The sequence below is a fragment of the Larus michahellis genome, chromosome 2 (assembly GCF_964199755.1).
Source record: "Larus michahellis chromosome 2, bLarMic1.1, whole genome shotgun sequence".
Taxonomy (NCBI): Eukaryota; Metazoa; Chordata; class Aves; order Charadriiformes; family Laridae; genus Larus; species Larus michahellis.
Window position 1 is genome coordinate 166,078,106 of NC_133897.1, and position 1,065,053 is coordinate 167,143,158.

At 42.1% G+C, this 1,065,053-nt stretch overlaps 1 protein-coding gene across 8 annotated transcripts; it reads right to left on the reverse strand.

Moving 5' to 3' along the window:
- Nucleotides 1-295,632: 295,632 nt before the first annotated feature.
- TSNARE1 (t-SNARE domain containing 1) lies at nucleotides 295,633-817,520 on the reverse strand. 8 transcript variants are annotated; one of them, XM_074577946.1, is made up of 13 exons: nucleotides 817,411-817,520; nucleotides 766,700-766,750; nucleotides 691,880-692,011; nucleotides 635,796-635,873; nucleotides 626,062-626,131; nucleotides 579,452-579,542; nucleotides 575,526-575,600; nucleotides 573,933-573,989; nucleotides 542,273-542,437; nucleotides 500,079-500,151; nucleotides 484,237-484,319; nucleotides 357,984-358,099; nucleotides 295,633-296,037 (listed from the first exon to the last, which is right to left on the reverse strand). In XM_074577946.1, the coding sequence occupies exons 3-12, from the start codon at nucleotides 691,962-691,964 to the stop codon at nucleotides 358,004-358,006; spliced, it is 873 nt and encodes a 290-aa protein (XP_074434047.1). In that variant the 5' UTR covers nucleotides 691,965-692,011; nucleotides 766,700-766,750; nucleotides 817,411-817,520; the 3' UTR covers nucleotides 295,633-296,037; nucleotides 357,984-358,003. The 8 variants fall into 8 exon arrangements, with proteins under 8 accessions (XP_074434047.1, XP_074434042.1, XP_074434046.1 ...); XM_074577941.1 differs by having other exon boundaries at nucleotides 542,273-542,440; XM_074577945.1 differs by having other exon boundaries at nucleotides 691,880-692,002; nucleotides 817,411-817,505.
- Between the last annotated feature and the right edge of the window lie 247,533 nt (nucleotides 817,521-1,065,053).

Sequence of the window (1,065,053 nt, forward strand, 5' to 3'; positions counted from 1 at the left end):
ATATTTAATTCCAGTCAGGGCACAAGTAGTGTCACATGGAATTACGATTTCTCAATTTTGGAAACTCTATTTAGCTTTTTGTAAAAATATTACTATACTCAATTAAATAATCTTTTCCTAAGAAAAGAATTATGGAATACTAATCATGCATCTCCGTTAAGAAATAAATATCAAGATGATCTGATTTACACAGTTCTGATTTGATTTAGAAATTTTAGCTCCTCCACCCTTTTGAGGGAGGACTTGAAATCTAGAGGGTCACCTCTGTCAGAGGTTTGCCTCTAGTTCTCAGGTGATGAATGGAAAAACATAGCCAATTATAAGTCTTTAGATAGAAATGTACAGAATTAGAAGTCATACTCCAGCTGAGGGAGATGAAGAAAAGGGGGTTAAGAAGTAGGTATTAAGACAAAAGAAGAGGAGATAACCTGAGGTAGGGATAGACTTAAAGGCAGAAGAGGACTGATGAAGGGAAAGATTCTGGGAGAGTAAAATGGGCTTATAGTAGCTTACAGTAAGATGGGCTTATAGTAGCATATCACCAGTGAAGATAGAGAGTAACTATTCCATTGGCCACAGGGAAAGATGATTTTGCTGAGGAATGAAGTACCTAAAGATCGCTGATGACTCCTGCAATATTTAGAATGGCTGCAAAACTCTTTATCATATTCACTTATTTTATTTATTGGTTGTTGTTTTTTTATGAAAATAAATTTCATTGTAGCTCTATTGCAAAGGAATGTCAAGGACAATAGTCAAGCACTCAGTAGTTATGAAATACATGAAATTGTATTGCTTCTATAGTATGAATTTGTTTCTCTTCTGTATCTGTATTATTTCTTCAATGACACTGTCATGATCCTGGTTCAGTCTCTCATTGCTTTCTAGTACAAAAGGAATGTGAGTGGTCTCTGACTTTTTCTAGATCTTTTATCCTTACTCACATGCAAGAATGACAATTCTGCTGTTAGGACCTTTTCTGCTCCAGATGATGACCCAACTATTTTACATTCCAGCAAACAGGGAAACAGTTCCTATTTACAACCCACCAAGGGAAAAGTCAAAATCTCATTGGTCAGAACTACTTCGGGTCACATTTGGATTGCCATTTAACTTAACATTGGTGACAACAATGACAAAGTAGGAAAGTGATGAGTAAATCAGGCTGTCAGCTACCCAAGGCAGAAAAGCATTTATTCCCTGTAGAGAGGAGGGAACGAATAGTAGAGAATGGTAAGCATTTTATTAAAACTATTTAAGAATATTAATAATTTTGTCAACTTGCCCCCTTAGATAACACCAAAATAACCATTATTCTTATTAGGTGACCCATTTAACTTACAAGTGTCTCTCCTGTGATAGCTTGAAGTGAAATTGCTGTCACTGTGGGAAGTGGGAGATAAGAATGTTTCAGTCATGCCCTGACATTAGATGTGGTAATGCCTCTGGTGAGTAAGAAAGTGCAATCCATCTGAAGAGTTATTGAAACCTGTCTACATCTAAACAAATCACCCTAAGCTGCATTTATTACCGGTGAACAGCTGGGACTTAAATCAGTTGGGTAAACCCTGGCATTTAGCAATGTCTGAAATGCTTTAAGGTACCTGAGACATCAGACAGATAGGTCACCAGGCCTTTGGGAGACCCAAGCTCTTCTGACTGCCAAATGAACTCCAAAAGCGACATACTAGGCATCTCCAATAGCACTGGATAATTTTGTTTAGCTACCTTAACTAAGTCTGTAGTCAATAGAATCCATAGATTTTAGTGTGTAATTCAAGTCTTCCTAATGTAGGTACCTACTCACTGAATCAGAGGAATTGTACCCTAAACCCCTGCCTTTCTGTTGACTCAATGTCCTCCAGCTACAGAAGAATCTCAGGTAATTTAGTTTAGCACAGACACCAACACTGTAGGTATCTGAATTTAGTGTGGATGAACCCTGCTTAGACTGAGTTCAGGCAGTTTGATTATGACCTTCTGAACAATGGTCAAATGGAATGCTCGACTCTAACACCATTGTCCTGTCTCTGACTTGGACTCCTTTGTTTTTACTATTGCCTCTTGTCCTTGGTGGATATCCTATGACTGATACTGAAAAAGTGTAACTGTTGCTGTGATTAACATGTCCAGTTCTAGGGGTTTGGCTCAACAGTATTAGTTTTTCTGCCAGCCCCAAGCAAATATTATAAAAGACGTGCTGGAAATGATGCCATACCCCAAAAAATACTGAGCTTCTGTTTCATACAAAACACATCTGAATTGAAAATATTGGTCTTCTTAGGTAGACACTATATTTCTTTCCTCTACCTTGCCACAAGCAGGCTCAGAGAGATAATGACCCCAGCCTTAGAAGGCCACATTATTCACCTTGAACAGTAACAAGTAATTCTGTTTCAGTGTGCTAACTGTACTACTTTCTAGGCCTAAATTACCTAGCAAACATAGATGGATGAGCAAATGGTCTTCTCTATGAATTGATTCTCCCTCCTGGAGCTTTACGTGTTTGTATCTGTGTGTATCTGCACCTTCCTTCTTCCTACTGGTTACTGAAAAAAAAACCTTTTTCCTCCTCATAATAACACAGTTCACCAATAAACTGAAAGATGGATACCTATTATGAGACGAATGAAATGCTAACGGGAAAAGCTTTCTGATTATTTTGTGGAAGAAGAGAGAAATGATTGAGTGTCATAGTCCGTCTTCTATTCCCCTGAGAGGATGTATAAAACACGCATACTCCCTTACATCGTTTGAATGCATTTTTCAAGTCATTTTGTGGTGTTCCCACATGCTTACAAAACCAAGTGCAAGCACTAACACGGAGTTGTGTTAAATAGTGTTGAAGACCAAGTCTGGAAGGACATGCAAACAATAGGAGTTCCATAGCTTGCGTGCACTCTCCATTCCTATGGGTGCACTTATGGTCAAGCACAGAGACTGTTTGTTGGAAGAGCTGAAGCCAGAGAAAGTCACAGAATCACAGAATCACAGAATGGTAGGCATTGGGAGGGACCTTCAGAGACCATCTAGTCCAACCTAGAGCAGGTTGGACAGGAACACAGGTAGATTTTTAGTATCTCCAGAGAAGGAGACTCCACAACCTTAAAATGGTTACTAGTGACTGAGATTGTAATGCAAGTTTCATTGTTTGGGTGGTTCCTACAAGGAGTAAAATCTTTTTAAGACCTCATTTGGTCTTACAAGAGGAAAACTTAAACTCTGAACATCCCTCTTCAGCTTTTTGACACATCAGCAGGGTGTAGCACTGTAGTTATAACATTACAGAACCATAGAGCAATTTCAGTTGAAAGGGATCTCTGGAGGTTTCTAACCTAACCTCCTGCTCAAAGCAGGACTCTCTTGACCTCTGTATCAGGTTGCTTGCCCAATGTGGTTTAAAAATCTTCAAGGATGTCTCAGCTCTCACCAAGCTTTGGCTTTCTTTAATCCATTCCAGTCTTAGGTATGTTCCTCCCTACTAGCACGGCCCCTCTTCCACCTCGCATCTGCTTTGTTTCTGCATTTTGTGTTCTGTCAAGACTTACTCACCCAGCTTTCTGCTATGCCAGGTTGTTTTCTCTCACATTAGTTTGGACATCTTCTGCACTTTTAAGAGGTTGACCTAAGAGATTAATCAGCTCACCTGGACTCCTTTGTCCTTCAGGACAGCCTCGCATAATGTAATGCAGACTGGTCTTCAGTCTCCCTGCTCATGGAGAACATGAGAACTCTGTCCCATGCACTCTGCCCACCCCAATTTCCTGCTTATTCAGGACTAAGTGCCTCTTGACAAGTATTTATGCATATTCCTGCCTCTTTAATAGGGTGTACTGCCCTGTTAAACTTCTTGTTTCATACTACTTTGACTTGGATGAAAAGGCAGGCTGGGTATTAGCCAAAACAATGCCATAAAGGATCTCACATACTGAAGCAGACGGGGGATGTATGATCCTGCCTCCTCCCAGTAGTTTAATCAGAGACGACTGAATCAAAGACTTTGGCTTTGATTCTACATTACAATGTTTCTAATTACAGTGGGGTGATAGATGAAATATTTTCTCATCTGTTTTTCACTTCCAAATAAGTCTTTTTGCAGTCCATAAACAAATAGAAAGGTAAGTGTCTGAAGTTCATCAGAAGAGGACCTTGCAGTACTTATTTTCTCCCTTACATGACTGTTTGTTGCCTTTAGACAACGTCACTTGAAAAATAAAGTGTGGGAGTGTCCTCACAACTTTGGAAGGCATCACTCTTCTGTACAGGAAGGCATCCACTGCTCTCCACAGCTGGAGAAGAGAACCCCAGAACAGCTAAGCAACACGATCAAGGACACCTAATGCTCTCTGTGGATACGGCAGTATATTCATCTTCCATCTCACTGCCTTAGTCACAAGAGCTTTAGATACCTTATTAGGAGACTTTATAGCTGTGTCTCCACCATCCTGAAAGACTCATTTCCAAAACAGCCATCGATTCCGTGAGCTTGGCCTTGCATCCCTTCCTCCAATATGCATTTATATCCAACATGTACTGTTAGGTTTAAAACAGCAGAGTCAGCTGTTCACTTTTCTTCTTCTCAAGTGAAAATATGTAAAAAAGTCTCTTCCATGATAGCACTTATTTTTGGCAGCTGGCCAGGAAGCTCTGAGACTGCAAGGCAAGGTCTGCATACTGTGAAAGCAGAACTACATGTGCCAGCACTGTCAATCCTCTTAAAATACTCATAATTCCCAGCAATTATGCACAACTTTTCACCCAGTTGACTCTCGGCAATTATCTCCTGCAGCATTAGTTAAATGCCCAGCCTACTCAGAGGTTAGTTTCACTCTTATGTCTCAACGGACTTTTCATCATATTTGTTGTAATTGTCTCCTTTGGATTTTCTCTAAAAATAATGAGGGCAAAATTGAAAATACAGTGAGACCCCTGGTTATCAGAACATCCTTCTTATCTAAGAGCTCTGGGATCTGTTATATGACTGCAAAATCTGACATGTGTTGAAAACTCAGTACATTTATTTATAACTGTGGGTACTCATACAAATCCCCTGGCTCCAATCATGTCCAGACAAACAGCCTGAGGCTGCATTATTTTCTTTTTTAAGACACAGCTTGCTGTTGAAACACAGCCAGCAAAACAAGCCTTTGCTGCTTAATTTTCCTCCTTAAACTGCTGGGAACTTGTGAGTAGGGGTCATATTTTGATTACATTAACTATTAGTTTAGATTAACAGGGGCAGAAGGAAAGGAGGGGGCTGGAGAGCAGTCTAGGTGCACAATGAAAAGACATTAGGTGAAATGCCTTTACTCTCTCACTTTCTGTAGAGAAGCAAAGGAGCCCAGCCCATGTTGCATTAACCTTTTAGTGCTTCCGACTGTGCTTTCTGCTCCTTACATGGAAGGAGAAGTACCTTTTGTGTGGCTGATGTTGAGCTGAAGTCAGCTAAGTTAATGAAAAGGCATTGCTAATTTCAAAGGACCTTGGATGTAGAGAATGTGTTTTCCTGATGCACTGGCTGTATTTATATCCCTTGAAAGAATAAGCTCAGAGGAAGTTTTAAATACCTTTAATGTGCCACATTTCTTGTCGCATCCTTCTAACAAGGCAGCTGCTCAGGTGTCACATTGACAATTTTCAGCCTAACACACTCCAGGGAGCTGCTCCATTGGTGCCTGTGATTTCAGGTTTGCTTTCTACAAGAGAGAAGACTTTCTCAAGGACCACACATACGATGTGGAAGAAACAGAGCCATGACAACCATGAACTGATGAAGGCTCATAAGGAACAGCCAAATGTTAGCTATGGTACGTTGCATGGTCACTATGCTAAGTCCTTCTTCTTCTGCTTTGTATTCTGTAGACGCATATCAGTTCATATCTGTCTAGCACCAAGAAAAAAAACAAAAAACCACACCTTTTTCTCCAGAATTTCAAGACGGCAAAGTTTGATTTCTTAAAAAAATGAAAAAAAAGTATATTTTTCCCCATAGGATGAGATAAAAAAATGCTGTTTATCATCATCAGCTATGTTTCATTAGTGTAAAAATATTATTGTACAGTATACTTTATTTAATACTTTCTGCACAATAGAAAGGACTACATACTATGGTAATGTTAAGATATTCATTTAGAGGGAAATTAAAGGGAGTGTTCTTACTTTATTGAAAAGAAAACATTTTGACTTTTTCAAAACTAAAAGATGAATTGATGATGGTTCATTTTATCATTTTTATGTTAAAAATGCCACTGAAGCAGGGCACATTACTTTGAAATGTTCAGATTAGATTGCACTTTCTGCTGAAAAACTGTCTTGTTGATTTTATTCGTGGCTGATTTTCCACCTTCTTTTCATCTTTTTGACCTATGTGCGTAAGGTTCCCAAGCCATCTTTTCCACATAAAGCTACCCAGCTTTGGGGTACGAATTTCAGTGGGGAAGAAGAATAGGTTTTAGTGCTATTACTCATATAGTAACACAGCTTCGATTGCATGATTTGATAAAAGATTTGCACAGAGCGCTTTCCAATTAAATTTTAAGCCAGGCCAGCTATACCAAATCAGATTCCTAATTTGTACTGTTCATACATGGACCAGGAGCTCAGATTCAAAGTAATATGTAAGTAACATTGTTGTTTATACCCTCTTCATCCATATTTTGAATATGGGCCAATTTCAGACAAATTTAGCGGAGAGACAGAAGTCAGAAACATTGTATTCTTAAATACTTTGTGAAAATAGGCAGCCTAATGGAAGAGAGAGATGTGTTAATGTCCCTGCTTAGAGAGAAATTGCTCCATAATCTGGACTCTAAGCAGACATCAAGTCCAGAAGAAACCTTTGGCATGTTGTTCGTTTATGAACCATTTACGAAAAAGCATAAGACAAAATGGTTCCCCAGCTACTTCCACTTATACAGCAGACAGACTGGTTAAACCTCAGAATTAGGAGTGTCATATTTGCTTTTCCATACTTTTATAAAAGTATAATTAAAATTGAACCATAAAGTTAAACTATAAATTGCCTGCAAGGTTTAGATATTTCAGGCAGTATTCACAAGTCAAATAGGGAAGGGTAGGCAAGCTTCAGGGGTGTCAAATACTCTTCAGGACATTTCCAATATTTACGACTCTTCCAGACTTGCCAGGATGCCAGTTCATTTAATGAAATCTTGCCATGAGCAGCACTGCTCTCTGTGCATGGGAAGCCTGATGTATCCTCACCACAATGACTTAAAGGTGCACAAGCAGATCAATGTTACTTTGTCTGTCCAGGCAAACAGGACGAAATACGCTGACTAAAATCCACATCGATAGCAACTTGAAAGGTAAAGAAGGGGAGTGAATGTTAAGACCGTTTATATGCCAGGATAAGACTATGACATTGCAAGAATAACATAGAATCACAGAATGGTTTGGGTAGGAATAGACCTTTAAAGATCATCTAGCCTAACCCCGTGGGGGTATATGACATCAGAAAATGAAGGTTGATGGGCAAAAGACTGCTGAAGGTGAGAAACATTTGACTATTGGAGCTAATGTATTTTGTCCCCAAAAGGTAGGCTACAGAGCTTAACAGATCATTTCTACATTTCCTAAAATATTCTGAGAATGATGAGGAATGACACGAAGGCACAAGAGTGGGTGAGAAAGCATGACATAAAAGACTAATATTAAACACATTTCGTGCACAACAACTGTACACATACAGAAAATCCCATTGCAGAATTTGCAATGGCAAAAATCAACATTTTTTTCTGCATGCAGTTGAACATAGGTCCTTTTCTTTTCTGTGTAAGTTTGTACCTAACTTCAGCATAAATTCCTAAGTGATCAGGCAGTAGACTTTAAATAAATAAAAGAATTTTACACAGTTTTACATAAAATTAATAATTTACATAGTTTTACACAAAGTGCATGATCCAGTCATGAAATTCATCATCATAGACTGTTATGGAAGGCAAATGTATACATAGACTCATAAAGGGTTGGGGCAAATTCACAGAGAAAAGGTATATATAGGCAGTTGTGAACTATTATGATTCAGATACAATCAGCTTCTTGGGCAGGTCTGAATCTCTGCCCTATACACAGGATAATATTAATCTATACTTCCCTTGTTTCTGATGCTATTTCCATCAACATCTGCTACATTCTTCTTTTGGAGACTGAATATTGGGCAAAAGGGACCGCTGACTGATCCAGTTGAGCAGTTCTCACACAGTTTTGTTTGCAAATGCAATCCTTGGAATTAAGAGAAAGAAACAATTTTATGAACAGAGGCAGCATGACAGCACTACAACTAATTGTGAAATGTTTTCCACTAAAAAGCTGAAAATTAAGAGCTCTGTTGTTTGCTTTCTAGCAACTAAATGTTCACATTTCAGTTGGAAGCTAATTAAAGCTAAAAAAATTCAATCAAATAAACTGGTGAAACAGTAGTTTCTCAAAAAAACCACACACTATCCCAAAATAAATAGCTTTTTCTTGCATAAAATAAGAAAACCCAAAACAAACCAAAGGAACTGCCATATACATTTTTCCATGTAAGTACCTGAACAAAATAATAACAAATTTATGCTTCACAACTTTCTCTAAACGAATGTGGAGAAAATATGCAAAAATGAAACAATTGCTATTTCCGGATGACAGGGAGGTGATTAGAGACAACCAACACAGCTTCACAAAAGGCAAATTGTGCCTGATTATCTGGTGGCCTTCTACAGTGGAGTGATTGCCTTGGTGAATACGGGAATACCAAACAACTTCATTTACCTTGACTTCTGTAAGGCCTTTGATGCGGTCCCACAGAACCTCCTTGCCATTAAACAGCAGAGATAGGGGCTTGATGGATGAACTATTCGATCAGTAAGGAATTGGCTGGACAGCTGTATCCGGCTGGAACAGATGTCATGTGAACAGACAGTTTTGAAGAAGTCCTGTTGAGAGAATTTTTCTTGCAGCCTGGAGAAGAGAAGGCTCCAGGGAGACCTTATTGCAGGCTTTCACTATAGAAAGGGGGCTTATAGCAAAGATAGAGACTTTTAACCAGGATCTCTAGTGACAGGTAACAGTTTCAACATAAAAGAAGATAGATTTCGTTTAGATATTAGGAAGAAACTTTTTATGACTAGAGAAGCTGTGGCTGCCCCATCCCTGGAGGTATTCAAGGCCAGGCTGGATGGGCCTTTGAGCAACCTGGTCTGGTGGGAGGTATCCCTGCCTCTGGCAGGGGGTTGGAACTAGATGATCTTTAAGGTCCCTTCCAACTCTAACCATTCTATGTTTAAGTGATTCTAACACATATGTGGAAGGTTTTTTTCTTGTGATGGAGGTGACTTCCTGTGTTGAATGAGAGTCTTCATAGATGAAATCGTGTCTATGATTGGTGGCTTGTAGCTATACATCAATAATTGTTCATGAAATCTCATAAAAGATGTCAGAGACATCAATAAAGATGTCTCATAGCAAAAGCTATTCAAACCCATGATTAAGTCCTCTATATTTCTTAATTCCTAGTTAATACTTATATAACTTAAAACTAATTGAAAACCTGTCCTTCAGATATCACTTGACCCTTGCATTTTAAAAAACAGTGAAGAAATGAAAGGAGCACTAATAAGAAAAGCTGTAGTGATTATGAAAATTAATAAATAATGTATTTAATTCTAAAAAAAAATAAAATATCTGCTGTCTTGCACAGAGAGATGTGTGTAATTTCAGTGATTAAACAAACCAGTTTCCACTGTTGGCAGCCAGAGGACAGAGTAATGGTGGTGGTCATTGACTCTACTTGGGAAAAATCCCTTTTGAATACTCTAAATAGGGAAACTCCATTCTGACAATTGACAACGATAGGAAAGGATTCCAAGATTCAGGCTGATGAGATGCAGCCAATACAGTGTGATTACAACAGTACAACTTGTAGAGTTTGCGTGTTTGCTTTTGAGACCTCCAAGGGCTGCTTATCAGTCTTCTACATTACCTCCACTAGCAGCACCTCTCCATTTCCACAGAATGTGGGGCTAGATCAGGGCTGTGTCTGATTTTTGTCTGTCAGGGTAAGGAGGACATCAGGAACACCTAAAAACCATCCAGTGAACTATCAGGTATGTGTCCTGTGCAATCCCCACATTGGCTGCTGACACATATTGCCTGTACTTCATGCTTTATATGTATGCTCTAGCTTTTGGTGGACCACTGGAAGCCATTGTCCAGCAGTATAGCTTTTGAAGGGTGCCTCTTCCTTCCACTGACATCTCAAGATACTCCTCTGACAACATCCAACCGTTCACTGCCTTATCTGTACGTATCCAGGAGAGGATTATCCCAGACTTGCGTGTTGCATAATTCCCTTCCAACATACCCCTGCTCCTGAGGGACTCTAGTATGTTAATCCACATTTTCTTTACAAACCAGCTGTGTATCAGTTGACTTCTCTAGAGGACTCCAGGAGATGGCCCTCATTACACTAGAACATTTTTTTCTGTTAAGTCTTTATTTTCAGTCATCTTTGGGATATGTCAGGGCTTGCATTTGGCTCCCAAATAGAATAAAATAAATGAAGGATATTCAGACCAAACTTTCTTCTTCTATTGACTCTGCAAAAGAGCCACTGATCACCTCAACTATTTTTGGGTTTTTTTTATGTATTTACTTCAAGTAGTATTATAGAATTTCTCCAGCAAAAATGAATTGATGTTATTTTGGGGTGCAGGAAAGGGAGTAGATGTTTTAACTGCAAGCACCAGTAAACATAAAAGAAAGACTGCAAGATATTTATTTTCTAGACATCTGGAAGAAAACAATTGTTAAGAATGAATAAATTTTTAGCAGCATCTTACATTTCTAAAATCTTTCAAAAGCTAACAGTCCTAAGAAGCCATCCTAGTTGCCATTCAGACTCAAATGCCAAAGCATCCATTTCAATACTCAGTAAATCTCTTGGTTTGGGACCTTGTATTTAATGCTGCATGAGCAAAAAAGCACAAGTATGGACTCTTGCTGAGATGGAATTTTACAGTGAACATGAGTTGGGAAAGCTTAAGAAATATGCAGTGTCAAATGGCAAAGGGGATTCAAGGCCAAAAGAACTCTGCATGAAGTTACATAACTGAGAGGTCTCAGAGGCCGTATCAGCCAGGAGCACCTAACCTCACAGCTTGGTAATTAGTATCCTAAGTATTTGCATGCTTTACACACTCATGATCAAAGTAATCCTGCAATGAGACCAGCAGGAAACAATTTTTTATTCTCTTATCTTACAATGTTCTTTCTTTCTGGTCCTCACTCTGTCATTCTTTCCATGCTGGTATTTAGCTTTAATCTGTCCTTCATGATTTCATTTGCCTCAGCATCCCAATTCCTTGAAAACATTTTTCAAAGAGAGGCAATTGTCACATCTCAAAGCTTGCCAAAACACGAGACTGGACCTCTGTGCACAATTCCAGGTTCGTTCAAGGAAGAATTAATGTTATTTATATACATGGAAAAACACGGAAAACATACATAAACAAGCTATGCCTAGAGCAGTGAAGTTGTTGAAGCCTTTTTTCTACTTTATTTGTGTCCTAGATTCTTGGTTACCTAATAAAGCATAAGGGGAACTACAAGCCGGTCAGCCTCACCTCCATCCCTGGAAAGATGATGGAACAGCTCGTTCTGGGCATCATGTCAAGGCATGTGGAGGAAAAGAAAGCTATCAGAAGTACTCAACATGAATTCACCAAGGGGAAATCATGTCTGACTAATCTGATAGCCTTCTATGATGGAATGACTGGATCGATAGATGAGGGGAGGGCAGTGGATATTGTCTACCTTGACTTAAGCAAGGCTTTCGACACAGTCTCCCACAGCATCCTCATAGGGAAGCCTAGGAAGTATGGGTTAGATGAATGGACAGTGGGGTGGATAGAAAACTGGTTGAAAGACAGAGCTCAGAGGGTCGTGATTAGGGACACAGAGTCTAGTTGGAGGTCAGTGACGAGTGGTTTTCCCCAAGGGTCAGTACTGGGTCCAGTCCTGTTCAACATATTCATCAATGACCTCCATGAAGGGACAGAGTGCACCCTCAGCAAGTTTGCTGATGACACAAAGCTCGGGGGGGGTGGTTGACACAGCAGAAAGCTGTGCTGTCATACAGAGACCGAGACAGTCTGGAGAGTTCGGTGGAGAGAAACCTTATGAAATTCAACAAGGACAAGTGTAGGGAGCTGCACCTGGGGAGGAATAATCCCAGGCACCAGTACAGGTTGGGGGCTGACCTGCTGGAGAGCAGCTCTGTGGAAAGAGACCTGGGAGTCCTGGTGGCCAACAGGATGCCCATGAGCCAGCAATGTGCCCTTGTGGCCAAAAAGGCCAATGGCATCCTGGGGTGCATCAAGAAGAGTGTGGCCAGCAGGTGGAGGGAGGTCATCCTCCCCCTCTACTCTGCCTTGGTGAGGCCGCACCTGGAGTACTGTGTCCAGTTCTGGGATCCCCGGTTCAAGAAGGACAGGGAACTGCTGGACAGGGTGAAGCAAAGGGCTACCAAGATGATGAGGGGACTGGAACACCTCTCGTATGAAGAAAGACTGAGGGATTTGGGTCTCTTCAGTCTGGAAAAAAGGTGGTTGAGGGGGTATTTTACCAGCTCTTATAAGTATTTAAAGGGTGGGTGTCAGGAGGATGGGGCCAGGCTCTTTTCAGTGGTGCCCGGGGACAGCAGAAGAGGTAATGGGCACAAACTTGAGTATAGGAAGTTCCACCTAAACATGAGGAGGAACTTCTTTCCTTTGAGGGTGGCAGAGAGCTGGAACAGGCTGCCCAGAGAGGTGGTGGAATCTCCGTCTCTGGAGACATTCAAAACCCACCTGGGCGCATTCCTGTGCAACCTGCAACTTGCTCTGGGTGACCCTGCTCTGGCAGGGGGGTTGGACTAGATGATCTTTGAAGGTCCAATCCAACCCCTACCATTCTGTGATTCTGTGATTCTGTGGGTGATTAAGTCTTTTTCCAATATTTGGGATCTTTCCAAAGCCCCTTCCCTAGATGGATTCTCTAATTAAGGATGATCAGATATTGCATCTTTTGCTGAATAGGAGCATTGATGGGATTACTCTTCTTTCTTCTTATCTTTTCCCATGATTTTTGAAAGACCTTTCTTTGTGATTTTGGTCATTCTGTCAAATATGTCTGGTGAAAGTTGATGATTGCGGAAGAAAAACAGTTAGGAAGACTGAAATAGAAGACTTGATCATGCTTTTCTAGCTTCATTGTTGGAATTTCCTGACTTGTGGAGATCCAGCTTTGAAAGATTGTTTCTTCATGGAGTAGATATATGAGATCCAGCAAGAGGAAGACATGGAAGAAAAAGGCTAATAGAGCTGGATTCCTTAGGTGATAAATTCTTATGGTTCCATTAAAATCAATGGTCTGGGAGCAGCTAGCTGTGAAACCTTAATATAACCACTAACTCCCACATGACTAAGCATCTGAAAAAGGTAGGGAAGAATCTTTCTTTAAGATTTGGATGCATTCCCACCACACTTTAGGAAATAAAGTAACTTGTCTGCGCTGGTTGTGATTTTTGTCTACTGTCAAGGAAGGCATCTCCAGAGGATAATTCAGATCAGCTGGGCTAAAACACCTGCTGGAGGTGCTTGTCTTTCTCCTCTGACTATTTGGGAAACCTAGGTAGCTAATCTAGGCTAGACGTGCCCAAATTAGCTGTCCCAAATTAGGTGAGATTACTGTCTGCTAAAGTAGTCTGTTTTATAATGAGCCACCTTGTATTATGCACAAGAATGCATACCCTTCAGGGCAAGAGATTCAAAACAGGTGCTAAGAACAGCAATTTATCAGCCTGTTATCTGTGACTTAGAAGAAGTGCACATTACTATTTGTGTCCGAGTTCCCCTGAAGAAAAATTTTATGAGCAATTTATTTTGTGCAGGGAGAAGTAGCGTCTTGACACAGCTTGAGGGGGTGACAAGGATTGTAATATATAAATAATACAATCTATAAAGATGAAATATTTAGAGGGATTAAAAATGCAATAAAGGTCCAGAAATAGCCCTTTTTTGGCATGAGAAGGGATTTTTACATTCACCTTTTTTATATATACAGATCAAATGTGAAGCCTGATTCACCACTCAGTTACTGGGTTTTTAGTCTCCTATTGAGCGAAGTCCTTAAGCACGTGGCAAACTTCAGCAGCCTGTGTGGTGCCAGTGATTGAAATAGACTCTTGTGCCTTTTCACTGAATGTGACCTTGCAATAAGGCAGGTCTAAAAGGCACTTCAAGAGGTCTTGTAGTCCAGCATTGTGCAGTCTGTGGACTGTGGCTTCCGAATTTTGTTAATTGGAAGGTGATCCGAAAAACAAGTAGACGTAGTTTAAACACTAGTGCACACAATCCTGTACGCAAGGAAAGAAGCAAGCAGAATGAAGGCAAAGGGCTTAAAAGTAATGAACGAACTTTCAGTTATAAACACATATTTATTTGGTTGGATTAATAGACTATTCTGTCAACACAACAAAAAGCAATCTCTTTTTAACTCCCCAAAAAAGATAATTTTTCACCACCATTGCTGAATCATAGAATCATAGAATGTGTTGGGTTGGAAGGGACCTCTAAAGATCATCTAGTCCAACCCCCCTGCAGTCAGCAGGGACATCTTCAACTAGATCAGGTTGCGCAGAGCCTCATCCAGCCTGGCCTTGAATGTCTCCAGGGATGGGGCCTCCTCCACCTCTCTGGGCAACCTGTGCCAGTGTCTCACCACCCTCATTGTAAAGAGGGTGAACTGGTCCACCTCTTGAAATGGTATCATCTGTAGCTAAACAATATGTAGATGCCCAACTTATCAAAATTACCAGTGATCAAGATTCAACCACCTTATAGGCAATCTTCCCTGGAACTTAACCATCTTCACCAACAGAAAGATTTTATTTAGGTCTAATTAAATTGTTGTTATCATGTCTTTTCTCTCAATTCTCCCCATTTTTAGCAAACCCAATTCCAGCTCTTTCAGTTTTCCCTTAAAGGCCATGTGTTTTAGACCTCTGATCACTCCTAGTGCTGTCTTCTGGACCCTCTCCAGTTGACTTTCTATTGAAATTCAGTGCCCAGAAATGAATGCAGATGTTCAACCAACAGCTTTCCAGCACTAAGTGGAATGGAAGGACTAGCTCTGATGTCCTCCCTTCCTTGTGACACCATGACACTCTGATTCCCATTAAGCTCTTGATCCACTGTTATCCCCAAATCCTTCGCTGACAAACTGCTACCCATAGTGTCACTTGTTTACTTATATCCCCTAAGTTATAAAACAATGGAAAAGATTCACTCTACCTATCATCAGCAGCTCTAGAATAGTTAGAATCCAGTATCTAGTCCAGTGTAACTTGCTTGTTGGTCTCAATGGTCATCCTGGAAAGACTTAATTATCTCCAAGGGTAATATTATTCCTTCCTACAACAGATATCTTGAATGGGATGGTTGATTCACCTTCTTGAGGAGAATCAATAAAATTTATTAATTGTAAGGGATCCAGATGACCAAATTGGACTGGAGACTTAATGCTTTGGTGGTTCAGATAAGGTCAGTTTAAGTCCATACTCAACTGTACTGTTTTGTTCTTGTCCTTACTGAATCACTTTCTTTCTCGCACTGTTTCACCAAGGTGGTTTTGAATGTTGGTCTCCAAACTACTTGTAGTCTGACATTGTCCATGAGCTTAGTAAGTATGCTCCATCTTTAACTAGACAACAGAAAAAATACACAATGTTAACTAACAGACCAGCAGAGGACTACAGCATTTTGACAAAGGACTTTTCATTTCAACAAAGGACTTTTCATTTCAACAAAGGATCACTGGTAGCTCTTTCCACCCAGCAGCAGTTTCATAAGGGTTTCTGTAGGGAGGAGGATATTTCTTTTTGAGCTGATCACACAAGAAACAAAGGTTGACTGCCTAGGATCTACACTAGAAAAGCCTTTGCTCTCTCTTTATGTCTCATTGCAGCTGATTGTTGTTGAGGAGGGGAGGGTGAATATCATAAACATAATGCCCTGGATTTGAACACTCCATAAACAATGATATTCCTTTAATGGGGAACATAATAGCCTCGGCACTGTCAAACATATGTATTTTAAACCAGCAACATAAAAATAAATCTCATTTTAGTAGTACTGGGGTCTTCTGTAATATATAATCATGGGATTCCATGGCAGGTCTGCCATTAGAAGGACTGCAGAACTGGGCCCACAGACGGCAGTCACAGGTTGGTGGTGTTCTATTATTCATTTTTAGATAGTCAGTAAATTACACTGAAGAGATGAATGCTCCATTTTATGAGGCAATAACAGCCTGGATTTTAGCAGAGATTTCTCAGGATTTCAGGCAATATACCAAGGCCCAGTTGTTTGGCTATTATTTATAATATTTTATGGATATTGCCAGATAATTCAAAACTGTGATTAATGCAGCCCACTTCAGAACCTCTCCATTGTGCCAAAGCAAATTAACAAGAGTCTGTTTGAGTAGGGAAAGTTGTTATATGAGAGATGTCCATCCTTCATTTCTTTTTCCGAAGGTAGTAGAATGATCTTAGATATCCAAGTTTCCTTGCACATTTCTTCTAAGCATGCGTGAACCAACATCCCTGAAAAAGATGGGAGTTCTCATGAAGGAACTGGTCAGGCATTTACTGGCACACGTGGCTTAAGGACTTAATTTTATTTGTCTTTGCTGTAAGCTATTTTTGCTCTGAAGGTGCAAGTCTTTGGGTCTGCATCTTTTCTTCAGATTTCTTCAAATCTCTTTGCAAGTGGCATAATTTCGGCTATTCTCTTCTAGTTGAACTTTCTATTGTGGAGAGAAATACAAATTTGCCCCAAAGACCAAATACACAAAGACGCAGAAGCTTGGAGAAAACATGGGCAATCAGTTTTACTCCAGATGACAGCAATACCTGGCAGAGAAAGACCATGGACAATGGAAGAACAACCCCTAATTTACTGCTTGAAACTTCTGGTAGATCTAGGATAAACTAACAAGTTGGTGCATGGCACTTCTGTCAAAATGTTCAGAGATTTCATCTTGGATGTATTTTATATTAAAAGATACCCATTTGACCTCTGAATTAAACATTCATTTCAGTTTCCAGTTCACCTCAAAATGTCTTAAATGCTCATATATCCACAGATTTTTTAACTGCAGGATATACTGGTTTAGAGACACTTTTCAAAGCCAGCATGTTTATATTTTTTTATTTTTTTTATTTTTTTAGTGAATACTTCTGGTGGGGAACACTATCAGGATTAAGACTTTTGCACTGACTGAAGATGCAATAATTATAATCAATCAGTAATTCCTTTCCCTTCCCTCTATTCTTCCATCCATTTTGATTCATAAATCAGACTAGAGAATTGCTTGAATTAGAAATGATTTTTTCCCAAGTAAGTGCAATATTCCCTTAATTTACTGTTTTTATGGTCCCTTCATGATGCCAAAAAAGTGGAAAGGAACTGAAACGGGAAACCAGAATGGATTCAAGTGCATCTTGCTACATAGGTCTTCCTCATTACATTCAGTGCAAGTGCCAGTTCAAATATGTAACTTGAACACTTTGAAAGTTTCCCATTATTTTTTTCCTGTTTTGGTTGATAACTAACCAAAGCAATCTCAATGCACTATTTGCAGTAAGGAGGATGATTCCTCCTTGGCCACTGCAGGAGAAAGTCTTAGCTGGATAGCAAGGGATCATTTTCCTCTTTCTGGAGAATAAACTGTTAGGATACAGGATGCCCAGACAAGCTAGGAATATCCAGTCTGGTTTCTGAAGGATGGCAGTCACTTCACCATTTAAGCTGGACAAAACAGACAAGACCTTCCTGCTTCGAGTCCATGCAGTAGTTTGTTCAGAACCTTTGCCACAATGAATCAGAATTCGATCAGGTATCTGTCTCACATGATACATCTTCCATACAGTTTCTGAAACACTATAGCAGGGAGTTAAAAAAGCATAGAATTTATATATATATATATGTGGATATATTTTATATATTATATAATTATATATAAAATACATATTTATTATATGTAGGTATACATGCCCATTTTGTATAATTTTAATAGTATACATTTATATGTTACATAATTATATTTCATGCATTATATTCTATATACACATAGTTTAAATATGTGTGTATATATACTATATATATATGTTCTTCTAAAGATTCACAGAATTATAGAATCACAGAATCATCTACCTTGGAAGGGACCTTTAAGATCATCAAGTCCAACCATCATGGTATACTGCTATTGGTTTCTTGCATATTAGATTCTGAACAATTTTCCTTGGAGCATTCTATAATTTTGTTTACTTAGGCATATACAAAAATAAATAATATTAATACTGATCTTAAATTTCAGCATGCATTTTTCCTCTAAATAGGCTAAATACAGTCATCAGTGCAGTGAAGCCCATGGCACTGAATTCTGCGAACACATTCTAAGCCTTTAGCAAGGGTAATTACAGCTAGTTGTTCCACATTTGCTAGCTAATAGCTTAATTGAGTGCTTGGAACATGTGATACTTACAGAAAGAATTCATCGTTCTTATTATTGACTTTTCCGGCTGACTCCTCCTGTCATTTTGTGTGTTCTCTTCAGCACAGAAGTGAAAGTTGCTATTTTTTTTCTTACAGAAATCTATGCCACATTTAGGCAACAAACTCTGTTTCTACTGCAACTGAGTAAGTGTCAGCAGCACCACATCGTTCAGACAATTACAGATATGAAATAAGATCACTAATAGTGTAGAATACAGCTGTGAGAGGCGCTGACATTTGCTTTTTCTAATTTCAGGTTCAACATCATTTCTTTTGAGTAAGTTTGAGCTGTAGTAGCAGGAGTTTGCCTGCACACCTAAGCTAGATGTATATAACCAGATAACTGCCCTAGAAGAGACAAATTTTCTGCATAGATACTTTCATTGACTTCCAAGAAAATTTAGGTGTTCAAACCATTCTTCTTCTCAAAGTTGGGGCGGGGGGGGTGGTGTTTTTTTTCTTTTTCTTCATTTTCTATCTTCTTTTTTTTTTTTGCTTTCATCATCTATTCAGTTAAAAAGGAGAAAGTGAATAAAAGGGGTTTGAAATTTTCTGATAGAACAACGTTGCACTTGAAAATGCTGATAAAACAAAACATATGGAAATGTATCCATTTTAGTCCTTTGTTGTAGGTGATTATCTACATACTTTGTAACAGAATTGTTTTGTCAGTGACATGGACATGGGATTGAATGCACCTTCAGCAAGTTTGCCAATGACACCGAGCTATGTGAAGTGGTTGGCATACTGGAGGGGAGGGATGCCTCCAAGAGGGACTTGAACAGGCTTGAGAGGTGGGCCTGTGCAAACCTCATGAAGTTCAACCAGGCCAAGTGCAAGGTCCTGCATGTGGGTCACAGCAATCCCAAGCACAAATACAGGCTGGGCAGAGAATGGATTGAGACCAGCCCTGAGGAGAAGGACTTGGGGCTCTTGGTGGATGAGAAGCTCAACATGAAATGGCAAAGTGTGCTTACATCCCAGAAAGCCACCTGCACTCTGGGCTGCATCAAAAGCATAAGGCTTCAGGGAGACTTTATAGCCCTTTCTGGTACCTAAAGGGTGCCTACAGGAAAGATGGGGAGAGACTGTTGATCAGGGAGTGTAGTGATAGGATGAGGGGTAATGGTTTTAAACTGAAAGAGGGTAGATTTAGACTAGATATTGGGAAGAAATTCTTTCCTGTGAGGGTGGTGAGGCACTGGAACTGGTTGCCCAGAGAAGTTGTGGATGCTCCATCCCTGGAGGTGTTCAAGACCAGGCTGGATGGAGTTTTGAGCAACCAGGTCTAGTGTCCAGGGAGGTGTCCCTGCCTCTGGCAGGCGGGACAGACGGGCTTCTTTCCAACTCTAACCATTCCATGATTTTATAATACAAGTCTCAAGCAGCCTTACCTAATATTAGCCAACCCCTATGATTCTATGATGATTCTATAACCCTGCTTTGCCTTTTGGGTTGGAACAGATGACCTCATGAGGTCTTCTGCAACCTAAGTTAGTATATGTGTCTAAGATTTTTGCTTCTACAAGGACAGAGCAGATAAAATATTGTTGTAATAGTTTTCTTTGGAGTCTAAGGATTTTGATTTTTCAACAGATTTACTTGCATGAAACTAAATTTGAAAATGTCCATAATCCGTGTGGTACACGAGATCCACATTGAATGGGTTTAATAAACAAACCTGGTACTCTTTTATTCTTTCTGAGTATTATTCCTGGCATAAATAGACAGATGCCATTTAGCTTTAAAGGATTTAGGATATGGTTTAATCATGGCCTTTGAGTACACCTCTTTTTGTGAGAGAAAATACTTAATGTTAGAGCACACTTTAATCTAATAGAATGCAGCAAAAGCCAGTGCACTGAATGGACATCAACAAAAAAAAAATTGAAGTAATACAAGGAAAATGGAAGTAAAATGCACATTGCTAGTTTTCAATAGTATTGGTAAGTATAATTTCTAAAGACTGTAGATTTCAGTATCATTCTGTGTCCTTAAACACAGATTGTATGTCTTTCTGTACAAAAATATATCTGTTACCTTAAATTCATATTGGTAGCTTGCAATCAAGCACCATAGGATAAGGTTCTATGCTGTATGGTCTACCAGAGTGTGACTATTTATGATAATAGCCTCTGTTAGCCTCAACAAAGTGCTCTCTCTTTGAGACTCGTACAAATGCATGGCATGCATTTATCCACCTGAAAAAAGTTTATGCAAAAAGAAGAAAACTTAGTTTTTTAAGCTATTTCTCCCACAATGACTTCCCTCTTTTTATAGCCTTTCTTCTGCTCCAAGTTATTATTATTCGCACGCCATGCCGTATTTCACACCATAACATGTTTATTAGCAGCAATGTGTGATGTCCTAGGCAGCACAGGAATCTGTAATTTACTGACTCCCTTTTCCTCCAGTGAGCATTAAAATGGTGCGCCAATTGATCTCACAATGCTGCTTGGTGGCCTTCGGGCTAACCTGATTACCTGCTTGTCCTGTCGGGGCCTGAGGTTTGGGCTAAAGCACTGAATTTAACTTGTCTAAAACTCATAATTCTGTGTGCTCATCTGATACTTCGAATTTATGTATGCTCTGCACAGATTGTGTCTACACTTAGGAAGACCTATGACTTATATCCTGAGAACCTTCCTCGAACTAACAGGCCAGCTGCCTATTTATATATAAATTCTCGGGCAGCCCCTGCAGTCAAAACCACCTAGAGACTCTGATGATGCTTTCAACCTTCTGGTTTTGCAAATTATTTTCCCTAGGGATGGCATGGGTATTTCTAGGCCAGAAATGAGTAGGAGTAACTTCAGAAAGGCTGGCATTTCTTGGATAATTTAGGGAGTGCTTCTCATCTGGGGAGGCCCGCCTTAGTGGTAAGTAAGAGGGAAATGCAAACACATCTTAGAGCATCATTCTGTCCCCCCCTTGGAAAGTGTGTCAGTGGATCAAGCAAGCCCAGAAAGCAGTCCAGGTGACCAGGCACTGACTGCCTACTTTGAGCAGAGCTGAACTTCCCCCTGGACTCTATTGGCTGTATCTTCTTTTACTACAACAGGACTTTAAACACACAGTACACAAGTAGACCCTAAAATTTAGGTGCCTTAATCTACACCTGAATCCTACTAGAAGAGATAAGCTTCACTGAACACATGAATATCTAGTGCCACTGGAAATGCCATACTGTCTCCAAGGCATCTGCACAGAGCAAGTAGGTATCACGAGGACATTTGGGAATTCACATCTTATGGACAACAAGATAGGAAGCTAGGCAGGACAGCACAGAACATCGATGTAGTCTACAGGGTGAGACTGTGATTCCTCTGACCAAATGTAGGCATCTCGTGTGAGTTAAGATACATCACATCTACACTTGAATGACTTCATGACTCTCTCTCCTCAGCTATAAAAAGAAATGCAGAGTAACTTGTTTAAAAGGTGATGCCCACACAGAAAACACCCACATTAAACCCTACCTTCAAGCTCTCTTTACAGTTAGTGAGGAGAACCAGACACCTTGCCTGAGACCTGAATCAGCTGCCATCTGGAAATGTTCATTTCCGTCTGCATTAACTTTCTTAGGCTGCACATATAACTCTAAATGGATAGGACTTAGACTTCAGCAGCAAAAATATATTTTTTAGCATCAGCTCTTCCTTTTCTAGCCTATTAGAAGGGTCTGTGTCCTTAAGCTAGGCCAAATCATAGTAAAAACAGTAACACAATTCATCAGACAAGTGGCTATTAACATCCTAGACATAAAGGTAGTTTAAGAAGACATTTAGTCTTTTTATTCCTTAAATAAATGTTCTTAAAACTTAGTTTTGTTTCCTTGCATCACTTAAATTGAGAACATTATTAAACATCCAGAGGTGATAGATAATAGAAGTGTAAAACAGAATTCTGATTAAAGGGATATCACTTGAGAAAGGTGGTTTTTTTTCCCTAACAGTTAAAAAAATATTCAATAATTTGTGGCAAATTAGGAATGTCGTAGGTCTTTGGATTACTTTAGAGGTCTTTGTATACAGCTGAACTATTTTGTCCAAATAGCTGGAAAATCTGTAGAAAAGTGGCAAGAAAAATTTAGGAATATGTTGAATGGTTTAAACTGGGCATATCTGACACATTGCATTGACATGTATTTATCCTTAAGCACAGGGTTATGAAGTAGTAAAGAAAAACAAAACCAAAAAAAGTGACAATATCTGTCTTGGAGGAAATTTCTACCTCTCCGTTTTTCTTGTGTTTTATGCTGTCTTTATCACTAAACTGAGTGCCTTCCCTGGTAAAGGCATAGTAATATTACTCTTACTGGGTTCATGGTAATACCTAGTCTAAATTTGATTTTAATATGATATTCTCCAAAGCTGAAGAAGACATGCTAGAATATAGATTTTTCAAAGCTTACAAGAAAATAGTCTGTGGAAGTTTCAGAAGCACTATCACATTATGCAAAGCGGGACAACAATGCCTTGCAAAATTTACTAAAGCTATAGTCAGAGCTATGTGAAACATAGGAATCATTGTTCAGGATTAGATTAATCTGGCTGTTCAAATACCTTGCCTGAAATTTTGGTCCAAACCAAATGAATGATAGAAGCTTTTCCTGCATATTTGTGTGTGTTCAATATACTAGCTACAAATCAGCTTCACCCTTTTTATCTCTGACCCCAAAAAAGTGTTTACATTCTGTTAATTTACAACACTTTAAAACAAAATATATACATGGGTACCAAGAGTATCCCAGATGCTGCTTGAGTCTTGATAAATAGGTTATATTGACAGAATCTCATATAATGAAGTTCACAACTCAGATGTGCATTGCATAAAAACCTTATTTGATCAGTTCCAAATTTTCCAGCTTTCAGTTCCCTGGAAATTTTGCCATTATATGTGCTAAAGTAAGAACAATGAACTACCATTGTCTGCCTTCTGTATAACATTCAAAAGCATTTTCTGTCACTCTGTCCTCTCTTATTTGTCATCTTTCTGAGTAAAATCAGGTATAGAACATGTATTTCAGTCATCTCCCCCATGAATTCAGATCTGTCCTTGCATTTCTCTGACCATTGACTTCTGTATTGTAAATAAGCATCTCTTCTAGAGCGGAGATGCTGACTGTTCTGCTCTCTTGTCTTCAATGGCTGGGAATTATGTCTGTTCTTGACTTCCACTTGAATGGAAAGGAGAGAAATATCCAGGAAGTCCCATCTCCTTCTTGATGGTTGCAGTATCAAGATCTTTTTCTATCACTTCATTATCCATACACCCTCCTCGCTTTCTCAAGTGCTTTTGCTTATTTTACCAACATTCAGGCTGGTGCCAGAGACTTGGGCTGCATATTATTAGACAAACAGGGTTTTTTTTGGGTTGTAGTGATCTACATGCATCCAGTTAAAGAACACCGATAACAAAAGACAAAGGGCAAAAAGAAGACATAATCACAATCCATCTTAGCCAACCCAGTTCAGAGCAGCTAAATTTGTAATCTAAAAACTGGAGACATAATGTTGTACCATAAGATGCTTGTAGGGTATTGACATTTACTATGCATTGACAGGAGGGAAGGGTTGAATTATTTGTCAAATCTAAATTTGGGGAACATTTTTCTGTGAAGAACATGATAGAAATCACAGATTAGTTTCTTTGCAATTTCACAGAGATCTGAGCACGCGTCCTTTCAGTAACAGGTAGATTTAATCCACATATTCCATTTTCTGCAACGTCCTTTGCAGGCACTGGATGACTCCTATTGCACACCAACTTCTACTCCTTTCTGGTTTTGGTTTGGTAGGAGAAAAAAAGAAAAAAATCTACTCCAGCTCATCTTTCTCAAGATGAAGGGCACTGAATTATTCCCAATTTAAATGAACAGAGGAGGATAAATTACCTTATTTCTTGCAATCTTTATATTTTATAGCCTCTGAAATCTAAAGGGAGGAGCTGTTGTTGATGTTGTGAGCTACTGCTTGATTTGTGGTCACAGATATCCAAACCTGGTGTTTACGAAATAGGAGAACGTGAAAAATTGTGAAGTTTCTGGGTTTTCTCCAGCTAGCAGAGCTCCTTCATTGGTTAAGAATCGATATTCTCAGCTCATCAGGCACGGGGACCAAACATTAGCTTATGGCTGCTTAAGTCCCCCATTGCTAAATAGAATATTTATAAGTATTACTTTGCTCCTTTTATGTCTGCACTTTTCCCAGTGTACAGGAAAAAAGGAAACAATGTGTCTGATACAATGCAAATCTGTGAGAATCATAGAATCATAGAATCTTCATGGTTGGAAAAGACCTTTGAGATCACCGAGACCAACCATACACACACAAAACAAAACATAACAAAACAAAAAAATAAACGAAAAACCAAAAAAAACCCTAAAAAACCCTACAATCTCTGCCACTAGAGCATGCCCTGAAGTGACAAATCTAGATGTTTCTTAAATACCTCTAGGGATGGTGACTCAACCACCTCCCTGGGCAGGCTGTTCCAGTGCCTGACCACTCTTTCAGTAAAGTAATTCTTCCTAATATCTAATCTAAACCTCCCCTGCTGCAATTCAGACCATTTCCTCTGGTCCTGTCATTATTCACCTGGGAGAAGAGGCCAACCCCCACCTCTCTCCAACCTCCTTTCAGGTAGTTGTAGAAGGCAATGAGGTCTCCCCTCAGCCTCCTCTTCTCCAAGCTAAACATGCCCAGCTCCCTCAGCCTCTCCTCATATGCCCTGGTCTCCAGAGCCCTCACCAGCCTGGTAGCTCTCCTCTGGACACGCTCCAGCGCTTCAATGTCCCTCTTGTACAGAGGGGCCCAGACCTGAACACAGTACTGGAGGTGAGGCCTCACCAGTGCCGAGTACAGAGGCACGATCACTTCCCTGCTCCTGCTGGCCACGCTATTCCTGATACAAGCCAGAATGCTGTTGGCCGTCTTGGCCACCTGGGCACACTGCTGGCTCATGTTAAGCTGGCCATCCACCAGCACCCCCAGGTCCTTTTCTGCCGGGCAGCTTTCCAGCCACTCTTCCCCAAGCCTGTAGCATTGCTTGGGGTTGTTGTGACCAAAATGCAGGACCCGGCACTTGGCCTTATTAAACCTCATAGAGTTGGCCTTGGCCCATCGATCCAGCCTGTCCAAGTCCCTCTGCAGAGCCTTCCTACCCTCAAGCAGATCAACACTCCCTCCTAGTTTGGTGTCATCTGCAAACTTACTGAGGGTGCACTCAATCCCCTCATCCAGATCATTGATAAAGATATTAAAGAAAACTGGCCCCAAAACTGAGCCCTGAGGGACACCACTGGTGAGCGGCCACCAAGAGGATTTCACCCCATTAATCACAACTCTCTGGGCACGGCCATCCAGCCAGTTTTTAACCCGGTGAAGAGTACACTTGTCTATGCCATGATTCGCCAGCTTCTCGAGGAGAATGCTGTGGGGGACGGTGTCAAAGGCCTTCCCAAAGTCCAGATAGGCAACGTCCACAGCCTTCCCCACATCCAGAAGGTGGGTCACATGGTCATAGAAAGAGATCAGGTTGGTTAAGCAGGAATGGAGGTATGGAACCCATTTGTATCTTGTCAAACAACATATTCTCAGAAAGAGGAAGAGTCATATGTCCACATGTATGGCACTAGCTCTTGTCTGCTACTTCACTATTTTACTTTTAAGCAAATTATTTGAGGTACAGTCAAGGTATACACAACACACAGCTACATTTCAAGGAGGTGTGAAATAATTCATCTTTGGTAACTTCCACAATTGCATAGCAAAAAATAAAATCTGCATTGCTGCTGAAGTGACTATGGCTGTTATTCTGAGTTGTAGTACTCCGTCAGCCAATATCTACATCAAAAAATCCTAAGAGGGAAAAATAAAGTCTTAGTAGAGTGGAGCATTAAGTTCTTCCTAGAATATCTTCAACATGCCCAGCTACTTTGACTGCGTGGCACAGACTCACCTTTCCAGATCATTGTCCTTCTAAACACAGGCTTCAGACTACGTTTTTCAGCAGCAGCCACTCGATATCCTTCATTTAACATGCTTTTCCATTCTTGATTCAAATTTATCAGAGGCAGAGGTTTCTTATGTGTGACAGGATACTGAGTCCATGAATCAACATATTTCATGGATACTGAATTTAAGGTCAATAATTGCTGCGCTGTTTTTTTACCTCATCAGCTCATATAAATCACTGGGTGTGGAATAATTACTAAATTGGCCAAGAATACAAAAGTACAGCATTGTTCACACATTAAGGAAAAGTATAAAATCAAGAGGCTTCTGAGGTAGAAAACAGCTGGAGCTGGCATGATGCAACATCTGCGGTTCCCTGTACAAGGTTCCTCGCGAAGGTACCTGAGGGATGGAACGAAATGTTATCATTCCATGGCCTTGCCTTGTGACGAATAGCAGATATGGGAACGAGATGGTACTATGGAACTGATAAGCTGCCTACTCGCTACCCTGAGCCAACATTTCATCAAATTCTGATGAAATGCTGTCCTTTGTGTGAACTTTGTTCATCATAACGTACCAAAACGCACCTCCATCCTGGAGGCTATCCACCTCCAAGGTGCGACCACTCATAATAAAAGTATTTATGACTGAAGTCACTCAAACTCCACTTTGAAGATAAAAAATAGTATAAAAATAGCCCGAGAGAGAGGGGATATCAGGGAAGACACCATCGTGAACTAGTCGAGAAGAACGCCATCACTGACTTCTGGAACCAGCCGATGGGCTGAGCCTTTCTTCCCCCCCATAGGGACACCTTTGGGTAAGACTTAGATTATTTCCTTGGGGAACTTAGAAATCTCTCTAGAGAATCTCTCTCCTACATTTATAGCCAGTCTGTATTGTTTATAACTTTGTCGCACGCTTTGTATATTTAACAATATCTTTATTTGCACTTGCTTTGCAGACAGTGTATTTATCACCGACAATCATAAGAACCTAAATATCTGTTGTAAAAATAAACTGCACTATTTAAGTAGCTAGTCTTTTCAGTTTCTCACTGAACGTGGCCAAAGACTCAAGAGTGGCCGTGCTAGTTCATGAGCACGACTAGACTGAAGGTGCAGTCCGCTATTAGTGTATCCAAATCGTAATAGTTTAATACATATTAAACATGACTGGACTGATAGTGGTGAATTGGGCATCACTCAGAATTTAAACCTAGCTGCACCTAGCCTCCCACCTCGGTGAGGAGTGTTAGAAAGCAAGGGGGTTTATTTTCTTGCAAAACCGCTTTACACCTTTTCATGCAACACTGCGGCCTTTTGTAGATTTTCATAAATATCTACATAGTCAAATGCCCTTTTTTATTTCCTCCAAGAAAATCATTATTTCCTTTCTTTAGTGTGAACTGCTTTAGTACTTAGTAAAAACGTCTATGTAGGTTTTAATAAGACGATTATTAAAACAATGCAATAGTGCTAATGCATTACGTTTATGAAATGTTGATCCTCAGCGTGCTGTATCTTTTTGGGTTTTTTTCTCAGTTCAGACTAAAATGTTTTTATATGCATTAGAAATTCACCTTCAAAGAGTTAACCAGCTATGTATATTGAAAATATAGTGACATCTGTATACCTCATTGGTTTCCAGCAGTTGTCCCAGAATAACTTCTTAATTATTTTTCTAGTAATTATCTTGAAATCTAATTAGAAGATGTAATTTGCAAAAGTTCCAGGGCTGGTATGCTATTATTTGCCAAAAATAAATAATAATAAAATAATCAGGCTGGCTGGATAACTTCTAATAACAGATGAACCTATTTTTGATTTCTCACTTATAAAAAAAGGCGAAACAAACCATAACAAAAACCAAAAAAAAAACCCAAGCCCTGATATCTAAACATTTATTGAAGAGTGTAAAGTCCTTGCTCCACATTGAAAGAAAGACACCTGAAAACAAATTGCTGAGGGCTGAATAGGAGGACAGTTCTCAGAAGTGAAAACTCTTAGACTATTTTTCTTTTATATCCAAATGAATTTCCATCGCTTAGAGCATTTCAGACTAAGTGGGAAATCCTTTGGGAATACACTTCTCAGCTCTGCTCCAGTAATGGAGCATATCGTCGCTGTATCTACTCACCAGTGTGAGAGCTAGGTAGTTGCCAAAATTAGGAAGAGCTGCTCTTCACAAAGAAGAGGAGACATACACTTTGCTGTCCAGGTGTTGAGATTAGTGGCAGTTTTCTGAGGGGATGCTGAAGACCCATGGAGCAGCTTGCCAAGAAAGTTGAGATTCAAGTAATAAAATCTGTGACCCACTATGTGAGGACACACACACACACAAACACACACACACATGTGCATCATTATCAAATTTAAACTTTATCTTCAACCAAACACCAAACCATCCTTGGAGCCTCTAAGAACAAGTCCACATGGAGAGACGCAGAGCTTTGAGGATGGGTTTGACAGTATTTTAATGTGCGTCCCCATGTTTGCTGCCTTGCTGTCCTTACTGCTGTTTTTCAGACTGCCTGTACTGCAGTATAAAAGCATCCACACCGTGTTTGGGAAGAGATGAACCTGGCGTATCTCACAGTGTATCTGTATGGTTATGCTCAGCCTTCATCCTGTTTTTCTTAACCACATGCATGAAAGTTGGACCTGAGTTAAAAGATCGTGTTCACCTCCTACAACCAGTTCCGGAAGCTGAGTTGAAGTAATTGCTGGATGTAGACTTGCAATGTGGGAGAGGGAGAAAAAAACTAGGCTTATCAGAGGCTTGAGATTTGCCTTTCCTTGTCACTGTAAAAATCCTGAAATGCTGGAAGAAAATATTGACATACATGTCTGAATTGCCACATCTATGAAAATAGGTGTTTCACTGCAAAGTGAATATATATTTGCTATCTCTGTGGTTTGGGATTGGTTGTTGTGGATTTTTGTGGTTTCTTTTTGTGGTTTTATTTCATGATGCTATGCAACCAGGAACTGCTTTGACAAAGATGGGGATTTGAAGTCTATTAGCAGAAGCTTCTGCCTTAACATTTAAACTAGCCCACTCATTGGGACCAGAATATTACTGTGCAGTCTCCAAGTTCTGGCAAGAGGCAAAAACAGCACATTGAGCATACAGTTAAATGGCAGAACATGTCCTAAAATCCATTTCATAGGAAAGTTTTGTGGTGTTTTTTTCTGTTTTGTGTTTTTGTTGTTGTTTTGGGGTTTTTTTTGTTTTTTTTTTTTTTTTTAAATGGCAGCTGCTGATGCTGTCTCTTTTAAACAAAAAATATATAAAGAAGGGGAAAGAATGATGTCAAATGACTTTCTGAACCAAAACTGAATATGGCTATTTTAGAGAACCACAAAAGTATTTCTTTTTCTAGTGCCCTCTCGTGACAACCTTTAGCGGGTAAGTAATACATCATCAGAGGTCTGTGCTTTCAGCAGCACATCTATTACAGCAGATTGCTTTGAAGGAGCAGTGTAGAAGAGGGAGTCACAGTCATCAATTACAACTGCTAGAAATATGTCAACAGGTTCATGTCTGAGATTCCTCTGTAGCCTCAGAAAGTAGGAGTTGAAGAGCTCTACCAGCTGCAAGTTGGTAGTGCCTTTTATATAGCAGGAAAATTTAGAATTTGCCCAAACTTTCTTGCTCAAGGCCAGCATTAATTATGCAATGAAATGCATTTATTACTTTTCATAGACCTAAACATAAATTTAATGTTGTTTTTTAATGATATAATGAAAATTGAGAGTCTTGCTTTCCCTACAAACCTTGATGCATAATTCTTCACTTCCCTACGGCTCCATGAAGTTAGTATTTTTATTTATGATGTGGAGCCCCAAGCAAGACAGCATTTTACAAGACATGCCACATAACCTGGGAAGACAATGGGCATCTCTCAGGAGATGTGAGTATGGAAAAGGAAATTTGATCCAAAGCCAATTGAAGGCAGTGGAATGACGACCTTCCCCTCTAAGTTTTAGGTCATCTCTGTGACCACTTCAGACCCTTTTGTGCCTTCCAACACAAGGACTGAATGTCTGTGACAGTAGCAAGAAGATGACATTCCAGTCCTTGATGAAACAAAAATATTTTCTAAAGTTGGGTTTTCCTCAGACTCCTCTAAATTGCAATGAAGCTCCAACTATTTGTCACTAGAATAAAAATGTGAATCTCTTTGTAATGGATGCAATCTTAGTGATACCAGAGTGATTATTTCTCAAAACCAGTTGTGGTGAATTAACCTTGGTGGCTTGCAAGACCCCTACTGAGCCGCTCTATTATCCTCCTGCTTGACAGGGGAGTTGGACGGTGAAAAACAAAGACAATGCTAAACCACCTTCCCCTCACCCCATTTCTTCCCATTCCCGTCTTCCCCGCTTCCTTCCCGACCCCTCTCCCCGCCCCGAGGGGCGCAGGGCTGGGGATGGGGGTGCGGGTCCGTCCATGCCACCCCCTTGGGGCTGCTCCTCCCTCCACACCCCTCTCCCTGCTCCGAGGGGCGCAGGGCTGGGGATGGGGGTGTGGGTCCGTCCGTGCCAGCCCCTCGGGGCCGCTCCTCCCTCCTCACCCCTCTCCCTGCTCCAGCGCGGGCCCTGCCCCGGGCTGCAGTCCTTCAGGGACAACCTGCTCCCGCCTGGGCTCTCCACGGCCGCAGCTCCTGCAGGAAATATCCCCCCGCTGCGGCCTGGGGCCCTCCCCGGCCTGCAGGGGGGGTCTCTGCTCCAGCGGGGTCTCTGCAGGGCTGCAGGGGATCCCTGCTCCGGGCCTGCAGCACCTCCTGCCCTCCTCCTCCTCCGCCCTGGGGCTCCCTCTGCTGCTGCTCCCTCCTTGCCTTCCTCCTCCTCTGCCTGGGCCACCTTCGGCCCTTTCGCAAACCTCTTTTCCCCCCGGCGCCCCCAGCTTGGCTGAGGGGCTCAGCTGTGTCCTGCGCTGGGGCCCTTGGAGCCGGCTGGGACCGGCTGGGACCGGCTGTGTCCGGCATGGGGCAGCCCCGGCCGCTCCACACACAGGCCGCCAGGTAGCCCCCAAATCCAACGCTGGGTTTAGAATCATAGAATCATAGAATATGTTGGGTTGGAAGGGACCTTTACAGGGACATCTTTCACTAGATCAGGTTGCTCAGAAACTCATCAAGCCTGGCCTTGAATGTCTCCAGGGATGGGGCCTTCACCACCTCTCTGGGCAACCTGTTCCAGTGTCTCACCACCCTCATTGGAAAGAACTTCTTCCTAATGTCTAATCTAAACGTGCCCTACTGTAGTTTAAAGCCATTGCCCCTCGTCCTGTCACTACATGTCCTTGCAAAAAGCCCCTCCCCAGCTTTCTTGTAGGCCCCCTTCAGGTACTGGCAGGCCAGTATAAGGTCTCCCCGGAGCCTTCTCTTCTCCAAGCTGAACAATGCCAACTCTCTCAGCCTGGCCTTATAGGAGAGGTGCTCCAGCCCTTGGATCATCTTCATGGTCTCCTCTGGACCTGCTCCAATAGGCCCATGTCCTTCTTGTGCTGAGGGCTCCAGAGCTGGACACCATACTCCAGGTGGGGTCTCACGAGAACAGAGTAGAGGGGGAGAATCACCTCTCTGGATCTGCTGGCCATGGTTCTTTTGATGCAGCTCAGGATACAACTGGCCTTCTGGGCTGCAGGCGCACACTGTTGGCTCATATCCCAGTATATTAGTCTTTGGATCTGCAGAGATGAGTAAAAGCTATTGCCATGTAAAAGGCAAGGTAGCAGCAAAGCACCCCTGGAGTTTGTCAGCTGCCATGGGAGGGGATCATACACTCTTTTCATGTGTATTGAAATGGTCCTTTACTGGCTTCTCTCGTGAAGGTGTTATGCAGGGTATCCAATTTCAAAGATGGTGCTGAAAGTGATTTAATTTATTTTATTGGAGTCACAGGTAGGAGGGAATTTCCCAACTAGCTTGTTTGCTGCAGGTAAAAGGCATTTTGGCTGAGCTGAAGCGTGGTTAATGAGGAGCAGTCAGATTCATTTCCTTGCAAAGTTTAATTTTTTTCTGTTTCCTACTTGAGCTGAGAATTCTGCCTTTCATGGGCGCGACACCAGAACTAGGTGCAGGACATGATGAAATCCCACAGTAAATCACCCAGTTTTTGCACGTTAGGCATTCTTATGCCTCTTAAAGCATTACAGCTCTCTCTTTCAGGTCTGAATCTCTGAGCAACTGGAGACAATGTAAGATGAAGATCCTTAGCATATATAGAATTGGAATCTGTTGACTGATGAAGGAACCACTCAGAAGATCTTTATAACAAGATGTGTGATGAGTAAGGAGATTTAGCAGCCAGACAAGGCTCAAAAAACCTTGCATGTTCTTCTGTCATAAATATGAGCCTTTCTCCCAACCTGAGCACCACTGAGACAGATCACTGTCTAAAATAAAAGCCGCGTTCTCCAATTGTTTCTAATGGTACCAACTCAGAGGATCAGAAAGTCAGGAGTTCCCACTTTTGTTTAACCAGCAGGACTTTCTGAAATGAGCTTTTAAGCTTAGCAGGAATACATTTACAGAAAGATTTTCATTTTATTCTGGATAGCCAAGGCATCTGTGCTTCAAATGCTATTCCTTTTCCTGTGCATGGTAAAGCAGTTTTCAAAGTCCTTGACTTATAAAAGATCACTGCTTCCTGTATGCACTGGAATGCTGATTGAGATGACCTCACATATCTGCAGCCCATCAGCCCTTTCTCCTGGGAAGGAGACTTGTTTATGAAATTATGTTTCCAATAGCAGTAGCATCCAGAATTCTGATTAGGCTAGTGGTTTGCCCCTTGGAAATGGAACAAGAATGACACAGGAGCCAAAGTTTAATTGTATTGGCAGTTTTCCCCATTCATAAAGGTTCAGGAGAAAGAAAGATTCAGGACAGGGTCATATGTGGGTATGCCATGCGTATGTAGAGCTGTTGTGTATTCTACTGTTTACCAGACTCTGTTGCAATGTACGATTATTTTTTTTTCATATGAACTTGGAGTATTAAAAGAGAAAGCATCCCTGTGAGTCAATCACAGGTTAACACCTACCTTTCCAATGTATAGCTCATGAAGGGGACCATCACCATTCTTCAATACATTTCAGAAAAGCTGCAATGAAAATCCAACTTGTACATCATATTGTGCAACTGCGTCCTATTTCAGGATGCCATGCCTATCAGGGCACCTACGCCAAAAGAAGTATAAAAAAAAGAAGGGGAGACAAAGGAAAAAAAGTGATGGTTATCCTCTGCTATTCTGAAGGGGAATGAGAAAACGTATTCCTTCTGAAAGAAAAGAAAATATCAGAGCAGATTTGGACATTCTGAGCTCATGTGTCTTTTGATCTCATTGCTATCTGGCAGCCTTACTGCATCTCCAGTCCAGTAGATTCACTCTGGGACAAAGAGAGAGCCAGTTTCTTCTGTGAGAGCTGGATGTCAATCCTACCAGGTGACCACCCATCCAGACTGCATCAATGAGAGGCTGAAATGGGTTTAGAGAAGACTTTGAATGTCTGCATTTTTCTGCCCCTCTACTCCTCGCTGGTGAGACACCACCCGGAGTAGTGTGCCCAGCTCTGGTGTCCCCAACATAAGAGGGACATGGACCTCTTGGAGTGGGTGCAGAGGAGGGCCACGAAGATGATCAGAAGGCTGGAGCACCTCTCCTATGAGGCCAGGCTGAGAGAGTTGGGGTTGTTCAGCGCGAAGAAGAGAAGGCTCCGGGGAGAGAGACCTTAGAGTCCCTTCCAGTACCTAAAGGGGGGGTCTACAGGAAAGATGGGGTGGGACTCTTCATCAGGGATTGTAATCACAGGATGAGGGGTAATGGTTTTAAACTGAAAGAGGGTAGATCTAGATTAGATATTAGGAAGAAATTCTTTACTGTGAGGGTGGTGAGGCACTGGGATACGTCGCCCAGAGATGTTGATGAGGCCCCTGGAGGTGTTCAAGGCCAGGTTGGATGGAGCTTTGAGCAACCTGGTCTAGTGGGAGGTGTCCCTGCCCATGGCAGGGAGGTTGGAACTAGTTGATCTTTAAGGTCCCTTCCAACTCTAACCATTCTGTGATTATATGGTTCTATATATAGTCCTTTGTGCCTTGGCACTGGCAACACAAGCCGGGGGTTGATCAAGGTATGAGGATGGGTACACATTAACTGACAATATTGACCTCATCCAAGAGATGAAGGTAGAACTTTTACGTAGTATGCATCAGGTATCTTCCTTGAAATCTTTATGAATCAGTGAATTACTGCTGCAGCTGCTGTTATTAATAAAACATCAATAACCAAGTGTCATTAGATAAGGTCTGGAAACAGCAGCGTGTTATACCCTTACATAAAAACGCCAGTTATTTACAATATATTTAAGATTCCAACATGGGGTCTAATGCAATTAGTCAAAATAATTTTGAAAATAGCTAAGAATCCCTAGGATGTCTCAACAGGCTAAAAGAAATCTAAGTAGAGTTAAAAAGTCGTTATTAATGACCCTGCTGTGATGGAATAAAATAGAAGCTGCTTCTCCTTGCTAAGCAAATGAAACCAAAGAGACATTACTTATCCCTATTAATTCTGTGGTCTTAATTCCTGATGGAAATTTTTTGATTTCCTTCCCCATAAATACATTTTCCTCCACTAATTTGACTTACGTCTTGCACAAAGTGCCAGCTTGCTTCAAATAGCTCTGTGCTGGTTCCAGGTTTCTCTGTAATTTAGTCAGAGCTGTTATATATTCCACTTGGGGTAGTTTTTTCTATCTTTCAGAAAACAAGGGTTTGCTTTTTGCTTTATAAATTTGGGTAAATGAAACATTTGAAATTTCATACATTTTTAATATTTACTTTGGGGAGCTAATTAGAAAAATCAAGAGCTAGGCACATTTGAGAGAAGCTTAATGGATCAATTTATAGGAAACATGCTTATGGACATTCAACACATTACAACATGTAATGCATTTCAGTTTCTCAGTATCTTTCTAAAGTTTCTGTATTCAGTGTGAAGTTGTGGGGTTTTTTTGTTTGTTTGTTTGTTTTTTATTTTCTTCTTTCCCAGATCTCTGCCTTTAAACTCTTTTGTCTGGTTGACTTTGTCTGCTTGGTTTTTTCCGATTTTCACCCGGTAATGTGATAACAATTTTCAGGAAGGAGTTTAGGGGAAAATGAATTATTTTTTCCTCATTTAAAAAAAATAAAAGGTTTTGCTTCACTGTTAACAGGTTTTTGCAATCTGTGTAGGGGCTTGGAAGTTAGCAGGAGACTTGCTGCTGTTTTAGATGTGTGGCTTTTACGTGAAAGTCCCCTTAAAATTAATTATGTTCAGACAATTTCTTAGCTCCCTATGAGCAGAAGAGAGCTGTCCACCAAGCATTTGGGAAGTCCCCACAATCCCGACATGAACCCCAACGAGGTTACACGTGCCTTTTTCATATACATCCTAGTAGAAAACCAGAAAGGACTATTTTTCCAATGGCTTGTCCAATAGTTTGATGGTTCTCAGCTCTTAGAAGAAGGAGGAAGAGGCATGAATGGATTGCAGAAAAGCAGAATCATAGAGGGATTGGTTAAGAAAAGCAAGAGAAGGCAGAGAAAAGGCTGGGAGAAAGGATAGAATAGTTTAGAAGTGTATAAGGGGGTTAGGAATAATTCAAGTGCTGGGGCAGGTGAGTCGCTTATAATATGAGAAGGTTTTGGTACATCACGCAGCGCTGAATGCAGCTGCACTCTGTTTGCATTCTTTTGCCATCACCAGGAATAGGTGTCGATTCTAAACCATAGACATGTCAGGTCTCTACCTGTGCTCGGAGTCTAATTATGCTTTCTGATGTTCTCTGTAATCAGATGACTTCACAATTTCTTCCACAAGATCCCTGCTGTCTTCAAGGGTAATAGATGGATCAAATTTAGCGATATAGTAAGGATATGCATTTAAAGAGTCTGTTGTCTACAGAATGCTTGTTGTATTATTTACAGAATGTAGTATTTAAATGACATAGTGGAAAGGGAAAATGCACAGAGAGAGAGGTGCTGGCCCCATGTGTGGGAAACTAGAAGCTATCCTGAAGAATGGGATGGTTTACCTGCTTCTGCCAATCAGCAGGACACTTGAATTACTTAGCTGTTGTTGACTACATTTTCATTTTCTGAATGGAGAGGGTAAGACATCCAAGGACAGATTTGGTTTTGATTGAACTCCCCCAGCTACAACAGAAACCCACTGGAATTTACCTTTGAGTATACCAGATTGCTAAACACTCTGGAAAACCAATGTGTCAGCCTCTCAGGTCAAATACAATAAAACAGTGTTGTGCATTTATAAGTATGACATTAGTAATAACCTCCACAATGACCTCCCACCCCATGCCCATAGATGATGTGGGAGGGTTAAGTCACAAAGAGCTCTGAGAAGCTGACAGACACGTCACATGTAGACACGGCTTTAGGGAAATGAATGGTTGTAATCAATGCAGGGTCTATTCAGTGAGGAGGAAATATTATTTAAGATGTGTGTTGGTTTAAATGAATAAATAGTAAAACTGAATGTGTACCCATTCATTGATTTATGACTGGGCTGAGCTAAAGCTGCCACCCAAGCTATTTGCAAAGTCCTGTTATGTGGCAACCCAAAAAAGAGTGGCCAACAGCATCTGGCAAGTGGGGACAGGGTATACAAAGGAGAGAGATTGAGAAATATGCTGTGGTGCTCCTGAAAGCATCAGATCCAGGCTTGAGAGCTATCTTGGAAAACGAAATATTCTATAAGCAGCTGGGAGAAGTCACAATCAATAGCCTTTGTTCTTGCGGGGACTTCAGATGTCTGCTGGAAATACAATACAGCTGAGAGGGAATAGTCTAGGAGGTTCCTGGAGTGTGTGCAAGAGAACTTCCTGACACGGCTGGTGAATGAGCCAACTATGGAAGGTGTCCTGCTGGACCTGCTGTTTGTGAACAGAGAAGGACTTGTGGGTGATATGATGATTGGAGGCTGTCTTGGGCATAGTGATCACGAAATGATAGTTTTCTATTCTCAGAGATCAAGGAGGGGTGACAACATAATTGCCACCTTGGACTTCTGGAGGGCAGACTTTGGTCTGTTCAGGGGGCTGGTTGACAGAATCCCTTGGGAGACAGTCCTGAAGGAAAAAGGGATCCATAAAGGCTGGACTTTCTTCAAGAAGGAAACCCTAAAGATGCAGGAGTGGGCTGTCCCCACGTGCCAAAAGATGAGCCGGCGGGGAAGAAGACCAGCTTGGCTGAACATAGAGCTTTGGCTGTAACTCAGGGGAAAAAAGAGAGTTTATGAAATTTGGAAGATGGGGCAGGCCACTCAGGAGGACTACAAGGATGTCATGAAGTTATACAGGGAGAAATTTGAAGGGCCCAAGCCCAACTAGAAATTAATCTGGCTGCTGCAGTAAAAGACAATAAAAGAATATTTAATAAATAGCAGACCCAAAATCCAAGGGGAAATCATGAGTGACCTGCTACAGCACTTAGACACACACAAGTCTATGGGGCTGGATAGGATCCACCTAGGGGTGGATCCTATCCAGCCTTAGGCCACCTAAGGCTCACCAAGCCACATTCCACTATTTATCAGCAGTCCTGGCAAACCTGGCAAACGAGGGCGGTCCCAGTTGACTGGAGGTTAGCAAATGTGATGCCCATCTACAAGAAGGGCCAGAAGGAGGATCTGGGGTACTACAAGTCCGTCAGTCTGACCTCAGTGCCTGGAAAGGTCATGGAATGGATCATTGTGAGTGCAATCACACAGCGCATCCAGGACAACCGGGTGATCAGTCCCAGTCGGCATAGCTTTATGAAAGGCAGGTCCTGCTTGACAGATCCGATCTCTTTCTAGGACAAGGTGGCCCGCTTAGTGGATGAGGAAAAGGCTGTGGATGTTGTCTCCCTAGACTTTAGTAAAGCCTTTGAAATGTTTTCACACAGCATTCTCCTAGAGAAACTGGCTGCCCATGGCTTGGAGGGGAGTACTCTCCAATGGGTAAAAAACTGACTGGAGGGCCAGGCCCAAAGAATGGTGGTGAATGGAGTTAAATTCAGTTGCCGGCTGGTCATAATTGGTGTTCCTCAGGGCTCAATATTGGGGCAAGTTCTCTTTAATGTCTTTATCAATGATCCAGATGAGGGGATAGAGAGCACCACCAGAAAGTTTGCAGATGACACCAAGTTGGGCAGGAGTGCGGATCTGCTTGAGGGTAGAAAGGCTTTGCAGAGGGATCTGGACAGGCTGGATTGATGGGCTGAGGCCAATGGTATCAGATTCAACAAGGCCAGGTGCTGGGTCCTGCACTTGGGTGACTACAACAAACCCATGCAGTGCTACAGGATTGGGGAAGAGTGGCTGGAAATCTGTGCAGCGGAAAAGGACCTGGCCGTGTTGGTCAACAACCGGCTGAATATGAGCTGGCAGCATGCCCAGGTGACCAAGAAGGCCAACAGCATCCTGACCTGTATCAGCAATAATGTGGCCAGCAGGACTAGGGAAGTGACAGTCCCCCTGTACTCAGCACTGGTGAGGCCCCATTTTGAGTACTGTGTCCAGTTTTGGGCCCCTCACTACAAGAAAGACATTGAGGTTATGGAGAGAGTCCAGAGAAAGGCAAAGAAGCTGGTGAGGGGTCTGGAGAACAAGTCTTATAAGGAGGGGCTGAGGGAACTGGGGTTGTTCAGCCTGGAGAAAAGGAGGCTGAGGGGAGACCCTATTGCTCTCTACAACTACCTGAAAGGAGGGTATAGAGAGGTGGGGGTCAGTCTCCCAAGTAACAGGTGACAGGAAAAGAGGAAATGGCCCCAAGTTGAGCCAGGGAAGGTTAGATTGGATATTTCTTCACCAAAAGGGTTATCAAGCACTGGAAGAGGCTGCCCAGGGAAGTGGTGGATTCATCATCCCTGGAGGTGCTTAAAAGACATGTAAATGTGGTTCTTAGGGACACGATTTAGTGGTGGACTTGGCAGTGTTAACAGTTGGACTAAATGATCTTAAAGGTCTTTTCCAACTTAAATGATTCTATGATTCTAAGTTAAAGCTGGTCCTTTTAATGACCTTGTCTGATGCAGCTAATATTGAATGGGTTTCTACTACTGTTATTATAACATCAGCAGTGACCAACTCTCTCTCTCAGGACTGTCTTGCCTCTGCAAGAACCAGACCACCCTCCATCCTCTCAGTCAATATTAGGCTTCATCATCCTAGAAGATCCTAAGTGCTTTTGTGGACAGTTCAGCATCTTCTCTGTCCAGCTTCTTCCCAAACTCCTTACACTCCTTCTGAGCTCATTTATCACAACTAAAATTTGTTGGGGTTTGTCATTTATTAAGTGCGTTTCTTTTTGGATTGATATCTGAGGAGGCTCAATTCCTCTTATTAGTTTTGGGATAGGCAGAGACTATCTGGCAAGCAGCAATTTCGTCCTGCATTTCCATTCAGACCCAATGTGTCTTTCTTCCACAAGCTGCCCTTATGGCTTCATTACAGATGTCCAATGATGGTTTTGAAAATTTTGTGGAGTCCTAATGCATCTCCTTTTTCAAATGCTGTTCAGTTTCCTTGCTGTTCCTGGCTGGATAGATGATTGTTAGCTACCTACATTCAATCCAGCCTGAGTGGAATTAGGAAATATGCCTTGTTTGTATAGATTGCGATGTGCAGACTTATTTCCGAGATAGGGCTCCAAACTCACAGTAGCCAAATACTTCTGTCCATGCTCGTACCAAGCATCGTTTCAGCTGAAATCCCATTGAACTCCATTGCACCAGGTCTGTTTAGAGTTACATGAGTCTCCTTCAACTGCAAACCCCTCTTAACCCCAAAGGAGCCTGTGCTTTGCCCTGGATGCTCCAGTACCACAGAGAAGTTAGGAAAGGACCCATATAGGTTTTTTTGACTCATCTACCTGTAACAATTTCAGAGCAACATGTCTCAGCTTTCCAAATAATCTTGCTTGCCAGAGCAACCCTGTAGGGTATATGACCAGTCAAACATTCAGTTACAGAAACATTTGGGCTTGCCAGCACAGAAAGGGATATAAAAAAACTCCCAAATATCCCCCAGTTCCACATCCCATATCTCACTTTGTCCTTCTCTTTCTTTGGCTCTGCACTGTTTGACTTCTCCTAAGACCCTACTCCAAAACCCTGTTTGTTGTTCCGCTTTTTGGACTGGAAAAAAATGTCCATGTCATCCAGTCAGGCTCAGGATAAAATTTCTCCCCATTTCAGTCTACCAGGAAACGCGCTTAGGCACACAGAATCATGTGCGTTGCAATCTTTTCTCAGTAAGTACTTCTCTGGAGCGTTATGTCTTCCAGCAGAATGAACTATGTTTCCTGGGGGTCTGTACATCTTCCAACAGAGTCAACTACCTTTCCAGGGGGCTTTCTGTCTTCCAGCAGGGTGTGAGGGACAGGTTTGGTGCTGAGACTACAGTGCTGGGAGAGGTGAGTACCATACTGAAAGGGAAGAGAGGATGCAGTGGGAAGACACATTATGTGTTTTTGTATTAAACATTGACCATCACTTCTTCCCTCTCCCAATGTTTATGTTCATGAAGTCTGCAGGAAGGCATGAAAACTTTTAAAATATAACCAGCTTGCTACTTTCTGAGAAGTTGCAGCTTCTTCTCTTTTTTCATTTCGTGATGTCTCTATGGCGAAGCCTGGTTTTGGAGCCCCTGCCTCACACAGAGTAATGAACTGAACTTGTAACTTCAGCTGCCATCTGGAACTTGGCTCTGACTCCCATTGAGCCCTGGATCCAAAGGTTGCAGTAGATAGTCCAACTCCTTCTGCACTCTTTTTGTTGTTTCCCATGAGGAACTCCTCCTCAGAGCACATGTTGATCCCATGTCCGGTTACAATAAGCACCTCCTAGTTTCACTCATTCTCCACATCTAAATTTCAGGGATGCTTAGATGACCTTGTTTCTGGATTTTTATTTTTTTTCCCCTTGGTTTGCTCTGTTTTATTCTCATGCAGACAGTTCCACAACTTTGGAGCTTATCTTCCCAGAACCTGTACCTGGTGAAGAATCAGTAGTTTAAAAGCTTGATACCATGGATCAATTTTTATGTAATATCTCCCTTTAATCCTCCCATTTCTGTAGCAAAAACCTCCATTCCAAAGCCGTTAGCCTGATGATCAGGAAAGGAATATTCAAGGACAAGCAAACACGCACAAACAAGCTGTTCCTGAAATGGCTCTCCAATTTATCATCCCAGATCTGACTGGGAGCCTGTATTGACTATGTATATTCCGACAAGGTAACAATGCTACAGAAATAATGCAAGTGCAGTTACATGGACTCATGTATTATGCTTCTCTACCCACATTTCTTTTTGTTTGACAACATCCATGGTGTATATTGGCTTTCTGCCACTTTCTACTCCCTGTAAAATTACCTCATGGGCTACGTGCAAGTAGACATTTCCAAAGAGTCTCTAAAAGAACACACTAAAGGAAGGCAGAGAGAACAGGCAAATGATTTATAAAGAATTATGTGTAATTCCATTTGCGCCAAAACTAGGAAAGCTTCAGAGTAGAGCAACAAGATGGTATAATCACAGGAACAACTTGGACCTGACAAATATGATGGGCTTCTATGATGTTGCGCCAGCATTGGTAGATAAGGGGAGAGCAACTGATGTCATCTACCTGGACTTATGCAAAGCGTTTGACACTGTCCCGCACAACATCCTGGTTTCTATATTGGAAAAGCATGGATTTGATGGATGGACCACTCGGTGGATAAGGAACTGGCTAGATGGCTACACTCAAATGTTTGCAGTCAATGGCTCAATGTCCACATGGAAAACAGTGATGAGTGGCATTCCTCAGGGGTCATTACTGGGATGGGTGTTGTTTAACATTTTTGTTGGTAATATGGACAGTGGGATTGAGTGCGCCCTCAGGAAGTTTGCTGACGACACCAAGCTGTGTGGCACAGTCGACACACTGGAGGGAAGGGATGCCATCCAGAGGGACCTTGACAGGTTTGAGAGGTGGGACTGTGTGAACCTCATGAAGTTCAACCAAGCCAAGTGCAAAGTCCTGCACCTGGGTCATGGCAATCCCAGACAGAAATACAGGTTGGGTGGAGAATGGCTTGAGAGCAGCCCTGAGGAGAAAGACTTGGGGGTGCTGGTGGACGAGAAGCTGAACATGAGCAGGCAATGTGCACTTGCAGCCCAGAAAGTCAACTGCATCCTGGGCTGCATCAAAGGAAGCGCAGCCAGCAGGTTGAGGAAGGTGATTCTGCCCCTCTACTCCGCTCTGGTGAGACCCCACGTGAAGTACTTCATCCAGCTCTGGAGTCCTCAGCACAAGAAGGACATGGACCTGTTGGAATGGGTCCAGCGGAAGGTCACGAAGATGATCCAAGGGCTGGAGCAGCTCTGCTATGAAGCCAGGCTGAGAGAGTTGGGGTTGTTCAGCCTGGAGGAGAGAAGGCTCCGAGGAGACCTTATAGCAGCCTCCCAGTCCCTAAAGGGGGCCTACAGGAAGGATGGGGAGGGACTCTTTATCAGGGAGGTAGGACACGGAGTAGGTCTCAAACTCAAAGAAGGTAGATTTAGATTAGATATCATGAAGAAATTCTTTACTGTGAGGGTGGTGAGGCACTGGAACAGGTTGCCCAGGGAAGCTTTCAATGCCCCATCCCTGGAAGTGTTCAAGGCCAGCCTGGATGAGGCTTTGAGCAGCCTGGTCTAGTGGGAGGTGTCCCTGCCCATGGCAGGGGGGTTGGCACCAGATGATCTTTAAGGTCCCTTAAGGTCCCTTCCAACCTAAACCATTCTGTGATTCTGTGATTCTGTGAATGATAGTGCAGACTAGGAGTCTTCAACCTGGAAATGAAGTAAAGTAACTGAAAGGAAAGGTAACAATTAAAGGTAGCATGAAAGGTGGTATAAGTCTGCAGACATATGAATGGCACAAAAAGGCTGTGTAAAGGATGTGAGTGCAGGGAAGATCTCTCTGTCTCTTGATTTCAGCGGAAAAGAGAGTTCTCTGGAGCTCTTACTACCCTTAGTTTTCCTGATCCAGGTTTATGATATAGGCAGAATTAAAAAGAAGTCCTAATACCTGTGAGAGAGGTTTCGTTAGGTACTGACTACTTCTTATTGATTTCATAACCAGATGGAGGAGTCATTTACTGAAATGTAGGTGTCTACATCTGAACTATGTCCCCCCAAAGCTTTCTTTATAGTGAATGGAGAGTGAGTCAATCAACTTAGTGAAGCCTAAGATATGATTCACCTCATACTAAAATAGATATATAAAATAGATCAGACAGACTACACCCTCAACAAGCCTATTTCATTCCATGGGCTGTAGAAGACACGCCAAGATTCAAGCATAGAAATCTACAGTGTAATTAAAAGTAGTGAGATCAACCTTTCCATCATGTCTGATAGCCCTGGAGACTAGGTTCTGTGGCTTTCACTAGCTGCTTAACTTCAGCTGCCCTAGTAATTTGGCACATGGAGTAGGAGTTCTGAAGACAACAAAACTTTAAATGTCCCCTTCACTTTGAGATGGCCAAGTTGAGATGAGGGCTAGTGAGTGCTGCTGTGTCTCAGCTAGAAGGCAGACTATGATCAATCATATTATCCTGGCTGAGCCTGGTTAAGAGGTTGTAGCGCTTCTTGCATGCCACTTTCTTAACACCATCTTTCTTCACAGCCTCCTTCTCTGCTAGAAATGATTGCACCTTCAGGTCTGCCTGTGTAACTTCCCGTGGTGTCACTCTCTGACTAGTTCTGCTCACAAGGCGCAGGTCAAAAAATCCAGCAATTAAAAAATCACTGAGGTGCAGTTCGCTGGAGTGAAGCTGATAACCACTTACCCAACTTCATCCGGAGCACGGAAGCACCTCTGATTTCTAACTAATTTGACTGTATTGTGTGTTTTTTAAATGTATGTGTGAGCATAGCTGAAAAAATTAGTCAAAAGCAGTATCAGCACCAGAGGGAAGTGACCATCTGCTCTCTTTAGAGAGAAATCTGTCTTAGCAAATATCATAGAAACTGCATTTCCCTTTTTATATGTGTGCTGGACAACCTAAAAAACACAGAAACCAAATATTTTTGAGTACATATTCCTGGCAGGCAAGAAACCTACTGTATTACTTGGGTGACAAATGAACATTTCAAAAACATAACATGTATATAATTGCACACACAAACAAAACAATCAGCTGCATATTAGTTAGGAGTGATGTTATGGACAAACTCAAAAAGCTACAGCAGTATCTGCTTGTGGATTTTCTCACACAAAATGAGACCTTTATAACTTAGCTCTTTCAAATACTCCAAACACTTGAAAGTTGCCCATGAATTGCAGCTGTCATTCACTGCCAGACTGTTTAAATTGATTTGCCCCTCCAAATTGAATACCAACTTCATAGCCTGGACCATACTTACCAGATGGGAAAGATGAAGTTAGGGACCAAATGATCATAACTTGTAAGAAAACAGTTCTATAATTTGCACTAAAGAGTAATTTCTGAACTCCCCTTGTGCCTGCAGCCTGCTCCAGAACAGGAATTTTAGGCAGCAGATGAATCATAGTTCATGCCTAGCTCCAAAGACCCATTCTATCAAAATCTACTCATTCCCCATTTAAAATCAACATCTCTTGCTTGTAGATGACATAGCATGTAGTTTACCTTGCCAACTTGAGTGACTTGTAACCCAAGAGCCAAAGTTCAAATGTTGCAGAAGAAAAAAACCATTAATCAAATAATAGGAAGGAAATGTGAGTCTCATTTTCACCCACATAAGGAGTCAGCGCAGGATCCACAAAAGTTCAAATACAAGTGCAAGAACTTAGGAAAAACCGATTGTTAAGATTCCAGCCCTATAGATAAGAGAGAGCTTCTCTGAACCACTCATCTTTCCAGGACCTTATTTTGGTCTTTCAGTATATAACGTGGGCTTATAAAACAGACAGACAGAGACTTTTTACCAGAGTTGGTAGTGATAGGCGAGGAGGCAACAGTTTTAAGCTGAAAGCGGATAGGTTTAGACTGGACATAAGGAAGAAATTTTTTATGGTGAAGGTGGTGAAACACTGGAATAAGTTGCCCAGAGAAGTGGATGCCCTGTCATTGGCAGTGTTCAAGGCCAGCCTGGATGGAGCTTTCAGCAACATGATCTAGTGGGAGGTGTCCCTGCCCATGGCAGAGGTGTTGGACTAGACAATCTTTGAAGGTTCTTTCCAACTCTAACCATTTTATGATTCTATGATTCTCCCAAAGAGACAGAAGTTTGCTACACAGAGGATACCTGAGGTACTGAGTAATAACTGTGAAGTGTCAGCAGGGTTGGTGTGTCTGATATCAGGACAGCTTAGCTTTACTCCAGGACTCAGTTCAGAGAAATGTTTTCTGGGTTTTTCAAATAGGCTTGTGTTGACTTAGGTCCTTACCAGGTCCTTAACAAGCAGGAGCCAGCAAAATCTCAACCTTTTTGTTCCAGAGAGAGGATGCTTTTTTTTAGTGAATTTACCTGCTAATAATTTCTTACCTTCTCTTGTTATCTGCTAGGCTATGACCAGAGAAAAAGGACACATGGTAAGTATCTAATTTTTCATTCTTTGAATGGACATTAGTGTTTCTTAATTTCAAGGAATGAAATATCTACAATATCTGAAAGCTCCTCTGCCCCATATTAGAAGATTTTGAGGATGCATATATTTCAGCATTAGCAATCAATGATGTATTGCACTGACTGTTCCCTGTAAGGGATTCTAATGATGGATCCCCAACAGCTTCTTCATTTAATTCATCCTGTTCTGAGGAGGAGGAATCATATACTCTGAGGCACTTTTAAAAATAAACTTCCAATATGCTGAAGCCTTAGTGCCTTTCCAAACTTCAAAATTAGTAAAACTACATGCAAAATAATGGCACTGATATCTACTCTAAAAGCCTCTTCCCACCTAAAATTAGTCAATAATTGCACAGCATCAGATAAAATCACTACCCGTTCTTACTGACACAGCTTCAAAACAAAGCCTTCAAACTTGCCAGTATGTGTTAATGAATCAGAAGTGGAATCACTGGGCCAGATTTGTAGCTGGTGGAGGTTTCAGTCATGCTAAGCTGATTTACACCTACTGAAGTTCTCTTCCTTATACCACAGATGGATTACAAACTTTTCTGAACATGTCTGCTCTCTCTTCATTACTATTAACACCTTCCCACACTACAAAGTGGGTGTCTGAACCCCAAAGTGGATCTCTGTTCTTTATTGCCCCTATTAGATGGTAGTAGATGACCGTGGTATTGGCTTGTTCCAAACTGTCCCCAGAGAATATGTAAGGAATAACATTTCTGGTCTTTTGGGATCTTCCTTCTCAGCAAGTGAGATGGCAGTGTGTCATAATTATTGAATTGGCACTTTTTTTTTTCTTGCTTCTTTAGTTTTCTTTCCTCCGAGCCCCCTTCCTCCACTGCGGGGACTTTCCCCATCTAGAGACAAGAATTTAATCTCTGAGCACAAGATGTGATCTGGTCTGTGTTGGGTTTCAGCACATATTTTCATATATTTTCAGCTGGGTTCGGACTCCGCAAAGATTCCTAGAAGAAGGTGATAACCGTTGATGAGAATAGTTTTAAGACCATATGTTGCTATAAAATGGAAGAATTAGACACAACCCGGCATACAACTGCGCTGCATGGTGTGCAGACTTAAAATAAAACCTGAGGCATAGGCCAATTTTATATACAATTGACATATGAAGGACAAATTAACAGCACAGCCAACATGGTTCCAAAGAGTCTAATTTATTACTTTGATCACTTTTATAAATATCTCAACGAGTCAAGCTGCAACTACTAATTAGCATTCCCCAGGAAATATGGCCATTTAATTGTTGATTGTTAACTGTAACTGGCCTAATGGTCACTACACGGGGAGCTGTTCCCCTGAGGAAAGGGGAATGTTGGAAAATTCAGGCTTGTGATACCCATCTGTATTGGAACAACGTGTCCAAAAGCTGTTGTATTCACTGAGAGCCGCGTCTTCCTCAAGTAGAGCAGTACCATTTTTGGCCTGGAATCTGTGGGGTGCCTTGCTAAGGAAAACATTCAGTGAAGTCTGGTTTTTGCTGTGTGAAGGGCATGAGAGGGAATTTTCAGAGGTTAACATACCATTTTACTCTCTTTCCTCCAGATTTCACCTCTGTCCTAGCTCAGTTGCAGCAGGCTATTCTGGTTGTGCAGTGTATTTTTAACTAAACAGGTGTCTGACCAAACACACAGAGAAATAATTATGAATCACTTTGTAGATCTTAATGGACTTTGGGCCACTCCATTTTAACAGTGAATAAGCGTGTATACAAATTGTTATTATTAACATTTAAAACAAATCTGGCATCTTTTAATAAGTATTAAAAATCACTAAAGTGTTTGCAGGTTGTCCTTCTGCTATCTTTCTGCTGTTTCATTTAGAATCTATAATTCAATCAGGCATGAATCTTTCCTCATGTGTCTTGTTCTTGTTCTGCTCTTATAAATTCTGTGTTCTTCCTCTGCTGCCCTTGCCCCCATTTAACAAGCCTGGAAATAGTTAGGTTGCCTAGAAAATTCAGTATCATTTCACACATTACCCTCTGTAGAGCTGAATCTATTTTTTTTTGCTGTGGCTGTATCATTAACAGTAAAATATTTTGTATTTCTCCCTGTCTATATACAATATAGATATGCTTACCAGCCCTCTGCAGAGTTATAAAAAGCTTTCACTTGCCCCTTGTGACCTTGTCACCACAAATTGCGTTTAGATTCTGAGCCATTTGAACAAACACAGCAATTCACTTTCATGTTCCTGCAAATACTGAGGGAAAAGAAAAAAAAAGGAAAAAAAAAAAAAGGTGCTACATTATGCAATATATGTCCAGGATCATTCTCACTTTGACACACACTTTTCCTCAGCTCCCTTTGAGGCTAAAGTTCAGGGAATTCATGCTACTGACATGCAACTGTTCAATCACACTCGCTTGGAAACATCTGTTCTGCTTGGACTCAGAGGATGAGCTGAGCTATGCTGTGCTTGGAGGAGGAGAACGTAGATGGATTTTCTTTTAAGTTATTTCAGTGAACTGGTAAATGAAGGGGCACTGGACTGAGCAGTTACACCACTAAACTGAAAGCAAGCCCATCACCTTAGCTTCATGTCCAGCCATCCCCTTGGACATATTTGTAACATATTATTTGGAAATTTGGTCCATGCCAAGGTACCAAATGAGCACCTTCTCCAAAGGATGATTGAGCTTGAGCTAAAGCAACCTTTTAACAAAGGCATAAGGATTTTCACGGTTGACAGCAGAAAGGTCTTGATGGCAGGCTTGGGCTGATGGTTACCTGATTGAGTTAGACTTTTCTCTCTATGCTGCTATGGATCAGTCTAAGGACTCCCAAGCTGCTAATTAATGTGGTGTGCTCTTGCGGTGATGGGGGCAAACAACATCTGGGGCAGCATTAGGACAAGATTAAGCGGTAGATCCAGGGAAGGGATAGGTCATTTTTATTCACCATTTGTGAAGCCACATAAGGAGTATTATGTCTGGTTGGGGGCCCTTCAATAAAAAAAAAAAAGTCAGCAAAATTGTAATGACTCCAGCAGCAAGTAACCAAGAGGGTGAGGGGGTGGCATGCATGAGGGGAGTTGAGAGAGATGGGTTTTGTCTTTTTGGGGACAAGAAGATAGCGGGCAGATCTAATTGCTGTCTTCAATTGTCTAATGGGTGGTTATAGAGAGGGTGGAGCCAAACTTGTCAGATGTACTATGAAAAGACTGGAGGCAATGGACACAGGAGAAGTTTCTGTTTGATAGAAAGGAAAAAATCTCTACAAAGTACAAAGTCAAATATTGGAACAGGGGCCCAGAAGGCTGTGATGCCACTTTTTTTGGGAGATTTTCAAAACTGAGCTGATGAGGCCCTGAGAGATCTGATGTATGAACTTAACCATAGAGGACTGGTCCAGTGACATCCAGAAGTCAGTGCAACTGAAATTATTTTATAATACTGCATATTAGGAGAAATTAACACCTTTACTGAAAAGCACTGACTACTGAGCAAAGTGAACTTCTCGATCAGACAGAGGTAATAATCCCATAAATACTTGAAGCTGAAATGACCATTCAAGGAGATATTTCTGTCCCTATTGCATTTCACAGATAACTTCAGTCAGTGAATAGAGTTGCCCTGGTTCCACAGGGGTTTTAATGAGCATCTAGGTAAGGACTGATAAGCCAGCATCACTTCATACAATGCTCTGGATTCTTCGGGGTTGCCTGCCTCTTCCTTTAATTTCCTTTGACATGTGATAGGTCACAGGATGGTCTCTCATAGCTGTAGGTTTTTATGTAGACTCTCCTTTTACTCATCTACTGTGATCATATTTCAGAATGCATCAAAATCATATTCCAAAACTCTTTTTTTTTTCTTCTGAGTAAAATTTATGGGAACAATATTGTTAAAAACATTGTGTTAAAAAGTTTTTACTAAGAACTCATTGTGAAATTGGACTTTCATAGCCCATGATGTCAAGAGTCCTGACAGGCACATAATGCCTAAACTAGAGAACAAGAAAAATTGACTTTGTGTTTTACACACAGAGGTGTAAAGACATGCAGCTGTCATATATCCACTTGTTTAGATATAGTTGCCAGCTACCTTAAGTATTTGCTTATAATGTTGAAATACACAGCCCATTTGAAAATGAGAAATTACCAGTGCCAGAAATTTTATTTTATTTTACATTAAAAAAGGCTTAGGTAAAAGTGAGGAAAGAAAAGTTTGGGATTGCAAATGAAAGGTGATTCCCATTCTCTTATTGTTACCAGACCTGGACAGAGTACAAACCAGTCCAGCTACGGGGAAAGTGGAGATGGACATGTATTTCTGGCAGTGGAGTCATGTGTCAATGACATGGCTTCCTTTCACAGCTCCGCTTTATGTTGACTTGGATTTTTTTTTTTGGTTTTCCCTCTATTTTTAGGACTATCTCTTCATTGGTTGAAAAAGTGTATTATAGAATCCCTTAAATTGGCAGAATCTGTTTCAACTCCATGACTGACTTCAATTAATGCATTAATGAGTCTTCTAGAGAAGAATGATTTCATAGCAGAAATGATTCTGTATGCTCATGAAGCCACACTGATATTTGTGCAAACTTTCCTGCTTTCCCTGCCTCCCCAACATTGCAGGTTGGAGCTGGCTTGGGGATCAAAGCTTTCCTGTGCTGTCTAGTGGAGACAAAGCATAGGTTCCTCATCTAGAAAAAAACATGATGATGTTCCTGTCATTCCCTTTGCCTGTGTTTACGGCTAAATCAATTTCTTCTTATGTGTGCTCAAAGACACCAACATTAGGGACCAATTTTTTCCCTTTCCTATCACAACTTAAAATATTTGTGGTCTCCTCTTGTGATTGTGCCTTCTTGACTTAGGCTAAATTCCTAGTCTTTTGGCTTTCTGGCCGCTCAGCAGCCAGGGGTTGGTTGCCTAAAAGGATGAAGTTCAACCCAGACTTTCTGGCTGGGAGGGCCAGCTGCAGGTGCCTGAGTGATGTAATGCTAATGCAGATGCACCCAAGAGCATCTTCTGTCTCTCATCAATAGTCTGTCTATCCCCATATTCTCTGTGACAGGGGCAACAGCAGTTAATATCTAGGAAAAGCACGTATGTCTGGCTACTTTTTGGCATTCACTCCCCTTGTATTCTCTGAACATGATGTATTAGGGATGCTAGAGGGTCTGTCTCTGCCTAATCTTTTTAGTATCCATTTATGGACCTGCTGTCCATCAATTTGTTTAATTTCATTTTGAACTTCTGATCCTGTCTGCCTCTATTCTGTGGCAAAAATTTACAGAGTTTCGCTATCCATTGCATAAAAAAGTACTTTGTTTTACCTAGTTTACCTTGTTTTATTGAGTGTTCCCAACTCTAGCATTGTGGGATTTGTTACATTCATCTTATCTGCCATCTTTGTGATTTTGTAAAGTTGAATTGTTTCCCTTCTCTACCTTCTCCATTCTAAACTGAAGGATCCTAGGTTTTATAGTGTCTCTTTTTAAGGTATCTGTCTCCATAAGGCTCCATTCCCTTTATCATTTAATCTACAATTCTCTATATTTAACTCCACTGAGATGCTCAGATACTGAGACAACAATTACATAGTACTTAAGGTAAGGTCATACCAAGTTTTATAGAGTGAAAAAAGGACACCCTTTGCCTTGTCTGATGCCTAAAATTTTGGGGATTTTTGACTGTACTTCAGCTTACCTTACTACTACCTTACTACCTACCACCTTACTACCTTACCGTACTACCACCTTTGGAAGAAGGGACAGGCAACTCAGGAGGAGTACAGAGATCTCGTTAGGTTTTACAGAGAGAAAATTCTGAAGGCAAAAGCCCAGCTGGAGCTCAACTTGGCTGCTAACGTAAAGGACAACAAAAAAAGCTTTTATAAATATATCAACAAAAAGAAAGCCAGGGAGAATCTCCACCCCTTACTGTATGCGGGGGGGAAAGTTGCAACAAATCAGGAGAAGAAGGCTGAGATACTTAATGCCTTCTTTGCCTCCATCTTCAATAGTCAGACCTGCTATCCCCAGGGTGCTCAGCCTCCTGAGCTGGAAGATAAGGATGGAGAGCAGAACAGCCCACCCATAATCCAGGAAGAAGTAGTCATTGAACTGCTTCTGCACCCAGATGCACATAAGTCTATGGGGCCAGATGGGATTCACCCAAGAGTACTCAGGGAGCTGGCGGGAGAGCTCACCGAGCCTCTCTTCATCATTTATCAACAATTCTGGTCAACAGGGCAGGTGCCAGATGACTGGAGCGTGGCTAATGTGATGCCCATCTACAAGAAGCATCAGAAGGGGGATCCGGGGAACTACAGGCCTGTCAGCCTGACCTCGATACCAGGAAAGATCATGGAGAGGATCATCTTGAGTGAGCTCTCACGGCAAGTGCAGGGCAGCCAAGGGATCAGGGCCAGCCAGCAGGGGTTTAGGAAGGGGAGGTCCTGCTTAACCAACCTGATCTCTTTCTATGACCATGTGACCCACCTTCTGGATGCGGGGAAGGCTGTGGACGTTGTCTGTCTGGACTTTGGGAAGGCCTTTGACACCGTCCCCCATAGCATCTTCTGGAGAAGCTGGCGAATCATGGCATAGACAAGTGTACTCTTCACTGGGTTAAAAACTGGCTGGATGGCCATGCCCAGAGAGTTGTGATTAATGGGGTGAAATCCTCTTGGCAGCCGCTCACCAGTGGTGTCCCTCAGGGCTCAGTTTTGGGGCCAGTTTTGTTTAATATCTTTATCGATGATGTGGATGAGGGGATTGAGTGCACCCTCAGTAAGTTTGCAGATGACACCAAACTAGGTGGGAGTGTTGATCTGCTTGAGGGTAGGAAGGCTCTCCAGAGGGACCTGGACAGGCTGGATCGATGGGCCAAGGCCAACTGTATGAGGTCTAATAAGGCCAAGTGCCGGGTCCTGCATTTTGGTCACATCAACCCCAAACAACACTACAGGCTTGGGGAAGGGTGGCTGGAAAGCTGCCCGGCAGAAAAGGACCTGGGGGTGCTGGTGGATGGCCAGCTTAACACGAGCCAGCAGTGTGCCCAGGTGGCCAAGACGGCCAACAGCATTCTGGCTTGTATCAGGAATAGCGTGGCCAGCAGGAGCAGGGAAGTGATCGTGCCTCTGTACTCGGCACTGGTGAGGCCTCACCTCGAGTACTGTGTTCAGGTCTGGGCCCCTCTGTACAAGAGGGACACTGAAGTGCTGGAGCGTGTCCAGAGGAGAGCTACCAGGCTGGTGAGGGCTCTGGAGACCAGGGCATATGAGGAGAGGCTGAGGGAGCTGGGCATGTTTAGCTTGGAGAAGAGGAGGCTGAGGGGAGACCTCATTGCCCTCTACAACTACCTGAAAGGAGGTTGGAGAGAGGTGGGTGTTGGCCTCTTCTCCCAAGCGAATAATGACAGGACCAGAGGAAATGGTCTGAAGTTGCAGCAGGGGAGGTTTAGGTTAGATATTAGGAGGAATTTCTTTACTGAAAGAGTGGTCAGGCACTGGAACAGCCTGCCCAGGGAGGCGGTTGAGTCACCATCCCTAGAGGTGTTTAAGAAACATCTAGATGTGGCACTTCAGGGCATGCTTTAGTGGCAGAGATTGTAGGTTGTTTGGTTGGACTCGATGATTTCAAAGGTCCTTTCCAACCATGAAGATTCTATGATTCTATGATTAAGCACATGCTGGCTCTAAAAAGAACCTGCATCTGGTCAAAGTTGAGTTCATCAGTGACTCTGGTACCTCTGGGAAAATGTAGTTAAGAACAGGTAAACAATGCTGCACAGCAGTTGTGAGAGAAAGGAGTAAGAGAAATGTGGGAGAAACAGCCCTGCAGACACCAGGGTCAGTGAAAAAGGAGGAGGACGACATGCGCCAGTCACCAAAGCAGAGATTCTCCTGTAGCCTGTGGTGAAGACCATGATGGTCCCTCTGGAGGACCATGGTGGATCAGTTATCCACCCTGCAGCCCTTGGAGGACCCTTTACTACAGCTGGTGGAAATGTTCCAAAGGAAGCTGCAGCCCATGAAGAGCCGAGGCAAGACCAGTCTCCTGGCAGGAGCTGCAGCCCCTGTAGAGGAGCCCATACTGGGGTAGGATTTCTGGCAGGACCCCATGCGCGACCCACGCTGGAGCAGCCTGTTCCTGAAGGACTGTACCCCATGGAGAGCACCCATGCAGGAGCAGTTCTTGAATAGCTGCAGCCAAAGGGAAAGATCCACATTGAAGAAGTTCATGAAAGACTATATGCCATGGGAGGGACCCCACTCTGGATCAGAGGAAGAGCATGAGCATGAGGAGGAAAGAATGGCAGAGATGAACTGATCACAATCCCCCATTCCCCATCACCCTGTAGTGCTCAGGGGGAGAGGGCGGGGAAAAGTTGGGAATGAAGGAGTGAAGTGGACCCTGGAAAGCAGAGGGAGTGGGAGAAAGGTGTTTCTAGTTTTGTCCATGATTCTCACTACCCTACTTTATTTTTATTTCTCAGTAAATTAAAATAATCATCCCCAAGCTGAGTCTGTTTTGCCCCTGACAAGTAACTGTTGAACAGTCTCTCTGTCTTTATCTTGACCAACAAGATTTTTCATCTTATCTTCTCCCACTGTCCTGTAGAGAGGTGGGGATGAAAGAGTGGATGCCTGGCAGCAGGCCAAGATTAATGCACCACATTCATCAACAGTCATATACCAGATCTCATCTGAATTCATAGAAATCAACCTTTCCTTAGGTGTGTCCAGTCTTGGAGGTGTTCACATATCAGAGTGATTACATCAGACTTTGCACCAGGGACAGGAGGTCATAGTCATAAGGAGGTCGTATGTGCTTAAAAAAAAGCATCACAAAGGCTCATAACTTTCATCAGTCTATCCCAAACACAATAAAAAGCATCACAGAACAAGACCAAAATGTTATGAAAATCAGGATTATATGAATTTTCAGCCATGGCTTTAATTCCAGTGCCAAACAAACACAGGATTCTATATTCTGGGCACTTGAAGGAGCTAATGATTGATACTTCTAAACAATAATACTAAGGGAAATTCAGACTTTAATGTCACACAAGCGCTGGGCAATGGAATGGATATACCATGCAAGTTGAGAGGGAATTAGCCATGATCCATAAGGAAGAGGGAAAAGATCAGATTGTGAAAAAGCAAGGTAAACTCTATCTTTTTCTTCCTCTTTTCCCCTGTTCCTTTCTTCCTATCTTCTATCTATTGCTCTCCCTTCTTTCACCCTAGGCTTGCCACTAGCTCTAAGTCTACTTTTTATTGTAGGACAGAAATATATTTTATTACAATTTGAGCTTATTAAATAGGTCAGAGAACATAACTGATGATAAAAATTCTAACCCTCCCCCAACCTGCAAAAATCACACAGTTAATTTGCCTCTTACACAAAGTACTTAACACCTGAGAATTGTTCTAGCTTAAATTCTGATACTGAAGAGAAAGACTAATCTGGGAGCCCTTGATACTAGCTTAATTCATGTTATTTAACTAAAACCTGTTAACCTTTATTAGCATTAACCTTTGACTTTATTAACATAATTAATTGAAATATGAATGCATGAATAAATCTCTATGGAATAATGCTTTGAAAAAAAAAATAATTTGAAAGGGAGATATTTAACCTCCTTTAATACACCAAGGAAATGTCTAGATTATGTTGCCCCTACGTGATCTCTGAATTACCTAGGAGCAAAGAATTAATTAATGGCTCGTTGTGATGGCAAAGGAAGGAATAGCCACTCTTCGCTGGACCAGATACCGCACACCAAACTTCTCCTTTCCTGTGGATATTTTCATAAAACAAAGTAAAGCACCGACTCTCTGGCCTCTCCAGTTTGAACTACACTTGTGTATGAAAGAAAGGAACAACAAAATCAGTAAGTATTTATTAAGATAACTGCTTGGATCAAAAAATTGACTCTGAACTTAATTAACTGTTTGTTAAAATGAATATAAAGAATTGGGAAAGTAGAATCATAGAATCATAGAATCATAGAATTGCTGAGGTTGGAAGGGACCTTTAAGATCATCGAGTCCAACCTTTAACCTACCCTGACAAAAGCCACTTCTAAACCATGTCCCTAAGTGCCCCATCTACCCTTTCTTTAAACACCTCCAGGGATGGTGAATCCACCACCTCCCTGGGCAGCCTATTCCAATGTTTAATAACCCTTTCAGTGAAAAAATGTTTCCTAATATCCAATCTAAACCTCCCCTGACATAACTTGAACCCGTTTCCTCTCGTCCTATCACTTGTCACCAGGGAGAAGAGGTCAGCCCCCATCTCTCTACAACCTCCTTTCAGGTAGTTGTAGAGGGTGATAAGGTCTCCCCTCAGCCTCCTCTTCTCCAGGCTAAACCACCCCAGCTCCCTCAGTCGTTCTTCATCAGGTTTGTCCTCCAGACCCCTCACCAGCTTTGTAGCCCTTCTCTGGACATGCTCCAACACCTCAATGTCCCTCTTGTAGCGAGGGGCCCAAAGCTGAACGCAGTACTCGAGGTGGGGCCTCACCAGTGCCGAGTACAGGGGGATGATCACTTCCCTAGTCCGGCTCACCACACCGTTCCTGATACAGGCTAGGATGCTGTTGGCCTTCTTGGCCACCTGGGCACACTGCTGGCTCATATTCAGCCGGCTGTCAACCAACACCCCCAGGTCCTTTTCTGCTGGGCTGCTTTCGAGCCACTCTGCCCCAATCCTGTAGCGGTGCATGGGGTTGTTGTGACCCAAGTGCAGGACCCGGCACTTGGCCTTGTTGAACCTCATACCATTGGTCTCAGCCCATTGGTCCAGCCTGTCCAGATCCCTCTGCAGAGCCAACCTACCCTCAAGCAGATCAACACGCCCGCCCAGTTTAGTGTCATCTGCGAACTTACTGAGGGTGCATTCGATCCCTTCATCCAGATCATTGATAAAGATATTAAAGAGAACCGGCCCCAGCACCGAGCCCTGGGGGACACCACTTGTGACCGGACACCAACTGGATTTAACTCCATTTACCACCACTCTCTGGGCACGGCCATCCAGACAGTTTTTTACCCAGCGAAGAGTACACCTGTCCAGGCCATGAGCAGCCAGTTTCTCCAGGAGAATGCTGTGGGAAACAGTGTCAAAAGCTTTGCAAAAATCCAAGTAGATAACATCCACAGCTTTTCCCTCATCCACTAAGTGGGTCACCTTATCATAGAAGGATATTAGGTTTGATAGGCATCACCTGCCCTTCACAAACCCATGCTGACTGGGCCTGATCACCCTGTTCTCCTGCATGTGCCGTGTAATGGCACTGAGGAGGATCTGTTCCATGACCTTCCCAGGCACCGAGGTCAGACTGACCGGCCTGTAGTTCCCCGGATCCTCCTTCCGGCCCGTCTTGTGGATGGGTGTCACATTTGCTAACCTCCAGTCAGCTGGGACCTCCCCGGTTGTCCAGGACTGCTCGTAAATGATGCAAAGTGGCCTGGTGAGCACTTCCGCCAGCTCTTTCGATACCCTTGGGTGGATCCCATCCGGCCCCATAGATTTGTGCACCTCCAGGTGCTGAAGCAGGTCCCTCACCGTTTCCTTTTGGATTACAGGGGCTTCATTCTGCTCCCCATCCCTGTATTCTAGCTCAGGGGGCTGGGTGCTCAGGGAACAACTGGTCCTACTGCTGAAGACTGAGGCAAAGACTGCATTAAGTACCTCAGCCTTTTCCTCATCCTTGGTCACTTTGTTGCCGGCCCCATCTACTAGAGGACAGAGATAATCCTTAGTCCTCTTCTTATTGCTAATATATTTGTAGAAACTTTTTTTGTTGTCCTTGACAACAGAAGCCAGGTTATGGCTTAAGTATGGTAGAGAAGGATCTCTACAGATGCCCTATGCTTATAGTCACTTTCTAAAAATCAGCAGCTAAAGGTACCTGGAGATCAGATTGAGTGCATCCTCAGTATCCCCCAGAATTCCTGGTATTGCTCTAGCATTAGGACAATTTGTGTCCCTTTTACTATCCTAGGAGCATGTCAGGTGTAGAGGTTTGAGCAGAGAGGAACAGACTCTTCAGACCGCCATACCATGTGGAAAGGGGATTGCTCTTTAATCTTGTCTCAGATGTGCGTAGGAAAAGTGTTCAAAACTGTTGATTCCAAGAGAAAGTGTTTAGAGATAGTTCCCCAGTTATTTAAGACTGGGGGGTCTGGTATGGCACTGCTACAGCTCCTTTTTAGCCTGTTCTTCTAATGGGAAATGAAGAATACTGTGCATGGCAGAAGGGGAACTGAAAAGCTCCCTTGAGTTTACCATCCTCCGTTAAGGTGAACAGCCTCCTCACTCCTCCAGGAGGATAAAGAGGTGATATAAAGTCACATTACAATGTTTCTGTCTGTGGTTGCTCTTTAGATGCCTGCCTTGCTTTTTGAAACATTTTACAGAGGGTTTATGGAGTGATATTACAAATATTTTTCTTATTTCTCTGCCTGTAATATCAGTTCCCCTTACAGCCTTGAAAACTGCACACAGTTCTAGGAAAGAAAAATGTTGACCAATAACTTTTAGAAAACACTAAAAAGTATGTATCCTCATTCTCTTCGCTGCATCTCTAAACAACCTTAAAACAAACCGTGTAGCTATAGAAATGGGGGGTGCTGGATCCGCTTTTCAGTAATTCCTTTCAAATTCTTTTCATCAGCACTTGTCCTGTTTCTTTCTTTTCTTTTAAATCTCATTCTTTCCTTTTATATATATATATATATGTGTATATATATATATATTTAACCTTGAAATTGCATTCATGAGCCTTGTAAGCAGCTTTGGGATAATATTTGTCCAGGAATTGTTGTGTAGAATACGATGACATTTTTGTATGCTCTTGATGTGCACAGAATTCCATTACATACATTAGCCAACTTTACACATAATTTTAAATCCAAGGCCTGACCCAAACCTTTTTGTTGTTTATGATCTCTACAGAAATCAATGTGAAGTTGGATTGAAGATGACAAGAGACACAAAACTTTTATCCAAGTGGTTTCTTTTTTATTCTTTTAGCCATCAGAAAATAAGGGTTTAAATAGGTTACATCTCCCAGTCGAAAGTTCTGATTTAAGCAGCGGACTTTTTTCCTGTATGTGGCAGTTACTTTCATGTATTTTCCTTGACTCTTTTCTTTCACTGTCCAAGCCCTTAGGCTAGTTCTTGGCAGGAACACAAACCTCAGATGCATCTTCCTTAAAGGTGTTCACAAATAATCAGTGATTCAAAGCCAGAGCTTATATCAGAGCAAGGGAAAGGCAAACCGAACAAAAGACAGGAGTGTCAGATGGATCTGCTCAGACCTGGTAAGCAGGAAAAATGAGGATATTAGGTAAATCAGAACAGTGAGAAATGTTCAACCTGGCGCTCTCAGTGATGGGAAAGTGGGCCTGGCTATCAAGACATCAGACTGGTCCACAAGAGAGGGGTTTTCCATAGCCCATTCAAGGAACATATGAATGACTTCAGAGAAGTGTCTTTGTCTCTTGTCTGACTTGATTTCCTGAATGTAAAGCTGTGTTAATAACAGTAGATTTTTTTTTATTTCACCTGGCTATGTTTGTTTGGGTGTCTTTAATTACTAAATATTCGATAGCACGCAGCACAACTGCACTGCATTTTCTCTGGGAAGGATTCTTCTGTGTTGCCCCTACACTGCTGTTGTCAGTGATAATGAGTTATTCTAGTTAAGTACTAAAGGTACAGTAAATTCGATATCCACTTGGAGGTGGGAGGTGTCCCTGCCCATGGCAGGGGTTTGGAAATAGATAATCTTTAAGGTCCCTTCCAATCCAAACCATTCTGTGATTCTGTGATTCTGTGACTTTTTACCAAAATCTGTAGTGACGTGACAAGGGGCAAAGGTTTTACACTGAAAGAAGATATTTTAGATTGGACATCATGGAATCATAGAATCATAGATTGGACACAAGGAAGAAATTTTTTACAATGAGGGTTGACACTGGAACAGGTTGCCCAACGAGTTGTGGATGGCCATCCCTGGAAGTGTTCAAGATCAGGTTGGATGGGGCTTTGAGCAACCTGATCTAGAGGGAGATGTCCCTGGCCATGGCAGTGGGGTCAGACTAGATGATCTTCATGCCCAAAGAAGAGCAACTAAGCTGGTGAGGGGTCTAGAGAATAAGTACTATGAGGAGCAGTTGAGGGAACTGGGGTTTTTCAACCTGGAGAAAAGGAGGCTGAGGGGAGACCTTATCACTCTCTAGAGCTGCCTGAAAAGAGGTTGTAGAGACATAGGGGTTGGTCTCGTCTCCCAGGGAACAAGTGATAGGACAAGAGGAAATGGCCTCAAGTTTTGCCAGGGGAGGTTTAGATTGAATATTAGGAAAAAATTTCTTCACTGAAAGGGTTATCAAACATTGGAACGGGCTGCCCAGGGAAGTAGTTGAGTCACCATCCCTGGACATATTTAAAAAATGTGTAGATGTGGCACTTAGGGACATGGTTTAGTGGTGGACTTGGCAGTATTAGATTTACAGTTGGACTTGATGCTCTTAAGGGTCTTTCAACATAAAAGATGCTGTCATTCAATGATTCTATCTTAAAAGGTCTTTTCCAACGCAAACCATTCTATGATTCAATGATTCTGTGATTCTGTGACTTCTTTTTCATGTCTATTTTCTAGAAAAGTAGAACAAAGTCTGCCACAAGGTGACATCTCCTGGTCTGCTTTGCTTTCTGGTCTAAATATCAGGCTGGCATTGAGGCAGGATTTCTGCTTCTGTCTTTTCAGCTCTTTCTCTCTTTTTAACCTTCAAAGCTTATTACCTCACAGAGCACTTCCTACATTCCTGTAGTGGTGGAAGAGGATTTGGGGTACATAGGAGTGGCCGTGAAGATGTGGAAGACTATTTCTGTGACCACATCCTGCCTCTTCCAGAGTCACCTTAGTGCCTGGCAAGGAAATATTTTTTTTTTTCTCTATGTGTAGGTAAGCTATTGGGGACTACTGCTTGCTGTTCCCAGAAGCTCCAAACATACACACAATAGGGAGACAGGAGAAATTAAAAATTAAGCAAATGGACATCCAAGCTGAAATGTCTTTCGTGATGGTGTTGTGAGACAGAAATCTGTGGACAGAGAAAGATCACCATATTTGCCAACACAAATTCTAGGGTTCAATGAATACAAAGCTCCAGGAGCAAGTTAGCAGTTGCGGTACCCATGCTGAGCTAGGTTATATATGCAAAAGCCATTTCCAAGGGGGTAGATTTTAAGCTGATTGAAATCTGCATAACTCCAGTGAAATACAGTCAGAGACTTAAAAGTGGGAACGTAGACTTAACCTTCTCTAAGGAAAAAATTACAGCCATGCAATGCTAAAATAAACTTCTCTTGCTTTCTGCAGAAATTGCAAGTGTTCGGATGTATCATCATGTGATTAGGCACACACCAGACATGCTTTGGTATTCAAAGATAGCATATCCTGCAGGAGCAGAGAAAAGAGAATTAGGTCGGGGAGCAGAGAGAGAGCCCTGTGCCTAACAGGCAGCTTGGGGCTCCATTTGTTGGGATTGCAGAGAATGAGAGAAAGGGAAAGTTCAATTTAACTCTACGTCTGTGTCCCTGCCTTACAAATAGCCTTTTAGAGAGGGAGAAGGGGGTGGAAGTGTTGTCTTCTTCCCTTACCTTAAGCAAGTTATCTGTAGATGATAAAAGAGAGGATGCAGGGCCTCTGTCAGCTCTTCTGCCCTATAAGAATTTAGAGGACAAAATTTCACTTTTGAAAATATTGATTAAATTGCTAAAATTGCCCACCGGCTTAATTTTCATTTAATATCTTTTAGCTTCCAATGCAGTTCCTAATTCCCAAGCTTTAAGGAATATGTATTGTAGTATCAAATGTAATGTTCAAATGTCTGGAACATAGGATTTTCCATACCAGATCAGGCCATGAAGTCACACCAGTCCATAACCTGCCCGACGGCATGGCCATTATCTTGTAGTTCAGAGGAGGCAGTGACCAGGCAGAAAATCTAAATGCTGAATTCCCTTCTTGTCCAAAAATAGTATGGACTTGCTTCTGGGCTCCAAAAGTTGAAAATATTCATTGAAATTTTGCTTGCCACTGCTTTTGAATTTTTACTATAACCAATCTTCTTGGGTAAAAGTTTTACACTTCTGAGTGCAAAATTAAAAGCTTATACTGCGTGGTATATACATAACTCTCGTATAACTCTCATATTGATGTTTCAGTAACCTTGTATTTGTTTGAATAGTTCATTTGTTGGCCTCTGGGCTCTAAACATTTTGAATTACCGTAAATATAATAATGCTTAGTAAGATATGAGTGTGTGCATGTGTTTAGGTGTGTAGATTCTCATCACAAAAACTCATGTTGCGTTTCCCAGTTTTAAAGACAGTATGGAGTATCCTAGATGAAATATATTCTTTGCAAAGAAATAATACAAGGGCCTTTACTCTTCCAGCCATGGTCTTTGAAGGATGTAAGCAGTTCCTTACAAGCCATGGGCCTTGAACGAAAAGATAAGGAAGGATTTAAGTGCTTTGTCAAGTAGGTTGAGATACTGATTTGATGTCTCAAATATAAGTCGACTTAACAAGAAAAATAATGAACTCATATGAGATTAAGACAGCATAGTGTTTATTAGTTGCTAGGTACTTGCCATAATCCTTTTCTCTATTTCAAAAGACTTGATCAGCAAATCAAGGAAAAAAAAAACACATCCCTTTGCCTGTGGTAACCATTCACACAGCACAGAGAGCAAGTATTAGGAGTACACAGTGTGAATTAGGTAGAAGTTCAATTACAAATATGATCCAGGAACCATTCTTATCTAAGTAAACCCTCAATGTACAAGTCGTTCATGGATAATTTTGTTTGACCAGATACAACACAGTTATGAGGGTTGAAACAGTCAGCAGTTGTAGGCTTAGCTGCAGTAACTGACCACATGCACGTTCTTAGCATCCAGCAAATAGGAAATACAGCACCTTAGTTTGAATCTCAGTGAGAGAGAATCAAGATACAGTGAGTCACCACACTTTTTACAAGGAACAAGGAGCTCAACTAACATTCAGAAACTTGTTAAGCTGTGGTTGTGCAGTCTCTGTTGGAGGTTTTCAAGATGCAACTGCTCAAAGCCCTGAGCAACCTGGTCTGATCTTATTGCTGACATGGTTTGAGTAGGACCTTGGACTGGAGACCCTCTGTGACCCCTTTCAGCCATTGGTCCTATGATGATTCTATGAAACTGAAGAATGAATGTCACCTTCATAATCTCACTCTGACTTTGGGAAATGTACAGGTAATAAATATAATACTATAGAAAATTCTTTGACACTTCATTTAAGTGGGTGAGTAAGAGAAATAGCAGATTGTGATGTTCTTACAATGAGGCACTAAAATGGGTTGAGGTGCTCTCTAAGGGCTTGAAAGGATATTTTCTGACTGTTTAATGTCTAAAAAAGTAGGGTACATTTTCTGGTAGATAATTTAATAGAATGATAATATTATAACACATAGGGCACTTCTATGAAACAAAGTCCAGCACTTTCATTGCCAGATTTCTCAAATTCTCAGAATCATCCAGTGTAAATTGGATGTCTGATACAGAACATCTTGGTGCCAGGATAGAATTAAGTTTGCTTTCTCTACTAGGTAAAATCTCAATGGATAGTCTAAATTATTCCCCTAAACTCCCTGTAGCCTTGGTAGGCTTGGTAGGGCAAGGGTGCTCTCTAACCTAGGTGGCTATGTTGTTTGAGATGGGTCGCCATCTGGGAGTGCTGTTCTCTCTTTATGCAATATAGGAGCTTACCTGACAAGTATAAATGCCTAGCTTCTTGATGCCTGAAGTCAAGAGGAATACATCCGTAATTCAAATAGGTGAAAATCTGCAAAGTTATAACCACTGGAAAGCAGGTTTTATCTGCAAGGCCATTAGCATCTTCCACCATGAACAATTCCATCAAGTCCAATTTTGGTGTGAAGACACACATATATTTGCACAAGCTACGATCAAAAGCCTTCTAATTTCTTGATATTTCATGTAGCAGTGACTCGTCCCATTTTCTCTTTAATATTTTGTCAATGACCAATGAGGAATTGAGTGCAGTCTAAGTTTGCAAACAACACTAAATTAGGATGGCCTGTTGATTCTCTCAAGGTTAAAGAGGCCTTACAGAGTCATTTTGGTAGATTGGAGGGCTGGGCAATCACCAACCTTATGAAATTCAACAAGGGCAAATGCTGGATTCTGCACCTGGGATGGTGTAATCATGGATGTACATAAAGATTGGGAGTCCAAAGGCTGGAATCCAGCCCTGCAGAAAGGGATGTGGGAATTTTGGTTGATGATAAGCTCAATATGAGTCAAGTTATGTGCCCTGGCAGCTGAGAGGACTAACGATATCCTGGGGTACATTAAGCACAGAATAGCTAACTGGTAAAAAGAAGTGATTGTCCCACTATCTCAGCACTGGTGCAATCTCACCCTCACTCAGCAAAACTGAGTGAAGTTTTGGGCTCCACAATATAAGAAGGATAACAAAATATTAGAATGTGTCCAAAGAAAGGCAACGAAGATGGTGAAAGGTCTAGAGGGCATGACTTATGAGGACTAGTTGATGATACTAGGTTTTTTCAGCTTAGAGGAGGCTGAGGGGTGACCTCATTGCTGTCCACAAATTCCTCATGAAGGGAAACACAGAAGGGGGCGCTGATCTCTTTGCTCTGCTGTCCAGCGAAAGGGTGCAAGGGAACGGCTTAAAGCTGCATCAGGGGAACTTCAGATTTGATATATGGAAAAAATTCTTCATTGAGAGGGTGATCAAGCAGTGGAACAAGCTCTCCAGTGAAGTGATCATTGTCCCAGGTCCCCTGGTGTTCAAGAAAAGTTTGGGTTTAAATATATGGTTTAACTGTTAGGTTGCACACCTGTGTGGTGTTAGGAATTGGACTCAGTGATCCTTGTTGGTCCCTTCCAACTCAGGATATTCTATGATTCTATCATTCTGTGATTCTGCAGTTTAGCTTAAAAATTTAAATATTTCATCTTTCATTTCAAGCAGCACTGCCTTATCTCTTCTTACTGGCACACAATAACAAGCAATGAAGGGATTTCCCTTCGGTCCATTTTTTTTGTTGACTTCCATGTGTTCCCTTTGCAGTTGCTCTTCTTGCTGCTATTCAGCCTCTCCTCACATGAAAACCTCTCAGGGCTCTAATCCTTTAGTCTTACCTCTCCTCTGTTTATGGTAGATCTTATGCTGAGATTGGAGGTATAAGCTGAACTTTGTTATAGCACTGATTCAAAAAATGGTATTATCAAGTTCTTGGAATATTTCCCCCTCTGTTTGCTTACAGAAGGTTTTTTGTTGTTATTGGTGTTGGGTTTAATATCAGTGATGCACTGAGAAAGGTATTAATAGAAATGTTATGAATCTGCAAAGTTGCACTAAAGTCAGTAGAGGCAAATCAATTTGCATGAACTGAAACTCTTATCCTTTAATATAATTTTCATATGTAACTATGAGGTTTTCTGTGTGCATATTATGTTGTTATAGTTTTAATTCTCTTTTGGAAAACAAAATTGGCGTGATGTGTTTACATTAAAATGCAATATTCAGCTTCTGTCAATAACAGTCTTTGAAAAGCTTATTGATATTTGAAGCTACTGTCTTTCTTCTCTCTTTCTTTTTAATTGACCCAATTTAGAAAAGAGAATTTTTAAATGGAAGTTTTTAACTCCCTTTCTTGACAAGAAAATTGTCATGCACAGGATATTTATTCTATTAAATATTGCTGTCAGCTAAAGCTGCAACTGGGAAGAAATGGCTAGATCTATTTTGGAAATTTCTTCCCTGATGTATCTGACCTTTGTTGCAATTTTGTTTAAATCACATGAAATAATTCTTGACTGTTTAGAACACCAATAGCCAGAGGTTGGCATTAATGATACATGATGGTGCAGCACTGTAAAGCATCTTGCTGTACAAGCGTGGTAGAACTGATGATTTTCTTGTATTTTGTCAGGTTCTGCTCTACATCCTCCCCCAAATCAATTGGAGATTGCTCTGATGGGTTTGAATCCAGCCTTCATCTCCACTTCTGAAAGAGGCTTACACAATTCTTCTTTCCTTATAAACTGTCCTGATTTTGAATTGACAATTAAAAAGTCAGCGCCTCCTATGCTCAAAAGCCAAATGGTGTCTTCCACTGTTCTGCTTTCTCTATACCCATGTTGATTTTACAATTAAATCCTGCCAAAATTCTTCTTGTCAAATGCATATTGACACTCTTGGCTAAGTCTGATCAACTGTCAGCTTCCACGCAAAGCTCTCCAATGGCCTTCTCTCTCTCTCTCATTTATTGCTTTCCTATCCCTTTCAGAATAAGTTCTAAGGTAATATGGGACAATGTTATGGCACTGTAATCAACTGGCATTAAGTACCCTTAGTCTTATGCTTTAAAATAAACTATCCATATACAAGCTGCATACTGGGAACAGCTTAGACTGCTCCACAATGATCAAGTTCCATTGCTGATGATTTTCTCTGAGACAACTGAAATTTTTTTATTAATGTTGCAATATGGTACACTGAAGATCTCCACACCTTTATTATTTCCTTGATCCACAACTCCTTAAAGCCTTTTGTTCCTACTGTTACTTTGCTCAGCTGCTTGGAGAAGTAACATCTTTTCTCCAAACTCTGTTTCTCCAGGTAGTATCAAGCATGATGCCTAGCTTTGATCCACTCCCTGAATCCTCTTCAGCTCTCATTTTTCCAAGTCCATCAAGTGTCCTGCATTGAACATGAGATTTGCTCCCCTGTGCACCTCTTACAGACAAACTCTTGATTTTCTCCTGCTCCATGATCCTGTGGATAGTGTTATGTAGTAGCTAGGGTCATGCTTAATTAATAAGTCGCACTTTCCAAGGAGAATCTCTTTGACCTGTTTAGGTGGTATGAAAGTCCTTGAGCATTCAAGATCTCCAAAAGCAAGGAAGCCCTTTTCTGGTGAGTGGTTCTTTGAGAATGTCAGACTGGTTGTTTGAGAAAGTCCAACAGATCCTCAAAAATCAGTACTAATGGATTGATTCATTTACATTCTCCCATCTGCATCAGAAATGCCAGTATCTAGGTAGGAGATGGGATATATTATTACGTGATGCTCATGGGACTCCTTTAGTATGAAAATTGCAATAGAAATATATTATTATCTATCTCAAAATACACTGAAATAATCAGTCCCACACTCATCACCATGGTATCTGAACACCTCAGGGATGATATAATAATGTAATTGATCTAAAAAAGGTAGTGTAATTATACCTCTGCTGCAATATTTCACACATAGGGACTATTTATAATGAATACTTTTTTACTTAATTTTTGAAGGGATCTATTTTCTTCAATGAGAGACAGTGGGATAATTTATAGACAGGAAAGCTCTTTGATTGGGAAAAGTATTAGACCTTAAATAAGGAGTTCGGTGTTTGTATTTGAGTAATTGATTGACTCCTTGCACCTCGGGGCTCCTTAACAAGAAAAGATAAAGCTTTCTTTTACTCTGATATGTCTTCTCTGGTTGGATGCTCAATACTCAGAGAAATGCTCATTCTGAGGACTCTTCTTACCCAAATTTAGCATCTCAAATGTAAACTTCTGGTCAAGGATAGTCATCCTGACTCTTCTGGAGTCAATAGGGACAAACTGAAACCACCAGAAAGAATGACCTATCTCATACCAAGAAGGGTGTCTGATGCATGGGACAACTGACTATGATTACAATTCCTTCATAATAGATGGAACTTAAATAACCAATTTAGACTGGTTCCTAAATAAGCGTAAACACTTCACTACCTTTGTGAAGTTGGACTGTAGTGTGTTAATTAGGGCATGAATTTTCTCTTCTGCACTGCATTTTCTCTTGCTGTATGCAAAGCCCAAAAAATATACAAATTCCACAGGGCTTGAAGGCACAGTTTTACTTAGTGTATTTCTTTATATACATACTCACATATGCATATTTATACATACACACATAAATAGACATGTTATAGTGACCAATTATAACAATACAGTGATACTACAACATACGTACTAGTCTAGCATTACAGTGCTGAAAAGAGCACAAACCCTTGCATCTTAAGCAGCAGAAACAAAAGAGCTTATGAATTCCGTAATACATAAATACGTTCCTGTTTCTGCTGCTTGCCTGAGAAATGTTTTCCAAAATGCGGGGAAAATTCTTCAGTACAAGCTGAAAGCCTTGTTTAGGAAAATATTTGATGGGGGATTATTTGATGCATGTATTTTAGTTTTGTTGCCTTTGGGAGGACTGAAGAAACATGCAAAAGTTAAGTAAATGTCATCATGGTTAAATAATGCATCTATCTAAATCAGGAAAAGTGAAATGATGACTGTAATTGATCGAACTCCTTGGCTAAATGCTGCCAAGCTTTGATATTTGGGTTTTTTTTTTTGGTGGTTTCTTCAACGATGTTCCATTTTGTAACATGGCTTAAAAATTTCTTTGCAACATTTAAATTCACAAATTTAATTATAAATTAAAGTTTCCCTTTAACCAGATTCTCTTATATTTTATGATCTTCACACACACACACACACACACACAAACCCTAATTAAATTTTGTTTGGTTTTATGCCCAATTTGCAATTTCTGATTTTCATTTTCTTCATTAATTAGATAAGGAAAAAGCCATAGGGTTTTAATTACTCAAGATACGTGCAAACATATCTTAATTTTCAATTAAAGGTGAGATAGAATGTTTGAAGAGATATTAACTAACATAGTAATTTTTCTTTTATTATCCTGACAGAAAACATATGTATCATGAGATGTTATCAGGCGGCCTGTTTGTACTTCTTAGGAATCTCTTGGATACGTCTTGAATTGAAAGAAATTCAATTATAGGAGGAAGAAATAAAGGCGTAAATCTTCAACAAGACCTGTGAATGATTGCAGCATTTCTGACTTCCCTTAGGAGGATCATTCCCAGTTACACATAGTTTAATTTCACTAGTGGATTTTACTGGGGTAATATGGCATTTGGTATACATACCCTCCAGTGAAGAAAATCCTGATTTCAGTGAGTTCAAAGTCAGGTTTAACATATACTGGAAGTCCGTCTTCCTAATTTTATGAGCAAAATATGTATATGAATACGTATGAATTGCTCATAAAAGATCTTTCTAAAGGGGAGGAAAAGTCAATGGGATGATAAATGCCAGTGAGTAGAGAATGAATATACTGGGAAAGACCACAGGCAAAGTCCATACTAACTCATTGCTCGTGCCCAATACTCAAGAATCGAATGAGATGGGTGGGTATCTAACACACCTTTGTTAAGACACAGCTCCCTGAATCACCAGGACATCAGTTGTACAGTTGCATTTCTCACTATTGGGTTATGAAGAGCTGGTGAGTGCCACATCATAGCAGTCTGGTAAATCATACTCTGACTTCTCTGAATTATTTGTTTTTCAGGAACGATAGTGCCTCTGCCTTGTCTTTTTGTCCTTCTCTTATACAATGTACCACAAAAGCCCTTCAAACCTGTCATTTGTTCTCTGCTCCGGATAAAGTAGAAATGGATGTCTACACCAAAGCTGTCACAATCATTTAGAGATAAATAAACTACAACATAAAGGAACCAATCTGTCTATGCTATGGATTAATTTAACCTGTTTTTAGGGAATTGCAGATATACCCATGACATTAAATATGTTTTCTTCCTTATAAATTATGTAAAGAAGATAATACCAACTTTAATGGAGCCGTCTTTCCAAAATGAAGTAATCTCAAATCATCAACACTGAGCGTGTCACATCTGTCCCACAGACAGATTTCCCTGTTTTGGTGTTTTTGTTTTTGTTTTGTTTTGTTTTTTTCCTATTGTTGTTAGGCCAGAGATCTTTTGAGACTATGAAGTCTACCCTCGATTTAGATTTGCAAACTCACAATTGTAAATAAAAAGAATACATACTGTCATTTCAGCATATTGCATCATTGGACTGGTAATCTGCTTAAAACTTAAAGAGGCTAAAGCAGATGGAATAGACATAGTTATGAAACATGTCATAGCTTTGAGTAACCAAACAGTGTCTTCTGTGTAAAGTAACCATGTACTTAGGGCTGTGGATATTACCCCAGTCCTTCTGAAATGTAGTTTAACCTTAGAATTTATCTTTATTATGCTTTTTAGCCAAAGGCACTACAGTTACATAGGCAATGCTGAAAAACCTTCTAATATTTGGAGCAGTCAAGACATACAAATTTATGGCTAGTAATGTGGTTCTTAAATTTCTTTTGTCACCATAGTCTAGAAGGACATAGGATTTAGAAAGTCTTAGGGATAACACTGGTTTGGACGTGAAGGCTGTGTAAATTTAACAGTGTTTGGGCACAGACCCAAGCAGGTGAAGTATACCATTGACACTGTTAAACTATCTGAATGGTCCTTGGAAACCTTTGGGTCTCATCTACCCTAGAATTTCATAAATAACAGCAAGGAAGAGCTCAAGAATTAGCCCAGTCCCTCACTAGTGAGTAGTTTGGATGTGGCCACCACTTTGAAGGCTTGGAGAGTTTAATAGTGCACATATAGTAAGACTATTTAAGTGGATATCGGGGATGGAGGACAGGTCTTGTGATGACAAATGTCTCATTTTATCTACCAGGACACTTGCCTCAGATGGGGATCCTCTCTGTTGGAGGGTGCTTGGCACCGTGAAGTGATAACAGAGGGAGCCTAGGTGGTTTGCTCACACTTTGCACTTGTCTTCAAGGTTAAGGATAAAGGAGGTAAGTAATACCTCGTGTAGGATTCCTTGTGTCATTTTGCATAAATACTTTAGCCTTTATGTAGTTCATTTTCCCTGTTTAAAGAAAAGGAAAAATATCTGTCATACTTTGCAAATGTCTGGGTTAAAAGTGTTGTAAAAGGAGGCTTTGCTATGAGTGCCAGTGATGCTGTTTTTAATGGTTTAGTTTTTCGAAGCCCAAAGTCCTGGTGGAAACAATTAAAGCCTTTCCAGATCTAGTTCATTAGCACTGTAGTTACTTACCAGTCCTAAAGACTGCTTTTTCAATGGGGAGAGTATTTTGTCCCAATTTCCTTCAATGGTTCTGAAATCTATATGTAGACACCTAAAATACGTGGCCTGGTTTTCAAAGGGCAGGGCATTCACCACTGCTCTTTAAATGAGCTGCTGAATCCTCACTGCCATGGGAAATGAGAGCGTTTGTTTGGAAGGATTTACATTGGCTGTTAAGTATCAATGAAGCCAGGATTTCTGAAAGACATTAATGATTTTGTGTGCCTCCATTTGTAAGGTGGGGAATTCAGACAGAGACATGAGAAAGGATTTTGGTTTCTAAAAGGTACCATGCAGTAGCCCTAAGAAAATAAGATCTTTTTAAGGTGTTCCAAGTTAGACATGCAGAATGAAAGGTCACATTTGAAAATCACCGAAGATACCCACAGGCAATTATCACATACAGAATTCTCCAGTTTTAATTAGCAGAGAATGAATCATTCCATAGAGGGTGAGTTAAAAAAAGAAAAAAAGAGAAGCAGGGTGGGAGCGAGGGGGGAAATCAAACTAGATTTCAGTAATAGACAAATACTAGTTCAGGCCCAGGTAATATAATTATTTGAAATAAGAACCCAAAGTAAATGACAACACTGCAATGGAATTTGGTTATCTCTAATGCTTTTCAAGCTTAAGGTAATCAGAAGCCTTTTTTTTTCTTTTTTTAGCAAAGTAAATACATGAACTGCATACTTAACTATCATTGAATGTTGTAAAAAATATTTATGGATTTATTTGGCAGTTAACAACATGGCCTATAGCAATTAATAATTTTTATTTACAGAACTCAGTGCTGAGAATGGACAACTAATAGGCATGCTTAATTGGCTTTTAACTACTGGTATCTTGTTATAGTATTTTCCTCTTTGCCCAATGGCAGCAACATTCCTCAGGATTTCAATCTGAGTTTAATGTGTTGCTGATTTTTAATTACATTTTTATTGCTTATGCAAATGTATGCTCATTTGTGTGGCAAGCCAGGGGTCAGTAACAAGGACGGTTCTGACATGTTTCTCTATTCAGTGCCTGTGTTGTAGCTTCTTCCTGTTCGTTTTTCCTCATTGTGGGAATAATTGGCTCCTTCTCCAGCTCCTTGAAGAAAGCACCCAAATAGCAGAAAAGTTCTTGCCAGGAATGCAGACATCCTGACTGGTGGATGCGTGATGCGAGCTTTGATTGAATTATCACAGTAAAGATTGTTCTCTTTGCAGGCAGCAGCCTGCAAGGCTGGCATCACCTTGATTTACCAGCTTGTGTTTATGAACTGACCTGGCTATTGCTGGCAGATGAAAAAATGTTGACCTGGCAGAGGTGGAAATTGCCATTGAGATCTGTCCTCTGAGCTGAAGGAGCTGACACTATTAGCTTGTAGTCTATTTGTCTCTCCTCCTTCACTGCTTTCATGCAAATAAAATCTCACTAGCAAGGGCAAAACCAAAACAAACAACTACACAGAGTACCAGTTTGGCCATAATTGCAAAAGCAATCCCCTTTTTTAAGTCAGTAGCCAGTGGAGGCTGAGGTATGTCTCCAAAGACTTTTGAAACAAATCAAAATCTTGGACATAGAGCCAGAAGGGAGAGAAAACGAAAGTTTAACATGAAGCAGGACAGATGTTTGGGGAGCTGAGTCAGGGATCTCCATGGCCAAGAGAAGATTCAGGTGGAATAGACATCGTGTCCCAACAGACTCCGACTCCCTGAAGTATGTAGTCTGTTCTTGAGAACCGGATATTCAAAAAGTCCTCAGAGGCGTCCATCAGCGGTGGTTTTATTGGTCCTAAGCAATTGAAGGAAAAGATGACTTGCTCTTATGTCAGTAGATGGCACTGTTTCTATGAACTACTGACATACACCCAAAAATGCAGCTGTATCTCCTTCATATATTCTACACAGGGAGAAACCAAACCAAACCAAGCCAAAGCAAACAAACTAAAAAAAAAAAACCCAAAAAAAACCCATGATCCCCCCAACAAAAAAAATCAATAGTAAAATAACACTTTTAAAGTTATAAAATTAGTACCCCAAAGTTTGAACATGCCTGAACTAATCTAAGGTTGTTCTTTATACCTTATCCTACCCTTGCAGTCTGTATGCAGTATGAAATAGTCTTCACTCATATGCTCACATTTTCCATTTCCAAAGGACCACTGCCTCAGTTAATGCAATGAACAGAGTTGATTTGAGAATAAGACAACCTCATGGGATAAAGAAGAATATCCTTTATCCAGGCTTCATTGGTGTTTTGTATTGAGGAACAGGTGGAGGCACTGCATTTCTGTCTGAGGAAGGAATTTGTGGATGTTCACTAAGTTGCACATGAAGAGTGGACTTGTTGCATCCAGGTTGAGCTGGATGTAGTGTGTTCATGCAGTGGCTACTCACCTGGTTATCTAGCCATGCAGACAAACATCTGGAAATATCCAAATAACCATACTCCTGAAATGCCCACTGGACAAAATTTCTGCACAGGACAAAAATGAAGATATATTCAAGGAACATATGTTGATTGCATGGGTAGCCCTAACAGCATCACCCATCAAGATCCATCTCATTAAGAGTTATGGTATGGCTAATAGGGTTACCTTATTCATGGTAATTTAATGTGGTTTTAAAATATATTTTCCTAGTTTCTTTTACACTTATATCACAGAGTTTCCTCCTTTTTTTGTGTCTTTTCCCTATTGTTTCATGGGAGTCTGGAAGAACAGATGTGAAGAGAACATGAGAAGCGTGGTCATTGGTGTCCCTTCATACCAGCCACTCTGCAATAGGTGGGAGTGAGAAAGGAAACCTTGAAGTGTCACATTCAGGTAAGTCCAGCCACTCTGCAATGATCCCAGATGAACCATCAAATCAAAACCAGGACAGAATATGTAAAGACTGTAGAGCTAAACTGACTGAGAAAAGGTTCTTCAGAGCATTTTCGAATAATGTTGGTGTTTCTTTTTTCTGTTCCCATGGGTAAAATAGCATAGTGTGATGGCACTCTACTGTTTCAGAAAAAATAGAAGCTTTTCTTGACATGAACAACTGCCTCAGAAATACATGAACAGTTTTTAAAAAATTTCTCTAGAAATTTAGAAGTTTGATATGTTGTAAGAGAAATGTTTACCAAAGGAGAAAGTTAGACAAAGTTACCAGCAACCTAAAATACAACTTTAAAATGCATCATGAAAGGCTGCCTGTAGGTAGAACTATAATTTCTTATGGGAAATGGTAATTTCCCATACATTAACAATCTTCACAGTTTCTTATGAGAATTTGATGTGGAAAGGGAAGTAGCAAAATCGGGGATGCTGTGAGGACAGATAGAAGGATGTTCTCCTCCTGCCCTTCCCAGGAACTGTTCTCATTCTGCCTCCTGTAAGGAGCAGAGTTACTTCAAACTCAACATTTCAACCTCCAAGGTGTCTCATTGGAAACGCCTCTCTGCTTTAACCTGCACAGTGAAAAGAAATGGGAAAGAAATGAATCAACTCACCTGCTGGTTTTCAACTCTGTGACATTCAGTGCTTCTCCGGGACAGCATTTTTCTAAAGAATATATCATTGGCATCTACTTCCTATTTTCTTGACCTGCTTTTAGGTGCTGGCAGCCCCTCTGGGAGGTGTTTCTCTGTAGAGCCGCTAATACTGCTCTGGAGTGATCCAAACTGTTCTTTGCATTTTGGCTGCTGAGAGATCACTTCCGTAACAGTGTGCGTGAAAGCTGTCACACCACTCTGCTATTGGCCTTTGACTGATTTAATGAAATCATTGTCAGAAAAAAAGAAAGAAAAGACAAGGAAAAAAGTACTTAGCTGATAACTTTGGACGTGAATTCCTTTATTTGTCGAAAAAACAGGAGCAGAGCCATAGTGACACTGCACAGGTTTGTGTTATCTGTACTAAGAGAGGATGCCTTCAGCCTCAGCAGACCCTTGGGACACCCTGAATCCCATCTGGATGGTACGATCAGAAGCCACCATAGAAACACCCAGATTGAAACTATCATCCTGTTGAAGTTTCCTAGAAACAGAGCAGTTTTGACTGTAGCAGAAACTGAGCACAATCTGGAGAAATGATGTTTTTTTTCCTTTACACAAGGCTCCAGCTCTGGCATTTGTTTCCTCCACTAAACTCCACAGAAGTTGTTGCTGACACCTAGCTAAACACTATGTGATCAATCTGTGGACCAAGAGGCTACTAAAAAACAGTGGCAATCTTTATCTATCTGAGGCCAAATCCTGCTCTCCAAAAAAACCTTGAATCTCCATATTTTGTACATGTGACACCCTAAATAACTGGGAAAATGAACTTCCATAACATCTTACTTCAAAGACTGCTTGAAAGTTTTCTGGGGTTTAAATAAGTCCTCCAGTGGTAGTGTAATAAAAAAAAAAAAAAAAAAAGGGATCATTGTAGTTGGATATTACAGTGGCCTTTTTTATATTTTTTAATGATAGGTTGAAAGAAGGAATTGCTCTCTACTTTCCTTCTTGCATAGCTCTTTGGAATCTACAGATTTACAGAGCTATTGCAGAGCTGTGTATTACTATTATCACTGTGGATTGCTACCAGGGAAGATATTCTGGAACTGATCTTTTTTTAATGATGTTGTACTCAATTACTACCTATTCTAGTTTTTCTCCTTGCTGTGTTTCTATTTCTGTATGTTTTTTAAAAGAAGGTGGGGGTCTGGGGAAAGGGAGAGGCATTTTCCCTGGTAAATCAATTAACTTCTCCAATCCAGCAAACTGTGAAAAAATACAATAACTCTCTTTAAATGTTCCATTAGGGCCCAGTAACAGCTCATTAGATTATACAAGGTATGTGTAATTGCCCAGAAAAGATGCACTACCTTCCTGCAATGCTTAATTTAATCTCCACTCTTTACATACAACTATAACCACCCACTAAACAAGATTCATGGCCTCATGCCCAATGGTATGTGTGTATGTGTGTGTGTTTTAAACATAAGAATGTGTTTAAAAGTCAAAACTGGCATGGCTTTATTTCCAGTTGCTTGCTATAATCTTACAAATCAAGGCTGTGGAGGACAGGCATTGCCATGCAGAAGAGTTTCAAGTTGAAATCCTCACTGTATTTTGTCTTTGAAAACGAGATACTTGGTGTATGTATAATTCTACTGTTAGATTTCTATGTACTAGACGTCTTTTATTTTCTCTCTTACCTGCCATGGTAGAAGAAGCAGACACCAAGTTTTTCCACAAAGCCTCGTCTTTTCCCCTTTCTGGATGCTTCCCTTTAATATTAAGCCATCTATGATTAAATACTAAATACCCTTGCTCTCCCCTCCAGTACAGAAATGAGATCCCCATGACCAGCTCTGCCTCTGTTCACCTCTGCGGCCTTCATAGCTGAGTGCTTGAGCACCCCGGAGTCCTTAACACCAGGGAAGTTCATACTTCCTTCTTTGATAGCTACAACACTTCCGAAACCCTGATTTCATTTGAAAGGGATGACTGGGACAAATCCCTGGTTTTCCCATATTAAGAACTCTTTCTTCATCTTCAAGTGAATCAGGATATCAGGCAGTATTTTATTGGGTTTTTTAAATTTATTTTAACTTACCTGAAAATATTTCTAACAGAGAGAGTATGGCAAAAAAAAAGGTGAAATACCGAAGGCTAGCACTTCCATTGATACCTCAAGAACAGGCAAAACATGAGATACAAGGAAAAATTTCCTGGAAACTTGTTGCTTCTGGAGCTCCAACCTTACTGTGAAGGTCTAGAACATCGAAATGCTGCAGATGTATATGGGAGGGATTACCTGGCCTGACGTTCAACCTGGACTACTGACACAAGCACTAATTGCATTATTAAAACCTTCTGCATTTTTGAATAATTGCTATATAAAATACGTAGTCTGACAACACAACCCAGTGCTTTTATGGACAGGTAGGGAACTTTGGTATGTTAACCCAGTATCACAAAACCTACTTAGCCTATTGTTGCGTGACAGTCCTGTTCCTAGATATCTCACAGGAAAGCCTGTTTTCCTGTGATTGATCAGATAAAAGAAAAGGAAAAACAGCTAAAGTTTAGGAATCTTTCCCTGCAAGAGCTAGTCATTGAACTATTTTTTTTTTTTTAAAGCAAACATATTTTACCAAAAAATAAACTTTCTCTCCATGTCTCTTTTGCATTTTCTGATAATTACAAAAAAGAAAAAAAAAAAAAAGATTTTTTTTCATAAAATCTCATTGCAAAATTTTGAATGTCCAGAGCTCCAAACCAATGCAACAGGGTGGTAGGGTACAACATGGTTTCCAGTCCCAGTTCTCTGAAAAGTGTTTCCTCTGCTGTTCTGTTTCTTTCCATGTTTTCTCTGTAATGATACAAAACCATTTTTCTTTTTGTGCCAGGCTGCACAGCGCATCAATCCTTATTTGTAGCTCTCATGATTTCCAGACTACTGGTTTATAACAAACAAATAGAGGTTTCAAGTTCTCCCTGATGCAGAGTCTGTTGGACAGTCATTGATTTTGCTGGGATTAAGAATGTTAAAATGGCACTGGGGCAGAAAATACAGTACTTTCTAAAGTGACATAGTAAGCATGTATCAGCCATACAAATGTGGAAAGGAAATTAAAACAGGCCAGAGAATATTTTACTTGCCACAAAAACAATTCCATAGGAGCTTAAAGCCTTCCTACAATTTATCATGTCATGATGGAAGTACGGAGGTACCGTGAAACTTTTCTTCTAGGTGGCTGAGATTTGCTGAAACAAAGCTGGACACCTGGACAGTAATACATACTCCAGTTGTATTAAAGCAAAATTAAGTCCTCTTGCACCTGGAGTAAAAATAAACCTATTCCCAGGCCCTAGGTGTGAATATGTTCAGATGCCTCTGATATTTTAATTTACAGACTATATTGAGAGGTAAGACATAAGAAGAAGGCTGACTTCTAGACCCTTATTATTCTGTCTAGGCATCTCAAAAATATCATATAGTTCAGTGAGTACAGATGTTTTGAATTCCTCAGTCAAGCTGAAAATATAGAAAAAGAGGGAACTGTATTGAAACAGACCCATGAAATGAAAAGGTTTTGCTGTTAAATAGTCCCACAAAATGGGCTTTCTGGTTTCACAAAACCTTTTTTGTTTGAATCCAATAGAAGCATCTGGGTTTAGCAATGTTTCAGAGTTGATAAGTCTTTAAGTGAATTTTGAAAGGAAAAATCATTTCAGAAGTAAATTACTGAAGAACTTCATTATGAAAGTTCTTTCCTTCCTGCCTTCCTGTCTTCTTCGCTTCCTTCTCCTCCCCCTCCTCCCCTTCCTTTTATTCTTCCTCTTAATTTCTCTTTCACTTTATCTCTCTTTCCTTTGCTCTTTCTCTTAATTACTACTGATTTGTAAGATGAGCACAGAATTTCAGGTCCAAACTAATACGCAACAAAGAAATGTTCTGTGGTTTTAAGTGGAAGATAATGTACAAACTCATGTGCAAACACAACAACAAAAAAAATTGGTAAAATTAACACAGGAAAAAGCAGGGAGGCTCAGTTCTTCCCAGTTGCAGACTCATGTTTTCCTGCTTTTCTTTTCACCCTTTTTACATAACACAATAGCAGCACTGAGACCAGTGAACCGGGGTGTAATTTTGGAAATCAGCCTTCACACGTCTCATGAGCTAAACTCCCGAAGGCTGCACAAGAAGAGATAGATGTTAGACACTTCTACATGGACAGTGTTTCTGTAATTCTTTACAACGCTTTTTGGGAGTCATTTGTTCCTAAGGAGTCATCAGAGGCTATCAGAGAATTTCCACAAGTAACTTTGTAGTGGTCTGCTAGATGACCACTATTCTCCTGGAATGATGCATCCATTAATACCTGACGCAGTGTTATATAGAAACCTGACCCAGTAGGAGTCTGAAAAATCAGGTAATATATGCAGTGAGATACTGCATATTCTGGAGAAGAGAAGGCTCCGTGGAGACCCTATAGCAGCCTTCCGGTACCTGAAGGGGGCTACAGGAAATCTGGGGAGGGGCTGTTTGCAAGGGCATGTAGCAATAGGACAAGGGGCAATGGTTTTAAACTAGAGCAGGGCAGGTTTAGTTGAGACATTAGGAAGAAGTTCTTTACAATGAGGGTGGTGAGACACTGGCCCAGGTTGCCCAGAGAGGTGGTGGAGGCCCCATCCCCGGAGACATTCAAGGCCAGGCTTGATGAGGCTCTGAGCAATCTGATCTAGTTGAAGATGTCCCTGCTGACTGCAGGGGGGTTGGACTAGATGACCTCTAACGGTCCCTTCCAACCCAACACATTCTATGATTCTATGATTCTATACAGGAGGAGGGTTTGTTTTTTCCCCCGATGTGATGGCTTTACAGGGCTTATTAACAGACATGCAGCATCCATAAAGTGTGTGGATATGAGTTTGAATGTTTCTGTCCCTTGCATTCTTGGCCCTGAAAATAGTGAAATAGAACCAACTCTAATTTCTTTGAACAGTGGACACATAAATTGATTCAGGAAAGCACCATTCTTCTACTCCGCATTTAAGCACACTCTTTAAACCTACTAGAATTGGGAAAATGCCTAATTGGTAAGTTCTTGGATGAATGCCATGACAAATAAGAGGATTGTTTTGGTTTTCTTATACTTCAGTTATTAATTAATGTAATAATGTAAGTCTTTATACTAAGGCATGGATAGATATAAGTCTAGTATAAACTGTATAATTCCCACATAACCTCTTTAAAAGGCTGAGGTGACTCTGCCAAGGCCATATAGGTCTTGGTGTTTTGATACCAGATACCAAAATCACTCTTAAGTTAACTCGTGATTCTAGACAAATATAAATCTAGTATCCTGCAATGGATGTTAGTGGTGTTGCTTCACTCCAGCCCAAGTCTCATCAGAAGTAATCAAGCACAGCAGTGGAAAGATTGTTCTCTGTAAGACAAGTGACAAGCAATCTCTGAACCAAACTTATATTCCCATGCTTGGTATAAAAACACAATGATGAAAAAAATAATAAATATTGGGAGCATAGTGGTGGCAAATTGAACAGCATTAGGAATTAAATGGTGGTGAGAAATGGTAACTGACACCATTGAAATGAAACTTTAAATACGGGTTTATTCACTGTAAGAGGTGTTTGGACCTAAATCACTTCTTTCATCTTATTTGACATCCCCCTCCCTCTGAAAATGTTTGAGAATGTTTTTTCCAACTCTACAGGAACATAAAAATGCAAAGCTATGTGTGAGGAGGAGAAAGTTTAACATCTGTGTTTTGCTAAAGTCTTCTATAACACCTCAGCATCTTTAATATTCACCAAACTGTGGATAAGCGATACTATTTCTTTTTCTTCTTTTTTTTTTTTTTTTTTTTTCCTTCGCAGAAACCAAAGTCCCAAACCTGCTGATGACCTGGAACATTATGTGACCCAGAATGAATGGACAGATGAACAAAGTATCTTATGGGAGCAGTTTTAACAATTACTAAAACTTGAAACAATTTTTTCATAATAAGCCTTATCATCTACTACTACTAATACTAATACAAGCACTTATGGTAATAATAACCCAAATTTAATAACAAGGCAGCAATAGTAGTTTGCTCTGTGTATGTGCTCAAACCACTTTACATACATTATAAAGTCATGGATCATTTGAGAGTGCCTCAGGGAAAATAATGTGGTAAATGTTGTATAAGTATTATCTCGAAGTGTTGAGCCCGTTTGCTATAAGCTGATGCCACTTGCAGCTCATATTCCAGCTTAACTGGTAAAAAAATACAAGAACAAGGAATTTTAAGTGGGACTTGCATTACTTTGGGTGCGTGTTTGCAATTCGCACACATAATTAGGTGGCAGAAATGCCACAAGTGACCCTTGTCTCATCAGAAATTCAGACATCACGATGTTGAATGTGAAACCCTTGCAGTATTACTCTCTAATGAGCCAAGTACCGTATTACAAATCTTACTAAAGCACATTGTTCCAAATACAGAATACCTTTGAGACAATTAAATCACCATTTGTGATGAGAAGAAAGAAAGAAAAAAAAAATCTAAGCTTCAAATAAACCATTTGACTTGTTTGGTGTAGGTAACCTGTTGCACAGCTGGGGGAGCTCAGGTACAATAGAGAGGACAGCAGCATTTCCAGGGCTCTGCTTAGGTGACAGCCCTAAAGGGAGATCCGCTGAGGACTCCCTGAGAAATAAAAAATTCTCCTTTTGGCATTGGTAATGAGCAAGGAGTTAAATCTCCAAATAACTTCAAGAATGCAGCCCAGGTCTCCCAGCCTTGTGCTCAGTACATCAATCACAAGAACTAGATACTTGTCAGTCCAATTATTTCCATTGATGTCCTTGAGCTTGATTAAGATCTGAGTTATGACTTTATGTATTGTATGCGCAGTGGGAGAGTGTTTAAACACTCAAGACTGGACTAGGAGAGCAAAGAAATGGTATCATGAGAATGGAGACTAGTTTGCAGGGGCTTGGGAGTGGTCTTACCAGTGGGCTACAACACTGACTCTACAATACACTGATGGTTGAGTAATGCGCAAACTCCTCCAAAGAGACAGGGATTCAAAAGGAAGAAAACGCAGCATAAAATCATAGAATCATAGAATGTTTCAAGTTAGAAGCGACCTTAAAGATCATCTAGTTCCAACCCCCCTGCCCTGGGCAGGGACACCTCCCACCAGACCAGGCTGCTCAAAGCCTCATCCAGCCTGGTCTTGAACCCCTCCAGGGATGGGGCATCCACAGCTTCTCTGGGCAACTTGTTCCAGTGCCTCACCACCCTCACAGTAAAGAATTTCTTCCTAATATCTCATCTAAATCTCTCCTCTTTCAGTTTAAAACCATTACCCCTCATCCTATTCCTCCACTTCCTGATAAAGCGTTCCTTCCCAGCTTTCCTGTAGGCCCCGTTTAGGTACTGGAAAGGGCTGTAAGTTCTCCCTGGAGCCTTCTCTTCTTTAGGCTAAACAACCCCAAGTCTCTCAGCCTGTCCTCATAGCAGAGGACATCCAGCCCTCTGATCATCTTTGTGACCCTTCTCTGGACTTGCTCCAACAGGTCCATGTCCTTGTGCTGAGGACTCCAGATCATTTCCCACCTTGGCTGTAAACTGCACTTCTGGAGTGGGTGGCATGAGTTTTAAGTCCATGAAGTAAAAAGACAGCTCAGACAGGACCCTAGGGGAGTGCTCTAGGGTAAAGCTGATCTAGCAGCAGGGATTTTGCCTTTGAGTGTGTTTTAAAAATAAAGCAGTTGGCAATAAATCTAACAAGGGACCTGGTCCTTACTGTGTCTTGGCTGTGCTCTGAGAAATTTCTGAGGTATGCAAGTCGTAGGACTTTGGATCTGACCCTTTTTCTTCCAACTCATCTCCATGAGTAATCTTTCCCTCTCCCTCCTAAACTGAGAAGGGTAACACTCTTCCACTTTCTATTCCCTTTCATTTTGTTTTCGTATTTCCACCTTGAGGATGGCCATAGTGAAATAACCTTTTCACCCAAGATGTTGATTCACAGCATCATCTGATGTAAACACTTGCATCTTTAGAGACTTTCTTTTTAATGACCTCAAAGGCCATCAGACACAGAGGACTAGCTTGTCCTGTAGTGGAGATGAGGTCATGGAGAATGTAGCCAGCAAGGGCAGTGAGGCTTTGCAATGTTGTTGACATGGAGAGAGCCAAATGCCTATCAGCTGTGGTTCAATGAACATTGTTTTTCTTAGAAACAGCTGCCAACAATAGGGATGACACTGAGTTAACCCATTTAGGACACACTCTGTGACTATTTTTTTACTATTCAAATAGAATGAGAGAACAGCATATATTTTGAAGTAAAAAGAACTACACAGGGCACCGGTTGTTGCCACCACAAGACACCTGAGTCGAATAACCAGGTGGTCAAACCACCACTGTGAGCTCAACATCAGTGAACCCTGGGTTTAGGAAGAACCAAAGTAAGGTTATTAGTAGGGCACCCTGTTCAACTTGTTCCCTTTCTAGGCAAAATACTTGAACAAGAAGTTACCTCTGGACTAAGGTGCTGAGTGTTTGGGCTCACTCCCTGCACAGCTTGGACCAAGTCCTCATTTTAGTTTCTTCTTGCATGCAGATGATAAGTCTAAACTTGGGAATGGAGCTGTGACTTGCTGACTGTTTTCATAAACTCATAGTGTTCTAATTTAACTAAACCTTGCATTTTCTGAGTGACTGCAAAGATGGACTTTTCCCCATTTATCCATGTCTTACTCTCATATCCCAGCAAAGTTGAATGTATTTTTTGTGCTGCATTAACCCAAAGAGAATGCCCTGAAGTTAGCGTAGGGTGCCAACAAACTTCCTCCTTATCTGGGTAGAATTCAGGTACCTAAACAGAAATGTCTAGAGGCAATTTAAAAGCCCTCAGTTATTTGAGGTATCTGCTAGCAGATATAGTATGTAAACTGCAGGAAACTTGTGCTGTGTTGAATTAGCAAATGGATGTCAGGTAGGTGAATGGGAGCACCTGGCCAATCCGGTTTCAGAACACAAAAGGTGAGATGCAGGGAGTTGTCATTCGACTCAGCTCCATATCACCTCAGCAGATGCTTATTGATCCCTATCTATGCAGAGATAACTTGGGGGGAACTGTGGAAATGGCTCATCCCGGGGTAGTCTCAACACTGCATTACAGTAAGAACGGAAGCCAGAACCAAAACCTGAATGGTGCCTTTAACAAACAAAATACCATCAGTCAAGTCCCACCACTATTCAGTGAGTGTGAGACCAGACATCACGAAACAAACATTGCTGTCTAAGGGGCCATCAAACCACTGGAGATAACCATCCCAGATAGTGTAATACATTCAAGCCAGTCCCGGAAACAGGATGTTGAAGTCCAAAGTTTTGGGGAGAAAAACCTAGGAATCTTCCAAAGATACAGCTGGCCTGTAGGAGATTCTTCCCCCCCTTGTCCAGGATCCTGTGCAAGGTAACTGCCTGGGATTGAGTGGCCTTACCTGAGAGAGAGGGTAAGTGATTTAATAACGTACGTATGATGTCTAGCATGCTCTAAGATCATGATATGTGCACTCGTTTAAGGTATTCATATCTAGCGCGCTGGTGGTTTGTGTTGTTAATTTTCAGGATCACTTGTTAATAGTGTATTCTATGAATTGTTTTTGTTCTTTTTTCCTTAAATTGCAATAGTGCATTCTTCCATCGTATCCATAAGAACTTGCAATAGTGGCGTATTGGACCTGCGAATGAAGTCCAAATAAATTGTTAATTTGAACCTCTCAGTGAAGTCTTTTTCTCTCTGTTGCAGTAGCATACACTGATATGTTTCAAATGGCACCAGAAACCAATGTTGAGGCACTCAAATTTCTTCCCTGCAGGAACAGAACCACAGAATATAAATTTCTAGCGATCTAAGCAAAAATAGAAATTAAACTAGTATTTCCAGTAAAACATGGGAATTATTTCTGTGTCAGTGTACTGCTACGTGTGATACAACTGGAAGGGTCACCAGAGCTTCTTGCTCTGTTTTTCTTTCTCCACATAGTCAAGTCTTCCTATTTTCCCATACTGTGCCCAGCTTTGGAGTCCTCAGCACAAGAAGGATGTGGACCTGTTGGAATGGGCCCAGAGGAGGGCCACAAAGATGATCCAAGGGCTGGAGCACCTCTCCCATGAGGACAGGCTGAGTGAGTTGGGATTGTTCAGCCTGGAGAAGAGAAGGCTCCAGGGTGACCTTATAGCAGCCTTCCTGTATCTGAAGGGGGCCTACAAGAAAGCTGGAGAGGAACAATTTACAAGGGCATGTAGCAATAGGACAAGGAATAATGACTTCAAACTGGAAGACGGTAGGTTTAGATTAGCTATTAGGAAGGAATTTTTCACTCTGAGGGTGGTGAGACACTGTAACATGTTGCCCAGGGAAGCTGAGGATGTCCCATCTCTGGAGGTGTTCAAAGCCAGGCTGGATGGGGCTCTGAGCAACCAGGTCTAGTGGGAGGTGTCCCTGCCCATGGCAGCAGGGGTGGAACTAAATGATCTTTAAGATCCCTTCCAACCCAAACCATTCTGTGATTCTATGATTGTATGATCTTGGTGCAATTAAATGTCCAATATTTGATTTCATTAAAGCTGTCTTGACACGCATATTGCCTTCAGACCCTGGCATGCTGCCTTGTTGTGATCTGTGATCTCAGCTCTGGTCTCTTTCTGGGGGGTTGGGTGCAGGGTCATAAGTTGTAGTGACTACATGATCATGGCCTTTTCTTTCATCAAGTAGGAACATTTTAACTAGGCAGTGAAATACTTATCTATTGTTTTAAGAGAAGATAGCAATGGAAACAAGACTGCATAGGGTTATCGGGGAGCAGTGTGGTTATTGGAGGGGGTTATCCCATAGGATTTCTTTTTTTCTTTTTTTTTTTTGTTTTTTTACTGTTGCAGAAACCTTTTGTGAGACAAAGCAAAAGCATCCAGAAACGAAGAATGGGAGCGGGGTGAACATTCTTGGAAATGCCACAACCACTTAGGATGACAAGGTCAGGCTATATGTGCTCCCTTTCTTCTGTTTGTGCTCTGATCTAATCAGCTGAATCTAAGCAAGGGGAAGGAAAACATCCCTGCCACAAACACTCAATCTGTAAACTCCTCCATTTTCTCTCAGCCAGCAAAGAATGCTATCCGAACTGATAGGGACTTTTCCAGCTGCCAGGATTCATGTTGTCATTGCTAGGCCTTAGTTTTCCTTGGCCTCATGTGGGTGCGGGGAGAGAAGAATGGGGCAGAATGAATGGAAATATGTTGCAGATAAGGAACACCCTATGGGAGTCCTCAGTGCCTGATTTTTAATTTTGTTTACCAAGGGTCAGAAGATATTGAAGTTTCTGTTCAGGTCATGGTTAAGAGGATCTTGCTCCATTTTTCACTCCTGTAAAGCAGAGTTCTCAGCAGAGCCTCGGGCCTAGCAATTAAAAGTGTCCTAGATTCATATTGTTTCAAGGCCTAGTTCATGGAAGGTTTTATCCCAGTGATGTGTAGTGGATTTGCTCATGTCCATCAGAAGTGGGGTTGCTCTGTTTTCCTGGGGAGACCACAATGAACTCCTGGCCTGGTATTTACTGTCTTGGCTTAGTCACAACTGAAATAAAAGAAATGTGTTCCAGGTTGAACTTGTAATTTACAACATTTAACAAGAGTCCTTTTGTATAGAGTCCATATGTGAATAAGAGATGAAGTCTCAGACATATTTGTCTTCCTTCGGGTGAGCATCGATTGTATCACCTCACATCCTTTAATACCCCAGCATGCAGTAGCATTAACATCTTTTTGTGTGTGTTTGGAGGGGGCAGAAGCCACCATTTTTTTTTGATTAATGAGTTTCACGAGACTGAGGATACATCCATACTTTCTTTGTTCCCACTCAGGTCTTTGTCCTCTCACCATAGACACTGCCTGTATGTGAGTTCACTCCTGGCTTATCCTTTCTAGTTAGGAAACTAGTTTTCCCCAAGAGCCTACACTGATTGTAGGAATAGGCAGCTCTAGGGACCCTTTCCTATAGGCGGTATGGTAAAGAGTGCATCAGTTGTAACTCCTACCGATTCGCACAATCCTCCAAAACTAATCAAATGAGATGTTGGCATCCCATATACCCAACAGATGCCTTCATGCCGTGATCTACGGCATTATACCATGTACTCTTTGTGTCATGCTGTAATAATGTCTCTCTGGTGCATTGTGACATACCTCACACTATTTCAGGCACTTCAAATAGGAAAACCACATAAAACAACATTTTTACATTAGGGCCAAAGAGGGGCATTACTTAAGGCTCAGAGGAGATATTTGTCTGCATGTCCAGGACTTATTGTATTAGGAGAGAAATCAAAACCTGGCATGGTATATAGTGATCAAAAACCATATTTTACCAAGCTTTACTAGTGAGTTCACCTAAAGAGGATAAACTGAGACAACTCACTAATGCTGATGTTGGTGAGCATTTATGTGGGAGAGTATATGCGGCATGCTATACGTACTGCTTGCCCTACGGTAAGGAATGAGCTGATCTAGCCCACAGGAACTTTGTGATTACAGACAATGACAGACAAAGAAAAAGCTCCATGAACAAGAGAATTGAATGTCCCAGGAAGACTCAGAAACGTTGGATCTGAATGTTGGAGCACCACCTAGTGAACAAGGGATCTCACCCTTATTGTGTGTTGGTGTATCACTTAGCAGGAGAACAGAAAAAATATGTAGGCAACGGTCTACGTATTTTTGTTCTGTGCTGATTATCATACTTGTGCTATTTTTTTTTCCAAAATGTAAATATTCAAGTGTAAGAGATTGTCTTCAGGATCATTCCTCTGGATAATTGAACATCTTAAATAAATCCTCTTTTCTTGCTCTATAGAAAATATTAGGGAACATTATCCACACTCTGACGGCAGCTGGTGGCAGTGAGGTCCAAAGGTAAATGGAGACCCCTTGGAAGAATACTGATTAAAGTCTAATAGTGGATGTAGGAACTAGCATATAAATATCAAAATAGTGCTTTCTGAAAGAAAAGGTACCTTTCTGCTCATGAAGAATTCCTCTGTAGCTCTCAGATGATCAGATTCCATAATTTCCTGAGAAATACTAATCTATGGGGTTTTGTCTTCTTTGTCCTTACCTTAGAGATACAGAATTATTAGTTATTCTATTTAGATTAGAACGGACCTCTGGAGGTGAACTAGGCTAACACCTTCTCAAAGTATGGGCAACTTTGAAGTTACACTGGGTTTATCCAGTCAATCTCTTAAAAATACCTCTAAGTCAGTCTGTGCCTTAAGAAGAAATATCTGCAGGTACTAACATCCTGATTATGGACTCTTGTTGGCAGGGCTTTCCACTTAATGCAGGGAAGCCAGCAGGTTATGTTGAAGAGGTCACCAGAATCAGTCATGGAGAGCAAAGTTGGGAAATAGCAATAGAGAGTTGCTCCAAAGGAGTCTGTTCTTTACAATTAATTTATGAATACCTTGTCCTGTAAGAGACAAACTCCTTAATGAAAGGTGACAACTTTGCACCTAAATCACTGGAGCAAGAGGTAGGGCAGATGGCAAGTTTGGAAACAAGTAAGAAGCAACCAAGCAGCAGAGAAGTGGGCTTTACAGCCTATTCCAGAGCAGGAGATCTGGGAAAGTTTGTTGCAGGAAAACATGGCTCAGCTACTCTATGAGGTGAATAATATCAGAAACACCAAGATCGTTGAATCATAGAGTGGTTAGAGCTGGAAGGGGCTTAGTTCCAACACCTCTGTCATGGACAGGGACACCTTCCACCAGACTAGATTTCTCAATGTGATGATGAAAGAGCTCTAGTACAAGCAGGTGTGGGATTAATCTCTTAGAGATTCATCTGGTTTAATGAAGGACCTAATAGCACAGTCTTGAACAAGTCACCTTGGGCTCCCTTTATAGTCAATAAGAGTCTAGTCAATAGACTAAATGGCGTTTAGAACACTGTTTGTATCACCTTATGACCACCAAGTGAGAATACACTTGGTCAGTTGAAATGAAGCCTAAATAACACAGGTTCTACCACCAAGATCAGTACTGAATTATAATGGACAACTGGACACCTCAGAGACGGACATCTTTACTGTGGACTAATAACATGTTTTTATTAGATCAATAATATTTCATTTAGACTATGAATGGATGGATATCGAAAAATTTATTAATCTGTGTATAAGCTGTGCTCCCTTTCTGCATATGACAAAATTTCAAGGGCTATGCACTGTAAGAAAGATTTGCTACTCTTTTGCCAGTCCACCTTCCTTATATAACCCCTTTCTGAACAACGGCTGATAACTTCCACCTTGTTCATTGCCCAAATTTCACTGAATTTTAAGATGCTTTTCAGATTCCTTCACTGGTTTCGTCTTAACTTCCCAAGCTCTTTGCATTTCAGCCTACCACATTCTTCTCTTGGTTTAACTCATGTCCCCTTCCCATTGTTTATTTTGTCAGTTTAGTTCATGCTATGTCAACATTTCCCCTTTTTTATTATGCTCCTCCATCATCCTGAATGACTTATTTTCTATTCGATTCCATGATACCATTCGTAGTTCTGAGGTCCTCTTCAGTCAAGAGTCCCATCTGCTAGATTTTCACTGTATCAATTTACGTAGAGTTCCATTAACCGGGGCAACTAAATATGCCATATGGATTTTTGTTAGCTATTCTAACTCATCATAAATATATTAGTTTTACTCCTCATGGAATGAGGAATGCCTTATGGTATTGTCATCCAGATGACTCATGGGATAAACCAGGGCCATATTTTGAGCTCTATGGTAGCCCTGAATAAACTGAAACCTAATTAGAAGACAGTGATGTATCAGCAATGTGGACTGATGTTAGGGACATAAGGCAATAAAAAGATGGTTTTGATTAACCTGACAGAGAAGAAAGGGTCTATTTTATATGTATGAGGGAGATTCTCATACATATATGAGACTCTCCTAAGGTCACAGTTCATAGCAATTGAAAGAAAGAGACACATTGTCAACTTGTGAGTCACGTTCAGTGGAACAGAGTGGAAAAGAATGGCATTTCCCGTATCATTTGTGTATTTTCAGCTGTCTTCCACCAAACTTAAGTTTTCTGCCTGAATAAATCATTTTGGTAGTCCCAACAGCAGGAGAGTGATGAATGGGAAGGCAGAATTTGAGTGAAAATGAGCTAATCTCCCCAACACATTAGAATAATAATTCTTTGTCAGGCCTAACATTCAATGAAAAATGACTCCTGCTAACACATTAGTCTAGAAAGGAGGTTTTGATAATACAGTAGCGTAAAGCTAAGACATTCATCTTTGAATCGAAGGAAAGCGAGAGGATTAGAGGATCACTTAGAATAATTCAGATGCAATGAAATACAGTTCATGGCAAGAGCTAACACAATAGCCCCAATCAAATATGATTTAGGCACAGTTAGAAGTAGTACTCTAATTACTGGCAATTGATTTAACTAAAGAGTTTCCTGCAACTCTGTAACAGAGTGGAAAAAAAAGGTTTCAAATTATTATTTTTTTTACAATGACCACCATGTTTTTCCAATGGTTTCTTGGTGCCAAGGAAGAGAACTAATAGTTCAACTGGGAAGCTTTTAAGGAATAAATCAAAGACATTTTGCCATCAGTAACCCATCAGGCTCAGATATGTGTTTCTTAGAAAGTGATTTGGGATTGTACGTGAACAAGTGTGTCCTCAAATTGGTGAGTGTTACAAAGAAGAAGACAAATCATAGAATCATAGGCTTGGAAAGGACCTCTGGAGATCATCCAGTCCTACCCCCCTGACAGAGCAGGGTCGTCTTAGAGCAGGTTGCACAGGAACGCGTCCAGGCGGGTTTTGAATGTCTCCAGAGACGGAGACTCCACCAGCTCTCTGGGCAGCCTGTTCCAGTGCTCTGCCCACCTCAAATGGGGTACCCTACCTGGTTTTAGCCACTTCTGAGCTCTTCTTTTTTTTAGGCAATGCAGCATCACGAAACCAGGTTAGGTGTTGTGACAACTACCCAGAGGCTAAATTATTTGAGTGGGGAGTTTGTCATTGCTGACATAAAGTGTCCTGAGTTGTAGGAAATATAAAATATCTGCAGGGAGACAGGCAAGAAGACTGGAGGCCTAATTGTCCCCTTGTGTGTATAATTTAAACTAACATGTCTTCCTCAATTTATGGGAGCCAGGCTGATGCTATCACTGTGAGGAAAACAACGAGTCTTTCAGAAAGAGATCAGGTAGCAGAGAGATGTAAGAATTTCAGCTCCATCCCACAGCACCTAAATACACGGTGTATGTATTGTGGATGCCTGAAGATAAATTATGCCCTTTGCAATCTGGAGTCTAGATGCATTCAAACTTCAGAACACTAAGCAACCTGTTGAAGTAACATTTTTTTACCCCTAGACCTGACAGTAGCTGATGCAGGTGATCTGCAAGTCCTTCAGCTGGAAGCAGTGATTTTGAATACTTGTAGCATTTGTTGAAACAACTCAGTAATGAGCTTCTGAGATTAAGTGACCTGGGAGATCTGTGCACGTTTATGACTGAAGGGAAGAAGCACATATATACTTTGATGGATACTGAGTGCTCCATTTTAGCACTGTCTTGGATAGCCAAGCCTGGTGGTCGTTTCACAATGGATAAGCCATCAGTGGGACCTGAAAAGAATGAAGTGGTTTAATTGTGATGCAGTAAAAGAATGATGATGCATAGGGCTTGTTATCATGAAATATCAGTGAAGAAGAGCAGAACAATTAAGAAACACGATGTTCTTCCTGTGAAGTGAGCTATGAAAGCACAATAGCACTTTTACAGAGGTATAAAAATGTGAGGGGCTATGTCATGTGCACATCAAGTCTTCGTGCTAACAGGATAGTCTTCAGGATCTGTCTCCCTGAGCTAAGTTTTCACCATTATGGCAAGTTGTTTGAGTTTTGTTGATTTCATTCTTGGGAAAGGCACTCGGCATCGGTCATCAACTTTCATTCCAGATTGGCCAAGTTTTTTTGTCATTGGAAGTAATCACAGCCAGTTGACATTCTAACAGTTGCTTTATCAAAGGTACCTTTCCAAATAATTCAACTGCCAGAAGCCACATACAAGTGGCAATCATTTCAAGGCTTATATTAACCTTAAGTGTTTCCTTTTAAGTAAGCAGGAAGGTAGCTAGAAGAGGTGGGCACCCCTACTTTGAGCACAAGATGAAGTAAAGATCAAGATAATTTCTAAATTGTTCTAATCTCATGCCTCAGTGCTTTAAAGGAGCCCTTTAGAGTCAATTTACTCCTTGACCATTGACTAAAATCTAATAACTTTGGCAGCAAATGAGGTGTGAAATGCTGTCAGAAGTGCCTCAATAATACCTTGTGTGGTATTAAACATTTTCATCTCTGTGGTAAGAGTGTGTAGAAAAAGCCACGGCTTATGAAGCTTTAGAAATCAACATGCTTTTGCAGTGAAATTTATTTTCATTGTCAACTATGCCTTAGATTTTGAGTCCAAATAAAAGAAAAGTCCTACTTGATGGCAAACAGATTCATAAAACCGTTATCAATATTTTAGTTTTTTGCCCTCCACAATAATATATGCAGTCTGTAATGAAACAATTACAACACTTTGTAAACATAGTCTTCTGTTTACCTAAGGACTTCCAGAGAGAATTTAAGAGCTGTTATTAATATCTCAGGGTTTTTTTTGCTTTATTTTTCATCCCAAATAAAAATTCAAGTGCCTTTTTTTCCAAAGGAGATACCAAGTAATGGACTGTAAGTAGCAAAATCAGAGTCAGTGGCCTGATTTCACTCTGAAGCTAGAATTATCACTTGGGGCTGCAAGTAAGCAAAGTATGTGTCAGCTTGTATGTAACATGGATAGAAGATTGATTTTTGTATTCAGGAGTCCTACATTCTTTGTTCAGCTTTTTCCTCAAATTTAATGTGTGACAACACCTTCTCTGACATACTCAGTTTTCAAAATATCTGCAACCTGAAGAATAATGCTTTCTGTCTGTCAATGTTGCTTTGTAAATGAATTGAGCGATATGTATAAATACAGATGGTTGCAGGCTTTTAACCAGGTAGTGTTTCAAAATTAAAATTTCTATCTAAGTCCTTCAAGTTTAAAATTGCTTTTTTCTTTGCATTAAAAATGAAATGACATTTTTTATTTTCTTTTCCACTGAACTGAAAAATTCTATTCTTTCCAAAGAACTAAAATAAAGTAAGGTTGAATATTTACTTCCTTTTCCTCTCTTTATTTTATATTTCCCCTTCTTTTATACAGGTCATTAATACTTTATACCTCTTTCTGAATTACTATTAGGTCTTTGAATGTAAGGCACAATGTAAGCATGAAGTACTAGCTCATCTATATTACAATTATAGTATCAGGCAGAACTCAATAAGCAGAGGGCATATCTGATAATGCCTCATATTCTGTCAGAATAAGGAAAAAGTACATGATAAAAAAGCTTAGAGGTGACCCACAGGGAAAGTAATAACTTCTAACAAATCTGGCATTTGTTCCCAGTAGAAAAATAATGAAGAAAAGAGAAAAATGAAGAGAAATTAAAGAAAAAGTTATGTCTTGTAAAATATTTAGAAAGACAAGTTCAATTTATACTGAAGAAGATAGGAGCCTTTAACAGGACCAGCATTTTACTCTTAGTCTTTGGTGTCTATTCAGATAACAACAGGAATTACGGAATGAACAGAAGCCATATTTCTGCCCCTTTGTCAGCAAAGGCAACACAAATTTTGCAGCTGAACTTGAAATATAGCTGTTTTTTAACTCCTCTTTAGTTCGCCTCCATATCTGAAAGAATATAAATGGTAGTTTCTGAAAAACACTGAACAATGCATTTCTTTTTACATTGAACATGATCAAATGTGTCTATTCTGAATTCCCACAGTATGCAGAAGATTGAATTCCCCTGCATAGCTTGTGCATCTTAACTGTATTCAAAGATTGCAAGGTGACGGACCAACTGGTCTCAGAAAAGCTTAAGAGCCTGGGAACAACTTTTGCTGTTGGATAAAAATAAAAGCTCATATCAGAAGTTTTCCAAGAATATACTAAGCATCATATATCCCGAGAGAGAAACTGTCATAACCCAGTTCCAGGAAGCGGTACAAATACACAATATCGAAAGGGACCATAGAATCTTGGGGAAACAGCAAAGGCAGGTGTTCATCTTCTCTCAGTGATATAGCTTTTGGGTTTTTTTCCCTTAAAAAAGACTTCTGGGAAGGCTAAACAGATCCATTGCAGTGGTGCAGGAAGAACCAACCTGCTCTGCAACACTTGTGAGACAATGGCAAGATGGTTGTCAAATATCTGTATTTCTCTTCCTCACCGAGTCTTTCTGCACTTCCCACTAATTCTGATTTTACACCAGTGCTGATTTAGTGAGTGATTTAGTGTGTATGAACAGGGAGAATGACGACTGCAGTAATTTCCAAGGGTCTATCCAAAATCCAATGGCCTTTACAACCCAGCATCCCTTGTTGTCAGTGAAATGTCTGTCTAACTGCCAAAGGTGTAGAGTAGGGTGAGAACAAATGAGTGAAAGCCTGCAAATCTTTCATAGGATGAATAACTAAGTAGACTGGTGGTTTTCAACCAGGAAAAGAGAAGATTGAAGGAGCAGATGAAAAAAGCCTGTATAGACACTAGCAGCATATAGAATCATATAATCATTTCAGTCCTTTAAGATCATCGAGTCCAACCATTAACCTAATACCAAGTCCACCACTAAACCATGTTCCTAAGTGCCACATCTACATGTGGCTTACAATTACATACAGAAGGTGATTGCAATTACGTACAGAAGGTAATTGTAAAGAAGATGTTCTCTGTAGGAACACAATGGAAACACGATTAAATAAACTGAGGAGATAGCAAGAAAAATACCTTTTTTTTTTTCCATACAGTGTAAACATAAGCTGTGGAATTCCTCACTACAATCTTTTGTAGATTCAAAAAGCAGTGGATAGATCAACGGAGGAAAATTAATCATGCCTATTACATCAGAATATCCAACAACTGTTTTAGGAAGTCTAGAATCTGCAGTTCACTGGAGGGTGAGAAGATATTCTTGGGATATTCACATTATTTTCTACTCAGTATTCACACTAGGCATGGTTGGAGATCATATCCAGTGCTGGATGAATCCATGTCCAAGCTGGTCCAACCATCCCTTTGTTCTTAATTGGGGGAAGGGGAGGTCCTTCTGTCAGGATACCTCTGGTTCTCGCAGTGGGAATATGGTTCCAGGCTTAATAGGATTCAGTGTTTATCCGGTACAAGAACATGCTAATCTATTTCTTGGGTGCATCTTCCACCTGTGGTTAGGTTGGTGCAGGCATTGAAATGCTGCAAGCATTGTGGGATCAGCTGAATTTGCATGAAACTTTATCACTGAATTTCACAGAATCACAGAATCATAGAACAGCCCAGGTTGGAAGGGACATCGAAAGATCATCTGGTCCAAACTTTCATGGCAAAGGGGGCCTAGCTCATCTAGCATCCTCTCCAATTATATCTAGAAAACCTACAGTGATAGGGACTCTACTATGTCCCTGGAGAGGCTGTTCCAGTAACTGATTGTTCTCACCGTGAAAAGTGTTTTTCTTACGTTGAGATGAAACCTCTCCTGGTGCAACTTGTACCAGTTGCCCCTTGCCTTCTCCATGTGGAGAAGTACTTCTTCATGTGGAGAAGTACTTCTCTCCAGTACTTCTTCTCCTTGTGAAGAACTACTGCTGCTAGCATTAGCTTCTCACAGTTTGAACCCAATTTCTGAGCTCAAAAATTCAAAGTAAACGCAGAAAGATGGCTTATCTTACGCTCAAAAGAAAATTTTACTTTTGTGGACTGCCACCACGTGCTGCCCAGTCTCACTGACATGGTGTGAAGATAGATCGGTCTGCCTCGAGGAATAGAAGTGGCATAATTGGATTAAATAACCTGTTAAGCTTTGTTACTATTATTATTATTATTATTATTATTATTATTATTATTATTATTATTATTATTATTATTATTATTATTATTGTCATGGAAGAAGGTATATTGAGCTAAGCCTGCTGTCATGCTGATGTTGCTAATATTGCTCCCTCTCCCCATGGCAGCACAGAAGAAGACAGCTGTAACTACTGTGCAGACCAACTACTCATTTTATGGTCTGTCTTTCACTTCATGAAGCTGGCTTCCAGCATTCGGCCCTTGTTGTCATTCCTACTCATATCACCTTGAAATGTGGTTTCAGCATTTTTCCATCCCTATTATTAGTGCATTTTGAGATGGATTCAGCTCATGCTTTGCTTTTGGGAAGCTGGCAAATCTATTACATGGAGTTATGGCTGCACTAGATAGAGAAGACCCTTTAGGTCAGGCTGCTGCTTTCCTATCACCACCCTGTTGCTCCCCAGAGCTGGTCCTCTTCTATTTAAATTTCCCAAGCAGTAACACTGCCACTGCTTCTCTGGTGAAGATGCTTTATAGTCTGTCAGATCTTACCAGCTGGGAACAATTCCCAAAATTTAGATGACATTTTGTCTGTTATAAATTCGTTCAGTTGTTCCAGATTCCTATTTCTAATGCATGATTTTTATTTTTTTTTCCTAATATAACCAAAATACTTTGTGACTGTCTCTGGTATGTTCCTCTTTCAATTCAGTCCTTGTGAATGATAAATCCATTACACATATTCAGGTCATGATCTTACTAAACAGTTAAGCTATTTTTTACATATGAGAACATGAATAGTTGCCAGATCTGGTAATGTGGATGCAGTTTCTTTCAAGCTATGTTAAAATGTATCCTGAGGTAAGGACTTTTCATTTAATCTTTTCTCAAAAAGATAACCTCTGATGTTTTCTGATCACTTTTTCTTTCTTTTACTTTTCTCTGAATTCCCTTTTTTTTGGATGTATTTCTTTTTAGTCAGAGATCCCTGCCTCTAACCAAGAAACTGTTGCCTTTTATTTTTGCAATCTGTTCAAAATTTCATAAAGTGGTCCTTTCCTGTGTAAGACCAAAATTAAAATCTAAAAAAATAAAATGAAAATATTATGCGATCTCAGCATAATGATGGAAATAAGATCTACTAATGCTGTCTGACTGTTGAATGGCTCTTATTTTTGTTGCTGCCCCAGGGGCCTATAAACTCTCACGAGTGCTGTTCGCTTTCCCTTCTTAACCTTTTTAATTCCTTGATGGTGCATCTGTCCTGATAAAAACTGTGTGTTCACCTCCTGTATATCCATTGATCAACAAAATTGTACTGCTTTCTCTTCTAACTCTTCTTCACAAAGTGGAATAGAAAATAAAAAAGAAATAGCAGGTATTTGTGCACTATTCAATTCAATAAATGCCTCCTCATAATCTGATACACTGGGTACCCGCCAGTGTGAATACATTTTTGAATATAAGGTGATAGTGAGACACTTTATTAAGCATGAAATATGACTGCTTATCATGCTTCTCTCATGCGTGAACACAGGCCCGGACATTCCCGCTTCTTTGAATAATTCAGACCTCTCTCAAATAGACATTTAGTCATCCAGCCATGCATTACATACTACCGTTCACATTTGTCTTGTGATGGTTGGTCTCTTTCTGAAGGTCTCCTCAAGAAAACAACCATCCATTGCAGTGTTTTACTTTATTATGATCTTATTCTTTCTTTACCTGTGTGCACTGCTCTGAGTTTGTTTCAAACACGCACACTGAAGAAAAGACATGCTACAAGCTATTGGGTGACTGATCCCATTTTTCTACCTTTACTGTGCTTTTGTAAACCTGTCCACCTCGTTGAGGCGTGTGGTGAGGAGCTGTGATGGACTTTAGCTCCTGCGAAATGTAATTGCTCTGTCTTATCGGTTTCTCTAGAAAGGGCTGCCTCTTCTCTTATGAGATTAACGCTTGAAATAGAGATATCTGCTGTCACAGGTGGAGAGTTATTGACTCCAGAGTTATTGACACTGCTCCAGGGGAGTACTGGAAGGGTTAGCATGGTACCAGGAAAAGGGGTAGAAGCTATGAAGTGTGTGCATTAACAATTTAAATCGTGTTACTATTATTGCGACCTTTTCTGTACATAAGTACTCCAGCCACATTATTAACTTTGTTTTTCTGCAATAATCAGACCTAGACTAATGGTGATTCTTGGATTACACTGTAAAGATTTAATTTGTACTAACAATAAGTTCTTGGCTTTTCTTAATGCATATGAAACGTGTGCTTCCTCTCTGCCCGTGAAAAAATTTTGAACATAACAATGTTCAGCCTGCCTAAGCACTGCTGCTTCTTCAGACTTCCATATCATGTCATAACTGGATGGGGCTTTGAGAAACCTGGTCTAGTGGGAGGTGTCCCTGCCTCTGGCAGGGGGGTTGGAACTAGAGGATCTTTAAGGTCCCTTCCAACTCTAACCATTCTATGATTTTGTGAGTCTATGAACTTCTAGGTGACACACATACATAGGTAGCCAGCTTTGATTTGGCCTATAAAGCATCTTGGAATCAATGCCTGTTGCACCACTTGGTGTTTAGGAAATATTTGTGTATATAGAGGAGAAGTTGTAATCATGGGAGTCTGTGTTCCTACGTCAGTGTTTTAGTTTGAGTCAAGAGAAAAGTTTAGGAAGGATCTTGAATAATCCCCATGTGTCATACTTTGGTTTCCATCGCAGAGCTTGTCCGACCACAAACTGAACTCCATTTGGAAGAAACTAGACTAGAAGAAGTTTGGGGTTCACCCAAGCAATCAAGCTATAAGCAGCAGAACACACCACTGGGTTGGATTCGGTATCAAAGAAAAAAAAAACTGAGGTGCGTATAGTTTGAATACAAGGTCTTTAAAAACAACTGTTTTTCGGTGCAAATCCACTGCTGCTGGTCAGAATTATTTCTTAAAGCAGAACCAGCCTGTATTTCTGAGGAAAACTGGTGAGCTGGCAATCGGAAGATAGTGCTCCGAATAGAGACAAGTTGTCATGATACTGGAACATCAGTACCGGAACATACTGGAACATACTGGAAGTGGTAGATCTTTGAAAAATTCAGCCATGCCAGAGGTTCATATAAGCCTCTCCCTCTTCCCAGAGAGCTGGATATTTTCAAAGTAACACAACATTCTAGTCATTAAACTTGAGCTTGAAAAACACAAAACAACCAGGTTTCTGAGAATGTTTTAAGTGTTTCCAAAATACTCTCTGCACTGCAGCACTTTGAAGTTGAGTAGCATATTCCCCATGCAAACTTTTTTCATGAAAATATTCTACCAAGCACTCTCTCTTTGACCTCAGTCTTATCTGAAAGCAGTTTTAAGCTGGAGTTATTTGGAAGGGGAAAATATCACTGTTATGACTTCAGTGATCTAAATTACTGTTTTGCCATGGGGATAAAGAAAAGAGGAACTATTTGTAAAGAGGCAATGAGAGTAGGATGCAAACATTGTTGCTTTGCCAGCAATACTCAATCATTTTCACCAAATGCTTAAAAGAACCAGAACTTTCTTTGAAATGAAAAGAAAGAGAAATGAAAAGAAAGTGCCACAAAGCTTAATTTTATTTTCAACATTGTAAAGAAAAAAAGGAACAGTGAACAAACAAAGTTATGTTAATTCCATCAAATGCAGTGGTAATAATCAGGCCCTACAGATGTGGTCCCCAGAAAGTGTACATCTACCCTGAATATGCAATCGCACAGAACGTCTTCATTTCCTGAGCAGTGCTTATACAAGTTGAATGCCAAACAGCGTTAAGGCATGTAGTTATTTTGCATAATTTTGGTTGTAAAATGCCTTGAAACTTCCTTTATCAATGATAAACATGTCATAATCCCTCCACTCAGAAGAAATGTTTAAGTAATAAATGTTTACGTTTGCTATATTCATTTTTTAATGTGAAATATTAATGCTTGGTTGTTTCTTCCATAGATAAAAAAAAAATTGCTTACAAATATTTTCAGGCTTTATATTCCAGCAGCTTTTGAGTACACGTGCTGAAGTGGCCAAAAAATCTATTTGATACAGTTGTGTTTGCATTAGATGTCAGTCAAATCCTCTTAATCCAGCTAAATTGTGGTATGAATAGGGAATGGGAGATTAAATTGTTGATACAGTGGAGCAAAGCAGGAGAAGACACTATTTAATGCACTGGCAGGAGGACTTTGGTAACATTTTGCTCATTGAACAGACTGGCTGGCTTACGCCATACGTAATCTGACATGCAATTATTTCTGAAAAATCTGCTGCAAAATTCTGATAAACTGAATAGCTCTTGGTAAGAGCTCCTGGGGAGGTCTGAGGCTGGAAGTGTCCAGCTTCATTCTCATATCTGGAAGAAACCCTTGTGCTCATGAAGGTGATGATCAAAGAAGCTTCTAATGAAACTGGCCATAGTCCAACTTACATGAAATGACATTTGACCTTCAGATTTCCCCCAGTCACACTAGCGGTACTGGTGGACAGACTGGGAGATTAGGACCTCACATTTTCACTAAGTGAGCTCACTTCAGAGCTCAATACGAATCCAGTCCTTCTGAGACTCCATACAGCCTGAGGAACGCTGAGCATGTTCAAGGCTCAAATACTTTGCATAACACAAGATTGTTCCAGTCCTGTGGCAGCAAGTCTCCATTGACTTTATAAGCAAAAGAATGAATTATGAGTCCGATCTGCTACACAGACCCATATGGATAACATTTTGATCTCTCTACAGAAAACGCACAAAAATTCCCTTTGGCTGATGTTTTAACATCTTGGCTTTAAAGTAATGATACGGAATCTCTGGGGAATTGTAATATAGCTGCCCCATGTTCTCATTCTCTCCTGTGTACTGACTGACCCAGCCAGACTGCACTTTCTGTAATATTTTAAATTTTCTTCTGCAGTTTTCTGTGGGAATCCAATAGCTGCTCTGCACCCAGCAAGAATTTTGTTGGCACCCTTTAAGTAGCTCCCAGCAGGATGCTAATTTCCATGGTTGTCTGAGCACCTGTGTTGAGACCTTATCAGTTTTACCAGGTTTGATCTTTTCTTTAACTAGTTGTTATTATTCAATGAGTATGTGCACGTTCAGACAGCTCACTTTCTTTTAGTACTATAATTTTCCCATAAATATACATTACTGCCCACTGCCGGAGACAGGAACCCTGGGCTGGATTAATATTTCATCCAATCTAGTATTTATGCAGTTACAGTTCTGAAGTTCCACAAATCTGACTTCTGCACCTCTCCTCAAAGATGATGAAGTCAGATTATTGCCATGGCTCAGACTCTGTATCTTCTCTGGACCTCTTCCTTTAGCAGTGTATAATGAAAGGAGAATTTTTTGGTTTGTATAGGCATTCTCTGCACTGATTTTTGTTCATTTATGTGTGAAAGGGAGAGGACAAAGAGGTGTATGTTTTATTAGGAGCAGAATATGATGAGTTTCATGTGTGTTTGCTACTACCACCATGTGACCCCAAAGAAAAAAAAAAACCACAATATGATTATTGAGTTCCCACAAAGATGGATCTCTGGGTAAGAACATGAAAAATAGATCCTCATTGTGTAGAAGAGCCATTCTAGTCCTAAGCATGGCAGTCTTTGATGATACCAAGAAAAAAGTCAGTATTGTCACCTAATTAGACCAAGAATGTTTGAGTTACTACACTTGGGTGAACATCTCATATGTTGTATTCCAATGAAGTTATTAAATAAGGTCTTCCCTACTGTTTTAAGTTCTGCTATAGGTATCCAGGTTCAATGTTATTAAATAGCACACAGATGATGAAAATGGCCTCAAGTCTGGCTTAGTATTCATGGACACCAATGTAGGGTGTGGATGATGGGGTGTCAAGTGCTATGCAAACATGCATGGACAACATAGTCAAAGATTTCATCAGCCTCATAACCAGTGACAAAAGAGTTTAAGGACCATGTGTGTTAAACCTATGGGTGACAGTTCCAGAGTAAATTCATTCAGGCACAGTACAGAGGAGGCATTTATATCACTTAAACTGACATTTGAGCTTAGCCAGTGTTCTGAATGAGCCCCCTGGAGGAACTAATCTTTCTCATTTAGATATTCAGGGGCATCAGACTCCTATCCAACACACCTGAACTGGGCACACAAAACCAGACAGGCTACTCTATTATGAAAACATCAGAATCAGTAATTCTAAACCACAGACGTGTGTAAACATTCCTATTCTGAAGTCAGAGTTGTCCTTTATTTTTTATTTCTCTTTAAACTCTTTCCTAAATGACACAAACCAAGCTGAAAAAAGAAAGACACTTTCACGTCAGAATAAAAGCAGCCACCATCATAATTATCCCGCTTTCCTGTGAAAACAAGGACTGAAAGGGAAAATGAAATGTCCAAATGACAGAGGAAAATTATCAGCCATGGATTTGTGTGTATTAATGCTCTTTCTCATTGCAAGCAGGTGAAAGTGCTGCTCTAAACAACAGCAATGGGGAGGCCTCAGTATAATTTGTATTCAAATGCTTTCCTGCTCAAAGATTTCTTGCATAGAGGATTATGCAAAATAGATCCGTGCCTATTCTTCACTCAGTAAATAGGTTATATAAAATTTCAGATGTATTTCACTATTCATTCCATTTTGCTGACCAATAAGGTGAGTACATATCCATATTTCCTTGGAACAGATCTGGGTATAATGTCATCCAAAATAAATTCTGCTTTGCTAGGAGCAGACGGAGGAGAAACATTCTCTTCCTCTGCTGCTACCTAAACAAGGAGAAGAAAACCCCAGCTATTTGTAATGCTTCATCCAAACTAGGGCAGTAAGAGAACTTGACATTTCTTGCTGTCTACCTTTTACGCTGGAGGTTACAACTGGAACAAATCTTTCTGCAGAAAACTTCACAATGCATTGATCCAATGGCTTGACATATAAAACTTGGATTAAAACAGAATTTCAGAAAGTTTAGAAAGCTAATCTGTAGTTCTGAAATTGAAAACTGAATCCCACTTCAACTCCCCGGCTCTCTGTTTAAGACTCCACTTCTGGACAGCAATCAGAGTGACCTGAGGTGGACCTTGCTTTATTTGACATTTTTGGTCTTCCCTTAATTACTTGACTGTGCACCCTTAATCACTTGACTGTGCAACAAAATACTTAATATTTTGGCATTGAACATCTCACTATCAGTCATCAATTCAATCCCACTGAGGAGATACAGAGTAATTTTATTTTCTGGATAGTATTTCAGCCTCTCTGTAAACACAGATTTTTCTACACTGAGCACCCACTGGTCAGATTTTCAAAACATGCTTTGTGGTTACAATGACTAGAGCTGAACTTGGTGTTCAGATAAAAGGTGAGAAGTTGTCAAGGGCAGGACCGGGTGGATCTGCTAAACTGGCTGGTTTAGGGAAGAGACAAGTGGTGCAGGAAAGCTTTAGACCCTCCCCACAGTGGTACAGAGTGATGTTCCCCCTCCAGTCCAAGTCTGGGGCATCACAGTGCTGGGAGCTACGGTCATAGATCAACACACAAACACAAGTGCAAAAAGGAGTCTAACATTTGGAGCACAGTAAGTAAAGGACCTCAGACTAAGTTTCCTAGAGCATCTAGAAGGATACGCCTTGGTTTTTCCTCCTATGCTGTCCTGGTTTGAGGTAAAACAGAACCAATTTTCTAATTTGTAATTTTACTTTTTAGCTGGGCCTCTTCTAACTGACTAAAGCCTGAAATTAACAGCATATTGTTCAGAAACTGTTCACTCTCAGAGTGATAAGACCTGATTACACCAAAGGCTCTTGCTTAGACTTATTGCTGTAACAACCAAGGTAGCTAACTTCCCTGTTTGTCCCGTTAGAGGGTCAGAAGCGGAGTAGCGTAGAGGGGTCCCACCCGCAGGGAGGAGCAGACGGGACAGGCGACCCAAAACTGACCAGCAGGGTATTCCATCCCACCTGCATCACGCTCAGTATAAAAGCTGAGGGATCAAAGGGGCAAACAGGGCTCTGGCTCGCTTTTTCTTTAATGGCCAACGTCTGAGGAGGACCCTGTCTGTTCGTCTGCCTTTGATACTGATCCGAGCACTCCTGACTCTAGTTCTGGGATTCAGCTCCTGTCCGTCGCTGACTCCAGTCTGGGACTTTCCCTGTGTCTGCTGGTGACGCGATCGTCATCCTGGGAGCTGGATACAGTTATATATATATTGTATACTTTTTTCTTTAATTTTTATTTTTCTATTATTATTTACTATTTTCTTATTTATTATTATTTTCATTAAAGTAGTTTAGTTCTTTTTCTAAACTCGTAAATCTTTTCTTTTCCTCTCCTCTCTGAGGAGAGAGTGGGGGGAGGGCCATCTGTCATTCTGATCGGCCAATCCCGCCAAAACCACGACATATGCTAAGCACTGCGTGGTGGAGGACAGGAAAGCCAACAGACAAGCATTCAACCAACACTTGAAATTATCTAAGAAAACACAGTTTGACATTCTGAGCTGTGGTGCAGCTCCTGGCCCTACCACAGGCAATTCATGGGACCTTGGGCAAGTCATTATGTACTCTACACGTCTCACTGCCGCAGTTTAAAATGGGAATATTCAAACTTCATTTCCTCACTGTTTGTTCTCTTTCCCTCGATAGAACAGCAAGATGTGTTATGATTCTGCTCTACAGCGCCTAATGAGGAGATTAAGGTCTTTCATGGAGTTGCCTGTCTGTTGTGAACCATAAATAATAAACATGTAATTCTGTTATAGGAAAGAATAAGGTTTGTCTTCCCTACGATGTTGCTAATTTAAAAGTCCTATAGCTATTTCAACTAGAAAAAAAAAAGCATCGGTTTTCACCCAATACTGGGGCAGGAATCATTTCTGCATTCTGAAAAAAAGGGGATATGTGACACCCTAGAGCCCCCTGCATATTCTGATTATTGAATGGCATGAGATGTGCCTAGACACTCTGCAAAATACTTTTCTACCTGCTAGGTTAACTATATGCAAGAAGGGCATAAATGCTGAGGGTTAGATAAATCCACCGCATTTCCAGTTTAATGGCAGCGTTCAGCTTGCTTTCTTTCCCAGTGCCAGCAGTACTTTTGTATCTAATTGTTGATGTGTTTCTGCTACTGAACCACTGATGTCAAGTGACCCTTAAAATAAGAACATTGCAGATGGGGAATCATTTTTCATTTATTTGTCCCCCTGCCAAGACCACCGTAATGGGATGGGATATCTCAACTACAGAACTGTAGATTCACTGCCGGGATTTTCCAGCTGGAAGAGACGACAGCAAGATATACAGCTTTCACTTCAAGGAGACAGGTCTGCAATTCTATACCTGGATTCTTCTCAATCCTCCCTGCCACAATACACATGGCACCAGTTCATGCTTCCTCCTCCCTCCTCACCACCTCTGTAATTTAAAGACTTAGATGTTTTAACTGAAAGTCACTATAAACCTATTCACCACTCAGACCATCAATTAGCTTTTGTTCAGACCTGAGTCTAGATGGAGGTGTTTGGAAACACAGAGCTGTGCTAGGCTGTAATTCCATCACACTCAAAACTGAGCACAGCAGGAAGGCAGAGGAGTTATCTGTTGTAACTTTGGCTATATCGAGTTCACTGAAGAATTATACATTTTATATGCCTTACCTAACAGCTCCCAGGCTTGGTTCCTCTGCACATGCTTTATAACAAATTCCCTAGAAATTTCCATGGTAACACTAGAAAATATCACACTGAATTCAGTAATCACCTCTGCTTTACTTTGTTTTGAACAGTGGCAAGATCAGCCCAGTACTTTACGCTGGTATTATCTGCTCTAGACATCTGTGTTACCTGCATCCATGGCCAGCAGGTCGAGGGAGATGATTCTCCCCCTCTATTCTGCTCTAGTGAGACCCCACCTGGAGTACTGTGTTCAGCTCTGGAACCCTCAGTGCAAGAAGGACGTGGACCTGTTGGAATGCGTCTGGAGGAGGGCCATGAGGATGATCAGAGGGCTGGAGCACCTCTGCTATGAAGACAGGCTGAGAGAGTTGGGCTTGTTCAACCGGGAGAAGAGAAGGCTCCAGGGAGACCTTAGAGCAGCCTTCCAGTACCTGAAGGGGGCCTACAAAAAGCTGGGGAGGGGCTGTTTGCAAGGGCATGTAGTGATAGGACGAAGGGTAATGGTGTTAAACTAGAGCAGGGCAGGTTTAGATGAGACATTAGGAAGAAGTTCTTTACACTGAGGGTGGTGAGACACTGGCACAGGTTGCCCAGAGAGGTGGTGGAGGCCCCATCCCTGGAGACATTCAAGGCCAGGCTGGATGAGGCTCTGAGCAACCTGATCTAGTTGAAGATGTCCCTGCTGACTGCAGGGGGGTTGGACTAGATGACCTTTAAAAGTCCCCTCCAACCAACAGATCCTATGATTTCATGATTCTATCTGTGGATCAGCATAGGTTGTGTTGGGGATGGAGTACTTTCAACGCGGCACTCAGGAGGAACTGGGCACTGGTCTTGGCTCTGCCACTGGTCTCTGGGATGATCATGAGCAAACCTGTTTGGAAACAGAAAAAATTATTTTATATTTATTGTGTAATTTTACATTACATTCAATTAATAAATTTATTTTGAACTGTATAATCATAAAATTATAAAATATTGTAATATATTGTTTCATATTAGTACCTAAGCACAGGTACCTAGAGCCATCTGAAGTACTCTAGGGTAGCGTATTGCAGTTCCAGCTCAAAAAATATGTGCACTTCTCATAGGACCTTTGCCATATCTGCCAAACCCATGTGAATGTTTCAAGTACCTTGGGGCATCTCAAATCACACTGGATGCATCTATTTAGGCAACTGAACTGAGCTCTGCATCTCTGTTTTCCCTGCTAGCTTCAGCCTGATCAGCATAAATGCTGAGAACTACGAAATGCTGCTGCAATGCACATAGTAAGAAAAGGGTCATAGGAATTTCTTCAGAAAAAGAGAAAAAACTGTATGCATCAAGCTATCAAATCAGGCTTGTCTCTATCCAACAATAATTATTCTCATCTGTGTACTTGTTAGTGTTGCATACAGGATTATTTTCCTTTAAATTGGAGCACATAACCACCTCACCTCATCCCTTCTACTCTTAATGAAAGCCTTCCCATCCCCTAAAACTCCAGAAGATAAAATTAATGCCGCAACATCTGAATTTTATAGGTAGGAGGGACAACACACACCACTCTTTCTAGCCAATTGCTCCCTGATAATGCAAAAAAAACCCCAAAGTTTCCGCAGGAACTAGGCAGTTAGTCTGAATGTGAAGCAAAATGCACCCATGAAAGAGCAAGCTCACATGGATGACTATCCATTTCCTAAGAAAGCGTGCAATCAGGCCAAAGAAAGCAGAATTTCTTTTCAAAATTAATTAGACAAAGGCAGAATGAAAGCTGACAGAATAAATGGAACCCCAAACTCCTATTTTGGTGTCTGCTAACACAGTTGAACACATGAGTGTGTATGTTTGTGTATAGGCATCACTTTTTATCACTTTTTGTACATTTTAGAGAGAAGAAACATCTGTCTTCCCACTCATCTGAGATTTTCCGTGAGCAGTTCCACACAATTAGAGAACTTTGGGTTTTGTTCCCCCACAAAAAGTCACATTCAACAAAAATAAATGAAGTTTAGTGTAAACGGATCCACTTCAACTAGTTGCTACCAAAAAGAGATCAGATCTTGGCAGAGACTTAGGGAAGACTTACTTTTGAGAATGTCTTGGAGCTCCAGGGGCTCCCATGCATCCCACCGCAGAACTTTGAAACAAGAAAGTCAAGGAATATCAGCTTTAGGTAGAACTCGCAGGACTTAAAGGAGATTTTTCTGGGTCCTATGGACTCTCTGAGTTTGGACATTCTTTGGCCTCAGAATTGTAGGAGATTTCTTGATTCTCCTTCAATTTTGGGATACTACCTATCTCACTTAGGGAGACAAATGTTTTGTTCCATTATTTTTCATGGAAGTATTGGGCAGGGTGAAAGAAGATTTATTTTGTTTAAATTTTTCCTGCAAGATAATGCAAGATAGTGCAGAGAATTTGTTCCAGTTAAGAAATCATATTATTTTGAAAATAGGGAGACGAAGCCTTCTTGGAAAATGAAATGTGTCTCATAAGACTGACATTTCTCCTGAAAACCACCCACCAACTGGGAATTAGCTGAAGTGTGTTGGCAATACAGATCCTAAATGCAGCTGCAGGAGTCATGCAGCACCATAGAGACCATGCAGGAGATGGGGTTTTAAACTACAGGTTCTCCTGTGATGTTCTACAGCTTTGGATGGGGAGGAAGCATTTGGGTATGAATGGGTGGGAACATGCTAGCAAATTCACCCACTCCCGTACAGCAGACAACTTTTCTGTATGACTCATAGCATGTGTCTTACAGCATCTCAGATCTTTACATCTTCTTTAAGCCATGTACAAGTTGTCCAACATACACTGTTATTCGTCCGGGTTTCATATTGCCCACATAATTATATGACGGTCTTCCAATTCATTTCCTTATTGGGACTTACATTCAAGAAGTACCAAAACATGGTTTCATGTTGTCATAGAGCCCGAGTCTAGTTTCATGAGTTTCTCTTGGTCATTATCACTGTGTTAATTTCTTTTCTCTTTTACCTTTGTGTCAGGTATTTGCTACTCCCTCAACTCGGCAGACTATAGCAGTGGATCATGGACGTGTATCCCTTTTGCTCAGGAAACACCTATGCTTATCTCCCATTAGACTAATGTTTTCGAGTCATATTGCAGCAAAGTAATAACCATCAGTAGCTTTTACACAATGTAAGTATTTTTTCTCCCTTGCCAAGACATCAAATTAACATTGTAAAGGATAAGCTTAATGCCCATGCAGTGTTTAGACAGAGAAACAGAGAAATTATGTCTAATCAGTCCCTGTGTGAGTGATTTCATTAATTCCTATTTTAGCACTTCCAGATATTTGATGCTGTTGATCGTTTATTTTCCTTTCAGTTAACAAGAAAGCAAGAAAGCTCATTAGCTCTCTTGGGTTTTTTTAACCTGTTTCAGGAAATCTGAACACTTCTCATTACCTTTCTCAAAAAAAAAAAAAATAAAAAAAAGGTGAAAGATTCATTTCATTTCTGGTCAAATGCTTCATCCACCATTTTTGGAACTTATTCTAGATGCAGTGCTCACTAGTGAATGAAAACCAATGCATGTTGCTAGTCAAAACAAATTGGTGAGTCGTAACTGCCTAAGTACCTTTGTATTAATATATAAATACTGTTGATGGAGACTTACAATTCTGTGGCACAAATTGGTCAAAGTAATTTGGAAAATTCTGGCTGCTCACATTTGTCTGGGAAGACATTGCTCCTGTATCGTAATGAGGTTTTCAAAGATCAAAACTTAAGCATAAAACTATCCTTCCTCATTCATAAACAACATCTGAAACAATCTGCTGGATGGTCCAGAATTTATGTTACTCATACTGTCTCAGGATAATAAATTCCTTGCAGAACCAGTTGGATTTTTTATTTTTCTACATGTATTGGTTCTTTAGTTGTCCATGCCCTTCCTTGAGTCATTTCTTCATTTTCCCCATTCTTTCCAAGGTCTTCCAAAGGTTTTCTCAACTAATATAAGAAATGAATTCACTTTGTTTTATTTGTTCCCTCAAAAATAGACAGAGCAAAACTACTACTTCCAGAAATCAACTTGTGCCTTCCTTTATTCAGACTGAGAAGCAGACTTGCTCAACAAATAGCTCCAATTTATGTCTATCATTCACAGTGTAAGGTAGTTGTCAGTGTGGGAGAATATGATATAATACAGCTCTGTCTGCTCTGTTTCCTGAGCTCCAGGGGCCTTTTTGTGGTGCTATTGACCTTGGCAGAGCGGAGAAGTTTTATTTAGTGTTGCTGTTTTCTTCACTGAAGTTTACATATTTTAACTGGCTTGGAAGAAGCGTGTGTGTTTCAGACAATAAATGACTTCAGGCATTCTGATTCTATCAGTCAGTGAGATATATCCTCCCCTGCTCTGAAGGCTACTAGATTTTATAGTGAAAGAGCTGAAGATATTATATGCTGGTTGTACTATTCCGTAGATGTGTGTTGCTAGGAGAAATTGGAAATGCATATTATTTCAATTTTTTAATTTATTTATTTTTTATATATTTTTTTAGTAAAAAAGACTTTAACACTTTGTTGATGCTTTGAAACCCCTTCATTCTACCAAGGTAATATGTTCACTCAACACACAAGTAGCTCACTAACACTTAGAGTTAATATTCTGAAATTTATTTAAGTAGTAGAGGTTTGTAAAAATAAATACTTAACCATAAATACTTTATTTTTTCAATGATTAGGTAAAATAAAAAATAAATATGGGAGACAAAGTGCTTGTCAATAATCTTGTATGGAAGAGCATCCCTACAATGACAAACTACTCAATGCCAGAAGAAACTTCACGAATAGCACAGCCATCTTCAAGAAAATTCTCTGGAAAGAAATTTCCTAGTCTGAGAAAAACATAAGACAGTTATCCACAGATCTTGGATATGTTTCTGTAAAATCTGTTGTGTTTTTAGGTAGCAGATCAGTGCTCAAACAAGTACTGAACACAGCAGATCTGTAATGGCTTCGGGAAAGGAGTTTTTAGCTGGCACAGGATTGTGACTGAATTAACCTTTCTGAATGAAGAAGGGTTTATGTGGCTAATTTCCCTAGAGCTCTCTGGAAATTATAACCTCCCAAGATGTTTACAAACTATGAAATGTACAAAGAAAACAATCGGGAAATACAGAGATCAACAGAACATTTCCCCTTGTTTCGTCAGGGTTTTTCCCAGAGAAACGTTTGGGGTTCTCAGGTGTGAGCCACTAAATGATCAAATAAACAAGTATTTAGAGCATAGTTTTTTCCAGTGCAAGCATGATTTCAGGGTTGGCTGTGCCCTTCCTTATAATGAGATTATTCAAAACGGTCTGAAACAAATGTTTTCACATCTCACGACATCGGTCACACCAGAATTGTCACCTTCCCCGAATTTTTTATCAGAATATTCACCTTCAGCTATCATTATTTCTGAAGAGGAAAGGTGGCAAAGGTATGCCAAAAAGAAAAACAACTGTTCTGACACTTCCTACCTCAGGTGCAATACTGGTCTTTTTGTAGTTGTGAATAGAGGTGAAGCAAGGTCGGCAGAAATAGGAAATACTTTTTATAATATCCTTGAATAAAACCACAGATGCTTTTAAGCCCCTTTCTTCAGATCTCAGATAGAAGCAGCAGCCTTCAAGATAAAATCCAGCTTGAAAACAGGAGTTCTGAATTTCACTTGGTCTTTCATTTCTCAGAGTCTCCGAGGCTCTGCTGTATAATTGTACAACATACTTGGAGAGGGATATGGTACTCAGTAGCTCTTGAACTGTAAAAACTTTGGGGTGATGTGGTGGGTTGATCCTGGCTGGATGTCAGGTGCCCACCAAGCTGCTCGATGACTCCCCTCCTCAGCTGGACAGGGGGGAGAAAAATATAACGAAAGGCTCATGGGTCGAGATAAGGTCAAGGTGATCACTCAGTGATTAGCGTTATGAGCAAAACAGACTCGACTCAGGGAAATTAATTTAATTTATTGCCAATCAAATCAGAGTAGGGTAATGAGAAAATAAAATCAAATCTTGAAACACCTTCCCCCCACCCCTCCCTTCTTCCTGGGCTCAACTTCACTCCCAGTTTCTCTTCCTCCTCCCACCGAGTGGCACAGGGGAATGGGGAATGGGCGTTGTAGTCAGTCCATCACATGTTGTGTCTGCTGCTCCTTCTTCCTCAGGGGGAGGACTCCTCAAACTCTTCCCCTGCTCCAGCGTGGGGTCCCTCCCACGGGAGATAGTCCTCAATGGACTTCTCCAATATGGGTCCTTCCCATGGGCTGCAGTTCTTCACTAACTGCTCCAGCGTGGGTCCTTTTCATGGGGTACAGTTGTTCAGGAACAGGCTGCTCCAGAGCGGGTCCCCTGCAGGGTCTCAGTTTCTGCCAGAAAACCTGCTCCTCTTTCCACTGGTCCACAGGTCCTGGCAGTAGCCTGCTCCAACGTGGGCTTCCAACAGGGTCACAGCCTCCTTCAGGCATCCACCTGATCTGGCCTGGGGTCCTCCACGGGCTGCAGGTGGATATCTGCTCCGCAATGGACCTCCAGAACTGGACACAATACTCAAGGTGCAGCACTGGTGTGGCCACACCTTGAGTCTTGTGTCCAGTTCTGGACACCTCAATACGAGAGAGATATCAAGGTGCTGGAGCAAGTGCAGAGGAGGGCAACGAAGCTGGTGAAGGGCCTAGAGAATAAATCTTATGAGGAGCGATTGAAGGAGCTGGGACTGTTTAGTTTGAGGAAGAGGAGGCTGAGGGGAGACCTCATCGCTCTCTACAACTACTTGAAAGGACATTGTGGAGAGGCTGGTGCTGGTCTCTTCTCTCAGGTAATTAGCGATAGAACAAGAGGGAATGGGTTCAAGCTGCAGCAGGGTAGGTTTAGGCTGGACGTTAGGAAAAAATTCTTCACAGAAAGAGTGGTCAGACACTGGAATAGGCTGCCCAGGGAGGTGGTGGAGTCACCATCCCTGGATGTGTTTAGATGTGGTGTTAGGGATATGGTGTAAGGTAGAACTTTGTAGAGTGGGGTTGACGGTTGGGCTCGATGATCCCAAGGGTCTTTTCCAACTTAAATGATTCTGTGAGTCTATGATTCCATGGGCTGCAGGGGAACAGCGCCTCACCATGGTTTTCACCGTGGGCTGCAGGGGAATCTCTGCTCCGGTGCCTCGAGCACCTCCTCCCCCTCCTTCTTCACTGACTGCAGAGTTGTTTCTCACATATTCTCACTCTCTCCTCCAGCTGCTGTTCTGCTGTAGGTTTGGTTTTTTTTTTCCCCTTCTTAAATAAGTTACCCCAGAGGTGCTACCACTGTTGCTGATGGGCTTGGCCTTGGCCAGAGGTGGGTCAATCTTGGACCCAGCTGGCATTGGCTCTATTGGACATAGGGGAAGCTTCTGGTATCTTCTTACAGAAGCCACCCCAGTATCCCCCTTGCTACAAAAACCTTGCCACGCAAACCCAATACAAGTGAAGATGTATTTCTCTTTCGAGACTTGGGTCAAATGACTTGATGTTTCAGTGCTTGGATCTTTCTCTTTCTCCTATCTTTAAATTTCTCTGTTTACTACAATTCTGAAAACACATATTTCTTCACTATCTATTTCTAGTGTGTTGATGTTTCCATCAGGGCTGAATCATCTCACAGACAAAGCAGAAAGAACAGGACTTTGGGGTACAAGTCTTATGACTTATATGTCTGCTTTGGGATGAGATGAGTCACACTTGATGGGTTTTTCTTTACTTTATTTATTGTAGAAGGAGTTCAGAGGACTACCTCAGATTTAGCTGTCTAAAATGAAAAAAGATGACTACCATACTGGGATACTTAGGAGACTGCCCATCCCTTCACACTTGTGTGTACCGTATTTGTTCAGTGATCACACCAGAGGACTCAGTGTTCTCACGCTTCTCTTTCAGAATTAGGTAGAAAAAGACTTTATTATTTTTTTTGCATATATTACCGGTTACAGTAGAATGGACAATAAATATTATTTATTGCCTATTTAAAACAAAAAAAGTGCCCAGAAGTCTTGCTATGGCAGGTACAAGACAGACGGCAATCAAAATATACCATAAAGAGTTCAGCTCCATCTGTGGGACCAGTAGTCTTTGGAGATACTTTCTTAAGTAATCTTAGCAGTGATGTGTGGGTCATCCATACCCTACTGGAACAAGAACCTGATGTAACTGAAGGAGTTACCAAGATGCCATCCAAACTTATTTCCTCTCTCTGTCCTTCCCATACCATAAGTGTTTCTCCATGACTAGTGCCTTTCTTGTCCATTGTGTGCCACTGCATAATTCTGTGATATTTAGAGGTTAGATGGACTCCCATGCAGTACTGATTATTAAATTTAAAAGAAATAATTATGACTTCAACCGTAGTTAAACAGACTAAGTTTTAGAGCCCTCCAGGATGGTCCACAATAGGAACAGGATCACTGTTGGGTAATTTGCATATCTTTTATCTCCATTCCCAAGCCTTTATTTCATTAAGATCTTGTGATAATGATACTCCTCAGCTCTGTATCAGACTATTTGTGAGCATTGGAGGAAATGTTTTGCTATTAGGGCAACATTTGCTGCTAAAACACATTTTCCAATCTCTCCTGGGGAAAGAGCAGGGGAGCAGATGATAACATCTACTTGGTTGCATCTGGTCTACATTTTGCTTGTTGTCCACCCTCCCTGCTCCTCCCCACCCTCTACTGAAATAGCATCTTGCTAGACAAAGCACACAAAATTTCATTCAGCAGTTCTTGTGCTAAAATCAGGACCCTGTAATTGGACTACAGCCTATCTCTAGAACACAAAGAAAGGAAGTAACATCACCAAAACACACAACTCCAAATTTCTAAAGTTCCGGTGACAAAAAATATTTCCTATTTCATCAGGATTCTGTTCCTTGGGTTAACCTACTTTTACTGTTAACTTCCCAAACATGAAAAAAAAAAAACAACAAACAACAAAATAAAAATCCATTTTCGTCTTGAATTTTGCTGGCTCTGACTCCCTACAGCCCAGTTTTGTAAAATAGCTGTTCTGCTCAGTTAAAGAGCCCCGTGGCACCATTTCGGGGAATGTCTTTCCTAAACTCAGGCTTTGCTGTAAATCTTTTAGAACTGCACATAGCAATGACATGCTTCATCCCAGATTTTTGCAGCCCACGATCTTGATGTTATGGTTTAATTGAACTGAAATTACGTTTAGTCAGACCTTGAAATTTGTGATTTGGTCAGATGCCGTAGTTTTCATACATGAAGCTCTTGCTCTGTACATTTTTTCCCCTCACCCTTTCTCCCTTGAATTATTTATCATTTAGAAAGCTGAGCTTTGCCACTTTTATTTCCATCCCCAGTTTTATTGCTATCTAAGTGATTTACAAATCAAGCCTTGCATCTAATGGCACTGTGTATTTCCATTTCCAGTGCACTTCTTTACTGTCGGCTCTTGTTGGATGGGGCAAACCTCAGACACAAATAACTGAAATTAATGTCAAATTGCATCATGTGCAGCTTGAATTTCAATTATGAGATCTGAGTAAAAATGTGTGTTTTCAGCAAACAGCAATAACACTGTGAATCGCATGGCCCCAGAGTGCACATTACTAGAAAGTATCCTACTCATGACAAAGATGCAAGATTTCAAAATCTTAAAGCAAATCTGCTTGGCATTTAGTTAAGGCCAATAATCTATGAGAATGAATAGTTATTCAGGCCTTCAACTTTTATATCTTTTGCCCCATGGTATGTCTGTGGCTGTTTATAGCCTGAAACTCAACCGCTTTCTTCCTGAATATTATGAAGTGATCAGGGATGAATCTGGTCCCAAAGCCCTAATGCATCCTAAATCTGTGGAAGTTTGCATCCAAGGCTTGTGACTCAGCCCATCTCTAATATTCACTGAAAGGCCCAATAGAAGCCTGTGTATGTGAAGACACAATGGGAAGATGCATTTCTGCAGTTGTTGTTTGTGGTTCACCTGGTGATACAAAGAAGCCAGACTTTGTCTAGGCTTCTGTTATAGCCAGTGGAAAGAATTAGGTGTTTCGAGGGCAGATCCTTTTTATCTTCATGCAGATGTCTAAGTGGGTCAAAGGGATCACAGTCTCACATGCTTTTTCCTCTCTATTGTCTTCAAAGGGTGTTGAGGCACAAGGTTATATTCAAAGTCTTCAAAGTGTAGTGCCCCATCACTGCTGAAATTTGTGTGGCTTCAAAAGCTTCAGTCAACTGAATGACCTACATATCCCCTCCAAACAGGGATATTACAATGCAGCTACACGTTTTGCCTCCTCGGCTTCCTGAAAAAAAAAAAAAAAAAAGACCCTTCCATTAGAGATTGGTTGAAACTTTTGGATATTCTGCTCAGGAGAAAAAAACAAACAAAACCATCATCTTGCACACCTGTTGCTCTGAGAGCACTGTATTCTAAAGAAAGAGCAAATCACTTTCTATTAGCATAAAACATAGCTTTTTCTGAATGCTACACACTCACGTGAAGCTAACAGATGTCCAGCTGTCCCATGAATAAATCAGCTTACCACGCTTAACTAGATGACACTTAACTTATTTGTGCAAACATTATCTAGAACCTGATGTCCTGGTTAAAACAACAGCAACTTGGAGTACTGTAAAACTGCTTTCTTATAATCTGGTGCACACCTTGCTGTCACAATCAGCTCTAAACAGGCACTGAATAACTATCCAGCACATTATTTAGTCAGGTGAACTTTAAAAGTGTTACTTTAAAACACAGTAAGATTGTAAAGAGATTTTTAATGGGGACAAGGATGAGGACTTACATTAGACTCTTAGTGATTAAGTCTTTCCTTTAACTGCATAAGAGAAAGAACAAAGTTAGATTTCTATAATTATTCCTCTGAAAATGTATTTTGGGCACAGGAAAGAGATAGTAAGTCAGCCTTTACTGTGTCCGTCGCCTCCCGGTTTAGATTTTTGGCTTTTGGTTGGCCAGTCAGACATTCATATCTGAATTGAGGCCACAAACTCCATTTGTATGCCCCGTCAGATGCTTATACAACTTAATTGTTACTTGGGGCTGTAGAATCGGAAGGGATGAGGCAAGCCCAGTCTCTCCCTGTAGGCATCGCATCACATAGACCTTGTCTTTCATGTGCTCTCGTGCTTCTGTGCGCGTTATGGGTTCCCAAATGCAAAACGGCCGCGCTCCCACCTCCTTGCAGGGCACTGAAATTGCTTTGAATTAACTTGGATAAGTTGCGGCTGTTACTGTTAGGGCTATATGTCAGGAAAGGGATTTTTTTCATTTATTGTATCTGCCTGAGAGTAATGAGCCTAGTCTAAGCTAGTGAGCTAGGCTCGCTCTGTAGCTGCTGGACTGACAGATTCAGCACCAGAAGGTGCTTCATCCCCTTCTGAGACAGAGCTGAGATGTCTCTAATAAATATACATGAAATTTAGACAACTGGCTCAGATTAAGTATTCAGCTTTTAGATAGTAAAGTTAGGTGAAAGCAAATTCAGCCTCAATACGAGCCTGCAAAGTTGCTGACAACTGAGATTAGGCATGTTAAAATCAAAACATGCAATTTTAGCAAAAAAATGCTTTATTCTGGAAGTGTTCCTGGAAAAAAATAAAAAGTCTACAAGGTATAGTCCTTTACAGGGGAAGGCAGAGGAGGCAAAGAAATATGTAAGAGCTCTTTTCCATGGCCTAATAAAAACCAATGTCAAGAGCAAAACAAGCCATCTATATTTTTGCCAGGTTCCCCGGTTTATTGTGAGGTAAGAGCTTCTGAAAGTCAACAGAAAGGTCAACCAGCAGGGTGGAAACTTTATTAAAAATATTTAGACTGGCTTTTATGACCAAATGTAAATGAAAACCAATTAGATAATCATGTTAAATGTAGGCAAAGGAATGGCATTAACACTCCCAGAAAGTAATGATCATTACTAAGGAAGTGTATTGTCCAGCCTTTATAGAGGGGGAAAAAATCAATTATGTTTCACCTTTTAACTGCCTTTTAAAGCCTTGCAAAATTGATTTCATACAACATCAAAAATACAGTAATAAAAGAAGGGTGACAGTAAAGCAAAAAGTGGATAATAGAGGAAGGTACAGCACCTGTAAATGCTGGTCTGAAAGCAGCAGGTTGCTTTTCTACTTGGGAAGATGGGGTAAATTGGTACTGCTCCATTGCGACCATGAATGCGGTCCCAAGTTATAGCGGTAGTACTTTCTGTCCATGAAGTAAGTAGGACAATTCTTGCAACGTAGTCCCCCTGTGGAAGATTTGGCCTTTGATCTTGCTGAGTTCTGTTCTTCAACAAAAAGCAATGAGCATCTTCAACTCTTGACCAAGTGAGGCCATGTGACAACAGTCAGTGTAACACAAGGGTGTGATACACATGCAACAGCCGGCAACGTGCACTTGCAGCCCAGAAAGCCAACCATATCCTGGGCTGCATCAAAAGAAGCAGGTCGAGGGAGGTGATTCTGCCCCTCTAGTCCACTCTGGTGAAACCCCACCTGTAGTGCTGCCTCCAGGTCTGGGGCCCTCAGCAAAAGAAAGATGTGGACGTGTTGGAGCAGGTCCAGAGGAGGCCACAAAAATGATCTGAGGTCTGGAGCACCTTTGCTGTGAGGACAGGCTGAGAGAGTTGGGGTTGTTCAGCCTGGAGAAGAGAAGGCTCCAGGGAGACCTTATTGCATCCCTTCAGTACTTAAAGGGGTCTTATAAGAAAGATGGGGACAGACTTCTTATCAGGGCCTGTTGCAATAGGATGAGGGGTAATGGTTTTGAACTAAAAGAGAGAAGATTTAGACTACATATAAGGAAGACATTTTTTATGACAAGGGAGGGAGACACTGGACCAGGTGGTGCAAAGAGGTAGTAGGTGCCCCATCCCTGAAAACATTCCAGGTCAGGTTGGATGGAGCTCTGAGCAACCTGATCTAGTTGAAGATGTCCCTGCTCATGGCAGGGGGATTGGACTAGATGACCATTCCAACACAAAGTATTCTACGATTCTATGACTCTATGAACAATTGTGTACTTAGGGTTGATCGTCTGGGTATCTGCCTTGCCTCCTGTACTTTGTGATACTGTAAATATTAAAGATAGCCAAATTAAACGGGATTCAGGATGAACTAGGTTCCTTCTCTCCCAGCTGTGAAGCTGCTGTGGCTCTATGCCCCCAGCAGCAAAGTTGAACACATATTCCCAGTAGACATACAGACACAAACACACATGGAAAATATACACACAACCAGTCACAAACATGAACACAGAGAGCAGAATCTTTACCAGCACCCTGTATATACACACATCACTCATATAACCTTAACAGCACAGACGACCTCATTGTCTTCTTCCTCCCCAGATGACGGGGATTGAAGTTGCTATAGAAATATACACTGATGGTTTATCCAGCAACTGGCCCCTACGTTCCAGTCCTTCCGTGAAGCTTATACCAGGACGACTCTGAAGCCTCTAAGGCTGGTGACCCCAGTCTAGCAGCTGTCACCAGACCTCCTGTCCTGCTTACAGGAGCTTGCAGCTCATGACATTTATACACAGGCTCCGAGTACAGAGTTCACCAGCACAGGAGATAGCTATAGGTTTTAGAAAGAAGACAGGATAGATTATGGTGACAAAAAGTGAAGGGCTCAGCCAGACAAACATACTGACCAGCAGCCTGTTTATGCATAACTCTTTTCCCTCTATTTTCGCACCCTTTTTTCCTTCCTGATCCATCTTTATCCCTCCCTTCCCCTGCTTTTGGTCCTTCTGCTAAACATTAGATATTAGGAAGAAATTCTTTGCTGTGAGGGGGCTGAGGCACTGGAACAGGTTGCCCAGAGAAGCTGTGGCTGCCCCATCCCTGGAGGTGTTCAAGGCAAGGCTAGATGGGGCTTGGAGCAACCTGGTCTGGTGGGAGGTGTCCCTGGCCAGGGCAGAGGGGTGGAACTAGATGATTTTTAAGGTCCTTTCCAACCTGAACCATTCTGTGTTCTGAACAATTCTGTGATTCTGTGATCCATCTGCATAGAATCATAGAATCATAGGCTTGGAAGGAACCTCTGGAGATCATTTAGTCCAACCCCCCTGCCAGAGCAGGGTCACCCAGAGCAGGTTGCACAGGAACGCATCCAGGTGGGTTTTGAATGTTTCCAGAGACAGAGACTCCACCACCTCTCTGGGCAGCTTGTTCCAGTGCTCTGACACCCTCAAAGGAAAGAAGTTCCTCCTCATGTTTAAGTGGAACTTCCTATGCTCAAGTTTGTGCCCGTTACCTCTTGTCCTGTTGCTGGGCACCACTGAAAAGAGCCTGGCCCCATCCTCCTGACACCCACCCTCCAAGTATTTATAAGTGTTGATAAGGTCCCCCCTCAGCCGTCTTTTTTGCAGACTGAAGAGACCCAAATCCCTTAGTCTTTCTTCATACGAGAGGTGTTCCAGTCCCCTCATCATCTTGGTAGCCCTTTGCTTCACCCTCTCCAGCAGTTCCCTGTTCTTCTTGAACCGGGGAGCCCAGAAGTGGACACAGTACTCCAGATGTGGCCTCACCAGTGCAGAGTAGAGGGGGAGTATGACATCCCTCGACGTGCTGACCACACTCTTCTTGATGCACCCCAGGATGCCATTGGCCTTCTTGGCCACAAGGGCACATTGCTGGCTCATGGTCATCCTGTTGGCCACCAGGACTCCCAGGTCTCTTTCCACAGAGCTGCTCTCCAGCAGGTCAGCCCCCAACCTGGACCATGGGGTTATTCCTCCCCAGGTGCAGCACCCTACACTTGCCCTTGTTGAATTTCATAAGGTTCCTCTCCGCCCAAATCTCCAACCTCTCTAGGTCTCTCTGTATGGCGGCACAGCCTTCTGGTGTGTCAGCCACCCCTCCCAGCTTTGTATCATCAGCAAACTTGCTGAGGGTGCACTCTGTCCCTTCATCCAGGTCATTGATGAATATATTGAAGAGGACTGGACCCAGTACTGATCCCTGGGGAACACCACTCGTCACTGACCTCCAAAATGTGCAGTCTTGCACATTCCCGCAATCTCCTTAAAACTTCCTGTAACAACTTTTAAACAATCTCCACATTCTTTCCACCTCTGCATCCCATAATAAGTAAGTCCTAAGCCCCTACAGGCAATAACCCCTCCAGTTTGTGGGGCATTCCTAAGAAGGTGTTTCTTTGGCTGACTCATCCACCAGGAGTAGATTCACTGATTGGGTTACAAGGATTCATCTGCCTCCCTGGGTCTTTGTGTTCAGAAAGATTAGCCCATCATCACATAACCTAGCAAAGAGAACATGACATTTCTTTCAGATTTTCTTTCTGTGCTTTATTTTTTTCTTTTCATTTGCCCTTTGTGTTGTCCTCCAGTCTCTGCCTTGTCTACCAAATAGTAACTAAATGTCATCACTTTCTGCAACAGGGAGAAAATTTCCATAGTGGTTAGCCCATACAGGGAACTTTCCCCCTGTGCCATGGGTCATTGTGACATGCAGTTGCATCTCTTCAGCCCATGAAGTGACGCCATTAACCCACATACACAGCAAGTTATTACGTTCTAGTGGGGCAGCTCACATTTCTCATAAGCTATATCAGACATGAGATTTCCAAGGATCACAGACTCAGTCAAAATATAATATTTGGGATGCAAAATTATTTTCCTGGGGTGTTCCTGCAGGGAGGTGGACAACTTGTCCTGTTTTGCATTTGGAGTGAGTGCACCTCAGTGGTCCCAAATTGAATATATGCTTATTCACTTGTAAAACCATACACATGTGCACCAATACATTCACACACGTACATTAAGACTCTTTTATAACCACTCCACATAACGGTCCATATTTCACTACAGAAATATGTATGAAACTATTTTTATGATACTATGATTTTTGGGCCAATTATTTAGACAGGTTTTTTCCAAGTTTGCAGCACTTAGTTTTTTCTTTCCCTCCTCCTTAATTCTATATAGGTTTCATATTTGCATGATTATATTAATCCATAGTGGGTTTTGCTCTCTACAGTGGAAATAAACTGCCTTGCAGTCTAGTTGTTGGGTCGATGTATTGGAATCAGGATGCTTAGTGAGATTCAGATCAAAATCTAGTTTAAAGGCTTTGGAGCTTCGTGGCTCAGAGACAGCAAGAAACAAATGTTATGCTGAAATAACATGATCTAGTCTAAGGATCTTTTAAAACACACAGAGAGATTATTCTTGTACACTCTCAGCACCAAAGACCACTTTGCTGTGGCTTGGGAAAGAAAAAATATATTATGGCTATGTAATTATTTCCCACAACAGTAACTCGTTTGGCTGGGGACAGATACTAAAGAAATCGCCAAGTCGGAGAGAACTTTGTGAAATGCTAGAGGCTGGTTCGTATGGATCAGTGAGATTACAGTTAAGCTCCGTCCTTATGAACCGCTAAGATATGAGCAAGGCAGCTTGACTAGTCAAGACCCCAATTGTACTTTCAACTTTTCCTAAATTACAGGAAGGGTAAGGAAAATGTCAATCTCTACTTTATTGTGATTTGGAGCCTGGTCTGGTCTCCAGACTAGGATAATCTGTTCCCCTCTATTAAAGGAAACGGAAAATCCATTCCATCTCGACTAATATGTTCCATCTCTATTAAAAGAAATAAAAACTGGTTAAACAGGGAGATTTTTATCTCTGTCTGAAGTCGAGTTCTTAGACAAGCTTGGGGATTGAGAAAGCAAACTGAAACACAGAATCTCTTCTTTTTCACACTTCTTTTTTCCTTCTTTCCAATGTTTATTACTGTATGTAAATACTTTATAACATCATACACTTAATGTCAGGGAAGAAATGGGGCATAATACCAGTAGTGCTTTAAATCCTAAAAGCTCTGTTTAAACAAATTGCTATCTTTTAACACAAAGTCCTCCTTCAGAGTATATATGATGCCATGAAGAAAGTTCAAAAGCAAAGTTTTTAAACCCAACTAGAAAATAGGCATAAAGACAGTGCAGTCCTAGTTCTTTCTTATTACCTATTGCTTGCATTATGGGGGACATGAAGGATACAGGTCATCTCTCCTGTCCAAAAGAGTCTTATCATGTCAGATTCCCTTTCAAATCCTTTCATTTGTGTAGTTACTTAATTTATCTAGGAAGACCTGTAAAATTGCTGCAAGGAACAAAATTCTTCCACATGAGAAGAGGCTCTGTGCTATCCTTTACATGCCATCCTTCCTTCCCACTTGTCCTGTCCAGGAGTCACCAAAATTTCCCACGTGTTCCTCCTGAATGATCACCCTAAATTGTAATAAACCAAATTAGTGCCATTGTCTTCAGTGTATAGGAACTTCACTGCTACTGTTGGACTTTGCCTCTTATAAGAACTTAACTTAGAAACATCAGTCTCTTTTTTTCTCATACTATTGGATGTTGCATTCTTTACAAAACAATTAGCATCCTCAGGGGCAATTAAAATACAAACGCTGACTATTTCCATGCATCCCCTTTTATTTTCCTGGAGACAGTAAGACACAGCTACAGCCCAAAGGATAAAGAGAATTCATTACTGTGCATGTTGTTATCCTCTAATGTCATCATAAATTAGTTGGAAGTCTTTCCTCCCAAGCTAAAGATCAAAAAGAATCTTTGAGGTTAAAGTTTTGTTACAGCAAGATGTCCTCAAAGCATCCTGCTTTCAGAGACTCTGCAGGCTTGGAAATACTCATAGCTCAAAGGTCCCCATTTTAAGTATTGCACATTACCCCAGGCAGTGATGAAAATTAGTATTATTGGAGATTTCCTTTCTCACCTTCTGTTTAATTATGCTCTAATTGATCAGAATTTGGAGAGCTCACCTTCTTCCTGCTATGCAAATTACTCATCTATTATAATGTTTTATAATAATTTAATAATTATAATAATAATATATTATAAAATATATTTTTATTACACATTGACTAAGAATTGCAGTCACTTTTTCTTTCAGCTCCCTTGCATTGTCTCATTCCCTCAATATTATTTATAATTTCTATATAGGAAGTTCCACCTAAACATGAGGAGGAACTTCTTTCCTTTGAGGGTGGCAGAGCCCTGGCACAGGCTGCCCAGAGAGGTGGTGGAGTCTCCGTCTCTGGAGACATTCCAAACCCGCCTGTGCAACCTGCTCTGGGTGTCCCTGCTCTGGCAGGGGGGTTGGACTAGATGATCTCCAGAGGTCCCTTCCAACCCTACGATTCTGTGATTCTGTGACATATAGGTCCACCCAAGAAATGATGTTTCACTGTATTAGATACAGTGATCTAACACATAATAACAGAAAATTCTTTCTCATAAAGGTAGAAAAGACAGAGGTTGGAAAAGGACAGGCCGAGCATTTGCAAGGGCCATGGACCATGAAATACAGCTAACCTGATGTTATTTGAAGCATGCTAAGGTGTCCCACTTGACATCCAGACACTGCTCCAGAAAGGAGTGGCTCTCTTGAAGGTCCACTGTCGTGTTTACTAGCCCTGTGGAGACACCATGGACAGCCTGCTGTCTGGAGTAGCACTAGAAACCTACGATTAGGAAGAGGAATTGAAGCCCTAAGGTGGGATGCAATTCCACTTTCAGACATCTAAATGTAGGTGTATATGTGAAGTTACCTCCATTTATGTGAGGTGTCCAACCTCACATTACAGCAGATGGAGATCCAGTCAGTACAGTCAATGTAATCTAAAAACTAGTTCAGCTGACAAACCAGTAGGCATTTATTAATGGTAAGCACAATTTTTCATCTTTATTGACTATTTTTACTACTCACTTAATGCCAACACATGAGTATCTAGCAACATGTGATAGACTTTGGAATATGTTACCTGGCCTGCAGCCCTGCTCAAGCTGGACATTTATTCATTGCAGTGTCTCTACCATATCTGCCAGACCCTTGTTGAAGTCTCAGGTGCTCTGCAATGGTTTTAGATGTGTATGTGGGATCTATTGCATTGAACCTTAAATCACTGTGGACTTAGATACCACAGGCATGCGTAGACAGACTGAATCTCACACAGAGTCTCTATCAGAGAAAGGAACTTAATTCCTGTCTGCTGATCATTGTGTCCTAACCATGAGACTTCATCCTCGAACTCAGCAACATCTCTAGTAAGTTAGAGCTGAGGTCTGTCCAGACACCACTTCTGTTGCTGACAGTAGTCGATAACAAATAACCACAAAAACTATGAGGGCAGCAGAAATGTACGGTGATACTTCCCAGAACAATCTCCCGATGGCCTACAACTTAGAGCATCAGCTGTTGATGATTCAGAACAGGTGTTCTTGTATTTAATGAGTTTAGCAGAAGTGCTTTCGTTCCATGCAAGTTTTTGACATCAATGAATTTTTGTGGTAAGTTCTGCAACACTTGTAGGGATTTCTTATATTATTTTTGTTGATTTACTTATATTGTTTGTTTGTTTTTCCAAATAATTACTGTACTTATTTAAGTCTGTGTCTCATATCTTGCTTTGGAAATGGGCAAGTTTAGACGTATCATTTGTGTTGCACTCTCTGGTATATCTTTTGAGTGATCATGACACCCAGATTATATATTGAGTAATTTCTTAGGTCCTTAAACAAACTTCATTGTAGTGACAGTATGCCTCTTTGCCAAAAATAACAATCTATCAACTGGGTGTGCGAAGGTCATATCAAGTATTTTCAAAGGACTGCTGATTTGTTGTGCTTCTGATTATTTTTTTTTTTTAATGCGCAATATAAAGCAATTTAGAGAGGTCTTTTTTTCAGAAAGAGTGTGAAATCCACCCATATCTTCAATTTGGGTACCAGCATTATCTTGCTGCTGTCTTTGATGGAACTAGCATAGCAAAAAGGCACTGGAAGAGTTTCTCATGTTTCCCATTGACTGAGAAAGTGCAGCATTCAGTCATTCTGAAGAGTGTTTCTGTTCCGATTTAAGATCTTTTGCCTAAAGTTTCAGATAATATCTCCAACTGAAGATAATTTCTTATCCAAGAAAATGCCTTCAGGATTAGAGTTTCAGACCAGGAAATAATAATGAGAATAATGTACTGAAAAAAAACAAAGATGAGTTTTCTGTGGCTATATCCATCATACAGAGAAGTAACTTCTCCCAGACTCTGATATTTGGGAATCAGTTAGGTTTGTTTAGTTACATACCTTGCTTATTTCTGTGCTTCCAGTTAGAGTAGTATACCATGAACGTGGAAAAAAATATACCTATGATAGTAAACCATAAGGACTTTTTGTTGTTGTTGCTGATGGTGAGTTTTTTTCCTCTAAACTTGTGGGAAATACAATATATCAGGATCAGCTTCTAGACCAGTAATTTATTTCTTTATTTTCCTTTTGCAGACTGAGATACCGATAGGGTAGGTGGCATGTACAATTACTTCCCAGGTGCTTCTAGAAATAATTGTTAGTGTTCCATGACATCGCACATCTTACATATCTGACATGTCCAAAAAGCAAGAGAGGGGAATACTTTTAATCCAAAATGTGAAAATCAGGCAGAACTCTGTCATGGTTATTCTGCTCTTCACTACACTTGTGCTTAAATTAGGTCATTTTCTTATCATAAGTTTATTCCCAGTTTACATTTTGAAGCTATTTTCTGGTTACACAAGTGATTTAAGGAAAATGAATTTATCAATATTTTCTCATAACTGAATCCCCAAAGTAATTAGTTTCATATTACTTTCAATGTTTTCTTCTAAAAGACAGGTGTTACACAATTATTTTTGAACTTTGCATCTTTGCTGTTGCAATAAAGTGAATTTCCCTTCATTTGTTTTGGTTTTTGTTTTTGTTTTGGTTTTTTTTGGTTGTTGGTTTGGTTTGTGGTTTTTTGTTTGTTTTTTGTTTTTTTGTTTTTTTTAAATTTTCTATTATTATGTAAGCTCTCATTGCAATCACTTACTTTAGTATCATGCATTTAAACACTTTGGTCCCCTAAATCCACCTTCAAGCACCAGGAATATTACTTTCAAGGTGTCTTGCTACTGATGACCTTTCTTTTAGAGCCCAAAATTCAAATGATTCCATGATATTTGAAAGAAACCATCAGAAGCCTTTCCATCTACTTTTCCTACATCAGCCCACTCACCCTGATGCTGTACTTGATGAAGCACCAATATCTTTGGGAGAAATGAGGGATTCGATATGGTTCAGAAGCCTGGTAAGAAAAATATGGAGCTGCTAACTTTTCCCAGAATGCTCTGCTCTGCATTTCAACCCAGCAGGTGCTGAAGGTCTGTAGCTATTATTGTCATGTATGGAAAAATAAATCAACAGAGTAAGTTGTCTATAAGGCAAAACTACTTGTTAAGTCATTAGGAATGTTTTGTTCTTTTTCTGCTTACGTACAATTCTATACTTCTGAATTACAAAAAAAGATATTCTTTTTTTTTTCTTTTTTCACCAGTATTAAAGGAATCAACAGAAAGAAAGAGGCATTTCTGGGATGTGATATATCTGACTAAAGTAGATATCTAAAATAGATCAGATGTGCCATATCTGTTCCTATCCACCGGCTTCATAAAAGGAACTGGAGTTGCCTCATTCGGATGTAGATTTCTGCACTGCAGAACTGATTTCATCTCATTTCAGCAGTGTAATCCATTTTGAGATGAAGACATCTGTGTGTCTATGAGTGTATTAGGGGTCTACAGTACCATATCACAGTAAAGTTGAATGTATAGGGTAAGGGAAAATCTTTTATTAGAACTTCAGATAGGGAAAAGACAAGACTTTCTGCATGTTCCCTTTTTTAGCCTTGAAGAAGAAGGAGCAAACTTCAGGCTAAGGATAAATTGCTGTGACAACTTAATTCTGTTAATCAATTAGACAATTCAAGAGAAAAAGGTGATTACTGAAAGCTGACAATGTGCTGCCTGCAGAGGAAGACATAAAAGCAAACAAACAATTGTGCCTGCCAATTTAGCCTGGAGCGAACACTCGTGTTCTCTTCTGACCCCAAATCTAAGTAGCAGTTGAACTTTGAGCACAGCAGCAAGTCACATCAACCAGCTGTTTTCAATTCCACACAGGATTTCACTGTCCAGCCTACTGTCTCTAGCCTGAAGGATGTGAGGATGTGCTTCCAGCAGCCTTTCATCAATTTTTCTACTCTACTGCAAAGATGCACAAAATGCTGGAGGTGTGCAATTTTTTTATTTATTTTTTTTTTATTCCATACCTACCCAAAATAGAGAGAATGAATAAGCTTTGTTCAGCACCCAGCCTACCAACCCACTAACCTCGAAGATCATTTTGAAGTGGAGAGCGGGTTATAGAATAACATGTTTTGGCTCCTGTTTACCAGATAATAGAAGCCATCACAGAAAGAGGAAATTCCGAGTGGCACTTTCCTGACAGCTAATCTCTGGCAAGCTGTCAGGTGCAAACTGTGTGGAGAGCTTCCCCAGCATCTGAGCAGACCCAACCGACAGTTCAACGAGCCATTCAAAGCACACTGCTCTGCAAAAGCCTGACCTGCAGGGCAGTCTCCTATCGACTAGTCTGATGTGTACTAATTGTGTACCAAAAGTATTAAATTAGCAAGGCAATCATCTTCCATTTGCTTTTTTCTCCTTCTCTCTCTCTGTTTTCTAATTTGCTTGAATCATGCACTCAAAAGGAATTTTTAGACTAGGAAGCTTGTTAGCTAAAATACACTTCTCCATTCACTTGATTTCATCTGCCAAAAGCCTCAAGCAAAAGTGCAAGTAAGGACAGATAAAAGGGTAGTAATTAGAGCATATCATGATTTATATTTTTTCTTAAAAATCATTTATGTGATAAAGAATGTGGTTTTATTGCTACTTATCTTTCATTTTGGAAATCAGAAAGGCATGATTTCATGACTGCTGACCTCAGACGTATGAAGACTGAAGAATCTTCTCCTTGGTGGATGGATCCTTGAGATGTTAATGAAATAATTTTACCATGTTTCTTCAGATTAAAACGATGTCCATTAGTGAGACAAGAGTCCCTGTGGACTTAACACAGTAGTCAGAGATTTGAAGTCACTTCTGTGTTCTTTGGAATAAATCAGATCTTCAGTGAAGTCAACAGAGATACACCAGTGTTACATCATGGTATATATGCAGCGCAGTTTGTGTCTATATCATATATAAGTTTGTATATATATGTGAAATTCCCAATGACTTTTCTTATTTTGTTGTTTTTCTTAGTTTAAATACCAGATGGATATAGATTATTCCAAAGGTAAAGAAAATACAGTGAAACAAGGACATTAGATTCAAGGAAAACGAATTCATAGTCTTAAAAAAAAAATCAAGAAAGGCAGAGGAGGAAAAATTGAATTGCATGTGCGTGAACAGGCCTTCTAACACCCATTGATTCACAGATTTTATACCTATAGGTAAAGAGTAATGCTGAAATGCTATATTTTTTCCTTGAAGAAAAGTATAAGAAGGCAAATGAGGTAAAGTCAGAAGGAAAGAACAATTTTACTGATATTCTAGTTATTTTGTCTATCTCAAATTTACTGACACACTTGAAGTAAGCAGAGACTGGAATGCTTTAAGCACCAAGACTTTCATTTCTATAGAAAACATCTGTGAAACACAGGCAGCTGTCTGAACTGGAAGAGCTTTGTTTGAAAAACTGGCACTTTGCTCCCTGCCTTCAATGAGGGGTTTTTCACCCATCCAGCCGTGTGATAGAAAGGCAGTGTAGCACTGTGAAAACAGGGCAGGGAGGTTCTAGATGGTGTTGTTCAGGGTTTATTAATACAAATGTCAGAGAGGCCAACCAGGTGTAATGCCATCTTTGAGCTCCTGCTCAAAAACAGGGAAAAATTGGTGGCAAATGTGGCCACAACAGTGAACTTGAGACGATTGAGCTGATGTAGTGGAAGGCTGGGAAGGCAAGCAGAAGTGCCAGGAGAGGATTCAGGATAGCAGGTTACAATTCCCCTAGGGAATTCCTGGGCAGAATTCCCTGAGAAACTTCAATGGGAGAAAAGGCAAGAGAGTTAGCTGATTTACAGAGAAAACTGAGGAACAAGTATCTCATTATGCATGAAGTCTGGGAATTTCAGCAGAAGACCCCTGTGGCCAAGCAAGACACTTCTCAATGACCTTAAACACAGAGAGATGGTATGGAAGTGCAAACAAGGACAGGTGGTTTTAGAAATTTAGAAACTACACAGAGAAACTGGATGCATACAGATCCACGGGGCTGGATGGGACAGACCTAAGAGGGCTGGAAATGTTGTCAATGTGAGTGTGAGGCTATTGTCTATAATTTGTGAGATATTGCCATAATTGGAGGAAGTCCTTGACCACTGGAGAAAAGCAAACATTGCACCCATCATTGGATGTAGGAAAGTGAAGATGGAGGAACCAGGGAACTGGAAACTGGTCTGTCTCACCTCCATCACCACTGGAAATACGATAAGGCAAATACTCCTTGAATCCAGAGTCAAACACAAAAAGGAGAAAATGGTAATCAGGAGCAGTGAAAAATGGATTTACCAAGGACAAATCATTCTTGAAGAACCCAATTTCCTTCTGCAAATGTGCCAGTAACTCTGTTAAGGGCAGTTGTACATGCTTCAATTTACTAAGGCTTCCAATACCATCTCCTCCAGTATTCTCATTTGGAAATGGGGTCTGGAAAGGAAGACTGTAAGAGAGGTTGCAAGTTGGCTGGACCAATGGCTATGAGAGGAAATAACAGTCTAATCACTTCTGTCTTTACCTAGTGTTGTCAATATTCTCACTTCAAGTGGGACATTAGACTAGAGACCTCCACAGGTCCACAACTAGGAATTTCTATGGAAATGAGAGATGGTTGTTACTTTTCAAGGACTGCTGGTGTCAGTGACAGCATCAATTCAATATCAGAAAGCAGGAAGACATCCAGAGAATATAGTCTATATTATCATGCTTCTATAGGAACACTAGATTGATAGCTGTGTGGCTCAGTAGCTAAGAAAAATAGATATGTAAACATTTCAGACAGATAAAAGAATATATCCATCTTTTTCCTGCTTTCTCCTCAGTAATCTGTCCTGAATGGAAGTACTGTGTAAACCTGAAAATCCAGAGCACATCTCAGGACTCAGTGGGTTCAGTCAAGTTTCTCTTCTATCTGCATAACAAATGTTGTCACTGTACCTGGAATACTTGTTGTCATTTTCAGCAGACAATTATTTGGTTCAATGAATGCTTGTTAGGTTAGACATCAGGAAAAAAACTTCCAACCAGCAAGGGTAGTTACCCACTGCACTATGCATGCTTTTGTGAGCGTGAAATCTCCTTCTGCCCTCGCTGCAGGTTTTAAGAATGGGATAGTCAATCATATGTCAAGAATGATTTAGACAAATTTTGACCCTCCCTTAGGTTAGAAATATGGAAGAGATGGTCTTTTAGAGTTCTCCTCCAGAGAGCTGCATCTATGAATCTAAATTTCTACTATTGGATTTCTATGATTTCCTATGAATATTAAACTGCTGTCTAGGTCCAAGGCACATTGAGATAAAAAATTACATTCCTGGAGGGTGACTCAGTCCATCCTAAAGAGAGGTGAGCATTTCACTAAAGGAAGAGGGTGAGGGTGAATACATCTGAAAAAGATGCCCCAGAAAATTGATTTCTCAGTTCATCTTCTTAGCAAGAAACCCTGAAGATGGATTGAATTATTGGGATAAATTAGTCATTTTGCCATCACAAGTGTTTTGTCGTACTGGAGATAACAACACTGCCTTGTTACTAAAAAACTTTTCCCAAAACAATGAACTGTCAGAGAGCAGTGAAGGTGAGAGTATTGCAAAGAAAAATCAGTGTTTGGAATTTAAAAAATTATGAAATAGTAGGTTTATGAAATTAAAATTACATATTAACTTGGATTTGTCAGAAACAAATGTTCTATAACACAAGTCTTAACAGTTTTCCTAGTAGCTGATTGTAGATGTCCATAGTAATTCTACATTTGAGGTAGCTGTTCACCCAGGAGTTCTTATTTTTACTCTTTTTACCTTTTTTTATTTGCTTATTTTTACGCTTTTTTTTTTTAACCCTTTAAGTCATTTAAACCATCTAATAATTACTAAAAGGCAAAAAAGAAAAAAAAAGCCAAACACATCCAGTTGCATGTCACCGTGTTTTTTTGGTTTTGATTATTTTTTTTTTTACAATGAAAAAGAAAGTCACATTTTGACACCATAAGAGAGACGTTATACATCAGAGTAAGAAATGTACAGCTAGTGTCTTGATCACATCCAGGACTCACATCAAATGTTATTAAAATTTCTGTAAAGCTTTCTGCTCTCTTCAGGAATGGAAGTGGAAGAATTGAGTTGCTTTAAAAAGCATAGTATTCTCAGCAGATTCTCCTTCCAGACTAAAGCCTTACATTAATTCATGTAAAAGTAATTTTCAAATTAAGAGATGAGACCTCCTGGGTTTTGAGATTTGCAGGTCTCAAGGCAGGTTGTTTGAGCTGCACAACACTAAACTGAATAGCAATCTCTCTTACTGATCATGTGAAGAGAATCGCAACTTGTGCCGAGTTGTAAAAGCCTTGTAAGAACCTTTGCCTGCAAATCCAGCTACTGCCTATCCAGGTGTCATACAGGTGCATTATGTGGTGCTTGTGCCCAGGATAATAATCCTCTCTGGAAGTCTAAGCAATCTTATGTCAACCCCAGCATTACACTAAACATCCGATCATGCAGAGCTTGGATCAACGTGTCGTCAGCGAATGTGTGCTCTGTTTTTTGTGCAATCATCCACTTTGCCAGCCAGTTAGCTAGAAGTGGTCAGAAAAGATGAATGGTTTTACCTAAGGAAAAGTATGTAAATGATGCATAGGTGCTGGCAGACTAAAATGCAGTGATTCTAAGCAATTAACATCACTAAAATACAAATCCTTGTGGTCAAAGTGTGTAATTATATAAAATTGATCTCCCATGTAATGCTTTGACAGAAAGGACCAAGATTCTTCAATGTATCTCTACACAGGCACAACTCCTAACCCTCCACCTCCACTCCCTAAGGTATCACCTCATCAGCCCACACCACAGAAATTTGGAACAGGGAAAAGGGAGTTTATGAGTTTATGCCATCTGATTATATGGCACGACAGAGCCAATTTCAGTTCAGTTCAGAGCCAAGTCCAGTTCAGAATCTGAGTCACCAAAGGACATAAGATGATAAAAATCAGACCAGACAAACAGAAAAGCCCTGATAAGGAATAAAAGAAAAAATACTTTGAAATTGAAGGTGGAAACCAATCAAAATTACATGGAAACCCCCACTTGTAAGAGGAAGGGCAATCAGTCATTGTAATAATGTCATGGGATATAATAAGACCTTAACTTCTTAAATGTCTTCAAATAAGGACTGAACTGCATAGCCTGATGTTTAAAAACTCATCAACCCTCACATTAATTAAGCTGATTTTTATAGATTACAGAATCATAGAATGGGTTGGAAGGGACCTTAAAGGTCACCCAGTTCCATCCCCCTCCCATGGGCAGGGACACCTCCCACTAGACCGGGCTGCTCAAAGCCCCATCCAGCCTGGCCTTGAACACCTCCAGGGATGGGGCAGCCACAGCTTCTCTGGGCAACCTGGGCCAGTGTCTCACCACCCTCATGGTAAAGAATTTCTTCCTAATATCCAATCTAAACCTACCCTCTTTCAATTTCAAACCATTACCCCTCTTCTTATGGCTCCGGTCCCTGATCAAGAGTCCCTCCCCAGCTTTTCTGGAGCCCCTTTAGGGACTGGAAGGGGCTCTCAGGTCTTCTCAGAGCCTTCTGTTCTCCAGGTTGAACAACCCCAACTCTCTCAATCTTTTCTCCTGGGCTCCAGCCCCAATGTTACCCATTTTGAAGGGTAACATTTTTTCTATAATGGAGGAAGCTAAACTACATGGTTGCAATAATCAGTTGCATCTCAAAAATCTATGAATAATTTTTTAAAGAATGCTGACTCTGAAAGAGGAATATTTTTCACCAGCTGCAGCTATCTAAATTTCACTGTTTAGTCTGTAAGAAATTGTGTTATACTCTCCCTGTAGTCAGAGCAGACATACAGGTACATCCAGAACCTGAATATTTCATTCTCCAAAAAGCTCCTACCAAAGGTGTAGTGAGGAGCTGGACTGTAAGAAAAGGCAAAGGTAATTAAGAGGAACCCCAGCTTTGTCCTCAGTTCCACTTAGACTGTATCTGGGGAAGACCAGGAGAAACTGGGAGAAGCTGGATGTGAATAACTGCAGATAGAAATGTCCCATCTTTGCATTAACTTCAGGCTCCTCGTGCTCTGGGACTTGTAAACATGCAGGAAATAAATTCCTATCTTAGACACTAATCCCTGGCATTATTTTCCTTGTATTATCTTGTCTGTAGTATAAAACTCAATCCTCTATTTTTTCTCCCCACTTTGAGAATATCATTAATGCTAATTGTGAACTTGGCTGTGATTGCATATTGCTTAGTTTGATGCTAATGAATTTGAATAGTAATTTGTACTATATTGAATTAGCATCATATCTCAGAGACCATGGAGAATTGAACCCTAAAGCTTTCATCATCCCTTTCTTCTCTTTTTTTACCAGCCAGGCCTCGTAGCTTTTCTGCTATTTGTAAAACATTTAACAGTCTGCTTACTGCCCAGCTAAGATGAGATCATCACCACTGACAAGTGCACAGTAATATCTAATTACCAGCTAAATATAGACTCCTTGTTTAAAAATCAGAATAAGTTAAGTTTAGTGCTATTTTTTGGAATATGTTGATGTATTAATTATTCTGAAAATTTGTAATCGTTATGTTAAATTACTCTATGTTGCAGAAAACGCATGCTTACCCACAGAACTCGTAACTGTTGCACAGTATCAGAGAGGCATGTTTGTTAAGGTCACAGTTCGGAAGAAAAGTAGCCTCTTGTTTTTTAGATCATATACGGAACCTAAACACATATCGTGTCCTCTGGGATGACTTAAGCAAAAGTAAAATCAAATGTGTATCACATAAGAACAAAATCTGTGTAACAACTATCAAGTGAGGGAATGTGACTTTTATGCACGTATCAGTACCAACAAAAATTACATGCTTGGGCTGAAATTTTTAGAAGCAGATGGAAAATTAACAAGTGGTTTGGGAAATCAAAGATTTTACTCTTTTTTTTTTTTTTTTTTAAACCTCACTAGCTTCATGAGAAAAGATCAGTCACTGAGACCAATAACCTTCTACACATTGGGTGAAAAAGAAAACTGGTCAAATACGAGACTATACAAAAACCGTATTGGAGTTCAGATATAATTTTCAAAAACACACTAAATTTCAATATATTCTGCAAGTTCTTGGCAACAGAAAACCCAAGCAACAACAGCTTTCACTTTCAGGCTCCTAAGGAATCGTAGAATAGAATCATAGAAATGAGACCTTTAAAAGTCATGTAGTCCAACCTCCTCTACAATGAACAGGGACATCTTCAACTAGATCAGGTTTTTCAAAGTCCCGTCCAACCTGACCTGGAATGTTTCTGGGGATGGGGCACCTACCACCTCTCTGGGCAACCGGGGCCAGTGTTTCACCACCCTCATTGTAAAAAATCTCTTCCTTATATCCAGCCTGAATCTATCCTTTTTTAATTTAAAACAATTACTCCTTGTCCTATCGCAACAGACCCTGCTAAAGAATTTGTCCCTGTCTTTCTTGTAAGCCATCCTTAAACACTAAAAGGCCACAATAAGGTCTCCCTGGAGCCTTCCCTTCACCATGCTGTATAAACCCAACTCTCTCAGCCTGTCTTCATAGCAGAGGTGCTCCAGCCCTCTCGTCATCTTTGTGGCCCTCCTCTGGACTTGCCCCAACAGGTCCATGACTTTTCTGTGCTGAGGGCCCCAGAGCTGGATGCAGTACCACAGGTGCCCTGTCACCAGAGCAGAGTAGAGGGGCAGAATCACCTCCCTTGCCCTGCTGGCCACACTGCTTTTGATGCAGCCCAGGTTACAGTTGGCTTTCTGGGCTGCGAGCACACATTGATGGCTCATGTTGAGATTCTCATCCACCAATGTCCCCAAATCCTTCTCCTCAGGGCTGCTCTCAATCCATTCTCTGCCCAGCCTGTATTGATACTGGAGGTTGCCCAACCCACGTGCAGGACCTTGCACTTGGCCTTGTTGAACCTCATGGGGTGCACATGGGCCCACTTCTCGAGCTTGTCAAGGTCCCTCTGGATGGCATCCTGTCCCTGAGGTGTGTCAACTGCAGCACTCAGCTTCGTGTTGTCTGCACACTTGCTGAGGGTGCACTCAATCCCACTGTCCATGTCACTGATGAAGATATTGAACAGTACTGGTCCCAGTATGGACCCCTGAGGGACACCACTTATCTCCATCTGGACTTTCAGCTGTTGTCTGCTACCCTCTGGATCCGACCATCCAGCCAATTCCTTATCCACCGACCAGTCTGCCCATCAAATTCATACCTCTTCAATTCAGACAAAAGGATGTTGTGGCGGATGGTGTCAAAGGCCTTACAGAAGTCCAAATAGATGACATCCGTAGCTCTGCACTTGTCCACTGATGTAGTCACTCCATCATAGAAGGCCACTAGGTTGGTCAGGCAGAACTTGCCCTTGGTGAAGCCATACTGGCTGTCTAAAATCACCTCCCTGTCAAGGAAGTAGAGTTACTTACTTGCAAATATGTTCATAAGATCACAAGTACTCTAATTGTCAGAAGACCTTATGTTTCTCTCATAGTAACAAACTATTTCTATTTAAATTTTGCAAATGAAAAATAAACTTGACTTGCAAATAAAAAAATCAGAAAAAAATTGAAAGATCTTGTATTTTTTTTTACTTTCTTGCCTGAATTAATAAAATAATGCATTTCACATTCACCTATTTTTTTTTCTACAAAACAAACGAAAATATTTTATTATCTTGCTATGTAATATTTTTAAAAACAGTCAAGCAAAAATAATATTTTAAATGATACTACACAGCTCTTTAAAAGAAACTATTTTTTTCTTTTCCAAACAAAGTCGGTAAGATAAAGCAAGAAAAAATACTGCGTTTTCAACTGCAATTGTTTAGAACCCTGAGCTTAAACATTCAAATAACTTCTTTCTTGCTAAAGCTTTCCAAAAAGCCCTAATAAATTCAGTTGTTTCCCCAGAATTGGAAGTGATGCTTTTAGAATAGTGAGGGTCTCTGACTCTGGTTTCTTTAGGTCTTACAGTCATACTGGAGACTGATCTGTTCCCCATTGCCTTTGCACTCAAGGACATGAATATTTTTCAGTCCTTCACTGTGGTCTCAGAGCTACGTGACATTTCATACATACACATTCTAGAGGTTACTCTGATATTCTCTGTAACAACGAAAGAAAATGTTTGAACACATTCTTTGTGTCTGTAAATAAAATAAAGGAATTTAATGAGGGGATTAAAGCTATTGTTGGTTCATGGATATGTGTGTGTAGGTTTGTATGCTCTACTGATTAGAAAATAAAGAAACCTATGAGCACTGGGTAGATACATGCTTATTCCTTTCTAAAAGTGAGATTTATTCCAGAATCAGTCTATTTTAACCGATGGCAGCATTAAAGTTTTCATCTTTTCTCCTTGGATACAATTTGCCAGCTTAATTTGCCTAATGTGATATTCACCCTGATATTCATTCTGCATTCCCCCACAATGACTCCCCCACTTGACTCTGTTTTATGACCTTGAACTAGTCTAAACAATCCTCTGACAAGCTCATCAGTGCTTTATGATTGTTCCTACAGAAGCAGAAACAATAGCTGAATGAAAAGGCTCAATTAAATAAGTAATCTATGCAATATTTTTTCAACCCTGAATCCCAGTTTCAGGCTTAAAAAAACCCACACATTGGTTTGCGAATGTTTTTTTCTTTTTGAATCTTCCAATGAGTTTCTCAATTAAACAGTAGAGTTCAATATGACCAAAACATCTGTGATGTTACTGTAGCTGTTTTAAATTACTTCTGGATGGAATGAACATAAGTCATTGAACTAAACCTTCAAAGGATGAAACCAGAATTGTACCAAGAATCTAAGCTACATACCCCATATCAGTTCAAATGTCCTTATCGAAAATTGAAACGACATTTGTCCATTTAAATCACATTGTTATAAATGTTTGATTCATGGAATCATAGAATCATAGAACTGTTTGGGTTGGAAGGGACCTTAAAGATCATCTAGTTCCAACCCACCTGCCATGGGCAGGGACACCTCCCACTAGACCAGGTTGCCCAAAGTCCCATCCAGGGGCTTTTGATTCTGCTACTCTAAACCTGAAAACTGATGAGGACAACTTCAGGGGGGGAAGTGGGGTTCAGAGAACATAGTATCAGGACAATAAATCCAAAACCTATAGAGGAACAGGCTCCTCAGAGGTCTGATATCAAGAAGATGTCCCCAGGCCTTTCTGTCAGAGGGGAATCTTGTAGTGTTGTCTAAGGGTTCAGTGACCAAAAGCATTAAATTTCTGTGTGATATGGATGTCTTAGGGCCTGGAAACACCTACGAGGGAAAATGAATTTGCAGTGCAGCAAATTTCTGGTAAGAGATGGGAGGTGAGAGACTCTTCAAACTCTACTTCTCCTCCACATGGGGTTTCAGATCACCTCTTTGTGGGGGATTTAGCTAAATCTAAACTGTTGCATGGAGACATTCTGAGTTCGCTCTTCTTATTTACTCCAGTTATACCATGATTCTCTCCTACTTTGTGGTGCAACATTTGCTTCCCAGAGATGGAAGGCACTTTAGAGAGCAAAGGAAGTGCAGTAAAATGTGGCAATGTGTGCCCAGGTCCAGCCCTAACATGAAGTCATGGCATGAATGTGACATGCACCCATAGAATCACAGAATCACAGAATGGTCGCAGTTGGAAGGGACCTCTGGAGATCATCTAGTCCAACTCCCCTGCCAAAGCAGGTTCACCTAGAGCTGGTAAAAAGAAAGAGAAAGGAAATAGAGCGGGCTCCTGAATCCTATAGCCAAGGAATGTTTTTATGTCTTTACTGCTCTGATCACCCACTCGCTTTCCCTTTCATGATTATATAGCACTGTGGGTTGAGTATGAGAGACATGTGCCAGTTTGCTCCACTATAGGCTTGTCTGAGTCTTCTATATTGCATTTTCCAATGTGACATCTTTTATGTACTTAAATGCCTTTCAAGGGCCAGGTTCCTTTTTTTAGCTTGCTTGTATCTCTGTTCTGTCTTAGGAAAAATGGGTAACCTTATTGCCTTACCTCACAGGACTGTCATGAAGATTACTAAGTTGAAGTGTGTGAGGACATATTTAATGTATCACAGATGTCTTCAGAGCACGTGCTAATACAGGAGTGGGGTAATTAACCTGAAGTGCAGAACACATCTGCTTTGCCCTGATCTTCAGTAGGCTATTTACCACAGTTCCTCAAGTCAGACTGCAATATGGTGATAAATATAATCACTGAAGATGTCAGACAGAGAACAGCTATTAGTAATACAAAGATAACGTGTGTCATGAGTGAAAACACTTCTAAAATCCACCCTGAAAAAAAATAAAATATAAATTAGATTACTAGAAAGGGCTTAGAAAACAGTAGTTCAGCTTCCTTAGAGCGTGAAACCCATTGAACAGGTTGAAAAGGAGATTAGAAAGTAACTTGATTGAGGTCTATAAGTATGTGTTAAGGTTTCTTCACTGGTAGGAGAAAAGATCGCTGATAGATGAAGGCTCGGTGTCCTGCAGAAAGAAAGATCCAGTGTAATAGTCAAATGCAGGAGCTGTTATTTGAAACAAGACAAATTCAGATTATAAATAAAACCCAAATATTCAACAGGGAAATAATTAACCACGTGCAGAGATGCAATCGACTCACTCACCTTTACATTAAGACAAGAGATCTGTAATGCACACTCTTGGGAACAGAAATAACTGAATGTAAGTATGTGTTAGTAGGCTTGTGTTATACGAGAAAACAACTTAGATCTCAATGATCCTATCTGGCTTGAAAACATAAACACATATTATCTATCAATCAATAATTATTTGAAGCATTCTCACACGGTATTTAGAAACACCATGATCCGGGTGTGGCTTACTTTCACCAGCATGACCATTTATTCTCACCTCTAACACAGAACCGTGCTGAAACCCTATCGTGAATCAGAGTCCCTTTCTCCCAGGCAAGCACCAAACCCATGGCAATGTTCCTGCCACCAAGTAACATACCTTTTGAGTATCATCTTTAATCTTAAATGGCATTTTTCTGCTGCAGATCTCCTGAATGTGATAGCAGAAAGTTCTTCTCTGATACATTTCAGATCGAAACATGAAATTAATCTTAGCTGAGTTTGCGTCTGCAGGCGTATTTCAGCGATTTGACTGTGTATGCCTTTTGTCAAATACATTTGTCATAAAATGGTATTTTCCACAAACCTTCCGGAATAAATAAAATATTTTGTTTACAGAAATAGCCTTGGGTTTAAAGGGGAAAAAAATACCCTGATACTTTCTGTTTTCAGTACAAAATTTTAAAAGTATTGGAATGTTCCATAAAAACAGTATTTTTAAAACTCATAAGTGCCAAACAAACCTTGTTAATTGTGCTTTGAAGTTAAAACGTTTAACAGATATTTAAAATCTGAGTCATGAAGAATTGTTTCTTATTCATTCACATCTCAGTTACCACTGTAATTTTAAATCTGTCCAAGAACAGATAAAACCCCCAAGTTCTTCTACATAATGAGATTAACAATTAGCATTATTAAAAGATATGAAATATTTAAAAATATATTTAAAGAAATGCAAAAGAAGAGAATGGAATATGTCTGTGGAAATAGATCTTCTTTCAGAATGAAGGTCAAAATTTCATCAGGGTCTAGGTGGCCTAAAAGAATAAACTATGTCACTGTCACCACCAAGGAAGCGGTGTACCCGTCTGTTTTGGATTCTCAGGGTGCCACTTAGAGATGAAACACCGTGGCTGGTCTTAGATGTAAAGCTTAAACTCATGTTCCTGCATTTCGACTGAGATAGATACCTTAAAACCTCTTCAGACATATGCTTCACTTTCAATATAGATTTAATATGTTAGTATCACAGAGAAGACTCTTGTCTTTGCATTAAGTTATCACATGCCTATACTCAGTGATCCACTTGTCATTGTGTACATAAGGTGAAAGAAAAGCACTAATTCTTTCAAATTAACATTAAATGTATTGCCTGCTTTTTTTACCCCTGGGTGATGTGGTCAGACATGAAAGCAGCATGTACTCTCAATTAACAAACTATAGCTAACAGCAGTTTTCCATAAGTGTATGAAAACATTAAAATTGTCCCTTAGGAACATACAGTTCAGATACATCACTATGTGAAATGGATGTAGGGCGTTGTCTCTGTTCAATAGATGTCCAAGATTTTAGATGTTCAGTCATGTTTTGTGGACTTTGTTATGATAGTAAAGCATTTATCAACAGTGACAAAAAAAAATAAATCACTTTCAAGTGAACTTCAAGGCTAGGCATTAAGCCACTAGCAAAAAGCAGGTCATAAATCTGCTTTAAAATATTACTATTCTTCTGTGAAATAGTTTATTTTCCTGATGTGCCCAGGGAACTTGTTGACTTCCTTACGCAGAGTTGCAAGAGAAATATTGCACACTCCTTTGTCAAAGTGAGAGGCTTTATTGGAACAATTTTCATGGGAGACACTTGTAGCCAGGATGGTGATTTGTTTCTGATTAAAGATATTTGGACGACATAACGTATTCCTCCAACCCAACATCCTATCCAATAATGCCAAAGGCTCCAGGCAGAGTGGTAGAATTCATACTTTGGATGATTATGGAACAAAACGTATATTCTTAAAAAAAACACAGAAAGAACCCTAAGGGAAAGAAAACTCTGTGATTATGTGAAACTTAAAGGTCAGACAACAAGCCAGTGGCCAACTGAAAATAAGTCTCAGATTTTCTGTGTCTTGATACCGTATCTTTTCCATTAGAATTTCTTTCCAGTATATTGCCACTACAAATATTGCAACATGAATATCAATCACTATTATATTTTTGAATGCATTTATACTTTTTTAGCTTTTACACTGCATAGAGATTCTGGGAACTAAAGAGCCAGCAAACCCCAGGGCTTTACCTGGCATATTGGTTGAAATAACTATTCAATAGAGAAAAACAAATACATTAAAAAGTATAACATAATGCACTATCAGTTTCATTTTCTAAGGTCAATGGTAACTTAGTACTCTTTCAACTTTTATACATACTACCAGTGATACATTAGCTGATCCATAATACCTGGTCCTGGGTGCTCATATCCCATTCCAAAAGATAGCTATTTCAAGGTAGTTGAGCCCTTTTCCACTGGGGAAAAGTTATTTCATGTTTGACCTGGATTAAGAGCTCACAGACAGAAAAGAACCACACAAGTGCTGACAAGTAATGAGTGGCTTCCTCAGCATGCATCAGAGCTTTTAAAATTCTTTGAACATAACAGTGAAGTGTCAAAAGAAGCTCTATAGTATCATGCATTTTGGTTTGCAAAGGGTTTTTGGCAAGGTCACACACAAAGGACTATTAGAAAAATCTTCTAAGTAGTCATTATCACAGAAACATTGGGGCTGGCAGGTAGCTCTGGAGATCACCTAGTTCAAACCCTCTGCTCAAAGCAGGGTCAGCGAGAACAGGTTGCCCAGAACTGTGTCCAGTTGGTTTTTGATTATCTCCAAGGACGAAGACTCCACAGTCTCTCTGTGCAATTCAGCACTTCTCAAAGTTGATCGGCAGAAGTAGTACAGGATTCCATTGACTAGATCTCCCTTGATTGTAACAGGAACTATGAGAATTATCTTAGATGGAGATTACTCAAGGTGATCTAACAGCAATACTTAACTCATTTTGGAAGTCAAGATGTCAAACAGGACATTAATAGGCACTAGGAGTGGATCAGTAGTGCAGCTTCCTTGAGACAGACTTTTCAATTGGTAAACTCAAGTTGAAGACAGAAGCTGTATAAAGGGAGGGGTCTGGGTTGAACCAGTAGGAATGATTAAAGGACTGCAAAACCACCTGCATACTGTAAGTGAGGGAAAAAATAAAATGTCACACAAAAAAAAAAAGACAACACAGGAGGAACACAGGAAAAGAATTAATGGTTTAGAGAAGGCAGATGTAGAGTTCTGTTCTCTTCAACTCAGATTGAAAAAAAAGACAGTGGAGTGAAATAACAGTTTGTGGTTTTTTTTTCTCAGATGCTCCTAGAAGTTAAGTCCATTCAATCTCTGCTCCTACTGTGGAGCTCTTTGCTACAGTAATTCCTCAGGGACAGAAAGTTATCAGGATTAGATATGCAATTGTAACTTGTAAAACAAATAGCTTGAGATAATTAATGGTACTAATTCTCAATTGCTGTAGCCATAAAGCTCAGGAGATGATATTTTTCCTAATGGGTTGGTATTTTACTACACTAGATTCACTCTGTTTGTCGCTGTTACGTTGCTGAAGAAACAAGGTCTGGGTTTTTGTTAATGAAATTCCCTTACCAATAAATTTAATACTAACTAATACAAAATATTCCAGCATTCTTTCACTGTGCTTTTCATAGTGCTGCTTTCTGCAGCAGCATGAGTGGTTATTTTATTCGGAGCTATGTTACTTAGCTCAAGAAGGGTTTGAGTCACCTTTGACCAAAAACATGCAGGATGAAATAAAATAACATCATGATGAGTTTAATGGTTTATTGTTTTCTCTTCTCAACAATAGCTGGAGCAGCCTGGTGAATCTACTCAATATTGTTTAAAGTATCTCTTTCTTACCTCCACTTCATCTTGCTGTTTTCTCCCCTCTTTAGCTGTCTCTCCTCTCCTTTTACTGCACGTAGGCCAATGAATTTTTCTATCTCAGTGTGTCAATGCCATATGCAATTCATGCAATGCAATAAAAAATAATTATTCTTGCAATTAAAAGGAACCACTACATACTATGAGTCAAATGGTAAGCTATCCCAGATATCCTAGGTGAAAGGCATGAAGGGGGAGGGAAATTGAATTTCTGGCTCTTTTTTCCCTTTGCTCTGTATGTCAGGGTGCAAACAGGTCCCGGCTGGCAGAACATGCCGTAGAACGGAGCTGAATTCAGCCACTACATTTCCCCATCCAAAATCAATGAGGATAATTAGCAGATGAAAGATCTGCTGGAAACGGGTAATCTTCCATGTCAGCAGGTAGATGAGGAATCAATGTGGTAGTCTCATTCCTCTCATTTCAACGAATTTGTTTCCATTAGAGGATGTAACTCAGCTTGCCTAATCCAAAAAATGTTTGTTTGTTTGTTTGGGATGCTTATATCTATCTCCTAGGTAAAAACACACTGTATAAAATATGTGGAACCAAGTGGACAGATTCCTGGGTATAAATGTTCATTTTTCCATTTATATGAGACAAAGGACTTGACCCAAGATGCATTATTCCCTGACACATCCAGCTCTCTTGAACCTGGATACAATACAGATTGTACAAATTGGGAAATGTCCTTCTTTATTCAGCATGATGTCAATCCAGACTGGATCTATAAAAGCTTCACTCTGAATTCACAACAAGGTATCTAAGAGAAGAATCTCCTTATCTATGTTCCAAAACGGTCGATATTCATTAATACCCTTCCCTGGAAAACTGAATCACAATGGCCACAGGATGAAGAAAAAAATGGTTTGACTGGGCTCGTTTGGTGGAGGGAGCTTATCAACAGCAGGTTTGAGGGACTTCAACTCAATGAACATATGAAGCCAGCTGATGATCTGCATCATTGACAAGGAGAGATAGGAGTAAAGGGTCTGGAGATCTCAAGGTGGGACAAACAGGGATTCCATGCCTACAAGTGAGGCACGGGGAAACTCAAGAGTGTGGCATTTACTGGGTGAACAGAGACATTCTCCTCCTCTTCATTGCGCAGCCTGGCTTGGTCATGGCCTGCAGGAGAACTTCTACCATTTGTGACTATATTGTCCCTTCCTCTCTTCCTTTCCCTTCCCTTCCTGATCCTCTCCCTTTCCTCACACATACATTTACATGGGCACTTTAACATACAAGAATCCAACCACTCTGCGTTTCCAACCATAAAACTATGGTCGGAACCATACCTACACAATTACATTTAAGTAGGTTCTACTCCTTTTTGTGTGTACAACTCCATTTGAAGGATCATCTCTACTATGTGGCAGTAAGAGGAAAGATACTTTCTTCCCGTATCACTGCTTTAAATGCAGAAGTTTGCTTTCATTGTCTACAGAAGACTCAACCTTTTGGAGTCATTATAATTAAAACAATGGAAGATGGTTTTTTTCCACAATTAATCTTTCTCTTTGTGAATAGTTTTCTTGGATGTTAACCTCTCTTCTTTCCCCAAGGCAACATGTAAACACTTCAATAAATGTATGTGCTTATTAAAAAGTTACCAAAATCAGATTTTTAAAAGATCACTTTTCCAGTTCACCCACAAATTTTTAAAAAGGTCACAGGAAATATAAATTATTATTATTATTATTATTATTTATTTTTTTTTGTCCTGTCTTATTGCTGCTGCCAAGACAGCAGGGAGCTTAATTGCAATTGTCATCATTATGAGCAGTAAAATTAAACATGCATATGTAATGTACTTAAATTTACATAAATTGATTATTAAAAAAAATTGAAAGTCTGAGGGAGCAGGTCTCCTTTGTTCAAAGTAAGTCCTGCCCTTCTCTTCTTCAGCAAGGACTTCACAAATAATTATGAACCACTATTTATAACAAGTCTAGGTGTCATAACAATTCAATCTCCCTCTCTTTGCTGTGACTTAGAGGCAGAGGATATTTCCTGGTCAACACAATGCTTTTCCTCAGTTAAAAGAGGAGGCAGCTGGCTATGGTCCTCTCTCTTTCCAGGTTGATAGTGGGGATTTGTGCAAAAATCTCTCCTCTCCTCTCCTCTCCTCTCCTCTCCTCTCCTCTCCTCTCCTCTCCTCTCCTCTCCTCTCCTCTCCTCTCCTCTCCTCTCCTCTCCTCTCCTCTCCTCTCCTCTCCTCTCCTCTCCTCTCCTCTCCGCTCCGCTCCTCTCCGCTCCTCTCCGCTCCGCTCCGCTCCGCTCCGCTTCTTCTCTGCTTGTTTGGGAGGGATGAAGAGTTTAGGTAAGTCAGGTTGTTCTTGTCACCCACTGTACCAGACAACTTCAAATTTCAAATATAAGCTTTTAAACCTTAAAGTAGGCCATCAATCTCATGTGTTTGGCACCGCATCACACCCTGTGGATACCAGGACACCTAGCCCTTATTTACCAAGGCAGAATTCTGACCTTTTCCATGAGGCTTTTTTCCACAATCAGGTTTGGTTATCTCTGATTTATCTAAGTTTTCATCAAAGCTTGGATGGACCTGGTAACAAAATGTCACTACAGCAAAGAAGTTTCAGTCTGTTTAAATTTCTCCTCTCCCCATCTCTGAGAAACTGTCTTGAATCCTAGAACAGGTGAGAACGGAGAGGTGAGGTGGATGAGGAGAGGCTGCAATGCTGATTATAGTTGTGGGGATCCTTCCAAAGTTGTGGGGTCCTTTCAACCAGGGGGCAAAGGCAGTCAGTGTACCCCCTGACCACTCCTAGATAAAAGTAATTTTATTAATTCTCAATATCTCTGCTACAAGAGATTGGGAGAACAGTTGTCTCATCTGTACTCTTCTTCATCCCTTCAAAACAGGCATTATGTTATGTGATAAATACCCCCATGAGCTTCTCTACAAAGGTAAACATCATCCATGAAAAACAAGTGATCTCAGACTGTTCACTTAACACAGAAACATCTTTGTTTGTCCTTCTAATACTAGATGGTGGGATCTGGAAGGAGCCAAGAGAGAAGAAATAAAAAGCTTAGGACTCCGCAAAATTACTTTTGTTTTGGTTTTGTTTTGTTGGGGTTTTTTTTGTGATGACAAGCACAGTCCGGTTAATGTTGCTTGATAAAATTTCATTATGAATCAGAAGAGGAAATGATCAAGGCCAAAGAACGGCACTTATTCAGTGAAATTGGAAAAGGTTTTTTGTGTTTTTGCTGTGTTTTTTTTTTCCTAGGACTTGATCTGGGACTGCATTTTAAATTCTGATCACCTTCTTTTTTTAAAAAGAACCTGCTAAATACACCACGAACAAACAACGGAATTGTAAACAGACAATGGAAAATAAGGATGCTTTGTCACAGTGGGTGGATGGATCACAAGAGCAGAAACTTTATCAGCAGCAAAACCGGCCTGAAACATAAGCTATGAAGGTCTCTCCACGGCAGTCTTCTGTATAACTCCTAACTGAAGAGTTCCTGTCCCTCCTACTAAGGCGTCTAACACTGGGCAGTAGCTGAGGTAGATTCTGGCCTCAATCTGTCATTGGATCCACTGGGGCAGCTACCATGTCCAAAACCGTTATTTACATTACAGAAATGGTAACTATTATTGAAACAAATTTATTGACTTTTAATCAAGGCGTAATGTCATGTAAAGTGATGTGAGTCTTGCATAGAAGTTTTGGGGTTTTTTTGTTTTTTTTTAAAAACCAAATTTAGAGTGCAAGAAGTGACTTCTCAGCTCCAAATGAAACACTTATTCAAGACAGTTCATTTGAAATTGGTCATGCAGGTTTTTTTTTTGTTTTTCCCCTGCTGGATTTTACCCTTTGACTGAGGAAACGAGCTATGCTTTGTGCTTAAAAGTTGGTCAATTTTGGCTGAGTGGGAGAGAGTCTGCACTTCTGAGGAATGTCATGAGTCCCAAAGTGACTCTGACAAGGTGCTCTTAATGCAGGGATCAAAGAGAGCCTAAACTGAGCCTTTGACATTAACTCCAATGGAGACTAATGGCTAGAAAAGTGGTGTCTGTAAAATTAAATTTTAATTGGAAAATTCAGTGAATTAGATCAATCTGTGTTTCTACTCGAGGTGGATCAAGGAATAAGGGTGATTTAGATAGTCTTCTCAGCCTTGACAACTCAATACTGCAGTGTCTAGGTTTGACGACAAGAAAGTGAAATGGGACACAAAGGAAAAACGAAACCAACCAAACTGTGTCATGTTTCACAGTCCAAGCTGAGGGAAATGCAATATGGACATGAGAAAAATGAATGGAAAAAAATAATTAGATTTATCAAATGATTTATTTTCTTCCAGGTCCAGTATTTAGTGCACTGCCTTATTGGCAATGAAAACATACAGCTGTACGTGTAGATGCAGAGCAGAAAGGAAATCCTGTTCTAATCACTGAATGAAGCCTGCTTAGGTTTGCTTGTCTGCTTATAACAGCTATCACCCTTCACAAATACAGACACATTTGTCTCCCTACCATCAGTTCAGGTTGTCAAAACTTTCTTTCACGCTGTGGTGCTTGGCACTTTCTTTGCAAACGTACCCATTCAGCTGCTTTCTATTTCCCTCCCTTTATTCCTTCCCCTTCCGCGTTTATGTCAAGAACTCAAAAATCTGTCGCCGGAGCTGTCAGTCATTCTGAAAAAACCATCTTGTTCTTATACTTGCAGTGAGTTGCTGTGTAGAAAGGACAAAAAGGTGTCAGAGGACCCCCTGCAGTAACAGCAAGGTTTCACCAGAAACAATCTGGGCACCATCTGAGTTCTGCAAAGAGAGTCTAAGCAGTCTTGAGCACTGTGTCCCTACGAGGGAGGTATTTGGAGACCTCGCAGATGCCTATATGTGACTCTGAGAAAAGACTCTCCTAAGATAATATTGATGCTGCCCAAGAGGTCTGAAAAGATTCAGTGACAGGTCTGTGCAGGTTGTCAGATAGCATTTCTGTGGCTTATTTGCCTTTTACAAGGAGTATATGCATTCTTACAACACAGACACTCCCCCAGAATCCTCTTCAAGCCTCTGGGCTTCCCACTGATAAGTGCAGCACAAAGGAGAAAAGAAAAAAAAGAAAAAAAAAGACGACTCTGTCCCCAAAGAGTGCTTGATGCACATAGACAGGCACAGATGGTGGACGAGGCAACAGTGGCATCGTGCCTCACCCCAGCTCACACACGCTGATCTGCAGCAGAGCTCAAAACAGCCCCGTGGTTTCCAGAGCATCATCTCGCTGTCCTACCCTGGGCACAGCAGGGCTCTTCCTGCATCTCCAACCAGCCTGGACCACTGATATCTCAGCCCTCCTGCTGCTGGTGGCCTCAGCCCAACTCCTAACACACCAGTGCCCCTTCTGCAACTCATTAGCACTAATTGCCATTTTATTTTTGTAAGAGTCTGAGTGGTGACTATGCTGCTCTGCTACATCTCAACCTGTGGGGCCAGCAGAGGTGCCATGGCATCAAGGTACAGCTGCTGTCGGTGTGCCATGTTTGTGCTGCAGGTAAATAAGGCCTCCTCTCTCCAGGGATGACAATACAGTGGTTTTCTGTAGCATTAAATCAATTAAAAAAAAAAAAAAAGAAAAAAAGAAAAAGAAAAAAGAAAAAAAAGGAATAACAGGAAGGCACATAGCAAATATCTGAGACGCTGCATTTTCAGTATCAGATCTGATGTTTGGATGAGGTTTGCTTTAGCAGCCCTCTGTCTATACCCACAGGCGCAAATCAACATTCCTCTTATAAGAGAAACAATTGCTTCGGTGACTGCCAGAATTCGTTTCAGTTATTTTATGTTTAGCAAGCAACAGCAACAAAAATCGCATAGTGAACTGAGTGGAGACTTCTCTGATTTCTAATTCCCTCCTGGCTGAATAAAGGGAAAGGAAGGGGGAGAAAATGGGGAAGGGAAAAGGGAAGGGGAAGGGGAAGGGGAAGGGGAAGGGAAGCGGAGGGGAGGGGAAGGGGAAGGGGAAAGGGGAAGGGGAAGGGGAAAGGGGAAGGGGAAAGGGGAAGGGGAAAGGGGAAGGGAAGGGAAGGGAAGGGAAGGGAAGGGAAGGGAAGGGAAGGGAAGGGAAGGGAAGGGAAGGGAAGGGAAGGGAAGAAAAAAGGGAAGAAAAAAGGGAAGAAAGGCAGTCCTTGCCCCAGACAGTAGGTTTCATTTTTAATAATATCCTCCCAGGCTGTGACTACCATAAAACTTTGGATAGGACTCTTTTTGAATTATTCAGGGCAATTTGTACTGTAATCATATGCTTGTTAATACGGCTGCTTGCGACTTTAATTCGAAAGAGTTTTGCTTCTCTGCCCTGGAGCTGCTACCATCAAGGTCAGAGACAGTCTCTGTGAAACAATCTGTTTCTCAGTACTGTGCCGAAAACAGCAAGATGCTCTGTAACTTGCTGTTCAGAAAAAGATCAGTAGAGACCATGTAACAAGAAATGGGCAAATGTCAAACGACACCATCCTCTGCCCTATTCAGTAATGTTGGGGCATTTGCTGTATTGGATCATTATGCATTTTAATTTGAATGAAAGACTCTTGAGTTATAATCAAACAGGATGGAATACAGCTTGTCTTAGTACCTACCACACTGGCAAGGGTGATGGCTATGCTCTTGGCTCTATCATTCACTGGAAATGCAATCCCTCCGTTATACCCTCACGAAGTAGCCTATATCTTTCCTTCTCTGTAGAGTCAAGCAGAAATCACCCTAAGGCTGGAATCCAAGCTTCATTCTGGTTTTGTCCTTATTGCTTGCCCATCTTCAGGACAAGAACTGAGGTGAAATAGTTTCTAACCAAGAAAATTGATCCAAAGTATTTAGGGTGCATTTACCAGTTATGTGAGAAGCCCTTTCTCTCTGTGTCAGTAGGTCTACATCATCATCCTCACAGAACCCATAGGACACATGATGAATGCATCATAAAGTTGTCCAACCCTGGAAAAAAGTTTTTTTTTCTGATCAGAGGCACATATAATTCAATGCTATTCACTTGGAGACTGAGAAAATACAGGGCTTTACGGCAACCTCTTAGTCATACAGTTTACCCCGTATTTTCTCCTGCTGCAATTCACCAATAGTTGACACAGGCAGGCTTATAAAGCCCTGCATGATATTTTACAAATCTAAATTGTTGAGCTACACAGCCTCCCTTTGAAATGTCAGCACACTGAAATTACAGTTTTAATGGGTAGCTTTCCAGCAGCAGCTTTCACATGTCAGTTGTGCCTCACAGCAATAAGAAACAGTGAGAAAAAAATAATACAAAAATAAAAAAATCTGTGTCCATTTGAGATGAAGGTCAACTGGCAGGTGACACTGAGTGATGTCTCTTAATCAAGTTTTATTCCCAGGCACTGTGTTTGTTATCTTTATTCTTACTGTTTTACTATTTTTGTTACAGAAGTAATTACATGTTCCACTCGAAATTAGGGACACGTTTTTGCTGGGGATGGTACAAATTCTTAACAAATCTCTGACCACAAGACCTTACAATCTAAGGAGATTAAGAAAGAAGCAGAAGCAGAGAAGGTGAAGTGATATTTCCCAAGTCACTGCATGACTCCAAGATAAGAATTGTGCAGCTAATGGGATTTCTGGTTTGGTGGACAGAATGGGGAAAAAACCCCTCCACGTTTCCCCCATGCACACAAATCAAAACAAATAATTTTGGGTCCAATTGTTCATATATTTCATGATGAAAAATGCTAAGACAATGAAAAATAACAACAGTGTTTGCAGAAAAACAAAGCATCAGTGTTTGCAGAAAAACAAAGCATGCCATTGTGTTGGTTAGGTTATTTATTTTCTTTTAAAAACTAAGTTTATGCTCACTTCAAAGCAGATGCATCCTTTCATAATGAAACATTTTGATTTCTATGAAAAACTCCATTTATTTTTTCAAACACTCTGTCTAATGTGACACCCATAATTTCCACATGTTACAAACCACATGTCACACATGCTTCCAAATATTTTTTTAGTACCTTATGACATCTTTGGAACTATGATGGCCTTTGATGAAAATTGCCATAGAAAACCTTTTTAATGCCTGACATATTTATCTCATACCTAAGGATTCCCAAACAGAGTCTTTCCTTTGTAAAACTTCCACAGTGAAAATACCAAATAAAGAAATCTCCCATTGCTTCAGGAGAGCAAAATCAGGCTGTGTGTCTGAGTTTTATAATGATCATAAATGTACAAATAGATAGAAGAGGGTTGAGCTGGCTCAGACTTGTAGTCTCTAAATACATTAGAAATATTGTAAAGCACTGTTCTTCATTTGAAGACACTCTGAGCTATTAAATTAACTCGTTTGTTGTCCCGACATCAACAGACGCTCCTGGGTTATATTAAATATTGAATACATTCCTACAGGTGCTTACACTCTGGCTGGTTTTAAGGGTGGTTTGCTAGCATGGGCAGAGTGTGGAGGCCACCCAAAGAGAAAGTAGTAGAGATAGGGAGGGTCTACCAGGCTAGGGTTTTTTTTCTGTCTTTTGAGAATCTGATGGTATATATTTTTCCTCTCCCTCCATCTTTCACATGCTGCAGATTTGATGACATTGCCTTTTGTCAATGGCAATGGATGAATAAACAAACAAACAAACTTTCTATGTTCCTAGTGTCTAATTTATGGAGCCTGCACAAGGACAAACTTCAAACTAGTGTAATAATGGATAAAAATGCATGTATTTTCACTGAGAAACAAAGGCTTTTTCTTTTATTATTATTTTCCTTGAAATAAGAGACAGACCAATAAATGAAACCAAAACCACCCCCTAACCTCCCCCCCCCCAAAAAAAAAAGCTTTGAAAAACCTATAGTTTTCCAGAAAACAAAGGGGAAGAAGGAACAAGAAGCTGCTGCATTTCAGTTGGCATGGGAAAAGGCAGGGGAAGATCCTCTCCCTGAGTGCAGCAGTCATTTACAGGCTGGGACACTGGAAGAGGTAGTGAGATTCTGTTTAAAATGCCTGGTATGTGGGAGCTCCCCACATTTGCAGGCACCTTTTGAATTTGTCGGGTCTGTTCCCTGAGGAAGGGGTAGCCAAGGCTGATGTAGGTAAGTAGTAAAAGCTGCAAAGAGGCAGCCATGGAGTACTGGCTGCCTGTAGAAATTTTAGGGGGCTTTAGCCCTCCCTTCAGTAACTCATCAAATATCCAGAACTAGTGCCAATTCGGTCTGGTGAGGATGAACTGTCTCAGGATGTTACAGCTTCCTCCACAGTTGTACTGTGAACCAACCATCGTTTTCTCGTCCTTAGACTATCACAGAGGAGCCTGGGTATTGCTTTAAACTGGCTGTTTGCCTCCAGTCCCTAAGTAACTGGGTGACAACTAAGGTAAGAAGCACAAGATACGGGGCTAGGGGAAATTTATGCTCCTTCTGTGCATGGTCCTCGCCTTGTCTTCTGTGCTATGAGTAACTACAACCGATGTTTGAAGAGAGCTCTAAGTTTTACAGCATCTGAGGGAAAAAGCAGGGTGGGTGGAAAAAAATCTAACCCTCCTATACAAGCAATGAGACTTATAACTAAAGGAATAAATTATATTGAAAGTAAGAGGCTGCATAGTTTAGCTCATTGCCCAGTGAAAAATGTCATCCCATGATTGCTTTTCTTAGTCTTCTGGCGAGAACTGGTTCTCAAGGTTTTACCAAAGCCTCTGAGGAAACTCCCCAATTTGAAGATGAGGCCTCTTTTGCTGTGTTTCTCCTTTTAGTCATCACGAGGACGTGGCTATGCTTTGTCTAGACTTGTAACTCCCTGGTTCATCCCTGCGCTTTATTCTATCTGTCAGCAGTAGAGCTATGTAGTAATCGATTTAGTTCTTTTTTCATTGTTTCAAGGCCAACCTGCAACATTTTTTCCCCAATAGCATAACCCTCAAAGAATCTTTTAAATCGAATTAAATATTTCATTTTCAAGGCCATGTTTCTTGTTCTTTCTGTTTCTTATTTACTACATTTAGGCAAACTTTGGGAAGAAAACTCACTGGGAAATAGAAATTTGAATTGAACAAATGAAACAAAATGTTTCCTCTTCTCCAAATTTCCAGTGGTTTGTTTTTTTTTTTTTTTTCTGTTCCAGTGAAATAAAGTGATCAGGAATTAAATGAACAGGCTTTCAGAAGCAGGGAACATAGAAAAACATCTTTTCAAAACAAGGTCTAGCTCCATAGAAGTATTCAGTAACTAATTTATATTATTAACTCCCGTTAAATTTAATGGCTTAAACATTCAGATAGAAATTGTTAGCTTAAGTGTGTTTGAAAGTCTCTGCCTTTGAACTTTGGTCCATGGGTCATAAATAGTTTTGTCTTATTTTGGGGAAGGATTGTCTGCTACTGCCCCCAGAAGAAAAAGGTCATCCTGTTTTTCTGCTCTCCAAATAGCGATGCTTAACAGGGATCTTTCTCTGAAAGTCATCTGGGGAAAATGCATGCAGACAGAAAAACATGTTTTATTCATGGCACTCCCCAACAGATAAGTTCCATTATCTTGCATTTTAGCTGCCTTTTAAGCCATTCATACAGGCAGAAGAGTGAATTGCATTTTCCCCAGCTCAGCCCATCAGTTACCTCAACAGCAAAAGTGGAGAGCGAGTGCATGGGATTTCTCAGCAGGACTTTTTGGCTCAGGTGTTTCTCCTGATGAGGCTTGTCAGTGTAGGAAGGACATAAAGCACCATCTGTGATAGGAGAACCTAATGCTACTGCAGTGTCAGGTCTTGGTATCTGCTCTTGTACATTTACACTGGTTTAATATCTGTTTTTGTAGTTCAAGGCTCTTGCTGTTCAGTAATTTCTTCTCCTCTTGTTAGCAAATCACGAGCCATCTTGCCCTGTGCTGCTACATTATTCTTGTCATTCAGAGCTCTCCGAAGGCATAAGAATGCCTCTTGCTACTTGAAACTGATTGAGTCTGCAATTAGCATGGGAGATACAGAGTGTTTCATCACTAGGATGCCAGCTAATTTGTGAACTCAGGAAGAAGGTTGTTCTGGGTGCTGGAGTAAATGGTGCTGGAGGGGCTGCGCAGCAGCCAAAGGTTTCATTCCCTGGATCAGTTATGGCTTGCCAGATTTCCCCAATCTGATGCTGATGCGTCACCGCAGTCTGTGACTGAAGGTACATTTTTTCCAAAGTAATCAAAGATATAGATTCCAAGTGAAGTTATAACTTTGACAGAGTGAGATGTTTGGGCATCCTGGCATTTAGGGTTGTCTCGTCTCAGGTCAGGTTGCTGGAGGTCTGCTACAGGAAGTCCGAAACCTGAAATTCAAGGTCTCACTTGACTTTCTGAGATGGGGTGATTTCTTCTGCAAGAAAAAGACCGGGGATTTGAATCTACTTGTTGCACCAAGCAGGATTTTTTTCCCGGGTGCAACTAGGATTTTGTTTTCCAATGAAAAGACATAGGAATGTATTTAACATCTACAAATGATGCTGGCAAGTGAGACCACTGTCCTTTGACCAGCTCTGTGTCCATTCTTTGAAGGCAGTTCAAATCCCACAATTTGGAGAGGCAGATGCTCAAAACAACCTCTCTGAATTCTCTGCACCACTCCTACGCTGTTCTTTGTGTCCTTTGCAACTATTGGATGCAAGCTACAAGTTTTTGTTGGAAAACCTGTCATTAGCAATTAGGCATAAACACGTCTGATTGATTAGATATTCACAGTTGATTCTTCTTTCTCTCTCCCAAAGAGACAGCAGAAGAAATTTCTGAATCCCAGATGACTATTCAGTTATATCCTCAAGTCTTTACTTTTGTTTTGATCAGTGTCAGAATCTCTGTATGCATAAAAGCTTCATAACTTTATGTAAAGGTTGACCTCCGTGCATCCAAAGAGCTCAACATTTCAGTCGGGCTTACTGATGAACAGTTTTTCTTTTGTTTTGTCACATGCACTTCTTTACTTATATGTGATACTCAAATAGGTGATCTTTTCTTCCACAAGTATATATACTATATATATCCCATTTGTAGTACTCTGGAGACAGCAGAAATTTTCTTTCAGGGACACTGAACCCACAATGCTGCATAATGTTATCTGAACTTGAGAGACGCTTATGTGAATCCTTGCACTTAAATAAATTATATTCTTTCTCTTTCCTTCTCGTACATTTTTTTTCTCCCATGTTGTGGTTTAAGCCCAGTGGGCAGCTGAGCCCCACACAGCCACTCACTCCCCTCTAGTGGAACGGGGGACAGAATGAGGACGGTAAAAGTGAGAAAATGCATGGGTTGAGATAAAGACAGTTTAATTGGCCAAACAAAAGCTGGGCGCACAAGCAGAGCAAAATAAGGAATCCATCTGCTACTTCCTATCAGTAGGTAGGTGTGCAGCCATCTCCAGGAAAACAGGGCTCCATCATGTGTAATGTTTACGTGGGAAGAAGAATGCCCTCGTTGCAAATGTCCCCTCCCTTCCTTCTTCTTCCCCCAGCTTTCATTGCTGAGCATGATGCCATATGGTACAGAATATCCCTTTGGTCAGTTGGGGTCAGCCGCCCCAGCTCTAACCCCTCCCAACTTCTTGTGCGTCCTCAGCCTACTCGCTGGCTGGGCAGTGTGACAAGCAGAAGAGGCCTTGATTTTGAGTAAGCACCGCTCAGCAATAACTAAAACATCGCTTTATTATCAACATTTTTTTAATAACAAATCCAAAACATAGCCTCATACAAGTTACTATGAAGAAATGTAACCTTATCTCAGCCAAAACCAATACACCCCATCATCATACTTGATTAATGCCCAGATTTGTCCCATAATTACTTCCTAACAAACACATTAGAGAAGGTTATTTGTCTGTATAAAACACTTATGGCAAAAGCAGGTGAATTACCCAGGATGGTGATTTTACAGAAAAAAGAGGTTACATTTTAAGAATCGGGTGTAATTAGCGTAACCAAATATTAATCTGGTTGGAGCAGAAAGGGTATTTGGGGAATTCAGTATCTGACAAATAAGGGTTTGAGTACTTTGAGAGAGCTTTGTACATGTCATAAACTTGCCACAAAAAAAAGGCCAAGCAATTGCACAAAGGGGAAGAAAAGAATGAAGCACTGACACTTTCAGTGACAGTAATTAATGTGATTCTTTTCCAATTCACGGCACTTGAACTCCTGAAGGCTGAACCTAGTTCCTACGGAAGCAAGACATGACAGAAGAAAGCACAGCCTAAAGGCCAATGGCAGTGGTGGGCAAATTAAAACCAGAAGACCTGAGGGTCAGAGAACAGGTTGTCTGTAAATAACTCAAGCCAAGAAGATGCCAAATGTAACTTAGATGGATTTTATTCCGGTTCCCAGCATGCTTCCTCTTGATGAAGTTTGTTTCCAGGAGCCTTGGGTTTCTGGCTTCTCTCTCTGCTTTAGATGTTGTGTTTCAAAGATTCAGAAGGAACCATTTCCCTCCACATGCTCATAGATATTTCTTAACAGAGATGTAATGACAAGCCACTTTTCTATGCTTAGCAATTAGCTGATTTTAAGTCAAAGCAGTTTGAGGTGATGCTCAATGGGACAATCTGGCACAGGAATTTCTCCTGACTCGACTTCTCTGCTGCTAAAGGACACCGAGTGCCTTTGTGAGGGTTGAGCCTGGTGTGACTGCACTGTCAGCTCCTGGTAAATTCATATATATTTAAGTGCATTAAACATCTGCTGAATTAGTTCAGGGAGGACTGTTCTGTTAGGCAAGCCCTCCTGCCCTTGAGAAGCAAATCACAAGGTAGCTTATGCTGTGCTCTGATACTGCGTGCAACCAGAGGCAACATTGCCCTCCTGAGAAAGGATGGAGGAGACCCGACACTAAGACACAAATTGCTGACATTGTATGTCCTATGCAATAGAATGAAACCCTAACCTTGCAACACTTCTTCCCTTGTCACCAGAAATATATCCAATTAGGCCCAGCTATGCACTCCATTCTGTAAAGAGTACTCCTGATCTGAGCACTTTTGTTCGCCCCAAACTCAAAGTAGAAGGGAACTATGGAAAATTATTTGCAGGGTGTTTCACTCCCTGGGAGAACCTAAATGGCACTGGGTATGTATTCAATGCTCCAGGTTTTTTTAAATCTACAAGGCTACTATGTGGACTGCCAGGACACTTCTCTTTATTGTTGGCTTGGTACTCCTGGAAGGCTCAAGAGTGATGCTGGGTGGCTTTTTTCATGTTTTCACATGCTTATTTCTGTAGTTCATGAGACATCCAAGTTCTTTTGGAAATACTGTCCACACACGTGCTAGAGCTACAGCTGTCAGAGAAGTGGTACCAGGGAGAGACTGGCCAGGCAGGACAAAGGAGGGACAGAGTAGGTTGCACTGTGGGTATTTAGGTGCACGTGGCAATCAGAAAGAGTTATTTTGCATCTATATGCTACAGCAGCAAAAGTATAAGTTGTGCAAGATGCAAAATGAACAGTTGTTTGAGTTTCCTGTACGCAGTAGTGCAGTAGCTTGCCAGCTGTTTCCAACATCTGCACATTCTTTAACAGCTGGCAATTCAAAACATTTTTTTTTTTTTTTTTTTTTTTTGCAAAAGAGATAATTTGGGGCTCCATTCAGGACAGCATGTAAGTACATATGAATATTCAGTTGGTACTGCTCGCTAATGTGCTTGAAAAATTCATCTTCACACCCACAAAAGACCACAAAGTAACAATTTTGGGATTCCACAAGGCTTATTATGGGACATTTAGGGGAGAAAGTGGCAGGGAAAGGAATAGGTCTAGGTGATTTGGGAAGGAACAAGCATTGGAAAATAGAGGGATAAGGGTATTGAAATGGGTGCATGTTACTGCATGTTTCACACGCTGTGTGTGTTTTTATTGCGTGCATGGGATTCTGTACCAGCAACTGGCGTGAGAACGTGGCCTTGAGGGTTCATCAGTCCAGGAACAGCTGGGGGGACCGAGATCCAGGGGAGTTGGGTCCATACTCCACATATGCGCATGTACTTAAATATAGATATAGGTGCATATACATTTAAATAAATAAATGAATAAATAAATTAATAAGGTCTGCTAACAGACCTTCATCCAGGCAAAAGAGAGCAATAGGACAAGGCTGTGAGTGAGAATGTGTCTGTCTGTCTGCCTGGATCTGTGTGGCCAGCCAGGTATATACGAATTTATGCATCGTGTACTTGTGCTCTGTGTAAGTGCCTATGGGAATACATGCTCAACTTCATGACCGGCTGGACTTGGGGGTATGCCTCACCTCTTTTGGGCTACCGGATTAGGCAACCCCCTAAAAAGTACTTAAAGGGCCTCCCAAATTTTCCTCTAAAAGATTACATGGTTCAGACTAGCGATCTGTCTCAAATTATTCAGTGCATTTTGCCTGTCAGTTTATTTCTGTTTATATATAACAATAATAATAAACATCTTCAGTTTATTATTAACTGTCTTAAAAGAGAAAGCTCAAACTGACTCAGTATTTTTAAGATAAGTTTTAACAGTGCTCAACAAACCAGGAAGTCATTCTTTTGCAGGTTCTAGTTCTTTTCACATATACCAGTAAAATGCTTGCCATTTTTTTGTCAAAGTATGAAATTTTTGACTTGTATTTGGCCTTAGATCTACTATAATCCCCAGTTCCTTTGCAGAAAAAAAACCTTCTACTTTGCCAAATGTTCCCCAGCTAATTAGTTTTACCAAAATTGGGGATATATGCTGATCTAGAATCATATGCAGCCACATTTTTTCAGACCATTTCTCACATTTGTCAAGATTTACCACTATGTCCCGCAGTATATTAATAGTCCTTCCCACACTCATAATTATTAGGCTTAATCTCAGTTCCACAGCCAGGACATTAAGGGCACCACTGAGCTCTACCCAGCACAGGTGTCTCAAGAACCTTATTTGATATAACAATCTGCTTGTCAGTACAACTTTGCCATGTGCTCTGGACAGAAGTTTTAGTTGGGTTTACCTTTCCTTAGAGTAATTTTGTTTAGCTCGTATTTCTCTATCTTAGTGATGGGATTGTCATGTCATGCAGTTACAAAGCTCCACTGAAGACAAGTATTGAAGGCTTTTCCCCCCTTCACAATGCTCCATGATGTTTCTTATCTTGCCATATGAGGAAACTACATCGGCTTGATCTTGACAAATCCATTTCCTTGTCATCCTGTGTACTTAGACATTGTCTGTTCAATGTTGTTCTCTTGGATTTTTGCTAGGGACTGAATCTTTCTTTCTTTCTTTCTTTCTTTCTTTCTTTCTTTCTTTCTTTTCTTTCTTTCTTTCTTTCTTTCTTTCTTTCTTTCTTTCTTTCTTTCTTTCTTTCTTTCTTTCTTTCTTTCTTTCTTTCTTTCTTTCTTTCTTTCTTTCTTTCTTTCTTTCTTTCTTTCTTTCTTTCTTTCTTTCTTTCTTTCTTTCTTTCTTTCTTTCTTTCTTTCTTTCTTTCTTTCTTTCTTTCTTTTCTTTCCCCCCCACCCCCCTTTATATAGATAGGCTTTGTGCTTTTTGCTTTTCCAGTCTCCTTTTCTTCCACAAGGTCTGGAAGACCTGAGTTAACATTAGCCAATGAAATAAATTACCTAGAATGAAGGTTAACACATCCAGTTGATCTGAAAAGAAGTTTAACTTATTTGACTAGTCGTTAATGTTCTTTTCCTATTGTACTCTGAGAGTTTGGTTTATCGTATTGGCCTAGTCACTGCTCACTGTTGACTTTTTTTTACGAAGACTGATAACACATAGGAAGACAGCAGTCTAACAATTCTGACATTATCTACTGATGATTTTTCCATGCCACGGAGTGATTCGAGCACACTGAGCACTTCCCTTGTTCTTGTTCTTGTTCTTATTAATGGTGCACTCACAGAAAGTTTCCATTTTCTCCATGATGTCTTTTGGTACATCAGCTCATTTTATCTCTGGGTCTTTCACATTTTAATCAGTCTGTACTCGAGTTGTAAGGAGTCAGACTGCCAGAGTGGTCTCACAATACTTTTTCTTTAATAGCTGTGTTTCATGAATCTTCTCACAAAGCTAGATTGGGTCTTTCCTGTTTTTTCTGCTGTGCCTAGTAATATATCCATAATCTCTTGGCTGGGCCTCCCTTAGTGGCATCATATTACTTATAATTATTAGGTTATTCATCCAGGAATGGAGCAGCAGAATTAGTTGTGGAAATCTTATTTTATTGGCACTTCCTATTCCTATACTAGAAATTGAGTATCAAGATACATGGAGTGATAACATTTTTTTTGTTATGATACTTTGTCTGAAAGATGGTTAGAGCTCCTTGCAGAGTGACACATTTCAAGAGTATTAAATTTGCTCAGCAATGCTCACGTCCTTGTGGACCATGTAAGAGGTATGAGCCCGTCACCAGGCAGGGACATGCAAATATCTCTTTCACCTGTGTTTGGGCTGGAATTAATTAAATTCATGGAGTGGCTTGATGGAAAGGAAAGTCTCTTCAGGGCTGAGCAGATAGGAAGATGGGATGTGATTTGTCTAATCACCTCTCTGAAGAATGAATTTCACTGAGGAGTGAATTCATTATCAAGCATCAGCAGCAGGATATAGATGCTTTTATTATGCAAGAGACTTGATGTTCAAAACTCCAGTCTTGAATCATGATGTGGCCCTCCAAGTACTACCTGTCTCTACTTTTGCCTTCAGTTATAGGGAAGGAAAACTGGTACCTGAGGGCTTATATTTTGCAAAGATCTTCCCAGGATAGTACAGTACTCGCGATTCTGTTCCTTTTAGTATTCATAATTTGTACAGCAAATAGAACGGCAAAATCCTAGGCTATGGCCAGAGATTTGAGGTGTTATAATGATGAAATAAAAAGAGCGAAGCCAGCTGTCAGACAATCTGTAAGCTAGGCTTGATAAGATACGAGTAGCAATGAGATTTAAAAGTGTACAGAACATAAAACCAGCCAGATCGGGTCAGACCAAATAATCTTCTAATGTGGATGCTTAGGGGATAGAAGATGTTTCTTCAAAAGCCTCTCCCAAACTCCAGCAATTTGCTTCTCACGGACTCCCTGAAACACAGGTCATATCTATGTGTTTATTAGTCCTTGGTGAATTATAATTATTAAAATAATTTGAGATATTATTATTGTTCTACATTATCATATTCTTATTAATAATTAATGTTCGTTCTTCCTGACACAGCAAAAAAGGTTCTGTAAAACTATACAAATGGCTATGTATCATGAAAAATAAGGTCCATATAATCATTTCCATCTTATTTTATTTCTCAGCAGGACTTGGATTAAGTCCATCGTTCTATAGAGAATGGTGTTCAGAAAAAGAGAGTGATATGCTCTGACAGATCTTTTTAGCGCTTTCGTGTAGCGCTCAGCACAATAACATCCAATTCAGATTTCGTGATACTATTGTGCTAATAAATCATGGCCCACATCCCTTTCACTCCATCAGGGATTCTTGCAAAAACCAATCACAAAAGTAGATCAGAAAGCCATCTTTATTTTTTCCCCCCTGTAATCATTTGACAAAAGAGAACATTTTGGATTGATTCAAAATTGTTCTTAGAAACTGTATTTTGTCTGAGGAGAACCTGATGCATTTTCACATAAAATTGATTCTCTCCCTAAGAAAAATGAAAAGCCAATCGTTGTTCATGCAAAAAGTGTTGACTATTTTCAACCGAGGCCATAAATGCCTCAGCTTGTCTGGGAAGGAAAAGGATTTTAACTTTTTCTCTTGTCATTGCACAGGGCCTAGAGAATCCTAGACCTTCGTGTCCTTCCCCAGAACATACTGCAAGATTGGAAAGGATGAAATATCCTCAAACACAAAATGTGTTACAGAGGTACAGAGTGAACAGTATGTGCAATGACCACAGCAAAGTAATTAATTTGATTTTAACAGAACTACCCACTATCAAATAGCTCTAAGAGCCCAAGTAAAGTTTTACTGAACCTCACTAGCAACTGTGAACGTAGAAAATCCCACAGCTGATTTATCTCCGTCACACAATTCCAGCTCATCCTGTCATATTTTCTTTCCTGGCTTAGGATTTTTGTGTTTCATATTCACTAGTTTATAGGAAAGAAGGACTGGGCTTTAGTCTGATGTTTTGCTCTGGTTCTGATCTCTGGATGTTTTCTGGTTTTAAAATGTTTCAGAGACACTGAGCTCCAGTATTTGATCCCAAAGGAACGTATTCCTGATGCAGTTTTGAAGAGCTGTAACACTTCACAGCCAGGCAGGCTGTGAGCATGGCATTCGTGCTTCACTCTCTTGCAGAATATTGTTTCTTCTGCTTAATTTTTCCCCTTTCCCTCAGCTCATGGCAAAATGATTTGTTGTCATTTTCAACAGTGAGCAGACAAGCAAGAGTAAAAGAGGACTGGATGCAGAAAACTGAAGAAGAGCAGAAAGGGAAGGAATTAAATAGGACTTGGTGACAAGTAGTGACTGAGCATCAGACAGGAGTCAACCAAGAGCCTGTTTTGGCAGGGTGGTTGACCTAGATGATCTCTGAAGGTCCCTTCCAACCCCCACCATTTTGTGAAGAGGGAGTACTCATTTTTATAGAATCACAGAATCATAGAATGTGTTGGGTTGGAAGGGACCTTGAAAGGTTATCTCGTCCAACCACACTGCAGTAAACAGGGACATTTTTAACTAGATCAGATTGCTCAAAGCCTCATCAAGCCTGGCCTTGAATGTCTCCAGGGATGGGGCCTCCACCACTTCTCTGGGCAACCTGGGCCAGTGTCTCACCACCCCCATTGTAAAGAACTTCTTCCTAATGTCTAACCGAAACCTACCCTGCTCTAGTTTAAAACCATGGCTCCTTGTCCTATCGCTACATGCCTTTGCTAACAGCCCCTCCCCAGCTTTCTTGTAGACCCTGATTTTCTGAGATTGCATCTTGTCTGCTTAGACAAGGAGATGTCAATCCTCATTCATAGAAAGGGTTGAAGGTGCCCACCACACAAGATGCTTTTGAGCCTTAAAATCAGTATGGAAAAGAACAAGAAGATGGAAGGAGTGTGCATTTACTTCCAACATCCCACCAGCATAGCACAATTCATTTTCTTGGGAATGCCCTCCTTCCCATATGGTTCTTCTCGGACTGGGGTTGTTCAGCCTGGAGAAAAGGAGGCTCAGGGAAGACCTTATCGCTCTCTACAGCTACCTGAAAGGAAGTTGTAGAGAGGTGGGGTTTGGTCTCTTCTCCCAAGTAACAGGTGATAGGACAAGAAGAAACAGCCTCAAGTTGTGCCAGGGAAGGTTAAGATTGGATATTAGGAAAAAATTCTTCACCAAAATGGTTATCAGGCATTGGAAAAGGCTGCCTAGGGAAGTGGTGGAATCACCATCTCTGGAGGTATTAAAAGATGTGTAGATGTAGTGCTGAGGGACGTGGTTTAGTGGTAACTAGGCAGTTGTAGGTTAATGGTTGGACTTGATGACCTTAAAGGTCTCTTCCAATCATAACAATTCTATGATTCTATGATTCTGCTTTACTCTGACATTGTTAGGCTGGGGAGGGAAGGAATTCTGTCTACCTAGACAGAGGTGCTTGATTTATGTCTTGAATTAGCTGCTTTTGGTACAGGCATTGCTCATCCTTTGCCCAGCTCACTGGTCAGAGCATTCCCCCAAGACCTGCTTAGCCAGACGAGACTGAAGGGTCATCAGCTTGTGGTCTGGGTGAGAGCTCACTGCCAAAGTGAAATCATGTGGTGGCTGGCTAAGAGCCTTTACGGAGTGTCCATGTCCCCTCTGTGGGGAGTGGCCAGGGCTGCCCCGTGCTGGACAAATCCTGTCCCAGATGTCTCCAACAGCCCCAGCGCGGGACACAGCTAAGCCCCTCAGCTAAGCTGGGGGCGCTGGGGAAAAAAGATGTTTCTGAAAGGGCAAAACCACTGCATGGTAGTATAGTATAGTAGAACCCTGGGAACAGCAAGGCCAGAGGAGGAGGAGGAGCTGCTGGAACGCATCTCAGCCATGGCCAGCTGCCAGCTGCCCACCTGGTTGTTCACTCACTCCCCCTCCTCAACAGGTCAGGAGGGAAAGTAAGATGAGAAAGGGCTGAGACAAAGGCTGGGATGGGCTGTCCCCGGCACAGGGCAGCCCTGGCTTCTCCTCACAGAGGCCATCCTGGGCACACACAGCCAATGGAAGTCATCAAAACACAGAATCCACAGGTCTTGCAATGGAAGCAGCCACAGTGGTCTCTGAATGACATTTCACTGGGAGAACGCTGAGCCAGGCATGGCCAGAATCTGAATTTCACTTCCTATGCCTGAATTGTTTCTAGTGTCTACCCAGTATTAACTACATCAACTGCCAAAGCAATTTGAACTCAAAAGGAAAGCTTTGTTAAGCAGAATATATTAACCACTCAGCTGCAGTCATCTATCCCCAGACTATTGAAAGCGAAACATATTCTAGCCTAGATATGCTTTATATTGATTTGTATTGCAGATTTAACTTTGTATTTCTAAAACTTGTTTCACCACATTGCTTCTGTGGGGATAAGCCGTGACTGACAGAGTTAAACCAGTGTAGCTTTTGTGTGTGAGCAGACTTCAAGGTACCCATCCACCTTCCTACTGCTAAGCCAGCAAATGTGAACTGCCACACGCTGTCAAGTCAAAACCAGGAAATGTCAAGGAAAAGGATTTGAAGAAGCACAACAAGTATGGAACTGGTAGCCAGTGAAAGAGGAATAACAACAGAGGCTGAACTCTGTCCTGTGGATCACCATTGTCTGTAACACATATCTTAAGAATTATGTTGGATTTCCATTGTCATAGATTTGTCCGGGTATTAAGAAGTGCATTCCCTGACCACCAGAGTTGTGTGGTGGCAGTAGCTTCCAAAAAAAATGCTTACCTGTATCGGTGTCATTGTGCAATTAAAAGACAAGGGTACATTTACCCCACTGGTTCAAAGCACAGTTGGTTTGCATAGCTGCATCCTGTTCTCAGAGCTTTTTGTCAGCCCATCACTCTCTTAAAATATTCCCTTAAGTGTTGACTTTGTCATACATACGGGCTTTTGAAGAAGGGAGAACTCACTCTTAGTTGGAGCTGCAATTTGGGCTGACCTCCTCTCCTCCCTCCACAGGCAATTCGTACACTCTCACTACCTGCACTTCATGAGAACACCCAGTTAATTATTCATGGAGAGATGAGGCCTTTAAACTCCATTGATTTCTTGTGTCTGGCTCTTGATTGCATCTGGTAAATTCATTTCTCTTTGATGGCGTTAAGTATTTTGAATAATTAATATGGTAATTTATCCCAGGCTGAGGAGTAAATGTTACCTTCTTCTGGGAGGAGTGTTGAAAGGGGAATACTCTTTAGGGCACTTTTCCAAATTCCTTTAATGTCAACATGGTACTTAACTTAAGTGCCTGTCTGACACCTATTTGCTTCCATGAGACTTTAGCGCAAGCACAACTAGGAGAAGAAGCACTACATGCACAAGCATTCATTCTTACAGTATGATTTTAATTGACTGAAAAACAAAATGTCTGTGACACCAAATCTGGGAGAAAAAAATAATCTCTGGTCAATCACAGACTTCTCAAATCAATGGAAATTTTTATTGTGAGTTCTTCAGAAGTAGAACTGAATCCCAGGATCCAAACTCTGCTGAGAACACTATTTTACAGTACACTTTTGGAAACTTAATCCATTTTGGATTTAATAGACCTAATAATGACTTCTGAACCTTCCTGTCCAACCCAGAGGAAAATAATCCCTTCCCTAATGGATATCAGTATTGGGACGTATTTGTCTTTTCTCATTATTTCAATTATAATGCATTTAGTAATCAGAACCATTTGTTACTTATGGATTTACTTTCTTTCTGCCTTTTCTAGATTGGTATTTATATCCTTCAGGTACTCCTGGCATAATTCACAGACCCTGAAGTCATCAGTAAACTGAACTGTTACACAAACCAATCAAACACCTTAAACCAAAAAACCTCTTCCTTTGATTTGAAGACTCTTTTATGCCTTGTGAGATCATGCCAATGCTAAGCATTCAGACACTGGAATAAAAATTGTAAGGGCAAAAAGGAATCACTACATCACTTTTCACTAGAAAGATATGTTAAAGAATCAGGATTCCTCCTAAAAGCAGACTGAAATAACCAGTGGTGGTTATATACAAGACAAAGCTTAACTCTTCAAAATGTTTTCCATTGTTTCTTGACTTCCCTTTGTGGGTTTGGCTTCTGCTAGATTTTTCTCCTTGTCTAAGCTGATCTCACCTTCTCTTTGCTTATTTTTACTGGCACTTGAGTCTATTTCTGATCTGTTTTCTTCAGGACCGTGTATAGTATTTGAGGGCAGAAATAAGAACTGAAGAGACCATTTCTTCTTGCAAAACTATAGACATGCAGGTGACTTAACCTTCCCTACTTATTGGATATGTTCTTCCAGGTAGGGTTTGAGCCATATTATTTCTGAGGTTAGACAGCAATATTTCATGACCAACTATAAAACTTTGATGTCTGCCAGTGTCTACAGAGTACTTCCAGTCCCACGTCATGGCTTTAGTACTGCTAGGTCTGAAATATAAGCTTCAGCTAAATGGTCATCTTGGTGACCTGGAGTTAGCTACCTAGGGGTCAAAAAAGGTGCAATTGTGGATTATGGGTAATAGTTCTATTTCGCGTTTCTTTTGTTCTTCCTGGTTTGTTAAAACCCTGTTATCTTCCAGTTTATGCAAACCTCCATTCTGCCACTACTCTTATCTCCAGGAGCAGAGGGGTTCAACCAGTGCTAAAAATACACAGCAGGTTTGAGCAGATCTGAAGGCATCTGTGTCTCCATATATCTTTGAGCTTTGTTTCTTTGCTATAGGATTCCCATTTCTTTCCTGGGATGGCTTCAGAGATGGATTCCACTGTATAAACAGCTGAGCTGTGAGGACATAGTCCCTTATTAGCTAAAATGTCCTGGGGCTCCTATTCGAAGATAAAAATTCTGAAAGACATTTATTTGGCTGTTTGCCCACAATTCAAAGCATTTAATATCTAGTGCTATCTTAAATAATTCATTAGTGCTCGACATGCCTAATACCTTTGTTGAGAATGCCGATAAATGAGGTTAAATGGGATTCCTGCTGATTCCTTGTACTTTTGTTGGTTTAAACTCTGATAAATATATGTTTTACCAGACAGGAAAATAGCATTAGGGAAATACTTTTTAGTCAATGAAATGAGAGAGGCGTTTTCCTTTCTCTGTAACTGTAAAGATAGTCTCCTCTTTAACCTTATGTGTTTCTTTGAATTACAGCTGATGAATTTGGATGAGGAACTGGTCCTTAAGAACCAAGCTGTGAGGATCAACTCAATGGCTTCAAAATTCAACTTAAAAGACAGCTTTCAGTGGGATATGACTCTGTGTGTGCTGCTAAGCAGTTAAATATAATAAATGTCTTAAATTATAAGAAAAAAATAGAAAAAATACATTTCAAACAAATATAAATAAATACCTGCCTGTCTTCAGTTTAAGAGCATCTGTCCCACTGGGTACTTAGGATACCTGTAAATGAATGTTCTAATATCGACCATGTATTTTGCAAATATTTCAGCCTGTAGTTTGTAGCTGTCCATAAGAAGCATAATAACTTTGCAGATAATGAGAGTGGGAAATGTCTCCTTCTCTTAACCTATGGCCCTCCTTACTGTCTTTAGAGCTTTCCTAATATGGAACATGATTCTCACACAGGAAATTTATTAGCCCAGCATCTTCTTTCTCATTTCCCATGTGTTGCTTGTAATTAAATCTGACTCCAGAAGGAAATACAAGACATCCTTGGAAAGGTTCACTAGGAAGACTGAGAAGAACAGTGCATGGGATAATAAAGAATAATATATACTGGAAAGGACGTCTATAGATTTCTGATCCAAACTCCTACTGAAATCAGGGCTAAATTACACAGTCTGCCCACCTCCTCCTATACCTCCTTCACTTGGCAACTCAACTTTTAAGCTGGGGTACATCTCCCGTATGTGAAGCCACCACCACCTCCAACACCCGATCAAGGCACCAGGCACTTGCTCCATGCAGTGTGAGACTTGGGCCACTGCATCCTCCCTCCAGAGCTCCAGCTGAAGCTAGGGAGGAGCTTCAGGAGGAGGCTGGAGCAGTTGTTCCATCTGTTGCCAGAGATCATGTTTGTGTAGACTCCTTTAATCTCACACTGTCTTAATAAGCAATTCAATGCACACCGCAACACTGACTGCCAAAATCCCCATTAACCAATCCTGAGAACTGTGCTTCTGCTTAGTAGTTGTATATGTGCATCCCAGTAGCACCTGGATAAGAGCCCTGATATTATCTAATGAGGAATTAGTTACAAAGGGTGGGCACTCCTTAATCAGAAAACAGCAAAACAGGAAACAGCTAGCATCACCTGTTTGCAAAATTCGAACCACTCTTTAAGTTGTAATTTACACAAAGCTGTGTGATCAACACGCTGGAGGGAAGGGATGCCATCCACAGGGACCTAGAGAGGTTGGAGTGGTGGGCCCGTGCAAACTTCGTGAAGTTCAACCAGGCCAAGTGCAAGGTCCTGCACCTGGGTTATGGCTATCCCAAGCACAAATACAGGCTGGGCGGAGAATGCATTGAGAGCAACTGAGGAGAAGGACTTGGGAGTGTTGGTAGGTGAGAAGCTCAACATGCTCTGGCAACATGCTCTGGCAACATGCTCTGGCAACATGCGCTGGCAACATGCGCTGGCAACATGCACTCACAGTCTAGAAAGCCAGCTGCGTCCTGGTCTTTATCAAAAGCAGCATGGCCAGCAGGTCAAGGGAGGCGATTCTGTCCCTCCGCTCCACTCTTGTGAGACCCCACCTGGAGTACTGCCTCCAGCTCTGGAGTCCTCAGCACAAGAAGGACACGGACCTGTTGGAGTGAGTCTAGAGGAAGGCCACAAAGATGATCACAGGGCTATGACAGGCTGAGAGCGTTGGGGTTGTTCAGCCTGGAGAAGAGAAGGCTCCAGGGAGACCTTATAGCCCCTTCCGGTATTTAAAGAGGGCTTATAAGAAAGATGAGGAGGGACTCTTTATGAGGGACTGGAGCGATAGAATGAGGGGTAATGTATTTAGACTGAAAGAGATTTAGACTAGATATTAGGAAGAAATTCTTTACGGTAAGGGTGGTGAGGCACTGGAACAGGTTGCCCAGGGAAGTTTTCAATGCCCCATCCCTGGAAGTGTTCAAGGCCAGGCTGGATGAAGCTTCGAGCAACCTGATCTAGTGGGAGGTGTCCCTGCCCATGGCAGGGGGGTTGGAACTAGATAATCTTTAAGGTCCGTTCCAAAAGATTCTATGTTTTTAATTTAACTTTATCTGCCAGAAGCAAACAATTGCTGTGTTGCCTTCTGAAGTTCTTCTTAGCTGGCCTTGCTCACCATACTCTGTCTTATAAGGTGCAGAACACAATCTAAAAAGCAGCTCCTGTGCCATAAACTATTGAAAGACAGCCTTCAAGTTGAACTGTAAATGTCAAGGTAGGTATACCCTTGGTGTGTTTTACATTATGTATTTTGAGGTTGACTCTGTTCCTAACTATATGTACAACATCTAAATTAATCTCCTCCCAAATCAGTCCATATATAATTGCCCACATACAAGTACCTCACGCTGTCTGAGATGGATGAAGGTATCAGAAACACCATAAAAAGCCTGACATTCAATAAAACATAGACACCTGGACACCAAGAATGAGAATCCATGTAGAAAACCTAGAATTGGGTGTCTTATTGTAGCACTGAATATCACTCCATTCAAAATTGCAGTATTGCACCTTATTGCTTTCCTTATTGGTAAGTCAAGTCCAGTAGAGAGACTATAAGCTACAGAAACTTGACTGTCAGGAGCTCTGTTATAGGTTGTTCTGGGAAAGAAAAGTTAATTTACATTGTGAAAACACTGCTTTTACAGACAAGCTGTCATAGTTCCACTACGTACTTCAATCATGCTTTAGTTCATAAATGAATTATAAATATTTAGGTATGTGTATTTGTGGCAATTTAAGGGATCTGTCTATAAATAATTAAAGGATTGTAATATATACAAGAAAGCTCTGTATCAGAGAAATATGGGTATCTCCATAACACATTTCTGAGTACTATATCCATTTTTTATATATATATATATATATATATATATATATGTATGGTATCTCTGTTTCCTGTTCATAGTCTGTGAGTTACAAGACAGAGTTGTTGAGTTTTGATAATTCCACAGTCAGACAAGAATATGCTATGCTGAGACAGCTGAAGCATAAAAAAAGCAGTTTAAGCACGTTTCTTATGGGTATATTTAAAGTAGAACAATTGTTGAAAACATAACAAAAAAACTTGGATGTTAGCATGTGTCACTATATGAAGAAAACATTTAATAAACATAAATACTTTTCTTCCTAATGTGATTATAGCCTAAACAGAGAAGTCAAAAAGTGAGACATTCTCTGGTTACACAACGCCTCATAACATTCTTGAATTAACCATACAGCATGTCATACCAGTTTTGTAGGAAAACGGGGAAGATTCCTACAGTCCTCTGAGGCCTAAATGAATTCTACATCCAATTATCAGTATAGGGAGAACAGACAAGCATTCACTTACTTCTGCATTTTAAAATTAAAAAAAAATATAAATTTATTCTTAATTTTGCCACAATCATGACATTTGCTTGGAACTTGTAATGTGAAAATCCAATGAGGTGATTCATTTTTTTGTCATAAAGAGGTTTTACCTATCCAAACAAAAGTCCCGTTTTGCTGGACCCTGATTGCAGTACTTCCAGTATAAGTTGCCAAGAGCAGGGGTTGGATAAAAGAAATAATTTCACTGTTATTTTACATATAATAAAACTAAGGATATGAGAAACTAAGTCATTTATACATAACATTGATAATCTAAGACGGGACTGAACTAGGAATTCTTGAATTCCCATTCACCACTTCTGTGGTTAATAAATATATAAATAATTCTCTTTCTGGAAGTAATTTTGTTGAAACTTGTTCAGCATTGAGACTAACACAATTATTTTATTTTTAAATGCTATTAGGAATATGATTGAAGTCTCAATAGTATTCATTTCAGTATTTTAAACATCACTTCCTAAGAATATTTTTAAAAGATATAATTTCTTTGACCAGTATCTAAGCATGCAGCATTTTCAGGTCTTATAAAAAATAATTTTACTCAAAAATATGTGTTTGCCAGTAGCATTTAAATTAGATGTAAAGCAGTATTTATGATCCCTTCCGAATAAAGTGAAATCTTCAGTTCTTTTGCTACTGTGCTGGAATAAACAGGCTAATTTATACCCCTTGAAAAAGCAATTTTTTAGCAAAATGCTGATCCTAACGCTGTATTTGCAGAAGCTCAACTGTTTATCTGCTTCGCCCACAGACACCATACGGGGCATATGTAGGACACATTGAGTGGCTGGAATTAGTAGAGTCATTTGTGAACTGCATATAAATGTATCATTTGCACATAATTCTCTGTGATAATAGCCAAATTAGAGAAGGTGACAGCACCATCATTTTTTTCCCAATTGGTGCCCAATTGGTGTTTATGGAAATGATTACTTTATGCAGTTCTTGTACTTCTCAGAGCAGAAACAAAGTCAGAACCGAGCTGTCTTAAGACTTATTAGCAATAAATGGTTAAAAATCTAAACTTCAGTGTATATTAGTGTTGTGGGAAGTTTCTTTTTTTGAGAACGAGAGGGATATTTTGCTCATATCCACTCTAGTTTAAACTCCTGATTAAGCACTTTCTTATCTTATGGATGTCAGTGGATCTAAGCACTTGCTGAACTGCTACCACATAAGCTCTTTCTTAACCTCAAATGCATTGGTGTGGCTTGGTGCATGCTAAAATGTGATCACATCTTTGCTTTCCAATACTGGAGTCTAAATGCGATGAGAGCCTGGCCCATGGAGACCAGACAGACTCAGTGCAGGGAAATGAGTAGGATAAAAGCTTGACATGCCAGCTCAAAGAACATCTGTTACTGCATTTAAGAGAATTGAGCAATTTTAAAGGCAGTGAAACCCATTGTCAGCTTCTTGCTTTGTCCATAATTGATCTGTAAAGGCTTTCCAAAGTGCCATCAGAGGAAACAGACAAATGGGTCCAGAATTTTTATGGTGCTCTGGGTCCTCTTGTTGAAATTCAGCTGAACCTTTTTTTAGAAATCGAAACAACAGCGCTCCAAGATTGGCATTTTTCATATAGGATGAAAATATGGCATTGCCTCTTCCATCCTCATCCTACATCTTAGGTCATGACCAAAGAGTTCAAAAGGAGTCTAAAGCTTCAGATATAACAGTCAACAGCTCCTCCGTTTCTCCAAGGACCAGATGTAAGAGAGGAACCAGTGTAGGCTGTGATTATTGTCTGCAGAATTTTATGCCGCTTTTACTTTCTGGCAGCAGCTCAGTTCCTTGTGGGAGTGAATGAGTGTCAATACTTGCAGATATCAATTATAATTGCTTCTCTTCCTGAGTCTTGAAGAAACCAAGCTGCTGCTGAGAATAATACTGCGGAGACACAGAAGAACCAAAAGAGGTTTGTACTTCCAAAATTTTGAGAAGCAATGGCGAAGCGTTAATCACTGTCATTTGCTAGCAGAAACAATCAGCTGAGTCCAATCACTTCTTGATTGCTAGAGACATTTTCCTTTGACTAGAGTACTAAGGTTTCTTTTTTTTTTCCAGCAGAAATGTCTGTTGCAGCTGCCACTGAGAACCAAAACTGACAGCAGAAGCAGGCAGATATTTGTGATATTTTGGTGTTCCTGTTTACAAACATAAGACCAGCAAGTCAGTAAAAATGTGTTTATCACAGAACACAGTCATATATACATGAATATTTCAAATATATATATGTATAGAGAGAGTCATATCTATGAATATTTCTCCTCTGCTTGGACCTATAGTACCATGAGAAGACTAGCTACCGCTCACAAAAGACCTGTCTTCATCTCACCCAAAGAATGCAACATTAGTTTCTAACTTTTCACCAGATGTCTGGAGCAGAGGTAGGGCTGCAAATGAGATAAATATCCTCTGAAATGAGACTTCCTCTTTCTGCTCTATTTCATTCAGTCGCGACTGTTAAAGCAATTCTGCACTGTGAGCAAGTAATGTCTTTATGGGATGTTTTATCATGAATCTTCACCAGGCAACTATTAATCTTAAATCATACTTTTATCAAATGTTTATGCATTTATTCCTCTCAAGCTTTGTGATACCAATATCATGCCTGTCACAAACAATGACAAAAGGCATCTTCTCCATTGCGGAAAGTGAAGATGCCTGAGAGGAAGTGACTTAGTTGGAATTCAAAGAGATAACACTTGATCTGGATGGAAGGGATGCCATCCAGACAGACTTGGACAGGCTTGAGAGGTGGGCCCGTGCAAACCTCATGAAGTTCAACCAGGCCAAGTGCAAGGTCCTGCACCCAGGTTACGGCAATCCTAAGCACAAATACATGTTGAGTGGAGAATGTATTAAGAGCAGCCCCGAAGAGAAGGACTTGGCGGTGTTGGTGGATGAGAAGCTCAACATGAGCTGACAATGTGTGCTTGCAGCCCAGAAAGCCAACCACATCCTGGGACACATCAAAAGCAGCGTGCCCAGCAGGGCAAGGGAGGTGATTCTGTCCCTCTAGTCTGCTCTGGTGAGACTCCACCTGGAGTACTGTGTCCAGCTATGGAGTCCTCAACACAAGAAGGACGTGGACCTGTTGGAACAGGTCCAGTAGAGGGCCACAAAGATGATCAGAGGGCTGGAGCACCTCTGCTATGCAGACAGGCTGAGAGAGTTGGGGTTGTTCAGCCTGGAGAAGGCTCCGGGGAAACCTTATAGCAGTCTTCCAGTACCTAAAGGGGGCTTACAGGACAGATGGGGAAGGGCTCTTTATGAGGGAGTGCAGTGATAGGACAAGGGGTAATGTTTTTAAACTGAAAGAGGGGAGATTTAGATCGGATATTAGGGAGAAATTCTTTATTGTGAGGGTGGTGAGACATTGGAACAGGTTTCCCAGAGAAGCTGTGGCTGCCCCATCCCTGGAGGTGTTCAAGGCCAGGCTGGATGGGGCTTTGAGCAGCCTGGTCTGGTGGGAGGTGTCCCTGCCCATGGCAGGGGTTGGAACTAGATGATCTTTAAGGTCCCTTCCAATCCAAATCCTTCTATGATTCTATGATTCTATGATAAAGGAATAAGAGTGAAAATGTCCAGCAAAAAGTCATTAGGTTGCCAAGCCTATGTAAATATGTCTGTGGCAAAGAAGAACACAGTAAATATGTTTCAAACATGGTCAAACAGTTGCATAATGCTGAACTATTTGTAAAATTACCACTCCGCAGCTGGGCAATGCCCAGCAGCTGCACATTATAACTCACCAAGTGTATGCTTCAGCGCATGCCAACATGGTAAAATATGCTTGCTTTCCTGAACGCTCCAGTGGTCTGTTTTAGACTTTAAAGGACGAGAGCAATACCTATGAAATTATTACATCTCTGAGACACTTGCACCTCAGCTGGAGGAAGTCATCACCAGCACCTGAGAGTCGATAAATTGAGGGATTGATTGCTTCCATCCCTTACCAGTATTTTCATCTCCATTATAAGGAATTAACTCCCTACAGAGACACTAAATACAAGAATATGGAGCTTAAGCTGGCTGTCAATGAGTCCCCTGCATGACCTACAAAATTAAGTGTCCTCCCACCCCCCTTAATCTGAGATGCAAAGCTAATAGCTGGGGTAATAGATGGAATGAGCTTATTCCTCACGTGACATTTTTGTCATATTAGTCAAACAAGAGTGCAATTCATGAACGTTTATTTCCTTACCAGAAGTGTAACCTAGTGTATATCCTGGACAGCATATTTATCAATAGATTATATTCATCTGTTATTCTATTGGGTAAAAATAAAACAACACCCCGTAACGCATAGACTCATCTATTGAATTAGAAAAGTGAAAGGGACCATAGCATAGAATCAGAGAATGAACATAACTGAATATCAATAAACAAATGGTGATGGATGGTAGTCTCTCTGGGAACTTGTAATCTCATACCAACAAATAAAGAAGGATTTGAAGCTGGATGGGGGATAATGAGACACAGTTACAAATGCTGTCAGTGTCACTGGCATGAATAAAGGAGTTATGAACAGAGTATTAGAAATACCTTTACTTTTTTTTTTTTTCCTCTTTCATCTATCTTTTGGAAAGAAGACTTGGAATTTCATAAGTATCTCCTTACATATGTCTCACAATAACTGTTTAATCATTAGTTAATTTCCAAAAAAAACAGCCCCATTGGGAGACATTCAGAATAACTTACATTTTGTCATTAAAAAGTTATAAAAGCCAGGTAGCTAAGAGAACTGAGAACTTAGAAGTGCCCCACAGAGGGAAAAATCCATGTGAGCACGTACTTTTGAAGACGTCAGAAAACTCATATAAGAATCTCTACAAGTGGTTATATTATTATTTTGAATATAAATATGTATTATTCTTATATAAATATCGATAAAGATAAGGACTGATTTAGAAACAATTGATGTTCATGTTTGCTAAAATCTTGTCCTAGAACCCAGTTTTTCTCCGAGACCAAAATAAGTAGGTCTTGACAGACAAACCCATGGGAAAGCAAGCTTCATGAGCTCCAGTGTTTACAGGATGATCTGTGCACTCGATCTGTTCTTATTAAAAGACTGTAAAAGAGGCATCTCTTCCTGCCTCTTTCTTTCAAAGATCACCTCACCCTTCCTGGACCTCTCTCCTTTTCTGAGCTTTCTTGATTAATCAAAGACAACTTAACTTCCTAACACTTTCAATCTGCTCTTATTTTTCTCAGGGACAAGTCCTAATTCCTAGTCTCAAAGATTTTTTTCTGCACCTTCCCTTCCATTTCAGTTCTAACTGAGGAAATTATTTGTGAAAAATGAATGAGAGCAAAAATAAAAATAAATAAATAAATATTTCCACAGAAAGTTTTGCTTTAAATTCAGTATGCAACAAATGGAAGAAGGATGGCATTCCCGATCACATCCATTATATTTGCATTATGACGACAACACATGAAGCTCTGACAGTTCTGGACTGAAGTTCAGACATTAATCAAATGCTGTCTTCATTGTTTCTCCGGAACTTTTTCATTAAAACAGTAGCAGTTGAGCTATGGTCCTATAGGTTATTCCTAAACTGACTCCTTTTCAAGTATAAATGCTGTCTAGCCCTGAAAATATCTGTATATTTCCAGGCATCTGTAGATTTCAAAGCACAGTAGGGAGGAGATAAAAGAAATTATATCTATGTTTTAAGAGAAAGACTGTGATAGAGGCTGATACCTAATGTGTCTGACAGTGACGGTGTGTTGCTTACCATAATTTCTCTAATGTATGTATCTCACATCCTTTTACAAATTCATCCTCTCATAAGAATAGGTTTTACAGAAGAACCGGTGAACACTTTTACTAGAGGGGAACCAAGGCGCGGAAGAAAGAGCTTGCACAACAGAACAGGACAAGAAAGACATCTGGGATTGAATCTAACTCTTCTCAGGTATCAGACAATTCCTTCGAAGAATGGGGAAACTTCTTCCCAAAGCACTGAAGAAACATTCTAAATCAAATAATATTATCATGTTAATTTACATTACTAAACAGTTCTCATTTTTTAAACCAATATTTATCAATTCCAAATTGCTACACCTAAACACATCTGCACTCGTTCAGGCCAGCACTCTACCTCTTAGACGAATCTGTCTTCAGGTTTGGAAACAGGTGGACAAGCAGGGCACAGCAAGGACAAGGCAAGCATATCACACAGTATTAGAATAGTTCAACTTGGAGGAGACCTGTGGAAGTCTCTGACCCAAAATCCTATGCAAAGGAGGCCCGACTTCCAAGCTCGATCAGTTTTTCCATCCAAGAATGGAGGTTGAAGAGCATCTCTGGGAAACCTCCTCCAGGGCTTTACACCAACTCCTCTATCCTTATACCTGATAGGAATATTTCTTGCTGTGCAATATGTGTGTTGCCTTTTGTCTTCCCCTTCTGACAAGAATTTGGTTCTGTCACTGGGTGGGGGGCTGAGCGAGTGGCTGTGCAGTGCTTAGCTGCTGATGGGGGTTAAACCACAACAGCATTAACCTTTTATTATGACACAAAGACTAAGCTTCCTCTTAGATCCCACAGACCATTATCAGTAAAAATACCGATCAGCATGTTTCCTCAGGGTTTTTTTGAAAATGGAAAATAAATTTCAGTAGACTTCTCAGATGCCTCCCTTAAAACTTTCTAATAAAATTTTTTAGGACCTGCCAGTGTTTACAGTAACTACTGAGCATCCATTCCAGCCCCTGCTGGAGTAGAATGGGGAGTCCTTTGTCATCCTTAACTGCTATACACATTATTTAGTTATTTTCCAAATATTCCCATGTTTCTTTTTTTTACAGTCAATTCTATAATTTTCATTCATAAAGGATCCATCCACACTGCTTAAATTTATTTTCGTTTCTAGTATATGTAAGAAGAATTGCTCCTACATAAACTGTAGTTCTTCTAATTAAATGTTTCCCCACGTATTTTGTTTCCCTTACCATCTTTCCATTTTCTAGCTTCTGAATTGTATTAATTGCTATAACTCTTTCTTCCTTCCATTTGTTTATAGATACGTATTTCTATGCCTTTCTGTAGATTTTAATTCTTGTATAGCTTTTTTCATTTTCCTGACTGATAATCAGTGTGGCCTTTCTTGAACCATCATTTCCTGAGCATCTAGTAAAATGCACTTATAGTTTTTAATTTTTAATTTTATCTGCATATTGCTTTTTATACTTCTAAAGCAGATTGAAGCAAAGTAGGCAGTGACTGCCTCCTTCTGTCCAAGAGGTCATACCGTAGATCTAGAATAAATGCAGACACATTGACCTCCAATAACGCATTTTTCCTTCTATATATTGAAATAGTTTTGTGACAACCAGCAGTCTCTCTCTGTCTTTGGTTGAGATATTTCTGAAATATTCCAGCTCACATTTATACATGGAGCTGTTCCCAGGACACAGAATAAAATTGTATGCGGCTTTACCTTCCAAGAGAGTAAATAGTGAACTCAATATCCTAGCAACTTCGTAGGCAGACTTCTCTTTATAGCTCCCAATATTAGCTATTGCAGGTGTTCGGTAGAACAAGTTACATTTTCAGTTCAGTTTTGTCAACAGCATTACTTGTGCCTGTGATGCAAGAGCTCATAAAGGCAGGAGACAGACAAAACTTCCTCTTTCCTTCAGGTCTGGACTTGTTTCTACCCCTTGATATATTATATGAAAAAGGAAAAAAAAAGTAAGGTTGTTTATTTTATTTATTGTTTCACAAGGAGATACACCACTACCACCACCACCACTTCCCAAGTGAGCTCACTTTGCTTTTAAGATAACAAAACTATGAAAGAAATTTTGTTAGACTTGCCATTTAATACAGCATTATAATCATTGCCCATCACAAGAAGCAGCGCTATGTCCACTTGGTGACACATGAATTAAAAAATTGCAGAAAATGCTTCTCAGACCCTTTGGGAGCACCGCAAAAGCATTATCTAAGTCCATATGGCTATTACTGCAGTTTTATTAGGAGAAATAATGATAATAATTTTTGGCAATTATTTAAGGCCCAATCCTGTTGCTCCCAAATTTTGTTACAGGCACTTGTTTTACTCTTGAGCGCTCTTCAGCTTTTGTTGAAGGCCCCATGTGATGGGAATGGGACACAGGGCTCATGAGTCAGTGCAAAGTTACCTATTGAATGCACAGAGAGAGTAAGCCATTAAAGCCCAAACATATTTGTGTGTTTTCTTGTTGAGTGAAATGCTCTTAACCATTAAGAAGAAAATTTAACACATCAAAATTGAATAACGGAATAATTCTGTATGTGCATAACATTCCTCCAAATTCCCAGGAGTAAATCACAGCTTTCCAGAATTTGTATCAGCAGGATCATAATATTTTGAGTATTTCAGTCTCTGTCTCCCATGATGCTGCAAACACCAGCTGTTGTGCATGCCTTAGTTTCTAATTCACTGGGATATATTTTTTGGCCTGTGCTGTGGATGAAATCAAGCTTCCAACAACAGTCCGCCCTCTTAAAATCTTAAAATCTAGCAGTGTTGCCCTATAGGGTCCTGAATGTACTAAAATGTTTAGGATGAACTCAAAAATGGATGGAGAGATACAGGCACAGATCCCAAGCACAAACCTCTGCTTTGGACCCCTTTCTATCAGGAAAACTATGGGCTGGCTGCCTCCTGAATGTTTTTGAAGCAGCCAGTTTGCAGCATCCCACTCCCCTCCTTAGTGTCTCTTGGGGCAGCTGCTGAGACCAACCCCTGTATCTGAAATGCTTCAGCATTTAAAGAAATACCCAGTCAAATTTCCCATAAGTAGGCAGATATTACAAAGAACCGCAGGCAAATATGCTAGTTCTTCCCTCCCACAGGTCTAGACTTAGCACAACACCACTTCAGTTCAATCTCTGAGACATAAGAGACTCCTCGGAAATGATTTTGCAACTCTCCTCTCCTCCTTGCTTGGTCCATCAGGACATTTTCCACTTTGTCCTGGAAAACTTCTTCAGTCTTTCTGTCTCCATTCTCTACAGCCCTGGGAGCTCCCTGCCTTATTTTTTCCCAGTTAACAGAGAACCACGAATGCCTAACAATGTTCCATATACGAGAAGCTGGTTTCCTTAAACCTTTCCACAACTTAGTGACTTCACCCCCCAGGCAGGGAAACTGAGCCAAGTGTATCTGCAAGGAAATATTTTTCCATCTTCTTTCTAACTATATATTTGCAGCTATGTTGCCTGTCAGTCCATGCTAATGATGTTTTACTCTGTTCTGTAATTTCAACTAAATTCAGCAGAAAGGTACAGCTCATGAAGGTAACAAATATAAAAATGTTAATGAAAATGGATTATTGAACTCAGTGAGGGACCCAAATTAAGGTCCTGAATATACTGTGAGATCAATGATCTCAATAGACACTGGAGAATCCACGTGACAGAGCTAGAAGCAATCAGACCTCATAGTTCCACCAAACGTATAAACATATTTTAAATTTCATTACAGTGTGTCTCTTTAAGATGAAAGACTATTTTGTTTAGGCTACCATTTTACTTACTTGGGTCTTATTAAAGTGCTTTATTCCCTGATGTGTTAAAGTGGTTCTTCACTGTGCAGACAGACTTAACAACAATTTTTATTCTGATACTGATTGTATTGATTGGGAAGTTATTTGCACTGATAACTCTTTTTATCTTCTCAGTCACTGCCATGCTGCTGGGATGTTGTTCTCAGACAGAAATGAATTGCACCTAATATTCACGTTTGGGATGGTGAATGCTTAAGGATGAAATTTCTCCCATGCTTTCCTCAACACTTCTGCACAGAATGTATCGTTAATCCCATGACAACCTTGGCTATCTTGACAAAATATTTACAAAATATTTATCTTTATATTTGCTTATCTTTATCTTATCTATACACAAGGATAAGTAGAGGGTCCCGCACCTAGGGAGGAATAACTCCATGCACCATTACAGGTTAGGAGTTGACGTGCTGCAAAGCAGCTCTGCAGAGAGGGACCTAGGAGTCCTGGTAGACGACAAGTTGTCTATGAGGCAGCCTTGCGGCTAAGAAGGCCAATGGTCTCCTAGAGTGCATTAGAAAGAGTGTGGCCAGCGGGTTGAGGGAGATCATCCTCCCTCTCTATCTGGGATGGACACTCTGGAATACTGTGTCCTCTTTTGGGCTCCCTGGTTCAAGAAAGACAGGGAGACAGTCCAGCAGAGAGCTACAAAGATCATCAGGGACTGGAGCATTTCTCTTATGAGGAAAGGCTGAGGGATTTGGGTCTCTTCAGTCTGGAAAAAAGACAGCTGAGGGGGGACCTTATCAACACTCATAAATATTTAAAGGGTGGGTGTCAGGAAGATGGGGTCCGGCTCTTTTCAGTGGTGCCCAGCAACAGGACAAGAGGTAACAGGCACAAACTTGAGCATAGGAAGTTCCACCTAAACATGAGGAGGAACTTCTTTCCTTTGAGGGTGGCAGAGCCCTGGCACAGGCTGCCCAAATAGGTGGTGGAGTCTCCATCTCTGGAGACATTCCAAACCCGCCTGGACGCGTTCCTGTGCAGCCTGCTCTGGGTGACCCTGCTCTGGCAGGGGGGTTGGACTGGATGACCTCCAGAGGTCCCTTCCAACCCTATGATTCTGTGATTCTGTGATTCGGTGTGACCTGGGTCTGTTTAGCCTGGAGAAGAGAAGACTGAGAGGCAATCTCATCAATGTTGATCAATACCTAAAAGGTGGGTGTCAAGAGGATGGGGCCAGACTCTTCTCAGTGGTGCCCAGTGACAGGACAAGGGGCAACAGACACAAACTGGAACACAGGAAATTCCATCTCAACATGAGGAGAATCTTCTTTCCTTTGAGGGTGGCAGAGCACTGGCACAGGCTGCCCAGAGAGGTGGTGGAGTCTCCGTCTCTGGAGATCTTTAAAAACTGCTTGGATGCATTCCTGTGCATCCTGCTCTAGGTAACCCTGCTCTCTCAGGGGGGTTGGACTAGAAGATCTCCAGAGGTCCCTTCCAACCCTGACCATTCTGTGTGATCTGCATGCAAGTATATTTGTCCCAATGGACTGTTTGTTTCTATAGAATCATAGAATCATAGAATCCTATCTATGTGTATGTAGTACCATGAATTCATTGCTTTTGTCTCCTGTGGAGGATGGTCAAATTATGGTCTAGAAACCAAACCTTGTCTTGAAGATTGCTAGATCTGACCTTTGGAGATACAGGCTGGTCAGCAAGTTGGGCATGTTGCCCATGCTGTTTTGGGCTACATAGGGGGCTGCATGTGGGTGTAAATCTGCAGTAGTTTATTAGGTCAGATGCAGCATGATGCCATGATGGTGTCACTGTGCTCTGCATGGATTTGGCCACCAAATACCTATAAAAGTAAATCTCTAATAGCATAAAGAAAAGGGTGTTGCTGGTGCAGTTTATTTAAATCATGCACACAGAGACCAAATGCTGAACAGGAGAAAAACACAGCTATAACCTTATACAGAGCAGCCTCACTGAAAATGGTTACAGAAAAGAGGGTCAGAACCAGCAGCTCTTCAACATTTTTTTTTTTTTTAATTTTTATTTGGGGAGTAGTATTATCATACATATTAACTTTACAGTGTGACAGTACAATTCTGTGAAAAGAAAGAAGAGATTGCATTTAATTTTCCCAATAATAAAATCAGTGATTTAAAGGCTGCTGTATCTTCTTTTAAACATTGAATTCCTCATCTCAGTTCCTCCAGAGACCATGGAGAAATGCATTTGTGAAGGAAAACAGATATATTGGAGAAGTAATAGTATCCCATGAACAACCAATAAACAAAAAAGTAATTATTGATCAAAATATTTTTCTTCACAGCATTAATTTGAGAGGATCTGTGAGTTTGATTTTGACATATACATTATATAGGAAAAAAATAATGTTGTTCAGAAACACAACAAATGAGGTACTGAAGCAGAACATCCCCTCCTTTACCCCCCTAAACTGGCTTGTAGTTCATACCTAGAGGGCTAAAAAAAAATCCCCATTACAATATTGATTGCACTTTGTTATTCTGCTTTGGTGATTAAATACATCAGCCACACCATCAAAGCATTAAGTCCTGATTAATCATTCTCAGAACCCCAGGAGTAATATACAGAGCATTTATTTAAAGCGTAGGTAGAAAGATCAGTTCAGGATTTATTCTTAAGTCAACTGGAAGTTGTCCTTTGACTTTCCTTGGGCTTCTATTTCTTTTGCCTCAATTTCTCCCAATTCCTTACAGTTCTTATAACTGACGGCAAATAAACTCCCTTGGGGCCAGAATCTGCAACTGGGGAATTGTGAATTTATTTAAGATTGAGGTGCTGTGCTGGTGTGGCGGGTTAACATAGGCCAGCTGCCCACCCAGCTGCTCACCCACTTCCACTCCTCAGTGGGTCAGGGAAGAAAATAAGGTGAGAAAGCTCGGTGGGAAAAGACTGGGAGCTAAATTACCAATTATCATCACCAGTAAAACAGACTATACTTTTATTTATTGCCGGTTTGAATCATTTTGGGTAGTGAGAAATGAAGGCAAACACTAAAACAAGTCTTTTGACCGTCCCCCCATCCTTTTTATCCCATTCCCCACTTCCCCCCTCCCCTCCCGACCCCTCTCCCCACCCCGAGGGGCGCAGGGCTGGGGCTGGGGGTGTGGGTCCGTCCGTGCCAGCCCCTCGGGGCCGCTCCTCCCTCCTCACCCCTCTCCCTGCTCCAGCGCGGGCCCTGCCCCGGGCTGCAGTCCTTCAGGGACAACCTGCTCCCGCCTGGGCTCTCCACGGCCGCAGCTCCTGCAGGAAATATCCCCCCGCTGCGGCCTGGGGCCCTCCCCGGCCTGCAGGGGGGGTCTCTGCTCCAGCGGGGTCTCTGCAGGGCTGCAGGGGATCCCTGCTCCGGGCCTGCAGCACCTCCTGCCCTCCTCCTCCTCCGCCCTGGGGCTCCCTCTGCTGCTGCTCCCTCCTTGCCTTCCTCCTCCTCCTCTGCCTCTACCTCTCCCATGTTTTGCCCTTCTTGCATTTTCCCACAAACTCAGGTACTCTGTTCAGATGGAGAAAACCTTATGGAAATCAGTGGGCTGTAGCAAACCCCTCCACGTCGGGATGTAATTTGAAGTTGGCATGACTGCTCTAGTCTCTATGGAGTTTTAAGTCTTTGGGAAGAGCTCATCTCAGCTAATCTCTCCCCAGATTTTCTCCCTCCCTGGGCATCAGTCACAGAGGTTTGCTGGAACAAACTCTGGGCTCCTTTTGGCACTTCAGGGCATGCTCTAGTGAGAGAGATTGTAGGGTTTTTTGTGTGTGTGTGTGTGTTGATCTCAAAGGTCCTTTCCAACCATGAAGATTCTCTGATTCTATGATTTCACAGCAGCTTGCTGCTTCTTTCTTCCCCTGACTGTTAACCTGTCAGTCCCAGCTCCTGTATGTCTATTTACTCCCAAATCATGCAGATTTTTATCAAAGGAGTAACCTCCCACTCCCTAAGGAAACCTATTTTGATTGAGAGTTGGGCAACACTAAAAATCTACTATTGATATTATTTATCTTGCAGCTTTTGTTTGAAAAAATAGAAATGTGATTCTATGATTCTATGATTAAATATTTTGGACTGGAAACAAAAAATCAGAAGAGACCATTTGGTTATCATCTAAAATGACAATGTTGAAAAATGTCATTCAAATAGAAAAGTAGAGGATGCAAGAAAAATTCATACAGACATTTGCAAAATGGTCTGAGCTCGCTTTTTCTGTCCTTAACGCTCCAAGCTGTTAAAAAAGATTATCATCAAAAATGATCATCATAATCAAAATGGTAAACCCAGACTCACAATAGGATTTATAACCTCCAGCCCATTGTTTCATTAATGCAAATACAGGCTCAGTGTCTGATTGGGGTCCAATCAGCTACGATGAGAGGAAGCTTGAAGTTCTGGCTCCTCTGAAAGAAATCTTGTAAAGATCCTGTAACACAGACAAGAAAAAAGTCATACTGATTTACCTAGATATTGTACAGAAAATTAATGTCGCATTGGGAATATTTTGCGGGTCTCACTGTCTTTAAACCTCACATCTTAACCCCCGCTTGCAAAGGAATTAAAGAATAAAATAGAAATCAGAAATGCTGTTCCTTGTCAGTGTAGGATTAAACTACAATAAGGAAGAAGAAATGTTTGTCTCTATCTATCTAGGACAGTTACAGAAGAACAAACAACCACAGTTTACATTCCTGCCTCTGAGCAAAGTCCTTGCCTGGGGGGATAGTCTTTGTTTTGGATGAAATGAGCACAATCCAAGCTGTAAAAGACAAAGTAAACCAGGAGGAAATTTCAAGCAGATTCTCCAGATGAGTGAGATTGTAACAAATCCAGAGCCACTAAGGACCTCTTGGTTGTCGTTATTCCACACAGTCTGGCATCTTCACAGTGATGCATGCAATACTCTGTCTGCCAGAGTCCAGATTTTCTTCTCCCTTGCTGTTTTTCTATGTGTTGTTTTAAACAGAAATGTGAGTAATTCTAGGCTTGCTATTTAAGAGGTGATAATTGTACGTGACTAAATTTGAAAGTTTATGTTCAAGATTTCCAAGACATTCTTTGTACGACGCAAGAAGTCTTCCATATCACAAAACAGCTGTCCCTCTCCAGTTTATTCAGAAGAAAGGACTGGTGTGCACACACAAAGACATATCTGTGTGGGCAGGTGGATGTGTTGAACTGTTCTAATACCTGCACTCAGTTAGCTATACACTCTGCATCAAACAAGAATCTGTTCCAGTGAAAAGTGAATAAAAAATGACAACATTAGATGTAGAAATGAGATCCTGGATTTCGTGTCTTCCTCCTCATAGTACGAGGTAGTTTCTTGTGTTGTATGCTCTCTGGCATTAATACTCACCTTGAATTTGTATTGCTTCGATGCTGAGCCAGGTCTCATGTTGCATGGGCAGCCCAAATAACTCCTGTGGTTAGAAATGCTCCATGACACATTTTATTCTGAAAACCTTTGGTATCATCACCATAGAAATCTCTGCATAGTTATCTTATTTACCTGGTAGAAGAAAATGATCTGTCATATTCTTGAAAATATGTACAAGTGCTATACGAGACTGAGTTATCCAATTCCTATAGTTCTGACACGAATTTTTAAAGGTGTAGCTTATATAGCTTCCAGTTTTATATGCTGCCTTCTTCTGTTATGATTTTAGGAGTCTAAATACACCTCTGTGGCATGGGGGAGCCTCAGTAGCCAGTCTGAAACAATGAACATCTCCAGGCAGGAAAGTGTGGAGATATTTCTGCTGCAATTCCAAATTCCTGTTGCAGCGGTACCTGTATTATCTGCATATGAGGTGGGAGAAAAGGAAATAATTAATTTCCTTGTCTTTTAGCCCTTAAAGCAATCAAATCCAGAGTCTGAAACAGGTAGAGATTATCAGACCCTGAACAGGTTTCATTTCAAATAAATTAAGATTAAATAAATCATTTTAGCATCTGATAACAAAGTATTTGATAATTCTACGCTTAAATGGAATCATAATAGAAATATAAATAATGTCCCTGTGAATAGCAGATGGTTTTGCCATGATGGATGTCATTAAAATAAATGATAGGAACACTTCTGCAAACAAATAGACATTAATTAAATCTTTATTACAATGTGGGTCTGTAGAAAAAACATATTACACATGTCTGATATGTTAAAAAGTGTTTTTCCTCTCAATTAGTACTGTATTAAATACTATTTTTTTATTTTTTTTTTTTTTTAGAGTGTAGCTAACTTAGAAAAATAATCTCCTGAATGTAGATCATTTCTTCATTAACCTCTGGAGAAAATTATTCTCTCTCTGGGGATGAGTAATCGATATTCTTTCCGTTAGTCTGTAACTAGATTGTGTTTGCAAATACAATTGCATTAATAAGACTCCCACTTTCCCAGAGTCTTAGATAAGTTTAAATATAGCATTTTGGTAGTGCTCTTATGATGAATGTATCTATTGCTACAGGCACTCCAAGTCCAATTTTTCAGAGCTATCTACATATAGTTATTCAGGGAAAATGTGTTCACTATGTCCTGGGAGAGTTTAATGCATAATGACTGCCATTCTCTTTTCAAATTAGGTAAATATCTGTGCAAAGCAAGTTAGAACTGCAGCTAGCCATTTCTGTAAGCAAAGTTTTCTTTTGCTTACAAAATAATAATTGCGTGTAACTTAGAGGTGTTTTACACTTACGTTGCATGTGCAACCACATGAGTCCTCATAATAATATATGGAATAAAACCCTACTGTCCTGGAGTATTTTGATCCATCAGGCTGAGCATGGATCACTGCATGGCTGTTTCTTCCACTTGTAGATCATGCACCTTGGAGGCTTTCGTCCCAAAAGATCATGTGCTATATCAAACGATTGACAACAGCAGGAAAATATCCTGGGAAATTTAAGTTAATCTATAAGAGTTTCTTGTGGTGGCAATGGTCTACCAGGGAATGTTTGGTGTGAGAAGAGCTACCAGAAAGAACAAAATTTTAAAAGTGGGCAAAGAAAGGCTTCTAGTCATGGGGGTTTGTTGTGAGATCATAGCATTTGTATTAAGATGTTCAATTTTCTTTTTCCTTTGTAGGGTGGAAAGGAGCTACAGTGTGACCAAAGCAGAGCAAGGGGAAACAGAATATATAAAATTGTGTGTGACCAATTTAGGGAGAAATTCCAATAGAGTCGATTTGCATCTCTTTCAATATGACATTTGTCAAAAGAAAGAAAAGGAAGTCAAGACAGACTGAGACTTTTGTTGGCTCATTTCTCCTACAGTAACTGCCTTTGTACCAGTTCACAGGCTAAGCTCATAAGCAAAGATGAGTAACTTCTGTGCATTTCATGACAAAGCACTGCATCCTAAATCTGAGAAGGCTCTTGATTTACCCAGATTCTTCTTTAGCGTTGACTGAAAGGGGCATATTTATAGGTTCAGTGTACAAAACGACAATGTCATTCAAGAACTTGCTCTCGTTGAGATCTCAATGCACTGCACTGTTAAGCATCTTCAGCACAAAACTTTGATCTTCCCTTTCTCCCTCATATTTTTAGCAAAATACGTCTAACTGACTAGGTAGGGAGCCAGGAACACACCCCTTCATTCTCAGAATCCTAATGAAGTTTTAAAAATGGGGAATATGCACTTTCTTTGTAACTACTACAAAATGGGTGTGCAGCTGGCTATAATGATCTTGAGGAATTTAGTGGGAAAATCAAGTAGCAACTGTTGCTGCATTTTATATATTCAGTATTTTCACTAGGAATGGAGAAGATGGTAGAGGAAAAGCACTTCAGGCATTAGAAAGAAAGAGGTAATTAAAAGATTTAAAAGGATGGGATTAAAATTCAAAATTATATTGAGACATTAACATGTGGGGCTGAGACTGAAAGAGTGAGTCTCTTAAAGCAAAATGAACAGCCATTCTTCTATAGAAAATGCGATCCAACACAGAACTTTGGCATTGAAGAAAACTGGAAAAGCTGGGCAACAGGAGGGAAAGACCTGGCATATGATGGAGCATGAGGTATTAGTGTCCCTTATATTTGTGAGACAATATAGAAAATGTTGGTTGCCTTAATGAAACGTCACATGAGGAACACAACAAAGAAATAACTGGCAGTGTGAAGCTGAATAGGAGATGTGGCCTCATTACCAGAAAGGGATTGTGAAGGTGCAGATTTTGCCAATTTGTCCAATGTATTTCCACCAGTGTCAGAAGGATGAAGGAGTCCATGGCATCTGGGACATCGAACTGTTTTTTTTCCTTCTTAAAATCCAGTCTTCAGCCTATGCAAAATCTCTTTCCAGTTGTTTTTTCCTTTTTTACCCATTTTTCCCCATGACTTGATGAACAGAAAGCTGAAAGTATCTGCCTCAGAAAATGTGCATATTCTACTATATGTTTCATTCTTCACCACTGTCATGGCTCCAAGGCTTCTGGATAATTTATTATGCTCTCTCTAATCTATAGCATCTGAGAGCTTTCATGCAGAATTTAGGCAAAGTAAGTAGAGATCAGGTGTAGAATGTGAGTATACCCATTTTATTGATCACAGGATCAAGTAGCTACAACAATGCATGTGTCAACCCAGTAGCAGTAGAAGAAGAGCTGGTTTGTGGCCTCTAGCAAAGGGCTCAATCCACATAAATCTATGGATCTGGACAGCTTACACTCTAGGGTAGTGACTGCGGTGGCTGACATCATTGTTGCAAGGTCAGTCTATAATCATTGAAAAGCCATGGAGATCAGGGGATATCCCTCATGTGGAAAAGGGGGGGAAGTCATACACATCTACGCATGGAGATCAGGGGATATCCCTCATGACTGGAAAAGGGGGGGAAGTCATACGCATCTACAAGAAGGACCCAAAAGAGGACCCAGGAAACTACAGAACCATTAGATTTACTTCAGGCCCTGAGAAAGTAATGGTACGAGTCCCCCTAGAAACTATTACAAATGAAATTAAGACGGTGATTGTGAACAAACAACATGGATTTACTGAGGGCAAATCATGCCGTACTAACTTGATCACCTTCTACGACAAAAGAACATTATCTGTGACATGGGAAGTGGAGTTGTTTACCTGGGTTTCAGCAAAGCATTTCCCACAACTTTCTCCTGAACAAAGTGACAAAATACAGACTGGATGGGTGGTCTGTGAGATGGGTAGGAAACTGGCTAACAGGCCGTACTCAGAGGGTGGTGATCAGTGTTTTTTACTGAGGCTGGCACTATTGGGATCTCCCAGGGATCAGTCCTGGGCACCGTGCTGTTTAACGACTGCATACTGATCTAGATGATGGGATCGAAAGCACCCTTATCAAGTCTGCTGATGATGCTAAACTGAGTGGTGAAGTGGTCATGTCAGAAGGGAGAGCCGTCTTATAGAGGGACTTGGACAGGCTGGAAGAGTGGGCTAGCAAAAACTGTATGAAGTTTAACAAAGACAAGTACAAAGTCCTCCTCCTGGGACAACGTAACCAAAGAGCTCAGTACAGGCCAGGATCTCTGTATGGCTGGGGGGCAGCCTTGCTGACATGGACCTGGGGGTCCTAGTGGACAACCAGCTGAACAGGAGTCAGCAGTGCACCTCTGCAGTAACAAAGGCAAATTGGATCCTGGGCTATATCCTCAGGGACGTTGCTAGCAGAGACAGAGAAGTGGTCATCTCACTCTACTCAGCTCTTGTCAGGCCACACCTGGAGTATTATATCTGGTTCTGGTGCCCACAATTCAAAAAATACGTGGACAGACTGGAAAGGCCCAAAGGAGGGCCACAAAGATGATTAAGGGGCTGAAGAACCTGCCCTATGAGGAGAGACTAAAGGAGTTGGGTATCTTCCTACTGGAGAAGTTTCAGAGACCTCATCACAATATTCCAATACTTAAAAAAAATGGTGGCTACAAAGAGAACAGAGGCTTTCTCTTCCCAAGAAGTCATAAGGAGAAGACAAGGGGCAATGGGTACAAGTTGCACCAAGAGAAGTTTCACCTTGATATCAGGGAGAAATTTTTTATATTTAGAACAATTAATCAATGAAACAACCTCCTCAGGGATGTATCAGTGTCACCATCACTGGAGGTTTTCAAGATGTGACTGGACAGGGTGCTAGATGATCTCATCTAGACCCCCTTTCCCATGAAATGTTGGACCAGATGGTCTTTCATGATGCCTTCCAACCTAAGCTGTTCTATGAGTATATGCATTAATATCAGTCCTACACTATTCTTTCACCCACTCCATATTGAGAGTGAGATCTGGGAGCAGGGTGGCCCATATGCTTTTGAGAGATTTTTTTTTTCTCCTCAATGTGCCTGTTTCTATATATTTCTGTTAGAGAAGACAGATTGTGTGTGTATGTGTCACATATAAATTAAATTTTCTGTGACCCTTTATACATCAAGCTATCTGTCTCACAACTAAGTTCCCATCCTGCTGTTGTCAGTTTTTCTCCCAAGATCCATAGCAACAGTATTGTCTTGTCAATCAAATATTTCACAAGTTTTGAGGCCTGAAAGGATTATTAAAACCTGTTCTCTGACTTTGTGAAGAATACAAGCCCTAGACATTTGTCCTGTTTCTCCTGTGATGAATCTAAAATGTATATTTGTGAAACACACCTTCCAGAAGAAAAATACCTGCATGTGGCCCGTAAAGCTTAGGAGTATGGAGCGTTCAGCAAGACCATGGGTAGTTTTAGTCTATGTTAATTGTTTTCATATATTTAAGAATTCGTGTCTTGTTTCTAATTTGAATTTATATGTTTTTTGCTTCTGGGCTCTGTTTCTTGCTATGTCTTTCTCCACTAAATTAAAGATCCCTTTACTACCTGGTATTTCTCCCTGTGGAGATATTTAGACTGTAATAGAGTCACCTCTTGATTGTCCTTTTTTAAGATAAACAGCTTGAGTTCTTTATGCCTGATTAAATAAGACTTTCAGCACACAAAAAAACCTAACAACTGAAAAGCAAAAAAAAAAAATCTTACTCTGCTTTCCTCAAGCATCTGAAAAAAATTACATAGCTACTCAAAAGGGAGTACTTGTAAGAAAATATAATAATCTATACAACAGTAACTAGTTAGACTCCAAATACAGACGATTTCCCATTATGGTTGATTTTTTAGAAGATAGCTGAGAAGAGAGGTATGAAACAAAGATGAAAAAGTTGGATATAGATTTCTGGTAATTAAAAAGAGGTTGAACAGTCTCTGTTCAGAGGAAAGGTTGTAGTTATTGCTTAAAGAGTTGGTATAGAAAGGCCCGAGTATTGCTTATAATCAAGTAGTCACCATAAACAGAACAAAGCACGCTGTGCAAAACTAGGGAGACTTCACCAATGAGGGCTTGAATGTAACATTAAAAGGAATATCGTAACTAAACAGTCATTCTGGGATTAGAAGCAATTGTCAAAGAAGGTTGTGGAATTGTCATCATAGGACTTATTCCATCCCTATTGTGAGCTTTCTTTCAAGATAATACAGTGTGTTACAAAACTACAGGGAATGATCGGAAAACATGTAAGTTCCCTTTTGAAGCCAGAAATCCATGCTTAGCTATTTTAGACCACATCAGGCAAGTTTTCTTCATTTGGATATAAATAGAGTGAAGATGTTGTAACATCTAATGAGTGTCAGGAAGCCACAATAAAAGTCAGTGCTCCCAATAATCTGAGAGAATTTTTTTTTTTTAATTAAAACTGAGCAAATAAGCATCAAACTTGGACAATTATATTTGGGGGAAACTGCAGTCCCATGTTCTCATTGTAGACTGGGTATATTGAGTTGAATCAGAAAACATATCTGATAGTGTCACAGTGGTGACATATTGCCACTGGGCAATGCAACAACTGTTAGTAGTAAATCAGGGGAAATCAATCAGCTAGTGGAGATCACCTGGGGAATTTCAGAGGGCTGGATGTCCTCTGCTATGGGGGCAGGCTGAGAGAGTTGTGGCTGTTCAGACTGGAGAAGAGGAGGCTCCAGGGAGACCTTATAGCAGGCTCCCAGTACCTGAAGGGGGCCTACAGGAAAGCTGGGGAGGGATTCTTTAACAGGGAGTGGAGCAATACAACGTGGGATAATGGTTTTAAAAGTTTAAATTGAAAGATTAGATATTAGGAAGAAATTCTTTATTCTGAGGGTGGTGAGGCACTGGAACAGCTTGCCCAGAGAAGCTGTGGCTGCCCCATCCCTGGAGGTGTTCAAGGCCAGGCTGGATGGGGCTTTGAGCAGCCTGGTGTGGTGGGAGGTGTCCCTGCCCATGGCAGGGGGGTTGGAATGAGATCATCTTTAAGGTCCCTTCCAACCTAAACTATTCTATGATTCTATGATTCAAGATCTGCAGTGCTATAAAACAAGGGGCTGGCCATGAATGATAGGGAAGGGGATATTGCTGATTGGAAATCCTGCTTCATTGTGAACAGAGAAAATGCCCCTCTTGCTCTGAGGGTAAGATTCCCAAGGCTGACACCTGATTTGCAATTCTTATCAACTAGATAACTAACTCAAAGGCTTTGTTTCTCTCCAACTTGGACATGTAGTTGGCCAATCTGATCTGTGATCCTGCAGGAATCCAGTGCAGGGTTCCCCCACCAGGGGAAGAGAGGGACAGTCAAGACAGAAATATAATGGGGCATCTGTGCATATTAGGACTAGAAAAGCATTGACAGCTGAGATTAAGTTGAGCAGGATGTGAAATTCCAGATTGCCAGAGACTCTGCATTTCTGTGTGCAGTGTTTAACAACATTTCTTTCTTTTTCTATCCTTTATAAATACAATAAAGGATGAAATGGTAATTGTCTTTCCTTTGAATCAGGGCTTTTTTCAGTCTCCTACCATCTATGTTTACAGTACTGGTAACTTGGATGGATCACAACCAATAAAAAAAAATGGTAAAAATACAAAACCAGTGACAAGTCTCGTCACTTACAATCAGACAGGGCTTCCTGAATGTCTGATTAAGGTTTTACAAAGCTGAAGCCACCTGTGGTCATCGCTCAGCAAGGATATGCAGTGAGCAATAAGTACAGGTAAGATCCAGCAGGAAAGTAATTATAGGATGTAGGAAATGAAGGTTGGATATTCTTGCAGCATGGGTAAAGATGTGTCTTCCAAAATCATGCTACTTTAATTCATTTCAGATTTTAATCTAGTTGAGATTGGCTTCAGAAAATGGGAAATTCACGTGCCCATCCAATCTGTGGACATTTCTGAAAGGAATTTAAAAATAAAATATAATGTGTATTTATAGTGGTGTCTATCCCTTTCAGCAGGGAATCACAACATAATGGTCTCCCACAGAGCAGGCGTGAGGACTGTGTTAGATAATGGATGTGATAGGTCGCCTGTCACATTCTTGGGTAAGACAAGGCACTGCAGGCACTGTTTTCCTTTAAGTGGAGAAATATATATTTGAACAACTTAGAGTCAAATATTTATCTGGCTATTAATGTCTTAGTTACCAAGAAATGAGCAATTTATGTTGTTACAGCCAGAGGACCCTGCAACAAAAAGGCGAATATTTTCTTTCATATATATGAACGAACTCAAAGGTTCAACTCAGTTGATTGTGGTACACCTAAATAAATAGCTGTGGTTTTAATTCTAGAGTGGAGAGTGGTATCTACTCCCCGCCCCCTGCCCAGGTCATGGGAAATCACTGTAAAGCTGCCAGAAACAAGAATTACATGAAATATGAAGAAAAACCAAAAACCAAAACCAAAACCAACCATGTTTCCATACTGTCCACCAGCAAGAAGTCCTGAGTGTGATGATTTTTTTTTCCCTGACAACAGGAAGACAGAGAGGACTCATCAAGGAGTAATCATTTCACTGCTGAATGCAATTCACAACTTTGTATGTGAATTTAAAACCAGGGTAAGATGCTGCAAAGTGAATTGGAGAAGCTTTGGTGGGGGCTATATTTGATCTTATAGATTTTGGCACAGCATTTTGGCACTCTGAAGGAGATAACCAGCTTGGATGGATGTTGTTTTAAAGACTACATGAGCATTTCTGCTTTCTTTATCCTTGTGACTGAAAAACATTCACTAGTTCTTCACCTCCTGCTGCTTACTTTTCAAATCTTTCATCTAAATCAAATTTATAACAGAAGAGGAAAAGGAAAATATTATTATTAATATTTTTTGCTTTTGTTATTGCAAAATCATATTGTTTAGGAAGCATTTTCAGAAGAGCCTAATCAAAAGTCAACATCACTTCTAATCTCACCAATGCTTTTATTTGAGGTGAAATAACTTGCCTGAAAACAGGAGGAATATAACAGTTTAAAATCCCAGAATATGGATGGTTTCTGGTTCTCCATACAGAAAGCGGGTTCCTCTCTGACTTGAACACCTCAGAAATTAAACCCAAAATAAGTGACCCTGTGTGTGGCCTGTCATCTCTTTATGCTTGACGGGACTCCTTCCATGTTCTACATTCCAGAAATTTGTCATATTTGGTGAAAACCTTGTTTTCCTACTTAGGAAACATCAAGAAAAAATATTGTGGGTGCACGTATGTTGCGGTTGTGAAGTAGGGGGAATTTGACAGAATCTAATCTCCCTGAAACAAATTAGAACATTTTTTTTGGTTGTTATTTTTTAGGCAATTAACGGGTCTCAGTTGTCTGCAGCAGTAGTTATAGCAATTAGTTCAGCTTAGCACAAGTCTCTAATTTCATACATCAATAAATGTTAGATCGGGGCACGATCACTATCAAGCATAGTCATTGTTTACAGCATATTCATCTTCATAAGCACTTGACTATAAACAGAATATCTTTCCATTGAGGTTTGCTTAAAAATATCCATCAGTATGCCTTAGAAATGCTGGGAAATACTGAGGGGAGAAAAAGCAATAGATCTTCTACAAAATTGAAAAACAAAATGTCAGTGTAAGACATTCATCTTCCTCTACTACTTAAGTACCTACGTGAAATAGAAACTCTGTGGTGCTAGGTCTTGTACAAACAGAGTGAGAAATGTTTTTGTCCCAGAGAAGCTGCTGTTTGGAGAGGCAAGGGTGCAAAGTGGGGTGAAACGTGGGAGATGTGTGAAGACTGGGGAGGGTCTAGGAGAAACAAGAATTTCACAGGAATTTAGTGGTGAAGACAGGAACGAAAATCAGGTGTTCACCTACAGACCATTAAAGGACAGGACAATTCGGTCTCCAATCTTACAGGAGAGCTGTGAGGGAGGAAGAAACCTGAGGGAACTGACACTTTGACTTCTGACAGAGGACTTTGTGCTGCCTATGTCTTCTACTGTGCCAAGATACTGACTCTACCAGTCTTCCCTATGAAAGGGTAGCAAGGATAAATCCGCTTCAGCATGGGAGAAACTCATATTGAAAGTAATGAAACACCATGCAAACACATTAATTTCTGTAATGAGGTTTGATCTTGGCTCCTCGATAGTCCTAGCACTAACTGAGCATACCCAAGGTAGAATGTTGTACTATGAGCATATATCGTTCAGTGGGAATACTGCCACAGACGACACTGGTAGGATTTATTCATTTTTACATTATCTGCATTAAAAATAAATGTAAAAGTGTGTAGGGAGGATTCAGACATTTGTTTTTATGGGACAGGAAGAAAATCCAGTGTTTACGGAGGTAGCTGTTAACAATAAATAAGGCTTAGAGTACATTTCTCACAAAATGGTTCTGACTCCCACGGCTTTGCTGTTTCGCGTTGAAGATAGCAGTTCATCTTTGTTTTGCAATTTTTCAATGCACCTAAAAAGTGCCCTAACAAATGCGTGAGATACATTTGAAGGCGATAAGACACCTATCTCCCCTTGAGTTCATTAGGTTTAGGCAACCAAACACATTGGATGGTTTGATAGGTTCCTACTCCAAAGAGCTGTATTAGGAAAGTTACTAATTACCAGAAGAGGCACTAGAAAAGAGGAAACAGACAACACTTATGAACACACGATTTCCTCTTTCTCCTCCCCAAATGAGGAAAAAACTGTTAAGCTGACATTTGTGATAATGCGTTATGGCAGGTGAATTAGGCAAAGAGTTAATTAAAATCTGAGAGTTAATTAATGAGATCCACTGCACATTAAAGATCATTACTCCATCCGAAAAGAGTAATTAGAGAGCAGAAACTGGTGTGTTTTATTCTCCTGGGTGTTTTGCTGACATGCCACATAAGTCATTCAGTGTTAAGCAAATAATCCGCTGATCTCCGTATTTACTGTGATTGTTACGTAATTGTGGCAAGTTAAGCTGTAGCAGGGAGATTCCTCTTTCTAACAGATTTCTTCCAAACCACCCATTCATCTGTCTCTTTATCTGGCTCCTTATGTCCCTTAATTAAGTCATTTGTGCTAATAATAATTTCCAAGCACCATTTTAACCAGTTGCTTCCACCTAGCATACCAGTTGTTTCGGGTTTTTTTCCAAATCACCTCAGATAATAGAGCATGAGCCTCAAGAATTCTGCCTTCTTGTGCTGCTGGCTCCATTGTGTTGGGTGGCCATGGGCAAAGTTGGCTCACATCAATTCCCAACCAGTTGTCAATTGAGACTATAAACTTTTGTGACAAGACCTCTCTGATGGTTGGGTTGTCAGTCAGGATCCACAATAACCACTTATATAGGGATAACCCTGAACAAATATTTAGTACTCAGTGAATAATGCCTCTTGCCATCTTCTAAGGAGCAGGTCCGTGGAAATTTCCAGGCTTGAATTAGCATTGATTGCAACTGTTACTGATGACAAATGAACGGTGGGTTGACATTTCTCTCTCCGGTTGCACTAGTTCATGCTGGATTTTGCCAGGGAAGCCTTTGAGAAAGCAGTTTGTGTTTGCCTTCACACACTGGCATGGCAAATGCACAAGTAGGGACCTGCAGATGACTTTCAGATTCATTAGGTTTTCCCTGATTGTTATTTGTGCTGCCTTTATTCATAAACACACTGGAAGAACATTGTTTGCTTCACTTTAAGCTTGACATTTCATGTCTTGCCATCACCATCTGAGAGCACTGTTCCTCTTTCCATTTATAGGACCCCTTAATGAACCTGCATTTCACAAACACATTTTTCTATATCTCCCCTCTACCTCCTTACCCTATCCAGACTTGACACCTTCCCTCTTCTCAACCTTGATCTCTGCTTCACCTCCAGCCTTTTCAAGCTGTTACCTTTCTAAATCTGTACTGCACTCCCAAATTTGCCAGATGTTTTCCATCCAGAAGTACTCCAGGTTGGGGGCTGTTGGCTGCAGGACTCTGAAGTTGCTCCTTTTACATTTAGCTTCAGTAACTAGTCTCAGGGCTTCTGCTATGAATGAGGTAGGTGCTTCCTGAAAGTCTTTTTTCTTAATCTAAAGGTCGTTTCAGAAATCAAATTAATAATCATCAGACAACAGACCTGTATGATATCTTGAACTGATGCTTGAAGTAAAGATAATCCCCAGAGGTCCCTTCCAACTCCTGCTATTTTGTGATTCAGTGAAAAGTTGGAGGAAAAAAATTAAGAGTGTTTTAGCCCTCTTTGCTTACGTAGCAAACTCCAGGACAGTCTCTGCTCTCTTTTAGTTTCAGAAAATGTTTTTTATTGTCTCTCAATAAAGGAGATAGTAGTTCAAAGCGATTGCTGTCTTCACTGTAGGCCAATGATTTCCCAATTTTTCAAAAACAGCTCATCAGCTATAAATATTCCACTGGCAATACAGTGCTCTGAAGAGCAAATGTAACCCTGTTGTCAGCTGGTGGGCTTCTTTTGTGGCTTTTCAAGGACTTTTAGACATAGTCCACAAGATGTTTCCCCATGTAGCCCTCATGCTACCCAGAAATCCACTGCCCATATTTTCAAAACTTTTCCTTTGTGCTGCACATACTGACAGCAGGGGTTTTTCCACATATAGTAAAGAATTGAATAATCAATGTGAATATGATTCACCTCTCGTTCAAAAAAATCATGATTTAGCTCGTGGAAACATAATGGAACCAATTCTCAGATATGACAAACTTTCATTTTGTTTGTCTCACAATTTCTGCTCTGGCCTGTTTCTTAGAATTGGGTTTCCATTTTTCCAAAGGGAGTTGTCATTCTGCCTACTATTTTTGTTCTGTTTCAGAAAGTTGAGAGCTTCATTTATTTCAGGAAAGAAAAGATCTAATAAAACATACCAGAAGGGTAGAAGCAGTAATATTTATTGACTATTAAACATGTTCAGGTCTTACTGTAGTTGATGGCTTCACTGAACTAGAGTCCTCCTTTCATCCCTCATTCTCTGCCTAACTCCTCCCTGGATACACCTGATGGTAATTCTGTATTAAAATCTCAGGCCATGCTGGGAATAGAAATATTTAATAGTGTACAAACTATATCCAGACAGCAGGACGACTGCTTTTCACAAATGCATTAAGCAGAGACACCATGGGAGAGAAAAATGGTTGATAGAATCATAGAAGCAGATAATGGTTTGGGTTGGAAGGGACCTTAAAGATGATCTAGTTCAACTCCCTTTCCCTGCTGACAGGTCAGTAGTTCTCAGGGTCTTCCTTTTTACCCTTTTTAAAAATGGATATGATGTTTCCTTTTTTCCAGTCACAGGGAACTTCGCCCTGCTGCCATGACTTTTCAATTATGATGCAGAGTGTCTTAGCAACTACATCTGCCCATTCCCTCAGGATCCTGGGATCCATCTCATTGGGTTCCATGGACTCGTGTATGTTCAGGTTCCTCAGATGGTCTCAAAACTATGATGATCTTCTCCAATGATGGGTAGGCCTCCGTTCCTCCAGTCCCTATTTTGAGATTCAGGCACTCTGAAGACATGTGGGAAGGGCAGTTGCCAGTGAAGACTGAAGCAATAAAGTTGTTGAGTATCTCAGCTTTCTTCATGTCAGTTGTCACTAGATTCCCCATCTTATCAGAGTGGTACACTCTCTTTAATCTTCCTTTTCTGACTAATGTACCTATAGAAGTCATTCTTATTATTCTTCGCATATCTCACCAAATTTAGCTCCAGCTGTGCCTTTGTTTTCCTGATCCCATCCTTATACTCCCAGGCAGTATCCCTATACTATTCTCAAGATGTGTGTCCCTGCCTGTGCACTTTCGTCACGATTTTCAGTATGATCAGGAGGTCCTTGCTCAGACATGCTGGTCTTCTGCCTTCTGTGCCCAATTTCTTGCAAGTTGGAATTAAAAGTTCTTGTGCTCTAAGAAAAATGTCTATGAATAGCTGCCAGTTCTCTTCTCCTTTACCCCTGCGGGCAGTTTCGCAGTTCAAACCCACATCTTGTCCCAAGATAGTTAAAAGGCAACCAGGACTGTTTTTTCAGTCCCAGAAGGGTAGATTTTCCAGCTCTCACAGTGAAGAGACAGATTCCTTAAACACAAAAGCTTTGTTGTTCAAGGGATTTAGCACTTCAGGTTGTTCAAAGGATTTATTATTTCATGAAGGCTGATTTCAGCCTGAACTATCAGCCAGATCCCAAAACTATGAAACAACAGGTATGTTTTTCTATCGGATCATTAAAAAGAAGAAAAGATAAATATTTAAGTCAGTTTTAACATCATTTAAGTCAGTTTTAACATTGGGGCAGGAGTTAGCAAGGCTCATTGTCAGGGTTTTAAACTAGATATGAGGGGGGAAGGGGAGATAACTGGGCCTGTCAGGAATAAATCCAAGGGAGGCATGCCAGGGCTTGAAGGATGGTGGGCTAGCGAGGACTCTCACTCTGCCATTTGATTTGAGAGAAAGGACAGACGCTTAGAAATCATGGAAGCACCTGAGAGGGATCTGGTGGGAAATGGGGCCCACACTCACAAAAAGGTGCTGGAGTCATTAGCTCATCTGAAGTGCACCTATACCAATGCACGGAGTATGAGCAACAAACAGGGGGAAATTGAAGCCATGATGCACCAGGAAAACTGCGACATGGTGGCTATCACAGAAACGTGGTGGGATGCCTCACATGACTGGAGTGCCACAATCGATGGCTACAAGCTCTTCAGGAGGGATAGGCAGGAAAGGAGAGGCGGAGGAGTGGCCCTGTATGTTAGAGAATGCTATGAGAGCTCGGAAATCAAGTATAGTGATGATGGGGTGGAGAGTGTTTGGATTAGGTTAAGGGCTGATATAGCTGATATCGCTGTGGGAGTCTGCTATAGACCTCCCAACCAAAGCAGTGAGGCGGATGAAGCTTTCTATAAGCAGCTGGGGGAAATCTCGCGGTCACTTGCTGTTGTTCTTGTGGGGGACTTTAACCTCCTGGATATCTGCTGGGAATACAACACAGCCGAGAGGGAACAATCCAGGAGGTTCCTGGAATGTGTGGAAGATAACTTCCTCGCACAGCTGGTAAGTGAGGTGATGAGGGAAGGTGCCCTCCTGGACCTGCTTCTTGTGAACAGGGAAGAACTTGTGGGGGAAGTAAAGGTTGGTGGCCGTCTAGGGCACAGTGATCATGAGATGATCAAATTTCTGATTCTTGGGGAAAGAAGGAGAGGGGTTAGGAAAACTGCCACCTTAGACTTCCGGAGGGCAAATTTTGATCTGTTCAGAAGCCTGCTGGACAAAGTCCCTTGGGAGGCTGCGCTGAAGGATATAGGAGCCCAGGAAGGCTGGACAAACTTCAAGAGAGAAGTCTTAAAGGCACAGGAGGAGGCTGTCCCCGTGTGCCGAAAAACAAGTAGGCGGGGAAGGAGAGCAGCCTGGCTAAATAGGGACCTTTGGCTGAACCTCAAGAACAAAAGGAGAGTCTATGACCTCTGGAAGAGGGGGCAGGTCTCTCATGAAGACTATAAAGATGTAGTGAAGCTATGCAGGGAGAAAATTAGGAGAGCCAAGTGCAGCTAGAGCTCAACCTAGCTACAGCTGTTAAGGATAACAAAAAAATGTTTCTATAAATTGATTAACAACAAAAGGAGGATTAGGGAAAATCTCCCTCCCTTTACTGCATGCGGAGGGAAACATAGTCACAAAGGATGAGGAAAAGGCTGAGGTGCTCAATGCCTACTTTGCCTCAGTCTTTAGCAGTGGAACTAGCTGTTCCCTGGGCACCCAGCCTCGTGAGCTAGGAGACAGGGAGGGGAAGCTGAACGAGGTCATCACAATGAAAGAGGAAGTGATCAGTGACCTGCTACGCTGCTTGGATGTGCACAAGTCTATGGGACCAGATGGGTTACATCCAAGAGTGCTGAAAGAGTTGGCAGACGTGCTCGCCAAGCCACTTTCCATTATTTACCTGAAGTCATGGCTAACTGGGGAGGTCCCAATGGACTGGAGGGTAGCAAATGTAGCGCCCATCTACAAAAAAGGCAGAAAGGAGGATCCAGGAAACTATAGGCCTGTCAGTCTGACCTCGGTAGCAGGGAAGGTCATGGAGCAGATCATCTTGAGTGCTATTACAAGTCATATAATGTACAAGCAGGGGATCAGGCCTAGTCAGCATGGGTTTATGAAAGGCATGTCCTGCCTAACGAACCTGATCTCCTTCTATGACAAGATGACCCGATTATTGGACGAGGGAAAGGCTGTGGACATTGTCTACCTAGACTTTCAAAAAGCATTCGACACTGTCCCCCATAGAATTCTCATGGAAAAACTGGCATCTCATGGTTTGGATGAGCATACGATCTGCTGGATCAAGCACTGGCTGGATGGACGTCCCAAAGAGTGGTGGTCAATGGAGTTAAATCCAGCTGGCGGCCGGTCACAAGTGGTATCCCTCAGGGCTCGGTGTTGGGACCATTTCTGTTCAACATCTTTATTGACGACCTTGATAAGGACATAGAGTGTATCATCAGTAAGTTTGCAGATGACACCAAGTTAAGCAGGAGTGTTGATCTACATGAGGATAGGGAGGCTCTACAGAGAGACTTGGATAGATTGGACCGATGGGCCAACGCTAATGGAATGAGCTTGAACAAGGCCAAGTGCCAGGTCCTGCACTTGGGCCACAACAACCCCATGCATTGCTACAGGCTTGGGGAAGTGTGGCTGGAGAGCTGCCTGGCAGAAAAGGACCTGGAGGTTCTAATTGACAAGCGGCTGAAGATGAGCCGGCAGTGTGCCCAGGTGGCCAAGGGGCCAATGGCATCCTGGCTTGTATTGGAAATGATGTGACCAGCAGAAGGAGGGAGGTGATTGTCCCCCTGTACTCAGCACTGGTGAGGCCACACCTTGAGTCTTGTGTCCAGTTCTGGCCACCTCAATACGAGAGAGATATCGAGGTGGTGGAGCAAGTGCAGAGGAGGGCAATGAAGCTGGTGAAGGGCCTGGAGAATAAATCTGATGAGGAGCGATTGAAGGAGCTGGGACTGTTTAGTTTGAGGAAGAGGAGGCTGAGGGGATACCTCATCGCTCTCTACAACTACTTGAAAGGCCATTGTGGAGAGGTTGGTGCTGGTCTCTTCTCTCAGGTAACTAGCGACAGAACAAGAGGGAATGGGTTCAAGCTGCAGCAGGGTAGGTTTAGGCTGGACATTAGGAAAAAATTCTTCACAGAAAGAGTGGTTAGACACTGGAATAGGCTGCCCAGGGAGGTGGTGGAGTCGCCATCCCTGGATGTGTTTAAGAGTCGTTTAGATGTGGTGTTAGGGGATATGGTGTAAGGGAGAACTTTGTAGAGTGGAGTTGATGGTTGGACTCGATGATCCCAAGCGTCTTTTCCAACCCAAACGATTCTATGATTCTATGATTCTATGATTCTATGATTCTATCACTATTTCCATCAGTTATACTTCTGATAATATAGCAAGATACTATTAAAGAGGACGTAAAATCATGTTTCCATTGCATTGCACAAAGCTGCTGAAGGGTATTAGAAGCAGTCATGACACCTCTAGATTTGGAAGTTCCTTCATCCCAAGTCACCACAGGCTGAAATACTATTCTAGAGGAGTATGACCCAATTCTTGCTCTGTCCTTGTAATTGTTCCTGGGAAAGCACTGTTGGCCACTCTCAGACATAGGAAATGGATTAGGTAGATCTTTGGTCTGACCTAGTACAGTTGTTCTTATACTATATTCTTCTTTACTAGCTACCTGTGTGGGGCTCTGGCTGCAGTAGCCAAAGCCAGTAGCTGTAGAAGCTGGGACACTGGAAGGTGACAGAAGGATGCTCAGAAGCTGGAGTGGCAGGTCACCTCTGCATATGAATGTAAGGCAAGCACTGAGATTTCAGTACTTGTACTTTTACCCATCAGTTTTAATCCAGTTTAATTGGGCTGAGAAGGCTGACATATAGTCCTTGAACTACTCAATTCCCTGGTGATATAGCAGTGCTAAATCATGTTGCATGAGCTACATGACTCCCCGTGGTAGGACAGCATCATAGGGCCACCAGCAGGGATATCATGGCCTAGATCTTGCCTTCTTTTAGCTTTTCAGGCTTTAGTGATGTATTTTGTTGCTCTTGGCCACACAAAGATTTTTGGCATGTAGCTTGTAGAACCATTGTTGCAGAATGCATCATCGCTTCTTCCACATTTAAGAAGAAATAAACTAGAGACTATTATGATTTTGCTTGGATGCAGACAGAATGCATCCAAGTACTGCTGGACAACATCCTAAAACAGCTCTGTGCTGTCCTAGTTTCTAAGTCCTGCATATAGCCCTGTCTCAGTCTCTAAGCCACAGCCACACATTGTATCTCTGTTAGTCCTCTAGTAGCTCTTTGTGCTAGGGAAGGCTGAGAAAAGTGGCGGCTCTGCAGGCAATGAGAGTCCAAAAAGGCCTTACTACTGGAATATTTTATTACCACTGCAAATGGGAGACCTAAGTGAAGTCACCGAACCTCTGAAAAATTCCCTGTTGTCACCCAGCTGACAATATGGAAGGGGCAGTTAATTTGCTCTGAGGATGTGCCAGACAGGTAGGATATAAAGAAAACATCATAACCCTCCCTCCTCCCGAATATTTTCATATGTCTGACTCTAATTATCTCTGTATCTCTGGTGCAATGCTTAAGTGGTAGCAATTGCACACTCAGGCAAATCTGTCTTTTCTATCTAAGGACCATTCAGCCATGCTAATTCTCGAAGAATCTCCCTGTCTTTGGGACTTCACTCGAAGCAAACTGTTCTATTCTTTCTGTGATCCCTGCCCAGATCTTCTCTTTCCTTTCATTTCATGAACATGCAGAAGGTACACGAAGATATAAGCAGAGGCATGATCAGTCTGAATGAAGCTTGATGGTAGCCAAAAGAAAATGCTTCAGTAGAAATCATGGAAGAGGGAAAGCACAGAATGGTACTGTCCCCACAGCATCCTCCTCCCAGGATCCAGCCATCTGACTTAAGGACTGTCTGATCTATAGTGCATCTATGTTAAGTTAAAAAAAGAGATGTGTTAAAAATAGCAAAAGCTTTCTGGGTGAGGGATCCAGTTTTCATTCAGCCCATGTGGGCCAAGTTCTGATTTGTCACAGAAATTATTGTTCATAATTAAAAATGGGCCTCTGCTTCCTGCACACGCTTCTTTTTTTCTTTTATTTTTAACCTTTCCACCCCTTAGCAAGGCAATTTTTGATTGAGCCAAAGCACCTTGTAAATCATCAGGTGTTCGCAACCCATCTTTCTTATAAATACTCCCGATGTTTCATTTGCAATGTAATCTATTTGCCTTCCAAATATACCTGCATCTCTTTTACTTTCTTCTCTTTTCCTGTCTGAGGTCTCTTCTCTTTTTTTAACTCATAGATGGCTCGGAGCATGAATTACTTATAATCTTCTCATGTCTCACATCTTTACTTATCAAATGGAGGCACAGCTCTCCCCGAGTGCAATGGTTTGTAAACAGTGCCAATTAGACTTCTGTTCTGCTCCAAGCCTGGGACAGAGCAGAGAGAGAGATGTGCTGCATTACAAATGGGACTTACTAAATTACGCACGCCAAGACTCTATAAAAGCCTTATCAAACAAAGTCAGCAAGGGGAAAGAAAGAGAGCTAATTATCAGGCAGCACCAGAAAATCAAAAGGAGCAACCAAATGTATTTTAAGTCAGATAATTAAGCCGTGGTCTAGTAACGGGGATTCCTGCCTGCATGTTTAAGACTTTTTTAACCTGACTTTAAAGGCAAAAAGCACTGTAAGTTACGTTTATTATTTTGTCCTCTGGTGAAGAAAAAAAAAAAATCACAGAAAAATTGCTTGAGTGCTTTATAAGAAAAAGACAAACAGACCACAAAGGGCAACCTGCCATCTTGATTGTCTGACAATTTTTAATTTCTGGCGAACATGTTGGGAGAATCAGACAAACTGTTTTCTTCTGTGCAATTCTTTCATCTGAGACAACGTTACTGATGCAGGAGACTTTAAAAATAACCCAGTTTGCATATCGGTCAAGGTATCAAGGTAAATCTGTTCCTAAATCACTTAAACATTTGAAAATATTCCAAACCAAACATCACTGTCTGTAAAAAGCTGTGTGTGAAGGTACGTGTTTTCACTCCACCCTTTCACTCTGGATCATAAATTCTGCTCATGGGGGTCAGAGAATTAAGGAGAAGAGAGAGGCCAGGAAAAAGGAAGAAAAGTCCAGAGAGAGAGACTGTAGGGAGTAATCCTTCTCTTTAATTTCCCAAAACTACCAATTTCTGTAGTCTGGAAGTGAAAGAGTACAACTGACCTATGTGTGCACCACACAGGCCATCTGAACATACCCAGTAAAGCTGTTGTGTTCATGATAATAGCACATATACAGCAATTGTGCCCTAAGACTTATGTGTCTCGGCAGCACTGGTCACTTTACTCATACAATTCTGCTCTCTTGTCTAGGAGAGTACATTACTGTCATATAAGTCTAGGAAAGACTTATTCACTGAAAATCCTGTAGATTCGCAGCCTACAGTGTCATAACAAATTCTTAGATAGAAACATGTATCTCCACCCTTTTATTTCAAATAGTTTTTTGGGTTTTTTTTCCAGTCTTTTCTTTCCCCTCTCCCTGAGTTTCTGCACTTTCTGAGACCCCAAGCTCTACCTCTCCATATCTGACTTAACTCGGGATAAAAAATGTTAAGTGTGAGTACTGATGAAACTCCTGAAAGCTGTGCATCACAACACAAGCCCCTTGAAAACGCACATTTAAAAGCAGCACTCAGAGCCTGTGTGTGTACTGCTTTCAACGTTGGTTTTCAAAATTGTCAAAGAACACTTATCAAGCAGCTTTTCTACATTAAAAAAAAAATATATTGGCAGGAGGCATACAAATGACTGTATATTGGTTAGAGAATCTCTAGAGCTGTGTTGAGTTAGCAGTTTAGCATCAAATTATGTTTATTTTTCCTTTCTAGAGGGTATACTCATGCGTAGCTGAGAATATTTAGAAATGTGTTCACATTGTCATAAGCAGAATAAAACAAGCCAGAACTCCATTATAGTTGTGACACCGAGAGTCATATTAATGAATTCCAAAAGTGTACAGAAGGTGGAAGATAACCTGTGATATGAATAAGAATATAAATACTATTTTGTTTTCACAGTAATCACACCAGAACTCTAGACATGCTGAAAATGAGAAGCAGTCATAAAGGTGATTTTAACATCTGCTTTTTATGAAATGGAGTTTTAATGATATACCTTGTAACCTCAAGAAAACAGCGTAAAATGAAGGTGGCTGGGGATGTTCTATGACTGGGGTGGGGTATTGCGTATGGTAGGAGAAGTCTTCATCCTTCATTACACATGAATAACTGGCTATAATAACAGTAATTTTAGATTTTTATCACTGATAACTAAATTTAATCCTCAGCCATGCTAGCTTCAGGACGTCACTTCATAAATGAAGCCAAAAGAAATACATTAAAACCCCTTGAAGAACAAAAAATCTTCAATTCTAGCTGTGGTCTCATTAGAAAGTAAAATTCTCAGCAAGGACAGCTTTCTCCAGCTAAATATCTCTCGTACTGTGTTCAGGAGTTATGTGGAGAATTAAGTGTAGAATTCTAATTCTGTCCATTCTCTGTCACTGATTTATTGCCAGCTCTATGGCAAGGCACTTGAATGTACAAAAGGCAAGGGGGGAGATTACCCAGGTGTGGTTGCAGTCTGCAAAACCTCTCTGTCATTTCAAGCAGACCTTAGACATCAGTGTGCAGAAGCAGCTCCTAGCACAACAGACCTGCCCAGCCTCCAAAGCGGTGTCTTCTACATGTGGCATTAGAATTTTTTGTTGCTTTGAGATCAAAGAGTGAATCTTGTCAATAATGAAAAATGCCAAAATGGATAATCCATGTCTAGTGTTCAACCACTATCACAATAACTTTTTTAATGTTTAAATGAAGTTTTCTGTACTTCAGCTTGTGCCCGTTGTCCTAGGACAAGAGGAAATGTCCTCAGGTTGTGCCAGGGGAGGTTTAGATTGGATATTAGGAAATGTTTTTTCACCAAAAGGGTTGTCAGGCATTGGAACAGGCTGCCCAAGGAAGTGGTTGAGACACCACCCCTGGAGGTATTTAAAAGGTGTCTAGATGTAGTGCTGAGGGACATAGTTTAGTGGTAACTTGGCAGTGTTAGGTTTACAGTTGGACTTGATGATCTTAAGGGTCTCTTCCAACCAAAATGATTCTACGATTCTATAATTCTTGTTCTGTCACTTCAAATAAAAATTGAAGAATGAATTCCCAAAATTACTCCCAGTTGCATGTAAAATATGAGCAATATTCTATATTGAAGATTGCAATGAATTTCTAGCAATCTGGACTACCGCTTTGATGAAGATCCTTTTATTGGACTTTGTCTTTCCTTCTACTTTCTGAGGTTTTTACTTTTTCTTTTTTTTTTTTTGTTTTTTTTTTTTTTAATGTGCAAATAATAAAGGAAAAGGACAGGCGTGGCTCTGATCCCTGTCTTCCTTTCCTCAAAGTAAAAGCCCAAATATTTCCTGAGTTTAGAGGAACTAAATACTCTTAAATACAAAGGATCTTATTTCTGCCAAGACAATTTTGACTACAGATAAAAGTTCTTTAACTGAAAAGACAAGTGTTGTAGACATAGACAGGGAGAGCTCAATGTAAAGAGGAGGTTGTAGTAGGCAAAGGGACTTGCTGAAGTGCTGTATGAAACAGGTTACAGGAGTTGGTTCCAGAGAATTTTCATTTTTATCTGAATTCACTTTAATTGGCACTCCTGAATTTAGCTTTGCCTTCCAACCCACAAGCAAGGCTGTAGTTGTGTCTCTACCTCTGTGAGATTTGTACTCCATGTCCAAGATCAAAACCGCAAGCTTTGTATTCATATTTTGCATAATGAAACCCTTTTCATGGCAGAAGAGGTATTAATTCTGGTATTAATAATCTCTAACTTCATCCTCTGTTCTCCGCCTCCCTCCCCACTTCTATCCCCGCATTAAGCTGTTGAGGGCTCTACATGACACTCTTCTAAAGGTGTTGCTGATGAACTATATACCAATAACATACACATTTTCAAGGAGGAAAAGAGAAGGGGGTGGGAGAAGACAAAAAGAAACCCCCCAGTTTAGCTGCTAAACATGGGTTCAAATGCTGTGAAATTACTATTTTAATTATGTTTATTCATTATCTTTACTATAAGGATAGCTATGGGGAGGAAAGGAGGGAAGAACAAGGGAAATTTATAAGCATTTTTACTACCTAGGTTTTATTTCAAGAAAGGGAGGTAGAGGGCAGATGTTTAACTCATTGTAAGGGAAATATAACATTGCCCATTGACCAAATGACTTCTCTAAAACTCCCCAAAAGAAGATAGACAGTAGAAATGTTACTTTTCAGCACTGTTCTACTAAGCTTTCATGACACAGTGCTATATACAAGTGGTTTCATTCATTGATCATTAGGAAAAATACCCACAAAGAAGCAAAAGAAATAAAACAGTTTGCAAACCCTTACAACACAGCAAAGGTTACTTATTTGATTATTTTTCATATATGTACAGCCAGAAAAGGAGGAACTCCTGCTTAAAACTTAAATCTTGGCTGTTTTTAGCACTGCTTCAAGTGTCATATCTCTGGTTTTAACTGCTGCCCCAACAGTTAACTGGGTGGTTAACTGGAGGGTGAGATCTCACCTGTTGAGCTCAGGTTTTAAGCAGTCTGGAGACCCAAGTGTTAAGCACTTTTTGAAGTTCAAGAATGGGTTGAAGTAGTCGTAATCCGAGAGAAAATCCTTATGCTGGGAATGATCTCTATCACTGCTCCAGCTAAAGCACAAAGGTTTTGTAACAGAGTGCAGCCAGTTTCTGTTATCAGCTTTGATGGGAACTCAGCTCCTGCTCTTTGCGCACACTCAGCATCTTCCCAGAGGGATTCACAGTTCAAAAAATTCACCACTGAGACGGACTATTTTGCACTACGTGATAACAGAATATCTACAACATGGAGCCACCAGCTAGATGAGGGCATCCGATCCTCCATTTCAAAGTGTAAATAACAATTCAGAGCTGCAAGAAACAAAAGAGCTACATGGGGGAAAACAATATTCAAAGTGCTAACATAAAAATAATGAATGTAGGGAAAATGAAATTAGAAGCTAAAGGAAAACCAGAGGGAAATATAGCAAGGAACTATAAAAGGGATGGGAGATCACAGTTAAAATAAAATAGACAGCAATTTAAATATAGTTTAAAGCTCCTAGAAAGTTGTGGGAGAAAAACATGATGTTGGCAGAAAAAAAAAAAAAAGTGATAACACAAAGTAGGAGCTGTGGGCATAAAATTAATGTATTAAAAGTAATTATATGCTTACACTCTACATAGAAAGAAGGCCCGTTTCACAAGTGATAACACATACTTAGAGAATTTTCCTCATGCTATCTCTGCTGAGGTCACAGACAGAAAACTGCATTCTGCATGTAATTGCAAGTGGGATAATGAAGTTGCAAGGCATGGTTTAAAACTCCTCCTTCAACCTCCTATGAAGTTGTCCTAGACCACATTGCCTATCCCATTGCCTATCCCAATTGCCTAACCCAATTAGGATTGCCTATCCTAATCCCTAGCAGAATTTTCAGTGTTCAGTAATGATTGATTGGGCTTGGTAGAAATAACAGCCAAGAGCAAGTTTGAGTAACCTAGTGGATGCAGCACTCATCTGTGATGAGGGATTCCTAGCATCAAGTTTGAAACAACCAGTTGCACGTTTACGTATAAAGGGTCTTTGGGAGAATTATCATGTGCTTTAACTCCACCATTATTGTCATTATTTCTTCATCTGGTCAAATTTTAAAAGTCAAAACAGCCTATGCTCCAGTTTTGACAGAGGCATTGCTGGTGCTATAACAGTTCTGCTGGTAGCACTAAGTAACACACGTGAACAGCAGAGAGGTGAAGAATTGAAAACACTCATCTGTGTTTCGCTTTTCCTCTTTTCTATCTTCCTTGCTCCAGATGTTCCTTTTTGTGGCCCGTGATTGCAAGTAACTACATGGCTGTTTATCCAGGAGAGCTCAGATGTCTCCCACTGGATTTGCTCTTTGCAGATCTGAGAAACACTCCTTCCAGATGGATGGAAACTACTTTTTCTCAAGAGAGAAATCTGGAAACTTTTTCTGTCCACTTAGTACTTGTTAAGACTAAGTACTAAATACTAAGAACTACTTAGTCCTTATAAATGTAAGACTCCTGACTGAAACACTGGTCCAATATCTCTGGAATGCAGGAATTCAAGGTCTGAATTCAAATTTCAAGAGAGCCAGAGACTCTCCTGTGTATTGTCAAGGTACTTTCGTGCACCTCTGTGAGTTCAGGAGTAGGTAAAACATATGTGGTAACTGCCATAGCAGATGCCTTTACATTTGTTGCACTTTTGGAAAGCTCCATTTGAAGTGACATGATAAAATGACATAAATTGATTTTGTAAGATATTTGACATGCAATAACAGGGCTGTTGCTGTAAACAGTATGGAAGAAATCTGGGAGGATGGCTATGTCGATTGAGCAGTTTTCCACCAAGAATGCTGCAGGATCAAAGAATGCTAGGGACTGGAGAATATATAATTTATGTCATGGATTAGTGATGGCCTTCCTTGTCATAAACAATAACCTAAATGAACTTCATCATCACAGTCTTCCAAGCTCATAATCTTATTAGACACCATTGACAGTCAACAACCAAAAAGAAAATGACTGAGAATTGGCTAGAGAAGTGGACCACGTGGAAAATCTAATCTGCTAAAAAGGGACAGGTGAGACTGGTGAGAAACAGTCCAAAACCTGTCAAACGTACTAAAGCCAAACTCAACATATTCAAATTAATTTTTACCCATGATCACTGCATGATAGCTTCTATGACCATGACTCACTGACTCAGGAGTCATGTTGCTTTAAATGCTGTCTGTGTCTTCCTTGCGTTTGTCAATTTGACAACGATTTAGATTAGATTAAGCATGAGTTAATATACAAGAAGTCCAGGAAATCATTAGGTACGAAGTGTTTCTGGTGTACAGGATTAATTTAAAGAGCAGCAGTGTATGTGCCAATATAATTAACAAAGTAATGCCATAATGCCAGTTAGTACTTTCCTCGAGTGAGAATTTTATGCTGCTGCATTTCAGCGTGGAAAAACTAATTTACTGCGTGTCTGAAACAAGCAACAATAAAGCTCATGTTTGTTTACAAATAAATCTTCCAAGGAAATTAAATGCTTGGGAAATTGCAGGTAATGCTCTTCCATTGTTGAGTGCACATTGAGGGCTGTGATTTAGAGATTGCCATGGCCTTGCAAAAATAGCACTCGAGTGGAGCAAGAGTTAATCAGCCACAACAATAATTGAGACATCATCTTTGCAGCAGGGCTTGAGGTAGTATGAGGTTGTTAGAAAATACTGAATGGTCATTGCTCCCTAGTGGTCATAGGCCATGGTCCATGACAGGGTTCAGGAAGTAATGCTGGCAATATAGAGCAAAACATGATTGCATAAACTTCTGGGATTATGTGTATTTCTCAAGTAGGCAAGTACCTTGGCAAAAATCCTCCCTAAAATAAGAGGAGAGCAAATCCTTTCAAATATTGACCAGCAGAGAGAACCTACGTTCTCCAAAGCTTTAAGGACCTTCTCTTCTCGATATAAGAGCCAAACTCCCCCCCACGATATATGACAAAGTTCTCCAAACGCACTCCTGCTGAGCAGGGAGATGTCAAGAGACAGTCAGAAATGAGGACTCTGGAAAAAGTAGCTGACTTAGGAGTGAGGGTTGGCATTTGTGGGTCTTGATAATATTAAATCCTGTATGGAATCATAGAATTGTTATGGTTGGAAAAAACCCTTAAGATCATGAAGTCCAACCGTTAACCTAGCACTGCCAAGTTACCACTAAACCGTGTCCCTCGGCACCACATCTACCCATCTTTTAAATACCTCCAGGGATGGTGACTCAACCACTTCCTTGGGCAGCCTGTTTCAATGCTTGATAACCCTTTCAGTGAAGAAGTTTTTCCTAAAATCCAATCTGAACCTCCCCCGGAGCATTTCTTCTTATCCTATTTCTTGTTACTTGGGAGAAGAGACCGATCCCCACCTCTCTACGACCTCCTTTCAGGTAGTTGTAGAGAGTGACAAGGTCTCCCCTCAGCCTCTTTTTCTCCAGGCTGAACAACCCCAGTCTCCTAAGCCACTCCTCATAAAACTTGTTCTCTAGACCCTTCACCAGCTTTCTTGTCCTTTTCTGAAAAGCACACACTCTCTATTCTTTTGAAAAACAGAGATCCTTTTTAAGGAGAGCAGGTTGTGATGCTATTTCTTGCCCTTTGCTAGGGACAGTTTCTTGATATTACATTCAGCAGTTACTGAAAAATAAAAAGGGAAGACTCCTTGTACAGGGCCTAGGATGTAGCATTCCCTTCTAGAAGAGATGTGACCATTTACAGAGCAAAGTCACACTTTTTTTTTGTTGTTTTTTTCTCCCTGTCTTTCTCATACAAACAAATCTTTATTACTTTCCTGCACAGTGAAGAATTTTTTTTTTCACGTGGGGATTAGCAAACTCTCTTGGATCACACTCTTATCTCTCCCTGAGTGCTCCAACTTTTAGACCACCTTATAAGAAACAGTTTTTCTCCCTGTATGGATTAAATGGATGAGAACCACAAACGTACTTTACTAAATGTCTCATCTTGTTGTTACCTATTAAACCTGTTTTGAGAATGCACAACTGAAAAATTTAAGTGGAAAAAAACCCTTCTTCCTGGAATGCAATTTTGCCCGGGCATTTAAACTGGGGTACGTATATCTGAGAAAATCCTAGGAAGTCCTAGGAAATTCCTTCTGCGATATTATTACAAGCAACATCCTAAAAAATGCAACCAAAAAAATCCCAAGTCCACACCCTTGTTACATTGTCTTATCTTGACAGAATCCTTCATCTAAAAAAAAATAAACAGTGTAACCTTTTTGTCCTTTTGTCTTTCGTCTGTGATTGACTTCACAAACTTCCATCCTCAAGAGTTTGCAGGAGTTGTTCTGCCTTCTTTTACTTTTTGCATTTCATGCAGCCAGCTACTTCCCAGTTTAATATCCCATCTCATGGATTTTGTTGCCGAGATGCGTTACTTACTCTTTTATTCTGATGGTAATACCAATACTACAATACTCTGGTGGATGTATGGAATTCCCTTGGTAATTAGTGGGCCAAGCTCTTTTGCGTGCTCTCCATTCCTCTAAGTCTGTGCTATTAATCCACAGGATGGCTTGAGCTACCATAAGCTTAAAAAGACATGCAGTTGTTTTAGGATATTAGAATATTTTTGGTCCTACAGTTTTCTCATTATTTTCAATTTATTATATTTTTTTAATTTTAATTTATTTTTTAATTAAAATCTGAAAGGAAACATCTGCTTCCAGTTGGTGCAGGCCCACTGAATTGTAATTAAAGTGAATAGTGAATTTTTACTAGAACTTGGGTTAGCTTGACCAAGAGATCATAGAATCATAGAATCATAGAATGTGTTGGGTTGGAAGAGACCTTTAAGGCCATCTAGTCCAACCCCCCTGCAGTCAGCAGGGACATCTTCAACTACATCAGATTGCTCAGAGACTCATCAAGCCTGGCCTTGAATGTCTCCAGGGATGGGGCCTCCACCACCTCTCTGGGCAACCTGTTCCAGTGTCTCACCACCCCCATTGTAAAGAACTTCTTCCTAATGTCTCATCTAAACCTGCCCTGCTCTAGTTTAAAACCATGGCTCCTCGTCCTATCGCTACATGCCCTTGCAAACAGCCCCTCCCCAGCTTTCTTATAGGCCCCCTTCAGGTACTGGAAGGGGCTCTAAGGTCTCCCCGGAGCCTTCTCTTCTCCAGGCTGAACAACCCCAACTCTCTCAGCCTGTCTTCGTAGGAGAGGTGCTCCAGGCCTTTGGTTGTCTTTTTGGCCCTCCTCTGGCCCCGCTCCAACAGGTCCATGTCTTTCTTGTGCTGAGGGCTCCAGAGCTGGACACAGTACTCCAGGTGGGGTCTCACGAGAGCAGAGTAGAGGGGCAGAATCACCTCTCTGGATCTGCTGGCCATGCTTCTTTTGAGGCAGCTCAGGGTGAGGTTGGCCTTCTGTGCTGCAAGCGTGCATTGTTTGCTCATGTCCAGCTTTTCATCTACCAGTACCCCCTAGTCCTTGTCTGCAGGGCTGCTCTCTATCACGTCATCCCCCATCCTGTATTGATAACAAGTATTGTATATCTTGTTATATATATTGTATATCTCAGGACATCATCATAGCTTCTCATCACTCCAAAATGTTTAATGTCTTCATTCTCACAGGAGCCATCTGAAGTAGAACAGCATTTTTATCCCTATTTGGCACTTAAAATTACACTTTCATGCATAGAAAGGCAACACAGAAACCATAATGACAATGAGACCTGCATAACGTAACATGGACACACATTAGGAGCCATTAGGTTGGTGATGCTCCAGAGTGAAATCAAACCTTTGTTTTAAAAGCTTATACAAAGCATAGGAAAAGATAAGTGCCCCAAACGAGATTCTCAGAATTGACCTTCTGAGCCTGGAGCTGCCTGTAGGAAAGACTGAAAACAGGGAGAAGTGCACTTTAAATTCTGCTCTTCTCTGGACCACTTTGCTCCAAAATTTATAAGCCATAGCCTGTATCTCTCTCTTAAAAGGCAGTACTACCCTTTCATTAAATAAATAAATACATACATGCACTTCTGCCTCTAAAAATCCTATGGTGACATATGATTTGTTCACCTGACGGATATGATTCACATGCTTGATATGATTTGAATACATAAACTCACATTGGAAAATACAATTCTGTTACTGAGCAAGTTCACACCTCTCACCTCCAAATTCCCTTTTGGCAATCTGAAGTAGGAGTGCTTCCAGCCTTTTTAGAAAAAAGAAAAAAAAAAATTACCTTCCCAAGAAAAAAAAGGAAAAGTTCATCAGGTCATATGGACAAAGAAGAAGAGGAATAAAACAGGAGAAGAACTGTTTGGATGAAGACTTTCACCTGAGCTAGGCTGGACCAGATGGGGAGAAATGGCTTAATCATCCATAAAAGAGATTTAAATTCCAAAAAGTCCTTAATTCATCAATTTGAAAAGATAAGCTTCTTTCCCACAAAGATGGAAAGCCATCTTTCTTCCAGTGAAAATTCCATTATTTCCTATGCATGTTCAACTGGAAAGATGGAGAATTTCTCACTCTTATCCCTCAGAATACCTCCCACCTGATTTTTGGAGCAGATAATCCAAACCTTAAGACATTTGACTAACCTTGTTAAAGGAAATTAAAGGTTCTGGTTCTCTCACATCTTGCATGAATGTCCTCTTCCCACACAAAAGGCCCAGCTTCTTCACACACACTAGAAGAAAAAAATATATGGTGGACATCACCATACTTGGGGAGAACTCAGTCTGATTGAGATTGTCCCTGAACTGAGCTCCTGACTTGATCAGTGGAGGGTTGTCCAGTCTTGAGTCTTAGACAACAGGCATGGGATAAGCAAATGGATCCTCTGCTGTACAGCTGGGCATTCAGAGAAGAAGGGAAGTATCTGGGAAGCTTAGTACTCTAATCCTCATTTCTGCAGAATGAATTTATCAAGAGAAATTTCTGGGCTTAGGAACTTTGGTGGAATAAAAGCATCTAAAATAAGCTTAGGCACCCAGACCCCTCTTTGGCTCTTGTCCCAAGTCCCACTGCAACCAGGAATGAAGACAGGTTGGCAAATTTTCTCCTGAATGACTTGCCAAAGGACACAGAAGCTTGTGGTGGAGGAAAATCCCATTTTCTGAAGCACATACATGTCACTAACCACTGAGCCAGCCTTCCTACAACCTTTAGAAGGAAATTGAATTAGCACATGGAATGGTTCCTTAAAATAACTGCTCTTCTGCAAGGAGACTCTGAATTCCCTCTTGCAGCAAGTTAGCATCCACTGAATGTCACCTCCCTCCTGCACTCCTGTAGTTTAAATCATTGTGTTATTCCTGGAAGAGGTGTCTTACCACGAAAGCACAGGTTCATTTCCTAGACTGTTGAAGACTTTTGTGGAGAAACTCTCTTAATTATTAATTACATCTGTTCTAAGCATTTAAGAGAAAGCTATAGATATTTGTAGTATGTAGATGGTACATACTGATTATTTGGTGGTTTCTATTGTGGCTTTGTGAAGCTGCTTTAGCTGTATATTGCAATTAATGCAGAAATCACCACTGTAGAAGCTTCATGGTTACAATGCCAACATCGATGGAGTTTTCTCAAGGAAGCATAAAAAAATTCATTTCATGCTCTTTTTAAAACAGACAGTCCTATCTAATAAGCCCAGAGACAGCAGAGCTCTGCCTGTGATTAAAACTAAGGCTATGGATGCACTTGCTGTTTTTCCCTCTCCTTTTTCCAAAAATCATTGGCAAATCTAGAGAGGAAAAGTCTCATAATGCTTCTATCTATTACCAAGGAGAAAGGAGAATCCCATTTATTATGGAAATATATCTCCTTTAATACACCTGTCATTTCTTGTCAATGTACGTCTGTCTTCATTTGGATGATTTTACAGATCTGAAGAGCAAAACCAAATGTTCCACAAAACTACAGTTTCTGATTGAATAATTTTCTTCATCTTTATGATAACATGGAGACAAATGTAGGGTGTAATTATGGTAGGGGAAGCTGCTCACAAGCTCCCAGAAAATTAAAATTGCAGGAGAATTAATTGTTTTGAACTTTCTTACTCTTGGACAGGAGTTCTGTCAAGCAGTTATTGACTGCATCGACGACACTAAGGTACGAGCTCCCAGGAGAATTCCCGGGTGATTAGGCTAACTGGCCTAGAATGAAACATATCCAGACCCTTTCATCTTCCAAAACAAGGAGGCCACATCTAAACCACCAGTAATATCTGCCTCATGATATATCTCAAATCATGTTTGGGAAAGTCCTACCTGTTCTAATCCAAAAATATTCCAGGAACTGTTCTAATAATACCACAATACAGACATAGAGATCCAGTGCTTGAGAACATGACATAGTGTTGTTTAATGTAACCCTGCAGACACAGCCATTTTTGCTCCAGACAAGTAGAGTGCCTATTTAACAACCTTTCCTCTTCATGCCCTGTTTGGAAACAAACTTTTTCCTGACACAGATGAGTAAAATACAATTGCAGAGCTCAGTCAAAGTTAGACTGAACTTTTTAGATTATTAAAGTATCTAAAGCAACACTTTTAGACTAGTAGATCTATATTTTGTTATCCATTTTTGCCACAAATATGATATATTTTTTGCCCAGTGTATATATATCTCTTCAAGGTCATCCTGTACAGTGGTCATTTGCTTGCTTGATGGTTACAGGCATAGGATTTTTGAGGATGAGAACAGTATTTTAATCAGAATAATGTTCCCGCCCATCATGATTCTGGTCTTACACAGACATAATTGTCTTGGGTAGCTGAATTTCTCAAATGAGTAGCACCTGTTGTCAGATAAATGAATGTTCTTGCAGTTATATAAATTATTAACAATTATTAATTACTCTTATTACAACCATTCTTTCTTGTTATAGCACCACAGATATACACAGCACACACAAAAATTAGATTTTAAGCCATTTCTAAGATGTTGATGATGTAAAGCAATATGCAGTCTTCTGAGATTCTAGTCAGGTTTATTCTTTATTTCCTCACTATATTGCTGCAAAACCTGGCACTGCTTCTCTCCTTAGGAAAGTTGCCATGAAGCAAAAAAATTAAGGGGTCCCTGGAAATTAAGAATAGACTTTAGCATGCGCGTGGAATCAATAGCGCTCCAAAAATTCATCCAAGGAAATGATTTGATGCTCTGCGTTTATTACTGTTGCAGGAATTGTGCACTGAGTGTTGCTAAAGCCCACCTACAATGTTCAAAAGATAAAATTCACAAGTCATGCTGAATTCTAGGCATGCTGAATGTGTATGAGGAGTAATGATGTGTGAATCAAGTGTTCACATAGGGCACACCTCAAGTGGACAAGCTCATGGCACTATATCTGCTTGCAATGGATAAAATCTGCCTTTGAGGTCTGAGGTCTCACAGGAGGCTTCTGGGGGAACATAAGAGTTCCTGCAAAGGAGCTCATGAAACATCTCTGCTCCTAACTGCTGCTTTGCAGATAGTTTATCCCATGGCATGAACCCCTTGGAGGCACCTTACTGCTTGCAAACTCCACTTCTTAATTTATCTTCAATACTTCCTAAATCGATAGTAATGAGCTTAAGAAGTTGTCAGTGAAAGATACAAGCAAACTGTGTTTCTGTATCACTGCCAAGATAAAATGGTGATGTGGATGTTAAGAGAAAAAAAAAATCTAGGTAGATAAATAGAGGGAATTAAATACATAATTTAAGAGAAAACATTCTTGGAGAAAAAAAAAAACACTGAGACAGAGTGCTCATGATTTCTAGTTCATTAAAAAGTAATTGTTACGTTTTACTCTTCTTATAGCTGAAGATTTTAAAGCACTTTACAAGCATTAGCAAATTAACTTTCCCAGCATCCCAGGCAGAAAGTTAAGGCTTATTGTCTGCAGTATATACACGGAGAAAGAGACCCTAGACTCTTTCTTGACACTCTGATTTGTACAAAAAGCCCCATATAGATCCATGGAAATCATTATATATATAATCATAGAATCTTTTAGGTTGGAAAAGACCCTTAAGATAATCAAGTCCAACCATTAACCTAGCACTGCCAAGTTACCACTAAACCACGTCCCTCAGCGCCACATCTACAGGTCTTTTAAATACCTCCAGGGATGGAGACTCAGACACTTCCCTGGGCAGCCTGTTCCAATGCCTGATAACCCTGTCGGTGAAGAAGTTTTTCTTAATATCCAATCTGAACCTCCCCTGGAGCAACTTGAGGATGTTTCCTTTTCTCCTATCACTTGTTATTTGGGAGAAGAGGTTGACCCCCACCTCTCTACACCCTCCTCTCAGCTAGTTGTAGAGAAAGATAAGGTCTCCCCTGAACCTCCTTTTCTCCAGACCAAACAACCCCAGCTCCCTTAGTTGCTCCTCATAAGTTTTGTTCTCCAGACCCCTCACCAGCTTTGTTGCCCTTCTCTGGACACTCTCCAGCTCCTCAATGTCTTTCTTGTAGTGATAAGCCTAAAACTGAACACAGTATTCCAGGTGCAGCCTCGCCAGTGCCAAGTACAGGGGGACTATCACTGCCCTAGTTGAAATATAGTTATCTTTATTACTAATCAAGATGCTGTGAGGCTTTTTTTGCAATCTCCCACTAATGGGAAGATAGTTTTGGCAATACTTTTTAAAGTAAAGAGAACTGAAGCAGATAAGGCTTTTTAAACCTTTGTTTCCATTTGTCTGAAGATTCAGCTATCCATCACTCTTATTTGAAGATCATTCTTCAAGATGTGAGAACTAGACATATCTTTTAGTTCTCATTGTACTTCCTTAGAAGTAGAATTTAGATGTGGGATAATTTTTTATTTATTTTCTAGAAAATTTTGACCTTGACTAACTTTATATGTCTGTGTAAAATAATCTAGAGCTATCAGCCACTGTTTCCGGAAATTGCAGAATAATTAAATATTTTTTTCCTTTAAAATTTTTAGGTTTTTCCAACAAGTTACTGAAAAGTTGAAAAAACCAAATTGACATACGGCAGTGAAAACTTGTATTTTATTGAAATTCCAATTTTCTGTCAAGGTTCAGACATAAAATACTTAAGTGGCTTTCTTGAGGACATTGGCCACTCTTGGCACACGTATGTGTTGTGCACGATATCACTGAACAGCAATGAGACCTTGTGTAGTAGGTAACACTGCAGAAGCCAGAGACGACTTCTTCACACTTGTAATATTGTACTCTTAAATGCAGAATCGAACTTTCACATGTTGAAGCAAAGATAATCTAAAAAAAAAATGAATTCCTACCTCTATCCTCCAGCTCAGAGCAGCAGGGGAGAATTTTGCTCATCTTCAGCATCCCTTTAGGTATTAAAAGTAAATAAGAAATAAATAAGATGCCTTCCGAGGCTAACCTGAACAAAGATTTTTTTTTACGATACTTATTATTAACCAAACAAGTCTGCTATTGGGGAAGATACTATCTCTGAATAATGAAAAGTCTCCTTTTGTATTCAATTTCTAGATGCCTTGTGATTAAATGGAGGTTGTTCATGAAATAATAATAAAAAAACGCTGACACTGTAAATCAACCAGAACCAATCTTCTGCTTTCCCAGGCATTACTGTAGGAAAATTAATTCTCTGCACCCAGGAACAAGCCCTCTATCTCAAAGTAAATTGATAAACTGTGTTTCAGCTCCTGTGTAATTAGGAATAATGGTTCCCATTCTTTTGCGTGAGTGGCAGAAGTAGGACTGATGAGTTACCATTGTCTGTTGGCGAGATATGTGCCTTGTATTATCACCAACTTGTACTTCTTTGCCATATGAACTCTGATAAAGTAAAGGAGCATCTTTTTGGCTGGCCTTTTTTGGGAGCACTTGACCTTCATCAGCCTCTGCAGTTCCCTTGGCTGTGACATGAGCAAGAGTGCTGTGCTGGCGACATCACAGAAGAGGCCTTCTGTCTTGGACGCCAAGATGTGGTTAGAAGGCATGACCCCAGAGGAACAGCAAGGTGTTGCTATCTCCTTTCCACTGTATGCTATGCACCCCTCACGCAAAGCTGTGTTGGACAGGCAAATTAAAGCATCTGCTGATCTGTAACCTTGTCCCTGCATTCATGGGGCAGAAGAAGGAATACGGCACTATGCTGCCAATGCATAAATCCTAGCTGACCCGAGATGGAAAAGTGAGTCCTGTGTTCAGTGTTGGTGTTCTCAGAAATTGATGCTGATTTCTGGCACTTATATGCATGAATATTGAGGCAGATGCTGAGGGATCAAGTTTCACTGTATCTCCTCTTCAGCATTATCCTCATCACAATGTTTGCAGCCCACACGAAGTGGGACACTGACCAAAGGAACTTGGCTGATTCTTCAGGTGAAGCTTCACGAGCCCCTGTGGCATGTGCTCACTTCATCCTTTTCATCTGAAAATTTAGAAAAAGCAATCAAATTTTGCCCAACATAATTCTTTCTTTACAAACCCAGGCAGCTTTCCCTCTCTATACATCTGTTCTTCAGAAGGCTATTTGAACAATCAAAAACAGAGGACTTTCATTATTCTAGAAATGGAAGCTTAGCATCTGAGGAACATACGGTAACAAAATCTATGGGAAACCCATGAATTATAAATAAGATTGAGATTGTAAATCTTCACTAAACCACTCACTTAGCTAGTAAATTCCAGCATGAGCACAGGGAGTTTGGACTGGGTCTTTATGTTTTAGTTTCTTTGTAATATGGTAAAGTACATTTATGGGACTTCTTAAATCCACAAAGGCCTTGTATGTAGTAAAGGAATTGCTGTAAAATTTCAAGGCATATTTCTTACTACCTTTTGCCACTGTTTTTCAACCCATTTTGGTTTGCCATTTCCTGAATGTTTTCCACTAGAGTTTGTATCCCTTTAAGGATGTCTTGCATATAGATGTCACATGGCAAGATACAAAGTCATACTCCGCACTTTTTAAATGTTATCCCCAGTAGTCATCTTTAGATGTGAACTCTTAGAAGCCATCACCCAAAGACTGCAAAAAAATGTCTGCAAACCACTGCTGATTAACTGAGAATTATTTCCTTGAAAGCAACTGGATACTGATGTTTTTATTTTTGTTTTTATATGTGAATGAAAAAAAATCATATTATTATAAACCTACTAAAGAAAGATTATCATTAAAGACGAATGATTATTATTACAAAAAAATTTCTTAAAAAATAACATTTCAAACCTTTTAAGATCAGCTTGGATGGGGCTTTGAGCAACCTGGTCTAGTGGGAGTTGTCCCTGCCCATGGTGGCGGGGTTGGAACTGGATGATATTTAAAGTCCCTTCCAAGCCAAACCATTTTATGTTTCTATGAAACTGATTTGTGTGAGGGCTGAGATAATACAAGATCACTGTAGTTTGTGAGACTCACCAGGCTACAGACTATGCTGCAGAAGTGATTGTCCCACATCAGTGGGACACTGATGTCCCACATCATTGGTGTAATTTTGGGCTCTACAATATAAGGATAGGCACCAAAGATGGCGAAAAGACTAGACAGCGTGACTTACAAGGACTGGCTGACAGTCCTAGGCTTGTTCACCTTAGAGAAGAGAAGACTGAGGGGTAAAGTCATTGCTTCCTACAGTTTTCTCATGCAGAGCAGCTGAGAGGGAGGTGCTGATCTTTTCAGTGACAGGACATGAGGCTTAAGGGTGCATCAGGGGAAGTTCAGATTGGATATTAGGAAAAAAGTCTTCAGTGAGAGCTTGGTCAAGCACTAGAACAAGTTCCACAGGAAAGTGGTCATGACCTTAAGCCCATCAGTGTTTGAAATGTTTGGATGACGCTCTTAGATGTATGGTTTAACTTTTAGGTTGCCCTGTGTGACGTCAGGAGTTGAACTTGATCATAGAATCATAGAATTGCCTAGGTTGGAAGGGACCTTTCAGATCATCTAGTCCAACCATCAACCTAACTCTGATAAAAACCATCACTAAACCATATCTCTGAGCACTATGTCTACTCGTCTTTTAAATACCTCCAAGGATGGTGACTCAACCACTTCCCTGGGCAGCCTGTTCCAATGCTTAATAACCCTTTCAGTGTAAAAATGTTTCCTAATATCCAATCTAAACCTCCTCTGGTGCAACTTGAGGCTGTTTCCTCTTGTCCTGTCACCTGTTACTTGGGAGAAGAGATTGACCTCCAGCTCTCTACACCCTCCTTTCAGGTAGTTGTAGAGAGCGAGAAGGTCTCCCTTCAGCCTCTTTTTCTCTAGGCTAAACAACCCCAGTGCTTAGAGATATAGTTAGTGGTGGTTTTTGTCAGTTAGGTTGATGGTTGGACTACATGATCTGAAAGGTCCCTTCCAACCTGGGCAACTCTATGACTCTATGATTCTATGATCCTCGTGGGTCCCCTCCAATTCAGGGTATTCCATGAAAAATTGTATGAGATCTTCATCCTAAGTGGCTACATATGTTTCTGTTGTGAAACTGCAATTCTAGCATGTTCTTTGAAACCTTCGACATTTTGTTGCGCAAGTTATCAGCCGGATTGAGCTCTCCTGCAAATCAGGACATTAGTAGGCCTCCACAACAATTCCGTACCAAAACATTCTATTCACTCATGAAAATACTGTAAGATCACAGCAGTAATTCTGCCCAATGCCGGCGTCAAACTAAGCAAAGCCAGCAGCAGATCAGAGCTGAGAGACAACTGAGAACGGCTTTTTAAATACGTCTGTGCTGTAATTTGTCTAACTTTCCATTTGAAGTCAAATCAGCCCTGTCTCTGACCTTAGCATCTCCATCTGGGGATTTAGATCATAGACAGATGACGTGGTTGCATAGAGCTAGGGCTCTACCAGCTTGAACAGGAAATGTGATGGGAATTAGACCTGGGTTTTACACACAACATACCTCAAAAAGCAGCAGCTGAGGCCAATAATCTAAAAAGACTTTCAGGCCTTTGGGAGCCAAACAGTTCCAAGAAAAGGTCACTAAGATTTGGCGGGGGGTGTGTGTGTGATTTTCACTTATAGTCCAAGCAGCAAAGATATTCAGTACTGGGATGAAACAAAATTCCTGAGTTTTACTGTTTCGAGTTGAAGTAGTTTTTCATGGAGATTTCTTAGGCTGTGATAAATAAAAGACTATTAGGTTTCTCCTGGTGTCTCGGAGCTAGATTGACTGATGTTGTACAGCATAATAGAATGCTGGCTAATCAATACTGCACTATTTTTCAATTTAACTATATTAATTGTGGACATGGTTTTCATTTGTGTCTGAAAGAGAAATAAACAGGTGTGAACATCGATTCCTGCTAAATAACAACATTATGAAAGAACATTATTTAGGCATGTCTCAGTTCCTTGCTATTGTTCTAGAAAGTCAGCATTATGTAGAGGCCTCTTCTGCTTGTTACCCATGAAAATGAAGACTTGCTAGCTGTGACAAACATCATGCTCTGATAACATGGCAGTATTTCCATGTATCCATGATGACTGAGTAGCAGGGTAGAAAATTAGGCCATATCTCAATAGCCATCAGTTCTTGGCTGTAGTCAGAGAAACAAATCACCCCTTCCAACCCATGGAAAATCATCACAGCAGCTTAAAAGTGATGGTCTCCCTGTGTCCAGAAGGAAGCATGATATAGCAGTTAGAGCAGCACCTGCTGATAGACTCCTTCCAGCCGCTTCTTAGTGCTTGTTGAGAAGTGTGCAGCAAGCTATTATTTGCAAGCACCTCCCTCCTCCTCCCCCCTTCTCTCCCTATCCATTATATATAAATTAGAGACAAAAGAAGATGCCACAACTCATACTCACACCTCAAGTTATGGTCAGAGAAAACTCACGATTACAAGCTTTTGACCAGTGAGATTTGAGAGAATTGTGCACCTGAACCCCACATCAACCACTGATATAACACGAGCTTTTGCATCACTATAGCCTCTCTGACAGTTGCTCCGCAAGACAGCTCCAGCTTACTACCACCTCTCCATGCACCAGACAGGTGCCAGTCATTATCCCCTGTGCTGCACTGCCTCACTATCAGTCAAAAATACACAACAGATTCATTATATTATGGCTTTTAGGATGTGCAGTAATGAGATATCTTGAAAATGTCGTCTAAGCTTCTTCATATTCCCATTTTGCCATCCTGGGGGTATAATGTGAGTCTCCAAAGCCATTTATGCAAGGAGGGTTCATAATGTCTGAGGAAATAAGCCTGATAAGAAATAATAGTGATAATAATAAATTACAAACTAAGAACCAATAGCAATAAAAATAAAGAATGCCTTATAAGGTATACATTTATCTAATGTGCATTACCATTATTCTGTTGACTTCAGTGGAGATGCACCACTTTACACTGCTAGGAATCTGGCCCACAGATTTTATAAAAGGTGGTAGAAGTGCAAGGCAACATTATAATAAGATAATAGCAAAGGCAAAGATGCAAGAAATTTTTTACAAGGAGGGTGGTAAAACACTAGCCCGGGTTGCCCAGAGAGGTGCTACATGCCCCATCCCTTTAGACATTCCAGGCTGAATGGGGCTCTGAGCAACCTGATCTTGTCGAAGATGTCCCTGCTCATTGCAGGGGAGTTTGGACTAGATGACCTTTAAAACCCAACCTAAAACCATTCTATGATTTTATATGTCTATGATTCACATATATTCTGCCAGCTTTCCCTTCTCTGACTTTAACACAAAGAGTCACACCATATGCACCTCTCCACCTTTGATAAAGTTATAATTTATGCAACACATTGCTGTAGGACCAAACATTGCTGTAGAAGCCCAGGATGTTTTGGGTGGGTTGGGGATGTTTAGTATAGCGCTATCCCTGCCAGGGACTCTAAATCCTATTATTTTAAGTCTTTTGTGACTGACAATATTCAGACTGATGGAAGAGCTAATTAGTCTGAGGTAGCTTGGGAGCCTTTCTGCTGAATTCAGAAGGCTTTGGGATCAATCAGCTGGACTTTGTGCTGCTGGGAAGAGGAGACGCTTGCCCTGGGCTGGTGTGATGGACTATTTCAGTGTTGTGTCTGAGTCATAGCATTCAATTTTCTCTCCTGTTGAATGACATACAGCTTCATTTGACAGTCATTTCTCATTGTTATTCTACATCAAATGCTTTGGCAGGGTCTTATGAGGAGACAGGTGTCCAAAATACATATTTTAAAAACAAGTTCCATGAAATCCTCAAATATTAATAGTTCTCTCCCACCTGAAAAATTAAGTTCTCATTTCCTGGGTCTTCTCAAGCTATATAGCCAAGACCACCACTCCCCCACTCCTTCTCAGATGGCAGTTTCAAGCCACATTAATTAATTAATTTCCTGGGTATCCCAGGAGAGAAACAGGTCATAGATTATTATTATCCCTAAATTAAAAATACGTAAACTGAGGCATAGCGACATCAAGTGAACTGCTTAGCAATGTCAAGATTAAATAACTAACTGCTAGGCCTCTATTTCTTCAAAGGAAAGAAATAAAAATAATGATTGCATGAAAATCTGATCAAATAGCTGAACACTTCAGACCCTATGCAGGATGAGATGAGAGCCCATGTCACCTATATCATAGTTAACACATGTGAGAAGAGAATATGATAAATAGTTTGGAAAAGCCTTTTAATAGTTTGCTCTTAGAGAATATGAGGAGTCAGTTTTTCAAGGCTCTGTACAAAATCAATCTCTCGAGGAACTGTGATCAAAACTGAAAAGGGGAGATCATACTAACCTGAGAAGAAAATGTGAAAAGCCCGGAGCAGATCCCAGGAATCTTTAATCTTCCCCCGAGTACAAAGGAGTGCCTGGAGCACACAACCTTTCATTTTGAAATTAAGATAATAGTAATCTATAGCAGTAATTAAATTGCTATTTCTGCACTGGTGTCATCTTCAAGAGCAGCACTATCTTGGGAGTGCCAGAGTCAAGGATAAGAGTAATTGTCTGAAAGTGATATTTCAGCCTTTATCACAATGACTGAATCTAAATGCTGTGACCTGTGATTTTGTATTACAGAATGTTCAGAGAGCCTTTTCTCCTGATCATCTATGTCAAGACATAGGCCAGCTCATCTCTTATCCAGGTATGGGGGTTTCTAGACCACCTAAACAAAGGTTTAGGTGACATGGGGCTGGGGTGCCTGTTTCTAAACAAAACAGAATTGATCTACAGCCAAAACACAGACACAGGAGCCTGGAAGCACTACTAACCCAGTTCTGATGTTTAGTAGGGATCTGTGCGTTGCCTTTGAGCAGTTACATTTAAAGGCTGAGGTACTCTTAGATACTCAGCCAGTTTCTTGCTAGTCAGCTTTTTCTTCCCCCTTTCCTTTTTACTTTTTCTGAAAGATGTAGGCAAGTGAGAGGAATTCTTTTTAAAGGACAGCCATCAATGAGCAAAAGACCAACAGAGCATGAATGTGTAGAAAGCAAGATATCAAAATATGTTAAAATCAAAAAATAGAAAGGTGTCAGGCGTGTAACCTTTATTGTGAGTGTTAATCCAGCAAACCTGCCTTTTCCAACATTGTTATTGTCTGCTTGAGATGTGTAGCCTTGGGGTGAGTTGAGTTTCTGTATTTGCTAGTTTTGTCACAAAGTCCATTTTAATGGTTAACTGAGAAAAAGGGAAGAGGTTTTCCCAGCTTTTGGTCTCCAGACACATTCAGACAGTCCACTGTGAACTGCTTCCAGAGGTGTTAGTGCAGGTCCTTTTAATCTCATGCCATTGTCTCCATTGCTGAGGTGCCTGATTCCTCATTGTCAGGTTTGTTTTATCTTTATAAGTCATATGACATAATATAATTTACATTTTATAGAAAAGGAGCAATTGCTCAGAGCCAGCAATGTGCTCTTGTGGCCAAGAAGGCCAATGGCATCCTGGGGTGCCTGGAGTGTGGCCAGCAGGTCAAGGGAGGTCATCCTTCCCCTCTACTCTGCCCTGGTGAGGCCGCATCCGGAGTACTGTGTCCACTTCTGGGCTCCCCGGTTCAAGAAGGACAGGGAACTGCTGGAGAGGGTGCAGCAAAGGGCTACCAAGATGACTAGGGGACTGGAACACCTCTCTTATGAAGAAAGACTGAGGGATTTGGGTCTCTTCCGTCTGGAAAAAAGACAGCTGAGGGGGGACCTTATCAACACTTATAAATACTTAAAGGTGGGTGTCAGGAGGATGGGGCCAGGCTCTTTTCAGTGGTGCCCGTGGACAGGACAAGAGGTAACGGGCACAAACTTGAGCATAGGAAGTTCCACCTAAACACGAGGAGGAACTTCTTTACTTTGAGGGTGTCAGAGCACTGGAACAGACTGCCCAGAGAGGTGGTGGAGTCTCCATCTCTGGAGACATTCCAAACCTGCCTGGACGCGTTCCTGTACAGCCTGCTCTGGGTTTAGATGCCTTAGTGATGGATCAGCTTAACACATTCCAAACAGAAGAAAAGGTGTTTGCCCTCCAGAGCATCCAGTCTTCAAAATTAAACAAGATATAAAGCATGGGTGTGTGGCACTGGGCTTATCCAGAATCTGGACTGCAGGAAAAAAGGAAGATGGGAAAACTCTACAGCTGTAGAACTCCATCAGATTTGCTAAGACATGTCCTTTTGCAGCTCTTCTGTTCAGCTGTCATCAGAGAAGTTTGCCTCTGGGTGGTTGTTAAAATTCAAAGGAACCGATAGATGGTGTTTTGCATGAAGGAGACAGGTTTTAAGCCATCAAATGACTAACTCTCACTTAACTTTTCTGATAAGATCATAGCAAATGAGAATTTGTGGTAATTTTGGAAGGGAAGAGTGTGATATCTTTCTGGCTATTAAGCAGAAAATCTTCCAAACTGTGAAAGTTAGAATAGAGAAAAAGTACAAACAGTCTGTTTTCAAAAGTTAGGCATCAGAGATAGGATGTGCCATTACAATCGTAACTCAGAAATGAGTATAACAATGAACAATAATTACACTGTAATTATGCATATATGAGGAGATAGGTAGGTACAGTCCTCCTAAAATATCTGTTTTCTGAATGAAACTGTTGCCTCCCTGCTATATCCGTCAACCTCTAGGTCAAATCCAACTGTGGGTTAAGAATATCGACTATGTCCTGGTCAATGCCTGAAGGCCAGGCCAGTAGATAAAAGTTAATGAGGACTCCTGAGAAGTTGGCTTTGGTCGTTATCAGTCCAAGAAGGACTGATATGGACACGCTTGCGTAGAGTAAATCTAAGTGCTACCTAATGATCATTCACCATCTTTGAGATGAACATTATCTGTTTTAAAGCTAGACATCTGCTCCAGTACCAAGTACTAAGTCATTCTCTAGATTCCATCCTCTGCAATCAAAAGGAATAAGCATCTGCAAAGAACTTTACCGCATGATACTTATCTCGGACCACTGTTTTAGGATTGGTGAATCACCTTTTCTCCTTTGACATACAGGCTGTGGTGCTTAGTTTCAAACTTGACTCTTGGCTTTTGGATGACTAACATTAAGTTAATTAAATCAATTATAGCTATGGGTGGGTTGGGGTTCAAGTCTGGCCTTTGTTGCACATTTTAATCATTCGCCAATAAACCTGCTTATTCTTTCAGTCTGTCTGCTTTAGGACAGGGTTATTTTGCCTTGTCTATTTAGCTTCCAAGCTCTCCGAAGCAATGTCTGTTTCCTTTTTGGTCATTCAAAAAGAACTTTTCTTGATCTGTAGCAACTGTAGAATCATCATGGTTCCACTTGGAAATCCTGGGTCTTATCATGGGCAATAGGTAGGTGCGTTAACCTTCAAAGATTAGTAAATGTCCTTAAAACACTGTAACCAGATGGAAGCCATTTTCCTCTCCAGCCTCCCATTTCTGAGCATTGCCTTAAAGACAGTCTTGGCATCTTTTCCTTTCCTCATTTCCAGGACCATGGGAAAATCTGAAGGGGAGGAAAAATACAGCATTTGTAGGCTAAAATAAATTAACACAGAAAGCGTTTACTTCAGGTTTCTTAATGTTCATTCCCCCGATGTAAAGATTTATGATTTAAATAAAATAATAATAATAAAAAAAGCTAAAACCCTGAAGTTGCACTTTTGTAGATTTGCATATTGTTTTTTTTTTTTTTTGGAGGAGGAAGATTCACATCAGGCAACAAAGACCGAATAAATCATTAGGTACAGACAGAGGAATGTTTTAAAAGAAATGATTTGCAACTGATATACTGTAAAACATCACCCAAGGCAAATGTTGGATCAGCATTATATATAGAGCTGCCACTTATGAATTTTATGGGCTTCTTGGGAGGTTGCTTACGAATAGTAGTATGGTCTCTCCAGCACAGGGCTTCGAATCAGGAGATCTGAATTCTATTTTCAGCTAAGTCAAAGCCCTTACAATGTCAGCTAAATAAATTACTTGATTTCTCTGTTTGCCCTTGCAAAAAGAAAGGTGAGCTATTTATTCACATGAATTTTGAATCTTATTTAGGAATATACTTTGAGATCTTCACGTGGAAGTTGCTACACAAATGCAAAATGCAGTTTGTACTAAGGATTTTGAATTTGTAAACATTTTAGGATTGTGTATACTGTATGGCAAGATTCAGTCCAATTTTACTGGACACAAAATGAAAATTATTTGTGGTGGAACAGTCTATCAGAGTGTATAAAAACCCATGGATTAGTCTGTAGGCAGATTATACGGGTAACATATATTGCTTCGGTTAATCTTTTCTCTTCAACTCTAAGGAAACCCGCAGCAAGAAACTTACTCCAGGCCAAAATTTTTCTTTCCTTTTCTACTTGTTTTTATTTTGAACAAGAGCTTTAGGGGGAAAAAAAATAATAATAAATAATCTGAGGGCATTTCAGGCCTCGACTGCCCATAATTTCTAATCCACCTAGACTGGAGTGATGGAGGAACCTGTAACATCCATATACTGAAGCTCTGAGGGAGTTCCCTCAGGAATTCTAAGTAAATTGGACATCGGTTTTATGATGTTGGTTTTATTTTGGTAGCAGACACCTCTGAGAGGTCTGTAGCAGCACTAAAAGAGATTGGAATCTCTTTTCACCTTGAGAGCACACTATTATTTGAAAACTTGCACCATTTAAGTATGTGAGTTAGGTCAGATATTCCCCTTAGCTTGATAATTGAGTTTAGCTCAAAAATCTGCTTCCTTCTCTGGCCAGGAACCATTATTAGATGATTTTCTTAATGAGAGGATTTTTAAACAGGTAATTTTATTTTGTGAATGTGAGGCTGTTTTGCTCTTTAATTAACCTTTAACTTTATTGTCCACAGCTCCTAATCAAAGATTATAGAGTGAAAGAATGCCCTGGCCAACATTTAAGTGTTTATACATTTTACATGTTATGTTTTCCAAACTCCGGTGAATCATGGGTGTAAGATAGAAACCTAAATGCATGTATCAGCAACATTTTCTCCCAGAAGAGTTTATTAGCTCTATCTCACTACCCTGTAAACAGAGACCTGCATTGAGAGATGGTTCACATTAGCAGTGCAGAGAGCAGGCAGAGCAAGCCTGGTTGGGTTGCAAAATACCACGGAGACTTACCTTTCAGTGCTGAAGGCTGCCATGTCTGTTTGTCTTGACAAGGGTAGATCACACACTTCAGGGACAATTGCTGACTGCCTCCATCAGTTATCTGAGGCTGTGTGGCTACAGTGCCAAAGAAATGGGTAGAAATGGGTGGTCCAAATGCGCCATCTCACAATTTGAGGAAACCAAAGTCAACCCTCACATTCATTGTAAGCAATCTGACAATCAGGTGGATGCTAAATCCCCCATTGCTGTCAAATGATTTAGAGATCAAAGATGAGCCCAGTGTTTCTAGGCTTTTCTTCATACAAAATGCCTTAGTGTTTCTTTAGACTAAAATGCCTACTTATTAAGATAGGAAAGGCTTCTGCAGGAAGGGAAGTTTGAGTATCTCCTTATTGTCAACTGTATATCTGAGTGCTGTCATCACGACGAACAAGTTGCCCTTTACTCCATATGTCCAAGTACTAAAGCATGGCCTTGCCCTTATGTTCTTATGTAGGTCAAATCTTTGCCTTGCCGTCATTGACAACATCTCTTTAAATCAAAGATAAATGGTCTCTTTGTGATCAGTGTTATTGCAATGAATTCCAGGAGAAATTATAATAATGGAGCACTTAAAAGTAAAGAGCTAGCACTTGAGCTAGCTAGCTATTAATTATAAATGCCAATCTCTATCAGGAATTCTTTTTTATGTAAAACCGATCTGTTCTGAGTACTATTTTAGTGTTAATTAGAGAAAAGTGAAGATGAAGTGTTATCCAATGATGAGCATTCATTACAAGGTCTGCTGACCCCTTGTGCTTATTCCTGGAGATGCACTGGTAGAGCCGCTGGTATTAGCAAACGCATTTAAGATATGTATGTTTTGGGTTTGTCACAAATAACTGCAAGAATGACACTTGCAGAAGCTTCTCGTTCCGATAGGATTGCCTATAAGTGTTCAGTGGCAGCACAGAAAAAATATATTTCTGAAATAACAAGATCCGTATTTTAAGACAATGTAGAAAAAAACAGGCATTTCTTGGAAAGCCTGAGGAAGGACATAACTGAAGACACTGACCAAGGTTTTAATATGGTCAGTCCGCCCATGAGCCAGGATGCAGGCAGATTCTTTGAACACATTCAAATGAACCCTCCTTGAACAATCTTTATTGCCAGAGAAGCTGACAGTGGCGTTGAAGGTCATGGATGTCAACAGCCATTCTACTGCCCAGTCTCCAGTCTGTGGAGTCTCTGACTGCCCATTCTCCATATGCTTATCAAGATAACCCAACCACTGCTACAGAGACTACGGGCCAAGCTACAGCAGAAATTCACAGTTCTTCCCAGAACACTCCTGGGAAGACGTTTTTTCTGTCCTGCAGGCCTGAAGGATTGGTGATGTGCTACAAAGCTTCTTACTGAGACCTTTACAACCTGGTGGAGGATTGCACCCTTTTGGTCCACTCCTGTACTCCTTCCAAAGTTAGGTGAGATTGAATCAGATGGAATAAGAAGGCTGAATTTTAAAACCAACTTCATCTTTTGAATAGAAATAAAACAGACAGTAACATTTATTTTGCTGTAAATAAACATTAATAAAAATCATCAGAGTGAATCAGAGTAATCATTCATTTGGTGCAGGACCTTTTTTTGAACCATGGTTAGTTTCACATAGTTCACATGAAGGTGTAAAAAGCCAGCTAAAAGTGGCCTAATCATGCCTTTTTAAGTTCTTACAACTTGAAAATACAACCATTTCCAGACGTTTTCTTCTCTTCTTTACAAATGTAATCAGATACTCTTATTAACTACAGGAAACTGAACATTTACTTTAAAAATGTTGTCTACATCCAGAGTCTTGAAGATTGGGATATAACCTTTCCTAGTTCCTGAATTTTCCTAAGTATCCCTGTAATTTTCTCATGCATGAGAATAAGCCTCATTTCTTTGCTGACTGCTGCCCTTATGCCTCCTTTTCTGCCATTAGTGAACTAAATGTTTGGAGAATGTAATTGTAAAAATCATTCTTTAATGTGAAAGGCTCTAGAGACAAATGTCAGATTTTATTTCCGCTACAGACGATAATGGTACTTGATAGAACCATTTATAATTTCTTAAGAGGGAGAAATAATTCTCTTTAACTGATTTATTCATATAAAGCCATTTACACTCTCCCTGTATGCAGTGGATCAAACTGAGTTATGTTTCCTAATTGGCTATTGATAGGTGGGGGGCTATTCTAACGATGCCCACCAACATCCTCTTTTACAACCAGTCATCATCAGAATGGGCCTGAGACCTTGGATAAACCAGCTGGAGACCTGCTGATATCTACTCTCGTTCCCCAACCTCTTAAAATAAAGTCATTCTGTACAAAAGAGCTATAAAACATACAGGGGAGTTGAAGGCGGTCCTCCTTCGTATCCTACTGGGATATGTTCTGCTTTGGAGGACTGAGGGTTTTTAAAACCCACTGGGTGCTGACCTCTTGATTGCTGGTTCACCCTTACTAACGAAACCACCGTCTTGAGTGTCCTGACTGAGAAGAAATTTGCCAGGCAAAACAACCCAATGGATATATGTCTGAAAGGAGTGAAGAGGTACACTTTGACATCTTCGCTTTATAAATAGGGACAAAGCATGGCAGGGAGGTTTTAAAAATAGCTTTTCTCTAAGGGCAGGGAAGATGAATGCTGAAGAAGAAATTTTGACCCTGCTGAAGTCAATGGAAATTTTCTGACTGATTTCAGCTGGGCCAAGGCTTCATCCAAAGCACTGATCCATTTTGATGGGCTTACAATAGTTGCACAAAGATGGAGAGGGCCTTTGAAATTGTATTCAACGCTCCAGGATAGCCGGGAAATCACTAGGTCTAGAAATCAGGGAAAATGTCACAACACTGTCAATTATTTCAGTGGTTGCGGAATTGTTAAGGGAAGCGCCCAAACGATATATGCTAATTCCTGCTTTGGCTTGTCCCCCTAAACAATAATAAACACTTTGTGTAGCCTTGTATATACGTTTAGATCCCTATCAATTTATGCTGCTCTTGGGTTTTGGGTGCAGTCAGAGTTTTTCTGCTGTGTTATACCAAGGAGTCAATTGATAAAGCTAGTAGAGATTTTTCTTCATCCCAAACTGGTTATAAAGCATGCCACCACCCACGATTTTTTTTAATATTGTGGATTTCTTGGAACAGTCGTAAGACAGTGTCATCGCCTCTTGAAAAGGATGATCAGACTAAATGTGAAAACTAACTATTTTGTTAAGGTAAGGCAGATACTCCTGCCGACAGTTAACAATTTAACTTGAATGGGCGTACACTGATTTATACTAGCTGATGATATTACTATTGTAATATATCCTTGTTTTTATAAATGCTAATATGCTTTTATTGCTTGCTTTAGTGTTTCACTTCATGAGTATAACTGCCACAAATGTAATACACAATTTTTCTCACCTGAGAAGCTATTCCCATACATCCCTGTACTTCATACATACTCATTTCTTCAAATGGCTTTTTTCCCTGTGTTTTGTGGGAAAATATTGCCCTTCTCTGACTTTCTGTATAGCCCACTGATTCTTTCTCCTTAAACTAAGTGATCCTCAGACAGGGTTTGCACCAGTACAATATTAAACTTTAATGGAAATTCAGCAACAAATTCCCAGCAGAATGTTTGAAAATTCATTCTTTGGCATTATAATTGCTTTCTACTGTTCATTCTCCTCCTAGTTCTTTTGTTTAAAGTTCTTCCCAGAGTCCATCACTGAACAGTCTCTCTGTGTGCTCCTCACTTGCACTTTGTTTTGCCAGGTATTATTCCTAGCTTTCCTCCAAAAGGTTATAAATTTGGAAAGGAAAAATACTTTTTCTGTTGGTCATCATCATTTTTTGATGCTTTGAAATAAGATGGAATTTTTTTGAAAAAGCGAGAATCAAGTGAGAGGAGGGGAAAAAGGAAATTGAATTGGCAGAGAGAATTCAATTAAAAATTAAAGTTTTATTAATATAGGAATATCCCTGCGCGCACAAATCTATATTCTTATCTTCTCTGCCAGACCCTCTTGATTTACTAACCCACTGTTCACACTACAACTCACATGTGCTCTGCCTACTTTCCTGAGGAAGAGATTGTGCATCTTATTAACGATGCTGTGTCAGACAAGGCTGGATACTTGCACATTTTACATGCCTGGCTTCCACTTGTAAGATTGCAATTGTTTTTAGCAACTGATTACATACCCTGTACCCATGACAGTGGAAGATTACAGCTGTAGTTTCCACATTATCACTGAATCTTTTGTAAGCAAATTTCAGCCTAGTTATTAACACACTTGTGAGCAAGTTTGAACCAGCCGTGGTTTGGCTGGAGAGGTTCTTCCACCTGAGATCCAGCTAGCACCAAAATACATGACGGTCATCACAAAATTACATTGTTATTTCTTCCTGTGCAGTATCCTAACTACAGTGATTTGAACCTGTAGAAACAATAAAAATGGTAGTTGAGGAAATGGTATAGCAGACACGTTCTCTCAGGAATACTTGAGATCAAGTTCATCCCTGGCAACGTACTTCCTGTGTGACTTTGGCCAATTCACTTCATCTATTTTGTGCCTTGCTTATGTTTTATAGATAAGGTATCCACGTTTCCCTGGCACAGAGTACTGTTAGGATGTTTTGGGGTTTTTTTAGCATGAATAAGAAGACAGATACTACAGCCATAAGCATGGAATATTTGCCAGTGAAATGATGAGAAATGATGTGAAATGATGATCGGGGACTGGAGTACCTCTCCTGTGAAGAGGGGGTGAGAGAGTTGGGGTTTTTCAGCCTGCAGAAGAGAAGACTCTGGGGAGACCTTAGAGCCCCTTCAGTACCTAAAGGGGGCCTACAGGAACGGTGGGGAGGGACTCTTTGTCAGGGAGTGGAGCAATAGGACAAGAGGTAATGGTTTTAAACTGGAAGAGGGGAGATTTAGATTAGATATTAGGAAGAAATTCTATACTCTGAGGATGGTGAGACGCCGTCTCAGGTTACCTAGAGAAGCTGTGGCTGCCCCATCCCTGGAGGTGTTCAAGGCCGGGCTGGATGGGTCTTTGAGCAACCTGGTCTGGTGGGACATGTCCTTGCCCATGGCAGGAGGGTGGAACTGGATGATCTTTCAGGTCCCTTCCAACCCAAACTATTCTATGATTCTGTGATCTGTGATCTACATTGTCTCAGCACTCAAGAGTTTCAATGTTTCAGATTTTATTTTCACACTGGTGATCTGGGAACTACTAGGAATTCTGTAAGGGTTAAAGTATACAGGAAAAGATCCAGACCCATGCTGCCTTTCCAGTTTCCAGTTACCTAGAAAACATGACTAGACTGAATCTAGCCTTGTAGGGTTGCACTTGGGAACTGCTTGCCAATTATCTGTTGACTGTAAACGTGGAGAGTAGAAGTAGGACAATGCAGAGTGGGATAATATGAGTTCAATCTAATTGTAAATATAAGGTGAATATTAGTAAAGGATGTATATGTAACACACTGGAGTCTCTAAATGTTCTTCTAAGCCATGATGGTGGAAGATCTATAATTTACCTTGAGAAGCAAAGAACTATAAATATGATTTTTTAATAACCCCACAAAAATTACCTATCAAGTGTTGCTTTTCAAGACTATTTGCTATTATATTACTATTTGTTTATAAAAAAGATGAAATGATAAATAATAGGCCTATAGACATTGAAAGACTTAAGCTACTTCTGATAATTTCCCCAGATAAATAAATCTATTATGCAAGGGATTAGAGAGTACAAAAAAGAGGATTACTTTGTAAGCAATTTCTGGAGAAGGGGGAAATGTTAAAGAAATACTTAAGACTTTCATGTAGTATGCATCTGCTAAAGCCTGCACGGCCAACCGTTTCTTAAATTAACTCAGCAGTAACTTTTCTGAGTTCCTAGTAAGAACATAAAGATCAGCAAAGAAATAAGCACAATACTCTGAAATTCATGAATAGGCTATATCTTGTCGTTGTGAAATACAAGGTCAAGTCAAGTTTGGAAAAGGGCATTTTTTGAGTTCTGAAGGTAAACAGAATTGAAAAGAAATTATACCGTGCCTTTTGTTTGAAGAAAGAAAAAAAACCAAACTACCATAGATATCTTTGCAAATGAAATTTGAGAGCAAGCAATGGAAAAAACCCAGAAGTTATCATAGTTAGAAAACATAGTTTTCAAGTTTTTTGGGTCTCATGAATTTCATGACAGGGTACTTAGGCTGAAAGCTGAAGTAAGTGCAGATTTCTTAGCAGATATCTTTGAGAACTTATGAAATGCAAATGAGTTCCTAGATAACTGGCAGAAGAAAATACAAAAATTTCTCTTTAAAAGTCAGAGAGAAGAGAAGAGAAATCCCAAGGAACTCTAGACTCAGTTTAACTTCAATTCCTGGAACAATACAGGAACAAATAATCCATCAAACTATCTGTAAGCACTTAGAAGATAACAAAAGGGTGAGTTGCAGCCAAAATAGATTTGTCAAGACAAAGTTGTGCCAAGCCCTCTAAAATCATACTATGACAGTGTAAAAGCCTTGCAGATGTGGAAAAGCAATAGACGTCACCTGTATTAGATTTAGGAAGGCATTTGACACTATTTCTCATGGTAACCTTTTTTGGGAATATGATCTAAACAGAACTCTTGTGATGTAGGTACATAACTGGTTGCAATACCGTGTTCATAGTGTGATTATCAATAAATCACTGTCACAGGAATCCCCCACTGAACTGTGAGACCTAACAGTCTTCAGAGTTTAGTGAGTTAGAATATAGAGTATAAGATATGCTTATCTGATTTGTAGATGTCACTATGCTGGGTGGGGGCTACCGGGAGGACATCGTGGAAGACATGATTAGCATGAACTTGACAAAATTATCCTGAGAAACCGGAGTGACAGTCTCAAAAAATTTACACTGCAATTCCGTAAGGCCAAATGCATATTTTTATCCTCAAGTGTGAATAACCATTTTTTTTAGGTACAGATGAGAAATGGTAGACCAGACAGTCATTCTGTAGAAGAGGATCTAGACTATTATTGGTTCACAAGCTGAATATGAGTTTAGAGTCACACAGTTAAAAGAAAAGACAAACACTATGCAGAAACATGTCTAGAAGCATGTTATGCTTTGTTAGACATATGAAACTGTCCTTCAGTTTTGGCCACAACTGGCAGAAAGTATGTTTTTTGTGGGGGAGACTTTTTCTGATATTAAGTCATTTAGATGCTATGTATGGATGTCTTCATGTTCACTTAATTTCTATTTCTATTCTATTCAAAAGACAGCTAGACCACACAGTTAAGGAAGCTTGGAGAGCATGTCACGTCAGCCTAAAGTAGGTCCTTACTCTCTGATCAGCTGAAGGATGGTCTAGACTCCTTCAGCCATCTGGTGAGATCTCTGATGACTGTAATGGAAGCCATGGGTATTGTTTGTCTGGAGTAATGCTTCTAGTCTTCAGTATGGAAAAAAGTTGCATCCATATCAGCCGTGGATAGGACAAGGCGACTCAAACAGCGGCAAGAGAGGTTTAGGTCAGACATTAGAGTTACAGTGTCACTTGTAAGGCATTTGGCACCCCTCAAACCATTTGAGATTTCCTGTGGTGTTTTGCCTGCCCTCCACCCCCTTCAGGTGGTGTGAGTTTTCTGTGGCTTCTGTGCCATATCTGTCACCCCATGTGGTTATCTTGGGCACCTCAGGGTATCTCAAACAGTGCTAAATGCCTCTACTGCAGTAACTGAGTTGGACATCCCGAGCCAGTGAAATTTTAGCAAGCCCTAAGGAAAAACTAAAGTCTTGTGACAAAAGTGAAGGTGCTCACAAGATTTCACAGAGATGATATATGGATTTCATAGCTAGATGTTCCTAAAGAAGTGTTTAGGCAGACACAAAAAGATGCAGCAGGGCTTATGCTGCCTTGTGGCAGAAAGAAGGGCTAGTTGACACTGGAGGATTCTTACAGCTTTGCTCTCTGTGCTGCTGTGTATAGTACTGAAGATGTATGTTGCTTCCTCTGTTGTTTTGGAAATGAGCTGCAGAACGCTTGATTGCTCACTTACCAGCTCCAATGTAGCGTAAGCTGACTGCTTGAGAAATCTGTGCGCTGCCATTCATACTTGTTCTTTTTTATTTTTCTCCTCAGTAGTGTCTCATTGTGCTAGTCTGTATTTGGGTTGTCTGAGTATGTGTGAACTCTTTTTTAAAAAAAAGGCAATGGATTGTTAAAAGAATGTATGTACACTTTGCCTGTCATCTGGGTAATTCCCTGCATATCTGCCTATTGCTTGCCAGCTCTGTGGCTCTTATTCTCTGTCTACATGCCTATATGTAGCTCTCTCATCTTCTTGGTTCGCCTAACTTAATCTATTTATCATTTCCTACAGAGATCATTCTTCGTTCTTCCCATCTATCAAAATGGTTTATAAAATCTTCACCATTGTGGCATCCCCTTTCACTGAAAATAAATTCTCAATACCCAAGCTAAGACATGGATACCTGTTCTGTTTCCCTATTACAGATATCTTTTTCACCCCTCTACTGCTTTATACACTCATTTGACAGACTTTGAATATGAGGGATGGTATGAAAACCCAACCTATCTTCTATATTTGTCTATAGTCTTATCTTTCACAGTGGCTGACATGATCTAGAATTGACTCCAGTCACATGGAAACGTGATAGTTACTCCTATAAACAATGACAAAACTTTTGTTTATACAATAGCTGCAACTTACAGATGTCTAATGAGGCAGTTTCTTTAATATGATTGAAGATTTCTGGAGATTTCTGTGTTCAAAAAAATGTTATAACAACTTTTTGCTGGAGCTCTAATTATAAAGCAGGTTGAAAGCATGCCAAAAAAGAAATCTTTTAAAACTCTCTTTTTCATTTAAATTCATATCTGACATTTTTAAGACACTGCTACTGCATTTGAAAAGGAAACATAAACAAATTAAAAAATCCAAACAAACTAAAAATATGAGATAATTTGCAGAATATGTATCACTGCTTCAAATTGATCAGTGAAATGACTATTGAGTCATCAAACCTTTTTCTGACACCCATGTCCAAGAAATATATGTAGATACTAGAAAGCATTGGTTTTATTTTCTCTTATTTTCATAGAATCATAGAATGGTTTAGGTTGGAAGGGACCTTGAAGATCATCTAATTCCAACTACCTGCCATTGGCAGGGACAGCTCCCACTAGACCAGGTTTCTCAAAGACCCATCCAGCCTGGCCTTGAACACCTCCAGGGATGGGGCAGTCACAGCTTCTCTGAGCAACCTGGGATGGTGTCTCACCATCCTCAGAGTATAGAATTTCTTCCTAATATCTAATCTAAATCTGCCGTCATTCAGTTTAAAACCATTACCTCTTGTCCTATTGCTCCACTCCCTGAAAAAGAGTCTCTCCCCACCATTCTTGTAGGCCCCCTTTAGGTACTGGAAAGCTGCTATAAGGTCTCCCTGGAGCTTTCTTTTCTCCAGGCTGAACAACCCCAACTCACTCAGCCTGTCCTCATCGCAGAGGTCTTCCATCCCTCTGATAATCTTCATGGCCTCCTCTGGATCCACTCCAACAAGTCCGTGTCCTTATGTTGGGCGCTCCAGAGCTGGATACAACACTCCAGCTGGGGTCTCAGAGCAGGGTAGAGGGGCAGAATCACCTTCTTTGACCTGCTGGCCACGCTTCTTTTGATGCAGCCCAGAACACAGGTGGCTTTCTGGGCTGCAAGTGCATGTTGCCAGCTTATGTTGAGCTTCTATTCAACCAACGCCCCCAAGTCCTTCTCCTCAGGGCTGCTCTCAATCCATTCTCCACCCAGCCTGTATTTGTGTCTGGGATTGCCACAACCCAGGTGCAGGACCTTGCACTTGGCCTTGTTGAACTTCATGAGGGTTGCACAGGTCCATCTCTCAAGCCTGTCCAGGTCCCTCTGGATGGCATCCCTTCCCTCAATGTGTTGACCACTCCACACAGCTTGGTGTCATCAGCAAACTTGCTGAGGGTGCACTCAATCCCATGTCATTGACAAAGATGTTAAACACCACCAGTCCCAGTACCAACCCCTGAGGAACACTAATCATCACTGGTTTCCACTTAGACGTCTATCCATTGACTACAGTACTTCGAGTGCGACCATCCAACCAATTTCTTATCCACTGAGCATTCCATCCATCAAATCTATGTCTCTCCAATTTAGAGACAAGAATGTCATGCGGGACAATGTCAAAATGCTTTGCACAAGTCCAGGTAGACAAAGTTGCCCTTCCCTTATCCACCAACACTGTAAACCTGTTGTAGAAAGCCACCAATTAGTCAGACACAATTTGCCTTTACTGAAGCCATGTTGGTTGTCACTGATCGCCTCCTCATTTTCCATGTGCCTTAGCATAGTTTCCAGGAGGATCTTCTCCATGATCTAACAGGCTGCCCAGGGAAGTGGTTGAGGCACCATCCCTGGAGGTATTTAAAAGATGAGTAGACATAGTGCTTAGAGATATGGTTTAGTGATAGTTTTTGTCAAAATTAGGTTGATGGTTGGACTAGATGATCTGAAAGGTCCCTTCCAACCTAGGCAATTCTATGATTCTATGATTCTATCTTGCTGGGCATAGAGGTTGTATTTTACTTTATTTTATTTTACTATTTTATTTTATTTTACTATTTTATTTTATTTTATTTTATTTTATTTTATTTTATTTTATTTTATTTTATTTTATTTTATTTTATTTTATTTTATTTTATTTTATTTTATTTTACTGTTACACATATTTTTTAGCCTTGAATAATTTTGCAACTACATAGAGTTTCTGTCATTTAATTTTTAAAGTGAATTTTTGACACGCTGAAAAATTTTAAATTATTCATTTTCTGAATCAAATCTTTCACCAAAGTGAAATGACTTGGTTGGAAAACCCCCTTTTCATATACCAAAGTAAAGGAAACAATAACTTCCATTTACTGGAATTTTTTTTTAAAAAAGTTAATTTAAAACTAAAAATGATATTTCCTCAAATTGTGAAATTTACTAGAAAATAAATTTTAGAAACTATTGTATACAGTTCAAAGCCATGTGATAGTAATTTTCTCATTATCACTGCATATAGGAAGCAAATACAGAAGTAATATCTTCCTATTTTTGCTGAAAGAACAAATCAAACATGACTTCACCTTGCAATATTTCCTGTGATCATAGAGTCATAGAATCATAGAATTGTTAGGGTTGGAAGGGACCTTAAAGATCATCTAGTTCCAACCCCCCTGCCATGGGCAGGGACACCTCCCACTAGATCAGGTTGCTCAGAGCCCCATCCAGCCTGGCCTTAAAAACTTCCAGGGATGAGGCTTCCACCACCTCTCTGGGCAACCTGTTCCAGTGTCTCACCACCCTCATGGTGAAGAAGTTCTTCCTAACATCCAGTCTGAATCGTCCCATCTCTAGTTTTAATCCATTCCCTCTAGTCCTACCATTACCTGACATCCTAAAAAGTCCCTCCCCAGCTTTCTTGTAGGCCCCCTTAAGATACTGGTAGGCCACTATAAGGTCTCCTTGGAGCCTTCTTTTTTCCAGACTGAACAACCCCAACTCCCTCAGCCTGTCCTCACAGGACAGGTGCTCCTCATCCTGTGGAGCTGCTCATCATCCTCGTGGCCCTTCTCTGGACACGTTCCAGCATGTCCATATCTCTCTTGTAGGAGGGGCTCCAGAACTGAACGCAGTGCTCCAGGTGGGGTCTCACGAGAGTGGAGTAGAGGGGAAGATTCACCTCCCTCGACCTGCTGGCCACGATTCTCCTGATGCAGCCCAGGATATGATTGGCTTTCTGGGCCGCTAGTGCACACTGACGGCTCATGTTGAGCCTCTCATCCACCAGCACCCCCAAGTCCTTTTCTTCAGGGCTGCTCTCAAGCCAGTCACTGCCCAGCCTATATTGGTGCTTGGGATTGCCCCGACCCAGATGGAGGAACTTGCACTTGGTCTTGTTGAACTTCATGTGGTTGGCATGGGCGCACCTCTCCAGCCTGTCAAGGTCCCTCTGGATGGCATCCCCTCCCTCCAGTGTGTCAGCCGCCCCACACAGCTTGGTGTTGTCGGCAAACTTGCTGAGGGCGCAGTCTATGCCACTGTCCATGTCGCTGACGAAGGTGTTAAACAAGACCGGTCCCAGTACTGATCCTTGAGGGACTCCACTTGTCACTGGTCTCCACTTGGACATGGACCCATTGACAGACACTCTTTGAGTGCGGCCATCAAGCCAGTTCTTTATCCACTGAATTGTCAGTCCATCAGTTCCATATTTTATCAGCTTGGAGACCAGGATGTCATGCGGGACAGTGTCAAAGGTTTTGCTCAGGTCCAGATCACAGTATCTTCTCCTTTTTCTGTATCTATACCACTGAGTACTGAAGAACTAAAACCATAATCCCTCTAGACTAAGACCTTATAAAGACCACAACCTACTATCATGGATAATCTTATTTTAACATTCAGTTCAATATGCAATGTGGAGAAAAAAAAAGTCAATTCTAATGCTTTCTTTGATGCTATTTTGGGTTTGTTTTTTTTCTTTTTTTCTGTGTTGTGTTTCCCCAATGAACTGTTACCCTGCCTCTTTTTCTTTTTTTGCCTAAGCTTTGTAGCAGTGATAGCCATCAGCTACATTATTCTTGTCTCACTAGGCTAATGTGACAGCTGGATGCTAGATCTGCAACTGCTGTACGTCTATCTGTGTTTCAATGCAGTGACCGTTGATGCTGGTTTACACCAGCAATGCTCAAGCTACAATCACGCAATATCCGCTCTTCCAGTTGTTGTTTTTATTGACTTTCCATCTTACACTGAGATCCTAGACATAAGCAGCTGGACTGAGCTACAGTTCTTTGTTCGTCAGTATGATGTGGAATATGAACAGGGAAGCCATACACACAACTGCAGGAGAAGAGATGGGGACAGAAGGGTTTGTCTATTAGATCTTTCCTGAGAGATGCAGCAGATTACTTTGCTTTCAGGCCAAACTACCAACTATCTTCATCAGATGTCCTGAATACTAGCCCATATATTAAAATTCCTCCTGATATGACCACTCTGAGCTCAGCAGGTCCACCTACAAACACTAGACCTTCTCCTAAGGTTTTGATGATCAATTTGCTTGACACTTCTGCACCCAAGCAACATTCATTCCATTCCCCTAAGGTGTGCCATATAAGCTCCTTCATATATTTAATCATATTTGTACATATACAAAAAAGTTCAGGGCAGATCTTTGAGCACAACTTGCCTTAGTGGGTGAGCAGTGACAAACAGGTATAGGAGCTAAATTTGGAAGACAAAGATCCTGGGAGTTACAGATGAACCATTGTTTTTTTTTCTTCTGCTGTCATTTGTCTCCCAACTGTACCCCAGTTTAGAAGAAACTGCGTATATGAAACCTTGGCTGAATCTTCCACTAACTGCACCAGAGAAGGTGAGGGTTGTTGGAGGCAGGTTTTGATAAACTTACTGGATTCCTGATTGCACAGGTCAAAACATCAGTGTTTTAGAAAGTTGTGGCTGCTTTTCTACCTTATGGGCTAAGACAGTGCTGTTGGTGCATTAGTCAATAGCATGTCAGATTTAAAAGTTCTTTTCTCAACAATTATTCGTTTCTTAATCCTCTGAATATAAAAAATAAGTTTAAAAAAAAAAATATGTGCTATGAGTTGGGAGGGGCGTCTCTCTCTCTAGTTGAGGTGCTGTGCAAAGTCTAATTGCCCTGTTACACCATCATATTTCCTGAGTAATGTAGAACAGGCAATTTTAGTTCAAAAAGTCCCCTCTGCTCCCTTTGCTTCCCTCGCATTAAATGCATTAGTCATGAAAAATTCATGCATCTTGAAATCTGAGCAGTTTCTTTTTTTCTCAGGAAATAGAGAGGTGGTAGCAGAGTAAGTGTTGTCCCTCCTTCCCCCCGGGGTGCTCCGGTCTGCCAACCCCACACACTTTCTTCACTAAGGAGAGAAGTCATGACTACGGTGATAAGAAGAACTCTACTAGAAAACAAGCCAAGATCCACAGTATGCAAATAGTAATAACTACACAAAGCAGGAGGGGATCAAACTTGCCCCTTTAAAGATCCAATAGATTTGGTACTGATGTCCTCTGTCCCCTTAATGTGGCAATCCAGATAATTTGGAAGCAGATCAGGTCCCATTGAAACTGTAAGGCTGACAAGTGCCTGAATGAACTGGGAAAAAAAGACAGAGACCCACAAAATATTCATCAACTGTGAGACAAATTCTGCATCGCCAGTGCCTTCCTCAGCACTTGGCTCAAGAAACTCAACTGCTGGAATCATAGAATTAATTATTACTCAGGAATTTCAGTGTAATACTTCAGTCTTAATGTTTGAACAAAAAGACTTTAGTGTTTTGAACGCATATTTAAAACAGCAAAGCATAAATTTTTAAAGTAATATCCACAGTGGATGACAAATGTGTCTTGTTGTTGTAATAACTTCAGATCTCTAAATTAAGGATTGTGGTTTGAAGTAATAATAGTATTTCACATATAGAGGGGCCTTTCATCTACAAGGATATAAAATCCTCTTTCATGGCACAGGCATATACACACAGGTGTAATTGCAACCACAGAGTTTGATTCAGCGGTCATTCAAGTAAATTGAGGTTATTGGTGCTTCCTCAATACTGACAATTTAGAGTCCCCAGCCAGCAAGCTGTACTAGGAGCTGCAGGAATGAATGAAGGAACACAAGAAATAATCTGAAGCAAGCTACAGAAGGAAAGGGATAGAAGAAAACTGTCCCCCTCTAACATACAGATAGCAGAGGGATCGAGGTATTTGATGATAACCTGGAATCACAGAGGTAAATAAGGAATCTTTCCTGGCATTTCATGTCTACTTACTGATAGGACTTGGAAAAATTTAAATGAATTTTCAAGCCAGAAAATATGAGAGGTATGTCCCAAACAATTCTTTCTTGTTTTCATGCTGGAATGCCTGGCAGAGTAAATATTATCAAAGTCCTGCCTGATGCTTTCTTTCCTGTGCAGTCAACATCAGACTAAGCCATGTTTTGGGTATCAGTTTTTGCTGTCTTGTTCAGCAATTCTACACAGGGTGATCTGCAGCTTGGAGTAGTAAAAGAATTCACTTTCCCACGCTGCCATTGTCCTTTACCATACATGGGCATTTTTCCATGTCGATAATTGCCCATTAGTTTACCATTCCAAAGAGAAGTTGATCAAAAAAAACTTTATCTTTCCATATCTTACTTTATAGTGTCTTTAAGAAAAATATGACATTAAATGTCAAGCAGACTCTGTAGGATATTCTTCTTTAATAAAACTTATACTTAACTTTTAGTTATCTGTAAACTCACTTACTTTCCCCATTCTTCTGCAGTATCAAGCCAGCATTGATGAAGAGATATTAATTCTCATCTAAAAAAGTACTATGAACTGTAGAACGTTTATTGAATGCGCACGATCCAAGATCTCCAACATACTAAAGGTATATAAAGCTGTTATTTGTATTCCATTGATTTACCAATGCGTGATTTAGATGTTTTTAAAAGGAACATTTGTATGGTGGATTTTCACCAGGGACACTTCCACACATGGTATGACAAGCTAAGCAGTGATTAAGTCGTAAAGCAATTTTGCTGCATTTTCAGGGAGACATTATTGCTGAAGGTCTGGCTGTAATAGACCAGAGGTATAGAATTTGAATGTAGAGCACACAAATGCCTAAGCAGATCCTACACTCTGACGGAGAGTGAGAAAAGGAGGCACGGTTTCTGAAGAAATCATGTTAAAGACATGCCAAAGGCACAACATAAATGAATAAAGAAATTTTGCCCTCTTAGCTACATATAGGCCACATTAGAGCTTGAGGTGAAGAAAGGCACAGAAGTCTACAAAGAGAAGTAGCATGCCCTGGATGGGCTAAATACAAAAGAAGTAAAAGCTGAAATGCTACAGCTGAATACACACATGCCACATGTTAAACTGCACTTTCTTTTCTGTAATAAAAGGTAGTTATTTTTCTTAAGCTTCTTCAGTGACCTATGCACTCCAAAATTTGAGCCAAACATGCACACAGCAGTAGTGTCAGGTTTGTATCCTCAAACAAAAGACACAACAATGAATTCACCTCACCTAACTCCAGATATCTACAATGGAGCGTCTGCATCAGAGCTTGTTCTCCAGGCTCTTATTGTAGTCAATGAAGAGCTGGCCAACAGAATTTGTATTGAACCAAATGTAGGTGCCTGTTTAAGGAGATGGATCACATCCTGAAGTCATTGATTACATAAACAAGCTCTCCATTATCTATGACAGGAACCCAGGGTGATTTTCTGAGATGTGTTTGTAGATACTAACTCCTGAAAAACTGAATTTAGTGTATTTTACAGTCATACTGATTTCTCATTAAAGCTTTTTCTTCCACTCTAAGTAGTTACAAGACCCATCCTGGTTTCAGATACTAGCTCGCAGCTATTCCACGCCCAAGATAGTAAGTATGTTCACTTGGCCCATTTTTGTGCAGTGGTCTTCTGACAAATACATTGCACCCGCCTATTGGCTTTTCTTTGAACTAAAGAAGTAGATACATTATTTTTCTCTGACAGAAATTGATAAGTACATATGACTTTACTCACTCGAGGAAAATGAACATGACGATTAAATGGGTATACGAATTGCGTTGCGCAATGAGGTATAAGTGAATACGATACCTTCATTACACAGCAGGGACATTAAGTCCTGGAAAAAAACAGTGCTGTAGTTGAAAAGAAGAAAAAAAAAAGGAAGACAAAAAAAGATTAATAATTGAAAAAACATTAAGTGGCATCTAAGCTAGAAACAATACTTGGCTCACATCCCAGAATGTCTACGAATGTCTTTGCATGAGTTTTCAAGTCTACGATAGGCTTTGGTTGTTACAATCCATGAAAAACTGGTAAAAATTGAAAACAATACCAAGTGAGTAAACTCCTGCATGAAGCAACAGATGAGGGAAGAAAAGCGATGGGTTGTTGTGGATAGTGAGAAAACAGTTGAAATTCTGACAAAAGCATGAAACAGAAAAGATTCAAGCCTCACCGGTGGGCATAGAATAGGTAAAAAATGTCTACATAACAGAACAACATAACACGAGGATGTAAGAAAAGCCAGAGTTGGTCAGAACAAGGATCCACCTTGGTCAATGTCCTGTCTTAAACAGCACCAGCTTCCTAAACAAAGAGGGTAAAGCAAGGTATTCACCAAATGAACTTTCTGTGTACCATTTCACAGAAGTGTTTGGAGCAGTTCAGCTGACCCAGGGCAAGATTCAGTTCAAGATTTAAATTAAGATTTTAGAATCATAGAATCATAGAATTGCTGAGGTTGGAAGGGACCTTTAAGATCATCAAGTCCAACCTTTAACCTACCCTGACAAAAGCCACTTCTAAACCATGTCCCTAAGTGCCCCATCTACCCTTTTTTCAAACACCTCCAGGGATGGTGAATCCACCACCTCCCTGGGCAGCCTATTCCAATGTTTAATAACCCTTTCAGTGAAAAAATGTTTCCTAATATCCAATCTAAACCTCCCCTGACATAACTTGAACCTGTTTCCTCTCGCCTATCACTTGTCACCAGGGAGAAGAGGTCAGCCCCCATCTCTCTACAACCTCCTTTCAGGTAGTTGTAGAGGGTGATAAGGTCTCCCCTCAGCCTCCTCTTCTCCAAGCTAAACAACCCCAGCTCCCTCAGTTGTTCTTCATAAGGTTTGTCCTCTAGACCCCTCACCAGCTTTGTAGCCCTTCTCTGGACATGCTCCAACACCTCAATGTCCCTCTTGTAGCGAGGGGCCCAAAGCTGAACGCAGTACTCGAGGTGGGGCCTCACCAGTGCCGAGTACAGGGGGATGATCACTTCCCTAGTCCGGCTCACCACACTGTTCCTGATACAGGCTAGGATGCTGTTGGCCTTCTTGGCCATCTGGGCACACTGCTGGCTCATATTCAGCCGGCTGTCAACCAACACCCCCAGGAAGTGGGGGTGTAGTATTTAGAAGTGTGTTTAGGGTGTGTGTATTTAGAAGTGTAAGTACCCATATGTGAGCAGGTTCTCCATGATAATCCAGAAAGATATACTTGCTATGATAAACAAAGACTAGAAAGAATTTAGCTGGAACAGCCAGTTGCTATTTGTTTCAGGACAAGCTGTTTCGCTTTCTAGGCTCCTGTGAGTACACGGACCAGCTCTCTTCTGAGTATCACAGGAGCTTTGACACAGCTCATGCACTTGTCAACACCTATAAGAAAAGGCCTAAATTTAGGTGTCTTCACCTGCAGCTCACACCCACCATTGGTAGTTAATGCTTGTGGAACTTGTCTAGCTGTATGGTCATTAATGAGGAATGAGGTTCTTCTGATAAGAAAGGTTAACTTTGGTGATGCTCGTGCCTCCCTGAATCACCACTGCCTCCTCGAGTTCAGGGGTCTAGGTTCATCCTCGGAACAACAGCTGTAATAAATAACGTTTTGTACACGTTTTTGGTTAGCAGGTAGTAAGTAGGAAGCAACTGTTTAATACTTTTTAATAAGGACCCAGTACTGGAAGGAACCTTCCATAGGGTTGGGCATCTGCTTAGGGTTCTTAGACCACAGTTTGTTATCAAGTGTCACTCTTTTTGCACGCTTCTCCCAGAAAACTTCCAGACCCCCTGTCCAGGAGGGCAGGTTACTGGTTAAAACAAGACAGCTTTCAGTCTGTGGTGCACAAATCATGCCACCGCATCTGGGCCATGTGAATATTTGCTGTCTAGTCTACACTAATCATTGAGTTCCCTCACTACACAACGGAAAAGGAGAAGTGCCTACAGCGGGAGATTCATCTCTGCGTTAGAGATCTATTTTAGGATGGGATATAGGAAACAGGAGCTCACACATACTTTGGTTTTAACAACTCAGCCTGTCTGTTTATCCTAGGACTATCATTATGGTCTCTACTTTATTACATTAACTCAGCAAAAGCATACACATGTGTCAAGTGCTTCAGTGAATAGACTTAAGCACATGATTAACTTTAAGAGTGTGCTTAAGTACTTTGCTAAATCAGGGCTTCTATGTTTTCCCCTCTCAGTACATCTGGTCGATTTGCATATATTTTCCATATAAAGAAGTTCATATTCCGAGCAAAATGGAACTATTTCCATGCTTGCACATTCAGTGGTACTGCTGCTGAAGCTAACTTAAGCAATTCCCTTTCAGTTCCTCTCCCTTGTCCCACAAGTTTTCAGCCGGTCGTTCCAAAAACTACAGGCATTGTGTTGGAATGGCTCATTGGGCAGCCGCTTGGACAACTGGATCAAGGCAATATTTAAGCTGAAGAATAAGTATAGTTTTGGTGAGTTGTTTTATTTTGGATCGGTTTATGACATGCTATGCAACCTGGCTGCACAAATTGTTGTTAAAACAGACATAGGTACATGTGATCAGATTTGGGAGGTGCATCAGACAAAGAAATGAACATGAAACTCTTTGTTGCTTTACAATGTTTTTTTGCTATGACAGATTCAGAAGACCTTGCACTACATGGTTCTTCCAGAACAGGTTTTTTTTTGTATATAAAAAAATCATATTTAGGTGTTTCAAAGAAAATGGCAAAATCCAGTAGGTTCATTTTCAGCCAAGTCTCTAAACTAAAGATACTATTCTGCAAACAAAGCATCATGCAGAACATCTTGTTAATTATTTTAATTGTCTGACTTTGGGATGAAGCATGAGAAGAGTCCTGTTTAAAGCCAAATTAACTCTAATTCTAAAGAGGTATTTTTATTTTTCCTGGGTTAGGTGAACCAGTTTTCCCATAATGACAATTATGTTGTGTCATCAAAGACTGAAGAGCAAAAAATGCGCATTCGTAAAGGTTAATTTCTTTCTCAGGTCATATGTGACATAGCTGAGAAAAATAATCTTGCAGAAAAAAAAGGAACATTTGGTAGCAGTACAGCTCTTCCTCTACAGTAACCAAGGTCAGATGGATCAACAAAATTTTATTGGATTGGGACAGTTCATAGGAGCTTGGTAGGTCTAAAGACCTGGCAGTTTCTGCTGTCTCTGTGGGAGTAAAAGAACGATATAGAGCTCTGACTAGCCTCAGTTCTTTGAACTGTAGTGTTGCCCACCCATAGACCGCCTTTAAAAGAGAATTTAGCAGGCAAATATCCTCTGCTTTTTATAAAAATGTCTATCTTTGTGGAATATCTTTCCTGTCAAAAAGAGAATCAATATGATTTGATAAGATTAGACATGAAGCTGGTGAGAAAAATATTGTTCAGTTCTAGTAATTAGTTTATGGTTTAATAGCCTATTACTGCTAAATGTTTTACTTTCCTACCAATTAAAAACTAAGAACTTCTTCACCAGTGACACATGAACCTACTTCGCAACCTCGCATAGGTGAGACCTGGAACTCAAAATATCTGTATAGAGCTGTTATACTGGTAAGAATTTAATTCTGGAAAATATTTGTAAGAACCCTATTACAGCTAATCCCCTCAGGAATCTGGGCTATTGACTAGGAACTGTGTTTCTTCATTTACCATCTATTATCATATACTATGTTTTTAGCTGACTTCCTGACTGACTTTCTGACACTGGAAAAGACATTTTGTCCAAAAAATTCAAACCTGAGAATTTATTTTTTTTAACCTGATTTTCAGTTTCAACCATCTAAAGGGAGCATACTGTGTCTCAGAAGTTCTGAGTGACTCTATCTCCCCCACAGAAATGACATAACTTTTAGTAAATGGCAAGGATAACAGGGCTTTGCACATGATTAATGGATTATAGCAAGTAAAATTTAGGAATATTACCATCTACTTACAATTGCTCTCAGCTGAAAGGGATGCAGATATTTTTAGCTGTTATTTCTAATCAATGTTTTTATCGATTAGTTATGTGTATTATAATACAGTCCAAATAGTCTGGTCTACAGTTTTAGTCATTTTGTACCAAACGCTGTAGAAAGACTAACACAAAATTCCTACACTTATAGCTCAGAGTCTACAGAGAAATGATGCCTGAAAGAGGAGGCAGATTGATTAAACAATATATTCTTTCTGTGTGGTTTCCTAGTAAGATGATAAGAAGATAATGGACCAAGTAGTTTAAGCCTTAATTACCGTCTACAAACCCATTTTAGACAGAGCCTACCAAAGAAAATCTTGAAAGGTTTTCCTGCTCGTTACTTTGCACAGCATTTATAGCTCATGATGCAGAAAAAGAGGAATTGATTTGAACAGAAATAGTCTGGCTTCTTTATTTGATAATGTGGTCCAGTGGATTAGTTGTTGTCACAATATTAACATTAATGAACCATTACCTACAATGGGACAAGGTAACCTAGTTTTTTTCTGCTTTTTAGGTATAAACAATTGCGTTGGTTTATCAGTTACTATAGTTTTGGTACTTAAGGGCAACCATTGTCCACACTTGAAAACTCAGGGATAATAAATGACAAACAAAACTAGATAATATTCCTATTATTGTATCTTATGATATGATTAAGCTCATAGTACTGTTGACTAAATCACCTTGGATTTTTCATTTTTGTTTGCACAGCATGCAGCATTTATCCCCTTTGCTGATTTAATTACCTCTTGTATTTACACTGACATTAAAATGAGATGATAGAAGAATGAAGAGTAGTGTCAACTACTTTCAAAGACAATGGAGTTAATCTACGTGGATAATGGAAAAGGTGATTGAAAGATGTATTGTTCAGGAAAACAATTAGCACAGGCACCTTAGTCCCTAACTGGGTTAACTTTTGTAAATCCTTGAGTCATAGCAAACAAACCGAGTTAACACATCATTATTTAGCTCAGCTCAATTAGAGTCCAAAGTAATTGCTAAGAATATGCGTTACGTGAAACAACATGCATTGCAAGCTGATAGTAACTTCCAACGCTGCGTCTCACCATGAGCAGTGAAGGAATAAGAAGGGCATTAATATACAGTGGAAATGGAGGCAAGACTCATAATGCTGAGTCTGTGCGAATCAGTTGAGTGAAAATTGATAAGATTTGATTCCTCTTATAAAGCCGTATTCCTTTGAGTTTCTCTGAAAGTCATGCAAAACTCTACTATGTGCAGCAATGGTGCTTTTTCTGTGGTAGTGACACCTAATTGTAGATTTGCTCATATTTGAGATTCCTTCCTGAAACAGCATTCCTTTCAGTCCTGCTGCTCTTCACAAGCAATCTAGAAGGCCAGTATTCATGAACACCTCTCCACTGAGTCAGAGCAGATGAGGTTCTGCAGGATGACCCTGAGCCTCCAGGAGAAGTTACAATGATGGTACCCTTCTTAGTATGTCATCTGCACTAAGTAAGTAGCATCTTTGGATCTTTTCAAAGACGACCTCTGATTTGCTTTGGGTTGCCCAGAGTCAGATTTGTTCCTTTGAATAATTGGATCCATTCTTTGTCTCAGGAAGGACCCCAAACATAAGGGACTTAAAATCAAAGGGAAGTGAGAAAAAAGTTTGCCTGCAGTCTTACAGAAGGAGAATTCTGCAGAAAAAGATGGAAAGGGCAGAATATACATCCCTCTGCAGCCATTTTCACTGTCATTATTATTGTTTGTTCTGTACTTCACCACAACTTTAGAAAGAAAAAGTCACCAAAATGAAACTTTGACCTAAAAAGTAGTTAAACTATTTAAAAAATCCAACTGTTTTGTGGTTTTTGTTTTTGTTTTTGTTTTTGTTTTTGTTTTTGTTTTTGTTTTTGATTTTAACAGGTTAACCTTGATGGAGCAGTAAATGACAGAAAACCTGCCAGTTTCCTCTTAGCCTTATTTATTAGATGTTTAGTCTTTGAGGACTTTATTTAATGAGTGCATGGCTGGTCATGAGATTTTTACCTAACTTTAACAGTATAAAACTCAGGTGGCTATTTTGTGTTAATTATTTTGTCTTCCTGTCTTGTTAATGGTGAGAGAGAAATGCACCTCTGGAGGACACCATCTCCAGACCCAAAACAAGAGTCTAAGTTAGGGAATGCATCACTTCCTAGAGAAGTCCAGTTCTCCCTATCAACTATAAGGGCAGTTTCGAGATATATATCTTCTTGTCAGCTCAATTAGACAACAGGAGTCCCAGCTGTCCTTAACATTGTTACTTTAGCAAGCACATCACCTTTATTTTTTAATTCTTATTAAATGTTTGTTCTGTGGGGCACCATGGTTGCCAGGATTAAGAAGTGAAAGAAAAGGGATAGGACTAGGAAACCGGACAAATGTTTTGAGATTACTTCACTCACTGCAGTTCTCTTTTTTCATTCAGATATAGAAAATTCAGTCCAGTGAGACCTCATGGACAGCAGATCCTCGGAAAACAGCTCCAGAAAGATGTGCATTGAGATTATAGCCATTTTCAACACATGATTCCTCAGCTGGGCTTTCACAAGACATCAGCCCATCAGAGTGGCCACCTCCATAATAATAATAATCTTCATTCCTACGAGATATAAGAGACGTTGGAGAGAAGTTCAATGAAAGTCCCTGGTGCAGAGCTAAATTGAAAAGATGCCTCTCCACTCAGTATCAAAGTAAATCTCAAATTAAAACACGCAATTCACCTCACTCTGGCAAATGGTGATGGAGATCTAAAACAGCTTTTTACTCCCAGAAATATCCACTCCTTCACAAACACTGCTAAGAATCACTTGAGGAAAATACACTGATACTGGCTTATCTTTTGTAGCATGTGAGTCATAAGGTATGATGCTGCTTTTAACTTATGACATTTCTCAGTTCCTAGCCTGGAACATTTATAAATATATTACAAGGATACAGCAACCCTTTCACACTAACACTCAATGAACACAACATGTTAAAATTTTCTAATGTCTTACATCTACCAGATTCATTCATATTTAGGGTATGAAGTCTAGTTTTCCCTTTTAAAGAACATGTTTTCACAGAGAATGCAGGCAATTGAGTTGTGCAAGTAAGCAGGAATGCAGAAATTACTTATGATTAAAATACAGAGCAAAAAAAAAACAACCAGAAGTGCATAAGTTTGCCTTTGGGAGTACATTACAAAAATTATCAATTTTTAATTCTTTCAGCCTTTTTGGAAATGCAGTTGTCATTTAACTTCTGGGAAAAGAATTTCATAAATTAGGAAATTTATATTTAGCAATGTAAAGCGAATTATCCACCTCCACCCAGAAAGGCATTCAACATCCTATAGCTCACAGCGTGGCTCACTGCAGATAGGAGTCTATGATGGGACAGGTACTTTCAGAGTGGAAAAATGTCAAATAGTGCTATAATAAACTCTGAAAAACACGAGTGAAAAGAGAAGAGTTGTCAGCTGGAAGATCTCATGCTGTAAGTGCACCTTGACCAGATGCAAAGCAGGCAGATTAGAGAGGCAAGAGAGGTGCAAGGAGAAGACATAGTGACAAGATTTATCTTATCAGTGCTACCTTTATCCTCCTGCCTTGTGGCTTTTCCTATTATTTTCATACCTGGTCCTGGTGGCCTAGCAGGAAAATCTTTGGGAATATATTATTACTCATATTAAAATGCATAGTACCTTGTCTAGTACTTGGCTAGGGCTGGTCACTTCTCCCAAGTAACAAGCGATAGGACAAGAGGGAATGGCTTCAAGTTGTGCCACGGGAGGTTTAGATTGGTTATTAGGAAACATTTCTACACTGAAAGGGTTGTCAAGCATTGGAACATGCTGCCCAGGGAAGAGGTTGAGTCACCATCCCTGTAGGTATTTGAAAGACCTGTAGATGTGGTGCTGAGGGACATGGTTTAGTGGAAACTTGGCAGTGCTTGGTTACTGGTTGGACTTGATGATCTTAAAGGTCTTTTCCAACCAAAATGATTCTATGATTCTAGTAGTCTCAGAAAAAATAATAGTATTAAGAACAATTCATTTCACCATGTTTATGTAGGTGAATATTCCCACCCTAAAGACTACTTGGCTTTTAATTTGCTGCAAAACATCAGGCTGTCCATCTTCCTCCTGCTTGTCTGTGAAAATATTGTTAGTCTGAATAAATCTTATTTCAGAAATATTAGACTGCTAAACATACCTAAGCCTGCTGGTGAAGTTACACACCACTGATATGGGTTGCTATTTAATTATAACTATTTCTTTCCTTTGTACAGATGACTCAGGAGAGATACACGCAACCTCAGGGTCTGGCATCAGCTTGTCGTGCAACCACAAGAATCCTGTGTTGACGGGTTTGTCTTTCTCAGGGGTTGTATACTCCAGGTTCATAACAAGTGTGGATAAAAGTTTAAAAGAGTGACATTACTGAAGACAGGAGACACAAATTACCACTCTGGTCTCACAAAATTCAAAGCTTCTTTCATCTTTAGAGATCTGGTATGCACAGTGTCTGGTGGTAGATCTACACAGCAGGGGAAACCAATACAAAGAGCACCTCAAACTGTGGTACACAGAATCATAGAATCATAGAATGGTGTACGTTGGAAGGGACCTTTAAGATCATCTAATTCTAACCCCCCTGCCATGGCCAAGGACACGTCCCACTAGATCAGGTTGCTCAAAGCCCCATCCAGCCTGATCTTGAACACTTCCAGGGATGGGGCATCCACAACTTTCTAGATGACCCGGGTAGTGGGACTCCAAGAGCCCCAGAGGAGGAACAGTCATGTAATCATGTCTAATCATAAGTGTTCAAACTTGCAGTTTTTGGCTAGTTTTGGAAACTAACACCTTTAGAAGGAATTATTCAGTGCAGTATGGACATACTATTTTACCCAAACATCTTTACACCCTATCCCATAATTACCTTGTAACTTTTTGGAGACCTGCCCATTATTTGTGGAAGCCTTCATGTCTTGAGACCTCGATTCAGTATTTCCTAAACAGAGGAAAAATTATACTCCATTACCTTACACTACAACTGTTTCCCAACTGTTACGTGAAAAAAAAGAGTTGTAAAGTGCTCATCACCACATATTTAGAAACTCACAAATATGTCTGGTTAGCACAAGAAATATCTCCTAGCACAACTGTTGCTTCCACTCATGTTCTTCCACAGAAGCTTGTCTAAAAGATGAGATGCCGAAGGAGGTATCAGGTAGGTAAATACTGATGCCAAGATTTGAGTCCCACAGAATATATTAGAGGTTGTAAATCTCCAGCTCAACTACATCCCACAAGAAAAGTAGATTCATAATTACCACTTGTACACTACTGTATCTGTGTTGTTGGTTAACCGAACACCTGATCCTCAGAAGCTAAATCTGAAAGGAGGTGCTTTGATGAACACACCTAACCTCCAGGATACCACAAAGCACAGAATTTCACACAGCCAAGAATAGCCAAAACCCAAGAACAGGAGAAATTATTCCCTGAAACTTAAGTAAACACAGATCAGTGCAAAACCTCAATGCCAAATTAGAAGTGGAAATACTGACAGAACTTCTGCTGCAGCGAGGTAAACATCTCTATAGACTAATACAAATTCAATCTTTATCCATTCTGCATTTTAGCCACAAAATGAAACCAGGACTTAGTTACATTAAAAGAGATTGCTATATATTTTATGCGATGCATTAAGAATATTTTACACTGGAGATTTTAAACAGCATATTAAAAAGTACTGAAATCACTCATATCAATTGGCTATGGTATAATTGAGCTCTATAAAGATTATTGAAATACTTTTGAAACTATAAGAAGTAGTATAAATAATAAGGGGAAATAAATCTTCTTTCCACTTCCCACTTTAGAAGAAACAAACTTTTTAGCATTTGCCTCTGTATTGTTGCCAGCCAAAAAACATCAGCGCAAGGAGACAAATTGTTGTCTTAATCTATCTGCAGAACATAAGAGATATTTTTGTAAAAGGAAAGTAACAACATTTTTCCCACATTTGCATCTTCAAAATTCCCCACTTCCTACTCATTCCTTATTAGAATTTTTTTTTTTTTTTTTTGCATTTTCTGTTCAGAGGGATGTCCATGTATGAGTAGTACTACACTCAGTGACTACATAAGAAAGTTTTTTTGGTTTTTTGGGGGGTGTTTTTTATGTTTGTTTTTTGGTTGGTTGGCTTTGTTTGTTTGCTTGCCTTTTTTTTTTTTTTTTTGTGGTTGTGGCTTTGATGCTATCTGAAAAGAACATGATCCAGATTTAGACCTGAAGGGAACTTGATATGTCAACCTGTACACCAGCAGACATTTTCCTTGTGATGTTGACAAGGCTGTGCTAGATGAGACCATAGGCTTGGGAGGAGACTCTTCACTCTCTGAGAGACAGACTCATCCTTTCAATTCAAAGATGGCAAGGGCACTCAGTGACCTGACATATTGTGGTGCCAATATATTTCCATAAATGACCCAGGTATCACCCCTGTAAAGCAATTATACCAGCCACACACACACAATAACAGAGATTCTTTACACCCACAAATAAAATGTCATAGTGGCCCTGAGAATTCAATACACCACCTAATACGCTCCTGCAATCCAATATATTTCATTTACAAGCCAATATATTACCCAATTTATAACCAATCTGTCATGCACGTGAATCAATACAAATCATGAAAACACACATACATAACACACTTCACATAATTGAATTTTCTGCTCCCTACCCTCTCATTACCCTGCCACAAACTGCTTGAAATAAATACCTCTTATTACTTTCAAGGTACAAACACCGTCAGGGACACCAGGCCAGTGCAACACAACTTTCAAGCACATCTATAATCCAGGATCAACTTTCAGAAAGACTATGAAACCTGGAAAACCTATCTACAATTTGCAAGCTGTATCAGGGATTTCTCCATGTATCCTGGCATATCATTCATTTTCCATGGAGTAAAATGAACAAACATAGATCATTTAGACTGAAACAGTCTCCAGTCCTTAAGATCTAAGAACAGTGGGACTTGATGATTGCATCTGAGGTCACCGTGAGCCACTCCTGACTGTGTCACATCCATGAGAATATGGTCAGTAGATCAATATAATTGCTCCCATCGTGTTATTTGTGTAGATTTTGGTTGGGAAGGAAGCAGATGTTCCTAAAATGAACTGTCTCTGTCAGAGGTTAGGGGTACATCTGTTGAAGAAGTCTGGCAGTTTGGCCAGGTGGAAAGAGTTCAGAGGAACTCCCATGTATGAAGTTTGATGTTTCTGCAATTGTTAACTGAGGCTATCTGTCAGAGTGGGATTTTAGGCATGCATATGAATTTATTGGGAGTAGAAATTATTCAGTTCTCATTAACAGTAATTTCCATTTGAATGAACTTGCTTGATTATGATTGGCCTTTGATTGGAATTGTAACACAAAAAAAAAAAAAAAAGCAGTCACAATGTAACAACTCCTCTTTTTGTTTCAACAATTAGAAGCTTTAGCCCACTGAAGATTACCACAAAATTGTCAAAACCAGGGTTCACAAGGCATGAGGCTGAGTCAGCAGCCCAAAGGCGAGATGAGCTTCCATGAGTCTTTTCTGACAACTGTTGCTGCAACCGAGTTCAGTACCATCAATTCAACATGCTCCCTGGGTTAAGTACGCCAGTTCTTCACCCTCCAAAATCTGATACCTCTTCTGCTGCAAGTTAAAGATGGGGATAGATTTTACTGTACACTGTTTTCTTTCATACACACAGGACAGGCTTGGGATAACTGAGAGAAACTCCTGTCCTCTTTGAGGATCTATTGTCACTCAGCTAAGGAGGACATCTCATCTCAGAAGTGTAATGTATGCGCTGGTAATTGAGAATTAATCTGTTGTTATCTTATGCTGTATTTCTGTAAGAACCTAGCTACTATATACAAGACAGACATTTCCCGGCATCTTTTATATTCTTTTTTTTTCTCAAGTTTTATTGATTTTTTTTCTCTTAATTACAGTTTTTTGCAGTCAGTTCTGTTGTATTTATTTATTGCATTAAAAAATGCAAAGTGTGCTTAAAAATCAGAGATATCAAAACTCCTTCTGACAGGTTCACATGTAACATCTTTCAAAAAACGATTACACTGCATTTATGTGTATGTGGTTAGAAGCTGGTGAACAACACTGGATTGACAAGTGCGGAAATTGAATTTCTCTATCTTAAAAGTAGGTACACAGCAAGCGGCAACAGTGTAAGCTTCTTTCACAATCCTCAGCCTACGTGCTACCCATATGATGGTGGCTGGGGCTGTAACATGACATTTTTGAACTCAGCACACATTTTATTCCCAATCCTCGCACTTCTTCAAGGTCATCTTTGGGTACATCCCATCTCTTCCGTTTTGCAGCTCCATAGCAGGAGATAGCACAAAAAGATCAGGCCTATTCACCCCTGTTTAATTTACTCCCTTTACTTTTTCCTTGCAAGTGCTCTGTTGGTGGGCTAGAGGAATAAAACCTTGCCTTATTCCAGTGAATGTCATTGCCCCAGACTGTCATTTTGACTATCATTTGTCATGCCTATTCTGGCTTCCGGTTCTCTGTATTCTCTAAGGGTAAGAGGGAGCAGCTTCTTATCTGCTACTTTCAAAAGCTTCCAGAGGCTATTCCCAACATTTTTGCTCTCCTAGGATGCAATCTCAGCCTCTCTTAGCAGGAGGGATCCATGAAAAGCTGCTTCTTTATTTATCTTCAGATCTAATTTCTGTTTAATCTGCCATGATGACCGTTCAGAAAGAAAACAAAATTTATGTTGTTGGTGTGCCCCAGATCGGTATCATCTCATAATTTGCTGGTGTCATCAGTACATTCCTTGTATTCTGTCTATGACAAGTGGTTGTCCTTGGTGTTATCACTTAAGCAAAAGTAGGGACCAACTCTATCATTGTCTAGTCTTATCCCTAACTGCGTTTCCCTAATGGTCCAGTAATACTAATAGCAATAACACAGTAAAGTGAAGAGATGAGAACTCTTTTTGCTGTAGAGGTCTCCCATCCAGCCTCCTGCATGTCACAGTAATGTGACCAAGAGTAGATCAGATAAGCTGTTAATTTGCCTCACCAAATCCTAAAATCCTCCATGGGTAAGATGCCTCTGTCTCTCTGGATGATCTGTTCCAGTACTGCACAATCCTCCTAGTGAAGGGCTTTGTCTTTTTTCCCAATTTACAATCTGAATATGATGAGCCTGAATTTGTGGCCATTGCCTCTTATTTTAGCTGTCTGACTCTGCTGAGAAAGATTTGGTGCCTTTGTCTTTATAACTCACTTAAGATGAAGAAGACTGCAACCAAATCCCATCTGAGCATCCTCCTCACCAGACTAAAATACCCCTTGATGTATCCATATTCAGTGTTCCTGATTACCTTATATTTTGCATGTTTGGAAATGGCTTGCAGGAGGATTTCTCCATGATTCTTCCAGTTCCTGAATTGTTGGAGATGTCTTCAGTTCCCTGGGTCCTCCACCATCACTGTCATCAAGATGGGCATAATATTAATCTTTTTCCAAACATGAGCGGCCTTTCTCAATCACAACAACTGTTAATAGATAACTGTGAGTGACCTTGCAATCATATCAGCAAGCTTGTCCAGCTCTTCTGAGAACATCCCACTCAGTGCCATGGATGATATACTAAAGGATTTAAATATTTTATAAACTAAATCTCAACTCATTTCCTACTTTCATTTCCTACTTTTTAAATATTTCTTTCTTTGTAAACCACATGCATGAGCTGTTAGTTTATTATTATTATTGTCTGTTTATTGTTAATCACTCCACTTCTTCATATTATACATATGTTGAACACATATGCTTTGATGCTGTAAAGCTCTGCAGCAAGTTTAAAGCATAAACCCTCATATTTATGGTTTCTATGGATTCTATGGACAATATAAAATGAAATAACTTTTTACCACCAATCTAAAAAAAAGTTACTGTCATAATCTAAGTCACTGTTCTGTTGGATGAAAACACAAAAGTCTGGGACAAGTTCTTAGCTGTGCTGGAGACTTCCCGCATGATTTTAAGCAAGTCGATTAATCTCTGCATCTCAATTACTCAGCTATAAAATGAATGTAGTACCTCAGTAGGAGAGTGTTAAACTGAGTCCATTAATACTTGTAAGTTACTGACGTGTTATGGGGTTGACAAATATAGAAGACAATACAAAGTCCTTTACTGAGAATATTATTCAATATTACTTTTAGTTAAAGGTTGATAAGAGCAGGCCTACTTATGAATGTGTCAGAATATTAATTTAAGACTGATGCAATAATAATAAATTTAAAAGTCAACAAAAAAATTCTGGCCAACAATTTTATTTTCCTCAATTAAAAATTACAGTTTTGTTATCCAAAATTTAGGCTCATTTTTCTATTTTCTATTTCTATATTTGTATGCTCGGTAAAGCATAGCAATTCTCCTATGAAGAAAGGCTGAGAGAGTTGGGGTTGTTCAGCCTGGAGAAAGGGGGCTTATAAGAAAGATGGGGACAGACTTTTTAGCAGGGCCTGTTGTGATAGGGTAAAGGCTAATGGCTTTAAACTGAAAGAGGTGACATTTAGAATGTCCCATTTAGAAGTAAGGAAGAAATTTTTTACAATGAGGGTGGTGAGACACTGGCCAAGGTTGTCCAGAGAAGATGTGGATGCCCCATCCCTGGAAAAATTCCAGGTCAGGTTGGACGGGGCTTTGAGCAGCCTGACAACCTGGTCTAGTTGAAGATATCCTTGCTCATTGCAGGGGGCTTGGACTAGATGGCTTTTAAAGGTCTATGATTCTATGACAGCAACAGTAACGTAAATATACCATTATGCTCAGTAAAAGTTTAATCAACATTTTGCTTGTGAAATGAATCAAAAAAGTGTTAGTATTTTCAAGTTTTTGCTTTTGAAAAGAATTCCATTTTATCAGGATAATTAACTTACTCCCAATGAAGCAGATTCCATCCCTGTACTTTGTGATGAAAACTTCAGAAGGAAAGAAAGAGATATGGAGACAACTGAAAGAATGATATTCATTTTTGAAATTATTAGTTTTTCATGGAATTTATTAGGTCAAAAAAACCTGTGGGTTTCTCTTGTAGTCTCTAAAAGGAACTTTCAAATTATTTATTTTCTGAGAATGATTATCAAATGAAAATTATGACATACTGCTCTGCAAGTACATTCAAAACATTCCAGCTTCAGACAAGGGAGAAGGGCAGTTCCTTTCAGTGTTTCCTCCACACCAACAACTAATGAGGGTTGTCATGGTTAGAGTCTGCTGCTAGATTGTTTTTTTCACTAGGGCCTTCAAAAGTGCATGATTTCTGATTTTTTCGGACATGGATCACAGGATCACAGAATCACAGAATGGTAGGGGTTGGAAGGGACCTACAGAGATCATCTAGTCCAACCCCCCTGCCAGAGCAGGGTCACCTGCAGCAGGTTGCACAGGAACATGTCCAGGTGGGTTTTGAATGTCTTCAGAGAAGGAGACTCCACCACTTCTCTGGGCAGCCTGTGCCAGGGCTCTGCCAGCCTCAAAGTAAAGATGTTCCTCCTCATGTTGAGATGGAACTTCCTGTGTTCAAGTTTGTGCCCGTTACCTCTTGTCCTGTTGCCGGGCACCACTGAAAAGAGCCTGGCCCCATCCTCCTGACACCCATCCTTTAAGAATTTATAAGCACATACCAAAAGGTGTTTGTGCCAAAAGATGCTTCCTGCTTCAGGGCCTGTTACCATAAACTTTTCTGGACAAAACTCATTTTCATGAACTAGAACATGAAAAGATGCTCTGAACAGTTTCTGAATCTGATTCTTGCATGGTCCTGGCCCTACATATTTTAAATAAATTAATCTTTAAGAAATTTCAATTTTCAGTGAGATGTGTGACCTCACATAATTCAGAGAATGACCTGTCATTGAGATATCAATCAAAGGGCATCAAAGCTTTAAGTAAAGCATTGAGTAAAGCTCTTTAAGTAACCCACCAAGATATTTATTTTTGAGAACAACACCCAGTTGATAAGAAACACCGTGAGTGTCATTGCCATGGGAGGTATGTGATACTGAGATTCTGCTTTCGATTCAGACAGATAAAGGTACATACCTCTATGGAGGGGTCCACATGTATCCTCTGGGTCTAAGCTATTACAGCCAACAGAGCTCTAGAGTAGAGGCAGCCTGGCCTTGAACGCTTCCAGGGATGGGCCAGCCATAACTTCTCTGGGCAACATGTGCCAGTGTCTCACCGCCCTCACAATAAAGAATTTCTTCCGAATATCTAATCTAAATCTACCCTCCTTCAGCTTGAAACCGTTACCCCTCATCCTATCACTGCACTCGTTGATAAAGAGAACCTCTCCATCTTTCCTGTAGGCCCCCCTTTAGGTACCGGAAAGCTGCTAGAAAGTGTCCCCGGAGCCTTCTCTTCTCCAGGCTGAACAACCTCAACTCTCTCAGTCTTTCTTCATAGGAGAGGTTCTCCAGCGCTCTCATCATCTTCATGGCCTCCTCTGGACCCATTCCAACAGTTTCCTTCCAGTCCTTTTACCAAGCCTTAACTTTCACATTAATAATACTTCTCTTTACTGCCATACTCACTGCATAAGGCAGATTTAAAAAGATTCCTGAGTCTGGACAGGCAAATTTTGTTCCTCTCAGTATTGCCGACTTTTGCTGTTATTATTGGAGGTAGAGCAACACCAAGAGACTTAGTGAAACTAAGTGGGCTTAATTCTGATAGTTGGATTTGTAAGCAGAAAAGGAAGCCAGTAAAGAAAAAGATCACTTAGGTCACCAGCCTTTAAATACGGAAGTCAGGAATATATGAAAATTTCTAGCCCTCCCTATTAAAATAGAAAATATAATTTAAAAATATAAAAAAAATATAAAATAAAAAATAAAATAAATATTTTGTGTGCATTTTAGATTAAAATCCCCCAAATAGAATCAAAGGGAGGGGAAGTATTTTAAAGCAAGCTCCCAATAATTTCAATAAACAGACAGAAGACCTCCAAAAAGACTTAGTCTTTTTAAAGCTATTACTTTGCCGGTGAGAGTAAAGGGACCTACTGATGACTTCAATTTGCTTAGGATTGAGCCCACGTTGAACTCCTTGTTAAATCAGAACCTGCTGGTGCAAGACTGTCTCTCTTCAGAAGTAAATGGCAATGCATACCTTTACCATAATAACCCAGCACTGTATGTTGCATACTCGTTCACGAAGTGGGAGGCATGAATTTTAGGACCTCCTTGGCTTCAGGTGTTTAAAACCAACTCTCTAACACCCTAAGAGGAGGGCTTGCCCTCCAGGCTAAAGAATATTATTGTCTAAAGCATTTCCCAATGATATAGACAGGTTATGTGAGATAGTTACGTGAGGTCAGAAACAGGCAAGTAAAAAAGTAAACTGTGAATGTGAGTACTGACAAAAAAAGATAGAAAACATACCTAGAAATGTGCCAAAGAGTGTCCTGGTGCCAAAATCTTAGACCGTTTCTGTTTTTTATAGAGTAGCCAACCATGTTAAAATGGAAATTCTTGCGGTTTTTTTTCTTTTTACTGTGTCCACAAGGAGTCAAGGTGACTAACAGTAGCCATAGCCAGGATGAAAAGTCTAATCTCTGTTGCAATTTACAGCCTAAAAACTGACGAGAAAGGTGCTGCAGCCTTTCTAAAACTGATTGTGTATCTGGGAGAGAAAGTAGCCCCTCGTTTGTCCTTGTTCATTTCAATAAGCTCAGAATTAGTCACAAAATTTAGCCTCAAATTTCAATGTGTTCACTCATCAGGGTTATGGCAGCAGTGGTTTTAGGGTATATTGGAACATATCTGATCACATTACTTTGAAGTTCCCATTACAACCCTGTGAAAAAACTACATATTCATTTCGCTTAGCTTCTTAACCCCTTTGCTCACTGTAGCAAGCAGAGGAGAGCAGAGGGAGTTTTAATGCAGTAACATTGACTAAGTGAATCAGAATAAAGTGTTTCTTAGGATTCAGGAGGGGTTTTTTTTCATACGTTTTTGACCTTGGCAGACCTAGGAGGGCTTGCAGTGGGGCTTTCTTTGAATAAGAAACTTCTTAGGGAGGTCTAGAGGTAAGTGGCAGTTTTACAGATGAGGAAGTTAATCAAGTCAGGCATTTGACTAAGAGCAACATAGAATTGCACCACTAAGATTTTTCTGGTCAGGAGACACTAATGAGACATTAAGATTTTTAATTTTTTTTTTTTTTTCCCCATGCAAAGAAAGATTTCCTGCAGTCTTTGCAAATATAGCATCACTGAATCTGGTCTCCTAGCCAAACACAGGTATTTGCAGTTTACCCTGCTTAAATTCTCTTGGAAATGTCAAATGGATATTATATTCTTCAGCCTTGGGCTATTGAGAAATATCGCAGTACACCAACCAAGAGCCAGGAGAATCCACACGCTAAGGTCACAGGTGAAAACTCTCATATCTGGGATGTGGATCTGGAGCTGGAATCTTTGAGCTGCCCATCTTTAATATAGTAGATGCATGATTAGCTGTTACCTGGGCAGTGGGCAGAATTCCCTCCACAGCCCACAGAAAATCTCTGAGTTGCAGAAAAAAACCAAGCCAGCCTCAAAGTGGAAAATAACTGCTTAGTTTAAAATAGCCATAGCTGGGATACCTACAGAAGGAAAATTTTGTGTCCTGATCCTTGTACTAAATACTCTAATTTTGTAAAAGAGTTTTGTTTCATTTAAAGCATATAATTGGTTATTAAAATTACTTCATTCATATAAGTCTTAAACATTTTTATATGTTTTATGATACCTTCTTTTGTGAACTTTTATTACTCAACAATGTGGAATGATACAGTGTTTAAATAAAGAGATTAGAAGAGCCACCACCATAATGTGGTCAATATTTTTCTCTTATGCTGTGTATTGGTATGTGTTCCCATATTTTTCCAAACTATTGTCTTTGCTGATATATGTCATGAAGATATGAGTGTCAGCCAACCCTGAACTTGCTATGGAGAATGGAGTATAGTGCATGATTTTGATGCCAAAAATAGTCAGTTTAAGAAGCAGAGAGGAGCATCAAATTGAAATGAAAACCCAAACGCAAAGCTTTTCAGAAAATCTTTCACCAGATTCATATAGCTCAGCTAGAAAAAAAAAACAAACCAAAAACTGTGGATGAGGTCAGGAACCTGACATCCTGCATTCTTCGTGTTTTATGTTTCCTGTACAAAACAAGGCAAGAAATTTCTGATGTCTGCTGACTGAAATTTCAGCCCAGCTCCTGGTGATGAAGGTTCTTCAAACTACCATGTGAACAAATCACCAGACAAACATCACTGTGTCCAGCAATGTGGGAATTAGATATGTTAACCTTTTTTTGTCAGAGACCCTTGGTAAAACACTTAGCTTCTCTCCCCTTCAGTCTTCCCATCTCCAAAAAAAGGCTAATTTTACTTCCAAGGTTTGTAGGAAATATAATGAATAACTGCAAATTGCTTTAAAAAATCTCATATCAAAACTCAGCAAATTATTCTTATTCTTAATATTACTAATAAACCTGAGGAAATAAGCTCATCTTTCACCTTGTCTGGAACCATAAAAGGCAAAATAGGACAGAACATTTTCAGGAGTAGTATTTAGCTGGATGAGGTTGAGAGCAGCACAAAATATTTTATTCAGCAGTAATTTAAACAAAGTCAGAGTGCACTAAAAGAGGAAATAAGTGTGATAACAAGGTGACCATCTGTGAGACCCACTGTACTGTATTGAGACTGATATGTGGTGTGGGCAAGGTAATGGGGAATATGAATAAAAATCTGACCTACTGTGCCAAAGTTTCAATGTATTTTAGTTTTCAGCCCCATAAAGGTTTATCAGCCCGAACTGTGGGTCCTCTTAGAGAAAAAAGAAACGTTGGTTCTACAATATTATTCCTGAAAACATCATGTAATTTAATTTTCTTTTCTCTGTCACTTTTCTCTTGGTCAATGATAAAAAACACTGGCTAACCAAAGCGAGTTTGGTGGCTGTTTTCTGATTTCTAGTAACTTAAATACCCTTATCACAGATTCCAAAACAAGAAATTAGAAATTATTTCTAATTTGAGCTTCCCGTGCTCTAAGCAGTGTCTGCCTGCAAATTCCAACAGTGATGCACTCCTGTTTTTAATGGTAAAAAAGAATCCCAAGATTTTTTGGGATTGTGCTTTTCTGGGTCTTCAGAACTCTGAACCCATAAGGCCAGTGCAATGCTTATGAGAGCAAAGAATTTGACTATGAAAATAAGACATAAAACCTAGTAGTCCCAATATTAAAATTATTAACAAACACCACTCCTATTTAATTAGAAAAGAAAAACAAAAAGTAATCTTTTGAACATGTTCTTTTCTTTTAGGGAGTTCAGGATGACTACGTTTTGGTTATTTTTTTTTTCTTTTGAGCTTTAGTGGAGCGAGAGGGGTATCTCTGGAGGATAATCCCAATTTTAGAGTGAACAGACCCATCCTGTTCCTGTGCCTTCCTCTTTCCAAACCCTAGAAAAGGAGGATAAGATGATTAGGTTCCCATTTGAGGTTCCTCTATTATGTGTCTAAAGATAGATTGACCTTTATAAACAAACAAACTTAAATTTACCACACTAATACAACAGAAGACATCTGGTCTTTGAAGCACATGTCATTTCAGAAATAGCATCGTTTCTAGGTGTATGCAGACTTAAGAAACAGCTATTAATAACCATTTTTTTTCCCCCTGGACTACTTCAAATGTCATCAGTACTGAGAAATGTTTCTCTCCAGTCATGTCAAAATGTGGAACTGAGCCTGATCATATAATGATGAATTTCTGATATAAACCATTTCCAGTCTCCTTCATCATGTGCCCTTCATGGGACTCAGCATTAATTAGGAGCATAAGGCTGGAGAAATTGCCAGTGTCATCAAATCCAGACCCAATTATTGCAGACAACTACCTTGTATGACCCTGTTGACAACTCTTCACATTCTGTCTCAAGGCAGTCAGATCTTTTTCTGCTGTGCCTCTGATTAGAGGCTGTCCTAGAACTACACTGTGGACCCCTCCACTGTGAATCAGATGGGGTAGTCAGCTGAAGATCAGAACAGCTGGAGTTGAATTAATATGGATTGTGTTACACTAAATGTCACACGAGCTGAGCACAGCAAGGTCCCTCCTGACATACAATTCTGACATGAATATTTGCTTCCTGATTTACTATTCCCTTACATGTTTTTCTTTGCAGAAGCAGATCCCTGATCCTTTGAAGATCCTGGGGAGTATGTGACCAGATGTTTCTAACCTCCTTTCCAACAGGAATTTTCAAGCACTCCACAAACAGCGGCGAACGCCAGGTTCAGTGTGTCAGCCTCTGGGATGCGCTGAATAGTGCAACAGACAACTTTAAAGAAAACATGGTCCAGACTCTCATAAAGACAACCACTTTTGGTGACTGTTCCATATAGTGAGAGAGGGGAAGTTAAAAGAAAAACATCTTCTTTCTAGTCAATCTGTGTCCTCTACAGGAGTATCTGCTGCCCTCTCCTACCTGCCTCCGGGGCTGCAGGTAGTGACAGAGAAGAGTAGGGATACATGAAGCCAAGCAGCTAAGAGAATAAAAAAAACAAATACAGAAGGAAAAGAATGTGTTTGTACTTTCCACAGGCATGGCAAGGGGCTTCCTTTGTCTCCTTTCCTTTCATTGGTATTTAAATGGTTAAAGATGTACCACATGCCTTAATTAAGAGAGCTTCCTTGGTTCAGGTAACAGGAACTTGAGCTACAGCGATAGTCCATTGTTTAATACGCTTTCCTTGTCCTCTTGTATGAGGTGGTTTATCACAACAAGGCGTTATCAGGGGATGTGTGGGATGGATCTGAATACCAGGAGCTGTAGAAAATATAAAAAAACCAAAATGTCATATTAAAGTGACTGAATTTTGAATTTGGAATATTTTCAGTCTTGCTTGGTTCAGTGCTCATGCAGTGGTTGAGAATATAATTGCCAAGACACAATTTTCTCAAGTTAAGGAAAAATTACACCGGAATAGAAGGTTTTAGTAATAGGTATGTTGAGGGATTTGTTTAAGTTCTATCTGTTTTATTGTAGGAGGAGAAAATTTAAATATTTTTAGGGCTACAGTGTCAAGCACACAGAGGAACATTTCTCAAGCATCATGATATCACATTTTATTATGTGAAAAATTCCCAGCTTGCTCTGGAGATGTAGCAGGGTCATGTAAGGAGGCGGCTGTGTCTCTGGGATTCAGTGCAGCCTTTGAGGGAGGTAAAATTTATCCAGAAAGGAATCATGGGAAATCAGAAAATGTCTTCCTCTCTAGACAAATTATGTTTGATTGTTTTTTTCTAGACAGGTTCTTTTCCACCTGTGGTCATGGCAAGTTGATTCTTCTGTGATACCTATTGCTTTTTCGTTCTTCATTTATTCCTTATGAGTTCTTCACTTGAGGAGTGCTGATCTTTGAGACCCTGAGTTGTGCATGAAACTCATTGCAGAATGATACAAGAAAGCTCAGAGTCTCATTGAATTCTGCTCTAACTCTGATCTCTTTTCTCTTCTGAAGGCTGTATGGTCAGGTGAACCTCAAACAAATTAACAAATTATTTCATAGGTGCCAAACTGAAAATCTGACGAATACAGAGCTCCTTACCAAATTTCAAACTAAGTGGGTACTGGTGGATCAAAACCACTATGATGAAAACTTTGTTTATCTGCTTCAGATTACAGTTTTTACTCTCAACCTCACCAGAAGCAGAATGGAATTAGCACATATTTCTCTCATGTATGTTGACGAGAAACTTTATCTGGAGGAAGGGGGGAAAAATGACATTATTATAAAAACTTTCGGCTTGGAGAAACTGTACTTGAAAAAACGAATAGTCAGATAATTTTGGAAAAGCTCTGCATATGACATTTTTGTAAATAGATTACAAAAGTACTACAGAGGATTTGACATTATTAACACTAAAAATATTACGAGAATCTAATCCTGCAAGATGCTGAGTCTATGGGAACATACAGCATTTGGCAGCTCTCAGGAAGCTCTCAATAACTCTTAGATTCAGACTTAAAGTGCTGTGATCCTGAGTTGCCCATTAAAGATGCACTAAATGTTTCCACTAAGGGAAGTCCCAATTATGCGGTTTTATATAGAAAAAGGGAAAGTTAATGAATGGAAATGTAACAGCTCTGACGCTGCTGAAGCACTGAGCTGTCATCCTCATAACTTTCCCAGGGAGATAAATATGCTCTTTCCAGCTTCTCAGAAGTTATTATTGCATCTGATTTACAGGCAGTATAGAGGTAGAGAGGGGGGAAATCAGTGGCAACTTTCTGAGGTTTTTCATAATGAAAATTTTAAAAGCTTTTTTTAAATGAACAGTAGGGAAATACCATATTTTTATTAAAGAAGAAAGCATGGATTATAAACTGCTTTGTATCTAATAAAATAGTCACGTTTCTTAACATGCCAGTTTATCATGTTATAAAATTCCTGAATTCAAAAGCAGTCTTAATTTCAACTGAAACTTTTGAGGTTCACAGATGTCCTGTACAACACTCTAAAACCACACAGTGTTTAACCCTTCCATTTGGAAAAGGGACATAGATGCCCTGGAGGGGGGATAAGAATACAGGCTGAATTTAGGTAAGTTGGTACTGGAGCATGCGCAATCCATACCCTGTTTTAGTTACCTGTATTACAGGAAAAGATTTACCTTCTCAAGGCGCCACACTGTTTCAGTTGTCTACTGAAGAACTCGTTCACGTTAGAAACCCAACTTTTATACTTCTGGAGTGTATTAGATTAATGCTACTTATCCTGTCTGTTGTTTCCACCATCTGTCTCTCTGCTTGTTTCCTTCTATTTTTATATTGCTGGTAGCAGACCCATAAGAGCTCCCCCGTTTCCCTCTACAGCTTTTTGCTATTACGACGATAGCAGCTGGCACTCTCCACTGCTATTAGAGCCCTGTTGTGCTACGGGATGCAGTTGCGCTTTCTAAAAGGCAACTTCAGCCCTAAGGACTGTGCTGTGCAAATACAGCAAGGAAGGATGGACGCAAAAGTGACCATATGGGAGGGCTGGTGAATTTGACATAATCCTCAGCCCATCTGCATTAAGAATCAAACCCAAGTTTCTTGCTGTCGAATCCTGCATGCAACCCAAAAAACATCTCTGTGCGTTTCCTGGTTTTAGTGTCATTTTAAAAGAGTGTCAGTAGTGATGCAGATGAATGCAAAGACATAGTGAGAGACAAGACGCAGTTCATTAGGCCTTCAGGCAGTTAAAATCTGTAGCCATCAAAGCAGGTAGATCCTCAGTGTTGTGTTCAAATGTAGGTGTCTGCAGTGTAGGTTTGTTCCACCCCAAGTGTGCATGTCAACCTATACTCCCTGACCCACATGGAGAGGGAGTCCACATAGACAGTGGGTGAAATTAATCTCATTTTTAAAGAAGATGCTCATGTTTGCTGGGATGAGTCACATTCTCATTTCCATTGACTCTACTGACTATAGAGTCTATTGTGTATTAACTCTAAAGAGAACCTAAAAGCTCAGGTCATGTGGATATGGCTGAATTGTTCACCTCCAAAATAGAGCAGACGAAAACATTTTTGGTTCGTTTATGTGAGACCAAGCTATACTCTACAGAAGACCTTAGCATTTTCATCCATACGAGCTTCAATGACTTCATTGTATGTGTTTAGCTGTTTTGTCTGATTTTATGGAGAAACTCAGTGATTTCACCTTCCTCATTTAGAAATTTCCCTCCCACCCCAAGTTCTCAGGTCACTTGACAGCTGACAGTTTTATGCCCTTTTACTTTCTCTATGGGAGTCGCAGGTGGGGAATGGGGAGAAGAAGGAGAGAAGATATGTAAGAAAAGGAGGTTATTTTGTCCCATATTTTGCAGAGATCCCAAATCAGAAAATGAAAGTGTTCAGGTTTTTTTACCATCTATAACTCCTGGAATATTACAACTGCCTTCTGCAGAACAACCTGTTTCCAATACTTTGTTTCTGCAGATCCAGCAGCAGAGACGGAGCAAAAGGTTGGGAAAGGAAACTGCACAGCTACTCACTGACTTCATGTTTCCAGTTATCACACTTTGGGCATCCAGTTTTGGCACATAAAAGGAGAAACAATTGCCAATGTCTAAAGAAGTCAAGTGTTCAGCATCCTAGCGTATGGTGAGTGGCAAAGCTAGCATGCTTGGCAGGGAAATGTTTATGCATCGGATTGTGGTCTTGAAATGCATAATGTACCTCTCACACCATCATTGTTTGAAGTCTCTGTCTTTGTCAAAGAGATCAGAAAGGAAATCTCGATGAAAGAGGATAAAGCAGAGTGGCTTTCAGTAGGAAAAAAACATGTTTGCTTGTTGCTGTACATGGTAAAGCCTTTTCAGATAAAACAGCACAGATAAAAGGGGAGGAAACCCGCCTAAATTATAACTAATCTACACCACCAGGTAATCTACTTTAGAATTCCCCTGGTTTTGTCCTCTATTCATACTCTCTGTCAAAAGGTACCTGGTGATGATGTCGATACGCAACGTACCTTGAATCCTAACAGGCAGAGTAGGTTAACTGAATGTAATTTCAGTCTTGTATTTTTCCTTCCAAGCTTAAAACTTCCTACCTGTTCTCAGTTGCCTTGCCTTGCCTCTACCTCTGGAAAGTATCAGCAATTACATAAAATCCAGCAACCATCTAAGCAATGGTAGATATATTAAAAGACTTGCTGTTTACACCAAGGCTTTTTACAACAAACTTTAATGCAAACAGAAAGTGGCTATTCAGTGGAGAAATTGATAGTTTTTATAACAGACGGGATAATGTGTTGACCTTGGACATAGAGGTGAAATGAGCATATAGCAGTTTGCTTTTGTTGGGGAAAGGCTACATGAATACTATAAATGGACTAACAAAAGCAGGTAACCTTGTACCACATTCCTGTGTTCCTTTGGTTTGTTTTTTTTCTTTTTTGTGTAAGACCATGAAGATGTTTTCATATCAAGTATCTTTTAAATGTGCAAAATCAAGGTATGCACTCAGGTATATTCAAACAATTTTTTTATGATGTCCACAAATCAAAAATATTACTGCTTAAAGTTATATGAAGTACCAAGCAAAAAGGCACAGTTTAAAAAAAGTTATGTAGTTAAAAGTTTTATACATAAAACCATGGTTAAAAATAGATTTCTAGATAAAATAGAGAAAAACGTTGTTTTCCCTGGAAAAAAAATTCTGACATCTGTCCTTGGTCTTGTTTCTCCTTTGCTTGAGAGAGGTAGAGGTAAGAACAGCTGATGTCTTCCTTAAGGAACTCAAATACTGCTTATTAATTTAATAAACTACCATTTCTCTTGTTTCAGTGTGTGAAAATGAAATATTTCCTAAACCAGCTTTTAATATTCCATGTGACTCTTTAAAAAGATTCAATTACTTCAAAAGTAATTATTTACCTGGCTTACCTTTATCTCTACCAAATATTTAACACTTCACAATAATCATTTGTTTCCCGTTATTTGGCTACTTAATGACCTTGCCACCATCAATACATTCATTCTCTACAGTCTGCAGTGAGGTAAAGGAATGGCCTTAGTCTTAAAGAAAGGCGAATTAAAGCAAAGCAAATGTGTCTTTCATGACATTAAGGAATTTCTCACTCTCTATTTAAACTGCAAATCTAACCTTCAGGTTGGAGCTGGATTTGACTGTTTAGCTGAACCTCTTCATCTACAGTTAATGTACTTTTAATGGGCACAAATCTAATGCGTATATTTAAGAAACCATAGAATAGATTATCACCACATTCAGCACATCTAAAATTCAGTAAATATCATAAGAAAACTGACTATTTCAGTTTTTATAATATGAGTATTTCTTTACATTTCATGGGGAGTTCTTCTTAGACATACTTCATCCAAACAGTGTGCCTTTAGCATATTACTGAATATACAATAAACATAGAGCAATGTTTTATTTTTCTTTCAAGCGAAATAAATGAATAAATAAAATTGTTTGCTCTGTGAATAAAATGATCCATCCTCAGGGATACAGTGTGGTTTTCACATAATTATGGCATTAGCCTGAAGGCATAATGCTCAAATGTGGAAGATTTTGCCTCACATGAGTTGTTTTACAGCATAAACACAGTTTCAGAAAGGTCCAGCCAACCATGTGGTCTGAGACTTAATTACTGAAACAGCTAGGCAGTCCCAGCTACTCAATTAAGGAGTTATTTTCCCTGGCCCAAAGAGAGTTTCCATCAAAAACCGAAGGACTCTGCACAAGCACTTCTTGAACAGAAGTGGATGCGTATACCTTCCAGGAAAGAGAAGGCACCGTGGGAATACAGCGCAATAAGTAATAGCTCTTAGCGGGGTGGAACTAAGACATTAACTGTTAACTCCAATGGTGTGTTACACCGCGGAGACCCAGATGCTAAATCATATGGGAAGACATATGTTTTTTCTGATGAATTAGGTCTGCTCCCTAAAAGAAGTAAACTCTGTTTCCTAACATTATATTAAAGATGCTAATGCATCTTGCACAGCGAAGAGACGTGATCTGCTTTGGGAAGAATCTCACTGAATACTTGTTCCCTGACGTTGCTATTCCGTTCTTTATTATTGTGATGATTTATTGTTTGTTACTAAAGCCCTTTCCATTAAAAACCTCCAGCCTCCACAGCGGGTGCTTTCTAACTGATTGATTTGGGGATTTCCTCAAATTAAAGTAAAAATAGAAAATACATCAAAGCCAAAATTAACATTTCCATACTTGACTGTCTAATGGTTGACATGTGGAGCTGCAATTCTTCATATGGGCCTCCAAGAGGGGAACTTTATTGAAATAGGTCCATATAGACAAGATATGTTATTGAATAAAATATTTCCAGGCAGAATTTCCCAGCAAATGTGGAGCTGGCTGTCAAGGGAAATGACTAGGATTAGAAAATTTCTCTTCACAGCCCATTTCGGGATTCACCCATTATTAGTTCTGACAAACCCTTTTTCTCCCCAGCTCCAGGGAAATTCAAAATTTGAGGCTGCTGCTTTGTTTGGTGCATTCAGGGAATTGTACCCTTCAGATCCACGTTAAGTGCTCATACATAACGTTGAGCCAAAAAATGAGAAAGCAAATGAACTCGTCCTTGAGAGAGTGGTGCCGATCCTATTTTATTCATTCATTGGCCGTAGTCATAGACAGCCACACAGTCTGTGTCAGTGGATACCTAACAGGGCTGTACCACCTCACAAGTACTTCCAGGTACAGATCCTATTTAGGCTGTACAACTGTAAGTTCCTTAACCCACTGGAAATTTTATCAACTTTGCATTTGATCACATGGGAATGGAACTAGGAATCCAGTCTGATTCAAATAACCAACTGTTAAAATTTCCAGACTGTCTGTCTAAGGGTGTGTTTGCAGCGTGAGGCTGTTGCTTGGGGTCTTACCATCGCCACACTTCATGCCTGTGCCAGGGTGGTTTCTGAGTAGGCCGCAATCTCTACCTTGCTCTGATTTTCATGCAAAGAAAGCCCCAAAAAATGTAGACCATAGGAAAGCCACAGCATACAGTAAAATATTTAGCAATCGGCAAAATCCTAGGGCCAGGATTGTGGCCCAGCCTAGCAAGAGCATTGGCTGCTACAACAGTTGTGTAGCAGTGGGAGGAGGAATTCAAGAAACGTGGAATAAAAGGTCAGCTTTGCCAAAGGTTTCCGTGTGAGCTTGAGGAATTCTCTGAATCTTGTCACCCAGAGCAAATAGCATGTACTCAGATCACATCTTCCTCTGTCCTTGCCTGGCAAATCTTTCAGGCTAGCAATTGTATTTTTGCTCTGGCCCAGTACTGGGGGCTGGAAGACATGGGGGTATGCAGTACCTGGCATGGCTCTGAAGTCAGTTCTGCTATTGCGTATCTCCCCTTCACAAGTTTGATGAACTTTTATTGTGGGAAACTAGATACTTTTTTTAAAAAACTTATCTCACCTGCCTCAAGTGATGTACAAACGAGTCTGAGCAATTTATCAAAGTTTCCTGTCCATGTGATGGAGAGAGAGAGAACTACAGAAGTTTCTTCAGAAGAAGGGGGAAAGAAGGCAGGTTAATAGAATTGAATTGATAATGGTAAGGGTGTTTTGGGAAAGAAGGGGAGTATTTGTGGTGAAAAAGTCTTGTTCCCTCTTTTTCCCTGAGCTGTGCATGGATTTCTTGACCCGTGCTCACATAAAACAGTTGGATGTACACACATGTTTATTTAGCCAGGGACTAGATCAAGTAGTTTCTTCTTAGAGGGAGAAGGGAAACATGTAGTGGATAAGTGGACCTTTTAATATTTAAACTTTTTATCCTAATAATCATCTTATGTTTTGAATAATTTGGGGATCCAGGGACACGACTAAGCATATAAAGAGTAAGAATTGGGAACTGTCACTTTCCTTCACCCTTCGATTTCAGAAGACTGTTGAGGTGCAACCATATAGACATCCTCTCAAAAGCTTCCAGCAATCAAATCTGGAGGTGCGGAGAGAGATGAGGGAGTGGACAGTGTCATGGAGGTGTCTCAAACTGTTCCACCAAAAATTAATTATTTTCACTTGCTGGGTGGGGAGACAGGAGTTCCAGTGCTTATGTGGTCTTGGGCACAGATATCTTCAGTGAACTCCCTCAACTAACACCACCAATTTTAAATTCAGGTTGAATTAAAGTGGGATTGTGTTAAAGTAAGAAAGCCTTCACACCTGTGTCTCTTGGACAATGCCATTGGCTTGCTGAAATCTCCCTCAGGCCCTCAGGAAGAAAACATCACTCAGGACCATTGCTGAAATTGTGAAGTTTCCCTCATATGACATTAAACTGCTGAAAGCATAAACTGCTGAAAGCATCACTGGAAATCCATGTACATAGGTGTTTCCATTACACACAGTTTTCACTACCGTTTTCTGCTTCTCCATCTCTTGATTAAAATCTTTTTGACAAATCCGCCAGTCTCAGTTTTGTCAGAGGAATCAGTCCTGGAGCCATATTTAGTGCAACAGCAGGAGGAGGGGGAAGGAAATGCCTTTTCTCACTTGCTGTAGGATATTGTGAAACCCAAGGAGATGTGGTTGGTTTTGATAGGTGTCAGAGGACTGTGGAGCCATAGAACAAAGCTTTGCAGAGATCCAGAGGGTCATTCAGTTAGTCCCTTGCAGGGTCTTTCTGACAGATGTTTATCAATGCTTGTTACTCTTGAAATCACCCAAGGATAGGGGCTGCCTTTCTACTCCTGAGGACAAACCATGTCTTCCAAAGCCTCGCTGTCCTTCCTATCATAAATGATGAACTCCTATGATTCTATGATAAAGTTTATCTAATGTAAAATCAGGTATAAAAGTTCCTTCCTGGAAAGTGTGTGCGCTCCTTCTTACCTATGGAGCAAACAGAACAGTTTATTCTCTTTCTCTCCATGGTATCTTTTGCAAATTTGAAGACTGATTAATTATTTTTTACTAATTGCACAGCCCAGATTATTACTGAATTTTGTCTTCTAAAAAGACCTTTGATTTTTCCCCTTCTAAGCACACACAGAGCTAGTCTGTGATACTGTATAATCCCATTGTAGGCACATTCATCCTTCCAGACACAGCCTCTTCTGCTTTCTTACAACCATTTGTCACACCTTAATTTGCCATGACAGAAAACAGCAGGGGGTCTGTGAGTGCTTTTCAAATTACATGATAATATTTGTCTTGTCCCTTTTAAGATTTGCTTTAATATTTGAGCTTCAAACACGTACCTGCCCACCAGTGCTTCTGTACTGAGCAGAAATTGTGGATTCTCTTGCACAGTCCTTCACATCACACACAGATGAGAACCCCGACTTCCCCCAGCTGAGATGGGAGCTAAAAGACAGTGTCTGGGTCTGCCCGGTGAGAGACACAGGAAGGAAGTAAAGATTTAATCTAAAGATTTAATGTAAAGATTTTTCACTGTTGTATCACATAGGTTTAAAATACAGAGAAAACCTCAATCTTGGTGCAGTCTATGCCATCAAGAAGATATTTTCAACCCCTCTACCCTGAGGGTTGTCGAAGCCACTGTCTCCTTGTCGAAAGAAAGTGGAGAGGATGGGAGGAGATGGGTGCCTGGATACATTCTGCTTGTTAGTTTTGGTCCACAGGCCTGAGTGGCTTTTGTTGTTTATTTTTGTTTTGTTTTGGTTTGGGTTTTTTTTAATAATCTTTGATGGAGGCATCTTTCTACTTTGTCCCTTTGAAGCTCAAATTTTATCCTTGGGATACTTGAAAATATCAGTCTGACCAAGCTTGAATTCTAAATTTTTCTAAGAAAAACACATTTCTTTTTTCTTTTTAATGTTTTCCAAAAGAGAGTCTGTGCAGCAAAAGATAAATATTATCTCTTCATTTTCTCTCTTTAGAGATAATACTGGGACCTAGGGATACCAGTGCACTTAGTGATCCGCTTTTATACGCTAATGTGTATCAGACTATTCAGATCTTTTCCTATGAGAAAACTACATACTCACAATTTTCTTGGTAGAAATAAACATAATAAATTATATAATTGAAGATTTTCAAATCTGTTAAGGAGACGTGTTTTGTGTGGGGTTTTTATGTTTGTTTTTTGTTTGGTTGCTTGGTTGGTTTGGTGTGTGTTTTTTTGTTGTTTTTTTTTTTGGACTGGACTGAATTGCTATTCAGAATTAAACTCAACTGGAGGTTAAGAAAAGGACACCTGGGTGTCCTTTTTGATGAATAAAGTTACAAAAGGTAATAAATAAAACATGCCATCACTAACCACTGGCGACAGCTGGGGCTTTTATCTGCACTGTAATGAAATACTTAACCAGTGAACATATGTGATACTTGAAAAAGTGACCTTTGCGAAGCAACAGGATTTTTGTCCTCCCTCTCTAGAAAAAATGAAAAAGTGCTGTACGTACTCTTTTAATGTTTTTGGTTTCATTAAACCTTCTTTGGTTTTTTCTTACAATCTATTGCAATAGTGATGAAATACAGAAGAGTGACAGCCTCAGAGATTGATGGCACTGTTTACCTACGCAGCTGGCAAAGCACCTCCATTGCACTGGACAAACCAACATGCTTTAGCAGTGTCCTGAAGGGCTCTTCTCTAGTGAAGAGAAACTAGCTCAATCCACATTGTAGTTTTCTGTCTCTCTGAAAAAAACACCAGCCCTAGAGCCAGCAGGGTATTTTGATGAATGACCACTCATATTTAGATTAAACCCACCAAATGCATTTTATTTAGTGAAGCCAACAGATGAGTAATGAATTTTGGATACTACTAACCCAAGACAGATGAGAATAGATGACTTAGACCTCTAAAATGATATAGAATATCAATAGTCCCTTGGTACCATCTACTGCCATCATCTACCAGTTGCTCTCACTACAAATTTGCTTTAGCAGAATAAGAACATTGCTGTATGATGAAGAATGGGGGCAATAAAGAGTGGTAGCAGAATACTAGAAAGCAGTAACAATTTACAGAAATACCTTCAAACTGCCAGCAGGTGCTAAGAGTTATGGCTTATCAATGGTTCAGACTGTGGTCCATATACTGTTGGTGGTGATCCAGGAAGCCAGTGAAGTTAGCCATTACTGGTGCAGAGATCTACACAGAATTAAAAAAAATAATCTTAATGTTTATTAAAGATGGGATGTGGTGGTTCAGGATGAGTTTTGAAGATTGACATTCATCCCTTTACCCAAAAGGCATATTTTAAAATTCCAATGAATGCTGTAACCAAAACCACTAGACCATTTAACTCCACACCCGTTCAGGTTAACTTGGTGTATTTATCTGCTGTGCCTGGTGAAGTGAAATATTGGACTGCGTCATTGAGGAATCATGCTAGGATACCTTATTTTAGGTCTTTCTCTGTTGCTTTTACATCTGTTATCACATTCTACAACGCTGTTGGTGACAGTTTCCGCATTATGCTCTCCTTTTGTCCCAGGCATTTGTGCTCCATGAAAAGTGCAGCTGTTGAGGACACACAGCTTCATTTCCCTTCTTTCTTTTCTTATCAGCAGTGAAATAGTTCAAAATGGCAACAATGCATCAAGGCATGATGTAAATACATCAAGAGTCAGTCAACATCTCCTTGAAGTGAATGGGAAAGTTTACGTTCTTCTAAAGCAGTTTTCCATGACTCTGCAGACTCAGGTGTTCTCTCCTTGTTTTGGGGATCTTGGCCTAGATGATGAAGATGACCAGTCCAGAGTGACAAGCCACCTTATGATACCTTTTCTGGTTCAAACAATAATTCAGCACATTAGAAGTCTCCAGGTTTTAAAAACAATATTGGTTGTCTTCTTTTTTCTCCCTAAAAGGTGCCTTTTCTTCCTCATAAACCTCTAGTTCTCTTAAGGGAGGCATGATACTGACCTCAGGCAGCAATGATTACCCAAATATATATGCCTCTAACCAGCAATAGAAATATGACAAATGAGTACCAGTTGAAACCATAACCCCTAGCCTCCCCTGGGATATACCAAGTTTCTTAATGAGAGAAACAATCACCATTCCAGTCCTGAGAGAGTTGAAGATAAATGACTGTCTGCTGTTGATATTTTGATCTATAGGACAAATATGGTGTTTCTATTGAGAGTGTTTATATAAAGCCAGCTGAAACCCATAGGCTGTGTTCTTTGTAGGTAAATCCACTTGATTTCACTAGCAGAAAAAAGCAGAAATATGTTTTTAACTCACTACTTTTCCCAGGCTCAAAAAGGACCTTTTTATTTTTCTTCTTTCTTGCCTTTTTTTTTCCTATCTATTTTCTTTTAAAAAAGGAACACCTAATGAGTGGAACAATACTTGGAAAGTTGGGTTAAAAAATTCACAGCTTTCTCTTACAGTGTCCTTTTGACAGCCATATACAAAAGATCTGAAGACCAAAGATGTTCTTTAAGGTCAATAAAATATTTTAGCAGAAGAAAAAAGACACTTGTAAAAAGGCAGATTCTAATGGATCTTAGAGATAGAATTACAGTAATATTTCCCAGTATTTCCAGTAATATTGCCATTTTTTCCTTTAGCTTTTAGAGTGTATTGTCATACTCTGTGATGTAATATCATTATGTCATGTAAAGACCGTACATCATATTTACTTTAATTAACCCGGACAACTCATTTCTGTCTGATGACAAGTTTCTTGGTGGTTAGGATAGTTTAAAAAAAAAAAAAGAGGATTATTCTCCTGAACCAGGCATCATGACATTACTAATACACTTCTGTTGTGGTTTAATCCAGTAGGCAACCAAGTACCAAGCAGCTGCTCGCTCACTCCCCCCTGGTGGGATGTGGGAGAGAATCAGAAGGGTAAAAGTGAGAAAACTTCTGGGTTGAGATAAAGACAGTTTAATAGGTAAAGAAAAAGCTGTGCACACAAGCAAAGCAATATAAGGAATTAATTCACCGTCAGGCTGGTGTTCAGCCATCTCCAGGAAAGCAGGGCTCCACCACAACTAATGGTTACTTGGGAAGACAAACACCATCACTACGAATGTCCCTCCTTTTCTTCTTCTTTCCCCAGCTTTTTGTTGCTGAGTATGACATCATATGGTATGTAATATCCCATTGGTCAGTTGGGGTCAGCTGTCCCAGCTGTGTCACCTCCCAACTTTTTGTGTACCCCCAGCCTACTCGCTGGTGGGGTGGTGTGAAAACAGAAAAGGTCTTGACTCTGTGTAAGAGCTGCTCAGCAATAATCAAAATATCCCTGTGTTATCAGCACTGTTTTCAACCCAAAGCCAAAATATATTCCCATAAAATGGAAAAAATTAACTCTAACCCAGTCAAAACCAGTACAACTTCAAAATCTAGCTAACTTCTAAGTTTAGTCACTCCAAAAAGGTATGCCAAATCACACCTGTTCGCAACATGCAGACTGGCACCATCTAAACGTATGCAGCCAAGGACAACCAGGAAAATTGCAAGGATGGCTTTGGCAAAGAGGCCAAAATTGGGCAAAATTTATGAAAGAAAAATCCATCCAACCCTACACAAAAACAGACCCTCTGGACCAGGAAGGCAATGGAGGCTGAGATAACTCTGGGGAGTTATCATATCTGCTGGCCCCCCTCTTATAATCCTCCATGGACATACACTGCTGGGTACTGTTGGACACTCGATATAAGGTGGAGATTGCTGTGCCCCAACTTCACTGTTCTTATATTCTTGTCTTCATGTTCATATGGGACTTCCTCTACGTCATAGAATCATAGAGTCATAGAATGGTTCAGGTTGGAAGGGACCTTAAAGATCATCTAGTTCCAACCCCCCTGCCATGGGCAGGGACACCTCCCACTAGACCAGGTTGCTCAAAGCCCCATCCAGCCTGGCCTTGAACACTTCCAGGCATGGGGCATCCACAACCTCTCTGGGCAACCATCCCAAAGACAAGCAGACTCTAAGAAAAGTTTCTCAGTACCAGAAATACCAAATTGTTTAAGCAAAAATTTAATTGAGAACTTAGTTCAACTGCAGCACCTTAGTTCATCCTACATACCTAATGTGATTGATGGAAAAAGAGAACATATCTTCTATAGAGGACAGGTCCTCCTCTTCTGTCTGCTCTTTGGAGCTGCTGACTTTGACTGAAAGGGTTTCCCGTGACAACTAAACCACTAAGCCAGGTACCCCACACAGATGTGGCAGGTCCTCAGTTGGGAGCTGTAGAAATAAATTGAGGTGCAGTATTAGGCAATGTCAAGACTGTGGAAACAGTGCGTCTTGCCTCCTGAAAATCGATAGGTAGTTTCTGTCACAAAAAATGGGGAAAGCATCATGACGTTCCTTGTGTAAACATCACATTGCTTTCCAAACACAGTTGATAGGTCTTGCCATCAAAAAAATACCAAAAATATGTGGATACTGGGAACAACCAAAACACTGCAGTGCATTGCAGAGTCTGGATTACAACATAGGAGTTTTCTAACACCTCCTCACCACCCCGCATCGTTTTGGCCTTTCTGGTTATCATTCATACCCTTGATATAGCTTTTTGTCCTAGGAAATATGTCAAAGGGCTTCAGTGCTGAAAAGTGGCACTTATGAAGAGGAATGAAAAAGATTGTCTTCATCCACCTTATGGAAACATCGACCACTTCTCTGCCATCTTTGGGGAACAGAAGCATGACACCACAGAACAGATTTAAAGGGTCAAAGCAAAGGAGAAGACAGATCATATTTTCACAGTGGCACATCACATTTTCCTTGACAACTGTATTTTTAGTGCCCTCCTATCCCATTCCACTTCTCACTCACATCTCTCCGTCCCTACATTTCACATCCTTGATCACTTGGGGTCAATTCATCCTGCAGAGTTCTGCCTCCAACATCTGAACTTTATAACATCTTTCTTTCCAGATTTTCCTTCTATGAAGCTCAGATGTCAAGGTTTGTTAAGCAGCAAAATTGACAGGGACTTTAACAGTTGTGCTTAGTTTTGTGGTAGGTCTCATCTCAGGGATTTTATAAATGTCCGTTAAAACCAAAGGGAAAAAAAATACTAAAAGAAAGAGAAGTTTTCTTTACAAAACTTTATTTTATAAAACCACTGTAGCACAGCATTTGTTACATATAATGCAAAAACAGTGAGGTTAAGCCAGTAATGGAGTGTATAGGGCAAATTAGGTCTTTATTATACACAAGCAATAGCTGTGTGGTCAAGGAAGAAACACTAAAGGACTTTCACCAACACTGCTGAGATTTTTGTGGCTTACTAACTAAATTACCTCTCTTTCTTCTGATCTCACAACCCACTCCAGGGTTTTACCTCACCTGCAATCATCCTTTCAGACCTGCTGACATGGCCCAGCCAGTTCCCCTGGTTTATATGTTTTTATGTTATGCTTATGGGCTGTGATAGAGACCAATAAGAGACCATTCTTTCACTCCCAACCTCCTGCCTCCATGTAACTTATAATTGGGTTGTGGTTGGGGAACATTAACTCTCCAAAGGTGTATGGAAATGTTTTCTCTGACTGGTGATCTGGGAGATTTTATTGTCATGATTACCATCTTGCTTTTCTATTCTTAGCTCCAGTTCTTGATTTTAGTGCCTGCCATATCTCAAGAGGTTTTGCAGAGACAGAAGTAATTTTCTGGAGAATGCGAAAGTTTCCATGTGATACAAAGTATGAAAAGGGAGCGTGGTCAAGTGAATAACAAATCAGGGTATGAATCAAAGACTGCTAAAACCAAGAGGAACATTATTATTAACTGCAGGGGGATTGGGTCCTGGGAGGCAGACTATATCTTATAAAGTCACTGCTCAGTGTAGGGGGCAAAAATGTAAAAATATCACAGTTGTTTGTGGAGAACTGTGTTTAATAATACGTGGGAGGGACTGCTGAGAGCAGGAGAGCAGCATATTACTCAGTTCTTCTCTAACTTGTTTTGGCGCTCTAGATATACAGGGGTTTATTGGGAGACTGAATGCAATCCTTGATTCCTTTGGTATCAATATGGTCTGAGTCCAAACTAAACAATCCATAAATCAGCGGTAAGCCTTTACTCCTGGTCAAGTCAGGGATTAATGAAATTGAAGCAAGTGCCAGGATTACGACACTTGGCTGCATGTAAGGAGAAAGCTCTGCTCCCAAAATGTGCATCTGTGTTTTTGATTGGACAGATCAGACCACTAATTATACTACGATGAGCTTGGGGAAAATCCATGGGAGAGTGTGGACAGAATGGTGGAAGGGAAAAAAAGTGACTGTTGAATAATACCCTTTTCCAGAGAGATGACTTTTCAAACCTTTCCAAACCTCGTCCCCACTCCAACCCTCACTGGATCATCTTCCAAATCCTTATCCCCTCTTGCCATCCCCTCTCTGCAGTTTTACCTGTATTTCTTGGAGGCCTGGCAGCATTTCCATGTCCTTTCCCTGGTATTCCACCAGCTGATACACATATGTACAGTGCCCTTAAGGGCTAGAAATGAGAATGAGGATCCCAGAAGGTGTGAGGCAGGTATTCTGCCTTTTGGGGCCACCTCACAGTGATCTTTTTGCCACAACTGAGAGAATAATGCACCTTCTAATTCAATTACAAACTTTTGCTCCCCCACATCTGCAAATCTGAGGAAAAAGAAAAAATTCCCACACTTTACTCATCAGTGAAGCAGACAAAATCAAACTATTTTATAGACAATGATTCACCAGTTGTGGAAAATAATAGTATACTATGGTGATATGAGGTTCAGAGTGGCTTTTTGGTGCTTCAGTGCTGTCCTTCCGTCTTTCGAAACTGCCCTTGCCCTTTAGAAGAAGGTAAAATACAAGCCTTGATGAATGGTGTAGTTAAGATAAAGGCAGAAATGTTTACCTCAAATAGAAAGCCGAAAAATGTGAAGTGAAATACTTCTCATCATGATTGCTCTTCAGCTTCTAATACAAGAGAAATCTTGAAGATTTTTAGCCCGGGAACACCATATAGATGTTGAAGAGTAGTTATTGACTATCAGGAAAGTATGATAAGCCCCTGTCATGTTTTAAAGCACAGATTGGTTGGTGATATTTGCTGTCATTTCTTAGTAAGATCAAGGATCAGGAACTGACTTCTGTTCATGTGGGGACAGACTTGGCCCTGTTTACACCTGGGATCTAACTGGCTTGTAAGAACCAGACACATTAACAGAAGAACTAACAGCAGTTTCCACCCCAAACTCCCTTTTATCCGTCCCCAAACATGGAAAAATATAAAGCTGTTTGTCTTTACTAGGTGTTCATGACATGTCAATTCTTTTCAGCCACTGCTCGGTTTTCTCCACATAGATGTATCTGCCATCTAAAAGTTGTCTTAGTAAGTCTTCTCATACCATCTGGTACTAGAGTTTTGTGACCATACCCTATCGATATCACTTCTCTGACTTCATCTACTGCAAAGCTCTTTATAGACGGACAGTCTGGAGAGTTGGGTGGAGAGAAACCTTATGAAATTCAACAAGGGCAAGTGTAGGGTGCTGCACCTGGGGAGCAATAACCCCATGCGCCAGGACAGGTTGGTGGCTGACCGGCTAGAGAAAAGCTCTCTGGAAGGAGACCTGGGAGTCCTGCGGGACAACAGGATGACCATGAGCCAGCAATGTGCCCTTGTGGCCAAGAAGGCCAATGGCATCCTGGGGTGCATCAAGAAGAGTGTGGCCAGCAGGTGGAGGGAGGTCATCCTTCCCCTCTACTCTGCCCTGGGGAGGCCGCATCCGGAGTACTGTGTCCACTTCTGGGCTCCACGGCTCAAGAAGGACAGGAAACTGCTGGAGAGGGTGCAGCAAAGGGCTACCAAGATGACTAGGGGACTGGAACACCTCTCGTATGAAGAAAGACTGAGGGATTTGGGTCTCTTCAGTCTGGAAAAAAGACGGCTGAGGGGGGACCTTATCAACACTTATAAATACTTGAAGGATGGATGTCAGGAGGATGGGGCCAGGCTCTTTACAGTGGTGCCAGGCAACACGACAAGAGGTAATGGGCACAAACTTGAACGTAGGAAGTTCCACCTAAACATGAGGAGGAACTTCTTTCCTTTGAGGGTGGCAGAGCACTGGAACAAGCTGCCCAAATATGTGGTGGAGTCTCTGTCTCTGGTGATATTCAAAACTCACCTGGGCACATTCCTGTGCAACCTGCTCTACGTGACCTTGCTCTGGCAGGGGGTTGGACTAGATGATCTCCAGAGGTCCCTTCCAACCGCTATCATTTGAATTAACGTAAAATTTAAGTAAAATAAAAATAACAAAGTTTTCTATTTTTTTCATTAATATATAAAGCTATTTATGAATCCTCTAATTGCCTTAAGGAGTGGAGAGTGACTGTTCTTCAGTTTTTACATTGTTTTTGTATTTTCTCTTTGAGGGCCATAAATATTGCAGGAACCTGGAAGCATCTAGAAAGGTTGCCTTTTGCCTTGCTTGGCTACGTCTGTGGAGTATTTTATTTGGTTTTATGTCAAATGAAGATGCAGGCTCAGAAGGTTAGTAACACTTAAAAGCATAGGAAAGATCAATATGGGATTTGGAAAAGTGGGAAGAAACAGCCCTGATGAAACTTTATAGCCCACTGGAGAGCGGTTTTGTATCAGAGCAGTGTGAAGGGAAACTCAGCCTAGACTCACCCCACCTAACAGAGGCTCTAAATTCTGAACACAGCAACCCTTGGGAAACATAAGCGTCTCTGAAGAGTAGTACAGCCCATCCCAAGATCTCTTTCCACTGACTGTAAAAGGAGCTGAAAGTGGCTGTGCTCCTTTTTTAGATACTTAAAGTAAGGTGAGGCAAATCTCGGCTCAGCAGTGAATCCAACTTACATGTAAAGAAAACGAGCTCTAAAACCACCTTGTAGGTTGAAGAACTGCTGAGTCTGTGATCTGAATGTGCAGGACTAGAGGATCCTGGCCCAGGCTTTCCAGTACTTAGCAATGCTGCTGAGCGTGTCAGAAGCCCCAGTGGAAACATAAAGCAAGCAAAGGAAAGGGAAAGGATGATGCAATTACAGACTTCTCTGGTGTTTTCCTACCTGCTGCAGTCAAAAGTGTCGGTCACCACTGCATGCTTCTGCGTTCTGCTAACTGCCTGTTTGCCATGCATTACAAAAGCTGTTCCAGTATGTCAACATACTCCTTTGGGTTCTTTTTTTTGTTGTTTCTTTATCTAGTGTGACAGCAAGCTGGCTACTAGGAAGTTAGTACCGCAGCTAGGCAGATGATTGCCGTAATCACTCCTGGGGTCCTTCTCTCAGCAAACACCTTTCATGATCTCACATCCATGCGTTATCTTCAGCCAGTGTCAGCCGGACTAGGCAGAGTCCCCTGTGCTCTCCAGCTTGTCTCTATGTGCACTTCCTTCCTCCTCCAAGGTTAACGTCCTGCAGTGACGTTACTACACACAGCATGGAAGCGGCCTATGCAGCTACACAACCACATTCACACTCTGTAGAGTCTGTAAGCCGCACTCTCAAAAACACCTCCCATCTATTCCCTGAGACACACAGTGCCTGAACAGTTGCTCTGGGGTAACATGAGCTGAGCTTATGTATGCGCTGTCCCAACAGGTTTCCCTCAGGTCTCCTTCTTAAGCAAATTTTTCTTTGCACTCCCATGCCTGCATCTTTCTTTTCAAAGAAACATCTCATGGCTTCTCCACACATTAATGTGCCCATTTTGTTTTGCTCAATACACTTCTTTTCTTCCTCTGGTAGTAGTGTCTCATATAATGCTCAAGTTTATCCAGTGGATGTCTGCTACAGAGTCTTTCATGTCTACAAGCTCTGAGAAGAAAGGAGTGAAAAAGAGGCTCTGCCTTCTCCTGACATGAACTTTCTGGCTTTTTTCCCTGGGAAAAAAAAAAAAAAAAGACCCAGCACAGGAATGAATCACTATAGCCTACTGTACTGGTGTTATTCCTGGGTGGGGAGAGATTACGTAGGTTGTTCAGTAAAGCAACCAGGCAGAAGTTGCAATAAGAAAATGGAAAATTCAAGCAAAACATTCTGAAAAGTTATTTCAACTGCAGCACTGAGGAATTTCCTTGGGGAGTTGGTGAGGTTCCCTTGCTGGATGTGCTTGGAAAGAAAATTCTTTTTAATATGTATACAAGTTAGGTGAAAGGGACTCCACCCATTTAGTTGGCATTCCTGAGCTCCATCAAGCTATTTTGATCCTATAAAAACCTTTAGGAGAAAAAGTTGTTTTCCCCTCTAGGATTGCAAGGCCTTCAAATGCAGGTTTTAATGATCCTATTGACTTAGCCAAAAACCTGGAAATGCGTGTTCTCAAGGTTTAGAGCCTGCCATTCAGAATAGCCAATTGACGAGTTTCAGCTGATTTCAAGTAACAGCGCAGCTGAAAGGGAAAGGATGACTCAGGGTGATGTGTTAATTCTATATTGTTGTCCAACTTGGTGACAGGTCTTTATTTCATTTATACATGTGCTTATAGTTGCTTGCTACAGTAGCTAGGGACTTTGGCATCGTTCATAACTCTGTTTCACAAGGTTACAAAGCAGCAATGACTTATCTTCTTTCCTAAATGGCATCTGATACTCTTAAAACTGACATTTGAGTCACTGACGGCATCCAAGGATCACGAATCCCTGACTTTTATTGTGAAACTCATTGATTTCTGCTATTACTGTGTATAATCATCAACCGAATTACCACTCATCATCACATGTTTTATTTATCTGCTTTCCATGGCAAGGTGAGCTGGACTTGGTCCACTGTTCAAAGCAAATGATAAATTCTAGAATCTGTAATATAAAGAAGAAGCCAATTAAACTACCTTATTACATTTTACTAAGCTGCTCCAGACCAATTATAACCATATTTCTTTGTGGTCTAATTAGGTTCAACTCAGTTCCACAGTGTGGAAGCCCATAATGAGTGAACACATGAGAAACACAGTTCAGACTCCATGTGAGGGATCATTAATATGCTCTGGGCTGCTGCTTTGGAAGAGGCTGCACCTAATTATGTGGGTTAATGCACTTAAACTAAATGGATGAATTGCAGCCATTTCCAGTGTTTCAAGGCCCCTTAGACTGACAGAACTGTAGATTAATAAGTTGTTAGAGTGATCTGTTGACCTGCCCCATCGTTCTTCACTTTCACTCCATATGCTCTTAGAGGCATGAAATTCTAAAGTGGAGAAATGTGCCAATCACTGCCATTTCCATTTTGTTGCTCTCTCTGACACTTGCCTAAGACATTATCAGAATTGGTGAGCAGCAAAATACAATGCCTGATATGTCCAATAACTTCCGTTGACTTTGGATCAACATACACCAGGCACAGGCTAACTGATGCCTTGTTAGCACAAAACATCTTAGATAACAGACCGAACTCCTTTCAGCTAGCTGCGGCTGTCTAAAAGTGAGGCATACAGTCTAAAGCTACTGTTTAGGATATCCATTTAGCCAACTGAAAGTATAAGTCATGCAGACTAGGCAAGTTATCCAAGTCTAAAATAAAAGGCCAAGTCAGTTGGGCCTATTCACACCATCAAAGAGACAATTTAGGGAGTGTATAACAGAGGCTGCAAAATCATGATAGGATGGAAAGGGTGTATTGAAAAAGATTGTTAACCACCTTTTTTATGGAATAAAAAAAAGATATCAAATTACAGCAGTAGGAGACAGGTTTACCTTCCTGACAAAATAAAAAGGGTTGTGTTTTGGTTTTTTTGCTCATTTGGTAGTAGACCTTTGAAACTCCTTTGCAAGCCACACAATGATCAGGAAATCCCCTTAATGGAAAAAAATAAGAATAGAGACTGAGAGATTATTAGGAAGGAAGAATCACAGGCACTTTTTCTGTCCCCTAGGTGACTGTTTATGGCCAATGTTGGCGACAGAATATCAGGTGATAGGGACCGTTGAGATTAGTCAGCAGAACTGTTTTTATGTCCTGTCTTGGAGGGATTAAGACATTGAATGCTTCTCAGGACTTCCTTCTGGTTAGATTAAACAGCCATCTTCCCACCACGGTAGATTTATTTACCCCAAAAAAGTTTTCACATATATCATAAAAGGGGCCCAAAAGTCAAAAAGATTGTTGAGCAGTAGTTAGTACGTACAACAGTATCAATTTTGACACCTATATCCTTTTATAGACCTAGCTTTGGGGAACAGTCCAAAGATCTCGGATCCGAGACATTTCACGGGCTTCTGAATGGCTTGTCTAAGTGACAGCAAGAAACTTGCCAAATAGGTTTGTTTCTCATTTTCACACTTGTCCTTAAGGCACTAGAGACAAAAACTGCTTCCTATTCCACTCCTGAGTAAGAGGACCTGACAACTTAATAATTGAATTGGGTACTTAGCTCACTATGTTTCTGATGTGCCTCTCTCTAATTTATTTTGTCAAGACCTTTTTAACTTTTCTTCCACTGTTGCCAGCATGCTCTAGTTCCTCATAATACCCATAAAAAAAGGTTTTATTAGAATTTTCCCCTTTCATATCCTGTTCTCATATTAACCTTCTACCCCACGATGCATTGAAGAATCTGCCCAAATTAAACTGTGCATTGTAAAGCTTTGAGCTTTATGTCTCTGCCTGTGATATTGTAAAGAAGAAAAAAATATGCCAGTAAAGGGAAAAACTATGGCCAAGTGCAAGGTTCTGCACTTGGCTTGGGACAACCACCTGTATCAATACAGGCTGGGTGGAGAATTAACTGAGGAGCCTTGAGGAGAAGGACTTGTTGGTTGATGAGAAGCTCAACATGAGCCGGCAATGTGCGCTTGCAGCCCAGAAAGCCAACCACATCCTGGGCTGCATCAAAAGAAGCATGGCCAGCAGGGTGAGAGAGGGGATTCTGCCCCTCCGCTCCACTCTGGTGAGACCTCACCTGCGGTTCTGTGTCCAGCTCTGGGGACTCCAACATAAGAAAGACATGGACCTGTTGGAGCAAGTCCAGAGGAGGCCATGAAGATGATCAGAGGGCTGGAGCACCTCTGCGATGAGGACAGGCTGAGAGAGTCGGGGTTGTTCAGGTGGGAGAAGACTCCAGGCAGACCTCATTGCAACCTTTCAATATGCAAAGGGAGCTTGTAAGAAAGACAAAGAAAGACTTTTCACAAGGGCTTGTAGCGACAGAACAAGAGGCAGTGTTTTTAAACTGAAAGAGGGTAAATTTAGTTTGGACATATGGAAGAAATTTTTTACGTTGAGGATGGTGAAAAACTGGCCCAGGTTGCCTAGAGAACTTGTGGATGTCCCATCATTGGCAGTGTCAAGGCCAGGTTGGATGGGGCTTTGAGCAACCTGATCTAGTGGGAGGTGTCCCTGCCCAGGGCAGGGAAGTTGAACTAGATGATCCTTGAAGGTCCCTTCCAACCCAAACCATTCTCTGATTCTATGATTTAGTATGAGTACACTGTTTTATGGAAACCTTAGTGAATAGTGTCTTTTTGAAACAGCATTTGCCATTATAACCAAGTCTATAATACAAAACAGGAGGGAGTATGTCTGTGTTTCCACGTGGAGGTTTCATGCTTGGTCTAAGCCAGGCAGCCTCTGTAGTTTCATCAGAGAAATACTTCACCTGGATCATTGGTGCCAAATCCATCTGTTGTGTAAGCTGGCTCATTGAAAGCTCCATCAGTCTGCCTCTGCACTGCATCATACTAATGAGGTAATCACTGAGCTTCTAATGAATGAGATTAACAAATAGGCAAGGATTTTGTTCTGGATCCCTTGTTCAAATACAGCTCGAGGCTCTCAAAATATTTGCTTGCAATCAGCTACGAGCTGGGTTCTTTTCGGCTCTTACTAACTAGATGAAAATCATTTTCATCACTATAGGATTTGCCAAATTTGCTGATAGAGGCAGCCTACAGTTTGTAATGACTATAAGTAGGGAGCTCTACTGCAGAAGTAAACTCTCCCTGTAGTAAGGTAAAGCAGTAGGTATCATAATTCGTAATTTCATGGCAGTACTAAGCTTGGTTGGGAAAAAAAGAATAGCTTCTATTAATTAGCTTTTCTTAAAAGCAACTTTTGAATATTTAACGTTACATAAAATTCTAGTTATATAGGTTTTGTAGGTAAGATCTAGACAAAAAACACAAGAAAGTCAGACTTTTGTTTCCTCACCCAGCCTAACCACATTGATTTAAGTTTTACAGTTTTGACCCTGAATGAGCTTAAGCACCTGCAGAATTTCTCTGAGCATTTTCTGTGCCCGGCCTTTACTGATGAAAGACTGTGTCAGCTTTTTGGAAAGGAAGCATGTAATTGAAATCAGTGCAGGTGAGAGTTTAGTTTAGTATTTGTTATTCTTTTCTAAACCTTCACAGTAACCAAAAATCCATAACATACAGACGTAGCTGATTTATTCCCTTCAATAATACCTATGATATTTTAATTAAAACCATTTTTGAAATGCTTTATTTACTGGAGGAAAACTGCATTTATGGTACACGACACATTTAAAGAAGAATTTAAGTGGCATTTTCAATCATGTTTTCAGCAGAAAATATTGTGGGTGAAAATGAAACAAAATCCCAAATGCTGGTTGCATTGAAACTTATGAATGAAATTTAATGCAAAATTGACATTTTTCATGAGATGCCTTCCTTGATTTTTTTTTTTAACAGATTAAAGGTCTTTTCCTTTTAAAAAAAAAGGTAACAATATGTTTTAATGTTTATTTCTCCTGCTTTTTCACTAGTGTTTATCATAAATCCATGTGGTGTTCTATGCATACAATGGGATCAAATAAGCATCTAATTGACGTGTTTGTAAATAGCATATATAATTGTGAAATTACTTCGCTCAGATCTGGCAGAGTAAACTCCAAAGTAGCAGTGCACAGTATGAGAATCTGAGCTAGAGTATTTTTAAAATGTACAAAAACAACAACAAAAACAACAAAAAGAATCAAACAAAACATGTTGACTTTCATGGGCTTAAATGAGCAGAACTGGAGATAAAGGAGCATAGTAAAAACACAAACAATAAAGATGAGTTAACAGCTACGTATCTTACAGCACTCTGTATACTAAATCTGGAGGCAAAGAAATAGCATTCCCCAGATACACAGGGGACATAATTAAAATCTGTAACATAAGGGAAAACATGTCTGCAATGAAGGGGGGGAAAAAAAATAAAATTATTCACAATTATACTAACACACAGTATAAAACTTAGCTTTTCTGTCATACAATTAGTGTTTGTTGGCTATAGCAGTTTTAACATGACGTGATCAGTAAAGCAGACGTTGACGCAGGATGTGAAATGCTTTGAGAATCCATTCCACTCCACAGGGTGATCACAGGCTCTGCAAAAGCAAGAATAACCGGTAAGTATTCACAGGATTCCCGGACACTTGCTGGTGCCAAGTTGTTACTGACGGAAGGGTGGCTACTCAAAGTGGTCCCAAATTGCACAGTCAAAACCTGGAGGATGGTGCACATTGTTTTAAAAATACATTTTCTTGCAAAGCGGACTAAGTATAGAAGCCAGAGTGTGACACGGATGCACTTCGCAGGAGAGAATATATCTAAGAAATCAGTCTGTTTTCCACCTTTCCGTGCAATGAAACCATTAGACGCTTCCTCTTGATAGGAAAGACTCACTATACCATGCGTAGATCTCTAAAACATGAAATGTTTACACTATTTATGTAGACAGTTAATGGAAATAAAGAGGAAATTTTTTATGAAAGTGCACGTTTCTCTCCAATTACTGTAGAAGCAGCCTCTTAGGAAAGACATCAGTAGCAAGATAGCACCTCCAAGACAGACATCAGCACTATAGACTTCTGAGGTCAATCAAATTGTATTTTTCCACTTACCACGCCACGAAGCAGGCCTGTGTGTTTGTAGTAAGCATCACTATGAAAAATATAAACAAGCTTTTCTAATGTTTGTGTTTATTCTACCTCTACTTCCTTAGTGAATATTGTTTGTCTATATATGCTGTGCAAGAAAATCTGGTTAAACTTGGTATCAAGGGAAAAGAAAGGGATGGAAAAATAGTCTGTTGTTATTATTGCACCCATAACTGAGAAAATTTTGATATATTTTTTTTTAATTACAGGTGAAAGCCTTAGAAGCACTCTTTGTTTTAATTATTCTTTACTGTAAACCAAAAAGGTATGAAAATAGACCAGAGATCAGACAACCCCCTCCCTCAAAGCAACCAAATACATACCCACACACATATTGTTATTTATGCCAACTATTAAAATTGTTCAGAGTAAGATATCATTTAGATAATCTTTTGAAATTGGATGTCCATTGTGTGCCGTAGGGCATATACAAAGCATAGAAGGCAGTTCCTGCCTTGCATTGACATAAACACCATAAAAAGCTATTAGAAATACTCTTCGTTAATGAGAGAGGGTATCCTTCTAAAGACGACATTAATCTCAGCGAATTTAAGGTGTAAGTATCGCCACCTGAGTATAATGGCTCCTAGGCTCCAGACTCCTACCAGAGTAATTACACATCTAATCAATACAGCCAACGGATTTTTGGGGTGGGTGTCATTGGAACAAAGACATCAACTTCAGAATGACTTAAATTTCACTGTCTGATATTGACTAATGTTAACTACAAAGGTATCTTCAGGATGACTTGATCAGATGCAGAAACGTAGACGGCGGACATCTAAATTTAGCTGCACACATTCAGTAGTAGAAGTCCTTTTAATATCACAACAGGATTTGCTAGAGTTACTCAGACAAGTGGAAAGGCACTGGAAAGGGGATGGACACTACTAACCATATAACCTTTCCATTTGCTTTGGAACTATTCTCACTTTCCTGTCCACTTAATATTTCACCATCTTTTTTCAAAGAGGAAAGGCTGTAAGTAGAAAACTACCTGAAGGAAGGAACATTTCTACAGGTGTCAATCACCAATATGTTCACTGCCAGTGTAAACTATAGAATCACAGAATGGATGGGGTGGGAGGAGACCTCTGGAGAACATCTAGTGCAACCACCAGCTCAGAACAGGGTTAACTGAAGCAGGGTGATCAGGGCTGTGTCCAGTTGGATTTTGAATAGCTCCAAGGCTGGAGTCTCCCCAACTTCTCTGGGCAACCTGTTTCCCTGTTTGATGACTCTTACAGTAAAAAACAGTGTTTTCTTATGTTTTAAAAAAAAATTCATGTATTTCAGGTTGTGCCCGTTTCCTCTTGTCCTGTCAGTGGAAACCACTGCGGAGAGCTTGGTTCCATATTCTTTATACCTCCTCATCAGATATTTATACACCTTATAGATGGATAAAGATCCTTCTCAGCCTTCCCTACCCCAGTCTACAGTCCCATCTCTCCCAGCCTCTCCTCATAAGTCATAGAATCATAGAATGGTTTTGCTTGGAAGGGACCTTAAATACCACCTAGTTCCAACACCCTCCCATGGGCAGAGACACCTCCTACTAGACCAGGCTTCTCAAAGCCCCATCCAACCTGACCTTGAACACCTCCAGGGATGGGGCATCCACAGCTTCTCTGTGCAGCCTGGGCCAGTGTCTCACCACCCTCACAGTCAAGAATTTCTTCCTGATATCTAATATAAATCTATCCTCCTCCATTTTGATGCCATTACCCCTCATCTTATCACTACATGCCCTTGCAAAAAGTCCCTCTTTGGCTTTCTTGTAGGCCCCCTTCAGATACTGGAAGGCTGCTATAAGGTCTCCCCGGAGCTTTCTCTTCTCCAGGCTGAACAACTCCAACTCTCTCAGCCTGTCCTCATAGCAGATGTGCTCCAGCCCTTGGATTATCTTCACGGCTCTCCTGTGGACCCACTCCAACAGGTCCATGTCCTTCTTATGTTAGGGGCTCCAGAGGTGGATGCAGTACTCCATGTGGGGTCTTAGAACAGAGTAGAGGGGCAGAATCACCTGCATTGACCTGCTGGCCATGTGTCTTTTGATGCAGCCCAGGATGCAGTTGGCTTTCTGGGCTGCAAGCACACATTGCCGGCCCTTGTTGAGCTCCTCATCAACCAACACCCCCGTCCCTTAATCATCTTCGTGGTCCTTTGCTGGACTCATTCCAGTATGTCTATGTCTCTCTTTTGTCCTGGTGAGCCCAGCACTGGACACAGCACTCCAGATGTTTCTCACCAGTGCTGAGTAGAGGGGAAGGATCACCTCCCTTGACCCGCTGGAAATACCCTGCCTAAGCCATGTGTGTTAGCATCACAGAACTGCCAACTGGTTGTCTGGATTTCATAGCATTGTCCTCAGTGAGGTCTCATTCATGCCAAGCAATCAACGACAGTATGACACAAATGCGATCAAACAGTAAATGACAAATTCAAGTCAATCACTAACAGACACCTGCCTTAAATAAGCTGGCCATGCTGCTTTATGATTAGTGTGTGGGTGTGTGCATGTAAGCATGTGTATACACATATATGTGTGAGTGTGAGCCCACGCATGCCTGTGTACAGGGGGAAGGAATGCAGTCTAATCAGATCCTGTGGACCTTGGACAGGCTTTTTCTCCTAGGACTAGGATGAAGGGCACCATATGTTTGACATGAAAACAAACGCTACTACCAGCACAAGCCATTACTCTTGGCAGGCTCTGCAGCTACTGGGGATTATGAATCTTGATTTGCAGGCAGGAAAAATATTCAACGTTGCAAAAGCCATTTAAATTAGAAATAGATAATCTACAGACTTGGCTCTTGAGTGTAACAAGCGAGATTCTCCAGACTCAATCAAACTACAAGATATATTGGGCCAACACACCAACAGACTTAACACATGTTTCTAGTTTAGTTGAGGATAAAAATGAGTTATTTTTCATTACTGAAAAAGAGTTTGAGTTCTGTCATACTTTTAGGTTTTGATTAAAGAGGGGGTTTACTATTTGCTGTAGTAATAGTTATGCTGAGTCTAGTTCTAGTTATGGACTATACAGTCTTGCGTTAGCTACTATACAAATAAAGAACTAAATTGCAATCCCTAGAAAAAAATAAATGAAAAAATTGTCCTGGGGTAGATCTTTGGTGTGTTTTTCTTTTTATGTCTGGGGAACTTTACCAGTAGAAACCTGGTCATTTCTGTTACCTTTATAGTCAATGAAAGGAACCAGGCATACTTATCTTGATTTTTTTTTCCCATGCATAAAGAAAGGAAGGGGCAAATGAAAAAAAAAAAAAAATCTCTGCTGGTACCAGGCTGATAAGATTATTTTCCTGTGCAGGCTAACAGACCTATTTACTGGGAACAGCAAAAGCAGACTGTAAAGAGCTTCTCCAGGTTTGCGGTAGCTCTAAGTTGCAATAGGGAGCTGAGCTATGGATCCATCCTACAGCCCTCCTTGGCTTCAGAGAAGCATCTCTTACTTCTTTGGCGATTACAGTGTAGACTCTACTCATTTATTTAGTCTAGCCTCTTCTGCCTGTGAATTAAAGAGGTAGTCTCATGGGAAGATAAATTCTCCAGAATAACAAAACAATTTGATCCTACCTACTGTTGTTTTGAATCAAGTGAGACCTCTGTCTTTCGTCTAAATAAATGTGATGACACACGTCACACTGTGTAAGTAAGTTCTGATGATACAAGTTCTGACTTTTGCAAATTTATACAGATTTAAGGCTTTTTGATAGACATTAACCTTGATGAACTTTTCTGTTGGAGAAGGCTCATCCTTATAATTTGTAGTCTATTATTAACAGTAGTTGACCATTATATATGCAGAGATTTTTGGCTAATTGAATGATTCCTTGAAAGTGTGAAACAACGGTGTCCATTACAAGCTGACTGATATAACTTAAAGGAGGAGCATGAAATTACCAAGTGGAAGTCTGCATCACTGAAAGAAGAGAGTTGATCCAAAGGATGAAGGAAAGAATGAACAATGGATTTTGGTAGAGTACTGAAAATATGGACATGGAAACAGCTGTCTTGCAGCAGTTTTTTCCCTTCTTAAACATGTTACCACAGAATACTACCACTGTCGCTGATGGGCTCAGCCTTGGCCAGTGGTGGGTCCGTCTTGGACCCAGCTGGCATTAGCTCTGTCAGGAACAGGGGAAGCTTCTGTCATCTTCTCACAGAAGGCACTCCTGTAGCCCCCTTGCTATCAAAACCTTGCCACGCAAACCCAATACAATGTGGTAGATACTTTTCTTATATGTTCAGGATTCAACAGATCACCAGCTTTGAGCATCAAGATCAAATTTACTCCTACATCAGATAACCTTCCTCTACAGTTGGGGTGCAATTCATGACTTAATTCATTTGAATTGAACTCCTTCCACCTCTGATGGTAGGGAACGGTCTTGGAGGACCCATGTCTTCCATTTCTGATCACCTTGCTGATGGTTTCAACCTGAGCCTGATACAGTTACTCTGTGATATACATAAATTCTTAACGATGCATTTTCAGGATAGGAAAAAAAAAAAAACCAAACACCAAACACGGAAAAGAAGACAAAAGTCACAATACTAAGAAAATCTGTGGTCTTTCCTGCCTCTTTGAAGCTGAAACTAATCAGATACCAGATTAGTCTGAGAATTGCATTACTGACATTGTGAACCTTCCAGACCTAAGCCTTTATCTGGGCCTTTGTTCAAAGGTACTGTATAATGATGTGATTTTGCCTTCAGCAAAGCCTGTTTTTATATCAGTTAAAGTTATTCCTTCTTAAATAGTCCATCCCACTAATTTTCAAGGGAAGTAAATGATACCCACTTTTCATTATAGATGTTTCAGACATTTCTGTAGTGCACAACTGCCCACAGCAGAAAAGCTCCTGTTCTTACTCTGTCACACTGGCCATTTCTGCTTATACTAGAATTTTAACAGAAGCTTCTTAAAATAGGACAGACCTAATAATCCAAGAGTCTTCTGTCAGAAAAAATGAGATAGCAGCGTGATGATATGCCCATGCAATATTACTTCATATTCACTTAGTAATTTATTTCTCCTGTGCATTCTCCTAACTGCATCAATGGGGCCCAGAAACCACCTTTGATTCAACTTCACTGAAATAATTTCTTTATCAGTTTAGAAATATGCCCCAGTAGAAATCCTGATCCTTTGGAAGTTTAGAGGACTTCTGGCCCTGACATCAATGGCTTCTACTTTGGCAGATGCAGATCATTGGTAACATAGGAGTTTCATAAGCAAATATTAATGCAAGGACATGGGCATCTTTCAGGAACCATCACAAGTACATAGGCATATTTTATGGATAATCTGAGTTGATTCTAAAGCAAAACTAAATCAAGAAATGAGATGATACTGGGAACAAAACAAAACCAAAACCAAACAAAAACCCCAACAACAACAACAAATCCCAAGCCCACACTACAGGCACTGTTTGATGGTCCGAGAATGATGTTATCTCTGTAAGCCAGCTCCTTGGGATTCACTACACTAAAAGACATCCCAACCATTTTCCATCTTCATGCTAGAATATTGGCATGTGCCTAGTAGGATTTTACCCCCATGCATTTCTATGTCTGAGCTGTAAAGATTTGTCTTGGCAACGTGTTCCCTGTCAGTGTCACAGTACTTGGCAAAGTTTTTAAGAAACAAGCAATTGATAAGGTCATGTAGACCTATAAGAAAGGTCTATAGCAGTGTCAGAATCTGCACCTAGGAGCCAAAACTGCAGAGTATGACATAATTATGGCAAGAAATATAATAGGTTATATTGCATTTCAGAACTGAATATTGGTAGCTGAACTTTGGGGATCATGAGAAAATCCATTTCACAAATGTGGAATGTCCAGGGCTTGAGAGGTAATACAAAATGAATGAGATGGGAAGAGGGAAGGGGTAGCAGTAATTTCGCCCAACTTCTTAAAAACAAAGGCTGTTATAGAAGTAGCAAGACTACCTGTAGAAGGATTTTTAAATTATCTGATGTTGAATATATGCAACATCAGATAATGACATCGTGAGCTCTACTCTGATTTGATGGCAAGTGAACAGCAAATCTCAGCAGCATTGTCTTATCACAATAAAACAAGGGGAAAATCTCCTATTTATGAATGAATTGACCTCATTTCTTCTCCCCTTATGGCCCACCGTGCATGGCAAGAGTTGTGTATGATTGAAAAGTCATTAAATAGTTCTTTAACATGAAAATGTTTAATCCAAGACACAGTTCTTTTTCAACCTCCAATAACTTACTATTATTAGTGTCATACAGTTGACATAAACTCTGAATGCATTATTTCGAAGTTGTGCGAAGTGTAAAAATTGAGTTCTGACAAGTTTTTCCAGCAACTTCTTTCAGAAATCCCCAGAACAAACCTGAAGCACAAGCTTACAGGCTAATGTAATTTTGCCCAACATCTTAAAAACAAGAGCTGCTGTAGAAGTAGCAAGGCTACCTGTATAAGGATTTTTAGATTATCTGATATTGAATATGTGCACCAAAAACTTAAGGACATTTTGCTAGCTTTCTCTCTGGCCAGTTGTTTTGGTCCATAGAGCCTCAACACCTCCACCCGTTTTTCTCTGTCACCTGCTCTTGACCATCAACTGTTAATGCTGATCTCACTGCAGATTCTTCACCACCTTATGTATGGGTTATCCCCATGTGTGTTGCTCCAGCCTAGGGTTCACCAAGACGCCCACACAGTGCGATGGCTTTTCAGACCACTTGCAAAAGGTAGGGAAAATAAAGATATGTCCAAAGCTGGCATATAGAAATATGTAAACAAGCAATCCCATTCTGCCAACAAGGTAAGCTTAAAGGCAGAACTCCCTCATGCCTATGCTAAAGCGAGCCAGGAGAGAGAAGCAACCCAAACCACATAAAAATAAGGCCTTGCTTCTTCACAACTCACAGAAGATGCTTCCTCCAAAAAATGAGTACTCATTTTCTCTTCATATTATCTTGTAGAAGCATTGTCGTCCTACTTCTTAAAAAAACCCATGTTCCTTCATAACATTCCAATAACAAACTAAAGAAACTCTTCTGGAACCATCCTCTTCAGAAGAATGAAATGTGGAAGAGTAAGGCTCAAGGTGCAGAAGGGTTATGACTTCATTTTCTTGCCTTGAAAAAAGGTTAAAATTGCCAGCAATGCGTGATCTAAATCTAAGTAACATTAAACAGATGGCACTGAATGACCAAGAAAATAACATTGCTCTTTCTCCATCCATAAGTTCACTTTGCACTTAAGGCTGCATTAACTTTCCTCAGCTACAAGATGCAGCCTTTTTCTCGCATCCCTCTATTTTTAAAACGCAATTTGAAGAGCTTTGGGAGTGGAGACGTTGTTAGGTTAGTAGTGAGAAATCCTGTTTCTCGTGAGGAGGATGAAAAGGAGGACAGACCACAGAGATGCTAGATTTGCTGGCGTTTCAGGACAGGATGTTTCTTCCTGTTGCCACTTGGAACAAAAAGGTGAATGATTTTGTTCACCCTTTTGCAAGTGGTATGGTCATCAGGCAAAGCCTGCTAGCAAAAAACAGCAGGGACAGCGCTCCCACTGCACCTATTTAATCAGACTTCTACAGTAATAGAGGCAATTTGAAGATGTTATCTTAAAAGATAGAGGCACCATCACTTACACAGCCTATTTTCCTCCCTCTTACCTCACCTTCAGAGTGCTCCAAGGCAATCTGAACATTTTTTTTTTTTTTTAAATAAGCCTTTACCCCTGTGTCTTCAGGTGCAAGTTAACATTTGAGCCAGACAATACACATGTCCATTCCCCAAACTTCACGGACAAGTGACTAGAGCCACACTTGCCTTGAAATAGGCCACAACTCTTTCGGCCTGTGCGCGTGTGTATGGTTGGACTCGATGATCTCAAAGGTCCTTTCCAACCATGAAGATTCTATGATTCTATGATCTTTCCCTAGAAAGAAAGACAGAGCTCCCAGACTCACATTTGGCAACTTCTGCTGTGTGGAGGGAGGAAGGAAAGAGAAAATCAACTTTATGAATATGCTGAATTATTCTGGGAAGCACTCGGGATAACACTGAAATGAGAGACAGAAAACACTGGCCAGATAAGATATCATGTGCCGAGACTAACAGAGATTCGATAGCAGACCTGACGACTCATCAGTTTGCACGAACATAGCAAATCTTATGTCCTTTCTGGAACGTGCAGAATTACTGGCATTTGACTTTCATCTTGGATTAACTATCAGGAAGAAAAATGCTGACTCAGATTACAATATGCCTGGTTGCAGGAAAAGACAATTTCAAGGAGATGGATGCTTAAGCACTAGAGTACGTAGCCAGGGCTGCCTAGCGCGCAAATCACTCAGTACCCATTCAGCATATCATTATTATTTCACCATCCCTGAGAAACTGCCAAGAGACATGGGGAAATACCATGCTCTTACCTTGCAGCAGCATTTAACTACAGAGCAAGCAAATCAGGGCTGTAAAAGGAGACAGAAATCCTTAAGTTCTCATTCATGTGTTAATGGAAATGGAGCTGATAAACCCTAAAAAAGCCCACAGAAGACAGACAACATGGTTAGCATTAAACTCCAGCTATTTCAGCTAAGGGAGCAGGAACTGTATGCTCCATGTTTTCCTTAAAGGTAACTGGTGGAAGAATAAAACAGTTTGTGCGGAAACAGAGAAAATGAGAGTTGAAAACTCATCTGTCAGGAAAGAAAAACACAGTGGGACGCCACGTATATTGCATAGTAGTGATGCTGTCTTACACACTAATGGATATTCCAGTGCATCAGCCCCGCATATTTAAATGCAATGAACTGCATTTAATCTACCTCACATTTATGTATTTATTTCTTTAGTTTTAAAAGACTCTTTAACTATGAAGGGAGCAGGAATTATTTTAGCCAATGAGGACAGAGATTGAATGAATAAAACTAGTGCTAGAATTACAGCTGCAACTTATTGTGTTTTCATTAAAAATCTCACTGGAAATAAACTGTTGCACAGAGAACTAATTAAAAAACAGAACTAATAAATTCCAGAGATGCTAATATAATGCATTTTTTGCATCCATCTGAACACTAGCTGTTATTAACTCTGTGTGATGCTGTTTTTACATACACATGTTGATGTTATACAGATGGTGCCTGGGCTGAAGCACTGAATGGAAGTATGCTTCGTATGGTTGCTTCACTTACAATAGCAATAAGTACTAGATTAATGCAAAACCTAATCCCATCAGAAAGGAGATATTATAGAAAACACCAAAGGCACTAGAGCAGTTGCTGCATCAGAGCAAAGGCTTGTGGCAGGAGAACGCAGAGATGCCAGGGAATTCACTCTGGTATTTATAGATAACCCTGATAAGCCTTTTGGACACCCCCTTGCCTGGTCCTCGGTTGGACTTAAATATAAAGAAACAAATAAATTACAGTAAGAATAACTGAGTTGACTTTCCCTTTGACCTTTCCTACCATCTTTCCAATGTAAGCTGGTGAAATATCCTGTCTGTTACAGGTTTGTGCCTTCCTACTACCCCAGACAAGAAAATATGGAGCACTATGGATGAGATTCTTTTCATCAGCATACAAATGCTGCAGATCACCACAAGTCACCCTCTTTTCAATTTAGAGCAGATGGAGAGATGCAAGCACTTCTGGAGGACGGTCCAGCTCGCTTTTAACTAATCTATTCAACTGCTCAGAAGAATTGTCGTTTAATGTGTCAGTATCTATACATTAGACTGAAAGGAAGCATCGGGTCACTAATTCAGATTATTTGTCCAAACTTCAGTGAAATTAATACCACCTTGCTTGTTTTATATATTACTTCTGAAATAAATATTTTTTTTTTATTATCTTATTCTGTCCACAACTTTTAATGGTTTGCCTTGTATAATTTTCAATAAGTAAATCTTCATTGACAAGACAGACCAGTGTTGCAACGACTAATATAAGGAAAAAAGCCTGTCTTCATAAAAATGTGCCCTGGAAGTTATAACATCTGCTTCCCCCCCCTTTTTTTTTTAATGTACACACAAATTGTTCCCATTTTCATATGGAGACTAGATTATCCTAATTTCCTTGCGCAGTATTATTGGATATATGCATAAGTATTAACTCTCGTGCTAGATCCTACTGAGAGACACCCAACGAAAGCCTCATAAATTCTTTAGTTACTGCATAGATACAACTTCATCTTGTTTTCCCCGTAATGTTCTTCATACAGAGAAAAGCAACCTTCTCCCCTAATATGTATGTTCTCCTGCAATCTTAACCAAAAATGAAACGGTTTTAAGTTACGTCAGGGGAGGTTTAGATTAGATATTAGGAAACATTTTTTCACTGAAAGGGTTATTAAACATTGGAATAGGCTGCCCAGGGAGGTGGTGGATTCACCGTCCCTGGAGGTGTTTAAAAAAAGGGTAGATAGGGCACTTAGGGACATGGTTTAGAAGTGGCTCTTGTCAGGGTAAGCTAAAGGTTGGACTCGATGATCTTAAAGGTCCCTTCCAACCTCAACAATTCTATGATTCTATGATTCTATGAAAAACAAAATAAAATCCGCATATTGAAGGGAAGAATGGAAAAATATTTCAAAGAAAGATCTCTGAGTTACTAAGCAAACAATGGTGTCAGAAGTGCCTGATCAGGAAATAATCAGGCTTGGACAATGCCTAGGGGAATATTTTAAGTACATCATTTGTTAATAGTCTTCCCTGGTGCCTGCTCGCTGGAGGCAGTAAATGGGTGAAACATTCCTTTTGTACCAGCAAGAGTGGGTGTCCTTACATCCTCAAAATCAGCTCTGTCAGATTTATCAGGGTGCTGCATCTATTCGACTGCACTCTGTTTATTATCACTATCGTTATAATCACTAAAGGGATTATGTATATTTCCAGAAGTGTCTTCATCTTCTTTTGAAAAGAAACAGAAGGTTGTTGGGGAGTGAAGATAATCATGAGTAGTCACTGAAGAGCCAGTTATCCATTATATATTCTGCGTTGTGCCTCTGGTTCCATTTTTGTGAGCAGAAATGATTAAGATTTTACTTACTCTTTAGCATGTAGTGCTATAAGGGATTAACTGACAAAAGAATGGAGGTGAAGTATTTAAGGGCTCTAGGAGACACAGAGGGAACTTTTAGGTATCAAAGAAGCCTTTTTACAGGTAAAGTCTGTTAAACAAAAGGCCAAGGAAGAAAAAAGGGATATCCGTTTAGGTATTTTTAACAGATCTTGGGTGCCACAATGGCTGAGGTCTTTCACACACTTAACATAAAAGTGAAAAAAAATAGTCTAGACAAAATACAAGAGAGCAAACTTCAGGGAATTACTATGAATCCATGGAATGGAAAGAGATTTTTGAGTTATCTTTAACTCTATGTCTCTAAAGTTATTTGAAAAGCAGAATGACCGTAGAAGTTACTGCACAGTCTTCTCCATCCGGCACAACCGATATCCCCTAGACAATGACAATTAGAAATGAATTTTTGCACTGCCCACTGCCTTTTTCAGAGTGATGTTACTGGACGTCATATTTAGTGTGATCAGCAGAAGTCTGCACATCCTCACACACACAGGAGGAGATCTCCTCTCTTCAGATACCAAAATTCACCCTTGACAAGAATGACAGCAGCACTGAAAAAGCAAGCAAACAAGCAACGAAATACCAAATCTGTAATATCTATTGTCAGTTCTCTGCTCTGTTGTTGACTTGCAGTTGAGAGGATCAGAATAATCTCAAATTACACTCTGCCAAGTGGTCTTTTGCCTTCATTGCACTGGATTCCTCATTTGGAATTGCTTGTTTGGAAGTGGTAGATTTCTACAGCATAATGCCCCAGTCTGTTGCTTTAAGTGACATCTCAAAGGACACAATTCCTGTAGCTCTTCCCCTCACTATAGTGCAGCTGCATCTTGAAGTAAACAACTCCTCCTTTCTCTGTAACAGATGGTGCTGTGTAGCTCAGGGTACACGGGCAGATTCGTAGCAGCAGAAATTAAGTAGGAAAGCTGGGCAGACCAGGGTGGGAGGGATCATGAACCCTCAGGAGAGCACTTTACCTATTATTCCCAACAGTGAAGATGAAGAAGATGTGAATCATTATGAGAAGGATGGGAACGCTCATTGATACATGTCAGGCTGTATTTTAGACCAGCTTCCTCTTCTTTTTTTTTCCTTTTTTTTTTCTTTTGAGGAATAGTAAATAGTTAAGGGGAAACTGTGATGCTACTTAAAAAGCACTTACCTAATTAAACCTCAAATGTAGAAATCGCTATTCACTAAAAGAGATGCACTCTGATGCTCACCACCTAAGGCTATACCTCAGCCATATGGCACTTTAATAGATAGTAGCAGAGGGAGCCCTTTTTATATTTTAACAGATGGGTGCATGCTAGATACTGGGGTTGGAGCAGAGGGGAGAATGAAAGAAAACATAGAGAAAGAGAATCAAGAAAAAAAGACAAAGTTCAAAGGGTTAATTCTTATTGAACTCATCTGCTCAGAACAGCTGGACATCTTGTTTCTTCCCTAGAAAGAACTTCTGTTTTTTCCAGACCCTTGGACTCAGACTTACTAAGCACAAACCTTTTCACAGCAGAGTTACTATGTCAGGGGTTGTTCTTATAGCAGAAATCCCACTACTGATTTCAGAGTTTGCCAGACCAACTAATAATTGCATGAGTTTCGGAGTAGGATTCAAGTTCTTATAGTGTTTCTTCTGCTGTACCCTCCCTCTCCAGGGTCATGCTCGCAGTGTATATTACAATCTCAACAAGTTTAGGCTATATAAAAAAATGACTAGAAGACCTCAGAAGAGGAAGTTAGTGCCAGAGCAAATTGCAGAGGACACAAGGTAAATATAGACTCAAAATACAGTTAGAAAAGAAAGACTTATTTGAAAATAAGCCATTTATTGGAATATCTAACTTTCAGATAGGTCCTGATCTGGCAAGACTGCAGTTTTGATGACAGGTATTGCATTCCCAAAATAAGGCCGACAGCCAGAGGCACCACAGGGCTAAAGTAATATTGTTCCATTTACACTATGGTTGCTACATGGTTTAATGTTTTCCAAAGTTGTTTGGGTGGCTGCCATTTCCTCTTGTGGAAGAAGTGTGAAGGATCTAAGATGATCATGGCTTTGGTGCCTGAGCCAAAATGGTACATGATACCTGTCACTCCTTCCCGTCTTTGCCTTACATAAATAGCATTCCTTTCACCATACGCATTTGTTTCCCACTTCTCAGGGGAAAGTTTAATTGTCTGAAAAAGCCTGTGGGTATATGGTGGCAATCTTTTCTCCTCTAGGGACTGCCTCTTTCTAGGACAATGTGAAAGCACAGCACGTAGAGCCACTGGGGTTTTTGCTGAACGGAGGTCATTTGGGACTAGCAGCAGTGTGGCCGTACCATCCAGTGTGGTATTCCAGATAATTTGCTCTGCTAACATTACTGTACTGATTCTGGGATGTATCACCCAGGGTTATGTATCTACAGCAGCTCAGACAGATATCCTTGCTGCAAGGATATGTGTAAAGTATGCTATATGCACTCTTGATAAAATGCAGTGTGTATTATATTGTTCTATAGAAACTGTGAATACACAAAATGCATTAAATATTTACTGAATCAGTGATTTTCTTCTATTTTTTCCAACTTCTGTTGTCCATCTGTGTACCATAAAAAACAATGTCCTGTGTGAATGTATTCTCAGAACATTAATTCCTTTATTGAGAAATTCTCTTGTTATTTTAATCCTTCATCTGAATTTCTTAGGCAGAACAGTATAATTAATTCAGTTGTTTTTTTTTTTTAATTATTATTCATTACTCTCTGCAATAGTTCAATATCTTAAAAAGGCAAAGCTGGATGTTTCCAACAAAGCACAACTTTCATATTGGATTCTACTGATTTTTAACTCCAAGAAATAATAAACGTAAATGTATTAAGATGTCTCTGTTTATTTCAAATTTTATTTCCCAAAATATCTGTAGATCTATGTCAGATTTGCAAGTTTGTGTGGGCAAATTAGGTCTATTCTCGGCTGTCACCTTGCAAGAGGGAGTTAAGTCTCTTCTCCCAAGTAACAGGTGATAGGACAAGAGAAAATGGCCTCAAGTTGTGCCAGGGGAGGTTTAGATTGGATATTAGGAAACATTTATTCATGAAAAGGGTTATCAAACATTGGAACAGGCTGGGCGGGGAAGTGGTTTAGTCACCATTCCTGGTGGTATTTAAAAGACAGATAGACATGGTGCTGAGGGACATGGATCAGTGGTAACTTGGTAGGGTTAGGTTACCAGTTGGACTTCATGATTTTAAAGGTCCCTTCCAACCTAAATGATTCTATGATTTTATGATTCTAAGTCCTTTAATGGGCCCAGTAGGTCAAGCTAGAGAAGTTATCAAATGATATCCATAGATCACTATGAATTCTTATATTAAAATTACTTTTACCTAACACTTTGAAGTTTTTTGACTGGAGCTACCTGTTTTATTTGTTTTGTTTTGTTTTATTGTATTTGTGTTGGTGACTAATCTAGAGTTTCTCTCCCAAACATTCATGATTTTCTGGCAAACTTACAATGCCAGCTTCTGAAAGGCATAGCACTGATATATAATAGCACATCTGACTACTATTTTCTGCCTTCCTTCACCCCACCCTGGATCTATTACTTCGCCTGAGATCTGACTGTGCTAATAGCTGGAGAAATCATTGCATTCTCCAGATAGAAGGAAATACTGAAATATAACATGTTGTACACTGCTTCCAGAATTTCCTAAAAAATTGATGATATAAAGGCAGAGATTATGTTGTGAATTTTCCCAATGACATAAGATGCACTCTTCTTTCAGTCATTTCCATGAGTGGGATTTACATTCCCTGTCCCCACATGGAAAGCAACAGCAGAGAGGTGTGTCCCTGAATTTTGTCCTGTTTTGATTAGGCTGCACTCAATAATTGAGGAGAAATTCTCATGGATCAACTGTACACAGGGGTAGGACATCCCTAAGTCCAGCGTGGGGCTGATGGAGCCAATAACTCAGTTCCAGAAATGCATTTGCTTTTTTTTTTATTTTCCAGGATTCTTTTCATGGATCTTATCTAGCTTGTCCAACATCATACAGTCTGAAAGGAAGAAGCATTTCCAACCTGAGACACAGAAAGGAGCTGTGATTAAACCTCTCTTAGAATCAGGAAAGTGAGTATTATTAGTTCAAGGGGGCCTACAGGAAAAATGAGGACAGACTTTTTAGCAGGGCTTGTTGTGACAGGACAAGGAGTAACCGTTTTAAACTAAGAGAGGGGAGATTTAGACTAGATAAAAGGAAGATGTTTTTTACAAGGAGGGTGGTCAAACACTGTCCCAGGTTGCCCACAGAGGTGATAGATGCCCCATCCCTGGAAACATTCCAGGTCAGGCTGGACGGGGCTCTGCGCAACCTGGTCTAGTTGAAGACGTCTCTGCCCGTGGCAGGGGGGTTGGACTAGATGGCCTTTAAAGGTACCTTCCAACCCAAACTATTCTGTGATTCTACGATGATTCTACAGTTGCGGGAAGTGTTGTACCATCTGTGTGAGGTTGACTGTAAGAGTGCTGTAAACACAGAAGGTTTGGTTCTCACACTAGAAACATTTTACGCTTAATGTAATTCAGTTTATGGCCCCAATGCACTGCAAGAGTGGTGTAAAATGGTATTAAAGTTAATGAGAATCAGGTCTAGGGATTCCAATATTTGGTTTCTACTGTGCTTGAAATTACTTCAGTTGTTTTATAGCAATGTTTAAAAGTCAGTACAGAGGCATCATAAATAAAAAATCCTGGGTCATATCCTCCCATCCATCCATCCATCCATCCATCCATCCATCCATCCAAGAGAAATGCAATGCAGCAGTTGTTACAGAGTCTAAGCCTTGACTGAATTACAAGTAGGATTAATTTGGCCTTTTAAATTTAGATGTTGATAAAGTACTTTCTCTAAATGCATGTCTTTCAACCATTTCAAATCAGCAACACTTTATTCAAAGGCAAAAGTTTTCATGTGCCTCATTTTACATTTCTTCTGTGAGTAAAATATGAATCGAGGGTAACAATGATAAACTTAAATAATGTATCATGAATATGTTTCAAAATGCTGACACAAAGTATTTGTTCTTGGAGGAAGAAATGCTTGAGGAAAACAGAAACAGAGATTTCCTTTACCTTCAAATGTAATAACCTTTTTAATGACTTGTAAGCCGTCTGATTGTTTGTGATGAAAACTCCCTCTTTCTGCTTATGTAAGGATTTTATTTATTATTATGGTAGTATTTCTCTTTATGTCTCCAAAATTGGTTGGAGGCCAAAGGAAAGTATTAAAAAAGAAATTCCAAATTTCTGATATTTCATAATTTCAACAGTTACATTATAACAAATATCCAGATCTCTTCAGGTGCTCTCAGAGCTGTATTTTGCAGAAGTATTATACTTCTATACAGCTGGAGAGAAATATAACAGAAATTCAATGCTACAAATGCATTGAGACCATCCTACTATTTGGAGGAGAGAAAGTCTGTATGCCTACAAGAGTAGCTGGAATGCACGCAGATATTCTTTGCGTGTATCATTGCATTTGCTTACTAAATATGAACATTTTTACATAGAAAACACCAAAACAAAACAAAACAAAAAATATTTCAAGTGTAGTTACTACCACTCATGTTTTGAAGGCAAAGTGCAGCTAATAAACCTTCAAATAATCAGGATGTTTGGAATATTGCTCGAAAAATGTGTTCAATGTGTGGTGTTACCCTCTCGAAAAACATATAAGACGGCAGAGTAACATTCGAATGACACACTAATCCTTACATATACCTTTATATTCTTACTTTTTATAAATTTCATAGATATTAAAGGTTGGTGACCATATGGCATAAAAATCCTGTTGAAGCAAAATTCTGCAACATGGAATACTAATTTGGGATTACAATGTTAAAGTATATGTCACACACATTCTGACTGAATATATGACGGTGCTCTGCACAGTTTAGTGACAAAATTATATACTCCAGGATTGAGTCATCTTCAATACAGTGGAAAAAGAACACATAGCAAACCTAACGAGAAAGAAAAGGCCACACCGAAAATATAGGCAGACCTCCAAAGTACAGTCCAGAAAACCTACAAAGGCTATAATATAAGCCCTTACATAAAACTGGAATAGATCTTTTGGAAACCCAAGCAACTCTGATTCACTATTTGTACAGTTTAAAAAATGCAGCTAAATATAATTATCTAGCTTGGGTTATTTTTATTTTTTTTTTCAATAGGCATTACAAAGGATGCTTTAAGGAAGCACATGAAGAAGAAAGGGGAAATAGACTTCCCTTTCTTTCCCCATCTGCGGATCAAGGCAGCAGAAATTCTTCCCTGATGCTAATGAGCACACCATGCCCAGAAACCCAAAGGCTGACAATTACAATTCCTATTTGGTAATTTTCTTCCCTCCAATATATACTAATCAGCTCTGGAAATGCATAACAAGTTTGTGTAACTTGATGGCTTCTCATTTTTCAAACTTCACAATCAGGAGGACAGAAATTCCTAATAGTGCCATACTTTTGCCTGATGCTTTTCTCTTTTTTTTAAAGCACTGACAGTGGAAGAACTAAGTTTCCTTTGTAGAACCTGTCTCTAAACTGAATAGAACGATTTCCAAACCCTGTAAAAGCCCACTTCTTTAAAAAAAAAAAAAAAGAAAAAAAAAAAAGAAAAGGACAGTTTGCTGAAGCAAATTATCCCTTCAAGAATTCATAACTACATGGGCTACCCTCACCAACATCACCAGAACATCACACTTTGACATACTCATGAAACATTATACAACAAAAAAGCTAAATATTCCTTCACCAGCACATCCCTCTCCTTTTGCCATATGCCATTTCCCTCCTCATATTTGCATTTGAAAGCCTTCTACTGTATTGCCTTCATATCACATTTGAGTAAGAGACCTCAGAAGAGACAGCCTGAAAGAGAAACATCTGTCATGGGCTCTGGTGTAACATGCTAGAAGTGGCTTTGTGGAGTTGACAGTTCATTTGACAGGTATTTTTTTACTACTTTCACTCGCTTTCCTGCACTGCTTATGCTGCGTCATGAAGCCTTGATACCCCATGTATTTCTTAGCCCATGAATGCTAAGTATATATTAAGTTCTACCATTTATATGAGCCATGTCTGAACATAAATGAAAGCTCACTGGTCTTAATTGGTAAGAGGGAAGTCTGAATATTGCCTTATCTCTGAGAAATATAACTTCCCATCTACTACTCTTGTTTTAGGGATAGGCTGGGCTACAAAATGCATTGTCTAGATCCAGAAGGACCCCATGGAAGCTGGAGTGACAAACTTGAAACTGGAGAGTCCAGGTCTCACTTAAACATTTTACAATAGGGAACACTTACAGTCATAGAAGGGTTTTAGTGATGTTCTGCCAAGAGTTACTGCCCCCAAAACTGATTTAGGGGAAGCAATGCATGCCATTGCAGTCATTTCCAGTTAATAATTTAAGCTAAGCACGAGAAGATACTGAGCTGAGGACAGTAATGCAAAATCCATATGGGGGCAGAAATTTCCAGATGAAATGTGAGGATGAAGAGCTGATGTAATTACTTCATAAGCCTTTTGAAATAGATCCTCAAGACCACATTCCTCAGGACGTAAGGGACTGAAAACCTCTCTTATCTTACTAGAAAATATCAAAAATGCTGCTGGATGAGGATAGTGTGTTACTCCCAGGGTCTTCTTGAGAATGTTTTAAAATAAGTGCAAATTGTGGGGTGCTTTCCTCTTCATAAAACAATTGGAAGAAGAAGCGAATAGTGTATCTATTATACTTTCTTTTTTACCAGTGTTTTGTTAGATATAAAGTCATTCAGAATGATTAAGTAATAACGTTGAACATTTTAATAATGTAATTAGACACCTGAGAAACTATAAGAAATGTAAAATCTGTATAATTTGAGTCCAAATTCACCAGTTCTGTTGCTGCTACTGCTTTGTGTAGCTTCATCACAGCAGACTGCATGATCTGTGTGACCTCTACTTTGGCACAGAGCGGCCAAGACTTGCTTTAAATTCCACTGCATTTGTGAATATAAATGAAAACTCATTGGATTTTAATATTAAATCCCACAGATTTGGTTTGTGTTTCATTCAGAGAAGGAAGATGTGTTTTTTTCAAAATAATAAGTAAGAAAAAGGAAAAAAACTAACAAAATATTAACTGCAGCTTGAAATGAAACTGTTTGGGATAAGTCATTCAAATTTGCTTTTGTCTACTGGGTCAGTGAACTTGAAAAAATGTGGAAAATGTTGTGTTAAAAAAATAGTATCTTTTTAATTCCTATTCTGGCAGCTGCAGGTACAGTGATCAGCCTTAGTGGAGTACAGGACAGGGATCTGTGGTTTGTTTTAGGTGTTTTGAAAGAAGCACAGAAGTTTGGCTTTTGATTTTAGCTCTGAAAAAAAAAGAACTTGGGTTTAATGTGTCTGCAGCATTGCTCAGTCCTTCTGGTGCCAAATACCAAGTAGCTGCAAAGTTCATTAAAAAACAATATCCTATCGTGATTGGTTACATCAGCTCCCAAGGTGAAACTAGTCAGCAATGGCACTACTTTTTTTTTGACAGCAAAACCAAAAACAGACAGGAATTCAGTCAGATGAATATTTTGTCTCCTGGTTTACTCCTCCACTTTGAACACAAAATGTTGCTTAAGCAGGACTAGAAAGCAGACAGCCACCTACAGAACTTCCCCAGGCAGAAATCATATGTATTTTTTGAAGTTAAAGAGAAATAACACAGTGACATTTTTTTCCATTTTGTTCCCTTAATTGCCAGACAAAGTGCAATTTTCTGTACTGTTCTATCAACCAGATGCCCTTGTCATCCAACATCTTACTACAGTAATGGAACTTGACGTCCTTTTTGTTGTTTCTCACTGCATTTGTATGACTTCACTGTGCAAAATAAAAATGTACTAAGAATAGGAGCGGTTGTTTTAATGGCAAAGCTATGAAATTCCCTTCATCTAATTGCTTTCCTGTTTTTTTTTTTTCAGCGCTAAGGCTCTTGAAGTTGTCTTGATATGCTATGAGCTTTCAGCCATGAAGCTGTGTACGAGTGAACTCATCGATTTCAGAAATCCTGCTAAAGTAAAGTTTTGAAAGGTACTTCGGCAAAGTATGCAAACTTCCCAGAGATATGAAGGCTGCAGAATTGCTTTTGAATACTTTATTTTACATGGTTGAAGAGCTGTCCAGAAATGACAAATGGCCACAAATTACTCCGGAGCATTACAAATCAGCTGAAGCTGTGGTCCTAACCACTTGAGGCATTGGAGCATTACAAAAGGTTAAGAGCAAAGGAAGTAACTGTGCCATTGGTTACTGTTGTTGAAACTAAATTGCACAGATAAGTATGAGTAGGAGAAATGCCTTTCATTTGTTTATAATTAAGAAAGAATATCAGCCATTTAATGACTGCTTTGCAACTCTGCATCAGTGAAAACCTCAAAACAAGATTTATTTGTGAGGATAGACCGATACTGAGAGTAATTTTACTTAGTAAGATATGACATAACAGAAAGAAAATGAACGGAACGGAACGGAACGGAACGGAACGGAATAGAATAGAATAGAATAGAATAGAATAGAATAGAATAGAATAGAATAGAATAGAATAGAATAGAATAGAATAGAATAGAACAGAATAGATCAGATCAGTAGGAAGGGACCTATGATGATCTTCTAGCCCAAATGACAGATTTCATCTTTAAAAGTTCAGATCACTCTTCCTCTTTACACCAAAGTAGGTGGACAAATGTCAAAACAAGGACAACAAATGTAATGTCTTTAATTTTCCCAAGTGATTTGGGAATATGATAAGAATTTGCAACATCTGGCAAAAGGAAAATTAGGGGTGGCAGGTTGATCGTTTAGGGTGCAAAACAGAATGAGGTCAAGAGACGTGGTGATGGAATGACTGCTAAGAGGAAAATACTCTCCCAAACAAGAGAAAAAGAGGGGGAGGTTTATTATGCAAATTCAATGACACAGTAATGTAGTTAAAAGCATGTAAAATAATCACATTTTACTGAAGTTAACTTATGACTCAGAATTAATTTGGAATTGAGTAAGGACAAATTTTATTGTATTGAAAAGCTGTATTTGAAATGAGTGACAAATTCCACACCGTATACCTACATCTGGACTGTGAAAACAACTGTCCTGTAATGCCATCAGGTCTGAGCAGAGCCCAGGTCAGGTCTGGCCAGAGGTATAGACAATAATGTTATCCACCTTAATGCAAAAACATTCAAAAGAAATTTAAAAGGACATCGCACCTTCAGTGTTACTAGTTTTAAAACCCAGCTTTGGGAATTACAGATTAGTATGAAATCATAATGCGGTCAGTGCAGGGAAGGAAGTATTTTCATTTTCTATTTAGAGTAGCCTGCATTTTATTCCGATTATCTGCATCATAGCTCAGTGATGCCCTTCCATGTTTCCAGTCTAACTCGAGCCAAGAAAGTTATAGGCTGAAGAGTAAGAATAAAAACTGACATGTAAATCGATAATGTTTTAGAAGAGGGAAGAGGTGAAAATCCTGCAGCCAGATGCATTTATAACAAAATTACATACTTCGTAATAGCACCTCAGTCAGACAGGAGCCTCTCTCCGCAGCATCATGCGGAATGACTGTACTGTGGCATCATGATGGCCTTATAGATCATTTTCCACTTTCACATCTTGTGAAGTTTGTATACTTTCTTATTTAAAAGGATTTTTTTTCCTACCATTTACCCTTATATGTTGCTCTGTCAAGATTTTATGCAGGCCTGAGCGAGTCAGATATTACACAACCTTTTCTACTCTGAAATACTGCTCAACCCAGAATAAAGAAAAACCCAGCATAAGGAAAAGCTACAAATTCAGTTATTTTCACAGTCAAAGGAGTTTGCAAAGAAGAGGCAAATTTCTTAAACCCAGAAATGATAGCCTCTGTTTCAATAGAGGCCAGAAGGTCTTCTCCACGCACCTGCTCCCACAATCAATGATTCCAGGGACAATGAGGTGTTAATAAAAACTTTGCTTGAGCCAAGGAGTGACATACTCAGGCTTTCATCCCAGAGGAATTTTGCTATGTTTTGGGTTTCAGGTGGCTAATGTAAGAGATAGTTTAAGAGCCCTCATAGGCATTTTGAAGACAGTGAATTAAGCCATGAGAAGTTCAAATGGCTCCTGAAGAGCTGCACAACAAGCAGATGATAGAATTAGGGTTTTATCACAGAAGTGGATAATATAAAGCTCAAAATTCTGTTACAACAGCTGTTGGAGACTGTGACCTCTGTATTTCAGTACCATTTGTTTTGCATGCATTTATTCTATAATTAGACAGTACAATGTTCCCACCTTTTAGGCTGAAGTTGCCTACATTTATTTTAAGCTTGAGCTTCTGCTCCCCAAGGATTTATCTTCATTGTCACTCAGTTTATCGTAGATGTTTGATCACTGGTTATCTCTGAACAGCAGGAGGAATGAACTGGCTTCGTCAAAATCTTGGCATTTTTTCCTTTCTTTTTCTCTCTGTTTTGCTGACATTAGGATTTTATCTTCTTCTTCTCTCAAGTTTGTAATGTGCTAGTCTATCCGTTGTTCTAAATAACCTTAGCTTTAATAGCCTCATTGATGATGCCATAAGGGCGCACATAACCGTTTGAATGAGCTTACCCAGAATTACTACCTGCCAGAAATGCTTGAAACATCATGTGTATCTTTACCTCCCTTTCAATGAGGGTCATTCTTTGCTTGTTGATTACCATAGATCACCTTATTGAGATGCAAGGTCAGTAAATTGACGAAATTCCGCCCCCCCCCCCAATATTAAAATATTATTTAATTGCTTTGCTGAGAAACTCTAACCATTTTTCAAATAGAGAACTGATGCTGTCAATGACATCAAGAATATGGCTTTTGACATTCATCTAAAAGCCACATTTGGCCAAGATGCAAGGGTATGATTGCCTATGCTCACTGTAAGTTTAAGGATGTACACTTCTAAATTATTCAGGAATTTAAAATTCTTTAGATATCTCAACTGCATGAAGCATGATCCATCCAGTTGCTCCTGTCTTCATCCCACAAGCTCACAGGAAACGTAGGCAGAGGGAATGCCTCTTCCATGCTTCCCTTGCCTCCCACTCACAGAGCAAGCAATCATCCAAAACTTTGGGTTTCTCCACAGCTTCTGGGCATGCACATCTGTTACTAAAAGCTGTTCCGAACACACAGACTATCACCTAGATCAGCTCTCTGAAAAAAACCCAAACAGGCCATAAGCATGCATAATTTGGCAACCCAATGCCAGCAACCAGTTTTGACAATAACACCTCTGCACTTCAGGTCCTCATTCATAAAATCCAAGCAAAATATCTTCCATCATAAAAGTTGGGGAGATAAATTCAGATATGCTATGGTTAAGTGAGACATGGAAGCTCACAATGGCGCAGTTAACTTTACATTCAGAGCAGGATTTGACTGGTGTGCAGTAAATAAGACCAGAGACCACACGCTGGTGAAGATGCGAAGGACAAATAGTTGTTCACTGAACAGTCACCACCCTGTGCATTGTGTCCTGTGGATCAGATCACTGAAATTTTTATCGTCCCAAAATATATACAGAAAAAAACTGAAATAAGTTACATAAGCAATATGAATTTTGATGTTTGCCAAGCAGTAACTAGTTTGATTTTTTAACCTTATATTTTTTAACCTTATATTTTTTAACCTTTTTTTTTTTAAAGTTCTATGTCTTCACATGTATAGATTACACCCACTTCACATAAAACACACCCCTGCATTCTTACTGAATCACATGAATATTTTTTTCTTAACAGACAAAATTTAAGTTACATATATGTGGAAAAGTGGTAACTTTCACATGTCAAGTATTGTTTCATTTTAAAATACTGCCAGACCACACTGAAAGTCAAACTGTGAATGCAAAATGCTTCATCCAGACATAACAGCTCTCTTTGCCTCTTGTATTAGGTGCTTTACACCATGCCACGCATTTTTGGGAACAGCCTATTCAAATCCAAATGCCAAAGCGCTCCTCTCTGGTTAGATTCCAATTTGGGAAAGAATTAGACCTGACTACACAGCTGGCTGTTCTTCTTCTATGAGGCTCATCTTGTTTTGCAGCCTACTGCAGCTCATTGCTTCTCCCAGTGTGTTATATCTAACACGATGGGATGTGCCTTTAGGGGGTTATTATGCTTCACGTTGGTGGAAACAGTTGCCATTGGAGGTTAGAGATTACAATATATTAGTTTTGTCAAGGCTGCTTTAAAAATAAACCGATCCGTCTATTTCCGTGGAGCAGCTGAGATACCTTTCGGATTAATGGTAACTTTCTTTTGACTTATGTAGAAGGTTCCCTGTGGTTTCAATATCACCATTCATATTTCATTTAATCTAATGGGGAGTTGGACTAGATGATCTCTAGAGGTCCCTTCCAACTCTGAAGTTTCTGTGTGATTTCTGTGATTCTGTAATTACTTAATGTAGGATTCATTGGTCCGGTGCTTCCCTGTCACCACTCTGACCTCTTCCTCCCTGGTGCTGCTGAGCAGGGACAAAAGGAGTGTTGTGAGGAGCAGCTGCTCGTAGTGTCAGTGATGGAGATCTAGATGGGATTTTTCCATCTATGTTTGTACTGGCAAGGCTGGTCTTAACAAACACCCTTTTTCATTGTACACTGCAGAGTATCTACAGAGAGGACAGGTCCCTAAGTGCAGAGAGAGAACCTGTGGCAGAGATGGAGTCATGCAGGAGATGGTTATGGAGTTTGACAAGTTTTGCAATTTCCATAGTACATGAGAAAGAGGAAGGAAGAACAAGGAAAAAAAAAAAAAAGTGGTGCAGCATCCACACAGAAAACAGAAGGACCTACACCACAGAAATTAGGGCAGAAGGTTGGTTGTGAGTATGACATGGCTTTCATGTTCTCTTGGGCTGAGTCTTTCTGGTCTAAGCTTTCCAATCAGCCATAATAACTCTCCTCAGACGAGACTTTGAACCCGCACTGAAATGACACAGATGATTCTCAGCCACACTTACAAGAGGGCTCAGCTGCACTCATCACTGACTCAGGCTACTTGACTGTGCAAGGTTCAGGACTGTTACGAACAGGCAGCGTGAATGAAGCCACTTTGTTTTGGGAAAAGAAAATGAATTCAGCTGCAGGGACACAAGCCATGCTATGTCACTTGCCTTGAAGATCCAAGGATATTTCCTGGCCAGGTATATTTCTTCCTATAACAATAGCCTAAGAACAAACCCCAGAAAATAATTTATAAGGTTTAAGGGATCTATAATGCATATTTTCTATGCCATTTGGTTCTCTGTCTCAGAACACATTTTCTCTTCACTGTATAAGGCAATAACAGACCCCACAGAAGTACCACAGCTGCTGGTGATACCACCACTGTTGCACAGGGCCAGCACCGAGGGAATGCCTCCACAACACAGGCTCTAACCCCAAGACTTAAATTAAGGCCAGTCCCATGTGAGATGTACCAGCTGCATGTCTTGGCTGGCATCACGGAAAAAAAAACCAAACAAACCAAAACAAAAAAACCAAACAGTATTTTGTGACAGTCTGAAAAACTATCTTTGTGATGCCAGAGACCAGTAACTACACAATGCCACGTAATAAAGTCACTTCCCAGGTTACACTCAACCAGTACCTAAGAGATTGCACCATTCCAACAAATATTACAAAGGTACCTTTTCCTTTTTCTTTTTTTTTTTTTATAATATGCGTGCAAACCCTTTTTGAATAAAATAACAGAAGAGATTGACATGGCCATATGGCGCGCTCATCCTTCAGGATATGGACCTACCAGCATAAGTGGGAAGCCAACAGCGACAGGACCACACGTGCCCTATTCTCAGACTACCTCATCCTTTATAGCTCGAGCAAAAAGAACAACCCACGCCAGGATGAACTGCGTGAGAATACAAGTGAAATACAAGTGAAAGTTAATCCATTATAATGGAGTTTAGGAGCACAGCAGCTAAGATCCTGCCACAGAGAGGAGGGCCCACTGGCTAACAATAGCCTTCAAATGTGTCTTCATACAAAGAGAAGGTTCTTTTAGCTGCCTCCTGCCAGGTAGGCAAGTGAGTGGAAATTTAGCAGCACTTCTTCTAAAGATGCTCAGCAGAAGCCTCGCTGCAGATATTTAGATGAAAGCAATACCACCTTCTCAACTGTGGAAAGTCCAGTTTGGTGGCAGTCACTTTGCAGCCTCTTTGGAGCAAGTCAATGGTCTCATTGCCATTCCTGGGAGACCTTGATGGTTAAAGCCACCAATGGCACTGGCCGTGCTGCTGATATTGTCTGGAGGGATGTCAAGTGCTAAACCCTCTCTGTGTCTCAAAGGTTTTAGTACCAGACTTTGAGAGGCAACATGGAGTCTTGTATGACCTCTGGTGAGACAATCACCTCATGAGTTTCTTGAGCTTTGTTAATACTTTCTTCCTCACAGAAGAAATACATGCACTTATATATGTATATATATATACACATATAGGCATTTTTATCTGCCTTATATAAATTAGCAGTTCAAATTCAGGGTGATCAATGGGGGGGATGTGAGTGAGGATGTGAAATGAGTCCTCTTGAAAGACACACCGTTCATACATTGAACTGTGATCTGGGGCAATATTTTCCTCCCTGTTTTTCGCTTTGTCCTCCTCTTCGCGTAGCATTTCTCCCAACCCTTTTCAAAAAAGGCACTGAGGTTTGGCCAAAAAGAAAAAAAATAAATTGAAAGAAGGAGAAGGATACATATCTATGTGTATTGGGTCTGGCTGAGATAGAGTTAATTTTCCCCATAGCAGCCATCATAGTGCTGTGTTTTGTACTGGTAGCTAGAAAGCTGTTGGTAACACCCCAGTGGTTTGGCTGCTGCTGAGCAGTGCTCACACAGCATCAAGGCTGTCTCTCCAACATTTCCTCACCTCACTTCCAAAGGCCAGTAGGTGACACGGCCAGGACAGCTGACGCAAACTGACCAAAGGGATATTCCATACCATATGACTTCTGCTCAGCAATAAAAGCCAAGAGAAAAGAGGAAGAGGGGGCGCATTCTTTATTACGACATTTGTATTCCGGAGCAACTCCTACGTGTCCTGAAGCCCCACTTCCTGGGAAGTGGCTGGACATTGCCTGCTGATGGGAAGTAGAAAATAAATCTTTTGTATTCCTTTGCTTTTGCATGCAGCCTTCACTTCTGTTTATTAAACTGCCTTTATCTTGACCTACAATTTTTTTTCCATCTTATTTTCTCCCCCACCCCACCCTGCTGAGGGGGCAAGTTACAGAGCGGCTTGGTGGGCACCTGGTGTCCATCCAAGGTCAATTCACCACACTGTGCTTTGATGTTTCAAAAGTAAATTGTTAAGTTAACCAACTTTATGTCCATTTAAAATTTCAAAGTTAAGAAATGAAAATTAAACTGAAGAATTTTGCTTGAAATTCTTTAGTTTTCAATTTCAATTCTTACATTTATTTTGTAGTCTTCTAATAGCTTTTTTTACAAAACCTTTGGTTTGGCTTGATCTTTTTTTTTTTTTTTTCTGTTTCTTTGTCTGTTTAGATCTATCTGACACTAAAAATGCTCAGGATTTGCATAAATGTTGGAATAACAATAGAGAAAAATAAAACTAAACAATGGGATCAATAGGATCCCATACCAGGAAAAAACTTTTCTTGTGAGCTTGACTAAACTAAGGAATTAAATAATGAAAAAATGTTTTTCTTCTTAGCTTTTATCACCACAACGTTTCTGGAGGACAGATTCCTACAGATACTAAACCCCCCCGTAATTTCAACCATTTAAAACCAGATCACATACAAACACAATTACCCTTTATATGCCGAAGTTCAAAAACATGATACAATTCTACTGATAGTCATAGGAATTTTCGTGGAATCAGTCCTTCAAATTCACCTGTGAATGATCCCCAGTTTTAAATTCACTGCACCACAAAATTTTTTAGCTATAATCTCTATTACTTATTTCTGCAGCCACTGGCATTGCTGCAGATAGATGTATTTTTTCCCTGTGTATGAGTGTCATTCTGCAGTTTGATGTGTCATCTCGAATGTTATCGGGAATCATTTAAGTATTTGCTACAGAACTCCTCTTGACACCTCCCAAGTTACTCCAGATGTCCTACAAACTATCTTCACTATATAATTAAAAAAGCTCACACCTTTTCTCTACAGCATCCTGCTTTAGACATTAGCGTACTATTTTCATAACTCAGTCTTCCCTTCCGCAGTGAAATCACTGTGAGTTTTGCCATTTATTTCCACGGTCACAGGACCTGTCCTGGAGGCCTGACCTTGTGGGTGACATCTGACCTACCTGTGCACACTGCAAAAAGCTATGGTGCCCTAAAATTAAGGGACTTCTGGGAAGTCCCCACTAATATCTTTTCCGAAGTGTCCCTCCTCTAAGCCTTAGGTCCTTAAAGACAGCATCTGTCACGGCTGGCTCCTCTAAATGCGCAGCAGAAACAGTTCCAGGTCAAGGTCTGGGGCTGGAGAGCAAGATGATTCCTAAGTGCTTTAGAGCTTCACCATGCCTGGGACATTTCACAGCAGGTTATAAACTACATACTGTCCTTTCTAAGATAAAACCAAAATGTTAGACATTTTGGTTTTAATTTCCAGATAATGGTGCTTTTTGGTTTGGTTTTCTCTTCTTTACATATGAGATCATCTAGCATTGGTAAGAACAATGAAATAATATTTTAATTGCTTCATGGGTAGCCCTCAGCTCAGACAAGAATGACATCAGATAGAGGTGAGAGGCTCATCTGGCCCCCATAGATGCTCCAAACTCTAGATTGTTCCAAGAGGCTAGGAAATGCTGATCAGCTGATGGCAACTCTGATGGTGGCATAAGGTGTTTGGGGGAATTTTTTCTTCCCTTCTTCTGAAGATCAATGGGATATAGCACTTTATACCTGCTTTGGACCTTTAAAAGGCTCTTCTTTTTCCATTAAAACAATTGTCTTCCTGATAACTCACTCTGTGCAGATGTCTTACTCAAATAAGCCCTAAAGCTCAGCAGAAATCCACATGGGTAGACATGTTCATGTTTATGCATCTGCCAAATAACTGCGACTCCAGGTGTTATCTTGAGACCACCAGCGTACGTCAAACAGCATCTAGGCAAATGCATCAATTAAAGACTGAGAAGGAAAAAGACTGTGTGATCCTTCCTGAACCCCAAAGCCTTTTGGGCTGCCATACCCTTCCACATTTCCATTCCCTCTTTTCCCACCTGAGGTATTTCTGAATTTAAGATAGCTTTGCAGGTATCACAGCAGTAATAACCAATGATGGAGAGCTACAAAGTTATGTGAAGAGAGCACTTGCAAAAACTGTAATCCTGGAGAAATAAGAGTTCCCCTACACCACTTAGCAAACTCCAGGAATTGATGGGTTTTGGTGTATTTTTTTTCTTCCAATGCATAAAGAAGATGCACAGGGTGCTATCCTGTATTGAGCGTTCATTGGTTTGTACTCTTCCTCCAATTCCTAAAGAGTGTGCTTAACATGAGAAAGATATTGCATGAGTGGAGTGCTGGCATTTTTCCCAGCAAGGGTCCAAGTACTGGCAGTTTTCCTGAACTAAGAGGGACATTTCTATTTCGTCCCTTTCTGCTTCACTTGAAGAAGGATAAAAAATGAGCAGCAATAAAAGGAATCAAGAAACCAAATAATCCTGCAGTTAATTCTACTTTGGAGTCCTGCCGTTTCACTCAAACACATGCTGCAGTGTTCAAGCCACTCTCATTTTCCCAGCTGCCTCTGTATAACACACGTATATGTTGTAGACCAGGTGGTGAGCATGGAGAGCAGCTGTGCCCAGGCCTGAATCTCAGTAAGCAGCTTCATTATCAAAAGGTTTTGCATGGGAATCGTTCCGTATCTGTGATCAACATTGCTTGCCTTTTTGTACATTTTATTTCATGTTGCTGTAACCTTCAGAGGCAGAGCAATTAGACTGGCATGTAGCTTTCTGTATCAACGCATACTGTGAATTTACAGGCCAGCTTAATGATGTTTGCTGATTTGTTCTTAAGTCATTTTCTAATAATTCCTATCATTATATTCGCCCTTTTGGCTGCCACTGAGCACTGAGCTGGAATTTTCGGGTGATGACTCTACAATCCCTTTCCTAAGCAGGAACAGCTAATTCGAATTCTGACAATGAGTACACATGGTTTCCATAGTCTTTCCCTATGCACCTGGATTTATTTTTGTCAACAGAGAATATTATTCTTATGTGCAGTCCTAGAGAACCTTTGAAGACTCTTTAGTTCCAAATAATCTTACTAGTTCTCTGCCAGCAATAACATGGGAACAGGCTGTCCAGGGAAGCGGTGGAATCACCATCCCTGGAGGTATTTAAAAGACGGGTAGACGTGGTGCTGAGGGACATGGATTAATGGTCGACTTGGCAGTGCTGGGTTTAAAGTTGGGCTTGATGATCTTAAAGGTTCCTTCCAACCTAGGAATTCTATGATTCTGTGATTTACTAGATCATTACCTCACCCCCTGCAAGAGCACCAAGCACAGCACAGCAAAGGCTCCTGCTCGTAACTTCCTCCATAGAGAAAATTAATCACCTTGTTTCTGATCTCTTCTGTTTCTGACCTTTTTCTCATTGTTATCAATCTTCTCTCTTACACTGTGACACCTTCTTTAACATGGGTGTGAATGTGCAGAGCACTATGGGAATCAAAATACCCTGTGCTGATCACTAGTTCTTGCCTGTGTATTTTGGGTCCTGATCCATAGAATCATGGAATCATAGAAAGGTTAGAGTTAGAAGGGACCTTAAAGATCATCTTGTTGCCATCCCCTGCCATGGGCAGGGACACCTTCCAGTAGACCAGGTTTCTCAAAGCCCCATCCAGCCTCGCCTTTAACACCTCCAGGGATGGGGCAGCCACAGTTTCCATGGGCAGCCTGTGCCAGTGTCTCTGGATCTGACGTTTTGCTTAGTTTCTTAAAAGCCCCTTTTCTCTGCAGTTCACTTCTCCAGCACCGCTGAGGATCCCTTTGAGACATTATCCTGCTGGATTGTCATTTAAAGTTTGTAAGACTGAAATTATGCCAGCCAGGCTGAGAAAGACTCACTAAAGGAGAAGAGACAGAGACAGAATAAGAGCAATGCAGAGGATATGACAAAACCCCAGATAATGAATAGCATATGGAATTGCAGACTTCTGTTGAAATAAAACCAAATAAATAGGCAAGGATGCATTTTCAATAAAGCTCCAAGGATATGATCTCCAGTTCTGTAGGCCATTCTGCTTACGCTTCCATCCAGTCACAGCTATCTAAAAAATACATTGTTTTGCTCATCCAAATCTTGCCTTAAAATATCTGACGGTTTTTATTACATCAAGCTGAGTTTATTTGTTTGCTAGGCAGGAGCATCTTCTGGAATCTAACAAACTGAGTTATGGGGACTGACTGGGTTGGTGAGATATTCCCATTGCCTCAGTGCTATAAATGATAAAATAACAAGAATTTCATTAGGGAAGCATGGTAATCAGTGTAGGACTTGTCCTTTAAAAGGCAAGTCACTGAGAATTAAGAACTGCACTGCTCCATTCCTAACAACTTATACTTTTACTTCCAAATCATTTCAATTTGAATTTTCATGAGTACAGGACTACTATTTACTGCTGAAGGCATAGTGCTGTAAATAAAGGGTGCAAAAATATATATTGTTATCCCTCTGTTTATTCAAAAACTGGGTGTCTGTTTTGTGCACCTAACTAAACAGACATTAACGTGTCTTGATGTTTCCTAGTGTATGAAATTTTGTCCAACTGAAAATAAAGGTAATTATAATTTTCAGAGGCAACCATCAACTTCAGAGGGATTGAGTTCAGGCTTTCTGAAGAGTCTTTTTCTTCTTGCTCTAGCATGAACAAGTCTATTTGTGTAAGGCATGTACAAGAATAACCACAAATTTGAATAGGACTTCTGAATTCTATTTGACAACAAACACATGATAATCACCTGCACCTACAGCTCTTTGCTTTTTAATATTTTACTGGACTGTTGTGGAAATGGAAAAGTACATGATCAATTTTCCAAATCTGTCGTGTTTGCAATTGTGTTCAGTTATTCTTTGAAAACATGAAAATCATATGATTTTTCCCTTGGGATCAACAATACTCAGACAAAGCTGGTATGAAAGTAGTTGTATATGAAATTATTTGGAAGTCTGAAGCTGAGTAAGTATGCTTCGAAATGACTATTTTTGGTAAAGGTCTAAATCAAGAATGAGAAATCACCTTCCATGTGTCATTAGAATCACCATAGAACAGCCCAGGCTGGAAGGAACCTCGAAAGATCATCTGGTCCAGCCTTTTCTGGGAAAGGGAGCCTAGATGATATCATCTAGCAGGGTGCCCAATGGCAGTTTGAAAATCTCCAGTGATGGGGACTCTACCACATCCCTCGGGAAACTTGTTCCAGTAATTGATTGTTCTCACTGTAAAACAATTCTCTCTGATATCAAGATGAAACCTCGCCTGCTGCAACTTGTACCCATTGCCCTTTGTCTTCTCCATGTGTGTCCTTGTGAAGAGAGAGGCTCCATCCTCTTTGTAGCTGCCCTTTAAGTACTGGAATACTGTGATGAGATCCCCCCCTGAGCCTTCTCTTCTTCAGGAAGAGAAGACCTAACTCCTTCAGTCTTTCCTTGTTATTTTCCTTATTATTATTTTTCCCACTTTTATTAGTGTACTACTAAAGACCATATTGGATATTTTGCTGCTCCTATTGGCACCTCCGCAAATCTACCATCACCGTTGTAGAGTTATAAATGCAGTCTGTCATGCTGTATTTTAGACAAAGTGCCAACCTCATCCTGAAAAGCTGCTGTTAAGTCACTTCCACAATTTCACACACCATGTGTTCCTCACCTTACAGAGCTAGCTCACAATGAAATTCTCCTTCCAAACATCTCCAGCCCCACATACTAAGTGAGATGTGAAATTAAGAACATTTGGGGAGGGTTTGTTCAGCTTGTACTCTGTAACGCCATATTTTTGCATGGGATGTTAAATTTAGGCTAATTAAAGCTGAAAAATTGCTTCTCCTAAAAATTGAATGTTTGCAGGATACTTTTTCTACTGTTTCCTTTTTTTTTTTTGAGTCAGAAAGTAGTAAGTTTTACTAAATGGAGAGGTGGAAATTTGCTGAAAGGGCCCCATCATGGGTATTATGGCTGTTTCTCGAATTCCTTAGTGAACCAACCTAGCTGAATGCCATTACATCATTGTACTCCTACCCCACCAAATTGGAATCAATATTACTTAGGACAACATTTCATTAGAATTTTATACTCCTAATTATAATATATACTGCAGCTATTGGACTGGCTGTTCTTTGCTTGTCGATTCTAGTGCCCTTGCCAAGGTAACCTGTAAACTGCATTATATAGAATTTATTACATCATTTCCTTTGTGAATATAAGGTGATTATCACCTTCATTACTAGTCATAGATGTATGCGCTATTGTATTTTAAGTGTATTACTGCCTTCCACGTGGCACATGATAATTTACAATTACAATCACTGCCCCCTAATCGCTATACTACAGTCTATTAGCAAATTGCATTTCCTAAAGCCTAGAAACATTTTTGGTTTTTTTGGAAATCACCCTTGAAATACAAGGGTTTTGGCTTCTTAATGGTTGATTGCTGTTTCACTTCTACAACAACCCCTAAATAGTTTTTCCTAGACTGCTATCACCCTTGAAACCAGTATGCTGAAGGCACTAACCCAGCAATGCCCACATTCTTACGCTGGAAAACACAAAAATACCAGGACTTAGGATGACACTGAAAAATACCAAAATTAAATCAAATTGCCCCTTACCTTACTCTTTCAAATGGAATTATTTGACTCTGTGCAGACAGCATCTCAGCTGCAAAGCATCCACAAAGCAACTTTAAAACCAGATCTAGATGTGAGAGAGGCTGGTACTTCATGCCCTCAAGTATTTTTCCGATGCTATCAATTAATCATCACTGTCATCCAAGTGACGCACTCAGTACAGAATGTCACTATGCTCATTGCTAAAACGCAAGCCCTTTTCCAGTGGAATAGAGAACACATTTAGAGAAATAAAGCAGAACATTTTACTATCTGTGTGGTAACATATTTGTTCTCCTTTAACTTCAGCTTCAGTCTTCTTCCCATATAAGAAGTTGTCTCAGATATTTTTTATACTTTTCTATGCACATGCACTGCCTCTCTACTGAATTTATCAGGCCAGATTTGAATTGTCTGTTGATTTTCTGTTACTCAGGGACTTGGATCATATCACAGAAGTTAAAAGAAAAAATTAAAAAGCTCTGAATTAAAAAAAAAAAAAGTAGAACATAATTATCTGTCCTCAAATTTGATCACTGTGAGAATGCACTGAGATCTCCTAATGACTAGCAGTTTGACAACTCAGTTTGCAACATCCATGTTTCCCAAGAACATTCAGTTGATATTGCTTCAGAAGGAAGACGACCGTATTTTGAATCAAAAACAATACTCTTCCAACCATTCTGCTCAAGGCTTTCTGGCCAACAAAAGCAAGGAACCAAAAAATAAGCTCTAACCTGAGGTAGCATTGAGTAACTCCACAGCTGCATTCTTGAACCTAAGAAACCATCCTTTGCAACCTTCTACGAGACAGTGAATAGAGCTTCACTCTTGAGAAGGGTTTGGGAAGGGATGGAAGAGCTGAACAAACTGTGAGTTTTGTATTCAGACCTATGTTTCTCCATCAGAAAGGTTCTGTATGACTGAATTTGAACAAATGAGCCCTGAACAGATATGCTGGTTCACTTATCTCCCGGCTGCAGTCTCCACTTAGCTCAACAGCAGATTTTCTAATCTGTGTTTCACCAGCATTAACATCGAGGAATGAAGGGATGCACAGTCAAGATTGTAAGGCAGACTCTTCCTTTCTCTCCCTTTGACATTTATAGATTTAATCCCTTGCAATCTCTGTGTGTCTCTCTGTCCACTACAAGCTGGTTTAACCCTTTACTGTTCTTATTCAGCTTTTTTGAGACAGGACTGAAAAGCAGAAAAAAAAAGAAAAAGACAATTACAGAGTCTTGTCTGGGATCTCAGAAAACAGATCCCAATTCACGGACTGTCTAATGGTCTGTAACAAGCACATGAAGGGGAAGGGACGAGAACTTATATACAAAGAAGAACTTGCATTTGGGCCAATGTATTAATTTATCCACAGCTGTAGGAACTGAATCTGCAAATCCTGGTCAGCTGGAACCTCCCTTGGGAAGAAATCCATCTTTTTGCTGTATTTACAGAAAGTAGTTGTATCCACTCTCAGACTCCCTTTTGCAAAATGAAAAAAACACAAGCGCTTTTTGGATTTTGTCACATTTCTTTGCACACAGGAACATGGAAGTGCTGAAAGATGGGACACAGCCATTTGGGAAAACCATTGTAAGTGTGATCTACATTATCTCTAAGTCAGATCAAGTGCCCCTGTCCAGGAATGAAACGTATCACTGTTCATGGTCAAACTGAGCTAACTCAGGTTCCTCTAGAGCTCCAGCTGCATGGTAGAAGAACCTCATCACTCTCCTTTTGTAAGACAAGGTCTCCACTATTTTAGCCCCCTTAGTAATTTGTTTCGACCCCTGCTCCACCTTCTCAGCTTATTTGTCTTAACCATAAGTACATGCCTTATTCGAGAGGGAAATCCTGCCATCACCTGTGCAATGTCACTATTGTTTGTGTATCTTAACTGGAAATGGATTAGTTGATAAACCACTCATGAGCACACCACATGAGTGCCTCACAGCTACCAGCTGAGTCACTGGATAATGGAAGGAGTCATGTGATTTCTCTGAGTAGCTTTGCATCTTACTGGTAAAAATAAGCTTCATTTCTCTTAAGTATCACTGTAAAGAAAATAAGATGGATTCTACTCTGCCTCCTATATAATGTACTATATATTTTGTCTGAGTACCTATGACAGGATGTACTATTAGTAATGGTGTATGATTCAGAAAGAATAGGTGGATTGTCATACACCAGGCATGATCTGGTCTGTATCGAATAACAAAATTTTCAACTGACAGGCAGAAATGTCAGTTCATTTTGTAGGAGTGATTTTCTTCTCCAGTAGAGATTTGCTATCTTTGGATTTCACTGCAACGTGACGTTAAACTCGTAGTACTGAAGAAGCAGCTGCTCTTGTGAGTAGGAATGGCAACTGAAAATGCTAAATGACCATTCATCTTGACGTTCTGATTAAATTTGAATTAAGAGGAATATTTTTATTTTCTCTATTCTAAATAATCTCCTTTAACACCTAAACAGTAAAATGGCATTGGGAGAGAGTAAAAACCTGTTGTCTCTCTGTTCCAGCAGCATCCTCTGACTTTTTGTGTAGAGGGAGAGATTGATAAGTGTTTTGTAAAGGCAGGGGAGATAAAAGGCACTATAAAAAGTATACGTTGCACAATCTTAACTCTTTTAGAATACGCAGATGACCACGATGCAAACAAATGGTTGTTTGAGATCCCCAAAAGTAAGAGAGAAGGTATTAACAAAGTGCAAATTCATTCTCTTACATTCCAAGAAACAGCAGTAAGGTTTCACTGAATCGGAAGCAAGTCAGAAACTGGTGTCATTTTTCACAATAATACTAGAGATATTTAAAAAGCTCTTAATAAAAAAGTACTACTGAATTTTCCTGGCATAAAAGAAACATAAAGACAAAAAACATAAAGAAAAAAAGAAACATAAAGAAAAAAAAAATCCTGGTGCAAATGTAATCAAAATTGATCTTTAATATTCTGAGACCAAAAATCTATAGCTTCTTCCACAGGAGGAGGTAGTCCTCTGCTGATCCTTCTCTTTGACAGAATGGCGAGGACCAAAAGAAAAGGCCAGATAATATATCTGGACAAATGCTAAATGTTTAGCGATGTAGGACCAAGGAATTACCTTTTAACAGAAACAGTGCAGCCCTCTTTGCTCTGTTCCTATAAAACTAGACAAAATAGATGGTAAAAACAACCTTATATTTTAGAGCATAATGGAATGGATGTTCTTTTTTCACCTCTGATGCCTTTTCAAAACAGGGTTGTGTAAAGATAGATTGTAAGTAATGGAACATCTAGTACAGTACAAATATCTTATATGGAAATGCATTCTTAAGAAGCACAACACAGTATATAGTAGGATTATAAAAGTATTTAAGTTTACAGTTATCTCTGTTTCTCAGGATAAAAAAAAGTGTGATATTTTGGAAATACAGAAAAGACACTGTCCTCATCCCTTACCAAACCAAATTTTTATCCCTTTAGAGTTTTATTTTCGACCCCTAAATTCCTATTTCTTTGATAACCCTGTTTAAGAGATTCATTTCTCGGAGTACTAAAAATTAATGACTGAATTTAAAAGCATCCCTGACTTCAACAGACATATAATTGAGGAGTGTATCCTCCCAATACTTGTGCCAGTGTGACTCCCTCACTCCCAAATTACTGATTACTCCTTCAAGCTCCACAAAATATCCCAAATCCAAAAGTTCATAAAAAGAAAGAAAATTTGAGATAATTAGAATTGGTGGAAGTTGTAGAGTTATCTGAAGGGGATGGCTGACTTCTAAGGAGTTACTGGAGAGGAAAAGGCGATTACAGCAAATCTGAGCTCTTTGAGCCAACACATGTTGCTGGGCAAGAGGAATGAGGTAGAATCATTTTTGTGCATTCATTAATTTATTTAGATTATGCAGGCTGAAGGGCACTGAAAATGCTGTCCTGGTTTCCTGTTGGCAGGCAGAACCATCCCAACACAATTAACTCCCAAATCCATTTAATAAAATCACAAATCACTTTTAAAAGCAGCAGTAGGTCTCCCAGATACCCATGGAGCCAAATACAAAGCACAAAAGCCAAACACAACTAAGGGAATTTGGTAAAGGAAGTTCATGTCGCTCACTACCTACTTGCTAATGAAATTTGTGAGAAGCTGCAAACTTGATCACACTGCTGTTTGAGGATGTTTGGCTTTTCTAGGCAACCATGTGTCCAGTTTGCTCTCTCTGATTATTGGTATTTGTAATCACAGAATCATGGAATGGTTGAGATTGAAAGAGACCTCTGGAGGTCAGGTTGGACAGGGCTTTGAGCAACCCGGTCTAGTGGAAGGTGTCCCTGCCCATGGTGGGAGGGTTGGACTAGATGACCCTTCCAATCTGAACCATTCTATGACTCTATGAGGTCATCTGGTCCAACCCCCCTGCTCAAGCGAGGCCACCTACAGCTGGCTTCCCAGGACCGTGGCCAGATGGTGGTGTAATATCTCCAAGGATGGAGACTCCATCCCTGGGCAACCTGTGCTCAGTCATCTTCACAGTAAAAAAAATGTTTCCTGACATTCAGACAGAGCCTCTTGTGTTCCAGTTTGTGCCCATTGCCTCTGGTCCTGTCACTGGGCACCACTAAAAAGAGCCTGCTCCATCTTTGCTCCCTCCCTTCAGGTATTTATATTCATTAAGTTCCCCCCTCAGCCTTCTCTTCTCCAGGCTGAAAAGTCGCAGCTCTCTCAGCCTTTCCTCATAGGAGAGATGCTCCAGACCCTTCATCATCTTTGTGGCCATTTGCTGGAGTCTCTCCAGTATGGCCATATGTCTCTTATACTAAGGATCCCAGAACTGGACACAGCACTCCAGGTGTGGCCTCTCCAGTGCTGAGTAGAGGGGAAGGATCACTTCTCTGACCTGCTGGTAATGCTTTGTGCAATGCAGCTGAGGATATCATCTGCTGCCTTTGAACATGCTGCTGGGCTCATGTTCAACTTGGTGTCCACCAGGACGCCCAAGCCCTTTTCCACCAAGCTTCTTTCCAGACAGCTTTTTACTTTCATAAGTAAAAGGACTGGGTTTTCCCGAAAGGGACAACATTTCCCGTAAGGATGTCCAAAGCTTGGTTAAAAAGTAGGAAAGATGCAATAATTGAGTTCCAGATTGGAAAATGACAGTAAGATAGCCAAAGCGTACAACCGTGTGAGGATGTCAAGCTGCATCTGGTGATTCTTAAACCAAGGTGGAAGACAACTATGTGACAGTCAACAGTATGGTTGGTTTATGGACATGGATCATTGCCAGCCCATAAAATGAACATGTGTTCGTGACTTCTGAATCTCCAGCAGTGTATGTACAGTTTTGATTTACCAGTTTAGGAAAATGCATTTGACTAATAATGCCACATTTTCTTGCACTCATAGTGAAAAATAGCATTTTATTTGAGATTATTCATGCAGGGACTCCATTAATATTATATAAACTTCGATAAGTTTTAAACCATCCCTTTGCGGCCACAAGCTTCAAGGGTTCATTAGTGTGCATGAGCTGTCCCCACAAACCACATTAAACTGATAAAAATTTGTTTTTAACTCAAGTAGTGTGGTCTATACTCAAAATTACATTGCTCCTGGTTTGAAGTACTGGCTGCATTAGCACACAGGAGACAGCAAGTCTAGCTGCTGGATAAGGTATTCAGTCATTTGATGAAGATTATTAAACTATTTAGCCATTACTGATAATATGATTTACCATGCTATTATGCTCATAATTATCAGTATTTATGTTGCTCCTAGAAGTTCGAATCATGGACAATGCTTCCACTAAGCTAGACTCTACCTGAAAACACAATCTTTTCCTCCAATATGTTCCCCAAGCCCCGCGGGGCCACAGATACTGCAGTGGAACACATTAGGCTTCCTCAACCCCTACAACTATTGCTAGCACAATTTTGGCCTGGGCAAGCTAGTACTGCCTAGAAGAACTCATAATTATGGCCAGATGATTGCAAGAAGCAACAGCAATGGACAATTCCCCTTGCGGACATAGAAACTCCATGCTAGTTGAGCCTTGATGTTGTTTGCTAGAATCGATGCCATAGAAGAGCTTCGCTTTTCCCAATCTAGGACACAAAAAGAGAAGAATATGTGCAAGGCAAAATGGAGATTATTTATATTATTGACTTCACTGCCACATGACAGATTCTGCTGATGGCAGATATGGGTCTATGATCTGTCTCAGGAGAGGCAACCCGGCTTAATAAAAATATCCATCCTAATAGTAGCATTAATGCTAAACAAAGAAAGAAATGCATATGTTTGCATTGAAAGCAATATACCTGTTATCCTTTATTTTACCTTTTCCTTCCACTACCATAAATCCAGATGCCTTTTGCAAGCTGAGACTGCTGAGCAGGACTCAGCTGAATTCACCTGAGCTGGTGCAGGGCACTCATTTCGCAAGCTAACTGATCATAGTGAACCCATTGCGGATGGCCCCTCAAGAGCTCCAGGGATACTTCAAAGGAAACACATTGAGATGGAGGAGGAGGATGGGAAGGAATTTGCATTTTAAATGTGACACTTCCATGAATGAATAATAAGGGATTTGTAAGGCTGGCCACCAAGAATTGGAAGAAAAAAACCCTCTTTGTTGGTGCTACAGCTAATTCTTCAGGCCTGTTTTCCAGTGATATTAACACACAATTTCTTCCTGCAGAGGTTTTGTGCAACCAAAACGATTAAAGAGGTACATCAGTTAAATAACACACTACTGTAGGGTAGGTGGGGCCAAGAACTTAATCTTATGACAATTGAAAGCTGCCAAAGTGGGTGGCTGGACTTCCACGTGAGGTCTTCAGGCTTTCTTAGGAAAGGACTGTACTGGCTAATATTATGAAAATCGGGCTATCTCAATGAACTTGATGCAGTTTTCACAATATCACTTTAAAACTGAAGTGCTGGTGATTTTTGGTTTGCTTTCACAGAGTCTCAAAATTGTAGGGGTTGGAAGGGAACTCTGGAGATCAGTCCCTGCCAAAGCAGGTTCACCTAAAGCAGGCTGCACAGGAATGCATACAGGTGGGTTTTGAAGATCTCCAGAGAAAGAGACTCCACCATGTCTCTGGGCAGCCTGTTCCAGCGCTCTGCCACCCTCAAAGTAAAAAAGTTTTTCCTCACGTTGAGATTGAATTTCCTGTGTTCTAGTTTGTGCCCGTTGCCCTTTGTCCTGTCACCGTGCACCACTGAGAAGAGTTTGACCCCATCCTCTTGACACCCACCCTTTAGATATTGATAAGCATTGATGAGATCTCCTCTCAGTCTTTTCTTCTTCAGGCTAAACAGATACAGGCCTCTCAGCCTTTCCTTGTCAGAGAGGTGCTCCAGTCCCTTGATCATCTTTGTAGCCCTCCACTGAACTCTCTCCAGCAGTTCCCTGTCCTTCTTGAACTGAAGAGCCCAGAACTCCAGATGCAGCCTCATCAGGGCAGAGTAGATGGGCAGGATGACCTCCCTTGACCTGCTAGCCACGGTCTTTTTAATACACCCCAGGAGACCAATGACCTTCTCGGACACAAAGGCACATTGCTGCCTCATGGTCAACTTGCTGTCCACCAGGACTCCAGGTCTCTTTCCACCGAGCTGCTCTCCAGCAGGTCAGCCCCCAACCTGTATTGGTGCATGGGGTCATTCCTCCCTGGGTGCAGCACCCTACACTTGCCCTTGTTGAATTTCATTATGTTCCTCTCTGCCCAACTCTCCAGCCTGTCCAGGTCTCACTGAATGGCGGCACAGCCTTACGGTGTGTCAGCCACTCCTCCCAGTTTTGTATCATCAGCGAACTTGCTGAGGGTGCACTCGGTCCCCTCATCCAGATCGTTGATCAATATAATGAACAAGACCAGACCCACTACTGACTCCTGGACAACACCGCTAGCTACAGGCCTCCAACTGGACTCCGTACCACTGATCACAACCTTTGAACTCTGCCCTTCAGCCAGTTCTCAATCCATCTCACTGTTTGGTTTTTTTCCTCTAAAGTTTCAGTACTCTGTTGCAGCAGGTTAGGATACTCATCAGGAGTAACTCAGCAGCATCTCCTCTGTGCTTGCGCCCTACAGTCCTGTGAGAGAAATGAGAGAATAGAGAGGCAGTTGTGGAGTTGTGTGTCCTTCAATATTACTGGCCTCATTATTATAAGCATTTTAATGCCCTATAGGAGACAGAACCCCTTGCCATATATAATTTCCAGCCCCTAAAATACTTGCTGGCCTTCCAGCAAGCAACTCTCCTATGACACTGCCCGTGCTGAGATACTGCAGTGATGAGCAGAGCACAGGAACCCCATCAGAAATAAAAAACCCCACACTTCTTATTCAGTTGAGTCTTATCCCTGAGTCTCAGTCTGCTCTTCCCCTCAGTGGCCAAACTGCATCCTAAAACTATGTTCATTTTGAAGAAGACTCATTCTCTCCTGCTACCATGCTAAAAATAAAACATGGATTCATCATTAAATCACATCTAACGAAGTGCAACTGGGTGTAGGAAATTCAGCAAACACAGGATGGAACCGGTGGAGAGATTACAGAAGAGCTAAGCACCTGTGAATAAAACAGGAGGAGATGCGGCCCTGTGCTTAACTTTAGTGTGGTGTTTCACTGTGATACTGGGAAAACTGCTTAACTATGTGCTATAGTTTCTTCAGTCACTAAAGCACAGTTAATATCAGGTATTTTCAAAAGCATTTGGAGATCTCCAAAAATTGTGCTATAGAGGTAGACAGAATGCTACTCCTGTTTATCACTATTATAGGAAAAAAAAGGATAGAACTAGGGTTGTTTGCTTCTCTGCAGATTCCGGTATCACCTACGAAGGAAAATAGAAATCTACTTCTGGAATCACGCGAGGCATAAAGTAAATAGCATAACTAGCATCTCACATCAACATCAGAATTATTTTGAAAATTATATGATTAAAAAAGAAAGAACTATCATAAAACACAATACTCTGCTTCCAGTAGCTGAAAAAGTTATATATAGTGTAATTTGAGCTGCATTTTCAAGCTAAAGTTCAAAGAAAGAGGTCTGAAGCATTTATTTTTAGACACCTTATTCTAATATTTGCCTTATTTTTACATTTCTAATATAACAGAGAAAATAAAAACATTTTTCTGCAGAAGTACCATTTGCTTCTTGTGAGGCTGGACTCCTGTTCACCATATTGAGCAGATTGTTTGTAGCTGTGAATCACCTTACAGTGAAAAAGGCAGCAGTCCTAGCTTCAAGTACAGACCCTCTGAATATGAAGCTGGATTCTGTAAAATACGTAAGCATTTAGTGAAGGTATCTTGAAGCTAATTTAGGTACTAGAATATTGTTCCTATGCTCTGGTGTTTCAGCACAGACAAAAAGAAATGAACACAAAGAACTGGAACAGTTGTAATAAAACATACCACAAATCTGAACTTCACACTGGCATGTTGCATGTTTTTAAGGGTTATTTTAAAGTATTAATTTTGGTTTACCTGCTATCCTGACTATAAAACTAGGGCTAAGGAAAATGACCAGTAGTTTGCAAATATCTCAATAAACTAGGTAACCCTTTTTGTTATTCAATATCTAAGTGTCCTGCAGCCTACACCCATGACCAATTTGTCCTGCTCTCTATTTTGTCCTCAGTTTTAGCAGTTGGGTCTTCCCAAAAGCCTAGGAGCAGCTGTGATAGCTTTATGCCCTTTTATGCACTGTCTAGTTAGGTCAGTTAGTGGCAGTAAACACAAAAAGCTGAGTTAAGCCCCATGGTCCAGGTGGATCTTTTTTTAGACCTTACAATGCTCTAATTTGCTTCTCTAAACACTTCATGTTTATTATTCTCATCCATTTTCTTCAACATCCCTAAATAACTCCCAAAAATCGGGGTAGTGGGTGAATTTTTGCCTCTCCTCTCCTCTCCTGAAGGACAGTTATCCAGGCTTGTATACTGCCAGTAGAAAGGAGCAGGCAGCTCCCAAAGGTGTTTCATCCTCTAAGACAATATTAAAAGAGAGGCAGGACAACTCAGCCTCTGGTGACACGTACAATTTTTGACTGCCTAGAGCGGAGTTCAGAGAGCTCACTTACACTAAAAATCTAACTTTCAGATGGATGAGTTAAAGAAGATGAACCTGCCTTTCTTCATTTGACTTCAGTCTGCCTCTTCTTTGGGAATCCTTACAGCTGGCTCACACAGGGATTTTTTTCATTAAATGAGCTATAAGAAAGAAAATGTGTTCATGTTAAATATCAGCACCTTCCTCACTCAGGGGTGAGTCACAATCAATATTTGACCCAGACACAGCAGTGAAATTATTAGCAGACATTGTTGGTGAGGGGATGTGTTTTCCCCTGAAATACCTTAGACAGTGAAAAGTGTAATGGAGTGGAAAATAAAGAAATGCTACTAAACCCAAAGAAATTATCCACACGAAGCCAGGTGACCTACTGTAATCCAATACAATCAATTACACAGCAGCCCCAATAAACGGGATCGGTGTGCTTTAAATACATACAGATGAGTTCCTGGTATCTACCAAGAAATTAGCAGATCAAATTAGTCCCCAAAGCACTTCTACTGAAATCCTGCTACAGACATTTTTGATTCATTTATCCAAACACATACTTTGAATAGAGCGAGGTGCAAATAAAATATCTTTGAGCTTGGAAGGTGAGAGCTTGGGAGCAACCGACACAGTTGTGCTCCTCTAGTAGCCTCCAGCAAGTTACTTAACCTCTTTATATCTCAGTTTTGCTGCCTTTAAAACAAGAGCATTGATAGCTCTGCACAACAGAGGGGTGCTTGGAGTGGTGAGTTAAGACCTGCTGGATGAAAGGCATGCAGGGCTTTTATTAACATCTGTATTATAACATCTTCAGTTTGGCACACTGTCTTACAGTCCATTATGAAAAGAACGTGAGGCATATAACAGTGTTTAGCGTTAAATGCTTCAATCTCTCTTCATTCTAATGAGAACAGTACCTGGGTTCATGTTGGGCTCTAGAACTGACAAGCTGGGTTCACTTAATACCACCCTCCATAATATCCTTTTATAAATCCATTTTTAATTATTTTTTTTTACACTTGGCTACATGCAATTCTACTGTCTATAGCTTGAGAATCAAGCCCTTCGTCTAAGCCTTTGTAAAACCTGATAGCATATTTCTCATTATGTCCATAGTAATTTCAATTATTTTCCTTTGTCTAAGACTTCTGTTACGCTTTGATGCCTGTGGACATTTTAAGTAACGGCCTTTTTTATTAGCTGACTCAACACATGACAGAAGATTATTCTGTCCAGTTCTCCTCCTAAGATCCTTTTATAAGCCAAAGTCCTTATATGCCCTCTCTTAATGCTACCATAATATCTGTGGGAGTGCAAGCACTTAGTGAATTTGCCCTCAAAACACACCTTTGGGTTAGAGAAGATTTCCATCTATTTTTAGCAGAAAAATTGATCCAAATAATGCACAATTGAAACAGACAATTAGTTCAAACACCATTATCCAAATGTGGGGAAGGGGAACTAACACAAAAATGGACTGGAAGTTTTCCCCTGGGAAAAGACAAATGTCGAAATCAAGAACTCAGCTGGCATTGTCACTTCTCCATCCAGTTCCTTATCAGCCATCAAATCAGTCCTTCAGTACAAAGACTGAAAATAAGAATAAGTTTTGTGCATTCCAGAACGTAAGACCTGAATCGTTTCCTGGGCTTTTCCTTCTATAGAAAGAGAAAGATTGAAGTACCTCAGCTGGGGCCATTCTACTCTGAGAAGTATTCTCATTTTTGTCGATGTCTGTGTCTCAGGCTGGAATAGCCAGTAGCAATGCTAGCCATCCTTGGTAATGTCAGAGTAGTCAGATATTTAACATCTGTGTTACCTGAAGGTTTCTCTGACTGACATTGTCAGGCAGAACCTGCCACTTTCCTTCCATCCCTTTGCTGAACACCACCACCACCACCACCAGCATGTCTTTGAGGAGCGTTGCCACAAATCCACATCTCCTTTCTGTGTCTCTGAGGATGACTCAAACATAGGAGGTTTAGTCACAGTCTACCAGAGCTTTTAGCACAAAAGGCTTAGTGAACAAAGTTAAAAAGCTCTACATCTTTTGTAGTTAGTTGTATGACACATCTTAGCTCAAGCTCCAGTTTTCCCTAGCAGAGTGTAATAGCGTGGGTACTTCCAGAGCTAAAAACACAGCCAAAAATGTAGAATAATGTCTTAGGACCACAAGGGAACAACACAGGACCCAGAGAAGACTCAGAGTCAAGTGATGTGAGATGCTACTCTGCACTACAGGACTGTAGGGTATGCTTAAGCAACATGGACTTGTAACTTGGCCTGGAGGCTAGAGATAATCTCTTGCTACTTTTAAAATAAGCAATATACCTGAAGCACCCGCAGGTCTTGCTTGAGATAGAGCCAGGGCTGTGCATGGAAAGCACATGGGTGTTTAGATTTAAGCATGCTTCAGTCTGCTTTTCACTTGCATGGTAGAAAATTTTCCTTTCGGGTCACTATTACATTGTGTTTTCACTTATTTTTTCCCCAAGAAAAGGAACAGAAAAAAAAGTTTGTGTCTGAAGGAAAATCCTTGTGACCATTTTGAAAGAAGTAGGGTGTAATGTGACATTTCCAGGAGATCTTTCTCCCTCTGGAATTAGTTTCTCCAGGAAATGAATTTCTCAAGTCAAAACATACAGAAAGAATCATAAACTCTAACGAGTGTCTCTTCCTTCAGAAGAAAAAAGAAAAAAAACCAAAACACTTAAAAAAAAAAACCCCAAACCATCAAACAATCCCCTTCAAAATCAAACCCTTCAATTCCACCTGAAAAATAGGCTCAAGAACAGGAACGTTTTTGCTGTCCCAGGTTCTGGGTATGATGAGTTAAAAAAAAATAAATGCTGAAACTAATATTAAGTTCAGAACAAGGCTTAGTAATCTTACTAAATGCTAATAGAGTTTTAATGCTGTTTTCATTAACTTTGTGCCCTTTCATATAAAGCTGGAGGGCTACTCAATGATAAGAAAACGCCACTGATATAGTCGTATGAATGGATGCTAAATGCAAATTCTGGAAGCACTGGGCAATGCTCACAGCAGGGCTTTGACAGGATAAAGATTTTATGGAGTGTCATATCAGGACTTGTTGAGTCGGCTGAATGTCAAGAGTAAAAGCAACAGCAGGGAAAAATGAAAGCAAGATGATCTCTGAAGTGATGCTGGTTTTTGTTGGAATCTGCAATTAAAAAAATTAACTTTCCTCTATAAGTAGCTAAAAACCCAACAGGAAACTCATCAAAAGGAGATTAAAAAAAAAAATTTAAAAAATCTGACAGAGAGCAAAACCCTGCCTTTCAACTGGAAAGACAGAGACAGGCTGACAAAATATTTCTGGCAGGCCTAAACTCTTACAACACATTTGAGCAGCAGATTTGGTTATCCGAGTTGCAGCATCAAGCCTAATACTTTGGCTGGGTTTGTTGGTTTTTTTTGTTTTGGAGGGCAGTGGGTTGTGAAGTATTTGTCATAGAATCATAGAATCACCCAGGTTGGAAGGGACCTTTCAGATCATCTAGTCCAACCATCAACCTAACTCTGACAAAAAACATCACTAAACCATATCTCTAAGCTCTACACCTACCCATCTTTTAAATACCTCCAGGGATGGTGCCTCAACCACTTCCCTGGGCAGCCTGTTCCAATGCTTAATAACCCTTTCAGTGTAAAAATTTTTCCTAACATCCAGTCTAAACCTCTCCTGGCACAACTTGAGGCTGGTTTCTCTTGTCCTATTGCCGTTACTTGGGAGAAGAGACCGACCCCCACCTCTCTACACCCTCCTTTCAGATAGTTGTAGGGAGCAATAAGGTCTCCCCTCAGCCTCCTTTTCTCCAGGCTAAACAACCCCAGCTCCCTCAGCTACTCCTCATAAGACTTGTTCTCCAGACCCCTCAACAGCTTCGTTGCCCTTCTCTGGACCTGTTCCAACATCTCAATGTCTTTTTTGTGGTGAGGGGCCCAAAACTGGACATGGTACTGGAGGTGGGGCCTCACCAGTGCCGAGTACAGGGGCCGGTCACTTCCCTAGTGCTACTCACCACACTGTTCCTGATAAAGGCCAGAATGCTGTTCACCTTCTTGGCCACCTGGGCACACTGCTGGCTCATATTCATGCAGCTGTTGACCAACAACCCCAGGTCCTTTTCTGTCAGTAGGCTGGAGGGAGGAAGAACTCTCATGAACAGGATAGCTTGACAAAAACCAAATATGTCCCTACATGAAGGTGCAGATATAAGAGGACAAGAACATGGGTTTTATTCCCAGTTCACTCATGGAGACTCACTCTGTGTTTCTGATTCCCCAAAGTCCCTGCAATGAAACATGCACCTGAAACTCAGGAGTAGCTTCACCAGCTCGTACAAGACAGGATGGTTCCACCTGCTAAGCATCAAGCATGTGCTCAAGGATCTGCTTGAGTTCTTCCTCTCCTAAATGTTGGGGTTTTTTTTCCCCCTGTCTGTGAATATGAGTGGGTCATTATACCCATTTCTGTATGTATTGCCCAACAATACCAGGCTGTTTTCAACAGAGGTACTGATGCGCATATGAACAGAAAAACACATACGCCATATATACACACAAACACACGCACATAGTGCTTAAGACTGTCAGTACTTTGTCCTGCAGCTCAGAGAAAATGGAAGAGAAGGCTTGCTGCCGATTCCCCTCATGCTTTTTCTTTCCTCTTCATAACTGAAACGATCACTACTTTTATCCCTGACTGCAATCATTCTTGTCAGTTTGTTCCACCCACCCAAGTTCAGTTTGGGGTTTTTTTCTGTTGCTAAATACCCCAGGTTTTGGGCCCGTGTGTGTGTACATACATGTGTATGTATGCTTTAGCAAAGGATGAACGCGTTGACTTTACCAAAATGAAATTCTCACAATAGAAAACTGTATTGAAATCACCACTTGAACACAGCATGAAAAATCAAGGATGTTAGCAGATTATAAAATTCCGTATACCCAGAAATTAAAAAAAAAAAAATAAAAAGAGCATCCTAAGATGACTACCTTTCCTTGCCTACATTTGTCAACAACTGAATGTGCAAGTGAATGACAGAAATGACTGTGCCTTTGAGAACTCCTGAATATGTCACATTGGTTCCCTAATCCCACAAGAAGGGAGGAAAACAGTTTAGTACTCCTCATAGTAATTCTTCTGGCTTTAGTCTTATATGGTTAGATGGGAATTCAAACCCACATCTTACCCTAAACCCAGAATAAGGATTTAAACCATGGATTTCTACTATAAATCAGGAGGGTACAAGACATGCAGAAGGGGCCACCATTTAATCTGTTTTGTAATTGTTTCAAATGTGTAAATAAATGACTGCTGAGATAGACATTAAATAGGCTCAATTCCATTGCTTGATAGCAAAGACACAGGAACAAGAGGCAGTATGCTCTAACTCTGGTCTTTTCCTCAGTAAATACTTAAGTATTCACTGAAAGTGGAAAACACTTAAGAAAAAAGAAATAGACAGATTCCTCCCTCCCCACTATGTCTGAGCTGACGTGGGTGTTCCCTTTACCAAGTTGTGTATCAATCTCTGTCTGAGATAATTTGATTAGATTTAAGGTAAAGTAGCTCTTTAGTTTCTCTTCACATCAAAAATGATAATGCATTAGAGATGGAGAACATTCCCTTGTGATCTGTTGGAAAACTTGAGCCATGAAAAATCTGATTATCTGTGGCAATGCAGTACCTATAAGAGCCCGTATCTGCCATGGATAAGCCAGGTACCCGCTGTCTCAGTGAGATCCTGAGCAAAGGGCAGGAGAAAACTCAGTATTACAACAGCTTACAAAGAGCAACAAAACAATATGTAGCTCAAATCCAGCCTGGAAAATTGGCTCTCCAGACTGGTGAGTTTAAATGTATCTTAAACTACTGTGATATGCTTTGATTATATTAAACAATACACATTAACAGTTCTAGAATTTATTTTAAATAATTTTACTAATATGATTATACTATCAATAAAAATAAAATAAAAACACAAACCCAAAACATAAAACTACCCACGTACTTTTTTACTCCCATGGTACAATTTTTTACGTGTAAATCAAACCTATTTTGGGCTTCAAGGCACTCACTCAATCAAGCTCCTGACATTTTTGGTCAGATGTATACAGTGGGAGAAATATCTGTCCTTAAAGCAGGGTGAATTTCCAGTGTGCTGGATCAAGAGATCAGAGATCACACTAACTGGCCCTTTCAAACCAGCAGAAGCATATAGAACCATAGAATCATCTACATTGGAAGGGACCTTTCAGATCATCGAGCCCAACCATCAACCTAGCACTGACAAGTTACCACTAAACCATGTCCCTCAGCACCACATCTACATTTTAAATACCTCCAAGGATGGTGACTCAATGTAACTGAATGTGTGTCTGACTGAAGATTAGCATCTGCTATTGCCCAGCAAAACTATTTATTATTAAAAGCCATCTCTAAGTAGTTGACAATAAACACAATGGTGAATTATTTAAGACCAAAGAAGAAAATCAGAAAATATTGCTAGCAATAGATGGCAGAGAAATATAAAAAAAGAGGCAAAAATGGCCATTAAAATATATTTTATACTTATGAAATTAGCCTTAATGAACTACAAAATAAATAAGCCTTAATGAACTATAGCAACCACTTACTTAGTACATTGTTTCTGTACTAATAAGCTTGGAGAATATGTTTTCCATATAGTGGTCATTGACAAGATATTCTTTGGAATATATAATTTAATAAAGTTGCTACAAATTAAAGGGATTCTCCTGGAATAAGAAACTTCCTGAGTTTGTGTGTCTGTTACCCCACGGCAACATTTGAGTGTCAAAAGGGAAAATTTCCTAGGTCAATAAATACACAAATTTGTTCATACAAGCTGAAATTCAGTTTTTATAGCTTGCCTCTTGCATTAAAATTCTCTTCTATAGTCTTTTTAATGCCGTGTTCTGGAGAAAAAGTAAATAAATATTGGTCATTGGGATTTGCCTTGTACGGAACATTTAATAGGAATCCTTAATTGCATAGTGTAAACATAATACAAATGACAGTTGTAAAATTAAGAACAATTCTGTTACAGAATAATCAACAAGAATGCCTCTTCATATAGCACACTTTTACAAGGCACAGTATTAGACATCAAAAATATAATCCTTGCAGAAATTGAAATAGAGGAAATTCCACTTTTGTATAAGAAAGAAATTCTTTTTTCACTGTGAGGGTGGTCAAACACTGGAATGGGTTTCTCAGAGAGTTTGTGGCATCTCCATCCTCAGAGGTCCTCAAGATCTGATGAGATACTGCCCTGAGCATTTGCTCTAGGTGACTCTGCTTGCACCAGATGACCTCTGGAGGTCCCTGCCAACCTCAACTACTTTGTGATTCTGCAAGGCATTTGTCTGCATTTTTAGAAGTCTGGCTTTTATTTAGGTAAGGAGATGAAGAACCAAGAAGCAAAGTGCAATGTGGACAGTTACTATCAGAGCCTAAAATTGGGTGGCCTTGCTTCTACCCCCATTTCAAAAATCTCTCCAATCCAAAGCTGTGCAGAGGGTGCTCAAGACATTGACATTGTGTGCCTCTTCTTCTGCAAGCACTCTAGAACTCTCAAACTTTAAGAAGCAAAAGCAGATGCCTTGAAAACATTCCACAGACAATACAGCTTTCTTTTAATCAAAAGACTAGGCAAACAATAAAAAGGGATCAAATTACTGCTGGTTAATGAGTTACTGCTTGTCAGCTGAGAGGCAGCAATGAATGGGGTGTTATTCTTAGAGTGTTTTGATGACATGACATCAAAACTAATGCATTTTCCCCTGCACTCTCAGCAGGTTGTACATGGATGGCTCTAGCAGTTCAGCTAACAAGAGGTAATTCAATCAAGCCCAGTAATGTGAAAATTGAAATGATCTACCTCCACTCCACCTTGTGCATCGTTTCAGAGACAAGAAACTTTGCTCGCCTTCGGAGATGATAAGATTCATTTGATTTGAGATGCACAGTGGTAAATACGGTGTCTCTTTGTACAAGCCCTCAACACAGTAATTCCTAATGACCTACTTGTGAGAGGAATTAAATGGTTTCTGCACTATATAGCAAAGTCATTCAACACTGTAATGTAAAAAGCCCATTTCAGTGTTAAAATACGGCTATTAATTGGGGAATTAATAATCTGTCAAAGCTCAAGCAACTTCCTTACCAAATTCAGAAGTAAAAAAGCTATCTCTCCAGCAGTTTTTAAGAAATAAAATTATTTCTTTAATGACTACTAAACTCAAAAGGCTTCTTTTCCAGACACTTTTTAAAAGCCTATTTTGAGAGCTGAAACACATTCTGTAAATGAAAGGTTGTTGTGCAGCAGATTCCAACTCCTATTAAAGACTAATGAAACTACAAGGGATATTTCAGAAAATTCACAGACTACGGTGGAATTATAATTCTCTTTTTAAAGATGGCTTGAGAATCTCACATCAGAGAGATAAAGGCAATTAGGAGTTTATTATTTATATATTGAACAGACTATATATTACCAAAATGTGAATATTTCTAAGATCTACAGAAAGAGCTGGATAGCTAATAAAGACATGGCAACCATCATGTTATAACTCAGTCAGGTCTGAAGTTTTGTGGGACTTTGAGACTTTTTATTTTTTTTTTCATGTTAATGAAGGCCTAGGAGGAAAAGGAGGCCACAGAAACAGCCTTGAATAATCCCTCTACCTTTTGTCTGATTTCACTCTCGGGTTTAAAGAATATCTCCCAGATCATTACAATTGCTTGGAGAGAGTAACCTGGTTGCAAAGAAGAACACTACAAGCTACAGGACATCGTGGGATGAGGACATCTTACAACTAGTTTGACCACCACCAGGGCTTCAGTGGCAGATGTTGGGATAAACCACAGCACTTCAGTAAGTGTATTTTATTACTTATGATGATTTTCCTGTGATAGTGAAATGCTAACTAACCTGTTGAACATCAAGTTTTTTAAGGTGCAATTCCCCAAGACAGAATTTATTGGCACTGAAGAGACAGAGCAATTTTCCCACCTACATCACCGCACGTTACCCATCTGAGAGGTACTATGAACACATAGACATCAAACACACTGTCCTTTTTAAACATATCTTTCTTCGTTAAGTGATAGTCACTGATGTACTGCTCTTCTAAGAGTCCTTCCTTCTGGGACGCTGGTTTCTCTAGTAAACTGCCAAAATACTTCTCCTTTAACAAGCTGTTACCAAACAAAACCTCCTGTGCTGGTTTTTAGGTTTTATTCCAGAGAACACTGATCAAAAATTACTTTGCTTTGACACCACCACCAAGGATAATAGTCATATAAAACTTTTAAGCAGCTTGTATACCAATGAGAATCATAACCTGCCATTTAGTGAACGGCACTAATTAATTATGTGCTGCCCCATTCCCAAGAAAACTTATGAGACTCCTTTTGTCTTAGACAATTTTTTCACACTTATATCTCAAGAACACAGGTAGGTAGAGTTCCTAAGCGTATCAAACCCGATGTCCTCAGAGCTTCTATGCAATACTGCTGCTTGCCTATCCACAGAAGGGGAAAACCAGCAAACAGATTCTGGCTTTGCTCTTGATTTTGGAGATACAACATTGCCATAATTCCAGTGCCTGTGTTGTTTCAATAGAAAACCAAGTTTGTTACGATTGGATTTCTAAGTTACGTAGGGAGAAAAGACAAAGAACAGTAACAGCACATTAATATAAAGAGTAGGGAAAGTGAAGACCTGTTCATTATTTGCCAGCATCAGAGACCTCTTTTTCAAACTTCCTCTTTCACATGCAAAAGCTTTGAAATATCACAGAACCAGTTGAGACTGAGAAGGTGATGAAACATAAAGAATTTGTGGCTTTTGTTGGATCAATAGGTGCTAGCACAGAACACGCCACTCGGGGTCTCATGGTGCCTCACAGACCAAGCTCTGCGCTCAGTGACAGCAACCCCGTCCTTCTTCCCATCATCCCCAGGTCAAGAGGAATTGTTCACCAGAGAAGAATAAGGTGTTTTTTACCTTGCCAAAAAACCCCACACACATTCCCAAACTGAATTCACTGAAGCAAAGCCAAGGGGCACCAGCATGAACGATGCACTCCCCTGGACTCTACTCTTCTCTGCTCTTGTCCCTCTCACAACGCCAAGATCCCACTGATTTTTGGGGCTCACCGAGACAGATAACTCAAGCACTGCCAACTGAAAATGTCAGCTAATAGCGGAGCAACATGAGAGCAGTTTATAAATCTGTGTCACTCTTACAAAGAGCCTAATCCTCCCTTTTCCTGGGGGCTACTGATTTATGCCTCAGAGAACCCTCCTGAGCCATTAATCTACTGCAATCACCAACTGCTCCCTCCACCAGACATCACTGCTCCTGAGGAAATGAGGCTGTCCACAGAGAAGAGGACACTTGCCACTGACTTATTCAAACATTTTAGACATACACTTATCACAGTCATTTCCAAGTTGGAACCTGAATTTTAGGCATCTAAAGCCATATTTAGGCAGTTAAAGGAATGACTGGACCTGACAACAATTCTACCTGATATTTCTTCTTTTCACATGATCTTTCCATAAGTACCTGTGAATGACACAGCACATGAGAGATCATCGGTCTGAAGCACTGTGGCCACTTTTGTGTTGTTTCTAGCAGTTCAGATTGAATGCGCTAAAGAATAGCCTCTTCTCTCATGTCCTTAGAGTTGTCTCAACACATCTAGAGTTTAAAGGCATTGAAAAGCATAAATAATTAATGTTTGCAGATTGCTTTGGGAAGCTCAGATCAAGGACTTCCCATCCATCTGAAGGGTCAGTGCTGTGTAGAGCTACTCCATTTTCCTACCTGTTGCAAAGAAACAGTGTGGAAACCTGTGACGGGATGAAGAAAGCTGCTGATGGCTCAAAAGTCCTACTGACTTTGGATTCAAATCAATGAATTGAAGTTACTACTCATTAACTGAGCTACAGGAACTGTCTACATATAGACCCTCAAGCTAAAGCAAATGCAACATAATACATCCTCCCTTAACTCTCTTTCACAGTCGAATGAATGACCTGGTATTATGTGATACTTCGGTAAAGACCAAATAGCATGCAGATGGACCACAATCAAGGTCAACTTGAAGTGCATTAAACCACAGCAACCTGAGCATGTGATGTCCCATCAAAACACCCATCTGTTTGAAGGTTTGGAAGATGTGTGTATAATTGGTGAAAACTCAGAGAACTTCTTAGAAATATATCTACCTTTTTACTGGCACTTCTGCCTTTCTTGCTCAGCTACTTTGAAGAATTTTTTGCACAGAGTAGACTCTTGTCTCTTAAAATTTCATTTTCTACTCATAATCATTTCTCTCTTCTACCTGTCTGTATGTCAGATTGTAACTGGCTATCAGGGAAATAACTGAGCTAGGAAAAGTGCAGACATGGCCACTGGAATCAGGAAAGTCTTCAGGAATGTAAATGCTAGCTTAATTTAAGAAATTGGGTGAAATCTTAAAATCAAAACCAGTATATATTAATCATTGAAAATTCAGGTCTCACTTTTGACTCGTTTAAACTTCAAGCGCAACAGTTACTGCAGAATTAGGACATACCTCAGTCTTCCTGCCAGAGCAAAAACTACACAAGGATGTGTAGCAACTAATTATAGAATAAAAGACAAGAATCAAATTGACAAGAATTGTCACCTGACTTTAAATGTAGGAACCTTTTCAAAAGAATAAGAAATAAGAGAAAAAAGAAAAAAAAACGATATTGCAGGGTTATTGGTTCCAGATTGTGCTGCAGAGCAAACACGGCAGCAATGCCACAGCCAGGGCAGAGGGGTGAATTATTTTAGAATTTGAATGACAGCTGTCAAAAATATTATGACCCTTTTGGGCTTGAGAGATTGAAACAAGCTTGAAAACTGAGCCACTCACATAGTTATTATGTTATTAAGATGTGTGGTAAAAACAGACTCTAAGTAAAGCCAGCCCCGTGATATCAATTCAAAAGGCAAGAGCAATACCATGAAACAAACCTGTCTGTGTTTTGCCCTCATTTACAACGTTCATTAGGTTGAATTATTGCTCTGTTCAACACTGAGTAGGAACTGTTGTGCTCTAACAACCTGACATTGCCATGCAAGAGACGCACCGGGCACATGTCAAAATTTCTATTGCATATGTCAGAAGAAGGTGCTCAGACTCGTCTCCTGCTGGGAAGGAACACCAGATCTGTAAATGCCAAGTACCACAAAGCCACTTGTCAATCTTTCTCTCTCTGCCACCTACAGCCCCTTCTGACCCCAACAGATATGGGCTCTGATTGCATTTGTTGGTGGGTTATTGATGTGCCCTGCCTTGGAAGAACTTCCTCTTGGCTCCACGTGGTACGTTATGTCCTATCTGGATGTCCACTGCTATGAGGGAATGGTGCAGTGTTAATGACATCAGAATGGGCCGAGACTGATCTAGCAAAACCCCATTTTGCAGAAAGCTATTCGGCAGTCCTGGTTTCAAACTCTGAGATTTAAAACTCTGAGATGAAGATGCTCTTTACTTTCCTAGGCCAGACTGCATGAAGGGGCATTCCTCTGCTCCTCCAAATACATGCAGTGACGACAAGTGCGGGTTTTATGATTCCTACTGCACTGCAAGGAACCAGAGGTATGGCACACAGGGCACGCTGTAGTGCATGAGGTACTAAAAAAAAAAAAACAAACCACAAAAAAACACACAATCCAAAAGACTTAAGGTCTGAAAGTAAGGAAAAAACAAAAACCAAAGACTGACTGTATAAAATTATCTGTCTGAAACTCATCCTCATCAGTCAGGTTACAGAAAACATTTAACTGCATAATAAGCCCATAAATGAATTAGGCAAGGAAACCTGTGATTGCAGAGGAGGGAAAAAAGAAATCCAAATTAAAACAACATTTTCTAGTTTTCTATAATAATTAATATAATTTAAATTCAAACCAAGACAGTTGCATATTCAGGAAACAGATACCTGGAGTCTGATTATTGCTTTTCCATATGGACTACAGCCCTGCTCCCGAGAGGCTGGCCAAGATAGATTTTTAGCTGTACATTAAAGATTACACGTTAATTGTAATTAGAGTGGAACTCCTTGCTCAGGATATTTCACATTTTAAAAGTTTACGATGGTTCAAAATGCAACTGGTCAAATTAACAAGAAAGGAATGCATCAACGGATGCTAAAGATTAAATAACTACTTCCAGGAAGCCTTTGAGCTTTTAGTCGCTCAAGGCTAGGAGAATATTCTTCTGAATGATCACTTGTACACTTCCCTGTTATTCTGCTCTTCCACAGCTGAGAATCACTGTCAACCAGTGCATCAGCTACTGAGAAGGGAAACGCTGTTTTACTGCTCCAGGCTCTCGCCTCTTTATTCGTGACAGATGCTAATGCTGGAAAGAACAGTAAGTCCACAGGGTATAAGGACCTATACAACAAAGTCCATGTACTCAGTCCAGTAACCTTTGTCTGACAGAAGCACGTCTTGTAAATGATGAAGGCACCTTCTGCTGCAATGACTTTTTCCAAGAAAAGGGCACAGAGTAGTCAAATCATCTTTCATTTTCTTTGGCTAAACAGATCAAGATGATTAAGATCTTGTTGGAAAGCATATTTTCCAACTGCCAAATACACGTAGCATCTTTCTCAAAGTTTGTCACCTCTTTTTTCCGACAAAGAATGCTTAGGACTTTGTATTCCAATAGTCTTAATTGTCACATCGTGTAATTGTGCACTCATCCAAATGAGTCAAAAGAAGGAGGACACAGGAGGCCTATCTAGGCTAAGAAATCCTAACACTAAACAAAAACATTGTTAAAGGAGACACTTCTTTCAGACTGCTACTGCCATACTGTCCTTTTAAGATATTTACTGATGTGGTACCATAACAGCAAAAAGAGCAGCTGCAGCGTTGCTACAATATGAGCAACGTGACCCAAAAGTTCCTGGGCTATTTTCCTGAGGTGTCAGCAAACAAACGTACAGACATAAGTCCCCAGGAGGTTCTCTGCATCTTCCGTAGATGCTCTTCGCTCTCTCTGCCAGACAAAACTGCCCCAAGGGAGCAGTGACATACTTATGGCAGGGGCCTCAATAGGCAGAAGTCGGGGCTCAGAGCTCTCCTCAACAGCTGGTCTCTCTGCACGCACTGAGCCAGCAGCCGGCGGTGACACTGCTGCTTGAGAAACTCAGGGGAAAAAGCGCTTTTTACTTTTCAAGATTCATAAAGTGATCTTTCCTATGGCAGGAATGGGCTTGCCTGCCAAAGTCATGTCTTCTGCTGGGGAAATAAAAAAGTGCTTTTTTTGAACTGTTTATTCAATATCATTACTGCAAAAGTAGAAACAGGAACAAAAGAGAAAAAAAAAAAGGAAGAAGACCTTATATGTTAATGGTCATAATGATCATTAGTGATCATAGATACTAATGGCATCATTTATTTAATTCACTGAGTAGTAACCTTCAGATTTCTCATTGTGGCTGTGAAGCCTACCTTGAATAGCACGCAAATGGGACTTAAATCACTTGAAGAGGGTGGCTGCTGGTGTTTCTTTTGGCTCCTTACTGCTCCAGCACACAGCAAACTCTTTGATGACATGTTAAATGGAAGTCCTGGTCAGCCATTACTAAAGCTGGGATTTTATTCAGGTATGTGTTCTGTGCTAATCAGAATATTTTGTAACTAGTTCCCAAGCTTGCTTTCTTCCCTTTATTTTCTCTGAAGAGTCACGTGGAGTTGTAATACCTCAAAATCCAGCTGTTCTCTATCCCTCTAAAGTACGTAAGACAGTTTTATATGAAAAGTTTGTTGAAATAGTTGAAACTTTAAATCCACCGATATTCTAAAAACCATTTGCATTGCAATCCAGAAGAGAAAAAAATATTCACTATGGACGTGGAAATTCTGAAAATGTTGTATTTTGGAAATCTTCAAAATATAAATGTGAAATTTACTGCACATCATTTGGGGTCAATCTAGGTTAAGAACAGTTCATAATGATCAGAAAGCATACTTTTTCCAATATAACTCAATGCAGGTTTTGCCTACATTTGTACTGCTGGAGAATAACTCATGTTTTAGAAGCTTAATAATTAGTTTCACAACTGATGATGAAAAGTAGAGCATTATATCTTTCCTGGGGCTTTCATTAGTATCCCTAGGTTCACTTCCCTCCAGACATGGATCTCTTAACAGAAGATTAACTCTACTTTTCCAATGGAGTTTTATTGTAAGAATATTTTGGTGCTCTGACTTTCTCCACTTAAGGGATTTAGATTAAAATGTGCCTATATTTAGTTAACTGTTGATAAGATTTGTGATTTCTAGTAGATAGGAATATTTAACTGTATATAAAATAAATTTCATTATATTATAGATTACCATGATGGATCACGTTTTCAAACCAGACTAATTTAGACTAAAACCAGATTAATGCAACTACAATTATTGTAGTTTCTCTAGATTTAAATCAGCAGGACAGATTACTGTCTGCACCCACAAGCACTGTCTCTTATGTGAAAGAGTGATAAAAATATATGTAGAATTATATATATATTATATATTTATAAGAACATCCATATTTGAGCAATCTAAAGGTCCATCTCACTGATATCATCCTCACTTCAGTGCTAGCCAAACACCTAAGTAAGCACACAAGTGTAGAAAAATGTTTACAGCTATTTCTTCTAGCAGTCAGTAATGTAGGGATCATGATCATACTCGTCTCAAACCAGTGAGATGGCGCTTTATGGCCTTCCATATATATTTTTTTTTATTTCATGGATTTGTTCAATTTCTTCTTGTTCAACCCAAATTTTGGCATTCACAATGCCATGCCAGAAGGAGTTCCAAGGCTTAAGTACTCCTTGTGTGACTAATCATCTTTCTGCGATTGTTTTGAACCAACCCCTGCTAGTTTCAGTTGAGAACCTGATGTAGAAAGAAGGCACTTCAGGGGGTAATGACTTTATCTTCAGGTGGCAGGCTAGCACTGTGAAGTAACACTGAACTCTTGTAAAACAAAACAATAAACAAAATCTATCAGTCCTTTGTGTTTTCTTTCTGGTAGTTCCAGAGTTCAGGCTAAGAAATCTCTGTTTAAGTTATTGTAAAGGGTCCCAGTGAGCCTCAATATAATGCAGTTTATACTAAGTACAGGAGTGCTAGCACACATACTTTATGCAAGTCTCTGTGGGACGTGAGAGATCCCTAGACCAAAAGCTATCCCCCCCCTCCATTGGTTTCTGCCTCAGGCTTCCTACAGGCTGTCTGGGGAAGAGTCCCGCTGATGCTCTTGGTTTCTGGCTTTACCAGTCGGAAACCCTGCCATGGCAGCAAGCACACAGACCTGGAACGCCAAAGTCCTTGGGATGTTAGAAATCCTCTAAATCTAATGTCTCCTTGAATAATGGCCTAGCAACCTTCTAAAGAAGCAGACACTCAGAAATGCTTTGTATCAGACAGAGATTATCAGAAACAACTTACAAGTAATTCTCTTAGGGTAATGACACAAAAAAAAAAAAAAGAAAGAAAACTTTTTCTGTGTCTTATGCTTTACTTTTAAAGCACATTCCTTAAAAAGAAAACACAGCATAGCTTAAACTTCTCTAGTGGGACTAAGTTGCTTGGATGTCTCTCACCTACCTTCGTAAGGTTACAGCCCAATCTTCCTGCTACAGACCAATACTCCTTTTAGGGCTGGATACAGAGAAAAGATTGTCAGAAACCCATTTTTATTTTTGTCCATGCTACATCTGCAGTTGTTTGTCTTCCTGCTCCTCAGAAAGGCTTGTCTCCAAGGTCTCTTTGGAACATCTCAGCAGGTAGGTACATTTTGGAACATCCCAGACTATCTGTGGGATGTTGGATTGCCCCCAGCTGTGCTTCAGTCTGGGGACTTTAACACCATTTTTGCATCTCTAATTCATATAGATTTAGGATTCATTAATTAGCATTGATATGAGATCCATATAAAATCAAACACAACACAAACAGCAGAGAAAAAAGTAGTAAGATATTTTGTTTGAATGCCACCTTAGCTTCTATTTAAGGATCCTCTAAGGATGCTATTTCTCAGTTATTTTCATAGGCCACACCTGAATGTGCAAGACAAGATAAATATTTCTTACTATTATCAGCTTCCTAAATTGTCTCCCAACCCTCTCACAGAGTATGATAAAAGACTCAGTTAAAGGCCTTTACCTGTGGAAACCGCAGCCAAATCAGCGCTTGACAGAGACTGCGATGATGATGACAATGAACAGCAGAACAGCCAACGCAACAGAGAGAAGGCAGCACTTCATCTTCCTGGCTTGTAGCTAAAAGAGAAGAAAGACAAAGAAATAAATGTATGGATGTTAAAGGGGAAGATGGAGGGTAAATTCCTGAAGAAATGTTGCTATTTTTCCATTGGTAGGACTATTTGAAACAAGTCGACACAACACGGAAAATTTGTCTCTCTGTTTCACATTGACTGATCCTTCTGGACAATCCATATTCTTCCTTTCCAGTGAAAATTCCCCTTAAATACAGTCACCTTCTCTACACTGCTTTATTCCTACTTAAATCATTGTTTGTGTCACACTAAATTTCCAGGCTCTGCTTGGAGGACTGGACTTGGGTAAGGCTATTCAATTTGGTTTTGGTCTGGGGGTGTCAAATCTGCTTTCTGGCTGCCAGGAGAAGACTGTCTCCTGTAAGATAAAGAGGTCTCTCTCTACACCCTGCTGTGCAATGAAATCTAGCCAAGCAATAAGGCAGGCTGTTTACAGGATAGGCAAATGTACCTCCAGCATTAAACACCCTGATTTCATTCAAATTAACATATGGTAAAAGAGATTCTACAGGGTTTTAATTTTGATGTCTGTTTCTACTTAAACCCATCAGCCTTCCCAGTGACCTTCATGGACATAATGTTACTTGTTCCCATTTAAAATCTTTTTCAGATAGTTCCATTCCTCTTCCTCCCTTTTGGATGGATTAGAGAAGGGTGTTTCCATGATCCCCGCAGTTTCAGTAATAATCTTACCCAACACATAAGAAAAGTAACTTTAATGAGACACGGAGTCAATATAGACATTTTCCTTGAGACCAGATCAACCAGTCCTCCAGCCACCAGACTTGATAGCACCCTTTTGACTTGATAAACCAATTGCTTTTGTCTAGCGTTCTTTACCTTTCTTACAACCGAAACAGCACTCTCACAGGAGACATTATGTTAATATTACTGCTGTTATCCACCTTTCCTTCCTTCCTTCCTTCCTTCCGCTAACTGCTGCCGTCAGCCCTCCCAGTCCACTAACTGGTTTACATCACTCCGCACCACATTGCATTTTCCATAGACTGATAGTTCCCCAGCTATTTTGTTCTACAGATGTTGTGGCCTCTTACGGTGCACGTGACAGGAGACTCATCTCTTCCATTGGTGCTCCCAAACCCAGTGCTTCATTCCTTGCAACCCCCCCAGGCACCATCCATTTTGCTGTGCAGAGCTGGAGAAGAGCTTCCAGCAGGGACCTGTGATGCGTGACCTGTCCTCTCCTCCAGAATCAATAACCAACCAAACCAGTCATTTTTTTCATGAAAGTGTAGGTTTCCAGATTATTATTTTTTAAGGAATTCAAATGCTGTGTTGTCCTACCTCCATAGCAGATAGTCAGTGATTCATCTAGGCTCTTCATTTGCTTTTCAGTTACTCACACAGAAATGTTTTCTTTGGGTTTAGAAAAAATAGTAGGTGATTTAAAGAAATAATTCCATGTGCATGTGTTAAGAAGGATCTTTTTGTCAGGTGTGCTAGGAAGGAGTGTATGTGTGGGATACTATTTTCCCCCTCCCCCAAAACTCTACTAGGGCACACCTGTCTGCTCACGCTTTTCAATCAGTTTACTGTGACACTTGGGAGAGAATTCAAATGGACTAGGGCTATGTCTCTAATTAATTTTTTCACCCATGAAGTGATGTTTCTTCACAGTGGATCTGCACTTGCAGCCTTGATTTCTGGAGGGATAACAGATATATTCTAAAAGCTTAGTGCATGAGACAACGGGCCTGCTACAGCATCATCTTTTCTTTTCACCTTGATTAATTCCAAGTCACAACGGGAAGCCTTTGCTTCAAACTGAAGCTATCTCAATGCACTTAGAGGTCCTTGTCCACTTCTAAAACTTCAGAGCCTTTTTTTGGTCAGCAGAGGATGCTAATGGGTCATTTAACTTCAAGCAGCATTCTCAAATATTCCTAATAAAGAGTTTCAAAGGCCTTACAGTTACCACTGCAGATGGCTTTTCCATCAGTCCCTTTGCAGAAAGATTCCCTTATTTTACTCTTTCTAGCATTGCAAAGTTCTATTCATTCTTATTTTGCACTTTAAGTAGTCTCTTCCCCCCCGCCCCCCTTTTTTCTTGTTTTTAACCAACATAAAGCAAACAAAAAACTCAACCATAAACAGACTAACAGACTAATCAGAGGGTAGGTGAGATGCAGCCAAGCCTGTATTCTGGTATTTGGTTCACATTTTATGCCCTTGCCCTGGCTGGTAAGTCAGGATAATGATTCCTGCTCTGTTTACAACATGTTTTTGTGGATTTAGTATTACTGTCCTTCACAGCCATATAATCTGTCGCAGGATTCTCCTGTTAATTCCTGGTTCTTTCTTTACCTTATATTTCAATAAGGAAAATGTTCAGTTCTACAAGTCCCTTTAGTCTCTAGTCATAAATTTGTACATGCTGGAGGAGCAGAGGAAACACAGCTTCTGAGCGCTGCCTGATCACACAAGCTTTTCTACAGACACTGAGGAAGAGTGGCCATATCCCTCAGCTTCTTTTTCATAGAATGGTTTGGGTTGGAAGGGAGCTCAAAGATCACCTAGTTCTACCTGCCCTGCCATGGGCAGGAACACCTTCCATCAGGCCAGGTTTCTCAAAGCCCCACTTAGATGGAAAAATACTGATTTATGAGCAAAAGGCAGCAGTTCCCCTCAAAGTACAGATGATTCTGACCCTCTACTTTGCTCTGGTGAGACCCCCCCCACGCCCGGTCTACAGCATACAGCTTTGGAGCCCTCACCACAAGAAGGACATGGACCTGTTGGAGTGGGTCCAGAGGAGGCCACAAAGATGATCAGAGGGCTGGAGCACCTCTCTTACGAGGACAGGCTGAGACAGTTGGGTTTGTTCAGCCTGGAGAAGAGAAGGCTCTGGGGAGACTTTATTGTGGCCTTCCAGTATCTGAAGGGGGCCTACAAGAAAGCTGGAGATGGACTTTTTACAAGGCCATGTAGTGATAGGACGAGAGGTAGTGGATTCAAACTAGAAAAGGGTAGATTTAAATTAGATATCAGAAAGAATTTTTTCATTATGAGGGTGGTGAAACGCTGTCACAGGCTTCCCAGAGAAGCTGTGGATGCCCCATCCCTGGAGGTGTTCAAAGCCAGGCTGGATGGGGCTTTGAGCAACCTGGTCTAGTGCGAGGTTTGCAGAGGGGGTTGGAACTAGATGATCTGTAAGGTCCCTTCCAATTCCAACCATTCTATGACTCTGTGATCCTTTCACATACGATTTGACATCCCATGGAGTTCAGCAAACCTGCCCTGTGAAGAGGACAAGCCTATGTTTTGGTCAGCTCTTGCGACCTATTCCCTGCCCTTTCCCTCTTCCTTCCCATCAGAGGAGAAAGATGTCAGCACAGAGCAGGCTGGACAGACTGTTCTGTTCACCAGATAGGATTGCAAACCAAGGTACGAGCACCCTTACCTGAAAATTAAATAAATATACACTAATAAACAGCTTACGTAATAATATTACAATATAATAAACTACGGTTATTATCCCTAGTTTAAGTTAACAGAATCTGATTATCAAACTGAGATTATAAATGGTGTCTTAATGCCACTGTTGTTGTTCTTGAGGGAAGCTGTGTGACAAAAAGAAACACATCCCTGTAACTTTAATAACCCCAAGGCACTAACACACACTGCAAGCACATCAACATCAGGAATGTAAACATGTAACAGCTAGGAAATGTTAGAGTTTAGGTTTCCCATATATGCATATACAGGTAGTATTTTTTTTCTCTCCCTCTCAAGCAGGATCTCTGCCTCATTCAGTAAATGGGTAATTATTATGCCATCTACATCATATATGTTTATAAATTTTACTTATCTACTCAAGTTTTCTTGGGATGTCCATCCAAAGCCATGTTCACATGAGACCACGCAAGCTTTTCACTTAACATCAAGATCCTAATTTTCCCATGGGAGTTTCATGACAGAAGAATCATATAATTAAATCCTTCCATCACAAACATCAAGGCAGTGATGGGTTTATGCCCATTTTTATCCAAGGAAGTGAAAGGACGTGCCATGGGTAGAAGTATAGCTGATCTCAAGAGAATTCCAATTCTCCAAAGTTTAAAAAAAACACAACAGTGATTCACGATGCCATCCATTGAATCAAGGTTAATCCACACTTACATGGGAATGGTAAACTATTTCCAAACCTGTAAGAGGATCGTTTCTCCCAAGGGCAACTTCCTCACTGCCCTGAGACAGATACTACTAGGTTTCTGCCTCAAAATTGGTAGTCTCAGAACAGCAGAGCCACAGCCATAGAAAGTTTAAGGAGAAAAAAAATAACAACACCACCACCAAAAACCCAAACCACCTGTAAAATGAATCATTTATTTTATGACATAATTCTTCAGGGAGCTTTGCATTTTTATAACATTTTCCACACATCTGACTAATCCGCACTTGATTTCACTCATCTTTTTCCAGCTCTTTCTCCCCTCAACTGCTGAAGATCATTCTTTCACACTACATTAATGCTATTCCCTATTCTCTTTGACTTTCCTGGAGTCCAGCACAGGAAGCTCTGAGGGCATGGGCAATGTGACCTCTTCTCAGTTCCTGCAACCTGCACCCACAATTGCTTGCGGGAGCAATTGAAAGATAATTTTGCCCAGCATCTTCCACTTGCAATCGAACCATGCTTAGCTGCTTACCAAAGAAAAGACATACCTAGGACCACTGGCACAGCAGGGGCATCAAAAGTTAAAGTATACTCTTTGTACAAACTGAATCTTGAAGATGTTCCCACAACTTCAAAGACGTATGAAAAGAAACTGAGGGAATAGTTTGGGTTTTTTTCCGGAGACTTGAGGGTTTTGCCAAATGCTTCTACACATGACAAAAGAGTACGGCTGCTTTCTCCATTATTTTTCTTCCTGCTAAATTGCAAAGGTCTGTCCACATATAGGAAGCATTAGAATTTAACAAAACCCCCTGAAAAACGTGTTCCTCCCTGGGAAACACGTTTCCCAAATTCTATTTTGGAAAACTCTGATTTGATTTAACGATCATATAAAAAGCGTACCTAAATAGAGAGATAGAAATCACTGCAACAATAAAATTTCAGGCAGAATTTGGGAAAAGTTTAAAGCTACCAGGAAGTATTGTTTTCTGCTAGAAAATGTATGAGAAATAATTATAAGCAGTACTATCTGATTTCATTTTAATATTATTAGCTTATTCTGAACCCTGAATGGTATGCTGCAGCTCTGCTCTGGTTTTATAACTCTGTCCCAAACTGTTGTAAACCCATTTCCCATAACACCTAGAATTTGTTGATTAAATTGGAGCTAATCTATTTTTATTGTACACATTTTCCCAAGATGAAAAGAATGAGGCATGGGACAAAAAACACCCTAATCCTGTAATAAGACGTAATGGCTTTTTACAGTTATTTTTGCTAGGCTCTCAGGGTTTTTTAGTAAAACAGTATAGGTAAAGATATATTTTAATCCTGACAGAGGCTTTTTAAACACATATGTGAAATAGGAGCAAAAAACAGGGAAGGAATGAGCAAGGCTATTTAGGGACATAGCTGAGAAGCACTTTATATTGACAAGTGAACTGGATGTGACTGAGCCTGGAAGAAGCCTTTCCTTTGTTGTTTCCTAAAAATAAGCTGCGAGTCATATTTTACAGCCTAGAAGATATTTCTTTCTTGGGGGTGAAATGTGAAATGTTGAAAGACATTTTAATTATGTCACAACAGATAGTTAAGTAATTAAAAACTATTAAAGCCCATTACGGCCCCAGGCCCAGAAAAGCAAGTTTCATCTTGGAAATTCCTAAGCAAATGCAGTTGCAAGAAGGAAAGAAATGTTTTCTTGCTAAGGACTCAAAAGCTATTTGGGACAAAGCATAAATAATAGAGGAGGTCAGAGGAAATTCTTTTTCCTGTATTTATACAGAATAGAAAAAAAAAAAAGTGTCGAACAAGTAAGCGTGTGATTCACATATGGAAAAACAGCATTGTGCTTCTCTATCTGCTGTGGTTTGGTTACACCATTCACTAAAAGGCAGGAAGGTCAAGATTTCACAACTGGCTCTACTGAAGAGGCAAAAAGCCCTAGAAACAGGCATTTTAGTTCAGGCAGGGAACAGCTGCTCTATTCTGGGAACTTCAGAGCGTATGACAATGCTTCAGGATAGAGACATATCCTACGACTCCATGTTTGAGGCATTTTCTAGGTCTCCTGCAGAACATAAGCATTGAGCAGGTTGCTATCATTAGTTAATCTCAACAATATCCCACTTTCTTATTCCATCTCTCCATCTTCTTAGCCCCTTGAACTAGGATAAGGATGATGATAGGCCAGGTTAGATGGGACTTTGAGCAACCTGGTCTAGTGGGAGGTGTCCCTGCCCATGGCAGTGGGGTTGGAACTAGATGATCTTTAAGGTTCCCTCCAACCTAAACCATTCTATGATTCTACAGGGGAGAAAGAGCATCTCCCAGGATGGTTAACCCAAGACCATGTGTCTCTCTCCTTCCCTCCTGCAATGTCAAATAATATAAGCATTTGACATACCCTAGGATTTTCGGGTACGTAGTATGGACAAGACCCTGCCTCCTAGGGGAGAACATCCATTTTTCAGTCATTGTTTCTTAGACAAGTTATTATCGTAAGGAAACAAAAAGCTACCCTGTACTCAGTACCGAAAGACTTAGTAAGACTACCCATTTTTTCACCTACATAAATGCTTATGCATGTTTTAAACACAATTTTAAATCAATTTTAAAATAATGAACAAATAATTAAGCATTTTCCAACAGATCCAGGATTACAAGAACTTCTGAAAGTACAATTCCACTACTTGAGCAAAGAAACCTTTGAAGATTTATCTGCTATGGAGATCTATTTCCTGCAAACCCATCCAGCAAATAAAACCCAAAAATGATTGAATTTAGAAACCACACAATACCAGCCTCCAGATATCAGGTCAGGTCCTTTTAAGGGCCTCTGTTGGGCAATGAAAACCCACCTTGATTAATTTTCAAGTACTGTTTCCTTCATTGTAAGATTAACGAATCTGTTTGACATAAAATGGTACACTTTATATGCAAATCTCTGCAGAGTGAGTTTTGTGACATTAAAGATGTTCATACAATTTTGTTCACCCTGCCCCCAGAGGTCATTTGGAATTGCTCAAAAGCATTTGTCTATGCCCTTAATATGCATTTTGAAAGCTAATTTAAGGTCTGCTGGATTGAGAGCCCCAGTCCTTAATTACATTCGGATGTGTTTGTACAGAGATGATATTATGAATCTGAAACTACAGTCATTCCAATATACACCATCAGAAACTGATGAAAGCTGTGGAGTTCTCATGGGGAAAAAAAGGAAATATTGGAGTAACACAGCAGAAAATCAGACCTTGTAGATGTGTGTTTACCTCCAAGCACTATGTAAACACACAGAGGGAAAAAATCCCCTTATACTTGCACCAGTGTTTTAATTATTTATTTATTTATTTTTTAATAATCCATTTACATCGATAACGTCCCTTAGCTAAAGTCGTACACAATCATCTCTGATAAGAGAGTAAACACACTGTGTTATTGCAATGGAAGTGAGGAACATGACCTTTAACGTGTGTACAAATTAAAATGCACTGACCAAATTTGGTGACCTTTATGGTAAAGCTTCCTTATAGAGTAACAATGAATTTGCTATTAAATATCACTGCTTCTGCAGACGGGCTAGAAAAGGCCAGTAATATTATTAAGCACTTTTGGTGTTTTTAAATGAGAACGAAGCAGACAAGATGCATATGAGTAAAACCCACAAGATATGAGAGCAACAGGAAAAGGCCAGCCCACACCAGCGAGGAAACATCACTTTGCTTTGACACATTGTTTTTGTGCCTTTACTTCCACACCATTTGGCCCGATTTCAAGCTTTCCCTTATGATGCTGCACCTACGTATTTGCTACTTGCCACTCGTTCTGTGCAGTCTTCCCATTCCCCACAAGGCTCTTTGTGGTTCCCTTCTTACTCATTTTTCTTCTTTTTGTACACCCCAGGTGAAGCCAACTGCCATCTATAGGTATGGTTCCTTAGCATATCCTATTTTAAGGCCATTTTCTGCCGCATAGCTATTTAGCCAGTGATAACCATTCAGGATTACATTTTCCAGGCCTGCAATCTACCTCAAGCTATTTCATTTAAATGAAAATGTCGCAGCCAAATCAAAGATGAAAACTATTGAAAAACGTCCAAGTGTCCCACCCTGAAAAAGATAACACAAACCTTTTCTCTAGTGCCTCCACGCTTTGTAGAAAGATGGGGAATGTGAGGAGGAATAGGGAGAAAGGAGTTTGTCCCATCAGTGAGGGTACACTTCTTAGCGGTTCTAGGAAATTTGGCTCAGCTTGGGAAAGGTATGACTTCTCTAAAACTGTAGTTCATATACACTCATGACTAGTTCAAAATCTGAGTTAATTTTCACCATTTGCAATAGTCTTCTATCAGGATGAGAACAGGAGCACAATGTTTTCTGTGTTGGTTTGCCTAAAAGCAGACAGGGGCTGATGTTAAGCCTCTACACACAGATTTAATTGCTGCATTTTCTAACTTCTGAATGCTTGAATTAGCAATCTTAATATTCCCTTAATATGCTTGTTTTTTTAATGGCTGAGACATCATTTGTAATAACACATGATAATAGCTTACATTTCTACCATGTCTTTCAAGGCAGCAGGCCTCCAGTGTGATTTACAAATTCACTATAAAGAGGATTAATTTTTTTTTCCCCAGCACTGGAATGAAGCCACCTACCTCTGTCAGCTGTTTAAATTCTACATAGCAAATCTAGCCAGCAGTTTAGAGCAGGTGATGACTATTGCGTGTAGTTGAAATGCCAGAGCGCCTGCATTTTCCCGAAACAGAATTTGCCCAAAGTAGCAAAGCCAACACCCTTATACTTTCGCAGAATCCACCTTGAGATGCATAACAGCCACACACAGGTAGATTCACAGAGACCTTACTTCCCCCAACATTTCTAACCCAAAAACACAGTTTCAAGGGAGCAGAGAGTGATTCAACCACGTTAAAGCAGGGCGGTGGTCAGAGAAAGCCTTCTTGCTGAGCCATCTTTATTAGTTAGATTATATTATCATACAAATAGGACTACTTGGCTGGATTGGAAATGGAAGTCTTCATGTCACTGTGCTGCTGATCTCGACCCTTTGAGCCCAGAAGCTCAGCCAGATTTCAACCTACCTCACTTATCTAGTCTGTACATCATCATTTTTTCTATGAGGGAGCTACAGGAGCCAGTGTGGAATGTCTTAATTGCAGATCCAACTGAGGAAATATTTGGCTCATTCTCTGTCCTGAAAAATGCTTGGGCTCCCCAAGTTGGCTCCCAATGTCAATAACAACCAGATCAAACTTTGCACAAGCTTATGAGGACCAGAGCTAAAGAAAGTTTATGGTGTGGCTCACCTACATTAAGTAGTGTTAATGGAACTACGCCAGTTTACCCTTATGGGATTCTGGTCTGAACAAGTTAATAATTTCTCCTTAGTACCACATGTATAGCTATTTGCAACATTTTTATTTAAAAATTCTAAGATAAATAAAATGCTTGGTAAAGGGTGGAGCATCAGCCATGAAGGATCTTCAGACCATCCTCAAATAAATGTGAGTGTCATATGAAGAAAAAAAAGGCACTTCAGGGGGTAAAGGAAAAAAATTCATATAACTGTTTTTCACACTGGAACTGAAAGAAAGGATTGTCTTCAAAGCACAGTGTTCTTGAACTAAGACCCCCCTTCAAATCTCAGCAGTAATTAAGACAAATTACCCTCAGGCTAAGTCTTCAGGCACCAAAGAACAAACTAAAGGTTTTAGCTGGTCTGACTCTGTCACCAGCAGACAGCTGTACATATAAACATCAGTCAGTATATTACAGTAAATGATCCACAAAAAAGCTCCTCCCAATCCTACGACTCATAAATAAAAACAAATTTTGGAAGGGGTTCCAGGAAATATTGTGCCATCAGCAACTCAGAACATTGGTGTTGGGAGCTGATAATTCTCAAGAGTAAAAATATCTCAGAACCATAATAGGCAGTACTCTGTGTTTGTATTTTCGTTAGACCAATTGACATGATTGAAAAACAACCCCCAAAGCAGGAAGGACTTGTGCTACTTGTTTCAAAGTCTGTTTTTTTCTTTACTGTGTGCATTGATTTAATATAGGACATTACTTCTTGAAAACTTTTCTCACCACTATCTCTAGACCACCATTAACATCATTCCTATTCTAGTAGTATCTCTACTGCTAAAACACTACCATCATTAGTATGTCAATCAGTGGTTGACAGGCACAAATTGTCATGCATTACTTCATAGTGTTGCAGAACAGAGGTGACTTCTGCTGCACTAAACTTTAAATAGATCTTTAAATGTGGTAAATAGGGCTTGGTTTGGGGGTTTTTTTTTGGTTTTTTTTTTTGTTTTTTTTACTGAAGTCCAAAGAGCGTAAAGAAAAAAAATGTTTCAATAGCAAGATTAAGAGCATGTTCCTTAAAAAAGAAACCCCAAGAGAAACACTAGGTTTTGCAACCAAGAATATTATTGAAGCTTAAGACTGATTTTTCCTCCCAGGCTTGCTCTTTTTCACCAGTTTACAAGCATTCACCACGTCGCTGCGGCTCCTTTGCAGGATGCAGACTACTTGGGAGCAAAGTGCTAAGTAACAGTGAGTAAATTACATTGAGACCAGGCATGAAAATCCTACTTGGGAAAAGCAACAAATTGTGTGCCAGGAACTCAAGGAACGCACACCTCCACACTTTGCCTAACACACCACAGATCTACAGGCAGACTGAAAGCTATTTTACAGCTTCTTAACCCTACAAATAGCTATATGCGGGTCTTCACCTATTCAAAGTAGACCCCACAGAGACTTAAATAATTGCCAAATGAGCATCATTAAAGGACAAAAGGATATTTCCTTGCTACTACCTACTAATATCTGTCACAAGAAGTGGATAAAGTCACATCTAAAGTCACACACAACATCTAAAGTCACATCACGAGATGAAGAAATAGCAGTGCCTCCATATCTTTTTATTGGGTGGGACAGAATTAAATTTGAGGCAGCATGATTTTCTGTAGAAACCATGGAGAATTGGTTAGGCTATCAAAATTCCTCATCTGGGCTTTTGTTTAAACCCAAACAAGCTCTTCAAGGTTTGAATAGTATTTTTATCTCCGTTATTTTTTCATTTTCACACTGGCCTATGAGCTTTCAGTTTTCTGATGGATTAAATGCACAAATGCCAGGAGGTAGCCTGAGTTGATACCACACTTCAGCCTCTATGAGAAAGAATAAAGTATTGGAAAATTTTGTGTGAGATGATAGTATTCTCCTGAGGTTTTCTGCTCAGTTTTGCAGATGGAGATCCAGGGCAAGTCAAACAAAGAGCAGAGTTCAGGACTTGTAAGAACAGCATTCAAATAGAAAGGCCAAAAAGATATCTGAAAATAGTGGGCAATGCAGAGAACTGTACAGGCAGATATAGCACCTGTGCCTACTTTTCTCATTAAAATGTTATGTGATCTTTCATAAGCCATTTAACTTCTTCCTTTCTTAGTTTCCCCTTTTATAAGATTAGGAATAAGATTAGAACCTCGTTAAATAAATAGAGCATAAGTGAGGACATCTGTAACGATGAATATCATTGTCTGTTGCTAAGATCAACACACAAACACTAGTTTTTTTATCATCTAGTTTGTATGCGGATGGATTTTTCTTTGTTTTTGTTTTAGGTAATTGAGTTCAGTTATTTCTGAGGTTAGTAGCTTTAACATCTTTCTAGATGATAGCAGTTCTCATTCATTATGTAGTCACACAATAGAATTATTTGTATGGGACTGGATCCCATATTGCAGAAGAATAAAATGTAGTCCCTTCCTTCAGCTCTCAAACAACCATTTGGAGCTGTCTGCAGCATTATCCTTAAATACATGTCCTAAACTGTATTTTACTCTGAACTAAGCTAAGGCGAACAATGGCTGATACAAAAGTTGAAAACGATCACAGGTCTGAACGTTTTACTCTTCATCAGTTTCTGGCAATCAGACAGTATTCAGACGCACACTGTATTATTCCCTGACATCAAAGCTGTGCGTTGCCTGCATCTATGTAAAAAATCCTTATGTATTTAAAAATTGTAATGGATTCTGAATAAAAGAGATCAGTTTGTTACAAACAATGGAATATCAGCACTGCTTCGTAAGTGGCCTTGGAGCCTGACCCTGTTGGTGAAAATCATAATCCCAAGTCTAGGCACAGCCCAGTCAGCGCTGCCAACAGGAAGGACTTTTTATGTGAAGTGTGTAGTAGTAATTTGACTTTGACAGACAACATAATAGAGCTCTGTGAATGTCACAAAGCATAGTGCCAACAGTCTCTCCTACAGAGCATATCCATTACTAGCAGCAACGAGAGGACGATCTGCACAAGAAAGAATGAAATGAAATTATGAGTCTTTAAGGGCAAAGGTGGAAATAGCTTTCATGTTTGAGTTTTATCTTTTTGCAAGGATGGAAGGGGGCAGAAGGCAATGATGTGTATTAAATCCACCATGTCTTTGTACACATGTATATGATTTCTGTCGTGGTGCCAATTTGTAGCCAGTTTGCAAGATTCATGTTAGAAAGCATGTCTACTCCATCCATTTATTCTGTATAAGGAAAAAAAATAATCTATAAACATTTCCTCCAATGAACAAGACAGCAGAGAGGTGTGATTCTCCCGCATGATAGAAACAGGGAAATTTAGCCACAAGGCAATATGTCACTCAACTAAAACTAACTTTTAGCCAAGAAAAAGAAATTTCAGTTACATACAATCTAAACAAATCTTTGTAGAGATGCACAGCCAATAAATTAATAAACTGTCAACTAGGCTGACTTTAAAATGTTTTTATGCAGCTCAGTTTGTTGTGATATGGTTTTGTTAAAACTATGCTGGGTGGTTCTCCTAGGCTGCTGAGAAGATGAGGATATTAATCCCTTTTCAGGATAAGTTTGGGAGGATTTGCAGATAAGCCTTATCTACAAATCCTCTCAGACTCCTAAAAACTGAACTGAATGACTGGTTTGAAGGTCTGAGAAAGTTTTGAAAGTAGTTCTGAGTACTTCCACCTAAACCCAAACCTCCATGGGAGATTATACAGTGGTGCTTTTTGGAGAACAATTCAAAGGCAGACATCTCCAGAGAGGTCCCGCTTGTTGGAATTTTTTGAGGTTGGCATTCGAGAAACCAGATATTTTTGAAGACTCTGGAGAAGTGAAGGGAACCTCTGAACTTGTTCAGTGTCCCAGTTTTCTTTTACATGCAGCTGATCAAAGCTTTTAACTCTCCATTCCTTTTCTCCCGGCATCTATGACAAGAGCTTAAATAGTTGAGCTCCACATGGGGAAAAAAGCCATATAGATATCTGTATGGCTGTGTGCATTTTTTCCCCTTTCTTCTTGTCAAACCCTCTGTATTTAACATATTAATTTACTGAGTTTAACTTTTTAATGCTAGCTCCTTTAAGTCATTAGAGCTCCCTTTTTCATTATAATCCTCTTATTTGGTAATCAGTCTGAGTCTGCCTGTATTTTTAAGACTATTTTGAAGTTTCTGGTGGAGATGAAGGAAAGTTTTCTCTTGATCTACTTCACAAACTCCAGCTTATTACTAGTCAGTGGTTTGGTTTGACACTTAGGCCTACAGTTATTTTGTTGCACTTCTCCATTTCTTGTACTGCCCTTTATGAATGGAGGTGTTACTTTTCTTTTTTTAATGCTTTGTGGCTGTTGAAAGTTGAACAGCAGAGAGCTAGAGGAATTAAAATGGATATGGCAAAGATCATAATAGCTACTGTAATGTGCTTCAACTGGAAGAACCAACAACAGACCCTTTTCCTCACTGAGTCACTCCTAAAATTGGTCATAACACATTTCTTAATAATTTGACATGCAAGACTGTCTTTGCACGGGGCATCTGAGAACACGACCTAATCTCAAGACACCAGGCAGATACTACATCATGAGCAACAAACTTCCAGGCACCCCTGACTCAAGTTTCTATTTTTAAAGATAAATAAATCCAACTCTCGCCATTACCAGGCTTCCTGCTGTTCACTATATATACTTTAAAAGGCAGAGAAATCATTAACGCAGAGCAACATCATATTTCTGTTTGAACGCATCAAAGAAGTCCTCATAATCTCTTTACATCTCAGCTATGGGGCACAGTAAAACTCATTGAAGCAACGGACAACAACAGACTCTTAGCAGAAGTTTAACAGCTGTACTATTCCCTCTGTGATCTTTCAAACCCTATTTAAAGATAGAATTTCATTTATCCACTTAAGCGAAAAACTGTAGACAGCAAGCTGCTTACCCTTCTTTCTCAAATCTAATGTTCTGTGGGGGAGGTGAAGAAAAAAAAAAAAGAAGAAAAGAAGTCGGCATAAGGGCAGTCCCACATCAACTAATCTCTGCAGCAAATTAATTAAACAATTATGTTAGCCAAGCCTTCACTTCTGACATGGCACAGCTGACATTAATTGGGCCACAATCAAGATAGTAATTCAGGTTAATTGGATTTCCACTGTCAGCAGCTATCAGCTTGTTTCAATATGCTGCTGTCATTTAAGAATAATTAATCATGGATGACTTTATTGGATGGCACCAGTTGACAACTGATGGTGTGGTGTCGCTTGAAAAAGTTGGTGATTGCTGTAGGCCTAATAAATAGAAAAGCTGGTTTCCTTTGTAGAGATTATTCTGCCACCACAGCGTGTTGAGACCCAAAATTTGCTACATGAAGTGTTGAGACAGTGATATTTGCTGACTCTTGCACACACGCAGAGTTAAAAAGAGTGGGCTGGAGAAAGAAACACCCATTCCCATTGAAATCACGCTGCAAAAGGTCAGAGGGATGTGCATGTTCCACCACAGCCTTCAGGCACACAGTTATTGTTTGGCTATTGCTACAGCAACAAAGGATTCAATAATACAACAGTTCACATGCTGTAAGAGCTGAAATGCCAAGCTCGATCTAGTGTTATTTGCTTTTCTCCATTCATAATAGGCCATTACTTTGGTTAACATCTGATAATATAATTTATTCAATCTGTTGCCAGCACGTCTGCAAAAATGTCAAGGAACTTATGAAGCCAAGTCTTTATTTATTAATAATTTGAAAAAAAGGTGATGGAACTGTTGTGGGGAAGTGGGGAAAAAAAGCTAAAAATTAAAGTATATGATGAAAATAATTTAGAGTGTTCCACAAGGAGTAGTAGGAATACATTATGTTTCCAAAAAAAAAAAAAAGCAATTTAAACTTCAGGAGAGAAAAAGCCTTAACACCAAGTTGTATTAGACTATGTAATTATTCCCCAAGGGGGAAAATATACATATATATTTAAAATTAAAGTACAATTTTAGATTATTCATGACAGAGTGCTAAAAAAATCATATCAGAAGTGGCAACACTACTTTGATAGCTGGACAGAGAAAAATTTCTACCAAGCACATGACTAATTAATTGTGTAACTACCAGAAACAAGTTCTAGATGGATGGAGCACACAGAATCAAATTTCTAAAGGAAAATCAGACACCATGGCTGAGGGATGTCGCCCCCTTTTTTTGGCAAAATACCGGACAGAAGACTGGCATGTGCACTGCTCAAACAACAGAGCGCAAATTCCCACTTTGAAGATATTTTCTTGCTGTCAGTCAGAGAAGCCTGAGGAGGCAGAAGCATCCATTAACGAAAGTGGGAGAGAGGAAGCCATTTATTGTGACATCTCTTCAGTGTAGGTCTGTTACATCCCAGTCTGACTACCTTTGGTCTGGGAGGGGTTCGTACTGATTCCAAGCATGAGATTAAGACACAAATGAGGTCAGATGCCGCTCACTGCAGATTTATTGTTATTCCCCAGCATTAGTCACTGAGAAGAGCCATAGAGTAAAGGAGGAAGTAGAGAAAAGGCAGAAAAGAGAGAAGCAGTATTACGGAGCACAGCAAGAGTATAGTCACCACCAGAGGTCCTCTGGCGTCTTGACGGTCCTTGGAGTTCAACGGCATCCTGTTGATCCATAGTTCTTAAGTGACGGTGGCGAGGGTCCCAGTTGTGGTCTGGCGTGGCACCAGTTTATAGTCCCTGTCAGCTCACAGTTTGATCAATCAGCATGCAGGTTGTCTTGGCTCAGCCAGTTATCATTTGACGTGGTTGCTGGGTGAGATTTTCCTGCCCCTGTGTCTTGGACAGCACTTGATTTAGCACAGTCATCATGCCACAGTAAATTTGGGGTACCCTTGGTTTGCATGTACGCCACGCAGGCAGCAGCAGGCGAACTTCCAGACATCCTGTTGGTCTGCCAAAAGTCTGCGCCAGCTTCCCTTCGGCCCACAGGCAGCAAACACGACAGGAAACCTTACAAACCTCCCAACGGCTTGCAGAAAATTAAGCAAGCTTTGAGACAATTATTTTTAGGTTCCAGTCTCTGACAAGGTCTGACAGTGCTGTAGATGCAGGTGAGCAACACATATGAAGTTCTTGCCCTGAGGGAGTTTCAGTGCAGTGAAATTCTCCAAGTAGAGACCAGTGAGGAGTTGTGTTCCTGAGGGGTTGGTACTGGGACCAGCACTGTTTAACATCTTTGTCGGCAACATGGACAGTGGGATTGAGTGCACCCTCGGCAAATTTGCCGACGACACCAAGCTGTGTGATGCAGTCGACACTCTGGAGGGAAGGGATGCCATCCAGAGGGACCTGGATAGGCTTGAGAGGTGGACCCGTGCAAACCTCGTGAAGTTCAACAAGGCCAAGTGCAAGGGCCTGCATGTGGGTTGGTGCAATCCCAAGGACAAATAGAGGCTGCTGAGAAGGATTTGGGGGTGTTGGTGGATGAAAAGCTCAACATGAGCTGCCAACACATGCTTGCAGCCAACCGCATCCTAGACTGCATCAAAAGCAGCATGGCCAGTAGATCAAGGGTGGTGATTCTACCCCTCTGCTCCTCTCTGGTGAGACCCCACCTGGGGTGCTGCGTCCAGATCTGGGATTCTCAAAATAAGAAGGACGTGGACCTGTTGTAGTGAGTCCAGAGGAGGGCCACAAAAATGATCAGAGGGCTGGACCACCTCTGCTATGAGGACAGGCTGAGTGAGTTGGGGTTGTTCAGCCTGGAGAAGAGAAGGCTCTGGGGAGACCTTAGAGTCCCTTCCAGTACCTAAAGGGGGCCTGCAGGAAAGATGGGGAGGGAATCTTGATCAGGGAGTGTAGCAATAGGATGAGGGGTAATGGTTTTAAACTGAAAGACCAGAAATTTTGAAAGGAAGAAATTCTTTACTCTGAGGGTAGTGAGACACTGGCCCAGGTTGCCTAGAGAAGCTGTGGCTGCCCCATCCCTGGAGGTGTTCAAGGCCGGGCTGGATGGGGCTTTGCGCAACCTGGTCTAGTGGGAGGTGTACCTGCCCATGGCAGGAGGGGTGGAACTGGGTGATCTTTAAGGTCCCTTTCAATTTTAACCATTCTATGATTCCATGATTCTGTGATTCTCCGGCTTTTTACCTTCAATTATAGCCAAGACTTGGTTACCTCTTTTGCCTTATTTTCTTGGGAAATTCTGTTTTGAGAACGTGCTTTTCTGTTAAGATGCAAATAAAGCACAGCCTATTTGAAATTAGAAGAACCTTTGCTGAAATTCAACATAATCTGAGCGATAGGCAAAAACATCTGAATGCATGGTTTTATTGTGTTTAAGGTCTCTGATCCAGACTGAGTCCAACCATGCAGTAGGTTGGTACTATTTAAGAGAGAATTGATAGAGAATGTCAGTGAATTGTTTTGTTTTGTTTGCTGGTTTTTTTTAATCCACAATCCTGCTAAATCTTATCATATGCTTTATTAAATTGTGGGCGCAAATTAGTTCTATAACCAGGGAGTCCCCAAATAAATAGCCAAAATGCTGCTCTACAAATGTACATTACAAACAGTTTATGCTTATCAGATTATCTGTGATCATTGCTGACAGATAAAAATTGAATCTGAAACTACATTTTTGTAAAATCTTTTTTTTCCTTCTAAACATATCCTTTTAAAGTAGGAATGATGTGCCCTGTCATTAGCCCTGTAATTTGCAAGAAAGCGGGCATTCTGTTTGTCAGTCCCTTTCCTTGCTCCCAAGAGCTCCAAACTTCTTTGCCAAATTCAATCACATCTGAGAGAGGAACAGAAGCCTCTAAAGTACTTATGTTCTCACGATACTTGGTGCTTTGTAGAGAAGACACCTGCTTCTTTGACTTGGCAGCAGTTAACAGGACAAACATCAAATAGTGCAGTCTCTGGAAACACCATGTTTTTTTTCAATTTATGTATAGTGGGGTTTGAGCAAAGGGGTAGAAGAGATGTGAGAAAAAATGAAATTTAGAGTGACGATGGCCACACTTGACAGAAAATTAGACATTATTAATTCTGCTGCTCACAGAAAAACTTGGTTTTCAGTCCAAGAATTTCAGAAAGTGTTTCTGTGGTGCAGTGAAATGTAATTGCCTATTACCCATGAAAACTACTGCCTGGCCAAAAAGGCTCGGTAGGTTGCAATGGCAATATTTGAGGAAGAGCCTGTATCAGGCAGAGATATGACAGAATAATAATTCATTTTTCACTCTCCTATTCTCTTTATAATGCAAAAGTCCCTTTTGGATCTGGTCTCAGGCAACTTCTCTAACAAGGGAATATGTGACAAAGTAGAAAACAGAAGCCATGACTGTTAATGAAGCAGACAAAACCTCTACAGAAGGCATTGGTTCCACAGATTTCAGTAACACTGGTTCTGTCCTGTTGGTTTCTGTTTGAAACACCAAAGGTACATACACAAATGGTGACAGACAATTTAAGTGCTGGAAACCTTATTTAAAAGATCTGGTCAGAAAACAAGGCAAAAGGACTTAAGTTGTATCCCAGCACAAGTCAGATGTTCATATGGCAAAGCTGCTACCACTAGTTTAGCAGTAAGGACGCCAGAACTAAAACTGACCATGAGTATTAAGCTATCCTCCCACCTCCAGACATAATTAAAAAAATTAAAGACAATGGAAGCAAAGATTGGTTTCACAGGCCACTATTTCTGCACTGCAGGAGAACAGAGAATTTGCTTTTCCGTGGTCCTGGTCCAGCATGCTTCAGAAGCTCTCAAGTTAGTAAATGCATTTGAAAAATATGAAGAAAAAACTAAGGAAACTGGAGAGTGAAATCACACCTATTATGTGAACCACAGGAGTTTGTTCCAGCAATGTCAGAGCAAAGCTAATGGTGAGTGGACATAAAGCATGCTCAGTGGGATTATAAAGTTTCGGACTGGTGTTGCCATTGAACTGTTCACCGACATCAGATCTCTCATGCTTCAAGGAACTTCTAGGCCATGCCAATGTTACAAAGGGCCACCATCTTTAAGCCCTTGGACCTTTTGTTGGCACTGGTGCCAAGAGGTGGAAAAAAAGGAATACCCAGCGAAGTTGGAGCTGTAACTCCAACACAGTTCTGGGCGTTAATCCATACATGTTGTTCCTTGCCAAATTGTGTTTTATTTTTTATCACTGTTTTCATGCAAAGATCTTTGAGCTGTTTTCATTTTTTGTTTAAATAAGGCTCAGAAGACGATCCAGATGGCAGGCAGGTGAATGTAGCATCGTTATTTTTTTCATCTTGGAAAGATACACACTTGATATTTCTAAGAAGGAAGAAATACCCATATCTTTTGCTCCACCTGTTCAATGGAACAGGAATTATATTAACAGATTGGAGGAAAAAATTTCATTATTTGTTTGTTTCACACTCACCATGAGAGTGGAATATTTTTTTTTTTATTTATTTAATTTTTATAATTGTCTGCACTTGTACCTTAATCCCTCAGAGCATATTACTGTTAATAATAGATCACAAAGTCCTCAGAGATTTGAGGTAGACCATAGAACAAAAAACCAAGGTGCTTCCCCTTGGATGTAGAAATACTACCTGATGTAGTTTATTCTTTTAAAAAAATGTAAATGTACCTCTCGAATTTACAGGTACTTGTATACTGAAAAGATAGAATCAGGCTCATCCTTCTAACCTGGTGTTGGAATAGCAGTTTACAAGGGGGAGAGATGGGTAGGGATCTAGTACCTTGCATTTTCTGAGGTAAGCAGGGATGCCTGGAGCTTCGCTCAAATTCCCAGCCTGCACTCTTAGTGTGTAAAATCCCTGCAACTGGAACGTTTTTGGATACATCAGGCTATGATGTGCAAACCAATGGAACTGAGATAATAACTGTCTTTCTGTAATTAGTTCTGTTGATTGCACTAGCTTGGCTCAGGTGTGTTCTGTTGATTGTCATCTTGTAACTGTCGTGAATCAATAAAGGAGTGTGTGGGTGTGGTGGTAAAAGAGAAGCAAGAAATTACGTCTTTTTTAAAGGAAGTTTTCCTTTTTCTTAGAGTTATTTTTTTTTCTTTACTTTTCTTTGCAGTGGATGATTCAAGTCTTCAAACCTTTTTTCCACGAGTATAGAAGTTTTGGGTAAGCAGGCTCCGAAAGTCCAAGTCTTCCAGAAGAAAAAACCCACAATATAGGCAACAGCATTTCCACTTATACATCATCTCATACTTCAGCTCAAGGTGGTGACGAGAGAAGATTAAAAAATACCTCACTGCAAGAGAATTACACATCAGGGAGCCTGTGGCCTATTCGATGATTAATCTTCACCAAGACAGTCAATGAAGACGTTGATACTGTTCTTAACCAGATTTTTCCTATTCTGACCTGTTGGCAAGGAAATTACTTGACCTCTTGTTTGTGTTTAGCTTTTCCTCAGCAGCTCAGCTAAGATGATTTAAGACGTATACAGGATGGCTATAAGGCGGTATCGAATTTTGAAGTGCGTCTCAATGGGTGACACAGAGTGATGTCAGTAAAAGGCCTGAGACATGTCAGGGGTCAAAGATCGGAATAAGTAGATACTGTTGTGTGGGGTTTTTTCCTGCACATATAGAAATTTCTGCTATAGAGATTTACAGTACCGCAAATTGGCAGGTGGTAGGCCTTTTCTTTGGAAGGTGAGCAGGTAGCCTGTGAGGAGAGGAGGGCAATGGATTTAATCTCCATCTGGCATCTGGTGAGCTGGAACCACATTTTGTGTTTTTTGAGACTTTCCCAGAAAGTCAGTATTTGGCCTTGCAGACCTCCCTTCATTTCATTGCAGCTTTGTGTTTTTATTTGTAAAGTTTACCAGACAAATGCAGAGGAGAAATAATCTTTTCTAGTTGAATGATGTCTGACTGACCATGCTCGAAATGCAAGGAGAGGATGTGTAAAAGGCAGATGTGCTGCAAAATTTCACTCTGCCGTGATACATGACAAAGAATATATATATGAGATACTTTCAGCTTGCATCTATGCTTCTGCTGGAAGTCTGGAAAATAGCAAAAGAACCTGGAAAGTCTTACAGATGAAAACATGTACTTAACTAAATGATGACATTCTTTTTTGAAGACCAGAAACAAGCCGCTTTCTTATTTAACAAGGCTCAAGAAGGTGAGAGGGGTGAGGAGGGGGGACAATAAGAACTCTTGGTCAGAGACACTGTTACTTCTTAAGCAATTATTAATAATTCAGAACTGCAGAATTATTTCTGAGCCATTATTACAAAATGGTTCATAATTTTGAATATACTGTGCTAATAAGTAAAGCCCATGAGCAGACACAGTGTTGGGGATTTGTTTTAGCTATCAAAAGAAAACAGAGAAAATGAAGTTACTCTTTAAGCATCTGTCTGTTGATGAGAGAAGATTAAAAAATTAAAAACAGAGTCTACTTTTTTAAAGGAAATTTCGGTTTGTGAGGAATATGATTAAGGTTGCAAGGAGCCACTAATAATGCATAAAAATTGCAGCTGCTACTTTTTATGTCAGGCTAGTGTAGCCAAGATGAAATGACTTGGTTGCACCTGATTATGATGGATATAGACGAATTACTTACTGGATTGGAAATCTGTAGTTTCCAAGGGATGAGTGATCATGATTTGATTACATTCAATATGAAAAACAGAATCAGTTCTCAATCAGTAACATCTTATGTATATAATTGGTGTCTCAAAAGGGCACATCTCCCCAAACTGAGAAAGTTCTGAGAAAAATTCCCAGCAGAAAGCAAGTAAATAGAAAAATGAGAAAGAAAATTGAAAGAACTGAAAAGAACAGCCTATTAACCAACCAGCATGCCTTGATCTCGCAATTAAAAAAAATGGAGAGTTGTAGTTAAAACTTCATCCTGATTCCCATGATACAGCGTAGGCAGCAATTAGAAATTGAAGGAGTTGTATTGTGAATGGGGGATGAATGCCCTCTGCGTTCCCCTAGTTTTATATCCAGCCGACTTTTTATGTCCCTGCATTGGTACCCACAGCTCTTACAATGATATCACCAATGCCTTATCCTTAGGCCTGAATCCCCACGAGGAACACTCAAAACCCACCTTAATCTGCAATATCCCCAAGCCTCAGTGATGATAGATGCTGTCAGACAGATTGATTAAATATGTCTCATTTACTTAAGAGATGAAGCTTAAAAAGTGAATGTAATATAAATAGACAGAATATAATGTCAGCTACACATTGCAAAGAGAAGCTAAAGGCACCAGTAGAAATAATTCATGGCCAGGCTAAAGAAACAAGATTTTGGGATTTTTTTATTTTTTTTTGAGAAATAAATAAAAGAAATCCTACCAATGTCATGGGCCAATTAGGATGGAGAGAGAACACTGGTATTAAGGACACAACAATACAAAATCATTCAATAAACACTTATTTTGCATATTTGGGTAATTAATGTTATGGTTATATCCCTTGATGGGTTATATTAGGAAAATAGAAGGATTTTAAACAAATTCTGCAGTCTTTCATCAGCAAGCCTGGACAGCCTGTTCCCAAGGGCTCCTAAAGAGACAGCCAAGTAGACCCATCGCACTGGTGTGTCAAATGCTAATAAATCCTAGGATACAGGGTAAATTCCAAAATGATGAATGAATGTTGATGTTACACCTCTATTCAAAGAAATGCAAGAGGGAAAGAGAGGTAATTTGTTTAGCTTGACCTCAAAATAATACAACACAGGACTGAACTGAGAATGAATTAAAGTATGAGGCTGGACCCAGTACCAGCCTATTAATTTATTTATTTTTAACATAAAGTGTTTGAAAGAATTGTATTGCATTCTGAGAAGTTAGAGAAATGATTGCTGAAGATGACTGTGAAGATCCAATAGTCAAGTATAAGGTGGCTTTCATAGCCCATAACACTCTGATGGAAAATACAGCAAGGATAAATTTCCATAAAATCTATTTCAGATTAAGAAGTTTATGAGTTTCCAGTATAGACAGCACTAAGGAGTCAACTTCAGGAAAGGCAAGGGAAGTCCAAGTCCATCAATAATCCCTCATGATCCATTTCCTGGGACATTGTCTTATTCACAAAGCTTTCCAATTTCTCATGCTGTTGCTGAGAAACACATTGAATGGAAAAAAGTTCTAACCTGGTTCTCAGGAGCAGCCACTAGATCTGAAATTTCTGATCTTTACACCAGTGATCGTAAGTGTGCCAATGAACATAAGGCAATAGACATGGCAAAAGAGATCCATCCAAACAAATGAATGCATTTCAATGTAGATAACTGTAAATCCAAACATCTGAGAATGGCAAATATATACACTGGAAGTGGGAAAGTGTATTTTAATAAGTAAAGAATGCAGAGGGCGCAAGAGTCAAAGCAGATAAACAGCTCAAGATGAGCTGTTGGTGCATTCAGATGTCCACAGGTCTGAGGTAAATCTTGGGCATGCGACTGGGGCAATGAGGAATGGGAGGAGATTTCATGACTGTGTATGACATTGATCAGATTGATATCAAAATGCTGAATAAATTTCCAGTACTCATGATTTAAAATAGATGCTAAGTAACCCAACATTGATCAGAAAAGAAACACCAAAATGATTTAAGGGTTGGAAAAATGTCTTTCAGTGAAAGACAGAAAATTATAATCTGTAAATATTTCCAGTAGCAGGGAAAAAAGCCACCTATTAAAAGGCTCTTTAACCTGATGGAAACGACTTCAAAAGACTGTGTGATTGGAAGCAGACATCAGTTACATTCTAATTAGAAACAAGGTACTTTGCTTGTGAGGTTGGTTAACCACTGGAACAAATGGTATAATTTCTGGGTCTGGTCCGCTAGTTAAGCCTGGACACTTTAGTGTAATAGATGCTTTTAAAAAACACAGTTATGAGACTCAATGGACAAGTAATTGAGCTGATATATAAGCAATCAGACAGATCATCGAATTACTTAGGAAAATTGACACGTTATCAATGTCATATACAAAATTCTGTGAAACTTCAGAAGTGTAGATTTCATCACTTTTAACTCAAAGAAGGGAAAAAGAGAGCATTTCACAGAATCATAGAATCACAGAATGGTTCGGGTTGAAAGGACCTTAAAGATCATTGAGTTCCAACCCTCCTGCCATGGGCAGGGACACCTCCCACTAGACCAGGCTGCTCAAAGCCCCATCCAGCCTGGCCTTGAACACTTCCAGGGATGGGGCATTGACAATTTCCCTGGGCAACTTGTTCCAGTGCCTCGCCACCCTCACAGTAAAAAAATTCTTCCTGATATCCAATCTAAATCTACCCTCTTTCAGTTTGAAGCTATTACCCCGTGTCCTACCATAACACTCTCTGATAAAAAGTACCTCCCCATCCTTCCTGTAGGCCCCCTTTACGGACTGGAAGGCTGCTATAAGGTCTCCCCGGAGCCTTCTCTTCTCCAGGCTGAACAACCCCAACTCTCTCAGCCTGACCTAATAGCAGAGTTGCTCCAGCCCTCTGATCATCTTCATGGCCCTCCGCTGGACCCGTTCCAACAGCTTCATGTCCTTCTTGTGTTGAGGACTCCAGAGCTGGTTGCAGTACTCCAGGTGGGGTCTCACCAGAGCAGACTAGAGGGGCAGAATCACCTCCCTCGACCTGCTGACTACACTTCTTTTGATGCAGCTCAGGATGCGGTCAGCTTTCTGGGCTGCAAGTGCACATTTGAGGCAGGGTTATGTGCCTGTGCAAAGTGGAAGGAATCTGTATTGCCTAGATGTTGCACTTTCCCTGAACATAAGCTGCATTATTTCCAAATGGACTTAACAAGACTGTGTAAATGAATTCTATGTAAATAAATTAATAAAATATGTCATTTGAGATAAAACTATTTACATTTATTTAGACTGCATTTCAGATAAAGTACTCTAAAAACATGCAATTTAGTTAGAGCCACGTGAAGTGTATTTATTTCTTAAGTGGTGCTGTCTACAATGCTATGTTTTCTAAGTGGATTATAAATGCTATCATTAAAAAAAAAAAAAGGATGTATTGCATTGGGGAGAGACGACAAAACCATGTAGATGTGTAAACAACAGAACTCATTTACTGATAAATTAGAATTACAGAAGGTATTAGTTCTCCAGTAAAGGTAGCTAAAGCCACACTTCTTTCTTGGCAAGTGGAGTACTGATCTCATGAACAACTGTGCATACGCAGGGTGTTTCATCCACCCAAAGCCCCACTGAATTCTGTAAGGACCCAGATCTGTACTCACTTGTAACATATGGAGCACCTCTGCTATGAAGACAGGCTGAGAGCATTGGGGTTGTTCAGCCGGGAGAAGAGAAAGCTCCTGGGAGACCTTCTTGTGACCTTTCGGTACTTAAAAGGAGCTTATAAGAAAGATGGGGACAAACTTCTTAGCAGGGCCTGTTGTGATAGGACAAGGGGTAATAGCTTTAAACTAAAAGAGGGAAGATTTACACTAGATGTAAGCAAGAAATTTTTTACAACAAAGGTGGTGAAACAGTGACCCAGGTGGTAGATGCCTCATCCCTGGAAACATTCAAGGTCATGTTGGATGGATCTAATTGAACCTGATCTAGTTGAAGATGTCCCCCTTTGTTGCAGGGGAGGTTGGTCTACATGGTTTTTGAAGTTCCCTTCCAACCCAAACTATTCTATAATTCTATGATTCTATGATGTCTAGGAGGTAAGGCTTTGCGTTACCTTCAGTGGTGCCAGGTCTGTTCATGAGGCTTAAATGTACTTTATGGTATATGTTGTTATGAAGAACTCTGTTGCTATTTCTAAATTATGTCTATTAAATCCCAAAGCACTTCCAAGTTCCTGGGAAAGGGGAGTACTCCATTCTATCTCAGCAGCACAACAGAGCAGAACTGTTTGTGTATTCACTGTTCTGTATGTTTCCAACAAGATGCGGGTCCACATGGAAGCTATAGGTTGTTTCAGAAAATGCTTGGTCTGGTGGTTGAGGGACTAGGACCTCAAGTATGGTGCATGCTGTGTGCACAGGCAGTTCCTAGAAAGCAAAGGCCCCAGCTTCAGCCTGGGTTCATTTAACTTCAGCTATCTAGAAGTACCAAGTGTAATTTGGACATTTATATCCCTCCACAGTAAATAAAGAAAATGGATTGCCAGTAGACACTGGAAGTGTTGGAGGATATGTCATCCCACAGTGTACTGGGTGTCCGTGCCCAAGTTCTCACTGCCTGCAGGGGGCCTGTGTGTGGAGCAGCCAGGGCTGCCCCATGCCGGACACAGCCAGTCCCAGCCGGTCCCAGCCGGCTCCAAGGGTCCCAGCGCAGGACACAGCTGAGCCCCTCAGCCAAGCTGGGGGTGCCGGGGGGAAAAGAGGTCTGTGAAAGGGCCAAAGGCGGCCCAGGCAGAGGAGGAGGAAGCCAAGGATGCACATCTAGCAGCTGACCAAGGTCAACTCACTGCAGTCCTCCACCATTCACCGTTAAAAAAGCATCTGAAGATGGTGGAAACTGAGTACACCGTACTTACAAATATTCAAAATTTCTCTGACAGTGAAGCGTAGATACAGCATTTAGGGCAGTAAGATCTTCCATCCCCATAAAGATGACGGAAAGCAATGTTCATACAAGATGGAGAAGAGAATGAATATACAGCATCAGTAAGTAAAGATCTACAAAAATGAGAACTAGATACAAAAAGGACAGACATGCTCTCTGAATTAGGAAGCTTTCTGATATGGTTTGCCACGGACTGACAATAAGCAAGCAGAATTCAGTTCATTTCAATGAGGGTACATAGCTGTGCAACACAAGCCACAAAACATCCCACAAAGACTCTGCTACCACTGTTACTACAGAAAATATCAGTAGATACTCTTCTGATTTTACCACACTGTGAGAGAGGAAAAAAAAGATGGATGGGGAAATCAGCAACAACAACTTGCAAACAACTTGATGAACAAACAAGCAATCTGAATTTCTCTTCCTGTGAAGGCATGTGAGGAGATGAACAGTCATTGCTTGCCCTCCAAAAAGCTGTCGTAATGTCAGCCCATGGGCATGTTTTTCAATTGCTGTTCCATTCCCTGCTCTGAGAAAGAATAGCATTATTTCTTTTCATTCATTTTAGTGTCACCAACAGCAACTCAAGTGGGACGCAAGGAGAAAAACAGGCCCCTTTTTCCCTTCCCCTTCCTCCCCCACGCCATTGTTCAGTAATCACTTGGAGCCAAGAAGGTATCTATGTGCTCCAGAGCTGGCTGCAAACTCACAACAGCAATGTGCATTCCAGATTGCTCCCAACAGCACCATTGGGAATCCTTATTGCCCTGGAAGGCAGCTGGAATCTGCCTGCATCTGTATCACCACCGTATCTCATCTGCTCACGTAGACAGCTTCATATGATGGCAAGACTGCCTGTTGTGAAAGCACCGCTTTTTGCAAGCACTGTCTCCTATCTTAAATAACTGAGGAGGGGGCCCATGCAAACCTTATGAAGTTCAACAAGGCCAAGGATAGAGGTTCTGCCTCTGGGTCCAACCGATCCCCGATATCAATACAGACTGGCAGAGAATGAATTGAGAGCAGCCCTGGTGAGAAGGACTTGGGGTGTTCGTTGAGGAGAAGCTCAACATGGTCCTGCAATGTGCGGTCACAGCCCAGAAAGCCAAAAGCATCCTGGACTACATCAAAAGAAGTGTTGCCAGTGGGACAAGGGAGGGGATTCTGCCCCTCTACTTCGCTCTGGTGAGACCCCACCTGCAGTGCTGCCTCCAGCTCTCGGACCCCAGGACAGGAAAGACATGGAAAGAGGAGGCCACAAAGATGATCAGAGGGCTGGAGCACCTCTGCTGTGAACACAGAATGAGAGAGTTGGGGTTGTTCAGCCCAGAGGAGAGAAGGCTCTGGAGAGACCTTATTGCGGCTTTTCAATACTTAAAGGGGGCTTATAAGAAAGATGGAAAAAGACACAACAGGGGCAATGGCTTTAAACTGAAAGAGGGTAAATTTAGATTGGAAGTTAGGAAGAATTTTTTTTGGAATGAGGATGGTAAGACACTGGAACAGGTTGCCTAGGGAAGTTGGGGATGATCCATTATTGGAAGTGTTCAAGGTCAGGATGGACGGGACTTTGAATAACCTGTTCTAGTGAAGGATGTCCCTGCCCATGGCAAGGGAGTTGGACTAGATGATCTTCAGTGGTCCCTTCCAACCCAAACCATTCTATGATTCTATGATAGTCACAGAATCACTTTAATAATGCAATGACTGTTCCAGGTAGTTTTATGTTACATCTGGTTCCTCTCTAGTGACATTTATTTTTCAGTACTAAGCAAGTGCCAAGAAGTCTGACCGCGGTGTCGCTGGTAATATTGTGACCGTAATTCAACAGCCAGTTTCAATCGGCTCTGGAGAGAAGGGCTGAACACTTCTGAAGAGAGGGAGCATGCAGTTGTGCTCCATCAGCCATTTCAAGTTCTTGCCTTCTCAAGAAAAAATCCAAGTCAATAATGCTGTTCACATGGAGGTAATAGACACATTTCATGACTGAGTTCATAACTGATATATTTAATTTTTCCATCTTGCAACACAGGAAAAACTGTTGAAAGAAAGAAAAAATACTAAAGTCTCTACTAATTTGGGCAGGGCAGAAATGCTGGCAAGTTCCACGTTTTGTTTGAAAACAACTGAAGTGCATAATGGGGCAACTAAAACGGAGGAATCCTCTGGTGTCGAAAAATCACAGTCTACCCACGTGCCTTTGTGCCTCCAGAATCATTAAACAGGAGAAGGAAGACATACTGACTGTCCGTTTTTAAGTGGCATGCTCCTTTCCAAAAAGGGTTACCTCCCTCTGCTTAAATTGAGCCCGTGCCAGGGGGGTGTTACTACATCATTTTCCACTCTGCTATTCTGAAACAGCAAGAGTAATCAATCATTTACTTATCACAGGAGCAAAACAGACTTTTCTTGAAGGGAGTATAAAAAGTGCTACAATAAAGTAATTTTGCCAATTTGAGTGTTCCACTTGACAACTATTTGCATAATAAGGTTTTGCCAAGATAAGAAGATTGGTAATTTTCAGCAGCATGGAGGGGATTGAGGTTTTTAAGCTTTTTTTGCCCACTATCTACACACTCACAGACCTTCGCTCTTGATGTATGGTTCTTTTTAAAGTCCTCCATCTGTCTCCGTTGTGTAATGAATTCTGTCACTCTCAATTGTGCTCCTGAGCGGTGAGCAGTGGAGGGGAGTTTGCATTTTGATTATAAAAGGGTACCGTCAGCTCTTATTACAATGGAAAAACCCGTCTCCATGAGAAATTTTAAGGCACTTATAAGCTTAGTCTCCGTCTCAGAAACCGCCTCTAGATCACGCTGTCACCATTTGACAGGGTGGGCAGGAGAGCAGAGGGCTGGGCTGTACTGCCAGAAGAGAAGTTCAGAGAAATGGAAGTAAATCCAGTTTCCTCCATAAGAAGCTCATGGGAGGGATACAGCAGCACAAATGCCGTCATGTAAAAGTTTTTCCATGTGCAGCTTGTGCTGGAGCTCCGAAGGGCTGTCTGGAGGAAAAGGATGTCAGGAGGAGATCAAGGCTGTCAGTTTAAGTCTCTTTCCTTCTCCTCACCCTCCTGAGCCAGTTTATCTCATCCTGAGACTTGTCAGCAATTTTCTATTTGGGACAGTGGGAGGGCAGAAGGAAGATAAGCAGAGCTTTTACAGGTTAAGTATTAACATACTTTTAGGAACTTTGATAGCAAAGTGCTCTAGAAGGCTTAGGATGTTAGAGAAAATGTAGAACACGTCTACCCCTTGCTGTGGAAAGCGCTGCAGAGATCCTGGGCTGGCAAGGAGAAACTTGCTCAATGTGGTGCTGTGTCAGCTCACTCTGGGAGTTACACTGTCACTTCTGCACAGTTAAAGGGTCCAGCAAAGAGAACTGCAATAAATGACCTTTGCCCAAACATCCTGGAAGCAGGTTTTCAGATTCAAAGTGTCCAGTGTCCAGCCAGTTTGATGGCAACTTTTAGCACAATTTTAGCTCCAGGTGTGGTGCAGCTGGACTTAGCTGGGTGAAGCAGACAGGTGATAGCCAATAGCAGTCCTGGCTGTAGTGAGCATTAACTAGTGTAGTTCAAGATCCTGAGGGGATAAAGAGGAAGAGGAGCCCAGTGCAGACCCCGGAATTTAAGAGTGCAGATTTTGACTTGCTAAGGGAACTGGTCAATGCAAGGCTGGATCCCATGCAAGGCTGGTCTGAAGAGCAATGGAGTTCAGAAAAGCTAGCAGAATTTCAAGGACAGCATCCTCCAAACACGAGAGTGGTGGGAATCGTGCATCCCAATACTCATCAAAACAACTAGACATATCAGGAGACAAGCTTGGCTATGCAGAAAACCCATGACAGGGCTCCAATGCAAAAAGGCAGTACTCAGGAGGTGGAAGCAGCAGGCTGTGAGCAGGAGGTTGAACTACAGACATCCATTCAAGTCTGAATTATCATATGATCTTATGTCATTCCCCTGGTAACCAATCATCACTCTGCATTTTACCTACCAAACCCAAATTAAGAGCTAAGTCTTGAAAATGAAGACACCCTTTTATTTATTTTATTTATTGCCAGTGTCGGATGGCAATGATGGGCATACCTGTAGGAGATGTGCTCAGGTAGAGGATCTTCTCCAATTAGTCATGGAGCTCAGGGAGGAGATAAGTAGGTTGAGGAGCATCAGGGAATGCGAGAGGGAGATAGATTCCTGGAGCAGAATCCTGCATCCCATGACAGAAACCCAGCAGGCAGATAAAACCCCTGCAACAGAGAGCTCCATATCCTCTCTCACCTCAACTGAAGGCAGTAACCTGGAGGACAGGGGGCAATGGCAGGAAGTTCCTGCACGGCGCAACAGGCGCTGCACTCGAGACTGCCCGATGACTACCCCATCTTCCCAGGTGCCATTACTTAACAGATACAGTGCTCTACAGAGGAACCTGGATGATGACGAGCACAATATTTCTCCTATTTCTCCTACCCTGGAGCCGTCAGCAAGGTCTAGTCAGACCTCCCCCTGCATCAAAACCTCTGTGGTAAAGAAGAAAAGACGGGTCCTTGTCATAGGTGACTCATTACTGAAAGGAACAGAAGGCCCAATATGCAGGCCGGACCCGGTACATAGGGAGGTCTGCTGCCTCCCTGGGGCCCAGGTCAAGGACGTGAAGAGGATGCTTCCTTCCCTGGTACGGCCCTCAGATTACTATCCACTTTTGCTCTTTCAGGTAGGCAGCGACGAGGTAACAAGAAGTCGTCCAAGGGCAATAAAGAAAGATTTCAAGACCCTGGGACGCCTGGTCAAGGGATCAGGAGCGCAAGTTGTGTTCTCGTCTATTCCCCCAGTTGCGGGGAATGATGAGGGGCTAAATAGAAGGAGCCAGCAGATCAATGCCTGGCTTCGAGCTTGGTGCTGCCGGCAGGACTTTGGGTTCTTTGATCATGGCCTGATCTACAAAACGCCTGGCCTGCTGGTAACAGGCAGGAATACCTTGACCTCCAGGGGAAAAAGGGTTCTAGGACAAGAGTTATCGGGGCTCATTGAGAGGGCTTTAAACTAGATCTGAAGGGGGGTGGGGATGGTACTGGGCTTGCTGGTGAGGTGCCAGGGTGTAGTTGCTCAGCGCTCGTGGGCCAGTGTGCCAGTATTTCTGAAAGCCAGAAGGCACAGCACATCTCAAGGGTCAAAACTACACACACAACTCCCTCTCTGAAATGCTTATACACCAATGCACGCAGCATGGGGAATAAGCAGGAAGAGCTGGAGGTCTGTGTGCGGTTGCGGGGCCATGATCTCATTGCAATTACTGAGACATGGTGGGACAACTCGCATGACTGGAATGCTGTCATGGATGGCTATGTCCTTTTCAGGAAAGACAGACCAGCAAGGCGTGGTGGTGGAATTGCACTCTATGTGAGAGAGCATTTGGAATGCATCGAGCTCTCACTAGGGGCGGATGAAGAGCGGGTTGAGAGCTTATGGGTGAGGATTAAGGGACAGGCAATTATGAGGGACACTGTTGTGGGTGTTTATTACAGGCCACCTGATCAGGATGGGGAGACTGATGAGGCTTTCTACAGACAACTGAAGGTAGCCTCGCAAGCGCAGGCCCTGGTTCTCATGGGGGACTTCAATCACCCCGATATCTGTTGGGAAGACCACACAGCCAGGCATGCACAGTCCAGGAGGCTCCTCCAGTGCATTGATGACAACTTTTTGACACAGGTGGTACAGGAGCCAACAAGGAGAGGAGCACTTCTAGACCTGGTACTGACAAACACAGAGGGATTGGTGGAGGACATTAAGGTTGGGGGCACCCTAGGTTGTAGTGATCATGAAATGATTGAGTTTAGGATCATGGGTACTATCCACAAAACAACAACAAGAAGTAAAATTACAACCTTGGATTTCAGGAGGGCTAACTTCGACCTCTTCAAGAAACTGCTTGGAGAGATCCCGTGGGCTAGGGCTCTGGAAGGCAAAGGGGCTCAAGAAAGCTGGTTGATATTCAAAGACCACTTCCTCCAAGCTCAGGATCGGTGCATCCCTAAGAGAAAGAAATCGGCCAAGGGACGCAGGAGACCTGCATGGTTGAGCAGGGAGCTTCAGAAAAAGCTCAAGTGGAAGAAGGAAGTTTATAGTAAGTGGAAGAAGGGACTGACCCCTTGGGAGGATTACAAGAATGCCACCAGAGCGTGCAGGGATGAAACAAGGAAAGCCAAGGCCGCCTTGGAATTAGACCTGGCTAGGGACATCAAGCACAACAAAAAGAGCTTCTACAAGTATATTGGAAGCAAAAGGAAGACCAGAGAAGTTGTAGGTCCACTGCTGAATGAGGCAGGAGTCATGGTGACGGAGGATGTGGAGAAGGCAGAGTTACTGAATGCCTTCTTTGCTTCGGTCTTTTCTGCTCGGCCCAGCCCTCAGGAGTCCCAGGCATTGAATAAAGTAACAGGGAAAGAAGACGACTTCCCTTGGGTTGAGGAGGAGCGAGTGAGGGACCAATTAGATCATCTAGATATTCACAAGTCCATGGGCCCTGATGGGATGCACCCGAGAGTGCTGAGGGAGCTGGCAGAAGTCATTGCTGGGCCGCTCTCCATCATCTTTGAAAAGTCCTGGAGAACAGGCGAGGTGCCTGGGGACTGGAGGAAAGCCAATGTCACTCCAGTCTTCAAGAAAGGCAAGAAGGAGGAGCCAGGGAACTACAGGCCGGTCAGCCTCACCTCCATCCCTGGAAAGATGATGGAACAGCTCGTTCTGGGTGTCATCTCAAGGCACGTGGAGGAAAGGAAAGCTATCAGAAGTACTCAGCATGGATTCACCAAGGGGAAATCATGTCTGACTAATCTGATAGCCTTCTACGATGGCATGACTAGATGGATAGATGAGGGGAGGGCGGTAGATGTGGTCTACCTTGACTTAAGCAAGGCGTTTGACACGGTCTCCCACAGCATCCTCATAGGGAAGCTTAGGAAGTGTGGGTTAGATGAATGGACAGTGGGGTGGATAGAAAACTGGTTGAAAGATAGAGCTCAGAGGGTTGTGATTAGGGGCACAGAGTCTAGTTGGAGACCAGTGACGAGTGGTGTTCCCCAGGGGTCAGTACTGGGTCCAGTCCTCTTCAACATATTCATCAATGACCTGGATGAGGGGATAGAGTGCGCCCTCAGCAAGTTTGCTGATGACACCAAGCTGGGTGGGGTGGCTGACACACCGGAAGGCTGTGCCGCCATACAGAGAGACCTGGACAGGTTGGAGAGTTGGACAGAGAGGAACCTTATGAAGTTCAACAGGGGCAAGTGTAGGGTGCTGCACCTGGGGAGGAACAACCCCATGCACCAGTACAGGTTGGGTGCTGACCTGCTGGAGAGCAGCTCTGTGGAAAGAGACCTGGGAGTCCTGGTGGACAACAGGATGACCATGAGTCAGCAATGTGCCCTTGTGGCCAAGAAGGCCAATGGCATCCTGGGATGCATCAAGAAGAGCGTGGCCAGCAGGTCGAGGGAGGTCATCCTCCCCCTCTACTCTGCCTTGGTGAGGCCGCACCTGGAGTACTGTGTCCAGTTCTGGGCTCCCCGGTTCAAGAGGGACAGGGAACTGCTGGAAAGGGTGCAGCAGAGGGCTACAAAGATGATTGGGGGACTGGAACACCTCTCTTATGAGGAAAGGCTGAGGGATTTGGGTCTCTTCAGTCTGGAAAAAAGACGGCTGAGGGGTGACCTTATCAACGCTTATAAATACTTAAAGGGTGGGTGTCAGGAGGATGGGGCCAGGCTCTTTTCAGTGGTGCCCGGGGACAGGACAAGAGGCAATGGGCACAAACTTGAACATAGGAAGTTCCACCTAAACATGAGGAGGAACTTCTTTACCCTGAGGGTGACAGAGCACTGGAACAGGCTGCCCAGAGAGGTGGTGGAGTCTCCAACTCTGGAGACATTCAAAATCCGCCTGGACGCGTTCCTGTGCAACCTGCTCTAGGTGACCCTGCTCTGGCAGGGGGGTTGGACTAGATGATCTCCAGAGGTCCCTTCCAACCCTATGATTCTATGATTCTATGATTCTATGATTTACAGTTCAAGGTTTATGTGTCTCTGGTCTATAGTTCTGCATCTGGGGAGGAATAACCCCAAACACTGGTATGGGCTGGGGACCCACTGACTGCAAAGCAGCTTTACAGAGAAGGACTTGTGGGTCGTGGTGGACACCTAGTTGCACATGATCCAGCAACGTTCATCTGCAGTGAAGAAGAGCAACAACCTCCTGAGCTACCTTAAGCACATAAGCATTGGCAGCAAGTCAAGGGAAGTGGTCCTTTCCCTATACTCAGCCTTGGTGAGACACATCTGAAGTGCTGTGTCCAGTGCTGGGCTCCCCAGTACATGGGGGACATGGACTTACTGGAGCAGGTCCAGCATAAGATCATTATGGGAGTGGACTATCTCATACAAGGAGAGGCTGAGAGAGCTGGGATTGTTCTACCTGGAGAACGGAAGGCTCAGGGGTATCTTATCTATGTGTATAAATACCTGAATGGAGGAGCTATAGAAGATGGAGCCAGACTTTTCTCGGTGATTTCCAGTCACAGAAGAAGAGGTAATGGGCACAAATTGAAATACAGGAAATTCCATTTAAACGCAAGAAATAATGTTGTTGCTGTTGCTGTTGCTGTTGTGGTGGTTGTTTTTTTGAAGGTGGTCAAACAGGGGGACAGGTTGCCCAGAGAGGCTGTGGACTCTCCATCCTTGGAGATATTCAAACCCCATCTGAACATAACGCTGAGGAACCTGCTCTAGCTGACCCTACTTTCAGCAGAAGGTTGGACTATGCAGTGTCCAGAGATGCCACAACCACAATTACTTAGTGATTCTGTCAGTAAAACCTCATGATGTGCATCCCTACCCAGCTCCTAGACGTATATGGACTTCATAGTCTAGACCAAACAACATGTTTATCTTTGTCATCTCTCTGTCCTCTTACTACAGTGGCCCAAAGAGAACCCTTAACTGGTTGCAAAGGAGCAGTATGTAGAGCACCGCACAGTTAAAGAGTAGCTGTACCCAACCAGCAGGCAGCGCAAGGTCACAGAGCACAAGTGCCAAAACACCAACTGGAGGCTACAAATGCTGCTGTTCACCGTTCTCCAGTCTGGACTACCAGCTGCCACATTATGGTGGGAACTGGCATGCTTACAGTGTTAAAACTCCCTGTTAAAACTCTGTCTGTGCCTCCTAACCATTCCTCCACCCCCTCCTTTTTAAATCCCTTTGTAAAACCCACTTTATGGATGACAGCCTCTTATACACTTAGCAATAAAGAGGTTTAAAAGAAAAAATCACAATAACTAACTAATAAACATTCTTCATTATTTTGAACATGATAATAATCCCTAGCACTTGCATTGCACTTTACATATTCAAGCACTTTATAATCATTAACTAATTAGTCCTTGCAAAGCTCATCTAAATATTATTATCCTGTTAATATGGAAAGCGAAGCTGTAAGAGAGAAGGTAGAGAATTTACCTAAAGGCATACATCAAGCCATTTGCACAGACAAGATTGGAACTCAGCTCTTCAGCATCCTAATCCTTGGCTCATATCCCTCTCGCTGTCTCTGATAATATGGGCTAAATTATATGATAGTAGGATCATTTTCTTTAATATTCATCCCCGAATGCATGACATTGAATATTACATTTCATGTCTTTGTTGTTAGGATCACTTATTTTTTTCTCCCTCTGCTTCTGCACTGACAATACCTCCTGCCTTTATATCACCAGTGAACATTAGTAGTACCTAGGGTCTAGCTCCCATTTTTGCAACAGCACTGGGATAATCGGCTGGACCATGTTATCCACCAACTACACAGTGCAAAATCCAGACACGCGCCTTTGAGCAGGGGTAGAAAACTCTGTGTCTTAAGGGAACATTCTTATCAATGGTTGGCAGACATAAACACCATCGTTCTTCTTCTTCTTCTGGTGCCACAGCTTTACAAAGAGGAGTGGAGGCTGATTTACCCCAATACCGTATATACCTTCAAATTAGTGTGTGGATCAGCCACCCTCCATGACCTTTTTAGATAAACTGGGGGAAAGGTGGTGTTGCTTGAGGGTTTTTTTGGTGTTTTTTTAGTGTTTTCTTCCTTAGCCAGTGCATTGGTATGAGAACGAACAACCTTCACACGGAAGTATCACACAGTATGTACAAAGTAAGGATTTTTTTTCTATCACATGAATCTAGACTTTGAAAATCATTACCATAGAAGAGAGTGGATGCTAAATGTCTACAACCATGCAAAATGTGAGTAGAAAAATCATAGAAAAAAAAAGAGTATTAATAATATTAATAATAATACATCAAAGAGTATTAAGCACATGGATAACATCTTTTGTTAAGAAAGTCTCTGAGCTAGGAATCACTGAGCACTGGGAAAGCGGTGTTAGGGGTGTACCATTACATGCCTGTCCCTGTTGTTGTGCTCCAGCAGCATTAAAATTATATAAAAAGAGTCAAGTCTTCAAACCCTTACATAGTAAACCCCTATGCAGAAACCCTAAACAAATCAACAAAATTTGAGATAGTTCCTGATCTACTACTGCACTCTCTCTGTATATTCTCACCCTTGTTTTATTTCCTGCAGCTGTCATCCTAACTCCCTAAAGTCATTTTGATTAATTGAAAAGGAATGAGTGCCTTTGAAGGCACTTTTCCTAGTGAGGTAAATAATGTTTTTCACTTTACTTTAATGTGCTGTTGTATTTTGTTAATGGCATTTAATTCATTTTAATTATTCACCTTTTTAAATTGAAAAAAAAAAAGTAATAATTTAAATCATAATCTTCCACATCTGTAGGGAAAATTCTCCCAAAGAAATTTAGGATAGGAGGCCTAGTAACATGCCATCAGCATGTGAGTGTTTAATATCATGAAGCTGGTTTGTGCCTGAGACTTCTCTTCCTTTCACCCAGACCTACAGTAACACGCTTTTTAGCCTTTCCAGTACAGCCCCCTTTTGCCATTGATGAGGAAGGAAAGCTCAGACTATGATCCTGCAGTCCTCAAGACTAGATCTGAACTACCGTATCACAAGCCAACAATCAAGTTCGAATGTGCCATCACATTTCTGTCGAATTACTCAATGAGAGAGAGTTCATGCTATCTTCATGGGGTATGTGCGGCACAGCTCCTGGCTGGCATACAGTTCGTTGTGGCAAAGTCACTCCAGCCAATTTTTGAAGAGATTTAAAGCAGGTGAATGTCTTTAGAGAACCAGTACACTGCATTGCATCAACACAGCTTTTAAAATTTTATATTTTTAGTTCAGACTACAAATTTCAGAACCCCAACCTGAACTTTTCTGTAAGTTACTGTATACCTTTCTTTGAAGCTCAAGTGTATATTCATTTTACTTCCAGTGACTCACTGCAAATAATGACAGCAGTGGCTAATTCCCCAGTTTAGTTACAGTATTTATATGGTGTGTATTTACATCCAAAGAATGTCCAACAGAGCTAGCCTGGTATTCTCCCTCAACTCTCTGTGAACTAGTGCCTTCAGATGGTTCAGGTACCCTGCGAGCATCCATTAAGGAACAGCTATATTTGTGGTTAGATATCTTCTTTTCACAAAAATCAGGGAGTTTATTGTTCCTTGGGTCCTACTTAGTGCCTTCTCAGCTAAGGTGTCAGTTGTCCCTGTTACTCTTCATTCTGGAACGAACTGGGAACACTAATGTGTCCATTTATAGTATCTTGTCTGAAAAGTGTTAATTGGAAGCTGAGGTGTGGTAGCTTTTTTCAGTTGCTCTAACCTGACTTCAAGACTATATTAAGCTAGTATTCCCACCAGCAATGGAGAACCCTTGAACAACGCATTGGGTAGGACTCAAAATTCCTGTGACGGTTCCTAAAACTCAAGGTCATACCAGTCAGCTCCAAGCAGATTATGGAAAGTGAATCTGTGGTGAGGAACGGTAGACAAATTAGCAAAATAATATTATTTTGATTTTGGTGCACAAGCTTCCCATAATACTGGCCTTGTAATATTTAAGTATCTTAGCTAAAATCCATACTCCTTTCGAGAAACTTTTCATCCCAGTTCTCTACCATACACCTTTCATTGGCAGTTGTGCTCCATGGTGATGTTCATACCACCACGGAAGCTGTACAAAACCAACAGCTTTGGAGAGGTTTCTTCTTTTTCAGTGGGATGAGAGAGGGGAAAAGCTGAGGGAAGCATCAGCCCAAAGAAAGGTGCAGTAGCCACTGCTGAAGTTACTAGTATATGTAAGCCAGAGGGACTTCTGATTGCAGATGGAAGAAATTTCTTTGCTAAGTTTCTAAAGCATTCAGTCACTTAACCTTTTTGGTTATGTAGATCCTTCTTTCTTTGCCTCATCAAGCAGCTCTGAGGAGAAGGACCTGGGGGTCCTGGTAGACAGCAAATTATCCATGAGCCAGCAGTGTGCCCTTGTCGCCCAGAAGGCCAATGGCATCCTGGGCTGCATAGGGAAGGCTGTGGCCAGTAGGTCGAGGAAGGTCATTCTCCCCCTCTACTCTGCACTGGTGAGGCCACAACTGGAGTACTGTGTCCAGTTTTGGGCTCCCCAGTTCAAGAGGGACAGGGAACTACTGGAGCGAGTCCAGCGTAGGGCAACCAAGATGATTATGGGACTGGAGCACCTCCCTTATGAGGAAAGGCTGAAAGAGCTGGGACTCTTTAGGCTGGAGAAGAGAAGGTTGAGGGGGGACCTGATTAATGTTTACAAGTATCTAAAGGGTGGGTTTAAGGAGGACGGAGCCAGGCTCTTTTCAATGGTTCCCAGCGACAGGACAAGGGGCAATGGGCACAAGCTAGAACATAGGAAGTTCCGTTCAAATACACAGAAAAACTTCTTTACAGTGAGGGTGACAGAGCACTGGAACAGGCTGCCCAGGGAGGTTGTGGAGTCCCCTTCTCTGGAGATTTTCAAGACCCGCCTGGATGCAGCCCTGAGGGATGTGCTTTAGGCAATCCTGCTCTAGCAGGGGAGTTGGACTAGATGATCTCTAGAGGTCCCTTCCAACTCTGAAGATTCTGTGATTCCGTGATCAAATGTCTTAGAATCATAGAATCATAGAATAGTCTTAGTCTTAGGGTAGTGTGGTTGCCCTGTGTGGTATATCACACAGTCTGCAACAATAACCAGGCTCAAACATCACAAGATGGGATGAATCCCTAATTGGAAGAGTCCTTCTCTCCCCGCTAGGAGCCTAGATGATTTAGTTTAAACTAGATATATCATATTTAGATGCTTAAGGTTAGCTACAGCAAATTCTACCTCTTTTATAGATAATTCATAAGCTTTTTCTTAAACTGGAATGACTCTCCACATACTTCTAGCCTGCATGAAGACTGTGTGAGTGTGCCTTTGTATACAACATGGTGTGACCAAATCTGCCTTCCTTAAAGATGTTCACCCTTCAGGTGGCCACAATGACCACAAGACATTTCCCATACAGATCTCGGAGGGACAGATTTTATGCCCCATTTCTTTTGGTCTGTTTTCTAAGAGCAGGCTGCTAGGATTTAAAGACGAGTATTTTTCCAAGTGGCCTCGTTACAGATCAGCTCTTTAATTACTACGACTAAAGAAGTAATGCGTAGTGATATCCTGAATTTGTCCCTAATTAAAAATACTGTACTTAAAGCTTGCATGATTCCCTTCTGCTGAAATCTTTAATCAGGAGATGAATAAGGCTCTGGAGCCTTGATTAATAATAGGACCAAGTGCTCTGCAGCTGAAAATGCCAGGGTATTAAATTTCTGTAAGTCACCTGGTGTCCCCATCTAATAGAGATCCTGGCAATGTTACTTATGCAATAGTACAGAATAATTGAGGCATAAAGTTACAGGTTCTGAATGAAACAAATGATACTAATTCTCCCAAAGACAAGTCTGACGTGGATGTGGGCACTAATGTAATAAACAAGATACCTTTGTAATTGCATCATTAAATAAAATAAATGGCCTTCTTCTAAGTACTACCCATGAAATCTAATGCATAGGTAAGACGCACTGAAATCCCAACAAATCAAAGCACATGGGAGGTTGGAAAAACACATAGAGATAAACAACAACAAAAAACCCACCCAGATATGACAGTCTTGAAAGTAAGATGAATTTTAAAAGTAACAAATTATACAAAGAAGAAAAGGGTGTCAGATTCTTTTACTAAAAGTACTGGGTTTGTATCACACAAAGAAACAAACCAAACATAATCCAAAGCTCATTGTATTATTAGACATATTTTCTTTAGGCTAGTTTGAGAACTGCTGGTGGCAGAACAGATTCACCATTCTTAGTAGCTGTGAGCATTTCAAACCACCTTATTAGGAAGAATCACAGAATCATAGAATGGTTTCTGTTGGAAAGGATTTTGAAGATTATCTTGTTCCAACTCCCCTGCCATGGGCAGGGACACCTCCCACTAAACCAAGTTGCTCAAAGCCCCGTCCAATGTGGCCTTGAACACCTCCAGGGATGGGGCATCCACAGCTTCTCTGGGCAACCTGGGACAGTGTCTCACCACCCTCATAATGAAAAAATTTCTTCCTAATATCTAATTTAAATCTCCCCTCCTTCAGTTTAAAACAATTACCCCTTGTTCTGTCACTACACTCCCTCCTAATTTTTTTTTTTTTTTGGTAGAATTGCCTCTTTTTGAAAGGAACCGTGTCGCGTAATGATACTTGTTGGCTATTTTACTATACTTAAATCAGACATTGTTACTTCAAATGCATAAAGGAAAGAAAGTGATAAGAAATAACTCCATAACAGGTCCAGGTATCACTAAAACTACGTGAGGATCCCTGTCACAAGAGCAACCTAGAGTCCCGCAGAATTAAGAACTAGAGATACTTTCCTTGAAGAGTGTTTGTTACTATGATTTATTTAGGAGCACATGCTATAAGGGACATCTGCATTGGTGCCCTGTCCCCCGCTATTGCCAGCAACCACATCTTAATACCTGCTTGCCAGCTGAGCAAGCTCCACCTGAACCCTAGTCAGATGTCTCCCCTGGACAGTCTTAATCCCAAGTTTAGCATGAATTTATTCATGAGCATGTTATAACTGTTTGTTCTTACAATATGATGGATCTCAGGGATCCTCTCAGCCTTTATTTTCCTCTGCTACCATGCCATATAGAGACAAACATAGCTATTAGTGACTCTGATGAAGTGCCATGCACAGGGGCTCCCTTTTTGGCATTTTACTCTGGAAAGGAGAGAGGTGAATTTCCATGCTGGAACTTTGTCCATGCACTGCCAGTATTTCCATTATCGGAGCTAGCCCATAAGAAGCCAGATAGCACATTTCAGTGTTAAACTACAGATTGCAGCAGTAGTAAATGCCTGCCTTCAGGTAACATCTACCCTCTCCCCATTGTGTCAGTAGCTCTGTTAAGCTCTGCTCTTACCTGAACTCACTTTTGCTGTGCAGAATGACATACAATACTCTGAAGTCCCCACCGTATCCGCTATAAGGGCAGTAGTCCCTTCTTAGCAGCAGAAATATCTTGCCTACCGCACCCTATGGCCACATGCATCTTCTCATGACCCTGCATGTTAATAATTTATACTCACGCTGGTATGCACAAGCTTTTTTCTTTCTCACTTTCAGCCGCTGAGATATCATTTTACAGTGGAAATTATTAGTCCCCAAGTGCATAACCTGGTACTTTCTGTTAGGAAATGTATTTGTTGCTTCACTAATGTCTTCCTCAGTGATATCCTTTTCTTCCTTTGAACTCCCGATACTGTGCACCAAGGTAAAATAACATATTATGAAAATACTAAATAAGATTAGTCCCAGTTTGTACTGCCAATTCAAATCCAGCAGCTACTGATCATATCTCAGCATCTCCCCTTAAATCAGTGCCTTACCCACTTTTAAGTGTCTTCTGTAATCTCTTGCTTTTACAAATTAAGTATTCACTTTCCATGTGATAATATATCAGAGCTCACTGATTTTTACATGCATCCCATCAGCTTAATTCCCTTATCTAAAAACTCTTGAATGTTATCATAAAAATATTTTTGTAGCTGACTTAGAAATTGGATGTTTGTCTCTAAAAATAAATTACATAGAAAAAGACAGATAACATAGCGCCACGTGAGTTTGACCTATAGTTTCCAGTGGGTAATTCCAATATGAAATGGTATGTGAATTAAAAGCGTCTGGTTTCCACCCCGCAAGTGACTGCATACCACTGGAAATGGGTGCAATCCTTGCACGTACAATCCAAATATGATCCCTGAGAAGAGAGATGAGTGTAAAATTATAGTCAAAACAGTTGCAGCCAAATAAAAAGATCCCTTGTGACTCCATCTGCAGAAAATAAAGTGTTATTGAAAAATAAAATGCTTTTTTGTTGTTGTTGTTGGTGTTGCAGTGTAATAATTCTCATGTTGTTTTGGCTTAGGTGGAATTTTAGTTGAAATGCATGTTTTAAAGACCATGGATTTGTAGAAGCCTCATAAAATGCATAATATAATGTGCACTTATAATAAATATTGTTAATCATGCTTATGGTAGTACTTACAGGCCAGGAAGAAGGGGTCTGGAATAGCAGGCACTGTACAAATTCTGTCAGTCCTTTACTAAGATGTAGTTGCTGAACTGCTTACTTCATAGTGCATGGGTGGAATTCGAAGAGTGGGAAAGGTCAACTTGGTGAATGGGACAGTTAAGTGGACCGTCTTTTCCCTCCCCAGTACTGGTGGAAGTCATAACGCCATGTCGGAGAACAAGCCAAGCACTGGAGATCCCTTTGCCACACTCTTCTTCATGGTGCCAGGCAGGTCTCAGACCTGAGGTGGGACATGTGGACCTACCTCTCATAACATGCCCACCCGTTTTCTGCCATCTCTCCCTGCCAGGCTACTAAGGCTCCAGCGGTCACTTCCAAGATGTCCTGCCTACTCAGGCAAGAAATAAACAAAGAAGAGGAGTTGCATAAATGTTTCTCCCGGATCTTGCTTACCACTTTTAATAAGAAGTCAGTTTCATTTAAGCAAATTCATTGGTGTTTCTTCACTTATATTGTTATTGTGAGGCTTAAATCAATGTTGGATTAAAGGCTGAAAATATTCCATTCAATAGTTATTAGATTTATTCTTTCTCTTTTTTTATGCAGTCATCTTAAATACCTAAATCAGTGAGGAATTTGGCCAGTTTTTAAGACATTAAAGTGCGTGGAAAGTGGAATAATTCTGCAAATGGATGTGATGGAAAATTAACATCAGAAGCTCTCTTGTAAAAAACAAACAAACAAAAAAACCCCACAACTAAAACTCAAAATAGACTAGGTCAATCTATGAGGAAAGGAATTTCTAGCAAAACAACCTCTGATCTTTATCTCAGAAAGGGACAAACGTCCTTGGGAAATATTATGCTGCAAAATCTTCTTCTCCTTAATTATAACAGCCTCGGCTAAATTCTTCACTTTAAGCCAGGAAAAAAGTGTTGATGACTTCAGGGAGAGCACTGCTCAAGCAGGAACTAAATCAGGCTATGAAGATATGAATCTACACCAGAATGGGCCACGGACAAGTGAGAAATGGACAGAACAGAGGGAGGTTTTCCTCACTACCTCCAGTATTTAGGTTAAGATTGGTTGTGGTACCTTATGGATGCTCCTCTGTCTCTGATTTTCTTCTTTGACTCAAGCAAACCTTACTGACTGAACCCCATTGACCGCAAATGATGTTTGTTTTCCTAAATCACTGAAGTATTTCTTCAGAGAAAGGTGGTGCGATGCAGGGATACAAAGGTGAGTGAGCTCTCCTGCACCAGCGAGTCACAGAACCATAGAATGTTTTAGGTTGGAAGGGACCTTAAAGACCATCTAGTTCCAACCCCCTGCCATGGGCAGGGACACCTCCCACTAGACCAGGTTGCTCAAAGCCCCATCCAGCCTGGCCTTGAACACCTCCAGGGATGGGACATCCACAGCTTCTCTGGGTAACCTGGGCCAGTGTCTCACCACCCTCAGAGTGAAAAATTTCTTCCTGATATTCTTACCCAAATTTTCTGAAGTACCTCTGCATAGCAGCATGTTGTAGGATGCAGATGTTTCCTTAGAAGGATTGCTAAAGTTACTTAAGGCTTCCCATATTATAAACTGTAGCTACCAAATCCCAGACAAACTCAGGAAAATGTATGCCCATAAAGACAAAGTTCTGGCATCACCTAGACAGAATTTTGCATCTTTCTTATTTTCAATTTATAATACTGCCTTCAGCTTTTGCTTCCCCAGACTATGCCAGGTCTCAAGACACCAAGGGAGGAGGCATTTCCTGACTAAGGCAAACCCTGATATTTAGGTGACACTGTGACAACTTGGGGAGTTAAACTCACAGAGTTTTCTTGGAAATCTTAGCCACAGATTTCAAGCGTGAGGCAATCAGTGGACCATCGTTCCTCAAAGGAGCTAGGCTGAAGTTTGGTTGGTTAAAAATTCTCCCGGTGCAGGACTGCATTTTGTCTGACTTAGATCAGATCATAGTTTACCATAAGATTATTGAGGCTTGATTAGAATAAAACAAAAATCAATTTAAATTCCATTACTAAATTCCATCAATAATGTTATTCTGCTTGAAAAAAAAAAAAAAAGGGGGAGGAAACCACTCAAATTTTGTTTGATTTTAGCTTTATATGTTAACTAAGTCTAACCTGAATTCACTGTTTTTTTCTGAATAATGTGTCATCTTGTCACACCTCCCACAAAGCCCCAAAGAGACTATAGTATAATTAAAGAACAAACATGATGAACCAGACAAAGTTGTATCTTCAGTTTGCACAGGGAGTATTCATACAAACAGAGGTAAAGAACTTTTCCCAAGATGCATTGGACATATGTGCCATCTTTCAGCTACTGAAAATTAATTTCTAGTGTCCAAATTATAGTCCAAATATCCAAGTGTGCCTCCAAACAAATATTACATGTTTGCCCAGAAGAATAGAAAGTTTCCCTTTTCCTCCAGGAAGAACAGAATTTAAACATCCCAAGATTTGACACTGTAGTTGGCAGAGATGAGATAAAACAAGATATTTGTAATGAGAAGTCTGTCTGTTCTAATATAGTCTTATATTAATCACTAAACAAATTAATAATCTTACCATAATTGAACTCTCCATAAAGAATATGCAAGTGTTGGAGAAACTAACCGATTTAATTCTAGTTTTAAAATCCCCAATGCGTTCATTCCCTCTGATTTATTTCTTTTTTCTCTCTGTTCTGTAATATTGAATGCAGTCCTGTCAGGAATCTTTTATCTCTTCGCTTGTTTGCTTCCCTGACTTTTGGATGTGAATTTCACAAATCTCCTCACTTATGAACTCGCTGCCTTCCCTGAAGATACAGTGCAGATAATGTCAACAAAAGGCTCTCCATGTGATCAGTGAACTAGAAAGCAAGATTTCATACCTTAAAAATACTCTCGTTGGAGCATAAACTCCTGGATCACTACAGAAGGTTAAGTAAATTGAGAGAGACTGTCAGTTGTACAGGGGCTTTGCTTTCAATACCTGTGAGTTTTACTGAAAACACAGGGTTGAGATTAGCAGACCACAACGACGCATTTAAGGTCAGATGTTTTCCTTTGAAATTAGCCTCTTTGAAAGAGTAGAAAGCAGTTGGAAGCCACACAAACGAGGAGCTGCTGTGCTCTGCATTTTGGCATAGAATCCTACGTCTGGGATAAAAAATGACAACAGCTAAAGCTACGCTGCATGATGCCCTTTCTTTCTTTTCTTCTAAGAGACCTGAGTGTACTTTACACTCAATGTGAGGTAGTGAACAGTGGAATTTAGGTCATGAACCTTCTCACCCTACCACAGATGCTTGTATTTGATTAGATGACCTTCATTTTAAGTGTCACTGGCTTTAATAAGAACTTAAACACTTATGGGTACCAAGTAGAGACACTGACATTGTAAACACCTAAAGTTAGGTGAGATGTGTCCTAGTCACAATGATTTTTCTCTAGACTTCTGTAGCATATGGTAGGTGGGAGCTGCCCTGACAATAGCCATTTTTGTGGCCCTTCTACACCATGAGCACCTTTATGTGGAAATCATCTGTGTTACCCCACCTTGTATTCATTCAACTCCTATCTAGCCTAATTCCTAAAATATGGTGTGGAAGAGCCCCAAGTAACCGTGCCTGTAGCATACTCCAGAGACCACGAAGGCAGCATCCTTCTATGCAAAACAGAGGAAGATTCTGCCGAATGCCTGATATCAAATGGTTATTGAGTACTGGAAAGAAGTTATGAATATATGACAAAGAGTGCCTGCTCTCCTCACAGATTAATCTGAAATGTGCAACTTTGCTTGCAGAATGTTGTATTTTCCATCCCTTCTTGCCAATTACTGAGTTAAGTGGTGCATGGAGCCTTTTAAAGACTAGAATTATTTTCTAAAGAGTAAGAGAATGTGAATCAAAACTGCTCATTACATATTCTCCTAACTTGGATGGTGTCCTCCACAGTAGGCTGCAGCTCCTGGTTATTACACTTTTTTCTGTTAGCAACAAGAATAAAAGGCTCTGAGCCAAAAACCTGAAATATCCAACAAGCAATTATAAAAACCCATTAGGAAATGGCTGCTGGTTGATTCTGCTTATAATAGCAACTCCTAATAACAACAATGTACTTCTAAAGTCAATTTGGGCACCTTGCACTGAATGACGATATTTAAAAACACATTTTGGAATTTTCCAGGATGCCTCTCATTCTTGGATGTGGCCACAGAATATCCTCCTGAATTAACATCCCTTTGTTCACTTTTATATCTATTATAGATGTACAGAGAGACTTAATTCTACCAAAATAGAAACTACCTATCTATCTATTCTAAATATATATCAAGAAAAAAAAGAAGAAAAAAAAAAGTTTTCCTGTATTAGACAGATAGTCTTTTGGGAGAAATGTACTTTCACTTTACACTGAGCAGTGGAGTTGGTGATCTATTATTGATCATGACATGGAGAGCAGAAGTATAACACAGTAGTTACGCTAGAGGCTACTCAGTGACTTACTTGCTTAAAGCCGCACTATTAAAAAAGCCTGTTAATATACAGTCCTAAAAAGAATTAAATAAACTGATACAAATTCTGAGCTGGAGGAAACAGGCATACCTCCCACAGACTTCAAAGGCTGCTTTGCCTTCCTTCACTAGACGTACCTTTTTTATCTCTCTGATATGTATTTAATCCTGTCTCATCTCCTCTGTAGCTTCAGCCAAGATCCAACACAGCAAATCAGCGTATTGAATACATGTCAGTTATCTTCAGTATCCCTCAGATATGTTTGGGGTAGACCAGTAGACCTTCCTCCTTGAAGATGAGAAATTGAGAAGGCTACCAAAGTATTTCTCTGTCCATCAGCCTCTTCTTCTCCCTTGTTCTTACTAATAACCCGTCATGTATGAAGTTATTTTGTTGAGCTATTTCTAGTCTTTAAGGCAAAAGAATCTGTGACAGAAGATACACACATGTGTAGGTGGGTATAAATGTTTGAAAGGGTTTTGAGATTTCCCTATAGGGAGTAGAAGGAAGAAATGGCATTGCACAGATCAGCTTGCAGAAATGGGCCTGAATAGCAGAAGAGGAGCTGCTAAAACAAACATGGATGCCGTCTTCTGTTTTGTTTGGGATTTTTCTGTTTGATTTTTTTGGTGGTTGGTTTGATTTCTTCCTCCCTCCCAACAACTCTAACCAGGAGTGCTCTAAGGAGACACAGGACTTGCAGCCTCCAGATGTACTCTTATCTAAAGCACCTGATGCATGTGCAACTAAAAGTACCTGGGTAGTCCACAGCTAAAAATAGCCCCTCTCCCCAGAAGTAGAACCTTAACATTTGTCTTGCCCTGTGACTTCCCTTGAAAAGGGTGTTCCTTGAAGACTTTCTTTTCCTGTGGGTTGAAAGTAGCAGTTGAAAGTTCCTCCTTTGAAGGAACAAACAAGACCAAGTTGAGTAATGCCTGGGGTAAAAATATGAGAGCTCAGGTCATGATCTAAATTCATGCAAAGCTCCTAGTAAAATCCTGATGAGCTTTGTCTGTTCACATTCAGTTCTTAAAGCTGTGGACCTAAGCAAGACTCTTCGTCCCCAAATTTATAGGCTGGTAAATTTTAATTTGATCCCACAGCTCATTAGCTTCAAGCTAATGAGCATAATTGAACGTTTTGGAAAACTTATTTACACTGCATTATTTGTAATTGCTGATAAATCCCTTGAAAAGGGACATCTGTTCCATATGCCCAGTGGGAATCAGAAAGTAACATACTTTATATGTAGGTAATAGATCTCAAGAAAGATCTGGCTGTTGAGGAATGGAGTGGAGGGCTGGTGAGATACAATGAAAGCTTAACCAAGAAAACTTAGAAAGCATCACTAATTGCTGCTTCAGGGGCTCAGTACTGCACAAAGATCATTTGCTCCTGCACCCCTTAAGGACGTCGCATGTGTTTTAGCTGGGCAGCTCCGAAATGAGGAAACACTGACTCTAGCCCCCGGCAATTGCCTTGTAACTAAAGCGGTGCCAGCGAATTGCTGGTCTTGCAGAACATTTGAGTTGAGGTTGGGGTTTTGCCTGGGAAGGAGGGCAAGGAAGGAAGGTGCTGCTTGCATTTTCTGCATTTTCTTTTTCCTCTGACATAAACTGGTATATGCAGATAGGTCTGATTGTCCAGCTCTGGAGCCCCCAACACAAGGAGGACATGGACCTGTTGGAGCGGGTCCAGAGGAGGGCCACGAAGATATGAAGACAGGCTGAGAGAGTTGGGGTTGTTCAGCCTGGAGAAGAGAAGGCTCTGGGGAAAACTTATAGCCTTTTCCAGTACCTAAAGGGGCCCTATAGAAGAGATGGGGAGGGACTCTTTATCAAAGAGTGGAGCCATAGGACAAGGGCTAATGGTTTTAAACTGAAAGAGGGGAGATTTAGATTAGATATTAGGAATAAATTTTTTGGTCTCAGGGTGGTGAGACATTGGCCCAGGATGCCCAGAGAAGCTGTGGATGCCCCATCCCTGGAAGTGTTCAAGGCCAGGCTGGATGGGGCTTGGAGCAGCCTGGTCTAGTGGGAGGTGTCCCTGCCTGTGGCAGGGGGGTTGGAACTCAATGATCTTTAAGGTCCCTTCCAACCTAAACCGTTATATGATTCTTTGATTTTACCTACAGGTTTCCCAGATACTCCATATAGCAAAAGCATATAGCTTTTGAAAGGAACAGAGAAGATGGTATAAATCCATACAGGCATGACCAAATTAGCTGCTGTCCCCCACAGGCCCAGAGCTTTCCCCTTTCCAACATAAAAAGTCTTGTGGCACCATCTGACACCTGGGGACTAGGAATGTCCCACAGCCCATGATGCTGTAAGGACCAGTGAGTGCTTCACAGTTAATGTTCCACCTTCAGGCTGTGGAAACTATTCTTGCTTCCAATTCTAACATTTTAAAATTCCCACTGGTCCAGGAGCCCTTGAATTTGGCCACGTGAGCCACCAACACCACTTCTCAATGTGATCCCTTGTCCGCCTTCATGGTAAATATTCCCTTTTTCACACAGGAATGGAGAAGGTTTCCTCTGTTAAACTTTGACAAACAGCTTGTTGAAACACTCCCATTCAAGATTTAGTGCTTAGTGTAGCAATTGCAATTCTGGCTCCTGTTTTTTATTATGTTGTTTTGATTGGATTTTTAATTTTCTTTAATATGTACTTCCAGGCCCTTTAATCTCTAAACTGCCTATAAGGGCGTCCGCCACCCATAATGATATGAGTAGATGATCAGTACGTCAATGTCTTTCTGGAGTCATTTACCATCGGGAGGGAAACATCCTCCAGTATGAGAAAAACCAACAACCAGCTTTTAGTGTCTTGCTCTGTGGCAATCAATCCTTTTACATTCTGAAATATATATATATATAAAAATATATATGAAGGTTGAATATTCTCCATCTGTTAAAACTCCAGAGCTACAGCAGAAGGCTCCTATACTTCATACTGAAACGTTAACAAACCATCTTTTTGTAAGTAAGCTGTAAAAAAATGCCCCAACAAAAAAAAAAAAAAAAAAGAAAAAGAAAAAAACCACAACCCTGCACCTAAAAAAACCCACATCACCCAAAGGGGATGCTGTGACTAAGTGTGTGTTATGCTCATGAAAGCCAAAGGCAAAGGACTATTAGTGTACACTTGAGATCACTTAGCGAAGCCCATGGGGAAATGCTCTACTATTACTGCCAAAGTAACACACAAAGGAACTATGTCTCCGAATACCCTGAAGGGATGAAAAAAAAAGTTTAATAAATGAGTTCTTTCCAGAGGTCAAATATTAACAATTTGCGTGTGTGTTTTCTGTTGAAATTTCATTTTCTCTATTCCAGCCTGGACAGGGAAAAATATCAGGAGGTGAAACTTTGATTAAAATAAATGAATCAACACAGAGCTTTGTGCCCAGGTAAAGCTAGCGCATGAGATGATTATAGAGTGTGACAGCTGCAATATTAATAAGGTGAAGAGGAGAAAAAAAGTGATAGAAACCTCACAGACTGATCTTATTTGGCTTGATCATTTCCACATTATCTCTAGCAAAGAAGCCGGGAGAACTGGACAAGAGATGATCTGTATTGTTCTGGATATTCCTCTTTTCCTTTTCTTTGGTATGATTCAGCAGGGAGAGGGGAGAAAAAAAAAATCAAAGAGCTAATCCTGGAGAGAGGAGAATGTGAGAACAGACGGTAAAAGTGAGGTCAGGGAGAAAGAGAAGACGACTGGAGGCTGGAGAGATTCAGGATGACAGGCAGAAAGCAGAGGAGGAGAGGGGGATGCTGCATCTGAGCGGACTGACTTCACAGAATCGAGGAATCCTTCCTCTTCATGGTGCAAGCTATGCCCACGCTAAGTTATGGCTGTGAGATTTGTGGCTGTAGAGGGCTGACTGGCAAGGTCTCCCTGTACACTTGGCGCTGCTTGGCAATTTGTAATAATGAGATTCATTAGCGCTATAGGCTCTGCTGGAAATACTTCCAACGGTTTAATCGGAGCCGCACAAATGACTGTTTACTTAGGTAGCACTTCATTAGCTGCTCCTGCCCTGCTGTGCGATGTGGTATAAATTACTAGCTGGTGTTGCCAGCATCACAGCCAAACTGGCGGTCTTGTTCATTGTCGTGGTTTAACCCCAGTCGTCAACTAAGCACCACGCGGCCACTCACTCACCTCCCTCCCCCCCACCACTGTGGAATGTGGAGGAGAATGGGAAGAAAGTAAAACTCGTGAGTTGAGATAAAGACAGTTTAATAGGACAGCAAAAGAAGAGGGAATTATAATAAATGCAACAACAACAACAATCATAATAATATATATATACAAGTGATGCACAATACAATTGCTCACCACCCACTGACTGATGCCCAGCCCATCCCCGAGCAGCAATCGCTGCCCCCCAGTCAGCTTCTCCCCAGTTTTTATACTGAGCACGATGTCATATGGTATGGAATATCCCTTTGGCCAGTTTGGGTCAGCCCTCCTGGCTGTGCTCCCTCCCAACTTCTTGTGCTCCTCCTCGCTGGCAGAGCACGGGAAGCTGAAAAGTCCTGGACTTAATATAAGCACTACTTAGCAGCAGCTAAAACATCAGTGTGTTATCAACATCACTGTCATACTAAATCCAAAACACGTCGCTAGACCAGCTACTGGGGAGAAAATTAACTCCATCCCAGCTGAAACCAGGACATTAATTGTATCACACCGCTGGCAATCAATTTAAGGGGATGCTATTTTAAAGCTCAAAAAGATACCGCACCTGACACTAAACATCCTAAAAGTGTGCAACATTTCAGTTTCAAGGCACAAATTTTCTGACCTCTATAAAAGAGGGTGGTATATACCGGAGAGCAAACTAAACTTGCTATCCATGGCATGAAATTTCTCAAAAGCCTTATGAATCAGCAGAGCTCACACAACACAACTGCCCTTTGCTGTACCCCTTTACCCCTACTGTTTTTTTCCATTTTTCTTCATGGAGATTCCTCTCAACAGCACCAAGATCTCAGCTGCTGAGAACAGGGAGAATCAGCACGTCAGGCAAGATGCTCTTTAGTTTGCAAGAGTCTGAGACCCAGAGCTTGAACTTGTGCTTCTAGGGGGACCTGCGACCCAGATCTGTTTGATGATGGCGAGCAGAGGCAGGTGACATCTCATCATTCCTCTACACTCCTGTAGTCTCAGCTGCTTCAAAAGATGCCAGTCTCAGCCTTTGCAGCCGTAATCGCACTGCAATCATGCTACAATACACAACGAGCTGTTTTATAGCAACGGGTTAAAACTGAATGTCAAGCCATATAGGTTTTACTTCTCTGTTGAAATGCAACTGTCGCTGGGGGAGGGTGTGTGTGTTTGTGCGTGAAGCTAACATTGCATGGCATCAGTGTGAGAAGCACGGCACATTTCTTGTCATTTAAACTGCGAGGCAAAGGGTGGGAAGGAGGGGTCTCTTCATGAAGGTTTGGGCCAAGACAAGTAGAAACTCCAAATCTTGCAAATTGCTTTCTGTGGGATTCATAACGCCTCCTAACACAGTCTTCTGAAACCACTGAAATATGAAGACACAATCACAGCCCTTATTATGAATTAAACCTATGAAATACAGGTGAAAATTTTCAGGTAACAGTGATGCAGACAGCACTCTTCCCTCCCTTGAATCCATAGGGAGATCCAGCCCTCAGTGTCACGGGTCTGGTGGACAAAGACAGGCACTGCAGTCCTCATGGGCTGCCTCATCAGCAGGGTCCATGGGTAAGGTCTATTTGCTTCAGCAATCCATGGATCCATTAACCTTTAGACAAGGGCAGGATCAGAGAGGGCTGTGAAACTCTGATGTGTGTATTGAGTGATTTTCCCCATAGCACCAGCTAATCACCCCAGCTTTAGACATAACTACTCAAGCATAGGACTCAAACATTTCCTGAGGCTCTTCCATCCCAATAGCAATTTTGCTTTACACTCGTTAGCTGGATGAGAGGAGACCACAGGACAGCCACAACCTGTCACATAAGTCTTTAGGCTGCTTTGCTCAGCTTTCAAGACCTGTCTTTCTGTACTATTTACACTGCACCTTTTATACTGCTTCTAAATGCAGCACAGTCTCTGACAACCTTCATTTTACAGGGGAGAGAAATGAGTCACGGAAATGTGCCCTTGTGGGCAAGAAGGCCAATGGCATCCTGGGGTACATTAAAAAGAGTGTGTCCAGCAGGTCGAGGGAGATCATCCTGCCCCTCTACTCTGACCTGGGGAGGCCATATCTGGAGTACCATGTCCACTCTGGGCCCCCCAGTAAAAGAAGGACAGGGAACTACAGGAACTGGCACAGGCTGCCCAGAGACGCTGTGGAGTCTCCTTCTCCAGAGATATTCAAAGCCCATCTGGATGTGTTCCTGTGCAGCCTGCTCTAGGTGAACTTGCTTTGGCAGGGGGTTGGACTAGATGATCTCCGAAGGTTCCTTCCAACCCCTACCATTCTGTAATTCGGTGATTCTGTGAAACCTAAACCTTATTTCAGGGAACTGAGAAGATCTGGAGTGGTATATTCAAAGCCCCACAGCAGGGAAGTGGCCAAGCACCACACCAAGCCATAAAGGTATGCCACCAGCCTAGATTGTCCCCTTGCACAATAAATCAGCATGCTTCCAATGCAGGCTACTGACTTCAGCAATACTGAATCCCATGAGAGAAATCTGGGATGCAGATACAGATGACAAATGATGCAAACTAAATATCCACAACCAACCACTGGGATTTCTCGCAAGCTTTGGCCAGACCAGTACAATCCTGGACTTGGCTTGGAAAAGCACTGATTACCACTTTCAACCCAGAAAATCCCTGAAGTTGCCACACATCACCTAGCACCTCTCGAGGGATTCGCAGGGATCTTTATAGCTCATGTCTGCCTCAAAACTACAAAATATCAAAGGATTTAGCAATATAAAGAAGAACATCCCACCCCTTGAAAGCCTTCCTAAGTTTAGTAAGCCATCTTCTCCCCCACTCTCTTTCTCATCTTACAAACATATTTTCCAACATTCCTTGTTCAGTCAAAGCACTGCTACATGCACAGTCTTTTATGCAAATTATTTTGTTTATTTTTATGATGTATGCAAATGAAGTCTTTATTCCGAACATTCTTTATGATGCTATAAATGTAAGAATAGATCTTGAGTTAGCCCTTTTCATTGTCAGAGTGGCACTAAAACCAGCTGAGGGATTCAGAGGTTTAAATGTGTAAGCAGTTGGGTATAAAACAAGTTTTATATCTTGTAAAAATTAAGGGTCTGGCTGAGGTATTTGAGTATTAAAGGAAGATCTCTAAGAAGTTAGAAAAATTGCATGTTTTTCAGAGCTGAATGAAGATTAAGACAAGAAATCAGTGGGTGAAGCAACCTGTGGTTTAACAAGCTCTTTCTTTCTAGTATTCCATTTCCTATATTAATCAGGAACTTCCAATGGAAGCTAAAGATGGCAATTACCTATTTCGGCAGGAACTGGATAAACTGGATGATGTTGTATCATTTTTGTTCTGCCTTATACACTTCATTTGATGCATTTTCACATGCTTAACTTGTACCCGATAGCCCACACTACTCTAAAAATAGTGTTGCTTGACAAATAAATCATCAGATAACCTCTACTTTTATATAATGGGGACAAAAGGAGGTGCAAAGGTAGGGAGGAATCAGAAGTAGGGAAGATACTGGAATAATAGGTGCAGATGAGGGAGGATCAGAGGCCAAGGGCTGCTGGAGAAAGGGGAGCTCTGGGGTAAACACATGCTTGACTTTGCCTCTAATTGTGTGTAACTCAGGCTGCTGCCGAAATGCAGTTTTTCCCCTGCTTAATCTGACTGTCCGGTTCACGGAAAGATGGCAATTAAACCCCAGCCTTATCCTGTAGAGAAGGATATAAATTTCTGCAACTGGGATAGTGGAGTACAAAGAGAGATGCACTCAGGAGAAAACTTCCAGGTCAAAGTATTAGATGAATAAGCCACATATTCTTTACCGGTGGATATTATAGACTTAACAAGCACTTCTCTGGTGAATGAAGTAAAAAGGTGTAGGGGATGCTAGCAGTTGCATAGGGGCATTTTCTATAGTTAAAAAAAAAAAAACAAAACTCTACATTTATAGATATAGATAACTATTTTCTCTTACTCTACTGATTTACACTGGAATGTGGAAATGTAAAGGTCATTCCATTCAAAACTTCCCCTTCATTTGTGGAGCCATAAGACCACTGTTGCTGGATATTTTAATGATATCAGCACTCTTAATACCACTAGTACAAGAAAACAAGAAATTCATAGCTCTAACTGTCTTGAGGATGCACAATTCTACTGTATTTCTGCATGACTCATGTTTTTCATAAACACAATATAAAAAATCAGCTTAACATATGTAGCAAGGACTACGAGGGGTGAAGAGAACTTTTTTATATAAACTTTGTTCTCAAACTGTTTGAATTAGCCAGGAAAGCTTTGTGAAGACAGAATTGATTGGCTGTGCTTAGGCTTTAATTGCACACACCAGCCGGGATAAAACTGATGCTAGAACTGGAAAACTGCTAGCTGTGGGAACAGGTTTAACACACAGTGAGAGGGAAGGTATAGAGCAAGCTTGACAATGAAATTAGTTTAAGAGCTGTATGACAATGTCCATTTGAGATGGTGCCACAGTGTCTCTCTAGGTCACTTTCAAGGAGTAAATATAAACCACAGATACTCTGAGGAGACTTGATCTCCCTGCCAGATGTAGAGTTGGAAGAAATTTGCCTTTATATATTGATAAGGTCAACCTGGATACAGTGCTGTGGGTTCTAATTTCTAAAAAAAAAAGGAAACAAAATAGCAAGGCTTTGCATACAGTAATTCTAGGCCTTTTTGTCCTAGTATGTTCAGATTTTCATCCCTGCTTCCACTGGACTACGGCATTACAATTTCCTGGAAACCTCAGTTTTCTTTGAAGCAGCCCAAGCCATGCTGCCTTCTGCCTTGCTCAACAGAACTCAACATGCTCCTGCTGATCTTCGCAAATAACATCCTTTACCCACTGACAGTCATTAGAAATTCATTAAGATTAATTTAGACTTGACTGTATAACCAGTTCCTGCCTCTTACTTCCCTAACCCAGAAGAAGAGATTAACGTAACTTTGCTCAGAGTGTAGTTGCTTCTGAGGCCAGCCCTAGAGAAGGTCCCCTTGGTAATGTCCTGTCCACGTTCACACTGCTGCCCCCAAGCTGCCTCCACTGTGTTCGTGTCACATCTACACTATGCATACCACAGCATCCTACCACACAGGACAGATATCCAATGGAACTGAAGAGTGAAGTGAAGAAGTAAAAGATCTTAAAGAAGGACTACAGGAAAGCTTGCCCAGAGAAGTTGTGGATGCCCCATCCTTGGAGGTGTTCAAGGCCAGGTTGGATGGGGCTTGGAGCAACCTGGTCTAGTGAGAGGTGTCCCTGCCCAGGGCAGGGGGGTTGGAACTAGATGATCTTTAAGGTCCCTTCCAACCCTCCCCATTCTATGGGGAGAATCTCATGGGATAAGACCCTAGAGGGAAGAGGGGTTCAAGAAAGCTGGTTAATATTCAAGAAAAATCTCCTGTAAGCTCAAGAGAACTTCCATCCCAGTCAGTAAGAAGTTAGGTTAGGAAATGTTGTTTTGTTGATGGAGCATAGTGCAGCAAAGCATCTTATTCAATATCTTTCTGTGCCAGGAACTGACTTGAACTCAGATACAGATTAATTTTGTAGTGATGAAGAATCTTTCTTCCCTAGACCTTCAACCCCCCTACTACGAAAAACAAAACAAAACTATTCAGTCTGACTCCTGTACAGCTAGACAGCCATTCTACCAATGTTACCATGGAAAATAAGCATGAAGAGTTTGCCTGCTGGACTACATCTCTGAGTTTTTAGTACAGCTGCCTGCAGTAACCTCTTTGATACTCTCAAATTTTTCCCTTCAGAGTCCAAATGTGGACATTTCCATGAATATATCAACCACATCCACAATGGCAGTGGCAAAAGAAAAGAAAATCATATTGTTCAGAAACCATGGAACTGAGAATAATGATGAAAGTAGCACAGTGCCATTATATCATTTAACGAGATGCCCTCACCTCGAGTATTGTGTTCAAGTTTGCCTGTATTGCCTCAAAAATGAAATGAAATGAAATGAAATGAAATGAAATGAAATGAAGTGCAGTGGAATAAAATAAAGTAGGTGGAAGGGGAGGAGGAGGCAGGAATAGGCAAAGAAAATGATCAGAAGCCTAGGAGGACTTGCGAGCAAAGCAAGAGAGAAGAGAAGAACAAGCTATTTCATTTTGAGAAAAAGCACGACAGAATTGTGATTGGGATGGGAAAAGTCAGGCAAGTAACAGAGAGAGGGGAACGACAGGGGGAAGGGAAGCTGGGAGAGCTAAAACAGCGCAGCACAGCACTGTGAGAAGAGGACAAGCAACAGAAAAAGAGAAATGAGCATTTCTTGTCATAGACTACTGAGTAGTTTTCCTAAATTACAGCTTATGCTTTTGTTTTGTGAAGATTTGAAAACCTCTCATCTCTCTGCATCTTAAATAAGCAGGTGAGACGGATGGAAGATGTTTTACAAGTGTGAATTCTTCTCGCAAGAAAAGCCAAATGAAATTAATGAAATGAAATTCATAGTAAGGAAGAGAAGCATCTATAAAATGTACATGGCTACATTGTTCACATACATCAGTGGCTGAAATAAAGTTTTATTGCCAATAATAATATAGCATCATGAGATACACAATTAACCTGAAGACTTCTAGCCACAACATCTCCCAGTTTTCCTACTGGGCTTTTGTAAGTAACAGAAAAAAAAGCTGTCTTCCTAGGCCATCCAACTAAGTTTTATCTTTTGCTGGTGCAGCTTGTTACAGTATTTGAGGAGTTTAAAGAAAGACCTCACACAGTACAGATCACCACATCACAGAACACCCCCTAACGCCCTTAATGTCTTCAGCCAAGATCTACAACAAGCTGCTGGGTATAGAAGGCTAAGAAAAGCCAATGCATCACAGAAGAGTTTGGGGGGACGTAAGTGATTCTGAGGCTTCACAGAAGACCTTCTGATCAGCAGTGAATGCCTCACCCTTAATGCACACAGAATAATAAAGCCTTGGGGCTGGGAGGATATATTTGATGTGGAAAAGCATAACCAAGCCTTTGTGACAGACTGCTTTTTAATCCGTTGTTTTCATGTTCCCACTGCTCCTGTCACCTCTGCTAATGAACCTGCTCTGATTGTTTGGGCCATGCTGAGGACATGCTGATTATTCAGCCAAAGGATTCAGGCTTGTTTCTGTTGTGTGACCTCTGGGGTTCACCTGCACAACTGTTGTCTGATGACTTATGAACCTGAACCTGTGCTAATGTCATAATCAAATATGCAATTTTTCAGCCCCGAAAGTAATTGATTATGCACAAGTTAAAGTATTTCAAATGTCTGAAGATGTGCTTTGACTTATTTGACTGTTGCTGTACATTATATTGTCAGATGTCATCAGTGTGGCTGGCTTTCTACTACAGTACTAACCCTCATGGGTGGCAGTTTGGGTTTTTCATGTTGTGATCACCCCTTGGGAAGACATTACACTTGCATAGAATCATAGAATGTGTTGGCTTGGAAGGGACCTTTAAAGTTCATCTAGTACAATCCCCTGCAGCAAGCAGGGACATCTTCAATTAGATCAACTAGATCATCTTCCCTTCATCCCCCTTTCCCCAAGCTGGGCTCAGTGGCAAGAAAGCTGCATCTCAGAGGAGGACACTGGGGGTTTGCTAAACTTTTCTGCTGGAGAACTATATTATGGTTATATTTACACTGGTAAAAAATGACTGCTCTGGGATTTTGACTACATGGTACAGAGTAGCTGTATTTGCCCAGTCCTGGACTGGCTCCTCTGAAATGGATCAGCAGGGTCCATGGGTTATAGCGTGTGGCTCTGGACTTACCACAGTGCCTCAGTAGCTCTAAGATATAATTATCAAGGGTCTTTATGTTTGTTTTTGTTTTGTGGTTGTTTTTTTTGTTGTTTTTTTTTCACATCAAAGCTACCTGAAACACATTGAAAACTTTGCTGCTGCCCACCAGAGTGGAGTATTATGGCATGATTGTGTGAGGATGGATTATATTCTTTGACATTGAAGGCTGACAGTACAAGTCTAGTGAGTGTTGGAGGGCTCTGGATGGCACAAGGAGATAAACCTGGTGTGTTTCCATTTGGACAGAGGTGATTCATCCCACAAACATCCAGGTTCCATTTTGGAGTGGACTAGTTAGTTCACTGTAAAAAGAGTGGATTAGTTAGTTCACTTGAAAAAAAGAGAAAAAGAAAAGGCAGATAATTAATATTTATGCAATGTGGATGATCAGGGGACCAAGATGTGGGAGTTATTTGACAACGTAGATATATCTTTTGTGGTTGACTGTTTATTTCTCCATCCTTTATCTCATACAGCTATTTAGAATGCAAGCTTTCTGAAGCAGGAACACATTCTCCCTATGGATTTGGGTAATGCCTAGTATGAGGGGTCTGTGATCTCAGCTAAAAGTTACTGTCATATCAATATCAACACTTCAACTTATATATGGAAGAATCTCACAGAACATTATAGTTTTAAGTGATTTACATAGACGGGGATTGTTCTGTCTACTCCTGAAATGCCGCAGTCTCTGGAGGAGAAGGTACTGGCCTATAAAGAGTGTACAGACACTGCATGAGGGAATTGGGATTGAGTAGTGATCTCTCTCTCTCTCGCTCGCTCTCAGAAACTTGTTCCTCAACTGCCTGCACTTAAAGGAATTTAAAATGCAGACCATAAAATAGATGCTAAGTAAGAAAACCAGCAGTCTGCAGAATAGGTTGCACACACTCTACAAAAAGCTATTGAGGGAGAAATATTGTCATAAATTGTGTTAAGTACAGCGTGTTGAGTCAGAAGCACAGTTTTGATGAAAATTACAATAGCAGTTTGAAGGCAAGACATTTTGTGTCTTGTACAATGCCAAGCAGTTCATACAAGGTTTGCTTGATGGACTTAGCAACAGCAATTACTGGTGTTTTACTCTCCCAAAACCATTCCCCAGGAGAATGTCCCAGTCTTGCTGGGACAAATTTGGCCCAGTTTGAACAAAGATTACACTAATTACAATGAATCTTTGGGTCACTTTTTGCCCTCGTTCCTCCCAACTTGCTCAGGTTTGGATCTAAAACCTCTTGCTCCTGACCCTGCCTCTCTGTGCTCACTTCATGGCAGCCTTCTTCACTCCTGCCTGTTTTTAGGTTACCAGCAACAGAGCATCTGGCAGGAGTTCCAGTATCCAGCCCTCCCTGTGAACACAGAAGGGGACAGAAACGCTCACCAGTTGGTTGGGTTTGGACCTTTCAGGGCTGGACTGTTCTTCACGGCATCAAAGCAGGACTTCCATGGCTTTCAAGTAAGGCAAGGTTTTGCATATATAGGTAAAAATAAATGAATAAACCAGATGGCTTAAACTGGCCTGAAAATATACCAGCTCAGCCTCAAACTGGATTTGCTTCCCAGTGCTGTATTGATGATAAGGGAAAAATATTTAAAGCAATTTGCAGTTAAAAGGTAGGGAGCTTAGCAAGCTCAGAGCTTCTTGAATATGGAGAGAATTGATTTTTCCCAAAAATAGCTGATGGGGAATTTCTCTGCCATTTATACAGCACTCATGCCAGATGACTGCTTCTAGCTTGACGTAGGAAATCTGCTAAGGAAAGGACGAATAGAGGTGTGACAAAATACGGCTCTGTTGTGTTGTTTCAGCAGTGTCAGCATCTCACTGTAAGTGCAGCAACCATCCCTTTAGGGTTCATCCTCATGTTACTTTCCTCCCATTGTCCCTACTCCTGGGTTCACTCCCAGAACAGAAGCAACTAGTTCCTTCCTTCAGAGACTTCAAGGTGACCATTTGAACCAGTCTGCTCTGTACAAAGAGTAGGGATGTGGATCACACCGGGGGATCCTTCCCAAAGCAGGTCAGAAAAAGGGACATAAAAAAGGTTTTTTTGGAGGCTCTGATACCAAAGAAAGGTCATGTTGACTCAGGAGCTCCTAACAGATTCCTGGATGTCACCTTCCTTCAATACTGAGAACATTATGGATTCAGCATGCTATTTTTGGAGGCCAAAAGCAAACAATGAACTTAAACAAAATGAAACTGGATTTTTCTTTTGATTCTGATTCAAGAATAAGTGACATCTAAATAAAATCTAATTTTGGACTACAGACCCCTTTTAGTCATCAATATTCTTTCCATCAAATCAGTGACTGATTTTTCTTCCTGAGGACAAAGCTGGGGCTGTTAGTAAGTTTTCTGGTCCTCTGGTGGGAAGAAGCCTTTATCCCGAGGTACTCCCCAAACATGTTTTGCATTAGACTATAACCCTCATTCAGGCCTTTTTTATTTTTTTTCTGTAAACTGATGGATAAATACAGAGAATTCAGAAGCTGGTAAAAAAAAAAATAAAAATCTGCAAGCAGGTTTCTGAGTCTTAATGCATAAGACGTGTTTTCCCCTTGAGCCGCAGACAATGAGCATATAATTGGCAGAACTTTTTCTTCCTCATGCACTCTAATGTTGCCAAAAGCAAGCTTACAGAGAAGCTGAGGGAACAGCTTCTACCTTGACTACCTTATCTACCTTGACTTTAGCAAGGCTTTTGACACTGTCTCCCATAACATCCTCATTAAGAAGCTGAGGAAGTATGGGCTAGATGAGGTGACGGTGAGGTGGATCGAGAGCTGGCTGTGTGACAGAACTCAGAGGGTTGTGATCAGTGGCATAGAGTCTAGTTGGAGGCCTGTAACGAGTGGTGTCCCTCAGGGGTCAATACTCGGTCCAATTTTGTTCAGTATATTCATTAATGACTTGGATGATGGGACAGAGTGTATCCTCAGCAAGTTCACTGATGATACCAAACTGGGAGGGGTGGCTGACACTCCGGAGGGCCGTGCTGCCATCCAGCGTGACCTGGACAGGCTGGAGAGCTGGGCAGAGAAGGACCTCAGGAGGTTCAACAAAAGCAAGTGCAAGGTCCTCCTTGGAGAATGCTAAGCACCAGTATAGGTTAGGAGTGGACCAGCTGGGAAGTAGTTCTGAGGAGAAGGATCTGGGGGTGCTAGTAGACAGTAAATTATCCATGAGCCAACGATGTGCCCTTGTTGCCAAAAAGGCCAATGGAATCCTGGGCTGCATAGGGAAGGCTGTGGCCAGTAGGTCGAGGAAGGTCATTCTCCCCCTCTACTCTGCACTGGTGAGGCCACAACTGGAATACTGCATCCAGTTTTGGACTCCCCAGTTCAAGAGGGACAGGGAACTACTGGAGCAAGTCCAGCGTAGGGCAACTAAGATGATTATGGGACTGGAGCATCTCCCTTATGAGGAAAGGCTGAGAGAGCTGGGACTCTTTAGGCTGGAGAAGAGAAGGCTGAGGGGAGACCTTATTATGGCATACAAGTATCTAAAGGGTGGGTTGAAGGAGGATGGTGCCAGACTCTTTTCATTGGTTCCCAGTGACAGGACGAGGGGCAACGGGCACAAGTTAGAACATAGGAAGTTCCATTCAAATACACGGAAAAACTTCTTTACGGTGAGGGTGACAGAGCACTGGAACAGGCTGCCCAGGGAGGTTGTGGAGTCCCCTTCTCTGGAGATTTTCAAGACTCGCCTGGATGCAGTCCTGATTAATGTGCTCTAGGCAATCCTGCATTAGCAGGGGAGTTGGACTAGATGACCTCTAGAGGTCCCTTCCAGCTCTGAAATTTCTGTGATTCTGTGATTAACAGTAAAAACTTCTCAGGTTTCAGGGAAAATGGTGACCTGTAGCTTAGCCCTCACTTATTGTTAGTATGTAAGTGTGATGTTAGTGTAATGTAAGTGTAATGTTAGCCAGGCTGGTCCAGACTATCACCTTCCTTGGGGCTGCTGCAAAGAATGAAATGTGAATACCACCTTGTCTTTGAACCACGGGTGCACAAATCTGAGACCCATGGGAGAATGGGCAACAGCCCTCCTCTGGAAAGGGTGACTTCACCTGCTAATGAGCAATCCTTAGCAAGAAGGCACATGAAATGAGAATGTCATGAAGGGCCGATATGCCCTAGCCCCAGCCTAGACAATTTAGGGATTAGTCATGTAGCTTTCCTAATGCATTCCCCAACACAGGAACCAATGCTGTGACAATGGAGGACAAGACAATGGAGGAGGATGACAATGAATAAACATTTGCATAATCCCATTCTTTTATTGCCTGTGGCAAGTCCTAAATTCTCCTGATATACACCATAACCAAGGAGGAAAGAGCCAGATCCTGCATGACGCCCTGCTCTAGGGTTTAACCTTGTGAAACCAACCCTGTAGCTTCCTCATTTCTCTGCAGATTAATGATATTTTCCACAGAGGAATTGGACCGGTTTGTACTGGTGTCAGGTGAGAATATTCCAATTAACTCTTTTAAAGTTGCTACTTCTTCTGAAGGCCTGAAAGGAACAGTATCACTGTCACAATGCAGAATTGTGAAGTCTTAAAGCTCATCTGTGACTTGGAAAATTTTGACTGGTGTTTGTTCTACCAAAAATTCTGCACCTTGAATACTGTGTTCAGTTTTGGGCCCCTCACCACAAGAAAGACATTGAGGTGCTGGAGCATGTCCAGAGAAGGGCAACAAAGCTGGTGAGGGGTCTAGAGCACAGGTCTCATGAGGAGCGTCTGAGGGAGCTGGGATTGTTTAGCCTGGAGAAAAGGAGGCTGAGGGGAGACCTCATCACTCTCTACAGCTCCCTGAAAGAAGGTTGTAGTGAGGTGGGGTCGGTCTCTTCTCCCAAGTAACAGGAGATAGGATAAGAATAAACAGCCTCAAGTTGCGTCAGGGAAGGTGTAGGCTAGATATTAGGAAAAAAACCTTCATTGAAAGGCTTGTCAAGCGTTGGAACAGGCTGCCTAGGGAAGTGGTTGAGTCACCATCCCTGGACATGTCGATGTGGTGCTGAGAGACATGGTTTAGCGTTGGAGTTGGTAGTGTTAGGTTAACGGCTGGGCTTGGTGATCTTAAAGGTCTTTTCCAACCAAAACAATTCTATGATTCTATGAAAAACAAGTTCAAATCCCATAAGAGACATTTTGAAGATGGCATGTTTCATTTTGTGCATGTGTGTATGCTAATGGTGTTTGGTTTAGACTACCAGAATGAAGGCTGAGAAAGGCTGTGCCCAATCTCTATAAATAAAGCAGGGGAGTAAGCAGCAGGGAGGGAGACAAGCTAACTGAAAAAGTTGTCACAAGGACAAATGTTTGTAAACTGGTCATTAAGACGTACAGACTGGAAATGAAAAAAAGGCTGTCAAAATAAGAGTTGTGAAGGTCTGAAAGAGCCACAGTGGGAAGTGGTGTGGGAAGGAACAAACTGATGTGAAGATATAAACTGATGCGTTTGTGTTCCTAAATAATGAATAAATAACGTTGGCTGTATGGACTAAGTATCAACCAGCTCTCCTCTTCCTGCTAGCACACAAACTTTCGGGACACAAGCATGGTTTCATTTTTCAAACTGCTTATTTTCAACAGTTATTCTCCTCAGAGAATCAATAAATAAACGCTTCCATAAATAATAAATCTGAGGTGGAGAAAACAAAATAAAAATGAAAGCATCTAGAAAAATTAGAGAATGAACCGTCTTCAAACCCCAGAAGAACTAGGAACTCAATTGCAAAGAAAGTCCGCCATGCACAAGGACTACATGCCCCTGAAGCCCTGACTGTGAATGTTTCATTCTGTCTTTACAACTAGAAACTAAATAAATTTAACAAACTATATAGTGTACACAGATCAAAACCAGACATGTGATGGACACATTAGAAATATTTTGTTCAGCTGGGAAAACAATAAGAAATCAAGAGTTCTTTTCTGGTTTGGGTTTTTTTTTTTTTTTTTTTTTTTTTACCTCAGAAGGAAGTGCTTAAAAAAAATTCAGGCAAGTTCCACAAAAAGGAGTGTTCTAGAAGAAGACTGACCCACTTAGGTTTATTTTTAATAGATCTGGAAGACCTGGAGAATTTCAGGGACTAGAAAAGTAAAAGCAAATAACACAACCTCGTTTTACTCTGTAAATGGTGCAATGCGATGAATACTGGAGTACCGCTGTCTTTTAGGGGAAAAAGAAAAAAAAGGAAAAGAAAAACTAGGTAATGGGTGGGAAAGATAAATATTATTTTAAAGCTGAAAGGAATGCTTTAAGAAGACAGACTCAAAGAGCTAAATTGATTTCTTAGGAATAGCTTTCTGTTTCAGAAAAAAGCAGAACAGATTAAGGTATGTCCCTGGGAATGTGACAGAAAACTGTGCCACACTAGGGATTAGCGCCTCTGGATCTGTATTCAGGCCCTACCTTCTCATCTCTTTTCACTTACAACACTCAGTTTGATGAGTACTGTGATGTACTCCTTTGCTCGAAATAGCAATGACCTGATCCTGCCTGCAGCAGCACCTCCAGACTGGCTGTATCATGAACGGTTTCTGTGTCCTTTATAAAGACATTGATGCCAACAATTTACTACCATATTAACACGTCAGAGCAGAAAAAAAGCAAGAGTATTGAGTTGTCCAAAATATGGAGAATTGCTCATAGTTATGATGGCCCAAACTGGCTTTTCCTCTGGTAATGGGAGTGGAGACCCTTTTAACTGGTTCTTCCAGTGGATGCTATTACTCTTTCTTCATATTTTCTTCCTTTGGTAGCAAGCACAGTCCCAGTTTCAAGGAAAACTTGCCAGTGTTTCCTTCAGCAGCAAGTGCAGCGGTGTAACCATTGATGTCTAGAAACAGTGGAGAATGTGGAGATGTCCAGAAATAGGGAAGAAAAGGACCATAAAATGCCATCTCGAAGCTGGAGGAGTACAAGTCAGGGCTTCCAGATCACATTGAATCATAGAATCATAGAATGTGTTGGGTTGGAAGGGACCTCTAAAGGTCATCTAGTCCAACCCCCCTGCAGTGAGCAGGGGCATCTTCAACTAGATCAGGTTGCTCAGAACCTCATCAAGCCTGGCCTTGAATGTCTCCAGGGATGGGGCCTCCTCCACCTCTCTGGGCAACCTGTTCCATTGCTGGCTCCCTGCTGATTCCTCCTGTGACTGAGAGAACACCCGGGGCAAAACTTGTGTCTAAATACAAAGAGATCTTCCTTCAAACTCAGTACCAGAGGGGAAGGTGAACACGCTTCAGTTTTCACTTTTTACATCTTTGTTTTAGTGCTAAAATTGCTGCTGCTTTTGTAGAGGAAGTCCCTTTATTTCAGTGTTGTTACACATTGGACACAGGACAAGAGTGAAAATAGATAAAAAAATCTGAAAAAGCAAGCAGAGGCCATAAGTGAAACTCTGCCACATTTATTGTCATTTCATGGGATGCTAACCAAAGGAGAGACTTCACAAAGCTATTAATTTGCTCAATTATGGCTGATAGATGTGAGCTGTTTCGTTCTTAAGAATCCATCTCTTGTCTCAAAGCTTGTCAACGAGTCCCTGAGTGACACTACAACCTTCACTAGCGACAGATCTCAGGGCTTCGTTACGGAAGGTTTTTATATTGTTCGGTGATTTGTGTGTGTCGGTAGGTGCAATACTCTCACAAATGCATAGACAAGAAAAAGAAAGATGACGAGACAGTTTGGTTTCTTAGCATTTTCTCCAGCGGAGTAAACAAACGTGTTATTTAATCTCCATAAAATGAGAGGTTTGGTAACAGTCTATTTTCAGTGACTCAGACCAACCAGCTCGAAAATGCTCGTTAGCTGTTGCGCTATGTGACAAATTGTCTACCTGCTACAATACTTTATGCAGAACCTTTCATACCAATTGCACCCATGAAATGGTCTAGAGTTAAATAATATGGCTGTAGCTAAATAATAACAGAGGGAAGGAGAAATTAACAGGCAGAAGCAAGGGAGAGATGAGCTGGTTTCAGCTGATGTTTGAAGTGAGTCAGAACAAATGGGGCACAAGGATAAAGTCAGAGTTGTCGGGAAGAGTCACTGACAGCAGAAATACTCCAGGAAATGCCTGCTAATAATGAACGAGAGAGAGGAAAATTGTGTCAGCGGCTGGTCTCCCTTTATGGTGGGTTTTATAACACAGAAGGGTGATTTTAAACCGGGTGGTGTAATGAATGAGGGAGTTAAGAGGAAATGTCGAAGGCTGAGGAAAGGTGGACTTTGTCTTTTAAATATGTAAAAAGCAGCAATAGCATCTGCGCTTATGCCTGATGAACTGGAAAAGCAAAAGATGGTGATAGCACTAATGAAGACTGGAGGAGAACTAATTAAATTCAATTTATTATTATTACTCTCAATTTTGCCGTGTTCCACATTGTTTCTTACATATCTATTTTATAACGATGCTCTTCCCGCCGTGCTGCTCCCTGCTTGGCTAAGCTGCATTGACATGGATTTTTGCCTGCATTTGGAGTTTTCAGGATGAGCCAGGTAAAGTCACTTTGTTTCGGGTAAATATTCAGATTGTAAATTGCTAATTTCCACAAACAGATTTTTGAGAGTTAGCCCACAGGGAACTGACCAGTTCCTAAATTATCATAGAAATCAGAAGCAACCAAGGTTTAAGACCTCTAGGTGGGGCACACAACTGAGGGTAAAGGTGAGTTTGTATTGCAAAGGAGGTGAAGGATATTTGACATATGATCCTGCAATGCTAGGGATTGCACTCTGCCTGCAGTCCCACAGAGATCCCAGCGGTTCTCCACCAATCCTTACAAACAGAAGTCAATGATGGGCTGGAGCATTACACAGCACACAGCAAGGGTCAGGAGCAGGAACTGCCTACCATTGGGGAATGTCTCCGAATCTAGACAGTAATAGTGAAGTTGGAAGGAAAATATGATGAACCATAAATCCAAATGGAAAGATAACACCTAGAATACACCTTGACCATTCACAGGCATACTTAGCTTTTTTTTCTCTTTATTCTTTTTTTTTCTTTTTTTTTCTTTCTTTTTCCTTTTTTTTTTTCTTTTTTCTTTTACCTTTTTTTTTTGTTTATATTAAGGAAAATTCTTATATGAAGGAGAGAGACTCCACTGGAATCAATAAAACTGCTCCAATTTATCCAACCTAAGGTTTGGCCTGACTTTCTGGTATGATCTTTCCGCTTCAGTACCCTTTATTACTCAATTCATTCTCCGTAGGCACCAACACAGAAACAGTTCTTAAAGAAGGAGTTGAATGTGATTAATGCAGTGAGTTGATGGATTAGTTCACAGGAGAGGTGGGATTAATTTCACCTCACTTTAAGGATCCGATATAGGCATCCCACCTGTGTTTCTTGTCTAGTCTCCCATTGAAGACCCTGGAGGTATAGTAAATATAATCAATGGATTTCAGAGCGTGAGTCATCTGACCAAATGTGGATGCCTATTTTAGGATGTGAAATCATGCCCTGAGCTCCATTGACTCTGCTGACTCACTCTCCATTGACTATGAACAGACTCTAGAGCAACTTGCCCAGATGCAGACACCCACGTTGCAAATACCCACAGTTAATCAGCTGAACCCCACCAAATGTACTCCAGGTGAAGAGCGTGACCTGTAAGTCATTAAGTGAAGGGGATACAAGAGTGGTGGGATCAAGGGACAAAGGTGGTACTTCTACAGGAAGCAGGATGTGGGATAGGGAAAGCTTTATGTTGGCTTGAGGATGAAAAGGAGGGGACAGGAAAGATTTAGCTGTTAAATGTTTTCACAACATGCTGATCATTATGAGTCTGGTTTTCGGAAATGCTGAGCAGCCACAATGCCCACTGAAGACAATGGGAGCTCACCACTTCTGAAAATCAGACACTTGCTTCTTAGCATTGAATGCAATGTTTATAGGAATAAAAGGGGACGGGGAATGGGTGTGCAGACAAGTGAATGAGCTTCCTCTTCAGATGGTTTGCATAGCCCTTTCTATCATTAATTTTACTACTTCCACACAAGTACAAGGGAAAACTACAGCTGGAGCATTACATGGAAATGGAGATTGCAGGTTAGGCAAACTCTGTCTGCTGTATTCCCCAGGGCTGATCTAAAGCCTGGTAAAGTCTAAAAGAAGACGCCCACTGGAGTGACAGCTGTAAGACAGGTTTTATCTGTCTGCAAAGCCATTGTAAGAAGCTTCCAGTGGTCCACCTCTGCTGGCGCACTGTCATTCACTGTCTCCTCAGGGTGAAGCTGCATACTTTGGTTGAGATGATGTAAAAACACATCCCTCAAGAGAGAGGTGTCTTGCTCCTTAGCCCCGGTCAGTCCCTCCTTACCCACCCAATGTGCTCTTATGTGCCAGTTCTAATTATGGATTGACTCTTCCTGGAGTTACTTCCAGGAGAATTCACTAGTGCTGAAGAATTGCAACTCCTTTCTTGCTTTTTGAGTTATTTGTCTGCTAGGATAGTAAGCTGAACTGGCTTACTATGGTGCTTGGGAAATACCAGAGACGCTGCAAAGCGAGATGAAGTTTGAGATTTGGGGAAATGGGTAGTGTGTCCTATCCCTTGTAGAGATCGTAACATGGTCATGTTGCCTTGAGGCACTTCATCACAGACAGCTTCACCCTGCTGTGCCTACTCTTGTTCTGAAAGAATCTATGAAATTATCCAAGGGCAGTGGGGGAAACAATGTTGTTTTCTGTTTGTTTTTTTTTTTCCTTTCTTTGTTTAAAACCACATGAATTATTTCACTGGCATGGTTTGCAGTGTGATCAAAGAGCAATTCCAGCAGCACAATAACAGGAATGAGGCCACTTTGTCACTTCATTGCTTATTGCAATGAATTATGCAGCAAACACTACACAGGAGCCCCAGTGAAGCCCACTGTATTCAAAAAAAGAGTGGAAAAGCAGTGACTCCTGTGCTCAAGCTTTACCATCTGAAGGAAAACAATGGTTTTATAAATCAGAAATAAAATTCTGAGGAAGGACATATAATAAAGACAGATGCAGAGGGGGCTGAAGTATCCCAGGAATGTTTTGCTTGTCTTGGCAAGGGAGGTAACCTGTGACTAGATGTTGACGGAGTTAACCGTAACATAGGAGATTGGATTGGGGTTGCATCACAGGAAGAATGGGTTTAAAGTATTCTGTGATGGCAGAGATGTTTGAGTCAGTTGGGTCTTGAAGATTTTGCAGGAAACTATCTGAGGCAAACTGAGTCATTAGTGATTATCTTCAAGAGTGTGTGGAGGATTCAGAAGTACCAGAGGACTGAAGAGGGACAAATATAGAACCCGCCTATGAAAAACAGAATTGATGTCTGGGAAGTTATAGACTGGTAAGCCTAACTTCAACCTGTGGGCAGATACTACAAGAAAATCTTAAGTAACCGTTTGCCAATACCCAGAAGATAATCCCCTTATTTAAGATAAATAAATAAAATGTAAATGTAATATATGAAATAATTCCAAATAATGTCAGATGAGAAAGAAGGTAAAAGAAGAAGCTATAAAGATGCTAGAAAAAGTTTTTTTAACAGTAAGTTTAGGAAAGTCTAATCGTAGTAAGATAAGACTGATTGTTATATCACTTTGGAAGGGCAATTGTCCGACACTTCTTAGCATCAGACTAGAAGGGGACCTTAGATGAGATATCTTGGTGGTGTTCCTTAGGCCTGGTTCTATTCAGAATACAAGCACTTGTGTTAGTAAAAAGTAAAACTAAATGCTTGTGAATGACAGCAGGATTGAGTAAATGTGCAAGGACTTTGGAGAACAAAGATGGAATGTAAAATGATATTAAAAAAATGATCAGACTTGTGAAATTAAATATATATGTTATATATATAAAAATATAATATTGCATATTTATATATATATAATATTATATATAAAAAATATATAGAAAAATATTTAGAAATGTAATATACAGTCATGCAGTATACTATGCCAGGGATGAAGAAGTTAAATGCACAAATATAAAAATGCTTGGCTGGTCTGCAGGACAGTAGACAAAATTATGGTGCTGAACGGGGACCTCAAACTCTGTACGTACCAATGATGTAATGTTGTACAAGAAAAATAAATATTATTTTCGAATGTCTTGATGGGAGTAGTATCAGTATTATCGGATGGCAGTATTGTCAGTAAGGCAGAGCAGAATTTTCAAGTGAACTCAGTGCCAGCAAGGGAAAGTGCTATAGCCAATTTTGGACACTGTGCTTTATGAATTGTAGATATAAACTGGTAATAGTCCTGGTAGGGCAATAAGAATAACAAAATGGTTCGAACACTTGATATATCAGGAGAGGCTGGATAAATAATCTTCTTCCATCTTGAGTACTGCAACCACTTCTCTGCCTCTCAGACAATTCTCTGATTCCCAGAAGCAAAGCAATGCTGAGATCCCACCCTTGATAATTTGACCATCCTGACTTCTTCCTTAAAGACCTTCATCAGAAAAACTGGGGAAAAGTCCTTCTTGTTGTTTTCTAAGGAGGTCTGCATTTTGCATCCCCTCTGCTTTGCTCTTTATAGGATGAGGGTCCCTCTGCCAGCTGCTAACCTCATCTCCTCTGGGCACTCTTCCATGCTTCTTATTAAGTTTGACTGGAGTGAATCGCGAATCGCACCTCTTAACTTCAGGAATCAAACTCAAACATCTCAGATCTATGTTTACCAAGACTCCCTCTGTCAAACAAAAGAGAATAATTACTCCAATAGATGATTTAAAACTGAAAAGGTCTGAGCCCTAATTTGGGTACCTCAACTAAATGTCTAAAGTCAAGTGCTGTAACTTTACCCCAAAGTGCCCTTCCTTAAGTCATCCACAGTGGCCTTCCTCCTTCAGCAAAACCTTCAGAAAAGTTCATTGTTTTTCCAAGGAGGCCTCATCACACAAATCATCATGTTCCCAAGTCCTTTATCAAAAATGATTAATATATAATACTTTCCTGCCCTAGCATCCATGTAACAGCCTTTTCATTTAAATAATAAGAGCTCCCCAAGATAGGGAGCTTTCAAAAACTGGCACCTCAGAAATATTACAGAAACATATAATAAGCAATAAATTTCAGAAAATCCAGTTTCTCCCTTATCCTCAGCGTTCTTGTCCACATTATATATAAACTGTCTTTACTATTTCCATTATTCTTCCCTATAAAATCTGATTTCTTTTTACAAACCCAGAATATAGGTGATTCGACATATATTTCTAACAATTTCAGAATAATCACTCAGAGTTACTGTAAAATCAAAGTATTACCCAACCCTTTAAGATAATTCCTTGCTCACTGATCATGAGCTTCTCACATTCAGAAATGACTCTCCAAAAGCATCACACACTTACATTTAAAAAAATATATTTCCTTCCCAAAATTTTTGCTGAGTGCAAAAGAAAGACATTAACTATGTGTAAACACCTCTTCATCTGCAGTCTTTTCATCCTCAGCAAGAAATGTAGCCTTATGGACACGGAGGAGTCACGTTTCCACCCCAAATCTGCAAACAATTTACTGTCCAGCCACTTGAGTAATTCAGTTACAGTCTCTCCTTATTTCCTGCTGTGTAAATCAGAAGGGATAGGAACTTAAAAATTTAGGCAGGGGTGTAAAGTTCTCCACAGTAAAGGAATTATTTCCACACTGGCACTATCCCCACGCAGTTTTGTGTTTAAACTATTATCGTCTGGATCTAAATTAGATGCTAGTCCAAAGGACACTGGAATTAATGATAACTCTTTCCTGAGCTTTAAATCAGTAAATTCATCACTGGAATGTAAAAATCTGATTCTGAAATAAAATTCTGGCAATACGAGAAACAGAAAAGTTCTGAAAAGAAAACAGACACCTAAGCATGTAACCTAGATTTTCCTAAACTTTATTCTTGAATGTAGAAACATAAATTGCAACTAAATTGCATTTTTATACCAAATTGTTATTTGGACCCCTTTGCTTTAAAAGGACTGTTTTTCCATGCCTGTCTTTTCTGTAGAGTTTGATCAGGAAAACTTCCCAGGTATTTTGAAAACAGAAAAAAAAAAAAAAAAAGTGATATAAAGCAGAGGGTAGGAACCAAAGAAAACTCATCACATCAGCTATGGGGCACATAGCAAAAACCTGTGTCTGTCAATAGTAGGGACAATAAAGAAATATTTTCTGTGTATGAGAAAAGAAAAATTCATCCTAAATTACAATCTATTATTGCAGGTAAAATGAAAGAATATCAATAATAAAGACGGTGAAAAAAATAAAGGTGAATGCATTCAATGAAATTTTTCTCCACTATTTGGGAAGAAGCCAGATGATGTAGTCAGATCATAAAAGGGGGGACCCAGGTAATTGCAGGACTCACAATCTAGTGCTCATCTTTTAGTCAAAATAATGGAACAAGTGATATAGGACTCTACTAATAAAGAATTAAAGAAAATGAATATAAATCAGTGTCAATCATTACTGGCTTCTGGACAACAGATCTCATGAACTGAATGTTATGTCCTTTTTGATGAGGATACAGCACTAGTTTGTGTGATGAGGCTAATTATTAAAATTAGCGTCTGGACTGGCACAACACATCCCCGTGACACATATAATATGAATCAAAGGATGGCCAAGCACTCTGGTGTCTGGGTGTTCCAGTAACTAGGGAGATACCCCGTGAGAGTGTATTTATATGTTTTTCCTACAGACAAACTGCCCCACTGAGTATTTCTATTAGTGCCACGACAAATAGATCAAGTTGAAGTGGAATCCTTGTGGCATCCTTGTTAGAGAAGGATCTTGAGTCCTCCATAAGATGAAAGCTGTCAATGGGACCAAATGTAAATCCAGACACAGATGAACAAAGAATTCAGGCCATACTGATAGGATGAATCGTGATAGGGATTCTTGCCTGGGTGACTCTAAAAAGGCTTGGGGAGTAGCGCGGAGGATCGGGTCAACAGGAAGGAATGTGGGACTCCCAAGTAGGAATGAGAAAAGTTGGTTTTCAGCACTCATTACCAAAGTGCTGAGATCGATGGCTGGACTCCACATGCCAGGAAAGATTTTGACGAATAGGAAAAAAGCCCAGAAAAATTCAGTAACTGAAAGACTGAGGTAAAAAAAAAAAAAACAACAAACAAACCAAACAAAAAAACCTCAAAGCCACACATAGTCTCTTTGGGGAAGAGATTGGGACTCTGGAAATTGTATCATCCATCCTTATCAAGGAGAAATTGAGGTCTCTCATGGTCCGAGGACATAGTTGCTTGGGGAATACGACTTTGTTAATGGGTCCTTTGATCTAGCCTGTAATGGGAAGATAATATCTCGTGGTTGGACCCGTAAGGTGGACAAACTCACTTTGTAAATCCAGTGTGGATTTTGAGCACTAAAGGGAATTACCATTGGAGAAGCAGGATGCAGGTTATGGTTGGCCCTCTCACCATTCAAAATTTAGAACTGTAATTCCTCCCTCTACCTCTTGTTTTCTCTCTGAGGTAAACTAGTTCAAGCAAAACCTGATTTGGGGGAAATTCACTGGCTAATGGTCAGTTTATGTGATCACAGCAGTTCTTTCTGCTTTCATCATTTATGATACTATGAATCTAGTCAATGATAAAAGCATCCCCAGTACTTCGATATGTTTGCTCCCCTTGCAATGTGCTTGCGTAGTATGACATCTCTTGGCTGGGTGTACAACACAGTATTTTTGCTATTAAAAAGTAAAATTAAGGGAGGGAGTAAAGCAGACCTTCACAGGCCGTGTTTGACTCACACTGATGTGCGTTTTTCATCCCATAAATTTGTTATGGCTCCAGCTCCCAAGCTTGAGCGAACATTCATCTTTCTTCCTTTACATATATACCCAAACAAAGCTGAGCTGTGGGCTGGCAGTAAAGAAATGACTCTCACATTATTGGGTTTGCATTAGGTTTGTTTATAAAAGACAAGGCATATTAATCATAGATATCTACACTGGGAGAAGCATGCAGCAATGCAGGAAATGTATTCATTACAAAAAGCAGGATGTCAAGCAGACCAGGAGGTGCTATGGATTGATGCACTGGCTTCTCTCTCATAAAGCAAGCTAAACGAGATTTTGCTCTAGCCCAGCAAGACAGCACAAATTAACCCTATCCATTTCTGGGTCCCCAAGGAGCATTATAAAGCAGTTTTTTGTTTTTTTTTTCCTAGGCATTGCCAATTAGTTGAGGCTTTGCACTGGTGTGACAGGTGGTAGGTGATGTCTAAACAAGGGGTGGCTCCAACACATGGTCCCTGTTACACTCCCAGAGGACATGCCTTCCCCATGTGCAGGAGGTAATCGACAACCAAAGGGACAGGCTGGAGAGTCCACTTGCTTCAAGCCTGATTGCTTCAAATTTAAGAGCTAATTCTGCCCTGACTTTTTAATTCCATGCAAAGAGTCAGTCATACTCCACAGGGAAATAACTGCAGAATGGCAGGAAGTCTGTCCTTAAGGCAGAATTTTTTCTTAAAACCAGAAGTAAGCAAACATTCTTCTATTTCACAGGCAAATGCTCAGGCAAAATTACTGGGGAAAAATATTTTGATACAGATCCACAATTATGAATTCACTGCTATTAAAAGACAGCAAAGTTTGCACAACTACAAATTAGAGAAAAGAAAGGGAATCTGCCCCAAGGAACTTTGTTTTTTAAAAACATCAGCCGCTGAGAGCAAGTTCAGTTTGTAAGAGCTTCAGAAGAGCTATGTAGGAAACCTGGATATATAGTCCCAAAGAAGAGAAATTTGATCAAGGGCAATTTATGATGACTTGTTGCTAAATTGCTTCTTCTCACGTTTCTGCCTAGAAATGTGACCAAAAGCTTTTAGAGGCTATCACCTAGTTGCACAGACATCTTTTAGCGAATGCATAAACTATCAAGGATTGGTTAGAAGACATGGCATAGAGTCACAGTTGCAATGCTAAAATAGCACATCTTTTCAAAAGGCTGTGGTAGCATGGCTTGGTGATATACCACAAACCCTGGTTATCTGTCTAGCATTGCATGACTGAGAAAAGCAGGATTGACAAAATCCCGAGGGAAAATTGAGCTCATTTTGGTTTTATGTGTTCAGGTACATTCAGTGACCCTGGAGTTGTTAAGAAACAGATGTTGACAGAGAAAATACTTAACACAAAGAATGGCTGTGTGACTGTCTTGCATAGAGGTGATCTTGGAAAGTCAGCTACAGGGTATTTTTGCAATCTTAAGGAGAATGCCACAGGCTGACAAAGCGATGTCCAGAAGCAGGGGATTCAGAAAAGATCAAGACACCTAGGATATTTCAACCGGAGGAGACAAAATAGCACTTTCAGAATAGGAATGAACCACCCTACACAGAAGAAAGTAGCAGTGACCACTGTATTTGTCTCTCTGCCTAATAATAGTTAAACAGCCAAGAAGCTGATTGCCAGCTGACTGTGGCCTTCCAAAGTTGGCAGATGCCAAGAAGAAGTGGTTTGGGTGGAAAAATTACTTTCTTCTCCAGACAAAACTCTTGCACAGTCTAAATGGGAATCCAGTGATTGGGAGCATGTGAATATCAATTTTTATTTATTTATTTCAGATCAGTCAGGATCTTGATCTTGTCATGCCTCCAGTTCTCTGGAGGATATTTCTCTCTTCCTTTACAAAACCAGCAATACTCACAGAAGATGGAGGCTTCGACTGGTCATGTAGCCTTGAATGTCATAGACTATTCCCTTGGGTATGACATGGAATGAAAAAGGGGTTGAAAAAGCAAATTAACTTAAACTTCAAAAATATTGCTTATATTAACCATTCTTGGGAGAGCAGTGTATGACAAATTTGACCTAGCAGCCCCAGCGTTTCTGATGTAACATGATTTCTTTCCACGGCATCTGTTCTGTAACATAAGCAAAGCATAAGAGACAGTCCCTAAGACAAGAAAGAAAATAGTAAGATCCTCCCCATTGATAGACACATCCCACAAAATCACAGAATGGTTGAGGTTGGAAGGGACCACTGGGGGTCATCTGGTCCAACCCCCCCAACCAAACAGGGCCACCTAGAGCCAGTTGCACAGGTCCATGTCCAGACATCACAGACGGAGACTGGAGGATGGAGACTCCACCACCTCCCTGGGCAACCTGTGCCAGTGCTCAATCATCCTCACAACAAAAAACTGTTTCCCGATGTTCAGAGGGAACCTCCTGTGTTTCAGTTTGTGCCCGTTGTCTCTTGTCCGGTCACTGGGAACCACTGAAAAGACCCTGGCTCTGTCCTCTTTGCACCCTCCCCTCAGGTATTTATATACATTAATAAGATTCCCGCTGAGCCTTCTCTTCTCCAGGCTGAAAAGCTCCAGCTCTCTCAGCCTTTCCTCATTTGTGGGATGTTCCAGACCATTAATCATCTTCATGGCTCTTTGTTGGACTCTCTCCAGTATATCCATGTCTCTTTTGTACTGAGGAGCCCAGAGCTGGAAACAGTACTCCAAGCGTGGTAGACCCGGTGTTGAGTAGAGGAAGGATCACCTCCCTTGACCTGCTGGTAATGCTTGGTCTAATGCAGCCAAGGACACTACTTGCCACCTTTGCCTAAGGGCACATTGCTGGCTCATGTTCAACTTGGCATCCACCAGGATCTCAGGTCTTTTTCTGCCAAGCTGCTTTCCAACTGGGTGGCCCACAATGTGTATTGGTGCATGGGGTTGTTCCTCCACAGGTGAAGGATTTGGCACTTCTCCTTGTTGAACTTCATGAGGTTGTTGTCAGTCCATCTCAACCATCTTTAGGTAGATTAGGAAATAAGATAGATAATGAATTCTTTCCTCCCTGTTCATTACCTGTTCAGGGCACACGTCAGTTTAACTTCTCATATACTTCCCCTCTACTCCGCTCTGGTGAGACCCCACCTGGAGTACTGCCTCCAGCTCTGGAGTCCTCACCACAAGAAGGACATGGACCTGTTGCAGTGGGTCCAGCATAGGCCCACGAAGATGCTCAGAGGGATGGAGCACCTCTTCTATGAGGACAGGCTGAGAGAGTTGGCGTTGTTCAGCCTGGAGAAGAGAAGGCTCCAGGGAGACCTTATAGCCCCTTCCTGCACCTAAAGGGGGCCTACTCTTGATCAGGGAGTATAATGATAGGATGAGGGGTAATGGTTTTAACCTGAAGGAGGGTAGATTTAGATTGGATATTAGGAAGAAATTTTTTACTGTGAGGGTGGTGAGGCACTGGAAAAGTTTGCCCAGAGAAATTTTGGATGCCCCATCCCTGGAAGTGTTCAAGGCCAGGCTGGATGAGGCTTTGAGCAGCCTGGTCTAGTGGGAGGTGTCCCTGCCCAAGGCAGGGGGGTTGGAACTCAATGATCTTTAAAGTCCCTTGCAACCCGAACCATTCTATGATTCTATGATACAGCAGCGATGCCATAGGTGCCTCCTTAGATGCCGTAACATGTGACTTCTATCTATATCAGCGACCTGTTCCTGCCCAAGCTGAGGTGGGAGTATGCTTCACTTCAATCACCACCTGGTTTCAGCTTCCAGCAGTCTAGGATTTTCTTGATCCAGAGATGCAACTGAAAAGACATCACAGCACTCATGGCCTGACAGCCACCTCAGCAGGCCCAACCAAAGAGGAGGGTGGTGCAACAACCAGAAGAATGAGTCACTCCCCTTCTCCTTCACACCCCATATAGTCAGCAGCAGCTGCGGCCCAATTCAGCGCCTCAACAGTTTACAGGTGTCTTCAGGAACAACTGTCATAAAAAGCTCCCAAAATATGCACTTTTTTTTTTCTTGTTTTCTTTTTTATTTTTTTTTTACCGCTCTTTAAGTTTTGTACAGCAACAGTTACCCAATGAAAGCAGGAATTAACGGAAACGAAAGGAAATGAGAGACACTGAAGGAAAAACAAACATAATCAGCTCCAGCTGCAGCTCAATTAAACAACCGTTCAGAGAAAACTACTCATTCACAATTTACTCACGGAAATCCACTTTCTTACATTCTCTTTAGGATTTCGGAGCCGCAGAAGCACATTGCACTTTAAGGCTCCTTACAAAGTAATTTAAGGCCCCCCAAATTCCAAAGGCAAATGTCAGCTGCTTCATTGGCCATTCTCAAAGAAACTGGTGAGAGGTGAGGCCAAGAGGTGATGTCCCACTTGTGTCTGAAGGGACGGGTTCATACCCTGCACTCACATGAGCAGAAAGAAAAAAATCTGAGTTCTTCTATTCATAGGTCTCCAAGTCTGCCTCAGTCCTCCTCTTTGTGGTTTTTTTCAAGTGTGCATCACTATTTTCCTTTATCCACTTGTCCTTCTCTCATGTCCTCTTCATCTGAGAGGTTCCTCATGTTTTCAATTTGCACCAGAAATGTCATATAATCATAGAATCATAGAATTGCCTAGGTTGGAAGGGACCTTTCAGATCATCTGCCTAACTCTGACAGCTAACCATCAACCTAACTCTGACAAAAACCATCACTAAACCATATGTCTAAGCACTATGTCTACCCATCTTTTAAATACCTCCAGGGATGGTGCCTCAACAACTTCCCTGGGCAGCCTGTTCCAATGCTTAATAACTCTTTCAGTGTAAAAATTTTTCTAATATCCAGTCTAAACCTCCCCTTGCGCAACTTGAGGCTGGTTCCCCTTATCCTATCTCCTGCTACTTGGGAGAAGAGACTGACTCCCCCCTCTCTATACCCTCCTTTCAGGTAGTTGTAGAGAGCAACAAGGTCTCCCCTCAGCCTCGTTTTCTCCAGGCTAAACAATCCCAGTTCCTTCAGCAACGCCTCATAAGACTTATTCTCCAGACCCCTCACCAGCTTCATCTCACTATGCTCAGCTGATGTCACGTGTCCCAGGAACACGATTGAAGGTTTAAATACTTTTCCTTCAGACTCTTACATTCAAGCATTCGCCCCTCCATTGCTCTTCCCAAGAGATATGGATCTGCTGTTCGTATATTTGCCTCATCTGAGGAGAAAACAGCTTTTATTCCAGCATTAGCACAAGTGAGCTGTGCAAGCAACAGTCATGAGAACTCTCAAACTGGAGAAGGGTTCGAGTACAATATTTCTCCTTCTCACTTTAAACCCAGCTGCAACTGTGACTAAATAGTGTCCTGCAAATGCTCCTCGTATTGCCCTCTGTGGGAGAGTAACTGATCCAGTGTCACTGAAGAAGACTGTTGGATTCTTTCCTTGCAGCTTTCAGGGTTATTTTGTAATGTACCATGGTTTGTAAAAGCGTAAATTCAGAACAACATGGATGCAAACAAAGTTCCTCCAAATACTTCTCAAACATAAGCAGGGTTTACCACATCTTTGGACTAAAAAAAAAAAAAAAAGAAAAAAATATTCTTTTAAAGAAGTTATAAAGGATAGATAAATAATACACACAGGGAAAGACAGAAATTGTCTAAAATCTCCCTGTGACTGAAATATCCGTCAAGGCTCACAATACGATTTGTGTGTCTGGGGAAGGCGAATGTCACTAGACCACTGACAAGCTCATAAAACGCAGACTGGGAAGACCAAGACTGACTGGCATTTCCAAGGTGGTACCTGTCTGTCATGCCTTCATTTACAATGTCTGGACACTGGACACTACTGTACATTCTTTCAGCATACAATAGTGTGATATCCCCAGTCAAGCACAACTGCACTGACATTGCTTTCCTCCTGCTGCTCACAGATAGTAACTAATGAGATTCTATTCCTGTATTTTTATCAGAAAAAAGCAAAACCTCTAGTCCACTTACAATGGCAAGGGAATAAAGGATTTATAAAAGATGAAAACAAGACATCCACTACATAATCAGTGTAGTTATCACTATATGGAACCTCAGTTATAAAAACATATTTGTGCTATTTTCAATGTCTGAAAACCAATGAAGCCTGAACAATGCTCTTTCTCCAAACTCACTCCCTTATTGGAATTGCCTACCTGCTGAATCACATACTTCTTTCATGACTGACTACAATTACCTCAATTAGAGGTGTGTGAGCAAATATTGTGAAATATTGTGTGCAATTTCCTTATTCATTAAGTTCAATTTCACTAGGGAATGGTGTTGAGGAGCACAGTCACACATTGACTTTACACATGGGCCAGTGAAAAGGACCCTCCTCAGGGTGACCTACCAAAATATACCAACATGCTCTAGACATTTTCCTTCACAAATACAGCTTCTGTCTCTTCTCCTCATCCACATTCAAGTGCATAATCATCACCAGATTTAATATCTTCTTGAAGTATCTGTAACAATTCAATCTCTGGTGAGTTGCTCCGCAGTTCAAGCATGTAGCTGATGTCCTGCAACATAGAATCATAGAATCATAGAATTGCCTAGGTTGGAAGGGACCTTTCAGGTCATCTACTCCAACCATCAACCTAACTCTGACAAAAACCATCACTAAACTATACCTCTAAGCAATATGTCTACCCATCCTTTAATTACCTCCAGGGATGGCGATTCCACCACTTCCCTGGCCAGCCTGTTCCAACCCTTGATAACTCTTTCAGTGAAGAAATTTTTCCTACTACCCAGTCTAAACCTCCCCTGGCGCAACTCGAGGCCATTTCCTCTTATCCTATCGCCTGTTACTTGGGGGAAGAGACCGACCCCCACCTCTCTACACCCTCCTTTCAGATAGTTGTAGAGAGCGAGAATGTCTCCCCTCAGCCTCCTTTTCTCCAGACTGAACACCCCCAGCTCCCTCAGCTGCTCCTCATAAGACTTGTTCTCCAGACCCCTCAACAGCCTTGTTGCCCTTCTCTGGACACGCCCCAGCAGCTCAATGTCTTTTTTGTGGTGAGGGGCCCAAAACTGGACACGGTACTGGAGGTCGGGCCTCGCCAGTGCTGAATACAATATCCTGCCACTAAACGGTCCATGAGAATATACCTGTCCTCAGTCCAGATCCAAGCCTTGAACTGATGGCTCACCATGAATTTCTCACCAGCAGACTTGCAGCTATTCTGGGAGAACTGTTTTGTGTTCCTCTTTGACACTTTGCAGCAGTGTAGCACTCAGGCTATGGAAGATGTTGTCCATCACCAATGAACATGTAATTCTTTATCAAAACCTCTCCCTGGTATAGGAGAAGTAATGACTAGACCCTGGATCACCTGCAAACACCTATGAGTGTTCCTGGCATGAGCCTCATGAATATTTTGGGGTTGAGAAACATCTTTTGGAAAATAGGTATATTCATTACAGGAAAACAAAAAACAAAACAAGAAATATTTTAGGTTTACTCCAGAGCAAACTGGGAATAATAAATTAAATTCTGAAAGTTTCTGAGGGAAAAAGAAAAGAAAAGAAAACAAAACAAAACATATTGCCCAGCTCTAATTCAGAGCTCTCTCTCCTCTAAATACCTCTACATCACTTCATTTATTTTTTTATTTCTAAATGAAACCTCCTTTGCTCAGGGTCTGAGATCTAGTATTGTCTTCCTACAAATTCAGGCACACTTTCCGTTTTAAAAGCCCCCAAAGGCTAATCAGGACATTCTGGGCAGAAAGCTCCATGGGATTGTTTGAGGACATTTCTCTGACTCCAGTGTCTCTTTGACCTGTACCTATTCACAACTGCAGTCCTTGGGAAAGCGGTTGTGTTGTCTGGCACGCTGACCAGCAGGAAACTGCTGTGCACACCTTTTGGAGGTCTGTAAATGACAGATAAATATTAATAATAATGCAACTTAACAGATGTTTTTTATCTTTAACTACCCTGCTTCCATGCAGTAAATTGCAAGACCATAAAAATGATTGGAGTGAAGAGAAATTTTAAAGAGGCATTATCGATTAATATTTTGACACGAAGAGCTGAGTAATTCTTGGCAAAACATCTTACTGAATATATTCACTTTAGATTGCATTCAGTGCTAGCAAAAGGTGACCAGCTGACAGCACTGGAGACAAAACTTCTGAGGCCTATCTTTGCTAGAAAAATGCTGTGTGCCTAATGTGGCTTAGCAACAGAAAGCGAAAGGGAAGGCATGAAAGTTTACAGGTTTTAGACTATCTAGAAGGCCATAATAAACCCAAGATTACTCTGTAATCTCCAGCCCAAACTCACAGCTGACCATTGTGATAAGGCTTTTTTCTGGTTGAGTGAAGAATTTGCTCCTTTTAATAACAGGCACAGAACCAGCAGAGTGGGCAGGAGCAGTACAATCTCCCACAAACACACTTTTCCGTAACATACCTACAGTGTCACAGAGACGGATGATGTCCAAGGATAAAATGACAGCTTGATCTTTGTCATTGCCAAGGAAAACCATTAAGAGTGATGTTTTTTTATCAACATGGACCTGTGCTTTCAGACATATGGTTTTCTCCCCCAGTTTCTGAAAGATATTGGAACGGGTGAGAAACTAAGCTCTAGCTAGCTCAGCATGGCTCAGTAAGGCATACAAAGTGCCCCAATCTATAGTTTACATTAATGTGGGGTGTACTCCTCACCATCTCCAGATTAACCACAGGTATGCCTCAGTCTTTTTCAGCAAGCTGCACCATGTAACATGGCTTCAGTCCACGCCTTTCTAACTCTCCATGGACTATCATTTGCTTCCCAAACGTCCCACCCCATGGAGGCATCACACTGTGCACCATACCTGAGAGCGGGATTAGATCCCAGAATATGCCTGAGGGACATCCTTAGATCTGAAAATCTCGTGCCAGTAATACCAGCTGTACATATTGCCCCACTCATTGCTAAAAGACACGCAAGACCCATCGAGCAACTTTGTGTTGTCTCTGGGTGAGAAGACATCTACAGATGCTAGTATCCTGGACCCTGCACAGAAGCTGAAGCAGCAGTTGATGCAAAAGCTGCTCTTCTCTTTACAGAGCAGGTATTGTAGTAGCCACAAGTGCTTGACAATTTCCAGGGACTCACCAATGAGCTGTTCCTTGTCTAAGGACCACACAGTTCAGGGCACAATGTTTCTGTCTTGCAATGGAAGACTGTGTACCTTTTCCTTCACCTTGTGGCATGGAACACAACACATTGCACATTATGGGACAAGTGGAAGGAAGCACCCACTCCCTTAGCCCTTTCCTTGCTAAACTCACTTGCCAATTTACAAGAAACGAAGTTTGGCATAATGATATGCTATTCCATACATGTTCAACCAAATTACCACTGCAAAATAGAGCAAACATAGTTTCTAAGCAGGGGTTAAATGTAGAAAAACAGTGGTGTTTGGATGAGCGCATGAAGAGTGTCGCATGCAAGTGGCAAAAGTCAGTGCATGGTGTAAATTCCATGAAGAGATGCCAAGCCACCCAGCTCTCACAAAAGCTGCAGAAGGTGCATAGCCTGAGCTAATAAACCTTTCCATATAAGCATGGTGTTCCCCTGCAAGTTCAGGTGCCAATTAAGTTCTTGTGTTTTCTGTATAATGCTGTATGGTACCATGGATGCATTTTCCTTATGACGCGCTGGTAAATTGGGAAGACCATTAGATCATGAATCTTATAAAGAAGCCCTTTAAATGCAGTTAGAGTTTCTGAAGATGCTCCAAAACCACCTTTGTAAATATTATATCCAGAGGTATGAGAAAAGGCAGAGACTACTGTCTGTCCCAACTCATCCAAGTAACAGTTCAGCTGAGCAAATGTTGCACTTGGAAAAGAAAAACACAATTTGGGAACATGAATGAATGAGAATGGAAATTACAGGGCTGCCTTGCAAAGTAAGTGGAAAACAATGGAGTGAAAAATAAGCAGAGAAAGAGAGAGAGAAAGCACAGAGCTAATGATAAGGTGAACTTTTCCAGATGTGAAAATCAATTTTATTCTAAAACTTCCCAGCCTTTTCATTTAGAAAGCAATAAAATTCTATTTGTCCCCTGTTCATTTTCTACATAAAATGCCACTAAGCTACTAGCTCTCGGCAACCACACAAAATGTAATAGGTTAGGACTGCAGCCTTAAAATATGTTAGGGTTTTTTAATGAAACCAATTTATATCAGTTTGTGCCAGTGAAAGGGCTGAAGCAACTTAATTTAGTTTCATTTTCCACACATTTGTGGCCAAAGCTAGGATTCACTTATTTCTAATTCAGCCCCGCTTCCACATGCCTGCCTAAGCCATTTCTAACTGATTTAGCTGGTGACCTCTATTAAATAGCCAGGTGTTTGGATCTATTAAATGGATAATCTCTTGGTACCTACACATCACTGCTACAGCCACCTCCTCATTTGTACCGTTTTTATTTGCATGTGTGCTCAATCAGAGAGCTGAGGACTTTTTGCAAGTGAGGGGAAAAAAATTATAGCGATAAAACTGTTGATCCTTGTAGCTAAAACCTGTCTGTCTCTCTGTCAATGCTGTGTGCAACATCATCATAATCTAAGATTTAAATATTAAAAAAAAAGCAGATTTTCAGGGCCTGATTCTGAAATAACTAAATAACTTTTTCTTTTTCTTCTTTTTTTCTTTTTCCCTGTCTGGGCACTGTTTCTTCACTTCATCTTTCTCCTAATTTAGATCAGTGTGATGTCAGTCAAACAAGCTTTGCAGGAAGAGCATGTATGTTTTATCAGAGAGATGGAAATAGCTGAGGGAAGAGCAGAAAGCTTTCAGGCACATGAGCCATTCTTCAGGTCACTCCAAGGATCTGTGCTCCTCAAAGAGTCTCCGGGTTTTTTCCAGATATATGGGTAAGCCCTATAAAAGATATGACCTTCATTACAAAGCCTTTCTGTCTTTTATCTCAGAGCACCACAACAATACATCTACTGCAGAATCAGGTGTTCATAGTCAATCTATTTGTTTCATGCTCTCCACTGTAGTAATGGTGGCTCATTTTGAAGCTTACTTCAAAATTTAGTAACTCAGAGAGCACCTACACCATCAAAGCTGTTTTTCACAAGCCTTCTGTTGTGTGGGTTATTTCACATCTAACAAGGAATGAACTTCCCCTGTAGCCATTCCCTTGGTGAGGTATTAATAGTATTTCTCCTCTACCTGGGTACAGGTTTTTGCAAAACTTTGTAGGAATGTGAAACAAAAGATTTCCATTTTGGCCATTTTGATAGAAAACAGCCAAATGGTTGTAAATTTATACAGGGCAGACAGGACACACAGATGGGCAGACCTGCAAATGGCACGGGCATAAAAGCAACATGTCTGTAGATAAGGTGGAAAGGAGAAGAGGGGAGTTTTAAATGAAAAAGAACTACCCTGGTTTCTAAAAATTCAAATTCAAAAGGCAAACTGCTTGGAAAAGTTAGTGGGAGAGAGGTTTCTCATCTGTCCTCACCTGAAACTCTGAACTTGCCCACAGGGATTAAGGGATCTCTTTCCTATAGCTTCTGGGACCTGTGGGGGGAGTTTCATTTCATATTCAGTGGGAAACAGGCAAACAAACTCCTTTGGTCATTTCTCTAAGAAGCGATGAAAAACTGAAGTTCCTTTCACCTCTCTGAGGATGTTTACCTTGCCCATATTCCTTAGAGAATTGGCTTGGGACAACATGGTTGACTGTTACACAGGTATAACATCCTGCCTGTGGTGTCCCATAAATGAAAAGTTTTGGAAAAAGCTTGATTTTCCAAACACTTTGGGGCATTAGATGCGTGAATGAACAATGTTTTCCTTGCAGTTTATTCTTTTTTTTTTTTTTCCTCATCATTCCAAAGTTGACATTCTCTAATCTGGGACTATGCATTTGACATTGAACTTGATGTTAGAATAGAGGATTCTTTCATACCTTATTTTTTTTCCACTGAGTCAAAAAGTGTGATGATTTTTCTCTTTTGCCTTCTACAAAATGGGAATGCTCAAGTGGACTACTTAAGGTTACTGCTACATAGACTGAACTGTGGTCATGTCAAAGCATAAAGAGATTAATTCCATACCTGATGGACTGAAGTGCCTGTTTAGTGTGTTTGGAAAGATGATACATAGCGTATTTGTCTCTGGTTAGACTGATTTCCTATGCAAATTGCTGTTGCAATCAGAAAAGTGTCCATGAATATAATTGGTTTACTTTCCACATTTCTTTCTTCATCTAGGCCAAATTTTATCGCTGTATATAGCAAAAGTTTGTGGTTTTTTTTCTAAGAGACAGTGTTAAAAACTTCACCAGGGATTTGATTATCTATATGTCCGTCCTTTCTCCTTCGTGCATCCTCATCAGTCACAGAGATTATAAAGAAGTATTAAAAGATAGTGTTTTTGTTGATGCACAAGGCAGAATGCTACGACATCCCCCTTGCTGTAGCGGAGCTCCATCACAGTCTGGTGAGTGAAAAGGAGTGAGAAGAAAACTAATGCATTTCAGTAAAATCAATCTGAGTCAACGTCACAGAGGACAAGACCGTCAAGAGGTGGAAGTTGATGTAGTGCCATAGGCTGAGTCTTTGCCAATTTTTGCAGCTGAAAACGCAGTCCAAAGGGAAGAAGGTACAGATACAGCATTAAATATTGCTTTATCTTATAGACTCTAGTGACACTTCATTAAGTCTGAAGGGACAGTGGCAAGGACGTCAAATCTGACATGCTCCTTCATTTGCTTAAATCTATTGCAAAAGTTGAAAACCTTAGACTAACTTTTCTTTGAAAATTAAAACTCAGTTTTAAAACTCTCCCAGTGTCTCTAGCTTTGCTGGTAAAATACAGATCTCAGCTCCAGGAACTCTGGTTTGGTTTCCCTTCCTGTTCATTTGATCTTGCTTGTTAGCCTTTCTCCTCACAGTACAACAACTCCCTTCAATTAAAGCTTCATTAGAACAACATTGCCATAATCACCATATGTTACTTATATATTTTTAAAGCATAACTGTTACCAACTGATCAAAATACAAGTGGGCATTTTATATGTCTATATTATGTAGTGTACATATACTATTTATGGTATACTTAGATTTTTCACTTCTCTCAGCATGGACCAGAAGGAATTGCTACAGTCATTTCTACATCCTGTTCACGGTTATTTCCATTTGTGGTTTCTCAGCTTTGCAGTATCGGTGTTGCAACTGCTGTAGCTTCAATTTTCAGAAGGGCTCAGGCATACAGCAGTTGGGAGAGGGAAAGGATGACAAGGACAAAAACCCCCCCAACTTTCTAAGCGAAAGAAAATAATTCCTTTGATCTCAATAATATCAAGAGGCAGAAGACTGCTGGCAAACAGCACTAGCTCCTGTTGATCTGGGTCTCTTTCAGAAAGTCATCTGTATAGGTTTATTATGTTGCATCATTAGTTTTCAAAAGCACCATGTGCGAGGGATAATGGAATCCAGAATTCATGACCCTGACCGCTCTGATACTTTTCAGGTCTTCAGTTCTCTCTCTTGTTTTTCTGTCTTTGATATTATGCAATCCAGAGGGCAAGACAGGCAGAGGAACTTGTAAGGGGGTAGGGTCTGCAGGACAGGCAGGGCTTTCAGCGGGAAGAAGGAGCTCCAGCAGTTGCAACAAGCCCACCACAGCTCTGCCGTCCACCCTTACTGGCAAGCACAAGCGGGATATCGTGGCATCAGGCCAACAGCTGTTTTGATGACCATACAAAATCATTCTCACAGCACTGAAGTCCAAATGAAGAGGAGTTGGTGGAAATGACTGGGATTTTCTTGGCACAGCTCTCCAAACAGCCTGTGGTTATGTGCAGATGGACCAGCTGATGGAATCATACATTTCATATGATGTAAAAGACAATAATGACATACAGTAGAGATATTTTCCATCCACTATGTTTATATCTGCATTTATTTTTTTATTTTCCTGGAGTCTGACTGAGTTTGAATCAAGAATATGACTCTGGTGAACTATACAACAGGGAACTCTTCCAGATTCAAAGCTCCACAAAGTGTAATGGTCCCATGGATCCTGGCTCAGACCCTTGTTTGATGACGTATCACTCCTAAAGCTGAAAGGCACTCAGGGATAGATTGGGTACTCAATTAGGACACAAAAGAATACTTATTCCATTTTCCTTTTCCCCCAAAAAATAATGGAAATGTTACATTGCTATGAAAATGCTGACAGTATTCACCATTTAGAAACCATCTGTTAAAGTTCAAATGCACTGACAGTCTGGGTTCAGAAACAGTTAATACCAAAGAAATATGCTTTTTTTTTTTTTCCTTTACTGATGAAGGTCATATGATACAGTCCCAACTGCGTCCTGCTGGTCTTCCGAAGATTCAGTAAATGACACATATGAATTATTCTACTGCTAAGAAGAGTAGATAAGGATTGTTTTTTTATAACCTGATAACTTGCTCTTGCTCCTGCTGAAAACTCATATTACATGCTGTATCTGGATTCCTTGCTGGTATGTGGAAAGATGTATTTTATTCAAAGCGGAAATTTCCAAAGATTTCTGGGGTAGCCAAAGAAACCATATATATGTAAGGACACAGACAAAGAAAAAGCAAAAGCAAAAAATAACAAGTATAGGAAAACTAGGTTTTGATTTATTGGCTGTAATTGCATTTAGGCACAAATTATTAGTACTTACTCTTTGTGTTCCAAAGAAAACACTAATAGATAAATTAACACTTTGTGTATCTTCCAAAAATGTATTAAACAGATGAACAAAGTACTTACTAAGGCAACAAAGCTAATCAAAATTGTTTTCCAGATTATCTTTACAAACCCTAATGGTGTCATTTTTCTTTTGCATGGTGCTTCATACTTGTATCACTGCAGAGCACCCTGCAAAGCTTCATTCATGTAGGAGCCGTCCATAGGATCACAGAATAATTCAGGCTGGAAGAAATCTGAGGAGATGTCTAGTTTGTAGTACAACCTTCTGCTTAAAGTACTGTCATCTAAGAGGCCAGATGAGGTTTCTCAGGGCCTTATCCATTTGGGTCTTGAAACCCTCCAAGAATGGACACTGTACAGCCTCTCTGGGCAGCCTCTTCCAACATTTGACTGTCCTTAGGGGGAAAAGGTTTTCCTTAGATGCAGTCTGAAGAGGTCTTGTTTCAGTCAATATCTGTTGTCTCCCATACTCCCATCATGCACCACTGTGAAGAACCTGGCTTGGTCTTCTTGATGATCTTCCCATAGATACAGAGAGTTGCTATTAGGTCCAAAAGCCATCCCTTCTCCAGGCTGACCAAGCCCCATTCCACACCAGGCACCAGACAAGTGCTCCAGCTGTGATCATCTCGATGGCCTCTCCTGAACTTCATCGATTTGGTCAATGTCTTGTACTGAGTGTCCCAAACCTGGATGTACTATCTGCATATAGTCTAACAAGTGTTGCGTAGAGGGAGATAATCACTTCCCTCAATCTCCTGGCTGTGCTCCTGCTCACACAATCCAAGACACCTTCTTTGCTGCTAGGACATTTGGGTCATTTATGCTCAGCTCACTTTCCATCACTACCCCAGGGCCTTTTCCCTAGAGCTGCTCCTTGGCCAGTGAGTCACAACAGGTTCTGTTCTGAAGGATTAATCCTGTTCCCAGATGCAGGACTTTGCATTTGTTCTTGTTGAATTTTGGCAGATTCTGTCCAGCCCATTCCTCCAGCTGATCCAAGTCCTTCTGGATGGCAGCCACGTTCCTGAGTGTACCAACTGGTCCTCCCCCTGCGTGGAGCCATTGGGAGCACACTCCATCACCTCTTCGATGTTATTTACAAAGTTGTCTAACGGGACAGGTCTCAGGACAGCCCCCTGTGGCACTCTGCTTGTTACAGGTCTCCAGGTATACTTTGACCTGTTAACCAGTACCCTCTGAGTCCAACCATCCAGCCAGTTTCTACCCATCAAGTTGTCCACCTATCCAGACTATAGCATCCTAACTTGGATACAGAAAAATTGTATCCAAGAAAGCTTTGCTAGACTTGAGGGAAATGGCATCCACTGCTCTTCTCTCACCTCCAAATCCAGTTATATTATTTAACCAGCAATCAAGTTGGTTGGGCATGATTTACCTTTGGTGAATCCATGCTAACTGTTACCAATCACCTGCAAAGTACCCACCACTGAACTGGAATATAAAAGTGTTTACCACCTGATTTCCTCTTTAAATGAAACACGGCAGTTTTACAACACATACAGCAGCAAATGCTTCTTTGTGGCAGCACTAATATATCTAGAATATGAGATCTGCAGATCTTTGCCTTTGCCTACACAACTACCCAAATCGTGTCGAATAAGGCACGTGTATTTTTTGCTCATCTCTCTCGTCCCACAGCCTCTAAATGCAAAACAGTTTGTTGTCAGTTGTTAATATGGTTCTTGTTTAGAAACAGACTGTAGTTTAATATAAGGTGGGAGGTTTTTTTCTTTGTTTGCACGGGAGAAAGATCAGATGCCTGTCGCATTCAACTGTTTAATCCACAGTTATAGTCACTGTGATAGGAATAAAAGCCCTTCAAAACCAAGGCACAACCTGAGTTCACAGTTCGAAAGGGGTCATAGAAAGACAACAAAGGGAATAATCAATATAAATCTGACCCTGCACTTGAAGACTGGCTTTCATCAGAAGGCTATGAGAAGCCAGATGGAAAACAGTTAAAAGGACAGTTTCACAAAAATCGATGCAGAGCAACTGAGGAACAGCTCTGAAAACCGGATTAATCTCACTTCTCTTTCTCCCATTGAGAAACTTTCATACTGACTTGGTTTAACCCCAGCTGGCAACTAGGACCACACAGCTGTTCACTCATATTCCTCCCTGGCCCTGGAGGGTAGAGAGAAGAGGGAGAAAAAAAGAGGAAAAAAACCTCGTGGGTTTAGATGAAGACAGTTTAATAGAACAGTAACAGAAGAAAAAAATACTAATGATGATGATAATAATAATAATAGTAAGAGAATATACAACATAAAGTGATATAACGCAAGTCACTCTCACTACACGATGATCAGTTGCCCAGCCTGTCCTGAGCAGCAATAGCGGATTTGATAGGACGAGGGGCAGTGGTTTAAACTAGAGCAGGGCAGGTTTAGATAAGCCATTAGGAAGAAGTTCATTACAATGAGGGTGGTGAGACACTGGAACAGGTTGCCCAGAGAGGTGGTGGAGGCCCCATCCCTGGAGACATTCAAGGCCAGGCTTGATGAGGCTCTGAACAATCTGATCTAGTTGAAGATGTCCCTGCTGACTGCAGGGGGGTTGGACTAGACGACATTTAAATGTCCCTTCTAACCCAACACATTCTATGATTCTATGATTCCTGTCCCCTGGCCAAACCCCATACATATACTGAGCATGACATTTATGCTATGGAATATTCCCTTTGGCCAGTTTGTCCTGTCTATACTCCTTCTCAGCTGCTTCGGGAAGCTGAAAAAGTCCTTGACTTAATATAAGCATCACCTAGCAACAGCTAAAACAATATGTGTTATCAACATTATTCTTATACTAAATCCAAAACACAGCAGCTTTTAGGAAGAAAATTAACTCTATCCCAGCTTAAACCAGGATAGATACCAATTTAAACCAACTTCAAAAGGTATTTGGGTGCCAAGGGAAGAAAATTAAGCATTGAAAAATGTATTGTGAGTACAGGGAACACAATCCACAACCTCAGGAGAGTAGTACACGAAAAAGTAACTATATGCCATTGAAAACTCTGACACCGTAGCATCAGGATAAGGTATCCATAGTGTTTTCTTAGCAAGGTATTGGTTAATAAGTGGTGGGGAACGTCATGCACCTGGGTAGTCAGCCCCTCAGGAAGGAACAAGAGGAAATAGAGCAGGGTTTGAATTTTGGGGCTCAGTTTAGATGTCTAGGAGTCTAGTGACATTTGAAAGACTTTAGGGCATCCCATCTGGCCTCCAACTGTGAAGCCAGAAGGGCAAAATTCTGCCCTAGGTCCTGTATCTCATCTGACACGGATATAATTCTGGATATCTTGAAACCACAGAAATGTCTCAAATGGCACTAAAACTTTTGTTTAGGAACTGAATGGACCTTCAGTGATCTATGTCCTGAACTGCTCTAATACTGATGAGACATAGGGATTAGCATTAGATACCAGTACCTCTCTTAATATCCCCAGTTTTCCAAATAAACTAGGAAAATAAAAAAACACCCACACCCAGAACAAACAAACAAACAAAAAGCCTGACAAAAGTACAGGAAAGAAAGACAAAGGCTGAGCCTTCCAGTGGAAGCCCAGGATAATGATCCAGTGGTCACATCAGTACCAATAAAACTACACAGTGCTCCAGCACTGCTCTGCAATTGTTCCGAGAATTAAATTGTTAGAGTAGTCCCAGCAGAGTTTTAGATTGGGTGAAATAATGCTTTCCCAGACGTCTCCTGAGCAAAGTTAAATGTTAGTATAGGTCAGTGCTACTGCAAATGGACATACATGTTGCAGCCACTCTGTTTGCTTGCAGCCACCCTAAAAGAGCACACGGTCACCTACAGATTGCTTTAGACCTAGAGCACACACCTTTATTTACCAGTAAAGGTGTAACCAATAAGTCTGGTGTCTTATCCTGATGTGTTACAGATTCCTTATGCAACCTTTGACATACCATTAGCTGTCCGTAAACCAGAGCTGCAGATACTCCTTCCTTCTCCTTTGAGTGTCTAGTCTATTTAAACTGTGAGTTGTCTCAGGAGAAGATTTTCTTTTGTAATATGTCTACAATGATGGAGGTCTCGCTGTGTAGGAAATGGAGAGAAAACAGGCATTTCTTGTGTTCTGTATGATGTGAACAGCATACAAACCTTGTTGTTTCTCCAGCTCCTCTAAGGGACATATTTCCTATGAATCATAGAATCACAGAATGGTTTGGGTTGGAACGGACCTTTAAAGACCATCTAGTCCAACCCCCTTGCAATGAGCAGGGCCATCTTCAACTAGATCAGGTTGTCCAGAGCCCCATCCAACCTGACCTGGAATGTTTCCAGGGATGGGGCATCTACCACCTCTCTGGGCAACCTGGACAGTGTTTCACCACCCTTACTGTAAAAAATTTCTTCCTTATATTTAGTCAAAATCTACCCTCTTTTAGGTTAAAACCATTACCCCTTGTCCTACTACAACACGCGCTGCTAAAAAGTTTGTCCCCATCTTTCTTATAAGCCCCCTTTAAGTACTGGAAGGACGCAATAAGGTCTCCCCAGAGCCTTTTCTTCTCCAGGCTGAACAACCCCAACTTTCTCAGCCTGTCCCCATAGCAGAGGTGGTCCAGCCCTCTGATCATCTTCATGGCCCTCCTCTGGACCCACTACAACAGGTCCATGTCCTTCTTATGTTGGAGACCCCAGAGCTGGACACAGTACTCCAGGTGGGGTCTCACCACAGTGGAGTAGAGGGGTAGAATCCCCTCCCTCACCCTGCTGGCCACGCTGCTTTTGATGCAGCCCAGGATGCGGTTGGCTGCAAGTGTGTGTGGCCAGCTCATATTGAGCTTCTCATCCACCAACACCCATAAGTCCTTCTCGGCAGCCACTATTTGTGCTTGGGATTGCCCCAACCCACATGCAGGACCTTGCACTTGGCCTTGTTGACCTTCATGAGGTTTGCATGGGCCCACCTCTCAAGCCTGTCCAGGTCCCTCTGGATGGCATCCCTTCCCTCCAGTGTGTAGACCACGCCACAAAGCTTGGTGTCATTGTCAAACTTGCTGAGGGTACGCTCAGTCAAACATATCACCAACAAAGATGTTAAACAGTGCCGGTCCCAGTATCGACCCCTGAGGAACACCACTCATCACTGCTCTCTACTTGGAGAATGTCACTGCACTGGCCATGTTTCTTTTGATGCGGTCCAGGATATGATTGACCTTCTGGTCTGTGAGTGCATATGCTGGCTTATGTCCAGCTTTTCATCCTCCAGTACGCCCAAATCCTTCTTGGCAGGGCTGCTCTCAATCCCTTCATCCTCCAGCCTGTATGGATACCAGGCGTTTCTACAACCCACGTGCAGAATCCTGCACTTTCCCTTGTTGAACTTCTTGAGGTTCACACAGGCCCACTTCTTGAGCCTGTCCAGGTCCCTCTGGATGGCATCCTGTCCCTGAGGTGTGTCACCTGCACAACTCAGCTTGGTGTTGTCTGCAAACTTGCTGAGAGTACACTGAATCCCACTGTCTATGCCACTGATGAAGATATTAAACAGTACTGGCCCCAGTAGAGACCCCTGTGGAACACCACTTGTCACCAGTATCCATCTGGATATTGAGATATTGATGAATCAGAAAAACTTAATTCTGCATCAAATCATAGGAATTTTTCCATGGATTGTCACCCCAGCAAGCCTCAGAACTCCATTATCTATGAAAATTCATCTTGCAATCCCCCAAAATCTGAGAAACCAGCTAGACAAAACAATCTCATTTTCACTGTAGTGCTGCTCTGTTCTGCTCCAACAAAAATCAATATATCTTTTCTTCTTGTCCCCCAGATACTAAAAGTCTCTTGGAAATCCTATAAAGGCCTTGAGGACCTTGCTGTATCACTTACATACAACGTCCCTTCAGAGAGGGGTAAACTGAGACATTTAAGTAACATGTAAGGACATGAAAGCTACGACAGAGCACGCATACTCTAGACTCACTGTCCTATCTATTAGCCCTTTTTTAAAATTTTTTTGGGAACACTCCCTTTGTCTCTGTGGAAAGAGTTGGTGTTTTCATGTGATCTCTAAATTGTCATGTACCAGCCCAATCTATACAACAAAATGCTTCTAGCAGCAGCCAGAGGTCTAATCTCGGCTTCAACTCAACTGGCCAAAACCTAGCCCTCAAGCTTTTGGCTATGGCAGGATGTATTTATTTTGCATTTTAAGGAATAAAGCTAATTAATTTTTAGACCTTGCTGAATATGAGAATCTTCCCCTTATTGCTGGCAGTATTGACTTTTTTTTTTTTTTTAATGCTTTTCTCCACTGACAAAAAATAAAATAAAATTAAAAAAAAAATCACAGTTTCAGCTGAATAAGGCATTTCCTAATAGTGGTACAGGACCTGGAAGCATTACAGCTAATTGAGCTTGCTGTTCATAGAGTAGACACTCAAAGGTCAGGTTGTCTCTAACAGCTTGTATGCTGTCAAGCTATATTTGTTCTTGAATACATACATCAGCCCTTTCCACCCCAAGCAGTAATGACTGAAGTGTTCCAAGCTCCAAAACCCCTACTTAAGAGCCAATTCTTTCTTATTCTTTCTCTAGTAAAACAGATAAATAAAGGCAGGCAGCAAATACCAAGTACACCTCAACCGCCATGTAAGATCTGTGCTTGCAGAAAGAAAATTAGGCATGCTGGCTTGTGTTACTTTTCTAAAAAGAAAAGGTGTGGGGGGGTTTGCCATGAATTCCCACAGATTTGAGGATGAGAAGGGACAACTAGGTCATCTTAATCAATCTAGGCTGTCTGCCTTTACAACACATTTCCTATGCATCAGGTATAAATCACTTCCTTGGAGAAAGCTATTATTAAGGCAACCACCTTGGAATACATCAGAAAATGAAAAACCTACCACTCCTTTAGTAATTTCCACCTGTTCTTCATTACCCTTACTGTGAGAATTAATGAAGTAAATGTCTCCCCTCCACCCAGCAAGCGTCTGGCACCAGCTTCTAGGCATTCATTCTTGTTATGTTTTTTTCTCTGCTACACCTAAGAACCCTGAATGGTCAGTATTTTCCTGCAAGGATAGTACAAGTAAAGTGTAATAAACTTTCCGCTAGCTCTTCATCTGAGTTGATTTTGATAATCTGTATACACATCTAGTTTCTTCATATATGGTATTGTTTCCCACTTGGATTTTTTCCATATCCATTTTAAAATGTAGCAGCAAGAGGTGTCTATTCTTGACCATCCCACTGCAGAATTAAAAACTCCCGCATCCTAAAGAGGATGCTTGAAATCCCCTAGATTGCTACTGGGTGGAAGCCTTCTTCAGAACTGATCAACCTAGGCCCATTTATCGGTCCGTGGGAAGAGACATGCACTAGTAGGATAGGATTGTTGTGGCCCCTCTCAGCCAAGGATAAATGTTGAAAACAGATGAAAGAAACTGTGTCCTAAAAGTGCTTGTTTCTGTGCATTAACAAAAGCATTGACAAGAAGTGTGAAAGAAGGCATTTACAAAGGCGGCATCTAAAGTCAGTGAAATAAATCACACCCACTTGACAGTAGTCAAGCGATTATATCCAAAGATACAGGTCTTGAGTTATAGTAACATAATAACACATAAACAATGACAGGAAAACACCACAGTCATGACATTAATAACAAAGTTAGGCACTCTGGGGAAAAGTGCTTCTTCCCTTTTACTGTAGCACAAATGTGGAGAGACTCGTACTCTGAACTAGCTCAATAAACGAGATGCTTTAGCCAAGAGGTATTTAATCCTTATAGATTTAACATTCAGGATCAGGACATATCACTGGAAATCAACAGCATTTATTCCACTCATGTTTAAGCCATGGTTTCTTTGGGGCTCCCTTCTAAGGACTGAAGTCCATTCTAAACCCTTAAACCAGACTGATCTGGTACCTCAGTCTCTGCACTTGCAATTGCTAAATTGATTATCTTCTCTCTCAGGGCTGAAAAGGCATTATTTAGCTTTCTTCAAACTTTTACTCCCTCAAATTACATGAGAAGCTGCCCCTTTCTGGAGCTATTTCTGCTTCAGCCTGACAGGAACAGTAACTAAAGTGCAAGTCTATTGATTAAATATCCTTATTTTTTCCCCCTGTAACAGCCTAAGGCATTTAATCAATATGGCAATGCCCCATATCATAGACCAAAGGCACAATATCCAGTGATCATAAACTGCCTCGAAGAAGTGGTGTAAAGTGATTTTATGACCTGGCACCTGCTGAAATGCCCATTCATAGTAGAATAGATACATGCATTTCCTTCTGCAAGCCAGTTACATAAAAAGAATTAAACATCGCAGGGAGCAGCTGTGTAGTTTCAGCTTGACAGAAAAGACCCCGATGATATTATGATTTCACATACTTCAAAAGGACACAGATTTTGCAAAAGCACATCTATACAACATGCCGTATATTTCCTGAAGGTGATGCACAAACACATCCCAAGAGGAGAAGAACACGGCAGTCTATCTAACATACTTATATGGATCCTGCTCCTATAACACCTGAACTGCTCACAAGCATTTTTTGAATGCAGTTCTCCTCACAAGCTTTTTTTGAGGCTGGGTGGTATATTTGTCATTAGGAAGGTAGACCTGATTCGTGTTGAAGTAACTTTTCGGTAAAATAATGCCACTTTTGGTCATTATTCTTGGGGCTATGTAGATACCAGCGAATGTCTTACTGCAGATACACCTGTATTAAAACAAACAAACAAACAAACAAAATAAACAATAGCCCTAATTACTTCACTTGGGAAACCACAAGGTCAGAAATATATATGTTCTGTGGCTATGATATATGTTTCATCGAAGAAATGTTATGAGTATAACCACCTATACCTTCACACATTTATTTGCCTACCTTCAAAGAAATATAAACACACACCATAAACTTTATTGACAGATTTTTCCCAAGGAAGATCTGCCTCATGTCACTAAGGTCAAAGAGCTTGTAGCACAGAAATTATTTGAATGAAATCCCCAAAACTTGCCATGGAATTATTTATCTGTTTTCCCTTATTTACCTCTTTGGTCTCTGTAGATGATATTATAAAGGGAGGCAAATAATGGAAATAGAATAGTTGCAACTAAGATACCTACAAGTGTAGGTAACTATGAACAAAAGAACACTTTTACTTTTTTTCACTCGGGATATGGTAACAAAAAAGACATTTGTAGTGCCAGGATTTAAGACTATGGTCCATGTCACAGGAATTTTAAGTAGTCAGAGGATGTAGTCTTTTGTCAATGTCTTAATTGCCTGGTGGGAGTTTGGCAACTGAGACTGCTAATTAGAAAAACTCTGTGGTCATCAGCAAAACTCAATATTCATCAGCTCAAAGCTCTTGAAAATTAAAGGTCCAATCAATTTCCATAGAAACCTTAGGACAAAAGCCAGAGTATTCATCTGATATAAGACCCATGAAAGACTGTGACCCAAAAGGTACTTTGGTCACCACTAATAAAATCTGCATTTTTCTGAAGTTTGTCAGTCATTTTACCAGCAAAGCCATGAAAAATAAATGCAGTAATTCTCAGTTTTGACCATAATCATGACCCTGTTCTGAAAGAGGAGAATTTTAAAAACTTTTGCACCTAGTCCTTTTTGGCTATAAGGAAAGGTGTATATTTAACACACTCCTTCACTTCCCTCCTATTTCAGACCTTTGGGACAAAAATCTCCAGTATTAAGCCTGATTTGTTTGGTCATAGCATGGACTGTCTATCAAGGTTATATCTGTCCAGTAAAAGAGAAGAACAATTCTCTTCACTAAGATTTTTCCTTGGAAGAGCAAGAGGTAATTGTCAGCTTGCAGGTCTCTTGTGAGATCCTTGGGTAGTCATCCTGGGAAATCCAAGGCAGCAGTCATCAGAGCTAGAATGTCCCAGTATTTCAGCACTATGCAGAGATGCCAGTTAGATTCAGGAGGCAGAACAGTTATGTCAGAGGCATAACAAGGAAAGAAGTTTTAGAAAAGCCTAGTGACTTTGGCACAATGGGTTGCACTGGTCTTGCTACCCCGCCTCTAGTACAGCAATGAGAGTGGACATCTGCACATTGACTTGTGTTGTGGAGTGCAATTTGAGGTGTGGCAAGCCAAAAGGTTCATTGTGTAAGATTCAACTCACTTGACTTAGAAGTCTAAAAACCGGGTGATTTACCAAATTAATTGTCCTCAAGGGAGCAAGTCATTGCATCCTGAAGTAGATCTTTAAAATGGGGGAGGATGACTCACCCTCTGAAGGCACTGATCTTTCTCAACTCATTATGAAGCAAACCTTGACAATCAGTTTACCATAGGTTTGGAGTGAGATACATGTAGCCTACCTAGACATCCTCAGCTCTCTTTAGTCAAGAAGAGGAAATAGGTTTTCCAAGACAGCCATTCACCTGATGAATTTTAGGGGTCTGCTGTAGGATGAGATGGATTTGTAGAGCGTTGTAACAGAGAGGTTAGGAGTGGTTTGAAAGATGTATGAATGGAAATTTCTGTGTGCAAACGTACCAGAGCAAACATTAGAGGAAGGATTACAGAAACGGCACACATTGATAACCAAGGACACAATGGAAAACAGTCAAAGTGATAAAGAACAGTGAATGTATCTTTATGCCAAAATAGACTGACTGAATGTTGTTTTGTAGCGGAACACGAGACGTAGCAAGGACTTGAGGTAGTGATGTTTATCCTGTCCCACGCAAGTCATCCTGGCCAGACTACTTGACGCAAACATCTCGGTGATTATAGTATTATGGTTATACAGATTATGATATGTGGGTGTGCGAGTGTGAGCAAAGTCTATGAGACAGTGAGTATGAGTGAGAGTGCATCACTAAATATCATGTCCATATTTTGTTGTACTGATTTCCTACAAATTGTGCTGTGAACATGCCCATTTATATCCCCTGATTAAAAAACAGTAATAGGCAACCATTTCAGATGGAGACACCTACCTGAGTATGCCTGCTTTTAGCCAGGTTAATCCCATTCTTCCTCTGCAAAAACATAGGCTTAGGTGAACCCTACCTTTGTATGCCAGTTTTCTGACCCTGTGATGGGAGAAATAGTGTTTTCTTTTCTCTTCAGAATGAAAGCCACCAATATGTTGATGTGCTCTGCTACTTTGTTATGAGTCCCACCACAGTGCCTGGAATAAAGAGTAAAACTCTCTCCTTACAGCTGTTCACGGCCTTAGAAAACATCACCCATTTTTGATAAAGAGGGGCTATTGATACCCAAGTACAGGGTGAATGAGAAAGAAAATTTACAAAGAGGTAGTGACTTTCCTCAGATTATTTCATACTTATGCAGTTATAAGGAGTGTTTAAGGAAATATATCTATGCCTATATATGTAATTGTCAGGCTGGTGTGATATAAAGTTGAAAAATGACGTACAATGCATTTATATTTTACTTGGAATTACCTCTTTTTCCTTTAAATGTTTTGCAATACCTCAAACACTCCTTTTCCACCCTATCTTTATAATTATTCTGAAAGAACATACTGGTTTAAATTTTTGTTCAAGGTCATTTTCCTATTTTGCATTAATGGTAGCCCATAATAGAAACATCCAACTACTGTATGTGAGACTGGGGGGGAACAAAGGTACACAGATTTAAAGAGACTTGACAGAAAACCAGCACTCTTCTTTTAAAGGGGGGGAGGGGAAAATCAACGATTGAATTTACAGTTTTCAGAAGCACAGCAGGGATGGTACATAATGCCACAAAAGTACAAATTTATAAAAATCCGATCAACTGAATGACATTTGCAAGAATGCTGCCTTCAGGGGAGTTGTTAAGGTCCGTTGTAGCCTTTAATAAAGCACAGCTCCTTATAAATTAACCTGATACACCTGCAAACTAAAAGTGTAAGCACTTTTGGGGGGTGGTTGTTGCTAACCACAATCGGTGAGGTTCTGATTTCACTGCCCTGAAGATACAGTTGGAGTAAGTACTGGTTTCAGCACTTAGTCCAGCTTTACAGTGGAACAATAACTTAAGCCTCCTCTTTTTTTTTTTTTTTTTCAGTCACCCTTTCCTCCATAAATCCACTATCAACAGCAAAAAAAAATAAAGAGAGCAAAATAAAGCAAATGTACAGATTACCCTTGTTAGTTGGATTTATTCCAGATTGAAACTGGGAAACCTGAGATCAAAATTTATCTTTTTCTTTTAGCTCTAAATATGACTATAGAAACTGTGAGCAGTTTGGCTTGGTCGCTACATCTGGACACACAACAGCAAACGCCTCTTGAAATAAAGAGAAGGGAATCTTTTTGAGGCTTGCCTTTTCTGGACCGTTCTTTGTTGGGAGGTGAGCTCAGCTGGAAACAGTCAGACTTTGGTATTTAGGCATGATTTTAAATGCAAATAAGGAACGCAAATGGAATTTGTGTGACGGAAGAAAGGAGATGCAGGATAAAAGAGAAAGAGCAATTGTTTTAATCCTATTAAGAGCCTGATTAATGCAATTAAAGAAACTTATATTTCAATTAGGCTATGTTTCAAGCTGCTTTACTCAAAGGCACTTCTCCCTGCAGTACCACTCTTTAGCATACTAGATATGACATTGAGTTTTGCACTGGTAGTACAATCTTTCTGTCCCTCTTAATCCAGCAAGAATTAAGTTCTTTCATAATTTTAATAATTCGGGCCTAAAGGATTCAGAAATGCAGAATAGGGGTATAGGCAGGATATGTCACAAGGTCAGATTTCTTCATTTAGGGGGAAAAAAACCCAAACCATCATTGTTGCTCTGTTTGGAGGCTGCAAAGCAAGCAAGGGAATAATTTTCAAGGAATGCCAAAATGGGCTTGTATTTGGTCTGCCAAAAAGCACTGTGAAATTTTTATATTTTCCTGTTTGTGAAGAGAAGGGTTGTGTGTTCCTCTCCACAGAAAGAGGAAGAAAGACTTGCTGAGGCTCAAAAAACAGCCTTGATAAGCCAGACTCATGGCGGTGAATCATGGCTGTGACAAGGATTGATGTTGGTGGGCTGAAGGGGCAGCAGGCACCTGGCTTAAAGAAGAGGAGGCAGCTGCCTGTTTTGCCCAGTGAAACACCTAGGAAGGTGTCTGTGGAAAACGTCGATTATTTTGTTGCATTATCTGCTAAGCTCATTGCCAAATTTTGGACTATGAAAAAAAAAATGAGGCAACCGTGCGAGGAGAGGGAATAATTCAACCTGGATTAATCCTTTGTTCTCTAAGACCCAGAAAATGCCTCACATCCACAGAAAGCACCTCTTCTGTTTCTAATTCAATATGGCACGCTGGATTTTGCATGGTAAAGAATGTCCTTAATTTCTCATGACTCTATGGAGGACTGGAAGCTCCTGAATTGCACTTTCCTGTGAAATTAAAAATGGGATTTCAAAGGTGAAGCATGTTGATTTTCATATTACCACCCCTGAACTCTCCTTGAATACGGGGTAAACATCTGAAGAACTTCACTGAAGAAAGAACAGGAAATGGTGATTGTGAATGTGAGAAAAAAAGCTTAAGTGATGAAATGAAACCAAGGAACTTCTTCCTAAGTGCTTCAAAAAGACACATTTTGCCATGGATTCATCATGTTCATTCCTCAGTTTGAGGTAGATTTGAGAGTAAAGCACAAGGGGAAAGCAGCTTTTCACCCTGAAAAGCAGTTTTCTGTTTGGCTGGGAAAAAGGAAAAAAAAAAAGAAAAAAAATAGAGAAAGAAAAGAGTGAGAAATAAACCTATGTACAAGTTCAGCCCAAGAGACCTCACAGACCTTGGAATGAAACATTTTAAATGAACCACTGATGCGCTCTGATGGAGAATGCTATGGAGGGGAAAAAAAATAAAAATAAAAAGAAAACAAACAAAAAGGAGCAAGCTTCAATGGAAGGTTGGATTGTTGTCAAGAGCAGCATCTGCTGCTGTGCAAGCAGAACAAGAATTACAAGGTCTACTTCATACTCAGTCCTTCTGGATACCGGATACTCACCAGCTGAGGTCATGAAGACATCTTCCCCACAGGGCATGCTCTGGTCATGGACGTGTACATGTGAATCTCACCGAATTTTTCATGCATTTGTCCATAAAAGAGAAATCCATAAAGGAATTGAATATATTTGTTCACTTTAGGCAACCTAAAAGCGTTGACAGCTAAGCAGAGGCAAAATTCTGCTCAAATAAAGGAAGGACTAGTAGTGTTAGTCATCCCCTCCTCTCCAGTCCTGAAGATGACAGCAATAGCTAAACCTTCTATGAAACAGCTCTTGACTTACAACAATAATGGAAACAAAAGAAATACAACATAATTCATTATTCGTGTGCTGCAGTGATTTCAGATTTGGGGGAAATTATCTATCACACTGCTTTAATCTGCTCATGTCTGTGCATCAACACCCAGTCCTGCTTCACATGGGGTATGTGGTGGAACAGAGTCTCATGCCAAGATGCTGTTCTTTCTGCATCTGCTGTCTTCATGTAAAACTGGCATGATGGACTTGCTTCTTTCTTCTGCTTTCATTTTGAGCATCAAAGGGTCACAGATTGAATTCATACAAGTATAGAACCATAGAATGGTTACAGTTGGAAGGGACCTTAAAATCATCTAGTTCTAAACTCCCAGCCATGGGCAGGGACACCTCCCACTAGACCAGGCTGCTCACAGCCCCATCAAGCCTGGCGTTAAACACCTCCAGGGATGGGGCATCCAAAACTTCCCTGGGCAGCCTGGGCCAGGGGGTCATCAGCCTCACAGTAAAGAATTTCTTCTTATTATCTAATCTAAATCTATCCTCTTTCAGACTTGCTTTGTATGTAGACAAATGAACTTGGAGAGGAGCACCCACACTAATAGAAATGTTTACTAAACGAGATCTACTACAGATAGAAGGCTTAGGAAAATGCTGGAAGAAAATATGGCCTAGGGAGACAGGTTAATTGCCTATAAATACCAAAAAATGTCTGTAAAAAAAGAGACTTCTTTTTTATAGTTAGTGAAGTCAAACCAAGTAGTATTAGACTACCATCATGGCAGGGAATATTTAATGCTTCACAAAAAAACACTCTCAAAAAGCCATTCAAGCAATTGATCAGGCTGCCAGGGAGGAATGAAGAATAATTTTCACGGGGAGTATATAAAATTCTCATCTTTTTCTCTCAAATCAAATCAAACTAGCTAAAATGAAAAAAGAATAATGCCAAATAATATACTTGGCTACTGCTCAACCATTCCCAGCTCGAGGTGACCTAGGGCTTTCCCAGATGTTGGTGGGATGGGTGATGGGCTTTGCAACACAGTCCTCCTCAATTGGCTGCAGAACAAACAGAGCATAGATGTGTATTTATGAGATGTGACTAATGCCTTTACCTTTCTCGAATCTGAATTCTCTAAAGTGGCCCAATGTTTCTTCTGAGCTTTAATCCTAAGTCACAGATATGTTAAGAAAACTATATATTGTCTGGATGCCTTTTGAATGCATCTAGACAACAAATCAAATTCAAAAATGACGGATTAAGCCTTATATTTTTAATTTTTTTTTTCTTTTCACAAACACTTGCAGGAAGTTTGAAATTAAATGTTTTCAGAAACCGAGAAAAATGCAATTAAAGTAAATTTTGGGGTTGGTTGAAAGTGCTGTGTCTTGACTGCCAGTCACGTCTAGCATGGACAATCCATGGCAACACAGAAGCAGTATGAATTTCCCACCACCTGCCACCTTTGGGGCGTAGATATCCATTAATCCATTTCCTCCCACAGACTCTGCTCTACCAGCAGTCGCTTCCAGTGGGGACACCTACACTGGGAACAGTGATGTATTATGCTGCCACAGCTAGATTCAGTGGAGCTTAATTGATCTGCAGCTTTTACTGGGTTGACATCTGACAGTGCTTTCAAGTACTACTACACTGGTACATTTTGTTAGCAAGATGTCAAGCTCAACTGCAGCAGGGGGCAACTTAACTACAAGCAAATTTACTTATTGTGTTAGCAGACTTAATGAACCTGCAGTGAGCACTGTGCTACAGAGGTGAGGGTGCTTTAGGTACCTGTGCTGAAGCACTCCTACATCGTGTTGTTGTCTGTTGTGTAGTCATCGTCAAAGTTACCCAGATTTTGCAGGCTGTACAGCTACTTAGGTCATTTCCTGATGCTGCTCTACCCCTGACATATCCCTCCCAGTCTTTCATCTTGCTCCTAATAGGTTCAACCATATAAGACATTGGTGACGGCAAGGAATCCGTGGCTATCTTGCCTCTCAGTAGGATGAATCCAGGCTCAGTCAGAACTGATGCTTCAAGTATTTTGTTGCTCCTTCTCTCTTTCTTTGTTGACATAAGAGAGGAAGTGATGTGACTGCAGTATATCTTTGAAAATCCCTATCTACAATGTCCAGCTGGCAATCAGTCCATTATGTAGAGATAAGCAACCCAAAGGGAATGAAGACTGGCTACATTATTAAAACAGTAGGTGGGGAAACAGATGAACAGAGAGCATAGAGTCAAAAATATGTCTTCCTTTCCACCTTCTGGAGATGGGTGCTCTCCCATGGTAGATCTGAAATTATCCTTTTTTTGCCTTCTGGAAGTATTATGAGGAAACTCTGCTGAGTCCTTACCAGGTCTTTAGGCATCAGAATGGTATTTAGAAGGTGGACCAGAAAAAAAACAGTCATGAGGCAAAGTTTTGCCCTACTAGTTTATGCTTGTTTCTCATTGAAAAGCCACCTATGGATGGCTACGTGGTGGTCAACATTTGATCCATTTCTGCAAACAAAGCAGGTACACCAGGATTTTATGATCTTTTCAAGAACAGTCATTCAACAACCTCTTTCCATTGTTCAATCCTAGTTAGCTTTGGATGGTAAAATCCAGGGGATCCCAGAACAAAGCAATAGAACAATACCGATGATGAAAGCAATGCTGCTGAAGAAGACTGGGGATACGTGTTGCAGAAGTAATCTAATTCCTGGTAGCCACTGAATGTATATGGTAATAGTTACTGATGAAGCAGGCTGCTGTGCAACACAGCATGCCATAGCCAGCAGACACTGCAGGCATTTCACTGCAGCTTTGTTCAGCAAGTCAAGAGCTTGGGGCATGAGAAAGAAGAAAGGATCTCTCGCCTGGTCCAGAAGCAGCATTGCCAGAGGGTGGGACACATTCTGCTCTCCTTATAGTAGATTATTTCTGGCCTAATTCCATGATGATCCTCCAGATTCATGACAACAACACCAAGAGCAGAATCTGACTTTGTGGCTCTTTCGCTACATGCTGGAAAGCACTCCAAGTAATTAAAGAGAAATGTCAATTAAAAAAAAAAAATGTAGGCTATGATCTGTTAGACTTTGCCTCTCACCTGCTTCTGCTGCTTTGTATTGCTCTGTGGTCTCATTTCCTACTGCACAGATCAATCCGCTGCCTGGTCTATGGCATGCTGCTCTCGTTTCCAAATCCTTGGACTTTCAGGTCTTACTTTATTGCGTGCTGCTGATCCTCTGCTATGTTTAAACACTGTCTAAGTGCTATACTCAGAATTTAATGTCCTCCCTGACAACGCAATTTGGCTTTTTGCAAGCAGTACCTATATTCAGCATTCTTTTTCTCTCTGAAAAGAATTTCCAGGTAGATAAAGAATTATATCATCCTTCCCCTCCTCTGTCCTCCAGCACATATATTTCTAAAAACTGTGAATTCTAGTTGCCATTTCTAGGGTTTGACAGCCAGTTAATGACCATCACTTTTATGATCATGGTGGAAAAGATTTGTTTCCATGTGTTATTTGGGATTAGTCTCTATCAGAGCCTAAGGGTCCAAGTAGTGCCACAGTCACCTCTTCATGCTGACTCTATTATCTCTTTTAACACTGAAAAAAAGCCCTTGTCTTATCAAATCAAGAATTCCTTTAAGGCCACGAAAAAGTAGCATCAGTAGTAAAACAACTGTGCAATATCCTTGCTGACCACACTGCAACTATTTCAAAATCTATGGGTCAAGAAATGTTCCTTCTGTTTATGAATACATCACAAAAAGCAAACCAGAAAAAAAAATAATGCACCAAATCAAACAAGACCCCAAGGGGCACACAAAGTTTATTTATGACTGGACCATCAAGAATAAAATTTAGGTATCTAGTGACTCACAGCACAACTGCCAGTGCTGGTGAACTAGACTGATATATGTGCATCCCTGTGAACACTGGGCTCAGCTTTCTTAAAAATCATTCCAAGTGGTAATGAATATTATACATTCCTAGGAGAATTTTTATTTTATTAGAGACCCTTAAGTTGTCAGGGAGCTGCAAGATCAAGCTGCTCTCCTGGGGAGGGCAAGCCAGGAGAGAAGGCGACAGCAAGCTGAGCTGGGACAGCATCCTCACCAGCAAAGGCTCAGTCCCACAGCACCTGAGCAAGAGCAGAGCAGGTCTGGAGAAATAATCAGGGTCAGAAAAATGTGCAGGGACTTCCAGAGAGGTCTGTAGAAATGAGGCAGGTTCAAGGCCATGCCAGAAACTCAAACCAGTGGGTTGGGTGAGGTTCAGCATGGTACATGGCCAGGCAGGGCAGACCTACAGCATAGCTCAGGCAGGGACCTCGAGCAAGGGACTGAGCCTCATTGCATCTCCCAAGCAAAGGGGTGCTGCTCCCATGGAGGCACCTCACAGCTCTTCCTCACAGCAGTGTGATTCAAAGATACAGAGCGGTGTGTATCAGAGCTGGCCTTGAACATGGTCAGCCAAACCCCTGGGGCCAAGGGGATATCGACAGATAATGTAGGTGCGCTCAGGACCCTGCACAAACTTTGGCACAAAGCAGCTACCTCTATATTCACAACTCAAAGTGGGATAAGGCATGGGCACAAAAGCTGGCTCTCCATCACCCATGCATGCTTTTTGATGCCGCTTTGTCCTATTGTCCCAAAGAATGACCCAGGTCCAGCATAGCACATGCCAGCAACCATTCCTAATGGATGCTGTCACCTTTCTGCGTGGGAGATAATTTAACCTTGGCTAGGCCTTGGATCCACAGGACAGCTGTTGACCTTATTTTATTCAGCAGTATAGATACATTCCCTCCTGAATTCTACCACCACATTAATTTTGCCTCTTCCTACAAATCCTCCTTATTTCCAGCCTTTACGCTAATCAAACATAACCAGGGCTCAGAAATCCAACATCTTGTCCAAGTGAAATGTGGTGATTATCTGTTACTCTTGAAGGAGAGTGCATTGCCAACCCAGCTCCCACATACCTCACCTCCAGTGCCCGTGTGGCTCAACTGGTCATCCAAAGCACTACCGACGACACACACTATAATTTTATTGACTCCTCTTTTGTGGAAATAATTTGGAGAACAAATAGTGATGGCAAATCAAGTCCAGGACACCTGAAAACCAGGTAGAAACTATTTGGATAAAGCAAAGTGATTTATGGGATTTATACCTACAACTGCTCTAACCAAAGCTGACAGAAAACACTGAGTATCATCGCCTCTGTCAAATTCAATCAGTGATTTTGGTCCCTAAAGCAGGTGCATAAGAGGAATACATTCTTTTTGAGGGGAGGCGGCAGGGAAGTAGGAGAGGATGAGAATGAAAATCAAAGAATGATTCATGGCTGCAACATTTTCTGATTAAGTAATGATGGTTTGTGATACAATATGAACATGTCCTGTTTACATTGCACCTTGCAGCGTGATCTGACAGGCAACAGTAAAAGCAATTATACAAACACCATCCCTGAAATATGTTTCACTAGATACTGTTACAGATATCCAGTGCTGGAGACTCTAAAATCTCCCCAGAAAGTGTTTCAAGCTCCTTATCATTAGACAGCTTTTCTTAATATCTACCCTGATTCTTTCTCACTGCAATTTAAGTCCATTACTTCTTGTTATTCCCATCTGTAATAAACAAAAAAGCTATGATTATTCTTTTCCTCTTTGCAGCAGACTTTTATGTACCAAGAGACTCTTACCTTCACCTCTATCTTCTCTTTTTTAGCTTAACCAACTCTTTCTGTAATCTCCCCTTTGCAGTCAGGCTCGCCATCTCTCAAATCACTCCTGCTTTCCCATAAACTCTCAGTAACGGACCCATGTCTCAAAACGAGTGTCGAATACCAGACAGCATAGTGCAAAACAGATGATTAAACTCTCCTAGTCTAATGTGATGAAGACTCACACTAAAGCCACGTTAGACTGTCAGACAAGTCAGACTCATACAATAATGTGGCATAATAAACTGCCCTGCAATGGGATCACTCCAACTCAGTGTGGCTCATAATCCATCTACCTAAACACAAGCATCTGGATATGAGATGCCCTGTGGTATCTGACACATCCACATGGACCTGGGTGATATGACACAGGCCATGTTTGAGATAATAACAGACCTCACAGTCAGTGGGAGCCTACAGCATCACTGGTCCCATCTTTGGTAGACACATACATGAATCACAACACTTCTTAGATCTCTAGTGAGTATGCAGGGTACCTAGAAGACACACTCAGTGACGGATTCCTACTTTGGATACATCCAGATGACTGCCATCAGCTGAGCTATAATGAATTCTATCCTGATGTTCTTTGCTTGTGGCAAAGATACATAGTACTTGGATTTTGTTTTGCTTAAAATGCAAGGAAACATGGTTAAGATGCGCGATCCTGCATTGCTGAGTACATGCTTGGTGATGCTGCTTAGAGCTCACATGCAGTTATCTGCCAAGCAGCAATAGACCAGTTTTGACCTTCCACTTCACAGAAATATAACATGGGTAATTGACCCATGCTAATAGTCACCAAAAATTAAGTTCAATTGTTTCTTCATTAGTTTCAGAGGTATTTAAATCTTGCATGGCCAGGGAGAAACTTTGCTAATGGGAGGTGTCCCTGCACATAGCAGGGGAGTTGGAACTAGATGATCTTTAAGGTCCCTTCTAACCCAAACCATTCTATGATTCTATGATTCTATGACTCTATAATTCTATGATCAGCAGGACCTCAATCCCTCAGATTAGATTGTCCAGATAACACAATAAAATAAAATAAAATAAAATAAAATAAAATAAAATAAAATAAAATAAAATAAAATAAAATAAAATAAAATAAAAATAGTGAAAAAAAAGCTTTAACACAGAATAAACGGGTATTCTGAAGCAGAATGTTAATTTCTTAAGAGGAAAAAAACCCAAAATACTTGTTATGCATCATGTTATTGGACAGGATACCATTGAGTTGATTTGGAACAAGAAACAAGCAAACTGAAATCATGATCACAGTTTTGTTTTATGTCTGTGGCTACATGGTTGCGTGTTCATCAATATCGCTATCAATGAAGAAGAGATGGAAGAAAAGAGAAACCTGAGTCATTGAACCTGAAATGAAAGCAACTAGAAGGAACTTCGTGGTACTACACTTCTGTCTACTTGAAGGTTTCTTACATCTTTCTCTAAAGCATTTGTGTTCAGACTAATCCTGCTGGCCTTCAGATGTCTAATTCAGGAGCTCAGAAAAGGAAGCCAGCTGTCCTACACTCCCTCCAAAAGCAACAAAGAGAAACAGGCATCTCCAGTTCATCCCACATAACATCAGGATGACAGAATGCCTTGGAAACATTTGACTTAAAGGCAGGAGGGTTCCATTTAGTCTGTGGTTTCTGAGTCTTAGGTGCATGCTTTCCCAGTAATAAGGAATACAGCAAGGTATATTCAGTTATATGAGTACATGGCGTTCATATTCCTTTTAGGTCAAAGAAACTGGAACTTGAAGGAAAATGTGATAATGGTATTTTTTATTATATTGGTGATGATAGCTGAAATCAGTAGTTACTACATCCTTATACTCTTAAATATTCAATAATATACCCTTTACCTTTTAAAGACACAACTGGGAAGATGATCAGGGAAAGCTTGGAGACTATGAGTAGAATTTAAGACTTCTCTGCTTAGAAAAAAAATAAACTTACCTGCATGTTCATGAATTCTCCCCAGTACTATTAAATGAGCAAATATGACCTGTATAGTGGATAGAGCTCTATTCTGCTTCCATTAATGGCAATGAGAAGCGTGCCTTTGACATCAGTGAAAGCCTGAAGTTACAGATGATTTTCTTTTCTTTAAACTCTTTAAAAAAAAGAAGTGTTTCAGGAAAAGAGTAATATCCACAGGGACAGACTCTAAAGAGTAAAGGTAAATGCAGAGCTTATTTTATTTTTTTATATCTTTCAGATCTATGTAAGAAAAATATCATCTACAGTAAAAGGAACTGATGCAAGAATTGCTTCTCATAAATGGACAGCACTATTGGCTAATAAAAAAAGAATGATACATTGTTACTCACTAAGCAAAAAAAGCAAGTTATGGAGAATACACACAAGATGGACTCACTAAAAATGGAGCTACTGCAGTATTTATTGTGACATAAAAAAAAAACATAATAATTTTTTGACCCACTGTATAAATTGTTTTTTCTGAAGAGTCATCTTAAAAAATGTAATAATGAAGTTGTGGTTTTTGAAGAGGGCAGGGTTCCTTTAGATGTTTCCTAGTCTTCTAAAATCATTCCACAGAAGACCTTAATCCCAGTCTGCTCTGCAGTCTGCTCCGTATCTATCCAGGAAGGCATCTAGACAGCAGTAGTGCAGTCTTGCACTGAAACTGTCTCCTTGCATGACGGCCAGGAACTCAGCAGCTTCAACAACGTCTACTCAAGGGACTCCACATTATTTGTGACCTTTTCTGTTCCACTGAGTCATCCAGGATGACTCTGAGTCATCCAAGGAGAGCTCTGATGTTAGTACCAGAATGGTACGAGAGCGCTCAACTGGAGGTGGGCATCTAGCACTTGCTTCTCAAGCTTGGCACCGTCATGCTTGGGGTGCTCAGTATTTTGGCATGACCACCTCCCAGAGATTGAGTTTGTAAGGAGGAAGAGAGGAGGAAGACAAAAGTAGGCTGTGGCACCGTTAGCTCCTAACACTTCTAGCTCAGCTGGCACAGAAATCAGAGTTGTCTTCAAAGGCATTTGTGCGTAACAAGGCACTTTCTTCTCCTTCCTTGTTGGGGGGGATCACAGTATCAGAACACAAATTCTCTGTGTTTTAGCAATATAACAAGAAGCCCCTGACAGCACAGCACTCAAGGAGCAGTGCTTTCTTTCCCACTGTACTTGTGAACTTAAGAAAAGTTTTTGGTAGCGTTGTTTCTCCATGGGCTTTTTGTGGATACAGATGTCTCGTCATGTTTTATACTATGCAATAAAGGCCTTGCTTTGCCTTTGGAGCACCTACTTCAAAAGAGTTTGATGATGGATTTTCACCAGAACCTAAAAATAATGTAATGAAATACATGTGGCTTCCTGATGTTGACAAAAGTTTACTTGGATACAGTACACAGGAACACAGAAAAAGATAAGCTGATGTTAATTACTGCTGGCCTCCATAGGCCATGAATAAGAAGACAAGCCATGAGAACTGATACTACTACATTGTAACTGTAGCAGAAAAAGGTATAAAAAGGTATCAAAATCTTAATTCCAGACAACTGCACACTTTTACATTGAGGATCAACTTTAGAGCTTAAAACCAGCACCGGGTCAGATTTTCTACTTGCATTGAAGCAATTCAAAAAGAAATCAAAAGACTCATGTTGCCGGAAGTCTGAGCAGAACCAGGGAAGGTATAGTTTCCAGATTCATCTTTTTGTATGCTCCTAAGGAAACCAAAACCTACTGGCAGATGATTTTCATTTGGATGAATGTCTGAAAGAAGTTTCTCTCCATTTACTAAGAGTGATAATGGGACATTTCCAGTGCTAACTCAACCTCCTACATTTTTAGATTAGTTTGATTCACTGAGATCACAGATGTAATTTTTCATTACATCAGTGTTAATTATAATGTAGGAACTAAGCCTGCAGAACTTGTTCACTAGTGATTTGTCTATCAAGAAATAAAACCAAGAGTAATGATAAAGAAAGTACTGGAGCTGCTTCTAAGACAGAACTGATATGGAATCATAGAATCATAGAATAGTTTGGGTGGGAAGAGACCTTTAAAGGCCATCTAGTCCAGCCCCCTGGCAATGAGCAGGGACATCTTCAACTAGATTAGGTTGCTCAAAGCCCCGTCCAACCTGGCCTGGAATGTTTCCAGGGATGGGGCATCTCCGACCTCTCTGGCAAACCCATTCCAGTGTTTCACCACCCTCATTGTAAAAAATTTCTTCCTGATATCTACTCTAAATCTTCACTCTCTAAGTTTAAAAACATTACCCCTTGTCCTATTGCAACAGGCCTTCCTAAAACTTTGTCCCCATCTTTCCTGTGGGCCCCCCTTTAGATACTGGAAGGTAACTATAAGGTCTCGCCAGAGCCTTCTCTTCTCCAGGCTGAACAACCCCAACTCTCTCAGCCTGTCCTCATAGCAGAGGGGCTCCAGCCCTCTGATCATTTTTGTGGCTCTCCTCTGGACCTGCTCCAACAGGTTCATGTCCTTCTTGTGCTGAGGACTCCAGAGATGGACGCATTACTGCAGGTGGGTTCTCACCAGAGTGGAGCAGAGGGGCAGAACCACCTCCCTCAACTGGCTTGTCATGCTTCTTTGGTGCGTCCCAGCATACAGTTAGCTTCTGGGCTGCAAGCGTACATTGTTGGCTCATGTCCAGCTTTTCAACCACCAACACAACCAAGTCCTTTTCGGCAGGGCTGCTCTCAATCCCTTCATCCCCAGCTTGCGCTCATACCAGGGATTGCCCCAACCCAGATGCAGGACCCTGCACTTGGCCTTGTTGAACCCCATGAAGTTCACACAGGCCCACTTCTCAAGCCTGTCTTGGTCCTTCTGGATGGCACCCCATCCCTCAAGACTGTCAACTGCACCACTCAGCTTGATGTCATCTGCAAACTTGCTGAGGGTACACTCAATCCCACTGTCTATATCTGGTTTACATGGCAGGACTGCCTGGATTTAGGGCTCCCTAAGAGTATTTGAGTGATATATTGCACAGAGCTGCTTCCAAAAAAAAACCAAACCCTAAATGTATTTTGTCCATGAAATAATTTTATCCTCTAGCAAACAGGTGCAAATCTCAAAAAAGCACTAGGACCTAATGAATACATAGGACCTATGTCTCATCTGGCCATGTACATGGATGTCTGGTTTTTCATAGTTTTCATAACTTGAATCATTGGACTCAACATACATTCCTCTCTTAGCCTGAATATAGTGCAAAAAAGGAAGAAACTGCACCAAAACAAATCATATATTAATTTCCTACAAAACTACAAGTGCAAGGCCCAGTTAAATGTTTTCCAACTTGTGCTGTTTTAATAGCCTACAAAGATTTGCATCTCTCTGTGTAGTTGCCAGTCTCTTTTGTTGACCAGGGGGTCCATAGGGAGTCTACAACCCAAAATTTGCTCCATTGCTAGATGAGAAAAATCCAGAGCAAGCTCTGTTTGTGTCAAATTATCTGTGTCCAAAATATCTGTTTTATGTTAGAGAAGATTATAAATACATCCAAGTCATGGATTTTTAGCTTGTTACGCCCCATCTTTTATGTAGAAAAAAAAGTCAGTTACAAGATTTTCACTTTATCTCACTACTAAGTCATGTTTTTTGGATTAAAGAGGTAAAATCAGTTCTCCTGATGTTTTTTAACTATCAAGCAGAATGAAAAAAATTGGCTTGCTTGATATTAGAATCCAATAAAAATATGATGAATAATATTTAGCACTAATCTTTCTTTTTTCTTTTCCCCCCTCCCCCCAAACTTCTGTATAACTATTAGCATATAACTACATATTGGGTGTCCGTGTCCAGGTGTTGGCAGAAGTGGCCTCTGTGCGAAGACGCTATGCGTTATCCTGGGCCAGACACAGCCAGTTCCATCCCTTTAAGCCTGTCAGTTCAGCCAATTTTCCATCCAAGTTTTTTTCTCACTTATCAAGACCCTATCTCATCATTTGGTTATATGTATCCATACCTGATACATCCACACACATACTTTGATGTCTAAGATTTTATTATAGTCATGGTAGAATCACTCAACTCCCCCCATAGACTATCAAGTGAATCAAATTGCTCCAAAGTACACATTTACTGGTAAGTCAGCTGAATCTTTTTCCAGTCTCTATTGACTGTACTAAGCTGGTGATTCATTTGCCCCTACACAAGCATCCCAGTATCGTCTGATGCTTCCAGTGTCATCTGAGGTGACCTTCAGCTGCCAGCCCATGAGGCTGTGGGTTTCCTGTAGCTCCTGTCTCACGTCTTTCAGCCTTACATGGCTGTTCGGGATTCCCAAGTGTATCTCTAATGGCACTAGATGCCTGCGTTGGGCAGCTGAATTGTACCATCTGTCTGTATCAAATACAAAAGGAATTTAGACACTCAAATCAGATGAAGGTCCCTACAGAGCAGACAGATAAAGTCAGGTGTTTTCAATTCAAACTAAACCACAACCAAGTTTACTCCTTCAGATGTTTAGGGAAGCACTGATACATGTCATCTTATTGTGAATCAGGTGTAGACATTGAAAACGTATTTTCTGTGGCCTGCATCCTTTCACATCATGGCATCTGACCCGAAAAGCCAGTGAGAGCTGTGCTTAGTTACCATATTCCATGTGAGGAAGTGAGGAGGAAGCCTGTCAACCCCAAACTATCGGTTGTATGCACAGATGCATCAGCCCAGTAGGGAAGATAAGAATGATTGAATACTGTCAAAGACAGGGTTGAGCTGCCCAACTTGAAGTCATAGCAGTGTGTGATGCAGAACAAACAGAAGAGACATCAGAGTTGACCATACAAGAACAAGCCATGGCCTAGCAGCAGCACCTCTTTTTCTACAAATCTTCTAAATAAGGACAATCCTTACATGATATAATTGCAGAAAATGTTTCTCTGGAAACTAGGAAGTCCAGTCTTTCTCATTACCTTTGTCTAAGGAAATCCTTTATCTCCCTAAAGAAAAATGCACAATTACTTTTTCAAAGTAAAATGAAATCCTATTTTGTCTCACTCTCCACTAAACTCCACGCTTTTACTTCTTAATTTCAAAATATCTTCAAGAACTTTGCGTGCTACTGAAGTCAGATTTAGTGATACTATGATTCACTCTCTTTTTTCCTCTTGAACATAAGTTGTACTTAACAACTCCTGTTCTCCAATTCTGATAGTGCCAGGCCATGACCTGATAGCTGTGCTACAAATGCATCTAACCAGGCCTGTGATTACTTTCAGGAATATGGAAAAGACTTTGATTAAAGTGCTTCCAGGTTTTTTTCAAAATGGAAATAAAAGCAATTTCATTTTCTGTAACTTCTCTCTCCTTACATGCAATTTTCCCTTCATGATCAATATAGTTATTAAAACACAACAGGGGAATACGTATTTACTTTCTCAGCTACTTCTGACCATTTGAGATGCCCCAGGTTCTCTGTAACATTTAAACATACCTGGCAAAGGTGACTTTGATTTTGGGGGGAACAACAGGCTTCCACAGTGGAAGCCAGAAACACAGCAGGATTCTGTACTCTGCACAAAAGAATAATAAATATTTTTTTTTAGGCAAAGAAATTAAATCCTAGCTGCCTAGTAGTTAAGTGCTTTTGTGAAGGTACTTATCTATCAGCATGAAAGCAAGATGTTCACCTCTAGGGCACTATTCATCATAGACTAAGGTACAATATCCAAGAGAAGCAGGATGAACTGTCTTCCAGAAGAATGTTGTGCTGGCTTTGGCTGGAATAGAGTTAATTTCCTTCATAGTAGCTAGTATGGGGCTATGTTTTGCATTTGTGCTGAAAACAGTGTTGATAATATAGAGATGTTTTGGTTAGTGCTGAGCAGTGCTTAGGCAGGTTCAAGACCTTTTCTACTCCTCACACCGCCCCTCCAGCGAGTAGGCTGGGGGTGCACAAGAAGTTGGGAGGGGACACAGCTGGGACAGCTGACCCTAACTGACCAAAGAGATATTCCATACCATATGTTGTCATGCTTAGCATATAAATCTGGGGAAGAAGAATGAAGAGGGGAACTTTCAGAGCGATGGTGTCTGTCTTCCCAAGTAACCATTATGCGTGGTGGAGCCCTGCTTTCCTGGAGATGGCTGAACACCTGCCTGACGATGGGAAACAGTGAATTCATTCCTTGCTTTGTTTTGCTTGTGTGTGCGGCTTTTGGTTTACCTATTAAACTGGCTTTATCTCAGCATGTGAGTTTTCTCATTTTTACCCTTCCAATTCTCTTCTCCATCCCACCTGGGGGTAGTGAGTGAGCAGCTGAGTGGGGCTCAGTTGCCGTCTGGGGTCAAACCAGGAAAGCTTAGCAAAGAAGCTTAGCTTGTCTTGTACTAGCTGCCTAAATTTTAAGTACCAAGCTAGATGAGATGACAATATATTGACTATAGCTTCCTACACTGTCCCTATGAGCTGACAAACCGATTTTTATGAGAACCAAGTAAAACATCAAGGCACAGAAATCAGAATATAAATCCCCATACAGGAATTCAACTATTAATTTCACTCTGGCTTTGAAAACCAATGTGGCATCTTTACTGACGCTAATTTTCAAAACTTGATGAAATACCTCAGGAATGGTGGCACTGTTTGGACGGTGTCCCTGTGCCAGAAAGTAGTAACTCGGAAAGGGAACAGAAAAACACTGCTGCCTGCATGTGAAGATATTCAGAGGAGGTTTCCAGTATGAACACTGACCAAGCTCGACCATTTTGCTGTTTGATGAGATCTGACAAGCTCACAGCCCAGTGTAATACCACTTCAGGCTATACAGCTGGTACTCCAATCAGCATACTTATTTTCTGCTCCTGGTTTTCATCAGATCCAGGTTAGGTATACTTTTCCAGTGCTAATATTCCTAATTTCCTGGTATTCCTAGCCCATTAAGAGGCAAGTTTTATACCATTTCTCAAAGCTTTGACCTTTGGGCAATGCAATTGATTATGTGTGCTGCCACTGGGCACAAGGATGAGTCTAAGTAAGTGTGGTTTTCCACTCAGTAACCAAGGATTTCCATTCCCTCCTCTGTTAAATGAGGCCATTAAGAGAACTGTAACTCACTAGTTTATGCCACTGTCAGCAAGGGAAAATTGCTTTTTAATCTCTGACCCCCTCAAAATGAAATTGTACCCTGGAAAGAGATTTTGTTAAACAAATGAAATAGAAAAAACAAAAGACAGTATGCGATTTCTTTCTGCCATCTCCGAATTGTCACAAATCAGACTTGTTCAGCTTTGACACGTAAAATCCTTGCCTGTGAAATGCTGAATCCAGACCGCTGTGTATAAGGTAATGGATATTCCTAAAGCTTGACTAGATGCAGTCCCGGTGCTGGATAACACTAAGGTGAATGATCACTACACACCACAGCTACCCACTCATTTTCTCACCAGCCAAAGCAGCTTCATCAGCCATGGCTCACCACTAAATTTGCCCCCAACACTTCTGTCATATCCTTCCCTTCTCCTCCACTCTTGCCCTTTCTATTTCCTCCTTGAGAGAGGAGCAATTTGCACTTAAATAAAAACGTGAGATCAAAATAGACAATTTTTTTTTTCTCTTCCAAAAATCCCACTGTCCGTGGTTTACAATAAAAGAAAGAAAGATTAAACTACCACCTGGCTGCGTCAACTCTCTCTTTTTGATGGTACAAATGAAGAGAAGTCCAGCTGTAATTACAAATAGCCTGAAAGATTTTACGTTCACATGCAACAGCACCCAATTGCATGACATCAAAAAGCTCTAAACAAACCTTTTCCCAATAAATATTTAATCACAGAGATCCATTATTTACAGAAAAAAAAAAAGAAGATAGGTTTAAATAAATGTTATGGCTTGGACCTCAGTGAGGTTAAGTTGCTGCATTCACACAGCTCATTTATCACTTGGACTGCCGCTGCTGTGAACACCATTTCCTATGGTAAACAGCTGTTTTTTAAATGGGTTGCATTAAAATACAGTAAAAAAACACACACAAACAAAAGTTGCTTCAAAATAAAACACTCTTAAATCTGAAAACTCAGCCTGTCTTTTCACAGGGATCTGATGGAGCAAGGAAAAAGGGAAGCACGAGTTTTATCCCAACCACCTGAGGCTGCTGCCGTTTTGTCGAGGGAAGGTAATGGGTGAACAATTTAATTGTTCAAAGCATTGCCCCAGCCAGCCTTGCTCGCTGTCCACAGCACATTGCCAAGAGAAAAGAAGCCTTAAAGTAAGGGCAGGTATGCAGCAAGGAGTTGCTTCAAGGCTCCGTGGTGGTACAGAACACGTAGGGGCACATTTGATAGGTGATACAGGCGAACATCCCTACGTGGTAGGTTTTGAGCAATCTGGGGCAAGGAAATTAGTGGGATCGTTATAAGGGAAGGGACTGTTTGAAGCAGTAGTGCTGCTGACAGCCCTGCATCAACAGGGAAGGACTGAGAGATTGGAATTGAGAGCGAAAATGAAAAGATATGGCTTAATGGGAGAGGGAAGGGGTGGGAGGAAAACAAGTGCTATGGAGGAGAAATTGCTTTGAAGTTGAAGAAATCAGTTCTGAGGGGGAAGCCCAGGCAGAGGTTTCTGAACTGAGCCAGTGTGAGTGTGTTGCAGTGGCCTGAGAAACAGAAAGTAGAAAGGGACTGCAAATTGGTTGTTTTTTTAGAGATTGAGGCAATTTAGAGAGGACTTCTTTTACTAACTGAAGATTGCGGCACAGAATCATGAGGACTCTGGTTGATGGCAAACTTCCCTTCTGCTGCTGAAGAGGGGGATTAAGGCTCAGTCATGTAATTACACAGTCTCTTCAGTAATGGCTTTTGCTCGGAGTCCTCATAGAGCTCTGAGTTCCTCTTGCAGCTTTAATTCAGCTCCCATCACTTTCACAGGCAGAAACCGCCAGAAGAAAGAGTAGCTTCATAATCCCCCGAAAAAAAACTTCCAAGTGCTAATTACCCAGAGAAGAAGCAAACTCAGCCACGCTCACGCTGGTGACAGACACAGCTAAGCAACAGCTACATGAGGTTGATTGTATACACTGCATCGTATAGTTAGCAGTAGGTTGTGAGTACATCTCGGTCCCAAATCTTACAAGCATCTAGTTTCTTCTTGTCTTAAGACATTAAGTAGTTTCGAAGCTGCATTTGCATCAAGATATTCCAGCCACGCCAGTCTACTGGGACTTTGTAATCCCATCATATTGTGGTGCCAACCAACTGTACATCGTAGTTGTAAAGCTATTCGCTTTAAGGCGATTTAACGACAGTGTAAGTCAAGCCCTTAGGGCATACCCATAGGGAAGAGGAGAAGACAATCTTCATTATCACAGTATTTATAAGTAGCAAGTGCTTCAAGAGGCTAGCAGTCCAGGAAATTTCAAAGACTCTGAAAAAGTGATTTTGGAAACTCAAATTTTCTTTCTTTTTTAAATTACCGGTAAGTTATTTGTGCAAAAGTTGAAGCCAGCCCTTTATTGGTGGTGCCCAGGCAATAAGACCTCTCTGCAAATGTCACAGATTTATGAGGCTTTTTTCCCTTAAAGCTCCAGTGTTCAAAGTGCCTCTCTGTGTATCCCTGAAAGCCAGACCCAGGAATTGCTTCTTTACAGGAAAAAACCTCATTGTTCTTAGACTATACAAGTGGGTCACTGAACTGTTGCTTGCCTTTGCAATGCCAGTGAATCCAAATTAGCTTGACTTCCAGAGAGGGTATAGGGAAGGAAAGCAACCTGCATTAATCAGAGCAACACAAGCAGCTCTTCCAAAACAAATTAGCTTCAGCAGTCAGCACACAGAGTCCTTCAGTCAGTGCCGCCAAACTGAACTTAGGCCAAACTTTGCATCAAAAAGAGTAACTGGTTTAATATGTATCTGTGGAGTCTGCATTTGTTTCTTTTTCTTCCCCTCAATCCATCTGCAGGAAGCTATGAACAAACTGAGCAAAGTAAAACTGCTCATCTCGTTGCAGTCAGCCCTTCTGTGTGATGTTAATCCCATCTAAGCTTGTCTCAAAGGCAGGTGCTGAGACCACTGGGCATCTTGGTCCCCCCCTTTTGCCAATAAAGGGACAGGTTTTATGCAAGGGATTCATTTTCCTTTGAAATGTTTTCATGTAATTGCTATCATCTGGACTTAATAGACAAGGCATCTCCAGAGAGGCAATCATCTGACCTATGTTAGACATACAACATCATAGAATAATGGGATGGTTAGAGTTGGAAGGGACCTTAAAGATCATCCAATTCCAACACCCCTGCCATGGGCAGGGACACCTCCCACTAGACCAGGCTGCTCAAAGCCTCATCCAGCCTGGCCTTGAACACCTTGTGTAGTGAAAAGTAGGACAACAAAGTAAAATTGTCAAGTTTTGTGACAGAGGGGTTTCGTATGGCAATAGGTCTCTGTTCCTCTGCTCCTGGTATCAATATCCAACATTAATGTTTTCATCTGCATTTTGACCAGTGGCCAGTTACACCTACCTCATTTTGCAGCCTGCATGTACCTGTCCAGTTGAAAGGGGGAAGATGTGTCAGCCCATGGGGTAGGAGATGGCAGGGAACAGAGAGGAGAAAAGCAGAAACATTTGCACAGCTGTCTACTGCTCCCCTCCCTGGGCAGAGAGCAGGGGCTGGCTGTGGGCTGCACTAAGCCACCGAGCAGTATTGATCAGCCTGAAATTTGGCCACCACTACCTTACTTACCATATATTTCCCTCATATGTTCTCTATTACTGTTTTACATTTTATTGTTTTGTTTTCTGCGGTTTTTGGAGGGGTTTTTTTGTGGGTGGGTCATGAGTTTAGATGGGGGCCGTGAGAATTCACACAAAGTAATAAACCACTACTGCTAGCACACACATCTCAAGATGAAGGAGCACCTTTCAAAATTTAAAATGCAGACAAAGGGGCTCAGCAGGAAGATATTTACATTTGTTCAAACATTTCTATCATTGCAGAAAAACTAAATGCCTAATTTTGTACTAGTTAAAGAAAAGCTACTTACCGGCGCTTTTTTATGTTAATGTACAGGTTGGAACTGGTGCTCCAAGTTGTATTGTTGAAATGAGTGCACAGCATTATATGCAAACATTATGCTAAATAAACAGCCACTTAATCTTTATTCCTGACAGAAATCCATTCATTACGGTCTACAGTAAGTCTTAAACTGGAATGTTTCAGCGATGTTGACATTTCTGATTTCTCAATTTATGTATGTATACATTTGTTGATATACTCATAAGAATACTACACACACACACATACTCATACACATATATACATATAAACAGGGATAAGTAACAAATGTAAGCCAGCCTGCATTTACAAGACAATCACACTGTACTAGAGGTCATAGGTAACAGCCAAATACATTAATGAATTGGCAGTTTAACAAAAAAATGAAAATTACTCAGTAAAATTCAAAAAATAGTCTGCTTTTAATGTCTGAGCAGCACAGAAGAGCGCAGAGAGAATTTAAAGTGCATAAAGCCATGGCAGCTCTCTTGAAAGCAGCTCACCCACAAAGCTTCCTGGCTGATCAATTTGATCTGATTTGATTTGATTTGATCCCAGATCCATCCTAGATACTTCTAAAGCAGTCCCAAATCACACACACAACCTGGAAGTGTGACCTATATCCCACTGCATTCTCCATGCCTATGCAACTGGTACCAACATAACTTCCTACAAAAGACCTTGAGGGTGCCCAGGACCCTTCCTGTCGCATGATGGGGACAATGTCCTTTTGGATGTCAGATGAGCAGATATCATGGCACATAACAAGAAGGCATCATATGCCATTTGACAAACCCCAGGCAGCAGGCCAATGACTGAAGTCACAAAAACTTCACTCCATTTTCTGTCCATATCTCACGGAACATCATGAAAGAGGTGACAGAGGGCAAGCTGGGGTTGCACACATATGTCTAGTGATCCTCATCCAGTAGTGTACAGGAGACCTACCTGTCCTCTACAGGAGATCTGCATTGCACATTTCCTTTGTCAACCAAATTTTTCTAAGCAATATTTGTCTATACCGGCTTGTTTCAAGGGCAAGGGATACTCTGAAGTGTTTTCCCATAAAAAACAGTCAGTACACATTTAGCACTTAGCAGTGGTTGACTCGCTAAAACTGTCTATATCTTCATCTTGATCAACATATTTGAGGAATAAAGGACCTCCTAACTGAGCAGGCTATTTCAACAGCTCCTGCTGGCTGAAGAAAGCAGATCCTTTCCACTGTGCTGCATTCATTTTCTGCCTGACTACTCTTTGACCTTCTTAGCCAAAATTGTCATTAACTCATTTGCAGCTTTGCGGTCAGCTCTACTGTCAAGTATTAAATTTATTCTTGTCTCCTTTTAGACTTCATGCAGTAAAAACGCAACAGGCTATTTTCAAGGCAAATGCAGGCTTTAATGCAGGGTGACATGCATTATCTTGAATATATATGACTTTAAAATCAAAATGTAGTAAAGACCACACAGTTTCTGCAATATCAAAGTTCCACAAAAGTTGTTCTTATTACGCACAATGGGTAAAGTATGTTTCACCAGAAAATGAGCTGCAGATAATTTTTAGAGCACATTATTCCTTTTCAGTGGAGTAAAATGCCTGTAGCTCTAAATCCTTTAGTCTTGAGGTTTGCCCCAGACCTTCAGAATTCATTATGTTCAGGGGCCAACAAGAGGGCACTATGCACTTCCATGGACTACAGCTACATTTTTGTCATAACAGGACTCCAGCTACATGAAACTCACTTTGGACTTCAACAAACTGATTTATCATTGAGGAATAAAGGAAACTAACAGCTTTTGTTCTGTCAATCCAATGCAAACAACAAGTTTTCCTTTGTTCATTTTCCCTCCCCACTCTCCTTCATCCTTAGAAAGTACTAACTGTAACCATTGAACAGTTCTTTCTGGTCAAGCTACTTTGAAAAAGATTAATATTTGTGTGTGTGTGTTTTATTCTTGCTCCAATGAAGGAAAAAAAAACAAAAAAACAATAAACAAACAAAAACTCTACCCTCAAATTGCCTTTAAAAAGTGCTGAACACCACTCCCATAACCATTATTCACCAACCACATCATGCCTTTTGACAACTCAGTTGTTTTTGAAAAGCACTGCTGCCTGATTATAGGGAAACACTCCAGCAAGAAGGACATATACACTTAAATGATGCTCTTTTTACGATGTCTTTCGAAGAACATCAGTAGCTAATTGTTGAGTTTCCTACTGGTAAATGTATCTTTAATATGCAGATCTCTTAATGACTACTCTGAGGCAAATTGTCAACACTACAGTAATTTAATCATATATATAAGAAAAAAGTTTAGGTCTTACTTAGAGCATGCTTTATCATCTTTCCAGGTAGCACAAATCCAACATAGGCCATGTGCCATGTGGCTCACAGCTGCCAAGTGCTCTCTTTATTTTAAATACTATTACTGAATGTATCCATAGGGGTTTTTAGTCCCACTTACTTGGTGCTGACTGGCTTTTGCCAACTGCTCATTGGCTGACTCTACATTAGAAGATGCAGTCTCAATGTTGGCTTCAATACTATCTGCAAATTAAGACAACAGAAGATAATTACAGGGTACAAACCTAAAACAAAGACTTTATACCAACAGCAATTCAGGAATTCACTCGTGGGCATAAAGAGATGAGCAGCCTCTTGTTTGCAAACTGTAATACCGCAGGGAAATAGGAATGCCACCCATTTTGATGAACACTTAACCCATCAGTCAGTGACTGACATCTCTCCATGTGTTCCTAGACAGGAGGGAGGTTAGCAGATCATCCTTCTCCCACTGAAACCAATGGGAAGACTGATAGGGAATTCAAAGAAAATCAACTCAAGGCCAGTAAATTTACCAGATTACAGTCAAATTACAGAAGGGACATGGCAGATTGTATTTGACATTATCTCAATATTAGAGCTCAGGGATAAGACTAATTTCAGTACATGTGGATTATGACCATCCCCAGGTGTCTGCACTTGAGTAAGTCACCTTGGGCACTATCACAGTCAACAGAGAGCAAGTCCGCACTGCAGAATTCATCCCACTCTACAGCAGGTGCCTGCCATTGGTCAGACAAATCACAACCTAAACTCCTGGATCACATTTTGAAGCTGCAAGACGGGGGTTCTGTACAGATGGCAACAGATTGAGACACATTGCTAGTACCTAAAATTAAGGGAGAAGAATCTCACCCTAGATTGCTAGGTCTGACATTGGGGCAAGCTGGAGGAACCACAGGGAGTCAAAATGAGACTAGAAAAGAACGATTATCAGCTACAGGTTGCAGCTGACAGCTCCCCATTTCCATCAAGGACAAGTATTAACGTTGACCCCAGAGCTGTGCTTAGAAAGCCAGACACCCATGCCATAAAAGCTGCAAATAAGGGTTTGTGTTTCTATCAGAAATCTTAGAAGTCTTGACCAGCTTGTCCCCCAAGAGTCATGCAGGCAATAATTTCTGGCCACAATGGAAAAAAAAGTATGTCCATTTGGTCTGCTTCTCTGTGTTTTAGAGGAGATTTTACACCATGGAGTATATGAAAATGGTCAAGAGGAATTCAATCACAGGCAGACATTTGAGAATAAAGTTCCAGGGATTTATCTAATCCTTAATAAAATTAATGGAAATTCTTCAACTGATGGTATTAGGAGGTGGATTAAGACATGCCACAGAAGATTTAAGTAATTTCTTCTTTTATTTTTGAAGGAAAGACCATTAATCACACTGGCCACTTTTGTAATGGGTAAAGAAATGAAGGTTTGCAGACTAACTGCGGAAAGTGTATTCAGGATTTCCCATTTTTAAGCGAAACAGTGTTGCAAGTCTGTTAATGTAATTCTGCATTTCTGATAACTCAACTTGAAAAAAAAAACCCACCCAAACAAACAAACAAAAAAACCCACAAAACCAAAACAAAACAAAAGAGCAAAGAGACCGGAAACCAACAGAACCATGGAAAAAACAAACTTCATCTTAACACTTGGAAACCTCTTAAAAGTCTTGTATTACACCTGGGAGAGATGTTTTTCCATTCCTTTTATTTTATATTATGCATGCTGTAATGCACAAGAAAAAAACTACACAGCCAGCACTTTTATAGATTGATATACCATAATTTTATTGGCCATATCCAATGCTTCTCAAACCATTCTTATTAAGACTTTAACACCGTGGACCTTGGTTGGCATCACTGACCTCTGCCCAAATGCTTTTCTTGCATTCAGGACTCAGCAGGAAGAGATCAAAAGGCTTCTAAGGAACTCAACCTCTGTCTGTGAAGAAATCAAATTTTCTTCTGCAGAGCCTTAGAAGACCTGCATCCACACACATGCACACATCAGTGTGGCAGCCTTGAAGAGTTTACTTCCAGTATTGCATTGATCTGAAGGCATTTCTTGAAAAGTGTCAGATTTTTCTTTGCAATATCAGTAAAAGAAAAAAAAAAAAAAAGGTGCTGAATTACCAAAAGTGATGAACAGGAACATGAATGGCACAACAGCACACTGCAGTGAGCGGCATTTTTACCATGTGGATCTATCCAGGGTCTACCTCACATAGGTGTGCCTGAGAAGCAAGATGTTTCTTGTGAGTGAAACATGGTAGACAGATTTCAGTCTGTCACCTGACAACAATGAGATCTGAGGTGAGTTTACAAGAAAAACCACATCTCCACAAGGGCTATCATGGTCAATTGGTATCACACTTCTTTTTAAAAAGAATAGAATTCCCAGCTCCAGGGCTGGTCCTGATGTCTTTCCAGACAGACATTGAGGTTGACCCACAAATCAGTAATTGGGCATTCTACATATTTTATAGGAGTAACAGTAGAGTGACATTTGATGTTTTCTGGTTAGAATTGAGAAATAGCTGAAAAGTGGTAGATCTATGGGCTAGACTGGCCCCATGGGACAGGGGAGTGCTTTCTTTCTCTGTTTGCATGTTAAGACAGTGCAGCATAATTAGCAACTACAAGTCCTTATCTAATTTCCAGCACTGTGTATATGAGCCTCTCTGCATATGGAAACAACAGGGCACAAGGCAGAGGAACCAAACGGGTTAATAGGTCATTAACACAGGATGAATCAGCCAGAATAACTCACCACTCACCCAAGTGACAAATTCTTAGCTGCCTACTTGTTGATAAGTGTTTACTTCTCTGGTTAAGCATGACTACGTGATGCATAGTTAACCAGATGTTTATACATTCTGTGGAAGTCCGTAAGAACTAGGCACTGGGACAACACCAGTTTGCATGAACTGAAATTCAGGCCCTGATCACTCAAAGCTCCAACGTGCCATAGCTCTCCTACAGCCAAGCTGTGACAGATGTTAGGATGGGGAGATAAGAAGAAAAAAGCTGGGTAAAAAATTGAGTCAAACCTAAGAATATATCCTTCTGGGACACCTGTTAATTTTAGAAGCACAAAACCTGACCAAGTTTTTGGGTTACAAAATACAAAATTATGTAGGAAAGCATCTACCATGTATTAAACTACTTTGTGATGGGATTTGGAAGGGATGAGGGGACTTGGGAAATTTGGAAGGGGTAAAATGAGTGTGCTGAATACCTTGACAATCACGTAATCAAAGTAACAGAACTTGCTCACGTGTCTGATGTTTCTCAAGATCTTAGTGCAGACACCCTTCACTACTCAATGCCTCTTTAAAGGCTGATAGTCCTTAGAAGATTAACCATTTAGGTGTAGAATCATAGAATCATAAAATCGTCTAGGATGGAAAGGACCTTTCAGATCATCAAGTCCAACCATTAACCTAACTCTGACAAAGACACCACTAAACTATGTCCCTCAGCACCACATCTACATGTCTTAAAAATACCTCCAGGGATGGTGATTCCACCACTTCCCCGGGCAACCTGTTCCAGTGCTTGATAACCCTTTCAGTGTAAAAAATTTTCCTAATATCCAGTCTAAACCTCCTCTGGCACAACTTGAGGCCATTTCCTCTTGTGCTATCACCTGTTCCTTGGGAGAAGAGACCAACGCCCAGCTCTCTACAACTTTCTTTCAGGTAGTTGTAGAGATCGAGAAGGTCTCCCCTCAGCCTCCTTTTCTCCAAGCTAAACAATCCCAGCTCCCTCAGACGCTCCTCATAAGACTTCTGCTCTAGAGCCTTCATCAGCTTCGTTGCCCTTCTCTGGACTCACTCCAGCACCTCAATGTCTTTCTTGTGGTGAGGGGCCCAAAACTGAACACAGTATTCGAGGTGCAGGGACTATCAATGTCCCAGTCCTGCTTGCCACACTGTTCCTGATACAGGCCAGGATGGGCCTTCTTGGCCACCTGGGCACACTGCTGGCTCATATTCAGCTGGCAGTCAACCAACCCCCCCAGGTCCTTTTCCACAGGGCAGCATTCCACCCACTCTGCCCCAAGGCTGTAGCGCTGCATGGGGTTGTTGTGACCCAAGCGCAGGACCTGGCACTTGACCTTGTTGAACCTCATACCATTGGCCTCAGCCCACTGATCTAGCCTTTCCATATACCTTTGTAGAGCCTTCCTACCCTCAAGCAGATCAACACTCCTGCCCATATTGGTGTCTGCAAACTTACTGAGGGTGCACTCGATCCCCTTGTCCAGATCATTGATAAAGGTACTAAACAGAACCAACCTCAATACTGAGCCCTGGGGAATACCACTCGTGACTGGCCACCAACTGGATTTAACTCCATTCACCATCAGTCTTTAGTCCTGGCTATCAGCCAACTTTTTACCCAGCGAAGTGTAGGCCCCTTCAAGCCATAGAAGAGCTACAGAGGAGAAATTTATGAAAGATATCCCACTAAAACAAGAGTAATCTCTCTGTGCTTCTCTTGGGGCAGGGGGAAATTACAGCAGGAGCTTAATTTAGCTTCCTTAAATGGCCCTTCAGAGGAATCTAGTGCTTTCCGCTGCCTGCGGGGGGTCCTAAGGAGATTTGCCTGCCTTAGATAAAATTAAACATTGTGAATGTCCCCTTAGCACTGCATGGAATGGGCTAATCATATGTTATGCACTGTGTTTTGCAAACAACTACATTTGGCTTGTATCAGGTGCCTCTGATTGTGCCCCTGTACTCAGCACTGGTGAGGTCTCACCTCGAGTGCTGTGTTCAGTTCTGGGCCCCTCTGTACAAGAGGGACATTGAAGTGCTGGAGCGTGTCCAGAGGAGAGCTACCAGGCTGGTGAGGGGTCTGGAGACCAGGGCATATGAGGAGAGGCTGAGGGAGCTGGGCATGTTTAGCTTGGAGAAGAGGAGGCTGAGGGGAGCCCTCATTGCCCTCTACAACTACCTGAAAGGAGGCTGGAGAGAGGTGGGTGTTGGCCTCTTCTCCCAGGTGAATAATGACAGGACCAGAGGAAATGGTCTGAAGTTGCGGCAGGGGAGGTTTAGATTAGATATTAGGAAGAATTACTTTATTGAAAGAGTGGTCAGGCACTGGAACAGCCTGCCCAGGGAGGTGGTTGAGTCACCATCCCTAGAGGTATTTAAGAAACGTCTAGATGTGGCACTTCAGGGCATGCTCTAGTGGCAGAGATTGTAGGTTGTTTGTGGTTTTTTGTTTGTTTGTTGTTTTTTTTTGTGTGTGTGTGTGTATGGTTGGACTCCATGAACTCAAAGGTCCTTTCTAACCATGAAGATTCTATGATTCTATGATTTTTCCCAACACAGGCTTTCACAAGTAGGATGGATGCATGCTGCATGACCGATATGAGTTGCTGTGACGTTACAGGAGGAGGATGGACCCTGGTGTCACTGTTTCAGCTCACTTGTTCTCCTAACGGGGGAATACCAGCATTAGAATAAGCAAACCTCCCATTTAAAAAAAAAAAAAATAATTTGAAGCAACTTGTAATCTTGAGGCACAGGGAAAAATCTAAAACAAACAAAAAAACACCGAAAAAGCTCTTAAACTCTATAAAAATGAGACACAAATATGTAACGCAATTTAACTAGATGTTTCTACTGATTAACACAGGAAAGCAAGGGAAGGAAAGAGAATTTGGGTCAAATCAGAAGGAAGTAAGTAATAAGTTAATGATGTTAATAAGTCAATGATGGTAATAAGTCAATGATGAATGTGTCACTCCTAGCTATTTCAGTGCATCTTTCTGGTGATTCTCAGCCTCACTTTGCTCACTTTCAGGCTCCGTACCAAGGTACCTTGCTTGGGGATGGAAAGACAAGTATTTTCAGAGGGGCAGTAGGATACTCGATAGCCTGAAAAACACCTGCTGGAGGGGTCTGCCTTTTGCGTTCTCCATTGCCTTTGGTATGAATGGACAGTGACTCTGTTCCCAAATGAGACAAGCCACTCCTGGGGCTGGGATTTTCTGAAGAGCCTGAATCCCACAACAATTTTCTGTCCTCAGTCTGTAATGACAAATTTATGGTACAGTTTGAAAACAAACAAAAAACCTTAAGGCTGTGTTATCGCCATTTTATTAAACTGAGGGACAGGGCTGCACCAAAGCAGATGGTTGTTGCAAACAAATGCACCAAGGAATTAGGAAAAGATTTCTAATTTTCCGGCTAAAGCACATCCTTTCAATATGAGTAGTGAAGCTGGCAGAGCTAACCACCTTTTAGATGTCATTTGATATGATTTTATGACACACTTGTCACACAGAGACTAAAGTCATGATGACCCCAAGGGGTGTCTTTCAACCTTATCTATTTACCTTAGGAGATCAAGCCCCACTAATGACCAACAGGAGTCTTATATGTGGAATTACTGCAGTGACCGTGGCTGGAGTGGGGTTTTTGTCCTAACGTATCAAGGAACAAACTGTATGACCAGCGTCTTTATAGCAGCAACAATGGACTGTTTTCACAAGGCAACATTTTCAGTAAAACCACTTGAAAGACAGGGAAGTGCCTTGAGAATGAGAATTTTGAAATGCTCCCATTTGGCAGTAACCAAAATGGGCCCCTTTAGGTTTCACAGTACACTTTTATTTTTAGCACTTTAATAAGCTTAACCTTCTTTCATCACTCTTACTTCTGGCTAAAAATAATCAATACAACATATTGAGAAGCCAAAAAAAAAAAAAAAGAGTATTTTGGTCATGTATAAAGGTTTATTTCCTAATTAAAAGCCAAATTTTGCAAATTTTGGGTGAAATTGCTTCCAGCATAAAACCAAATTTGGCTGTTCTAATTGCCATGTACTTGTAGAGTTTTAAGTGAGCCTCATTCCACAAACAAAAGACCCTCAGGGTCTCTATAGGCACAACTATGGATGTTAAGGGGATAGAAAACTATGGCACTTCTTCTGGAATGAAGATTAAAATGGCTTAGTGTTGGTCATTTGCAAACTTCAATGTAAACGTTGAGTTATAAATTCCACACACGAGAGGATTTATAAAATAATCTTTCTCATGCACTAAACTAAGGCTAAATGGGTCACATTGGCTTAGATAGTGTAAAGAAATATAAATTTGCAGCTCCATGAGTCATCGGGAGCCATGGTTATTGCTTCTAACAAAAGGCAGACAGCACCTAGCTTTCTATTTGCTTTTAGCAGAGCTCTAATTCTTTCACATGGTAACACACCATGACCCTCAGTGGTAAGGATTTAGGCACTGAACAACCACTCACCCTAATTTTCCAGGCAGGCCTGGAAAGGGAATTTAAACTACCCTAAAATGTCATAACCAGCCCTTCCTGCTGTTTTTATTCAGCCAACAGCCCAGAGCCCCAGTTTGTACAAATAAAAGTGTCTACAAGGTGATGCCAAACATCAGCATAATTTTACAACACTTCAGCTCCTGAGTGATTTACACCGTCCTTGAAATGCATCTTGGAAATATCAAGTATCTGCTACATATGTATGCGCTGAAAAGTGCTATCACCCTGCCAGAGGTTTACCACGCCTGCCAGGATACATCTTCCAGGGATTTAAAATTCAAACGCTGTCCTACGTACATCTATTGGAAAATAGGACATCCTACCAGAGAATAAGGTGCCTCACATCATCTGCTCTGTGGTAAATGGCAGAGTGCAGAAATATTAGCACTTCAGCAGATGTAAAGCAATTTCGCATTCTTTCTTATAGAGAAAAGTGGTCTCAAATTACTGATATTTACCACAGGAGAAGAGTTAGCATATGAAGAGTTCCCTGAGGGTCCATGGTATGGCCTCTGTCCTCATTGCCTGGTGTGCACTTTCAGCTATCTATTGGAGGGGTCCACAGTTCCCATACGATGCTCTCATACGACTCTGGATAATCCAAGGCTCTAGCTTTAATCCCACAAAATCTGCACATGGGAGAATATTATATCAGAACAATAGACCTGATTCTTTTTTTTTTTTCCCATTTCCTTCTTTTTATGATGAAAAAAGAAAAGGTATTTCAACAGGACATTTTGTGTGCAGAAATTTATGGGTATGTCAGATTTTATTTAATTTCCAAAATAATCTCTGAAAGTAATTTGAAGAACAAAACAGCACTCAACCTAGCTTTGATTGGGAAATTCCAGCTACTCGGCTGTAGCACTGTATTTCTTTTTCCTTATGATGTAAACTCAACACTTTTTTTTTAATTCTTAAGACATCGAAGTTGAAGAAAATATTATTTCAAACTGCAATAAGATATGTTTCTTTAAAATGACAAAAAAAGAAAGAAGACATCAAAATAATTATATTTGGTTTTCCAAATCCAGAATTGACATAGTTTGGATAAATACCTTAATTTCAGTTGCATGCAGTATTTTTCAGAAGTCCACTTTTGTCTACAATGAACACAGCGCTCACCTCCCATCACACAGCTGATGGCATAAGCTATCGAGTCCTATAGCTCAGTCAAAGGATAAAAGAAGTGTCAATCTGAGTTTGTCACAGGAATAAATGAGGATGATGGGGGTGTTGATTCCTAGAAATAAATATACTTTATTTATGCTTGCTATCTTGGAAAGATCATATATTTTACCTAAGAAGTAAAGACACTGATATTTACAACCTGCTTGACCCTTTTTACTTTACATGGCTCGTTTGATTTACTTAACATACTCAAGCCATGGCCTCCCAAATACAGCCTGTCTGTGGCAGAGTATAACACCTCCCAGGAGAAATAAAGCAACTGCCTGAGCAGCTTCTGCCCTTATGACAGTTACTGCTCAATTGCAGCATCAGCCGAAAGTGAGGGCACAGCAGTTCCAACTTCCCCAAAAACAACTTTAGATAAATTGGTGTGAGAAGAATCCTACTGGTGGCAATAAACCTCATAAAAGGAAGAGCCTTGTTTCTTGTACAAAATTAGCTGGCTCATTAAGTGCAAGTATACCAGCCCAATCACAGTATGAGGGTCAAACACAGAACAGCAGACAAATCTTTAGGCGCTAGTAAATTTGCAAGTGTGGAGTGACCCATTATTCTTTTTCTTATAAACCACCATGTGCTGTCTTACCAGCACTGTCAGTACTATAGCTAAATGGAAAAGTCCACATACAACAAGGAAAGACACAAAAAGTCACACAGGGAGCAGAAACTGGAAAGAAGCACACAAGCTAATTCATTTTTTGTGCTGCCTATTACCTTGAGTAAAATGAGTTGGCCAGAGATCATGGTAGCCCACACCTGACTCCAACAATTCAGTTGGAGAAATGATCATCAACTGGTGCCTAACATGAAGCTGAGGACCTTATGCTCTTCAGAGCTGTCCAAAGAGAAGGACTTGTGAAAAGTGATAGTGGAGGCCACCACTGCTGCAGTCCAGAGAAACAGGGAGAGCAAGGCCAGTGGTCTACAAAACACTATGACCTTAAAATTGTTGCCTACAAGGCAATTAAGGGTAGTAATACTATGCAATTTCAGCATCTGGGGTGGTTTACAATAAAGCTTCATTAGACTCAGAGCAACAAACTGATGACAGGGTATATAGCTAGGATAAACAAAGAAATCGGAGGCTTCTTTGGAAGTGAATGGGAAGAGGAACGAATTATCACTGATTCAAAAATACCCCAGTGTACCCTTCCTGCATGGGCTGTGCTCTGTACTGACATGTAACTCCCTGTCTCAACAAGTGGCTGAAAAGCAAGAGAGCCAAGAGAAGATTTCCCAATTCATCAGGAACCAATAAGAACATAAATGTACCCATTCACATAATAGCCTCCTCTGAGATCACTTAGGAAACTTAACCAAATGAGAGACTTTGCAGACCACATTCAACTGAAGGTAGATATTAAATCTGTTACATTTAGGTATTCAGGGACCACTCTCAAGATGTGTTCATTTTCTGTAGATGTCCCAACCGAGACACATAACTCAGGAGGGTTTAGTTAAGGATCTAGTTGAATGACTTCCCAGCTCGGTTTGCATTAGCGTATCTGACAACAGACTCTTGGCTGTGCCATTCAGGCAGTCAGAACGGAGGAGGACATGTGTGGAAGGGTGCTAATGGACCCTCTTGACTCCTGACAGTGTCTACGTGTTAAACTAGCCTTGAGGTCAGAAAGGAAACAGTGACAAAACAGGCAACAGAACTGAGCTAATTTCACAGCCAAAAAAACCCAACAAAAAAAACCCCAAACCTAAAAATATCTCCCCATATTCAGAAGCTTCTAAAATAAGAAATACATTTACTTTCATGCAAGTAGAGTTTACTGTGAAGGAGGTTTATTATTATTATCATTAGGCAATAAATGACAATGTGGTATGACATTGAACCCCAGCATTACTTGAGAGCAGAATATATTGACACCATCAGTTATGGTTCCCCACAGCCTCCTCCTAGAGAAACAGATGTGTTATGGTCCAGACAAGTGGTCTGTGCGGTGGGTGGGGAACTGGCCAGCAGGCTGCACCCAGAGACTGGTGGTCAATTGTTCCTTTTCAAACTAGCGACCTGTCACAAGTGGGGTCCTCCAGGGATCAATACTGGGCCCGATGGTGTTTAACATCTTCATAAGTGATCTGGAAGATGGGATCAAGTGTACCCTGACGTAGTTTGTTGATGACACCAAACTGAGTGGGGAAGTGGACACTTCAGAAGGGAGAGTCACTCTACAGGAAGACCTATATAGGCTGGAAGAGTGGGCTAACAAGAACCTTATGAAGCTCAACAAGGACAAGTGCAAGGTCTTGTAGCTGGGAAAACATAATCCAGGAGTGCAGCACAGGCTGGGGAGCAGCTCTGTGGAAAGAGACCTGGGGGTCCTGGTGGGCAACAAACTCAACTCAAGTGAACAGTGTGCTGCTGGGGCAAAGATAGCCACCAGGATACTGGGTTGCATCAACAAAGGCATCACCAGCAGAGATAAAGAAGTCATTAACTCACTCAGTGCTAGTCAGGCCACACCTGGAATCCTGTGTTCGGTTTTGGTCCTTGCTATACAAAAAACATGTGGACAAGTTGGAGAGAGTCCAGAGAAGGGGACCAAGTTGATCAAAGGACTGGGAAGCCTGCCATATGAAGAAAGGCTTAGAGAACTGGGTTTGTTCATCCTTGAGAAAAGAAGGCTTAGGGGAGACCTTATCACCATGTTCCAGTATTTAAAGGGTTGCTACAAAGAAGATGAAGACTCCCTTTTTACAAGGAGTCACATGGAAAAGACAAGGGTAATGGGTACAAGTTACTCCAGGGGAGATTCTGATTAGACACAAGAGGAAAATTTTTCACAATGAGAACAGTCTCAAATAAGAACAATGAGAATAATCTCCCCAGCGAAGTAGTAGATTCCCCAAAATTGGACGCTTTTAGGATTTAGCTGGACAGGGTGCTGGGCCATCTTGTCTAGACTGTCCTTTTGCCAAGAAAGATTGGACCAGATGATCCTTGTGGTCACTTCCAACCTGGTATTCTATGAGTCTTGATTCTATGATCAGGAATTTCTTCTGCAGCCTGAAGGAAAGCACCAGCGGCCATGTGTATATTTATCTTGGCAGGTACCATGTAGTGACGTTTGTAAAGTGAGGAAGCATCCACTTTAGATCACGTTATGAAGTTTCTTCGTTTTCAAATTTCTATTATATTCAAATATAAACTGCCCAGACTTAAGAGTGAAGTGAAAGGTTAGTAGCACTGAGATCTAAGCCTGGATAAGTAATGGAAGAAAAAGAAAGCCTGAGTAAGTCTTTTGCTTGATGCAAGTGGGATTTGCTGTACAAGCATAGATTTGTATGTATTTGGTCTGGGTAACAAGGTAGAGGACTTGTAAATTAGTTGCTGTGTCTTTGCTGGTGTAATCTTAAAATAGGTGGCCAGTATGTGATCCTGGAATTTTTTCCCATTTTAGAGAGCTGGGGAGGTTCCAGATACACTGGTAGAAGGTTGGTTCTAAGACTGTCCAACAGAGGAAGAAACATGACACTTTTAAAAGTGTAAAATGTTTTCGGAAAAATATGGGTCTTTCCTTGTGGCTTTGAGGAATGTGATATAAATGGTGAAAGTTGAATTAGAGAAGTTTAGATAAGGGATGTAGATCTTGCATGTTATTTTGGCATAACTAGCAAAGTTACATACACAGGCAGGATGGAAACACAGCCCTTCTAAAAGAAAAACAGAACAGCATTTTCTTTTGCCATGGGAAAAAAAAAAAAAAGCAGTAACTGTATTTTTCAGGTCATTTTTATTCTTTGTTACAAGACAAACAGAAGCTTACAGAGGTGGACAAATATGCACTTGCCTTCATCAGGTACTAATACAAATACTGGCAGCTGTGTTGTTGACACTTTCTTCAGAGGAACTGGTGATTTGAGGGTTCTCTTCTCCCTATCACCGGTTATAAAATTGATTTCATGGAACTATGTCTATTTATCCCAGTATGGCCAATGAAAGAACAAGCTTGCACATGTGAAATAGCGATATTCAGTATGAACCACTGGGAATGCTTCAAGCTGTTGAGCCACTTGTAGTTCAGTTGAGTGGCCATTTATAAGCACGGAAGGGAGTGACTGTTTATCTAGCAATCAATCACCCCTAACATAAGTTACTTCTCACGGTACTAAGTCCTTAATCCTTGCCTTGGATGCTCTGGTTGAAGAACCCTTCTGCTACCATGAGAACGAAGTTTAGCAGTAGAGACGGCCGCCTTCTAGCCATCTTGAGATCTTGACATTTTTACATCAGATCCCCAAAGTTATCATCAGTGTACTCCAGAACCTCCTGGATTATATATGCCTTTCTCTGTTGTCCCTCCAACAGATATTGGGGTGGTTGAAGTCCCCCATGAGGACTCGAGCCAGCAAATATGAGGCTGTTCCTATCTGTCTGTGGAGGGCCTCATCCACTTTGCCTATCCTCTTTTTTATCCTAACCCATAAACTCTTCATCAGCTCCTCATCCATCCCTAGGCAGAGCCCCATGCACTCCAGCTGCACTCTTACGTAAAGGGCAACTCTGCTTCTTTGTCTTCCTATCCTGTCCTTCCTGAAGGGCCTGTATCCCTCCACTGCAACACTCTAGTCATGGGAACCAACCCACTACTTCTCCATGTTCCTATCAAAAAGCTTAGCCCTGCAACTGCAACACAGATCTCTAACTGTTCACGTTTATTCCCCATACTGTGTGCATTAGTGTACAGGCACTTTAGAGATGCACCCCAGCATGTTGAGTTCCTGGAGAGGGTTTGGGGTATTTGTCCACTATGGCACCTTGTAGGCACCTTCCTGCCTACATGCAAGTGCTAGAGGTGACCATGCCCAGGCTCCATTTTTGTGAACCCTTCCTGCCACACCACCACGTGCCTTTTATTCAGCAGTCCTGTCCATTGCTCCCTCACAGGACTGCTGGTCGCCCTGACCCTCCCTCATCATTCCTAGTTTAAATCCATCCTTATGAGGTCAACCATCCTATTGGCAAAAATAGTTTTGCCCTGCTTGTGAGGTGGATCCCATCTCTCCCAAGCAGATGCTGATCTGCAAACAGGGTCCAATTGTTACAGACCCCCAAATCATGCTTCCAACACCAATTCCACAGACAGTTATTTATTTGTCCTATTAGTCTCTTCCTCCTCACACCCTTTCCCCTCACCAGCACTCTATGTGATGAAACTACACAGGGATGCTTTAGCCAAGAAAAAGCTTGAAAAGAACTCTTTTTGTTGATTAAAAGGTATTCTAGTCCACTGGCTTGTTTTGGCTTTGAGGGCTTGGACTCACTGATACTGTAATGCTTAGCTAAATATTCATATCAAAGAGTCGCCATGACTAGGAACAGAGGCATGGGGCTTATTTGCAGAAGTCAAAAAATAAGAGATATGCTGCCCTGAGTCTACATTTCCCCTCATCTGTTTCCTCGTTGCATGGCAGAAATTGCTCTCTACCACAGAGAATGTTAATGGATGTGTTCATTAAGGAACTGGCCCATAGGTTATCAAAACTGTTTGGGTTTTTGTAAGAACTATGGGTTGCTCTGCCTGATCCATGCATAGACCAGACCAGCTCTTCCCATTAATTCTTCACAGCTCAGGTGAACCAGAGAGCATTTTGCTCTACAAACCTGTGAGAACTTTGCTGATCGGTGCACCTCACATTCCCTGGATATGTATTTTCACCATGTTTTCTAAATAAGCACACACAGAGCTTTCATTTCATGCATGGAGGAGGAACGCGTTAAAAAAAAACAAAACAACAAAACAAGTGCCAAGAGAATTGGCTACTATCATCATTTCTTTTGAATTTTCACTGTGGGGGTTTCAACTCCTGTTGCCTCCTGGTTCTTAATCTCACTTACTTCTGTGTAATGTGAATGTCAAAAGATAAACAGTGGGACCTTTGAGCAATTGGTTGGGAAGACACCTTGACTCGTTGCCAGGCTGAAAAGATGCTCCTAAAGAAACTATTAAAAATCTGCTGCAGTGAAACAGAAAGAAGCAAGACCGTGTCAGATATAAAAGCAACAAAAACCTTATGCTGGCTTAAAGACAAAACGTCCTACTTAGTCTAACTGTTTCTCACAGGCAAGTTAATACTGGGGTCACTCGTATGCATGGGCAACATCTTAAAATAATAAATATTGCCTTAGGAAAAGGAGTTGCAAGGATCTTGAAGCTAGCTGATGTATGTTGTCATGTCCCTCAAGGCATTAACATCTGATGTGCTTTTAGGAGATGAATCAGGCTCCATGTGTACAAAAATGAGCTTCCAAACAAGCATAAATAATAATAATAATAATAAAAAATAATAATAAAAAAGAAGTAATAAACAGTTTGGTTTAGCTATCACCTTGATTTTTTTCTGCACCCGTGAACCTGAGTGGTGTTCCTCAGTGGGATGCAGCTATCTTATTTCAGTGTGAAAGGACATATCTTATTCTAATGGAAACTTGCAAAGGTATGAGCTTGGCAAAGAAATCCAGAGTGATTAATAAACAGCAGAGAAGAGCTCCTTCCTATATGATCTACATATGGCTGTCTTAGGACTTGATCCAACTCCCAGGAGCTCCAGTGAGAACTCCAGCTGAACACTGCAGGCTAGAAATATCTCCATATATCTTGCTTCTCTGGAGTTTAGGTCCATCAACATGGCTTTAAGATGGTTGGCTCTCAAATTTGGAAACAGAGAGTGCTTCTGAAACACTGCCCAGTATTATTATACATACACAAAATGAGTGATACAGGGGAAAAAAGTCTGATTGTCCTTAGCTGTGTCAGAAGACAGCAATGACAAAGACAAGGGTCAGAGGAAATTTAAAAGGAGCAGATCTACTGTGTCTTATCCCTCTATTTACAAAAAGTGGTGGCTGTCAGTGATGGGCTGCTCTTAAAGATAATACTAGGGGTTACTCTTATCTCTTTTCCTAATTTTTCTCCTGGACACTGGCAGTTGGAGAGCAAGAGGAGGTCAACTAACGGGTAGAAACTTCAGACTACGCATATGAGCATATCATGATGCTAGGCTACTGTAAATTTCATCAGACACACCCTGCAACATGGAAAGAAAATTCCATTTAGGAGAAACAAGCTGCTTAATTTTCTCCACCACCATCAATAATCATAACAATAATTGCTACTACTATTTTTTTCTAATTACAGTTTCAGGTAGAAAGGAAGAATTAGATCTCTTTCCAGTTAATGTGATATATTCTTCAGCTTCCTTTTTACAGTCAAAAGGGAATGGATTAATCTCACTGAGAATTCTATTTTGTGCCAAATAGATCAGCTAGCTATCCTTAATATAAGAACCCTATTGCACAGGGCAGCTTATTAGATCAAAACATCAATGGATGTACAAAATGCCCAGAAAGCAGGAAAAATAATCCTGGCATCAACAAACAGCTGCTCATAAGGGGGAACACACAACATCATATTTCAATGGGGCAGGAGGGTAATAAAGCCCATACGTTGACAGTGGTACCTACCTATTGCATCTCCTTGCTCGTACACCATGGAGGCCAGGTCTTTAATGATCTGGTTCACATCCAACATGTCACTCTGAAAAGACAGACAGTCTAACATTAATGAGGAATGGGTAATATCCAAGCATAAAAGGCATGTTCAAGCTTTGCAATGAGAAGAAAAAACAACAAAAAACAAAACAAAGAAACAACAAAGCAAAACAAAACCCCAAAAAACTAAACCACAACCAGAAAACCTCGCTTGTGTAGAATTAAAAGAACAAGTTATAATGCTGCCATAGTAAATTGAAAATCCCCTTAAACAAAGTCATATTTGTCTGGATCTAAGTCAGCCAGTTGAGTCAAGCTTTCTATAAGAAACAAGTAAAATGGTCAGATGATACAGTTGCTTTTCAGAATTGTGGATGACTAAGAGAGAAAAAACAACAACAATAAAACCAGCAGCAACCCCTTTTGTTTCAAAAAAGTTATTTTTAATGTAGACCAGTCATCCCAGAGTGCGTATTCTTGCATAGAAAAAGCACATTTTTCAGGGTAGCAACTAGCTGATAAAATACTATGCATAAACTGATAGAGGCATGATCAAAAACTCACTGAATTTGAAATCCTATTGGTAAGGCAATAAGGAAAGACCTGTCTGATGAATGGATTCATTTATATATTTTCAAGTGTAAAAAAAAAATTAAAAAAATGTAGATTCTGCACTGAAATTTTCTTAGTTAAACCACAGCAAATTGCCAGTGAGCTTGTTTCCTTCATTTCCGAACACTTACCATATACAAGAGCAAATATGAGCATATGTTGACTTCATAGGACACTGTGTCCTATAAAAAGAATGAATCTAGCAATAATACACAGGATAATACAGATACTGCTAAATACACTACCAGTGAGGCAACATTAGCAGAGAAGAAAAAAAAGACACTCAAACAGGATGCATTTTGCTAAGCTGTAGAAATCACAGAACCACAGAAACACTGAGGTTGGAAGGAACCTCTGGAAATCAGTTAGTCCAACAACCCTGCTCAGAGCAGTCAATGAAAGGAGATTGGTCAGGGCCATGTCCACTTGGTTTTGTATATCTCCACAGACGGAGGCTGTACAGATTGTCTGGCCAACAGTATGTCCATGTATCTTTGTCCTGGGGAACCCAACACCAGATATCTTCTGAAGCATTGAAAACATTTCACAGAATCACAGAATCACACGGAATGGTAGGGGATGGAGGGGACCTCTGGAGATCATCTAGTCCAACCCCCCTGCCAAAGCAGGGTCACCTAGAGCAGGTTGCACAGGAACGCATCCAGGTGGGTTTGGAATGTCTCCAGAGACGGAGACTCCTCTACCTCTCTGGGCAGCCTGTTCCAGTGCTCTGGCACCCTCACAGCAAAGATGTTCCTCCTCATGTTGAGATGGAACTTGCTATGTACAAGTTTTTGCCTGTTACCTCTTGTCCTGTCACTGGGCACCACTGAGAAGAGTCTGGCCCCACCCTCCTGGCCCCACCCTCCTGACACCCACCCTTTAGATATTGATCAGCATTGATTAGATTCCCTCTCAGTCTTCTCTTCTCCAGGCTAAACAGACCCAGGTCTCTCAGCCTTTCTTCATAAGAAAGCTGCTCCATTCCCTTGATCATCTTCTTAGCCCTTTGCTGTACCCTCTCCAGTAGTTGCCTGTCCTTGAACTGGGGAGCCCAGAACTGGACACAGTACTCCAGATGTGGCCTCATCAGGGCACAGTGGAGGGGGAGGATGACCTCTCTCAACCTGTTAGCCACACTCTTTTTAATGCACCTCAGGAGACCATTGGCCTTCTTGGCCACAAGGGCACGTTGCTGCCTCATGGTCAACTTGTTGTCCACCAGGACTCCCAGGTCTCTCTCTGCAGAGCTGCCTTCCAGCAGGTCAGCCCCTAACCTGTACGAGTGTATGGGGTTATTTCTCCCAAGGCGCTGGACCCAACACTTGCCCTTGTTGAACTTCATTAGGTTCCTCTCCACCAAACTCTTCAGGCTGTCCAGGTGTTGCTGAATGGTGACATATCAGATTCCTAAGAATCTGCTTCTCCTGAGGCTAATTGCACAGTAATTAATTCATCTACTTGGGTCCTGTTGCAACGCTAGTCCATCATAGCAATAGTTGTGTTTCCTTCCACCCCACTTTTAAAGACCTCAGCTTCGTTAATGGCAAATTTTGAAAATGGTGTAAAATGAATCCATGCCCTTCTACTGAAGTTTGTTCTGAGAATATAAGTGGCATAACATTTAATCACATAATGCAATAGAATAGCATTAATTTGCAGTGAAACCTGTGAGTCCCATTGTGAATTCTAGAACATACCAAATTGTTGAATAACTGAAGAAGTGGGAGAAAGAAAAGGTTTAAAAGTTATGAGAAATCATAATAAAACAAAAACCCAAAAACCCCAACCAAAGACTGGGTAATGCATCACAAAATGCACTTCATTCATTCACTTGTCAAGTATAATGAAGCTTTAATTATTTATGGTATTATTCATAACTTGTAAATACTGCAGTATATTTTGTAAAAGCAATGAAGTTTAAGTAACTTGAGATTGCTCTTGAGCACTGTGGTAGTAAATCATTGCCAGGAAATGAGAAGAAATTAGTTGTGATTTTTTTGGGTGGGGGAGTTGTTTGGTTTGGGTTTTTTGTAAAATCTTTAAAAGGAGAAAGCTAAAGTTTAGCAAAATGTTAAGAACTGAGAATTAACTTTAATGTGTTGTTCTGCTCTCATTTAACTGCTTAGTATAAAATGATTAAGGAAATATTAAACAAATAATAATACTAAAAAAACCCAGAATGCTCATTTGTCTCTCTTTGATAAATTGCCGCTGACATCAGTCTTTGGTTTCCGTTATTTGCAACATAAACAAAATTCTTTCTACCCTTCAGTTGGTCTGTTTTGGTTTATTCTCCTTCTTTTACAGTACTTTAAGTGAATGCAGCTTAACACCCGTGAAGTTGTTTTTGCATGTACATTTGGTTAGATAGAGGTTGTTGCAATATATTGAATTACACATGCCCCTTCCAAGTATTTCCATTGGAATAAAACAAGTGGGCACATTGGTCTAAGAAAGATCGGATGATATATTGACTCCTCCTAGGGTCCTCCTCAGCTAAGTTACCTGCCAAGGAGTTGGGCTCTCTGCCTGCTGATCCCTGGATATTATGATGAGAAGGGAAGAATGAGAAAGGAAATTTAGTGCTGTATATGAACAGAATATCTGTTTCAGATTTGCCATTTATATCCCGGTACTCAGGACGAAAGAGCCATCTGCTGCTGCAGAGTCGAGATCCTTTTCATAACATTGTAACAACACTTAAAATTACTGTTCAGCAAATACACATTATTTAAAACCAGTCTCACTTAGTTGTTTGGAAGGAAAAAATGGGACTGCTGTATTTAAGGAAAAACAAACAGGGGTGAGTTGTAAAGCACAGAACACAAAGCAATCTGACCTGAAGCAAGGAATCTGTTGAATAATTTAACCTGGCAATGTGAAGTTTCAAAGTCCCCGATATATGTAAGCAAAACAAAAGAAAAAATAGAAGAAAGAAAAATAGCCAGAAATAAAGACCTTCCATAATGGAATATACCTAGAAGCTATGTTCCTGTTCCTTCTTGCCAGGTTATCTCTACCATGAAGTACCTCTGAAATCACCAGGCATCACAGTTTGTTAGCAAAATCCAATTGCCTTTGGTTTCCCATGTTTGCACACACTATGCAGAATCCACAGTGAAATACAGCTCCTCATAAATCCCTTTGACTCCACAGAAACCAGGAGTACAACAGCTAGCTACCGTTCCAAAAGTGCTGTCTCCCTGTCAGCTGGGGCTTCTTGGGTTTTAATCAACACCAGCCTTTCTTATCTGGCAACAATTCACTCCCTACATTCGTCAGCAAGTGGGAAAAATTTAAATTTTTACATGTAAATCCTCTTTTTTTTTTTTCTTCTTTTTTTCCTCAAAGAAGAAATCTATAATATAGATTAATATACAGGATTTAATGTCCATGCTGGAACAAAAAGAGTTAAAACTAGTCATCAGTAAAATCAGAGATGGCAAAAAGTAATGGCAACAGCTAAAGATGACTAAAAAAGCAGAGAAGCGCCAATAAACAAGTCGTGCAGATGAGAAAACCACAGAAATGAAAGAATTTGGGATCCTAAAGATCTGGAGGATTCACTCTCACTAGCGAAAGTTAGTTTGTACAGAAAGTATTAGGTTAAAATGGCAGGACACTTTGAGTCATCTAACCTGACTCGGTAAGTGAATAACGTCACTATAAAGTACTGAGATTTTGGAAAAAAATCTGAACTTCCAACCTTGGCACATAAATGGTTGGAAATATGAGTTTGCAGATAAACTGGAAATTTCCATTTCCCATTTTTTTACTTTAACAAGAACACAATTTCAACATTTTCTAAATTAATATGGGAGCCAGTTGGCTTGTAAAACCTAGCCATTTTCACCAAGATAGGAACAACCTAATCATAAATCCCAGCAGCCCACTTCCTCATGGGATGAATGTTACTGCGGTATTTGCCCGGACAGCAAACAAGTAAATCTCCTCTCTCTTCCACTGTCATGCTTAGTGGGGGTGAAGATTTATCCACACTGAAAACTTCTACCATAGCCCTGACCTTAATGATATTCTAAGGCCACTTCTGTATTCCAGCCACGAGAAAGGCGTTAAATAAAGCAGAGAGGGGAAACATGCTCTCTTCAGAAGGACACAGAACAAGCATGTGCTGTCAATAATTTCTCTCTCGCATTTAGCCCGACACCAGCATCCTTTGTCAACGTCAGCTCAGGTCCTCAAGGGAAGAGTCACACTTATTTCTAAGAACGTTTGCCTGAGGTTTTTGTAAAAAATGGGATCAGAAATATCAGTGGTCTGTCCTATTCAGCACATGTGCTTTTGTGTGTATTCACACACCATCCTTTTTTTTTTTTTTGAAAGATTACAAATTAACTTCTAAATTAATTGCTGCCTCGGTGTTCAGGAGATGCTGAATTCTACAAGTGAGGCCACATTTTGCCCCACCATCCACTCTGCAATAAGCAGCCAGGAGAGATATGAGAAAACCCTTGAAGGTGATTCTGAAAGATGTAGTATAATGTCCACGCATGTATCTCTGTATATGGAAGCAATCCAAAACAAAATAAAGCAAAACAAAACCCTAGTGCTTGTTATCTTTGGGAAAAACAAAAACAAAAACAAAAACAAAAACAAAAACAAAAACAAAACTAAAAGGGAGAAAAGAACCCCTTTGTAGTGTCTGGCGTGTTTTACCAAAGAGATGCTGAGATGTTCCTCATGTATTGTCCCATCTGCAACACCCTTGGCACGTCTCCTACCCTGTGGTCCAGCATGTGTGAACCACAGATCCAGAGCACACACAAAGACAATCAAAGCATGGTGTTTGTCTATCTCCATTCTCTTCTCCAAGAGAGGGGAAGGAAGGGAAAGGGAAAAAATGGTTTAAAAAGTGAGCAAGATTCTCTGATGCTAGATGGGCAAAAACTAAATCTTGCTGCAACAGCCTTTCAACAAATATTTTTCTCTTGTCTATGGCTGGGCAGAAAAAAATGACATTCTATAAATCAAACTGATTCAGCCTAAGCAACAACAGACCAGCAGAAAATTGTTTTGAGGGCAGAAGCTATCCAGAACAGCAATTACAGACTGAGTTAGATCTCCTCTGGGACTGCACAACAGCCAGTGTGGGGAGTTTCTCTCTCCCTCTTGCTCACTTGTGTGTGCTTCCTCTCTATTTTGCTGTCTTAGTGGCCGGTGTCATCTCAGGAAGTGCAGCACCGTGCTACATAATTAAAATAGTTCTGCCAAGCCTCAGCATGCTAATCCAGCATCCACCTGGGGACAGTGGCCTCAAAAAACACAATACAAGCAAAGTTCCTGTCCACCAAAAGCCAAATGGAGAGGCAGGGGAAACTGAGATGCTCATCAAACAGAGGTGAGGCCATTGCAGAGGGCACCTCAACAGGGAAGAACAGAGAGAGATCCTGGAACCAGGCAGCTAATAATATTATTCATTGTGCCCTAAGTGAGAAATAACCCAATGACATTTTCAACCTGCCATGCCATCTTAGGTGCAAATATTTAAGCGAATTTCTGTGCCATGAAGGGGGCAAGGCTGGTGGGTGGGAAGATCGAATTGTTCTGCATATTTGAAGAAGGGGCAGAAACAACTTCTACTGCAGGACTGGCAAGTGTGGAAGAGGTGGCAATGTATTTTTTACAGTTCACTTGTCATAGGATCATAGAATGGTTAACCTTGGAAGGAACCTTGAAGACCACCTTATTCCAGCCCCCCTGCACCTCCCACTACACCAGTTTGCTCAAAGCCTCATCCAGCCTGGTCTTGAACACCTTCAGGGAAGGGGAATCCACAGCTTCTCTGAGCAGCCTGGGCCAGTGTCTCACCACCCTCACAGTAAAGAATTTCTTCCTAATATCTAATCTAAATCTACCCTCTTTCAGTTTAAAACTTACCCCTCATCCTATCGCTTCACTCCCTGATAAAAAGTCCCTCCCCATCTTTCCTGTAGGCCCCCTTTAGGTACTGAAAGGGGCTATGAGGTCTCCCCAGAATTGCCCTTGTCCGCTCTCATGGACTTCTCAGAGATCAGATACACATGTGGCTATTATTTATTTTAATAAATTACTTGGATGAATTGGAGATAAGACCTCCAACTCCCCTTCTCTACCACCCCCAGTGTGCCTTCCCCACCAGCAGCAATATGAGCATAAGCGGGTTTGACGGGCAGTTCCCTTGGAAAACTCCTCTCCTCTTAGCCATTGAACCACCTTTGAAGACATGCCAGTTTATTTAATGATAGGGGTCATTATCACTGATACAACCTAAAATGTGTGAGGGGCATGTCTGGGGGGCAACAGCACACTACTGTGAGATGTGTTAGTATCTTTTAGCCATCTTTTGCACTACGTCCTTTCTCTGAAGCTTCCTGACCTTACACCTGGATCAGAGATTGCCTGCAAACGTGCATTGCTGTCACTGTCTCCCACGCACTCTATATCCCTTGATGTTTGCCTTTATAGAGATCGAAGTCTGCTTAAGGCAGATATTGTCTTTCACGGGAATTTTATCAGTTCCAAGTCTGTGCTGAAGGTCAGAACTGGACTGTAGTCTTAGGGAAATATAATAATACAAATGATAGGAAGAGATTCTTTGCCCTTTTAAACCCCTTTAGATCTGGAAATCAGAGACGTGTTAATGGAGGAGAATGTCATCAATAGCTCTGTTTTTAAGTAGGTATCCTCGCTTTATATTTGGGAAAATGTGTCGTAAAATAAAGTATCGAAGATCATGTAAAAAGTTCTTGTTACTAACCATGCTTTTGAACTTCAAGTTAATTTACATCCAAAATTTCATTTAAATTCAGCAGTTTGTAAAGGTGGGTGACTTCACATATGCATGTACATGTGAGTATTCGTACAGGCACATATACACATGTATTCTTGAGTACCACAAATACACCCACCTGTATAAATAGTAACATATTAGAGTTATGTTATATATAGTAATATATAGATACACTAATAATTTTAAGATCTAACTTGCCCCTAGCATACACCAGGTGCTAAATGAGCATTTTAGGCTTAGCAGATTGCAGAGATACAAACACGGCCTATTTCTGTCGACAGCAGCACAAAACAGACTTAAATCTCAGGCTTTTTTTTCCTGGCTAAACACTCTGGTGCAAGATAAGCATGAACACTGATATGTTCTGATAACGGGCAAGCAAACAAAAAAAAATAAAATAAAAATTGCTTTGCCTTGCTCAGTTTTGAGAACTAAAAGCTGCATTGCTTCCATTTTGCCCTCAAGTTAATGGCACGATGGTTTGATATCAGGCAGAGCAAGGGCAAGAATGGCTCTCCTCGGAAAACCAAGAGGCAACACTTATAAACAAAGGAATTATGCAACAAAGTCAAGGAGTAGAGCAAATGGAGAAATGTTTTAAAAATCACCTGTGATGGAGGAGAGCATGTGCATTTCCATATTCTTCAGTGCACAGCCCTTCCTTCCTCCCCACCGCTCTCCTCTTCCCCTGGACACACATAAAGCCCCTGATAGAGAGTGGCCCACAAAGAGGGAAAGTTGGAGATCCACATAGAAAGTAAATGAAGAGGGAAGTGATTTCATTCCTCTCCCAGGTGTGAGGGAGAACATCAGGTCTGCTCTCCAAAACGGGGCACGTCAGAATTTTATTTCCCCTTACTCGGTGTCTGATGTTACTGCAATTTGTTAATACAGCTGGTGCCAGTCTCTGGGAAATTATAATGCATATTTGGAAGCAATAACACAAAAAATGCATTAGACTGGTCACGCCTAATACTTATTCTTTACACTTCTTAGGTTATATATTTATTTCGGCCATGTTACAGAAGAAAGTATCTGCACCCACATTACAAATCCAACCTTTTGTTCTCCCACAACCAAGTTTCTCTCTATTCTGCCACTAAAGAAAGATCAATATCCTTGTGTATCCAACATCCCCGTGGGTTGTAGATGAAAGCGACTCACATGCTAGAAATATTGCTTCTGTTTTCTGCTCTGCTAGAATGGCTTTTGTGGGATTTTTGGCCAACTCACCTGTCCCAGGTTCCTGGAGTTGAATTAAGGAGTCCATTCCAAGGTAAATCCACTTATGTTTATGGGGTTATCGGATGGGATAAAAATAAATGCATGAAAGACTCCAAAAGAATAAATATAAATAGAGATAATGAAATGCCTGACATTGTAGCCTTCATATTCTAGAAAAAAAAATGCTCAATGAAGAAGAAAGCTTATCTCAATAAAGAATATCCATTTGAAATTAGATACAGGTTGCAGCTTAGGATTTGTGAAATTTGCTGGCGTGAGAGTAAAAATGAAATATAACAAAAAATTTAAAAGCAAAAGCCACACCAACCAGAGAAGAAATGTTCACCCATAATTATCCATAGCCTTGTCTGAGAAAAGGCTTCTATGAGCAACAGGTTCTTTCTGTAAGAGGTGGACAATAAATACTCCGATCAGATGCAATTGCCATGGACTGGTTCATGGTGTGGATACCTGTCCACCAGGAACTATTAGTCTATATCACACATTTGTTTTGTATCAGCTTCCAAACCACTCCAGTGAGCCATGGGGTCTCTTCAGCAACAAACTGCAAGAAGTGAGATATATGGGTTCTTACAGCAACCCATAAAAAAATTTTATATATATATATACACATATATATACACACACACACACACAATAGGAATGCTTGTTGGGGACACTTAGTCTTTTTCTTTTTTTTTTTTTTTTTTAAAAGGAAAATAAAGTGCATTTAATATTTACAGCTACACCTTTTGTAGCTCTTCAAAAGAAGGTCTCCTGAGTATTAAATCAGCAAAAAGATATGGAAATCCATAAGCAAACTCCAAACTCAGTATCTTACATGCTGACTTTTCCTTTAGCATCTCCTGCTTTCTGCCCCAGGCTGCAATGTATAAACTAACACGAGTAGTGAGGGAAGTAGCTGTAATCTATCACGCTGACTGATACCAGCCCCAGGAAAGGTAGTTTATTGCAGGTGGTATGTTATCTTCAAAAATAGAAACTGTGCAAAGATTATGACAAAAACTTCAACACTTTCTACACTTTGTTTGCAGCACTATTAATTCTTCACTCTGCATTTATTTCCATAAGGGTCATTTAACCAGAAAAATACAATGGAGAAATTCATTTTCTTTTTAGGAGTGTTCTGGGAAACCAAGCAATTAGAGCCATCTTAAGCTGTCATGTATTATCAATTGCCACTCAATTATTTTACTTAAATAAAATACTGATTGCAGAGACTGATCTGCAGCTACCAACTGATTAATTTAGCTGCACTATTTATTCTTGAGAAATTAAAAAAAGAAATATCTAACTCTACCTGAAAAGAGAAAGACAAAGGGCCAAGGGAGAGGAGAAAACTGGCAATATGTAGCATCTGTTCACGATTCTCTGCTATGTTGCCAATTTTCAGTTTAGAAATAGCTGAAACTACTGCAGTCTGTACAGAGTCAGGAGATAATCAGTCCTCATTAGAAGCAGAGTCCATGGTTTTGGTGCAGAGAGGAAGTTGTAATCTCTTAAAGAGGTCACTGAAAGTCAGAAGCTCTTGTCCCCAGTCTTCAGGAGACTGAAGGGGCAAAGTCAAAAGATGGATTATGGCTGTCCGGGTCTCTGAGGTCTGCAGGTAGCACCAGCTCCATGAGTCACCACCTATCCTAGGTCTATGCAAGGCTTACATGGTCCTCAATGGTATGAACTGGGCAAAGAAATGATATATTCTCCAGATATGTCAAAAAAAAAAGCCTCTGCCCTATATCCCCTTACATGTTTCAAAAACAAACGGCATGTTCTTTGTAGGCTATTCCAGATTTTGGCTCTGTGGATTGCAGACTATGCTGTTGACACTTATCTCGTATATTTTCAGTCAATAATGCAGCGTACCTAAAAGGCACAAGTGCTGAGTAAAGGTATCTGTGGGACAATTAATTACACCTACAGCTAAAAGGCTTATAAAAAAAAGGCCTGATGGCTCTTACCTGCTCTAAAAATCAGACTTGCTGGAGCTGACTCTCCAAAACAACCCTCATGTGGTTTTAGTCTCTATTCTCTGCATGAGAGAGCTTTTTTTTAAAAAGTATTCATTATAACCAAAATGATTAATCTCATTGTTCAAGGATTTTTTCTTCATGTTTAATTTATACATATCTGTCCTTAGTTACTACTTGGTAATTTGTTACTACCTTCAACCTTAATATTTTAAATTATTCTACGCTTTTTTCAATGCTATTACACGTCAAGTATTTCTATGTAGTCATCCTGGCTCAACTAATCACTGCTGCACTTTCTGAGCCTGCAGTTGGTAAATTCCTGTAATCTCTCTTCATAAATTATACTTAATACTTCTTCCTCATTTCTTTCCTTCTGGATCACCTCCAAATTTCTAATAGAAAAAGCAGGCCAAAAAGCTCTCATTTCTTACACACCTTCCTATCAGATAAAAAGTGACAATGTCTAAGGCAGATACTAAAGACTGTATGACAGTTCGCTTTACTTTCCAACAGTCTGCCTGTGCTTTCCAGTTGAAAATTTCCAATTTCTGGTTAAAATTATAGCATTGTTTCACACTGAGTCTTGGTCTTCCTATATCTTAGAGGGAGAAGCAATTCTTTGGTGGTCTGAATGATCTAGAAAAGCTGTTCTAGGTCAACTGTTTTGAAATTTGCATGGCAAGACTTTGGGGTCTGTCACTATAAGATTAGAGAGATGCAAATCCTTAGGTCTCACAATCTCAGAGTCACCCAGAAGAAAGTTTCTCTAGACTTTCTCAAAAAGCACAAGAGAGAGGCAGGCACCTTCAGAAAGTAGTTCACATCTTTGGTATTTCAATAGAAGTGGGATGAGTCTGAGACATTGTAGGTAGCATTGCAAATGGAGAAAGAGTCATCGGAGTCTTTTTTCCCATAGTCAAAAATGTGGTTCAGAAACTGCAGTTTGGTCACCCAGCCCTACAGACAACATAGCTGTATTTGCACACATGAGCATAACTGTACTGGGCTGGATGACATGAGTTGGATTATGATCCTGTGCCATTCTAAAATGACATGCAATTGATTCCACAGTTTCTGATTAAGGTGTGCTTTGGTAGTTATTATGCCCTGTGAGATCCCAGATGTCATTTACTTTCTGTATCTCAACCAATTCCTGAACATCTTTATTGATCTTCCTTAAATAAGCTTTTCAGAGGGAACTGAAGAGTCTGGAGAAATGGGCAGACAGGAATCTCATGAAGTTCAACAAAGACAAATAGCAAGCCCTGCACAATGGGAGGAATCACCCTATGGACAGATTGGGGACTGACTGGCTAGAAAGGAGTTTAGCAGAGAAGGACCTTGGGCCCTGGTGGCCAACCAGTTGCACATGAGCCAGCAGTGTGGTAAAGGCAGCTAACAATGTCCTGGGATGTATTAGAGTGTAGCCAACAGGTCCAGTGAGGTGATCCCTCCCCTCTATTTGGCATTTGTGAGACCACATCTGGCGTGCTGTACAGTTTGGGCCTCCCCAGTACAACAAAGACAGTGACTTTACTGGATTGAGTCAGCCAGAACATCATCATCATACGCAGGGATCTGGAGCACATGACATATTTCAAGAGGATGAGAAAAGCTGAGAAAAGCTGGGTTTCCTCAGCCTGGAGAAAAGTAAGCTGACAGGGAGTATGACACCTAACAGGAGGGCACAGATGGAGCCAGTCTCTTCTCTGTGTATGATGGAAGGATGAGCAGCTGTGGACACAAGTTGGAACACAAGTTGGAAAAAAAAATTCCCATGAGGGTGTCCAAACACAGGAATAGGGGCCCAATGCATTTGCTCTCCAAAAGAGCTTGAGTTATTATTTAATATTAACTTGGGTCTTTTTGCTTGAAGTTCTCATGACATTACTCCTTCTCAAAGTGGAGAGGAGACTATCCACTCCAATCACATCATTATCCATCTATATTTTAATCAATTATCTCTTGTAACCTAGGTCACAACCAAGATCTCAAGAACTTCATCTTAATAACCTGTCCTGTTTGCAGAACTGTCACCTGCAGACTATCAACGGGTGCAGGTAAAAAGAAGTATCTCACCTACAAAGAAACTAAAGGCAAAGAGAGCCTTCAAGGATTAGACATCTGCTGGTGATCCATGCAGAGTGGCACTGCTAGCCTTGGAGAAAGAAAACATTTGATCTCAATTGTGTGCAAAGTCTGCATTATGAGTCTTAAGCTGGGCACAGCCAGGAGATGTATGAAGCTCCACAGACCAGACTGTAGTCCTTCACAGTAGGGTCACTGCCTAGAAAATGAATCACTCCTCAACATTCCCAGAAAAAGAAAAAAAAAATTAACTTTTTTTTTTTTTCTTTTTAAGTACTAATAGATCCCAAAGGTACCACCATAAATTCAGGGAAAATAAAAATGCTTTGTATTTTCTAAACAAGCAAAGGGAATGACGTTTGCAGACACTTGAGTGATACTTCTCATTTGTAATGTAAAAGTACCTTTTATACAGGCATTGCTTTAGACACTGGGAATCCTGATGTCCTATAGATAAAGTCTTGGGCGATGACAGAGGTAAGTCAGACAATAATAAGTTGTCCACATTCTAGAAGTTCCCGGAAGGTAGCAAGGAGGGCTTGTGTCTGGTACTCTGAAGTCCCACAGAGACCATTTCTGTTGAATTATTCAAGGTTTATATGTCATCTTTTGGATCTAGGTTATGACTATGGGAACTATAAGGACAGTTTACTTTTCATTTTCTAATGCAGGATATTGTAATATTTCTGATACCCCAGTGCCTTGATGAAGAGAAGGCATGTTTGAAAGCAGGTGGCTTTAGCTCCTTTGAAGGTCTTATAGGGGTAACACTCATTAGGCTGCTGAAGATCTGGGGAAAAATACAAGAAATTATAAGGATATTGGCAACGTGGGCATTTCTAGTAGCAATGTTACGGTCTTGCTAGACAAATCTCCTAGTGCATAATAAAATCTATGGCTGAAGTTCTTCCTTCTGTCCTGGGTTGGCCAGGAAAACCGCCTTTAGAGAAAAGAGCAAGCACACACTGTTTATTATTTATACTGGGAGGCAGAAAAATCAAACAGAGCAGCAAGTATATTTTTTTCTTCATTTTCTCTTTATGCTTTACTATGATACCTGGGATTTATCAGGTTTTATTTTTCAGTGAAGAAATTTTTCCTGATATCACAGAATCACAGAATCACAGAATGGTTCGGGTTGGAAGGGACCTTAAAGATCACCTAGTTCCAATCCCCTGCCGTGGGCAGAAACACCTCCACTAGACCAGGCTACTCAAAGCCCCATCCAGCCTGGCCTTGAACACCTCCGAGGACGGGGCATTGACAACTTCCCTGAGCAACCTGTTCCAGTGCCTCACTACCTTCACAGTAAAGAATTTTTTCCCGATATCCAATCTAAATTCACCCTCTCTCAACTTGAGGCTGTTACCCCGTGTCCTGTCATAACACTCCCTCTCCATCCTTCCTATAGGCCCCCTTTTAGTTACTGGAAGGCTGCTATAAGGTCTCCTCGGAATCTTCTCTCCTCCAGGCTGAACAACCCCAGCCCTCTCAGCCTGTCCTCATAGCAGAAGTGCTCCAGCCCTCTGATCATCTTCATGGCCCTCCTCTGGACCCACTCCAACAGGTCCATGTCCTTCTTGTGGTGAGGACTCCAGAGCTGGATGCAGTACTCCAGGTGGGGTCTCACCAGAGCAGACTAGAGGGGCAGAATCACCTCCCTTGATCTGCTGGCCATGCTTCTTTTAATGCAGCTCAGGATGTGATTGACCCCCCAGAAGGGCTGCAAGCATGCATTGCCAGCTCATGTCCAATCTAAACCTCCCCTGGCACAACTTCAAACTCTTTTCTCTCATCCTCTCACTTGTTACTTTGGAGACCAACCCCTACCTCTCTACAAGTTCCTTTCAGGTAGTTGTAGAGAGCGAGAAGGTCTCCCCTCAGCCTCCTTTTCTCCAGGCTAAATAACCCCAGCTCCCTCAGCCGCTCCTCATAAGACTTGTGCTCTAGACCCTTCACCAGCTTCATTGCACTTCTTTGGACAAGCTCCAGCACCTCAATGTCTTTCTTGTAGCGAGGGGCCCAAAACTGGACACAGTACTCAAGGTGGGGTCTCACCAGTGCCTGAAAGACAGGACCTGCCTTTCAAGAGAGACAATCACTGCCCTAGTCCTGCTGGCCACACTATTCCTGACACAGGCCAGGATGCAGTTGGCCTTCTTGGCCACCTGGGCATACTGCTGGCTCATATTCAGCCGGCTGTCAGCCAACACCCCCAGGTCTAATTTTGCCAGGCAGCTCTCCAGCCACTGTGCCCCAAGGCTGTAGCGCTGCATGGGGTTATGCAGGACCTGGCACTTGACCTTGTCAAACCTCATACCACTGTCCTTGCCCCAGCAATCCAGCCTGTCCAGATCCCTCTGTAGACCCTTCCTACCCACAAGCAGATCAACACTCCCGCCCAACTTAGCGAGATTTGATGCAACTGAGGGTGCACTCGATCCCCTCATCCAGATCATTGATAACGATATTGAACAGAATTGGCCCTAGTACCAAGCCCTGGGGAACACCACTCACGACTGGCCACCAACTGGATTTAACTCCATTCACCACAACCCTTTTGGCTCAGCCACCCAGCCAGTTCTTTACCCAGTGCAGAGTATGCCCATCCAGTCCTTGAGCAGACAGTTTCTCCAGGAGAATACTGCGGGAAACAATGTCAAAGGCCTTACTAAAGCCCAGGTAGAAACATCCAGGGCCTTTCCCTCATCCATTAAGCGTGTCACCTTGTCACAGGAGGAGATCAGGTTAGTCAAGCAGGACCTGTCTTTCAAGAACCCATGCTGACTGGGCCTTGATCACTTGGTTGTCCTGTACATGCTATGTGATAGCACTCAAGATGATCTTCCCTGGCACTGAGTTCAGGCTGGCAGGCCTGTAGTTCCCTGGATCCTCCTTCCTGTCCTTCTTGTAGATCAGTGACACATTTCATAACTTCTAGACAACTGGGCCCTCCCTGGTTACACAGGACTGCTGATAAATGATGGAAAGCGGCTTCGTAAGCATCTGTTGTTCATTTTAGTGCCCATCCCAAACCATGACACCATCCATTGCAGCACTGCACTTATGCGATTCATCCCACTAGGTTTCCATGATTGCAACCATATCATAGTTTTGCAGCTGCACAATGGTTTCCAGTTCCTCCAGTTTGTTGCCCGAGCTGTGTGCATTGGAGCTCTTTCTTATGCATGCAGATTACCAGTAAAATATTAGATGGTGTCTTACATCCCAAATCCAGAAATCTTATGTTCATCTTGGATCAGCACTGTGAATTACTGTCCAGTAATTAAAATGACAGTTATGAATAACAAGCAGATCACTCTCTGACCAAAGCAGCTATCATTCAACAATGGCATTTTACTTTGCCAGTTTTGCTTATGTGTCATTGGCAGATGAGGAAGATGCTCTCACTGAAAAAAAGTCTAGGTCATTTAAGTCTCTAAAGGAAAGAGCTAATATTTATAGAGCAGAGTTGGTGGATTACATGTTGATGTCTGCTACATCTACATTTACAGCTCAGCAAATTGCACTGGACTCCCTTCAGAGTCAATGGAGGGCCAACAGTGGACTTGAGGAGTTTAGATTAAGGGTTACATATTTTCAAACTGTCTGGGACTCCAAAATACTAACAAGAAAATTTTAGAGAAATAGTGAAACAACCTTAGACCTATTAACTGAAAATCCATGTGGAATAAGGTGACTATTCAGAAGACCAGAAAAGCGAGTGTACAGTCTGAACAGAGCAAATCCTGGGAATTAGAGGCCAGCCAGCTTAATGTCAGCCCCATGCAATCCTCAGTGGTACTGATGATGGGACAAATAATCAAATGTATGATTTGCAGTTGCACAAAACTCAGCAAGAGAATGAGCAACAAGAAGTATGTAATTGTCAAAACCACCTAATATCTTTCTAGGGCAGGGCAACACACCTGAGGAAGGGGAGAAGCAGCAGATGGCAGATACACAGGTAGAGCAATCACAGCCTAGAAGAAAGAATTGTAAAATTGGCTGGGATACCATATTTAAAAACTAATTCTCCATTAGTAATTCTCATAGGTCCTAGACTGGGAGGATGCACTGAGAGGAGTTCAACCTCATGGAGTTCGACCTCATGAAGTTCAACCTCATGAAGTTCAACAAGGCCAAATGCAAGGTCCCACACATGGGTTGGAGCAATCCCCAGCATGAGTAAAGACTGGGGGATGGATTGAGAGCAGCCCTGAGGAGAAGGACGTGGGGATACTGGTGGATGAATAACTGGACATGAGCTAGGAATGTGTGCTTGCAGCCTGAAAAGCCAATCATGTCCTGGTCTACATAAAAAGCAGCGTGCCCAGCAGTTCGAGGAAGGTGATACTCTTCCTCTACTCTGCTCTCACGAGACCCCACCTGGAGTACTGTGTTCAGCTTTGGGGCCCCCAACATAAGAAAGACATGGACCTGTTAAAGTAGGTTCAGAGGAGGACCATGAAAATCATCATAGGACTGGAACACCTCTCCTGCAAAGAAAGGCTGAGAGAGTTGGGGTTATTCAGCCTGGAGAAAAGAAGGTTCCGGGGAGAACTTATAGCAGCCTTTCAATCTATAAAGGGAGCTTCTAGGAAAGATTGAGAGAGACTTTTTCCCAAGGCCTGTAGTGATGGGACAAGGGGCAACGGTTTTCAAATAAAAGAGGATAGATTTAGATTGGACATAAAGAAGAAATTTTTTACAATGAGGGTGGTGGTGAGACACTGGACCAGGTTCCCCAGAGAAGTCATGAATACCCCATCATTGGAAGTGTTTAAAGTCAGGTTAGACAGGGCTTGGAGCAACCTGATCTAGTGAAAGATGTTCCTGCCCATGGTGGTGGGGTTGGACTAGATGACCTTTGAAGGTCCCTTATGACCCAAACTATTCTATGATTCCATGAGTTCTTCATAGGTTTGTCCCGGATCCAAGACTAATCAATATTTTTCAGTAATGGTTTGAATGATGGAGTAGAAGCTCAGAAATATTTTGAGCCTGTCAGATGATAAAATTATATTTCAAAGTGATCTTGTTAAATTGGGGAAACACTACAAGAAAAAAGAATGTCCTCAAATAATGAAAACACAAATAGACACAAAGAATAGGAAACAATTTTCCTGACAGAAGTCCTCAAAAAAAAAAAAATGTGGTGAGGGCTGCTCGGAGCAAAGCTGGCATTTGTGACATGAAGTACTGTGTCTAATTTTGAGCAATAAATCTCAGGTGGACCACCTGCAGAAAGTTCATAGAAAAGCCATGAGAATGATCAAAGGTTTCAGAAACACACCCTGAACCACAGTAGTGTGTTTTCCCGTGTAGAAAAAGGTGGTGGTGAGGACACACACATGAGAATGCTTTTTAAATAAGTGAAACTGTTGCAAATAGGAAAAGAATAAGCTGTGGTCCATATCCATCATCCATAGGACAGAAATTCATGGGCTTAAACTGCAACAGAAGATATTCATACAAGAAGTTAATGGTTTGTGTAGTTGATCCTGTCTGATAGCTGAGTTGGATTTGATGATGTTTAAAGATTGCTCTTAACTACGCTTGTCTAATATTCGATGCAATCAATACAAACCATCGAAGTCAGAGACAGACTATTTCAGACACCAGCCACAAACCTCCTATCAACTCCAGTCACTAAACTGATTAAAGCACGCACCTCTCCCTCAGCTTGTACACGTTAAGACAAATTCAGCAAATCTCTGCTCTGCTAAACATCCCTGTCCACAAAAATAAAAGGCAAAACTCAATAAGCTTTAACCAACTTATCAATAGCAACAAAGACATTTTCTGTCATTAAATAGCAACTGATAACAATCAGACAGCAGCCTCTTTAGCAGGGAACAATAGCATCTGCAGGCAGGGAATCCTTACAACAGTGTGCCATCTATCAGCTGTGCGTAAAAACAAACCACAACCAACCCCTGTCCCAAAGGCTGTGTTTAGAAACCATCAAGCATGTCTGCAGTGACAGAGCAGATACGCCTGTGCTTAAAAAACCACTAGTCACTCAGCAGAGAAGTAAGTTATCCTGCCTTCGTTCCCACCTGCATTGGGTCCCCAGGGAAATGCTAATTTAGAAGAATTTGGATTAATCTCTCCAGTTTATTAGAAAGTTTTAAGCATTTATGTTCAATCATGCTCAGCTTGTGCTCCCTGAATACAGATCAGCTTTCAATGGACTGGTTTAGTTTTATTTTAATTTGCAAATGAGGAAGGTGAGGGTCTAGAATTGAATGGGGGATGGCTCAGATTGTTCCCAGCAGCACACAGGTGCCTCTGGCTCAAAGAGTGAAGCTCTGGGAGAGCTGGCTGGCTCTAGGGGTGTGGGATGAGAAGTGGAGGGACTGTGGGGGCTGTTTTCAGACTGAAGGTACCTTGGAAAGGCTACTTTGAAGATTGTAGATAATTTTTATTTTTTTTTCCCTTTCAAGGTAGACTGGCAAATAGAATAATTTTCCAACACAGAGGACTTTAGGCACTATACCTATCATACCACATATTATGATATGTCACAGAGCATGATGTAGATACATATATATTTGACTTTTTATTAATACTAAGTAATATCAACATACTTATATCAGGCCTTGGGGCACTACACTGAAGAGCCACTGAAGCAGTTCAAACACTTCTGAAGGAGAGAGGAAACAGTCATTTGATTGTTTTTTGGCTGGTGACAGCCTATTAGTTCTCACTGCTTGATGATGATTTGGCATAAACCGATGGATTGAGCTCTCTGTCTGGTCCTTACCAACCACTGGTCATCTGTCAGCAGGACGGGTGGGGTATACTAACAGTCAAACACAACTGCAGTGTTTCCTTAGTTGCTAACAGGAGGAGGCAATTCATAACAAAAACAGAACAAAGCTTTAGTTTCCTTAAGAAAAACCAAAACCCATAAATTGCATTTGTTTGTTGTTGCCTGGATAGTTATAGATACTGACAGCAGACTCATTTATCTGATGAAATCTTTTACAGACACCCTTGTCCTGTAAGACCCAACCTATGCCTTCCTTAAGGCACTCTGTCTCATCACTGCTTTCCACCAGGAGGCTCGATAAGTCCTTGGCTCGTACTAAACATCAATGTGCTGTCCCACACACTAAAGATGTGCTTCTCCACGTTCCCACACCTGAGATGACCTCTAAAAACACCAGCGATGTTCTCTGCTTCACTGCTTTTGTCCTCCAGCCCTGACCCATTCCCCACCTGAATCTGTCTGAGCTTTGTTCACTTGCATCCATACCATGTCTCTCCCATGACACGGTGATGAGAAGGTGATGGAGACACTTCACCCATTGCAGCTTCCCAAGTGCCAGAGGCTGTGAAAGCTCTAAGAAAGCTTTGATTAGTAGGTGCGCATCCTCAAGGGCACATAGAGTCCTTCAGCTCCTCACCAGAGCTTAAAGGGTCCTTTAAATTTGGGCTTCCTCCATGAGCAGCTACTGTCCAGCCAGCCTCAGCTCAGCAGAAAATTGAACATATACCCCTTTGCATATTTTGCCTCTGAAAGACCCCAAATCATGCCTGTAGAGTGGCCCCTGCCTTTGCAAAGTGTGCACCATCAGGAACAAGCTCCCCTTTCTCAGCATCATTACACTCTGCCACATTTCGATTTATTGGACTCTCAAAATGGTTTAGTACAGGAGAGTGTTTCTGCCCTGATTCCTGCCCTTACATGTGCACTGAACCCTCACCTCTGTCTGAAGCCTTTTTGGGTTTAGTTTTGTATTTTTTCAGTGTCGTTTTTTTGTTTTGTTTTTGTTTGTTTGGGTTTTTTTTAACAGAAAATAGATTGCCATAAATTTTGCCCTTTCAAGTGTTTAGTGACAGAATGGAGTTGCCCTCAGTCACATCTGTTTATCCTGGTAAGCACATTTATAAAGTGATTTCCCATCCTCGTTATTCTGTCAATGACATTTCACACTGTAGCTACTTTATGTAGCATTTTATCACTTGTCCTGAGGGCTGCTGACAGCTGCCAATTTCAAGGCTTCATTCCAATCTTAATTTTCTTCTTTTCCTTTTATTTTTTTTTGCCCCCGCCTCCTTTATTTCCAAGGTCTGTGGGAAGAAAGGGGAGTTAGAGGAGTGCAACGAACAATGACCATTTCCTCTCCCTTTTAACACGGAGAAATTATAATCCCATAATGTGAAGTTGCATTACCGAGGAAAAGTTAAACTTCAGGAAAGTGTAACCACATTTCAGTTGGCTATTGGACTTTTCACTTTCTCCTGATAAATTCTCTATTAATGCTACTGGCTTTACATTTCCCTGCTCCCTTGCTGTGCAGAAATTGGATTGTTCATCTCCCAGGGAAGGCACTTTACATTCTTGCTTGCTGTGATCCTCCCGCCATCCAGAATTACCTAAATCAAACCAGAATAGGCTACAATCTGGCTCAAGCCCTAGGAGAACAGGAATTTTACCCAAGGTATTATACATGCATATTAGCCTGTCTTGAGACAGTTCTCTTCTTGCCACAACACTTACATTTCCATCCAAGAAAAACACCACCAACACGAGGGAAGAAGAACTGAATACTTTGTTTTCACTAAAAGAATGGGAACACAAACCTGGTCCAATTGAAGCTGACGGCTACATTTCTATCAATTTCAGAAAGCTTCTTCCCACACTACTTCTCTCCCCCAAAACAGAAATGTCCATATACGAGCTTGTTTTCCAGTGGCCACAAAGAGATTATTCACTGTTAGAACAGTAATGTCTTTTGGTCTTCCAAGCAGCCAGCAAAAGCTAGAGCACGAAAGAAGCCACAGGGTTAAACCCTTCACATGGGCAAAATATTTTTTGTTGTTGTCTCAGACTGAGCTTTGCTCATGACTTGAGGGTAAGTCCTGGTTTGCTCAGAGAGACTTGTAAGTAGCAAGACAGCATCGCCACCAGGAGCCTTTGTAAGACTTAGAAGATTATAAAAACTCATTCCTTTGGAGAGGTGGGACCAGATCATGCATCCTGGGTTGATGTAAATGTGCTCCACACCACGATGCTGAGCAGCTGAACTTTGAACGATGTAGTAGATATTATTCATACAGACTGCCTTGCAGATATCGTCCCACAATGGTTCTGCCAAAGCCAGATCTGAGGGCAGGACTGAGGGTGTCATTTTTGTATACGTTTCCCTCCTTGACACTCCACTTGGAAATGATAAACAGGTCTCTCCTATATTTGTCCCAGACTTTGTATGTACATACATTCTTCAGATGTGCATGTGGACAGATCGATCTTTTATTTGCAGAAGTGAACTCTGCAAATCCTTTAGGTTGCAAGTCTTTTAGATACCACAGCCACACTAGGAAAATATGTTTTGTCAGCTCTAGGAATCTTAGCCTGATTCGAGATACTGTTGCTAGTTCGCAAGGTCATATCAAAGTATGTGTTACATCATTCTCCAACAAAGAACAAGATATGAATTTCATCGTGAGGTGAGCCAGCCATTCTGTTACTCACATTTTCACTTAGCTCTCCTAAATTGTAAAAATAAATTTCTTCTTCTGATCTGCAATCAACATTATATTCAATTATTGTTTTTTTTTTCAATAGAATTGATTTTTTTTCCCATTTTACTTGTGGAACATACTGTCACATTGGTGAAAGGGCAACTTGCCAGAATATTACTTAGATAATCCTGGCATGCCTAAATGGAAAGCTTTTCATTTGTTCAATTAAAAGTAAGCATCAAAATCAGGACATTGTTTTTCTTTAATTTCATTATCACAGACTGACAGCTTGTAAATGCCTTTACTCATGGGGTCATCAATATATGATTATCAAGACTATACTATGCCTCTTCTCTCCAACTACAAAAGACTCATCATGACCAAACCGATGGGGTAAATCAAACAATGCTGTTATTTGGCAGGGCGGCTGGACCAGATGATCTCCAAAGGTCCCTTCCAACCCCTACCATTCTGTGATTCTGAGATTAAAATACTATGCCACACTCTCAAGAGTAAGCAGAAAATGAATTGGTCTCTGAAAAACAAATACCTAAAGATGCAACATTAAATTACAAAAGCTTCAGGTGACAAAAGCTTCTTAACTTACACCCAAAGTGAGAAGGTGATCTAAGTGATGGGGATGACAGAAGCAGGCATGCAGCACTGCCATTCAAAGAAAAAGAAAAAAAAAACAACACAAAAATGGTGTTTTCTCAAAACAGTCTGGTCAAGAAGAAAGCCATAGGTATCAGTGATTACAGATGTATGTCTGAACTTGTGAGATAAACAGCACTTCTAGTAAATAAAGAGAAACAGGATGATCGCAAGTCAGCTCATGGTAGAACAGATGTCTAAAATCACATTGGATGAATGATGCCCTAAAAATCATTGAATCACAGAATGGTTCGGGTTGGAAAGGACCTTAAAGATTATCTAGTTCCAACCCCCCTGCCATGGGCAGGGACACCTCCTGTTAGACCAGGCTGCTCAAAGCCTCATCCAGCCTGGTCTTGAACACTTCCAGGGATGGGGCTTCCACCACCTCTCTGGGCAACATGTCTTCTCATCGATTATTTTGAGACCTTAAAATGAGGTGAGGACATCCACATCCTGGAAACCTACAGCTAAGGAAGAGTTGCTCCAGATGACAAGACATCCTAATGACCTGTAGTATCCAACAGCTGACTTGCTAACAGGAACATCTACTCTGTATTTAAGAACGTCTGTTGCAGATTGCCAATTACAAATAACTGAGCTTTAAAAAAGACTTGGCTGTTAGAATGATGAATAGAGTAATAGAACCTTTACACATCATGGTAAAATGGCTAAAACAGAACAAAACAACAGAACAAAACAACAGAACACATGCAAGGCTGTGATAGCCTGGTCCTTGTAAGGAAAATCACAGCTCAGTTATCCTTTGCAATTCTTTAAATGAGTCAATAGCTCAGTGGAAATGAAAAAGAAACTATAAAACAGTTGTTTAATTCTTTTTTAGATTGTAAATGTCTGAGATGTTGTCACTCCTGAGGTGACTGCAGAAGGTAACTACCATGGATTGAGGTACAAAACAATGTGAAGTGCAAAAGCAGGTCAGGAGAAATAAGAAGGAAAAGGGAAAAAAAAAACTAACCCAAACCAAAAAGTAGGTCAGTTTTCATCATGACAAAAGGTTAACAGTCAGATGCCTCTAGGCATTTAGCTGGATGCCATGTTGTTAAATATCTTTATGAGTGCTCCAGGAAGGGGAATCATTGGTGAAGGGAGAAAAAAGAATACTAAAAAACAAGAGCAAAAAATCTCAATCTGTTATCATGATGATCCTGTAAATTCTGCATTAACGTAAAAGCTCTATTCAGGTGCAGAAGGCTGTAACCCTTGGTCAGCACCCTTGGGGCAGAAATTAGATATAGAACTATCAACAAACCCAGGACCACTTGAACAGCCTCATCTGGAGGGTACGTAGGTGGAGAGGGCATAGGTATCCAAGCACACATGGCACTACATGGGTTACAGGTCGAGCCACTGACTACCCAGAGACCTTTGCCAAAACCTTCAGGCAAGCCTTGAGACTGGAGGATAGAAAAACCTTCCAAGAAAAATAAAACATGGAGCTGAGTAAGTAACTGGCTGTCTAGTGAGAAGCAGGGTGTCTCCAGACCCTGGGGAGGACCTGGCTAATAATAACCAGGTCTTGAAATACCCTAAGAGCTCACCAGCTCCAACAAGACTGAATTTGCGCAGCTCAGCATGGATCTTGTGGGACAGGCCAGCTGGATGGTAAAGCCAGATTGCACCCAGCGTGCAATGGCCAGTGTGTAGGACAGCGAGCAGACAGTTGTCTAGAAAAGGTGGAATAATGAATAACATAGACCTGGTAAACAAAAGATGTAGATGTCAACCGCTGGGGACAATGTGTGGGGCAGAAAGAGATTGTACTTCTGCAGTCAGGCTTGCCAAGACTGGAAAGGGCTTTTACAAACATCAGAGAGACCTAAGCACTTTCAATAATATGACAGTGAGCGATGTTCAACACTGATGAATGTAAGTGTAAGAAGGGAAAATTAAAATGGCTCGTACAGCTCACATGACTCTACATTTGGCATGCAAGTTCAGCAGACAGACTCAAGCAGCCCGAGAAAAAACGCTGCTTAATGCATTGATGCCTTCCAAAATAGCAAACAAGATATTAGGAAACACAATGAACCGGGCAATAAATAACACAAGGTTGCCAGTCTGGCACCACTTACCAGCTCCAGCCTCACTTAGAAGGAAAGGACTAATTTATCTCTGTGCTAATGCAATACGGTCAGTGAGTGCCAGCGCCTTTGTTGTAGACGGGAACAATGTGGCAGAGGCAGGTGGCACTTCAGTGGCACTCCTGCCCCTGGATCTCAGAGGACAGGGTCCTGCCTCGCCTGGTTTGAAGGTCACCAACCATCAAAGAGCCAGCAGTACAAAGCCATCTGCTCAGCCACCCCCTCGGCTCAACCTGCCACAACGTGGTGCTGTCCTGACGCCCACGGAGAAAACCCACCTGTGGAACAAAGTGCTGGCTTCTCACAGCTCTTCTATTGTGGCAGTCTTTTTGATGGCACACAACAATAGATGCTCTAACACCACAGGCATCATGAGAAAAACATTTGCAAGAGGTATTAATGTAACAGTGTTTAACCTAACCCTCACCACGCTTACACAGAGTGCTGCAAAATTAATTAATACTGCTGTTTCAGGGGGAATGGAGGGATGGAGAAGAGAAAAGAAAGCTCAGATAGAGCTAGATCTGAAACCAAGACTGTTCACCATGGTATAATAACCACATTCATCTCGCGGGGATGCACCGGTGCTTTGGGGACACCATAACTGTAAAAATGCGTGATATGGCACTGTCCCTAATTAGGAGGTGACGATGCTGCCACGATAATGGAGATACCCATCTTGTCCCTCAGCCTGGCCCAGACCTCCTCTGTGTTGCACAGCTTCCAGCCCCCAAATACTTGGTCTGCCCTCTGCCCGCAGCAACAGCTGTGGTCCCATGAGATCTTCCCAGGCCCAGCAGCACACAGCAGGAAGGAGCCAGAAAGATGCTCCATCTGTTGGCTTTTCTCCCTCCAGCAAAGGGCCAGGTTAAAGTACCAGTGTCCCAGGCATGGGACTGGGACAACAGGGAAGGACCGCTGCACCCTGATACAGGGGGATAACATTGTACCTTGAGGGAGGAATAAGGAGAGAAACATGTTGAAAGATGCTCTAGCATGGCAGGATCTGTTTGAGTGTGGTTGTAAAATACCTTGTGCTTCTGCAAAAACACCCAGGGGAGAGGAAAGCTGTGGACGAAAGAAATGCTGTTTACGCTTGTCTTTGGAGGTGTTTGAAAGTCATTCCAAAAAAGACACCAGTATTTACAGCTTGTAGAAATCAGCATTGTAGTCAGTTGTCCTACACCAATTTCCAATAGCTGGGCAACTAGCCGATAACCAAAGTCGCTCACTCACCAAATTCGTAAAGGGTGTTTGAGGGGAAATGACCTATATTTAAAACCCACTGATTTATTTCCTTGTGTCTCTCTCCTATGAGGTGACACCTGAGAAGAAGTAATAATCTTTCTACTGTGGTCCAAATAAAAGGAAGGAAGTTCCTCTAAATCTTAATAGGTGAGTTGTAAAAAGTTGTGACATTCAGCAGCACGCGAAAGACTCAAGACTAAAAGACGCAGAGTCCTTAATCCTTAGACAGGAAGACGGGTGACTGGTAGAGAAATGCACGGCCAGTTCCCTGTTTGCATTTAAAGCTCTTTATTCCCTGGCTCAGCAATTCCGCAGTGGCATTTATTTTTAATGCTTTATTTTTGCAATTTGACTTTCTAATGGCAACACCTGAAGTCACCTTCCTTAACCCTTCACAGTGATATAAATTAGAAAGAACAACAGAGGAAACAACTGAAGGAACGTGGCTTATCCCTGTCAGACCTCAGTAGGAGACAACTCCCTCTTAAGCAATCAGCACCGATGTGCAAAGGTGCAGGATTTCCTTTTATTTCCTCCAGATATGCTCAGGGTGGGAGTACCTAATCCCCAATGTCCCTGCATCACAACCCTGAGATATATATTTATAAGCATGAGCTGAAATCACAGAGGCAGAGAAGTCATGGGGGTTGCTTTTAATTTTTTTTTCTGCCCTTTTTATTTTTCACCTGCAGTTAGCAAGGGATAAAGAAGAAGGAGAGAAATGCATCCTGCAACAACTGAAATGCTCCAGAGAGTTCATCTTTAGGGTTATTTTAAAGGATAAATATAGAGACAATTCTAACAGAGCAACTTTTGGGTCCTGGCTGCTGGTAGCACCTGCTAATCAAATCAAATCATAGGGACTGTTGAAATGAGACTAAATGTGGCATTCTGCTGAATCATTGCAGATCTAGCCATCCTTCCCTTTGCCTCCTTGCTGGCCTCCCACCCTCCCTTCAATATCACTCCCCACTGTCCCCATCCCATGCAAAAAATACCAAGAATAGAGAGGCACTTCTGCTCTCATCTGAGTTTTGTCAAAAAAGGCCCAAATCCCTGGAAAACCACAGGGATGGAGACTCTCCAGGAGCAGTTGTTGTGCATGTTTTGGGCCATGGGGAGAGCACATGGGTTACTTCGTGCAACCCCCTCCTGCTGCAATGATCGGGTACAGCCAATTGCTTGTCACCAAATTAATTTCATGCCTGAAAAAACTGAAGCTTTCCGAAGGCGTTTTGTTTCACCAGAAACCTGGTCAGCATTGAGGATGGAGAAGCTGAAAAGATTCATAATTCCTCAAAACCTCGAATTTCAGGCCAGTCCCTAAAACCAGCCAGGCAAAGAGGCAGTAACTGCTTTCCTCAAAAACTTATCCCACACATTGAGTTTTTTCTTACACGAGAAAATAGCAGTTGTCTTCCTAAAGAGAGTGCAAGAGCTCCCAGAGCTGCATGAGATTTAAAGTTGTTCCTCCTTATCATTGCCAGATATCTGGGATCCCATCATTCCCAGGGGAGAAAAGTGGCGTTTGAGAAGCTTGACAGGAGCAAAATGCCCCTGTATGTACATGGGCTTTGAACACAGACCCCTTTTGTGAATGCAGCCAGCAGCAAACCATCATTCATAAAATCAGCATATGCTAACTGAGGTCTCCAGCACTCAGCTCTGAGCACTGTACCTGCGTTCCCCATGGACATCTGTCTGTCAGTCCCACCACGCGCAGGAGATTACTCATCTTTTAAAAGCTTCACAGCACATGGTCTGACAAAGCTGACGCTCCCGTAAGATTTCCCCCAGGTGTCTTTTATGTGTACTAGCATAGGAGCAGCTCTTTTCCTCCCTGCCCTCCCTCCTATAGCCTCATCTTCCTATCTCAATATTTTTCAGAGGGCAAGAAGTTATCTTTCTCCTTGGCAGTGCAATCTGCTACGCACCTTCAGAGAGACGGGCTGCTATTTAGCTTCTCTTGATAAAGTCATGATATCATGGGCGAAACTTCAGAGCAAAGCAAGCTCCACCTGTAGGGCAGATCTGCCTTCGGTTACAAATGATGATTAGCATTTTCCTTGAGCTTCATCCAAGCCAGATAGATGACAGTGTGTTTTGTGAACAGGAGCACGTTCCATCTGCCTAGCAATTTAAATAAGGGGAGAAAAATTAAAAGCTAAATACTCCAGATCTTGTATTTGGATCTCTCATCACAGCGTGCTCTGAAGGGAATTCAGTGTGGAAGTACAGAACAAGCAGCGTTTTAATCCTGGCACTGATACTGACTTTTTCACGGGTCTTAGACGAGGCATTTACATTTCTATGGAGCTCCACTGGCAGGGAAACAATTCATAATGTCTCAGTTTCCCCAGATGTGAAATGGGGATAGGAGCGCGGTAGGAAATCTGCAGCAGCTTTCATTCCTCGTGCGCTGCCTGGGCAGGAACTGACAAGGAAAGATAGGGATTCGGGAAGTGTGGCTCCAAAAATCACCAGCACCAAAGGCAGAGTTAAAGGTAAACAGATGTTCATTGGTGTAGCAGCACTGCCTGCTACGGGTACATGGAAAGGAGGAAGTCTTAGACATTCATGAGAGTCTTTATAGTGATGCAGAAAAGTCCTTTTAGTCCCTGACAGCTCAGTAGAAGACGTTGAGAATTACACTAAAAAAACCATCTGGATTTGTTTTGATCTTCGACTCAAAGGCCTTCCACCTCCTCTCCTTCACCGGTGATCCTTCACCCTTAAATTAAAAAATAATTCAATTCTTTCTCTCAGCAAGAAACCATATTTTCAAAAAAAACCTGTTTTTTTTTTGATGCCTGCATGAGCAAATGGATGTTTTTAAGCATTAGTTTCCAGTTCCCTCCCTAAATAAAGCAAGTAAACTTTCACTGCATGCTTCAATCCACCCACATCTACGTTCCACTTGCTGCTGGAGAAGACAGGCCTGAACTCTGCTGAAACATGACCCTGGTTGTAAGTGCTTAAACTCTCTGTATCAAAATAGTCCCCTCCTTCGCTCATAATGAACTTACAATATGCATGGGAAATACAGAAGGCAGAACACTGCATCAGCCCAGGTGCTTGTATGGTTACTACATTTCCAGGAAGGGAAGGAATATTTAAAAGCTCTTGTGCTTTGCTGTTTGAGGTTTAATATTTCAGGCTAAACCACTTGCTTCTACAAGTTTTATGAGACTAACAACACCCTACTGAGCACTAGAAATATTTTTGTGGGGTCTTGACTCATACAGGCTTCTCAGTCAACTTTTATGCTATCCATTCTTTGCTTCTTTTTCCTGCTTGACTAATGAATTAATAAATACAGTAGGAAAGCAATGATTCCAACATACTCTGTTGGGACGTATTCCTCAAAAAGGAATACCGCTCAGGAAAAGCCTGGAGAAGAGATGGTTCCGGGGAGACCTTATAGACCCTTCCAGTACCTGAAGGGGGCCTACAAGAACGCTGGGGAGGGGCTGTTTGCAAGGGCATGTAGTGATAAGATGAGGGACAATGGTTTTAAACTAGAGCAGGGCAGGTTTAGATTGGACATTAGGAAGAAATTCTTTACAATGAGGGTGGTGAGACACTGGAACAGGTTGCCCACAGAATTGGTGGAGGCCCCATCCCTGGAGACATTTCAGGCCACACTTGATGAGTCTCTGAGCAATCTGAGCTAGTTAAAGACGTCCCTTCTTACTGCAGGGAGGTTGGACTAGATGACCTTTAAACGTCCCTTCCAAACCAACACATTCTATGATTCTATGATTCTAAAAAAGTGTTCAAATAAGTGCTCAAAAATGATGCATCTATTTGGCCTAATCCAGCAAGTTCAATAGTGGTAGCCCCATATTAACACTCTGTTGAATCTTGATTAATGTATTTCTTGCCTTAATAAGGTTTTGTGCTGCTAATTGTGACTTATGGTGAGGTTGGTGTATGGCAGCATGATTTTGCATCAGTACAGATAGAGCAAATTCATGCTGGTCTATGAAGGACTCACAAGAGATGCTTGCAGGACGGAAGGGGAGAAGGTTGCACAAGTGGCACAGAGTCCATTAAAACTAAGAGATGGCCAAAGGGGCAAAAATGTAAAGAATATACATAATTCTTTGGGAAAGAAGGACAATGTGGCAGTGTTTCAGTGTTCTTTGAAAGTACACAGGGATCTACAATGCACAAACATCAGCTCAGAAAGAAAAATAACTTCTGGTCTTGCATTCAGGACATTGACATCTAACCCTATTCACCCCTAATCCCTATTTCCCTCCTTTGACTATAAAGAGACGCTAAGCAACACTTTAAGCAGAAAAGTCTGCACTTAAGATATCTGCATCTGGTCAGGTGAATTCCACTACAGGGCACCCACCATTTTCTCTCCACAGCCACACTTTCAGATATTTCTTTAATGATCTATAGACCAGCCAGCTCCATCTGCGTGACCAGCAAAGGGCAGCTCCAACAGCTACTCATAAGGTCAACATTGTTATCCACACTCATAGCAAACACATCAGTGAGGACTCAGGACCAGCCAGAGCATATGGACACATTGTCCATGGGATGTCCACAGAGTAACCCCACTGATGGGACACAGACACACTGGGCATAGGGCCACCTCAGAGGACTACCCTTCCAGGGAGGTGCAGACACCGGCATGGATGCTGTCCCACACACCTGACTGCTACCCATCCACCTGACGGAGAAAAGGATGTTGACATCCTAATATCCTAATTATTCTCCCAAATAAATGAAAATGTGTTGTGAAAGAGGAAGAAAAGCATGAACCCCCGCCTGTGGTGGCAATAAGTGGAAGAGGAGGGAGAATGAGAATGACTTAGGACTTCACACAGGCAGGGAAATAGAGATGTCTTGGCTTTAGATTGAAGCAAGATTAGCACATGAACTTTTGGTAGCCCTCAGTGGTGCAGTCAGAGGAGATGGAGAGATAATGGGATCACAGGATCACAGGATAATTAAGGTTTTAAGGGGACACAGGAGAGCCCTAGTTCAGGTTCTCACTCACAGCAGGACCAACTATGAGGTCAGACCAGGTTGCTCAGAGGTCTAGATAAAAAAAAGAAAATTGCGCTAAAATATTTACATTAAAATTTACATTTCTTTATAACGTCTAGGTGAGTCTTAATAGTCTTTCTGCCTCAAATGTGCTGCCTGGTGGCCTCAATACAAAGGGGAACAGGAGACTTCAATGCAGGGAAGGAAATGACAACCAGAGGAGATACACTGGATAGATAGATAGATGGTGAACAGGGTGGTGAGAAAATACAGTTCTATAACATCCTCTTTTATAAAGGACTAATTAAAAGTATTAAAGAATACCTGAAGATGATAAGCCTGAATAGTGTAGAGAGCATAAGCTAATACTGTCTTTGGCATCAGCCTCTAAAATTTGACATCCACTACTAACACTGTTAACATTGTGATTTTCAGTCTAATTTCTGTGAGGATATGTGAGAATATTACTGTCAAGGCTAATTTATAAAGAATCAGGCACCTTTTGGTGAATAGGAGGGCACATGAACCAGTCTTGCTGTGAAATGTGGATTTCAATCACCTTCTTAGTGATCTCTTCCCTTATTATCTCTATAGAGTCTTTTCTTTACACTTGGTTCACCCTCCTGTCTCCTGAGCTGTTCAGGGAGGGCTGACTCCACCTCCAACCAGTGAGGTCTCCATGGGATGCTCCCAGGCTTTGCCACATGAGCTTTTATGTATTCATGACATGAGCCTAACCTGGTTTTATTCTTTCTCTCTGGATTGGGGAAAATTTTGATTTCCCTACCAAAAAGAAACGAAAAAGAAAGCATGTCACTCAGACCAGGAAGGCAAGAAGTCAAACCTGCATTAATAGCTCTTGAGAACACTGTTAAGGGATCTTGGCTAGTTGATGGGCTATTGATCTACGTCATTATTAATTAGCGCCAGAGAACCAGAGAGTGAATTGCTCTAACCTAAGTAATAGGTGAGAGTGGTAATTCACCTCTGGGGCAGAAAATTGCATCCACAAAAATAGCTGTATCGATGAGGCATATGATGTTTGTACTCTCTGTACTAACAGAAATACGAGCAAGATATTACCTTTATCGAGACAGTGATCATTTGGCAACAAAAAAATAGGCAAAAGCACAGTAAATGGAGGAGGAAAGTAACGCATCCTTTTAACAAAGAAAATACTAACACTTAAGCAAGAAAACCTGCAGAAGCTAAACAATATTTCATCACAAGCACTAGAGATCTCTCTCCAGCTCTGTACCTTACCAATGTACCTTGACAGTCAATATACAAGTCTTTAACTCAGCTCGGTTTCTGTAGAGATATATATATGCAGATGAATCTGCCTAAAATTCTGATTATTAGCAAATAAAGTGTGTCAGCACTATTTTCCCCTTCTGCAGAGGAAATACTTCACTTTTAGTAGGTGCTAAAGTCCATCCCTATTCAGCAAAGCTCTTAAGACATACGTAAGTGATATGCTGAATCAAGGCTTTCATTACTAGCTCCTCCATGCAAATTCACTGAAAGGAAGAGTACATGAAAAGGGTTTAGGGCAAGAGTCTCTGACACTAACAGTCTTTGGATAAGGCACTGGGAATCTAAGTAAGAAAAGGAAAATTATCTCTAGCACTCAGTGGAAACCTCTCCAATTTAGTTAAAAGCACTTTGCTACACACAGTATTGTCATAAGGTTACACCTGAGACATAAGAAATGTCTAGGGCTAAAAATAAATGTTATATATTCCTGAATCCTCTCTGCCTTGCAAAGCGAGATCCTAGGTTGAACACACATCCTCAATGAAATACCAATTCCAAAAATAGACAAGCTCTAATAATTTCTGTGAGGGGAGGAAGAAATACAGTTTTAGCCATCCAATACGAAAAAGTTTGGACTTTTGCAAAGTCTTTTGGATCCTAGCAAAAATCATGTGCCAGCAGAAAGGCTATGAGGAGAGAATTTTCACAATGTATTACTTGGTGGTATTTCACTCTTGCCTCTGTGTCTGGATGTACTGGGTTTATGGGCCAGATGGATGTATAGCAATATACTTAGAACAGTAGCATTTAGTAAACAGTGGACATGGAAAGAGAAGGAAATACAGCAAGAGCTTTCTGTGGGTGCATGTGATTTTTGTATGTTTGCTGGTTTAGCTTGCAATTGCCATCTATACCATTCTTTAGGTTGCTACTGAGTTGTGTATACTCCATGGAATGCACCAGGGAAAGGATCCTGACTCCTCAGCCATTTGGTATGGACTGGTTGAAGCCATACTGTGGGAGACTAGCTGTTGACTAAATATGTTCACACTGCAGGGCACTTCATTTGGATATTAGGAAAACTTTCTTCACCAAAATGGTTGTCAAACATTGGAATAGTCTGCCCAGGGAAGTGGTTGAGTGACCATCCCTGGAGGTATATAAAAGATGTGTAGGTGTAGTGCTGAGGGACATGGTTTAGAGGTAACTTGGTAGTGTTGGGTTAACGGTTGGACTCGATGATCTTAAAGGTCTCTTCCAACCAAAATGATTCTATGATTCTGTGATATCCTCTGGGTCTCAAAGCCCTGTTAGGCCTGAAATGTAATCTTATTTTCTGTGTGTTTTCTCAGGTTATCATGAAAGACCTCGGTCACAGCTTGATGGAGCAATTTTCTTCTAGCATGATGGCCAAGGTCCTCTAGCATGATGATGTTCTGGGCTCTAGGACATGATGAAAAAAGTATATGGCATTTCAAGCAGCATTGGGAATTGTTCTGGATGAAAAAGACAAACTTAAGGTAATATGTAATCGCAGTTTCTTGCTGGAGAAGACCAAGAAGCAGAGTGTTTTGCTCTGGAAAGAATTAAGTCTGTACCTGCCTTGGCAAGTATTGCAGAGCAGCAGGAGCAGATGTACACAGGAAAAAAAAGGATGTTGCTGGGGACCCAATATCCAAAATATCCATGAAGTTGTACCTCCAGCCTGTTCCTGTGGACTGAATGTCTTTTATCAGGCAGAGTCTAGGAGGTGGACACTTGCAATATATCATTTAATGGAGTTAGATCACACATTAATTTAATTTCTGAGCTCTGAGAATACTCCGAGAAGTGAACTAAAACAAAAAACTGTGCAATTCTCACCAAAATGTGAGCCAGCAGTGTGCCCAGGTAGCCAAGAAAGCCAACAGCATCCTGGCTTGTGTCAGAAATAGTGTGGCCAGCAGTACTAGGGAAGGGATTGTCCCCCTGTACTTGGCACTGGTGAGGCTCCACCTCGAATACTGTGTTCAGTCTTGGGCCCCTCACCACAAAAAAGATATTGAGATGCTGGAACAGGTCCAGAGAAGGGCAATGAAGCTGGTGAGGGGTCTGGAGAACAAGTCTCATGAGGAGCAGCTGAGGGAGCTGGGGTTGTTTAGCCTGGAGAAAAGGAGGCTGAGGGGAGACCTTCTCACTCTCTACAACTACCTGAAAGGAGGGTGTAGTGAGGAGGGCGTCAGTCTCTTCTCCCAAGTAACAGGCGACAGGACAAAAGGAAGCGGCCTCAAGTTGCGCCAGGGGACGTTTAGATTGGATATTAGGAAAAAATTCTTCACCGAAAAGGTTATCAAGCATTGGAACAGGCTGCCCAGGGAAGTGGTTGAGTCACCATCCCTGGAGGTATTTAAAAGATGCCTAGGGACATGGTTTAGTGTTGGACTTGGCAGTGTTAGGTTAATGGTTGGACTCAAAGATCTTCAGGGTCTTTTACAACCTAAGGAATCTAGGATTTTATTCTATCATTCTAAAACTGCCTTTCTCATAGAAGCCAAAACATTTGAATAGACACAACTTAAAGCAGGCTTGCTCCACAAAGAAGCCTGGAAGTTAACTAGCACTTGTTCAATGAGGATGCTTGAGAGACCATCATCTGGATTGAAACAGGGAGTGTATCAAAACGACAATGAAAACACGGAAACAGCACTATCCCATTCTGGGCAGAGCCTCTGAAACTCCAATTAATAAAACTTTTCAGTGCTGACTGACACGACACTGGCAGTTTGAAGGCAATGATGTGCTAAGGTTGTGGAGATTGCCTATGAAGTGTATTGATGTGAAGGCAAGTAACTGCAGTTTTAAGCAATGCTTAAGTTGTGGAGGCCACAAGGGGACAGAGAGGGGAGACGTGGGCAAATCAATATGCAACGAAAACGGTCACTGCATGAGTCTGCTGGAATAGACTGCTTTTTGTTCTCAGTACTTGCTAAGGATTCTTCACATTTTCAAAGTTATTTTCAGCTATTATTTTCACATATCTCTTATTTTGCCCTCAGGCTTGCAGTTTCTCACAAAATTTACCCTTAATTCACCTTACTACTCCTCTTCCCTAAATGTCAGTCAAGACTAAAGGAATTTTTTGTGATCAAATCATCAAATCAATAGGGCTGCAGTTGTGCAAGGACATGGAAGGTACCTGTTCTCGGGCACTGAAACCACAGCTATACACTTCGTTACACCCATATCATTAAGTCCCCTTACCCTCTGAACAGGGTGGCTGCATTGAAACTGCTTATGGAGAACATATTAACTCTCAAACTGTATCAATATGTGGGCAAGCACTGGCTAATCTGGGTCAAAAGTGGGCCAGGGTACGCCCTAACAATTTACAAGTGGAATGAGCCAGTTCTAGCATCCTTGGTACAGTTTAATTTAGTAGTGTAGAAATTGTCTAGAAATCTTTCCATCAGCACTTGTAACCTCTGAATCAGATACATGGAGCTTTTTACGCATTTCTTCTGTTCCGCTTTGGTACAGCACCGAGATCCTATGTACAGTCTGCTGCTGTAGGAGAAAGGAACTGACAAATGGGAAATAATTGAGAATAGAGCACTGAAGTGATTGAAAAGCAAGGGAGACTGACTTGTGAAGAGGAGGATAACTGTTAGCATTTGAGGAGTTTAAAAGCCAAAGGGGAAGAAGAATTATTTGCAGGGTCCAGTAGAGTTTCACTAGGTGCGAAGAGCTGAGAATGAGAAAGGGATCTTTAGCAAGAACAGAGGGAAGCATTTCATCAACACCGAAGCCTGCTGGACCGTGAAATAGTCTCCCGAAATAAATGGTGTCAGTCCTACAGCTCAGGTCATTTTAAATTAGACTGGCCAAAATACTTGTGCGGATTCTTTAGGGAACAACTCAATACCAAGTCCCAGGGATGGCCATGTCAACCTCGCAGGCAGCTCTGCCGCTCATGATAATTAGGCTCCACAGCGCTGCCACGAAAAGAGTGCTGTTTGACACACACAGCACCAGATCTTTCACGTACGGTGCTTGTCATGGTATCGTGTTATTTATACATTACTCTGAGTCGAAAAGTCTCTGCGAAGAGGCAGGCAGAGGCCTCATAAGTCAAACCCCTGGACTATTGAAGCTGATGAAAGATATAAAACAGCTTGCATTAAACCTTCTAAACTGCTAGCATCAGTGAGGGATTTTACTGAAAATACCCCTCAGCAAGAAATGATACATCGTAATGAGTGAACAAGGAACAAGTTTGAACTAACAAACACACTCTGAAAGACTCCATGAGGCTTTTTTTTTGTTTTATTTTTATTGTATTTCCTTTTCTGTCTGCTTACAAATGCTTGACTGACAGGCGTGGAGGTTGGCATCTATCACTTCTTTTCAAAACAGATAGGTAAGGTACATCAACATTTCTCAACACCGACCCAGAGGGAACAACCTTTCCTAAAAATAAAAGCATTTCCTTCATACCTGTTGCCACAGCGTATCCAACTCTCCTTCTCTTTTGCCAAGAGAAGCGTCAACTTAATTGAAGTTCTGTTGGGTTTTTTTTTTTGCTTCCTTCAGGATATCCTCAACTGATGATGAGAAACTGGACAGAGGTATTCTTGCCATATATTCACTTGCCACAGGTTAGTAAAGCATCACCAAACAGCATCAGCTCTCATGCTCTGATGGCCATATATTACTGGAGAAAACTGTCCACCTTCTCACATCAGCCAAGTTAATAACTGAGTTCTGCATTAAATACAAAAAGAAATCAAAACCTGTGGAAATACCCCAGGGAGCAAGGGAGGATTCTTCTTGTTATTTACTGTGTCTTCTGACTGAAATGAGGAAGGAACTTGTTAAAAAACTTATTCTCCCAATTCCCTCTGAGGTGCAGGATGATGCTTTCGGACTCATTGTACAGGTAAGTGATTCAAGATCAGTATGATCAGTGCCCAGGGCACAGAAGGAGTTGATGGCAGAATTAACACTTGAACTAATTTCTTCAAATGCTTTCCTAGCACCCTTCCACTGGGGGACTCTCCATGGCTGCACAGGCATCTACAAGTGATGGTCTCCAGTTTGCAACGTCCATCCAGTCAGTAGTGGTTAATCATTAAGCTGTTTTTCAGCTAGACTTACCTTGTATTCATTTGGTCTGAATGACTGGCTTCCTGACTGCGAAGTAATTTGGCACCTGCAATTATCTGTTTAAACTGACAGGCATCTGCTGGTTTTCAGGGCTGAGAGTTGATGTCGTTCGTCCTGGTAATGTCAGGTTTGGAAGCCTACAAAATGGACAGCTGCCCACGTCCACGGACCGAGCTCTTACTGCTGCTGCCCTTCCTTTGGAGGTGGGGAGAAAAAGGGGTGTAGGGAGGTCAGGATAGATGAAGCGAACCTTGCTATTTCAGGGACAACCGTTCCCAATTCCAGGAGCAAGCCCTGCTCTCCACATCTGCCCTTTCCCTGGTATACTTCTGCTATACTTCTGTCTCAGCTATTTTCCACTCTTCATGGTAGAATAATGCTCACTGATGTGTTAGCAGCCTGGGAAGCACAGGAGTGGGATGGGAGACTGTGATAAGAAAGGATTGAGGGTTGCGGAGGAGGTGGGATGACCTGGTGGTGACTCCCAAGGAAATGGTGGTGGGGTCTGGGAGGGTTTCATCTCGTCTTCCTTTCTTATGACCTCTGGAGAAGCTGTCTGCATTGGGAGCATCACTGGAGACTTTCTGAATCAATATGGCATTTAGCATCTTTTTTATAGGTCTTTCCAGTCACCAGCTGAAATTCTGAAGTTCCCCATTCAAGGGTTACCCATTTGTTCCCAAAGTTTTATCTCCTTCTGTTTTTCACTTGACCACAGGTGCCAATGAAAGGCATGGGACGCTAAATTATATATATTTGCTATGACAGAGCTTGTGCCAGCACTGAGCACTGACAATGCACATTACAGTCCAGCTCATGTATTTCTGATGGCACATTTTACAGTGCTATATATAAAGTTGTTATGGCATCTATTATTCACTGCCAATACAGTTCAAGTTAAAATAGGTTTTATATAACAGTTCAAAGCAATATTTTAAGAAATAACACTTGTGTTAAGGCTGCTGTGTCCTACCAGATTTTGACATTTCCAAGCAATAAAGATCTTTATCCAAAATGTAAGGTTTTGGCGAGACATCTCCTTTGCAGACTTCTCTATTTTTAATCTGCAAGCAATAGCAAAAGAAGCCCATTTAAATAAAATGAACAGCCAGCTGAACTTTTGACACAGCTGTTATCTTTCTAGGTGGAAACTGTGAATGCTGAAAAGTGCCTCAAGGGATCTTCATGACAGAGAACAACGTCCCATTAACCTGAACCTCTGAAGAGATTCTGGAGATGTGGAAAACACACAAGTGGGAAAGAGTCATTGGAACATTAAGAAGATGTCTATTATGGGCACAATTTTATATCTGTTTTTCAGGACACAAGAGGGGAAGAGAATTTATTTCCTCATTTCTTTAGCAATGAAAAAGGTTTTATATCTGTTCTTTCAAAAAGGCCAAATTCAAGGTGTCTTAAAAAAAGGCCATTACTGGTACCAGCACCATAAGCATTTCTAAACTTGTGTGCTAATCAGTGTGGCCCAAAAGATATGATGTTCTAGCAATGCTCTGTGACCTCTTCTGTACTGCTTAAGGTCTACATGTTACTGGTACTAGTTATGAAAAAAGTAAAAATCCCAGAAACACCAATCTACTTGCATAAGAGGTGTTTTGCACAGCTTTGTTCTTCATTCTGGTCCCCAAAGAGCAAAAGAGAACAAATGCAATACATCAATTTGGCAATAAATTTAGTTTATTAGCTGTGTTTGACAGTTAGGAATAATGTTTCCTTTTAACCTTCTTACTGGTTTTGAAAACATATTGGAAAAAAGCTGTAAGGCTGGCTAGGAGCTCAGTGAGTCCCTTCTCTTTACACTCAAAACTTCTAATGAAATCAGGGAAGTTTTAATGTGCAAGATGAGTCCTTTCACAAGAAATAAGTTCACGTGGGCCAACAAACAGAAAAACAAAACTTGGTGAAAATGATTTAAAAGCACCATCTGCTTATTCAAACACAGCTGAGGAGAGGTACGACACAGTCCAAAACTCCATTTCATTTTCATTATATTTCTTTCAAAAGAGATGCTAAATAAAATACTATTCATCCTAAATGTTTTCCTCCTGAGGAGAAGTGTTTAAGCTATATTGAAAATTATGCTTGTGGAATGCAGTCTTCCTTACAGGATCAACATGGATCTGTGATCGCAAAGCAAAATTGACATAGCTATAATGGTGGTCAGCAGCTCAAGGGAGGTGATTCTGTCCCTCTACTCTGCTCTGGTGAGATCCCACCTGCAGAGCTGCATCCAGCTCTGGGTCCCTCGGTACAGGAAAGACATGGACCTGTTGGAGTGAGTCCATAAGCGGACCACAAAAATGATCAGAGGGCTGGAGAATCTCTGCTATGAAGAAAGGCTGAAAGAGTTGGAATTGTACAGCCTGGAAAGGAGAAGGCTCCAGGAAGACTTTATAGCAGCCTTTCTTAAAGGGGGCTTATAAGAAAGATGGGGAGGGACTCATTATCAGGAGGTGTAGAGATAGGCTGAGGGATAAGGGTTTTAAACTGAAAGAGGGTTGATTTAGACTAGATATCAGGAAGAAATTTTTTACACTGAGGGTGGTGAGACACTGGCCCAGGTTGCCCAGAGAGGTGGTAGATGCCCCATCCCTGCAAAAATTCCAGGTCAGGTTGTATGGGGCTCTGAGCAACCTGATCTAGTGGAAGATGTCCCTGCCCATGGCAGGGGCATTGAACAGATGACCTTGAGAGGTCCCTTCCAACCCAAACTATTCTATGATTCTATGATGGAGATGGGAAAAAAAAAAACAAACAGGTAAAAAGAAAGTGCACACACTCTTAGGAAGCAGAAGGCTGAACAGCATTAACTGCATAAGCTGAACAAGTTATTCAGAGGTAAAGTCCTATTAGGCTGAAAGGTATACAGGACCTACCAAATCAATAGATATGCAACCTGCACAACACATGAGTGTTGCATTTATTTGGAAGCTACCTAGGGCTAGGACTGGATTCCCTTAACTCACCCTGAGAACCCCATGTGGCCCAGTGTGGCCCCATACAGAGATGTCCATTTGTGGCACAGAAATGCAATTTAAGCAGCAAAATAAGGATCTGTCTAAGCAGACGCAATATACCTCTTGATTTTTCAAAGGCAGTGCACTTGAGGCTGGCTTGAGGTTTGTTATTCTCCACTGCCTAATGAGCAAACACTCCAAGTTTAGTTTTTTTCTGGTGAAGACGGGGGGGCAATGTAAAGACGGAAAGAAAAAGGCAGTGACCATATTTCAAACAAAAGGTTCACAACAATATTCTTTATGTCCAGAACACCATTTCAGAAATACCTTTGCATCCACCTTTCTTACACGTCAAAGTGCAGGAACATCCCAAAACATGCAACACATTTTCTTACAATAAAGTTCACTCAAGTTTGACCTGGTAGATGCAAAGAGATACCTCAATTATGAAAGGATAATTCATGCCCAAGGATAGTGTGAGAATATTCTTTAACAATTTCATCCCTCGTAATGCACACAAGCCCACAAAGCTCAATCATCTCTATTCAGCAAACCATAACAGAAATTAGACATACACTAACCTTGACCCACTCCTATAAAACTATCAAAATTTCTTACTTACAGTGTTGAATCATCTGTAACTCTCACTGTTTGCAAACAGAGGTCAACGCTTCAAAGCACCAGCCTACAGCAGGAACATTTGTCCCCTTTTTGCACTGTTAACTCAATCACAATTCCTGCCATACCGCAACCAAAATCTATTCTGATAAAATTAGCTCAACCCAATTAAGGGACAAAGTATAGTCCTTAATTAAATGTTCTGATTATTCTGAAGCCCTCTTTTTTTTTTTTTTTGGTTCATCTTGAGTTTAGGCCTGTAAAAGCATACAAATTAGAAAGATTTAAAATGTTCTGGGTTTCCTCATTTATTGCTTAAATTTGAGTAACAAGAGTTTCCCAAAAGCACAAAAAGAGAAGTATAAAAAGAAAAAAATGTGGGATGTTTAACTTATTCAGACTTCTTTTTGTTCCTTTTTCATATTTTATTTATAGCACTTCTAAAAAATGGAGAATAAAAATAGTATGTCATGTCTTCATTTAAGTACACTAAGAACATCCAAATACTTTGATAAAGCAAAAATATTGAATTATTTGAAAATGTTAACAAGTTATTTCCTTTTGTCTACCTATTATTCTCTCTAATGGTAAAGTTGAATATTTTGTGCCTGTGACAAATTCCAGTTTCAAGTTCGCATGCAAAAAGAAAGTTGTTTTGCTGCAGAATCAAGCCCAATTAAACTACCTCACTATAAACTCGATTATGGAAGACCCACGGAAAAAAAAACAACCAAAAACATTAGCCCTTGAACATTAATTAATTCTTGTCATTTTCATTACAGGTGATATGGATTCCTAATCCTTCCTCCTGCCTCCATTTTTAGAAACATCTGATACACATAAGTCTATCTCACGTTTAGCGATGCTGTACAGTCGGCCATGTAAATCAGCATTTCCTTCATCATGTTGAACAATGCACAACACAAGGGATCTGTACTTCTAGCTTGCAAGTCCGTGACGGGAGAAGGTTACTGACCTCTATCTGCTGAATGGCCTCTTCCCGCTGACGGATGGCCTCCAGATCCTCTTCTGTGATTTCCGAGAGCAAGGCTTGATCCTGGCTCTGGTTCTGCCACATGCCATCTCCTCCGTTAAAGATCTTCTCATCATCAGGTAGGTCAGAGAAGGGGGTCCTAGGGCTCTGCTGAGATGGGAGAATGGAAAGAAAGCAAAGGAATTGTAAATATTGTTCAGTTTTACATAGCCTTCTTACGGGAAAACGGTAATATAATAGATTGCATAAACAGTGATGAAAAGGTGAAGAGGAGTACGTCACATGAGAGGAAATACATCAAGTCTTGAAGGAAGTGTTAGGACCTGAAGCCAGATCTCCTGAGCTACATTTGATCCCCAGCAACCAGCTTCAATTTTCCAACAGCTCTGGAGGAACAAAACATTTATGTGCATCTGAAAAGTGATACCTTTACTTTGTTGCTTTTCTTGCAAATTCTTTGGGAATTAGATACTTTCTTAGGCAGACATAAAGCCTATGCATTTGCCTTGAAGACTTCATGATTCACTTGCAACATTCAACGCAGCAAAGGTTGCTATCTTGTGTATTTATGAGATAATACAGCTGAAAAGGGGAAAAATCATTATCTGATTACATAGTCACCAGTTTGAGCCTCTTACAGTTTCATGGTGTTCAGTCAATAGAGTTGACTTGATTTTGCTGAGACATCAGATACCATTTCTAGGTAGACAGATGTTCACACCGCCTTTGGGAGCTGTGCGTCTCTTCAGATCCAGATTGAAAGAATCTGGTCATGATCCAGCTGCATCTACGCTGCAGGTAAGGGCAGAGGTTTAACAAGGTCTTCTCTTCCCAGCCTTTAGCTTCTGTGCCTATAGAGACGTTAGGTTCAGTCTAGGCTGGACTCAGGGAATGAACTAGCACAAGGTTGGTATGGAGAATCGGGACACTGAGCTCAAGTCCTAAACTTATAGACACTGATGAAGACTCCAATCCTACAACTGCATGGGTCTTTCACTTCATACAATGCACATGGTCCTTTAAACTGGCCTTGATCTGAGCTTTGACTCCTAATCAAAAGTTACAATAAAAAAGCAATCCAACTGCTTCCAGCCCTCTGAAGTTGAAAGAAGAATTGGCAGTCGCTACAGCAAGTTCTTGACCTGAATGTACCCAAAGTCCCTGACAGCAACAGGAGAAAACAAGCACAAAAATTCAGGAGGATGTTCAGTTCTCTGAATCCGGGCTTATCTGAAGCACAAACACCAGGGATTTTCAACAGGTTGTGCCTGAGAAATAAAGACCTTGCTGTAGCTAAGTTTTCAAAGATGTTAAGTGCTCTGAATTCCCACAGACTGAATAGGAAGCAAGACCATCAGGCAGCTTGCGGGAAGGGCACAGTAGGACTGGAGAGCGGGAAGAACTGGGAGGACTGGAGTGGAACTTGCAGACCTAACAATGCCAAATCACCTCAGCAAGACCAAGAAGCTTAACCGAGCATGCAGGAGGGAGGCAGTGGAATGAGAAAAAAAAAAAAAAAGTCACTTATAATGTGTTTTATTTCTTGCTTGTTTGCTTAGAGATGTGCCTTGGAGGAACTGTGAAGGAGGCATAGAGAAAACGGGTAATATTTAACTCTTACAGTCATGTTTAGACACTCTAGCTGGCTAGATTTTGAAGAATATCAGGCATCTGGAAACTCTTATTTAACTCATTAACTCTTCTTTAATTCTTTAAGTTTACAATTTTTGCATTTAGAAACTAAAGAATTTTTGCAGTTGCCTAAATCTACACATTGCCTTACGGAATTAATTTATTATTATCGCCATCATCTAGCAGCAAAGAAAATTATGCAATGTGATGAAGGAAGTGGGGCGATGGAAAAAGTAGAGGAATACAGAACAATAGGCAGAAAACAGCCAAATACCTTTCAAAAATATGAATAGAAGATTAAAAACTCTGACATTAATGTCTGTCTTTGTTTCACCTTCTGCTTCCCTGGGATCTGTTATCTACAGAGAAAGGGTGTGTTACAGGAAGGAAATAATCATTTAAAATTAGGTTAAAAATTCATTTACAGTTTAAAAGACACATTTTAATAGGATTAGGATACTCTGGGGGTGTTTTACTCACTAATTATTACGTGCCTTGGACACTAACTTATCTGGTAGAGTGTTTCACTGCCAAAAGCATGTATTAATGGACTCAAGGAAAAAAAAAACAAAAAAAAACCAACAAACCCTTGGGGTATTCTAATGCTTCATTTATAGTGACAGAGGTGTCCTCTCATCTTCACCTGTGGGCTAACTAGGACATGCAGAGGCGATTATACTGCACAGCGACAAGTAGGCTGGAAGAACCCAAGTGTCTGCCCTCTAAAGACGCAGGAAACCAGTGATTTAACGAAATTCTTGTACTATGGTCACAGCAAGGAGTCTGTGCTATGAACCTAAATGGACGCTTAAAGACATGCTTTCCTATGTGGACATGCATTTCAGCGGAAGAGAACAGATTGACACGTTATCAAAAGTTCCCTGTTCTGTTCTCATGTGGGAGCACAGGATTAACGGGAGAGCCAGCAATACGGCAATCAACTCTTCAAATTATATTAGTCCATGTAATAGCACAGTGGTATCACAAATATGCTTGATCTTGGCCTGTGTCAACTTTATTAGTCGTCCCCACTTGTCGGTCCTGGTATCTGTAAATAACACGCCTCACCCTCACGCAAATAATCCAGACAGTGCAATTCAAGTGATGCTGCTCAGTCATCTCTTACAAAAGCCGGCTATTCATGTGTTTAAATAGATAATGGTCTAGACACAGATGTTTTCCTCTAAACAAAGTAGTGGCTTAAGTTAATTTCAGAGCTGCTGAAGGCAATTATGTGAGTTTGTGTCCTTAACATCTTTTGAGAAAATCCAACCATGGCTGCTGAATGAGAGAGTAAATCAGGAAACAACAGGACGCAGGGGGGGCTGAGATTTCCTTTCAGACATAAAAACAGCTCCATCGTAAATTTAAATATAGTCACCATGACCTGCTGTCGGGGTATATATAATGGCTGGCTGCGCTAACAAACGAAAAGTGATTTTGTGTTTGTCGATGGTACAGTGCCCCTCATTTCTGTGATAAAGTGAACAAATACTGCGTTTGAAAGTGTGAAGAAATCTAATGACTTTTAATACTTCTGATTGAGAACTGCATACAGCTTGGGTGATCAGTGAGTTTTGTTCCCTTTTGTGTTGTGCTCATTGCCTTGTCTGACAAAAATATTTTACTTGTAGCAAGAAAAGATACGATGGAGGGCACTCACTGAGGCTCCAGAGATAAAGTTCCTTTTGACAATACACTGCAAGGGGTCATAACTCCCTGTACAGGCATTTCCACATTAAATTTGATTTAGTGCCAAATTTTATACCCTGTGAATCTCTGTGTAATTTTCTGTTGGATTTCTTTTCATAAATTGTTAATTGAATGTGTTTGAAGTTGTTCTTTTGTTGAAATTTGCCTGTGGCAGCTTTTTGTCAAGATGTATCTGTAAACCAAACTCTGTCTGAGAAAAAAATGATAGGAGAGAAAAAGTTGAGTATATCTGATATCCTCAGTAGTTCTTTTAAAACTAAATTCTTAGGACTGAGGGCCACACTATGCTGTTATTCATCATATCTGAAAAATTATGCCCAGGCACAGCATTTTTCCTGTTGGATAAAATCTTCTCAGTAGGATAAAATCATTGCTGCTTACAACTACATTTTTTTATCAGATTTATTCTACCAATGGGGAGATGCTGATAGAGAAAAAAAAATAAAAAAAGATTTTATCTGGATGGTGACAACTTCTGCCAGTGTCTGTACTTTACCAGCAGCAAAATCTTTGCATCAGAAGCTGCATGTCTGAGATACCCAAAAAGATGTCCCCCTCCTAGCCCCGTGCCTGTCTGACTCCTCATTTGGATATTAGAAGAGAGAGAAGAGGAATGTTAACACACGCAATTTCTTCTTCTTGTACACAGCAATACCACAAGTTTTACAACCCATGTCACATAAAATCACCAAGCAAGGGACTGAAATGACCTCTCTTCTAGTTCCCATACGGTCTTTATTCCACCCAAAAGCAGAAATTTAACAGGAACCCCACCTAATATAACATCAGCCAGCCTTCACAGTTCATCTTCAGAGAGTTAGGGAATCTCTCATAGCAGTAAGATGTGTTGCTGCTACCATCTCAGTCCTGTAGCTCCCTTTTAAATCTCTAACTTTAACGATGCCATTTCTGATTGCTCATTACAAGATTGTTCCCTGATCAGAAATTAAGGACACAAATTGTTGACTGGAGATGGGTGAGAAATGGCTCTTACTGCCAGTGGTACATTTAGTGATTTCAAAGGAAAATTTCTTTTCCACGCCCCATAAAAACCCAAAGATAAAGAGAAAAGATATACAACAGAGAGAAAGAGGGAGACACACACGTACATTCCCTCCAGCTCAGGTTAGCTACAAGTCAGATGATTAAGGTGCCCAATGCCAGGTGCAATAAGATTGGCCTCACAGTCCTCCAAAAAGAACTTTAAAAGTTGATTTAAATAATTAAGATTTACTGGAGCTGGATTTACAGACTGTGTCCACCAAATGAATGACACACTACAGGGACAGGAGGATGAAGGGCTGAGGAAGACATTCAGACACTTCTACCTTCAATTTCTTTGTGGAGGCAGTTGAAAAGGAGACTTAATTGAGCTCAGTGACTGAAATTAGACAACGTGAACCCATTTCTATGCCTTCTCTAACCACTCCAACTTCAGCCAGGAGTGGTGTCCTGAAGAGGAGGGTTTCATTTCTGACTGTGAAAACATGGGAAGAGGATGCTAATGGAGTATCTTAGGATGGATGTGACAGAGCTGTTGGTACCATCAAAGTGGGGAAGGTGGGTCTCCTAACTGCACTGAAAACCTAATTCTGGAGAATAAGAAGGAACACAAGTTCCTTCTTTTCTGGCTACTTCCCCACTGATATGCCCATTTCAAGAAGTTCGAGCTGTCCTCATCACCACTGGGCTGTAAGACACCTGAGGCTGCCTTTGACATGCGCCCCACAATTCACAAATTCATTATTACCTCCAAGTTTATATAAGCACAGGTAAAAGAAGTCTTGCTCATGTAAGCTAAATTTGTACTACGTACTGCAGGTTGTTCCAAGGAAACCTGCTGCAACCATGAAGATAGTGTATTTCAGAGGTCTCACATGACTTGGGTAGTAAACCAAGGAAGGTTGCTCTGTCTTCTCCAATCTCCAGAAGCCTTCTGCACCTCTAGCAGGGATATGGCCAGCTCAAGCAGTGATCAACACACCTCCCACACCTCCTGCAAACTATCACATCTCCTCGGGTATCATTTTGGCTCTGGCTTTCACACAAAATGCAAATGCAGAGATGTTTATCTCTTGCTTTATAGTATGTATAGGCATATAAACAGCCAGGATACACTTTATGAGGATATCCTATTCTCACTAGCATCCAGGCTCAGAGATTCACGTTTTATTGCATGTAGAATAATGAGGCCGGAGTGCCTGCATTAAAGATCAATAAAATACTTTACATGGAGGGCCACTGTGCAGAATACTGCTGTAGTTACGCTGCCTGCCTGTGTCTGACACATTTTTAATAGTACATTGGCACTGCAAGAAGTCCGGGACAAAAATGGCACAGAGCAGCCGGTTTGGCCTGCTGAACCTAGAGCGTACTGCTAGGTTAAGACAGATAAATCGGATTAGATGATCTTTCTCAAACCATCCTTCCACAACAACTAACTTTGCAGACTCAATGAGATTTAGAGCTGTATCGCGCCGAGCAAAAGCCCAAAGCAATTACAGGTAGAAAGGCCTCAGGCAGGCACAGAACAAGCAGCCTGGGACTTCTAAATCTTTTAAAGGAGTGAAATAGTGATATTACAACTTTGCATTATCTTTCGCACAGAAGATCGAAGCAGTGATTGGTAACCTGAGCTCTGTTATTTTACCAGAGGAGCTTCCCACAACAACGGGGGAAGAAATGCAATCACAAATTAACCATTGCTTTATCTTCCTTTTCGCTCAAACATGGGCACATTTAAAACTACTGTAACAAGGACAACTTTTATGTGGGATATTTTCAGTCCTCCCTGCATGCATCACTAACATGTGCAAATACAGAAATGCGTTCAACATTTTCTTCAAGTTATGTAAATTCGATTACTCTGCACCAATGTAGCATGAGAAAAAAACAGCATGGGGAAATTAGCATAAAGGGAAGGGTTGAAGTGCATTTTTATTTAAATTAAATAGAACCTCTCATGTGTTCCTGTCTTTACTCTTCATCAACTTGTTTACTTTTGAATAATGTGAACCTGAAACTGAGTAAGAAAATCACCATTTCTACCAGCTTCCTGCTACGGAATCTGCAAGAAATTACTAGTTATAGGGAAAATGTAATAGCAGAAACTATTTTGCCAGGTCGTTTTTCAGCATTTATAAATTTAATCATTCAAGTCTCTGCAGTCATGAAGAATAAGAAAATCCATTTAGTTTCCTGGAACTAGAAGAGACTTAGTAACAGAGTACCTAGTTCATACTTCCTACTGTTTTCTTCTTCTTTATTTTTCCTTCAAGACTTTATTACTTCGCCAAATTCATTCCGAGAAATCCTGACCTCATCACCTAGGGCTGCTCCAGTTCAGACTCGATCTTACTGTGCTCAGGGTGAGAGAATTAAATGACATGTCTGTGGTAGATGAAGAAAAAGAAAGTAAGCCAGGAGCCTGAGGTTTAGCTCTCTGATAACCAACGTGCTTTTAAGAAGCACAGCATATTTTCACCCCAAGGTGAAGACCAAATTTAAGAGGAATGTCCTTCCTGCCAGGCTTAGATGGTGTGGCTGACACTGATATTTTGCCCATGGAGAACATCAGCTTTTAGGGCAAACTTCAGTTGATTGGGAGGGCTACGTTTTGTCATGTATTTTCACCCTGCATAATTCTTACAGATGCCCCATAAGGGAAAGAAGGGGCAACGTTTCCTGTTCCTATTTCCAGACCTTCTCTTTTCTTTCTCTTGATTCGGCAACTTTAGCTACCATGCAAATAGATGGTCCCCTGGCAATATGAGTGCAGCGAAACAGCCCCAGCAATGAGAGGTATAAATAATTTCCCCTCTGTGTAATCTAACATCCTTTTCTTTTCAAACCCATTTCATTGAATGACTTAAGTCTGATCACGCATGTCTAAACCCATCCTTCTCAAAGGCAACTGCCTGTGCTATCACTAGCTTCAGGTGGCATCTCTACACATGCAGAGCAAGTGGATAAACGCTCCTTTAAGACTGTCACAAAGGAGAGTGTTTGATGGTATTTTTACATCGTGGCATCACTTTCCTAAAGTTGCTTCCTGCCCTTTCCTAGCTGTCTGAATTACATTCTCATAAATCTTCGTCTCCGTGCAACCCTGCTGCTGGCACCATGTTTTGGCTGGCACTGCTGGCTAAGAGCTGTACTGTACAGCATCTCTGGATCCTGATGCTAGGCAGAAACCTCCCCTGCTCGCAGCTCCCTCGCTGAACGTCTGAAGCACCCAGCATCTGTGTGAGTGGACCAGTCTTGAAAGAGCTCACAGACACATCGAGACTGTCTAGAAAGGCCCCGTGTTGTCTCTGCCGCACAGCTGGTGAGCAGGTTCCTGCTGTAAACGCAAACAAGAAGGAGAATGTGCCATTGGCTTACTCTTTAACACCTGTCTACTGAAAAAGAAAAAAAAAAAAAAAGTAGTGAGAAGTCTTTTTCCTGGGTTCACATGGAGGCAAGAGATGAATTCAGTTTGATTCCCTGCAGCAGAGACAACCCTGAGCATGGGCATAGTGCGACTGTGTAGCATGGAGCAGTGGAAAAGTAGGGAGACACTGGAAATAAAAAGTATGTATTTTTTTCTTTCAAGACATTAACTGGTTTTGTACTACATGGAAAGTATGAAAATGTGCAGATTTACTGAATCCTAGTAGCTGCTATTCAGAATGGAGAATTTGGATTTACATGGTAGTGGCAAACCCAAAGTATGTTTTTATGCCACACGCTTTGGAGGAGAGTCACTCCTATTAATTCTTGTCTCCTTCTCAAGTTTTTTGGAATGCTCAGCCACTTTTTTTCAGAAATATGGTTGACTTCCACAAAACCTCTTTGGCACCAGTCTTTTAATCTCTTTTCATTACTGGCCTTTGGCAGGGCTTCAGTGAACTGCTCAGTGTCCAAACATATGTTCCCAGCCTGGTACTGAAGAACACTCTCTTTTAGTGACAGCTCTACAAAACATCTACCCATTTCACAGCCCCTGCACTGTCTGTGTTCACACCACTTCAGCTCATGCCAAAACGCCTGACCCCAAATTTGGACAAAAATCAGAGGCAGCTTTTCACCAACCACCTGGAGGAGCATCGCTGAGCCTTGTGAGGGTAGGTGGGCAGTTGATGAGGACGGGGATGGAGAGACAAGACAAAGGTCCTGCCCCTTTGTGAGAGTGTGCCGTGGTTTGGGCTGGGCTGGCCACTAAAATGAAGGACAGTTGCTCTCTTTTACTTCTCTCCCCATCAGAGAAGGGAAAACATCTCCCTTCAGGGAGAGAAGGATGAGAGAGAAAAGAGACTTATGAGTTAAAAAAGAAACTAAACTACCTTAATGAAAATATTAATAAAATAATAAAAACAAAATAATGAAATATATACAATACATGCAAAACTGTATCAAGCTCCCAGGATGACGACCACATCACTGGGAGGCCCTGGGAAAGTTCCAGACTGGACTCAGCGACAGACGGGAACTGGATTCTGGATCTGGATTCAGGAATACACAGATTGGGATCAAAGGCAGATGAACAGACAGAGTCCTCCTTGGACACCACCCACTGGAGGAAGAGGGCTGACCCTTTGATCCCTCAGCTTTTATACTGAGCGTGATGCAGACGGGATGGAATACCCTGTTGGTCAGTTTTGTGTCACCTGTCCTGTCCATTCCGCCCTGCAGGTGGGACCCCTTTAATGCTTTTCCGCTTCTGACCCTCCAATGGGGCAAATAACAAAGTGAGCTGACCTTGGTTATAGCCGTAAGCATAAGCAAGAACAACCCTCTGCATTCCTTGGTATAAATTATAAACAATCAGGTCTCATCACTCTGGAAGTGGACACTTTCTTAAAAATATGTCATTAATTTCAGAGAGTTAAATTAGTTAGAAGAAGCTCAGCTCCAAAGTAAAATTCATAGAATCATAGAATCATTTAGGTTGGAAAAGACCCTTGGGATCATCGAGTCCAACCATCAACCCCACTCTACAAAGTTCTCCCCTACGCCATATCCCTTAACACCACGTCTAAACGAGTCTTAAACACATTCAGGGATGGTGACTGCACTACCTCCCTGGGCAGCCTATTCCAGTGTCTGACCACTCTTTCTGTGAAGATTTTTTTCCTAATGTCCAGCATAAACCTACCCTGTTGCAGCTTGAAGACCTTCCCTCTTGTTCTGTCACTAGTTATTTGTGAGAGGAGAGCAGCACCAACCTCTCTACAAAGTAGTTGTAGAGAGTGATGAGGTCTCCCCTCAGCCTCCTCTTCCTCAAACTAAACAGTCCCAGCTCCTTCAATCGCTCCTCATCAGATTTATTCTCCAGGCCCTTCACCAGCTTCGTTGCCCTCCTCTGCACTTGCTCCAGCACCTCGAAATCTCTCTCGTATTGAGGTGCCCAGAACTGGACACAAGACTCAAGGTGTGGCCTCACCAGTGCTGAGTACAGGGGGACAATCACCTCCCTCCTTCTGCTGGTCACACCGTTTCCAATACATGCCAGGATGCCATTGGCCCTCTTGGCCACCTGGGCACACTGCTGGCTCATCTTCAGCCACTTGTCAATTAGAACTCCCGGGTCCTTTTCCGCCAGGCAGCTCTCCAGCCACACTGCCCCAAGCCTGTAACGATGCATGGGGTTGTTGTGGCCCAAGTGCAGGACCTGGCACTTGGCCTTGTTGAAGCTCATACCGTTAATTACTGAACAGAAAATTGGTTCTGTTGTACCTCAGACCAGGACAGAGGGGGTTCCACCTTTGTGGGAGAAGATGAGAAAAAGGAGGATGAGTGCGGAGTGGCAGGATGGGACAATTCCTGTTCACCCCACCACAGCTTCTAGCACCACCCATGGAAAAGCCCCAGCTCGAATTAACACCAACATTGTACTGAGAAAAGAGCAAGATGCTGCAGCACTGAAATGACGAGCTCTGTACTGGGACAACAGCACTGCCTCTGCAGGCAAACATAACCTATTTTCACTTACAGACTTTTCTCAGCAGCCTTCTAGGACAAGAAGAAATCGCCTCACGTTGTACCAAGGGAAATTTACGACAGATATTAGGAAAAAAAATATTAACAGAAAGGGTTATCAAACATTGGAACAGGCTGTCCAGGGAAGTGGTTGAGTCACTGTCCCTGGAGGTATTTAAAAGATGGGTAGACGTGGTGCTGAGGGACATGGTTTAGTGGTGGACTTGGCAGTGCTAGGTTGATGGTTGGACTTAACGATCTTAAAGGTCCCTTCCAAACTAGACAATTCAATGATTCTATGATTGATTCTATGATTCTGTTGTCCCTCGGATTTCACCAAAAGCGATCAAGACATAAATGATCTGTCTTCTGTCGCAACAGATGCTTAGTCCTTTGGTTCAGTTCACAGCAAAGTTTTCTCAGCACTAACTCAGAATAAAACAGGAGGGTTATCACAGGCTGGTAAGATGAAAAGTCAAAGTGATTTACACAAAATGATCAAACAAAAGTCAGCGCCCGGCAGAGTCCATCTGAACAATTAATCTGTGACTCCCAAGTGGCATCTCCACTTGAGAAAGAAACCTCTCAATAGAGGGAAAATCAAGTCAGTGGAATCTAGGGCAGGATTTGTCCCATCTGAAATAATCAATCCAAGCAAGCGTGAAGTCAGCAGCACACACCACATGGCATGGCATCAGTAGGGAAATCAAACAGATCAACACCAGAATGTGGGAAGTTCAACAAGTGTTTTTGGAAGACCCTTCATATGTGCACAGCAGTGATGGGAGAAGGGGGAAAAAAAGTTCATGCTTCCTCAATGCCGTGTAAACCTCTTTTTTTTTTTTTTTTTTTTTTTAAATTTACCTGTGAATTTGCTACAATAAAGCCTATTGATCCAAGTCTGATTGCAGGCAGCTGCTTGTTAGGTATTACACTAATACTATACACAAACCCTTAATTGTTTTTCTTCGGGACATTTTTGGTTTTAATTAAAATACAAGCAAAGGTAATAAAAATGTTAAAAAGATACAAAAAGACAGACACCTGCAGAGAAACAAGAGACACAAACTGAATTGAAATGAAAATTCTGAAAATCTAATTTGGGACTATCTTTCAGTGCTGCTATACAATAGGCTGTCAGGGATCAGTGATGTGATCTGTGGTCAACCTCTGGTGAACCCATTCACATCGACCAGACAGCATGGAAAGGGCTCGCCCTAGCTTCTCTTTTCAACAGGTTGAGTGAAAACTTTCTGTCTTTAGGAACATCTAATTATACTGAGGTCTTTTGACCAAAACTAGCCAGAGCTGAACTTGTCATAAGCATCTCAAATAAAACAAGATTTAGGAAAGGAAAGACACCACAAAGAGGATGGAGGAAGTAATCTTTAAGAAAGACTAGATAATTACTTTGAGCTGCTCTCTGACAGAGGTAGTGTTGACGATTTTCCTGCCTTTTTTCTAGGGTCCCTTTTTAGATTATCTAACAAAGGATAAATCCTGGCAAGTGATCCTGGCGTGTCCTTTTTTGTGAAAGCCCCTTGTTCCACATCAGTTATACATGCAGGTGACCGTAAAAACAGGTGGATGGATATTTCTCCACTGGTTTCGCTAGAGATGGACTTGGAAGCAATCACAAACCCCAGCCTGTTAGCAGAGCTGTGAAGTCAATCCCAACACAGCTTGAGTGTGTTGTGTTTTCAGCCAGCTCAGCTGTATCTGGAAGAGCACATCTGTCTATGCTTACTATAGAGGTTCTGCTGTTCCTCTTGGGTCAAGAAAATAACTTGGTCGGGTAAGCACAGTCTTTATGGGCTTTTCCTTAAACTTAGAAAAAGAATAGGGCTTCAGCAAAACCAAGCAGTTTTGGTTTTTTGGTTTTGTTTTTTTTTTTTTTTTTTTTTTTTTCCAATGTTACTTACTGTTTCTGTGTGCTATAATCAAGAATTGCTTAGGGGGCAAATTCCCTGGTCTCTTTTAAGTGACATATCTGCTCAAGCTAACAAGGTGTGTGCTGAAAGCATAGAGCCTAACAAACAGAAATTCCTTTTATTGTCTCCCTATGCTTCCTACCAAACTTTTTTTTGTTGTTTTGCTTTTCCTCCAAACGTGGTATGTTCCAGCTCATGGGACACAATCATCCAATGGCAGTGCTGGGAGGAAAGGAAGATACTTGGAAATTAGCATTTGTTTCTAGTAGCTGTATTCTTAAGTGTATAATTATGTCACACAAGAACCTATTTAGACAGGGACTTTGGCAATCCAAAGGTCTGAGGCATTTGTTCCTAAAGAAATACATTCAGTGAAATAAAGATCACATTTTCAACTAAATTGGTGAAATGGTTGCCATCTAAGAGTGCCTACTCTAAAGTCCAGAAACTTCAATGGGGACTTTTCCCCATTGCTCCTACCTGTCCTAGACACATCCATGCAGAAAGGAATGAGTCTGGTTCTTTCTCCTGACCAGTGATAGTCCCTGTTTAACATAGTCTAATCTCCCAATCTGTAAATAACCTTAAAAAAAAAAAATAATAAAATTCAACTGAAGAGAGTAAAATGCTTGCCCTGGTTTTTCTGTTCTGTACAATCAAGGAGCAACATGGATCTGAAGACACTGGTTTACTGGAAATATTTAACAACCAAACAACTCAAGAGAAACGAAGAGTGACAACTTGAATTTCAAGTCAAATGAAGTCAGGATATTTACCGGTTTAAAGAAAAACACAAGAACAGCAGCAAGAAAATTACAGTTTTCCTCCAGAATAGCAATCTAGTTATTACAGATCTAGATAAGGTCTCATGAAAGAGAAACTAAAGATATCCGGTAAATTTAGTCACAGGTGCATACTTGTGGCCAAAATGCCTGCGAAGTGGAATAATGAAAATGGGAAGTGTAAACATTGCTGAAGGAAACAAAATCTTGTTTCTGAATTAGTTTGTCCAGGGAGAATTAAATAGGAAGAATTCGACAGTTTGCTAATTTGTCCTGTGTGAGTTCTTCATAGGGGAAAATGAAGTAAATTTAACCTTCCAAAGACTGACAAGAAATAGGAAGTGCCAGCAAAGGAAAGCAATGCAGACCAGCTTTATTATCCTCATGTGCTCCGTGCTGTCTCTGTGATATACACTTACAGAGATGCTAACCTTTCTTTAGCTCAAGCGTTCAGTCCTGTACCGCACGATTAGCATAAAGGTTTGATGAAGGCTTTCATGAGGATTGAAATGCTACCTAAAATGTTTGCAAAATAAAACATTCAGGGAAAGGATTAAGATAAAAAATGCTGAAAGGTTTTCAGCTCAACATGTCCGGAAAGTGACATGTAACAAAATTGTCCAAAATCTGTGCATTTTTCTGGTGAACATCAGGAAAATGTCTTAACTGTGTCAGAAGCAGGAGAGGACACAGATAAATATTCAGATAATTTCTACCACATGTTTTTATCAGACTGTAATTATTATTTATTTTACTTATGTTTTAACTGTGCTATTGACTTTCCAAACTGATGGGGCATTAACCATCCACACAACTGATCTTTATTCACTTTAGCACTTAACCTACATGTTTCTTTCCTAACATCAGGCCATTCTGACTTCTATCATTTAATTCGGTGAATAATTCACCTGATCGTCATTTATGTTTTCACCTTGAAAGTATTCATAGACTGTAATCATGTCTCTATTGATACTTTCTTCTAGACTACTTAATTTAGCTCCCTCATTTTCTCATCTGATGTTTATAGACTATACCTTGTTATTTTACTTGCCCTGTTTGTATTCTTTTTTATTCTCTCTGTACATACCAATACCCTTCCCAAGCCATTAACTCCAAGACTTCATTGCTTGTGCCGTAAAATTACATTTCTGTTGGAAACTTTCACCCAAACACAGGAGAAATTTTGTCACATGTTAAAGTCTACTCTGAAAACTGCTGTATGGGGCTTTGGTGGGTTGGTTAATTTGTTGCTTCTTGGTAATTTTCCTAACTATTTGACCTAGTCTCAAAGGGCTCAAATCTGGATACTTTCCCATTGCTACAGTAATAAAGGAGAAATTAACAGATTCTGAAAGGCTAGGACATACTCGCTTAATTAAAACCATTTTTCGCTCACCAAAATAGACCTCTAGCTCCAAAACCACACTGGAATAGGATCCACTCAGTAGAAAGACAACAGCTTTCTGCTGTTTCTTTGAAGACGACATTACACCTCAAGCTTCATAATGAATTATGAAATAACTACGTATTACTCAAAATGCTTTCTTTAGCTTACCTTTTTGCAAATCAGGACCTACGGTCTCAGCAATAAGCTGCTCCAGGTCCTACAGCCCACACAGTGATGCACAGTATTTTCTAATATATCATAGATATATGCTGCCAAAAGTCTCATCCAGCCTGGCCTTGAACACTTCCAGGGATGGGGCATCCACAACCTCCCTGGGCAACCTGTTCTAGTGCCTCACCACCCTCACAGTAAAGAATTTCTTCCTAATATCCAATCTAAATATACTCTCCTTGATTTTGAAACCGTTACCCCTAGTCCTACCATTACACTCCCTGATAAAGAGTCCCTCCCTATCCTTCTTGTAAGCCCCCTTTAGAATCATAGAATAGAATCTTCATGGTTGGAAAGGACCTTTGAGATCATCAAGTCCAACCACACAACCTACAATCTCTGCCACTAGAGCATGCAAGGCAGGTACTGGAAGGCTGCTATAAGGTCTCCCTGGAGCCTTCTCTTCTCCAGGCTGAACAACCCCAACTCTCTCAGCCTGTAACGTGTTGTTCCTCAGTTCTCTTTTCGTGTGTGGAGATGAGCTTTTTATCACATAACCTAAGACTTCACGCTTCACAAGAAGTTCCTAACTAACACACAGGGGTGGGCGCATAGGTGCAGGAACTCACCCAGTGGCACTGTCCCCTTTCTCTGTCCAAGGAGCCCAAGGAGCCCAGTGTCTCCCCCACAATGGATGGGGGAGAAACGCCCCACAGCGATCCATGGGAAGGGTGTTTTCAGGGAATATATTTTCTTATGCTGCTTCTCTGCTCAAAACAGTGAAGAGGGCTTCGACAGAGGGCAATACAACCCCAAAAAGTTATACCCTTCCTTCTTTTTTTTTTGCCTTTTCTCCATGGACTTTCTAAGGAGCTGCATAAACTGCTAATAGAGACAAGGAGCTATTTGCTGTTGAGTTCCCTAAAGTTAGATGGCAGTTTGTCCCATTGTTGTCCTAGTTGTCCCATTCAAGTGTCATGTGATATCAAGTGTCCCATTCAGTGTCGTGTAAAAAGAGGGATAAATTAGGCAGATGCTATGCAGGACTGGAGGTATAGGCATGTAGCTGGGATACCCTCTTAACACTAATTTGAGATGTTTGCTCAGTAGATATCTGTGTTCGAATTCATCAGCCAAATTGAACTGCCAGAAATCCACCTCACCAAGTTTCACATAGCCATGCTGGAAGTACTGACCTCCAAGCTCCTTATTAAGGCTCCTATTATATTCAGTGGAGACATGGTCAATAAAGTCAATGGAGATAAGAGCTCTGTTCTCCAGATTAAAAAGATTGACAGCTACTTAACATGAGATCGTGTTGTAGACTATAAAGTGAGCCTTGAATGTCAGGCTGAGAAGTAGAGACCTACACTTCACATGCCTGGATGTGGCCAAGGGAGACTATGGAAAAAAAGAACAAACAAAACAAAGCAAGATAAAAAACAGCACCAAAAACCCCATAGACAATATATAATATTTATTTCATTTTTCTCTAGAGAACAGTTCTTCCTACTTAGTTCAGATGGGTACACTAAGAAGTGCCTATTTCTCTCCACTGATTGTAAAAGAGTCTTCTTGTTTTCAGAGGTAGTAATCTACGCTGTGGAAATGTTAAAAGAGATTCTTTCGACGAGGATGGTTTGAGATCCTACTAGATTTATCGGGTACTGGATGAGGACAGTGAGGCAAGACAGATCTGGGATGGTGCTCTAGAACCTGCCTGGATTCCCACTTCATGGAGAAATCCTGTCTTCCCCCACATGGCACATTTAAGAGTAGAAAACATGTTTGGAATTATCTCGTCAGTGTAACCAAGAAGTGACAAAACAGTTTACTGATATAGGGTTTATTTATTCATGTTTCACACAGGACCTTCTATCTCACCACACAGAAGGCTGAACCATATGAAATGTTGATTTTCTTTTGACAAGTTTCCTCCAGCTGCTGACATCTGGAGGCAACCAGCATCTCCCTCACAGACCAGGTCCTTAATAGACTTAATAATACCATGAGGATACAAAGTGGTCTATATATTCACACTGTGTGAGATCACACTGCATCAAAACTTTGATAGATGCCTCTGCTATTTGCTCATCCTTAAGGAGCAATGACCCGAACATTAGCATGTCTAGTAAATTGTTCTAATGTGTGGTGAAAGGGGACTAATGGATACAGTAATTGATTGTTTGATGGATAGCTGGGGAGCCCTTTGATTATGAGTTTTTGCTACGGTCCAAGACATTTTCATTCTCCAGTTAACCCAGAGCTGATTGCTCGCATGAATTATCTCCTTCTCTGCCTGCAAATATAATTCTCTTAATAAATATTTCATTAGAAACAAACCAGTGGTGGGGATAGAGGAGAAAGCAGATGCTCAATGTTGTGTCTTTTGAAGATGTTATAGAGTCTACAGAACAGACACATAGATTATCCATGAAATGTGTCAGACGAGTTCTCCAGGATTTAGCGTTCATAACAATGCAAGAGGTAGGAATAAGTCTGAAGGTCAATTTAAATCCACCAAGGGAGGCTCAACATGGCCCAAGAAGGATGTTCTGCAGTGAGGAAGCTGCTGTGTTAAAATTGGCTTCCTCACAAATTCCACCTTTCTCTCTCCCAAGCTCCAGGCTGAGCCTTCATGTTACAACAAGGAGGGGCCCTGACCAAGAAAAAGAATAACACCAAGAAAACAGAGATATAATTCCTGGGATTTAGTTGCTGAGAGTTGAATTTTGATCCTAGTGAAGCTTATAGCAAAATTCTCATGGATATCTATGAGGACTATTTTGATCCTTTATCTTCCCATGATGACTGCTCAGAAGTCATTTACCACCTCTATTTTGCTTTATGAATATTTAAATATTTGTTCAGAACGCCTGTGCTGAAGCTCTTTTTTTCATTTCAGCTCGTTACTTTTTAGCATGACATAACTATTGTACCTTTGAGTAACGAAGGTTGCTACTCTTCTCTCCAAATAGGCTACCCTGTCCTCCTAAAGGACACTGTAGAAACCAGACAGAAGTAGAATAAATGAAAAGAAGATTCTGTTTTGCCATTCATACTCCTAATCCCAGATCAAGCCTGTTTCATGTTGCTTCAAATTTTCAAATATGAAGAGAGTGATATTTGCAGAGAACACTTTGGACCTCCACAGGCTCCATTGAGGAGAGGAACTTCATAAACTAAGCTTGAGTCAGTAGTTTGCTAAAAGATAGAAAGGAGTCACTGCACAAGCTTATCCCAATTCATTTCAGCCCCACACACTTAATATGCTGAAAAATGCTGCAGTTTTTAAATCCTCTTTTATTGAAAAATTGTTGATGAGCAAAATACATAGTGTTCCCTATTACTCTCCACCCTGTGTATGTCCCCTGGGCATTGAGACATTCTTATCTTGTTTTCCTAGCTGTTCCTTGAGTATATTTATATTGTTAGTCTCACAATAGGTATCATTACATCAATAAGCACAATTTAAACATTAATATGGTTATGGGCAGAAATGCGACTGATCACATCACATGCTATAAAAGGGGTACACATGTCAAGGAAATGGCTTCAATGCTCTTTGCTCTCACTTCTTTGCCAAAACTTCTACAGAGGGGAATGGCATGAACAAAAGATGGGGAAAAAGGAGAGAGAGTGACAGAGGAAGAGGGACAGCTAACCAAAAAAGAGAGCAGGGACTAGCAAGAGTGAATGAAGAACACAGAAGATGCTCGTAAAGGGGGAGAGTGGGACAAAAAGGAAAGAAAACATCTGCCCAAAGGCAGATCCAGGGATGCTTCCAAAATGCACAGATTGCCCCCTCAGGTAAGGCAGGATCTGAGATGGGACCATCTGCAGATCTTCCTCACAGGGAATGAAAACCTCAATAGTGATAACATATTTCAGAAGCAAGGATGGGAGAAGGAAGGCAGGAAATCTTTCCAAAACCAATGTAGCCATTAGGGAAGCCTACATATTACTGCTGTTACTCCTTCATTACCATATGCAAACCAGCTGTTGGAGACTAAAGTCCACAGTGGTTGAGGAGCAAATCCCATTTATAGACAGAAATTTCTCTTAGGGAAGTGTTTACCACTAATTTCTGAAGACAAACCAACATCCTGCCCACCTTCTGGAAAGGAAACCTTCTTGCCCCAGGGGACTTTCAGTAATAGAGATTTAAAAAAAAAAATGGTAAAAGAAAAACATTGGAAAAAAACTCTCTTTCCAGGTAAATACTAAACTCTCTACTGAACTGAGATTAGACTGAGTGAGGAAATTGTTGGCACAGTTAATGTTGGACATATATTTTCCACACCAAATTGTGGAACCTGACTGAGTGCTGCATATTTTATCATAATCGTTAGGCTGCACACTGATTTTCTCCAAGGGAAGCGCTCTACGAACCACTGACACTGCCTGCTGAGGGAGGTGACACTTTCCATCAGTAAAGGAGCATCGATCTGGCTCAGCGTTTTAAAGTCCCTGATGGGTTTACATCACCTTTGTGCTGGAGTCTTTCTATTTGCTTCCTTCGCCCATCCTTTTACCCCTGCTGCTGCTTAGCTCAAACACAGCTGTACTAATATGCCAAAGCCACATTTCTAATCCATTTTAGCATTTTCATCTATTTTCAGGTCTCATTTGGTAAATGGAAATGGCTGAGACTGGTCTGATCATAACTAAGAGACAAGCCCTTGAGGGGGGATGTTGACATGTGCTTTAATTTTGTAGAAAACCACTTGTGGCAGAGTTTTACAAAAGCCTCTGAGCATTGGGTACCACCCAAAGTCCCAGGAATTTTTCCAAGAGAAGTCATGTTACTTCTGTTATCCTGGATAAGTGTCATTATTGATAACTCCATCCTGCTAACTAAAACACGTCCATTGGATTGTGGTGACGATGGTGGTATTCTCCTCCAGTCTCACCCTGTCATGCAGTGGCCCAGGAACTCCTCAGAAAATGCTGCCTTTCTCAGAAAGAAATTTGAGCCCTTCCACCCCAACTTATTCTAAATGTGCCTGGTAGGTCTCATGAGTAATGTACCTACACAAAGAGATCTCAGAAAATCTACAGATTGTGCAGGAACATAAATTTTGACTGAACAAGTGATGAATAAAATGCAGAGCAACATCCTCAGATTTTGGGCAAAGAATATATAATCATTCAGTGGTGTTTGCGAAACATGTCAGGCTCTGTCAGGAAGAAGGGTTATAAATAAATGTGAGGTAGATACTTTAATAATGCTATTTCATATACATGCAATAATGAACTTTAATTATTTCTTTGGGTTTCTTTCTTCTTTTACCGTAGCAGATGAGTCAAGCCCAGATGTGTAATGAAACTGATACTGACATCACAGCATTTTCTTTAGAGGTGGCTGAAAGAGCTCTACAGATCAGCTGCCAAATCATTTCTTCTCCTGGGGGTTTTCCTTCATGCATCTCACCCAGATTCTAATTCCCCCACATACGGTGTGAGCGAATCATAGTGCAAGGAATTTTCCTGATGGAAAAAATTTTGCAAACAAGTGGTCTTCTCACATCGCTTGTCCTGCACTGGAGCCAAAGACATTTTGTCATACTCAGTGGAGCAACCTGCCAAGAGGACCAGTTGCCATGCTGCATAAGGAAGTTCAGTTCTTCGTGAAAGTCATGTACTGATTGTAGACATTGAGAGGAAGGCATTTTGCAAAAGGAGTGGTGTGCTGCGTTGCTCTGTTTGTTTCCCTGAGTTTCTACTGAAGATCCAAGGAGGGAGTGAGGTATTTCATATCTATCCAACATCATTACGTTTAACATCTCTGAGCTTTCCTTTTGATATCCTCTGTTAATTCCCAACGTCACAGCAGGAAACAAATAAAACTCCTTGGTCCCTGGCACAAATATTTAGTGATAATGTTACTGATCAGCTCTAAATTAGCTTTCATAGTTTCCAAATGCAAAGGACCCTAAAAATCATCTAGTTCCAACCCCCTGCCATGGGCAGGGACACCTCCCACTAGACCAGGTTGCTCAAAGCCCCATCCAGCCTGGCCTTGAACAACTCCAGGGATGGAGCTTCTCTGGGCAACCTGGGCCAGTGTGTCACCACCCACACAGTGAAGAATTTCTTCCTAATGTCTAATCTAAATTTCCCCTCTGTCTGTTTAAAACTGTTACGCCTTGTCTTATCACTACACTCCCTGACAAAGAGTCCTACATCTCCTTATAGGCCCCCTATAGGTACTGGAAGGGGCTCTAAGGTCTCCTTGAGACTTCTCTTCTCCAGACTGAACAACCTCAACTCTCTCAGCCTGTCTTCATAACAGAGGTGTTCCAGCCCCCTCTGGTCATCTCTGTGACCGCCTCTGGACTTGCTCCAACAGGTCCATGTCCTTCTTATGGTGGGTGCTCCAGAGAGAATATGTAGCAGGTGGTAACTTATTACAATTTCCCACCACCTAGTAAGCAGGAACTCTGCTTTCAACAGAAGCATAAAACATCCTATTCCACTCCAATTTGAGATTTTATCCTCATCTCAATGATATTAATTGACAACAAGCATCGACGGTTCATCAAACTTTCTCCACCACCTTTCTCATCTCAGTGCTGTAAAACAAGGCTCCTGTATCCAACAGAGTCCGATGCCAGCAGATGGCACTCCGAAGTGTGCAGCATCCACAGCTTCCTTCAGGCTATCCCCAGCAACTGCTGGAAAAGGCTTTTTTTGGTGCCTGGCTCTTCAGTAGTGCTTTAAATCACGCTTGAATACAGGGGTCAACAAAGTAGCTCACACAATAGGGCCATCAAACGTCCCAGTCCTTAGCCTCCAGAAGAGGTCAGTATGTCCTGCTGCACACAAAAGCCACATTCCCACTCCCTTTCCTTAAATCACCTAACCAATTAACAACTGCTGGGCACAGAAAGGGAGAAAACACCTTCCTCACTCACCAGAAATCAGTTGTGTTTGCAAGCAGATGCTTCGATTACTTATTTTTGCTTGCTGGGTTTTTTTTTTTTAAAGCAATCATCTGTGTTTCTCAGCACGCCACGACTAAGGTCTTAATGCAAATGTAATCCCATACAGAAAAAATAGGGAAAGTAAGGGGAAAGGGAAGTGGAAATAGATCTTAAAGCAAGGAACTCCGCAGATCAAGAGATTCTGTTGTATCAAGTGTAATATTGAGTTAAGGTTCTAGGAACCATCTCAATCATTTTATTTCACTCAGGAGCTTACAGGCTAAGCGAAGGTAGAAAATAAAAAATTGAAGCTTTTCATTTTATCCAAGTGGGGTATGCAAACCACAACTTGCAACAGATCCAGATTCCACAAATTGGAAGCAGGATCTTCAGCTTTGCCCTATAGAAATCTTGGTACATGGAAATAAGCCTTTTTTTGACCTATTTCCAGCCAGTTTCTCCGTGCAGAGGTATAACCTGTATAGGCTTTCCCATGCTTTGATCTCCATGCCAAGGAGAACCTTGGGAACCTTCTTGTCTGTGGTGTGAGATTTGCTTTGGGAAGTTGCACAAACAGGGGCAGAATGTTGGCTTTCCTTCACTCAGTCCCCCTTGGCAGTGCTGCCCTGACCGCAGTGCAACTGGCTGTTTTCACAAGGTCCTGATTCATCACATGAAAATAAATAAATAAATAAATAAATAGCATAGGAACTTGTTTTTCTTTTATCATGGGAAATACTGCATTTGTGTAAAATATATGAATGATCCATGTATCCATGTGGGAAAATGACCCATGAGGGAAAAACGTTCCTTGCTCTACCATTCCCAGCTCCTTTGCAGCATCTGGAGAAGGTAAGTACTCAAGTTGAGCACAGAGAGTCAAGGGATGAGATTGAGGCATTATCTGATGCAGGGAGACAGGTAAAAGTCCTTTTGCACCAAACCCATTTGACTCCAGGCTCACTGGAGTGGCCAACTGCCTAAAGCTCATCCCAGTGTACTGCATGGTAACCCAGCTTTAATTAAAGCAGGATTAATGAAGGGAACACTGCAAAGCGCTACTGTGCTTTACTGCAGGGGAAACAGTAAGATGCGCTCTTGTCATCTTGCTGCTGAAATGACAAATTGCCCATTTGAATGCCAGCAAGAGGAGAACACCCATGATAGCTTGGGAACATCACTCCCCTCGGGATTTCTCCACAGTTTACAGGCATGAAAAGGCACACGGGCAATGCTAAGCAGGTACCAGCCATGCAATGTTGATTTGCTCCTGACAGTAGCAGTGATGAGCAACACTCATGGCTCAGTCTTTTCATTCATAGAAATCATAGAATATCTCAAGTTGGAGGGTCCCATAAGGATCATCGCATCCAACTCCCATTTCATTCCATCTATGGGAACATGTCCTCGGAATTTTAGGCTTATGTTGTGATCCATCACCTTATTTCAGATTTGAGTCAATCAGACATAGCTGAAGAAGTCTCTTAAACTTAAGGGAATTATTTGCTACACAGGTGCCTTCTCAAATTGAGAAGTTTGAGAGAGTTATAAGGGAGAACTACCGTCCATATTTAGGCGATCACACATTTATTTTATTTATCACCCAGACTATTGCTGTAAGCTAAAAAAAACTATTTGAAACATCATCTGCAGCACATGCCTTATCTTACAGATCCCAGTGTACTATATATAAATTACCTTTCTGATATATGTCCAGCTTTATGGTTTAACTCCAAAGGTGTATGAGCATCCTGGGTTATCATTAAAAGTGAAGATGAAACTCCATAAGAAACCAAAACGTGAGTGGAAGTTTAATTTGGCAAAATAACAGAAATTTGGATTACAGTTTTCAGCTGGGCACTAGAACCAAGTAAGAGAACAAACAATAAAAAATGATAAGCCCGGTCTTATGCTTCCTTGTGTTTGCAGCAAATCAGGAATATTTAGGATCAATTGAAAGAGTCTGAGACAGCAAGTCTGTTTTACTATGCCATGTCAATCTGGGGGATGGTATGTGCAATAGCTGGAGCATTCCATGGCATTTCACGGATGATATACAGTATAGGGAGGGCAACTGCACTGACATCTTCATAGGAGTGAAAGGGGTTAAATATCTTTGAAATATATGGTGACTATAACATTGGTTATTGAGACCCTGAAAACAAATCAGATGGAGCCCTAGAAAGCTCAATAATTATTACTTTTGTCTTCACCCTGGTGAAGCAAGGGTTAACCTATTTCCACATACATTTTTTTCATGGGAAAATACCATTGCCGTTCACATTTAATCATGTGATAAATGCAGCCATCAGAGTGGGTTTAGAAGAATACAATTTCCTTCCTTTCAATAATCCATCTCCACAGGGGGGCTTAAATGTATTAAATAACACTGCATTGACTTTGGAGCAAGGTGACACACTCGGTAAGGTTTCACATCTGTTTCTTCAGTTACTGCGTGATCTTTGCCAGGGCAAGAGTCAATTTAGACTCTTGCAATGCAATTTCTGCCGGGTGGGACTGAGGAGGGGAGGTGGATGAGGTCGTACGATCATCCCCATCCCGCCAGCAGGAACCACTTCTACTCGCAGTGGGCAAAACCACCCACTTACTACATCATTGGGGTCCTGCACAGGAAAAAATAAAAGGAATATAAAGGGGACAAAAGCCACTGATGTAGACTGAACAAAATTCAAGCTTGCAGACTGATGCAGAGGTTTGTTTTTTTATAATTATACTACTGCCATTGTGGCCACACACATGTCCTACAGACCCAGCCAAAGTTTCATCAGCTCTGGGATCTTCATCTGCATTTGCTCTCCTCTTACGTTGCTGTCAGCACAGATCTGACAGGGCTGCCAAAGGTGACCCTCACTGCCCAGCAAAGCTGTGTGCAAGGACGAAGCTCTCCCACCAAGGTGAGTATCCATCCAACCAGCCATACCTGTCACTTTTCTACTTCTACTCTTCTACTTCTACTCTTCTACTTCTACTTCTTTTTAGATTTAGATTTACATAGATGTAGACGTAAATGTAGATGTAGAGGTGTATACTTATAGCTAGGGATACATAGATCCCCGTCAGCAGTGTTGACCGGCACCATGCAGCAATGCGCTGCCCACACTCACTGTGCAAAAACTATTTGAAACATCATCTGCAGTACATGCCTGATCTTACAGATCCTGGTGCACTTTATAAAGAACGATATATAAAGTACCTCTCCGATTCATGTGAGAAAACAGGATCCAGCACTCTTTGAGGCCATGGCCAGATCTAACGCAACAGGTGAGGAAGACTTTCACCATCTTTACAGGCACAGCGATCGCCTCCATGAATGACTCTGATTTGGCATAAAGACACGAATATTTGCAATATCCTTTAAATTTAGCAGCTGGGAGGAGAAAGGAGCACTGCAACTACACAGGAAGTTATCACAAGCAATGGGGGGAAATATTTGCAGAGCTGTCACTGACTATGGAGGAATAATAACATGGGTACCAGTTGAGTTGTTATCTATGCGAGCCTCTGGGCATAATATGGATTTGCTCTCCGCCAAAGCCCTCTCTCCTATTAACAAGGCACATTCATGCCAGTGTTTCCTCCCATGACCTCAGACCGCCTCCATGCAACCCCAACATCACCATTTCCCACGCCCAGCTCTCCCAGCGGGAGGGCTTTTGCCAGTGTGGGGTGAGGGAAACTGGCCCCAGGATTTGGGAACATAAAAGCAAGTGCTCACAGAGCTGGGCGGTGAGGCTGGCTCATTCCCGACAAAACAGCCCTTCGGTTTGCAAGACGGCTCCAGCGATGACTCAGAGCTGGGGTAGAGGAGAGCGGCATCCGCACGGTGTGTGAAGCCAGTGAGCTGCTGTGGAGGAGGCTTCGTACAAAAGAAACCCTTCCCCCACCTTCATCCTCTGCCCACATAAAAACCGCTGTCCTTTCTCATTCGAACAAAAGGCAAAAAGGAAAAAAAAAAGAAAAAAAACACAAAGAAAGAAACAAACAAACAGATGAAAAAAAAAAACAACCAACCAGAAAACTTAGGTAATGAATACAAAATCCTTTGCTCGGGTGACATAGGCAAGCTGTAGTTTTGAGCTACATCAGCAGACATGGGCAAACAAAGCAGGCTTAGCACATGATGGATGTTTGATAGGGGATTGCTAAGGAAAATCCATGCTGCTGAAGTTGTTTGGGCAATTTAGGAAACGTCCTGTTCCCCCCAAACCTGGTTATACAAATAGGTCTTTATATAGATTTGGTCTTTTCTTGTTTTTCTCCTTTTGTAGAATCAGGGGCTATACGTTACTGGAAGCTCACATCTTTAGTATCTGCAAATTACCTTCTTTACAGATATAGTAGGATTTGGAGGGTTTCCTTACATGTTCTTCTACGCAATACTGATGTCCTGAGCACTCCCGTTGCCCTACAAAACCTGTGCACAGCCACAAGCTGCACAAGGAATACTGGCATTTTAAATATAGAATAAATATGGAATAAGGGGCTGCAGTGCAGGGTTTATTGCTCTTAAGGGTGCAGGATTCTTCATTTCAACTCTTATAGTTGCAAAGTACTGCATCCCTGAAATATCAGAGATGGAACTTAATGGTTAGTTAGTGAAGTACGGCATCTATAAAACCCACTGGCATTTTATTTTGCAATCATAGGCATGTTGAGTAGAAAAGCAGACCCATTGGAAGCAGTGGAAGGGCAGTACTTTGGGCCATTCAGAATAGCTTCCATCTCCCTTGGGAATATAGGGAGCAAACAAAGAAAATCAGGTATGAATCTGTTTCCATCCACTCATTAAATCCCTGTATCAGAATCGATTTCCCTGCCCCAAAACAGGCAAGGGGAAAAAAGAAAAAAAAGTCTTAAGAAAATTACTTTAATGACTGCCTTAAATAAAACCCACAAAACAAAAAAAACCTGACACTTAAATAAATGCTCCATATTGACAGTTCTAGGAACAGAGGAGTGGGTTGATTAGAATATGGCTTTTAATGGATGCATGGCCATTTAAAACAAAGTTGCCGTTACTGAAATAACACTTCTTACAGAAGTAGCTGCATACCAAATGACCTTGAAAAGACACAGCAATTACTACCACACATGCAAGATATATTATCGCCAAAGCTAAGGCTTGATTTCCTGAGATATACCAGCCAGACTGGAACATTAGGAACTGGGATGAGTTCGAAGATAAGATGTTAGAGTCAATAAGATAAATACGTAAATAAAAAGCTCCATTTGTCGGGGCAAAAGCCGTTATTTTGATTGTGATAAATTAAGTTTTGCATTTAAGAAAAATACACACCACAACCTCTCCCAAATGTTGAAGCCAGTTTCAAATTGAGCTTTGGAATTCCAGCACAAAGAACACCTATTGCGTTAAAAACCCATCGTTAATTATTGTTCAAAACAGCCTGTTGGCAATTGCTTCATCTGTGAGATCCTCAGGGTGGCACAATCTAATAGCTGTGCTTATACAGCATCTACCATGATAACGACCCTGTAAAAAATAGAAGCCCAAATAACTAGAGTCATTAGACACACACACATATATGCAGTTTATGCAGATATTATTGCCATGAAATTATTCTCCCATAAACACAAGGATTGGATCTTGCTGCCCCAAAATGAGAATTTCACTCTAATCACATAAAAAGAACAACTTCATAAACACAGGAAGAAAGAGCGAAATGATGCTTCCTGTGAGAAGGAAGTCCATTTGAAGCACGAGTAAATTGATGCGGTCAGGAGAAAGAAGCTTGTATATGCAAATAGATGTTTATTACCCATTTTTGTGCTCCTAAGGAGCATAATTTACCGACCTTTGAGAGAAGGGTCAAGTAGGCTTACGGAATAATAAACAAAGGCATCTCTTTTGCCAATTGCCATGTTCCAGAGCTGTAATTATCCTTCCCCCTCCCCATGAGCAGCAGGAAATGAAGAAGGGTGCCATTACACTATATCAAGTACTGTAATTTTAATTTCTAAAAAATGCCAGGGAAGTTTCCTCTAAAAAAAAAAAAAAAAATCTGTTCAGATTTTTGGTGTGGTTTCAGTTTAAAACTCATTCCTCAGCTAAAACAGAGCTGTGCTTCCCCTTCTCCCAACCCTTTTGGGGAATGACCCACAAAGTCTACATGATGAGGAAGCCCACTTTCCACTTCATTAGTTGAGAGCACTGACGGCTAAGCACGGTCAATGAGGATCCAGGAAAGATGGAGGTGGCCTGAAGACATGTCACAGTTGCGATAAGGATGCAGAATCTGGGATGTCCCTGCTAGGCACTGCCAGGGATGGATCCTTTGAGGTCCTCAACTTTTCAGCCTAGTCTACTATTGGGTTTAATATGACTCACACTTATTCAATCACAGGCACAATAATATATTATTTTTTCTATGGGAAGTAGATGCACAATAATTAAAAAGAATTAAAAAGAAGGATTCTTTTCATCTCCTGTGCTCAGAGGGATTATGGGCTATTTTGTGGGTTTTCTGCAGGCTATCATTTTTTATTTCAATATTATGGATAATCTATTCTGTGATATTAGAACACATTTTATTATACCCAGCTGTTGCACCGTGGGATGGACTTAGCCCAAGAGGACAGGTCTACTCAGTTGTCCAGCCTCTCCTACCACTGACCACACTGTCCCAGGCTCTCCATCACTGCTATGGGGAATACGTGAAATATTCCCTCTCCTACAGCAGACTCTCTGCCTGGAAGGAGGAACAGTTGCTTTGCACCAAGGTGTGTCTGTGCAGGGTGAGAAGGTGAGATTTAAGGGATGTCTGCCCTATACGTAAGCAGGAACCAGAAGTGACCATATCACCAAATACATTCCCGTCTTCGCTGTGTGCTGCAACAGCATTTCTCATAAGTGGAAAGCTGCTTTCCAGGATTCCCCTGAGCACTCCCTTAATGAGACTTCCGAGGTCTGATTTTGGCCACTGGATGAATATTTAAAATTGCTTTCACAGATCCAGAGGAAAGGGTTTATTTTAAATAGTTGCCTCAACTCACTTTCAACAGCGACCATTTAGCGTAATAAAAATTTGTGTCTTTCAATATATGCGGTAACACACCGATAGAACTACATCGATTTGTCTACACACAAATACCTTCCTACAAACACATATTTGATTAAGAATTTATATAACTTCAGGCTTCAAGGAATTTTGGATCAATGCCTTTGGTTTGCTTTTATAAATAAACTCAATTAAACAGTACTTACAGCAAACCACGATAGGCAGGAGAATAATTTTCCCAAAGCTTCACTTTCCAATTTTTACCTGTTATGTGGGTCCAGGGAATCAATTACTCCCTAAAGGGAACTTATTAGGGTTTGTGTTACCAAATATCTTACCTTTCCTACCCATGAATGGAAGAGAAGAACTACAGGGACACACCTATAGAAAAACTAGCATTCTTCAAACCTCTTAAAATTTTCTGTAATAAATTAAAGCATAAATAAACTAAAACAAAGCCCTGTAGGCAAGCAGCAGCTGAATCAAGACTGGATCTGCACCAAGTCGAGACGTTCACCACGCAGTCTCACAAGACCCATAAATCAGGTCCCCTGAACATATGTAGTATTTTGCATTACTGTATAGAGTGTTAAACTTAATACCTTAATATATGCACATAGTGGTCAGGTTATGGTTTTTGCATGTCCTGACGAATCTGCAGCTGGAAAAATAAGTAAAACACAATTGCACCACTGCAGGTTTTATACATTTAATTTCTGCCTTTTTATAGTTGAAGGAGGAAGAAAAAAAGACACATGTGACGCTGCAAATATATAGGAAAGCTGAAACAGATGTGAATGAACTTTCTTCCTTTTCAGGCAGTTTGGAAACCTCATGTGTCACCAGCCCAAGCAAGTCTCACTGCATGAAAAGTATGTGCTCTTGGGTGTGATCAAGCCTATTTCTGAGTCAGAAGCATCTCACCAAGGACATTCTAGAACCCCCATCTTTCTCATAATGCACCAAAGCCAACCTCCAGTATTCACTTGCAAGTGACAGCTACAAGGAGAAACAATCTGCAGCACATCCAGTTTAACACAATTTCTACTGATGCTGTCTGACTCACACCAAATTATTACTGCTACAGCCTCCTAATGGTTGGATTCTTACCCGTTTAAAGGCAAAGGGGTTTGTCTCTGTCCCGTTCTTCATCCAGTTTCCCTTTACCTCCAACACTTCCCTTCAAGATTTGAGTACTTTTATCTGATATCTTGGTTTTTTCCCCCTATTAAAACTCAGCTCCTTTCCAAAAAGGTTGTTTTTGGAGTCAACAACCATTTTCATTATACCAAAACCATTGATTGCATACAGGCTTCCTCCAGGTGCAGGGATGCACAACAACTGTGCAACAATTATCCCTCTTCATCCTATTAACGCTGGTTAATGGACAGCGGTGTCCCACATCATATGGAACAGCCATGGCCATGCAACCATGTAGTAGTCCACCCAAGACCAGAGCTGTTCCCACCTCTGCAACCTACTCCACCAACAGTAATCTAACAAAGTTGGCTAAATGCACAAGAAATGGTGTAATATAGGCGGCATGAAAACAAATCACAGCTAATTTGCAAAAAAGAAACACCCTTATCTCTGAGCTCAATCATCAAAACCAATAAATGTTTGATGTCCAGTGGATTTGACCTCCATTAAAGAATATGCAATTTGTGACCATGCACAATACCCTTGTCCAATACAGATCACCTGGACCAAAAAAAAAAAAAAGCTATAATATATATATAAACACATAACTGAAAAGCAACATCTGTGGACAACCACTCCAAAGATGTCAGTGGGAACTCTCAGTAAGGGTAAAGGAATACATTAGCCTTTTGGCACACAAAGGTCTTAGTCTCATTGGCTTTGCCACCTAAAACCAATTAAGCAACAAAAAGGTCTGGTTCAGAATTGTATTTGCCAGAAACCTATCTAATATCGAAACTCTGGTGCATTGACTTACCCTAATGGTAGGGTATTTGGTGGAATCATACCACCCTTCTTTACCAAGAAACATTAATATTACAAAGAACACCTATTTCTTATATACACATTAAAGAGGATATAGAAAACCGTGTGGCATAACAACAAGGTAGAGAATGAAGTTTCATTAGGAAAGTAGAAAATCTGCCGATTGCCCCTTAAAAGAAAAGACAGGAGTATCAAGAGTATCAGAAATAATCACTGAAATTAGGCATAGAGTTCTGCTTTTTGGTGTTAGACGCAAATACCTGAAAGCTTTTGAGTGTGTAGGACTTTAAAGGCCAACCTAATCTCTGCTGGGCTCATGCTACAGCTCACTGATCTCCTGGCATCAAACCTCTCATTGAAATATGTGGAGATTTCTTAAACACACACATGCATCTCACATATATAGTATTTTGCATTACTATTTGTGAAAGACTACACACATATGCATATATATACATATATATACCCATACTTATCTTTACGCTCTTGATCATGTTACTTGAGTGCACAGGTACACATACATTTAATTATACTTTATATACACACACACATGCATGTACATATAGAACTAAATATAAGCACAAAACTATAATCTATATACTTTGATTACATACAGTATTTATTCATTTACAGGGTTCCTAATATGGGTAAAAAGAGGGGAAAAAAGGCTCTATTTGCATAGGCATATAATATTTAACCACAGTTAGAAGGCAGAATACATGATTCCTCTTAAAAATGAGGACAGAGATTTGATAAAAAGCCCTCTTACTTCCTTCTACGGAATTGCACTTGGAGTGTGATTTCACTGAGCCTAAAAGCCCAGCTGCCAGAGAAGGGGGTATAGGATCATTCTTTGATATATTTCAGAGTCGCCAAAACTCCCATCAAGAAAGGAAAAACAGCCCTGTGAGAATGGGAAAGCAGAAAATAATTGAACAGGCCTTTCATACGTCTTTTTTCTTGGGTCCTGTATCTTCCCTTTTCTAAGATGTCACACATGTCTGTTTGAAAACCACCTCGCTGGCTTCAACATAGGTAGTGATGGAGTGCCACGCTCTTCAGCATCATTGATGGAGGTAGAAAACAGCCCTTTTTTACCAATGTACTTACTATTAAACACAGAGACATGTGAACTTACCTGTTTGGTATTTCTCTGCCCATTAGGAAGCAAAGCTTTGGATTTCTCTGCTATTTTCTGCAAAAAAAAGGGGAAAAAATGTAAAATGGCCAAGAAAACAGAATCCAAATATTTAAGGAAGGAATCATATGAAGCTATTTATCTGCTTTTTAAAGAAAAGGACATAGAAAAAAAAAAAAGTCTTATTATTTAGAAAAAAAAGGAGTAGAACTGCATTGAAAAGTTTGGTCTTTCAGGAATTAAAAGTCTTCAAAGCTTCCAGAATGACAAGGTTATCAAAACTGAAACATGCATTTAAGAAATGACAGCTAGGACGTGGATAAGTAGCAATTTACCACTCAGATTGGTTTCCTGACGCAACCGGGCATTCACAAACGGCAGTGGCTAATTTTGGCACTTGTGAATTGATGACAGGTTTTTAAAAAACTAAAACTCTACATGTACAGTTCAGATGGATTGTATTCATGAACATTGCAAAAAAAAAAAAAAAAAGGCATAAAAAAGGTGTGTGCACATGGGGGTGGAGGTCTTTACCTGAATCTTTCCAATTTCTCATTTAATGGGATGAAGTCATTTTATTTAAGAACCCCACACTTAGCTTTTTGAATAGGGCAGAGAAGGAATTAAAAACGCGAGATAGCGCTAGAGACAATGCAATGCTATTACATAATATACATGCTGTTGAAGTGCAATTTTATGTACTCTTATTTATTTATTTATTTATTTATAAACCATAGTCGGCAAGTGCTGTGAAATCAATCCATACAGGGCTTTTCTAATAGAGATACATTCTTAAGTGCATGTTGACAGCCAAATTTCATTACACTTGTATAATTAGCAATATATTCTTCCCATATGTTGCAGATGTGGGTCAAACTCACTAAAGTCGTATAAGAAAGCAACCAGAGTTCATCCAGGTTGCATTTGCATAGGATTCAATTAATCCAGATATATATTCAAACATGTTACTTCAGGGGAGAGAAGCAGTTTCAGCGTGGTAAATTTAAATCATTACTACAGTGTTTAAAAGCAAAGCAAATCTGCTCATCAGTAGAGCCTCCCCAGGGTAAAGTGGGAAAGCAGGAAGCAAATTAAAGAGCTGGAGTTCAGGTTTTGTTTGTTTTATTAAACAGTTTGATCTTGGTGACAGCTCCAAACCACAAGATGTTTTCGGAAAGCCATCTAGCGCAGCAGAGCCATAAGGTGGGTTAACATTTAAATTAGCAATGTTGCTCGCATATTTTCTGTAAGTAGAGAAGGTGAAAGGGGCATTGTGCAATCACTTCTCCTTCTCCCTTGAAAGTGGAGACACACCAAAATAATGTCATGGCTAAGCCAGGGGTAGCGCTGAAGGTCCACCAGATACACAACTTGCAAAACCACATTTTTTCCTTTTCCTTTTTTGCTGAATTGTTCTGCAGTCGCATGCTTGTGCATATTCCAATGTAATGAAACCCTGATTGACTGATAAAGATAAGAGGGAGGAAACTACATGTGAGCAGCTCTATGGAGAAGCTCCACACTCCTGGGAGCCATACTCGCTCCCACGTAACACGTTCCCAAACTCACAGTGGAAGCAAGAGAGACCCTCACCTTCTGCACAGCTCCATATCTCTGGATGGCATCTGACAGCTGGTTCTTCAGCCTGTCCAGCTGAAGTCGCTCTTGCTGTTTTAGAAAAACAGAAGCCTAGTTAGCAGGTCTGTAGAGATAAATCAAGTAGTAGACTCTGTGACCACGGGAAACAGTCCTAGAGGGAGACACTAAGTAATCAAAGTAGGCACAAATAGTATTCTAAAAATTCAATGCTTGGATGCTACCAGGTTTTATTTTAGGAAGGGTGCACAAGATGCTTTGATCTTTCAGGCCAAAGCAATTAAAAAAATGTCACCTTGGATATTCAAGATAGCAATCAATTCATGACTATTGTGTAGTCCTCTATGTGAGCCAGACACCTTAGTGGCAAGGATATATAGCGGGACATTTTGCTGTCCTGCTTACTGCGTGACGGGGGTCTTACTCCAATACTAGTTCTTAAAGACTGTCAAATGCAAGAAAATATTATTGTCATCAAAAGAACAGAGTGGTTGTAGCATGGCATCCTGCTTCTACTTACAAAAATCCAGCCTCAGATTACCTGCTGGACATGACAACCCAAGAGATCCTTGTATAAAAAAGTCCTTTATTTCGATGATACCCCATGATGGAGTTCATCACCTTACTTGATGGCAATGGGTGATTGACCAGACACGAGAGGTAGATTTAGATTAGATATTAGGAAGAATTTTTTCACTCTGAGGGTTCTGAGGTACTGGAACAGGTTGCCCAGAGAAGCTGTGGCTGCCCCATCCCTGGAGGTGTTCAAGGCCAGGCTGGATGGGGCTTGGAGCAGCCTGGTCTGGTGGGAGGTGTCCCTGCCCATGGCAGGGGGGGTGGAACTAGATAATCTTTAAGGTCCTTTCCAACCTAAACCATCCTATGATTCTATGATACTATGATCAGCCACAATAACATTCCTTTTGCCTGGCCTAGGGCCTTACTGTCAGAAATCAACTTATCTGCATGTTTTCCAAAACACATACCCAAATGTCACCACCTTTCTGTTTGGAGCTTGCCCCAGCAAGATACCGATCTATGTGTTAAAGAAAAGCGTCCTCAGAAGGAAGACCCCTGTCTAGCCTAGATATAACTATCCAACATGCTGCAAAATCACTGCTCTCGGATGCAGTGACCAAACCCCAATAGCAAACTGTGTCAGGTTAATCCCTAGGAAATGGAAATTCTGGAACTATTCTACCCCCTGGATCTCAAACTTCAGGTGTGCAGGCGTTCATGTGTCCAGGCTTTACAGAGGGGAATGATCTGCGAAGAAGTGAGGCATCACCTTAAAACCCAAGGAAATAAACAAAACCCAATCTACACTAAAGCTACTAAGCAGAAATGTTCACTTTACAGCAATTTCAGCTGTTTCAGACAACTGCTTAAGAATACAAAAGTAAATTTTATAAAGGATGGGATAAACATCTTTAATTTTTAATGGTTATATTTTCATACAAAGATTTAAAAGCATTTTGCAAACAGGGCAAGTATCATTATTCCCATTCTGCAGATAAAGCTCTATAAACCTTATGTTTGTTACACACGCAAAACAAGATAGGATTGCCACCCTGGAGAGCTGATCTCATGGTCCAGCACTCATCCTACAAAAACCTGGAATTCCAGATAGGCCTCTCTATTTAAATCCTTTGAGGTTATTTTGGAAGGAAGCCCTAAAATAGCCATGTGCTATTTTACATCAGTCTCCTGCCTTGTATCACACTGATCCACTTACATCAGTATCTTTGCTCCCGAATTACTATCAATTTGCTCAGTGGGGCATCCTGACTCCAATAGCTCCAGCAGCACCTGGAGATTCAAGGGAAGTCAGAGAAACTCGCCCAGTGCACCTTGTCGGTGCTGCATTACTGCTGGAAAATGAGGAAGAAAGAAAAAAAAAATATATTTTCTTTTGTCCGCGTGTGCATGCAGAGCAATATACAGAATAATGGATCGGAAAGGACTGACTATAAAGCTCTAAATTAATGGAAGGCTTTTCATGCTGTGAGAAATTTTATGGGAGGAGGGTTTGCAATGCTACCCAGATCCCCAAGAGGGACTTACCGACCAGCAGCCAATACCCACCAGAACTATTTATTCTATATACAGGAGGAGGGCTACAGGCTTTATATCAAAATTTGTGGGTTTAATTATTTAAACTGCACACTGTTAGAAAAGAAGAGTTAAAAAAAATAAAATCTGTTAAATTAATTGACCAGGGAGCAGAGAAAGTTATTAAGTGATGCCAATAGAGAGCAGCAAGTTTATTCTTTATATTACCATAATTGTTTGTGTGTCTATTTCCTTCAGCCCTTAAATATTCTCCTTTTAACTTAGCAATTTTTCTCCCCATGACAGTAAAAACTATTCTGTTGAGAGGCCCCAGTGGACACTACATGGGCTCCAAGGGCAAATAATGACATTCTTCTGTGGCACTATAATTGGGCTTAACATGACCTTGCCTGATTTCCCTTTGGACCCAATTTATGTCACAAAAGGGAGATGGGAGATCAGCACAAAACATCCCAGATCCCCATATCTCCAAGAAAGCATCTTCTGCTTCATCAAGCATTGAAGCAATTAAACTCAGAGTACGGATGAAAAAGAGAAAAAAAAAAGGAGTCCTCGTAGTCCATCACTGATCAAAGCAACATGTTAACAAAGATCAAAGTACTAAGGTCGCTGTCTACACGTGGAGAAGAGTCATTCCAGGCTGCCCTCCCCATCCTCTGGAGAAGATCATCACCCATTCTTTTTTTTTTAGGTGGGCTCAATTGCACATGGTCCTTGACTGGTCACAAAGGTCATCTGAGGTGAATCAGCTTTTAAATCCTTATCTCAGATGCCCATTCACTAGTGACATAAATCCAGGCTGTAAAAAACACTTGGACAGACATGAGCTGTGTATTTAGAGCAGTGTTCATTTTAGGTGGAAGGATGGTGTGAACAGAGTTGAAGTAATACAGGACTTTGCAGAATGAGTGAGGGTAAAACACCAATTCAGGTAAGTTCCTGACCCAGAAACTATATGGATGCTGGAAGCAAAAACGTAACAGAAAACTGCTAGGCAGAGTCAAGTAGAAAAGAATTGTTCTTATTCTCATTTCAGTTGATGAATCACCTGTTATGTGGGTGAAACTTCTCCTCCACTCTTGCACCAGCTGGAGTTTGCCCCTCACAGTATGTTTCTGTTCTTACCCAAGATAAACACCACAAGTCAAAGTCAGCAGGAACGTAAGGTCTTTGTGGAAAGGTCTGAAACCTTCTGTTTGTCCAGTCCTTGCATTGGGGACCAGGGGATGGGGATCATCCCCCTGTGACAATGATGTTTGTATGAGTTGAACTTACCAATGACAGAAGACCAGACTGTTCATACAACAGATCTGGTCGTTGTGGCGTAAATAACAATTCAAAGTCCCACTCTGATCTAGCCACAGCCTGTAATTATTTATCCCCACTGCTGCCTTCGCATTAGCACACAGCCCTGAATGAATGTCATATGCAGACATGTTCCACTGCTTTGCCCTTTCCAGACATTTCAACGCTCTTCCAAACTCACCTGCCCCCAGTGCACACCCACTGCACAAATGAGTCTTTAACCAATGCCAAACTCACGTGGAGCCAGGTGGTTATTGTAGCACTTTCACCTAAACTGAGTGAGACCCCAAAACAGGTGTGAGCTATAGTCAAGTTGCCAAGTTCTTGATTTCCAGTTCCATGTGATCCAGTTTTGGGAGAAGAACTGGTTTCTGCATCTGTTTTCCCATTGGTAATTTATAAATACAAGCTACGCTTATTGTGTAACAGGAAAGGAATTTATAAAAAGACATGGAGCTCAACAGCTTTAAAGCACCCACTATCACTTCTTCCTCCCTCTGTAAGCCCCAGCATTCTCCCCCAACAACATCTTGAATGACACGTACCCTGGATGAGCCTCTGACAACCTCAGACAGCTGCTTGATGGCTTTGGTGCTAGTCGTGATGGTTTTATTAGTCTCCTGCTGAGTTGCATGCCTGCAGAAGAGAAGAGACGATGGGAATTGCAATTGAAATTAATTGCATAATGAGACACTTACAGAACTTCTTCAAGCTGCAGAGCAATTGAGAAAACACAACACACAGAGCATGGAGACACAGTAGTACTACGTAAGTCCAGGGCCTTGACCAGCAATGGCAGCGAGGAGGCTGTAGGAAATACTAGCAAGGAGCTGCCCAAAATGTTCCTCCTGTCATAAGCACAAAGACAACGCTGTGGACCTGCAAAGACAATGGGGGGAGATAAGGTGAGAATAGCGGGTGGGCAGGTAACTGGGCCATCACAGATGGTTGGTATTGCAACTAAAATAGTCAAAAGAAGGTTTGTAGAGCAAAAAGAGATGAGACCGGGGAGTTACCTGACGGCTTGTCCAGGAAAATTATCGTATTCAGAAGGGAAATTTGAAAAGAAAGAAATTGAGCAGGGCGAATTTACTTACCATGATCATCTACCTGCTAATGACATAGTATCTCCGGGAAAGCACTGTGAATGTGAAGGTGCAGTGCTGCTTTATGAGCACTGAAACAGGCATGCAGGGAGCCAAACCAGTCTCCTCTCCAGGCATGATTTTCACTCTTCTTTATAACCCAAACTCTAGTACCATTATTTCTTGTAAGCACTGGTTGCTGGCCTCGCTCTTTGGGACCACACTAAGTAGGGAGAAGAGACATAAACACCGCCCAAAGGTATTTCTTAGCTCAATCCAGTAGTTCTCAAGCTTTATAAGGTCAACAGGGGATTTTCAGCCTCTAAGATTCCCCAGGGAGCACTTCACATCATTTTAGTCAGAAAGGGTGTTCTTCCGTAACGCTTCAGTCAAGAACTCTAGAAAGACTCAAAAAAGACCTGAAAAAAAATGATCTTTTTTCTACCTTAGAGGACACATTTGAGCCATGGATGTATTGAAAAGGCTCATTTTTCAGTGCTCTTTTTATCAGGGTGGGCGGAATGTGGACTGAATGGAAGTCCTTTGATTAAAAAATGTTCAGATGACAATTTATGGCCTGTCTGTCCTGAAGACCTATGGCCCGTCCTGGCGCTTCAGCTCCTTCCTGCTCTCTGTCAGCATCAATGGAGGCAAACTCTTTCAAGATTTATGTCAACTCTTTCTTTATGCTCCTCCTTTAATGAACAAGGCGACCCCCCAAACTATCTTTACCAAATGCAACCTTAACTATAAATAAATTGAGACAAGCACTCCACTGACTGTCATTCCCATCTGGTCAGGGTAAATGGACATAGGCACCACGAATTTGCAATATTCACCCCCATAACAAAGTTTTGAAGTCTTTATCCACTTAAGCAAGATCTGTGTGCAGACAGTTCGGGTGGGAAAGCTGTCTAGGATAAAAGTAGACTTAAATTTATGCATTGCACCTACCAGCTGTACCAGTGAAAGCTGAGCGTACCATGAAGATAACATCTCTTAGCTGAAGAACAGTAATTCAGGTGTAGGTTAAGGGTTGAACAAGCACACACAAGGTATGGACTCCTTTGGCACCATACAGGAAAGAGAAATAATCTCACATGAAGACAAGACTGGATCTGATAACCAGTTATTCTGACTTAGATTAAAATACCATTTCTATATCCATTCATCAAAGTGCACTTCATTTATTTATGATCCCAGGACCCACTGCACCAGCTGACTAATTACATCACTTGTAATTTAAGATGGAAGAGGTCATATCTACCACAGACAGGTATTCCACACTCATCGCAAGAGAGGGAGCTGGGAATTGAATTCTGTCGCATCACCTACCTTGAGGAGTACACAGTTAGCCCAATCCCCAATCTTTTAATCAAGCAAATCTTGCCACCAAGGACATGAATTTCATAAGCAGCAGTTTCAAGACTGAGACTTCCACAACTAATTCCTCTTAATGCAATGCGAGACGCTGGAGTTGACGTCCAGCCGTTTTGCAGACCTCATTAAATTATCTGCCCACAGAACGAGTCAGGGATTTACATACCAGCAATTCCCCATCCCCAAAGTAAAATGGCTTGTGAGGCTCATGCATCTGATCCTTCCCAATCTCTAAGTCTCCTTCATTTGCATACTAATGTAAATTTTATGTTAGATACCTTATGTAATAAATCCACGCCGCGCACAAACTTTGCACTGAACTGCAGCAAAATAAATGGGAGCGGGAGTACAAAAAATAAAAGTTCTGCCTTAATTTGAAATACACTTGAACCAACATGCTGGTGCTTGATTTTGGTACTTCCCACTATGTTGTCAGCACAATTAACTTCTTATTCTTCAGCCTCAAAGATACGCTCAGGAATCAGACAGTGATTATATTTAATTTACATTAAATGCTATTAAGATCTTCATTAAAAAAGAGTCATTGAAACTCCACTCCCTGCAGCATTTTATATTAATATGTAATGGTAACAAGATATGTCACTATTATTATTATTATTATTATTATTATTATTATTATTATTATTATTATTATTATTAGCTTCCTTTATATTCCTTTCCCCATGGAAGTGTGGAAGTTAATTAAAGGGGTGTCTCTGATGAATAAAATTTGCTTCTGAAAAAAGCCCTCCACGAAACAGTCAAATACTCAGTCTATGGTGATACCGAGTACCTAAAATACAAATGTTGTAAAAGACTTAGCTGTCTACAGCGCTACTCTGGAAATAAGCACTCTAAGAGTAAAAACAAAAAGGCCATCTCTTAGGGAGAATAACATCCCTCGCTGCGCATTTCTGTATGCACGAAGATTGCGAAGACAATGCACTAAATAATACAAGAGATGCCACGCTGCTGCCTAAGAGTTTCCTATGGCTGCTGTTTTCTCTACCAGGGAAGTACGGTCCACCGACTCCACAATCCCCAGCGCGCAGCTGCTTACAGTTTGTTCTTTGAACGATCATATCTCTAATTTATTTATCCAGTTTTAAAATGAGCATAGCAAAGACACAGATGCGATGACGGCTGCTTCCCTTCTCCACAGGGACAGAATGAAGGAGCTTAACTACTGTTTGCGCCGTTTCTTTGAGACTCTTGATGAATGACCGAGTCAACAAAAAGTAATCAGACCCCAAATGCAACAGCAAAGACTGACAGGGGAAAGACTTCTCTCTGCCTCACCGTGCCTGCTGCCACTCAATAATCCCAAAGAGCTTTGTTTTCTGGTTCCAGCAGGAAAAAGGCATTTCCATTTATAATACAGGATATGGCTTCTTTTACTTTAATCTGATCCCGAGTATATAAGAGCAATAATAAGTTTTTTCAGGTACAGATCAAGGATACCTTTACTGTACTGACTTAAATTTCATAAGATTTTGTATCTCCTTTGGCACGGTGCAACTGCATAGCAATGGCATAGCTTTATGCATTTAAGAGCTGGGTGGTCAAGTAGGTTTGGCTACAATTAAGCCAGGTAGTACAGAACAACTTAAACCGTATACTTGGCTTCTGCATAGCAGCTGTAATGCTTACCCCTCAATGCAGCTTTCTGGTAGAAAAAGAAGGAAAAATTACGGTACGCGGAGCAGAGCACTGAGCTCCACGATCTGCGGCTTAAGCAGAAATAGGTTGAGTGTCTGCATTTACATATATTCCATTGTTGTTGGAGACATAAATATGTAAGGATGCATTAAGCACGCATAAGGGAATTGTTCACACCATAAGACTTTAGCCAGTCTCTTCCCTGTCTTAGAGCTGGATTTTGTGAAGGACTGATGGCTGTGGGAGCTGATGATAGGCCTCATCAAACTATAAATACATGTGTATAGAACTTTATGAATTGGCCATAGGCAGAGCCATGGAGTAGCAAGGGGGAATTAGACCCCGTGGCTCCTATTCCCCTTTCTCCACCTAATCAAGGTGCATAACTTCAGAGCAAAGCCGACGGAGGTCCTTCATGGCCTGTGGAGAGGGACATCTCCAAAGACACTGCAGAGAAGTTCACATTTCAGTGGTAACCCACCACTTTTGGATGTCTCCTACACAGCCAGGATGATCCTACAAGCAGAGCTAAGGATATTTCCAGAAACAGGTGATCCAGGCTGATGCATTCAAAAGTTGTGTTAGTGAACACTTATCTATAGGATGAAAACTTGTGCTGCATTAGACCACTACACCTTACTGCCCATAGACAGCCCTGTGCCACGTCCTCAAGGGCTGCTGGCTCTGCTTCCACACACAGGGAAGGAAGAACGCAGTGGGCATCTCTCATCTATAAGTATTTCTCACAGATGTAAACAAAGCAGCAAGATGTGATAGGAGGAAAGGTCGTTTCACCAAGCCCTAAACTACCTTCACTGCATCGTTAGAGTCACCAAGGGAAGAAAGACTAAATCCACTTGCTCTGGCTCCAAACTAACACTCACAGCTCTTTTTTTTCCTTCCCCTTTCTCCTTCAGGAACTGATTGTGGATGTTGAGAAATCATTTACAACAGAGCAAAATAAGAGCTCTAATTCTGGTCTGTCAGCAAACCCCCTTGCATAGGTGTAAATCATCCAGCAGAGTAAAAGTCAGGAGAAAAACGGACTGCTACTTCCATGAATTGTAGTCAGATAGCAGCCCTCACAAATTTCATCACAAAAATGCAACTGGGGCAATATACAACAACGCAAACCCTAGCAAAATTTTCCACATTTTTTATTATTTTTTTTGGTTATTACTAAAATAAGGAAAGTATTTGCTCCCCTACAGAATTTGACCAGTCTTTGAAAGCAGCTAGTTACTCATTGACCTGCTACCAGAAATTCAGGTTTATGTTTTTTCAACTAAATTATCTGCAGGATAGTATATAAAGCCTCTTCTTAACCCTGCATTACCTACAGATTAGCTTAGCATTGCCTCAGACTCCATCTGTCAGTCATTACTGACAGCTCAGAGAGCACTCAAGCCAGGACCCCATGGGAAGCAGCTTAACAATGTCATGGCCATTAGTCACCTCTCATGTTATTTTTCCTTCTCCCACCCATACTATTCCCAAGTAAGTTTTAATTTTACAAGTTTCGCTTTATTTCCTAATAAAAGAGACCCTTGGATCCTTTGTAAATGCCTTGCTAGCACTGAGCTGTATTACACCCCCCTCTCCCTCATTACCCAGTAAGCCTCTTAGCTTATCAGAGACAGAAATTAATTTAATTCGCCATAATTTCATTTTGATGAACCCTGGTGCCTACTGATCATGATAGTCATTTTTTTTCCCTCCAGGTGCTGATAAACTGCTTGCTTCTTTTTAACTGTTCTTGCAACTTAGGTTGTGCAGAAGTAACTCATCCTCCTGAACCACATTCCTGCAAAAAGCAGGCAGGTCCCTCCCTTTCCAGCCCGAGGACCTCAGCTGCCCTCCATGAGCTCGTAACATTCACCAGTGTTTCCAGCGCTGCCCCGATAATCCTTTTAGTGCCCTAAGATAAATGGCATCAAACTGTGACTATTCTGATTGCTTTGCCTGTGCTTTTTAATTCTGTTGTGCCTTTCACATTTCTGCATTAATGAGTGGACCACAGCTTAACATCTGTCACGGAAAGGTTAATGGGACGTATCCCTGCAGCAATTCTCAGCAGCATAGCCAAAGGTGCCTGTAACAACACCAGAATGCAACTAGGCGACACACAATCATAGAATCATAGAATCACAGAAGGGTTTGGGTTGGAAGGGAACTTGAAAATCATCTAGTTCCAATCCCCCTGCCATGGGCAGGGACACCTCCCACCAGACCAGGTTGCTCAAAGCCTCATCCAGCCTGGCCTTGAACACCTCCAATCACATCCTGGGCTGCATCAGAAGAACTGTGGCCAGCAGATCAAGGGAGTTGATTCTCCCCCTCTATTCCGCTCTGGTGAGACCCCACCTGGAGTACTGCGTCCAGCTCTGGCGTCCTTACCACAAGAAGGATGTGTACCTGTTGGAGTGGGTCCAAAGGAGGGCCACGAGGATGATCAGAGGGCTGGAGTACCTCTGCTATGAGGACAGGCTGAGAGAGTTGGGGTTGTTCAGCCTGGAGAAGAGAAGGCTCCATGGAGAGCTTATAGTCCATTCCAGTACCTCAAGGGGCCTAGAGAAAAGATGGGGAGGGACTCTTCATCAGGGAATGTAGCGATAGGACAAAGGTAATGGTTTTAAACTACAGCAGGGTAGGTTTAGATTAGACATTAGGAAGAAGTTCTTTACACTGAGGGTGGTGAGACACTGGCACAGGTTGCCCAGAGAGGTGGTGGAGGCCCCATCCCTGAAGACATTCAAGGCCAGGCTGGATGAGGGTCTGAGCAGCTTGATCTAGTTAAAGTTGTCCCTTCTTACTGCAGGGGGGTTGGGCTAGATGATCTTTAAATGTCCCTTCGAACCCAACACATTCTATGATTCTATGATTTTGGACTCTTGTAGCAGGGAGAGACAGGGAGAACTACACACTTTCTGAATCCTGCATGAAGTCTAGAAACACGGAAAACATTTTATATGCCATCAAAGAGTTTTAGAAACTGCCCCCCTTCCCTGAAATTTGCAGAGGCATGGATGTTGTCTTATGTTTTTAACCTCTAAATCTTTTTGGAAACACTATGTATGTGGATTCCAATATTTGCAAACTTCCTCTTATAACTTGCCTGTTGCAGAACACAGTCTGGAAGCTACAGACACAAAATGCAATAACAAATATATTGAAGCCCAAGGACTTCATGCAGATAAAAAAGAGGACTGAGATATCTGCTTAAATGCGTTTTCTCACAATTTATTCTCCTGTAGAAATTAGCCCCTGCATTTCAGAGAAGAATCAGAAACAAAAGAAGCCCATGTCTCCCAGTTTAGGAATTTCCCAGCCGTAACACCCTCTATGGCAAGTGCTTACTGAGTGTGGGGCTGAGCCAGGGACACGCACAGGCTCTGCGTGTCACGGCAGGAGATGGCAGTCCCATCTATTGTATTGTAACACTAATCCCAGTGGCTACATCGCCGTGTCTAGCTAGTAGTCCTTTTAGGGTCACAGGTGGTGTTAAGAGCACCGCTTCACACTATGTCAAGTTTTCCATCATTGCTGGATGTTTTTTTAGATAATGCGACGTGCTGCCATGTTATCAACAATATGGCAATCCACCCACCTCACTGTATGCACCAGTCCTAACCGATGAAGCCATTTGGATAGACTGGGTGAGTGAGCGTGGGTGCATGAGTGTGCAAGAACGTGTCCTACACGCACACGTGTATGTAGGAAAGACAGGGACAAATGGACAGGAGATAAATTGAACTGCAGATTAATTTAGCCTATTACCCTTCCCACACTTGCTCTCTTGATTTTAGCATTTAACGTGGGTTAATACTTGGTATGGCACTGTGAAAAGTAAAGATGAAGGGCACTTCAGTGATGTGAATGACTGATCGATTGCTTCAGCTCTCCTTGAGAAATGATGCTGAAACCATCATTAATAAAAGAGCCAGCGCTTTTTACCTTGGGGTATGAAAAGTTTTGGTGAGATGTTGAGCTTTTGAGGCTTTAGTCTGATTTTAAAAGTTGCTTTTGCTGTTTCATGTATTTTCTTGCCCCCAAATTTTTTGGTGGCAAGAACATCCAGAGCAAACATATGCAAAAAGGGAATAAATCACACAAATTTCTGAGATGTAAGCATTTTCACCCCAGATTAAAAAAGAAAAAAGCCAACTTTGCTTAAAACCAGGCAATTTTAATTGAAAAATGAATCCATTTCACTCAAACGACTGCAAGGTGTTTCGTTATTTTGCGAAGTGAGCCAGAAATCAAACGCAAACAAAGAGCTTAAGACACCTTTCAGCTTGCTGTTATTATTTGTGCATTTCTAGTTAGGGGTATTAAAGCACAAGCACTCCTATGTGTATACTTAAATTAAGCGATGTGCCTAAATCCAGTTCCTCAATCAGGATTTAAGTGAGAAAGAAAAGGCATTAGAAGTGATTGTACCACTGAAATTGTCACTGTGCAGCAAACAGGCTGTCTTACAAACCTATGAAAAATGTCCGTCCTTTGTCTAGCAAGAAATATAACAAGAAAGGCAGTGACCAAGCAATTCTTCTGTCATCTAAAGTGCAAAAACAGGTGGTTTATCATCTCCATCAAGCTCAGCTTTAAGAATCAACAGACAAACATCCAGGAAGGATCACAGCGGTGCACAAACATGAAGGCTTCATGTTCAACCATGGCTGGAATCAAGTGCTGAGGGTTTCAGAAGGAAGGTGGTCAGCAAAGGAAACGCATGTGATGAAGTTACATATATCCCCCTTCTCCGTCCCAGATGACAAATGGAGGAAATGTAACCGTAAATGTGAGCCAGCAGTGTGTCCAGGTGGCCAAGAAGGCCTACAGCATCCTGTCTTGTATCAGAAATAGTGTGGCCAGGAGGACTAGGACAGTAATTGTCCCCTTGTACTCAGCACTGGTGAGGCTGCACCTCCAATACTGTGTTCAGTTTTGGGGCCCTCACCACAAAAAAAGACACTGAGGTGCTGAAGTGGGTCCAGAGAAGGGCAACAAAGCTGGTGAGGGGTCTGGAGAACAAGTCTCATGAGGAGCGGCTGAGGGAGCTGGGCTTGTTTAGTCTGGAGAAGAAGAGGCTGAGGGGAGACCTTATCGCTCTCTACAACCACCTGAAAGGAGGGTGTAGAGTGGTCTCTTCTCCCAAGTCACAAGTGATAGGACAAGAGGAAATGGCCTCAAGTTGTGCCAGGCGACATTTAATTGGCTATTTTATCGCCATCCCTGGAGGTATTTAAAAGACGTGTAGATGTGGTGCTGAGGGATGTGGTTTAGTGGTGGTTTTGACAGTGTTAGGGTTGGACTCGATGATCTTAAAGGTCTTTTCTAACCTAAATGATTCTGTTCTATGATTCTTACAGCTCAGAGACCAGCGTGGAGGAAAGATTAATGCACGCTGATTTCCTTAGCAAGTGAAGCAATGTGAAGGTACTACTTCACAAGAACTGTGCCAAAAGCCAGTGGGACACCAGGTTTGTTAGAAATCCACCTCTTAGGCACTGATGAAAGCTTTCATAAACCTTGATACTGAAGTTAATAAATGTTGCACTGTATATATCAATTAGTTAAGCTGTCTGGACAATCAATGCAAATGCTCTGGTATTTACAACAGCTGTTGAAAACAGATGCAAAATCCACTAACAGGGAAGTATCACGCAAAGGAGCGTTTAGCAAACTCTTGATGTATTTAATTTTCTTCAGTACCATCACTGGCAGAGGCAGTGGCAGAGCTTTTGGCTTCCAAGACAGATGTGTACAGATCCCACAACCTGCGTTTCTCTTGACATCTCTTTATTTTCCATCTGGAAACTCCATTTAGACGGGACATGATGGTTTTGGATTTAGCCATCTGAAATTTAAATAAGCCAGAAATTTAATTTTTCCAGACAGGTTTAATTCAAACATGGCTGGCCTCTAGAGTCCATGTGCAGTGAGACCACATCCTTCTAAATAGATAAGCTTCTTCTGGAGCTCTCATGTATCACACAGTACACAGACACCTTTCTGTCTACAAAAAACATTATCTTAACATGGTTCTTTTGTGTGCTCAAGCATACTCATGTTCCCAAAACAGACATTGTAACACTTGCCCCACTCTCCCACATCTCACCTGCGTGCTCTCAGCTCTCACTCCTACGTGTCCTACAGAAAAGGAAGTACATTTTCTGTCCCTACCATTTCCATACCCACTTCACCAAAACCAAACACCATCCCCATGTTCTCTAATCCTAAAACAAAAAACAACTTCACACCAAGAGTTTATTACTATACTTCTACTCTATGTCTATATCCATTTCCATAAAATCCTGTGCCTCACTGCAAACACATGTATTCCCAGACCATGACCCCAGCCACATCCCCTGAGCTAGGACATGATCTCGTTCTCCATTACATCTCCATGCACTTACATGTATGCCTCTCCCTGGCCGCTCACACCCTTCCCCTGCATGACTCCAGCACACGAGACCAAGATATCAGCTCTTCTCACTCTGGTCCTCTGATGACATCTCCCCTGACATGGGATGCCCAAACCACGACACATCCTGAGGCAGAACCGTAGTGCTCAGACTCCCTGTACAATGATACTGGGGGACCAGAACGGGGAGCTGCAAACCACTGCCACTACAAAACGTTACCTTCACAGCCCCTTTGCGAGGCAACTACTGCTCCTGAGGATGACATCTGGCTGCTTCAGATATCAGGGGTTGGGAACCTCTGCTCTAACTAATGGCATTTCTGCAGATACCGGGTATGTTTTACCTTTGTGCCCAGCTTGATTAACTCCCTGGAAAGAGCAAACCTGTTAAGTGCTGCACAACTTGGTCTTGTTTTCTCTCTCTCCTCCTCCTCTTCCTCTCCTAGAAGAGATTTTGGAGTACAGCGGTACACAGATAGGAAAGCCAGCTGGAGGAAAGAGCCATTTAAAAGTACAAAGCGAAGCATAAAAGTTGAAGTTGGTAACAGTGATGGCGCTTTATGAACATACTCCCTTGAGGCACTTGTGCCAAGATCTATTTTTTTTTTTTTTGTCAGATTTTTTTGAGCAAGACAGAGGAGAAAAGAAAGAAGTGGAAATAATATATCTCAGAAAACACCTTTAAAATATGTTTGCTCGAGAGCAGGATTCTTTGTTGTGGCTTTATTTGTTTTCATATTGCACTTTGTTCTCAAAAGGCACGGAGATGACTAAAAGGAATTGTGCAGGGAAGAGAAATGGATCTCAGCAGCCTACTTACCACCTATTGCTCTATCCTATATAGTTCATATGCCTCTTTAAATCTGACATCTCTGCAACTTTCTGAACATAAGGGCAAGCTGTGAAGTGCAAGGGAAATTAATATATTTATCCCGCACAGAGTGTAATACACTCAAAATATAGAGTTCTTGATCTCTGAATACCTTTCTTCCTATCTCCTTCATTGTCCTTTCCATTCAACTTATGTTTCACTCTGGCTTACATCGTCTTTCTAACAACACTTTAATTTAGCAGGCAGAAAGATGCCTCTGTCTTTTTTCTCGGAATTAGTAAGTTTTTAAAAAGAGACAAAATCTTAAAAGAAATGCTACTGGTGAGGCTTCCCTGTTCATCAGCCCCACATTTAATCAATTTAAAGATTCTTCAGACTCTCAGGTGACAATAATGCATAATTCCTAATGTACCACAAGTCGCTTTTCCCCACCCCGCTCCAGCTGACATCAGATCATAAAGCAGCCCAGCAGTTAGATTACAAAAACACAAGGCGCTTTATTGGCCCATAAAACACCCGCAAGAGTGGCCATGTGAATGAAGACCCCATTTTGTGGGGCAATAAATTTTGCACTAGCACCCAAAAGACATTGCTATTACAGGAATTGTGCAAATCACCATCCATGGTCCATGACAAAACATCTCAGGCTGTGGCCAGAAGGACAAGTACAACTAAAATGCACGGCCGGTGGTCCAAAAAATTAAACCTCAAGGAGATACTTCCTTAATAAGAATGGGGCACAAATATAGAATAGAAGGATAAACAAACGGAATAAAAGATCTGAGGAAGTTCATAATAAATCAACAGGCTCTGCGGTGTGTTTCAGGTAAGGCAAGACTATCTTTTTCTGCTGGCAGAAGGCAATGGACCAAGCACATAATGAACTCCAACATAACAACTCTCTGTTTACAGGGAGGGACAGTGGAAATATCCAATTGTTCCAATCCATTCCAATGTGGAAACTGTAAGTTCCCTTATCAGAAACCTCTGCTGCTGATAGCAAATTTGTTCTCTAGGGGGAAAATGGATTCAGCTTAAGAACCGCTGTTAAGAGCCCAGTGAAGGTACTTGAAAGAAGAAAATTACCTGATGAAAGATCAATAATATTTCTCCTCTCCCTGAATTGAGGCTTCTGTGCAGAATAATATATTGCAGGGACTGTTTCTCTCTCACCTTGCTTCAACACAAGCTATTGTAAATGTAACTAAGCTAGGAAATCATATATTTACGATCGTGTTGTGAAAATCACATTGCATTTGTGCAGGTAGGAACACAAAAAGAAAAGGAAACAGAGAAAGTCACACTGAGTGCACCGTAAAAGCAGACAAATCAGCCAAAACATGTTTCCTTGCAGTCTTGGTACTTAAAAACAGACTTTCATTCAAGTTGGTAAGTATGCTATGTTTATGGAATAGCTGCCCAGAGGTTGTGCACATGGATCCAGCTGACAATGTAGTTACAGAATCATAGAATCATAGAATGGTTTGGGTTGGAAGGGACCTTAAAGACCATCTAGTTCCAACCCCCCTGCCATGGGCAGGGACACCTCCCACCAGACCAGGCTGCTCAAAGCCCCGTCCAGCCTGGCCTTGAACCCCTCCAGAGATGGGGCAGCCGCAGACTCCTTGGGCAAAGTTAAAGGAACACAGCAGCAATACCCATTAAAGGCCCAATGCAGTAGATGAGTGGTGTTACTGAAGCATGTGACTGACCTTTCCTTTTAAAATAAAAGGATCTCACATCAAAACAGGGTCAGACTGAAATGCAAGAAGCTAAAGGGAGAGATCCTAAATATAATTTTTTCCCTTTCCCAAATGGACAGAAACATTTGTTCAGCTGAAAACTGAGTTGTGGAGTACAATGAAAAACTGGAGAACTTCAGGGACACGAGATCTTGGGTAAATGATGACAGCTTGGCTTTTAAGGTGCAGAAACAGATTTTTTTCCCTCCTACTTGTTTGCCAGATAACTCAAATCTGTCAGGTGGTGTGCGCTGTGGTAGCACTGGGAGGCACATGCCAACTCCAAACTCCTGGACTGCTTTTGAGGGATCTGAATTAATAATCCCATAGTTATATAAATAAAACCATTAAAATTAAAAGATGAGGATTATCCACTAGATTAGGAAGGAAACTCTCTCATGCTGAAAAGAAACTTGTCTCCTGTCCTTGTGCCTTTAATCCTCGACTGGCTATAAGACGGTATTGCCACATTCATTAAGTCCCTTAGCTTTTTGGGGACTAGCACCTCTGATATACCGGATTCTATGTAATTTTGATATTATCCCAAATGGGACTCATTACCATCCAGTGTTGATTCTTTCACTGACATCAAATCAGCCAGATCTATTAGGTCTAATTTCAGGACTCTGTCCAGTTGTCCAATACACAAATGCTAGACGAGATCCAGATCCATAACTGCTAAAGTATGTGACCTCCAAGCCAGCCATCTAACCACCTGTCATCCAGGACTACGTCAGCCTGTAGGTACCAAAATACAGATTGTGGATCTCTATTTACCTAAAGGCCTGTAGGAACTTACTGTCTGTTCCTTCCACAGGTTTAGAAATACCTGCTCAATGGAGACAGGCAGATCTCCTGCTCTTAAAGCTCTTGCTATCCAGGTGATGGGTTCCTGCCCAGAGAACCCCTAAAACCAGTTCTGCTGCTGCCATATCTTCTGGCTGTGGCGTTTGCCTGGATCTTGTCCCCCTATCCCAATGTTATTGAGAAGATGTAAAGATAAGCCTACTGAAGGCATGAAGTTGTAAGTTTTAAGACATTAATGAACCCCACCTTTTTCCTTAGCTGAGGTGTATGTCACACAAGGCCCCCAGAAACCTGCTCAGAGTTGGCCTTGCTCCTGAGCAGGAACTTGGACCAGATGACATCCAGAAGACCATTCCAATGAACACTATCTTGGGGCATGATTAGCTCTGCTCTGTTCGGTGGATTGATGCTTTTCCCAGAAGTTATCACCCTTTTCCCAAACACTTCAGTCCAACAGGAACTTCTAGCCTCTGAGGGCTATCTCTGGTCACTCAACACAGTTTATCAAGATGTTTAGGAAGTCCTGAAGCAATCATGAAATTTAAAAATAAAAATAAAATAACTGCTTCCTGATTATCTACTTTCCTGTATTAATGACAAAAAAGAAAAGTAAATTAAGCCATTGCTAAGTGGAACAGCTAAGGAATTGATGATATTTTTAGCTGCACTTGCCAAACAGAAATATTCTGCCCATACGCTTCATCCCATTAGCCCAACATTAGCTGGATATTTTGTGGTTGTAGGCTCCTCTAAGCAACTGCATCCAACCATGGGCTTGTGCTTTGTTAGATCAGATGCACTGCCAGACCCAAGGCTTTATGCCCACCTTACATTCCTGCTGTAAATATAGCCCATGGTGGCCCTGAACACAGCTGTCCATTCACAACCCAGCATGTTACTGTGACTTTGCTGTCACAGGCAATCTCAATCTCAGTTCATCAAGATTTTGGCTAATTATACACCCTTGGTGAGATATAATTTTCTGCTGTAGAGGTGCCTCATAATCTGTGCTACTTATCACCCAGATGGGTCCTTATCACCTGCTTCCCTTCCATCTGCAGACACGGTGCAGCATGATGCTGTATCTCCTCTTCCTCTTCTCTCCACCAATGAGGACACTTTTTCTTTGGTGGCTGTTGAAAAGAGCACTTTGCCAACAGCTCGCAGGAGCCTCATACAACCGGTGTCTTCTCACTCTCAGTATGATGGTTGGATGTGCTTCTCTGACACGTTTCCTCTGTCGCAATGGCAGGATCTCATTTTTAGTCCTAAAACCCATTCCCTACTAAAGAGACTTAAAGAAAGGGACCCTTTTGTGCAATGATACAAAGTCAGCTTGTCTGGTTGTGTAGCAGGGAATCTGATGGGGAAGGAGATTTCAATCTCAACTTCTCAGCCACTCCTTAAGTCATTCTTTTTTCTTAATGGAGAAAAAATATATTGCAGAAATATTCCTTTTCCTTTCTGTTTCCCCTCCCCGGATAGCTGCCTTTTTAACACTCCCAGTGTTGGCACTGTAGCTCTCCAAATGCAAAGTGATTGAAAAACAGCAAGTGAAATTACTTGAAAGGAAAAAGATCAATTAATCTACCTACTCTCTCTCTCACAAACCAAAATAAAATCAATCTTTAAAACAGACAATCCAATAATTTATCAACTCCCCTTTTAATATCAAAAAGCAGCATGTCTTCAACTCCCCTTGGCTCACGATTCCAGCTCCATTACCTGGCACGGCAAAGCCAGATTTGCCCAAATTTTCATCTGTTCAGCTACACCTACTATTCCTCACCATTAGGCTTCAGGCCAAGCTGTAAGATCTGCTACCTCTATGTTGTTGGGAATTAGTCATCAAGAAACAGTCACACAGTGCTAAGGGAAGTCCATAATTTTATTATTAAATCAGACTGAAATATCACACTATGTTTCCTGTGTCCTGTTGAGAGTCCTGATAGCCTTTTAAGTCAAAACAACTCTTTTACTACTCCTGTACTGTTCCCCAAGCAGCCTGGTACTGTCCAGGATAGCAAATTAGAGCTTATAAAAAGTTTACTAGAGTTTAGGCAACACTCTCTGTTAATAAGAGACCAACAACTCAATAACAGCTGTCGTGGACTCTTGAGAAAATCTCCTTGCAGATGGGATGGTTAGGGGAAAATTCAAGGTATTTCAGTCCGTTCTTAAAAACCCAGAGCATCTTAGTGTCCCTCTGAAACCACACAGATGTTAAGTAATAATAATAAAAAAGTACTAAAACTGTGGGTTCAGGAGAAAGCACTGACCATAACAAAACCTCTTTCATAGATGATGTTTTTTTCCATGCTCCCTATTCAGCAGATCAATTTCTCGTGTTAAATAAAATAACTATTCCTTACCTGCAGGTCAAGATGAAATTTAACACTGTGATTGTACTAGCTGATAAAAGTATTCCTTCAGATGCCAATTGGAAGAACAAAAAAATTTTTTAAAAGCATGAGGAAATAACCTTAAAAAGCAGATGTTTTTGTACCCTGCATTTCCTGTTGGTCTCCTCTTTATACAAAGATCAAAAAATTCAGGTCACCAAAACCTGCTGCCTTCCAGCCACACATCCAACTGTTTTGCATCAAATGCCCCTTTCTACACTCTTTTTTTTGTTTTCTATTTCATAACTGACTCCAAGGACAAACTTTCCTCCACACTAATATCACTGGCCAGGTGCACTCTGCTCCCACAGAGAGAGCAATTTGTTTCCCCTTTTAAAATATGATTTTTAAAAATGCATTAATGAGCCTGGTTGCTTCTGTATTATCATTTTGGATTCTTCTCTGCCTCAGTTCCCCATTCTGTTATACACACAACTAATTTCGGCTTCTTTTCTCTTGTGTACCTTGTCTATTGGGACTGGAGGTTCTTGGGAGCATCCAGTACAGCAAAATGATACTCTCATTTGGGCTCTCACTGCAATACAAATACTAGCAAACAATATCGAAATCTCATTTCAGGACCAAGATGTAATTGGGTCTGAACTTACCTCCGGTCTTACACTGACGTAATTCCATTAGCTTTAATGGAATTACTCTCGATTTGCACTGGTGTCTTGAATTGAGCTTTTGCTTTTCAGGATTTATATATTTTGTTTGCCTACCATTAAAACAAGAAGCCAGCCAAAGTCATTTCCAAGTCATTTTTTTCCCCAATAAATTCAAGCATTATTTTAGTTTATCTGTGTGACCTCCACTTGCTCTTGCACATCAGCCATCTAATTATTCATGGTTCCTGCAGGATGCTGCATTCCATTATCTTCTATTTATAATCCAAGATGTCTGAGAACAAAAGGGGACAGGGTTCTCCAGTATACGCCTTTCTGGCCTTGTTACAATTTTTCTTACTCGTTTCCAGGTGCTCTCTTCATATAGCCTCTCCTTTAACCTCCTGAAATTTGTGCCCTCTCTTTTAATTATAGCTTCCCATGACCCACCTTGTGGCTATTAAAAGAAAGATTCAAAGAGGTACAGTGGAAAATTTGTGGCTTAGCAGAAACATAAAAAGCCATTTTACATCATCCAGTTTAGTTTAGTCTGGGTGGGAAACTGTAACCAGTGATCTGGTGGGTCATCAGAAAGCAAAAAAGATGAGCTTCCAGTTCAGTCCACTAGTGCAAGCCATTATCTAAGCCACACTGTGATCAATAACAGATTATTTACTTCCTGGCATACAGTGGTGGATTAATTTTGTAAAATAAAAAGAAAGGGGAAGGATAAAATAAAAAGAAAGGGGAAGGATAAAATAAAGGGCTGGACATGCCTGGATACAGTCACCAAATGGGAATCCTATCAAATACAGGCAACTATATGTCATGGAAATGTCTATTTCTCTTGGTTGACTAAAGAGTGTTTATGTGTGACCAGCTCAGTGAAAACACCTCTGCTGAAACGTGTGAATCCCTCCCGGTGGGAGGGGAGACCTGCTCACCGCCAGCATCTGCCCATCTTTGCAAGGTTGGAGTGTTCCCTTCTGTTCTGTGAACATCTCCTTGGGAAAAGCAGTTCAAAAGCCTTTCAGATACCTGCTCGACAACTCTTTAATTTCACAAGTGGAATCAAGTGTAGCATACCAAAGCCTTGATGGGTAGTTTCCCTGCTTAAGCACACTATTTTTTAATTGCATTTTTTTCTTTTAATTTTTCTGGTGTTGACTTCTTATCATCTCTTCTTAATGCCCTTAGATTTAAGAGCTCTTTAGGTGCCACTACTTTTCCCCCTTGAAGGTGCTTGTAGTCTGTAATGAAGTCACTTCTCAGTCTCATTTCTGATAAACTAAACAGACTGTGCTACAAGGCTCACTGAGAAACACCTTTTTTCTCTTTTTTTTCTTTTTCCCCTAGATCTCAATTATTTCTTGTGTTTTCTTTGGATCCTTTTTTTTAGTTTTGCCACAATCCTTTAGAATTGCGAACAGTGAAAATATTCCACTGTGTCCCAGTGCACAATTCCTTAGTTATACAGAGAGACAAAAAAAAAAAAATCATCCTCCTGCTCCAAACTCACTATTTAAATGTTCATACACTTGTGAATGCCATCCCCGGGAATTCCAGCTGAGTTCCTTGACCCAATTTAGGTCACTGCTTTGCAACACATATCCCTGTTTTATAAGCAAGGTTCATATTGCTTTCTCTGAGCAATATCTTTGTGTTTGGCTAAATAGAAATATGCTGCTAGAAAGGGCTCAGCCTAACACCGCGTACAGCTCCTCCAGCCTCTTCAGTAGCTTCACTGATCTTTGTGTCAGCTCTGAATTTTAGTCAAAATATTTGTACAGGCACTTAGTGCTGACCAGTGAAATCACTTATTAGGATCAGGCCTGATAGCAAACACAGAGAAAACCCATTAGAAATGCTCAGTTTTGATTCCTGCCAACTTTGCAGAGAGCTCTCACAGTCCTTCTTCTGCCTTTCAAACTCAGTAGACCGTGGAGGAAAACTCTTGGGTGTGTGTGTACTGGGGGAGAAGAGGCAGAGAGATTTGGGAAATACAGATGATGTTTTTAGGTGACAAGGGAGCATTTAGTTCTTCGTCAGAGTGATACCTGGGCATTTATCATTCTCCCTGCAGTCCCCTCTTCCATGGAAAGGGAAGTAGGCTGTATAAGCCAGAGGAGACACAGTATATGCCAGCCAGATCCCAACCTGGACAACTAGGCAATGTATGGTGGCAATGCCTCCCATGTGGTCTGTATAAAACCAGATGGACCCTTCATAAGGCCCTCGCCCAGCCTCACGGTGCTCTCCATTAATGAGGTTAATCTGGGCTTCCCAGTGGGACTTAAGGAGGGAAAGACGTGATGTTCGGAGAGGAAGAGAAATGCAGAGGAAGCCCCTTTGCTGGCAGGCTTCAGCACACACAGGCAGTCACATACCTACCAGTACTGCAAGAAATAGTCAGTGCAAACCTTTCCTAGCTGCGCTCTGAAAAAGGAAACTCCCAATTCACTTGGTCTAAAACAAACAAACAAACAAACAAACAAAAAATTACAACAACAAAAAAACCAACAACTTTGCTAAATTTCAGCCCTGAACAATATTACTTAAAAGTTACTTACTTATACTTACGAACAAGTACTATGATATTCAGTTAATATATAATTCTCCCTGAATGCAAGAGGATTCAGAGAAGGGCAAGGAAGCTGGTGAGGGGTCTGGAGAACAAGTCCTGTGAGGAGCAGCTGAGGGAGATGGGGGTTGTCTAGCCTGCAGAAAAGGAGGCTGAGGGGATGCTTTATTGCTCTCCACAACTACCTGAAAGAAGGTTGTAGCAAGGTGGGGGTCGGTCTCTTCTCCCAAGCAGTAAGTGATAGGATGAGAGCAAATGGCCTCCAGTTGTACCAAGGGAGGTTTAGACTGGATATTAGGAAGAATCTCTTCACCAAAAGAGCATTGGAACAGGCTGCCGAAGGAAGTGGTTGAGTGACCATCCCTGGAGGTACTGAAAAGACACGTAGATGTGGTGCTGACGGACAAGGTTTAGTGGTAACTTGGCAGTGCTGGTTAATGGTTGGACTTCATGATCTTAAAGGTCTCTTCCAACCCAAATGATTCTACGATTCTAGGAATACACCAGGACACCACGCTTGTTGTACAAGCCATATGGGAACGCTAGAGCTTGTACCACAAGGGCCAAATGCCCTGACAGCCCCTAAATGACTCTTCCCAGGTGTGTGAGTGGCTGAACATCCTCCACGTGTCTTCAGCTTCACAGAAATAATCTTCTGCTTCCAACAGTGGCAGGGATCTGACACCTTGGGAGCACGTCTTTACCTGCAGCAGGCACTTTGCCCCCTCCACACACAAGTGTCATTCCTGGTACTAATGAGACAAGTGGAAGTGTCTGTTATTGGCAACAACAGGACATGAGAAAACAACACAACTCATTGTGCACAACACACTGTTAAAAAGTGCTATTGCTATGGACCGCCAGCCCAGCTCACAGATACAGCTTAATTAAAGGAATTTAAGAGTCTTAATTAATGTCACTCAAAATCTTAGGTATTAAAATCCATTTGCAGAACAACAAGGGGTGAAAATTCTTTATTTATTTTGTCTTTCTTGCTAAATGTTTCTGAGCTCAGATTCCTATTAGCTAAGAGCATCGATCCTTGCCAATTTTGCTATGCTTCTTCACCAACCTCAGCCTAAATTGGAGTGACCTAACAAAAAAACCCACCCTTCAATGTATGTGATTCCCTGGATTTTGGAGGGACAGGGAGAGGTTTTCCTCCTTCTGCCTACCGAAAAGAAATTGTTTTAAGAGCTGGTATGCTGCTGATGCAATCCTGTTTCTTTAGAAAGGATGTGCACAAAGACCTGTTCCTCAAGTGTAATAAAATGAGAAGAAAAAAAACAACCACCCAAACACTAAATCAGCCATCAGTTTCTTTTCAAGCTGCCTCTCTGGCAAGCTCTGTGGCCAAAAGCCTCCTGTTCGTCTAAGTGCTTCCACGGCCACCCCTCCAGTCGCTTTTCTTTTCCATTCTGCAGGGTGAGAGCTTTTATCATCTGCATAATGGAGCTTAACCGTTCCTTCTGGTTAGCCTGAAGAAAAGGCAGCCTGTGTACCCGTCAGCTTTGGGAAAGGGAGGTTATCGCTAGTGGGAGCCAGCCAGCAGATTTCTAAATACTTTGGAAAATAAAGAGTATTACCCCCAAAACCTTTGTTTTCTCTTTGTTGCTGCAATTACTGACTGCAGAAACAAAGGTGCTGCTAATGCTGGGGTAAAGTGTGATTCCACTTCTTATTGACTTCACATTTCTGCGTTGTCTTTTTTCTTTTTTTTTTTTTTTTTTTTATGTTCTCCCTTATGCAAGACCTTGAGTATTTATTTTGACAGCTTACATTATTCAGCAAGCAATTAAACTTTCAAATGTATTGTGTTCTCATAGCTTAAAATAGCTTTGGCAACATCAGTAGGGTTTCTCAATCCCCCACGGAATGAAGATAAAGAACATCTCTGTTGGATTTCTTTTGCAGGTTGCTTTTTTTCAAGCAAATACAGTATTTTAGAGAGTCTTCATGTTTCGACATCTTACACAAATCAAGCAAATACTACCCGTGGAATTTCCAAAAAAGGTAAACAGAATATGAAATAGGATAATGGAAGGGAACAAGAAGAGCCTGATGAACAGATGAGACTGACTCCACAAGTTCATCTTGTTTCTGGCCCTACCTGTCCCCTGCACACTCCTGTGGAAGGTCACTGGTGGTGGGAGAGAGAAAAGTATCTCCGGGATTCAGTTAAAAGACAGAATTAAACTACTTGTGTTCATGCTAAAAAGACATGTGATGATACCACCACAGCTGGTTGGAATTAAATGCAGAAAAGAGTCCTGAATCTCTTCTGAATTGTCCCCAATCAACTCCAAAAAACTTTGTTTGCAGAAGTCTTTTCAAGAGCACAAGGAAATATGAGCTACCAAACCCAAAAGCCTGCAGTTCCTCCACATTTCCAAATACAACTCCAATGCTGTTTTCCTTCTTTTACCGCCTCCCTCAACTTCCAAGCTTTGCTAGCTGCAAAACGAGCTCTTGTGTCATCTACTCTTCCTTTCATGCTGGCAATCACCACCCACATAAGTGCCACCTCTGCTCACGGCTGGGGCTGGGTGTGCAGATGCACATTAGTGCTAATGTTACTGACCTGCTAATCCGCAGCGAGAGCCTTTAGCCAGCAATTTGCTGTTCAATTCAAGGACAATGTTAAGGTTACTAATTTGCTTCTCCCATCAGATGGTGCTTAAGGAGAGCTAGGACAGCTTTTAGACATTCCTGCTAGCTTTTAAATGAGATGGAAGGCATCAGGACAAGTCCTATACCAGAAGCTCTGGGTTTGTTTTTGGAACAAACCTTTTGGTAGGGGAAGGGGAAGGGGAAGGGGAAGGGGAAGGGGAAGGGGAAGGGGAAGGGGAAGGGGAGGAGAGGAGCAGTGGAAAGTGCTGCATGAGATACACGTAATGACGTCCTATGGTTATTATTATTTCTTCTGCTGTTTAATATCCCAATGACGTTAGACTGAGGGACTCATACCTGGGAGTGTGCTGTAACTGGTTATTATACTTGTCGCCACTGCCTGTAAACACACCTTAGCTGTCTCTGCTCAATAGAGCAAGGATTAAGTGTTATTTTTTCCCTCTGCCATTTAACATGAGACAATCTCCTTTCCTCCCTCAGGTAATCTATGCTCCCCAGTAATTTTTTTCCCACTCCTCCTCTTGGCTTCGACAACCCAGTCACAGAGAAGAGACACATGAAATACTTCAGTTGACAGCCTTAAAAACTAAATCTTGCCTTAGATTTTCCATCCTATACATTACATTTCATATGAAGGATGTATTTGTAGAGCACTTTGCAAGCAGAGGTTTCCCAAAAGGATCTTCTGCATCCCCAGCAGCACTGCAATACACTCCCACCCAGGAAATTCGACAGCTCCAACCACTTGCAGAAAAAGGACATCTTTTCTCCTAGAATACCCTGGACGATATACATCCTTTCCCAAGGTAACAAGTAGTAATTTGCTGTAGTTGTGATGGTCTGAGAGCACGTGTAAGACAACATTTTTTGCCTAAGGTAATATCTTTTATCAAAATGAGTGGTAGAGCTGGAAGAAGCTTTAGGCCTGCAAGACAGGTCTTGTACATCTGAAGAAAGCTCCTCTATTTTTCCAACTCTAACACTTGGTCTAATAAAATATGCTAACTCTTCCTACAAGCCCAATATAAGCAACACAAGCTCTTTAACACCCAATCTGAGCTAGACCAGTTCCTGCTGAACAGCACAGTACCTGCCTTTACAAGGCAAAGCCTAAGCTTGGTCTGCTACCAATGTCCTCCTCCTCCTTATTTTATACCCCAACATGCTCAGCACATGGTACTCCCTTTCTGACACGCTTTGCAAATCCAGCATTAAGGCTTGCTAATGCACACAACAACTATTACTCTTTTCCTTTCCGTTAGTGCAAGAAAATGAACATAAAAAGAAAAGCCATCTCTAATTTGAGGCTCTGCAGAGGAAGCTTATTTGCAAAACTGTCAGGTCCCCCTCGCTGCCTTCTCCCTTCTTCAATTTGCACAAGAGGTGGCAAGACAAGAAGTATGGACATCAACACAACTCAGCCGTTCATGAGGGGGAGAGAAGGGGCACGGAGTGCTGAGGACCTCAAATTTGGTCTCTGAAAGGCAGCTGAGGTCGTAAAACCTTGGCTTTTCAGATGATTCACAAAATTTATGACTTCCTGTCCGCCCATGACATCTCACAACCTTCGAGGAAGTTGAAGATGGTGAGGGATGGTGAGTGAGGGAGCATGGAACTGTCTAGTCGCTCAGGCAGGCATGGTTGGTTGCTTTATCTCTCTTAATTTTTCTTTGCTGTGTTAACCACTCAGAACACATTAAATCCTCAGAGGCTGGATCTTCATCACCCCCTCTCAAGTCAAACAAGCTTTACTCCATGAAGAGCTGCAGTCAGCCTACAGGGTTTGTTTCAGGTGCAACTCAACATTCATATGGCTGGAGCTGGCTTTTATCAATCTGTGATTTCAGTAAGAGAAATTTCTTCATAGAAACAGCCACAGTGACTAATTGTGTTGCAGGTGTCCCTCTTCCCTCCTCTTCAGAGATCAGCACCACCCTATTTGTCTTTTGTGAATACACACCAAGGCTCTCAGTCCAGCATCACATCAGCTCACACTTTGCTTTCAAGTAGCCCCTGGAGAGGAAGAGTCTTCTCCTCCCATCCCTCAAAAATTGGATTATGGAGGTCAGTCATCACAAACTCACTTGCATCCCAAAGTGATTGATTGCCACCCGGACTGTCCTCAGGCAAGTAATGAGCTGCAACCATTAGTCTAATGTTCATGAAAGAGAAAGTCTAATTAACAAATTATATTTTTATATGAAATTTAAGATTCAGTGTGTGCAGATGATTATGCAGAGTTTGAATACCACCCTGCCAGGCAGAGAAAGACAAAATGTTTTAACTCCCATTAGTTTAATAACTTCCTAATAGTTTAGTTCAGTGCCAGGGCAATCAAAAGAGCCAGGGGAGGACACTGAAAGATCCTTTGGAGTAAATCAAGGAACACAGGAGAAATTGGAAGAAGCCTCAAAAAATGAAGGGAACTCCAGAAGACCCCCAGAAGGAAAAAAACCAAACTTAAACCCTCTCCAAACAAGCATTAGCAGATACCACACCATGTGTTGAATCAGCCACCCCAATGCTCCGTCTCCCGAGCAACCTGCACCCTCAGAGAGCATTTACCAGTTGTAGGACTCAATACTCCACAAACCAGGGTGTGAGTATCCTTGGGAAACACTGTCTATCATGATCCCATGCACAATGGTGGAAAGGCCACTTTTAGCAGAAAAAAGGTGTGGCATTTTTTTGCCAGCAGCCTAAGGGGATGGCAAAGTCAGTCTCCAGGCTACGAACTGGTGGTGACAGCAGAGAGACCAAGGACAGACTCTTCCTTTTCTTCTGGGGCAGGGGAAAGACGTTTGGGAGAAACAAAAGAGTCAGACACTGAATTAAAATAGGGATGAATGAGAAGCTGTGTGTGTGTGAGAGAGAGAAACAGTCTATTGCTGAAACCCCAAACATCCCTAAACACCTCCATCATCTTAAGTCCACTTACCATTTCTGAAAGCAAAGGCAAAACCCAGTGGAGAAAGGTGGGACAAAACACACAAAAGCAGAAAGGCGAATCCACAACAGAAGGGTGTGAATAACCCAGATTAATTCTGCATCACTGTGAGTTGTACATGACAACCTTTCCAAGTATGCTTTAATTATCCCACCTCTTAAACACTTTGCACCCAAGGCTCACCACATGCATCACTAAAACTTTCCAAAATTCCTCTGAATGTTGTCCCCATCTATGCATAAGAAAAAATGGCCAAACCATTTTAAAACCTCTCCTATCCATATAATCCAGGTAAATCTGGAGGAAAATGTGTCGTCAAAACAATGCAGCCCATGTACCTCATCACAGTGCTTCAACAACCTTCACAATCATCATTAACACCTTGTGAGAATTTTAACAAGGGTTAAACAGCACAGTGATAAGGTATATAAACTTAATATAAACTTATACAAGAGGAATGGATAGATCAGATAGATGATAGATAGATAGAAAGGATAGATAGATGCAAAGACTAAAGCTAAAAGTTCCAAAGAATCTCAAATCACCCACAAAATTCTGTCTGCAACTTCACTTGCATGCCTCAGACATGACTGATCAATATAACTCTAAGGCCAAGAAAATATTTTATTAAGGTCATCAAATTCCATGTGACAGAGCTTCTCTGCAACACAGTTGTCCATGTGCATGGGCAACAGAGATGAGACCTCATAAAAAAATATCAGTATTTGATACTTTCTCTTAGAATCATGGGATAATTTATGTTGGATGGGACCACTGGTGGTCATTTGGTCAAGCCCTCAGCTTGACGTAAGGCCAGTTTCAAAGACACACAAGGCTCTTGAGGGCTTTGCAATCATCTTGTGCATTATGCACAAGAGCAGATGGGGCTGGCTGCTGAACTGCAAGCAGCTATCGGATATCCTGGTGCAACTCATTTGTGAAGACCTGGCTCTCATGCAGAAAAATCATCATGCAGCATCCATCTCCTGCCCTCTCTTCTCCCTCTCCACTTCCTTCCCCCCTCTGCCTTCACACCACCTTCTAGTCACACAGTTTAAGTGACCTAAATATAAACAAAACACAGATAAGTCAAGTTTGAGCTAGGCTTTGCAACCACAAGTATACACCAAGGTTTATAACTCTTCTTTCCTTCATCACTAGACCAGACTGAGGCCATATCTACTTCCAGCTGATACAGAGAAAAGAGGAGAACAGGCAAGATGAGGGGAATCCTAGTATGGAAAAGGTAAAGAGCTGAAATTTACTATTTCTGTTTGATATATTTATTTGCAGTCAAAATCATTTGAAATGTAACAGGAATGAAAAAATGGTGATCATTGCCTTCATCACAAAAAAACCCCAAACATTTTCATCCTTAATTAAACAAATCCAGCCCTTTAGTGCACACCCTTTTTTTTTTTTTTAGTGATAGATACATGTGCCAATATTATTTACACCAACTTGAGGAAGAATTTTTGACAATAAAGGAAGCTACAGAAGACTTTTTGGTTGCTTGTACCACATATTGAATAGCAAGTACCATTTATTTCTTGCCCTCAGATTTGATGAATAACCCTGGAAAAAAGGGCTGCACTCCAGATGTGTCAACAGGATTTCACTTTCAAAGAACTATAATAACTGGTTCTCGCAAGACATTTCTAATTAGGGACACATTGGTCATTCAGAGTCCTTCATTCCCTATTTGAAAAACAGTTCCCAAATCTGAAAGGACTGGGCATAACACCATGTCATTTATTATACTGACCTTAACTCTTAATGTATCTCAAAATTAGCCTCAATCCTGTTTTCTGGGATACTCTTGGTTATTATAATTTGTCTACCAGCTATGAAAAAACAGGTCACATTTTTACTAGTCGCACCAAAATTTATTGTTTCTGCTTGCCAGTTTGACTAGAAAGGTAGTGAGTAAATATGATTTTGCCATTATTTAGTGAAAAGCAACAGGCTTTGGCCTGACCTGACAGTGCAGGGTCTCAAGGACTTGCCTGAGCTTCTCTTGACCTGAGATCATCTAGGCTTATTTTACCTGCAATAACAATTGTCTGGACAATTGCAACCATACAAATTTGTGCTAGTTTAGCATCAGTTTATAGTAATAACAAGTAGCTATTCTGTCTATGACTCTAGAGTAAAAGGAGGTATGGAAGAGCGCAAACGAGATGGTACCAGATGTCCTAGTCTGTAAACAGAACTCATCATGGTCCATCAACGGTCATGACAGCAGTGCTATCTTGTGAACCAGGTAAAACCAACTTTAGAGAGACAACAGAGAAGAGAAAACCTAGGGAACCAACAAGGGAAAAGGACTGGTAATAACAATTATAACTGTATTATTAATGAACCTTTCTGTAGCAATTAAGTAACTTGGACAATCAGACTGTTAAAACAATAACAGGACTAACAATAAAACCATGCGTCCATATAGATGGTATGCTATTTTTTGCCCCCACAAGGTTTGAGGGAGTAACAAAATACATGATGTTGTGGCACTGCGAGATGTGCGTGGGGGGGTGTCACTGGAAGATGCTGGGGACACATTTCCATGCAAACTGATGGGCTTGATGTATTCTGTTACATCCTTCAGTCCCCAGACTGCTGCTATAAGTGCTGACCTGAGAGACGCAGCTCTGTTTTGAAAGTGAAATACTGATTTTGACAGTGACTTAAATACCTCCCAGCAATCTTTCTCATTCTTATTACTATTACAACTGCTTCTAGGACTGCTGCTGTCCCAATGAGGTAAACATTGTAGGAGTTTATACATGCCTTATTTTGATATTCAAAGGACTGCTGACTAAAACCGTAATAAATACCAGGAGTTTGGACATCACCGCAATGAAGGCAGGATAGAGATAAATTTAGGTATGTGCCAACACCAAGTGCTCAGGCCGTGATGAATTATTTTAGGCTTGGAACTTCACTTGCAATATTTCACCTAGAAACACTGGCTTTAGCCAAGGACTCAAGTCGAAGACCAAATATAAGCCCAGATACTTTACCAGGCTGAAGGGTAGACCCAATCCATATTTACAGAACATTTACTGCCATGTTATTACATAATTTATCTCCATTTAAATGTTCTTTGGTTTAGTTGTTTGTTTTTTGTTTTTTTTTTGTTTGTTTGTTTGTTTTTTCTTTTTAATATACATTTACACAACAAAATATTTGTCAATAACAGAGTTTTTTAACTGAGGAATAGTAGAGACCCAAGATGGGGCAGGGACACCCCGGAGTGACTGCAGCCATACACAGGTTTTTTTTGCTGTGCACATTTTCAAACTAGTCAGGTTATTTATCAAAGCAAACAAATGAATAATGTCCCCAAATAAGCAAGAAAATAAATGCCAGCAGGCCTTTTGTAGTGTGTTTAAATCAGGCATCCCCTAATTACTACATTAAGGAGTGCTGCACACCCACCATGCACATTGCTGCTGGAGTGTATAGCAACATGCACCAAACTCCCTCCTGCAGCACCTCTGCCCATGCAAAGTCTGGTGGAAGAGAGCAAAAAAGAGGTTCTTCTTAGTTAACTTATATTAATACTATGCTTTCTGGTCAGAAGGCAAAGAGCTCAAATCTAGACATTGGGAATGAGCAGAGGGAGGGACAATGGGTTGCAAATAGAATGGAATATAATGGAATACAATACAGTATTTCAGATGGAAGGTACCCCCAATGATCATCTAGTCTAACTGCCTGACCAATTCAGGGCTGACCAACAGTTAAAGCACGTTGTTAAGGGTATTGTCCAAATGCCTCTTAAAAAATCAACAGGCTTGGGGCATTGGCCACCTCTCTAGGAAGCTTGTTCCAGTGTCTGACCACCCTCTCTGTAAAAAAATGCTTCCTAATGTTGAGACTGAATCTCCTCTGATGCAGCTTTGAACCATTCCCACACATCCTATGACTGGATCTCAGGGAGAAGAGCTCAGCACCTCCCTCTCCACATCCCTCCTCAGAAAGCTGTAGAGAGCCATGAGGTTGTCCCTCAGCCTCCTTCTCTCTAAACTAGATAAACCCAAAGTCCTTAGCTGCTCCTCACAGGACATTCCTTCCAGCTCTTTCACCTGGTTTGTTGCCCTCCTCTGGATGCATTCAAGGAATACAAATCCTTCTTAAATGGTGGGCCCCAGAACTGCACACAGTGCTCAAGGTGAGGCTGCACCAATGTTGAATACAGTGGGATAATCCCCTCTTTTGACTGGGTAGTTATACTGTGTTTGATGCCCCCCAGGACACAGTTTGCCCTCTCGGCTGCCAGGGCACACTGCTGGCTTCTATGGAACCTGCTGTCAACATGCCCTCCTTTACCTACGCATTCCTGTTTTCCCCTTATAAAAGTGCTCGGACAGTGAATAGCTAAAATAACGTGGACTATTGTACCTACATCCTGTACCTATATCTTTAAAAAGGGAGGTTTCAACACCATCTAAAAGCTTAAAGCCTGAATCACGTGTTGGTGTCACGTGCTTCAGTAGGGGCATGGGGGTGATCAAGGCTCCTCTGTTCCCCTGAAAACTCAGGAGCAGGGAGGAAGGTGGTGACACACCGAATTAGTCATTTTGCGCTGCAGCATTTTTAAGACATTGTTACAAATCGCTTAAAACAAAATAATTTGTGGATATACACAAAGACGCACTAAAGCATCAGGTTAAAGAGATTTCTGAGAGGAATTGCTTTGCTATCTTCAAGTACCACAGAGAAAAAACAGGGCTTTTGTTTTTTCCTTAACACCTCTGCCCTGAATAATATGGGGATTGGGATGGCCTTGAGGCCAGTCTGCAGGCTTCAAGGGTAAACAGAAAGAATTGTGTATTTTTGCTTGTTAGAATCATAGAAATGCCTAGGTTGGAAGGGACCTTTCAGATCACCGAGTCCAACCATCAACCTAACTCTGACAAAAACCATCACTAAACCATATCTCTAAGCACTATGTCTACCCGTTTTCTAAATACCTCCAGGGATGGTGCCTCAACCACTTCCCTGGGCAGCCTGTTCCAATGCTTAATAACCCTTTCAGTGTAAAAAATTTTCCTAATATCCAGTCTAAACCTCCCCTGGCGCAACTTGAGGACGTTTCCTCTTGTCCTATTGCCTGTTACTCGGGAGAAGAGACCAACCCCCACCTCTCCACACTCTCCTTTCAGGTAGTTGTAGTTGTTTGTCCTTATTCTCACCAATCTAGGTTGCAAAAGTCAGAGTTAAATGTTCTATGATACACACAGCTCAGACTCTGCAGCCGTGGGTTAACAGTACAAAACTAAAGAAGGAAAAAATGATTAAAAAAGGATTAAGAATAATCTGCTCGTTGTTGTTTCTTATATTGAGTAATCACAGCTGTGACAAGTAAATTGGATTAAAAATTACTCCAGTCCTAAAAAAAACCCCAGCAAACAAACCCATAAAAAGCCCTAACCCACAACTGAAGAAAAATACAACTCATTACAAATAGCGTAAATCTTTCCCAAGCCCTCTGACATTTATATACTGGGCAGCATCCCTTTAAATACAGAATCACCTTACTAATCTATACAAACAGCCAAATACAAACCCCAGGTGAGCAGACATCTACCTATATGCATATGCTTCAATCGGAACTTAAAGCTTTAGTTTTAAGTTTACCATTTATAAAACTAGTCATCAGTGGCGACAGGGAACTAACGTACCTACGAAATCGGCATTTAATTAAGAAAGCTGTAAGACGTGACTATATTAAGTCTTCAGGTCAGAAAACCATCAAAAAGGGTACACAAGAAAATAAAGCAAATTCAAAACTATAATAAATAATGATGCACAAGATGCAAATAATGAGGCAGGTAGGTCAGAGCGCAGATGTGCTACTGCTTCCACCATGGTGGAAGATATAGGTCTATAAAAGCTATGGAATCATATTTGCATAAGGCAAGAAAGTTCACGAAGAAAGGGAGCAATTTTTGTTAAGCCAATTGATGAGGGAGGGAAGAAAGGGATGAAAAAAGCAAACATGAATGCTTACGGGTACATATGAAAGGATGGAGTCAGCTTTCCTTATTTTATTCAACTTTATTATGTACAGCACTTTTTTTGAAGTCAGTCCTGTTCTTCGTTTCACCCAGGAATTATTCAGAGTTTGTGTTTTCTAGGCATCTTTGCAATTTTACAATCATCTTACAGTGTGCCAAGGGTAGTTTAAAATGTAATATGAGGTTCTTTACTTATGTTATTTATTTTTCCTGGTTTCTCTGAACGTTGTTTTGTTCTTGCTTAGGTAAACTTTCATTTCAGCTAGAAACTCTATTCCTCCATGAAAACAGGCAGCGATGGGTAAAACAGTGAGCCGTTCACATGCTCATCATAAATCTCTCCTCTCTCACAATAAACAGTCCATCATGTTCCAGCTCCCCCTCATGCTGATGATTTTCCCACTCTACAAATGCCAGATTTAATGCCTCCTTCAGCTCCTACTCCCTTCTTTCTGCTTCCATTCGAACCATCATTTATGAATAAAATGCTGCCTGTATCATCATTTATTAAGCTACCACGTTTTCTTGATAGGTCCAACAGCTCATACTAATGTTAATAAGACACTGTACAGAGAAACCTCAGAGAGGAACGTCACATGAGAAGCTGTGGAGTCTCTCATAGGAGACTCAAGTCTCCTTTCTGGGGCGATATTCACATATAAAGCACCACAAAGCTGGCAAGCTTGCCTGCTTACACTCCTTCTCTTCGCATTTTCTTTTTGCAGGGGGTGGGGAGGGCAAGTTGCTATACCCTAATGTTATACCCTAATGTATACTCTGGCTCCCGTTGAGCTCCATCTGACTGCATAAGTACTCCTACTCAGGTGTTAATCAACATGCAAAAGCAGCAGATTTGGCCACGATCCAGAAAGGACCACTTTTGGTGAACAATTCAGAGCATGCTGCATAATACAGCAGAGGAACCAGCTCTTTGGGCCACGTCTTTATTCTCATTGCTTGTTTCTTTAACCCTAATCAGCACTGAATAATTTCTTAATGCTTCAGAAAAAAAGTTAGGGCTGAGACAACAAAGACTTATGTCTTGAACTTGACCATTCCCCCCAAAATCTAAGGAAAAAGTCAATTTGAACACAGCCCAAGACAAAATTCCCCGCAAGCAGCAAACCTCTAAACAATAGAAGTACACTCACTACTCCACGCAATTATGCAGCAATAAATTACTTTGCTCGGGGGTACTTGTCATTCACCTCGAGTCCTGCAAAATACCGAGGGAAGAGACTAGAGAGTCAGGCCACCAAGGCGCACTTTTCAGTAACGCTACCCATCTGCGCAGGAATAATCTCCTTTTGCTGAGCAGGCACAGCAGCTCATGCATAAACCAGATCTTCCCAGCACTCTCTATCTTGCAGCCCCCGCTGAATGCAGTGAGCAAAGCAGGTGCATATATATGGGTTTACGTATATTATTTGGATGGGTAGATTGGCAAAATTGCTTGGACGAGTCTAGAGAAAATGCACTTTCTCTGAAAAGAAAATCTGGACAACTGCAATAAGAGATGCTCTGGCTTTCTGAGAGCTGCACAATCACTCTGATCTAGCAGCTGGATTAAGGAGTATCTTCGCAAGGAAATATATGTGTTTCGCTTTTAGCAGGATATAAGCATCACTGACAAGCACGAGCATCTCTTCTCTCCTCTCTATCCATCATCTTGCCAGTTGACAAGCGTGAGAAAAGTGCTGTACATACTCATTTCATGTCTAAACAACAAATTAAAAAATAGGGTCAGCAAATAAAAGAAGGGTCGTAAATAAAAGAAGATCCCAATACTAAAATATTCAATATTTAATGAATTTTACACATTTGAAAGGGAAGAGGAGGTGCATAACCCTGTGACTGTATATCCTGGCTATCTGCATACATAAAGTGATCTCTGCTCTTATTCTTATATATATTACCTGTATGGTGCAGGATAAAGCAGGAGGAAACCTTCTCTGTGGCAGCAGAAACTACCATAGCAAGATCAGTCACTGCACTCCATTGGCTGCAAACTGTGTTCCTTAAACCACAACTCCTTAATGGGATTTTAGATTAAGGGAAGTCACAAATCCTAATTTTTTTTATATTTCATTTCCTCCCATGCTTCAATTCATATGTCTGTCTGGCACGTCACACGTGACACATGACCCTGACACACAAGACATTTGAAAACACAACACAACATGATTATTATATATAGCTAGTAAAGTGTTTTACCAATTTATCTAAGGGTGTCTATATAGTGTACATAGACACATATATGTATTTTCATACACAATTTATCTACAGTGATATACTTGGAAAAAAAATACTTAAATACTAAAATGATATTTGTTGGTTATCCTGCTTGAGCATAAAGAAATCGAGCCCCAGTGGCTTCATAAAAATTAGGATAAAATAGAGATGACATTTCCTTGGCTGTGACAAATAAGCACTAAACAAGCATATATGATGCATACTTGGAGCACTTCTCTCTAAGGTGACGGACACAGATATATGGGTGTGACTGGGATTACTGGGTGGCAACATTATACCCTGTTTCCCAAATTCTCCTGGCTCAGTGTACAAGTGAGCTTAGATTGGAAAAGAGATGTGATACAAAAGCCCATAGCTGTCTATACAGAAGAAACCACAGTGGGAAGAGCTGTGTTATAGGAAATAGGTGAGTTTGGCCATGGGTTTTGCTTTGCGTCAGTTGCCAAAGCCAAGATCGGATCCTGGAATCAAGCTGTCTCGCATGCCATCTCCCCAACAAATAAGCTTGGATACATGAAAACACATGGAAAATATTTTTTTTGCTACATTGCCCTACATCCCTTGGCTTCTTTCTTCTCCCACAGCAATGTGCCATGTGACATTTCCTACAAGGCAGGATATGGAAAAGCCACAGTCCTGAAGTCCATCACCTCCACCCAACAGCATCTATTCATTGTCTTGACGGAGGCAGAATGGGCAGAAACATCCTGACTCTTCTCAGAGGCTGTGCGCCTGATGCAGGAATTGTGTTGGATGACACATGCCCAGTCTGAGGCCCAAAAGCATTTCCAGTGCCACAACCCAACTGCTCATCCCGAGAGCATGAGCAGCAGAGACCAGCTTCCCATCAGTCCTGCTGTCAGTCCATTTGTCAAACATTTTGCTGTTTAAACAAAGCCAGGCAGCTCAGGATGCACACACACAGCCGACAGCTTTTAGAAGAGCATCTTCCAAGTTTTCTTCTTTTTTGTTTTACTTCTTTATTTCCTTATGAACCCATTTTCCCTCCCTTATCTTCCTCCTCCTACGTAGAAAACCACTGTGGCAAGTAAAATGCCAGAGGCAGCAGTGCTCTTGCTGTAAAAACAGATGCTTTTTTAATTGTCCATCTCTCAGGCATAATTGAATGAAGACACACATAAAATAGACTGCAGCACATGTGTCAGGGGAGGGAGCTTTCTTCGGCTGATGTGTGAGGAAAAAAAATCTCTGTCTACCAGCCTGATGAAATGCAATAATTTAGCTGGATCCACTCAAATTCACTTTTCAGTGCCATAATTAGCATGGTCTGGTCCCATAATGTAGTAACCTTTATCCTGTGACCCAGCTTTCTGGTTTTATGGCTTGTTAGCAACGTGGTCACTCAGGCATAGCCAAGAAAAAGAAGAGACATATACGGAACTACGTGACAGCTGTGTTCCATGCTAAGGGAGCACCTGGGTAAAATGCGCAGGCATCTACTCACCTACTTAAAACTAACATTTCTGGTCCTATTCCAATCATATCTGCACAGGAGAAAAAGGTTATTCCTTTTTCTGGTCATTTCCTCATTGCCGGAAACCTTTTCTCTTGTCACCCCAGTCAGCTCTAGATTTAACCAGGATTCAAAGAACCTGCGCTCCCAGCTCTGTGTGAAAACATATTCAATAAAGAAGATTAACAACCAGAATGCTGGTAAAAAAGGACAAGAAAAAAAAGAAAAAAAAAAGTGGCTTCTTTTTAATTAAACTTGGTTTGCTATTTGACTGAACCTTTCATACAAGATTGCTTCCCAACTTTGCGATTAATTCACTGTAAAACCTTATAAATTCACAAGGCTTATTTTGTCCATCTGCAAAATGGAGAAATAAAACTAGGACCTAGATTTTCAGCATTTCTACTGACGTTTTTAAAATGCCTGTTGCTATAGTACTGTGAAATCTTTTTACAAATGAGTCTGAAATATTATCAGCAATCCAAGAGGTAATTACAAAAGAAAAAAAAAATAATGAAATCACTGTTTTTTCCTATGTCCTTTACAACCTTTAAACCTAGATTTGTAATTGAAGTGCAAACTGACCTTTATAAACTGTTCAGCACCTCTAAAATACATTATTCTACAGGGCTCAGGGGAATTTGCCATGCTCAGCAATTCAATAATCTTACTGTCTTTCATTTATGTTCTTCAGACAATGTGACAGCTGGATTTTCCCTGTACTCCAGACGCAAATCAGGCAGGAAAGGCTGAGGAGCTTTATCAACACTATAATCTAAATCTCCTGTCAACTTGCTGCTGTAACCTGCTTTTTGGCAAATAACTCGGCTGTTTTGCCTATCTTCTCAAACACTTCAGCAGCTAATACTAACCCATATTAAATCCCATTTGCAATCGGCTAGCTCAGATGGTTAAATGGTCCATGTACAGAAATGATACATCACCACCAGTTGGACCATCTGAGATGGTTTTAACTCCAACCTTGCCATATAATTATAGAGTCATAGAATCATTTAGGTTGGAAAAGACCTTTAAGGTCATCAAGTCCAACCATTAACCTAACACTGCCAAGTTGCCACTAAACTGTGTCCCTCAGCACCACATCTACCTGTCTTCCAAATACCCCCAGGAATGGTCACTCCACCACTTCCCTGGGCAGCCTGTTCCAATGCTTGATAACCCTTTCAGTGAAGATTTTCTTAATATCCATCTTAAATCTCACCTGGTGCAACTTAAGGCCATTTCCTCTTGTCCTATTGCTTGTTACTCGGGAGAAGAGACCGATCCCCACCTCGCTACAACCTCTTTTCAGGGAGTTGTAGAGAGCAAGAAGGTCTCCCCTCATCCTCCTTTTCTCCAGGCTGAACAACCCCAGCTCTCTCAGCTGCTCCTCACAAGATTTGTTCTTCAGACCCCTCACCAGCTTCACTGCCCTTCTCTGGACGCTCTACAGTGTCTTTCTTGTAGTGAGGGCCCCAAAACTGAATACAGTATTGGAGGTGCAGAATCTGCATCTGCACTTACATCTGCAATGCAAGGCTGTCTCTCAGCTTTCATCTCCTTCCTTCCACCAGGGACGGATGACGGATTCACCTGAATGAGTGATGCTAATTTACCTCTTCCCCATCCTGCAGGCAGCACTGTGTTGATTAAACTTAACGGCAACCTGCATTGCCCCTTTCCTTTTATATCTTTGCTTAATCATCTCAATCAGCTTCTTCTGAAGTCCTGCATAAAGCCTTTTTGAAGGCATCTAGAAGTAGCTTTTTGGCTTAAGGGTAGTTTGTCTCAAGCTTATTAGACAGCACAGATCAGCTTCATACTATTTTTGGCCATATCCAGGATTTTTCAGTTTGCACTTCTTGGGAGCCAGCACCAGAAAGAAAAGCTACTGATCCTTCTTCTCCTGCTATGTTTGCATTTCTCCTCCACCTCAGGTTTTGCCTCCAAGAAACAAGACTGGACTCCAGCCACAATCACCTCCTCTCAAGGCAACAGATTGTTCCATTTTTCACCCAAAAGGGAGGATATTATAATTTCAACACCATCTAAAAGGGTGTCAGACAAGACTTTTGGCACACAGGGTTACTGTTTCCTGCAGCTTAAGAGAAAGGAAAGGAGAAATACAGTTGAAACAAAACACTCATTCAATGCTATGCCTTTTGAATGCTTTAACAAGTTTGCTTGCTTTGTCTGCACCTTTCATAACGTGGTTGTTGCCATGGGACTAAGTGCACAGCTCTCATGGTACTCAAACACTCAAACTTTATTGAACTGTTTACTGTTGCAAAGTGCAGGGGTCACATGTATGGTCTTAACCTTCTAGAATTATTTACTGTATTAATATTAATAAAATAACTTTTAAAGGAGGATGAAAATTCCTCCTCGACTAGTTTAACCCCTAAGGATGTGTATTGGGAAACCGAGATTTTTTTTTTCCTCATTATCTTAAATCTGGAAAGAAAATTCCCATTCTGTGACATTGCAATCTAGGAAAGAGGCATGACATTACTTGGTCATTATTCTGCAAGACTGAATGTATGAAGAGCACAGGATGTGAACCGGCAAGCTCTCTGTGTACAAATTGCATCTGTGTTTTGTGAACCCTGGGAGAGAGAATATAAGGAGACAGTAATATAAAATGTCCTGGTGAACACGTATAATCCCCCTGAGGTTTGACTTTCTTCAAAATAAAACACACGTGTTTGTTGAATGCTTGACCTTCAGCTTGGTTATTCAAGAAGACCCATGGCTGATCACAAGCATTTTCTGGAATAAATTTGCTAAGCCACACACTAAATTCCAAAAGCTGAGACATTACTAACAACCAGTAAATCCTTTATTAAAATTACCATTCCCTTAAAGCAGCCATGGCTTCTCTTTTCTTTCTTTGTAGTTTTCATCTGGCATTATTCACTTCTCTTCATCCAAGACATTCTTCCAAAGAGCATCCTCATGTGGCTTATTTAGTTACACTTCAAACAAGGTAGAGAAAGGGGTTTAAACGCAATCCCCTGTGAGATTTCAAAGAAGGACAACAAAGCTGGCGAGGGGTCTGGAGCACAAGTCTCATGAGGAGCAGCTGAGGGAGCTGGGGTTGTTCTGCCTGGAGACAAGGAGGTTGAGGGGAGACCTTCTCGCTCTCTACAGCTACCTGAAAGGAGGTTGTAGAGAGGTGGGGGTCGGCCTCATCTCTCAAGTAACAATTGATAGGATGAGAGGAAATGGCCTCACGTTGTACCAAGGGAGGTTTAGGAAGGATATTAGGAAAATTTTCTTCAAATAAAGGGTTATCAAGCATTGGAACAGGCTGCCCAGGGAAGCGGTTGAGTGACCATCCCTGGAGGGATGACATGTAGATGTGGTGCTGAGGGACATGGCTTAGTGGTAACTTTGCAGTGTTGGGTTAACAGTTGGACTTGATGATCTTAAGGGTTTCTTCCAACCAAAATGATTTATGATTTCCTTCTGATCTTCCATTACTGCTCTGTGGAAATGTCTCACTCAGTTAAAACATCTGATGTCCACACAAATTGCCTAAAGATCTGATTAACCCTTGGCTTTGCCTCCTGCTTTGGGAAGATGAGTTTATTATAGTTAGGTTTAGTATGGCCCTCATTGAACACCGTGCAAAAGGACTCATTCATTAGAGCACTGTAGTGAAAAAATGCGGCAACATTAGCAAGCCAGAGTGACTTCTCTAGCAAGCAACGGCCCGGTAGATCCTCATACTCTTCTCTGAGATTGGACTCTACGTGTTTTTCTTTCATTTTTTCCCCCTCAAACCCCGCAAACCTTCCAGAGGATGCTAATTGCTTCCACAGATAGCCTGCAGATACGCAACTGAATAGAACAGCCAAAACCACAGATCACAACAAATGCTGTTCTCATTGACAGGACCGCTGCTCCTGGCTTTATGGCCGGCATAAGACTCAGGGAATAAAAGAGACCTTACAGAAAGCCAACAGAAGTATTCCAATAAACATTAGCATGTTTGGATTAGCATGTCAGACCCCTGAAGGACTCCACGGCAGAATGGATGCTCAGCCTTGACAACAGCGTGCTCCATGCCCGCATACATGAATTATTAAACAAACTTCATCCCACAGGTCCCTCCAGTCAATCAATATGAACTGCATCACTGAATGCGTAACTACGGGCACAAAAACTTACCATAAACATGCAGACGTCCCGCTTCCTCCCTCCAGGAATTGTTTTTTTGGTCTCAGAAAGTTTACAAAACTTGTGCGTATCAATCCAGAGGCAAGTCACTCCAATCAGGATCTCAAGTCATAAGATAATCTTCCTGCCCATGGATATTTCAACCCAAATAAAAAATTATTTGCCCTCTGCGGGTTATGCTAACAGAATGTGAACTTGTCTTTCACTATCTCTAACTCTGCAGGAGTAAAGAGGCTAAATAATTGAAGTTGGTTTAGGTTTTGGAGGGAGGGAGGATGAATTTTACTTCTGTTGACCCAAAATGCCAATCTTTAACCTATTCAAATACCACATTTCATTTCCAATACATGAGAATGGCAACATATCAGTGTGAGTTCAGCATTTCCTAGGTAAACATCCTAGAATATCTTTATTAAAAGACCAAGCATGACAGTATTTTTACAGATGGCAATATCCAGCTACCCTTCTGCTAGTGTGAAATTTTCTTGCTACAAATGGAGTGCTTGCTGGAGGATGCAGTTGCCTTCCAAAATGGGAGCGTATGCTTTTCACCTAAGGCACCAAAATTAAAAGGGGTGCACGGAGTGGGGAGAAGGCTTATTTTTACAATGTCTAGTCACCGGCAGATGGCAACAGTCATATCTCTGTTTACCCAGATCTGTGCTCTGAATGGCATAAAGACCATAGGATGTTTCTACAGACCCTGCTTCCTTGGAGCAAGCACGGAAGGATCTGTGTTCACACTGTGGTAACCAACTTCTACTCTTCCTCACCTCCCCTGAAGATGTTACAGCCATGATATCTAACAAGCTGGACATAAACCTGATGGGTAAGTCTGGAAACGAGAGATGGGAACAAGGATATGCATGAAGGCTGGGGCTCCCATGCAACCCAGTTTTCACCTGCAGAGACACCAGCAGTGAGTGGGCTCCCATGGTCTTGTTTCCTTGACTCACCGTGACACCAAGGAGAGATCAGAAATCACAAGCTCAGACATACGAGCATGATAAAATGACATAAGAAGCAGTATCAGTAAGAGGCCTTCAAGAGGAGATAGTTGATTATCCCCCAGTTGCCGTCTTTCCTTGTCCCCATGCTTGCATCTCCTGGAGTATCCTTCAATTGTCACAAATAAGTAATCATTGATCCATCACTTCATGGCCTAAATTCACAACCCATTTCCGAAGGCTGGTATCTTGATGTGGAAAGATGCTATTGCTTTGGCCAAGGTTTCTGGCCATCTTAGACCTTTGGCAAGGGCAATCTGGGAGGAAAACACTGAAAAGAAAAACTTCTCTGACAGATTGATTTGTAGTGACCATTAGAAACTGTTCAGGCATGTGAAGGGATACTCCAAGGACCTCCCTAAGCAGGAGAGGCGGTCAAAAGCAGATGAATTTATCATCATTGGAGAGTTCTGCAGTTCATCACCAGCTTTTGTAATTCATCAGAGAGATGTCACATATCTGGAGCTCTAGGATTCTTAAGGGTGATATCTGTCACATAAACACAGTTATTAATGTGGCAAGTGTATTATACAGTTAAATGCAAATGTTGCAATCTGGCAACCCATTTTTACTGCCAAACCTGGAAGGTTTTTCATGTCAGAAATAGATGCCAGGAGCGATAAATGGAGGATAGATAAAGTTAATCCGACTGCTTTGAGTTGAACAGGGAAGGTATTACTTTGAAGGGTTTAACATATTAATGGAATCAAAACGACATTTCAAAATATTTATGGAAATCTCTTTTTTTTTTTAAGCTTATACAAGCAGTATAACAAAACCATATAAAATAATATTAAATCCTACCCTTAATTAAACATGCTGACACTTACAAGCTTCTGTCTGGTTTACTTTTAAAAATCTTCTTTCAGTAAATTACAACTTTAAAATATCTTTCTGCTCTAAATGAATCTGCATTCTAGAGGAATTTAAACCTTTTTAACAGAAGCTTTTTAAAAAAAATAATAATTTTTTTTAAACTATACCTCCAACTTATCAAACGTAAGATAGGAAAAGAAAAGGAAACAATATGCATAAATGACAAAATGAACTGAGAAAAAAGCCTTTATTGTTTTATGTCAATTCAGAAAAGCTGAGGGGTGCGGATTCATCCACCTCCCCAGCAGGTTGGTGGGACTCCTAGCCATAAGGACAACCATCAGCATCCCTGGAGCACATGCAGGGGAAGCTGGGCATGTCCAAAGGTCATTTCATGTACAAATGACCCCACGACTCACAAAAAATCCAAGGGGTTACTTATGCTTCATACCACGATACCAATTAGGTGGGAAGAAACTGAGCTGCCTTAATCATTCAGCCTGAAGGTAAACTACCAGTGACAATTCTACCATTTGATTCAGGGGGACACTTAGTGTCACTTGAGATGTCCTAGGGTGCTACCAGGCCTACAGCTGTTGTTTCAGAAATGACTTAACAGCAAGTCCTGCGCCAAAAATGCCAGCCCCACATGTTTGCCTCAGACACTGGGGCATCTCAATAGCTGCAAGAGTCATCTGTCTTATCAGGATGAGCTGAAGCTTGACAGACACCACAGACTCATGTAGACACCTACCTTTAGGTGTCTTATCCATAGCAAATCATAGAATCACAGAACCATAGGGTTAGAAGGGACCTCTGGAGATCATCTAGTCCAACCCCCTGCCAGAGCAGGGTCACCCAGAGCAGGTTGCACAGGAACACATCCAGGCAGGTTTTGAATGTCTCCAGAGATGGAGACTCCACCACCTCTCTGGGCAGCCGCTTCCAGTGCTCTGCCACCCTCAAAGGAAAGAAGTTCCTTGTCGTGTTTAGATGGAACTTCCTATGCTCAAGTTTGTGCCCATTACCTCTTGTCCTGTTGCCAGGCACCACTGAAAAGAGCCTGGCCCCATCCTCCTGACACCCACCCTGTAAGCATTTATAAGTATTGATAAGGTCCCCCCTCAGCCGTCTTTTTTGCAGACTGAAGAGATCCAAATCCCTCAGTCTTTCTTCATAAGAGAGGTGTTCGAGCCCCCTAATCATCTTGGTAGCCCTTTGCTGCACCGTCTCCAGCAGTTCCCTGTCCCTCTTGAACCAGGGAGCCCAGAACTGGACACAGTACTCCAGTACGAAGATGATATGAACAATCTGTGTCAAGTACTGCTGGGTCCAATCCTTTGTAGACTTAGTGACTATGTCCTGAAGACCAACACATTTCAAAAGTGCTTCTACAAATCCAGCAAATCGCCTCAAAATGACCCTGAGTGGACTGAAGTGCTCATTGCCATTCTTCAGTTGACTTTCAGTGTTCAGAGAGGCTTCAAGCTTGGACAGGGATGCTACTCTTCCCAAGAGCACCCCAAATAGGGCACCCTGCATATGTCACGTTCGCATGCTTCACCATAGGTATGATTTGATTTCAGGGTTGTGTGATGGCAAAATAAACTGAGGAAGTAATTTTACACACCCCCAAGAAATTCTCTGGTGATGTGGCACATTGCATGGAGAAGGGTGAGGAAGATGAACTTGGTTTGCCATATTCTTGGCACAATTTGCATGTCTGAGGAAAATGGGTGCCCTGTGAGGTTACTGTTTGGCCAACAGCCATGTAGGAGCGGAAATCCAAAAGCTGCACTTTTGGCCTCTTCCAGGACTGTTGCCTTTGTCTCACCCCGAAGAAGCTCAGATTTCAAACTGAGCTTTCCATTTGGAAAATACTTTGAAACTCCTTTGCAGTCCTGCAATGTCATCAGTTCTGCTGCATAGTCCCAATAAAATCATTAAAGTATTAAACATCAAAAAGCAAGCACTTCATCACTGTTATGCAGACAGTGATCACTTCATATATATATATCTCTCTATCTATCTCACATATATATTCACTAATACTGCTCAGATGTGACACTCAGGATGTGGCCACAGGAATTCTCTGCTGTGAACTATCTTAAATAGGATTCAAAGACAGGAGGATCTGTATCCTTCTGGGTTCCTGGTAGTGATCTTGTAGAATACAGTTGTCTGATTTTTCCAAGGAAATGGAAAGGTGCTATGCCAGAGAGCACTGACTATTGCCATATCACTTCTATCAGAAAAGGAGATATATTTTCATACACTGTACAGATGTAGAGCTGAGCCCCCTCTCAGCTGCAGAAGAAGAAACCCCTACGTATTTCTATAACGTGCACATTTTTGTAAAAAATAATGTCAATGGGAGAAGGGAGGTGGAAGCCCAAATTCGGGCTTTTCCTCAAATCAGGAGAAATCAAAACATTTTGCAGTATGGGCACACTCAAATATCTCATGAGTGCTAAAAGCCCCCAAAATATCCTTCTTATAACTCCTCCCTAAACAGGCAAAATCTCCTCCTGGTGACTGGTAAAGGATCAAAAAATGCCACAGAATGAAGACTTATGGGGTACATCCCAGTCACACTGTAAAAAGGGCAGTAAGCCGTGACTGTAACTCAATGCAATATTGTTCTTGACCTTGCACCTGCAATGAGCTAAGGCCAAATGTCCAGGGAGGAGAGATACTGCTCACTGAGGTGAGCAATGCAGGAACCCTGGTTTGGAGATCATTGATTGCTGCTATGGTCAACCAGTCTCCAAAGACAGGGCATCAAGGACCCTTCGTGCCTCTAAGCGCTCAGTCTCATGACTTCGAGGTAGCCATCAAATGCTACTTGAAAACTGCACAACTACCTTTCTTTTCCTGACGTCACAATAAGACTGGGTCAGGTTGTGAACAAAAATGCAAGACTATTTTTTTTTTTCCCCTAAAAACAAGAAAATGCTAGCTTTACCTTTTTTCTTATTGAATATTGTTCTCAGGGAAAAAAAAAATAATTGGTGGTACACAAGGAACTTTTATTCTTACAGTAACATGAAAAGGGAATGCCTCTGGAGCCAAGACTGTGTTCAGGTGGGCAAAGGCATCCTTCACCCGTAATGTGTTGGGTCAGTAATGAACAAACACATGGGCAAGACTGATACAGGAGAGCACATCATACTTCTCAGAGAGAATTGCACAGGATACAGGATTGCTTTAATTTCCAGCCTTTTTTTGAGGGTGTTGGGAGACAAACTAGACAATACACACTCACAAGAATAGAGACTGGTTTTCACTGTCACTTAGAGAGAGTGATTTATCTGGGCATTTAAGTTCTTTTGCCTAAATTAAAGCCAATTACCTTCAGTGACTGAAGTTGGAGAAATCCCTCATCCCAAATGTTGTGGCTAAGGAGGCAGTTAAATTCCTTAGGAGTTTGGATTATTAAACCAAAGGTCAGAAAAAAAAAAAAAAAATCGGTCGATTTTTCTTGCAACATATCAGTTAACAAGCTGTTTGTAGCCAAGCATCACTGGAGAAAGCTGTCAATGCTGTCTGCTGGCCCTAGCTCCTCACCCCAGCTCCATCCACCTTTTTTCCTTTTGCTCCCGTTCCCTTCCCAATTAATCCAGGGTCAGTTGCATTCAGCTGACTCCATCTAGAGCTTCTTATGGGCATTTATATTTCACTTGTCAGGGCTTCCAGCTCCAAGCACATAACACAGTATCTGTGCTGGCTCTGGGAAGAGCTTTGACCAAGATTATATACTGTTGGGTCTCATACATACCCTACTCACACATCCACAGCCAAGCCTGTCTCACTGACTAGAGCTGGCACTCCATTCGGGATGAACTCTCCCAAATTCATTTGCCACCAATACAGTCCTTATTCTGAACGACTCAGCTATCAAAGGGAGAGAAACCATTTCAAAAAACGGAACAGCCCAATGTGACAGTAAGAAGCCTGCCCTCATCTGATGCCCTTGTAAGTCCTGTGTATAAAGAGGCAGAAAGTCTGCATGAATTTAAAAGAGAGTCAGGAAACTTGGTTTGGTTTTTTTGTTTTAGCAGGACCCTGAAGCTAGGAAAGCAAATACTTTTGCAGAATACATAGTCTTGTAGCTAAATGTCCTATGTGGCAGGGCCACTATTCACCATGAACCCCTATTCTCAAATATTCTTCTTCCCCTCACCTGCTGAACAGTCTCATTTTAGGCAGAGTGATAGCCACCTTGTTAGTATGAAAGTAGGAAGTGCGGCAATTTTACTATTTACATACCCCACAAATAGTATCATTCTTATAATAGCCCAGGCTATAAACCTACCAAATGTTCACTCATTGCTCCCCAATCGCCTTCCAAGTTAGAGGATGTTCAAGGAGAAACATGCATAAGCCTTTGAAGGAAAGGGGTCAAGTGGCAAAGGAGAAAGATGAAGCCATGATTTGCAGACGGGGAAGCAGCAAACACTGCCCCAAAGGTCTCACCTGAAGAGCTGACCCTCTGCTTCTTCCTGAATGGAGAGATATATGCAGTACTGCTAGCTCTCGTGATTCATGGCATCAGCTTTTTGCTGGTGCAGCTCTCATGAGAGATGGGCAGAGATGCTTGTAGAGCACTCAAGGCTGTCTACATGCATCTGGCGATGAAATTGGGAGCAATGCAAAGGACACACCGGTGTTAGGACAGGATGAAAGAATGAGAGGGTTGAGGGGAAGACAGCCATTGGTCTTCCTCTGCTCGGCACCCAGCAACTGTTCAGTCTGGAGATGTAAGAAGGGAAATGGGAGAAATCAAGAGAGACCTTCTGCTAGAACACAGGGAGAGGGGATGAACCAGGAGGGTGGAAGGAGACAGCTGAAGGAATTCTGGGGCTGATGACAGGGGCAGGGAAGCACGGTTAAAATAAAAATAAGCTGCATTTAGCTATCTGGACAATTAATGATAATTCTGAGATCAAAAATAATTATTGCAATTAGTGCATTATGCATCTATTTATGTAACTGCTCAGGGAAGAAGAAAATTATCTAGCCATGTTTTTGAAGTGCTCTGAAGGGTAAAGGAATTGATTCTTAAATTAAAAAAAAAAAAAAAAAAAGAATAGTTTAGGAGTGCACGCACAATAGCTGCTTTGCATGATAGAAAGGCTTTCCTGGGTTAAGGATCTCCAGCAGTAACTGGGGTGGTTTATGCTACAAATAATTTTGTACATGTAAACATCTTTCCTGATTACATTGATCTCCACAGGCTGACTTTTTACTCTTACATCCTCTCCAATCTCCTAAATTTGGTTCCAAATCTTCTCACTATTATTACTATTACTATTTTTAATCCTCAAGTTTGCAAAACAGAGTATATGTGAATTAGGGCAGATCTGATGCACTGATGAAAGCAAGGGATTGGAGAGAGGAGGAGAGAGACTGCAAACCAGTCTGAGACTTCATATCACATTGAGAAGGTCAGTCAAGTCCATCAGGCAAATTACAGTGTATGAAGCCAATATAAAGAAATAGAAACCAAATTCTCCCCTTTGTTCGCAGGCGAATCTCAGCAGGAACTGCAGTCATATACACAAAATCACAGCCACATCCTAAGTACTTCATTTTTGCATGCAAGCTGCATTAAGGGAAGCAGCTTTAATAAATTGTGCTACATTTGGAAAAGCCATTTTAATTCTCTAATTAGCATGCATACAATGAAAACTAACTGTGCGTGTTTGTGTATACACATATCTAGGAGAGAGAGTTTAATGAACTGTAGCTGTTGCAAGTGCAACTGGAGTTTCATTTTCTCGGTGTTGTGCCATGTGATGCAGATTTCAATACCACAACACACTTTTCCACCTATAAAATATCTTTTTGCTCCTTCTCTTTTTTTCTCTTGGATTCATGGTCTTTGACTAAGGGGGACGGATGGAGGAAAGGATGGGGGGAAGGAAAAAGCTACAGAAGCACCCTACTCCAGCTTCACATTACAAATATAAAAAAAAAAAAAACAAAAAAAAAAACCCCAACCCACAAAAAAATAACAAATACACAACCATAGAAACCCTCTTTCACTGTGGCCCATCATTTTCTGTTATCTACCTACCATTCTTTGCCACCTGAAATCAGCACCAGCAAAGCTTTATACGATCAATACACGTCCTACCATCATTAATCACCGACAGAAAGGAACAAAACGAAGTGAGCCTAACAAAAAAGTGTCCCGCTATAAAAAAAAGGACAGAAGAAAGGGTGAGGCTAGATCAGGGGAAAAAAAAATGAAAAGGCTGGGACAAAGAGAGATCTGCAGCAATTCAAAACAAACTCACAGTCCATCCTGCAGCTCTTGAGTATCATTCGAGGTCCCCAGAGATCGAAGGCTTCTTTCCAGAGAGGTCACTGTCAACAGCAGAGTAAGAAACGATAAAGCAGCAGTACACTTTTCCAGAGAAAGAAAAATATTGGATTTCATTCATTTGCTTGTCTTTAAATTTTATTTTATTTTTTAAACAATACAATGAAGTAGCATTTGGACAAGTAACTCATGAGACAAAGGGGACAACACCTAGCAATAGCCATCACCCCAAAAAGGATAAATTGATCCCTTTGAATGCATAAATGCTGAACCCATGTATCATGTGCCATGACGTGATGGGTTATGACTCTTAATAACAGCAAGAAAACCTCCATCCCATGGGCTTTGCACAGATCTCTGATGTACCAAACTTTCTAAGTCTTCATGTTACAGCAACCATATGAAATTCCCAGGGCTGGAGGCAGTTGTGCTTTCTGCAAGGAGATTGATGCAGCACTCTTGGGAGTGGGAAACCATTGCTTATCCTCCTCAGGAGGTCCATGCCTTGTGGCCCCACAGAACTGTGCATGGAGCATCTTCAGCTGGAAACGTGCCCTCAATGGAGAGGCAAGAAATTGCATAATGACTATTAATTGCTTTGACTTAGCGATTAAGAGGCAGAACACTGTTGTCCATTCTGATAGCTTCCATCTCATTGGTCAAGATTTTAATACTCAAAATCTTTTCTATGTTTTGGCTCAGATAAAAAAAAGGGGTGCTTCGCTGTGATCTGAGCTAGAGAGCTTCTTGGGCTTTTCCATTAGGAGAGGAGAATACTCTACCCTAAGAGCAGCTGGAAGTGGGAAATATGGCTTGTTTTGCAATACACAGTGACTTCAGATTTAAGAAACGCATATGTGTGTGTGTATGTGTATGTAAAAAAGTGGTAGAAATCTAGGAGTACTATCACATTTTTGCATCCTTGAACGTTCACTGTCTCAAATTCACTCTCAAATTAACAGCAGGTCACTGCTTTTGGACTCACCATATCAAGTATGCAAAGTACTTCAAGATCTTCCACAATGGAAGATGCCAAATGAGTGACATTCTTAATATTTACATGTGGGATTTTCTCAGGATGTTTCCAGTAAAAACTCGTAACTCACTATCAGTCACACTTCAGTATTTAAGGAAGGAAAAAAGAATAGATTAAAAATGTCTCAATTATTTCCATAGAAATTTCAGAAATCCTCTGTTTCTGTGACTCTGCAGATTTGGACTTGGCCTGTAACTTTGAATAACTCACTAATATTTTTCCACTGACAGACAAAATCCCCTTTTCTCTTTTGGGCTTCTCTTGGTTGACACCAAAAGTCACCAAAAGTATAAAAAGCAACTAATGTGCTTGGACAGCATGAGTATTCAAAACAGGCTTGAATACCACCATATATTTTCACACCGCTTGTTAGATCTCAATAACAGATTTTAGTGTAGATTTTGGCAATTCAGTGAGTAAAGCCTCAAGGAATTGTCCATAACTGAGATAATAATTATTATTCTTTGCTGGACGCACAATGTTTTAAAGAATATATTGAGAGTTTTCACTTATAACCATTTGCTTCTCTGGGAGAACAGCATTGATCCTGCAGAGAATCCCACTGATATTATAATTCCCTCTCTTCCCCCCTCCACAATCCTAACAAATGGATCTCCTGTGCAATCGATACACTGTCTGTTTCAAAGACAAAATTTTGCATCATCTAAAAATACTTCTGGACCCATCAACCCTTCAGGACAAAGCGGAGTGTGGTCCTTGGAGAACAGACAGCAAGTCCAGGTAGAGAAAGCCCTTGTGTGAGCATTGAATTAATCTACGAATGTGTTAATGTCATGTGTGCAACTCCAGAAGGGAAAACAGCAGCTACAGCATCCAGGCATCTTTCTAACCTGGGCTGCAAAATCAGAGCAATTCAAAGTGAAAGCTACTCTGCCGGCATCTTCCTACAAATGAAGAGGAGCTTGATGGAAGACAGATCTGATATGCAGGCGGTTCCCTGCAAAAACAGCTCAGATCTTTGCTATTGCCTGCTCTGGAGAAGAACAGAGTAGGAAGCAGTTTTCCTACTGCACAAAACTGTTCAAGACTTCACACACACGCCATTTCACACCGAGGCGAATCCAAGAGCTTTCACATTTGTTAAATATTTTGGAAAACACACATAGATGCAAAAGAATCTGAGACAGGAATGCAAAGCGCTTGTCAGTCAGGTGAGAAAATGACTCAGTTTTGAGTCCTTATCTTAAAATTTTAACTAATCGTTTAACTCGAGCATAATATTTACACACTTACATAAAGGTCAGTTATCCCAAAAGGACAAGATACACACTCTGGAACAGCCAAAGGTTGGCATTTGATATGGTTGTTACTTGGGAAATAGCAAAACTGAGACTCAAACTTAGGCCTCCTGGATCTCAGGGGGACTGAGCTGTTTTGGGATGGATCTAGCTTGATTTGGCCTAGAATCACTCTATCAAACTCTGTGCAGCTCCTGTGCTGGATATTGAAAATCCCTCTCAATTTACCAGTTCTGACCACATGAGCATAAACTCTACCAAAGGAGCAACATGTCAAGCTGTGCTGAAGAGAGACTGTGAAGCCAGTGTTAAAACAGATATCTTACTTTAAAAGCCTGTACACTTAATTTTTAAGAGGCATACTGTAGTCCTCCAGGATGAGGCATATTCAGAAGAGATCACTGCTGTTGGAGCTGCACTAATTTACATAAACTGAGAGTTTGGCACCAGTTGTCTATGCCATTGCAATCCTTAGAATCAACGGGGGATAAGAAACCATCCTGAGATGGCAATGGAGACCTTATCACACCTGGGGGATGCTGAAAATCCTTCGCTCAGCCTCTCAGATCAAGGTAATGGGACTGTGCATGGCACCAACCTGTCACAGGGAGTCATTAATGAGCAAGTAACAGGAATTAGAGAGGGAAGAGACCCATTAGAGCATTCAGGTTCTCCATCTGGCCAGAACAGGTCTGATTCCTCCAGTATATCCTCCACTGATCAGCCCTCTAGACGTGATGCACCAAACCAACCCCTTTTATAAGTGTTATTTATTTCACTTATTTATAAGGCATTTACTCAGAGGCGGCTAAAAGCCGTACTTTGAAAGAAATGCAAAACCTTCATAAAAATAAGTAGAAAAAAAAAAACATCAATAAGACAAATTCAGCCACTACTTGAGCTTATTTTTGTGGTGGGTTTGTTTTGTTGTTTTTTTTTTTTTTCCCCTGAAAGGGAAAAAACAACTGAACAAAACCCCCATAAAACTCATGCGAGTCAAATCACTATCAGATAAACTTCCCTATGCTCAACAGGGACAGCGCCCAAAGAATTAGGGAGAAAGAAAGCAGATGTAAAGAACAGGAAAAAGCTCCTTCTAGCCCTGGAAACTTCTGTAAGAGATGGGATTAAAAAAAACAAAAAACAAAAACCAAAACAGTCTTTAAGCTCATGACCTGGCAGGAGAGTGATCCAGTAGCACATAAACAGAACCAACTATTCTGACTAAGACTTTTAGTTAACACACGAGGAAGATGTCAATTTTCAGAGCAGAAAAAGGGAACAGGAAGCATTTATACGTGAGTTCAGGCAAGATCAGCTCAGAGCTGCAAAGATCCCCCTTAGTCAGAAGGCAAGCCCTGAACTGACCAAGAAGAATTTAAATCACTCCAAAGGCCCGGATTTCTGCAAAAAGAGTAAGGGGAGAAAAGAGGGACAAAGGATGCAACATTTATTACTTTTTTAGTGTTACTCAATAGAAATCAACAATGCTTTAAAATCCCAGTACCAAGTTGACTTCTTGTTTCATTAAAAATAGTCATTCCCCAAAGACAGAAAAAAATATAGGCAAAACTGCCGACAAGATGTCATTTTGGGAATTCAATCAGCAGAGGCATAGCTTGAGGAGCTGATGACACCTTTAGCACCCCGAGGGGGAGAAGAGCATTTCAAGTGCATGGTTTGGCCTCCAAATGCGTTGGGGAACCTGGAAAGCCCCAAAGAGGCCAGCGTAAGGCAGGAAAAGAAGGAAAAGAGGAGCTGTGATTTGATTTATGCAATCCTGAAGGACATTCAACATGCCATGCTTAGCGCAACAGGAATACAAACCATCATCTGGTGAGCATCTGCAATACCGCTTGCATGGTGGTACAAATACAACAGCACTGGCTTTTGCTATGTGCTCTGAGATGGAGCTTGCTGGGTTTCCTGAGGAGACCATATGGTACAGCTGTACAGGGCAGAAGGGATCATGGACATCCTTTCCCATTTTATAACCCTACAAAGTTCTTTACCTGCTGTGGATGAGCTCTGCAAAACCTTAGCAGTACACTCAGCATCCCTCGCCTGAAAAGCTGTACCCACTTTTGGGGAAAAAGCTATGAAGAAGCCACACACAAACTGAATGAAAATTACTCTAGCAGACAAAAAATTAATATGGGTGGTGAACAGAGCAACAACAGTAGAGTATCTCATGGGCATTTCTTCAACCTAAAAGCACTTTAAAAGGCATTATAAATTCATAGATTCATAGATTTTAAAGGCCAGAGAGAGCAATTCTGATTATCCAATCTGATTTCCTACCATAAAATTTTGCCCCATCACTCCTATATCAAGACCGTAGACTGTAGCTGGACTAAAGTATATCTTGTAAAAAGACATTTGAATCTTGATTTACAGCTTGGAAGCAATGCCAAATCCATCACGTCCCCTCAATAAGCAGTTCTAATGGCTAGTTATCCTCGTACAGAAAGATTGAATTTGTCTAGCTTTCACTCCTATCTCCTGATCTCGTTATGTGCAAGAATGTTAGATTAATGAGCCCTATGCCATCTATTTGATGTCTTTCTTCCCAGAGAGGTACTTACACACCATGATCAAGTCGTCTTAGATGTCTCAAACAGAAGTTCGGATAGCATGTATTTTAAAGACTGATTTGCAGATTTCAAACAGTTGTCATAGCTCTTCTCTGTACACTCTCCAATTTTGCAAAATAGTTTTAAGTACAGACACTGTCATTACCTGCTTCACAGACCACTCAATACAGGCAACTCTTAACAGAAAGCACATCATCACGTGCTCCGTAACACCTCAAGAGGAGAAACAAAGACCATCGGAAATTGCTCAAAACCTAATTGAATGGACTAATGCAATTCTAACAAAGAATAAAAATAGACATTGGATTGTGGCATTTCAAAAAAGATGCACCACTCATCATAAGGGTTTCTCAGGATAGACTCCACTACAGCAGGAGTTGTGATTACAGCACAGAGACATATGAAGTCAGCCCTAGCCTGGCGAGTTTGGGTATTAATAGCACACCCAAACTTGTGAGCAGGTTGCAAAATGTGAGCAGGTTGCAAAACTTCACACAGAGCCCTTGGTTTGGTAGCAGAAGTGCTACTACCATTCATCATTACCACTGTCAAGGTAAAACAGTGCTGGAGCAGCTGAAATTCATGCTAATACAGGTATTGCTGTGTGTTATAATATGATTATACATCCACCTGTAAGCAAAGTACCGGTGATCACAACTGGGAAGTTCAAGTAGTCACAAGCCCAGGTGAAGTTTTCTCAAGGAAAAGCTCAGGAAAAAGGGCATGGGGGTCCTGGTGGGCACCAGCTTGAACATGAGCCAGTAACATGCCCTTGCCACAAAGAAAGTGAAAGGCATCCTGGGCTCCATTAGGCAAAGCATTGCCAGTAGGTCAAGGGAGGTAATCGTCTCCATCTATTCAACACTGGTGAGGCCCCACCTGGAGTGTTGTGTCCAGTTCTGGGCTCCTCAGTACAAGAGAGACAGGGACATACTGGACAGAGCCCAGCAAAGGGCCACAAAGATGATTAAGGTTCTGGAGCATCTCTCCTATGAGGAAAGGCTGAGAGAGCTGGGACTATTCAGCCTGGAGAAGACAAGACTCAGTGGGGTTCTTATTAACGTATATAAATACCTGAAGAGAGGGAGCAAAGAAGATGGAGCCAGGCTCTTTTTAGTGGTGCCCAGTGACAGGATCAGAGGCAATGGGCACAAACTGGAACACAAGAACCTCCCTCTGAACATCAGGAAACTGAGGGTGACTGAGCACTGGCACAGGTTGCCCAGGGAGGTTGTGGAGTTTCCATCCTTGGAGACATTCAAACACCATCTGGACATGGTCCTGGTCAATCAACTCTAAGTGGCCCTCCATGCGCAAAGGGGTTGGACAAGATGACATCCAAATCCATCCATTCTCTGATTCTATTAATTTCTCCACCTTATGCAGTGCATGGTTGTCCTTCACCCCAAACACCATCAATCCCACCACTACTCTCCAGTATCCCAGTGGACAAATATCACTGTCAACCCAAAGGTGACTTTCAATGGCTGAATTTCTCACTTCTTCATCTTCCGTGTGAAGAAAGCTCTTGAGCTTGTAGTATCCAAACAGTTTACCAAAAAAAAAACCTATGAATAACAAGTGTTTTAAACAACTGTTTGTATAATGCATGTATTAGTCACTCCTATGAAAAATAACAAAAAATAAATAAACATGAAGTGTGCATTTCCCATTTTGCTTTTAACCCATTCAGAATCATTTTGTTTGTGCAGGAATTGAGATTTTGACAAACTACTGAAGAATCATAGACTCATACAGGTTAGAGGGCATCTCTGGAGGTCTTTAATCCAACCTTCTGCTCAGAGAAGGTCCACTTAAGAGCAAGTTGTTCAGAGTCTTATCCAGCCCTTAAGATCTTGAAGGATGGAGATCTCACAGACTCTCTGGTCTCTTGTTGCACTGGTTGACAACCCTGGTGGTCAGAACATTTTCCTCATATTGAGTTGGAAGGTTCTGTGTTTCAGATGCCCTTTGCCTCTTGTCTTTTCACCATGCACATCTGAGAGGTTATGGCTCCACCTACTCTACAGTCACCCTTCAAGTATTTACAAAAAGGAATATGATTTCTGTTAATTCATGTTCAACTTGCGGTTGACCAGTAGCCCCAGGTCTTTTCTTCAAAATAGCTTTATAGCCAGCCAGCACCCATCCTGTCCTGTTGCATAAGGTTATTCCACCCAAAGGCACAAAGAAAAGTCTGAATAATTATTTTCCTTCCAATTTTACAGGAAGCTGGGCACTGGAATAGCTTCATGGAGCCTACCCAGAGCCTACTTTGTTTTCAGGTCTTCACCTTCTGGGATAGCAGAGAGCAGCAATGAGGCTCACAGTGCTTGGGGCAAGGTACATCCGTGTTGCAGCAAGTCCTGATAAAGGTGATGATTGTCGAAAATAAACTCAAACCTACCAATTCCTTCTAGTCAGAGAAAAAATGGTGCTTGAACTTTCCTGGCAGATGGAGTATACACAATTCCTCTAAAGAAGACATGACTACAGGCCCAGTCAGCCTGACCTCGGTACCAGGAAAGATCATGGAGAGGATCATCTTGAGTGAGCTCTCACGGCAAGTGCAGGGCAGCCAAGGGATCAGGGCCAGCCAACATGGGTTTAGGAAAGGAAGGTCCTGCTTAACCAACCTGATCTCTTTCTATGACCATGTGACCCGCCTTCTGGATGTGGGGAAGGCTGTGGATGTTGTCTATCTGGACTTTGGGAAGGCCTTTGACACCGTCCCCCATAGCATTCTCCTGGAGAAGCTGGCGAATCATGGCATAGACAAGTGTACTCTTGGCTGGGTTAAAAACTGGCTGGATGGCCGTGCCCAGAGAGTTGTGATTAATGGGGTGAAATCCTCTTGATGACCGGTCACAGTGGTGTCCCTCAGGGCTCAGTTTTGGGGCCAGTTTTCTTTAATATCTTTATCGATGATGTGGATGAGGGGATTGAGTGCACCCTCAGTAAGTATGCAGACGACACCAAACTAGGTGGGAGTGTTGATCTGCTTGAGGGTAGGAAGGCTCTCCAGAGGGAGGGACCTGGACAGGCTGGATTGATGGGCCAAGGCCAACTGCATGAGGTTTAATAAGGCCAAGGGACGGGTTCTGCACTTTGGTCACAACAACTCCAAGCAACGCTACAGGCTTGGGGAAGAGTGGCTGGAAAGCCGCCCAGCAGAAAAGGACCTGGGGGTGCTGGTGGATGGCCAGCTTAACACGAGCCAGCAGTGTGCCCAGGTGGCCAAGAAGGCCAACAGCATTCTGGCTTGTATCAGGAATAGTGTGGCCAGCAGGAGTAGGGAAGTGATCGTGCCTCTGTACTCGGCACTGGTGAGGCCTCACCTTGAGTACTGTGTTCAGGTCTGGGCCCCTCTGTACAAGAGGGACATGGAAGTGCTGGAGTGTGTCCAGAGGAGAGCTACCAGGCTGGTGAGGGGTCTGGACACCAGGGCATATGAGGAGAGGCTGAGGGAACTGGGCATGTTTAGCTTGGAGAAGAGGAGGCTGAGGGAACACCTCATTGCCCTCTACAACTCCCTGAAAGGAGGTTGGAGAGAGGTGGCTGTTGGCCTCTTCTCCCAGGTGAATAATGACAGGACCAGAGGAAATGGTCTGAAGCTGTGGCAGGGGAGGTTTAGATTAGATATTAGGAAGAATGACTTTACTGAAAGAGTGGTCAGGCACTGGAAGAGCCTGCCCAGGGAGCTGGTTGAGTCACCATCCCTAGAGGTATTTAAGAAATGTCTAGATGTGGCACTTCAGGGCATGCTCTAGTGGCAGAGACTGTAGGTTGTTTGTTTGTGGTGGTTTGTGGTCTTTGTGTGTGTTTTTTTTTTTCTTTTTTTTTTTTTTTTTTGGTGTGTGTATGGTTGGACTTGATGATCTCAAGGGTCCTTTCCAATCATGAAGATTCTATGATTCCATGACTATGTTTTAGAAGTTTTACTTCACATCCTTCTTCTAGCAAGGATTACTTGCTACAAGGACTGGGGCTTTATCCCTGGGACATGTGGGGGAATAATTACAGAAATAAGGAAGCACTAAGATCCTTTCACTACACCTAGACCATCCCTCTCTGTCATCCAGTTCACAAAGACACAGATCAGACCAGACCAGACAGAGAAGCTGTCCAGGTGATTCAGAAGCAATTTCAAGGTCTACTGTAAAATCAACACCCTGCAATTTTTGCTTCTTGTCTGACACTAGTGTGTTTTAGAACTGGGATACCATGACATTAACCACCATTCAGCAATGTTACTTTATATCTATCTGCAAAATACATCTCTGCAGCCCAACCTAACAAAACTCATGAGCCAGAGCATGCCTCCAAAGAAGGGAAGCACTCGGCATCTCTAGGGTCTGGGGAGACAGGAGCAGGAATAGCATCCTCACTCAGTCTACAGAGTGAAGAATAACAGAAGAGTTATGGTGTTGGTGTTTTCATAAGGGAGATTGATGTTTTGCAAGGTCATATGAACGCAGTAGTGCTGCAACACATCAGAAAATGAGTCTGGCTTGTTCCACCTTTCTGTGCTCTAACTCTCTATTGTAACAGATGACACAATTAAAAATAGAAAAGGATGTGGTCTCAGCAAGGATTGGAATATATCTGTGCCTGTTTAATGGAACATATGGTGGAATATTTTTACATCTTATAAAGAACTGTGTATTGGACATGTGATGGTGCTCATGAGATGCAGCAGCAGAAAAACTCCATTAATATCTGCTCCCTGACAACAGGAGCTGCCATGCACTGCGTACACGCACACAAGTCATCAGCAGGACAGCACACAATTGACTAGGAAACCTTTCATTATACGCACCATTGGAGTTAATTCGGAAGACATTGGCTGAAGTCTCCTGAAAAAGTTCCTGTAGTTCGCTGGGATCAATCTGGGTGGCTGTGAAGACAAAAAGGAAGAAGATATGTTAACACTGGAGACCACCAATTGCTTTGAAAGGGGGTCCCAGCTGATCCTTTGAAGGGGGATGCAGGTTCCTCCTCCCTGTAGAAATTTATCCCAAGTAGGTGGGTCTGATGTAGCCTTACACAGTGTTTGATGATACAATGTGTACTGTTTTTTGCCTATACTTACTCCAGCATCATCAGGACAGTAAAGACGCTGCTGCATTGATGATGAGGCAGCATTTGTAGGAATTATTAGCAATCGGAATATAAACGAATTCTGCTCATTTATCAAGTGGGAGTATCAGAGCCGCAAATGAATGAGAAACGGCAAGCACAACAGCACTGTTAACCATCACTTTCCAGAGCAGGAGGGCATGCGAGCAGATAGATACTGCCTTCAGAAAAGGGGAGGAAGCAGCAAGCAAAGTGCAACTGCTCCATGGGCTCAAAACCTTTGGGGCAGGAGGGAGATGGGAGCCCAGATGGATCCTCCACACTTTCATCTTCCAGCCCCTAAGAGACTCTCCTCTTCTTCCTATTTCTTCCTGATAGCCCAACTGCAAAGGTCAATGAGTCAACTCCAGGAATAGCTATTGCTGCTGCCAAGATGACTTCACTCAGCTTCATTCCCAAGGACCCACTTTGGTCAAATCTGCCCTAAAAGGAGAATCCTGAAGTGAGGGTTTGATTGTTTGGAGTTTGGGGGTTTGATGGTAGTTGGATTTTTTTTTTTTTTTTTTTTTGGTTAGCTTCATTTCCCAACTCTAAACCCTGTGAAACTATCACGAACTCCTCCACAGCTTCATCATCCCCTGAGAATATAGGCAGAGAAGGTTGGACTTGGATATATTACGGAGAACGGATAGATCACTTAAATAAGCTTTAAACAGGCATTTGGGTTTTGATTGGTAATAGTCACCAGAGAAACACTCATTTATACCTATATCTTTGGCAACAGTTTTATGGCAGCTGATTTACAGCAGATTTTCCCATGGTTTAGCCTTATTCCACCTCCCACCTGGTTCAGTTTTTGCAGGTTTCCCAGAAGCTGCTCTACCTGAAACTTCCAAGTCCAAAAGCTCACCCACCCGGCACACTACAGCACATTCAAACAGCCACTGCTATTAGCAAGCTGCTCCTCTGATCTGAAGCATTATAGAAACTCAAACAGGAGCTACGATTAATATTTTCAAGCCAACAGACTGCAACTATGACATATTCCGCATCCCCTAACCAGATTTTCCTAAGCTGTTAAAACACCACACTCCCAACCTGCATTTGGAAAAGCAGAAAGTCATCAACAGAGCACGGGGAAAACCAGGAATATTAAATAAAAGGAGAAGCCCGCTTGATGCACTGCTCAGGTTGGTCCTGAGGATGCATCCCCCGGTGCTTGAGGACAAGCTCCACATCCAAACAGTGCAATCAGGGGATTTTCCACCGCTTCTCACACATCTCACCCGCAGCAGCACTTGCACGAGACAATTCAGTCCTGTGCTTGCCGTAAATAAAGTCCTCGATCAGTCTATCAGGTTGACACAAATCCAGGGCATTAAATGGTCTTTAATCCAAATGCACAGGGGCTCACTCCTAGAGATTTTCCCACTCTTCTCGTCCTGCAGTTCCTCCTAAATCAGCTGTCCCAGACACTCCTTTGCTTTATATATGAGGCTATATAACACAAGAATTTAGCTTGGGTTTACCTGTCCCCCAGGAATTGCAGTTGTTAGTAACAAGATCCAGCTTTCATTTAATCTTTGACAAAACAACAGCATAGGTTAAGAGTTTTTAGATATTTACTGACTGCACTGACCTCAGTTGCCGGAGATTTTTTCGTGCCAACTCGATCTGGGTTAATAATATGGGACAATGGGTAGTCAGGACATGGCTTCAGCTTGGCTAAATTTCTAATTATCTATGCTGAGAGGACTGTACCACACATTTTGTGAAAAACTGAATTTGCCTCAACAGATTTTTAGCCTGGCCCAGTGATACTGAGTTCTTACACACTTACGTACTTTGCTGAATGAAGCCTCAGATGGACCATGATGCAATCAAACCGGGGCTGGAAATTCCTTTAAGTCCTCAATTATAAGCACCCAGCAAGGAACAGTATTTCATTAATCCCCCCAAATAATATGTACTGCAGACTTCAATGTGTTCCCACCTGGAGACGCTCCTGCAGATTGACAGCATCCAGTAGGTACCTCTGAGGAGTCATTTAAAATGCCAAAACAACACCAAAAGCAAAGATGAAATATGCCAAATGTTGTAAAAGGTGGGAGAAGCACCAATTTCATTGCAGGGACTGTGCACACTGCATTTCTGAGTCCCTGCAACACCATGAGAAACACTGTGCGTCCTGAGTTGGTCCATAGAGTTAAAAACTACACAGAAATTCAGGTGCTAATGTGGGTGGGTGAGATTTTCCCAGCCTCCCCTGGGTGGCCATGGGGAGACTAATTTGCTCACCCTGTACCGTTTTTCCGTAATGGAAAAGAGAAAAAACACAGCAGGAAAACATGTGAGGCTCATACTCAGAAGACAAGGAAATACCTAACTTTTTAAGCCTCACCACATTTACTTTAGCCAAATGCAAGATGACTGTGAGATGATGAACTCCCCCTTGAAGGCCTGAAATTTCAATCCATAAATATCTACCAGAGAGCACCATATCAGCCCCAAACCTCAAACAAGTGCAAATTAAATGGGGAAAAAAAAAAAAAAGAAAAAAAAAAGCGAAGGCAGATGCAACATTTGACCAGAATTTCCAAAAAAATTACTTTGAAAATGCAATGCTTGGAGAAGTCTTATCTGAGAAAATTACACTGACTCTGGCTTGCAGTTTCCTGCCCCTGGACTTTAATTTAATGTTACAGCATGCTGCCAGTTCTGGTTGTGGTTTGGTTTTGGTTTTAGAAAAGAAAAGAAAATAGTAACAAGGGGGTTGTTTTAACTGCTCCAGTTTCAAGCTTCCACACATCAAGCAGAGATGTTGTAACTGTTCATGGAGGATTCAGCAGTTCAAGTGGACAAGCAAACAATTTGAAAACAGCAGCAGAAAGCAAAGCAAAAATGCATCTGTACTGCCAAGCTACGTGAAGACATACTGACTGTGAAAGAAAGTGAATGTGCAGTACATCTGTGTCTAATAAAAAATTAAACTTCTTTGACTACATAAAGTGAGTGCTAAAAATTCCCCAAGAAGGAGTACGAGGTTGCCGATATCCAGTAAATACCTTGCACGCCCCAACGCTAATAGAGTCCAAGGCCACAACTGGGAAAAGATGACTTTGACTTACACTGTGGGTTCTGAAAGCAGTGAAGAGTTTGTGGTGGATATGTTACAGAATCCTGCATGCAAATCGTTTCTCCTCCGCTTCCCTAACTTGATATTTCCAAAAACATTTTTACAGTTTCCAGTTATTTTCCCATTTGCTTTCCAGCAGAATTCCCTTGGCAGGAGACAGGGCAACCTGACTTCCTCTGCTATCAGCTCAACCTTCACCTAGCAAATGGTGATGACCTGTTATATTTATTTCAATTGCTAAAATATTAGCATCTAACACTGGCAATTCTGATATTTTCCTACTGTTTCTTAATTCTTCTGTCTGAAAAGCTATAGGTGGGTGGACCAAATGGAAAGGGTGGGCTTGCTCTACCAAAGCAAAGTGTTTCTATATGTGTTCTGGACAACTGCAATGGGAGACCTCAGCTGGCAACGTGATATTAAGGATTTGCAGCTTGAGATGGAGCCACTGTCTCGTAACCCACCTTGTTGCACTCCTGGAAATGCACGCATTGGCTTTTCTTTTTGTTGTTCTTGTGCTTAGTTTTGCACCAAAAATCCCTTCCCTTCACAAGAAAAATAGTTGTATCCCATCACGTGATAACTGCATGTGCGCACTGTGAGATATTCCTTGTGCAATGATGCTGACAGTGCACTGAGGAGGGACAGAGAGGGAGGAGGAGGAGGGGACATCACTGAAGCCAAACAGTCCCCTCCATCAGACTTTGCTGCCTTCTCCCTGCCGTTAACCATTCCCATCTAGTCATCCCAGCAAACTGCCTCATAATAAACCTTGAAGGGAATATGTCCACTAGTAAATAAAACAGACCGAGGGCACAAACCATATTTTATTGTTAGCTAGCTGCCCAGCTCTGTATTGCCAAGACAAACTCAGGAGTTGTTTCGGGGATGGTTTATCCCAGAAATCGCTTCCTCTAGGCAAAAATCAGTGAGACCACGCCAGGTTTAAATCCAGACATGCAACACCACCACACACCTATCTGCTATGTGGAGGTGGTATCCTGGGCTCTCTGCTACCCCTAGCTCTTTGGGCCAACACCAAGACAAAAAAAAAAAAAAAAGGAAACTGAATTATAGAATCATAGAATCATTTGGGTTGGAAAAGACCTTTAAGATCATTGAGTCCAACCATTAATCTAACACTGCCAAGTAACCAATAAGCCATGTCCCTCAGCACCACATCTACCCGTCTTCCAAATACGTCCAGAGATGGTCACTCCACCACTCCCCTGAGCATCCTGTTCCAACGCTTAACAATCCTTTCAGTGAAGAAATTTTTCCTAATATCCATCCTAAACCTCCCCTGGCACAACTCGAGGACATTTGCTCTCATCCTATCTTGTTACTTGGGAGCAGAGACCAACACTTACCCTGTTACAATCTCCTTTCAGGTAGCTGTAGAGAGAGGCTGAGCACCTTAAAAATCCATACAAGCCTCACATGTGATTTTTGCAACCATTATTCCAGTAGAGACTCAGAGTGCTTTCCTTCCCATGTTTCAGTGCAGTTATAATCCCTAATTTATCATACCTCTGACTACAGGAGACAGTTGGGATGAGGACTGGGCAGTGGAGGGATGAGGTATCAGTGCCTGGAGCAAAATATAACCTTGGGGCTCATGATCTGCTTCCCCTCATCCTGCTCAGGAGGGAGAAAATGCTGCCGATGCACATGGGCATTGCTGGGGCTCTCAGGTGCCATGACAATCAGTCATTAGCTCAAACCATCACCCACAGCAGTTGTGGCAGGAGAAGGAGAAATCTGAGTGAGATGGCAAGTGGAAATGTCTTTCGGTTCCTCTTCAAGACAAGCCAAACGCGACACCTGAGCAGGCTTATAGGGTCTTGTCTCTAGTGATCTGGATATAATTAATGTCCAAAGGGAAAAGCTGGAGGTCCAGGACAACATGCATGGTAAAGGTATCGACAGGAACATCCTTTCACCTAATGTTAATGAAAATTGCCTGTGTTCCCCACGTTAATCTTCTTTACCTATTAATTATGTCACACTAATTTGAAGCTCCTAATGGCTTTTTCTGCAGCCAGGTGAAGTCAATTGCCTCCCTGAACTCAATTTTGTAGCAAACCCAAAATAACTCAAAAGTTGCAGAAAAGAAGAGGCAATAATTACAGTAACTGCAATAAAAAGGGAAAAGAGGAAAAACAGGACGAGCGTTCAATCTTTCTACTTATAATACTTAACATAGCTGTAGTAAAGCAGCTCAGAACCTCAGAATTGCAATGCATTTATCCCCCATACACCACCAAGAGCTATGTCCGTGCTGTTAAGAGAGACATAGATTTCTTGCACCTGTGTCTTTGCTCATTTGAAAATCTTAACTAAAGTTATAAAATCACCTTCTGCTGAAAAAAAAACCCAACAATTTTCATCAGAAAGTTACTTGGTATCCAAACTCCTCCTTTGCACTCTGAAAGTCTTGAAAGAAGTAAATTGGAGGTAGGGAGCAACCTGCTCACTATGATCCACCCTAAATCCTCAGTTTATCAATAAGGATTAAGCACAATGGGCACTACTTGTATTCAAGTCCTGTGACTTAATCCCTTCACAACCCACCTGGACAGACAAGTCTCACCCATCAAGCACCTTCTTCTTTTTCCGGGAACAGGGGACCCATTAGAAGGTTCTACTTCCCCCCCTTGAAGACCTTTCACAGTGTTCACCTAAGTTATCCAAGAGAGTAACTCTTTATTGAAGACTATGATCCACAATGAGAGCCATCCACCGCTGGCACTGGGAAATAGAGCTCAAGGGAGAGAAACGGATTCATTTCTGGCTGCTGGCCCAAGAGTAAGAGATCTACTCTGGAGAAAAATGCTGAATTCAGGTCTCTGTTTTAGGGTTTTGACAACAATTGATACAAAAATGAAGAGGTGGAAGAAGATGAAGGGGGTAAAGGAGGAAAAAGAAAGAATAAAGACGAAGCAGCAGCTTGTCATGGGAAAAATAAAATGCTACAGAAAATAGACAAACAAGAACTTGGTGGATGCGCAGACACCTACACACACACCAGGTAAGTCTCTAGCCACCAGAACTCAACAGCTTTCCAGGGTGCTTCTCCCTGTGGACTCACTGGTTTCTGAGACTACACTTTATACCAGCCCTCAGTCTCTTCCACAGTGAGAACACTGTTTTCGTCTTCAGCTGCATTTCCATTTCATATAAACCATGGGAACCCCATTTATCTTTATGACTTCTGCTCTTCTGTTGAAACTAGTCAAAAAAGATTCAACAAATTCCAGCATAGAAAGGACTGGCTAAGAGCACATTTGGACAAGGCTCCTTTCCTCAAGGAAAAGAGCTTAAAATAGAAAGGGAAATAGGAAGGGAATGAAAGAAGCAGCATTGTGTCTAATGTTGCAAAGTTGCACCTGGCATGCAAGTTTAGGAGGTTTTTATTTCCTCCTGTTGAAGTTTCAATGAAATAAGTGATATAGGGAAATGTAAGCAAAAATCACACTCATCAGGCAATATGCTTTTCATCAGCATTGGAAAACGTGACGCTGTTTCATGTGGCAATGCTCAGAAGTTCTTTGTTATGGATTTATGCAGTGACTTGTACAAAAGACCTGGGTCTCCTCAGCATGGCCACGCAATGAGGAGCCACTGAGGGGATTACACTTTTAACAAATGGGATGAAGCCAGTGTTTGCATCAATCTTCTTCCAACCCCCATTCTCACACAGTGGGGTCAATGTATTAAAAAAATTCAATTACCTATGGGTTAACTCAGGGTCTCTGTTTGCATGAACACTTATAAACTCCTGCTCAGTTTTTTGAAATCGCCTTCCTGGTTTAGCCAAGTTCTCCTGAACATACAAAATAAAATTTTCCTAGTTTTAGAAATGAGCTTTACCTGAAGGCATCCCACCATGTGAAAGGGAGATGCATTTAGGTAGTGAAGTACCTGCCTCCTCCTCATCTCCACAGGGAAAAACCAAGACACCAGGAGGTCTCTCACCTTGCAGCCTTGTCGTAAAGAAGTACCTTACTCCTGCCTTATTTACCCACCAGATGCACTAGCAGAAAAAACATAGAGAAAATGAGAGAAAAAAAACATGTCTACTTTAACAGAACAGATTTTTTTCCTTTGAAAGACCTACCATAGCTATGGCAAGTTGACCATGGGAGACAGAGATTTTATAATTTCTAATCCAAGTTAAGTGCAAGGCCCAAATTCAATGAGTGGACAAGACCAAGGAGGTAAAGCAGGCAGGGAGAATCATTTCAGGTTGGTAAGGATCCCACCTAGGCATGCATTTTTTTCTTAGGCTTTCCGAAGCAGACTTTCAATACATTAACCTTTTTAAAGCCCTGAGATTTGGGCTTTAGTTAACATGTCCCCAGAGAAGTAACTGCAGCACATGGTGTCCCCAGCAGAAGTGTTCCTGGTAGAGCTAGTAAGTTTTAACTGGAGCTCAGCACAGCTCTTTTCTGGAAGATCCTAGGAAAAAAAAATAAGCTATAAATATAAATACAATACATCTCTCTGAAAGGAATAATAAATACAGAGCCTGTCCCAAGGAAAGCCAAAGAAGCCAAGGAAAAAGGCCATTCAGACAAAAGCTTCCCATGTAGAATCATAGATTTATAGGGTAGTTTAGGTTGGAAGGGACTTAAAGATCACCTAGTTCCACCCCCCTGCCATGGGCAGGGAAACCTCCCACCAGACCATGTTGCTCAAAGCCCCATCCAGCCTGGCCTTGAACACCTCCAGGGGTGCCCAGCCTCCCTGCCTTCCCTCGAGGGAAACCTCCCCCTGCAACTCCAAACACAGCACCAAGTCCTCAGCCACAAAAAATGCAAATCTGTGTACACACAGGAATCAGTTCATAGAGAAAAAAAGAAACATTAGTTATCTTTTTACAGTGCAATCAAGATTCAATCAGATTTACTTTGCATTATTTCTAGTTAAGATGTTTTTATTCTCTTTTGTTTTCTTCTTTATCATATATGCTAATAAGAAACTTCTGAAGAAGAAAGCGACAAGACATTCTAGGTGCACAGCTAGTGCTGATGTCTTCTCAGCCCTGCAGCTCACCCTGCGTGTCCAGGAGAGCATGACTGCAGACAGTACCAGCATATCAGCTCATGTATAGGGAGCCTGGCCAAGGAGATTTGCAGCTGTGTTGACAATAGATTGTTCAGCTTTGCCAAACCACTTTGGATCCATGTCCCAGAGGGTACATCTCCACCATTCTCAAAGCACCAGTGAACAAAATCAGCCTCCCAAACCCACCCACACAGTATTAAGGCAAGCAAGAGATATATCCAAGTAGTCCACCAAAAGAAGTTATCTCTGGAGCCAACCCTGAGATGCACACATTCATTCCATCCCAGAAAGCCACCCACATCCTGGACTGCATCAAAAGAAGTATGGCTAGCAGGTTGAGGGAGGTGATTCTACCCCTCTACTCTGCTCTTGTGAGATCTCACCTGAAGCACTGCCTGCAGCTCTGGAGTCCTCAACACAAGAAGGACATGGACCTGTTGGAACAGGTCCAGCAGAGGGGCACAAAAATGATCAGAGGGCTAGAGTACCTCTCCTTTGAAGACAAACTGATAGAGTTGGGGTTGTTCAGTCTGGAGAAGAGAAGGCTCTGGGGAGACCTTATAGCAGCCTTCCAGTACCTAAAGGGGGCCTACAGGAAAGATGGGGAGGGACTCTTTGTCAGGGAGTGCAGCAATAGGATGAGGGGTAATGGTTTTAAAGTGAAAGAGATTTAGATTTAGATTAGATATTAGGAATAATTTTTTTTTTTTACTGTGAGGGTGGTGAGGCACTGGAACAGATTTCCCAGAGAAGTTGTGGATGCCCCATCCCTGGAGGTGTTTAAGGCCAGTCTGGATGAGGCTTTCTAGTGGGAGGTGTCCCTGCCCATGGCAGTGGGGTTGCAACTAGATGATCTTTAACGTCCCTTCTAATCCGAACCATTCTGTGATTCTATGATTCTGACCCCACCAGGTACTGACTCTTGGCCAAGTAAGGAGGTATCCTCCTTGGTGACCACCACACCATTCCATGTGGCCAGATCTGGGCAACAGCAGCCCTGCCCAAATTTGCTCCAGCTCTGAAGGTAGACTTCACGACTGAACAGCAAAGCTATGATGGAAAGCCTGGAGAGACTGCACATGCAATCTTGACAAGAAGCAGAGAAATCCCAGACAGTACCAGAAACAGCATTAGAGAAAGTTGCCCAGAAGATGGGACAGCACACAGTAAAAGGGGTGAGATGAAGCAGAAATGCTGGGCAGAAGCTGCTTCCAGCTTATGATGGGGACGGAAATACCCAACAAAACCCAGCAAAAAAGTCCCAACCAACTGACAAACTTTATTAGATCACTACTCTAACAGTTTCTTTTAATTTATTATTAACAAGTTCCCTGCTTTTGCAAGGGAAATACTAGAAATATATCAGATTTTTTCCAGCAGGAAGTTACAGTTTCTGGTTTTCAATCTTCTCAAGCTTATTAAAGACGCTAGTGAACGGTGGTTTGAAAGAAACCTGATATTCTCTACATCTGCATTAAACCATATTGCTAGTAAATCTGTTCTCATCCTATGCTCCTTTTTAGGCAGCAGTGAAAAAAATAAAAGTAGAGAACAACCAACTAAGCAAAAAAAAAACAAATCCTCACACTGCCTTCTAATTTCTACAACAAGAAAAACAGCAGCTTGTGTTGAATTAGTAGAAGGAAACGTCAAAGACTACAAGACTATTACTAGAATAAAAAGCCCATCACTTCATGGCCGCATCACGATGGCTAAGAGGGATTTGAAGGTCAGGTGAGCTTGGCAGCCCATGGGAAACAAGTTGGTAGGAGTCTCAGTCCTGTTTCACACCCTGAAATCTCTATAAAATTAACAAAGTAATTCAGAGGGTGATGGAGACATCCCATTTGCAGAGGTGCTCTTGTCCAGACAGGAGAATTAGGGAGAATGTTGATTTTCCATGAGGGTTAACTGCAAAACAGACTTAAAATTTTAAGCAAAATTTTAGGAAGAATAAGTGCAGAGTGGAACCGTGCAAAGGATTAAGAAGCTGCTAATTCTGGCAAACTGTGGAATTTTGGCTTTGGTTGGACAGTTTTACAATTAAGAGTTTTTCTCCATTTTTACGCAAAGGGGAGGCAAACTTTAAAAGGTTTTGCATAATTTTGACGTATTACCAAGGCACAGTTAAGTAGCTTTTAAATAAAACAAAGCACTTTTTGATTCATTTTTCTTTGCTGGTAGTGGATTAGGAGAGAGTTAAAAAGACAATTCATTTTTGATTGAAATAAATCAATGTACTGGAAAATAGCAATTCATTTGTGAAATTTCCCTATCAAATCCCATTGCTTCCTGCTTTCCAAGATGGAAAGTCTAATCACGTTCCCTTCTTCATGCTCCAAAGCAGTAGCAGAAGCAAGCGTTAAGGCAGTGCCTGTCTGTATTTTTAACATAGACAACACAAAAGATGAAGAATCCAAATATTTTTGAAATGTTATTATTTAAAGATTTATTGGCGATACAAATTACAAAATACTGTTTTTATTTTTAAACTAGCTCTTAATCAGTCTCTCTTCTGGTCTTATTAATGCACTCAGCACTAATTGCCTTAGAAAATATCTTTTAAAAGAAACAGGCTATTAATGAGAAAATGGAGATGATTTTTTTTTTCTGATTAAGTTCATGGGATGCAAGGAAGTGGTATCAGAAAAATCAGCAATTCAAATGGAAGACAGAAACCTTTAAAAATATTACCTTACTGCAGTTTTTCAGTTGAAAACACCCAAGTAAATAAATTTTGGGGTTTTTTTCACTTCTTGTAAATTGTGGATTCTGTAAACAAAATCCTGAAATGTAAACTCAGTTACCAAAAAGACCACCAAAGCATATTAGATAAAAGATTGGTAATAAAAATGTGTGATCCCAGAAAATAATATGTAAAATTCATGAGATTATCATTACTACCACTGTACCAGAGAGGCTCCAGGGCTGGGATGAGTCACTAATCTAACAGGAACAACGACAAAGATGATACTCAGCGCTTCAATAGTGGGGACATTATTTTACCCCTGTACTCGGCACTGGTGAGGCCTCACCTAAACTACTGTGTCCAGTTTTGGGTCCCTCACTACAAAAAAGACATTGAGGTGCTAGAACACGTCCAGAAAAGGGCAACGAAGCTGGTGAGGGGTCTGGAGAACAAGTCTCATGAGGAGCGGCTGAGGGAGCTGGGGGTGTTCAGCCTGGAGAAAAGGAGGCTGAGGGGAGACCTTCTCACTCTCTACAACTACCTGAAAGGAGGGTGTAGAGAGATGGGAGTTGGTCTCTTCTCCCAAGTTGGAGGTGATAGGACAGGAGGAAACGGCCACAAGTTGCACCAGGGGAGGTTTAGATAGGATATTAGGAATAATTTTTACACTGAAAGGGTTATTAAGCATTGGAACAGGCTGCCCAGGGAAGTGGCTGAGTTGCCATCCCTGGAGGTATTTAAAAGACAGGTATACGTAGCTATTAATGATATGGTTTAGTGATGTTTTTTCTCAGTGATAGGTTGATGGTTGGACTCCATGATCTAAAAGGTCCCTTCCAACCTAGAGAATTCTATGATTCCATGACACTTAGATGGAGATGAACTTAGATTCCATGACACTTAGATGGTGTGGGAGAAAGGAGTGCTCTCCTCGGTGCTCTGGCCACTGACACCCAATGATGTCAATAAGTCTCTCCCCAGCCTCTTGGCATTTGCAAGTCCATACAGAAGAAGAGTTCTAGGAGAACAAGAGAGCACGTGCATTAGAGCTCTGGAGGAAAACGATGTGATGCTGGATGCCCAAGCTTGCTTCAGGGTCAACTACGCTTGTTCTAGCACAAGTTTGAAGAAGCTTGTGAATAGAAAACACCATTTTTCCCCTAACTCCTTACCCTTCATCACATCGCTTGTTGGTCAGGACTAAAATTTCAGACCATCTCAAGGGTATAGAAGACAAATTGCACCTGCAGTAAGTAAATACAACATTCTTGGAGAACCCCTGCAGCGTCATGGAGATCTGCACAAAGAGTTTTTACAAACCGGAAGCCCCAGAGAAATTAAATGAGATCTGGGATGACAGGATAGCAGAAATTACCAAAACAGAGACAAAGTGGATGCAATGGAAAACAGCGACCCAGCAATGCAACAGCTGGTATCTGTCTGCAGGACAAAAAAAGAGTGTTTTGCAGATGAACAGTAGTGCAAGTGCTGAAGAAGATTTCCAAGTTCAGAACAGAAGTAACCAAGCCTCCTCTTCTGGAGAACTTCAATTCTCCAGCAAAAAAGGAGCAAGGTAACATACTATACATCCCAAAGAGAAAGGACAACGTGCAGTACACCCTTTGCCATTTATTGGTAGTCTTTAGCTATATGTTTAAATAAGAAAACTGCACTGATAATTTATGCGCTTTCCCAACATTTGCTGAATGGAGGAAGGAAAATTACTTTTGTTTGCCTAAGATTAACGATAATAGAAACCATCTGGCCCAAGGAACTAGCTCTTTTGGAAGAAATCTTAAAACCCATACAGGGTTTTATAATCTATAGGTACAAAACCCCACACACCATGCAGGGAAGAAGATGAAATACCATCTGCTACCATCTGTTTCTGTGGGACACTGTGTGCAGATCTGGTTTTCCATATTTTATGGGATTTTCAAGTGGTCAGCAGAGGTTGTAGCAATGGCCATAAAACGTCCTGTTTCTTGTTACACAGCTCCTGCTACAGTTATTCACTAGAAATGACAGACTAGTACAAATGACATAGGCTCAGCTCTCTCCCCCTGGGATTCATATGGACCAGATTTTGAGTTCTCTGACCCTCTGCAAGTTACTGGCAAACCCTTGTGTTGTTCATCGCTAGTTAGATGGTCAACGTGGGCAAACATTACAGAATTAGTATTTTATTTTGCACACAGTCATCAACAGTTCTTTCTCATCTACTGAGACAGAAGTAGAGGGGAACATTATCTTCCCACTATTCGTTGATTAGAAAAAGAAAACAAACAACTTTGCTTTTTCAAAAACAATTTCAGGCATAATCTCAGGGACCTGTTAATGTACAAGGCAACCTCCAACCCACGCAGAACAACACAGCCTATGACAGTGCTAAAAAATACAACATAAATAAAAGAGAAGTTCATTAGAAGTTTATGTAAAGCTATAGAAGATGTGTAGTTACTCCAAGTGTAAGGTGATTTGTACAATGAACTTTACACCTATGCTTGCACACAAAAAAAAATGCATGGGTGTTAATGTTTATTAGAGATTATTATAACGCTCTTTGCACCTTCGTAAAAGCAAGAATATCCCTTCCTTATGGGTAAAACAGTGGCATGTGTGATGCAGTGGGGTTCAGTCCTAACGTGCAGAAGGACTGATCCATCCTCGAGCTCATACGTGCATTTAGTTGAGAGACAAAACCTGGCCTTTTGCTGTTTAATTCAGCAGAACTTTGCTCTCTTTCTCATTCTCAGCATGACTCATTAAATATCTGCAGACCAGATTTTGCTCTTCATCTTAATCGAAAAGACTCTATTATGTACTTGAACGCAGACTTTCTCCACTTCTTCCAAAATAAAACCGAGACATGGGTTGAAGTGTTTGCTTAAAAAAAAAAATAAATAAATAAAAAAGTCCACGGCACTGCCATACTGATGAGCATGAGAAAGTGGAAGTGACAGGAAACTGATGAAGAAAAGACTGAATTAAATTTTTTAGACAACTGGTTTATTAGCTAAAGCATTCTACTTTAGGTCAACCGATACAAACGCCAAACTCAGTAAGTTGGTTTCAGCTGAAAATTTTCTTCTTCCTCCCCTTACTGCAGCCCATTGCAAGCTTTCAGAGGGAAATGTTTTGACATTGTGAACCAAAATACTGTGTATTCTCAAAATTTGCCCACATTTAAACCCCACAAAGACGAAGAAAACTGGAAAAAAGAGGGTTTTTTCCCAAATGTTTCAGTCAGTGTAACTCTTCTTTCTTTTTTTTTTTTATATTTTTGTAAAAATTCTAAACATATTTATCAGCCATAAGGCGGAATAACGTTAAAAGTAAATAAAAATCAATTATTTATATTACCCTGCTGAGTACCACTACCACTGCTCATGCAGAGAGAAATGCACATACAAGACATAGCGAAGTGGTGAAAAACAAAATACATCTGCAACGTTTTGGTTTCAAGGGCAAAACTGCTGGAGATGCACAACCTCCAGAGGAGCGAATCCTTTAGTCCTTTGGAAATCTCAAGGAATCCCAAAGCAGACATTCATTTTAGGGCTGTAGTAGTCATTCTGTTAATAAACCCAAGAAATACCATTTTGAACTCTTCCATGTCCCTCTTCTTCTTGCAGCCTCTCTTCAAATATCCTTGCAAAGTGCTGCGATCATTTTCTGACACTCTTTCCATGATATGAGGTCAAAGAAACCTTTCCCCATGCACACTCCCTATAAAACACTATAAAAAGGTTAACATCCTGATTTTCTGCGCGTATAAAACCATTGCCTTTTGTGTACGCTGTTAGTAATGGGAAACCTGAACACATTAGCACTGTGTTGCCAGCGATGGCTCTCTGGATTTTCATCGACATCAGGACAACAATAATAAAATATAATGTTCTAGCAGAAGAAACAGGACTGCTGCCAAATCCCTGCTCTCCCACCTTCCCTCGTGCTGCTGTTGCACCAACCAGCATTAAATGGTTGGGCACAAGCAGCTAGAGAGTGTGTCTAGTGTGGCTGGGGCAGGGGCTTTATCTGTCCATGAGCCAACAGCAGCCACTCAATGAGGACCGATCTTGGGTGCCTGTCTGGGAACGCTGAACTGGCTTCTCTTTCCTTTCATCTCCTTTTGCCTCCTCCTCCTTTCCTTCACTCCCTTGGCCTCTTAATGAACACTTTTTCCACCCCCAGCTTGTAAAGTCAGCAGTAGACACTGACACGCAGATCTAACAAAGCAGCCTGGGGACACTGAGAGATGTGCCACATGCCTCCGTGGACAAAGTCCGCTCCTCACTGCTCCTTGGGAAGAGTAGGTTGAAACTGAAAGGCCCCCAAAACTCCCTCCATCTCTGTTGCCAGGATAGTACATCCCAGTGCCCATGTTCAGCTGTAGCAAGCTTCAGCCCATCCTTGAACATGCTATTTTGACATGGTCTTGAGCAACCTGGCCCTGCTGGAGCAGGAAGATTGGATCAGATGACCTCCAGAGGTTCCTTCTAACCTCAACCATTCTATGGCTCCTCAACAAGTCATTCATCTTCTTTCTCGAAAGAAACAGTGACAAAGACCCATGGATCAGGATTGCTATATTCTTTTATCATCATATCCTGACTCCCTTCCTCCCACCTCACTGGATGATGCAGAGGGGACAGGTATTTTGCAGAAGCAGCTCTTCAGGAATTGGTCTGTGTTGCTGCTCAAACAGGTAAAATGGTGCTGCTCAGGGGGCAACCAGCAATCTTTAAGCAGTGAAAAGTTGCCTCACACAGACTTTTCATCATCTTGCAGCTCCTAGATGTTACCCTTGCACCAGCCCCACAACACAGATCATATAGACTAGGTGGGGCACATGTATCCACCACTGCTGGTCAGCATTGGAAGAATGAAGTCCATGAGAGCATGGAGAAAATCACACTGAGCATACAAAAGTCACAGTAGCCAATTCACCCTGAAAACAGAAAATAACTCCTGTTGGATACAAAGGAAAGAACTCCTGAAGGTCACAAAGGCTTGTCTAGAAGGTAGGGATCAGCCCCTAAGCACCCATTCAGTTCCAATGAGTTCATGGTCTGGTTGGAAAGTTTATCATCTGGTAACTTCCCCCAAAACAGAGTTTGGCAGTCTTATTCACTCACACTCCTGTCCCACTCTCTGCACTGTGCTAATTCCACACTTGAGATGGTTTAACATCCCCTAGAGAACTGAGGAGGAGGTCAGTCAGCACTTCTCTTCCAGTTCATTGTAACGAGCAGCCCAAGCAGTCAACACCAGTTAGTTTTAGTGAATTGATTTTATCTGAAATTCCTGCTGCCGTCTTCATGCATGCACACACATCGTTGCAGCTTCTATAATTAGAGCACACTGAGAGAGAAGTAATTTGTATGGAGAATGACATCTCTAAAACACATCTTTCTCAGAAAGGTGTTGTGTGCATGTCTCGGGGGAAAAGCTTGCATAGTCAGGAGGAAAGCCTCTGTAATGATGCCACTAGGCATTAACGTGAAACCTAATTGGTTTTGTCTTACAGTGTCAAGTCATAAAAAGAAAAGAAAAAACACTTGCGCGCACACAGGTGCAAACATGCGCATACAACTTGCCCACCTGTGCTTCAGCAAAGACAAGATACGTACAAAATAACCAAAATATTAGCCAATACACTAAACATAGTCTCTTTAGACACTGTGGATCTGTTTACGGTGCAAAGGCATGAGTCCTCTGGGAACAGGCCTGGGGTAAATTTATATAGGTTAAGATTTGATAACAGCATAGCAAGTAGTGCTCTGGTCCATGCTAGTAATGATGTTGCTGCAGAGCAAGTGCATTTTGATCTACTAAATCCCAAACGTCTTCCATTCCCAAACATTTAAACAAGGCAGGATGTGCTTCCTGCGAATTTGCATCCACCAAAATGCTCCTATTCACACCCAACCCAAAGCTGCTTGATTGCTGGATTTGGTTCAACTAAAACGCATGTGCAGGGCCCTTGACTGGGATCTCACTTGAGTCGCGAGGGCTTCTTTTGTATCCCCTTTCCACCCTGCAGACCCATTCCAGGCACCCGTGGTAACATGAAGCAGAGCAGCTCCGGTTTCTGGGCCACCACACCTGGGATTTGGAGTTATTTTGCAAGCAGAAGGAGCACGAGACCTCCACAGACTATGGGCCACGCTCTGCGCAAGCTGTAGGCAAGAGCAGGCTGATGGTCCCAGTCCTGGTCCTAGTCCTTGTTCTGGCCCTGCATGGACAACCTGCAACATCTGAAGCTCCCTCTCTGCTCCAGTGAATCCCATCTGCTATTTCTATGGAGTTTGGAGGGGGAAAATACCTCTGATGCTGCCCACATGAGTGTGTGTGTGGGGTAACAGCTTTAGGTCCTAGTTCTAGCTTTACTGCGTACAGCTTTGGAGTCCTCAGCACAAGAAGGACATAGGCCTATTGGAGCGAGTCCAGAGGAGGACCAGGACAATGATCAGAGGGCTGGAGCACCTCTGCTATGACAGGCTGAGAGAGTTGGGGTTGTTCAGCCTGGAGAAGAGAAGGCTTCGTGGAGACCTTATTGTGTCCTTCCAGTACCTGAAGGGGGCCTACAAGAAAGCTGGAGAGGGACTTTTTACAAAGGCCTGTACTGATAGGACGAGGGGTAATGGCTTCAAACTGGAAAAGAGTCGATTTAGATTAGATATCAGGAATTCTTAAGTCTGAGGGTGGTGAGACACTGGAAGAGGCTGCCCAGAGAAGCTGTGGCCGCCCCATCCCTGGAGGTGTTCAAGGCCAGGCTGGATGGGGCTTTGAGCAACCTGTTGTAGTGGGAGGTGTCCCTGCCCATGGCAGGAGGGTTGGAATGAGATGATCCCTTCCAACCTAAACTATTCTATGATTCTATGATTCTCCTGATTGAAAATGGGATGGAGTATCTCCCACCCATCCTGCAGGTAAATCCCAACGACCTCCTGATGCAAGGAGCTGAATATACATCAAATAATACTGCAGTAAATTCTTAGCATACAGGTGATCCAAAAAGACTGACAAAATAATCTCATGATCCCCTCTAGCTTTAAAATCCATGATTGCGAGAGCTAAAAGACATGCCAGAAAAAAATATAATGCCACTTACCGCTAATGCCAAGACTAGACATTTTTTCACCCAAGATCATGGCTAAATAACAGAATTTCAAAACTTCCAGTAAACTTTTGTGCCTAAAAACTAGCTGAGTATGTGGGAAACAACACTTTAAAAAGGAGTACCTTCCAGCAGGAATGCGTCATTAAAAGTATGCTCTTTTATATGAGCTGGGATTGTCTGGGGACTTCTGTGTCATTGTCTTAGAACATATTCCAAAAATAATTAAAAGTGGAGCTTCACAGACAAAGAATGTTAAAATTCTTGTGCCTCCATTGAAAAGTTGGAGGCTTACATTTCTCAAATTTTTTTTGGTTGGTTTTAAAAGCAAAATCTATCCTTGCACTGGCATCTGAATATCTTGCCCTCTTACATTTTTTTAAGCTAGTTAATTTAATCAGAGCTCTATTACAGTCACTCTGTCCTCACACAGGAATTGGCTGCTTAATGCCCAAGCCCAATGGCCATAAGCAAGATTCATCTGTCTGCTACAAGGTAGTATTTTGCACACAATAATTAAAGCACGGATATTTAGTGTTGCACTATAAGCCACAGCACGGGGAAAGGCACAATCTTATTTCTTTTTGAATGCTGAGTTTCTGTCATGCCATTACTAATGATTCTTTGCACAATGATGATGAAATTCTCCCAAAGTTTTGTGTACTCCCTCACTACACACCGCCATAAGGAATGACCAAAAATCCCTCTTTCCACAGCAACGACATTCACAGACCCAGTGTACACCAGTAGCCCACAGCATCACACTAGCAGGGGACCAGATTACCCTGGTTCTCTTCAAATCAAGCCCTTAGGATGTGGCATCGGTATTGAAGATGCTCCAGAAGACCCCAAGGGATTCTCCTGTGCTGGCTCTGATTATGAGCCACAGCATCGATTTTTACAGCTATGACAAAACCCCTTTTTTCTTGCAGTGATGCTAAAGCCCAAGGCCATGGACAGGGGTGGTGGGATGTGGAGAGCAGACTATTGCCGAAACAGCAAGCGCCTCTATTCTAAACTCACAACAGTGGCTATGGCAAACATCACTCACAGTCGAAATGATCATATGCTGGTGAGGTACTGCCTGGAAAACAGCTTACTAAAAAAAAAGCAATACCAAAGAAGAAATACATGTGCAGCATACATGAAGGAGCCACAGTCCTACCTTCCTTGGGTGCATTTTGGTATTGCGAGAAAACAGCTCTTGGCAGCTGGTGAGCTCCAAGATACAGAATGAGACAGAAGAGCTCACTAACCCCTGGCTGGTGCCTGTACCTAGGTCAGATGTTACCTATGTCAAGGCTGGGCAACCTGACATACAGTGATGAGGTACAGCCCAGGCTCCAGCACACAAACATCTGTATCAAATGCTGGTCTTTTTAGAGAAAACCCATAATGATAAAAAAAAAAAAAACAAACACTTGCAAAAGTTTTCTGTCTCTTGCTTAGCTACCATCCCATTGCACCTCCTCTTCACTCATATAATGTTTGAAGAAACCAGCACACCTCAGATAGGGGATGGATGACACAACTGAGCTGCAGAGAGCAGCACCACACACCAGCAAAGCAAATGCCCCCGAACTGGGATGTCCACACCATGGAGATGGGTCTGGAAGTTCTCCAAGTGAATGTGCCTTCAGCTTGGCATGGACAGCCTTCTCCCTACTGCTGGGGGTCAAGAGCTGCTCCTATCCCAGCCAGAGCTGGCAGCACCGCACTGAGCAGCATTCAATTAGGAACGCAGTCTGCAAGCTGAAAGAGAGCTGAAACACAGAAGGAGGAAGAAGCCAGCTCAAATAAATGGATAATTGCCATTTAATTCCTGCGTATTAGATTTGGCAATACTTGCATTACGGTTAAGTCAATAAAGCAACTTTGACTCGAGCTTGATTTGACTACGGGACAGACCAATCAATCTGTCTGAGTCGCAGGCTCCCAGCCCTGACAGGGAGACCTCGGCGTGGGGGCAGAAGAAAGGCCACTGCCCATCTGCCACGTGTTGAGGGAAATAGTCCTTTATATGCCAAAATGAGTATTAAGTAAAGATCTCATTCATGCTTTTCCTAGATTAGGCAGCCTCGTTCATGGACATACGCAGCCCCTTATTCCTACAACTCAATTATGTTCTACGGAAACAACCAGCCACCTCGCTGGAAAGATGATGCTGTGCCAAGCACGTCTGCCCATCATGTCCATAAGAACACCACTGAGGATGCAAGCCCATGTAGGAGATTTGCTTTCAGGCAATCAGCTCAAGATAGTGAGCTAATTAAACCTGCAGCGCAGAGCTGTAAACTTCCCTGTGCCGACTGTCTCACAGCTTGTCACTCCAACTCGGCCGCACATCAGCAGGCAGAGCTGTGTTGGAATGGATGTCTGTGCAACCTGCCACTGACAGCGGGCAACAGCAAAGAGCAATGAAAGAACAATCATTGCAGATGTTTGTAGTCCAAATCAATACTAATAAACATGTTTCCTGGTACCAAACATCAACAGCTATAAAACAATTTATCTGGTTTACAGGTGCAACTTCCTTTCCTTGAGACATGTGAAGCCCTCGCTTTTTTATCATAGAATCATAGAATTGTTTAGGTTGGAAGGGACGTTAAAGATCATCCAGTTCCAACCCCCCTGCCATGGGCAGGGACACCTCCCAGAAGACCAGGTTGCTCAAAGCCCCATCCAAACTACCCTTGAACATTTCCAAGTATGGGTCATCCACAGCTTCTCTGGGCAGCCTCTTCCAGTGTCTCATCATCCTCATAGTGAAATATTTCTTCCTAATATCTAACCTAAATCTCTTTCAGTTTAAAACTGCTACCCTTTGACTTATCACTACACTCCCCGACCAAGAGTCTCTCCCCATCCTTCCTGTAGGCCCCCTTTACGTACTGGAAAGCTGCTACAAGGTCTCCCCAGAGCCTTCTCCAGGTCCTCACAGCAGAGGTGCTCCAGCCCTCGGATTATCTCTGTGGCCTCTTCTGGACTTGCTCCAACAGGTCCATGTTCTTCTTATGTTGGGGGCTTCATAGAAGGACAAAGTACTCCAGGTGGGGTCTCACCAGAGCAGAGGGGCAGAATCACCTCTGTCGACCTGTGAGCGATGCTTCCTTGGATGCAGCCCGGGATACATTTTTTGGCAAGATACACTCTCCTTTGGGATGGGCAAATTCTCCCTCTACTGCAACACAGGGCAGCTCATAAAAGTAGGTGGAAACCAGGTGAAACCAGAGGAGTTTGAGTTCAGCAGGATACATACCAAGACAGCAATGCAACCAAGATAGAGGTGTGCATTATTTTGTATTACACTGCATTGTATACAATAGAATTATGCATCATATACAGTTGTTCTAGTGCAGACTTGCAAACATCTGCCCTATCCAATCGCAGCAAGAAACTATGAAAAGCAGAACAGAAAACCATGACAAATTATTTTCGATGAGAATACAACCAGGCATTGTACAGTCTCTCAGGCCCTATATTCTGACAAACCTGTATGGTTGGACTCGATGATCTCAAAGGTCCTTTCCAACCATGAAGATTCTATGATTCTATGATTTTGATGAAGGTAGAACATAATTTCCATAATGTCTTACACGTTTCACGCACTTCTAGGTATTATACCATCTTCTTGATATCCCAGGAAAACAGATTATTAGCACAAGTAGGAAGGAAAACAGAATCATGGAGCCCTGTATGGTTACAGATAATTTGATTCAAGGTAAGAATCACTGCGTAAAACTTCCCAAGCACTTGCTCAGTTCTCCAGCCCCTGTATTAATACTTTCCAATCCTTGCAATAATTTAATTAAAGTGATCAGCAGATGAGAAGTAATACTGCACCACTGAATCTAATTAAACTTCAAGTTTATCCCCTGGAAATCATGAAAAATATATATTTCTTCAAGAAAAGACATTTATTTTATTCTGACAGAGGAAGGGATAAAAGAAAAAAAATACAATCAGTTTTGTTGATAACATCTCTCTCTCCTCTCTCTCCCCCCGCCTTCCAAATGACAATGCTTGCCCGGCTAAATAATAAAATAATAAGCATTCTGCAAAGCTAATCTTCCTGTTCTGAGCTGTCTGAGCCACTTTGTCCCCTCCCACCCATGGCATTGTACAGCAAAACAATAGTGCCTTTGTATAAATGACAACAAAAACCAAAAGGAGGGGAGGTCTCTACCATGTTGGAACCTGCCATGAAAAGAAATATAAATTTAGACCTTCTTACCTCTACTTGACAATTGTACATCTTATAAAAAGACTCCTCCATCCCTGTTCCCATGCAAGTATCAACCTTCTAAGCTTGATTGGAGCTTTGTGCAAAAAGAAAGCAGAGATGCTGGGAGGACTAGTCTACACTGAGCAGGCAACAACAAAATGATGTGTGGACAGTATTCCTACTTTCTGCTGCCCAAATCTCTGCTGCTGTACCTAAAACCGTGGCACAAATCTAGGTGTTGTCCAGCACCTCCTCACCCTAAAGGCATGCACACTAGCATGGCAACAAGCTGTGCTTGTAGACAAGACCATCATCTCTCCGCTTGGCTTTCTTGAAAAATCATGCTAAGAAGTTTCCTTACAGTCAGCACAGCACGGAACACTATTAACTAGCACAAAAATGCAAAGTACTAAACATTTAACTAAATATGTATGATTCCTGAACTAGGCTTGCTTAATTAACATTTTACTGCAGTGACCTCCAGGACGATATTATCTTGCTAATTAAGTATTTGCTCTCCCTCTCCTTAGTGAGAACAGGATGGTTTTACTCTTCCTTTTCTCGTGGTCGAAGAGCAAGTGGATGGGGAGTAAAAGAGAAACAGCTGTATAAAAAGGTTAATTTGTCTGACTCAGACCTTCCCTAGCAGCACCTGCTTCTCCCGATGCTACATCCCCTTGTAGACAGTGGTGTGCCCGAGCTACTGCACCAAGTGGGCATGGGTTGTGCATCCGCGCCAGTAAAGACCTCAACACAACTGTTGCCTCTGAGGATGGGTGGCCAGAAACTGACTCAATGGACCTACAAAATAATAACAGGTACATTGGAGAAGTTCAAAAGTCTACAGCAGTGGTGAAGAGCAGACACCTTGAAAATGTAAGAAGGTAGAAATCACATATGATGCTGCACAAGTACCTTCCCAGCTACCGACCACTTGTATCCCAGGGACTTCTTAAGCAAAAAGTGCTTTTGGTGGCTTACACCACCATGACTTGTTTAGCCTCCCCTCAAAATCACATACACTTTCCCCTTTCAGCACTTGTTGAAAAACACAACAAGGGGTTCAATGACATAATTGGAGTTGATTGAGGCTCCCCCCCCTATTTATTCTGAATGTGATACCTTCTAGCTTTACATGATATGTGGAGACCAAACATGGCCACAAGGTAGGCTCAATATCAGAATAAAGATGAAGTTGCTACCCCAAAACTGTGCAGAGAACCACTTTGTTAGTGAAATATCATTGCCACAAACTCCGTAGCTCAAGAGCGTTCTTAGCAACGCTTCAGGAGAGAAAAAAGGGAATGAAGGAAATAATGAAAGAAAAAGGTTTTCAACGTGAAAAGCTCTTTGCAGTTTTTTGTGAGATTTCTACTACTTCTACCATACTCCTGCCGCTCTGCACACACTTGTCGGGTGAGCCACACAATGACCTGAAGGAAGATGATTCAACTTCTTTGTGAGCCAACAGGTCAACAGTGCAAATCCCAACCGAGCAACCTACTCAATGAAGCATAAAATGGAAAGAAAGAGGCTCTCCGGGTCAGCTATCCCCTTCCCAAGGAGGGAGGCAGCACAGAAATGCCCCACCACATACCTACTCTAATTGCCAACTCTCATTTTAATGCTATTCAAGCTTGTTCTTCATTTCTTCAAAGACTATTTCAGTGTAACACATCCCAGCAGTGATTTATTTTCACTGCAGAATGAAGAATGACACTGATCTCTCCATAGAAGTCTGATTTTGCTTGAGGGCCTCTCTTACTAATCGGCCTTAACATTTTTATTGTGATGATACCCAAAAAACCCCATAGATTGTGCCTCATGCTAAATGCTACAGTTGACTTTAACTCTTTACAAACCATTGCTTGCAGGTCTGCCATAGCCCTCTTGGTAGATCAGATGCATCCACTCTGAAAGATTTCACAGGCACCTCCTTCTTTCCCAGTCAAGACCTGAAAACAGACATCTCCTGATCTACAAACTGGTAAATCCTCTTCTGGATATCTTACAAAGAAAGAAGGAAAATGTATTAGTCTATAGGCCTACAAGCCAAAATCTCCCATATTTTATTCCTGTCTGATAGCACCACAGGAAAATTGATTCACTTCTCTGCGAGTTGGTTACTGCATCCATAAAACAGCGATGATAAATACTGGACTATTGCTCTGAGGTGGCATGAAGGTTAAATTCATTAATGCTTGTAGAGTGGCTGAGACGTTTGGATGAAAGGCGCTAACCATGGGAAAATTATTATTATTTATTCTCACGGGGACAGACCACAGCTTCATTAACCCTACTTGAAGACATACGCTCTACAGAAAGTGTAGGCAAACCTAACTCCTGCCATGCCCAGATCCTGTACTTGCTTGGCACAGAGCCTGAAACACTTACTAAAACAGAAACCAGGCAGAAAATACATGCTGCCCTCAGTGAGGATCAGCCTGCTGTCCCAACAGAAGAAGCATGGTCTAGCGCAGAATCACAAACAGGTGGAGCTGATCACTCCCACATCCAGTCCTGCTCAACCACTGATTTATTGCATAGCATTGGGAAATTTGCCTTCGTACTCCTTTTCAGTTTGCTTTATTGAGGTTCCATGGACAAAAGAAGACCTCCACAGAGTGCAAGGGGGAGCAGCTAAAAAACTGTCAACAGAAACGTAATTCTCAGCCTGGCTACCAGTCACCAGCAACACATCTCTCCATAGGGCATACAGTCAGGTTTTTGTACGTTCTATCAAGATGCCATAAGAACAATGTCAAAAAAGCAGAATCACAGATACAATTGTTGAGGTTAAAAGGGACTTCTGTAGGTCATCTCTTCCAACCCTCATGCTCAAGCAGGGCCACCTAGACCCAATTGCCCTGGACCATATTCAGACGGCTTTAGAATAGCTCCAGGGATGGAGACTCCACAACCTCTTTGGGCAACCAGTGCCAGTGCTCAGTCACTCTCACAGTAAAAAAGGCTTTCCAGATTGGACGGAGCCCTGGCCTTTTCAAGATGGTAGGCGTTTCCCTCCTCATGCAGTGTTTCCACCATTACCTGCTCCTTGAGCCCACTGCATAGCCCATCTTCATCTCTTCTGCTGCACAGAGGGTTGGAATGTACCTCGCCTTGGTCAAAACATCAGCCTGCGTAGCAGGGCTCCAAACTCTGAAGTACTGTGCCCAGTTCTGGGCTCCCCAGTTCTAGAAGGACAGGGAACTGCTACAGAGAGTCCAGCGGAGGGCTACCAAGATGATTAGGGGGCTCGAACACCTCTTTTACGAAGAAAGGCTGAGGGACTTGGCTCTTTTCAGTCTGGAAAAGAGAAGACTGAGGGGGGATCTTACTAATGCTTATAAATACTTAAAGGGTGGGTGTCAGGAGGATGGGGCCAGGCTCTTTTCAGTGGTGCCCGGCAACAGTACAAGAGGTAAAGAGCACAAACTTGAACATAGGAAGTTCCATCTCAACGTGAGGAGGAACTTCTTTCCTTTGAGGGTGGCAGAGCACTGGAACAGGCTGCCTAGAGAGGTGGTGGAGTCTCTGTCTCTGGAGACATTCAAAACCCACCTGGACGCGTTCCTGTGCAACCTGCCTTGGGTGAATCTGCTCTGGCAAGGGTTGGACTAGATGATCTCCAGAGGTCCCTTCCAAAAGCTATGATTCTGTGATTTTGTGAAACTGTGCTGCTATCTCTTTATTAAAACCAACACATGAAAATTAGAGGTAGCAAATGAGAAGTTCTTTAAGGAAGGATGAGCCCACTCAGGTCTCTGATGAAAACTTAACTTCCAGATTCAATGAACCGGAGCTGCTTTTCATTATGACATAGTGAAGGATAAACACCATTGCATTAGTCAGCTCCTGGCAGTCAGCCTTTGAAGGACATTGAGTGGGTGGCAGAGAAAACCTGAAAGCAAAGGGAAAAATCAGACTCTGCAGCATGGCAATATTTGGAGCTGGTCTTCTGGCATGCAGTGCCATTCCTGATGTTGTCTGGAGGCCTCTTTCTGGTAAATCATATCATCGTGACACGCTGCCAGTCCCCAGGCTCCCCAAACGCAGATCAGCAATGCCCATCTTTACTTCTCTCTGTTGATCATCTCCCAGATCTTTACATGTATTTTATTACATGTATTTTATTACAAGTAAGTCACATAAAATAAAACAGGACCATTGATGCAGTTTGCAGAGGTTAACATGGGATATATCCCCTCCTCCACTAAAAGGGACAACAGAGCTTTGCAATAGCCGACACTACTTCTTAAACTTTTTCAGGGACTGTTGTTTTTTTTCTGCAGGACAGAATTGAGCATCCATAGAACCACAGAATCATAGAATGGTTAGAGTTGGAAGGGACCTTAAAGATCATCTAGTTCCAACTCCCCTGCCATGGGCAGGGACACCTCCCAGTAGACCAGGTTGCTTAAAGTCCCATCCAGACACCCCATGCAGTTTGTCAGAAGTGCTGAAAAAAAAAATCGGAGCACGGTTTCCTGGTAGAACAACCAAGCTCTGTGGAGATGAGCCTGATTCTGGTTCATGCAGACCATGGCTGGTAAATCATTACCACTGTCCCCAGGTAGACAGAGATCTTCCCAGTTAAGATCTGGTAGTGCAGGAGAAATACTGATCCCAATCAAGTCGAATAACTGGCAAAGTAGAGGCAGAGAAAAGCAGAGTTTCAGGAGTGCAATTCCCCTCCCACGCTCATGATGAGCAGCGATAATTATATGTCCATTTGTTCATACAGTAGAGCACAAACCTCTCCAATACCATCTTTGCCTGGAAGCCATCTCCCAGTGGGGCCTGCAGCTTGATGGGGGAAAACCAATGAGTGAATCATGATTGATGCATTTGTTGTTGGTATCCACTCCAGTACCTTTACGGATTGTGCTTAATGCAATGGAAAGTGCTGTGGAACGTTAAATTTCCATCTCAAGGCCGGACAGCCCTGCAGGAGAGAAGCTGCTGCCTGCTGAGAGGGATGTGCCGGAGCCAGCTTATCCTTGCTGAATTCCTCAGACACGTGGGCTATCTTCTGCCTAACTAGGTCCCTCAGAAAGGCCTGCACCTGACACATGAATGTGAGCTTTGCTACCAATACACTGGATCCAAAGAAATACTGAAATCAATACTTCAATACTTAAATATCTGAAAAAAATACACAAGTTGAGGATTCTGCTGCCACCAGAGAAGCAACCCAGTAACATAAAGGAAAGGTTTATTTTTCTCTATCAATATGAAAGCATTTAAAATCTATTCATTAAATGCGTTCAATCACCAAGGCAGACAGCATCACCGCATCAGCTTTATCAGTGTGTGTATGTGATTAGCCACAAACCCCACCCAAGGATGAACAAGTTCAGCACATTTGCTGAAGCTCTACACTTTGACCGATAGCCTGACCAGTAGCAATAGTTTTCCATCTCCCACTTCTCTTTTGGGGCACATTCATCTCCAAGAAACAATGTTTGCAACACTCATTTCATTACTGACTATTTTACCAAAGAGAAAACCTAATGGAGTTTTAACTATTTAAAAGGAAAGCCTTCTGCTTTGTCTTTAGCAGCCATAAGCTCCACCTAAAGTGCACAAAAAAGTCTTCAGCCCCAGCTTCCAGCCTGTGCTACCACCATCCAAGGGGAGTGCAGCCTTCCCCTGTCAGATCCTGTCCAAAGCCGTCCCAGAAATTACTCCCTTAAAAAAAGATATCCTTCCACAGATAAAACAGACCACAAGATGAGCAAGCGCCAGAGATTGCCAGCATAGCTACCAGGTAGTGCAACACTTTGCAACAGTAATTGCAGGAATGATGAGAAAAAATAAGGGGAAGTTCTAATCTTATAACATCTGAGTCTGAAAACCAAAATAGATTCGCCAAACTCACTTTCCAATATACCTCAAAATTGTGAGGAAGGCAGCAATTATCCCTACATTACTGAGGGAGCTGTAGCAAAGAGAATTAAAGGCTCTGACTCATGCACACTAAAGCAAACAGTGCCAGAAGCATACATCATTCTACCCCAGCAAGTGCTTGCCCCACTGATGTGACTTACCCCCTGGGCAGACCAGTGGTGCCAGTGACAGCCCAAAACATTCAAAGAAACTCTCTCTGCTGCTGTTTTAAGATAACCCTTGGCTGCAAACCACATACTGGACTGCTCACTTTGGAGAGAGCAACCTCCAGAGTTCAGTTGGACATCTGTACCCAACCATGTATAACAACACAGTAAAATTTGTCAGGGGTGATTCTTGAGCTCAAAATCGTAGAATCATAGAATCAAAGAATGGTTTGGGTTGGAAGGGACCTTAAAGATCATCTAGTTCCAACCCTCATGTCCCTGGGCAGGGACACCTCCCACTAGACCAGGTTGCCCAAAGCCCCATCCAGACTAGTCTTGAACACCTCCAGGGATGGGGAAGCCACAGCTTCTCTGGGCAACCTGTTCCAGTGTCTCACCACCCTCACAGTAACAAATTTATTCTTAATATCTGATCTACGTCTCCCGTCTTTCAGTTTAAAACCCTTACCCTTCATCCTATCATTACACTCCCTGATAAAAAGTCCCTCCCCAGCTTTCCTGTAGGCCCCCTTTAGGTAAGGCTGGTATAAGGTCTCCCCAGAGCCTTTTCTTCTCCAGGCTGAACAAACCCAACTCTCTCAGCCTGTCCTTATAGCAGAGGTGCTCCAGGCCTCTGACCATCTTTATGGCCCTCCGCTGGACCCGTTCCAACATGTCCATGTCCTTCTTGTGTTGGGGGTCCCAGAACTGGACACAGTACTCCAGGTGGAGTCTCACCAGAATGGAGTAGAAGGGCACAATCCCCTCCCTCACCCTGCTGGCCACGTTGCTTTTGATGCAGCCCAGGATGTGGTTGGCTTTCTGGGCTGTGAGCGCACATTGACGACTCATGTTGAGCTTCTTATCCACAAACACCCCCAAGTCCTTCTCCTTAGGGCTGCTCTCAATCCATTCTCCACCCAGACTGTATTTGTGATTGGGATTGCCCTGATGCATGTGTAAGATCTTGCACTTGGCCTGGTTGAACTTCATGATGTGTATGAAGTCATGCAATTAAATATGGCACGCAGTAATCGCAGTGATGAGCACACCAGGTCCAGGCTCCTCCAAGGTGTTGCAGGTCTGTCCAAAATGTGCTTCAAGACTATTAAAGCGCTCACCTTGAATTCTCCAACTGGCAGAACAAAGGCAAACTTGCAATTCTCCATGGCTGCAAAAGCAAAGATGTTTGAAACACCCAAGTCCCCAGATTTGTCTTGAAATACCTAAAGGTTCTCAACTACCACAAAAACTGGCCTGACAGAACAAGGAGAGGAAGAAGGATGAGGGCAAGGAGATAAAAATGTTTCAGAGTTTCTTTTGTGCCTTCCTGATGGAACCCAGGTGATTACCTACGAATTAACTATTGATCTACAACATATGTATAAATACATATTTTAAAATTTGTTTTACAGGATTTCACCTCACTTCAGACTTCAGAAAAAAACATCTTTTTGGTAGGTTTTCTCATCTCCTAAGACTTGAAAAAAAAGTCTTTTTTTTCCTGTTTCCCCACCACCACCTCTTTTTCCCTTTCCGCTGTAGAGTTCTTCCATTGCTTTTATCTCGCTGAAGCTGCTTGTACAAATGGGCTGACTACCGCAATGCTGGTCATAAGCACAGGCTGGGAGGATGACTCAGCCCGCGCACCAGCCAAATGATCAGTCAGAAATCCTGCCAGGGTTCACAGGACTAGAAACAGGAGCTTTAATACAGTGTTCCAGGTAATTGCACCCTAAACAAATTGACAAAAAAAAAATCGTATGACACATGAAGAAAAAACCCAAATATATATACATATTATATAATTATCTACAGACAGAAACGCTCTGTAATGTCAATTTTGGCAACCGATTCTCAACACCTTACATATATTACAGGAGACAGCGACCAAAGACAGCTGTGTGTTCATGGCTGAAGAACTGTAAGGTCTGTTGTGATAGGACAAGGGGTAACAGTTTTCAACTAAAAGAAGGGACATTCAGACCAGATATAAGGAACAGATTTTTTGCGCTGAGGGTGGTAAAACACTGGCCCATGTTGCTCAGAGAAGTGGTAGATGCCCCAGCCGTGGAAACATTCAAGGTGAGGTTGGATGGGGCTCTGAGCAACCTGGTCTAGTTGAAGATGTCCCTGCCCATGGCAGGGGTGTTGGACTAGACGACCTTCACAGGTCCCTTCCAACCCAAACCATTCTATGATGCTATGACTCTACAGAGAAAGCAAAACCATTATTCAAGGAGTACCAAAACCACTCTTAATGCCTATGTAAAAATCTTCCACTTTTCTAGATAGCTTTCAAAAAATTCAGGCAGTCTTTGTCCTTAATTAGTAAAAGAAGCTATTGTCTGTTCTTAATAATACACTTATCTTCCCTAGTCTAGCAAGGTATTTCTTAAACATTGACAAAGTTCCTCACTTCATATTAATATTTTTATACTTAAGCTGTGCCCCAAAATAGTAACCAATTATTTCTTCAAACACCCTTATGATACCGGTGTATAAAGTGCTTGTTTATCCAATAATGCCACAAGGATGTTACTAAATTCAGCCTTGTGTTCAGAAGAGATTTCCAAATATTTTGCATCTCAAAAGTAGTTTACATCAAAGTAAAGTTCTGAAGGCTGATATCATCGCCTGGCTTTTGCAGAGGGATGTGACCCAGACACCATCCATATCTTGCATGAGGCTATGTCCTGCTGTAAAGACACATATGAAATTTAATAATCACTCTTACAAAATTAGATTCAGTGGGCATATTTGCAGAATAGCCTGTAGAGTTTTAAACTGAGTTCTTCGTGAGAAACGAGCAGAATCGCTGTCAGTATTTAGAACTGTAACTTCAACACACAACCAAGTTACGTCATTGAGCTGATGCAACCAGTGGCATGTGTGCTCTTAGCCAACAGCAAACCAAGATAAATTGGACTTGCTTACACCCATGTGAAAGCTTTAGGCTAGTGTGTTTTATCTCGCTTTTGCATCAGGTTCAGCGGACAAACCACAGCCCCGTTAATAAATGGCAACTTGTTAAACTGATGTGGCTTCCCTGCGCTTCAAAGCCTTCGGAGTGCAAGGGGAAAAAAAAACCCACACTCTTTGATCTCAGCAAAGAGCATATCCATTCCTTTTATTCACCCAGGCTTTTCTTCTAGATCAGAAGTCCATTTTCTTGAGGCAGAGATCACATGCGTATGAGGATTCACATTGCTGAGAAGAGCTAACCAACCAGTGAACACTTTACCCCCTCCAACCAAAGTCCTGAATCCTACTTTTATTCACCATGTTTGAAACTCATCGGCAATAAAAAGGCATCTATGAGACATACTGTGAGCAACACAAAGCTCTTTTATTCACCTTTCAAAATATATTAAAAAAGTGATATCTATTGTTTCAATTTTGCTACAATACTCAAGGTGCGTCACACAGCACACAGACATTGTGCATGTGTTGCTTTCTGGTCTGATTTTTTTTTAATAGCAAGGTACAAGTTTTCTTCTGAAACATTTGGCATATTCCTGGTTGACTGAGGTAGGGGTTTCCCCAAGTATTTCTTAAACTAACTTGACATTTCATATAATTAAATCAGCGACTAGAGAGTAAGCATTTGAGCTATCATATTATCTGAGCTTCACATATATGAAAATAATTGTACTATCTCCCGAATCAGGGAAAGACACAACCAGACTGGTTAAAACCTAGCATTAGGAGTATAAATAGTTATAATTTCATTAATCACCATTTTTGCACTGGTGCTGGGAATAAATTGCTCCCTGACGTTCCATCACACTGAGCGCTGCACAAAACACGCATGATTACACGCTTCCTCCCCAGAAGAGCTCAGACTGGATGTTTCTTTGTTCAAGCAAGTACATGAACTTGCCATGCGTATAATTAAATCTGCTCTTTTGGGGGGGCCCGATCCCGCAGACATATGTCTATTAACAGTTCCTCCAAGAATAACAAGCTTACTCACGTATGAAGCAAGACTGGAGCCCCAACACAAAGAGATGGGATTAAAGGCAGGCATTCAATAATATGGCATTTATTCCTTTTAGGTATCCAGGCCTATCTTTCTCTATCTAGTCTATGAAATACATTTTCTCAAAATGGAAATTATACCCACACCATACTGGTGTCCTTAAGAGGCGGATGTAGACAACCTTCTCCTGGAAAGTACAGTTTTGAAGAAATGGACAACCTTCTCGATTCTGAGCACATTTAAGTCCTACCAGTCCTTCCATGCAAAGAACAAAGGCTAATAGCTAATATACCCAAATATGAGCATTACACCTATTTCTTTGCATGCCTCTCAACTATGCACAATTGCAAGTAACGCCAATTTTTCTTCCCCCAATGCTGTAAACAAATTAAGCCCCAAAAACTTAGCTGTTCTTTTGACCTGTAGTATTTTTTTGCAGGTCCCTGGGATTAGTGTTTAGCCATTTAGTGCATTGCTAAAGCACAAGGAAGAAGACTGGCTAACTTCAGCGACCCCTCCAGAGGCTCCAAGGGGCATGGAATTAATTTTGTTGGCAGACTGTGAGGATGCACTTGTACTGAGCTGGTGCCACTTTTCTTACCTTCCCCCTTTCTTTCCTTACAAGACGTGATAAATGGCTCCAATCCATCATCTTTTCACTATTTTCAGACCCGGCTGTGTGTCTCCCTGCTCTAAATGGACCGATTATCATAACTATGCTGGCGGGCAGACGGGACCCGAAGGTGGTATCTTCTCCAATGAAGAGACACAAACCTGCCAGATGCAGATCGAAGGCTTGTAGCCACATTAGGAGAGTACATCCAAGCTAAACAACCCTGCCTGTATTAGCTTAGGAGCAGCACTAAACTAAAGGCAACCATCCTAAACAGGCAGCTGAGCTGGTGGTTCACAGGGTCTCGTGCCTCGTTAAGGAGAACATACCAAATTAGCCTCTCCAATGGCTAAAGACAGGTGAAAATGAGAGCCGAGAGCTTTACACTCTGCAGTTTCTTAGAGCAACCCTCCAGCAAAGCGCACCAAGTGACTTGATATTGCTTCTTGTAAAGCCATTTACATCTCTGCTTTCTTCTCTCCGGGGGAGAGATGCATTTGCGACATAGTGCCTTGCTTTAGTGTAGTGCTTAACACTTGTGGTTTTCTTAAGAGTTAAAAAATGTTGCTGGGTATATTTATAACCAACATAAAGAGTGTTTATAAAATAAAAATATCCCTTTTCCCTCTCCTCTTGCTCTGGAGCAGCACTGCAGGTGATGGAAGGGGAAATTCATCCCAAAGCTCCTTTGCAGCTGTCCTTGAAAAGACTTATCTTCCGCACATGGGTATCAGCTATACTGGTGGGGGGCGGGGGGGGCGGGGGCGGGGGGGGAAGTAATTCCTTCCAAAGGAATTCAGCTAAATCCACTTTGCGGTCCAGGAAATACCTGATGGAACCAATCACACATATGACGTTCCCAGACATTGCTTTAACAAACCTCAATATCACAGCAGCACACCTTAAGCATCAGTGAGATCCCCTCCATGTTTGCTTTTCCAAAAGACGGCGCTACCCATCCTACTCTGTTTTCACTGCCTGTCCCTCTGTGGTGGCAAAACACAACTTGCAAGTGTAAGTCTTTGCTGAGAATATAAAGCACTGAATATATGCACCAGAAGCTCAGCAGAAAAAGAGATGATAGAGGCAGCTATAATCTCTATCTTCCAGTGAATGAATACTGATCACCCCCCGTTAGCTTTGGTCACTGGTGTTCAGATAAATATTAACAGTTTTCATTTTCTTATTTTCCACTTTATGGCAGTTGGCCCTTTGAAGAAACTACTTTTCCCCTTTCCAAACTACACCCAAATTTCCCAGCTGGAGCTGTAAAGCAAAAGCAAGAAGGTTCCCAGGAAGTAAATAGCTCTGGTTGGGGTTTTTATTTGTTTGTTTTCTTGCTTTAACCCTATAAAATAAGGGCACACAAGGTTTCATGCCTGAGAAATTATGTTTTTTGCCATTGCTCTCACTTTATATGAGACAAAAGACGATATGATGCACTGCGATAGTACCTCTCACAATTTTAGAAGTCCAACAGCAAGAGGTCTTGAGCTCTTTGTCTCTTCATCAAAAAATTGGAAGATTTCTCTGTTTCCCATTAAGACCCACAGGCACAGCCACCTCTGGGTTATGCCACACAACCGTCACAGTTATTCATCTTGCCACGGGATGTTCACTCTCACTTTTTGCAGCGCGCAGTGCTAATTCAGGCTAATGTCGTTAGACACAAAAGGTGAGTCCTGAGACCTTTCTGCAGCCATGCTTTGGCAGGCCAACATTATGGAGGAGAAGTAACCTGGTGAGGATCAGAGCAAGAAACAGTAAATATGAAGGAACAAAACTTAAAGGATGGTTTGGGTTATATTTCCAGAGCATTTCTCAATGTTGAGGTCTGAATTAATCTCCCTGGAAAAGTAATTGAAGGCTGATGATGAGGAACATGTAGAAGTGTGATGGACAACTTCAGTGGGGATGGACTGCAGGGCTAATTCTGTCCATGAAGATGCCAGATTGAAGAACATCCCATCACCTGTTGACACATTCATGTCATCAGCCCTCATTTCAGGTCTCACTGAAGTCTAGAAGAATATGGGAAGGCAAAAAGCTTGGTTTTCCTGCCAACATCTGGTGTCCTTTTGGCAACTGCACGCAAGGCTCAGTACCTTGCCAGGACCCCACAGGCTGCGTCATGTTTTATGAACTACTCATTCTTTAATTACCTTTAAAGTGTGGAACGCCTCAATTCCACCACCGTCAGATTTAATGACTAATAAAAATGGCATATGTTCGCTTGAATATTAAAACCAACAACCGCAACCCCCGCGTGACTCCAGGGCAGCTTTGGGAGCCACCTAACCTCTTGGCAGGTCTGTGGCTCTCAAAGACCCTGGGGTAGAGCTGGAGATAAACACACTGGCTGCTTCCACCAAAAAAACCAAGCAGATTAGCTGTAAAAACTTGGTAACACTGCCAGGAACTAGCTCATGTACTTATCTTGTTCAGAGAGGTGTGGTGTGCTCCCCAGACTGAGGGGCAACTTGTTGTCCCACTCTATGGCTGGGATAAAGGCCAAAGGATGCTTGGAGAAAGACCAGGGGAATAAATAGGGAAACAAAACAGAACAAATCAAAAAGTGGGAACTGAGTTTTAGAACTACTGAATTATTTATTTATAAAGAGAAACCAAGGAAAAGACAAATGATGCAATGTTTGCAAGGAACGCTTGTCAAGCAGTCTGAGAAAGATGCTTCCTACACCTGAATAGATAGATACAAGTGGACAAAGACCTTCTCAACACACACGCAATCAAGTGTTCAATAAATTGAGATTCAAAGAAGGCAAATTGGCAATTGCTACAGACTGGCAGGAAGCTCAGGACCCACATGTGAATGCTCCACCATCCACATTTAATAAAAAACCCAAAACAAAAAAAAACAAAACAAAAAACTAAACAAAACAAACCAAAAAAACCCCAAAACAACGAAAACCACAATAAATGCATTTCCAGCCCTGGAGCCCAGCTCTTCTCTATTGCATGAGTAAAGTGGCGGATGGTCAATCATGCTCTCCCTGAAACACTTCTGGAGAAACAGAAGGTGCAGAAGTCCTTGTTACTCTAAATTCAGCTCAGACATTAAAAAGAGATTAGAAATGGATAATGAAATTAAGAAGGGGAAAGCTAATAGGAACCACTGCGTGGAGGGAGCCCTGCTGGTGCTCAGCAATGCGGCCAGCTGAGCACTGACAAAGAACAAATTGAGTGTTAGGAGGAGGGAAATAAAGCAAGCACCATAGCTCTGCTTGGCAGGACAAGTGTAATAGATTCCGTCTCAGAGATGTATCAGCATCTGTGGCTTTTAAATCATGGAGGAAGGCAGAGGGGAGCAAAGCTTTTAGCACTCAAGGCAAAATCTGCAACGAGACCTTTATGATGATGAAATGCACTCAGGAGCCAGGGAATTAAAAAGAGGCAAAATGTCCGGCAGGAGACTGGACACCCCAGTTCTTCCCCCATCCTCTACCAGCCTTGAGATCCCAAAGAAGGTGGCGGTACGTTTTTTTCTCCCTCCCTGTTGCCCAGTCTGACAGCTTGGAAATATGTAAATATTGCTTTGAGATTTTCATAATCACAGCAAGATCCTCAATATGCTTCAAAATTGCAAATGAAGGAGCGATGAGTAACTTGAGTTACCAACACCATTCATGAAAGAAGCGCTGCTTCAGTTTTAGCCCAGAAATTGTGAGCAAGGTAGTGTCAGAACTGAGGCAAGACCTTGGGATATCCAACTCTTCAGTCTTGTCCTGAACTAGGACAAATCAAGTTTCTACATTTCCCAAATCACGTTGCTACATTTCCCACTCTCTCCTATCTCTCCTTATGGAGGAAAAGATAGACACCTTCTTATTGAAAAATGGCGAGACTTCTTCCAGGTCCTAAATATTTTCAGACAAGCTGCAGACTTAAACTTAACACTTTGGAGATACCTAAAAACATCTGATTAGGGAATCACCTATTCAAATCAGTTTATCTTCAGTGACACTTCACTGTGTGCCTAAACTGAATTTAATGTCCACGTCAGACGGCAGCTTAACCATCTCATCCTCCCCTTTATCCACACAAACAGCAAATCAATCAGAGCCATTTCACATCTTTTTTTTTTTTGCACCAGCATTTCCCAAAGAAAATCAAAGCTTGCACTCTGACTTGCACGTACCAAGGCTGGTTATGCCAGAGAACAGCAATACTCTGGTAAAAAAGAAGTGCGCAGCTATATTACCCACCTTTACAGTGGTGGGGGGAATAAATCTTTTACCCTTTAAAATACCCTTGCAACAGTTAGAGATTGGGGTTTGGTCTCGTATATCTACGCTATACACACTGGTGAAGTGCAGCCACCCCTAGCACAAAGCGAGGGAGCTGCTTAAGCACAGAGCTAAAAGCCCATGTGGAGCTCTCTGTCAAAGGCTGATCAGGACCTTGAGAGCGAAATAATTAATACAGACCAAACAGCACATATTTCTGCTTCTACAAGGCCAGAAAAGGTGAATCAGCATCATTTTCCAGCCTCACGCAAGGTAGCTCGCGAGTAGGGAAAGGTGTTAAGAGCCTACAATATTAATTAAGTTAATAGTTTGGGATTTAAGACAGGACATCAAACATGCCTGCTATATTACAATCTACTTGTGTGTGCCTGCTCCAAAATCCCGGAGCAAAATTATGTCACTGCAGATGCAAGGACATGGATTATGCTTTGGAGATTTCAATCAAGCAGAATTTACCATTCAGCTGGGTCCTTTCTGGACACGAGAAGAAGTTGACCTTGAAGAATTACTATGAAAGCTTCAGAAGATGGTCAGCATTTGATCCTGAATAAAATGTAATCATAGAATCATAGAATTGTTTAGGTTGGAAGGGACGTTAAAGATAATCCAGTTCCAACCCCCATGCCGTGGGCAGGGACACCTCCCACAAGACCAGGTTGCTCAAAGCCCCATCCAGCCTGGCCTTGAACACCTCCAAGGATGGGGAATCCACAACTTCCCTGGGTGGGATCACCAGGAATATCATGAGATCATGTCTAAAGGAGCACTCTGCTCTGTCCCACAGTGGTCTAGTTTTTCTGCCAGCAAAACAAGTGATTTATTCTTGCTCTATCCTCAGAGGTGGGAAACTCACTGCGTGCAAAGTCTTCTCCTCTGATCTTCCAAGTAGTTGCCCTAACACTGGGCAATGGTCCAGGAAAGTTACATTTACCCAAACGGGGATGCAAATTTACCATGGCCTGTCCTTACTTACTGCAAAGAAATTAAAATATGCAGACAAGCCAACCTGTTCTCCACGTCTTCTGCCTTGAGGATGGCAGTCCCATTTCCCGACAAGTTTTCTGGCTGCTCTGCACTATGGGGTTGCCATATCCATTCTCTCCATCTTTCTTCCTCCATCCTCATTTCTTTCCTTTCGCACATGCAGCAATAACATGAAATCCTTTAGAAACCTCCTCATGAGTGCACCAGTGAGTTTCATAAACTACCGTAAGAAAAATCTCTGATGAAGGAGCAGAGGAGGTCCTCTGCAGCCTGCTTCATTATTCGTTGATAAGCTCCCAACCAGATACTGTAACCACTTCTGCAAAAGATTATTTTTTTTCCTTGTCCCTAACATCCTTAAATTTATACAATGCTGTTCTGCAGACATCCACGGATTCTTTATCCTCTTTATCCTCCTTGCCCTTCCCAAAGCACCTTCCAGTGGAGAATTTAGAAAACTTTTACCCAAACAAAACTTTTCCCAAGGTTAACACTGGTATTATACAAGATCTTAGCCAAGAGACCAGATCAGAAATTCACGTGTTTCAATACCTGCCTCCAGGACCTATGGAGAAGCTACAGAAATGGAGAAATAACCTACATGGGAATGGTCCTTCAAAGCCTTCAGGTTTTAGGAGGTGGGGTTTTTTTATATATCTTGAAGCAGAAGGGTCTAATCTCTTTATCCTTTAATATTTACCATTACAGTTGTAAATATTCTTCGGGGCCACAGAAATAGCTCGTGCCTCTTTGTGCTCAGATGAACCTTTGGCCATGGTGATGTCTTCCCATAGCCAGTTTCACATGTTGATGGGTAGCTTTAGTCTTCCGTGAACAACTCTGGACCAACCAACCAACCAAAACAACTCCCTAACATAACTCCCAAAACATAACATTTAAGCAATCAACATGGTTTTATATAAGACTATGTGAATATAGAGCCTTGTGTTTTCAGGAGCCTCACGTGTGCAAATCAGAGTGAAAAACAAGGTGCCTACAAACACGCTCAAGCACTTCCATCTATTTCTCCAGTCTCCTTGCTCCAGCTCAGATGTCTGTCTTTTTCAATGCCTGAAGCAGCAAGTTTTACAAGTTATCTGTGAGCAGAGAAATCACAAGTTTGATATCTATTTTAGCAGGGAACAGCAGCTGTGGAGGAAAAAGAGGCACAACCAGCTAGTGAATAATCCCTGTCTTCTCCCACTGGGCACAGCAAAAGGTGAAGCAGCGCAAGAAGCTCTTCCCCTGCAGCAGGTAAACACCATCTCTCATTGTGGGATTGTGAAATAAATGGAAAATAAGGTAAGATGATATGTTTGCTGCCAGACCCGCCTCTGCAAGGAGCTTTGCGGCAAGGCAGAAAGCAGGGTGTCCCAGGAGAGCTTTCTTGTGGTCTCCATCCCCATACCACCACCTTCCCAATCACAGCCACCCTCGAGAGACCCAAGGTGGTTTGTTGGCCATGCACGGCGTGGTTTCACAGTGAAAAGTCACCAAAACCCCCACTACCAAAACCCCCTCCTGCCAGCTGTGTCGACCCTCTCCTCAAGCTGATGAAAATTGCAATTTCACAGAAAATGAGCTAAAAATTGCAAATTCATGGTGGCTGCAGGTATCGGTAGGCATTTTACAAAACCCAAAACCCAAACCCAAAGCATTTAGCCTGACACAACATCCAAATGCAGAATTAGTTTCAGGCTTCCTCTGAAGCACTGAAGTTTGAAGACTAGTTGTCATGTATATTAAAAAAAGGAAACTAAAAAGAAAAAAAAAAAAAAAGAAAAGCTGCAGAACAGCTGCTGCATTAGAGCACACCAACCTTCATTTCTTTATTTTTAAATGATTGCATCTCCAAACCCGGTGACGCTCCTCCCAGAAGATACAGCCAATATCCTGATCTATTTTTTGATCTTCTAAATCCAGGCACAGGCAGAGAAAGCCGAGCTCGAGCTGACGGGGAAGCTTTTGCATGCCGCAGCCTGGTAACCAGCACTGCAACAAGGAAACTCCGGTTGGGTCCCAAGCTGGCATTAATCGCCACGTTATTTCTTAGTGCTTGGCTCCTAAATAGTGAAGCTCTGTAGGTGACTTTTGCTGCAACGCCTTTCATCTGTGGCTACACATTTCTGCGAAGCTGCGGATGAGATAAAACTGATCTCGGCCACTGGGGGTCATTAAAAGGCCTGGTAGAGCCTCCTCCCCGGGACTGAGATATTTCTCAGGCTGGAATCTGACATCTTTGCTCCTTTAAGCACTTGTCAGGACCTCTGTGTTATAACCTGTTAGGACCAGTTGCCACTAAATCACCTTCATTTTCCAGTTCTGTGTAGAGGTTTCTCCTCTCTTTCTGCTTAACTTAGGAGATCTGATCCAGTCACCACTTAAAGGCAGATCAGTACCCCAAAACCACCCCAGGCAAATAAATATGCCTTTAAAAAGAGTGGCAGAAGAAATATAACAGCATAGAAAGTCTCCTAACACTTCTCCTTCCCTTCTCCACAGTCTGGGCAGGGAGGGAAACCTCTCTGGGAAGTGGTGATAACCATCTCCTCCTCCTCTTCCATGTTGAGGAAGCAAGACACACACTTGATGTTTGAATTATTGAAGGTAATCCAGTGAACCATGGTCATAGACTTGAAAACACAAGTCAAGGAACTTTCTGGTAAACATGTTTAGGGTTTCTATTGCTTCATGAGAAATAATCATGACAATCTTGGCCAAGAGGACTCTGGAGGACAGCAGTACCCATATCCTTCAGCCGGTAGGCAAAGGAGAAAAGAAAATATATTTACTGTGTCAAAAATGCAGCTTGCTCACAAGAATACCAGTAACACACATCTCCTTTTGGCAAGGGCTTCAAGAGATGACAACAACATATTCCTGCATACAGCATAATGTGGGACAATCCATCTAAGCCTACAAGTAATGGTCTCCATCCCAGATGAGAAGATGGAATGGACGTCCTAAAACCAATGATCGTGAGTGCCCGGTTCAGCGCAGGGAAGGGTTTGCGTTGGTGGTTGAGGACTGCATCGCCCACCCTTCCCTGTGGAGATGTGGCTCAGAGCTGGAGGCTGCTCCAGGCGATCTCAGATTAATGGTTGGGTTTGAGCACAAAGCCGTTCTGCAGTCTGCACTGATGGGGACGTGGACATAAATATGCTCGTGTCAAATGAGGAAAAGTATTTATATGGCACTGTAAAACAATGTCACTACCGTCGCTTTGGGAAACCTGGCCAAGAAAAGCAGCATGGGCAAGTGAGGAGAAAGGGACTGAGAGAAGGGGGAAAAAAACAACTGAGAAAAAAAAAAAAAAAGAAAACAGATTTTTTTAAGGGAAAAAAAAAAGTTCCCTGAGTCCCTGCTGTGCCTAAGCCAATAGATATGCAGAGGGTGGGATTTTTAGAAATAGTTAGGAAAGAGAGAGATGGCAAATCAAGCATAATACTCAGCATTTCTCCCTGAAAGCAGACCTCCTTTTGTTTTCAGCCAAGAAGAGGAATTCACAACACGCTACGGCAGCAAAAGCCCCCCCGCCGCCGGCAGGGAATCCCTTCTGCCTGACTCACAGCCACCCTGATGCAAATGCCAAGGAGGAGAGATGCCACAAGGAGCGCTTGTAAGGCTTTCTATTGCAGAGAGGCACTGACACCGTCTAGTGTGGTGCTGAAATGCTGGCCCGCTCCTTGTCCCCTCTTGGCTGAGCTTTGAAGAGGTCTTAGGCATGCCTGGAAGAAGTAAAACATAGCAATAAAAAAGAGTTGGACCAAAGAGCATAGGTTCATCAACCAGAAACAGAAGGGTTAGAGAGCCGTACCAAAACAGGCAGCCCTCCTCCCACCAACTAGACATCATCAAAGTAAAATAAATAAAATAAAAATAAAAAGGAAAATAAAAATTAAAAGAAAAAGAAAAAGAAAGAAAAAAGAAAAAGAAAAGGAAAAAGAAAAGGAAAAAGAAAAAGAAAAAGAAAAAGAAAAAGAAAAAGAAAAAGAAAAAGAAGAAGAAAAAGAAGAAGAAAAAGAAAAAGAAGAAAAAGAAAAAGAAAAAGAAAAAGAAAAAGAAAAAGAAAAAGAAAAAGAAAAAGAAAAAGAAAAAAAGAAAATAAAAGCTGGATTCTCACCATTTCGCATCTGGGTGTGTGGAGGGAAAAAGAAGCATTGAAATGAGACACATTAACTACTCATTTAACATTCCTCATCTAGTTGTGGGGGGATGCCAGGCATCCCCCAAATCCAAAGCAGTCCAACTCTCTGATCTTTGGGAAATATAGTCTCCCAAAAGGACATTTTTGTTTGCAACAGTGTCTGTTTTCTTATTCATCTTGTACATAAGCATGCATAAGTACTCAGCACTGGTGAGGCCACACCTTGAGTCTTGTGTCCAGTTCTGGGCACCTCAATACGAGAGAGATTTCAAGGTGCTGGAGTGAGTGCAGAGGAGGGCAACGAAGCTGGTGAAGGGCCTGGAGAATAAATCTGATGAGGAGCGATTGAAGGAGCTGGGACTGTTTAGTTTGAGGAAGAGGAGGCTGAGGGGAGACCTCATCGCTCTCTACAATTACTTGACATTGTAGAGAGGTTGGTGCTGGTCTCTTCTCACAGGTAATTAGTGATAGAACAAGAGGGAATGGCTTCGAGCTGCAGCGGGGCAGGTTTAGGCTGGACATTAGGAAAAAATCTTCACAGAAAGAGTGGTTAGACACTGGAATAGGCTGCCCAGGGAGGTGGTGGAGTCATCATCCCTGAATGTGTTTAAGACTCGTTTAGATGTGGTGTTAGGGGATATGGTGTAAGGGAGAACTTTGTAGAGTGGGGTTGATGGTTGGACTCGATGATCCCAAGGGTCTTTTCCAACCTAAATGATTCTACGATTCTATGATTTTTTTTCTCCCCATCAGGATGTCAATGAGGCCTGATGTCTTCTTCTCCAACACTGATGAGCAATTAAGTGTGAAAAATCTCATGAAGAAGAAAAAAACAATCCAAACCTCTGTGAAAATATTGAAATTCTGTTAACAAAACCAAAATTAAAAAAATATGAATAGAGAACACTTCACAGTAAGACTATAAAAGGAGAGGTATGAAGTTATAATATGACTCAATACTCCAAATTACATTTTAAAAACATACTTACACATGCATATACATATACTACACAGGCATACACCCTAGGTAGGTGTATAAAGACATTCTATATAGTTTTAGCTCGTTTATTGTTATTAGATTCTGGCTTGGTATTATCTCTGTATTGTTCAAAAGCACAGCCATCTGGCTACTGTCTGGCTGGTAAAGTACTTCAGGAAAAGCAGCAGACAACTCCCCTTTCCCAACCTGCTTAACTCTTGCAGTATCCGGAATAGATTTAAAATACTGACTACTGCATGATTGCAATAAAGATGGTTTTGCTGCATTTTGTCATAAACAATGGGAGATCTGACCTTAAAAGCGTTTTTGAAAATGGGATACAGGCTATAAAAAAAGCCCACTGTGAATATTTCAACCCTGGTGCTGTAACTCCCAAGAATTATCGCCTGCCTACCACCTCAGTGGGCTGCAGGCTTATTTTCCATTAAAAATGATGGGTGTAGCAGGAATTGATGCATCTTTAATGGATTTAGGATGTGTTCATAAAGGAATTAAAAAAATGTATCATCATCCCACTGTGGTCCTCAGCAGCCACCAAAAGATAAGAAACACAGACATCCCATTAATATGTTTCTACTTAGTTCATCTACAGATGTTGCATGAAACCAACCTGGATAAGAGGACATCCCAAAGCCAACCTCCTGCTCACCCAACGCGTGCTAAAGACGGGGACCTTCTCAGCGAGGCCCACCTGCTTATAAAGGAGTTGTGGGCATTATTTCCATGACAGTCAACCAAGTTTCTGCTGGATTAAAGCCAGCACATTGGTTTGGTCAGTCCCAAGGTGTGTTTTAAGTTCAAAGCGGATGGTGACTGTCACCTGGGAATGTGTGCTGCCAAGCAGAGGAGATGTGACACAGACATCTGGTGAGATGGCACCATGCCCAGCTGCTAGACGTGTGGGTCTTTGCCAGGAACAAAAGGATCAATTTTTTTCAGATAGACTAAGCCCAATTAAAACTAAAAATAGAATGTTATCCCAAAGAAACAGCTCTGCAATTTAGAAGAATTGGGCACATTCCCCACTGTTACTAGACTGGAGCCATTCTGTCCATCCCCCATGACTCTGTGGACTGGGACATGGATGACAATGGCAAATAGTATTGAAACAACAAGAAGTGGCAGTCTCTGCCCCTGACCTTCTCTAAAAAAATAAGTTATCTGGAGCAAGAAAGCATGCACATTGCACAAAGGCATGGAAAGCAGAGAATAAAATGCATGTACTGCTTGGGATATCACAAATAAAGGTTGTGAGAGATACACCTTGCTCGTCATAGCTTGAAGAGTCATTGCCAACAGCATGATCTATTGTTCTTCAAGAGCGTCTTCAAACCTTCAAGACTGGTTTCTCCAGCCCTGACACCATATATGCAGAAGCAGTATCCCAAAGGGCAAAACCCGCCATACTTCACTCTCTGGCTGCTTCATTTCCATCTCAGCCAAGGTAAGAAGCTACAGGCAAGGCAAAGTGTCCGTGATGACAACCTGTACCAAGCTCCCAGAGCTACAGGACAGAATAAATTACACCTTCTTCAGGTGTTTCTCCAGACTAAGAAACCACCCAGGGAGAAGAGTTTTAAAATTTTAAAGTTTAAAAGCAAGTTTACACCTTGTTGGGTTTCCTCCGTGCAGATGTTCAATAATCCCAGTAGCAAAGCTCACACGTGGTTCTGCTGAAAGATGAGCCCAGGATAGAAACAGCTGGACTCAAAGGACAGCTAGCACTAGATGAGAGCAAATCGCATGAATTGCAAGCCAAGAAAATGTGGTGGCTATAGAGGTCCCTGATTTAAGGGAATAATCAAGATTTAACAGCAAGGGACTCTGGCTATGGAAAACCCCGCAGCTCAGGAATGGGGAAGAGAAAGCCTTTTCCATGGAAATCATGCCAGCTTCAAACTTTAGGATCTAATCCTCAAGGGAAACCGAGCAGGCAATGGGTTTGGTTTGTGAGTAGGACTCCTTCCACAGAGTGGAAATCCCTCATCCATCGAACGAAGATAAAACTAGTTTAATGCAGTAGATGAAACGCCGCTGTGATGGCACAGGGCAGAGCCATCCTCCAGCCACCGCAGAGGCAAGAGACTGTGAGCTTTCCGCTCGCCTTTCCCACCACCATGCTGTGGTTCAGCAGTGCAAGAGGTGAGCAGGAGGAGAGCCGTCAAGTGCAATCAACTTTGCGTTATTTTCCTGGCTAAGCTCATTCCATTTGACCCCTGGTGTACAAATCTGCAGGGCTTTGATTTATTCCTCCATCTTCACCCTGTCTTTTCCAGCTTGGGATCAGGAAGCAATGGGAAATTGGTTTTAGAAACACCTATAGGATCATTTGCACACCCCAAAACGTATGCAAGCCGCTTCTTCCACCCCACTACAACCATCTGTAGGACTGCCATTACCAGCCGCTAAAGTTGCTCATGAATCCCAACCATTAACATCCAAGTCTAACAGAGAAATTCAGGGAAAATCACAGAATTGTAGGGGTTGGAAGGGACATTCGGAGATCATCGAGTCCAACCCCCTGCCAAAGCAGGGTCACCTAGAGCAGGTTGGACAGGAACACATCCAGGTGAGTTTGGAAGATCTCCAGACAAGGAGACTCCACAACTCTCTGGGCAGCCTGTTCCAGTGCTCTGGTAGCCTCCAAGTAAAGAAGTTTCTCCTCATGTTGAGAAGGAATTTCCTGTGTTCCAGTTTGTGTCCACTGTCCCTTGTCCTGTCGCTGGGCACCACTGAGAAGAGGTTGACCCCATCCTCTTGACACCCACCCTTTAGATGTTGATCAGTGTTGATGAGATCCCCTCTCAACCTTCTCTTCTCCAGGCTAAACAGACTCAGGTCTCTCAGCCTTTCCTCATAGGAGAGATGCTCCATTCCCTTGATCATCTTTGTAGCCCTCTGATGGACTCTCTCCAGTAACTCTCTGTCCTTCTTGAACTCTGGAGCCCAGTTGATCAGGGTGTTGCAGCACAGTCTCACCCATGCTAACAACTTGAGCTGTGCCAACTTCTGATTCATACCTGAGGAATGCTTGGGACAAAGCAAAACCACACCAGATATTATTCTAGTTCTCCTTCTGATGCCCAGTAATGTCCACTCTCAAATTTACTGGGGTTACTACAGCAATAGCAGAGGAGACTGAGCATGGACTTGATCACTCACTGCACATTAACATCTTTGCATCCTACCTTGGATTGTCCAAGCTGAATTTAATTTCAACCTCACTTGGTTTCTTGATGTGCACATACAAAAAACAAAACTAACCAGTATTAAAGAAATCTCAGGAGCATTGCTGTCTTGTACACTTCTGAATAGCTTAAACAAGAACTGATACAAACTTTCCATGAAGCGATAGCCAAGTTTAAATTTTTTTAATAAAACTTAACTTTTATTTGTTCTGCCATCTGAGACAAGGAAAAGCCTTTTGGTTATGGGCTCCACCAGTGACCAGCCAGAAGCAAAGAGCATTGAGACGTATTAATTCCAAGAGCTGAAAACAGTGTCTTCTCCTTCGGGGAAATACATCCACCTGGAAAGTCATTCCAGGAGGGCAACCTCAGGTCTGGGGTTCCCAGGCACCCATTGGGAAACTAAAGGAACCACCAGTACGTCCATCCTGCTCTGCCTTCCCTGTCAAGGTACCTCTACTCATACAACGAGCACATCGCAGGGACAGGATCTTCTTAAACTACTTCTAATTTGACCGTAATCAAGTGGAAAATGGAACAAGCTATTCTGCGACGATGAGATGTTTAAATGCATTTCCATCTGAACGCTGCCTAAGGAGAGACCGTCGTCTTTGCTTTCTGTTTTTCTGTTCAAGACTGGGACCACTGACATGATTTTTACATGTTTACAGTAAAATAGCTTTGGATGACCAAGACTAGCAAATAAAATTGATAGAGAAAAAAGAGTTTATCTTTACCCAAGAGGTGTTTGGTTTAGGTGTTTTTTGTTTCTTTTTTAAAGTGCTATGAAGTTGTCAACTCACCCTCACGTACTTCATTAAAACAATTATTTATTCCAATGGCGTGTTCTGGTTTTGCTAGTTATATAAATAAATGCATAACCACTTAACTTTCCTGAAATACTGAGATTATAGCAAAACATTTGTTATAATGTGAAAATTGCCAGAAGGGATAGGGCAGAGGTTTTCAAAACAAACAGTTTCAAAGTTAATTCGTGTATGAAAGTTAATTCTCCTGGCAATTCCATTTGCTATAAAACATGTTGTTCATTATTCTTTAACATGTTTTCTTATGTTTAGGTTTATTAATTCATTAAATCACTGCTAAGATCTCTAAGAACTAGATGTAAAACAGAGAATGTCCTCTAAATTTAGTGAAACTGGACTAAGGAAATAAATTTATAATGTTTGGAAGTCTTGCAAAATAGCAAAGAAACTATACTAAATAATACCTCTGTACGTGCTACAAAAAGCCTTTTGGGGTTGTCTAGTAGGAGAGATCATCTTATTATGATTTTTTATATTATTTGCATCTAGGCTTTGACTTTATTTCAGGCCAATTAACAATTTAGTTAATTGTTAATTTAGTTTTAAATCCTCTACTTCTGTGTCCCCACAAATTCAAGAAAATATGACAGGATCCAAGACTTAGAAGGGAGAGTCAATCATTAACATTCTCAGAAACTTTTTACACAATGTTTGACAAGTCTTTTTTTTTTTTTTTACTGATGTATAAAATTGAGGCAAGACCACTTTCTTTACAATAATATTTGTGAACTGATCTACGTGTGGCACATAAAAGATACTACAGACAGTCGCACTATGAGTCCTTCCTTCCATTCTACACTTGATGGGACTCCGCCCCAAACGCACACTTTGGTTATTTTACTGAATGTGATGAAGACACAGTCCAATCCTTGAGTTTTAAAGGCTTTAACTTTTGAAAAAGAGCCCCCTAATATTGCATAGTAGCTTTGAATTTCCCTAAAAGATTCAAAGATTTTGTTCTTGCTGACTTTTACTGCTTTTAACTCTTTCTAACTAAGGACATTTAAGGACATGGTTGGGTCCCTCATTGCTCCAGTTAGGAACAGTTGCCACAACCACACCTAGACCAGCTTCCAGACCCTTTGGACAATGCTGCAATGACCAACGGTTTCCCTTTAACAAAGCATTGCAAGTGTTGGAAGTAATTTAAGAAGTTAATGCAAAACCAAAGCTGGATGCAGGTCCCAATACAGCAAAAGGATTAACCACCTGCTTAATGTTAATTAACCTCAGGAGGACTCCTTGTGTACTTAAGAGTTTGTTATGTGCTTCAGCACTTTGCAGCATCAAGATGCGAAGCTGGCAGTGGATTCCTTTCCATGGCTTGCCATCAGACCCGGAGCTGCAATGAGATCACGTGGTGGTCAGGCCACAACACTGGTTTGTACACAAACTTTTGAGTGAGTTTTGTCTGCAGAACATCTACCCCAGCTTTAGCCACTGGACCTGGGTCTCCATCAGAGCTCCTGCCATCCTCATCCCACCAAAGGGGTCATAACCAGTGTGAATATCTCCCTATGATGCAGTACATGAGCTCCGCGACTTTGCCAACCTGGAGGCAGCAATGAACCCTGTGATGTGGTTTTTTTTAAGGACAAATAACTTTCCAAAACTTCTAGGAAAAGAGCAAAATAGGATTGGAGAGGACAGAAGGATGGTCCAACTGCTAAGACAGCACAGAGATAGCACTGACAGCACTTTACACGTGAGTTTCCACCCAAGAGTTGGTTGGTGCACCACAGAAACAGGTAGGTGGTAGAGAGGGGAGGGCAAAGAAAATTATGGACCTGATTCCTGGAAAAATGTTAGAACAAATCATTTAACAATTTCTAAGTATTAAAATGATAATTAGCTGATATATACCCAGCAAACACTGCCAAGAACAACTTGCACAGACCAATCTAATTTTGTTCTGTCACAAGGTAACCAACCTGGCAGACAAGGAGAAAGACACATGTGGGATATATCATGAGTACAACTCTGGCCAGTGTCCTGCATGATACCTTCACAAGTCACTGATGGAAAAACAGCCTAGATGAAGTCACAGGAAAATTAAGCACTGACCCAACGGTCTCTTGAGCACACCTAGAAACATTGCACCTCTGGAATATGAAATTACCCTCACCATTTCAAATCTGGCATTTAATGTCCAGGGCACAGTAAGGTTAATAAAAGCAGCGTTAAAAATTTCCTGGCTTGTGGCATTTTAATTCAAGCTATTTGAATTCCCTGACCTCTATGGCTCCCTGTGTAAGGCAGGTTTTGTTCATTTTCCCCACAAAAATATGGCTTTGGGAAGACAGGTTGAACATGGTAGGGAGTGAACTTTGCACACATCAAAATTGTAAGAATTCAGGGTTTACTGCTGTACAGTGCGTAGTCTTTGTTTATTTTAGACATGTCATATTACTTAAAAAAATTCTTTTGAAGTCACTTCAATCTTTTTCACACCTCAGGTTAAAAAAAAAAAAAAAAAAAAAAACCCAACAACCTTCTACTACCTACTTTTCAACTTCTCCATGTTACACCAACTCACAGCTGAAGCACAGAGAAACTCCTACAAGGAAACAGGGGAAGACTTGGTTTTACACAGATTTTTGGGAGCAGAATGGTTGGATGCTGCTGGAGGAGGTCATAGCTCACAACTGCAAAGCAGGGACATGGCTTACACCTCCACTTGCCACTCCTCACTGTTCTTCAGTGGTTGTGGGACAACACTGTCAACCCCCAGAACTTCTATACTCCAAGTAATCTTGGTGGTCTTCCTTGTGATACACCTTAGGGTGCTCCCCGGTTAAGGCTAAAGAATAGTTGAGTTTTTCTAAGAGTGACCTCTTACTTCTCCCAACAACTTCCGATACAGAAAAAAAAAAAAAAAGTATACTTCCTTTTTTTTCTCAAGAAATCCCGGATATCCATCAACACCATCAAAAGCAGAGTTTGAACCAGAGTCGTCTAACACCCAGGAGTCCCAGGCAAACCAAATTCCCCCAAAAAACTGCCCCTGGGATTCCTCCCCAAAGTGCTGCAAATGGAGCCTTTGGATCTCTCTAATTAGGCTGGTCAGCAAGGACCCCATGATGGGCTGTAAATCCATCCATCATCACATTAGCTCAGGGCCAAGGGAAGCACCTTAAAGTAATTAATCTTTCCCAGTTTAGGGAGTGCATTCAGATTGAGCAGGGAGGTATTGAACGGTATTAGGACAGAGGACACCCTCTTGGTAGTATCCCCTTTTATTAAAAAAAAAAAGACAAAAACAACAAAACTTGAGCCCCCTTTTCTTTGCTCTCTTTTGTGAAATTAAAGATTTCAAAAACTAAGTCCCCAGCACTTCTTTTTTTTCCCATCCCACTGTATGACACGTGCATGGAAGATAACTTCCTGACACAACTGGTAGGTGAGCCTACCGGGGAGGTGCCTTGCTAGACCTACTGCTCACAAACAGAGAAGGACTAGTGGGAGATGTGGTGGTCAGAAGTCATCTTGGGTTTAGTGATCACGAAATGGTCAAGTTTTCAATTCGTAGCGATGTAAGGAGGGGGGTTAGCAAAACCTCCACCTTGGACTTCCAGAGGGCGGACTTTGGCTCGTTCAGGACACTGGTTGAGAGAGTCCCTTGGGAGACAGTCCTGAAGGGCAAAGGGGTCCAGGAAGGCTGGATGCTCTTCAAGAAGGAAATCTTAAAGGCCCAGGAGCAGGATGTCCCCAGGTGTCACAAGTCTAAAGGGTGGGGAAAATGGCCAGTCTGGACTTCTGATGAGATTTAGGAATAAAAGGAGGGTTTACCACCTTCGGAAGAAGGGACAAGCAACTCAGGAGGAGTACAGAGATCTCGTTAGGTTATACAGAGATAAAATTAGGAAGGCAAAGCCCAGCTGGAGCTCAACTTGGCCACTAACATTAAGGACAACAAAAAAAGCTTTTATAAATATATCAACAAAAAGAGAGCCAGGGAGAACCTCCATCCCTTACTGGATGCAGGGGGGAAAGTTGCAACCAAGGACGAGGAGGAGGCTGAGATACTTAATGCCTTCTTTGCCTCCGTCTTCAATAGTCAGACCAGCTATCCCCAGGGTGCTCAGCCTCCTGAGCTGGAAGATAAGGATGGAGAGCAGAACAACCCACCCATAATCCAGGAAGAAGTAGTCGATGATCTGCTTCTGCACCTAGATGCACATAAGTCTATGGGGCTGGATGGGATTCACCCAAGAGTACTCAGGGAGCTGGTGGGAGAGCTCACCAAGCCTCTCTCCATCATTTATCAACAATCCTGGTCAACAGGGCAGGTGCCAGATGACTGGAGGGTGGCTAATGTGACACCCATCTACAAGAAGGGTCAGAAGGAGGATCCGGGGAACTACAGGCCTGTCAGCCTGACCTCGGTAGCTGGAAAGATCGTGGGGAGGATCATCTTGAGTGAGCTCTCACGGCAAGTGCAGGGCAGCCAAGGGATCAGGGCCAGCCAACATGGGTTTAAGAAGGGGAGGTCCTGCTTAACCAACCTGATCTCTTTCTATGACCACGTGACCCACCTTCTGGATGTGGGGAAGGCTGTGGATGTTGTCTATCTGGACTTTGGGAAGGCCTTTGATACCGTCCCCCATAGCATTCTCCTGGAGAAGCTGGCGAAACATGGCATAGACAAGTGTACTCTTCACTGGGTTAAAAACTGGCTGGATGGCCGTCCCCAGAGAGTTGTGATTAATGGGGTGAAATCCTCTTGGCAGCCAGTCACCAGTGGTGTCCCTCAGGGCTCAGTTTTGGGGCCAGTTTTCTTTAATATCTTTATCGATGATGTGGATGAGGGGATTGAGTGCACCCTCAGTAAGTTTGCAGATGACACCAAACTAGGAGGGAGTGTTGATCTGCTTGAGGGTAGGAAGGCTCTCCAGAGGGACCTGGACAGGCTGGATTGATGGGCCAAGGCCAACTGCATGAGGTTTAATAAGGCCAAATGCCGGGTCCTGCATTTTGGTCACAACAACCCCAAGCAACGCTACAGGCTTGGGGAAGAGTGGCTGGAAAGCTGCCCGGCAGAAAAGGACCTGAGAGTGTTGGTGGATGGCCAGCTTAACACGAGCCAGCAGTGTGCCCAGGTGGCCAAGAAGGCCAATAGCATTCTGGCTTGTATCAGGAATAGCGTGGCCAGCAGGAGCAGGGAAGTGATGGTGCCTCTGTACTCTGCACTGGTGAGGCCTCACCTCGAGTACTGTGTTCAGGTCTGGGCCCCTCTGTACAAGAGGGACATGGAAGTGCTGGAGCGTGTCCAGAGGAGAGCTACCAGGCTGGTGAGGGCTCTGGAGACCAGGGCATATGAGGAGAGGCTGAGGGAGCTGGGCATGTTTAGCTTGGAGAAGAGGAGGCTGAGGGGAGACCTCATTGCCCTCTACAACTACCTGAAGGGAGGTTGGAGAGAGGTGGGTGTTGGCCTCTTCTCCCAGGTGAATAATGACAGGACCAGAGGAAATGGTCTGAAGTTGTGGCAGGGGAGGTTTAGATTAGATATTAGGAAGAATGACTTTACTGAAAGAGTGGTCAGGCACTGGAACAGCCTGCCCAGTGAGGTGGTTGAGTCACCATCCCTAGAGGTATTTAAGAAACGTGTAGATGTGGCACTTCAGGGCATGCTCTAGTGGCAGAGATTGTAGGTTTTTTGGGTGGACTCGATGATCTCAAAGGTCCTTTCCAACCATGAAGATTCTATGATTCTATGATTCTATTCTATGATCACTTGCTGTGACAAGCTTCCAGCTCCTTGTGTGAGCTGGGGCTGTCGAAATCTGCTTGTTCTTTGTATTTGACTTCCATGCCAACTTGTTACAGAAAGGCTATTAAGCAGTGCCATCCCCATCACCTTTATTGTTGCATAATCTCAGGGGGTTCTTTTGGATGCCTGAATATTACCACTGGACCACATGCTACTGTCGGACATTAGCTATCTGCAGGGATGCTGGTACCTGTTTTTATTCATTTATTCAATATAAAAACAAAAAGGGTTTTGGAGCACATGCAGAACATGCCTGCCTTCCCCTGCAAGCAGACATATGTACGCTGGCAGGAAGTCCATGCTCTTTTGTTACAGGCATACCATGATCTAATACTGTGGGTATTTTTGTTCCATACATACATGTGGGTATTTTTCATCCATCTTTCAGAAGCAGGAGGCAGACAATTAGTGTTGCATTACCCTCTCCTGACAATTAATAACAATATCTGGGGATACTACAGCAAAAGACATTGGCATGTGTTATTCTCCCATGGCGAAGGGCCACGAGGAGCTATGCAGGTTCAGATGTCGCATCTCTGATTGAGACACAAAAAAAAGAAGAAAAGTTTCCCCAAGTTGCCCTTGGCCAATGCAATCTTGCGATCCTTTCCACAGGGGCACCTAGCCAAGGAACCAACTCGGTATTTAGCATATCCACAACCAATTTTGGCTTGCGGGAAAAAACAACCCTGGAGGACCTTGGAGATGTCAATGCCATGTGAGATGATGTGTGCATGCATGGAGGGGAAGCCAACACTCAACTCCAAGACATAAGCCAACATGTTAACAGGCTCCGGCCGGGCAGCTGACCGACCATGGCTGTCTTGAGAAAGCTGATGTTTCTACATCAGCTGCTTTTTGCAATCCACTGAGAGTGGCTTCAGCGTCACATCAGAAACCACCAAATGATGGGCAAGCTGGGTACAATGAGGTATCTCCTCAAATATTTAGAGATTGCAAGTGTCTTAAATTATTCTGTGTATTTGCATTAAAAATAGTGGTCCTTTCATACAGCACAATAAGTATTCATGTTTTTTTAACCTAAACTACAATGCACTGAGTTTCATCATTTTTCTAACCCACATTTCAATTCTCTTTCTCTATAGTTCTTTCATTGTGCCCAAGTATCCCATTCTTCCTTGCTTTTATGCCTTTAATTTTGCCTTGTAGAATAGCCTAAAAATCACTACTACAACTGAACAGACAACTCGCACTCACTTCAGTACCTTTTCCCTGTTCAAAGAAAAAAAAAATCATAATTACACCCAAACTCATAAGAAAACAGAAAACCAAGAGAAACCTCTATGCTTCTTTTAGATTTCCTTCCAGGGGGAACAGCTATTTGCAAAACAAAGTAACGTTTCCCAAAGAACAGCCCTCAGACCTTGAAAACTCAAGTCAGGCTGCCTTAATGAACAGCCCTGCCAAAATCAAAGGCAATTGAAGAGAGGGGTGATGTTCTTCGCCAGTGCAAAGTGATAATGCAGCCCTTTGCCATGTTGCAAGATCCCTCAAGACTTCTGCAGAGGTCAGAACCCCCATTTGTGTCTACACGGTAGTCATTGCAGCCTCACCCTGTAGTGCAAGCCAGATCCAGGACCAAAATTAAATGCAAGATTATGCTCCATCTAGCAAGGCTTGCTGAAAGCCAGAGTAGATTAACCCACATCAGGCCCTACACTAACCACCCATCTGGACTGAGATCTGGTGCACATCTGGGCAGTGGGAGATGTGGTCTTATCTGCCCGTGCCCATGTGGGCTGGCCTCTCGAACAGCAGCTTACCAGTGGTCAGGATGAGACCTACTTTCTACCTCCAGCATGAGCCAGCCCTGTGTCAATAGGTCCAACCGTTGCGTTACCCACCATTCTTCTGGCAAAGGATGCCTCCTACAACTTGCTGGTGTCAAGAAGGGGACACCATGGAGTCAACACCTTCAACACACAAAAGCAGGAGGTTATAATCATTAGCCACGCTCCGCATTATGACAGATACATTATGAACTAGCTTGTATGAAGCGCAGCTTTGACTTGCAAATTTGGGACCATTTCAGACACAGAGGTTGACATCAGGATGGTTTCATTTCTCTTTCTATGTTAGGGTTTCTAGAGTCCTTTGGGGAAAGGGGGAAAACACGTAAGGAAAGCACATCTGGTCTTTGTTTAAAAACATGCCACAAAAATAGAATCCACAGCCATTTGCAAGACTCTGTTTATGGTTTGAGCGTTTCCTGAGCAAGTTTTTGACCCTGTTGTCACACCCAAGCACATTTCCCAGATTCAAGCAGCCTCCACAGAAGGCAGTTACGTTACCCTCTGTGGAAGCACAGCCTGCAGCCTTTTGCCCATCTTCCCATCTACTCCCATCATCAGTGCACCTACAGACCACCACAGGACACCTATTCAGACAAACTTCTTGTAAAGATGCTGGAGAGATGAGGAAAGACATAAGCAGGTCTAGAGAATATTCTGCATTTCTTCTCCTGGTCACCCAAAATACCTCCAAACTCCTCATCAGCGCTTCTGTTCCACGTTGCAGCCTCAAGACCTGAGCACGGTAAGATGTGGTGCCTCATCATACAAACCGAATTCCACAAAAGTTTGGGTTTCACCTTTAAAAATCACTATCAGAAATTACCTCTGGAGAGAGTGTGATACTTATATATCAGCCACACCGAACATGAGCAAGTAAAACTTCAGTCCCCAGGGACTCAGGTAGAATAAATGACAGCAAGGGATCAATACCTTACCGAGAGGTTGATAGCCTTGTCTCGAAGGGCCTCCAAATGGATTCCTACTCCCAAAGCCACTACCATCAATGGATCCATAAGACATTTTCTAGATGGCAATGGATGCAGGATTAGACTTCAAACCTAAGAAAACTGAGAAAAAGACCGATACAACACTGTTAAAAGTTAGTTAAACCCCAGTATTCTAAAAAAAAAAAAAAAAAGGAAAAGAAAAAGGTAAATGAAAAAATACAGGACTATCTCCAAACTTCAGGGTGCCCACCTGTGAAAAATAAAAGCACTAAAATCCAGGTCTCCTGGACTACAGCTGATTTTGGGGGCAAACAAGTCATTTGTCCTCCCTGTGCCTTATTTTCTCCGGTGATAAAGGGCAATCATTTATCTGTTTCAGCCACGGCAAGACTTTTAATTCCTTGCTGTTCACAAAGTGCTTTGAGATCCTGAGCTGGTAGGCAAAGAGTAGGCACTCGATCAAAAAAAGGTAATGCTGTCTTCTGGAACATTACCACTCCGCAGCTGGCTAGCAGTCTATCCATCATACTGCAGTCTTGATGAGCTCTCAAAAGAGACAGTTTACTGCTATATTATAAGCTCCTGGGCCTCTAGTATAAATATTGGAGCCAGGGTTATTTTTCCTTGCTGGTTTTCAAAAAAAAAAAAAAAAAGCTGAAGGCCTAAGGTAGTAGAAGCAGAATGAAATCAATGCAGCACTGTCAGAGAAAGACTACTTCTTCCCCCTTCCACCTCCCCATCCAAAGGCGCTGTCTCACAATGGGCCCCAGATACCCTCCAGAACATTGGCAGGGTCCCAGGACTTTGATATTAAACATAGTTCAATTCTAAGTCATGGAGATGATGACGGCACAGGAAGAGAAGAAATAAAGGTGATACATCAGTTGGGACATGATACAGGACCAAACCCTGCTGCTGGTTCCTTACACCAAGACTATGAAAAAATGCCCCAAAGAGAGAAAATCTGGAGACGGAGGATAGAGACTTATTCCCCGAAAAAGACAGAAGACAATGTTGCCTGCTGGTTAGCCCTTCATCCAGCAGTGAGGCAGCAGTATAGCAGCATGGGAGAGTCCAGTGGAGTGGACACATTGATGTGATTTCATAGAATCACAGAATCATAGAATGTGTTGGGTTGGAAGGGACCTTGAAAGGTCATCTAGTCCAACCCCACTGCAGTAAGAAGGGGCAACTTTAACTAGCTCAGGTTGCTCAGACCCTCATCAAGCCTGGCTTTGAATATCTCCACGGATGGAGCCTCCACTATCTCTCTGGGCAACCTGTGCCAGTGTCTCACCACCCTCATTGTAAAGAACTTCTTCCTAATGTCTAATCTAAACCTACCCTGTTCTAGTTTAAAACCACTGCCCTCGTCCTATTGCTACATACCCTTTCAAACAGCCCCTCCCCAGTGTTCTTGTAGGCCCCCTTCAGGTACTGGAAGGCCACTATAAGGTCTCCCCGGAGTCTTCTCTTCTCCAGGCTGAACAACCCCAACTCTCTCAGCCTGTCCTCATAGCAGAGGTGCTCCAGCCCTCTGATCATCTTTGTAGCACTCCTCTGGACACACTCACAACAGGTCCATGTCCTTCTGTGCCGAGGGTTCCAGAGCTGGAGGCAGTACTCCAGGTGGGGTCTCACAAGAGCAGCGTAGAGGGAGATGACTGGGAATACCACCAGCCCTCCATATAGGGAGTTGCTCTGTCTTATAAATGTCACTAGTTAAATGACAGACAACCAAAAAAACTGGGATAACAAACCAACGAGCATGTGCAATCCCTTCAGTGCAATGGCAGGATCATAGAATGGTTTGGGTTGTAAGGGACCTCTAAAGGTCATCTAGTCCAACATCCCTGCAATGAGCAGAGACATCTTCAACTAGATAAGGTTACTCAGAGCCCCGTCCAACCTGACCTGGAATGTTTCCAGGAATGGGGCATCAACCACCTCTCTGGGCAACCTGGGCCAGTGTTTCACCATCCTCACTGTAAAAAATTTCTTCCTTATATCTAAGTCTGAATCTCCCCTCTTTTAGTTTAAAATCATTACCCCTTGTCCTATCACAACAGGTCCTGATAAAATGTTTGTCCCAATCTGTCTCATAAGACTCCTTTAAGTACTGAAAGGCCACAATAAGGTATCCCCAGAACCTTCTCTTCTCCAGGCTGAACAACCCCAAGTCCCTCAGCCTGTCCTCAGAGCAGAGGTGCTCCAGCCCTCTGATCATTTTTCTGGCCTCCCCTGGACCCATTCCAACAGGTCTACCTCTTTCTTGTACTAAGAAAGATGTTGATGTGTAAGGCTGGATTACATGAGATGCAACGCTCCATCCAGGGATTGCATACTCAAGCTGCACATGGCCTGGACTGCCCACTTTCCCTCTGATGTGCAAAAAGCTAGGAATGGCCTCCAGTTTGTAAGAGCTTCTTGATACATGGCCACATGCCACATGATGTCCTAATGTATGCATTGATAGATGCCTCAGCAGAAAGCTGAAGTCGCTTTTGAGGTTCACTGACATTCTGGTCTACTTAGAATCATAGAATCACAGAATTGTTAGGGTTGGAAGGGACCTTAAAGATCACCTAGTTCCAACCCCCCTGCCATGGGCACGGACACCTCCCACTAGATCAGGTTGCTCAGAGCCCCATCCAGCCTGGCCTTAAAAACTTCCAGGGATGGGGCTTCCACCACCTCTCTGGGCAACCTGTTCCAGTGTCTCACCACCCTCATGGTGAAGAACTTCTTCCTAATGTCCAATCTGAATTGTCCCATCTCTAGTTTTAATCCATTCCCTCTAGTCCTACCATTACCTGACATCCTAAAAAGTCCTTCACCAGCTTTCTTGTAGGCCCCCTTAAGATACTGGTAGGCCACTATAAGGTCTCCTCGGAGCCTTCTTTTCTCCAGACTGAACAACCCCAACTTTCTCAGTCTGTCCTACTTGCAACTATTCCTTTGGTTTGTCTTCTGTGGAGAACAAAGCACCAGAAATTCCCAGTTCTGGACTGTACTGGGAACAGTCTAATGGTCTCAAGTACCTCTTGTACTTCATTCTCCTTTTTTTCTTTCAAAGTTTCAAAACCAAGGAAAAGATTACTGCTGAGATTCGCCACACAGAAACTCTAAAGGAAATCACTCACCCTCCTCCCTTAATTGGGCCAGACACGTAAAAGAGGATGAAAGTGCAACTGCCTTGAGAGAGCAAGGGATGTGAGATAAAGCTGTTAAAAATTGAGAAAATCCAGAGTACAGCTTCCCCACCCAGCCTCAGTGTACCACATACACACATAATTGGCGTCTGAGGCTGCAGGTGCCCCTAGGCCATAAATCCTTCATTTTTGGAAAACAGCCTTCAGTCCAAACCTATGGCAGCCAACCTGCAATAACCCAAGCAGCCAAAGAGAGGATGAGTGCCTGGATTTGTGTGTGCATCAAGGACACAGAAAATGAAGTGAACAAGTTGGAAAGTTAAAAGAAGCCATCTGCAAACCAAGGATTTCCAAGACACTCAACAACACAACAACTGATCATGTCAAGCATGAAAAAGTATGAGCACCACAAATATATACAATCTATGATGTCTCGATGGAAGTGCTTCTTCACAATCACTAAACACCACAAGGAACAGATGAAGATTCACCTGGGGAGTCTGAAATGGACTTGGGAACAAATCTTGCCTCTCCCAGGTCTCAGGTTAGCCCATAACTACCACAGTAACACAACCTCCACTGCAAAATGCAACCCAAGATCTAGGAAGACCCTTACCTGGGAAAACAAGGGGACATAAAGGACAGTTGCAGGAAAATCTCTGGGTAGGGATAACGAGTTATCTTATTTTCTTTATCTCCCAGTGTGGATACAGATTAAGATTGCAGGAAGCAGGGAAGTAGGGGAATGAAAAAGCTTGAAAACTGCCTCTGTAGAGAGGTCAATCCTCACCCATCCTTTCTTTTTAGAGATAAGCAAGTGGAAGCATTTTCTGCCACAACTTCCCAAGGCCACAGAAAACAAATATGGAGTGAAAGTCTACACCATGTTGTAAAATTACTTGATTACAACTGGGCAAGTGTTTCTTTGGCAAATAGTGAATGCATCTATTTTTTCCCCAACAGAGTGGTGTGAAACAGGAAAGGGAGGGAAGGCTTTTAAAGCCCTCCAAATGTTTCATGTTGATTTATCAATTTCAAAGCACGCTTCCATTTTAAAATTTTTTCTCCCTGTAAGGGAGAAAAAAAAATAAAAGAACAAACTGAAAATGAAATATTTTGGTTGTTTAACTAACCATTTTAGAAACAACCACCTCCCACCCCATCCTACGAAGCCATTGAAATATCCCTTATTCACACAGCTCCAGGAACACGCCCCTACCCCACAGTAATATATTTACAGGAAAATTTAAGAGTAGGCCTAAATACCTCTAATTTGATTGGCAAAGCACTTCCCTCCCCATCCCCATGGTACCTCCCAAGTCTTTTGTCTACTGCTCCTCAGGGACACTTGTCCTATTTACTGTGAAGGCAGTTTGTACAAATTGCAACGAGCATTGCTTAACATACTAGATACAGGGAGGGAAAAAAAAAGGAAGGAAGAAAAAAGAAAAAAGACAAATATTTCAGCACAGCTTTATCCTCATCACCTAAAATACAAAGAACAACCATACCCAAGCCAAACTAAAAGGACCGTTCATGCCAGAGGCATGAATTTGTATTTTAATGACATGCAACTACTTCTTGTTTTGCATATCCTGTAGGATCAATCATGCAGTGAATGTAATAGTAGAATCTCAAGGAAGGGGCTAGTCCGTGTATCTTGGACCGGGAAAGATACTGGCAGGCAAAACCAAGCAGGCAAAATTATTCAAAGAGTTCCCCTATAGACATCAGTCTCCATTTAGAGGGACATTCAGATGGCCAGCATAATTATTAGGAAGAACGAAAGGTAAGATTTCAGCGTGGAAGGAATAGGTTAGAGAGAACTTTAGGCAAGTTAGACATTTTGAAAGTTGAGTTTGACTGAGAAAGACATCAAACTCCTGGAAAGAAACGGAAAAGGAGGACAGATGTGGACATACTAGAGAGAATCCAGAGAAGGGCCATGAAGGCGATTAAGGGGGGAGCGTCAGATATATGAGGAGAGGATGAGGTAGCTGTGACTGCTCAGCCTAGAGAAGAGAAGGCTTGGGGGGGGGGTTATTAATGTGTATAAATATCTGACAGGAGGACGTAAACACAATAGAGCCAGATGCTTCTCAGTGGTGCCCAGTGGAGGACAAGTGGCAACGGGGATGAATTGAAATACAGGAAATTCCACATTGAAAGGAAAAATTTGGGTGGTGCTTCTTTTTTTTTTTTTTATGGTGAGGGTGGTCAAACACCGGCACGGGTTTTGCAGGGAGGTTGTGGAGTCCCCATCCTTGGAGATATTCAAGATCTGACTGAACATGGGCCTGAACCACCAACTCTGGGTGACTCTTCTCTGAGGAGGGGGGTTGGACAAGATGACTTCCAGAGGTTCCTTCCCACCTCAGTGGTTCTGGGATTCTGTGATTTTCTTCCTGTGACGGCTGAAGCAGCTTGATAGCAATTAATGGCCCCTTCAGCAGACTGGAGGACTCTTACTATACTTATTTACTAGACGGGTAGAGAAAGGAAGAATAAGAAAATTACAAAGCCATCAGCTTCATTTGCACCTCCTGCAAAAACACCGGAATAAATTCACTGAAAGTATCTGATGGTAAAAGGCAGAGTAACAGCCAGTATGCATCTGGCAACAAGTCATATCAAACCAATGTTAACTTCTTTATGCAACAAGTTAGCAGAGTGTGGAGTTAGCAGAAAACCAGCAGATATTACAGCTTTACGCTATTAGAGGGTTCCTTGCATGGCAGAAGAAATGGATTGGAGAAGCAGGTGATTTTTTTTTTTTTTTAATTAGAAAAATGTTCCCAGTGGAACTGTTGTCATAAGGAAAGAAGAAACTGCGTGGTGTCAAGGCACAAGGACAAGAGGAAATAGCCTCAGGGGAGGTTTAGGATGGATATTAAGAAAAATTTCTTCCCCAAAAGGGTTGTCAAACATTGGAACAGGCTGCCCAGGGAAGTGGTTGAATCACCATCCCTGGAGGTATTTAAAAGACAGCTAGACGTGTCGCTGAGGAACATGGTTTAGTGGTGGTTTTGGCAGCATTAGGTTGGACTCAATGATCCAAAAGGTCCCTTCCAACCTACACGATTCTATGATTCTACAAGCTCTGCTCTGTCCATTTGTATTTTGAGCCATGAGCTGGGTGATGGAACAGGGATGAGCCTCATTAAATGCACAGATGACACCAATCAGGGAGGTTAGGTGAGAGCTTCAGCATTCAGAACAATCCTAACAAACCAGAAGTGAGGTTTGACAAAGAAAATAAGATGCTGCATAATTCAGGACAACTGCAGGCACCTGAATTTAGAAGCAGCAAACAAGTGCACAGAGGAAGGGGAACAACTGGCCAGTGCACTGCGGAAAAGGATGGAGGGATGCCATAGGCTGCAAGCTGAACATGAATGCACAATGACATTTCCTATAAAAGTGGCAGACATCATCGTGGGATGTATAAATAGGATTACAATCTTCCAGACAGGTGAAGTAAACCTTTTGCTTGACCTCACACTGCGGAGTCCTCAGCTGTAGGCAACAAGCTCCAGCAAAGATTTTGCCAGAGACTGAAGAGAGTCTAGAGGGAACTTGGAGAATGACAACAGGTCAAGAAAACATGACCTGCTAGGAAAGACTGATTAAATGGGGTTGTTTTGCCTATAGAAGGGAAGACTGATGGGAAAACTTGAGCCTTCAAATCCATGCAAAGCTGCTGCAAAAAGAGAGGGAGGAAAACATTCTCTTCATTTTTATTGGCCAAGACAAGGGAATAGCTCTAAACCAAAGCAGGAAAGATGAAGTGAGAGATTGGGAGAGCCTATGGGGAAGGATAGAGCACCTCTGGGAATAGGAAACATGGGTACGGTCTTCCTACATCTGGGCATGATAAGACTGGCCAACGCTGGTCAGGGGCAAATACTGGGTCCAGTACTGTTTAACACCTTCATTGATGACCTGGATGATGTGTATCCTTAGCAAGTTTGCTGATGACACCAAGCTCAGAGGAGTGGCTGATACACCAGATGGTCATGCTGCCACCCAGAGGGACCTAGACAAGCTGGAGAAATGCACCAACATCACAGAATGGTTGAGGAGACCATCTAGGCCAACCTCCCCTGCTCAAAGCAGGATCATCTAGAGCAGGCTGCCCAGGATTTTGTGCAGCTGGCTTTTAAATATCTCTGAGGATGGAGACTACACAACCTCTCTGGGAAACCTCTGGCATTTGACATCCACAGACTGGAGTCCCTCCTTGGTATCTAACCAGCCACATCATCAAAGCGCAGGTGGTGGCTGTTTACGGGATGGAAGGAAGGGGTCAAACAGGCAATGTGACCTATTGCAAAAGAGGTTGCAGACATAGGACTTCCAGACTCACAAATAATTGAGAGTCTTGCATTTGCATGCATCCCAGGCTGAGTATTCACTCTTTTCAGGACAGGTCCATCACATCATAGGGAGGACCTCCAGAATCCTCATTAAAATGAGTTTCTCATTAGGAACTTGGCTGCAGATTTAGTGGGACCTTCTGGCAGGCTAACAGACAGCTGAAGCCAAGACCAGGCATCCAGGTGAATTCCTTGTCCTGAATTTCACAGTGAGCTGTCGGTGCTGCTAGGCTCCTCACCAGGATTTCTCCTGCCTGGTGAATGGCAGCTGTTTACTGTTCAGCTCCAGAAAAATAGAATCAGAGAGTGTTTGGATAATAATTACCTGCCACTAATGAATGCAGGGGGTGGCGAGAGCAACAGCACTCCTGTACTCTGTTCCCAGCCCTACCACCACCTTGCTGAGGGAGAAGTGCCTTCACTGGAGGTTTCAGAAGTGATTAGCGATGACGACACCTCCATTTCTTTATGACCAACTAGAGATACATTTTTCCAAGGTTTTTAACCCAGAAAAAAATCCTTGTACCAACCAGCCTGACCTTCTTCATAAAGAGAAGCAGATCATTTCACACAAATCATCTTTACGCGTCAACCCCTTCAGCCTCTGGTCAGACCAGGTCACCTCTTTCCATAAGAGCCTCTCCAAGGCTCCAGTTAATGAAGGATCAGCCCCAACCACTGTTAGGAGAGCTGCATCTTCTCACCTCCTGAACTTTGCTGTTTGATCTCTATTGCCTCTTAACCTTCCTTCAGATGAACTAAACAGATTGACCCCCTTTCATTTCTAACTAGGAGACTTGTTTACCAGCACACAAATCACAAGAAGCGAGAATACTCAATATTTATTTGTTTTCCATACATCTACCTTGATTTCCTTGCCTGTAAAATGGATAGACAGATACAGAGCCCTCCTTTTTGCAGGATTAACTTGATTAATATGGAAGTTTTTTGAAGCCATGAGATGAAAGGGCATATTTGCAAAGTGTGCTGCTTTTCCAAATCCCCTCTAACAGTTTTTTCCCCAGACTTGACTCTGTCACTTGTGTCACAGACGTGCTGGTTTTTAAGTTCTCTTCTCAGGGATTTTCTCAATTATTAAAAACAAAACTCAATAAATCTTTATGCTGTTCACCTGCAAAAATGCCCCTTTCCTCTTTCTCAGAGACTCTGAATTTATGAACAAGCTCTGCTGTGGAAGCACATTTTTATTTTATTGTTTTTAATCAATGGTTTTAACATTGAGTTGGTGTAATTGCACAAATCCCCGAGTGCTCTCTGAGATCTGTAACGCAACTGTCAGAGGTCAATCAGAATAGCTGTAGGGGATGGCTTTCTTCTTTTTCAGACTATGCCTTTGAGGTAATTTATGCTCCTCTGGATCTTTTGTGATGTTTGTAATATTAACGTTGTGTTCTCAGGTGGCTTTGAGCAGGCAAGGCGAGGAAGCAACGCTCAGGAGCTGAAAAAGTGAGTGGCAGGAGACCGGTCCAGGAGCGATGCTCTGCATGCAGCGGGGCCAGGGATGCAGCAATACACACGCTTCCTCCCACTTTGCTTTCCAATTAAGTTTTAATGATGATTGAAGGTCCTTGGAGGGTGAAGTCATCTCTGTCCCCATGGCCTGAGGACCACACTGCCTAGCCTAGGTTGACACGGCACAAAATATGGCGACAACAACAACGACAACAAAAAAAACCCTAGGACATTATATCTATAATCAGAATTTGTACAAACTGAATTGGCTTCCAGAAACTTCTAGAGACACATATGTAATACTTGACAGGCACAACGTCACTTGTGACTGTAAACAACCTGATTCAACATACTGTAGCACGTTCTTGTCTACCCTCCTCCAGCTTAAGTGTACTACAGAGAGAAGCCAACGCCTACAGCCTTAAGGCACCGTGGAGTAGGTGCAAAGTAAAACCAGCACAGATTATCTCAGAAACAAGCTGCTTCTGCTATTCTGGAGATTTGCTAAGAAAGAATGAGGAAAATTCTCTTTTTGCATTCTTCCTTTTCAATGCCTTATTTCAGCAAAGCATCTGATCACTTTCTAACAGATTTAGTTCTTCTTCCCTGCGGTATAGCTGCCATCGTAGATATCTCTGAGACCAGAGCAGTTTGTCTTCAGAACAGATACTATCAGGATAGGTTGCGAAGTCAGAGATAGCGAGACAAGATATCCATGACATTTTATGGAGATATATACTGAGCCACAAATAGAGAGTTGGTTTGCTGTGCTTCTAGTTGGAATGACACTAAGAGCCCTGGCTGGCCTCAATGCACTTGATCACAACCTTCACTTAAACTTGTTTTTCCACCAGCTCAGCAACACCATGCAACCCAACACAAAGAGTTTTTGCCTAACCCCTTCTTTCATCAGTCAGTCATTCCCAAGATTTGCAGCTAACATCACCCATCAGGTACACCAGACCCTTTCTTGTTCACCACAAGGCACCTCCATCCCCACCAAGTTCATGAAGGCTCCATCTAAGACCTCCTATTGACACAAGAGGACTTAAGATCTGATGGACTGTCACAGGAGAAGGAAATCATAAGAAACAGAGATGGAAAGGAATTAATGCCTGCAAATCATCTGCACACATTTCACGTTATATAAATGTCTGCATATCAGAAACGAAGAACAGAGGTAAGACAAGCAATCTGGAAGCCTGTTGTGCTCCTTTCATGTCAGTCCCAGTTGCCACTTCAATACACAGACTTTTCTTCCACATCGACCTGACTGCATGTCTTCTCACAAAAGAACTGAAGACAGCCTTCAAATCCTGCGAAGTGGCACCAGAGACAGGTTGGCCTTAGGCAAATGCCAAGAATAAGGACTAGATATATTTTGTTTAGCTTGGGAATCTCAGATTCTCTAGACTCCCTGTTTAAGCTGTATAAACTTCTTGAGAGCAAAAGCAGCTATTTAGGGCTGCTAGAAAAAGTCTTCTATCAAAAGGATCACAGGTGCCCTGGAAAGATGGATGCCTTCCATCTTCAAAGCACAAGGCAGCACACACTGAAAGCGTTTGGTTCCCAAAAGTAGCAGCCAGGTGTGATAAATGACAAAGTGATTGCACTAGCAAGGTCAGCCCTCAGGACCAAAATATCTTTTCACTTGCAGAAGCTATCAGGGTTCCTTGATACTGAGGTATTTAGATCAAGAGAAAAGAAGGAAAACTGCCTTTGGGAGACCAAAGATGTTTTGGAGTCTACTGCCACTAAGTTGTACGTAATATTTTCTACTGTTCAATTCCAGGCTACATGGATGGCAGTGCCTAGATGGCTTAGTGCCGGGCCACTGTTAGCTCAGTTTGATCAAAATGTGATGTCACCCTTCCTATTTTTAAACGGAGGCTAAAATAATGGTTAAGCAACACTTCTTCCAGCTCCTGCAGGAGAACATGATCTAGACAGCTTCCAACCCTGAATTTCCCTAGTAAAAATGCTCTGAAACAGTGCCTAATACACCTCTAATACACCAAGTGGTTTATTTCTTTTTTTTTCCTGCATCGGCTTCTTCTATTTGCTATTTTGTGCCATGTTGTCTACTTTTTGTAAACCTTGCATGTAGAACCATCTTAATCTATCCATATGCTAGACAAACACAGAAGTATTACATATTTCAGTGAACAACAAAATTAAATTTCCAGTCAGTTCAGAACCCAGGTTTCATCTGCCTTTTCACTGGTAATGAAAGATGAATATTAATGTCTACTTGCTGTAAAAAAAACCCAAACAAACAAAAAAAAAAAACCAAACAGGGAGGAGGAACACAGAGAAGAGGGAACTGTTGTCTAGCTTGCTACTGTGAAGTTGAGTAGACTTATTAATTATAAAAGATGTACATGCACGAATGGACAAAGGGCAACTGCAACACACTAGGTCAGCTCAACAAAATTAGAAATAGCATTTATAAATCTATATCGGATTTCAACAGAATAAGGAAAAATACATCTGATGACGGAAATCAGTTTTGAGTCCACAGGAACATTTTCATTGACAGACGTGCAATAGGGGAAGGAGATGCAGGGTAAAATGAGACGTGTGAATTAATCTAGTAATATATTCCTTAAAACCCATGATCCTGCTCCCCCATAACCCAATATCGCTCGTTTCCTATGTACCAATTCCTAAAGTAGAAACACTGCTATTCAACGCACATGATCAGAATATACATCAGCCTAAATTCTCATCTGCACCAATGTTCACTGGTCGTATTATAAATAAATCCTGCAGAAGGCTAAATGAGAACAGCATGGTCTAGTGCAAAGACATAGTACACAGTGGGAAATTCCAGAATCTGCTTCTACCTTTGGGAGTGATTTGTCAAGAAACAGAAAACAACTTGGTATCTTTGTTTCAGGTATCCTATCAAGACCATGGGAGCCAACAGAAGTTTGTTAAGCACGGTGTAAATCAAGTCAACAGATGGCTGTAGAGAGGAGAGAATTAAAAAAACTATCACATTGGCCACATGATGGACAGCAGCCTCCAAAGCCTAATGTCTCAGGAAGAAGACTGGGGGGACTGTTCTGCTTGGGTTTTTTGGTATTGGGGTTTTTTTAAGTGGGAACTAGAAGAAAACCAATGAGATGCCATGTAGCAGTTTCCAAGTTTCTTTCCAGTGAGAGGTCAACACTCAGGAAGGCAAAATGGAACATGTTCAAAAAACAGTGAACATGGGCAGCCCAGGTCAACCACTAGCTGAAGATGATGAGTCTTGGAAGGGTGGCTTGGGGCATCCCCAGAATGTCCTGGAAGCAAAGGCCACCTTTGAAAAGATAGAAAGAGGAAGCCACAAACCCACACAACAAAGGTGAGAAATACAGGTTTCTGCAAATATTTCAGGGATATAAAGAGAAGAAAATAGTTCAGCACAGTCCCAAGCAGTGACTAGCTGGAATGTGGGCATGGAGCCAACTGCTACATAACCATCACCTAACTACGGAATCATTAGTCCTTTTCTTTCCTGAAGAATAACCTCAAAGAAAGGTCAAACCCCCACACTAGCCACATTTACTTATGCATTCATGCAAAACAACTTAGGAATACTGCATCCAAACAAGTGCTCATTGCCTTCCCCTCTTTACACAAACCATCTAGCTCATGAAGAGGCAAGGAGGGACAGCTTGTACACATCACCAGCCTCTGCTGACAGGAGTCCTTTTGACATTTCTATTCCTTGTTCTCCCTATTGTGCTTCTATGGTTACCCCAACTATGTATCTTCACACAAGACTACAAAAGGCTTCCAAACAATGGCCATGCTGTGAGATAAAGTAAAACCAAGTAGCAAAGATACAATGAGAAAATGCAGAAAGATACTCAGGATTGCACTGGGTCCTGTGGCCACCCATCGTGAATCACAGCCTGGAGTCAGCAACGGCTGTGTGCCAATTTTCCTTCCAAATTAAAGTCACTTTGCTGAAAAACCTCCATTGAACATGGATTGGGACACTAAACACATTGGCAAAGGAAAAAAAAAAAAAAGCATGTTAAATTTTCCAATTCATTCACCTTTGCCAAGACCCATCGCTGATGGAGAACACAGTTCATCCCTTAATTATTTCAAGCGGTCCTTAACATCACAACAATCTGCCGTTAACAGTAGGACTTTCTGTCTGTACTTTTAAAACCAACAACAAACAAACCTCCCTAAGTCAGGAGGTAGGGTGAGCACCTTAACAAACTTTATTTCAACTTTGCCCCTCCCCAAATAAAAGTCATCCAAAAATAAGAAGTTTTTAAAGCAAGGGATGCTCCTCAGTAGGCACAAAGATACAGGCAGGCAAGGAATCACTGGAATTGCATGTAACAAGGCAACAGGATGAAAAGTAACATGGACTGGAGAGGAACAAGCAATAGAGATGTTTTTGACCACAGACATTCAGCAGAGGGATGCAGCAGAAAAACACAGAAACAGATTTGCCTAAATCCTAAGAAAAGACGCTAACAACCACCCCTCATCAGCCGGGGAAGGGGAGGCTCTCCATGATGGAGTAGAGCCTCCTGTCTACAGTAAAGCACAGTAGGAAAGCGACAGAACAGCAGAAGAAAAAGAGATTTCACTGCATTTGAAGGCTTACAGGCGAGGATGACAAGAAAATGCACGCAAAGTTGGATGTGTAAATACATGCTGTCAAAAGAGCTTGTCTTCTCCAGGCCAGCTCCGCTCAGAAAGTGTTTGCCAAGGAGAGGGCAGAGACAGTTAACAGCACAAGGCAGCCTGCAGAGAGCTAAACTCATCACCTTCCCAACTTTCTTTCACCCTACTGTATTTTGGGGTACAACAACCGCCATGCTGAGAAAACTGTATCGGTCAGGTTTGTTCTGACACAGCCTCGAATCATCTATGAACCAGAGACTGTAAAAAGCCCTGTTTCAGCTCATTTCCCACTATCAGTATCATTCTCCACACAGTTTTGGACTCCTCCTTCCTGCTGATAAGCTCATGTAGCACATGATGGCACCAAAGGGAACCAAGTGCAAATATCAAGGAAAAAAAGCAGCTTTGCTTCAGCGCGTGACTCATGCAAGAAGAACGCCAAGCCCTGAACAAGCCAAAGCAAAACAGCTGACTATCAAACCCTCCACGTAAGTGCAAAGTTGCCCTTAAAAATACAGACTGAAATTTTTTCCACCAAAATAAAGCACTTCATATTTTTTAATGAAATAAGCCACGTGTAAGAGCCTGCTGAGGACAGAACACACAATGTGGGATACAACATAGGTGCCAAGTAGCACCTGAGATGCCCTGTGAGGCATGTGTGGGGCTGGTAGACCTGACTGGTGATGCACGGCCTTCTGGGCTGGCAGAAGAGTGGAAACCAGCTCCAAATTATCTTTGGAGTTTTCAGCACAAGAAGGACATGGACCTGTTGGAGCAGGTCCAGAAGAGGACTACAAAGATGATCTGAGGGGTGGAACACCTCTGCTGTGAGGACAGGCCAAGAGAGGTGGGGCTGTTCAGCCTGGAGAAGAGAAGGCTCCGGGGAGACCTTACAGTGGCCTTCCAGTATCTGAATGGGTCCTACAGGAAAGCTGGAGAGGGACTTTTTACAAGGGTATATAGTGATAGGACAAGGGGTAACGGCTTCAAACTAAAAGAGGGTAGATTTAGATTAGATATCAGGAAGAAATGTTTCACTGTGAGGGTGGTGAGACACTGGAACAGGTTGCCCAGAGAAGCTGTGGATGCCCCATCCCTGGAGGTGTTCAAGGCCAGGCTGGATGGGGCTTTCAGCAACCTGGTCTAGTGGGAGGTGTCCCTGCCCAGGGACATGGGGGTTGGAACTAGATGATCTTTAAAGTCCCTTCCAACCTAAACCATTTTAAAATTCTATGAAATTAAGGCACTTAAATCTCACTGTGTTCAAAAGGTGCCTGAGCGCCCATGGCTGCTGGTGGAGATTTGAGTCAGCACAGTCAGTGAAGCCTGGAGAGCAAGTCAAAATATGCAGGAGGTGCCTACTTTTCAGTAAGGAGAGGGAATGGAGGAAGATGGCAGCTTCTAGGAAAGATAAACATACAACAGGTTTTTAAAAAAATAATATTACCTTTCAGTTGCTTTTTTGCACCTCCCTTCTCTGTGCTTTATCTAATTTTACCACTTTCCTCTTAAAACAGTAAAAGAACTAAACCGGTGAGGTCTCTTCAGGCTGGGAAAAGAATGATGAGGTGGGGGAAAAGTCCATAAAATAACACCCCATGAAGTTCTGAGTCACCCAGAGAAGGCAAAGTACCCCTTTTTCTTCCAGTGCAAGAACTTGGGAGTAATGAAGCAAATCCAGGAGGAGACAGGAATGAAAGAAAGGAGATACTCCTCCATGCAAAGTCAAGGTAAGCAAGAATTCCACATCACAGGCTGCCGTGTATGCTAAAATCTTACGCAGGTTTAAAAATGCAACAAGACTACGAGAAGAAGATGAGAAGAAGTAGTTGAAGAAAAAAAAAAAAAATCCATTATGTGATATTAAATGTACCACCAAGGGAACATGGGAAAACACTGGGAGAAGCCTTGCTCTGTTTGCCCTGTTCTCGTGCTCTTCACAAAGCAATCACAACTCATCACATAACTTGACTGGATTTGCATAGATGCATCTCTATCCTGACCCAGTTTGTCTCTTCAGATGACAATACCAGAAGGAAATCCCTCAGGTAAGCACAAAACCAGACAGTTTGAGAGCTGCCATTGAAATTTGCCTCTTTTGGTCAACCGCTCTGTCTTGCCTCTTTCCATGACCATGGTGAGTATGCCCTCCACTCAACCCCAGTATCTTGGCCTTATAAATTAGGTTAGACCAAACCCTAAGAGCCATGTTTCAAGATAAGAAACACCAGATCTCTATCACCCAAGAGTAAAGATAAATAGTTAGTAGAAAGGACAGAGCAAGTACATCGCTAGGGACCCATCAGCCACCAAGGGCTGGTGGCTGAGCATCATTCTGTGTTCAGGCAGGCTTGAATCTCAGTCCATCTGTGCATTTATGAAGGTAAAAAGTCTTTGGAGATTAAAGTTGGGAACAGGCATGAGGAATTAACAGAAGTCGAGTTCACATCTGATGAAAAGTGTGCAAAAGATGCATCTGCGTTGTGCTTCATTCTTACTGCTCTTAACAGAAATACTGAAATTACGGTGTATAATTGCACACCTGTAAGGATGCATGTGAATCAAGGTGGTTATAAGGTATAAAAATACTGAGGTCCCAAATAAGGTGAGGCGAGAGACAGACCCTGTTCTGCTCTATCTGCTCTCAGCCTGTGACGGTAGTGCCCACAGCACTTTCATCACGCAAGCATTCCCTTTACAACGTCGTTACACAGAACTGCAATATTGAGTAGAAATACATACTCCCACACATGACTGTATTTATTCTCTATCCAAGCTCGTCTAATCTCACTGGCCCCACTTTTTATTGTTTCGTTGTTGTTGGTTTTTTTGTTGTTTTTTTCCAGTGGCTTGATTCTACATAAAGGATAGGATCCACATTTGAGGAGAATTGTTTCCTCTCGCTCTTTGTATGCATGCAGTCAGTTTTTAACTTATATTTTTTGTCTCACAAACTCTTTCAGCCTGAAGAAAGCATCGTTCTGAAAATGATATAAATAAAACATAAAATGAAGGAGACTTTGTAATGGAGTTGGGACACGGACCAAAAGAACTTGTATTTCAAATGTTCTATTGCACCCTTTGCTTGTGTTACATTCAAAGCTTTGGGAAGTCATTCAAACCTATACAGACACAAAAAAAAATCCACAGAAATTACAGCTGCAAGGTGCCAGTGCCAGAGAAAAGTGTTTTGATTGGAAAATGAAACTGAAAACTCAAGGATGAGGTGGAAAGCACAGAATAGCTTGTGCAGGAAGAGAAATGACCAAAAAAGAAACAGTGAACAGAGGAGATTTGACACCACCCCCATAAAAATAAAGTGACAAAGGGAATGAAAGAAGCCCTGTGCAAAGAAGAATGGGGCAAATGTTGGAGGAGTTTCCATCCTATCCACAGGGTTTTGGTTTTGTTTCCCCTCTTATCTCACTGGAAGATCTAGGAGATCCCTCATGGGTTTGGCCCCTTTCCTCCCTCTGTGAAACAACCAGAGGAAAGTCCAAACTCCTGAAAGCAAAGGAAAGCAGAGAAAAATTGAGACTGTATGGGCCTTATGTGGCTTCAGGCCAGACTAAACTCCTTGGCTGAAGCATTCACAGCTGTAGGGCATAGCCACCCAACATGGGTCTTCACACGGAATACAAGGTCCATGTCTCCTCCCACCTCCTCTGAAGAGCTGCATCACTTTGGAGAGCTCTTCAGAGCACCCAGGAGGAAGGACCACGGTGGCTGGTGAGTCCCAAAGCACATAAAGCTCTTCTGAAGACCCATCGCAGAAAGTCCAAGGATACCTCTTAGTTTCCAGAAGCACTCGCAAACTTATGGCTCCTCTTCTCCAGCATTTATATTCCCCTTGGTAAATAACTTGATTAAATCACATTTAACTTGAAAAAAAAGGTAAAACTTAAGAGACAGTCAGCTACACAAAGATGAAAACTCTCTTTACATTTAAAGAAGAGAGAAAAGCTTACCTGCTGTACCTTTCAAATCAAACCTCAATCTCACTATGCTATACAGAAGGAAATGAAAACAGTGCAACTGGAGCATAACTGAAAGAGTTTAAGGTCAAATAAAAAACCAAACAATTCAGGCAATTAAGTTCATGGAAGCACAGGGAGGGTGCACAGAGTTGTGTCTAATGGCTTCGTTCCACAAAGAGACCAGAAATATTTATTCAAATTAAACAGTGCCTCCCTCTTTGTGCCGCCTTAATCCAAGGATTAAATTTGTTATCCACGAAAGGTATGAGAATCTGGCCCCAATGATTACATGCTCATAAAAATCAGAAGATATTGTTGCGATTTCAACTAAGTATCATAAGCAACTGCATCAATTAAATTTTGCCAGGCACTGTACATATTGCAGATGCTTCAAAATAAATTGTTTCATTGCAAAACAGAGTATGCGCAAGGTCCAGCAGGGACAGGTAGCCCCACTTTAAATTGCTCTAAGGAAATACATGCCTCTACCAGGACACTATTTTGCAGGGAATCGTTTTGAAATCCATTTTCAAATACTCAGTTCTAAAAGTTGAGATAGAAGCTCTCTGCAGATAAAATTAAGGGAAACTATAAAAGAATGAAAGGCTAAAAAAAGAAATCTGGTCCAGATGGATTCCCGGCTGAATTCTATAAAATATTTACAGATCTTCTGTCACCAAAACTTACGTTTCTTTTTCATGAGGTGGAAACCAAAGGCTCTCCACCTGTCTTTTCTTTTTTTTTAACCCTCACAGAAGACGTAATAAGATTATTTTTCTTTAAAAAAAAAAAAAAAAACTTAAAACCCACAACAGACTTTAATCTCAGCTGTAATTACTGCAAGTGACTCCAATTAATAAATGTGGATTCTAAAATTCTGTGAAAAAAGATATTGCCCCTTTGCTTAATTTATCCCAAAGTTGTTCCCTAGATTGCAAATTCAAGAGTTTGTTCATTAAAATAGACTTAGCTCGGATAAGCACAGGCTGATACCGCCATCACTCACGTGATAAATTAACAGCCTAGCCCCATGACAGTGCTGTCTCTAGATACCAAAAGATACTTCATCATGTGTCATAAGGGTAAAGTATCCGCTTTTTCATTTAAGATCAGCCAAAAAGTTCTCAATTTTCTGCTCCTAAAAATGCAGGTTCCATTTGCAAACATCCAGACTGCTGGACCACAGCCTCGCAAGAAGGAGGGAGCAGTTTATAGAATCATAGAATCATAGAATGGTTTGGGTTGGAAGGGACCTTAAAAATCATCTAGTTCCAACCCCCCTGCCATGGGCAGGGACACCTCCCAGCAGACCAGACTACTCAAAGCCTCATCCAGCCTGGCCTTGGACACCTCCAGGGGTGGGGCATCCGTAACTTCCCTGGGCAACCTGTTCCAGTGCCTCATCATCCTCACAGCAAAGAATTTCTTCCTAATATCTAATCTAAATCTCCCCTCTTTCAGTTTCAAACCATTGCCCCTCGTCCTATCATTACACTCCCTGATAAAGAGCCCCTCCCCATCTTTCCTGTAGCCCCCTTCAGGTACTGGAAGGCTGCTATAAGGTCTCCCCAGAGCCTTCTGTTCTCCAGGCTGAACAACCCCACCTCTCTCAGCCCTCTGATCATATATATATATGCTGATGAACATGGAGAAGCCCTTTAAACTGCAAATAATCCCATCAGTTTTGGTAGGACTTTTAGAGAAGGATGTGACTGAGCATCAGCAACTATATCAGTAACTCAACTCTTTTGTTTCAGGGCGTGCATCCAGTCAGTGCTTGGTACCCGTGGATTTGATGTAAAAGGTAACAAGGTGAAGGCAGCGAGATGAAACCAGGGGATGAAGGTCCAGGTCACAGCTCTCAGATTTCTTTCTCACGGCTATGCATATTTGTTCTTCTCCCTGTCCCCAGAAAGGGAGCCAAAGATCTTAAAACATTAATTCCTTCCATAACAATGCATGTGTTAAAACAGAATTTTGATCTCTGTTGGGTGTTCTCAGCTCCATGCAGCACGAAGAACTATCTCCTCTCATATATTTGCAGATTAAAAGGGGAAAACAAGCAAAGAAACAAAAATAAAACCCCACACTGTGGTCTGCATCCAAACCCATTTCACATATTACTGAAAGAGATCAGAATTTACAACATATTAGATGTTAGGGGTGTATCCCAATTTTTTTTAAGCTGACCTTGGATTCATTGTTCAATGCAGCATTATGCTTTTTACAGCAAAAGAAGAGACTACATAATGAATTGGTCTCCACTGGATGTTGACTTGATAAGCACTACAATTAATTCAAATTAGCATGCTGCCCTTCCTTTCCCTTCACACTTTCAGAAATGTCTCTCTAAACCAATCTATGATTACCAGTCATACAGAAAAGCTTCAGAAAAATACTCCTCCACAAGCATATGGCAGAGCAAATTTGTCCAGCCTTGCAGGCTTTTCATGGCATTTAGCTTAAAGAAGGTATTACACAGCGATATAGATGCCTCTATGTGTTGGCTACGCTCAGAAAGGCACAGAGCTATTCCTTATCCCATTGCGGTGTGCAACATCTCCTTAGGAGAGCATCCTGCTCCCCATAGATGCTTCAGAGAGATGAGGACTGTAATCATCTATCCAGGATCTCAGCTGTAACATCCACCCTTAAAGACAAGGCTGTGCTTTCCAAGAGCTGTACTAGACCTCCGTCACCTGCCACGGCAACCAAATTGCAGTGCACTTCTTCAAAACCATCACTCACTTAAAAAAAAAAAAAATAATTTAAAAAAAAAAAAAGTTCAGCTAAGCCCTTTCTGAATGATGTAGCCCCTATATGCAATGGCCAATATTAAAATCATGGCAATAACCCACGTTTCCACCACAGTCACACTATTCATGATGTCCCCCTGCCTAAGAGTAGGAAGAGTACTGTGTTCAGTTTTCGTCCTCTCACTGCAAGAATGACACTGAGATGCTGGAGTGAGTCCAGAGAAAGGCAAAAAAGCTGGTGAGGGCTCTGGAGAACAAGTGTTATGAGGAGCAGCTGAGGGAGCTGGGGGTGTTTAGCCTGGAGAAAAGGAGGCTGAGGGGGAGACCTTCTCGCTCTCTACAACTACCTGAAAGGAGGGTGTAGCGAGATGGGGGTCGGTCTCTTCTCCCAAGTAACAAGCGATAGGACAAGAGGAAATGGCCTCAAGTTGTGCCAGGGGAGGTTTAGATTGGATATTAGGAAAAAACTTCTTCACTGAAAGGATTGTAAAGCATTGGAACAGGCTGCCCAGGGAAAAGGTTGAGGACAAGAGGAAATGGCCTCAAGTTGTGCCAGGGCAGGTTTAGGATGGACATTATGAAAAATTTCTTCCCCAAAAGGGTTATCAAACATTGGAACAGGCTGCCCACGGAAGTGGTTGAATCACAATCCCTGGAGGTATTTAAAAGATGGATAGACGTGGCACCGAGGGACATGGTTTACTGGTGGACTTGGCAGTGCTGGGTTAATGGTTGAACTTGATGATCTTACAGGTCTTTTCCAAACAAAATGATTCTATGGTTCTATGATAAGAGCAGAGTGAATGGCATGTTAGCTGTCAAAAGAGAACAGCAGCCGCTGGTATGAGTTAACCTTAACCGTCAAGGTATCCCTCCTATATCAAGATATTGTCTCAGAGCACACCGAACCAATTCAGCCTCCCTGATCTAACAGCGTGACGCTGGTGCTCAGGCACGGCAAGATGGAATAGCTCTTAAAATAACAACCTCAAACGATGTAATTTCATTAAGGCAGGCTGACCCTTACTGCTTCTGCTTATGTTTCTCCGTGGTATCATTTTTCACTGATTCAGTTCACTCTCTCGCAAACCTCATTTTTCTTTCCCTCTTCCTAGTTTTGTATTTATTTATAAATATAGAAGAATAAAGAGAACACAGATAAACCCTCAAGGCATTTTTCTCCATACTGGTCCAAACGAGAACACAAGAAGAACAAGAAATTCAAAGTGTTACACTCAGCAGTTGGCAAGAGTGTACCAGCCTTCCTTCAATGGTTATTTAATTCAAAAAAACCCACACATAAGAGCTGACAGTGCCTGATGTATACATAGAAAAGTCTTCAAGCTCTGAGAATTCTAGGTTCAAAAGTTGTTAAAATTCACAAAACCCGCAAAAACTCCGAAAAAAAATCTAGCTTTTCTGTTTGCAGGGTTAAAAATTCTTCCCTATACAGACATCCTGCACTGTCCTGTGGTCCAGGCAGACAACAGACTCCCAGAGAGCATGCTGGTTTTGCTTCCCCCCTGCATCTACTCACTATTTTAAGAAGCCTCACACGCTATCTCAACACGTTGTAGCATCCAGATGCTGCTCTGAAGGGGCATTAGTTAAAAGAAAATGCTCACGTACGCCTAGTCTCTCTGTCACTGAGGCCAACACAGATAAATTAAACTTGAAGGACTCTCAGGACCTGGAAAGTCAAGACTGACTTTACATTGTGAAACCTGAATGGTCCAAAAGATGCATTTTCTGAAAGGAGAAGAGCCGTTTAGCTTTCAGGCATTTCATTCTCTAGCTCTTCTCCAGCAGTTCTCCACATGCAAGTTTCTCCTTCATTGAAAAACATTTTGGTTTTGCATATATGTGAATCTATGTACAAATACATATTTGCATGTATATGAATCTATGTACAAATTACAAATTTATATTCATTTAAATTCAAAGCTAATTAATTTTTGAAATAACCTGAAAATGCTGCACTTTTCAGCATCTCTTTAAAATATTTGGATTTCTCACATGAATCTCAATACATTATTCTAACCGCAGTATGGATTTGTTCCTCTCTAAACAAGCCTATAATGAATGGAACAGAGGCACAAGAACCCCAAATAAAGCTAAGTCCCAAACGCCATGATCCAGAGTCCTCTGGAGAGGGTAAACATCAGCCTGTGATTTTCTGCCTGAAATCTCCACTCTCGTAGTCCAGCCCAACCTCTCACCCTATTTTACCCACAGGGGAAACCAGAAACCACAGCCACCGTCCTTTGAAGAAATCTGTCAAACTTTTTCACCTAATTAAGTAAAATTCTAAAGCATTTGAATATTTTTTCGATGCATGACATGACTAAGTCAACCTAGACCTTTTCAGCCAGCATTGGTAGACAGAGATCCAAGCTTCATTACCACTCAGTACAACCATCAGAAAAGAAAAGAGTTTCATGAAAAGGGTTGATTCGGTAGATCAGTGTCAACCTTTCAGACAGAACTGAGTTGTTTCACCCATCAGCTCTTCAAAAGAGCAATCAGATGGTCACAATTTCTGCTCACAGTCTTCAAAGAGTGAAGGTCATCTCTCCCATTAGGGAAGCTTTGATGGCCTCATATGGATGGATACCATCAAAACATGGAAAGCCCTTTGCATACTCAGGACATGACTTTTCCAGGCTATAACCTCTTCAAGAGGGACCAGCAAAGCAAGAGCATTCAAACCCACATGTGACAGTATTTCCGCACCACTGACAAAATAAGTAGCAAGAATAAGACAACACAACAAAGAACACCAACACTTGCCTATGAAGTGTAAGGAAAAATGTTATCTTAAGGGTCTTCAATCTGACTGGCATATGCTTGAAGTCTCCTGCTGCCAGGACTAAAACATCCCCAGAATTATTTAATATTACAGCTGACAAGTTTCCTACCTCAGAAAGCATTGTGTGCCGCTCAAGGGAATTTTTGTGTTAGACCTCATCTTGATACAGAGGAATTGATCAAAGAAGTGAAAATTAGTGGCTGCTTGGGTAATTGTGACTCTTTCACTTAAAAAAAAAAAAAAAGTATTAAAAAAAATATCTAGAACAGTAAAATAAACCCTTGCTGGTTTTAAAGGCCTTTTATACAAAGGCATGTAAATAGAAAAAGAGAAGGCTAACTGGATGTGAACAAGGCGATAAAAATATCAAGAACACATAGGAATTTCACAGGTGTCCCTTCCTGGATGTCCACAATTCTCATTTAGGGAAGATGGCAATGCTTCTTACATGGGGTGAAGAACCATCCAAAACACTCCAAAACATAATGTTCGTATATGAACTTGGGGAAAAAAGAAGGAAAACCAACCAACCAACCAAAAAACCACGAAAAAATGCATACACTACAAACAAACAAAAAAAAACAACAAAAAAACCCCCAAGAAATCTACAGCTAAAAATTCCCATATAAGTTAAAAAAAAAAAAAAGCTAATTTTCACTATGGAGCTGGTGCAGGATACGACAAGACAGGCTGAACTCAGAAGTAATTCAGAAAAATCAGAAACGTTTGTAACTTTTATCTACCTTTGGTAAATATCTGGAAAACATTCAAATAGAAAATTTCACTGAAAGCCATTGGAAATTATTGTCCACCCCATCAGTTGCTCAGGGAAGTTCAAAAATAGCAGCTTATATGTGATTAAATCCAGCAAGCCTCGGTAACATAAGCAGCGACACTGTGAAAGAGCAGGGCAAACAGCGATTTGGCTCATTAGTGCTGATTTGTGACACCATTTGGAAAAAATCAAGGAAATTCCAGAAGAAAAGCCAACGTTGAATCAAAGTTAAAGGGTAAAACGGATAATACAGTCCTCATTAATGGCCTGCCAGCCTAACAAGAAATCCAGGAAAAGAAAAGAAAGAGGAAAAAAAAAAAAGAAGAAAAAAGAAAAAGAAGAAGAAATATTTTAATTTCCTCATGCAATGCACAATTTAACTCTTGCTTTCTCTCCAGCAAGGGATAGCTCAATGAGTTGGTTCTGCAACTACTGGTAACCTATTCCTCAGTCATGAGAAATAGTTATTAAATATTCAAATCCATATGGACTTATGGAAACTATGGCTTATTGAACTCAGCGACATGTTTTCATCCACAAGATCACAAGTCACACTGATACGGGTGACAACTCCAAAGCCTGTTAGGCAGAGCACCATCTTCAGTGACCAAAGAAAACTAGCGCACGCCAGAATAAACTAACTCATCAAGCACAAGTAATCACGTCATAATTACAGGCATTGAATTACCAGAGATTGGACATTTTTCCAGAACAGTCCAATGGGGATGGACTCTTGTCTGGCTCTGGGTCGTTTCTTATCAATAACTTTGTAGAAACAGTTTAAGGTCACACAAGGATCAGTGGAATTGGTTAAAAATGTTGTGCCAACAGGTCACTGACATGGGGATGTCACTTCCATGCTCCTCAGTGCTGCACCCAGGCACAGCCACATGGCCAACTCTACCCCCAAATTCTATGAAGCATTGACCAACCATCAAAAGAGAATCCAGAGAAATATTCAAATATCGGAAATGAAGAGTTTTTCCATGACTGTGATACGATCAGCTTAACCAAAGGTACAATTTGTTGCAACTTTATCTAAATGTTTATGTATCCATCATCACTGTATGGAAATAATCTTTAACGGACTCTTTGATTAGCCGAATAAGCCAACTCACCATAGGTTGAATAGAAACCAGGTGAAAATTTCCATCAGCAGGGATCATTACCATTGGAAAAATCTACTGTGGAGATTTTTTTTTTTTAAAAAAAAAAAGCAATAAAAGACAATCTAAGTTTAGATTTCCTTCCCCCAGTTAAAAGATATGCTTTAGTTCAGAGGGAAAATAACTGAAGGAAAAAAGACTTAAGGTATTTGCTATATAAAAGGTCAGACAAGATAATGAGAGTGATTCCTTCTGGCTTTATAATCTGTTCCTCAGCTGCCACTGAAATCACTGGAGCTACACTCAGTGGCAAAGCTTAGCACATAAATGGATGCAAGGACCATAACTGCCTTGGATTATTTTGGAAAAGAGAGAGACAGAACCTGGGGTGGCTTCATGCAGTGACACCCAGCCTTTCCATGGCTTCGAAGTGTGTACCATCATCTTCATTAGCATCCGAAGTGCTATTTCAACAACATTTTCTCTAGGGTGATGATTCTGCCACTGACATTGCTGATCAGAACTGAGATAACTTAATTATTCTTTGGAAGCCCAACATTATTTTCAGTGAAACAAATGGATTTGGGGCACAAATGAGTTTTCTTTGGGATCAAGTTTCTCCAGCCTTTCCTTAATTCTCTGTGCAGCACGGTAGGCTGATTGCAATTGTGACAAGTAGCTTTCCCCATCTCTGTCCTGCTGTCCTGGTTCCGGTGGGGATAGGGTTAATTTTTCCTGGTATTCCATGCCATGTGAGCCACGCCCACCCTGAGCTGCCGGGGGAGGGGGCAGGAAGTTGCTGCTTAAAAGCGGGCTGGGGCATCCCGGGTCCGGTCCGGCCGGCGAGCGGCAGGGAGCGGCGGTTCCGTAATCGCGTTTGTATATTCCCCTGTCCGTCTTGTTGTTGTTGTTTGCCTGTTCCCTTTACTGTCCTGTTAAACTGCCTTTGTCTCAACCCAAGAGTCTTGCCTTTTCTTACGATTCTTCCTGTATTAGGAAGGCGCGAGCGAGCGGCACGTGGTTCTTTGTTGCCGTCTGAGGCTAAACCATGACAGTCCTTTTTGGCGCCCAACGTGGGGCTCGAAGGGTTGAGATAACGACAGAATCCAACTAGAATGTGGAAAAAACGGTTTTGTTTTTTTTTTTTTTTTTTTTTGTATGCATTTATTTTATTAGGTAAATAGTCACTGGTCATCATGTTGCTTGGTTTGTTCTCATGGCTGTGTTACATAAATTCCTATATGGCTTATGCACTCCCTGCGATGCTGTTTACCATGTCTGGAAGAGGGATGAGGATTATCATTCTGCTGTCCTGTGCGTTATCTGTTTATGATATGATAACATCACTGTTCGACGGCTATTTTGGGGTGTTTATGTGGTTTTGCTGTCCTGTCCGTATATTGGACACCGTCTCTCAGAATTTGTTAATAGTTTCCCCAGCCCTTTTGCCTCCCTTTTCTCCTTCGGGTCAGGTATGACAGCTTTTGAGAATTTTGAATATCCTTGGGATACTCAAACTAGTGTGTTCCTAGTGCTATGTCTCCTGAATACTTTCCAGGTCTTGTTTAGGGTTAAGCGACTATTTAAGACTACCACCCGGAGATCTCCTCCGAGGCTGGATAGTCAGGGGTGGCATGGCATGTGGGAGAGCATGGGCAGGTACCTAGAGAACTACTCACCTCCAATGGTCTGGGACTTCACCCCTGAACAATTACAGGACCCTGATAAAGTGGTAGAATATTTGAAGGGAAAATGCTGTGGCTATTCTAGAGAGGCACAACTCACCGCGCTGTGCTGGGCCCTGGCCAGTATCTACCAGGCACTGCTCAGAATTATGCAGCACCCTCAAGGGGAAGAGATGGAAACCAGACCAGCAGCCCCTGCAGCTGCTGCAGCCCCTGCGGCAGCCCCTGCGGCTGCTGCAGCCCCTGCGTCAGCCACTGCGGCTGCTGCAACCCCTGCGTCAGCCACTGTAGCTACTGCAATCCTTGCAACAGACACTGCGGCTACTGCAACCCCTGTGGTAGACACTGCAGTTACTCCAACCCCCATAGCAGCCACTGCCACTGAACCAGGGAACCAACCCGTGCCGGTATCAGTTGCCCCCATACAGAAGAAGAAGTACACAAAGAAATCAGTTCGCTTAGTAAGAGATGATGATGAACCAGGGCCATCACGAGAGCAGGAGGAAGAGGCAGAACCAGAGATAATTACTCGATCCCTATCCTTGAGTGAGCTGCGGGATATGCGAAAAGATTTCAGCCGACTTTCAGGCGAGCACATTGTCACCTGGCTGCTCCAGTGCTGGGATAATGGGGCCAGTAGCCTGGAATTAGAGGGTAGGGAGGCCAGGCAGCTGGGATCCCTGTCTAGGGAAGGCGGCATTGACAAGGCGATTGGGAAAAAGACCCAAGCCCTCAGCCTCTGGAAACGACTCCTGTTAGGCGTGAGGGAGAGGTACCCCTTCAGTGAGGATGTTGTATGTCAGCCAAGCAAGTGGACTACCATGGAAAGAGGTATCCAGTACCTGAGAGAATTAGCCGTGCGGGAGATGATTTATTATGACTTGGACAATGCAGACTTACCCACAGACCCTGATGAGGTGCGATGCACAAGGCCCATGTGGCGGAAGTTTGTACGGAGCGCACCATCGTCATATGCCAACTCCCTGGCAGTAATGGAATGGAAAGGTGAAGAGGGACCAACGGTGGATGAGGTAGCTGGCCGGCTCCGGCGATATGAAGAAAGTCTCTCTTCCCCCCTTGTCTCAGCTGTGGAGAAACTGTCGCGGAAGGTCCAGCAACTTGAAGAGAATATGTCCTACTCCCCACCTGCACGGGCCAGCATCTCAGCTATTAGAAGCAGGCATTTCCCCACTCAAGAGAGAGAGTACAGAGGGTACACACCACGAGGCACCCTGTTGTTCTACCTGCGGGACGACGGAGAGGACATGAGGAAGTGGGATGGACAACCTACTTCGATCCTGCGGACACGGGTACAGGAGTTGCAAGGAAGGACAACCATAAAAGGGGATCCCTCCAGGAAAAGTGCCGCCCCAGTTTCCAGTGGGCCGTTCCCCAGACAAAGCAGAAGGCCTGATCTTGCTTCTGATCCTCTTGAAGGAACTTCCAAGTCATTTATGCAAGAAGTGAGTAATGGATACTATGACGAGTATTAGGGGGGCCCTGCCTCTGGCCAGGTGGAGGAAAGGGACAACCGGGTTTATTGGACGGTGTGGATTCGATGGCCTGGCACATCAGACCCACAGGAGTATAAGGCTCTAGTGGACACGGGTGCGCAGTGTACTTTAATACCATCAAGCTATAGAGGGGCAGAACCCATTTGTATTTCTGGGGTGACAGGGGGATCCCAAGAGTTGACTGTACTGGAGGCAGAAGTGAGCCTAACTGGGAATGAGTGGCAAAAGCATCCCATTGTGACTGGCCCAGAGGCTCCATGCATCCTTGGTATAGATTACCTCAGGAGAGGGTATTTTAAGGACCCAAAAGGGTACCGCTGGGCCTTTGGCATAGCTGCTTTGGAGACAGAGGAAGTTAAACAGTTGTCTGCCTTGCCTGGTCTCTCGGAGGATTCTTCTGTTGTGGGGTTGTTGAGGGTCAAAGAACAACAGGTGCCGATTGCTACCACAACGGTGCATCGGCGGCAGTATCGCACTAACCGAGACTCTCTGATTCCCATCCATGAGCTGATTCGTCAACTAGAGGTTCAAGGAGTGACCAGCAAGACTCGCTCACCCTTTAACAGTCCCATATGGCCGGTGCGAAAATCTAATGGAGAGTGGAGGCTAACTGTAGACTATCGTGGTCTGAATGAAGTCACGCCACCGCTGAGTGCTGCCGTGCCGGACATGCTAGAACTCCAGTACGAACTGGAGTCCAAGGCAGCCAAGTGGTATGCCACGATTGATATAGCGAATGCATTCTTCTCAATCCCTTTGGCAGCAGAGTGCAGGCCACAGTTTGCTTTCACTTGGATGGGTGTCCAATACACCTGGAATCGACTGCCCCAGGGGTGGAAACACAGCCCCACCATTTGCCATGGACTGATCCAGACTGCACTGGAACAGGGTGAAGCTCCAGAACATCTGCAGTACATTGATGACATCATTGTATGGGGAAACACAGCAGAAGAAGTTTTTGAAAAAGGGAGTAAAATAGTCCAAATCCTTCTGAACGCTGGTTTTGCTATAAAGCGAAGTAAGGTCAAGGGACCTGCACAGGAGATCCAGTTTTTAGGAATAAAATGGCAAGATGGACGCCGTCAGATTCCAATGGATGTGATCAACAAAATAGCAGCTATGTCTCCACCAACTAGTAAAAAGGAAACACAGGCTTTCTTAGGTATTGTGGGTTTTTGGAGAATGCATATCCCAGATTACAGTCAAATTGCAAGCCCTCTGTATCAAGTAACCCGGAAGAAGAATGATTTTAAATGGGGTCCTGAGCAACGACAAGCTTTTGAACAAATCAAACAGGAAATAGTCCATGCAGTGGCCCTGGGGCCAGTCCGGGCAGGACAAGATGTTAAAAATGTGCTCTACACCGCAGCCGGGGAGAACGGCCCTACCTGGAGCCTCTGGCAGAAAGCACCAGGGGAGACTCGAGGTCGACCCCTAGGGTTTTGGAGTCGTGGATACAGAGGATCCGAAGCCCGCTACACTCCAACAGAAAAAGAGATATTGGCAGCATATGAAGGGGTTCGAGCTGCTTCGGAAGTAGTTGGTACAGAAGCACAGCTCCTCTTAGCACCTCGACTGCCGGTGCTGGGTTGGATGTTCAAAGAAAGGGTCCCCACCACACATCATGCAACCGATGCTACATGGAGTAAGTGTATTGCACTGATCACGCAGCGAACTCGAATGGGAAACCCCAGTCGCCCAGGAATTCTGGAAGTGATCATGGACTGGCCAGAAGGCAAGGATTTCGGAATGTCACCAGAGGAGGAGGTGACGCGTGCAGAAGAGGCCCCACCATATAATAAACTGCCAGAAAATGAGAGGAAATATGCCCTGTTCACTGATGGGTCCTGCCGTATTGTGGGAAAGCATCGAAAGTGGAAGGCTGCTGTGTGGAGTCCTACACGACGGGTTGCAGAAGCCAGTGAGGGACAGGGTGAATCGAGCCAGTTTGCAGAGGTGAAGGCTATTCAGCTGGCTTTGGACATTGCTGAGTGAGAAAAATGGCCAGTACTTTATCTCTACACTGACTCATGGATGGTGGCAAATGCTCTGTGGGGGTGGTTACAGCAGTGGAAGCAGGGCAACTGGCAGCGCAGAGGCAAACCCATCTGGGCTGCTGACCTATGGCAAGATATTGCTGCCCGGATAGAGAATCTGGTTGTGAAAGTACGCCATGTAGATGCCCATGTACCGAAGAATCGGGCCACGGAGGAACATCAAAACAACCAGCAGGTGGATCGGGCCGCTAGGATTGAAGTGGCTCAGGTGGATCTGGACTGGCAACGTAACGGTGAACTATTCATAGCTCGGTGGGCCCATGACTCCTTAGGCCATCAAGGGAGAGATGCGACATATAGATGGGCTCGTGACCGAGGGGTGGACTTGACCATGGACACTATTGCACAGGTCATCCATGAATGTGAGACATGCGCTGCGATCAAACAAGCCAAGCGTTTGAAGCCTCTTTGGTATGGAGGGCGATGGCTGAAATACAAATATGGGGAGGCCTGGCAGATTGATTATATCACACTGCCACAAACCCGTCAAGGCAAGCGCTATGTGCTCACAATGGTGGAAGCAACCACTGGATGGCTGGAAACATACCCTGTGCCCCATGCCACTGCCCGGAACACTATCCTGGGCCTTGAAAAGCAAGTCCTGTGGCGACATGGTACCCCAGAGAGAATTGAGTCGGACAACGGGACTCATTTCCGAAACAGCCTCATAGACACCTGGGCCAAAGAGCATGGTATCGAGTGGGTGTATCACATCCCCTATCACGCACCAGCCTCTGGGAAGATAGAACGATACAATGGACTGTTAAAAACTACACTGAGAGCAATGGGTGGTGGGACTTTAAAACACTGGGATACACATTTAGCAAAAGCCACCTGGCTAGTTAACACCAGGGGATCTAACAATCGGGCTGGCCCTGCCCAATCAAAACTTCCACGTACTGTAGAAGGGGATAAAGTCCCCGTAGTGCACATGAAGAATATGCTAGGGAAGACAGTCTGGGTTAGTCCTGCCTCAGGCAAAGGCAAACCCATCCGTGGGATTGCTTTTGCCCAAGGACCTGGGTGCACTTGGTGGGTGATGAGGCAGGATGGGGAAGTCCGATGTGTACCTCATGGGGATCTGATTTTGGGCGAGAATAGCCAATGAATCAGATTGTGTGCTGTTAATTGCTAAGTAACACTGTCACTGTATGTCTTCATTGCTATAATTGCTATCAGTTGTACTACAAGTAAGGCACAGGGATGATGGGATAAGAACTGATCTCAGCAGCTGGCGCCCAGCAGTTTCCTCAAGATCTACATCTTCAGCCCACAGACTGCATGCATGAACCACACCAGGTGCACCAGTCACAAGCTCCGAAAAATACAGCATGCAACAGACCAGCACCACCCAGCATCTCACCTGCCCTGAGAGACTGTTCTAACAGATGGAGCCCAAAGCCGTGGATTAAAAGAACTCAACGGACACTTTGGAGGGACCATAAACTAAGGGCATTATATGTGCGTATATATATATATATATATATATAACAGGGGAAAGTGGTGGCAATTCATTGGAACCTGCTGGGCATGGCATAGATGGTATGGAATAAGGGGTGGATAATGTCCTGGTTCCGGTGGGGATAGGGTTAATTTTTCCTGGTATTCCATGCCATGTGAGCCACGCCCACCCTGAGCTGCCGGGGGAGGGGGCAGGAAGTTGCTGCTTAAAAGCGGGCTGGGGCGTCCCGGGTTGGTCCAGCCGGGGAGCGGCGGTTCCATAATCGCGTTTGTATATTCCCCTGTCCGTGTTGTTGTTGTTGTTTGCCTGTTCCCTTTGCTGTTCTGTTAAACTGCCTTTGTCTCAACCCAAGAGTCTTGCCTTTTCTTACGATTCTTCCTGTATTAGGAAGGCGCGAGCGAGCGGCACGTGGTTCTTTGTTGCCGTCTGAGGCTAAACCACGACACCTGCCCACTCATTTCACTTCTCTGCCTTTGCTTCACCTCATCCTGCCTTTCCTTTCTTATAGATGCTAAATTAACTGCTTAATTCAGGTGTCTCATTTGAGGCACCTTGCGGGGGCAAAGCACACCAGCCCTGAGCTTGCATTGACAGACCTTCTTTTGGTGCACAGAAACTACACACAAATGCACCTGAAGTATTTTAGCAAGTAATAAAAATAGAAAAATATTAACAAAAAATATCCCTGAAGCAACCACCTGTCTTGGGAAGCAACCACCATCCTCATCTTCTGATAAATCACTTCCCGTCAACTCCAGCATCTTGAAACTTGCCCAATTCTCATTTTCAACTAACTTATTAATGTCTATGAAAATGAACGCAAAAGCCTTTGAGAGGATGCCGCTTCTTCCCCTACTCTTCTCTTCCCCCCTTCTCTTCTATAGCATTATCTTCAAATTCCATTTTGTGATGCTCTTTAAATCCACTGTCAGAGTTCAGTCATCAACGTCAGGAAGGGCAGAAGCCTTGGGTCCTGAGCATATCCCAGCATGGAAAGGCTGCCAAATAAATATCTTTTCCAAACAAGTTATTCTGGAGGCAATTGCCAGAACTTTTCTCTTGCAAAATCACTGCTTCCCCTGGGCACAGGTGGGATAGAGCCGCTCCATAACAAACATATTTCCATTCCTCCCACCAATGAAAAGTAGGAACCACAGGATGGACACTAAAAGAACTGAAAAGCTCTGTAAAATCACAGAATCACAGAATGACAGGGGTTGAAAGGGACCTCTGGAGATCACCTAGTCCAACCCCCTGCCAGAGCAGGGTCACCCAGAGCAGGCTACAGAGGAACGCATCCAGGCGGGTTCTCCAGGGGCAGAGACTCCACCACCTCTCTGGGCAGCCTGTGCCAGTGCTCTGACACAATCACAGGAAAGAAGTTCCTCCTCATGTTGAGATGGAACTTCCTATGCTCAAGTTTGTGCCCGTTACCTCTTGTCCTGTCACTGGGCACCACTGAAAAGACCCTGGCCCCATCCTCCTGACACCCACCCTTTAAGTATTTATAACTGTTGATAAGATCCCCCCTCAGTCGTCTTTTTTCCAGACTGAAAAGACCCAAGTCCCTCAGCCTTTCTTCATGAGAGGTGTTCCAGTCCCCTAATCATCTTTGTAGCCCTCCAGTTGACAAGAAGGGATAAGAGGTTAATTTAGGTTACTGTGACCAATTTGGGAACTTGCTCCCTCAGCATGCAAAAACTGAAGCTCCTAAAAGAAAGAAGCATCACTGTCCTCCGGATCCTCCCCCCCAAAAAAACCCAAATCACACAGCATGCATGCTGTCTCCTAGCACAGTCTTCCTGCTTCACCTCCATCCAGAACGTTGTTCATTGGTTCTCACAGCAGCAAAGACAATTTAAGGAGAAAACTGAACATCGAATAGAATCATAGAATCACAGAATGTGTTGGGTTGGAAGGGACACTTAAAGGTCATCTAGTCCAACTCCACTGCAGTAAGCGGGGACATATTTAACTAGATCAGATTTTTCACAGCCTCATCAAGCCTGGCCTTGAATGTCTCCAGGGATGGGGCCTCCACCACCTCTCTGGGCAACCTGGGCCAGTGTCTCACCACCCTCATTGTAAAGAAATTCTTTATGTTCAGCAGAAAATGACGAGCTTACATCACACGAATCCAGGAAAAAAAAAGAAAAAAAAGTCTCCTTTGCCACTGAGCTTGTCAAGGTTTCCAAGCCATGCTCTCTGGATCAGCAACCTCTCCTCTGGAGGCTTGCCTTGAACCGGTGGTTGGAGTCACCAGCAGTGCCCACCAACGCAGCAGCTTTTCTGTCTGAAGTCCATAAAAAAGAAATCATCCTCTTCCCCAGGAGCTATTTGCATTCTACCCTTGCTTCTGTCGTTGTGGAAATGTTTAAATTATACAAGTAAATCACATCCTTACTCTGCTCCATTAAATATTAAAAGGGTTTTTTTTTTTGTTTGGTTGGGTTTTTTTGATGTTTGATCCTTTCCTTTTTTTTTTTTTTATTTTTTATTTAGAAACAGAAGGCAAAGAAACAACCGTGTTCAACTTTGCATTAGTGCTGCTCTACCTAAATTATTGTGTTACAAACATACATCTTTCTCATCTTCACACACAATTTGTTTGATAATGGGAGTTTACAATAGTCTTGGTATCTCACCTCTTCGGGTGTTTCTTCCAGGAAAGCTCAACTACAAACAAAAAGCTCTTATCCAAGGATATGTAAGACCCTTAACATTATCTAGTGTAGTAAATATAGCACTAGGAGGGGAAAAAAAGAAAATTTAAAAAAAAAAGAAAAGGAAAAAAAATGATGCATTAGAATGAGGGATTTACACATACAGAAAATTTGAAAAGACAGATCCTATTTTAGGTCATGGATTGAAACGACTGCTGGTTTTCTGCATTACAGCAGCTCTGGGACCTAGAACGGAGCCTGAGACGTTGTTACACAGGGTTTGAATTTACGGTGGAGTTAAAAAGGGAAAAGAAAGTACAAGTTTGTCACTCTTTCTACGTCTATGTGCAAAGGTGCACAAAGGATCCCAACATCTGTCAAACCCATCTTTGAGTTCACTCCTTCTTACAGAATCATAGAATACAATCATAGAACCATTTAGGTTGGAGAAGACCTTTACGATCATTGAGTCCAACTGTTAAGCTAACTGCCAAGTCCACCACTACACCATGTCCCTCAGCACCACGTCTACCCATCTCTTAAAATACCTCACCATGGTGATTCAACCACTTCCCTGGGCAGCCTGTTCCAATGCTTGAGAACACTTTAGGTGAAGAAATTTTTCCTAATATCCATCCTAAACCTCCCTTGAGGCCGTTTCCTCTTGTCCTATTGCTTGTTACTTAGAAGAAGAGACCAACCTCCACCTCTCTTCAACCTCCTTTCAGGTTGTTGTAGAGAATGATAAGGTCTCCCCTCAGCCTCTTCTTCTCCAGACTAAACGAGCCCAGCTCCCTCAGCCGCTCCATATAAGACTTGTTCTCCAGACCCCTCACCATCTCCGTTGCCCTTCTCTGGACCCACTCCAGCACCTCAATGTCTTTCTTGTAGTGAGGGGCCCAAAACTGAACACAGTACTTGAGGTGCAGCCTCACTAGTGCCAAGTACAGGGGGACGATCACTGCCCTAAAGTCATACAGTCTGGCTTCACACCCAACATGTGCTTTCACTGGCCTCCTCACCAAGCTTCTCATATGCTAGCAGGCAGGTCCTGCCATACCTGAACAAAAACAATGATCGGAAGACAGTATTTCCAAAAAAAAGAGATGGGGCACGAAGCTTAAAGGTTCTTCACATGGCATAGAGTGAATAGGATAGGAAGGCTATTAATTATTTAATTAATTAATTTTCCTGAAGTCAAGTCTGTTTTGCCCGTGATGGTAATTAGTAAGTGATCTCCCTGTCTTTATCTTGACCCATGAGTTTTCTCATCCTATTTTCTCCCCCCATGCAGCTTGGGATGGGAGGTGAGCGGCTGGGTAGGTGCTTGTCTGTTTGCAGAGGCTAATCCACCACAGGCAGCAACAGGTATAAAACACCACAGCTGGAAGGTGAGATTAGAATGTTCAAGTTCAACAATGTCCAAATGCTTAACCCTGTTCCCGTGACTCTTCTCCTGACCTAGCTCTTGCCTCACACATTCATTAACTCTCTTGTTGTGAACTGCTCCTCAAACTTCCCAGTTCTGTCCTCTCTTCCTCCCCTCTTTCTTCCATTCACAAAGACGCAACTCATGCATGCACCTTCCAGACCCACTTAGGTGTCTACAGCTATCTTTTTTTCAGTCGTGACGACCATCTCAAATGTTACCCAAGATCAGAGGAAGTTTCTTCTCTTGAGTGCTCCTCAAGGGCCTGCTTCCAGTTCTGGCAGGACCCTGGTCACCTGCTGCAGCACCCATTTGGGTTTGTGGCATGGGGAAGGAGGGCTGCTCCCACAGTCTCATCTTCCAGCTACTGCAGCCCCTGTTTCTCCAGCTTAAACATACACATTTTACACTGCTTTAAGCAATTCAGAATGTTCATGCAAAAATAATTTTTCCCTTCTCCTGAGATTTTACCCTGCGATTTTTCCCCATGCTCCCTATTCCCTTGAAAGACAGTATTTCCCACTTGCAAAGCCCTTTGCAACCTATCCCTTACTATTTTGAGACATCAAGATATTCAACAAATGAGCACCCCTTAAAACATTCCTCCACCATCTGAAATGAACACTTTCACACGTAAGCTTCTTTTTTTCTTCTGTCTTTATAAAGCACCTGGGATGCCCAAATTGCCTTTTCTAAAAAAAATGGCAAAATGGAGCTACAAAGAATTGCGCACACACACACACACACAAACAAAATGAATAAATGCTGAAAGACCATAATAGCAGAAAACAGCAGAGACACAATAAAAAGAAAAATGAAAAATAAAAATAAATCCACAAATCTGCATTCACTCCAGCTTTGATTTCAGTTATTAATGTGCAAATGATGGCTACTCAGGACCTGTTCTACTGCAAATTGCTCAAGTTCAGATTCATTCACCTTAAAAGCAAGTTAATAAGAAAAAATGTCTTATTCATTTATGCTATGTTTACCGGTAAGTGATGATATGGGCCATAATAAAAATGCACATAAAATCATCACTTTTGATTCTTAAAACATGGATATTTAACAGGTTATTTAAGTGCCATTCTAGCTGCATGCAGCACAACTTCCCTTGGTCCAATGAAATTAATCCAGGCAGTTTCTCTCCAAGATTTTATAAACTTAAATTTAAAATAGACGGTTTAGTTTGCTCTCTTCTACAACATTAAAAGCTTGTCCAATTCCCATTTATTGACCTTTAACTCATTTGTGTGAACACAAGGTATCTCCCAAAGAAAAAAGTCTGGCCTCATGCAAGAGGATCAAAAAATCACTGAGTCCACTGATTCCTTCTGCAGTTTGTCCCTGCGGTTGTGATGCTCATTGCTGGACCTGCACATACACCTTCTCTCTCCAGTGAATTTACTGTCTTCCTGTTCCAACATGCCAACGTCGCCTTCTTTCCCTGAATGCACATTTCTAGACAATTTTATGCTAGATTATGCATCTAGCATGAGGAGGCGCAAAATTACCTTGTGTGGGCTGTAACATATTTCCCCTATTAAACGTGGTAGTTTACGGGCTGCAGAAACCAGTGAGAATTATTCTTGACTACAAGAAGATATGGGGGTTTGTTTGGTTGGTTTTTTTCTGTTTTTTTTCTTTTTTTTTTTTTTCTTGCAGATTACAAAAACTCACGTAACCTGCTTTGATCTCTCTGTCCTCAGCAATTTCCAGATGGGAAAGAGCACTAGGGGAAGGCTGAAAAACCCAACCCATAGCAATCAAGGTCTTGCGATTTTCAGCTCAAACTCCACTGAAAGTTCTGACTTCTCTGACACAGGGGTACCTTCCACACTTATTATCAGCTCACTCTTTGCTAAATTAGTGCCAGTGGTTTTAACATCCCCATCGGGTGATCCATCCATTAACACCAGTCCTACCAAATTCCTTCTCAAAAGCAGAATTCCCCACTTCCTCTTCCTCACTGCATTTAGCTCCCACGCACCACTGAAATGTGGAAAACAGATCTTTAAATTTTAAGCAGTAATTCATTTTTATCATCAGTGAAGATGACTGGAGGTAAGGGATTGGGGAAGAAGGGAACCAAAAATAATATAAAAATGCAGAGAGCTGCTCATGGAGCAGCGAGGATGAAGCTCCAGATGTTCACATACTGTTGCTGGCCAGAGAGATACCCCATACAAGATTGTGTTTTCCAGCCTGAAAGAGGACAGCAAAGCTAGTGAAGCATCACCGTGGGCTGCATCGTTAGCTCCCTGCTGTGCCAATATGCCAAAGAGCAAGACAGTGCAGACCTGGGGCCAAAAGTGCAATGCATGGCTCCATCCCACCTCCCTTAGACCAACACCCTCTACGTGCACATCCCTCTTCATCTACATTTGGCTTCCTGTGGAGGAAAAGAAGAAGGGAAGAGAAAGGGAAAAAGAAAATAGAAGCAGGATGAAATTTCCCTGAGGGCATTTATCCACTTTCCGCCTTTGCCCTGCAGACATTGTCCACATCTCCACCATGCCCAGCCTCGTCCATGCAACAGCACTGCCCACCTGAGAGCCGATAACCACATTAGGGAGCAGAAGAAGGAAAACGGGATTTAATGTAAACACGTTTCATGACGATGCCGCCAACCAACACCCTGTGTGCAATGGCATTTCATGCAAAACTCAATTCATTTGCAGAAGTTCAAATAATTAAGCATTACCGTCCTTTAATGCTCAACAAACCCCAAGAGACCATGGTGGAAGGTAAGTGCGCAGCTAAAGTGAGCATTTTAAATCTGTAGCAAGGCACTGACTCAAATCACAATGCTCCAGACAAGCAGTAGCTAACTCGTCAGAGTCTCAGGTTGCCGTTATATTTAATGCGTGCTGAGCGGCAGCACTCCCGCATTGCTGCTCACTAAAGTTGCTCAGAGATGCCAGTAATTTCCCAAGCAGCAAAATGAACCCAAACTACATCCTTGAGGAAGCAGAGACAAGGATGGGTGAAAATGAAATGGGAGAAAGAAACAAAACAAAAAAAAGGAAAAAAACCAACAATATAACCTTCCAGCCTCCACAGGTTGTCACTGTACTGTCCTTCTTTCCTCTCTGCCCCTGTGAAAATCACAATTTTTAGCCATACTCAACAAATTCCTCATTTATACGTATTATTGCATAGTTGCTCAGAAAAAAAAGGTATATTTTTCTGGGAAGATGGAGTAATGGGTGTACAGAGTCATTGGAAAAACCCAAATCTCCCTATTTCACATCCATAAGAACCTCTCCAGAATTTCAGAATGGAAGAACACCTCTCATACTACCTTTTATTAGCAAATAGCTCCATTTTACAGCCTCTCTGGAGGATTTACGCCTTGGATTCCCACACAGTCATCCAGAAGCTCCAAAATACCATATCTGTTATTAAAAATAACATCCAAACGCATTTTTCTTAGTTCGTTCATGGCAAGAGGTGCTTCTTTCTGGGTGAACTTTCAGCCTGCTTCAGCGCACTGAGCTGGCTCGATTCTCCCACAAACCACCACATTCCTTTTACATAATTCATATCCCGAAATTGCCATTTCTCTGCATTAGCAAACAAGAACGAGATGTCCAGGGTTTCATTTTTATGTCTTTCAGAGAGGTGAAAATGCTGTTGATGGATTTCCTCCTCAAGCAAAAAGTTTGCTGGACCAACAGTCTTCTGTAATTAAGGTTAGAAACCTCAATTAAAAAGAAAATCCAGCTTTTGGTATGCTGTTTCTTCCCAAAAGAATTGCTGTTTCTGTATGTGATGGGTGAATTACAGAACACTGCCAGATAAAAAGTGTCGCATAAATATAAAATGACAGGGATTATTAAAGATTATTCGGAGTTAAAAATCAACACACTGCAGCAGGCGTTTCTTAAAGGTGCTGGACCAACAGGGAAAGAAATGAAGATGGAAAAGAAGTAATTAGAGAGGCAGCTCCTGTCCTTGGCCTGGCTGCCATCCCAATCTTCAGGGCATTTTTCATGGCCTGAAGCTTTCACTAGTTCTATACTGACAGATGGGGAGTGGGGGGGGGGAGGGGGGGGAAAGAAGAAAGAAAAAAAAGAAAAGAACTTTATCTAGGACCTTTTCCATATTAATTAAAAACCTGCTGATGAGACAGAAGCAACAAAGCGAATGGCGCTGTTGCCTATGGAGCATTCTCAAGTGATGGCAGGTGCTGGCAAATGCCGATATTTCTTGCTTCTGGGAAACTTCTTGGGATTTGTTCACGTTCAGAGGAGCTGCGCTTCTCTGCCCTTATTTTGCTCTGCATATAAGAAAAAAAAACAAAACAAACAAAATATACAAAGAAGAACGAATGTCAACAAACAAGCCACCAAATATAAGGCAAGGTAGTATTTCTCAACCAGTCAGGCTGCACTGAGCAATCATCTGTGATTGCTTTTGGCACTAATTACCCTCCCATCGCAACGTGCATCACCTCACACAGAGATGCCCAGAAGAGCACGCTGCAGAGAAGGACCAAGAGTCACCAAAGTGCAAGTAGATTTAAATTGACAGGGAAGGGAATAAAAATGAGTAAGTAAATAAATGTGTGCAAATATAATATATATATAAAATATATATAGAAGAACAATAAGCCGAGAGAAGTTGTGTATGCCCCATCCCTGGAGGCCAGGCTGGATGGGGCTTTGAGCAACCTGGTCTAGTGGGAGGTTGGAACTAGATGATCTTTAATGTCCCTTCCAACCCAAACCATTCTATGATTCTACGATGAAATATATATCCTATATATAAAATTCAATAAATAAAATGTGTGCAAATACACAAACATATTTGGGGAACTTCATACCAAGCAGACCCTCTGCTCCCCACTCACCCTTATCCTTGCTCACCTGGGATGCTCAAGCAGAGCAAGGGAACATCCCAGCTCTTTTCCTATCCCATTCATTGGCTGCATTTACAAACTCCTATTTCACAGCTAACGACATGTTAACCGCAAGGAGATTTTCCATCGTTTCCCCAAAAATGGGTAGGAATGATGCAAAGAGCAATGGGATTCCCCTCCTGTCTCCATCACTTTAGGGATTTTTTTTTTTTTTTTAATTCTTTGCAGCACAATTTGCATATATTAAACATTGAGGAAGGGTGGAAGGAGCAGGGAAGGAAACAGAAGGGGGAGGGAGGCGTCATGCAATTAACACCTAAGAGCTGCAAGGGATAAGCCAGAAAGATCAGGTACTCAGCAGCACACGCCTGCCTTGAATAAATCCTGCTAGTCCTGCGTGCTTCACCAGCACAGCGCCAGCCTCCAGCACCTCAGGGAACTCATCAGGGGCAGGAGCTGCCTGTCCCATGCATCATGGCTTACACCAAGTGGACAATGGAGAGAAGCTACTTTAGTCCCCCTGGCCAAGCACAATGCAGATAAAACACAGCAGAGCTTTCAGTAGAGAGAAAAGCTGGTGAGGGCTCTGGAGAACAAGCCTTATGAGGAGCGGCTGAGGGAGCTGGGGGTGTTTAGCCTTGAGAAAAGAATGCTGAGGGGAGACCTTCTCGCTCTCTACAACTACCTGAAAGGAGGGAGTAGAGAGGTGGGGGTCAGTCTCTTCTCCCAAGTAACAGGTGACAGGACAAGAGGAAACAGCCTCAAGTTGTGCCAGGGGAGGTTTAGATTGTCTCTGAGGAAAAACTTCTTCACCAAAAGGGTTGTCAAGCATTGGAACAGGCTGCCCAGGGAAGTGGTTGAATCACCATCCCTGGAGGTATTTAAAAGATGGGTAAACATCGTGCTGAGGGACATGGTTTAGTGGTAACTTGGCAGTGCTGGTTAACAGTTGTACTCAATGATCTTAAAGGCCTCTTCCAACCACAACGATTCTATGATTCTAATTGGTGAGCACAGCAAGGTGTGCTTTTTTTCTGCAAAGGTGAGTTATGCAGGACATACATAGGGTTGTTCGGCTGCTGGTGCTACATCTGCCTCCACTGCTGGCCGCCTGCGGACACCGCTGCAGGTGGGTTCCTGCAACAAAAGCCAGTCTGTGTAAAACGCCATTTACCAAATGCATCCACTTCCTCTGAGTCACAGACATTAACTTTTTTCTTTTTTCTACAAAAAACAGCACTTGCTCCTGTTGGCGGAGCAAAAGTGAGTGCCACAATGGAGACAGGAGCCTGCTTTGCCGTGAACTTCGTCAGAAGTGCCAAGATCTCAGGGTGGATGTGGAGCACTGACATTTTAGAAAGGGAGGAGAAATGGAAATTGAATTCATATTTTTCTTGCACGAACAAGGCACTGTGGGAGAATGAAGAGGGATAAAATCCTCAACCGCCTGCCACTGTGTCACTTCTAGAGAGTCACTTTTCTGACTACCCCTGCACTTCAGATGGCAGTTTTAAAGGTTATGGCTGAAGGGGCTCTCCAGCAAAGCCTTCAATGAATTTTGAGCAAAATAAAAATACACCCACAAACAAACCAATGACAAGAGCAAGGCAAGGACAAAACTTCTGAGCAATCACTGCAAATACCCCTGGGGCTGTTGCCTTGCCCAGGAAGCCCTTCTGCCACCCCGCCTTCTGCCACACTCTCCCAAACTCATTTACTGGCAGGATCATTCATAACAGCATCCAGGTTCAGTAAACAGTGAGGCACATCATACCACAAGGTCAAGAGCAATCTAGAACTGTAATTCATATCTGTCCAGCCAGGCAACACAAGTGTACAGCATCACTTGAATTTTCAGGCAAAATGTTTCCATTTTCAGATATATGCTACTGGCAGCAAACCGCTCGCGAATAATCTATCATGATACGAGCTCGGAGAAATTTTTAGAGGAAGCAATTGAGGATAACCAAGTTCATACAGGGTTTAAAGAAAAATCCTGCTAATTCACACTTGGGAAAAGAGCAAACAAGCCATAAATTATGAATTAATCAACTCCACCCAGCCAACCACCCTTACTACCTCTCTCTATTTTGACTTGAGCAAAAAAACTTATGGGTTTACACAGTTCTCCAGCAATCACCATCATCTTGCTGGTGTCTAAATTATAGTTTTAAGTAGGTCCTGCAAGGTGGGCTCAGGCCGCTCTGTGCTAACTGCCTTGCAGACATCAAGATGATGTGTCACCTCCCAACATGTTCAGAAGTTGGCACAGAAAGATGAGACACATGGTGCCTCTGGGGAAACAATATTGCACATGGGAACCACCAGACACAGGCATTGCAAAGACAGCTCAACAAGAGTACAAGGCACATTTTTCCAGATGGATCTTCTTACCTTCAAACTTCATCTCAAAACACTTTTCCCTGGGTGTGATTTACCCCAAGAACCGTTCCACAGCTCCACCAGGTGAGACCATCAGTGGTACCATCACAACCTGATGGTTATAAAATTGTCCACAGGTAGAGGAAATCAAGCTGTGAGCTCCCCCAGAGAAAAGCTGAGTCCAGAAGCACCACCTGGCTAAAAAGCCATGGCACACATGGGAGGCATGGTCAGTCTCAGTGACGTTTGGGCCAGCATTGTTATGGAAAAGGTGTGCCTGGGAGCTGAAGTAAATGACTTCCCAAAGTCCAATGCTGGACCCTATCCAGCTGGCTAAGGACAATGACCTGGCTGCAAAGCTTCTCATCTGGTGCTCTTTCAGCCGAAGAGCAGTTTGCACAATCCAGATCAGCTGTAGCATATGGCAGTGGGGAAGACTGGTGAGGAAAAAACCCAAACCTCCAAAAAGCAGGAGATATTCCATAATAAACAGGGACCCATAGAGGGATGAAAAAGATCTAACAAACCTTTGATGCAGTAGGATTTGAGAAGTTTTCATGTGGGTATTTGGCTTTTAAAAGGCCATCCTGCAGCCAGAGGAAGCACATTGCATCCCTTAAACCCAGGAGCAATCTAGCATTTTGTCAAACTGGGATAATGAAGAAACTTTCCACCAACACGGGCCTGGTGGAACACAGAGGCAACGCTCCAGCACAGCAACCTGGGAGCCCTCCTGGTAGGAGGGTAGTTGCGGAGCACCGTATACACAACCCACCATACTCACACTGCAAACATCTCCCCAAACAGTGGTTGGGGATGCAGAGAAGCGAAGCATCAGTGGTGAAACCACAAAATAACTAAACCTTTTGTCATGCCCTTTTTTTTCAATTCTCATGAAAAAGCCCATTTATAACCACGTTTATTTACATGCATCACAAGGAATTCTACAGTCCCTGGCATCAATATGCATCAGAAAGGTTTTGACTTGCAATAGGTGCTCTGGAGTTATGACAACCTCCCCACCAAGACATCAGTTCCACCACTTAAATATACAAACTGAAAACTGTATTTCCTCTTTTTTTTTTTTCTTTTCTTAAGTTGAATCCCACTTCGATTTCACCTCTCAGGTAACAATGATGCTGATGCAATAGAAACTTCTGAAATCAGAACAGAAAATTCTTTATCCTCTAAAGAATGGATAAACCCTGCTTTGACAAAAATAAGTGTTTTTGTTGTTTGGCTGGGGCTCTGCACACCACCACACCATGTGTGTCCTCGTGGGGGTGGGACAACCATAAAGACATCCCACATGGAAACAGCATTAGCACGTTCCCTTCATATAGATTTTTGTTCTTCTAACAAGGAACTATTTCACAGAATAACCCCTCTCGCTCATCACACAACACAAAATATATACATACATTAGCCTATGACTAAGACAGTGGAAGGTGAATAACACCAGGTAGTTTAAATCTTGGCTTTCTTGCTCTGTTCTATTGTTTGCATTCTTTGATGGAGTCAAACACCGTATTTTGGGTATCTGCTTTGGGATAAAATGAATTGTTTTCCAGACCAGAGAGGGACTAAAAGCCAGATGCACTTTAATCCTGCCTGCTGTGGGTAACAGCTGGCAATTTCCCAGCAAACTGTTTTACTTGTTTCCAAGATTTTTTTTCTACTTATCTACTTTTAGATATAAAATAAGCAGAAAAAAGACTAGGTCAAAGGGATGGTGGGGTAGGAGGTGAAAGGTTCGAGAGCTGCATCTCCAAGATGAACCAGTGGCAAGGAAACCGATCCATTACCGGTTTGGTAATGGAAGTTTGACTTCCTCAGCAGAAATCATCTCTTTTTCAAGAAGCAAATAAATTCTCCCCCATAACCACGTGAACGCACGCAGACCCACAACTGCATTTTCAGTACAAACGAAGCTTAAGCGTTCAACGTGAACTCACATCTGCAGCTTCCCACAGCAGCAATACTTCCCAGCAAACACAAGAGGATACGAGGAAGAGTGCTCAAAAAGCCCAAAACCAAACTAAAACAATAAAAAAAAACCATACCAACTATTCAAGCGAACACAGAAACTGGCCTCCACCTTGGTGTGCCCAGCAAAGCATTGTTTACCTTTCACTGCTCCAACACTTCAACATCCAAGCCCCAATCTCCAGCTTGTTTGGGACCAACAATCTGAATCCGTATTATCACAGGTTTCCATGCAATCACTGGATCTTCTCTCTGCGTTCTCTATATAAGTATTCCTCCCCCAATCATCTCATCCAGGAATAACCCATTCCCAATATAAAGTTTGCAATTACAGACAGGCTACTCCTAATTGATCAATGACAGCATCATCCTATTCCTTTTCCAAATCCCCTAGCAAGGCGCAAGCATGTACCATACCTGTCCAGGTTTGCTTCTTAAGGCAACAACTAGCAAGACAAACCAACAACGGCCTCTCTATAGGCATGCAAGTAAGATTTTACAAGCCACACAGATGTTCAAAGTGCTGTGCAATTAGGAGGAGGGATGTGAATACTCATATCTAACGTCCAAGTGGCCACATGTGACGAGTGGCGTTCCTCAGGGTTCGGTACTGGGATCGGTGCTGTTTAACATCCTTTATGGTGACATGGACTGTGGGATTAAGTGCACCCTCGGAGAGTTTGCTGACAACATCAAGCTGTGTGGAGTGGTCAACACACTGGAGGGGCGGGATGCCACCCAGAGGGGCCTGGACAGGCTGGAGAGGTGGGTCTGTGCAAACCTCATGAAGTTCAACCAGGCCAAGTGCAAGGTCCTGCACATGCAGCAGGGCAATCCCAAGCACAAATACAGGCTGGATTGAGAGCAGCCCTGAGGAGATGGATTTGGGGGTGTTGGTGGATGAGAAGCTCAACACGAGCCGGCAACGTGCACTTGCAGCCCAGAAAGCCACCCACATCCTGGGCTGCATCAAAAGCCACGTGGCCAGCAGGGCGAGGGAGGGGATTCTACCCTTTCACTCTGCTCTAGTGAGACCCCACCTGGAGCACTGTGTGCAGCTCTGGTGCCCCCAGCATAAGAAGGACATGGACCTGTTGGAGCAGGTCCAGAGGACGGACACAAAGCCGCTCACAGGGCTGGAGCACCTCTGCTACGAGGACAGGTTGAGAGAGTTGGGGTTTTTTCAGCCTGGAGAAGAGAAGGCTCCAGAGATACGTTATAGCCCCTTTCAATACCTAAAGGGGGCCTACAGGAAAGATGGAGAGGTACTTTTGATCAGGAAGTGGAGTGATAGGATGAGGGGTAATGGCTTCAAACTGGAAGAGGGGAGATTTAGATTAGATATTAGAAAGAAATTCATTACTGTGAGGGTGGTGAGACACTGGCCCAGGTTGCCCAGGGAAGCTGTGGCTGCCCCATCCCTGGAAGTGTTCAAGGCCAGGCTGGATGAGGCTTTGAGCAGCCTCGTCTGGTGGGAGGTGTCCCTGCCCGTGGCAGGGGGGTTGGAACCAGATGATCTTTAAGGTCCTTTCTAACTCTAACGATTCTATGATTCTATATGGGAAAATACCAGGGTCAAGGAAAAGCTGGGGTTTATGTTTCATGGGTAGAGGGAGAAAAACCCGTGAATGACTTGCAGGATGAGAACATTTTGAGGAGCTGAGAGCAGTATCTGCTTGCAGAAAACCTTCACTACCTGCCCTTGAGCTTATCTGCATGCTGTCACACGAAGGCAGCTGTGCTGCCAAAAAGCTTTGTGTTTAACAGGAGGAACAAGCCTTTTGCAATACGAATTAAAAAAACAAAGATATTATAACAAAAGCATTATATACTCAGCCACCAAAAACACTTCCGTCTCGACAGACATCTCTGGGCTGAGCATTCATGCTCTGAAAAACCCCACATATCTGAGGAAACTCAAATGGGAATCTCTCAACCTCCCTCTTTCCCCAAGCATAAAGAAGACGCTATTTAAATTGAGTGACAATCTACAGCGCACAAAGGACAGAAGAACTGAAGTTTGGGCAGCGATGACGTAATATGCTGAAAAATAATAATCAAAGGCTGAATTTGGCTATTTCCAACAGGCAGCTCAGCATCCATCCACCTCCTTCAGCGGCTCTGTCCTTAGCTGTGCTCTCTCAGAAGAACATCCTGTCGAAAACTAGCACTGAGTTTTTACAGCCTATATATAGCAGTGACATTTTTATTCCACTAATTGATTTAAAAAAAAATAAAAAAGGCCAAAAAAAAATTAAAATCAACTTTTGAATTACCTAAGAGCAATAGCTTTTCGGCATGGAATTATGCTATTTATAAGGAGTGCAGAGTCTTTAGAACAGCCATGGACAGAACTCTCTGCAGGCACCTTCTCTCGCCTGTGAGGATGATAATTATTTTCAAAGAAATAAATCTGACTTGTAGTTTGCAACCTATCTTGCAGCCCTTTGAAACAGCATGATCTGTATTCTTTCCAGTGCAGCACTGCTGACCTTCCCACATATGATATTATGTTCATTAAACACCCTTATTAGACTTGTTGCCGAGATCTACCACTTTGGACAACTATTCATGTCCAAGACAGTAACTCCACACAAATGAGGGACAGAACCAGGGGTAGTAAATATCTCAAAAGAGCCTAATGCTTCTACTTTTTATTTTCATGCATTATCGGTCCAAACAGTTTCGATGTAAGTAGCAAACTTATTAATTTACACTACTGTTATGTCCCACTCCAAAAGCAACTACAACTCTGTGGCAGAGAAAAGCAAATTTCTCAGGATTTAGTTATGTACCATTCAATTTATGAACGGAGTTGTAGTTGTTTACAACTTCGTAATTCCCTGAAGCTTTTTGATCTTGGGGAAAAAGGGGAGAAGACCCATTTGAATACGCACATCCAAACAAAGCACATTTTAATGCTTAACAAGGACATTTTGATGCACCGGTAGATGTCACGCCTTTGCAATCAGCAGTAAGTGCATGTTCCGGGAATCAACACATCATCACTGCTTCTAGAAGCAGCAGAAATGGACCAAAAATGGAATAGACGTTGATATCTTTTGGCCAGAAAATAAAGCAGATTGCTGCTCAGGAACGCGTTTGGAGCCCAACTTTCCAACCTAGCTGCAAGCAGTGGTACATAGTTATTTACAGGCAACAGGGGCCTATACCAAAATTTACTGAGAGCAGTAGATGCTTTCCACTTCATTTCAAATTACTTCAGCTCAGTGTTTTTCAGCCTGAACCCTATAGACTACTTTCTCTTTTTTCTGAGGACACTATGACACCAAGTCTTTCTGCCTTGCAATCTAAAAGATGAATTTTTAAAGGCATCTAGAAGTCCAAAGGGCTTCCATGTAGCCCCTGTAGAACACATATAAAGTCTAACCAGAGAATCATAAAATCATTTATGTTGGAAGAGAGCCCTGAGATCACTGAGTCCAACCATTAACCTAGCACTGCCAAGTCCAACACTAAACCATGTCCCTCAACACCACGTCTACACATCTTTTAAATACATCCAGGGACGGTGACTCAACCACTTCCCTGGGCAGCCTGTTCCAGTGCTTGACAAACCCTTTATTGAAAAAATTCTCCCTAATATCCAATGTAAACCTGCCCTGGCACAACTTTTTTCTGTTGTCTGTTTTCTCTTGTCCTATCACTTGTCACTTGGGAGAAGAGACTGACCCCCACCTCGCTACAACCTCCTTTCAGGTAGCTGTAGAGAGCGATAAGGTCTCCCCTCAGCCTCCTTTTCTCCAGGATGAACAAGTCCAGTTCCCTCAGCTGCTCCTCTCAAGACTTGAGCTCTAGACCCTTCACTAGCTTTGGTGTCCTTCTGTGAAATCTCACAGGGGACTGGGTTTAAACTTCTTTCTCTACTTTGTTTGAAGTGGAACTAGAAAAGCCAGATGAGGGTGACAGTAATACACCAGTGCCAAGTACAGGGGGATAATCACCTCCCTAGTCCTGGGAGACCAGTCTTATTCAATCTTGTAAATCCTCTCTGGTTGCTAAATTCAGAGTCAGGCATTTCAGAGACAGCATGAAATGGGTCTGCTGTTTGCATGATCCACATCCTAAATTCATCTGGGCATTTTCATCTAACAAATCTCTTACCATACAGACATGGGACCCTTAGAAACACTCTTCCCCTTCCTTTGGAGGGTAACTGGGTGGTTAGTAGCATACAGCAGGTGGAAAAAAGGTGGATGAAGAGTAGAGCTGCAGGAATAGATGCTCTTGTGGATGGCTCTTGTAGACACCCAACATGTTCTACAAAGTAAAATGGAATACGATGACCCCCATCAACTCTACCATGTCTAAACTGCTATAAATTTCATAGAAGTCTTTCTTACCGTATCTGCTGGTTGAAGGACCATTAAAAATTACTCCTCAAAATGCCACGTGCTTTGCCTAACCAGGGGCTAAATGTTGTTTTCCAGTTCTTCTTCCAAGAGATCGGTGCAGAGTGCACCACAGACCCCACCTTTCAATAAACTGAAGCCTCTTTATACACGTCCATTATCATTCTAAAACACCCAACAGTCTGTAAGGGGTCGAGTATCTGCACAGATTCAAGAGAAATTCAAGAATACTGATCCTTCTAGATGATGTAGATGATATCTACCATAAACAGGTTGTTTTCCAATATTTTACCAGTGATCTCCAGGGAAAGACAACTTCTGCTGAACACCTTTGCAATACGCAAGGGAAAGAGGAGGGCTGATAGGCAGGGAATGTGTGGAGAGGTGGGAGGTCATCTGAATTTAATGGCAAAACACTCAAAAAGGATAAGGGCACTTTAAGATGTGAACTCAATGGAAGCAGACAGCTTCTGGGTAAACCATGAAAATGATTTTTTGGAGCATTTTGGTAAAGGCACTGAATTCGACAAGAGCATGAGTTATAATGGGGATGGATACAGGGCCTCCTGCAAGGCTGCTCCTTTGCCTCCAACTGATGGATCGGCTTCCCCTGGGAAACTCTAAGAACTTAAAAAATAACTATAAAATGCGAAGAAAACCAAACACAAGGAAAGGTCAAGTTTAATTGCTGCATTTGAGATAATTTTTCACATTCTACTTCCCACTCTGCGCAGTGCCGAGCATTCCTGGAGACACAGATGAAGGGATTTTGTAGAGAACAACAACAACAACAACAACAAAAACCCCAACGTGGAAGTTAGGTGCCAGCTGATATGACAGCAGGCCTCCCCTCAGACATCTCAGAAGTGGTTTGCAGTTGCACAGGGGGAAGGAGGGGGAGGTTCCTAACTACAAAATGAAGCTGAGAAATCAGCAACTTGTCCGCAGCCAGAGCCACTTGCAAACAACAAAAAAAATTGGTTACAGAGAAACCTAAAGACTCAGCTTCTATATTATAAACGAGAACAACACTGACCTACTTTCCAGCGCACTTGCAAAGCTGCTGGAGATGCTACAATGAAAGGCACTACAGAAACCTAAAGCAATACTGCTTCAGATATATAGGAATAAGGTTATCACTGAAATGCAGAAATGCACTTTCTGCAGTGAAGGTAACAGATAAGAGATCAAATAATACAGAGAGCTAGACAGCTCTTTTCGGAAGATACGGTTTTAAAAAGCATTCGGAACATACTCTTGCAAATGGTGCCCCAGATCTTTAATAATCACAAAAAGCAAAATTAACCTTTTTACGTGGTAAGGATTGTTTCTGGAAGAACCCCATGCGATAACCTGCACGCAGCTCAATTTATTAGCTTAAAATATGGTGATGAGTTAATCCATCCAGGATTCACATCTATATGGGAATAAAGGATTAATCAGGTCTTGTGTGATTCAAAGGAAGCCCTCTGCAGTAAAGTGGAGCAATGTATAAAGAAGTGAAAATTCTCTGGTGTAGAGAAAGTGAGGTCTCAGACACTGTACAATATATTTAGTTTTGCTGGGGAAAAGCAAAGCTGGGCTGTTGAGTTCTTCAGAAATGACACAGCTTCTTCCTTGTATTCCTACAACCACACAAATGAAGCTCAAGCCTCCACCAAGATGTACATTAATTTTTATATTTTTTTTTTAAAAATGCAGAATTTGCCCTTACCATTTATAGAGACAAGCTTTCAAATCTGCTGCTGCAGCATTTATTCCCCACATTCCTATCGTCTATGAAAAGACATTCTTTCCTTGAAATGGAAAAAGTCAGTCTTTGCAGGAAGAGGGCTTTGGTAAGCAGAACCTGAGTGTCCCCACACAGATGGCACAAAACCAGAGTTAAAGGTAGTGTGTCCATCAGGAAAGTCTTGAAAGTGTGAAAAATAACCATCAGCTATGGCTTCCAACAACTATATTGCACCAATTAGTGTTTGGTCCATCCATTTTGGCCCGAGCCAGTACTCATAAGACCACCCTTAAATTGTTGTAGAAGTCCTATTCAAACACACACAAATGAGAAAATAAGTACCCAGAAATATCCTCAGGGGCTCAGCTTACCTCAAAGTGAACTGTCCTTCAGCATAAAGAAAACTATATTTAGAAATAGTTGACTGATTAGCAGACTTGTAGCAACAGGTTATCAGAGCACTCATTGATGCTCATCCAGGCTGTGCTATCAGGAAAGAGAATAAATGTTGGCCAACTCGCCTGCCCACCAACTCATTTGCCTGGCAGGGGTGAGGATGTGCTACCCATGCCAGACTTTAGGCCAACTCTGTCTCAGAAATGACTGGAGAAACGGGTTAAAACCACACCGAAGCACTAGGGAGTAATATGGTAAATCATACAATCATAGAATGGTTTGGGTTGGAAGGGACCTCTCAAGGTCATCTGTCCAACCCCCCTGCCATGGGCAGGGATATCTTCAACTAGATCAGGTGTCTCAGAGCCCCCGTCCAACCTAACTTGGAATGTTTCCAGGGATGGGGTATCCACCGTTTCTCTGGCCAACCTGGGCCAGTGTCTCACCACCCTCAGAGTAAAAAAATTCCTCCTTCTATCTTGTCTGAATCTTCCCTCTTTTAGGTTAAAACGATTATTGCAACAGGTCCTTCTCAAAACTCTGTCCCCATCTTTCTTATAAGCCCCCTTTAAGAACTGAAAAGCTGCAATAAGGTCTCCCTGGAGAGAGTACAATTAAATCCTTTAAACAAGCAAGGGAATATCAGTAATTAACTATTTAGAACCCATCAATAAATGGGAATGCATCCCCTTTATGCATGCACATAGAGGCTTAAGCTGTTTTATAGGAAAGACATCTCAAAGCTGTTTTCAATCCAACAGACACGTTGGCAGCAGCCAATTCTCCTCCCAGCAGGACCTATCCATCCTGCGACCACCCGCATCTGGAGAAGATGACCCCCCGCACAAGCTAATTCATCCCAGCCAGGTCGTCCAGACATCAGTGCCCTCAGGGGGGTACTTTTGCCATCCTCTGGACTGTTTGTTTTGCAATAACTCAAGCTGTGGCTCTTCCATTGCCTCTCCTCAGAGACTATTTCACACCTTCCTAGATCTCACTCTGAAGGCATTTTTCCTCCCAGTCTAATCTTTGGAAAAATTTGACAGCTACAAAAATGTAATAAACCAACCAGTCGGATTATATATATATTACAGTTTGAAAAAGATGAAAGGCTATATTGTTAAGAGATATAATTCCAGCGGCTTCCACAATGTAGCCTGTGCATACACAGAGGAAGAAAGGGAACTGAAGCAGCTTATATTTTGTCTTATGAGTCCCCTAAAATAACCCAACTTCTGATCCTCGGCTCGCATCTGGAGAATGACACTGAAAAAGCTAATAAAGACCTGCCAAATATCTCATCAGGACAAAATACCTGTGTGTTCATTCCAGCTCTTGCCAATGCATCAAGTGAAGCGATATGAAGAAAGGAAAGGAGGACTGTCTGCTTAAAAAAAAAAAATTAAAAAAAAAAATCACATATTCAAGAGCAGAAGGAAGTATACACAAATTTATCATGTTTTGGGTCATTTTGAATAGAAACCACTGCAATCAGATTGCAATGAGCAGCAACTGTATGGCTACAGTACCGCCAGAAATACTCTAAATTTCATTTCTATTGGTAGATATAAAAAAAAAAAAAATACTATTCTATCTCAAGGAAAGAAAAAATAAATTTGGCTATGAGGCTTGGTTGCAGGAATATGAATTGTAGCTTTTATAACAACAGCAATAATTTATTCTACCATGGCATCAGATGGAAAATGATTAAAGATGAGCAAAGGTCTCCACGTGTTTGGATTTACATCAGGTCACTCAATTCATTTGGTTACAGCAGCGATAACTAATCATTGCTGGAGAAGGGAGAAACCTTAAGAAAATCTTGTGGTTTCCAACTTCAGAAGTGAGTTGTAACACTTTTAGGACAGCAGTTAATCTCCACAAGAGCCGAGATGTCTTGAATAGCTGATAACTCATAAGATTTTGGCTTGCCATTTTACAGAAACTGGTATTGTCCTTCATGTTAAGACAAAGCAAAACAAAACACCACGAGAAGCTTTTCAGACCTACAAATTCAAATGCAACAAGCACTTGCCAAAAAAGATCAATGGGACACATCTGAAGACAGTGCTAAATATAATTTGATTGCAAAAGTCTTGGAGCAAGAGGATGACCACTACTGCACATCATCAGTTCCCAGATCACTCTATAGAAGACAACTCTTTTGTCTTGATAACCCATTTTCTGACTGCTGTCTCATCACCCCAACAGCCACATTTCTACCCAGCCTGCAATCCTACTTAGAGACTGAAATTCCCAGTCTGCAAAAAGCTGTTCAAGAAATAAATCTCTTCAATAGCTTAAGGGGAGAGCTGAAAGAAGGATAATTTCACAGTTACCATCAGAGGAGTTCTGGAGAACAGCAGTTTCCTACTGAACACTGGATAAATCTCTGCAGATTCTCTCCATGGGGTAGGAACACACTGGCATTCCCACCTAAAATAAGATAAACTTAGAGTCACAGAATAATTTAGGTTGGAAGCAACTTCTGGAAGTCTCTATGTCTATTCTCCTTCTCAAAGCAGCTTTAGTTACAGTTGCTCAGGCCTTATCCAGTTGACTTTTGAGCATCTCCAAGATGGAGATCTCACGACCTCTCCAGGTCCCTGTTCCAGTCTTCAAAAATAGTCATGGTGAGCTGCAGACAAAAATAATGTCTCCCCTCTGCCATCTCCCCTCCAGAGAAACCTTGTTCTTACCAACCTTTCTCATATTTCCTGGGCTCCAACTCCCAGACAACTTGGTGGCCTCCTCTGTAGGTGCTTCAGCATACCAATGTCTTTGGTTTACTGGGAAGCCCAAAACTGGACACTATGTCCAAACACAGTCTCAAAAGTGTCAAACAGAGGGGAAGGAACATTTCCTTGGACCTGCTGGCTACATTTTTATTAACATGGGATGTGGTTGACCTTCTCTGGCACAACAACAACTCTACTGATCCACATTCAGATTCCTATCTAGGTCCTTCAATGACTTTGGGCTTAAAATTCACTGTTTTGGATTTTTATGAGAAGAATGACCTTCCAGGAAACCAAGCAGGGGTTAAATCACCGGCCTCTGTGTCTTCTTGCTGATGAGGCTCACTTTGGCTCCGAGTCCTCTTCATCACCCTTTGCCATCAGTCAATTTTCCGATATACTCTCAACAAAAATCACTTTTCCGAGTCTTTAGAGATCAATAACTCAAACCATGTAGTTAACATTTACTGCTTATTATGTGGGGGAATATGAGAAGGTTATGCAAAGTCTTGACTACAAAATATATTCAAAGAGACTAGAATATCAGTGATACCCACACTTCTTTTTTCTATTTTTTTTTTTTTGCCCTGAATCAGAAACTCTACAAATACAAAGGCTCTCAAAAAGTCTATAAAAATTTAAAATGATAGTATGGAAGAACTTGTATTGAATTAAAGCATGCAGGAAAAAATGAACTACAGCAGTGGAACAATAGTTTTAAGAATTCATGTTTCAGTTCACTTCACTTACGACCATGCATCTGCTTTCACAGTCCATCACAAAGACGACAGAGAATCTGCAAAGGCAAAAGAAGAGCGGCGGGATGGGAAAGAAAAGTTAACAGAATTGGAGCACAAACTAAAGGATATTTGGAAGCAGCTTTCACAAATTTATAGCTTCAAAAAAGAGCATAGAAGTCACCTCCCATTCTGCAATATAATATCCTTGTTCGTCATTCTTGACTGTCACTCAACTCCTTCCCCTGGTGTCCCTGTCTAAAAAAATGCAGTACGACATGACCACAAAAGGTTAGAAAAAGGCCATATGAATTCATGTCTGCACTTCAAATGGAAGGAGGATCTCCTCCTTCGCAAGTATTGTTACTTGATGATGTATTTGAAAACACATTAAAGAATAAAATGCAACCAAACAAAAAATAATGATCATTGAGCAAAAGCTGCCGCAAGCAGAATGGCAAAGCTAACCGGGAGATTGATTTTGTGTCATCTTTTACATAGAGAAGAATATTACAAAGAGGAAGTCTGACGGACAAAATAAATTTGCTTTGGTTTGACTCTTCCATACCAAATCAAATACTTGTGATCTATGGAGCAAAAGCCAGATAGTGAGAGAAGGAAAAGAAAAAAAACCAACACAGCGCTATCCCCCAAAAGGAAACGCGGTCCTAATAAAGATCTGAATAACAAAGACTCCTTATAAAAATAAAAAAATAAAACATGTCTTTATAGTAGATAGAGAGATAGCAAAGCAATGAAAAAAATTCCATCTTACATCAACCAGGAAATTTCATCCTCATGGACTCAGAGGGGACCACAGATGGGAAGAAAAGCGAAAGCCCTTTGTGAGCCAGTTCCCTTGTCTATGAACTGGGAACATCAGTACTTGACAGTCCTACGGGACTTCCGAGAGTGAAAAAAAAAAAACCAAAATGTTGATTTTGGCTGCATCATAAAATCACAGAATCATAGAATTATTTAGGTTAGAAAAGAGCCTTGAGATTATCAAGTCCAACCATTAACCTAACACTGACAAAAGCACCACTAAACCATGTCCCTCAACACCACGTCTACACATTGTTTAAATACCTCCAGGGATGGTGACTCAAACACTTGCCTGGGCAGTCTGTTCCAATGCTTAATAACTCTTTTGGTGAAGAAATTTTTCCTCAGAGACAATCTAAACCTCCCCTGGCGTGACTTGAGGCCATTTCCCCTTGTCCTATCACCTGTTACTTGGGAGAAGAGATCAACCCCCACCCCTCTACACCCTCCTTTCAGGTAGTTGTAGAGAGTGAGGTCTCCCCTCAGCCTCCTTTTCTCCAGGCTAAACAAGCCCAGCTCCCTCTCCTCATAAGTCTTGTTCTCTAGACCCTTCACCCTTCTCTGGACTCTCTCCATCACCTCAATGTCTTTCTTGTAGTGAGGGGCCCAAAACTGAGCACAGTATTCCAGGTGCAACACACCAGAAGATGTTCTAGAAGCCCAGGTGGAGAACCTCTCCCTCCTGAAAATGATGTTTTTCAGTACACTTAAATACTAGCTGCAAAAGATAAGGAACTAGAAGATGCTCCTAGAGCTTCAAAATGTGATCTTCCATCATCCTCTCTCCAAAACTACCAAGTGCTAAAAAAAAGCCACACCAAGAGGGTGCGAAGATGCGGGGTTGGCTACTTAATCAATAAGCACTTCCCAGTCCTACCTAGGTTGGCAGAGAAAGGATGAGCCCATGGGCCAGAGAAAAGCTCTGTGCCATGGAAGGAAAGGGGTGCCTGATGTAAAGGTTACAGACATTTTGCCCACAAACTCGAAACCTATGGGTTACACAGGCATGTACTTCAGGCTTCACCTGAAGGCCTTTATGATGTCAGGTGATTTTGGTTTTCCCTTCTGTCTTCATGGAATCCGCATTAGGTCTTGTGTTTTGGGGCTGAAAGCTTCAGTGCAGAATTTATTTCACAGCTATTACAAGGTACATTACACTAATTACAATGCACATTATAGCCTGCTATGTAGTGCAGTGTGATAAATCATATAGCACTATGGTCTATTGTAAACACCGCCATACATCTATGGACACTATTGCATGTTTGACCACTCTCATAAATATGAGCATTTCTGTAGTACAAGTATGATTGGCCCCAGAGACTAATTTATTACCGTTTTCTTTCAGCACATTAACAGTGCAGTAAATTGTGCAGCTTCTGGGGGGAAAAAAAAAGCAACAGTGGGATTTCCTTCAGTAATGTAGCATCAATAGTATTTTCCCTTCAGTAACATACCATTTGTTCTTCATTTTCCAAAAATATATTCACTGTGTCATGTCTCCTGTGCAGGCAGGGAGAGGTTTCTAGCTTTCAAGCTTGTCACACCTGAGAAACTGGGGTGAAAGGAGGACAGCAGGTTCATCATTTTAAAGACTTTGGTGGTATTATGAGTTTTCCTTCCAACTATCCCGACACAGGTTTGTTCATACACAAAAGCTCCATTTCAGAGGTAAAACTTATCAATCAAATGCTTCTGAAGTTCGCACATTGTTCATTGAATACAAAGGAGGAAAAAAAAAATCCTGACAAAATATTTCTGCAGAAGAGCAGCAGAGGTCGGATGCTCAATGGCGCATGTACACATCAAATGTGCCACCATGAACCTGACACGCTTTCCCTGGGTGGGAGTGCAATATTCAGACATGCTCAGGCTCCATCCAGAGCAAGTGGGACAGTTTCATAGGCTGTGTCTTTCTCTGTGACAGAAGGAACCGAGTCAGAGCATCACTCAACTGAAGAGACACGTGTGGGTCTTAGGACTGGAAGAATTTAATTCCACAATTAGATAGCCAAATGTAGCGAACTATTCCAAGTTCGCTGCTGACTTGGGAGCACGCAGTATCCATTGACCCATTTGTCCTTCAGCCCATCCATAATGCAATAATTAAAAAATACAAAACACCATGTGGGACAGAAAATGTTCCACTCCAGGTGTTAGCCCTCAAAGAAGAGGGCATGGACCTGTTGGAACAGGTCCAGCAGAGGGCCACGAAGATAATCAAAGGGCTGGAGCACCTATGCTATGAGGACAGGCTGAGAGAGTTGGGACTGTTCAGCCTGGAGAAGAGAAGGCTCCGGGGAGACCTTATAGCAGCCTTCCAGTACCTGAAGGGGGCCTACAGGAAGGATGGGGAGGGACTCTTCATCAGTGTAATGACAGGACAAGGAGTAACTGTTTCAAACTGAAGGAGGGTAGATTTAGATTGGATATTAGGAAGAAATTCTTTACTGTAAGGGTGGTGAGGCACTGGAACAGGTTGCCCAGAGAAGCTGTGGCTGCCCCATCCCTGGAGGTGTTCAAGGCCGGGCATGATGGGGCTTTGAGCAACCTGGTCTGGTGGGAGGTGTCCCTGGACAGGGCAGGAGGGTTGGAACCAGATGATCTTTAAGGTCCCTTCCAACCTGAACCATTCTGTGATTCTATGATTGTATTACTTTAAGTCAGGCACCTGTTTCCCTTCCTATGTCAGATCTCACCAAGATGGACAATCACTTAAATAACCAAAAATATTTCATTCAGCCCCACCAGATGCACTAATAGAAAAACTACTCTAGAGAACTCCAAGACATTGGTTGGGGTTTTGTCCCTTCTCGACGCTCTACATTCACCACTGGTACAGGAATCTCTGCCATCCATGTCTCCTTATTGAGACTTTTCTCCTGCCCTACAGACCACATAGTGATTCCCAAACTGCTTTTAACAGGGAAAAGATGCCAGCACAGGTCTAGGTAGATGTTGCTGAGTCTGCATGGGCAATCCTGCAGGCAGGACAGCTCGCCATAGAGAATGGAGCCAGCAAAATGTCACCATTTACAAATGTGTCCTAGATACAAAGGACAAAATTCAGACAGTGACAGCAACTTTGCCTCCAGCTCTGCCTTACCCAGAGTGAGTTGGACTTGAAAGAAGAATAAAGGACAGTCCAAGGTCTCAGGAAAGCCACCAAAAAAGAAACAGCATTAAGGTCATATAAATGGAAGGTAAGGGAGAAGGAGAGGAGAAGGTGTTTTGAAAGGAGACCAGAAAATCTTGAAGCACCACAGAGCCCCAATTCAGCAGGGAACACCCTTAGAGGCAGACGTGAAAGCACACACAGTAGGTCAAGAAGACTGAGACAGGTGCTTAAAACTTCAAGGAATTGTGATTATAGCTTAGATCCTATACAGTTACGGCCTGGAAATAAAGGACAATTGTCGTGGTTTAACCCCAGCCAGCAACGAGGACCATGCAGCCGCTTGCTCACTCCCCCCCAAGTAGGGTAGGGAGAAGAGGAAGAAAAGGAGTGGGAGGAAAACCCCAAAAATTCATGGATTGAGATAAAGACAGTTTAATAGAACAGCAATGGAAGACAATAATAATAATAATAATAATAATAATAATAATAATAATAATAATGGTAAAGGAATATACAAAATAAAATGATATTACACAAGTTGCTCTCACCACCTGATGATCAGTTGCCCAGCCCATCCTGAGCAGCGATCACGGATTCCTCCCCGGCCAAGCCCCATTTATATACTGAGCATGACGTCTATGGTATGGAATATTCCCTTTGGCCAGCTTGTCTTGTCTACGGTCCCTCTCAGCTTCTACAGGAAGCTGAAAAAGTCCTTGACTTAATATAAGCATCACTTAGCAGCAACTAAAACAATATGTGTTATCAACATTATTCTCATACTAAATCCAAAACACAACAGCTACTAGAAAGAAAATTTACTCTATCCCAGCTGACACCAGGACAACAATAAAGGACATCTCCATGTTCCAAACTGTTGAGGGATATCTCAGAGAGGGCTATAGCTTTTGGCAAGTCCAAACGAGGGGATGCTGATTAGCTCAAACTGGAAATGTAGTAGGAAATCAGGCTGTTCTTCCCACACACCACATATGGCCACTAAAAAACCCTCGATCCCAATGGGAGCTCAGTTCCATGAACCAAGAAAGAGAAGTATCCTCTGAAGTTGTCTCCTCCATCTACAGAAGCTGCACAAGACAACACAAACCAGCTTCTATAGCCTGGTGGGGTGGGACTTCATAGCATATCACAAGCAAACATGAACAGCATCATGTACAGATTTGTTCTTCAAACCTAAGCAGATTCATAAGACAGCTTCTATACGTGTTTTTACTGGAAGATCATTCTTTGCATTGTGACCATAGTCAGCATTAACATTTCGACTTGAATTTGACAGTCAAGAAAGATGAATGTCAGCAGTCCAAGCAAGCACACCAGTCAACATAGAAAAGACAGATAGTTCAATAAGAATAAAAGGAAAAAATTTTTAGCTATATTATCACTCTATTTCCACTCTTTAGGTTCTCCATAGCATTTCAGAGCTCGTCTATGCCTTTATTTGCTATTAAATGTGAATATTTCAAGAGATGACCTATCAACAGCTGTTCTCTACAGCTAAGAGTACAGCTGCATGGCACAGCTATAGCAGCAAGCTCTTAGCTTGCCAAAGACCCAAAGTCCTTCAGAAAGGTCTCAAACAAGTCTCCAGTAGGAGAAAACACCAAAGCTGTGGGCTGCCACCTCACACAGCACTCTGCATCTCATCCTACTAACAGCCAGAGCAATGCCCAACCATGAACAATCATCCAATATCCCAAAACAGCCCTGCTATGGGGGCTCCCACATGTAATGGGTCAGCAAACCACCATACTCCAACTCAACAGGAAGAGCAAAATGCAGATTAAACCTATGTGAGATGATGGACATTAAAGATGGGCACCCCCACGAGCACGCACGGATGATGAGGTTGGACCACACAGGCAACAGCCACAGCAGTACTACAGATGCACCAGAGCATGCTCGCATGTAATCACACCAGTCCCAAAACAACAGCATTTCTCCAGCTTTTGGGCACTGAAACTTAAGATTACAGTTTCCAACTTCTCCTTCCCAGACACCCTAGAGGCCCATGAATTACTTTGGGCAAAGAGCCAAGAAAAACAAGGCTATTGCCCAGACATCTCTACTGAGCACACAAGGAAGAGAGGACAATGGTTAGAGGCCTGCAAACCAGAAATTTCTTCAGAAAGAGAAAAATCCGCAGCTTTAGACCTCCCACAGGAGTTGGGTTCTTTCCTCCTCTACATAAATTTGTGTTGTGTCCAACCACGAGGCAGCAGTAGCCAAGTTGTGTTATGCAGGTGGAAAGTTAGAGAGACAACAACTGTCTCTTTCTTAAAGAAAGCATAAGGGATGGACACTCCTTCCTGGCTCATGCAGGCAATGAGCAGATGCCTGGGTGTCCAACTGTGGGTGGTGGCTTCAGCTGCATGTCCATTTTGGAGCATCTCCCTCAGCACCTCCAACCACTTCACTCAGCCTGTTCTTCCTCAGCTGGAGAAGATAAAATACGTCCAACATGGAGCGACACCAGGTTCAACACGTCGCGGAGGCTGAGCAAAATTAAAACTCACAGAGCATGCACTGCCACTAGCCAAAACCAAAGGAGTTCATAAAATAGCACTTTGCCCTAGACCTCCAGGCAGAACAGCTGCCCAAATCCACCACTGCCAAGAGCTGTGTCCCTCATACTGAGTGCAGGGCTGGCAAGGAGTTAGAGTACTTAAAAAGGGATTAAAGTTCTGTGTAGTTTTTAGTATGCCTCATCAGACTATGCATGGTGAATGGCAAATGTCAGGGCTGGATTTCTAGGTCGGGAAAGGAGCTTCTTTGCAGGCTGAGAACCAGCAAGGTTCCCTGCAGCTAACAAGCAATGGACCCATGTCCATCACAAACATGGAAGAGGTCAAGCAGGCCAGGACATCTTTTCAACAACAGATTTTTTTCAATGCTGCAACAGTGATGCTTTCAGGTTGGCCGTAGTGAGGATGTATTTGGATTGAGAGCAGCCCTAAAGAGAAGGACTTGGGGGTGTTGGTGGATAAGAAGCTCAACATGAGCCGTCAATGTGCGCTCGCAGCCCAGAAAGCCAACCACATCCTGGGCTGCATCAAAAGCAGCATGGCCAGCAAGGGTCAGGGAGGTGATTCTGCCCTTCCACTCCATTCTGGTGAGACTCAACCTGGAGTACTGTGTCCAGCTCTGGGACCCCCAAGACAAGAAGGACATGGACATTTTGGAATGGGTCCAGAGGAGGGCCATAAGGATGATCAGAGGCCTGGAGCACCTCTCCTATGAGGCCAGGATGAGAGAATTGGGGTTGTTCAGCCTGGAGAAGAAAAGGCTGAAAGAATGTAGATTTAGATTAGATATTAGGAAGAAATTCTTTACTCTGAAGGTGGTGAGACCCTGGCCCAAGTTGCCCAGAGAAGCTGTGGATGCCCCATCCCTGGAGGGGTTCAAGGCCAGGCTGGATGGGGCTTTGAGCAGCCTGGTCTAGTGGGAGGTGTCCCTGCCCGTGGCAGGGGGTTTGAACCAGATGATCTTTAAGGTCCCTTCCAACTCTAACCATTCTGTGATTCTACGATTCAAGCACCAGTGGATGAATACACACCTGGTGAATCAACACGCTGTTAACAGCCAAGTTATATCCCATGAACTGGGATAATCCAACAAAAAGAGCACTAAGATGCTAAACCTTTCCTAAGGTTTCCAGTATGGGTTTAGGAAAAGGAGGTCCTGCTTAACCAACCTGATCTCTTTCTATGACCATGTGACCCACCTTCTGGATGTGGGGAAGGCTGTAGACGTTGTCTTATCTGGACTTTGGGAAGGCCTTTGACACTGTCCCCCACAGCATTCTCCTGGAGAAGCTGGCGAAACATGGCATAGAGAAGTGTACTCTTCGCTGGGTTAAAAACTGGCTGGATGGCCGTGCCCAGAGAGTTGTGATTAATGGGGTGAAATCCTGTTGGTGACCGGTCACCAGTGGTGTCCCTCAGGGCTCAGTTTTGGGGCTGGTTTTGTTTAACATCTTGATTGATGATCTGGATGAGGGGATTGAGTGCACCCTCAGTAAGTTTGCAGACGACACCAAACTAGGAGGGAGTGTTGATCTTCTTGAGGGTAGGAAGGCTCTCCAGAGGGACCTGGACACGCTGGATTGATGGGCCAAGGCCAACTGCATGAGGTTTAATAAGGCCAAGTGCCGGGTCCTGCACTTTGGTTACAACAACCCCAAGCAATGCTACAGGCTTGGGGAAGAGTGGCTGGAAAGCTGCCCGGCAGAAAAAGACCTGGGGGTGTTGGTGGACGGCCAGCTTAACACGAGCCAGCAGTGTGCCCAGGTGGCCAAGAAGGCCAACACCATTCTGGCTTGTATCAGGAATAGTGTGGCCAGCAGGAGCAGGGAAGTGATCGTGCCTCTGTACTCGGCACTGGTGAGGCCTCACCTCCAGTACTGTGTTCAGTTCTGGGCCCCTCTGTACAAGAGGGACATTGAAGTGCTGGAGTGGGTCCAGAGGAGAGCTACCAGGCTGGTGAGGGCTCTGGAGACCAGGGCATATGAGGAGAGGCTGAGGGAGCTGGGCATGTTTAGCTTGGAGAAGAGGAGGCTGAGGGGAGACCTCATTGCCCTCTACAACTCCCTGAAAGGAGGTTGGAGAGAGGTGGGTGTTGGCCTCTTCTCCCAGGTGAATAATGACAGGACCAGAGGAAATGGTCTGAAGCTGCAGCAGGGGAGGTTTAGATTAGATATTAGGAAGAATTACTTTACTGAAAGAGTGGTCAGGCACTGGAAAAGCCTGCCCAGTGAGGTGGTTGAGTCACCATCCCTAGAGGTATTTAAGAAATGTCTAGATGTGGCACTTTGGGGCATGCTCTAGTGGCAGAGATTGTCGGTTGTTCGGTTGGACTCGATGATTATCTTAAGGATCCTTTCCAACCATGAAGATTCTATGATTTTATGATCCTAATATTTGGACCTGTAGATACAACCAGAAAGGTATAACCTGAAATAGCTCTACCTTGATCATAACCCCAATTACAAGATATCCAAGATACTGGCTGAGGACATGCAGGAAGAAAATGAGGCTTCACCAACAATTTTAAAAATTCACTAACACTAGAAGATCCACAATAATGCCAAACCCTTGCCAACTGAAAAATACGAGAGAGGCTACTCTCCTCTAAACCTCCTGAGACTCTTTTCCTAACTCTCTCACATGCTTACTGGTGTTTTCCCATAGGGGATAAACCCTCTCAGATTTCCATATGAGCAGTGGGATTAAAAAGCTCATACAATTGCATGCAATTTAGAAACAAAGCAGCCCTATAGCTTACACCTCTGCTCAGGAATGAGATTAAGTGCCACCAGTAATGCTATCAAGTTATCTAAAGTTCTGCTGGACATTTATATATTTAATATATTAAAATCAAGGTGTAATTACTTTAAGTAACAGATCTAGAGTTTTTAGACAAACACAGGCTTGTATTTTATACCAAAGCTCAGTGTTTCCTCAGAATATCTGCAGCAAGAAACAGGACAACAAAGCCACAGAAGAACTTAATCATAAAAGACAGAAAAGTCAAGGTTAGTTTTATCCAGGTCATGACTTTTCAGAAGTTGGGATTTTCTTAGGTTTATGCTCATTAGAGGGAGATGCTACTGCAGAAAACATGGGAAAATCTTAGGTGGGTTCATAGCACCGGTCTCTGCCAGCACCTTTCTCCTTGGCTAACAGTAGATACTTATAAACCCTATCACAGCATTGCCAAACGTGATTTAACTGGGTATGACAGACTCAGAAAGCTCTTTGCCGTCAAGATTAGTTATGACATAACAGAGAGTCTATTAGCTTTCAGTCCTGTAAATATTAACATTCAAAAGCAATTTCAGAACACACTCTTCTTTTTTTGAGGGAGAAAATTGTTTATCCTTTCAATACCATGAGTCAGCTCCTCTGATTACTACCCAACTTTTTTCCTCCCCTTGTTCTTTTGTAATTAGATTACAAGATAAAATTATTAGAGTATACTGCAAATAAACCATCAGCCTATAGATTCTCCTCCCCTCACTCCCATTCCTCTTTCGCTGTATTACCTGCTAATTTAGACAGTAAACTCCCATGGTTTGCTTTTAATTATGGCTATCCTATAGAAGCAGCAATTACATAGCTTATTTTAAATACAGTTCTTAGAAGAGAATTTGAGCTCTTTATCAGATATGTCATGCATGAGAGTGGTTGGGAGAGAAAAGAGAAATTATGTCAACGAGACCACTTAGCTCAGCCAAGGCCACCAGCCTCTACAGAGCAGGTCTGGGCAAACCGCAGATGAGCCAAAGAACAGCGTTTCCACCATCTTCTTCTAAAAATTCCCCACTGCCTTGACTCCCACGTCCAGCACAGCCCATTATGGGAGCATGGCTCAACAGCATGTGCTGGGGGTTCAGCAGAAGCATTTGATTGCTGTGCAAGAATGGGTTTTCATATCTTGTAGAGCTTTCCAATGTTGAGCTTCTTTGTTCAACCTGCTTTCAAGTAGACACTGGGAAGTGTCCCTGTCGTAAGAAGAAAGCATGCGTCCAAAGAAGAAGTAAGGGAAAGGTAGAGGAGTCCTGGTAGAAGAGAACAGCATTTCAGAATAATTTCCTCAAATTTTATTAACTAGAAGAGCAGCTCTGGCCAAAAGACCAAATTACCAGAAAGTGTTTGCAGGTTGGGAGCCAACAAACCAACCAACGGCTGCACCGACAGGGCAAGCAATGCTGTCCATGACAGCCTTGTTTTATATAGCACCTTGCACACCAGCTGTGACAGCATCCTCCAAGTTTATTTCTTCCTTCAGGTATTATTTAGGGAAGTAAAGAGAGAAGACCAAAAAAAAAAAAGGCTTTGGAACGATAGCTGAAAACAAGAAATCAAGCCATTGGCATACGGAAAATACCCATTGACCGTAACAGCCAGTAGGGATGTCAATGCTTATAATGAAGCATCTGTTACCTTCAGCCAACTTTTCTCAACAGAGGAGGTTCAAGGAGCACAGGTCCAAGGACTCCCATGGAGCTGAATTCCAGAGTCCTCTCCAGATTGAAGCCAGCAGTCAGTGGGGACAACCCCCCTGAGCCCAGTCCTGCAGGCTGCTTTATTCAGGACAACCCCATGTCTAATGAAGTCCAACTCCACCAACAAGATCTAGCTGACAAAGAAACCACTCACTCCACTGAGGCTCCATTGAATAACATGTCATTTGGAAAAACACCAGCAAGCAAAAACCAAGAGGGCTATGAAAAAATGTGATGCCAAAGTTGCATCAAATACCTACTGAAAGCAGCACCTCCAGATCCCATTCTAGAGGGGACTGAGCATTTCCAAGCTCCTCATGCAGGTTCTTATAATACAGCTTATACCACTCGCATTATACATATGTGCAACACACAGCAAATGCTTTTGCAGCTGTAACCTTGTTTTTCCTATGATGGGCAAAGTAGGCATTTTTCAGACCCAAGAAAGCATTAACACATCTGTATCCCCTCAGTCATCTGTATCCCTCATTCAACATATTCATCAATGACCTGGATGAGGGGACAAAGTGTACGCTCAGCAAGTTCACTGATGACACAAAACTGGGAGGAGTGGCTGACACACCAGAAGGCTGTGCTGCCATTCAGAGACACCTGGACAGGCTGGAGAGTTGGGCCCAGGGGAACCTAATGAAGTTCAACAAGGGCAAGTGTAGGGTCCTGCACCTGAGGATGAATAACCTCCCGCAACAGTAGGGTTAGGGGATTGTTAGGTTAGGGGATGATCTGCTGGAAAACAGTTATGCAGAGAGGGATCTGGGAGTCCTCATGGACAAGTTGCCCATGAGGCTGCAATGTGCCCTTGTGGTCAAGAAGGCCAATGGTCTCCTGAGGTGCATTAAAAAGAGCATGTCTAGCACGTTGAGGGAGGTCATCCTCCCCCTCTACTCTACCCTGGTGAGGCCACATCTGGAGTACTGTGTCCAGTTCTGGGCCCCCTAGTTCAAGAGAGACAGGGAACTGCTGGCGAGTCATGGGGAGGGCTACAAAGATGATCAAAGGAATGGAGCACCTCTCTGATGAGGAAAGGCTGAGACCTGGATCTGTTCAGCTTGAAGACGACTGAGAGAGGATCTCAATGCTGATCAATATCTAAAGGTGTCAAGAGGATGGGGTCAAACTCTTTTCAGTGGTGCCTGGTGACAGTACAAGGGGTAACACGAACAAACTGGAACACAGGAAATTCCACCTCGACATGATAAAAAACTTCTTTCCTTTGAGGGTGGCAGAGCACTGGCACAGGCTGCCCAGAGAGGTGGAGTCTCCAACTCTGGAGACATTCAAAACCCGCCCAGACACGTTCCTGTGCAACCTGCTCTGGGTGACCCTGCTTTGGCAGGGGGGTTGGACTAGATGATCTCCAAAGGTCCCTTCCAATTCCCTGCCATTCTGTGATTCTGTGTGAATTCTGTGAACTCCACAAGCTGCATTTATTTTTTTTTTTTTGGGGGGGGGGTGGTGGTGGTATGTGGGTTTTTTTGTTGTTTTGTTTTTTTGGGGGGTTTGTTATCATTGTTCTGTATTGCAATAGAAAGAAAGAGAGAAAGAGAGAAAGAGAGAAAGAGAGAAAGAGAGAAAGAGAGAAAGAGAGAAAGAGAGAAAGAGAGAAAGAGAGAAAGAGAGAAAGAAAGATTTAACACATGGTTTTCCTGGTCCAATTTAAGGGGCAGGGAAAGAATGGAAATAACACCCTTTCCCTAACTGGCACTGTGAGGGTATGGAGTTATTTAAAAATAGACTGATACGCCAAATTTACTAATCCCTAGAGAAATCAACATCCCCAGCCGCAGGTGGTTGTTTGCCAAGGGAGGTCTTCCACTTTCTTTAGTTAACTGAGCTTTGGTCGATACGTGATGTTATTTTTTCATCATAAAAATGGCTACAGGGTGACAATTGGCTTTTTATAAGCGCAAGGGAAAAAACAGACTGTTTAATGCCACTGGCAAAAGCTTAATGGTAAAGCACAGATATTTTAAATTACTTTTTAATCACTTCTAGATATTTTCCCCCCAAAATTGTAACCACTTATGGAACAACTGCACCTTTTTGAGAAGCAGCAACGCTGGCGGGCACAGACAGTATTTTGCATTTGGCAAAGATGCTTGATCCCAATGAGGGCTTCAGAATAATATTCACACACAATGGTACTGAAGTTGAGCCTTTTTAACTCTGTGTGCAGGTTTTCTGTATTTCTTTACGTATTTATTCTTTTTTTATTCCTTTCCCAATAAAAATGAAGGATTTCTTTATTCTCCTTCCCAACCGCTTTCTCAAAACAGATAGAGTAAATTTCTTTCTAACTCAAAATATACTTCTACTTGTAATGCAAACGTTTCCAAGATGAGATCCTTCCCAGCTGGCCAGCTTGAGCCACAGGAGATCATCTCAGGCAATTATATTGCTGAGCAATCATATATATATATAATAATCATATATAATAATAAAACTGCAGCACCACCTTGAAACCGCAAACACTGATTTAAACCGTCTTCAAATGCTGACATGCCCTCCCTCAATGACAGGCACGTGTCACTGTCTCTCCTCTTTGTTACCTTTCTGCTGCTTGATTTTACGATCACTCCTTCCTCGCTATAGATTTTACATGGCTGGAAGACGAAGATGGGAAGAGGAGTGGAGTTCAGAAATCGCCAAGAAGTTCAAAGTTTCGTCAGAATTTCAATTTTATAGAAAACTTTTCATTTCAGAAAAGACTGATGTTGTTTCCCTTGGCATTAGTATAACAACAGATTTGGATAGTACCACAGAACTTCTTTGTCTTACTGTTTGATGCTGCGTTGGTATTTTTTGGGTTCTGGAGACCATCCCTGTGCAATGACCACCAGATTCCCTTCCCTCTGCTCTGTTGCTGCCAACAAAATCCTCTTCCAAACCTACAGTTAGTGCATCATCCTTGAGATCCACATCCCTCAAAGCACCCACTCTCACACCACCCCACAACATGGCACCTCCATCCTTGTGAGAGGAGAGAAAAAAGAGGAAAGATCACCACCACGGCTCCATAAAATAACCTTGAATTTGCAGGCAAGCAGGCTGGAGAGCTGCCACCCCACTCAGCTAAAAGATAAATATATTCGGCCTTTTGGATCTCTAAATGCAGAAGTAACTCACATCAGCTTCTTCCTCGCCGCTTAGAAAAAAAAAGGGGACATCTGGATTTGCCTCTTTTGCAGAAACCTCACACGACGCTCAACACACCAGCTGTAGAAACGCTGGCTGCCGTCCCAAACCAGCACAGAAACCTCACAGAAACCTCACAGAAACTTCATAGTGTGTGAAGGAGGTGTTTTTAAAACACACAAAAAAATACAAAGCTGGCAACACGGAGCAAAAAGAAAAGTTGTGAGGCCCAGGGACGCAGATAATTCAAAATATGACGATGTGTCCTGAAAAATGGAGGCTGCAGCCAAAAAGCCTGACCCAACACAGGACAGATTCATTGGCAGGTCGCTGCAGAAATTAAGGTGGTTGCACAGATGTCTTTGCTTTTAAGTCAAGGAGGCACCTGCTCCTGATTGTGGAGCCTGACGTTCTGTAAATTCCAGGTGAAAAGAGACAAATTAATCCCTCCACTTCATTAAAAAATGGATACATAAATAAATGAAGCTAAATTGTCAACCCTGCCATAGCGTCCCAACCTGAAGCTTGTAGCCATTTGATAGAGGGAGGACAGTCCCATCTTGCCCCCAAGCTACAGAAGAGGATATTGGTAGGCTGGAAAATAGGTGACGGTGCAGCCACTAGCAGATTCATGATGCTGCAGCAGGGTGAGAAGAGGATTTTCCAACCACATTGGATTTTCATAGTTCACGCGTTTTCAGGTGCTGGTGTTTGGTCAAAACACTTGCACATTATGGGAAAGCTCTCATCAATGCCTGAATATGCGGTGGAGATTAAGCTCATGTTTTAAGTTGACAAACATCCAGGAGCTGTCCTTAGCAATACCTACTGCAATAACTATAATTTCACTTCCCTGTATTCCCCTGCATCTCAAAAAAAAAAAAAAAAAAAGGATAAATCCTTCTTTAACACCCAGCTTTCCCCATCTGAGGAGCACTCCCAAAACACAAGAAACCCTCTTCCCATGTGGTGCACGGCAGACACCTCCCATGGCCAGCCAGCAACGTTCGCGTCCAAGCATGGAAAGCTTTCCCTCTAGTTGTATGCTCTGCTCTGCCAAACCCAAACCACATTGCTGAAGTGGGAGAACACCTTCCTACTTCTCTGGGGAAGACCGGGGAATTTGTGCAGATTCCGGGTTACTCAGAGGTGGCGTTTCTCAAGAAAGACAACTGAGGAAGCTCGAAGCAGCAACTCTTCCAATGCTAAGGAGATTAGGACGAAGGCCCAGTGAACCAGCAATCCCAACGCACCACATCAACATGCTTTTGCCTTCGGTTGTCACTTTGAGGAGAGTGTGCTACAAAAACAACGCGACAGTTATCTTGTTTGCTTGCAGGAATGCGAGTTGAGATGCAGGGAAAAAGCAGCAAGACGGGAGCCACAGGCTTTGTGGAGGCGAAGCCAGCCCTGCTCATTGAGCAGGGACCACCGCATGGGTGAAATCTGTCCAGAAACCACCCCAGTGCTGAAACGTTGGCCAAGAAACTGGTTTGAGAAAACACAAAATATGCTAACAGCCTGGCAACACTGCCCATTGCTCTAAGGTAGGTGGCGTGCTGAATGCTAAACACCAGGACATCCAGACGAAGACAGGCGTGGGTAGGTACCAGATTAATCCACCACCCAGGGAGAAGCTTTTTTGGGTCACCACACCATTCACATCACATGCTGACAGCTGGGACAGCCACACAAGGGTGTTTCACAATGGCTCTTTTTCCCTTCCAAACACACTCAACAACATCCCGCAGAGGAACACCATGGATGGGAACCACATATGGGATGAGGAGATGGAGCAGGAGGTTGAGAGAGGAGCAACAGCAACCAAAGTCCACCAGCATGCCCACATCACTAGGGCCACAACGATGATCAGAAGGCTGGAGCACCTCTCCTATGAAGACAGACTGAGAGAGTTGGGTTTGTTCAGCCTGGAGAACAGAAGGCTCCCGGGAGACCTTATAGCAGCCTTTCAGTACCTAAAGGGGGCCTACAGGAGAGATGGGAGGGACTCTTTATCAGGGAGTGTAATGTTAGGACGAGGGATAACAGTTTTAAACTGAAAGAGGGGAGATTTAGATTAGATATTAAAAATAATTTCTTTACTGTGAGGGTGGTGAGGCACTGGAACGGGTTGCCCAGAGAAGCTGTGGCTGCCCCATCCCTGAAAGTGTTCAAGGCCAGGCTGGATGGGGTTTTGAGCAGCCTGGTCTAGTGGGAGGTGTCCCCGCCCATGGCAGGGGGGTTGGAACTAGATGATCTTTAAGGTCCCTTCCATTCCAGACCATTCTATGATTCTATCACTAGCCTTGAGCCCTTTTATGTGTCCTTGGACAAACAACATCCTCAATTCCTTAGCACCCCAAAAGACAAAAACCAGTAACAACATGGAAAACAGCATTTGTGAGGTTCCACAGCAACACTTGCAAAGATCAGAAGGACAGGGATAAGGAGAAAATGCAACAAGATCTAGAAAGGACCTAGGCACAATAAGGGCATCAACACATAGATGTTACATCTCCGTTTGCTTTAGCAAATAAAGGAACCTTTTATATATAGTTGTGTGCATGCATATACATTTTTATGCACTGATACAAGCACAGTTTTTCCAATCACCATGCCTCTACCCGAAAGCACAAATGTCCAGTCAGAGACAAGAAGAAAGAAAACCACTTGGGTCACACAAGAAAATTGTGAGCACTGAGGCTGATGCTCACTACTCCCACCCGGACACGAATCCAGGCACAGGCTTAGCCCCAGTCAACCTCTTATTTGCGTCACCTGAATGGCGGAAACATGGGTCAGGTCAGTTGAACAACATCCCCAGGGAGGACCTGCTGGTCTACTTAGCATGAAGTGGCCTTTCCGGACTTCAGCAGCCTCTGGCAAACACTTGGCCACGTGGATGAAGTGGACTGGGGCCAGGGAGCGCGCTGTGCTCGCACCCTGTACACCCCTTCCAGCAAAAGTGCCTTCACCAGCGCTTGCACAGTGCGGATCCCAGGCGGGGAAAATTAAGGAGCTAAAAACAACTCTGCTGCATGGACTTGAAGGGTATCACGGGGTGAAAACCAGCAAACCTGAACAGGAAGAGATATGGCATCGCTGCTGCAAGAGATGTCCTTCTGTGTAGCTTTGCTCCCAAAGGGCCAACATGTGGCTACCAAACAGCAAGGCTTTCAACAGCATCCCATGCCCAACCTGCAGCTGGGGTGACCCTCCCCAAACAGTTCCCACCCACTTTCCTCATCCTCATCATGCAGCATGTACACAGACAAAGTACCAGGCCCACAGTACACACAGAGTGGGGCGACGGCCATCAGCAAGTGTCTAAGAGCACAAAGACACCACAGAAACAATTACGAATCTGGACAGATCAACAAATTAACAGGGGCAAACACGCTGTCAACACAGCCAGGGACCATCATGGCAGCTGGTGGGAGATAAATACCTTGACCCCAGCTTGGCTGACACCATCGACACATCTCTCAAAGTGCGAAGGGACTGTCACATTCATCACGTTTGGCGTTCTTCATAATTCACACCACCAAAAACCACCCGGTACCAGGCTTGTGACTCCAGGTCCAGCAAAAGCAAGACAGGTCAGAGATACAGAGATGCCACAACAGTTATTTTCCCCCTCATCGCTAAAACAATCTGCCCCACCACCTGGTCGACTCCAGGTTTCTAACCCATCGGTCTAGGCAGCTCCCAGAGGCCATATTCCCACACAGCCGGTCCTTTCTGCCACACAGAAGAAAGTGCACGTCAAAGCAAGAGATGGAGAGGGAAAGCTATAAAGCTGAGAAAAGATGCCTTCAGCAAAATTTAAGGCATGACTAGTTCGTACTGAAAGCTAAATCCTCTAGTTTTCAGTTTTAAATCCTCTAGTTTTTCAGGACGACAATTTATGTTATCTCTCTCCAGCCAAACGTGGTGCTGGGGGACTATTCAGGACAGCAGTAACACCATTAATGCTCTTTACTTGGCACTGCTGCAAGGAGATCCAGGGGCAATGAGCATTGATATTTAGGGAAACATCACCCATATCGAAAGGGGCATCCGTCCCACTGATCCAGCAGCGGTGCTGCCGCAGGTAACACAAAATTTACACAAAGCTCTCCTTTCTCCCCATACACGAGTCTTGCAGGTGATGAATCAGAGTTGCTGTCTACAGGGACATCATGGAGAAGTCATCTAAATCCACAGCAGCTCCTTACACCTCCAAGTAACGGTAAACCAGCTGGGAGGGAAAACAAAAGAATAGTCCTAGGAAAAGCCAATGGAGCTTGGCTTCGGCTGTCCGGCCCAAAAAATGAACCGCCGCTTGTGAATCTGCTGCTGGAGCAGACAGCAAGTGCCCTGGAAGTGGACCAGTGAGCATCCAAGGGATGCATGTACATTCCACCAGTGTGTCATGGGACCAGCACTTCCCTGCTTGCCTTTCAGGAGACCAACAGAAGACCAACGAGGGTCTACTCACCCTGTCAAGAGTTTCCAAGATGAGGAACATGAAGTTAAAATCAAAGACCTAAAGGACAATATGGTTCTCAGCGATTTCAGGGAATTTGGGGACATATTTTAGTAGGGCCTGTTGCAATAGGACAAGAGGTGATGACTTTAAACTAAAAGAGAGGGAAGAATAGGGAAGAAATTTTTTACAGTGAGGGTGGTGAAACACTAGCCCAGGTTGCCTAGAGAGGTGGTGGACGCCCCATTCCTGGAAACTTTCAAGGCCACATTGGATGGGGCTCTCTGCCCTGATCTAGTTGAAGATGCCCCTGCTCATTGCCAGGGGGGGTTGAATGGATGGCCTTTAAAGGTCCCCTCCAACTCAAACCATTCTATGATTCTAATTCGGCATGGCCTCTTTAAGTACGCATGTTTCAAAACACTGCCATTCTCTGCATTTCATTTTTTTCTGTACATAGCTAGCTCTAGAGATCAAAGATAAGAAACCGCCAAAAGCCCAGCAAAATGCAACACGGGGAGAACACGAAAATATGGCCAAAGCTCTGAGACAGTTCTTGAATGAGGTTCCTCTCCATATGAGTGAAGCTAAGGCATGACTCAACGGGACTCCCTCCCTAGCCCTCCCCACCATATCAGCACGCAGCAAAACAACACGTCACAAAATCCTGCTCGCTAGCTTTCTGTAGGGCTCTTGTGTACAGCCTGGTTTGGCACGAAAATCAAGGATGTGGGAGTGAAAAAAAAAAAAAACGACAACTAGCCAGACCACTAGCTATGCCTGAGTAGGTAAACAGGTGGCTTTTTAATTGAGTTAAATAAGTGGTAAATAAGTGGTATTGCTAATCACATTAGCGCAGGCACTTAACAATACTACTGGTGGGGCTGTAGCTTGAGGAGAGCTTTGAAGGAAGGCTTCTTTTTGGAGAAGAAGGAGCTCAAAACTTTCATCAACCAGCTCTCCCTTTTCACAACTCTACAGATGAAAGCCAGGAAAAAAAAAAAAAACAACAAAAACCAAAAAAAAACCAACCAAACAAAAAACATTTCTCAAGGGCAAAGTTTTATTTGCATCTGCCTGAGCCCCATCCTTCCAAGTGCAGGTGACCCTCTCCTTCAGAGATCCTCTTACCAACTGCTTCTTAAGTCCTGTTCCCCAGGTCACACAAGACTTTCTTCCAACCTGGAAGGAAAAGTGAGACAACTGGTTAGTACTGGGAAGCAAACTATTTTGCCATGATGGCTAAGGACACGGACATCAGCGCCATAAGCTCTGGCGTCCAGCAGCAACCTGCAGGTAAAAAAGCAAGTCCTCAAAACATCATTGCTGAGTATGGGAACAGCATCTCCTTTTATAAAGAAGGGGGACACAAAGCTCTAAAGCTGCTAAAGAATTTTAAGACTTCCAAATTAGCAGAGGTGAAAAAGTAGAGGATTATAATTGGTTGCGAGATACCTGCAAAAAATAACAAATTAAAACCTGCAGTGGAAAAGGGGAATCATCTATTTAACTGTCCTTCCTGTCTTCTTTAGGACCCTGAGCCTGCCGTGGGAGAAAGCTCTGGCCACAATCCAGTTCAGCATTTCAGCTTATGTCAAATTTGAGAGAACGTGGAGAGTCCCACTCAATCAAAAACTTCACGTTTCTCACCAGCAATGTTGTTCATCTTTTGCGCTTGCGTACACCCATACCCACATTCCTACCTCACCAGAACTTCCATTTTTAGCTTTTATTCCAAGGACTATCCTTCCAGAAATGCAACCCCTCCTGGTTGTAAAAGCACCTAATTCTCCTGGGAGGGAAAAATACTGGTGCAACCCCGAAAGGCTGGTCCTGCATCCACCGAGCAGCTGTCGAGACGAAACCCAGAGCTGCACCCAGAAGCCATATGGTTTTACCCGCAGACACTCGGATGATGCAAGATAAGCATTAGCCAGATAAATTGGAGATTCCTTAACATATCCATCTACCTTGCAGCAGCTATTAAGTATGCAGTATTTCCTGATTTACTCCATTACAAAGAAACTGCAGTGTCCATTCATCAGTCTGTTATCACTAAAGTCCTTTTAATTAATGCACCTACTTGCTTCGTTTGATTAATGCCAACAAGGAAACCCTTCTTCACTCACTGGGTTAAGCTCCTGTGCTGCTTTGGTCACTATACGCAGAATAAAAGAGTATTTTTAAGGTATTAATAAACACTCCCTATATAAATGCTATATACTTCCTATATGCATGCACTATATACAAAACTCACTAAAAAAAAAAAAAAAAAAATTAAAAAAATGGATGCAATTTCCCCAGACAGAAAAATTCAGGGATAAAATTGCAGCAATTACTTGTATCTGCCCAGAGAAGCAATCCCAGCCTTTGGTGACCTCTGTGCAAATATACCAAGCCAATTACACACTGTGACAGCAGACTTTCCCCTCCTGTATCAGCAGCTTCTTGTTGCTGGCTGCGAGAAACATCAAAAGGTAACACAAAAAAAATATACGTGTTATCAAGCGCCTCAGGCTAGGGACAACCAGCCCAGAGGTTTAATCAAGATTTGGATCAAATTGTGCAAGGGGTTTTGTAAACATTGATCTTATTGAGTTGTTACAGCTAGAGGATGTAATTCCTAACTACCTGCCCATTTAACCTATGAAAATCACTATCAGGCTACTCATCTCAGCTCAGTTCTTCTGATCCCCATCTTTTCTTGTTGACCACAGACTTCATTAGCAGATGAGTGGAAATCTGGGTACCTCACGTCATCCTTCAGCATCCTACACGTGGGACATCCCCAGCAGCACTCTTGTGTCCTCTTGGTAAGGTAAAACTAGCCCATGGGGCAAAGGGAAATTTTTTAAAAGCCTCCAACCATAGCTAGCAGCTGATAGAAGAAATGTTATCGGCTTCGTAGAGATTAACGAGCAGGACAAGGTGACGCGCAGCCTGCCAGTTTGCTTTGTATTGCCTAGGACATCCTCGGTCCAGCTTCCCAGTACCCCAGCATCCCACCTGGAGTACTGCGTCCAGCTCTGGAGCCCTCAACACAAGAAAGACATGGACATGTTGGAGCGGATCCAGTGGAGGGCCACAAAGATGCTCTGAGGGCTGGAGCACTTCTCCTATGAAGACAGGCTGAGAGAGTTGGGGTTGTTCAGCCTGGAGAAGAGAAGGCTCTGGGGAGACCTTATAGCCCCTTCCAGTACCTGAAGGGGGCCTACAGGAAAGCTGGGGAGGGGCTGTTTGCAAGGGCATGTAGCGATAGGACGAGGGGCAATGGTTATAAACTAGAGCATGGTAGGTTTAGATTGGACATTAGGAAGTTCTTTACAATGAGGGTGGTGAGACACTGGAACAGATTGTCCAGAGAGATGGTGGAGGCCCCATCCCTGGAGACATTCAAGGCCAGGCTTGGTGAGGCTCTGAACAATGTGATCTAGCTAAAGATGTCCCTGCTGACTGCAGGGGGGTCGGACTAGATGACCTTTCAAGGTCCCTTCCAACCCAACACATTCTATGATTCTCTGATTCTTGTTGAGCAACTCCAGCACTGCTCTGGTTATAAGGACACTTCTGCTGTGTATCTCAAAGGACTTTTCCTTCACCTCCTTTCTTCAGGACGAAAAACAAGCAGCAGGGGCTGAGACCTGGGAAATTTTGACTTCAGCTGTCAGCCTCTTCTGCTCCAGGAAAATAAATTTAGGAAGAGTGTGATGAAGAGCATGTAAGAGACCCCTGGGCTTCTAAATCTTAACATCAGTGAGAGATGCACTTAGGTCTGGATTTCAATCATTACATGTCCACCACCTCTGCTTACTGAAGGGCATTTCTAAGAGCAGCTAATCCAGGTGATTCTCCATCAGGTGAAAGAAATACCGGAGCACACACTTAAGAGAGCCTAAAGCCTCACATGGTCTCTCCCAGGCAACAAGATCCAAAAATCAGCTCATCCTACCAGTGCCCATGAGGGCACAGTAACTCCAGATCCTATCTGCTACCCAAAAAGGTAAGCTATCCCCTCCTCCCAAGATGTTTACAGGAGGAAACCACCTCAACCACCCAGCTCACCAGCCACCCAGGTGCTCTGAGTCTTCCTCAATCTGCTCTGCCTACGCTCGCGCGTGGAAAACAAACCCCAGGGCAGCCGTGTTTTCCCCAGCAGAGGAAAAACAGCCGACTCAGAGAGGGGAGATCCATCTGGAAAGCAAATGTTGTGAAAAGCATCCCGTCGTTCAGGCAGGATGAGCGTGCCCAAGGGAAACGTCAGCCACTCGTGGTGATGGCCAAGGATTGGGAGCAGGAAACCTGCTGTGGGAGATGATAGACGGAAACATGTGAAGATTCAATGAGAAAGGGAGCGAGGTTGGAAGAACCGCACACCGAAGCTTCAGATGGCAGGAGGAAGAGCAGCTCTAATGAGGCCAACAAAATCACGACAGGTTTCAAGCCCTATATACGCTGATACACGTTACAATGACAATGTCAATTCATCCTTCAGCTTCCAGGGGATGCACTCCATCACCTGCTTGGAATTGGGATGGAGACATCCTTTTCCAAAACCCAGAACAAATGCACTGACTTAAGTATTATACTTTGGGCTTTTTATATTTTTTTTTCCTTTTTTCCTTCTTTATCTGAAGCATTCAGCCATGAAACACAATGATTTCTGTCTGCACTGATAGAGGAAACACTACTGACTGTTTAGGTGAGATTAATTTCAGGATTGTGGCCAGACTGAGGAAATTGGTGGAAGAAATCCTTCATAGTTGGATAATGAGGTTGCAGTTTTATGAGTAATTCTCCTGAGTTATGTGCCAGCACCCTGGGTGTGGGTGACACGTTCATTCCTTCCCTCCCTTTTTGAATGGAAAATGCCATCCAAGCACACAAACACAATATTTATTAAAAAAAAAAAAAAATCACAAAAATCATGAGGTAAAGGCACAGATTGCATCTAACTTGTACTTGTGCAATTGAATGCACCCTCAGTAAGTTCGCAGATGACACTAAACTGGGCGGGCGTGTTGATCTGCTTGAGGGTAGGTTGGCTCTGCAGAGGGATCTGGACAGGCTGAACCGATGGGCTGAGACCAATGGTATGAGGTTCAACAAGGCCAAGTGCCGGGTCCTGCACTTGGGACACAACAACCCCATGCAGTGCTACAGGATTGGGGCAGAATGGCTTGAAAGCAGCTCGACAGAAAAGGACTTGGGAGTGTTGGTTGACAGCCGGCTGAATATGAGCCAGTAGTGTGCCCAGGTGGCCAAGAAGGCCAACAGCATCCTAGCCTGTATCAGGAATAGTGTGGTGAGCCGGACTAGGGAAGTGATCATCCCCCTGTACTCGGCACTGGTGAGGCCCCACCTCGAGTACTGCGTTCAGTTTTGGGCCCCTCGCTACAGGAGGGACATTGAGGTGTTGGAGCGTGTCCAGAGAAGGGCTACAAAGCTGGTGAGGGGCCTGGAGGACAAACCTTATGAAGAACGACTGAGGGAGCTGGGGTTGTTTAGCCTGGAGAAGAGGAGGCTGAGGGGAGACCTTATCACCCTCTACAACTACCTGAAAGGAGGTTGTAGAGAGATGGGGGCTGACCTCTTCTCCCTGGTGACAAGTGATAGGACGAGGGGAAACGGGTTCAAGTTACGTCAGGGGAGGTTTAGATTAGATATTAGGAGACATTTTTTCACTGAAAGGGTTATTAAACATTGGAATAGGCTGCCCAGGGAGGTGGTGGATTCACCATCTCTGGAGGTGTTTAAAAAAAGGGTAGATGGGGCACTGAGGGACATGGTTTAGAAGTGGCTCTTGTCAGGGTAGGCTAAAGGTTGGACTCGATGATCTTAAAGGTCCCTTCCAACCTCAACAATTCTATGATTCTATGTCCAATACAGCTGCTATCTAGAGGAGTTTGTCTGGTGAGTTCTCCAGGAATATCCCCAAGCTGAAACACAACCAAGATGCACACCATATCCCCAAAATCTAAAGAGACCCTGGGGTAGAAACCAGGACAGTACCAAGACAAATCTAACAGTCAAAGACACTGGCCTGTACACCTCTATTGCTAACACTTTTGATGTGGAGAGACCAACCCAGGCTTTTTCACTTCAATGTTCACATCCTCGCTGCTGGGCCACCTCACGTCTTCGTGCATGGTCCTACACGCACCGCAGGGACCAGCTGTCTGAAGTGATGCCACGCTCCTCCCAGCTTGAAATGGCATAAGTGGATTGCAGACAGCTCCCCCTTTTGACAAGTAAAGGCTTCTACAAAGACGTTACCTGAAGTTTTAATGCTGTCAAAGCTCAGTTGCATGGAAACCAGAAAGGAGGAAGAAGGGCCCTTTTCTGAAGATCTCTCCGCTCCATCTGGAGCCATCACCTTCCATTACTCAACCGCCTTTCTGGGAATTCTCCACGCCTTCCCCTATGCCATGCCCAAGCACTAGACATGAAAATAGCTTACGACAGTTCCTGCTGGCATGACATCGACTCTGTTTCTCCTGGAGGATGAATGAGCAGATGGGACCAGTGGAAGATGGCTGAGCTAGAGAGCTGGACAACTGGAGTCTTTCCAATCCAGTAACTACAGTCCAAAAGACTGAGGATGCAAAGATTCTTCAGGGTCAGAACCTCTTTCCTAGGGGTAGGAACAGGGTCAAGGAAGATATGCAGGTGCTTACTGACAGGCGGTGCAGGCTAACTTATGTCTGCATGGTTGGTTTTACTGTTCCCCAAATTCCTGCTTTGCTTGCTTGTTTCGCCAGTCAATTCACTGTATTATTCCAGAAAAATAATCACAATACCGAAGAGCTTTTGAAATTAATATGATGGGCTCACAAGCATCTTCCGTCATACAGAACTAAAATTAAAATGTACACCCGGCCTCGCCTCACTCCCTGAAATTCATCATGTGGAAACTTCCCTGCGTCACTTCAAGAGACTCCCGACAGCTGAAAGAGCTAACGGGAAGCCGCAATTGCAGCCGCAAGAGCATTGCTCTGCTGCTACCAGACTTCAAAGCAGGGTTCCAGCTCCACCACCACGCCTGTTCCAGCAGACCAGCTGCTCTTTGAGGCACAAGGCTGCCTTTAGAGCACCGTGTCCTCCATGCACATGGACAATCATCATCCTCCAATACAGATGGACATTGGAAGACCAGGAGAAGACAGGTTTCCTGATATTTTGGAGAAGCAAAAGGCAACCATGAGTGTTTTCTCAGACACCATTGCTGAAGATCTCATGCATGTTCTGGCTTTGCCACCACACTGACACAAGAAAAGTAAAACTAGAAGCCAGAAGAAAATAGAAACGACCTTCGTAAAAAAAAAAAAAACAAGGAGCAGGTGGCAGCCAATACAGAGTTCGGGGCTACAACACTGTGATGTGCCACAAGGTTGGGCATCCCTAAGTAGAAAGAGCTTCTGGGAACCACCTGTGAATGCACCTTCACCAACCAGGCACATCAACTGCTTATGCTACAGAGAGGTTGTGAGCAAAGATGTAACTACCGGACCAAAGCAAAACTCTGATATCCATGCTATATCAGGCCTTAGGACTCTGCAGCTCCAGCTGAGATGAGCAGCTCTGTAAGGGGGAGCATCAAGACACACGCTGACCCACAGCCCTCAAGACAGTCAGTGCCCTATTGTGAAAACTCTGTTCAACAACCAGTCACTCATACAGCAAGCCAAGTAATTTCCAAGGTCTTGCTGCAAACCCCAACTGATTTTTTTTCCACTTTACCTCCCTCGTCCCAGTTGGCTGACAATCCCTTCATGGCTCCTCATGCTATCAGGACCACAGTTAGAAAACTTATACCATCTCAGACAACTTTCTGGCTCAGCAAACACAGCTGCCTGCACTTGATGCGTATTTTGGGGTTGAAATTGAGATGCAAACTGCTGCTAAAATAACCGCCACAGAGGAGGGGTTGCTTTTTCTCCTGAAATACGGAGACACTTTCCATTTCTTCCCTCCCTATCCCTCGACTGATTTTACCAGCCTATAGAAGGAAATAGGAATTGCATGACTCAGGGGGAGAATCATCTTCTACCCATCACAGAAATGCACATGTGCACCCAAGTAGCTGGGCGAGACAGTGTCTTCTGCCCCTGGCCACCAGTATCACACTAAATCCACCAGCACAGCTCTATGGGGAGGGGTTCTTTATCAGGCAGTGTAATGATAGGACATGAGGTAACGGCCTCAAACTGAAAGAGGGTAGATTTAGATTGGATACCAGGAAGAAATTCTTTACTGTAAGGGTGGTGAGACACTGGAACAGGTTGCCCAGGGAAGTTGTCAACGCCCCATCCCTGGAGGTGTTCAAGGCCAGGCTGGATGGGGCTTTGAGCTGCCTGGTCTGGTGTGAGGTGTCCCTGCCCAGGGCAGGAGGGTTGGAACCAGATGATCTTTAAGGTCCCTTCCAACCTGAACCATTCTGTGATTCTGTGAAAGATGCCCATGAGAACACGCAGAGAAGACAAGAAGAAGCAACAGTACCAACAACTGGAAGCTAAAATTGAAGGACTGTCCCAGCTGTGATGAACTGAAGGAGGTTTCCTCCTCTCCACTGCAGCATCCGAGGAGCCACCAAACCAAACAGGAAGGTCCTCATCACATGCTCCAAGCACATCACAGGAGGAGAATTTTGCAATCTGCTGCATGGAAGAGGCTGCATGGGATCAGGTCAGAATGATCAACGTGGACAAGGGATAAAAACTATGCCTAGGAACGAAGTGATGGCAACATCTCTTAGTGATGCCTGCAATATCTCATATACCATGCTGGTTTGCCTGCTTCATGAGCTTTAAAATTCTGTAATACATCTCCAGAAAAAGTTATAGTTTACCAGCATGTATTTTTCATTGCCTCCATTTTCACTGCATTTTTATTGTGGTACCCAAATACCCAAGCATTGACAAAGCAGACTGGGGATTGGTAAGGCACATGCACAGAGGCACCAAGAGATGTTTCCTCTGCTGCAGAAAGACAGATCTGAAAACAGCTTCTTGCTCTGTAACAGAAGTCCTACCACAGCAGCAACGCCAGGGGTCAGAATATGACCCCCTGCAAAACTGCAAAATTCACTTTGATGGTGTACAGATATTGCAGTCCCCATGACACATCTCCAGCGTCACCAGTTTTCTCAGTTATGATTCCTCCTTACCCTAATACAGCTGACAGCAACACGTGTAGGATCCGGAGATTCAGCGCAGGGGAAGGCAACTCTCAAAGACATGGAGACATCAGTGCACTTCAGCAAGGCTTTTAGAGTCAGTTATCTGATGCTTTAGACTCCACTGATGGCATTTATGAATTTAAAAATGCATATAAGGCTTCAACATCCTCTCCCAGTCACTCTCTTTAGGATGCAAATGTAATTTAACACAATTGGGCAGGACAGAAAGCCCAGACCTTTTTACAGGATTAACTGCATTCCAGTTGTTGGGCAAGATAAAGAGACGCCAGCTCAAGAGGCCGGCTGGACAAAAGCACGTTACCACCTCCGTGTAGTTTTCAGATCAGCATGGGACTTTGCAAGGAGGAATGGCACTTTTCCAAAAGGCATCAAGCCCTGCAACAGCTCTATGCAGGGGGAAAAAACCCACCCACCAAGTAATCCTAGATTTTTTAGCAACAAAATTTGTTAGCAGGGAGAAATTCTTTACTCTGAAGGTGGTGAGACCCTGGCCCAAGTTGCCCAGAGAACCTGTGGATGCCCCATCCCTGGAGGGGTTCAAGGCCAGGCTGGATGGGGCTTTGAGCAGCCTGGTCTAGTGGGAGGTGTCCCTGCCCGTGGCAGGGGGTTTGAACCAGATGATCTTTAAGGTCCCTTCCATCCCAAACCATTCTATGATAAGAAAAGGTTTAATTTAGAAAAAAAAAAAAATAATAATCTCATCTTTAAGACTGGAAAACCCCAAAACTCCAAGAAAGACACAGCAAGGCACATTGCCTTGCAAGACACATCCAGGGCACATCTCTCCATTTGCAGATGTGTTATCTGAAATCCTCAACATTAGGGCAGGAGAGAGGAGGGAGCTCTCCGCATGAGGCTTCAGGACATCAAAGGCATTTATTTCCATTGCTTAAGTTTCAGATTTGAACTGAGAAACTGACAAAGTCTCTGTAGGTACCTTGAAACACTTCCCGTCACGACTGCTCTTTGCAAAGGAGAAACAGTTTAAAACCAGCATTTAAACAAGTACATATTTCTGTATAATCTGCCATTTTCCACAGAAAAATCAGTCATCCCTAATTCTGTGTATTTTTTCGTATTAAAACACACCTCAAAAAAATTACTATCACAGACTACAATTTAAAAAATAAAATACATTAAAAAAAGGAACAGATTTATTAATCAAATCCTCTGGATCTTCCCTGTAACTCCCCCTTGACTTCAGAGGACCTTTAGGTGGTAACAATGATCTAGACAACATGTTTCCAGGAGAAATTCAAGAAAGTTCAAGAAAAATCAAGAAATTCAAGAGTTCTTAACTCGTGCCGCTCTATTTTTAAGACGACATGGATCAGGAGGATCTCAGAAGTAATCAGTTTGTCAGCTCGAGCCCTGCAAGAAGGAATGAGACGGAGAACAACCTAAGCAGAGGTAGAAGGTGCCAAATGCTGTGGTTGCACACCTAACATGCTGAAGATGCTCGGGTCTGCCCTGCATCCTCATGCCTTCATCTCCCATCCTAAATCTGGCACAAAGCACTTGGTAAAGTGCTTTGAGATCTCTGGGTCTGTCACACAAGTCCAGGTGCTACTACCTTGAGTCCAGGTAATCCAAAACAAATCACTGCAGAGAGCTAATGGCGCGGTCTGTCTGAAAATAGACAGAAATCCCCACCAAAAACATCTAAGTCGTCACGATAGAAAAATAAATCCCGGCAGATTGTTGCTAGCATTATATGAATCATCATGTTGTTATAGCAACTTCATATCTGCATCGAATCTGAAAGCCAAGCACAGCTGAAATAATATAACAGCATTAAGTAAAAATGATATATAACAAGATAAAAATGGATCGGCTCGATCTCAGAGGGGCACCCACACTTCTTTCTCACTCTCTTCCCTCCCTTTGAAAACATTATTTTCCTGTATTTAAACAAAGAGAAGAGACTTGGAGCTTATGGAGAAGCAGCAGAGCACTAAAGAGCTTTTCAAACCAAGGAGAACCTTCAAAACAAAGAACAACTTTTAAACAAAATCAAGTGCAATTCCCAGTTATTACCACCAGCCCCGTCTGACTGACCCTATTGTTCCTACGTATGGAAAAATTAATGTGTTGCATGAATTATATAAATATATATGTACCCTGTCATCCTGCACTGTTCAGGAGTCCCGAGCAGAAAGATCCCAACCAGAACAGAAGATGCAGAAGCAAGAAAGGGGATGCAGAAGGTCTATATACTACAGGTATATGTCGTTATTTTATAGCTAAAGTGAAAACTATCACCAAAGTTCTTTCCATCAGAGCAGCAAAGGAAGAAAGTTAAATAAACATATTTCTTTCAGGGACTTGGCAGAAAAGCAGAGCTCCTCTGAAAGGCAAGAGGCTCCCATCAACCTCCAAGACACCGCAGGTACCTCAAAAGACATGACTTTGCCCTGATTAGTGCCAAGGAAGCCCAGAAAGCACTGCGGGGCACTGAACGGCTCCTCCTCCCCGTGGGATGCTGCCAGCATCAAGGAGGTTTGAAGCGGGAAGAAGGGAAATAGCTGGGAGATTTGCAAGTTTTGCTCTTGATGTTTCAAGCAAATTAGAGCCAACCAAACCCAAACCCCCAGCTCCAGCATCAACAAAGTCCTATAAATCTTACCAACAGCTCTAAAGTAACTCAATTAATTGAAAGTTAATAAAAAGAAGCAGCCTAACTTATTCTTTCAGAGTTCAAGACAGCAAAAGCACCATTCTGCCCCAGACAGAACTGCTGTTTTGTTCTTTTTTTCTTCTTTTCCTTAAATGCATTTATTCATTAAAGTTTCCTCATAGGCTGTGTAACGAGTCACTTCTTGCTTCTCTATGAAGTGCCAAGGGATGAAGAGGAAGGGGATTTAAAGAGAGGATGGAGACACTCACAAAGCCTGTTAGAAAAGCTTGAAAAGCTTTTGATGGAGTGACAGATAAAGCCAGGAAGCTCCTCACATGGACTCCAAAACCTTTTCTCTATCACCATAGCTCTCCCGAGGTCTGAGTCCGGCTGTCTCCTTGCTTACAGCCAGCACAAAAAGCCGCCCCCTCTCTTCCTCCCAAAAATAACTCGCCAAGCTTTCCTCCTCCCCAGAGGAGCTTGGGAAGAGAAATCCAGAGCTCCAGTAGCAAGCAGGAGGGATGCTGCTCCTCCCATGGACTTGGTGGCTCACATCTCGCAGCCAGAGAAGCCCCAGCAGCCACCAGCTCAGAGTGAGACACACGTGTCCACATGGGCGGGTGAAGACTGCAAGCAGGTATTTTGCAATTGGTTTTCTGGTGGGGAGGGAGAATCCCTCAGATCAGTAATGCCAAGCTCAACAAAAAGCCCAGGAGACAAACTCTCCCATCACCAGCCTTCTCATCTGCTATGTCCTGGTTTGGTTCCACAACTGTCCTCGAGAGCCGCTCCCAGCTCTCCAGGACCTTCATCCAGCCCTTAAGGTGCCCCTTCATCAACAGAAGCTTTGAGGAAGCAAGCCAAGAACCAGCGCGAAGGTGTGACACAAGTCTGCAGAGAGACTGGACAATGGGAACGACCTGCATGTCAGCGTGGTCTTGATTTGAGTGCTGATGGATCAGGGCCAGAATAACCTCCACCACGAAAGCAAAGGGAGATGCTTCTCTAGCAAAACTCAGAAGCATACTCCAGACCCACCTGGGGCCAAGGTCATCAGCCCCATGAAGCTCAGACTGATGAAATTATAACTTCTGAACACAAGAACCACTCAGGTTTGCCAACTCAAGTCTCCTTAGGGATGGTGAGAGCAGAAGAGCTACTGCACAACCCCACCAATGACTGATTTAGATAGACTTTGACCTACGGAGCCAGACCCCTTGACCAATGACCTCCACAGTACCTGCTATCCAAGGATGGCAGGCAAAAACCTAAGATACCACACAGAGCATGTCACACCATCCATCTTCAGGTCTTCAAAAGCTACCTGCTGACCTCCAGACAGACGCTGTGCTGATGGCAAATGCTTAAGCTCTTGCCACCCATTTGCTCGGTTCTCGGGTGAGAAGGACCCTAACCCTTTGGAGCTGCCCAGCACTACTGCAATAAACACAAATCCCAAAAAAGCACACCCTGAGCCCAATTCCAGTACTGCCATGGCTTTCCAGCAAGGACTTCATCTTGTCCGTGTGTAGCAGTGGAGGACTTGAAATTGCTGCGGCGATGGTCATGATTGCATGTCATACCTCATGGCAGAGATCTGCTACCTTACCTGGAATGGTGTTTCACACTTTTCTAACATTTATTCTAGCTGAAAAAGAAAATTAAAAAAAAAAAAAAAAATCAAAACTCAAAGTGAAAAAACTCACCACAAAATATAAAAATAAAACCAAACACACAAACTGAAGACAGAATCCAGGGGAACTTTTTTGCTGCCATCTAGGCTGCTTTCAAAGGGTTCACATACCAATCTAATAATAAAGCTGTCATATGGGGTGATGTGATTTTAGCTTTCAAGCTGAAGGTTGCTATGGGAGGCTGTTCCCAGCAGCAGCGCTGCACGGTGTTTGTAGAAGGCCTTCCCAACACCAGACACTGCTCTGATTTTTGAGTAGGAAGAAATTCACTACTTTATTTAAAAAAAAAAACAAAAAAAAGTCCCAGAAAAAGCATCAGTCCTGGAAAGAGATGGGTAGGAAAACAAAAATATAATAAATGGTGCTATAATTCAGAAGCTTGGAGAAGTGTGGATGCACTTTGCTCCCAAAGCTAAAGCACCAGGTAAAACTCAATCTTGCAAATCAGTGCACATCAGCTGAGCCGGGGTCGCCGTATTCTCCAACGCCAGGTTTGCTCGGATGTGGGAGAAATTAAAAAGATGAGCGGATGGTCTCGCGCGCTGTAGGAGCAGAAATGGGCACCATCACTGCAATGCCTCTGCAGCAGTGCATTCAATTGCAGGGTACCTTGACTGTACATTTAAATCCTGACCCTCCGATAAAACCGAGGCATAACTTCACAACAGGTTGAGGATGTTTACCTAGCATGGGACAAGCTTTTTAGAATTTAAAAAGAAAAAAAAAAAAAAATATATATATATAGGGAGCTGTGCAAAGAATAAAAAAAAAAAGATATACATACACAGAGAGCTTGGCAAAGCTGGTCAATACAAACGACTCTTAAAAATAACAAACAAGTGAACACAGAAGATATTTTCTATACCAAATTACAAGATTTAGAGCCCGTTACAACCTGCAGGATTTACAGAGGAAACATAATAAGGAGGAGGTTTACCGAGGACTTAACACAAGGACATAGCTATGAAGCAGCAGGAGGGGGAGACGCAATAGCTATTTACCTTTACACGGTGTGCTGAAGATTACTGAATACTGATTTATAAACGGCTTTTAATTCATGTTGCCAAAGCTTCCAGCTCTTAGGTACTTTAATTCTTTGCGAGTTAAGGAAAGCAGAGTTGGTGGATGAGATATATATGGATAGGGATGAATACTTACAGAGCAAACACACTGCAGTTCCCCGGACACGTGCCTACACGAGGTTAACATCAAGACAGATGCACAACTGTCTTATTTAAAGGACAAACTGAGAATGCAATAATATTAACAATGACAAAAATAAAGGGTGGTAAATGACACATTTTGAGCCCCTGCTCAGATGTGAGGAGTCAGACGAAAGCTGGCGTACCCCGTACTCCAGTTCAGAACTGGCCTATCTTTTCCTTTGCAAACTGACAACAGGAGGGAGATGCTATTTTTACAAAAATACAGCCAGTTACAGCAGAACCAATAAACGAGAAAGTCAAATCCTTTGTGGCTTTCTGTTTGTAAGGTTTTCAGGGTATGTTTGCCTCTGGCTCCAAAGCCTCTCACCTAAGTGAGCTGCAATAATTTACTCCTGCGCAGAACTTTCTCCTCAGGGGTCCGGCGCTCAGGTGGTCAGTTCAGAGGAAAGGCTGGAACTGAGGGGCTTAAACTGGACTTGCAATAGGTCAGAAACGGCAAAAATCAACTTAATGTAGTGCAGCTCTATTTTTGGGCAATTCTCCTTTGTTGCTGCTTTAACTTGTCAATGCAAAAGACCCAATGCTATATATTGTTTCCATATTTTTATATATATATATAAAATATATATTCATAGACACATATATTTTTATATATACACACCATAAAAGTGATATATATATATACGTTTTCATATTCTACACTGGTGTAGCTTTGAAAAACTAAACCTTTTCACTTGCAACGTCCCATAGACACAGACCTAAATCTTAGCTACAAGGTCTCATCAGATCAGGGAGATGATTTTCAGAGGGCTGTCAGATCCCCAATGGCATCCGCACCAATGCCAGCCAGGAAAAAAAAGTCAGGACCTTATGTCTATCACGGAAAGACTCTTTTCCACCCCTCTAACTATGATGATAAATCTTGTTTTCAAATGGTCATTACGGATGTGCTGTCTGTGTGGATGAAGGAAATCTGGCCAATGACGCAGGAGTCTTCAGTTCAGTGGATCAGTGGAGCATCTGCTTTACAGGGAAAACAGGGTAACCAAGATGCGATGAAAACAGAACCCGGTCTGGAGTCAAAAGAAATGGAAGAGTGTACAACCATGCAAAGGAGATGTGCACCTGTAGGAATAGGAGGCAGCACCCTCTACTGAGCACAGATATCCCTGGTGAGATGGTCCTTCTTCTACACCGAGAGACAGCAGGCAAGATCTCCTCCAGGCAGGTCCACAATCATGAACTGGCTGGACGGGGCTTTGAGCAACCTGGTCTTGTGGAAGGTCTCCCTGCCCATGGGAGGGGGTTGGAACTAGATGATCTTTAAGGTCCCTTCCAACCCAAACCATTCTATGATTCTATGAACTTCTGTGATATCTAAGCTTTCAGACCCGATTTAAACTATGATGGAAGTTATACATAGCTCCAATCTTATGACAGAAGAAGGAAAACTGATCTCAGTCCAGTGTTCAGGTACACAACTGAGATGCTGGAGAAGAGAGATTTCTGAATCCAAAGCATGGATTCAGCATGGGTCCTGCACATCACAGAGGAGCATTTCACAATGTCTGGGTTTGATACAAAATCCTGCCATGGACAGGAGAATTCTTTGACAATGGAAATTTTGCCAGAACATACAAATAACCCAAACAGAACTCTTTATTAATAAATCAGTATTTATTTAATTGCTCTAACTCCATTTTTTTTTCCTGAAAATACTTCACCAGCAACAATCCTGAGCCCACTGTACCATGCAAAAAACCAGACATTGAGACGCACCAGCTACAGCGGCAGTACCAGGAACATGACATCCAAGAAATATTATTATATTAATTGAACTATTTTGCTACAAGCAAACCAAATTATTGCAGAAGATCTCACTATTAGGCCAAGGCTTCAAAGCCCAGCCAGCCCACCACCATCTACCTATCCTTCGCATCTTGCTCCGCTCCAAACGCTCCTCCTTCCCCAGCACTCTGTTAATAAGCTCAGGGATGTCCTTGCCAGCGGTCTCAACGCCTTGTCAGCAGAAATTCAAATCAATCCAGCCCTGGAAGCAGCTGTGGCAAATAACTCAATCACGTTCATCATTTTAACTTATCCTATTTATGAATCAGGTCAAGCTTGAAATCTCCATTTACATTATCAGCCTTCCTGATATTAAGATAATCATGCAGAGGACTGATCAAAGGTTCCTCATAACTTCGGAGCGCAAAAATTACCATATAGGAACACTTTATCTATCCAGCGTCCCTTTTTGACTACGAAGAGTACTTTCTTCCCAGAAATTAGGATGAGGAACACCACGCTGAACAAGAAAGGGCTGTCAATTCTAAATCGGAGCTCCTCCATTCAGCAACAGGGCAGCAGGTACTGTACGTACATCTCCAAATAACCACAAAGATCATCAGGTTTTAGAACAGAACGTCTCCTGAAAACCTCTGAGAAAAGAGATACTCAAGCTGCTTTGAATTACCTTTATTTCACCTAGGCTGGAGGGAAGGGCATTCTGATTCTTCCAGAATTTAAAATCATCAAAAAGGGTCCTCTTAACGGCATTCATTTCTCTCAGCCTTCCTTTGATGGGGAAAATGAACTCTGTAACCTCCCAAAATGCAGAAACACTCTGCTCGTGCTCTTACAGCCCCTTTTCTATCGTCCCTCCACCAGCCCAGTAAGAGCCACAGCACCTGCACAGGACCACCGTGTCACAGCCACGTCTGGTACTGATCCGACAATAACAACCACCACAAAAAAAAAACAAAACGAGAAAAAGCAATTCCTATCTTCTCAAAGAACTTCCACTCTGCTCTTCACCTCCAACTTGCTATTTTTCTTCCTACAACACGTAAAATGTAACATCATTCTGCTATTTTTGGAAATAGATGTTTTATCCAGAGTGTGGGCAGAGCGAAACAATTTGTATCCCTATTTTAGGATTATTTAAAAAGGGGGAAATAATGAAGGACATAAGTTAATAAAATAGTCTTATTTGGGAGAAAAAAATTAATATAGAAACATTTTAATTGAAGTGCTTCACTTCTGATACCAGCTATTAAGAACACAGATATAATCGTTTATTTATCTCATATGCAGCACGAAAACTTTGGAAAAAAAAAAAAATCACATGAGACGTAATCCAACAACAATCTTCCCCATTAACTCGAGAACGATGTTCTATTGAATATTTCAAGCGTGATTACACCGTAACAAAATGGCATCATGCCACGAAGTTATTCTCTCTCTCAATACCTCCCCTCCTCGCAAAGATGCCAGGAGGTTGGATAAGCAAAGTGCTCCCAGATCAAAGGGCGAAAGGCACCGAAGAAACACGGAGGATCCTTCAAACGACCACGTTTGCCCCAACGTGGAAAAATGACCTTAACGGTTGGTGTAGCCACTTCTAGCTGGGATCTGGCTTGGGAATTACTGCGTCAACGAGATGTCTTCTGCAAAGGAATTAAACATAGGGTTTAAAATAATGGTAACCCACTCCAAGTCATAACTTAGAGTGTAATTAATGCTGCTGGCTCGATTTTAGAGCTGCCAATGGCAGAAAACTTTCCACTGAGACAAACGACCAGAAGTAGCAGAGATGAAATCAGACAGGGACAACACGTCAAGAACCTCACAGCAGCTCATGGACCCCAAATGACAATTCACTGCCTCCTTAAACATAGAATGGTTTGTCTTGGAAGGGACCTTAAAGACCACCTTGTTCCAACTCCCCTGCCATGGGCAGGGAGACCTCCCACTAGACCAGGTTGTTCAAAGCCCCATCCAGCCTGGTCTTGAACACCTCCAGAGATGGGGCATCCACAGCTTCTCTGGGCAACCTGCTCCAGTGCCTCACCACTCTCATAGCAAAAAATTTCTTCCTGATATCTATATCTAATCTAAATCTACACAGAAGTTTATTTTTCTTCTTATGTAAAGCATTTACAAAATGTACTTTGGTACACCAGGGTCAATAAATGCAAAGTGATGACGGAGAGGAAGCATTACAACATGCATGCTTCTAACACAAACTTAAGCCAACAAAAAGGAACTGGATGCCACCACTGGCACCTCAAAAAGTAAGTTTGCCCAAGGCTACTACTTTCAGGTACGCAATAGGATGCATAGGAAACATGATAGAATAATATAGAGATTATCAGAATGTAAAATATAATAATTATAGATTGTTATAATGTAAAATTATAAAGGTAAAATTTTTCCTGGAGCGTCATTTGGATCTTGTTCTTTTCAGTAGAGAAGGAACTCACAAAAGTAAAGGGGAGATATGAGAAGCAAAAATTCTGAGATATGAAAAATTCTGAGAAATAAGCAGCAAAAATGCTCCTTAGCACAAACAAACACAGCACAAACTCAGTAAGGAACAGTTGAGAGGAGACATCTGGAACCTTCGTGCTTCCTACCACATACCAGAAAAAAACAGGGAATCTCCCACAAAAAATGAAAAGTCAGGAAATTCTCAAGCGATAAGTGGTATTTTTTTTTTGAGAAACTGAACTGTATCACAGGTTGTGGAGGACAAGAACTCAAGCATCCAAAGGCACAGGGAAGTGCGTAACAAGACCAGCCAAAGTTGTCATAACTAAGTTGTAACAGAAATGCTTAAGCCAGCCTTAATGATTAACCATCAGAAGAAACCCAGGGAGAAATTATCACCACATTTGCATATCAAGGCATTACTTTCTCTTCTTTTGAGCATGCTATTACTGGTCACCATCCAAAAGAGAGATTCTTGAGCTAAATGAACCCTGTGTCTCACTAGGCAATTCCTAGACTACTTATAATTAAAGGCACCATTAAGCCTTCAGAGAACCAGATGCAAATCCATGTCAAAAGTTACGCCGCTGAATGTGGTCCAATTACACTGCATTCAAGAGATACACCACATCCCAAATAGATATCATTTTATAGGAAGCTTTTGCCATATCTTACAATCTTAAGATCATTTGAGATGCTCCTCTCTGTGTTATCCCTTGTTTAGAAAACAGAAGACCATCCCCAGCTAGCTGCCAGCAAGCTTAGGACGGGATAAGTGACAAGTAGAAGAAAAAGCCCATCTAATCACTGATTCTGTGGGGAAGTCAATTTAAAAAAATGTAATTAAAAAAACATTTACACGGAGAAACAATCTCTTCCTTCCCATTTCACTTTTTTTTGGGAGTAGGGTGATATTTTGGACTCCCTTTTTGCATGCATATTCAGAGTCTGTACAGCCAAGTGACTGTACGTTCTTGTGTATTGGTAAATGCCACAAACCCAGTTCATCCAGTTTTGAAAAAAAGTCTTTTACAAACAATGTAAAATGGTAATTAAGCACCATGAAAAGGGCTCTTGCACAGCCTGGTCTGGGTAACAGAACATGCTGAAATATCTTTCGGATTAAGATGTTGATCAAGCTTTTCCCTCTGCATTTAAATGGGAAAAGAAAGTCCAAACTATAAATCGACTGAGAAACAGCCATCATATAAGATACTAAAAATATTATCATCTAAACACAGGAAGGTCAAAAAATAAATTCTTAACTGCTTTCTCAACATAACGCAGAAAGCAAGTCTATTCTTAAGCATACACCAAGGCCAGTGAATTTGGGAAAAAGACAGATGGGAGAATATGTAGGAGAATATGTTCCCTGAATACTTCCACAAATAGGCTACCAAAAGTCAAGAGAGATGCTGTGTCACAAGAGATGCAGAAGTCACAAGAGATGCATTTCTTGACATTCCCCACCAGGAGATCTTCTGGAAGAGACAGAGAAGTCTTTACTACTCGTTAACACGGCACTGCCTCCAGGCACTCCTCCTATAATTTTCCATATTTGCAAACAAAATGGCCAGCCTCCATGGTTATGGAGTGACAGATGCCACTTTCTCAGCCTTTCCCAGCAACGTGGTGATGATCACCACAAAGAATTACAGCCATACAAGAACCAGCAACGGTCTGTGCTGACTTTCCCATTTACTAGTCCCATTCTCCTGCACTTCCAGCTGCTCCTGTAACTTGAAGATGTTGGCCAGCTTCAATTAAATTGGAGAAAAAAGAAGGAAAAAAAAAAAACAAAAAAAAAACCAACAAACCCAATCTTTAAGCTGCTTACCAGCCCAAAAACTGAGTGAAATAGTAAGGGCTGTGGCAAGGTAAGAAAAATAAGTGAACATCAGTGAGGAGAAGCAGACCAAAACACAACACTTGCAACCCAGCATGTGGATTATCTATGAGTAAACACCTGGGCAAACAGCCAGAGCTATGATTTCTCCTGCGGTGGGGGTAGCAACTAGAGATGGCCAGTGGCAGAAGATGTGTCAGGAGGTTTAAGTCACATCTATAGGAAACCAGACTCCTTCTACTTGCTCTTCAGCAGATGGAGTGTGGAGAGCAGATAGAGATCCTCCTTATGAGGTTTGTATTTTAGACATTTCTTTTGTGACCTCCTGATTGGTGTCCCCACCAACAGCAAGACCAATCTTGGTGGTGTAGCCAACAGCAGCGTAGCCAGCCACTGAAGCTCCAGCCCTAAAGTCACTTCATCCACTTGGATTTCCTCACATATACGTAAGTCTGACAAGCACCAGAGTATCAGCATGTTGCTGCCCAAAACCTTTCCATGAGGAGGAGATGTCCCACAACCAGAGACCTGAAGACTATGTTCTTGCTCCCCAAATATACAGTGCCCAAGCAGTAAATTACACTGTGTTTCCAACATAAAACTCTCTCTGACAAATGCATCCACCCACATTACTCTCCCATTTAACTATAGTCCCAGTTTCTTGATCAAGTACAGCAAGGGACCAACAGAAAGGTGTACTTCAGTTAAACCAATGACCTGATTTTTGTCACTTTACTCCAAAAACTAGATCTACATCATTCACTGCATTAATTTGTTTTTCTATTTTAAAGATTTTTGCCATCTAACACAGTCTTGTTTGCAGTCAAGTCAGAGCAAAATTGATGAATGCCAACACAGCTGGATCTCAACAGCTCTCCCATTAAACTGCAGTGTAAAAATTAAGGGAGTACCAGAGATTACTAAGAAAAATACAGCAATGCACCTGTAGGTTTCCAATCAAAAGTCAGCTCACAGAGATGGAAACAATTCCAGGTGCAGAGGAAGCATGCAAAGGCAAGAACACATGACAGAGTTTGCATTAGTCCAGCTTCTAACCAAGTCAAAGGTGCCTTTATTGCAATGACCCTAATTGGCATTTCCAGTTGCGAGATGGGAAAACCAGCTGACATGAGCATCTTTGCCTACAATCCCAGAAAATGTAGGTTGAAGACGACACAGAGGTCCATTCAATGCACACTTGAAAAAAGAAAAAACAAACCCAAACACAACATAAAATCCATTCTTCTCTCTTTTCCACACGTGGAGCTAGCTAAAGCAGTCCACATTCTCCAGTTTCTACCACTAGCTTTTATTTATCACCATCTTCAATTCTGAAAGCAAACTCCAAGTGATAATGCACAATCCTCCCGCAAAACTAAACTGAGATGGATGGAGGGTGAGACGTATAATTTAGGACAGTTTATATTGCTCACAGTACTAAGAACACTGCATTCAGGCTGCAAGAAAGGTCACTGGTAAATTGAAGCCAGCCGAAGGTAACAGAAAAGTTTACAAACAACATCTCAACAGAAAAAAAAGGATCTAATTTGGACATTCAGACAAAAGAGCAACCAGAGAGCAAGTCTGGGTATGTAAGAGCCTTTCTCACCCCAGTGACATGAGCATACTCATCTTCAGAGGCCCAGAACATCCTACAATGAAGCACAGGAGGTTTGCATTAGTGCCATCAATAGTAGCACCCAGTGTGACAGGAACCTCCTCCTTGGCAAAGCCATGCATACCAACACAGAAGAATAGTTGAGAGTTATCTCCCAGCTCCCAGATGGCTCATTCCTTTTAGTGCAGAAGTCTCGGCAGCCAGGATCTCCCTCCAGCAAACTGCCAAGGATCTAGGCCCTGAGCTGGCTACACTCAAGCTTTCAGCCTTTTCGCAAATGCTACAGGACATAAGAAAATGTAGAGTTCTCTTCTTCCCTTCTGAACACTATCATCTGATGACAACACAATTTCTCCTTTCCTTTCTGACTTTGGACCATTCACATAGACACACTTGCCACAGAACAACTCAGGATCTCTAACACAAAGATAGGCCAGACTTGATGAGGCTCTGAGCAACGTGATCTAGTTGAAGATGTCCCTGCTTACTGCAGGGGGGTTGGACTAGATGACCTTTAAAGGCCTCTTCCAACCCAACACATTCTATGATTCTACGATACTCACCCTGACCTCACAGAGGTGCTACTTTGCATAATCGGGTTCCTTGTCATTGCCATTTCTTCGGTTCCACTTCCAGGGGAAGAAAGGGTATACATCAAGGATCTTAAACGTCAGGCAACTCAGCTATTTTGGATCAGGAAGACTAAAGGAAATGCCCTAAATATCCAACTTCCAGAATAGTATCTTGAAGAAAGTCACACTTCCCTTCAACTGAAGAGTCTCCAAGGCTGCTTTGTTTGCTCAACACATGCCTTGGGGGCAATAAAACCACACGTTTCTACACTGCATAGAACAGAGTACTGTAGAGCAACATATTCTGAAAGCCAACAGTGGTTGAGCATCCCTGCTCATGTCCCCTGCAAAATGCTTCCTGACACAGAATCACAGAACCTTCATGGTTGGAAATGACCCTTAGGATCATCATTGAGTCCAACCAAACAACCTACAATCTCTGCCACTAGAGCATGCCCTGAAGTGCCACATCTAGACATTTCTTAAATACCTCTAGGGATGGTGACTCAACCACCTCCCTGGGCAGGCTGTTCCAGTGCCTGACCACTCTTTCAGTAAAGTCATTCTTCCTAATATCTAATCTAAACCTTCCCTGCCGCAGCTTCAGACCATTTCCTCTGGTCCTGTCATTATTCACCTGGGAGAAGAGGCCAACCCCCACCTCTCTCCAACCTCCTTTCAGGGAGTTGTAGAGGGCAATGAGGTCTCCCCTCAGCCTCCTCTTCTCCAAGCTAAACATGCCCAGCTCCCTCAGCCTCTTCTCATATGACCTGGTCTCCAGACCCCTCACCAGCCTGGTAGCTCTCCTCTGGACACACTCCAGCGCTTCAATGTCCCTCTTGTACAGAGGGGCCCAGAACTGAACACAGCACTCGAGGTGAGGCCTCACCAGTGCCGAGTACAGAGGCACGATGACTTCCCTGCTCCTGCTGGCTGCACTATTCCTGATACAAGCCAGAATGCTGTTGGCCTTCTTGGCCACCTGGGCACACTGCTGGCTCATGTTAAGCTGGCCGTCCACCAGCACCCCCAGGTCCTTTTCTCCTGGGCAGCTTTCCAGACACTCTTCCCCAAGCCTGTAGCGTTGCTTGGGGTTGTTGTGACCAAAATGCAGAACCCGTCCCTTGGCCTTATTAAACCTCATGCAGTTGGCCTTGGCCCATCAATCCAGCCTGTCCAGGTCCCTCTGGAGAGCCTTCCTACCCTCAAGCAGATCAACACTCCCACCTAGTTTGGTGTCGTCTGCAAACTTACTGAGGGTGCACTCAATCCCCTCATCCACATCATCGATAAAGATATTAAAGAAAACTGGCCCCAAAACTGAGCCCTGAAGGACACCACTGGTGGCCGGTCATCAAGAGGATTTCACCCCATTAATCACAACTCTCTGGGCACGGCCATCCAGCCAGTTTTTAACCCAGCGAAGAGTACGCTTGTCTATGCCATGATTCGCCAGCTTCTCCAGGAGAATGCTGTGGGGGACAGTGTCAAAGGCCTTCCCAAAGTCCAGATAGACAACATCCACAGCCTTCCCCACATCCAGAAGGCGGGTCACATGGTCATAGAAAGAGATCAGGTTGGTTAAGCAGGACCTCCCCTTCCTAAACCCATGTTGGCTGGCCCTGATCCCTTGGCTGCCCTGCACTTGCCGTGAGAGCTCACTCAAGGTGATCCTCCCCATGATCTTTCCCGCTACCGAGGTCAGGCTGACAGGCCTGTAGTTCCCTGGATCCTCTTTCCGACCCTTCTTGTAGATGGGTGTCACATTAGCCACCCTCCAGTCATCTGGCACCTGCCCTGTTGACCAGGATTGTTGATAAATGATGGAGAGAGGCTTGGTGAGCTCTCCCACCAGCTCCCTGAGTACTCTTGGGTGAATCCCATCCGGCCCCATAGACTTATGTGCATCTAGGTGCAGAAGCAGTTCAATGACTACTTCTTCCTGGATTATGGGTGGGTTGTTCTGCTCTCCATCCTTATCTTCCAGCTCAGGAGGCTGAACACCCTGGGGATAGCTGGTCTGACTATTGAAGACAGAGGCAAAGAAGGCATTAAGTATCTCAGCCTCCTCCTCGTCCTTGGTTGCAACTTTCCCCCCCTGCATCCAGTAAGGGATGGAGGTTCTCCCTGGCTCTCTTTTTGTTGATATATTTATAAAAGCTTTTTTTGTTGTCCTTAATGTTAGTGACCAAGTTGAGCTCCAGCTGGGCTTTTGCCTTCCTAATTTTATCTCTGTATAACCTAACGAGATCTCTGTACTCCTCCTGAGTTGCTTGTCCCTTCTTCCAAAGGTGGTAAACCCTCCTTTTATTCCGAACTCCCATGCGAAGTTCTTTATTCATCCAGACTGGCCATTTTCCCTGCCTTTTAGACTTGTGACACCTGGGGACATCCTGCTCCTGGGCCTTTAAGATTTCCTTCTTGAAGAGCGTCCAGCCTTCCTGGACCCCTTTGCCCTTCAGGACTGTCTCCCAAGGGACTCTCTCAACCAGTGTCCTGAACGAGCCAAAGTCCGCCCTCTGGAAGTCCAAGGTGGAGGTTTTGATAACCCCCCTCCTTACATCGCTACGAATTGAAAACTTGACCATTTCATGATCACTAAACCCAAGACGACCTCCGACCACCACATCTCCCACTAGTCCTTCTCTGTTTGTGAGCAGTAGGTCTAGCAAGGCACTTCCCCTGGTAGGCTCACCTACCAGTTGTGTCAGGAAGTTATCTTCCATGCACTCGAGGAACCTCCTAGCCTGCCTGCTCTCTGCTGTGTTATATTTCCAGCAGACATCCGGCAGCCTGAAGTCCCCAACCAGAACAAGGGCTGGTGATTGCGAGATGTCAGCCAGCCGCTTATAGAATACTTCATCTGTCTCCTCCTCCTGGCCAGGTGGCCTGTAGCATACTCCCAGCACAAAATCTCCCTTATTTGCCTTCCCCTTCATCCTTACCCATAAGCACTCGACTTTATCATCACTGGAATCTAGCTCTATACAATCAAAACACCCCCTAATGTACAGAGCCACACCCCCACCTCTCCTTCCTTGCCTATCCCTTCTGAAGAGCTTATAAGCATTCATCGCAGCATTCCAGTCATGACAGTCATCCCACCACGTTTCCGTGATGGCAACTACATCATAGCTGTCCTGATGCACAATTGCTTCCAGCTCATCCCGTTTGTTGCCCGTGCTATGTGCATTCCTGTAGATGCACTTGAGCAGGGCTACCGATTTCACCCCCATCCTTGGCCCTTTATCCCTAGGCTCGTTACTAGTGGGCCTGGTTTTATCCCCTTCCCCCTTTGTTTCTAGTTTAAAGCCCTGTCCATGAGCCTTGCTAACTCTTGGCCTAATACCCTTTTCCCCTTTTGGGATAGGGTTTTCCCATTCTTAGCGAGCAGGCCCGGTGTCCTGTAGATCAAACTATAACCACTGAACCCAAAGCCCTGCTGGTAGCACCAGTTTTGGAGCCACGTGTTGATCTGTCCGATTTTCTTGTTTACCCATTTGTCAGTCCCCAAAGCTGGAAGGGCAGAGGAGAACAGAATTTGTGCTCCCGAACCCTTGACAAGCCGCCCCAAGGCCCTGAAATCTTTCTTCATTGCCCTCAGACTTCTGCTCTCCAGCTCCTCACTGTCTGCCTGTAAGATCAAAAGAGGGTAATAATCTGAGGGCCGTACCAGGCCAGGAAGCTTCCTGGTTATATCCTTAACATGGGCCCCAGGGAGGCAACAGACCTCCCTGTGGGAGGGGTCCGGCCTGCATATGGGACCCTCAGTTCCCCTCAGAATGGAACCCCCTATGACTATTGCCCTCCTCCTGCTCTTCACAGAAGCAGTCTTAATGCGTGGAGCTGGCTGCTTTGGCGACTCCCTGGATGGGGCTTTATCAGTATCCTTAGTTCCCTCCTCATCTACCTCCAGAGGCCCATATCTGTTCTGTACGGGCACCTGCGGGGGGGATGGTGGGTCTGGAGGGGGCTCTCCTGCCACGATAACCCCTGCTCCCCTACTCTGTATCCCCATGACAGTTGTGTCACAATCTCTCCACATCCTCCACACATCCATGGATGCTTCCCCTTTGCAGCTTCAAGCCCCATCCAAGTCTCAATTTGTTCTCCAAAGCATCCTCATGAGTACCAGAGAGGCAATAAGCAGCACACATGGGTAATCTAGACCTGGACACATACTAACTGGTTGACTGGACAATACCAAAAAAATAGATAATCGCTGAATATTCCTGTGTTTCCCTTGAGGACATTAAGTCCTTATGTGCTTCGTGAATACGTTCATTGATGGTTGGGCAGAAGAGAAAAGCCCAAATCAGCGAACTGTACTCTCTTCTCTGATGTCATTACCTCAGCCAACCTACTAAACTGGAATAGTCAGAAAGACAGCGACAGGAGAAAGCCTTAAAGGAAGTGAGCAACTTCAGACTATCAAAAAAAAAAAATTCCACTTCTGAAAACAACTTAATAGTGCTCATCTGTTCTCACTTTCATACCCGTGCCCCAAACACTGTATTCGTATTTAATTTTCTGGTTCACCAAGTAGACAAATAACCCATTCCTCAGGCTTCCAGCTTTATTTACGCACTTGGTTAGGACTGAGCTGAATACTCAAACCTGTCATTGAAGGTTTCAGGTGCTCCTAGCTCTGGTTTGCACTCACCGGGTAGCAAAGCATCAGTAATGTAGGATTTGCACTCCGCATCACAGACAATGGCATTGCCCAGCAAAAACCACCTTCCACCCTACCATACCAACCAAGGTCCCAGCATGTCCCGACAGCTGGCACTCAGCCTCTTCAGCTGGGGATGCAAGCAACACTAATTCATAGAACATAGAATTGTCTAGGTTGGGAGGGACCTTTAAGGATCATCAAGTCCAACCATTAACCTAACACTGACAAAGACACCACTAAACCATGTCTCTCAACACCACATCTACCTGTCTTTTAAGTACCTCCAGGGATGGTGACTCAACCACTTCCCTGGGCAGCCTGTTCCAATGCTTGACAAACCTTTTGGTGAAGAAATTTTTCCTAATATCCATCCTAAACCTCCCCTGGTGTAACTTGAGGCCATTTCCTCTTGTCCTATCACTTGAGAAGAGATCGACTTCCACCTCGCTACGACCTCCTTTCCAGTTGTAGAAAGCGTTATGGTCTCCTCAATTCAACTCAAATGAGAGCAGCAGGCTGCCTTTTAGAGCTAAGACTACATCTCATCTACCCAAAATCTAAGTCACTTTTTTATTTTTGGTAGGGTTTCATTTTGAATGAATCCGGCTTTCGAACTGGCTCACCACGCAGACACCAGCACACCAACATCAAAATGTTTGATAGGGCTGAAGTCCATGGATCCACTTAAAAGAGAGTGGAGCCCTGACTTTTATTGGCTTAAAATGATGCAAAAAGGCCTCTTTGGGCTGCAGCTCCAGGATGCATTAGCTCTGACAAGGGAGATAACTCAAGACCTCCCCACACTGCTCCTTTCCCACCCCACACCACGGCTGGCTCTCCACTCTCTTGCTAATACAGCAGCCAGCAGCTCATGCTGTAAATCAGATCAATGAAACATTCAGTTAAAAATAACAGCCAAAAACTCCTCCATTGCAGGAGAGCCTTTAGTATTACAAATGATGAAAGCACATTTCTAAAAAAAGCAAGCTGAGTTGAGGGCGATTTCTGAGAAGGTGGCAAAAACCAGCACCAAGCCCAACCAGCAGAACAAGGGCTGGGCTGCTCCAAGCATTGCTGGGTCACCAGAATAACCCCGATAATGCGAAAGTGGGTCTCAATACCCACAGCTAGTGGTTATCTAGATCAAAGATGCTGCCTGGTTCCCATCCTGGACCTGGGTGGTCATGCTGTAGAAGCAGGATATTCGGAGGACACCATCATCCTCTGCTCGAGAGCTAGTCCTTGGGCACCTCCTTGCCCAGCGGGCTGTGTTATTCCTGCCTCGTGGCTGGGAGCCAGGGGGAAGATGTTGGGATGCGGCTTCTGGAGTCAAGAAACAGCATTCTTGAGGTGGGCACAAGCATTTGGCCTGCGGTGCTTACTGAAATTGTGAGAGAAAAGAGAAGAGACATCCGTGAGGGTTTATACAACTATTTTTATGATTGATGCTGGGAAATACGAGGGATTTGGGGGTTGGTGGGTTATTTCCCCTTTTCAACTGATCTAAGCACCTTTCATCTAAGCACACATTAAGCAGATAACCAGCTGTCTTCATCCTGCAATCCAGCTGGATGTCCCCACGCTTGCACCAGACCCACAGCAGCCAGGTCCATCACCAGGAGGATGCACCGCAGCATCTCGCTTCCCTTTTCCAGCACTAGGATGCAATCCCGCTACAGTAATTGTGGGTTTTAATGCCTTTTACAAACAGCTAATTCACTCCGCATTAATGCCTCAGAGCTGCTACTCCTTCATTTTACCCCTGGAGACACCAAGCTAAAATATTCATGGGGTTAAACACAAAAATCTAGAGCTTTAGGCAGTCGTTCAGGACAGAGGAGTGGCTGTTACACTGTTCTCTGATATAGTACAGCAGTATAACACCATCCTTGCAATAAAAGTACAGAATGAGCTTCTAAAGATGCCTTTCTAAACTAGATGTTTCTAAGTGAATTTAGGTTTCATGACAAGCTCTTTTTGCTTACTTTTCACTTTTTCTCTCCTTTTTTTTTTTTTTTTTTTTTTTTGGGGGGGGGTGAGGTGGGGTGCCCAGACAGGGGCGGTTCTTTCTCGAGCTCAACATTAAATAAGAGGGACCCAAGCATCTACTGAAAATGAACTCTTAAGGCATAGCGCATGGCATATTTCAAACAAATGCAGCCGAAAAATCTCCAAAATATCAAAAGCTGTTTCAGTAAAGGGTTTCGCTCACTTTAGACATTCAGGCAACTTCCTAAAAAGTTGAATCTCTTCCAAGTATTTTAACTCAATTGCATGGACCAAGTCACCAGCACAGGAAGGTGCCAACAACCCTGCAGCCGCATCTCCACAGTATTCCCAAGCTCCAGAGGACTTCCCAAAGCCATCTGCATGGGACTTCACACTTCCTCAGAAGCTACTGCCCTGAAACACCCTTGATGTGAGCTGGGCTTTGCTTCCAGCTCCCAACCAGCATCATCTCCTTGCTTCCTTTTGCTCTCCAATAAATTTGAAGTTATTCAAGCCAGGAACCAACCTTCTTGTCTCGCACTTAACATAGCTTCCAGCTCACAATACCTATATCCTATAACAATGCTCAACCTCAATGATTACCAGGTGGACCTTCAACAGTAGGACACCTATTTGCGCGGCTCTACTCTGTCTACATGCAGGGAAGAGGTTTCTGATGGGGCGTTCGAGCCCAGCCCCTTCTCCATCATTCCCATGGCATCCTGCCATACACATCCATCAAGCTCCAGCTTCAGCCCACCATGACGGAATACAGATCATTATTTTAGGGAAAGCTTTAAGGCACAGTCTCTCAACTGACTCTTCCACACCATGTCCAGAAGTCCCCAGAAATCTTTAGAGCAAACCATGGAGGTGTGTGTTAACACATGCACATTGTCCACATCTCAGCGACAACAGATCACAAACACTGAACAGGACCCAATATGCACTATTTTATTTGACCTTTGAATACGACGGAGCCAAGGTGATTCCAGACCATAAATATTCCTGAGTCAGCCAGCACGTGCAGATTAAAGAAGCTCAGACCTCAAACCTTGAAGGTAAGTCTACAACAGCATCGAATTCCCCCAGTTGTTTCACCTTAAACAGGCAGGAGGGAGGTGTTAACACTGAAGTGATGCTTTGCAATTCAGGCAATCTGTGTTCAACTGTGAAGCTTGCATAAACTCCATGATGCAGTATTGTGTATCTAGGAGAACTAAAGACAAGGCACAGTCATCTCACCTGCCTCCGACGCATCCTAGTGCTGCAAAATGCATAGGAAAGACTGGATTTGACGGGGTGTTATTCTGCTTCGGTACAGCACAGCAAGAAATAGACTTCCATCATTTTAATTTTTAACCTTCAAGTAGATTAAATTAAAAAAAAAATAAAAAAAACCACCAATGTAAAAAGATACAACAATTATAATCCAGGTGGCGAGAAACTGGCACTGTGTTTATCATTGGAACAGTTTGGGAGTTATCCTGAACCACTTCGTACCATTGATCAAGGCATTTCTTTGCATCAGCCTGCTGCAGAAGGCAGATAAAGCATCGCTGCATCGTGTGCATAAACTGTGTTTAGATACATAAATCTTAGCAAAGTGGCTTCTTATTTTGAGGCAAAACCAGAAGGAATTATATGTTGCACTAAATATTTTCTTCTCTGTCCTCTTCTCAACCGTCTGAAAGATCAATTAAAGTGTTTTTGCATATAACAGAGAGAGAAGCGCTTTGCATAAATAAATAAATAAATAAATAAATGATGAAGCCACTCTTTGCTTTTAATGTGATCTCTAAAGAAAACAAGCATAATGACTTAAAGATTCCCCCAGTGAAAAAGAAGAAAATGCAGAAGGTTTAGTCATCCACTTGTGAGGTAACAAAGCAGATTTCTCAGGTCTTAGGTCTCTTGCAAAATTTTAAGTGCTGACACACAAATATCAGTAACGTGCTGCAGCAAGCTGAATAGTTTCCCCTGCCCTCGCACAGGAATATGTGCAAGTCTCTCCCTTGCACTCACGTACACACATTCGCTGTTTCCATCCCTTTTCTATTCGCAAAGAGATCAAAATGAAAGGATAAGCAATCCTGCTGTTGGTTTTAACACCTTCCTCCCCTTATGAAGGTCCTGCTGTCCTGCATATCAGCAATCTCTCAGCCCAACTACACTGCAACATCTGGGAGCACCAGCGCAAGCTCTCGGCACGCTAACCAGTAATGTGACTCATGGCCAAGAACCTCCGCACTGAGAGTGCATCGCTCAGTTCAACTGGTCTCCCAGTTACCGACCATAACGGGAACTGGGGGGATGCGGACAGACATCATCCCACCGAACAAACTCAAGACCTACTTTCTTCTCCCTCAGACTGCCCCATACCATGTCTTCGCAAGGCAAGGCAGGAACTGTTCCCATCAAAACCCCATCTTCTTAGTTTCTAAGAAAGAAATGTTTTATAATGGAGGTAGTGAAACACTGGCCCAGATTGTCCAGAGAGGTGTTAGATGTCCCATCCCTGGAAACAATCAAAGTCAGGTTGGATGGGGCTCTGAGCAACCTGATCTAGTTGCAGATGTCCCTGCTCATTGCAGAGGGAATTGGACTAGATGACCTTGAAGGTCCCTTCCAACCCAAACCATTCTGTGATTCCATGATTCTTAGTTCTCAAGAGAACAGCAAACCATTAAACAATCATGTCAAAATGAACCCAGAGGACCTTTCCAAAGCTGTGTTGTTGAATAATAACTTGGTGGAATAATATCTCCTCCCTCCCACAGCATCAGTGAAACGCTCAAGCGCTCTTCTACTTTGCCCAGCCAATGCCAAGATGTTGGGCTGGCTTCCAGTAATGCAGCCTGGAAAGGAAACCTCAGCTCCAGGCAAAAAGTTGTGATAGGGGACAACTTTGTGGGTGTGAGTCACCCTCACACCCAAATGCAAAAGAACTGATAGCAGAGAGAGAAAGAAACCACTGCCCTACTCCACTGAAACAGGAGGAAAATAACTTTCAATATTGAAAAAAAACAACAACAACAAAAATCCACCAAACCCTCTCAAAAATAAAAACAAAAGCTAAGAGGCAAATAATTCCTTTAGGCAATATGCAGTGCCCATACTCTACCTGATTTGTTTGTTGAAGGTCCATGGCTTAATCAGAATCACGGTTAAAAAAAAAAAGCTAGGGTCAGAAGTACAAGATTTATCTTGAGTAAACGAAATAGGTTTCTCGATAAAGCATTTTCATTTAAAATGGCAAAAAACATGTTGCAGTTTCTCAGCTGACCAGTAAGGGGAGTCGGTGTCTAGAGCTTTGAGTCAACCACGCATATGCAGTTTTGGGTGGAGAAAACTCAAATAACCAATTCTGACGTAGTGACATTGAGAAAACTTCGAGGACTGCCAGAAGATGGTAGAGAAAGGCGGACAGAGCGCATCATGCCCAGAAAACCCACTATATCCTGGAGAATGGAGAGGGACCGAGAGATACTACAGTATAAAAGAGAGTCATGTTTTTGCTTGGAAATGGGTCTTTCTCTCCCTGCAAGATTTACTGGAGAGCATGTGATGGAGAGCACTTGGAAGGAGAAAGGCAAAGGACAAATGAAATCAAGTCAAGATGGAGCTTGGGATAAGAAAATAAGGGTTAAATCTCAATGTACTACTGAGTGCGATGTTCTGATGGTAGCATGTTTCCCAAAAAAGACTTGGGCCAGTTCCTCTGGGGACCTTGAGGAGACATCTCCCAGGGTACCAGATGCCTGGGAGAAGACTTCAGAAGTCAAGGGCTAATCAGATGCCTTATCACTGAGCCCCAGCACTAGAAACAAGTAGGGAAAAAAAATAAATAAAGATTTATTAAAAACAAAACAAAACGAAAACAAAACCCAAACCTACTAAAAATCTGAGTGGGATTTAATAATATTATACAGTATCTAAAGAAAAGTGCCAGCAGTAGGAACTCATTAAGCATTGTATGGGAAACAGCAGCAAATCACTACTGCATCCATAGCCGTGCCGGGCTCCTCAACAGAACCAGGGCTGCCACCATCTATGGGGCCATGGGGAGGAGCACTCAAACGCTTATGTTCCTCGACCCTTTTAATCTCATTAACCTCCTATTTACTCGGTTGTTGGTGATTACTCAGGATGTTAACAGGCATACTATTTAGTGAACGTTACAAATCTGTTTAGCTCTGTGTACGAAACAGAACTGGAACATGCCAATTCTCATGCTATGGAAAACAGAGGTAGGGAAACAGAAACCTTTTTAAGGACTTGTGTCAAAGATTGTGATTTTTTTGAATAAGAATTAAGTGCAAGATAACCAATTGAATCAGAAAAATATATAAAACCACTCATTTTTTTCTAATTTTAGAATACTTTCTAAAGTATTCTATGAAAGAGGAACAGACGCACAAACCAAAAATACCCAAGAAAAGACTTATTTCCTACTATTAAGCTGGAGTACGTGAAACAACTGTTCTAGCCACGATACAAATTATCGTAATGGTATTCCAGGTGGGAAAAACAGATGTACTTTAAGAAAACTATTTCTGCTGATAAAAAACTCTAAAGGTTTTACAAATACAGTCTGTTACGCATTGAAAAATGAAACCTTCACTGCCCATCTGTTCCTAGCAGAGGGTGCCCATTAACACTCACTTTGACCAGAAAGCCCAACTCAAAGTCAACGCATCACAAGCATGGACCAGCCCAGAACTTAATGAATCAGCCAAATCAGGCAAGATCAGCTGTCAGGGGAAGAATTTGGATGTAGATTGCCCAATATTAACTGGTTAAAACAAGGAAACCACTGCAAGAGCAGAAGATGCCATCCAGAGGTGAACATCTGCAAGCATTGAGCCACAACCCAGTCCAGAGGCTGGGTCCACAAAACGTAGCATCACCTCCAACAAGTTGAAGGGATATAGAGAAAAACAACTAAAACAAAAGAAAGAACCTGAAGCAGGAAGGATTATCGAGGAAAGAAAACTGCAATAAATATCTCGCCTACAATTTTATTTCCCTGTGTTGTGGAGCCACTTGTTCAGCACTGGGCAGCAATAGCCCAACAGACCCAAGGCCCGTCTCAGCAGTATCATCTCTGTTCAGGGAAAAGGAAAAAAATGAAAATCAGAAGTGAAAAGTTCATACAGGCTTTTATCTGCTCTGTTTGGTCTACACAATATCTCTTGACAATGTAATGCACACGTGAAAAATAATAAAAAAAAAAAAAACACCCAAAAACCCGACTCCTTCCTTTTAATTTCCGGGTGCAAAAATTAGGGGATGCCCCGTGAGATACAGCAAGTATTTTTCGTTTTCTGCAATTTGTGATTTCACACAACTGTCATTTCCCCCTGCTTAGTGATCTCATATTTTACAGTCAGTCTTAGACAATTAAGCAGCATCTGTCAGCAATTTTCCTACAAAAAGAAAGCCCGTGCAACTAAAGGGATTGCTGAGCTAGATGCGCGCAACTGGGACAACCCAGTGGACCCAGCACTGGAAGAGGTCTCAGCACAGAAGAGCAAAACCTTCACCAGGATGGTGTAACACAAAGCTGCACAGAACACTCTATAACAGCAGCCAATCTGTTACAAAGCAAAGTTGGCAGAAGACTGAAAAATCATTATGGTATCTTTATAATTGATTTTTAACTAAAAATACATAGAAGGAGGAAAAAATAAATTATTACTTTGGGGAAGATTATTCATACGAGAGTGTGTGTGCACACTGAATCACAGAATCATAGAATTGTCTAGGTTGGAAGGGACCTTTAAGATCATCAAGTGCAACCACCAACCTGACAAAACCCACCACTAAACCATGTCCATCAGCACCACGTCTACCCGTCTTTTAAATGCCCCCAGGGATGGCGATTCCAACACTTCCCTGGGCAGCCTGTTCCAATGTTTGATAACCCTTTCAGGGAAGAAATTTTTCCTAATATCCATCCTAAACCTCACCTGGTGCGACTTGAGGCCATTTCCTCTTGTCCTGTCACTTGTTCCTTGGAAGAAGAGACCGACCCCCACCTCTCTACACCCTCCTTCCAGGTAGTTGTAGAGAGCGAGAAGGTCTCCCCTCAGCCTCCTTTTCTCCAGGCTGAAGAACCCCAGCTCCCTCAGCCGGTCCTCATAAGACTTGTGCTGCAGACCCCTCACCTGCTTCGTTCACCTTCTCTGGACTCGCTCCAGCACCTCAGTGTCTTTCCTGTAGCAAGGGGCCCAAAACTGGACACAGTGTTCGAGATGCAGCCTCACCAGTGCTGAGTGGTTGTGTATAGAGCAATAGGCAGAGATAACATATAGGTATAGACAGATACGCGACTGCTTATTTTCGAACAGCATCCGTGAAGATCTGATAGCTCAGATAACTCTGGAGATCTACTTAATGATGTAATAAACCCATTTCATAGAATCACAAAATAGCTTGGGTTGGAAGGGACCTTTAAAGGTCACCTAGTCCAACCCCCCAGCATCTTCTGCTAGACCAGGTTGCTCAGAGCCCCGTCCAACCTGACCTGGAATGCTTCCAGGGATGGGGCATCTACCACCTCACTCTGGGCAGCCTGGGACAGTGTTTCACCACCCTCATCGTAAAGAATTTCTTCCTTCTATCTAGTCTAAATGTCCCCTCTTATAGTTTAAAGCCATTACCCTTTGTCTTATCGCAATAAACCCTGCCAAAAGGTTTGTCCCCAACTATCTTATAAGGCCCCTTCAGGGACTGGAAGGGGCTCTAAGGTCTCCCCGGAGCCTTCTCTTCTCCAGGCTGAACAAACCCGACTCTCTCAGCCTGTCCCCATAGCAGAGTGGATCATCTTTGTGACCTCCTCTGGACTCACTCCAACAGGTCCATGTCTTTCCTGTGCTGAGGGCTCCAAAGCTGGACACAGTATCACTTTCCATGTGCTACGAAGTTTCCATAATTCATAAAAAGTGCAAAACTGAGCTGAGTTATAGAGAACAATGCTGACAGCTACAGTTAACTATTTTCATCTGATTACTCCTTCCATTTGTAAAAAAAAAAAAAAAAAAAAAAACCAAACCAAAAAAACACCACCACCATCACCAACAAAATCCCCACCCTAATATTCATGTGATGTAGTGCAACTTCAGGTGGGGAAAAAAGTCAGAAATCTTGTCTCAAGCAATCTCACATGTAACAATACTGCTCCAAATGAAAACAGCGCTATTTGTCCAGCACAGAGTCCAGCACTGAAATTGTGGGATGCTCATGGATCCTAAGGTAAGAGTTTCTATTACCTTCACATAGCCTTGGGTCAAATGGTTTTAAACTGCTTCCGCAAAGGAAAAACAGTGAATATTTTAATTTTTCAGAAAAAGCTAAGCCACAACACATCCCATCCTGCCAAGTGGGGATTCAGATCCTCAACCGTAGAAACGTGGTAGCCCAGTTTTACAGAAGCCTCAATACTACGCCCATCTCTCGGAGCACCCAACCATGCACAAAGCCCTAGAGGGATGAAAAACAATATTGAAATTATCAACACGCACTACGTCGCTCATGCGACTTCTTGCTGACCCATCTTCTCCTTATCTCATCCTCCCACCCTTCCCATCCCACATATCTATCTGTTTTCTTCTCTATCTTGTCAGGTGGTTCCTCCACACCAGGGTGTCTCCTCCTGCACCCTGTACAGGAATGCAAGAGGGACATGATTTTTGGCTAGCATCCGTAGGAACAACTCCATTATAGGGAGGAATTAATGACAACTCTGCCTACCTGCAAGTTTTTTTGAGTTTTTTTTTAAGCTATCGTGTATATAACTCACATGATGTCAGTACAGGAATATCACGCTAAAGATCTGGAAAGTAAGGGGCGGGTTTTCCTCGTTTCTATGGTTATAAGCAATTTTAATGACCAACCTAAATAAAAAAGCTGCAAGAGAGAGAAAGTAGGAAGGAGTGAGGTAGGCGTTTAATTTTGATTGACAAGACATAGCATAACTAGTTAAGATCTGTCAAATGCCTGCTGAGGATCACAAATCCTCAGCACATTGTATGGCAGACAGAATTAGTCTAAATGCACAGCTTTAGAAAAATGTTTCTTACCCGGTGAGATCAGAGTTCACCATTTCAGCTTCCCCACACAAAGCAGCTGATATCACAACTACCAAAGGAGCCAAGGCAGGGACAGAAAAAAATATATAGCTTTTATTATTTCTGAGATTTTCAAATGTTAACATGCTACAATGTCTTAACTTTTGTCCTGGTCCAACATATATTTATATATCTACATACACACAACACATACATATATACATACACAGACACACACATACAGACACACACACACACACGTATACATATATAAAGGGCAGCATTCCCAAGATTGCTAACTACAACAACAAACTATTTGAAAGGTATTATCAACAGCAGCACTTTGGAATCACGTCTGCATCACACTGAGTGGTGTATAAACACAGAGTAAGGAGATGATTCCTGCGTTAAAGACCTTAAAATAGGAGATTGAATGCAGAAAGAGAACACAGATTGGATGGGAAACATGAGGGAATGCAGAGACAATCTGGAGAGAAAGAAACACCGACATGACAGTCGTCGCTAAGGTTCCCTGAAGGTATCCCATCAAAAAAACAAGATCTGGGGAAAATTAAGAACATCCCTACAAATGTTCATAGGTGATGTCATCAAGAGTGACTAAGTACAGAGCAACAGTGACTTGGAGCATGACAAAGTCACTATTTTTTCACTATAATGGTGGCGAGGCACTGGAACAGGCTGCCCAGGGAAGTTTTTGAGGCCTCATCTCTGGAAGAGTTCAAGGCCAGGCCAGATGGGGCTTTGAGCAACCTGGTCTAATGGAAGGTGTCCCTGCCCATGGCAGGGGAGTTGGAACTGGATGATCTGTAAGGTCCCTTCCAACCTAAACCATTTCATGATTCCATGAAAGCCAGGAACCGAGATTCATGACCTTGTAGGGAAGAGTCAACAACTGAACGAGGTACAGGGCAGCAGAAGAAGGACTCTGGAAGACGTAACCAGCACCTTGTGTTTAACGCCACAGAGATGAAGGATTCAGCAAAGGACAGACACAAAGAAGATTCAAGACAAGCCTGAACCAAGCTAGGAAGATGTTTTTCTTTTACTCACTTGGCACTGTTGAGATGCAAGCAGGACATGGTGATCTTCACAGGACTCCACGCTCATGAGAGCACCGCACCGAGTTTCTGTGTACTTTCTTCGCATGTTTTAAAAAGCTCTGCTATTTTATCAAATGCTGTTTGACTTTTAAGGAGGCAAGAGAGGACGGGGTTGCAAAAGAAGGAAGCTCCTTAGATGCCTGCCAACAGGATCTGCACTTAAACCATGCAGTTTTGGCAGAGAACACTCTCAAAAATTGATATTTAAAAGTCTTATGGTGTTGGAACGTATAATTAAAGTAAAAGGACATGAACTAAGAGCTGATCAACAGAAACTTATATCAAAGTCAGGAGAACGAGTTCCCACAAAGCCTCAGCCACCTGGTTCTTCCATGTCACATTGAAAGAAAGCAAAATTTGCCACCAGCTACTTCTATTTTCACCGCAGATCATCCTTCTCCAGCCTCTAAAAGGTACGGATTTGTACCAATCTCAGAGAACTAATAATAATAAAAAAAACCCTCACACCACAAACAACAACACAAAAATAAAACTACAAGAATTCGCCTCATTTAATACCATTTCCAAACCTAGAGCAACGTATTTATTGTTATACAAACTTTTCTTTCTCCCGGTAATGCCCGGGCTTCACAATATAAGAATAACGAAAACAGCCACAAATTAGCAAGAACCACTGTACTTGCTCCTCAAGAATTGGAATAAATGCAAGGACTCAAATCCACTTCGCAGTCACTTCACTGGGGCAAGTCCACAGAACTCTGTCTCTTAACTCTCAATTTGCAAGTAATTCTACCAAATTTGCATATTCAGCTGTTATACCCTAAACAAGCACAGCAGCACTCACACATCAAGTTATCTCTTACTATCAGTAGTACCTAAAAATCCATTATACAAAACTTGGCAGTATTGGGCACAGATTCCTCAATTTCAACTGAAAATTTCAACTGAACTCTGAAGTCGTCAACCAAGACTTCTAAAAAGCTAATGTTAGTGTGATGTACAACAAAGAAAACCAAGCTCCAGGGCATGTTCTCCCAGTGTTCTGTCGGGCATGTTGGCTTCACTCAAGTCCAAGCATGGCCCGTGATGATTTGATGGGGTGTACAAGCCCAACGCACACCTCAGCACAGGGTATTTAAGTCCCTGAGAAACCACACACAAGGGGTAAAAGCATTGCAGATGCAGTCTTCCAGCCTTCCCATCCAATGGCTGAGGATGCTGTAGTGGTCCACAGGCAAAAAGCATTTGGTCAACTCTGTCCAGGAAACATCTACCAAATTAAGCCCATCACCAGCACATAGGAAACGTTTAATAACTTTGTCTATAATCTAATTATGGAGGATGTGTGTGAGAGGAGGGAAGAACCTGAGCTCTTGATAGTGTTCAAGTCATCAAGCACATCTTAAATACATCATTTAATAATAAGACAAAGAGACACCACAAACCAAATAAGTTCAAAAGAAGGATCAAGGATAAAACAGGAATATTAGGCAAGAGCGGGTAAGAACAGAAGATATGCCAGCGCAGAAGGCATTGTCAAGAGGTTAAAATTGCCATCTACTTTCAGTGCTCAAATATTAAACAGAACGACCTTTGGCCAGCGGTCCCACGGCATGTAATAGCTCCTCTTGATCTCCCGCGACGCTCCCTGTCTTTACTGAAGTAGGATAACTGCTTTACCTACCACAAAACCCACACAGCTGCCCAGCTGTAGCTGCTAAATACAACTGAGCTTGGGGGCAGAAAGAAGGAGAAACGGTACCTCTGCCTTGTACTGATGGACACAGGACCAGCCTGAACAGTTGCAAAGCAAGAACCGTGAAACCCCTGCTTTGGTTCTCCTCATTTATTGCCATTTCCTTCCCAGCAGCGCCACTATCAGCAGAGTAACCAAAAAACTAAAACAAACAAACAAAAAAGTGATCATATTTTATCCAATTCCTTCTTGAAAAGTTTCAAACAGCCAAGGTGCCTATCATCAACTTGAAGGTAAAAGTTAAAGAAGCACAGATAGCTGCCACAAGCTCATTTATTACCAGATAATGCCTCCAAATCTCCCAAACCAGCTCTGCAGCCATCAGAGCCATCTCTTCCCTGGACAATGCCCAGGAATCACTTGCAAATTAAACGCAATCGAATTTATTGCTTCTGCAAACCTGGAAATTCAAGTTACAGAGGTGATGTTACATTTTGTTTTGCCAGTGCTAATCTAATACCTTTTTAAAGGTGCATACATTTCACCCTGTTGGCTTCCAACACTGAATTACCAGCTCTGCTAAGCTTCAGAATAAATAAGACGAGCGTGCCCTCCAGGCAAAATCCCTTGCTGTAATCTTTATTCAAAACACACTGCTCCAGAGCCTTGCCTGCATTGCCAAAAAAATCGCCTTGAGGTTTGCTCTTAAGACGGCAATTTGCATATCAACATTTTGCTGCGGAGCTTACCCAATGTCCCCGCTATTATTTTCATACTCAACTGTGGGTGGCCCCCTGAGCGGCGCACAGAAGTGCACGCTAAAAATATGCTTGCCTTCCCCGCCGGCTCCACACATGACCACACCTAACGCCGGCTCCGATGCAAAACCGGGAGCGCCGGCATCCATCCGCCTCTCGAGGAGGATGCATGGGCTCCACAGTGCTCGAAAAAACAGGCTGAAAAGCAGAAAAGTACCTCTGCATGGATGAAGAAAGGACGCACACAGCAGCTGGAGGAGGAAGACTGCAGAAAGAGCCAAAGAAAGCAGGAGAGGTTTATCCGAGCGCGAGATATACTTGGGAAAACACATTAAGAGGTAATAAAACAGGCGAGGGAGGCATCGCCCGGGACATGAATTTAAGATGATGCTGAGCAGAGGATGGGAAAGAAACCTCATGCACAGAACAGAAGTGATCCCGGGCGAACATGAGCGCAGCCTGATTCATGCCCCAGAAGGGAGATCCTAGTCCCACTGGCAGCATCATGTTGATGAAAGCGCAAGAAAAAACATAGATTGCAGGTTTTGCTGTGCCCTCCTCCTCCTCACCCAGCAAATCCCGGTCTCGGAGGTTGTAATTATTTTTGGCAAGGCGTAAACAGGTCCTGGAAATGAACACAGAAAACGAGAGTTATTTATGAGAGGCAACACAGGGAGCCAGCATTAGAGCCCGGCTACCGAATCAGCAGGTGCAAGGTCACCCTCGTCTGCTTAGAAGAACAACTTTGCGAAGTGATGTGCAGATGGCCAGGCAAAATAACCAGCCTCAATCTGCCCAGGAAGGCAAGTAATGGAAATGGAGCATGATGAACCACCAGAAAACATTTCCTTACCCAACTACAAGAGCTTTATCACAAGGCTGGTAGGCTTTGAGTTGACGTCCATCAAGATGACCTCCACTCAGATGACATCCACTCAGCCCTTAACTGACCATGACAACTACCTGCCTCTTTGGGCTACGGGAGAGGAGCAAGAAGGACATCAGGTCCATAAGTCTTCCTCCAGCAAAGCTGCTGTGGAAGGAGGCAGCCAAGTAGCTCCATCTGCATGTAAGAGAGTGGTGAAGACCACTCATTGCCCTACCCTCAAGGCCACTGCCTGCTTCCAAGGACATACATTATTGCCCCACACCAGGAAGAACCACAGATTTTGAAAATCAATTTGCTTACAAAAAGCAAAGCTTTATATTTTTGGTCTCCTTTCCTCCAGCAAAGAAAAGCAGCAAAAGCTGAACCCTCCCTGCAAGAGGATATAGCACCTGAGGCAGGCTATAGGGGGCTGAAGAAGCAGCATCTCAAGCCCATGAAGAAACCACTGAGAAAAATGCAAAAGCTCCTTCCGGTTTTGCCAGAGGCCAAAGGAAAAGGGATGTTCAAAGCCAGGAGGTGCAGGGAGGCAGGAGGTGAGTGTCCTGAGGACAGGAGAACCTCCAGGCTGCTTTCTGCCCACTCTTTGTATTCTGCGTTCAAATGCCTCACAAACCCACAAGACCCACAGCCTTCTTTCCAAGTATGGGATTATAACAAACTCTAATCAATTTAAAAAAGGATGTCAAACACAACGCATTAGGAAAGGAACTGGACAAAGAGAGAAGAGCAAGCCTGTAGACCTCAGAGCCCATGACACATCTCTATATACAAAGCGGAACAAAGATATGCCCAAATAACGTGCAAAGAAAGAAAAAAAAAAAAAGGCACATCTTGGTTTCCACGCACAAAGAGGAGGATCTTTAAACTGCTGGTATTTCCACGAGGGGAGAAAAAAAATAAAACAAATAGAATTGAAATCTCTTCCATTGCCCCATGTTTGGGGAAAAGGAGAAGAAACCCCTCTGCTTGAAGCTCTCAAGATGATAACCAGGAAAATATCTGTAGTGAGACCATCAATCTGTTTTTTCAAATTCAAAGACAAGGCAGTCGCAGCATCCCATTTTATTCTAACACTGCAACTGGTCACTGGTTACACCATTTGCTAAGATGCAGCTCCAAGGGAGCAGTTTGGCACTGCAAACCATTACATTTTTAGAAAAACAACCCATACCTATGAAACTTGGATGATCAATACTTAAAGTGAGCTTTGGAAAGCACACGGTCGTTCTCTAAACCAGAAGCATCAAAAAGCTTAGGGCAGCATTTCTGGGGCTGCGACACCCACGTTTTGCCACCTATTTCCATCTTCAGCCACTTGCAGTTAATGGAAGCTGAAGGTCCTTGACACTGAGAAATTGAGCCACCAACATGCAGTGGCCTCAATACAACTTTAAGCACCACCATTTTAATATATTTTTTTTTTTGCTATATTTATCATTAGTAAAACTGTCCTAGTAAAATGACTTGATTTTTTACCGTCACTACAAATCTGGATACCTTTACAATCTGTACGAAACGGTATGGAAGAGGATGGTGAGCATCAGGTTAGGGGCTGACCTCCTGGAGAGTAGCTCTGTGGAAAGAGACCTGGGAGTCCCAGTGGACAACAGAATGACCATGAGCCAGCAATGTGCCCTCGTGGCCAAGAAGGCCAATGGTCTCCTGGGATGCATCAAGAAGAGTGTGGCCAGCAGGTTGAGGGAGGTCATCCTCCCCCTCTACTCTGCCTTGGTGAGGCCGCATCTGGAGTGCGGTGTCCAGTTCTGGGCTCCCCGGTTCAAGAAGGACAGGGAACTGCTGGAGAGGGTAGAGCAAAGGGCTACCAAGATGATTAGGGGACTGGAACACCTCTCTTATGAAGAAAGGCTGAGGGATTTGGCAGTTTTCAGTCTGAGTATCCATTCCTGGTCACTACCTGCACGAGAATATTTGTTGGGACTGAAATTAGGGTCTCTCCAGCAGCGGCAGGCACTTAGGTCAGAGAGCGGCTGGGGATACACCAGGCAGAAGACAGATGACATCAAAACATTTGGGAAAGACAAATCACATCTCAAGCTACTTAGCACTGTTTAAAGTTGTATAATTTAGGTATTTTACAACTTAGGAGGTTCTTGTAAGAGTCTAGAAAGCTAATAGTGTGACAAGGGATCATAAATCAATTGTTTTGTTGGGGAAAAGAAGAAAGTCAAAGGCTGTATAAGGTTTATCTCTTGCTTCGCTTTGCAAGAAGGAAAAGCTCAAGATCTGCAGCTCCCAACAGAAGGATGGAGCTACATGGAAGATGGTAAAAAACAACATAGATCAACCTATGCCTTAAATCACAGCACCTACTCTCATACAGCCACATGATTTTTAATTATTTTTTTCATTAGCTGGGAATAGAAAATGCAGTTCATTGGACGTAACTTCCAAGCCGTTGCAGCAATTACCATTAAAAAAAAAAAAGTTCGATTTCTCATTAATAAAGATTCCACCGCGAACAGAAGGGACAAAGAGGGACTTTCAATCACCGGCGGGACGTTGAACGGTCCCTGTGCGCAACCAGCATTGTAAGCAAATAATTTGCATCATACCCCTTCAAAAAATCAAGCCCACATGTTGGAAAAGGGATGCTTCAACAGAAGCAACGGCAAAATTACACAAACTCAAGTGATCGCTGTCTGCGGCTCCTATTTCCAGTCAGATGAAATGACAAAAAATAGCAAACAAAGAAAATATGTCATGTGCGGCGTTATATTGAACAAGGTGGTACCCTGCAAGTCAGCACAGTTCCTGCAGCATCATCCACCTTCACCATCGCCAAACAGATGCGTGGCAGCGGTTTTTTTCTCCCCTCTCCAAAATTAGAAGAGCTCGGAGCGTAACAAGCATCTCCAGGCTGTGACACGGGATGCTGCAAAGCATTTGCTAATATTTCCTCTCCAACATAATTGCAATTATCTACAGTTAGTCGCAACCACTGCTCCCTTTGATAAAAAGCCCTTCTTTTAGCCGCTAGTACGTTTTCCAAACTAGTCGCATTAAAAATTTCAATTTTTAAGGACTGAAAATAAGCAAGGACAAAATTCAAGGGGGAAATTTTGACCAGAAGCTGCATTTTTTACATGAAAAACTCTGTCTTTGCAGAGCACAGCCTGGATTTTCCCTGCAGTTAGTTTTACCTTAACCCGAAGTCACCACCGCAGAGCTCAAAAATCTGGTGAGACATCGTCCCAGTCTTCCCCAAACCTCCCAGGAGGACTTTTTTTCCCCCCCTAAGACAACCCAAAATTGGAGCAAAACAGCTGCACAGTGAACGCTACTGCATGCAGACTGTGGTCACAGTCATAAGACACCACATGCTGGTAAATAAATAAGGGAATTTCAGGGCAAAAAATAAATAATTAAGAGCGTTCTTGGCTGTGTATGTCTCCGCCACAGAGCTCCTGAGCTATCTGCTCGTATGAGATTTTTCTACAAAGCAGCCAGTAATAGCAAGTTTGGGAGTTCCCTCGTACCATATTCGAGTGTCTGGCATCTCACACAGAAAAGAAATGGGTTAATCCAAAAATTTGGGTCACAACACCTCCAAATCTGCCTGGTTTTCACATGCAGAAAAAAAATGAAGGAGGCACCTCCCTTCTCCACGCAGAAGCATCACAAGAAGATTTATTATAAACTAAAAAAAAAAGCAACGAGCTTCAGCAATGAGTATGATCAAAGCCCCTCATGGAAGGAAAAATATGTTTTATTTTACGGAAATAAGGACTGTGGCAACCTACAGGGTTGGAATAAAACCCTATAGCATGGGTGTCTCCTGCATTCCTTTACTCCATGCACCAGATGATGGAGGAGTCCTACAGGAAAAAAAAAAATACATAGCCAAGTTATTCAAGACTACAGTCATAATAAATGTATGTAGCAGGGGAAGGAAGACAAATAAAGTCCCCGATAACCTCAAAAAAAAATTCATGTTTTTGCAACGCGTGGTTTTTGCAGCAGGGGCGACAGCAGAAGAACAAAACATGTGCCACACAATGAAGAGTATAAACCATTTTGCAGATATTTTCTGCTTTTATTTGTGGAGGAGATTACAGAGACAGCAAAGAAAACGCAGCTTAACCCAACATGAGCACTTACTATAAAAAAAAAAAAAAAGTAAATTTACTAAAAGAATGGAAGTATAGGTATTGCAGCTGAGTTTGACTTCATTCAAGGAGAAGATGGAAAATGTTTTGCAGATTTCACTTGCAGCATCCCAGCAGATGAGTAACCAACGCACCTAAACTGCCCTTGGGAGAGTTTTTCCCCACAGCTCTGCATCCCAGAAAAAAAAAAAAACAAACACAAGTCTCATACACCATTTCTTCTTTTTTTGTACCCATCTTCAGAATATACTTAAAAAAGAAACTGATCACCGCTGCAATCTTTGCTTTCTAATGGCGCTGCAAGCAAAATGGACATGAAAAAAAAAAAATTCCATCCTGCCCCTTTTTTTTTTTTTTTTTTTTTTTGAGTTAAATGCTATTTTTTCCATCATCAGAAACACTGAAAAGCAGAGACATGCCCAAGCACTGCAACAAAGAGATGGCACCTGCCTACTGAATTTCCTGACTAGTGACACTACGAAGAAAAAGAAGTTTTAAATAGAAACCTCCCCGCAAGTGTTAAATCAGATTAATTTAACTCTTTTGCATTATTTTAATCTTACATACCATCATTTGCAAGGCAAGCAGAAAAAAAAAAACCAGAGAGTAGGATTCTTATCTTTACCATATTCCTTTGGAAACACAGTGTGTTATTAAAAACCACAAATAACCTTTCTGACAGCAAAAGGACACACACTTCCAGCTCCTTCGCAATAGGGCGATAGCACAGATTTTACACGTAGCTTTCTGGGCGCTCTACACCAAGTGATGGGCACCAGCTTCCCTCCATCCTTGCAACGCTTAACGCCACTGCTGGCAACGCCAACACAAGTTTGTGGCCAGATTTTATTTGCGCGTGTCAAAAAGTATGCTCAAAATAAATAAAAAAATGCAATTTGAAGGGCTGGTGATGCTGCTGAAGGACAAGTTCTGCAAGAACTTGGAAGTCCAGCCAAGACCAGGCTGGATGGGGCTTTGAGCAACCTAGTCTAGTGGGAGGTGTCCCTGCCCAGGGCAGCAGGGTTGGAACTAGATGATCTTTAAGGTCCCTTCCAACTCTAACCATTCTATGATTCTATTATTTCCCCAAAAAAATGCCTGCTTGCAGGCACTTGATGCTTAATTTTCGGAGTTAAGCTCATGCTTAAATATCTGCGCGAAATTTAGACCAAATGGATCATGCCATCCGCAAATGCATCCGCTCTTACGGTCAGGGAGACATCAACAACAACAATCTGGGTGGAAGGACCCAGTCCATCCATTCATCCATCCATCAATCCATCAGGTCTCCTGGGGATCAGACCTGGATGCTCAAGTCTTTTTCAGTGGAAGCAGCCTTTGCCCTGATGATGATGACTCCAACCCTACATCAAACATGGGGAGAGGCTCCTCCTGCCCACACAAAACCCTCCGGTGTCACGGATTTCCATGATCCCCTGCAGTTCCAGCAACCCCCAGACAGTCCACAAAAAGCCAAGCGAGAGCCACTACCAACCCCACCGCCCAAACTAGCTGAAGTGTAGGAAAGAGGATAACAAAGACAGGAAAAGTAAATTGGATTTTTTCTTAAAAGTTCTTTCCATTTTCATCTAGCAGAATGTGTTTATGGCACAGTCAGTGAATTGAAAGTATTATTTTTATCTTGATATTATTTACCCTTTCACACTTGCTATTTAAATATCCCTGAATTCCCAGAAGAACCAGTAATTCAAAATACCATTTGATGTATATTTATAAGCAAGGGGAAGCACAGACTCATTCATTTTCAGCTTGCCTACTTCTTTTTCCTTTTTTTTTTTTTTAAATTAGATTTTAAGTGCTGTAATATCGATGTGCAAATTTATCAAGACAGAGAAGTATGATTTCTCCTGCATGCTCAGCAGAGGATCTCCAGCCCCAGAACAGCCGTCTTGCTGGCAAGGAGACCCGGTCACACCAGAGAGTTGCGTGGTGAGGAGCAAATTATGAGAGGTTTAAAATGAAAAAAAAATTAAAAAAAAAAACAAGCAAGTCGTGAGAAAAGGAATAAGGTTTCTTGCACAAGAGAGGATGAGAGTAAAAGGCTTTACTATCAAAATCTTTTTTCCTACCAGTTTTGGTAGCCAACCTCGGCTAAATAATTTGCAGTGGTTGCACAACAGGCACCAGCCAAACTGCAGCGGCACAGCGTTATACTGCAGAAATTCCTTTGAACCAAGCAACTGCCAATGCCCATCTAGGAGGGAGGCAGAATTCTATGACTCTACATCAGTAGAATCTACATTCTACAGCAAGTTTGCCAATGACACCAAGCTGCGTGGCACAGTCAACGTGCTGGAGGGAAGGGATGCCATCCAGAGGGACCTGGACAGGCTTGAGAGGTGGATCCGTCCAAACCTCATAAAGTTCAACCAGGTCAAGTGCAAGGTCCTGCACCTGGGTCACGGCAATCCCAAGCACAAATACAGGCTGGGCAGAGAATGGATTGAGAGCAGCCCTGAGGAGAAGGACTTGGGGGTGTGGGTGGATGAGAAGCTCACCATGAGCCAGCAACATGCACGTGCAGCCGGGAGAGCCAACCTCATCCTGGGCTGCATCAAGAGAAGTGTGGCCAGCAGGGCAAGGGAGGTGATTCTGCCCTTCTGCTCCGCTCTGGTAAGACCGCACCTGCAATACTGCGCCCAGCTTTGGACCCCACAGCACAAAAAAGACATGACCTGTTGGAGGGGTTTAGAGGAGGCCATGAAGACAACCATAGGGCTGGAGAACCTCTCCTACGAAAACAGGCTGAGAGAGTTGGAGTTGTTCAGTCTGAAGAAGAGAAGGCTCTGGGGAGACCTTATAGTCCTTTCCAGTACTTAAAGGGGCTACAGGAGAGATGGGGAAGGACTCTTGATCAAGGAGTGGAGCAATAAATTGAGGGATAATGGTTTTAAACTGAAAGAGGGGAGATTTAGACTAGATACTATGAAAAAAAAATTCACTATGAGGGTGGTGAGACACTGGAACAGGTTGCCCAGGGAAGCTGTGGATGCCCCATCCCTGGAGGTGTTCAAGGCCAGGCTGGACGGGGCTTTGAGAAACCTGGTCTAATGGGAGGTGTGTCTGCCCAGGGACATAGGGTTTGGAATTAGATGGTCTTTAAGGCCCCTTCCAACCCAAACCATTCTATGATCCAAAAGCTCAGTCTTGTTTTAGACACTATGGCAGGAGGTAACAAGAGACGGAGATCTGACTGAGGAGCCAGGATTGCAGTAGGACATGTAGTTGCGCTGTTCAGCCTCTCTGATGTCCATCAAAGCCACATCAGTGGTGGTTGTGCAGATTTTTAATTGCATTAATATACACAAGCAAACCAGCAAGGCGGGAGGCTTTGGAGAAAGCAATAGGGGTTATTTGTTGCTGGGCTGATGGCTGGAGATAGGAAATCAGCGCGTCATTAGCACCCTGGAAAAAGGCCAGAGACCAACCTGGAGATGAGATTAGATGAGATGGAAAAGGGCATTGCAAATGGAGAAGACAGTGGAGCAGGAAGGGACTGAGCGGCCAGACAGCAGCTGGCCTGAGTCATCGGTGATTTAAAGACCTGAACCATCTGCATCGACTCCTGGACCAGAGCAATAAAGAGATCAACAAGGAAGGATGAGGCATCGCGTATTCACAGACCCATTGCAAAGGGAAACACCAACCTGGAAAAAAGGGTAAATGCTGGATAAAATGTAAATCTTATTACTACGGGATGAAGAAAAAAAGGGAAAAAAAAACCCTTGTAGTTTAGTCCTGCCTTCCCAGTCCACGCACCACGCAGCTAGTAAAAATTTAGGATTTAGCAGAAGGAAGCACAAAGAGCAAAACTGCAGGCCACCACCCCACGCACGTGTTTCCAAACAGATGACTGCTTGTTTACGGGGCGCTCCCAGACACGAGGACGCATCCCGAGCTGCAAATGTCACGGCATATTTCCAATGCCAACAAGAAGAGGTTTCGTAGCGCGTATGCGGTGTGAGGGTGGAAGAAGGAACACATGCTTTTAGGTTTCCAAACCCTCTGGTTTTTGATATGCGCACAAAGACACCAAGCAATTCAGTGAAAAAACACGATTTCCCCAGAAAAGTCCACTCCAGCACCAGATGCTGCAGGTTAATTGTACCGTGAACGACAGGGAGCTTTTATTAAAAGCTTTGAACCACAAACACCTTGAAGCAACAAAAAAACCCCTTTCTGCAGTCAGTGAAGGATATTGTAAAAAGTGGCACTTTACACATTTAAAAGTAGTTTTCTTTCCTCTCCTTGCACTTGCAAGTCCATCTCACTGACTCATTTCTGGCTAAAGCTTCCTGAATTAGCCTGGAAGGAAAAAAAATAATAAATAAATAGCATTATACCCTCCGTGAGGTTAAAACTGACAGAAAACCTGTTATTTAACTACAACACGGCTCACGGAGCAGTTCCCAACGTTGCCTTCGCACCGGAGGTTGACACATCAATGTTGCATTGCACTAAGCAACCACGGGACAGTGTCATGGTGACTGCTGGTGACAGAGCAGGGACCTCCTCTCTTTGCCTTGTCACGAGCCACATGGGACACAAGTGTGGTCTTTGGGAGAGCACGGCACCTCAGCACGCGTGTCCCTCCTTGCTCACACCCCTGTGCCAGGCCAGTCCTGTCCCCGTGTCAGACAAACCAGGTGCCAAGCCAGCCGTGTCCCCATGTCACACACACACACACACCCTGTGCCAGGCCAGCCCTGTCCCCATGTCACACACACACACACACACCCTGTGCCAGGCCAGCCCTGTCCCCATGTCACACACACACACACCCTGTGCCAGGCCAGCCCTGTCCCTGCGCCACACACACACACACCCCCTGTGCCAGGCCAGCCCTGTCCCCGTGTCAGACAAACCAGGTGCCAAGCCAGCCGTGTCCCCATGTCACACACACACACCCCCTGTGCCAGGCCAGCCCTGTCCCTGTGCCACACACACACACGCTGTGCCAGGCCAGCCCTGTCCCCAAGTCACACACACACCCTGTGCCAGGCCAGTCCTGTCCCCGTGTCAGACAAACCAGGTGCCAAGCCAGCCGTGTCCCCATGTCACACACACACACACGCTGTGCCAGGCCAGCCCTGTCCCCAAGTCACACACACACACACCCTGTGCCAGGCCAGCCCTGTCCCCGTGTCAGACAAACCAGGTGCCAAGCCAGCCGTGTCCCCATGTCACACACACACACCCCCTGTGCCAGGCCAGCCCTGTCCCCGTGTCACACACACACGCTGTGCCAGGCCAGTCCTGTCCCCATGTCACACACACACCCTGTGCCAGGCCAGCCCTGTCCCCGTGTCACACACACACCCTGTGCTAGGCCAGCCCTGTCCCCATGTCACACACACACACCCTGTGCTAGGCCAGCCCTGTCCCCATGTCACACACACACCCTGTGCTAGGCCAGCCCTGTCCCCATGTCACACACACCCTGTCCCTGTCCCTGTCCCCACCCCCTGTCACACACACGGGGGAGGGGGGGTAAAGGGGGAAGGGGCGGGGAAGGCCCAGCACACACCACCGCCCCTGCGCGCGCCCCTCACCTGCCGCCGCGCGCCCCTCGCCGCGAGGCTGCGCCCTGCCGCCGGCACCCAAACATCACGTGACCCGCGGCGGACCCGCCCTTGACCACGTGTTCGCCTCCCCCCGCCCCGCCCACCCCGGAGTCCCCTGCCCGCAGGTGCCGCCGCCCGCCCGCCCCAAGCGGACTACAGCTCCCGGCGGGCACCGCGCGGCGCCGCCCCGCCCACTCTCTCTGGCGACCAATCACCAGAGGGAGCGAGCCGTGCGCGTCGGGGGTCCCGCCCACCGTCCCTCAGTACCTTCCCCGCCTCCCTCAGAACTATGGGAGCTCTTCGCTGTATCTCTCGTCTCTGTTGTCCGTTCCCCACCCTCCTCCTCCCTTCTCATCCCTGCGCGGGGATTCGATAGACCCCCCCCCCCAAGGCTCAGCGGGTCCCGCCTTCACAGAATCACAAAATCGCAGAATGGTTTGGGTTGGAAGGGACCTTGAAGATAATCCAGTTCCAATCCCCTTGCCATCGGCAGGGACACCTCCCACTACACCAGCTTGCTCAAAGCCTCATCCAGCCTGGCCTTGAACACCTCCAGGGACAGGGCTTCCACAACTTCTCTGGCAACCTGTTCCAGTGCATCGCCACCCTCATAGTAAAGAATTTCTTCCTAATATCTAATCTAAATCTCCCCTCTTTCAGTTTAAAACCATTCCCCCTCGTCCTATCGCTATGCTCCCTGATCAAGAGTCCCTCTGCAGCTTTCCTGGAGCCCCTTCAGGGACTAGAAGGGGTTCTAAGGTCTCCCCGGAGACGCCTTTTCTCCAGGCTGAACGCCCCCAACTCTCTCTGCCTGTTCTCACAGCAGAGGGGTTCCAGCCCTCTAATAATCTTCATGGCCCTCCTGCAGCCACGCTCCCCAAGACAGGTTTCCCCTCCCTGAGGGCTGCCCGCCACCCCCTCAGCCCCCCAGTCCCTTCACGGGCTCCCTGCTGTTCTTCCAGTCCTGGGGATCCCCCCATCCCATTTCCTCAGGCCTGTAAGATGGAGAGGTACTTCCCTCTCCCCTCAGTCCTGCCAGACCCCACGGGCCCTGCTGCTCCCCTCCTGTATATCATAGAAAATGGTGGGCTGAACATCTCAACTACCTTCCCTCAGGCATCCAACCACAGGGGTCTACTTTGTGAGGAGCCCCAGGCTGGGACCATGACTGATGTGGTTAGCCTTTGGTGGGAGTGGGACTGTGAGTGATGTGGTTAGCCTTTGATTTCCTCAGCTGAGGAGCCAGTTCTCCTTTAATCGTTAACAGATACTCTTCGTTACTCCTGGGAGCAGCATAAGCTCTTTGTGGGCAGGTTTGCGCCCTCCTTTATAATCACGCAGTGCCTAGCACTAAAGAACAGAAATAAGTAAATAAAAATCACCAACCTGCTCCTACTAAAGCTACTTGTGCTGTTCAAAACACCACAAATTGCTGACCGGGACTGGAGGTTCACCGACAAAGTGCTTCGATAGAGCAGCCTGGCGCACGGGGCCGTTCAGTCCAACTCACGCTGTACCTGGGAGGGGTTTTTGCTTTTTATTTGCAAAGTGACAGCAGCTTTTCTTGGTGGTTGGCTTTGCAAAAGGAGTTATAAAGCAAGGATTATTCTTGATAGGGCCTTTAAACAACAATTCATTTTAACAAGGGGTTGGCAAGCCAGCTGCCTTCTCAGACATGTAGTTCTGCACCAGTAGCCCTGCCAAAAAAAGTTTTAAAAGGGCTGAGGGGCCACCTGAGCCTCCATAAACTTCAGGTTTTTACAGCACCAAACAGCTATCAGAGCAGTTTCCTCCATCTTTTGCTGCATTGGTAAATAATTTATTTCTGTGGACTCTAAAGAAAACCCCTTAGGAAAAGGGCCATAAAAAGGCATTGATATCGAAATACAGCTGTCCTGCTTGTCGTCTGCAAAATCCTCTGACTACAGTTACATGTGCAACACACTGTGTGTTGCTGGGTGGTTTTTTGGGGCACTTAAGGGGAAAGAAAGGGCAGGTTAATCCTGCAAGAAGGATAGATTACAGTTCAAAAGCACTGTGCAAAATTTTCAGTAATTCTCAGTACAAATCATATTTACTTTTGGTGTGAGCCTCATGAAAGTAAGTAAGAAAAGAAATATATAAACATATCAATATAAGACACAGACAAAGGGACAGCAATCATAAAAATTACAGTGAGATAAAACTCATATGATTGCTTTGCTTTGCAGGCTGCATCTTGCTGGTTTTGCATTTTGTAGTTGAAGAAATACTGCTTAATCAATAAGCGTGTTATTCATACAATAATAGTACCGTGCATTCTCTTGGGACTTTTTTTCTCCTCAGGGATTTGGGCTTTTGCAAACCTCCGTATTGTGTGCATCAGGACTGGTCCTTGTTATCTGTTACAGCGTTCAAAAAGAGGCAAGGGTAGGTTTTTGGCATGGTGTGGAAATCAGGCCTTCTTCAGGCAAGGTGTATTGCATCATCTGAGATGGTGTTTTCTCTGAATTGAGGAAAAAACCCCAATAATTAACATCTTTGTTCCATCCCTTAGCAATAGCATCTATAAATCTGAAAAATATACAGTCAGATGTACGGGGACCAAAAAGCCCTAAGGACCAAAGCTTGATTTCACAGAATCCCAGGATGGTAGGGGTTAGAAGGGACCTCTGGAGATCATCCAGTCCAACCAAGCCAAAGCAGGGTCACCTAGAACAGGTTGGACAGGAACGCATCCAGGTGGGTTTTGAATATCTCCAGAGGAGGAGACTCCACCACTCTCTGGGCAGCCTGTGCCAGTGCTCTGCCTCCCTCAAAGGAAAGAAGTTTTTCATCATGTTGAGATGGAATTTCCTGTGTTCCAGCTTGTGTCCGTCGCCCCTTGTCCTGTCACTGGGCACCGCTGAAAGGAGTCTGGCCCCATCCCCCTGACACCCACCCTTTAGATATTGATCAGTGTTGATGAGATCCCCTCTCAGTCTTCTCTTCTCCAGGCTAAACAGACCCAGGCCTCTCAACCTTTCCACATGAGAGAGGTGTTCCATTCCATTGATCATCTCTGTAGCCCTCTGCTGGACTCTCTCCCGTAGTTCCCCATCCTTGAACTGGGGGGCCCAGAACTGGACACAGTACTCCAGATGCGGCCTCACCAGGGCAGAGTAGAGGGGGAGGATTTAAAGCGTTCAATCTTTATGTATGTCGTCCTTTAGTGGGAGGAGGTTGACCATTTGCCAGCTGCTGCTTGGCATTTCCCAAGGTGGAAGCAGTGATTTCATTCAGGGTGAGCCAAACTCACGGAGGTCAGACCAGCCTACCTGGAGGAGTTTAGCGAAGGTGACTCAGGGGTGAAGTTGTTGGCATGTTTCTGCTTTGGAAAACTGCCCCGGTTCCTCTACAACGATGAAGTGGGAGGCATCAGAGGAACTCTACCTGAATTTAAAGAAACTCAACAATGATGCATTCACCTCTTTCCTGCAGAGATGATTATCCAGTTAGGTTGACTATGTCTTTAGGGGATTTCTTCCAGTGTTTGGAAGGAGTTTCCTTTTGGCCCACTGGTTTGTTTTGCGAATCATCTTAAATCATAACCTTTTAATAGCAGTGCAATTAAAGTATAGAAAGGTATCCTGTTGTTCTCTTGGTTACTTTTTCCTAAGCTGTGTTGATTTGGTTTTGCTATAGTGATACCTCCTGGCTTTTCATCAGCCTCTATTGCCACATTTTTTATGTCGCCCACATGATAAAGCATGAAAATTATATCAAAGATTTTATAGAAAACGATAAACTGTGATTGTCAAATATCTTAGACAATATTAAAAGCACAATCTCTCTCCTACTGAACTGGAATTTAAGAAAAAAAAAGAAAAAAACAACAAACATAACAGTTGGACTCAATGATCTTAAAGGTCTTTTCCAGCCTAAATGATTCTATGATTCTATAAATTTCTGTTACATCCTATTACATGCTTAGATACAGAATCATAGAATCATAGGGTTGGAAGGGACCTCTGGAGATCATCTAGTCCAACCCCCCTGCCAAAGCAGGGTCACCCAGAGCAGGTTGCACAGGAACATGTCCAGGCGGGTTTTGAATGTCTCCAGAGACGGAGACTCCACCACCTCTCTGGGCAGCCTGTGCCAGGGCTTTGCCACCCTCAAAGGAAAGAAGTTCCTCCTCATGTTTAGATGGATCTTCCTATGTTCAAGTTTGTGCCCGTTATCTCTTGTCTTGTCACTGGGCCACCACTGAAGAAAGAGTGGCCCCATCCTCCTGACACCCACCCTTTAAGTATTTATAAGCATTGATAAGATCCCCCCTCAGCCATCTTTTTTCCAGACTAAAAAGACCCAAATCCCTCAGTCTTTCTTCATAAGAGAGGTGTTCGAGTCCCCTAATCATCTTGGTAGCTCTCTGTTGCACCCTATATATATAACCCCGTGGGGTTTCATTTTTATTAAATACTGCAGGACTTTTCCACAAAGCAGGAGAAAACAAATAACTTGCATGAAGAATAAAGGATCATCATGTGGATTTCTCAGGTTACAATTTGTTTTGCGATCTTAACATCACTTCTTATAAAATCGAAATTATTATTAATTTCTCTCCTGTTTTGGATTGACTGGAAGTGTTGACAGGTTCAGGAAAAGAGAGGTAATTAAATAGCATATCACAAGAAAGCGTCAATGACTGCTTAATTTATCTCATTAACACACAGTTGCTATGTCACTCCTAAAAGCCATGTGCACGTGGCAGCAAAGCTTTTCTAATATAGCAGTAAGGGAAGAATAAAGAGCAATTTATCATTGCAATAGCACGAAGAAGAAAGCCTGAATACTTGTTCTGGAGTATGTATGAATAAATTTATCCGGATTTTAAAATAGTCTAGGAACTATTTATTTAGATTAGTTTTTTCCCCTTCTCCTGTGCTTAAGGTGTCTCCACTTTTGCAAAAAAAAAAAAACCAACACATTTCTTTTCAGAATTCTCTTTCTGCATTTGCCCCAATTTCTTTTCAGATCTCAATAAGAAATTATTCTCCCCTCTGATTACTACAACCTTTTTCTATCTTTTTCCTGTTATTTTCAGTACGTGGGCTGGGGGTATAGCTTTTCTGAAGACTTCCAGAGAAAATATAGCTGTTTTTTTAGCAGTACTTAACTTTTCAATCCCAAATTAATTGGACAATTGCACAGTTGGAAGAGTGCTTTTCTTCTTTGATAAAAATGCCTTATATACCAAACCAGTCAACTGCGAGGAGTGCAGGAACAAATGGAAGTTGGTCTCAATGCTTCTCAAAAACAAGGCTGATTCTTATTTCTTATTTCCAGAGATCCATGACGGTGACCTAAGATTCCCTGAAAACAGTACAGCTCGGAGAGCTTATCGCAGCATATCTGTATGTTGTTACCTGTGAGCAATTTAATAAAAAAGATATTATAGCAACAATAAAAGGAGGCTGGAGAATGCCAGTTAATCCCTGAACAACCTTATTTCAGTCTATTTAAAGTCCAAGAGAAACGCGAATTCCGGGACCTAGCAGATTCTGACATAAAAAAGATGTTTTCATCATTTCCCAAGCTGGTGACTATCTGGCAGGTCTGGTACGTCACAAGGAGAAATCACGAGCTCTAAAGAGCTGATTTTCAATAATTCGCACTGCATTCCTGCATCAGTTCCACCCGGGTATATGTGCAATAGCTGCAGATTTTAGTGGCATTATGCCTGGATTTATCTTAGCGTCTCTTGATTTGACCCATCCTTTTTTAGAAACGTATTGTTGTGTCTGAATTGGGAAAATAAAAGCACTGAGCCAATATAAAAAAAAAAAAAATGCATCCAAGGCAGTGATAAGTCAATCACCTCATCAATAAAGCGTGTCCGATACTCTCAGTAATCCTAGTGATCAGCTTTGTTTATGAAAGCTGGAGGTATTAAATTGAGCTCCTCAGCGCTCCGAGCAGGGATGACAAGTGGCAATTGAAACTAATGTTGACAGAGCTAAAGGAGCACACGCTGAGTGCAACAGACGTAACACAACGGAGAGGGAACAAGGCTAAACCAAGCTGGCGGGGAGGAAAACCTGGAGGTAACTAATGGACATTGGAACAAATCCCTCGTCCCACTTAACTCAGCGACAAAACACCACTGATAATTTGCTCGGTTCAGTAATGCAGTTGCTGCTGCACCTGGATAATAGGGAGGAAAAATTGGCCGATGCAGAGGAGCTGTGGGATGGGAGTTACAAGTACGAAGGATGCAAGGAGAGCATCACAGAGAGCGAACTGAGGGAGATTTCAGCTCTCAGAGTCTCAGTACCTTCTACCCTATGACATCTTGGAACAGGCTGCCCAGGGAAGTAGTTGAGGCACCACCCCTGGAGGTATTTGAAAGACAGGTAGACATAGTGCTTACTTTAGTGCATAGTTTAGTGATGTTTTTTTTGTCAGAGTTAGGTTGATTGTTGGACTCAATGATCTGAAAGGTCCCTTCCAACCTAGGCAATTCTGTGATTCTATGATTCTGTCTAAAGGTATCGAAGTATCCAAAGCATAGCTGAAAACTTCCTTTTTACGATGCCCTTGTGAAACAAGTAAGCACGTCATGCAAAGCAAGGAACCCTGAAATACAAGTAGGTACGTAGGTACCTAGAAAAGAAGAAAATGGTCTGTGTTTAAAATGGGTATTTCTGGTGTCATTCTACAAACGTAAATGCTTTTTTCATTGCCTGCTTTTAAGGCTAAATTCCCACTACCAGAATCAAGTCTCTGTTGGGTTACTGTTATTAGAGTTGCAGTTACTACCGCTGATTAGTAAAGAATTGTCCTTTTCACCTGTGGTCTCATCCAGCTAATGGGTTTTATCACGAATTACACATTTTAGAAGGAAAAAGATTATTGTCTTCTACACATTTGTACTACATCTCTCACAACAGATTCCTACGCTCTTCAGTCTGCAAGTGCCACTGCACAATCATTTTTAAATAATAATGCTGTGCTGAGAAATATAAAATCTTCCATTTCAGAAAGAAAATTTTAAAAATTGCCAAAGACGAACACCAAGTTCTGGGGTGACAAAAGCGAATGTACTTTTTCCAGCTGAACTTCTGTCAAGGTTTCTGTCCACGCTGTAAGACAGCGAGAGAAAGTCCACAAAATAACAGGAAGAAAGATCCAAAATCTAGGTAACGTAATTACAAAAGTTGAAAGAGATGAGCTTGTTGAATCTAGAAAATCGGTTATTTGGGGAAATGGGAATAACTGCTCAGATATGTGAAGGCTTGCTACAAAAAGAAACAGAAAAAAAAACTATTCTCCATGCCCACCAAGGGTAGGTCAAGAAACCATTGGCTTAGACTGGCTTGGATTACTAGGAGAAGATTTAATTTAGATATGAAAAAGTACTATCCGGAATTAAGCATAGTAAAGCACTTGTACAGACTACCAGGGAAGTCCTGGGCTTTCTGCTGCTGGAAGTTGTCAAAACCAGATTGAATCACACATCACCTGTGGAAGCATTTTACACGATGATTCGGATGATTTGGGGGATGAACTAAATGATGTCCTGAAACCTCTTCCAGCCCTATATATTCTGTGATTTGGCCAATGTTGGGGAAGAGGCCCATAATTATTAAGCCTATAAGAAAGTCAAAAACATTGTGTTGTAACTTAAGAATTAAAAACCTCAGTGTTGTTTCAGACCCAAGCGCATTTAGCCCATCTCCTTCTACGAGCATCCATAAGTGGATGCCAAAAAAGTGAGTACAGGGAAGACGTTTATGACTACTCTACCAGGACCCAACTATTCTCATCTCAGGGACCTCCTGATCCCATTGTGGTCCTTGCTGATTCCTTCCTCCAGTTATCCATGCAGATGTAAGACCATAAAATCGTACATTCATATTTTTCATGGCTGCTACTTGCTGCATGAAGGACCAACTTTTTCATTTTATTTTTAATCCCATTGGCTTCATTTGAAGACATTAGTCCTGGGGGTAGAAGAAACTGAATTGTTACTCCTACCCTCTGCTTTCTGTCTTTGAAAAGTTATTTATATTGGTCAAGACCAGATAAGAGGATAATCTGATCCCATGGCTGCTTATTTCCTTTAAACACCTTTTGTTAACACTTCTTCGGAATATTTTATTTACTGGGTTATTGATACCTGTTAACAAGCCTGTTAACCCATTAAAAAAAAAAAAATCAAGCGATCTGTAAGGTGCAGTTAACCAGAAATGAAATCTTTTTACCTTCATCAAAGATTCAGCAATTTGTCTGGCTCAGATGTCAGGTTTATACACTTGTAGTTCCCTGGATCTCTCCTGGCTCCTCTCCAGTCTTCATATACCAGGTTAGTTTCAAGGGAAACATTGCACATTGGTGTTAATAATTCAGATATTTAATTTTTGTCTTTTCTGTAAAACTCTTGGATAAATATATTTCACCCTGCTATCTTGTCTGTGTTTATTCTCTCTTCATAATCTGTACCTTTAGTTCAATTTCAGATGGGCTCTTTGCTGAATCCTCCCCTCAAAGAGGGACTGGGATGTTTATCACCCTTGTTTCTTCTGTAGTAAGCACCAGTGCAAAGAATTCACTTGGGTGCTCTGCAGTGACCTTTTTCTCTGTGAGTGATTCTTGTACATTGCTATCAATTGGCCTTACAGCCAGGCTTTTCACTCCTGATGTGTTCAAAGAAAAATTTAATATTAGTGTTGTTTCCCTTCATTGGTTGCTCTTCAGTCTCCTTTGGCCTGCTTCCTTACATTTTTACTTTTAATCTGCCAGAGTTCCCAATTCTGTTTGCTTTTTTTGGATACAGCTTTAGCTTTTTGAAGAATGCCTTCTTATTTCTAACAGCAGCCTTTACCCTTGTGTTCAACCATGCTGGCTTACTTTTTTCTCCAGGTTTTTCTGAGAGCAAAACAGCAGTGCACCAGTGGCATGTTTCCTACTCAACACCCTTCAGTACTGTCAACACCTGTAAGGTTTTAATTCCTCTAACTTCCCCTTTTAACTTTTTTTTTTTTTTTTTTTAAGAGCTTATTTTTACACGGTCCCCCTGCTGAATTTGGACAAAGCTTTGGTGGACTGCTCTGCCCCTGTTGCTCCCACAGGGATGTTGACGCAAGGTAGGTCATGGAACCTGCTGCAGGATGTTTACTTCATGATGAGATTTTGAATGGGATTTTTATATCAACCCAGGGGTTACATACCTTTTTCTGCGATCAGTAACCAGCTGCTGCTTCAGACTCAGATGTGACCTTTGCTCATTTTCCATGGAAGTAACTAAAGTCACCCAATACACTTGTATTTCCTGCCTTTCCTACCTCTTTTTCTTTTTTTTTTTTTTTTTTTCTCTTATCGTCAGTTAGTGCTGCTGAGCTGGTGAGCAGTAAGGTCTATTGACCCAAGACTGTATTGTTTCTTTTTGGCCTAGAGTTACAATTCATAGAGCTTCTTGGTGACATGTTTTGCTCTCTCTTTCCAGCATATGGCTCATCTGATCTAGTGTCCCTTTGATTATTTTCCTTCCACCGAGTTTTCGATACATGTATATCCATCTCTTCACTCATTCTCAAAAAGGCCAGTTCCACCGTCTTTGTTTATGAGGTTTCCAGCATTTGCATAGTAACACAGGTACTGCCACTGTAGTTCCTGCCTTGACAACCTTTTCAAATGTCAATCTATTTGTTTTCCATTTTCTGTTTGATTGTTTACTTCCTGTGACCTATTATTCATTGAGGGGTCCCTATGTTTGTGTCTTCGTCTTTATAAATGTCATCCCAAACCATATGCTCTTATGCACTGGTTGGCTTTCCTCACAACTCACCTTAAAAGCTCACTCTCTCTCCTTGATCTTAAGTGACAATGCCTCAGATGAGCCCTGTCTCTCCTGTACTGTCTTTCAGTGATCTACATGTGTCAGATGAGCCTGAAACCATCTAATGTTTCCATTAGGTTCCATTACATTCCATTAGTAACCAAACTGTGCCTCTCCACCACTCTCCCTGGACCTGCAAGAGATAAAGGGCATTTCAGAGAATATTACTGTAGAGGTTCTTCTCTTCAATTTCTTTTCCAGGAGCCTAAATTTTGCCTCCACAGCCTAAATTTTGCCTCCCTTGTCTATGTCATTAACACCCATTTGGGCCATGACCACAGACTCCCCATCACTTACTTCCAATCTTCCAACTACCTTTAAATGTTATAACAATGAATAGTATTGTCTTATATTGTTTAATACCTTTAATAGGTGATAACTTCTTTCCGAATTGATCCTTCAGGCATCTTAATTTTGCTGTCCTCTTGAAAATGGTCTTATATACCTTATTGATGAGGGTTTCTGTATGATTTTTCTGGAGGAAGTGGACAGGGTTAAAAACCAAGTTTTAGAAAAAAATATTATATGATAATGAAACAAGAACGTTTCAATGTGATTTAAACTTTCTGATGACCTGGAAAGGAGACAAAGCAAGGGAGATTTAAGGATATTCAACTGCAAAGCCCAAGAGCATATGCTTTAATTAAATTTAGCAGCTTGAATCAGCTCCTCCCCTCCCATCTGAATGGCTGGCAGACACTCTGTGATCATGGAAATATGCTTTCCTTTGCCCTTATTTATGTTACTAAATCTCTCCTAAAGTTTCTCAGTGTCATGACCACATATAGCATTAGTGGGAGCAAGAAATAAGATATGATATCACATAGACCCACACAAAGCACTTTGGTTAGCAAGGTGCTCATATTACAGGTTGCCAATACTGATTTGATCTCTTGTCGCTTCCAGCACTGGAGATGAGATCCTCATTAAGACATTTTAGCAATTAGGTTCTGTTTTATGAGGAAGATCAGGATGGTTACTCTACAAAACTATCTGCAAAAGATTTCTTAGAGGTTTTTTTGGGCACCTTTGTCCATAAATGCCAATGCTTTTGGTATTAAATATTAGATATCTACAGTTTTCTCCTGTGGGTGTCCAGAGGTACTGCTGTCTCAGCAGAGCTGAGCAGTTCCTTCCCAGAGCTTTGTGAGATTCACAGAATCACAGAATGGTAGGGATTGGAAGGGACCTCTGGAGATCATCTAGTCCAACCTCCCCGCCAGAGGGGGGTTACCTAGAACAGGTTGCACAGGAACATGTCAAGGCGGGTTTTGAATGTCTCCAGAGACGGAGACTCCACCACCTCTCTGGGCAGCCTGTGCCAGGGCTCTGCCACCCTCAAAGGAAAGAAGTTCCTCCTCATGTTTGGATGGATCTTCCTATGTTCAAGTTTGTGCCCGTTATCTCTTGTCTTGTCACTGGGCCACCACTGAAGAAAGAGTGGCCCCATCCTCCTGACACCCACCCTTTAAGTATTTATAAGCATTGATAAGATCCCCCCTCAGCCATCTTTTTTCCAGACTAAAAAGACCCAAATCCCTCAGTCTTTCTTCATAAGAGAGATGTTCCAGTCCCCTAATCATCTTTGTAGCCCTTTGCTGTACCCTCTCCAGCAGTTCCCTGTCCTTCTCGAACCGGAGAGCCCAGAACTGGACACAGTACTCCAGGTATGGCCTCACCAGGGCAGAGTAGCCTTCTACTCTCGATCCGCTTGCCACACTCTTCTTACCCTTTTTGTAATATAATATGGATTAGCTTGCTTGCTTAGCAGGTGGGTGGCTTGGGCTCAAGTCTCTCAGGCTGGGAGGTTTCCAATCTGCCATTCTCATGTCCTAGAAAAATGTGCTAATCATGCAGCTGGGTTAAAGCTGCTTTCTGTCCTGCTAGGCAAAGCTGTGCCTTTGTGCAGAATAAAAGGCCTTCAAGCTTCATAAAGCCAATGAAGAAACAGCCAAAAAGAAACATGACATTGTAGCTCATTAAGGAGGGGATCCTAGGCAACCTCTTGGAAGAGATGGTGGAAAGGGTGTAAGGATGTACTGCAGAGGACCTTTAAAGTTAAAACAAAACACTCATGTTTGATGTGATAAAGAAGAGGGAGGCAATGTGTGGAATTTGCTTGTATTTCCCCAGTCCTCATTTGGAAAACCTTTTTTTCCTAGAGGGTGTGTCCCAACAAATAATAGAGGTTACCTCCCTCGCTGGATGCCCTTTGTAATGTTGCTGCACCTCATCCTTGCTCTTGAATAGATTGCCTAGGGATTGTAAAATCACTTTGTCTTTCCTCTTAAAAATGAGTTTGTACTAATTACTGTAGTGAGCTACAGCTGCGTGTTTTATAGGAGAGGTTTTATCACTGATTCTTTTCAGACTGAACACCCTTTTAAATAAATGAAATAAATGCTAAATGCAAATAGACCCTGCCTCCCATTATGACAGCTTTGTACTTTTTCTTATGTGAGTGGGAGAGATGAGTACAGATGTATTCAGTGTGTCTAACTGGAGAGGACACACGGTAACACTGAGACTTGGCCTCAGCAACCTTAGGACATTAGACCTGGATTTGTGCCACAGTGACTGGGCATCTTTCATACGTCATACCCGTCTTTACTAAATTGACTCCCTTAAAATGTACAAGTTCTTCAGCCATTTCAAAACTATCGAGGAAGAGGCTGGATGCTGCAATAAGTAAATCACAAGGTTTACTTTCCTCTGCTTCAGAACTGAACATGTGCTCCAGTTTGTGTCCAGGAGGATACTACATTTTGGAAAATCCCTCCATCCTGAATTAGTTAAAAATCCTTATTGCTTGCAGTGAAGAAGGACAGACAAGGATGGTTAAGAAGGGGCATGTTAGTCTTAGGCTTAGGCCAAGTAACAAGCTGAAGGGTTCTATTCTGCCCGCTTAAATTTCGTCAAGAATGCAAATCAATGATGTAGCTCGTTAAGATAGCGTGTCCCAAAGTTTTACATGAGGATTGGTGTTGAATAGCCCCTCCATCATTGAGCAGAAGTGGCTGTACTTCAGCGGTGGGTCAGCTGCATTTCAGGCCTGGTCCAAATATAACGTGAAGTCAATGGAAGGACTTGTGCCGAGTCAATAAGCTTTGGATCAGTTTCCTATGTCAGTTCACAAAGTGCTTTTGAATAATTTATGCTGAAGTTTTTATATAAATCGAAATCAGTGTTTTCATTTACTTGCATATCATGTGAATATTTTTTTTTTTAAGTTGTTTTACTTAGTTATTTATCTGTTTGGAGATTGGAGCTGAAGTCTATTGATCAGCCTGATTAAAGAATGTGAAATTAGAGTGAGGTTGGCTCCCTCGTTTTAACGAGTTACTGTATCCAATTTATTTTTTTCAGAAAAATTTGATAAAATGAGATACAAATCTACACACCTGCAGGCCATTGAGATAATACAGTACTTGGGCTAGGTATGGCAAGAGAAATGGTTGTAAGGATATGTGCATTCATCAGGATGATATATAGAAAAAGGGGGAATGATTAACTGCAAAATGTTTTTCATAGTCCACTAGCTTAAGATGTTAATGAACCGCTGCTTGAATGAGCCAGATCTCTTGACCTTAAAATGATATCATTTCCAAACCAACAGAAGCAAACATAAGCCAACGGATCCATTTATTTAAAGTATTTTAAATGCCCCTGATTAAGTGTGCAGATCTGCGCTGTAATCTGATTTCAGTGTGGGCTGCCACCAGAAGATGCTCTCCTGATCTTTCCACTTTGCCTTCTGCTGCCTTCCCATGCATTTGAGCGAGCAGTCATGTAAGTGGCGGCAGCAGAAAGAACTGGGGTCACCTCTTTAGCAGCGAGCTAAAGCGAGTTAGCACTGTATCCTAACATTGGTGATTTGCCCTGAATGTCACTGTAGCCCCATGTGATTATGGACACTTCTATATTTAGAAGATCATAGAATCATAGAATGGTTTAGGTTGGAAGGGACCTTAAAGATCATCTAGTTCCAACCCCTCTGCCATGGGCAGGGACATCTCCCCTTAGACCAGGTTGCTCAAAGCCCCATCCATCCCGTCCAGCCTGCACCATCTTATATGGTGTGGGGGTCATTTATTTCGAAAGCTGTAAAAAAGTGATATCTTCATAATTATGAACAGTGCTTCCTTTCTTTTTGTCTTCAAGCTGATACCTGCTACTGAAATAATCAATTTATTTTCAGCATTTTTATTAGACTTTAGTGAAATATAGGAGGTAGCATAACAAGAGAGGATGGAAGATATGTGTCTTATTTTAGGCCAACAATTATAAATGCCAGTAAATCTTTATCTCCTGGCAGGTGAAAAAAACCAACCATAAGTGACCAACCTGTGTTTTGCAAAAATGAAGTTCCTTAGGCTCCTCAGAAGGGGGACTGCTCCAGCTGAACTCACCTTAACAGAAAAGTGGAAGTAAGCAGAGAACTTACAAAGAGCAAAAAGATCAGAAGAGGAAACTGCATTTTAGAGCTTAAAAAAATGCAGAAGTAGCACCGGCATTGCTAAAAGTAAATTCAAATTAATCCTGGGAAAGACAATTAAAATAGGGAGGAAGGGTTTCTTCAGTACTTAAACAAGAAAACAGAAAGAAAACAGGGAATAAGAAATATAGGACAGAGATTAAAGATAATGGAAATATGAGCCTGCAGTTAAAGGTCTGCTTCACCTCGGTTTTCTGTGAGAACTCTGCTGTAGAACCTGCTAAGGAAAGACAAGATGATTAATGGGAAGAGGACTGTGGACATGGAAATTTCTATTACCAAAGTGGAAACAAAACTCTCTAAACTAGTTACATTTAGCTAGGGAGAAGGGAGGAGATATGGAGCCAGGTAATCAGCATGCTTGATATTTGAAAGAACTGGCTCAGGAAATCAGTGCTCCATCTCAAAGCTCTTCAATAAATGTATGAAGTTGGGGGTGGTTCCATCTGTATGTCAAATAATAAATATAGCGTCCGTATTTGAGTGCAGAAAAGCAACCACCCAACCCTACAAATGTGCAAGCTTTAGAATAAATCTTCAAGAAAACAAAAATGAATGAACAATTAAAGAAAAGAAACAACCACAAGGAGGTGAAAATAAATCAAGATGGGAGGCAATAGAGATTTATCAAAGGCTGTTTGTGTCTGATAACTTTCCTTAAAAAGGATAACCAGTTCTTATGGATGGGAAAAATGCTTTAGACATAATCCACTTAGACTTCAATGAAGCAATATCAATATTGTGCCACATGGGATATTATTAACTGGAGAAAATGTGGATCATTTCCAAAATACTAATATGGTCAGTAACTACTAAAGAGAAATGACCTGAGGTTCTGTAGAGAAGAGAGCTTGTAGTTTGCGGGGCAGTTTCTGGTGAAGTTTCACAACGCTCTCTCTTCAGACAAATCTTATTTAGCATTTCTGTTGGTGACCCTGGCTTAAAAAATAGAGATTTACCAATGAAGTTGTGTAGACAGCACAAAGCTCAGAGGCATAGGCGATTCAGAAGAGGATTGGTGTATTAGTGAGGTGAATTGGGTGGATAACTGAAAAATATAATAGTAGGAAGAGTAAGGTAGCGCATGTGGGGATTAATAACAAGAGAATCGGCTATAAGGCTGGAGCTCGTCAGTGGAAAATGAAGGAGTGAAAAAGGCACGTTGTGTTTGTTGATCACAGAATCATAAAGCTGTTAAAAAGCAAGCATCCTAGGGATGCCCCAGCTGAGATGTTCTCAGGAGAAGTCCTTGATGAGACTGAAGTGAGGCCTCTTACAGACCATTGGACAAAATCCTTGGCTCCCACAAACAAGAAATAGGACTTCAAGCTGGTGCCGTGACGTTCATCCAGGACCATCAGTGGCATGGAGAGGTTACCAGAGAGGAAAAGCCTAGAAGTGTTTGTGTTTTATATAGCACAGGAAAATGAAAGCTAAGAGGGAATATGATTATTCTTTAAATAAAAGCCAACTCGTGGAACAGAGAAGGACTCTTTAAGCAGAGGGAGAACACTTATGCACAAATAAATTGGTATACATTGGACATGGATTAATTTAGTCTGGAAAGTCTTAAGAATTAAGGTGGAAGGGTCTGGAACAGTGTCATAATCCAAATAATGAGAACAAAAGACCTTCCTTTCAGTTAGATACCTTAAGAAACTGAAAGATATCACAGGATATAACACCAGCCGTAGTACAGAATGGGTTTTGATCACCCAGAAAGATTCTGGATACACTGAGCTCAGCTGTCTCACCTACAGGGCTGAGCTGGGATGTTTGCATGATGCTGCGTTTACTGGTCTCTGTCTCTGATAATTTGGCACCTCTGCTTTGTTCTCTGTTGCATGGTACAAACCTATCTTTGCTGAGTCACGAGTGAGACTTTGAGGTCTACTGTTGGTTCTACTGATCTTTAGGTGGAGGAGATGTCTGTGAGGTTAAATGAGCCATGCTCTGAAGGCAGCTCTTTTTCTACATGGAGACTCCCAGGGCAATTCCAGTTTTAGTTGAAACTCTGCCATCAGGTCAAAGATAAACAATGATGAATCTAAGGAAAGCCATTAATTCCCAGGCTAGGTCTACATAAGTGAGGAGAAAAATCTTTTGTTTGTATTTTGTATTTCTACCTGCTGGATGAGACGAAGCATTACAGGCAACCACAGTCGCAATCAAAGGAGATTTGTCAATCAAGAGGGGAGGACATCATGTCCTTGTTGAGCTGTCCTTTCCTTTTCCAGTTTCTCTGACTAAACATTTCAGCAGAACAAGAAGCTTTTCAGTACAAGGGTAACCTGCTGTACTTGCACAAAACGTTTTACATGCTCACTCACACGATGTATCCAAAGGAAATGTTCAGAACCAGTCAGGAGACCTTACTCAGCAGTGACATTGCACTCTTGTTCTTGCAATGGGTAATTTCTCAACCCTTTTCTCAGTTTACTGAGTGACTGAAATACAACATAAGTTTAAATATCTCACCCAGAACCATATATAACCTTTGTATTGCCCTCCTGAAATTACCAAAAAACCCTACATTAATTATGGGAAAATAAGCCTCTTAAAGGCACTGAGAGTTTACTCACCGGTCAAATAATGAACAATAATAGGCAAGTTTAAAAGGGAAACATATTTATTTTCTCCGCACAATCTAAATTTATGAGGAAAGGCTGAGGGACCTGGGTCCATTTAGCCATGAGTAGAGAAGACTGAGCAGGGACCTCATCAATGTTGATCAATATCTAAAGGTCAGGTGTCAAGAGGATGGGGCCAGACTCTTCTCAGTGGTGCCCAGCGACAGGACAAGAGGCAACGGACAGAAGCTGGAACACAGGAAATTCCATCCCAACATGAGGAAAAACCTCTTTCCTTTGAGGGAGGCAGAGCACTGGCACAGGCTGCCCGGAGAGGGTGTGGAGTCTCCTTCTCTGGAGACATTCCAAACCTGCTGGATGCGTTCCTGTGCAACCTGCTGTAGGTGACCCTGCTTTGGCAGGGGTTTGGACTGGATGATCTCCAAAGGTCCCTTCCAACCCCGACCATTCTGGGATTCTGTGATTAGATGTCCTTACACTGCAGTGTCTTATCCACATCAAAGATATGTTCCACAGGTTAGCTAAGGTGTTTGTCCTTGCTCTTGACAGTTCATCCCACACAAGGAGTACTCCTCATTTAACACCAACTGTGAAAAAGGAAGGAGAAAGGCTTTCCTCTGTGAGACAGATCAAAATATCCTTTCTGGAACCATTTTGACAAATTCTCTGTGATGTTTCCAGAGGCATCTTGAGGGAAATTCTCTCTCTTGTCGTTGCTGCAAGCTGGGTGCGACTAGGTCATTGTGACCCAACAGTCACAGTCAATGGGAGAGTCAAGTGGGGGAGTGACAATACAGTCATCCTGGGAACATTTCAGAGGGGTTCACAGAGCACTCAAAAAAGCTGGATACACTTTTAAAGTTGATTGCAAAAAGGAAAATACTAAAATCAAAACTCATAAGTGGAGCTTAATATTTACATATGATTAATGTTATTCACAAACCCACATTCAAGTGACAGTCGGTGATATTAAATTCTACCAGTACTCGGTCCATGTAATACGAAAAGAAATGATCCACTGAACAGTCAGACTGAAAAAATTGCAGAAATCAGTCCTTGTTTGGAGAAAAACGTGTGGGGAGGAGAAAACAGTCATAACTCCCTTGTATTCCCATAGTGACGAGAGAGGACAGTCCTTGTGGTATCCATGGTGTGTGTAAGCAAGGAATATTCTTGATTTGCAAAAGGCTGAGAGCTGCTATCAATCAGAGAGGTTTAGTAGTTTAAAGGGAAAGACAGCAACTTAAAAAGAATTCAAAAACTGTACACACATCTATATTTATTCACATTTTGGTGAGTCAAGCAGAAGGATGCTCTTTGGTGGGAGGACTTGAAGAGCACAACTGTGTCCTCCCCTGAATCAGCTCCAAGGTGGCACCTGGTTACAAGCCAAGAATTCCATGCAGAAGAGAAGAAATAAGAGCCAAGGGGGAGGGGGATGCCAAAGACCAACAGAGGACTGAGATTTAATGAAGGAGACAAAGGGATTTTACAAAGAAGGAAGAGATTTTGCCATCCGTTGAATCGGATGTAGTTCAAACATGATGCCACAGTGCAATTGAGACTAATACAAAACGTGCCTTTGACCTTGTGAAGTCTGAGCTGATCTTTGAAAGGCAGTGATGGATTCTTTAATTTAAATCATTAAAATAAAGCCAAATCAAAACAGCATCTGAGCATACATTCAGAGAAAGCTCTCTTATTGTGCCAAGAGTAGCCTGCATGCCAGAGCCCTAAATAAACAGTCTAAATATACAGGTTCATAAATCTTGTGTGTGAAATTAAAACAAGGGAAAGGACATTGATTTATTATATGTTTGTTGGAAAGCTTAAGACTTAGTCTTTAGTTATAATAACGGTGTCCTCCATGCTCCGTAAGGGGGCAGAAGTGCTTGACTTCAATTGCGCTTTTCTTGTTTTGGGTAATTATAAGGTCAGTAGGAAGTGTTCCCAGAACAGCAATCTTTTTGACTCCACTCTTAGGTTGTTTCTAGATTCCCATTAAAATTTCACCACTCTGTCTAAGTTCTCCAAAAAGAAATTGACCTCCTGAACTTGAAATATAGCTCTTGTTCAGGGAAGGGATTTTGTGGGAAATGCCATCAAAATCAGGAGAAGCATTTGAGAGTTCTGCAGTCAGATTGTGACCAATGTACATCACATAAGCTTTAACTCCATTAGGAGTTAATGAAGCAACAGTAATTTTACACCACATGCAGATATGCTCTGGTTTATTAGAAAGACATCTTTTTGATTACTCCTAAAAGTGTGCGGTGGTTTTTTGTTGTTGTTGATGTTGTTGTTGTTGGTTTTGTTTTTTTTTTTTACCTCCATAACCTCTAGACTGGGTAGCTCCACTGCCTCTTGTGTGTACTGTGTGGAGACAAGGGGATGTACGGGCAGGAAGGCTTTTCCTTTTAGTACTACTCAAAGTCCTAGCATGCTGGATTGAAGATACCAGTGAGAGTAAGAAAAAAAGGAAATTAGGAAAGCAAGGGATGTAATGACATAAGGGGAGGAACAGAGATGCAGGTAGTGTGTGTTTTTGGTGGGTCAAGCTTCCCTGCTGGTAAGTTCTGATGAGCTCTGTGCTGTAACACATAAGTAAATCTTGTCTAACACATGGTAACTTTTCAACATAGTGGCTGCATGTGCTGTGGAGGGGTGGCTTCATCTGTAGTCCTTCATTTGGAGACCCTGGGGCTACTAAGATTCTCTTTGAGATGTGCAGAGTCCCAAGAAGTCAAGAAGGGCAGAAGTTGGCAAAGTTTGGCTCCATCTTTGCTCCCTACAATCAAGGACAAAAGAAAGATGTGGCAGGTGGATGAACAGAAAAAAAAAGTTTAAGAATGGGACAGGTGTAAAATAAAGATCCCCTGTCTTCTGGCAGTCTGTGACTTAGGGTCATTCTGAGCCATGTCTTTATGATGAGTAGCCCTCAATAGACCTTTTTTCCTTCCCTAAATGCATCTGATTGATTGGTTGCATTTGAATCTACTTTCATTGATGCAACAGTTTGAGGTGATGATTTTCACAGTTCAGTCATGTAGTGGATGAAAAAAATATTCCCCTTAACTAGCTGGCTGTTAAAGAAGGGCAGCAGAGGAGGAACTTCTATGTGTGCATATGGGAGCACTGTTTATGGGAGCTGTGCAAGGTGTATCCCCATTCTCTTCCATGGCTGCCCATCCTCTGGGTCCTTTGACCTCCAACCGATTGGGTAAAGTTCCACCCGCTCCTGTAGATTATGTGTTTCTCAAAGTAACGGAAGCTCATACCAGCATGTGAAGTCATTTCACAGATAGCTTAGCTAGAAGAGTGCCAGGCTCCTCTGCCAGCTCTCAGGGTGCATCTCCTCCCCAAAAGTACAAGGACGTGTTACAGAAAGAGACGTTTATACAATCAGTCTATATGAGCCAAATGGCTGATTCCAGAGTTTCCCAGAAGCCTTTGTTTCCTCAGGCAGTGCTGGAACTCCCATGTCACAATGGCCTCAGCAATGACACCACACAAGCTCCTGGCCGTGTTCTTCACTCCTTGGGTGACAGAGGAGGTAGGAGATGGCAAGACAACTGGCTCTTCCATTGCACCCTATGAACTGGAGGAGCACTTTCACACCTTTCCTATTTCATGTAGCTCAGGTGGCTCAGAATCACTGGCTTTGGGTCCTCTCCATGGCCGTTCTGCTAGAGGAGACACACAGTGCTCTCCAGGGGAAACCCTGAACTCACCTCCCCTGCCCTTCTTGCTGTGCAGGAATGGCCTTACCCCATGCCAAACTGTGTATGGAAAGAAGCTCCTGCCTCTCACAAGCCCCTGGGGGCTGCTCCAAGTCCTCTGCCTCTCCCTAGACCTTCCTGAAGGTGATCATCTGCCTTGAAAGCATCTGCTCCCTTCAGCTGTCCCAGCATGGTAGGACCCCAAGATGACACGGTCTGACCTCAACTTCCCACTGATCCTTTGCCATCCTCCAGCAAGGCTGCAAAGAATAACCGATGAAGGAGGTCCTAACCAGGAAGCAGGAGAAGGAGAGGGCTGTGAGAGCTCCTCTATACATAAGGCCATGGGTGATGGGTCTTCCTGTAAAGAAGGTGGCAGCTCCTGCTGTCCTTTTCTGGGCATCCATCACCGAGATGCAGAAGACCTGTTAAATGATACAGCTGTATTTCTTCTGTGGAGAGTGCAAGATCTGCTGGTTTAGACATGTGTCTTGGCTTAATTTCTTAACTGTGTCTTAGTGGGTGATTAAATGAAGTTTCCCGTTGCATCCATGCTTTCCTTCCTGCCATCCTGCAGTAACTCACTCAACGGGGGTGCCAGGGAGCAGTGAGGGTCAAATGTTCACTAAGGCGTGGGGAGCTGGCAGCTGAGCTCTGTAACATGGCTGGCTAGGCAGGGGCTTCACCAGCCCCAGCCCTGAGCAAAGTGAGCAGGACAGATTGTGTCCAAGTTCAATGAAGAGTCCAGATCACCATGCAAGGTTATGGGGATGAGGTAGGTCCCAGGAGCTGGGAAGTCAGTCCCCGGGAAAAGGTTGGGATCAGGTCTCATGATCCCTGGTAGACTTTTTTTTTTTTTATATATATTCATGTAATCTTTTCTCTCCACCTTGTCCTGGGGTCTCTGCAAGCCTTGCTTTTGGTTTTGCTTTGTTACCATTGTGACCTACTCCCCTTCTATGACGTCCCTCCACCAGAAAGTGTGCCTCATTTCTCACAGTCCCTGCTTTGTGTACCAGTCCTTAAGCACAATCATGATGATTAGATTTTATAGTTATATAGCCCAAAAGGATATCCTACTGTCTAACCTTTTGAAAAGTAGGGGAAAAAACTGGTTTATTCACAATTCTGCCTTAATCATATCCTCTAAAGGGTTACATCAGCTCCCTACATCTTCATGAATCACAGCCTTGCTATCCTCTGCAGTGAACTAGGAGTTGTTGTTCGGAATGTAGGCTTATCTTCCAGCTCTGTCACTTTTCATGATCTTTATCTCCCTAAAACTTTCATGATCCAGATGTTCCTTATTGGCTTAGATAGCTGTGCTGGTAACCATCCCCACTTAGTACTTCCTAATGCCTTTGACACAGGTCTGTGTACAGTAATCAGATAAAGTAAACAGTATCTGCAAAGCATACTCAAATTTAATTAAAAGAATAATAATATTTCAGACTTTGGCACACTATATCACCATTGTCATTTGCAGCCTGTACAGACAGCTTCACAGAACAGACATTCTTACTCTATGTACCTGGCTTTACCTGGCTTATGATAGGCAATTCTGAGGGACTTAATAATAAGAAATATTCTGTCAGGTTGAAGAAAATCAGAGGAAAAATTATCTGGGGAAGGAATTTCCTTAGTGTCCCTCAGTGTCAGCATCTGAGCATCTGCAAAAAGTTTTAGCAGAGCATCTTCATTGCTTTAAATAGCGTCATACTAGATTGATACCTTAAAACACCTGGGATACCTGATTTATTTTATTTTTTTTAGATAGCTGAAGAAAAGCTTCGTGCCATTCATGGTCAGATTTTTCTGTCAAGTTATTAATTCCTTTTTTTTTTTTTTTTCCTGAGGGTAGGGACCACATTTGGGGAGGAACTCTTTATGAGGGAGTGGAGTGATAGGATGAGGGGCAACAGTTTCAAACTGAAAGAAGGGGGATTTAGGTTAGATATTAGGAAGAAATTCTTTACGGTGAGGGTGGTGAGGCACTGGAACAGGTTACCCAGAGAAGCTGTGAATGCCCCATCCCTGGAAGTGTTCAAGACCAGGTTGGACGAGGTTTTGAGCAGCCTGGTCTAGTGGGAGGTGTCCCTGTCCATGGCAGGGGGGTTGGAACTAGATGATCTTTAAGGTCGCTTCCAACCCGAACCATTCTATGATTCTATGATTTGAAAAATCTCTCAAACTAGAATCCTCTTACATAAGGCATTATAACTCACAAAAGACACTGAGAACAAGGGGTGGGCTTGAGCCAGCAACATGCAGAAGGTCTTCGGGGCTTTGACCATCTGCTGGATGGTCATATCCTCCTCTGTTATACCTCAAAGGCAGCACTGAACAGGATGATTGTAAAAGGTACCTGTCTTGAAAAAACTTGTCTTCTGTTTTGTCTTCGACATTTTCTTCTGTTCCCCTAAGTATTTCTTCTCAACTTGGATTGCTAAGAAAAACCTTTATTTCCCTGTAATACAGCTTGCCTGAACCAACTGTGAGACAACGCTTCTGTTAGTGCAAGTGGCAACAAATACAGATAAGGGTTTTGGCAGTGGCAGGACGTTGCATTTGGCTTTTGCCCTTTAAAGCACTTCAAATGGGCAAGGCAACTACTTTTTCTCCCGTGGGTTGTAGGCTGTCGCATCAGTCTAGAAGCAGAAATGGATCTAGGCTGGAGTGCCAAGTAACTCTGCCTTCCACCCAAAGTTTGCTGCTGCCAAGTAGGGAACCAGGTGACTGCTCCATTTCTCCTCTGGGCAGCCTCAAACCACAGGTCATCAACTTCTAAATCCAGCAGCTCCCTTAGCAAAGGTGACCTTTCTCTGGGCCAAAAAGTCTCCACACAGAGGCCTTAAAGGACATAAGCATGAGGAGAGTCAGCACTGCCATGCCACTCACTGAGCACAGAGGGCACTGGGAGAGCAAGACCATCATGGTGGGCATGGGGTACTGCCTGTCCCTGGCGTGCGGAAGTTTGTCCACCTCCCAGCTTTGCTCAGGTTCCTCATTGGAGAGGGACAAAGAATTTCCCCAGTTTCCCCTATTGACCTAAAGGGATGGGACAAGTTGATTTCTAGTGAGTTTGGGGTTCATTTCCCATGTCTCAGTCTGATGTCCTTACCATGAAGCCCACCTTTGATCATTTTTCAGGCTTTTCAGCAATCTGAGCAAACAGATAACGGAGCAGTTAGGCCAGTGAGATGAAATTATCTTCTCTTTCCTTAGAGGTGTTTTCTAGGAGTTAAGTTCCAGAACTGTCTGGAGGTCAGTACCCATTTTTTCCTACTTTCACTGGGTAACTGAGAGCCACAGACTTCAGAAATCTGATGAATTTCAGCAGTGGCAGCTCCCAGAGAAAAGGCGCAGCAGAAATATAAAGTCCACACATACTGAAAAAACCCTGGAGAATAAGAGTGAAAATGAGAAGAGGATGTGAAAACAGCATGTGAAGAAAAAGTGAAGCAGTTGGGTTTGTTTAGCCTAGAAAAGGGAAACCTAAAGGAAGCCAGGCACATATTCTTCCAACAAAGCAGAGGGAGAGTGTGGCAATCAATAGTTCTGTGCCCTTGGTGACTAGAACAACAAGAAATGTGTTCAACTTCCAGCAAAGAAGAGAAATTAAATGCCATAAAAGAAAATGAAGAGTCAATGTTGACTAGAGAAGCTGTGAAAAATCCTTGGATGTTTATTAGAAGACCTGAGGCAAACATGCTCTGGAGTGCTGTAGGTATCCTTGATTTTTCCTTGGCTCAGAGGAAGAGACTAGGGCAGAAGCTCACAAAATGGAGGACAAAGAATATACCTGAGAAGGTGAGAAGCCCCAGAAAATTACTTTCAGCCTTGTTGTTTCCCTCAGCCCTTGTTCTTTGCTGATTCCATCCTCAAAAGCTATCTCTTTGAAGCTGCAGGAGAAAAACAAACAACTCCCCCCTCCACACACACTCTTTTCTTTGAACCGATGCGGACAGCAAGATGAGAACGAAATACTTTTCAAGGGAATTTGGGAGGAAGAGTGAAGCAGAGGGGTTACTCATATATTCTAGAAAAGAAAGATAGCTCAATATTAAAAAAGTCCAAAAGCTTTGGGAGCTGATGACCTTTAGGCCCATTGCATTGCTTGGAAATCCACTTCTAAATAAATATTCATTGCTGACGCATGCTCTAATAAAAATGGCATATTGCAGTCATTTGCTGGTTGGTGCATAGAGTCTTGTCAGCTCATTCATAGCACATTTACTGCCAAATCATTCCTTTAATCATAGAACGAGAAATGTTACACACGCCGAACAAATCTCCCTCATTAACTTGAGCGGGTTACTACTGCAGTCTGTTATACTTCAGCTTCTATTTTCGGAGAAGGTCTTGTAACCTATTGTGTGTGTGAGTCACAGCTGTCACTACCAGGCCCTGCCAGGATGAAAACTACAGGCTAGGACTCGAATTGTGCTCGATGCCTTCTTCTGAAGAAGTCTTCTCTATCTCTGCCCTGGGACAGAAATACCTGCTCTTCATTTTTACTGCGTATGGCAAACCATTGAATATCACTTTTTATCCCTAGCAGCCTCATTGAAATAATTAAAGTTCCACTCAACCTCGGTCTAGTGTCAAGATTTGACCCTTTATAATTGTCGTACACCGGAGAAAGTAAAATAGAGGTATGGGTGCAAGGGCCCCTTGTGCCCATCATCCTCACCCTGCCTTCTGAAACCTCAGATTTTTGCTGTTAGGTTTTGTAGGGTGAGAAATAATTCAAGTTGCCATTAATATATGAAAGAAAGTTAGATAAGGCCTAAAGGCTTCTATCTGTATGGGCTACGGGCTATGATTTAGCAACACACATAAACACATGCTTTTATGAATTAAGACCCCTTGCAGACTTTTATCATAGAAACATAGAATCACAGAATGGTTCAAGTTAGAAGCGACCTTAAAGATCAGCTAGTTCCAACCCCCCTGCCACGGGCAGGGACACCTCCCACTAGACCAGTCTGCTCAAAGCCCCATCCAGCCTGGCCTTGAACACCTCCAGGGATGGGGCCTCCACAACTTCTCTGGGCAACCTGTTCCAGTGCCTCACCACCCTCACAGTAAAGAATTTCTTCCTAATATCTAATCTAAATCTCCCCTCTTTCAGTTTGAAACCGTTGCCCCTCGTCCTATCATTACACTCCCTGATCCAGAGTCCCTCCCCAACTTTCCTGTAGGCCTCCTTCAGGTACTGGAAGGTGCTATAAGGTCTCCCTGGAGCCTTCTCTTCTCCAGACTGAACAACTTCAACTCTCTCAGCCTGTCCTCACAGCAGAGATGTTCCAGCCCTCTGATTTTCTCATAGAATCACAGAACCGTTTTGGTCGGAAGAGACCTTTAAGATCATCAAGTCCAACTGTTAACCTAACACTGCCAAGTTACCACCAAACCGTGTCCCACAGCATCACATCTGTATGTCTTTTAAATAGCTCCAGGCATGGCGACTCAACCGCTTTCCTTTGCAACCAGCAAAGCGAGAGCAGAAGTTCCCATCAGTCTGCAGAGATACAAGCTGCAGATGCAGTATGTTTGTTTTTTTCCTGGGAGACACTGTCTGAGCTCAAAAATTAAATGTACTTGGAAAATTTTCTGGGCAATGAGGGCAACTGGCGCATCACCAGCTACCTCTGTGCTGGGAACCTGTTTAGATGCAGGGTGGCTGTACGCGACGTGCCAAGTGGGCGTGATCTCTGGAACAAACTTAGCCTGAGCTGTGCCTGGGAGGTGTTTGGAGAGCATCGTTGGCATGTACCAAAGGCACGCCAAGGACCTCTCCAACCTTTTGCTAATATAGATGGCTGACGTTCTGGTGCCTGAGGACATTCCCAATGTAGTGGTACGCAGGCATCCAAAAATGCTATCTCAGTGCATGTTCCTTTACAATTCCAGCAAAGAGTAAAGGATTTCATTCCAGCACATGCCATTTCCTGACAATTAAATCACCATCCTCCTCGTTTCGGAGGGCTTTTTTTAGCAGTCTCTCTGTCATCTGAGGTCACCAAAGAAAAGGCCAGTCACTTATATCATATATAAACTGCTCAGGCAAACTCACATAAAAAAAAAAAATAAAATATGAAAGTTACATTGGTCAAGCTTAATAAAAAGCAAAGGTCTCTCTAGTATATGGTTACCCCATTGTGCTACTTGCCTTGGCTCGTGTTAATAAATGTTATCACACCATTCAGTCACTTCTGACCCTCCTGTCCAGGTTGTCATTTTCCACATGAGCTAACTAGTTGGCTGGAAATCCAAAGGATACTGAACTTATGTTCTAAATTCCCTTTTCCCATACTTTTTTTAGAAAAAGGTTAATTTCTTAGAAAATTCTAATTTCTTTAGAAAATTTTTGTTCTAGAGAACGCAGGTAGGTGGTGATATATATCTTGATGACATATTCAATGGCAAGATGATGTCAGTTAGACAAAAAACAACTTTGTGGGACACATATTTTCATTTTATCCCTAACAGTGTCACTATGCTTGTACAGTATTTGGCGATCTTAAATTTTATAATCAGATTGATTCTGTCCAGTACAAGTCTAGCTTATTCGGCCCTTGGTAATCTTTTTATTTTTCGTCATAATTACTTGTTACATGGATATCAACTTTATCTGGGGTGTGATTACATGTTTATACCAGACTCGATGTCTTATATGTTAAACCTTACATTGCCTGGCTTATACTCCCTCACAGTCACTTCACTTAGCTGTGGAGGTCTTGACCCAGAAAAGATGTGTCCAAATCCAGGTGGATGCCAGAATATCATCAGTCTGCTAGATTTTTGTGAGGAATTTCCATCCTAATTTGAGATCCAGAAAGACATGGAATGGGACATTCAATCCCGAGCCACAAGAACTCAGACCTTCCTCTTTCGCACTATAAGTAAGAGACCAGCGGCCAACATATCCTGTTTTACATACTTCTTTTTTAATGCTCATTGCTACCTGAATAGAATTGTAGAATCATAGAATTGTCAGAGTTGGAAGGGACCTTAAAGATCATCTGGTTCCAACCCCTCTGCCATGGGCAGGGACATCTCCCACTAGATCAGGTTGCTCAGAGCCCCATCCAGCCTGGCCTTAAAAACTTCCAGGGAAGGGGCTTCCACCACCTCTCTGGGCAACCTGTTCCAGTGTCTCACCACCCTCATGGTGAAGAACTTCTTCCTAAAGTCCAATCTGAATCGACCCATCTCTAGTTTTAATCCATTCCCTCTAGTCCTACCATTACCCGACATTCTAAAGAGTCCCTCACCAGCTTTGTTGTAGGCCCCCCTAAGATACTGGTAGGCCATTATAAGGTCTCCTCAGAGCCTTCTTTTCTCCAGACTGAACAACCCCACCTCTTTCAGTCTGTCCTCACAGGAGAGGTGCTCCAGCCCTCTGATCATCCTCGTGGCCCTTCTCTGGACACGCTCCAGCACATCCATATTGCTGGAGGGAAGGGATGCCATCCAGAGGGACCTGGACAGGCTGGAGAGGTGGGCCCATGCCAACCTCATGAAGTCCAAGGAGGCCAAGTGCAGGGTCCTCCATCTGAGTCAGGGCAATCCCAAGCACCGATATAGGCTGGGCAGTGACTGGCTTAAGAGCAGCCCTGAAGAAAAGGACTTGGGGGTACCAGTGGATGAGAGGCTCAACAAGAGCCATCAGTGTGCGCTTGCAGACCAGAAAGCCAATTGTATCCTGGTCTGCATCAAGAGAAGCGTGGCCAGCAGGTCGAGGGAGGTGATTCTCCCCCTCTACTCCACTGAGACCCTACCTGGAGTACTGCGTTCAGTTCTGGAGCCCTAATACATTATCTATGGTTTTGAACACCTGCAGCTATATTTTTAAGGAGAACTGTAGATGTTCTGTGCCTCCAACAGATAAGTTAAAATATAAATGCATGCATCCATATGGGGTTTTTTTGATACACAGTTAGTTAAGTGACCCTATATACATGAGAGACAGATGAAAGGCTCTATTATACATGTTCAGAACAAGAATAGTGTATGATAACAGTGTGTTTGCTTCTATTTTAGTTTATTAAAGGGGATCATAGTTGGTATATGAGCTGGTTTGTTGACAGAGGGAGGAAAAAAAACATGAAATCAAGCCAAACCATTCCACCTACAGTATTCATTAACTCCAATATGAAGAAGCCATTCAGGTTTTATCCTTTTTTTTAAAAATATATTTAAACACTGATTAGAAAAACAAGGACCAAACCACTGTTCACTGTTTCTTAGCTCATTTGAGCCAGTTATAGCATTAATGTATTAAAAGCCTAGATGTCCTCTAATTTAAGTGTTCACAGTCACCATCCTACTTGTGGATCTCATCCAGAACACTTCAAAGATTCCTATTGAGTATAGTGTCATGGTAAAAACCTACCTTTTGTGAGATTTGAAAACAAATTATTACATACAAGTCTCAGCTTCTATTGAATAAACTAAGAACAAAGACTATAATTTTCATTTTGGGGGAAAGAGGCTTGAAAGTGGGACCTGAAGTCATCTAAATTCCTCTAAAAGCTAAAAAGAAGTTGAAGAAGAATGTTTAAACCTGGTTTTAAACAGGTTTTAAACCTGTTGGATGAAAGTCACAAATGCTTCAGGTCATTCTAGTCTTCCTCCCCACCTTCCTCTAAAGGTAAATCATAGGAGGAACTTGGCAATGTCTGTAGGTGGTCTGTAAGGACCTACGACATGTGACAATGTAGATGCGGATGGACCCACTCTACTGCCAGTGGTGCCAGGGGCTCCCAAACATAACGGGCTGCTGAGATAGACACAACGAGGACTGCATATGTGAATTAGCTTCTTACTGAGAGGTGGGCCTGTGTGAACCTCATGAAATACAACAAGGCCAAGTGCAAGGTCCTACACGTGGGTAGAGACAATCCCGAGCGCAAATACAGGCTGGTCAGAAAATGGATTAAGAGCAGCCCTGAGGAGAAGGACTTGAGGGTGTTGGTGGGTGAGCTGTCAGTGTGTGCTTCCAGACCAGAAAGCCAGCTGCAACCTGGGCTGTATCAAAAGAAGCGAGGCCAGCAGATCCACGGAAGTGATTCTGCCCCTCTACTCTGCTCTGTTGAGACCTCACCTGTGGTACTGCATCCAGCTGCAGTGTCCCCAACATAAAAAAAAACATGGACATGTTGGTGTGAGTCTGGAGGAGGCCATGAAGATGATCAGAGAGCTGGAACACCTATGCTGTGAGGGCAGGCTGAGAGAGTTGGGGTTGTTCAGCCTGGAGAAGAGAAGGCTCCGGGGAGACCTTATAGCAGCCTTCCAGTACCTAAAGGGGGCCTACAGGAAGGATGGGGAGGGACTCTTTATGAGGGAGTGTAATGATAGGATGAGGGGCAATGGTTTCAAACTGAAAGAGGGGAGATTTAGATAGATATTAGAAAGAAATTCTTTACTGTGAGGGTGGTGAGGTACTGGAACAGGTTGCCCAGAGAAGTTGTGGCTGCCCCATCCCTGGAGGTGTTCAAGGCCAGGCTGGATGGGGCTTTGAGCAGCCTGGTTTATTGGAAGATGTCCGTGCCCAGGGAAGGGGGGTTGGAACAAGATGATATTTAAGGTCCCTTCCAACTCTAACCATTCCATGATTCTGTGATTCTATGCTTCCTTGACTTTACTTTCCTGCTACTGCAAGGAATATGTAGGGAGCTATTGCTGAATAGGAATGTTTAAGGAGGTCTTCCAGAGGACAGCATCTTCAGTGCCCTCCCCAGGGAGCAGTGAACTGGGATATTAACAAATAGAGATTGTGCCCGGTGTGGTGGGACTCTGATGAAGAACAGGGAGGTACAAAGCATCACACAGGCTGGTGACTTTCTGCAAGTCCTCCAAGACAGGTTATATTTCAAAATAAAAGACATGATTTTAGGCTTAGGGATTCTTTAGTTAGGGAATGATGAAGAAAGATGTTAATTTGACTAACCATCCCCTTTTTTAAAGAGTTATCCGTTATTTCTTGAAGACCTCCCTAAAGATGGCAAGCTCTCCCTTTCTTTAAATAATAGCTTGCTTTATTAAGTTAATTTATTCTAGGTAAGTAAAAAATCAGCTTAATCATCAACCAAACTTTTGCAGAACAAAACTAAGCAGAGTGGCTGTTTATGGCACTTTTCTGTGTAAAATCTGCCTTGAGAAGCCTTTTAACAAAAGTAAGCCCAATCCTCTACAAATAATTTTAAGAAAAGCCCATTCATGTTGTCCTCCGCAGTACTGAATTACACTCATGAAATAAAAATAATGGACTTTGCCTGTCCAAATGTGATATTACCCCATAAATTTGCTTTTGCACTTCTTACTCACGTAAAGAAATTGCATGCAAGGAAGCAGATCTGTGAAAGGCCCATTAACAGCTCGGTAGGCAGCAGATGCTCACCAGAGATGCAGACCAGAATGTCTCATCGCAAAGAGGTTATTTGTCAGTTAAAGCCTCCAGAGGTGGTGACAAGTGAGGTCTTTCTGATGGGTCCTCAACAGTTGTGGGTAGGAGCCTTATCACAAGTCTCTGGAAAGATTCTTCCAAGCCCAACAGGTGCTGGGTCTTCACCCTAGTGTATAGTGTGAATGCAACACAGATTGTGTCTGAATACAGTGTGGATCAGCAGGAACATGTCTGAACTACAAATAAAAGTGGTCTTGATTCAAATCTAGGAGAAGGTCTGGATAGGAGCTCCAAGATGGACAATTTGAGAAAAACAAGACTGAGAAGTCTCCTTACTCAGACGGCACAGTGGAGCAGAACTCAGACTGCACATTACAGTAAGAGAAGATTGCAGAGCTGTGACCTGCCTTTACATGCTGACCATAACCTTCTACAGGATGTGAAGGTCAGTATGAGGATAGAGGGGTGTCTTGGGGGTTAAGATCGTGCACAGCTTGAGGGCCAAGCTCCACCATGTTTGGCTCAGGACTCAAGAGTGTCAGAGTTGTCAGGGTAGCAGCAAGACTAGGGCTGCTCCACAAGGAAAGGCAAATTGGAGGCTGGGGTAACAGCATGACAGCAGAGATCTCTTCAATAGGGGGGTCAGGCCCACAGGACCTAAGACAAACAGAGCTACCAGTGACCAGGTTTAGCTGAGAGCCCAGATCACCCAGTAGGACCATAATTATGAGGCAAGTCCAGGGACATTCAGGACCAGCGAGGTGCCCAGCTGAACCCAGATCTACTCACAATAGATCTCAGAGAAGTCAGAATTTCAATGCAGCTCTTGGGGCACCAGCAAGAAGATGTGTGGGTGGAGGCCCTGGGCAAAGCTGGTCAGGGGCATTGAGATCTATTGGTGTATGCAGGGCCTCGACAGCAGTTGGTCCAAGGCTGGCAGTGTGATCCTTGTCAACAGCTATGTTTAATTATTACTGATGTATGGATTTCGATGAATTACACAGACCATGACTCAACATGCTTTAGATGGCAACACTCCTCCAACACAATGAGATTTAGCATCTATAAAGAAGAGACTTTACACTCACTGGAGATACAAATTTGCTTGGATCATCAGCAGTAGCGGTTATTACTATGACTACTGTAGCTGATGCAGAAGACTTTTTGTAATTGTTCTTACTTGACCATCAGATGTAAAACAATTTTTGCCCAGGGTGTAGGCACTTGAAATGTTTTCCCTGATGAAGAAGTGAAGAAAATTACACATTCTGGCTTTGACAGAAGCAACTTATATGCCACAGTAGTATCTACAATCATTCACACGGGTCATTAGATTGAAAGAACAAATTAAATAGAGTTGTTCTGCAAAATTCACCCATTGTTAAATAATATATCTTGCTAGAATAAAAGCTTTACATATTTCTGGTAATATGCTAGCTCCATTTTCAATCAAAAGAATCATTAAAGGCTTGGTTGAAAAGGGTGTATTTTTCTCTGTGGCCACTGGTGCTTTAAACCATGGAAATGTTAAAATGTTTCTGGCAGATGTTCATTCCTATACAGTTGAAAGAGAAGTGATCTATTGTCTGCTTAATTATTTTCAATAGAAGAGTAAAAATTCATTAGCAATGCTTGGAAATCCAAGAAGTGTATTAAAGTCAATTGACTTCACAACGTGTTGTGATTCGCAGATGACAAAGCTAATACCGACTTTCATGGTACGAGTAATGTTGTTGGTCTGTGGTCATCTGAAAATATGACGTAAGCAAAGTTTGTAGTGAGAGATAACATCTTTTTCTTAGACAATCTGATATAACTGAGGAAAAAAAAAAGAAACAAAAAGCCCATGAGCTTTTAGGCACACAAGGTCTTCCTCAAATACAGAGTAGAATCAGCAGCCTTCCAAGCTAAACAGAAGTGGGGAATCATTATTCAAAGTTAAATTCACTTATGTTAACAAATTGAAGAATATGAAAGAACATCTAGCAAGAGTTGGTGGAGCCAGAGTGATGTGGGAAGCAAGAGAGGTGTAAAGGGGTTAGCATCTCCTGGACAGAGAGAGAGGTTATTAGTTATTCATTCAAAATACTGAAGGCTGAGATCTGGAAAATTCCTAACGAGTGAATCTTTTAAAGCTATGGACAACAAATAGTATGATATGACTACTGAATATTCAACATCATTATCTACTACATATATGAAATTTATCTCAGATTAGTCTTTTGAGAGAGTTTTGGTTTTCAAGGCTCTTCCCTGCATTTCAGACTTGGATTGCAAGAGAATGTTCCTTGGAAAACACTCCTGGAAGGCGTCTAGTGCAGCTTCCTGTCTGAGGCAGGACTGTTGCCAACACTAGGTCAAGATAACAATGGCTTCTGCTAGTCAGCTCTTGAGACTTCTATGGGATTGTACTATTCTGTGAACTATTCTGAAGTTGTACTACTTTGCTAGTGAGGGGGTTGGGTTTGGGTTTGTTTTTTTCAGATGTCCAACATGAACCCTCCAAGCTGCAGTTTGTGGACGTTGTCTTCCATTGTATCATCTAGCACTACCAAGAAGAGTCTGGCCTCATTGTCCCTATGACTGTTGTTATGGACAGCTACTCGGTCACCCTTTAGCCACCTCTTCATCAGGCTGAAAAAAAAATGCTCTCAATACCTTTTCATCTGTGCTGTAGGCCCCCATGACTATCATAGGAGCTGTCTGCTGGACCCGCTTGAGTTTCTCCACATGCTTTTGAATGGAGAACCCAAAACTTGGTGCAGTATTCCGGGTGCAGCCTTACCAATGCCAGATAGAGAGGGATAAGAACTCCCCTTCATCCTGCCGGTCAGATTCCTTTTGATTTAATGCAGGACATGGTTTGATCACTTGCAATCAGAGTGGGCTGTTAGCTGATGTTCCACCTGATGTCCATCTTAAGTACCCAGTCCTTTTCAGCGGGGCTGTACCCCACCAGTCAGGTCCCTGTCTGTACTGAGGTGTGGGATGATTTTGTCCTAGATGCAGAACTTTATACTCTTCCTTGCTGATCCTCATGATGTTTGTCCAGTCTGCAAGTTTATTGCATTCCCTTTGGGTCAAGACTCTGCCATGTCTCAGCACATTAATCCCTCCTCTTAGTTTAGTGTCGTCCTTAAATTTGGTGAGGGTGCACGGTGTCATCATCCAGGTTACTGCTGAAGATGGAGGACAATGTCAGCCCCAACTGTTCTTGTTATGAGCAGACAGACAGACACGCAGCCATTGATTGCTGTCCTTTGAGCAAGATGGTCCAGCCAACTTTCAACTTACTTGACGGCCTGTTCAGCCACTGCTTCATCTTTCAAATGAGAATGCAGTGGAAAGTGATGTCTAAAGTCATATGAAGTATCAGACATATGATATCTACCAATCTTCTCTCATGCATCCAGCCATCCATTTTCTCATAGAAGGCAATTAGGGCCCTCAGTCACTGTTTGCTGTTGGACTCCATGATTTTTCCAGAGATGGGGGTGGCATGGAGAGACTTCTGCTTTCTAATGTTCTCCTCATTACTGTTTTGGTTTTTTTTTTTTTGGTTGGGTTTTAGTTGTTTTTTTTGTTTGGTTGGTTTTTTTTTAAGATGTGCTTATTTTTTTTAAGATCAGCCTTTCTCCAGTCATCAGGGATGATAAGCAGAGGCCTCACAATTACATCAACCAGGCCTTGAATGTTGTACAATAATTTTAATGACCTTTCTTAACCCTCCAAAAGGAGTTTAAAATTTACAGGGTATATTTTGTCATGTGGTTCTTGAAACCAGGAAAATAGTTAGACACATCCACAAAAGGTGGTTCTCTTTATGCCCTGCATTGTGATACATTTTAATGTGTTTTCCTGCCATAAACATTTTCTTTGGTATGTTAGGGGACAATTGCTTAAATTAAATTTCTAAGTTCTTTGGAGAAGACAAAACTGAGGAGGACAGAGTCGCTTGCAATTGCTAAGTGTTAATGTGTCTTTTGAAATGTGCTAGAAATCTAGCTGGTTTTTATGATTTAACATTAAAAGTTAGAATAACCTAATCTTGCACTGAAGCTTAGGCGTAACATAGTAACTAAAAGGGAAATTATAATAAATTATGAAAAACTGGTCATAAATTTATCTCTTACTTAGAAAGGATGTGATAAATAACAGGAAAAAGAAGTTTTATTCTGCAACATAAACTACTTCTGAAATACCTGACATTTCTTTTCATGGAATGCGGTGTTCTTAATCTAATTTATCTATTTTTCTTTTAAAAAGCCCACACTTTTTTAGGATGTCAGAAGCATTATGAAATAAGTGGGATCAGCAAGAAGATAAGATGTGGCAAAAGATTAAGTAGAGTGTGTTTACATGCCTCAAGAATCATGCATTCAGAAATGATCAGAATTTTTTTTCTTCAAATCCCATTTTTTAAAATCTTGTGGAATTTGTTATATCCATTTTTATTTTCAAGGCAGCTATGAAAACAATCTTTTCTCTGTGTAAACAAAAAGTCCCAGAAGCTGATAAATACTGATTCTATTAAGGTTAAATCCTTTATATCTGTAAAAAAAAAGAGTTTCAATAGATTTTAAAAGGAATGTTTTATGAACTGTCTTAGGCAGAGACCTTTTGTTACTTAGAAAAGTGAAGGTTGTGGTATTCAGTGGTATATTTGAGGGCAATATAAGGTTCACTTTAGAGAAAAAGACTTGATATATTAACAGAAATGGTATTTCCCTAAAATACCTCTTGTAATAAAGTATTGTCCTTTCTTCTGCATGCTTTCCCTGAAGCATTGATTAGTACGTGTAATTACAGAAAAGCTTTGCTGAAATCATTAATTAAAACAAGCTCCGTAGAAGCTGTGACCAGTAGATGGGCTGTCTACACACAAATGTGCTAATGAGGAAGGGAGGATGGTGCATGATGAGCAGTCCTGTGAAATCTTGCAGGTGGCTGCTGTTGTGTCTGTGTCTTGCTATGCATTTTAGCACCTTGTCTGCTAAATCATGAGCTATTGGGGCCGTTCCGTACAGAGAGTAAACTTGGAGGAGCCTCTGCTGCTGAACCAAGCAGCTTCTCTATTCATTGAAGGTCATTATTTACCAAAGTCTGTGGACATCGGATTTGCCAACCCCATGGCAAGGGATTCACAGGACGAACACATGAGAAGAAGCAATTTCATAGAACTGTAGAATGGTTTGAGTTGGAAGGGACCTTAAAGATCATCTAGTTTCAGCCCCCCTGCCATGGGCAGGGACACCTCCCACCAGACCAGGCTGCTCAAAGCCCCATCCAGCCTGGCCTTGAACACCTCCAGGGATGGGTATCCACAGCTTCTCTAGGCAACCTGGGCCAGGGTCTCACCACCCTCACAGGAAAAAAATTCTTCCTAATTCCTATATCTCCCCTCTTTCAGTTTAAAACCTTCACCCCTTGTCCTATCATTACACTCCCTGGTAAAGAGTGCCTCCCCAGCTTTCCTGTAGCCCCTTTAGGTACTGGAAGGGGCTGTAAGGTCTCCCTGGGGCCTTCTCTTCTCCAGGCTGAACAACCCCAACTCTCTCAGCCTGTCCTCATAGCAGAGGTACTCCAGCCCTCTGATCATCTTCGTGGCCTCCTCTGGACCCGTTCCAACAGGTCCACGTCCTTCCTGTGTTGGGGTCCCAAGAGCTGGATGTAGTATTGCAGGTGGGGTCTCACCAGAGTGGAGCAGAGGTGCAGAATCACCTCTCTAAGGTGATAAGAAACCATTTCTAACAAAGAAAGCTGCCCAAATGAGAAATTAAAATATTTTTGTTATAGATCAGCTTTTTGAGTCTGCTGAGTTCTAGGGAGCATTAATGAAATGTACAACCATGCTTCCAATTTCTTTTGTCTATAGCTGATGTCTTGTCTTGAGCAAACTCCCTGATATCTCTTCTGCCTGTAACTTTGACTTATACTGGGTTGTCTGAATGATTTTCAGCCATTTAAGAAATTTTTTTGGAACATCTGCTTTTTTAGGTGACTGATGTGAAGCATCCTAAATTAATGCAGTCGTAAGAAAGTGGGACCTCAGAAGGGCTTTAGCTACTTTGCAATACACTTCCAATTCTGTTCATTAGCTCAATCTTTTCCAGTCTTGGCTAATCTTAGTAGATACAAATATACGCCTTTTGCAGCATATAAACTCAATTGTTTTTCTGGATGCTGAGGCGTCTGTAACAGCTTGTGGAAAGTAACAGCCCCTGAACATCTTTTTTTTTTTCTTTTTTTTTTCACTGCTTAATATTTTCCAGACATTTTTATAGAAACCATCTGTATAAGGGATCCTATAAGCAAGCAGTGGCATGCCTAGAAAACAGAAGGGTGATCCTGATCTTCAGGAGTTTCTCACTCAGATGCAGGAGAAGAAGTTGTAGAGAGCTAGGTCAAACAATCCAGGAGAACAAGGTCATGGTGACTTGGCAATGATTAAAGTAGTTAAATGTTGCTAAAGTTAAGCAATCTTAATAAAAGATGTATTTTCCAAGCCATTGGCAGTAAATACCGTTGTCTCCCTCTTTTCCTTCTCCAAGACTTGTTATTGTCCCCTGAAGTCAATGTCATCTTCTGCTTCCTTCTTCCACCCACCTTCCCCTTCCCAAATGCTGACACATTATTTCTGTCAGTGTTTTCTGGTTTGTTTTGTTTGTTTTCATAACAATGAAATAAAAGCCTCTGAAATCCCATTTTTTTCTACAGTTGTCGTAACTGCCTTCATTAATGATGCTTCTCTTTGTTAGAAGAAGCTGATTTATTTTATTCTATTTGCCAGAAATGTATCTGGAAGAAAAATAAACTGTGAGAAATAGGCCTTATTATGCCATGCACGCCTGACTTTCAAACTGATTTTACTGGAAGCTACATTATGGGGACAAAGCTGATGCACTGGCATTTTTCTGAACCTCAAAGACAGAGGGAATCTTGACAATCCTCCAGGAGAAACTCTTGAGCTAGCTGTGTGTCCATTGAAATTGAAGTAAATGCCTTCCCTTTCTTTTCTGGCTTCAAGCTTTGGAGTTCACAGAAATGTTAGGCAAGTCTTTTGCTTTGAAATGATCTTAACCTCATGAAGGTGGAAGTCACCTTGGCTACTTAGATTCAGGCATTCAGCTTTGTTGTATAGCTACAGGACATTTGCGTTCCGGCAGAGAGCTGAGCAAGACTAAATATATGAATGATGGTCTCATCAGCCATCCATTTCTACTCATCAGGAACTGCAAATCCCACTGGAAAATATCTCTCTTAGCTTTAACTTAAAATAAAATAAAAGAAAAAGGAGTGGCTGATTAATGATGCAAGGCAGCTTAGAAAAATCCCAGGGAAAGCTGACCCAAAATAAGACATAAGCACTCAAAGCTTTCCATCCAAGGGTGAGTCTCACCTGGGTTCAACAGGATTATCTCTGGAATCAGAGCACAGTTCAAACATCCCAACTTACCTCTGCTCAATGGACAATGCTGGTGATTTTGCTGCTGGGTCTTGTGTCACCAATAAATTTCCATTTCTGTGCATATTAACCTCATGAAATTGCTGTTTTGGAGCCACCAAATACAAGGGTGTTGCTAAGTCTTTCCAAAACCACATTCTAGGGTCTTTGATTCCCCACTCCTCTGCCTCCAGTCCCCTCTTTGCACACACATCCACCCCTTCGTAGCCATCTACTGGGATAAGCCTTTTCTTCTAGAAAACAGTTTCTGCACTTCTATGGGCAAAGGGAGGGAGGATGGATATGGATCCCTCCTTTGGAGGGAGATATGGTTTGGATTTTGTTTTCAGCATCACGTTGCTTTTAATTCTCACAGGGTTTTCTGCGTGAGAAAACCGCATGGAAGTCTTGGCCAGAGTCCTGGAGAAGACGTTGCCCACTTAGGAACCAATCTAGAGCCACATTTAATTTTGAATATTAACTTAGGAATGTTTGGTTATGGTATTGCAAATGGGGTCTCAATGTCAAGTTTAAATCCAATGTTCAAAATCCCCCTAAAGGAGAAAGGGGGTTGGATTTGAAGTTGTGATTTGAACCTTTTTAAGGATAACTTTCTATAATTCAATTCTGGGTTCTACATTATTTCCCACCAGCTTCCTAGTATTGAAATCAACATTAATTAACACTGCTTTTACCATGTCCTTAGCATTATCCTGAATTTCAACCATGACTTTTATCACTGTCTTTATTAACTCTGACATATTTCAGTTATCATTCTAAACCATTATATACTAAAATTACTCAGTAAGAAGCTGTACCAGAGCCAGGCAAAACTGATTCACCTCAAATACAAATAACTTGAAATTTTTTCATGGATAGATAATCTCCAATAACACTGCTATATGGGAGGATGATTCTTGACTAGTCTTAGTTGCCACGGTGTCTCAGTGATGAAGCAATGACTAGATTCGGGTAATATTTAAAACGAGTTGCAGCTTATAGATTCAATATTGCTCTATTTTCTTTCTAACTGACCACTATGTAGTCATCATATGGGCTCTTTGTTTCTTGCTGGACCATGCCTACAACTAGCACAAGAGCTAAGAAGGTCTGCATTTGTACTGTTGAGTTAAATGTCCCCATGACCAGACACTGAGGACCTTCCCCTACCAGTGAGCTGCTGAGCAGAAGACTGACAGTTCCACTATCTTTTAATTTACTTATTTTTTCACTTGAAATTAACCTGGAACATTGACCAAGATTCATAAAGTGTCATCAAAAGTGCAATAGATAAAGTGTAGGAGGGGATAAAGAATATGTAAAAAATCAATCACTGAGTAAAAAACTAAAAATAAATAAATTAAAAGAAAAATTGGCTAGCCCCACTTACAGTGTCTGCAGTGTCCTGCACACCAACACCTCTGTCTAAGTTTGAATCTCCAGAGATATTAATATTGTGCTAATAATAACCAGCTCTGTATCTGTACCGCTCTGTGTATTCTACAGATGCGTAAGATATTCATTGCTAATTTGTCTACAGAAAGGTCTGAAATCCTCTCTGAAGATTTAAATGTCTTACAAGTTTTATTTTTACATCGAAGTTGCCGAAGGTGAGCCCAGTTTCACCACCCACGCCTGCACTGAAAAAAAAAAGCTTCTAATTTGCTAGGAGAAGGTCCTCAAATCCCCACCCACAGTAGGATGGTATTTTAAATTTTCCCAGAAGAGTTGATTATGGCGAGACCCTTAAATTACCACCTACATCCATACACCCACACACATGTGCACTTGGGTTTCTCTAACATGGAGCCTTGGAAAATTGACTTTTTGAAAGATCTGGATGTAGGTTTCTACGTGTTTGTTGACAGAGCAGAGGTGAGAAAAAGAAGTCTGTTTGCAAGCTCTGCACTGCAGCTATAGTTACAGGGGAGTTTTCACCCTTAGAAATCTATGTCTCTTAACAGGCTGGAGCTCGTCTTCAAACCTGCACACCTGTAACTGTTTCTTTCTTTGGATTCAGCCTCGAAGTTAAGCTAGTTTTCTGTGCTGCTTCTGCATTATATCACGATGATGTATCAGGCTGTGTAGATATTATGCTTATCCTTTTTGAAAAAAAAAGCAGACAAAGGAAAAAAAATAAAGAATCACATGGTCCTTACTCCCCATATCAGCTGGAACAGGGTAGCTGCAAATAGGCACACCACAGATTTCAAGGTAGCAGATCCAGCATGACGTGAGAAGTGTTGGCACTCAGAATAATGTTGAGCCTGTTGATAGACCATTTCATCGGGGGGAATGTGAGCAAGTGAAGGTCCCTGCGAAACTGGCGCCGTCCCTCTTTGCCAGGCAGGGGAGCAGAGGCACAGGAGGAATAAATGCCCTGACTGATTAATGTTCCCTAGCTCTTGCCATGACAGATTTAGGAAGAGAGCTAAATCTCCCGATAAGCAGTTTCCTGTCTCAAGTACTCAACGGTACTTCTGCATAATTTATCCCCTCCTGTCTCTCTGGGACACTCCTGCCACCCTCTCTCTACTGAGCTCTGATCTGCTTCCAGAGTATAATCCTGCAATGTCTGTCTGCTCTTTCCCAGCCAGGGAGGTCTATAGGTTAGAATCATAGAATCACAGAATCGTTTTGATTGCAAGGGGCCTTTGAGATCATCAAGTCCAATCCTCAACCTGATGATACCAAGTCCAGCACTAAACCATGTCCCTCAGCACCACATCTACACATCTTTTAAACACCTCCAGGGATGGTGACTCAACCACTTCCCTGGGCAGCCTGTTCCAATGCTTGACAACCCTTTAGTTGGAGAAATTTTCCCTAATATACAATCAAAACTTCCCCTGGCGCAACTTGAGGCCTTCTCCTCTTGTCCTATCACTTGTTACTTGGGAGACCGACTTCCCCTCCAATACACCCTCCTTTCATACAGTTGTAGAGAGCAATAAGGTCTCCCCTGAGCCTCCCTTTATCCAGGCTAAGCAAACCCAGTTCCCTCAGCCGCTCCTCATAAGACTTGTGCTCTAGACCCTGGTTTTGTTTTGGCCCAGGGCACCTGTTAGGCTTCGAGCTGGAGCCATAGGACTTTCTGTTCCTAAGCAATACAGCTATTTCCCTAGACCTCCTCCCTGTGTCTCTGCATAGTAGCAGGGATCCTGGCTAGAAAGGCACACTTTCTAAAAGCAAATGAGGTCATTCATGTCCCATCTGAGATTCTCAATCTGTAAAAAGCCAGAGCATGGAAAGATGCTGAGCATCCTCTTAGCTGCAGTGCATTGTGTGTTGGCATTTCAAAACTCATGCCTGGACATCATGGTCATAAGTGGGCATAGCATGCTCAAAAACTGTGGATGCAGTTGAACGAGAGAGATCTTGGCTCTATCAGGACTCATTTTTCTTTTCTATATGAACACATATGTGAGGGCCCTTTTTTTCCCCATCTCTTTCCAGTTAGAAGCCAAAAGCTGATTGCAAAAGTATAGAAAGGGCCATAAAAAAGCAAAGACATTATGGCCCCATGTGCTAGGTCGGAGATTTGTCCTTACAGTGGGATTCTCAACAGCTAATCAAAGGGTATTGGAAATGTCAGACACTCTCCTGTGTGTTTTCCCAATGTTGGGTATGCAAAAGTGCCCAGAATTACAGAGAACAGCCCTGGATGGAGTTCAGCTCCTCTTCTCCACTCTAAGGAGGTCCAGAATAGCAATCAGAGATGGATGGAGAGAGGAACTCCTGCCATTGCTGGCAGAAGCTATGTTGGGAAAGTAATAATGCAGGCTGAACTGGCTTTAAGACAATAAGATGCAGCAGCATGAGGCTGTAAAACTAGAACTTGGTTGAGAAGTACCATTCAGCAGTCACCTCACCTGAATGCATCCAGAACAGACTTGGGGTTTATGGTTCCATGGGTAGGTTGAGGTCCTGTGTGTCCATCTCAGTGTAGCCCTTGCCTGCTCCTTGGTAACACTTAACAGCGTGGCCTGGACATGTTGGTGAGAGATGGACTGTGTCTCAACACTAGTGACAAGGTGCCTGTGAGAACAAACATCCCCATGAGTGGGACTAATTGGGCTTCTTCCTATGAGGTTCATTAATGAACTTTCAGGGATGTGCAGCCCTTGTGCTCCAGGACTTACGCTTGTGAGCTTGGAAGAAACTCGCAGTGAAGTTTCCAAGGCTGGTCCCCTTTGAATGCTAAGCAAAGAAGTATCCATCTGGTTTCAAATTCCTTGTGGGACAGGGAAAATTTGGAGGAAAAAGAGCAGTTATGGAATTGCCTAGGACTTAGTGATTCTAGTCATCAGACTGCGGCTGAGCAGCTGCTGGGTAAATGTGAACTCTCCTTTGCTCCCCTTTCCTCCTAACTTTTCAGAGGTGACATAATATTACCTAACAGACAGTTTCTCACCTCTGCAGGCTATGACTGACACTGTAGTGAACTGAGGGAATACATCTTGGGTTTTTTTCCTCTTTTGATTTGAAGCAGGAACAGCAGATCTCCAGCATACTCATGATTCACGGAGTCATGGAAATCTTTGCTGTGCTTTTTCCTGCCACATTCCCCAGTCGTATGCAATGGCCTTTGGTCTAGAAGACGTAGTAGATTGTGGGATTTCTCTCATCTCTTTCATAACACAGAAGGTGGCAATAGAAGCTCCACATCTCAGTGAAATTAGCCCAATTGATCAGATTTTAACCAGGCTTGAAGTGGCATAAGCTGTGGAAAGATTCATCTTCTCTCATCTCTGGGTTTTAGCTTTAAGTAATGGCAGAAAAAAGGGCGCACACAAATACCCAAGCATATGTCTACCATTTCAACTGAGTGAAAGTCTGAGCCCAAATAGTAAACTAGGAAGCTGTAGCTGGGCATGAGATCTTTTTGGGTGAGGACCCAGGATGTTTGGTGACTCAGAACATCACGTATGAATGCTCTGAGCCTGAGCTAACACCAAATAACAGCCAGGGAAGTGAAAAGCTGAAAACTGCATCCACAATGATCCACGCTAAATTAGCACTGACCCCTCAGGAAAGAGACCTTGGAGTCATTGCAGATAGTGCTTTCATATGCCATGCAAGTGCTCAATACAAGCAAAAAATGTGAGCCAAATCCTAGAACTTAATAGGAAATAAAGAGAAAACAGAGTTTCACTTTAAAACTGAGTCTATAAATCCCTAGTGAACCTAAATCTGAGACACTTCCATTTATGTGTGTACTTCCATTCATGCCATATAAAAAAGGATGTGGTGTAGTAGACTTCGAAAAGGTAAAAAGAAGGATGATCAGAGACGTGGAATAGTTTTAATATGAGGAACGGCTAAGTAGGATTTCTCATTGCAGCAGAGAGTCATTCTGTGTACCAGTAGACATCTACAAGGTGATGACGAGGATGGCAAGGGTGAGTAAGCAATGGTTATTCATTATTTCTCATACCATGAGAACCCAGGGGCGCTAATGAAATGATCAGATAGCAGGTTTAAAACAAACATAAAGAAGTTCCCTTACACAAATCATGGAACTTGTCAGGGGAGTTAAAAATATAACTTTTTTTCAGAAAGAGTTTAGAAAAATCATTAGAGAAGAGGCTCAGGGCTAGAAACTAAATACCTAATCCAGAATAATCTAGCAAAACCATTGAGTGCTGGAGCGTAGGAGAGCAAAACAGATGAGATTCACTTTATATTCTCTTTTTTAAACTTTCCCCTAAAGCCCCTATTATCAGTCAATCTGAGACTGGGTAAGGTAGATTCAGGTCCTGACCATGTTGGAAAACTTATAGCAAGGAATTAAATGTTCCTACACTCACCCTATAGCCTGGGTTCCTTCCAACATGCCCTTAGACAGAGTACCTTAAGGAAGTTTAACATCAGTGATTTCCTAATTAATTTCACTAATGCAGATCCAGGGCTGGGAATTACCAATCAGACATCAGTTCTCAGAAAAAAAAAAACCAAACAGATCTGGAGGTGTAATGAATCACAACCTGCCTCCAAATCAACACATCAAGCTATTGTGAAAAAGAGGAAGGCTATACTACGCTGTGTAACCTGCCAGCAATGCTCTGCTCACCCCTGGGAAAACCTCGGTTGGAGGAGAGTATATAAAGTGGGGCACTCCATTTCCAGAAAGACTTATCCTGCTTCAGGAATATCTATCAGGAACCACAACAGCAGCCAAGAGGGGAAAACTACCAGTGGGAAATAATGAAATGGTTATCTCCTTCAGAGGGAAGAGGACAGCAGAATATTGTAGCACCATTCAAATCCATGAAGGAATGTTTTCTCGGAGATGAAATCTCTTTCTTGCGTTCCCAGTGTATAAGAAAAGACAGAATGGGTTTAAACTTCTATGAGGGAGACGGTTGCTAGATATTCATAGAATCATAGAATCACAGAATGGTTTGAGTTGGAAGAGGTCTTAAAGATCACCTAGTTCCAACCGCTCCGCCATGGGCAGGGACACCTCCCACTAGACCAGGCTCCTCAAAGCCCCATCCAGCCTGGCCTTGAACACCTCCAGGGATGGGGCAGCCACAGCTTCGCTGGGCAACCTGTTCCAGTGTCTCACCACCCTCACAGTGAAAAATTTCTTCCTGATATCTAATTTAAATCTACTCTTTTCCAGATTGAAGCCATTACCCCTTGTCTTATCACTACATGCCCTTGTAAAAGGTCTCTCTCCATCTTTCTTGTAGGCCCCCTTAAGATACTGGAAGGGGCTATAAGGTCTCACTGGAGCCTTCTCTTCTCAGAGATGAACAACCCCAACTCTCTCAGCCTGTCCTTACAGCAGAGAGACACCAGCCCTCTGATCATCTTTGTGGCCTCCTCTGTACCTGCTCCAACAGCTCCACGTACTTCTTATTTTGGGGGCCCAAGAGCTGGACACAGTACTGCAGGTGGGGTCTCACCAGAGCGGAGCAGAGGGGCAGAATCACCTCCCTCCCTGGTGGCCACGCTGCTTTTGATGCAGCCCAGGACATGGTTGGCTTTCTGGGCTGGCAGCGCACATTGACGGCTCATGTTGAGCTTCTCATCCACCAACACCCCCAAGTCCTTCTCCTCAGAGCTGCTCTCAATCCATTCTCTGCCTAGCATCTATTTGTGTTATTGGGAGAGATATTGGGAGAGATTTTCCAATGATCAGGACTGAAAAACACTGGAATGAATTGTCTGCAACATCTCCATCATGAGAGGCCTTGAAAAAACAGTTTTAACAAAGATCCATCAACAGTAACCCGGAAATACTCTGTCTTGCTTTGTGACAGGAAAATAAATGTTGCAACTGCTTGAGATCTCTCCTAGACCTATGAATTTGTAATGCAGTCTTAAACCTCTCCTGTAGGCTTGATAACTTGGGTGAAAACACTTTGGGTGTCTTGAATTAATTACACAGCCTTTTACTAGATTGTGAATTGTGACTGGCAATGTCATTTCAGCGAGGTCTGTGAAACACACAGCAATTTTATCTGTCTATAGGTATACAGAGATCTTAATTTCTCTTCCTTGCAGCAGGGTTCAAGAAGTATTCAGGCTTTGCTGGGATTTTCAGGATAGAATTGGGGGAGCGACGTGAATCATTTCATCCTTATTTCTTTAATCACAGCTGGCAGGAGCATGGTGTATGGTTTCCTGATCCTGGCTTCTGGTTTTTCAGTGTGAGTTAGCTGAGCTGATCTTGGACGGGCAAAGGTTTTGTTGTCACCCACGAGCAGCCATTGTGGGTGCTTAGAGAGGAGAAGGCTCTGCCACAGAGGTGATGGCAGAGGTTGCTCAGGGCAACACAGCATGGGAAGCAGCACAAATGGATGCGTGGGTCAATTCAGCCACTGAAGAGCAGGACCAGCAAAGCCAAAAGGCAAAAGCTGCTTTTACTTCGCTCTGCACCCTTGCAAATGTCGTTGGATTCCCCTTTGCTGTGTGTGACATGGGGCCAAAAAAAATTGTGGCACAGGGCTCAGGTGAGCTGCTCTCTGTCATGCAGTTATGACCACTGCAAATCCAACGCAGATGCTACCACTGAGCAATACCTCGGCCAGCTTTTGGCTCACACTGTTGTCTATTCAGCTTGCCGCTGCTGGGTGAAGAAGGCATGAGCAAGACCTTCACATCTCTGTCTGACTATGGAGATGAACATCTGCCAGATATCTGCTCTGGCTATACGAGACGTAAATGTCAGCCCTGTTCATGACTGAGGTCAGCAAGAAATGACTGGGAGACTGCTGGCATCAGCTTGGAAATCTGTGTACTTTATGTAACTAATATTGCAGGGCCAGTTCCTTATACACTAAACCGAAGTGAAAAAAATTGGAAATTAGATGTCATCTTGTTTATTTATCAGATTATCTCTCAGTCCAGCAGAGCAGTCAGCAAATATTTACTACAGCTTGTAAGGAGCAGTCAGTGAAATTTTCTACAGTCTCTGGAAATTCATTCTTTCTCAGGCAGAAACCTTTGGTTGGAGAAAGTTCTTTTCCCTGCTGCTTACATTTTTTTTTTTTTGGCGGGGGTGGGGGGGTTGGTTGGGATGTTCTCTGAGAATTGTTCACCAGATGAGCAGATTGTTTGCTCTCCTCACTTCCTTTGGATTGTCCTTTTAGCCAGGGCTGCTGCAGTTCCCTTTCCATGATGTGTCTCTGCTGACTCTTCTGCCTTGCATTGGCTTTCTGGCATGACTACAAGGCAACGGGGGATATACGGGGAAAGAGTTGCCCGAGCAGACCTGCCTGGAATGAAGTTCAGGATTCACTTGGGCTTCCTCTTTCTGACCATCACCAAAACACGTTTATGAGCTGCTTGGCTTTGTCATAGAATCATAGAATCGTTATGGTTGGAAGAGATCGTTAAGATCATCAAGTCCAACCACTAACCTAGCACTCCCAAGGTACTACTGAACCATGTCCCTCAAGTTGACCTCCATTTGAGAGGTGGCATAAATGTCTACAGCAATTCCTCTCTGTTACTACCCATTCGTTGCCTCCAGACTGAGCGAAAACACACCAAAAATGGAACAAGGACCATCTGTGCGTGCAATGCTTGATGCTGTGACTTCTGATCTGTCCCAAGACTTCTTGATGCTGCAGCACCAGATGCAGCAACTTGTATTTGGATGCACATTTCCACCTCACAGGAATGGGGAAGGAGATCGTTTAGGCACAGCCATTGTTGGCTCTGGGTCCCTAACAGCCTGGGATGGGTTCACATCCAAACCGTACCCCATACTGTATTTTAATTAAACTGAACAAACAAACCAATCATGAAGCCATCCATCAGTGCTAACTTTACATTGTGGCTGAGCTGGGCCCTGCACCACTATGAGGAGTGAAGTTGGATATTCGCACAGCTTCTTCTTTCTGAATATGTGCAGCCAAAGACTCACATAAACTTTCTTATAGTAAAAAGTTGCTGAAAAAAAATACAAAAAAACAAACCACAAAGAAAATGGCTTCAGGACTGTTCCCCTCTTGCCCATATTTATTCAAGCTGTCTTCCTCTCTCTGCAAATTTGGCAAACAGAGTCTGGCATCCCTGCTCAGGGGACACCTGTTAAATAAATAGGCTCAGTCTCTAACTGCTGCATTCATGGCAGAGTTTCCTGGTTCCCTCAGGCAGCTAATTTTTGTTGATTATCATACAGTAGAGAGGGATTGTTTGTGTTTCTGCATCCCATCCAGGCACTGCCGCTCGTAAAAGGCACGTCCACATGGGTCAAGCCTGCTGCCTGTGTGGAACAAAGAATGATTTTTTTATTCTGACGTTTAATATGGATCATGAGGCAGGGAGAAGCAGCCAGGTGGGGTTCTTGCGGAGGTGAACTGAGCCCCAGTTGATTTGCTTGGTTTTCCTGTAACACCTCTTCGAAGAAACTTACTCACAGAATCACAGAATCTTCATGGTTGGAAATGACCCTTAAGATCATCATTGAGTCCAATCAAACAACCTACAATCTCTGCCCTTCAGAGCATGCCCTGGAGTGCCACATCTAGATGTTTCTTAAATACCTCTAGGGATGGTGACTCAACCACCTCCCTGGGCAGGCTGTTCCAGTGCCTGACCACTCTTTCAGTAAAGTCATTCTTCCTAATATCTAATCTAAACCTCCCCTGCTGCAACTTCAGACCATTTCCTCTGGTCCTGTCGTTATTCACCTGGGAGAAGAGACCAACCCCCTCCTCTCTCCAACCTCCTTTCAGGGAGTTGTAGAGGGCAATGAGGTCTCCCCTCAGCCTCCTCTTCTCCAAGCTAAACATGCCTAGCTCCCTCAGCCTCTCCTCATATGCCCTGGTCTCCAGACCCCTCACCAGCCTGGTAGCTCTCCTCTGGACACCCTCCAGCGCTTTTAAGAGTGAAGCTATATAGGGAAAAAATCAGGAGGGCCAAAGCCCAGCTAGAACTAAACCTGGCTTCTGTTGTCAAGGACAACAAAAAAAGTTTCTACAAATATATTAGCAATAAGAAGAAGACTAAGGATTATCTCTGTCCTCTAGTAGATGGGGCCGGCAACAAAGTGACCAAGGATGAGGAAAAGGCTGAGGTACTTAATGCAGTCTTTGCCTCAGTCTTCAGCAGTAGGACCAGTTGTTCCCTGAGTACCCAGCCCCCTGAGCTAGAAGACAGGGATGGGGAGCAGAATGAAGCCCCCGTAATCCAAAGGGAAATGGTGAGGGACCTGCTTCAGCACCTGGAGGTGCACAAATCTATGGGGCCGGATGGGATCCACCCAAGGGTATTGAAAGAGCTGGCGGAAGTGCTCGCCAGGCCACTTTGCATCATTTACGAGCAGTCCTGGACAACCGGGGAGGTCCCAGCTGACTGGAGGTTAGCAAATGTGACACCCATCCACAAGAAGGGCCGGAAAGAGGATCCGGGGAACTACAGGCCGGTCAGTGTGACCTCGGTGTCTGGGAAGGTCATGGAACAGATCCTCCTCAGTGCCATTACACGGCACATGCAGGAGAACAGGGTGATCAGGCCCAGTCAGCATGGGTTTGTGAAGGGCAGGTCATGCCTATCAAACCTAATATCCTTCTATGATAAGGTGACCCACTTAGTGGATGAGGGAAAAGCTGTGGATGTTATCTACTTGGATTTTTGCAAAGCTTTTGACACTGTTTCCCACAGCATTCTCCTGGAGAAACTGGCTGCTCATGGCCTGGACAGGTGTACTCTTCGCTGGGTAAAAAACTGTCTGGATGGCCGTGCCCAGAGAGTGGTGGTAAATGGAGTTAAATCCAGTTGGTGTCCGGTCACAAGTGGTGTCCCCCAGGGCTCGGTGCTGGGGCCGGTTCTCTTTAATATCTTTATCAATGATCTGGATGAAGGGATCGAATGCACCCTCAGTAAGTTCGCAGATGACACTAAACTGGGCGGGCGTGTTGATCTGCTTGAGGGTAGGTTGGCTCTGCAGAGGGATCTGGACAGGCTGAACCGATGGGCTGAGACCAATGGTATGAGGTTCAACAAGGCCAAGTGCCGGGTCCTGCACTTGGGTCACAACAGCCCCATGCAGCGCTACAGGATTGGGGCAGAGTGGCTCGAAAGCAGCCCGGCAGAAAAGGACCTGGGGGTGTTGGTTGACAGCCGGCTGAATATGAGCCAGCAGTGTGGCCAGGTGGCCAAGAAGGCCAACAGCATCCTAGCCTGCATCAGGAATAGTGTGGTGAGCCGGACTAGGGAAGTGATTATCCCCCTGTACTCGGCACTGGTGAGGCCCCACCTCGAGTACTGCGTTCAGTTTTGGGCCCCTCGATACAAGAGGGACATTGAGGTGTTGGAGCATGTCCAGAGAAGGGCTACAAAGCTGGTGAGGGGTCTGGAGGACAAACCTTATGAAGAACGACTGAGGGAGCTGGGGTGGTTTAGCTTGGAGAAGAGGAGGCTGAGGGGAGACCTCATCACCCTCTACAACTACCTGAAAGGAGGTTGTAGAGAGATGGGGGCTGACCTCTTCTCCCTGGTGACAAGTGATAGGACGAGAGGAAATGAGTTCAAGTTATGTCAGGGGAGGTTTAGATTGGATATTAGGAAATATTTTTTCACTGAAAGGGTTATTAAACATTGGAATAGGCTGCCCAGGGAGGTGGTGGATTCACCATCCCTGGAGGTGTTTAAAAAAAGGGTAGATGGGGCACTTAGGGACATGGTTTAGAAGTGGCTTTTGTCAGGGTAGGTTAAAGGTTGGACTTGATGATCTTAAAGGTCCCTTCCAACCTCAGCAATTCTATGATTCTATGATTCTATGATTCTATAACCAAGGCTTAACTAAAAGCAGAAGTTGCTGTTGCCTGAGGCAGAGATGCAAACGAGCTTGCTAAGAGGCAACGAATGGGCTGGGAGGCCCCTCAGAGAAGGACTAAGCAACAGAGAGCATCAGGGAGCTGGGTTTTAGTGTTGGGGACTCCAGGAAACAGAGGAATTTAACTGTCCCAGGACATGCTTACACCCAGAAGCAGACCTGCATAGCCTCACACAGAATGCAAACCAACAAGGAGAAGGCATGGAGCCACGTCAGCATGGTGCTTTCACAGAGTCACAGAATCACAGAACGACAGGGGTTGGAAGGGGCCTCTGGAGATCATCCAGTCCAACCCACTTGCCAGAGCAGGGTCACCCAGAGCAGGTTGCACAGGAACGCATCCAGGCAGGTTTGGAATGTCTCCAGAGTTGGAGACTCCACCACCTCTCTGGGCAGTCTGTTCCAGTGCTCTGCCACCCTCAAAGGAATGAAGTTCCTCCTCATGTTTATGTGGAACTTCCTATGTTCAAGTTTGTGCCTGTTACCTCTTGTCCTGTTGCTGGGTACCACTGAAAAGAGCCTGGCCCCATCCTCCTGACACCCACCCTTTAAGTATTTATAAGCATTGATAAGATCCCCCCTCAGTCTTCTCTTTTCCAGACTGAAAAGACCCAAATCCCTCAGTCTTTCTTCATAAGAGAGGTGTTCCAGTCCCCTAATCTTCTTTGTAGCCCTTTGCTGTACCGTCTCCAGCAGTTCCCTGTCCTTCTTGAACTGGGGAGCCCAGAACTGGACACAGTACTCCAGGTGCGGCCTCACCAGGGCAGGGCAGAGGGGGAGGATGACCTCCCTCGATCTACCCTTGAGTCCATTTCCCCTAAGCCAGACCTCAACGCTCACTCACAGTGCTGGGCTAGGCCCTTTGCAGAGGTGCACTTATCCCTCATCACCTTCAAATACAGGCAGAGAGAGCTGCTGTGTTCCCTCGACTGTGTAGTTTGTCTGTCTGGAAAGCCAGCTCCAACCATCTACAGATTTCTCTATGTAGAGGCGTTAGAGATTTGAAGCAAACATAACAGTTCATTAGTGCATTGGTGGTGCTTTGTAATTGAAAAGGCTTAAGAGCATAAGAACATATATATGGTTCCTTTCACTAGGCTTCTGCCTTAAGGGCTTCTCTTCACTGCTGTTTCTTGGCTGGACTTGGACTGAAGCCTAAAACCATTGGCTTCAGAATAAAGAAGACTTCCATTTGCAATGCCCATCGCCACACCTGGGATTTCAGGCTTTAGTGCCCACCAGTTCTCCTTCAGGTCTGAAGTGGATGCAGCAAATTTCAAAACTAAATCACCACTGGAGGGTGTGATGGTTTTTGCCTAAGTTTAGGAAGTAGATGGCACTGTTCAGTTTGGCTTCTTTCTTCTCTGTATCTTTTAGTCCCCATTTAAAATTCATTATTTTCCATACTTGAGTGATAGTACTTCTAGGGTAACCGAGTAGTACTGGGGTACCCTTATCCATGTTGTAGGCAAGATATAAGTTGTAAGTGGATGCAATATCTTTTACTAAACCAAGAAATGTATTGAAAACAGTACAAAAGTATGTGCATGTATCCATCTTTATTTCAGCCTAGGCTGTTCTGCCCTCCCAAGGAGGCCGCAATTTAGAAAGGGTCGGTTCACTGTAAATACTGTTGAATTAAGGGTGGGATCCCTGCCAAAGATGAGAGGAGCAGCCCATCTATTTCTGTGTGTTTTGGACTCCTGTATGAAGTTGTTGTCTTGAGGGATCCTCCGTACTAGCTAGAAAGATTCACAGTTTATTTCTGAGCACGGAATAAACTACGTCTATCTATAGATTTGGCTCAAAACTGGAACTCCCTGGGAATTCCACGGAAAAATCCCCTCCGTTTTCTTTTTAGAGATACTTGCTCTGAAATGGGATGAAACTCCAGTCTTCTGTGGAATGGGAACTCTCACACTCAGTTTAGATAGAGGTGTGAAGGGATTCCCTTTAAATCTTTTTGAAGCATATCTGAAGCTCAGTGAGGAGCCTGAAACCCAGTCTGCCAGCTTTGGAAAAGATGGGAACCTAAACAGTCCTGAAAATCCTGAATGAAAGCCACATATGGTGTTGCAGCAGAATATAGAACATTTTGGGCATTTTTTTTTTTTTTTCCAATAGGAAAATAATTGAAATTCCAGAAACTCAATTTTGTCTGAGAAAATAATCCCAGTGAAAATCTCCCAGTTAGAGAACTTTTATTATTATTATTATTTCTGAACCAGTGCACATTAAAGGGAAATGATGTTGTTATCCCGTATATGAAAGGCTGTGAAATCCTGCTCTTTCTCATAACGTGATAGAGTCTGGCTTTCCAAAAGAAATTATAAAAAATTCACAGCCCTGACATCCATGACTGCACCAAACACACAGAGAAAGGGGAAGAATACTCACTTTTTATGTCTGTGCACATGTTGAATGGGAGACACTCACCTGACTCCTACCATGCCTCTACCAAACCATCCTCAAAATGGAGATGCACATCTACACTTAGGTCTAACCTGCAAGTGTGGCAAGGTAAGAAAAAATATTTGACAGTGAGCTGCCAAAAGAGAAGAGCTTCTTATCTCATCCAAAAGAGGAGTGCAGGGTGCTTTGCTTGAAACACATGGACATGGATTATCCAGTTCCCCTTTTCCTTCAAGTTCCTTGATCCCTCCAGCTTTTCGGGTCCTGCCTTGCTCTTCTCAGTCTACTCTGAACCCATTCCAGTGCATCAGCCCTCTTTACAGTGGGGGACAGCAGGATCAGGCACAGTATTTCAGAGCTGGCTGCAGTAATAACTCTATCCCCACTCATGGTTTCCCTGTTAGACATCCAAGACTGTATTTCATAGAATCATAGAATTGCCTAGGTTGTAAGGGACGTTTCAGATCGTCTAGTCCAACCATCAACCTAACTCTGACAATATCACTAAACTATATCTCTAAGCACTACATCTACCCATCTTTTCTGCTGTTCAACAGGACTCTGTGTGCCAGGCTGAATGTGTTCTGCAGGGAGCAATTGCTTTCCCTGTCTGTAATTTCCATTCTTTGTTAAAACCCGACCTTGCATTCAGAGGAATTGAAACACATTGTACCAGGATAAACCCAGCTCATCTGGTTATTCACCAGCTTTACAGTCTCAGCTGCTCGGATCCGAAGCAATCTCGTATTTTCCTTGCGTTCATAACTGCTCAAGAAAGATAACTGCTCAGCACGAGCTGTAAGATAGTCTTAAAATGCCGTTACACCCTGGGTGTCTTGTTTGTTTTGCTTGAGGTCTGTCAGTGGATCAGTTAAGGTGTAGCTGAGTAGCAGCTAAATTCCCTGTCGTGCAAATATTTGCTGTGCAGCCTCAACAGAAACTCAGGTACTAGAAATTCTTTGCCCCTTCCTCAAAGAGCTGTCCGATTCTCCGTCACTGGGATTTTGCCTCTTGAATCATTCATTTTAATGGGATTTTTTTTTTTTTTTTACCTTTCACATAGATTTTAATATGCCTATCAACAACTTCAATGTACTTTTGATTCAACACCTAAAAAAATAATATATCCTAACCTGCTTATTTTATTGGTGTCATTTATCTTAATTCTAACAGAGACAATATCGCTTACAGGCATTTTGAAATATAATATACTAATCTTATTTACTGTACACCTGGCAAATCTGAACTATAACAACACTTTTTTTTTTTATCTTATTAGAAGAATGACACATCTGGATAACTGTAACTTATTAAGTCATCTCTGCATTTTAATAGCTGCTACTCATGTTGTATGGTATATGCGGAATAATTTAAATAGCAGTAATTACCTAGCAAACATCTTTGTGTTGGAATAGTTTGTGGCATAGTTTGGCTGCCTCTCCTGAATGAAGAATGATGAATTTGGGTGGGGGAAAGTAGCCACCTAGGAAGAGAAACTTCAGATGATTTCTAGCCATGTCTGTTATTCAGTAGCGTTGTGTCTTGCTTTGCTTCATCTTCTGTGAAACAAGTTTCACCCACTAAAAACTGACATAATTTCTTTGCCAGAGTGATGCTGAGATCTGAAATCAGACTGTGTGGTTTATGAACACCAGTGACAGAAGGCAAAGAAAGAGGCGAGACATGAAACATAACTGAGGAATATTGACTAAGCTCTGGTTCACATCCAGATTTGGGGTCTAGTCCTAACACATCACCAGACTGCACAAATGAGGATGTTTTTGGAAACCACTAATTTAAAAGCATATTTATTTAAAGCATTTGGCAATCTCATTGACTTTTTCTGGACCTATTCAGGTGACAAAAGTTACTCAAGAGTTCGCTGACTCAGGCTTTGGTGTTGCTGCCAGGTTTTTTTGAGCACTGTTGAGCAGGAATGGCCTTCTCCAAAGCTCGCAGATGTTTTGGGAGTCTGCTCATCAGACCTTTCTTCCGCATCGCTGCAGGGGTGGATGAAGCACTCCAAGTATGTGCTGTACGTCTTCTTGATGCTTTTTGAAGCTGGATCGTGAAAGACGCTCCATGCATGTGAGCTATTGTTAGCACTTGTGTCTTTCCACTGCAGTGTATGTATCACTCTGTGTTGCCCAGTGGCTGCTTGCTTCCACGTTGGTGACTCAAGAAGCTGTAAAATAACTAGATAACTAGCCTGAGATTCTCTCCCTTCTACACTTTCAGACTACAGCCTAATTTTAGTTGCTGCTGGCATGCCAAAAGATGTATATTTTAGATGCATTGGCTGCTCTGTATCATTTAAATGTTCCCCACAAGTAGTGGGGATCTGGGGAAACACTTCTGAATAGATGGGAGACATCTCAGGTGTCATGGGAGCAGGTAGTCTGTTCTGAGCATGGAAAAGCCAATGCTGAGGGGAGGAGAAGGCATGATGGAAAAATAAATTGGTTTTGAGACTGCACGGAGTGAGACATTGAGGAGTGGGATATTACATCTAAACCATTCTTGTTACTGGTCTGACCATAATGAGCATGACTGGAAAGCAAAGCGAAAAGAAAAAGTCTTTCCTCCACCTGTTCTAGTTTCTCCCATCAGTAAAATGCGTGAACAGGGAGGCTGCTGGGCATGGGAGACAGGCTAAAGTCTACCTGGTTTTTGATGCTCTTCAAGCCCTTCCTTTCTTCCAGGTACCCTTCTCCTTGTGATATACATTGTCTACAGATTATTGCAGTCTTTCCTTGACCTGTGCCCCTTCAGCCATCATTTGTAAAAGAGCTGACAATTTTGATTGCCCAGATTTGAACAGTCTTTCCAAAGATGAGGTGGTGAGGAGGATGGTACAGCAATTCAAAACCCCCTAATGCTTCTCTTGAAAACATGCATCGGATTTATTGCAAGGTAGATGAATTTCCTGGAGTCAAGAAATGGGGGCCCAACTCATTCCTGGAGGGCTGTGGATACCTTCTTAAAGAGGCATCCAAAATATGATGCAGATCTTATTATAAATTCTGTCCCCTTCCTCAGCCCTTTAAAGGGCCTTTTAAGTCCAGTCTGTGCCTAAACTCTAAAGCAGCAGCCCTGGACTGTATGGCACTCAGTCCTGGTCATCTTACTGCCCACACTGAAGGAGGGAGTTGGAGTGACCTGTCCTTCTTCCACACCTAGGTTGGCCTCCAAAAGCAGACAAAGGTTGGGAAGGTGGTTTGGTCCCATGGAGTCACACCAGAGATCCATGCTCCCAGCTCAGTGTTTAGATCTTATTGAGAAAACTCCGCAATTGCTCATTTCTGGTCTTTTTAAGTTTTTCTGTTAACCAACACTGTCAGACACCTTATGGGGGTGAAGTCTGACACCTGAAGTCCCTTGTGTTGTGTAATGATCTGGCCTCGGGCAGCAGAGGTGGACAAGACAAGCTCCCTTCAGCCACTCTTTCCTATGATCATCCCAAGTAGTATCTCTTGTCAGGAGTGTTTCCATGGTTTCAGTGTCTTGAACAGACTGTGTGTGGTTCCATCCCATGCATTACTCATGACAGACATTGATGTTGGGGTGATTCAGGTGGGCTTTGGGAACTGGGAGTGATTATCTGAAATGAATTTTTTTGCCTGATCCAATATACATTTTAAAATGGAGAGTCACTGGAAGCAGATAAAGCATGAAGAAAACAAAAGTGTCATTCTCAAGAGTAGGACAAAAATGATGGGAAAACTACTTGGGGGGCTTGCTTTTACAGTGATTCCTGAGGGACTCTGCAATGTGAGTGCTCACCTCACAGCTATAAGAAGGCTGCAGGTTGAGGTGAAATAGTTGCAACCTGAAGGTTTTCCATACCCAGGTGGAAAACTCTGGCTGAAAAAAATGTCCAAGCTACAGCCATGTATCCAGGAAGCACTCCTCACCCTTTGTGTTTTGCTTCAGGTTGTAGTATCTACCTATTTTGGGCAGTATCTTTGTAGCCTGTGTAGGTGTGAGGCAGAGCATAAAAAGCATGCTGGTCTTTAGGCATGTATTAAAAAACTGAATCAAAAGACAGAAACTCTCAACATACCTCCCTGCCTTGGAAATTTAGCATGCCCCTCCTCTGATGACAGAAAAATGAGTAGAAGGACTGTGTAGATGGAAATGGAGGACATAAATTATTTTTTAAGGTCTGATGGAAATTAAAAAATGATTTTTCCCAATAAGATGCTCAAAAATGTCCCCTGAATATGCATTACTTCCCCTAAATAGGTAATTTTATAAGTCACCTTCTGTCCTGCTTGATATTTCCTATTTTGCAGGGGGTTTTTTTTGTGGTTGTTGTTGTTTAGGGTTTTTTTTCTGAGGTGGGCTTGTTACTGGTTCCCCCACCACCACCCCAACAGTAAGAACGTTGTCAGTGAAAGGATTTTACAGGACCTTATCTGTGGGTCCCAGACCACAAACTTCTCCCTTCTTCAGACATCAGCCAAAAAAGAGATCTTTGAAGAAGATTTGTCTAAAAGACAAAATTTTAGTATTTGCAGTGACTTTTTCCCAGAAAAAAAAAAAAAACCAAACACCAGCCAAACAAAAATGCTTAGCTCAAATCCCTCCCCACCTGCCTAAGAGTTTTTCAGCAAAGGACCATCATTTTCTGATCAGTTCAATTTTCAGCTGTCATAAAAGCATCAAATGGTTTCTAGTTGGCATGGAAAATTACCCAATTTCACTAGACCTGGATACTCTAACTTAAAAAGGTCCCTAAAATGTCTTTATCAGGGACAGCAAGGGATCATTAGCAACTTTAGTTCAGGGAGGTTCCAGGGGCAATGAGGGAGCAAGTTCTGGTGTGCTCTGGGTTCCCATCTTGGTTAGGTCAAGCATCCTATGGATGTAAACCAAGGGGGAGTAATAGGTGTTCAAAGACTAAGCCTTTGTATTGTTCTGGGCTTAAAAATAAGCTTCCCAAAGCAAAAATATTCAGAATTCACATTCCTTGTCTGAGTTAATCCCTTCTTGTGACGACTGGTTAGTTGACACCTCTAAGGCTCACTGCAAGCTCAGATGAAAATATCTGTGTAAGAGATGTCTAATTTGCATTTTGAGGCTTCTCCCTCACACCTGTTGGTATTAAAAATGGATGTGGCTTCTTGTTGTTGGGAATGGAAGATGGCAGGTTGAGAGACAGCTGCAGGTTGCATACCAAGAACAGAGAACAAACTCTATTTGATTCTCAGCAATCTCGTATTTCTTTCATGTGGCCTGAAAACACTCTCTTTCTCCTTCTGGCTAGCAGGGGTAAATAGTCTTCTCTGATTGAGGCTGGAGCTTTATGTACTGATTTTGGTACCATACACAAAGCAATGGTGTTGTCTTGTGTTTCCTTCCAGGCTGCACGCTTCTGAACCCATAACTGCCTTCAAGAAGCATAACCAAGAGGAAAAGAGAGCCCGTTTTCTGCTGCCTTTCCTGATCTGCATGCAACCACATGATCCTTAATGACCATCTGTTGATTATTTTTCTCTTGAAGATTGATGGATGTGATTCACGGCCCTTTCAAAACAGAGCTGCCTGCTCCCTGACAAAAATGTGAAAGCCTTTGTGAGCATGACAAAAGGAGGTGACTTCCAAAGTAAAGAAGGAAAGAGTGGCAGATAGATACATATCTTCCGTATTTTTTTCATAGAGAGACTCTGGGCAGTCTTGCCAAGATGCCTTGACTCTTACTGGGGTCTTTTAGGAGATTTTCCTGTATTCTCTTGAGCTCTTCATCTGACAAATACTTGCATTCAGATTTTGAAGCTGAGGTTGGCAGTTTATTGCAGGACTTCTCCAAGAAGCTAGGAGAAGTGAAGGAAAAGCCAGATTTCCCATCACAATGCCAGAAGCTTCCTATGCCTGGGATCTCAGTAAGGTGTTGGAAAAATCCCCTCTTGCTGTAATCTAGTCTGAGCCCACCATTTGACTGATGCTGAATGCTCTGAGCTGGGACTCCAGAGAAGCAGCTTCTCCTCTGAGCCCTCTCAGGGACTTCCCCTGGGACTTTATGCAAGAGATTTCAACTACCCTTTGCCACCATTCCCCCTATTTCTAGAATAGAAGTAATACCTTCATAAATCATTGAGAAGTAACAAAGAAGTTACAAATTGCAAAAGAAAATTGAAAACTGAAAAGGTAAAACTGAAAGGTAAAGTTGAAAGATTGGCTTTTCTGAAAAAGAGAGAAAAAAACCCACAAGTTAATTGCTGATGAAAGTAACTTTCTTGCAGCTCAGGCACATGATATCTCCATTTACTCCCAGAATGGGTGGAGGATAAGCAACAGCCGGATAATCTGGAAATTAAAGAAAGAAAAATCAACAAGTTGAAATGATGTATTGTAGTCATTAGTAACAGCATTGTAATAACCCAGCTTTCAGCACATTTCCAAATGCCCATCTCTGTGTGCACTTTTTTATAACAAGAATAATTTTCCTACCTCTCCTACCAAATCCCTTTAAATGGTGCTGGGGCAATGTTCTTCTACGTCCCCTGGGGTGAATCTTGCATTATTACTAAAGGGGGAACAATATGAAGATAATATCATCTTTTATAGAAGCAGATCTCACAGGCACGTTCTCCCTATAGAGGATGCTTTGGCCATTTCTTTTTCCATGTGCATGCCTCATGCTCTGTTCACCAAAGCTTTTTGCTGTCCTGCTGTGTGGAGAACTATTCTGTAATCCCTCCACAAAAGAGGAGCTGGGCCCTGTTAACACCTCTACCTAGTAAAGCAATCAACATATAGACTGGAAGAGTGGACTGATGTGTATCTCTAGTAATTTGCCTTCACATTGGGCAAGCATAGTAAATACTACAAGGGCATGTAGTGAGGGGTAATGGTTTCAAGCTGGAAAAATTTAGATTTGGATTGGATATCAGGAAGAAATTTTTCACTCTAAGGGTGGTGAGGCACTGGAACAGGTTGCCCAGGGAAACTGTTGAAGCCCCATCCCTGGCGTTGTTCAAGGCCAGGCTGGATGGAGCTTTGAGCAACCTGGTCTAGTGGGAGGTGTCCCTGCCCATGGCAGAGCGGTTGAAACCAGGTGATCTTTAAGGTCCCTTCCAACTCTAACCATCCTATGATTCTATACAACACCCTTTGGCTACCTCTTCCTGTTTACGCATTCACACTCTGAAGTTTTGACATCAACTAAGAACATCTAAGAAGAAGCATTTGTCAGGTTGAGAGAGCCAAAGGTTCTTCGGTTCAGCTCATGCTTCCTTGTCAGCATCTGCTGGCTGTCATCTGGGGAGAAACTCCCATTCATTAAAATTGGTGGCAGCACCCAGACGGGAGTGAGTTGTCTGCCCCATGTCGCATCGCCTGTGTGGCTTCTCAGTGCATCACTGGAATAGCTGTGCCCACACCGATGTGCAAACTGACCCCCCAGTTGCGGCACTTAGCCAACCACACAGATCTCTGTGGATGAGCTCCTGGGGAACTGGGTGTTGCTGTCCTAGCTGCTAACCACAAGGGAAAGCTTCCCTGTACCTTGATTTTGGCATCCATGTTTATCTCACCTACCAGCTTTGCAGCCTGGTCTACCATCACGTCAGGCCTTTATCTAAACCTCTGGGGACAAGATGCACAGTTCCTCCTTCAAGGATTCCTGGGGTCCAACCTGAAAAAGCCCTGATATAACTTTTATTTAAGGGACTAGATTTGTAGGAAACTTTTAATTTGGCTTCATGAGAGGATTTTATAGTTGCCTGGGGCAATGAGTTGGAAGCATTTAGATTTTCTCTGTGACACTTTCTGACATAGAGAATAAACACAGCTACTAAGATATTTTAGTAGAAACACAGGAGGTGATCTGGTACATCAGACACTTCCCATTTAAATGAACTGCAAAATGACAATACTGCATTATCGCTGTCAGCTGGCCAGGCTGTAAACTGCTCAATTAGACTGCATGGTTCAAACATCCATCTTTAAATAAGGCTGCACTATCAAAAAAAAAAGGAGGAGTGGTGTGTTTCGACCAGAAAGGATCAGACTCCAGCGCTCTCCCTAAGGTAGCAATGAACGGGCACTGAATTTTACCCAGAAAATCTCATATATAGAGAAATAACTACACCTTGTTGGTGAGGTCTCTCCCCACCTTGCTGTCGCCCTTGGGTTTCTGCTCACCTTCCCTTGTGGATCATCCCCACACTTGTGGCTTCCTGACACCATCTGTGAAGAGTTTTGGCCTTATCTTACTGTACTGGATGGCTGGGCAATAAAACATCAGGTAAAATTCAGTGGCATTAAATACGAGCATTGCACACAAGGAAAACAACAGTTCTAACTCTGCATGCACAGTGATGGGCTCTGAGCTGATTATTGCTACTGAGGAATGACATTTGGGGCTTATAATGGACAGTTGAATGAAATTACGAGCTCATTGCTCTATAGTAATCAAAAAAGGAAATTGAATGTTAAGGATTATTAAGGAGGGAATAGAAAGCCAAACAGAAATCATTGTAATAACACTGAACAAATGCATTTTGGACCTGCATCTTGAATAGAGTGCGTGGTTCTTGTCGTCCCCTCTCAAAAGGCTCTCGTGGTCCTGGAAGAGGCTCAGAGAAGACGACAGGAGGATGGTAAGGAACAGCTGCAGTGGAACGGAAAAGGATTAAGTAGATGTGCACACTTCAGTCATGGAAAGAGATATTTTGGGGAGGGAGTTTGTCAGGATGAAACCATGATGGATGTGAAGGCAGTGACGGGGAATGGGGTAGGGTCTTCACAGGCTGCACATGGTTGAGCTGTGGCATTCCTTGCCACAGAAAGGTGCTGTTTCTATGGAAAAAGTCATGAGAAAACGTCCGTTGAGGGTCATTAAGATTTTGGCTGGTGTCAGTGTCTCCCCACCTTGTTTTTGTACTCCTCTGTAACCACTCTCAGTCAGGACATAGGCTAAAATTGTTTTTTGTTCAGATCCAGTATTTTCATTTCAATGTACTTTTATTTAAGTTTTTCATGCTGAATTCTTGCAGATTTATACACTTATGTCTGACTTTTCTCTGCTATGTAGGACAAGAGAGGAAAGTCTCACTGAAACCACAAAAAATATTTATTTGGTAAACAGCAGGAAACGGAAATACCATAGAAAAGTCCTAACACAAAGATAGAACTGCACAGATAGCTTCTAAAAATGCAATTATTGCTATGAGAGGACATCACCCAATCTTTGGACAATAAATAGGGGAGAGAAGAGTTGATGAGAATGTCAAAATAAGCTTCTTCCATGAAAAGCTCTAAGGAATCGTTGATACCCATAATGTGAACCGTTGCCAGGCCCCTGCAGCACAGTCAGCTGCGGGAAGAATAACCTATTTAAATAAAAAAAAAAAAATCCCCTCGCTTTTCTCACTTTGCGCTCTGTTAATAATAACAATAATCATTCAGGTTGGCTTGGATAGACTTAGAACCAGTGAAGCAAAGATTTAATAGAGTTCAAACAAGTCTAGATTTTAAAAAATGTACTCTTTTTCTGCAGTGTACTCAAGGCTGTTACCGCTGGTTCACCCTTTTAATAACATCTTGCGTAGTTGGGAAGGTGGGGTAGAAGAATTTCCTGGACTACTATGTCAGCTTCTCACCTCACCCATCACATCTTAAAAATCAGGCATGTTGTGACCCAAAGGATCTTCTTTTCACTTGCCCCCCCCCCCCCCCCGCTTTTATACTTTCTCTTCTATTCCCACTTGAATACATCTTTCTGGAATATGAGTTGGCAGAGCTCTACTCAAAGTCTGGGTGTTGTCTCGAGTCCTCCTGCAATGGAAACAGCACTTCTTTGTCTCGACTGAAATAAGGTCAGTGAATCACAGTTTGTCTGAGGAGGCTGTTACGGACACAGATGTGTCCCAGTTTAGTGGACCTCTCTTCTTGCGACACTTTTAGCATGCATGTACATGGATAACCTGAAAGAAAGACATATGGGAGTGCTTTTTCATAAGATTATCCTCTCTTTAATTAGATGGTGCTTTTCAGCTTGATATGCAGTTGCAGATCTGGAGTTTGCAAACAATAAGCATCAAGTGTCAGACAGCAAATTAATCTTCTGCTGAAATATACTGCTGAGTGGAAAATGCTTATTTTTCCTCTCTTTTACACCGTTTTATGTCTCTTGCAATTTGCAGATGGCAGTACTGGTAGCTTTTGTTGCTCATGGCTCTAAAACCAAAGAGTTAAAATCATAATCTCCTTTAATTTCATAAGCGAATCAATCAGAAGATAAAGTAAAATTAAAAAAAAAAAGAAAGAGGAAAACAAGATACGCTTCTGGCGACAGAGTTGTGCTGTGGTGGATTTCAGTTAGATGGGAAAGTCTGCTGGCTTGCTTTGAGCAATGACATTACAAACCCTTCTCTTGGGGGAAATAATATTTTTTTGCACTTTTATGGAGCTTTTCATCCATCAGTTTATGAAGGAATAAGTACAAGCTATTGTTGATGAGGATGGCTGGGACTAATTTGTAGACTAGACATTTAACAGACAAATTAGAGAGCAAGTTCTATGCTGAGAAGAATTTACAATGTCGACAGGCAACAAAGATGAGGGATGGGTGGTGACAGAAGCAGCGGTAGGAAACAAAAAGTGATGGTGTAGATCCTCTATCCACACAATAACGATCAGAATTAACATTGTTCATTTATTGACATGCCCACAAGGAATAAGGAACTTTCCAGTAGGGTCTTAAAAATGAAGGGGCTATAATTCTGACATTTAGAGGGGGACTTCTGCCATGAGACATAGAGGGGACATGAAAACCATTTTACCATTGCAACCCCTAGCAACTTCAGCCCAAGGTGAAGGTGATTTGGAACTGTAGGCTGTGCAGACAGATCCACTGTTGTCCCAGAAGACCAACTCCTAATGCTTTACCCAAGAGATGTGGCTCTGTTTACCTGTGTTATATCAGGGTTATTGATCTCAGTCTATACTCACCAAGTCCATACAAGATGGATGTGAATGCAGATCGTACAAACCAAAGTCTCCCAGACAGTACACCGTCTAAGCTGCCATGAATGACAACAAGGTTAAAGCGCACAACCTCAACTCATGGGGACCCTACAAAGCTATAAAATATCCTTACAGCAGGATGTTTTTTCCCTCGTTAATATCTACCATGATAACCATGGGAAAGCTTGTCTTTGTCAAGGTTGAGAGAAGTGAAATGGATGCATAAAAGCAGATATATTCCCTGTGGGTGTGAAAAGAAGATGGACTAAGTGAGTCGGGCTTGCTTAGGGCAGGATTTGCATGACTAAGCATGGGTGTCTGTGCTGGAAGTGCCAATATCAGAGACAGTCACTGCTGGCTCCCTTTATGGTCAAGGAAGAGTGAGTCAGTAGAGCCAGGGGTTCTTAGGACATTAGTCATCTCATCTCCCTCTTTATTTGATCAGAAAAAAAATGCCCCATATGTCAACTGAGATGAATCCCACCTCAGGACAAGTCTGCACTGGTACCTCTGCAGAGGAGTGTACCAAAGTGGCCTGTTCAGGTAGAGAAACTGCAATAGATGCAGTGACACTTGCTGGGAAAACTTAATTGATCTTGGGTGGTTAAACCCACACTGAGCTCCCTGCTACCACAGACACACTCCTGGCTATACTCAAACACGTTAATTGAAAGATATTTTGGAAATGTCTTCCTAAGCTGCAGTAGAAACCACGTCAGCATGGGTAGCTTGTGTCTAGAAAATCCTCTAACAGTTGTTTTAATGAAAATTTTCATGTTGGAATGCAAAGACTATCACTTGTAATGCAGGGAAGATCTGTAAGTTAAGAATCCATCTTCATTGTTTCTGGTTTCTTGATTGTGTGTATAAATAATTAACTGAAAAGGTCCCCCTGCATGGCATATAGGCAAAGGTAAGGGCTGGTTGGGTGACCATAGCACAGCCATATGTTTCTCCCTTCCTATTGCACTCATTCTGGATGTGTCAATGCTGTCCTATATCTTTTAGCTCCTGTAGCCAGCAGTGCTGGAGGGCTCTTGGGCCATTTACAGAAGGATGGTATGACACTGGGGACTGTATTAGGAAATCTGGGAGGCTCCCACTAATGAAGCTTTATTGTTTGTGCCCGTCCCTTGGATTTTCTTTTCATGTTCAAAAGGATTTAGGCTCTGAACCATGTTTATCTTATGTCTTGCAATTAGTTGGCACAACCAGTACCTGGAATGACTAATTCCAGTGCCTTTACACTCAGAATTACGTCCTCAACCTGTATCACCCACTGCAGAAACAATAAAGTAAGGGCAATTTCAAGGATGTGTGACAACCAAAGATGTTCAGAAAACCTCTGAGCCAACAGTCGGTTGTAATACTCAGCAGAAGATACCTAAAAGAGTAGAAACCCAGGTCACTATGTCTGATGGTTTCCACCACCTCCTCAGAATCATAGAATCATAGAATCATAGAATTGTTAGGGTTGGAGGGAACCTTGAAGATCATCTAGTTCCAACCCCCTGCCATGGGCATGGACACCTCCCACTAGATCAGGTTGCTCAAAGCCCCATCCAGCCTGGCCTTAAAAACTTCCAGGGATGGGGCTTCCACCACCTCTCTGGGCAACCTGTTCCAGTGTCTCACCACCCTCATGGTGAAGAACTTCTTCTTAAGTTCCATCTCTAGTTTTAATCCATTCCCTCTAGTCCTACCATTACCCGACATCCTAAAAAGTCCCTCACCAGCTTTCTTGTAGGCCCCCTTAAGGTACTGGTAGGCCACTGTAAGGTCTCCTCGGAGCCTTCTTTTCTCCAGACTGAACAACCCCACCTCTTTCAGTCTGTCCTCACAGAAGAGGTGCTCCAGCCCTTTGATCATCCTCGTGGCCCTTCTCTGGACATATTCCAGCACGTCCATATCTTTCTTGTAGTTGGGGCTCCAGAATTGGACGCAGTAAAGCTTCCCAGATTTAATTCTCTAGTATTCTCACAAATGTGAATTTGTGATTTCAATTATGTTGAGGTGTGTGATTGAACTACCCTAAATATAGATGTTCATGTTCCATTATCTACCAGATGTCTACTGAATGTTGGGGTTTTTTTGCTGCACGAGCTATGTGGCCTCCAGGTCTGAAACTTAGTCCAAATTGGTCCTGTTACCCCTGCACAGCACGGTAGCATAAATTTCAAACTTGATGCAGATTAACTTTCCCAGGGTCACTGAGATAATTTTAAACCAGGAGTGGAATACAGAATATCCCACAAACTCAATGGACAGTTATCCACTGGCCCAATATTTTCCTATGTTTTAACCTTTAAATACAGTGAGCTTCCAATTTGCAAATGAAATTATCAAACAAAACCAAATACATTCAAACTTTGTCAGTAAAATAAAACTGCTGACTCGCAATTTTTTCAGTAGAAACTCAGTTTAATCATTTTGTTTTGCAGGAATGGGGTATAATTAGAGAACCAGTGAGCATGTAACTCTGAATTTATTATGCAAGCAGCTATGAAAATTACCGTCTTCAGCACAAAATGATTGAATGTCATTAAGAAGAGTGAATCCAAGGGTGAGACCCCAGTGGGATGCCCTCACATGGGAAAGCGTAATTGGATAAAGTAGCATGGGGCCATGAAAACCCAATTTGCCTCTTTCTGCTGCTTACATGAACGTCCTCCCCATTTCTTCATCAGCTGTGGAACTGGGAAGTCAATGAGACAGATAAATCATTGGGACGATCTCTACCATATGTAGGCAAGCTATTCTGGTGCAAAACACAAAAAAAATGCATTTAAAGACAGGATGTTGATGCTGACATTCCCTTCTCCAGCTACCAACTCATTTTAGCTGTTTTGGTGTTGTTGAATGAGTTGAATGCTGGTGAAGATAACGGACCCAGTACACTTAGGAATTACTGATTCCTTTACTGAGTCACATTTCAGCATCTCCTGCACCTCTATATGAGTATGTATCTGCAGAGATAGCAGAGGTCCCTGAGTAGGGCTGGTCCTGAGAGCCCAGGGGAGCAGTCAGCCTGGGAGCTCAGCTGCAGTAACTGCTTTTGAGTGTGCTCTTAGCCCAATACCGTTGGGATTTACTTTGATTTAACACGAGCCACAGTGGACGCGGAAAGCATACAGACTGATAGTTACCACAGCCCAGCTGATGGGTGGGAACATACTGAAAGGACCACAGATCTGAGCCTTATATTTCTTAGAAAAAGAAAAAAAAAGTTATTTTAATTATGTGGGTTGAAGGAGTTATCTCAGCTGGTGCTGTCCATGGATGAGTATCGGCTTGTTTCTAGCCTAGCAAGTCTGTAATGAATAGACATGTGAAGGAATAAATCTGGCCAGTTATTAGAATAAATAAATAACAACTTTCTTGAAAGAAGCTCCCCCAGGTTTGAACGAATCCCCTGTTTTGAGGAAGTCATTGACTCTGTTATTACTAGTAGAAAAAGTTTTTTCCCAACAGCCATGCCGCTGCATAGCAGTTGTCTGAGATTTTGTTAGTGATTTGCATCTTTATAATTACCTGTATATGACCTTGTGAATGAATTTCTTGGGGCCTATATGTGTTCTTATGCAAATATCAGTATGCATGCGTTCTTACATATAAGTGTGCATTCATGCTTCTGAGACAAGGTGTACAAGTGCTTCTTAGTCTGCAGACTTTAATTTACTGCTGAAAATAATAAGGTGATTTTCACTAGCGCATAAATTCATTGCCTGCTTGCTGCCTCTCCTGCACAGTGAGGACACAGACACTTGTTAGTTTCAGCTACTGCTCCAAAGTGTCAAGTTTCTCTCTGTCCGAGCACTAGGCAAACAAAGCACCTCCTGAAAGCACTGCTTTTTCTGAACCCAGACAGAATGTTTGGGCTGATTGGGGACATTGATTATGTAGGGCTGGGAGGACCTTGTACCTTCATTTTATATCTCTTCTCTTCTCTCTTCTCTTCTCTTCTCTTCTCTTCTCTTCTCTTCTCTTCTCTTCTCTTCTCTTCTCTTCTCTTCTCTTCTCTTCTCTTCTCTTCTCTTCTCTTCTCTTCTCTTCTCTTCTCTTCCCTTCCCTTCCCTTCCCTTCCCTTCCCTTCCCTTCCCTTCCCTTCCCTTCCCTTCCCTTCCCTTCCTCCTCTCCTCTCCTCTCCTCTCCTCTCCTCTCCTCTCCTCTCCTCTCCTCTCCTCTCCTCTCCTCTCCTCTCCTCTCCTCTCCTCTCCTCTCCTCTCCTCTCCTCTCCTCTCCTCTCCTCTCCTCTCCTCTCCTCTCCTCTCTTCCTGTCCCCTCTTTCTTCTCCTGAAAGTCTTTGCCTGCCAAGAAAATATCAGGTGGAGAAAGCTTTCTTGAAGGAGGCTGAGGGAACAGCAAAGACAGGTTCTCCCCAGAGAACAAGTTTTGATGCTATTTCACACCCCTCTTTATGCCAAATCTTAAAAGTGCAAAGTCAGTGCTTCCCCAGTCTCATGATAATCTGGGATCAGATCAGTCTGCTAAAGACTTTTTTTTGTATTTCAGATATGAGAAAGTTGCCCGAGACCCTGTCTGGAAAGAACATAGTTATTACCTTTGTGGAGAGAGCAGCTAGAGTATAATTGATGTTCAGCAATATGATAAAAATGGTATGGTATTAAGCTCTTTGAAGAAGGGTTTGTCCTTTAGCAGCGTGTTGATATAGAGTCTGGATGCTACCGCAGTCTGAATGCAATGAATTAATATAATAGCAATGTGATGCAATACACTTTTTTTTTTCTTCCATGCAGAGTGCACTGGAAGAATTTTTCTAGATTCCAGTTTGCTCCTGGAATGACTAATTATGGAGTAGAAACTCACACCTGTGGTAACACGCTTTATAAAGGAACCAAATGAGCCTGGGCCAGGCTGCCCAGAAAGGGGTGATTTCCATAGAAGGAAAATTGCGTGTGGCGGTGCAATAGAGAAAATAAGCCATGAGGAGTGTAAAATTTTCCCCATGAGAGGAAAATCATATCTCAATAATCAATGAGAATTCATTGCAAAGCGCTGTGAGATGAAGTCCTGGTGGATTTATTTGGATCTGCAAAAAAAGCTTTGAGATAGTGTGGTACACGTGGCTATTAAGAAAATGCGTGGCCATGGGCGAAGTGCTGCAGTGCGGTCATGGGCTCAAAGATACTTAAGGGACCAAAGTCAGATGAGTGTGCCTAGTTGTGAGCACTGTGTTAACGAGGGGTAGGTGCCAAAAGCATGGATGTGTGTGGTCTGGAATAAACTAGGTAGCAGCAATATCACAAAATACACACCTAATGCACAGTTGTTCAATTAGTCATGATGAGGAAACTATGAGGAACAGTACAGGTTTGAATGCTTTGTGAATAAAGGCCTATTCAGTAAAAAGAGGGTTTTCTTTCTTTATTTTTTTTTAAACAAACAGGCAAATGAGCTTTCACACTTAAAACTACTGAATAGTTCTTCATTCTGATTTATGAAAGATGATCGTAGCTGGCAAACATCAACAGATAAAAGTTTGGAAGATCTCATATGGGATTGTCTGGAGCAATAATTGTCATTAAACTTGCAGTTAATTAGAAAATTTAGCAGCAACAAATGACATTTTAATGACTATTTTCTCTCACAGACACTTTCACAGGATGGAGGTAATTTGGAAAACAAATTTTATAGGATATTTTTAGTGGGAACTCTTTATATAAAAAAAAGGTTAAATCATTTTTAGCAGGTAATCATGATATCAGGATATTCAACTATTGGTATTCAAGGAAAAACTTAGGCTGGAAGAGATATATCTCCTAGGGAACCCACTAAAAATACCTTTAGGATTATTAATGTTACAGATAAAGAAAATTAAAAGAGCAGAGACAGAATGAGAGCAGGTGGTGAAGAAGAGGCCCAGTCCCTGGTGTTTTATGTAAAAGATTTAGGAAATGAACGATTTGCTTTGGTAGATCAGACTATGGGGGTCTCTCAGGCCCTCAACTCTTCCCTCCCATTGGGATTGCCATCCTGAATCTCTGCATTTCTTGGGCTCCCACACCCAGCCAGAGCATAATTGTGCAAAGTAGACAGTATGATTGTAATGACATCTTTCACTTGTTTTTTAAGCTCCACAGAAACTCCCACCCCCATCTTCTGTCTCACTTAATTTTCCATCCCCCAGAGAAAGGAGGTGTGGCAAATACAGGGTCATACCTTCTTCATCCTAAAAATGTTTGCAGTGTGTCAGAGGAATGACATTTTTTTCCTGGAAAGCTTCTACTTAATTAGTTGGCCTCTTTACTTGCAATTTTGGGTCTGTTGCCCTGGGGGAGAATACGTGCTGGTTAACTATTCAGTCAAATATGTTTGAGAATATAGAACTGCAACATATATGTACTTTTTTTTAGATAGCCTTCTTAGCCTTAATCTTGCCTCTCCTTTTTTTTTTTGGTACAGAACCAAACACAAAGAGCAGAGTTTCTGAGATCAGAGATCTGAGATCCCCAGATCTCCCTCATCTCCTTGGTTCTTAAAACACTTCTTTAGGGGCTTCCCATGGTGATGTCCTCTGAGCCACAGATGGAGAACCACCTTTGGAGGGCTCAAAAATGTTTGGATTAAACCCTTTTTGACACAAACTGTTCCCTCTTAAAGCGGGGCTAAACACTTCATGGAGGGTATGTGAAGGCTGATGTTTTTACACTGATATAACACTGTCAAAAGGCCAAGCATCACATGGCCAAGAAACCTTGAAGCCAGCTTTCTGGCACTTCACTCTTTCCCCGCTCTCCCCTAGCCAGCTTTCACCAACGCTCCACATTTTTTGAAGTGTGATTCTCAGAATCTCAGAACTGCAGCTGAGTGAGAGACCCTGCTGGGGCTGAAAAAAGTGGATTGGTGGCCTTGGGCAAAGATGAGTATGTGTCTTGTAGGCTATGTTCCTGCACATATACCTGAGCAGGCTCCTGCAGGTTCCTACTAGATGTGTGCATTCATTTTGACAGTGTGACACCCATCATCACTCTGCATCACCCAGTTTTTCACATTCATCTTCACCATGTTTCCTTATCTTGCTCAGGAAAACATCATACAAAACACTGACCAGAGCCTTTATAATGCCAGCACATAACTTTTACTGCTTCTTTCCTGCTCACAAAACCCATTACCCTTTCTTGGGAAAACAACTGTAATTGTCTGATATAATTGGTTCTGATAAACTGAAGATTTGGTGTTAGCGCAGGAAACGAGATAATAACACAAGTCTGGAAACTAAGCAGGGATGGGAAGAAATAGCAAGGGATTTCAAGTAACAAGCACGTGCAGAAATAGTGGTAACTCTTGGACAGTTGGAAGGTAACTACACCTGCTGTCTTAAATAGAGTTATAGAGACCACCACCAGATTCCACGGGGCAACCGTAGTTGCAGGTACCTTGATCTAGCTGGCATCACCTGCTTTTCTTGTGCTTGTTAGAAAGCCTCAGCTGGGGAAAGTTTGAACAGAAAACAAACAGAATGAAAGGAGACCCTAAAATGGTTTCTCCGACCAATCAACCTTACCAGACCTTCTTCCTCCCTTCTCAGCTGTTGCTGGGGTCAACCACAGTTTTGCCATAGGGCTACATTTTCATATGAGATGCGCCACAATGATTTCCCTTCTAGCTGTGCCCCATGTTAATTTAGAGACAAAAGTCCTGAGTCAGATAGTGCTTCACCTTGCCAACCGCTCCATCACTCTCCAAACAGCAACTACCAGACACCCCTCAGCAATCAATTCCACTGCTTCCCCCCCTTCCACCAACCGATCCTCTTGCCAAGAGCAAGAAGAGCTTCCCTGTTCCCAGCATCCTGCCACTCTAATTTAACGGGTTTCTCACAAAGTCTAGACTTTTCCTGAATTGCATGTTAAAAGCTCCTGCTCCACTTCAGCTCCATTAATCCTGCAACTCTAGGTCCAACAAGGCTGATGCTCCTCCATTGGCTCTGGGTGAATTACAGTTTAAATGACATCCGTGCAACTCCTTGGCAGTGACTCTATGCCCTTCGTTCCTGTATTTTTCTGGATGGAAGGAAAGAAATGAAAAATTCCTTTGAGGCTGCTGTCTGTCCGATTGCAGCAGAAATTAACTGAGCTGGGAGAGTTCAGTGCAAATTGGACAGCTTGTACTATAGCTAGTTGATAGCATCACCCTGCAAGTGAGTAAAAACCCTTTCTCACAGACTCTCAGGGTGCCTGTGTTGATTGTGTCATAGATGTAAAAGATGAAAGAAGGCTAATGGGGCAATTACAAAGTCTTTTGGTGCCTCATTTACACTCTACAGAAATTTCCTTGGCATTAAGTTCAGTCTTGCTTCCAAAGTCCTAAGTAGAGCTATTTGCAATATTTTCTTTTAAAGATTCTTCTAGATAAAAATCACTTTTTTCCTCAAGCAAATAAAATAACCCCATTGTTTATAATTTTCAAATTGTCCTGGTTTTAGTGATGTCTGGGGAAGCCTTTAAAAAAATCCATCAGCATTCAATTTGCAATTTTTCTTTCCTCTCCCAATTTCTGCTTTTCTGCATTCTTTTTCCCCCACTGCCAAAAAAATAAAATTAATTAAAAAAAATTTAAAAGAGAAGCAAGAGAGGAACAGGAGACATCATTAAAAGTTTTATTCATATTTACTACTCTCTAAAACCAAGGACTGAATTATGCCTTTTTGCCACATTGGGAACTCATGGTTGTTGGTTCACCCAGGGATGAAAGTATCTCTCTCCAGGGCTGGGCTTGCCCTTCTTGAGTTGCCAATTCACTGAATCCGGCCACATATTTTTAGTAATGCTGTTGGTGGGGTGCACGTGCTGAGTAGATCAGGTATAGAAATCACTCCTCTGTACCCCAGCTCTGGAACCCTCAGCACAAGAAGGACATGGACCTGTTGGAGCAGGTCCAGAGGAGGGCCACAAGGATGATCAGAGGGCTGGAGCACGTGTCCTTTGAAGACAGACTGAGAGAGTTGGGGTTGTCCAGCCTGGAGAAGAGAAGGCTCTGGGGAGTCTTTACAGAGGCCTTCCAGTACCTGAATGGGGCCTACAGGAAAGCTGGGGAAGGACTTTTGCAAGGGCATGTAGCGATAGGACGAGGGGCAATGGTTTTAAACTAGAGCAAGGTAGGTTTAGATGAGACATTAGGAAGAAGTTCTTTACAACGAGGGTGGTGAGACACTGACCCAGGTTGCCCAGAGAGGTGGTGGAGGCCCCATCCCTGGAGACATTCAAGGCCAGGCTTGATGAGGCTCTGAGCAACCTGATCTAGTTGAAGATGTCCCTGCTGACTGCAGGGGGGTTGGACTAGATGACCTTTAAAGGTCCCTTCCAACCCAACACATTCTGTGATTCTATGATCCCACTAGAAACACCTCTTTTCCCCACTGAAGACTAGTCGTTATTAATTTAGCTCTTTCATTTATTTACCATGTGCTTTACCAATATCTCCAACTGCTGATTTCGTCATCACTGCTATATCAAATTCTTTGGGAAAGTTTGCTGCTTTGTAGTAAAGGCAGAAGAACGCACCAAGAAGCTTTGCAACACTAGACCAGTTTAATTCCAGTTCAGCAGACTTATGGTATCCACACTCCCATGCGTTCTGCTTTTTTATGACATTTGAAGATTTCTCAAAAGCTGACCCCAAACATTTGACCCAAAGACATTTGACAAATCTTACAGAATTTCAGGGTGTAAGTCACTAAATATTCAATGCATTTCTATGAGTACATGTGGATTACAATGCATTTGGTTTCTGAATGACTGCAAAAGGCTTTGGCACCCAAATGTGATATTAATTTTTCCACATTATTGTAATTCCAAAGGGATTAACAGAAATAATCACTGTACACTTTTTCTTAGGTGTTATAAGCAGACCATCTCTATCTAGCACTAGGCCCCATTTCATTGCTATTTTTTTCTTTCTGTCCCAAAGTCCATAGCCTTTTAATTGATGTCTTCTGATTTTCCTGTATGGCTTCTCAACACTTCAGATAGCATTATTCTTCACATTTGTTATCACTTTCCCTTTTCATCACAAGTTATTACACTGCTTTTGAGTATCTAATCAGTATTTTCAGGTCGCTCACAATGTGAGGTATATTGTGTATTACCAAACATCTAGCACAATAGCACTGACTTTTACAATCCTGTGTCACTGGGGAAAAAAGAATTAGATTGTAACCTAACTTGTCTTCAATTTAGGATGAATTATGACTCTCCCAATTCTGCAGTCTTCCCTGGACTGCTGTCTCTGCCTCCTCCAAATGGAGGTTCTGGTGATGCTCTGCAGGGACACTCAAGCTGGGCCCTTTGCCATGGGTCTTTTTTCACTTGAGCTCAACATCTCACTAGTAATGCTTGTGCAAAGCACCAGGGACTGGTTTTTCTCACGTCTTCCCCAGTAGCAGGCTTTCTTATAGGACTTCATCCCCTGAGAAGTTCAACTTATGTTGTTGTTTCCTCTCTTGTGCACGATGTCCTTACTGATTTCTTTAACAGTCTCCAATCTGCAATGGCCATTAGGATTCTCCGACCACTTTCTCCCAAATTGCTAATAAGGCTGTTAAGCAGATTGATCTGACACTGATCTGCACTGCGATCCAAGTGACACCTCTTCGTGACTCACACATACCTTATATCCCAAAGTAGGACACGCTGCTATTAAAGCACTGCGTTTTGATTCTGGAAAATATGGGCTTTGTCCATCTCACTCTTATCTGTCTTCTGGATATGTTTGCACAGGGGACTTATTTTCTTTGAGCTATTTCTCCCTCTGTGCAGAAGGGTTAACAACACTGCCCTTCCACACGGAGGAGGTTTTAGGACATATTTATTAATGTTCATGTGGCCACATGAGTATATCTATGTTGAGAAGTGGAGTATATGGTTGGCTGACCTGCTGGCCAGTCTGGACATGAGTCTCGGTGTGGAAAAATAGAGGTTTCAGTATCCTGTGATTTCTCAGGAAACAGCAACTGAGAACTTTTGCTCACCTCAGCCACTTGTGTGTGGCATCTCATTCAGTCACGGGAGCTAATGGGACCGGAGCTGGGGCTCTCCATCAGTCTTCTGCTGTAGCTGTTGCCTCAGTCAGGAGAGGGTAAAAGTTGCAAACGCTGCATACACTGAATTACTTTTGATTCCCAAGAGCTTGATTTTTCATGTTCTGGTTAAAAAAAAAAAAAAAAAAAAAAAAGGCAAAGCAAAACAAACCCCTGTTCTTTAGTATTTAATCAAAGACATTATTAATGCTTTTTACCAAAACTAAAATTTATTGAGAGAATTCTGCAGGTATACAGTAGCCTGGATAAAGGTTGTGCTTTGTTTTCTATGCATCCACCAATTTTAAACTCAGCAGTTCTCTCAGAGACAATATAAATTAATATCACAAGCGGTACTTTGTGAGAAACTGTTTCAAATGCCACATCATTAACTGGCGTATTAAATCTGCAAATTTCCTTTCCCCCCATAATTTTATAATTCTATCAAAGAAAGCAATTTCTCATGCTATAATTACTTTTACCCCTTTGCATCCATCCCCTGCTGCTTGCCACTCATAATGTGGTGCGTTTTATGTTGTCTTTATTTCCCCCACCCCGTATGTCTGTGCATGAGGCTCTCATCAGAAAGGCTGGACTGGTTCTGGCCAGAGAATAATCATAATATGGACTATTGACAAATGAACCTGTCCCTTTCTTCCTTCCCAGTCCCACATCCCAAGGCGAGCTCTGAGCTGGATCCCAGCAGCTCCCGGACTCCCCTTGCTCTTTGGCTGTTTGGTCAGGGAGTGTGTGTCATAGAAACATAGAATCATACAATGATTTAAGTTGGAAGGGACCTTGAAGATCATCTAGTTCCAGCCCCCCTGCAATGGGTTGGGACACCTTCCACTAAACCAGGTTGCTCAAAGCCCCGTCCAACCTGACCTTGACACTTTCAGGCATGGGGCATCCGCAACATCTCTGGGCAACCTGTTCCAGTTCCATGGTAAGGAGGAAGACATCTGAAGGATGAAGAGTTCTGACCATTAGAAAATGCACTAAAATCTTTCCAATCCTAATTTGGAGATTGAAGTAGTCCTGCAGGGTGATCAGAAGTGGGTATTCCCACTTGGTGGAAGATCCCATGTCCCTGCTGTGAACAGCTGGGAACTTTAGGTTCAAATTCTCTAAAGACAGTGGATAGTAGTCTCCCAGATTTATCCTAATTATAGTAAAGCCTTCCAGGGTAGGTGATTCATGTCATTGGGAAAAGCAAATAGAGATAGTTTAGTGCATGTGTGATCAGCATATGGGAAATCTATGTCGATTATTGGAAATGTGGGATCAGCTGTTGTGGGAAATGGATAAGCTGTTGTGAGTCTGGTTCTCCTTTTGATTTGCATTGATAGAGGGTAATTGTGGAAATGGAAACTGGGATACTTGTCTCTGCTTTTGTACAAAGCTGGCGTTGTCTCTCCTCCAGTCATACTCCATTGGCACAATGTCAGATTTCTAGCTTCTACGTGTGGAGGCTTTGGTGAAGGAATGTCACATAAAAAGGCTGGAAGACCAGCTCCAGTGGAACGGTGTTTCCACCAGCCCAACTACCCTGTCTGTGACAGCTGGTGCTCATGAACACTTAGGGTAAGAACATAAAATGGGAGGTATAAAGAGGTAATTTCTTATATTTCCTGGGTTGGAATACATCTGATTAAATAAACATCTTTGTCAAAACAAAAAATTGAGTCAGTAAATGGAGAGCTAGTCAACGCAGACAGTGGAGTTCAGGACATGATTCATCTGATCCTGAAGCAGATATATAAAAAAGGTCAGGTGACTCACTCCTTAAAAATGCCTATCTCTCCATTAATTATAAAGACAACTTGCTTTGACATGTTCATCCTCGATTCTGTAGAAATCTACGGCTGCATGGCCTGAGCCAAACTCAAGCTGGTTGGTTACTTTTTGAAGCTGGAGAAGTGCAGAGCGGTTGTTCCCCTCTTAGATATGCAACTGGTAGATGACGCCTGGGATAGCACAGCTTCATGTATTTGATCATCCCACAGACACTTTCTTACCTATTTTCTTTCCAAGGGAGCTGAAAACATTTGGGAAAAAACATCTCTGATGTTCTCTGGTCACTAGCCAGAATATTTTACCTGTCTGGAATGAGTTCTGGACCTTGGATAATCTTTGAATCTGGTTCTTTTAAATTCTGTAGTTTAGATCCTTGTGCGCAAACTGCCATGTGTGTGTACAGCAGATACAGGAGGTTGGATGTTCTCTCTCTTGGTTTTTTTTTTTTTTGGTGTGGTTTTTTTTGGTTTTTGGTTTGTTTGTGGTTTTTTGTGGTTTTTTGTTTTTTTTTTTTTTTGCAGGGGAGTGTTGTTTGGGTATCTGGGGTTTGGGTTTGGGTTTTGGGGTTTCTTTTCTAGGTGGATGAAACTTTGAAACCGTGGCATTTTAGGGATGCAGAGGTCTGGGAAACTGAAAATCTCAATGATATGATAAGATTATCACTATTCTGGAGTGAAATCTTAGAAGAACATTTTGTATACTTGACTTCAAGCTCATCTTTGAGCTTTCGATTCTCAGCTTTGAAATCTCCAAACCTGTAGATTCCACAAAATGTGAACCCATTCCAATGTTTGTCAGCCCTTATGGTGACTTTTCTAAAATAATATGTAATAAAATGTCTTTGTTATGAACCTTGGAGAAGAATCTGGCCCTATCTATACTATAAACTTCTGTTCCCTTCACCTCTTGTTTTTCAAGTTGAACAAAACCAGCTATCCCACCATCTCTGCCTGTCATGTACTGCATCCCCTTGACCATCTTGGTATCTCCATTGGACAAGTGTGTACATGTCTTGCACTGGGAATTCCCACGTTTGATATGGAAATCCAAGTGTGATTTACTGAATTAGAGGAGAAGAATCCACCTGGCCGGCACATGGATTTCATACAGCTGACCACTACTCTTTGAGCCCAGTGGTCCTGTCAATTTTCTACCTGCCTCTTAGTCCGTTATCTAGTCCATATCTCTCCAATATATCTGCAAGAGTGTTATGGGAGACTGTTGAAACCCTTGTTAAAGTCAAGGTAACCGACACCTACTTCTCTCTGTTTCCTTGGAGCTAGTCGTATCTTCATAGAAGGCAATCATGTTGATCATGCACTACTTGCCCTAGATAAATTCACTCTAGTTGTTCTTAGACACTTTTGTCTTTCTTGTTTCCATAGTTTTCAGCAGGATTTGCTCTGTAGCCTTTCCAAAGACTGAGGGTAAGACAACTGGCCTGTAGCTACCTGGATCCTTAAAGCCAAAGACAGCACCAGATTAGAGAGGTTTTATCACCTAGCGTATGGGATCGGAGATGGAGACACAGTTGTCCCAGCTGGTAACATCTTCTCTCTTATTCCTAGCAAAGTTCCTCCCGTTCGTGCTGACAACGCTAAAACCACTCCCCTGCAGAAAGGAAAAAACAAGTCAAAACATAAATTGCTCCATTGTATGAAATAAATAAATAAAGGTAGTAAAATGAAGGAGATAAGATTCCCACCATGAAAAATATATTGCCTGTAAGTGAGGAACGAGCTGCTCCATGAGTAAGCTGAACCACTCTGGCTATATTTCACTCTTCCCCGTGAACACTGCAGAGAACAGAGCCGGGGCAGGACGTCAGGATCAGCATGTAAATGATGAAAAGTTTGGAAGCTATGTGAGACCCAAGGAGCAGAACTGCATAAAGAAAACAAAAACAATAAGAAAACCCTGTGCTGGATTTGTTTTGGTGGGTGACAGTTGTAGGATCCCCTGGTAGGGTGAGTTACTGCGTCCCCCTGTGGCAATTGAAATGGGAGGGGGGATATCATAAAGGCAATATCTTCCCCTCGCGACATGCATGCGGCTGGATTTCAACTGCTGACAGGGAGCCAAAATGTTCTTTGGGCTAGTATCTCTTCTGGCAGAAACAGACATTCACTGACCTCACTGCGCTTTATGGCAAAGGTGATTTTGGCACCTCCTGTTCTGGTTTTCATCCAAATATGAGGGAGTTCTTTGGATCACAGGTGGGTAAGCAGAGCTACAGGTGTGGAAGCAAAGGCTATAACCATACCTATAAGTGATTCTTATAAGTTTTCAGGTTATTTTGGCCATAAAAGATTCCTTCTGAGGCTCGTAGAAGATTGTGAGCAACGGTTAGGGCTGGAAGCATGCTAAAATTCTGTGGAGAGATTCAGAATGCTAAGCTAACGCTCTGGAGACAGGCCCAAGTTGCTTTTGAGCCAGCATGACTTGTTTCTCTGTCTTCTGAGTCTCCTCTCTGTGAGACTTACCACACAGCCTCACCATGACAGCACATGGATGAAGATCATCAGGACGACTCATACTCATGAAGCCACAGATTTATCAAGTTAGAGATGTCCAGTGGAAAGTACAGAAGAAAGAATTCAAGGTGTAAGGCACTTAACTAATAGAGGAGGTGGTTTGGGCACCAGGGCACGTAGACCATTCTCCAAACAACCCTGGACATATGTACATAATGTGTAGCATTATGTACGTATATAGCCCCTGTGGAATTTAGGGAGAATACTGCATCCCACATTTCACTGGAAAACCAAGCCTTTATGGTCCATGGGAACTCAGGAGCTCTGTTAACTGCTCACAAAATAACTCTTCTCCTGACATAACTTTCTCTGAGAAAAGACCATGAGGTTCTGAATTGTGAATACCATCCCTAGTACCTCCATTTATTTCCCTTCTAAGCATCTAACCCCTGCTTGATGTTGGCTGTGTGATAGAATCTTATCCTGGTGAGCATATCCCTGAAGGTAATTCTTCCCCTGGAGTCTATAAAACTCTGTGCTTGCTCACCTCTCCCCACTCATTTCAGAAGCTGAGAACTTCAGGTTATCTTTCCAGAGACTTTCAAAATGAACAGCACAAAAGTGTCATTTAATTAACAACTTGCCACCATCAGCAAGAGTTAGTTTTAGCACAGCCCAATTCATTTTGGAATTGGATATTTCTGTTACAAATAAGGCAGCAGTGAGCGTGATATACAGCCCTTGTAAATTTTACTGGTAATAATTTTTAGTATTCTTTGAAAATCAATTCCAAGTTCTATTAGTTTATTCCCCCCTCCCCCACCATTCAGATTTAGATCATGGTACTTGTAATAGTTTTAATCCATTACCTGAATAATTCCAATTATCATTCCACACTTCTTTTATGACCTTTAATTTTACTGCTTTCTTTTTTTTTTTTACCCCCACAGTTAAAAGATATTTTAACTTGCCATGGCAAGTTAAGTAAGAAAGCGGATGCTAAGGAAGATTTCAAGCCTATCCAAGTGTGGGCAAACCCAACTTTTCCAGCTGCCTCTGTTCAGCTACCTCCATCGATCTTTCTCACCCGTCCTTCTGTCTGGTCTTGACAACACCTCTCTCATGCAGATGCATGGGGAGTTTGCAGGTGGAGGCGATCGTTGGGGGAAGGATATCGGACAAGCAGTGCTCCACCTGCTCTGCTTTCTCACAACAGGAGACCAGCCATGCGTGAAGAATGATAATTACCTGTTGTAAATCAAGAAAAGTCAGTTTGATGTACTGAATTTTTATTACCCCTCTCTCTGCCTTTTTTCCCCATCTTCTTCTGGCAGGATTAATATTCATACATATGTATATGGAGACAGGCAGAAGGAGAAAAAAATTTTTAGTAAGACTGCAGGAAATTGGTTATGGTTGTTATTTATAACATGGAGCTTCCTGGACCCTAGATGAGATCAGGATTGTACTGCTCTACATACTGAAGTAACCCAGAGCATTCCTAGCCTGAACAAGCAGGACAAAGGATATAGCACTGTTTTAGCAATTGGAAACTGAGGCAGAGAGGTTTTAATATCTTAAGCTAATATTAGAGAGGGAATTGGTGCCACAGCCAATAAGTGGATTCACATCTTTTTACTCCTGATCGGGGCCTTCAATGACAAGAACATTATTGAAGACTGCTCCCAAAGCTACTTAAAATATAACCAATGACATACACATTAGGGACTGTTTGAACAAAGAGATGCTGATAAAATTTGAAAAATCCAGCTTATGTTTGCGGGGAAATTTCTACCTTGTCCTTTGTCCAAGTCGATCCATTTTTCCACACTCTGACACATTTCCATTATATTAGTAATTTTCAAAAGGTGAGTCACTCAATAGAAAGATGATACCTGTACCTGACCACATTTATTTATTTATTTATTTACTTAGCTATGTATTTATGATAAAAGATTGGAAAGCTTAATTTTTTTCTTTTTTTTCCAAAAGGAAAAGTGCTTCATTTGTTTCCACTCCTCTCCAACCTCCCTGAACATTTGTTTTCAAGGTGTGGTGCTCCTCTCTGCAATTCCACCCAAGGCTTTTTGTAGTCCAGCGCCTGCCCCAAGTGCTGAAATTACTTTTTCAGAAGTCTACAGCGACCTTTCCCAAGCCAAAGCTAAGACTCAGCACTGCACCTTACTGTTCACTCATCATGGATTCTTCTTGTCCTCTTTTAATTTCCATGACTGTTGCTTCTATCCCTCTCACGGCTCCTGTGAAGGATTCTCCTTATCCTCCATCTGGTTGGGGATTTCCACCAGCTTTTGTCCCTGATGCTGGCATTTGCCATTTCGACTGCCATCCCTGTGTATCTGCTTGAAGAATTTCTCTTTCATCAGGTGGTCTCATAAGGTGGAATTAATCTTGCCTGATTTTATACAGATACAAGAGACACTTCTGCATCTGAGCTATTAATGAAAATACTTTTTTTGCACCCTTATCAAGTTTTCTGATAACACCAAGCTGTGTGGCACGGTTGACATACTGGAGGGAAGAGATGCCATCCAGAGGGACCTGGACAGGCTTGAGAAGTGGGACTATGCGAACCTCATGAAGTTCAACCAGGCCAAATGCAAGGTCCTGCCCCTGGGTCATGGCAATCCCAGGCACAAATATGGGTTGGGCGGAGAATGGCTTGAGAGCAGCCCTGAGAAGGACTTGGGGGTGCTGGTGGATGAGAAGCTCAACATGAGCAGGCAATGTGCACCTGCAGCCCAGAAAGCCAACTGCATCCTGGGCTGCATCAAAAGAAGAGTGTCCAGCAGGTCAAGGGAGGTGATTCTGACCCCACCTAGAGTACTACATCCAGCTCTGGAGTCCTTAACCCAAGAAGGACATGGACCTGTTGGAGTGGGTCCAGCGGAGGGCCACAAAGATGATCAGAGGGCTGGAGCACCTATGCTATGAGGCCAGGCTGAGAGAGTTGTAGAAGTAAGAAAAAAGTAAAATAAAGTAAAAAAAAAAAAGTAAAAAAAATGCTTCTGTAACCTTTAAATCAACACCAGGTCAGGTTTTGAAGAGAGGAAATTTAATATCAAAATAGGAGTCTGCAATGCAGCTGGAAGTGGGCTGGAACACCTCTGCTATGAGGGCAGGCTGAGAGAGTTGGGGTTGTTCAGCCTGGAGAAGAGAATTCTCTGGGGACACCTTACTGCAGCCTTTCAGTGTTTAAAGGGAGCCTACAGGAAAGATGGGGACAAACTTTTTACCACGGTCTTTTGCAACAGGACAAGGGGTAATGGTTTTAAACTAAAAGAGGGGACATTTAGACTAGATAGAAGGAAGAATTTTTTTTATGCTGAGGGTGATGAGACACTGGCCCACGTTGCCCAGAGAGGTGGTGGATCCCTGGAAATATTCAAGGTCAGGTTGGACGGGGCTCTGTGTAACCTGATCTAGTTGAACATGTCACTGCCCATGGCAGGGGGTTTGGACTAGATGGCCTTTAATGATCCCTTCCAACCCAAACTGTTCTATGGTTCTATGCAGACCTATGGTTAAGCCAGAAGAAAACACTACCACCACTCAGTTGCTTGACCACATAACCATGATGAATTTTAAGCCTCGTGTGGTTTCTTGTGTGGCCTTTGGTTGATAAAGACAGAGCAGCATGGAGGATCTCTACCTTCTATTGGCATGAGGTATGGGCAGAAAACCATCTAGGCTCCCATGTTTTGTTGCACAGAGTATGATTCCCTCACCATGAAGTATGTGACCCAGAAAGATATCCAAATATCCAAACGAGTATTTATCAGCACAAACCAGTTAAAGGGAGGGAAAGCCAGGCTCTAGGAGATGCAGACCTGCAGCTGCACTCTTGGTTCGTGTTGCCTCCCTGTCTCACAGGTCTCTCCATGGCTTGTTCCATTTCCCTGTATAGAAAAGTCAATCTGTTTCCCCTTTCCTCCCTTCTTCAGCTCTGCTGGCCATGTGAAATTGCTTTTAGAGCTTGCTGTAGGGTGAAAGTGCTTTTTCAGCTTTGTAAAAGAGGCATGAGAGAGAAAGAACAGAGAGTTTAAAGGAACAAAGAACAAGAACAAACAAACCCATTTTCATATTTGCTGCTAAATGTCTTCCAGCCTCCAGCCTTGTTGTTTTTCCTCTAGAATTAGAAAAACCTGTTAGCAGAAAGTGTGCTTGCTCTTCGAAAGTTAACAGCATATTATTTAGATCGATATGGCAATTCTCTTCTCCCCTTAATAATACCACTTTGCATTTATATAGTACTTATATATATATATATGTATTTCTGCAGTAGATAGATAGCTAAACTGGGTTTTGCAGGAAGCTCTGAAAGAAAGTGAATGTCGTGTTCAACAGAACTGATGTTCAATGATAAGTAGATCTTTGATCTCAGAGGTCTGCAAACAACCCATCTGTCAAGAGAAATGGAGGGAGCACTTAGGTGCTCCTTCATCTATAACACAGCTAGAGGTAATAGAATCTACTTCCCAAGTCACTGATCCACAGGGTAAAAAAAAAAACAAAAAACAAGAACAAAAAAAAAGAAAAAATCCCCAAACCAAAACGCCTGTAAACCAACAAGTATAGAAGGCCTGAAAAGGGTTGCTGTAAGACTACTTGCAAATCTGATATCACATATTTGGAAGGGTGAGAAAAATGGAAAGGGAAAACCCAGGGAGGAAGGAAGAGTGGCAGAATGAATATGTCCCAGGACAGGAATAAGCAGACAGTGCTGGGAACAACAAAACTCCCTGAGGACCCAACTTTGGCTATCAGGAGGGAAGGAACTACCCCTTCGTTGCTTCTCCCATATTTGGGAAATAGGATGCTCTTTGAAATAGTCAGGACTTTACCAAAGAAGACACTGACTGACTGTTTGTTGATTTGTCACCCTCACAGAAACTGATTCACAATGCTCATATACTGGTGAGTTGAGTTCCTTCATTCTAGTTTGAACTTCGGAAAAACTGATATGTGCCAAGTCGTGCAGTTTGTGAGCGATACAGAACTAGAAGCCAGGCGTCCTGAGGCTTTTGTTTTCCTGATACACCATTAAAAAGGGAAAGTTTGGTACAGTGGAAAATGTGACTTTAGGATCTAGCAGCTACAATGGGACTTTGTGAAAGGTGAAAATATCTGCTTGTCAGGTGGACGAAATACAAATCTGTATGGAAGGCCTATATACTCCTTTAATTCAGCTCATGCCTTACTCAGACGTCTCTAAGTTTCCTCCAATGACAGCCCAGGCCTCTTCATGGTAATTATTTTTCCCTTCGAAAAACTAATCCCAAGGAGATTTGATTTGGTTGTGACCAAAATATAACTATGCTGGATTATTCAAGAAGTGAATGTAAACCATATATTTTAAGCATGCATAGAAATTGCACAACCACACACATACAGTCAAATAGCAGTGGTAGGTGGGCAGATTTGAGTTTTAAGTGGGCAAAAAAGTGCAGAGACTCTTCCCTTCTCTGTGGGCTCCAGCTGAGCTAGGCTGCCTGATCTAGGCTCCTCCATGCCCTCTTCCCCCTCATTATAGGGACCTGTACGCCACGGTGACTAGGACCTACTTCATAGCAGTAAAACTGGTGTACTTGAGAGCTCTTTGTGCAGCAAGGGTATGTTTTTAAGGGAATATGTCAAACTATGTTTATATGCCTCCATTCTTGCAAGAACACCCTGGTGTTTTCTTCCTTGTAGTAAACCAAGGGAATAATTTTCAGTATATTCAAGAGAAAAGCCAGTTTGCTTTGTATTCAGGAGCAGTTCACATGTCTGGAGCCAGATTCTTCAATGTGCTGAGCATCTTTAGTCTCCGGCAAGCTGCGAATACTGTCCGTGGCCAGCTTTGTCTTCTCCTGCTGGAGAGCGGAACAGCCCACCCATAATCCAGGAGGAAGTAGTCGATGATCTGCTTCTGCACCTAGATGCACATAAGTCTATGGGGCCAGATGGGATTCACCCAAGAGTACTCAGGGAGCTGGTGGGAGAGCTCACCAAGCCTCTCTCCATCATTTATCAACAATCCTGGTCAACAGGACAGGTGCCAGATGACTGGAGGGTGGCTAATGTGACGTCCATCTACAAGAAGGGTCAGAAGGAGGATCCGGGGAACTACAGGCCTGTCAGCCTGACTTCGGTACCAGGAAAGATCATGGGGAGGATCATCTTGAGTGAGCTCTCACAGCAAATGCAGGGCAGCCAAGGGATCAGGGCCAGACAGCATGGGTTTAGGAAAGGGAGGTCCTGCTTAACCAACCTGATCTCTTTCTATGACCACGTCACCCGCCTTCTGGATGTGGGGAAGGTGGTGGACGTTGTCTATCTGGACTTTGGGAAGGCCTTTGACACTGTCCCCCACAGCATTCTCCTGGAGAAGCTGGCGAATCATGGCATAGAGAAGTGTACTCTTCACTGGGTTAAAAAATGGCTGGATGGCCGTGCCCAGAGAGTTGTGATTAATGGGGTGAAATCCTCTTGGCGGCCAGTCACCAGTGATGTCCCTCAGGGCTCAGTTTTGGGGCCAGTTTTCTTTAATATCTTTATCGATGATGTGGATGAGGGGATTGAGTGCACCCTCAGTAAGTTTGATCTGCTTGAGGGTAGGAAGGCTCTCCAGAGGGGACCTGGACAGGCTGGATCGATGGGCCAAGGCCAACTGTATGAGGTTTAATAAGGCCAAGGGACGGGTCCTGCATTTTGGTCACAACAACCCCAAGCAATGCTACAGGCTTGGGGAAGAGTGGCTGGAAAGCTGCCCAGCAGAAAAGGACCTGGGGGTGCTGGTGGATGGCCAGCTTAACACGAGCCAGCAGTGTGCCCAGGTGGCCAAGAAGGCCAACAGCATTCTGGCTTGTATCAGGAATAGTGTGGCCAGCAGGAGCAGGGAAGTGATTGTGCCTCTGTACTCGTCACTGGTGAGGCCTCACCTCGAGTACTGTGTTCAGGTCTGGGCCCCTCTGTACAAGAGGGACATGGAAGTGCTGGAGTGTGTCCAGAGGAGAGCTACCAGGCTGGTGAGGGGTCTGGAGACCAGGGCATATGAGGAGAGGCTGAGGGAGCTGGGCATGTTTAGCTTGGAGAAGAGGAGGCTGAGGGGAGACCTCATTGCCCTCTACAACTACCTGAAAGGAGGTTGGAGAGAGGAGGGGGTTGGCCTCTTCTCCCAGGTGAATAACGACAGGACCAGAGGAAATGGTCTGAAGTTGTGGCAGGGAAGGTTTAGATTAGATATTAGGAAGAATGACTTTACTGAAAGAGTGGTCAGGCACTGGAACAGCCTGCCCAGGGAGGTGGTTGAGTCACCATCCCTAGAGGTATTTAAGAAACGTCTAGATGTGGCACTTCAGGGCATGCTCTAGTGGCAGAGATTGTAGGTTGTTTGGTTGGACTCAATGATGATCTCAAAGGTCCTTTCCAACCATGAAGATTCTGTGATTCTGCTGGGGAAAGGCAAACAATCCCAAATGCCACACAGAAAAGTCAATGAGTTCCTTGGAAAAGCTGCATCCTTCCTAGGAGTATTTTCTTGTACAGGTTTTTTGCTGTGATGGCGTTCTGTGATCCATGCTTCCAACTGCAAAAAAACACCTTGATTGCTGCTCTTTTCATTGGCTTATGGTTCCATCCTGAGCATTGTCCAAGGGAGGAGCTTTCAGGTCTGATCTAATCCTGTTTCACACACAGGAGCTTCATCACACCTGGCAGGTGCTGGGAACTCAGCCAAGCCAGGAGGTACCAGGGTTGGACCCAGGCTCTCCCAGAAGTGTAATTCTGCAGCTGAAAGGGCTGTGTGAGGCCCTGAAACTCACGACGTTCATGTGTTCCTGTTACCAGTCCATCCTGTCCGTTTGAGACTCTTTCCCCTTGATTACCTCCTTAAATCAATACTAATGGATTTTCTGAGTTTTTTTTTTTTTGTTTCTTCTTTAACTCCTTTACCACCATGCCTCCCCAACACTTTCCATCTCTGGTGACGGAACTCCTTGCCAGCTCCCCTCCCTTACATCAAAACACTGTTTCATCCCAGGACTGTAATTTACACAATTTCTCCTGCTCGCTTTCCTTAATTGTCTCATTTGTAATATTCCATCCTCTTTCCTTTTCAGTTCATTCAGAATACCCAGGCTGGTTAAAATAAATATGTATTTTTAATTTTAAGCAGCCTAATTTAATTTCGTAAATGCGGGATGAGTATTAATCAGGACCGCTCCTGAATCCAAGGCACATCAAGTCTCAGCCAGTGAAGTAGCATGTGTTGCTCGGTTTCACACCCCTCCTGTCACTTTTTTTTTTCACATGCAAAGCTCTGAAATTCTCTGCCTGAGCTTCAGGTATTCAGAGGACTTCTCAAACTCTCCACGGGTGGTTAATAACCAAGGAGAAGTAGAGACAGAGTGGAAGATGGGGGGCCCTGACAGGTGTTTTTCTCAAGGTCAAGAAACAGCCTGGTTTTAGGGGAGGGGTTGTAGTAGTCTCTATTAGTTGAAGACTTGCTTCCCAAGTGTCTCCCATGGCCAATTTGCCTGATACTGCTGTCCCCATCAGTCCTCATGCCTTGCCTCCATCACTGGCTTTATCCCTCCCCAGGCAACTGTTTTTCTCGCCGTACCACTACCCGTGAATCACCACCAAATACCTTCTGGCTGTGAGTGTTTCAAGAGATTCTTTGAGTTTACAACAGGCTCGAAGCTTTTACGAGATTGGCATCAAGACTTTTCTTATTGGATTCTCCCTATCTTTCATCTCCCAGCTGAGACTTCAGAGCATCTGATGGATATCCCAAGGGGGGACCACACGCTGCTGCCTATTTCACCCCAGGAGGAAGAATAAGTCTGCAGGGGAGCAATGATTTATGGCCCTCTAAAAGCATTTCCAGGAAAGTGCAGAACTTCAGGAAGTTTACTGGGAGGTATTGCTGGTGAAGACAAGTGTTTCTGAGTCACGTCTTAAAGGCCCCTCTTTGCTAGTCTGTGGCTCTCACTGATGCACCAGCGATAACTCTGTTGTGCCTGAGGACTGCTCATCAACCTGGTGCTCCGTGGCCATTTCTGCATTCAAATAAATTAATACGTTTTCTTCTGTGCACTAATTGCACATCAGGCAAGACATTCATCCCTTCTCTAGACTCCTGCCACTCCCACTTCTCCCATGCTTAAACTCTTCTCGCTGTTCTCTTGGTGGTGACTGACACACCCCTTTTGTGAAGGCCCTCCAGACCTTCAAATCACATCAGCTCTAGGCCACAAACCATCCAAATTTTGCTGGAGGGTCCTTGACAGGGTGGCATTCCTACTCTGTCCTGAAAACTCCCTTTATATATAATGGTGATGGCAACCACAGTGAGGGCCAGAAAGACTCATTTGGTACGTGAAACACGTACTGCCCTTTGCGGAAGTCTGAGTGGAAAAGTCAGAATGAGATTGTGAGGCAATCTAAGGGGACTGCAGCTCCCTCCCTAAAAATTCCATTTCTTTGTTCAACAACCCTGAAGATTAATTTAGCCCTTCCCTCATTTCTGCTGATGGGAGAAGGAGGGAAGATGCTAAAGCTGGGGCACAGGCTCAGGTCTCAGGTACCCAAAAGGTGATTATTTGGTGGCTGTTCCTTTCTCACCAGGACAGGAACAGCTTTCCCCTCTCCCCACTCCCACGCTTCCTTTGCCTTTCTAGTAGTAAATCCCAGAGCTGAGTTTCCAGATATGGCATGCTAAAAATACACACCTTAAAAATGGCTTGTGAGCAGCCCTGAGGAGAAGGACTTGGGGGTGCTGGTGGACGAGAAGCTCAACATGAGCCGGCAATGTGCACTTGCAGCCCAGAAAGCCAACTGCATCCTGGGACACATCAAAAGAAGCATGACCGGCAGTCGAGGGAGGTGACTCTGCCCCTCTACTCTGCTCTGGTGAGACCTCACCTGGAGTACTGTGTCCAGCTCTGGAGTCCTCAACACAAGAAGGACATGGACCTGTTGGAACAGGTCCAGCAGAGGGCCACAAAGATGATCAGAGGGCTGGAGCACCTCTCCTGTGAGGACAGGCTGATAGAGTTGGGGTTGTTCAGCCTGGAGAAGAGAAGGCTTCAGGGAGACCTTATAGCAGGCTTCCAGTACCTAAAGGGGCTACAGGAAGGATGGGGAGGGACTCTTTATCAGGGAGTGTAATGATAGGTCATGGGTTAACGGCCTCAAACTGAAAGAGGGGAGATTTAGATTGGATATCAGGAAGAAATTCTTTACTGTGAGGGTGGTGAGGCACTGGAACAGGTTGCCCAGGGAAGTTGTCAATGCCCCATCCCTGGAAGTGTTCAAGGCCAGGCTGGATGAGGCTTTGAGCTGCCTGGTCTGGTGGGAGGTGTCCCTGCCCATGGCAGGGGGATTGGAACTAGGTGATCTTTAAGGTCCTTTCTAACCTGAACCATTCTGTGATTCTGTAATTATGTGATTCTCTTTCCAGCCGGTTTCTTGAGGTCTCCCAAAGCTGTCACTTCGTGGTGGCAGTGCACCCTGCCATGTCTGAGAATACAAGGTTTGAAACGGGGTGGAAGGCGTTAGGTTCATGGCAGGAGCTGGAACAATGCTTGTGTAACTCGCCTGCATCCAGCACCTAACCCCTTTAGCAACTTCGGGTGGGCTTTGCAGCACTCAGGTGGGGGTCTGGTTGAAAAGACCTTTCCTGGACAGTTGGTGTGCCTGTCACTCAGGAATTAGCACAGGCTGCTGAACCATAATATCTTGTCTGTTTTTACCTAGCCTTGCACTCAACCTGTAAAATTTCATGTCAGTGCATGATCCAGAGAGAAAGGAAGAAATTAATTCCAGAAGCTAAAAGGTCTCTATTTGCCAGAAAGTGCTAGAAGGCTCCGGTACATCCCTGCCCCTGACACATGCAGGAGAGGTCCCTCTTTTCTTTCTACCTCCTGCTCCCCTTGACTCCCTCACAAGTTTTTTTTTGGTGGCATTGTGGACTGTGCACCGTTGCCAGGAGTAAGACAGGAGTAACCACTGTTAAACAAGGTAGACAGAACAAAGGTAGACAAAACAGAACTCAAGGAACCACTTCAGTTCACAATAGCAGTGATTATCATTTTTAGCACTGCATAAACTATGCTGCACATTTTTGGAACATCAGTTCTTATCATGTTGTCTCTGTGTATTTTATTTATTCATGTTGCTTTCTAATTTTATTTGATGTTATTTTACTGTGCTGAACACACCTGTAACAATTGTATAAGGCAGGCACGAAGGAACTCTTTGTCTCCCTCCTGTGAAAATGACTCCCAAAGTGTGTAGTGGATTCAGGAGGAGTGTCACTTCCAGACAGATGGCCCCACTCCCTGCTGCAATAAATCAAGCTGAAAAGGTTATTTTAAAAGCAATTTTTTGCCCTTGGGCTGTTTCATACGTCTTAGGACTGCAGATGGAAGGACATTCACTCTTCTACTGGCTCCATCACACCCATTTGGAGGGTTAGGTGCTTCTTGGTAGACTACCTGCTCTTCTGTGTCATGTTTGAATGCTCTGGGAGAGGGACTACGCTTAGCTGTCTGCCAGGATTCAGAAGCATGTGGGGTTTGATAAGTTGCCTTAAGATGGACACGGGATGGATGGGGGTTTGTAGTGTTCATTGTAGGTGTTATTGAGGGTTGCAGCTTTGCAATCCCAGAACGTCATCTTCCAAAGTGATTACTCCCAGTGCTTCTACTCTATGCTGGGAGAGAGCCCCAGCAGAAATAAGGCTTGGGGATTTATTTGCCTGTGCCGTTGTGCACAGGAGTTCATCCACTGGTCTCACCCATGCAGTAGGGAACACCTGCATTTGCGATCACTCCTGTTTGCTTTGCTCCCTCACTGTCCCAGGAGTCTCTTGTTCATGGGCAATACTGAGCCTGAGTTTGTTCATGGTGAGTCACTTCAAATCTTCACAGAAAAGGCAAAAAAATCTATCACGTTTTTTATTCGCCTCCATGCAGCATCCCCACCAGATGAGGTTGTAAGCCAGGCTGCAATTAGGAGACGGATACTTATCTTTTCCCCTCCATTTGGAAAAAAAAAATATGCACAGAATTATAGTTGCTGAAAGACAACTTGTAACCACCCATACATATTAAGGTATGCCTTGGCAAGATTGCAACCAGCACGTGTGTGGAGTGAAAAATCTGAGAGAGACCTACAGTGAGGCCAAGATTAGTGATTCCTTCTCAGGTTGAGGGATATTCTTCCATAGACTGATTTTGTACCACTGTTGGTGGGCTGGCAGACCCCAGGGGAGGTGATGGTTTGATGGACAGCTAGACCTCCTCATCTGCTGCCTCACAATGTGCTAATAGCCACCATGTCCTGGTTCCATCCTAAAGGCAGCAAGAATGAGATGGGAACAACCTTGTTAGGCCAGTGCTGAGGGATAATGGCAAAGCACTGGTGGGACAGTTTCTGGGTCACCTATCTCAGTGAAAGCTAGATATGAAGGGACTTTCTGGGGGGATCCCTAGCAAGACAAGAAGAAGAATTAGAGGCATGGGCTACCCAAAGGGTGAGAAGGAGCAGAAATGGGTAAGAGGTCAGACCATGTCCCAGGCTTCACACTAGCACTTCTAGTCCCATTCCTTCTCTCTTTATCCTCCAGTACATACACAAGATGTTCTTTGCTTAGGGACACAGCACTTTCACTTGAAATGGCCTTGACCACCAGTTATTGCCTGTTTGTGGGGATGAGGCAGAGTGCAACAAAGCGTGACAGTGCTCTGGCCAGCTTTCTCTGCAGATTCGCCACAGCCCAAGAGCTACAGCTGGCATGACCACTATCATATCCAACCAGAGAGAGCGTGACCATGGGGGCAACAACCTTACCCAGCCCTAATGCACACATGATAAACTCCTGGCCATACTGAAAAACCTTCAAGATCAACTAAAAGAGCAGAAGGACCATTGTCATTGAGAGTCTTTCATGGCATTGGCTTGGTAGTAGCCAGGTTTGAAGGCTATTCCATTGCTCCTAGCTGTGTCAGTACCTCATTATGAACGTAGTTGCCAGTGGGTCTCCTGCAAATATCTAGATGTTTCTAAAGGGTTTTGTGTTAGCTGGATCCCCAGATTTGTGGGCGATGGCACTGGGACACACACAAGGATCACATCTAGATGTGGACCCATAATATCACACAAAAACTTTTTCATCAGTTCAGTCTGTGGCTGAGTTGCAGTGGTCAGTGTGAAGGCTGGAGACAAGGGATAGAGGATCTATGCTGGCATGGGTGACATGAAACAGCACGCAGATAAAAAAAAAAACCAAACAAAAAAAACCACAAAAAAAGACCTTTTTTTCCCCCTCTGAGTATTTTCTGTAGGGCAGTATGACCTTAGTGCTCTATTTTACAGACTGTAATAATGGACACATTTTATTGAGTGTATGGGCAACCAGCCATCAGTCTGGTCTGGAGGTCTGAAATCAAAGGGCAGAGCGGGCAAGTATCCCTTATTTTGTTTACTTCCAGAGACACATTTTAGCGCTACAGGGGCACTATTTATTTCCTCATGCTCAGGGGGAGCTGAACTAGAACTTGGCTTTTTTAATGGCTTTTCTCTAAATAAACTTTGCAAAGCCCTAGCCCAGAAAAGGCTGTTATGTGCATGTATTTTGACTAGACTCTTACTAATTCCATACGGCTCTAAGAAGAGAAACCTATTTTAAAACATTCGTTAAGAGAGCTGTGACTAATCTGAGCTGACCTAATTAACCCAAAATGTCCTGTGTGGAAATTGTTGTGGATGCTGAATAAAAGACCCGGGCTGAATGCACATAAATTTTCTGTCTGCACTTTCATTCCCAAGGAAGCAGTCAGTTCTTCAAGTGTTATTTCTGGATTGGTATTCAGAGCTTACACCTTGCCAGTGGCTTCTTCCTGCAAGGAAGCTAAATGCTTTCACCTCACCCTGGGAAAAAAAAAAAAAGTTGTGCACTTGACAGCAACAAATTCCTTTTACACTTGGTAATATATAAGCAGGTTTCACCTACGTGTGATGTCTTCACAGAAAACAGTTGCCCTCAGCTCCACTATAACTGGGGGAGATACAGTCAATATAGTCAGTGGAGCGTTGTAGGGCTGGGTACAATACCTCTTGTCGTTATGAATAGATGTTTCGAAATAAAGTGGGTCAGTTGGGCCCTGGAGTATCTTTTTTTTTTTTTTCCCCCACTGACTGTATGGGGAACCTCTAAGCAATGAGCTCTGCTGTAGATGGTTATATGATAGGATTCACAAGATGGGTAAGACGAATCCTGCCCTACATGTGAGGACTCAGGAACTCCTGGGCTCTCAAGCTGATGCTCAGACCAGGGAGGGGCACAAGGCTACTGAGTAGGGAGGAATCTCGTCCATGAGGAAGCAGGTTTTCACCTTGCCAAAGAGGTGATAGCAGAAGATTGGGGAGGTGAGGAGCAGGACACTGTTTAACATACCACACAATACATTTTATGTACAGGGAAGGGGAACTGGTGGAATCAATAGAGATCTGTTAAAATAGCCTGAGAAAGTGACTTTTGCAATGTTTTATGTGATGGAAATGCAGATAAATGCCCTGGGGAAGATGTGAGAGACCTTCGCCCACTGGTTTAGCAGCAGGGGCCAAGAAGGTGAGACTGTACAGTTATTATTCCAGGTGAATCTGCAAGACCAAGGCACACCTCGTATGGGTGGATCACACGCACATCTAGTCTGAAGCTGAAAGACATTCGGAGTCTGTATGACAGCTGAGAAAATGGTGTTTGCCACAGATGTGAAGGAAGAAGACAATAGAAAATATCGTGTCGGTTTGCTGGTGTTTGGAGTTTTCAGCTGACGCATACCAGAGAGGGAGAAAAATTAAAAATTAGCTTAATCTGAGCAGACAATGAGACATTTATGGGTCTATGTCAAAGAGAAAGGATGAGATATCCATTTGGAATGTAGCTGACAAAGAGGAGTATTTTTATGATGCCCTTGCGTAAAGATGGTGGTTGAATGTGTGTCTTTAGATGAGGTTTTTTTGGAGAAAAGTGGTAAAAAGGGGTCTAGGGACCACACACACACAAAAAAAAAAAAAATCAGAAAAAAAATTAGAATCTAGAAACTGGGAAGAAACAAAATCTTAAAAACAGAGAAGATCTTAACGAAATAGTGCAGAAAGGAGACAGATGAGATAAAGAACAACAAATAGGCAGTCCCAGATCTATTCATTCCCTAAAGATATGGCACACACCTGGTGCAGAGTGTGAACATGAGCTTGGAACAGCATTTGTTTTTTAGGGAGAAATTATTGACCAGGATAAATTGACACAACTACTATTTGGGCTTTCCAGCAGAAAATGGGGTCTGAAATTACTTTCTCTGGGAAATAACATCCGTGTTATTGTAATCAGTGACTAGAGGCATTTGTGGTGCTGAATTGTCCCTCCATAGTGTAGGACAACATGATGAATGATGCTTGTTTGAGCAGGAAACAGTGGAGGAGATACACTCTAACGGTATCGATGCATCACTGGTGTAGCCCTGTAGTTACAGTTCCTGAATATTTTTGGACAGATACTCTTAAATTATAAAGTTTTCTTTCTCCTCTAGGGTGATGCCTTTCCAGGGGCGTCACCCAAAGACAAGAGGACTTCATTCCATAGCTAAACCATCCTAATTTTAAAGATGAGACTTGATCCCAGTCTGCAGTTACTGCTTCACCTACATGTGAGCCGAGCACGCGTGAGTCAGGCTTCCTTAAGATAATTCTCTCCTTCAGGGACAAAATTGCAAAGGATTCCTGAAAAGAAATCCCACTTTTTTTTGCTATGGAGTGACAGGGATGAGAAGGAGAATTGTGGGTAAACTCTGATAACTTGAATTTAGGTGAGTTTTTTCTCCCCCCCCCCCACCAAAGATGACTTTGACAATGTCAAAGAAGGCAAGAGGATGAAACCCTGGGTAAAACAGTATCACACACCACTCAGTACGGTTCTGACAGGTGTCATGGATGAGACTGGATGAGTGAAGAGATACAGCTGCGTGCAACTGCAGGATGAGAAGTAAATCAGCACTTCTCTAAAAGACGCCAGACAGCCCGTCCCTCCCCTGTTCTGGTGTGGAAAGAGTGTCTGGCCGGGCTGGAGGGATGCCAGGGAGATCAGTGCAGTCATGGGCCAAACAGAGCAGGTGACAAAGACAGGGTTACTTTTTTTTTATATCTTTATCCTTTTTGTTTGACTATGGCCTATGTAATCTCTGCTTGGAGAAAAAGGATAATAATACTTAATTTCATTCATAATTTTAATCCATAGTAATGGTGGTAAATAATAATAATAATAATGATGATGAATAATAAATAATAATAAATAATAATAATAATAGGCTGCTTCAGTGATTTTGAGAATATTTAAGCTCCTAAGACATACTTTCCACTTAGAACCAAATAAACCATTTTTTCTTATATTTTTTGTTTTTTGTTTTTTTTTTCCTTTTTCTCTTGCTATTCCTAGACAGGACACTGTTGGAAGTGCAGTCCAGCATACCATTTTTAGAAGGTGGTTCTGATTGTCTCACAGTTGTCCAGTGCTCACTTCTCTTTCTGGGTTCAAACTGGTATCTTTGCCATGAGACCACAATGCAATCAGTGCTATTTGTGTGCATCAGTGGGCTTGTATATTGAAAATATATTGATCTTTCTTTAAAAGGATTAGTAACTGCAGAGAAATGCGATTGCATATAGCCTGTGTTTCAGCTCTGTGTTCAGTGTTGGCCGGGGACTTCAGCCTGTCAAAAAGCCTAAACACATCCAGGCATGGGTAGCTGAATAATGTAACTGCAACTCCTAAAAACACTGTCAGAAAGCCTACAAATTCCTCTTTCCGGGATCTTTCTTTGCAAAAAACATCTCATCATCCAGTTTTTATCAGGTGACATGAGGTGAGGCTGCTGAAAAAAACAAGTGTCTTCTGAGAAAAAATAAGTATCCGGTGTTTATCAAAGGTAGGATAAACTGGCAAGGTGTGTATGCAACAAGATTATCTTCTCCCCTCCACCCATCACCATTTATCTATTCTATTCTATTCTATTCTATTCTATTCTATTCTATTCTATTCTATTCTATTCTATTCTACTGTCTTCTCCATGGTTGGTGTGGGTGAAGGCTGGTTGCTCACTAAAGGGAGTTATCCACTGGCGAGGACCCAAAGAACTAAAACTTCCACTGCAAGCTCTTTGGGGCAGGAACTGTTTATTCAGTGTATCCCATACAGTATGTCACATAGTGAGGCCCTGACCTGGTTGAGACTGTCATGAGTAATAAATAAATCAGTATTAATCATCGTGAGCAGCAGCCACCTTGGGATGAGAAAATGATTCATTACTCCAATCTGCTGAATTATTCACTCTTCTGGTGCAAAAAATGGCATGAAATATGAGCTCTGAGGATGTGGAGGTTTTTAGCATGATAGGGATTTTATTCTGGTGTTAGAGGTAAACTACAGCTGGCGTAAAAAGAATTCTGTTTGAAAATTGTGATAAAAAACATGGCAGTATTTTTATTGAATAACGTATTTTCTTAAAAATAGCCCTTATTTCATCTACACTTTTTTTTTTTTTTAACATTCCAACATGGAAATAGCTTGCTTAAGTCTTCCCCATACAGAATTATATTCAGCACCATGAAACAAAAAAATAATTTAAAAAGACGAAAAAGTCGAAATTTCAATTTTTATTAAGATTTTTTTTCAAAAAGGGAAATAAGTATTTACTGAAAATAAGAGTTTCCTTGTAAAATCAGGAATTTTCCAATTGTCTGTAGTATGAGCTTCTAGGAGTAAGGTGTTTTTTTTAAAGGTATCGAGAAATTATGTGACCTGAAAAATTTGGAAGTTAAATGAGGAGATTATCAGGGAGTACATGGATGAAAGCTAGTATGTTCTGCACTATTCTCCAAAGGAAAATTCTGCAAAAGATTCTCATTTGCCCAGAAAATTAAGTTGCACTCAATGTTATGATCTGGCTACCTTCACCTAAGAGGCCGGTGAGAATATGAAGGACAGAAATACATTTTGAGGTCTTTCTTTTTGAAAATAATTTTCAACTTAAATTTCGCCTTCAGTTTGCCACTATGGATCTTCCAAAGCATCCCGGCTCATGGTAGCACCTTCACTTTTTGAATGATTCTTTGCCCTGATACTGTTATTCCTATTGATGATGACATATGATGATTTGTACCTTCATGTGTCCTGTAAGCAACAAAGAGAGAGAGAGAGTTTCATGCAGGGTGATATGTAATTTAATGAAAATAAAAAAGAGGATCTCATTCAGAGAGATCAAAACAAACAGTATGAATACCTTTTTTCTGCCAACCTGAGATGACAGCTACCAGTGCTATCAGTGCTGCTTATCTCATACAGATAGGTTGTGCTCTGGTAGAAGACGGATTTATTTTGAATGAATTATTGCATTTCTATCATCTGATTCTTCGATAATAATAATAATATTTCTGGCCATTTTTGATATCTATTTCTAACTAATATCGTCTTTCTTGAGGGCACTTTCGACTAAACAATATTGGGTTTACTGCCTGTGTAGGAAATAAAATCACAGTACGCAAAGAGCAATGTAAATTAAATAAACCGACCAATAAAGTGGTTTAAAACCTTTACCTTATTGGAAGTATTTAGGGATGTGAATGAATTAGGATATTGGTTTTCCTGTCCACCCCAGTCTTTCCGAAGACTGCCAGCAGGGGATACACCTTCAAGAATGTAAATGAATGCCAACCTAATGAGAACCCATTAATATTATTAAATTACCCAGAAAACACTATTCATCACTGTAAACTCATTTAGCAGAGAAGAAACTCAACCAAATTACTGTAGGGTCCTTGGCAGCTACCCAATAACCATGATGAATAAGGCTAGTTCCTGACAGCTTATTGACACTGATGCTGCTCTCAGAAGCTCCCCAGCACCCCATCTTCAAATTGGACTTCAGGAGGATTGTTGTGTCTTGAGGAAAAGTTGCATGGAGAGAGGAGATCTACTTCCAAGATGACGGAAAGAAATGGACATCCCTTTGCCCTTTCTATTCTGCCAAGTCGTCCCTCCTCACCTTTGCCCAGCAGGTCTAGCCCAACCCACCACCCCCTTCCTCCAGATTGCTGGAGGCTATGGTGTACTGAGTGAGGAGCACAGCCGTCCAGCTTCATCCATCCGCTGCAGCGCAGATGATAAATTAGCACAGATGCAGCAGACTGATTAGCATAACTCATAAAAACCAGTGAACTCACAAAGCAGGGCAGGGAGAGGAACCCACAAGGGAGAAAGAGAAACCTTAAATTAAAATCAGGCTATGTAAGCATGAAGACAAAGTTCACCTTCCAGCCTGGGTGAACACCCCAGCATCAATCAACCTGCTATTCCAGCAGAAAGTATGGCATGAGAGAGAATGAATGTTTGTTGGTTGTTTGTTTGGGGTTTTTTTTGTTTGTTTTTTTTAATATTCTTGTGTTCTGTACAGTTGGTTTTGCAGGGATTGAGTTCCCCAGTGCTCCCCTCATTGAACTGCCAAGGCCTGGGACTGGTGGTCCTCCACCATTGGTGGGAGCATAGTCCTTTCCAACAACACTGTGCATCTCCATCCAAGTAAGGACCAGAAGTGTTTGTTGTTGAGATACTGACTGAAATGGTGGGAGATCTTCTTGGCAACATATTGCTGCTGCTTTGGGGAGCCCTAACAGTTCAGCATAACTTTCTGGGCTATTGGATGGACAGATCCCTCTTTTCTATTCAAGGCCAGGTTGGACAAGTCTCTGAGCAACCTAATCTAGTTGAAGATGTCCCTGCTCATTGCAGAGTGGTTGGACTAGATGACTTCTAAAGGTCCCTTCCAACTTAAACTATTCTATGATTCTATAATTCCAGTTTTCTAATTACTTTGAAGTTTCTTTTGGCCTCTGTGCTTTTCATGAAAATTTTTCTAATTGAAGACATCCTCTTTCCAGATCTAGTATGCAAGCTTTTGCTTTAACTTATATCTCTCTAAGCTAAGTCATTTCTGAACTCTTGTTTTGCTATAGAGATACAACTATATGAAGAGGCTGACAGGAGCTTATGGCCTATGTGGTGACTGTCCGTCCATATTCCTAAATTGGAAGATACTTCACTGAATTCAAGAGTGAAGGGCTAAAATTTGGTCTAAAATAAAATGCAGGGCATAAAGCTAGAAGAAATTTGCCAAAACTTACTGTGATGATGTCAAACTGACAGTAGACGAGAGGGTGGAAATCTTTTGGGGACTTCATCCTGAAGTCTACAAACAGGAGTGAAGATACCCTCTGAGCAAGGCAAGGGGTGATAGGAGCCCAGATCTGTATTTAGCGCAGCGGCCACTCTCTTCCTCATCTAACTTGCTATCAGTGGCTTTAAGTTGGCCAGCAGTTACTAGAGCAATTGCAATAGTCAGTGTTATGCTCGCTCACAATAATTTCTCTTCCCAATGAATCTTTGTGGCAACACAGAGATATACCAGTGCAAAATACAGGTGCTCATTATCAGCACTAGTGTTTATTAGGCACAGTTTGATATCTGGGCATAATTTGATTTAGTTTGGCAAGGTTTAAAAACCAGCTAGCTGAAAATGCCTGTCCAAGCTCTCCTCATTTCCGGCTTGCTAACTAATCTTTACAGACCTGTGATTTTACACTGAAACACATCTGGTGACATACAGAAATAGTGTATATAATTCATAACAAACCATTTGGTCCGTTTATCTACTTAAAAGTGGCCCGCAAAGAGATCACAGTTTTCTGAAGAGCAGCATATTTGCCATACGCTGCCTGCCAATAACTCTTGGTTTGTAGACAGATCATGAGCAGTTGGCTGTGAACATTGAATGTTTTGGCCTATGCCCATTTTGGAATGACTGTGCTGCTTTCATCTGTTCCTGGAAAAGAACCCGTTCAAGGGCTGGCTAGTATTTAGTTGGGAGACTGCTTAGGAATCCTGGATGCTCTACTAACAAGCCAAAGAAATTGAGGTAAACAGCAGAAACCAGATCAGAAAGCTAGCACTTAAGCTGTGTTGATGAATGGAAATAGAATAAATCAGAATCCAGTTGCTCTTAATTAATGCTCCGACCTCCAGAATCATTCTGTTCCCAGCCTGCCAGCCTTAGCATTATATATTGTTACAAGGCAGTGTTCTGGGTGGAGAATTAGCTAGTTAAGGGAAGAAAAAGTCTTAAAATGCTAATTTTGGCATTATTTAATAATGTCATAATAATAATAATAATGCTATAATTTTTGGCTTTATATAATTTTCTCTGAGATCATGTTAACATAAACCAACTCATGCACAGATATTATATGACAGTCCTTAATATTTGTGCTGCTATCAAAAATACCTATATATGACCCTCTTCACTTAGTCATCTGGACATATCCACTACCTTTGGGTGACCATCTGGGACACCTTCAAGGTGATGTTTCTAAGAAATGTTGAGCACTCAGACTGAAAAATAAATCAGGCATTGCATTCGATATCTGCAATAAACAGTAAGACGAGGAGATCTAACTCACACTTCAGTGAATATCAATTTTTTAAAAGGTTTGCAAGCAGAATGACAGGTGTGGAAACATACACCATTTCAGATCAAAGGTGTCCAGGTCATGACAAACTCCTTGAGACAAAATGGGAATAAAAATCACTGGGACATAGAAAAAGTAGTTTTGTTTTCCCCTCCACTCATCTATTAATAACCAATTTTTGTCTGGAAGACTGTTGTACTTGTTTGGAGGTGTCTTATGCAAATGTATCTTGATTCTGATGTACCCAGCGTGTTCTCATTATCTCTGTAATGACTGAATATAGCTAATTAGGTAAAGATTCATAGATTCATGCAAGCCTTAGAAGAAAAGGTAAGAGAACAGAGGTCATTAGGTCACATTTTTTGAGCTATTTCTTAAATTTTACTGATTCCTCCTGTAGCAAGACCAATAGCATATGTTTATTGAAAGCATCCTGCCTGAAAAAGCAAACACATTTGCTCTGAAAACATCAGGAGGTGAGATTCAGCTTCTTCCCTGAATAGTTTGTTTCAGTGATTAATCACCATTAATAATGTGTGCCTTTCCTCTAATTTGGATTTCTCTGCCTTCGGCTTTCTGCTTTTGGTATTTGTTTTGCCTTTCTCTGCTACATCAAACAAACTTGAGCACCCACAATTTTCCTGATGCAGGTACATCTATGCCATTACCTAGGCACCGCACTTTTTTGATAAACAGCATGACCTCTTTATGTCTTATTTAATAAGAAATCTTTCTCTACATCTTAACTTATAGTGCAGTATTTTCCAGAACCTCCAGTGACCTTTTGAAAAGGATGGACAACAAAACGACGCAAATTCAGCAGTATGAGCTTGACCAACTCTATCTGTAAATACAGCATTGCTTTTCTCTCCCACTCACTTCTCCCTTGGTCATCCAGCCAAAGGCCGCTCTTGCCACCACATTGTGTTGGGAGGTCGTGGCTAAATGCCATTCAGCTCCCCAAACCCTGCTCGCATCCCCTGTGAGCTAGAAAACCACTTTTTGCTCTGTAAACACAGACCATGCTCCTTGTTCTTGGCATTTGGTTGGATGCAGCTGCATATTACTGGAATGGCCACAGCTGACTGAAAGGTCCAGGCTGCCCTATAGGACTGCTTCAGCCTCATCACCCGTCACTATTTCCCAACTTACTGTTGTCTTTAAATTTGATCCTAATTAATTTTATATTTATTTTCAGACTGCCGGTGAAAATAAATATTTTTCTGCTGTCAGTCAGTGGTCTTATAATCCATATAACACAGTAATGATACTGTTTGAGTCTTGTTTTTAATGTCATCCATGACTTGAGTCTTCATCCATAGAGATATAAAAAACCTGACGGGACATGGTCCAGGGCAGTCTGCTCTAGCTGACCCTGCTTGAGAGGGCAGTTAGACTAAATGATCTCAAGGGGTCCTTTCCAACTTCAGTAACTCTGATCCTGTGATCACTAAGCCAAATTTCTTAAAGTTGTCTCTATTGCCTCCCAAATAACTTTTAGCAAACACCCTGAAAGAATGAAATCAGACTGAATTTTTTTGCATTGCTTCTTTTCCACAAAACTGTGTTGACTGACACTAGTTATATGCCTGTCTTCTTCTTTACCAACTAACAGCAATATTTCAATGTTGTATTGGGATTGATGTCAGGTTAAGCAGTCTATGATTTTAAGTTTGCACTTTTAGGGTGTGAGAGTAGCCATAACCCTTACTGAGCCTTCTGAAATGTCTCTGGGGCTCCAAGGTGTATGAAAACGTTACCAAGGCTGAAAATCCCAACAAGTGTTGAGATCTCCTGTTACAGAACAGAAATGTTTATTCAATGCTTATCCTTCTTCTCTAATGCCTTTAGTTGGAGACGGTTAAATTGTTGGCATTTTGCATTCCCGACTTTGTTCTTATTCTGGTATATTTAAAGATCTTCCTTCCATAACCTTTAATTTCTGCCAGCTTGGGATTTCCCCACCTTATTTATTTTTTCTGAAAACTTTAATTGTCTTTTTCTGTTTGCCCTCTGTGATCTGGGATTTATAAATAAATACAGGCCAAGTAAAGTCATTTTAAAAAAGAGTAGATAAAAAGGCCAAGTGGCAAGGTCCTGCACTGGGTCAGAGCAATCCCTGCTATCAATACAGACTAGGTTATGAACAATGTGTGCTCACAGCCCAGAAAGCCAATTGTAACTCAGGCTGCATCCAAAGAAGCGTGGCCAGCAGGTGGAGAGAGGTGATTCTGCCCCTTTTCTCCACCCTCATGAGACCCCACCTGCAGTCTATGTTCAGCTCTGGGGCCTCAGGAGAGACATGGACCTGTTGGAGCGAGTCCAGAGGAGGCCAGAAAAAGGGTCAGAGGGCTAAAACACCTCTGCTATGAGGACAAGCTGAGAGAGTTGGGGTTGTTCTGCCTGGAGAAGAGAAGGCTCCAGGGGGACCTTATAAAGGCCTTCCAGTATTTAAAGGGAGCTTCTAAGAAAGACAGCGAGAGACTTCTTACCAAGGCCTATAGTGACAGGACAAAGGGGTAATGGTTTTAAACTGCAAGAGAGTAGATTTAGCTTGGACATAAGACATTTTTTATGATGAAGCTGGTGAGGCACTGCACCAGGCTGCCTGGGGAAGTTGTGGATGTCCCATCACTGGAAGTGTTCAAGGTCAGATTGAGCAACCTGGTCTAGTAGAAGCTGTCCCTACTCATGTCATGGGGTTGGACTAGATGATCTTTAAAGGTCCCTTCCAACCCAAACCATACTGTGATTCTATGAAAAATACATAAATGCATACTTTTTCATCTGCATGAAAAAAAAAGCATGTATACACGGAAGAAGTAAGGAAGCAATTAGATATAATACATGCACACAGACACAAAGATAACTTGCCTATATATAGATATTTCTACTTGATGTTTTCACTTTGTCAGAAAATTTTAATGGCTTTTTAGTCAAAGTTATCCTCTGCCTTGATTGCGGATGCTTGGCTTTTGGCCATCTAATAAATTATTCCTAAAAGACTCTCAATTTTCATTCACAATTTCCTGTCTACACTTATGTCAATTTCTCTCAAAATTTTTCTCAGCTTTGAGAAATTAGCCCTTTTAGCGTACAAAGCACATATTTCATGTTTGAGATTGTCCTTTCTATGCCCATAATAAATGTAATCACCACAGGGAAAGTTATACCAAGAAGGAAGAAGAAAATTATAAGTCTACAGCATGGATTTTTTTCAACTTTGGATGGAATTTTCAAATGTTTCTAAATTACTTCGAAGAAATTATCATAGATCTGTAGCGGGGAGAGATGCAGCACAGATAAAATACCTAAAATTTTATGGCATGGCTGCTTTGGTGTTTTAGTCTATTATGTGTAACAGAATGCTAAAAAATAAGTTTGGATTTCAGCAGGTTTTAAGAAAAGCACAACTGGAATGTTTTTGTCATGTTTAGATTCTCAAAATTAGGAAACCTGCTTTTTTTTAGGAAATGCTACAGCATGCAAGAAATCTTCGGGAGAGGAAAGGTGAAAATACAGTGAAATTAAGCTCTGAACACTGAGTAACATTTTTACAGTGCCCCAGTCCCATTGCCTCTCCTTGCGACCTGGCATTCAAAAAATCTTGCAAAAAAAAGTCAAGCTCGTTGCCAATGTTTTCAGATATCAGCTTGGATTTTCAGTGTAAGAGTTACTCGCAGAGCTTGTTCTGCTTTTCTGTTTGCTGACAAAGAGCTCTGGACAAAGTCTCTTGTTTGAACTGACAAAATACTCAGCAGCGTATGCAAATGAACCATTATCATACTATTAATATTTTACTCAAGGTCATTTACGTGGAAATTACTCATGCAGAGTATCTGCAAATTACAGTGAAGATCTGTGTCTGAAGGCTTCTGCATCTCCTCTCATTCCCCAAAATTTGATAGCCACATAGCACACACCAGTGACCACTGGAAAAACAAGGAGCCCATTGTCTCTGACTGTTAAAAAGTTGATGTCCTTTTGTTTCCTGTAGCTCTATATGATACCTTGGCAATATCAGGAAATCCGAGCTATAAACTGAAGTTGAATAAAGTAGTGCTCTTCCTGACACCTGGGATAGTGCTATGATGGGGTAATGCCCTTCTCATAAATCCAGAAAACTCATGCCTCGGATGGAGAGAAGCCACCACAGAAACCAAATCATCATCTAGGCTGGATTTGTACTTTTAGCCAACTAAGAGCTGTACCATTTGTTAAGACAGTTGAGTAGGCAACCTCAATGCCTATTAGAGGTTGAATGATATCTCCGTAGGGTGATTCATCTCACCATAAGCCGGGAGGGGGATGAGATGTCGGGAGAGAGGAAGATGAATCACCTCTATAGGTGCTGATCTTGTTCTGTTGAGCGAGGAAGGAGCCAAGACCAGCTAGCTTAGTGGGTGCCCACTTTGTAGGTAGGTGTGATGAAGCCAAGCCTAATCACAGGTTGTCTGCAGGTAGCTGGCACGTCTGTTATTAAATTGGTCACAGCACACCCAACTGCTCAGCATAATCCGTTGTGGACAGCATGAAAGATTCAGTTTGTTATTCTTAGAGATGACCACCAGTTACTCCCCTAAAATGGAAAAAAAAAAACCAAAACAATTTTAACACTCACAAAAAATCCCAGGTCTCTCTTGTGCTGATGATACATCTCCTTCTTTGGTGTTTTTGTTTTTGCTGTGGGTTTTTTTTAATAGTTGTGCTGCACGTCCTGACAAAGTACCATGTTATTTCCATCCCAAAAATTAACTTCTGCTTCTTTGTGATTCTTGGGAACTCATTTTTTTTCCACCCAGAGTGAATCTTATTCCATTTATATGACAGCAAAAGGGAGGCAGAGTCCATTGCCCAGCATTATCTAAACACATCACAGCTGTGTAACACAGGCTTTACTGTTATGAGCCATCTCCTCTGCCCCTTCCTCTTTCTAAAAATCAATATGGACATTTTCCTCTTCACTGACGACCTCCTTTCATTCCTGTTGGAAAGCCTTTTTTCTCCCTCTTCCTTTAGTTCCCAATGCTTTTCATAGGAAATCCCTATCCTCCGCTGTCCAGACTTCAGTCCATGCTCCAGTCACCTCCTGTTTGGTTTACTGCAATGGCTTGCATTACCAACTACTTTATTTTCTTAGACCTTCTCCACTCTTTGTGGCTGACAGGCTTTTTAATTCACCCAATCAGTCTCTTCAAAATCTAATCTCTGGTTTCCTCCTTACAGAATTACAGACTTGCAGAATGTTTGAGCTAGAAAAGTACCTCTGGAGGCCATCTGCTCCAAAACCCCTGCTCAAGCAGGGCCACCTAGATCTGGTTGTCCACGACCATGTCCAGATGGCTTTTGAATATTTCTACGAATGGAGACCCCACAACTACTCAGGGCAGTCTGTGCCAGTGCTCAGTCACCCTCACAGTAAAAAAGTATTTCCTGATGTTCAGAGGGAACCTCCTGTGTTTCAGTTTGTGTCTGTTGTCTCTGGTCCTGTCACTGGACACCAATGAAAAAAAAGCCTGGCTCCATCCTCTTTGCACCTTCCTTTCAGGTATTATAGGCATTAACAAGATCCTTCCTCAGCCTTCTCTTTTCCAGGCTGAAAAGCTCCAGCTCTCTCAGACTTTCTTCATTTGTGAGGTGCCCTTAATCATCTTAGTGTCCCTTTGTTGGACTCTCTCCAGTATGTTCATGTCTCTCTTGTACTGAGGAGCCCAGACCTGGACACAGCACTCCAGGTGTGGCCTCGCCAGTGCTGAGGAGAGGGGACGGATCATCTTCTTTGACCTGCTGGTAACGTTTTTTTCTAGTGGAGCTGAGGATACCACTTGCCACCTTTGCTACAAGGGCATGTTGTTGGTTCACGTTCAACTTGGTGTCCACCAAGTGGGACTTCCCCTTCTTTCTCAGTGGTCTCCTCACCAGATAGATGAGCAGCATTTACTTTTGTTGTTGTGTTTAACATTTAGATTTCACTGGAATTAACTTAGATGCTATGACCCTTTATTTCTTCTTTGAGTTCTTCCCATCCTGGTAGTAGATCAGTCTGAGCAGTAGGTGGACTAGTCAGTTTTTAAAGCCACTGATTCTGTTTTCCTCTCTGGAAATCTGCTTAAGGGAAATCTGATACATGCTTCTCTTAAGAACTTTGTGATCAAAAAAATGTATTATAGTGCTTTTGGAGGGGAAAAAAATAAAATCAAAGTCATTCCATGTAGAGAAGGAAAGAAGAATGAACCATTTCAAGGGAAAAAAGGCATCTTGGCTTCATGGGATTACTTAATATTCAGGCCAGAAATCTCAGAAATCAAGGGACAATTTGAAACAGGCATGACTTCTGGATTAGTTATAGGTTTTAGACAGACAGTGGGTCACCTTCATTCCTTTTCAGTTCCTATGGCTGGGGAAGAGTTTAACCCACAAAGGCTAGCATGAGACAAGAACTTTCTCAATTGCCTAAGTAACCAGTATAATTTGGTAACTGGTCTGTGGAGCTCATGAGTTGAGTTCAGTGGTATGGTCTCCTGGCTGATTATAGCTAATTAATCCACCCTTAGAGGAAAAAGAAGAAAAAAAGAAAAGAAAGAATTTATTTCTTTTGAAACCAAAACTTGTTTATGCTTGTTTATGGTGTCCCTTGAAGAATCTAAATCTTTTAAATTGCTAAAAAGAAAGTCGGTTGTTTACATGGGCTGCGGGTAGCATTCGTCTGCCTCTGAACACAGTGACAAGGCACTGCTTGGTGTGAACCTTCTCATCCTGGTGTAGATGCCTACAGCGGGTCACCTAATACCTTAAAAATACTTTCTCTACACTGGTGTAGAGTGGTCTGATCTCTTGCAGGCTAGGCACAGCTTGTGAGCTGTGGGCTCACAGCTCCATGCTAAGTACTAAAGTGTCTGAATGTCCAGAAAGGCTTTATTATAGTATCGCTAACGCAACATTTACCAGTTTGTGATTTTCTGCCTTCTTCATACAACAACATTTTTTGTTGCTTGTGGGGGGACTTCCCAAGGAATACTCTCTCCCTTGCACTTAGCATTCTGGAAAGGCTGGAATAATTAGATGTTTTCAATATCTGTTTTTGTTTCCTCACAGGTAAGGACCTCTGTTTAAGGTAAAGCTTCCTATGGTCTTATGCTCCAAGCTCTCCTGCTTGAGCCTTCTGCTGGTGACATCTCTGATCTGAATGCATTAAGATCACTTCTCCCCAGATGCTTACCGGCTTCTGTTTTATTTAGTGCGCCTGGATGGTTTTCTAGGACTACATCCAAGGTAGTCACTGACCTTGATGGTCCTTTAGTTAGCTGCGGTGTACACAGAGCCCTCCAGAAAGATGTGGTCGGTTCCACAAGCCTTCCTGCAGAATGTGTCAGGTGCACTAAATTTCCCCATGCTCACTCTTTTTGACAGGATACACATACGAGGATGCAACAGTGACACATTTTTCACAGATGCCTGTGTAAGGCCAAGATTAGGTTCTCACATTCATAAAATCATCACAGCCTACCCTCAGGAAGGCAAGGAACTCATTTATTTTGCCATTCCTTATCGTTATTTCATCTGGTCTCTCCTCTTTGTCCCTGAGACAGTAATGTGCATTTCAGTCATGGCTTCCATCCTGGGCATCTCAAAGTACCATGCCAACATGAGCGACTTCAGCCTCCTACCACTTCAGCAAGGGTTATTTTCAAGTTTCTCTTGTCTGTATTGCTGGGTTTGCTTGGAGAGCAATACTCTCGTCTGCATTGAGGAATAAGCCATATATTTTTAAGGAGAAAGATATATGGACTTAAAAAAGAAAATAGACATAGTGGAGGGAGAAGATACCTTAGCTAAGACTAAAAGTACCAATACAGTTACTGACAGCAGTGCAGCAGCACAAACTCTGCCAGATCTCATTATACCCATGTCTAAAGCCTTACAAATTTGGCATGGGGCAATTTGCTCTGCATTTTTGCTGGGTGGGTCATTGAACAAGAACTAAGAACAGTCCTTGGGAAGGAGAACTGGAGGCTTCCCTGGCAGGTGGGTACTTTCCAGTAGTCTCAGAACTTTGAAGGGATTTTTACGTGAAACCTGCAAAAAGACTGTTCCTCTGGTGGTGTATTTTGTGGTGAGAGTGGATGTTGCATGGATGCATAGTCTGTGCTAGATGCTGATTGTCATTGAGGAGTTGTAATACATGGCATCACAAGATCCAGCTCTGTTTCTGGATGCTGAAGGAACATTCCACAAAAAAGCCCACGAGAAAATGAGTAATATTATGAATACTGTAGAGTATCCATTGTCTCATATACCAAGCTGCACATTGCTTCATGGGACTAAAGAGAAGTATTTCAGAGTTTATTTTCTGAAATTGCCAGCCAATGTCTGCACTGGAAGTGTAAGGGGTCAAGTGGAAAAAAAAAAAAAAAAAGAATAGAAAGGAGGCAATCTTGAGATTACTCTGCACTTGGGCCAGAATTAGGTATATTTCCTTACTTTCAAGCTGAATAAAGGTTAATAATGTGTTAATGATTTTGTATGTGTAATGAGTGGATATGGCATTGAGAGGCTCTATCAGGAGTCATCTGCATAAATGGGTTCACTCCTGAAGTATGACACCTCTAATTTCCTCTTGATGATTTTCACCTGTGGCCCTTCATCATCTTGACTGTAACTGGCATGACACGATACAAAGTATACCTGCTGTTTCTTTCCCTTTAGATCAAGTATAGGTTTTGTGATGGCAGCAAGAGCAATGAGGGCTGAAATGCGATCACTGCGGTGGCTGAAGGGCGTTTGCTGCTGGAGACCCGACAAAATTTTTTTTCCCCTGCCAGAAGAGGAGGTTCCCTTCATGCAAAGCACTTCTCTGCTTGTGTCACTCTCCCGCCTGTAAGTTACTGTGTAATTACATCATCGTGGGAAGTATTCATTAAAAAGCTGGAACCATTAGCGGAGGCACGGCGGCCTCCTTTGTTTTGCGCAAAATTAGATACCAGCGCAAAACCCAGTTCTAGCTGCATTCATGTTCGTAAATCAAAGTCAAGTATTTCATTAGAGTGTCTGCAGTGTATGTATATAACTCAGCAGCAGAGTGTCTGCTAAGCCTAATGTGTTGCATTTAATTAACATTTAATTAGAGGGTTTTTGTGGGAGGTGCATACGTATTTGCCAGGCGGCTCATAAGCATGAATCCACATACCGCTCGCTGGACATTAGCGTGCAGTTCTTGTGAATGAAGGCTGCAAGTTGAAATCACCCTTTCAAGGAAGGCAGATCTAGTCCCAGGATATCTTGAGATTCATATTTGACCTCAAATTTCACAAAGTTTAATTTTGTATTGGATCTCTCCTCTGGTTTTCTTTTACTGATCTTACATATGTTGTCTTTTAATGATTATACTCTTACTCAATTGAGTGGGGAGTAGTTAAGTCATGCTGGAATGAATTGTATGTCTTGTAAAAAAAATAATAATGCTTTGCTTCAGAAACAAAACCCTTCCCGTCAGACCTGTGAGTCTGGAAGCTTTTAAGGTGCTGTGGCAGACATCTAACAGTTCAGGTAGTACAGTCATTTCCATGTGCAAGGAGGGGTCCATAATAATTTTTCACAGTAAAGTCATTACTAATTGGTATTTGGTGGCCCGTATTAGATCAGATGTCAGAGGAATGAGCTCTGATTTTAAATTGATGTTTGAATGCACAGTTCTGTGTTCAAAATAGGAGTCATGTATCAGCCGACTGGACACCCAAGGTCTCCTTTAGAGTCACTGGAGTGAACTAAGGCTTCCTCAGAAAGATAGAGCACACCCAGGCCAGACACCTTCTCCAAATAAACTTCCATAGGTGAAAACCATCTGACCTAGAATGGTTATAAAATCTTGCCAGCTGCCTTCCCTGGGTAGGGCATGCAATATATCTGCAATATAAGTGTCTCCATCTGAGCAAGTCACCTCAGGTTCTCTTTATTGAGTCAAGTTCAGGGCATGATTTTTCTGACAAAAGGTATGCATCTACCGTAGGATGGATGAATGTGTGACATTACCTCTATTGACTCTGTTGACTGGATCTCCTCCATAAGAGGCCAGAAAGCCAGTGCAGATGTAGACACTTGAAGGTAGACACCTGAAAACAGATAAGATGAATCCCACCTGTGGTTTCTCACCACGAACTGTAGAGGGAGACTGAGGAGATCTATTTACTGAGACCAACGGTGGGTGATGAAACACAGGCACAGGTTGCCCAGAGAAGTTGTGGATGCCCCATCCCTGGAGGTGTTCAAGGCCAGGTTGGACGGGACTTTGAGTAACCTGGGCTAGTGAGAGGTGTCCCTGGCCATGGCAGGGGGGGTTGGACTAGGTGATCTTTAAGGTCCCTTCCAACTCTAACTGTTCTTTGATCTGTGATCTAGGTAAATACCTAAAGTTGGGGGGAAAAGAATACCCTTCTCTCAGCTAGCATGAAATGGCTAAAACAATCTCCAGTGTAGTGACTATTACATGGGCATCCTTCTCTCTGTAGACTGTCAGTTTAGGTGCTGTGTTTCAACCCTAACTCCCTGCCACCCTCACAGACTGACTGGACTATCTTGGGACATAGATGTGACTAGTGTTGCAAGTAGAACATAAACAGAGTTCAGAGTTGTGGACTCATGGGATCATTGCTGCAGTCATGGCTGGAGGTTCCTGGAAAATTACAACCAACCTATTTCATTTGTCCCACAGCTTCATTTCTGAGCAAAGTTTGTCCTCATCCTTGTTCTGTATGGCTTTTACCCCATACTGTTAATAAGCCACTGCTGTGCCCACCCTGTGGCTGATAGAAGTGACCCATTTGGAGTAGCTGTCCTTTTCAGAGTGTTGCTGTGGTAAGGAGAATCTAACCAGCATGACAGATTTCTTCATCCTGGACTAAACACATTTTCTGGCTAAAAATAAAAGGAAAGAAGAAAAAGGGAGGGTTGGTTGGTTGTTTTCTTTTCTCCACCTGACCAGCTGCCCAATGCTTTGTATTACGAAAAGCTGTTGAAGAGGGCTCAGCTCATTACTTCTCATTCTGTGGACGCTTGTGTGAGAAATGATCTCTCTGATCCTCTGCAGTTTGGCTGGCTTTTCCTCGTGTATCCCATTCCCTAATCGGTTTTGCTTCATCACAAATTCAGTGGCAGCCACCCAGAATGGCAGGATAGCGTTGGGCCTTCAAGGGAAAGAAAAGCAGGAGAGAAAACAAATCCTGTTTTTCAAATGGAAACTTGGAATTTGTTTGTTTGCCATGCTAGCGTAAGTCCAAAAAAACCCCAGTGTGGTGGAGATGGTGTTATATAAAAGAGAGGAAGAGGAGAAAAAATATGGTAAAGTCAGGTCTGATGTACAGAGTAGTTTCCTACCTGGGTTAGTGAGTCTCATGGATGATTGAAGGCCAGATCTCGTCTGGCACAATTTGTGGATCTCCCCTGGGGTTAATGGAAGTCACTACTAAATTTTCCCCCATATAGACTAAAAGACCACTGAGTCGAAGGGTTTTTAAATGGTGCAGTTCAGTGAGGTGAGGCATTAGATGCATCTGGCAGGAGTCTATAGAAAGTTGCAAGTTTTTATAACCTCTCCATCCCTTTTGTCAAGGCTTCTCCCTCCTCTCAGGGAATAAATTGCATCAGCTCAGGCTGCCTGAGCCTTCTCTGCATTTAATTTGTGCAACTCAATCTCATGATGGCAAGTCAGGTCAGCTCCCTCAAGACCCATGGGGTGAAGATGAGTTACACCAGCAGCAGGCTGGGCTCTCCCTTGTTTGGTACTGGTGGGCTTTTCATGGGAATCAGAAAGGGGAGGAGGAGGCAAAAATCAAGAAAACAGCAGGAGTTTGATTAAGTTTGGAGATCTTTAAGTTGCCACTGATCAAATCCAAGTGCTTTCCTCATGTGTTAAAAAAGATTGCTTCCATCAATCTTTTGGCTTCAAGGCCAAAAGGAAGGCTTCAAGTTGAGCCTCCCTGTCGTAGGTGTCTTCATCCTTTCAGATGTGGGATATACTTATTTTTCAAAGTTAGCTTATTTTATATGTCTTCCTACTCCTTTCAGTTTCCTCCTTTGCCAAAACCTGTAGGAGAAAGTCCAAATACAGGTAGTCACTGAGTTAGCTTTCAAAGACATCACGGCAGCGTTGTCTTGATTTTTTTTTGGACGGAGCGTTGCAACTTTTTGTTCTCTCCAATTTGTGGCTCCCTGTTTATTTTCCAGATCAGTAGAGAGTTATCTTTCTCTTTATTGTTTTATATTAATACTTGACCTACAGATAAGAAAGGAAACATGGCAAGAATACGAGGGAGGGGAATGTGAAGCCGTAGGTGGCATTTGAGGAATATTCACCTTCCACAGCAGATGCTTTCTCTGGGTTTCGAAGTCATCCCTTCCACAAGTGAAATATAAAATCTTTCAAGGGAGGTCATTTTAGCATTGTGTGGGGTAGAGAAGAGGGAAAGAGAGACTGTCACTGTTTGCTGCATGATCACTTTTCAGGCCAGGAGGTCTTTGACACATATTAATATTGTTCTAGCAGCTGGACTTGGCTTCCCATAAGAGTTTACATTCACAACACTATACATTTCACTGTTCACTATGTTTCCATAGATTTCCTGAAGGCCTCTTGCTATGAGCTTGTGGATCACACGGGATCAAGATCACAGAATGGGAATTAATACAAAAAATTAATACAAATAATACATAAAACAAAATAGGATATTTTACACAGGTGTGGCCAGAGATAGAGACACACAGTGGACACCAGCAGTGATGGGACTGCAAATGTAGCCCTGCACTGATGCCCATGTTATGATTTGACTCCTGCATCCCCTATCTCTAAATCTAATCTCAGCCAGTCTTGCAGTCACCTCAGTCCCCAGGAGCAATCAATCCCTGTAGTCGCTGCAATGGGAGAAAACCTTAGCTGCAATGATTTTCTGAGGAAAAAAAGTGGTTTTTTCAATGCTGAAATTTTCATGTGACTATTTCTCACACCTAGTTTTGCAGCAAATGCATGGTTTGTCTGTCAGGGGAAACTGAAGTGATGGTCCTTCCTTGCCAGCTGCCATGACCTTTGTCATTTATACTTCTGCCTTCAGGCAGGTAGCTGGACAGCAGGATCCAACACAAGAGTGGGAGGAGAAGGCAGGTTAGCGGGTATTCGGCCATGTGGGCAGGCAGCTGATGAAGTAATTTACCATCATCCAAAATAGGATAACTTTGTAAACTCTTAACAAAAACCTAAAAAAAAACAAAAAAGAAGGGAAGGGAAGGGAAGGGAAGGGAAGGGAAGGGAAGGGAAGGGAAGGGAAGGGAAGGGAAGGGAAGGGAAGGGAAGGGAAGGGAAGGGAAGGGAAGGGAAGGGAAGGGAAGGGAAGGGAAGGGAAGGGAAGGGAAGGGAAGGGAAGGGAAGGGAAGGGAAGGAAAGGAAAGGAAAGGAAAGGAAAGGAAAGGAAAGGAAAGGAAAGGAAAGGAAAGGAAAGGAAAGGAAAGGAAAGGAAAGGAAAGGAAAGGAAAGGAAAGGAAAGGAAAGGAAAGGAAAGGAAAGGAAAGGAAAGGAAAGAATAGATAAAGAGGGAAAACCACTTTGACATAGGGCAGGATTACTTGTTCATTTGCAAGATGCAGCACCTTTCCGGGGAAAGGATTTCCTACGTTCAGTGGTTTCACCTGCATTGTTTGACAACCACTTCTGCCCTGTGCAAGTTTCCTTGTGTCCTCTCCATTCTACATGGGTTGTTCACAGCCCTACTTGCACTTCAACCTGGCACTCAAGCCGCTTGGTTGATTTTTGGCATCAGTCCCATCCCCACGACTCTTTCGTACTGCTTTGGGGCAGACAGAAATGTTTTTTCAAGCTGTTAGCTAGCTCAGAAAAGCATATATTTCAATGTATGTGAATATTTCACCTTGGGCTTTCAGTTATATTTTCGTTTTAAGTGTCATCATCCATTCAAAGAAACGGATAAACTGATTTTTGTCCAGTTCTTCTGCACAACATGAAACAGACACAGTACAGAACGATTCAGACTCACGATTCAGACAAGGAAAGGAGCTGTGCACAGGGCTTATTTTTCCCAATTTGGCATGTGATTTGCCTGCAAAAGGCCCAACTTTAATTTCTTTGCATCATCCTGAGAAATAGCAAGGTGAAATCTACCCCAGGCTTGTGCTTTGCTTCATTCCCTAATAAATCTTAACAGCCATTTATTGCTCCATATTTTACCAAGCTAAAGAGATCATGCCTTAATTATTTCCTCGCGTGCCTTTGAGGGTTGCAGGAATAAGGCAAACAGAGTTCCAGTAAAAATAATCAGTGAAATAAAAATTAAAACATCAATTTTCTCTTCTGTGATCTTGTAATTGAAATACTCTGTCCTTTTCAAGCTTCACGGCATTCACATATCTTGGTTTCCCTGTGTGATCGGTGAAAGGAACAAGGCTCCTCCAAAGATGTGTCACCCCACTTCAGAGAAGTGGTGTCTGGAGGAGACTGTCTCTGCTGACTGTTGTAGAAGTCTGCCTTACAGTAGATACCTAATTTTTAGAATTAGTTTCAAGAAATCCATTGTTAAAACCAAGTTTCACATTTTTTGCATGTAAATCATCACTGAGAAGATGCTTTTAATCTCCTACCCTTTATGTCTCTTTCAGGGCAACCATGGAGGGCACAGCCCCAAAACTCTTCTAGGAGCATGTTGAATTATTACTGTGAATTTATCACAGTGTTCAGCTATTCCAGATTTACTGCCATATGTTGGCCTTTAGTGTAAATCCCCTCATACCCCACATGGTTAGCAGCCTCAGGTGTGCAGAATGGCTCCATGAATCTGTGAATGGGATAAATGCTATCCATTACAGGCAAGATTGTTTCATGTCTCTTTGCAGTTGATTTCACTACAGAAATGCTTCTGGTAAAAGGGGGCTTTTTATTTATTTATTCCAGTGATTTCCATATCTTCATAATTGCCCTGTCCAGTGCACTTTTCATTAGTTATTGGTTATTAAAAAGTTGTACAATGTAAATTCATTGCCTGCTGTCCTCAGGGATCTAACCAGGAAGATGACTTGTGATGTGTGCTTGAACTCCTACAGCTTGGCCAAGTGGATGTAGACCAGGAGAGCAGAGGAAGCTCCTGACTCTTCAAGTCCTGCTGCCACATGGCCTCCTAGAAGAAGCACCTTGTGCAAAGAATGACCTTCAAGGGGTGGTGGCAGTTGCCAGAGGGCAAAAGCCATGCTAGAGACCATTGCAGTAACCATAACGGTAAGGATGAATAATTTGTAGTATCCTTCATCGTTCCCTGCATTGGTTAACATATCAGTCTATAGTCGACTGTCTCATCCTTGTGTGAGTGCTGTGGAGTTGCAATGTGTGCTGTGGAGTCGTTTCAAAATCCACCAGCCACTGTTTCACTTTGAAAGTCACTGTACTATGAAGGTAAAAGCATCTTACCTTCAGCAGCATCAGGCCAACGTATTTGGCTGCACCAAAAGCAGCGTGGTCAGCAGGTTGAGGGTGGTGATTGTCCCCCTGTACTCTGCTCTGGTGAGGTCTCACATGCAGTACTGTGTCTGCTCTGGAGCTCCCAACATAAGAAGGATATGGACCTGTTGAAGCAAGTCCAGAGGAGGCCATGAAGATGATCAGAGGGCTGGAGCACCTCTCCTATGAAGACAGATTGAGAGAGTTGGGGTTGTTCAGTCTGGAGAAGTGGAGGCTCTGGGGAGGCCTTATAGCCCCTTCCACTACCTAAAGGGGGCCTTTTGAGTAACCTGGTCTAGTGGAAGGTGTATCTATCCATGTAAGGGGGGGTTGGAACTAGATGATCTTTAAGGTCCTTCTAACCCTAACCCTTCTATGATTCTATGATTTTATGATCTTCCTGATTTAAAAAGCTGCACTGAAACTCCCAAAGCCAGTTATGCCAGAAGTAATCATGCTTTTTAAATGCAGATAAGTAACAACTCTGTCTGAAATTCCAGTGTTCTGGCACACTTGTGGCCGAGGGGGAAGAGAGAAGCGGGAAACCAGAATGGTAATTTGGATGCATCCAAAACTTCATTTTGCTCCATACTTGGCTGGAGAGATTCTTTTAACTGGGCAGTAACTTATCTGGATAAGGCTTTAAATTGTGCCCTGACCAAACTTTGAGGAGGAAGAAAAAAACATGTCTGAGGAAAAAACAAGTGGTGGTGGTATGTGTTACCTTTCTCTCTGGGTTTGCTTGGATCACATTCATTTAATTTTATCTTCAAAGCTGAAAAAGCCATAAGGTTTCTGCTATGGGTTGGAAGAATTTGTCTCACTCATTGACTAGCATTTTGTAGGAGCTCATTCAAGCCATGCGTGATGAACTCTGCAGAGACAAATCCAAAGATCTGGGGGGGCTTCTCTAGGACCTGCCTGGGGGTGCACGAGCTTCATGTTATTTTTACTGCAAAGTCCCTGGGAGACACTATGGTGCTCAGAATGCTCTTGAGTTCAGCAAAGCAGGTGGTGGTTTTTATTGGATTAATGGTGTTTCTGCAGGTGCTGTGATTGCACGCTGCTGAGAAATTACATCCTACCTGCTTCAGTTTTCTCAGCCATTTCATTTCTATGCAGAATTTCTCTTTGCTGTCTGGTGTTGTTTTTTTTTGGTGTTGCTTTGTGTTGCTAAACAGCTGGTCTGTTCCACCTCTAAGTGGGCCACCCTCCACACTAGGAAAAAATGCCTGAATCGGAAGAGGGTATTGTATTCACCCAGTATGAAGCACCGCTGTCCTCATCTGAGTTTGCAGGGGTCTCTTACAGAGGTGTCTCTGAAAATTTGTGAACGAATATTGCTCCTTTTTCTCGTCTGTTCCTCTAACAGCAAGGTTTCACACCCATTCCTGTCACATTTTCTGCCATTCAGTGGGCACTGTGGTTCTGCCTGCGTGAGTCCTTTTGCAGAGCGATGGAGAGGAGGGGAGTAAAGCTGCTGTGTTTTCTGTCAGATGGAGTTTAGTAAATAAGTGTAAACAAGGCTTAGAGAGCCATCCACAAGTTTAAAAAGATCCAGCCAGAAATAGCAAGCTGGCAGGGCAGGCTCTGCTCAACAGCATCACCCTGGCCATCAAGTTTTGTTTGTACATTTTTTTTCTGTGACTGAAGTGAAAGCTAATGGAAGAAAATGTGCGTAAAGGTCCAGGAAGTGACCTGGAAGTGAAAAATCAAGAAAAGGAGGCTCCGCGAAGTTGTTGTATCTCAGTCATGGGCTGGGCAGCTTTCTTTACTCCTACATTTCCTTTTATCTGTGTATAAGGTGCTATTATTTTTGTTTGTAGAAGAGCATGGAGGGTCATCTGACACTCAGATCCATTATGCTTTGTGGTTTTCATAAATGAATGACAGTGGACTTGTAAAGAGGGCTTCCAGAAATGGCTTGGTAAAAAAATCCTCCAAAACCTCTCTATGGAGACTTTTGGAAGGATGTAGGAGAGAACTGTGGGCATGCGCTGAACCAGTGGGGCTTTGGTTCATAGAATCATAGAATCATAGAATTGTTGAGGTTGGAAGGGACCTTTAAGATCATCAAGTCCAACCTTTAGCCTACCCTGACAAGAGCCACTTCTAAACCATGTCCCTCAGTGCCCCATCTACCCTTTTTTTAAACACCTCCAGAGATGGTGAATCCACCACCTCCCTGGGCAGCCTATTCCAATGTTTAATAACCCTTTCAGTGAAAAAATGTCTCCTAATATCTAATCTAAACCTCCCCTGACGTAACTTGAGCCCGTTTCCCCTCGTCCTATCACTTGTCACCAGGGAGAAGAGGTCAGCCCCCATCTCTCTACAACCTCCTTTCAGGTAGTTGTAGAGGGTGATAAGGTCTCCCCTCAGCCTCCTCTTTTCCAGGCTAAACAACCCCAGCTCCCTCAGTCGTTCTTCATAAGGTTTGTCCTCCAGGCCCCTCACCAGCTTTGTAGCCCTTCTCTGGACACGCTCCAACACCTCAATGTCCCTGTTGTAGCGAGGGGCCCAAAACTGAACGCAGTACTCGAGGTGGGGCCTCACCAGTGCCGAGTACAGGGGGAAGTACATGATCCCAGCTGATCCAAACCCTGGATCAGTAACTGCAGTTGAAGGGGGTGCTGAGCCCAGCTCTGAGGGGTGGAAAGGGACTATCTGGGTCTTGGAGTGCAATTCCTGCCTTGTGTTGTGGAGGACATCTAATTCAACTTAAGCCATTGAAAATTATCTCTCTATATATATATTTATTTCATAGAATCACAGAATGGTTTGGGTTGGAAGGGACCTTAAAGATCAGCTAGTTCCAACCCCGCTGCCATGGGCAGGGACACCTCCCACTGGACCAGGCTGCTCAAAGCCTCATCCAGCCTGGCCTTGAACACCTCCAGGGATGGGGCATTGACAACTTCTCTGGGCAACCTGTTCCAGTGCCTCACCACCCTCACAGTAAAGAATTTCTTCCTAATATCTAATCTAAATCTACCCTTTTTCAGTTTAAAACTGTTACCCCTTGTTCTATCGCTCCACGCTCTGATAAAAAATCCCTCTCTATCTTTCCTGTAGGCCCCCTTTAGATACTGGAAGGCTGCTATAAGGTCTCCCCAGACCTTTCTCTTCTCAGACTGAACAATCCCAGCTGTCTCAACCTGGCCTCATAGGAGAGGTGCTACAGCCTTCTGATCCTCTTCATGGCCTCCTCTGGACCCATTCCAACAGGTCCATATCCTTCTTGTGCTGTAGACTCCAAAGTTGGATACAGCATTCCAGGTGGGGTCTCAGGAGAGCAAAGTAGAGGGGCAGAATCACCTCCCTTGACCTGCTGGCCACACTTCTTTTGATGCAGCCTACAATACAGTTGGCTTTCTGGCCTTTGAGCACACATTGCTGGCACTGAGGAACAATGCGGGAGACATTTCAGTAGACATTACGTCTCAATAGGCAGGAATTTCTTTCCAGAGACCAGATAGTTGTAAAATCAAGTTTGTATTGACTTACAGCGTGTCTGATACAGCTGGTACTCTAGAGGTTAACAGATGCTCTCATTAAAATTCAGTCCTCTAAAATGAAATATCCTGAAATCTGCTGCACTTCACACCACATGAAAGTGGGTGTAACAGCAATGGAATAAGTTGGAGTTCATCTCTGCTTAAAGTGTTGGGCAATTTGCAATGCAACATGCAATATTTTGGTCCGAAGACATCAACTGGCCTTTCCCAATGAAAGCTGGGCACAGATTTTAATTTACACTAGAAAAAGACCTTGTCCCAGGAGTTCAACTAAATTATGAGCAATGTCAAAGAAATACAGTACTCATAAGAGTGACAGAAACTGTCAGTCAGTAGGGTAAAAAGAAGCTTTGAGCATCTCTTTGCAACACAATATCTTAGTTCCTGCCAGACCCATGTATGCCTATTTATAATTCCAACTTTCCACAGTTAATCATGTCAAAAATGACATTTGTACCCCTGGGAACTGTATCTGACGTAACTATTTTCGCCAAGTTGTTAATCCCAGAAGAGAATCCCCAAGTAAACTGATTATGATGCTGGCAGCATGAAATAAGCTCAGACCTTCCATTAATCGCTGCACAAACCACAGCAAACTGAGCTGAATTTAGATCTATAGGAACATTCCTATTGCTTAAGGGAATAATATACAGACAGCTTCAGACATCATGTGAGTGGGTAGTTGATGAACACAGAAGCTACACCCTGCTTGGTGGTAATGCGAGAACCAGAAGCTCCTGTTAATTTTTTTCGTTTGCTTGTATGGAAGTGGTTCATGCAGAAGCAGTGGGTCTAGAAAATTGGAATATGTGAAAAGAAATGACACTTAAGGAATATTTTGCTAATGATCGTCTTGCCTTTCCCATCAAAGGCTGCCCAGACAGGTCCTTCTCCCATCTCACTGCTGATGGGCACCCATCGGTTATAGGGGTGAGCGTCTCCACTGCCTTTTTGTTCAAGAAATAAAAATGATTGGAGATGCCAACTGAAACAACAACCCGACTGCAGAAACCCCAGTAATGCAAAGGCCCATGTGGAGAAGTTGAAATGACTGTTAGACACCTGGAGAGTTCAATTTGCTCAAATCTTGGCCTTCTCCTGTTCTCCTTTGCAGGGAACAAGAAAGTATTTTGTGAGAAAAAATAATACGAGCAGTTTCATTTTGCAACTCGCAAGAAAAAAAGAAAAAAAAAGGTAAAGGTGTTTGAGTTTTACAGTGTCCTTGTTCTCAAGGCAAAACCTTTCTACTGTGAGACAGTGAGGACAGGAGGAACCCCTCCAGTTAATACACACACACAATGTCCAGCTTCCTGCAGATCCTCTTTCTGAAAAAAATACTGCAAGTCCAACCCCTGACTCAGTTTGTGCTAGTGCTGACCAAATGGGTACATTTTTTGGGATCATAGGAGCCTTTCTGCCCTATCAAATAACCAAGCTCCCTGTTTTAATCCTGAGTCCTGATATCCCCAAATCTTGCTGCACTCCTGTACTTTCTCCTTGGGAGACAACCCACCAGTTGCCTCCCAAAAGTCACTGGAACAGGTTTCCCAGGGAAGTTGCGGTGGCCCAATCCCTCAAAGCGTTCAAGGCCAGGTTGGACGGGGCTTTGAGCAACCTGTCTAGTGGGAGGTGTCCCTGCCCATGGCAGGGGGTTGGAACTAGATGATCTTTAAGGTCCCTTGCAACCTAAACCATTCTATGATTCTAAAACATGACTTGCAGTAGCAGTACTCCAAGGACTGTTCCCAAGTGACAGTATGAGTGAGGCTACAGGTGAATTTGGAAGGAGAAATGTGATGAGTGAAGCAGCACAAAAGCATCTGGGTGGAGCGATCAGCAATGTATGGGAATTGCTTTCTATCAGTTCATCCTGCAGGAAACCGACCGCCTTCCTTGAGTATCTGTCCCCGCTGGTCCTCATTACATGCTGCTCAATTGCCTTGGAAACAAAATAGCAGCTTCCTAATGGTCCATCTCCCCTCCTCCCCTTTTCTGCTGCATGTGTCTGAAATTACATTCAGATGTTAAATCACAGGATGATTTATTACCATTTTCTAATGCTCAGCCTCCCCCTGGTTAAATAGTTGATTTATCAGTAGCTTCATCCCTCAGGCACTGAATGGATGATACGAGGGTCTTTGTTAGAAGGTGGTGGGCAGAAGAAAAGTCCCTGACTCATAAGATTTAAAACCCAATATGCTCACCATTTAAGTGAATTCTCACTTTCTTCCAAAGGTCTAACAGACTGTCCCCATCAGTAGCCATTTGCTCGGTGCTGGGTTAGGACTTCAGTGTGGTCATTGTGACCCAGGGAATTGGTTTAGTCATCCTGGAGGTATTTAAAAGATGTGTAGATGTGGCACCTGGGGACATGGTTTAGGGGTGGCCTTGGCAGTTTTAAGGCAAAGAAGGAGGTAGGAGACAGCAAAAGGGTACGTATGTACTCACTGCAATGGAAACACTTCTGAGCAGTCTCCACCTCCCAAATCCAAGTAAATGAGAAATTATCACTGTGGTAAATTTAAAAGCATGCTCAGTGTGCCTGTGAAAAATAGTTGAGTATGATTCAGAGCACATGAGACTTTTCCACCATGCTGAGGTGAATACAAATATGCAGCTCTGCTAGGTGAGGTAGGATGTAAATCAGTATTAATACTTCTGGTCTTTCACAGTTCAGGGCACCAGCCTGCACAAGTTTGGGACTGACGTGAACAGGCCCCACAAATTGAAGCACAGTTGCATGCCTTTTGTGAGGACTCCTCTTGGTCTACTGTGGGCAGGTGTCTCTGGTTTGTGCTGGGGAAATATTGCCAGTGGATCAGGCGAAGCGAAGAGCAGCTGGCGGGAAAAGCTTGGCTTTGAGAAATGGAAGTGGAAAGGTGTCAAACACATTTGGGAGTTCACTCCCCGGGCTGGAAAATGAGATTGAAAGGGAAGACACAAATAATCTTTGTGTTAAGCTGTCCTCGCTGCTGCTGGAAGCCCCTGCTGCTTCCATTAGACAGTCTTTGCTGAGCCTCCGAGCTGTGGAAAGGTGTTTCTGCAGTGGGCACGGCTGCTTCTGTGCAATATCCCTCCCATCTTGAGGGTTTGGCGCTCTTTTTTGTGATTTTTGCTGTCTTTCTCTATTTTCTCTTTGTCTAATATAAAGAGATGCGCCTTTCCAAATGAATCTAAGGAGAGAACATGAAGGTTTTTGTGGTGGGATTTGCCACACACCGTGCTGCCTCCTTCATAGCCAGCTTTGCATTATAAGTTAAACCATTGTGTGGAGGGCTGGGCTTTGTGGGGGACGTGGAAAAGGCACCTCTAGATATATTGTTAGACGTACTGAAAATACATCAGAGCCTCCTTCCTTCCCTTCTCGCCCAACTTATTTCACATGCCCGTTCTCTGAAATGGATAAATCCTGTTCCCCAGGGTGTGGGAACCATGGTGCAGGAGATGAGATAAGTCAGGACCAGCCCTGCCTGCTACTACTTGCCCATGTTGGATGGAAAGAACCATGTAACTCCAGCGTGAGTTCATACGAAATGTCTGCAGTGGTTGTCCATCCATCTACGTCTATCCGAGCTTTTGGGAAACTGGGCATTTCAAGGGAGATTTGAAGGAAAAAAAAAAAAAAAGAGAGAAAAGAGGATTCTTTAGTGCATATGAAAAAGGAATGAGACCAGGAGACCCCTTGCAACTGTCTGCTGGCTGGAAGTGGTTTTCCTTGACATCTTTCTGCATCGATTCTTCTTAGCGTTCAACTTTATTGGCTTTTCAATATCTGCATTAGGTTTAGTGTTTCATGAAACAACGTTCCATATCCAGAAAAGGAAAGCAAAAGCAAATCAAAGCACACATCAGCATTGACTAAGGTAATGAATGAAATAAGTCAGTTTTCTTTCGTCTCACAGAATATTTTGAAAACACGCTTATATAAATACCACGAAAATTTCCAAATCTATAGCAGAAGGAAAACTGATATCAATTATGTGTTTAGTAATCCTCTCAAAATATAATAACAACAGGCTTAATGACGTCAGGACTATCTGCTGTAGTGAAAAGACATTAAAAAGCAATCATAAACAAAGCAGATCTCTACCTAATGTTCTGTTCATTGGGATATAGGAAGGCAGATTACTGTACTTCAAGGGTTTTGTCTGAGCCAGCAGCGTAAGGAAGGATAAAATGGAGGTAGGTTTTCTACAAATATTTTGGTTAAAACATTGGTGATGCATGAATCCTGACTCTCACCAAATGCATTTGTCAACTAAATACTTGCTTAATAGTTACAGGCAAAGAGAATATCGCATACAATTGTCGGTGCACGGTTGTGCTCAGATTTTTATTTCTTCATCTGAATTTGCAGAGTATAGCTAATTAGCAAAATTTGCATTGTTCTGCTTCTTCTTCCTTAGTGAGGAAATCAATGTTTTCAGCCTGAGGATAAGGAATAGCAAATGCCACATATGCTTATGCAGTATCTGTGTGCTCTTTAGCTCTTCTAACAAGAAGTAGGATGTATCTAGAATCAGATTGAAGAGGATTCAAAAGCAGTGAGTGTAAACATTCAACATCAAATATGCAGGCATAATAATGATATAATTTAAGAAAAAAAAAACCACACACAGCAAAATGGAGTATTTATTCACAAAAGGAGAAATATTTGTAAATCAATCTTTAATGACACACCAATCTCTGTATCAGGAAAAAAAACCACTTTTATATTTGGGTGATTAAATATGTATATTTATAGCTGAGTGATATATATATCATATGTATAGCTGAGCTGCTAGATCTATCGAGTCTCAGCTTCATAGGAAATTCAGTAGTCCTGATGTTTTTGGGTTTTTTTTTCCAATCTGAAATTTAATGCTATGTTTTGATTTTTGCCTTTCAAATACATTTAAAAAAGCATCACGTTTTTGATCAATGAGAATATATCACTAAAACTATTTTAACATTTATTTTTGTTTGACTTCTAGTATTTCATGTTTACTAGATAAAACTGTAGAATATGGAATTAAAATAAGAAAGTGAATATAAAATTAAACATGAACATAAATGTGGAATAAAAGACAACATAATAAATAAGCTTATAGCATAAAATAAATCAGAATAAACAATGTATCCTAAAATATATTTCAAATGGAATAACTCAAACAACTAAATGCTAAAATGTATTATGCAAAAGCTTTTTTTAAGCAAAATCAAATTGAAATCAGTGCATTCTTCAAGAGGGTTGAATTTTTGATGACTTTGCAAATCGTGATGGAAAAATGTTTTGCCAAAACCCCGTAAAACAAGGCAAGTCTATTTTGAAAAGCATATGTTAAGAAGCGGTTTCAGATGACATACTTGGGCCAAATGGATAACAAGACTATTTCCAGTTAATTTCAGATGGGAAAGCAGATGGGGCTGTTTCTTGCTGTTAGACTTCTGTGGTCACAGCGTCTCAAGGGCTGAACTTGAACATCTGAGTTCTTATAATTATTATTATTATCACAACTAAAATTAATGTGACCAGATCTGCAATCCTAACTTGTAGCCTACTGTCCTTTGCACCATGCAAAGGACAAGAAGATTTTATATCACTGCCTGAAAAGTCTTTAGCCCATTAGAACTTTAGGTGCCATGCATGTGGTGTGTCTCACCTCGGTTTAGAGATAGGGCTCACTTGCCCTCTTTAGGAAGTGCAAGTTTTGCACTCTTTAGGAGTTCCCAGGGTGTCCAAGGCATCTACACAGGCCTGACAGAGATGAGATAAGAACTAAAGAAGACCTGCACTCTTGTGGACTGTCATCAGGTGCCATCAGTGTTTGAAGCGGCATTGCATGCCTGTGTTAAAGCAAGTAAATCCCATCTTATGCATTCAGTGTAGGTCTCTATATGAGTGACGTATCAAGAGTCCATACACAGACAATGAGGAATGAATGGAAGTTGGTCTGTGATCTAAGCTATTGCAGGCATCTGTCTTAGAAACAGACAAGTTGTCCCCAAACTTCACTTCCTGTACAGGGAGCATGGAGTGAGTTGCTCACATCAAATCATTAGATAGTTTGGGTTGAAAGGGACCTTTAAAGATCATCTAGTCGAACCCCCCTGCCATGAGCAGGGACACCTCCCACTAGAACAGGTTGCTCAAAGCCCCATCTGACCTGACCTTAAACACTTCCAATGATAGGGCATCCACAACTTTTCTGGGCAACCTGGTACAGTGTCTCACCAGCTTCATCATAAAAAATGTCTTCCTTACGTCCAATCTAAATCTACCCTTTTTCAGTTTAAAACCCTTGCCCTTTGTCCTGTCACTAGAGGCCTTGGTAAGAAGTCTCTCACTGTCTTTCTTAGAAGGTGCCTTCAAGTATTGAAAGGGCACAATGAAATCCCCCCAGAGCCTTCTCTTCTCCAGGCTGAACAACCCCAACTCTCAGCCTTTCTTCATAGAAGAGGTGTTCCAGCCCTCTGACCATTTTCGTGGTCATCCTCTGGACTCGCTCTAACAGCTCGATGTCTTTCTTGTGCTGGGGACCCCAGAGCTGCACGCAGTGCTCCAGGTGGTGTGTCATGAGGGTGGAGTAGAGGGGCAGAATCACCTCTCTCAACCTGCTGTCCATACTTATATGTATGCAGCCCAGGACATGATTGGCTTGGAAGTGCACACGGCCAGCAAGCGCACAGTGGCTGCAAGTGCACATTGACAGCTCATGTCTCATCTTCTATCCGTCAGTGTCCCCAAGTCCTTCTTCGCAAGGCTGCTCTTAATCAGTTCATAACCTATTCTGTACTGATACTGATGATTGTCCTGTCCCAGGTACAGGACCTTCCATTTGGTCTTGTTGCACTTCCTGAGGTTGATCGTGGAACTACCTATGCTATACACACGTATTCAGGGAGAAAACTTTCACCCTGATGTTTGCTGGAGTGCTGATAATATGGTCATCTGGATCTGGGACCTCAGAGAGCTTAGTCATGTTCCAAAGCACATGACGTCTTTGAGTGGCCTCTTTTATATGACACCATGCAAAATACTAACTTTGTGCAACTAGAACTCATAGCCACCTGGAAGAGGTTGTAGATGCGCCATCCCTGGAAACATTTGAGATTTCAAGGTATCAAGTGCTGCATTTGGTTACATCCCTGCTTACCCTTGAGATCTGCAGAGGTGCATCCTTCAGTTGGGAGCAGACTGGAGAGGGCTGACGATGGCACTGCTTTTCATTGCCCGCAGTTGCAGGTATCACATCGTACAATCCCACGGGAAGTTGCACTGATTCAAAACCATTTAACTGCACTTAAACATGGACTGACAGGTAGCTAAAGCTTTGGATACATTTCAGCTATGGTTCTTTACCTGGATTCTAATTTTCAGCGTGATCACACTGTAACTGTCTGTCTGTCTTAGCTGACTGCCATTCCTGCTTCTTCCTCCTAATACTGTTTCCATCCACCTGCCAGTTTCAATGAGACTGAAAGAATGACTTGGAATCACAAGCATTTGTTCTTGGAAATGTACAGAAAACTACATTTGTGGGCCTATGGAAGACAGGGTTTCAGCATGAAAACCAGAATTACCTGTTCCTCTTGGCCTGGTGGCACACCATTCAATTTGTGTGCACCCTTGAAGGCACTGCTGCCTCTTCTGCTTCTTGCTAAATCGGTAATGAGTGGACATGAGAGAAGCTGGAGACAGGATGGATGGGAGTCCAGGGTTTATCAGGAAGAACTGGAGGAGTTTGGGGAGTTTTAGGGTTGTGGAGGACTGGAGGTGTTGAGGTCTGAAAAATGGATGCAGTGCCAGGCTTGGGACTTGGAGAGGTCCTTACTGTATCTCAGTAGGTGGAGATCATTCTGTACATGGGAAGAAAGCTGAGACTGTTGTGGTAGGATTGTTTACAAAACATTGTGTACACAATTCTGTAGAAAATCTGTCTTCATTTAATTTTGCTGCTGATGAATAATATTTGGGTGGCTTATAATCAAGAATATTCATTTTTCCCTTTCCAGAATTGAACACCGTGGTGACTGTTACATCCTGGTCCACAGCGTTGTCCATTTTGATTTTCCTTTTGTGTTCATTTGTCTGGCTAATGTGAGTATTTTCCCAATCAATGCTGGTAGATCCCTCTTTAATTAATACTAATGAGTTGGAGAAAGAATAGCATGGACCACTAGTAATATTTTCCCGTGACTGTGTTTGAGGGGAAGATGGCAGGCTTGCAAACAAGAAATCATCATGGAGGAAACACTGCAATGAAGATCCTCAGTTGGACCCCTGTTTCCATTCAGAAAAGAGAAGATACGGTCCATCATGTGAAGTCGAAGAAGATATATTAAGAAACCAGGGATGGTGGGAAAAACAGGAATTGTAAGGCTGATTGAATCCATACAGCTGAGATGGTGCTTAACTTTACTCCAAACTGGCTCCAGACACACTGGCATCAGCAAAATCTCTGCTGGGGATTTGGTGCTGTAAGTGATATATTCCTGCCCCTGTGACATCCCGACACAGACATCCTTGGACAGCAAGATGCAAGTGGCTTCAATAGGCTGCCCACATGCAAAACTCTTTACTTACAGCAATAAATACTGCCCAGAGTGCACTCTCTGAGAGGAAAACTTCATGTCAATAGGTCCCAATCTCCCTATAGCACAGGGCTGATAAAATAACACAAAGAGGGGATCTGGCAATGTATCACGGACAAAATAGATCTGTTCAGATGAAACCACCCTGACAAATAACATCTTTCTTAAAATTTAAATTAACTGGTTTTCCTCCCCTAATAATACCACTCTCTGAGCCAAATTCTTAGCTCTGCTTTCCCTTTGTTTCTTTTCTTTATTTAATCTGATTTAATTTAGTCAACCATTTCTTTTTTGGAGCTGTCTTTATGAATCTGTTTAAATGTGCTGAGTGCTACTTTGGAAATATTCACCATCCTTTTTTGTCTCTTTTTCCTCCTGGATTGCACTCTTCCTAAGGAGGTGCAAAATCTAGAGTTTAGAAGATTCTTTTTGTTGTCTCTTCTAAGCAGACAATCCAGTCTACTTGAACAAAGACTGATCAAAAATTAATTGAGGGCTTCAGGATTCACCTTAATAGAAGGTGAGGCTACGAAAAAAGCTTGGAGGAAGGGGTCATGTCTCATGGTCAGGAGTTGAGCTACCTTTCCTGGTGGTCAGATTTTCTCTCTAGATCACCATGGCTACAACGTCATTGCAAATAATGAAGATAGTGATAGCTCTTTCTCAGCTCCACAAGCAAAATAAAAGGTTGTTACTCTGAATGATAATGATGATAAAGACTAGAAAGGAGTGATTAAGGGCTCCAGAAGAAGAAGAAGGGTTGAAAGGACAACCAGGGACAGAGGGCTGAAGGGAGACCACTGAATGGTCACACTTGTCTCTGCTGTTCGGAGGGGTAGGAGATGTGAATATAGCAAATACTGCCGCATGAAGGAGCTAAAAGGGAGGACCTTTGGCGAAACTGTTGGGCGCTTGCTCAGCAGTGGTCGCTGTGGCTTTTCGTGATTCTGGCACAGGGGAAAAAAAGTGCGTGCATTGATGACCCCACAGTGTTTGATCGCTCCTTTTGCCCATCCCACTCTCCTACTTCAGGCAAGATAGAAGGTCACAGTTGTGCATTGTGGTGCGTTTGACCTCTGCTGGATGCCAGGTACCCACCAAGCTGCTCTATCACTCCTCCTCAGCTGGACAGGGGAGAGAAAATATAATGAAAGGCTCATGGGTTGAGGTAAGGACAAGGAGATCACTCAGCAATTACTGTCACAGGCAAAACAGATTCGACTTGGGGAAATTAGTTTAATTTATTACCAATCAAATCAGAGTAGGACAATGAGAAATAAAAACTAAAACTTAAAATGCCTTCCCCCCACCCCTCCATTCTTCCTGGGCTCAACTTCACTCTCGATTTCTCTGCCTCCTCCCCCCAAGTGGTGCAAGGGGACAGGGAATGGGAGTTGTGCTGAGTTGATCACACATTGTCTCTGACGCTCCTTTCTCCTCAGGGGGAGGACTCCTCATACTCTTCCCCTGCTCCAGTGTGGGGTCCCTCCCATGGGTGACAGTTCTCCACAAACTTCTTGAACCTGAATCCTTCCCATGGGCTGCAGTTCTTCACGAACTGTTCCAGCATGGGTCCTTTCCACAGGGTTCAGTCCTTCAGGAACAGGCTGTTCCAATGTAAGTCCCCTGCAATGTGACAGGTCCTACCAGCAAACCTTCTCCAGTGTGGGCTCCTCTCTCCGTGGGTACACAGGTTCTGACAGGAGCCTGCTCCAGTGTGGGCTTCCCATGGGGTCACAGCCTCCTCTGGGCACATCCACCTGTTCCAGCATGGGGTCTTCCACAGGCTGCAGGTAAATATCTACTCCACCATGGACCTCCATGGGCTGCAGGGGGAACAACCTGTTTCACCATGGTCTTCATCACAGGCTGCAAGGGAATTTCTGCTCTAGCACCTGAAGCACCTTCTCCCCCTCCTTTTTCACTGACCTTGGTGTCTGCAGAGTTGTTTCTCTCGCATATTCTCACTCCTCTCTCTCTTCTGATTGATGCTGGTGTTGCGCAGTCTTTTTTTTTTTCCCCCTTCTTTAACATGTTATCACAGAAGTGCTGCCATCGTCACTGATGGGCTCAGCTTTGGCCAGTGGTGGGTCTGTCTTGGAACCAGCTGTCATTGGCTCTATCGGACATAGGGGAAGCTTCTAGTAGAATCTCACAGAAGTCACCCCTGTAGCTCTCCCACTACCAAACCCTTGCCACTCAAACCCAATACATGCATGCAGAGAGGGAGGCTTAATCTCAGCAGCAACAGGGAAGGGGAGACCATTTAACAGGGGTCCTCTGAGTACCACGTCCTGCCAGGTGGCATCGCAGCAGCTGCAGCACCCAGCGTTGTCTCCTGCTCTGCACCGTCAGTCAAGGGCTCAGGGTGGCTGCAGTGCAGAGGCAGGACAGCAGTGGAAGTGAGTTATATGCCAGCCAGGCTGCTGAGTAACACAAGGTGAGAGTCAGCAGTATGACTCTCTTTTTCAATATATGACTTGACAGGTCTGAGAACCTGGAGTGCTCCCCAGCCACAGACTAAACGGGACCTGCCAGCTGGTCCAAAGTGAAAAATTAGGTAGGTTTGCCTGGATATCAGTGAAACAAATGGGGCTTATCAGAAACTCAAAGGTCAGAGCTTGTCACTTACCAAAAAGAGTATCAGATGGGAGTAACTTGTGAGTATCATAACAGAATCTGTGTGATGGGATACAAAATAAATAATTTGCAGTATTGTCTACAGCGGTTTCACTTGTCTATGCTTGGGACAATCAATCACCCTCATCACCCTTTCAAAGTTTGGGGGGGGACATTAAACAGAATACCCTAAAGGGTTGGTATAAGTGGTGACTTTTTTATAACCATTTATTAACATTTTCAGCTCTTCTTAACAAAACACTTCTAGAACATAACTGATTCAAACGAGCTACAGACTTCCTTTTCTCAGTATTATTTATTACGATTTAGTCATCCCAGGGTTTTCAGACCTGTCATTAAGTTTCTGCCAAGTATGCCGAGTGACACAGCAAAATCTCAACAGAAATCCCCTCTGTGTGCATTATTCTTTACCTTACTAAAGAAGCAATCAAGCTATGGAGCTGGACATAGTCCACCTACAGTGACCCCATTACCCTTCCCCATTATGTCTTGTAAGAAAGGAGTAGAGGAGCCTTAGGAAAAAGAAGGAAAAGGTGTAAGGGGCAAAAAGTCTGCATGCCACACAGTTCTTTCTGCTCTCTCATTTCCTCACTCTGTACCTGCTTCCCCTGCAACCTCAAAACAGATGATGTCCCTGCTCCATTTTCAAAGCTTTCTGCTCCATGGTCTCAGGTTCTCGAAGAAAAGGCAGCAATTCTTGGTCATCCCCAGGCCTTTGTAGTTAAGACAAGGACACAGAGAATATCATATAAAGAGGGAGGAAGATCGCAAGTACCAGCTGGGGAACTTTGGAGAAGAACAAATTAGAGGGGGAATATGTCCTAGAAGGACAGACTGGGCATGGATTTTAAGGTGAAGCAGACAGAAAGAGGACAGAAGAATTACTTAGATGGAATAGAGGTCTAAGGGGACCAAATGGGCTAAGGAAAATGGATGTCAAAGAGGAGAAACTCTGTGGGACAAATAGAGTTAAGGGAGAGGGACTGCTCTTCAACCTATGTACCCTCAGGAGACTTCACCTTCTATCCTCATATACGCAGATTTTTCCCTTGCCACTCATGTGTCTGGTTCTGGCAGTTTATTCCTCGATGTAAGGGTTGTGCCAGCTTTAAATATTCTTGTGCTCTACTGTTTTGTCTGAGATTCAGCTACCAGGATACCATCCATTGAAAAAAGGCATGGGGAACAAGAATACCAAAATACATTTGGAACCACAAATGAGACACTTAGGAAGGTGGAGTTCACATCACCTCTGGGCACCCCAGTGCAGTCTGTCCATCTATCTGTCTGTCAAACCTTGTAGACATCTCTGGAGGATTCTTGCTTCAGTGTCCTGAGTACAGCTCTGGGACCAGCAAACTCAGAGGTTGCACCAGCGAACATACTAGATGTTTGGTGCTCACCTAGGACAAGACTCACAAGGAGTGACTTGGGGCTGTGTTTTCTAGGGTGGTGCAGATACCATTAATATTGGTAAGCATCTCTCCATCTCTTTTGCTAAAGCATCTAGCAGGACTGGTCAAGTGGAAGGTTTGGGGTCTGTTACTTAAATTCTCTTACAAATTAAATTAGATTCAGATTTTAGCAGATAGCAAAATTTATCTTTAAACATATGCACCAACATTTCAATCTTGATGTTATTAATTACAGCATAGATGTGTTCAGGTGGTCACCAGTGACCAGTCAAAAAAGTATTTGCCAAAAATCACGTGCAATATGGAGACGGTTTAACTAATGAGGCCCAGTTCTGATTAAATGTGTAGTTAGAGAGGAAAGCTTTGCTATACGTTAATAATAAAAGCATTCTTTTTCATATGAGAAAAGTAAGAATTTACAACACTCGCTTACTATTTTTGGAGGGTTTAAAAAAAGTCACAACACTTGAAATTGTCCCAAGTCCTGTTTCAGGAATGTGAATGAAGTATTTCATTTTCCTAAAGCAGGAACATGCAGTACTTAGCATTTCCAGTCGGAGTTTATTTTAGTCTAATTTATTTTCAACAGCTTTCCCCTCATCTTGAGTGCTCTGAGAAGAGATAAAGATAATACATTCCCACTAGAGACAAGGGATAAAACAACATCAGCAAAAAATAAGACGTGTACATTGAATCAATCCTCTTAGCGAGCTGAGATTTCAGCCAGAGGAATGGGAGCAGGAGGGTTGGACACTCCAGGTGTACGAGGTGTTTTCCCCTTGGCAGAGGCTTGCGATTGGTATGTGGTGAAAAGTAAATTTATATTTTGGTGTCACTGTGCAGCATGGCTTTGAGATACAAATGTTGAAGCTCCTCTCAAATAAGGTTCCAATAGCTCCAGCTAAGTCTTTGGTATTTAGGGCAGCCTCTTTTTCAGTTGTGTTTGATTAAAAGAAAAACAATTTTTTTTAAAAAAAAAAGGGAGAAAAAAGATGTTTTCTCTGATTTTTGTTTTGTTTTGTTTCTTTTAATGAATTAGAAATGGATAAGAATTTTTCACAAAATACCAACCAGTAAGCAACAGGTTAATCCCATGTTCCAGTTGACTTTGGCTAAAAGTCTTGTTGTCGAATGTTGGTTGTGGACATAGTTGAGACTTTCTGATAACTGGTAGCCTCCCTGTTTTTCGAAGACTCTTTTTCGATAGGAGAGGTGGAGCTGATATTTGGATTCCATCTTAGTGCTTCTGTTTTATCTGCTGTCTTTGTCTGGCCATGTGTGGGGTTTTTTTCTTAGCAGCTGCATTTCTGGATATCCTTAAAAAAATAGACAGCATCCTTCTTGTGATATTTTCTGTTCCTCCTGGAGGACTGCTAACACTCCACTGTTGATTATGATAAATGTTCCTGGTATAACTAATCTAACTGTTATGTCTCCACATTGTCAGCCTCTATCAGCTTGAAATCTAACAGTTTGCCCTACTTGTTGTAAAGATTTGATACTCCTATGTCTTGCTTTTATAACTATTGTAAGATTGTCTGGAGAGCCTGGCAGATGTTGGCAGTAAGGTTTTCTTCCTCTAATCTTCTGAGGTTGCTCTTCTGAGGTTTTGCATCTGACACAAACCTTTACATGCGATACTTTGCCCACTCACTGGTTGCTTATGTTGGTTGCTATTATTTGTCAATTATCTCTTTATTTTTGGAAATGTTTCTCCATTTGCACTAACTTCTCCTTTCCCATTCAACTGTTCTCAGCAAAGATGATTGTAACGGTTATGACACAAAACCTCTCTCCATAAATTACGCTTTTAAAGACTCACTCTCTGAAAATCCTCATCAAGGACCAAAGGCTGCTTATTCACAGAGCTTATTGGAGATGTTTGAATAGATGCCGCATCTTCTTGTTCTTTAAAGGCTCTGCAAGTGAAACAAAGAACGTGCAGTCCAGGGTTAATGGTGGGGTGACAACTTCTGTGTTGCATCGGTATGAATAATAGTCGCATACAAGGATTTTTAAAGACAGCTGGCATGCATCGAGGTTAAGGACTGTGGAGCAGCTTTTAGAATAAGTTATTTGAGCACATTTCTGTTTCTCCTGGGTGCTTTGTATTGTATTACATGAAGAAGTCAACAGTAAAGCTCCATCCAATGAGCTGGCCTTGACTCAGTTCATTTGAGGTTGATGGTACACGTGCTAAACACAAACAGAGGTAGCTGGATGTCCTTGTATGGACAAGCCAGGACTGCATACTTAACGTTGCTGCCTAAACAAGATCAGTTACCTGCATCCCTCTCTTGAGTAAGGCCTACCTTCCATGGACTGCAGAGGGACATAAGGACGCCTGGGCTACGGACCTGGAACTGAAATTAAAGTGCACATTTTGCTGTTTCCATATGCACAGTGTCTAAATGCAGGATTGTCACCCTGAACAAAACACTATGTGTACTCTGTATGCGATGTTATAGGGTGTCTGAGGCACCTCCATGGGGCTGGTGTATGGAGTCAGGCTCTTTTCAGTGGTGCCCAGCAACAGGACAAGAGGTAATGGGCAGAAAGTTGAGCATAGGAAGTTCCATCAGAACATGAGGAGGAACTTCTTTCCTTTGAGGGTGGCAGAGCCCTGGCACAGGCTGCCCAGAGAGGTGGTGGAGTCTCCATCTCTGGAGACATTCAAAACCCACCTGGACACATTCCTGTGCAACCTGCTGTAGGTGACCCTGCACTGGCAGGGGGGTTGGACTAGATGATCTCCAGAGGTCCTTTCCAACCCCTACCATTCTATGATTCTGTGTGATTCTGTGTATATGGCACAGGGGATGCTCTTCTGGAGAGGCATCCAGAAGCTCGTGTAATATCTTACATTGTCTACAATGACAGAGGACACCTAGGTTTAGGTTTCTCAGTTCTGCCTGCTTTTGAGTGAAGCACACTAAGTCTGAGCCCTTACAAAGCCTCAGATGTACAACCTGTCACATTCCTCATGTATACCAGATAGATAACTACAGTCTTTAAGTCAGCAACCTGTACTTTTTATAAGTAATGGAAAATGCTTAACCTGACAAGTGGAATGCGATGAAGGCAGCAATTATCATATTGTTCTGGAGGACACACTCGTACATAACATATTTCACCAGCAAGCTGGAAAATTCCCTCCAGATCAGGGGATAAGCAAGTCTGTGCCCATATTCCCGTATAGAAACCTTGACATAGGAGCTTATGTGAAAGAACCTTCAATGATGAGACATTTTCCTCTTCAACAGGAGATGAGGATGCTGTAAGTACTAACCCTTACCATTTCACCAGGGTTTTCTGTGCAAAGTGACTCATGACAGAGAGTGGAAACCCTTAAATCACCACTGTCTGAAAGGCATGGTACAGAAGTGCATTCTGGGACTGGGAAAATTCTAGCAAACCTTTATATCTGCCAGAAATTGGTGATATTCTAGGCAGGAATTTATGACTATCGCTAGTAATACGTTCAAGAGTTTTACCTGGATGGGTCTGTTTTTTTTCTCTAGATTACCTACAGCCAAAAAATTTCATTGGAAGAAATGTTCAGCAAGAAGAAAATCCAAGGTGGACAGGAATGTTCAACCAAAACCAATTTTGCTTCTGCAATCATGCATTTCTGTTTCTGGTTTGCAGGTCAAATTGTTGTGTGTTGGGCTGTGAGACAGGATTGAAGTTCAGTACCCAATTGTAGAAGAGATAAGGATTAGAAACAACACACATAACAGAGACTTTTCTCTACACTTCTGGTTTCACTGGGAACAAAATATCTCTGCAAACCATATCAGACTAAAAGGATAACCTCTTCTAGCACCATTTTGTAGGAATGTCTCATCCTGCCCTTTGGAACTTGGATCTCAGGGTTTCTGGACATCTCGGAATGTGGTGGTGCTGGACATGTCAAAAGCCTGGTTCAGGTCATATACTACAAATCCAACCCTGTATTTCAGTCCCACTGGTTTTACATCCACTCTTTCTGTTTAAAGGAAGAGGGTGAGGCAAACCCCCACTGAGTAGACCCTAATTATAGAAGATCTCCTGAATTTAGGCAACGTCTTGCCCCAAAAAATCTCTGCTAGCTGGGGCTGTGATTTGTTTTGTGCTCAGTTTAACTCCAGGAGAGATCCCAGTGCTCTCTTCAGGTTACTTGGTGGACTACAGCCTCACTGCACAGCAAAGCACGGGTGAGCAGCTGGTCTGAGTCATGCCAAGGATTCTTGTCTGGTTTGTCTATCACAAGGACCACCCCACTGCTGTGTTAACAAGGCCTCTCTTTTTCTGCCATGCTGGATCTCCATCCAAGCAGTGCATAGAAAATGCATCATTACTTCCCCACTCTCCACCTCTCTCTCTCCACCACCTTGGTAACCAATCAGCCACCAATCAGCAACCTTGTTTGGGGGAAAAAAAGAATAAAAAAGTCCAACAAGGGGCTTAAATGCTCCAAACCCCACTACTTCGGGCAAAATGTTTGTGTGTCCTTTATTATTCCCTCCTCTTTTAACCCTGTCCCTGGTCCTCCCCCCTCGCTTTTCTGCCCTGGCAGCTTGGTCCCTTTTGTACACAACATCCTTTTCCTTTCACAAAACCACAAAGACCCAGTGGGGAGGCGGACACAGGAAATGCTGCAAGCAAGAAAAATCCATCCCCTCCCTGTGACACTTGAGCTGCTGGGGAGGGGAGGTATTGGCATTTCTTATGTGTGTATCGGTATGTTTTGTGTTTTTTCCTTTTTTTTTTTTTTAAAAAAAAAAAGTCCTTTTTTTCCACATTTCCCTTCCTGTTGATTTGAAAGCAACTGACAACAAAACCTGCAAGCAGAGCATTTTCTCCCCTGCCTTCCTAATCTTTCCTTTCTTTTGCTTTCATAAGCCTCAGTCCTCGCAATGCTTGAAGAGAAGGGGAAAGACTTCATCCTGTTGTGTCTTCTACATGCACATAATGCCCACCTAACTCCATGCAGCAAGGCACTTAAGCAGTTCTGCTGTGACTGAAATCCTCCATCCTTACTACACAGGACCTGCATGTGCAAACTTCTGCTGAGATTTCATGTACTACTAACTTCAAGCGTGACCACAGTCACTATGTGAACACAAGGGGAGCTAACAGGGTTTTTTGGAGGAGCTAAAATTACACATTTTGCTACATCCCATGTCCAGACAGGACTATTGAATTCCTTGACTTACATTACAATGTCAAGCATAGGCTTAGCGAAAGCGAATTAAATAACATCAGGTAACAGCACATCTCATGGGACTGGAGTTCGCAGCTGGTCTTATTCTTGTCCATGTGGTTTTGCTGCAGTGGGGTTGTTCCATTCTGATTTCAGTACAGAAAGATATTTTCATGCATGAGAACATGCCATAAAATAGTTCAGATCTTGCCTCCAAAAGGCTTTGAGCCTTCACAGAGGTACTCATTAGTACTGAAGTTGTGCTCTTGAGTAATTTGTCTGTGAGCTATGTACTGACATCTAGCAATGGAGAGGACAGTAGCAACTGGAGAGGAGAGCTTGTGCTGGAAACACATACCAGTGGGCAGTGTGGAGGTGAAACCCTTCAACCCTTGGGATTACTTCCAGATAAATTTGTCTTTCAGGAGGGTTCTGCTATAAACTCATTGTTGCTCCCTTGGGGGGGAAATTTAGAGAGACTGTGTCTGGGACGAAGACCAGTGAGAGAGGGGACACCTCTGCTATGGGAGACCACATCAAAAAAAACACTTCAGGCAACATTTCCTTATGGACCTTGCTCAGGCCCAGCTGTCTGAAGGATGAGCCTTGGTCCAAAATCTTGGCTAGCCATGGCACAGCAGGGGATCTGACCAGCAGCCTGGCCTTCTACAAAGATTAGAGCACAAACCTACAAGCTGTCAGCATTTCTTAAGGCTGGTAAGAAATCAAAGAGCCAAAATCTTTCTGTCCATCATAGAATTGTGTTTAACATTAAAAAAAACCATAAAAATAAAGTCTGACACCCAGTCTCCCAGTACCAGCAGCTGCCAGTGTCACAGCAGTTCAGGCTTGATATCTAGGTTTGATATCTTCTGGTGGCTTCGTTTTCTCCTTCCCCAAGCCTGCATTGTCCTGTACCTCTCCCCTCACTCCCTTTCCAAACACTTGTGATAACCATTGCCTAGGTAACAGCATCTTGCCTGGTGTGTTTTACTGACTGCAATGCATGTGGGGGCGTGTGCTGTGCCTGCATTCCCAGTGGGATAAAAAGCAGAGATTCGAATACTGTGTGTGGGTGAGAAACTTCTTACGTTGCTTCTGACACCAGTGGAGGAAAGAAGGTCAGCCTCTTGCGTTCCTCTGTAGTGCTTGGTAGCTGCTGTCATGGTGGCTAATATAGGATTTATTGACTTCTTGGGGTCCTGGTGAGAGGGCTAGGAAGGGAAGAACTTGATAAACTTCCTGCCAGCATGCTTGCCCAGGACATCCTTCTCAAATGTGAGTTAGCTATGCATGGTTAAAGCTTTGATTATTCAACAGCCAGCTGGTGGGGAAGCTGATTGACACTTCATTCATACCTTGGGCTTCCTCTGGAGCAAGCTCTAAATCTGGCAGGGAAAAAAAGACAAACAAAGCACCACAAGATCCATCTATCAACAAAGATCAAGAGAACGAGGTCCAACAATCCAACAAACTAATCTAAGAGACATTTTTCTGCTGCATGAAGGGTTAATCCCCGCCCAGGGAATGTAAAAAAGTGTGTGTGTCCCATGAAACTTCCTCAAAGCATTAAATTAGGGAAGTCTGGATTTATTTTTGCTGATGTGTGGACTGAAAACCAGATAAAAGATGGCAAGCAGAAGGTCAGGCATAGCATAGAGGATGGAATAGAAACAGGACCCACGGAGGCTTTAATTATCTTAGTTATAAAGTGAGCTCGTCACATATTCATGAATTCTTTTTTAAAGATGCCTGAAGCACTAAGTGTTGAACCAACCAGCAAAGGAAGAAAGGTAGATGAGACGGCTCAGAATTCAGAACTGGTGGCAGAAAAGACTAAAATGAGGTTGTACGTGCGGAGATAAAGAGGAATAAATTCAAATGTAATGTAAAAGATAATTTAAGAAGCAGGTCATGCTGTAAGAGATCAATAAGCAAGGATGGACAGCGAAGTAGATGGCAATTTGGTCCCACAACTCAGGATGTGTGTCAGGGAGAAAGGGAAGGGAAAGGCCCTCTCGGTTCACTGCCACCTCTCCATGGACCTGCTGCTTGCAGGTTTCTCAGAAAGTCATCAGTCAGTGGGTTCATAGTGGCAGAGCACTCACTGCGTTGTTGAAAAAGGGACCCAGGTCAATGGCTGGCACTGGTGAGTGAATGCAGAGAGAGGAATGCAGAAGGGATGACCGTGATCCCGTGCTGAATAACAGGTGGCTGCAGAGCCAGGAGGTTGTTCTGCTGGAGCAAAGGTGTGAGCTGTATGAACAAAGTGCACAGAGAAGCACTCAACCAGGCAATGGAGGTAAATCCATTAGTCTCAGAAACATACCATTTTTCATCTATATCACAGTTCCTTGCTACCAGCTTGGTAACACATCAGGAAAATTCCTGACCTGTGACTTCTTGAAGAAAGTACAACTCTGCTTAGCAAATTTGGCTGTTCAAATGAGAACTTAATCCAAGTGAACTATTCTGCTGCCAGCCAGGGTCTTCCTTCCACTAAAAATAACTTCTCAGTGCAGAGAAAGGATTTAAAATATTGACACGGGGATATTGGACTCTGGTAACAACTCATATATAGTAAAAACCATGGAGTTAGCTCAGGACAGTATGGACAGCTTCCATCTCCCTTGACTGGCAGAGATGAAAAGAAGACCTGGAGAGGAAAGTGTTCAAGCCACCACCCAAAACTCAGAGACCCTAACACTTGTGGAAAATATCAGCCAGACAAAAGTAAACCCAAGTGAAAACCAGTTGACCTCTGGCCACTAAACCACACTCCCCAGCGTGAAGCCATCTCCCTTCTTTTCCCTTTGCCATGTGGTTGCCTCATATTCCCCCGTTCCCTCTTTTTGAAGGGATGCTCTTTATTTTGACTTTTTTTCTGATGCTTTTAAGTCTGTTTCTCTTCTCTCTGCAGAGCTTCTTAGCCAAATCCAGTGTGTCAGAGGTGGAGGGGACAGTACCAACCACCAGAAAACACTGTTGAAATTATTTTCCAGTACAAGCTGAAATTAAATAACTCAGCATAGTGTGCCTACCAGTCCTGTGGATTTATTTCCAGCTCAATATTGATTTAAATTGAAAGGGGAAACCCTTGGAAATGAATATAAAACTCCCAACACTTCTCCAAACTTTAACTCATTTGTGGTGTTCCCCTCCTTCCTTCCTTCCTTTTTTATTTTCTTTCTTTCTTTTTTTTTTTTTCTTTTTTCTTTTCCTTCCTTCTCCTTTTGCCAGGAGTGAAACAACTGCAAGCTTTCACTGATCCTTCTTGTGCCATTCAAGTCAGATTCAGAAGCAAGGCAGCAAACAAGGCCTCAGGGTATAACTCAAACACTGAAGTCCTCTATGTAGGGAGAAAGAAAACGGCTTCAACATGTGCTCACAGTATTGGAAGGGGAAATAAAATTCCTCAGAATTAGTGGTTTCTTTCACTTCCCTCTCATTGCATTTTTGTTTGCATTGGATAAGTATCCTGTGGTTTGCAGCTTGTATATTATTAGATTTCTTCTTTTGGGATTTAATGTCCTGAATAATAATGTCTTTGGGATTTGGATACTTTCTGGATTGCACGAAGACTGGAAATGAAAGGAAGTTTATTACACTATACAACAATTACCAATTATCATTCATAACTCTTATTAATCTGGAAGCATTTAGGAACTGCAAGCACATGAAAACCTCATTGTGTGACCCCAGGCTGCAGTCCAAGGGCTTGTTGCAGAGGCTTTAACCGGGCAGGTGATGGAACACCAAAAGATAATTCTGGTTATCATAATTTCCTCCTAATTACCTCTTCCCTATCACCCCTCTGCACCATGGATGTTCTTTTCCCTGGTCTCAGACCTAGAGGCATTTTAGCTCATCCTTCCTTACTGATTTCTCGATAATCCTTTATCAAAGCACTCCCTTTCCACTCAGTGCTGCATTCACACACCTTCAGAGCAGAAACCGAATCCTTTGAGGATGCCATTAATGATGAGGGGAACTGTCTGGTCTCCAAGCAGTGGAAAAAGGTGTAATGCATAACTTGCTCTCTCATGAAATAAAGTGGGGAAAAAATAAAGAAGAAATCACCCTTTTCCCCATTTATTTTTAGATGGTTGGTCAATGCAAAGGGCAGACACTCAGGTGTCTGTTTTCATATGGGGGACTTGCAAAAGCAGGAGGAAGCAACAGAGATGGATGGAAGAATATGTGGAAATGGGCTGGAAAAGGATTGGCCACACATGAGAAGAAAAATAATAGGGGGGAAAGGAAGGAGGGAAAGGATGGCAGGAAGAGGGAGCAGCACCCGAGTTAGGAAGAGGCACTCAGTGTTCTGCCACCTGGTTCCCTGTGGTCCTAAAACATTGATGAAATTTCCAAAGAGAAAAGGCAGTTGATAATACAACAAATGCTGTTTTTCTCCATCGTATGCTGGAATCACTCATGAATTACAGGAAGGGACTTTGAACCTCCTCTAGAAACAGCCTCGGAGTTTGTCTCCTACCTCCGTGTTCAGGATGAGGGACGACGACTCACCAGCCACTGACCAGGGATGTTCATGGTCATTGCCTGGGGAAGGCAAAGTGCTCCAGTCCCAAGGCTGGGTCCAGCACCCAGAAAAACAGTGCTGTGGGCTCCTGCCCAGGTCCACTCCCACAAAAAGTGGTCCTTTGGTAATGTGAGGGAGCAGGTCAGATGGGAAGAATATCTTTCTCACTTTTGGCTTCCTTAAGCTGTACCATCAGTGACAAAAGTGGATGGAGAGCTGAGAGGAGCTGGGAAGTAAGCTGAGATTTTGTTCTGCTTATGAATGAAGGAGGAGAGTGAGTGGCACCCGAATGGCACAACATGTGCCTCTGTGGGGTAGAACTGGGAGGGCAGGGTGTGTGGGGAGCAGACGCCCTCCCTCTGCGTGTCTGTGGGGTGTGCATCTTCCTCCGTCCCCTGCCTCTCCCTCTCCCACTCCTCCCGAGGTGCCTTTCAGAGCTGCTGCTGTGGCAGGTGAGTCAGTGTGACAGCTCAGACACGGGGCAGCCCCCTCAGCTGCTGAAATGCCAGCCAATCTCCCGATAGACTCAGAGCCCACTATTATAAACGAATGCAATGCATTATTCCCCCCCCCCTCCCCGGCTCCTTCAGCTGGCACGGTGAGTCAGTAATCAAGGTTCCTTTGTCATTTTGTGAGGTGGTGGGGGAGCTGGTGGTGGTGCTGGTGGGCACAGACTACGTGGGGCAGATTAGCTGCGTCCTTGTATAGGTCTTGCATTTCTTTCCCACCTTGGCTGAAAAAGCCCCACAAGGGCAGGAGTGGGGACAGAGGGGGAAAGAAAAGAGGGGGGCAAACAGTCCCACAGAATTTTAACACTCTCCTTTCTGATTCACAGCGCTCTTAAATAGAGACCGAGATCTTTCCCCCTTAAAGAGAATTATTCAACAAAAGCCTGGGGGGTTAAGAGGGGAATAAAAAAAATCACAGTACTGAAGTCCTGGCAGCACTTGGAGAAGCTGGAGGGCAACAAGCATAACATCAGCCCCTTTGTTTGGCGTCTCTTTGCTGAGGTGGGCTGCACGCTGTGGAAAACATGACAGCAGCAAGAAAAGAGGTGAGGGAAGGAGGGGAGTGAAGGGGAGGACAGGCAGGGTGAAGGGCGGGTTGAAGTTGTATCACTGGCAGGGGAAAGGGAAAAAAAGCCCTGGGCAAAGGGGAGACAGGCAGGTACTGCCAAGCGGAAGGGCACAGCCCAAAGCATGTTGGGGGGTGATGTGGAGCAGAAAAATCAGCCAGCTCCTGCTGGATGATCCCTTAGACGTATTTGAATGATCTTTTCCCTGGAATGGCACAACTGTGGTGGTGGGTCGGAGCAAAGGACGGTGCAACCCTGAGCAGCCAAAGCAGGTGTCATAGGGAGGACAATAGCAGAGTAAATGCACTGGAACATGTCCCTGGGGTACCCCAACCCCAGCAGGGATCACAGACTTTCTGAACAAGAGCTGATGTGATGGTACCAGGCAACACCATTTGGCTTTTTCTCCTGTGAATTTATCCAAACACTTCTTAAACCCATGCAAACAGCAGCAGCATCATTCAACAAAGTGCCTCCACAGCTTAGCACAACTTGTGTGAAAAAGTATCTCCTTCTGTTTGTGGTGGTCTACTTGTATTAGAAGGAAGTGTAAAAGATCATCCCCTTATTCAGCATCTCTTGGCCCCTCATGATTTTATAGCCTGCTCGTGTTCCTTCTCAGTCATCATTTTTCCAAACCACTGAGTCTTTTGGCACAACATAGTGGTCTCCCTCACACTGCAGGACACTTCATGATAGCTGAAGCATCAGTGGTGTTTATCATGGCCTTGGGGTTTGTGTGGTGCCCAAGGGGTGGGCAAGCTGGCAGAGACATTCCTTGGGTGCCAAATCAAGCACCAGGGCAATCATCCCACAGAAATCAGCATGGGAAACTGCAGAGTTGTGTAGACAGGATGCAGTCAGAGAAGGTATGGTATGAAACATCACTGGTCCTGAGATCACATTAATGCTCCTTCTTCTGTACCAGCTCTGCCTTGAAGCACTTCTTCCCACCACTTTCCCTCTCTGTGTGTACATGGCTTTGTGTAAAAATCTAGGTTTTTAGGGAAAAGTAGAGCAATCATCGTCCAGAGCTTTCAGGAAATGGTCCATTTGTGATTTCTCATTTAGATTAAGTTGCTGCCTGCCATGCAACTACCATAAGCACATTGTTCTTCCCATGGATGTGAGCAGAGATGGGCTCACCCTTCCCTCTGCCTCATTTGTTTGAAAATTATTGTCTTTTCTGTGTTGGTTTTCTGTTGGATCAGTGAGTGGAGCAGTCATTGTGTGTGACCACACTTGCCAGGGTTGACATGCGGAAAGCTGTGTGAACACACCACCAAGGGCCTTGGGGCAAGTGGGACTGTCCCTTTTGGTGGCAACACAAAACCAGTCTTTAATTTTCTCAAGCTGGCAGCAAACTGCACCTTTCATTGGTGAGTGGTGCTGAAATACTGGAGGAAGATATTGCAAGACCATACCTCTTTGAACAGTGAAATCCCCTGGATTTGCCTCTTGATTGGCCCAGGGTATAACCAAAGCTTTCCTTTCATTTCATAATACCTTTCTGATAATAACTCTCAGATATGAACTTCTTAGTATCTAGTAAAAGCTGATATGCAACAGCCATTTCTTTGGATGAGATCACTGACTTTCCTCCGATTATCTGTGTTTGTTGAGAGTTGTCTGAAATTAGTCAAAGAGTTCAGAAGCTATTTGGAACATGAATAGGCAGAAACAATCACAGTCTCACCGGTGTGAGCCTGGTTTTCCTGGAAAAATGAATCTAAAAATGTTGATAGAGAGGAGGGAACATGAATAGAGAAGACAGTGGTGGACCTGCTGCACAGGACAACAAGGACTCCTTGGGACAGTGACCACAGGGATTGTTCATGAGGAAGAATGGGACAAAAAAGTGGTATTGGTTGCCCTGGCTAGTATGGAATAAAACAAGGATTTAAAGACTGCAGGAGGTATAGTGAAAAGGGATGAGGAGCAGCAAACACTTGGCCCTCCATGGGGAAGATGGTTGATGATGCTAAGAGGCATTGGCATATTTTTTAGGTTTTGACTCTATTCTAGGGGAAAATTTACACCTTAAGTTTTTCTAACACTGAACAAGGTATTTTTATTACAGTATATTTTTAGTTAATTGTGTATTGATTTGCTTTTTATTCCAAAGTAGAGATTAAGAGACAATTGATAGTTTGATTAAATTACTAACTTCTGTAATTGCTAAATTGTCCAAAGCAAGAGGAAGATCCTAATGGAACATTCTCTGTGTATATATCTGGAGGACAGTTGGGATTCTTTTCGTCATCTATAAAATTATTCTAACATATAGCTCAGCTAACCCCACCTGTTGATGACAGCAATCTAGTGCTTACTTATGCCAAATCATACCATGCTCCAGTGGGTACCAGTGACATCATGACAATAGCGGAATCAGGTGTTGAGAGGCTTCTGAGCACAGCTCAGGGGTGGACCCACATTGATTTCTTTTCAGTTTGTTCCTTCAATTATTTGTTTCTTTATTGACCTATTATGTATTTTTTTTCCTCTACTCTTTCATCTCAGATGCACCCACCTGAATTACTTTCTCTGTTATTTTGCTGTAAGTTTCTGAATGCTACTAAAATGCAGCAATAAACATGCTATGGAGGTCAATATTTTTGTTGGATGTAGGATTGGGTGAATGCACACCTGCACCCAAGCTTCCCTAAGGCTGACAGGCAGGTTTACAGGCCAACTCTTTCAACACACAAAAACAACTATTAAAATTCCAGGGTGTTTGTTGTTGTTTTTCTAATTTATATTATTGAGCAAAATGTGACTACATTATGCTTTGTGCCACTTTAAAATACTTAGTCAGAGATAATTCCTTCCCGAGGAACCTGCAATCTGAGGAGACAAGATGAACACACACAGAAGCAAGGACGGGAAGCTTATTATCCTTTTAGTGATGAGGATTTGAGGTTTTCAGTAGAAAAGGTCAGCATCTTTCAGGGGTGACTCAGCCCAGCTTAGATCTGAGTCACTTCTCATGCCCATTTCTCTCTATGGAACACAGAAGAAGCCAAAGACGATGTGGTTTCTCCCATAGACATCTCCAGATGTATCTTTAAAGACTGTATCCTTAATATTTGTGTGCAGATCAGTTACATAAGGTGAAAACTGGTCTGAAATTTCCTCCAGGCTTCTCCATGCATGTTTGGGCACTTAAACACCTTCAAAGCTCTCTCTTGAACCACTAACCAACACACTCCCAAGAGAAGCAGGGAGAGCGCTCCAAAGATGGTGACAAGAGACTGCATGTTGGAAGCAAATATGCAGTTCAGATTTTGTGCCTAATTTTTACCCACTGAACAGTTAAAAATATCCAACATTCTTCTTTTTACTTTTTTTTTCCTTCCTTTGGATGGAATCATCATTTGTGTGCATTCATCCACATAACACTCTTAACAGAGCTGTTGAGCTTTTTATAGAGATCAATAAAACTTAAAAGGTGGAACAACTGTGAGTTTCTCAAGTCCCTTACAAAAGCTTTACCCAGGGCTGGGGTTGCTGACCCCTTTGGGGTGATTGTTAGGAGAATAAAAGCCTAGGCGAGGACAAAGGCAAGGGAGTATGGGACAGAGAAAGAGAACTGTGGAACTTCTAGTGCAAGAAAATGCCACAAATGTTGAAGTCGCTGGAAAGGTCAGAGCGACAAGCTGCATAAACACAGGGGTAAGTCAGGCTGGTAATGAGTAAGGGCATAAATTGACACATCTTTGTACAGGGAAGGGAATGAAAGGGTTGAGAAAGTACCTGCGAAAGCAGCTGATGGGTGGATCCAGAGTTGTATAATAAAGAGTGTGGTGGGGTGGTATTTAAGGCTTCATTTCCTGATGTACATGGATGCACTTTCTCTAGGCATTGGTTTAGTGAGGGGAGGAAAGGACGTCCTTGGGATCCATGATGCATTTAGCAAAACTAGGTGCCAACATCGTTTACATCCGTGTGTCCCTGCCACCTCTCCAGTCTGACAAGGGCTGTGTCGGCCCCTTTGCTCGCTGCTGAAAAATTGCCAGCTGCATCTCAGGAGCCTTCGTCCTCTCATTCTTTTCACTTGCTGGCAGATGCATGGTCTCATGCAGTCAGATAACTCACACACCTACTTTTGTGGAATAGGTCTGAAATTTCATGTATGCCTGTGGCCCAAAAGTGCTGCCTGGATATTAGCGAGCCATCATTACCTAAATGACATTTGATATCTGTCATGGTTTAACTCCAGCTGTCAGCTAGGACCACACAGCCGCTCCCTCACTTCCCCCATTTTGGATGCAGGAGAGAATCGGAAGAGTAAGTTAGGAAAAAAACTCGTGAGTTGAGATAAAGACAGTTTAATAAGTAAAGCAAAAGCTGCATACGCAAGCAAAGGAATTCATTCACTACTTCCCATTGGTAAGCAGATGTTAAGTCATCTCCAGGAAAACAGGGCTCCATCACACGTAAGGGTTACTTGTGAAGACAAATGCTGTAACTTCAAAAGTCCCCCCACTTCTTTGTTTTTCCCCCAGCTTTATATACTGAGCATGATGTCACACGGTATGGAATATCCCTTTGGTCAGTTGGGGTCAGCTGTTCCAGCCGTGTCTCCTCCCAACTTCTTTGAGCCCCCCAGCCTACCCACTGGTGGAGTGGTATGAAGAGTAGAAAAGGTATTGACTGCTTAGCAACAACCAGAACCACCAGTGTGATATCAACACCATTTCTCATCCCAAATCCAAAACACAGCACTGTACTGGCTGCTAATAAAAAAGTTAACTCCATCCCAGCTGAAACAATGACAATATCATAACAGTAAAATCAGATTTGGTTTGGCCCTCATAAGCCTGACCAGTAATTGCATTGACCCCAGTACAAATGTCAGACAACCTTTCATCCATCCATCTTCACCATATTGCTGTACAGAAGAACTTGGTAGTACACACCCAGAGTTACTGGTGCTGAGGAGAAACAAAGGTCATATCTCCAGACGCCCAGACCATGAGTCCTTACACATCATTAAAGTGATGGTAGGGAACATAATATACTTATCAGAGGGGCAGACAGCAAGAATGTGGCAACCAGACCAGGCAATTTGATGTTGTGCAGAAAAGCAAGTCTGATTAGATGAGTTCAATTCATCTAATTCAGTTCCAGATCTTAGCAGCACAGACACCCTTCCTTGCCAACTTGAAAACTCATATGTGCATGGGAGGGGAAGGAGAGTGAACTTCAGGACCTCCAGCCTAGGTAAGATTACATTTCAGACCGAAATTCAGACTATCTTATTTTGCCTAAAATACTTTTTTCTTCCATAATGCTGAACAGAGCTCTTTAGAATGGAGTTCAGCCTGCTCGGGGCATTGTTCTGAGCATAAAATTCAGACCATGCTTCTCTGAAAAATGCAGACCTGGGTCAGAATTGGAAATGTCAGATCTGGAGTTGAATTCTTTTAAAATCTCAGAGTGCCCAAATTTGGAATTCTTGTTTTGATCTCTTTTAGAGAAAATGGCTGAGGCTGAAGCTTCTGCTTCCTTCTGAATTGATGTATATTTGGAAATTTTTTACTTTTTATGGTTTTGCAAAAAAAGAAGTGCCCTACCAAGAGGCTTAATCATAATTTTGACACAATTTGCAACTTATTGTTTAAACATTTTAAAGATTCAGTTTTCTTTTTTATTATTTTTGTCCATATTAGAATCATAGAATAGTTTGGGTTGGAAGGGACCTTAAAGATCATCTAGTTCTAACCCCCCTGCCATGGGCAGGGACACCTCCCACTAGACCAGGTTGCTCAAAGCCCCATCCAGCCTGGCCTTGAGACACTTCCAGGCGTGGGGCATCAACGACTTCTCTGGGCAACCTGTTCCAAAATATTAGTAAAATTATTAGTGAAAGTAATAGTTCCAAATCTGCTTTGAAATAGGTTAGTTTGATAACCATGATGGATTTTGAAAGGATGTAAGGCAAACAATATGTTCTTGTGATCCCCTAAGCAGTGTCTTTGCATGGAACACTCTGAGAATACCCTTCATGCATTTATTACTCTTTCACTCTTCTTCTTTCCCAACAGTGAGATGACTAAGGTAGATCATTGAAAATACATCCTCCAAAAAATTGATAACCTGAACCTGTTCTTATTTTGATTCTAGAAGTCTTTTTTTTGTTCGTTTGTTTTTAATTTGACCTAGTTAACACATCTTCTCAGATACTGAATGTCATAGTTACCTGGACATTCATATGGTGCCTATAGATAAATATAATTACATATTCATACACCAGATGTAGCCTATCCGTAGAGATTTGCACCACCATTTGGTCTAATGAAATAACAGCTGGATTGAACAAGGGTGCACTATGAAATAGAAGACAGACATCAACTATGAAGTGTTCTCATCAGCTAAATTCCTGCTGACGTTACATCTCACATTCACATTTTGCTTAGAACCTGGAAACTGCTCCTTCTTGGAAAAAATGCCTGCACTTCTTTTGGTGCTTAAAAAAACTGCCTTCTGCTATTTTCTGTTCACCCAAAGTGGGCTTCTGTCATTCACTTATCCAGATGCAGCCAGTCCCCAAAGGTGTATTCTAGGAGAATAGCATTTCAGTCTGACTAGTAGCCATCCAAAGCTACAACTCAAGAGAAAAAAACAAATGAATCTTTAATTTTACGCTCTGGCTTCTCTCTTCTGACACTGATTCTTTGGGATTATACTTTAAAATACTTTTGTTGGCTCTGGTTATCATCTTCACAGCCTCAGGACTATCTTGAAGTTCTCCAGATTCTGGTCTGTGTTCACAATTCAAGATGAAATACCCTCGGTAGCATTTCTGGGCAGTTACTTACCCAGGCAAGGTTTAGATGGCTGGTCACTTGCAATGCATGCTACAGGAAGCAAAACAAAGTGCTCAGTAGCTTTCCTCAGGTATTACTCACAACGCATATTCATGCAGTTTCACTCAAGGCAAACTGTGGTTGAAAAGCTTTCCCCAAATCTTTAAAGGCTTCTCCTGAATATTTTGATGGAAAAAAGGCCAAAAGCAAGCAAGCTGCCTGTTGCACAAGCAAGAGGGATACCTGTTTCCCTGTGACCGAAGTAAACTTTTAAATATAAGTGACCTTGAGTTGTTCTGGTGCGTTGTGCAGATGATCAATGGGGAAAAGGTTGAGCTGTCTCTGTCTCTTTAAGTTTTATAGTCTCATCATTATGGGACCTGAGTAACTGTCACATAAATCAATAGCAAAAGTCTAGTTGTTGTGGCCCAGACATATTTTACGTGACTGTAGGTGCTTATCTGAAACACTTCTCAGATGATCCCAGGATCTCCTGCAGGCAGTGGAGCAACAGGACCAGCCCTGGCTCCCTAAGAACTAATTTTCCTTGGGTGTGTTGGGACCTCTCTGGTGCTAAAGCAGAAGACTAGATTCCTAATTTCAGTGCCTAATTTGGCTGGGATGGATATCTTGATCCACTAACTCAGGAGCCTAGGGAAACTATGTGTCTTTCTTAAGTTCTTCCACAGGAGAGAGATTCAGGAGTCTCTGGAAACCTTTTGTTCAGGACTTGCACTCTCTTTTGTGTTTCCTTTTTCATTCTGAACATTTGTTTTATTTGTTGGTTTTGGGTTTGTTTTTTTCTTTTTTTTTTTTTTTTTTCCCCGCAGGCTGCTGTAATGTGCTGGGGAAGAAAAGTTTTGAAAGTCAACTTTATTTTCACTACAAAGATTCCAAAATTTCTTGGTTTAATTGACCTCTACCACAATTTCTTCTAAACCACGATGCACCCTTTCCATTGAACTTGGAAGTTAATGCTGTTTTATATGGCCCTAAGGACCAGCTGGGAAGGATTGTCATGACCTAAAGTACTAATGACAGTCTGGATCATATGTCTTGGAACTACTGCTTTAATGAAAAAGTACCTTGATTATCTTTTTTTAAGAAAGGAGGTGGTTTAGTGGCTCTCTATGCTGTCATACATTGGATTGATTTGCTCTGGTCTGGGAGATTGTCTGTTTTCCTTCCTGATTATGAACATCTCACTGCAGCTTTTTCATTTCAACTTCTTTTGAGATAAAATGCTGGATATCCAACTGGATGGGTTTGGCTCACCAGTGACGAGGATAGTAAAGGTAGTAGTATTCTACCGTTTTTTTACAGGTGACATGCTTGATCCTGATCTGTGTCTGGTGGCTAGTGCATGGGGGAAGGAGTACACTCACTTTGGGAGTCCTTTGGAGTCTCTGCACGACTGTCTTCTTCAGCTACACGTAGAGTGAAACCGTGTTGCTCATCCTAGGAGGAAAAAAGTGAATACCATGCAAATACCAAGGTCTGGCTTTACTAGTCAAAAAAGACCTTTCTAGACTTTAATGCTGTGTTACCTGACTCTCTTCAGTGAGAAATTTAACAAGTCCTGAAGGTTTGACACCTGTTTCATGATGGGATAAAGGTTTTTAGGTAGGAATGTTATCTTTTCTAGCTTCTCCCAGCATCACTTTTCATGGGTTTTGCTAGAGGTTTGTGCTGTACATGAAGAGCTTAACTCCCTTTAGTGTCTTTTTAACTTTTAGATTATGTTTGCATTTTGATTCTACCGTTCACTTAGTCTTCAGTGAATGCCTTTACACCCTTAAAACTAAAGAAATTAAATTTCCATTGCAGTTTTGAAAGGAAAAGTAATGGTTTGTCAATAGTGAAAATTGAGTACAGTGTGTGGCAAATTTAGCAGTGGTTCCTCTCACATAAACACCTCTGCAAGCCTTTAAGAAGTGTTTCAAATTAATCTTGACACCGTCTGGGGTTTTGCAGCTCTCGTGAAGGTGTTGGGTTAAGAAAGCAGGAAAAGAACCAGCACAGAAAGCTCTTTTCTGCTTGCCCTTCCCAGCAGAAAAACCTTATAATTGTACAGGAATGAAACGAGTCATCAACCGTCAACCTGTCGATATGGAAATGAGTAAGAAAATTTAGAAAGTGAGCGTTCAGGGAAAACAGGGAAAATAAAGGCACTCCATTTTCCCAATGTTGTAAGTGTTGGCCATTTCTGAAAATGTACTTTGGTGAAGTATTAATTCATTCCTGCATAACAGCTCCTATATTCTAATCTGGACACCTTATTATTAACTCAGAGGTAAGTGCAGACAGATAGATCTCCCTTGAATGCCTGTGAATAGATAGCTCCTGATGCGTTGATCTTTCTGTCTCACAAGCGCTAGCCATCTGAAATAGTTCATTCAACTTCCTCATCCCAACCCTCCTGCAAAAAGCTCTCCAACACTTTCAGTAGAAGCCAGTGTTCTGTCAAAACAAAGAACTAGCTTTTTTTTTTTTTTGGCTAGATTTACAGTTGGACTGCAATCAAGTGGGGCTCCCTTGTGTAAGGAAAGAGTACCTCCTCCTGTGAATTCGTAGTGGTCTGCATGTTTTTCTGCCTGCCTGTATGATGGTCTGAAACTATAACGAGCTATGGAGAGGTAATTCCCTGCCTATAAAGCAAATTCTAGCCATATTTAAGCTGAAGGAAATGCTTGCCACGTTTCTTTTCCTCCTAAGAGTTCGATGTAACCTCTCTTGACCCAGCCAGCAAGACAATATTTGGGACTTTTCCTAGGCTGTTTCTAGTGGGATGGCTGTATTTTTAGGTGTGATCCTTTTTCAAGGAAGAGAAACAAGTGGTAAGAAGAATGGATTTTTGAGCTAGCTTCCATGTAGACCTTGAATAAACAGAAGCTTTGTCTTCCTTTCTCTTGGCTCCTTCACAAGGCAATGGTAACAGGTACTCCCTGGCTTCCTCTGCCTTTTATGATTACTATTATTGGTTTTCTGCTCCTGCCAGGCACTGAACAGTGATTCCACCCATTCTCTACCATTGTGTTGTTCCTCAGTTTCCAGGGAAACCTCTGGGCATCCACAGTTAAAGTTGACCTTCAACTTTACTAGGATGAGCCAAACATCAGAAAGCACCTTCTACAGTTTCACATAGAAACCATCACCAAATAGGAAAATAGCAAATAGCTTCATCCTTCATTCTGAATGAAAAGTATCTAGCAGATGCCCACCATGTCCCATGATTTCAGAAGGTGCTCACAGATCAAAAGATAAAGCTAATGGCAGTTGATTACAACCTCAAGTAAAAAATCTGATTTTTTTTTTTTTTTTTGAGGTGGAGGAACTGTATATTTTCCAAGCTTTTTATCTCCTGGTTTGTGGCAATCACTGAAAAACTGACACCGCTCCTAAACATGTACTACTGTTCTGCTGGTGCTGGTGGACAGGAGGGATGCCAACCCATGGAGGACTTTCAAGCTGTTATTTTAAGCCCAAGCAGCAGAAGCAAACAATATTTAATGCAGAGATGGTTGATACAGAAAAACATCTCAGTAAAGATGTATGCTGTGTAGGACGCAGGACTTTACTGAGCTCAAGAACATAAGGGGAAAAAATATCCTCTTTCCTTTAGCCCAGAGATTCCCAAGCTGTGGGTGTTACGGTACACCTACCTCTGAAAACCTTTCCCAAGCAGCTGTCTATAGAAATTAGTGCCTGCAGAAAACTGCAAGGAGGAATATCTTGAGCATGGTCGCACCAGATTGTCTCATGACTTCTTTGTGCTACGTTGTTGGTTTATATCCATCTGCTGTTTCTTGTCTCATCTTTCATCTAGTGAAAAGGACTTGGCAACATGGCCTAGAGATTAGACCTTCATCTTGAGGCTGAGGAAGAGATGAAAGCTAGGTGTAATGAAAGGCACAAGCAGAAGTCAAAGATGTTGTCAGTCTGAAATGTTATCAGAAGAAGAACCAAATTAATTCATCCTCTCCCACATTGCTGTTATAGGTTAACTAGCACTTTGGCTTTTTCTCCATCAACTATTGGAGCATGCTGATGATTTTCTCTGATGGTTTCTCTAACTTCTTTGCTAAAATCTGGAAAAAAAAATATATCCTACCTTTAAAGATTGCATTTCTTGATAGAGTGTTTCCGGCGCCATCTGATCAATACTCTGTGCTCTAGCCTCTCCTCTGAAATGAGTTAATGAGTGAGTAACAGAATGGGAAATTCGTGTAACAGAGTTTTTCTAATGTGTGCAGTCACTTGCCTTTGTGTACCTAATGCAGCAAAGCACTTAAGCACATTATTGCCTTTAGGAGCAGGAGCATGTGTGCATCTCAGCATAGGTGAAGATTGATTGATGATATTAATAATGTCAAATTATATTCCTCTTCTCTTTAATACTCTTGGGTTATTTTACAGATAATAAGTATGAGACAGACAGGTGCAATGAGTCTTAGGATGTTTTAATTTTGTCTAATTCTTTGCTTCTATTGTATTCTATTGTTTCCAAGAGGTGATACTTGGGAAATTTAGGCTTCTGACACTGAATTAACCTTGGCAGCAATTCCACAGAGACTACCAGAAATTGTTTTACACGTTGAGAAGATACGTTGCTGAAAGAAGGTGACCTACGCAATCATGTCTCCTGAGAAATTAAAAAAAATAATCTGGTTATCATTTTGAGGCAATCAGCCCTCTGTGATTTGACCTATATTTTTTTGGTTCCTTGTTCAGCCTTTGATCAACAACAACTCCAGATCATTTCTAACTGAGGGCTGACAGTAGAGGACATGGCATTCGATCACAGAGTGCATAACCCTCAGCCAGGGTAGTGTCTGTGTGTTTATAGTATATGATTCAGCTCCTGGTCTTGGTTCTTCTCTGGAGGACCCTGACATCTGAATTCCTGTTTGGCAGTCTCAGAAGAAAACACAAGAACTGAAAAGGTCATAGAGACTTGACTTCTCCTGCTCCCCTAAAAGGTCAGGCATAGTGATGGGACTGTATAAGGAAAAAAGCTGACCTTTCTTTTGCCTTCCCTACCAGAAATGTGGAAAAACAGAAAATTTGCGGCTTTTGAAACTGTCCTGGGAAGATACTTCCCCAGTAATGTTCCAGTTGTGTAGGCTTCATGGGTGCACATTGAGCAGGATGTCTCTGACATGCCGTGGGTGTATGGGAAAACACTTGCTACCAGCAATGGCAAGGAACTGAAACTGAAGCTTGACCCCTTCAATAGACTCTACTTCTCGTATCAGGTAGATGAGAGCGGCTTTGAAATTCTTTGAATTTGCAAGGTGAAAGACACAGAGAGTAGGGGTCAGGTTTTCATGAGTATTTAAAAAGATGTCTTGTTGAGTTTATGAATGAAGAAAACCAGCTTATGATCTTTAAATGTAGTGAAAGGAAATGCGAGTTAAATAGCAACCTAATTTTCTGTGTTCCTACCTGTATCACAAAGCCCTGTTTTTCAAAGACATTCAGGCACAGGAATAGCATCATGCAAAGGGAAGTAAGGCAGTGGGACATACAAGTTAGAGCACAGACTCTTTAGGCCTGGGGGGACCAAAGGGTAAAATTAAGATCCCTTTGCTTTGACAGGACTTAGGATATGCAGAGCACGACCAAGCTTCCTCTGGCCTTAAGATGTGAGAAGGTGGGGCATACAGAGAGAAGCCAAAGAGGTGTTTAACACTTCAATAACTAATTCCCCAAGTTGGCTCTATGTTCATAGCAGAAATGTTGATTTTGGTGCAGAAGTCAGAAGTCATTCAAGACAAGAAATTCATCAGAGAAAGATGCAAGCAATGCCCTTCTTTCTTTCCGCTAACTGAAAAAGAAAGCTGATGAAAAAAATCACAGAATAGTTTAAATATTTAAATATAAATTTCCCCCTCCTCTTCCCCTCCAAAATTTCCAGAGTATGGACCCATGGAGATAATACATTTGCTGCCCGTCCAGCTAATTAATACCTGCCAGTTTACCTTTCCCACTCTCACTATTTTTGGGCTACTATTTTATTGAAAAAAAAAAAAAAAGAAGAAGAAAAGGAAGAGAGAGGAGGAGAAAGGTAAAAGGAAAAAAATAAAAAGTTTAATTTCATCTCCTCTGATGAAAAGAATGTACACCTGTTGTTAATTCAAATATTGAACCTGTTCAAACTTTCCTCACTTTTTTTTCCCCTCTGTTAAATCTTTATATATATTTTTAAGTCATGATCTGCATGATGATCATTCTATTCATTTTCTCTATAGCAATTGTTTGTATTGGTTCTTTTTCTTTTCCTCTCAGGTGCTCTTGCTCACTGAAGGAAGTCTGTCAGTGACCAGCTTGATGAAGTGGCTTTATAGGTAGTATTAAACCCAGGAGTGAGGCTGTGGATCAATGTTTGCAATAAAGAGCAGAGGCGAGCAAGTCCTTGATACACAGTGACAAAGGAATTTTCTAAAAAATTAGTGAAAAAGGGACTTTCTCAAGTTCTATTGATGTTTTTGCTTGGTTTTGATTTTTTTTTAAAGCCATGAAATGTTCAGTCTTGCTAGGCTGAGGTTGAGCCAGATGCTCTTCCTTGTAGGGACCCTGACAGATTACAAGTAGGGTTGGAAGCGCCACTGCAAGGCAGTGGAGCTCGTCAACATATTGCTGGCAGGGGTACTTGAGTGTCTCTCCATCTTTCCAGCTGATCATCTGTAAAAGAACAGTAATAATCCAGGGTTTAGTTCACAGTCTCAATTTGTAGGCATGAACCAAGAATTCATCAGTGGCTGAGTTATATTTTTCTACTAAAGAAGAAGTAGGCAAGGCTGGAAAAGAACAATTAATATTGATGTATCTGGATGTGCAGGCAGAAATAAAAACCAACGTCTAGCCAAGCCATATGTGACCCTGGAGTAAATCAGGGAAACAAGAAAACAAGAAACTCACATGAGAGCCCCATGCCTTGCTGGTGTGCCAACCCATGTCAAGCTGGTGAGCTTTGTGGCAGGTCTGACAGGTCCACAGATGCAAGATAATCTGGGCCATAAAAATGCTGTGCACAGAAGGGAATCTCTGATACCAACCTTCTTCCCTCTTCCAGTTGGATGGGTATTCCACTCATGTTCATCTCCCTGTTGTGATGGTGGACACATAAGAATGACATCTAACATTTTAAGGAATTGTAACATGTAGGACTTTGTAGGTCAAGTCAGATCTCTCAGTTCCCTCCACAAGCCAGTTTGTAATCACAACAGGTCTGGGGTACGCTTCAATTTAATTTGTATGTTTATAACTTGACTTCCAAAAGGCCAAGAGGTTTGAGTCAGATCGCCATTACAGAGCTTTCCCAAAATCTTTTCCACAGTTGCATTCAGCAGTAGTGGCTAGAGTTCTCACTGCCGGGAGCATTATTGCCTTTATAACAGGAATGCTTTGCAGCTACAGCAGGAGGACAAGTGCTTTAGCATACCTAGATACCAGATTGGTAACATCTCTGTGGCTAGCGACAATTGACCTCATCTCATACAGTCAGGATGGTATTCATCTGATTTATCTTTAGGGATGGGATTTGTCCCACTATTTGAGGGTTTCCACAAGGGAAGTGACTACTGAAGAATTCATCCCAGGCTCTCTTTTTTCTCAGAGGAGAGTGAGTCAGCAGCATTGATGAAGTTCAGGAGAAGATTTGTTCTATCCTAAAGAAGGTGCCTCTCTCAGGTTCGATGAATCATATCCCTACCCTCACTGAATGCATTGACTAATTCTCCATTACTACAATGGGCATCTGATGGAAATACTAAATATGGACAGCTAAAATTTGAAGGTGAATCCCAGACAAGTTGTCTACAAGTCAGCTAATGGAAACACTTGCAAACTGTTCCTCTATATGTGCATCTCAGAGTGTGATTAATCCCATCCTGTGATAAATGTCTACATTAGGTGATCAGTTATCTAATAAAAGCGTCCACCTGTCTTAGCATTGGCTAGGAGGCTCATTCTTAGACAATGAGGGTTAGCTGAGTTGACTTGGACCCTGAAACTGGTATCATCATACATCTTTGTTCGGAAAAAGTTCTCTTACCAGTGATGGTGCAAAAGCCTCAATGTCCAGTTCTAGGAACATTTTTCCACAGATTCTCTAATAGGAAAAGGATCCAGCTAGGTCTTTCCAGTACTAAAAGTCAACGAGGCGATGGTAGGGTACAAACTCTGGACTTCATCAACATTCATAATCACAGGGACTTTGCAAAGATGAAGCACAACATCCAGGGACCCCGGCCCCATGGTGCTAGGCACTGTACAAATACCATGCCATCAGGATGGAGTTTGTCCTTTCCTGTACTTTCCATAGTCTGTCTTTGAGAAAACAGTCTTGTTTGCACTCATTCATACATTTTCCTCTCTGGGACAAAAAAGAAAAACCAAACCAAACCAAACCAAAACCCTTCATGCTTGTTATTAAAGGTTTTTTGCAATGCTGCTATCCCCACAGCAGGAGTTTAGACCCAAACTCATTGACTTCCTACAGGCCAGAAAACGCCTTGTGGTTATTACCACTTTGCACCAGATTCCTGCCTCTGACCTTGATGGGAAAACTCCTTAACCCACTTACTAAATCCCCAAGTCATCCTGAAGCCAGAGAGTAACAGTTAATAAAGTGCTTGCCAAGTTTCACATCGTTTTTAGCTGACCTGTATTTTGACTTGTTACATGATTCTTAGTGTAAGAAAAACCCATGGGTAACACTCCTGATGCTGAGTGCTGTGAGATGGCACTTGAGAATAAGACTGAACTGTAGTCCTGCCCCTGATTTACACCTGTATAAGTTCAAAGGAAGGGGTGGGGGGGACAGGAGGAAAGAGGGAAAGACAAAGAAAAAGACAAAGAAAAGAGGGAAGGAAGGGAGGAAGGGAGGGAGGAAGGAAGGGAGGGAGGGAGGAAGGAAGGAAGGAGGGAAGGAAGGAAGGAAGGAAGGAAGGAAGGAAGGAAGGAAGGAAGGAAGGAAGGAAGGAAGGAAGGAAGGAAGGAAGGAAGGAAGGAAGGAAGGAAAGGAGGGAGGGAGGAAGGAAGGAAGGGAGGGAGGAAAGGGAATTTAGGATAAAAGGATATTAAGGGAGGGAGGAAAGGAGGGAGGGAAGGAGAGAGGGAAGGAGGGAGGATTCAGCCTTTTCAGCAATAAACTCACTGCTTTTCTGAGTTCCTTAGAGCAGGATCAGTTGAGGAGTGGGTGGGATGAGTTATGCACTTGTCTTGGTATGTGTAGCACAGGGGACACCGAACACATTCACCTTAGGGAACAAGTGACACATGGAATCACAGAATCACAGAATGGTTGAGGTTGGAAGGGACCTCTGGAGGTCATCTGTTCCAACCCTCCTACTCAAGCAGGGCCACCTAGAGACGGTTACCCAGGACCATGTCCAGGTGGCATTTGAATGTCTTCAAGCATTGGGACTTCGCAAACTCCCTAGGCAGCCTGTGCCAGCGCTCAGTCACCCTCACAATAGAAGTATTTCCTGATGTTCAGAGGGAATTTCCCGTGTTTCAGTTTGGGCCCATTGCCTCTCACCTTGGCACTGGGCACCACTGAAAAGATCCTGGCTCTGTCTTCTTTGCATCCTCCCTTCAGGTATTTATATGCATTAATAAAAAAACCCTGAACCTTTTCTCCAGGCTGAACAACCACAGCTCTCTCAGCCTTTCCTCATGGGAACTCCCTTCATCACCTTCATGGCTCCATGGAGGCTCTCCAGTCTCTCTTGTACTGGGAAGCCCAGAACTGGACACAGCACTCCAGCTGTGGCTCACTGGTGCTGAATAGAGGGCGCACCTCCAAACTCCCACCACCCAATGGCCTAGAACTCAGGCTCTTCCTAGAAATGAAGTAACACAAACACTGGCACCAAGCTTTCATATAGTGCATTTTACTTTTGCCTCTTAAGGCACCCTTTCAGAGGAAGCCAGCATCAACCTCCCAGTTTGCTAAAGGGAAAACCAGCAAGGAAGTGATGTCCCCCAAATCAGTCGCAGAACAGGCTCTTGAACACAGGATTTTTCAGGTTCTACTAGACCAACTTATCTCCCCTGAGCTGGGAGGGCCCCAGGTGACAAGGCTTGTGAATCCTAATCAGACTGTAGCATGTGCTTGACGGTTTGCTACCCAAGCCTACAGTCATTCCTCTGAGCTCTTTTCACACAGGAGAGAATTGATAATTTCAGTGAATACAAGCAGAGAGGTTAGCACTGAAATACAAGCTTGCTCGCTGAAGACCCTTGGGTGAAAGCTGCTACGGAAAGGCATGTTATCATTGCTGTTACACCATGGATCACCAACTCTATCTGTCCATAAGGAATGGTCTCCGGTTCGGGCTGTTTTTCCTCAGGCTGGAAGGGAAGCATCTAAATAACCTCTGTTGAAAAGTGTTACCGTTGGTAAACAGGTAAATACAGGGGAGCTGACTTTGAAGATGCCACCTGGAGAGTAAAAAGAGGCATTTTAAGTGTTTCATTTAGTTAGAATCATCTGCATAAGTGCAAGAATAAGACCAGTCCTTAAATACTGATTCAAAGTACAGTTTTTTTCATTTCTTTTAATATTTTGCCCAAACTGAAATTTGCTGTTGGTGTCATAGCTATACTCTACTCCTTACTCTTGGTGTAGCAGTGAGAGCACTGCTAGTTTTGCACTTGCGGTGATACAACTGCTAATGCTGCTACCTGGCATTTCCATGCTTCCAGGCTCAGCTGAACTGACAACATTGGAAAGGCTGCGCAAAAGAGAAAGAAGAAAGTTGACAGCTCCTTAAAAGCCTTGTATGAATAGGGCAGTGCTTGACTTAATGCTGATGCAAAATCAGTCACTTGGACTTGATTTGCAAGACTTGAAAGAAGCTGCTTGTTGCCTGGAATTTTGCTGCGAAAGGTGGTTTGATTTGGTACCTCTGGGTTTAACATCCTGAGCAAAGCTGGGCAGATGCCATCAGTAAAAAAAAACAGAAAGGCTGCAGGGCTTAGCTTCATCTGAGAGAGAAATTAGAGCTGAAGAACAGAAATGTGTCTAAGGGGGATCTGGCTGCAGTATTTGCAACTGCAAATGCACATACAGAGATAAACAGGGAGAAAAAAATCACTTTCTATGGCTGAATAGGAGAAGACCAACAGTGAGCTATGACCTAGTAGATATCATTGTCCTTGGTTTGTATAGTCCCTTATAAAAAAAAATAAAATAAAGAAGTAGAATTTTGTTATTACTCTAAAGGCTCTTGTTTGTCAGTCCTTGTTCTTTAAATGGCCCCACTTAAATATCCAGGGATCTGTGATCTTCCTTCTGAGCACCACTTTCTGTTCTGTGGATGAGTACAGGCTTCTTCTCCCACCATTTAACCACCTGAGCATGAAGACTCATTTCACAACAAGGTAAATGTCTACGACATCGAACAAATCAAGCTCTGACAGTTTCAGCCTTCCTCTGTCCACTAGAAGTCCAGCTGTGATGAGACATTTAGGGAAAAAACACAGGTAAGGTGAATCCTCTGCAAAATGACCCACCACAACACCATAATCTGAATTTGAGACTCCAGTTCTCTGCAGCGTAGCTGGTGTGTATTCTGACTGCTGAAGCTCCCCAAAGATCATGTCTTATCTGATAAGGGAGGTGATTTCACCTCCCTGCCCTGTGCAGAAGAGGAGCCAGTTGTGGCTACTACATGGCACAAATGATGGCGTGAGAAGTTCTCGCTGTAGAAGTGGGTGCTCTTTGTTGAATATGTTGTTCTTCCTCTGATATAAGCCATAGCTTCTTGCACACAAGCCTTCAGGGATGGTTCCCTGAAGATTGCAACTTTCTCTGTGTTTTATCAGTCTTCTGCCCCCCAGCGTGGAGAGATGTCTGAACATGTTGTAGACATCCAAGGGAGAGAGCTTCTAGCAATGATGCTGAAGAGATACCTAGGGTTGGATGGGGACCAAGATGGAAGTGGGGAACAGGAAAGGCTTTTGCAGTGATTTGGGAAACCCTTTTGATTGCTATGTTCCCAAGCAACTCTGCAATTCTGCTAACTACTGGGAAACTTTGTGATTAGTCCAGGCATGGATGAGAGACCAGAATGAGTTGAGGACTGGTGATACCAGAGCAACAACAAAAAGAGATAAAAGCATTTTAGTAGGAAACCCTCAGTGCTGGTGCACATTCAACTAGGAGGTAAGACACCAGTAGACAGCCAGGATAACTACATACCCTTGCATAAAGGGATGTTATAATGTTGACCCAGATCAGTTCCTCTGGCCACATAATGTGAGTGTAAACGGATACCCAGGGTGCAGCAGAAGAAGCATTAAACTGAGAGTGGCTACATGCTAGAGGAAATTTCATAAGTAATCAGCACCAAGTAATGCAGAGCTGTCTGCTGGCCCTGCAGGAGGCCAGAGAGATGGCCATGGGTTTGCTCAGGAGGAGGATGGTGGTCTCTCTTGGGAGGTGGGCAGCTCTGGATGGAAGGAACTTGAATCTATCTGAATCACCCCTGTGTCAGCAAGAAGCAATAGACACCCTCCACAGGACTCATCTCCCTTCAGGGTGTCTGCCAGAGGGCTGACAAGATCACCCCCTCATTTCTCAGAGTAGCAACTGCTGATTCAAAAATCAAATATTTGTAGTCCCCCATCCTCTGCCTGTCAGTGTATAAACAAGCCAGCCCTTAGCGATGCTAAGCAACAGTAAATCATCTGTGTGGGAGAAGGTGGGGAGGGAACACCGAACCTTGTGGGGCAGAAGCGCATGTGGGCAATGAGGGGAAATTAAAAATGCTCCCTGTCTTGCTACCGCCTTCACCAACTTGCAGGGACCTCTCTCCCCTCAGGGTTGAAGCCTCCCCACTTGGGAAATACTGAGGTCAATAATTCACTTGTGTATCTTGCCATGCTAAATCAGCGCTTCTAAAACCACACAGCAAATGGCTCTTGCTACATCGATGTCAGGAGCTGGAAGCAGAAGGCACGAAAAAAGCTGGGACCTTCAGGCAACTGTCTTCTTCATAGTTCGGGAGCGATTAAACTGCACATTTAATTGCTTTGATATATATTTGTTTTACATGAATGCAAGATCCAGGCAATCTAATTGGCTTATTCGCTCCAAAGTTGCTAACAATGGACCCTAAACTGTACATAAATGACCGTTAAATTATTAGCTATCAGAAAGATCTGCAATTGGATTTGGAATGTGAAATAAAATGAGGGCTCAGAGAGGCAATTATTATTTTTTATTTTTGTATTTTTTTAAGCAGCCTTATTATCTCTACAAGAGGCTTGCTCAGGAGACAAGCGTTCCCATTAGAAAATCAATAACAGAGCTGCTGTGATAGCAGCAGTAACCTGTCTAGTTTCAATTAGTGCTTGGGAGAGGTTGATCCTCTTCCCTGAGCCTGTCACTGGCTAATACCAGTGGAATTTTGTGCTTATTTATTGTCTGGAGAAGTTTGAATTCTTGGCAGTACAATTTTGGAGCCTGATGATTATTTTTTTTCTTTCTTTTTTTTTTTTTTTTTTAATTTTTTACTGACCACAACAGTGGCAGTGGGCCACAAACACACAGTTGATGGCTGTAGGTAGAGATGGTAAAATCTTTGAGGTCTTTTATTTGCCCTTGGGCAATGATAGTTATAGCATGATCTGCGAGCAGCTCCATCATTTTTTTTGTCCCTATTTTCTTGGACTACTGAGGATGCCTGAGACCGTGAAAGACATTCAAGTGTTTTATGGGAAATAAGTCAGTAAGGAGATGAGGGTTGTAGTCTGCTGCTCTCACAATTTGAGCAGGATCTCTGTTGCGTATTCACAGAAGACCAAGTGATCTTTTGGATTTGTGCTCAGACTTTAATATTAAATATTCACACAGCACCTAACACTCTGAAGACTTGATATGAGATAGAAAGCTGGTTTCTACAGTCAAAAGACAGGATCCTGAAATACTGTCTTCAGTCTTGGCCACATTTTAGTTAGCAAGCTCCATCTAACTTCCTTTCCTGGGCTCAACTGAAGCTGGAAAGGACTAGCAGGCAGATCAGAGTGGGAATCCACACTTGTGGACTATTTGATAAACAACACAGCAAGCAGCAGAGGAGCAAGGGAGTTAACACCCTTCATTGGGATACAAGGTCAGCCAGGTGTATCACAGGTGTATCACATTTTGTGGGATGTTAATGTAAGTTGTTTTTTCTTTTCTTACCCCTTGACAAGCTCTGCCTGTTTCCCAAGGCTGACTGCCCTTCAGGGTACCGGATTATCTCATGTTCTTGGTCTCCCGTCACAGGTTGTCACCCTGGCCACCCCTTATCCCAAGCTCCACTGGTGCAACCCTCAACTGGTCCACATTACAGCTTTTATCTCTCCACAGTTTTAAACTCAAGCTTCTCTTTTTTTTCCCTCCCCAGAGACCTAGCAAGTGAAGGGGTCTGTCTATGCTGCATGGGAAAATGAGCTTTGCCTTCAAGTCAAGACTGCTTCTTACAGGTCAACCTTTCGGGTGTGAGCAGGTGCCCCTGGCCCTGCTGTACTATGGGCAACGTCCCCAGTTGTGCCTGTGACCATCTCTGCTGTGACCAGCTCTGCCAAATTCATGGGCGGTCAGCGCAGCCCTCATCTGCTCAACACTGCTCATCTGCCCTTTGCTCAGTAGGAAAAGAGAGGATTTTGCACTTGTACCATGAACATATCTTTGTTTTGATCAGCAAAGTGAATAAAGCCAGGTAGGAAAAAATCCACTGCAGGAGATGCTGCCTGTTCAGGTGTCTCTTTTTGACACTTTTTAAGGAAAAATGAACCCAAAGCAGAAATGTGCAGAAACAAGAAACAGTATGTAAAGGGGAGGCAGGATCCATCTCACCTGCCTGACATGACATTGGCTACCGGAAGGGGCTCGATCTAAGCTCTTTCAAGGGCGACAAAGAGAGATCAGCTCTTCCTGATGTTGATTCAACCCATATCAGCTGGGTAGGTGGAACAGTCACCCTCTGGGAGAGGACAGCTTCTTCTTATTGACCAGTTAGGGTCCCCTGGTGAGTAGTTTTCATGAGATATCTAGATTTTCAGCTACTTAAAGTTCAGTAAAGAATTCCATGGTTGGTAGCTTGTTCAAAACTTTGGCTCTGTACTTCTCTAAGCAGAAGAAAAATCAAAGCTTTCTCTCACTGTCATGTATTACCACTTGGTGGTTGGCATGAAAGTTTCCTATCCTCCAGTGCCCCTCACTGAACAGATGTTTGTGAGAAAGGCGTATCAATATCCTTTCACAGAAACTTTAAAAGTAGAGTTCTGACAAGATTAATTTCCTGCTTCAGACAATGACTCCTCTATTAGAGATTCTTGAATACTTAATTATTGATCTGCATTATTAATGAACGCTGCGGGATTCGTGGATTCACATTGGAATAATGCATACCCCTAAAGTTACAATGTGTCTGACAATTACTGAAACATACTATATTCATTGAAGTATAGAAGTTAGTACTGAATCTATGGCTGGGTGCATTTTGCTACCCACTAGAAGTTACTTTTCTCTGATTTTAGGCAATTTCAGAGCGTTTTCTTTATTACATGTCATCTTGCTCTGCCAGTGACTTAAAACTTAGAATCGTGACTAGGATAAGGGGGCTGTTAATCTGAAGTACAGGTCTGTGTTTCCAGCTCCCCAGACATTGAGTAACTTATTTTGAGACTTGGCATAAACCAGTCAAATATTTCCAGCTGAAAGAAAAGGTAGATTCCAAACTGACAGAAACTCCATGTGAATTTTTGACAAGGAAGTTGATTATTTTTTCATCTGCAGAAAAAACAAACAAACAAACCAAATCAAAACATTTCACTTTGATTTTCTAAAAAGAAAGAAGACGCTTCCTCTTTATTTTTATTTTCTTCTAATTTGAACTGATGTTCCATTTAGATTTTTTTCTACTGTGCTGAGGGAAACACATTTTAAAGCTTGAAAAAAACTTGAAGAAATTCATTGTGGGTGGAAGACAACATTCATTTAAACTGAGGTATGCTGGGCTTGTTAGTCTGTTTGTTTGTTTTCCATTTTCAGTTAGACGATTTTTTTTTTTAATTTTTTTCTTTAGTTACATTTCAGATCTGCCTCCAACTTATTTATTTATTTGCTTACCTTTGCAGAATTGGCAGTAAAATGAAAAACCAGTTATTCCCAGATCTCAGTTTAGCAGACAGCATGCCACTATCTGTGCCTAGGGGGGTCCAGAAATTGCTCTAGATCTCCTGATAACATTTTAATATAATTGAGAATAAGTAATATACATAATAGAAATAACAATTAAGCAATAATAATAATAGGACAGATTTAAGCAGTTGGGGATTAGCAGTCCTCACACTGAGTGGGAATGAAAGAAGCCACAATACAACGCCTTTATCAGTCAGCCTCTTCTAAAATCTCCACCTTGGGTGAATAGCTTACTGGTTCTACCTTAACATATCTCTGAGCCTCTCAGACCTAGCAGTGGTTCACCATGGCGCATCCAGCAGTGCCTTTGGCTGAAGGCTGGTCTCTGATGTCATTATTGTCCCCAACTCTGGAGCACAGACCATGAGATGCTGCTCTTCCACGGAAGCCAGAGGGAAACTGCTTTGCCAGCCAAGCAAGGAGCAGCTGCTGCAGAGCTTGTCTCAGCTGTGGGATCACAGTCCCCTGTACCTGACTTGATGCCCTGCAGATGATTTCCAATCTATCTATCTCAGCTACTACTGGGTGGCAACAACCAGGTCATGGCTAATATACATTAAGCAGAGATGGCCCTAATGTTGGAAAAGTTTCATCCACTGTCAGGCAAACACTCATGAGTCTGTAAGTCTTGCGGAGGTAGAGTGAACCGTTTCTTGGGCTTCTACAGCATCACAACCATGGACTGATAGCTTTCTTGACTGAGTTGAACCTCTGAAGTTCAACCAGAGGAACCTGTTCCCCTCTGCTCACCTATGCAAAGCATACAGTAAACATAGATGAGCAGGAGGTCTGGACTTTCCTTTCTGCTAGAACTGGGGACAGAGTACAATGTAAGGCAGACATCCATCAAATGCATGCAGACAAGTCCTCTGGATGATACCTTTCTATTCTGATTTTTGGGAAGAGGACTATTCAGAACTGGCTTGTTGAAATCTGTGCTGCAAATATGTCAAATCCGGTTAGTGCTGGAGCTGAGCTTTCATTAGAAGCAGGGTAGTTTGGTAGGCTGAATGCGTTTCTTCTGGAACGGTGCCTGCGGGGCTACGGCAGCACCTTCTACAACTTCATTTGTCTGTGCTACCGTGCCTGACAAACAACAGCATCTTTACTTAACTAAAACACAGGCTCCATCACAGCATCTATGCATGCTTCCCCTCAGTGAGAATAACAAGGGAGTTTAAGAGAAGTAACAATCCCTTTTTCCTCCTTCCCTGTGGGCAGAACTGGCTTAGTCTGATTTGGATATTTTTTTTTTCTTTCTATTTTTGTGTTTCTTTTCTTTGATCAAGCAGCTAGAGATGGTTTAGGACCAGAAGACAGACTGTTACCAAATTTTAGTCCCTTTTAGATTAGCTAATTATGCAACTGCAAGCTTGTTTGTAAACTTTTTGGTACAAGGTCATGCTTTTACAGAGACTCTTGCAGCCATCCCTGTCCTGAGTACTGGCAGTCTCAGCCTAGGAGAGAAAACCAATGTGGATTGGAACCATATCTTATCACTAACTAATTTTGTGTTTTCCCTGTGGTTTTCTGTGCTGGAGATGTTTCCGCTGGGTGCCCAATACTCTGCATGTGTTTCACAGTTATATTTAGCTTTAAAGTATCTGACTCAACAGGTAAGGAAGATTCATCTTTGCAGATATGCACTATTCTGATGAAAAGAGACACTGAATATTGGTATAAAATCTATTGTTCCAAATTCTTAGGGAAATTGCTAAAAAAAACCCCAAAACAAACCAAAACAAACCAGTTTTGTGGCATAGTGTTGTGCTTGTTTAAAATTTCTTACGAGCTCGGGCTGATTTGGGTTTTCATCTCGTTTGGTGATCAGCCCTTCCTTTTTTAAAAGACAGCCTTTCACAAGTAAATGCTAGAGCTAGCGGTTTCTCCTTCTGCATAAGAAGGTCTGTGTGAGATCTCAGCTATCAGTAGCCAGAAGGCTTTACACTTTCTGTACTGGAATTGACATCCAGACAACCTTTTTAATAAGCACTGGTGAATTTGCTCTTCATGGATTTATCTAAATCTGTGTCAAGAGAGAGACATCCACGCTTGAAAATAGGGAAGGTGCACAAATCTAAGACTAAACCCATCATCACCTCCCAGCTCTGCAGGGCCGATATGCCAATATGAGCCTATTTGCCCAAAGGTAAGGTCACGCTCTTGTGCATATGTGGGACCATTGCTACTGCAAGGCCATTGAAGTGGTTTGCAGACTGTAGGATTATTTTTTTTCTATCTGTGCAACACAATCAGGTTTATGCTACGGTATATCTGCTCTGAAGACACAGGCTTCTGCTCTTCTGTCTTCATCAACATCTTCATCAGTGACCAACAGGTCATGGACAACATTGTACAGGCTGTGAGCCCTCCTCGGGGAAGGCAGTAAATCCAGGAGACAAGTTATGTGTTATTAAAATCATGAGATATTGTGTGAATTTCTGTCATGCCTATGCCCTCCTTGAGCAGAAGTTCAAGGAAGGCAGAGCAGAAAGACGGTCTCTGCCCTAAACCATTTACAGCGTGCAGAGTTTGACACCATTTAATGGCTTCCACACTTCATTGTGCATGTAAAAATGTTACAATCGTACCATTGTACCAAATATTTTAGCTACACTAGGAAAGGCACAGTGACTTCCAAGAGTTTTCCATGTGGTTTGAAGTAAATCAGCTCACTAAGCAAAAAGAAACCAGATTCAGGGAAAGAACATACAGCTGTATTGAGTAGGATGTTCTCAGTCTCCTCCAATTATTTCAAATCATTCTTACACTCCTGTGAAGTTGCTGATTTTGTGAGTTTTAACATCCCTGGAGATCCTTATTCCCATTTCACCATTCATTTTACAAGCTCCTGAGCTTTCTCTGGTAGGGTTGCATTGGAGTCATTGAAAAATCCTGGAGGAGCTGAAGGAAGACTGGGGTGGTGCTTGGGACAAAACATCCAGACACGAGCGTGTCCCTGTGTCTACACACTGGTAGTGCAGAAAACTAAGCCTGTACCTGCTAAAGGTATGCGAAAGATTTGTGTGTCCCTTGATATGGGGCATATTTCTCACCTCCTGCTCCAAATAAACAATTAAAGTGAAGCCTACTCTGCTTTTTCTTGGCTCCAGCACCAATGGATACCTCAACATGGGCTTCAGCCTACTCTGTTGATCCCAGATTTCCATGAGTTGATCTGGTCCCCATCTTCAGGCACTCTCTGTAGTCCTGTGAGACTTTTGTGTGGTGAGGAATGGGAAGCAAATTAGCAAGATCTGATTTAAAATGTGGGGCTTGGTGTAAAAGCACTCTTATTGGTAAGAAAATAAACAAACAAGCAAGCAAACACAATTCATTATGTATTAATGAGCCTCTGAATAGCACAGCCTTCTTTGAAGGAAGTGTAGAAAGGAAATGTCACTTATGAAGAGGGAAAGGACAAATGCAATCAGCACGTGGGCTTTGAGGTTGTGTTGCCAAGTCTGATCAAGGTGAGGCAGGATTGGGGATACAGCTGGTGCTGGAAATGGTCCCAGGGTCATCTGCTCCATCCCTATACTTCTGGACCACGATTGTTCTCTCTGTCTTAATCGCCTTAGGCCCATGTTTTCCAAAGCAGATAAGCAGCTTTTCCCTGCATAAATGGCACATCAGTGGTTCTTATGTGCATCTCGAATTGCCTTCCAAATTTCATAGCAGCCTCCAAAGGCTGCATCTAAACCCCAAACCACTCTAACCCAATAGAGAGATGGTTACTAGAGTCTGTGGTCTCCCTTGAGTGGAGCGGGACATGCTGGGAAGAGGGTGAAGGTCCTCGAGTGCAAATGGTCTTGCTTTCCATTGTAGTACATAAAAAAAATAATGAGTTATGTTTCACTCAAACTGCAGCAGTTGCATTCAGTTCTAGAAGTACAGTGGGTACAAAACTTGAGGGTCATTCAAAATAAGAAGAAAGAGAAAAAAGAAAATAGAAAAGAAAAACCCACACAAGAGTTGCATTGCTTGTGTATTTTGAGCTTAATATTACTTGACTGTGTCCCTTAAGCTTATTTAAACGTTTGATTTTGTTCCCTTGTTCTGTCCCCAAGTACATACGGATTTCAGAGAGGTTTACGTTTAACAGGACAGCAGAAAGTTCCTCATAATCGCAACAGGCTTTATGCACAAGTCACGATGCTATGTTCCACGCTCAGAGGGAGAAAAACATGTTATTTCTGTCTGAAGTGAGTTATTTTCAGATTAAAGGAAACAGCTGTGAGAAGGGAGAAAAGTCTTCCCTAGAAGAGCACCCACAACAGAACGGTCGCTGAACTCCCTTCAAAGGGAATAATCTTAAAACTTTAGGATGGTAACACAGAGAAAGCAGAGAAGGGATCATGCAGCATCGTGGTGTGTTTCTTGGGAAGAGGAGGGCAAAAAATTCAATCATTGGAATAATTTTCACAACTGTTTATGGCCAAAGTCTGGGTTCAGTTGCCTCCTCTGCCACAGATTTCCCATATGACCTGGGGCAAAACATTTATTTGCCGTGTGCTGCCTTTCTCCCTTGCTAATGTGGGATGTAGGAACTGCCTTGCTCTGAGAGGCGTTGCAGGACTGAAGAATTTGGCAGTGGTGACACTGCTGCTAAAACAAGGTGTTGCTAAATGCGAACAGCCGATCTCTGAGATGAAAGCCACAGAAAAAATCAATGAGGGGAGTGGGAAAATTCTAAAACAGCACAACACCGTCAAAAAGTAAAACAGATGATAGCTCATTGCATTTAGAAATAGCATTTTGCCTGTAGAAGTTTTGAACTTTGCTGGAAACCTCCACAGAGTATTTATGAACACATATAGCATCTAGGAGTGAATTCTACGCTGGTACTCAATGGCTCAACAGCCAGGCTTGTCCCAAGTGAACTCAGTGATTTATGGCAGGAGACAGTGATAAGCTGTTTGATAAATGGCTTCTCCATTATCATAAACCGACGTGTTCCAGCATACATTATAATTACATCTGAAAGAAAAAAAACCCAAACACAAAGATTATGGGGCTGAGTTCAGGTGAATGCTTTATTTAGTCTTAAGGTCTTTTCTTTTTCTTCCCTCATTCAGGATTAATCCCACCTTCTGTTGAAGGACTTCCAAGGTAAGATTATACATTAGAGCCGTACACTATGGGATGAACTGTGTATTTCAGCATATAAAAAATACACTTAGGTCAAATGAGCCATACAGTTATGGGATCAATCTTTGATCATTGATTTCAGCACATATAAAATACCCTTGGGTCAAATACAGCTTTGGGAAACACACAGATTTTCATTTGTGTGAGCATCAAAGGAACAGATCCTACAAGGTGCTGAGCACTCTCCAACTCTGTTGGTTTCTGTGTGAGCCTGGAAGCACTTGGCCTTGCAAGAATTAGACTTTGGAGGTGATTTGAATTGCTTGAATCTGCAAAATGAGGCTGGAAACACACCATTGTGTGAACTTTTGGAGATATTTTTTTTTTGCTTATGTTTTCTGACATCAGTGAAAAGCTGACTTGCTCCTTGTACATAAACCAATTGAGATGTAGTCCCTGGGTGCTGGGAACATGGGGGCAAGAAGGTGACCTACAGATTTGGCCAGTTGTTAGCTGGGATTGTTTGGAAATGACTGTTAGAGATGCCACCTTGTAGTGGGCTCATTGCTATGGGGAGATGACCTTTTTTTCTCCATTTCAAAGTTTTTTTGTTTATGTTCAGGTATAAGGCTCATTGTTTCTCCTGCAAGGCTGGAGAAGATGCAGATTTGCCCCAACTCTGTCAGAGACATTAGCAGATCTGATGCAGAAATGGTACCCATGCAGTCAGGAAGTTTAGGAGTTTCTTCACTAAGCTTCAATTAATAAAATCCCTTCACTGTGTAGCTTCAATACACCAAATACCCAGTAGGAAGAGAAAGAAACTTGCAACAAGTTGCATATTTCTTCAGTATGGTTCTTTGCTATCTTTTCGGGTTAGAAGTGTCATTTCACTGAAATTAGACTTTTGTTGAAATCGGAATAAGTTTGTGGAAAAAGAGTGTTTTACTACAAGAAGGAGAAAAGGAGTGTTGGTATCTTTGTGAAAAACAAACAAACAAACAAACAAACAAAACCCAACCATTATTACCTTAAAATTCTTTTGAATTTTGAAAGCTAAACTTGTGATATTAGAGCAATAACAAAGCAGAAATATACGTTGAAATAAAATAAAGTGTTTTGACTGGCTTGAATGAAAGCCACTTGCTGGTTTATGAAAGTGATCCTGGGATTTTATTTCAGGTTTTTGTGACAGCCAATTGAGATATCTTAAACTTTTTTTCAGTACGGAAAATTATTTCCTTGTTCAACTCTCTAGGTATCATCTCTGTGAAAGGGGATAGACAATCCTATACAACACAGAGGTATTTTACATTTCAAGCTCCATTTGCCAGTATTCAGGCAAGGAGGCTTTTCTGGCTGCGCATTTCCACTTTCTCCACTGATTTAGGAGTTCTCATTCTGAGCGCGTTGTAACTACAAGAAAATGTAATTCTCTCACTTTCTGCTAAAATAAGGAGATTTACTTGGGGAAACAACTCCGTAAATACTACGTACTGCCATCTATAGCTCTGCTTGGGAAACACCACTACTCAAGGCGACCACTGCAAATGAATCTGCTTATACACCATCAAACCTTGTGTGCTAAGCAAGGTTTTAAAAAAGTAGCTAGTAGTTTCCAACAGCTATTGTGGGAAAAGGCGCTGTAATTATTATTACCATTGCTATTTTTAGAAGGTGTGCAGTGCTTTCCCTCTTGTGAATACAGTTTCCAAACAAGGATAAGGAATAGCTGAGAACTTGTTAGAGAGATTCCCTTTATGTGACCATTTGGGATGCTCTGGTTTTGACTTCACTGGCAATAGCGTCATTCTGTGCCCCGCCGTAATGCAGGCAGTTACAATGCAGCTCCCTCTAGAACAAACATCTTCAATGTTTTAACAGCTTCCTACTCATTAAAATAATCTCTTTTTTTTTTTTCCTTCCCCCTAAAATTGCACTTAGTTTTTATCCTCAAACTACTGCTTCTTAGCCTCTGGTTCCTGGATCTCCACAAGCTTTTGGCCTTGCCATAGGAGCCTGCAAAAGATGACTGTGATGTCTTTGCAAGCTCTCCATAGACTCCCAGTGATTGCAAAGATGAAAAGTTTGGAAAGCAAGCCCCAAGACCAGGACAGCGGTGTGAAGGGGGTGCCAATTCAAGAATCCTAGGATAGATCAGGAAAAGGAAGTGCCCTGGCGCATTCAGGGTGTCTCATTCATCCCTGTGGCTGGAGGGGAGATTTTGCAGAATTAGGGTCAAGCTGGGGGTAAAACAATTTCTAACATAATGACTTGGCCCTTTCCTCTCCCCCCATTCTTACAAAGGGAAGGTCTCTATGAAGCTCATCCCTTGGCAAACTGGGTTGATGTGTCCCTTCATCTCTTACCCTCCACAGCCAAATCCCCAGAGCCAAAGGGGGATGCACTCAGAGCCCAGCATCTCTGTTGAGAGGTGGGGGATCATGGCTGGGGACCAGGGCAGGAGTCGTTGCCTTCAGAGTTGAAAGGAAGGGCTGGGGGGTCCCTCTCCCTCCGTACTCAGGACAAATGTGAAATGTAAAGCTCCTGTGATTCCCACGAGAGTGTGCATGTCAGGGGAATGGAGGAGGTGTGGGGAAGGTGGGAAATGGGGCTGGAGCCACAATGAATTGGTGTGGTTGGTGTGGAGTCGTAAGGCAGCAGCAGGACTTCACCATCATCTTCTCCTCACTCCTTCCCTTCCTAGGCAGGGAGCGGGGAAGAGAAAAGATCAGGATCAGTGCAAAGCTCTCAGAAGAAAAGAGAGGAGCTGTAAACATCTATACCTGGGGCTCCATCGCTCCTTCCTGCTGCCAGATTCAGCATCACAGATGTTTTCAGAGGGGGGTTCTATCCTCTCCCCTGATGATTCAGGAGCTTTGGGACCCTGGTGGTGGCTTGGCTTCCTCACCAACAATGCAATCGCTTGTCTAAGCTCTAGCCACCATCACTGGCCATGACCATGTACGTGCTGGTACTTGTTCCCCTCACTAGGACCCCTCTTTTGGGTTCCATTAAATTGTCCTCTGAATCTGATGTGAAAATCAGGGTAGCGGGGAGGAGGACTGGAGTTAGGATTTCCCCATGCTGCCACTTGGGAAGCTGGGACTGATGCCTTGCCTTACTTTACAACTATATTAAATGGGTTTAATGCTAAAATCCTGGTTTAGCAGAAATCTCTTGGCATGTTATCCAAGAATGGAGGTCTTTGAGCAAAGGCACTCCTTCAACACGGACAATTTCACCTAATAAATACAGCCCATGTGGGGAGGAAAAGGAGTTTTCTCTCTTGCACTTAGGAGAGGCTGCAGTTGCTGGGTTTGACATGTGATGATGTGAGCATTAGCACCCACTGAGCAGCCCCTGCCATCCACATACATTAAATCAAAAAACAAAACAAAACAACAACAAAAGGTAGAAACCACAAGTCAGCAGTCATGTGAGAGAAAGGCGTGGGAAAATCCCTTTCAAACCCTGTGTCCAGCTGAGTTATTCCACGTCACGTTTCGCCAGAGGGATGTGTCTGCCTGGAAATTGGAAATTTTCAAGCAGATCTTTAACCAGACACAATGCAAGGTGTTACAGATGTAAACACGGTGGTATCTGTTGCTGGAGGGGAAGTAAACTGATTACTTACAAGCTGTCTTGCTTTGCAGTTATCCTCTTCAAAAAGATCCCCTGGGAAACCCAGACATTCCCTGTTTTTTTTCCTCATCCTCATTTACACCTCTGATGGCTGGGGCCACCACTGGCAGGAGAGGCCCCTTCCAACAAACAGGGCTCAGTTTCTCTACGTTGCAATTATGCTTCCAGCAGATTTTAGGGGCAGAAATATTAACCCAATGGGACAGAGTTACTCGATCTAAATCAGCTCTGAATCATCAACACAAACAGCCTATTTCCAACAGTATTATGTGCTTCAAAAGAAGGTGCAAAAATTGGGCAAATAGGAGATGTTTTGGTGTCTATTTCATGTCTCCCTCAAGTACTTTGTAGTCTGAGACCAGCTTAGGTCCCTGAAGTGTGCAGCTTATTCCTTCTCCCAAAATCTCTTTGCAGGTTCCCATGGATGTTGCATTTAACCATAGGTGTTTCCCATCCCTTTTCGGTCTTGAACACTTTTGCCACCAACAATGAGAGACATTTTCTGTGCAACAAGCGAGGGGGTCTAAATTCAAAGCATGTGCAAGGGCAGAGGGATTTCTTATCTGTACTGAGTTCTCTGTCTTCCTTTGTCAGAGAGAAGCAGAGTTGCAGCTGGATCCAACTCGTGCCTTGCCATCTGCAAAGCCCAGACAGAAAACAGACCAAGGGTAAAGTCAACAAGAATCTAGAGAAGAGGAGAACGATAGTTGTCTCTTGGTTGTGTTTTTGCAATCATCAAAGCCAGTGTTTGTCATAAAATCCACCTAGCAGCTCCCCAAGAACTGTTATGGGGGGATTGGCCTTATTAGCACCACCATGGTGGTCTGGGGATGGTGTGTCCCAGAAGATGCTGTGCCATGTAACCTCTGGTTTTGCTGGTCTGGTCTGCTTCTCTTTCTTCTGGCAATGATCCTGGAAGGTTCTGATGGCACCCGTGTCCACTCTGCGTAACCTCGGGAGCCTTTGCACCACATCCTGGTGGGACAGGTGTTGCCAATTTAGTTTGAACTTAGGCCTTTTCATTATTTCTGCATAGTTTCAAGCAAAACAGAGCTAGAATCCCTGTTTGGGGGCTTTCTGTGTTATAAATACATTGTAATGCCCCAGAGCTGAGCAGTGTGGTCCCAGCAAGGTCCACATATGGGAAGCAGAGGGTACCACCACCAACGCAAATGTGTCTTTACATCTCAGTGTGTCCCAGTGCTGTGGGCTCAATGACTCCCTTCAGAGGCACCTTTGGGAACTATGGAGGCTGGTGAGGGGAAAAACCTTGTTAATTCAACTTCTCCATCCCTTTCCATTGCATGACTGCTCATCCAGTCCTGCCCTCCAGCATGATAGTTCCCCTTTGCTTGAGGACCCACGGGCTGCCCTTCTTCACCATGTGAGTGGGCCAGGATGGAAAATGACGTGAAGACTGCTCAAACCAGTTGACTTAGAAGTAGACTGGTATAAAATAAGCCATTGTCCCACTGAATTACATGGTTCAGTTATGTTGGCAGGCTGGAGGGGAGGGTGCTGGAGCACCTTTTCTATGAAGACAGGCTGAGAGAGAAGACAGCCTGGAGAAGAGAAGACTCCAGGGAGACCTTAGAGCCCCTTCCAGTACCAAATGGGGGCCTCAAAGAAAGCTGGAGAGGGACTTTTTACAAAGGCATGTAGTGATAGGATGAGAGGTAATGGCTTTAAACGGAAAAAGGGGAGATTTAGGTTAGATATTAGGAAGAAATTCTTTACTGTGAGGGTGGTGAGACTCTGGAACAGGTTGCGCAGAGAAGCTGTGGCTGCCCCTTCCCTGGAGGTGTTCAAGGCCAGGCTGGATGGGGCTTTGAGCAGCCTGGTCTAGTGGGAGGTGTCCCTGCCCATGGCAGGTGGGTTGAAACTAGATGATCTTTAAGGTCCCTTTCAACCCTAACCATTCTACAACTCTATAAGTCTTCCCAAACTCACACTTTAAGAGACATGATTTACTGAAGGCATCTCTTGCTCCGCAAATGGACTTCTTCGCCCTCGAAGGTATCCTGCAGCAGTGAGTTTCACAGATCCCTGTACATTATGGTAAAGCTATTTCCTCTTAATCACTTCACAGGTGTGTAAAACCAAAAGGACCACATGAGTTATTGCATTTCCGTACCTCAGCCAATTGCACACCCTAAATCCTGTTCACTACTGCAACTCAGCCCTAGTTCTCCCTGGAGGGCACACAGTGTGAAACGAGGAGAACAGACCCCTCCTCTCTATGTTTTTAAAGGTGTGTCTCATGTTTACACTCTTGTTAAATAAAGCTCTGGGGATTCATGGACCTCTCTACCTAGAACTGCACAGAAATGGGATGCAGTGAATTTTTTCATTGCATCGCGCCCAGTTCTCCATTCCCACAAAAGTGAGATTTCTATTGTGCCCCATTAGAGCAGTGGCGGTAGGAAATGGGTCTAATTTTATCCGTGGCACTTTCTCATACTTTTTCCTTGTGCTGAGCTTCTTTGCCCTACAGCACAGGAGAGATGCTAGCTGCACCTTGCTCTGCTTGACCTCCTCAACCACAGGACAGAGAAGGCAAGTGCTCCCCACTTCTCCCACCACCCCAAAGGCATGACAGAGATGCCCCATGGGGCTCACAGGGGCAGGACCCACTGCTCTGTATGGGTTCCTTTTGCCAAGCACCCTGTGGTTCCCACCGAAGCTCTCTTGCTTGTACCTGTGAGGGCTGGAGAGAGAGAAGCTGGAAAAAGAGAAGCAGAGAAGAAATTCCCAGGGGACTCGGAGGGGCAGAGAAACCTTCTTGGAGGAAAACAAACCATCCAAACAAACTCCCGAAAGGCTGGAGAGAGAAAGGGAGAGATTTCCATTCGGAGCATGCACCGTGCTAATCCAGCATAGCCGCCTGTCGGCTAAAAACAAGCATTTCAGGCCCCAGCTGCCCCTTTGCTCCAGTCCCTGCTTAACTGGAGATGTCACAGATGCCTTTGGCCAGCAATGCTGCAGTGCTGGCTGGGCACGAGGAGAGGCTGGTTTGCCGAGCTCCGCCACAGCCAGGGCTTGCTCTTCAGCTCCCCTAAATCAACAATTTTCTCCCTTTTCCCCTTCTCCCAGAATTTTTTTTCTGGGGAAAATAGGTTTGGAGGTATGGAAATGGGGGTAAAAGGGCTCGATGAGGTGAAAGGAAGGGAGTAAAGGGGAAGGAGGCCAAGGGAAAGGGATGGAAGTGCCCTGGAGAGTCCCTGGAGGGAGGAATGGGGTGTTCCTCACCCTCCTTGAGGCAGAAGGACAGAGAGTGAAGGCAGCTGGGATTTTTACCTCTGTCCTTTGGGGCAGGTCTGTCTGTGCCCCTCCACTGACGGGGCGGCAGCAACCCCAAGCAGGGAGGGAGGTGGTTTTGTCAGGGAAAGGGGCTGGTTTCCTCCTCGTGGAGTAGAAAGGGTTAAAGACAAGAGGCAGGTCCTGAAGTCTGGCAGGATGCTGAAGTCCCCCTGCTCTCTCCCCACCTTCTCCAGCCTTATCCTTCTCCCCCCATCCCCTTCCCACATCCCCCTTCTCTGCTCCGCAAACTCCTCATTGCCAACGGACCTTCCCCGGGCTGTAAATCCGGAGGCAGCACCTTTACCCCAGAGCTGCTGGGATGCAGCATGGTACATTTTACCCCAGCCCATGTCCTCCCCCTCCTCCATCTGCTCAAAACTCTCCCTTCCCCCCATCCTCCTGCCACCCTGGGGCGTTGCGTTGGTGTGAGACCCCCTCCCTCCTCCCCTCATATATGTGTGGGTTGATGGAGCAAGGAGTTAGGGAGGATGCTAGGAAAGAGGTTAAAAAAATGAATAAGAAAGGGTTAATGGCTGTTGCTGTCTCCTGCCTTGACAAACCGTGTGCCCTGGTGCAAAGCCACCGCCAAGCCGGGGGGTGCGCGGGGAGCTCCAGCCCACCCCCTCCGCCAGCCGGGCTCGGGGACAGGAGGAGCCGCTGCCCCGGGGGTCCCCGCCGTCCTGTCCCGTCTCCCGTTTCCATCCCCAGGCTGTCAGCTCCGGAGGGGCGGTGAGGGAGCACCAGCAGCCCCTTTCCCCCCCGCCGCCGGTACCCAGGGAGCGGCGAGCCGTGTCCCTGCGCATCCCTTTGCGGGCGACCGGCACCTCTCCCGCGCCGAACCCCCGCAGGTTGTTTGTTTTGTTTTGTTGTTTTTTTTTTTTTTTGGGGGGGGGGGGGAAGCAGAGCCCCAGCCATCCCCACCACCACCATCCCGGCTCCCTCTTCACCTCCTGGCCCCCGGCTTAGGGCTAAGCTGTCCCGGGGAGGCTGAGCTGCCCGGCCGCCAACGCACTCCGGCTCTCGCTGGCTCCTCTTCTCCATCCATCCATCCATCCATCCATCCATCCATCCATCCATCCATCCATCCTCTCTTCCTATAGGCTAGCGGAGCATGCCCGATGCGATACCGTGGCAGTTAGGGTCCTTGCCTATAGCTGCCTGTTTTACAAAGCTCCGATCTGTGCGTGTGCGTGTGTATGTGTGTGTGCATTTTATCCCTCCCTCCTATCCCTTCCTCCCTCCCTCTCTCTCTCTCTCTCTCTCACTCTAATGTGTGATCTGGAAAGCTTATAAAAGCCTGATGTAATCCTTAATGCAGCCCCTGGCTACAAAGACTGGATCTAGTTTCACAGAGAGAGATTCAGAAGCAGAATTTGAAAAAAAAGAGAAAAAAAAAAAAAAAGAAAAAAAAGTGGGGGGAGAAGAGAGAGAAAGAAAGAAAAGCAGATGAGTGGATTTTGAACAAACATATCTTTCTGAAGAAGACCATTCTCGCTCTTCGCTGCTGGGAAAGCTACTCTGAACCCCGCTGTACATTTTTTTTTAAAGGAGAAGACTTGATTGTCTGCTTGGATCTAATGATTTACTGGCTTTTAACTGCGTTTTTCCCCTCTCCTAAGGATTCCTCAAAAAACGGCTTAATTATTTCCAGCTTTTCTCTTCCACCTGCCTGTCTGCAGAGACACCAAAGGTTCTCCCTTCCTCTCCCTCCCCACCTCCCTTTCTTTTAGGATTTTTTTTTCCTTTTCCCATTTAATATATACATATATATATATATATAAAGTGTGTATGTATATATATATGTAGAGGCACGAGTGGAGGGAGCAGAGGGAGAGAGAGAGAGCTCTGCCATCCTTTTGGACTTCACGCGCTGCCCAATGTTGGGCTGGTTACCCCTGGATATGTTGCTGGTTTCCATTTGGAATTTGACAAAGGGAAGAAGGAGGATATAAAACCTTGGGAGCTCTGCAAGGTAAGGGGCTCCCGGCCACCCTTCCTTCTTCCTCAGAGGGGAGGGAGAGGGGGGACACGACTTCTCCAGGCTGTGCTTTGCCTGGAGTGCAGGGCGGGGGGGGGTGTCTCTCTCCATCCCCAGGGGAGGCAGGGATGGGGGCAGCGGTGGGCACCTGCTCCTCTGCTTTTTGCCCCTGGAAAACAGCACCCGGAGGATGTTTTCTCCCCCTCCGCTCTGCAATTCGGACTGATAGAGCATAATCGCTCCCTGCCATGGGAAGTTTTAACTTTCGTGCATGCGGGTCCTGTGGGCAAACGTCAAGTGGCAGTGAAAAATATTGATGTCTGCAGGATGTGGAGGGGGGAAATGCATTCATGTCCTGGGGAAAGGAGCTGGGGACTGGGTTGTTTGTTTTGTTTTTTTCCTGGGGGAGAAGGCAGCCAGGCGAGGGAAGAGGGGAGCGGGGGATCGCGGTGGGAGAGCTGCAGAGCCAGCCAGGGTTGAACTGCAAAGTGCTGCGAAGCCGCGGTGCCTTCGTGGGCAGCCTTTGGGGTCCGGGACTCCTCAACCTGCAATATTGGCAAACAAAGTCTCGCAAGGATAGGCAGCTGCCTGCCCCAGGCATGAATCTGCCCCCGTCCCAGCTCCTTCTCCTTTCCCTCGGAGAGTTTTGGGGGGGTGCGTGGGGGGTCCTTGATTGCTTTGCTGCTCGTGTGGCACCTTCCTAGGGCTGGAGGCAATGGCTGGGGAGGTGAAGAGCTCCTAATTTCCCCCTCCTCAATGCTGTTTATCAGCACTTTGCTTCACATTGTAGGAGAAAATGAGCTTTTAGCCTATGTAGAGATCAGAGTATGGCACAGACACACACACATACACGGCTCCTGGTTCTGGGCTCCTGGGGGATGCTGGCACCCAGGCATGGCTTAGCCTTTCTTTTGGGAGGGGGGGGTGGAGAGAGAAGGAGTCTCCATCAGGGATGCGTAATTACAAAGCATCTTGTTCTGAATCACCCTGTGTGGGAACGAATCGCAAAATTTGTCTCTCCCTCTTCCCCCACCGCCCCCTTTCCCTTTCACGGCCTGACATTCACTGATGGAGGGTGGCTGTTGATGCATCTTCAGACTTTCGCAGAGAGGTATTTCAGCCATGGCTCTGCCAAGGCTGGAAGGAAAAGCGGGGTGGAGGGGAGCAGGTAGGGGTTTCAAAAGGACTTTTCAGCCTGGTTGTGCTCTGGTCCTAGCTTAAGGAAGGCATCAGTCCCCGGAAATCGAAGGCACGGGTTGCAGATCAACTCTGCAAGGTACCTTCGGCTTGTGACTCATGCTGGTGTCCCTGATCCTGCCCTGGCCATGGAAACAACCCCCTTGAATCAGTTGCACAGAGAGGAGGTGGTGGGGAGGGGAGCATCAAGGCAAGGTCAAAGAGATGGAGGGCAAAAAGACCCCCTCCCTCCATCCCTGACCACTCCATGCCTTTGGAGCTGGGGCTTTCCGGGGCTCAATCCAGCTCCAGCGCTGGGTCTGGCGAGCTCCAGGGCCAGCTGACAGCTGATGGCTGAGGGAGGAGGAGGGGAAAGAAGTGGGGGGGGGGGGGTAGGGGGGGTGGAGGAAGAGCGAAGCTACTTTGGCAGATGCCAAAACCTGTCTGCACGGCAGAGCGACAATCGCAGCGCCTCGAAAGCCGGTGCTCCCTGGGAGCGTGCCAGAGGGTGGTCAGGGTGCTGGGTGCACCTCCCTGGCCCTTTACCTGTTGATTAGCTATAGGTTCGCTCTCTCCTGGCCACGAAAAGCTGAAGTAAAGCCAGGAGGGACGAGCCCCTGGGCACTCCGTGGAGTTGACTGGCGACCTCCGCCGCGTAGCAGGGAGGACTGTGTATTAATGATGATGACTCTGCTTTGGCTGGTGCTGAAATATCTGTATTATCTATTATCAGCTGGGAGATGAGGCTGGAGGCTTCGCAGAGCTGGGATCTCATCCAAAGCCCGGGCTGCTAAAGGAAACAAACAACTCCCCGTGCATATTAAGTGGGTCCCTAATTAATTAATGACTCATTAACCTGGGTCCCGCAGTCGTTACCGTGCCCTGAGACCTTGCTGAGGAAGAGGAGGGAGGTCGCAGGGGAGAGTGAGGGAGGTTTTTACCTTCAGAGGGTGCTGAGGAATTGCACCAGCTCTCAGCCAAGCCAAGCTGCCAGGGGACACCCTGCCTGATGGGTCTCGGCTGCAGCAGAGGGACATGGGGAGCGCAGATGTGCTGGGTGGGGGGGAACCAGGGGACCCCCATGCTCTGCTCAGCTTGTTATAGCAGGGTCAGGGTGCAGCATCACTTCTGCTGCGGAGGGCGATGGGGAAGGCCAGGCAGAAACTGGATGGGGACAAGGCAGAGACAGGGAAGGAGCAGAGCTCCAGGCCCTTTCCATAGCATTTGTGATGGTGTTGCAAAGCCCCGGGTGCAGGGACAGGGACTTGGGGCCCCCCATAATTGACCAGCAAAGATGGGCAAACTCAGGAAAGGATTAACTCTAAACTGGGGTGATTTTTCTGTTAATGAACGGTCTATATGCTTATTCCCCTTACAGTGGGGAAACTGAGGCAGGAGAGGTGTACCAGACCCCATACCCGGACTAGGAAGTGTCTGTATGTGTGGGAAGACTCCTGAACCCTAGTCACATTCCCAGGGTGTAGCCAAAGGCAGCCTCTGTGGTGGGGGGAGCAATCCTGCCATCCCATTTTTCTGCCCACCCCCCGCCCCACCGAGAGATCTTCATTGCCCTCCGCCCCAGAGGCACGCAGAGGTGGTTTGGGACACACACACAGCCCTTCTCTCCCTTGCAGCATCCCCTTCCTAACCCCTACCCCAAGCAAGCACCCCAAACTTAGCGACATCCCCCCACGCTTCCCCCCCACCTTCCCATCTCCCATAGCACCGGGACCATCCCCGCTGCAGTCCCGGCCGGGAGTGGCTGGGAAAGGGTGGGGAGGAGCACCTCAGACTAGTGTTTGGGTAGTTCCCCCCCAAAAAAATACCCTCAAACCCTCTTGGTAGAGGCGGGGGGTGGAGGGTGATGGCAACCGGGGGCGGCCGGGGCTTGCGGCGAGCGGCGGGGAGGTGGCGCTCGCAGCCCGGCTATCGCTGCCCGCCGCCCCCGGAGCGCTCGGCTCCTCGGTACACCCCGGCAGAGCGGTGCCCCCCCGCCCTTCCCCTTCCCCTTCTCCTTCCTCTACCCCCCACACCCCAAAAAATACCCCCCACACATATGGGGCTCGCAATAAGGGCTGCATCACACAGACACGCACACACCCCCTGCACCCGAAACACGCCACCCTATGGGGTTTATTCCCCGCGAGCATCACCTTCCCATGGGCTTTTTGCCCTCCCCCCATGTTTTTTACCATACTCCCCCGCATGTTTTATCCCCCTCCTCCCCCCCCCCCCCCATTTCTCCCCGATTTCAGTATCCTTGTGAAAACAGAGGGTATTTGGACAGCCCCTGGAATGTGAGCAGCAAGTGCAGCTCTGCTCGCCCCCATGCCCGGTGTGTTTGGGGAAACAGCCCCCAGCCCCAAGGTCTTGCTCGGGGGCTGCGTCAGACCCCTTGCTCCCTACAAGTGGGGAATGGGATGCCAAAGCGCTCCGCTTCTGGGTATCGTACCCAGACCAGAGTATCGTCCAGCAGGGATGGTGCCCCATCATTGCTCCTGGGGAGGAAAATGATGGTGGGGCATCCTGTGGTGCCTGTGTGGCTGCAGATGGCTTTTGTTTTCCCCATTTTTTGGGAAGCAGTGTGATGATAGATCCAAATTCGCCTTCTCCCAGAGCTCAAGTGTAGCACGCAGGAAATCCCCTGTCATCGATACCTGTTGCAGGGTATCAGCTTGGCTCATTAATTAGCTCCAGGAAACCTGAGCTGGTAAACAAATGAGTCAAAGCTTTTCGCTGGGCCTGATCCTGAGCTTGCAGCAGGCTGATTGCCACCTTTTTAGGAGAGGTGCAAAGAGAGAGGAGTATTTTCTTCAAGATGGATGACAGGCTGTCTCTGTAACTAGCTTGCCTCCTCCCCTTGGAGAAAATTCACATCCTCGAGCGAGCCTTCAAAGGGAAGGGAGCTGGCACCTGGCCTGGAGGTTTGCAGAAGACTCTCTTTCTCAGTGTTGCAGCACATATCGGAAAGGCTCGATGTGGCTGCAGACAAAGCACAGGGGTCCTCAGCTCATCCCGGCATTCGCCGTGCATGGGATGCTCCTGTGTTCTTCTTGTGGCTCCTTCCTCAAATTCCCTGGGCTCTCCACTTGCCCAGGGTCTGCAGAGGGTGCTGGGATGAAAGAAGGCAGGAGGGGGAAGCTTGTGCTTGGGTGAAACTGGAGTAAGACATCGGTAACTCGCTGATGGAGGTTGGTGCCCATCCGTATATTTGGGTAAGGACTGGGGGCTCTGAAGCATGGGAAGAAAGGGGCTGGGGCACAGTTGTCTCAGCCAAGGTGGGGATAGGGGTCTCCTTCTTTGCATGTCAGTGGCTTGGAACCACATTTCTGCCAGGGAAACCAGTATTTCAGTGTCCCCTCTACACGTAAGAGGCAGGAGTCCCTGTTGACTTGAGATGCACTCTTCTCTTTTCGATTCATGTGTGGCCCCCTCAGGTCCCAAATCTACTGGGAACCAGTCCTCTAAGTCACAAATCACCTTGACAGGGAGCTGTGGCAACCTTTATTTGGCCACCACAGATGTCACCCCAGTCTTTAGCATCCTCCAGCGTCCCAGTATAGGAGGTCCCATCTGCCTTGTAACCCTTCTTAATGCTCCTGCTGCCTGAAAGGAAATTCTTCCACAGCACCACACCAAGCCAATACTGGTGGCATTTTATTACAACATAAGAAACCACCAACTGGAAACCAAACTTCTCTCTTGGAGAGCAATCTGGCTGGTCAGCTGATATGGAGTGTGTACATCCCTTTCTCTTACACGTACGTCGTGTGATAGTTGTTTTTTTTATATGGTTTGCAGTGTGCTGAGGCTACAAAACATGACAGCACTTGTTAAAAAAAAAAAAAAAGAAGGAAAATGAGCAGTATATGAGGTCCCTTCAGAATGTCCATTTGTCGCCACATCTGGGGCTTAGAAATTTCTTGTGGTGCCTCTTGGAGCGAGGGTTTTGTGTTCGTCTGATTATGCTGAGATAATCTGTCATGTTGCTCCAGGAAACTCTCAGGGAAGGGGAAAAAAAAAGAAAAAAACAAACCAAAAAGAAAGATAATATTTTAAATCAGAGGGCTGCTAGATTGGTGACTCTGTCTCACAAAGACACACATCACTGCCCCCTTTATGAAAATTTAAATTGGTTACCTCTGTCAGAGAAAATGAGAGAAGATTCGCTGATTTTAATTTGTTGGAGCGAATCACCCCCTGCCAGTGTTATCAAAATTAAACTAGGGATGGTTTCCTACTTTCGTTCTACTCCCTCTACATTTTTTTCCAATATATCCCTTCATAAAGCATTGATCAAGGAGTGACCAGCTGATGAAAAATGAGCTGTTGAGCTGTTGAGCTCTGCCGTGTTTGGTGTCGTGCCTTATCCCTGGGACAAGAGGGATCGGGGAAAGCAAATCATACCTGGAAGGAGAATCAACAGAGACCTTGTGAGGAAATCTAGACTTTCCACTAGTTTGGAATATTTGGGGGTAAAAAATTGAAACAGATGGCTATAATCTTATGTGGTATGCTCTAAGTGCATGTATGAATTACATAAAGGATGAAAAATCCTCCTTCCAGTGAGCATCATAGTTTTTGGGAAGGTGGTTTACTCCAGGAAGAGCTGCAGTTTGCTGACTTGATTTGGCCTGAGAGAAGGACGGAGGGATCCTGCATATATTTGGGACACCATTTTGTGCACGCCGTATGCATGCACCAGTATATATTATTGCTAATCTCTTTTTCTGAACATCTAGGTCTGGTTAGAGGCAGGCCTTGTGGTACCTCATCCTACGATTTCAGCACTCCCACCTGCGTACTCACCTTGTCTCATGCCTGTTATCAGGCCAACTTTGATGTATGGAGATGTTTCCTCAGTTTTTGAGCTCAGCTGGACTATAACAAAGTCCCTGCTGTTTGCAAAATGGCTCTTTTCTTTCTTCCCTCTGCCAGATATTAGGACTATTCCATTCCTGGCATACCTACCTATTCCATATTCATTGGCAGTTAGCATAGATCTCTCTCTAAATGTTTTCAGGGTAGGGGTCATCATGATTTCCATGCTAGAATAGCTCTGGAGCTGCAACACTTTGCCCCACCTGTGCTGCTGTCTTCTTGTGGACCTCTCAGCTGATCATTTCAGCCTGTAGCTCCACAAGCCACTGAAAGTTTGGTCTACCCAACACAAAGCCCCATGGCTTGATTTTAAAAGGTTCTGTAGCATCATCCCCGCTAAGGGTCAAGGCCATTGTAGGGCTGATCTCACACACTGACAAACCATGTGTCTTAGGCCAGGGGTTCAGGTCACAATTCATTTAGACACACGTCTTTCTGCAGTTTGGTGTTTTCATCTGTAAAAAGGGGATATCTGGCTTCCTCCTTCCCAATGGGGCTCTCTGCCAGCTGTTCAAATGGACTCGGTCAAACAACAATTCCTTTGGAATTCTGAGATGAAGGGCACCAGCCAAGCGCCAGGCATGAATTATTCTTCTTGAGTTTTGACTGTGAATGTGTCTCAACCCTTCAACATTCCTCCTGAATCATGTTTTCTTGTCCTTTCTCAATCTTTATTTTCTTGATGCCTTTCTACAACTGAGGGTCTGGAAGTGTGCAAGTCTCCTGCACCTACCTTGTGTTCCCTCTGGATTAAACACATGTTCTTTCAGGAGACGTTGTATAATACTTCATCCTGCAAAATGGTCCTTTGTATAGTCCAGCCCACTTTGATATGCAAGTAAATTAACCCCGGGGTAGGAGTCTGGTTTATTCTATATGTTGTTTAGCAGCAATCTAACAATGGCTATCTTCTGGAAACAAATATCTGCTGGTTCCTGCAAATGAAAGTCGATACACCTTCAGAAGGAAATTTGTCCCGGTGGGGTCTTTTGTATTGAAAGCCCTGTTGGTAGATTTATTCATTGTGCAGGTTCGTTCCCTTAACAAGTCAGTTATTCATTGGCCATTGCTTGAGGGTATGTGGAATTTATGGTCATAGTCCTGTAATCAGATATTTTGTTATAGAGGTCTTTGCCACTGTGGAAGGTTTGAATAAATCAGTATGCAGCAAAAATTGATCCTCTCACAATCTATTTCTGCACTCCGCTCCTGCTTTAAGAGAATTTTCCCCCTTCTTGAACCATGATACTAAATCCTTTGCATGTTTGTGCTCTGGTCAGCTCTACCAAAGTTAAGCATTAGTGCACATGCGCAGACATACACACAGATTTATGCGTGTTTTCTGGGCATGATTTTTGTTCTGACCATGATTGAGACACATTCTCTATGACCTGACTTCAGTATCTGGAAGTTGGAAAGTACTGCCTGAAAAGGCCTTAATCAAATGTGAGTAAAGAAAGGGAAACCTGATTTTGAGTAGCTGCACGGATGCCTTAAGTACTAAAGAGCTTGGCCTGCTAATCTCCACTTCTCAGATGTTATTCTACAATCTGATCAGACCTATTGAGCTGCAAGAAGGGTTAATTGCTGACAAAAAGCTCCACACCTTTGTGCATACAAAGAAAGGGGTGAGGGTGAGCAACTTGTATTTGGAGCTCAGTGGAAGCTCGCCGTATGCAGGTAATGGTAAGGAACTTTGATTCTTGCATGTGTCCCAAGAATATCTCTTTATGGAATTAAAATTACAGAAGAGCCTATGATTTTTATGACAGAAATCAGGGATGGGAGGGGAGAAAAATCTCTGTAAACCAACAGCCTGTACAGCTGCTCTCTTTTAGGTCTTTGGTGATGCTAAATGTGTAAATGGCAGTGAACCTCTTCCCTGTGAGCAGGACTGGACTGTCTTGGCACTTATGCTTGGGATGGAGCTTGGCAGTGAGATGGTTAGTCAATGGTCTGACATACTGCCCACCTTGCAAGTATTCCCCGAGGCACAGCATCTTTCTAGGGAATCTCTGATGGCTCTAGGGGTGGGTTTCAATTTAGGGACAGTGCGTGACAAAAGGCATTTAGTGCCTGGTCTGCTCTCGTGAGTGCAGCCAGCCTGAAAAAGTGTAAGACTTTGTGATGACCTGGACCTGTGAGTCCTGGTGGACAACAGGATGCCCATGAGCCAGCAATGTGCCCTTGTGGCCAAGGCGGCCCATGGCATCCTGGGGTGCATGAAGAATAGTGTGTCAAGCAGGTTGAGGGATGTCATCCTCCCCCTCTACTCTGCCCTGGTGAGCCCGCACCTGGAGTGCTGTGTCCAGTTCTGGGCTCCCTGGTTCAAGAGGGACAGGGAACTGATGGAGAGGGTGCAGCAGAGAGCTACCAAGATGATTAGGGGACTGGAACATCACTCTTATGAAGAAAGGCTGAGGGATTTGGGTCTCTTCAGTCTGGAAAAAAGACAACTGAGGGGGGATCTTATCAATGCTTATAAATACTTAAAGAGTCAGGAGGATGGGGCCAGGCTCTTTTAGGTGGTGCCCGGCAACAGGACAAGAGGTAACGGGCACAAACTTGAACATAGGAAGATCCATCTAAACATAAGGAGGAACTTCTTTCCTTTGAGGGTGGCAAAGCACTGGAAGAGGCTGCCCAGAGAGGTGGTGGAGTCTCTGTCTCTGGAGACATTCAAATCACACCTGGACGTGTTCTGTGCAACCTGGTCTGGGTGACCCTGGTCTGGCTTGGATGATCTCCAGAGGTTTTTTCCAACCCCTACCATTCTGTGATTCTGTGATAAGGGCCATGTGGATTATGTCTATAGAGCATGTGGGTAGACAAACACATGGGTGCTTATGGGAGAGGAGGCCAGTACGTCTCTGAGCTGACCACTTCTCAGAAGAGGAAGCAGATGTGACAGAGAACTGCCCTTCCAATCACTCATCTTAGCACTTCCAGGCCAGCCGTGAGGGCATGTGAAGGAATAAGTAAATGGTGAATGCACATTTACTGCGTATTCTGAATGCTTAAAAGAATATCATGAACAACGTTAAATATTGTCTGTCCTGTATGATTTTTAGACACATTAATAGGAATAGCAATGCTGTTGGGACTTCTAGATCTCCAGATGGAGACAATTCTGCTACCAGCAGGAGAGATGGTGACTGTCAGAAGCGCAGCAAGGCTGGGAGGGCAAGGGAGAAGCCAGGAGAGGTCCCAGCAAAAAATGCCAGTTAGCTGGGGAATCCATTTAAGTAGGATGCATGGAAATGTCAGGAAGGCATCCTTTGCCATGAGAGTTAGCAAGCTTGTAGATGTACCCAAGGCATCCCTCAGGGACTAGACAACTGTGAGTATTGCCTGCAGGCATGGAAATGCCACTGGAAGGGGAGGTTTTGGTAACAAGCCCCCAGATGGGGTAATCTCCATCCAGAGCCTGATCCTCTACCAAGACCAAGGAAGATGGCATGGTGGGTTGGAGGAGGTGATTTCCAGAGGTCCCTCCCAGCCTCAGGCATCTGTGATTCTGTGAAGGTGGGACATGAGTGTTCCAGACTTTGATGCCTCCGCTGGACACAGCTGACATCAGGAGCTGTTCTTTGGCTTGTATATGGTGAGCAGAAGTCCTGCAGGGAATTTAAAGGTGTCCTGGGAAAAGTACTGAAGGCTGTCTTGCAGGACAAACTCCAGGGTGGGACTGTGTGACAGCACCCTTTGGGCTGGGTATCTCAGAAGGGAGGAAATCTGATAGGGACTGAGGTCTGTGGGCCGAAATCTAAGGGTGCTGAGGTGTTTTCAGTGGAAGCAAAACCTTTTGCTACTGTGTGAGACAGCCTTACTACCTCTCAAAAAGCAAAGATGGCCCTTGCCCTATGTCTGATGTCCTGTTGGCTTTATCCCACTTTTTTAGACAAGGACCCTCTTGGTAAGTCCATACCTCTTCATCTCTCTGGAGTCTTACCCTGATTTTTTGGCTGGGCTGTTGCTGGCCAGTGGCAATGCTACAGCATCTTTGATCAGAAATGTGCACACATCTTGCCCTAATATGTGATACTTAGCTTGTTTTACTTTTGTCACTGAAGCCTTGTTGTGAATAGGAATGTTGTTGGAAAAAGCCAAGCATTCAGGCTTGTTCTGCAGCAGAGGGGAGTTTTCTGGGATGTGGAAAGAGAGGATCCTCCACCACAAGTTTTGACTACTCCTTCTTCCTAGTTCTGTGGGGCTGATGGTTGGTGGGTCCCTCCCTTGCTTGGTCTGGCTTTTGACTTCCAATTAGTAGCAAAGATCTTCACAGAAGGACCTCTAAGACCATCCTAGAGTGACTGTGAGGATACCAACAGCATCAGGTACGATGTGGGTTGTAGCGCTGGAGACGAGGAAGACGGCTGGTAAAGCTGCCTGTGATTCCTACCAGCTCCCAGCACATGCAGGGACTATTTCTTGGGTTGGAGATCATCTTAAAAGGTTCAGGGAATTGCAACGTCTTTCTCTTCCCTATCTTGAATAGGTCTCAAATGTGTTTACAGAGGAACTCACCACAATGGTTTCCATTTTATGTGGTGAGGGGAATGTGGGACAAAGCACTGATTTTTCTCACCTCCCTTCCCTTGCCCAAAAGGCCATTTAGATCAAAACAGGACAAAACTCTTCCCAGTCCTGGAGCTGGGTCACCAAGCTCTGCTTGTGTGCAGGTGACAGTGCCAGGGATTGACGGGAAAGCTGGTGCTAAATGTAACTACCATGCACAACTAAATACATCGGGTGCTCCACACCAGACATGGCTGCCTTTCACATGGACTGAAAAGTCTTCCTGCAACTTTCTGTCCTCATAAAAGTAGTTTAGGAACCACAAGGTACACAGCATACCATAGAGACGTGCTTATTAAAACTCCAGCCTCCCAAATGCTGTGTTTGTTTCCCACTTAATGCTGGCCCTCGGAGACTTCCTTTTAGTGCTAAGCCCTTTTGAAGTTGCTGTTGATTACAGAGCAGACAGCATAATCTCCCTGGGGAAGTTATTTGTAGCTGGGGAGGAGGAGGGGGCAAAAAGAAATCAATCACCCTAGTGCAAATGCCAGAAATAGGGTGGAGAATTCATGGTGCTGCTTAGCCATACTTTTCACTTCGGTGGCCCATCCTGCCACTTAGATGTCCTTTTCTGAAAGTGTCGGTCTGATTGCTGCAACTCCTTAGACAGCCAGAGAAGGAATAATTGGAAAGGGGGTTAGCTGTGCAAATTGGCTTCTAGTCTGGAAGGTGACTTCGGTGGTGTAATTGTTCTGTCCAACTGCCAAGCCCTCATCAAATACTGGCAGCTGGGGCTCTGCCTATACCCTTATTTTCTCTGTTCCTGTGGCAACTAGCCTGGTTGTTTCCTAGGTCATCAACAGGGAGAATCACTGAAAGTCCTTGTGCTTTATTCCTTCCTGAATTATTGACCAATACCGTCTCCCATCTCTGAGCTTTTCTTGGTGAGCTCTTTTAGGCTTGCATCACTTGATCACCATGGGTTCTACAGCACTGGATATGAGCACGGCCAACGTAGAGCTCCTGAGCACAGAGGCAGCTGGTTCATTTATGGCTTGAATCAGGTGGAAAGTGAAACATTGGCAGAGGTAAGGTCAACATCAGGTGGTCTTGGGATCTTGCTTCATCTCCATCTCAGCCCTATCTCTCTGTGAAGCTCCTGGAGAGCTGTTGCTATCTCTGGACTATGAGTTACTTTGCACCCTTTCCCAAATACACCCAGCCTCGGTAAAATTTGGATTGGGGGTTCATGAAGTTAGGGAGGTTGATCCTCTTTACTACAATATGGTCAGACTCTTAGTTGGTGCCTCTGGTATTACTGTGGCAGAAACAGTGAGGGTCAGAGGGCTCTAGGCTGACAAAAAGTTGGTATACAAGCACCTGAATTTTCTCTGTGGAAATTCAACTGCAGTTTCAAAGCTTGAAATTGTTTGTTTTGGTATCTTTTGGGGTTTTTTTGTTTTCTTTTTTCCTTTCTTTCTTTGGAGACAAGGACTCTTGCTGGTGAGTCTTGTCTTCCAGATGTTTTTGACTTGATCCATTGCAGGTCCTGGATGGCTGCAATATTTGGATTTTGCCAAACAATAGCCATAAATAGCTTTGAAATGGTAACAGCACAAAGCCTGGCATTTTTGCATTGGTATGATAGGCAGGTGGAACTGGGAGGTGGAGGACATCAGCCCAGCCCAGCCCAGTGCACCAGCTCCTGATTAATGGTTGTTTCCCTTTATTTCATAAAATCTGTAGCAGAGACTCCAAAAGTGGTTCAGGCTCAGTAAAACATTAACTATTCTTCCCTTGAAGAAGAAAAGCTCTTACATTGATAAATATCCAAGGTGAAAGAATAGTGAGGAAGCCTGGGTAAATATGATGCTGTTGTTAGCACCATGGCAGCTAGTAGAAGCTCTGACTGAGGCTGAGCTTTGTTGTGGTCTGTAAAATCAACTTTTTTAAGATCTCTTTCCTTCTTATTCCAGGAGTGGACGTGGGTTTCACCTGGGCATGATCAGAGTTTCTTTTCCTTCTAGTTAATCTTTGCTAATACTTTGCTGTGCCAGCATCTCTAGTGCGTGCAGGGATCTGAATCCCTGCAGACCTGCAGTCAACGAAATATCACATCAAATGTTAATCAACAGTATATGCTAGGGCTTGTTCTTTGACTAAGTAAGTGGCACGATGCAACTTGTTGCTGCAGGACTAAGTTCTCTCTGTCTCCCCACCTGAGGCTTATTCTATTTATTAGTAATAGTCCCTGTTGTTAGTAATAGTCCCTGGCCCATGCTGTCCTCTGGATAGTGTCTGGCATTGTCTTGATAATTACTACACAGTGTGGATGGCCATCAGACAGTTCTTGAGCCCAGGCTCTGTCCCTGTGCAGTTCAACAGTATAGTTGCAGACAAAAATGCCACTATCAATGCAAATAATAATAAATAATTGGTGTCCAGGTGAAAAAGAAAGAAAAAAATGAGAAGGGAGCCATTGATATCAGGATCCAGGCTTACAGGGAGGTGGATTTTCATTTGGTGGCTTGACCCACAACTAGTAAAGGTCAATGTGTTACACAGTGGAGTGTGGCATCTCAGATGAGTCTTCAACATAACATTGGCCCATCTGGGCTGCACCGCTGAATCCACTGTTGCTGTGCCTCACAGGGTAACACCAGTCCAGCACACATATAGAGGAGTCAAACAGACCTGGCAGCACATTTTTGTCCAAGCTTTGGTGATTTCAATAGCCGGGAAGGATCTTGGCTCCTCCTTTGCACCACTTCTCAGTAGTGATGAGGAAACACACCACTGACTTCCCTGAGCATCTGTTTCATCCGTGGCATGGGGGAAGTGATTTTCTTCACTGCTGTACTGATTGGAAGTCGAACTGCCTTCAATCCTGTGTTGATTATGTTCCTTGGAGCACTGAGTCTCCTGCAGGCTCCGAGAGCCTGTATGCATGAATGCCAACCCGTAACCCAGCAGAGTCTTCAAAACCATATTTTCTTGTGAGACAAAGCCTGATAATTTCTAGCTATTCAGAAGCATTCAGGAACATCCTAAATTGTGTCCTCTGGGCTGGATTCCAATGTCAAGTCTTTTGTATTTCAGACTCTCCTGTATGATTATTGGAGCAGGGGGATGGAGTCAGTACTTGAGCAATCAAGGACCATCCACTCCCCTTTTCTCCACTATGATGGCATTTTCCTGAACCCCAAGGTACTTTCTAATCCTCTCACCCTCCTGCGCCATAGTTAGGGCCCAGTAAACTAAACAGGGATAGGACACAGATCCAAAAAGTGCAGTGCATTTTTGCAGACAATTTGATTTTTAGAACACAGCCTGGTGTGTTTTCTGTCCTGCTCAGGGAGCACTCTCCCATCCCAAGCCTGACCACAGTTCAGAGGACAGCCTGGCCTGGGACTGTTCCCAGCAGGGACACGGTCACCCTCTTCTGGCAGGGAGAAGGGTGAAATTTTCAGCCATACAGTGACCCTGTGTTAATTGTAAACCAAGTGGCAGCACATGGTCTGAGCCGTGTGGAGATGCCTATCTGGGAGCTCCTCTCTGCTATAACATCGCACTGCAACAATCAGCCACTTTTACAGCTCCATAGATCACTGGATAAAAAACACATTTAATTCTACGGTAAGGTCACTTTTTAGTTAAAAGGGACAGAATGGATTTAATTTATAAGCCTCTCCAACTTTATGGCTTGCATTTAGAGTCATATCTATTATGTAGTGCCAAACACATATTATAAAAATTGATTCCCGCTTTCTCCTCCCTAGATTTGCTGTGTCAGGTAGATTCTGATTACCCTCCTGTTTGCTTCAAGCCAACAGATAGACTGAGGTAGATCTAAACATCAGGGATGACATCCATGGCTGCAAAGTGCAAGTTTGTAGGGAAAGAAATTGGCCTGGATCTATTCCTGGGTGGATGGGTATGGACACGATTTCTACCAACCTACCACAATACAGGACAGGAGGACAGGGCTGTGGTCTGCAGGGGAAAGTGCAAGTCAAAGTGATTGCAAGGTGCAAGTGATCAATGGGTGACTGTTGTCACTGTCTTTGTGTGGGTCCTTTCATGGTAATGTGACGTAGACACAGCTTATAAATTCAACAGCAAATTTCAGGCAAGGGAAATAAAGTCCAGAGGAGGTCATGAAGAAGAATCCTTTTTTTTTTTTTCTTCCAGGAAAGCTTTTAAAGAGATCCAAAGGTCTTAAAAACAGTGAGAATGAGGGTTGGAGAGAGATTATTGAAGGGAAGAGCGGGAATGGGGTGATAACAAGAGGAAGCAGACCAAATTTATCACCCAATCATCATTCCCAACATCTCAACAGCTGGTGCTGTAGCCACATAGAATCATAGAATGTGTTGGGTTGGAAAGGAACTTTAAAGGTCATCCAGTCCAATTCCCCTGCGCTGAGCAGGGACATCTTTAACTAGATCGGGTTGGTCAGAGCCTCATCAAGACTGACCTTGAAAGTCTCCAGGGATGGGGCCTCCACCACCTCTCTGGGCAACCTGTGCCAGTGTCTCACCACTTGCATTGTAAAGTACTTCTTCCTAATGTCCAATCTAAACCTACCCTGCTGTAGTTTAAAACCATTGCCCCTCGTCCTGTCGCTACGTGCCCTTGCAAACAGCCCCTCCCCAGCTTTCTTGTAGGCCCACATTTTGGCTTTATTTGATTTAAGTCGTCTCTTTGGAGAGCAATGAACATCAGAGAGGGGGATGCAGGAAAAGTCAGTACTTGCAAGGCCAGAAGGAATCATTATAATGTTCTGTCTGAGCTCCTGTGGACAGGAATGGCAGGTTCATCCCAGGATGATTGCACAGATGCTGTGACTTGTGGTAGGAATCAAATGAACCTGGTAGAGAGATGACGTGCCTTGATTTAGATCCTTCCAAATGGTGATGAATGGAGAATGTTATACAATTGGGGGAGATTTGAGACATGGCTCTGAAAGGAATAGGGAGCCTGTCTCCTTCTTGGAGCATCTCTGTATCATAGTCCATCAGCCAGGAGGGCAGTGAAGGGGGGAACTGCCTCCCTCTCTTGCTGCTGTGTTTCTCAAGCAACAGTTTTCTATCTCTGTGATTAAGTTGTGCTCATAAAATTCATAGCAAACACTCTGGACAAGCTGTTAGCTGCCCTTTAAAGTTAAGGAGGGGAGAAGTGAACTGCATTTGCCTATATACAGTCCTGGCCATGCTCGACTGAGTGACTGCAATAAAACTAGAGCTATAAATAAAACACATGTGCCTGTGTCCACTATGGTAATCTCCTGAGAAGATGTCATTTGCTTCAGAACTTCAGTGAAATATCCATATTTTCAACTGCTATTTATATTAATTAGGGGTGTTTTATTTTTCTTTTTTTTATCCTTTTGTTTGGTTTTTTTTGTTGTTTTTTTTCTTTAGTGCAATGAGAACAAGGTAGTACAGGACACCCAGTCTAAAATAGCAACGTGAACAAGGTGTTAAGGGACACTTGGACCAAAATAGCAGGCAGTGGTGAGGAACAAGCATGGCACCAGGCAGGGGTGAGGGGGGACTTCACGTTCCTTGAACAGGGTCAGACTGTGGCAGCAGCTGCTGTTCCTCCCATGGGCTGAAGGTATTCTTCTCCAAAAGCTGTGTCCAGGCTGGGTTTAACTGTGAATTGCAAATCTTATTTGAGTGTTGCATGGGCCTCAATGGGAAGATCTTGTGCTGTACATCTTTGCTCATCTAGTTATGAAACCTGGCCAAAATAAAAAAAAAAATAAAAAAAAAATTGTGAAACTGGATCCTGTTAAATCTTGAGTTTCTTAGATTTTTTTTTTTTTTTTTTTGATCTGGAATTTGAACTGTGGTCAGCTTCTCCAGCTTGTTTCAGCAATGAACAGCTGGGATTTCTTTTTTTAATTGCTACTTGTATGTATTTTTTAATGTTATCTGTCTTTTACAATTGCATTAACTCGAGGAATTCTGATTTCACAGAACACCAGGTATCACAAAAGCTGCCCACAGAGGTGTCAGGATGTGAGGCCAGAGGTATGTCTGAAAGGACCAGGAGATTACCAAACAGTAATAAGGACAGAATACAGTCTCCATGGGGAGTGAAATATTTGCCTCTGCATCTTTTCTTTCGGTCTCCAAGGAGCTCTGTCTCTCTAACAGCAGCATCTTAGAAGCTGAAAGGAGCAGTTCACAGGGAATGAAGGTCTCTGGCACTGTAGCCACATTTATCAGCATCCTGGCTGGAAAGGGCATGTCCTTTCAGTTTATTGTGCATGTGGAGATTCAGTCTTATTTTTAGAAGCTTAAGCTTGAATTTGCCTAAAATTAAACATGTTAAATGTGCCAACAGGAACTTTGGACTTGAAGGTGAGATTTAAACACGGCCGAGAGTCACACCTATGTGGAGAAAGATCAAAGAATCCTGCCCCTGTGCCACAAATGTGCATGTGGTACCTGTGCTGGGGAGGGTAATGACTGCAGGAGGCATGTGAAGGTGTGATTGAGGGGAAAAGGCATCATGGGATAATATAGATGGGAGAGGATTAAGGGTTACTGTATTCAGAGTGACTGTTTCTCTGGATTCATATTAGTTCATGTGCAGAAATTACTGCCATGGTAAAAGGGGCCTGGAGATGGTTCAGCAAGTTTCTTTCATTGATCCTGGCCATCTTCACCTCAACATCAAGGGGAAAGTAAGGTAGGAGGAACGCACGATGAAGAGATTTCTGTCCCCAGCACCATGGTGTTTAACAGCCCTTACAGGTTTCTCAGGAGTCTGAGGCTCATAGAAGGAGGAGGAGGACTCCAAGATAGTTCAGTAAGAATAGAGTACGGCTGCTGGGCTTGGACCCACTGGTTTGAATGTGACCTGGCTTGTTAACATCATGCTATATCTTATCAGGATGAGGTTGCTCTCTGGAATTTGCCCTGGACCCCTAAAATGTCTGTATCCTTGAGAATAAGGAATTAGAGATGTAGGACCTTGATGTAAAAATGAGTACTCAAGCGTAAGGGGTCTATCCTGCCTGCAGAAGGTAGCTGTCAGGTCTGTAGGCTGTCATATGGGTCCTTGAGCTACTGAGGACTTTAGTGTAAGGTTAGACCAGAAAACTTTTGCCTTGTTCTCGATGACTCACCAAACACCTGAGAGAAAACAGCAAGGAGGCATCTCACGGGATACAGAAATACATTGATACAAAGGCCCCCTGTTGTGCTGAGCTACAGAGATGGAAGCGACAGAGGTGTGAAGATGTTTCTGTCTCTTTACATTAAACGTAGGAGGACAGAACTAGGAGCCCACTTCCCAAAGCCAGCTGCCTTCCTAGTGAACTCCGGCTCAATGGTAGCAGGGAGATTGCCTTGTTCATCATATATGATTATATGGCATATATGATATAACCCTCAACCTGAGTATATTTTTTTGCCAAATCAAGCCTGCTTATTCTCACGGCATCACCGCCCTTTAGTTTGAAGAGTCTTTTCTCCCCTGGTGCTTCCTTCTTGGCATTTAAGTAGAGTATTTTAATCTCCCATTCACCTTTCTTTTGCAAGGACAAATATGTCAGTAACTTCTGATAAGTCTTATGTTCTCCTAGTCATCTTAGTCTTCTTTCTCTGCAACTCTGTCTCACTTTGAATTCATCTTTCTTGAACCTGAGCACAAAAAATGGATACAATATTTAGATATGGACAAAGATAGTGTCTTCCCTACATTTGCAAACCTGGAAATATGTCCCTCATATTGACATGTTGCATTTTTCACAGCCGTGTCTTTTGTTTGTACCCAACCTGTACCTTCATCATATGCTTTTTTTCCGCACCATAGGAGTCACTTTACTCTTACAGCTTTTAGCCATGACAGTATTACTCTTATGTTACACCTGGGGAAATTGAGGCAGAGGAAAAAATTGACTTGACCTTCGTGAAGGAGGTTGTAAGCCTTGCCAAAAACATTGCTAAGGAAACAGGCTCTTCAGGCTTCAGCACCTGGCTGCTGTGGGCATCAAGGCTTTGTCCTGCCGTGACTTCCCTCTGACGTTGATGAAGTCTAGGTTCAAATGCCTCCCTGTGGGCAGAGAGTGCCTCTACCAGGCAGGCATTATTATAAGGAGACTGGGTTTTTTTCCTGCTCCTCAGCCTATATCCCCCCCTCCCTTCTTTGCCGGGCAGCAGATGAATGGGAAGAGAGAGGCTCTGAGTGGACTCTGTTCTCCAAAGGCAGTCGCTGCTGAATTTCAAATAACTCCCCAAACAAAACCCAAACAAGCAGGCCCTTGTGTTTCTCTATCTCCTCTCTCTTTGGCCTTAGTCACCAGGCTTGGCAGCACCTCTGCTCTTCTGTGGCTCGTCACATGCTAGGCGGGGAGGATGGGCTGCTTTTTCCTTCTTTTTTCCCTCAGGGGTCCGAAACAACAGAGCCCTTTGCCTTGTTTGCTTTGCTGGAGCAGGACTGAGGATGGGCTAGAGGAAGGGGGAGGATGCTGTGACCCCCTGCCCCCGCCTTTGGCAGGGTTTTTGGTCAGCAGCAAGGTGAAGGTTGGTATCTTCAGAAGAGGGGCTGCCACCGCCCATCCTTGTCCCCTGAATCCCTTGTGCTGGTGGTGTCTGGTGTCCTCTCAGAGAGCGATGGGAAGGTACTGGCTGCTCAGAGATGGAGGGAGAGGAGAAGGTGACATCTGATGCCCAGGAACGGTGGCTTCCTTGCTTCCTGCGGGGGTTCACTAGCTGGCTGGGGTGTCCTGGCTGCAGAAAGCTGCCAGTGCAAGTGGGTCATCTTTTGTCCCAAATGCAGATAGCGGTGAAAGGGAGCAGTGGGACAAACCTAGCTGGGAGCTGCTGTGTGCATAGGGTGCTCATCTTGAGACATCTAGGGCAGATGCCATTCTCCTAGCACTGGTGTGCATGGTGGGTTGGGCATAACAGGACAGGGGAGGAGGAAAAGAGAACATGCAGCTCCTCTGATCATCTCTGCACCGCTGCTCCCTGAAGCAGCCTGGGATATGGCAGTCATGGAGGGAAGGGCCAGGCCAATTCTTGTGATCTGAGCAGAAGGATTTTAGGGGTCTTGAGACCCTTAAACTCCCTTCACTTGTGATCCAAGACAGGACTTGGACTCCTTCAACCTGCTGGGAGAAGGCTGTCTCTGGACAGCATGGTGGGGTCAAAGTTATTGCAGGCTGGGGCAGCTCCTTTTGACTTACCAGTTTTCAGGAAGCCAACCCTGATAGACTGGGGCAGTGTAGTCTGTTTTCTGGGAGAAAAAAAAAAAAAAAGAAAAAAAAAGAAAAAAAAAGAAAAGAATGGAAAAAAGGGGGGTAAAAAGGGGATTTAGCACCATTTCTTTATCTTGTGCCTTAAACCAGAAAAGCCCTCTGCGCAGAACTCACTCAAGATGCACTGTGAGTATTTGGCAGCATATTGCAGTGTTGTTCACTCCGCTGTGCTCAGGCACAGGTCTCGATTCAGCCCAGCTTTAACTGGATGAGAGGGACTGCTCATCCTGGCAGCTCGCTTGGCGTGTGCTGACTTTAAATGGCAGGACATGACCCCTTGCTTGTGATAAGGGATATTAACTCCTGACCTAAATAGGGCAAAAGAGACCTGAAGTTTATGGAAAGCCTGTTCCACCGGTCTCAATAAAAGCCAGCCAGCTTCTGCCTGTGATCTATTGACCAGAAAGAGAAAATCATCAATAGCCTTCCTGATTGTCCACGCAGAAGAGCTTAAGTGGTAGCTGGTGCCTTTACAAACTCCAGGGATGGGTCAGGAAAAGGGAAGCTGACTCTGTCTTGTGGATAAATATTTCTCCTTTTGCAAGGCTCATCAGTACCGCTTTTTTTTTTTTTTATGGGAAAAACAGCATCCAAGATAGTGTTCTTGTTGCTAGTCACCACTGCTGAATGGCTCATGGGGCTGTCAGAAAATACACAAGTAAGGTATGGGGGGGGGGGATTTAGGGGGGGTTTATTAGCGGGGGTTGTGCTAATCCGGGGTTTCTGGGCTAAGCACAGGAATCCTTGGGTGAGATTCAATGGCTTTGTTCTGCCTGAGGATGAACTACATGAATGTAAATGTCCCTTCTGGAATTAGGTATATATATATATATTAAAAAAAAAATAATAATGCAAGAAGTTCTATGAAGATTGACCTAGACTTAGTACCATCCCAATGTTTCCCTCAAGCTGAAGAATTTATTCTAAAAAGCTTCTTGAGAACGATGCTTGGGACCAGTTGTTTTTTGCATCTGTTGCTATATGTATCCAAAACTGATTTTCTGGGCAGAGCTGGTGTCTCTGACTGTGTGATGCTCCACTGCTTTTGAAAGGGTTTGGCTTTTTCCAGTTATACTCAACAGTCTGATTTTGAGAGGGAGCTCCTATTAATATATCTTCTTATATATTCCTACATATGATCTTTATAGCTAACTATATATATGAAATAGGGAACACCTCCAACTGGGAGTGGTATGTAAGGAGTCTTTTACTGCTAGGCAACTGCTTCAAATCCAAGGCTGCAAATTGTTACTCAGTCTGTGACAGCTCTCTTCACCCCTGAGCTCTTCTGCTGAAGCTGGGAAAAAAAAGGCATTTTTGAAATGAAGGTGAATCCAACTTGTTCCACGGGCAAAGTTCAAATCTTTTCAAAGTGGATGATCTCCAAAGTGTTTGGGGAAAAATAACAGACTAGGGTAGTCAGAATTACAAAATAATAATAATAATTATAATAATGATGATAATAATAAAAATAATTAGTTAGGTTAGTCTCTTTTCTTTTTCTTTCTTTCTCTTTCTTTCTTTCTTTCTTTCTTTCTTTCTTTCTTTCTTTCTTTCTTTCTTTCCTTCCTTCCTTCCTTCCTTCCTTCCTTCCTTCCTTCCTTCCTTCCTTCCTTCCTTTGCTTTTCTTTGCTTTTCTTTGCTTTGCTTTTCTTTGCTTTTCTTTGCTTTTCTTTTCTTTGCTTTTCTTTGCTTTTCTTTGCTTTTCTTTGCTTTTCTTTTCTTTGCTTTTCTTTGCTTTTCTTTGCTTTCCTTCTTCTCTTAAGTTCATTGGAAAATATTTTGAATTTCTGTGAACAAATTTGTTTGTTCATATCAGCTTATCTCAGAACCAATTTTTAGCCAGTGATTTTTGTCAAACTCCCTTTGACTGCTATGTATTCATGATCCTTTCAGTTGAATTCTATATTAATTTATATTTGATAAAATCTAGATCATGAATTTTACTCATAGAGTGGTTTAAGTGAGTCCATATGTAACATGTACAGGCAGTATTCCAAGCTTTTTTTTTTTTTTAAATGAGATAAGTTGGTTATATACTAACGCTTCCAGATACAGATGTCAGGATTTCTTAAGTCTTATTTCAGCCTTGGGTGCAGGTGTGTGTGTGTGTCTTTCTCCACCTGTGTGTTGCACACATATACATACACTTAATTCTGTTCCTTTTGTGAGTAACTGATCAGAACAGAAAGATGACAAGTGCTGAAGAGCTGATAAAAAATAAGGTATTTCTTTCACAATGTCCCAGGCCCAATGGTCCTGGAGAAGCTCTCTATGGAGAACTAAATCTTTAACCACTGTGATTAAGGGTCTTGCTCCTTCCTCATGACCTCCTGAGCTGCTCAGAAGTTGAGATCCCTCAGCCTCTATCCAAGTCCTTGTCACCAGAGGGAGGCAAACGGATGCCTTGTTAAATGAAATAGTTGACGTACAGCTCTTTTGATGATAAACATTTTCCAAATGTTTCGCTTATCATCAAAGTATTAATGAGTAATCAACACTTATACATATATATACATATAAGAGTAAGACAATATATTACTCTTACAACTGCAAATTTGTTGCCTGCTCCTCCTCCTACCCCCAACCCAGGCTCACCATATTTATCAAATCTGGAGATTCTCCATCTGTAGAAAGAAACTGATAAGAAAAAATATCAGATGGTGATCAGCAGCGAATGCCTGGGATAATAAGGAATTTGGAAGATTTACAGAACATGTTGTTGAAGGCTGCATGAGAATCAATTTCTGGAAATGGGGTATGAAAAAAAGAAAAAGCCCACAACTTCTTGGATTAAAATAAATAAAATGTAAAAGTGTAGCAAGGCACAAGCTGGAGAGATGCTGGAATGGCAACAGTGTTTGCCATGCAAATCACTGCACTTTTGATTTTTCCCGTACCTGGAAAAGGAGATTCTCTTTCACTACAATGACTTTTCCATTACCTAAAGCTCAAAGATTAAAAACTAGATGCTTTTATCCTAAATAGCTTTATTGCTGTCTTAAACAGCCTCACTGCTAAAGCTGAATGTGCAAAGATTAAAAGCACTGCTTAAAGGTTACTTACGTTACTAATTACTATTTGTCATTAATGGCCAATCAGAGTGTGAAGAATGGCTTTGTGTCTTTTCCTCCCATGACCAGTACTAGTGAGTCCCGCTGACTTCTTACTCTGATGAAGGATTTTCCTTCTATCCATCTTAAATAACTACCCTTCTTATTTCCTGAACTATCAGCCAGAGAGGTTGAAGTTCTGTGCATTCTTTTTCTTCTCAGTGTGCATTGATGATACTTAGCATTTGTTTCCTGGGTTAGGAAAACAAGGCAAGCATAAAATTCTTGTTAGATTTTGATCTTGTTCAGTTGGATGGTAAGGCACCATCTCTTCTCTGCTCACCTAGACAGAGGTTTCCACACCCCACATAAGCAAAATCACAAGATTTCCATATAAAGCATCCGTGGTCAGGAAAAAATCCAAATGAAGAAGATTAGTTACCTCATCTTTCATCAGATGATAATGTGCTCTTGCTCCAAGGCTTCCAACTCCCACACTTGTGAAAGGTGTTCTATAGCTAGCATCAAAGCTGAGCCAGGGAATTCAAGAACCAAATTTTGATCCGTAAACTCCTTCCAAGGCAAGACTGTTTATGAACACAGCAGTCTGGAAGGATAACTCAAGGTTGCCACTGGCCAACTCTAATTTTATCTGTTTGTCTCTATGAACAGTGTTGACCCCTGGCTGAAAGCCTGATGAGAAGAGGTGACTTGGGAATTTATAACAACTTATTATTGTCCATTTGCACATCCCTCCACAGTTCTTTCACCTAATCATTTTCCTATAGGTGGCCAAAATGAGCTAAAAGCCACAGCTGGATTCCCAGTACCCCTGAGTTGCTGTTAATATTGATAGCTTCAGTAGTTTCAAGTGCCCAGGTAATCCTGGAGGACAAGTACAGGCCACACTGTGTCCACCTGTTATGTGAAGGTGGACCAATACAGCTTCTCTGTGGAGTTACAGACTGATTGCCTCTTATCCAGGCTTGCCTGAATGCAGCTGACTGTACACTCAACAGACACCCAAGTTAAGCACTGGTAAGCACTTAGTCACAAGTCCCAGAATCACAGAATGGTAGGGGTTGGAAGGCACCTCTGGAGATCATCTAGTCCAACCTCCCTGCCAGAGCAGGGTCACCCAGACCAGGTTGCACAGGAACGCGTCCAGGTGGGTTTTGAATGTCTCCAGAGTTGGAGACTCCACCTCTCTGGGCAGCCTGTTCCAATGCTCTGCCACCCTCAAAGGAAAGAAGTTCCTCCTCATGTTTAGGTGGAACTCCCTATGTTCAAGTTTGTGCCTGTTACCTCTTGTCCTGTCACTGGGCACCACTGAAAAGAGCCTGTCTCCATCCTCCTGACACCCACCCTTTAAGTATTTATAAGCATTGATAAGATCCCCCCTCAGTCCTCTGAAGGTCACTCCCCAAAAGTTTCATAACCATGTGGATGCCTTGGAAACCCTGCAGCCTAAATATCAAAGCCACCAAGAACTTCCTCAATACAGAAACCATCAAGTTTGTGTCACTGAGTTTGTGTATCAGTAGGGACTCCTTGATCCACCTCTTTTCTTTATGATGTACCATGTCTCCTCATTCTCTCTGCTGAGAGGGGATCCCTTTTAAGCTGATGTGTGCCGTGATATCTGAAAGCAGCTCCCAATCTCTTATGTCTGGTGCCACAGAAATTTTCATGCTTTAAAGCCTCCAAGGATGCTGGAGATCCTTCAAAACATTAAAAGCAATTTCTTCAGTATCGACCACTTGACATAAATAGGTGTCCTGGATGAAGAATGGAAAAAGGCACCTGACTGGATGGAAAACAAGAGGTGACACAAAGAGATTTAATACTTCCCTTTTTACTTACAAATCCCTCAAGGTTTCAGTCCCTCATGTAAATTCTGAACAAGGAACAAGGAAGAGAGCTTTTTTAGGTCCCAGTGGTGACAAAGGGAATAGACATTCTTGAAGGTCACCAGAATGCTGACATTTGATAAGCAGCAGTAATGGAAAATTACAGATCTTGACCTCCTCTGGCACAGCAGAGGATGTACCAGCACATAACCATCCCGGGGGAGAGGAGCTGTGACTGCACCTGCCTCCAAAGGGCAAGGAGAGGACAAACGTCATGGAGGGCTGGAATTCCTAATGCTGCCAGGCCAGACCGTGTCCTGTTGTCCTCACCTGAGGTATCACTGGGAGTCTCTGCACTGAAGTCTGAATAGTTTGTCCCTTCTGAGATAAATCCCTTTTTATGATGACTGCCTATCGTGGACCTCCCGGCCCAACACGTGCACGCCAAATGCAGTTTATCTCTTTTATACTTATTTTTTTAATCCTCTCCACTTGCTTTGAATTGAGCTGAGTGTTTAACCTGGCTCTACTTCATGCTCAAAGAAGTGGAAAATCAAAACTAACTGTCTCTCCTGTCCTAATGCAGGTGGTAGGGCTGTTCCAATATTTTAAGCAATTGGTGTGAAGAGAAAGAATTCCTTACTGCATTTAGGAGAGTGTCTCCTTCCTGAATAACCTTTCAAAAATACCCCTCATTGCATAGCATCTCTACCCACTTTTATCACTGATGATGTTTATTTTTACCTCTAAGATCACACCACATATCCCCATGCTGGATTACTTTTAGATTTATGCAATTACTGTATGCAGCCATCGATTTAATGAACCTCTGACCCACTCCTTTGCACTCTGACTGTGGACTCTTCTCTGATCTGGGCTTTTCCCTGAGATTACACTCATCAGTGGTCTTTCATGACTGTGAAGACAAAAAGATCTGTGATAACAAGCCCAGGAAGACAGAAGCAAGCTGCTCTATTCCTCCTAAGCCCATGCTCATTGCTGAGCTGAAGAAACAATCAGTGGATTGCCTTCAGCTTGAGGAGGCTGAAACAGAGCATCAGTGGGATTAGAAGGGCTTAGGGGTATTAGAATAATTGATGGTACTAATTTCCTATGCTGGAGACTTCCAGCTGAGTGAAGATACTGCAAGTTGCTGCTCTCCTCAGAGAGAGATGCACTTTAGAAAAAAGAAGAGGTAGCTGGATGATGCTCAGGAGAAGTAAAGAGACGCAGGGGTTAGAGTCACAATATAAAAGGATCCCAGTGTAGCAAAAGCATTAGGTAAAAAAAATACGCTAGAAAATACCATGAATAAGTTTGGTGAAAGTGTCAATCCAGGCTGGAGGACGAGGGGAGAGAGGAGCAAAGGATTGAAGTCTTCATTTGGAACATGAATTGGCGAAGGAAAGAGGAGGTACCATTGCATTTACTTGATACCTGGGGAAAGATAAATAAACCCCTGTTCTGTGTGTGAGGAGGCTGTGTAACCTCCTTAGACTATCTGATATCTTGCGTGCACCTTGATCTCAGCAGTAGCCTGAGAACAGGATACGCAAGTACCTGTATATCTCTACACTGGGGCCACCAGACATCAGAGCTCAAACAAAGCTGGGACTGTGAAAAGAAAACATGCTGTGACTGGGAAGCAAGAGTAAGGATGAAACAGCTGAGGGAAAGGGTTTCTGATGTCCAAGGACAAGGTGGATCTGTAACTTTCATTAGGAGGTTGAAGGACTTGTGTTACTGACAGTGGAAAATAAAGGAGGATGCAATGGGCTTTTTAAGGATGGCCCATTACTTGAAGTGTTTAGATAGGACAAAATAAATCTTTGCCTTGACTGGAAGCACATATTAAACGAGATCTACAAGCCCTTTCCCACTTCAGTTTTCCTGACTCCTGAACTAATGCTTTCCTCTCTTTTTACGTGCAAAGATGACCCTGCACAAAAGTAAGTGCAGTACCGATTGCTCATCTTTCCACTGGGTTCACATCCACTCAGTCTGTAAGTGAGTGACTCCATCTCTATGTTCAAAAGCTGGCATTGTAGTTAAAAATAAATGAACTGGAGTTTTGAAGATTGGTTATGGCCAAAAATTGTCAAAGTGGTATCAGAAGCTTTCTTAGTTGCCTGCTTGGTCAGTCTTGCCCTCGTATAGAAGAACACTATACATCAGGTTAGGTGCTCCTTAGCAGTCTTAAATGTGGTCTTTAGGGCTATCAAGGGATTTTCAGTTAAAAAATTCACTCCTGTGGCCCAGCCTTAAGATTTTTAAACATCCCGTCATTCCTTTTGCTCTCTTAATAGGGTGCAATTGCAGTTTTGTAGCTTTTGGGGTTTTCATCAGAGAAAGCCTGGGGTGTTATGTGGGTTTTCTGTGGTGGATGGGGCAAATTCTTAGTGGACTCTCCATGGCTGCATAATGCCAGCTATAGGGTAGACCAGGCATTTTAAGTTTCCAGCCCTTCAAGCATGTTTTTCCTTTTAGTACTAAGGAAGTTTCCTTGCTAACCTTTGTCACATGGTCCCCAGGAATGCCCCTACAAGTTCCTCACATTTACTGCCTGAAGAATTCAGTGAGTAGCTGGTTAAATCCTGCAGAGGCAGGGAAGATTGTCTTCAAGGAGAGCCTCGAATGCTGCAGCTTTGTGAGCAAGACTTCTCTGGTTCCATCTTCAGGGAAGTGAGAAGCGATATCATATGATTAACTTATGAAGTGCTCACCGAGGCAACGTCATTAATTCGAACAGGCCCTGTGAAAATGGGAACTGCCAGAGCATGAATTTTTAACGTCTGGGCTGCATTAAGATCTAAACGTGACGGAGACTAAACTTAGAGCCTGAACTCAGAGAGCGGTGTTGCCATTTGCAGCAGAAGCCAGAGATGGGTTTAGGGGGAAAGTAGCCGAGTATTTTTTAAGAGTCCTTTGTGTCAGGAGAAGCTTCACCACTTTTGGGCAACTGGCAGCACAAATTAGACTAGTTTCTAAGGGATAAGCAAACCTCTGTCTTTGCCTGGGGTCTTCACCAAGCTAATTCTGTTTCTGCCTTTAAATGCTTTCTTTCCGCCCATCACTACATTCACCTTCATTCCTGACGGTCTTCCTCACCCACTCTCATGCGATCCTTTCTTCTCCCAGGCCAATTCTTCCCATCCTATACAGAATTCTGGTCCCTCCTCTTCATGCTTTGCTTTGCACACTCACTCCCTCCCTGCCATGCCCTGTAGGAAAACTCCTCTTCTCTGAAACCAAGAGTTGACACTGGAGGGAAGCAGTACTGTACAACTCCTGTGATGTGGGACATGGCCAGCTAGAGGCTGCCAAGGCAACAGCTGGATTTCCTTCATTCCCCTCCTTTGCTTCCCTGGAGATTATACTAAAATGACAAAAACAAAGGAACCCTCTTCCCCTCAAAATCACCTGGCTTTTTTTAACACATTTCCCAATGCAAATCACTGGCACAAGAATCTTGTGATTGTTGCTTGTACATGGTAAGCAAAAAAAGGGTTTGTTTGCTTCCCCTAGGTGGTCAAGACCTTACTTTGCACTTCTTGTTCTGTGATCTTTGAGCTGAGTGACAGAGCTGTGGTCAAAAAATGTATTTGGAGATGAGTATGCGTTTTGGGGCTTGTTGCAGTTGTTCCATGGAAAGAGAGGCACTTGGGAAGATCTGGGGTTTGGGACGTGCAGCTGTGTAGGGATGTCTTCAGGAGAGGTCCCAGTGATGATGCTTCTCCTGTGACAACCCAGAGGACAGGCAAGCCCAGGAGCTTGGAAATGATCTCTTTGTCACAAGGTCATTACATCAGTTGTTAGCATCCTACACGTGCACGCAGACAGGTGCAAGTCTACTTGGCATCGGGCAGCACAGGGGAGATGTTGAATGATGTGCATCTACCCAAGCAGGGTCTGGCTCTTCATCTCTCCTGGCTTATTTTGAATAAGATATGGTTGATGTGCTCTTTTTCTCTCTCCCTCCATAAATCCCTCTGTGGCTGTTTGCATTGGGAAACACCAAAATTGCGTGGAATGTTGAGAGGAGAAGGAATTCCCTTGAATAAACAGGAAATTCACTCCAATTGCAAATTGGCATTTAATGTTGCATCAGAGAAGAGTGACTGTCTGGGGATGTTTGTGCAGTACGATCTTTCAGTCTGAGCTGCCATATCCCTTCCCTGTGCCTATCAGCAGTGACAGTAAACTTGAATTTTTAAATTCCTTTATATGTCTCCAACCCCGCTCCATGCTACTTTTATCATATGTCCCCAGGCTCTTTCTTTCAGACTGGAGGCCTTGAAATGTCATAGGAGGTCAGGTGTTGGAAGATTTCAAGCGTTATTTCTGAATGAAGCAGCATCTAAGAGATATCGTAGCAGCTGTAGCAGCAGAATCGCTCTGTCCTGGTCAATGAACCTACAGCAATGAACATCAGCTGGGAGTATAATCCACAAACAGTCAGACTTGTCCTGCAGTCAAATAATTTCCTCCTAGTACTGAGATGCCCTCGTTCTCCTTGGGTCCCAACCTGAACAAATTTTCAGGTGAATGCTGCTGAGATATTTTCAATTTCCTTAGTCCTTTCCCTGGGAGAGAGGGGTTTTGCAGTCATTGATGTCCAGTCAGAGAAGCCAGCAGTGATAGACACGGGGGGATACAGTTAATACAGGGCAGGGAATCTGAATTTCAGCTTTATCTTGAGGATGTCAGATCGCTGAGCTCTAATATCCTCACTTAGTTTCACGCTGTTTGTTTTTCTCCCCCCTCCCCTCCTCCTCAACAATTAACTTTGCAATTAGACTTAATTATATTCAGTAGCTATTGAATGTGTCCTCTGCCCCAGTTGCTGCTGATGGAGAAATGCAGCAGTTGGGGTGAAAGATGCACAGTCAGCTCAGCAGACCGTTCAGCAGTGATTCACACGTCCTCTGCATGGGTGAGAACAGGGATGTCTCCTAAATGTGTGGTCTTGTGGTTTATTCCTCCTCTCACTCTCCTAGAATTTCACCCTTCTGTCTCATTTTAGGAGTCAAGCAACTGCTCTTAAATGTCAGGAAAACCTGGAACGATGCCTTAAGGGATGTGTTTTTTCCACCAAAGGTAGCGAGTCTCAGGACAGCATTATGCAACCAGAAAGCTGTTTTTTTTAAATGAATCCTAAAACCAAGATACTCATTTCACTCAGTCTTTGTTAGTAAAAGATGACGTCCGTCCTCTCCCAGTCTCTAGGGCACACAGAGATCGTCTATGAAGCTGACAGACCTCAAAGCAAAGTTTGTGAAAGGTCTTTTGGTACCAAGTACCTTTTGGTGTTACTTGACTCTAAAGTGTCCGGAAATCCAATACCCAGTAATGGTCTCGGGGTATCAGTGTTAGCATCACTGCCCTTCCTCTGTTCTCGGTAAATGGCAACGTGTAAAGAGTATGTGCATGTGTGTGCATGCATATGTGTGTGCGTGTTGGCTTTTGTATAACATATAGTTTTATCATAGAATCGTAGGAGGTTTGGGGTTGGAAGGAACGTTAAATACCATCCAGTTCCAACCCCCCTGCCGTGGGCAGGGACACCTCCCACTAGACCAGGTTGCTCAAAGCCCCATCCAACCTGGCCTTGAACACCTCCAGGGATGGGGCAGCCACAACTTCTCTGGGCAACCTGGGCCAGTGTCTCACCGCCCCCACAGTAAAGAATTTCTTCCTGATATCTAATCTAAATCTCCCCTCTTCCAGTTTAAAACCATGACCCCTCGTCATATCACTGCACTCCCTGCTTTATGCCGTGTTTCAGTACCTGAGATATCAGGTACTTCAGCAGTCTCTTAACAACTTTTATATTAATACAGTATATGAATGTTAGATTACTTTCATTCCCTTTTGGGAGACACGTGACAATTTTCCTTCAGGGAGGATGAGGTAATAAATAACATTTCCAACTGATTATGCAAAGCGGAGATTGGTCTTGGAAAACAAGCAGTTCGGTTCAGCACAACATTGTGTGGAAGCTACTGTGAAGGGCAGTGTTTTGTGAAATCTGGGTACAGAAAACCTTTGAAATTGAGGTTCAAGATCTTGCATAAAAATGGCCTTTCCTGATGGGAAAGGAAAGTTTTCTTTCTTGCTCGAGGGCTATCCGGAGAAATAAATTTGTGTGGTTCTTGGTCTTAGATTCCCCCAAATGATTATGGTGATTATATAGGAAGAAGGAAGTTTTGCTATGAACATCAATCTGCTTCAGACCAGGTGTGCAAGCTGCTTTGGTTTGATCAGAAGCATAACCCACTGATTTTGCAGAAGAGTGAAGTTATTTTCCTGATTTTCTGGATCGGAGCCTTTGCTCCTGGAGGACTGATACTTTTATAGCCAAAAGGCAATTAGTACTCCTTGCAGTAAGGCAGAGACTACATCTGCTGATAAATAGTTTCCTAAAGACAAGGATTGAAGGTAGGGCAACAGTAAACTGAAGCAGCAGCCCTTGAAGTGCCTGGCTGTACTTGTGCTGTGAATAGAGGACTTCATCATATTGGGCTGCCAAATTAAATTAATTTTTAATGCATAATACCTCCCCCATCACTTTTGCTAGCTGGAACTTAACTAAACAATGCATCTCTTGAGATAAACAGGCAAAAATCCCAGCCGTTGGGTCAGTTTACTAGGAGCAGAGATATCGGTCAGATGCAGAATGTTAGCGAAGCGCTTCCTCAGGTATTTCACTCAGGGAACCTTGGGGGAAAGCTGAAACCCTCCATCTGCTTGGTGAGAAATCATGCTCAGAAAGCTGAGGAGCTTGGTCCTTCCTAAAGAAGCAGTCTCTTCTTGCTTCCAATTAGGCAGTCCATATACTGCATTGTCAGAAAGACATGTAATTGATGGAGAACATAGAAATTCACTCCCTGTTGCTCTGTCCCCATCTCCCACTGTGAGGGAAAACTTGATTCTTTCTGAAAACTTCCTTTTTTCTACCCTTTTCCCAGAGATTATTTATTTATTTATTCCTGTACCTAGTAATTAAAACATTGTGTCTGGCCAAATAAAAGAAGAAATGCCTAAAACCTATACACCCCACATTACTAGAGGAAAAGAAAGGCTGGAATTGCCATAAGTAACACAGTAGTTCATGAATAATTCAAACCAGAATATACTTGTTATTGTAAGGAGTTATCACAGCTAATTATAGTCTGTTGCTATCATTCTCTCCAAAGCTCTGGCATTGATCACTGCAGGACATGCCAAATATTTCACTAAAACAAAATATTGTGCTCGATACTCCCCTGTTGATAAGCAGGTCTTTGCCTCAGAGGGATCCCTGCTCTTCAGTGGCTGTTTTTCCTTCGATCATGGTTGGAAAGAAATGGAAAAGACCTTTCACTTAACTGACTCATTCATCTCTATTAGTCCAATTGGTCTCTGCGGACTATTCTGCCCTGCCCAACCTTGGTCTAACTGCCTTGGCACAGAAAGGGCTCAGGCTTCCACCATTCCAAGAAAACAGGGAATAATCTTCTAAGAATTTTCCTTTTTTTTATATAAATTCTGATTTTTTTTTTAATAATCTGTTTTTTAAAAAAAAAAAATCTGTCTGTCTCCTGTTTAGAAAAGACTTTCATACTGGGATGGGAGGAGGATTTATTCGCATTGTAGAGTACTATCTGTCAAGACATGTGGCTTCCCTGTTGGGTTTCCTTTCAGATTTCCCCATGAGCTGCAAGATTGCTGGGTGCATGTAAGACTTTTTGAGTTGTAGACTATTGGCAAGCGGCAGATGTTGACTAGACATGAGCTTGGAAACATTTAAGGAATGAGCTCCAGAAAATCAGAATATGCCAAAGAACTGTCTGTAAAAGAAGTTTTAATGAGAATATTAATCATGAAATGCAGCAAATAAAGTAAAATAATGTAATAGAAATATTTCATGAGAGAACTGCAAAGGCAGTATTATTTCTATAAAATTGACAGACAGGGAGGAACATTACTGATATCTTCAGAATTTTTAAGAGTTTGAGGAAGGCTAACAGATGGCCAGCCTGGTAGGGGTAAATCTTTTCCAAGCTTCAGATATTAAGTTGCAAGGAAGTGAGGGTGTTATTTTACCTGCAAGTGGGAACCTCAGCATGAACACGAGTCCAGTGCCAACAAAACACTGCTTCAGGGAAGAAATTGCCTGTTGTCCAGTCTCTGACATAAGATTTACAGTATGTTGTACCATTGCAAATAGTTGTTGTCCTTGGTCAGACTAAATTTAACTTTCAGCCTATTTTGAAATATGAATCAATCTGATGTTGCTGTATGGTAAAAGTGATAGTTTTTTTTTCCTTCGGCACTCATCTATGGCTGTGATTTCTTTTCTCCTGACATCTCTTTTTGGCCTAACTTTGGCTAAAGGCCTGAATCTATAAGGCATAAAATTTATATTCCTAAAATCTACTGAGAAGTCTGCAAAAAAATCTATTATTATTATTATCATTACTACCTCCCATATAACATAATTCTGTGTATACTTTTCCTACAAGATCTTTAGATAAAATGAAGGCTTTTTACATGACTGTACAGTGCATCCTATGGTCTTGCTCCATCGCTTAGACTCTCAGACAACCCTAAGAGGTCTTCTAAGGGGCAGAAAGTTTGTGGGTCTGCTCCAAACTCCTCTGAGTGAAAGAAAAAGCCTTGGTGTATCTGCATTTCACTGAAGGGGTGGCACTGGACCAGCATTGATATGATGTGCTCCGCATCTCAACCCCGTCCATCCTCCTGAGCACTTGTTTGAGTGGTGACAGGAGACCCCCAGGTGATTTGCTGATGTTTCTGCCGCACAAGGGCACGAAGGTGCGGGCATTACCTAAAAGGTATATTTGACTGAGCTTATGAGCTTCCAAGATGGCAGGTAGGCAGGGGTAGTGTTGAGGGCAATTAGGGACCATCATTATTTGAGAGAACCGAAATGGTCTTCTTGGTTTTCCTGACTGAACTCATCATATCCTTACTTGCATTAGTGAGGATGGGGGGATATATGAGATAAATGCAGCACATTAGATTCTTTCCAGATTTGAAGTCAAATTATTTCAGACTAAGAACTCCGTTTATTTCACAGATGTATACCTAGTTTGGTTGCTGGAAATAAAAAGGAAATATCTTCCAAAATGTTTTCCAGATTATTACAGAGAAGGTAATCTAAACAGTGACTGGCTTTTTTGGGTAGAGAGAAATCACTGTATTGCAAGGAGAAGAAAACTGTGCATGCATTTTACATGAAGAGGTTATTTGAGAACACGACAGCTATAATGAGAGAGAGAGATCATCTTGCTTGTGGCTGTACAGAGTGGAGGTCAGACAGCTCTGAATTAGCAGAGTCATTAATATTCTACTACAACTTAAGGCTGGAAGGGACCTTTTGGGTCATCAAGCCAACCATGTCATATAATCCCATTTGAGAGGAGCTGGTGACATTGGGGGATAAGCAGTGGAGAAAATGCTTGTGGAGACATAAAGTACAAGTCACTGACTGAACGGTTAACAGAGAGTAGGGGCGAGGGTTTCGTTAAGGGACTTGAGGGAATTATGTAGCTGACTGAGATGTCTTGGAAATTTCCAGTATTTCTAAAGTAACTTTAGCCTGGAGAAAGGGAGGCTCAGGGGAGACCTTATTGCTCTCTACAAGGAGGGTGGTATCTTTTCTCAAGTAAGAGGAGATAGGACAAGAGGAAATGCCTTCAAGTTGTTCCAGGGGAAGTTTACATTGGATATTAGGAAAAATTTCTTCACCAAAAGGGTGTCAGGTATTGGAACAGGCTGCCTAGGGAAGCGGTGGAGTTGCCATCCCTGGAGGTATTTAAAAGACATTTAGATGTTGTGCTGAGGGACATGGTTTAGTGGAAACTTGGTAGTGCTAGGTAAATGGTTGCACTAGATGATCTTAAAGGTCTCTTCCAGCCACAAGAATTCTATGATTCTATTCTATTTTATCTTCTGTATTCTTTGCTGTGTTTAGGGAGGAAAGGCTTGACTTTCCACTAAGCATCTTGTGTTATCAAATGTGACAAGATGGGGGGAAATGTTGTATTCCTACATGGATCAGTGCAAGCTGCTAGGTACAGAGGAAAGAAGGACTGATCCTGCCTGCTCTTCGGTGCCCTCAGTTCTTCCCGGAGCTGAGGGTGCTGAGCACTGTGGAGATCACCCCCTGTGGGGGTGTCTCTGAGGTGTGAAGGACACATAACCTTGACTGTTTCTGAAGCACGGATGCAGGAGACAGGGATATGGAGCAGGGAACTGAGGTGCCAGGTTTTTTTCCTGGGAATCCCACTTGATTTACATCTTGGCTTTGCCTGAGTAGAATTTTAATTCCTCTATCCCTTTGTTTTCATCCATGTAACGTGCTAAGATAATTACATTTTTATGTCTCACAGGGATGTTGTGAAGTTTCTTTACCATTTATCAAGTGTTTGAAGAAGATCTTATGAAGGTAGAGTGTAAGTGCCAGAAATTGCTAACAGTTTTGATGAAGATTCTTCCTCGAGCAAAGTAGAAAAATTCAAGCTGGAACTATGGCAAACAATTTTAATAGCAAAATTAATTAAGTGCTACGGCAGCTTCCCAAGGGAAGTGGTAGATTTTCCATTGCTCAAAATCTGTAAGTCAAAGTTGCCTGTCAGGTTCTGGCTTAGCTACAAGTTATTTGGTTCAATGCAGAAATCAGTGGATGATGCAGATAATAAATATGATGGTCTTGTTCTCACCCCCCCGGCCCCTCCCATGTCTGAATGTTTTTATCTGGGAAGGAGGGAATCCCCAGTGGATTTTTCTGTCACTGACATATTCCTCAGGTCCCCTCCCCAGTCCATGGGCCTTGTTTCTTCAAATAAGTTTCCATTCACCTTGTGACACCAGCTCCGAAGTATTATCATCTTATTTGGGGGCATAACGGTTATTCTGGGAGCCACTAAGCCATCACTTCTGTCACTTTTTTAGATGACCGATAGCTTTCATTGTAATTATTTTTTTATTTTTCTACTTCTGGTTTAGAAGGGACTGTGTGTTGAAAAAGTTCTGTCGCATGACAAAGACCGGCCAAATGACCTCATGCTCTAGCACGGTCAGTGCTAGAAATGCAAGCAGAACCCAAGTATTTGAAGTACTGTGGAGGTGTTTTATCACTGAATTTACCTTCACTCTTTGTTCCTTTATTCCACATGCTGCTATGCCAACAGTGCACAATTCTGTTTTTTATCTATACGTAGACCCCAGACACCAGATAAAAGAGTATTTTGGGAAATGAAGCTCTCTTCTTTCTCTCTGATCTCTGCCTGGATGCATTGTCCTTCACATGTTTATGAAGCTGGAAAGGGCACAGCCAAAATTGTTTTGCTTTCACCTTCCACACAATCTCAACCTCCCTATGATATCTGTGTTGGATTTTAGATAGACTTCTATCTCAGGGTTGTCACTTTGTGACCAGTGGGTAAGATCTTGTTTTGGGAAGAAAGATTCTGGCAACAGATGGTACCCAACCATCAACTGTGCCTGAACATGGCCAGTTGCTTTGGACATGTCTAGCTGTGGAGGACAGCGACGAACCTTGGTTCTATAAATCACATTACCCACATCTACCGCCTACACAAGAGGTTGCCAAAATCCACATGAGACACTCTCTTCTTCTCTGTTAAAGAGCTTAGACTTCCTTGTTGTGCCCCAAAACCAAATAATGTGTTTTGGGTTTTTTTTTTCCTAAAACACACCAAATGGTCCTCAAAGATCAAACGTGATTTGCTGTTTATGTCAAATTTGCAAAGACAAGTTACTCCTACAAAACTCCATACTCAAGACAGGCATTTAAATAACAAACTGGTGGTTAGTGTCTTTTAATGTGACAAATGAAGCTAAGTTTAGGAGAGGAAAGGCGGCATTGTGTCAATGACAGGTTATTCTTACTACTATTTTAAAGGGGATTATAACATGAACTGTAATGAAACAGAGTGGAGAGGTGACCTTTGTGCTAGGAGGTGGGGAAAGAAAAGCATTTCATCAAAAAGATCACATCTGGAAAATTCATTTGATAGTGATGATACAGTAACTGCTACTGTAAATGCAATTTTCTCCATTTTTAAAGAACCATTTGGTTTCCAGACACACTATTCAACATTGCACTAGCTGGCAGCTTTGGTGTTTAAAAATGGATTTTGTCGACACAAGGTAATACCCAGAGGCAAATGTGCTGTTAGGAAAGAGCTGTACAGGTTTATATTAAAGTCACAAAAGGGCTTTGTGACTGTCAGGAGGCAGACTAAGGGCAATCTTAGATCTCACCAACACACTTAGCTGGAGTTTGCAGAAGTAATCTTCTGTCTTATGGCTACATGGACTTTCAAAAATACAGGAGCTTGAAGGATGGGCTCTCATGTTCAGGAAAGTCTTGGTGATGCTTAGCATTCAAGCAATTAGGCTAGTTTTAGCCTGGGATAATTTTTGGCTGAAGAGATTTCCTAACACATACTAAATTAAAGGTGCTTTAAAGAGGTTTTGTGCTCTGTTGCCTTCTCCTAGGACTTCCAACAACAGATAATTCCTCGTTTTAAGAAAAAAAACACATTTTTTGTCATGTACTGCCAGATCTATACACGGTCCTAGATGTTCAGATGCCTCTCGATCACCTGAATGGGAGATAGTTACTTCTATGCATCTAACCCCCATGGTTTGGAAAACTCAAACCATATTTCTCCCTTTCATGTACTGGTTGATTTCCCAAACACATCTAAGTGAAGGGAGATCCTTGCTTCTGGGCAGTGCAGAGAAGAGAGGACCCCCTAGGCTTCACTACACAAAATGATTTTAAAGCCAGAAGGGAACATGATGATCTGCCATCTGTGTGGAGCAGACCAGAGAGCTTAACTCAGCAGTTTCTGAAACAGTCCCCTAACTCAGTCTGAGCAGGAGAATTAGATCCAATCTCAGTTTAATATTTCCTAGCGACAGAGAAGCTGCTGCCCCTTCTATGATTAGTCACCACAGTTTAGAAGACACACACACAAAGACAATGGATTTCCACTTTAAGTTCCTATTTGTGACAGGTTTTATCAATATAACACTGATGGAAAGGGTGGGTGAAGATCTTAGCTGGTAGATGTGCCAACCAGGTTGGTAGAGGGGCTGGGTATAACCTGGTTCCTCATATGATCTGGAAAAATCACACATATACCTTACTGCTCTAGCTGCAGAGATGCTGGAAATACCCATGTTCTCTCTTTTCCTTGTCTATAGGCTTTTCTATTAAAGACAATAGCCACCTTCATCCTTTCTCTTCTCGGGCTCCAACCATTCCAACCATCTCCAGTTCCTCCTTGCACCATTGATCCACTATTCCTTGTCCTGGGCAGCAAAAAAGTGAGTTTCATTCATTTTTGGTGCCATTTTTTAACTACACAAATGAATGTCAGGGCAGACAAAGGGGTGGTACCACCTGCCTCACCTGTGTGATAGCCAGGACATACATGTTGGTGGCCTGTGAGGCTGTGGAGAAAAGACACCAGAGAACCTTCTGGATGTATTGCGTAGTCATCTGCAATCCCTGAAAAACAGATCCAATGTTTTAGATTATGTTTACCGGACCTCTGTGCCAGGCTTTGCCACCAGTTTTCCTGCTTTAAAGCAGCCTGTCCACTCACTTATTTCTAGATTTATATATTTTGACAAACTCCTCAAGGTTTTTGTGACCATTCATTGTGGCTTGGACTGGCTACCAGCAGCCTGCTTTCTTCCAGCTGCTTCCTCTGGGATTTTTGACCCTAAAAAGGGAAAACTATTATGTACTAGGTGTGCCTCCTCCTGTCCATTTTGCTTTGAGACCAGTCCCCAATGTAATACACAATAGGACATATCATCTCCACATGGCATTGTTGTCATAAAGGGCAAAGGACATCTGATCTCCAGCCATTACAGCAGGGAGAAGTTTGTGCAGAATGCAGACTTGATGCTGGGAGACAGGAACCTTGTTAATTAAAATGTCAATGACTCAAATCCCCTTAAGGTGAGAGAGCTGCATTTTTTATTATCATTGTTGATAATGATACAGTCAGCTGGTACCTTGTAGAGGCATAATGCACTTCATTTATCTTGACAAGGCTTGCACACTTTGCATGCTTCCTCTGTGCCTCAGTATGATTCTTTAAAAGAATCACGAAATATGGCTAGAGATGGAGAGAAAAGGGAAAAAAAAAGAGGCGGGATTTTTTTTTCCATCCTGTTAGACTATAGCCATTCTTTGCCATTCTCCAAATCTTGAATGTGATATTGGAAATTAACATCAAGCTCATAGGAGGGGAGGAACAGCCCAGAGGGAAATGTAGGTGGAACCAAGCAGGAATAGAGGTGAAGCTGGGAAGATTGTAAGTTAACCATGCTGGGATGGGTTCAAAAAGGGTGACTTATGCTTTTAGTTATGACTTGAATGATCTGCTGAAAAACCTCACTCCTTAATCAGCTCTTGCATCATTGGAAGTATCTACTCCTCTGCCCTATTTCACCCTGTTAACTGCGATGGATGCTGTAAACCTGCCCTTCTCTTTATAGAGAATAGCTGTAGAAGGAAGGACTTTAAAAAGTACCATGGAAGGTCTTAAAAGCTGTGGCTAAAACTGTACCCCATTTCATTGGGTACTTTATAAATACATAGGGCCATCTCCATGACTTATTTAGAGCACCAAGCTCTCACTGAAATCATAGCACTAATGAAACATTTTGTGTCTGCTTTACCAAAGACAAGCAATCAACTATGTGCCCCCAGTTCTTGTAGGGCAGAAAACTCCCAGAGCTTCCTCATTCCAGCTTGGCAGCATAACCAGGAGGTGACACTTCTTTCACAGCTACTTTTGGACCTGCAAGATCCCACTATAGAAGTAAGCCTGTGCTTCAAATGCTACAGTGAATGCAAACTCAGTGTCGAGGTAATGGACCTTTTCAGGCCTTGAGATATAAAGTATTTCTCTCAGGACAGCATCTATGAGTCAAGCTCCAGAGGTTCTGATTCCACCTGGGACTAGTTGCCACAAAGGCCAGCCAGGTTATTAACAGTCTATGACTAATTGCCTGTTGTAAGATGGGCATAAAGCAACTTCCCTTTGAGATGGAGCTCAGCTTGAGACCTGTTGCTGGTTTCTCATCATTTAGCCAGGATTTATCTGCCGTCTTGGTGTTGTTGTTTATGACAACTCTGGTCACAGGATGGGCCAGGAGAAGCTCTGCTTAAAACCCTCATCTCGCCGTGACTCTGCCCCTGCTAAGCAAGGTATAGCATGAAATCCGGAATTGAAACCTGCCCTGGCAGCTTTTGCACATTCTTGCCATTGCAGCTCTGCACGTGCAAGAATCCCATTAGCATCGTCTCACTGTTGCTAGGAGATGACATTGTCTTCGGCTGCGCCAAAGCGTGACTCAGCAGGTTGTAGTAGCGTGTTTTGTTGTTGTGAGAGAGAAGGCATCGACTCCGAGCTGTAGAGATGAATCTGAGGAGCAGAGCGAATACCATATGAGGAAGAAAAGGTCGAGCAGGAGGTTGTTTGAGGAACAAAATGGAATTTTTATGAGTTAAAACTCACCATTTCAGAAGTACCTAAGAACATTTCTGCATTAGCACAACACAGAGCCGTAAGGATACCCTGTTAAGTCCTATACAGATCAACTCACACTTTGGGAGCATCTCAGACATGTTAGCATGGTTTATCCAAGTAAATATAGACTGTCTATGAGGCTTAACTCCCTCTGGGCTTAGCCAGTTCCCTCCTATGCCCTGTGTACATGAAGATTTTGGACGTACCTTCCACTGAAATTTAGTGGGGTTATTATTAACTTTGGTAATTAGGGGGGAAAGTATGTATCTGATATTTAATGTATTTTCTAGTAAAGAGCTCTGCAAGGCTGTGACTTTGTACCCAAAAGGAGAAGAGGTAATCATGTCAAAACCCTACAAATCTAAGATGTTGTATGAATATTTACTCGTATTTTGTAAAAACCAGCAGATATCTGATTATTCTGGTGTTTAGGCTCTGTTATTAACCTTTTGCATGCTAGATGTGCACAATGCACGGGATAAACACAGTTTCTGTGGGGTGACCCAGGCTTCAGGAAACTACTGCAGTACCAACAAATAGTAATAAACACAGCAATTATTTCACTGGCAGGAAGAACAGATTCTGGAAGGGAAGAGAATAAACATGTCCTGATTTTTACCCTCGCACAAGAGTGTTTCTGACAGCAGAGCTATTGTACACTGCCCAACAAGGAGCAGAAGCAGCAATTTGTGACTGGTCTGACCGATATCACTAACTAGCATGGCAGCCCAATAGCTCTTCTTCCTATTTGTAATGAAAGTGGCATTGAAAAGTAAAAAAAATGTGTTCACCAAGGAACAAATAATTGAATAAGTGAAAATAACTAATAAATGTGCAGAAATCCTAATCTCTCAGTAGGGAAAAATACAAATCATATTGGATCATTACCTGAAGTTAACTACTCACTAACTTCTGCCTTGGGACTCACATTTCAGTATGGACAGGCAACGTACTGGAAAATGAACACTTGGGCAGTCTTTCGTGTCCTAGAATGAGTAGATAAAACGAGCTGTTGCTAGAAATCTTGTCCTTTCAGTCTCCTCCCGTTCTTATGCATGCTTTGGTCTTATAAGTAGAGCATCAACTGGAGACTCTTCTCTAAAGGTTTGTCCAAAAAGTGTCTTGAGAGCTTCTTCCCGACAGGAGAGGGAGGCGTGCTGTAGTCAATATAATGCTACCAGGATATCACTCTGTGTCAGAGTAACAGAGCCTATTTTCCTGCCTGTGAATCGCAGCTTGTTCTAGGAGAGATGCATATTCCCTGCAGCAGCAGAGGAAACTCTGTAGAAAGCCATTTCCATTTTTGGAGTGCTGCCTTATCTCCCTGATGGAGAGTTTCTCTCCTGGTCTTTTAAATGTCTGTCTTCTCTGTTCTTCTCATGGTGGGTTAGTTTCTGATGGATAGCACTGACACGTACATGGATGTGATCTTCCTGCTGAGTTGATGGGTGACAGCTTTTAGGGTTTGGGTTACTTTGCTTAGGAGGCTGTCAGATTAGTATTAACTGTCAGAAAAATGATAGAGATCTTTCTGTAATGATTCTGACAGCATTTCTCTGGGTTCACCATCTAGAAGACTCCAGGACATGCAAAGCAATCAAATCCCTACACAATCTTAGAATCATAGAACCATAGGGCTGGAAGGGACCTCTGGAGATCATCTAGTCCAACCCCCTGCCAGAGCAGGGTCACCTAGAGCAGGTTGCACAGGAACGTGTCCAGGTGGGTTTTGAATGTCTCCAGAGTTGGAGACTCCACCACCTCTCTGGGCAGCCTGTGCCAGGCCTCTGCCACCATCAAAGTAAAAAAGTTCCTCCTCATGTTTAGGTGGAACTTCCTATGCTCAAGTTTGTGCCCGTTACCTCCTGTCCTGTCCCCGGGCACCACTGAAAAGAGCCTGTCCCCATCCTCCTGACACCCACCCTTTAAGTATTTATAAGTGTTGATAATATCCCCCCTCAGGATTCTCTTTTCCAGGCTGAAGAGACACAAGTCCCTCAGCCTTTCTTCATAAGAGAGATGTTCCAGTCCCCTAATCTTCTTTGTAGCCCTTTGCTGTACCATCTCCAGCAGTTCCCTGTCCTTCTTGAACTGGGGAGCCCAGAACTGGATACAGTACTCCAGCTGCGGCCAATATGTATAAACACACTCAGCTCTGCCCTCTATAGCAGAAGAAGTTAATCAGACCTTTGGACTCTCCGAACTGAACAGAGAAGTGAAGAAGAGCTAGGTCCAAGATCAACCATCTTGAAAGAGGAACAAGAGGCCAGAGCATCACAATAGCTCTGACTTCTACAAATCACTGCTTTACACCTGATACTTTCATTTTCTGCCCAAGGCCTCCTTAAGGGGTGAAATGTCTTATGTGTCTGTTGCAGGGCTTTGTTTAGGAAGAATCCTCCTCCCTCCCCAGCCTCCTGAATGACTCAGTAATTACTTTAACTGATTCTACGCTCCCCCTCAACCTCCTACCGCCCCCCTCGCCACCATTCAACTTTAACACAAGACCACACTGTTTCTCGGTTTCCAATGCACCCGAAGCTATTCAGGCCACTTGTTCCTCTCTGAATGGAGCTGACAGAGCTGCTTTTGTACAGAGGCAATTTTGGATTTAATTGGAGGCCTACTGGGGGCAGGGCTGGGGGGGTGGGGGAGGGAATGGGGTCACTGGGTCAGTGTTTTGGAAAGATCACCTCAAAGGAGAGTCCAAGGAGAAAATGAAAGTGTATTAGATGTTAAGGAAGAGGTTTTGCCTGTGTTTGTGTATGTAAGGGCAGTGGCCCCCGTCCTCCAGAAATGATCATGATACCTATTTGGCATCAGAAAGCAAACCAGGTCAGGCCCGGGGCAGATGGCTTTAATAGCCATTTTGAATCTATAATGACAGATCCCAGGGTCCTTTTTGCAAGGCTCACAGAATAATTCAAGCTGCGGTGAAGGAGGTCTGATGTCGGAAAGGTCACTTGCTGCAATCCGTCCCCTTAGATCAGGCATTCATCATGCATATTAAAGGAGCTTCGCTAAATTCCCTTCTCCAGTTCTGCATCCCTCCCTGGAGATAAATTCGGCTTCAAGCCTGTCTATACAACTTATGGGGCATGGTTCATGCCAGCACAGTGAATGTATCACAAGAAGGGAAGACCTTTTTTCTGGTGAGGCACGTGGTAAGTCATACCATGCTTTGAACCAGCACAATCTTGCTATGCAAGGGGAACCCAGGTCATAATCCACGTGAAAAATGGATGTCAGTGAGCCAGCATAAAAGCAATGGGACTCTCTTACTTCACTGCAAAAGAAAACCTATTTTTTTTCTCTCAAAACCCAGATGGACATGGTTTGAAATATAATAGGTAAGACTGCTTTGAGTGGTTTAAAAAATTTCCTTTTCCCTCACCTGTCCATCCTCCCCTGTCCATGTCACCTTGAGGTCACCTTCCCTCATCTGAAGGGTTACCAGTCCTGGTCCCTACTTCTCCTTTGCTTGAAAGCCATCAGTGGCATCTCTCAATTTGCTGGCTTATCTGACTTGATTTTTAAAATGACTGGAAGCACCAAGAGAGATGGAACCATCTCCTCTTAAACTGCTCCCGTTTGACAACAAGTGTGGAGCTGACAGTGCCCTTGTACAGCTCCAAGACAGATACCTGCTGGGAGCATGTGCTTGGGGGGTGATACATAATTTAGAAGTAAAACAGCAATCGTGCTGTTTTCCTGAGGATGCACTTTAAAATCTGACATCTCTTGCCAGCTGCTCTGGGTAGGAGCAGACTGACACTACTGAAGCAGGATGACCAGGAGGAGTTCCCGGTTTCATGGGGGTGCAGGGAGGTGGCCTCAGTTGAGTGAACAGAGACAGGTTGAAAAGCTGTTTAGTCAAGCTTGCTACATCCCTGAGAATTACATTTTCCACCCAGCAACACAACTTTTCTCTGCTTCTTTCACTTACGAGCCTCTGGTTGCATGTACCTCTGGGATGCTTCTGCTGCCATTTCACATCGTCTGGCCCCAGATCCTGGTTTCCTCTAGGGAAACAGGGAACGGTGTTTAAGGATGTCAGAGACCTGTTGAGTTACATTTCCATCAGCAGTCCACCAGATCTGGCTCTGGCAGCGTTAGTCAGATTGAAGTAACGCAGAGTGCAAGTAGCCTTTGCTCTATTCCCTTTACCTATTTGAAAGCAGACAAGGCTGACATTTATAAGGCATTAGCAATCCTGGGTTTAGGATTAGATCTGCTCTCAGATTCACGTAAGCTATCGTATTCCTCTCCTTAACAGCTACTTGGTCTCAGACTGCCTGTTTCTGGGATGGCAGCAGGTAGGGATCAGTGGCTTTCCCTTCTAAGAAGTGATGGTGGCTTGGAAGAGGCCGAGAACACCTTCTGTCCCCTCTCAGCTTGAAGGAAAACACATGGGTCCGCCTCTTCTTAGTACACTTCTGTTACCAAGGAGTTTATTTTCCAAGCCCAGGATGCTGCAGTGTTTTAAGAACCACTCTGTGATGCTAGTTGCAAGAAAATAGTAGTGGCTTCCATCAGGCAATTTTATCTTGGTGTCCTTACTGGAGCACTATTCTGGGCTGTGATTGCACACAGAGTTGCCAATAGGAAGGATGTGCTATACCAGGGATGTATGGCCAGAAACTCCTCTTAATCCATCACAGCAAGACTACCTCGTGCTACTTCAGGCTGATGGTACTGATGGTTAAGAACTGGGTACCGACCACATCGCAAATAATGAGTGAAGAATTGAACATGCATGGTCAAAGCTAGATGCAGCAGAGGAGAGCACAGAAGTCTACTTATGTCCATTCCCAGACCCAATTGGCAAACCAGTTCTGGCTTTCTTAAGGCAGACCTCAGCATACATCAGTGCAGCACCTCAGAGGAGGGTCAGCAGCATAACTCAGGCCAGGCAGCATCCCACAGTGCAGCAGACTCTTGCTGACTTCAGCTTTGGCATAAGGAGAAAGATACGTCGCTTCCCATCAACCTATGGATCACACAACATTGGACTCAGTTCCTGGGGTAGGAAGGCATGGATACACAACAGCAAGCAGTCTGACCATGCTCAAGTTATTGCCAGCTGGGCTTTTCATGCTTCACAGAAATCAGTGATTAACCAATGCTACCCATACTTGAAAAGTTCTTATTTCCAGTGACTTTAGAAGGGGAGCAAGGGAAGAAAGACAGGTTGGCACTTTTTTCTTTAAAACCTCCTCCGGGACTGTCTCTATAAATAAATAAGAGTTTTCTAGGTATCTGCAGGGGAATGAAGAGAAGCAGTGCCAAAGCCCTTATTATATATTGAACCTCCTAAAATGGTTATGTTTAAAGAGAAACCATTCTGCCATTAATAAATCCAACAAACACCTAGATTTTCAAGGCTAGGATGTATCACCAGTGTATATATCTCCACCAAGACTGTAGACTGCCACAGAAAGTATAATTAATGTACCTTTAGCACTGTGAAGGTGTTTGCTGCTGTATGTATACCTTCTAAATATGAGTCCTGGTACACCAAAGCATGACCCCAGTGTCTCAACTAATATTCTCTCACTCAGATGCCAAAATCTAATGTCTAGGCGTAAGTGTGAACAATCACCACGGCTACAATTGCTATTTCCCAGCACTGCTCCACCAGTATTTAATCTGCTGCTTTATAGAGCACAGTAGGGGATCCCCAGAAAGGAAAGCAGCTGTAGCCAAGTTCTGCTCCAAAAAGTATTTTCGATTGAGATGCCTATTAAACTAGGCAACAAGCATTAAATGATGTAATAGTAAACCTGGAGGGCTGATATGCCCTTCTACCCAGGGCAGGAAAATTTTCTTTTTTTATGCCTAGGATAGTTGCTGTAAAAGAAGGCCCTACAGAAGTCTATGAAATATGTTCCAGCATTATTATTTTTTTCTCTTTTGAAGTGGCAGCTGTTGGCTTTTTTTTTTTTCCCTAAGCCAAGATAATGTATTTAATTTCTTTGGTTGTTGCAGTAATTGGTTAGGTATCCACAGACAGCAGTCAATTGAGTATTTTCAGTGCAAAAAGAGCCTGGAGCTGTGTGCCTGTGTTCCCAGCCATTTCCATTCAGACAGTTTCACTCTTTGAGCTTGCAAAGAGAAAACATCATCCAAAGAAGGGTTGGAGTTTTCTCCTAGGAAAATGGTTGGCTTAGACAGCAGGAAACTAAAAGTCACATTCAGGATCCCTGTGTGACTCAAAAACTTGCTCCATATCTCTGTGCCTGAAGTTCCAGTCAGGAACATGGAGGGAATAGCACTGCGTCCTTTCATGGAGATGTGGTAAACACTTATTTTTGACTTTCAGGAGCTCATTCAGAGGTGAGATTGACATTTAAGATGTATCTACTCTTCATCTGAGGAACAGCAGCCAATGAATCTTATAGACCATAGAAAGGCAGGTCCTGCTTGATCATCTTGACTCCACCTCATAGTGCTTACCCTTGTTATGAGAATGCAATGGAACATTATGTTTTGAGAATGCAATGGAGAAATGAGTGCAATGGAGATTAGACAAGGTTAGTGTGACCACAGCCAGAAATGTGAAAATAAGAGCTAGTTCTCCTCTGAGCAATTCTGCATCATTTTCTAAGATACGTCGTCAATATATCCCTGCATATTGGGTTTTTCTTTCTGCACCTCCTACGTTCCAACAAGTGAAACCTGAGATGAGATGTTTGGTATTTCCCACAATGACAAGATTTAAAACCCCATTGGGTATATGATGTCCTGATTTTGTCTGGTTTTTTTTGGTCTTCTGCTGTGTTTGAAGACAAATTGAAGAGGCTGAATACGTGAGCTGGGATGATATCGGTGTTCAAGGGTGATATCAGAAAGCTGCTCCCACCTTTACATGTTGGCAGAGTGTACACTGTGATAACCTGTTCACCCATCTTGGTAAAAGGCATAATATTAGGCTTAAATCTTTGGAAAGGTTGTGTTTCTGACCCCATTTTCTTCTAGGATCCAAATCACCAAACGCTCTAATGCTAAGTCCGGACTAACACATTCACGTGATTACCTTTTGGAAACAGCAGCAACAGACAAGAAATATTTCCCTATTTGACTCATTACTCCTTCTGCAATCCAGATCATATCAGGCTTGGAAAGTTATTTTTGACTCTATATAATGGACACTTTGCACAGGAGCTGGATTCAGTACTTCTGTAAAATAAGAAGAAAAAATAGACAGCAATAAATTGCCATAAAACTGAAGCAATGAAGTATCTCACTGGACTGTCTGGTCTGCAACTTGTTTTTCCTTCCTCACAGTGGAAATATGCAGTCTTGTCTCCTCTCCTTCATCTCTACAGTCCCCTCACTTTCCTTTTAGACATGTTGATTCCTCCGCTTTCAGAAAGAAATTGCTGTTCCCTGAATTTGTTTGTATTTGTTTGCCTTTCGTGACTACATCACCTGACAATTTCCTTTCATCATCTGCCAATTTCTTTTATAAACTTGCTCTTTATTTGCTGCTCAGACTTTCCATCAGCTTTTGCCTAAACACTGCTTGGCTCCCAGTCCATCCGAGACCCACTGGCTTTAATAACAACACAGCATGATGTGAATATTATTTGTAACGGTGGTTCTGATCCTGTGTTATGAATCAACATAACGCAAAAAGGCATGTTCATTCCCCACCCTGATGAAGGTACTAAAATTGCAATTGTTCTGGAGAAACACTGCTCACGATCGCACCTCCCAATACACAGCAGGTCTGGTCCATAAAGTAGTGGACCTCGTTGCTGTGGAGGATGTCAGTCTAAGGGATTTTTTCCACCTACAACGCACCTGTCCATGGGTGGCTGTTCCTTCTACTTTGGCTGTATTTGAAGACCCTCACTGTAATGTCTCTAAATCAGCTCCTCTACTTTCTTACTAGTTTGGTCCTTGGAGTTTTTAGTCATTGCAGAACAAACTCTGATAAACATCATGTCTAACATGCCAGCCAGTCACCTTCTGCATTGGTCAAATACCCAGTGAATACACACCTACTGTTTTCCAGTAAAATCCCAGTTTTATTTCTTTCTGGAGTTCATGTACATCTCAAATGTCCAGATATCACATGATTTTGCCAGGGGAGTCATTACTGTGACCCATGGAGAGGCATCTACCTTTCATCTGATGAATTGTGTCCTACTCTTCATTGACTATATTGTCTAGGTTACTACTGATTATTTGGGGAGCTTACAGACTTGTTTTTATGAAAGTATCTACTTTAAAAACAGATAATGTTAGGGAATGGGGTGCCTATTCCATTAGTTACAGATCCTGATATTGGGACATCAGGGCTGAGAAAGCTCTGTAGCTCTCATACATGCTCAGCTTTTGATGTAATCAGACTTTTTAAATCAGCAGTTTTCCAAGATATTAGAGTATATACCATTGTGCAGTATCATTGGCTGTGAGATGAAGAGCAGAGATAAGCTTACTGGCTGTTAGACAAACTTTAGGCTAAGTTTTAGTATGTACACCATGCTTGGAAGGACCTGAGCAAGTCAATATCTGCTGGTGAAGCTTCGTCCATCCTTGTTCAATGTACCTAGACAACCAAGAAAGGCCTAAAACTCCTCTTCCAAATATGTCTGGAGACTGGGCTCAGGAATCTTCTCAGAGTAGGTTGGTGGGATCACTGTGGATGGAGAAATTGAAAACATGGCAGTGTGCCCAGGTGGCCAAGAAAGACAAGAGCATCCTGGCTTGTATCAGAAATAGCGTGACCAGCAGGACTAGAGAAGTGATCGGCTCCCTGTACTCAGCACTGGTGAGGCCACGCCTTGAATACTGTGTTCAGTTTTGGGCCCCTCATTACAAGAAAGACATTGAGTGCTGGAGCATGTCCAGAGAAGGGCAAGGAAGCTGGTGAGGGGTCTGGAGCACAAGTCTCATGAGGAGCAGCTGAGGGAGCTGGGGTTGTTTAGCCTGGAGAAAAGGAAGCTGAGGGAAGACCTTATTGCTCTCTACAACTCCCTGAAAGGAGGGTGTAGAGAGGTGGGAGTCAGTCTCCCAAATAACAAGTGGTAGGACAAGAAGGAACGGCTTCAAGTTGCGCCAGGGAATGTTTAGATTGGATATTAGGAGAAATTTCTTCACTGAAAGGGTTGTCAAGTATTGGAACAAGCTGCCCAGAGAAGTGATTGAGTCACCATCCCTGAAGGTATTTAAAAGATGTATAGATGTGGCGCTGAGGGACACGGTTTAGTGGTAACTTGGCAGTGTTGGGCTTATGGTTGAACTTGATGATCTTAAAGGTCTTTTCCAACTTAAACAATTCCATGATTCTATGATTCTATGCACACTTAATGTGTTCACTCACCATGTGTCAACACGGGATGCTAACACTAATCCATGCCTCTGGTGTAAGAACACCAGAATGTTTTGGTGGTTTGGGACTCACATGGCTCATGCGATACCATAAAAGCAACGTATTTATGAGAACGTGCTCTAGCATTTTTTAATTAACTTCTCCCAGGGCCAGGCATGCTTTGGTTTAGTGCCATGAATGCCAATTAGGTGCCTGGCACGTTTTCCAACTCTTTCCTCCAATAGCTTGTATTCTCCCTTCCAAGGCCATACAGATTGCTGCAGATCACAGCTCCTATGTGGGATGAAATCTTAATGGTAATAACCTTTGGCCTGGGAGATGAGGCAGGATAACTGCATTTCAAGTGCCTCATTGCTTTCCTGGAATTTCTTTGAGCATGTTTTCTTCCCAGGCTCTCCTTTTAGGGCATAGCTTTCAGCTGCCAGTCATGTAAGAGAGTATCAGGTCCAAACTTGTGGACCAAAGTTGAACATGCAACTTCTTATATTTTCCTTGGCTCAGGATCCATGTCACCTTTCTGACCTTTGTCTTTGTTGTGCTTAGATAAACTGAGTGTTTATGACTGGTTAGTTAGTTGAAGTCAAGATGGAGTTTTGATTATGGCATCTTTTATTTGCAAGAGATGCATCAGTGCTGTTGCAGAATTAATATTAATGTCTAGCATTTGTTTGCTATTTTAAAAGGATCCACTGATATTATAAGCATAGCTAAGTGTCCATCTTGACATATGGTGTGTGAGGCTAAGAAAGAGACCAAGAGGTTATCTAATGCGGTCTCATCACTACGGAAAGCTAAGCCACACTACAAATAAAGCATAATACAGGGATGTAGTCTGATGGTTCATCCATAAAACTGGTCATCAAGGCCCCATGATTTTCCTTCTGCCTCTGCTACTGACTAAGCAATACAGACAAAGTCAAGTCACCTTGTTTTCTATGTATTGTTTAAAGTAAGATAATATTAATATTACTGTCTCTTGGATGTATTGTGCAGGTGTGTTGTGGCAGAGGAAACCTCATTGTTTGTAATGACTCCCAGTTACACTAGGCAAATGCAACCAGGAAATATGGTGCCAATTTTTAAACAAATAATAGCTGTTCGCAGGGACATCTTCACAAGAAATCAATAAACAGTGTCTCCTATGCAGGCTTTCATATTGCCATGATACTTCTTTATTACACAACTAGTTTCATCTTTAGACAAAAATCCCCAAACTTCAACAGAGAATTCCCCATTTTATGGGTAAGGAAGCTGAGGTAAAGTTAAAAAAATGGGATTTGAAATTAGGCTCCATGCAAAAAACTGTCAGAGCTACGAGGAGAACCCAGGTGTCATGGGGCTTAGTGCCCTAACATGCTTTGCACCTCTTGATTTAACTTGTATTAGTTCTAAAAGACACACTATAACAGCTGAAAGTTCAGGAACAGTGTAATGTCTAAGGCCATCACCATCCAGGAGGTAAGAAAGAGAAGCCTTAAAATCCAGGACTCTGCGAATGGCTGATTCTTGTGAGTCACTTAAGAGTAATGTGTCCTGCAGGAATAGCTCAGATAGATAGGGACACACCAGCAAACCGTAGAGCATCTTATGGATGATAAAATAAAATAATTCAAGGCTCATTATGAAAGGAACCTGTATGGAAATAATCTCAGTTAAAAGCAGAATAAAAGAACAAAGGAATCAGCAAGTACCCAGAAGGGTCATGTAGGGCACCCTCCCTTGATATGATTAAATAGACGAATAAGTGAATAAGTAATAATCTAATCATAGAGGGGGCCAAGCAAACTCTGCATTAAACTACTAGAGTAGGCAAGTTTTTCATTTGTGACCAAATGACCTCATATTTTTTCCATCTGCTTCTATTAAGCAGAATCATTTCTTCCATCAGTGCAGCGGTGAAAAATTTCTCCAACTGTTCCAAAAAGGAGAAAATGGTTCCTTCTGGAGAGGGAGAGCAAGAAATTAATGCCCTGACATCTTCTTTTCTAAAATCAGTGAGAATTTTACTATTAATTTCAGAGGTCTCTTGGGGGAGGACTGAGCCCTGGACAGAACAGGACTTATCTTCTATCACTGAAAGCAACAGTCACTTTGCAAGTGAGTCACAGGGAACGGTATCCGAAACTGAGATTGGGGAGTATCTCCCATCTCTGCAGAACAGTAGAGCCTTGACCATATGTACAAGAGGATGACCCATGTCTCAGTGAACAGGATCAAATGTTGGTTCGTCTGAAGCCTGAGTCAACAATGTACCCACCTCAACTCTTCTCTATATCCATGCTTTCATCTGTAAAGTTGCACTACTCCCTGCCTGTGTTGTTATGAGTCTGATCGTAACATTGGGGACCTTCTGGCAAAGTGACTTATGTGATAGAGCAAGAGGGCACCATAACATTGTTATTGAGAGGGCAGATAACAGAGAAAGTTGGGACTTTGCAGACCCACTGAGCAGTTGCATCTGTGTGAAGCTGGTGTGATTCTGCTAGTAACAGCTGCTCCCTCCTGCAGAGCTTTTCATGTGAGACTTTAAAGCGTTGCTTGAGATACTCTAAGGCCCACCCGGCATTTTTTAATAGAGTAGCCAAGGTGCAGAACTGAGTCACTTACCCGAGAGCATCCAGGAAGTCACGCATTTGGGAATCAAGAACAAGCCCTGATCTTCTGCCTTTCAATAAGGTTTCCAGGCTGTTAACTTGTTTTGAAGAGAAATATCCACCCCGTTCACATTTCTTTGGCCACCCTATTTCTCCTGGTAGAGAGGAGACTAGACTTTGTCCCACTGGGTCTACACGTATCCAAAACAAAAAAGCTGATGGTCATCTATCTCATATTTGGTGTCACAGCATTTGGTGGCACTTCTGCAGGCCTACTTCAACAGCTGTTTGTTATTAAGGTACCTGTGGAAGTGGGGAACTCTGTTGTGATTTCTTGAACCTCTTGAAGCTCAGAAGACTAATGGCAATCCTAATACTGCTCCCTTCTACTCAGCACATTCAAAACGTGTCATTCTTGAACAACAGCAAAATGTTCATCCCAGGGTACAAATTTTGTTCTATCAAAATATCTGCTGCAAAGACTGTGAATTGGTGAATTTGGTACCGTGCCGCTTGGCAGGAGGAAAACACATACAGAGGCAGAGCAGCCATTCATTTATTTACAGAATAATTGAAGGGTTTTAACTAGTTAATTAATAAAGATTAGATTGAGTGGTGGAGAGGGGAACTTGACATTAAAAAAAAGTTTGGCAGCAGTAATAGCTGCTGTATTATAAATGTTTGTAAATCGGTGGAGGAAGAAGAGGAAATGAAGTCAAATTGATCGACAGGGAACAAAGGAGTAAGACAAGTAGGGACAGTCTTAACAGGACAGTTCAGTGTTTAAAAAAGGAAACAAGACAATACCCTCTAACCAGCTCCAGCTGGTGAATAAGATCACTGCCTCACCTGGCAGGTTGCAGGTGGAATGTGAATTGGGCTTGCCATCCCCAGGGCTAATTCTGGGCAAACAGATGCTCAGCTGAGTTGAGAGATTAAGTCAGCGTGAACCAATCGACAGTATGTGGAGGAGAGACTTTTCAGGCTATTCATAATAACTTGACTTTTCTCTCCTAGAGTCCTCTCCACCACAGGATCACAAAGCATTATATAAACCACAGTTGGCTAAGTTTTTTGATGAAGGTTTTCCTTTCTTATTTTAAAGAGCGGGTAAGGGTTATTAGCTTTGTTCCACTGATGAGGAAACCAAGGCACAGAGAAGTCGATATACCTCTACCCACAAATCCCATTGAAAGCATCCCCTGACTGCTGAGAGCCATGCAACGAATTCTGGGAGACCTGCCAAGACAGCCAAGCGCCAGGATCAGTGACTCACATTGTCGTGGGGGGATGAGAGATGATTTACACCAGTGCAGTTCAAGCAGTCAGAGCTAGGTTGGGCTGATGCCATCAATGCAGACTGCACCAATGCACTGTATCCACTGCTGCCCCCAAAGATGGAGGCTGGCGGCAGAACCGAGCAGGAAATCAAAACCACACCTAGAAACCATGATCATCATCTGCTCATAACGCCGAGGTGATGCAGCTCTTTGGTGAGCTAAATCACTTTTAGGAGATTGCTATCATTCTCTTTGGACTGTTTGAAGGCTTATGTCCTTGTACCACTCTTCCTGACTCTGTGCCTCCAGTACGGTTACTATTAAAACCAATAGTAATAAGTCTTGTGTATGTCCTGACTGTTGGAGTTAAAGCCCTTTATACTTTTACAAGGACCTCACATATAAGCTTTAGCAGAATGCAGATGTGTCATCCTAGGACAGGAGGTCCTAGGAGGTCCTATAGCTGTTTTCCTACAGAAGAAGAATTTATTTTACCCCACTCCTACTGCACGCACACGCACACACATACAGATTTTAACAGTCTTTTAAGCCTGTGTGATGACCCCTAAACCATCACTTACTCATACCACCTCTTTCTCCCACCCAATTCCCTTTGTCCATATTCTCATCTCCATTTCTTTTGTACTGGGAAGGGATTAGTATCCACCATGGTGTTTATTTCTGGAAAGAAGAAGCAGTAGGAAAAAGATTCTTTAAGTAAGTAAGTGACATATAATGGAGTGAATAGGTAAAGGGGATAGAGGTGCTCTGCTCTTTGGTTCCAACACTTCCCAAACCTCCCAAGTGATGTTTTTACACCCTTTTTTGACCTGAGTCCATCATCACAGACTGCAGAAGTATGATGTCCACTGGTGTCCTCTAAAGAAGTTGGCTGGTGATGAAACCAGGTGGATACCGAAAAGGATATCTGGCAGAGTCTTCTCTAGTGCCTCTGAATCAGCAATTCTAGATTCTGAATAGGAGAGATGGGACAAAAGTATGTGCTTTCCCTAAATAACATCTCCTTTTGGCACAGTTGGAAACAGAGCATTAGGCTTTTCTGGTATGATGTTTTTCTCTTATGAGCTGGTGGGTTCAAAGTTTAGATTAGAACACTACCAATGTTGAAAACTAAATAGATAGATAGATAGATAGATAGATAGATAGATAGATAGATAGATAGATAGATAGATAGGATTATTTTTTCAGTCTACACAAAAGTACAATAAAGGGAAACATGATACTGGTTTGCCGTGTAGGGGTACGGGTTGAATTGTGACAAGGGAAGGACATAAGGTAGGTCTCTGAATCTACAGGACTAAAAAATCATTGGCTAAGATTGTGAGATGTCTAAATTAGGCATGGCAGAGCTTTTCCTAGAGGGATGGGTAATGATACACTGGGCTGCTAGGGCTGGGAGGCTTCTAAAAGCAGATTGGAAGGTCATTGCTGAGGGATGTATCTACAAGGTGACACACGTCTAGAGATAGGAAGATGGAGTAGGTCTCTCCCTACGCTGTCTATGATTCAGTGTTGTTCTTCCAACACTGGGTTGTTTAAGGACCTGGGAAGTTTGTTGTGAACTCTCTAGTTCCTAAAATAACATCCCTATGTTATACATGCTTCTTTCAGACAAGCTTTTTTGGTGTCACAGCAAAGAAGCTCACTTTGGGCATTCAGTCAGTATAACACCTCAGGAAATGGGTTTCCACTTACATGTGCTTTTCCCCAGCATTGTACATTTTTTTGCAAGAGTTTTAAACAAAGAAAAAGAAGAGTACCCTTGAACAAGCTGTTGAAAAGCTGAATCTAAGGCAAATCACATTATGTGTTGGATTCATTTATTTTCTAGGTAAGATGTTTCTTAGAGGGTTTGTTTTCTGGCATATGCATTTTTTTCAGTATAAACTCCAGGTGTTGATTGGTTATTGATTTCCAGGGAGCAAACAATTTCCTGAAATTGCCCCTTGCTTGTCCTGGACCCTACAGAGGGAAGAAAAGACTAATAAAACTGATTCTTTGGTGGGGGCTGTTTATACGGATTATAATTGGTCTTCATCACCAGTTTATCGACTGATTTGTTAGATCATTAATCGCCCTTGGCTTTGATCTGGGCCATTAACTAACAAACTTGTCATTAGCTGTTGGAAAATGACCAGCTCTTTTTTAGGATTATTGCACTGAGCAATCACTGCTTTTAGATCCCAGAGGGTGTGAGGCAGGACTCTCCAGAGCACCATTTGCTTGGTTCATTGGTGTTGGATGAACGTCAAGCCAGGCTGTTTCTTTTGCAGGGATCAAGAGCTATCTAGGATACTTGGGCATGGGTTTTTGTTCCTTCCTTGAATTGCCAAAGAGAGGTATTGTCTTACTGTAAGAAAGGAAAGTTTCTCTCTCTGGTACCTTGTTAAAAAACAATGAGTTGGTTTGAAATGATGTTGCTTGCTTAATATGTTAGAAATTTCCTGGTTTATGCCAGCATAAGATCTTTGCTTGTAGGCTTATTTTCATGCCTGCAAAAGGTGTGGGACTGAAAGCCGTGGAGAATAAAATACACAGTACAAGAAAAAAGAAGCTGGACTCCATCCATTCTTCCTCAGTAGTGTCTCTCAGACCATATCTCAGATGGCAGAGAAGTCTTTCTGTTTCGTAGAAGAATATCGTCAATAGGGTTGTTAGTACTTGTTTGCCTTGGAGTTTCTGAGGTGTGAGCACCAGCTTCATCAGACATTGAGGAAGGATCAAAAGTCCATCAGGGAGCCAGGAAAAGGAGACTTCCTTTTCTTGTTACTGATCCAAACAGAAACTTCCTTTTTTTCCTCATTGGTCCAAACAGGAATCAAGCCAGTCCTCTAAAAATGAAACTCCCCATGTTTCATTCCAAGTTCCCCTGAGCCAACTTCCCACCATGGCACTTCTCCAGGACACAGAGAAGTTGGGCTTTACTATCCTGGCTTTCCCAGGAAAGCAGATCTTGCTTTAAATAGGTTCTCCCAGAAGAAAAACCTGCATCTTTCCAGCACCTCAAAAGCAACTCCCTTCATTTTTGGTAAAGCCGGGTTCCCGGAAAGAAGCTAGCCAACAAGCAAAAATAAACAGAATTCATGCAAGCTCCAGTATTAAACAAAAGTGCCAGCACTGTTTCCTTTTACAAACACTATTGATGGCAAATTCTGTTCCAGCTCAATATCTGGGAATTCAATTCCACTGTCACATTGGACCCGTTGCCTGCCCCCCACCTCCCGCCCCCCCTTCTTTCCTCTGCAGGAATTCAATCATGTCAACATCCTACTGCTGGCAAGGGAGCCATGGAAAGGAAGAATACATCATTTTTAGAGTTTGTGTCTCCCAGAAAAATTGTGACCCTCCAAGTCATGTTGTTATGAAATCCGTAATAATTATAGTAACAACAACTAGGAAAGGAGGGAGGACTTATGTCTGCATGCTGCAGATGCCGCAATGCAATTCCTTTCTGCAGAGCATCATTTGTGCTAATGCATCCCAAAAAAGCTTCATATCCGATTACAGGCTGTGCAGAGAAATGCAAGGAAACTCCCTCAAAGATAACTGCTTGGGGCTGCAATCTTTCAGAGTTCATCAGCTAGGCAATGAGTCGAGGCTGATCGGTAGTTCAGCTGGGAGTCCACTGAGGAAGGAAGAAAAGTGGGGCTGACGTTTGGGCAGGTGATGTTCTTTTTCTTGAACTTAATATTCAGTCAGTTGTTCATAGCTACCCTGCCTTTCCCTCATTTCCTAGCCTATGTTGCTTGAATATTTGCAGATGTACCAGTAAAATGCATGGTTCTGACAGCTGAGTTCACTAAAGATATGCTGGACATTTCAAAAGGGTGGTTGGACTAGATGACCTTTAAAGGTCCCTTCCAACCCAACACATTCTGTGATTCTATGATTGAGGGTGAGTGATGGTTAAACATGATAATGGATGTTGTAGCCAGTTGCAGTATCCTTGATGTCTTAGAGGAAGTTTATAACTGATTTCTTGCCCCAGTCCTGAGAAGAAAGTTGGATCCCTTTAAATAAGGAACAACTTATCCCACAGATCCCCACTGGAATGCTTTTAATATCACCAGGGATTCAGGGATGTCTCAATAATAGAAGACTCAGCTTATCAGATGGACCAACTCAGGACACTTGGAAGGGTCTGGCCATCAGGAAGAGATGAGGTCTTATCTTTGGGAATCAGCCCTGCCACGATTTCTGAAACCGACTACCCACACTCCTGAAAAAATCTCACTCCCTATAGAGGGACTCCTTAAGGCCTTCAGGAATGCTCATGGCATTGAGTTCTTAGTGCTAACCATGTGATGAGGGGGAAAGAATTCCCACTGATATTCCTCAATGGACCTATTCTTCATCCATTCTTCCAGTCCTTCTTCAAATGAATTCAACCAAATAACATTTCCCTCCCAGAGGTGAAAGTTGCCTCGTGATTTTTTTTTCTCTCGTTTCTGTCTACAGTCCTGCCAAATCTCCTTCCTCCCACCAGCCAGTCTTTGATTTCCTCTTCCAAAGGTTGCTTTCAGCGTATACTATGACCTGACAGCATAAATGAGTCACAAGGATCCACAAAGATCATCAATTACAGATCTTCCTTTACATAAATGTAGTTTTAGGGGTGTTGACATGTAGGATTCCCCCTTCTTTAACTACCATGTTCCTAAAATGTGTTTTTTTCTCTCTGGAGATGGTTCAGTAAGTATCAATTTTAACCTAGAGTTTTAAATGTGCCATTCCTCATTTGTCAGAGAATCCTCTGACAATAGCATACAGTATATCTGTTTAACTGCATTTATCTGTATACACACATAGGTTTGCGCAGCCACGAATCCCTGGAGTATTAAAGGATCCAGACTTTTCTTAGCTGATAATTTATTGAAGCGGCATCTTAGCATAATGCCATGCCTTGTACAGTTATTGGTTCTGGCAGGGTTTTCTTTGTAATAGCCTGATCTGCTTTCTATTGAGCAAGAAAGGAATTGACTGTAGGACAGCAGTGTATATTCTAAGAGCACCGTCTCACACTCCGAGTATCCCAGAGCACTCAATACAGTAATGAGTTAGACTCGGAGCACAGTGACTGTGGAAGGAAGCAGAATTGCCAGCTCAGCTAGGCTTATGCTTTACACATTTGGGAGTTTGGTTGTATTTTATTATTATTTTTTCACATGCCAAGTGCTAGGCTTCTCTCTGTGCCTTTTTGTGATGAGATGCCATGGGAGGGTATCCCTTTTTGACAAGGATTCCCAGCAGAGATGGGCAGGAGGATCCTGCCTGTGCTGTTTTCCCTGCAGGGTGCATGTCAGCTTTCCTCCCTGCCCACTTTCCCTGGTGCTGCAATGCAGTGTCAGCGTTGGTTGCAAGCCCAAGCTTTAGCACAGAGTCCGACTCTGCCACAGTCTCCTGGCTCTGGGGAGAAGCATGAAACCACTTGGCCCCTCTCTCATAGCTGCTGCAGCCTGCCTGCATGCTCCGGGAGAGAAGACAGAGCTGGATCTGCAAGGCAGGTTAAGGGCTTTTTTGCTTCGTTTGTCCGTAGTCCTTCTGCTGGGCAAGGTGAGAAAGAGCAAAAGTCGAAGCAGCAGAAGCCAAGCTCCCTGTCAGTGCCTCCTGTGGGGTTTGTTGGCAAAAAAAAAAAAAAAAAAACAACCACAAAACAACCCCCAAAACAAAAAGGCTCCAATTCTTTTGCTGGACTTATTCCTTGTAGTTGAGAGGAATCCTGTTCTCCTGGAGGACCTGGGTGAATCTGGTGTCTGTGGGGTATGACCTCACTACCCTGCACTTCTGCTTTGAGCCTTGGCCTGAAATTAGCTCATTTTTCAAAAAGAAATCCAAGCAAGACACTAGGCTTGAATACCTCTGCAGTGGCAGGCATTGGGCCATGACTCTGAGCTTATTGTCTATGCCACTGTGCTTGCTTCAGGTTTCCCTGGAACATCGTGAATATTCACAAACCATTTCCAGCTCTGATGACACAACTCAGTGGCTCCAGACTGAAAGAGATTGTCCTGGATGATTCTATGATTCTATGAGCAGTCCACAATCTGCACAGAGGTATCGTTTACTACACAATTTGGCCAGAACCTACCCTGTATTTACCAGACTTGGGATCTCACCAGAGATCCTTCCTGAACTTGGGGACCAGGCTTGAGTCTTTGCTGAATGCTGATCCCAGCTCCCCAGCTCAGCCCTTCTCTTGACATCACCCCTCACCTTGCAACACCACTGTTCACCAGCACAGACGGGAAGTTTGAAGGATAAGTGACTTTGAGCACCAAAAACTCCTTAACACCCATGCTGGGTGAGACCAATGGTCTACAGAGCTAGTGCCAACAGCAGATGCTTACGAGAAGAATAAAGCAAAAAAGAGTAAGCATAAAGTAATCCCACCTTTGATGCACACTTCCCTTCCAGCAGTCACTGAATTATGGATTATTATTTTTTTCTGAGCTGGAAACTGAGCAAACATGTTCTGTAACCATGGATGGGTTGTGCCCCTGTGAATCTGTGTAATCCTTCCTGAATCCCATCAGAACAATTGGCCTCTAGGGCATGCTGTGGCAATGGCTCCCATTGTTTAACTGTTATGTGCTGCTCAATCAATCGAAGTTATGTCTCCAACCCACCTTCCAACCTCCTCTCCTGTTGTTACTTTGGGGGTTGTAATAAATGCCCATGAAAACTTCATGGTCAACCTGATTTCAGCTGGGACTGGATCGTGACCTCATGCAAGTAATGAACAAGAGGGAGAGTAGTTAATGAGAAATTGTACAAAGTGTTTTCATGGGTAATCACTGGCCTGTAGAGGAGATGGGCTTGTAACAAAAATTCCATTATTTCATGTAAACATTAAGACAAAAATGGAAAAATCAACGGTAAAGGAGTTCTCTTGAACTGCTTGTTGCCATGGCTACCGTATCATCCAGAGTACCTGGGGGGCACACAGGGTTTCATTCCCTTCACAACTTTTTCATTGAGTTTGATTTTTTTTTTTTTAATGAATAGGAAATAAGAGGGGAAATGGAGGAATAGGGGATACTAATTATTCTTCCCAATACTTTAAACACAAAAATGCTTTGAGACTAGTAATGAGATAGTTGTCTGTTGTCACCTGTGAGGTCTCCCAGCCCTTTTCTGTTTCAAGACAAATAGTGTAACTCCCTTTGGAGCTTCTGTGGAGCAACATCTTCCATTATCACTGACTTCAGAGGGACCTGGGGGGGCTCACAGCACTGCATCTTGAGTAAGGTGGGATTAGCATGAATGATCTTCTTTCTCATGCTCTCTGGGTAGGCATCTGTCCTGAATCACGTGGGATTTTGGGGAGGGAATGGAAAATTCAGTAGAACACTATTCCTCTTCCACTCTAAATACCGTAGTAGTTTCGAATAGAGAGGAAAGAGGCCTCCTTAAAAGCTGACAGAAGATGCTAAACTGAGAGTAAGGACCCATCTTCTGGCATCATGTCTTCCTGTTCAGTGTTTTTTCAGGTTTTGTAAGTGCTGGTGATTTGGAGATACCAGACATATTAAGAGTTCAGGAGGGCTACTCAGCAATATTGCTCTTTTTAGTTAATTTTCCAACAATAATCCAGGTTTAGGTTGAAATAATTGATCAGTGATGAATCCTCTTCTCTTGGGAGGCTGTGCAATATTATACAGTAATAAAATATTTTAAAATTATGAGAACAATGTCTCACTAATCTGATTGTTATTGGCCAAGCCAAATAATAGAAAAACATGTAAGTACAGTAGAATTATATTGCAATTAAGATGTAATTACACTGTGGGTTTTTTTGCTCAATCAATAATTATATCTGTTGATATAATAAGAACATTAACTGCATGAGTGAATGGTTTGTGTTAGCTCTCTGGTGTCCCTGTGCTACCTGAATTGAATATACACCATTGCAGTGATATTTACAGTATTTATCCTCAACCACAGTGTCAACCATTCAGTCACTTATTTCTCAAGACATGACGGGGGGTGTGCACGTGTGTGTGCACATATGTAAAATACTAATACATGTAATACAGCCTATAATTACCAGTTATATTATTGCATTATCATAAAATTATATTGCAATACTAATACATATTGTAATGGATCATAATAATATTACATTTGTATTTGTGGTATGAAAGTGTGTCAGAGAACATACTTATCATAATTACACTGCAATTGCTCTTTAAAAAGAGTGGAATTACAGTCACCATATTATGAAATATGACAGTGTAATCTTTATAAATTATTTGTATTAAAATACAGCTTAGAGGGCCTTTTAATTGGTATCTGCTTATGAAGATAGTGGTGTTCCACTGGTACTAGGGAACAGACCTAGGGTGAGCTCTAGTAAAGGACTCTGGCTCATTAACAAGATTTTTGGCACGTGGTCCTGGCGGTGGGTCTGTATTTCTATTTTGGAGTCCAGTTTATGTGTTCCCATCAATTGTCCTCACTAAGCAGTGCTGCTGATGAATTTGTCTGTGGAAATTTATGCCTCTTCCCAAAGGCATGGTAGTAGTGGTTCACAAATGTGCCCATGAAACTTGTCTGTTGGTGCAGGACTAACTGAGACACTAAGATTTTCGTATCACAATGGTTTGTCCAAAATCCTGGACAAAATTCTGTGGACAGCTCAAGGATCCTCAAGTGGTCAGCACAGATATGTACCTCTGTCTTCTAGTCATCTAAGGATAGTTCAGGGTAACCCTTTCTGAGTATCTTCCAGGTGGTCCTGCCTACGTCTTAAACATCAAAACCTAATGGTTAGAGCATTATATGAGCAGACCGAAAATCTACATTTTCTCAAGTCTTGGGCAACTGAGCAGAAAGGTAGGGATGCAAGCACATGTCTACTTCACCACCCCTGTTGCTACTATGGTGATCCCTGGTGGGATGAAGGTCATGACGCGCTGCAGGTTTACCTCCCAGAGTGCATGCCAAAGTACTCCATCTTATATCAGATGTATCCATTAGTCCTTCATCTCAGGCACGGGAGACTGAACTGAAGATCTTGCTGTCCCAAACAAGGTTTGCTCTCCAAGATGTGGTCAATGCCCAATGGAGTCAAGACTCTGATCTGTGCAACTCTTAAACTGCCTCACCAAACCAGTGCCAAAAAGGCTGAGATTGAAGCAGTTTTCCCTGATCCCTTTAGCAGATGGGTTTGCAGATACATGAGCTTTTCTCAGGTCAAAATGTAGGGGTCTCCTAATGAATAGCCATTGCCATTGGTGGTTTTTTACTGAAATAAAATCTCAAGCTTCTTGAGAAATATATGTAGTCTTACAGCTTGATCTGCCAAAGGCAGAAACAAACAACCTGAACCAACATTTATTTTCTGCAGTATTTATGATTCACCAAAACAATTGCTCTTGGCAATTTTGCAAAGCAGGAACTTTATTTCAGTAAAAATTAGTTGGACAAATATACTGTGATGTAGGCTTGGGCAAGAATGTGTCTGAGTGTGTGGGCTTCTTACAGGATATTCAAGGAGCTCCAAGCAGAGGAGGATGAATCAGGATGAATGAGCGAGAGAAAAATCAAGAAAATGCATAAAAGAGGTCTTTACAGCTGCATGAAAACAATATGTAGGCATTGAACTCAGGAATAAAGAGATGGATTCCTGGCCCCACTGACGTCAGTGAGGCTTCCTGCATTCAGTGAATAACTTTGGATCTATAATCAAAGAAGTTGGATGGTACTTATTTCCTAAGAAAATAGCTACAAACTATGTAAGTTACCACACTGCTTGAGTGCAGTGTCTAGCTCCACTGATTACCACAGGCCACACTAGTTTTCAATCGATCAGAAGTCCTAAATCATAATCTTAAGAGGTGCTGATGCTATTTTACAAGAGTTTGTGTGTCCTTTTCCTTACTGGTAACTCAAAAAGGAGCATAAGATTTACTTTACAGAGGGGTTGTGAGTAGAGCTGAACAGTCGTTCCAATTTCCACCAGACAGAGACTGGCTTTGTAGTATTGGTGAGAATGAAAGCAACACTACTAGCACTGAAAAGAAAAAAAAAAAAAACAAATAGAAAAATAGGGATCCTGCAATGATATAGTGACCCTCACATTTGTTTTTGGTCAATGGTAGACTTTGCTGGTGATGAACTTTTTTTACAAGGTTGACAGGGTCTGTGGTTGAACCCCCAAGTTCAGTCACCTTTCTCTTAAGCTGGATGTGTTGGGAAAACTTGTAGGCCTGGATTCAATCAAAGTTTGCAAGACCAGAGACATTTCCAATAAAGTGCACAGAATTCGCATAACTGTATTTTCTTGGTGAGACTTTGTTCAGCTGTAACATTTGCTGCTGGCTTGCACCTTTATTACCTGAGTTATAAAATATGCTTCAAGATCCCCAGAATGGCAAGGACCGTAGAAGAGCAATGTAGCACTATTAGCTGTTTGCCACAATCTGTATCCAGGATTGTTATGCTTTCCCTGTGGCAGGTGAAACAGCAAGGAAACAAACAAGAATTTCACCCCGTGCTGTTAGGAGTGAGTGGGCGGACAGGACCATTTGCACCAGGGTCCCTCTGACTAGCGTGGACCTGAAACAGCACCGTTTCTGCTCAAAATAGCATGCCACAGGCAGAGACATTTTGTTTTTGCTAAAAGCAAACAGAGTTGCTAAGAAACGAATATTGCAGAGATGGAAATCCACAAAAGGCTTGACAGTTGCCGAACAGTGCATGCTGGATCGAGTGGCTTGGCAAACATGACTGTACAGATAGCAAAGAGGAGCCGGCCGATTCCCTAGCTAAATATGGTCCTTCCAGCAGGAAACCCTTAAGTTGCTCCTTACATCTTGCCTCCATCATGCATATTGCTGATGGGGACTGACAAGCCAGGGGTGTAAGAGAGGCAGGGCACACAAAGACCAGAGGACTTGCAAAGCTGGGAAGACTTAGTGGGTAGCAGGCTTTGAAGGACGTACACTCCAGCATTCCTGTGTCTCAGAGGTGGGAGCAGCAAAGGAGCGGTTAGTCCTTCTCGTCTTTGCTCCTGAAGGTCCAGTCATGGATCTCCAAGGACAAGTCATGAAGTTGTGTGTGTGTCTCCATCAGTGATGGCTATTCCTGAGACTGTGGTCACAGTGCCCCATCATGATGAGGGTCAGAGACCTCGTTGGTACCAACTTTGCCAGGGTGTGGGAACACCTCTCTATATTTAAGTCCTTGTGGAGCCTCTGGAGAAGTGGTCACCTGTGGCACACTGGAATAAGGCTTTTGCTTCCTCTATGTCCCCCATGAGGCAGTCAATTTTTAGCTACCTCAATTTCATATGCTAGGAGAAGAGATCTTACATAACTTTCTTACCATATGATAAATAACAGATGCATTGTACCCTAAAGGTGGCTGTTTTTCATCATGTTTGTGACTGTGCATGGGGTTTCACCTTGAACGATGCTTATAGAGCAGTATGGATGGAAAAGATTGGTGAAATATGAGACTTTCAAGGGAGTGCTGTCCCCTACTGGGGCACGGTGCATGTCTGAAAGCTTGAGAATCCAGAGATGATGACTACCTGTAACAGCTCAAGAGCCACCCCTGCTCTCCAGTGCATTGCTGTTATTGTTAGGTATGCTCTTCAGGAAGGTGGGCTTGGGGGAAGAAAAATGAAATATTAAAATAGAAGATAGAAGCAAAGCAAACTAACACTGAGCCAATCCGATTAATAAAGGATGCCAGGAGTTGGTGTTAATTTGTGTCTGATTTAAAGTGCCTGGTGGGTGGAGAGAGATCAGCCCACAAGAAGCAGCTGGGCTCCTTTTCCATCCCCCAACCCTGCTGTTGGTGCGGCGTGGTGGGGGAAAGAGGAGCACACAATCAGGCGATTCATCCCCACGCTGTCGCACTTTGCAAAGGCAAAGAAGAGGAAGGGAAGAAGGGAGAGGGAGAGAGAAAAAGCAGCAATCCAGCTCTCAAGAAAAGCATCGGGCAGCAAACATTATGCTTCTGCTCACCTAACCAGGATCAATCCATCCTATCCATGTTTACCAGCCCTTTGGGAGATGCCAATGGGCAGCCCTGACAAAAAGAAGGAGGTGGATTCATAATTTTCCTCCTCTGGTTGTTTGGGTCAGGCATGCTGAGTGATGAGGGCAGTGCTCTAATCAGCTGTGGTGGGGCTGGCAGGGTTCACAGTTTTCTCTCAAGGCCAAAGTTCCTGATTTATGTGCAGAGCTGGGTAAGACAAACTCCCCCACTGATGTTGCTCCAACACAAAGGTCCACCTGGAACAACAAAGGTAATACCTGGATTTGCTCCCCATAAGGAGATCTCTACCACCACCCAATTCTTCCAGTGAAACCAAAGAGGACAAACCCTTTGCTGTTCCTGTCCATTCACTCCCTCTGAGAGTATGTCTACCCTGATAAATAAAACAGGAATTAAATGCAGGCATGAATGTGGTCCCGTGATAATCCAGACTGTTTAATTACTTACATGCTCCCTGGTGCAGTTTTGGCCCAAGATGGTGCCAGGACACAGTCTGGTAGATGTCTGAGCCAAGGGACTCTCTCCCACAGGTCTGTGGGATGAGGCCAGCCTGTTTCCAGGGGAGGAGAGCTGAGGTGTGTGGCTGCAAGCTGTGCCATGCTTGGCCCCAGAGCCAAAGAACAGCCCCTGCTCTGTTTCATTCAGTAGTATAGACATAGCCTGTGGAGACAGACAGTAAAAGGGCAAATTAGCATTTAGTTGGCATGAGAATTTCTGTTCTTTAGGAACAAAAGCAGGGCCATCTGTTCATTGTGTCTCGCACGAGGTGGGGGCTTTCACTTGCAACCAACCTGTGCTGGATTTCAGCCTATAGCTCAACGGCGAGAAGCCGCAGACCCTCCAGGTATTGTCTTGGGAGACTGAGGACATCCACTGTGCCCCACTGTTCTGGGTCAACCTACCCTCTGGTCAAAAAAGGCAAAGATCCTCATCTCCTGGCACCTTCCTAAAAGGACTGCTCATCTCTCCTGAATTTCCTGGTTTACCAAGGCTGTTCTGGGGCTGCACATGTAGGTTTGTCATTTCAGGGCTGCTGAGGGACACCTGGGTCTGTGCATGCTGCTACTTTACACTGAGGTTTCTCTAAACAGTGCTGGGCTAGAAGCAGGAGGAACAGCCTCAGAATCTTTATCTGGAGGAAATGGGAGGCAGAAGAATTGCCTACACATGGCCTTGTAGCTGAGGCCCCCTCCTAGGTCTTGGGTCTTGGGTAGAAACCTAAATCTTAAGCCCTGGCTTTTGTCTGCAGACCTCCAGCTCCCCACCAGCTCTTCACTCTTGTCCTGTCTGCTTGTCCTCTGAGCCAGAAGTGAAAACCCATACAAATGAAGGAGCATGTGAAAATCATAGTCTTTGCTGTCATCCCTGTGACGAAGCATCATCCAGGCTCTTCTCAGAATAAATATAAACCATTCTCCTTCGATACTTCATCTTCATCAAGGCTGCACACAGACAGCTAACTAACCCCATCCCCAAACCAG

Coding starts and splice junctions, on each gene's coding strand:
- TSNARE1 (XM_074577941.1), bottom strand. CDS start 691,964: ATGTCTTATGGATCCATTGATGGTAGTGGCTTTGGGAGTAGGAATCCA. Junction 626,132..635,795: donor CTTCCGAATTAACTCCAATG/GTGCGTATAATG, acceptor TGCTGTTGACAG/TGACCTCTCTGGAAAGAAGC. Junction 575,601..579,451: donor TTGTCAGAGGCTCATCCAGG/GTACGTGTCATT, acceptor TTTCTAAAACAG/CAAGAGCGACTTCAGCTGGA.